This window comes from Podarcis gaigeae (genome assembly GCF_964106915.1).
Source record: "Podarcis gaigeae genome assembly, chromosome: 6".
NCBI lineage: Eukaryota > Metazoa > Chordata > Lepidosauria > Squamata > Lacertidae > Podarcis > Podarcis gaigeae.
The window spans coordinates 70,596,566-71,749,998 of NC_139682.1; the positions used below are offsets into that span (position 1 = coordinate 70,596,566).

General features: G+C 43.0%; 8 protein-coding genes and 8 long non-coding RNA genes across 38 annotated transcripts; 11 read left to right on the forward strand and 5 right to left on the reverse strand.

The window, feature by feature from the left end:
• Window positions 1-17,601: 17,601 nt before the first annotated feature.
• On the reverse strand, window positions 17,602-264,189 carry LOC310846648 (uncharacterized protein). Of its 3 annotated transcripts, XR_014565411.1 has the most exons (6): window positions 263,527-264,189; window positions 228,203-228,324; window positions 209,457-209,504; window positions 198,732-198,832; window positions 57,907-58,112; window positions 17,602-21,297 (listed from the first exon to the last, which is right to left on the reverse strand). XR_014565411.1 is itself a non-coding variant. In XM_083743617.1 (5 exons), the coding sequence occupies exons 1-5, from the start codon at window positions 263,585-263,587 to the stop codon at window positions 21,219-21,221; spliced, it is 516 nt and encodes a 171-aa protein (XP_083599743.1). In that variant the 5' UTR covers window positions 263,588-264,180; the 3' UTR covers window positions 17,602-21,218. The 3 variants fall into 3 exon arrangements, 2 of the variants coding, with proteins under 2 accessions (XP_083599743.1, XP_083599744.1); XM_083743617.1 differs by lacking the exon at window positions 198,732-198,832 and having other exon boundaries at window positions 263,527-264,180; XM_083743618.1 differs by lacking the exons at window positions 198,732-198,832; window positions 209,457-209,504 and having other exon boundaries at window positions 263,527-264,183.
• On the reverse strand, window positions 17,602-577,635 carry LOC310846700. Its single transcript, XR_014565488.1, has 2 exons — window positions 577,138-577,635; window positions 17,602-18,760 (listed from the first exon to the last, which is right to left on the reverse strand). It is a non-coding gene; the product is annotated as an uncharacterized lncRNA (long non-coding RNA).
• LOC310846693 lies at window positions 312,034-320,579 on the forward strand. Its single transcript, XR_014565478.1, has 3 exons — window positions 312,034-312,282; window positions 319,518-319,694; window positions 320,159-320,579. It is a non-coding gene; the product is annotated as an uncharacterized lncRNA (long non-coding RNA).
• LOC310847843 lies at window positions 498,067-506,010 on the forward strand. Its single transcript, XR_014566051.1, has 3 exons — window positions 498,067-498,135; window positions 503,800-504,028; window positions 505,657-506,010. It is a non-coding gene; the product is annotated as an uncharacterized lncRNA (long non-coding RNA).
• LOC310846683 lies at window positions 571,625-645,429 on the forward strand. The gene is made up of 2 exons (XR_014565465.1): window positions 571,625-571,688; window positions 645,147-645,429. It is a non-coding gene; the product is annotated as an uncharacterized lncRNA (long non-coding RNA).
• LOC310847552 lies at window positions 597,048-600,749 on the reverse strand. The gene is made up of 2 exons (XR_014565895.1): window positions 600,652-600,749; window positions 597,048-597,229 (listed from the first exon to the last, which is right to left on the reverse strand). It is a non-coding gene; the product is annotated as an uncharacterized lncRNA (long non-coding RNA).
• Window positions 645,430-657,856: 12,427 nt separating the features above from the next.
• Window positions 657,857-660,694, forward strand: LOC310847850. The gene is made up of 2 exons (XR_014566055.1): window positions 657,857-658,006; window positions 660,555-660,694. It is a non-coding gene; the product is annotated as an uncharacterized lncRNA (long non-coding RNA).
• Window positions 660,695-697,123: 36,429 nt separating this feature from the next.
• Window positions 697,124-748,129, forward strand: PKN2 (protein kinase N2). 6 transcript variants are annotated; one of them, XM_083743310.1, is made up of 22 exons: window positions 697,124-697,270; window positions 719,647-719,947; window positions 722,676-722,827; window positions 724,419-724,536; window positions 726,251-726,396; window positions 726,490-726,703; window positions 728,659-728,844; window positions 729,549-729,658; window positions 732,760-732,903; window positions 733,001-733,076; window positions 733,390-733,561; window positions 733,756-733,885; window positions 735,173-735,330; window positions 735,419-735,494; window positions 735,734-735,825; window positions 737,034-737,210; window positions 738,425-738,487; window positions 738,772-738,848; window positions 743,756-743,898; window positions 744,111-744,218; window positions 745,491-745,571; window positions 745,652-748,129. In XM_083743310.1, exons 1-22 carry the CDS (start codon window positions 697,193-697,195, stop codon window positions 745,853-745,855), a joined length of 3,006 nt encoding a protein of 1,001 aa, XP_083599436.1. In that variant the 5' UTR covers window positions 697,124-697,192; the 3' UTR covers window positions 745,856-748,129. The 6 variants fall into 6 exon arrangements, with proteins under 6 accessions (XP_083599436.1, XP_083599438.1, XP_083599437.1 ...); XM_083743312.1 differs by having other exon boundaries at window positions 735,200-735,330; XM_083743311.1 differs by lacking the exon at window positions 697,124-697,270 and adding an exon at window positions 701,475-701,943.
• A 3,052-nt stretch (window positions 748,130-751,181) lies between these two features.
• On the reverse strand, window positions 751,182-777,340 carry GTF2B (general transcription factor IIB). Its single transcript, XM_083743557.1, has 7 exons — window positions 777,222-777,340; window positions 771,745-771,851; window positions 759,908-760,041; window positions 755,622-755,768; window positions 755,356-755,485; window positions 753,803-754,084; window positions 751,182-751,640 (listed from the first exon to the last, which is right to left on the reverse strand). The coding sequence occupies exons 1-7, from the start codon at window positions 777,236-777,238 to the stop codon at window positions 751,507-751,509; spliced, it is 951 nt and encodes a 316-aa protein (XP_083599683.1). The 5' UTR covers window positions 777,239-777,340; the 3' UTR covers window positions 751,182-751,506.
• Window positions 777,341-777,729: 389 nt separating this feature from the next.
• On the forward strand, window positions 777,730-785,251 carry LOC310846668. The gene is made up of 4 exons (XR_014565434.1): window positions 777,730-779,001; window positions 779,567-781,020; window positions 782,395-782,525; window positions 783,198-785,251. It is a non-coding gene; the product is annotated as an uncharacterized lncRNA (long non-coding RNA).
• Window positions 779,803-1,119,627, reverse strand: KYAT3 (kynurenine aminotransferase 3). 6 transcript variants are annotated; one of them, XR_014565405.1, is made up of 14 exons: window positions 799,485-799,595; window positions 796,545-796,645; window positions 794,941-794,999; window positions 793,895-794,039; window positions 791,344-791,493; window positions 790,201-790,287; window positions 789,353-789,478; window positions 789,134-789,254; window positions 786,833-786,909; window positions 785,735-785,824; window positions 784,111-784,297; window positions 783,136-783,209; window positions 782,055-782,488; window positions 779,803-781,683 (listed from the first exon to the last, which is right to left on the reverse strand). XR_014565405.1 is itself a non-coding variant. In XM_083743487.1 (14 exons), the coding sequence occupies exons 2-14, from the start codon at window positions 796,641-796,643 to the stop codon at window positions 780,970-780,972; spliced, it is 1,359 nt and encodes a 452-aa protein (XP_083599613.1). In that variant the 5' UTR covers window positions 796,644-796,645; window positions 1,119,623-1,119,627; the 3' UTR covers window positions 779,803-780,969. The 6 variants fall into 6 exon arrangements, 5 of the variants coding, with proteins under 5 accessions (XP_083599613.1, XP_083599611.1, XP_083599614.1 ...); XM_083743487.1 differs by lacking the exon at window positions 799,485-799,595 and adding an exon at window positions 1,119,623-1,119,627 and having other exon boundaries at window positions 779,803-781,026; window positions 782,402-782,488; XM_083743485.1 differs by having other exon boundaries at window positions 779,803-781,026; window positions 782,402-782,488; window positions 799,485-799,617.
• Window positions 799,627-803,722, forward strand: LOC310846709. The gene is made up of 2 exons (XR_014565497.1): window positions 799,627-799,746; window positions 801,261-803,722. It is a non-coding gene; the product is annotated as an uncharacterized lncRNA (long non-coding RNA).
• LRRC8B (leucine rich repeat containing 8 VRAC subunit B) lies at window positions 806,368-831,788 on the forward strand. Of its 4 annotated transcripts, none has more exons than XR_014565397.1 (6): window positions 806,368-806,880; window positions 817,577-817,623; window positions 821,968-822,070; window positions 824,097-826,256; window positions 827,132-828,600; window positions 829,395-831,788. XR_014565397.1 is itself a non-coding variant. In XM_083743358.1 (6 exons), exons 5-6 carry the CDS (start codon window positions 824,121-824,123, stop codon window positions 827,402-827,404), a joined length of 2,409 nt encoding a protein of 802 aa, XP_083599484.1. In that variant the 5' UTR covers window positions 806,368-806,880; window positions 817,577-817,623; window positions 818,973-819,070; window positions 821,968-822,070; window positions 824,097-824,120; the 3' UTR covers window positions 827,405-827,665. The 4 variants fall into 4 exon arrangements, 3 of the variants coding, with proteins under 3 accessions (XP_083599484.1, XP_083599483.1, XP_083599482.1); XM_083743358.1 differs by lacking the exon at window positions 829,395-831,788 and adding an exon at window positions 818,973-819,070 and having other exon boundaries at window positions 827,132-827,665; XM_083743356.1 differs by lacking the exons at window positions 806,368-806,880; window positions 829,395-831,788 and adding an exon at window positions 806,967-807,108 and having other exon boundaries at window positions 827,132-827,665.
• Window positions 841,149-875,289, forward strand: LRRC8C (leucine rich repeat containing 8 VRAC subunit C). Its single transcript, XM_083743359.1, has 3 exons — window positions 841,149-841,311; window positions 866,686-866,827; window positions 872,511-875,289. Exons 2-3 carry the CDS (start codon window positions 866,690-866,692, stop codon window positions 874,779-874,781), a joined length of 2,409 nt encoding a protein of 802 aa, XP_083599485.1. The 5' UTR covers window positions 841,149-841,311; window positions 866,686-866,689; the 3' UTR covers window positions 874,782-875,289.
• LRRC8D (leucine rich repeat containing 8 VRAC subunit D) lies at window positions 907,877-984,411 on the forward strand. 5 transcript variants are annotated; one of them, XM_083743340.1, is made up of 3 exons: window positions 940,524-940,727; window positions 940,906-941,877; window positions 981,485-984,411. In XM_083743340.1, the coding sequence occupies exon 3, from the start codon at window positions 981,487-981,489 to the stop codon at window positions 984,064-984,066; it is 2,580 nt and encodes an 859-aa protein (XP_083599466.1). In that variant the 5' UTR covers window positions 940,524-940,727; window positions 940,906-941,877; window positions 981,485-981,486; the 3' UTR covers window positions 984,067-984,411. The 5 variants fall into 5 exon arrangements, with proteins under 5 accessions (XP_083599468.1, XP_083599466.1, XP_083599469.1 ...); XM_083743342.1 differs by lacking the exons at window positions 940,524-940,727; window positions 940,906-941,877 and adding an exon at window positions 907,877-908,248; XM_083743343.1 differs by lacking the exon at window positions 940,906-941,877 and having other exon boundaries at window positions 940,532-940,727.
• ZNF326 (zinc finger protein 326) lies at window positions 1,004,147-1,028,220 on the forward strand. 4 transcript variants are annotated; one of them, XM_083743464.1, is made up of 12 exons: window positions 1,004,147-1,004,609; window positions 1,007,588-1,007,708; window positions 1,009,556-1,009,961; window positions 1,012,188-1,012,383; window positions 1,014,517-1,014,551; window positions 1,016,319-1,016,403; window positions 1,018,517-1,018,631; window positions 1,020,517-1,020,664; window positions 1,021,378-1,021,477; window positions 1,022,703-1,022,833; window positions 1,025,556-1,025,651; window positions 1,027,532-1,028,220. In XM_083743464.1, the coding sequence occupies exons 1-12, from the start codon at window positions 1,004,594-1,004,596 to the stop codon at window positions 1,027,700-1,027,702; spliced, it is 1,620 nt and encodes a 539-aa protein (XP_083599590.1). In that variant the 5' UTR covers window positions 1,004,147-1,004,593; the 3' UTR covers window positions 1,027,703-1,028,220. The 4 variants fall into 4 exon arrangements, with proteins under 4 accessions (XP_083599590.1, XP_083599587.1, XP_083599588.1 ...); XM_083743461.1 differs by having other exon boundaries at window positions 1,004,418-1,004,609; window positions 1,018,517-1,018,613; XM_083743462.1 differs by lacking the exons at window positions 1,014,517-1,014,551; window positions 1,016,319-1,016,403 and having other exon boundaries at window positions 1,004,418-1,004,609.
• Window positions 1,119,628-1,153,433: the final 33,806 nt, after the last annotated feature.

Below are 1,153,433 nucleotides of genomic sequence, written 5' to 3' on the forward strand. Positions count from 1 at the left end.
CCCTCAGTTCTCCGTGAACTTTTCCCATACCACATGGGGCAGCTTGATGTCCTCTGATCCAGTGGGTTCCCTTGTGGAGGCCGGTTTCCCCAGCTGAAGCAGCCGAGCCTCTCTCCTGTGGCATTCTGCACAGCCATTTGGAGTCCCAGATGTAGGAAATGAAATAATCCACGCTCATACAGTCATGAAAGTGCCCATCTGGCACACAGGAACATCACGCAGTGGAGTCACACAAGCGTGAGCTCACTTTTGTTATGGCATTTCATAAACAGAGATGCAGTGAGCAGGCAAGGAAGGTCTTTGGATAATAACAATCATATTCATCACCACAGTGAGTTTAGCAATGTGGGGTGGGGGCAGAAGCATGCGGGAGAGGAGGGAGAGGGACCAAGAATGATAAAATACTAATAATTGCTCCAAGGATCCTCAGGAGAATGTTCCATCTTGCTTTTGGCATTGCTTCTTATTTATATAGTTCAGACTTCAGCTAGCAAGACAGAATATACTAGGTCTCTCAATAAATGAAGCTTAAAAGGCCACCTCATAACATTTTGTTCCTAAAATGAAACCAAACTAAAACTGGAGTGTACTGAGGTTGATGGGAAGTCCAGCAATGCCCCTCTTCTCTAATCCTACAGGTTCTGATGACTCCAGTGGTGGTCTTGTTTATCTGCCATGAAGGCCACTGTTGTTGGTCTCTATGTGCCTCAAGAGTGCACCCCCAAGGGTGAAAAGTCAAACCGCTGCGTTAGCAGCACCAAAGTGACATCTCTGGCGTACAAGCTTGGCCATGCGTATGCCCAGATGACAAGACCCTCCTCACAGCCTCGCATATGTAGTTCAAAGGAAAGCAGAGCAATAGGTCTAGCACCAGCTTGGCTGAAAGAGTTGCCAGAAGGAGATGTATTCACTGGTGGAGGAAGAGGCGTGCGGGGGGAGTGCACCACCCCCAGCAGCGTGATCCCGGCAGGGTGCCATCGTGGCTGCCCCCCGCCCCCAGGACACATGCCAGCCCCGCCCCCGCCTGTTCTCCACCCCCAGTTGGGCATGAAGCTCTGCCACTGGGTGTGTTACACCACCCAGTATGTCTCCTTCTGCGACTGCTCAGTAACTGGTGGTGGTAAAGGTCATAGGTCGGTGCTAGGGCACAATCTTTTGCCTGCCAAATGTTCCAGGTTCAATTCCTGGCATCTCTAGGTAGGGCTGAGAAAGACACATGCCTCAATTTCTGGACAACTGCTTGTTGGTCGGAGCAGAAAATAGTGAGCTGCAACGGTTCCATGCCCTCCAATATTTGTCCGATGAAAACGGGGGTGTCCCATTCCATAATCAGCATTTCACTATTTATACCCCACACATCTGACTGGGTTTCCCGAGCCACTCTGGGCAGCTTCAAACATGTTTATATAAAACATAGTAAAATATTAAACAGACAACCCCTTCGCTATACAGGATGGCCTTCAGACAGCTTGGGGATCGAATAACTCCATGCCCTCCAACATTTCTCCAATGAAAATAGGGACACCCTAAGGAAAGTGGGACATTCCAGGATCAAATCAGAAACCGGGATGGCTTCTCTAAATCAGGGGTGTCCCTGGAAAATAGGGACACTTGGAAGGTTGGCGGTTCAATGGTCTGCTTTGTTATATAAGGCTGTTTCCCATGTTCCTATAATTACCGTATTTGACATGCTCCAGGATTGAGATTTGGCATTAAGGTGGCTGCTTAAAGGTAAAGGGACCCCTGACCATTAGGTCCAGTCGTGACCGACTCTGGGGTTGCGGCGCTCATCTCGCTTTATTGGCCAAGGGAGGCGACGTACAGCTTCCAGGTCATGTGGCCAGCATGACTAAGCCGCTTCTGGTGAACCAGAGCAGCGCACGGAAACACTGTTTACCTTCCCGCTGGAGCAGTACCTATTTATCTACTTGCACTTTGATGTGCTTTTGAACTGCTAGGTTGGCAGGAGCAGGGACCAAGCAACAGGAGCTCATGCTGTCACGGGGATTCGAACCGCCGACCTTCTGATCGGCAAGTCCTAGGCTCTGTGGTTTAACCCACAGTGCCACCTGCATCTCAAGGTGGCTGCTTATGCATTGCCAAAAGTGAGGACAAAAAGGGACACCGTTTCCATAAAAATTGCATATGCTAATTTATATTTATAGATGCAAATATAGAAATATTTGCCTTGATTTAAATAGAAATGCAGGTGACTTGAATGCCTGCTAGGTTTGCTGTCTGGAGCAACATGAAGGCTGCAACTCTCCCTCCTTACAGGTTCTTTATTCTTAAAACTGGAATTGGGCAGAATAGCCTTTCAAACAGACGATACCGTCAGATAGAGGACCGTCCTTTATAAAGTAGGACACTTGGCCAAGGTCATGGGACTGAAACGGTATTATTGGCGTTGAGTCTTGGCAAGCGCTTCTTCAAATGGAACGCTTCTCTCCCGGAAATCAAATCTGGTTTATGAATGCACTTACTTTCAAAAGTCCAGGCCAAAGTAAATATATTGACAGATAAAGGAGGAGATAATAGAAAGGAATTTGTCTCCATCCGCCTGACTCTCTGCCTTACACACACACACAGCTGACATTCCACCAGTGGAGTCATAATTACAGAATAAGGTTGATGTGTAAATTAATCCTGTTGGGGCTGGGTATGCATGTTGTATTAGTCCTCTTGTTAATCCAGGACTTTAATATGATTTCCTCAAAGACACAAAGACTTCATTGGGTATTCTGCCCTGTCAGAATGAGATTCTTGGTGGGTGGGAAGTCAGGGAACACCCGGAGACAGAGAACTCCGTGGCTCCGTACAAGTAAGTAAAGCGAGCCTAGATGTATTATTTTAGCTTTGTGAAGCAATTATAAGAATTTCCCTTAGCATTTTACTAGAGATTGTTGCGTATAGCAGCGATATGCTTTAGAGGTCAAAAAGATTTGATGTCGTTTTTCAGCCACAAGCACCAAAGGAACTCTTTATTATTATTATTATTATTGGGTTTTATAAACGAGAATGATACAATTCTCACTACAGCCAACCAAAGACAACCAGCCACACCCTAAGCCACACTCTTCGGAATGGACCTTGTTCCTCATCCTGAAAATCTTGCTCGTTTTGCCTCAGTCTCCATTTCAAGAGATACGACTGTAGATATACCAGAGGAATTGGCACCCAATGGCTCAGCACTGAGCTACACGTTTGTTTGTTTGTTTGTTTGTTTGTTTGCTTATAAATCATTTAGATCTGTTAATCGCCCCATCAGCTACAACAAGACGTTTAAAATAATTCTTTTGAAAAGACATAACATGCAATTCGGCACTCACTGGTTTGGCAGCTGAGGGGGTGTCAGGATGAGGCAGAGGGATGGCTGCCTCTGCCGAAACACACACTGGTGAAAATGCACCTGTCCGCTGTATGGAGGCTGTGCCAAATAAGCTACAGTGGTACCTCGGGTTACATACACTTCAGGTTACAGATTCCGCAAACCCAGAAATAGTACCTCGGGTTAAGAACTTTGCTTCAGGATGAGAACAGAAATCATGCTCTGGCAGTGCGGCGGCAGCAGGAGGCCTCATTAGCTAAAGTGGTGCTTCAGGTTAAGAACAGTTTCAGGTTAAGAACGGACCTCCAGAACGAATTAAGTATGTAACCAGAGGTACCACTGTACTCCCATACCCTCCAAGTGTCCCTATTTTCCAGGGACAGTCCCAGATTTACAGAAGCCATCCTGGTTTCTGACTTGATTCCTGAATGTCCTTCTTTTCCTTAGGATGTCCCTAATTTCATCGGACAAATGTTGGCGGGTATAGAGTTATCTGACCCCTGAGCCGTCAGAAGACAGCCCTGTATAGGGAAGTTTTTAAATGTTTAATTAGAGTTGCCATATTTCAAAAAGTGAGCACAAAGTTGTTGTGCTTTATTTGGCAAAATCTCAATAAGAGAGAGAAGTTTTTACCTATTTTTTTAAAAAATAGGGAAAACATCAAAAAAGCAACGCTTTTGATATGGGCTGCCATATACATGGGTTCCCTCAGATATTTTAGCCACTTTCAGAAAATTCCACCCTGACGCCGTTTTTGGTGGACAAAGCCCGGCTATGTCCAGGAAATTCCGGATGTATGGCAGCCCTAGTTTAATGTTTTATTATGTTTTTTTAATATATGTTGGAAGCCACCCAGAGTGGCTGGGGCAACACCGTTAGATGGTGGGGTATAAATAGTAAAATAATTGTTGTTGTTCTTTAGTCGTTTAGTTGTGTCCGACTCTTCGTGACCCCATGGACCAGAGCACACCAGGCACTCCTGTCTTCCACAGCCTCCCGCAGTTTGGTCAAACTCATGCTGGTAGCTTCGAGAACACTGCCCAACCATCTCATCCTCTGTCGTCTCCTTCTCCTTGTGCCCTCCATCTTTCCCAACATCAGGGTCTTTTCCAGGGAGTCTTCTCTTCTCATGAGGTGGCCAAAGTATTGGAGCCTCAGCTTCAGGATCTGTCCTTCCAGTGAGCACTCAGGGCTGATTTGCTTAAGAATAGATGGGTTTGATCTTCTTGCAGTCCATGGGACTCTCAAGAGTCTCCTCCAGCACCATAATTCAAAAGCATCCATTCTTCGGCAATCAGCCTTCTTTATGGTCCAGCTCTCACTTCCATACATCACTACTGGGAAAAGCATAATAATAAGTAAAATTATTTTACCATAAGTAAAATAATAATAATAATAATAATAATAATAGAATAGGACTTCCCTATTTTCACTGGAGAAATTTTGGAGGGTATGTGGTCCACTGAGGAAGTTCTGCCCACCGATCTCCAAAATGGGGTGGAGTTGTTTTGGGTAGGAGGAGGAGCACCTCTATGCTAACTCCACCCTACCCTTTTTCAACAGAGCTGACCAACAGCATGCAAGAAATCTATTCCAGGAAGGGTCCTGGCACAAGTAATTCTCCTCCCCTGCCAAAATATTTGCCATTAGGGTTCCCGATCATGAGGAGGCTTCTCAACCCTTTCTACTGAATGCATTTAGGAGGCCCTTCAGGCTCGCCTCGTGTGAGGTTCGGCCAGTGCATGTGGCTCCTCCCCCTATGCACATGTTTTTCGAATGCATGAATAAGACTTTAGTTTGTACTGAAGTTGCCTTTGAAGGACTTTACGACACCACTTGTTTCTTACCTTGACAACGTGCAATAAATACACAGGGCGTTGTAGAATTCTGAAACTCTGCTGGGTTTCCACAGGCTGCATATTAAATGTTGGCAAATGGATTAGAACAGATAGGCAAGGTAAACTAAGGTATGTTTTGGGATGCTCTGATCCGTACGTCATGCCTCCACTTCGAGCCGACATTCGGGGAAGAATTGCAGATTACTTAAAAAAGAAAAATGGTAAAGGCATGATAAGATTATTTCACCCCATAAATGGCGAGTGTTTACAAATGCGCTAGGTGACAGCTGGTATTATTTACCATGTCAGGTGAAAGGCTCAAAAATGAGAGGTCGGCTTGACATGGTGAATGCTACCTGTCACCAGGTGAGGGCGCATTTATAAGTCGTATTAACTGCGCGACGCTGACAACATCAAGCCCGTTTAGAAAGTCATGTGGGAAGCGACTGTCACGCAAGTGAGCAAAAAGCGCTTTTGTTCTTGCCATGCACTGAGCGATTCCCCTACACGCTCTGGGGAAGTTGACAATTTCTTCACTCTCCCCGTTATCAGGCAGCTGATCCTTTTGTCACGGGGCAAAAGGACAGGATGCTGTATTCTGAGGTGGGTGGAAAGGAGCTAGATAAGCTCACTCTACTTTGTGAATACTCTTGAGACAATGACACTCCAGCAGGGGACCTTAATATGGATTGTATTTGTGACACAAGAATTCGTAGTAACCCTGATATCCTCTCTTAGGATATAGGAGGACGTGGTAGTAATGGCCTAGAGGACGGGGCCTTGCTACAAAATGGTGTACCCCTACTTTCGGTGACTCTTTCTCCAAGCTGGGATGTAATGCTGGAGACTAAGGCCTGGGCTCTCCAGAGCTTGTTGAATCCTGACTGCCATAAGCCCCGGCCAGCATGGCCCATGGTCAGGAATGATGGGAACTGGTGTTACCATGGTGTTATAATATGAAAACACACAAGATAGGATTGGCACCGTGGAATTGTGGCACTTATCAACAGTGGCCACAAAGCTCACAAATTCAAACTACCCTAGGGTAACCTCTCATCTGTATCACCCTTTCTGAGCACAATTCAAAGTGTTGGTGCTGACCTTTAAAGCCCTAAATGGCCTTGGTCCAGTATACCTGAAGGAGCGTCTCCACCCCCATCGTTCTGCCCAGACACTGAGGTCCAGCACCAAGGGCCTTCTGGCGGTTCTCTCGCTGCAAGAAGCCAAGTTACAGGGAACCAGGCAGAGGGCCTTCTCGGTAGTGGGACCCTCCCTTCAGATATCGAGAAAATAAACAACTACAGTGGTACCTCGGGTCACCAGTTCAAATCTTGCCTCTGCCAAGAACTACAGACGCTTCAGGTGTCCCTATTTTCCAGGGACAGTTCTGGATTTACAGAAACTGTCCCGGTTTCTTTTTCAATTCTGGAATGTCCCACTTTTCCTTAGGACGTCCGTATTTTCATTGGAGAAATGTTGGAGGGTATGAATAGGATTTCCCTTTTCTCACTGGATAAATTTTGGAGGGGATGTCCCTATTTTCACATTGGCAGGTATGGAACTATTTGGGCAGCCTTCGGCTAGTTCTCTGCCTCAGCTGTTCATCTATAAGATGGGTATAATACCAACCTACCTTGTTGGAAGGATTTTTGAGATAATGTGACGTGCTTTGAACACCTAAAGTAATAGGTGGCTTTGATACATGTACAGTTTTTGTGTGTCATGTGGGTGAGATTAGATTTTTCCCATTGGCGAACAAATTTGCAGTTTGGGGTGTATGCGTCAGGAAATGAGATTTACCTGCAACAGAAGTAGCAAACTGTAGGGGAATGGTTGCAACAACAACCTCACAGTTTTTGTGAAAACAACCACCTCATTCACAAAGGCCCTTTACCCCACTGGTTAATCCAGCCGTGTAGCTAATATGCTTGATTCACCATCTGGCTCCACGACAGGAAGGTTTCTATCTGGGAAGAACTTATTATAATAAGTAACTTTATAAACAGGAGTAAGCCATCCCAGCAGACTGCAAGGGAACTTGCAGAGTTCCCAAATTAATCTTCACTCTAACCCTGAAAAGCCACAAAGCTAATTGGAGAATTGAAAGCTTTCAAAACATGTTAGGGAGCTTGATGGGTACACGTGGAAATAAACACAAACATTTAGATAAAGCCACCATTTTAATTGTATTAATTCTGCCAATTAATGATAATGGAAGAGCCGTCCAATTAGCTAAATAGCTAATAGTTTTATCAAGCAGAGGCTGGCAATTTAAAGCAAACAAATTCTTTCTAATTTTATCCCCTTGCTCACCAAGATATTTAAAGGATAATGGGGGAATCCAATAAAGGATATTGCTCAAAGAGAGCTACATTTAAATTGCCTAATGGCTTTAAGAGTTTTACCTCAATTAACGAATACTAAACCTGAGCACTTAGTAGATTCCTGTAAAAGAGACATCATTTGGCCAATTGAAGAGAGTTTAAGGAAAATTATAAATTAACGTACTCTCTGCATAAACAGTGGCTACATTATGGCTAATGCTTCCCGGCTCCTCAGCCCCACAGTGACTACCCAAACAGCAAGAGGGAAAACACAAACCAGAAGCAAGGAAACTCTTTTCTGCAAAAATAAATGTACAAAAATGTACATTGGGCCACATCTTATGAGCTCCGAAATGTCTTGTTGAAGGGCAAAAAATCTAAACCAAACAACAACAACAAAACATGTCGGGCATTCAATGGACAGAAGAAAGCCTGCATAATAATGCGGAGTATAAAATAAATATCATTAAAGATATGTATGTGAAGAAGCATTCTGGAACATGTCCAGATTGATCCAGATGGATAATTGAAGCTATTGTCTTCCTATGTCTTAAGGGCTAACTATACGCTCCACGCAAATGTAAACTTTAGAGCTCCACCACTGTTTTAATTTTATTTTTCGTAAAGAAAAGTAGCTTCAGGGATAGATGGCTAAGGGTCGATGGAACACATGGCGCTTCCACGCGGAAGTTTATTGTGGACTTGGTCTTGCTTATGCATGCAAGTTTTTCACACTGTCCACACAAGATCTCTCTCTCTCTCTCTCTCTTATTAAATTTTATGTTTTACAATTTAAAGTACTCATTTTTTACATCCTTAAGATATCAATGACTTCCTTTCTACCCTTTCCATGGTTCATTTTGCATATCATAAATCCCTGCATATTTTACGAAAACTGTACCATTCAGTATGCTATTATTACATCCATCAAAACTTATTTACACCGTTGAATTTATCTTAATGTTGTCAGCGTTTTTCAGCTGTACACAGTTATTTCCCATATATTCAATAAACATTTTCCAATCTTCTCTAAACGTACGTTCTTCTTGTGCTCTTGTTCTATATGTTGAGTCTGCAAGCTGCGCATATTCTGTCAACTTAAGTTGCCATTTTTCTCTGGTTGGGACCAACCACACAAGATCTTCCTCATCAAAGTGCCACCCAATACCCCCCCCCCCATTTAATCCAGATCTACCACTTCTGCTTAAAAATAAATAAATACCAGATGGACATGATGTTGTTGTTGTTTAGTCGTTTAGTCGTGTCCCACTCTTCGTGACCCCATGGACCAGAGCACGCCAGGCACTCCTGTCTTCCACTGCCTCCCGCAGTTTGGTCAAACTCATGTTTGTATCTTTGAGAACACTGTCCAACCATCTCGTCCTCTGTCATCCCCTTCTCCTTGTGCCCTCCATCTTTCCCAACATCAGGGAGTCTTCTCTTCTCATGAGGTGGCCAAAGTATTGGAGCCTCAGCTTCAGGATCTGTCCTTCCAGTGAGCACTCAGGGCTGATTTCCTTAAGAATGGAGAGGGTTGATCTTCTTGCAGTCCATGGGACTCTCAAGAGTCTCCTCCAGCACCATAATTCAAAAGCATTAATTCTTCGGTGATCAGCCTTCTTTATGGTCCAGCTCTCACTTCTATACATCACTACTGGGAAACCATAGCTTTAACTATAGCAGTAGATTAAATGGGAAAATATCATAGGGTAGTCATTTGATGAGGATGATGCTGTGTTGACCCTGCAGAAAAAGTCCATGCATGACAGCACAATAAACTGCTTTGTGTGGAGGAACTTCTGCTCACCTCCCACACAGTTTTAGCAAGGTGTTGATGCATGCTTAGGAACATACATGGTGGGAGCAACCCAGGTCTGCGTAACTGGTGATCCAGCCACATCCTATGGCTTACCAGCTGCTTTTCTCCCCTGCCTCATCCTCGTTTCTGCGGTTAGCAAAACCAGCGGATTCATGGCCACACCTGGGCCGCACCCTGACACGTGAGCCTCAGGCTGTTGATGGTGGGGAAAACACAGCCCTCTGCCCTAGACAGCATCTTAGGAGTGGTCACCAGGACTTGGCAAACCTGGAGTGAACCAATGTGTGTTTGGATAGCCAACAGGGAATTGCAGGTGGGCAGAGTGCTGCTGCAGCAGGCATTGTACAGACATCTCATTGGCTGCTGTGAGAAGACAATGCTGGACTAGAGATGCAATTGGTTGGACTAGATAATAATAATAATAAATTTTATTTATACCCCGCCCTCCCCAGCCAAGACCGGGCTCAGGGCGGCTAACAACCAATAATAAAAGCAAGTTGATTAAAATACAATTTTTAAAAAACAAGATTAAAATACAACATTAAAGCATTAGGATGCAACCTCTTCACAGGAGGAGAAAGGAAAAAGAAAGAGGTCGAGGAAATCAAGTGATTCTAAGCCAAAGGCCAGGTGGAACAACTCTGTCTTACAGGCCCTGTGGAAAGAAATCAGATCCCGCAGGGCCCTGGTCTCATGAGACAGAGCGTTCCACCAGGCTGGAGCCAGTGTTGAGAAGGCCCTGGCTCTGGTTGAGGCTAATCTAACTTCCTTAGAGCCCGGGACCTCTAGGGTGTTGCTATATAAGGACCTTAAGGTCCTCCGTGGGGCATACCAGGAGATGAGTCATTTTCTCATGTTCAAATGTTGCCGCTTTAAAATATAAGTAGCTGGCCTTGGCTCAATGAATGTAGAGGTTTATTGTACCTTGCCACCCTTCATTATTCTAGCTTGCCCCGACAGAGAACCATCCTGTCCTCTAAAACCAGCATACCAAAGTGGCTGACCCAGGTGATATTTTAAAATAATAGTCGTTCCCATCACCGTCATCTTTCACAATAGGAGATTTCTAGGGATCTAAGGTTTGCTAAGTAAGGGATTGTTAGTATGAGAACCATCTGCCCACCTAATAGCTGATATATTTAAAATTTCATCCCATTTACTGACTGAGCTAACATCCTCCTCTGTTCATTCTCTATTCGTGGCCTTTGTTTAGCAGCCATTAACAGTGATGTATCTAAGATTAACTTCTAATGTCGTCGTTTTTAACTGAGCCCCTGTTCTAAGCTTCACTTTAGTTGCTTTCAGTTGCTCTGCTGGCACAAAGCACCACTATATCTGGCAAATCTGGTCCCCGGAGGATATTCTTGGCATATGGGCTTTCATAGATGGTGCAGAATCATTATTTTCATTTCCACTGGGAATCCCAGTGGAATCCCAAACACTCTATTGGCATAGAGCACTCCTTGCAATCAAGACACGCCTGATTAAAATAGGCATTAAATATAATTAAAATATACCTTGAAATCAGCTTACGTGCCAGATAGTTTTATAGGACAGCGTTGCTTTTCAGATACATTGACATTTGTTCCAGTTTAAAATGTTGATCTCTAGACTGCTGAGAGCAAAATGTGGGTTGGATCTCTGAAAAAATCTGTATTTGATTCACATAATTCTTTTCTTTTGCTTTGTTTTTGACATTTACAATGTTGGTTTTTCCATTTGATTTTTAGAGGTATAGATTTGAGTTGAGGTCCAAAGCCCTTATGCAGCATCTGTTGCTAGCTGGGGCAGAATCGAGTTGAAATGGAGCCAGCAATGGGAGGAAGCATTTCGAGCTCACAGCCAAGGCAAATTTGACCATATCAATCATACATCAGCACCTGGAGTACAGATTACAGGTAAGTCAATCCACTGTGAAATGTAAATAATCAAAAGGTAGTGAAAAGTGCAAGGGCTGTGGGGGTGGGGGGAACAGTATAGAAAGATTCCCATATAAATATAGGCTAGAAAGAATGGAAACCAGCTTCTAAAAGAGATGTAAGCTTGCAGCTCTGTATGTGCTTACTGAGAAGAAAGTCTCATCGAACTCACATCTGAGAAGACATATATAGGATTGTGCTGTATGTGGCAAATTAGATGTGATGGCAGCAGACCCACTTTGCATGTCCCAGTTGTGTATAACATGGTGGCCCTAATATTTTAGAGCAAATTGTGCACAATGGTGGGAAGAGCAAAATCCTCACCCTTCTTACAGCTTCCCTCCCCATAGGATCAGTGCTCCCCCCCTTAAAAATGTTTGGGGTACTGTCATTTTGACTTAAGAAAATCACCATTTTATAGTTCAAAATGGGGAAAATAAATACAGTAAATGGACAAAAGTACAAAGAACATGCATTACCTCATATTACACAGCTGACAGCGCACAGTAACTTCCATGTTGGCATGAGGTTGTGTGCACTAACATCTTCTCAATTCCTCTGCTTGCTGTTGGTGTCCATTGGAGGTGGTAACAACAAAACTGACCAATCACCGTGCTAGATTCCAACTCCTACTTCACACATTAAATGCTCGTTTCTGTCTGAGACTCAGGAAACACCGTGACAGGAAATGAGGCCGCCATTGGGGGTGGTAACAGAACTGACGATTCATCATGCTATTCACTGTGCTAGAGAAGAAACTAATTTTTATTTTTTTTAGTTTCTTCTCCCGTTAGATTCACAAATTGTTTAGGGGTATGCGTACCCAGTGACGGATTTATGCATAAGCTAAACAAGCTATAGCTTAGGGCCCCACTCTCTTGCCCCCCCCCAAAAAAAATTAAAGGGAAAAAACCCCTGGATGTACCGTATTTTTCGCTCTATAAGACGCACCAGACCACAAGACGCACCTAGTTTTTGGAGGAGGAAAACAAGAAAAAAAATATTCTGAATCTCAGAAGCCAGAACAGCAAGAGGGATCGCTGTGCAGTGAAAGAAGCAATCCCTCTTGCTGCTCTGGCTTCTGGGATAGCTGTGCAGCCTGCATTCGCTCCACAAGACGCACACACATTTCCCCTTACTTTTTAGGAGGGAAAAAGTGAGTCTTATAGAGCAAAAAATACGGTACCTTTCCAAAATATACAATAAAAAATAAATAAAATAAAACCTACATACAGTTAGAGCTTAATAATTATTTCACTATTAATATACTTCAGTTCAACAATTACTTTGATTAAATACATCTTTTGTTATGTGCAAATGGCTTTAGATACCTATTAGGTCCATAAATTACCATGTAGCATATATTTAACACAAAGTACAGTGACAATTTGTTGTTGACAAAGGACAGCTGGACATATAAAGGGCCCCATTACCGTCCGTAGCTTAAAGGTAAAGGTGAAGGGACCCCTGACCATTAGGCCCAGTCGTGGCTGACTCTGGGGTTGTGGCGCTCATCTCACTTTATTGGCCGAGGCAGCCGGCGTACAGCTTCTGGGTCATGTGGGATGATGACTAAGCCACTTCTGGCAAACCAGAGCAGCGCACGGAAACGCCATTTACCTTCCCGCCAGAGTGGTACCTATTTATCTACTTGCACTTTGATGTGCTTTCAAACTGATAGGTGGGCAGGAGCAGGGACCGAGCAACGGGAGCTCACCCTGTCACGGGGATTCGAACCGCCGACCTTCTGATCGGCAAGTCCTAGGCTCTGTGGTTTAACCCACAGCGCCACCCCCATCCGTAGCTTAGGTCCTCATCAAATCAAAACGCGGCCCTGTGTGTACCGCTACATACCCTCAGAAAAAAGTACTGCATAGGACTATGGCACACACACAGTAGAGTTTAGTAGACAGACATGCACTTGAGAGAGTGAGGAAGTAGAAAGGTAACTGGTAGCCCAGGAGAGGGCCAGCTCCCTGGCCTTTCTCCTGCAACTCTTTCTTTGCTTATGCCATTGGTGATTAATTGGTCCATTGCATTGTCTCACTGAATGTCACTCACTGAACGATAGGCTAGCCCTGGATTCTTTTGCTCTGTCACCCATAGAAGCACCACACTGCAAATGACTTACTTCACATGTTTCCTCACCCCATTCCATTTCGCTAGCTGTCTGTCCGCTATTCTATGTTGGGTTCATGACCAAATTTGCTGGAGCCAGGTCAAGAATGTGGGGGTATTGCTTCCTGATACAGCAGTGCCAACTTGAATAAAATATTGTGGGGGCCTAGGTAAGCCCAGCTCTGCCTAATTGATCACAGGACACTGTGCCCGCACACCATTTGAATGGCAATGCCCATTAACTTTGGGGACCCCCAGCCCCCTCAAATATTTTATTGTGGGGGCCGAAGCCACCATGGCCCCTAGAAGTTGGATCCTATGTGTCAATGTCATTAAGTATAGCCTTCTGTGGTTCCATGGCTAGCAGTAATTTTCCTCTGCTGGGAATAAATTATGTGGCTTGTTACTCTCGTTTTAATCAGTGGCAAGTCTGTTTAAATCAGTGAAATTAAATTGGTATAAATTGCTGGATCTGACCCAAAGCTCAGACAATCAGAGTGGATGTTTTTCATCAACTTCAATGGGCTTCCATGAGGCATTGACTGAGGTCAAGAGAAGGGCTTTGACGGCGTCTGTAGGTGTGTGGAATGATTTCTGGAGAAATAGAGGGAAGAGCTTCTCGTGGGTGCGAGAAAAGAAGGCTCCATATCTCTGGAAGGTCATTGTGTTTGGCACACTCTCAGACAGCAAGAACCTCCCTGTATTGAGAAACCATAAGAAAGGCATCTGATATATGTTAATAGGGGTTGGTTTGTTGCTGCAGATTAGCACACAGAATTGGATGTATGACAGCAGGTTCTGTGCTCATTTGAGCAAATGGACCACTCCTTTCTAGCCAAGGCCTGCCCAAGGTTGCTAACACAGTGGGAGCAGCTGGCTGGCTAGAGTGCTGTTGTGGAGCTCCTGGCAGTGGCACCACTACTGCTTACTGATATGGTGCTGGAAACAGGGTGGCGGTGAGGTTGGGGCAGTATGGGCGCACTGCCAGTAGTTGACCTTGCCACCGGGAGTCCAGCTTCATATGTTACCACTGAGGTTCTGGATAGGGATGCTCACAGCTGTAACCACTCACGAATTAAAGAAATAAAAGAGGAAGGAGTCGAGGGGAATTCTGAAAGTGAGTGAACGCAGCAGTAAAATCTTGCACTGCCATCAATTTGGTGTTGACCTGACCCACCGAGTGGCTATGCACCCAAGTGGTGGCTGTGGGGATCTTGCGAGGGAATCTGCTCACATGGCAGAGAAACATGGGAAACTGCCTTATTCTTGAGGGTTTCAGACAGAGATCTCTCCCAGGACAGAGAGAATCGGGGATTGAACCTGTGTCCTTCTGTGGACAAGACCGCTGAGCCACGGCCCTTGATATCCCACTGTGTATGCAGGACCCGATCCCTATATTGTTTGCCTAACTTTGATGTGCCTGATGAACACAGGCATGCTTGAACGAGAAAAGGGAATTTCCTGCACAGAACAAATGGCTTCCTTCCAATCTGGCAGCTACCATTTACTACTGAAAGATATACCTTTTCTTCGGTGCCTTTTTGATGACACAAATCAGTACGTGTTCAGTTTATTATTTAATGCTGGCCTCATTAATCTTCTAATATTCGGGATTTTGGACTCAAAATGGGTAGAGCAAGGAAACCTTCCAGTGAAATAGATACAGTGTTTGAAGTCTGGCAGGTGTAGTGAGAAAACAGGTAGCATACCTGTTTTTGTGAGTGCTGTAAAGGAGTCCACCTGACTGGGAAGATGCTTCTGCCAGATTCCAAGGGTAGAGGGACTGCCTATAATGGGCTTACTATTAATCACTTCTGATGTTTTACCTCATTAACCCATGGCCCTAATTCCTCTCCTACTATCTTCATTGCTTCCATGAATGTTTCCTGACACCCTCAAAGCACATGCACAATTGCTTCATTTTCCCCAACCTTTTATCGCCATCATCTTTATTAGCTTGCCAAGCCACATCTGAGATGCGAGCTACAACAGATAGCCTGTTCTTAGCTCCAGAGTGTTGACTCCGCCTGCTTCCCTAATGCAAATGAAAAGACAGCCAGCCAGGTATGCCCTTTAGGTCTTGATGCTCACAGCAATTCGGAACCTGCCCATTAATCCAAACCTTAGCCAAAGCAGTCTGGGATTCCAGTATTTAAAAAGAAAAGGCAACAAATTCCATAATGGAAAGCAAGCATGCATGTAGCTCCCTGTCTAAGGATCTTATGGAGCGCCACTGTGGATTTCATCCAAGTCTCTACTCTGGTTTTAGCATTGCTCCTAATTATATCTATGTCAAAGCTTCCTACAGAAAGCTCAGGTCAGCGTATTAACTTGAGGGTTATCACAAGTCCGAGATGGGGAACCTGCAGCTTTCCGGATATTTTCAATCTCCAATTCTCATGAACCTAAACGGCCTTGGTCCAGTATATCTGAAGGAGCGTCTCCACCCCCATCATTCTACCTGGACACTGAGGTCCAGCACCGAGGGCCTTCTGGCGGTTCCCTCACTGCCAGAAGCCAAGTTACAGGGAACCAGGCAGAGGGCCTTCTCGGTTGTGGCACCCGCCCTGTGGAACGACTTCCCACCAGATGTCAAAGAGAAAAACAACTACCAGACTTTCAGAAGACATCTGAAGGCAGCCCTGTTTAGCGAAGCTTTTAATGTTTGATGTATTATAGTATTTTAATATTCTTTTGGAAGCCGCCCAAAGTGGCTGGGGAAGCCCAGCCAGATGGGTGGGGTATTAATAATAATAATAATAATAATAATAATAATAATAATAATAATAATAATAACCCTAGGCATCGTGGGTGAGGGATGATGAAAGTTGTAGTCGAACAATATCTGGATTCCTCAGCCCTGAATTAAGTTGAGAGGTAAGGTGGCCAATCTCAGCCAGCAAGCTTTGTTGCTCAACAGAAATTTGGACCCCACTCTCTCTGCCCAATATAAATCCAGTGCTTTTATGGCACTGTGTTGACTCTCCACTTGAGCCTTTGATTGGAGTAGACCTCTGTGCAATAATGATAGGTTCATTACTATGATGCTTCTTGGTTGGGTTATGAGCACCTCTAAGTTGGAGGACTTCTGGTGGTTCCCCATGTTCCTGAGGCTTGGTTGGCCCTCACTAGGGACCAAGCCTTTAGCGTGGCAGGCCCTGCCCTCTGGACCGCCCTACTACTAGAACAGAAACCATCCCTCCTGTTGGATGCTTTCTGATTTATTTTTTTTGGTAGGCCTTTACAGCATGATTTTAACCAATCAGTATTTATTGACGTTGTAAATGAAGTTTTTATAGATACATTGATTGATATTTTTTTCTTATATGTTGGATATTGCCTTGCTGTATTTTTTTTAAATGAAAGTGTGGCTTATAAACCTGTAAATAAAATAAATCCATAATTAAATCAATAAGAGGTCTGATAAGAGGTCTCTTTCGAAAGAGAAGATGGAATCTTCTTTTCCCCTGCTAGACTCCTCCTCCCTCCCTCCAAAAAACCTTGTTACTGTAGTTAGTCAGGTGAGTCACCAAAGCCTCAGCTAATGGCATCCCCTCAGTTTTTCTCCCTCCTTGGTTTATTGGCCTAATACTAAACATGCTTACCAGTGTGCTAACATCAACTCAACCGGTCTACCATATGTCTTGACCAGAATGTAAAGATGTTATGTCATGGCTGACATGGAATGGACAATGTGAAACTAGTTATGTACTTAGAATGATGTAAGCTGTATGTAAAAGAGTATAAAAGGCTGTGTGAAATCTGCTATCTGTACAATACCCATCACTTACGGGACTGTGCTTTACTGCAGTGAAGTTGATAAAGAGTATTGTCTTGCTGGAATCCTTTGTTGCATTTCTTATTAAATTCCCTCCCTGGAATGAACCTGAGGGGTGGTTTTAGCCACTCCCTTGACACCAGGAAATATATACCAATAAACTCAGTAGGCTTAATTCCAAATAAACTTGTTAAAAATTGAGATGTCAAGGCAGTTTGATGTGAGAGAGTTCCATACCTGGGCTGGGCCCTTGGAAATTAAACCACAAACCTGTGAGCACAGTTCCATCTTGTTTGCACAATTTCTGTCTTTAATTGTGAAACCCTACAAGATTTAATTGTGAAACACGACAAGGTAAGAAACGGAATTATTACACGGATAGCAACACTCCTACTACACTGTTTTGGTGGGGAGGCTTCTTTGTTTCTTCTTTAAATGAAAAGCCGCGCTGATGATAATTATGACAATTGCTCAGGGTGTAAATCATTGCATAATTTTAATTCATACCAAAATGAGAACTGGCAGTGACACTACCTGCATGACACACCCAGAACATTATTACTCAATTGCACATATCCTATTGTGACTAATTGCATAATAATTAGTCTTTCTTAATATTCAGGCACACATTAACATTCTGTCTGGCATGCTTGCTCCCCCCCCCCCCGCAAAATAAAAAACATTGTACAGCTCATCAAGTATGTAGTGAACTCCTGCCAAGCTGGCCTTCAGGTTTAATATATTTTAAGTAAAACATTATTGCATACCCTACATATATCTGAGTAGATTTCTGGCATACCCCTCCTTCCTGCTTGATGTATGCAAAGCTCGTTTATTTGATTCCTGCCCATCAATTAAACCTGATCCAGAAAGAAAATTGAATATATGTGCACTCTCCAGATCAGAACTGGTAAACTGTAGGCTTTGCACTGGATCCAATGATGTCCTTCATGTGGAGAGAAGACTGGATTCTTCCAACAGTGGAATGGAGGCGAGGCCATTTTGCCAATTCCCCTTGCAGCTGCTGTGTTTCCCATTATCTTCTCCAGAGGATTGGGTAACCCTTTGGAACAGTGTAGAAAGTAGAATGGGCAAAAATGGCCACCCTCCCCATCAGCTGAGGTTGGTCCATTAGGGCAAAGGGGGTACTGTCCAACCAACCTTAGTCTGCCCTCAAACAGCCCCCCCACGCTTTCCTAATTAACTAGTCCAGCAGGAACCACTAGGCATGACAGGTTCTGCCTCCTTAATCGCAGTGTTGTGCTTGCAGAGCTAACCATGGAAGAGGATGGAAAGGGCAGACTTCGGTATTTCAAAGTTCAGCGAACCCCAAATTTGGCACCCCTCCCGGCCTCTTGCCTTCCATTCTGCTCAGTTCAGTAGTAAATCATAGTTGTGGCGCCCTGTGGTACCCCCAGGCTTGGCACCCAGGGTGGTGGAACCAGTCACACTGTCCTAAATCCACCTCTGAGGACAGGGATAAAGCTAGAATGAGTTGCCCATGCCTGTCATTGGCTCTGGATCTGCCAACTGTTGGCCTCCCTAACTTCTGCCTTACCAATGCCAGTGTGCTCCAGTCACCACAGCCATGGGCGGAAGGCTCCCCTGCTTCAAAGAGCCTTCTGCTGGGTTATTGCTGGATAAAACCCTTTGGTTTCCACATCCAATTTAGAGAAGGTGTGATGCAAAACTTTGCATTCTGAATCTGTACCAGTGTCTGGTTTATTATTTATACCTCACCCATCTGGCTGGGTTTCCCCAGCCACTCTGGCCGGCTCCCAACAGAATATTAAAAACACGATCAATCATCAAACATTAAAAAACTTCCCTAAACAGGGCTGCCTTCAGATGTCTTCTGAAAGTCAGATACTTGTTTATTTCTTTGACACCTGATGGGAGGGCGTTCCACAGGGCGGATGCCACTACTGAGAAGGCCCTCTGCCTGGTTTCCTGTAACCTCATTTCTCGCAGAAGGCCCTTGGCGCTGGACCTCAGTGTCCGGGCTGAACGATGGGGATGGAGACGCTCCTTCAGGTATACTGGGCCAAGGCCGTTTAGGCTTTAAAGGTCAGCACCAACAATATAGTGGCAATGTTATTGTGAGAGGCTATCATACATGAATGCTGGAGGTGGGGAGGACTATGGCAGAGACTACAAGGAACAGAGGTTGAATAGCCAAGAACGGATTTTGGAAAATAGAAGATAGTCTCATTGTATGGACATGTCATGTGAAAATAGTTCCGACTGCCTCTCCAATGCTATTTTTGGCTGCCGAGAGACCAGAATGGGCATAGATTTATCTTATCATCATCCTATTAATTTGATTATTTATGCCCCCACCCATCTGGCTGGGTTTCTCCAGTCACTCTAGGTGGCTTCCAGCTGATCACTGCACTAGGCCCAATGGACAACTCTGCCCCCAGGATACCCAGTTTTGGGGCCTTCCATTGGCTGGTCCTGGCAGCATCCAGCTGACAGCAGTCTTGCCAGTGTTTATGATTGACAGGTAGAAGGAGGGGTGCTGTCAGTGGAAGCCAGTGAGAGGCTGGGCAGAGGGACACCTCTCCCCAAGTAACCCACCCTCCCCACTTGGCGAAAGGTAGATTTGAATTGCTTTGCTCAACTCATTGACGTCCATGTCTTTAATGCTCCAGTTTAATCCATCTGTTGTTAAAGCTATACGTGATGTAGGCTACAAATTTCAAAAGATTCCCAGCATTGTAGTGGAACTACTCTAAAATAAGTGATACAAGGATTTCGGTTATATAGGCAGATTTGTGGGGGATGATAGTTCCAAATTTGTGACATTTTGGGAAAAGATTGGTGTGGCACTTTTAAATAGCACTGGTTGTTTTATCCAGTTGCCCCAGAAAGGAGAAGGTGGGAAAGTAAGAGTAGCAGAGTAAACTTGGAGTCATTTATGTGTTTGGCTTTATCTTTCAAGTCCAAACGGACCAAAATCCTTGAAATCTATTTTGATCTTAAATTAAAGAAAAACAAACAGGGAAAAAAAGAGAAAGAATTGCACCTGGCCCGACAAAAGTGACTTGTTTGCTTGACATGATTTCAAGTGGCTGGGATATTAAAACTCAGAAAAAAGGGGGTTTGTAATGGAAATGCTGACAGACTATTAACTATAGCATCGCTGCTCTAATAAATGGAATGGGCTGTCGTAATCTCTAGTTCATAAATATGCAAATACAAGACAGAGGATTTGCTCCAAAGGATGTCTCTATAATTTTAACTGACCTTTTCTGCTACTAAACGAGCCTGTTGCTTCTGGTTTCACACATTAAATACAAAGCACTGACTATTTTGCTTCCGGGATCTCAGCCTGTTTCTCCTGGATAGAGCGTCAGAATTTCCACCTTGTTCAGTGGATGCAAAGGCTGGGCCCCAAATGTCAACACAAGGTTGAAAGTCCCGATCACTGAGCAAAAAACAACACCCCCCTCCTTGGCTGTGAGCATTTTTGGTTTTGTACACATTCATATTCATGCCTAAATTGTTTGCTGGATTAATTATTCCCCCCCCCCCTTTTTGAGGGGGGAATTGAAGTGCCTCTTTTCCATTCATGTGTCAAAGACCCTTCCGAACTGCCAAAACCCAGTCAGTCACTCGATGATAAACAGCCCATCAACACAATGATATCGAATTTGAACGTTTTCCAGTTTCCTGCTTTGGGCCAAATGGAGGTAAAACCAATGACTTAATATTTAATAACCTAAATGTAATTTGTTTTGTGTCTTCTACTACATGGGAAAGAATTGGACGGCGAGCAGTTTTGCAGATTTCAACCCCTCCCCCCTCCCCTTAATTATTTTAAGCTATTCATCCTGGTATCTGGCCCAGTGATTCTCAGCCAAATTGCCAGCAGGGGAGAGATCTGTCCAATCCTGAAGCTAAATGAGTCACTGAGAGTCAATCTGTTTAGTTTGTCTTGCTGTGGGGGCTCCTCTGTCCTGGCCTCTGTCCTGGCCTGCTCCAGTCAGTCAGTGTTGGGCCTCTTTCTCCATATCTCTGCTCTGCTCATCACAGCTGTTCATGGGTTCTAACTACCTGGACACACAGTCCCAGCTGCTTGGATCTCCATGCTACACAATTCTCGCTCGGATGGAAAATGAAGACATCATGGCCCTCTGTAGGTTGCTGTTGCAGTAGTTTATCAGGCATCTAGATGGGAAACGCAACAGACAAAACGTTCAGTTTGGCGTACAAAAACCATCCCCCCATTGTGTTCCCAGATCCAAAGGACAAAAGCAGAACCTTTTCCCACACAGGACAGCAGCCCAAGATAACTGCAGCAGCAGAGAGCTTTCCTCTTTCCCTTATAAGCCCAGACTTGTCAGAAGTATAATGCACACATAATGAAAACACGGTGTATATAATCTCTAAAGTGGAATGCGAAGGTCCTTGCTCGCCTTGCTAAGAAGCTAAAACTCCACGATTTCCTCCATTCTTCAGAGTCGCAATTCAATTACGCAAAACTATGCACCAGTCTTTAAGAAGTCCGTGTACGATTAAGATAACTGGTATTTTCATGGTAAATGATTAAATTAGCTGACACTGTTTTATGCTGAACTTTGCCATCGAGGCTGACATTTTTATGCACAGTACGTTGTAGACGGCTGGTAATCTAAACTGCTCTGCGCCTCTCATCTTTCAAAGCATTTCAACAGCTATAGAGCCATTCGGTTTCGGTTTATTTGCAAGAAGTTGGTGTGCCTACATTCTGGCATAAGAAAAAACCTCTTCAGGAATTACTTGTGCCAAAGGAGGCCAAGTGTGATGAAAGGAACTGTGGGGTCGTGCATTTAGCCTCACCCCCTAAGTTGCATGGCTCCTCTGGCAGCTGTTGTCACTATCAATGTCTTGAGGTAAAACTTCTGAAGTGGGGAGCCCGTTCTACCTGCAGGGGCTCCCCATAAAATTTAGAACTGTGATAGCTTGGATTCTAAATTGTGTAGGAAACTTCCATTCCCAGACCTAGGCCCGCATTTCAGAAGTTATGAGCCAACACTGTGGGAATGGGAGTAGCCACATGACTTTGGGTGGCTGGCTGGCTGTGGTTACATGCATGCGGGACGCGGATGGCGCTGTGATCTAAACCACTGAGCCTCTTGGGCTTGCCATTCAGAAGGTTGGTGGTTCGAATCTGCATAACGGAGTGAGATCCAGTTGCTTTGTCCCAGCTCCTGCCAACCTCCAGTGCAAGTAGAAAAAATAGGTACCGCTGTGGCAGAAAGGTAAATGGTGATTCCATGAGTTCTGACACTCGTCATGGTGTCCTGTTACACCAGAAGCAGTTTAGTCATGCTGACCACATGACCTGGAAAAGCTGTCTGTGGACAAACACTGGTTCCCTTGGCCTGAAAGCAAGATGAGTGCTGCATCCCATAGTTGCCTTTGACTGGACTTAACTGTCCAGGGGTCCTTTACCTTTACCTTTTACCTTACATGCATAACTCTACAGCTCTTTCCACAATGCTTGCCTTCCTAACACAAATAATGCTTGAATTGTTTTCAGCATATTCCTGCAACTTGCATGCACTTGTTTTTTATATATTTTCACTCGTCCTTGAATGCCACTAGGTGATACAACTCAATTTGGCTCCTGTTGACCTAGTGTACCGCCTAAAATTAATATTGCGCTTTGCTAATATAAAGACGACGTCATCTTTCTTGACACCTGAGATGTGTGTTTTCAGGGCCCACCCTGTCCCTGTGACTGTAATCTGTTTTAACTGTTTTTAATTATGATTTTTAAATTGTTGTAACCCATGCTGGGACCTGCTGGTGGAGGGCAAGTAATAAATTTATTATTAATAGTAATGTTTTCATGTTCAAATGAAACACCTGAAGAAGGTTTCAGGGTCTTATTGATCACCCATATGTGGCTTCAGGAAGGAATATGCATTTATCTCTGCTGTTCATTGTATTTTTAAGTTGAAATTTTTATATTATCCCCTTGGACTGCCTGTAGCTATGATTGCATTAAATTGAATTTCTTTTTTAATTGACTGATAGGTTTTCCTGTGGGACAAATTAGCTGGGAGCTGGTGGTGGTGGGGAGACCCTGTATTTGTTTTATGTTCAATCAGATTGCTTTGCATTTTTTTTTATAAAAAACATTCTTCTGCTGAATATAACTAGATCAACAACATATGGCTTGGCTGTCTTGCTTGAGCGATTTGGAACTATGTTGTCTATAGAGATCAATCTCTAGAACACCTATTGTCTGCCAGAAGCAAACAGTGATTTGGATTTCATGGAATCATCCACTGACAGATCTTGTCTTTGGCTAAGGGATTTTGGTTCTTTCTCCGGCCTGTGCCATTATAATGCAATTGCAATGTATCATACAAAGTAAAGATTTTGCTTATGAGCTGATGCGGTGAGCACAGGGCATCACACACAGGGCCATGGAGGAGCACCCCTAAGAAAGAAAATGCTGGGATCATGTGACCTGGATCTTGCATAACAGGTCAAAATGCTACAGAGGCCAAGAGACCTCTGCCCTGTCATTTGGTGCGAGAATCCGGCCATTCGTAAATGTTTAGCAAAGTTTATTGGAGACTTTGCTGCAGGTCAGGATTTCTTAACCAGACTCTTTGCTAATCATAAACAACTGACTAGGACTAATAACTCATTTTCTGTTTCCACACCTTAGATATTATCTTGGTCCCAACAGAATTAAATCTCCATTCTTGCAAAATACCTTGCATAGGTGAGGGAGAGGGGACCACACAGACCAAACAATTTCTGGAACAGTTCACAGCATCTAGGCAATAAAAGCACTTCTTTGAATGGACAGTGTGTGTGTGTGTGTGTGTGTAAATATCTCTCTCTCCTCTCCCCCCAAGAAACTAATGACTTTTAGATTAAAAGCATTAGGCAAATGTTTGATAACAGCAAAACTCTATCAGCGAAATGTTGGCTTTCTGACAGAATGAGGAACTCCAAATAACTTACGTTATGTATAGGAATATGTATAGGAATATTTGAGGCATTTGCTAATTCCAATACAAGTGGATCTACCTGTCCCAAACAAAAGTGCAGATGGGAACAGAGCCATCTGCTAGATCTTGCACTTCTTGGAATCTTGTGAACACAGTTCTAGGTTCAGTGGTTGGCCACTGTGAGAACAAGATGCTGGACTAGATAGGGCTTTGGCCTCATCCAGCAGCTTCGTGCGTTCTTATGTTCTTAATCACATAGAAGAATCTGGGAGAAACAAATGCCTAGAACCAGCTACCCCCTGTGTATGGGCATTGTCAGTCAATTGCCATGGCCCACATCGCAGTGAGGACTAATCCCTGGGTCCCTTTTGCTCTCTTTTTCCTTCCTCCTTCCTGATGTTGCTTGCTGACTTGCCTTCTCTAAGAGCTCACCCACACCTACCTTTGATCTGCATTTATGGCCACAAATCCAGTCTTTCCAGGTTCATATCTGAGAGTATAATTTTTCATCCCAGCGCTTTCCCCACAAAAACCCACTCTTTACTGTTGCAGCAGAGCAAATGGCAATTCGTGGAATTGCTGTTTCCTCCGACTCAGCGATAGAGAGCAAGTTTTCCTGGGGAAAGCGGCAGGAAGGACAAAGAGGCCCAGACATGGATTGGGAAACTGCAAACCAGTGTCCAGAAAGTCCAGGCCACAAGGTAAGTGATGAGGCCCGAGGGAGTGTTAGGCTTCAGAGAATCAGCTTCCTCTCCCCCTTGGCAGTAGATAAACAGAACGAAGGAAAATGAGTCTTCTTACCAGTTAGAAACTTTAATGATCACATTGAGAGAACAAAGAACCCATCTCCTAGAAATGGTGGAGCTCCCAACTAAGAATTCCACCCCTTTATGTCCCTACCCACATCACTCCTATGTCTTGTAACCTGAGCCTGTCCCCTCTGTGCTTTGTGTGCTTTCTGTTCTATCACTTTCTGAGCTCTTCTTGGCCTTGGGGAGTGCGCTGGAGGAATGCTGTCCAAAGACTGTGAATCTGTTAACGCTCTCTCTCCCAGTGCTTCTTCTCCTAGCTGTTCCCCATCCAGTACTTCCCAGCTTCTGCCTTCTGAACTATGTCCCTCTGCAAACCACTGTTCCAAATCTATACTGTCCTCCTGCTCCTGGGAAGATTCAGAATCGGGAGGAGGGGGAGGCTCCCACCCTTCTTCCTCAGCACGGTCCCTGACAGGGAGGGAGGGAGCAGGCAAACCAGCAAGAGAAGCAAGTAGAAAATGCAGTAAAGCTTTGCGTCTTATTTTATTTTATTTATAGGAGTGCTTACATACTGCCCCCTCACAAAATATCAGAGCGATGCACAGGATTATGAAAACATTTGCAAATTTAAATGCAGCATGGAACCATAATTGACATGACTGGCCATACAGTAAAAATTTAAACAACTGCTTAGGCACATCAGCATTGAAAAAGTCTTCCAGAGACACCTGATAGTCAAGAGTGAGTATCCCTACCAAATCTCTGCTGGAAGGCTGTTCTGTGGCATGGCATTGGCAACACCCTTCCCAAGTGTTCCAGAAAAAAAAGGACATCCCACTTTTTTTTTGGTGTGAGATCATGGAGGATATCTGGGGTGCTGCACTCTCACACAGCGATCTCACCCCTGACAAAGCCACGTCCTGGTTTTTGATCTGAAAAAGTTGGACGGTATGAAGCACCAAATGCCTACGTTCTGGTTGAGGCCATTTGGGTCTCTGTATATTCTGTGTCTCGCTCTCTGGAAGATAGTTCCAATGGGGCTCAGAGAAAGAAGCAATTGAGTAGGTTGTGATGACAACAAGGGGAAGGAGGTAGACCACTCAGGGAAGGGATCCTAGTGAGAGCATCTAGTCCAAATCCCGTTTCCCCGCTCAAAAAAACCAAGAGGAAACCCTGACCCCAGCACTGCATAACGCAATGATTTGTGGAGCTGTACTGGTGCCACAGCCAAAACGCCTCATTCAAAGCATTTATTTTGGAAGTATGGAAAGTTTTAAGATAAGGGTGCCCCGCGCTCCAAAGCATTCTTCAGCGAATTAAATCCAAGCAGATCGGCAACATAGCAAATTAATAAGCTAATGTTTATCTATTGACCTACATAAAATATAGATAAATCATTAACATTGTCTTCCAGCACAAACATATATGCATTTAATTTGGGGCCTAATGGGGTATGAGAAGGAGACATACGCTGCTGCTTTAATCATGCTTTTAGCTTTATTGTAGAGCACAAAAGCTGTTTTTCCATATTAGAAAAAAAAAATCATAGGAATAATCTGCTTCCTAATCCAATATGTGACAGCAATCATTCATTGTGGAAGGAGGAGAGCAAAAACGGCAGTAACAAATGCTGACATATTTTTGAGGTAAAAAGAAAAGTGGGAAAATATCCAGCCCACAGGAAACACTTCCCGGCATAACGTGACAGTTTTATGGTATTATTAATTTGTAGGACTTGGAGTAGCCAATGTGCTTCACAATCTTTTATCGGCCCCCGTCCAATAGAGAGTCAATACATTTAAGCCCAACGAAATCAGTGAGAATAAGTGACTTGAGCCTGTGAGGCGTTTGGCTGGGAAGGAGCCAGGGAGGCAGAGACACACCCCAATATCTCATTGTCAGATTCTCCTCTGAGAGAAATTATTAGGATTAGGTCACTGTGCATTAGAAATTCTTCCATTGAATTGAATACCAGAAGAAATTAACATTTATCTGTTGACCTACAGAAATGGAAAGTCACTCGTTATTGTTGTCTTTCAGTGCAAGCATATAGTGCATTTCATTTTAGACCTAATGGTCTAAGGAAAAGTGCCACCACTACCACAAAACCCCAGGGTGGAACAGCTTCCACCATACTGAGGTGAATGAAAATTCTGTGGCTACAGCCAAACCATCCCTTTAAAGCATAATAATAATAATAATAATAATAATAATAATAATAATAATAATAAATAGATTGATTTATACCCTGCCCATCTGGGTTTCCCCAGCCACTCTGGGCAGTTCCCAACAGAATGAAAGGCACAATAAAACATCAAACATTAAAAACTTCTCTAAACAGTTTTGCCTTTCAGATGTCTTCAAAGGTCAGATAATTGTTTATTTCCTTGACATCTGATGGGAGGGTGTTCCACAGGATGGGCACCTTAACCTACGGCACCTGGTATTCCCATGGGTCTCCCATCCAAGTACTAACTAGGTCTGACCCTGCTTAGCTTCCAAAATCAGATGGGATTGGGCGTGTTCAGGGTAGTATGGCCGTAACCCCTGCTCCCCTCACTGAACTACAATTCCCAGAGTCCCCTGGGAAGAAGGCTTGATTGATAAACCATTCTGGAAGCTGTAGTTCTCTGAGGGGGAATTGGAGTCTCTTAACAACGTTCACCCCCTGCGTTGACCCCATCCTGCCCTCAGCCAGCACCTGCCTGCCTGTCTTGCTATTTACAATCAGTCCAGAGGGTGGAAATGTTATTTACAATCAATCCATTTTTTTAAATATAAATATTTATTAAGATTTTTATAAGAGAAAAGCATAAGTAACAAACAACATTGCTTGTATCACACACAAAATTTCATAACTTGTTTGGGCTTCCTCACGTCTCCTGCTCCCACTTACATTGTTAAAAAGTTTTTTCAAGCAAATTATCATCTTGTTTACAATCTTATATCCACTCGTTTAAATATAATCTAATAGTTCTCCCAAAGGGTTTGTCTTTTCCTTAATCTCACTTATCATCTAATTCCAATCTAGTTTAGTGGTGGCCAATTATTTATGATCAAGCATCCTTCTTAACATTCAATCAAATTACAATATTTTTGTAAGTAAATTTTAAATTTCTTCCAATCTTCTTCAATCCTTTCTTCTCCCAGGTCTCGGATTCTGCCGGTCATCTCTGCCAGTTGCATATAGTCTATCAGCTGCATCTGCCATTCTTCCAGTGTGGGTAGATCTTGAGTCTTCCAATTCTTGGCAATGAGTATCCTTGCTGCTGTTGTTGCGTACATAAAAAATGTTCGGTCCTTCTTTAACACCTTCTGGCCGACAATACCCAGGAGGAAGGCCTCTGGTTTCTTAGTGAAGGTATACTTAAATACCTTTTTCAACTCATTATATATCATTTCCCAGAAGGCCTTCACTTTAGGGCAAGTCCACCAGAGGTGAAAGAATGTTCCTTCATTTTCTTTACATTTCCAACATTTATTATCAGACGAATGGTATATTTTGGCAAGTTTAACTGGGGTCATGTACCATCTGTATATCATTTTCATTACATTTTCCTTCAAAGCATTACATGCAGTGAAGTTCAGCTCAGTGGTCCACAACCTTTCCCAGTCCTCAAACATAATGTTATGCCCAATATCCTGTGCCCATTTTATCATAGCAGATTTAACCATTTCGTCTTGTGTGTTCCATTTTAACAGCAAGTTATACATTCTTGATAGTACCTTAGTCTTTGGTTCTAACAATTCTGTCTCCAACTTCGATTTCTCCCCCTGGAACCCTAGTTTTTTGTCATTTTTAAAAACTTCTTTAATCTGGGCGTAATGTAACCAGTCTCGCACTTTACCCTCCATTTTCTCCAAACTCTGCAATTTCCAATTGTCACCGTCTTTTTCTAATATTTCCCAATATTTTGGCCATTTGGCCTCCATATTGGGTCTTTTTCGGGCCTTGGCTTCCAGAGGGGACAGCCACCTCGGAGTTTTGTTTTCCAATAAGTCTTTGTATTTTGTCCAGACATTAAATACTGCTTTCCTGACAATATGGTTCTTAAAGGCCTTATTGATCTTGACTTTGTCATACCATAAGTATGCATGCCAGCCAAAAGCATTGTTAAAACCTTCCAAGTCCAACACATCAGTGTCTTCAAGAAGTAGCCAGTCTTTTAGCCAGCAGAAAGCTGCGGCTTCATAGTACAGTTTTAAGTCTGGCAGGGCAAAGCCCCCTCTTTCTTTCGCATCAGTTAATATCTTAAACTTAATTCTGGGCTTTTTGCCCTGCCAGACAAATTTAGAGATATCTCTCTGCCACTTCCAGAAACACTCCGTCTTGTCCACAATTTGCAATGTTTGAAACAAAAACAACATCTTTGGCAATACATTCATCTTAATAGCAGCAATTCGGCCTAACAAAGAAAGCTTCAATTTTGTCCAACTGTCCAAGTCTCTCTTAATTTCAGACCAACATTTTTCATAATTATCCTTAAATAGACTCAGATTTTTTGCTGTTATGTTTACCCCTAGGTACTTTACTTTTTTAACCACTGTTAGTTCTGTTTCTCTCTGAAACCGTTCTGACTCTGTATCTGTCAAGTTTTCCCCCAACACCTTGGTCTTCTGTTTATTTAGTTTGAATCCCGCCACCCGACCAAAGTCTTGAATCAGTTGTAATACTCTTTTTGTACTAGATTCTGGCTCCTGCAAAGTCAAGACTAGGTCAGCTGCAAAAGCTTTAAGTTTATATTGTTTCGCTCCGACCTGAATCCCTTGCACCAACCGGTCCCCTCTAATCCTATTCAAGAGCACCTCCAGGACCGAAATAAATAACAGAGGAGAAATCGGGCAGCCTTGTCGTGTACCTTTTTCAATTTTAAACTCTTCTGTAACCACATTGTTAATTATCAATTTTGCCTTCTGTTCTGAGTATATTGCATCAATCCCATTCTCAAAACCCCGTCCCACTCCCATTTCTTTTAAATTTCCCTTCATAAATTTCCAAGAGATATTATCAAAGGCCTTCTCCGCATCTATAAAAATTAACACTGCTTTTGTGTTTATGTTTGTTTGCAAAAGTTCCAGAATGTCATTGATGTTCCTTGTGTTGGCAAACATATGTCTACCTGGGAGAAAGCCTGCCTGGTCTTTATGAATTACTTCATTTAAAACTCTTTTAAGTCTGCTTGCCAAAATATCTGCGAATATTTTATAATCCACATTTAAAAGGGAGATGGGACGATAGTTCTTGAGTTGTGTCTTCTCAATTTCCGATTTTGGTATCAATGTGATGAAAGCTTCCTTCCACGATTCCGGCGCCTTCTTTCCCTCCATAATTTCGTTACTGACCTCCATCAATGGTTGTATCAAATAATCTTTTAATGTCTTATAATACTTGGAGGTCAGGCCGTCTGGCCCTGGAGATTTGCCCAATTTCATGTTCTGAATGGCTTGTTCAATCTCTTGTCGTGTTATTTTGCTGTTCAGGAGTAATCTATTTTCTTGTGAAAGTTTTTTAAGTCCATTTTTCCCCAAAAATTGTTTAATCTCAGCCTCATCCTGCGGCCCTTGAGTATATAATTTTTTGAAATATTTCTGAAAACACTTTCTAATCTCCACGGGGTTCTGAATGTTTCTTCCTTCAATTTCCAAATTTGTGACTACATTTAACTTTTGTCTCTTCTTCAACTGCCAAGCCAGCAGTTTCCCACATTTATTTGCTGATTCAAAAGTTTTTTGTTACATTAGTTTGATCTTCCATTCTATTTCCTGGTTCATCAGTTTAGAATATTGTGCCTGATGGAGTTTAATTTCTCTCAGAATCGGCTGTGACTTCGGATTCGATCTTAACTTCTTCTCTAACTCTTTAATTTTCTCCAAGATCTTGTCTTTCCTCTCATTTTGTGTTCTTTTTTTTACAGCATTCTGTTGTATCAAGAACCCCCTCATCACGGCCTTGCTTGCCTCCCAAATAATTCTTTTTTCCACCGTAGTGCTCATGTTTATCTCAAAGTAGTCCTTCAAAACTTTTTGGGCCTTCTTAATAATCTCCTGATCTCTAAACAAATTGTCATTCATCTTCCATCTAAAGGAACCGGTTGGTAATAGTGTCATGTCCATTTTCAGTGCATTATGGTCGGAGGAGGTCTTTGGGCAGATTTCCACTTTCCTGACCTTGGGTGCCAAACCTCTAGTTATCCATATTTGGTCGATTCTTGTCCAAGTCAGCTGGGCTTCAGAGAAGAATGTTCCTTCTTTTCCCAAGGGGTTCTTCGTTCTCCAAATGTCAATCCAGTCCATATTGTCTGTCATTTCAAAAAAGGTCTTTATTTACAATCAATCCAGAGGGTCAACTTCCTGCTCCTTAATCTCAGGGCTTCTCAGAGGCGGATTTAGGATAGCGTGACCAGTTCTGCTGCACAGAGTTTTAAAACACAGACATGGAAATTGTGGATAAGTCATCGGCATTGCCGTTGCAGATCTCAGCAGGGAAGAGGATGGGGACGAAACTAGTTGCTTCTGCCCAGACCCTCCACGTGTCCCTATTTTCCAAGGATAGTCCTGCATTTACAGAAGCCGTCCCAGTTTCTGATTTGAACGTCCTGTTTTTCCTTAGGACACCCCTATTTTCATCGGAGAAAGGTTGGAGGGTATGGAATAGCCCCAGGGCTTTTTTCTAGCCAGAACTAACTGGAACTCAGTTCTGGCAGCTCTCAGGTGGGCACTATTGCCACTCTAAGAGAACGAGGTTCATCATGAGTTCTAGAGTCCATGAGTTCTAGGGCCCTGCTCCCCCATTTGCCAATCCTGGGTGCAGGCTAGGATCTGACTCCTGGTAGGCAGCACAGGCTTAGGCCCATGCCATCTATCTGGAGAGAAGGTTGAACTTGAGATCCCAACATCGGGGCCTTAGAAGGGCCTCCACCATTCTGCAATGCTGTCACACCGAAAGGGTGAGCAGACTTCTAGAAAAATAGCACTGGACATCCCTATTTTCATTGGAGAACTGTTGGATGGTATGGAAAGGTGTCCCTATTTTCACCAGAGAAGTACTGGAGGGTTAGTCTGCCTGTCATTGGCTCTGGCTTCGCCTGCTGTTGGGCCTTGCCTCCTTCCCTATTACAATGGGACCTTGGGTTACATATGCTTCAGGTTACATACGCTTTAGGTTACATACGCTTCAGGTTACATACTCCGCTAACCCAGAAATAGTGCTTCAGGTTAAGAACTTTGCTTCAGGATAAGGACAGAAATCGGGCTCCGGCAGCGCGGCGGCAGCAGGAGGCCCCATTAGCTAAAGTGGTGCTTCAGGTTAAGAACAGTTTCAGGTTAAGAACGGACCTCCAGAACAAATTAAGTACTTAACCCGAGGTACCACTGTAAGTCCCAATGGCTGCCAGCCACCACTGGAGTTAACCAACGATCCAGGCCATATTCAGTTACCAGGCTCTTGTTTCCAATGGAATTGCTAATTTTACTCCGAGCATGAGTGCGGAATGTGAAATATCTCCGGCTTTAATATATTTTACAAGACAGTCTTAAGATATTTAATTCACTACTGGATAGTGATTGGCAGTCCAATACGCCTCTGCATGCTTTCACTTTCCTGACTTGACTCCTGTAAGCGGCTCTCCCAAAACGAATAGGCTGCAATTATGGAGATTCGGAAATCTGCAAAGCTAGTATATTTGCATCTTCTTTGTTAATCATGGCCTAGCGTGATGGATGTGGTGTGTGTGCAAATAAAATAACATTATTCTTCTTTCAGCTGAAAGTTAAATTTATTAGCAATTAGAACTGGGGTGGAAAAAAGAATGAGGCCCACTTCCAATTCCCCCCTCAAAAATTACACTTAAGAGTTTTATAGCACAACACACTTTTTTAAAAAAATAAAATAAAGTTTCTAGTGCTGAGATTATTTCTCCCCTAATTAAATCAGGGCTCTTCAGCCAACTATGAGAACCAAATTAAAATGTTGGAGCCCATTCTGTGTCAACTGTTTACAATGTCTGTGCTTCTCTCTGCCTCCCCAGTTTGGGAGACCTGGTTTGAGGCAAGCCTTGGCCATGTTTCCGCATATGAGAGGGTTAGATCAAAGCATCTCCTGTTGTGGTCATGCTTCTAATGCGTGGCAAAGCCTTTCAGGTGTGGCATTCTGCAACCAGACAGGCTTGCGGGATGGAGTCTCCACATGCTCTGCGACACTGTGTGTTGTTTGCAGGACTTCCCTGGCACGCCTAGACTGGCATTCCAGCAAAACAATGAGTCGATTCCATTTAGGAACGTGCCTTGGACTGTGGGTATTCCTGATTATACCATGCAAAGAGAAAAAACTGATACTTGGCATACAAATCAGCATCATGTGAATGGAAGCTTTCATAATAAGAAAAGGACAGAAAATAAAAGAAGTAAGTTTGAAGTCAAGGCTTGAAGTCAATAATATTATTAAAACACCACTGATCATAATGGGTGATATCCAACTAAGTCATATTCAGAGTAAACCCAATGAAATCAATAGACCTAAGTTACTTAAGCTTGATGATTTTGATGAGTCTACTCTCAGTGTGACTAACATTGGAATACGTGGAGTGGGGGCTGCTTTGGGAGCAAATGTGGCTTATGATCAGAACATCAAAGGATAAAACGAACAGTAAGGCAACAGCCTAAAAACACTAAAGATTAAAATAACAATGATACAAAATCTTAAGACTGGAAAGCAACAACTCAGCAACACTTTATTTACAGAGCCAGGAAGAACATAAGTCAACCAGACCTCCAGCAGCAGTAGCTAATAAAGACCTGGAAGGCCAATTGAAATAGGCAGGCCTGCATCATAGCCATTCTGGGGCTGGGGCAACCCAGTCAGATGGGCGGGGTATAAGTAATAAATCATCACCATCATCATCAGGGCTTTTTTCAGCTGGAACTTGCTGGAACTCAGTTCCAGCAATTCTCAGGTGGCCGCCATTGCCTTTCCAAGAGAGAGGTGCTCATGGTGAGTTCTGTCACCTCTTTTTCTAGGAAAAAATAGCACTGATAGCCCGTGATTGGGCTCATCCCTGAAAGGGAGGGTGAAACGGACTATAGAGATGAGGTGGAGCGGCTGACAGAGTGGTGCAGAGCTAACAACTTGCTCATTAATACAAGGAAGACAAAGGAGCTTGTGGTGGACTTCAGGAGACAGAAGAGCAATGTCCAGCTACTTTTGATAGATGGGGTCTGTGTGGAGAGGGTAACAACGTTCAGATTTTTGGGCATTGAATTACAAGAGGATCTGTCCTGGAGTGTCAACACAAGGGGGCTTGTGAAGAAGGCGCAGCAGAGACTGTACTTTTTGAGAATTCTAAGGAAAAACCATCTTCCGCAGAAACTGCTGCTTGCCTTCTATCACTGTGCCATTGAGAGCGTGCTCACTTATGGCTTATGTGTGTGGTACGGAAGCTGTACTACCCAGGACAGGATGGGGTTGTGCAGAGTTGTTAAGGCAGCAGAGAGCATTGTTGGCTGCCCACTCTCCACCTTAGAGCAGATTTATGCCACAAGGTGCCATAAGAAGGCACTGGACATAGTAAAAGATCCATCGCATCCTGGTCACTGTCTCTTCGAGCTCCTGCCGTCGGGACGGAGATACAGGACGATGAAGACAAGAACGAGCCGTCTTAAGAACAGCTTCTTCTCCAGAGCGATCTCGGCCCTGAATGGGAAGCCTGGACTTTGAAAGTCATCTAATCTTCCTTGCTGTACTATACTGTATTGTTTTAATTAGTGTTTTTATGGAGCAGTCAAGTAATTTCGTTGTCCCCAAGAGGGGGCAATGGCAATAAAGATATTATTATTATTATTATTATTATTATTATTATTATTATTATTATTATTATTATTTGATGCAGCCCCAATGGAATGGAATTCCATAGCTGTGGAGCCACCACAGAGCAAGACTTCTCCTTCAGGGCAACCCACCTTACTGACCTGGGAAATGCACACACCATAAGAACTTCTTAAAGTACAGGCAGGATGGCATGGGTGAAGACAATCCAATCAATTGCTTGAGATGGAACTGTTTAGGGGTTTAAAGGTCATGACTAGCACTTTAAATTGGACCTGGAAACATGCCGATAGAGTAGAGGTGTTAAAAATATTGACCATTTCACCCCCCAGTAAGACTCTGGTAGCTGCGTTCAGGAGAAGGAGCATCTATGAATTTAAAGACAGCCTTGGAATTGTCTCATCTAGATGTGACCAGGACACACATCACTGTATAGAGAAGGCCCACCTTCTCTATATAGAGTCCAGCCAAAGCTTATAAAAAGCTGTGAATGCCCATCCTAATAGCATCCCATCAGAGGCAAACACTGAGCCTTTAGAATATTTGCTTTCTAGGTTCCTTCAGCCTTAATGAGGGAAAATCCATTGTTTGCTTCACGCAGGACAAAGCAGCTTTATTTCAGATGACTGACCTTTCTCATTGCTGCTCACCATCTCCCTGTATTAATCATTTACACAGCATTTAGAGAGCATCGTTCAAGTGTCCGAATGCCTTTGGATGCAGCACCCTGGTTCAGAGGCAGATCTACGATGAAACTATCAAAGTTTAAGTTCCAGGGCCCCTAATCCCAGAGGGTCCCCAGAAGAATCTTGAGTCTACATTGCTTTTAAAAAGGGGTATAGTAGATGCGATGTGGGTTGCAGGACTCAAATTGATTAATTTTTTATTGTATGTATTTCAATAATCCCAAAGTCTGAGAATCATTAGCACAGATGTTGTAAAGGTTTCTGTCGTGGAATAACCATATTGAAGAAGGTAACAGGTTACCCAGATCTCATTGCTGGTTGTGAAGGGCCCCCCATGACTGTTCAAGCTTCAGGGGGGCCCTTGAAGCTTCAGGGCCCCCCAAAATGTAGGTCCGCCACTGCCCTAGTTAGCCTTGCAATGGTAGTCCAATACCTAAATGTTGCACATGTGGGGAGAGCAGGTGAAAAAACTGTCCACCCACCAAGCTGGGTTGAAATGTGAATTGGGGGACCCCAGGCTCACTCTCATAACTGGCAGGGAGTGGGGTGGGGGCTGGTTTTGCCACCTGTGGTAAATTGTTTCACCTTGCCTCATAGAGTGCTGGCCTCAGAGTAAATTGAAATTGAAATACTTTATTGTCACTTGTACAACTTGTATACAGTGAGATTACATGCGCACCCCCCACTCAGCTCTCTTAGTCTTAATTCCCCTCGTTTACTGACGCACACCCACCAAACCTGAAAGTCAGTTGCCCTGTTGTTATCTTTTCATTCAGCAGCCTCACAGCCCACAGATAGAAGCTGTTCTTTACCGGGTTGGTGCGACTAATCATGCTTCTATATCTTCTGCCTCAGGGCAGGAGATCGAGAAAGTGCCGGCCAGGGTGTGAATCATCCCTGAGAATTTTCCTGACTCTCCTGAGGCAACATTCTTCCGCTATTTCATCCAGCGGATTCATGGGACAGCCCATAATATCTTGTGCTGTATTCAACACCCTCTGTAGGCACTTCCTATCAGATGATGTCAAACCAGCATACCACACCGTGATGCAGTAGGAAAGGACACTTTCTATTGTTGACCGGTAGAAGGAGATCATCAGATGTTGTTTGACATCATTCTACCGCAATACTCTGAGGAGATGGAGTCTCTGTTGGGCTTTCTTAACCACCTGGGTTATATTTATTTTCCAAGTAAGGTCTTCACTGAGATAAACTCGTGGGAATTTAAAGGAAGAGACTCTATCACACAGCCCTCCCCGATGTACAGTGGGGCTGGTTCTCCTCTCTTCCTCCGAAAGTCCAACACCATTTCCTTTGTCTTGCTGATATTAAGGTGCAAGTTGTTCCCTAGGCACCATGTAGATATTTTTTGGACCTCCCCTCTATATGCTGATTTGTCTCCACCTGTTATTAAACCCATTATGGTGGTGTCATCTGCGAACTTAATAATTGCAGTAGACGGGTCAGATGATACACAATCGTAATGATACAATACAGGTAGGGACTTAGCACACATCCCTGTGGTGTGCCAGTGCTGATTTTTAAGGAATTAGATGTTACATGTCCAATCCTCACTGTTTGTGTCCGATCTATCAGAAAGTCTTTAATCCAGTCAAAGATGGTAGGAGAAAGGTTCATGTCAGTCAGCTTTTTAATGAGGATGTCCGGAAGGATGGTATTAAAAGCCGAGCTATAATCAATAAACAACATCCTGACATAGTTCTCCGGTTTCTCTAGATGACTTGCTGCAAGATGAAAGGCGGTAGCTATTGCATCATCTGTAGACCTATTTCTTCTATAGGCAAACTGATGATTATCAAAGTCCGGTGGAAAGCAGGTTCTAAGGTGTTGAAGGACCAGTCTTTCAAAGCATTTCATCACTACAGATGTTAATGCAATCCCTCATGCAGTGTGATATATCCCTTCAGTGCCAATATCTCAGAACAAAAATGGGTATGTACATCCATGACACAATGATACATTTCACGTTCAAATCCCAAGCTCCCTCCATTTTCAGAGGGCTAGAGCAATTAAGGTTTCTCAAACATGGTATCCTTATGGCTTTAGGCATACCAACACATGCACACATCTAGTGGGCTGTTAATATTGTCTCTTATGGAGTCATGAAAGGTGTATCTTCACAAGAAGATTCCTCCCCAGCCCAGTCAAACAATCCAGCAGGTTTTGGATCAGGCATTAAAAATCCAATGCAAAACACAGCCTTTTCCTGGTTAACTGGTTTGCTACTGTATCTAGCACAGAGGATAAAGAGAACTGTGTCTTATGGGAATTGGCTTCCCTAAGGATAAGTCAACCATTCTGCCCCATCCAAAATATCCTCCCGACTCCACAGTGGCACAGCTTTCTCAGTTAGGCTCCTTCATCATATCCTAGGCACCAGAGGCCCATCTGTGCAAATGTCAAGTGTGGTTGCTCAATTGCAGGCAGCCAGCTTATCTGGAGTAAACAGTCATGCTGAAGATTTTAATCTTGATCACCAGGTTCAAATGATTATTGCAAGACTTCTGCAATTCAGAGAGTGGCGTTGGCAGTGGACAGCAGAACAAAAGAATATGTTATCACAAACTGACCGAAGCATATCGTAAAGTGCAGGGATTGGGGTAACTAGAGTGGAGCCTCTATAATCTGACCTTGACGTCACGGTACACCATCCTATGCAGATATAAGCCAGTACGATTCAATTTAACTAGTGCTCTTTTTACCCCAAAATTCATTGGCTGGCTCACACATGCATATTCCTTGTTGTGATGACAGCAACACAAAACAACAGCTTTTGTTTGCCAAATGGCAACTGCAAACAAACTGCTGCCAATAATAATAATAATAATAATAATAATAATAATAATAATAATAATAAAAAATAATAATAATAATAATTTTATTATTTGTACCTCGCCTATCTGGCTGGGTTTTCCCAGCTTTTGCACTCCTGAAAGGTAATTTGATCCAGTGGTCAACTTTGTCAATTGTAATTTCCTCCCACCCATTCACTATCCACACTGCACTGGAGCACCCCTCCACTTTGTGGAACAAATTCTTATGGGGTTCTAGGGTCTGTAGGGGGACAAAAAACAAAACAAAACAACAGTCCGTCTCCTTTTCCACGCTTCTGCTGGATCAAAATCCTTTCTGGGGCCAGAGGTACCCCAACTAGATTCCAATCATAACACATAACTGTGGACTAAAATGCATGCTTTCCAGTGGAATCCCTTCACACATTCACATCAAGCGGGGAAAACATTTTTGAGTGAAACAGGCCTAGGTATCTAAACAATTGTGTCTTTCAATAGGGAGAAATGTAAGACAGGAGATGCCTGGATTGAAAAGGGTGTGGGGTATTTAGTAAACCTCAAAATTAATATGAGTCAATGGTGTGATGCAACAATAAAAAAGTAAAGTGATCAAGTGATCAAGGGAAGATTAAGATCAAGGGAAGTACAGTGGTACCTCAAGTTACAAACACCTTGAGTTACAAACACTTTGGGTAACAGACTCTGCTAACCTGGAAGTAGTACCTCGGGTTAAAACTTTACCTCAGGATGAGAACAGAAATCGCATGCTGGTGGCGCGGCGGCAGTGGGAGGCCCCATTAGCTAAAGTGGTACCTCAGGTTAAGAACAGTTTCAGGTTAAGAATGGACCTCCGGAACAAATTAAGTTCGTAATCAGAGGTACCAGTGTAATAGTACTGCTCTATTCTGCCTTGGTCAGATCACACCTGGAGTACTGTGTCCAGTTCTGGGCACCACAGTTTAAGAAGGATGTTGACAAGCTGGAATGTGTGCAAAGGATGACCAAGATGATCAAGGGTATGGAGGAACCCTTCCTTATGAGGAATAGTTGAGGGAGTTGGGTATGTTTAACCTGGAAAAGAGGAGACTGTGAGGAGATACAATCACCATCTTCAAATATCTAAAGGGCTGTCACTTGAAAAGGGGAGCAAGCACCGGAGGGTAGGACCCGGATCAATGGCTTCATGTTACAAGAAGGGAGAATGCGACTAAACATCAGGAAGAATGCTCAGACAGTAGAGCTGGAATGGACTCCCTTGGAAGGTAGTGGGCTTTCTTTCAAAGAAAGCTTTAAAGCAGAGGTTGGATGGCCCTCTGTCATGGATACTTTAATTGAGATTCCTGCATTGCAGGGGGTTAGACTAGATGACCCTCAGGGTCCCTTCCATCTCTGCATCTCTATGATTCAGGTGCATGAGATTGTACTGAATGATCACTTTTAAAGCAAATAATCAGGCTATCAAAATCACCGAAGAAGAAGAAGAAAGAAGAAAAGATAGCCGACATTTCTGCTCATTAACCAGTTGATGAGTTGGACTCATTTGGCATTCATTCATTCATTGTCAGCACATTGTCCCCCACGTCTTGTCACCACAATCAACTTCACACCAATATCACCTTGAGCTCTGTTGATTCCTTGTGTCACTTGGAAGCAAGAGGAGCCTGCTACGTCAGTGGCCCATGTCACTTCATGTGTGTCACTTATAGGTGCTGCCAGAGTTCAAGCCACTTTGGTACTGCAAGGTTAGTATTTCATGTACCATAATAATCAGATGTCAAGACAAGTAAGATCCTCATATCCTCCTCTGGAGATAAACACAACTTCCATTTGTTAGGACAGGATCTAATTTTTAAAGAAACATTTAGAGGCAATTCCTCCTAATATGTTTATGAAGATAAAACAAAATGGCAACGGCAATGGAGAGAAATAAGGCACTTTTGTGGTGGCCAAATGAAATCTTTCCCCATGGCGGCTGTCAATCATGTTGAGAGCCATTGCAGGAGCTCACAATATGGGACTGGCTATTTTTTCTATTGCATTCTAGAGTTTTCTTCTTGCCATTATAGTCACATGGAGAAGACTGGACTTTTCCCATTGACTTCTTCCATATTGCTTCAGTGTTGAAGGCTATTTTGAATGCTACACATAGTGCTATGGTCTTGTGTTCTCGAAAAGTTAGTTATGGACATGTTGGCCTACCTATGGGGGAAGTTGTCCATGGCTTTTGGATAAATGGCAACCACTCAGCAGTAGTTTTCCTCTGTACTAGAAGGGCAAAAGTATATTTCTTAATAATTAAAATCCTCACTGGTTGGGCCTTTATTTTGCAATAGATCATTAAACTGTTGCTTTGAATTTCTTTTCAACTTCATTTGTTGTCCTGAACTTATCTGGAGAACAATCTGTCCAATTTCAGGCCTTGGCATTCTATTATTGTGGTACTAATGATTACTGATGATCTTTTCCAGTACATGGTAGGGGCATTACCAGCAATTACAATGTCCCTGCAAACCACAGAACATGCTGTGCTCCCAAGGTCTCTGAGATATGAAGACCTCCTGGAGCTGTTAACTGTTGAAGACTATGACTCATGAAGCCAAATGGATGGCTCTTCATTGAACTTTTCTATTGCTTTTTCTTTCCACCTGGCAGAAATGAGATAGGGGTGGAAGACATGGATGCAATTCTACCCAAATAACATGAAGGTAAGATGAGCAAGAAGATTTGTGAAGAAACTCACAAACCCTGTGATGGCTAAGACAGGAATCCTAGGCAGCAAGTGGTTCTGACAAGTATCTCATAACTTTGTACATCTTTCAGTTATTTGTGGTGTGGAGAAAACTTTCCCTTTAGCATGGGCACCACCACAAAGGTAACAGCAACCTTGCAAGTACCGGTATGTGCAATGGAGACCCACACTGTGATAGGATTAAGAACAATCTGAGGCAACCCTGGAATCATATTGCCCCATTTTAATGGCTTTCTGCCTGTTGCAGAGATAGGCCATCTTTATGCAGCTTTCATAGCCTCCATTCACCACAATGAAAGTGTTCTTTCTCATTCCGATGTAGGATTCTGCTATTTATTAAATCCATCTTCTAACGTGTGCAAATAAAAGAGTCTCTATTTCACCCCCAGAGGAGAATAAGAGGCAGCCAGCAGAGGCAAGAGGCACGGCCGGGTTTCATGCAGGAACTAAGAATATGAAAAAAGAGGAAACAAATACATTAGGAAAATTGCTGCCAGAGTTGGTTATTCAGGTTAGATTGTCCAGGGAGAAAGCTAATGTGTTCCCTAGCCATTACGGAGGGATTTTTGTGACAGTAGTGCCATTCATGAAACACTTTTGTGGTGCAAATAGCAAAGATCTTATGGCGTTCTCATTTAATTTAATGGGAATGCTGTGGGGCCCTCATATTTCATGCCTTGAGATCACAGAGCTGTGCTGTATACATCTTATTAGTTAGCATATACAAATGCTGTTTGTATAAACTAACACCCACACTTAATTACAGACTCTGTTAGTTGAACTTTTGTGTTATTCCACCCCCTACACCCGCCTGTCCACAGTATTTCATTTTCCCCTGGGAAAAATAGCAGCCCAAAGATCTGATGCTTCTGCATTAACTAAAGTTCAAACCTCATTTATTTATTCATTGTTTCCTTGCATTTCCTAAGCGTTTGAGGTGGCTCCTATAATGATGCTCTGAACCACTGAACGTACATATCTCAAGAAGAAGGTCTCCTTGATTTGGTAAGCTCAAAAAGCAACATTTGACCAGATGTTTAAGGTGGGATGGAGAGTGCCATATGCTATTATTAAAGGTCTAAGGAGCTGTTTTGACTGCAAAGCCCTCTCTTCAGTAGTAGGGGGCAAAATGATTTTATGTGGCGAGGGCAGGGAAGCAGCCATCTCAGGCAAAATATTTTATGTTCTACAAAAAGGCAGCCAATTGTTAATTTATTGTTGTTGCTTTTTTGCTTCCAGGGAGGCGAAAGATGGTTTTTTTTCTGCTTTAGATACTGAAGTAACTTGACTGGCTATGTGTGCAATACATCTTGACTTAGGGCAGGCGTGGGGGAAATTTGGCCCTCCAGATATTGCTGAACTACAACTCCCATCACCCCTGAGAATTGGCAGTGCTTGCTGAATCTGATGGGAATTGTAGCTCACAACATGCGGAGGGCCAAATGTTTCTCACACTGAATTTGGGGGAGAGCTGTAGCTCTATATCCTATGACTTGACAGGAGGGGGAGGTATCATTTGCTGCTCTGCCTCAGGCAGCACAATGTCTTGGGCCGAGCCTCAAAAGGGGCAAGATTAGCACCAAGGTTCAAAATATCTATACCTTGATCCTGGGATACAGTGTTATTTTTCTAGGAACTCACAATGAACACCTTCCTTGTTCTTGGATGCTGGAACTCACAATGAACACCTTCCTTGTTCTTTGACCATAATGGCAATGGCGCCCACCTGAGAGGTGCTGGATCTGAATTCTGGTGAGTTCCAGCTGAAAAAAGCCCTGCTTTTTAAAGACCTAGTTGCCCAAAATCAAACAATATTAAGAGCATTTAAACAATATTAAGAGCAATATTAAGGGCCTTTACCTGTGCCCGTCTCAACTGTTTTCCTACAGCAGTTCTGTCAGGTCGTTACTCCAGAGTTCCCATCGCAAATAGAACATGCACCTGCAATGACACGGCTCTGGAGACTATGGAACATGTAATGCTCTTCTGTCCCAACTGGACTGATGAAAGATCTCGGTTTCTAACTCCTCTCGTGAACAAGCTTCATCTCCCAATCCAGCCTTGGATAGTGTCCCTTCTTCTGCAGGATTCTGACTGTTGGATTACCGAGATGACAGCTAATTTCCTGCTTAGTGTGATGAAGAGGAAAGCGGCACCAACTCCTTCTTCAATACCACAGATGTAGTCAATACGCCGCACAATCGAACCTGTTTTTTGTATTCTCTGTCACTCGATGTTTTAAATCCCCCGTTACCTTTATTATCCCCATTTTCTCAAAGTATTCGCCCAGGACGACATACACTTTTATCTCCCCGCCCCCATTTTATGTTGTTATTTCTATGTATATTATGCTATGGCCGCATGGCTAATGCAATAAAATCATTATTATAAGAGCATTTGTTGTGGTTACTTTTTCATACATCATAATAACCAGAGAGACATATAGGGGGTCTTGAAGAATATGGACTGAAACATGGAGCAGTTATTCCCCCCCCCCCTTGCCCTTGATCTCTACTCACAGAATTTTCTGGGTGTCTTTGAGCTATGAATTTCCTTAGTCTGCTTTCAGCAGTTCAGAAATTTAGTTACAGGACGCAACCCAAACGCTCTTCCAAATGTCGTTTCTAAATGGTCTCTGTGAATAACTGCAAGATTAAACTTTTATGTGACAATATGAGAGACTCCTACATGGAGTTGTATAAGCTGCAGGGAAATCATGGGAAGACTAAATCCGCTAATGACCCAGATATTATACTTTAATTTATTGATAACTAAATAATCAGAGGCTCTTTACAGGCTTCTCAAAACCTAACAATTGTGTATTGTGCATTTGACTTCTGCACGCATGCCGACACAAACAAATAAAAGCAATCATAACAGCTGAAATGTAGTTAGGAGCACAATTGAGAACATCTGTATTGTAAGCAGAAATAAATTAGAAATACTGGAGTGTTTTGTAGCTGTGAAACTGAAGAATAAAAAAATAACCCACAGCACCTGGATTAAGCAGTTATAAATAATGGATAAAGGGGGAAAAATCACATTACCCCCTGTAAATTCCCTCCCCCCGCCATGAAATATATTTTATGAATGTAGAATTACAGTAATAAATGCGACATTTGTTTCCAACTGCTCCCCCCTCACCATAGAAGTTCATGACTACAATATAGTTTGAAAGTAATGACCAATAGGTATAATATTTGCTGGAGAATGGTTCTACCATAAAAGAAATCTTTGTTTCAACCTTAACTTTTTAAAAAAGAAAGCACATGTTGAAACACCTCATTTTGCCTCAGTGCTTTTGTGAAGGCTGCAGTGCAAACACCACACAAGTCCAGTTGCTAAGGGGGTGGTTTGGATGCCAAGTATGACAGAAAGGGACTACTGCACTATCCTACAAAACAGTAGACTGAGATTGGGACTGGGGCCCTACTGTTAGGGAAAGGGAGGCAGCTACCTCAGGCAGCTGATTTTGGGTGTCATGAAAGTTACGTTCTTTGCATGTATGTGTAGAATAACACATGCAACCTAATTCTAAGCACTGTTATTCAGAATTTAGGCTCAGTTTGTCTTTATCATGCAGTGTGGTAGCTCTTCACCCTTCCCTGTTCCATCACTAAAGTACATCAATGAAGCTCTGTTACTGTGGTTAAGATGGTGGATAGTCAGGGTTGAGGAGGTGAGTCTGTGAGGGCCTGTGAGGAAGAATGGGGCAGGGCAACCCTGTGGCAAGCTGGGCTTAGGTCGGCATGGCTCAAGAAGCAGCACAGGTGAGTAAGTATCAGGGACTGGTCAGCGGAGGAATGGTGGAGACTGCCTCCCCATCCTCACCCTTCCAGGGAGGAGGAAGAGGAAGACAATAGAGATTTACGACAGTGGTTTGAGGAGAGGAGGAGGCAGAACCAGAGCAGCTGTTGGCTGACATAGTGTCTTTAGAAAGCATTCCAGACCCACCATCTCCCAGAACCCGGCGAGTCTTAAAAGTAGGAGAGCAAAGAGCTCAAAGACAGAGGGCACATAGCAGCACCTACAGAAATGACGAATGAGGAAGTGGGAGAGATGGGGTGTGTGGAGACTCACTCGGGACAACGCCGTTATCCAAGAGGCTGGGTTCTATAGCCTCTCTCTGTTAATACTGAAATAAAAAAAGGACGGTAAGAAACTTTCCCTTATCTTTATATTTCCTGGGCAACCAACTGGGAGCCTCTGACAGCATCTTGACAGAAAGTGAGAGAATGAGCCAAGGGCTCTGGTAAGGGCCCAAGACGGGAGGAGAATGGGTCAGGTTGGAGAGCTGGATGCTGCAGCCAGCACCACAGCCCCAGGCACAGCAGCTCTTCCCTTCCTTCCCTTCTTCCTTCCCTTCTCTCAGACTAACAGATGGAGAGGGGCAGCATGAAAGTCACCAAAGGCACACCAGCCTTTCTCTTCTCTCTCCCATTCCATGTCTGTGTCACCATAAGGGTAGGATGCCATACCCTCCAACACTTCTCCGATGAAAATAGGGATGTCTAATAATAATAATAATGATAATAATAATAATAATAATAATAATAATAATAATAATAATAATTTACTATTAATACCCCACCCATCTGACTTGGTTGCCCCAGCTACTCTGGGCCACTTCCAACGTATATAAAAACATAATAAAACATTACATATTAAACAAACTCCCCTATACAGATGGTTCAGGAGTCTGATAACTCCATACCCTCCAACATTTCTCCAATGAAAATAGGGACATCCTAAGGAAAAACGGGAGATTCCTGGATCAAATCAGAAACCGGGATGGCTTCTGCAAATCCGGGACTGTCCCTGGAAAATAGGGGCACTTGGAGGGTCTGGGATGCTGTTTGTTGGCTTCCATACCTACTGCCTGAGCATGCGCCCCTGTTTGCCCCCGCAATCTGGGCCTGAGCGCAGCTCCTTCAACAAATGTGTTCCTGTGCTGTTGGTTTGTTGAGATTCACAGAAGCATCCTTTGACTCCACCTGACTCAGAATTCGCCAACATATATGGAACCACTACTGTGTTGAGAAAGAACAAATAAAGCAATGCTTGTGGGAAGTTAAGGAGGAAGCGAGGCCTTCGTATCCAGCAGCCGCCCAGCAGCTTCTAAATGAAAAAGGACAAGAACTTCCCTTCAGCTGGTAGATATAAAATGTCAGAAACACAAAAGAAATATTATGAAGTCAGGTATAAGTCTGGAGTGTTTTCCCCTCATGATTAATGATTGGTCTGGAACGGGATAGGAAAAGGTAAAACAAAGTTCCTCTTGAAGTAGTTTAAAAATGCCACAGCTGAAGTGGTGGCGGTGGGTGGAAATATTGTAACATCAATTTGAAAATAATAAAAAAATCCCCTTCCACTAAGATGTAAAGGTCAGGAAAGATTTGGGTGTTTTTAAATGCTGCCGTGGAGAAATTTTTATAAAGGTTAAGATGTCATGTAGTTTCAGAGTTATAGGCATTGGAGGGGGGCTCTTGAGTGCCAGCTGTGCCTCAGGCCACGGCGTGACTATGAGACACAATGACAGTGGACAGCAGGAGGCTGGCAGATCACGGGCGATCGCTGGGGAAAATTGTACCTTGCTTAGCGAATAATGCAAAGCTGTATGAATATTTCAGAAGCAAAAAACAATGCAATTGGGCGGGTTGGGGGGGGAACCCTCAGCTTAAAAATGTCCCTTCAATAACATCGCAAGGGTCTAATTTAATGCCCCCAAAGCAAGGAAATTTCCAGAGTTCACGCTGCCTCTCTGTCCGTTACTCAATTTCCCTCTCATTTGCAGTACAAGTACATATGGTTTGCAGGGGCCTCGAGAGCTAAATTCAACCTGCTTGAGACATTGGAGTTCAACCAGGTAGGAAACTCGATGCTGCTGCTTATGCGTCCCTTTAAGCACAAAGCGCATAAAACTCCACGTACGTTGCTGGAAAGGTGCGAAAACAGACAGGTGGCGCCACGGCGAGGATGCTTATTTCCTCCATAATTTCTTTCGATGGAGTTCTTTGTCGCAATCTGTCTACTGAACTAGATGGGTCGATCACTATTCAGACTTGGTTAATAAGGCTGCTTCCCGGGTCAAAGTTCTCGTCCATCAAGCTCAGTACAGTGGTACCTCAGGTTACATACACTTCAGGTTACATACGCTTCAGGTTACAGACTTCGCTAACCCAGAAATAGTGCTTCAGGTTAAGAACTTTGCTTCAGAATAAGAACAGAAATCAGGCTCCGGTGGCATGGCAGCAGGAGGAGGCCCCATTAGCTAAAGTGGTGCTTCAGGTTAAGAACAGTTTCAGGTTAAGAACGGACCTCCGGAATGAATTAAGTACTTAACCCGAGGTACCACTGTAATGTTTTTCACATCACCGGCTGCCGCCACCCATTTTTATGTGCAGAGGCCAGGACAGAACCTGGGACCTACTGTGCTATGGATTTGGTCTTATGGTAAGCTGCAATAAAAAGTGTGTGCCATCTGGTTGGCCACTGTGAAAACAGGATAGATAGACCTTTAGTCTGATCCACCAGGGCTCATTGTACGTTCTTATCTAGTATTACTAGCAGCTTCTCTCTCTGGCATGTTAGGATGTCATTATGAGTTAGTGAAGTGAAGAAGGAGCTGGGAAATTCACAGGATGGTGAAATCTACTTGTATTGGTTAGTCCTTGAGAGGAAGATCAGAAGGTGTTGAGCTCCTCATTTTGCCAGGAAGAAGAGTTTGGATTTGATATCCCGCTTTATCACTACTCAAAGGAGTCTCAAAGCGGCTAATATTCTCCTTTCCCTTCCTCCCCCACAACAAACACTCTGTGAGGTGAGTGGGGCTGAGAGACTTCACAGAAGTGTGACTGGCCCAAGGTCACCCAGCAGCTGCATGTGGGGGAGCGGAGATGCGAACCCGGTTCCCCAGATTATGAGTCTACCGCTCTTAACCACTACACCACACTGGCCATGCAATCTCCATAAGGTCTAGTTTTGGCCTTCCCAACAGTAAGGAAAGTTGTATTGCTCTCATGCAGGATAATTTAACCCCATATTTCTAACCAGGCTCCAGCACAAACACACACATGTGCATACAACCTGACAGTTTGAGTGACACTGTTTAATGATATTGAATCACACTCAGTAGAGGGGCAGTTATTTTAAGCTGAAACTGGCTGGAATTCTCCATAACAGCTGCAGAATATATTTTAATTAAATAATGCCAGTTGCACTTTAACTAAGCCAGCACATCTTCCTTCTGTTCTGATATTGCTTTAAAAAAGAAATGTAGATAAGCATCTTAGCCTGAAAACCTATACATGTTTACACAGAACTAAGTTACACTATGTTTAATGGAATTACTTCCAGGTAGATATGTATAGGACCGCCACCTTAAGCTATGAACTTAAAACCTGTATTAAAAATAAAACAAAAGCCTTTTATTAGACATACTTTTATTTCAGTGTTGCTCTTCCATTCATGCCACCTGTCCAAAGTAATCAAAAAGTAAGTAGCTTGCGAGAAGGTAGCTGTATCTTTTTGGAAAATGTGCCCTGAAGAAGCTGGAGAATGAATAGGAATGGTTGCAAATTTAGTTAAGTTCACGTTTTTAAACGAACTGCCCTGATTCACAGTTCCGGGAGTGATATGAGGACCAGATTGCAGTAATTAATATACTTCTACATCAGAAATATAGTACAATATGGGACTTGGCTCTTCTTAATATGTTTTTAATGTATAATACACTTAATTATTGCATTTAATTAGTTGGACTTTTTTTGCACAAGCAACTCAGACATAAGTGGGCACTCGATGCAAGAGGCCATCTGATGCAAGCAAGGCTCAATTGGGGCAGAACTGCCAAAATCAGCACATAAATCCATTAAAAACTGATTCCTCTTTCATCACTAGTTAAGATTATCTGCAAAAAGATTCTTTTATTTCTCTGAAATAAGTCAGTATCTCTGAATATGTAACACTATTATTATATGAGGCAGGATTATGAGAGCATTGAATATCTGAGAGGATAAGGGATATCTGGTTAGACTATTTTGTTTGTTTTTATCCACAATGACTTCATTCCAATGTTTAATTGACAGCCGGGAAAGAAGGATGCCTTTGTTGAAGATTCAATACCTCCCATCCTTTAATTAAGTTGCAAGAATTAACAATACAACTTTGCTGAGCAGCAGTTCAGCAACTTTAACTAATGAGTTTCAACCAATGGATTTTTCTTTTGCCCATTTGGAACCCACCTGTTACTCCCAACCTGTTAAGCACATATTTGAACTCTCTTTAGTTTTTTCTGTTGCCCTGTTTTCAGCACCCACTGTGAGCTACTCCCCGAGGTTCCCCTGGTTCAATGGAGAGCCTTGGCTTAAGGATGCTTGAGGAATTTGATTTGTGTGAATTGCAATCTGAATGGATCTGATCTTGAACCTCCTGGACCAAGGTGCAGATCAGAACTTGGTTATCCTTTGGGTGCCACACCACTCCCAAACCTACACTAGTGTTCTTGGCTCAAAAAAGAAACTAACAAAATGCATTACAGAAGGCATATTTTATCTTTAAAAATGCATATGTTGAGAATTTGACTTGTGATTAAAAATGTAATAAGATATACAGTCGTACCTTGGATCCCGAACGCCTTGCGAGTCAAAAGTTTTGGCTCCCGAATGCCGCAAACCTGGGAATGTTCCGGTTTGCGAACTCTCTTTGGAACCTGAACATTTGACATGGCTTCCATGGCTTCCGATTGGCTGCAGGAGCTTTCTGCAGCCAATTGGAAGCTGTGCCTTAGTTTCTGAACATTTTGGAAGTCAAACGGACTTCCGGAACGGAGTCCTTTCAACTTCCGGGGTTCCACTGTAGATTTAAATACATTTTTGGGTGAGGAGTAAAAAAAAAATACTCACAGATTAAAGGGGAATTGGAACAAAACAAAGACATGCACACATTGCCTTGCTCCCGCAATTGAGTGGGGTTTGTGTGCATGGCCACTGCAGAATTTTGAGGAGGCCCAGACCTCTTAGTTGGCATGCCTGGACACACGTAAAACTGATGTGACTGGAAATAGATGGTCCTTAGCCTTGACCAACCATCTGAGAATTACTGTACTACAGAAATGCCTCAAGTGAAGATAGAATAGAAGATGGTTTCACTTCTTTGCTACTGAAGTCAAGGGAATCAGATTTTGGGACTGAAACAAAAGGCTGACCAAAAGACATTGGAAATAAACATTGTCACGACCTTTGTCTGTTTCAGATATGCCTAGTTAACTGCTTATGATTTCAGTTGTATCAAAACACTATGAACATGTGTACAGTGAAACTTCCGGATATGAACTTAATTCATTCTGGGGGTCCGTTCACACCACGGAAATTACGCAAATACGCGCAGCACAATTGAGCGCTTCAATTGTGTGTGCCACGCACACAGAGCACTTCTGCGCATGTGTGCGTGGCAAAACCCGGAAGTATACACTTCCAGGTTTGTCGCAGCCATAACCCGAAGATTACATATCCAGAGGGATACGTAAACAAGGTATGACTGTGATATCATATACTTTTATTAGCTGCTGATCATTCAGCTTAATCCATCAAGTAAAAATATTCTTAGGTGGCAATTTTCTGTTTTGAAGTGATAAGATGCATGAGCTATTTTATATAACACATTACAACTGTGCTGGCCTCCCCAAAGAAAACAGTTTTGAAAGTTTTTCCATATGGGATAAAGAATTTTAATACACATAACATTTCCTGCATTTTCATCTCAGAGGAAGAAATGCATATTTGACAAAAAGAAGAAGAAAAAACTCTTAATAATTTTCCCAGCCAGCATGCAATTTTTACAGTCTGTCTCCATGATATCATATTTGCAGTATGAGGTATGGTACAGTCTGTCATCAGAGTTGCTCTCAGTACTTCCTTGATGCCAGACTAATCAAGATAAATACATCATGTAGTAATAGAGGTGTAATTGCTTCAAAAGCCGCATTTGTTTTAAATGCTTCATGCTTCTTGTTAACACCCGCTCAGCCAATGTCCAGAGCTTTTATTTTACAGTTTACTTTTAAGTCTTCCCACGTGTTCCTTCGTTTTTGGTGACTGAAGGCTTGTATTGTTGTATTGAAGGCTTGATTTGTTGCCTGCATACATAGAGAATGCTAAATAAAGCTTTTCTCTGCATCTCCCAGTTCTGATGCAAAACTAAGGCCCAGGGGCCGGATCCGGCCCAATCACCTTCTAAATCTGGCCCACGGATGGTCTGGGAATCAGCGTGTTTTTACATGAGTAGAATGTGTGCTTTTATTTAAAATGCATCTCTGGGTTATTTGTGGGGCATAGGGATTTGTTTATTCCCCCCACCCAAAAAATATGATCCAGCCCCTCACAAGGTCTGAGGGACAGTGGACCGGCCCCCTGCTGAAAAAGTTTGCTGACCCCTGTGTTAAATGTTGTTATGATTGGCACAATGCAATCAGTTAATTCTGCCTTTTACATGCAGTCTTTCAAAGATGTGCATCAGGTTGCATCAATGAGCATATTCCTAACATTGTCCTTTCCCATTTCTACCCAGTATTTCCACAAGACTTGTGGAGTGTGATCCAATGGTCTCTGTGTGCTCTGATGCGCTCTCATTGAAATCACATTAGTTTTGAAATGAGGAGAAGACTTTGAAGGTGGAACCACTTCATGTACGCAGCTAAATGCTGCTACTTACGAGAAATCACAAAACTGAAGGTCCCCTGTGGCAAGTGATTTACAAATATATGTATAGAACTGTGTAAGGTAAGACAGTGTTGTTCCTACAGGCCAAAAGAGTGGTAAAGATTCTTGAGTCAGACCTCTGGTCCATCTCACTCATCTTCATCAGCTCTCCAGGGATTCAGAAAAGAGTATTCTGCAGGCCTTCCTGAAAATGTGATCTTGGTAAAAATCTTTCCCCGTGCGACAATCAGCATTAGAACAAAAACTTGGCATTTGAGCCAATTGGATAGTTCTCTCTCGATTGCAACTGGCAGGGGTGCCAACTTGACTAAAATATGGGGGGTGCAGGTAAGCCCTGCCCTGAATAATCTATCACATATTGCGGAACATGCACACCATTTGAATGACAATGCCCATCAACTTTGGGGGGGCCCAGCCCTCTCAAATATTTTATGGCTCCTAAGAGTTGGCTCCGATAGCAGCTGGAGTGTAAAGGCTTAAACATTCCCTCACAGCATGCTGACAATCACCGCCCTCCTCAATTCTTATATTTAATTTTTTATTAAAATAAAAAATGGACATAATCACTAATTGTATCATTAACAGAATGTGTATTTAGTCCCCAAGCACCTTTGGCTGGATAAAACTCCAGTCCAGATCCAAACACAGAATGCTTCTCATTGGTCTATTGAGCCACGTTCCTTAGATATTTGAGATATTGAGAAATTAGCCCCAAACCAATACAGGTAAGAAGCTCACAGATAAATGTTTTGAAGGATTCAAGACTTCTCCTGTGCGTTGCCCGAGTCATCGTCTGCAGGAACTCCCAGCTCTTAGTAAATAAGATTCATGCTCTTATTTTTTACACAGCAAGATGTAACAGTGACAGAACCAATAAACTGCAGAATCAGGCAAAGAGGCACTTGTTGCTTGTTTAGACATATGACCTGACAAAAAATAAGGCGCAGACAAACACAATTCGCAGCAGAAAACCCCAAGGAGGACCAAAAAGAATCGTGCCCAAATAAAAATGTGACACACTTCTATTGGATATATATTCAGCTTCTGTTGTTTTGGTTGGAAAACAGCTGCAGGTGTCCTCCAATTATCTCACCATTTTCGCAAATATCAACTGTCATATTTAATTTGTTCCGTTCATTGTGCAGCTTCCTCACGCTGCACAATTCTTTCACTATGCATTTACAGCCAGAGTTCCTACCACTCAACCTAACTTTCAGGCTAGTCAATTAATGCATTATTTACAAGTTCAACGCTATTAAAAACAGATTCTTAATTTACTAATGATTTAGGAGCCCCCAGGCAATTTTCCAATTGGTATTTCATAGAGAAGTGGGGGGAAGGACCCCCCAAACAACTGGAAAAGGGGAAAGAAATATGCCAGTGATACTTTGGCCTAATTGTTTCATGACGGTTCCTTTAGTAATTTTCTGCTGCCTTTAATTATCCCCCCCCTTCCTTCCTTCCATTTTGTAGTTCATAGTTAATGCAGATGCTCATCCAGCACTGAAAAATGGAAAGTCCTAATTGAATATACATATTTTTAAAGCAAAGTCAGGCGCTCTAGAATGACTCAGTGTAACACTAAACCATGGTATGGTGTTAGGAAGATGTTCCCTGATACCAAGATGAGGGATTCCTTTGGAATGCAGATTGAGATAATTGATAAGAATAATGATCTGTTGTGAGCTTGACGGAAGTGTACAATAGATGAGCCTTCCTGCTTTGGCTCATCTTCCTTTTTCTTATTCTTTTTTTCTATTTTTCTTTTTTCTTTTCTTTTATCTTTTCCATAGTTGCTTATGTTCTGTGTCATGTACTTTGATATTTTTTGTAGTTTTTAAAGTTTTTTCCCCCATTACTATTAAGGAATTTTCCTTTGTAATTTTGGTTGTCTATATTTATATGTACCTGTTTAAAGCAAAATAAAAATTATTGTTGTGCCTAAATCCTAAAACTGTGGTAAATCTTAACTATGGTTAGTGTAAAGAAGCCAGCTTCGTGAACAATTGTTTAAAACTGGTTTGTCTTTGCTAATGATAGTAAAGTCTGGGTAACCAGAATTTACCTAGATTTGGATGTCAAAGATTAAAGCAAAAGCTTCCAAACTTATGGCAGCACTGAAGGAGGAGTGGGGAGGGGCTCACTGGGGGTTCCTCCTCATACAGTGGTACCTTGGTTCTTGAACTTAATCCATTCCAGGAGTCTGCTTGACTCCCGAAACCGTTCAAAAACCAAGGTGTAGCTTCCGATTGGCTGCAGAAGCTTCCTGCACTCAATCGGAAGCCACGTCGGACGTTTGGCTTCCGAAAAATGTTTGCAAACCAGAACACTTACTTCCGGGTTTGCGGCGTTCGGGAGCCGATTTGTTCGACAACTAAACTATTCAAGAAACAAGGTACCACTGTAATGCTAAACATGATTTAGCATTATATGTGTGAACACAGCCAATATGCAGTAATACAAAACAGTCCGATTTACATTGTTGTTGTTCAGATGTATAGAATTATTTAGGGCTTGACAACGTTTGGGGTGTCCTGGTTTTTACTTTTTGAAAGCTGGCAACCCTGCATTTATTTAACCATTTTACAGTACAGAGCCAGCAGTGCAACAGATTAAAAAGGTTAGAAGTGAAGGAGAATTAAATATCATTTGCATTTTTGTGCTTTTGTGCAGAGCAAAAACAGCATTTCAAATACATATCTAAATTTCCGAAGGTTCGTTCCCAGAGTTCCCCGCTTCTTATTCTGTGCTTGACTTCCCCCTGTTCTTCATTTGCTCAGGCACTTCATTAAAGCCTGACCCTAGTACTTCTCCAGATCCCGAGCTCCCAAATTACAGCCACCTACAACAGAGAGTGGCCGGCATTAAAATGCTGACATTAAGTGTCTGAAGATAATTCATGTTAGTGACACTTATTTACAGGGCATACCTGCAATTTCACAGTAACGCAAATTAGTTTCAAACAGTAAATGTCAACATTTTAATGGTGACCATCACAGCTTCGAGATAATCGTGTCAGTGTGGGGCATGTTGATTTGAGATAAAGTGAAACTAACATGGATACATTTCACTCCTGAGGCGTAAGGAAAAGTTGCAAGGAGAATACTTTAAAGAAACCGAGGGACGGTGCCCATGAGCTTTAACTCCTGATGCCTTGTAATAGCTTTGACTATAAGTTATGCCTGCGTTATATAGATGAAAATCAGAAGGATACAAAAGGGAAACTTGCCATAGCTGTACCACAGATAAAGAATACCTCTAGCTCTCGCTTAATGTAAGTTGTGTCCAGTTCCATGAACTGCCGTGCACCAAGGTGGAAAACACTTCTCTACTCTGTAACAAATTACACTTCTTTCATGTATGAAGGTTTTCTTAAATGGCATCTGTGTCTCTGTAACTTGAATGTGCTGCGTCCAGTGTATAGGCTGGCTCAAGACATTTTGCTGCCTGAGGTAAAGGACAAGAAGATATCCTTCCCCAAGACACATACGAGAAGCCGACAGGACTGGTGGTTGACTCTTACTCCAGTACTGGTGAAAGGACAGTATCCTTTACTGTGCTTGAGGGCAGCAGGCTAGCATAGGGGGGACATGGCCACTCCCTGCACATCAATATCTGCTGCCTCAAGCAGCTGCATCACTCTGCCTCATCGCAGGGCCGGCCCTGCCTCTGTGCATGTGTCTGTTTTCATTCATACATACACCAGAGCATTGGCTGGTACATGCACATTTGACAAGGTATGTGCAATTGAGGGGAATTTGTTGCTGAATAAAGTCACACATCTGGCGGCTGACAGAATCAGGTATATTCCATTGCATGAAAATGCCATTTCAGAATGACCTGGGCTGTTTCCCCCATGATCTGTTTTGATAGCCAAAACTAATAATACACTAAATCATCTGTTAGACATTCATAGTGACCTAAAATAAAAAACACCAAGCAAGTTCTGGATTTCACAGAGCCAACAAAACTAGGACAAAACGTAACACACAGAAATACAAATGTGTTTGTAATTGGACTAGGCAGAACCATAAGGTTAGTTTTTTTATAAGGAAAAGCTGTAAGACAAAGGGAAATCTTGAACAAGGGAAATCTAGTTTAATAAGAATCATTTTCACTGCTGCTAATTAAACTGGGTTTTGTATTTTCTCTGTGTGAAAATGAACAAAAAGGCTGTATTTGCTTTAGCAAATTTCCTCCCATTTTCCACATCCTATTTAAACATCCATGCACAAGATTTTACAGACTAAAAGGCATTCTTGGTGTCACTATTGAAATAGCCCCTAGAGAGAAGCAGCCTTATCACTGAAATGCTGAAGTCCTGTTTAATTTTGGTGCTTTGGCAATATCAGTTTTTCCGTCTCTGAGGATTTCAGTCCCATTGGAAGCATATTGCCCCTCTAATGGAAGATAAAGGGTTCAATTTTCATACTCAGCTGCTTTGACTTGGCGAAACCACCCGGTGATTACGTCTTCTGAATGCACTCCCCACGTGATGACAGCCGATATCTACCAAATCAGGGAGCCTATTAATTCTCTAGGCTTTCCACCTGGCACAGTAAATGTCAGCCATCTCCAAAAGGATATGCATTCATAAGGCATACTCACCACATGAAAATGACACGAGAAAATGGCTTGTTAATGATGTCGTCACATCTAAAGTGGGAATCAGGCCCAAATAGAGGGATAAAACTCTTCGGTTAATATTCAACTAAATCATACTCGGCGCAGGCCATTAAAATCCACGGATGCAATAAACTTAACAAGTCCATTAATTTCAACGGGTGTATTCCAGGTAGGACTTAGCTGGATATCATCCACAAATAGGAAGGCTAACAATATTAATGATTAGGCAGGGACAAGACATTTTGCTGCCTGAGAGAGGGCAGCAAATAGTATTCCTCCCATCTCGTAAGTCAAGGTGCACATGAAAGTAATTTTGGCACCATAGGTAAAGGTAAAGGGACCCCTGACCATTAGGTCCAGTCGTGGCTGACTATGGGGTTGCAGTGCTCATCTTGCTTTTTTGGCTGAGGGAGCCGGCGTAGAGCTTCCGGGTCATGTGGCCAACATGACAAAGCCGCTTCTGGCGAACCAGAGCAGCGCATGGAAACGCCGTTTACCTTCCCGCCGGAGCGGTACCTATTTATCTACTTGCACTTTGACTTTTGAACTGCTATGTTGGCAGGTGCAGGGACTGAGCAACGGGAGCTCACCCCATCGTGGGGATTCGAACCGCCGACCTTCTGATTGGCAAGTCCTAGGCTCTGTGGTTTAACCCACAAAGAAGAACCTCACAAGTGTTTCTTCCTTGTCCCTAGCGGTAAATACTGTTGCTTAAATGAATGAATGAATGTAAATGGCATTTCCATGAGCTCTGGCACTTGTCACAGTGTCCCGTTGCACCAGAAGCGGTTTAGTCATGCTGACCACATGACCCGGAAAGCTGTCTGTGAACAAACGCCACCTCCCTCGGCCTGAAAAACGAGATGAGCGCTGCAACCCATAGTCGCCTTTGAGCAGACTTAACCATCCAGGGGTCCTTTACCTTCTACCTTTACCATAATAATTAATAAATAACAGTTTTTGCTATCCTTTCATGACATCCTGCATTTGCTGTCAGAGGCAGCTGCCACACTCTGCCTAATGAAAGAACCGGCCTTGTAATTAGGCTTACAAGCAGCAGTACTCACTGTGCATTAGAAATATAGGCCCCTGTTCTGTTCAAGCTGAAGAGCATATAACGGAAAAGTTTAGACACTGCAAACTAATTTTGTGTCAATTCAACTTTGCAATTTCCGCTCTTGTCATATCTGTGTTTTGCATGCCATGGAATGGTGCTTCACTGTGCAACTGAATTAGTTTCACAGTGACTCAAAGGCATTAAAGGATGACTTTGAAATTCTAAGTCCTGACTGGGAGGGATTTTTAATTCCTTCCTTATAATGAAACCATTAACAACAATAACCAAAACTCCTTAACAGTTACACAACCCTGAAATATTATTCTCTCGGCTTTGCTGGGTGGACCCAATTTGAGATCTCGGGTGGGGAGTTGAGTGCTTGGTTTGCATAACAAGCCAACAAACATGAGACAAGCACAGGCGTGCAACCTTAATGGTGCTTTGAAACATGAGGGTGAAGAGACCTGTGATTTAATCTAATGGCTGCATCTCTGCAGGGACGTTCTAAATGCCACCGAGTCTGAAAAAAGTGCAAGAGCCAGCTCTGTTAGTTTGCATGAGGGAAGCGGCAGGAGGAAATTCAGACTCTTGTTTTCACTCACTTGGTCAGAAGTATCTCTGTGAGCGCTCCAAAGCAGACAGATGCGATGTGGAAAACAAGACTGGGAGGAGGATCCTTAAAGGCAATCATCATTTGATAGACCAGAAGTGGAATACTGATCATCGCAGCCAGGATTGTGCAGAAGACAAGCCACTTGTGCCATCGCAACAGCATGGCTCTCCAAGGCGATTTTTTCTCGAGCTGGTACTGCAGAGTGGGAGGTGGGCAGGGGAAACACATGGGAAAAGACAAGAGGGGGGAGAAAGTGAGTAAAGGCAGTGAAATGATGAACATTAACTGCTAATAGTTTAGAACAGGGGGGAAAAAACCTAAGGAATGATTCACGTTGGACCATAAATATACGAAGAGCTGCTGAAAACTTGTTTGGTTTTCACAAAGGGGCTTAAACCAATATCCCCTTATTTGTTAGTCTCAAGCGAGGCGTTTATGGCAGGAGGACGCATTAAACCTTAACCTATGCCAGCACGCAAGATATTTGGGAGTTTTTAAGGATTAAGACAAGAGGCAATGCATACCATTTATGCAGAATGGCCTTGAACTACCTGCAACAGATTGAGATACAGTTATTGCATATTAGCGCTCTGAATCTTCATTCTGTCAGGAGCTAACGGGGAAGGCGCGTCATCCGAGATAAAGACTTAGAGGGCCCAATTCAGAGGCTGCTCTCAGGCCTTCATAAAGCTGTCTTTGCCTTGAATAATTTCCATTTTATATCTGTATAAAATGGCTCGAATCTACACCCAGATTTCTGCTGAAATAAATTGGCATTATTTCACCACTGTAAATTCACAGAATGTTGCAAGACATACTACTACGAGGAGGCAATCATCATTCGTCAGGCCTCAGGAAGTGCTAAACTGGCCCAACAGTGTGGAAGGGAACCGGGAAGCAGCTCATAGGCAGCTGCCCTAGAGTAGGAGCAAAACAGGAACTCACAATGGGCTCTACTCTTTTGCTGTCAGCAGTGCTGAACAATAGATAACCAAAAGGCAGTTCTATGTTATCCTGAGCCCCATATGGAAAACAATTGCCTCCTAAATGGCAAGCTGGCTGCTAAATAGCTGCTTATATTGGGGTGGGAACCTTCTTTTTTGAGCACTTCTTTCCTCTTGGGATAGGTGGAGCTGGGCTGGATCTAGTTACATCAAAGAAGCATTTCAGTTAAGCGCATTGTAAACTCATACAGGGAAATCCGGTTGGGAAAGGTGGGACTCCACAGCGCCATCTGGTGTCACAGTATTATACTGCATACACAGCACATGCAAAACGCTTTTTCTTTACCCATCTAGATGAGTCCCTGGAGTCAGTGGTGGATATTGCCAATGTATGGAGGGGCATCTCTCTGTCTTTGTCCCTGTTTCTCCTCCTCGCCAACCTGCATGGGATTACAGCATGTCCCACAAGTTGCCAACCCCTAGCAGGAAGTGGGTGGAGCCTTACTTCCTCTTGGAAAGTGGCACCTGAGTGGAGGAACCTAAGCCAAGTCAGGGACATAACAGTGAAGTACTGCGTAAGGTTAGAGGGAGCATCATGCTAGAGGTAATCAGGTGTGTTCAGTAGGATGGTACACAGCACTCCATAACACGACTTTTGAAGCTCCAACTTCTGCCTGGAGACCTTAATAAGCACATTTGTGCTTCGGTGTTTACCTTGCCATTTGAAGATATCCTGGTACAGCAGGCAGTTCCTCCAAGGAACCTTCCACTTTGAAGTCCCAGGTAACCCTGTATCCACTTACAGCTTCACAGGTCCCTCCTAATGTAGAATTAGAAAGCTCCAACAATAAATTAGGGCTCTTTGCAGATGACACCAGACCCCATAAACACAGCAACCTCCCTAATCAGAGAACTCAACACATTTGCAATGGTGTTGGGCCTACAGGTAAATTTTGCAAAGTCAGAAGCTATGTGCTTCAACACCTCTCCTCACACCCCAAAATAACTCACTAATGTCACCAAAATAAAACTTTGCCACACCAAGTTCAGATACCTAGGAGTACAAATAACCAGAAGCCTCAATAAATTGTACCTCCACAACTACAAGCCCCTGTGGCAACAAATTAACAAAGATCTAAAGAGATGGAACAACATGAATTTCACTCTCTCAGACAAAATAGCCATGATCAAAATGATCACCCTCCCAAAACTAACCTACCTATTCCAAACCCTCCCAATCTGGATTCCCCCAACCCAACTCCGCAGATGGCAGAGAAAACTACACTCTTTTATCTTCTCACATAAAAAACAAAGAATAAGTCCCAAATACCTGCACCTCCCCACCTCAGAAGGATGGGGAATCCCCAACATAGAAGCATATTACATTGCCAATCAAATACGCCATATAATCCCATATATACTAAAAGATGAGACAAAACAATGGATACACCTAGAGAGGGACGCAATTGAAAATACCTGCACCCACTCCTTCCAAACAAATTAAGGAAAATTCCCACAACACTTAACAGGCACACACAGACCATGCTCAAAGCATGGAAAACAGAAATAGGCAAACTATCCCCAACCCCATCCCCACTAATTCCCCTGGCGTACCACCCATTATTCCACCATGCAGCACAAAACCTCCAGATAAAAACCTGGCAAACCAAAAGCTTATATCACCTAATAGACTTCTATAAAAATAACAAACCTTTGTCAACACAAGAAATACAGGACAAACTAGAAGATACCCAAATGCCCTGGTTAGCACAACACCAATTACATGGCCTCTTAAACAACCCAGCAGTAAAATCAGTAGCAACGAGGCCCCTGACAACCTTCGAAAACCTTCTCCTAACAACAAAGGGACATGGTAAAGGGATGGTATCAGCAATATACAAAATACTACTCCAAAATCCCACGAACCCTCTAGACGCAATAAAAAAAAATGGGAGGATGACATAGGCTATGAGATTAACCCCACTCAATGGACCAGAATGTGGTCTAACCCCCCCCTTTAAATCCATATCAACAAAAAGAAAAGAACTCACCCTGAAACTCACCTACAGGTGGTACCTAACACCAAGAAAACTAGCACTAATACGACCAGGAATCTCACCAAAATGCTGGAGAGGGTGCACCTCCACAGGCACATACCTCCACGTGTGGTGGGAGTGCCCCAAAATCCAACTATTTTGGACACCAGCCATACGAGAAATATGTAAAATAACTATGCAAGTATTAGAAATCACCCCGGAATTGACCCTGCTAAACATCTTCCAAGACAATGATGCCTATCTGCACCACAAAGAACTCATAACCCACCTACTTTCAGCAACCAGAAACATCATAACCAGACACTGGAGGGACCTGTCAGGAGTAAGCATGGACCAATGGTACCAAATAGTATGGGAAACAGCTTTACTAGAAAAATTAACCAATAAACTGAAACTGACACGGGGACAAATAGAAGAAGACACCTTCACCCCAGTATGGCTCCCCTTTATCACATACACAGCCCAACAAGATAATGACAAAAATCCACCAACAGCATACAAATCAATATGGCTAGCCTGATCCAAAACACCCACCCACCCCACTCACACATGAAAACAAAGATCACCACAGCCAAACAAAACAACCACACTCTAGGCCAACCCCAACCTCTCTCACCACCAAAGGAACACAAGTGAATAGCAGAGAACCTGCACAAGCGACGCTGACACAAAACCCCACATATATTAAGTAAAATAGAAATATCGCCACCCGACTCCACCCCAGTCACCTCTCCCCCCTCCACCTCTCTCCCCCTTTTCTTCCTAATGTCTCAACAAATGAAACTGATCTGTAAAAAATGTTACTTGAAAACAAGAGAGACATTGCACATACTTTTGTAAACCAAGAAAATCTTTAATAAAAATACATTTTTTAAAAAAAGACAGCTCCAACAATTTGGAATTTTCTCCTAATGTTGCTTAAATTTCTACTCATCACCTTGCTAGTCGTAAAACATAGTTCTGGACAATAAAAGCCAGCCAAGTGCCATTAAAATGTGTACAGTCACTCATTCTTTGGCAAATCTTCAGAGGAAGGGAGCATCAAAGTTATTGAGCCAGCTTTCACTGACATGTTTTCCAATGGGCTGATATGTTCAAGAAGTACCACCTTGGTGTGAAAGACTGATGTGATCAAATGGTACCTTATTGTGCATGGTGTTTGGGGGAGGAAAAGTACCAGAAGAAAGTCTGAAGTTCTTAGAAAATTTGATGACTGTGGATGCCCGTAGGAGGTACAGTTCAGGAAGGTCAAGTACATTGTTGTGCCCACTTGCCTTGTCATTTCCTTTGAAACTTTAAAAAGCAAAGGGCTAACCACAAATGAGAGGATCTTTGTGATCCAGGCATGCTATGTATCCTTTGTCTCACTGATTGTTCCAAAGTTTCAAACGGATATTTCAAAAGCACATTTCAGTCTTGAGTCCATTTAACATTTAAACAGGTAGACCTTGCCTTGAATAAGTACCACCAAACTCTGTCCCTTGTTTTGTTTTTTTGTTGCTATGTGATTGTAAAAAATAGCAATGCATTGAGAAATGTCACCAAATAAGAGCCTTTTGGAAAACAGAGAACATTCAGCTCTTGCAAGTTTACTATTCTATGTTGTTGTTGCAAAGCATGCCCCAAATTACAGTACGTAGTTCATATTTGTGCTCCTGATAGGTTATGTGACTCACACACTGCGATTACAGAAAAATATCTGTGGGGTGAAATATCCATAACCCATGGTTAAGATTAAACACGGGTTGCAGGTAATCGGTGTTTAAAGTACATTTAACTTGAGTGCAGTACGGTTGGTACAGACAGCCCGTGAAAATAAATACTAATATCTATTGTACAAAGTGAAAAAACTAGCATACAACTTCAATCAGGTGGAACAAAAGTGCCGTGCTATGCCCCACACGCAGAGTTTGTTAAGCCCAACAGATCAAATGCTCACAAAACAAGGGAGTCTTTCGCTGCAGAAGTACCATGACTTACGCTTCATTTAAAAAAAAATAAAAATAAAATATGCTGCCTGGTGACTTAAGGAGAAGTGTAACTGATGCCTTCAGCTGAAGAAGCGTCACAGCAATTGTTCCACAGCACCTCACATCCACAGAGAAATCCGTTGGCTACCTTTACAACACTTCAGAAAGCTCTCCTGCTCTCCAGATGCAGCCTTTAAATGCTGCAAGTTGCTATGCGCTTATTTTGGAGTAAATCTCAGCGAACGCAATGTGAGCTACTTCTGAAGTGTGTAATATGGGACTACAGTGGTAGATCAGGTTACATACGCTTCAGGTTACATACGCTTCAGGTTACAGACTCCGCTAACCCAGAAATAGTGCTTCAGGTTAAGAACTTTGCTTCAGGGTGAGAACAGAAATCGTGCTCCGGCGGCACAGCGGCAGCAGGAGGCCCCATTAGCTAAAGTGGTGCTTCAGGTTAAGAACAGTTTCAGCTTAAGTACGGACCTCCAGAACGAATTAAGTACTTAACCTGAGGTACCACTGTATTGGCCTTTCAGCACAGTGGGTGATGCATTCGGTGAGATGGGATGAGCAGGTAACACTTGGCTGATGCTGAGTGGCAGCCAAGGGGGCGCACAGCCTCCCTGCTTTAAACACATAGAAAACATAGGAACTGCCTTATAGAGCCTTGCATCAATGGTCCATCAGTCTCAAAACTGTCTACATTGGCCGATAATAGTTTTCCATGATTTTTTCACTTGACTTGAAAGATGTCAGAGATCAAACCTAGGATCTTTGGCATGCAAAGCACACCTTCTCAACCACTGAGCTACAACCCTTCTCCCTTGCTACTATTCTTCTTTGGCGGTCACTCGTAGCCGAGTAAGATTGTCTTCCATAAACAATCAATCTGTAAATGACTGTGGAGGCCAATTCTGGATCCACACGTTCTTCCACAGTGGGGACATTGGTTTCCAGGCGAGAGTTGATCACGGTGTGGATTTGCCAAGCGTGCCTTCCTCTTAGTACGTTTCTCCCTTGTGCCCTGAGTTCGATTGTCTTCAAAGCCCATGACACCTTTGGTAAAGGCTGTTCTCCAATTGGAGCACTCGCAGGCAAGTGTTTCCCAATTGTTGGTGTTTATACTACATTTTTTAAAATGTGCTTTGAGACAGTCTTTAAACCTCTTTTGTTGACCACCAGCATTACGCTTTCCATTTTTAAGTTCGTAATAGAGTAGTTGCTTTGGAAGACGATCATCAGGCATCTGCACAACATGACCAGTCCCTTTACTAGCAGTTACAGCAGTAATGGAAGGCCTGGTTGGGTAGTAGTGCTAACTTGACCTCCCAGCAGCTGAGTCCCTGCAACTTACCAGATGCTTGGATTGTACAGTAGGAAAAAGCACTTTGAACATGAAATACAAGACTGGATTGACTTTTGGTTTGAGGTCTCTGTGCACCAATACGTTGTAACAGTGAAGAGCAGGTGTTAGTTGCCAAATCCAGTTCTTGCATGAAATTCTAACCCATTCACAAATGGGTCTGTTTTCTAGGGATGTTTTTCACCATACTTCTCCGTGTGGGTCTTTAGTTATAATAGATCTATTAAGCTTAAATATGAGGAAGAACTAACAACTGTTTAATCTGGATCTAAAAATTGCAGAGCAGAAAAATATATATGCTACAAACCTGTTTGCTGTCCTCCCTACTTACTGTTATTATTTTGGTCTGCATCTAATTCAGGCTATTTTTTATTTTGTTTTTATTTATGCATTTTCCAGTTTTTGTTCTACACCTCATACATTTTCCATTTTACAATATTTCCATGCAGACTTCTCAACCTACCCATCAGTGACATTCTAAAAAACACCCACAGCCCTTAAATTTGCTGCATCTCCATTAATTTCTCCACCCTAGTTTCCTCTCTTCAGTTCCTTTATTTTGCCAACTGCTATTCAATGGTTCACCCCTACTTTCAAAGTAATCTTAATGCCATATCTTTTTAAACATTCTCCAAGGTATTCCTACTTGCCCCTTGTTTTCCTCTCCTCCTAATTCTTTATTTTAGCTGCCATACTTGCTAATTCTACGAATGCTATTAGTTTATACAACCATTGGTCTTTTGTTGGAATGGCTTCTTCTTTCCAGTTCCTTGCATAAACCATTCTTGTGCCTGCTGTTGTATACAAAAACAAATTGTGTATTTTCTTTGGTATCTCCTCTCCTATTATAGCCAGTAAAAAGGCTTCTGGGTTTGTTTGTTTTTGAAATGTAAGTTTAAATGTTTGGGTGTTTTTTTTAAAAAAAATATTCATACACCATCTCTCAGAATTTCATGGCATGGCCACCATGTATGTACTAGAGAGCCCTCAGCTTCTAGGCAATTCCAACACAGATTTGATCCTCGGCCCCTGCTCCTGCCAACCTAGCAATTCGAAAGCACGTCCAAGTGCAAGTAGATAAATAGGTACCGCTCCGGCGGGAAGGTAAACGGCGTTTCCGTGCGCTGCTCTGGTTCACCAGAAGCGGCTTAGTCATGCTGGCCACATGACCCGGAAGCTGTACGCTGACTCCCTCGGCCAATAGTTGAATGTCCTTAACCAGGTCCGGGTTTCGGCGGAGAGGAGGCATGGTGGAATGGCTAGAATCTGTCTTAAAAATTTAGACTGGACCGTTTCAAGTGTGCGGCAATGATTTCCCGTCCAGATTTGGGCCCCGTAGAGTAATTGCGCCAAGGGTTTTGCTTGAAAGACCTCCAGAGCTGCTGGGATATGTCTGCCCCCCTTCGTAAAGTAAAAGCGAGACAGTATTTTGGCGCTTTGAGATGCCTTTTCCCTAGCATATTTATGATGGTGCGTCTGCTCTTAAAGAAAACATCATTAGATCCCTTAGATCTATCCAATTACCGCCCGGTCTTGAATCTTCCATTCCTGGGTAAGGTGATTGAGAGAGCTGTTGCTGAACAGCTTGGTAGGTTTCTGGATGAAACATCTGCTCTGGATCCATTCCAGTCCGGCTTCCGCACTGGTCATGGGACCAAGACGGCTCTGGTCGCCCTAACAGATGATCTCCGCTGGCAGCTGGATCAAGGCGGGTCGGGGCTGCTGATTCTTCTAGATCTGTCAGCAGCCTTCGACATGGTCGATCACGAACTCCTGGACCACCGCCTTGCCGACGTGGGGATCCAGGGCACAGTCCTTCAATGGCTGCGCTCATTTCTCTCTGCTCGGGGACAGAGGGGGGCGCTTGGGGGGGAATTGTCATTGCGCCACTCCTTGGTGTGTGGAGTGCCTCAGGGTGCGATTCTCTCCCCGATGCTTTTTAACATCTTTATGCGCCCCCTCGCCCAGCTTGTCCGGAGTTTTGGGCTGGGTTGCCATCAGTATGCTGATGACACCCAACTCTATCTGTTGATGGATGGCCATCCTGACTCGGCCCCAGACACACTGACCAGATGTCTGGAAGCTGTGGCTGGATGGTTACGTGGGAGCCGGTTGAAGTTAAATCCTTCGAAGACAGAGGTCCTCTGGCTGGGGCGGGATGATATGGGATTGAGGGGGCAACTCCCATCTCTTGCGGGGGTGCAATTAGTGCCAGCACCGTCCGTTAAGAGTTTGGGTGTAATCTTCGATACCTCCCTCTCTATGGAGGCGCAGATTACAGCTATAACAAAGGCGGCATTTTTTCATCTCCGCCAAGCTAAGCAGTTGGCCCCTTATCTTTCTCGCCCTGACCTAGCCACTGTGATCCATGCGACGGTCACCTCCAGACTGGATTATTGTAACTCGCTCTACGTGGGGCTGCCCTTGAGACTGACCCAGAAACTCCAGCGGGTGCAGAATGCCGCGGCAAGACTCCTTATGGGGTCTTCGCTGCGAGATCACATTCATCCAGTACTACTTCAGCTGCACTGGCTCCCAGTGGAGTACAGCATCAGGTTTAAGGTGCTGGTTTTAACCTTTAAAGCCCTATACGGCCTAGGACCCTCATACCTACGGGACCGCCTCTCCTGGTATGCCCCACAGAGAAACCTACGGTCTGCAAATAATAACATCCTCAAGGTCCCAGGCCTCAGAGAGGTTAGGCTGGCCTCAACTAGAGCCAGGGCCTTCTCGGCTGCGGCTCCAATCTGGTGGAATGCTCTGTCACAAGAGACTAGGGCCCTGCGGGACGTGACATCTTTCCGCAGGGCCTGCAAGACAGAGTTGTTCCACCAGGCCTTTGGTCAGGGCGCAGCCTGACTCCCTCCTCTGGCAACCTGCACAGAATTCTGCTTAATCGGTTGCCATAAATTTGATTTTAATTTTTTATAATGAAATATTTTTAGAATGTGTGATTATTTGACTGTTTGATTATTTGATTGTTGTTAGCCGCCCTGAGCCCTGCTTCGGCTGGGGAGGGCGGGATATAAATAAAATTTATTATTATTATTATTATTATTATTATTATTATTATTATTATTATTATTATCAGAGAAAAGGCTGTCGCCCATGGGACAGAGGGTCATGGATGAATGATAATCCAGTTTCTACCTAGGGTTTTAATAGGTCATAAGATTTTATGGTAACTATATTCGTAATGTATTTTTGTCGGTGTTTGTCCTTTGATGCTATGGCCTGTCGGCTACGCAAATAAAGTCTATTCTATTCTATTCCCTCGGCCGATAAAGCGAGATGAGCGCCGCAACCCCAGAGTCGGTCACGACTGGACCTAATGGTCAGGGGTCCCTTTACCTTTTTATACATTTTAGAGAGTTTGCTGGGTGTCAGATACCACCAAGAAACCTCTTAAATATATACTCCTTAATCAAATAGCAAGACAAAAATATTATCATTCTCTTCCATGACTTCTCCCATGCCAAGAATTCAACATTATGTCTAAATCTGATGCTCAGTGTATCATCTAATTCAGCCTAACAGCAAAACCCTATGTGTTTTCGCTCAGAAGCAAGTCATGCTAAGTTCCAGTGGGGATTATTCTATAGTCGGCGTGTTTAGGATTACAGCCTAAATCAAAATTAACCAAGAGGAGAAACATAAAGGTCAAGACTCTATAAACTTGTAGCCGGGCTCTGTAACCTGGCACCTAGACGCACACATTTTTGCTTTGTAACATTTTGTATGTGTTTTTAAGAGCAGCGCCTGAAGCCCAGCTCTGCTGAGCAACCCTACAGTTACATGTCCGTCTCTAAGTGCATGTTTGATGGAGGAAAAACAACTACGGCAGGTTTCAAAGGGTTTATGGAAAACAACATGGGACTGGAGAACCACCAGGTGAAATATCACGAGTAGGATTTCCACTAGGTATAAAGTGACGTTGTTATGCATGCGGAGAATGCAAACCCCATTAAAATGTCCTTTGAAGACATTGTCAGCAAATTTGTACTGTACCGCCACAGTCTTTCAGTACATCCTAATTTGGACACTTCTAAATGGGACTTCTCATTTCACTTCCGCCTGCACTTTTCTGCTTGGTGCTATTCTGCGCATGGGTGCCATTAAGATCTGCGAACAGTCAGATATCGCTGTTCAAGTGATTTGGCTTGGATTATACGAAGCTTTCCATTCAGGTTTTTATTTTTATTTTTTATTTTATGCCTCGTGGACTGTTTTGCTGCACTGGAAGAGTTGCGACCCTCTCTCTTTCGACATTTGGACACAATTTATGCTGTCTATTTTACCCTTGGCGAGACTCGCGGCTGGTCTGCAAGATACCCCCATATCGTTTTTATGATAAATGAATGCCTTCGTTAAAGTATCTTGGTCCCGCTACAGTAAACGATACACTGGCTCTGAGGACAGAAGAGCTTCTATTAGATGCTGCTTTTACCCAGCCTTTTCTGCTTTAACCAACCTCCCCACCCTCTCCATTACTTTCTTTGTTCTACTTTTGATATTCCTTTCCCCCCTTTTTCTATCTCGGCTTATATTGTGATCTTATCAACTGTCAGTTGATGTGGGGCTCATGTTTCTAGGGATTCTCATTTCCCGTTTGGCTTGTTCTCCAGATAATTTCTCGTAATCTTTCGGTATACTTGGAAAGGTACTGAAATGCTGTCCTCCTGTCCCAAAGGCAGTGTTCCACAAAACAATAAAATAAGAGTTAGGCCACTTTGATTTTTTATAGAAATTCTACCCGCTCCTTCATCTTCTGCCTGTGCATTCAGGAATCTCTGCAATCAGCGTCGCACAAAGTTTTCAGGGGTTCCCTGAGTCTGCAGAGAGGGGGAGAGTGCTGAATATCAACAGAAAACGAGTCTGACATGATGGGGCTCACAGACACCAAAAATTACAATTGACTAGGGATACACGAGTCAGTTTACCATGGGCCCAAATCCATTTCACATGGCGTTGTTCATAAATCTGTCCAGTCCTGTCTCCATGCTGTTCTGTGATTTTTAAATTTAAAAACCTGCATGAAAATTTATTATTCAAGAATGTGTTTGAATATATATTTACTGTAGATAATAATAATAATAATAATAATAATAATAATAATAATAATAATAATAATAATAATAAAGTATTGACTACTGGGAAGGGGATTTGTAGCGGTGGCCAAGAACATGTGTAATTTTAGACTTGTTCACACTTGGCACAGGTACAAGCTCTGTCTACACAGGTGTGAGTGCTTGTGTGAAAGAGCATACAATTTTTTTTGTTTGTACAGCTCGGCTGTTGTGCACCCTGGGACACAAACTGTATACTCATTGAATATAGTGTGTGAACACCTGCAATAAGGCAAGGCACATATGTGATAAAATGGAGAGGAGTTGAAGCTCAACTTGCACAGGGAGGGATAGATTTCCTGTAATAGAGAGGAACACACACACACACACACACACACACGCACACATATTTGTTGAATGTGATCCATATTTATGTTTATGTTATACATGTCATAAAATCCAATATAAAGGCGGCACAAAGAAGCTCTGACAACAAAGAAAGCATTTTGTGTTGTCAGTTACTTCATTTTCCATAGTATATAGAGGTGGAGTTTCTAGGTAATACACTTTTTTTTTTTTTTTAAGGATTTAAATATCAAAGTGTGCCCATGGATGACCCCAGCTGCATGAAATGCTCTTTTGGGGCTGTTCATATAAGACATCTTCAGTCCTTAAACTGATATTCAACCAAGTGTTGAAAAGGCTAATATGGGAACCAACCCTAGAAGCAGGGCCAGCTCTTTATTTTGCCCATAAATGGAACAACATGCACACTTTGTTACAGACAGCGATCTTGGGATCATACGCAACAGTGTGCACCAGACCCTTGATGCTTGCAAGCTCTGACCCGAGTGGATGTTTCTCTTGTCTTTGTAACTCTGCAAGAATGTCTGAGCCTGATTAGCAATTATGCATGATAGCCTATCAAGTAATTAAATTATATACACATTTCTTCTGGTATGGAAGAATGCTCATGTTTCACAGGATGTCTGCAAGAAAAAAAGTCTGTTTATGTTGTGCAGTTTCTCCCCCTACACAATTCCTGCTGGTGAAGTGATCGCGGAGAAAACCTCCTTTGACTCCTTATAATTCCAGCAGACCCCATTCCTAGAGAATTTGTGGTTCTCTTTGCCTTCAGACAGAAGATTGCTCTGATATTTTTTTATTTTAAATTGTGATCAGGCCGGTATGACTCAACTGATCCGTGAGGACGTTCATTCATATTTCAGCTTGAGGAAAAGAAAAACAAACTAACCGCCTCTCTCTTCGTCATGTTGGGAATGTTACTCTTTTTGCAATGAACTCACTAAAACCCACTTATTTCGTCTCGCACGATAGCTGGGTGTCTTTTTTGTGCAGTATAATTTTGGCCAAGATGGCTGATGAAACGCTCACCTTGCGATTCAGTTTTGTTCCAAATCTTACAAGTTATGGAGCGGTCAAGGCAGAACCCTAAAAGCCATAGGAAGGTATGGCAAGCAGATATTTCTGAATTACAAATCCCATCATCCTTTGCGATTGGTCATGCTGGCTGGAGCTGATGGGAGTAGAAGAGTCCAACAACACTGACAGGGTTGCAAGTTTCCCATTTCTGTCCTAAAGAAAGAATAGGCAGAAGGGACGAGGAAAGCAAAAGCGAAGGGCATGAGAAGGCCATAGACCAAAGGAAGGAGGCTGGGGGGGTGGGGTGGGGATAACTGAGGATTAGGAATTCGGCGAGGGAGTGAAATGAGAAATGAAGCTGGGGGGAAGTCTGAGAGGAGAAAGAAAACAGAACAGAGAGAATATAGCTACATTTGCAGCTTCTGGGGACTGGGGAGAAAATTTGAACCAGTTTGCATTTAAAAGCAATATTACTCAACTCATACTTTCCAAGCAAGACAGGAACCGAAATATAGCAATCCCTTGAAATTCACACTTTTGTGAATTTTGCAACGCCACTCCGCAGCCAAGTAACGTGCGCAAAAAGGAATATACTAGGTTGAATATATAAATGCATATATTAGAGGGGGAAACCATCCAAAATACTAGGGTTGCCATATTTCAAACAGCAAAAATCCAGAGCTTTTTTGAGGGGTGGGGGGCAAAGTTGTTGAGCTTTCTTTGGCAAGATCACAAAAAAAAAATAATGCCGTTTTTGAGCTATTTTAAGGGATTTTCGCCCAGACATATGGCAACAGTACAGAATGTATTCTATTAAGGAAAGTTGCCTTGCACAAATGTTTATAGCAGACAGCCTTTCAAATCAATGCTAAAATTCTGGTAAATTTCTGTGAGGAAAACTTACACCCCCCTCGCAACTGATGTGGAAACATGGAGAACTGAAGTTAATATTTGGAAAAATGAGAAACTGAGAGAAACTTGAATTGACATATTCTCCCTTCCTGCAGAGGTAAAGGATCATATATTGACTTGAGATAACTCCCCATATATTTGGCTGCCAGCCTATATATTTGGCTGCTGCACAGAATCAGAATCAGAAGAAGTTTTGTTTGCATCAACCACTAGCCATAGCAATAAAATAAAATACAATGTACTGAAGCTAGAGGTAAAAACCAGACAAAATACACTCTGGAGGTTTACATCAATAATCAAATAATAGATCTTATTCTAATTGCCCCTGCTAAAAATTGTGCAGTTCTTGCTGTCACCTGATTATCCTGATCTGCTAGAAGAAAGGCACAGTAGCAATGGTTGAGTGACCTGGTATGGACAGAAGTAGAGGGATAATAACCTCCTGCACAGCTGAGCTATGCTGCTCAGACTAGAATCTGGAATAGACTGGAGTGAATGGGGGGGGGGGGGAGGAAGGATCGGGGAAAACATCTTTCTGTAGCTGAAATAATACAAAGGAAAATCATATATTACATGGGGAATTTGGAAAGCTGCACCTAAATAATTTATTTTTCTACACTGCTGCTAAAGTACAGGGGCAAGATGAAGGTGGGATTGCAGCAGTTGACCTCATTCCTGACTTCAAGGTCTAGATAGACCTCCCATAACGCCAACTATCCCTATTTGCCCGGGAGATTCATGGAATTACAGAAACCATCCCGGTTTCTGACAGGAACCCGGAATGTCTTGGGGATGAGTTGGAGTTCGCACCTTGCTGGAGCCAGCTGACTCACGCCGCAGTGACACACCAAAAGACATGCACCGTAATTTTGGTCAGAGTAATCTTGGAGGGCGTGCCTGACATCGTGTACAAGTGTATGAGTAGAGCTCATTCTGAGAACTCGGGAAAAAGCAGGAACTCCCATTAGTGCCCAAGCTGTGACCTCGCCTGAATGGAGAGAGCCTGGCCACAATTTCCCATGCTCTGGTCACCTCCCATTTAGACCCTTGCAATGCATCTGTGGTTGCTTTGAAAAACATTCCAGAAAATGCAGTTGATTCAATAGCAGATGAAGATGATGATGTTTTGGAGCTAGCTGACCTGACTGGAAGAATCCACGACCAGAAAGAAGAGGCATATCAAGAAGATTGGAGGGAATTTAAGGACTATTTGAATAAATATTGTAATATTAAAAACTAGAAGTTACTTGAAAGTACCAAACAGGCCTAGGATTAAATTAGGATTTATTTAAATAAATGGGATTTAGAACACTAAGAAAAGTGAAGAAATTTGATTATAACTGGAATATTGTTGTTTAATAATGATATTGGAAAACTGTTACATTCAGATACAAGGAAATTCAGAAGGGAGTGATTAGAGGAAGTCACGTAACATGTGTATAAGGTTGGATTTTTAAATAATTAAGTTTGTTTGTGTTGTTTATCTGTTTGCTGTTATTTCTTATAGATGCATTCCCCCCCTCTTTTTTTGTTTTTGTTGTGGTTTGTTTTTTGGTTGTGCAATGTTTGTTGCAGTATGTGTTATAATTGCATAAAGGTAAAGGTAAAGGTACCCCTGCCCATACGGGCCAGTCTTGACAGACTCTAGGGTTGTGCACTCATCAGCGCTGTCCGCAGACACTTCCGGGTCACGTGGCCAGCGTGACAAGCTGCATCTGGCGAGCCAGCGCAGCACACGGAACGCCGTTTACCTTCCCGCTATAAAGCGATACCTATTTATCTACTTGCACTTAAGGGTGCTTTCGAACTGCTAGGTGGGCAGGAGCTGGGACCAAACGACGGGAGCTCACCCCGCCGCGGGGATTCGAACCGCCGACCATGCGATCGGCAAGTCCTCGGCGTTGAGGTTTTACCCACAGCGCCACCCACGTCCCTTATAATTGCATAAAACATAATCAAAATTATGGGAAAAAAGAAAAAATGCAGTTGATCCAGAACAGAGCTACAAGATTGTTAACTGGGGCTGGGTGATTTCAGCACCTTCCATCTAGGTTTCGTCAGCTGCTCTTTTTTTGTTTTCACTCAGGCCTTTTAAACAATTTAGGTAATCCAGGGCTGTGCCCTCACTGCGTTTCCAGTGCTAGGTTTCTAATCCATGTTCAAATGACGGTAGGCAAAACGCGTATATATCCTTTACTTTGTTAAAAAATACTATAGTTTGATGTGTTATTTCTCACACTGACTGGAATCCTTAAGCCATTCCTAACTTGTCTCTAGCCAAGGTGTGAACACCTTTGCATGGGGTAAAGACACCTCTGCCCCTCAACATCCCTTGGTACGTACACAAGCAGAAATGGACCTGACACTAATGAAGCTGTGCTGATGTGAGCAGCTGTCGAGGGAGAGCTCTGCAATGCACAAAACCCCCCACTTCATTATGCTCTAAGGTGGCAATGTAAATATGCCCTGGACCTCTGATTTTAATGTTGAGGGTGCGCTGAGTTCTGTTTTGTTATTTGGGTAGTCCCCCAGCCACCATTTTAAAATGGTTTTATGCTTTATGTTGCTTTACATTTTATATTTACACACACACCTATTTTCTGGGGGGTATGCGGGGGTACACATACCCCTAAACATTTTGTGATTCTAAGTTTGGCCTCATTGCTCAAGAGGTAAAAATCTGGACACGCAAAGTTGTTGAGCCCGAACCAGAGCCGCCTGCACAAAAAATAAATAAAATTTGAACACCAAATCCAGGGCATTTGCTTTAAAGGGACCCCCAAAAGAGGACATGTCCGGAAATTCCCTGCCGTATGGCAACCCTGTATAAGTTGCCCAGAAAACTCTTATGTCTTGGTGGCAGCATAAAATCAACACAAATGGTGTGCAGAAAGACACTTACACACATATATTCGCGTGCATAGAGGCTCTGCGCAGTCACTCCAAATGAACACACACTTATTTCCCAAGTGCCTTCATTGAATGTCCAAAAGCAGCTATTAAATTCTGATACCAATGATCAACCTACCCAGGAGTAGCAGTACTCACAATCTGCAGTAGTTATGGTCATCTGTACACAGCTCAGCCTATCTGCAATAAGGATGGATTGGCGGGGGGAGAGGGTGTGTGTTCTGCACACAGCTTCACAATGATTAAACCACTTCAAATATTATAGTGTTCTGTTCCTGAAGGATAGGGTCACCACATATTCTTTCTTGATAGCGTTCCTCCCCATCTTAGAAATGCACAAGGACAAATCAGATCCTTACTACTACTATTGTTGTTGTTGTTCTTTCTGGGAAATACATCTTAATTGACGCATAAATATCTCCGTTCGGCTTTCAGGAGGAGCTTCACTCCACCAGCTCACATCTCTGCCGTGACGGTATTTGAGGGTGCTCCATCATGTCGCAGGCACCTCCAGCGATATTTTAATTGCCTACGAACAAATCTGCACATTCCCCAAAGCCCAAGAGAGCGATCTGGGCCAGCCCTAAATATATATTAGTGTGGGTGTTGGAAGAGGAGTGTCATATCAAATTGAAGTCTGAGAATGTCTCCAGGAAATCAAAAATCTTTATATTCGCAGTTATAAAGGGATCAGGCTGATGCACCTTCGTCGCCTGCGCAGGTGTTGCAGGGCATGATTTAAATGACACTGCCTTGCCCTTCGCTGAACTGCTCCCTTCTCGGCTGCACACCTGGACGCACAGCTGCTGAACTCCGTGGGCCTCCCGAGCAAACTCCCAGCCAAATGCCTTTTGGAAAGAACAGAGCCGACTGCCCCATCTCAGGGCCACAGCTTGAATGCATTCGCTCAGAATTCGTCTGTAAATGTACATTGTTAATTTAGAGCCTGCTCTTCATTAATTAGAGGCTTAGTGGCAAGTGCCATTGAGCTATCTGCTATGTTTAAGGTTACCTCAAGCCCTTGTAAATGACTCGCTGATAACAAGATGAATCCATCTTCATTACTTGGCCACTCCTGTCTCGGTATGCTCTGCTTCCTGTAAAAGGGCGATGTCACTTGGAACCGTAGAATTAAACTTTTATCCAAACCAGATTCTGCACTTTCACCTCTCTCTCTTTTTCTTTTTCTTTTATTCAAGTCGTTCCAATTTATTTCGCCTAAACGACATCTGATTACCTAACATGGAGAAGAGCAGCAAACGCAACCTGAAACAGCCAGCACATCCCTCCTTCGGCTTTTCTGTGGGGGAGCGTTTCACCCCATGGTGTGTAAATAAAATATCTTCCCCCATTTTTCTTCTCATAAAGTTATGCCTTTGGATAGGATGAGGGGAGGTGTTTCCCTGAGGAATACAGGAAATTAATTTTAAATCTGAAGAATAAATATCTTTTTGTTCGGGTTTACTTTTGCTCGCTCTTTCAAATATATTATATGCACCGCAGCAGACTGTATGTGTCAAATCCACCTGAACTATTTGTGCAAGCCTGTACTTTTGCCCAGATTTCCACTTCTGCACACCAGAAGCCACAAACCTTGCCTAAAGTTCACTATATACCTACTCTGTTTGTGGCTTTCAGCTAAGGCAAGGTAGCTTGGAAGTAATCATTGACTTCCTAAATGCATGGTCCCCCCCCTAAGCTGAAAGCACAATAACTTAAAGACACAAACTAACCTTTCTTGGCAGATGGTCTCTGTACGGAGCCACTGCTAGAGAGAGCTAATGTTACCCGGCATGGTCGTTTAACACATTAGGGTGCTTACAGGTATCTCCTGCTGCTCTCATGAACCATGGTTCGATGTAAAGCATCACTGGCTGGGAAAGGTAATTGTAACCCTAATGAGAAAGAGCTCTCCCGAAGTTTTGATGCTCTGTGTTGATGTAGGAAGGAGGAAAGAGGGGGAGAAGGTAGAGGTGCTTACAGGAAGCTCTCCCAAAATGGAGGCATCGAGCCTTTAACTATGTGACGCTGCTATGTTAGTCATCCTTGTCAGCCAGTTCAGTCAATATAAGCAAGTAAATTCCTTGTCAGTTGAGTGACATTGCGAAGAAGTGATCAACTTCCACATATTCATCAAATAATTGCACCTTACAATTAGCATGTTACCCTCTGTCAGGGGTGCCAACTTGAATTAAATATTGTAAGCCCCATCCCACATAATCAATCACATGACACAGTGCGAACACACCATTTGAATGGGAATACCCACCAATTTTTTGGGGGGGGGCTGCACTCTCAAATAATTTATTGTGCCCCTAAAAGTTGGCTCCTATGCCCTCTGTGATGGACTCTGGCTTTCTGCACTTACATTCAAGGATTCTAGTCCTCAGGATAGTATAGAGCAGCGGTTCTCAACCTGTGGGTCCCCAGATGTTGTTGGACTACAACTCCCATCATCCCTGAGCTCTGGCCTTGCTAGCAAGGGGTGATGGGAGTTGTAGTTCAACAACATCTGGGGACCCACAGGTTGAGAATGGCTGGTATAGAGGATTTATAAAATGTGAGGCCAATTGTTTGATGAAGAATCAGCAGCAATAAAACAACTCCAAAACCTATCTAGTTGGACTGGACGTTTTTGTTTCTCTCTTTGGCTAGTTGTAGACTTTGTATCCCAGATTGAAGTCGCCACCCTATTCAAAGGTTTCTACAAGTCCTTGCCCTTCTTTACTCTAAACCACTGGCAATGTCTTCCATGGAAAATCTGTGAGTAGGGTTGCCAGACCTTCAGGGTTGCCCTGGAACCTCCATGTTTGCCTTCTTACCTCCAGGAGACAGGTGAAGGGCTGGCTCTTTCTTTCTTTCTTTCTTTCTTTCTTTCTTTCTTTCTTTCTTTCTTTCTTTCTTTCTTTGCACAGTGTCTACTATCAAGGAGTATGTTAGTAATACAATCCAGTGTTCTTTGATGCTTGAGCTCTGCTCAACTTGCAACTTGAGAAACCACTACGCTGTATTGAGCAACCACTTTTGTAATCGAATTCGAGTAATGAAAATTTGTAAAAGAGAGAGAGAGAAAGAAGTAATCATCTTCGTGTATCATCCCTTTATTAACCGGAGCCTTCATTAAAGGATAAGGGAGAAGAGGATTGCTTAGGATGCTGTATTTGAACACATCACCTGTGGCATCCTTCCCCCCCTCCTCCATCATTTCCCCGATCCCTAGCTTTTGTAACAATTTAGACGTGGTGTTATCTACATTATACATGATTGAAACAGACAATCTCAAGATGAACTTTTCTTAAATTTACCGGAAGGATGAGCTGAACTCTTTAGGTAAGTGCTCTTTAAAGTTAATGTGCTACTGTACAAAGAAAGCTCTCCCCCCTTTCAAAAGATAAAGCTTATATATTGTGGTGGCGGTGTCACCAAGTACAATGCTGCCACTGAAATGGAGGTCAAATCTGAAGGTTTTTATTATTTGCCAGCAAAAAGCAATGAAAAGTTGTTTAATTTTTTTTGTTACTATTATTCAAATGGAAACTGTTTCCCAGCTTCTGAGTCTTAGATCCCTGGTTAGGGTGGGTGGGGGCAAGAGTAGAACTCAGCTGTTCAGGTTTTATTATCCAATGTTGCCAAGGAAGGAAGGAAGGAAGGAAGGAAGGAAGGAAGGAAGGAAGGAAGGAAGGAAGAAAGAAAGAAAGAAAGAAAGAAAGAAAGAAAGAAAGAAAAGAAATCCAAGAAAAAAAACTTGGATCCAAGTCAGGTCAAGGCGACTTTTTTTCTTGCAAAGGTTAAAAGCTATTCCAAAGGGTTACAGCATCCATAAAGGCAAATGAAATTATATATAAAGACGGATGGAAGAAAAGCAATAATTGAGATAAACCGTGACTGGTTCGGAAAGCTTTAGACTGAGAAAACGCTGATATTAAAGCCGGGAAATGGAAAGTCTTTCAAATCAGCTGTCACATCAAAGAGTGCAGAATTTCATTACATTTGCAACAATTATGTTTACTTTTTAATGTTTACTGGGCCTTCTGATGCAGTCCTCTTATTGTTCAGTTAAGCATTTCTGTAATAACTTTGGGGAGGGGGAATATTGTGATGCTGAATCTTCAACCCGCAGCTATCAACCAGTGACCCAACCTGCTCCCTGCATCCGTAATATCACAAGCCTTTGTCATGGAAAGAGTTATTGAGGTCTCAATCAATTGTATTGTAAAGTCACAAAACCCGTAGCACGATTTGGGTAATGGCCGTGCAGGAACAACTGTGGGCCTAGATATATATTTCCCGGTTCAACCCCACCCTGCATCTCTTCTGCTTTGTTGTTTGCCATTAATAGAATGAACAGCCATTGTACCGGAGCAAGTATTGCAATGCGGAGCCTCTAGTCTATGGCAAATTAAGCCGGCCACGACTACGAGATAACTGGGCCAGGAGCCTATTGTGGCCTGCAGAGTCAAGGGATGAAAGCAACACAAGTGAGGAGTTGATTGCAGGTTTCTGATTAGCCCACAGCTCCTTAAGCGCCGCCAGATGTGCAGGATTGCACCCAGCACACTGACACTCGGTTCCAAGATCTGCTTTTGTTCCTACAAAGATGCAGCTGCCACCGAAGCCAATGCTCAAGGTACAAAGACTTCGGCTTGCTTTCAAGTCAGTGGCAAAAAGGGATCCACATTCTACAGCTGCCTTCTCTGTTTCTCCTTTGCAAACTTAGCTTTGTTTAGGTCCAGGAGTCTGCAAGTAATTCACTTATCAAACCGTATGCAGCTGGCTAGTCTGTATGTCAGTACTTTGGAATGATCGGTCTATTTCCAGGCCGCGTCTCTTATGAATGTGCTCATTCATAAGTCCGTCCTGTCCCTTTTCTGCTTCCTCTGTGAACATTTGCATTCCAGTGTGGGTTTTTGAACACATTTCTCACAAGACAGTCGTTTCAAAATGAATTTTGTGTCAAAAGATTCGTTTCTAAAACAACTCATCTACGCCTTGCCTTTTCAAAATGCATGTCGATATGTTTTTGAGCTGAAAATTGCATTACCAAATTCGCAGAAATGGTTACTCCGAAGGACAATTGCATTCTAATCGGGGCATCAGAATTCACTTATATTAGAATTCACAAAGTGCCAGTTCCCCAGCCAGCCCTATCAGGACCAAATAGACCACACTTCCTTGTCTAACAGTCAGAGAAAGGTCTGGTGAAGTTAATGTAGCAATGGGTGACAAAAATCAAGCCCATATTTATGAGGCACTGTCCCTCAGCCCCTCTCACAGCTATTGTAAGGGTAAGAGAGGGGCGACCATGTATGCCACTTTGGCTTCTGGGAGGAAGGTAAAGGTATAGTTTTATCTTTGCCAGAGGCAGAATATAGCCATCATGGCTGGTAGTCACTGACAGCCTTATTGTCCATGAGAACCAGTGTGGTGTAGTGGTTAGGAGCTGTAGACTCGTAATCTGGTGAACCGGATTCGCTTCCCCGCTCCTCCACATGCAGCTGCTGGGTGACCTTGGGCCAGTCACACTTCTCTGAAGTCTCTCAGCCTCACTCACCTCACAGAGTGTTTGTTGTGGGGAAGGAAGGGAAAGGAGAATGTTAGCCGCTTTGAGACTCCTTCGGGTAGTGATAAAGCGGGATATCAAATCCAAACTCCTTCTCCTCCTCCTCTTCTTCTTCTTCTTCTTCTTCTTCTTCTTCTTCTTCTTCTTCATGAATTGACCTAACCCCCTTTAAAGCCATCCATGTTAGTGGTAATCTTGTGGCAATGAATTCCATAGGTTAACCATGTGCTACATGAAGAGTCACTGCCTGGACACTGAGGTCCTCCTCAGAGGGCCTTCTGGCGGTTCCCTCACTGAGAGAAGTGAGGTTACAGGGAACCAGGCAGAGGGCCTTCTTGGTAGTGGCACCCGCCCTGTGGAACGCCCTCCCATCAGATGTCAAGGAAATAAACCACTATCTGACTTTTAGAAGACATCTGAAGGCAAGTTTTTGATGTTTGATGATTTATCGTGTTTTTAATATTCGGTTGGGAGCTGCCCAGAGTGGTTGGGGAAACCCAGTCAGATGGGCGGGGTATGAATAATAAAGGATGATGATGATGATGTCTGGAATCTTCCAACATTTAGCTTCCATGAGAACCAGAAGTTCTACTAGTATGAGGGAGTGAGAAAAAACCCTTAAAAATTATTATCATGTCTTCCCTTATCCCTCCCCCTAAACTTAAAAGCCCCAAATGTTGTAACTTTTAGTCAGGAAAGAGGGGTTCCCCCCCCCAGCCCCGGGATCATTTTGGTTAACATTTTCTGAACCTTTTTCAACTACTGACCACTGTCAGGGTTTCCCCAAGTTTGGGAAACCCTGACTGTCGTCAATAATTGGGTCTCTAGCTGTTTTTGGACTACAACTCCCATCATCCCTAGCTAGCAGGAGCAGTAGTCAGGGATGATGGGAATTGTAGTTCAAAAACAGCAGGAGACTCAAGTTCGGGAAACCGTGACCACAACTGGGTGGTTGCCAACTAAGTTCTACTCTGTTATGTTCTCAGTGCCTTCGCTAATGACCCCTAACATGGAATCCACCTTTCCCACAGTAGCCACATACTGGCTTGACATTTTCACTGAGCTATCCACTATGACCCCAAGATCTCATTCCTGGTCAGTGACTGCCAGTTCAGAACTCTTAAGCAGTAGGATCTTTTGCCCCAGTGTCCATCACTTTACACTTGCCTACACTGAATCACATTTGTCATTTGGGGGTCCGTGAGTACAGGGCAAGAGCATGCTCTTTTCAGTGCCGCCACCATCATGAGAGGCTGGGCAGGCACCCTGCACACCAACTAGTAAGAAGAATGAGGCAAGTTCTGATGGGGTGATGTAATATTGTTTGGAAGGCACTAAGGACAGTTTGTACAGGGCTTTTTAAAATATGGAGCTGGACCTGAACATTATAACTACCACCATATGGAAATATAAGTTTGCCTCAAACTAAGTTTTACTCAGAGTAGAACCAGTAAAATTAGGGGGCCCAAACTTAGTCATGTCCATCAATTTCCGTGGGTCTACTCTAAGTTTTGCTAATAGTGTATCCAAACAGTAATGACTATGATGCATAATTTGTTGTCCTTCAAGCTGTTTTCAGGACTTTTTCATTTTATTGTAACTTTTTGTTGTAGCTTATGGATGTTAACAGATAATTAGCATATAATCTTGATAATCCACATTTATGTGCTCTGTTCCCAAAATGTTTAAAGGGAATTGCCCTCAGGGTGCAGATGATTTCATTTTGAAACTGCATTGGGAGATGCTGATTCCATGCTGCGCCTTACTTAGTAAGAGTTGTAGGGTGAAAGTAAAAGATGATGTTTTATTGGATGGCTGTACAAAAACACAGCTCTAAGGTGGCTATTGACTTGGCTAACTGGGCATCTGTTCCATTGTTAGAATAATATATATTTTTTTAATGTATGGATGATCAACAAGAAATCAAAAGGACTCAGTAGAGTCATGAAATAGATGGTTATTTAGTACAGGTAAAGGACCCCTGGATGGTTGAGTCCAATTGAATTTGACTATGGGGTATGGTGCTCTTCTCTGCTTTCAGGCCAAGGGAGCCAGCATTTGTCCACAGACAGCTTTCTGGGTCACGTGGCCAGCAGGACTAAACCGCTCCTGGTGCAACGGGACACCATGGCGAGAGCCAGAGCGCACGGAAACGCCATTTGCCTTCCCACCGCAGTGGAAGCTATTTATCTAATTGCACCAGTATGCTTTCAAACTTCTAGGATGGCAGGAGCTGGGACAGAGCAATGGGACATCACCACCATCACGTGGATTTGAATTGCCAACCTTACAATTGGCAAGCCCCAGAGGCTCAGTGGTTTAGACCACAGCGCCACCCGCATCCCACTTTATTTAGTATATTGCCCTCCTGCCCAGAGTGGTTAACCTACGGCCCTCCAGATGTTTCTCCCCTCATCTATGGGTCTTTATGTGGGCAACAACTAGATTCTGGTATTGCCTATGGAATTTCCCAGGTTCTTTCCAAACCAGCTTCATCGCTTTCACCCCAATCTCTCTGTCTTCGCCTGCCTTCAGATTTTTGCCTGGAGTCCCTCTTAGACCTGCAGAGCACCTCTCAAAATTGCAGTCCCAGGCCAGCCATTCTGCATTCCTGGATCCTCATGCAGCTGCCCAGCCTTGCAGTGGGAGTTGGCTGCCTCTCCCAGTTTGAGATCTCAGTTGCCTCCCCAAATTTGGGCAACTGGCAGCCGCTGGAATGGCAGTTTCTTGGAGCTGTACTCTGATGTGGATAAGCCCAGGTACTGCTTCTTTCTTTCTTTCTTTCTTTCTTTCTTTCTTTCTTTCTTTCTCTCTCCCCCCCAAAAGATCTTGAAAGAGGAAACTCATTGCTTATGCTGCAATTTTGATAACCTAACTGGCAGAACAGTTATTCAAATTTTTAAGCTTTTAAATGCGGGAAGATCAACCTGGCCATCCACATAAATAATTTTGACATGATAAGTATGCGAATGCGATGATAACTGATAAGTGAAGCAATTACCTTGCTTTTTTGGATTATATTAAATGAAGATTCTGATAGATTAATGAAAAGAGACAAAGCAGACAAAAAAGGCGGCTGTAGAGCTTTTGGGCACCGTGTTATCTCTATTATACCATATTGAAATAGAGAAGCTATCACCAATCATGCTTCCTATGTAAGTTTTAGCTTCTAACAGTGAACAATGAATAAATTGTCACAAGACAGTAACTGATAAATTGGGATTGGCAGAGGTTTTTCTTTATTCTTTTTTTTTTATATAAAAAAAGAAGTGTAAATAAAATTATTGGCTGCCCCATGACAGTACCTTATGTGTGTACAGTTTGGGGGGAGATTTTGTTGAATGTTGCAATTTGCAAGGTCTGCATCCATTTATGCTCCTCAATTGTTCTTTGTTGGACTATCCATTTTAAGTAGTCAATTCCTTTTAAAGAGTTTACCCCAGCACTACCATTGTCTTCTCAGGCAACCTGAAGTTCACTTGGATTTTTTGGTGGTGTTATTAAACTTGACTTCTGGCTTTAAACTAGGAATGAGGAACCTCTAGCTCTCCAGTTCTTTTCTTTTTGAAAACAATTCCCTCCATACTTGAACAATCTGGTTGGAACATACATGTGTTGGAGTTGTATCTTCTGAACACCTTGTTTTTATGGTTGTAAGTTGTTACAGATTATTTTTAATGGTTTTTTTTAAAATCTGTAACCTGTCCTGGGACCTGAAGCTGAAGGTGGATAAAAATAATAAAACGAAAAATGAAAACTAAGATTGGAAGATCTGCCCCCTGCCCTAAGTCCAACACACCACCCACCAGCAACAGGTTAAGTCATCGAAGTCACCAAGAAGTAAAGTGGCAGAATACTCTACCTTGGAAATTATCTGGTATTATCTACCTGTACATCTTCAGATGTTGCTATTTGGAGATGCGGATGTCCTTGGGCAACATGGTCTCAGCAGGCCTCTGTCTCTGAATGGACACCCTTCTTCTCACTACTGTTGTCTCTCTTGGCTTGCTCACTCTGAGAGGGCAGCTGAACAGTTGGCAGTAGCACAGAGGATGGGCAGCCAGGCCAGAATGCTTCAGGGAATGGCAGTAGGCTAAGGGAACCAGATTTTTTTCAGTGAATCCAGGGACACTTTTCAACTTCCTATTAAATAGATGGATTTTGTCAGGGGACTGATTCGTAAATATGGGGACTGTCCCCGGGAAACGGGGACATCTGGTAACCTTGCAGTAGGCTCCTTCTTGGGATGTGGACCTCCACAGTTCCCCAGTGATGTCAAACTCTGGCACCACACTTCCCTTCAGAAAAAATACATTAGCATGGTCTGTATTGTTGGCACTCGCTTTAGATTATTAAGGCAAGGTTTAATGAGCTGGCCTTTGCAACCTATTTGCACAGTGGAGGTTTTTTCCTTTCCCTGCACAGGAAAAGAAAACTTTGTTAGGACATCACAGGTCCTGAAGATGAATGAGCAGCAAGCATGATATTTGATTCCCACACAGACACTTCTTTTGATGCTGCTAATTCTCTGAATAAAAAGTGATCTTGTTCTCCCCTCATCTCATTTAGTAGCCTGCTCATCTAACTAGAAAGAGGAAGAGAAGGATTCCTTAGCACTCCAGAAGCCTGAGAACTTTTCTTCTTCACTCAAGTCTGGCAACTTGTTGAGCGGGTCAGCATTTTTTTTGTGGGTGTCACAGTTTTCCGAAATGTCAGAAGTAACTGCTCAGCTTATGGGCTAATTTCAGCAGCTTCTCAATTCGCTTTGAGTTGATGGATGATTTCAATAGCATGGCGTTAGCTAAGTACTTTGTGGAGTTCAGAACTAATTCTAAGAAAACATTTTAAGATAGATTTCCATATCATTGCCAGTTCCCTAGCTTCACTCCCAGACATGCAGTTGCCTATGAGCTTATAACTTGTGCATGTGGTTATCATTTTTTTGTTGAATCATAACCCAAACTGCAGTAAACAAGGGCAGTTGAAAAAGGCAAGTAAAAATATGATTCCTGGTCTTCAAAATTATTAGAGAGAAGGGGGTGAAAATTAAAGGGGAGATAGGTGGAAACCTTTAAAAATAGAATTCATATAAATTACATTGCAGGGCTGGTGTCCTCCAGATGCAATGGACTACAACTCCCATCAGCCTCAGCAAGCATGCTCATTGGTCAGGGATGATAGGAATTGTAGTCAGGTACCACATTGGCTGCTCTTATATTGGCAATATAACTGTGCAAGGAAACGTGTTTTCTCACGTTATTTTTATGACCTAGCAAAGGAAAAGGATAGCCCCAATAGTAAAAAAAATCACAATCTTGTTTCTGTGCTACTTTGAGCATCTTCTCAATTCTCAGTGAATAGTGAATTTCTCCATTGACTCTATTTTTATGTAGCTGTTTGGTTCTTCTTTCATTACGGTGAAAACACAGTGGAAGGTAAGATGTGTCACACATTAAATCCTGGACACGTAGCCCCTGTAAACTGGCTGACTTTGTCAAAGCTCTGCAAACCATATATAGCCTCCTCCGGACTCTTCAGAGGAAGACACCAGTAAAGCCAATAATATTGGGTGATACCCAGTGCTGCTCATACTCAGAGTAGACTCGGTTGGATATCACCCACCAACTCAAAAAAGCGAATAAGGATTAGTTACAAAATGACAGTAATGCTATTCAGTCTTGATTCAGCAAAGGTGATTTGTTTGTGTGCATATCTTATGCAAAATGATGTTATGCAAGGTCATCAGTAATCAGAGTTGTGTGTAAACGGCCTCTTGGAATTCTCCACCTGATTTTTGGGCAGAGGAATTACAAGTGGCAGCAGCAACAATTGTGTTGGCAGTCTGGCCACAGTTTTGACCAGGTTGGCCACTGCTCAGTGGTCCTACCCAATGGTATCACTTTATCACCCTTCTCACTGGGCTCCTGGGGTCCCTTTTTAGCATGGGGTGGGGTGTGTGGAACCACTTTTGAATGGGAGTTGGCACTGGCCGACAACTATTTTAATTTACCAACAATGCAGTCCCAGGGCCCATAGATCTAGTCAATCTTGTTCAAAAGTGGCACTGCTCCCCCATCCATTGCTAAAGTCCCAGCTAGGAGGTCAGTAAGTGTTTGCTGCTGCTGCTGCTGCTGCTGCTGTCATCATGGTGGCAACAGAACAAAGCATGACCATAGGGGAATAAGGAGAGAGTGTTTGGTGTGCTTATTGTTGGAGGTGGGGGCGGTCAGGACAGGAGCTCTTTTCCCTAAGGCTAACTGTAGCACCACATGTGTGTATGTTGGTTTTTATTGGAAACACAGCTGGGAAGGCATAAATCTCCTAGCACCCTGTGCTTCTGCTGAAAACCACCCCTCGCAAGACTAGAATTACATAAATTCATCCCCTGACACAGCGGAAATCTAGGCAATCATAATAATACAGTGGTACCTTGGGTTACAGACGCTTCAGGTTACATATGCTTCAGGTTACAGACTCTGCTAACCCAGAAATAGTACCTCGGGTTAAGAACTTTGCTTCAGGATGAGAACAGAAATCATGCTCCAGCGGCACGGCAGCAGCGGGAGGCCCCGTTAGCTAAAGTGGTACCTCAGGTTAAGAACAGTTTCAGGTTAAGAACGGACCTCCAGAACGAATTAAGTTCTTAACCCGAGGTACCACTGTATGTTGTTTCAGGGTTATGTATGGAAAACAGCAATGGACCTAGACAAAACTCAGGGAATTGCATTTACTCCGTGTTGATTGCCCTTCCCCACCCACTTCCTGGCCACATCTTAACTAAAGGAAATGCCTGATAGTATTTTTTCCTTTATGCGCAAAATCACATTTTTTCTGCTTCCTTGTTTTAGTTTCTTCAGGTTATAATTGGCAGCATGGTAGGACAAATGTCACTCGACATCAATTAATCCAAAACAAGGATCTAGCAAAGGTGATTTACCTATTAGAAATATTCAACCATAGGGCAAAATGCAGAGAAGCCAAGTCCGTCTCTGCCCAGCAAAACACTGAACGCACCCAGGACCAATTCTGTTCTGTAGTTATTCTGTAAACGTGTTAACAGATAATGTCACATATAGGTGTGTGGCAGTAAGTATGAATTACTAGTTGATTAAAAACATGTGTGCCGAATCTCTCTCTCAAATGGGCCTAGTATACTAGTAGAGACTTGTGCATTTTCTGGATGTGATAATCGCTGATTCTAAAGGCTACTGTCTATTTTGATTGAGTAAGTGTGCTTTTCAAATGCTGTGAAAATAAAATAAAAGTCTATGCAAAAGTTGGTTTCTCTTGCTTCATCTCAACAACCATTACTTGGGTTTTTGATCTGTTGCTCCTCACCAGTTTGGACACTATGAATTCTAGGCACTGATAGAAAACTCAGGTTGCATGAGTTAGGACACTTGGCTGGCAAAGCAGCAATACAATTAAAGCATCAAATTGCATGGAACATGTAAAGTCTATCACAGCAAGCAAGTCTCTAGAATCGCAGTGACTCCAAGCCAACCAGAGGCAACCAAAGAAATGTGCAGGTAATAACACTAAACTGCTGGAGGTCAGTTAAATTGCTCTAGCAAACGGTGCTTCCTTCTCAAGCCACTGATAGAGAACATGAGCAACTAACAAGCATTGGATAGGATAAGAACATTAGTTGTCCTACATTAGGGTTTCCCAAACTTGGGTCTCCAGCTATTGTTGGGCTACAACTCCCATCATCCCTACGTACCAGGACCAATTGACAGGGATGATGGGAGTTGTAGTCTAAAAACAGCTGGAGACTCAAGTTTGGGAAACCTTGTCCTAATCTATCTATATCTATCATCTGTCTATCTGTCTCTCATCTATCTATATCTATCATCTATCTATATCTATATCTATATCTATATCTATATCTATATCTATATCTATATCTATATCTATATCTATATCTATATCTATATCTATATCTATATCTATCTATCTATCTATCTATCTATCTATCTATCTATCTATCATCTATCTATCTATCTATCTATCTATCTATCTATCTATCATCTATCTATCTATTATCTATCTATCTATCTATCTATCTATCTATCTATCTATCTAATCTATCTATCTATCTATCTATCTATCTATCTATCTATCTATCTATCTATCTATCTATCTATCTATCTATCATCTATCTATCTATCTATCTATCTATCTATCATCTATCTATCTATCTATATCTATCTATCTATCTATCTATCATCTATCATCTATCATCTATCTATCTATCTATCTAATCTCAATTCATTCTATGATCTCTCTGAGCAGTTTATGCACAGCCCCCAGGCTCCTATACTTTCCCTATCTCTCCTCCATAAAGGCTTTGACGATGATATCAGAACTGGCACTTTCATTTTTAATCAATCATAGTTTTAACATTACATCCAATTAATAAACTGCGAGTAATCTGCATCACAGTTTATTGATGCAAACAGTCTGAATGATTTGAAGTAGGTTTGCCCATAGTTAGGCTCATCACAGCTCGTTTAGGTTTGGACATCCTGCTAAACTATGTTTCGCTAAAAAGTGAAAGTTTCTGATCTCCTTGCAGCCATGGTAGAGAAGGAAAGGGAAGAGGGAAGAGCATGAGTCCAAGGTTTGTTCATGGGATGATAAGCCATAGCACACATTGAAGGGGGCCTACAGTGGACCACCAGGAAAATGATTTGTAGTATTCCATTGCATGTGCCTATTTTTTACAAAACAAAACAAAACTGATGATTTTATTTGCTAGTAAGAAAAGTAGCTTAGCAAATATCAGGTAGCCTGAGTTGTGTGATTGCCCTCCAGACAGACAGGATTGTACTCTATGATTTGATCCTGGTCTGCAAAAAGAAAAAAAGGGGGGGGGGGTAAATGACTCCTGCATGGTTAAGTCTAGTCAATGGCAATTATGGGGTTGCAGCACTCATGTCGCTTCAGGCCGAGGGAGCCGGTGTTTATCCACAGACAGGTTTTCCAGATCATGTGGTCAGCATGACTAAACCACTTCTGGTGCAACGGGACACCATGACGGAAGTCAGAGTGCATGGAAATGTCATTTACCTTCCCACCACAGTGGTACCTTTTTATTTACTTGCTCTAGTGTGCTTTCAAACTGCTAGGTTGGCAGAAGCTGGGAAAGAGCAATGGGAGCTCATTCCGTCGTGGGGATTCTACCTTCCGATCGGCAAGCCCAAGAGGCTCAATGGTTTAGACCACAGCAGCACCTGTTCCCTCCATGCACTCTATGATTTGGTCCTGGTCTGCAATAGTGGTCTAGAGGACAGGCTCAAACCATAGTTTGCCAGTTCAGATGTGATGGAAACAATGGTTTGAACTTAGGAGGAAGTGACTTATTAGAACTGAGCAGGCAATGAAAGAAGGGAGGCAAGGAAGGGGGTGGGAGATGTGAGCCTAGAGCACATTTTCAGTCTGCCAGACCTTGGATGTGGTGTGGAGGTCAGGAACGGTACATCTTTTAGACTTTTAGAAGACATCTGAAGGCAGCCCTGTTTAGCTTTTAATGTTTGATGCATTACTGTATTTTAAAATTTTGTTGGAAGCCGCCCAGAGTGGTTGGAGAGGCCCGGCCAGGTGGGGGGGGGTTAATAAATATTATTATTATTATTATTATTATTATTATTATTATTATTATTATTATCATTATTATTATTATTATCTGGGTTCAAACTGCCAATTAGTGCTGCTCTTCAAATTAATTTCCTTTCAAATGAATAAAGGACACAAGAAGTTCTTGGGATTTTTAATTTTTTAAAAAACCAAATGCCCAGACAGGCATTTAATGGAAACTTGCAGCAGAAGGCTCCTTTGTGGAGCAGCTGAACATACATATTACAGGGATTCTTGCGGCAGAGCAACTGGCAGCCAATGCAATACTTCCTTGTTGCTTCTGCCCTGCTCGAAAAACTGATACCCTTGTCTGTGCAATGATATTAATCAGATATGAATAGCGAAGGCATTTCATTTGCTATTGATCTACTCCTAATCAGAAATCAAAGTGAACCTTATCCCGTGACAAAGTGTAATTATCTATTTTGTTAATTACTATAATTATCTTCCCCACATTTATTTTGACAGCAGTGTCAGCAGCAGAAAACTATTTCCTCAAATTGCTTCATGCCAATTATGAATTACAAATTCATACAATTTTGACAAATGATTTTCGTACTCCATCTTTGCACAGGCTTGGGGGGGGGGGGAACACCCTCTTTGAAACAGTCATCAAAATGTTTTTGTCCCTGGAAAATATGTGTTAGGAAAGGTCCTATTAAAATGGTTACATATACTGTGTATTAACAGGCCGGGTCGGGACGGAACGGGGGAATCCACATAAACTAAATATAAATTATCTCATGCTGAATATAAGCAAGTAGGAAGGATAAGGGAGGGGAGGTATTTAGGTAAGCTTTTAATATTTGATGATTTATTGTATTTTAATATTGACATCTTTCCGCAGGGCCTGCAAGACAGAGCTGTTCCACCAGGCCTTTGGCCAAGGCACAGTCTGACAGTTGGTAATCCTCATAGAACTCTAGCCCAATGGTTGCTATTAATTTGATTTTGAATTGATTTTAGAATGAATTGATTTTAGAATGCTGTGTTACTTTTATTGTTGTTAGCCGCTCTGAGCCCGGCTTCGGCTGGGGAGGGCGGGATATAAATAATATATTATTATTATTATTATTATTATTATTAATTATTATTATTATTATTAATTATTATTTTGCTGGACGCTACCCAGAGTGGCTGGGGAAACCCAGCCAGATGGGTGGGGTATAAATAATAATAATCATTATCATCATCATCATCGTCATCGTCATCCACTGGTTATCCCCAACCTGCATATCTTTTCATGCTGTACTTCTAAGCATCTTGTAAGATGGCAGCATTGTTTTGCAGGAGATAAAACAGAAGTACTTTGGGGACGTCCTGGTCTTTACCTTTTGAAATATGGTAACCCTAGCTCAAAGTATGGCTAAATCTGAATTAGGGATGGGGAGAAACTTAGTTTAGTTCACATTTAAAGGCAAACTTATCTAATTTGCACTTTCTGAAACAGGATGCACAGTGAAACATAGCTATCCTTAGAAATTCACACTTTCTCAAATTTTGCAAGCAGCAGCAACAACCAATGGTTTTATTATTTATGACCCGCCCACTCTGGGCAGCTTCCAACACATAAAAAACACCAAAAACATTTGTGTACAATGTGTACAAAAATGAACAAACCAGAGTAAAATGTGCAATAAAATGCATGTAGCAAAAATAACACACCAAAATGCATTAGGGAACATTGCTTTGCAAAAAGATATGCACTAGGCACATTAGTTATATTAGGCAAATCTGCATGCGATTTTGGGAGAAGTTCACTCTAAAATCCTGATGAATTTTCATGAGGACTTAATAATAATAACTGCAGACTAATGTGATGAGCTGAACTTCATATTGGAAAAATGAGAAACAAAGAGAAAGTAAAATTAACCAATTCACCAACCCCTAGACTGAATCCAACTTGTTTACTTTGAAGTAAGTGCTATTGGATTTCTCCTCCGCCCAAGGAAGCAACTAGGGATTGCAGCCTTACAGCTCCAGCAAGTTTATAGTGTGTTGGTACATTGTGTATCTCCTGCCAACCTAGCAGTTCGAAAGCATGTCAAAGTGCAAGTAGATAAATAGGTACCACTCTGGCGGGAAGGTAAACGATGTTTCCGTGCGTTGCTCTGATTCGCCAGAAGTGGCTTAGTCATGCTGGCCATATGATCCGGAAGCTGTACCCCGGCTCCCTCGGCCAGTAATGAGCAAGATGAGCGCTGCAACCCCAGAGTCACCCACAACTGGACCTAATGGTCAGGGGTCCCTTTACCTTTACATTGTGTATCTTTCTGTATATTTTGAAACAATTAGACACTTCTTCCTCTGCTTCAGAAGGTCTCAGAATCATGCGCCTACTCATGTCAGTCTCTTGCCTCAATATTCATATCACCAAGAAGAGACAACTTGTGTGAAACTGCTTCATGTAGACAAATAGGCCCATGGAGAAGATGTCCAGGGTTATGAGTTTCATCTGCTGTTTTATATCTGTGGGTTTTTTTGTGGCCTCGATTTGCATCCTGCTCCTTATTGCTTTTCATGAAGAGCATGAAAAGGCAGGGATGGGTGGTGGTGGGAGAAGCAACAAAGTGAAATGTTAATCCTCAACTAGCAACTGTGTACATGCCACCTAAGCACATCCGGTATCAATCTTTAGCTCTCCTATTTCACTGGAATCACTCAATAACTAATGCTCCAATTCAAATGGAAACTCAATCTTCAGAACATGGAAGGAAGCAAAGATCACAGCTGTCCTTCCTCCGTGTTGGGTGAAACAGAGAAAGCATCATGTACTGTCGGCATGAAAATGTGACACGGTGACTTTACATTTTCACTGGACAAACTGGGGAAAAACTGGTGCCAGGATTAGTAGATTACATGTTTGTTTTTATCATAAAGACAGCATTCTTGTTTTGACGTTCATTTAAACTTTAATTGAATTGTCACAGTCAGTAAATTTTTTGCATTTCATTTCCCTCTGATCTTAATGCTTTTATATAACCTTTATCTAATAAATAGCCTTTTATATTATCTGAATCAGGGACTTTTGAGATATCAGATATCACCCCATTCTCCAGTTCTTTTATGTACTAAGCTTGGATCCTAGAACAATAGGCAAGTAGGATCCTAGAATGCAACAACTGATTGGCCTGCAGGAAAAGACCAATCAGGCTCCAGGAGGGAAGCAGAATCAGCCAATCAGATGGAACTCATTGTGTAAATAATGTATATAAAAGCCTGAGGTTTTTTGGGGGGGCAATTCAATCACTGTTTTACAAGCTGCAATAAAGAGCATGAACTCACTACAGGACTCCGAGTATATTTCAAGTTCTCTTCTCTAAACAGCTCTAAAGTAAAGGTAAAGAGACCCCTGACCATTAGGTCCAGTTGTGGATGACTCTGGGGTTGCGCACTCATCTCACTTTACTGGCCGAGGGAGCCGGTGTACAGCTTCCGGGCCATGTGGTCAGCATGACCAAGCCATTTCTGGTGAACCAGAGCAGCACATGGAAATGCCATTTACCTTCCCACCGTTGCGGTACCTATTTATCTACTTGCACTTTGAGGTGCTTTCAAACTGCTAGGTTGGCACGAGCATGGACCAAGCAACAGGAGCTCACCCCGTCGTGGGGATTCGAACCGCCAACCTTCTGATTGGCAAGTCCTAGGCTCTGAGGTTTAACCCACAGTGCCACCCGTGTCCCAGCTAAACAGCTCTACACACACGTTTATGAATGTGCACATGCCTCCTGACAATTTAGGATAACACTATGCATCTGATGAAAAGGACACTAGTCCACAAAAATCTTATGGCATTATACTTTTTCCCAGTCTCACAGGTCTCACAAGGCTCTGTTACTTTCAATTCAGTCTCTCTGGACTTGTCTCTAGTATATTAATGGAGACGTCCGGGAGACTGCACCAGCAATGACCAAAATCTCCAGGGTATATTATCAACATTTTAGAAATCTTGGTTCTGCAAATCCTTGGTGCACCTGCTGTATCTCCTCAGTGTCTCCTCCTTCACCACCAAAATGGAGCAAGAATGATGACGCTGGACCCAATCTTTGTATCAAATTTGCTGTCCCAAGGTATGGTGATGACCTTATGCTTAGGCAGTGCTAAAGGGGGATAGGCAACTTTCTTGGAAGAAAAGTTGACAAATGGCTAGTAACTACGATGGCTAGAGGCAACCTCCAGGTTAAAGAGAAGGATGGGAGTGAATTATAGTTGCTGGAGAGCAACAGTAGGAGAGTGCTGTTGCCTTGATATCCTGCTTATGGTCTTCCCATAGGAATCTGGGAATGAGGGGCAGAAAATGATGATGGATGTGATAAGCCTCTGTTCTGATTCAGTGTAGTGTCTCATGTGTTAGAGATCAAGGTTGAAACCCCAGCTCAGCAATGAACCCCGCTGGGTGACCTTGCGTCCGTCACTCACTCTCAACCTGACCTACCTCACAGGACTGTTGTGAGAGTAAAATGGGGAGCAGGTGAACTACATACGCTACCTTGAGCTCCCTTTTAGGAAAGGTGGGATATAAACGTGAATTATTTTTTAAAAAACTATGTTGTTAAGCATATGAATCCGTGCCGTTGTTTTAGCTCTTGTGGCACAAGAGAAGTCTCCGTAGTTTAATTATCCACTGTGTGAAGAATGAATTTTTTGTAACCGTCCTGCATCATTCAGCTTCATTGGACAATCCCTGGCTGCCATATTATGAGCAAGGTAGAAAATCTTTTCCCTATCCGCCACGCATAATTTTATAGACCTCCGTCATGTTTTTCTGCCAACCCCCATTTACTCAACTTTTTTTTTTTCTAAACTAAAAAGCCTCTGCTGCAACCTTTCCTCATAGGGGAGTTGTCTACATCCAAGTATGTCCAACTTAATGAAGCATTGGATTGATCTGTCAGCGACAAAGTGGCGAAGGCTGCTTCATTCCTGGTGAGTTTTTATACAAAAGATGCATTTATTTCAAATGCTTTCTCCTGCCTCTTCTGAGGCTTTAGGCTAGTTTTAGAAAGAAAAAAACACACCAAGAGAGGACTCTGAATATATTACTAACATATAATGAAAGCAGTCATTTAAAAAACTCTATAAATTAATGGGATTGCAACACCATCAAAATTAGCAGTAAGCAACAGCCACTTTCATATCAATGGCTTGCTTAAAAACTGGACTTTAAAGGACCATGATAATGATGATGATTGCCCTTTGCCGTCATATCTCAGGTGTCAGATGCCAGGGGAAAGAGGTGCATTTTCAGTTTTTGTTGAAAGATGTATAGTGAAGAAACTCCCCCTCCATTTTATCCTCACAGCAGCCCAATTTAGGTTTGATTGAGAGGTCATGACTGGGCTCAATGTTACCCAGTGAGCTTAATGGCAGAGAAGAGATTTGAACCCGAGTCTCCCTGGTCCTAGTCCAACACTCTAACCACTAAACCACCCTAGCAATCCATAAGCAACTCTCCAGATCTGTTTTGTGGGAAAGACTTCAGGGCTGTCAAGTGCTCTTCACACTAAGCATGGTTTGCCATGATCAGATGTAATACTTGCCCATGGTTAACACAAACCAAGCCTCACAAATTCACTTCAGGTCCTTAACAATGGTTTAGCTAGTCAGATGTATTGGTTGCCTGAACCATGGTTAAGGGGAAATCACCTTTAAAGGCTGGTTTGCATGACACACAAAACCAAACTTCAGCTTAATGAATAAATACAAATGTGTTGACTCCTGGGGAGGAGCTTGCAGTTTCTTCACTCCTGCCTTACCCTTCTGATGGCTGTGCTATGCTAAGCTAAACCAAGATTTGGTTTAATATGCCATTTTACCAGGGACTTGTGGTTAAGCCCTCTCCTCACTATAGCTTGTGGATAGTGAGGAGGAGGCTTGGCTAAGAGTAGGAATGGGGGAGAAATTCAGTTCAGTTCGCAATCGCAAACAAACTTACCTAATCAACACTTTCCCAAAGCAATACGCAAACCGCAACACAACCATCCTTCAACAGCCGCACTTCTCTGAATCTTGCAATGTAAGCCTCCAGCCAAATAATGTGTATAAAAATGTCTACACTCAGGTAAATTGTGCACAAAAACTTGCATATTAGTGAAAATAGTGTTATATTATGGGGAAATGCTTTGCAAAAATGTGTACGTGAGGGGAAATTCACAATGTTGATGAATTTTCATGGGGACTTTTAAAGAAAATCACAAACTGAGGAGAAAATGTGGAGAAGCGAACTTCATTTGGGAAAATGGGAAATTGTAAGAAACCAAAATGGACAGACTTTCCCATCCTGTTCAGATGGCTGAGCCAAAACCTTGGTTTAGCTTTGCTTGACGCAGCAGCAAAAGCGACTCGTGTGTGCTCTTGCTAAGCCGAGGTTTGGTGTGTGGTGGTTTGTAAACCAGCTTAATGAAACAATTTTGGGACTCTCTCTCTCTCTCTCTCTCTCTCTCTCTCTCTCTGTGTGTGTGTGTGTGTGTGTGTCTGTGTGTGACACCTTCCTTCACCTGACTTTCTTAATCACCCCATTTCCTTGTGGTTTCTTTATTGGTTTCAATAAATAAAGCGACATTCTCCTGATATGCGTGAAAGAGCTTTTTATTCTCTTTACCACTCTGCAATTTGTACTTTTGCAGTTCACCATCACCATAGGGCCCATTTTCAAACTATCATTTTTAAAGGTCACTTGTTTTGTTCCAAATGCAGTTGAGCCTGACCATGATTTAACGACACCTGAACAAGCAGCATTAAAATTACCCTCTGTGTGTGATCATAAATAATTATCAAGCAGGGGAGGGAAACAATATATATATATATATATAGAGAGAGAGAGAGAGAGAGAGAGAGAGAGAGAGAGAAGAAAGCAAACAACATTTCTTTGCAAGAAACCAACACGAAGGATATTAGTTAAAATGTTAAAGTATATAAACCAATTATGCAAAATCCTTTCATATTGCCTTGCTTCATTTCAAACATGGCACAGGCTATTTTGTCTGTGAACTCGAGTGGAACAAAAAGCTACAGAATGCAATTTGTGTCAGGAGCAGGACTACAGAAGGACAACTAATTCTAATTAGTACAAATTCCCCACAGGCCAGAAGGAGGCCCTAGTGCAGGAACCAACTGCCTAATGCACTTTCTATCTTCCAACAGGTGGGCAGAGGTCTCCCAAAGGTTGCCATGGTGATAGCTAATGGTAGACCTTTTGCTGGACACCAGTAATTAATTGAGTGCATGGCCAGCCTTTGAATGTGATATCTTTTAATATACTTCTGAAGTAAAAAAAGATTGGCTCTTCTAATTGGTTAAAATTAAAACAGCAGAAGGGTTTGCCAAGAACTACAGTAATGTAATGCAAGTCTCCCCTCAAACCCTCAAACTCAAATTCTTTGCATATCTACAATAAGAGTGGTATTGTTGACAGAGGGTAAGAGAATCACCCGGGATAAAAGTGTCCTCCATCAGATAACACCAATATTTTATAGAGCAAGTTTCGGATGCAAACACATTTATGCAACTTATTAATATTCATCATGGGATATATGCTAGAAATATGGCTTTTAAAAATAGTTATAAGTTGCGAGGAAAACATATATTTGGATTTGTAAATGAGAGCGGTGGGGAGAATGATGTAGAGAAGACACAGGGGGAGGGTTGGATGGATAAAGTCTACATTGGAGCAAAGCCCACATTTTTAACTATTTGTTTTAAGCAAAGGTAAATGGTCTCTAATTCCTCAACATTCATCTTGAAGTCTTGCGCCTTAAATTGCTGAGCCTGGATTCTCCAGTGTCTGTTCCCATTTATGGAAACAATTCTGGTTATTGATTTTTTTTTTAAAATATTATCATGAAAGCCTATTTTTCAAAAACAGGGGTGAACAGAGAAGCTCTACACTTAAAGTGCTGGATACTGCTGCTAAGAAAGGGCTCTGTATCCAATGTGTGTTCAGTGAGAGAGGAGAAGAAGAAGAAGAAGAGTTTGGATTTGATATCCCACTTTATCACTACCCAAAGGAGTCTCAAAGCGGCTAACATTCTCCTTTCCCTTCCTCCCCCACAACAAACACTCTGTGAGGTGAGTGGGGCTGAGAGACTTCAGAGAAGTGTGACTACCCCAAGGTCACCCAGCAGCTGCATGTGGAGGAGCGGAGACGCGAACCCGGTTCCCCAGATAACGAGTCTATCGCTCTTAACCACTACACCACACTGGAGGGGGAAAGCCCACAACTAGATAACACAAAAAAGAGGCAGACACACCTCAGCATCCTCGAAAAATTTCACCAATGGCAACGAACCAAGGACTGTGCCAATAGGATGACCACCTGCCACACCCACAGAGGAAGCCGATTAAATTACAATGGGGACAGAGTGCAAGAATAATCAACACAGAGACACATACAAAAACCATGCAGCCCCACTCCAGCATCCCAGGAACACAACCAGCCCAGCCCTTGTTACTGCCAGACACCACTCAGGGTATTGTTTTATGAGCATGGGAGACAGGAAGAAGACACACAGCACGGCACTAGAGATGAGGAAAAATTGGATTTTGGTTGCAACGACCAAATTCCCCCCTCTCAAATCAACGTGCCCACCTAAAAAACCAACACCACCTATCCTTTGAAATTTGCACATCTTTGAATTTTGCTATGTGGTTCTCCTACCAAACCATATGTATAACTGTGCATACATTGGAGAGAAGATGCATATATTTGTGAAAATAACATGTATAGAAATGCATTTTATCAGGGAAGCTTGCTTGACAAAAATGAGCATCCTCGTTACAACCACATACAAAGACGAGGAGAAATTCGAACTAGAATGCTGATGAATTTTCACATTTTTTAAAAAAAATGCCCGTTGCTGCAGAAATGTGGAGAATGGATTTAAGATTGGAAGGATAAGAAACTGAAAGAGAGAGAAATAACAGATTTGTCCATCCTCTCAAGAGTAGCCACACAGCTCTCTGGGCAAGACTCCTACAACAAACACAAGGGTCCACCCACAGAAAGAAGATGCTCTTGCCAAATATTCAAGAGGAGGTTAAAAAGAACAGGCACATGAAATCCTAAAGGCCAATGTGACTCCAGTACAGGATTGTGCCTTAAGGCGATGGTGATTTTCCTCCCCTCTGCTCAAGGAAAGTGCTCTTTTAAAAGGTTTTCAAATAACACAGGAGTAAAATTATACTCTTATAGGGATTAGGATTAATTTGATAGGAGTTGCTTTTCTGAAGGTTTATTGCCAGGGAACGGTTTTGCTGTTCACACTGCTGGAACACAAATTAGTTACCAAAGGTGACTTATTAGAGGCTTCAGATAGTGGGGGGATGAATACTTGAGCCTGAGTGTTTACTTCTCTGGCTTCATAACAGTGACATTTATGGAGAACAGAAAATAAAATTGAGATAACACACACTGCTACTTAAACTGGTCCTGAATGTTTTAATGTATTGCAAAATAAATAAATAAATAAATAAATAAATAAGTAAATAAATAAATAAATGTTAAAGTTCTTACAGTTTGGTTTACATATACACACCAGTTCACACACAAGGACCCTGCTGACACTGGCCATATGGCAGCCATTTTGCTTCCTCTTGTTTGTCTTCTCTTTTGAGATGAGCAAAGAGCACAGAAAACATTGGGCCTAGAAAGTTTACACCCAATATCTTCAGTTTAAAGCCCACCTCCCACAACTTTATTTATTGTTGTACATTTCTTTCTAAAAACATAACCCAAATTCCCTAGTTAATTTATACCAAAAGCAGAAATGAGAATACTTTTTAAAACAAAAAGTATCATACCATGCCCATCTTAAACTAATCATATTATTTCTTTCACCCTTATTATATGTACAGAACATTTTAACTGAAATCACCCCAGAGGGGTGGGCCAGTTTACTCTCTTGTCACAAGGATGATTTTATTAATCAAATGCCTTCAATGCTACCTCATAGCATTTTCCACTACTATTGTTTGGTCTGTACCAGAGGCTTCTTTTAATAACACATTTGCATAAACTGATCTGAAAGATCGCCATGTGATGACATTACTCTAGGGCTGGCCTGTTATCTCAAAAAAGCCTGAGGTGCTGGTCCGAAAGAGATCAAACTCAAGAATTAACTAGTCTTTATAAAACAGAAATAGTTATACAAGCAGTAAAACAAATGATTATCATTCCTTTTTGGCAGTAGACTACGCCAAGGCAGAGAAAAACAGAGCTTTCAAACACTGACAATCTGGTATATTGAAGTATGACCATTCTTTTTTATTTTCCACGTTTTTGGTCCAAAGACAGTTCTGAGTAATTGATTCCCATAATGAGCTATGGTTCGTTAGTCAATTTAATTTATAATTGAATTGGATGGATGTAACTCTGTGTAAAATTGTCTCTGAAGAATCTGTTTTGTTCGTCTGTTCAACTTCTGACAGGGATGGAAGAAAATCTAAATTATTCCCTTTTGCAAGGAGGGAAAACTCAGAAAAGTCTCAGTTTCCCTTGTGAAATTAAAGGGGGGATATTTTTAACTGTTGCCATGTGAAATGACTGTGGCTTCACTAAAAAAATGTGTGCCTTTCAGTTTATGTGTTCATGTCTGAAATAATAGGTCAGCAGATAGCAACGTACAATAAAATATTGAAGAATTTTCCCATTTCCCCCAACTGGACATTTTTTCTTCTTATAATGCATATAAGAAGCTTGTTCACATGTTACACTGAACACATGGACAAACTGTCTCTACACATGTATATATGTACAACTGTTTGTGTGTCTATAATTGTTGATTTGTACAGTTCAGCTACTGCACATGCAGGTAAACAGACTGCATGCTTTTTGGATTTTACATGAAAATAACTGTACAAGTGTTAATTGTGTACACAGGTATGCAAATTGCACACTCACTGAACGTAACTTGGGAACACCCCTAAGCTCTGTTCAGGGTTTCCAACCCATTGTGTGATCAGGGAGAAAAGGTCAAGCATGCTAACTCCACCCCATATCACTGCCCACATCATCCTCCACAACTGGGAGGGCTAACTTCTGAAGTGGGGAGATTTTTCTACCTGTGGGCTCCCTTCTACAGATGTTTGCCTCCAACTTGTGGAGGATGAAGAAGATGACTGGGCAGATGGAGCTGGTCTACTCCTCCTTACTCACATTCTTCAAACAGCCCTTTGCCATACAATGCCTAAGACAGGGGCCACTAACTACTCGTGCCTCCATTGTATCACTATAATGAAATGGTAAGAGAAATGTCAGCATGGTGTGTCAAGTGAAGAGTTCGCTATCTTTAGTTTAAGGCAGCACTGATGGTCACCTGATGGGGCAAGAACCGTAGCTCGGGGTAGAGCACATGCTTTGTATACAGAATGCTCCAGGTTTGATCCCTTGGATCTCCAGTTAGAAAGATGAGGTAGCACGTGGTGTGGAACATCTCTGTCCAAGGTCCTGAAGAACTGCTTCCAGGAAGAGTTGTTCTTCTTCTTCTTCTTCTTCTTCTTCTTCTTCTTCTTCTTCTTCTTCTTCTTCTTCTTCTTCTTCTTCTGTGATCCCTCGTAGCCAAATAATATTGTCTTCTATGAATATGGTCTTGACTGTGTGTCCGTAAGTGACTGTGGGGGCCAATTCTGGATCTGAAAATCCTTCCACAGTGGGGACATAGGTTGACTGAGAGATCTACATTGGCTCCCAGTACGTTTCCGAGCACAATTCAAAGTGTTGGTGCTGACCTTTAAAGCCCTAAACAGTCTCGGTCCTGTATACCTGAAGGAGCGTCTCCATCCCCATTGTTCGGTCCGGACACTGAGATCCAGCACTGAGGGCCTTCTGGCGGTTCCCTCATTGCGAGAAGTGAGGTTACAGGGAACCAGACAGAGGGCCTTCTCGGTAGTGGCACCTGCCCTGTGGAATGCCCTCCCTTCAGATGTGAAGGAGATAAGCAGCTATCCTATTTTTAAAAGACATCTGAAGGCAGCCCTGTTTAGGGAAGTTTTTAATATTTAATGCTGTATTGTTTTTAACATTTTATTGGAAGCCACCCAGAGTGCCTGGGGAAACTCAGCCAGATGGGTGGGATATAAATAAAAATTATTATTATTATTATTATTATTATTATTATTATTGATGGGTACTGTTAATAGTTTGACTTGGTGTAAAGGAACCCCCTATGCTGTTCCTCAAGCTAGCATGCTCAATGGAATTTGAAAGGTTATCACAGGTATTTCTCAGTGAGTATCGACAGCTCCTCCTCCTGAGCTAGGATATGCTACACATGCTCAGGTGGGGGCTAGAGAAGCAGTCCCACGTTATAAATAAACCAGTAAAAGAAAAAGCAAGAGTTTTGCAAATATCTTAGGGTGGAATAGTGTTGTGGGATTCCAAGGGGATGCTTTTTGCTTTTGTGGGAAAGTGATGTTGCCTTACTGACCAGCACAATCTGATTGCGAAGGTAGATATTTGTAGACAGACAGATGTCACCCAAAATGCCACTCAACTCCAGTGCTGTTGCAAAGGAAAATCCACATAAGGACTGACTCTCAAACTCTCTACTACATGGAGAAGTGGGGAACCGTGCTCACAGGAAACAGTCCTCTTCAACGAAACATTGTGCGCACTCCCTCATGATGTTTCTATGTGCTATGGGTTGATTTAGAATCATGACCACCCCGTCCTAAAAAGTAGATTTATAACCCTTACGCGGTGTCTGAGATAAGACTGAAAACAGAATAGCAGAAATATTGAAGCATTGGATCATAATTGGCAAATAAAAAGAACACAAAGTCCTTTACATTTCTTTGACTCTCTTGTTGTCCGAGGGCATCTATCAAATTATTTCAAGGGCAGATTCAGGGTGGGATATCACCGAGAGACACCAAAAGAGGATGTACACTTTTCTTGAAGCAGCCTCTGTTTGTGCTTCCTGTGTAATTTCTGAAAAGGGAACTGGTGTGTAACTTCTCAATGGGAGAGAAACTTAAGCTCTGGGTGCCTTGTGGGGAAGAGGCATACATTTCCTCCCTCAAACATTAATCAGGAAGTGCATATTGTGGATGTATGCCTCTTTCCCACACTTCTGTTGCAGCTATTTATGGTACTTGCAATACCGTATTTTTCGCCCCATAGGACGCACTTTTTCCCCTCCAAAAATGAAGGGGAAATGTGTGTGCGTCCTATGGGGCGAATGCAGGCTTTCGCTGAAGCCTGGAGAGCAAGAGGCATCGGTGCGCACCGACCCCTCTCGCTCTCCAGGCTTCAGGAAGCTGTCCGCAAGCCTTGCGCGCCCGGCAGGAGCTCCCGCCGAGCGCGCAAGGCTTGGGGCGGCAGCCTGTTGCCCGAAGCATAGGGAGCCCTCCGGAGGGCTCCCCGTGCTTCGGGCGAGTGTTTGCAAGCCTTGCGCGCCCGGCAGGAGCTCCCGCCAGGCGCGCGAGGCTTGGGGCGGCAGCCTGTTGCCCGAAGCACAGGGAGCCCTCCGGAGGGCTCCCCGTGCTTCGGGCGAGTGTCTGCAAGCCTTGCGCGCCCGGCAGGAGCTCCCGCCAGGCGCGCGAGGCTTGGGGCGGCAGCCTGTTGCCCGTAGCACGCGGAGCCCTCCGGAGGGTGCCCCGTGCTTCGGGCGAGTGTCTGCAACCCTGCGCGCCCGGCAGGAGCTCCCGCCGGCCGCGCAAGGCTTGGGGCGGCAGCCTGTTGCCCGAAGCACAGGGAGCCCTCCGGAGGGCTCCCCGTGCTTCGGGCGAGTGTCTGCAAGCCTTGCGCGCCCGGCAGGAGCTCCCGCCAGGCGCGCGAGGCTTGGGGCGGCAGCCTGTTGCCCGTAGCACGCGGAGCCCTCCGGAGGGTGCCCCGTGCTTCGGGCGAGTGTCTGCAACCCTGCGCGCCCGGCAGGAGCTCCCGCCGGCCGCGCAAGGCTTGGGGCGGCAGCCTGTTGCCCGAAGCACAGGGAGCCCTCCGGAGGGCTCCCCGTGCTTCGGGCGAGTGTCTGCAAGCCTTGCGCGCCCGGCAGGAGCTCCCGCCAGGCGCGCGAGGCTTGGGGCGGCAGCCTGTTGCCCGTAGCACGCGGAGCCCTCCGGAGGGTGCCCCGTGCTTCGGGCGAGTGTCTGCAACCCTGCGCGCCCGGCAGGAGCTCCCGCCGGCCGCGCAAGGCTTGAGGCGGCAGCCTGTTGCCCGAAGCACAGGGAGCCCTCCGGAGGGCTCCCCGTGCTTCGGGCGAGTGTCTGCAAGCCTTGCACACCCGGCAGGAGGGCTCCCCGTGCTTTGGGCGAGTGTCTGCAAGCCTTGCGCGCCCGGCAGCCGCGGCTGGAGGTGGGAAATAATTTTTTTTTATTCATTCCCCACCCCAAAAAACGAGGTGCGTCCTATGGGCCGGTGCGTCCTATAGGACGAAAAATACGGTATATAAAACTACTCTCAAGACAGTGACTTTTCTTTTTGTCGAAGAATGGGGAAAGTTTCAGGATGGCAATATTGATGGCTATCTGCCAACCAATGTCAGTGTCATTGTTTCCTTAAAGAGAGATGAGAACTAGGTTAATAACATGCAAATAAACATGCAAATTACACTTGACCCTTTGCCTTACAACATGACCATACTATGTGTGTTAGTACTATAAGGCTGTTCTGGCCACAAATGTTCTGGCCATAATATGCCACAGAAAGAAGAAAAGAAGACTGTGTATATATATATATATATATATATATATATATATATATATTCATTCATATATATATATGAATGATTTATTGATTTTTCAAAAATAACAAAAATTAAAAAACAAAACAATTCAAAAACACACACAAATCAAAACAAATTGACTTCCCTCTAGTTCCTTCCTTGGTTCCATTATTTATCAATATACTGCATGTCCATTGTTCAGTTTGAAACCTTATTTAAATTACTTATTATCCATTCATAACAAAATTACAAGTAGTTTTAAAACCCTGCTAATGTATTAACCTGTGTACAAGGCTTCTGTATATATGCATAAGACTGGTCAAAATAGACTGGGGTCATTCAAAGGATCTAGAGTGTAATGATGAATTCAGTTTGCAAGTGTGATCTGATCACACAGCTCAGTCTAGGGAAGGGGAAGAAATTTGTTCAATTTGCATTTTATTTGAACCTGCCGAAGTCACACTTCCTGAGCCAACATGTAAACTAAAACACAGCCGTCCTTTGAAATTCAACACTTCTCTGAATTTTGCAGAGCGCAGATTGCCAACAAAAAGGAAAGAACATAAGATACAAAAATGCAAAAATTGCTGTGTGCAAAAATGCGTACGAGAAGAAATGCAGGCCAAAAGGCATCCTAATTTTTGTACAGATTTCTCTTTTCAAGAGAATGTTGCAAATTTGTCTGGAGATTGGAAATATGAGAAATGGAGAGAGAAACCAACGTTGACAGTCATTCATTCCTAGCTCAGCTCCGAACGTGAAAACAGGTTTGAGAGGTTTTCACAAGCACAGATGTGCACACCTTGCGGCCCTTGATTCATGCACATACCGTTCCCCTTTCTGCTACAAAGTATTCAAAAGTATTCTGCTGAAAGGCGGGACACGTATAGAATGCAGACGACCATTATGGCATTGTGATCTGCTAGAAGAAGAAGAGTTTGGATTTGATATCCTACTTTATCACTACCTGAAGGAGTCTCAAAGCAGCTAACATTCTCCTTTCCCTTCCTCCCCCACAACAAACACTCTGTGAGGTGAGTGGGGCTGAAAGACTTCAAAGAAGTGTGACTGGCCCAAGGTCACCCAGCAGCTGCATGTGGAGGAGCAGGGAATTGAACCCGGTTCACCAGATTACGAGTCTACCTCTCTTAACCACTACACCACACTGGCTCTTTAGGTCCTCGTCAGCTTATTTTTGTAGCTGGAGACAGGTAGAGAGGGCATGTTGGATCTTGGTAGGCTGCCATATGCAATGTCAGGGCTGGACCCATCTTGTTGACTCCCCCATAGGGCAAGCCTGCCCTAGCAGCTTATAACCTGCACTTGCGCAGCTTCATCCCACTACAGTCATACCTCGGGTTGAAAGTGCTGCGAGATGAGCGTGTTCGAGTTGCACTCCGTGGCAACCCGGAAGTAACGGAGCATGTTACTTCCAGCTTTTGCCACTTGCGCATGCGCATACGCTCAAAATGACGTCACACGCATGCTCAGAAGCGCCAAAACGTGACCCGCGCATGCGCAGACATGGGTTACATTTGCTTTTAGATGCCACCGGGGCTCCAGAACTTATCCCGTTCGCATCTAGAGGTACCACTGTACTTGATACATTCTGAATCCTAATACTAAAAATGTAAGGCATAAGATAACATCCGACAAAAGCAAGACATTTGTATGACAGAAAGACGGCATGCCACAAGTTAGACATCAACCAAGTCTGGCTTGGAAATTGTCCATTTTGTCCCGTTAGAATGCTTCGATCTTGCATGGGCTTAAACAGCCCTGAGCAGTTGATGTGCGAGACCAAGACACGAGAGCATCTAGCGGAGAGCATAATGAGATGTTTGATAACATCTACCCAGATGGCAGAAGCATTTGGGCCGTATAACATGCTACAGGGGAAGGCAGAATTCTCTGCGCATTCGCCCATCAGCCAGTTTGATCTTTGTCAGGGGAAGCCGTTGCTGACCTTTAACAGGGTGCTGAGTCTGTGTTGCATTTCCCACATTTTTTAAATTAAAAAAACACTTAAAAATAACTAGTTAATATGGGTAATGTTTGCATTTTATATAAAGGAAGGTATTCGTAAAGCCAGTGTGTGCCAGTTTCTATGTACTGAAAATTCTAGTGCTACAAAATATTCACAGTATTAATGTGGTGCTAATCTCTCTCTCTCTCTCTCTCTCTCTCTCTCTCTCTCTCACACACACACACACACACACACACACATACACACGTGCCAAAAAAAGAAACTCAAAGAAATTTGGCTAGGGAAAGAAAAACAGAGCTTCATTGCAATGGGATAGGGGGATGATAATCAGCTACTCTCAGTTCCAAAAGGCATCTTACAGCCACAGGACTGCTTTTGCTGTAAGCTGGGTGTAGAGAATTTGTACTGGAGAGAATTTCACATGGATCTGTAGAGGCAATCATGACACACTGCTCTTCAAACTCAAATGGCCTCCAGTTAAGGGGTTGCTTAACAATCTCATTTGTCTACATTTGCATCAAGTCCTCAATAAATTCAGATGGCAACAGGCTTCCAGGCTCCTTATGTTATTTGGATAATAGGGTTTTTCCTTTTCGTGTAACTGTAATAGCGGAACTGTAATGTCAAATCTTTGTCATATTTCGAGAAATGCATATAAGATTTCTTTTCGGAGGCAGCGATATCGTCTCCCTGCTGAATGCACTCATTGCTACAATGAAGAAAGCTACAGAGCTGACTTCTGTTTTTGGATACACCATTAAACCAGCAATGCTGTACTAGCACAGGGGCTGTATCATTTGGCCTGTTGTTGTTGCTTCCAATATTTAGTTTAACGTGGGCTGTTTGTTTCTAAATGAAAGAAGTATAACATTTAACAGCAGAGGGAGACTGGAGCTGTTGCAAATCTTTTGATCTGCAGTGATTACACTGTTGAAAAATTCTTTCATATACCTCATTTTCAAAATAGGGAAGGTGTATGAAACAGCAGGAGTTGTTTCCCTCTTTTTTTAAAAAAATACATGCCATCAATCATTTCTACATAATGCACAAAACAAACTCTTCAGCTCAGATAAGATGTGTCACTTTAAACTTATGTTTGGAGGCACTTGTATCAGTGTGATCAATCACTTAATAGCCTGTGCAAGTTACATTTTTACTTTAGTCTTTAAACTCTCTTCACTCCACTTCTAAAACTATTGTTTTAATCTAAAGTAAGGACCATAGATCAATATTTGCAGGGTATTACCAGACTTATATTGCCAAAAGTCAGAAGGCTTCTTCAAAATTATTATTATTATTAAAACAACTATTGTAATGTAACGTTCAAATGTAGATCAATATTTTAATTCATTCCCAAATAAATACAGCAAAAAGTCAGGATAATTCTTTAAAATTATTATTATTATCATTATTATTATTATTAAAACAATTTTGCTTTTAATCTAAGGTTGGGATGTAGATCAATTAATTCATATCCAAACAAATCTGGTAAAAGTCAAAAGAATTTGTTGTTGTTGTTAATTATTAAAATAGACATGCCAGCCTGCTGCTCTGATAGGGGAAGAGGTCAGTTGAGAAGTAAATGATCTTGCATTGCATGGCTGGGTACAAAAGATGCACTGAAAATGAAAGAGAAGGAATGGGGCAATGGTAGACAATGGGCAGCCCAGGACCTCTCAAGGAAGATTTGTTCCTCTTCAATGAAATGCAAACTTTTCATGTAAAACAACCCATCATTTGATTTATCATTAGCAGATGGTATGGGGGCAGGGGGTGGAGAGAAACCAACACAATCATAAACTGGAGATGGCATTTTATTACTGAACATCCAGAATAAATTCAAGTTACAGATAGGTAGCACCTTAAAGACCAACTAAGTTAGTTCTTGGTATGAGCTTTCGTGTGCATGAAGAAGTGTGCATGCACATGAAAGCTCATACCAAGAACTAACTTAGTTGGTCTTTAAGGTGCTACTGGAAGGAAATTTTTTTATTTTGTTTTGATCCAGAATAAATGACCAGATAAAGGGCCTATTCATCTACTGGCTAAGTCACTTTCTGAATGTCTATGCACTCACATCTCCTGTGGATGACTCCAGGATTTTGGAGTCAAGATCTACCTACCTCCTGCACAGAGCCCGAAAGACACCATCACACCTGGTACTGATCTCTGGCCTTCACCCAGCTCAGGCTGTTCTTCAGCAATAGCCATTAAAGTGGCAATTCCAACCATGTCAACTCTGAAGTAAGTCCTATTGAATTTAGTGGGACATTCTCCCAGGTATGTGGGCTTAGGACTGCAGCATTAGTTAGGTGGACGACTACAAAAAGGACTGCCCTTTGGAGGCCTTTTTGGACTGGTTGTTTATGAGATGTTTTGGCTTGTTTATTAAAAATATATTTTGATGTTTACAGTGCTATTTTTTATTATTTCGTTTGGCCTCTTTTATCTTTTATTTCCCTTAGATTGTGACTCCCTTGGGAACAGAACTATAAACATATTATTATTATTTTGGTGGGGGAACTGTTGAAAGCTACTCTATGCCCACTGGAGAGAGTAGGATATCAATCAATGTAATAAATGAATAAAGCACACAACAGCAGAAAAGGTAACTTTGGTGGTATCCCTATATCACAGGAAGATAATTGTGTGGACTGCTCAGGTGGAGCTTTTCCAGTGTCTCTTATTATTCTAGTGATGCCAGGTAGAGATGTGGTAGAAATTCAGCTCAGTTCACATTTGAAGGCAAATCTACCTAATCCACACTTTCCAAAACAATACATGAGCCAACACATAATTCACCCTTCAAAAATGGCACTTATCTGAATGTCACAATGCAGTTCTCTAGCCAAGTAATGGGCACAGAAATGCAAATACCTAGGGTGAAATGTGGACAATTGAACTTAAGTTTGGGAAAAATGAAAAATCCAGAGAAACCCAAACTGACTGATTTGCATGATTTGCAGGTGGCAGAAGTCTTGGCCCTATAAACCTGAAGGAGCATCTCCATCATTCAGCCCAGACACTGAGGTCCAGCTCTGAAGGTCTTCTGGCAGTTCCCTCACTGTGAGACGTGAAGCTACAGGGAACCAGACAGAACGATAATGGTGTTTGCATTATCTGCAGTTGAGGACCATCCCTGTCACATGAAGTGACCACCTTGAGGAGGTATCACAAGGGGATGAATGAAGATAGCAGCCAGTGCCTCAATGGTGCTACATTGGCTGTAGCAGCGGAAGGATTCGGCTATATATCTGGCAACAAGATGACTTAGGCGGCCCTCTCACTTATTAGGGATAAAATGCCACAATACCTGCAGGGCTACAAGCCACCACATCTGTCTCTTTAGTTACCTTGGCTCAAAAGACAGGGCTGCCAGTTCCTCAAAGTTCAAAACCCCTTCCTTTGCTCTTCTGCCAACAAACTAGCACTTGTGGCTTGAAGTGTGCAGTAGCTTCAGTTCGGAGTTGACTTTATTGCTTTGGTTCACCTGGGATTTACACACCTCATAGATCTGGTTATAGTTTAATGTTTCAATAACCCACAGACGGAGGGAGAAGTTAGATAAATATCCAATTTATCCCATCACAGGCCATAACTACTGGATCTCATACGGTTTTCACCTTAGACCATAAATAAGGTTCACCTGAAATGCACCCCCAGTTTATAAACCACGACCCAAATTTTCAGTTCGCATTATCTTTGCTGTTAACTTGCAAAAAAGTAAACATTTGAAACAGTAATGCCTAAAAAAAGAGAGGCTGCTTTAAGAGTATCCCTTTCTCTCCCTTGTGAATGAGGGAGAGAAGATTTTGGCTACATTAACTACAAAGTGCCACCCACGAACTGAGAGCTTAGTGCAAAATGAATGGAAGGTCAAACTTTAGTAGTGCCATTAATCTGTATTGCCACATACCCAGATTTGGGCGGGGAGGGATATGAGAAATGTAAACACAATTTCCAGGCTGCATTAGATAGCAGAAGATATGCATAGTCTAAGGAGATAACCTTTCATGAACATTGGGAAGTTTGACTTTATGTCACAAATGTGTTTTTGTTTGTTTGTGTGTGTACTCTTTATTATGGAGTGCTTTTTATCTAGCATTTTCTCAATTTTTATTTTGGAAATGTGACTTCTGATAAAAATAGGAGCAATGAGGGGGAGAAATATCCCAAAGGATAATGCTATTTTTCATCTTTAATGTGCTTCTGACCTTACTTCCTTCTCTACTTATCCTTTCTCCAGTTATTGGGGGATCATTATTCTTTTTGCAGGTGCCCCCTTGGCCTCCATTTTCTTGACTTTTTGTTTGCTTGCATTTTCTCATGCAATAATTCATCTCTACTTCCTTTCCATCTTCCAAGTCCTGCTTTCACTTTCTTCCTTAGTCTTTCTCTTATCCCTCTACCCGCTCCGCCATTCATGTCTTCCTCCCTTTTGTTTTCATGTCTTTTTAAACCACTTTCTCTTCCACCAGTTCTTTTTATGTTAACATCTCCCTTCTTGCTTCCTTCTTTCTGCTCCTATCTCTTTTTTCATTTTCTTACCTCTATAGGCCAATCATTTATGAGATGGGGGGAAAAACTCACCACAATGCTGACAGCCTGTTATGAGGCACAGACAGATCATTCTCTTTCTGCTCTCTGTCAATTTTGCATGATTTCATTCATTAGTCCATTACATCTCATTTCTGCATTAACCATGAACATTTGTATTTATATATGTATGTTACCACAAAACACATTTATAGATGTATTTTATCCCAAATACACATTTTTAAAAATGCATTATGGTATTTTCTCTGAGCCAAGAAGAGTACTGCAAAATTCAGAGTAAATTGACACCTGAAGGTTAATTACTTTCTGATCTATACAAGTCCAGGAGATGCAAATCAGGTTAGTTTTCTTTAGAATTTACAGTTATCGAAATCCTTAGATATCCATACTTGTTACTACTTCCCAACCAACATCTCACTGGCCACAGAAGGGTCATTGCATATCAAGTGATCCAACTTTTTTATTTCACGTCATCCAATTTTCTCAATATTTTGTACACTTGTTGAATGATCAAAACTAAGTTTAAATCTAAAATTTTAATTATTTATCTCATCCTGTTTGTGAGTTATGAGGGTTTGAAATTTTAAAAAATCGACAATTTTGGCCTTGCCAGACTGCACAAAAACGTCAAAAGCTCAGTCCAGAATTGAGATATGTCTAAACTAAAACACTAATCTAAAAAACTAAAAAACTAAACTAAAAACACTAAACTCTTCTGAACTTCATGGGCTTTAATATGATATACCACATGATGGACTTACTTTAAATTTTAAATTTAAGTTACAAAATTGATTTTTTTTTTTAAAAAAAGTGATTAAAACAATTAACATGATTACATTTTTCCAAAAAAATGTATTGAGATCCCGTGATGAAATTTTGCAGATAGCTCTTAGAAATATTAAACAATCAACAATTTTTTTGGAAAAAATGTAATTAATTGTTTTAATTAATCACTTTTTAAATATTTCTAAGAGCTACCTGCAAAATTTGATCTTGGGATCTCAATGGGATCACATTTAAAAAAAAATTTTGGGTTCTATTTTGGATAAATGGGTCTTCTTAGAGTAAAATATAACAGAATAAACAAGACTTATATCAGTTACTTTAGACAATATCAATTATTTCAGGCATTTCTTTAGAAAGGTATTCAATTAAAAGTTATCTGAAAAGCTAGCCAGACTTTTCTTTTAAAAATGTGTTCTGAAGCCAAGTGATAGCCTGATATTGCATGATAGCATTGACGCTTTGAAAGAATTAATGTTAGTTCTTCATTTTAAAAAGTTGGATCACTTGATATAGAATGGCCCAGAAGCAGATTTAAAAACAAAAGCACTCTCCAGACTGTCAATAAGGAAACCTTAGGGCACCATATAGCTTCTGAGAGCACAGAATAGTTAAAGGATCTGTTGAGCATTAAGAGTAGGCTACACGGTTTGTATATATTGACTGACTTCTCTGGATCTCTTAATCTTAATCTAGAAGTAAGTTAGCTCTTACTTCTAGCTTCATTATTGCAAAATAGGTTATTATTTATTATTATTATTTATTGAATTTATATACCGCCCTATACCCGGAGCTCTCTGGGCGGTTCACAGAACAAAATCAAAATATAAAACTACAAAATATATCATCAAAATACAAAGTGTGGCCGGAAAGTTTGGTGAATGGTCACAAAAATCGGACAGCGAGAAATATTCAAACATACAATTAGCATCAGAAAGCCACAATATGCTCTAACTTGAAAGACAGTGTATGAGTGGTTCAAGCGTTTCTGATAATAATAATAATAGTAATAATTTATTTTTTATACTCTGCTCATCTGGCTGGGCTTCCCCAGCCACTCTGGGCGGCTCTCAACAAAATATTAAAATACAGTAATGTATCAAACATTAAAAGCTTCCCTAAACAGCAAACCATCGAAGATGACTCTCGGTCTGGCTGACTGTCCAAGAGCAGAACGGCAGCAAATGTCGACAGAGTTCGTGAGTTATTGATGCTGGATCAGTGTTTGTCCGTCTGAATGATGGTGGAAGAATTGCATATTCCATGTGAAATCATTACTGAGGTGACTGAGTTGTCCCACCCTCAATATTCTCCCGCTCAGGCCCCACCGGATTTCTTTCTTTTTCCAAAACTGAAATCTGCAATGAAAGGGCACAGATTTCCCAACATTTCACACATCCAAGCTGCTGTGATGAGGGAACAGAAAGCAGTGTGAAAAGAAGACTTCTCCAGAAGTTTCCAACACTTCTACGGATTTGTCAGTGGTGCATTGTATCAGAGGCGGCCTGCTTTGAAGGCCTGTAAGGTATGTATGTTCGAATATTTCTCACTGTCCAATTTCTGTAACCGTTCACCGAACTTTCCAGTCACACCTTGTAAAAACAACAACCCAATAACCCCTCATGGCTACAACGACCCATGCTTGATATTCAGACTGGGGCACACGTAGGAGGCCCCATTGCTAATGAAGAAAAACAAAGAACCATGAAACGAAAGCTATCTTGGGCCAGATATCCCAAGCACACTTACCTAGAAGGAAGCTTCCATTGAACCAGGTTGAATGTTATATAAAATGGCTGTCAGAATTTGGTTATAAATCTAGGGGCGACAGCTCATAGGACCTCACAATGATGCACAGGTGTTATGGCACATGGAATGGATTTGACGGAATGGATGGATGATGATAGGAAAATGAGTCTCTTCACTCCAGCGCAAAACAGTGCATACATCAGACAGGACTGATTCCAAGCTTAACCTGGAGATACCAAAGATTGGATTTGGGAACTTCTGCATGCAGAGCATGTGCTCTCCCTCTCAGCGATGACCCTTTGCCACCACCTATTTTGAAAAGGGTAGGCGAAACAGCCTTTATGCAGCACCGTACGTTTTCCCCACCACAGTATGAGAACAAACAGGCGCGTAGCATGTATGACATGGCGTGATCAAATGCTAGAAATATCAAATTATTTTGCGCTCTTTTCCATGATTAGTGGCATTATGCTGTTATGCAAATAATCTGTTATTTATAGAGAGATGCATTATGCAGTTATGCAAATTGCCTATAAATAATTAATATTTCTCATCATTATTTGTGGGGAAATATCCCCCTAAAGCATGTAATATCAGGTATTTAATATATTGTGCCCCCTTCCCTGCGTTCTTCTGCATAACACAGTGTTGCGGCCAATGGTTTCCAAGTTACAGTCCGACATCTACACCTCTGTCTGCAATACACTGTGAACACTATGAATTAATATTGTGATTTGGTCTTATCTGTGGCTACAGGTGTTGCTACAGAACATGAATGGTGTATAGTCATAGCCCTTATCCCATACAAGTCCATTAACCAAACATATGCCTTGATGGCGACGTTTGAAAAACCACATATTCTTGACTGAGATTTGGACTCCATCCTTGAAAAAATGTGTTCAGTCTTGTTAAAATTCAGTTGGCTTCCTTTGAAATTCCTCAGTTTCCTTAGCAGTTCCTCTCATCCTCCTGATGCAAATTTTGGGTGGCTTCATTAACCAAGGGTAGCATCCTTACCATTATCTATTGCAGGCAATGAGCTACTAGAGCCCTCTAGATGTTGTTGGATTCCAGCTCCAAGCAGTAACGCCCATGATTAAGGATTATGGAAGTTTTAGACAAATGGCATTTGGAGAGCCACAAGCTCCCCATGACCCCTGAACTAGCGGGTTGGTTAAAAGAAGTGGATTTGATACTTTTTCTTCATGTGATCCCATTAATGTCTTAATGAGACCTGGTCAGTATATGAAGACAGACCATATTCAATTCTCTTATCATGGTGGCACTGTTTTCTTCTTTGTTATGAAGAACAAGAAAATACAATTGGATTTTTTTTAAAAAAAGATATTTTATAACAGTGGCAACAGAAGAAAAACAAAATATCCAGGTTCACTGTACTGGCTAACTTTAATCAGGTAGCTAACTTTTTTACATAAAAAAGATTGACCCGTATACGTTTATATACCCTAAGCATACATAACTAGGTAAAAAGGTAAAGGACTCCTGGATGGTTAAGTCCAGTCAAACCTGACTATGCGGTGTGGCGCTCATCTCGTATCAGGCCAACTGTTTGTCCACAGACAGCTTTCCGGGTCATGTGGCCAGCATGACTAAAGCCACTTCTGGCGCAAATGGGACACCATGACGAGTGCCAGAGCGCATGGAAATGCCGTTTTACCTTCCCACCACAGTAGTACCTATTTATCTACTTGCACTGGTGTGCTTTGGAACTGCCAAGTTGGCAGGAGCTGGGACAGAGCAATGGGAGCTCACCCCATCACATGGATTCAAACTGCTGACCTTCTGATTGGCAAGCCCAAGAGTCTCAGTGGATTAGACTACAGCACCACATAACTAGGGCAATGGTGGCCAGTAAGTGGTAGAGGGCAGCCGGCTAGCACTATGGAAATATGCAGCTGTTGACCAGTAGCTCCCAGCGCAGGCTGATGACATCATTAGTTTGTGCCCATGCTGCTATTAGTCAGCAGCCCAGCTCCTGCATGGTGTTGACCCATTTGCCAGCTTCCTGCACTCCTGTTCTGTAACAACCACCGATAAAGATGTGTAGCTCCTCCAGATGGAAACCATTCACTTTCACTTCTGTTTCTTTCACTGCTATATTCACGTGCCTAAAAGTATGGACTACAGTTCTTGTCTCCCCCATGATCACCACAAAAAAATTGTCCTAGCAAACCACCTGCCAGCCATCATTGGGTTCTTCAGACTTGTCTACTATGGCATGCCAGGCTGCCGGATGACCTCCCTGAACAAATGTTCATTCTCCCTGTTCATTCTTCTCTAATTTTCTCCCCTTAGTAGCAAAGTTCTTCAGAATACAGAACTCTCTAGCTTCATTTTTATTTTTACAAAAAGTACCCTAGCCTAATTTCAGATCCTGATTTCCCAGTACAAACTTAAGCAACAAATATATAATTATTCTCATAAATAACTCAGGACTATACAGTATATTTCAAACAAGTTTCCCCACAAGGCACAAGTGCCCTATATTAAATTCTTTTTAAGTGTAAGTTGATTAAGGTAAAAATTAGTTGTTATTACCTTATGGACATTTTAGAATTTTGCAGCATTTCAAAGCCAGTTCTATCAGGAGTAGATTTGTTGCCGCCCACAGGTATAATCATCAGGAAAATTAATAATCATGTTCAGAGTGGTTATAAATCATTGTGGTTTAGGCAATTAATATGGGGAGGAAAAGATGAAAGATCTATAAGTGTTATTATTGTGTAAAGTATACATTGTGAACCCTCAGCTCCGACACAGACTAATTGCAAATTCCAGCTTTCTGATGTTGAATGCGTTACAGTACAGGACCATCAAAGAGAAGGAAGGGATTCGAAATAAATAATATTGATACATGCCAGTAGCTACTAGGAGTGTATGGAATATTCACGGATTAGCTTGCCTGTGAGATATATTGGTTTGAGATTCAATTTTTGGTGTATATTAGGTGTATATTTTAAAATGTAATGTTTGAGGAGTCCTTAAGTGATGCTAAGAAAGCCAGGACACACAACTTGTTAATGTAGGAGATAAAGAAATGGTCAGTCAGTACATAATCAAAGATGTGCTCCAACTGATCAAAGTTTTTCATTCAAACTATAGCATAACCTCTAACATTTCTCTCATGAAAATAGGGATGTCCTGAGGCTCTTGAGAGTCCCATGGACTACAAGTAGATCAAACCTATCCATTCTGAAGGAAACCAGCCCTGAGTGCTCACTGGAAGGACAGATCATGAAGCTGAGGCTCCAGTACTTTGGCCACCTCATGAGAAGAGAAGACTCCCTGGAAAAGACCCTGATGTTGGGAAAGATGGAGGGCACAGGGAGAAGGGGACAACAGAGGACGAGATGGCTGGACAGCTACCAGCATGAGTCTGACCAAACTGCAGGAGGCAGTGGAAGACAGGAGTGCCTGGTGTGCTCTGGTCCATGGGGTCACGAAAAGTCGGACACGACTAAACGACTAAACAACAACAAAGGAAAGCGGGACATTCTGGGATCAAATCAGAAACTGGGATGGCTTCTGTAAATCTGGGACTGTCCCTGGAAAATAGGGGCACTTGAAGGGTATGCCATAGCTGTGAGTAGACCTGTTATGTCTTAGGGCCTAGCAGCTATACCATATGGGGGAGATATATAGCCACTGATCACACATGCCTCTCTAATAACATTTAGTTAAACAAGGCATTTACAGCACCATCAAAAGTCCCATGGACTCCAGTTGAGCCTAGTCCCAAGAAACTGTGTACAGAATTGCAACCTTAGTTAAACAAGGTAAGAAGAAGAATCACATAGGTTTCTTATCTGCTTCATTACATAGCTGTCTGCTGAAAGAGGACTTGCACCTGCATGTGAGACTGAGATAATATATTTATGGAATTTATTTGTTCCAAGGTAAGCTTCTGGCAGTTGCATTCTAAGTGGATGGTACCAAAGAAGCATATACATTTTCACACAGAGACACACACTATTGAGCTCTGGTTTTACTTGTGGGTTTCCCATAGCTTCTATGGGATGCTAGACTTCAAATCCCTTGCTCCAGGAGGACCGCTCTTCTGTTCCTCAGATACTCCCCACATTTAGAAACGTTTTCCTCTTGTTTTTTGCAGGTATCGTTTAAATTCTAACCCAAGTTATTTCATGCCCTCTTTTTTTGCTTTAGCAGTTTAGATACTTAGCCAAACAATCAAATAGACAGCTGTACTTCAGCTTTGGGGCAAATCCCAGCCTTCATGAACAGGCTGCTATATAGAAATTATAGCAACTGATACACACTGTTGAAACGAAGATAAAGTACTTAATACATTCAAATAATGGCACGCCCCATGTACTTTAGGCTTCCAACTATTGTTTCAGTCTATCAGGTGAATTGCATTTCAGGCTTCAGAAATGATTTATATGGCCTGCTAAACTTTCAGATGTATTACGTCCAAGCAGAATTATGAAGCCAAACACGGAAATCAAATGCAAATTTAATTCCATGCTGAAACACCAAGTCAAAGTGTGTTGGGGGCAGGGGGGAGACACTAGCCAATTAGGTCAAAATAGTCACTAAAACCAGGAATAACTTTTCTACAGTGATAATATGAACCATTTTAGATTAACGTAGCAAGAAGCAAAATAAAACAAACGGTGCTTGTTTTACATTTGGATGTTGACAAATGAGAAGAACACATTAAATAGGCGAGACATTTCAGCCACTCAGGCCTGATAACTTTTAGTGATTCTAACTAAACATGGACCACTAACTTTCATCTTATGCTTATTTAACATATACACTTGCAGCTTTATGCATACCACTGAAAAATGATTTTTTAAATTTAAAAATGATGCAAAAATGGCAGGCACAGGGGGATAAAAAGAGAGGAAAATGGGACTAAATGACCACCTCTGGATCGGAACCATAGCCAAGCACTTCTTCTGGCTACTGGTCAACCCCAGTGGCCCTGATACCATTTGCTGCAGCACCCAGTGAAGGAAAGGAAGACTGAGAGCTGCATTCAGTAATTAAGTGGTTTTGTTACAGTTTCGTTATGGTTTTCTAGGGGGTGTTTTGGCTCTATGCACTTTTGTTTAGATGCTATGCACTTTTGTTTAGATGTGCGATAGCCCTGTATAAGATGTGAGTTATGTGTATTGGGAAGTGTTGAGAAAATGACTGAATAATGGTGCTCTCCGGAGGTACCAACTTGAATAAAATATTGGGAGGAGGCAGGTAAGCCCCGCCCTGTGTAATCGATCACATGACATGGTGCACACCCATCATTTGAATGGCAATGCCCATCAACATTTTGGGGGCCCCAGCCCCTACCAAATATTTTATTTGACCCCTTGGCCCCTAAGAGTTGGCTGCTATGGTGCTCTCTTCTAACATGAATGGTGAGACATTAGTGTGGGGTGCATAAGAGGCCATCTGGAAGACATGTATCTCAAGGTGTGCAATTTGTGTCAAGAGGGTTTTGTGTTCTTTTGGACAGTCTGCCAAAAAATGAGAATGGAATTATCATTGAGTGTCATTGAAACTAACTTAGAATGGACTTAGGCTGGTTTATCCATGCCTTGTGCACACCATAGCTATGTCTGCGTTATCAGTCTTGCTTTCTCTATCAAGAGAGCTTTGATTAAAAAAAAAATCTAATCATGGGATGGTTGAGCGCAACCTCTTGAATCTAATCCACATATCTATCTCCATAGTTCTCCCAAGATATGGAGAATAAAGCTAACTTGGACAATGGGTTAGGACAGTATCAAAAGGAGATGAAAAATCAGTCCCCTCCCCCAGCCTTTCTGATTCACTAAACAAACAGTAAAACAGGCCGGTCTTGATTCCCTTCCTTTTCTCTTTCTTTCTTTTAAAGATTCACCTGATCCATCTGGGTGGTTAAATTAAATGATCTTTTCCACAAAGGTCAAAAGTTAAGTGTCTTGGTTTCACGAGCCTTTGCCTGTAATGGGATGATAATCCAATTCTTTGACATGAAGAACGAATTCTCATCCTGTAGTTATTAAATATGCAGGAAGCATGCGTCTGAAGATAAATATATAGAAGTAATGAGAAGTAGAGCTGCGATAGAACACCAAGATAATGCTGGAAACACCCGTGAAACAGAAAGGCAGAGCAAAGGGGGGGGGGAATGGCAAAGGAATACATTACAAATGCAGATGCTCTTAATGTCGAGACTCTTGTACCCCACAATAAACCATAAGATGTGATGGTTCTAGTTTGGACGAGAGATCTCGTACCAGCCTCATTTCCACCTCTGTTATATTCAGCTGATCACATGTTTTATGTGCAGTAATGCACTCATCAACATGAACAGAGCCAAAGAGTAAATCCTGATAAGACCAATGTGGCTAATGTACCACTCGGCCTGAACAGGGCCTGCAAACAAAGCTGCAAAAGTTACCACCTCACAAACATTTTTTTTACTAGTCCTGCTGCTCACACATGTATAGGCTAATCATTTGTGATACACTGTGGGCCTGAAAAGCAAAAAAAAAAAAAAAAGAGAGAGAGAGAGAGAGAGAGAGAGAGAGAGAGAGAGAGAACTAAATGCATACCATCCAACATTTATACGATGAAAATAGGGACATCCTATTCCATAACAACCTTGCCAACAAAGGTCCATATAGTAAAAGCTATGGTTTTCCCAGTAGTGATGTATGGAAGTGAGAGCTGGACCATAAAGAAGGCTGATCGCCGAAGAATGGATGCTTTTGAATTATGGTGCTGGAGGAGACTCTTGAGAGTTCCATGGACTGCAAGAAGATCAAACCTATCCATTCTGAAGGAAATCAGCCCTGAGTGCTCACTGGAAGGACAGATCATGAAGCTGAGGCTCCAATATTTTGGCCACCTCATGAAAAGAGAAGACTCCCCGGAAAAGTCCCTGATGTTGGGAAAGATGGAGGGCACAAGGAGAAGGGGACGACAGAGGACGAGATGGTTGGATAGTGTTCTCGAAGCTACCAGCATGAGTTTGACCAAACTGCGGGAGGCAGTGGAAGACAGAAGTGCCTGGCCTGCTCTGGTCCATGGGGTCATGAAGGGTCGGACACGACTAAACGACTAAACAACAACAACATTTCATAACAACGACAACAACAATGTTATTATTTATACCCCACCCAACAGACAGGGTTGCCCCGGCCACTCTAGGCAGCTTCCAAGGTATATAGAAACATAACAAAACATTACACATTAAAAAAAACTTCACCATACAGGGCTGCCTTCAGTTGTATGGTTACTTATCCTCTTGGTTTGGGGGTCACATAACTCTATACCCTCTAACATTTCTCTGAGGAAAAATGGGATTGTCCTAAGGAAAAGCAAGACATTCTGGGATCAAATCAGAAACTTGGGCAGCTTCTGTAAATATGGGACCGCCTCTGGAAAACACTTGGGACACTTGGAGAGTCTGCAAACGCTCTTCTAGTTTTTGCTTCCCTGACTCAGCACACAGACACATATTTTGCTTGTTGCAAATTTCCAGGCATACATTTATAGCACATTACTTCTCCAAAGAATCGTGAGAGCCCTAAGGGTGCTGGGAATTGCAGCACACCCTTTTAACATTCTGTTGGATTATTGGATAAACGTCACCTTTGCTAACAAGCGTTTTCTGTTTATAGTTGTGGAAATGATCATCATATGCATATATTCTCACAGGCCTAAGGAATTGTGGCTCTCATTCGCCACATTAGCAAAAGTGTTCTGGAACCGTACTGCCCCTGACTGTGGAATGTTTTTGCCTCATTCCGCAGACACTCAGAACATGAAGCCTGCTGCCTCCCAACAGACATCTGCATTGCAATTCAGAGCAAGCCAAGACACATGTAGGATGGAATGTGGGTGGGTGGGAATTTCGCATTTGATCGGGGAAGGAGATTTGCAGCAGACGTCGGGCATTTATCTGTGTTCGTGATAAGCTATACAACAGTACGGGGAAAACACCGGCCTTCGTACACTTTCACAATCTGCGCTTTATGAATTGGGTGTTTCAGGGAAGGAACGTACCAGAATGCTTTAGAACTAGGACACCTGTCATGAGGACCCATATCTGAGACAATACCCATAAACCGATGGGCACCTTTTCTCCTCCCCAGAAACATATCTGAAAAGCAGGTAAAGATTGCACCAGGCTTGGAACATCTACACATTTGTGCATTGACAGTTTGGTAGGAGCATCACGACCCTTGCTCGACACTATCTGTTTTTAATGAAGGACCAAGTCTTCCACCTCTTTAGGGCCGATTCAGGCCAACTGAAGTGAGTTCACTAGTCTTAATCATAGTGGGAAAGTTTCGAAATAAGGTGGCAATGGGAGGGAGAATTGAAGGCGGTCAAACTGCCTCACCCAGCACCCTGAAGGGCTTGTGTGAGCAGGGCAGAAGGAATAGTTTACAGGACTGGCCTAATTTTCTCCAGGACTGGTTAGGGAGGTGGCTGTGAATGCTATTGATCTTTCATGCCTTCACCTACACCCCTCGCCCCACTGAAACACCCGCTGTCTCCCCTGGAATCCCTGTTTCTAAACCCCATTGGTGGGCAAGAAATGTAGAAGTTTGTTTGGTGGTGGGGAAGAAGCTTCTCACCTCAGATCTCCCTCTCCAAGGTCAGTCTGCTTTCTCGCCTTGGAGACGACGATCAGGGGCTTCCTATGCCATTGAGAGTCCCTTAAATGCACCACAGCATTGCAAGGCCTGGTTATTGTATTTGAACCATTCCTCTTTCGTTTGGCCTCATTTCCCTGTCTAGCTATGTTTTAAAGAAATATATTACCCAAGCCATTGTGTATTGCAAAGCCAATACTGTATTTATGCAAATCTAATGCGCCATTGAATCTAATGCACACCTCAATTTTCACAACCTTGAAACCAAAGTATTTGTTGGCGCCATCAAATCTAATGTGCACCCTAATTTTCACAACGCAATTTGGCCCAAAAAGGTGTGTGTTACATTCGAGTAAATATGGTAGTATTGGCCAAAAATAGCAGCAAGTTTGTTATTATATTTTTAAACGGTTCTCCCCTCATATTTTCTACTACTACTACTACTACTACTACTACTACTATACTGCCCTTCATCTGAGGATTGCAGGGCGGTTTACAATATAAAAACACAAAAATACATGTCAGTGTAGCTAACAAAAACAATACCTTCCTCCAGTATAATATTGCTATAATGTCTAGGATTTTTCTGTGGAATTTTTATTCCCCAACCCATAGTTGCTTCTCCACTTTCTGTCAGATGTTAACTCTGGCCATATAGGGTTTATTCCACCCCCGCCCCCATTTTGAGATTGGCCCACAGGCTCACATAATCCTTTAATTCAGATTCATGTTTGGATGTATTTCTCTTCCATTAACGAGAAAGCATATTTAGATAATTTCAGCTGAAGTCACTTCTTTGTGCATCCATCTTCCTCATCAATATATTCCCAGTGTATTCTCTGTCGCATGGCGTTTTAATTAGTTTTATGAGATGTTGTGCATTCAGCAAAAACAAAAAAGAAAAAAGGAGAGAAAAAAAGCCCAAAATATGACAAATGTGATTAAATGTTTCACTTTTGAGAACATCAGCTTAGGTAAGCTTTTACACAATAACGCATTAATAACCCTTTGCATGTGATATAAAACAATTTTCTGTGATTGATTAAGAGAGTTGTGATGTTAACAGCAATAACAATAGATGAATACTTTACTCATTGTGGAGGCAGATAGAACATGTGAGATGCACATAAAATTAGAGTAGCATCAGCAAAGAAGGCAAAGTGGAACTGAAACATTTTTGCACTTATTTGAGTCTATTATTTGAGTGCAAGGTTTATCAGTTCGGTAATAGTTTATCAATATTTCACTTAATATTTTAGTTAAGCAAAAAACGATGGAAGGTAAGGATGGACTGGTCTTTATTCAATAAATTCAATAAATGTGTAATCTTAATGCTCCCAGGAGCTTTCCCAGGAGCCATGGATGGTACAACCTCCTTCACCTATCCATGGAGATCCTTCACTGCCTAGCGGTGGACAGCTTCACTGTTGTGGCTTCCACATTGCTCTGTGGGTGGTAAGGGCAAAAAGGGCATGTTCTATGGACAAATCCCTGGAATGGGATGGCCTATGCCATCTCTGGAACTGGCAGTAATTTTCTCTACTGTTTAAACCAATGGGAGGAGAAATGGGAAAAAGGGTGGAACACTCAAAAGCCATTGCCACCATTCTCTGATGTCAACAGGATCTCCCCCAGCCTTCATACAATTGTTCTGTTTGCCATTTTAATGAAGTGAAGAGGAGCAGAAGGAAGGACCGCCAGGCTGGGCTACAATTTAGCCCCACATGTGGGAACCAGCTGAACTGGCGCGGATTAGCCAGCTGCACCTGCCCCAGGAGAAGGACCGCCCAAAACCTACTAGCCTAGCCAATCACAGGTAGGTGGTCAGCCAAACCCCTGGCTGCTTGCCAGATCACTGCAGAGGTTGTGGTCTGGCCGCAAAACCACCCACCATTCACCATGAGCAGACTTCACAGAGGGTATTACAGATCTTTTGGATGTTCCATTGCACAGAAGAAATATGGGTGTTTTTGACAGAGAGCTGTGGGGCAGTCAATCCCAGGCTGTTCCATCAGGTTCCTAGCAGCCTGCATATCTGGCCTGGCCATGTCACTGAAATTCAGCATTACCTAGTACTGAAATCCAACATTTCAAATCCAACTGAAATCCTACTTTGGAATACCAATTTATCCAGCTCCTAAAGCAATCCCTTCCCTCTCTGTTCTTCTATGGTTTGGATCCTAATCTGAGACTTCCCTTTCCATCCTTTCCTCCCTGGTTCCTGCAAGAAAAATGTAGTTTTTCCAGGGTGCCTGAGCCCTTGATATGGATGTCAAACACCCTAAAAACTACATGTCCCAGGTGTCTTTGTGCATGAAATGCTGCTGACAAGATCAAACCAGGTAATGATGTCCCCAACGTGCCACCTGGTTTTGGTAGTTTGAGGCTGCTGGCTATGTGTCATCACGGGCCCTAAATCAACGGATAGGATTTGCGAATGACTGAAAAGGGCTAGGTAGAAGTGGGTTTAGACTGAACTAACATATGGTGATGGAGGCATGATAGCAACATATCCTAAGGCAGCTTTCCGAGCCTGATGCCTTTAATAGGTCACCTCATGAATGCCAAACATTGCCCTGAAACCTTCACAGTACAGCCTCCAACATTCTTTGGATGAAAATAAGGACGTCCCATACCATAACAATACAGTGGTATCTCAGGTTACAGATGCTTCAGGTTACAGACGCTTCAGGTTACAGACTCCGCTAACCCAGAAATAGTACCTCGGGTTAAGAACAGAAATCGTGCAGCGGCCGCACAGCGGCAGTGGAAGGCCCCATTAGCTAAAGTGGTACCTCAGGTTAAGAACAGTTTCAGGTTAAGAACGGACCTCCAGAACGAATTAAGTTTTTAACCTGAGGTACCACTGTAATTTGACTATTTATACCCCACACATTTTACTGGGTTGCCCCAGCCACTCTGGGCAGCTTCCAATATATATAAAAACATAATAAAACATTAAGCATTTAAAAAACTTCCCTATACTGGATTGCTCAGTGAATAACTCCATACCCTCCAACATTTCTCCAATGAAAATAGGGATGTCTTAAGGAAAAGCAGGACAGAAACCAGGATGGCTTATCTAAATCAGGGACGTCCCTGGAAAATAGGGACACTTGGAGAGTCTGTTACAGCAGAAGCAATGAACAACCTTTTTGATTTCTTTCCTGTTTGCTTTCTTTGTCAGCAAAGAGCTAAATCTTAGGTCACAATCATTTCTATTTACGTGTTCCCATTCTCTGCCTACCATTTTTGTTCTGACCTCCAGTCACGGGGTTTTACTACACACATTCTTTAAGAATAAAGACAATTAAAACAACAAACCCAAACGCCTGAACGAAACGTATTAAGTGTTTTGGTTGTGCCGAGCTAAAGGCTTTGTTTGCGATTATTCGGTGCCCTTCTTGATTCATCTCCAGCCGCATCACGCCAGAAACTAACAAAATAATACTTGCAATAGTTAGATCAAATATACAAGTAAAAATGGGGAAAGAGCGAAGGGTAATGCAGAAATGCAAGATCCATTAAACTATGCAAGTATGCATGAACTGTAAAAAGTGGATCCCGTACATATCAGCTATAGCCTTTAGCTGTTAGCAGGTGTGAGTCAGTCAGTTGTACAATTCATTTGTCTACCTAATTGCACTGAAGATAGGCTTTTAGTTTGCCTATAACACTGCTAATGAGTAGGTTTTCAGTTCGATCTAACTAATTAATTCTTGTTAACTTCCTTTGCCTTGCTGTTCTTTTAATTTAACCAGAGACAGCCCCATAGTTGCTACTTGCGTTGAGGCTCCACCAGATTACTCTATTCATTAAGGGCTGTAATTGTTGGCCATACCCATTCCAAATGGTCATTACAACCTCTGGCTTGCATATTGAATAACAGCAATTTCCTGACTCCAACAGACTCTTATGTGAGGGAGGGGAAAATGCTAATAAAGAAAGAATAAATGATTCCCTGCTTCATTCAGTGGTGTGTAGATTTCTTTTACAGAAGAAATTGCACCGAGGTGGTAAAACGGGTTTCTCGCAGGCCCCCTGCCACCACCCCGAGTGAAAACAATAAGAACCAAGTCAAGCATTCCCTGCTACTGTGATTACAGCATCCGTAAAAGTGATTATATGGCTGCTGTAATCAACTTCAATGAAAGCTGCCTGTTAGAGCTTCAATAATTACTCATTTCTGTTAACAGCTTGCTTTCAGTTTAGTACTTTGAGGCCTAGAAAGAAAATAAAAAACCAGGGTGTTTTAATAAAAAGAACCTGTGAGTGCAATACTTTGTGGGGTAAAAGCTTGTGTGTGGGCAAAAAAGGGGGGAGGGAGGAAAGAAAAGAAAAGTTCGTGTGCAACTTTTTTGTCCTCTGAATAACAAGCCCTTTTCCCCCCATTTAAGCTTTAGGTTCTATTTAACCAGCAATAAGCACAAGTTCATACAGGGTTCACTCATGTACCAAGTGTTTACTGAAGGAGGCACAATAGTTTAAATAAAGTGGTGGTTTTAAATATTTTACCCATTGCTTTAAACAAATTGCCAGCCCTTAACGTCTGTGCTCATTTGAAAACCACCATGGTTGCCTCTGCTTGTGATGGATCTCCTTTCCCTGAGCTTCTCTCCCTCTCTCTCTCTCTCTCTCTCTCTCTCTCTCTCTCTCTCTCTCTCAACTGCTTAGCTTAAGTCAAACACAGCTCAGATCATTTTAGTAGTTCTCAATGGACTGTAGAGCCAAGGTGGCCTTTTGGATAGTATACCAAGCTTGAAATTGGGCAGATGTAGCCTGAAACTGCTCCTGAACCACAGTGATATGGGAAATCCTGACCAGTTTCCCTCTGCAAGCTTGACTTCAGTAGTGGAAGGCACGATGAGACTCAACTGACCTCCCCCCACCGGTTGAGTCCCCGCTGCTGACGCAACAGACAGGAGGAGAGGTAAAGTGGTGGTGAGGTTGGCACAGTGTAAACATGCCCACAAGAATGCCAAATTGCATTTGCTGACATGTTTGCACCATGCCACCCTTACCACCATCTTAATCCTTCCCCTTTCCATCCTGGGAGGCAGCAGTGACTCAACAGGATAGAATTTTAGAAAGCCCTCCCTCCATCGGAAGGAGGTCAGGCGAACAGTGTACTCTCCCATTGAAATGTCTGCCGCCACCCAAACTCCTGCATAGGGTTATTGGACTCATCCTCTCATGTACATTTCCGAGCACAGTTCAAAGTGTCGGTGCTGACCTTTAAAGTTCTAAATGGCTTCAGTCCTGTATACCTGAAGGAGCGTCCTCCACCCCCATCATTCTGCCTGGACACCGAGGGCCTTCTGGTGGTTCCCACACTGCGAGAAGTGAAGCTACTGGGAACCAGGTGGAGGGCCTTCTCAGTAGTGGTGCCCACCCTGTGGAACGCCCTCCCGTCAGATGTCAAGGAGACGAGTCTTCTAGGGGACATCTGAAGCCAGCCCTGTATAGGGAAGCTTTTAAAGGTTCAATGTTTTACTATATTTTTATATATTCTGGAGGCCGCCCAGAGTGGTTGGGGCAACCCAGTCAGATGGGTGGGGTACAAATTATTATTATTATTATTATTATTATTATTAGCATATTTAGTCTTAACAATTCACTGGGGAAATCCAGGGCAGCAAACTTAAACTGTAGGGGAAGCGATGAGTTCAGCATCACTGAATTCACTCTCCGACCCTGCTGTGCCTACTGGTTCATTGCTGACCTAGGTGGTGATGATACAGGTACAACTGCACCTATTGGCAAAATTGAAACTGTTTCTTCCAGTTGACTCACACAGGCCTTGCTGGTGCTCAGGCCTTCTTTAAGAACAAAGGCAATTAAAACAACAAACCTGAAAGCCTGGATGAAATGGACCTAGTGTTTTGGTTGTGCCGAGCTAAAGGCTGCGTGATTTGAACGCAAAAGAAAGATCAGCTGAAAGGACATTACATTTTCTCTCTCCTCACTCCAGGCGATGTTTTGATGTTTCCTTTCTTCTTCTTTGGTCCTTTGCAATGACAACTCCAAGATGAAAAGTTGCTCTACCTAGTGGCATTGCGTGGGGAGGACCAGAGGGGCGATGGCCCTGGGCACATTTTTTGGGGGGAGTACATGTTGCTCCTCACCACCCTGCAAGCTGCATACCGCTGTGCCCCTGCCTGCCTGCAGCCCTTGGCGGGTGCAACAAACATGCACCCAAGGAGTGTGATCACATTGCCTTGTCAGCTCTGTGCCCATTGGTGATGCTGCAGGGCTGTGTGAGCAGGACACAATAGGCATACATGCTTCCTGTTCAGGTACCAACCATGCACGCTACGCTGCTGGCCTTTGTCAGGAGTTCAGCCTACACTCGAGTAGGTCCCTGGCAGAGACACACGCCTGACTGGCATGTTCCCTCCCTCCTGGTCATTCATTCGGGAGCTTCAAAAGCTTTCTTCAGCCCAAACATCACAGCGACCGATGCCAACAGACACCGGCACACTTAGGGATCCGCAGAGTCTTCGCAGTTGCGTGACAGACCTCAGCAACTCAGCATTTTGGCTAATCTACTTTATTTACATATAAACACACATGGAGCACTGCAACATGGCTCCCTCCCTCTCTCTAGCATCAGACAGCAAAGAGGAAAAGAACAAAGGACAATAGTCCCATTTCATGGAACACAGTACACAAACATCCTGTCTCCGTCACTTTCCACTCTGTGGAGTCAAAACACACACCGTCATGTGATAGACAACATTCCTATAACTGCAATCATGGAGCAGGAATTCTAACATCCTCCCCCAATTCATGATCTGGGTTGCAGTCATCAGTGTACCTGCAACAACCTCAAAGGAAACATTTTCATCATCGCAAAGGGGAATTCCCACATGAAGCAGAGCCTTTCTAGAAGATCTTAATAAGCAGGCTGGCTTCCATTCCCACAATGGAGCTAGATAGAACCTATTTGGGGTTCTGTGGCCCCAGTATCCATAAAACCACCATGGTATTAATCTTTGGCCATTCAGCTATGAAAGAACTTGCTAAGTAGCAGCACAAGGCTAACCATGTCTAGTCAAAAGAAACTCCTTTTGAATTCTGCAAGGTAAGTGGGGTTAGGACTGCACTCCAAGACACTTTGGAGGCTTAGTACTGATCGCCAAGCCCATTGTAAGAAAAACTCATCTATAAAAGCCGGGACCGGTAGGGTTTATCAGCTCAATTCAGCAAAAGGCACCCACGTATGGAAGCACACTTCTGTAAGCATAGCCAGGACCAGCTATCTCCATTCACATCTTGCTGCTTAAGTGGGACACACCAAATGGACCAGATGCTTCTTTTGATGCAGATGGGGAGGCTCAGCTCACCAGTTAGTTTTGGGAAGGAGGGGTGGCAGAATTAACTATGCCAGCTGGGAACCCAATCTGGGGCTTCTTGGGTGAAGGGAGGAGCTTTGGATCTAGTGGATCTCAGACTACCTCCACCTTGCCCATTTCAGGGACTACAGCCAGCAGTCGATTCACCCTGCAGAGGCATATCTGGGTCTCTAGGGCAGAGATGTCCCCCTGCTGGTGGATCTCCTCTTAGCTGGTAGCAGGGTACTTCTACCCCAGTTTAAGCCCCTCCAAGCAACAGATCTGTGGATGGGTTCAGTTCATTCAACTGAATGGGGCTTATTTCCAAGTACAGGGGTCCAGGCTGCACAACTATTTAAATGTAAGTATACCAGCTCAAGCAGTTTTCTGTATCCAGGTTGTCTACCTACAGTAGCATCTGAGCGTACTGTTTTCCTCCTCTGCCTTCACTACACACGTACTATTTTAAGAGAAAACAAACATTAAAAATCAACCTTAAGTGGAGATCTAGTTTGGCTGAGGAACGTAAGAAGAATTGTGAAGAGGAGCTGTAGGAAGACAAAGAACGGACAGATTCCTTAGGGCTTTTCTTTTCTTCTCTTGACTGACTAAAGTGCAACATGTTAGAGTGTCTCTCATGTATCAAAAGCGACATTTGAGTGCTTTTCTTATTCAAAATAGTACCAGCTCCCTCAGCATCAAATGCAGTGCAGTCCTTTCAAATGAAGGCATCAAGGTAGACAGGTAAGTTGGGGTGTTCTGACACATATTCTCCTTAAGATGTGAAGAGTGTCTTTAAACCTTCTTGCTTGAGGATGTGATTAGGGGAGACTATTTGGAATTATGTGTAAGTGGTATGCAAAAAGCTATGCTACTCTCTAGTCCAGCTTCCAGCTACAGGATTGCATTACTGACAGTGATATCTTGCAACGTGCGATGATACTTGAGCGGATTTCTTTTTTATAAACCATCCAAGGAAAAGATAAAAATGTAGCACTTAATTTTCCATTTTCCATTGGCAAAATTGGGTGATTATGACCAAATTAACACAAATATTTATATTGCACCAATAGACTATATATATATATATTGTTATCACAGAGGATTGGTCAGTAAGTATAGAACATATTTACCTGCATAACCTCTGGTGCAGCTGGTATGTCTAACAATTCGTTAAAAAATTGGAGTTCTCAAATAACTCTTGTCATATGTAGATTTTTAATTCCTCTGCTTAGAATTATATGTATAAGAATTACTCCATTTTGCAGACAGGGAAACTAAAGCCTTGGGATTGAGAAAGAGTTGTAAAGCTATATATAAGATGGCTTGAGGTGTGTGTGTGTGTGTGTGTGAGAGAGAGAGACATTTTAGATCCCCCAATTTCATCCTTAAACCCCAAAGATGTCTCTCTATGACTTTCAAATACCCACCTTTCCAACAGGAAGTACTGGCTTGCAAAAAAGCTTTGATTTTCAAAAGACCTTTGGGTGGAAAATGTGGAAATAAAATAAATAAACCACAAATAAAAAACTAGGTGTAGTGAGTTGCCTTTTACAGCAAGTACTTGTATTTTCATTACTTCAGTCTTACATCACTGAAATATCACCCACAAACAGGTTGTCACCTTTTTATTCTGGCAGTGTTCCTAGGCTTTTAGTAGCTACATGACAATTAAGAATTTAGCAGGATGCAACTTTTACTGGTATGGAAATCCAGCGAGAGGCAAACATCTAACAGGTGCAGATGTCCTATCATTCAGTTGCTAATGTACAGAAGCCCTGTAAAGATAAAGGTAGCAAACCTATTAGGAAAAATAAATCAGAACTATGATTTCATCTTATGAATTGGTGATGGCACTGCTGAGTACATAACAGAAACCTGTATGTGTCTAACTAACAAGCAAGCAAATAAACAAACCTTCCAAAAAGCAGAGTGTATTTCTCAGAAATCTCAGTCAATTTTTTAAAATATAAAGCATCCACTACTTCATAGTATACAATAGAAAACAGTACTTATTCATAAGTGCAAGAGTCTGGCCATGGGGTATACAATCTGGAAGACTTGAGTAATCCCTTTGTGAATATTCCTAGTCAAACTCGCAAATCTATCATTGGATTCAACTGGGGTAGAGTAACAGCCTCCGCTTTTCAGATATTTTTGGGGAACTCTGCTCTCATGTGAAAACACTCAGATAACAGTTGGTATACACCCCCCTCCCCAATTCGCATAATGCACAATTCTATCTTGGCACAGACGTCATGAAGATTTAAAGATCAGCAGTAAGCAATTTGTATACGCATATTAGATGAAAATTAAAACCTCAGCGCCTAGGGCTTGCCGATCGCATGGTCGGCGGTTTGAATCCCCGTGGCGGGGTGAGCTCCCGTCTTTCGGTCCCAGCTCCTGCCCACCTAGCAGTTCGAAAGCACCCCTAAGTGCAAGTAGATAAATAGGTACTGCTTTATAGCGGGAAGGTAAACAGCATTTCCGTGTGTTGCGCTGGTGCTGGCTTGCCAGAGCAGCTTCGTTACGCTGGCCACGTGACCCGGAAGTGTCTCCAGACAGCGCTGGCCCCCGGCCTCTTAAGTGAGATGGGCGCACAACCCTAGAGTCGGACACGACTGGCCTGCAAGGGCAGGGGTACCTTTACCTTTAAGCAGTATAACAAAAAAAAGTTTCAAGAAATGTTTAGTATAAAACAGAGAGAATGGTTAAAAATGCTTCTGTATGTATTGTTTTCTCTTGAAGTAGCTATTCATTTACCAGTAATATCCAGAAGGCCAAGGTCACATAAAATTTTGTACTTTTTGTGTAGGTCAGTGCATTGAAAAGTTATTGCATAATCTATATGCACACTAACCTCTGTGAGAAAGGTTCCTGCATGCAAAATATATTTAAAACCTTCTTTTTAAAATAGTTGCTCTGCATTTGGTATCTTGTTTCCATATGCCAAAATGAATTTAAGACCAGTTTAAATGGACCTTTTTACCCACTCCCCAATCTAATAGCATTATGATAGAAAAAAAGATATTTTAGCCATGAATTACCATGTGCACCTAATTATGATGAATCAGAGTAATCTAACAGCACATGACAATAATTTATGAATTGGCAAATATCCCTTAAAACGTGGAATCAAGATAATTTTATCCCATATTTACCTCTGCCAACTCAAATGATAGTGGGGGGGGGGAAATATAAGGGGGTGTGGCGTTTGTATAGAGCCCCTGGTCGTTTCATGGACTATTGACCTGTACACCACTGCTTTATTCTTCCGTTGCCAGCAACCAGGTTTCCTCTGGTGAAATACTGAGGCTCAGTCAGGTTGTGAAGTCAACAACGAAGATTAAAGTTTATTGAAGAACAAACAAGTTTTAAATATGTTTAGAATGGTTTCTCAAATGCACGCCCTTAGTTACATGAGACACTGTCGCACTCTTCTCTCTCAGTTCTATCCATGTCTCTCACTCTGTCACAACCGCTATATTCATCTTTTACTTGCTCTGTCAGACCCTGACTCTCCTATATCCCAATAGTAAAACCCCTGGGCTGAGCCTCCAAACCAGGTTGGCTTCGCCTCTGAGCTTTCTCATTGGTCAATCTACAGTAACCATTTCCATCCCTCTGTACAAACAGAATCACAAGGAATGGGCAAATGCTACAGGGGGCAATCCAAGCCCTTGGTAGTCAACAGCAGTATTGAATGGAGCAGAATTGTCATCACTGCATCCAAATCTTTAGCCTTTTTCTGTGTTGTAACTTAAATGAATTTGACATTCACTGAATTGCAGAAAATATAGCAGATGCTATTGATACCACCCCCTTCATGGATCACTGCCTTGCCGTGGCGAAGGGGCTTGAATAACCCAGAGAAGCTATGAGCTATGCCGTGCAGGGCTACCCAAGACGGACAGGTCATAGTGGAGAGTTTTGACCAAACGTGATCCACCTGGAGCAGGAACCGGCAAGCCACTCCAGTATCCCTGCCAAGAAAACTCCAAGGACAAAGACAACAGGCATATAAAAGTTATGACGCTGGAAGATGAGCCCCTCAGGTCGGAAGGCATCTAACATGCTACTGAGGAAGAGAGGAGGACAAGTACAAGTAGATTCAGAGCTGATGAAGCGGCTGGGCCAAAGCTGAAAGGACGCTCAGTTGCGGATATGCCTGGAAGCGAAAGGAAAGTCCAATGCTGTAAAGAACCTGGAATGTAAGAACCATGAACCTTGGTAAGTTGGATGTGGTCAAAAATGGTGCTGGAGGAGACTCTTGAGAGTCCCATGGACTGCAAGAAGATCAAACGTATCCATTCTTAAGGATAACATCATTATATAGTCAAAACAAAAAAAATTCCTTCCAGTAGCACCTTAAAGACCAACTAAGTTAGTTCTTGGTATGAGCTTTCGTGTGCATGCACACTTCTTCAGATACACACTTCATTATATAGTTTATTTATTGGTGGTTAGTTGTATTCATGTTTCCTGTGGCTGTTCTATTCATATTTAAGAGATACAATATGGTCTAGTTTTCCAACCTTTAGATCTTTTATGCAAACAGAAACAGGAAAAAGTTAGCTCAATATCAAAATAAAAAAGCACAAATTAATAAATTGATAACTATATTGCAATTCAACTCAGTCGAAAGCTTTTAGCTTTACAGAATTAACCCCTCCCCCAAATTCATTCACTTTTTATGACCAGATATTTTGATCTCTGTGGATTTAGGTCTCAGTTATCACAACCAATAACTATATTTTTTGTTAGCTATCTTCAAATCTCAGTCAACCTCTCATATGATCCTTCTCTCCTGTATTGAAAAAACATTGCCCTAAATTAAACCATCCTTGTAAAAAAAATAGTGATGCCATTTGTACTCTGTCAATGCAGGAATTTTTTTAAATCGCTGAACTTCATTCGCATGAAAAAGGCTTTCTTATTTCAGCAGGCATCTTAAGGCAGTTTTATGATGAATTATTGCTTTTTATTATTTGTATGGCTAATTTTTAATTTTTGTATTTTTATGTCAAATACTTGGAAAGGTTAATGATTACGTGTTATACAAATGCCACAAATAAATAAATGCCAAATAAGAAATCATCTACCCAGCTCCAGATATTTCGTTAATAATAATTAGAGGGGGGGAGGGAGATAGTTATGGTGGATTAATTGGAAAATGCATAAAGTAAGTAATTGGTATCTGAAAGGGTGCACATATTTGTTCAGAATGATTGAGAAAAATGGAGCTGACTGTCGTCCCCCCCAAGTGTCCATATCTAGACTATCCTGGAACATTAAGGCCAACATCTTCATTATATTGAGTAAATTACACTTACAAATGCTTGTTGTTGACTGAATCTTGCCCAAAATGTTTCATATTATTTTTGAAAAGTCATTTCTTACCTCCTGACATTAAGCTTCTATTAAAAAAACACACAACAGCAACAGAATCTTCTAAAATTTTGAATTTCTGAATTACAAATGTCATAACCCAGGAACAGATACAAGCATGGTTAATTTCCACTGAAGTCATTATGATATATGCTTTTTGTTAAGCTCTGAGGCCCAAAAGATTTCAACAGGACTTAAAATACCCTAGTATTTTCTCTCTGAATTATGCTTATGATCACAATGACTATTTCTTCAGAAATTTCACTTAGCTTTCAAGGATGTTACTACTGTAACAGCAAATGAATGTGCCAAAATAAAAGCCAACAGATTTTTTTTAAAAAGAATGCTATGAATCAATAAGAATTTTCCATCAGTAATTACATCTGGGGTTGGGGAGGTGATGCTTGCCCCCCCTTTTAATCACATCAAAGCCACCACCAATTGTTTTTCCAAATTTTGCTGCTAAAGAGTTTATATTCATACCATCACACTTTCATAATAACTGATAATATTGATGGAGGTGGGGAAGGACACACAGGAATTTGCAAATTTGTAAGTCATGAGTCTCAGTTTCTTTGAGCCTAGTGCTGAACTCTCATTTTTCTACCTGTAATTCTCCCTCCCCCACTGCTGTTTTATTTATTTTAACTAATAGGGTTGTTTAACAAACTATTGCTTGCTGTTAAGTCAGGTTGCCTGATTTGCACTTTATGCCAAGCCAAGATTAGATGAAACTGAAAGTAAACTTGACACTTGGATCAGGATTATCCAAACCATGGTTTAGTGTTGCATGTGAACCAGCCCATTGTCCGGAGAACCATGAAGGCCACAACATGTGCCCTGTCCCGTTTTGAACTTGCGTTTCCTGAACAACAGGGATGTGGCAGAGGAAACCACTTTTGAAATTAAAACAAATTTGCAAAGTAGTTTATGGCCTGGGAGGGGTCTGCTATAAAATGAGGGGTAAAATCTAAATCCCACTCGATGCAAGCAAAGCCTAGAAGCACCTAAAGTAACTCTCTGGATTATGGCCAGAAAATGACATAAAAGCTTGATTGTAAAAGAACATTTTTTAAAAAGCTCTACTTTGGATTTCACCACTTTGAGGTTGCTGGATTGCTAGCGCTGTAACATTCTACTCTTTCGAAATGTTATATATTGTGTTGTAATTAGTGTTCCCTTTGTCTGGAGGTTGGGGCACGGCCAACACCTCATCAGGTTCATCCAACCCAAGGGTGAGGAAGTTTATTTAATCTTTGGCAAACAAAGAGCCCATCTTTACCTCTTGTAAACTCTCATGCCTCCCCCCCCCATTTGTTACAAACACTTATCTGATCCAACCTGCTGCCTTGGTCAGAAAAAAAAGGATCAAAATAATAACTGAAGATTCCTTTTGCCCCGGCTGCATCTGCTATACTACTTAAAAATCACAAATGAAGCCTCACATACTTCTCTGATCCCAGCTTGTGCCCAGGGTGATTGCAATCTCTACAGCATGCAAGCATCAAAAATGACTGAGGCTGCTCCTCATATAATAGATTACTTTCAAATGAGACTCTCTAATCCTGCTGTACATACAGAAAAGATTAAAGAAACTGACTTTTGGGGGATGGCGGTGGGTGGGTGGGTGGGCAGGAGTGAAGAAATATATATGCCTGGGTGAGGGAATTTGGAAAATTCTTCAAGAAAAAATAAAATGGAATCCATTTGTGTTGTCAAGATAATGTGCATATGTATGGTAAACTGCTTTATACAGAGTCTGGCCCTTGCTCCATCTAGATCAGTATAGTCTACTCGGACCGGCAGCAGCCCTCCAGGGCTTCTAGTAGGTGCTCGACCACTGGCCTTTCCCTTCTGGATTATCTTCCGCTAGTCACAGCAAGCCAGGCGACACGTACAGGTCTGTTTCTTCAGGCCTCGAGCCGAGTTGACAGAGAACAGCGACTTATTTGTGAGCATTGCAAAAATCAGCAAAATCGCACTTCCCGTTTCCTGAGTGTAACAATGGCATCCAACCAGAGGAAGAAGCAGTAAAAAAGAGGTACCTGAAGCATGAAAGGACCTCATACATGAAATGGAATTCTAATTAGCTAAAATACTGGGGAGGGCAGGTAAGCCCCACCTTGCATAATCAATCACATGACGTGGTGTACACACACCGTTTGAATGGCAATGCCCATTAAAAAAATTTATAGGGGGGACTGGCCTCCTCAAATATTTTATTGGGGGGCAGAGGGACCTTGATCCTTTGAAGTTGGCTCAGATGTGGAGACTCATGCCCATAGGTGCATAGGTCTCCTTCGTACCTGCAGCTAATGAGGCCACGGCTAGAAGATGTGTTGTCGTTTGAAGACCTGGCTACCAGACATGACCCCACTCTAGTCCTCACATTTTCTGGAAACGGGTGACGGGCAGAGGTTGTTCAAATGCCTTTTAAAATGTGTAGGCTGCAACAAAGCCAGCTGTGTCTCCTTGCTACATGTATCTACATAGTACAGGCCTAGGCAAACTCGGCCCTCCAGATGTTTTGAGACTACAATTCCCATCATCCCTGACCACTGGTCCTGTTAGCTAGGGATGATGGGAGTTGTAGTCCCAAAACATCCGGAGGGCCGAGTTTGTGACATAGTACATGCGTTGTAATTATTATTACTATTACAATTTTTTCCCCAAATGTTGCCTTCTATTACATTAAAGCAAAAGTAGCCAACATGGTACCCTCCAGATGTGCTTGGACTGCAGCTCACATGGCTGGTGGGAGGTGTATTCCAACATCTGGAGGCCTCGCCCTGCATCAGAGCACATATTGTGGGCCAACTGCTTTTGGGTTATGCACAAAGAGGCTCTTATGATTTGCATACATATTATATGCGCTCATGAGACCATTACCGTACCTTCCATTTTTGTATTATGCAGATTAATGGAAAAAGGATTCCGTAGTTTTGAAAGAGGACCCATGAACTATATTCGGTTTGCAGAGGCAAGCCTGTTCTCTTAGGGACGATGTGATTTACGCTACTGTAAAACAAGAGTAACTGACAACAGACAGGAAGCCTGTTCCCAAATAGAAGGCTCTTTCATGCTGAATTATAACATTATTATTATTATTTTTTAAAAAAATCCAGCATTAATTTAGAATGGGAAGTGGAGAAAACAGCCAGCTACCCCCTCAGCTGGCTCATGTACAGTAATTTCATCTTTTTCTCTTAATTTCCTTACAGCAATGATTCAGTTAGAACAAACAGTGGAAGCGAAATGTAACAGAATTATATGGCTTGAAGTGTTTATAATTTTCTCACTCCTCTATTAGCAGGCTAACTCAAATAAGATGAGGCAAAGCCTGCTCTGAATGGCATAACAAATACAATGAATAACTCAAGACATTTCCTCAGTACATTTATTTGTTTTTTTTAAAAAGTGTTGTCGTTCCCCAACATGTAACTGAGTGACCTGGTTTGTGTCCCTTTACAATGACTCTGAAGGAGTTAAGGAAGAGGTTATTTACACAACACCGCCCTGTTAATCAGAAAGTGAAGTGTATTCTTTCCTTCAGCAAGGAAGCAAAAGGTGCTTTGAACTAATAGCTTTGATGTGGTTCATCTAACGAAGTCAATAATCTGGACAGGGGAAGTATCAGGAGCCAACTCTACCGCCTTCAGTTGCCATTGCGACCAAAATAAAGAAGAGATGTTTTCTGTCTTTAGGAGCATGGCTGTGTTTCCTTTATCAGATTTAAGTAGCTACTTAGCTCACAAATCTGGAACAAATATGGTGTCGAACACACCGGTGCTTGTCTTTCTAAGGACATCTTTCATGAGCTATATAGATTTGAAACATCGGGAAAGCACAGTTCTCAACATACACACTGAGCGAAGCAAATGGATGGTGCCAATTTTGGTCTCAGTTCCGATTAATCACCACTGAAGAACAACCAAACTGCAAAGAGTCCACAACATCTTTTAAAAAATCTGGGGATGCGATGGGTTGGGAGGATGCACCCCCCAACCTAAGAGGCACCCCTAAAAGTATCATGGAAACAATGTCCACCACGAAGGCTTCTTCTCTCCTTACCCCACTCCAAACCCAGGAGTAAATGGTGGCAGAAATTCTTTTTTTAGGAAAGGAAGTCTGCAAAGGCACTTGTCATAAATACTTCAGTCTTCTCTAACCGCAGGAAATGGGGTTTTAAGATGTAACTGGCCCATGTTCATCATCAGAGCTTCTATGTTTCCCTGCACTGGGGGAGCAACTCTGTAAAGCTATTACTATATAATTTGAACATATGTATTTTGGGGGCCTCAGAGACAAATGATTCATTTCATGAAAAGCTTATTAAACTTACACAGCCTTTCAAACACACACACAAAAAAACCCAGAAAGCTCTCCTAATGATAAAAGTGTTAATGGCTGCCAATTAACCACCGGGCTAAGTTCAAGGTGCTGGTATTGGTGGATGAATCTTGGGACCTGTTATATATCCAACTGATCACTAAAGCTATGCCAAAAAGAGAAAGGACTCCTTGTAGATACCGTCTCATCAGGAGGTCTGCTCCGTACAATATAGGAATTGGTCTCATAGTGTGGCAGCACCTCCCTCCCATTACATATCAGAGAAGCACTTTATCTTTTTGGTGCCTATCGGAGACCTTACGTTTCCATCAGGCCTCTCATTGTTTAATGAGAAATTACTCATAAATGAAATGAATGGATAAAAAAGAGAGTTGGCATTGCTGTATCAGAAATAACTAACACGAACAGTACCCCACCTCCAAAGTTGCTGAACATCTCCCTCTATCGTGGGAGGATATTTGTCCCTGCTCTTTGTAAAAAAAAAAAATTACACTGATTTCATTTTGCTGGAAATCACTGGGGCACAGCAATGAGGAAACAGCTAAAGTTCAGCCAGCAAATTCATGATGAGACTTTTTAAGCAGAAATACGTTCAGTCACAATAAAGAGTATGCCTCTGAGCATATGCAAACTGCTTTCTCCTCACCACTGAGCAACTGCAGCCTCGTCCCCTTCTCAGAATTAGAATGGAGAAATGGGATTTACAGCAGATCTCCATAATAAGAATTAAAGCCGTAACACCTCTCCCTTTTTTGAGATTAATTGGTTTCCCTCCACACACAAGACAATCCATTCCTCATTCCTTCCCAGCCGGCAATTCACAAAAGCATTTTACACCCACAGCCCCAACTCTTACCACAAATGTTCTCGTTCTTCTGGCTTTTATTTATTAATTAAATTTATAACCTGCCTTTCCTCACAATGGAAGGCAGAGATAAAACCATGAGCAAATCCTAAAAAACAATTCTAATAAAGATGCAGACTTATCTGTTCTCTAGGGTTGAATCCTGGTATATAGGATGAAAATGAGTATCCCAGAGCATGTGTGGGGTGCTGTTCCTTTACCATTGGACAACTTCTTGCCTTCCTCCACAAACAGAATTCAGGGACAAGGCTGCCCCTGAGCAATTTGCCTGGTCAGAACAGCTCTTCTCTCCCAAGAAATCCATTGCTAGTTCTCTCTCATTCCAATTTCCAAATATTTATCACTTTATTTTATTTTATTAAAACCCTTCCAGTGCAACAGCACTTTACATTCACGGTGATGCATTCCCCTGCCATAAATTAAGGAAGGAGACGAAAGCCAGAAAATACCTCCGTCGCCCAAACTCCTTTTGCTGTTTTCTCCCACTCTTTTCCCTCCCTATAATTCCTTTGCAACCCTTGGGAAAGCAGCGAGCGATAGCCAATAATAAAAACATCCAATTTGCATTTAACAGTGAGGGATTTGTGGTGGGTTGGTGGAGGAGTTCGGCAGAATAAAAACCGGCATGTGCATTTTAAAAAAACGATCCACTTTATTGTGCTTACCTATTTGCTCAGTTAGAGTGGCATGGTCAACAATCTTGGTGGCACCAAGATTGGTATGGAGATACAGAGCTTAAATATACCAATCTGAGAAACAATTTGCTTGTTATGTGCTTTCTGGGCTTTAGTTTCAGCAGCCATAATTTATCTGCCGTGGAAACAAATGCCTCATAATGCAGAAAGAGTTACACATTTTAACCCCCTCTCCTCCACACTTGAGTATGGATATCTGCCTCAGCATTTCATCTGGTACAAGGCCTCAGTGTAATGGCAGGCAACAGAGACCAATTCGGTACTGCCTTTCAGGGTCTTCAAGCATTTCCAGATGCTTCATCCTTTGTTGGGTGATGAGCCAACAGAAGCCTTGGATGAATTCATTTAATTCTCAAATGTCCCTGTTCCATAAAACCCTGCACCACCACCACCAGCAGCAGCATTGTGTCTTAGGCCCTCCTAGCCACTGCAAACCTGTGGCTCCTTCGAAACCAATCAGGCTCACAGCTCTCTGTAAGATACCACTTCACTTCACCTTCCTTTAAAGAAACAGAAGGCTTGATGGCCTCATTTTCACTGAGCTTCATCTGCAAGTGTCCTTCTCTTAGAGGGCTTGTGTCACTCATTTCAAAGTCCAGGGGTTGAGAGGTATAATGAGGAAGGGCTCGGAGACACTTTCGGCGGTCATCCTGTATGCTCCGAGGTCAAGTGTTTTCTTACACTCCTAGCATTTACCAAAAGTAAGTTGGAGCCGTGAGAGAGACAGCTGGGAATCTAACGGCCTTGTGAGTCCTGGTGGATAAATCTTGCCTTTGATCATATGCACTGACCTTGGTTGCAACAATAGTCAAGAACTCCCTAGCACCGGACGGAGCTGAGAATCTGTTGCTCCGAGCTTCCTGTTTTCATTCAGATGTGTACAAATTACCTCAACATGCCCTCCTCCCTCCCCACCTCTCCCGAAAACACTAAGGTCTGAAAGAAACTCTTGTTATATTGTTGCCACTTAGGTTACACTGAGCCTGCATTATCTACTCACAGCTTTAATGACTTCCTGCTGAGAGAGGCTCTGTAGAAGTCTTGGCAGCAGGGCTAAGAATAGCATTAAATGCAAGGTTATCTAGGCATTACACTCACTGTAACATGCAATTAACTCTCCTCTTCCATTTTCATTACACAATTATTCATTAATGTCAATTTAATTTTATGCATTGTTCTACATGACCGAAGGCTGATTACGGGCCTTTTCACTGCAATATCCCAAGTTAACTGGTGCCAGCCTCACTCAGGGCTGCCTAATTGCAATTTAGCCTAGACAATTCCTCCCATTTTTGCCCTCCAGTAATGGAACAACAGATCTCGGCCAGGTAAAGATTTTAAGGTGGAAGGGGGGAAAAACACAAGGCTGAGCGATGCACAAAAAACAACTGGACTCTTTCTTCTTCTTCTTTTTTTGAGACAGAGAAAATGCATGAGTTTAGAGCAACTTTCTCTTGACTGTGGTTTTTGTGTGACTGCTGGTAAGGCTCCTAGGAACAACAACAGCCTCATAATTTAAATTGGTCTTTGCTCCCCGTAGAGATTTCTTCAGTTATGCAATACAAAACATAAACACTCAGTATTATAAAGGGAAACTTCCTATGATATTTAATTCATCAGTCTGGTAATGTTTCAAAATTGTTGCATTTTCTTTTTTAAGTTCAATTGTTTTATGGTTCAAGCAGGCTGTTTGTTGTTGTTGTTGTTGTTATCCTACTTAGCTTTGAAATAGCAATACTGTGATTTTCTCTATGAACATGTATTCTTAAGGATATTTCTCCCCCAGTGACCACCCTTCCACAGTAAGAGAACACACAATCTCATTTCTAGCATATATTAAGCCACAAGCTACCTTAAAATGCAAGTTCAGGCAGACAATCCACAGATAATTTGGTTCCCGATAAATTATCTCATCCCAGTGCTTAGAATCTACATCAGTGGATTATCTCTTAATTTTTCCAGTAACAGCGGAAGATGATAGTCTAAAATTAAGACATTGAAGCTTTGAGTTTCAATAGTAGAAGGTGAGCCTCTCAAACAATGAAACTGTATATTTAAAAACTGGAACATAAGATCAGATACAGTGGTACCTCAGGTCAAGAACTTAATTCGTTCCGGAGGTCTGTTCTTAACCTGAAACTGTTCTTAAGATGAGGTACCACTTTAGCTAATGGGGCCTCCCGCTGCCGCTGGAGCACAATTTCTGTTTTCATCCTGAAGCAAAGTTCTTAACCCGAGGTACTATTTCTGGGTTAGCGGAGTCTGTAACTTGAAGCGTCTGTAACCTGAAGCATATGTAACCCGAGGTACCACTGTACTTTCTTTAAGCATCTCCTTCCATGCTCCCTCTGCTTCATGTAGGGATGGCTGGCTTAGCCTTCCAATCCACGACAATTTCACAGATATTCATTCCTAAATCCATTCTGTCCCATTTTCTAAAGCAGAAAAGTATATCACAAAATTCAGACAAATGCAAAATCCAAACGATAAATATTTCTTCACATATTGACACCTTCAGTCTGCATGAAGTCCAGATGCTACAGCATGGTCATTTCAAGAGGGGCTTGTACCCTATAGCAGTGGAGTCCTGGAGTCCAAGGCATCTTTCTTAGCCAGCCTTCAGCCAGCCTGCCCAAGATGGATCTCCATCTTTGTCCCCCCCACTTCTACCCAGCATATCTTGCTCAAGACTCTTTCCTGCCACCTCACAGCCAGTTACCCTGCCCAGGTCTAAGATTCCTCTTAGAAGGCCCATCAACATCTTTTGCCATGCTATCACCTCTATCCCAGGTGAGGTCCTGGTTTGGAAAGTAAGCTTAGCCTCCATTGGCCAGTGGCCAGCCTCCAGTGGCATGCAATCTTCCCTTCAATACTCCAAACAATCGAAATCCCACCATTTACCAATTTCTAGCCCCCCCCAAAAAAACTATAACAATATGTTCAGTGAGTTATAGGCAATGTCTCTTCCCTTACATTGCCTGAAGGTTGGGAAAGCTGCTTCAGCACTTCAGCTTTTAAATGCTGCGAGTTTGTTTTGGGTACAAGTATTAATTAAAAATTAAAAATTAATTTCATACTGGAACTTGGTCTGCAGCTTTAGCTGGTTTTGCCAGATGGCATTATTTATTGCTCCAAAAATGTCAAAAACAGCATCTTCTTTGCTATTTGAAAATACGTTCATTGTGAAATTTCAGATTACATAACTAACATATTTCTAAACTAGCAAGGAAGATTTGTTATTTTGCTTTTCAGTAAGAATCAAAACATGCACATGATGATATGATAACAGATTCTACAAATTAGGCCTCCACCCACAACAATTGGTGGGATTTTAACAACTATAATAGATTTATATTAAAGGATGTTTACATGAAAATTATGTAAGGAGGCAAAGAAAGAGACCCGTATAATGGTATGAGCTCGTATTCTTCCCTGTTATATCTCCATCTCTTTTAATGCACCTACATAAGTAGGTAAACCAATAGGTTATCACTGGCTATGATGATTTTCTTACAATGTGTGAGGCTATGAAATATGTTTTAAAACTCCCTCAATAGGTTTTACCATAATTGGATCAATGTGTGCACTTAAAACTTCCCTTTCCATAACTAGGCCCATAACTGGTGTTCAGGGAAATTTAAAACTATATATATTTTAAAAGTAGATTGAAACATACACACACACACACCCCCCACTTATAAGGACCAAGTGTCAAAGAATGGAGAAGTAAAGAGCAAGTTTTGTTTCACGTTGGCTGAACACTGTGCTTACCAGAAGGTCTTAGGCAAGCCATTCCCTCTGAGCCTCAGCCCTGCTCCTATTTGCATCATTTACCTTATAGCACTTGTGGACAACTTGCAGTACTCTGCCTAATTTCATGTGACCCTTGGCTTTATGGATGGTAGGGGAGAGAGAAAGAGATCCTTGTTCTGCTATTCTATTTGATCCTTCTTCCACTACACATCCTTTTCTTCCTACTGTTTTTAGTCTGTGGGTCAACTTTTGATGACATAAGCAAATCAGAAGCTGAACTGAGGTCAGGGACTGATACCCAAACAGACCCTCCAAGTGTCCCTATTTTCCAGGGACATCCCTGATTTAGAGAAGCCGTCCTGGTTTCTGATTTGATCCTGGAATGCCCCACTTTTCTTTAGGATGTCCCTGTTTTCATTGGAGAAATGCTGGAGGGTAAGGAGTTATCTGATCCCTGAGCCATGTGAAGGCCATCCTGTATAGGGAAGGTTTTTTTTTAAAAAAGTTTAATGTTTTATAATGTTTTAATATATGTTGGAAGCTGCCCAGAGTGGCTGGGACAACCCAGTAGGATGTGTGGGGTATAAATAGTAAAATTATCGTTATGAAATGGGACACCCCAATTTTCTTCAGAGAAATGTTGGAGGGTATGCCCCAATAACTGAATAAGTTATTGGTCAGAGAACTGTACTACAGTGATAGGTATTCTATAGCCTAATAGGTTGTTGTTGTTGTTGTTTTATACCCCACCCATCTGACTGGGTTAATCCAGTGCTGAAGGAAGTGATCAATCATTTCTTGCTGCCTAAGAGACAGAATAGGAACCAGAGGGAGGGAAGGAAAGAAGGAAGGAAGGAAGGAAGGAAGGAAGGAAGGAAGGAAGGAAGGAAAACTGTGAATGTTACAGAGGCAAAAAAGAAAAAGACAAAAGTAAAATGCAGTTAGAAATGGGTAAACAAAGGGTGCCTTGCAAACTGCCTTGCAAACATCCTTGTAAAAACTTTACAATGATGACACACTCTGTAAATCTATATTTTATTCTGGGATGTGAATTCTGGACAAGAGAAATGTTATAGCTGCCAACTGGTGGCCAGACTCTGCAGTCAACTTCCTCTCTCTTTTAATATGTCTCATCTGGAGAGTGGGCTTTTTGACCTGAACACGTGACTTATGTGTTGCTATGGCCAAGATATGAACTGGAATGATGGTGATGGTGTTGATCTGTAGGCAGAAGTTTCTGTCTGTGTTGGATGACTGAGAGTGAGACTTGCCTGATTTGAGGTCCAGCTACTAGGGGCTGTGCGCTGGTTAAATTAGCTCATACCCTCCAACATTACTCCAATGAAAATAGAGACGCCCCATTCCATAACGATATTTCTACTCTTTATAACCAAAACATGTGACTGGGTTTCCTCAGCCATTCTGAGCAGCTTCCAACATAAATAAAAACATAATAAAACATTAAACATTTTTTTTTAAAAAAAATCCCTATACAGGATTGTCTTCAGACAGCTTGGGAGTTGGATAACTCCATACCCTCCAACATTTCTCCAATGAAAATAGGGACATCCTAAGGAAAAGCTGGACATTCTGGGATCAAATCAGAAACTGGGACAGCTTGTCTAAATCAGGGTCGTCCCTGGAAAACAGGGATACTTAGAGGGTCTGTTAGCTGCTGGTAACTATCTGCGTAACTTATTAAGACAGCAAGTTGTTTTTTATTCTCATGGAGAGAGAGAGAGAGAGAGAGAGAGAGAGAGAGAGGTCAAGAGTTTGTCTCCTATGTACTCATGCAACCATTTCAGCATGCATGACAACCAAAAGTCAGCTATCGAGGCCTGCTGTTAAATACACACACACACACACACACACACACACACACACACACACACACGGAGTTGCTGAGTGGCTTGGCTACTCCGACTGCCAAACATATTAAACAGTTTTTCAAAATGAAATAACTGTTCCTATATCCCGAACCAAAATATACTCGCCCCCCTCCCCAGCCTAAGTTAGTCAAACCAATTGTTTTTCATTATGGGTTACTTGCCTGCCAATTTTTGCTCTAAGGAACTAAGAGATCTTTGACATATAGCAATTAGGATGGCAAAAGCAATCTAGTTAGGTAAAATTTATGCCTCTGCAAATGAAAAATATAAAAAAATAAACAAAAGCTCCCAACAATAATGGGACCACTGCAATTTAAGACATCATTAGAGGGGTTCCTAAAGAAACACCAGGGGAAAGGGTGCTTACGAAGAAGAAACAAGGAAATAATAGAGTGAAGTAACTGAATGGTCCAGCCTGATGCCTTGGTTCTGTGAGTGTAATGCTGTTCACAGCCTCTTGTGCTCTCCAGATCTGTTCTAAGGGTTTAGTGGCTCTCCAGAACAGTGTGAGATGTGACATGAGAGATGTGATGTAGGGCGAAGGGAGAACCCAGAAAAATCACTTCCCCGCCTTGCACAAGTATTAGATGGGTGCAAGCCCCATCTATGAATGGAATGCCCATTGGATACTCTCTCTCTCTCTCTCTCTCTCTCTCTCTCTCACACACACACACACACACACATACACACACACACCGTATATATTTTATCCCACCCTTTATCGAGGACCTCAGGGAACACAGTCAAAACAACCATAGTTAAAACAGTATCTTTCTCAGTAAAACACTACACTCCATTCAGTCATCCATGGTCCATAGTATGGACCAGCTTTCCCCAAAATACTCGGTGCACCTCAGAAAGCTTGATCATTTTCTTCTTGAAACTTGGTCCCCATTTTTCACTTATATCAACAGTGCCATGTCATGGCTGCCATAACTGTGAACCCTGCATGTGGGGAGCTAGCAGACATTCCTGTAGTTATAGCTGTGCTTCTACCTGTTGCTGTGGCCATGCAAATGGCTAGCATCTCCCTGTGTCACCACCAGCTTCATTTCACACCCAACTTTCTCTCCACACAGTGATATCATTGATCCTTCACGAGTATCAAAGGATGTCAGAGGATTTTGATCCGGATCAGATTTTGTTGTAAGCTGCCACCTGTTTCAGCTGCTGAGTGGATAGTCAGGTAGACTGCCCGTGATAGGTGCCCCCAAACACCCAAACCTGGCACCTCAGACAGTCATTGTTTTGGTTCCTCGCTGACCACACATACAGAAGCATTGTCAATCAATGCAGTGCTTAAAAAGCTATACCGAGGCCTGGATTTTCTGACTGGAAGGGACAGGGCAAAGGTCGCCTTTCTGCATTTTTCCCCTCCCAAGGTGCACATCAGTGCGGGCAAGAGAGGGTATCTGCTTCCATTAACTGCCTCTTGTGCAAGAAGTCTCACTTTCTATTTCAGATTTCCTACATGAAAGAGATCTAGATGTTGGGATTTATTCTTCTGTTGATGCATGGTTGGAACTTTCATTAACGCTAATGGGAATTATGCACACATATGGAGAAAAAATATATACCACATGGTGATAATGACTTGCATTTATATAATGTCTTCCGTCTCAAATCACTTTCAAACTGTTCCACTGCTAATTTCATCTGTTTGTTAGTCCTGATACTGTACTCTGGGCCAGGGAGAGGAAGGCAATTTTAACATCTGACCAAGAGATTAGATTTTGTAATCTGTCAAATTGAGTCCATCCGTCTTCTCTGTTTTATTTGTGGTCAACAGGCATTCCATAAATACAAGCTGGCAAGTCTATCTATAGTCTTCAGTAATATCAGGCCAACCATGTTTCCCAGATGCAGGATAGATTATTTCACAAGCAAGGAGGCTACTTTCTCATGTGCCTCTCTTTTTTTTCTGAATAGCTTGTCTGAATCTGCTGACCTCCCTCCAGCCACTGCTGCCTGATACAATTCTTCTAGGATGCGGTTGATTCCGAACAGCTTTGTAGCCATACACCCAGCACCCAGGATATATATGTACCTTTGCAGACAGATGCAGTCATTTTCATCTTGCAGTCACACATACCAGCAGGTACTCTGGAATATCTGGAAGGTGCATGGAAGTTTTTCTATTTGTACACTTCAACAAAACTATTCCCAAAGCCGTAGAAAGCTGCATGCAGAATGGCAGAATTATTCAGTCAAGCTGAGCTGATTCAAGCAAACATGCAGGTATGCTAATCAGTGACATAACAACGACGATTCATTATGTATACCTTCCTCTTCTACCAAAGCAGCATGCCACAACAACCATAAAATCAAACAAGGTGATCACACAGTGACAAAGAATTTCTAAAAGCAGTAACAAAAACATGGAAAGCAACCAATACTTTTTTAAGGCTAAAAGATAGTCATTTTAGTACGTTTCATCCTGCTTTCCTTCCATCACAGGCACTGGCGGAGGAAGAGGGGGGCGGGAGGATCACACCGCCACCGGCAGCGTGATCCCGATGGGGTTTCCATCGTGGCAGCCCCCACCCACACTGGGCACCCTGCCCCCACAGGTGGCGCACCCCACCCCCAGGACATGCGTCAGCCCCTTCCCACCTGTTCTCCGCCCCCAGTGCCGGAGCATGAAGCTCCGCCACTGATCATAGGACTCAAGGAAGTGCCCATAGGTATCCCAAGTCGTTTCCCTGTCCAGGCACTACCCAGATCATAGACCTGCTTGGCTTCAGCAAGATGGCTGCATCGTGTGTCCATTCTAAAACTGGTAGCAAGAAAACTAGGTGTTGAAACAAGGATGTTTTCCATATTTGGTAAAAAAGAAAAGAAAAAAGAATTCTGAGAGATCAACTGGGAGCAGTGGGACCAGCCTAGGGGGACCAGGCTAGTCCCCTAAATGTTCTTCAGCTGCTTCCTTCCCAAAGCCCATGAATCTTCTGCCCGGGAGGCAGGCGCAATGTTCACACATGCAACGTCAGGACATCAAGATGTCACACAAGCAATGTCACCCCCCAAAAAAAAAAATGCTCTTGCAAGTTGGTGCCTCTGACCCTAACAAATTTCACAGCACACCACTGACTGGGAGACCATTCCAAAGATCTGTGCCCCATCACAGAAGAGTCTGCCTTCTTCAAATACAACAAACTTGGTATGTCACCTGAAACTGTTAAATAAACCCCTGGCTAACAGCTCCCCCATCAGCAGCCATGGTCTGCGATAGACCAAGGAGAACTTCCAAGCTAGTTATTGGCAAACCCATCCAGAAGATGTCTGGACATCTAGATCAGTGTTTCCCAACCTTGTGCCTCCAGCTGTTTTTGGACTACAATTCCCATCATCCCTTGCCACTGGTCTTGCTAGTCAGGGATGATGGGAGTTGTAGTTCAAAAACAGCTGGAGGCACAAGGTTGGGAAACACTGATCTAGATCATCCACATCCTTGAGTAGTAGGTATCTCCATCAACTCTATTCTGTTCCTCATGATAGGTCCCAGCCCATCACTTCTACTGCTTCCCTGGGATTAGCAGGAATTGCCACTCCAGGACTAACACCTACCAATTTAATGGTTGCAACACTGGAGTCAAATGCTCCCTCTAGCTCAGGCATAGGCAACCTTGGCCCTCCAGATGTTTTGGGACTACAACTCCCATCATCCCTAGCTAACAGGACCAGTGGTCAGGGATGATGGGAACTGTAGTCTAAAAAACATCTGGAGGGCCAAGTTTGCCTATGCCTGCTCTAGCTGGTCCCTTTTTGAATCAGTCGCTCAGTCTTCAGAGGCAGCCCCATGTAGAGTGTGTTGCAGTAATCCAAATGTGATTAAAGCATGTGTCACCGTGGCCACATCTGACACCTCAAGAAGCGGGGACAGCTGACTTTCCTTTGACTTTCTTCATAATCTTCCTTATCCCTTCCTCGCTCTCATTTGCTTGATGCATTCATATTTCATAAAGCAAGATGTCTTTAATAACCTGATACGAAGCCCAAAGATCTACCCTGATGTTCAAAATGTTGCCCACACGTTTCATGAAACATTTTCCTCTGTTCTTCCCAGCCACTTTTTTTTCCTTAAGGGGGGTGTCATTATTATGTTCTCTCCCTGCCTGTTAGTGTAATTTTAATTTATCATTAAGCATCACTTTGCTTTTTAACATAAAGAATTCAGTGTGCTTGATGGAGCAGCACTTCATGGAAAGTTAATTCCTCCACAGCAACAACTGTTTAGAAGAGAGTTTATTAATTTATCAGAGCCTTATGTTCAATTTCAGATTTTTTAGCTTAGGAACTAACAATCAACCGCACCTGTTACCAATTAAAGTATTAATGGCACATCAATCAAAGAAAAATCACTGCAAAAGGAGATTACACAAGCTCTGTACTCATGTCAATTTTTTTTGGAAGTCATCCTTTATTTCCCAAAAGAAATTAAATCCATAAACTATCCACGACCAATTCCAGACGTGGCTTTTTTGCTCCGATGTTTGTAGAGGCTTAACACCTGAGCCTTGGAGGGCAAGTATTTTGTTTCAATGAAGGAACTGGGTGTCCTGTATTTAAAAGGCAATAAGGTTGTTTTAAACACAGATGCCAGCAGGACACTCTAAATGCTTTTACAAAGCTTGACAAAAGTTAATTACTAGGTTTACAAAGAGCCATAAAGCGCTAGTAAAGGGGGAGATTGATGGGATCTTATTGTTACTCACAAGTTTTTATGTTTACCTGTAACAGGCAAGGTGCTGTGGCACCGGGGAGAGAAATTGCATGGGAGATGTTGTACTTCATCAACCTTTTTATTTTGGACAAATACTAGAGAGCTTATCCTTATATGGACAGACTTGCGATATTAGGACTGGTGTTGCACAGTTTGGGAGATTTTTATTTTTTTTGCTAAAAAAAATCAGGAAAACAGTACTGTCAGTGAAAAAAATAATTGCCAGTATTGACTGCTCTCTCTCTTTCAAAATAGCAAAGAATGTACAAACTGGGTATCATGGATTATTCTTTTGTAAATGAAATGTGCTCATTAATTGACATGAACTAACACATATGGTATGTGGGTGTCTGAGTGCAGGAATGTGATGAAATTTGGGAGTTGGGTGTTGTTGTTGTTGTACTTTTCTAGTTCATTTTTGTGGGTCGCTTGAGCTTTCTTCCTGGTGGAGACAAAAGGTTATGTTCAGAGTAGCCCAATGGACTTGAGCTAACCATGACGAGAAGCTGAAGTCTATTGATTACAATGGATCTACTTTGAGTATGACTTGGTCGGATGCTTCCCAATAGATGTGAAACAGAATTTATTTCAGTATTTTTATCCTAGTTGACTAGCCCAGCTCTAGGATCTCAAAGTGGGTTCCAACATCAAATTGTAGATGGGCAACGCAACCTGAGGAATTCTGGCTGTGAGTAGGCATCATTGATCTTAGCTGCGTATACAACTGCAGATTTAACATCTCTAGAAGAATCACTTACTAACAGCCAGGGCCAGGGATCTGTAATGGACTTGTTTATTTTGTGGGTCAAATAAATATCTGGTCATGCTTTCCAGTTTGTCAGAGAGCCTGAAAAACCCTAAAAAGGACATTCACATCTGTACAACAAACTGAGTTTCTTCATCTCTTGGAAAATAAAACACTTGGACTTCTGTTTTCCTGTTTGAGAAATGGAAACATATTTTTAAAAGGGGTTTTAACACTTAAAATACTCGATTCTTTCTTCTTCTTTTTTATAAAAAAAAAGGCCTGTCAGATTCCTTCCTCTTGTTTGCTTCAGAAAGTGGTGCTTTGATTGTCCATTAGAGAGTTGTTTACATTTCTCCAAAAGCTCCATTTAGTTTTCCTGACAAGGTGGAATAAGTGACTGACTGTGATGGATAGAGGCACCTGTCCTAATGGCTGCTCAAACTGTGCCCACTAGTGCACGTTACATTGATAAATTGACAACAGTTGGGACATGCTCTGCTAACAGCAAGAATGAGGCTACTAGGAGAAACACAGGCGGTTAGACAGTCTGCTTTAATATTCTTGGGAAAGGTATACAGACTTCTAATCTAACACCCCAACAGCTGCAGTGAGAAATTAGTGCGGAGGCTGGGTTTCTTTGTTACCTCAGTATTATCATGGGTAGCTAGTTTGAGAAGTATACTTTGCAGTCAAAGTGTTTCCCAGTCTTCTTGTTGAATACGCACCTGCAATGCTTGCATCTGGGACTCCAATTTCCTAAAATGAAGGGGGGGGGAGTTTATCTATGCCTTCTCACATGTAGTGTGTGAAGGGGAGGAAAAAGGAGTATAAAGGCACGTTAGCCTTCAAAGTGGTAAATCTGAAGTTGTTCTTGCCATCGTTAACAAGGAATCGATCACACCATCAGTTCTCAAGCCAAATGACAGAAATGGAGATGACCGTCTCAGCCTCTACTAGGGCACCGTAGAAAAAGAGAGGTGACTCGGGTAGGACGATTTATTGTGATAAATGATAAGCCCAAGTCTCCCTCTCCCTCTGTATGCATACAAATTTCTGCGCCTTGATGACATCCAGTTAGGCTTTTCATCCACATTGCTGACAGCGACTGGGAGAGTAGGGCTCAAGCACAGTTTGATAACGTCAGGATACAGGTACATCTCATTACACGTGATACAAGGAGAAAGGGCTAATTTTGGGTAGCTTCCACTTTCTTGTTTCTCATCATGCATAATTCTATCATAGTGTTGTTCTTCCAGGGCCTTCATTGCTGTGAGTGCATTAAGTTGCGTAGTGATGAGATGGTTCAGTCCCACAATTTTGATGGAAAACATGCTTGACCCTGTGACCTGACAGTCATTTCCATGTTCATGATGCCAGTTTCCCCTGCCAAGTTACTGTGTTTATGTCAGTGACTGGATAATTTGTGGCTCGTCAGATGTTACTAGATTCTAACTTGCACAATCTCTGACCACTGGCTAGGCTGTGTGGGCCTGAAAGGAGTTGGACTCCAACAACACCTGATTCTTCATCCCTGGCTTATGCGAAGCACATCTGACTGGTTGTCCCCCACCCCAAATAAATAACCCTCCTCTTTATTGTGGGAGGAATTCAACATACAGTCGTACCTCAGGTTACATATGCTTCAGGTTACATACGCTTCAGGTTACAGACTCCACTAACCCAGAAATAGTGCTTCAGGTTAAGAACTTTGCTTCAGGATAAGAACAGAAATCGTGCTCCGATGGCGCGGCGGCAGCAGGAGGCCCCATTAGCTAAAGTGGTGCTTCAGGTTAAGAACAGTTTCAGCTTAAGAACGGACCTCCGGACCGAATTAAGTACTTAACTCAAGGTACCACTGTACTGCTATGGCAAAGGAAGCTTTTCAGCTTTTCAGCTTGTCAGATAGAATGATTCTCCCTTTCCTCTTGCTGTTCTGTTCTTGGGGTTCTCCCATCCCGGAGCAGGTTTCAGGGGCATGTGGGGAGAAGAGAGGGGAAACGCCCATTGCACTGGCTTCCCTTATCAGGACTTGTCGGCTGAATCCCACACCATGTTTTGTTATTTGTTATGGGAAATGTTGGCGGGATACTTAAAAAGCCAAGTGTAAAAACGCAAATAGGATTTGAGTAAGAACAGCAAGTGGGGTTGGACTTTTTGTTTTTCTTGTGAGACAGTATCGAGTAACTATAATATTCAGCATAAACTGATTTTTCTTAGGGAGCCATGGAGGAAAGGGAAGTTGTAGGTGGAATGATTGAATGCTAAATTTGAAATGTCGTTGAGTTGTTTATTTGCTGAAAAATTATAAATAAAGTTATATATTTAAAATGGTTATTCCTTTTGGCTGTAAGACAATATTTTGTGTTGGAAGTGTAAATGATCAGGGCGGCGGGTTCAGAACAGCAGAGGAGGCCCAAGACTTTTTGCTGCCTGAGGAGAAGGACCAGATCATACACACCATTATAAATTCAGAAGCTGACTGGCCTGGCAGCTGAATCTTATTGTAATACTGGTGAGGTGACAGCATCATCCACTGAGGGCAGCAGGCTAGCATTGGGGAGCGGGGGAGTAGGCCATGTGGCACACAAGTCTCTGTCCTCCAAAACTTTGCCACCTCCCTGCAACCAGCTCCCCCAGCAGCTGCCTCACTCTGCCTAATGATAGGGGCAGCCCTGGGGATGGAAGTGCCCAGGCAATTTTGATTGTTTTCAAGCGAGATCACAATCAAGGACCACCTCTCTCCATATGAGCCCACCCAAAACCTGTGACCGTCATCTGAGACCCTTCTTCATACGCCTCCTCCAAAAGAGGTCCGGAGAGGCAGCAACACGAAAACAGACCTTTTGTGCCTTGGCTCCCCATTTGTGCGATGCTCTCCTCAGGGAGGTTTGGCTGGTGCCAGTCAAAAACATTCCTCCAACCAGGACTTGGGCAGATTAATATCTTATACCCTTTTAAATGTTTTTGTGGGAGAGGTTGGGGAGTTATTGGTTTGTGTGTGGGGGGGGTTGTTCTTGTTTTTTATTATATATTTTGTTGTTTGTTTCTTGTATGTTATGAACTGCACTGAGATCTATACATGAACGGCAATAGATAAAATATTATATGGCTGCAGCTCTATGCATAGTTACTTGGGAATTACTCTGTGGGATGCATCAGAGCATGCTGTAAATCTTTCGTTACATTTTCTTGATTATAAAGCAACGTCATTTAAAAAACAGAGGTTAGCATGCAGAAGCAATCTTGGTGGCATCTATCCACTAAGCTTCAGACCTTCCTTCCGAGGTCCAGCAAACACTGGGAATGATTATTTTCCAGAGGAACTGTACGAACGTTGACCAATTATTTCATCCTATAGCCAAGTCTGCTTTTGTTACTTTTCCGTTGCTTTGGTTACTTCCTTGTTTTCAAACGCTTTTACCTGCTCTGAGCTTAGGGATATATGGCAGTTAAAAATCTAAATAAATATTGCCAATGCTGTGCATTATAATCACTGAGAGTAAGATTTATGCTCAAGGGAAAACATCCCAGTTATTTGAATCATGGACTGATGAACAATTTAAGAACTTTATAGCCGTCTCCCCCTCCCTTTCCCCAATCAAACTACTATCCAATCAAACTAGCATTGCATAATCCAGCTATATCCTAAATACTTGAGGAGTCAGTGGGTTCACCTTAATTCATAGGGGCTGGATAATTTTAACCCAAGACTGAGCCAGTGGAGAAAACATTGCAGGAGCCTAATGCCAGGCCATTTAAAAAATCAGAAAAGAATGCAAAAGTAGAGGAGGAAGTATGGACAACAATAATACTCTCCTCTAAATCTGCTTTCAAATGGCCTCAATGCTGATTTTATGTTAAGACACAGTTTGCCTTTATGATCTGCATGGATAATGAAGCAATTAACAGCCATCATATATAAAACATGCAAGTAGTCCATTAGATACCAAACAAACCATTAGCTATACCATGTGTAAGCTGATGTGACTGGATGGTTCCATACGCCAGTCCTGAAGGTTTGCCAGAGACCCTATTGGGACAGGCAGCAGTTGGTGTTATGAGGAATTCTGATTTGCCGGCAGTCAACTGCAACCCCCAGCTGCCAGTGATGTATTTAGAGGTAGACATGGTTATCTATACAGCAAGTGGGGAGAATCCATTTTTGCAGGGCTTTCAATGCAAACCCCTTCATGATCCTGGAGCAAGGCACAGAGGAGTGTTGCTCCAGCAAATGAAAAATTGGAAACTTGTTTTGTTCTTTTAATTTGTACTTTGCAGCAGCCACTGGGGTAGGGGTGAGCTGTCTCCAAATTCGATTGTCTCAGAGATGCTGCAGGAGACAGGCAAACTATGGATAGGCAAATTAAAGCCCAGGGGCCGGATTTGGCCCAGTCGCCTTAAATCCGGCCCATGGACAGTCTGGGAATCAGCGTGTTCTTACATGAGTAGAAAGTGTGTTTTTATTGCGGAGCATAGGAATTTGTTCTCCCCCCCAAAAAAATATATATATATAGTTCAGCTCACCACATGGTCTGAGGGACAGTGGACCGACCCCCTGCTGAAAAAGTTTGCTGACCCCTGGTTTAAACCCTCCCCCAGCACCAGCTTATTGTTCTATATTTGACTTCCGTAAAGCTCCTGAAGCTGAGGCTCCAGTACTTTGGCCACCTCGTGAGAAGAGAAGACTCCCTGGAAAAGACCCTGATGTTGGGAAAGATGGAGGGCACAAGGAGAAGGGGATGACAGAGGACGAGATGGTTGGACAGTGTTCTTGAAGCTACCAGCATGAGTTTAACCAAACTGCGGGAGGCAATGGAAGACAGGAATGCCTGGTATGCTCTGGTTCATGGGGTTATGAAGAGTTGGACACGACTAAACAACAACAACAGCTGCTGTTGGTCCCACATTCCCCTTAACTGCAGCTAGCAGTTTCATGGGATGTTTTAGAATTTAGCATTGTGGAAGCCCATGGGATAACTTCCAGATGTTGTGGGCTACAATGCACATCACCCCCAGCTATGGGCCATGCTGGCTGGAGATGATGGGTGTTGCAGTCCACAACATCTGGAAGGTGACCTAATGGCTACCCCTGGTTTAACCATCTCCATAGTATTTGGAGCTCTCCATGGTTTTTTCTTAAAATACACACAAAAATGGCAAATCAGTCACAACTCTCCCACGGATCATGTAATTTGACTCCAGGGAAGATGAGCCTTGTAGTAGCCGCACTAAACTGACAACCCCAGGACCATCTGTGAAATGGCCCCATCGTTTGAAAGCATTGAGAAGTTTCTACTACATGGATGGTACAAAAACACCCCGAAATGTTTAGCTACAAACTGCTTAATCCAATTTGTCATAGAGGAAGCACTTTCTCTTTCCTCTTTTCCCGGGAATCAGAATTCTAGGCAAGGATTCCTATTTATACAGGCTTGTGTTGTTCTCACACTAGACATGGAACAACAAATGAATTTAAATAAATGAGGAATTTTCAATGGCCAAGGATCACCCATGAGAGCTCTGAGCTTCTGTTTGCAAAGAAACTTTGGGGGCTGGAAGTCATTCCTCCCCAGGTGTCCTTGACAGTAGAGAGACCCAGCAGAGCTCTTGCTCAGACTCGCATGCTTAATAAAACAGATATCCAAGATAGGAAGATGATTATTAAGGCAGGCTCTGTCCTTTATTAGGCCTTCTTTCAAACAAATACAAACAAGCCCTGTGAAAGTAGCACAGTAAGGGAGGATGAAATTAAAAAGCCAAGCACAATGGCATTAGCATGAGAGGTTATGACAAACGCAATCATTATTGTAAACAAATCCTAAATGCATGTAATCCACAAAGAAACTCTGAAACAATCCTTTTCCTCCATAGGGATCTGCTGTGGTATAGAATAATACAGTATCATTATAATAATATATAAAAAAGGGAGAGAGCCATGAGGCATATCGCTAAGAGGGAAAACAACATCAAAACATAACACAGAGAAGAAAAGGAAGCAGACGGTCTATTGTTTTTCTGCCCAGGGCGAAGGGAACAAAGAATTTTTAAAGAATGTTAACGTCATACCCCTGAGTTTGACCACAAGTGAAAATGACCTGCCTGGAACTTGAATGAGTCAAGGAATTTTTTTGTTATCTCCCCTGCTTTATTGATGTGTGTTGTTTTTCCTCTGTGTACATGTGCATGCGCGCCACACAATTGTGTGAGCTCACCCCATTTATAATGAATCCAACCCAGGAACGTAATTTTACAAATGCACTTTTACATTTAGAATGCTGTTATCATAAAAACAAAACACACACGGTGCGGGTAGTCAGCCTGACTTATAGCAGCTTGGTTCAACCTCGGCGAGATAACCAAGAGTAATGGTTTTTGATAATCAAGCCGCAGTATTAATATAACATGAACGTAAATGCTTTTGTGCTGCAGCTCTGAGTAAGCTACCAAATCTCATTGGAATATAAAGGAGTAAAGCAGTATGGCTCTTTGTTTTCTCTCCTAAAATAAAGTGCTTCAGAGCCTTGCCATAGATGCTCCCCCTCCCTGACCCCCAGGCAGATTGTGAAAGTATTTTCTGAAGTGGATTGCTCTATAGGTGAATCACTGATCCTCATGTTCACATTTCGCTCCAGCCAGAAAAGTGCTCTGCAAAACCTGCCTGTAAGGTCTTGTATGGCAGTGTTCAGATTCAGAGCAACCAGTAATGAAGGTCAGTTTTGGCAGTGGGGCCTATCAGTGTCCACAAGACGAATACAGTGGTACCTTGGTTTACAACCATAATCCGTTCCGGAGGTCCATCTGTAAACCAAAACAGGTTGTAACCCAAGGCATGCTTTTGCCAATGGGGCCTCCAAAAAAATTGTTTGTAATCCAAAAAAAGAAAAGAAAAAAAGGGTTGTAATCCAAAAAAAGTTTGCAGACTGGGACACGCACTTCCAAATTGTTTGCAAACCAAGGTACCACTATACGACTTTTCATAAAATATCAGGGTGGTGTACAGCAATACAAAAACATTCAGATCTTCCTTTGTTTTGCTTCATGCTTCTTTTAAAGCACACATTTATTTATTGTAAGTTGCTTTTTGTTACCGTATTTACTTGAATGTAACGCGCATTTTTTTTGTTCAAATTCTGTAGCGGAAATTAGGGTGCCCATTAGATTTGATGGCGTATTTACATTCAACAGCAAATACTTTTTTTGGTTTTAAGGTTTTGAAAGCTGAGGTGCACATTAGATTCGACGGCACATTGGGTTCGCATAAATACGGTACTTTGGTACCAAAGTGACTAAAAGGTTTGATAATAATGATAACAATAACCTGTTAAAAACAGGACAAATTGATCATTGTGATAACTGGCAACTCAATAAAATTTTGAACAGCTGCATAGGCCTATTGACGTAACAAAAAGTCTTCAAGACATGTCTGAAAGTCAAAAGGAGGAACGCCTACTGAATCTGTTGAAAGTGTGTTCCACAGCATGGAACTGGGAACAATAAATACCCATCTTCTATCGAAGACCTGTTAGGCCTCTGTTAGGTCAACTCTTGTTGACATCTCCAGGCTTCTAGTTTTATAAATTTTAATCAATAAGTTGTTTGATCTACAATCTAACATACTGCAGTGCTTTTCCTGAACACTTTTATGAGTACTTTGTTTAGGTATTAATTTTTTAAAAACTCAACTTCTGCATTAATAATGGGAGAAGACAATTCCTTCTTCATCACCTTTATAGCCTTGAAACTGTGTATGAACTAATGCAAGCATGTGGAAACTATGGCCTTCCAGATGCTGTTGTACTCTGACTCCCATTACACTTGGCTATACTGGCTGGGGCTGATGGGAGCTGGAGTCCGCAAACATCTGCAGGGCCACAATTCCCCATCCGTGGCCGAACGGAACTCATTCCAGCTGCAACCAATAGTGAGAAAAGAGCCTAAATTATTCCAGTTTTCATCAGCGGTGGGGCGGGGGGGGGGGGGACATACTACTTGTAAGATTTATGGGATGTGGAGTTCAGCCTATCAAAAACAAAGGAGTTTTGATGAATGTAGCTGATTTTATATACATTGTATATACACGAACACCACACAAATGTTAATAGAATTATACTGAGTCAAAGCACAAGGCAACTATGAAAACAATATATTCCCAAGGTAGCAGTGTCACTACCACGTCATTTTCAAAGTAGATCTGTCATCAGAACATATTGTGTTTCAAAGAACTATAATCTCTCATTAAGCTAAACACTGTTTTACTGACCATATTTTTTCCACATATAAAAACTCACATTGCTTATGAGGCTAATTTAATATCAGTGAGTGGTGTGGTACAAATTGATGACAGAGCTGCCTTTCTTGAAATCTCACATTTATTTCTTGCGGGTGGTGCATTAAACAGAGCTCCAACTCTTAACTACTTTTGATCATTAACGATCCCATGGCAATGTTGGTTGGTTGGGTTTTTTTTGGTGTTTTTTTTACAAGACTCCAAGTGTTAAATTAATCACATCAACCTGGTCAAATTCCAACTCATGTAATCTTGCATTCCTAAAATTCCAATTTCAACTGGAATCATTAATTCTTTCTCTACAAAACATATCCAGAGGTTCAGTGCAAGGTTTATGTGGCTGAAGCAAAAAAAGTGGAATGATTCTTACCCAACCTGGAGGGAACTCAGTGTTATGTCAAACAGGCAACTTCTGCCAGCCATAGCTTACCCTTATTGTGATGATATGGCTTGGTTTATCTCCCACCAAGCAACAGCCAGTAAAATGAGTAGGGGGATGAGTTAAGAGTGCAATCCAAACCCCACTCCCTATAGTGGGACTTTGTGGAGCAGCAGAACCACTGCAGAGGAAGATGGCGGGACAAAACAATTAGGCTACATCCCTGTGCCACCTCTGGCTTGGCAGAACTGGGTACAAATCTGGCACAATATCATCTGGCATCAACAGCAAGATGATCTCAGGATCCCTCCCTGCCCTTGGAATAGCCATTTGGACTTCCACCAGTACACCTCTTGCACTGCACCCACAGCGACCAGTGGGAATGTGGCTCAATCCAAACCCCTGTCTGATGTAACAAAAATTTTAACCTACCTTTCTAAGAACATGCTAACTTGACACACCTAAGCTTTGGCAAGAACCATTTCAAATGTACACAGAGCAAAAGAACAGACAAAACAGCAGAATGGATAAGTCAAGGGCCTAATTTTACAGAGGCACAGCCAGAACTCACCAGTATTCAGTTTGGGCACATCAGGTGGGTACCATTGCAGTTATAAGAGAACAAGGGAGGCGTTCGTGGTGAGTTGCGAAACTTCTTATTTTCTAGAGAAATAGGACTGCAAAGGATCCAGCTGAATACAGTGGTACCTCGGGTTAAGAACTTAATTCGTTCCGGAGGTCCGTTCTTAACCTGAAACTGTTCTTAACCTGAAGCACCACTTTAGCTAATGGGACCTCCCACTGCCGCCGGAGCACGATTTCTGTTCTTATCCTGAAGCAAAGTTCTTAACCCAAGGTACTATTTCTGGGTTAGTGGAGTCTGTAACCTGAAGCGTCTGTAACCTGAAGTGTCTGTAACCCGAGGTATCACTGTAATACCATTCTCAAAGCACATAAGCAGTGGATCATGTAAATCTCTCTGGGAAGGTGTGTAACGCCCAAGTAAGGACATGAGTAAGTGATCCTAGTTGTTATACAAGACATGGGGTGGTAAATCTGCATTTCCTGATTTCGACGATGGCTATACAGTACATGCTATACAAGCCATTTAAGCATGATTTTTATTTTAAGTGACATACATATAAAATGAACAAATGCTGTAGTTCCAGCACAATACTGGCATTTTCAAGACACTTCCTCCCCTCCCTCCCATTAAGGCTCATCCATGTGAGTTACTTCACTGACACCTCTGTGCTTTCAATCAGTTTTCAGAGTTCTAAACTTAAAAAAGTTTCGCAGGACCAGTTTTCAGTCTGCCCCCATCTGCATCCAAATAATTGAAATCATTAAGAAGCATTGCAAATTGCATTAGCCACTTCATCGCCCTTAAAAAGGAAAGACTACAAAGGATGAACAAGGGAAGGGAATTACCCCTTACCCCCAAACAAACGAAAAACAGGGCAAGAGTCCATGCAGAAGAGAGATGTTATGGTTTGGCTTTGATTCTTTCCATAGCTATTGTTAAAACGACCATTGCTTACAGGTGTTGAGGCAGGGCAAAGTTTGTGTCCTTTGGCAGTGGATGAAAGGATACAGTCTCCTTTTGACGTGATGCAAAACATACTTTATAACTGGATACACTAGAAAGAAATCGTGGCGCCCTGCTCTAAAGTCAGACAAAGTAGCATAGATTTAGATCACTGGCATAATTTATTCTACTTCAAGGGGATGACCAAAAGTTTCCTTCAAGTGGTGTGGTTGCTGCTGAAACTGATAGAACTTGGCTTCCCAGACAGTCTCCCATTTGGTCACTGGTCAGACCTAGGTTAATGCCTTTGGGGGCTTGGGGGCTTGCCCTGGGATGTTTGGCAGCTCATTCAAAGTTAAGCACTTTGAAGTAACCAAGGGTTAAATCAGTAGATCACACCCATTGAAATCAACACGGACGTTTAGTCATAACTAGTGATGTAAGAAAACGTCATTTTCTGTTTCTGCCCCTTAATCGACACGTGTAGCAATGTTTCTGTTCTGCTGCAGTTCATCTTTTGCCAAAATCTATGTTATTCTCCCCATTGTCTGCTGTGGTGAAATTACATAACTCGTGTCATTTATGTAATTAATAATGTAAATTACATTGTCATTAGGTTGTTCCTCCCCATTCATTTCAATCCAATGGAAACTGTGCAAATGTGGGAAAAACGAATCAATAATTTGTGGACTGAAAGCAACAACAGTGAATGCCAATCATATTTTCTGCACTGAGTTCCATTCTGAACATGGGACAAATAAGCAAACACCGGCAATTTCCACTGCCATTTCTCTTTTCCTAGGAATTCTCTGACATCCCTAGTCAATACAACTTATGTTCTACTGAACTAAGCATGACAAACTTAGTCTGAATCCAACCCTATGATTCCAATGTCAGGTGTAGAGCCAGCGCTATAAATCTCTTCAACTGAAGTAAAGGGTGCAGGGAAGTGTTTAACCTTAGCCAGCTTGTGTCAAATTATTAATAAAACGTCACCTTTTGCGGGGTATAAACTATTTTGAGCAGCAGGAATCCTGATCTGCTTGGATCCCTCTTCTGCAAGAATGGTTAATCATTGTTAATCCAGCCCTGAAAACCAGTTCTTATAGCAGAATGAACTAATGATGTCAAGCGAGACTATCACATATGGCATCTTGTTTTGAAAATACTGGGTCTATATTTAAAATTGTTTTTGAGTTTTCCTCTGGGCTGCTGAGGCTATACATTTGTCATCTTGACCTATCCAAGCAGGATCACAATTCTGTGGGCTATTCTCCAGGTAGCTACTTTTGTTGTTGTTGTTGAAGCAATAGTTTGTTGTTCAGACAGCTGGTCTGACTTTGCTTACTTACTAGATAAGTTTTTCTTGTAGAAGAGCTAATGTCTCAATTGAAAAAGCTCCATTTTATGAATCGATAGCAGCCTCACTTCAAGATACAAAATAAACAGAAATACAGCCTGTTTGTGCTATATAAGGTCTATGGATTTGCTATTTCTGACTTCCACAGATAAGCACGAATAGAAAAAGTGTGCAGAATGGTCATATTTGTTGTATGAAGTGGACAGATTCTTATTGTCTTACCATGTCAATGGTAAAGGTTAACACTTTAATATTAAATATCCTCTCTTTGATTTAAGGTGTATGGGGTATTCGACTGGCCAGCTAAATGAGCTGAGGGTAGCCAATGAGTCTCAAACCTTGTACACCTCCTTCCAGCAACTCCTGCAGCCAAGCCGGTGCCAAACATATTGCTCTGCTTTCTTTTGGACCACATCAGTGAGACGGCCAGGGGGCTGAGGCTGTGTCATCTGGGCAATCCAGGACCTCCATAAACACTGCCCAGTCTTATGCCCACAGAGAGATCAGTTCAGTGCTGTTAACTCAGTGCTTTGACTTCATCCCCAGGGGCACACTCCACTGTCTCTTGAGACAGACAGATGCCAACAACAACATCTCTTTGATTCCTCTATTTTAAGCATCATTTAGTTTTAGCTATTGTGCAAGCCAGGGTTGGAGAACCTGTGGCCCTCCAGGTGTTGTTGGGTTCCAACTACCACCAGCCCCTGCCAGCAAGTGGTCAGGAATTATGGGAGCCCCAAAAAATATGGAGGCCCATGGGCTCCCTACTGATGATATAAGCAGATGTTTGGAGGACTATTTCCCAAGATCGATTCAATTTCTTCCCCCCTCCCCCAAATGTTCTAAAGAACAATTCTGTGCATAGCTTATTACAGTGGTACCTCGGGTTACAGACACTTCAGGTTACAGACGCTTCAGGTTACATACTCCGCTAATCCAGAAACCCAATTCAGGTTAAGAACTTTGCTTCAGGATGAGAACAGAAATCACACAGTGGCAGCACAGGCCCCATTAGCTAAAGTGTTACCTCGGGTTAAGAACAGTTTCAGGTTAAGAATGGACCTCCAGAATGAATTAAGTTCTTAACCCGAGGTATCACTGTATATTACATCAGATATTCTTACAGTCTCTTAGCAGCTCTTGTTGCATATCAGTAACAACTGACTGAATCCATTCTAGTTTCATTGGCAGGCTCACCTCAAAACTGTCACTGCCCTAGAGGTAATGAACAGGACGTGGGATCGTGTGGGTTTTTCTGGACCGCTTGCTGTGACTATAAAACTCTTTGATGGCACCAGGATGGCTTGATGGGAATTCCAAGTAATACATTCCAGTTATGTGAGTTCTACTTATTAGGACCCTAACAGGCAGCTCTTTGAATGTTGATAATGATCTCATCTGTGGAAACAGACCTGCTGGGTTGCTCAGGATCAAGGAGCTTAAATGCCATGGCATTGCCATAATGTCTTCTCCATTGGACACTGCAAATGGTTCTGGATTCAGGAGCTAGACTCTTGATGGTGGGTGGCCAAAGAGATCATATTATACCTGTACATCATTCAATGATCTCTAGTGGCTGCTTCCAAGAACCTTTGTATCCACCACAAAACTGAAGATCTTCTTGCTGCCTTTTCAGCCCCCTGCTCTGATAACAGGCCTTTTTCTTGTGGCTCATACAATGAAAATAAGGACCACTGGGCTGAGCTTCTTGTTCGCCAGCAGAGACACCAGCAGAGAAGCTTCTCCAATAAAAACACTTGGCAAGTGGCAACATTCAGAAAGGAAAAACCCAGATGGCAAAAGCCAGAATTAAAACTGCCCTCGCAAACTATAAATAATCAAGGAATCCATGGTTCTCATGAGATCATGGCAAGTATTTCTATTTAGATACATGACCTTGGCACACTGGATTTCCTGAAAAATGAAGGACCAGCTGGGGTTAATGGCCTACAGCTATGCCTAAGGCCATCAAGTCTCCCAGTCAGTCATTAATCCCCAGGATGTACCCTGGGCCTTGATCATTTCTTCTTAATTAAGGCCTTAGATCCTCAGGATCCTTCCATTGTGCCAGGAGACTCTTTATTTACTTCAAGGAATGTGTTTTATGTAACCTCAGCTTCCTCCCAACTTTTCCCTCTAAAGATATTTGACATGACACGTTCCAATTTCCTTTCTAATGGCCAATGTTTAATATGGCTTACACACAATTATTCCCCCCCCCCCTTTTAATCTTTGGCACAGGCCCCTTTACTCCTAAAACTGGGGGGGGGGGGTGATGCAGAGGGGGAATTAATCCATTTTTATTTTTTTTGTCCCATGAGAAAATATAACTGTCATTTCTGCATGAAGAATATTGAATCTAAAGTAAATTACTAGCCAGGTTTTAAAAGCTTCCATCTTTAAAGTAAATAAATCCCAAATTAAATACATCTAAATGAGAAGGGGAGGGAACCAGAAAACATTTAGTAAGGATAAACAGATACGGCATGAGGAAAGAACTAAAAATGAGAGATGCAGTAACTGAACCCACTTCTGTTTCCCAGGTCTTAGCCATTCATTTTTCATTTACTCTTGGGGGTCGTTGTATTTTTACTAATTCTGGTTCATAAAATAAGTCTTAATTACAATTTAAAGTAATAGCAAAAACAAGCAAAAGCACCTCATTACAGTAAAGTTGCATTGCTCTGAAAATATGCTTAAGTTTAAACTAGAGGGGTGGGTGTGTCCTGCATAGACCTTTTGCTTCTACCGTATTTTTCGCTCTATAACACGCACCTGACCATAACACGCACGTAGTTTTTAGAGGAGGAAAACAGGGAAAAAAATATTCTAAACAAAACAGTGGATGTATGATTTTTGTGGTTCATGCTGTGGCCACAGACGTGTGATCTGACGGTGAGTTTGGGGTAGCCCAATGCAAAAATCCTGAGGATCCATGTGGATCCATGCTTTGTAACCACATTTTTGCACCACTGCGGCCCCAGGCAACAGTGGGTGCGTGATTTTTTTGGTGTAGCCATGGACATGCTATGTGATCTGATGGTGAATTTGGGGTGATCCAGTGCAAAAATCCTGAGGATCCATGTGGATCCGTGCTTTGTAATCACGTTTTAAGTGGGGAGGGAAGGAAAAGCACTCAAGGGACAAGGAACACATGTGGGGTTAGTGGAGAAGGATGCTGTTAATAATGCAGAAGAGGGGTTTAAGGGGAGAAGGAACACGCGTGGGGTGTGTGTGGAGAAGGATGCTGCTAATAATGCAGGAGAGGGGTATAAGAGGAGAAGGCTGTTCTCCTCTCCCGCTTTGCTCCTTTAAAGGCTCTGCTTCTCTCCCTCCTCCCCGGCTCGCTGAAAAACTTTGCTGCTATTTAGCCAGCTGAGTGGGGAGGTGAGAGGGACAGAGAGCCTGCTTGCGAAAAACTTTGCTGCTATTTAGCCAGCTGTTCTCTCCCTCCTCCCCGGCTCACTGAAAAAAACAGCTCCGGACTCGTGTAAGCGGCTCCTCTCCTCTCCCGCTTTGCTCCTTTAAAGAAGCAGGCTCTCTGTACCTCTCTCCTCCCCACTCAGCGGCTCTTCTCCCGCTTTGCTGTTTCAAAGCAAGCCACGGAGGAGGGAAGGAAGGGGAACCATGGATCCTCTGCTCACGACTGCAGCAGATCCCCCCCGCCACCCATAGGCATTCCCTCCATAACACGCACAGACATTTCCCCTTACTTTCTAGGAGGAAAAAAGTGAGTGTTATGGTGCAAAAAATACGGTAATTTCAGAGCCTTTGTCTATTATCTTTGAGAATTCTTAGAGAACAGGTGAGGTCCCTATAGACTGGAGGGACAGAGGTCCCCTAACAACTTTTAGCACTCTTAACAAACTGCAGATCCCAGGATTTTTGGCAGGGTGGGGATGCCATGCCTGTTGGAGTGTCACAACAATCATTTAAATGTACAGTGCTTTGTACCCACAGGTGTGTAATGTGAATTTTGGGTGTATGAATAACACCAAAGGATCAGGAAACTTCTGAGAGTTCATAATCAGGAGCTTGAGGCAACCTGGATCTACAAGATTATGAAAGACTCGAATCCTAAAAGGACTTTTTTTGGAACATCCCTAAATGCATCAATTAATTAATCCCTAAATGCTATTCACTGACCTATGCCAACTCCCATTCATTACTTTGAAGAGCTTTTAATATATTTTTATTCTTTTCATTCTGATGTACTAGTGTTTATTTAGCTCCTTTTAGTTTTTTATTCTTCTATCACAGTCATTTTAATTCATTGTAGCTCACTAGCTTGAGCTCTATTGAAGAAAGGGCAAGGTATTAATGTTTAAAACAAATGCATATATAATAGCTCCCGAAGAAGGGATGTAAAGGTGTTCCCTCCATTTTATTATTCCTTTTGTTTTCATTATTTAAAACTTCATTTCTTTCATTCACTGAAATCACATTCATTTCATTAGTCATTTGTTTTTGCAATTCATGTTCCTGAGTCCTCCCCATTATTTTTTCAATAAAACCCTGCTTTTAAAAATATGCTCCCTCTCTCTCTGTGTAGGGGAGATTTCAGCACTTTCACCCTAGCAGCCACCATTTTATTTCCCCAGAATGGTCTACCCATTTTGTCTTCCAGTGTATCTTTTGGTGATGGTGTCGAGGATGAAATGATAACTGCCTTTTTTTGACCCCTGGCAGCCTTCATTGGCAATTTCCAGTCGCTTCCCCCAGAACGTTCCAAAATGATACCACACCAGGGCACGAAAATCAGACCAGTAAGCTAGAGAAACAGAAAACCTGCCTCTTGCAGTGGGCAGAAAGGGGATTACAAAAATGATTCCCATCCTTTTTTTTACCCTCATTAATCACAACGTTCATTTCATATAGACTGAAAATTAGGATGTGGGTGGCGCTGTGGTCTAAACCACTGAGCCTAGGGCTTGCCTATTGGAAGGTCGGCGGTTCGAATCCCCGCAACGGGTTAAGTTCCCATTGCTTGGTCCCAGCTGCTGCCCACCTAGCAGTTTGAAAGGAAGTCAAAGTGCAAGTAGGTAAATAGGTACCGCTCTGGCGGGAAGGTAAATGGTGTTTCCATGTGCTGCTCTGGTTTCGCCAGAAGCAGCTTAGTCATGCTGGACACATGACCGGAAAAACTGTCTGTGGACAAACGTCGGCTCCCTCGGCCAGTAAAGAGACATGAGCTCCGCAAACCCAGAGTCGTTCGCGACTGGACTTAACTGTCAGGACCCCCCTTTTAACTCATGAATTTAGCAATGATGAACAGAGCAGGCCCATATGTGAAAGACATGTGCTTTTCTGTAATGAAGTAACTATCTATCACCATATAAGCCTTATTCACCTGTTTTGCTGGAGGAGGGTGGGCTTAAAGAGGGGAGAGGGCATGCACACTAACCCCACCTCCAACATCTTTGCATGTCCTGGCTCTACGTTTGGCATATGCATGTTGAGAGTGAAGTTCAGAAGGGAAACTCTCCTTGTGTTCAAGGAAATGTACAGATAACCCTCACTGGGACTTGGAACCCTGCAGAATGCTGCTTTATTGGGGTTCCCAATGGCAGGGTGCGTCCAGACATGTCTATTTAGACCAGGGTTTCCCAAACTTGTGACTCCAGCTGTTTTCAGACTACAATTCCCACCATTCTTGACCACTGGCCCTGCTAGCTAGGGATGACAGGAGTTGTAGTCCAAAAAACGGCTGGAGGCACAAGTTTGGGGAACCTTGATTTAGACCAATAATAATAATAATAATAAATTATTTATATCCCGCCCTCCCCAGCTGAAGCCGGGCTCAGAGCAGCTAACAACAGTAAAATGATAAAACATTCTAAAATTATTTCATTATAAAATTAATTCAAAACAGATTAATGGCAACCATTGGGCTAGAGTTCTGTGAGGATTGCCAAAGGAGGGAGTCAGGCTGTGCCCTGGCCAAAGGCCTGGTGGAACAGCTCTGTCTTGCAGGCCCTGAGGAAAGATGTCAAGTCCTGCAGGGCCCTAGTCTCTTGTGACAGAGCGTCACCAGATCGGAGCCACAGCCGAAGAAGCCCTGACTCTGGTTGAGGCCAGCCAAACCTCTCTGTGGCCTGGGACCTCCAAGATGTTTTTGTCTGAAGACCATAAGTTCCTCTGTGGGACATACCAAGGGTGGCCAACTCCCAAGAGACTGCGATCTACTTACAGAATTAAAAACTGGCAGGGATCTACCCCTGTCAAAGTTGCTGAGCTTTTTTAAGGGAGGAGAAAAGCCCTGTATTGGGGCAGAAAGATGAGCAGCCACTCACCAACAGATTGCTGGGGGAACAAATAGCCTCACTGAGTAAACTCTGTCTTCCATTCTGCAGAGCATGCAACGATGGAGGGTGGGGCTGGATTCTATTTTATCCAGCGATCGACCGCGATCTACGAAAACCTCCCGGGTATCTACCAGTACATCGCGATTGACCTGCTGGACATCCCTGATTTAGACTTCTATGCTCAATCTGAATGGCTGTAGCTCTGTGGCAGCATTCCCAGCTAGGGATGGAAAAGACTCACTGTTTCAAAAGCTGGAGAGCTTCTGCCAGCCAGTATGGACCATACGGAGCTACATGGATCAATGTCCGACTTGTTATCACACAGTTTCCTAAGTTCTTAGCACATGGAGATTGGAAATGTGAGGGGCATTAGGGGTTGAACTTGCATGTTTGCCCCTCCTCACATTATGCGCCCCAGCTTGCTCACCCAAATACATGCATAGGGCTAATAGTCTCCCTGTATACCTGGTGCATCACAAATCTATTTCCAAAATGTTCATATTTTCATGTCTGCTTATCTCTAGGGCCTCTTATTCCCCCCTTCCTTCATATGCATTGAGCCCAGAATGAAGTGCTGACCTCAACTTTGTATTCTCTATCTATTATCACATTATGCCACAACCTCAGTATTATTTAAATGCTGGAGTTTTGCTGGAGATCTTAAGGAGTCTCACAATTGCAAAGTGTCACACAATTTCATAGAGAATGACTACAGGTAAACAGCATATAAGCAGGAACATTCCAATTATATTCCTTTCTGGTAAACAGCAGACAATGACATTTCAACAGTTCAAGGCAGTAACCACAAAAGATTACCTAAGAAAATGAAAGAATCTTTTTTTAAAAAAGCAAGGGGATTTTTTTCTTTTCTTTTTGTAGATTAAAAAGCATATTATTGCCATTAACCTGGGTTAAAAGCTGGGCTTGGATACAAAAAAACTCTTTTTGCTAATCATGTTACAGATTAAAGAATTCATTCTCTAAGTGCTCCAACTTTGAATCTTCCAGCGAGGACAAACTTTGAACCTTGTTTAATGATGCTGGGGGAGACTTTCTTCTCTTGAACTACTGCTAAAAGACTTTAAAAATAAATAAATATTTTTGGGGGGGGAAAGAAAAAGGAAAATAATGTTATTTCAGCAATGAAGCACTTTAAGAGACTGACTGAAACCACAATGTATAAAAAGTATAAGTCAGGCTTGGCAGAAGTGAACTAAATAAATAGTGATGCTAAGCGACATATCTAACAATGTAGCCTCAGTGTCTTGTCATTAGCACAATTATGTCAGTACAGTCAATCAGCACATTGCCTTGACTTTAAAGGGAGAATCTGAATGCATGCTTTTAAAGTCAGAGGCAGGGAAGCAGCGGAACGGAGGGATCATTACATTAAAACAGCAAAGTGACTTCATAGCTATTCACGGCTCCTCTTTGCTTTTCTTTAAACAACCCACAAGGTTATACCTTTTTCAAGTGCTTTGTTATCGGAATATTGTTGAAAAAGTATTCTTATGGTTTCAATACCATCTGAAATAGGCTTGGGAGGAAACCCAAAGAGTGGTGGAAGGGGTGAGGGAAAGACTGGAGGCAAACATTCCTTTCACAAAATGAGACACTGATTTACTACTTAAAAGTGATAATGAAGGGCATCCAATCCTGATCTTCAAGCAGAGATAAACAAAACACACACACACACACACACACACACACACACACACACAGTCTTTAGACGTAAAGCCTTGACAGACCTAAGCATCACTTTTCTGTGTGAGGTGATAGCAGTTACTGGTATTATCAAATTAATATCCATCTGATATTTTGGGTGACCAAATGGGCAATTCCAATTCTGTCAATTTCATTTTCTCGTTTCCCCAGTCTTCCATTTGATTCTCCACATTTCCACATCAGTTTGCAATTATTTTTTCCACAGCCCAAGATTTTAGCGTGAATTTCTCCCAGCATATGCATGTACGGTATCCCAGTTTAGGAAAGCTTTTAATGTTTGATGCATTACTGTATTTTAATATTTTGTTGGAAGCTGCCCAGAGTGGCTGCAGAAGCCCAGCCAGATGGGTGGGGTATAAATAATAAATTATTATTATTATTAGAGTAGTACCTCTGGTTACATACTTAATTCGTTCTGGAGGTCCGTTCTTAAGCTGAAACTGTTCTTAACCTGAGACACCACTTTAGCTAATGGGGCCTCCCGCTGCCCCTGCGCCTCCGGAGCATGATTTCTGTTCTCATCCTGAAGCAAAGTTTTTAGCCCAAGGTAATATTTTTGGGTTAGCAGAGTCTGTAACCTGAAGCATATGTAACCTGAAGTGTATGTAACCTGAGGTACCACTGTATTATTATTCTTATTATTATTATTATTTGCCATTTGTATGGTAACATTTTTGCAAAGCTGATTTCCTCTAATAGAATACATTTCTGCGTGCTATTTTCACCAACATACACATTTTTATTCTCACATTACCATCGTACATGCCTTGTTTGTGGGGGGTTTTAGTACACGTTACTTATCTGGGGAACTGCACTGAGTGTGAATTTCGAAAGCCAGTGGCATTTTGTTTCAAAAAGTGTGAATTAGGCATGTTCGCCTTTAAGTGTGAGTTGAATTGAAGCCGCCCACCCCACCTATTGTAAACCCCTCGTCCCTATTAAGGTTTTGGGTATGTCTTAAGTGGCAGCAGGAGAACTACAGCATCACCACTGATGCTCAGAACACGTGAGCCAGTGTGGTATAGTGGTTAAGAGCAGTGGACTTGTAATCTGGTGAACCGGGTTCGCATCTCTGCTCCTCCACATGCAGCTGCTGGGTGACCTTGGGCCAGTCGCACTTCTCTGAAGTCTCTCAGCCCCACTCACCTCACAGAGTGTTTGTTGTGGGGGAGGAAGGGAAAGGAGGATGTTAGCCACTTTGAGACTCCTTCGGGTAGTGATAAAGCGGGATATCAAATCCAAACTCTTCTTCTTCTTCTATGTGAGTTTCTACATATTGTCTGGCAATGTTAAATTACATAAGGTACCCCTCACTTCCTTAGGAAGACCTGCCTTACACAGATGACTTTTACCTTTACACAGCAGGCTATATTCTAGTCTGCAAAAGTCAAAGGTTTACACACATACACACACACACACCTTCCAGACCCTCCAAATGTCCCTATTTCCCATGGATGGTCCTGGATTAACATAAACTGTCCTGGTTTCTGATTTGATCCTGGAATGTCCCACTTTTCCTTAGGATGTCACCATTTGAATCAAAGAAATGTTGGAGGGTATTGAGGTATGCGAACCCGAGCCAAGGAAGTAAGTAACTATACAACCTTTAGAAGACGCCTGAAGACAGCCCTGTATAGAGTTTTTTAAATGTTTAATGTTTTATTATGTTTTCATGTATGTTGAAAGCTACTCAGAGTGGCTGGGGCAACCCAGTCAGATGGGTGGGGTATTGTTGCTGTTGTTGTTGTTGTTGTTGAATAAGATGTCCCTATTTAATCAGAGAGATGTTGGAAGGTATGATATTCAAACCATAGTTGAAAGACACATCCCAGCCAGGCAAAAGCACTGAGGAGGATACTGAGCAGAACAGTTATTGGCAAGTCCTGAAGCCTAGACTGAGAGGCCAGTTTATAATCCCTGTTGCAGAGGCAGGTTTTATTTTATTTTTATGCAGCTTTTGCTGTATAAAATAGCCATGAGGGCTCTTCCCATTAATACCTGACATTTGAAAGTCATTCAACAGAATCAAGCTATCACATCACTGGAGATAGGTAGGTTTAGGCTAATATGCTCTAGGTCAGGCATCCCCAAACTCAGCCCTCCAGTTGTTTTGGGACTACAACTCCCATCATCCCTAGCTAACAGGACCAGTGGTCAGGGATGATGGGAATTGTAGTTCCCAAACAGCTGGAGGGCCGAGTTTGGGGATGCCTGCTCTAGGTCTTACATGCCTGCCACTGTGGGGAGACTATGGAATCGTAGTTAAGAGTGTCAGGCTAGGGCCTGGGGGAGACTAGAGCAGGTATCATCAACCATAGCTGGGGTGACTGTGGTTGATAAGCCTGACACATCCATATACCGCCCAATATCCCTAACGCAAGGTAATTTTCAAACAAGTTAAAAAGCACAGGTCCCAATAGGGATCCTCAGAAGAACCAGCTTCTTTAATCCCTCGGTTATGACAACTGTCCATTTATTCCTGTTCTTTAACCAGTTACAGATCCATAGGAGGACCTGTCCTTTTATCACATGACTGCTAAATCCTCTAAAAAGTACGTATATAATTATTTTGTACAGCTTATCTCTCTTTCATAATAATAATAATTACAATAATTTTTTATTTGCATCCCACCCTCCCCAGCCGAGGAGGGCTCTAAATACCAACTCTGCCATGTGCGCAGTTCATTATATTTATATATCTGTTATTCTGCAGATTCCAAATACGTTACATAAAATATCAACAGATATAGGTGGGACCCGTCCCGGTCTCAATTCTGACCTTAACAGAGAAGCTGCCTTTTATACAACTTTTGAAGCAACTGCTCAACAGTTCTGGTGCAGGGAGGTAGAATCCAGGTATTCATCTCCTCAGCATAGCGAGCATACAATGCACAGAAATACAAATACAGACTGCTGTTTTCTGAGTGGATCTCTGGATTCAGAACATTTTATTTTTTTCATTATGATTTTGGTTGAACAATAGGTGCATTTATACGACTTTTCAGCATAATTAGAAGTTTTAGAGCAATTAGAAGGGCCTATATCTATGACAGTCAAATACCAAAGAAGATAGTTCTCTCTCTTGCACTTTCTTTCTTTTTTATTAAAACATAAAAGTTAACTTTTCATTTTCCCTGTTGGATCAAGCGAAATGTTCAGTTAACTTTCTTCTCTCTTTCAAACTATGCTGCATCAGCAAAAATTCAGTAAGGAACATTAATTATCAAATGTGCCAGTTTTGTGACTATTAAGTACCTCATTAGATTCTGTTTTGGAAATTGCATTTATGAGCATTTTTATACAAAAAAAAATTATAGGCATGCTTGGCATTCTGTAACTCCACATATACAGTGTGAGATGAAGATCATCTATGCGGCTGCTGTAGCATATGTGGTTTTTGTTAAACTAAAAGCACTTCAAGCAAATTTGTTACTTTATCGCAGGAAATGTAACATTTGAAATATGAAGCTCTGTAACCCCAATCTTCTCTGATCAACATGCTCAAAGGGCTTTCAGAGGGAGTAAAATAAATGTGTAGCAGAAAAGGGTTTAAACGAATGAAAGAAAGACGGTGTGAAATGGTTTTCCATTGCATTCTCCCACGTTACAATTAAAATACCATCTACAGATTCACACCTGTCCATCCATCCATGTAAACACCTTTATGCTAATTTCTATTATACAACTCTCCCTCACGTTGATTAAATGAGCAGGTATGTATTGGGTTTTCTTTAGCAGGTATATATGTATATATGTATATACTGTACCTGGCTTTCATATTATATACAAACCTCTCACTCTTAGAGCAGAAATCCTCATACTTTTAACAAAAGGAGGAGGGGAACGAGACAGGGGAAAAAAATAAATTAAAACTGTGTTTAAAATATATCATCTGTCCTAACCTTTCCTCCATTAGGGAAAATATGCCTGGAAAAAAGATTAAATACAAATTTGCTTTGCTTTTAAACCCACTTAAGAAGCACCTATCCCATCTGTCCATATAAATTCCAATGGAAAACACGATGACATGCAATTACTAATCCCAATGTACACAGCTATGCCTCGGGGACTTGGTGGTTCATATTTTACTGTTCTGTAATCAAATACAAAACTAATGAGTAAAAATATGCTTCCCCCAATAAATTCCCAGCACCTGGACAAGCGTCTGACAGGGAAATGGAAGATGCTCACACAAAATTCATTCTGCAAAGCTATTAAAGTGTTATACTTGCCAACAAGTGTTCATTAAACAAGAATGAAGGATCTTTATGCCAGTTTCTTACCAAAGGCTTTTTAATATTTTAATGGAGAGTAAAGACTATTTATCTGAACTCTGATCAGTTAATGTTCAAATCTGTTATGAAGAAACAAGGAGTCTTTTATAATACCTTTCATAAAAATCCACTTTGCAATGCTTCAAATAAAGACTAAGCACTGTAAAAGATTATGTTGCATATAAACAAAATCAGTATCGTTTTGAAATTATATGGTTATTCCTGGAACTCTTCCTCACATCAGAAATGTGTTTTGTATATATTTTTATTTAAAGAGTGGTTTGATAAACACCCCCCATGATACAAATGGAAAAAGGGATTGGAGGTGACATCACTTTTTCAAGAGCTGGAAATAAAACAAAGCCAATTTCATGGGACAGATGAAAGACGAGTGAGAATAATAGAACTTACAAACCTAGTCCATATACCTCTTTAGGAAACAAGAGCTTAGATAGAGGTGATGGTAATCAAGAGATAATCTTCCATAAAGGAATCTGTGAGCTGCTTCTCATGTTACACTTGACATGGGTACTGAGCTATTCTGCATAGCAGAATGCTAAACGGGGAGGCTTTTCTCTAAAAACCACTTAAGCTTCCCTGCAGGCAAACTTTAGAGGAATGTATTAATGCGCACTTTGAGTCTGTGAATTTCATAATCTTTTGTACTGTACTCAGCTCCTTGCTTCCGTGTTTGGCACACCAGAGCATCAGAAAGCATTGCCAGGGGTAAGGATGGCTGGTCATTTTCCCACATGTATTATTTTATCAGTCCGTTCTGCACTCATCTGTGGATTTTTTAAAGGGAAGAAATCCACAGGAAAATCCATATTCAGATAGCACTTAAATACGTAGTTTGAACACATTGTTTTCAGGGAGGAAAAAAAAGACAGATCTTATTCTGCAACACACATTTTCATACATATTCTGTACATTTTAGAGCCAAGAACTGCATTGCTAAATTCAGTGAAGTGCAACATCTGAAGGACAACTGCAGTTCACATTGCATCACAATTCACAAAGATCTGATTCTTCGATTCCCTGGCTGAAGGACACCCTTGATGCCACTTATTAGTATGCCACAGTATGGAAGTACTACAGACTTTGAAGCATGCATTTTCGAAGCCTCCTAATCCTCTGCTAGGGGACACGGGTGGTGCTGTGGGTTAAACCACAGAGCCTAGGACTTGCCGATTAGAAGGTCGGTGGTTCGAATCCCCGCGACGGGGTGAGCTCCCGTTGCTCGGTCCCTGCTCCTGCCAACCTAGCAGTTCAAAAGCACATCAAAGTGAAAGCAGATAAATAGGTACCGCTCCGGCGGGAAGGTAAATGGCGTTTCCATGTGCTCCTCTGGTTCGCCAGAAGTGGCTTAGTCATGCTGGCCACATGACCTGGAAGCTGTACGCCGGCTCCCTTGACCAATAAAGTGAGATGAGTGCCGCAACCCCAGAGTTCGCCACGACTAGACCTAATGGTCAGGGGTCCCTCTACTTTTACCTTTAATCCTATGCTTGCTTCCTCAATACTCCATCCTTGGCTCAGACACTTAGGTGGCTCCAAGCTATGTCCCCATCTATAGAGCGGTCGCTCAGTCTTGCCATTATTGGCAGCTGTGGTTTCCAAAATAAATACATAGAAAGATAGATTTGGGGATAAATACTTTGGAATTGTTCCAAAGAACAGTTGTGTGCAAACAATTAAAGCTGATGATTATGATAAAAACAATGATGGTGACGATGACACAACTTTTCTCCCAGCTGTCCTTCACTCAGGCTAGAGGTCTCTAAATACTACATGTATTAGCAACCATCTTAGAATAACTCCAACAGATCATTGGGGAAATTATGGAAAGAGAGTTGGAAATTTACGGCTTGTGATGCGATAAGGGAAAATTTAATAAAGATGTTTTACAGATGGTATTTAACACCAAATGAAATACGTAAAATGCATGAAACAAAATCAAATCTGTGCTGGAGGTGTAACAAAGTAGAGGGGACACTCATACGTATGTGGTAGAAATGTGATAAAAACAAAGGCTTCTGGGATATAGTGTACAAAGAGTTAAAGAAAATGTTTAAACAAAACTTTGTTTGAAAAAAAACCCAGAAGCTTTTTGATTGGGATACCAGACACAGGTATTGCCGGAGAAAATAAGAAAATATTCCTTTATGCCACAGGAGCAGCAAGAACACTAATGACCAAAAATTGGAAAAAAGAAATAATCCCAACAAAAAAAAGAATGGCAAGACAAACTATTTGATTATATTGAATTGGCTAGATTGACGGAAGCAATTAGGGGTCAAACCAAGCAAAAATTCCAAAAAGAATGGGTAAAATATAGAGAATATCTTAAAAAGCAGTGCCCTCAAATTAATACTTGGATGGACTTGCTTGGATTAATTTCTGCAGAATAATTTATGGTACTTAAGTTAAAAACAGAAAGAAAAAGAGGGTAATAATGAACTGAAAAGGAGACAGTTTACCAAAAAGGAAAAGAGAACAGTGTTGAGGATGAAGGAAGTCACTTAGAAGAAAAGAACAACTGAACAATGGTGTGTGGGTGCGTGATTATTTGTTTTGTATAAGATTTCGCACGTTATCATGTCTTATTTGTATTTTTTTTTGCTTTTTGTTTTGTAGTTGTTTTTCTCTTGATTCTGTACTATTATTTTCATGTTTAGTTTGACAAGTGTGTGTGTGTGTGTGGTAAGTAAACTCAATATATATAGATATAAAATAAAATAACTCCAACAGATTCTACTTCCTTGACCCCACTAAGGGTGACTTTCCTACCACATTAACCCTCATAGGGCCATATTGGGATGTCCAACTAAGCATATTTCTCCACAATAAGAGTTCTTCCTGTTCCAGATTGCAGAAAGGCAGTGTACATTTCTTGCTTTAAAAATGATGCCTGCTCAACTTCTATGCAATTAGCAGTTCCACACGTGGAATCTGCTGTTATTATGTCTAGTTATTCCCTTAAACAGAAAGCAGAGCTGACGGGCCTAAATTTAAACTCACAGAACCCTCCTTTTCTAAGAACCAACTGGCCTGTCAGGGTGAGATCCAAATCCATTGCTGCTGGCAAATGTAAGAGAAGGGGAGCTGATTTTTCATATTTTCCATGTCCCTGCTACAGCCCCTTGTGCTTTCCCTGAAAATATACACCAAAGAATTGGGGGTCCCATCAGAATGGATGTGGTGACAAGGTGTACATGCAGGGGGGAAAGGTCAAGGAGAAAATTGCTTCCCATTCTCTTATGTTAGCAGACAACTCTGCTGGATCAAAAGCTATTCTGCATACATATATCTCAAAGCGGGCAAATATGAAAAATCAGATGTGTGTGTGTAGCAACCCTAAATCCAGGAGGTCATGAAATCATGAGGGGAAAGCAGAATTCCCCAGAGGGGTGAAGGTATAAGAAATAACTCTAAATTGTGCAAACAAGCAAGTTAAACTGAACAGTCCAGAAAAGGGGGTGGGCAGGAAGAATACATACATTTATAAAAAGAAAAAAGAAAGACACCGTGAAGCAAGTAACAGAACAGGCATTTGCCAAGAAGACTGGAAGAAAGATTCAATCTCACCCATGTTATTGATCTGCCTCAACCATCTTGCATTCAGATGCCAACCTAGAATCATTACTTGAAATTCTCCCAACTTTTTGGAATCAATTACACCAGTGCTTTTGCTCTGATACCAAACTGCAAATGGATGGCTGGCCATTAAAACTTTATACTCTCGAGTCTGAATCCGGCAAAGCATTTCAGCACATGCTTAATTTTAAAATTCCTTTGTGGCTCTAGAGGGTTGGTGCCCAATCCAAGCAACTTACATGAAAATTCATGGAAAGGTTCCCAGTGACGAGCCGAGCAATCAGATCTGGCCCCCGTTAAGCCTCTCTCTCTCTAATCAGAGCACAATACAGAACACAAACCAATTTTAAAAGCTGCATCTCATGCAAGTCTATTCAATCTTTCATGAAATCAAATCTTTATGAATACAACTTAAATTTCTCCGTTAAAAAGTGTGTGTGTGTGAAAAATTAAAATGACTTTCATGAATTTGCATATGTTAAATTATACAATTGCATGCACAGCTGCTAGTTTTATATATCCATATGAAGCCTCAGATGACATGTTTCGGTACTAGTTTTTAATGTCTGAAGCACAACCGACAGAGCTTTGCAAAGGCACAAAGATTCTTAGCCGATCAAAGTACATAGACTGGCTTACTTTGCACACATGGTACATTACAGCCATTGCATTTTGCTGAACTTTTACTAAATGAACTATTTGGATAGTGCCACACCTTATAAAATCCTTGAGGGTCATCTTAGCTACATGATGTTATGTTGTAAGTAACTCCTAATAAGGAAGAGATGAGAAACTTGTGGCCCTCCAAATGTTGATGCACTAAAATGCCCATCATCTCTGACTACTGGATGTGCTGACTGGGGCTGATGGGAGTTGGAGTCCAGCAACACCTGGAGGTTCCCCATCGATTAGCTAAAGATACAAGCTATGTTTTCACATATTTTTGGACTCCAACTCCCTTCAGCCCAAGCCAGAAGGCACAAAAAGTTGTATTTAAATAGCATTCAAATGTGCACTTCAAATATACCTTTTTCTTCAAATATCTTACTTTATTTTTAAAACTTCTGTCCCCCAGTTTGTCCACAGAGACTCAAGGTGGCTAAGAAACAGTAATATACAAAGAATAAAAACAAATATAATCCCAAATTCCCTCAACATACAGTCCAATCAATACATTAACAATAACCCTTAACTAACAATTTTTTCCCTTGCTTATCTGAGTCAGTGACTTAAAGATAGGCATTTCTAAACATATTTTATCAGAAATTGCACGTATTTTCTCTCAAAATATGCATTTAAAAATATTTTTAAATGGTTTTTAAGCAGAGAACTGTGTTGGAGCATTCAGGAGGCGTTAAAGCCTGTGTATAACCAAGATCCGATCTGTACATTAGCCGGAGAGGTGCAGATCAGGTCAGTTCATATCTGAATTCGAAAATATCAAATTCCTCAAGCATTCCTCCATCTGTCCTGCTAACTGTACACTTCCCTGTGATGAAATGAGCAAATAAATCTGAACAGTGATCTTAAGCGCACAACACAGCACTTCAATGACCACTTTACCAAATGCTAGCCGTAATCTGCATTGGATTTGCTGCTTTCCAATGACTAATTTTTCATCATATACACAGATACTGAGAGGCGAATCTTTCCTTGTAAAAGGGCCTCCCTCCTTGCTTCATCCCACAGCCTTCTGCTCCATTTGGTGTAAAGGGTAGCATTGCATAGTGAATCAACATGCCATGCAGTGCAAAAATTGTGCTATACAGTGATACCTCGGGTGAAGTACTTAATTCGTTCCGGAGAGCCCTACTTAACCTGAAACTGTTCTTAACCTGAAGCACCACTTTAGCTAATGGGGCCTCCTGCTGCTGCCACACCACCGGAGCACAATTTCTGTTCTCATCCTGAAGCAAAGTTCTTAACCTGAGATAATATTTCTGGGTTAGTGGAGTCTATAACCTGAAGCGTATGTAACCCGGGTTACCACTGTAAACTGTGGCTTTTGACGTAACGATTATTCAGTCCATTGTGGAATTACGCCTCAATGAAAAGAATGGCGACTGCTATCTGGTTCGTTACCATTTTTCTAGATCTCCGTTGAACGACTGCCTACATCCACAGTCCCAATTAAGGCGTGCGTTTATGAGGTGGGAAAACCTCTCCTCTTCACCGAGGGGAAGGGCTGTGGGCGGGAATCGCTTCCCATGCTCACAGGGGGGGCGTGGCCAGGTCCCTTGTGTCACAGAGTCCTGGGCCCACATCATGCCCCCTAGCCAGCCAATTTGGTGTGGCCACATTTAAAAGGCCGCGGGCTCACGAGCTCCTCCTGTTTTGTTCCTGCTTCCTTGGATCTCCTGCCCTCCCTCCCTCTATGTCATGGGTTGTCAAACTAAGGACTGGGGGCCGGATCGGGCCCAATCGCCTTCTAAATCCGGCCCGCAGACAGTCTGGGAATCAGCATGTTTTGACATGAGTAGAATGTGTCCTTTTATTTAAAATGGATCTCTGGGTTATTTGTGGGGCCTGCCTGGTGTTTTTACATGAGTAGAATGTGAGCTTTTGTTTAAAATGCATCTCTGGGTTATTTGTGGGGCATAGGAATTCATTTACCCCCCCCCATATAGTCCGGCCCCTCACAAGGTCTGATTGACAGTGGACCAGCTCCCTGCTGAAAAGGTTTGCTGACCCTTGCTCTATGTCTTGCATTCAGCACTTGACCTTGCTATGGACCTCGGTTGGTCGCCTGTTCAAGGGGCCTGGTAGGAATTTTTTCCACGTGGCAGATTGGCACCAGCCACTTGGTTTTTCGCCTACCTTGTAGGGTTTGGAGGTTAGGCATTGGAAAATGTGTTGTGTGTTGGAGGGGAAGTTGTGGCCATCACCTACCTTTCCCCTTGAAGGGTATTCCATTAAAGGAATCCGGCAGTCGTGGTTCCTGTCTGATGCCCAGGTGGTGGCTAGGGCCACGGCACGACCCTCCGGTGACTCTAGGGCAGTGGTGGTGAACCTTTTAGAGACCGAGTGCCCAAACTGCAAACCAAAACCCACTTTTTTATCGCAAAGTACCCAGAGTTGTTTAACTTTTTTGGGGGAGCTGCTGACCAAAGTTTTTTGGGGAGGTTGCAAAAGTTGCTTTCCTTTTTTTTGGGGGGGGGGTGCCCCAAAGCTGTTCGGATTTTTTTGGGGGGGAGAAATATATGATGAATAATACTTTTACTGGAACTAACACATAACACCAACATCATGGTCTGACAAAGTGCCAAAAAAATCAGCACAGAAAGGGTTAAAAATGAACACTGTTACACCCAATCAGAAACAGCCACTGACACAGCAAATTGAAAAACAGACCAATCACCTAACACAATTTCCAGCTACTGGCAAAAAAGGTTCTGGGTTCTAACAGCGGATGCAAGCTGTAGCGTAAGGGGGAGCAGGAGAACAAATGGGGGAAAACAACACGAAGAGCACGGATGGGCCGATGGCGCATGTGGCAGCAGTGAGGGCTCTGTGTGCCAAGTATGGCATGCGTGCCATAGGTTCGCCACCACTGCTCTAGGGGAAAGCTTCCAGTTGATTTGCATCAACAAACTCCCCCTACAGGTTAATAACCCTTGTGTGCAACTCCCTACAGAGCGGGCAGGAGTCAAATATAGTCCGTTTGGATCCAATGCCTAAGCCAATACCACTCACATTCTGTAACCAATAAAGTTGTGGCCTTTTTTTTAGCCCATTAACCTAAATTACTTGTGTCCATGTGTCTTATTTCATCACAAAGAGGGGAGCGGGGCCTCAACTCACAAGTGAATCCCCTGAGAGCAACTACCACTTGGTTGATCCAGGGATCATCAAGCAATGTGAAATATAACCCTGAATATCTTTGGAAGCAGAGTAGGTCCCACTGGAACCACATAACACTGGTCCTAAAGGATCTTCGCTGGTTCCCAGTACGTTTCTGAGCACAATTCACAGTGTCGGTGCTGACCTTTAAAGCTCTAAATGGCCTCGACCCAGTAAACCTGAAGGAGAGCCTCCACCTCTGTTGCTCAGCCCGGACACTGAGGTCCTCCTCCAAGGGTCTTCTGCTGGTTCCCTCACTGCGAGAAGTGAAGTTACTGGGAACCAAGGCAGAGGGCCTTCTTGGTAGTGGCGCCCTCCCTTCAAATGTCAAGGATATAAAGAATAACGCAACTTTTAGAAGACATCTGAAGGCAGCCCTCTTTCAGGAAGTTTTTAATGCTTGATGTTTTTATTATGTTTTTAGATATGCTGTAATTCTCCCAGAGTGGCTGGGGAAACCCAGCCAGACGGGTTGGGCATAAACAATATTATTATGATTATTATTATTATGCAAGCCCGCTTTTCGATATAAAACAAATTCTTAAATTTCCCCGGCAATGAAAACATACACATTAGTCTACATGGGTATAATAACATTCATTTGTTCTACAAAAAAGGATATATTAAAGAGGTGTACTTCTGCAACACATAATCAGTTTGTGACATTCATTAACAGAAGGTGTGGTGAGGGCTGCTGTCTTCCAGAGGTTTGAAATAGGAGAGGAAAACCAACAGGAAACCAATGGCCTTCCATACATTGCTGGACTCCTGCTCAGCCTGAATGGCTAATGGCCAGGGATGATGAGAACTGTAGTCCAAAAACATCTATAGGGCCATAAGTTACCCATCTCTGCCTTAAAACAAATACTTGGAAAATTCAAAGAGAATAGGTCTGTCAACAGCCATGCTTCCTAAATGGAGCCTCGTTTTACAAAGGTAGCATATTGACAAAAATCAGACAAGATGAGCACCCATTTCATGACTGGCTACTTCATTTCCTACTGCAAAAATAAGCTGGAAAAGTAAGCTTGTCAGCAGAGACAGGCCTACAAAATTATCCTTTCTGTCTCCCTCTCTTTCTTCCATCCCTGATTTTTCAATGAACCTGAAATATTGAGGGTTTTTTAATACCAAAGCTGGAACAAGATTATAGTTGTCGTTGTACGTTACCTTATAAGGAAGATTTTGACAGCACTAGATTGCATTCATAAAAACTAATGAAGATTCCTCCTTAATACGCATTGCTTTCTTCCAAGTTTGGACTTGAAGTGACAACGTTACAGAGAAATACCCTGCAGGTTTTTTATTTAAATTGCGTCCTATAAAACAATGTCCCCTTGTCAGTCACCACTAATTCAGCAGAAGTTAACCAATAAATCTTTCCAAAGGCCAGCAAAGCTCTTAACTTGGCACATCCCTAATAAAATTAGGAATGTGACTTTATTACATGAACCTTATGTAGATTTGGCCAAGATATTAAGATTTTTGCTTATGGCAACAATGGCTAATGTGGATTGGTATTTTCATTATAACACACCCCACAGCATTTCCAAGTTACGTCTCAGGTTTCCAAATTGGACAATATTTTTCAACGGCATTTGACACATCGCTAGGTGCTGTGGTTGAAACTCTTGTCGCCAAAGCTGCACACAATTTAGCGTACTTAAAGGCAGTAAAGACTTTTGGTAATGCTAATTCTGCTGCATAAATGAGGGCAAATTAATTAATACTTCTATTAACGTAACCTGATTTCACTTTGTTCAAGCAGAGAAGCACTTATAAGCTTTTAACCCAAGCTCAGATATATTGTTTCAGCTCAAGGCAATTTTGCAAAGCGATTTATACAGGAATAAGCTGAAAATGCTGGTGGGGGGAGGGAGGAGGGAAACAGCAAGATTTGGAGGGTCTGAAATGCACACTTAGCAGTTTCCCCCATTTCCACAGGAAAAAACATATTTGCGAAATTGTTGGACGCTCTGCGCCCTCGGAGCATTTTATTTTAGAAAATCCTGTCATATTGTGCTTATAGTTCTTTTATCTATTCCCCACTTTCTCTCTCGTACCATCTCTTTCCTTCCATTTATAACACCTCTATTCTTTCCCCCCTTTTTTCTTCTTCCCCCACTCCTCTCTTTCCACCGCCTTTCACTTTCTCCCTTTGTTATGTATTGTTCAAACTATAATACCATCGGCTTTGTAGACAACAAGATAGCGGTCTCACCTGGCACCAGGTGAGCACTGTAGAAGCCAATGGCCACACCTTTGGCAGACCTCAATATACGCAGGACATTGTCCCTCCTCCATGCACAGCCATTCTGTTTAACATGCAGCAATCTCAACCCTGCAAGACTATCAAGTCACGGAAGTTCACCTTATGATAAATACAACATAGCATGAAAAAGAAGTATGATTGATGCCCACTAAGCAGACTGTTTATCAGACAAACTCATTTTGCCAACTTTGACATAAACTGTTAGTTTTCTTATCGGACTGACATTGCGAGACCAGCACCTTGGTGGAAAAAAACTTCCCAAGAACTCTTCAATGACCTCTAAACAGCGCTATCTTATCATCATCTGACTTTCTACCACAATAAATCATTCACAAATAGGTTAAAAGAAAAGCTGATATTAGAAAATGGATTTATTTTCCATAGCTATAGACTTCAAAATGTGGCAAGATTTTCGGTGGAACTGGGTGATGTTGATAAAGTGTGCAAGGAAACTCTTTGCTCCCACTGATGTTTTGTGAGACAACTGTCTAATCTCCCAGAGAGAGAAATAACTTGATTACTATCCAATGGCCCCTTATTAATTGTTTTGTGGGCACTTGGTAATTTGATTCTCAATACTAAACTTAGGGGATGCGGGTGGCGCTGTGGGTAAAACCTCAGCGCCTAGGACTTGTCGATCGCATGGTTGGCGGTTCGAATCCCCACGGCAGGGTGAGCTCCCGTTGTTCAGTCCCAGCTCCTGCCCACCTAGCAGTTCGAAAGCACCCTTAAGTGCAAGTAGATAAATAGGTACCGCTTTATAGCAGGAAGGTAAACGGCGTTCTGTGTGCTGCTCTGGTGCCGGTTCGCCAGAGCAGCTTCGTCACGCTGGCCACGTGACCCAGAAGTGTCTGTGGACAGCGCTGGCTCCCGGCCTCTAGAGTGAGATGAGTGCACAACCCTAGAGTCTGTCAAGACTGGCCCGTACGGGCAGGGGTACCTTTACCTTTACTACCGAACTTAGAAGCGGAAAGAGATTCCTTGGCCTGAGCCCAGTGAGGTCTTCTACAAATGGAAAATGTCCTTCAGTTCAGAGAAGGGCAGCTTCTGTTCTCAGAAGCAGCTTGGGTCCAGGATGGAAGGGAAGAGTTACATTTTTGCCTCCACCCTACAGCTCCAAAAAATAACTTATCTGCAGATCCAGAAAATCCTCTGGAGGAGATCAGGGTGGTGGTGGTGCTCAACCACTCATGGAGTTATGGATCAAACTTTAAAAACCACATAATGATCAGGAACCTTTGAAAATCAGGAGAGGGCTCATGAACCTTTAATAGTTATGATGGAAGCTATACCTGAAATGCCCTATTAAAGGTACAAGAGCCCTTTCCTCTTTTCCATTTAGCAACTTCCTTGAGAAGTGTAACATTCTCTCTCTCTCTCTCTCTCTCTCTCTCTCTCTCTCTCTGTGTGTGTGTATTTCACAGTAGACAGAAGTACAGTGGTACCTCAGGTTACATACACTTCAGGTTACATACGCTTCAGGTTACATATGCTTCAGGTTACAGACTCCGCAAACCCAGAAATATTACCTCGGGTTAAGAACTTTGCTTTAGGATGAGAACAGAAATTGTGCAGCGGCGGCGCAGTGGCAGCAGGAGGCCCCATTAGCTAAAGTGGTGCTTCAGGTTAAGAACAGTTTCAGGTTAAGATCAGACCTCCGGAACGAATTAAGTTCTTAACCTGAAGTATCACTGTAATGATTTTTACAGAAAGCAATATTCCCAGATTATGTTACTGTACATTTGACTTGCAGTTAGTGTTCCTAGGACTGAAATTCTTTGATTTTGAATTTCAGAAGACTGACAACTGCAAGCTTTCTGGCAAGACATCTTGCCCATGACAACCCATCTTCCTCTACAATGTGGCAGCCATAGGAAAGTTTGCACACTCATTCCTCAAGGTTCAACAGTGAAGCCGAGCAATTCTGTCCAGTTTCCTGTGTTTACTGAGCATGCTCCCTTAACATGCTCCAGAAATGAACTCTCTGCTTTTGCACTGGGTTTCCTTGGCAGTTGAGTTGGTGTGACCTGAAGGTAGGAAATGAAAAACAACAATGGGAGTAACCCTATTCACACGTTGTTCCCTGTGAGGGCTATGTAAGGAGGATGGAGTAGGGCTTTCTTACGCACATTGTGCTCTGTTGCTGTGTGAGTGATTGAGGAATTAAACCAGAGTCATTTCCCCCTACATGCCTTTCTCCTTTCTTTCTCCAAAACTGAACATGAAAGTGGTAGCCAAGAAGGCCTCACTCTGAACTCAGCATGGCCTTTGAGTCATTTTTACAAATATGGCAGCAATAGAAGCAAAAACAAATCTTGGTTTACTGCTGAAAAACACTCGTTGAGTAATATAAAGCAAATTTACTTCAATTTACTACAGATAATCATATGCAGATCTGGAGTCTTTATATTTTACAGCTCGCTTTAATTTCACGTCTTCCAACTGCAGATAGTATGCACATAAAACATTTCATCATAGTGTTTCGATGGAGTCCCTCTCCCCTCTAAAAAACTAAAAACTATTTCTGTAACAGAATATCCCATCCCAAATTCCTCATCACATTATTTAAAACACTGTTTTCCATGTCAAGGTTGCAAAACTGCACTGACATGACTAATTGAGATGTAACTGAGAGCTGCACAATGCAAAGTAGCAATTGGGGGGGGGGGGAGAGAAAGTGGAGCTGCATTTTAAAGGTCTTTGCTTAAGAAACCATAATGCAGATAAGCAGTTTAACTACACAGTATTTGTCAGGCTGCACAATAGTTCCCAGCTCAGGAGAACAAAAGTCATTTCCTCCTCCACCATTTTGGTATTTAACATCTGAATCACCATCCTTAAGACACACATGTTAAGTGTACACACAATGTGAGCGGGAAATATTATCCTCTGCTCTCACCCACTTTGGTTATCAAAACCTAATGAGCTCCAAAATAGATACATTCCCACTATTTCGTATTAAAGAAAAGCTAGTTGCTGATCATTCGTCTAAAGCAGGCACGTCCAGCACCCAAGAGACTGCGATCTACTCCCAGTGTAAAACAACCTGGCAATGATCTACCCATTGTCATTGGAGGGAGGAGGAATGTGTGTGTGTGTGTGTGTGTGTGTGGAAGGGGAGGATTGCCCAGAGTTGTTGAGCTTTTGGGGGGAAGAAATACCATAAATCGCTCACAACAAAATCCACAGCCAACAAACGCATGAAGCGCCAATCATCGTATCCCAAATCACAATCATCAAATGCCAAACGACCGCCCACTAGAGGCGATGGAGGAACAGAGCGAGGGGGCAGAGACATGCATTCCCACATTTTTTAAAATCCCATGAGCAATAAGGGTCCCGCGATCGACCACGATCACCCAGGGATCTACCTGTCAATCGCAGTTGACCGGTTGAACATGCATGGCCTAAAGCATTCACTGAGTTACCCTGAAGGAGTGTCTCCATCCCCATCATTCAACCCAGACACTGAGGTCCAGCTCCAAGGGCCTTCTGGCGGTTCCCTCACTGCGAGAGGTGAGGTTACAGGGAACCAGGCAGAGGGCCTTCTCGGCAGCGGAGCCCTCCCTGTGGAATGTCCTCCCATCAGATGTCAAAGAGATACTTTTAAGAAGACACCTGAAGGCAGCCCTGTATCGGCAAGTTTTTAACATTCAATGTTTAATTATCTTTTTATATTCTGCTGGAAGCTGCCCAGAGAGCTGGGAAAACCCAGCCAGATGGACGGGGTATAAATAAAATCATCATCATCGTCATCATCATGGGTAAGTTGGGGTTATTTCTTAGCCCCAAAACTAGTTTGTAGGTCGCCTTGGACAAACCTCTTTCTGTTAGACTCAGTATTCTTTCTGTAAAATGGAATTAACATTCTACTATTCGGGAAAAAATTAGTGTATACTAAAGAAAAATAGTGCCTAGAGCTAATGGGTCAAACATCATTAGCATTTGTGCCTATGCACAAGGACAGCCTTTGTAAAGTTTTCAAAGGGTTAACTGGGGAATGTTAAGAAGGAGAAAGGAAGAAAAATTAGAAGAACTGTGAAGGGGAAGAATGTGAAATTTGACTCTATCCAGCTTGTGTTTTGCTACACAGAGATTCAGTAATTTTCCTCATAGCAAATTATTAGAACATCAAGTTCTAGCAGGTATTTACTACCATCATCAATGCCTTCTCCTGATTGTGTGAGTTTAATGAAACTGGTACGCTATTGGCAATCAGGTGCATGCAATTCCAACAGTAAATTCAGAAGAGGAAATCAGAACGCAGGTCTCTCCCCCCGCCATATCCCCCCCCCTTGAGAATAATCTGGTTGTAACTCTGACTTTCAGAAGGACAGAATTAAATTGGACCTTTCATCTACCTAAATAGAAATATTCCTCTTTCATGCACCCTCTACCATTCCCTACTTTTCATTTCAAGTCCATTCCACCAGAAAGTCCTCTAGCATGAGCCTTGCTGAAAAGTTCAGGAACTGTGCTAAGGCCATTGCAGTTTTCTTAAATGTGTTGTAGACATTCTAAGCCTATAACCAAACTTAAATATATGTACCTGAAACAATTGTGTCTTATTTATTTCTCTGTTTACTCCTACCTTCAGATCGCTTCTCTTCCTTTGTTATTTCCCCGGTGTCAAATTTTAGATTATAAGCTCCTTGGGGACAGGACCTCCATAAAACATAATGCACACCAGGGGAGCCAAGTTGCCCCCAAGATTGAGAAGAAGAGAAGAAGAAGAGTTTGGATTTGATATCCCACTTTATCACTACCTGAAGAAGTCTCAAAGCGGCTAACATTCTCCTTTCCCTTCCTCCCCCACAACAAACACTCTGTGAGGTGAGTGGGGCTGAGAGACTTCAAAGAAGTGTGACTGGCCCAAGGTCACCCAGCAGCTGCATGTGGAGGAGCGGAGACACGAACCCGGTTCACCAGATTACGAGTCCACTGCTCTTAACCACTACACCACACTGGCTCTGGTGCACATTGATTGTGTGTGACATCACATGCATGGAGTGATGTCACATTGTCTGGAGAAGGCCAAGCACTCTGGAGGAACCGGCCAGTGTGCCACACTCAGTTCCGCACTGGGGGCCTCCTCTGCACCCTCAACATTGAGGGGGCCAAAGACACCTTGACCCCCTAGAGTTGGTGCGCCTGATCCCCACTGACAATGATACACAGTGGAACTTTGGTTCTCAAATTTAATCCGTTCCGGGAGTCCATTTGACTCCCGAAAGCATTCAAAAACTAAGGTGCGGCTTCCGATTGGCTGTAGGAGCTTCCTGCACTCAAGCAGAAGCCGTGTCAGACGTTCAGCTTCCGAAAAACATTTGAAAACCGGAACACTTACTTACGGGTTTTTGGCATTTGGGAGCCAAAACGTACGAGTACCAAGGCGTTTGAGAACCAAGGTACGACTGCATAAAGAAAGAAGTGACCCTGTGACCATATTGTTTATGTTCCTGTTCTGTTTCCCCACATTTATCTGGCTCCCATGTCAAATTTCAGAGTGGAAGCTATGCAGGGGCTTCCTTTGTGTACTCTGTAAATTGCCATGCACTGATGCTATAATAAGAAAAATGAATAACAATTAATAAATAATAAATAATTCCACACTAACACCAGTGACTGAAAAGCAAAATAAAAAGCGTCCACATGACATATTATGCTAGCAATAAGTCCTGCAACGCAGCTCTTAATATTACTTTAAACAATGAAATTATTCAGGAATCTGAGGAAATTCTTTGGAAGGGTTTGCTCGTTGGATTCCCCTAAGTCACAAACTGAAATACCACACGCAAGGAGAAATACAGTTCAGTTGCATAGTTCCATCTTGCATATGCAAATATCACAGCCCAATCTTATGTCAGCTTCAAAAGATAATGTCATGCAGAAAATTAAGACCATCTGATGAAACAATGTTATGAAATGTGGTTGGACAGAGCGGCTCGTGGCATGTAACAGTTTCCACACCAAAACACAAGAGTCTGTGCAAGAAAACCTCAAATTCTGAACACTTCAGCAGAACGCAGTTTATTCATTGAGGGACAGCTGGTGTGTGTTTGTACGTGTGTGTCTGCTAGTTAGGACAAGGTTGCATAGCATTTGTTAATTCAGTCTTGACGCAGAAAATGTCTCGTGTCTCAGGCTATTCATTATCAGTTTGTGAATTTCTGGGCCAAACTATGTTACAAGTTCAAACCCTGGTCTACCCTAACTGCATATCAAAGGTCGGGGAGGTGGGGGTGGGGAACAGGTCCAATTTTTTTTTAGAGAGAAAAGAAAGCTAACCCGTCTCCTTCTGACCCACAGCTGGGCATGTAAGATAATTTCATTTAATGCATTAAGTGAACAGACCAAATTCATAAATATTGTTTTCATTTGGGGCAGACTCCAACATTAAGCAAATAGGTTTGCTGTAAAGGTAAAGGGACCCCTGACCATTAGGTCCAGTCGTGGCCAACTCTGGGGCTGCGGAGATCATCTCGCTATATTGGCCGAGGGAGCCGGCGTACAGCTTCCGGGTCATGTGGCCAGCATGACCAAGCTGCTTCTGGTGAACCAGAGCAGCACACGGAAACACTGTTTACCTTCCCGCTGTTTACCTATTTATCTACTTGCACTTTGAGGTGCTTTCGAACTGCTAGGTTGGCAGGAATAGGGACCGAGCAACGGGAGCTCACCCCGTCGCGGGGATTCGAACCGCCGACCTTCTGATCGGCAAGTCCTAGGCTCTGTGGTTTAACCCACAGCACCACCCACATCCCACAGGTCTGCTGTAGCTTCCATCTATAGTTTGGCCCTCATCTGGTGGCAATTTGGGGTGGGGGAAAAGCTATTTTCTTTGGATTTATTTAGCCCCATCCTGTGGGCAAGACAAGAGGAAACAGAGAACCTGGGGCTTCCACATGAAACAGCAGGCCACGTTTGCCCCAATAATGTATAGTAAAACAAAATGTCACAATAGCCAACTCACCCCAAGACAGCAGCAAATAAAACAGAATGCAGCAGGGATGCGCTAAGTATTATTTGGAAAGGAAATGGGCAGAAGTAGGACCCAGCGCTTGATTCTAAAAGTAGTAGCCACACATTTGCCAGAATGTCTCCTTCCGCCACGCTAACCATCCCCACTGTCACTTTTTTAGGACTTTCCATTTTGCTCGGCCAGCCCACCTGACTCTGGGGCCTTGCAGATATTTTGGACTACAGTTCCCATCAACACCAGCAAACACAGTGCTGCTGACTGGTGCCATTGGGAGTTGTAGTCCAACATGCCTGCACAGCAGCAGGTTGGGGAATGCTGTCCTAAAGAATTTAACACAAACGGTAAAGGCTTGTGGAGAACAAACAGGAGAGGCTAAAACACAAATATTTTGTTGCTACATTCCAGCAATCTCTTTCTGAAAGCTGATGAAAAGTCCTGACAGGCCTTTATTGGAACATAAATTAACTGCACCAGAGTCTCATTTCAAGAGTTATTTTGGAGGAGGGGGGCAGGAAACCTATACAATTAGTTTGGGACTATCAAAGCAATTCTAGAGTCATTTGGTGGCATGGTGCTTATCTGCATTCACTCTCTTTCTCCTTCCCGCCATAAAATGAAATAGAAGTAAACATTCCCATAATACTGCATTATTTACCACTGGTAGTTTGCTAATGTTAGAATCACTGAATTAATAGCATCACTGCTGCTAATATACGCTCAATAACGAGTTGGCATGCAGAGGCAAAAATCCCTATTCATTAACATTGCCTCACCTTCACATCTCTCCCTTTAGAAATTAATCCGTTCCCCCAAATAAACTCACTTGCTCGCCATTTGCATAATCCAGTTATCATTCCGGAGAATCCCATAAAAGGGCCTTAAATATGAGCTGTAGTAGCTGCAAAATTGTCTCAAGTGCCACTGCCAAAAACTCAGATTAATCTCAAATTAGCAGCTATTTTTGAAAACGCAGGCATATATTTGTCTTTTCTTCTCATTGCTATTAATTCTGACCCAGCCACTAGTTGAAGTGGTCATGCAAACAACAAATAACCCTGTTTAAAGTAGGTCCATGATTAATAAAGTTACTAGGTGTACTGGAAGAAGATCACCAGTGTTGAAGGAATGATTCTTCAACATCAGCTTTGTTGGACTGGTCATGTTGTGTGGATGTCTGATGATCGTCTTCCAAAGCAACCACTCTATTCCAAACTTAAAAATGGAAAGCGTAATGCTGGTGGTCAACAAAAGAGGTTTAAAGACTGTCTCAAGGCAAATCTTAAAAAAATGTAGTATAAACACTGACAACTGGGAAACACTGGCCTGCGAGCGCTCCAGCTGGAGAACAGCCTTCACCAAAGATGTCATGGGCTTTGAAGACACTTGAATGCAGGATGCAAGGGAGAAACGTGCTAAGAGGAAGGCACGCTTGGCAAATCCACACCGTGATAAACTCCCACCCGGAAACCAATGTCCCCACTGTGGAAGGACATGTGGATCCAGAATTGGCCTCCACAGTCACTTACGGACTCATTGTTAAAACTGTGTTTATGGAAGACAATCTTACTCAGCTACGAGTGATTGCCAAAGAAAAGTTACTAGATCATTATTGTGAAATGTTCACACGTCGGTGCGTCAGTTCCATTTGTAGAATGGGAAGTTCAACCACTATCTAAAAATGAGGAACCAGTTATTCTTCACTCTGCCTTCAGTAAAGACCAGAAATTTGTACCTCTCTCCTTCTCTGCTTCATCATATTGGAAGAGGAAATCCCTCCATTTTACATTTTACCATGATTTTGTATTGAGACTTGAGTCTAGTGATTACTCCTGGCTACCAAACGGATAATTTTTGAACTTTAGTTTACTATTCTTATATTGATGTAAGGCGAAGGCATTGGCTTGATTTAGTGCTGGCAAGGCATTAATGAAAGTGATAGCCCCAATCTGCTCACCAAGCTACAATTCCAGAGTGATTTAATGATTAATCCTTCTTTCCAGGGAATTCTGGGAATTGCAACTCTGTGAGGGGAATCGGGGTCTTCAAACACCAATCAGTATCCTTAAGAAACTGCAGTTCCCAGGATTCTCTGAGGGAAGCCATGACTTCTAAAGTGGCATGAGAGTGCTTTCGGTTTATGGTATGGTTGTGGCCTTATATACTGACACATGTAAATAACACAGAAGCTGTGTTTCCTTCTCATATGCACAGAAGCAGCATCCCAAGCCAACTGCTGCTTTCATTTTACTACTTAAGTTTTTCATTTATCTCAGGTATCTTTTGTACCTGAGGTTTTATTTTGTTCTTGTTGTTTTTAAAAAAGCAAAGTGTGCATTGACTTTTAGAAAGAGATAGATTCTTGCACCTTTCGCTGTTAGATGTTTCACTGTTTCTCCATCTCATCATTCAGCTGTTTCTTCTGGCAAAGCCAGAAACCAGGAAAGAGTCATCGAGTAAAAGAAAACCAATAAATTCTGAGCAATTTGCTGCTAGTCCTGTTGTCTTAGTCCAAATTGATCCTTTATTTACTTCACCCAGAAATGTTTCTGGTGACAAGTCCATCAATTCACTACCAGCCTAGATTAAATGCTAATAAACCAAATGTAAAAAACAAACAAAAAAGTTAACCTTTTCATTATGGCTCTAACCAAAGGCACCAAAGAACTAAATTTTAGCATCTGCAAAATTTGGAATTTCTTTCTTTTCCCTTTAAAATTTGCAAATTATGCAGGGATTGTGAGTATTTGCATTTTCATAATACACAACTCGTGGAGTGAAATGACAGAAGCAGCTAGAAAATATTATTCTGGAAAACAAACAAGGAGGAAGGTGAATTCTCTGTAGAATGAGGACATAATGCTATTTGCCACAAGCATTTTACAGCGAATCAAAGAATTTGAATGGATCTGAAAGATGAATTGGTCCATAGAGAACTAATGTAGTCCCTCCAGATGTTGTTGGACTTCCATACCTGACCTTTGGCCATCCTGGCTGGAACAGATGTGAGATTAAGTTCAAAAACATATGGAGTACTCCTGGTCTAGTCCACCCTTTATTGATGTAGGAAAGCCTCTAAAGGTAACTATCCAGCTTCAAATCTTCGAATGAAGGACAGTGGGGCCCCTCATTTTTAAAACGGAGAGAATTGCACTGCAAAATTCAGAAATGGCTGTGTTTTCATTCACACTTTTTTTTCAGGAAGTGTGAATGTCTCAAGTTCACCTTGCAATGTGAATTGAATCGAATTTCTCCTCCCAATCCTGGCTTCCCATGGGTATCTGCTTGGCTATTGCTGGACTAGATGGTCCTGATGCATCCTAGTTGGCCCAAGAGATTTCGTTGCCTTAAGAGATGGAGCAGCGAATGGTACCCTCCCATCCGTAAGTCGACTTGCATTAGTAATCAAGACCAGACGAGGCTGATGTTGTTTTGCACCTGAGGCAGAAACCACAAGTACCTCTTTCCCCTCCCTGTCAGAAAAAAACACAACAACAATAAAGTAAACAATGAACAATTTTCACCCCTTTCATGACACTCCAAACCACCTGCCTAAAGTGGCAGCCCCTCATTCTGCAAAATGGCAGAGTGGGCCCAGCGGGAGAGTGTGGAAATGAACACAAGTTGTTTGGAGACTCTATGGTTATATCCAAGGCACTGTGAAGAGTTACCATGGATGTCTGTCACCATGGAAAATTCCTCAAAGATGAAGGGGGCAAGGTCAGCACACATGTAATGTACATTGAGTTCCTCAAGCCACTTTGAGCTCACTGAGAACTATTGTCTATCCCCATTCATGAGGGTGGCTTTTTTTTATATATATATATATATATAAACCCATGTTGAGAATGAGATGAAAAGAGAAACCTGTATATTTTTCTCCTTTTAATCTCCAATCGAAGCACCTACAATGTGAAACCAAGCTACCCTCGGGGCACTTTGCTACATTTATTAGAAACCAAAGATTAGAACCATTTTATGGAAATTAAAGATAATGTGGAACATTTGTCAACCTCACAGCCACACAGAAATGTGGAACAGCATCACGAAAAGCTTCTCAGACAGCATGTAAAATGGATTCAGCCCAGCTAGTTGGTTGTGGCTACCCGTGTAGCATAAGTAACTTTTAAAATTGGCTACTTCTTTCACTGCTGAACCACTATCACCTCCTGAGTTCTGCTGATGAGTGAGTCGGGGCTTTTCCATGTTATACATCCCAAACAAGTGCGAACTGCATTTTAGATACAGTAATATCTGTAGTTTCAGCAGTGGTATGGTTAGGTGATTTTAGGCTCTGAACTTTCAGAACAATCCTAACTGCAGAAATCTGGTTACCTCTATCCCAAATTATATTCAGTAGTGGGGCCACTGCTGGCTGAGCCAACCCAAACCTGACAGAGTGAAAACAAGCCTTTAGAATCCAGTTTGACATACACCACTCTTTTGGGTGTAAGTTTTGCTGGGTTGCTAGATCATATGACTGACCTGAAAGAGGTAAATTATTTTAGACTCAGGAATTAATAGCTTTCTCCCTCAATCATTCCATCGCATCCTTGAGATGATACAGTCGCTGTATTTGGAGAGCCTCCTGTTCATTTTGCTGAATGGGGCTCTGGACTTGTGCCCCAAAGTCCTCCTGCCCCAAGACACTGCTGCTCTTGTAATCATAGAGCTGTAGAGTTGGAAGGCACCCCAATACTCACCTAGTCCAAACCCCTACAATGAAGGAATCTCATCTATAAAATCTTGTAAGCCTGAGTCCATTCTGAGCTTCGGCCCACCTGACCTTCACCCTGTAACTGTTGGCTACTCGTGCAATGGGGCCTGCCGCTGCCGCTGCCACTGCACCGCTGGAGCGCGATTTCTGTTCTCATCCTGAAGCAAAGTTCTTAACCCGAGGCACTATTTCTGGGTTAGCAGTGTCTGTAACCTGAAGTGTATGTAACCCAAGGTACGACTGTACTCAGCTTTCACTTGCCTAGTATGAAACCCAAAAGGACATTATCCCTCCCCCACAAGGTTTCCAGTACTTCTACTTCATCAACCAGTTCCTCCTTGTTGGTCAGGATCAGGTCCAAGACACGTGATCCCCTAGTTGCTTCTTCCACCTTCTGGGAAATGAAATTGTCAGTGAGGCAATGGGGAAAATTGTTGGACCTTACATTCTTGTCAGAGTTTGAATTCCAACAGGTAGCTGAAATCTCCCATGATTTCCTCTTTTCTCAGTGCCTCAGATCTTTTGAAGATGCAGACAGATTCTCATGTGGCTTGACGCCTAGCACGTGGTCCTGCCACCTTCACAATTTTTGCCTGGTTCCCCCCCCCCCCATGATGTTGAGCAGGAAATGCATATTGTGATGATGTCAGAACATGGGGCTAGAGAAGGAGAGGTGGAAAACACACCCAAAAAAGGTGCTAGTTTCAGTGGTAACACAAAGTCTCCTTGCAGTTCTGCCCCTTCACAGGAGAGGGAACAGTGACGACAACAGCTGGCATACAGGAAAGTGATCGGTTTGACTGCAGGATCACTCCCCTCCCCCCCACAAAAAATACAGTCCAGGAGGGTCTATTGTTCTGCTTTCCTCCAGCTGCTTACATCTGTCCATGCTGTGATCTAAACCGTTCTAATAAATCAGTGCAATAAGCTAACGTAGCTAATATCTACCCACTAATAAGACTAGAGAAAAGTTCAATTGTGGCCATTTTGTCTTCTTCCCTGTGATCTATCATTCGATACCAGAAAGAAACAGACGTGGTGTGGGGGTGGGGAAGAAATGTGTGTCAAATTAAATGTATAAACATTTAACAAGGTGTAAGTAAAGTCATCTGTCCCACGTACAAATCAGTGCAGGGAGAGATACAATGTGCTGCGCTGAAACACAAGGTTTATTACTTAATGACCCTCGTTTTATATTCCTCACAGCCTAAGCACAGGTTTTGTACTGTTCAGGCAATAAAGGAATCTCCTTGTGTCATAAATCACATTCCGATCTTTAGCCAACCGACTCCAAAGTATATCATCACATCATTATACCAAGGAATTCTTAAGAACAAAAACTGCACAATATCCGCAGAAGGGACAACTTTCCCAGGGCAAGTGAAGACTTGGAGCTTGATGTTATGGGAGACAGTCTGTCTCTCCTTCTCTCTTGTGATAAGATCTAGTGCAGAGGTGGGGAACCTCCAAAAGCTTCCCTTCAAGCCTCTCTTTAGCACCCCAAGGAACTCTCCCAAAGCCATGACTCCACTTCAGGCCATGACCCCCCTTGGCCCTGCTCTACCCCCTCAAGTGCTTTTGGTTGGCTGGAAAGTGCCTTTGAGCACTGATAATCCCTCACGCTTACCTGGATGGAGTAGGCAGAGATGCGGGGCGTGGACTGGTTGGACACAGAGGAATGGTGGGAGGAACCAGCTGGAGAACCACCAAGAGAAGGAAGCTCAGAGCCTGGGGAGTGGTGATGAGACAATGATGAGTGGGCAGACAGAGAAGACAAGGAACAGGAGGTGTCAGAAGCTGAAGAGGAAACAGGGTTTAGTGAGCGGGGAGAGTATGTGGCAGAGAGGAGTCCAGAATCAGAAACAGAAGCTGAAGCAGGCTAGTGGGAGAAGGGAGGCCAAGAGGCAGAGATGAGTCAGGCTGGAGAAGAGTCATGGGTGTTTCCCCCTCCTGCTGTGACAAGCTCCCTTCTCCCCCCACCTTGTCTCCCAGAACCAGAAGCGGGCTGAAACGGGCAGAGCAGTGGCAGGCTGCAACTAGATGCAGTCTCAGATTGCTTGGGAAAAGCCCTGGAGAGGAGGAGGCTTGGATGGCTACATGTGCATGTGCTGGGTTCATACCCAAGACAAGGAGGGAGCGATTCCCTCCATATCCTTTTGCTGGAGAGCCACAGCCTAGGGAGCTGAAGAGATGCTTTCCTACAATAATTCGATAAATTCTCACCTGCTCACATTCCTTTGAATTTGGTTAATTGGGTTAATGCTTGCTTGCAGTTCCTCCAATTTGTTATATTTTAATAAATATAACCTTATTCCAATTCTGTTTCCTTTTTGAGTTTGGGAGCAGGGTCTCATCCCAGCTTAATATTGATCCATAACAGAAACTGTTATGATTGGTTTCTTTATAAAACAGAATAAAAAACTTTACATCTAAAATAAATAATTGTCTAAGCAATCCAAGTGCAAAAGAAGGCTGTCATTCGATTTTTATTAGTGAGCACTAAGCGCCCCAGTTGGAAACTTCTATGGATTTCTGAACAAAAAGGACTTCTGATAGTGGTAGTATGATGATAATTCTAAATTTCCTCTTTGCCGCTGCAGTTGATCCCCAGTATTTGCTAAAATCTCTCTTTTTTGTGACTTAACAGTTATTGGCTCAGCTACTCTATTGCCTTAGAGCACTTTTTTTTCCAGTAGAACCATGAATTAATTCCACATGGCAATACGACTCCCCCTACTCCTCAACCTTTTCCTTGAGGTGGTTATAAAACGTCTGTAGAGAGCAACAATTTTTATTCTACTTAATAACAACTTCTATAAGGGCACGAGTTTTAGTGGAGTTTAAGTACAAAACACACCATCTCAACTAGCCCTTTTATGTTACAAAACTTCCATTAAACTAGGGCAGGAACATTCATTTTACGCAAATATTCCTTAAATCAGGGTGTTCTTTTGGTTTATTTTATTTTTTGCAGTTCGTACACCTGTAATTTGAATGAAAATCTTGAGAGACATCAAAACTTAGACAAGTGCTTTTGCTTTTAGGCAGCTACTTAAAATTTCTATTTTTAAGAAGGCTTTCCCTGAAAAATGACTCAGGCATTTTATCTTGCATATCGTGTAGACTATTGTAACACAGTGCTTTCAAGATCTGTTTTTTAGACTGTAGCATATACTTTGTTTTTACTATACACATGCTGTTCTTTTGATGGCTTTGTTCTACACAGCTTTGAAAATATTTATCTGACAAAGTTGCCTAGCCAGTGGGATTTACCAAGTGCTTAACTTCGGCTGCATTGTGCCTGCGAGGAGGAAATGCCACCCCTAAAATTCTGCAAATGCATGCCCACTTGCTCAGTGAGGAATCCCAGAGTTAGAAGGTTCCAAAAGCCTATTGGTAGTTAAAGAAAGCCTGACAACATGGCTGCAGCAACTACACTCCAGTGAAAAATGACCTTATTTATGATAGCAAATCATGCCACATGGGTGTGGCTATTCCGACTTTTCCCCAGTGGTAGATTCAAGGAATTCACAGAAATGCAAAGCGCATCCTAAAGCTAATCAATTGCACCAGCATTGTCTACTCAAAATCTTAGCTAAAAGTTCCAGAAATGTAAAGCCACTCTTATTTAAGGTTTGGATGCCTCACTCTTAAGCACTTGCAACCTTGGCTCCAGGTCGGGCTCCAGGTTTGAAGAGCCCTGGGCAAGCTGTTCTTGGTGAGTCCCCTCCCTATACTAGGAGAGCCTTTCTTGTTTCTAGGTGGGCAGGCAGACCTTTTTATCCATAATGATGATGGGGGAAGTGCTCTATTGAGCTCTAGGCAATGCCTATGAACTCTGCTCCCTCCTCCAGGCTTATTTGCCACTGCCTAGGCCTACTGTGGATTCAAATGCCATTCTCAAAATCCTGTCCCCAAAGCAGGCAGACTTCAGGCAGCACAGCCTGGAGAGGTCAACCAAGCAAGATGGAAATGATCACCAAGAGAGGGCCATACAGAGGACGCATATACCAAAAGAACTTGAATACACAGCAGCTTCTGGAGAGAGAGAGAGAACTCTGCAAGGGTCAGCTGTTTGTAATGCAAAACTGAAACTGAAACCACAGTGCCTGAGAGGTGACTCTGGCAGTTCCTGTTATGGCAAGCCAGCAGGGCCAACAAATTACATGCATAGGAGAGTGCGTTGGCGGAGAGATGGGCAGGAGGAGGGCATGGGAGGCCAAAGGAAGTTTGCTTGTTGTAGGACAAAGGCCCTGAGACAGGAAAAGGTAGCCGGTCAGGTGGGGAGCACAGCCAATAGAAAAATAGGGGCTGTAGCAATAATGGGTGAGCAGAGTCTACAGCCAGGCCTAGGCGGTCTACACCATGTTGTGCTCTGGCAAAGCTTGCAAGGGTCACTTGCATGCCCGTTTTGTCCAAATGGTCAGGCTGGCTGTGGCTTTGACCTAGAGGAAGTAGTCGTGTACACTTCCAAGTCACTAAGCCCTGAGCCTCTGCCATTTGTGTGTGAAGTGAGCCAAGCATGTTGGCATTGCCAGTTTGGGGGTTGCATTATTAGGCTATCCAGGAATGTGAGAAAATCCCAATATTTAAAATTTGATACTGCATGGAATAACAGTCCCCACCAGAAAGCATGAATATGCTGTAACACAATGCAACAAAAAATAAAAATCAATTTTTTTTGTTATGATGTGCCTTTTTGGGGAGGTGTTTAGTGTAGCCTCACATGATGGACACTAATTATTGTGGCACCTTATTGGCAGCAGCTGCTGGACAGAAAAGGCCATGTGTAGGATCCAAACAAGTTCTTAGTTTTGTCTCCTGCTTCCTTCTATAATCTCAAGTTTATTTATGGCTAGCCGAAGCCGGATGTCAAATCTGGGTCCCTCAGAACAAAATCTTAATAATTAACTGGCAAAACTGAACATGATCGTTTCTGACACACCTACACTGGTAATTATTGCTTTGAGGCCATTTACTAATGAAATTAATGTATTCATTGCCCTAACAAATTAGCATAACTCATACATAATGCCCCACATTTCAAGACCTTCCTAGGAAAACAACACTTAATAGTGCAGAGGGAAATGGCAAGGGCATGGCAGAGAGGCAGCCTGCTCTGAATGACTGCATGTTAAAAGCCGCTATGACTAAGAGAGTATTATAAAGCAGAATGTAAACACAGTATGGGTAATAATACCATTAACAGGGTCACCAAAGGCATACTGTTCATTATCATTTTTGCACTTCAAAAAATATTCAGATCTTATGACGGTAGTAACCACAAAATTTAATAAGCTTGCTACTTCTTGCTGCTACATAGCAGGAAAATCATTCTTTGCAGAAGCAGTTACTTCTTCCCCATTTCATTGATAATGATTACATGGGTGATGTTTCTCCTCTTAGCAGGAGGAACGTAACATGTCTAGGATCATTAAGGAGAGAGAAAACACAGTAGATTGGTCAATGATATAAAAATGGTAAATGTTAATTCTAGGATCAAGGAACTTATGGGTTAAGAGGAGAGTTTAGATGCTTACAAATTCAGTAATGTACCCAAAAGCATGGAAATTAAATGTGTGGGTTAACTTACATACTGTGGAAATGTTCTACATGTAAACACAACCAACTCGTCACCCATGGCACCTTGTCAAATGCACAGGCCTCCAGCAAATATATACAAGTCACTCGTTGCCTGCTGGAGGATAGTTATTTGTTGCCTCTGGGGGTGAATGTCATTTCTCAATCCTAAAATAAGCATGGAGAAATCAAGCATGGAAAAGTGACTGCCGTTCCTCTGCTGCGGCACACAAGGCAGTGTTGGGAAACATGCATTTATTTCTTAATCCATTAAAGATGTTCAATCAATCATTAAAAACACACACAAACACACACAAGCAGACAAACACTGTAAGAGTCAATGTGGTGGAGTGGTTGCAGTGTTGGACTAGGAGGAGGGCGAGACAAGGACCATGTTCAAATCTCCATTCACTCCATCAGTGAATGCTTGTTTACTTGAGGTCTCAGATGCAGCTCCTGACATCTCTGGGAGGTAAAGCTCTAGGACTGGGGGAGGAGATTAATATGAAGACCTGGAGAGCCTCTGGCCATCAGGGTGGACGATATTGACCTAGATTGACTAATGGCAGCTTCTGATGTTCTTGTTCCTCATCATTGCAAACAATGCTGTCAGCCTGGGCTTTCACTTGTGGATTGAACAGATACAAAGGATTTTTAGCACATTATATGTGTTAATTGGCTTCCCGTGCCACAATGTCTGTGGCCTCTCCACAATCCTTTTTATAGCGTATTCATGGCGATCTATGCTCATGATGCTATGGGGGCGGTCATACATGAATCCACTTTCAATGTTGTTTACAATGGCAAAGGTTTCAGAGCAGTCACCTTACTTCATTTCCAATTGGGGCCTGTCCTATAACTTCCTCCTGAAATACTGTAACTTTTTTTTGTGTCCCATTTTCATTGCCTCTGGATAGCAATGGTGTGTTAGTATTGGGGAAGCATTGCAGAACAAACAATAAAGCGGAACAAACCTGCCACTAATGCACTCTTATTGCGGCAAGAGCACCCACAATAAAACACCAGTCTGGAGTGGTCCTCTGTCATCCAGAGCTGTTTTTCGAAGAACCACCATTAAGTTTCACTTTGCTCTGACCTCACTTTTTGCCTTCATGCCTCTGATGAAGCAGAGTGGAGTCTGTGATAACTTATGCCACAATTTTGCTAGTCTCTAAGGTGCTACAGGACTCTTTGTTATTCTGTGCATATTTATTCAAAAATAAGTCTCACTGGCTTCAATGGGGCTTACTTCCAGGCGGATAGGATTGTGGCCAAAATCACCATTCAACAAAATTAAGAAAATAAGAATCAGAAACCCATCTTTCTAAGAGCCTCAAAGAATTAATCAGTCACTGCCCATGCTGTGAAAGGCACACTGAAATAACAGCAATTTGAGCTGGTGTCTGAGGAAGGGTAAGGAAGGAGCTGATCAGATATTCCAGTGCAAAGAATTCAGTAATATGCATAGATGAACCAGGCTAAGCTGTCTGAAACTTGAACCAAAGGGTGTGTGGGGGGGGTGACTTCTCTGGTGTAGGCATAAAGTGCTGGGCCATAAGGGAACATCTGAAATACAGAAGAATCCACATTTCAAAGACCTTGCTATGTTAAAGGTCACTTAACTGCGTCAAGTGGTCCGTTTTCTATCCAACAGTAACAGATTTGAGAAGGAAGTTGACAATTCTCTTCTCCATTACTCTGGAATGAAAGAACTCCCCTTTGCACAACGCCGACAATGAGATGCAGAGTTTTTATTATTCTTCCAAACTCAGCCCATTTGCAAATCTGTATCATATTTCACAGAACTCCAGAATAGTTTCTTGATTAAGATGCTGCATTTTATCATCCATCATGACTTACATGCCCAGACATTCCTACACCCACCACATTCTTCTTGGGTGATGAAACTGTAGCCTTCCAACAGCAAACAACAACAAATGGGACTAGTGACTACTGTCTCTTTTGCCTTTCCATTGCCCAGAGGACAAAAGTATGTCTCAGAGGTCTTCCAGATCACACTGTATACCAATTTGAACGCTTACATTCGAATCAACAAAATCAGTTTGCTAACACATAGAGGGAAAGGAGGGTTTGAATGACTATTCTTGGACTCTGAAAAAGTACTCCCTTCGAACAAAGTAAGGGTGGAATGGAGAATTCACTAGGATGCTTTTACTTATGAATCCACTAACAAAATGAATCAAGGATTATTGTGAAATAAAGCAATAAGGGTTGGGATTGTGCAACTAGTGACGCCCTCATACATTCTACTAGTTCTGGGGTGAATTGTGGTTCTGGTAGGAATGACTGCACAATTGTTTTCTCCATGTTGTGTTTTACTTTTGGCAGTTGCTGCCTGGGCCCAGCAATACCGCTACACAGATGCAGCACCAAAAACGGTCTGCTACCCAGGAAGGATAGGATGGAGAAATGGAACACAAAAACATAATTAGTTTGTTTTGCTTCCCATCCAACATTTAGGCTTTGTTTACTGTACTGAGATTATATCTGAGATGTGTGGTAGATATATTTTGTCCAAGTACCTAGGGAAGGGGTCACCCACCTCTGCTTGCTCATTTGTAAGTTTCTCAGGTGCCACAAGATTCTTTGTTATCCTGTACATATTTATTCAAGAATAAAATGTCGCCTTGTTCAATGGGGTTTACTATCATCTTACTTGTTGCACTATAATCTGGGTGTCAGAAATCATTTCTAAGGAGAGTTAATGTGCAACCAAATTGAGACACAGGTGAGCATCCTGCCTTAGGAACACGGGTCTAGGGATGGGTGAATCTGTCAATTTCAGTTTCTCTCAGTTTCTCATTTTCCTGGTCTTCAGTTCCCCACATTTCCACAGCAATTTGCACTGTTAAAAGAGTCCTCACAGAAATCCATCAGCTCCTAATACACACATTTGCGCCATTTTACCTAATACACAATCTTGGAAAGCAATGTAACACGCGCCCATATTTTTTTGGTTTCACCAATATGCGCCTTTTTGTGGAAGATGGTCCTCAAATATATCCATTGGCTGGAGAACCGCATTGCCAAATTTGGGGAAGTGTGAGTGTCAAAGGACAGCTTCACTTTGGCTTGCATAGTTTCAGGAAGTGAGAATTCAACAGGTTCCCCTCAAATGTGAACCGAACCAAATCCCCCCACCATCCCTACATGAGGACAGACATGATGCTCCTTCCTGCAGTGCCTTAAATGTAGCTCTTGCAGTGGCTTTCTGTAAATATTATCGTTGGTAATCACTATAACAGTTTTCTGTCTTTTCCCCATCTAGACTGTAATGAATAGGATGAGCCTTTGTTCACGAATGTTCCTTCCTTTAAGTGGATTTAATGACTTCACATTTTGTAATTTACTTGAGCACTGGAGGTTTATTAAAACAGAGCATTGAATTGACCCACATACCTGTGTCACAGGGCTGTTGTGGAGTTTCATAATGAGATGTTTGCAAAGCGGGTTTTTTTCTAAGTGAAAAGTGCTAAGTATCTTTATTGCAGCACGATAGAGATCACAGAACACAAGTGAATTAGTGCTAGGCATTAATCCTTATAAGGGTAAACATACCACGGGCAAAATAACATTGCAGTTATTTTTTTTTCAAACATCCAGCACTTCATTAAGTACCACATAGGGTTATATAACTCTGTGAAGGCATAACTATGCAAAGTTTATAATCACAACAGGGAGGAAAAATGTTCTCACGGATTTTGCTTCTACGCAGAGAAGCAGGCCACACAGAGTTCCTGCAGCTCAATGGAGCTAGACCCTTTAGACACAGAAAAAGACAAGAGTTGCCTACTTGGACTTTTTCCAAAATTAACTCCTAATGCAGAGATCACAGCTGTCCCTGCCAAAACTGTGAGTGCAGTTGGCCCGTTGGGAGTAAAAGATCTACAGCATGAAGTCATCAGACTCAACTGGATTTTCATAAACTGATAACCAGGATTTTGCATTTTAAAATACTTTTTGTTGGCAGTTTTAATCTGTTTCTTGTCCAGTAGGTCCTGCTCAGTCTTAGTTGTGGTGAGCTCTTTAGGCATTTCACCCTAATATTAGAGACCAAATTCTGTACCATGTTGCCCCATGCAGCAAAATATATTGAGGTCCGCATATATAACTGAGACTCAAATCCTAAATACACCTTCCTGGAATTGAATCCCATTAAACTTCTGTGCAGACATGCATAATCTTGCACTGCCAGAGCCACTTTCTGAACAACTCAGGTTCAGAAACCATGGGTTTAAGCTGATTTCTTTCAAACTAACCACAGTTAATGTTAACGACAGTTTCTGGTGTGGATGACATGCTGAACAAATGTAGAAGCAAACATTTCAAACTGCTCCTCCTGGCCAGATGAGAGGAGAAGCATGCAAGCAATTGAAGCTAGGCTTGTTTACATCTTGCTACACCATAGTTTAGCTGGACATCTGAATGCAGCAACTGAATCTAAACAGAGGTGTGCTTTTGGTTCTGCTGTTATTTTGTGCATTATCTTATCTTCTCCTGATAATGGTCCGGTGAGTCTGGTGGTCTTGAAGATGGAAAAAAACTAGTTTCTTTATACATCCATCTGTAGCCTTTTCTATACATGATTGTTCTTCTTTGCTACTTTCTTTCAGGGCAGTGGTTGTGTGCAACTTGACCTCCACAGCATGGCTCTGTAACAGTACTTACAGAGTTGCTGTTGAAAGCCCCTTGCTCTTTTTCAAATGTATTTTCATGGGTTAAAACAAAAACAAAAACTGGCCTAATCAACATGTGTTGCCTTTTAGAACTTCTGTTTTGAACATCTAGAGCTCAACAAGACTTCTGAGTTTAAAACCTTTGGAAATGCCATCTCTGTGAGATTCACAAAGCTTCTAAGATTATTATTCACCCAGAATTTTGAAGGCTCTTGAAGCAATTCTATTTATGTGTGAGAAGAAGACACAGATGCTGATCAATCAAAGATGGAAGCGGTGCAATCACAAGACTCCAACCTCCTGAGTCTCCTGTATAAAACTTTGATATCTAGCACTTAAAGCAAATTCAATCCAGACAACTTTAATTCAGAACACTACCAACTGTCCATGTCTGTGACCCCCATTTTGTCTTACAGAAGACCACCCTATACATTGCATACAGGTCCCCAGGTTTAAAGCATTGTTCTTTTAAGGTGCTACATTACCATCTTGGATTGTGCCCCTTAATCAACCATTAGTACAAGCCAATACATCAACCTCTGTGCGAGGAAGTGTGGCTTACTGTCATTGCAACAGTTATGGCAGATCAAGTTTTACTGTTACAAAACACCAGCCATTTTATTTGTTCCTGTACAATTGTTTTTAATCCCTTAACTTTCTTAGGTATTGGGCTACATCTTCTTCCCTCCCTTCTCCCATCCTTTGTCTACAGAAGAAATGATGTATCCTTACTCATGTAAATAACATCCAGATGAATAATCATGGATGGCATCCAAGATAGACATGTCAGGTGAAGTAAACATTCTACAGCAGAACAAACCCTTAAGCTATTCCTTTGTAATACTCTTACCTGCGTCTGCCACAACGATTCTTTCACATGATGCACCTCTGAAAGGAGCATTTGATGGCTGAAGTGCCATTTGAATTAGGGAATTACACGGTGAAGAGCAAAGACCTTCTATCAAGAATTGTGAAAACAATGCTACCAAACACATAGGAACCAGAGGCCCTGCTTTTCACAGATGCAATACAAGTCATGTATGACTTCTTTTTCAATATGCACTAGGCCAATGCGATAATGCAAATGGATCTGTTGTTGGTACAGACTATTTTCAGCTGTTTTGTGTTGACGCTGAAGCAAGGACTGCAGACAAATGGGCGTTTGATTGGCCAGTGACTGCCAGCCTGATCTGGCAGACTCCTGTTCTTATGCACATTTTTTTAAAGTGTGGAACTGTGCTCCTGATGCAGTTTGAAGCACTTTGACCAAGATGACCATATTAGAATACTAAAACAAAGGGACACTGGCCAAGCAATCAGCATTTCTACTGGCCACCAAAGATGTTGCTGGGTATATATACTGTGATTGATAAACAAATTAATTTATCCACATGTGCGTAACCAAGGGCAGTCTAGACTGCTCAGCTAGCCAGGAAAAAAAATGTGGATCTCTATCCATTGGGAAGCATGTGTACATGTTTTGAATGATTTCAAAAATATCAATATATAAAAACCCCACACCAGCACAAACAAAATAAAACAATCTGCATTATTAACAGAATATGCACATCAAGACCATTTGTGACACATTGAAGCACTTTGGGTGGTATTCAACTAAATAATTGCAGGAGTGGAATGACTTCTGCCTGTGAAACATGTCCTTCCCTCCTCTCCTCCCATCAGCCACCCTATGCCATCCCCAAATATGCTTCTGGGGAACCCCCAGAACAGATTTAGGTGCTGTAGGATGAAAAGAGTCTTCTGAGCAAGGGGAAATTCTTGCGCTAATAGGCCCATTGACTTAGTACTACATTGAATTCCACCCATTATCTACCATATCACAGTGACCATCACAACAATCTTAAAATGTAAGCCAGTTCTGTGATTTATATATGATGCAAACTGAGGATGAAAGACGAGTGACAACATCATCTAGTAGTTTTGTGGTTGAGTTCCTAGTTCTTAGCTCATACTATGTTTGACTAGCTCTCAGGTTAAAAACGGTTTCATTTTACTCTTAATCAGAAGTTTTATGAAGAAATGATGTAAGTAAAGAATAATAATGAGTGACTTACCTCGGCTGTACACACTTTGCACCTTGGAGCACCTTCACCCTGAAGACCCTGTAAAAAGAAGAGGCATTTAGGAGTAAAACTGATCTCAAAAACGGGTGCTGCAGAAAGGGGGGGGGAATGAACATATGAAAAAACATCAGCATTATCTGCTTGGCAGCACCGAAGACTCGCAGGGCCAGATCAGTAATGCAAAATGAATGTTTTACAGTTTCAGAATGTGGTTCACATGTGATAATTGGCACAATTCTTGCATTGTAATTTTTTCATTTTATGCTAATGCTCTTAATTAGTCCTCAAGTCAATAAGGCACAAAAAGATAATGGACAATCAGCTTAAAACAGGGCTCAGGACTGCGGAGTCTCTCTGAGCCTCGAGAAGTAATCAAGTTTATGGTGTTTAACCTTCATTCTCAAAGAGAAAATGGATCGCGAGCAGCTTTGGTGGGACAAAGCATTCAATAAGTATTGTTTCATTTTTATGGCATATCATTCCAATTTTTAAAAAATGTAATGTTACTTTTAGAAACCACAGTGTCATAAATTAAGGCTGTGCGGCAGCAGTGGTGCCCAGGGATCATTGCCCCCAATGGCGTCATGGAAGTGAGCTGTGAATGTGGGAGACTTGGGGCCAGTTCAAATGTAACAACCTCACAAAACCATTATTTATTAGAGTGAGAATGATGCTTGTGCCCAAATATCTCCTCTTTCCTCCTCCCCTTTCCTAGTCCCTTCTAATGAAAGACTTCCAGATAGGATGTCTAGGAGTCCTGTTTTGTCCTAGAGAGTCTGCTGTTCCCCAAGCCACATGGTAAATTGGCTGTCTCTATTGAATCCTAGTTTAAGCTGGCTGTTTTTATTGACCGCTGTTTTATGCCAAAAGCTCCTGAGTGAATTCGTTGCAAGATAGCACTTTCTGGACTTAACGGTGCAATCCCATGCAAGTATACTCCGAAGCAGCAAATCTCATTGACTTCCATGGGGCTTACTCTCAGTTAAGTGAGTACTGAATTGCAGACTAGATGACAAGTTTCAAAATGGGTCAAACAGGAAGAGCTGTACTTATAATTGGTGCTAAATGACCATTGGGTTGTAGTTCTCAGAATAAAGCCAAGTTCCTCAGCTTCAGGGAAGAACCTTTCAAAAATGGGGAGGAAGTCACAGGACAGAGCTCCTATACTCTGCTGCAAACAGTAAAGGCAGCACCCAGTGTTTAGCTCTACTCAAAGTATACTCATTGAAATTAACAGTTATGACTAACCGAGGCCCATTAATTTCAATGTGCCTGATTAGAATGTAGCTGGACGCAACCCTTTGGGTGGTACTCAACTTTTACTCAGAGTAGATCCACTGAAATTAATCAGTATGGTTAACTAATGTGCGTTCATTTCAGTGGATCAGTTCTGAGAAGAACTTAGCTGAATACCACCCTATATGAACTTTGGAGAAATCTCTCTCACATACTTGGGTATCTAAGACTTGATTGAAAGGGGGAAAATATGTCTGCACCATATGTTTGATAGTGCTTAGAGATATTTTACTAAACAGACCTGTGAGGGAAAGGAGGACCTTAACAGTAAGAGTAGACATGAAGAAAATAGGTTTGAGGCCACAATCCTATGCCCAAAGTTAAAGGCTTGTTTATTCCGATGAGGATGGACATTGGGAAACATAATGCAAATATGAACTGAAAACACTTAAGGTTTATGAAGGATGACCCTCTCGTAGATTCTCCCACTGATAATGCTTTTGTGTTTGTTTTTCATGTTTGTCTCATAGCCGTGATGTTGAATTTGGTAGCTACCATCTACCTAGCATCTTTATAAAACTTCTTATTAAAAGAGCAAAGAAAGCACTCTGTATTTGATGAAGAGTATTTATAAAGCTACTCTTGATACACACACGTTACTTTTTGCTCCCGAGGAACCATCTGAGCGGCAGGCCTAATCTCCCGCAACTCCCTCAACTTTTCATTTCTCCAGGGTAATATATAACCTTCCTGTCTGCAGGTAGCCATTGTCACGGGAAATATTTTTTCTTCTACCTTCTGAAAGGACGTAATTTATAACATGAAATTAAAAGCATCAAATTAGTAACCCAATCCCTGTATTCCAGTTTAATGAACTACCGCCTTCACTGCATTATTGTTTTGTGCCACTGGACCAATCTGTTTTGTTTTGCAAACAAAATGTGGTTTTTATTAATAAAGAAATGCAGAAGGAAAAAAAGAGAGAGGCATCCTTGGCACAGTTAAAATGATGTTTCCCAGGGGCCTCCACGGTCTCATTTAAAACAGCATTTTCATCATTTACTCTCAGCAAAAACGAGAAAGAGCATGAATATTTGTGCCTTTCCCCCTTTCCTTTTAAAGGTTGAATGGGGATAGCTGGGTGTACATTGTGTCTAATGTGGTCCCCACTGGGACAGCACAAAGGCTTTGGACATTGGATGTCCAAATCCCTGCTCAGCTCTTAAGCTTACTTTATTAGGGCCAAAGTGGGCATGATGTGAAAGACATCACAAATCACATCTGGCACTGTGTGTGTGTGTTTTAAATTATAGGATTCCTTCAAATTATTCATTTGGAGGGTGGTGCTGTCGTCTAAACCACAGAGCCTAGGGCTTGCCGATCAGAAGGTTGGCGGTTCAAATCCCCGCGACAGGGTGAGTTCCTGTTGCTCGGTCCCAGCTCCTGCCAACCTAGCAGTTCGAAAGCACGTCAAAGTGCAAGTAGATAAATAGGTACCGCTCTGGCAGGAAGGTAAACGGCATTTTCGTGCGCTGCTCTGGTTCTCCAGAAGCTGCTTAGTCATGCTGGCCACATGGCTCCCTTAGCCAATAAAGCGAGATGAGCGCCACAATCCCAGAGTCGTCTGCAACCGGACCTAATGGCCAGGGGTCCCTTTAACTTTTTACCCAATAGGAACATAGGAAAGAGCATTATACTCTGTTGGGGCACAGGCCCATCTAACTTAGCTCAGTTGGCTAGAGCATGGTGCTGATTTTCCTGCATTGCAGGTGGTTGCACTGGATGGTCCTCAAGGTCCCTTCCAACTCTACAGTTCTATGATTCTACAACTCAGAATTGTCTACGTTGGTTGGGACATTTTCAGGCCTACCATGAGACACAAGGGATTGAACATAGAACATAAGACCTTCTGCATGCATAGTAGATTCTGAATGGACTTCTGCTTGACTAATGGGACTTCCCCTACTTTCACCTGAAGCACCCAGATAAAAATTGGGGGGCATGGGGATTGCAGGGAGAGGACATCACCTAGGCTTTGGGGGTTTTTTACACCCCAGAACTTCAGCTGGTTGGAAAGGACCAATGGAAGCTATTTCCTTCCTTACTGCAGTTGGAACCACCCCACTCAAATCAATAGCAATGGGAGCTTTGATTCTAGACTGTGAGAAACCGGGCTATAATTATTGCTAGAGCTGTAACAAGGGAGAAAGGGGTTAAACTTGCCCTCCTTGTGTACTGCAATCCAAGTGAAAATTGGCCTCCCTCGCAGTTGCTGATATTCTTTTCTTTTTCTAAAAACAAACAAACCATAGATGTGGTTTGTAATGACGCATTTAGCGTCTTGTCTAGCTTGACCCTTATCAGGCCTTTTTTTTTCCTAATAAGAAGAAATACTGTGAAATTGCACAAAGTCCTTGGGTCTGAAAAGTAAGGATGCTAAAATAAGGAAGAGGAGAAACACAAAGTAGAGACCCAGAGAATTATTCTAGGGTTTAAGGATGGATTGGTGCAATGTACTTATGGGCCATTTTTGACAACCAAGAAAGGGCCCCCAAGAGAGCAGCAGCACAAAACCATATTTTTTCAGATAAATTCTAACATTGCACCAGTGGGCATGATGGGATTTCCTCTTCTCCTCCTGCAGTCCCTATATTGTCCAAAGAGTATTCCAGCCTTCTGAGGAGAATTCTGATGGTGTCCAGTGGGTGGGTTTGCAGGGGTGAGGAGGAGATGGCAAATTTCAATTCTCATACACAGATTTTTTTCTGCACAAGTCAACATCACCCCTTCTTTTCAAGCAACATGTTTAGCAGCTGGTGGTTAGACCAGCCTCAGTCACGATGTCTGCCACTTCAAATTAATAATATCTCCACGTTAAAGATGGACACCAGAATTGAGTACCATTCTTGAAGAAGTTTGACAGAGCTAGGTTTTGGTCAGACCTTTACTGTGTATTGGTCTGAGGTTCTGAAGACCCAATTTCTGCCATAGGAACTTTTTAAAAAATCTAGTGCAGGGCGGTGCAACTTTCATACAAAGTGGGCCGCAAGAGGTACTTTGTCACAGAACCTGTGGGCCGCACACTGCCTTGTTGGATGGGTGGGACGTAGGCCAAAATTTGATGCCCCTCCCCATTCCTCGTGCTACCATGCGAAAGCCAACAAAGCAACACACCAGGTTTGGGGAAGGAGACATGAGACTCTGGCAGGAGGCCCTCCTCTTCCTTCCCAAAGCTGGGGAAGTGCTAACCAGGCTTTGGGAAGACCCTAGGACCCTGTCTGAGCCTTCATGTCGCATTCCCAAAGCCCAGGGCCTCCTTATCCAGCTTTGCGAAGGCAGCATGAGGGCTGACATCAAATGTTGCTGAGGGTCTCAAAGAAAAGCCTCAAGGCCATTCCTTGGGCCATGTGTTGGACCACCCTGCCAGTTCTTTCAGGGTCAGTCTGTACAAAGTCACACCATTGCACCCTGTGGATGCCAAAAGGCTGTCTACAGCACAGCCTGTAACATATCTAACATTATCTGAAACGCTTTGGGTTGCGATGAGATGCCTGGGACTCAGCTACTTCAGTAAAGAAAAAGCGTTTTAAATGTGCTATAACACTGTGACACCATATGGCGCTGTGGAGTCCCATCTATCGCCAACGTGATTTCCCATTATGAGGTTTACAATGCGTTTTGCTGAAACTTTTTTTTTAATGTTTCTAGATCCAGCCCTGGTCTGGTTAGACATAGCTTACCATGGCGTCTGGGCATATACTTCTCTGAAAATATTACCAAACATTTGCGATATATATATATATATATATATATATATATATATATATATGCAGGTTTTGGTGTCCTCGGGTGTCTTCCCGTGTAAAAGTTGGGGTGTCTAGGCGACGTTTCGACGAGGTCTCACTCGTCATCTTCAGGCTGGTGCTTTCGGCTTCTTGTTACTGGAACAGAGCGGGATCTCAATGTTTGAGTTCCTATAAATACTGTAGAGGGGGTGTGGTGTCTAGCCTCCAATGTTCTGGGCAGAGAGGAAGTTCCCAGGCTAGTGTGCCTTTTCTTCTTTTGTTCCTTAATTACTTGAGAGATACCTTGAGTGATTTCTTGAGTGATATCCTGAGTACCACTTAGGTGGGTCATTAGGTGTGGATTAGTTGCTAAAGTCTTTGTGTCTTGACCTCTTGAACTTTGTGAAGAGTTTTCCTGAGAAGATGGCTGTATTGCACTTAGTTGTGCTTTGGCTTGGCTTCGTGTATAGGGGCGAGCTGTGGTTTTGTGGCTTGTGTCAGCCAGATCTGTGTAGGGATTGCAGGGGGGTGCGGCATCCGGAGGTGCCACCATGGATTGGCTACTGGATGGTGTCAGTAATTCATCTGTGGAGAGGGTCTGGGTTTGGGTCTGGTGTGGTTGATTGGTGTTGGCGTTCTGTGTGCCTCTGGATCTGGTGTCAGTTTTTGTGGGGAGGGCTAATTTCCAGATGTCTGGCAAGCGGGATGTGTCGTCACGCTTGTTCATGTTGTGAGGGTGTTTCTCTATCTCGATGGCTTCCATGATTATTCTCTTGTGGTGATGTTCCGTGTTAAAGAGCAATTTGGAATCTGCAAAATTAATTTCGTGTCCTGTTTCTTTCATGTGTTGGAAAAGAGAGGAAGTTTTTTCTTCTTTTTTGACGGCATTCTTGTGTTCTGCGATACGTGCATTTATTCGTCTGTTTGTTTGTCCAATGTACGTGGCTGGGCAGACTTTGCAGGGTATTTCATAGATCCCTTGGTTTTCCAACTGGATTTTATCCTTGGGGTTTCTGAGGATATTGGCTATTTTTTGGTTGGTGCAAAAGGCTGTTTTGATATTGTGTTTATGGAGGATTTTGCTAATTTTATCTGTAGTGCCCTTGATATAAGGAAGGAGGGCCATGCCATTGTTTTCTCTTTTCCAACACATGAAAGAAACAGGACACGAAATTAATTTTGCAGATTCCAAATTGCTCTTTAACACGGAACATCACCACAAGAGAATAATCATGGAAGCCATTGAGATAGAGAAACACCCTCACAACATGAACAAGCGTGACGACACATCCCGCTTGCCAGACATCTGGAAATTAGCCCTCCCCACAAAAACTGACACCAGATCCAGAGGCACACAGAACGCCAACACCAATCAACCACACCAGACCCAAACCCAGACCCTCTCCACAGATGAATTACTGACACCATCCAGTAGCCAATCCATGGTGGCACCTCCGGATGCCGCACCCCCCTGCAATCCCTACACAGATCTGGCTGACACAAGCCACAAAACCACAGCTCGCCCCTATACACGAAGCCAAGCCAAAGCACAACTAAGTGCAATACAGCCATCTTCTCAGGAAAACTCTTCACAAAGTTCAAGAGGTCAAGACACAAAGACTTTAGCAACTAATCCACACCTAATGACCCACCTAAGTGGTACTCAGGATATCACTCAAGAAATCACTCAAGGTATCTCTCAAGTAATTAAGGAACAAAAGAAGAAAAGGCACACTAGCCTGGGAACTTCCTCTCTGCCCAGAACATTGGAGGCTAGACACCACACCCCCTCTACAGTATTTATAGGAACTCAAACATTGAGATCCCGCTCTGTTCCAGTAACAAGAAGCCGAAAGCACCAGCCTGAAGATGACGAGTGAGACCTCATCGAAACGTCGCCTAGACACCCCAACTTTTACACGGGAAGACACCCGAGGACACCAAAACCTGCATTCCTGTACCCGTGAAAATCTACGAAAGCATATATATATATATATATATATATATATATATATATATATATTAATAATTAATTTATACCCTGCCCATCTAGCTGGGTTTCCCCAGCCAAATATGGCTGTGAAGGACCCATCCAAACTAACAGATCAACCAGGGCTTGCTTTCTCTTACGGCACAGCATTAAAAGTTTCGTAACTGCTTCGAAAACAGCAAAGTATGGATGCAGAAGCTGTAGCTTTCCAGATGTTGCTGAACAACAGCTCCCATCGTCCCTGACCATTGGGCATGCTGGCAGGGGGTGATGGGAGTTCCACAACATCTGGGGGTCACCCAGTTCTTCACCGCTGCTTCAGGCAAATTACTTAGTTTGAAAATGCTTTAGAGGTTCACTGATTAAATAGGACACTGGCACCTCCTTCGATTTGTTATACTTCTATGGATCACAGCTATTTTGACATCAAGCAGTTCCGTAACTGCAGTCCTGAACAATACCAATATATATTTCCCCATCTTTGGTGTATCTGGTTCAACCCTGTAGCATTTTGCTCACTGTTTCAGTGAGGCGGTGTTTGCCTACGGTGTACAGACATGTCTGAGATTAATCAAAAGAGATGGATCAAGCTAAAAGAGTCATTTATGCAGCTTTGGACTATCCAAGAAGGATATTTGTGCACAAAGTATTGCTAACATCAAGATTGGGGGGGGAGGGGGGGAACCCCCGAGAGATACTCTTAGATGTCTGCAAATTAATAGATGAATCCATTAAGAAATCGCTGCTCAAAGGAAGTGTGGCTGGCAAAACAAGGAAGTATAGCTGGTCTGAGAAAAGAAACCTTCAGCTAATTTTGAAATATGAGTTCCTTGTATTATATTGTAGCCACGAGGATAAGCCAACACAAAAGCATTATGATTTACTACTGCAATACAGAGAAACAGTTTTTTCCTGTATAGTTCCTTTCCAACATTGTCCATCACTAAGTAAGGTAAAACATTCTTAGCACAGCATAATCAGATCTCATAGCTTCATTTTTACAGCCAAAAGGGGGATAGCCAGACTCCAGTAGCTGTAAAGAACTGAGGAACTGAGGAGGAGTTGTCCATTTCACAGCATTTGAAGTGCTCAAATCTGCATTTTAAAACTTCGGAAGCAACTGCAGTGGAAATAAAAAATGACAACACAGAAGTTCTTCGTTCTGTCCCATGAGTCAGCTATCTTTCTCCATTGTTAGTTCCTGACACTGAGGAGGGGGGCGGAAACGAACTGCATTTTCACTCACACTGAAGATGGTAATTTCTTTTAAAAGCCTAAAAAGTGGGTAAACCCTTCCCTTTTTAAGTCTTTGGCCTACTGAAGTGACATTTTTAAAACTAGCAAGCAAGATAGCAAGGCACGGTTTGTAGTGAATGGTGGTGAATGATGGAGGACAGCAACAACATCCCCAATTCACAGCCACATTCATAGATAGTTAATTAGGAGGTAGGCAAATACTTTAAAAAAAAGTTTCTTAGTGGAGAAACTCTACAGTGATGGCATTCTGGCTCACCTGGTCTTACCTTCAACTGTTTCTAAAATGTATGGAACAGAAGAACACTAGCAGAGATTGTTTGAGGAAGGCTTTGTGTATTTCAAAGACCCCTATTCACCTACAGTCAAGGTGATGGAAGATTTTTCTTTCACTGCAATAATTTTCCTCAAAAACAACACCTCACCTTTTATTCCATATATTTAGTAACAAACATTCACTTACAGAGGAAAAAGTAAATGGGTGAACTTGGGGACTGCATTAGGCTCCTTTGAAAACCAAGTTTGCTCGCATAGTCCAATCGCGGTCATTCCCTGATCACACTGGAATATAACAATGGTGGAAGAGGCGGGCAGAAGGTTAAGGACATTTTTATTTACTCATTCCAAACATATCCTGACCTTTTAATGCATTCATATTGGCTTACAATAGGTAAAACAACAACAACATCATGGATAGGTGTAAGATATAGAAATGTGTTTATTCTTGTTCTAGAATGATGCTTTACAGGAAAAGAAAAACGAATCCGTATGATTTTTTTTTTTAAAAAAATGTATTGAAAATACAGGAGTGCTTGGTCTCTTTTTGACTGAAGCTGGGCAGCATGACAGGGTCCATTGTTCAACAGTGGGATGGTCTCTCTCAAGAGGTTGTGGACTCTCCTTCCTTGGAGGTTTGTAAGCAGAGGTTGGGTGGCCATCTGTCATGGATGCTTGAGTCAAGATTCCTGCATTGCAGGGGGTTGGACTAGATGACCCTTGGGGTCCCATCCAACTCTACAATATGACTCTGTGAATAATGGACACTTTATATGCAATTCTCTCAGATGGTGGTGAGGCCAGCACATTGATTTGATGAAAGGGACCTTCTGTTTGGAAGATAGGACCCATTGCTCAAGAAGAACTACAAGTTTTGGGAACTATGGCCATGAGACATGGGTCACAAACTTGCAAAAAGTACTCCAGCTGGCAAAATATGCTTCTTCTTGATGCCCAAATGCTAGCTTTCAAAAGTTTTGGCTCTGATTGGTTGATGCTCTTTCCCTCAATGAATGAATAAGGAAGCAGCATGACTAAAAATCATTAAATAAAAACCACAGAGACTCATTGGGTGCTCAAGGGAGTAAGTGAAAGGTATTTTTGTTTCGGACTAATGCGACTTAATAATTAAGAGCATGTTCAATTTGAAGTGCCTAGTTCCAATCTCTGCTGAGCCACAAACTTGCTGGATAGCTCTGGTTCTCAGCCTCACTCCCCATCTGTAATATGGACACACTAATATTGGACTAGAGATGCGGGTGGTGATGAGGGTTAAACCACAGAGCCTAGGACTTTCTGATCAGAAGGTCTGCGGCTCGAATCCCCGCGATGGGTTGAGCTCCCGTTGCTCAGTCCTCAGTGCTTCTGCCAACCTAGCAGTTTGAAAGCACGTCAAAGTGCGAGTAGATAAATAGGTACTGCTCCGGCGGAAAGGTAAACGGCGTTTCCGTGCGCTGCTCTGGTTCACCAGAAATGGCTTAGTCATGCTGGCCCCATGACCCAGAAGCTGTACGCCAGCTTCCTCGGCCAATAAAGCGAGATGAGCGCCGCAACCCCAGAGTCGCCCACGACTGGACCTAATGGTCAGGGGTCCCTTTCTTTACCTTTAATATTGGACTGTCCCTTCATTTCCCCAGTCCCACAACTAAAGATACAACAAATTGAACCTTGCTCACCTCTACTGATTAGTAGATGTCCGTACACTCAGCTCTCTACAGGCATCATGTCTTTTCCATCACTAGATGGGGCCTACTGCTTCCTGCAGGCTTGCATTGTTCTAAATGCACAAGGTCATTGCATGTATTGATCAGCAAATAGAACTGGCTCCCATTTATGCTGTCAAACATCTTCCAGCTCTGGATTGGTGCATCAGGTTCATTTTGCTTCTGATTTTATGCACATGTTTGCTGACATGCTTATTTCCACAGAGAGCTGCTTAATTCTCCCAAATGTACGAGAAGGTGGAATGAGCTGGTTTGAATAGACCCGGTGATGTTTCAGCGATTTTGGCTCTTGGCAGATTCTAATGTGATAGCCCAATATTGTTTACAGTTAAAAGTGCCATGTGGCCAACAGAATGGGAGCCATTTTTATTCCCTGGGTTGGGTGTGAGGGTCAGAGGCAAGTCCCAGATGTAGGAAGAGCAGAAAAAATGCCATCGACGCACAGTGACCACCTACATTTCAAGGAAATAAAAGGCCAGCTGCCTGAGAAGAAGCAAGAGAACTTCCTGGCTTCCTGTGTGGCTGCAATCAAACTGCAAAACTGGGCACAATTCAAAATTGGGGGTTCCTTCATGCTCCTCAGTGCTACAGGCAGGTGCAGGTGGCACTGTGGTCTAAACCACTGAGCCTCTTGGGCTTGCTGATCAGAAGGCCGTAGGTTCAAATCCCCACAATGGAATGAGCTCCCTTTGCTCTGTCCCAGCTCCTGCCAACCTAGCAGTTCGAAACCATGCCAGTACATGTAGATAAATAGGTACCACTGTGGTGGGAAGATAAACGGTGTTTCCATGTGCTCTGGTTTCTGTCATGGTGTTCCACTGTGCCAGAAGTGGTTTAGTCATTCTGGTCACATGACCTGGAAAGCTCTCTGTGGACAAACACCAGCTCCCTCAGTTTGAAAGCTAGATGAGTGCCACAACCCCATAGTCACCTTCAACTGGACTTAAACGTTCAGGGGTCCTTTACCTTTTACCTTTAGTGCTACACAAGCTGTACACCAGTACTGTTGAGTCAATGACCAAGCAGACAGCTCCTAAAAGCATGATGAACGAAGGGCTACAGCTCGATGGCAGAGCCTCTGTTTTGCACGCAGAAGGTCCCACATTTAAATCAGGGCATCTCCAGGTAGGACTGTGAGAGATCACTGCCTGAAGTCCTTGGACTTAAAGTGGTCCCCCACTCTTGATATATGGTTTGTGCAGATGCAGTTGTCCACAGTATTACATCATTGTTCCAAACCATGTCAATTTCAATACAGTGGTACCTCAGGTTACATACGCTTCAGGTTACATACGCTTCAGGTTACAGACTCCGCTAACCCAGAAATAGTGCTTCAAGTTAAGAACTTTGCTTCAGGATGAGAACAGAAATTGTGCTCCAGCGGCGTGGCAGCAGCAGGAGGCCCCATTAGCTAAAGTGGTGCTTCAGGTTAAGAACAGTTTCAGGTTAAGTACGGACCTCCGGAACGAATTAAGTACTTAACCCGAAGTACCACTGTATAAGCATTTACTGTAGTTAAGACTAACCAGGATTGCCCAATTAACCAGGATTTGAAAACACGGCTGCTTTTAACACAGTTCACATTGCTGCCCATACCTAGGGAGTGCAATGCTTCCCTACAGCGTAACCCATCGGGAGCATTATAATCATATCAGAAGTAAAAATACAGTGGTACGTCAGAAGTCGAAAGGAATCCATTCTGGAAGTCTGTTCGACTTCCAAAATGTTTGGAAACCAAGGCACGGCTTCTGATTGGCTGCAGAAAGTTCCTGCAGCCAATCAGAAGCCGCAGAAGTCATGTCGGACGTTTGGGTTCCAAAGAACGTTCACAAACCGGAACAGTCACTTCTGGGTTTGTGGCATTCAGGAGCCAAAATGTTTGACTCGCAAGGCGTTTGGGATCCAAGGTACGACTGTATGTGATAGTCTTGTGTAAACCAGGAGCTGAAAGAAGACGATTGGATTTTAGGAAGACAGCTTTATAAATCTCCAGCAGCCCTTTCCAAGGCAGACAACATATTGGTTTACATTTTTTAAACTACCATTTCAATTTGGGAGGGAGGGCTGAAAGACACTTCTCTGTGTGCTTCTGACACTTCTCACACAGAAACATACATTCCGTTTTACCGTTAAGCTAATCTCCAAAACATAAAACAAAACAAAACAGCTCCTTACAGCTAAAGTTTGGCCAAAAATGGGTGGGGGAGAGGAATAAAAAGAAACCACCAACAATTTGCACAAAGGAATGCATACTCCTCTGTGAGTTTTTGGTCTGCTGCCATTTTTCCCTTTTGGCAACCATCGCAATGTTGTGGGCATCGTACAAATGCATTTGCGGCAGCCCGAGGGTTAAGTCAGACATTTCTTATCTTTGACAGATGGTTAATTTACAGTCATTATTACTAAATGCAATTGCTTAATAAGTTAGATATGACAAACACGTGTGTAGAAATCTTTGCCAAGACACCCTTCTCGGAATCTGAGGATGAAGCAAGCCCTGAAACACTTTCCCCATACATCCTCATGCTGAGGGTGACAGACTGAAGCACATTTTTAATTTTCCTATGGATTTTTCTGTTTAACTCTTTAAGATCATATGCTGTCTTACTAGAGTATATTTCCAAGTCACGCAATCCAGGAACTGGGTTAGGCAGAACTCTCAATTAACCAAACTGGTAGTATGGTTCTAGTCTTATGCACCTGTTACAGGCTTCTGAATCTTAGCATGTGAACGTCTCTTTCAGGGGTAGCCAATGTGGTTGTTGTTGTTGTTGTTGTTGTTGTGGACTACAACTCCCATTACCTCCAACCATCAGCCATGCTGGCTGGGGCTGATGGGAGTTGTAGTCCTCAATATCCAGAGGCCGCCATGTTGGCTACTCCTGAATTCTATCCCCCAAGATGCACATGGAATGTCCATACTGCACACTCAAAAGGTCACTGTGAGGGAGCCAGTCCTGAATACACAACAGCCCCAGGCTGGTCCAAGACATTTTGACTCCTGAGGTGAACCATAAAATGGTGCCCACCCAACAACCAGGGAAGAAGGGGTAAGTGAAGATCTGCATCAGGAACAAGGGGGGTGGAGGAGATCAGCAGCACCTCCATTTCTCCAAGAGGCGATATGCGAGGGGCTGCTAAGGACACTGCAGATCCACCATCCAAGGAACATGCTGCAGCCATTGTTTCTGCTACAGCAGCAGCAGGCAACACTGGGCAATGCATTTCTTGGAGGCCAAATCTGCCGCCCCTGGGGATCCTGCTGCCCGAGGCAGTCGCCTCACCTTGCCTTCTGGGTGGGCCGGCCCTGGTCCCAGGTTTGTATTCACTTGCTTCAAAGTTATGAGGACAGCAATTAGTTATGCCCCTAGAGAAGCAAATGTGGAAGAAATCTTCCCTGCCCCTTTGGTGATCATCACTTTGGCAAGGGGAAATTTCTCCATAGGTATCTGAGGGTCTGTTGCTACATTTCTTCCAGTCCAGTTCTTGCACAAGCCCCACTCTTTTCTGTGGTGCCAAGGTCATGGTGGGCAGTAGGTAGCTGCCCATCCCTGCAATGACCGATTCACAAACACAGAACCTGTTTTGTAAAACGTAGTAGAAATTCCCCCCAAGCCTCCTGTGGAAATAAATGAGAAGAAATCTAAATGCTCAGAAGCTATTTGTACATAAACCATATCAGGTAGGAAGATGCATTAAGATTTGCATCAGCATTTCAGTGCACTAAACAATTTCAGCTCATAAATAAAGGCGGATCCCAAACTAAACCGATACCGTTATAAACCTATGTAAAATGTAGAGCATTAATAAAGAGTCTGCTTATCTTTGCTCATCTGTCAAGCTAAGCCCATCCACATCACCCCCCAAATGGTCAATATTTATTCAGAGGGAGGGAGAAGAGGAAAACACTTGCGTAACTTAGCTGGATACATCTCCACTACAAGCTAAGGAACACATAGGTAGGGCTGCCATACAACTCAAAAGCTCAAAAACATTTGTGTCTAGATTTTCACTTTTTGAAATTTGGCAACCCTATCATAGGATTGTGTTCAACATAGCACTAAGGTTAAGATTCTGTCAGTGCAAGGATTTCTTCTTTCTTTCCTCCCACATTTGCTTGAACCCTGAATCTGTTCTGGAGTTTACTCCAACCCACTGGAGCATATTTGGGGAGAGCAGGAACATGCTCTGGGAGGAGAAGAAGGAGAGTCTTGTTGCACTAGCAGTCAGCCTTGCACACATGCTACAATTTCCTTGAACACTGGCGCTACTTTCCAATGCATCTCCATGACCAAAAATGTTTTGTTTTTTCCCCCATTAGTCGCTAAATTTTATAAATCCTCAACCCAGTCTTCTTCACAGGGAGGTTTGGACTTTCTCCAGTTTTTCAGAAATAGACATTTGGCCGAAAGACCACAACATACATGACAGTGCCATCATGCCCAGCACAAAACAGCAGCCATTGTGTTCCAGGAGTTCCTGGCTCAATACGACATGTCATGAATTTCAAATCCAACAGACTCTCAATACTGAATTCGCTGTTTCAGTATAGATCAAATTCCTTCTGGAGGGAATCATACACTTGGATCTTCAGGTCAGAGGCCTACTTGGAATTTGCTTAACGTAGAGCTCAGTTTGTCCCTTAGGCTTGTGGGTCTATTGTATCTTGAAATAGTACTATGTTTGGCGTCTCCAAGGCTGGCAAGGCATGAGGCAAGAATGCAGTGGGCCTCTCTTATTCTTACTGCTATTTCAAGGGCTCTGTCCCTGCCAATCACAGACTTTCCTCTCATGCCCCGTGAGAAGCTCATTTAGTTCAACTCTAGCCTGGGTCACCTGAGGATAATGACATTTGATAAGCTCAAAGCTGCAGACCATAAGTCTGATGGTAGCAGTCATCACTCATTGCCTATGGACAGAAAAATGTTTTTCTCCTTGTCTCATGATACTAGAACCCAGGGCCATCAGGTGAAGCAGAGTGGTGGGAGATTCAAGTGCAACAAAGAAGTAATTTAGGCACGTGGTTAAACTTTGGAACTCAACACCACATGTAGTGAAGGGCACCGATTAGCATGGATCTGAGAAGAGAGTGGATGAATTCATGGAGGGGAAAGGATGCTAGAGGCAACCTACCACTGAGGAACAAGAGGAGAAGACAGCTATTGCTTTCATGTCCTGTTTGTGAGCTTCCTAGAGGCATCTGACTGCAGGAAAGAGGATGATGGAATGGAGAAGGATGCTGGTTGGACCCATATGACCATCTGTTCATGTGGAGGTTCACAGAATAGTGTGCCTGTGTGTGTGTGTGTGTGTGTGTGTGTGTGTGTGTGTGGAAATGCCCAATTTCATCATTAAAGGGAGCTCCTCTGTTTCATCCTCACCTGCACTACCTCTCTCCCCATCAGCCAGACTCCATTACTGGAAGCGAGACAGGCTGAGAGATGAGTGCTGGGGGGTGACAGCCTGCAAGGAGTGCTCTTCTCCTTTCATCTCTGCACCCCTTTTGATGTTAAAATTAGACGATTTCCCCACTTTAGACATCAACTGTGCAGACACTTGAACAAACAAAAGTGGCTGTCACCATCACGTCGGGCTTGGCCCTGAATCTATGATGTGGGATGGAAGAAGAAGACTGGAAGAATGCAGGAAATTGTGATGGATGGGTTATTTAATCTTGTCACTCTTGAAACAGCCCCTCCTGGGACCGGAATAGAGACTGGGGACTGCAGGACTGAAGGCTGCTCTCCTTTCCCCCCAAAAAAATGCCTGCGGAAAGGAAGAATAGTTTTAACCTTTTTCGCCTCAAATGCTAGCATTTCTCAGCCAGGCCTGGCTTTCACCTCGGTATCCTAGTTTTCATTCTACAAGGATTTTGTTTTTGTTTTTGCATAGGGCAGCATTTGAACATGTGAATCCTCCCACCTACGTTTGGAAGTGGTACATGCCGAAGGAGGCTCTACCATGTTCTTCCTTAAAATGCACATCATCTCTAAAGCACCAAAATGATGCTTCTGTGAGAGCCACATTTCCTTGTGGGCACTGATGGGTGGGGCCACAGGCAAAACTGGATAGAACAACTCATGTCAATGCTACCTTTGCACATACATACCTCTCCACCCTCCACCCAAGCAAGCAAGCAAATAAACAAACAAACGTACATTATCAGGGTTCAAAGGCACATTTCAGCCAGGCAAAAACACTCAAGAAAGGTGCAAAACCCACCTATCAAAATTCCCTGCATTCTCCTATCACTGCCTGTTTTTAGATGCCAGGCAAAAACATTCTTAATAACCCAGGCTTTTTAATTGGGAGGGTAGCTAGATATGTCAGTGGCCTTTGTTGTGCCCATCCTTTAAGTGGGGTGGGTATGACTTGTTCCTTTTAATATCTTTTATATGTTTTTGTTCTTTCTCTTTTCATTGTTTCAGTCACTCTGGGACACTCGAGTGCAAAAACGCAACTAATAAATAAGAATAAGACTAGTAAAAATAAGAAACAAACAACTAATTCCAGAGGGCTGGAGCTGCAACACTAAAAGCTCAATTTCTAGGACATACGAAGCACACCTCTGGGGTGTGCGCAGTAGTCTAAGCAGTGCTCCATCTGAGTTAGGCAGTTGCCTAGCAGAGATGTATGGAGGCAAGGTCTTCCTTTCAGCAGCCTGGTGCTAAGTTGCTTAGGATATTACTTTTGCCAACTGAGAGCTGGGTTAGGTTCATCCTATCTATGTCAGGTGTCCCCAGAATGGTAGAAACTAAAGCCCCCATGCACATTAACATTGTGGATACTATCGTAAGTAAATTAAATAAATAAGTTTCCCCAGTCTTCTTGTGCCCCGTCTCACTATTCTGGTGTGTGCAGGGATTTCGTTCCTGTGCTCTGCTCCTGAGCTATGCCCCATTACAAAGCTCACCGAGAATGTAAGCAAGTTAGACACTTTTAAGCACATTTGACCAGAAGTTATTTCTTGATTTCATTTCGCTTACGAAACATGCTCAGAATCACAGCCCTCCGCCTGCTCCATTGCCGGCATCACACAAAATCGTAACAAATAACCGCGGTCAATTCTAACAAAAGATGGGGACTATCACGTTGCATTTAGCAATTTGACCACCAGACCGGCTTCCTGTTCTGGCACAAAAGGGAAACCACTCCAAATAATAGAGCCTAAATTATAACGTTAGGTTTGTGAACTCTTTGGGGAACTGGGGAAATCAATTCCATGAAAAAAAAGGAGACGTAGTCCTGGGTCTGTGAACATATTAAGTAGTGCTGATACTGAATATTTGCCACATGTGTTTCAAATTAGGGGAGGGAGTTCTAAAAACCTCTTCCAAGTCAACATCTCACTTATTTATAGCTTGATCTTGAGACTTTCCTAACAAAATATTGCATTTGCAGGGATACTAATGCAGGGAGCTATGGGATGCTCATCCATTGTACCCAACAACCCCACATCCTGATGATACTCATTTTTGGCTAACTGCTAATGGAACCAATGATCACCAAGCACAACGAGAAAGAGTTGTCTTGTGATGTGGTGATGCGGCAAGTCCCCCCCCACACACACACAATAGGAATGGTCTGGAATCTGAACGCCTGAAGGAGAATTTGCTGGGGTTTCTTATTGCAAAATTGTTTGGAGATGTTTCATAGGAAGCAATTCATAAATGTAAGCAAACAAACAAATAAGCTACACAACATTAAATTTTCTTCTGTGTTTGAATACTTTGCATTTGGATGCTAGATAGCATCTGAATTCAGACTCCACATCATGTAGCAATGCCTGTGATTAGGTGCTACATACATTTTCTTTCCTAATGACCAATGAAACTCAGCTCAGTGGAAACTCAACTGCTACACATCTAGGCTGTCTTCTTCTCCTTCTTCTCCTTTGGTGATCACTCGTAGCCGAGTAAGATTATCAGCAGCCTGCTTTAACCAACTGTGTTATCCAGAAAATATCAACTTAAGTATAAGGCTAAGCACTTGTATTTACTTATTTTCTCCCATCATGGAACCCATGGTGGTACCCTACACATGGTTCCACAGCAGTCATCCATCCAGACTGTGATCAGACCCACCTGGCTTCAGCAAGCCTCACAAACCTTCAGGCCATATCCTGGAACCAAGATTATAAACCCATGCTTGTGTGCTATAACTAGGGCTGGTTAAAATATATATATCAAAATCACCTTATTCAGTGGGAAGGGTTATCGCTGAATATTCTCCAGCGGGGTGGGGTGGGGGGTGGAGTCCTCTCCAATGGTCCTTCCCAAAGGTATTTCTAGAATAATATATTCAGAGAACTTCTGAAAAATCGCAAGCAAGAGCCCTTTTGCAAATGAAGACAAGGAAGGCCAACCATAGTGTTATCCCCACACAGTAAGATGCTGACGTACACTGTCGCAGGAAGAGTGAGAGACCAAAGATGCTGAACTGGAAGGACATATTCTGCATCAGTTCCCTTACCTTTTGTATCCAAGTTAAAAGACATTTCTGGTGAGCAATCAAGTTTTTGCAGTCACAGAAGTGCAGCAGAGCGTCACGGCCCATCTCGTCTCCTTCCCGACAGATAAAACATTCTTTTGACTCTAATTAAAAAGATTAATAAAGTAAGAGAACACATCAGGTTTGCATCAATCAACTGCCCATGTGGTTCTTATTATTGTAATTAAAAGTTATCTCCTCAAAATTGTTGGATGAAAGTGCCACGATCTGCAATTGAAAACACATTGAAGGGAGTTTTCCCAACTTATTCTATTTTAAACAGTCAGATTGGAGCAACGCTCTGGAGATAATGTGTTCAAAAGGGTCCTTAGAGGCAAAATGTCAGCAACCATATATTTACGTCCTTTGAGAAGCCCTTATAAAAATGTGCATTGTGCATCTTTCTGATTTTGTTGGGTTTTTTAAAAAAAAACTGTAAAGGGGGGGGGGGAGAGAGAGTGAAACACAGTATCAGCCAAACCCCCTTCAAGTGTACAACTACAAATGATAGTATTTGGCTTTTATTATCCATTCATTAAATCACTCCATCCTAATGCATTTCTTTATTCCACTGGGAGTTTTCATCTGGGTTTGCATAAAGGACTTGGGAGCCCTCAGGCAGAAATTCCAAGCTCTTGCCCTGGGTGCAATAGTTGTTGCCCTAAGGAAGAAAGGCATTGTGGGGGAATAGTATGTGCACCGGGCCCAGAACTTGAGCCCATCTGATTGACAGGCAGCAGCCCTCCAGGGTTTCAAAGACCACATCAACATTATACATTTAAAACACTACGATACCACTTTAAACAATCCCTGGAGTGGGTCAACAGTCAATGCCTCTTCATGGGGAATTATAACTCTGTGTGGCGAGTAGGGGCCTCTTAACAAACAACAGCTCACAGAATTCTCTGAGGGAAGCCATGAGTGTTTAAAGTGGTCTTTATACTGTTTTAAGTGCTTGGTGTGAAAACGGCCAAAGAGGAGTTTTGCACATGTCTTAGATGGGCAGGGATTGAACCCTGGTGACTTCTGTGTGCATGCGGGTGATGCTGTGGTCTAAACCACTGAGCCTCTTGGGCTTGCTGATTGGAAGGTCTGTGGTTCGAATCCCCGTGACGGGGTGAGCTCCCGTTGCTCTGTCCCAGCTTCTGCCAACCTAGCAGTTCGAAAGCAAGCAACCAAGTAGATAAATGGGTACCGCTGTGGCAGGAAGGTAAACGGTGTTTCTGTGTACTCTGGCTTCCGTCACAGTGTCCCGTTGCACTTAAAGCGGTTTAGTGCTGCTGGCCACATGACCCAGAAAGCTGTCTGTCGACAAACGCCTGCTCCCTTGGCCTGAAAGCAAGATGAGCGCCGCAGCCCCATAGTCACCTTTGACTGGACTTAACTGTCCAGGGGTCCTTTACCTTTACCTTACCAACTTGAATAAAATTTTGGGAGGGGGGAGGTAAGCTCCGCCTTGCATAATCAATCACATGCCACCGTACACATACACCATTTGAATGGCAATGCCCATTGACTTTGGGGGCCCCTCAAATATTTTATTGGGGGGAAAGAGCCCTCAGCCCCTAGGAGATGGCTCCTATGGCATACACAGCATGTGGTTTACAGCTCTGGTGTGGGCTTGACCAAGATTTGGGGGTAAATCCATGCCCCCCTCAATAATTATGTGATTTTACAAAAATAATAAACATGACACAACCGATGATTTCAGCATTCAGTAATGCCTCTAACCTGCCTCACTCTGCTTCATCCCTTCTCGGCCTATGGCTAGGTGTGGGGGGAGAAATTTGGTTTGCATTTTAATATGGACCTACCTCATTTCCTGAAATAAAATGTGAGCTTGGAAGACAGCTAACACTTCCAAATTTGCACTTCTCTGAATTTGGTGATACAACCAAAAATATATATATCAAAAAATATATATGCATGTATTAGGGGAAGGTGTGCCTTAAAAAGCTACTCTTGTTGGTCAAAATCAACCTACAAAAATACACTAAGATGAGGAAAAATGAGTGGAGAAGGATGGAAAGTTAAAAAGTGAGAGGCAGCCTCTCGGGCAACGGTGCAACCTTTGATAGCCCATATGGCATTTTCAATAAATCAAAATTCCATTTTAAGCTGTGAACAAACTGTTAATTCGCTGTCACTTACCTGTGCTTTCAGACCTTGAAGAGAGCTAGAGTGAAATCAAGCCTGATCCTCAAAATATCAATTAACCACGGCAAGTAATTGATTGATGCCTTTGGTCCAGTAACTAGCAAGAGTAACGCAAGTTCTGAAGGAATCCTGAATGTTTTGAATCTGTTCCTGGTGAAACAGAAGATAATCCTGCCTTGGGGCCAAAGTAGCTAGTGGTGGAGTAGGAGCTGAACAGGGAGTTCCCACCCCTGCAAAATAGGTTGGGGGGGGCAGAAGTGCCAACCCAAAGTGGGGACACACTGCCCTCAAACTGCCAGGAAAAAGTTCTCAGCCAGATACAAGCTCTTAAGACAGCTGAGGCTGGAAGGGAATCTACCAGTAGTATCTGAGCCCAGCCTTCATGCTCTGACGGGGGTTACCACCAGTACAATTCAGAGGGGTACCAGCAAGAAATATGGAGGTGGGGTGGTAATGGGCCCAAGAGAAAATACATATCACGATCCTTTAACCTTCATGAGAGCCTCACATGGGAGCCAACACCTAGGGCCAAGGTCCCTTCAGCACCCCCAATGAAACATTTGAGGGGGCTGGGCCCCCCGAAGTTCATGGCCATGGTCATTCAAATGGTTTGTGTGTGCCACAACTTATGACTGATTATATGGGCGGGCCTTACCTTCCCCCTCAATATTTTGCATAACCTCCAATATTTCTCTGATGAAAATAGGGATGTCCCATTCCATAATAATAATTTTAGTATTTAAAGCCCAACCATCTGACATCCCTCTACAGAGCTGCCTGCAGATGGCTCTGGCGTCAGATAACTCCATACTCTCCAACATTTCTCCAATGAAAATAGGGACATCCTGCCACACCCTCCAACATTTTTCTGGTAAAAATAGGGACGTCCTAAGGAAAAGTGGGGCATTCCAGGAACAAATCAGACATTGGGACGGTGTCTGTAAATCTGGGACTGTTCCTGGAAAATAAGGACACTTGGAGGGTCTGTATTTTATTCAAGTTGGCACCCATGCTTGCCCACACTCTCTAGAAGAGGAAACCAACCAAAGAGGACTCTGCAGTCAATTCAACAGATCTTTATCTTTGCGGGGGGGGGGGGGTTTGCACAGATTTCCATTTCTATTAGCCCCAATAGTTTCATGGAAAGTCAAGAGACAGATACCCCTGAATAGCAGGTGCTGGATCCAAACAACCAGTAGTGGCTCATGCCCTTCTTGTGAACTTCCCAGAGGCATGTGGCTGACCGCTGCTGGAAGCAGGATGGCAGGCCAGCTGGATTTGGGTCTGGTCTAGCATGTTGATGCTTATTGGAGGGAGGAGGGGAAGCACACAATATGGTGTTGATGCCATGACAGAAGACGAAGAAAGAACAAAACGGTTCCTGTATCTGCATCAAGAAAACAAGACGGCTGTGCACTGTGTTCACCACTTCACTTGCGAGACTAATGCATGGGGGTTTTTTTTGTAGCACCGAATGCAGTGGAAATAAGAGTAATGACACCAGGTGTCTGATAGGGAAAGCTTGTTAGGGCCCACACTATGTATGACAAATTGTTCAGGAAATGTGACCCATCTATGGCTTCAATATCTCCACTACTTATGGTACTCTGCTGAGTAAGGGTTGGCTATGTAAATTAAAACTGCCTCGGGATACAGTAGTTTTCACCTGCGCTTTGAATCTGCTGGGTTCCCTAAAACACACACGCGACTTTTGAGAATTAAATATGTGACACACTTCCCCGTTCTTTCCTTTGTTCTGTCTCACTTCGAGCACATTTCCTTGGAAGTAAATCCTATTTTAAAATCTGTCTGGACTAGCTTCTGAGCAAAAATGGATAGGATTAGGCCATTGGTGTCTTTAAAGTGTGACATACCCACCATGGGTAGGAAGGAGAGATTGCTTACATGCCAACATTTATCAGAGGGACTGCCCTATTCCATAATAATAATTTTACTATTTATACTCCACTCATCTTACTCTGGGCAGCTTCCAACATATATGAAAACATAATAAAACATTAAACATTGAAAAGATTTCCTTATACAGGATTGCCATCAGACGGCTCGGGGGGGGTGTCAGAGAACTCCATACCGTCCAACATTTCTCCAATGAAAATAGGGACATCCTAAGGGAAAGTGGGACATTCTGGGATCAAATCAGAAACTGGGACGGCTTCTCTAAATCAGGAACGTCCCTGGAAAATAGGGACACTTGGAGGGTCTGAGATTACAACCAGCTAATCACCTTGGTTGTAATTGCTCTGAGATATGGCTGGGAAAGCAGAGCAGGCTGGCCAGTTCTGGGGGGTAGGGTGGGGGAGCTAAAGTAGCCAAATTGTTTTAGATGAGGCAGCGTAATAAGAACCCTCTGCATAAATTCAGCACGCCCAAATTGGACATTCATAAACCCTCCCCAAAGAGTTCACTAGTAACGGGAAACTTGGCACAGCAAACTGGAGTATATATTCATTCCTCTGAAATATTAGTATGCCTTCACACCCCTCTGCCATGGGCCCAACCTTCCAAAAAGCCTCTCAAATCTCTTGCTACATTTTGCACTACCGAGAGCGGCACACACAACGCTTGGTCCTTCTGCTGCCTTGCCGTACCCCATCAAGCGGCCTCAAATTAAACAAGCTTCTCCTCCCCTCCCCGCCCGCCAAATAAACATCAGACTGGCCAGTTGAGAAAAAACACATCCAAATACCCATTTTAGGTTTCAGTCTTGAACATGAGGTCAGCAGCACTGATTAGTAGTTCCGGGCTGATTGTCTTGTACACATTTCTCCGAGGTTCTGCTTCATCATTAATAGTTTCTAGGTCAACTGACTACTTCTATTAAGATGCAGTTTGAAATTAGGGTTAATAAAGTGGGGGATAAATTAAGATTAATAAAGTAGTTTTAAGAGAACCAGAAGAAAGTCTGGGCTTTGGCACTGCATAAATTATAGCAATTTAACTATTTAAAGAAGACTCCCTTGGATTTATTGACTTAGTCTTGTCCTTAATAACCAGTACTTATGTGCATGTATCCTGTTGGGACTGGACGCAGGGAAATCCAAATTACATCACATTACTGATGTCCTCTAACTTGGCATCAAGCGTTCCAACTGAAATTTACAAGGCAGGAGAAGGCTGCAACGTTAAATGAAAAAATCAGCCAGAACTTATTAACAACATGGGTGTTTTAATTAGTCCATAGGGCAAAATGTGGTGCAGTCAGGATAGGATGGGCTTTGCATAAAAGAAAACATGAAATCAAGTTCTTGCGTGGCCATGGGGCTGGCAAGACAAATTACTCTCTTTAATAACCTGAATTCTATGGGCAAGAAACGGAAAGAATGACCTACTGGGGAAGATGAACATGAAATACTGGATAGTTCTTTGCACATATCTTCCACTATATAACATAAACCTCGTAACTTCTTTTTAATAACAAACACAGGTTGTTGAGTGCTGATGGCTATGTAGCCAAAATGGCCCAACCCAAAAGCATGAAGGACACACACTGAGGCATTCAGAAGTATGTTTTTTAAACAAATACCACCCCATAGCAACCTTACCATCCCAAATCCACTATTAGAGGGCAGATACCATGATATCACAGTAGAACAGAGATGATGTCCATCTAATTCTGATGAGATTGAATCCATTGGGCATATATATTGCCCACTATATCACGACGCAGGTGGCGCTGTGGTCTAAACCACTGAGCCTTTTGGGCTTGCCGATCAGAAGGTCGGCAGTTCGAATCCCTCCAACGGAGTGAGTTCTTGTTGCTCTGTCCCAGCTCCTGCCAACCTAGCAGTTCAAAAGCATGCCAGTGCAAGTAGATAAATAGGTACCACTGTGGCGGGAAGGTAAACAGCATTTCTGTGCACTGCTCTGGTTTCACCAGAAGCGGCTTAGTCATGCTGGCCACATAACTTGGAAACACTGTCTGCGGAACAGACAAACGCCAGCTCCCTTGCACTGTAAAGCGAGATGAGCGCCACAACTCCAGAGTCTTCTGCGACTGGACTTAACTGTCAGGGGTCTTTTACCTTTACCTTTTATATCACAATACCCGGTGGGAGCTAATTCAACCATTATTAAAGGAACTACCTGGCCACTCAGAGAAAACTTATGTTGAATACCTTCTTGCTGACAAAGATCTGAATATCACCAGGCCTGTCACGAAATTCTGTTTTGTGGCAACGAGAATAAGACTGGCTGTGGTGATAGCGATGGTCGGTGAATGCATACTGATTTCAAACTCTGGATGATAGATTTTATCTGGAGTGTTTTTTATAAATGTAAATAAGTATATAGGGAACTGTTAATTTTGTCTACTACGTCCACCTCTTGGTGCTGATGCAGTACATGTTGTTGATGTTATTTCTGTCGTCTGGTCTTTGACCGCAATAAAGATTGATTGGCCACCCCAGACCACACACATATGGGCTGCACAAGTGGGGCCGAGAAGCCGGAGGGGAGAACGAAAATGTGCACAGGCCAGCACACTAGCTAATGGAGCCACATCTGCTTGAAAGCTCTTCAATGTTGCACCAGAGAAATCTGAACTGGTAGCTCCACAGTGAGAGGAAGCAGTGCTTCTAAATACAGTGGTACCTTGGGTTACAGACACTTCAGGTTACAGACTCTTCAGGTTACAGACTCCGCTAACCCAGAAATAGTACCTCAGGTTACGAACTTTGCTTCAGGATGAGAACAGAAATCACGCAGCGGCAGTGGGAGGCCCCCTTAGTTAAAGTGGTGCTTCAGGTTAAGAACAGTTTCAGGTTAAGAACGGACCTCTGGAACAAATTAGGTTCTTAACTTGAGGTACCACTGTACTGGAAACCACAAGCGGGGAGAGTACTCTCTGTACTCAAATTCTGCTTGTGGGTTTCCCACAGGCATCTTGTTTGGCCACTTTGGGAACAGAACATTGGACAAGATGGACCATTGGCCTGATCCAGCAGGCTCTCCTTATATCCTGATGCTCTGGGATGGCTTGGGATCTAATGGCTTGGGAATTAATGGACTCCAGTCCCCAGCCAAGTAGTGACCCATTTTTTTGGTGGTGGTGGGGAATGATCTTCCGGCTACTGCTGACTTCTGATCCCCACACTTTTGGTGGGCCCGCCAGGGATCTCCACAGTTGTGGAAGCCTCCCACCAAACCCCTCTCCAGATTGAGAGTTTTGATTGCTCTGTAAAGCAGGAGTGCAGGGCCCTTAGGCAGTGACGGTGAGAGCCCTGGTCCAAATAAAGGCTAAAGCTGCAGTCCTTAGTGTGCTTACTATGGAGTAAGGAATAATCTGAAATCATTTCCTGGCATGTGACCAGAATCACTGAGATGCTGACCCAGCACTGATTGCACCGCTATCCCTTGTTCAGCAACATCACTCTGATGGTGAGTCAGTGATGATTATAAGTTATCATGTACCAGTTGGAGACCGAAAGCTCCTCAGAAGAGGTGCATTTCCCAAACATTCCAGATTATAAACTACTCCGCAACACTATTATGCATAGCTTCTAAAGTGCTATACAAGCTTTATAACAACCTCATTTTCCCGGTAGGATTCTTATCGGGTTTCGATTGGACACACTACCTGAATTTCAATGGTGCACCACCAATTTATACCAGACAAGGACCTGACTGACTAACCATAATGAGACTCTTGTGGCTGAAGCCTTCACAGAACAATCTGAGGATATATGGCAAGGACTGACAAAGCCAAAAAAACACAAATAAATAAAAGCTAGGGCTGACATTCCATTCATATTTCATTCCATTTTATTCAGTTATGCTTGCAAAGAGTTGCTATCATGCAAACCTGGCTGAAAGAAAGCCAGCAATCTTCACTACAAACTCGTCTTATCCTGCTGGAGGCAACTGTATTCTTGCTGCTTGCAATGGCCAAGGCATTGTGGCGTAGCGGTGAGAGTGTTCGACTTGGACTGAGGAGACCTGGGCTTAAATCCCCATTCATATCTAGTATTTACTGGGTGACATGGACCAGTCACAGCCTTCACAGGATTGCTGTGAAGATAAAATGGTGGGGGGAGGGGAAGAGAAACATATATACTGCCCTCTGCTCCCTGGAGAAAGGGTGGAAATAAAAATGCAATTCATTTACAGTGGTACCTCGGGTTACATACGCTTCAGGTTACATACGCTTCAGGTTACAGACTCCGCTAACCCAGAAATAGTGCTTCAGGTTAAGAGCTTTGCTTCAGGATGAGAACAGAAATCGTGCTCTGGCGGTGCGGCGGCAGCAGGAGGCCCCATTAGCTAAAGTGGTGCTTCAGGTTAAGAACAGTTTCAGGTTAAGAACAGACCTCCGGAACGAATTAAGTACTTAACCCGAGGTACCACTGTATTTATGGAAGAATCTTAACCCTGCTTTACTAATGCATATGAGTTACCCAAGACACAGACTGCTTCCATTGTGTAAGATGAAAAGGACAAACAGAGCTGTGGATCACCGGCATATTGATAACAACACACTCGAAATCCCTGAACTATCTCTCTTCCAGTGCCTTTAAGCAGATGTTAAGCAATAGGAAGGGAGGGGCAAAACTGATCCCTGAGATACACCATGTTACCAGTAGCCTTGGCAAAGAACACAATCTCCCCAATATTGTCTTCCAAACCTGAGTCCCAAGGAAGCACTTGGTCCACAGCAAATTGCCCCCAACCCAACCCACCCGCTCCAGGCAGTGCAGAAAGAGACCACACATTAGCCTTAATCCTGTGTCATCCTCATATCCATTTTATCCACTTACGCTATGGTGATGCTGGAAGCAATCCCCCCCCCCCCCAATAATTAGCTGTGCATCCTTTTGGTTAGCTTTTTTAAAATTAAAAAATTAAAATGTCCAAAAAGATTGGTTGAGAGCCTATGCTGCCAAGCCAGAACATAAATCTTCCCTAAACGTAAGGAAATTTATGATGAAGGGAAAGGCCAGGTTCGAGTTTGGGTCTTCTCGGAACGACAATCACAAAGATGAGGTTAAGTCTAAAAATAGAGGAATCAGATCTTGGAGCAACGGGCACTTTTTTCTTTACCAGTTTAAAAGTCCTACAAGAGTCATTCCTCAGTTGGCATGATCTGTGCAGTTCATTGTCCTTACCGAAACCACACACATACAATAATACCACCAATTTGGATGGGAGTATTATCACTACTATTCTAGTAATAATTACTCCTACTATTATTACTATAATACTACTATTATTACTATTCCACCCAAAGGAGCCCAGGGTGGCAAACGCATCAGTGATAAAACAATACAATCAATAGTAAAATAAAGCCATATTCAAAACAACGGAAAACCTCTAAAAGCAATTAAAACATCTCAAAACAAGTAAAACCATCCTCTACTCTCACAGCTAATAATTTCAAGGTCGCCAGGAACAGCATCTTCCAACTGCTGTCCAAATTTTTCGTACTACCCTGTTTTGAAGACCTGCATGTTGCCAGCACCAAACGTTTCCTGAAGAGACATTCAAAAAGCCGCAGGACAAATACTGAGCGATCTATCCCGTTTCATTTTTTGCTAGCCAACTCTGGCATTCCAGAAGTTTAAGGAAACTCCAGGCATGTTTCCCTAAGCATCTTGGCTATAACCTTTGGGGTGCCAATCCACTCAACATTTCCCCAATCCTTTAAGAATCCCTTTGTCTTAATGGGGCTCTCAACATGTCACAGCAATGGGCTTCGCAGATCAGTCATGCATTATATTTCCAGGCATTTATCCACTACTTAACGGTCTGGGTTCCAAGTACGGTGGCAAGTCAGCCTGCCTGATCTTAAGAAGGCCAAGGCCAGAGCCGTCTCTCTACTGGCCCAGCTCTGTCATGTGACCCCGGTGAAGCACTGAGATACAGGAATACCATCATCATCACCACAGAACAAACACCTAAGGAAAAGATACCTTTCCACAGAGCTGGGAAAGGTTGTCAAACCCAAAATGCCTCCAATTGTTTTCAGAAAGTACAATTCATCGGGCGGCTGTCACACCTCAGCAGGGATGCTGTTCCACACAGAAAGCCATGCTCCAAGTTACTGCACAGCAGGCTTCCGATATTGTAGCAGCTTCAAGGAGAAACTGTCCTGTAGAACACATTGACCTTCTGGTAAGGGTGGGCTTACCCGTCAGTTACTGTTTCTCTCATCCCCCCCCCCAATTTTTTTCAATTCTCCACATTGGTTAGTGATTTAAAAATAATAAAGGTAATCATCATCATGAAAATTCATCAGCAACGTAGTGCAATTTTCTCTTATAGATGAATTCTTGCGTGCAATTTTGCCCGCCACAAACACTTTTTGCAAAACAATTTCTCTTAATATAATGCATTTTTAAAATTCTGTTTCCACTAATGCATGGCATTTTTATGCAAAATGTACCCCACCATATGCATTTTTGTACACATTACTTGGCTGGAGATCTGCACTGCAAATTCAGGGCAAGTGCCAATTTTGTGGCCGTGTTTCAGTTCCCATATAGTTTGGGAAAGAGCAAATTAGGTAGATTCAACTTTAAATGTAAACGGAATCAAATTTCTCTCCAGTTCCTATCTAATGGGTATATAAGGGATTAAAGAGGCTTCTGAAATATTCAGGTCCCAATCTGCATAGCGCATTAGACATCAGTACCAAAACTTTGAATATGGCCCAGTATGGCCAGTCGGAAAAGATAACTGTTGTCCTTTCACCTTCCAGTGGGTATGGCCAAAGCCCCAATTTCTGTCTAGCAGTAGAAATTGGAGGAGGCAAGTGTTGGTTCAGGCTATACAAAAGGATAAACGACAAGCCCCTTTTTCCTCAGTCGGCTCTGCCCTATATTCAACGGCACGGTATCTCTGGTAATGGAGCTGCCCAAACTCCAGCAATTTCTTCATCTTCCTAGTGCCTGAAGGATTAACAGTTTGCTGGCATTGTGTTAACTTCTGTACTGCTTTATTTCCCCCTTTCTCAAATTGTTCTTGCCTTTTTGGCCTCTCCGTGATTGAACAGATGTTTTCAGTGAACTCTTGACAAAGAAGCCAAGTTTCCCTCTCCCTCCCTCCCTCCCTCCCCCCCTGCCCGCAACCCGACTTTCACCAACATAGTATGTGTGTACTCTGCACACTCCACTATTTAATCACATCGATGCAAAGAAGGTACCAGGAGGTGCCAAGGCACTCCTGCAAAAGGATCAGAAACACTGAAATTGCTGTGACAATAGGCATGTGCACACAACTTACAAAGTGGGAGAAGTAATATCTTGTACTGAACCACTGCCCAAGATCTTTATTTTATGTGGTGTTCTGGATTTTGGATTTTTATTTTAATATAATGTTATGGATTTTGGATGTTTCTTTTACATAATTTACTGGATCTTGGATCTTTATTTTATAGAATGTTTCGGATTCCACACACACACACACCCGCCCAATTCAAGAAAATGGGAAAGGCAGTGATTATAAACCCATTTTGGCCTGCACATGAATGAAGCAGCTCAGCTACGGTATATGAGGGTCACTGCTTGCTCCCTCCTGATTTCCTCAAAAATAAAACGGGATTTTGAGTGTTCCTGTGGATGATTTTAAAAGCCTCCAAGGGTTTCGTTAATGTTTGATAGCATGCCCTCTTCCCAAAGGGAGAAAAAATGCCTTGTCTGAGGGAATAAGTCCTGAAAGCCAATGGGACAGTAACAGGTAAATCTTAGTGCCTCAGTCAGCACCAGTGCTTTTTTTTGGGGGGGGGTACTCAAGGGCAGGGATGCGGGTGGCGCTGTGGGTTACACCACAGAGCCTAGGACTTGCCGATCAGAACGTTGGCAGTTCGAATCCCCGCAATGGGGTGAGCTCCCGTTGTTCAGTCCCTGCTCCTGCCAACCTAGCAGTTTGAAAGCATGTCAAAGTGCAAGTAGACAAATAGGTACCGCTCCAGCAGGAAGGTAAACGGTGTTTCCGTGCGCTGCTCTGTTTCGCCAGAAGTGGCTTAGTCATGCTGGCCACATGACCCGGAATCTCTATGCCGGCTCCCTCACCCAGTAAAGCGAGATGAGCGCCACAACCCCAGAGTCGGTCATGACTGGACCTAATGGTCAGGGGTCCCTTTACATTACTCAAGGGCATGCAGTCCCAGCACCTCTTTCTTTTGTTGTTAAAAAGTGTGGCACTTAATGTAACAACTTCATGGTGAGTACTGGTACCTATTTTTCTAGGAAAAAAAGCTCTGGTTATCACCATAGAGATTCAACTGCTGTCCAAGAAAGACAACCCATAGAAACAGAAGTTGACTCAAAGACATGTAAACAGGTTCATTTATAAACATATAGATTCCCTCCGGGTGTAGTGTGGGTGGGTGGGTGGGTGTGAATGCTGAAGTAATCTGCTAGTTTTTTATTTATGGGGAGGATATTTACTCCCACTGGTGTGAAGAAGTATCTCAGATCCTTAGGTTCACATGTTTTGAAGATATCTGAAGGCAGCCCTGTTTAGGGAAGTTTTTAATGTTTCATTGTATTTTTAATATTTTGTTGGAAGACGCCCAGACTGGCAGGGGAAACCCAGCCAGATAGGTGGGGTATAAATTATTGTTGTTGTTGTTGTTATTTCTGAACTAATTTTCATTGGTCAAATAACACCCCTCCTTTGCAAAAAAGAAAAAAGAAAAAGCTGTATCGACAGATGGACCTGCAATCCTGTGTGCATGCAACTCACATAGAGAAGATGCTACTGGATGGAGGACCTCTCACAAGCTTGCAGATTTGCATACAAAGGCAGCAAAAAAGCAACAGTGAAACTGACCAGCTTTTTTTCCAAATCTACAGCATATCCAGGAGCCCCTTGCAGTGAAGACATGAAATCGACAGGAGGAGAGGTGGGAGGGGGGAGACAGGAGGCGGGTGTGCAGAAAAGCCCCAGGTGCCCTTTCTATTGTGCATTTATGCTGATTTCTGCCCATGATGATATCTGGGCAGTTAGACACAATCCAGCTTTGAATAGTTTGCACCTGCAAAAGTTTCGGTCCAGACATGCTGCTTCATTTCCAGTCAGCTCATACCCCATAACTTCCTGATGAAATCTTGTAATGTTCCAGGGTTCATTTTTGTCTCACATTTCTTGAGCTATACAGCAAGAGGACCCTTTCAGACAGCAATAATGCTACAACAGGGACGCGGGTGGCACTGTGGTCTAAGCCACTGAGCCTCTTGGGCTTGCTGATCAGAAGGTCGGCAGTTCAAATACCCGCAATGGGGTGAGCTCCTGTTGCTCTGTCCCAGCTCCTGCCAACCTAGCACTTCAAAAGCACACCAGTGCAAGTAGATAAATAGGTACCACTGTGACAGGAAGGTAAATGGTTTTCCGTGCATTCTGGCACTCGTCATGGTCCTCTGTGCACTAGTAGCGGTTTAGTCATGCTGGCCACATGACCCAGAAAGCTGTCTTGTGGACAAAAACAGGCTTCCTCGGTCTGAAAAGCGAGAGGACCACCGCACCCATAGTCACCTTTGACTGGACTTAACCATCCAGGGGTTCTTTACCTTTTAGCTTTACCTAATGCTATAGCATTGGCAAGCATTGCAGAACAGCCAATAAAGCAGAATGATGTGTGGATTGTCCAGTATAAATCTACCACTAATGGACTACTATTGCCTCTATGGGGTACTCTTGGGGTAGGGGTGAGGCATCAAGTTTTACTCTCACACTATGTTTCAGAAGTAACTTCTGAAACAGGCCTTGAGTTGGTGAACCATCTCAAATCTTTGTTGGGGCAGATACACTGTTCTGGCAAGCAGATACCCTCCAACATTTCTCTGATGAAAATAGGAATGTCCTATTCAACAACAGCAACAACTTTATTATTCATATCTTCGCCATCTGACTGGGCTGTCCCCACACTCTGTTCCAACATAAATAAAAACATAAATAAAAACATAATAAAACATTAAAAAACCTCCCTGTACAGGGTTGCCTTTGAATGTCTTCTAAAGGTTGAATAGTTCCTTATCTCCTTGGCTCGGGAGTTGCCTAACTCCATACCCTCCAACATTTCTCTGATGAAAATAGGGACCTCCTAAGGAAAAATGTGGCATTCTGGGATCAGATCAGAAACCAAGACAACTTCTGTAAATCTAGGACTGTCCCTGGATAACAGGGTCACTTGGAGCGTCTGCAAGCAGATACAACAGTGGACAAATTAGAAATTGTATAATCATTTTTTAAAAAATAAGAAGGGGAAAGAATCATTTTCAACATGGCCAACAACTATCCAGTTTAATGGATTCAGAAATCCTAAACACTTTTCTGCAAATGTTCTCTTCAGCTCAACACTGCTCATTTTTATGCATTAGTACAATACACAGAAAGAGCCACAAACATAGGCTGCATGCTTTCAGATCCCCTACCATATGAATCAGTCCCCTAACACTTTATGATTTATGCAGCTTGCCAGTGGAGAAGTAGGCCATGCCAGCCTTGAAAGCACTTTAGCTTGGTTGCTTTTACTCATGAAGGACATGTTGTCCTGTAATTATTTTGTCATTTCTTAAAAAGGTAAAATCCTTAACAGGTTCGTGCAATATGTGCAGCTGTGTGTACGCGTGAGTTGCTGTCTGACTTTATTTCATGGAGCTGGGATCATCACCCCTAATGACTTTACTAAGCGCTACATAGTGAAACTTCAGACAACCGAAAATGTGTTAAACATTTTCCGAGTTCCTGGTGCAGGGGATGTTTCAGGGGCATTTAGTACCGTAACGCCATGGGGTGGAGGGCATTGTGAATACACCCCCATTGACTAACCCTGATTCAGCCAAACTAAAACCAGCTGCTACCTCATCTAAAATGAGGCCAACTAAAATGACACAAAATAGTGCACAAGCTTCCGAGTTTTTGAGAACTCTGAAAAGAAAAGAAAAAGCAAGCGGACAGGACGAGGAGAGAAGAAGCCTGCTGAAGTTGAAGTCATAAGTTCTGGACAAGTCTTAAGATGCAAAGTCGGAGGAGGCAGAAGACGTTAACATGCCCTCCAAGTGTCTTGATTTTCCAGGGACTTTCCTGGAATTATGAAACCATCCTGGTTTCTGATTTGATCCTGGAAATTCCCTATTTCCCCTGCCAGTGCCGTCGCTGCTGAGCTCAGGGAGGAAGATGAGGTGGCGCTTGTCCAAAGCATCAGTAGATGCAGATTGACAGATGTGAGTGAGTAACTCCTTGCCTATCTATGGCCTCTCCATGGCTGCCGCTGGCAGCCTCCACCATTGAGCAGCTTGTGGTGGCTGCTGTAGAGCGGGCAAGGAGCAGGAGAGGCTGCAGCTTCCATGGCCCAGCCCCGCATGATGTGCTTGCTCTGAGGGGCAGGCAGAGGGCAGGGGCCCCCTGGGCAGGAATGAAGGGGGAGCAGAGTGGAGCACAAAGAGTCTGTTTAGGGAAGCTTTTAATGTTTGGCAGACTATTGTATTTTAATATTTTGTTGGAAGCCCAGAGTGACTGGGGAAACCCAGCCAGATGGGTGGGGTATAAATAATAAATTGTTATTGTTGTTGTTGATGATGATGATTTTCTTATTTTATTTTAAAAAATGTTTTCTGCATCCATGGCCAATCTTGCCCCTTTCCAAAATTTACTTTTCTTTTTGTAAATCTACCGAATAATAAATGGCCTCGGCCCAGTATACCTGAAGGTCTGTCTCCATTCCCATCACTCAGCCCACACACTGAGGTCCTGCTCTGAGGGTCTTCTGGCAGTTCCCTCACTGTGAGAAGTGAGGTTGTAGGGAACCAGGCAGAGGGCCTTCTCAGTAGTGGCGCCCGTCCTGTGAAACACTCTCCCATCAAATGTCAAGGAAATAAAAAACTATGTGACTTTTAGAAGACATCTGAAGGCAGCCCTGTTTAGGGAAGCTTTTAATGTTCGATGTTTTATCATGTTTTTAATATTTTGTTGGGAGGCGCCCAGAGTAGCTGGGGAAACCCAGCAAGATGGGTGGGGTATAAGTAATAAAATTATTATTATTATTTCATCATCACCATCACCATTAAATAAAATCAGAATTAAGGGGTTTTCTTAGGACAGCGTTGGGTGGGTGTGTTCTGTTGGCGCGGTGGGGGCACTCACCCTTCTGCTGATAGGAGATGCTCTGTGGGTGTGGGGTACAAAAATGGGGAGTTAAGGAGTGTCACTTGGAGTGAGGAGTGAGAAATGTCCCCATTTTCATTTGAGGAAAGTTGGAGACTATGACTGTGCTGGACAGGTGGCAGGTAGTGTTTAGGCCCCATCTGAAACATACTGTACCCTAAGACATTGTCATCCCTCTGATGGGGGCATGTTTGATGACGGTGGAAGCCTCATGAGACTTCATCCTGAGGGGAGGGTATGAGTGGAATCCCATGGCCAACCTGGGCCAATTGTCTGGAGAACTGGTGTGTTGTATACAAGGCATTGTCACCTTTCCCTCAAGGACTTCTTCATTTCCTTCACTACCTAACCCTCCTACCCTTAGGGCAGTTGTGCCAGGGGGTCAGTAGGTTGTTTATTTTTTACTATACCACAATTGGCCTTTGGTCTCCCCCAGTGGCGTAGCGTGGGGGGTGCAGGGGGGCAGCCGCACCGGGCACAACATCTGGGGGTTAGGGTTAGGGGGTGCAAATCCATGGGTTAGGGGGCGCAAATCCACAGGTTAGGGGGCACAAATTACTTGCCTTGCCCCGGGTGCTGACAACCCATGCTACGCCACTGGTCTCCCCTTTTCTACATCCTTCACACCATCCTCAATCAGATTGGCTTGCAATTTGAGTTTTTGATTTAGCTGTTCCAAGTTAATTGGGAAGGTAAGTTGTAAGCACCACGAAGCTCTGTTGCAGAATCTCAATACAGTCACACATTGGTTTTTGAACAGCTTAGTTCTCAAACATTTTGGCTCCCAAACACCACAAACCTGAAAGTGACTGTTCCGGTTTGTGAACAATTTTTGGAAGCCGAACGTCTGATAGGGCTTCTGCTGGTTCCGATTGGCTACAGGAGCTTCCTGCAGCCAATCAGAAGCCACACTTTGGTTTCCAGATGTTTTGGAAATTGAACGAACTTCCGAAATGGATTCAGTTTGACTTTCATGGTATGACTGTACACTGCCAGAAACAAAAGCCTATCTGGAGAACTTCTGCCACTCCACACAATGAACTTACTGCCTGCTTCCTGCTCCAGCTGCCTCCTTCTTCTACAGAAAGAAAAAGACAGCCTGCAACATTCAGCTTCTTTAATGTTCTAGCTAAAAGCAAACAAATGCCTTCTCTGTTCTCTGTTCTCCGCTCTCCACCTCCGCTGATTTAATAGGTGCATTACTATGTGTATAATGGTTACTGGTGTGTAAAGAACAGAATTAGGAAAGTGGAGGAACAGGAACATCCAGGAACTGGGACTCTTTGATTAACACACCTCTATACTTAATATGCACTTAAGCCATTGATCAGTTAATTGCACTAGCTATTCAATTAAGGCATTCATGCCTGTCACGGTATGCTCCAAATGTACCATATATACTTATTATACACTTAAGCCATTGATCAGTTAATTGCACCAGTTATTCAATTAAGGCATTCATATATGCCTCCTACAGTTCACTGTAAAATGTGTACCATATATACTTATAGGCAGCAAATTATCCCGGGCAACAATTGGTAAACATTCCAAATTGCTATCGAATGAGGTGACTCATTCATGCTCATTCCTATGGGTGGCTTGTTCCTGAACAACAAGACTAAGACTCATTCTTTGCTGAAATGTGAACACGGCCAATAGGGAGGATTTTATACTAGAGGCATACGCATAGAGCCCATATTTTGGGCCAAAGATGCACATATGCAACTGATCTGGCAGAGGTGACTTGAGTAGACAACTGGCTTCCTACTATGAAGAAGAAGAAGAAGAAGAAGAAGAAGAAGAAGAAGAAGAAGAAGAGTAGTAGTAGTAGTAGTAGTTTGGATTTGATATCCCGCTTTATCACTACCCTAAGGAGACAATAACATAATAGAATATCACGAGCACAGCATGAAGCATATGATATAATTAACACGTCATCAGCAGGGTCCTAGAGCCCTCCTACCTCATTCCCAAAGCTGGGCAAGCACTAACTAGGCTTTGGAAAGGAGACAGAAGGACTCTAGGACCCTGTCAGAGCCTAGTTAGTGCCCCCTTCCTGTAGATGGGAAAGTACTTCCCAGGACTATCTCTGCCCAGCGCCCAGTGTGGGAGAACCAGTTGTGCTGCCTTATTTTTTTAGTTGCTGTTTTGTTAATACTGTGTTATAGTTTATAAATGCCTTATTGGTCTGTTCGTCGTTAAATGACTTATGCCGCATTCGTGATGTTCAGCTAATATCTTTGTTGCTGGTTCGTTAATAGTATTTCATAGATTGCAACCATCTTACTGATGACGTGTTAATTATATCATATGCTTCATGCTGTGCTCGTGATGTTCTATTATGTTATTGTTATTTATTGGTTGTAAGCTGCTTTGGGGTTCATTTGAATGGAAAGCAGCACAAAAAAATACAATCAATCAGTCTGGTGGACCCCTTCAGCTAGAGAGCAGTCCTCTGTAAGACAGAGCACCTGGTCAACCTAGCTATTCACATAATGGCTGTGCATATCACTGGGCAACCTCATCATTATTTTAAGGTAAGGAACAACAAGAGACAGGCCCTCTCTCCAACCCTCTTCATGGATTATAGAGGGGAGAAAATCCCTTTACTTCTTCCCACAAAACCCTTGAACCTACTTGTTTTTTGCAGTTATACAGGAAGGGCTTTTGTATATGCATATATATTTCATTCCACCTTGCTCAATAGTTAACAGATTTTTTTAGATTCCCCATTATACTGAAAAGGGACCAGAGTTTTGTCTTTACACACAGCAGCTGAGAACCTGAAACACAGAACAAAGCAGACATAGCACAGAGAGGCTCAGAAACAGATCTTTACTTTCTTTCTTTTTAACAGATACAAGGCAAATCTTGAGGCCTTGCACCCCTCTAAAAATAGAGATGAAACAGGGAGACTGATTCATCGGGACAGATACCACAAAACTAGACCTGGCCCTAAATAACAGGGACAGCAGGAACCTAAGCATGAATCACTGCTCCGGGGGTAAATCAAGAAAGACTCCTGTGGCACCTTAAATCTATAGGGGCTTCTATGGGAAAAAACCATAATGTTATAAATGGGTCTTTCAGATATTGCAAATGGGTCCTTGGCAATAGGATTTTAAAACTAATCAGATTTTTTTTCCCCTGTGGAAAGGGTAAATATGGAATAAATGGGGGGAATGATGGTCTGGAATTTTGATAGATATGGTGCATGGATGCTATTTAAAAATAAAGGAGCATGAATCCTGCAATGGATACCTGCATGGAAAAACCCTACTAAATTAATTGTGGGATTAGCTTCTATAGTGTTCAGTCTGCTTCATTGGATACATATAGCAGATTTAATGGGGTTTGGGCCACAAAACCCTATGTCATAATAAATTTGGTAGTCTATGGAGCCACACAACTCTTAGCAACAAACTCACAAAGCTACTTCCCTGGAACTGCTCTGGAAGAAGGCTGCCTCTTTTCAACCCTTTGGGGTTTAAGAATTAATTCAGCCTATAATTCAAATATGCATGTGTGTGTGTGTGTTAGAAATGGAGGAGAAACTAGATTCAGAACACATTTAAAGTCAAATCTATCAAATTTGCACTTTCTGGGGAAGAACATGCAAACACAACCACAGCTAACTGTTGAAATTCGCACCTAGCTGAATTTTGCGATGTAGTTTTAAATATGTACAAAAATTCAATATAGTAGGGGAAATTGCTTGCAAAAATGTGTACATCAGTCAAAACTGTATATAAAATGTATTTATTAGGATAAATTCATACTAAAATGCTGGTGAATTTTCAAAATGCTGGTGGAAATCCCATAAGGATTTTTTCCGTTTTTGAAAGCCACATTGTGATAAATGTCGATAACTGAATTTAAGATTAGAAAAATGACAGAGTGAGAAAACCAAAATTCACCGATCCTTCTTCATAGTGTGGGCATGTATGTATGTATGTGTATATAGCCCCAGCCATCAGAAATTTGGGGAACACTGGTCTAAATCAGCGGCATACTTCCATAATCATTGAAAAAACGTGATGTTATCGGGACAAAAATGACCTTTCCACCTTTCGGGTTTCCTCCAGCAATGGGGGCAATATGCACATTTTCTGAAGGAAGTTAACATCCCAGTTGCAGCTGCTCTTCGAATTGCCCAGCTTGAACTAGTTTCAGTAAAACCCTTAATGTCCCTTAACCATAATGTACCCGTGTTGTATTTTAATTTTAAAAGGATTATCGAGAAAATCTACCCTTTCCGTCAACTCTCTTTGAAAAACTGGTAAGTGTTTTAGTCGATATCCACTAATATCCTCATCCACTCTTAATCAATTATCAACAATAAAGTGTGTAACAGTGAGAGGGAAATATCCAAATTTTTAACGGTGGGAGGCAAAGAGTAAAGAATTGAAACTTTTTGCTGCCTTGGCCACTCACTTAAAATTCAGTACGATATGCAGAAGCAATAGAAATGTTGACAGTGGTTTATGTGTCCTATGGAATTCTTTACTGATATGGCAAAAATGTATTTTTCATTTCCTTTTGCAGAGACTATAACTACAGACCATGGTTTTATCTGCTGTTCCTGTTTCTGCTTTTATGATGTTGCTTTATTTTGTCTATAGGCTTGTGTTGTGTGTAATTGTTGTGATCCACTGTGAGCGATACAAATGAATTGGAGAGGCAGGGTCTGGAGACCTATGGAAATCCAAGTGTCTCCATTTTCCAGGGACAGTTCTGGATTTACAAAGGCCATCCCGGTTTCTGATTTGATCCCAGTTTTCTGATTTGATCCCAGAATGTCCCAGTTTTCCTTAGGATGTCCCTATTTTCATTGGAGAAATGTTGGAGGGCATGGAGTTATGTGGCCCCGATCCAAGAAGATAAGTACCTATGCAACCATTAGAAGACTTCTGAAGGCAACCCTGTATAGGGAAGCTTTTTAATATTTAGTGTTTTATTGTGTTTTTATATATGTTGGGAGCCGCCCAGAGGGGCTGGGGCAACCCAGTCAGATGGGTGTGGTAAAAATAATAAAATTATTATTGCTATTATTATGGAATAGGAGGTCCCAATTTTCATCAGAGAAATGTTGGAGGGTATGCAACTTGAATAAAATATGGGGGGGGGCTGGTAAGCCCCACCCTGCATAACCGATCACAAGAAGCAGTGCACACACACCCTTGGAATGGCAATGTCCATCAACCTGCAGGGGGAGGCCCCCTCAAATATTTTATTGGGGAGGCCAAAGGGATCTCAGTCACTAGGAGTTGGCTCCTATGTCACCCCTGTTCTCAGGGGTGCTGGAATGAAATAAGGTTAGGAATTATGATTAAATACTGTCTGAACTTATAGGATATAGCTCAACTACAACTACAACTAATCCAGAATGGGGCAGCTAGAATGGTGACTGGGAACGGCTGCCAAGACCATATAACACTGGTACTTAAGGATCTACATTGGCTCCCAGTACGTTTCTGAGCACAATTCAAAGTGTTGGTGCTGAGCTTTAAAGCCCTAAACAGCTTCGGCCCAGTATACCTGAAGGAGTGCGGTCCAGCACTGAGGGCCTTCTGGTGGTTCCCTCCCTGAGAGAAGCAAAGTTACAGGGAACCTGGCAGAGGGTCTTCTCAGTATTGGCGCTCGCCCTGTGGAACACCCTCCCACCAGATGTCAAAGAAATAAACAACTATCTGACTTTTAGAAGACATCTGAAGGCAATCCTGTTTAGGGAAGCTTTTAATATTTGATGAATTATTGTATTTTAATATTCTGCTGTAAGCTGAGAAACCCAGCCAGATGGGGGGGGGGGGGTATAAATAAATTGTTGCTGTTGTTGTTTGCTGTTTTATCTTTTATTATTATTATTCTTTTCCTTTATTTATACACCACTTAAACATTCACATTTCTTTGTTGCAATCTCAGTGAGAATTATTCTTGAGAACTAAATTTAGGAAGTTACTACAAAGTGCATAATGTATGGCATTTATCAAATGAAATGCAAAGTGTAAAAAGGGACTACTATAATTTGCATGCTAAATATGTCAGTGAGTAAGACATATACATGAACGTTTCCAGCTTTGGAGGGAAGAAAGGGTCTCCTTTCCTTCGCATTACTCACTAAAGAGCTATTTTCGGCAGACTTAGTTGGCTCACCCACTGCTTGCAATACATACCTGTGATTTCTCAATGTTTAGAGCAAAAACATATTCATTCAAACAGGGATCCACTTTCCAGAAATCATTAACTACAGTATTACTGTAAGAGCTAAGTGAATTCAAAGCAAAAAAGCTTCACAGGCTTTGCTTTCTCAGCACTTGTGAGATGTTAAGAAAGGCCTGTTCCTTCATTCTAGAAATGATTCTTTTAATTATCTTCCAATTTATGAAAAACTGACATCTTTACTGGTCAATAAATGCTCCGACTGTTTACTCAGTGGCCAAGTTCCCCCATTTTGCTAATATGGTTTGACTGCAAAAAAAGCAATCAGTCGTTTCAAATTTTTACATGCATTTCCCCTCATAAATTATGATTAACAGCACAATCCTATGCATCTCTATGCAATCCCCATTGTGTTCAGTTGGGATTACTTTCAGGTAAGCATGTATAGGATTGCAGCCTTCCATACAAAACAGAACCTTAATCTAAATGTTAAGATTTCATTTTAATTTATTTTGTATATTTGGAGTTACTTGGATGCAAATATTTTTTGTTTATGGATAGATAGGTTTGAGCTTTGCAGGTATTTCATAATGACAGTTGGATAATATATTAGACTTGGATTTGAAGTAAGTTTTTAACAGTCATAGAATTTCAGAGTTGCAAAGCTGGGAAGGACCTCTGAGGGTTATCTAGTCCAATTTCAACTAAAGCATCCATGACAGATGACAATCCAACCTCTGCATAAAAACCTCCAAGGAAGGAGAACCCATCACTTTCTAAGGGAGTCAATCCCACTATCAAACAGCTCTTACTAGGGCTAGTGTTGAAGCAATGGTTCTTCAACATCAACTTCGTTGATCTAGTCATGTTGTAGGAATGCTTGATTATCATCTTCCAAAGCAACTACTCTATTCCCAACTTAGGAATGGGAAGCGTAATGCTGGTGGGCAACAAAAGAGGTTTAAAGACTGTTTCAAGGCAATTAAAAAAAAAAAAAATGTAGTATAAACACTAACAATTGGGAAACACTTGCCTGTGAGCGCTCCAATTGGAGAACAGCCTTTACCAAAGGTGTCATGGGCTTTGAAGACACTTGAACTCATGATGCAAGGGAGAAACGTGCAAAGAGGAAGGCACGCTTGGCAAATCTACACTGTGATCAACTCCCGCCTGGAAACCAATGTCCCCACTGTGGAAGGACATAGCTGTCCTTTACAGTGAGCCAAAATGAAGTGGAAATATAAACCGTGGGTTAGCCTGGACTTTTCAGTAAGGTTCTATAAGCCGCAACCTTTTTGCTTTGTTTTGTTTTGTTTAAAAGCGGTTTTCTTTAGGGACCCTGTACTGGCAAGTGAAGCCAATGACAAGAACCAAGCAAAGGTACACCTTCAAAGGTTCTAAATGTATAAATGTACAATGCTGAGGACTGGTTCCCTGATCAGAAACCCTGAATTGTCCCCCCCCCCAAGCCCTGCCTAATTTCTTCCCCCAAACGCCAAGCGAAGAGGGGTGTGTGGCTTAGATCAAGTAAGAGGGGTGAGGTTTAAATGCACAGTCTAATCTAAGCCCCGGCATCATTTAAAATTTCAGAGGGGGCTCCCGATTTAAGTGGTACCAATGGAAGGGAAGGCAGGGTAAATCAAACCCACACTAAAAGAGTAATAAATTAACAAATGGCAGGCACAAACACACGCTGCCAGCACACACACACACACAACTTAAAATTAGAGAGGAACAGTCAAGGCAAGGGAGGGGGGGAAATGTACAAGCACCCTGGCCAACAAATTAAAATGTAAGGCAAACCCACTCAGTCACCCAGACCAGCCAGCAATCGGACGGGCAAGGGCAATAGAGGGGGAAAAACATACATGCACACTGGCCAAAACTAAATAAAAATGCACAGCCACCAAGGCAGAGGCCGGGGAAGGAAAGTGAGGAGACAAGGGAGATAGTAAGACGGCATTCACACTCAGACCTCGCTGGTGGTGGAGTGACCATGTGCTGGGCAAAGGAACAAGCTGCAGCTTAAGAAAGGTAATTCGCACTTAAAACGCCCAAACAAATCCAGCACCAGGGGTGGGGAAAAATAAAAGGTTAAATGTAGGTTTTTACACAGAAAAGAGGACACAGCAAGACAGCAAGGCAAACTTGGGTGCCTAGATTTTTAAAAGCAGTAAAGCAATGAGCGCACACAAGCCTCCTAAATCGGGACGACGATGAGGAATGAGGCCAGGGAAAGGCTGGCACTGCAGCAAAAGGCTGCTGAACACGCCCCCACCGCGGCACCTGGTTGGGTGGCCACCGGGGGGGGCGTGAGTGCCAGCCAGGTGAGCTGGAGGCAGGGGGCAACGCCCCCTGCTGGGCGGTGCTCGGGCTCCCGCCCACAACCACTCCCCTCTCTTTCAGGGAGGAGAGTCTCTGTGATCAACTCCGGCCTGGAAACCAATGTCCCCACTGTGGAAGGACATGTGGGTCCAGAATTGGCCTCCACAGTCACTTACAAACTCATTGTTAAAACCGTGTTTATGGAAGACAATCTTACTCAGGTATGATTGCCAAAGAAGAAAGAAGAAGACTAGGGCAAGGCAATATATCGATATATCATCCAAAACCTGTCTGAAGTCCATATTGTGATACCTGGCAATATATTGTGAATTATGATGTGTGACAGTGTGTGCTATGCAAAAATCACAGTGTGCAGGAAACTGTGAAGCCAGCCAATGCTTCTCTCGATTGCTGCAGCACCTGTTAAACGCTGCTGGCTTAGCTCTTCTCCTCAGTTAGGGGGCAGCAAATCACAAGAGCAGGCACTGTCAAAAATCACGATGCAGGAAGAACAGTGAAGCCAGCCAATGCCTCTACATAGCTCCATTCTTATTTCAGACATTGGAATATCTTGTTATATCACAATATTTAGCTAGTGATATATTGTGATGTTGAAGACCAGCCCTACCTCTTACCCTCAGAAAGTTCCTCCTGATGTTTAGTCAGAATCCCCTTCCTTATAACTTGAATCCATTGGTTTGGATCTTACCCTCCGGGCAGCAGAAAACTCCTGCATGGGAAGTGATCTGGAGCAAAGGATGGGTGACGTAAATTATTTGCTCCTTTTTTTTTTTTTAAAGATGTCATTCTCCTTCCATTATCTTTCCTCAGAAATTGTTTTCCGAGCCACAGCAACACCCATTTTATTGTCATTTGATTGTTTGAAGGCAGAGTTCCTTCCAGAAACATCCTGCCCATATCACTATATAAACAGTCTGTCCTCTGCCACCTGTATCCATCCAAACAGACTGTCCACAATAGTGCGTCACATTTTCAAACGCCCCTTTAATTCTCTCTCCCCGCCCTCAATGTAACAATTTGTCTGGTTTTTAGCAGCGCCTAATCTCTCTTTTGTCCCTCTTCCCTTCCACCGTGACATACGTCAAGGATGCTTCCAGCACTGCTAAACAGCCCCCGGAACCTGTGCTTTTTCACCACGCCTTGCTAAACATTTCATTTTCAGCTTTGCATTTTGAAAAAAAAAATAGGCCTACTGCAATGAAATGAAAACCCAGCTGAAGTTATTTCTAAGTTTATTTGTTAAAATATTTACATTGGTTCGAGTCCTGGCCTCTACTGGAGGGTAGGACTCAAACCAATGGCTTCGAGTAACAAGAAAGGAGATTCCGACTAAACATACCGAACAACTTTTTGACAGTAAGAGCTGTTCAACAGTGCAATAGGTTGTGGGCTCTCCTTGCTTGGAGGTTTTTATTTTTTTTTAATAAAATTTTTATTAGGGGTTTTTACAGAATAGAGTACAAAGACAATAAACAACCTTGCTTTTATCTCAACAGAGTTTCATAACTTCTTTGGACTTCCTCACATCTCCCGCTGCCATTTTCATCATCATAAATTTTTTCCATGCAATTTATCATCTAGTTTGCAAATTTTATAACCGCTTATTTAAATATAGTCCTCTGCAAATTTATTTCTCTTAATCTCACTTTACATCCCATTCCAATCCGATTTTGTGGTGGCCAATTATTTATGATCAAACATCCTACTTAACTTTCCACCAAATCACAATATTTTTGTAAATAAGTCTTAAATTTCCTCCAATCTTCTTCAACCCTCTCTTCTCCCAGGTCTCGAATTCTGCCAGTCATCTCAGCCAGTTGCATATAGTCCATCAGCTGCATCTGCCATTCTTCCAGCGTGGGTAGATCTTGAGTTTTCCACTTCTTAGCGATAAGTATCCTTGCTGCTGCTGTTGCGTACAAAAAGAATGTTCGATCCTTCTTTGGCACCATCTGGCCGACAATGCCCAAGAGGAAGGCCTCTGGTTTCTTAAGGAAGGTATACTTAAATACCTTTTTCAGCTCATTATATATCATTTCCCAGAAGACCTTCACCCTGGGACAAGTCCACCAGAGGTGAAAGAATGTTCCTTCATTTTCCTTACATTTCCAACATTTATTGTCTGGCACATGGCATATTTTGGCAAGTTTAACTGGGGTCATGTACCACCTATATATCATTTTCATTACATTTTCCTTCAGAGCATTACATGCCGTGAAGTTCATCCCCGTGGTCCACAACCTTTCCCAATCCTCAAACATAATATTATGCCCAATATCCTGTGCCCACTTTATCATGGCCGACTTAACCATTTCATCTTGTGTATTCCATTTCAACAGCAAGTTATACATTCTTGAGAGTACTTTGGTCTTAGGTTCTAACAATTCTGTTTCCAACTTCGATTTCTCCACCTGGAATCCTAACTTTTTATCGTTTTTAAAAATTTCTTGGATCTGAGCGTAGTGTAACCAGTCTCGCACTTTGTCTTTCATTTTTTCCAAACTCTGCAATTTCCAATTATTACCCTCTTTCTCTATTATTTCCCAATATTTCGGCCCTTGCTTGGAGGTTTTTAAACAGAGAAGAAGAAGAAGAAGAAGAAGAAGAAGAAGAAGAAGAAGAAGAAGAAGAAGAAGAGCAGTTTGGATTTGATATCCCGCTTTATCACTACCTGAAGCGGCTAACATTCTCCTTTCCCTTCCTCCCCCACAACAAACACTCTGTGAGGTGAGTGGGGCTGAGAGACGTCAGAGAAGTGTGACTAGCCCAAGGTCACCCAGCAGCTGCATGTGGAGGAGTGGAGACGCGAACCCGTTTCCCCAGATTACAAGACTACTCTTAACCACTACACCACACTGGCTCTCAGAGGTTGGATGGCCATTTGTCAGGCATGCTTGAGTTGACAGTCTGGCATTGCAGGGGGTTAGACTAGACAACCATTGGGTCATTTCCAATTCTATGATTCCATTTGAGCTAAGGGACTATAGAGTTCCACGCTATTCTCTTCTAATAACAATATAGTCCGATGCAGAATGGTCAAACTGGGCCAAAATATACCTGCAGACACTAATGCATGTAGGCTCTGGACGTGGAATCTTCAAAAAATATGAGGCTCATGTTCACAACCAGCATGCACTGGGGTTTAGGCTGCCATGCAGAAGTTATAGACAAGTCATGGAGGTTAGGGCTGGGTAGCAGCAGCAAATAGGATCCATAAGTGTATGATCCTTCATATAGGATCCCTGTGTGCTGAAGGCTATGGATGAAAAAGAATCTTCCCTTCACAGCTGGAGAATTGGGGAGGGGTATTCTTTGGTATTCTGAATTACTGTTATAACTTGGAAGCAAGTTGCTGCCACGGGCATTATGGGTACTTTAATGAGCTGAATACAGTGAAAGATTTTGAGTCATAGGGTATGTGGGCAGTGTGTGCATGAACTTAACAGTGCTTACTTTTTTTGCTATTTTGTTAATGTTGTTAACATTGTTTTATAGATTATAAATGCTGTATTGATTTGTTAAACATATAAGAGGACTTTTGCTTTAAATGTGATGTTTAGCTTAATTTTTAGTTGTTGCTTTGTTGGCAGTGTTTTATAGATCGTAATTGTTTCACTGATGGTTTGTTAATTGTTCTACATGATTTTTGCTGCATTTGTGATGTTCCATTATGTTTTATCATGTTGTTATTATTGATTGATTGTAAGTTGCCTCGGGATCCATTTGTATACAAAAACATGTATACAGTGGTACCTCGGTTTACGAACTTAATCTGTTCCGGAAGTTTGTTCTTAAACTGAAACTGTTCTTAAACCGAGGTGCGCTTTCCCTAATAAGGCCTCCTGCTGCCGGTGCCCTTCCACTATTTGGCTTCCATTCTTAGACCGAGGTAAAGTTCACAAACTGGGACACTACTTCTGGATTTGCGGAGTTCATAATCGTTCGTAAACAGGGCTGTTCTTAAACTGAGGTACCACTGTATTGGGATAAATTTGAAATGAAATGCTGGTGAATTTTCTTGAGGACCATCCTGAGACCTGCGGGTATAGGGCGGTATATAAATTCAGTAAATAATAATAATAATAATAATAATAATAATAATAATAATAATAATAATAAACAAAATGCAAACTAATATGGAAATGTGGACAACTAAGTTTAAAACTGCCCAAGTGAAAAACTAAGAGAAACCAAAATTGATAGATTCAACCATCCCTAAATTTGCTTTTCCAATCTGTGGCCTGAAGCAACAGTTGTACTCTACCTTAAGGTAAAGTCGTCCCAGAAGGAAAGGCACTAGTGATGGCTTAATATTTTTCTACATATTAAATCCATTTATGCCAGTGTTCACTTCTCACACAATACACACTGAATCTAATAATAATAATAATAATAATAATAATAATAATAATAATCGGGAAGTCCTTAATGCCAAGAAAACATTTCCTTTTGACAGAAATATTTTTCCAGAGTGATTGATTTGGAAGGGCTGAACTCATATACGGTGCCTGAAATCCAGGAACCACCAACTGGGCTGGGATTCAAAATTATAAGAATAGCCATCTATTTTTGGGAGGGGTGTGTGTGATGCAATGAGCAGCGGAGGCAGCTGCTTTCCTCACCTATCCCACAAGGGAAAGAGGAAGGGAAACATTTAAGAATTAGGGAAAAGAAAGCAAGGAGCTATTGAGTTACTGCAGCGAGCTCAGCTAGAAGCAGGATCAGAGTTTTCCTTAGAAGGACATTTCACTTAGGAATTTAAATAAATCTTTCTTTTGAAAGCAATCATTTGATATGGGAGTTAGGAGAAAACAACATAATAAATAATATGTTGGAGTATTGTGGGCAAGGGAAGCATGGGAACTCTTGGCTTCCTAATTGAGGCCTTGGGTGGAAGTCAGATTCAACAGTGTTGTTCAGTGTGGATTGAAAGCTGTGAACATGGTCAACGTGGAGTTGCTACGTCCAGCAAATGATTAATCTGGCAGCAGACTGAAGTGGTGCTCTGTATATTCATTCACCCTCAATTCATGCACTTTCCAGAATGAGAAGGAAAGGTCCCTAATGCCAACAGGTTGCCAGTGGGCACATCCCTTGCCAACCTTGCATCTATGAAGCCTCTGAATGCCCACCACCGCCATGCCATCTTGGTCATGAAGTGGTGAGGGTAGCTACCTTTTTCTCCCTTCAGAAATGCATAGAACAGCAGGAAGAAACTGGAAGAGAGACACTTTTTCCCACATCCTCTCCCAGCTTGGTCCACAAAATCTACATCTGTCCGATGAAATGACAGTGTTTTACAACAACCAGTACGAGGGATGCGTTTGAGGAATTCCATTTTTGCAAATTCTGATACAAACTGACCTGATTTGCGTTTCCCAAACTAATGTGTGGATCAGAACTTAATGGTCCACGATACTTTGCACTTCTCTGAATGGTCAAAAACTGGATCAAAATGCATTTTAGAAACTTGCACACTTTGAGTGAAAATATGTTGAAAATACATATTTAAATATGGTGTTTGTGTGCACAAAGATGAGTTTAATTGCTGGTTAAGGTGGAAGCAGGACATAATGAACTTCTGACCTACAAAAGTGGCATGAACCAGAAAGAGCCAGTTTTGTCTATCTAGCACTTGCCATGTTTTCACTTACACTGAAGGTCAGAGCATTGGTTCATCTAGCCCTGAAAATGACTTTCCAAAGTCATAGGCAATAGTCTTTCTCAGCTTTACTGTTTATGAACTTGAGATACCAGAGAATGGGTTAGGGACCATGTGTCCCACCACTGCGCTACTGTTGAGTCTACACTTTTAACTGCATGCTTCCCACACTAGAACTATAGACCAAAATTCTGAAATGAATTTCATATGAATACTTTGCCCTTCAGCTTACTTCAGAATGATGGATTTAACTGAGCAGGGAGGAAGGGAAGTGTAGACTTTTCTCTCTTTCTACCCTCCAATCAACCCCTTTGTAAATCATTCCTTTATTTTAAGGAAGAAGAAGAAGAAAATCATTAGAATTATGGACTCAACCAGAAATTAAATAATATGCTTTGCTTTTCCAATTTAATTTTCCCCCCAATCAGCTGCAGTGCAACACCAAATGCAGGGCAAAACCAGGCAGAGCTACACTTCCTACCAAGTCATGGGCTGTAAACTCTGAACAAAGGGTGATCAGTAAAATAGCGTTGTTTATAACTTGTGCAATGTTCATAAAATAAATTAATGAACAAATAAATATCCTTTGATGGATGCATTAGCTAGTTTCCCACAAATCCCCCTGCCCCTATTCTCAGGGGTAGCATGAATTGTGAGGGGAGGAGGATGACATTACTCCCACAGGTATCCCTGCCGAAATATCTTACGCTGTGCAGTTGCTAAACCTCTGCAGTGTGAGTACACTGTACGCAATACTCAATGTCATCCACTTCTCAAGAAGTGGGAAGTATCAGAAGTCAGTTCACTAAGCATTATTTACAGCTTCTGCATATATATATATATATATATATATATATATATATATATATATTCATTGCCATCAGTTGTGATGAAGATCGGGTTAATGCTTGAAATCATCATTGCATCCCTTCCCCACCCATGACATTTATAGCGTTCATTTTCTCAGGGAGGGTAAATTTAATCTTCTACACATTACCAGGAAAAGTGATGGCAGCACTTCTCTCCTTTGATGAAGTCGCCTTCATCAAATGAGGTTGCACCACCTACTTCACAAAAGGAGACTCAGCTTCTTTGAAAAGATCTGTGTCCACTTCTTGAGAAAAGGATAGCGGGCAAGATGCGAGGCTGCAAGCAGAGGCTGGTAATCGGTTCGGTCCTTTCTACATAATCCACGGTTCTTTTCGGAATTCTCATACAGTTATGCAGGGAGATAAACTCCAACCATAGGCTTCTCCTGACACCCTCCTGATTCTCTCATAGCAGCACCCGAATCCAGCCTTTGCCAGACTGGTGCCCTCCAGATGGTTTGGACTACGACTCCCATAAGTCTCAACCAGCACAGCCAATGGCCGCAGATGATAGGAGTTGTAGTTCAGCAACATTTGGGCAGCAGCAGGTTGGCAAAGGCTTTCTTAAGCCACTTCCCCTCAGGACAGTGGTTCAAAAGAGCGCAACGTCCACATTTCTCAGTGACTTCCCCTTTCTTAGACTTCTCAGGAACCACCTTACCTCAGGCATTTCAGTTATTTCTGCTTCTTTCCCCAGGCACCAAGGTATGGTTCTCCCTGAGGCAAAAGATGAAACACTGTGTCCTTCTTCCATGTAAACAAGCTAATCCTACTTTAACGCCAGGAACATCCATCACACCTGAGGGCAGCGGACTAGCTTAGCATGACCAAGGCAAAGCAGGCACTCCAACTGTAGGGGTGCCAAGGTATCTTTGGCCCCCCTCAATATTTGTTGGAAAGGGGCTGGAGACACCCCCCCAATGTTGGGGCCCCCAGTGCTCATTGTGCAGCACAAATTGCAGCTTCAGCAACTGGCTCCTCCAGATGTCACGATGTCGTGTGAGTGACATCACATACATGTGACGAATGTCGGGCCCCCTCAATCTTGGGAGCAAATTGGCGCCTCTGTCCTAAACAATGATATGAACCAACCTAGTACTTTCATTTACATGCCAAACATACACCTTAAGTTTTAAACTCAGCAATGCCTCCCTAATTTATTTCTTTGGAACCGGATAACACTTGCGCAGCTTGTATACAACACACACAGAGTTGATAATGGAAGCAGAGAGTAAGTTATCTCTGCACCCTCCGAGTATATTTCACTATTTTACAAAGGACCGCCTGTTGTTTAAAGGGTTCTACTGTCTATGTTTGGTTTATGTCCAAAGGAGGGAAAGCAAAGAAGTTACCCATCTACGGTTAGCACCTGAGCAGGCACGCAGGTCACCTGGTCAAATTTCTTCCCATTGGTCTGATGTATTATGTCTAAATTATAGTAATTATTCCTCAGTGTGCATCTTCACATATAAAGCATGTTATGTGAATGAATGTCTGTCGTCTTTTGTGTCAACAAGCAAGTGGCCTTCCTAATAGAGAGGGGAAGATGGACAAATGAAGGTACCTTAAACTGAGTCAGATCTAGATCTAGTCTGCCAGCCCAGTGCTGACCATTTTGGTTCAAACTGGTACTTCTAAATGAAAAGCAAGCACTGTAAAACACTAAGCTATGGGTTCTCCTCTGGCATTAATTTGCTAACAAATGCCGTACTCCCCAGCACATACAACATTAACTCAGCTGCTCAGCTTAGACAGCATTGGACTATAGTTGGTGGAGAAGCTGCAGCCCATCTTTAACATCCCGATGAATTGCTTGCTCCTTAATACTCACTATGACTTTGCTGAGAGCCAATCAAAATACTCAAATCTGCTTTGCAGGTAACTTCAGGCCTTCAAATCCAACACAAATAGCTGCTCTATTTGAATTGGTTCTGGCCTTCTCAGAGATAGCATGCTCATCCCCAGTCAAGTGACTGTCAATTAGGATATCATAACGCCCACCAGAAGATCGGAACCAAATATTTTGCTTCCTTAAGTTATCTTTCAAAGCCAGCATGCTGCTAATTTTCCATTTCACCACAGGTGGGACAAGGCTCAAATATTTTATTATGCCTGCAGCACAAATAACTGCAAAACTGTCTTTCAACAAGCTTTGCATAATTTTCCTAAATATACTTGCTTCACAATTTTAATAATAACCATCCATAGACATACCCAAATGCAGGTGTGCAACCAGAATTTCTCTCTCTGTCTCACAACTTGCTTTTGTTGGATAGCAATACAAGCCTCTTCACCTTTATAAGCATTTTCAAAAACTAATCTACACCTATCCTGGGTTGCTGGTTCTCTGTTTGGATGGCAACAGTATCTCCATAGCTATTATGGTTCTCGGCTGAACACTAATCACCTTTTCCGTGGTATCCATTACTTCCCAGGCTAACTTCTACAGCTGATTTACTTCTGGGGACCTGAAACATCTGCTGCAGATGTGTTAGTAGACACACACACACACACACACACACACACACACACACACTGCTGTGCTGTGGAGCAGCAGAAATGCTTTGAAACTGGTATAACCAATGGGTCACATTTTATTTCTTTTCAAAAGGTTGCTTTTTAAAAAAATCACCTATAGGATTTTAGAGACCCAGAAGCCCTTTTCATGCATTTGTTAATCAATGTGTGAAGAAGTTCATGAGAACATTCCTTGTACCTTACACATTAACACACACAACAGCCAAGGGGTTCCTGTGCACATTTGGATGTTAGCATGCAGTGCTTCCTCCATGGAGATGAAAATTCAGGTTGTTCAACATCCCCATTCACAAGGAGGAAGCCCCATGCGTGTATATCCATACACATTGGTGGCCACCATCACACTGACACAGGTACACACTGGTGCCAGCATGATGATGATAGGGGCACAACACAAATATCTCAAACTAAGGGGTGGGGCTACCTGCCACATGTTCAGTATCTACAGGCACCATATGACTGAAGGGGACACAGAAGGCTCATTTCCTTGGCTCTGATTGTTTAATGGTGCATTTACATTCTTCCTGTTATCCCTCCATAAGATAATTTCCTTCACCTTCCAATAATCCCCTGGTAACATCCCATGATGGACAGTCTAAAAAATGTATTTAAAGCTACTTGGAAATATTGCTATCAACCTTTCCATTTTTTATAAGGGTAGTGCTGTTGACAGAGTGAGTGGTCCCATCACACCTTCAAACTATGGCCAGCTTTACCCAGCCCTTTCAGATATACCAGCATTTCCTGAGCATTTCCCCTATTCCCCTCTCAGAGCTACAATTCCTAGAGTAGTTTAGCAATCCAATCCCTCTTCACATGGAACTCTGGGGATTGTAGCTCTGGGAAAGGAATAGGGTTTTCCTAACAACTCACAGCACCCCTTAAACTACAGCTCCCAGAATTCTTTGGGGGAAAGCCATGACTGTTGAAAGTGGTGCCACAATGCTTTAAATGTATGGTATGAATGTGGCCCTAGTTTCTTGTCACGCAGTGGTTGTCCTGCATGAACCTCAAACACACATGGGAACCCATTCAACATTACCCCATAGCTGGGTTTTGCATGGGAAGGTCAGAAGTGCTGGGCAAATTGTCTTTCAGGGAAAGACAGCATGATATATCTTCTCATTGCAGACTTCATCATTCTAGGGATCCCATTAGCATCTAATGGCTCCATAAGTTTCTGACGGACCCCCGTGTTCTTCAAAGCAAATATTTTAAAAGTTTATAACAAACTCTTCTTACATGCACTCAGAGATTCATTTCATCAGACACCAGTGTCCCAGAGATTCTGGCTTTGACAACTGTAGTAAGAAAAGGAAGCAACATTGCCCAAGAAGCACAAAACACCTCCCGTGCCCCATTCACAGTGTTAGGTCTTCCTCTCCTCCCACTTTATTCATACAGATACGCGTCAGAGGCAGCCTGTCATTTGTCTATGAAGAACAGAGAGTTACCTGCATTGATAAGAGGGGCAGAGTCAGGATGGACTTTGAAAGGTTCGCCACCACTGTCCATTGCCAATTTCCTCCAGTGCCTGGCCAATGTCCTTTTATGCTAACTGCCTTGCCCCTCGGGGCTTCATTCAGGTGTCCCTTTGCCCGGTTGCGTTTCCTTCCAGCTCCTAGCACAGCAAACTGGGCAGGCCTCCAGCATTTCCTGCACAAACACTCTTCACAGTCGAGCAGCCGTTAAAATGCCATCACTTTCTCTCTCTCTCTCTCTCTCTCTCTCTCTCTCTCTCTCTCTCTCTCTCTCCCTCTTGCAATATCCTGGCTCCGAACTTCAGAAAGCACCGCGTCAACAAGCTGCTTCTTTCAACTTAACAATACAGCTGAGAGGTGTTTATGTTTATGCAGGAAGTAAATGCAACCTAGACCAATAGAGCTGCGCTGTGGGCTTGGCCTGGGGCTGGGGATGATGGTGATTTCAACTGGAAACAGGAACTGAAAGTACACTCCCAGCCCCCTTCAACTCCCTTCGCCTGCAGTCTGCCTGGTTGTCTTCGGCAAATGCCTGGCTTCCCTGACTTGTGGTCATCCATAGAAATATGTGTCAGCCTGATATGCTTGCTGTGGCATGTTAACTCATTGTCTATTGTCATATCTATCTATCATCTATCTATCATCTATCTATCTATATATATCTCTGTGTGTGATCATATTGCCTTCCTTAAAAAAAAAGTCTGAGAATTAAAAACATCTGGAAGGCCTTTGCAATCTATCATAAACAAGAGGAAATCCAAATCATGTGACTTCTAAGAAAATGATGCAAATTGAATTCCCTGCCAACATTTACAGTAATCTGTTTTTCTTTCACTTTGCCCCCCCTCTTGCTTGTAGGAAGACGAGGGGAGAAAGCAGCAATAAGAAGGGAACTGCTTCAGACGCGAAAATATGCTAAGCTCAAGAACTGTTGCTTTATTAAGTCGGCTTAATCGTTTGGGGGTATGCTTGCGAATTGCAGGAGCAAACCACTCAGCTAGATTCTGTACCTCCTTCCCCACCCTAGCCACCTTCTTTGTAAGGGACTTGTTGGAGAAGACGAGAAGCTATGAAGGGATCCTAACACAGGCTGGCTTTGCAGTTTGGGGCTCTGTTCTTTATGTGTGATACATGCCCCCCAAAAGGGAGGATGCCACAGTGAAACCACAGGGCTGGTTTTATTGCTTCAGGTAATAGGGATGTGTTGCTAAAAACAGATACAGCCTGAATACGCACATAATGGAATACCCAAGAGGTCCAGAGAGAGATAAAAGAGCAATAGAAAAGAGAGAGGCATTCATGTACAGTACTGTGAAGTGAGTTTATCTCAGCCAGGAATAAGAAACATACAGCAGCCATAGGAGAAAGAATAAACTTGGGTAAACTGAAAGTATATCCCCCCACCTCCCACTAATCATGTAGGGATGCTACATCTTAATTCTCACAATGTTCCCCCCCCCCAAAAAAAAACAATTATTCTCTCTCTCTCTCTCTCTCTCTCTCTCTCTCATTCTCTCAACCTTCTTTTGACAAGAATTCTAACCAAATTCTGTGGCTGGACTCCAAATCGCTCTTCAGGGTATGCCCAGTGAGATTTATCAATTTATCTTGGGATGTTTTTTATTTGAACAGGAGAAACTCCCTGCTTTACACACACTCACACACAATATCTTAGCACCATCTGCTTTTGAAAGAAACCCCCGATTTCAAAAGGGGTATGGCAGGTGGCGCTGAAGTTCATGAACTGTAAGCCCAAACCCCCGACTTAAGAACACAGTGAGTCATTCTGTGATACCATCCAATATGATACGATAAAGCGTACGCTCCTTAATTCGTTCCATATTGGAGTCTAGATAAACCTACCAACGTATCAGTGCAGGCATATTACCGGATATTTTAGGGGTTTGCTGATGTAATCGTAATCACAGTTGTATCCTATCCTGCCTCCAAGGAGCTCAAGGAAGTATGGAAGGGGCTGTTTTATCCATACTATCCTAACCAGCAAACCTTGTCAGACAAAGAAATGCGATACGACAATCTTTATTGTCACTGTCCCATACAGAACAATGAAATTGAAAAAAATCTACATAAGGCATTCAAAAACCAACCAGCCTGCTATCCCAGCTATCCCAACCTGGTTAGCCCCCTAAAAACTCTGATACCCCATTCTTAAATACAATATACTCCCATAGACACTCCTTACACTGCGTTTAAAACCAAAATCGCATTTGAATAGAAACTGTTTCTCAGGCAGCTAGTCCTAGTCTTTATAACCCTGTACCTTCTTGCAGAAGGCAGAAGCTGAAAGAGATCATTTCTGGAGTGTGCACTATCCGGTGCCATAAGAAAGCTGCAGAGATAGCAGCTTTGCGGAGTCTTCTGGATGTTGTGGACCACAACTCCTTTCACCCTTGACTTTGGGCGATGCTGACTGGGGATGATGGAAGTTGTAATCCAAAACTTTGGACTACACTATTTCACACAGGCCATACATATGTAAAATCCAACACATGCAGTAGGTCTGAGCTCCAGTAAAGGATTTTGCTTGCACACGTGTATACTGGTGTTCATCTGTGGATGTCTGGTAGATGCACAAGAAGACAGTCCATCAGGAATCATCTTGCTTCCCCATTATGTGGAGGCATCACATGTTTCCACAGGTTTAGTCCATGTTCAAAAGCAAATGAAGAATTCAGTTTCAGTTTCTTTTTTTTAAAGAAATCTGTTTGAGTAGATATCTCAATACCCCACCCATCTGGCTGGGTTTCCCCAGCCACTCTGGGCGGCTGCCAACAGAACATTAAAAACATGATAAAAGATCAAACATTAAAAACTTCCCTAAACAGGGCTGCTTTCAGATGTCTTTTAAAAGTCAGATAGTTGTTTATTTCCTTGACATCTAATGGGAGGGTGTTCCACAGGGCGGGCACCACTACCGAGAAGGCCTTCTGTCTGGTTCCCTGCAACCTCACTTCTCACATTGAGGGAACCACCAGAAGACCCTTGGAGCTGGACCTTAGTGTCCGGGCTGAACAATGGGGGTGGAGACACTCCTTCAGGTATACTGGGTCGATGCCATTTAGGGCTTTAAGGGTCAGCACCCCACTTTGAATTGTGCTCAGAAACGTACTGTTATACAACCCCCTTCTTTCTCTGGCTTCTGTCATGAATCATTCTGCTTTTTAATTGCAAATTTAGGCTACATGTTGATATTTTAAGGGCAAGATTTACACCCACACACCAGTCCCATTAATATATCCATGCGAAGAGTTGCTAGTGAGCCCCATCTCCTTCATTCTACTCATTCTCTTATGCATACATTACCTCTTTTCTAGCTTCAGTATATAGAATCTGATATTTTTTCATGTATAAAGGAGGTTGCCCTTTCTTTGTTGCAATTAAAACCATTCCTCCTCTTCCTCCCCCCCAACCCCCAACAGCACATGTTATTGGGACACAGTAATACGCTGTCCCTAATTTGCAAATCCACAACATATATAACCTCTTTGGGGGGGGGCACGCTTGCATCTAGTATATATAAAGAAGTGTTGATTTTGTTTGGGTTTTTTTTTTTTTTTTTTAAATGAACACAGAGAATGCTCCCTTTTCTTTTTAATATATATTTATTTACCGGCTTCCTGACTTGCCCCCTTCGAGCTACGCCTTGGGTCTATAAGTGAGAGATGGCTAGTCATGCATGAAGAATAGAGGCTTAATTAATTGAACTTGAACTGTAAAATGGTGCACTTGATGTGGTTAAGGCACATTCCACACTTTCCCCCCATAAAGAATGTGACATTTTTGTGGAAGTGTTGAAGAATGGGGCTAGGAGCCATCAAACGACCGAGACTTCATTAAAAAGGTATAGCAGGGAACCCCTTTGCCCTACTTTCCATGCAGTCTTTTCTCTCCCCCCCCCAAACCATTTTTTAATTAACCTTTCATATTGTATCTCTGGTTACATTCCCCCCACCATCCCAAATACCATATTACTAATACTATATAAGGAGCTTGCATACTTATAAAAGCAAGTATATGGAGTTGGAACATGAAGTGCTTAGTTTGTTGAAGGTGGGGACAGGTTTTCCATGTCCAGTTGGAACTACCATGGTAACCATTTTTCATTTCTTCCATACGCAAGTTCCTGGATTGTAGTGATCCCCTGCATTGAAAAATATTGTTACAATATCCCAAATTATCCAAGAAAGTTGATCAGGTTTCCATAAAATAGTGACTTCATTGTTAGCAATGGCTTATTTTCAACCATCTCATGAAATGGCTCTCTCTCTTTTTGACATTCAAAGCTGCAAGCAGGAAAAAAATGAAATATATGAAATATATGGCTTCACATTTTCATTTAATGATATTTATTATAAAAACAAATTAAGGGCATTTTAGGCCCTCTCTCATTTCCTCATAAAGCACATGTTGCCACTATTTTAAACACACTTGTGTTATGGGAGAGAAGTCAACCTCTCAAATGCCTCCTACTCTCTCACTTAGTGAAAAACAACATTGGATCTCCAAAAGTAGCCTTATTAACACGAAAAGCACTTTTCTGTGATCAGCAAGATCTTTCTTTTGAAAGAAAGCAAAGGTGAGTTTGTTGTTCTTTTTTTAAGCTATTGGCAGCTTTATTTTGTTTTTGTTTGAGTTTGTACATGTTAAGTTTCATTTATTTCAGAACTGCCAGTGGAAATAGCTAGATCACATGGTCCTGAAAAGTAATATTCCAGGAAGAGAAAAACCACATACATTTTGGTGTTTACCAGGAAATAACTGCTTCTCACAGTCTTGAAGGGACTTGAAATTAATGGGAGCGTGTTTGTTATGTCCCTCTTTTCAGCCATGCTGACCAGTTCAGATATTTTCCACTGATGGGTACTAACAGTCTGATCCCATGAGTTACTGACCTAGTTGTGCCTTCAAGCCAGCCTTGGGGGTTGATCCCAGTTATGATGTACTAAGGGTTCACCTTTCCTGACAGAATAGTTAGGGTAGGGAGGAGGCTGCTCAAAGAGGGCCATTAGAGTGGCTCTGTTTAAATTGAACCCATGAAACCACACATCATCTTTATAGTAAGTGGATCTGTGTGCATTTCTGATGTGGTCCCGCTCCTCTTCAGATGACTACCATCTGCAAACATCTGTTCCTGCTGCAGTAGCTAGTGCCTGCAGTAGCTACTTATGCCTGGAACACTATTTCTCACAGAGCATCTGGAGGTACTTCAACTTCCTTCTGAAATCCCACTGTTCCAGCAGGAACCCTTGATTAAACTCTGACCTTCATCCTACATTTGTCTCAATGCATGAAGGCCAGGGATGGAGTCAAAGGACATAAGGAGACCAGGGTTGTTGGAGAAGCGCAATCCTCTTCCTCTCCACATATAAAGCAAAAATGAGGATGTTTGTGGGTAAGGATAGGTGGTTCTGTTCAAGCCGGGAACTGGTGCAGCCGTTTGACCCATATTGGGCCCAACACCACCACATGATGGCAACTAGGCTGGCTCAGGAGCCAGCACAGTGCTGCTCAGTGTTATTCTCTTATAATGACAATGGCACCCACTTGAGAGGTGCTGGAACTGTGTTCCAGAGAGCTCCAGCTGAAAAAAAGCCCTGGCCCTTCTCTTCCCATGCTTGGAAAGCCTTCAGGGCTTTCCAGATCCTGAAGAATCCTACTAGTGGCACTTCCCCCAGCCAAAAAATCCAGAGGCTGGAAGGGAAGCTCCACACCAGCAGAGCGATGCTGGTGTCATACCATAGGCAGGTTGATGGAGGCCAGCCGGGCTGGGTGTAGTGTTGGAATGCATATTGGATTGCAGCTACCAACAATGTGACATGCTTGAGACATCCTTTGCTTGCTTCCATATACCTCTAAGTTGAAAAATAAAATTATGCATTTGGGGACACTGTTGTAGCAAGGACAAAATATGTTCTCTCTATTCCCAGTAGGTGAGAGTGGTCCAACAGACCTCTCTTTCTCAAATACGCACAACTTCTCCTTATTATTCTCTCTTCATGCACAGTATTTGTAATGTGAAAGTGGTATTCTAATATGCAGCAGTGAGATGAATTTGTATAATAAAAGATACCTTGAATCTGTGGTCCCTGATCAGACCTATTGCAAGCTGGTACCAATTAATGTCCATCAGTTATCCACCTTTAACTATCTGTCGCGTGTGAGCCCAATCTATCACACCACTACTTGACAACAAGTAGGATCGCATACAGGATCCAAGTAACGTATAGACTCATCCTCTAAATCCATCTTGAAGTGACGCCTGGACTCCATCAAAAGGAGCCTATCTTCTTGCCAACTGCTTGAATGGGTGAATTCTTACACACTGCAGTAAACTGATGTGAGAGTCATCAAGCCAGTGAATCAGTACATACAGCATGTAGGCAGAAGGAAATAGATGGGAATCCAAGAATGATGGCACAGCAGTCATTGCTGTGTGGTTTAGCACACTGCACCAGCTTCAACTCAAAAACTCTAGGTTTCAATTACCAACCTTCTCTATAAATGAGAGGGTGGAGAGCAAAAGGCTTTTGGTGTTCTTCTAATTGCTAAATGTCCAGGAAATCTGAGTAGCAACAGCAAGATAGATAACTGAGCATGCAGACCTAAATCAGGGAATGTACTATTATTGGTCAAAAAGTCATTTCGTGCGTGTGCACACAGAGTTCATGTGATTTGCTGGCATGTTTTTGCAACAGCATCTTCAGTCTTGCAAATATTTTTGCTCACTCTGGGTCATGCGAGACGAACGAGAGTGAAAAGTTAAAGGGCATTTCCCTGTTTGCCTCGCTTTATACAAAATGTTCGGAACGCACATGGACCTAAAGTTAAACCATGTATAGTGCAGAACCAGAACTCAAATTAATACATCCACTTTAGCTGCAGGTTTAAATATGACAATTATATGGCTTATAATCCCAAAGAATTGTAAAAGGTAAAAAAGAAGAAGTAAAGGACCCTGGATGGTTAAGTCCAGACCAAGGCGACTATGGGGTTGCGGCATTCATCTCACTTCAGGCTGAGGGAGCCAGTGTTGTCCACAGACAGCTTTCCAGGTCATGTGGACAACATGACTAAACCACTTCTGGTGCAATGAAACACCATGATGGAAGCCAGAGTGCATGGAAACCCCATTTACCTTCCCACCGCAGTGGTACCTTTTTATCTACTTGCACTGGTGTGCTTTCAAACTTCTAGGATGGCAGGAGCTGGGACAGAGTAACAGGAGCTCACCCCATTGCGTGGATTCAAACCACCAACCTTCTGATCAGCAAGCCCAAGAGGCTCAGTGGTTTAGACCACAGCGCCACCCACTTCCCTCCCAAATAACTGTAGGTCTAAAGATAACATCTGATGATACATAGTCCAATCCTGTGTGTACTAAAGTTTGATCAAGGAAGCTTATCTCACCTATGTATCTCATATGCGGAAGCAGCTCACTGGGTTGGATGGAGCTGCTATGCTTGCTTTCTGGCAGGTGTCCCACTGTTGCTTAGCAGGAGAGGCAAGGGAACAGGGAGGTTGGTGCAGGGCAAATGCACCAGCAGGAGAACATTTGCATCACACCAAATCCGCCGCCACCTAGCCTTTCCCTCTCTTGGTAAGCAACAGCAATGCACCTGTCAGGAAGCTCCCGTACTGACTTTGCCCCTCCCGGCAATTCTCTTCTGCTCATCTAACAGTAGAAATTCACTGGTCATCATAACATAAGCATCTGCTTCTTGGTCAATGAGACGGCAGGACCTGGGTCAGATTTACAAACAAATAAACCAAACAACTCTAGATCAGGGTGTTATCAGGATCCTAAGGACACATCTGATTATCCAGCAATGCCACATATATATATTGAAAGAGAGAGAGAGAAGGAACCTAAACAATACAGGAATCCTCCTCAGATGAGATCATAAACAGACACTCATCAATCTCTTCAGGTCACTTGACAAGAATGAATAGAACCATTCATGTGTGGTTCTGAGAATGTTCACAAGGTGCTGTGCACTTCATCAATAAAAAGTAAAGGTAAAGGTACCCCTGCCCGTACGGGCCAGTCTTGACAGACTCTAGGGTTGTGCGCTCATCTCACTCTAGAGGCCGGGAGCCAGCGCTGTCCGCAGACAAGCTGCATCTGGCGAGCCAGTGCAGCACACGGAACGCCGTTTACCTTCCCGCTAGTAAGCGGTCCCTATTTATCTACTTGCACCCGGAGGTGCTTTCGAACTGCTAGGTTGGCAGGCGCTGGGACCGAGCGACGGGAGCACACCCCGCCGCGGGGATTCGAACCACCGACCTTTCAATCGGCAAGTCCTAGGTGCTGAGGCTTTTACCCACAGCGCCACCCGCGTCCCTACTTCATTAATAACCCACCACAAATGATGAGTGGTTTCAAGCCTAGACTGCGGAAGCATCAGAGAATAATTCCCTTTCAGTTTCCATATACATAGTTCTACCAAGGCCAGGAGTACATTCTTACTGCCAAGCCTAGGTTGAAAGCGATTCTGGCAGGGGCCCAGATGCTTTCCCCTTTTCTCCTTCTTTTTATTTTTTTTTTTTAAAATAAAAAGCTTACAGTAATTTACGATCAATAATTACATAAAAGGGGGAAAATGTTACATTAATTAAAATAGTGCATATGGGTGGACGTTATCATTTCATTTCTCATTCCAGTTCTCGACATAGCTGCCAGAATTCTCACCCTTTAGGGAGTCTCTCCCCCGCCCCCATTCCTTGCCCACACATACAATTTGGATGGGGAGGGGGGAATAAGAGGTGATCATGGATGAAATCAGAAAATCAAGTTGGAAGTTTTTCTGCTGGGGCCACAATTGGGGTCAGGGAAATCAGTCTATTTCAGTTTCTCTTAGTTTCTCATTTTTCCAATGTGAATTCCAGTTTGCCACATTTCAGCAGCAGCTTGCAATTACCCCCCCCCCCAAAAAAAAGTAATCATGGAACTTTGTCAGTATTTTAGTGAACACATTCCCCAATATCCACCCCTTTGCATGTGGTTTTGCCAATACACTTGCATTTGAGACCAATTTTCTCAAGTACGATGCAATTTGTGTATGCTATTTTCATTAATATATAGATTGTATGGACACATCCCCCCGATATATGCCCTTTATCATGCACATTTTTGTTTGGAGAAGTGCATCACAATATTCAGAGATGTACGAATTCGTTTGTGCAGAAAGTTCTAGAAAGTGCAGGCTAACATTCCAATGCAACCCAGCTAATTTCCTCCCTTTGCCTAGATCATAACCCGATAAATAAAGGCCATTGCATGTGCTACTTCACAAAATGAAACTTCTAGCAAGTACATTCTAGTCTTTCCTGGCTTTGTTTCATAAGCCAAGATGAGCAAGGATTAAAATCACAAGCAGTTGATTGCATCCTTCTTTACCACTCCCTCTCTGTCTGTAATAGTGGGTATTACAATTAAGCACTCCCACTCTGTAATCAAAGTAGCAGCCCCAAAGACCAAGGGTTTTTTGTGTGTTTTTTTAAGGTCCAGCTTTCATCTGTTTTGCCCAATCAAGGCCACTAACTTCCTTGGGAAGTTCCTTGTGGTTTGACAACTGAAGGCAAAATTTACTATCTGTATATATTTTTTCTACCTAGAGATACTGGTACAGAAAACAACAGCCATTCCATTATACCACAATGCATATAATTTATGGAATTGCTTTAGTTTGCACTTTGTAAAAAAATAATAATCAGAAATACTTTATCCTTGCTAACTGCAAGCTTTAATTTAAAGCAACATAATCATACTCAGAATGCATGTAATATAATAATGACCTCTATTAAAGATCATAAATAGCAATCAATTCTGTAGAAAATAATGATCAACTTAGATAATAAGTCTGATTGCATTCACAAGCCTACTATGTGCCTACGGTGTGTTATTTCTCAAGCCTAGAACAGAAATAGGTTTATTGAGAAGATTCTTGGCTAAATATCAAAGGAAAGACAAAGCAAATCTAAAGTCGCTTAATTAAGTCCAGAGGAAGTCTAAATTAGAGCAGCTTGCAGATTTTTCTCCAGCTCACTTGCTTTAACCAATTCAGACCAATCTGATGTAGTTATATGTGCATATTATACATGGCTTGTTCACAACTGCAGCTCATCTGAACCCTGGAAAGAAGGGGAAAGAGGTTCCTGCATTCCTGACATTCGGCAACGAAGGGACAGACTTTACCTGCAAGCCAGAAACAGACACAAAATACCCACCAGCAGTCACCCTAGGGTTAGTTAAGGAGAATTGAGAGGAGATTCATACTTTGAATATTTGTTGATTTCAGCTGAATAGCTTAGCTTTGTACAGAATGCTGACCTCGCTTCTAAATTTGCCACTGTACCAACAAGGAAACAATAATTGTGATCTCCTGTACATACGTTGGGCTGATCTCAGGACCATTTTGATCATGGGAAAGCATTCTGGTTTAAGGGAAACTCATCAGCTAAGAATCCAGAACAGGAAAACAAAGCAAAATCTGACTACTTGTGTGTACTGTGACAAAGGAGCACAGAAAAGGACTTGAAAACTTTGCATGGAGCCTGGAAAAGGGTAGGGTTAGAGGGTTAATTACTTGAGGTCTATGTAATGGTTAATATAATCAGCCCTTGAAAAGTGGGGTGGGGAGCAACACTGGGTAACAGACCGGGTGCATGTTCTGGTCACAACTAAGAGGTAACAATTCTAAATAGCCTAAACAACTGTGCTTTAGGACAGTTGGTCATTGAACCAATCAGACAGGAGACAACATTGGGCTTAATTTTAAAACAGTGTACAGGATCTGGTGTGAGGTCAAGTGTTGTCAAACCCATTGGAAATAATGACCACAATGCTACCACATCTGTGTGGAGGTAGACTACTGCAAGTCCAATAGAGTCACATTTGATTCTGAAAGAGAACATTTCTGTAAAAATGGATTCATATGATGGAAGTTGAAAGGGAAAATCAAGAGAGTGATATCTCTCCATGACACATGTGGGGAAGGGGGCATTCAAAAACAATGATACACTGAAGATAGAATTGTACCACAAATGAGGAAAAGCTGCACCAAGTCCCAAGAGGATGGTACCTGACACCCACACTAGGTCACAACACACAGGATGGACGTCTGAGCTGGACAGCTTTGCAGAAATACAACAACAGAGCAAAACCACAAAACAGCCTAGCAAGGACTGAACAGATATAGTAGCCATTGAATGTTGACGGGTCTGGTCAAGACATTGTCATGAGTTGGTAGGACACCAAGGAAAGGGAGGGGGAACCCGGTGAGGGGTATGGCCACAATTGATGCACACTGGAACAAGCTGAAGATAGGAACTTAGGAGGTACTCATGGAGAACGTCAAGGGGGATAGCCGACAGTTCGTGGGAGCCAGGGGGAGGAGACACATGAACTAAAGGTGCCCCCATCTCCACTGTCATGTCAGGCTCTACGGTGTCAGGAACAGCAGGCAGTGGACTCCAGGAGACGGAAGCAGACAAGCAAACACAGCCCAGCTCACTAGTGGACCAGCTGAAGATCATAGGACTTGTGAGGTCTAGGAGGAGATGGTGTTCCTTGGACTGGATTAGGTTCAGGGCCGGTAAGGATCACATTCTTTGTCAAGTTGGAGGGGCACAGCTGCTCACCTGGAGCAAACTCAGTTGTACCAATCAAGATTGGGAAGGATAAAAGGCTAGCCAGGCAGAGACTCGGGGTCTGCTCAACTTTCTCTGTTGATGCAGATGGGTGGGGAATGGAAATCCAGTATACTGTATGTACGTAGGCTGACATTCTGAGCAGCCCTGCTTCTCACACTCCAATGCATTGCTTTTGTCCTATTGGTACTGTAATCTGTGTTCTCCGTCTTTTGGCTTTCTACCTGTGAAATATCCTTCCAGTGACATATTCACTGCCTTGTCTTTAAATAGCACCTGAAACCCCATCTTTTGAAAATTAGTATTCCGACTTAAGTCCTTGGGCCTCCTGATTTTTCCTTCCATTTCCCTCCCCCTCACCTCCCTTCTCATTGGTCTGTATTAGAACTGAACCAGTGGGCAGGATTTATCCCTTAAATTATTATTTTTTTACAATGCTTCGTTTATAACTGCTATAGAAATTCTAAATATTATTACTATCGTGTGAAATTGACGGTGAGTTTCAGAAGGTCTAATAAATCTCTAAAGTGCTCAAATTTTAAATGCTAATTTAGATGAACTTGTAACAATCTTATAAACATTCCATTTTACAATTTCTCAATTAAAAACTCTATTTCCGTTTCACAAAAGAAACCCAATGACAGCCCCTTTTTAGAATTCAGTGTAATATGTACCTTATAAAACACTGCTAAATGGTATACTGCTAAGGTTTACCTTAGCCTCCTGTTGCCATGTGCAATATAGTTTTATTGATTCAAACTCAACATAAAGCGCTACAGTGTGCTGCAGTTTCATTGATTTCACTTTTAAAGTCCCGTTAAAATAAATTTGGCAATTTTATTTTCTCAAAAATTGAGTGAGCTGTCTTATAAGCAATATACATGTTTGGTATCTGAGGAAATTTCTGTACTCAGTGGTTTCTGTAAGTGAAAGTCATATCCCATAATGTCTCCATCTAAATTAGGCTTTTAAGTTCTCACTACACTACTATATCCATGCACTGCCAATCATCCATGGGTGGGATTCAGCCAACCAGTTTTCTAATTCTCTGAAGTAGATGTACTTTACAGACTGTGTATAACAGTCTCTCTCTCTCTCTCTCTCTCTCTCACACACACACACACACACAGAGAGAGAGACACCCCTACTTCTACCCTTACCACTAGGGCCATAGTGTCACCATTGAGCCCCCACTCTCCAACACATACACACCAATGTGGCCATGCAGTGATTCCCCCCCTCTGCTGTTATAATAGGCTAGTGTCCCATGTTGTCCTCCATGGGTGGCCTCCATGGATGGAATCTAAGCTTGGCTCCCTCTTCAAAGCAGTGCCCTGCTCTAGCCCTCTCCTAAAATGACCTCCAGGGGACCCAGTCATGGTGGCATGATTGGCAGCACAATTGGTCAAGTCTGGTGATTGCAACTGCTAAAATGGCTGTCCTAAAAAGACTAATGAGGAGGGTGGGGAGTTGCTAGTGCAGCTGATTCAGGCAGGTGAGAGGCACTTCTGGGCCCCTGTGGCTCTTGTCCAGTGCCCAACCTAATCAAGTGTCAGTGCTGGAACTGCAAAGTTTTTTTAAAAAAATATATGTACAAACAAGAAGACACACTACCCAGCTTCCTCCAAATTATTTTAAGGTAAGAAAGAGCACAATATAAACACGGGTCACCTCCTCATGTGGGATTAAGAAGGAAGTGAATTAATTTTGCTTTCCCCACAAAATGTCCTTGGACCTATTTGTCAGCAATTTGCAGACTTAAGCCTTTCTGGAGGGGCTCCTATACCTCTAAATTTTATCCACTTTGGCCCAGAGGGAAAAGTTTCATAGCTGTTTTTAGATAGTGAATGGGTAACCACAAAGCTTCATTTACACAGGATTCATTTACACAGTGATTCAGGAGCCAAATTGTTGTTCAAATTGGAGAACACACAGGGCAACTCAGAAACAGACCACACACACACACATATGCACAAACAGTGGTACCTCGGGTTACAGACGCTTCAGGTTACAGACTCCGTTAACCCAGAAATATTACCTCAGGTTAAGAACTTTGCTTCAGGATGAGAACAGAAAATCATGCAGTGGTGGCACAGCGGCAGCAGGAGGCCTCATTAACTAAAGTGGTGCTTCAGGTTAAGAACAGTTTCAGGTTAAGTACAGACCTCCAGAACTAATTAAGTACTTAACCTGAGGTACCACTGTATACACACACACACACACACACACACACACACACACACACGGTTAATCTTGGGGCCACTAATTTCCTCTCCCCTAAATATCTCCACTGGAATAATTTCAAAGCAATCCTACAGTGGTAGTAGCTATTATGTTAAAAGAGGCTCTTAGATTTGACTTGTATTTGAAAGCACAGATTGTATTCAGTGCTCATGTCATTCCAGGGAAATATCAATAGTCTTGTTTACTGCTTCAGATAAAAGTTTGTTTTTAGAATAATGTTAGAATTCTTGATGAGTGGAGGAGGCAAGATTGGCAAGAAAACTCTGCTTCCTTAAAGATATTACTGAACACTCCACAGTCGGTCCATTTCTTAAGGCTTCTATTAATGTCAATATGAGTTTTAAGGGATTACCCACAGGAAGGTCTTGGAAAATAAGATGTCAACATCTCAGTGAATCTAACCTGAGGCACATCTTTTTAAATGCATCCTGTAAATATTAAATAAATTTGCTGACTGTCTGGTAGATGTGGCTGCTTATTGTTTAAGAAATATTTCAACATAAAGGCTAAAAACTGTGAAAATTTTGGCATGTGCCAAGAAGAATTTTAGAATTTTGACAGAAACTGTGATCTAATTAAACAGTAAGACCTGACAACAGTCACCACTGTCTGTTAATGACCTCCTGGGGGCAGTTAAGCATACCGAAACAAAACAAAACAGACTGAGAAGGTCAACAGCCCTTTAAAAATAAGGCTCTCACCATTCCTGTGGCTCTTTTAACTTTGAGCACCCACCCCATTTATTTTACAGTGTGTGAAGTGATGCAAAATGGACCAACATACATGACTGCTGAAGCAATTGTACAGTGTTATTCAATAATCCGGTAAAGCTCAAAGCAGCAAGCCAATTCTGTCCTTGACAAAAAGAAGCCACTGTTGCCAGGACAAGGATTTCATGCTATCTAACACCTGCCAAACTGTCACCTTTTCACATTGGCATTGAACGCCCACCTAGGCATCACTGCTGGCATTCTTCAACAGAGACGGGACAGTTCAAAGGGTGTCCTGGCAGTGTAGATTGAGTATGTTCTGAGAGTATGGTCTGAATGAGACAACCGCCTTGATGGAACAAAGCTGCTTGGAGTCTCACAGAATCGTAGAATTGTAGAGTTGGAAGGGACCCAAAGGGTTACCTAGCTGAACACCTGAAATGCAAAAACCACTGCCTGGGTGGAAGATCTGCTCTTCGCTCCATGACAGAAGAAAGAGAACTATACAGTGGTACCTCAGGTTAAGCACATAATTCGTTCCGGAGGTCTTCTCTTAACCTGAAACTGTTCTTAACCTGAAGCACAACTTTAGATAATGGGGCCTCCCATTGCTGCCATGCCGCCGGAGCACAATTTCTGTTCTCATCCTGAAGCAAAGTTCCTAACCTGAAGCACTATTTCTGGGTTAGCGGAGTGTGTAACCTGAAGCGTATGTAACCTGAAGCATATGTAACCCGAGGTACCACTGTAAATGTAAAAATTAAGACTGAAAAATGTGGTTCTGTTAAGTTCAGTGAACCCATAGGGCCAGATTCAACTTAGCAGGGGTGCTAGTGGGAACAAGAACAAGTTGCGTGAAAATGAAAGCGTATATAAACTAGTGCCTTACTTTGATTCGAATGGAGATGCTCATGTTCATTGAAGTGAGTGGGAATGTTCATGATCAGAACTCACACAGTACTTGAGATTGGGGTGGGAGAGTAACTATTTTACCTTCCGATATTGATCCGATACCATTTTGCTGAGATATTTTTTAGGAGCCCATTCATCCCTCCCTCCCTCTCAGTGAATGCGCAGAGAGAAAGACATTTAATTCTCTGTAAAGCATGTGATTTATTTCCTACATACCGTTAAAAAGACTTTTCCATAAATGCTCCAGTAGATCCAAGTCAAACATCACTTTGGCTTCTGGAGCAAACTTATTTCCAGTCAATAACTGGAAATTACACAAAGTTATAATGTTTGGATTGCAAGAGACTAACTGGCAGTCAGCTTTACAATAGGGAGCCAGGGACAACTGTTTGCCTGACCTAGACCCATGCAAGTAAGTTAAATCATTTCTAATTAATTTCAAGCTGCAATTTCCATGCAAATAGGAGCTGCATTTATGCCATCCCAATGTAATCTGAGTCAATGGGCTCCTCTACTAAAGATATTAATGTGGTAGCTGTGGAATCTGCTCATGTACCAGCTGTTTGCTAGGGAAGTTGTCTCACTATTAACTCAACCGATGCCTTTCCACTGGTGCAGAACATCAAGGGATGGCAAAGTCAACACATCAGGGAAAGGTGGGGAACGGTAATTTATTTACGACAGAGTCTTGAATTTGCATCAGTAAGTGAAGTTCACTGGAAGACACTGTCTGGAGAGAGAAAATGTTTTGTATACTTGCCTGTTTTGGACAAGGACTCCCATTTGCCATTGCTACTACAGATAAGCATTTTTGGTTGTTGGTTTGTTCTATTTTGATAGCGACAGAATAATTGGGCCACAATAAGGAAATTTTGTCCATGGTATGATTATTTTTCGCCTAGTCCTTTTGATATGTTGGCACCCTATTTGCAAAATTTAACAATTCCAAAATACAGATGCACCTTCACTTACACAAGATTAAATATTCTGCCTTCAGCTGTACATGAGGGTCGAAATTTTTAAAAATCCACTGAAAAAAACGCTTATGTCCATGCGGAGATGGCAGTATTGAATCAGTAGCTTGTGTGCTTCTAGCCTGCACACTTTGTAAAGATTTGAAGAGTGAGGTTATTATCCCTTTACTACTGTCCATACCAGGTCACTCGGCCATTGCTACTATGTCTTTTCTTCTAGGAGATCAAGATAACCAGGCGACAGCAAAAAAGAAAGAAAGAAAGAAAGAAAGAAAGAAAGAAAGAAAGAAAGAAAGAAAGAAAGAAAGAAAGAAAGAAAGAAACTCTACTGGCCCAGAAATGGAAACAAGAGGAAATACTGACAATAGAAGAATGGAGACTGAAGCTGACTGACTATGCAGAATTGGACAGATTAACCGGGAAAATTAGATATCTTCAAGACCAAAAGTTCATTGAGGACTGGGGGAAATTTGTTGAATATCTGAAAAGAGCATGTGATGTGCAAACAACACTGGTGGGATTTCAAGAAGCACTGTGAAAGCAGAGATATATTGTTAAAAACAAATATGAGTGGGAGGGAAGTTTAATGGCAATATAACAGAGGAATGCGTAAACTGAGAAGTAATTATGGATGATTGTCAGAGAAGCCGAAGGAAGTCTAAAAAGAATCAAATTTGTGAAAATTTGTGAAAATTTGACAGAATTGTATATTTGTGTTGGAAAATAATAAAAATTATTTTAGAAAGAAAGAAAGAAAGAAAGAAAGAAAGAAAGAAAGAAAGAAATTAGCAGGGGCAATTAGAATAAGATCTGTTATATTGATGTAAACCTCCAGAATGTATTTTGTAGAGTTAAGTTTTTACCTCTATCTTCAAAACATTGCGTTTTATTCTATTGCTATGGCTAGTAGCTGACGCAAATAAAGATTCTTCTTCTTCTAATCCCTCTAAAGATCTATTTTGGTACCTGCAGACTTTAGCTATTCTCCTCATTTAAAGTCCGAGCCTAAGTGGGGAGAATCATCTGGATTTGTCTGTTCATTTTTGACCACCCATCTCCTAAATTTCTGTTTTAAAAAGTTTCTTTGCCCCACTCCTGTCCACTTCTGAGTGAGGGAAATGAGACCGGATGACAGGTTTATATGAAATTTTGAAATCAAAGTAACAAGAGAGGCTGCCATCCCAGCCCTACTTATCTAGCAGTAAACCCCATGGAATTCAATAGGACTCCTATATATTGTTCGACTTGCCACCGTAAATGACTTTCTGATGTCTTTAAGGTGCCACAAAACTCTCTGTTGCTTTGGTGCAAAAGACCAATGGGGGAACCCCTCTCGAAACGCATTAACTTTGAAAGGGAATGCAAAGGGAAGATAACTGGTTTGGCAACTGAGATATGCACATTTATTGTGTGCTCTGATTCTTTTAAAAATACATATATTTCTGCATGAGCAGATGACAAAACAGAAGACTGACTTGTGTAAAATAAACCAATTGCAGCTAAAGGGGAAATAGAAGACGAAAGTGTGGATTAATGTTGGAACGCCTTGAGAAACGTTTGCCCATTCCTAAGTGGGAGTGAACCAGTGGGCAGAATCGATGGTGTTGGAAATTAAGGGTATACAGAATGAATCAGTGGGCAGATTCAAGGGGATTTAGGTCTTACTCAATTCCAGGTGAGTGCTGTCTGCATATTTGTCATCACTTTATTACTCTAGCCTTGGTGATGGGCAGCCGAAGCTTGAAAAAGCTTGTTTCTGCTGTACTAGTTCGCTCCTTCACACAATCAAGCCATTCCTCCATGCAAATTATCAGTAAGCGCAGAGCATGTACAAACTGTCAGCTTTCCTGTGTGGTTTATCCCTTCTGCATTCAGTGGCAAGAGAGTTCAGCAAAAACGTGGATCCTCAGTGAGTATACAAAGTGGGTTTGAAAGGAGGCCTCTCTGCCATTGTTCATGTCCTCTAAGCACAGCAAAGAGAACGTGGCTTGGATTTTGAACCCCTTGCCCATATGATTCTGCAACAATGGCACTTGTACCGAAGGAGCGTTTTATATTCCTCTTCCCTTTAAACCTGATATGTTCGATATTAAGAGGAAAATAATTACATCCTTCTCCTGGGAGGCTTATTTTAAATCCGAGCTACGGCCCCACAGAGGCCAGTGCTTACATTTTTCAAAATTGATTTTAGGCAGTGTAAACAGTCTGTAGCTGCATTTGATGTTTCCTCACACTCGTGGTGACACAGTATCACTGAACTGTTGCCCAACGCAGCACGTGTTTTCCATCTTTCGGCATTGCTCATTATTTTAACCCTTTGGCTGTAGGCTGGCAAATGGCATCTGACTTCATGCATAAACTTGTGGCTACTGCAGTATTCACTGTAAGAAGAAACACATCTGTTAAGACTTTCATTAACACCGCCAAGCCTCCCAGTTTGCAACATGGTACCTCCTGGAGTTATTTGACCACTACAGGCTATATAATAAGCCAAAGTCACTAGGCTGATTTATCTCTAAAGCCAAGTTCTTCATTAATTATTGGTAAGGAAGTTCTGTTCTATTTTTAGGTGTCTGAAATGATGATTTGAAATGCTCGTGCGCGCGCCCCCCCCACCTTTTTATCTTTTTGGTAGTTGGGAAGTAAGGAGACAGCTTGTACGAAATGTGAGTCTGGAGAAATTACTCTGGTTGGGCTAGCACTTTCAAATCAGGGTTGGGGAATATGCAGCCCTTGGCTTAATTCCATGTGGCCCTCAGCCTAAGTTTATTGGGTGGGGAGACTTTAAGGAGAGGAGGGGGCAAGAGGGGAAAAGGGGAAGGGGAAGGCAGAATGGATGGAAGGGGAAAATGGGGAGACCCCCTTGCAAGTGGTCAAGTAACAGCAGCCCCCTCTGCCCCCAAAATTTGGGGGCTTTCCGCAGACTCCTGCATACAGGAACCCAGTGATGGTACCTCTGACTGCATGCACATTCAGTAGGCAGAACAGGAGGCTCCTCCCAGCCCAGTCCAAAGTGGGTTTGCGCTGCAGCCTTAAGCTACCCAGAGTCCTCAGCAGTATGGATGAGTCTGCACTCAAGAAACCATTCTGGCTAGCTTAGACATAGAAGCTTCTGATCGCCTCTTCACAAAGGCACACTGGGAAAAACAGAGGCGAGGGGGCAGCACACGAAACCAAGGCCCATTCACATAACCCTAGCCTGGACCATAGTTTGGTATTATGTCTGAAAGGGCCCTTTGAGTACCTCTTAGCATTTTCAAAGGGAAAGTCAATGGAATTCTTTGTTTCTGGTTTTCACTTCAGTGTAGGCCTCACACGGCAGCCAGGCTCATTAGGAGGCTTTAAGGAGAGAGAGGGGTGTGAATGATTGGCAGCCTGTGGATTCTCTAAAGAAAGCATTCTTTGGGCCGCATCCTCCCCTTGCGCTTTTGATTACCATCTTCCCCAACAATATTTTATTGTTTACGTAAGTTGAGATATAAGAGGTCGGGGTGGGTGGAGGGATTTTGTTGTTGTTGTTAATGCAGACATCTTAAAACAAATAGCTTGGGTCTATTTGAATACCACCACAACTGTTTAATAAGCTTACCTAAAGTCAAGCTGGTGCTCTGAAGATGAGCAGCGCTGACGATGAAACATTGAGAGACCGTTTCATCATTTCAAGGTTGGAGGCTAAGACCAATAGGAATTGATTAACTAACCTGGCAAAAACCTGCAGAACTCTGCAAGGAATCGTAGCATAATTTAGACTGGCTTGACACTACGATTTAATGGGAATCTTAAAGGGGAAATCCTCAAAGGTCAATTTCGAGGGCAACAGGGATGAACAAGTCTCTAAATTTTTTACTGGCTCGAGATATGGCAGTATTCACCACCATGGTTTGATACAATTTCTGTCTGAAGAAGTCTGTAGGTTTAAATCCCTAAGATCTGAACTGCTTCCCATACCCTGATAGATAGATGATGATAGATTGATGATAGATAGATAGATGATAGATAGATAGATAGATGATAGATAGATAGATAGATAGATAGATAGATGATAGATTGATAGATGATAGATAGATAGATAGATAGATAGATAGATAGATAGATAGATAGAGATAGATAGATAGATAGATGATAGATAGATAGATAGATATAGATTAGATAGATAGATAGATGATAGATAGATGATAGATAGATAGATATGATAGATGATAGATAGATAGATAGATGATAGATAGATAGATAGATAGATAGATGATAGATAGATAGATAGATAGATAGATAGATAGATAGATAGATAGAGATAGATAGATGATAGATAGATAGATGATAGATAGATAGATATAGATGATAGATAGGTGATAGATGATAGATGATTGATAGATGATAGATAGGTGATAGATGATAGATAGATGATAGAGATATAGATAGATAGATAGATAGATAGATAGATAGATAGATAGATGATAGATAGATAGATAGATAGATAGATAGATAGATAGATAGATGATAGATAGATAGATAGATGATAGATGATACAGTGGTGCCCCGCAAGACGAATGCCTCGCAAGATGGAAAACCCGCAAGACGAAAGGGTTTTCTGTTTGCGAGTTGCTTCGCAAGATGAATTTCCCTATGGGCTTGCTTCGCAAGAAGAAAGCCCATAGGGAAATCTCCGGGGACCTCTTTTAAATGCTGGCGGTGGGGAGCAAAGCCTTTCCCCCCCTCCGGCCTTCAGAAGAGGTCCAGGAAGGCTGGCGGGGGCCGAAAGGCTTTGCTCCCCACCGCCAGCATTTTAAAAGCAGTCCGGGATAGCAGGGAAGCGTTTCTCCGCTGTCCCGGACGGCTTTTGAAGGCAGGCGGGGGGGGAGCAAAGACTTTTGCCCCCCGCCGGCCTTCAGAAGAGGTCCAGGATGCTGGCGGGTGGCAGCGAAGGCATTTTAAAAAACCCCGGGACAGCGGAGGACTTCTCCGCTGTCCCGGGGCGATTTAAAAGCCCCCGGGAAGGCAGGCAGGGGGGACGAAGACTTTTGCCCCCTGCCAGCCTTCAGAAGAGGTCTTTGCTCCCCCCCCGCCTGCCTTCAAAAGCAGTTTTTGATAGATAGATAGATAGATAGATAGATAGATAGATAGATAGATAGATATAGATAGATGATAGATAGATAGATGATAGATAGATAGATAGATAGATAGATAGATAGATAGATGATAGATAGATGATAGATTGATAGATAGATAGATAGATAGATAGATAGATAGATAGATAGATAGATAGATGATAGATGATAGATATAGATAGATAGATATAGATAGATGATAGATACAAAATACATCTTGTGTGATTGTGCAGTGTATTGAGCCATTTGGCTCCTGCTCACTCACCATCTCAGTAGTCTCATCCCAGTTGTCCTCCCCCTTTGACCAATCCTGCCAAGAATTCTCCAAAGGGTTCATGACAGTATTTTAGGAAGAAATCTTGGAAGTAGCCCAACAGGCAGATATGGGGTCGGAAAGAAGGAAGGGGGAAAGCCAAGGCAGCAGAGGGAAGGGAAAGATGTGATGCACGGCGACCTAATAGAACAAAACATTACATGGTTTATAATATCAAAATGTGCTTTGAATGATATAACACCGGAGAAAGAAGACATCATGACCGACGGAAAGCATCTGGGCTTCAATTCTTCTATCAAACAACCCAAAAGGGATTTCTCTATGTTCTCTACCCTGACCTACATGAACCACTGAAGCCACTTGGCAGTGAATTATTAAAAAGCTGTAGCAGGAGCTTGGCACACCTCTAAACTCCTGGCTTTCCTGTTCTGAAAGGTTAAAAAAGAGAGTTTTCTCTTTGTGCTAGTGAGGGAGCATCTGCGAGCTCACCAGCACTCTGCTTGCAGTGATAACCTTGTTAGTGCTCCATATAACTGCATGTAACCACTCAGCATGACATCCTTTCCTATTTCTCTTTATGAATAATTTTGTTATACCTCATCCATTTTCAAGTGCTCTTTATTACAGCATGCCACTACATTTATTAGATTTCCCATCAGAGGATTCTTCTTCTTGTTATCCTTAATAGTGCCATGTACTGCCCTCTCTTGACTGTAAAGCTGGCAGTCTTCAAAGGACATTTATTAGTTTATAACCCATGCCTTTTAAAATTCATGCCAAGAATTTCTTATGTGTAAAAGCAAGTTTGCTATAAACGCTCACACATAGGCTGGGGCGTAATCCTAGGAGGGAGCAGTGTTAAGCTAACAAAAAAATTAAAAAAGCAGGGAGTTGGATAAGCATTGTCCTTAGTTGCCCTTGCTGCTCCCAGGTGCTCTTGGGGTGTCAGAAGAATGAACACACTCAGATGACGTTTGCATCATCTACATCCTTGGTTGAAACCAGCCTTTTGCCAAAGCACACATTAGCGAGTCCCTCACTGTTTTGTCCCTAGACTCTTGCCGTCAGTTGATGCTAATTCATTAGACAGACAGCCAGTTTACACATCAGGATGGACCATCCTTCACAAAGGTATGGCCAGGATTGAACACCTTGGGCATCGGGCATCTAGTCCGATCAGATCCCCGACAAGAAGGGGTTGAGTCAAAAGTAAATTCTGATATATTTGGGCAGCTGTTGATTAAGATAAAGCTGTGGTTTGGAACCAAATAAAATAATATAATATAATATAATAAAATATAATATAATATAATAAAATAAAATAAAAAATAAAAAAAAATTCATTCCAGTAGCACCAACTAAGAGACCAACTAAGTTAGTTATTGGTATGAGCTTTCGTGTGCATCTAATATGGATAATTAAAGAACCAACTGAGACAGAACCAAGAGACAAAGGAATTTTTTTGGCTTGGTTTGCATTTAAAGGCAAACTTACCAATTTCAACTTTCTGAAACATGACATGAATCGTTTCACAACAATCCTTTGAAATTTTCACTTCTCCAGATTTCGCAGTGGAGTTTTCCAATCTAGTAAAGTGTACAAATATGCATGTGCTAGTGTAAAGTGTGCATATGAGTGCATGCATTTTGAAAATAACATACAGAAATGCACACTATTGGGAAATATTAATTAATTAATTAATTAATTAATTAATTAATTACCTGCCAGAATGGGAAGCTTGGAACACAGAGCCAGGCAAAGGCAACTGTTGATGAACAACCTTGCTTCTTCATGGCTTCTGCAAAACTGGGAACATGCAAGATGAGATTCACTTGACCAACCCTTGTGGCAGAGCAGACATGGAAATTAGACTTGGCAATAGGTCTCTTTCTCATTCACTGCCTATGATTTTAAGACAGACACAATCTAAATATGAAATCATTTGAAGAAAATGAATACTTGCTGGGGGATAATTTCCATTTACTTTCCATAGGTGTATTGTTATGTACTGAGTTGAATAGGATCCAAAATGCAGCAGTCTGATTGGTCCTAGAACAATAGGATCCAAAATGCAGCAGTCTGATTGGTCCTAGAACAATAGGATCCAAAATGCAGCAGTCTGATTGGTCCTAGAACAATAGGATCCAAAATGCAGCAGTCTGATTGGTCCTAGAACAATGCAGCAGTATGATTGGTCCGTAGGAGCCACCCAATCCAGCTCCAGGTGGAATAATAATTTATAATAATTTATTATTTATAGCCCGCCCATCTGGCTGAGTTTCCCCAGCCACTCTGGGCGGCTCCCAATCAGTGTTAAAAACAGTACAGCATTACATATTAAAAACTTCCCTGAACAGGGCTGCCTTAAGATGTCTTCTGAACGTCAGGTAATTCTTTATCTCTTTGACATCTGATGGGAGGGCGTTCCACAGGGCGGGCGCCACTACCGAGAAGGCCCTCTGTCTGGTTCCCTGTAGCCTCACTTCTCGCAATGAGGGAACCGCCAGAAGGCCCTCGGCGCTGGATCTCAGTGTCCGGGCTGAACGATGGGGGTGGAGACGCTCCTTCAGGTAGGTATACAGGACCGAGGCCGTTTAGGGCTTTAAAGGTCAGCACCAACACTTTGAATCGTGCTCGGAAACGTACTGGGAGCCAATGCAGATCTCTCAGAACCGGTGTTATGTGGTCCCGGCGGCCACTCCCAGTCACCAGTCTAGCTGCCGCATTCTGGATTAATTGCAGTTTCCGGGTCACCTTCAAAGGTAGCCCCACGTAGAGCGCGTTGCAGTAGTCCAAGCGTGAGATAACTAGAGCATGCACCACTCTGGCGAGACAGTCCGCGGGGAGGTAGGGTCTTAGCCTGCCTACCAGGTGGAGCTGGTAGACAGCTGCCCTGGACACAGAGTTAACCTGCGCCTCCATGGACAGCTGTGAGTCCAAAATGACTCCCAGGCTGCGCACCTGGTCCTTCAGGGGCACAGTTACCCCATTCAGGACCAGAGAATCCTCCACACCTGCCCGCCTCCTGTCCCCCAAAAACAGTACTTCTGTCTTGTCAGGATTCAACCTCAATCTATTAGCCGCCATCCAACCTCCAACCGCTTCCAGGCACTCACACAGGACCTTCACCGCCTTCACTGGTTCTGATTTAAAGGAGAGGTAGAGCTGGATGTCATCCACAACCTGATTGGTCTACAGGAGAATCCCGGAATTAGCCAATCACGTGCAGCCCATTGTGTAAATAATGTATGTAAAGCAGATATTGTGGGGGAACTTCCATTCCTCCTCACCACTATGAGCTGAATAAAGAGCATGAAATCCACTCTCGACTCTGAGTATATTTCATGTATACGTCTCTCTCTCTCTCTCTCTCTCTCTCTCTCTCTCTCTCTCTCTGTGTGTGTGTGTGTGTGTGTAGGTAGGTGTGTGTTTTCTCCATTTTGATACCTCTTGCCCACTTTCATTCTGCCGATTAAGCTTGTTCTATCAGAGGCAACAGTGAAAAAAAAGTTAATGTGCATGTATACACACAGGGGCACTGATGGACTATGTCACACCAACTCTCTTTAAAAAACTATTCATTATCTGTCTCTAGCCAAAGTGACTCATCCACATATGTTTTGAAAGGAATGCAGAGACTTTGGGCAAAATAACAGTGAGAGTCTCTGTTTTGAAACCTCAGAGGAATAATAAAGAGTTAATAGCTGGTTATGAATCGGGAACATGGTTTGGAAAAGGAGATGCAGATGACTTCATTTAAAGAACACGCTTTGAATTATTCATTCCCAAGGAAGGAGAAAGGTAAGCAGTTGTCATGGCTTGCCAAATGAAGGCAGCTGGCACTCTTGAGCGGTCCGTGGGCATCGACCACCCTGCTTGTGGCCATTGGTTCTTCTACTTCTGTTCTTCCCAGCCCCTGGCAGCTTGCACAATAGTTGCACAACTTGGCATATTTGCATAAAAAGCCCTGGTTGTGCCACTCGTCCCCCTTAGTAGTTGCACACTGGCTCTGTGGACAGCAAATCGTAGTTCCAAGAGAATCTTTGTAAGAGATGGAATAACAATGTGACTTTGGGATTAGCTGATATTTGAACCAGGAGCTTTTTGTAGGGCATAATTCCAGTACCCGAATGGAAAGACATAATGGGAGGCTCTTAATGAAATCCACAGAGGTGCCAAGTTGAATAAAATATTGGGAGGGCCCAGGTAAGCCCTGCTCCACATAATCAATCACATGACACAGTACATGCGCACCATTTGAATGGCAATTCCCATTAACTTGAGGGAGCAGCCCCCTCAAATATTTTATATGACGGAACAGCCATAATGTGACTAATCTTGGAAGCTGTCAGCAGGTAGGGATTGCAGATTTCCATAGATGCCAACTTTGAGGGGCTGAGGGACCCAACTTTGAGGGCATCTATAGAAATCTGCATCTATGGAAATTGGCATCTATGGAAATCTGCAATCGCTACCTGCTGACAGCTTCCAAGATTAGTCACGTTATGGCTGTTCTGTAGTCTTCTAAAGCTGTACTCAATGGAGAGCATCAAAAAGGATGGGAGGTTTAGGGGAAGCTATGAGCTTTGAACGTACGGTGCAACCTCTGACTGCCCCAGCGCTTCATCCAACTCTGGTCCTCTCTAGAGTGAGCCCTGGCCACCACAAAGAGAGAAATTACGTGCACAGCTTCTAAGTCCTTCCTGATCAGTGCAGGATGAAGATGATGTCATCAAGGACAGCATCTGCGATTACATATGTATGAATACTTTTGCCTATTCCTTCTTCCACCCCATCTCTCTCCCACCCACATGCCGTCGCAGACTTGTCTCTTCTAGTTTTCTGCCAGACATCTTGTCCTGGGCAGCCAATGGGACCTGGGCAATGAAAAAGCACGTGTGAATTCTTCAGAGAACTTTGATCTGATCTGTTCACAATACTTTGATTCGCTGCCATCGAGGCTGACGAATGAGGAGAGAAATGTAATCCCAAAGCAAAACAGATCTATGCATTTGGTCTTTCAGCAGAAGTTGGCGGCAGATCCTGGAATGCACAATATTAAGAAAATTTATCTTGGTAAAGTCTCAGGAAAATGTATGTTTTTATTCTACCCGAAGTAAAAATATTGGTCAACGTGAAATTAGAAAGTGAAAACAATACTCCCCCTTGTTCTTTTTTTTTATTTTAAAAAAAAATCTCCCTCCCACACTCAATTGGTATCCCATACCAATTCTAAAACAAATAATATATATTGTATGAGGGGTTTTTCCTTAATAACATTTTATTGGTATTTACTTTGTCTTACAGCAAAGACTTTTAACAGAAAAAACCCTAAAGTTACAATAACATGCCAAAGTAATTATAACATAACACCTGATTACAGAGCATCACAGTTCACATTTCCTTACCTTCATTTCCAGAGTTTTCTGTTTTTAAGAAAGAGAAAATGTGATCTTCACTGAATTCCGTGGAGTCAATGAGAGCATGGTGGGATGGTAGAGCATTGGATTAGGATCTGGGAGACCAGGGATTCAAATCCTCACTTCGCCATGAAACTCCCTCAGTGGCACTGGACTTGTCACTCTCTCTCACCCTAACATACCTCACAAAGTTGTTATGCAGAAAAAATGGAGATATGATTACAGTGGTACCTCGGTTTACAAACTTAATCCATTCCGGAAGTCCGTTCTTAAACCGAAATTGTTCTTAAACTGAGGTACGCTTTCCCTAATGAGGCCTCCCACTGCTGGTGCCCTTCCACCATTCGGATTCCGTTCTTAGACCAAGGTAAAGTTCGCAAACCGGGACACTACTTCCGGTTTTGCGGAGTTCGTAAACTGAATAGTTTGTAAACAGGGCTGTTCTTAAACTGAGGTACCACTGTATTTACATATGCTGCCCAATTTTCTTAGAAGGAATGTAATAAAGAAATAAAGAAAACAGAAAGATGCACACTGAAGTAGGAAAAAAGTCTGCATAGGCATACTTAGCAACAAACTGTATCCAACGCATATACTCAAGAGTCTGAATCCAGCATATAAAATGGAATGAGTGTCAAGAAAATGTTATTCATCTGTTCAGAATATTTTCACCCCACCTTTCAATGTAAAATATTTCTAAGGCTGATCACAACTAAGCCTACTGAGATGCTTAGGAAGTTGAGGAAATTTTAATCTGTTCTATTATTCTTTTGTATGTTTTAAAATACAGTTGTGAATTTTTCTCAGTGCTATGGTTTTATCTTTTTTGTAAACCACTTTGAGGTGTTTTTTAAAAAATAATCAAGCACTGTGTAATTTTTTGTGAAATAAATAAACAAACAAACATGTGACTATATCGTTATTTTATATCTATCTATCTATCTATCTATCATCTATCTATCATCTATCTATCTATCTATCTATCTATCATCTATCTATCTATCTAATCTATCTATCATCTATCTATCTATCTATCTATCTATCTAGGGACGCAGGTGGCACTGTGGGTTAAACCACAGAGCCTAGGACTTGCCGATCAGCAGGTTGGCAGTTCGAATCCATGAGACGGGGTGAGCTCCTGTTGCTCAGTCCCAGCTCCTGCCAACCTAGCAGTTCGAAAGCATGTTACAGTGCAAGCAGATAAGTAGGTACCGCTCCAGCGGGAAGGTAAACAGCGTTTCCGTGTGCTGCTCTGGTTCGCCAGAAGTGGCTTAGTCATGCTGGCCACATGACCCGGAAACTGTACGCCGGCTCCCTTGGCCAATAAAGCGAGATGAGTGCCGCAACCTCAGAGTCGGTCACGACTGGACCTAATGGTCAGGGGTCCCTTTACCTTTACTTATCTATCTATCATCTATCTATCTATCATCTATCTATCTATCATCTATCTATATCATCTATCTATCTATATCTATCTATCTATATCTATCTATCTATCTATCTATCTATCTATCTATCTCTATCATCTATCTATCTATCTATCATCTATCTATCTATCTATCATCTATCTATCTATCTATCTATCTATCTATCTATCTATCATCTATCATCATCTATCATCATCTATCTATCTATCTTTATCTATCTATCATCTATCTCCCTCCTTTTCTCCAGATTGGGACTCAAGGAGGCTTACACAAATTTAAACAACACAGACAAAATACAGAAAAATTAAAAAACAAATAAAAGATAATGGTTCAAAAGTAACTAATCTATAACAGAATTAAAACGATATAAAAACAAATCTATGAAAATACAAAGAGTAAAAGCATATCGTAAATTAAAGACAGTAACAACATACAATAAAATAATGAAAGTTTTAAAAAATTAAATATCTAATTACATTTAAAAAATCCAAGTAGTGGCAGGCCAATGTTGTTAAAATCACCAGAGCAGTCTAACCTCTGGCAATGATAGTCTGCCAAGAAGGCTTTCAATAAGTATCACTCAGATAAAACATAAGCCAGTGATGAGGAGAAAATCTTGAGCCCGGTAGCACTTCCGATTGAGGAGGCCTTGAGCTACCCTTGCTGATTAGGTGTGGCAATGCCTCCCCCCAACCCCTGTGTGCTAGATGAATAGTTTGCCTCTGAACCAGCATGCCCTTCATCCACCATGCTCCTATGAAACCTGCAAGTATCTGAAAGCTGTCCATGAGGAAGACATTGGCATTGTGCATGGGGCTATGGAGGGCGGTTGCCAATGACTGCCACCAGCTTGGATGGTTTGAAAAGAGAAATATACAAAACCATGGTGGGTAGCACCTTCGATGGCTACTAGCTATGATGAATATGTTCTCCCTCCAGTGTTGAAGGCCGTATGGGTAAGGATATCAGTTTCTGGGAATCACAAGTGGGGAGAATGCTGTTGTGCTTGTGTCCTGATTGTGGGTTCTCCATTGCATTTAGCAGGCCTCTCTTGGGCAAGTTGGGCCTTTTGCCTGATCCACCATGGTTCTGAGAAGATTGAGATATTGCCCATACATAGTTGCCAGCTCCAGGGGGCGAGGTTCTCTGGGCCCCTTAATCTTTTTTTAAGGGTATGAGACCCATATTTTTCAGGCCAAATCCAGAGCCAGGTGTGGAGCAATGTCAGGATATCACGCAACATCACACGCGTGAGTGTGTGACGTCAGGACATCACGTGCTGCCCCCTCAATGTTCTTTGGAAGATGGCGCCTCTGTGCCCATGTCAGTTTTTTATTTCACAGAAGCCTCGTGATACACAGTGCCAACATATTGTTTCGCAGTTACCATGAATGGCTCCACTCTTCCTGCATACAGAGACTGAGTGAAATTTGGTGAGGCTCCTTCATACATAGCATTTGCCGTCTTCATGTTAATTCACAAAATTTACCAATGAAAAGCACTCAAAAGTGGGAGGGATCATTCCCTTCCAATATCACCGTGGCACATCTATCCTCTTGACAAGTGCAAAATGCAAAGCTTTAATGGGTAAATGGAGATCTTCTTATCTTCTGAGGTTCAAAACATCCCAACAGCTTCTCCAAAATTATCATTGAAAGCACATGCACCTGTTTGGTGTGCCAATATTTCTGAATACTTCATTATCTCCAGGCAATGCTTTTTTTCTGAGAGGACGCAGGGGTACACATACCCCTAAACATTTTGTGAATGTGTGTTTGGCCTCATTGAGGGGCAGTATTTCAATATGAGTAGGAAAATGAGAGTACCCCTAAACATTATTTTTTAAAGAAAAAACTCACTGTCTCGAGGTAGCTGAAATCCTTTCTCTTGTCTCTATGTAATGTAGCTTCCAATAGCATGCTCCTAAAACTGTGGCTTCCAAAGAGAATTCCCTGGTATTGATACCAAACAAGCACTGAATTAATCTAAATGATGGTCCTCCAGCTAACACTATCTTGTTTAGCTTTAGAGCATGGACCTGTGCCCGCAAAGTGTGGGGCAAAAAATAAGTGTGGATAAGCCCTAAATGAGTGGACACAGGTGATGCTGTGTTTTAAACCACAGAGCCTAGGGCTTGCCGATCAGAAGGTTGAAAGTTTGAATCCCCACGACGGGGTGAGCTCCCGTTGTTCGGTCCCAGCTCCTGCCCACCTAGCGGTTTGAAAGCACGTCAAAGTGCAAGTAGATAAATAGGTACCGCTCCGGCGGGAAGGAAAATAGCATTTCCGTGCGCTGCTCTGGTTCGCCAGAAGCGTCTTAGTCATGCTGGCCATGTGACCCGGAAACTGTATGCCGGCTCCCTCAGCCAGTAAAGCGAGATGAGCGCCGCAACCCCAGAGTCGTCTGCGACTGGACCTAACGGTCAGGGGTCCCTTTACCTTTAAGCCCTAAATGAGCTGCATGTGACCTTAAACATAGACACACATACACCCTCTGAGCTCATCTGGAATTGAATGGAGCTGACTTTGAATTACCTCGTGCTGCCACAAACAGTTGCATACCCCTCAACCATCCCAATTTATGCGGGACATCCCCGAATTACAGAAGCCATCCCACCCAGCTTCGGACTGGATCCCGGAATGTCCTGTTTTTCAGTCGGCTACTCTGGTGTGAGGCAGCTGGCTTGCACCGGACAAAAAGATGCTCGTTTTAGATCCGGGGGATGCATTTGCAGCCAGGAATAGTAAAGCTCACCAGCCATGAATAGCAGTGCTGAGCTGCCACTCCTGGCTATATCGAGTTGCCATATGTAGCTGAGGTTTTGGTTCGGCAAGGCCCACCAATCACTGGCTGCAAATGTATGAAAGACCCACGCAATCGAGAAGTGCCCCCCTGCTCCCCAAAGACCTGTTTTGCCTTGCTCAGAGCTCCCTGCACCCACTCTCTTACCTTCTGCCCCCCTCCTCCATCACACCCAGAGCAAGGATTTGCAGAAGAGAGAGAAAGAGGACTGACAGGGAGTGGGAGAGATGGGGAACAAGTGGACATTTAAATTAGGCATTTGGTTTCTGAGTGTTCGCAACTTGAGTACTGGAGCAGCCCTGTTGATTTTTGGCCTGAGCAAGCGGTGACTTGCTCCCCCCCCCCCCCCGTGCACAGAAGCACAGTTCCCAGAATTCACTGGGGAAGGGGAAATGTTTAAATCTGTGGCATGCCTGCTGCTTTTTTATTATGATCGCACGAGCTCTGCAGCAATCCTGAGCCACACAGCGCTATTAACACCATCCCTGTCTTCTTGCCCTTGTGCCTCTTAACCGTTCTTCCCAGCGGAGAGCCTTCTGCCTGCTTCCTACTGCCTCGGGATCCGATGCCAGACTGAAAGCATGCCAGTCCCTCCCAAAAAGCCACACATGGAGCAGTGGCCACAGACAACCGCTTTCTTTCTTAGGCTTCCCTGTAAAACACCACACAGACCTTCATTCTCAGACACTTCCATAAATATAGCACATTGAAGCAAGGAGAGGGCTTTTTTTTTTGGTCCAATTAATTATATGAATGCCCACAGCATTGAGTCGCATGCCTCTCTGCTACATTGTACTTAATTATTTTTTATGTTTGCATGTTGCTAAGCCAGGACGTCTTTCATAAATCTGATCTTATTATTGCAATTTTCTTTAGCTTTATTCAAAATAAAGAAGAATGAAAACATAGGAGCACGCAGTCCGGTAATATATTAATTTTGCCACAAGAGAACTGTAAACTGCCCTCGCCTTTAAGTGCATACGTAATTGCCTCAATGACTTAGGCTATCCTTTAGGGTGTGCAGGCTCAGGTAGTGATTTTTTTTGGGGGGGTGGCGGCTGCTTGTTAGCCCTAATGATGGAAGCGAGGCCCACTGCCTCTAGCAAAAATCTGAAACTATTTTGAAACAAAGATATCTTAACAACCTCAGAAATGGCGGGTGCCACTAGTTAGTGAAAAAATATAGAATGAGCCAATTATTCTTCCACAGTAAAGCAAAGTATGTAATTTGCTAGCATCACCTACAGGTGAAAGCTCAGTACTGTGCACTGCATGTATGGGAAAATGTGCTTTTGAGAGGCTTAAAGTGGGCAAGTGATGGAAATAATCAGCAAACAATGGTGTCCAATTTGCTCAAGGTCCAACTTGCTCAGAAAGCATTCGGCTCCCGATGCTACACTCCCCTGCTCATATTCTGAGTGGAAACAGCTGCAGACAGACATCTTTGTAATGTGCGAATGGTCAGATGTGATTCGGAGAGGAGTAAACTGAGAAGGTCCCAGGAGCTTTGCTGTCACATGTCTTAGATTTAGGCCTGATCACATCCACATTACAAAAGGCAAATTGCAAAGGAACTGAAACTGATTAGGCCAGTTGTATACAGTGCATTGTTATGCAAGAGTTTCAGCAAAGAAGAAAAGTGTTGAGGTTATTCATTTGTGTGCAGGATGCATATTTAAATAGCCCAGACATGCAGCTAAGAACTTTCGCCAGATCAGGGCTCCCAGAAGTGTACATGAGTCCAAATGTTTGGACCAAATATTGGCCTATTTGGGCCCCACCAATTCATTCTTTAAACAAAGAATGGACGTTAAACTCATTCTTGCAATCTCATTAGTGCTACCTTTGTTCACATTTTCAGCCTGACCCTGGGCACGTTTAGGAGACTAAGGGCTTTCCCATACTTTTGTTTCCCTTGCCACTTTGCTCCAGGAAAACCCATGGTTTAGCACTGAACAGGAAACCATTGGCAACCAGGTTTTCTAAGGATTGCCATTGGTTCCAATTTAGTGCGAAAGAGTGGGATTTCCATGGGAAAGTGGTAGGGCACGTTCCAGTTTTGTTGGGGTGTGGAAATCTGCTTTGGGAGGCACTGATTTGGGCCAGGGGAAAATGATGATGCTTAATCCACTGCCACCCACTGCTGCACCTCTCCCCAAGTTGCTTTTCTCTGACATTAATGAGACCCTACAATAGCATACCTTCCCTTACTGCTTCTCTGCCTCAAAGTGCAACCTTCTGAACTGCTTTTCCTGTAGCAAAAGCTACAGCATGGCTTTTCTGTGCAACTTTTGCCTCAAGTTCATCGGGTTGTTATCAGCAATGGTAGGGCTACACAATATGCTAATGAATGTTTCTTTTTGAAATACCTGTCTGTTGGTTTATGTGAAGGCAGGGGGGAAAGGGCATTTGCTAGGGAGAAATGGTGGGCAAAAGGAGAGGGTGCTTAACCCTTTCTACGGCCACCAATCCTCCATTGAAATATAACCCCCTCCCAGCTAGATTTATCACGGCTATACTACTATACTATCATTTCGCCTGGTGGGAGAAAACATTTTTAAAATTCCCATTTGGCCCGCAGAGAAGGCTGCTTTGGACGACTTATGGCCACATGGCCTATACCTGTGGAGATCAAGTGTGGGACAAGAAAGACATGACTGGACTAAAAGGAATTTTGCATGTCAAGCCTTGCGCAGTGGTCTCCACAAGCGTGGACAACCCATTGGAGCTTTGCAAACCCAGCAATCAGCTGGTCTACGCACTGAGAGAATAATTGGTACAATTCATTTTATTTTGAACGCAATTGTTTCATTAAAAATGTGGGATAATTCCCTCCTTTTTATTTAAATTTACATCAGTGAAGAAGACTTGCTGGCCCTTGGCATTTCCAGAAAAGGCCCTGTTGTTTGAAGGTTTCATGACAATATCCAGAAGTCTCTGTAATGATGCACAGTTTGCTGTTTCAAGTCTTGCTTCGGTAGCATTTCTCCATGGGACAAAGGGTTATTTCCCCCCTTCCTTTTGGGCTGAGGCAAATGCACCTTGCCCGACAGAAGCCTGCTGAAATTCCAAAATCAGCCCTTTCATTTCCTGCTTTATGTTCCAGATTGCTTCAGTCGGTGCTTGATGAAGTAACCTGCGATGCGTCAAACTCCATCAGAGAAGAAGCCTTGGGAAACCATAATTCCCTTTCCCCCTGTAGCCTTAGAATCTGTGTCCAGTAACTTCGATGAGCCAAACAGCGCAGAAACAACCTTTAGTTGAACCTTTGGGCCTCACCATCTAGCCCATAATTCTTTGTCAGGCTGCTGTATATTTTTAAGTGCATAATAAGCATAATTTAAGGTACTTAACAGGTTGCCACAAATATAAATAATGGGAGAAACATCTTCTTGGAGTTAAACTAAGAGATTGGCAGGGAGCTTACCTAAAGGCAAATGGGTTGAAACGTGTCCAGACCTGTACTCCTGTTTCTCAGTTAAATGCACTTTAGATGTAAACTGACAGCCTGCTTTAAAATAAAAAAAATATATATAAAAATTAACCACTTTTTCTCCTTGCTCAAATGGCTTGTGTAATGGGTTTCCCATTCCATAACAGCAAAGATGGAGCAATGAGACTCTTAAGCTGGCTTAATCAAGCCGCCTGGGAACATGCACATCATATGATCTGCAGCTCAAGAAAATGGCAAGGTTGGGGTGACCTATGGTGTGATTTCAGTAACATCATATTTCATCCCAGAGCGTAGTGAGTGTTGGTGTGGGAGTATGATTTGTTTGAGTGTGTATGCAATTCTTATATGGTCCTTCTGGAAACAAAATTGTCTGGTACTAGAAGATAGCCATAGTGGGGCTCCTGTTCCTCTAAAGCCACAATCGCATACTCACTGACTTGGGAGAAAGCCCCACTGAAATTGCTGATGTGAATATGCATAGGGTCAGGTGACTGAAAAGTATCACTCAGGACAGGAAGAACCATACATATGGAATTTGAAAAATTGGCAAAATGTCCAGGTTTTTGCCAGTAGAACCAGGAAGTGTGTGAGGTTCATTTCCCCAAAAAGTTCAAAAACTTTGTGACCGGATTGAAATATGGCAGCCCTAGAAGAACCCTTAGTGACTTGCCAGGGGGAACCCCAAAGCAATTTTAATAAAAATCAATGAATTTCAAACGAAAGAATTCAAAGACGGCAGACTAATGGAACAATGGGTTATTTAAAGGAATCAGAATCTACCCACTCTATCTAACTGAAGTTGTACCACTTGTCCACTGTAAGGTGGACAAGCTATAAGCTCATAGGAGCTTCATGCCCCTCTCCCTTCCCCTTTTCTCTTCATGCATTGCTTTTGTCATGTCTGTCTTGGTTTGTTTACACTGCAGTTTCCCATAATATCCACAATGAGAAATGGATATAAGTTTATTTTCAATGAGATGAAACCAGGATCCTGATTTCATCTCCCGGTCAAAATTAAAGCTACAGTTTCCCTTCCTAGATGTAATGGAAAACAATGGTTTAAACGAGTACTTCCCAAACTTGGGTCTCCGGCTGTTTTTGGACTACAGTTTCCATCATCTGTGACCACTGGTCCTGCTAGGTAGGGATGATGGGAATTGTAGTCCAAAAACAGCTGGAGACCCAAGTTTGGGAAACAATGGTTTAAACAAACCATGATGGAAAGGAGAGAGGTGGTGAAGAGGGGCATGACGGGGCTCTCAAAATTGTTACCCTGTTGATTATTTGAGTGGTCCCAAATAATTTGAACTGGGCCTACCTGTCCTTGAAATTCTAGGTAAAGGTAAAGGGACCCCTGACCATTAGGTCCAGTCGTGGCCTACTCTGGGGTTGTGGCGCTCATCTCGCTTTATTGGCCGAGGGAGCCGGCGTACAGCTTCCGGGTTATGTGGCCAGCATGACTAAGCCACTTCTGGTGAACCAGAGCAGCGCATGGAAACGCCGTTTACCTTCCCGCCGGAGCGGTACCTATTTATCTACTTGCACTTTGACATGCTTTCGAATTGCTAGGGTGGCAGGAGCAGGGACCAAGCAACGGGAGCTCACCCCATCGCTGGAATTTGAACCGCCGACCTTCTGATCGGCAAGTCCTAGGCTCTGTGGTTTAACCCACAGCGCCACCCACTTCAGGTACAAAAACAGCTTGTCTAGGACAGTATGCATGAACGAAGGGATGCTTTTAGTTTGGTCAGAAGCTGTGCCAGCCTGCTATTCCTGCTTGCCTACGAGTTAGCCAGGGAGTCACACAAAACAGGTGTGAATTTTCTTAACAACTTCTTGCATACACTTTGCTATATTTTGAGGTTCACTTCCGCTTCTCCGTACCCAATAAAACGGTAATGTGCAAACTGCTGAAATACAGACATTGGGGCCAGGAATTTAGGCATTTCCTCTGGAAAACGGATCTGACTGCAAGAAACAGAATGTGTGCACTGTATTAGTTTAAGCAGGTACACAGAGGCCGGAGTGAGCTTCTCCTTTGTGGAGCACCTGCAAGGAAGTGATATCCTAACCGGTTTCCATGTGCATATGCCTCCGCTGGCTGCTCTGATCAACGCCCATCAATTAAACAGCTGAGACCTAAGCAGAAACATGTGTCCATGCCTCTCGTGGGCTGCCCTCCTTTCTCAGTGCAGTGTAGTGAGAAGGCAAGGGCATAAGTAAGGCTGCAGCCAGCCAAGGGCTCATAGGCTATGCAAATAGGGTCCCCCACCCACTACAGCTTAATTCTGTCTATTTTTCTGAACTGGGTCCATGCATGTTTAATGTCACAGTCTTGCCATACACCTCTCGGAAACGAGCGAGATCATTCAAAACAGCTGTTTATACATATTTGCGAGAGGGAGGGGAAGCCACCACAATGCGCTGCACTTCGTCTCATGTCAAAAATTCTTCCAAGTTATTGTAAAAAGGGATTGGGAACAGGAGCCACAAGGCAAACCCCTCCTTAATTTTCTGTTTTTCCTCCCGTTGATTCACTAATGTTAAGCCCTGGGCCTGTGTTCCCATCACTAGAGGAATTCCCGTTGACTGCACACAACTGATGTTTGTATATGTTACTGTAATGCTTCAAAAGCATCAGAGCCCGCTGCCTTTATTAGCCAGAACTAAACAAAAAGGCTGGATGATCCTCTCGTGACCTTACAAAACTTCGTGCGGAATCATAGTCACTCAAGGGCACCCCAAGTATCCGTCTGTGGGAAAGGGATCGGGGTTGATTAGCACATTTAAAGGCCAGGGGGATTGGCAGAAGGGTTCAGAACTCAACAGATAATGGACTGCCCTTAATAATGGAGCTAAACATCCAGTGTTTGAGAGCCAGTTGCTCAGCTCTCGGAACTAGAGGAAGAAAGCAGTCATTGCACATTTGCATGGAAGCCCGCATGGTGCAGAAGACAGATTGCCCTGCCAAGGAGCCCTGAGTTCAGATCTCTGCTTAGCCACTGATTGATCTTGGGGCAGTTGTGATTTCTCAGCTCAATCTACCTCACAGGGTCACTGCAAGGAGAAAATGAGATAAACCCCATGTACATCACCCTGACTCCTTTGGAGGTGGTGGGATACAAAAGTACAAAATGTGGAATTGCGTGTTTAGCCATACCCTCCAAAATTTCTCCAATTAAAATGGGGACGTCCTATTCAGTGCTTTTTTTCTGGGGGTACGCATACCCCTAAACATTTTGTGAATCTAATGGGATAAGAAAATAAAAAAGAAAGAAAAAAGTTTCTTCTCTAGTACAGTAAATGGTCAGTTCCATTGCTACCCCCCGGTGGCGGCCTCATTTCCTGTCACAGTGTTTCCTGAGTCTCAGACAAAAGTGAGCGTTTAATGTGTGAAGTAGGAGTTGAAATCTAGCACTGTGATTGGTCAGTTTTGTTGTTACCACCTCCGATGGCGGCTTGATTTGGCAACGGACACCAACAGCAAGCAGAGGAATCGGGAAGATGTTAGTGCACACACAACCTCATGCCAATGTGGAAGGTCCTGTCAGCTGTGTAATATGAGGTATTGCATGTTCTTTGTACTTTTGTCCATTAACTGTATTTCTTTTTCTTTTTTTTAGGTGAATGTGCATTCTATTTTTTTTAATAATTTTTTTTTGATTTTCCAATTTTTAAAATAAAACAGCAACATCATATAACCATTGATAAGATCAAACAGATACACAAAATATCATTAACTGTATTTCTTTTTCCCAGTTTGAACGATAAAATGGTGATTTCCTTGAATCAAAATGAGAGTACCCCTAAACATTTTTTTTAAAGAAAAAAAAGCACTAGTGCTATTCATGAATAATAGTAGTAATTTTACTATTTATACACTGCCCATCTAACTGGGTTGCCCCAGCCACTCTGGGCAGCTTCCAACATATATAAAAACATAATAAAACATTAAATATTTTTTTTAAAAAAACTTCCCCATACAGGGCTGCCTTCAGATGGCTCAGGGGCCACATAACTCCCTACCCTCCAACATTTCTCCAATGAAAATAGGAGATGGAAATTTGAGTTCCCTCAGGTGCACCCAGGTTTGTTGTTTGAGTTGACAAAACAAGAGTCATTTTCCTTTTTTAGAAAGGAGCAAACGAGGGCCTATAATATTTCCCCCTCTTCCACACATTCATTGCAGTTATAAAAGCTGAAGGGAGAGCATGGCCATTTGGATTCCAGGCGTGAAACTGTGTTCACAAGTCTTAACGTCTTAAGAAGAAATACATCTCAATCATCCACACTCTGAATGTTTCATGGGGAAAGCAGAAGAGTTCCTCGTGTTAAAAAACCCTCAGTGTTGCGCATTGGTATTCTACACCCCAAAGACACAAGGCATCAGGCGTTGGGCAAAAAGTTAAGCATCTTACCCAGAATAAAACCAGGATTTTTGCCGCCGTCAACAGATTTTAATATGTTTGCACTTGCCACATAGGCAGCAGTAAGTGAAACTACATAGGCAGCAGTAAGTGAAACTTCTGTTTGCTTTTTTTTTTTTTTACCATATATACGAAACGTGCTTCTTTTAAGATGTTCTTTTTAATTCTCAAGATGGTGCTGCAAAAGTACCACAAGGAAAGGTTACACAAAGCAGCCGCAAATAAAGTGCATGTGCATTAATAACTTAGCTTGGCTTTTTGTTTAATGTCCAAGATGATTGGAACAGATTGTATCATGAACTACTTTCCCTCTCGCTAATTAAATAGCACTCCCCACTTTCCATAAAGCATGCTGGTTTTTTTTTAAAAAAAAAAAAGAAAAAAAGTATCTATAGTCACTCCGCTGGATAAATTACTTTCAAGTAAGTGCCATAAAGCCCATTACATTCCTTCTTTAGAAGTGGATCAGGTCCAAACAGACAATCAAAGGATTTCAAAGGGATTATTTTAGATTAGTAAAAAGTAAAAGAGTCATGAGGCTCTGACACGATCGTAAAGGCAGAACGGATAAATTAGAAGCCACATACCAAACAAAAGTGCTCTTGCAAAAGCAGCAGGGGATCCAAAATAATAAAAAAACAAAACAGAAAAAGAAAAATCCTACTGTATTAACCTTAGCCCAAATGGAAATCTGTTTATACAGGAATAAAAATGTCAGAGGTCCAATGCTATCTCCTTTGCAAATCAAAAAAAAAGTCATTTCAAGTGAAAAATAATAAGAGCCACAAACTTAAACTGGGCTGCCTAAGTAGTCTGGAGCCAGGTTGAGGGGGGGGGGGGCAGTGAGAAACGGGGGCTGTTCTTTCTGCAGGTCCCATTTTCAATTTCGGAGAACAGCCCATGTTATGATTTAGCATATTAATGAACCATTATTGCATAACTGTAGTTTTATTGGAGATATATGACCTGCTAAACGATGCTGTTTTTCCAGGGAGGGGGGAAAGTTTGCAATACCAATTCTATGGGAATGTTTCCTGCTGCCAGTTCCTAAATCTTTCAGGAGCTGTCAGCATGCTCAGAAATCAAGCCCAAAATACCCTAGCAGGCATCAGGACATGCCTAGGCCTTCTATTTTATTTTTTATAAAAAATGCAATAGAAACCATTGCAGAAACACCTTAAAACATGAGAGATTATTGAGAACAAGATCATCCTATCGCAATTGTCAATCTGAAGGACACTGTCAGGTACGTGAAATTTAAGCTGCTCCTCGTCGAAATGAAACTTGACATTTAAAAGCAAACTGGGTTTTTTTTTCCTAGCTAATTTCTGCCCGAAGTAATTATCCTCAGAGCTACATTTACAACCCCCTTTGATACTAAAGTGAAATTCTGCTCAGAACAACAAACCAAGAATAGAAGTCTGTCATTTCTAGTCAGACTCTGCCTTTACACACAGATAAAAAATTGCAAGTAGCCATGTTGGTTTATCAAGGGAGTGGGAGTGGTGAACCTTCCCAAAGAAACCTTTTATTAGGACCAAATGAATGGGCACAAAGAAGTAAACAAGCTTTAGAGTTCCTTAAACCATTGTGATGAAGAGTTTTAATTGACTTAATAATAATAATAATAATAATAATAATAATAATAATAATACCCCGCCCATCTGGCTGGGTTTCCCCAGCCACTCTGGGTGGCTATCAAAAGGATTAAAAGCACAATAAAACATTATACATTAAAAACTTCCCTAAACAGGGCTGCCTTCAAATGTCTTTAAAAGATAGTTGTTTATTTCCTAGACATCTGGAGGGAGGGCGTTCCACAGCGCAGGTGCCGCTACCAAGAAGGCCCTCTGCCTGGTTCCCTGTAACCTCACTTCTTGCAAAAGCTTGTTCACTTCTTTCTTGGCCCATATCTCAATGGTAGGGAATGGGGTTTTTTGTGTTTTTTAAAGGATTTTAAATTCTAGTGAGGTTCAGGCGTGAGGCAAGAGGAATGATCACACCAGAAGAACCTGGAGATCCCCAGCCAGTCAAGGTCAACAACAATGTGCTAGACCAGTAGGAAACCTTTGGGCCCCCCAGATCTTCCTGAGCCAGAAATCCCATCAGCCCTAGCAAGCATGGCCAATGGACTGGGAATATGGGAATTGTGGTCCAGCAAATCTAGGGTGGGAGAGAGGCTATAGATAGAGACAGAAATAGTCTGACCCAGGTTAAGGCAGATTCTTCCATTTTTTTTACTTGGTTCAAATGAAGGATTTACTGTTATTCTTGCGTGTGACCAAGATGCTTCATGGTCTATTGGTAAGCAGAAACATATATCACAATTCTGGAAAGAGGCTGAGAGAGCATATATGGACAATTATTTTACACTAAACTTTACTACAACTTGAAGTTGGTATATGGTTATATTTACCCCTCTTACCTTACATAAAATAATAAATCTGTAGGTAGGATAATGCAGATGACCAAACTATCCTGGGTTCAGAGATCTCATAGACCCTCCAAGTGTCCCTATTTTCCAGGGACAGGCCCCCTTGAAAGCCATCCTGGTTTCTGATTTGATCCCGGAATGTCTTGCTTTCCCTTAGGATGTCCCTGTTTTCATTAGAAAAATGTTGGAGGGTGTGGAGTTATGTTACCCCTGAGCCAAGGAGATAAGTAACCTTACAACTTCTAGAAGGCATTTGAAAGAAGCCCTGTACAGGAAAGTTTTTTATTATTATTAAATGTTTAATATTTTATCATGTTCTTATATATGTTGGAAGCCACCCAGAGTGGCTGGGGCAACCCAGTCAGATGGGCGAGGTATAAATAATAAAATTATTATGATTATTATTACAGAATAGGATATCCCTATTCTCATCAGAGAAATGTTAGAGGGCATTAGCTCATCCTGGATATATGTGGCTCATTGTACGTGCTCTGGAGAGGGTCACAACCAGAAAAATTCAAAGGAAATATGTGGTTCTTTCCTGCAAAGGCTACAGGTAGCTTTACTGGGGATTTTAATGAGGTACTATTCATTATTTCCGCAGCACATGTAAGGCATAACCCAAACAAGTACATAATATAGAAATGTACTTAGAAATGCCCTGCAATGGGAACTGCACTAATACCACCATGTCCTTATGGCTCATTTCAATGTGCTGTCCGAGTATTCCTGCCCAAAGCTTACTAGGAAACTGATTACTAGTGCTTCCATCAAATCTGATTACCTGGACTATCCTATTACCCCGTTCTTATTCTAAAGGCCATTTTCCAAAGTGGTGCTCCAAAGTTAAATGGACAAGACCTGTTATTAGTTAATGAGGGTCAGGAAGGGGGTGGACTTTATTTAAAGCATCACATCGTTGCTTAATCTGGTAAAAGGAAGATTTCCGTCCCTTAGTAGAGTGATCTACGTGGCTATTCGAGTTGTGCCTTTCAAATTATGTCAGGGAAGCAAATCTAGTACTTTTGCACCTTACAGACTCAGTGTTTTTTTAAAAAAATATGTTCTGTGCTATCAATAGGTTGAAGGTGGCCTTTAGTTTATCTTAGTTTGTTTTAAAAGTATTTCATTTATTTATTTAGTTTATCTTGGTTTATTAAAATTTATTAAAGACTATTAAAGGGAGGACAAGTCTTGGCAGCTGGGTGGGTCTCTACTTGCAACAACTCCTTGGGGAGACACTGAAAGAAATATCAGAGCAGGACTGGACAGAAGGTCGATCAGGATCTTGCAAGAAACTGCTGGAGGGTGGTCTATCCAGTGCAATCACTGTGCTTGCAGAATTCCTCCTTGTTTGCCTTGCACTCCCCTAAAATCGGTTTTGGAGGAATGAGAGACCTCCTCATCCAGAGTAGGTTAGGTGGAGCAGGAAGAAAGGAAGGGGAAGTTCAATTGCCTGAGTGAAAGTCATTCCACTATCTTAATGACTTCGTTGGTTAAAATGTTAGGTGACTTGTCGTACACCTGAAGGACGTTCTGATACTCAGTAGTTTAACAACATCAACAACATTACTCCTCCTTCAGTCCTTAGAGGCCCCTCCAGACTGGTGGGATTTTGTGAGTGGATTTTGCAACGCATCATTGGCACAATAATAGTACATCAGTGATGGATTTATATTGGACTGCCCACATGTCATTCTACTGTATGAGTTGTTCTGAGCTGCTTCCCCAATGTTGCCACATTATTGCCATCTGTAGGGGCACTTTTGTGCTGTATAGTGAAAAAAAAAGCAAGAGAAAACAACAGCAAACCTGGAGTATTTGTAATATGAAAAGTTACAGGATTTCAGCAAGAAGCTACAGGGATCTGATTGGAAACAGGGCAGTAAATCAACCCCCAAATCTTTGCAGGTGAAAACAGTTTTAAAAGTGAGATCATGTGGAACCACCCCAATTCAACTGTGAACTCAAATAATACACAATAGAAAGACACTCATAGGAGCCCAAGATGGAGGCAGAAGTGACTGATTTGGAGACTGAAACTGGGGAAGTAGTACAAGGCTGGAACTAGACACATCAAAAACGTGTTTCAGGATAACGCGTTGTAAACTTCATAAAGGGAAATCATGTTGGCGAAAGACGGGACTCCACAGCGCCATCTGGTGTCAAAGTGTTATAACACATATAAAGTGCTTTTTCTTTACTAGTGTAGCTGAGTCCCAAGTCATTGAATTATATCTTTGGTGGGATGTTGCCTACCGAAGCTCATGCCATTTTATAATAAAACACTTATTAAAATTTAGTCTCAAGGTGCCACCCAACACATTTCTTTTTATTGTGTATGACTGTTGGTTTTTCATAGTGTCTGGCTGCAGAATGGTGATGACTCTCATAGATAACCAAGGCATTTCAACCATTATGGAATACTGTGTTCTCAAAGACTTGATACTGAACTCATTCAGCACCTGCAGGAGAGATCAAGCTATATATTTAAATAAATACATGCAAACCTATGATAAAGGACATTGTTTTAGCCCTTGATACTCCAACAGCGATAAAGCTGTCCCCGTTGGACAGCTGGGAATTTTGCTAATATAGGAAAATCTCCCAGATGGTGTGGCAGCGTGTAAATCCTCAATTTTAAGTCCCCTGGATGAGGAATATGGCTACACAGGACATGCAAAAGCATGCTTGAGAAAATGTTTATGTCAGCAATTTATACTGCCCCAAAGGGACCTGGGAAGCACTCCCTGGTCAGCCCCAGAGGACCATTTGCCTGGGGAGCTTGTAGCCAGGGCTCCTGCAACAAACAGCTGTGCAGGCTTTTGGGAGGCAGAGACATGAGAGGACACCAGAGGAGGGATGAAAGGAAAGGAGGACCGAGGCCAGTGTTGCCCGTGGCACCTCTGATCATCATTGAAGGCATCTCAGGGCACACTGGTTGAAAACCACTGGCTTATGGTATTTAAAATGACTCCCCCCCCCTTTAATTGTAGATTCATACAGAATCGGGACAGAACTATCCTATGAATGTAGGCATGTAAGACTGGCACAGACACTGAAATCCATCCCTAGCCTTTGGCTCTTGAACCAGCTTCGAAAGAGTCAAGAAGGTCTGGCAGTGATGATTAGCCAAACCTCTAGGTCAAGTGATGATGTATTCAGAAGCAACAGAAGCTGCTCAGAATGGAGGTGGGTGGGCAAACTTTGAGAAGAAGGCTGTTGTCTTTGTGGCCTTCTTGTGGGCTTTCCAGTAGCATCTAGCTGGCCAACAGGATGTGTGACTGGTAGGGGGTAGGATCTTAACTCAAGAAGGAGGTAGATCCTCACCACCACCACAGATGACATTTCAATTGTTGTTTTAACCTGTTTTAAACCACTGCCCGCACCTACATCCATTGATTGCACCATCTCTCTCTTTCTCCTGTTTTACTCACTGTTTTCTTTTATTGCTCTTTCCTGTGGTCCTCCCCCCCCCCCCCCGCTTTTAAATTTTGTTGCTGGCCATTCTTGATCATCCCTTTGCAACGAAGAGCAGCATGGGCAATATCCCAAATAAATACATAAAGGACACGTGGTAACACAGAGGCTTCTCAAAAGCAGGATCACATTCCAGAAACAGTTTCAACTCAAAAGAAGCAGGCCGTGCTGTCCATAGACAAGTGCAACTCTTTCCCCCACTCCTGTTTCCCCTCCCCTGCCCCCAGGAAGAACTGTTCAATAAATTTCAGTCTTATCACCTGCAGGTTGAAGATTAATAAGGGGATGCTCCTGCACAACTCCCATTGACATGAAACAAGATAAGCCTTTTCCTAGGCCTTTCCAATTCCAGAAGGAAGAGAATTCTCTCAGCAACTCATTCCTGCACACACACACAAATGAGAGAGAGAGAGAGGGAGGGAGGGACTCCAGAACTATCATAAACCTGGGTAGCTTAACACTCTTATAGAAATTGTCCTTTCCACAGGTTATCTGGAATCCCTGCGGCTAAGTGATAATGCTGATATGTCTCATCAGCTTGGATAGATGCCCTCGCTTTGAGGCTTGGGTGAGATCCTAGGTCACTTCCATATGTCTTGTTTTTAACCATTTGTTCTGATTTCTTTGCACAACATTTGCAGGGAGGTTCTATAAGGTCCACTGCATATCGGGCATTCGTTCTGATTTGGTGCGAGGGAAGTTGTTGTTTAGTCGTTTCCGACTCTTCGTGACCCCATGGACCAGAGCACACCAGGCACTCCTGTCTTCCACTGCCTCCCGAAGTTTGATCAAACTCATGTTGGTGCTGGGGAAGTTATACAACACTGTAAGCCAAGCAATTGCTATTCCACACTTCTCAGGGCATTTCCCCATCACTTTCCTTACAGCAAAAATAATTTTGGGTGATACACACACACACACACACACACATATATCAGGTTTGTTTATTTATCTAAGAAAACAATATTCCATCCATCACCCTATATCCCAAAGCAGTTTACAAAAAAACAACGCAGAATTGAAAACATTGATGAAAGCATTAGAAAGTAGAATATAACAACAATCATGGTGCAACAACATTCTGAAAGAAAATGGCAAAATCTACTTCAATTGCACGCCGTCAGTTTTCCATTTCACAATTCAGCCCTACCCACAAAATGCCAGCAGGCTGGAAACAGCACTAGGCTCACGCCCATACTCTCCAACTAGTTAAGACTGCCCTTCTTCAGATTCACACCCTGGAGCTGACCAATAACAATACACTGTTTCCTTTAATGCTCCTCAACTTTACTGCATTTTCTCTAATGCAGCCTAATCCTGCTCAATTTCCAATCCTCTGCTGCTCATACATTTTGAAAGAAGCACCATTAACACTTGCTTTTACACACATTAGGCTTTGAATCAACTTTGTTTTGTTTTTAAAGGGGCAAAAATCCCCTAAAGGGCAGCGCTGGAGAAAGTTTAAACATTTTCTATTCATCCTGTTCAACACCGCTAACCAGAAAGCAGCTGAATTCCCCCCGCCTCCCCGCCATGTTCAGGACTCCACTGCATTTGCTATCAAAGGTGACATTATAAAAACACTACTGAGATGATAAATGATTACATGGTAGAACCACCTCTTATCTCCATTCAAAACGAAACACAAGGAGGTCACTTGCAAAATAATTGTTCTGGACTGCTTTTGATGCTTTAAAAATGTACATTGCCCTGTTTATTTATTAGAAAGAGCAGTATCTCAATACTTTTACAAATGAATAAATCAAAGCAATATGGTTTAGCAAAGGGATAGCCAATGTGAGGGTCTCTAGATGCCATTGGATTGCAGCTCCCATCAGTCTCAGCCGGCATGGCCAGCGACTAACAAGGAGAACACCATGTTGGCTGTCTCTGGTTTTGGAGGAAAAACATCAACATTGGATTACTATAACATGAGAAATATGTGATAGATCTGAATGGGTTGTTCAATCAGTCTGATTATTTTTTTTAAAAGACCCCTAAGAAGTGGCTACTCAGAATACTGCCATACAAACTCTAATCCTACCTATGCTTCCCCCTTCTATCCTAGTTTGAAGGTAACGGATTGTAACCTTGGAGCCCAAGAAAGTAAAATCTCTCACTGCTTCCATTTCTTCCCCTTCTATTTGCCAGGAGGTGATGGGACCAGAGGCCATGACCTTAGCTTTTTTGATTAAAAATATTAGCATTCTGCTATTGCAAGAAGGAGCAAGGGTCTTCACAAACAGCCAGACATTGGTAAAATAACCCTAATGGAAGGTCTTGTGGAAGGGCTGTAGCTCAGTGATAGAGCGTCTGCTTTGCCTGCAGAAGGTCTCAGGTTCAATCCTGGGCATCCCCAGGTAGGGAGGGAACCCAGCCTAAAATCCTGGAGAGCCTCTAAGAGTCTTTGTAGACCATACTGAGATAGACCGACATGCTGAGATAGATAGACCAATGGGCCAACTCTGCCAAAGACAGCTTCCTGCGCTCCTTTGTATGTGAACTGCTTTGAACTAGGGTGTGGTGGTTTCTTTGTTAAAAACCACAACATTCAGAGAAGGGACTTGGAAAGGAATATTCTTCAGTGGGTCCAGTGCCTCTCCCAGACATTCCATTGCCACCATCCTGGCTAGGGACCCACCTGGCTCTCTGCAAGCATCGCCAAGTTTGTTCCAAAGCGGGTATCATTTCTTAGGAGGGCTGGCTGGATCTGGAGTAAACATTCCCAGTTCATTAAGATTTGTTGTTGCTGAACATTTTCCATTACCTGGATTTATGTGCTGTGTGGTGCTTAATCATGTTTGCGAGGAGGAGAGCACTTTTCATTTTTGCTTTTCAAGATTGTGCTGGTGATCACACACGCACACCCACTTATAAGCATGCCCGCATATACAGATTCTTTTCATTTGGGTGTGCGCAGGGAGGGTGATGAATGTTGATGTTTATGAACTTCAAAGTATGGCAGCCTTGGAAACTGAAGTGCTTTGTTTATGCAGAGTCCAGTTACAACCCAGAGGGTGCCAATGCAAACTTCTCAGGTCAGACTGCCATGCCAGAAATGTCACCCACATTCCCCTACTTAAAAGGGCAGCCCTCTTTCGAAGCAAAAAAAGTAGGGGGACACCTTCCTTTGCAGCCACTGTGGTTTTAAAAATCCGAGGCCTAACTATGCTGTCTCAAACACAGCAGTTTTAAAATATGCTTTTATCTGATTCCCCCATATATATTTTTTTATCTCAGCAGGAATCCACTATTACCAGCTAAGCTGATTGATTGCGTCCTCTAACCAGCCTCTGCACAAGGCACACAGCATGTCCTTTGGACTGGAAGTCAGCTTTCATCCTCCAGGACCACCTGGATCAGCAGCTATTTTGGGTACTGTCAGCACACCACAAGGTCAGAGCACCTCTTTTCTTTTCTTTTTGGGAGATGGCAGCATCTTACCTGCAAAACGTGGCGACGTTCTCCTTTCAAAAGAGTCAAGTTCCCCACACTTTTACTGGAGCTGTCCGGAGGGAAGTATGATGCATCTTGTGGCAATTTCCCTCATTTGTTCCAATTTGTTCTTTCTGATCTTAGACAACAATGTGAGAAATCATTTACGGTCCAAAGAGTGCCTGTTTCAAAGCTTTCCATCTCTTTGTCATGCTCTGGTGTGACCAACACCAAGGCAGAACTATATAGATCTGGGGTTCCAAGTGTGGCACCCAAGGGAATATTGGTACCCCCTGCCTCCTCTAGTTTTTTAAATTTTGAAGGGTTTGGAGTGCTTTTGTTGTTGTTTGCAGGGAGGGGCACCTATCATTTTTGGGGTGGCTTCCTTTTTGTCATGTGTTTTATTTATTTGGGGGCCTTAGTTTGGCTGCCCATTGTTGGGTGGGGGTTCTGAGCATCACTAATTTCTGTGAAATGATCATTCTGTAGTGCCCATGATAGTTCTGGACCCCTGTAGACAGACTCCATTCTCTTGGGCTCTCACTGAGTACTATGGAACTAGTAAACTGTAATATAAAAATGAGTGGTGGGGAATAAGTTATATTCTGTCTGCATTCAAAGCCGAACCTACCAAATTTTCACTTTCAGAAACAATACATGAATCGAAACACAGCTGCGCTTTGAAATTTTGTAGTGCCAGCCTCTAGCCAAGTACAAAAATGCAACACTAGGGTAAATTGTGCAAAAAAATATGCATACATTTAGTGAAAATAACACACAGTAGTAACACATTCTATTATGGAAAATTCCTTTGCAAAAATGTGCGCATTAAGCAAAATTGCAAACCCAAATGTGTATATTCAGAGAAATTTGCTCTAAGATTGATGGATTTTCATTTGGACTATTAAAAATAATTTCAAACTGATGTGAAAATATGAACATAAGATTGGAAAAATTAGAAACTAAAATTGATAGATTTACCTGTCCACTTTGGCACTGGGATGGAAGCAGATCCATGTTGCCTCCTTTGAAATGTTAATGTCCCCCATTTGCGAATGTTTGACAAAATAACTATACACCAGTCAAAAAGACTAATTTCCTTCTATGTAAGTGAATGTCTACCATTCACTACTGTGCTATTCTGAAGACTCTCATGGCAGTGGAGACAACAATGGTATCTCGTATCTGACGCAATTTTGTAGTGTTGCGTATCTACGGACACCATGCCATATGGATCTGTGTTGTGTGCTTGTGCCACATATAGACTTTACTCCCGTTCCACTTCCTTACCGGTCTAGCTGATGGGGATTTATGGAAAGGCTAAAATGTTTGAAAATATTGTAGGGAAAATGTGTTTTTCTGTTGTTGGAGGGAGGAATAAGCAGAAGTGTGTGGGGGTGTGGGGGTGTGAAATATATGCAATACTTATCAAACCTCTACTTAACTTTATGACTTCTTGAACATGAAATGTATTGTGCATAATAATTTAACACATAAAATTGTACAGCTTGTTATGTTTATGAAACTCTAAAGCATAAATGACTTCATTTTATGAAAAACAATAATTACAAATATACCCAGTGTCAGCTAGCGAGGCGGGGGGGGGGGGCAGGGAAATGCAAGTTGCTGTGCCCTATGGGAGTCAAGTATATCTTAGGGCTTTTATGCCAGCTGAGAAAATAGGAATAAATCATAAATACATTTTGAAATTAGGAAGCATCTGCATTACAGTAAACAAAAGGTTTTATTACCTGGGCTTATAAGCAGCATTGTCAGGCAGAAAAAGAAAAGGTGTATGTTTTAGAGAGAAGGATAAGAAAACAAGTACCCCTGTAAAGCAGCAAAGGTTAGAATCATTGGCTTGGTGCCCCTGACTGCACAGATTGGACAAATTCACGAAGGAGAAAGCTACCAGTGACTACTAGCCATGATGGCTATGGTCTGTCTCCACAGCCAGAGGCCTCTTCTTCTTCTTTGGCGATCACTCATAGCCAACTAAGACTGGCTTCTATGAACACGGTTTTAATAGTGAGTCTGTGGAGGCCAGTTCTGGATCCACATGTCCTTCCACAGTGGGGACATAGGTTTTCGGGCAGGAGTTGATCATGGTGAGGGTTTGCCAAATGTACCTTCCTCTTAGCACGTTTCTCCCTCTCGTCCTGAGTTCAAAGTCCATGACACCTTTGATAAAGGCTGTTCTCCAACTGGAGCACTCACAGGCCAGTTTCCCAATTGTTGGTGTTTATACTACTTTTTTTTAGAATTGCCTTGAGAGAGTCTTTAAACCTCTTTTGTTGACCACCAGCATTACACTTTCCATTTTTAAGTTTGGAATAGAGTAGTTACTTCAGAAGACGATAATCAGGCATCTGAACACCATGACCAGTCCAACAAAGTTGATGTTGAAGAATTATTGCTTCGACATGGGTGATCTTTGCTTCTTCCAGTACACTGGCAATAGTTTGCCTGTCTTCCTAAGTGATATGTAACATTTTTTAGAGATACCATTGATGGAATATTTCAAGGAGCTGGAGATGGTGTTTATAAGTGGTCCATGTTTCACAGGCATGCAGTAAAGTTGTTAGTACAATAGCTTTGTAAACAAGCATTTTGGTGCCCTGCAATTGTCCTGGTCCCCAAACACTCTGCCCTTCAATTGGGAGAAAGCTGCACTTGCCAAGCTCAGGCAATGCTGGATTTCAGCATCAATGTCGGTCCTTGTGGAAAGGTAACTGGCCAGGTATGAGAAGTGTTCAACACTTTCCAACTATATACTATTGAGTTGGATTTGTGGCACTGCAGCGGGGTTGTTTTGTGCTTGCTGGTGCAGCCCTTTGGTTTTTTGGGTGTTGAGCAAAGATATTCAGGATGGTTTGGAGATCATCATCTGAGTGTGCATACACTATGTTGTCATCAGCATATTGAAGCTCTATGATGGAAGTTATGGTAACCTTATTCTTTGCTTTCAGTCTACTCAAGTTAAAGAGCTTTCAACCTGTTTGATATATGATTTCTACCCCGGTGGGGAGTTTTCCTTCGACAATGTGTAGGATCATGGCAACGGAAATAATAAATAGAGTTGGGGCGATAAAGACTCTCCTCCCTGGAAGAGAGGGGAGTGGTTGTGGGCGGGAGCCCGAGCTCCGCTCCTAGCAGGGGGCGTTAGCCCCCTGCCTCCTCCTCTCACCTGGCTGACGCCCACGCCCCTCGGCAGGCACCCAACCAGGTGCCTCCAAGGGGGCGTTTACAGCAGCCTTTTGCTATGGTGCCAGCTCCTCCTCGGCCTCATTCTTCTCTCCGTCATCTCGTCGTGAGTCAGTTGTAGGATCATGTGTAGGATCATGGTGTAGAATCATGTGTAGGATCATGGCAACGGAAATAATAAATAGAGTTGGGGCGATAACACAACTCTGTTTAACACCTGTTCCCACTGTGAATGGTTCACTTTGAGAGTCATTGTTATCTGTGATTGTTGCTGTCATATTATCATGGAGGAGCAAATTTATCTCAGCAGCCGACAGTCAGAGGTTACCTTCTGAATACCAGTTGCAGGAAACAACAGGAGGGCCCAGTGCTCTTGTGCTCAAGTCCTGATCAACAGTTTCCAACAGGCATCTGGTCTCATACCCTCTAACATTTCTCCAATGAAAATAAGGATGTCCTATATATATATATATAACTATTTTATTATTTGTACCCCATGAAACTGACTGGGTTGCCCAAGCCACTCTGGGAGGCTTCCAACATATATAAAAACCATAATAAAACATTAAACATTAAATATCTTCTTGGCTCTGGGGGGTCACATAACTCCATAGCCACAAACATTTCTCTGATGAAAATAAGGATGTCCTGAGGAAAAGCAGGTCATTTTGAGAAGAAATCAGGAACTGGGATGGCTTCTGTAAATCCAGGACTGTCCCTGGAAAATAGGGACACTTGAAGGGTTTGAGCAGTTGTTGTCTCTTTCTTGTCAGTTTGCACCTTGTTTATGTGTATATTTCCAAACAGTACTTTTCACGAAGTTTCAGTCAAGCTGCTTCTGTCACAAAGATGGAGGAGTCTGAGGAAAATGGGAAACAAATGGAGCCTGAGACTGTTCTTTGCCACCATATTATAGAAGCAATATACCAGACAGACGCCCAGACGGCATGAAGTAATTCTGGACCTCAGCAGAAAGAGCCTCATTCAGAAAAGAAAAGGTCAACCCTCACATTTATGTATATGTATTAAATCCCCCCCCCCCAAATGTACAAAAAACTTATCAACCCAAGAGGTTGAGCCCATGTTAGGAGAAGAAAGAAAACAAAAGATGCTACACCACTTTCCCTCTTTATAAACTTCCTTAGAAGCAGCTGTAGGCATATTGAGCACTATTAAACATTTCCTCACAATAACAGAAAGAGAGTTCAGGTTGTATTTATCCCAGATTATTGTATTTGTGGATCTGTGAGGAGTGTGAGTGCAAAAGCACTTCCCCAAGTATATACAAAAATGGAAGTTTAACACATCTCAGATGTATTGTAATAGCAGCATAAATGTCTGGGTTAATGTTATGTGTATTAGAGATTTTCTCCTTTTACATAAACATTATTTTTGCACAACCTAAAAAAAAATAGAATTGACAATCGTCATGTTAATAGACGACAAAAATCTCTAAAAGGTAATTGCATATGTACATTTGGCGACAAAGAATGATAGCTGGTGCATATTGGGTAGATTTCATTGACAGATATGATCTAAAATCCTGCTCCCTCTTCCTCCTTCACCTACACAAAGATCTTATTGAGAAACTTTTAAATGCATAATGTGGGACAATAAGAAAATAAGTGCATCTGCTTCTTTCTCACAAATGGGTCTGGTCCAAATGCATTGCTGCTAATATTTGAACCACTAAGAGGGGACTGTGAGCTCTCTGCCCCTTTACATCCACCCCCTCTTCTTGCCTGCCGTTGCCAGATTTCACCAGGTATAGCAGGGTAGCCAATGGACCCCGCAATCCTCTGGAGAAGCTGGCTCCTTTGCTAGTCGCCTACAGATGTACGAGAGGATGCTATCCTGTCACCAGTGTAGAAGGGGGATTCAAAGGCCAGGCCAGTCATCTTTTCCTCATGGAATTTTTTTGGGGTGAGGAATGGATGAAGGGGCAATCTTTCCATATGTCCCAGGCAACAAAACATCTCTGGCCAGTCCTCGATCTGGCAATATGTCTCCATGGACCCTAGTTATGATTCATGCTTATCAGGATTTCCTACATTCACCATGGTTTGCAAAACAGTTCCAATGTCCATTTAAGAGACAGACCGGCATCACACCTGCACCAGGCCTAAATGTGGGATACATCAGTTTTGCCTCTTGGCAGAGTGATCTCTGTGCTGGACTGTAATTCATTTTTATTTTTTTAAAAAAACTTATTTATTGATGTTTCACAATTATTATTTTTTACAGAAATTACTTTATCCATTGACTTCCCATCCCCCATTCCATAGTTTCCATTTTTATCCTTAAACGCTGCACATAAAGGTAAAGATAAAGGGACCCCTGACTATTAGGTACAGTTGTGGCTGACTCTGGGGTTGTGGCGCTCATTTCGCTTTACCGGCCGAGGGAGCTGGCGTACAGCTTCTGGGTCATTTGACCAGCATGACTAAGCCGCTTCTGGCGAACCAGAGCAGCGCATGGAAACGCCGTTTACCTTCCTGCCGGAGTGGTACCTATTTATCTACTTGCACTTTGATTTGCTTTCGAACTGCTAGGTTGGCAGGAGCAGGGACCGAGCAATGGGAGCTCACCCCGTCATGGGGATTCGAACTGCCGACCTCCTGATCGGCATGTGCTAGGCTCTGTGGTTTAACCCACAGCGCCACCCGCGTCCCCCGTATTTCACACTTAATATTCAATACACCCTTTTTAACCTTTTTATCTTAATAATTAATGGTGTTTCTCGTATTTCAAATCCTGCTTGCCTTTTCATCTCACTACAATAGTTCTTTAAATACTCGATAAAAAGTCCCCAATCCTCAAGGATTCCCCCCCCCCATCATTTCAGTCTCTAATCTTTGCTGCTAATCTTGCCAGTTCTGCATACTCCATTGTTTTTGAAAGCCATTCTTCCTTTGTTGGAACTTCCTCTTCTCTCCATCTTTGGGCATACAGTATTCTTGCTGCTGTCGTTATATACATGAATAAGTTAACCAACTCTTTTGGTGCATCATTGTCTAGAATTCCTAAAAAGAAAAGCTTTGGGTTTCTCGGGGAAATATTTAAATCTGATTATATACTGTCATCCATTCTCAGTAGTGACCAGCTGGAAAGGGGTTTCACTGCAGACCTGCTGGCCTCCTGGCAGCAGCATCTCTGCCTAATACTGGGGTGGTGAGGCAGGTCCGTGGCAAGGTTGGGGCAGATCAGGCACAGTGGCAGAAGTGCCAGATTGGCTCTGCCAGTGTGCCAAAAGCCACCACCTCCCTGCCTCACCCCATCGCTGCCCTAGCAGGAGCACCACCACCAAGAGCACAGCTCTCTCTGCTCCTGTCCACTATAAATCCTTACATTTATGGTTTTATTGAGATATCCTCTGATGGGCCTCTGTCTGAAAACATTCGGTTTGTTGAATACTTTACCTGCTACTGACAACAACCTTCCCCACTCAACACACACAAACAAACACATATATCCCACCAGTTACTACATTTCCAGACCCTCCATGTACCCCTATTTTCCAGGGACAGTCCCAGATTCACTGAAACTGTCCCGGTTTCTGATTTGATCCTGAAAGGTCCCTCTTTTCCTTAGCATGTCCCTCTTTTCATTGGAGAAATATTGAAGGGTATTTTAGGACAACCTTACTTTCATCAGAGAAATGTTGGAGGATATGGTATTGGATGCCTTCGGGGCTTTGCTTCTGGCGGAACTCACTGGAACTCAGTTCCGGCACCTCTCAGGTTGGCAATTTTGCCATTCTAAGAGAATAAGGGAGGTGTTCATGGCGAGTTCCAGCACCTCTTTTCCTAGGAAAAAGATAGCACTGGGTATTTTCATCAGAGAAATGTCAGGGAATATGCATTCCTGCCTCCCCTGGGCAGCAGGCCTTGTGTGTTGACTTTCTAGCATCACAAGCATTGTTAACAGGAAGGATTAATCTGAAATTGCAGGTCCTTTAACTCCTTGAACAATTGATTTCATTCACCTCGCAGCGTCTCCTTGCACCAAGCGCGGCGTGATAAGTATGAGGCCCCACAAACGGCGGGAACTGGAGATAACTGCAGCTGTACATCAGGTCCCATCAGGATGCGGCAGGTTCTCCGTACTGTGGACTCCATATATTAGCCCTCAGAAAAGTTGAATCAGCACACAAGTCCATTTCTTGAAAGGTATTAATCGCTTTAAAGGGAAAGAATAATAACAGGGCGATAGAGAGTGAAGGAAGGAGACGGGGAGAAATGCAATCTTTTAGGAGACTGGGACAGAACAAATGAAAATTAGAGCGGTAGTTTGCTGTCACGAGAGAAGCCTAACCAGTGAGCTACACTTCTCGGAATGGCATTTTGCTCCTGTAGTAACTCCTGTGAATCAGCGGACTCTTATATGACCATAAACCACAGGGATCTATATAAAGGCATTGCCCTGACTTATTCCATCAAGGCTGGCATTAGATGGTTGGGACCTCCAAGGGAATGAACCTAGGGTCTCAGCTTCCAAAAGTTAGCTCCAAGTATGTATGTGAGGGTTCTCAAAGGGAAGCCATAGGCAGCCCATCATGACTTTTTACTTAGGGATGAAGGTGGTTCAGTTCATCTGGTTTCTCTCATCAGGTTTTCCCTCCCTCTTCCCACAGCTGGATGTGTACACTGATTCCACCCAACAAACTGCACAATGGGATGGAGATAAGTTGATCTGTGATGGCTCATCTATGCAAACAAGTGACCATGGTGCAGAGGTCATCAGATGTTGAGAATGCATAGTTGAATAGGCCCACAATGAAGGACAAACTGCAGAGATCCCAAGGACTGAAAAGAATGAGAAGATGGAAGAATAGAGCACTAAAGGGAAGTAGAAAGCTCTTTGGAGCTCCAGGGATTCCTATAGGCTGGTGTCCAAAGAAATCACGCATCAATCACAGCTCTGATTTCACTCATTGGCTAAAAACATCGAAAGATGGGGAAATCCCTTAGAAGTGTCTTAACTTTCTTTCTACGAGGGCCTCTGCTGATATGGGTTGTGATGTCATTCACCCAATTGTACCATTATAAACCAGACACAGGGGAGTGAGGAAAACCCTTGAGTGCTCCAGAAATGTGTGGAAGAATTGGTGTTCCCTGGAGGAGCCCATGGAAGCACGTGCCAGGCAGATGTCTTCTTATGCTCTCACCACTTCTGACACCATCGTGCTGAAGCAACATGGGTGGCAGGGCCCATTAGGTTAAAAGCTTCTTCTTGGAACAAAGCAGATTTCAGCTGTTAACCCCAGCAGACCCACCCAGGTGGCCTCCCCACTATCAACTCAAATGGGAGGACCAAGTGGAAATGCCCCAGTGTCTTCCATTAAAACTAAACCCCTTGTTTCCATTTTAAATACGAGGCAATTGAGAAATCTTTGCAGGATTACACACATACAGTATTCTTAATTGGAATAGGTCTGAGAAAATGTGAGACAAGAAGCATTATGCGCTCCCATTAATGCATTACTTACCCTTTTTATTGCACCTGTGTGCTATAACATTATTGAACTCTTAATATTTGGAAAGTGTTTTTTCTTTTGCTGTTGTCTACCAGCAGTCATTTCACCAAGGAGTGATGGGTATGTTGGAGATAAGCAGTGTCCAGTGCACAGCGGAATGATGAAAAGTACGTGCCAACATGCTCTATATTACTTTATTTACACTTCAAAGCTGGTAATTTACAGAAAAACATCTTCCCTCTGCCGGAGCAGAGAAAGGCATCCTCTCTCCTCTAAAGCACGGAGAGAATCACACTGAACTGCAAAGAACAGTGAAAAACAGGAAACCAGTGTACGTCACATCCAGTCTCCTTTCCCGTGAGAAAACCCAACAGCACTTGACTGTGGAATGTAAACATTGTCTTGTGACAAGCACTTCGCTGCTCAGTGAAGGAAGCAGAAACCAACATCCTCCCCCTTTCTGTGAACATCACTGGGCAGCGTGTTCGTACAATATCAGTACAAACCCAACTTCTGCACATAGGTACAGTGTTGATCCCTTGATACAATCTTGGACAATACATCAGCAGGAATTTCATTACCTGGCATATAGGACACCGTTACGAGTCCCTTTTGAATACGTTCCCTAGCATGTTGCAACTTTAATTGCAAGTGCTTCGTGCTTTGCTTACAACCTTCAGAATTCAGCAAAGCCAAACATGCTTTGTTGTCCTGGTAAACCTGGATTGGACATTTGACAGGAATTTTCATGTCTTTGCACAATTGTAACAACCATTCACAATCCTTAAGTGAATAAGACAGTGCATTCAGTTCAGCTTCACAAGTACTTAAACTAACTGTTGTTTGCTTCTTGCATGACCAATCAAATAGACCCTGATTGTACTTATAGCAAACTCCAGACGTACTTTTCCTGTCTGTAGTGTCACTTCCAAAACTTGCATCTGCAAATATCTCAAGACCACCAGACTTCTGATTGTTAAATCTCAGTCTGTAATGCATAGTGCCTTTCAAATACCGCGCTATGCGTTTCAGAGCTTTCCAATCCTTAACAGTAGGATTGTTGACTTGTCTGCTTAGCAAATTACAGCTAACAGCAATGTCAGGTCTTGAACATCTGGCAATGAAGTTTAGCTTGCCTAGCACACTTCTGTACAGTGTAGTATCAGAAAATGCTTCTCCAGTGTCATCTACCTGATAACCTGTTGTCATCGGTGTGTCTACAGGGTTAGCATCCATCAGGTTTAGTTTGCTTAACACATCAGCAATTTTACGTGACTGGTGTACTAGAATGTTACCATCTTGATCTCTCTCTATTTCCAGAGATAGGTAGTTGTTTACCTCACCAAGATCTTTCATGTCAAAGTGCTCTTTCAATTGAGCTAGGGCATTATTGTACATTGTGATATCCTTCCAAAAGAATAAAAGATCATCAACATAAAACAAACAATACAGTTTCCTTTGCCCCTCCTCTTTGACAAATACACATGGATCAGCTTTCCCTTGCTTAAAACCTAGAGAAAACAATACTTCAGTGAGTTTTGTATGCCAACACCGTGCACTTTGTTTGAGACCATAAAGGGACTTCTTCAGAGCACAAACAAATCCCTGTTTTACCTGTACGCCATCAGGTGGAAGCATATAAAGTGATTCATCTAGAGATCCGTACAGAAAAGCTGTATTCACATCATGGTGACTAATGTGTAGATTCTCTTCTGCAGCTAGCTTGAGCATAAGCCTAATGCTCTCATACCTCACGGTGGGTGAGTAGGTCTCGTGATAGTCTTCACCTGGTACCTGTGCAAAACCTCTGGCTACCAATCTGGCTTTGTGTCTGACTATCTTGCCATTTTGATCTGTCTTCGCTTTGAAGACCCATTTGCTTCCAACCAGTTTCATTCCTGGAACTACTGGAACAAGGTCCCATGTCTTGTTCCTTTCAAAGGAATCAAGCTCAGCCTTCATGGCATTTAACCATGGCTCAGCTTCCTTTGAAACCAAATCCTGGATTTCTTGGAAACTTGAAGGTTCAAACACCTTCTTGGAGCTTTTAACAGCTATCACTGCTATCTTAGCAAACTCATCAGCAAATCTCTTTGGAGGTCTGCCTTTTGTTGCTCTCTGTGACCTGCGAATTAGCCTTAAGTCTTCAACACTCTCCTCTTCCTTCTTAGGAGAAAAGTGACCTATTGTGAACAATGGTTCCTCCAATTCTTGATCAGAGCTTTCAGAGGGTCGCATAGAGGCTTTCGCACTCTTGAAATCCTCTGAATCACCCGATTCAGTTTCAGACTCAGAATCAGAACCTTCATCAGTGGGTGTGGGTTGTTGCGGTTGCTTTTGACTATCCTCAGTTTCATCACTGTCATCAGGATAACATTGGAAAATTCCCACATTCTCCCCCCACTTGGCATTGTACTCAACATTTCTTGTGAGCTTAATTTCCTTAGAGTCAGTCATCATTATTCTGTAAGACCCTTTCTGATAACCTAGAAAGATACCATGCAATCCACGCTTGTCTAACTTGGAGTTTTGTGGTGAGTGAACCCACATGTCAGAACCAAAAATTTTCATGTGTTTGATGTATGGCTTCTTGCCAAACATCTTCTCATAGGGGGTACAACCAATCGCTGAAGATAACCTGCGATTATAACTGTAAGTGAAACATGAGAGAGCTTCGGCCCAATAACTCTCTGGAAGATTGGCATCATGCAGCAAGGTTTTTAACCCTTGAAGCAATGTCTGATTTGCTCGTTCCGCAAGTCCATTCTGCCATGGCGAGCGAGGACTAGACAAATCGTGTTGAATTCCTTTCTCAGTCAGAAAAGCTTCAAACTGCTGAGAAGTGAATTCTCCCCCGCGATCACTGAAAAGAGTCTTTACCTTCTTACCATGCACATTTCCCAACCAAGCACAGAATTCCTTGAACCTTGGAAAAGCCTCTGATTTCTGCTTGAGATTGTACACATAAATATACCTGGAAAATGCATCAATGAGAACCATGAAGTACCTGTTTCCACCCAAAGAGGGCGCTAGTGGTCCAACCAAATCAGCATGAACAACCTGGTATGGTTCTGTAGCTTGCCTACTAGACACCTTACCTTTCGCAGCCATTTTTACCTTGTTTGCTGCGCATGCCTTGCACTTCATGTGGTACCTGCAGGGTTTAATAGTCATACCTTCAACCAAGGCAGGCATTTTAGATACTGCCTCAAAATGCAAATGACCAAATTTTCGATGAAAATCGTGAATACATTCTGCATGCAAACTTTTGTTAGAACCTGCAATGCAACAAGTGTCATCCTGCACAACATCATCAAAATACAAAACATACAAACGATCAACATATTCAGCATGCAATACATAATCATTTTTCTTTGTGATGATGCACCTTTTGTTCTTAAAGGAAACGTCAATTTTCCGCTCATTCAGCTGTCCAACGCTGAGCAGATTATGCTTGGCATCTGGCACATAAAGCACATCCTGTATCGATAAGTCCAAACTGTGAAGAACAACAGTTCCGTAGCCTTTACTGGGGATTGTGTGGTCATCCGCCTGGTGAATCGCACCTTCCTGCGGTGTAAAAGACACGAACAGTCGCTTATCGTTGCACATGTGGTGGGTCGCCGCAGAATCAACAACGAAGAAAGATCTAGACGTCTTCTGGACCTCTGCAACCTTTGGAGTGAAGCGTGAGACCATTGCCTTGTGCTGCGTTGTCCTGGACACCGGACCTTTGCCTTTGCCTCGGCCTTTTCCACGCGATGAGCTTTCGCTGCGCTGCTCTGTCTTGGCCCTGGGATATCTGCATTCCCTCTTCATATGGCCTAGACGTCCACACGTGTAGCATTTCACTGCCTTCAAAGCTTTGGCGCCATCTGGTGGTTCCACTGCACTATGGGATGACGTCTGTGAAGTCTCCCCCTTGTTGATGCAGCTAGCACCCCGGCGATCCGCTTCATTCAATATCACGGCAGTAACATAGTCCACTGTTAGCTGAGCAGTTGGCTGTACAGCAATCTGAGTCGCAACAGACTCCCAACCTGAACCCAAAGATTGTAGTATCATAAAGGAATACACTTCCTCTGGAAAGTTGAGTCCTCTCTGTTGCAGCTCATGTCTCAGATTCTGCATCTCCATCAGATGTATACGCACATCTCCACCTTCAGCAAGAGCCATATTATGCAGCTTGTTAAAGTAAAACATTGTGGACCCAGCTTCTGTCCTCAAGTGAGCCTCTCTCAAAGCGTCCCAAATTTCTCTGGCTGAGGTCTTATCACGCAACAGACAGAGCTCTTCTGGGGATACTATCAACGTAAGAGTTCCCCTTGCCTTGGAATCCATAGCTTTCCATTCATCTGTAACTGGAGCTGGGGGGGTCTCTGTAATAACTTTAAACAGACCCTCTTTCCGCAGAATAGCCTCTGCATAGAGAACCCAGTCCGCATAGTTCTTCCTATTGAGCTTAGGAATCCCACAAGCATCCTGAAGGGCCATCATGACTTTGGCATTAGCCTTTAGCGTCATCTTTGCTGCTTTAAATCAGGCTGCTTTATACATGCTGCGTCTGTGTACAGCTGCTTCAATCCAAAAGCAAATTCAAAACAGCCTCTGCCTGTGAACCTGTGCCTTTCTGCTTAACTGCTTTGCTTATCTGCAGCTGCTTCAAACCGCATTCCAAAGGCAAGTTCAAAAGTGAAAGTTCTCTCTGCTGTCTTAAATTCATGCTGCGACACTGCTGCAGCTGCTTTATTTTCGATTTCCCCCAGCATAGGAAAAATTTATCCTTCTAGCCTTTTGCCTGTGCCACGGCAAAACCGGCTATAAAAGTTCAAAGTCCAGCCATAAAGCCATTAATTAGAAGCTGGCAGGCTGTCCGGAGCTGTAGCACATACCTCATCAAATCACCTCGACGCGCAGAGATATCGTCCGATCCGGCCCTCTGCATTCCGATCCTTTGCCGGCACTCTGATTCTTTGCTCCTTTGTTGCTTTGCCAGGAGCCCGACCTCTGGAGTCCATTCTCAAAACACTGCGTTTTTCTGGGCCCGGAACCAAATGTTGGAGATAAGCAGTGTCCAGTGCACAGCGGAATGATGAAAAGTACGTGCCAACATGCTCTATATTACTTTATTTACACTTCAAAGCTGGTAATTTACAGAAAAACATCTTCCCTCTGCCGGAGCAGAGAAAGGCATCCTCTCTCCTCTAAAGCACGGAGAGAATCACACTGAACTGCAAAGAACAGTGAAAAACAGGAAACCAGTGTACGTCACATCCAGTCTCCTTTCCCGTGAGAAAACCCAACAGCACTTGACTGTGGAATGTAAACATTGTCTTGTGACAAGCACTTCGCTGCTCAGTGAAGGAAGCAGAAACCAACAGGGTAGTGGTGTAGTGGTTAAGAGCAGTAGACTCGTAATCTGGGGAACCAGGTTCACGTCTCCGCTCCTCCACATGCAGCTGCTGGGTGACCTTGGGCTAGTCACACTTCTCTGACGTCTCTCAGCCCCACTCACCTCACAGAGTGTTTGTTGTGGGGGAGGAAGAGAAAGGAGAATGTTAGCCACTTTGAGACTCCTTCGGGTAGTGATAAAGCGGGACATCAAATCCAAGCTACTACTCCTCCTCCTCCTCCTCCTCCTCCTCCTCCTCCTCCTCCTCCTCCTCTTCTTCTTCTTCTTCTTCTTCTTCTTCTTCTTCTTCTTCTTCTTCATTTCTTATCTCTTCATTGGCTCATCTAAGAGATCTGTAACTTTGAACTCCTTGAATCCTTTCATTCCAGCTGCTAGTCACAATAATTCCAACTTCCCCTTTTTCCTCCTCCCTCCCACCCCCCTTTCCTTTTGCACCTTGACTTTCAGATGGTAAACTTGAGGGCAGGAGCTGTCCTTTTTCTATTTTGGAAACTGGTAGAATTCTTTGTTCTCTAAGAATTCGGACACATTTTGACATTGCATGGCCATTTTTTGCATGAGAGCTCCTGAGGTCAAGAAGCAGGTTTTTGTCTCAGTTTGGATACAGTTGGGCACCATTTTGGTGTTCCTGAATCCTAATTATGTAGTCTTTAATACAAGGAACTTGCTTCCCCATAGCCTCTCTCAATGGCCCCCCGGCACCTTTGAAAATTTCAGTGGATGAGAATGTTATGCAGGTGTGTGTATTGGCTGGGTGTCAGCTTCCCATTTCCTTGCCCCCCAACCTAGAAAATTTTGTTATGAGACTTGCAACAAACACCTGGATGAAGATCTTGGGACATTTGCAATTTTCCTTTTGACAGTTAAGCGTAAACCAGCAATTAAAAAAATGCCCTATTCATTGAGAACATGTCTTTTTGCATTCTTTTTATAGGTAGGGGAGAGGCATGGCTTCCTCAGCTAAGCTAATGAAGGTTTTTTTTGTGTGTTTTTTAAGGAGAAAAACCTCCAAGTCCATAATGTATCAATTAACACAAGTTTACTGCAATGTGATTTTGTTCAGAATGCGAGTTGACACTTGAAAGACAAAAGAATCCTGGCACAGGGTTACATGAGCAATATGGATTCCTAGTTTATGTTACACGAAAACTTTGGCAAACTATTACAAACCATTGTCAGTATGATTATCGTGCCACGTTAACATTGTTTGAAGGCTTTTCGGCATTGCAAAGAAAAAGGCTTTCAAAATGTTTGTGCTTCTCATGACGAGAAACATACTCTTGAGCCTGTTCCATGAGTCTTGATAGCAATCAGGGGGTCCCCTGGGCAACACGGGAGAAGAGCGTTTACCCTTGCATGTTGTTAAATGGGTTAGCTCAGGACACGATCCCCACCGGGATGATCTTCTGCACAAGCTCCGTTGAAATGCATGGGAGCTGCACAATAGCATCTTCATTTCTGAAGTCTGGGAATCTGAAGAGAAAGAATAGGAAACCAAATCCAATGAGGAATGCCTGAAAGAGACATGTATGCTTCTCCTACAGGAGATAAGATCAAGAGGAAACCTGATAGCTCTCTTCAAGTCCACTTCCCCCCACCTCCCATTCACTATTGGCAAATAAAACAACACACAGCTGTAGTTTGTTTCCTTTTGACAGAAGTGGATGGAATTTTAGGCAAACTAACCCCTCCAGAGTGTCTGCTAAATTGCATGCAAATAGGCCCATAAAGGAAGGGGCGCAGGTGGCGCTGTGGGTTAAACCACAGAGCCTAGGACTTGCTGATCAGAAGGTCGGCGGTTCGAATCCCAATGATGGGGTGAGCTCCCGTTGCTCAGTCCCTGCTCCTGCCAACTTAGCAGTTCAAAAGCATGTCAAGGTAAACGTTGATCAATAGGTACCGCTCCGGTAGGAAGGTAAACGGCATTTCCGTGCGCTGCTTTGGTTCGCCAGAAGTGGCTTAGTCATGCTGGCCACATGACCCGGAAGCTGTATGCTAGCTCCCTCGGCCAATAAAGTGAGATGAGTGCCGCAACCCCAGAGTCAGTCACAACTGGACCTAATGGTCAGGGGTCCCTTTACCTTTACCATAGGCCCATAAAAATATGATTTGGGGGTGGAAAGAACTAAAAGGAATTCATTTCCCTGATACAATAATTTCCTCTGATTACAAGCTAGCCCTCTTAGTTGTGAAGGAACTCCCTCTCCTCTGTTCCCATTCTGCCATCTTAAGTTTTGCCCTTACAAAACTGCTCCGTTCTCCAAACCAAGGGCAGTCCTGATGTTTCCGGACTACAAGTCCCAGCATTCTTTTCCACTGCTCATTCTCACTTAATGGATCCAGAGCAGGGGTCGTTTCCATAGTTGTACCTGGATTATGGGACACCTTGCCTGTTGAGATTCAAATGCCCCTCTTTTTCTGATGGTTAGTGAGAATGTTTAGTTAATCTAAATAAGGATTTGTTCAATAACATTTTTATCCATTTTGCCTGCCATTCCCCCCTTTTCTTGTATCTTATTGATTAATTGTGAATGGGATTTTAAGCCATATTGAGTGGCGTGTAAGTTTCAGAATGCTGAGGAAGGAATCTTATAAATAAACCGAAACAAATATTTCTAGTTAAGGATGTTTGAATAGTTTGATCTTTGTGAATTCTAATGCAAACTGAGCTGTTATGCACCTCTCTGGTGAACAGGCAGGATTCAACTAACTAACACCACTAGTAGAAGCCAATGCAATGACTTCTGCTAGTGCAGTAGGGTCCCTCTCAGTGTTTGAAACTCCCACTATTCTAGGCGCATTTTGCCACAGGGAATTTCATTAGCGCGAGCCATTTCTGATCTCTGGGTGCAGTACTGCGCCTAAGATTTCAGATTAACATTGCAGAGTGGAAGGAAAGGAGAACCTTTTTCTGCCTCCCCACTTCCAGCTTCTCTCTGAAGACTGGAGAAGAGACCCTCTGAAGAATATTAGGGGGGTGGGCAGAGGGAGACTAGACCATGTGAAAAATGAACACAATATTTTAGCTGCTGCTCATTCATTTTCAGCTTTGTATTCTTGTTATTAAAAAAGCACGCCTGGACACCCCGTTGTTGCACCCATAACCTCAGTTTAAGGTGCCATTTAGCTCCTAGCTTTCATATCTCAGTTTCTAAAACTGGTTCCTCTCTCCCTCCCTCCCCATTATTGACCCAAGGGGGTGGGAGAACCCCCTGAACAGCACATGGGGGAGGAGAGGGTGGATAATTCTATCTGGGTAGTTGAAATGCTTCTACTGATGAAACAATTGCCATTGTATGAGAACTTAGCTATCTACTTGGTTTCACATTTTTTTCAGAATGATATTCTTGGCAGTTTATACCTATCAAAACACACATGAAAATGCAAATTTTGAAATCAAATCTAGAAATTTGGAAATATACATATATGAAAATGCAATCTTTTAGTGCAACTTTTTCCTTTTTAAAATAGCGATTAATATGGACATGAGGTTGAACAGGCTTATGGATGAACACATGCAAAAGGAACATGGATGAGACGTCCATTCTGTTGCCCATATGTATGACTCATGTGCAAAAAACCAAAAGCATCATAGCAGATTCCCTCCTCATTCCACATGGCCAAATAAGACACTTATCATAATGTGTGGCAGCTGATCTTAATATAACCACACAAATGTTAAGCCTCAAGCATTCAGGCACAGTTGTGTTACATGAATTACATGGGTGAATTGTGTACACTATAGGGATGTCAGAGAATTCTGACAAAAATGGAAGGAGGTGTGGAAATTATTCACTTTTTCATCACCTGTCCAGAATGGAAATTAATCCAGCAGCTGATTGGTATTTACAGTTGCTTTCAGTAATGGATGACACACCCATACTCCAATTTGCACTGCATTTCCTTTGCTTTGAAATGAATGGGGTGTGATGACGCAATGGCAAGGTATTCAGATAATTATATAAATTGCACTGGTTATGTAATTTTGCTGCAGCAGACAAATAACACAGTTTTTGTCGGAAGACCAACTGCAGCAGAACAGAAACAGTACTGCATGTGACAAATTGGGGGGGGGATGATGCCTTTTTACAATCCTTCTATATTGTTAAGTGCTTAATCAGAAGTCTTGTAAGTCAGAGAACCAACAGCAACAATAATAATGCATATTTTGATACTAGCAGCATAAAACATAATCAAAGAAACTTTTTATGCTTCAGAAAAAGGCCTAGGAAAATGTGTCTGAACTACAACGCAGAACAACTTGAGTTTGCATGGAGTCTTCCATACAAACTTTCTCTTGGAACACTATACAGAATCATCTAAACTAACATTTTAAAATTATGCAACTCAGTTGCAAAAAAACCCCAAAATGAAAACAAATGATGAATAAATTAAAGTAGTCATAAATCCAATTAGAGAGAGAAAGAGAAATTAAGAAGTATAAGCAAGACCGGAATATGCATTTTTAAGAAGGGGTTTTATAACAAATCGAGAATTAATGAGGCAAAGAGATACCGGCACACTGGCATGTGGACTCTTGCTGTGCAAAGGAAATAGTATTGCCCTCCTCAGCTGACATCAGGGGAAGGTCACTGTGGCTTGAGGGGATTTGAGGCTCACGTGTATAGGCAGGGACTCTGCCCATAATGAAGCATGGAATTCAAACCGATACACCATTACGTCCCTAACTGGAAATAATGTAGGTCCTTCAATTGGCTTGAAAAGTACCACTTCATCCGAGCTCCCTCAATGGGCAAAATTAACTCCACAGAGCCTTAGAACATAGCACAAATTATTATGATGTGAACCAGCTGAGGATTGGTACCTAATTTAATGTTTTTTGTAGGTGATGGTTGTATTATTCTGACGTATGGAAGCATGATGTGACGAAGAGGCACTAAGGAAGCTACACAGACTTGCATATTAGAAAGATTTCTATAGAAGGAAGGTCCTTCAATGCAAAATTAGATGACAAATACAGCCCTTGTCCCAGAATTCTGGGAATACTGCTTCCAAGTAGGTTTCCAGCCTCACTGCATAGCAGCGAAGAGCTTGAATGTCCATCTTGAAAGACTAGGCATTGTCAGGATTTGAGAACATATTACATTGTCTGGATACTGGATCCCTGAAAAAGAGTGGGATGTGTACCCACAGTTCAGAAAGTTCTTGGAGAAGACTCTGGTTCGACCCCGAAACCCTGTGATCTGAAGCAGAGATCTAGTCTGGTAAATTCTTTAATAAACCAGAATTGGGTGGTGATGGGATCCAGGGGGAAAGGCAGGAATGAATGTTTTTGGATGGACATCAACTGCATTCTCAAAAACATATAAGTGAGTGGTGTCACTGTGAATATTGGGGTGGGGGATGTGAGTGTTAAAAAGAAGCACATCAAGAGGCATAAGAGCTGCATGTTAATGATTAATTAACCAATGAAGACTGCAGTTCTATATACACTTACCCAGGAGGAGCCCCCACTGCACTGAACACAATGCGGCTCATTTCTGAAGTTGCGAAGCTCACTAGGTAACTTTGAGCCAGTTACTGTCTCTCAGCCTAACCTACTTCACAGGGTTGTTGATGTGAGGATAAATCAGGGAGGGCCAGAACCGTGTGCACAGCCTTGAGCACTTGAGAGGATAGGTGGGATAAAAATTAAACAGAACGATCACATCTAGTTTGCTTTGCTGGTGTTTTATCAATACTTAGAAGTGCAAAGGTAAAACACTGCAGAAGAAATCTTGTAATCATTCTTTACCTCAATATTGCTTTTTTGAATGTTTCGTCAATGGGTTCATATGGAAACAGCCAGGGGTGGGGCATGAATGAACATATTTGGTGGTCTGCACAAAACCTGGAAATATGCAACAATCAAGAATCCCTCATTCATTGGTTCCAATGCAGGCATTGCAAATCTCCATAACCCAGGGAGAAACTGGCTAAGGGACATCAACTTTTACATAGGACAATAGTAGCAGTGCCAGTGTCTTGGGGTGGTTTGCTCTGATCTCCACACAGGTCTTCCATCAGCTTTCTGAACAATCATCTCTGCTTACCTGCAGATGTCTCCCTCCCTGCCTTCCTTCTCTCTATCTGCTCACATAAACAGCCTTCACTTGGCACTTTCTCTCTCATCCCTCCTTTCTTTGAACTCGCTCAACTCCACTGAGTTATGTCCTGAGTACTTAGTAATGGAGGTTTCCTCTGGGTAGCGAAGTGCAGATTCATGATGCTGTAAAACAGAGGAAGTGTATGCCACAGAGTCAGCGTAAAGGAAAGAGGACTCCGGACCGCAAACTCTAATGATCTTCCACCAGCGCACCAAACATTTATTTGTTATGCCTCGTCTCAGGCGCCTTCAGTTAACCTCTTGCGGCAAGTACAGAGTCAGACACAAATTAAAGCCTCTCCAATGGCTTTGGCATTCACGACAAAAAGTCTGCACTGTTTTCCAATGGGACTTTTGTTTTTCTTAGGGAAAGCTCACACTGCTCTCGCATATAGTTTGAGGCAAGAGGGGAGCAGGAAGAGATATTAGTTTTGCCTGGTTTTCCGCAAGAGTCTGTTCCCTCACTGCCACCCCACCCACCCCCAAAACCAGAGGCCTACTTAGCTAGTCAATTTAAGTTCAATTTTTTGGGGGGTGGGGGTTCTTGTCAATGAAGTCAAACTGGGAGTTGAAAGAGCAAAGATGGTTTTGAGGGCCCTCTCTCTCTCTCTCTCTCTCTCTCTCTTTTAAGGGCTTCATTAAAAGCAGACAGTTTCTCTACCCTTTTAAGAAAACCTGTTATCTGATGACGTGAATTAAAGTCTCTCAAATGACTAATAATCATATCAAGGCTGCCATGTCAGCTTGTAGATTTGAATAAGAGGGCTCTGAAAACGTTTGCATGCCTCGATGTGCCGGCGCTAAGAAGCTAATGTGATAGCGCTGTCATAAAGCGCTGGGAAAGACAGGGCTTAATGTAATCTGTCATGTCATATGCTAATCTTCAGCCATTACTTGAGTGCTGTAAGTAAGTAGAAAGCATTTGGGAGAAATCCTTTTCAATTTCTCTGAGTACCACTTCTGCTGCTGGTCAGCTCAAATGGGTTTTTGTGCATTTAATGCCGAGCTCAAGTCAAGTTGGTTTAGGTCACACTTAATTAACCAGCCCCGCTGACGGCAGAGGGCTTGGTGCGGCACGATGGAAAATGGGTATTCCTGATACTGCCTAGCGTGTAAATATTTCATAAGTCGGAGGGAAAAGGAGACTTTCACAGTCCTTGATAGAGAGGATGTCCTTACACGGGGTGGGGGGGGAGAACAAAACACACGCTGTGACTCTTTAACAAGGTCTGGGGTGGGAGGGGGGCTGTTTTGCCTGTTTTCCTCCTGCCTGTACATGTGAGCACAGTTTTCACAAAGACGATTATAAATAGTTAAAGAGATTTCCTTTTTGTAACTGGGAACTTTTAAATCACTCAATACAAGCTGCCACTTAGCCAACAATGGAGAGAAAAGGGGTTTTTTTTGGGGGGGGGAGAGGGAGAGAGACTGCTTTCAAGTTGATGTACTTATTAATAAGGCCAGAACAAGTGATCAAAGGCTTGAGAGAATTCACTTCGCTTATTTGTTTTAGCAAATTGATACCAACATTTCTCGGTGTGCAGCAAGTTAAGGGGGGGGGGGGAGAGACACCGGAAGTTTAAGTTCGTGGGAGACGAGAAATGAAATGTATTAGTGGCAATGATCGGGAATTCAGGACCATTTTGGCAAAAGGGTGCTTGGAGGTCATTTTAATGACAGGCGCGGCACATTGACATGAATGGCTTCAGGAGCAGAGTGTTTGATAGTGATGGGTTGAGACGGGGCACTTCTTGAAGACTTTGTCCATTCATCCTAGGTGATCCACACCAATAAATGGAAAATGTATCTAATATCGCCAAGAAAAGGATGGAACCCGGAACCTTCTGCATGAAAGGGAGATTCTCTAGCACTGAACTACTACATGTTGTTATCATTGGCATCCGTCTGTCTAGGGAAGCAATGGAAGAGTGTGCCTTTTGGAGGGTGAAGTGAAATGTTTTGGAGGTTGCAGGGCCTGCTGTGGCTGTAGAGACTGATACAGAAGAGAGACATGTTTTGTTGCAGCTGGGGCAGAGGAAGGCGTCCATACCCTTCAACATATATCCATTGAAAATAGGGACGTCCTATTCCATTATGATTATGATTATGCAGCTTCCAACATATATAAAAGCACAGCACTATAAAGGTATATAAACTGCTCACACAAGATCAGAGCAGTATGGGGAGGGAGGGTGACAATTATAAAGTACAAACCAAAACATAATACGGTGAAAATAACAGTACAACACTAAAAGTTGATCCGTGGAATGAATATACAGTGGTACCTTGGTTTTCGAATGTCTCTGTTGACGAACATTCCGATTTACAAATGCCATAAACCAGGAAGTAAATGCTTCGATTTTTGAACACACCTCGGTAGTCAAACATGCCACGCAGCTTCAGCTGAGTGCAAGATCCGGAGGCCTAGCTGCCGGCTGTTGAGTCCTCGGTTTTCGAACATTTCAGAACCTGAACGGTCTTCCAGAACGGATTGTGTTTGAAAACCGAGGTACCACTGTGTGTGTGTGTGTGTGTGTGTGTATCTTTCCCACAATGCTTCAGTTTCTTTGGGGGATGGGTCCTTCCTGGCTTCATGGCTTTCCCTATATTTAGTAGAGTTAGAAACAATCGGTATAAATATCCTTGCAATCGTCCCTCACTGCCTGCAGTCTTGAGTCAAAGACTTTCCATTGTCCTGTTTGGTTCATTCGTCTTGGTAGTATTGCTAATGAATGGTGCAAGTTCTCCAGTCACATAAGGCCTCTGAGGACCTAAGTTCCCAGAAAAAGAAATACCCATCCAAAAAAAAAAAGGATCGCATGAACACCTAGTTTCATATGTGCCTCAGCTCGATTTCCCTGATCTCTGGGATCCTCCACCTCAGAGCTAGCCCATAGCAGTAGTGAGGAGCATCAAGTCTGGTAACCAGGTGTGGCGCTCCAGGTATCTCTGCCTGGCCCTTGAGACTCTCCACAAGCCAGATGCCCCCTCAAGACCTGGAGCGTGAGACAATTTTCGTGGCTGGAATTTGTCCTTGAAAATCAACAATGTCTCTTGCTTGCCTCGATTAAAAGCAGATAATGTTGTTTGAGTATGTGTAGATTTCAGTTTACTGTGCGAAGATATTAAAATTCACTGCTACACCTGCTTTTGCCTCTGGACCCACCTACCACTGGCATATGGCCCCCAGAATGCTCCCCAGAATGGAATGTGGCCCCTACCTTATATGCATTGTCAGGCCAAGGGGCTTTGGGGGAGGGAAATAGCAGCTGCAAGTTTATGGCTGCCAGGAGATGCTCCAGGGGATGGCAGTGACATTTGTTCTCCTCTCCCCAGCAAATTAATGAACTTTGATCAATTTTTTCTGCTCATAAATGATGGAGGTGGGTGGGTTAGACAGTGAAATTATGGGAATCCTTGGTCACAGACCATAGTGACCTTTTATCCAAAGTATTAAGGTATGCTTAGCATGCCTACTCATATGAATTTGCCACTATGTACAGATTCCTTAGTTTATTATGTCACCTCCAAATTTATAACCCAGCGAAAATACACTCAACCAGAGAATGCAAACAAACCATTTCATCAAGGTTTAGGTCAAATAGTTTAGATAGATGGAGGGTCAGTAAACAAAGAAAAAGTACCCAGTATGGTAAGAACAGGTAAAAAACACACGATTTCCTTAGTTTTCACTGAACTTTTAAGGAGAAAAAAGGGATAGATCCTAAATTTGTCATGGTTTATGGTCAATAGGGTATAGGAAATCAACTCCTGGTGACAATATTAAACTATGAATGTATTTGTGAGCACCTCTGCAGATAACTACCTGAAAGAAAGAGATCAATAACATAACAGATGAGAAAAAGAGAGATTATTTTCCCATGCAAATGGAAACTCACTTAAATGAGTACAAAGTACAGACTAAGGCCGCACAGCAAGAGGTCTGTTGCAAGATTATCATTTTGAAAATATTTATATGCATTAAGCAATTCAGTTTATTTGACACAGAGAGAACAAATCAAGAAAAATGTAGAGCTGCTAAACCATTCGTTTTATTATTATTATTTATAAAAATCCAGGGAAACACCCACGACTGTTGTTTTTCTGTAACAATTGAACTGTAGGCTTGGAAGACTTCTCAAAGGTCACCTGATCACTCTCCCATTTGACAGGCTAATAAATGATTAATGCTTTCAGTATGGGGTGGGGCTATCTGTTGAGATGGTTATGGGGAGGTGGGGATGAAATGCATTGCATCACCATTTGCCAAGAGGAAGAACAATTGGAAGGGGCAAAGTAGAGTGAGGCACTTACCTCTTGCCTCTTCCACTTTTCCCTCTTGTAGTCATGGACCTTGCATGTCCTTCATCAAGATCACAGGGGGTGTTCTCGAGACATGCATCCCACTATCTTGCTGAAGCTAAGCAGGTCTGGGTTTGTTCAGTGTTTGGAGGGGAGACCAGATGAGAACCACATGAAGGCTGCCTTGGATTCCGCGGTAAAAGAAAGATGGGTTAGAAAATGTAAGAAAATTGAATACATGTTTTTGGAAGGATCATACCTCAGTGGTAGAGTGCATGCTTTGCATGCAGAAGTTCCCAGGTCCAATCTCCAATATCTGCAGGTTGGGCTTGGAAAGGCTCCCTTTCTGAAACCCTGGAGAGCAGCTGATGGTCAATGTGCTCAATGAACCAACGTGTAAGGCAGCTTCTAATATTCCAAGATTAGTCTCCAACTGGAAGGGAACCCTAAAATGTGGTTTACTACTGATGGAGACCATAGGGCATTTTGAAAATCTACACAATCCTGGGAGCATCCAGCATTGGTGTGGAGGTTACCCACATAACTGGAACACATGACCAGTTCCCACAAGTTCAAACTCCATTAGGGTGGCCAAATGTCCTAGCTGCTTGATGGGATCTCAGAGGACTGTCCTCTGTTTCAAGGTCTCTATGTGAAATGCTGTTCAGTCCAAGCCTAAAGATACATATTCAGAGGCCTTGAACCCATCAGCAGTTAGTACTTGGACAGATGACTAAGCATGCACACAGGTCACCTAGTTACCGTCTTCCCCATTATAACGAGGTGTATTGCATTTCTCTGCATTATAGAAGATATTTCCAAATTAGCATCTATACATATAGAGTCCGATACAAGTTAGTGAGAGCAGGTGCATGCTTGCACAACAAGATTTCTCTTTCCTCTTATCAAACCCTTCAGCCTCACTGTGTGGCCTCCAAACCTTCTGCAGATGGTTGAGTGATCCTCTGGAACAGATTTTTGGGGAACACAGGAGAATGTAGGAGTGCAAAGAGAAACGGGAACCTGGTGTATGTTGTGTGAGCAGGCTGACATCATTGGATATCATCCATAAAATAGCACATGCAACTTTTATGTAAATATATGTCCTCCTTGGATGCGGGTGCCGCCGTGGGTTAAACCACAGAGCCTAGGACTTGCCAATCAGAAGGTCGGCGGTTCGAATCCCCATGACGGGGTGAGCTCCTGTTGCTCGGTCCCTGCTCCTGCCAACCTAGCAGTTTGAAAGCATGTCAAAGTGCAAATAGATAAATAGGTACTGCTCCGGCGGGAAGGTAAACGGCATTTCCGTGCATTGCTCTGGTTCGCCAGAAGTGGCTTAGTCATGCTGGCCATATGACCTGGAAGCTGTACGCTGGCTCCCTAGGCCAATAAAGCAAGATGAGCGCCGCAACCCCAGAGTCGGTCACGACTGGACCTCATGGTCAGGGGTCCCTTTACCTTTACCTATGTCCTCCTTTGTCCTGATGTGGAAGTGGGCCATGTGGATGCAGAACCACCAGCCCATGGAAATGTTTTTGTTGATCTTCAGCAGGGCATCTAACATTTTGATCAGCCTTGAATCTGTCAGTTGCATGTTATCCATCATTTATAACGTAACATTTAAAAGCTATTTATTATAGTACTTTCAGGAAGTTCATAGTTTGTATGAAGGGGGGAAGTCCTGATCATGGTCCTCTTATTAATCAGATGAAAAACTGGATGAAAGGACTGAAATTGAATTCCCAAATATACAATACTACTAAATCTGAAGGGGGAAAAATGAATTATGAGGAACAGCATAATCAGATACGGAAAGCCTTTGATTTTTGAAGTCCTGAACTAAAAGATGTTAAATGCATTTCAGATGAAGTAATAACCCATGAAGGAAACAAAAGTTTTCAAAATGATAAAATGCTACAGTCTACTGACCAAGGAAGAAGGATATGTTTTACCTAAATGATCTCTGTAAAAGAAATAGATTTGCTCAACAAACCAGGTGCCCCATAAAGTGAGCGGCCTACAATATCTTGGTTAGATTAATGATATGTTCGTAAAATGTGAACATTGTTAGTGATGTTACCCAATTTCATAATGACCCAGTTTTGAAATATGAGTTTGGTGTGTTTGTAAGCACACTGGTACCCTAAATCAGGACAATTCCCCCATCTCTCTTGTCTGGTTTGGACTGAAATCTAAGGCAGAAAAGAAGAACCTCTCCAGCACCTCCTCCCCTCATGTGGCCACAGCTGCTGCTGTGGTAACTGAAGAAAGTGGGAGATCGTCTCCCCACCCTCCCACTAGGTTGATTAGGATGCTGCTATAACAGTGTCATAACAGGGATGCAGGTGGTCCTGTGGGTTTAACCACAGAGCCTAGGACTTGCCGATCAGAAGGTCGGCGGTTCGAATCCCCGTGATGGGGTGAGCTCCCATTGCTTGGTCCCTGCTCCTGCCAACCTAGCAGTTCGAAAGCACGTCAAACTGCAAATAGATACATAGGTACCACTCCAGTGGGAAGGTAAATGGTGTTTCTGTGCGCTGCTCTGGTTCACCAGAAGCGGCTTAGTCATGCTGGCCACATGACCCGGAGGCTGTATGCCGGCTCCCCCAGCCAATAAAGCGAGATGAGCGCTGCAACCCCAGAGTCGGCCACAACTGGACCTAATGGTCAGGGGTCCCTTTACCTTTACTATAACAGTGCCATTGGTACCATGGACAGTGGGAAATGCAAATTCCCTAGATTCCTGAGAAAAGTGCATCCCTCAGCATCCCTTATGCCTATAACACTGCTGTAGTAGTTTCTCAAGAACAAGGAAAAGGAAGAGCAAGGAAGAAAGGAGATAGAAAGATAGCAGATGGGGAGACAGAGACCTCTTGTTCCCCAAAAGCCATCAATGGCTCCACAGGGTCAGGAGGTTGGAAGGTTCATGGAGTAGTAGGTGGGAAAATGGTCCCAATGGATGAAAAGCATAACTGGATGTGGATCAGGCTCAGAATTAACCAAGCTGGTTAATTGTGGAAATTGCCCAGCCCAATTCCAACCAAACCAGGAAGGGAGGATGTGTACATATTTTTGTGTGCCGAAGTTTTTAAAATGAGCGCATTGTGGCTTTGCTGCTTAAGAAGAAGTAATAGTGCCACTGTATTCTGCTCTGGTCAGACCTCACCTGGAGTACTGTGTCCAGTTTTGGGCACCACAGTTCAAGAAGGACACTGACAAACTGGAACGTGTCCAGAGGAGGGCAACCAAAATGGTCAAAGGCCTGGAAACGATGCCTTTTGAGGAACGGCTAAGGGAGCTGGGCATTTTTAGCCTGGAGAAGAGGAGGTTAAGGGGTGATATGATAGCCATGTTCAAATATATAAAAGGATGTCACATAGAGGAGGGAGAAAGGTTGTTTTCTGCTGCTCCAGAGAAGCGGACATGGAGCAATGGATCCAAACTACAAGAAAGAAGATTCCACCTAAACATTAGGAAGAACTTCCTGACAGTAAGAGCTGTTCGACAGTGGAATTTGCTGCCAGGGAGTGTGGGGGAGTCTCCTTCTTTGGAGGTCTTTAAGCAGAGGCTTGACAACCATATGTCAGGAGTGCTCTGATGGTGTTTCCTGCTTGGCAGGGAGTTGGACTCGATGGCCCTTGTTGTCTCTTCCAACTCTATGATTCTATGATTCTAAGATTGTAGGAAAAGAAGACCGCTGTTGGGCCAACAGTTAAACCTGTTAGCAATTTGACAAGGAGAAAAAAATGTTCTGATGTCAGGTCAGTCAATAAAGCCCAGCAGTGCTTTTAAGAACAAGTGCTCCCTGTGCCAACTGTTTCTAGACCAGTATCAGCTCAGATTGCCTCCTAGACGGAGGATGCACCAGACCCTTAATGCAAATGTGTACTACTTGCAAAGTTTGGTTGTAGGCTTCACCTTGGTGACAGAAGTGTACATTAAGCGTCACCAACAGCCAAGCAAAGCTTTAAATTGTGTGATCTAGGTCCAAAAACTAAAGAGCTAGTAGGACAGCCAGCTAACAGTTCTCTTCACAACGCCAGCCTAGCCTTCTGCCTGGCACATGCAAGAATTTTTTGCTTTGTTTTTAACACTGGGGGAGCAGCCAAAGACTCAGGCCCAAACTTGCTGTGTGGAGGTACCGTCTAACAACAGATACATCACAGAGCGCTGCTGATTATAAACAAATCTTTCCTTCTCTAAAGGTACACTAATGGCCCCGGATTGTGCAGTGGATCAATGGAAGACATTATTGATGTATTATAACCATTTATAGTCTGCTCTTTCACAGAAAGATCCCAAGGCAGCAAAATACATAAACATTTTAACCAAGAATTAGCAATATAGAAACCAAACCAAATACAAAAAAACGCACCAAAAAAACCCATCAATAAAACCCACAATAAAATTACAGTGGAAAAGCCACAGCAACCAGAAGCAAAAAGAAAAGAAAGAAAGAAAAAAGAGGCACTCTCAATCTCCCAATGGACTCCACCCCTCCCCAAAGCCGTCCGCAGTGCACTTCACGCTCCCCAAATGCATTGCCTTCATATATCATTGTGATACACCAATGTGGAGCTTGCACTCCTGTTGCCCATTAACCTAATGCTCTGGGGGAAATGCAGTACTTTTCCATGTCCTCTGTCATTTGCTTCATGCTGTAACTTGGGTTGACTGGATCGCGGCTCTATGGTACAAAGTGGAAAGACCTTTAAGGCAATTCTTAGCCTCTCCTTAATGACAACTCCCTTTGCGTAAGTCACAACAGCTGCATGTGCTTCTGGCATCAGTACAACTGGGAGTGCCGGAAAAGTGCCGAGAAAACAGGAAACTGCCTGGGTCTACTCTCTTTGCCAGAGATAGGGAAACTGTGGCCCTCCAAAGGTTGATGAACTCCAGTTCCCACCATGATCAGGGATGATGGGAGAACCCCATTCCTGCTCTGTACCCATCGGGAAAGCCAGAAGAAAAGCTTGAACTGATACCAGACTGCTCCCTGTCAATGATGTGAGATAAAAGATGACTTCTGGTCCACTGATTGCTTCCTACTCTTGACTGGTTCTCCAAAGTCTAAGTCAGAAATGTTTCCAAACCTTGATTCTTTTGCCGTCAGAAATGTCAGGGGCTAAACTAGTCCAGATGTTTTTGGACTCTGAGCTTCATCAGCCCCAGCTAGCAGAAACAGTGGTCAGAGATGATGGAAGTTGCACTCCAAGAACATCTGGAGGGCCACAGGTTAGCTACCCCGAACTAAACCTTGAACCTTCTACATGTGCTCAGTTATTGAGCTATGGCCTAAGTCAGGGCTAATTTACAATAAATACAGTGGTGGGTGGGTGTGGGTGTGTGTGGGTGTGGGTGTGTGTCAGCTGCTTAACCTGGAATGCAGAGAACCTTATTTAGAAAAGTAGCAGTAGCTAAAGTTTAGATTTCCAATTAAATACAATCAAAGTAACAACATTTGCAAAAGGCCCTGGAGAGATTGCTAGCCAATAAGGAATCCTAATGTCTTCAATGCAGGTCCAAAAGTTAAAAGAGAGATCCACCCACATTTAGCCTTCACTACCCAGAACGTAACTGAGCACTAGAAAAGTATGCAGGAGGGAATGGACATAGAACAAAAGACTCTGCATTTTTACATCTTCCCTATCTCTCACCATTTTATCATATCCATTGAAAGACATAGCAGAATCCAATTTAAAATACTGTATTTTTGTTTGAGTTGCATTGCTGTTGCTGAAATTCATTCTGTAAAGCTTCTCTTTCGCTCTCGTGTTTTCTCCCGGACCATGGAGAAAAACAAAGGAAAGGCCAGGTTTTAAAAAAATGTACTTATGTTCAATTGTAATTCAGCTATTAAATGGACTCTTATCATAAAAGGAATTGTGCTCAATTTTACGTTTTCCGAAGCGCAGGAGCATATAATGTGAGCTTACAAAAAATATTGTATTTTGCAGAATTGTATGAGCTGTCAGAAGGGATCTCCTCCTCCTGTTTGTCTATTTCAGACTTCTCTGGAGAGCTTTCAGAATTATAGCACCAAACCTCGATGCAGTTGTTTATTTGGAGAATTTTTTAGTGCAAGCCATCTATAATGTTTGCTTTGAAGTAGTTTTATTGGTTACTTCTGTATTTGTATTAAAAATAATACCCCCTTTTTTTTGAGGGGGGGAGGTCTTTTTCCAGTTCTGAAAACAATAAGCATGATCCAGTGAAAGATAAGCACTGATTTTATTCCATGTATGATGGGATAGTGAGCTGCTTGTGCGTAAAAGCTTGATCCCTCTGGGGTTTGGCTGGTCATCCAAACTGAGGCACTAACGGAGCCCCCAAAGCATGACTCCGTCAGTCGCTGGTAGAATCTGACAGTGGGCGTCTACGGAATTTACGCCAACATAAAAGCTGTTTGACGGACATGCGCCTTCGTGACTCTCTGCGTGACAGTTTCCGGCGAAGGGTGGGAGTTCCTAATGGGGGTTTTGTTACCTCTTCGCTGTTCTCACTAGAAGTATCCCAGAGCCTCCCCTCCGCTGTGACTCCTGCACTCCCCCTGCTGGTTCCTTCCTCTGCTGCAGATTCTCTCCTATTCTCCTGGAGCCTGTCCACCACCTGTCCCTCCGATGGCAGTTCCCTGACATCCACCTCCCCCCCAGGGCCCCCTTCACCCCCTCCCGCCTCCTCTCCCACTGGCGGTGAGGGCGGAAAGCCCCTGAAGGAACTCTCCTCGTCATCCGAGGATTCAAACACTTCTAGCCACGGCGTACCGTCTCTCTCCCCGTCTTCCTCTTCTTCGTCGGAGTCGGCTTCCTCACCCACCCCTGACTCTGGGAACCCTTCAAACTCTCCTTCCTCATCGGTGGTCCCAAAGTGTTCCCTTCTAAATCGTGCTACGGGTTGCGGTTTTCTTGGGAAACGCTGATGAAATGTTTCTATTAAGACCTCGTCATTGACTACCTCTGCTGGTACCCAAGTGTTTTCCGACTCTACTTCCCCCTCCCATTCTACCAGATATTCCACCTGATTCCCCTTCCACCTGGAATCAATGATTCCTGCCACGTTCATGTCGCGCTCTCTCTCTTCTATCACGGGCGTTAGGGTGGCCTCTCTCTCACGCTCCCCCCACTCACGTCCCTCTCGGTACGGCGACAGTAATGACCTGTGAAATACTGGGTGTAATTTCATGTGACTGGGCAGCCTGAGTTTGAATGCTACTGGGTTGACCTGCTGTATGACCTCAAAGGGTCCCAATCTTTTGGGTCTCAATTTCTTACTCCCGCCCTTGAACGGTAGTCCTTGGGTGGATAACCACACCCGGTCTCCCACCCTTATAGTTTCACCTTCCCTCCTATTTCTGTCTGCTTGCTTCTTATATTCTTCCTTGGCTTTCTCTAAGTTAAGTTGAAGCTGACGGTGGATCGCTTCCATCTCTTCAAAAAAATATTCCGCCGCCGGCACGCTCCACCTCTCCCCTCCCTCTCCTGGGAATGCCCGGGGGTGACACCCATAATTTGCCAGAAAGGGACTCATCCCTGTGGACACGTTCTCCGCGTTGTTGTAGGCAAATTCTGCTAGAGGTAACTTATCCACCCAATCATTTTCTCTGTCTTTTACATAACACCTCAGGTATTGTTGTAAAATCCCGTTTGCCCTTTCCGCTTGCCCATTTGTTTCTGGGTGCCGGGCAGTTGAGAAATTGAGTTCTACGTGCAGTAAGCTCATAAGTTTCCTCCAGAACCTGGAAGTAAATTGTTTCCCTCTGTCGCTCAAAACCCTCAAGGGGGCGCCATGCAACCTAAAAATATGTTCTACAAACAACTTGGCGGTTTCCTCCGCTGTGACCGCATGTGAACAAGCTATAAAATGACACATCTTGGTTAATAGATCTACCACCACCATGACAGCTGTTTTGCCTTTGGATTTTGGCAGGTCCGTCATAAAATCTATGGATACTGCCTCCCATGGCCTTTCTGGCGTGGGTAAGGGTTGTAATAGCCCCGCTGGCGCCACCCTCTCTCCTTTCGCTCGCTGGCACCTGTCGCAACCCCTGACATATTCCCGTACGTCCTCCCTCACCTTGGGCCACCAAAACTCCCTGGTAACCAACCACATGGTTTTGTGCTGTCCAAAATGTCCCGCTGTGGGGCTGTCATGCAACTGCTTGAGTACTCTGCCCCTCAGTTCCCCATCGGGTATGTACAGTGCCCCTTTGTAATACAATGCCCCGTTCTTTTCTTCAAACCCCCCTGTGTTCTCCTCTGTCCTCCTGAGCTCTCTGAGTTTCTCTTGGGCGTATTCATCGTTCTCAGTACCCTCTATCAGTTCCCTCTGCCCCACCAATGCCGCCCCACACACCCAGCGGTCTTCAGGGATTACATGCCTTGCCTCAGGCGCTCCCTCCCCCTCTAAGTACTCAGGTTTCCTGGAAAGAGCGTCCGCCCTCACGTTCTCGGAGCCGGGCACGTAACGAATCTCAAAGTGGAATTTGGAGAACTCCTGGGCCCATCGCACTTGTCTCTGGTTCAGCACTCGGGCTGTTCTCCAGTATTCCAGATTTTTGTGGTCAGTTCGGACTTGAACCTTGTGCTGCGCCCCAATCAGCAAGTGCCGCCATTTCCGGAATGCTTCATGAATGGCGAGCAGTTCTCGGTCGTATACTGTGTAGTTCCTCTCGGATTTGTTCAACTTCCGCGAGAAGAATGCACACGGTCTCCATTCAGACGTATCTTTTCCCGGCTGGAGAAGAACGGCCCCCACCGCTCGGTCTGACGCGTCAGTCTCTACTCTCATTGGTTGTTGTAGATCCACGTGCAAAAGTTGCTCTTCCGACGCAAACGCCTGCTTTAAACGTTCGAACGCCCGCTGTGCTTCTTCCGTCCAAACAAATTTCTTTTTGCTACTAAGACAATCCGTGATGGGCGCTGTTAAATGGGCAAAGTTTTTGATGAACTTCCTATAGAAGTTTCCGAAGCCCAGGAACCTTTGCACGTCCTTCTTGGTCTTTGGTGTTTTCCATTCCAGTACCGCTTGAACCTTGCTGGGATCCATGGCCAATCCCTTGTCAGACAACCGGTACCCCAGGAATTCCACCTCCCTGGTATGAAACTGACACTTCTCCAGTTTCACCCACAGCCGGTTTTCTCGCAGCTTGCTCAGTACCTCTCTTACATCTCGCACATGCTGCTCCTCATTCTCTGAGTACACCAGGACGTCATCTAAGAACGCTACGCAGTTCTTGTAGAGCAGTGGCCCCAGGACGTGATTCATGAATGATTGAAAGCAGGCAGAGCCCGCTTGTAATCCGAAAGGCATAACCAGGTACTCAAAAGCCCCCAAGGGGGTGAACATAGTGGTCTTCCACTCATCCCCCTTTCTCACACGTATCAAGTTATATGCCCCCCTAAGGTCCAGCTTGGTAAAAATTTTCCCTTTTCTCACCCGTGTTAGAATGTCATCAATTCTAGGCATAGGGAAAGTCACTGGTTCTGACACTGCATTTAGGGCCCTGAAATCACATACAAGCCTGGGCCTGCCCGTGTTTTTTTTGTCCACAAAGAACACTGGGCTGCCCCCCACCGCTCGTGACTCTCTGATGAAACCTCGCTTGAGGTTCTTGTCAATGAACTCCCTTAACTCCTGCATCTCACTGTCTGACATTGCATACAGCTTGCCCACTGGCAATTGTGCTCCTGGGAGTAAGTTAATTTGACAGTCAAAGGGTCTGTGCGGGGGCAGTTTATCTGCTTCTTTTTCGCTGAATACGTCAATCAAGTCAGCGTATTGTGGTGGCACCCTCCCCTTGTCCATCACTTCCATCCCTGCTAGAGTGGCCCTGGCCCCTGCCTGAGCCTCTCCCTCCTTGCAGTGTTCTAGGCAATGTGCTGATCCAAAGGAAACCACTCTCTGATGCCAGCCTACTAGCGGATCGTGTAGTGCCAGCCAGCTCATTCCCAAGATAATAGGAGCTCCTCCCAAGGTGGCTACGTTAAACGCTATCAGTTCTGTGTGTCTTGCCACCCTCATTATCATTGGTACAGTTTGTTGGTTCACTTCTCCTCCCAACAGCTCCCTCCCATCAATCGTGGTAACCTGCAAAGGCTTACTTAATGGGATAGTCTGTATCTGGTGTTCAGCTGCAAACTCCTTACTCATGAAATTACATGAGCTACCTGAATCCAATAGCGCTTTTATCTTCAGTGGGTGTCCGTTTGCCAGTTCCAGCAACACCTCTATCACAAGCGCTGGTCTTGGAGGTTCCGGCATGGGCACATTCACTACTCCCTGGCCTGGCTGCTGTGCCCTGATGTTGGCAACCAGGCGTTGGCTTTTACTTGCTCCGTGATTTCTTCTTCCTCCTTCCCCCCAACAGTTCCCGCCATCCCTTGCCATTCCTTCCTTTGCGGACAGACTCTGGCAAAGTGACCTGGCTGTTGGCAGAGATAGCATCTCTTGCCGCTCTTTCCCTCCTTCTTCCGCCCTTCACTGGTGTTTGAAACTGCGCGCGCGCGCGCTGTTCCAAGTTCCATCGGCTCTGCTGGCGGGAAAGTCTGCTCCGGAATCTCTGGAATGCGGAAGTCCTTCCAACGTTCCCCCTTTCCTTCCCGCTTTTCCATAGCTCTAGCCTCCTGGCGTGCTCCTATGGACAGCGCTGATTTAGTCAGCTGATCCATAGACTCCGCCCTAGGCGCCCGGGAAAGTTCATCTTTCACTGCCGGAGAGAGACCTTCTTCAAACAGCATTTGAATAGGTTCACTAGCAAGGTCCCACCCTAGTCTATGAATCAGCATGGTGAACTCAGTCCAGTACTCACGTACAGATCGGCTCCCCTGTTTACACGCCATTAACTGTCTGCGCACCACCCCCTGCTCGATCTCGCTGGAAAACATCAAGTCCATGGCGCGAAAAAACTTCATAGTGTCCTTTAAGATTTCATTATTGGCTGCCATCAGGGGCCGAACCCAGTCCTTCGCCCCTCCCTCTAGATGGCCAATCACGTACGCCACTCTAGAGTTCTCATCGGGGAAGTCATCAAACAGTAGATTGAGAGCATATTGCATCTCTGTCCTAAAGGCTTGATAGTTCCTGGGATCCCCCCCAAATTTCTGCACCAATCCAGGCACCCGTCTGGCAAGTGGGGTGGTTTTCCCTTTATCCGCATCTTGAGCCCTCCTCTCCTCGAGCCTCGCCGTTTGCAGCGCCAGCTGGACCTCCAACGCCCTGTACCTTTCTTCCAGGCTTGGACCTGCTCCAGCTCCTCCGGTTCCGGCTGGTTCGCTCATGATGCCCTCTGCTTGCACAAGCTGCTTTCAAAGACTGTCAGATTGCTATGATGGGATAGTGAGCTGCTTGTGCGTAAAAGCTTGATCCCTCTGGGGTTTGGCTGGTCATCCAAACCGAGGCACTAACGGAGCCCCCAAAGCATGACTCCGTCAGTCGCTGGTAGAATCTGACAGTGGGCGTCTACGGAATTTACGCCAACATAAAAGCTGTTTGACGGACATGCGCCTTCGTGACTCTCTGCGTGACAGTTTCCGGCGAAGGGTGGGAGTTCCTAATGGGGGTTTTGTTACCTCTTCGCTGTTCTCACTAGAAGTATCCCAGAGCCTCCCCTCCGCTGTGACTCCTGCACTCCCCCTGCTGGTTCCTTCCTCTGCTGCAGATTCTCTCCTATTCTCCTGGAGCCTGTCCACCACCTGTCCCTCCGATGGCAGTTCCCTGACACCATGTTTCGGCACTTTAGGGGGTTATATAAGATGGCCCTTGGGGTCCCCTTCAATGCTACAGTTGCTGCTGCTTGTGGAATGCTCTTGCAAAGGAGGTTCTCCTGGTGCCTTCATTACATATCTTTAGACAGGAGGCAAAAGCATTCCTCTTCTCCTAGGCCTTTGGCTAATTAAACCATCTATGGCCTTTTAATCTGTGGGTGGGGGGTGAGGGGGAAGGTATTGTTTTGTTACCATAGTATGAATTTTTCTGTTTTTATATTGTAACCTGCCCTGTGATCCCCAGATGAAGGGCTGTATAGAAATGTAAACAACAACAACAACAACAACAACATTTATTTATTTATTTATTTATTTATTTATTTATTTATTTATTACACCCCGCTGATCTGGCTGGGTTTCCCCAGCCACTCTGGGTGGCTCCCAGCAGAGTATTAAAAACACCAAAAAATCAAACAATAAAAACTTCCCTAAACAGGGCTGCCTTCAGATATCTTCTAAAAGTCAGATAGTTTATTTCCTTGATATCTGATGGGAGGCTGTTCCACCACTACCAAGAGAGGCCTCTGCCTGGTTCCCTGTAACCTCAATTCTCACAGTGAGGGAACCACCAGAAGGCCCTTGGAGCTGGACCTCAGTGTCCGGGCTGAATGATGGGGGTGGAGATAATAATATCTACTCAAAAGTAAGTCATATTCCATACTCTCCAACATTTCTCCAATAAAAATAGAGACATCCCATTCCATACCCTCCAACATTTCTCTGATGAAAATAGGGACATCCTATTCCGTTGTTGTTGTTTAATACCTTGCCCATCTGACTGGGTTGCCCCAGGCACTCTGGGCAGATTCCAACTTGTATAAAACATAATAAAACATTTTTAAAAACTTCCTCATACAAGAATGCCTTCAGATATCTTCTAAAGGTTGTATAGTTATCACCTGGGCTCGGAGATTGCATAACTCCATACCCTTCAACATTTCTCCAATGAAAATAGGGATGTCCTAAGGAAAAGGGGGACATTCCAGGATCAAATCAGAAACCAGAATGGCTTCTGTAAATCCGGGACTGTGCGTGGAAAATAGGGACACTTGAGGGATCTGTTGGTGCGGCTGAAGAGAAGTAAGAAGGGACAGTGGTAGACTGAGATCTATGTTCACAAAGGATGGGCACAAATGTTTACTGTACAGTGGTACCTCGGGTTAAGTACTTAATTCGTTCCGGAGGTCCGTTCTTAACCTGAAACTGTTCTTAACCTGAAGACCACTTTAGCTAATGGGGCCTCCTGCTGCTGCCACGCCGCCAGAGCACGATTTCTGTTCTCATCCTGAAGCAAAGTACTTAACCTGAGGTACTATTTCTGGGTTAGCGGAGTATGTAACCTGAAGCGTATGTAACTTGAAGCGTATGTAACCTGAGGTACCACTGTACTCCAAATCAGCAAGTTCAGGATCTTATACCAAGCCATATGCACAGGCCTAACTTCAGCCACGAGATCTTAAGAGGAATTGTGTCAACTTGCCATCTGGCTCTCCTGCTGGAGCCTCATGTTTCTTGCCATCATACAATCTGGCTTCCTTGAGGCAGTTGCAAAGTCGGTTCATGACCACCTGAGGGAAACCATGCCATCTGGAAGAAGAGCACATCACAAATCTGATATGGTTTTACTGGACCAGGACATATCAGAACGTTTACTATAGACTCAAGCATGCCAGTAAAACTGTTTGCTTCCTATAAAGCTCTCCAAGCAATCAGAAGGCAAATGGAATTCTGATTTGAACTACTTATAGAAATTACTGAGTGATGCCACACACTGACCACCAAGTTAACATTTTGATTGTTTTTGCTAAGCCAAAACTGGAACGTATAGCTAAAGCCGCAGAATCAGGATTCAAGATGACTATAACAAATTGGAGGACTGGGCCAATAATAATAAATGTCAGGTTCTATGCTTTGGCAAGAGTAACAAATATACGATGACTTGCCAGTAGTAGATGTGAAAAGGATCTAGGGGTCTTAGTTGGTGTTTCAGTTGAGATTCCTGCATTGCAGGGGGTTGGACTAAATGAACTTGGCGTCCCTTCTAACTTTACAGTTCTGGGAAAGCTGTGGAAGGGAAGATGGCCAGGTCTTTTCATGTTCATCAGCAGTAACACAGCAAGAACCGAAGTTAAGAAAGGGGTGCAACTTAAAATTAAGTAATTTGAAGCCCAATCTGAATCAAAGCCAAATTAGTTCATTTTAGGTAGACTCATTCCAAAATTGAGCTGCATTGCTCATAAGAAAGCAGAATATCTTATTCATTTGAGTAAGTCAAATAAGTGAAATTCCCTTGACTCAAAATTTTGGAAGCACTCCTTGGCTGGTCAGCTCAGTGCAGGAAATGCTCAACTCAGTACTTTAAAACCTCCCATTTAGTAGTTTTGTGTTTACTTTTTAAACCACGTTGCAATGTCCCTTGACTCAAGCTGTGATGTGCACCAAATTATCACAACCTGCATTTTTTGAGGCCTAGGTTCTGTGGAACTAACAATTTACATCATAATGGGTGGCTATCCAAAGCACTGCCAAAGAAAACTACCTTAATTGGAGCAGGCAAAAGTGCCTTTCTAATCAGGATGAAGTTGAAGATATGTGGGCTGTTGGTTTTGGAAGGGAAGTAGTTGAGGTTGATGAGTGGAGTGCTGACTTATTTAAATGCTTGTTTCAAAAGTAGCTCCCAGACTGCGTCTAACCTCCTGATTGTCTCTACATCCACTTCCTTCCCTCTCAGCTTCCCGTTCTCTTGGTTCCGCTCCCCTTGGATGCCTTCCCAGATCTGCCGATCTGCTCCAAACTTCTAAACTCTAAAAGCATTCCAGTGTCCAAAACTCTCTCAGTTCCTGTACTTAACAAAGAACTTCATCAAAGAAAACTGGGAGGATGTGCAATTCTGACCCATATTTAATAAGGAGCAGCAACAGAGGTAGACATGAACGATTACATCAGGAGGCCCCAGTTCAATGAGTGCACGCAGGGCTTTCTGCTCAGAATAATGAAGTTAATATCCTTCCCTTGCTGAAGTTTGGAGAGAGCCTATATCATTGCCTCCCACAAAGTCTGCCCCGTTCACCCCACATGATTGGCCTGCCAGAACAGTCACATCAGATGCACTGTGAGAACTATTTCAAAGCAGAGGTGGGAAACGTGGAGACCTTCAGATGTGGTCAAATTCCAGCTCCCATCAGCCCCAGCCAACATGGCCATTGCCACTGATGATGAGCACTGTAGCTCAGCAGCATGCAGAAGACACCATATTAGCTAGTCCTGAAGTCACATTTTTTATTTCTAAAGAGATTCGTAATTACAACCGGAATATGCTAATAGCAAGGACCGCAATGTAAGATAACAGAACGCATTAAAACAGACAGATTGTGCAGATTGGGGTCCAAAAGAGGCTGTGAAATTCAGATGTGCAGCTTCATGCTGTGGACAATGGCTTCTTGTCACAGTGTTGCCAAACTGTTCATGTCATATTCCATTATTCACCATTCCTATTATGCACAAAAGTGAAGGCTATGTTGTGTTTGTCCTAACCCACATCCATCATGGATTTTCTATCCAATGTAAGCCTCATAACCCACAATGAAAGGATAACTAGCCTCCAAGGTGAGAAGGGATTTGATTGATTCCCCATCTTTTCCCTAGGGCTGATCCCAGTTTTCATTCAGTACAACATTTGGTGTTTTTGAAGGGTGAGATCACAGGCAATTCCTTCTGTATCTGGCTATGTCAGCCCAGAATGTGCTTTGTGTGCTCCTAGACTTTGCACAATAGGCTGATTGCAACCTAACACCAGAGAACATATCTATTTAGCATATTTCTATTCTATGCTTCCTTTCCAGAGCTGTCAACAGCATACATGTGATTTCATAGAATCATATAGTTGTAGTCTACTTAGTCCAACCCACTGCTTGGTGCCAGAAATCTGGAGAGAGACCATCCCCAGCAGATGCCGGTCCAATTGGACCTTTCCCATCATACCTTTCCCTGATTGTTCAACCAAAATCTACCCCCTTGTAAGTTTAGCCCATTGGATCTTGTCCTTACCTTTGGGTGAATCCCAACATTTTATCCCCCAGGTTAAATCAGTTGCATAGCCAACTAAAGAGGCCAACTCACCCCAACCTCTGCTTTCTGAATATCCCCCTAACCACTGGCTTTGGGGCTCCATTGTTCACATCCATCTGTCTCTGGAGACAATGGAGTGTGCCTCAAGGGGGTTAGCAGCACCAAAGTGACCTCCCTGGGGCACAAGCCTGGACAGTGTGTGTGGAGGTCCTGGGCTGCCCAGATGACAAGATACCCCTCTCGACCTTGCTGATATAGTCCAAAGGAAAGCAGAGAAATGTGTTTGGAACCAGCTCTGCTGCAGGAGTTACTGGAAAGAGGTGTATAAGTCTTAGGGACTCCATTCCGGATTTGTGTAGGATTCCTTCTTAGCCTTTTCTTCTCCTGAAGATATCCCACAAGACAGCAGAGGTGGGGGTTCCATACAGATAATATATTTAAGGCACTTGACTTCCCCCAAATAATCCTGAGAACTGTAGTTTGTTAATTATGTTGCAAATTGGAGTTCTTCAAGGAGTAAACAACGCTTGCCATGATTCTTTGGGGGAAGCCAAATACATATTGTATACATAGCCTGGATCTACCACCTCAAGAACAACTACAGTGGTACCTCGGGTTACATACGCTTCAGGTTACATACACTTCAGGTTACAGACTCTGCTAACCCAGAAATAGTGCTTCAGGTTAAGAACTTTGCTTCAGGATGAGAACAGAAATCATGCTCTGGAGGCGCAGCAGCAACAGGAGGCCGCATTAACTAAAGTGGTGCTTCAGGTTAAGAACAGTTTCAGGTTAAGTACGGACCTCCGGAACGAATTAAGTACTTAACCCGAGGTACCACTGTATTTGCAATAGCAATCATTTCTGTCAGTGCTTGCCAATGCAGCAATATCACAAACACTGCATATGCATAAGTATCATAAGGAACAGAGAAGGAACCCTGGCAAGTGAAAAACAATGTTCTGGACTGGAGTGAGCAATATGTTCAGCACTGAGAGCAACTTTGAAACTGTGTCGTAAGCCAGAGGGCTGCATATAATTTTATGCTTCTTTTTATTATTAAGCATTTATGTAGCATTTTAATTTGCATACTTAATAGTTTGCAATTAATACTCTTCACACAGAAGTCTTCATGAGTTCTTCAGTTGCCAAACTAGAGATGGTGCACAAGTTGGCCATATTCTAACCTTCTTGCCCTCAAACTTTTTTTTATTAAAAAAAACCTGAGTTGGCTGTTACAAAAACTGATGAAAGGAATCATCTAATCATCATTATTAGAAATTCAGTGGAATGGAAAATGATAGGTGGAATCCAACTAACTCTTTCCAACATTGCAAGGATTTCTGCTTGCGCAGTGGAACTCCCTGCTCCTCCGCCATGCTCCCTACATCTGTTCTGGGGGTAACCCTCTGGAGCAGATTTCGGGAGGACCCAGAGTATGTGCAGGAACAGGAGATGGGAAATTCCACATTGCAAGTTGAAATGCACAGACAGAATGAGTTTCTTGGATATTGCCCAATAGGGATAGAAGGATCTTGATTTCTGGCTTACTTACTCTCCATTCACGCATCCCTCTGTGCCTCAAACGTGATGGTCTAGTGTGAAAACATGAAGATTCCAACTCATTCACATGTGGAAATCCTTACTACAGCCGTCGAGGGATGTGCATGCATGTGTGAACCAGTGTAATCTCACTGATAACAAATGCAGGCAGAACAATAGGTGTGCTGGGTGAAATTGCTCCAGCTGTGTGACTTTTCGCCTGTCTTGATTCTCTAAGCCATTTCTGTTTTTCAGTTCCCATGTTGTGTGTGTTAAACAAAGCTAGACTAACCTTAAACCTTTCCCATAAAACAGGACATCATGGCATCAACAGCATTCATTGTGCATCCCATATCTCCAGGTTCCTGTCAGCTACATGTCACCCACAATGCAAACACCAGGAAAAATATGAAATAATAATTTCATACATCATCTATGTGCACGAGCCAGTCAAACATTCAATACAAATTCAAACTGCAACTACACAATAAAGGAAATACCCATCCAAATAATATTTCAAATGATTGAAAGCCTTTTGATTTTGAAGTGTATTCTCTTAAGCTAAGTGGTCCCCAAGACCATCGAGAAAATTCAATTGTTTCATTTTAAAATGTTTCTGCCCAAAATTATATCAAATCCTAATGTCTCGGTAGAAACACATGGGATTGGATTGCTGAGTGGGCGCCTGATGTCAGAGAAGAAATCTAATTTTCCTATGGCATTTGCTCATACTGTCTCAAAATGGATAAAATTTTAATGGGCAATTTTCTGCAGCAGGTCGCAAGCCATTGTGCTGGGAAGATGTGCAAAAGTGCAGTTACTGTATGGCACGAGGGGTGGGGGTCGGGACTCGGGGAACAAAAGACAGCTAGAAACGGGTCTAGCAATATAATTCAAGGCATATAAAGGTATGCATACCTATGACATGTCACAATGTAAGAGACATGTTTTATACTTCTGCTAATTATAAGAGATTGCTCCTATCCATTTTATTTACATGTTAAAAGAGCAGCATATATTTAGTCTGGAGAAAAGGAGATTAAGAGGAGACATGATGGAGGCCTTCAGATAATTGAAGTAGGGCTGAGGGGCTGGGAGATTTGATACAGTTCACATTTAAAGGTGGATCTACAGTAACTGATTCACACATTTTGAAACGAAAACATGGCCATCCTTTGAAATTCGCACTACTCCGAATTTTTCAGGGCCGTTCTCCGGTCACATAAATTGTACAAAAATGCATATACACTCTAAAATGCATGGATGGATGAAAATGGTATTTCAGAGGTGCATTGTATTAGGGGAAACTGTTTTGCAAAAATGTGTCACGATAGGAAAAAATTGAATAGGAACAACATGTCTATTAGCAGAAATTTGCATTAAATGCAGATCAATTTCCATGAGCGCTTTTTAATTTTATCTTATTTTAATTGCAAACATGAAAATGTGGAGCAATGGAGTTCAGGAAGGGGAGCAGGGGGCTAGTGGCTGTTGTAGATAGACAGAAGGCAAGGAAGCTCCTATCCAGATGACCCTGCTTCACATCTTGAGCTTTGTTTAATGGCAAAATCAGGAGGTTTGGCCACCATCACTGTAGTGAAAATAATATCCAGTCCAGCTTCAAGAGACCATGAGAGCTGGGAGTGTATGGCCTGCTGATGTTTCAGCTCCCATCACCCTGGAAAGCATGCCAATGTTTGAGCAAGATGGGAGTTGTAGTCTGACAACAGCTGCCTGCTGCCACGTTGTTTCTGTTGGCTCTCTTTCTCTGCCACTGCAGCAGCAACTAGGCCTCAGCCTCCTCAAACTTCTCATGGCCTCCAGCACAATTCCCCTTCCTGAGAATGTGGGTCGTGGTTCTACCTCTGCCCACAGAAAATGCTTAGCTGTATCCAGTGATTTTTTTCTACAGTGGTACTTCAGGTTACAAACGCTTCAGGTTACAGATTCCGCTAACCCGGAAGTAGTACCTTGGGTTAAGAACTTTACCTAAGGATGAGAACAGAAATCACGCGGCAGCGGAAGGCCCCATTACCTAAAGTGGTTCCTCAGGTTAAGAACAGTTTCAGGTTAAGAACAGACCTCTGGAATGATTTAAGTTCATAACCAGAGGTACCATTGTATTAAAAAAAAATGTTTAGAGGTACTCTCATTTTCCTACTCATATTGAAATACTGCCCCTCAATGAGACCAAACTTAGATTCACAAAATGTTTAGGGGTATGCGTACCCCTGCGTACCTTCAGAAAAAAGCACTGTCTGTATCTTAGTGGTTTTCTCTTTCTTTGAAACATTAATAATGTTGCTTAGGAGCTTAGGATGAAAGGAACTCCACAACATTTGCCCAGGAAAGGTACACAGGATTGCAGGGAAGTATAGTTTCAATAAGGTACTAACTTCCACAATAGGAAATCCTTATTCTAGGCCAAGATGGATCACACGATCATTAGGCAGTTACGTTCAGGTTCATGTCATGCAAAAAAAAATATAATAAAACCACAGCTGATGTCGATGACTCAAAGGTGCTGACTAGTAATGAAGAATTAAAATTTAAAAAAAATACAGCTATGACAGAAACCACGATGTAAATGGCCTCTTTTTTTCTAGGATGACAAAAATGTCATATCAGGGAGGGATGACTTTGCCCATTAACTGTATTAATGTTATCACTTAATATTCACAACAACATGCTTGTTCTAAAGAGTTCTTATCTGACTAGTTTGCCTTCAGAAGATTGGGCTATTCATCATGTAGGGCTTGGGTCATATTAAGAAAACTACAAATGAGCATGCCCAAATGCTTGTGTTAACAGTTGTACTTGTCTTCAAATATATAGGAAAATGTGACATTCTGGAACCATATGGTACCAGTATTAGTTGATCAACCACAGAGCATTATTTATTAGGAGGTGCATTTATGACATGAGTACTACAGTCAGCTCCATAACTGAATCTACAGTAGCATCCCAATTCCCTGCTTATTAACATTAGGCAGGCATCCTCAGCACACTGCTTTTAGACACCTGCTTAAAAATGAATTATCTCAGCAAGGCTATCCAGACACATAATTTAATTATGTGCGCTTGTTTTTAATATTTCCTGATTTAATCTGTGTTTTATTGATACTTGTTTTATATTGTTTTATGCACATTGCTTAGAAAAGGGGTAGTCAATGTGTTGTTCTTCAGATGTCTTTGGACTCCCATAACCCCCAGCCAGCATGGCCAAGGTTCAGGAATGATGACAGTTGCAGTCCAAAAACTTCTAGAGGCCACTGGAATTCGTTTATCTCTGGTGTAGTGGGATATTGACGATATTAAGCTGTTTATGTGATTTTCCCCCTAAATGAATCATGTTGTTGTTGTTGTTTAGTTGTTTAGTCGTATCCGACTCTTTGTGACCCCATGGACCAGAGCACGTCAGGCACTCCTGTCTTCCACTGCCTCCCGCAGTTTGGTCAAACTCATGCTGGTAGCTTCGAGAACACTATCCGACCATCTCGTCCTCTGTCGTCCCCTTCTCCTTGTGCCCTCCATCCTTCCCCTAGCTGGAAGCAAGGGTTGTTGTGAGGCTAAACTGGACTTGAACAAACAACTCCAGAATGGGTTGCATGGTACTATGCTAGGTCATGCTTTGTTCCTGTGACAGAAACCTTTGAGAGCCCCGTAACAAAAGGCCCAACAGAAGCTGACAAAAGGAAAACTGGACAGAAATCCATAGACTATGGATTGTGTAAATCAAAACCATCTCATGCCTTAACATGGTCTTCACCAAGACAGGTTGAGAAATATCTTCACGAAACTCTTAGCAGAACAAATGCTACTGGGTAGCAGAACAATTGCTACCAAAACAAATGCTATTTCCGTGCAGTATTTATTTTCCTTTTCAGGGGGCAATTCCTTACCCCAGAGATGGCAGGAGCATCTAGTCTTAGACAACTGTCTCCTGTCTAGGTGCAGACAGTTTAATAGTGCCTCCGCTCATACAGGACTTTCAGATGGGTGGCTCCTAGCACTAATAAATCATTGCTGCTGCCCTGTAAGTTACGAGAAGAATTGCAATGGACTTTCCGGGCTATCAGAAATATTTAAACTTGTCTTAACGTTCCCGCTACCACGTTGCTGCCACACCAGTGGGCATGACAGAGTTACTATGGTGGGTGTGGAAGGAGAAGGTGCACTGTTTATATATATACACAAATGCTTCAGGTTACAGACGCTTCAGGTTACAGACTCCGCTAACCCAGAAATAGTACCTTGGGTTAAGAACTTTGCTTCAGGATGAGAACAGAAATTGCGTGGTGGCGCAGTGGCAGTGGGAGGCCCCATTAGCTAAAGTAGTACCTCAGATTAAGAACAGTTTCAAGTTAAGAAAGGACCTCCAGAACGAATTAAGTTCTTAACCCAAGGTACCACTGTATATATATTCAAGGCTTAGTGCTTGTTAATTTAAGCATGGCTGGCAACACAATGTCAGAAAACCCATTGCTGCCCACAAAATTCCCAGCACTGCCCACAGAATGTGAAAAAAACCAAACCCTGAAGCATCACCCCGCAGGATGAGTGCTGCCACACAACAGATGTTCAGTGGCAACATCGATGCTGTGTGGTGGAAGGTGCTCAGCATTGACACCTTCTGCTCTTGGTCAGATGTAGGTTAAGGAGATACAATGTATATTTAATTAGGGTTTTTAAAAAACCGAATTAAACATTGGCTGCATCCCCAAACTAATTCAGGACCAGATCTAGGGTGGGTTGGTTCCTGATTTGGCCTGGGGCAGGTCAGCCTGATGGGAGCATGTGGCCCAGATGTGGACAAAGGGTAGGGGGGCTGTGAACAGCCCTACTAAATCTGTAGAGTGGGAGCAGTCATAGACGAAGTACCTAGTAAATATGTGCAAGATGTCCTGGAGATGTGCAATGCTACCCATTCACTAAGCTGCTTTAACATGCCCATTTGGGCTTTAAGAAGGGAGGGAGGAAGAAAAATTAACTGAGTACAAACTTGTGGATTGACAGCGCTGCCGACAGAAGCCCTCTATTTATCTAAAGTGCAGCACACCTGCTGGGCAAAACGACAGCTAAAATATAGAAAAGCTGCTCGGCAAATTTTATTTATAATCATAAGGCCTGGTGGTAATGCAAGTGACTGAATTTTCTGTGGCATACAGTTTCCTGATTGAACTTCCCTTTTGATAGTTTCTCTCTCACCCCCACCCCACTTCCTATTTTTCCTCAGTTCAGAAAGAGGATTCCCATCACCAAACTCTCTGTGCTGTTCTAATAAAGCTAATATAAGTAGGAAGGTGCGGCAGAAACATCTTCAGATGGTGAAAATCTCAGTCAGAAGTAGGTTTATACATTTTTGGCAACTCCCCCTTGAAAGACTGACGTGTGTGGAACTTGTCTGAGATTATTTCACTCATTTGGGCCTCCTAGAAATGTTGCTGTTATTGAGGTTGTCTCCCCTTCTTGCTTATAAAATGCCTATAAAATTCATTTATTTGTGATGGCATTTGGGTGACTGATTGAATGATTGATTGACTGACTGACGGCTTTTAGTGCCTGCTGTGAAAATGTCTTTTGGTGTTGCATCTAGATTGGGGTTGCAATCCTAAACCCACTTACCTGAGAGTAAGGCCCATTAAATTCAACAGGACTGAGTAGACATGGTGAAGATTGCACTGTCAATCATGCTTAGAGCTGACCTATTGAAATCAGTGGGACCTTAGTCATGACTAACTGAAGTCCCATTGACTTTAACGGGTCTATGCAAGGCATGATAAAATCCACACATGACCCATTTTATTTAAATTATGCTGCAGTCCTATATTTACCTGAAAGTAAGCTTTACTTCTGAGGACCGCAGTCTTCATTCTGTTTTAATTTGGGCATGAATATGTTTTCTTGTGCACCACTTTGAAGCAGAAATATGATCTAAAAAATAATCTTTGAGATCTTAAAAGTGATCTAAATAAGTACACATTCCCTTGAAATTCCTCAGATGTTTCACCTGGGATGGAGCCCTGGTTTGCTTTGAAATTTGCTTTAGGTGAGAGTTTGGCAGCTAACAAACTTAAGCTAAATAATCGATACCACAACCCTTTTTACAGTTGGGCATTGACAAGGCTTCTGGGTAGAGAGGAACAGGAACGCCTCAGACAAAATATCTAAAGGATTTCAAACACCAGGGAAGTCTGCACCATTCCTGGTAAGTTTTTTGGACAAAAATGTTCCTGGGGATTTACTAGCAGGCCAAGCTGGTAGTTTTATTATTTTTCAGCCTCTGCACTGTTGCCTTTCTATTTCATCCAGACTTAATGTCATTAGTCTTCTTTTGCAGAAACCCGAGCATTCATTTTCTAATTTATCTAGATGATATCCTGACAGCAGCTCCCTTGATCGAGACTCTACCATTTACATATCTCCCTCTGTTAATCATCCTCTGAAATGAGATTTAGAGTAAAAAGGAAATAAATCAATCCTGACTACCTTCATATTGGTAGCATTCCTAGGATCATACCTGTCCACCAGAAACTGAGCTTTTCAGAAACATGCTGCTGAGGAATTGTGTCCTAGTTTATCTGTTAGCTTTGAGTGGTGTGGATCCTTCCCGGAACAAAGTAGATTGGTCATCTTGCAACGTTTACTCCAATTAATAACGTATGAGTAAAGGATTCCAGGCCCTGCTCCCCAGCTCCATCAATTGATATTCTCTCTCTGTGTATGTCATAGAAGGCTTAGAGGACACACCAGCAAGATAGCAAGAACGACCTCTTACCCAGGGATTCAACTAAGCCCAGTGCCACCTAGTGACTAAACTATAGAATGGCATTATCCACAGAGAAAGAACTTACTAGTTTCCTATATGCAGGTCATTTTCTGGTGAAGACATGAGATATCAGGGCTGGCTGTAGGTTGGTGTTTTTTGTAGGACCTTCAGCACAGGTGGTTTGTGCAGACGTTAATCAGCATTGGTGACAAGATGGACCTATGCAGAGCCACACAACACAAATTTCAACGGCTGAACCACTAGCAGACCCACATTTTTGGTGCCCTGAAGCTTGAACTGTTACGGGGAACCCTTCACAACCAGCAATGAGGTCTGGTTAACCACTGTTATCTTCATCAGTGGGGTTATTCCATGACAGATCACCAAACCTTTACAACGTCTGTGCTATTGACTCTCAAACCTTGGGGTTGTTGAAATATATGCAACAAAAAAATAATCAATTTGAGTAGTGCGACACAAATTGGGTCTACTAGACCCAAAAATTTAAAGCAATAAACTTTAGGATTAGGGTCCCTGAAGATTAAGCTTTGTTAATTACATAGTAGATCTGTTCCTGGGCTGAACCACGTGTCTCCTGATGCTACTCTCTGGAAACAGTCCTGCAGATAGGATTGGAACCACCATAAAACAATACCTGCAACTCTCAATCCACAGAGCCGTTCCCAGATGATGCCATGGTCAGTGGTATCAAAAGTGACTGAGGGGTTCAACAAGGTTGCACTCCTCTCCTGTCTCCCAGATCAGTTCATAGATTAGAGTGACCAGACCAAACACAGGTCTGAAGCCAGATTGAAATGGGTCTAGACCAGGGGTGGCCAACTCCCAAGAGACTACGATCTACTCACAGAGTTAAAAACTAGCAGTGATCTACCCCATTTTGGGGGGTTCAGGTCAAAGTTGTTGAGGTTTTTTTAGGGAGGAAAGCCCTGTTTTGGGGGGGCTGTAGGTCGAGTCAAAGTTGTGGAGCTTTTTTGGGGGGGAAGTCAGTGATCTACCAGTGATCTACCACAGGCATCCAGTGATCTACTGGTAGATCATGATCTACCTGTTGGACGTGCCTGGTCAAGACAATCCATTTCCTTCAAGCATGTCTGAAGCTTCTCAACCACCAGCAATTCCACAACCTTGTCCCCGAAAGAGCACATTAGCCACTAGGCAGTAGTTTTGAAGTACCTCAATTTTACACACACAACACACACACTTTTCCCAATTGTAACTCCATTTTAGAGATCAATCAATAGATAGGTGTTTACTTCCTCCCCACCAGGACTCACTTCTTTTAGCTTTGTTGATGCACAAGCTTAAAACCTGTGGAGAGTTGCTTCTTGCTTTTTCAAGATGTCCCTCCCAGCAGAAACATGAGCTTTCCGAGGGAATTCTCTAAAGTAAGCCCCCATTTCCCCTAGACAGAGACACTTGGAGGTCACAGAGAAGAGCCTCCCTCAGGTTTCTTAGTACATGAAGAAGTTGCTGCTCCACTTCTTCCAGGCATCTCCCAAAACAGAGCATACACAATCATCACAGACACTGCTGATAACACAGGAGTCTTTGGAGCAACCATCCAGATTCAGCAGCCATCCCTTGTATTCAAAGAAATGGGCTATTCTGCTCCTCCCAGTGCTCCTCTCAACAAGAAACAGACCTTCACTACAGAAGTCCTGCAATTGTTGCATAGGTTTCAGGGACAGTCTCTCATGCCTCAGTGGGGATGCATGGAGTAGCCAGTGGAATGTGAGTTTCCTTGCCTTCTACTTGGATTATTTGCACCAGACAGTTCTCCCACACCTAATGCAGAAATAATTTGCTGTGGGAGAGAAGCTACTAACCAAGAGCAGTTTTCATCCCAGTACCAACATGGGGGTGAATGGATTTCACCATGATTTTTGCGTCAGGTGAAAGGATTTTTCATGGCAACACCCAAATCCTGTTTGGTACTCAAACACCAACAGCTTCAACTAACAAAAACATCTGAGATGTGTGACATGCGCATCTCATATATTATCCAGTTTGGTCCACAGATCCTACCTTGATATGTAACCCAGCCTAGTTTTTGCAATCAAAATCAGCTGTGGGAAAGTTTAATTTAAGGGTGGATACAGAACATTAAACATTTGGGATTGTATTCTCCCTCCCCCCAAAAGAAATTCAAATAAATTCTTTCGGGATTGGTGTCTGACTCCTAAATTGACATGACTTAATCATACAATTAGCATTTGAATCTGGCATAACAATTGCACCTTGCACAGGTGTTTGAATTTAAGTGTGGGGAAAAACTGCCACCTTGGCTGTCAGTCAAGTGGCACATGGGTACTATGACATGCTTCAATCACATTTTGTCACAAAGCCATAATTTGGTTTCATGGCCAACAGCAAGTGTCAAATTAAGCAAGCGTCTTCTCTATGGTGTGTCCCCAAGATCCTTTCATAGTGTTCCCTTTAGCAATGCCTTTCAATGTGTAGTTTTCATTTTGAATGTGAGGGGATGAGAGAGTGGGGCATAAATTCAGGAACTTCAGCTTCAGTGCATGCTCTCACTAAACTTTCCAATACTTCCTGTTTCTCACTTTAGCACAAACAGGAAGTTTGCGCAATTAGACGTGCAATTAGGTGATATAAAGGATATATCACTGGATATGGGCTGAGGATAACGGATTCATAGTAAAAAGTTGAAGACAACTAAAACTGAGTGCATGCTGCAGGTTGTTGAGGGGATCAAATGTAATTACTTCATGCACACCATCCTGTGTTTCTTGGAAGAATAGGAGGGTACAAATGGATTTGGAAGTTAAATGAATGATAAACACACATGTGTTCCAGCCCCAAAGCAGTGAACAGCTGCAGTTCAAAATTCTGACAGGGTATAAGGCAGTATATTAATCAATGAATGAATAATAATAATAATAATAATAATAATAATAATAATATATCCGTTTTCGTTCCTGTCCATTTTTCATTTCCCCAGTCCTCCCCATTTCCATACCAGCTTGCAATTATTATTAATTGTAAAAGTCCTCGTGAAAATTCATCAGTATATTCCTGCAAATTTATCCCAACATGCACATTTTCCTATGTGGTTTTTGCCTGGTATACACATTTTTTGCATTGCAATCCCCCCACCCGTTTTTGTGCATTTTTGGGTCGATTATTTTCACCAATATATGCTTTGTTATATGCACTTTCCCCTATCATATTAATGCATTTTTTGCACATGTTACTTGGCTTGACAATATTCAGAGATGGGAGGGTTTCAAAGAGTCTCTGTGCATGTATTGTTTCAGAAAGTGTGATTAGTTAGAATCACAGACTCATAGAATTGTAGTGATGGAAGGGATCCAAAGGGGCATCTAATCCACACCTTGCAATGTATGTTTGCCTTTAAATGTGAACTCGGTCAAATTTCTCCCTCATCCCTAACCGAGACAGACAAATGCATGCTGCTATTCACCCAAGAGTTGAAGCAAAAGCAACTACCGAAATCTGACTACTAGCAAGGCAAGTGTCTGAGACTTGCATCTTCTTCACAGGATGAAGAACAACATCCATAACTCCTCAAATCCCCGTCCCCCTGGCTGCAACCGTAATTAGTACAGACAAAACACACTGGCTAAAAACCAGCTACAATTATTCTATTTAGAGGAGCGCTTTCCAGTTAAGATTTATGGCTTGTTCATTGCAAGCCATTGCTTGGGACTGTTAATAACGGATAATGTTAACTTGCATTTATTTGGAATATTGATGCTTCACCTGCTAGCCAAAGTCCTCCTTGAGGTAGCTCACAATATGTTTAGAACACAACAAATTAGACAAAAGTTACTGGAGAAGCCAGTATGATATAGTGGTTAGCATGTCAGACTAGGACCTGGGAGACCAGGGTTCAAATCCCCACTCAACCATGAACTCACTGGGTGATCTTGGGCCAGTCACTGCCTCTAAGCCAAAGTTACTTCACTTAGCTGTTGTGGAGATTAAATGAGGAGGAGAACCATGTACAGTCGTACCCTGGTTCTCGAATGGAATCCGTTCCGGAAGTCCATTTGACTTCCAAAAACGTTCTCAATCCAAGGCACGGCTTTTGATTGGCTGCAGGCGCTTCCTGCACTCAATCAGAAGCCGCGTCAGATGTTTGGCTTCCAAAAAACGTTTGCAAACCAGAACACTCACTTCCAGGTTTGCAGCGTTTGGGATCCAATTTGTTTGGGAGCCAAGCAATTCGACAACCAAGGTACCACTGTATACCACTTTGAGCTCTTTGTAGAAGGTTCTAGATACAGTGGTACCTCGAGTTAAGTACTTAATTCATTCCGGAGGTCCGTTCTTAACTTGAAACTGTTCTTAACCTGAAGCACCACTTTAGCTAATGGGGCCTCCTGCTGGTGCTGCACGATTTCTGTTCTCAACCTGAAGCAAAGTTCTTAACCCGAGGTATTATTTCTGGGTTAGCAGAGTCTGTAACCTAAAGCGTATGTAACCTGAAGCATATGTAACCCGAGGTACCACTGTAAATGCAATAAATAAATAAAATAAATAAGGAAGACCAAAGTGTATTCAAGTCTCCTGCACCTGCAGTCTTTGTTGCAGCAGCTATTCTGCTGCTTCGAATCTGTGGACCACAGCGGGAGTCAGAAGAAATGCCCTCTCTGGAGCATTTGGAAATGGCTTCTGGAGCAGCCAGACAGAACGTATGGACAAAAGGAAAGAGTACTGCTGAATCAGGCCCATGTAGGCCAGAAAGTTGTCTCCCACTGTGGTCAGCAAGATGCCCAGTGCTTTATTTTCCTAAAAAAAATATTTAGGGGTACTCTCATTTTCCTACTCATATTGAAATACTGCCCTTCGATGAGGCCAATCTTAGATTGACAAAATGTTTAGGGGTATGTGTACCCATGCGTACCCCCAGAAGAAAAGCACTGAAGATGCCCATGGGAAGTCCACAGTAAGCAGATTAGTACTCTTTGCTCATGTTCACTGTGACTGCTATTCAGAGGTATGGTGCCTCTGATCATGGAAGTCACCTCCCAGATGGAGGCTATTGCTTTTGTGCCTCTCACACCATCCATCTCCTAGTGACAGATTCAAGAGGTTCTGCAAGACCTCCAGTCCTGAAATGTTCTAAGTGACACTTGCATACCCACCATTTCTCCAATAAAAATAGAGATATCCTATTCCATACCCACCCGGATTTCCCTGGTAAAAATAGAGGTGTCCCTCCAATATATCTCTGATAAAAATAGGGATGTCTTATCATAACCTCCAACACTTCTCCTACGAAAATAGGGACGTCCTAAGGAACAGTGGGACATTCTGAGATCAAATCAGAAACCAGGACAGCTTCTGTAAATCCAGGACTGACCCTGAAAAGTAGGGACATTTGGAGGGTCTGCGCTTGACTTCTGAATCTCTGAGGTCATCTCAGAGAAAAAGGCCCTGGAAATGGCTCCCTAGATGCAGCTAGATGTTAGTCCATTACAGGGTAGGACTTCTCTACCCAAGTTACTGCCTAGTGGGGCTAGTATTCAACAGGCTTCCCCATCGCTCTACCTGGATACTGAGATCCAGTGCTGAGGGCCTTCTGGTGGTTCTGTCACCGTGAGAAGCCAAGTTACAGGGAACCAGGCAGAGGGCCTTCTCAGTAGTGGCATCCACCCTGTGGAATGCCCTCTCATCAGATGTTAAAGAGAGAAACAACTACCTGACATTTAGAAGACATCTGAAGGCAGCCCTTTTTAAGGAAGTTTTTAATAATTGATGTTTTAATGTATTTTTAATCTCTGTTGGAAGCCGCCCAGAGTGGCTGGGGAAACCCAGCCCGATGGGCAGGGTACAAACAATAAATTATTATTATTATTACTAAATCAGTGTGTGGAACCTGTGGCCCATTCAATGTTGATGGCCTCCAAATCCGATTAGCCCCTGCCAGCATATCTAGTGGACAGGGATGCTGGGAGTTGGAGCAATATCTGAAGGGATACAGGTCCTCCACACCTGTGAAAAAGGACTCTTATTGTGGTAGAAACACTGATTCACCAAAAGCATTTTGAAAGTACTTTTTATATATGCAAGGCAAAGCACCCATTTATATTAATTGCAATATTTTCTTGAGCCAAGAAAGTTTGCATTTGTGACATTTCCTAGGAAAATGGTGTACTTATGGCTTAGCCAAGAGTGATCTCCCAGCTTTGTAAAATATCACTGGTTTTTATGAGAAATGGGTTTACAGTCTGATAAATTTACGGTAAACCTTTATCCAATTTCATGTCGTACAAATGGCTGTGTTTAAAACAAGTGCATGCTATTTGGTCTAAACCATTAGAAGACTAAAATACTCTGTGATTCCTTTTCAAATTTTCCATCAATTCAATATTCAGGATATATATAGATGGGTTAATCTTGCTATTCAATGTCTTAAAAATCAATCAATATTAATGTGTCTGCTGGGTTAAACTTTTAAGGTCATTGTCTCCCTTCTGACATCTTTAACTACATCAACATCACATTACCATTATAGACTTGTAAAGCAATGTACTTGTACATTTTTTTTTGCATGATAATGTCTTTTTGTGGTTGAGGTTTTATCATAATTTAAATCATGATACAGCATTTACATATCTTTTGTTTAGTAGAGAGACCCCCATTTATCACTTTAACAAATGGACTTAAAAGAGGGGGATTAAAAAAAAAACCTCAACCCAAAATATTCCAATTTATTCTTCAATTGCAATGGTGGCTGCATCAATCTATGAGTAAATTTCCTTAATACATTTGCTATTAATTGCAGCCTGATTTAGCTTACATGACTGTCAGCTTGCCATATATTGAAAATTCAATGCATTGTACAAAAATGGGGTGGGAGCTAAATATATTTTAATATTGTTAGTTTAGTATTACTGAAAATATTGGTAGTTCAACTAACTAGCCAAAATTAATCTCTTCTTCATTTCAGGGACAAAATTAAGTGCTTGCTTAACTGTTCCCTAGCAAGACCCTTGTCTTTAAAAGTGGACAGAGGTGGATGGGAATGAACATTCATAGTTTTGCCTTATATATAATTTGGTACTCTTAAAGGATGCAGTCCTATAGTTTAGTGAGGTTATGCCTGCATAAGCACCATTGCAGCATAATAGTGCTACTGCCATAAATCAGAGGAATGACCAAAACAAGGCAGAGATGTGGGCAGGATGGGGCATGGGAGTGGTGTAAACTTGCATTATATCCTATACCATTTCAGTCTGTGACCACCAATCCCATCAATGGTGTGTAAGAAGTGGGAGAATTCAAAAAAGCTCCATCTGTGTGAATGAGTGCCATGACAGCATGGGCTATAGTGTAACTCAGCACCCAATCACAGCACAGCATAACCAGTATATATGAATCCTATGCAGAGAGACCGTAACATAGATGAGAGGGTACACACCCTGGGACTACAGATCACAGGGTTCATGTTGTGCACACCTACAACTTCCAAGGGCAGGAGAGGACCCAATATCAGGGAGAAAGTGGTTGCAATGAGAGCCCCAGTGTAGTAGAACAGAGTACCGGTATGTTTCACATGCTGTAGATATTTGACTTATTTCTTGAGTACAACTAGATAGACCTCTACCTCTGGGGAAAAAACTGTGGAAGGAACATGTTACACTTTGAAAGAAAATTTTATGAAGATGCAATTATGCTGGTACTTAATGTCACTAAAACTATCTACAATGTATAAAAACACCTCAAATAAATGTCGGAAGTGTGGGGAAGTGGAAGTTCAAAGCTACATATGTGGTGGAACTGTAAGAAAATAAAGGAATTTTGGGATGTAATTTATAACGAGCTCAAAAAGATGATTAAGGTCTCTTTCATTAAAAAAAAGAACAAATAAAAAAGGGGGGCTTTCCTCCTGGGGATACTAGACCCAGACATACCTAAGAAAGTGAGGGAAATATTCTTGTACGCCACGGTAGCTGCAAGAAGGTTAAATGGCTATGAATTGGAAAGGTGAAAAAATTCCAACTAAACTGGAGTGGCAAAGTAAACTATTAGAATACACTGAGCTGGCAAAAATGACAGGGAAACTGAGAGGTCATACTTATTAAAGAATGAGACGTGTACAAAAAATACAGTGGTACCTCAGGTTACATACACTTCAGGTTACATACGCTTCAGGTTACAGACTCCGCTAACCCAGAAATAGTGCTTCAGGTTAAGAACTTTGCTTCAGGATGAGAACAGAAATCATGCTCTGGTGGCGCGGCGGCAGCAGGAGGCCCAATTAGCTAAAGTGGTGCTTCAGGTTAAGAATGGACCTCTGGAACAAGTTACTTAACCCGAGGTACCACTGTACCTTAAGGAATATTGTCATAACATGACGTCAGTGGCAGGCCTTGAATGACTTCTGTGGTGGGATGGATAATTACAGGAGAAGAAATCATTAATGAAAATTAATAAAAGAGAATGAATAGTGCACTAGATGGATTAAGTGGTAAATACATGATGAGGTGATGGGAAGTCGACACAGATATAAGAAGAATTTATTGTGATCTGATGTAACAATTACCACTATTTTCTCTTTTATCTGGATAAATTTGTGGTTCGCTGTTTCTTTTTACTTTCAATAACACATTAAAAAAAAATTAGATAGGCCTCTACCCGGGCACTCCAGAGTCAGCTGAGAGGAGTACAGCATGGACCAATGGTCAGGATCTTAATCAGATCTTCAATAGAGTAATATAAATTTGTGTCTTCAATTCCCCCTAGACATCATATGATTATTACCTGAAAACTCTTAACATTATCACTGCCTGCTGGAGCTAACTCACTTGGTGCAGGATTGTAGCCAAGTGGGTCATGTCCATTAATTTCAATAGGTCTCCCATCAGCTATAACCCTCCATTTCTGTCTCTTCGTGAAACTCTTTTCCGACCAATTTCTGAAATGTTTTCACCCAGGCAGAAACCTTCAGATTCTTCAAGTCACTTTTTTTTCCTTCCAGTGAAATTTGATGAAAATTCCAATGTCAACAACCCAATGTCAGAAAACTACACTTGCCTGAGTGGGAAAATCCAGAGTCCAAAAGCTGACCAACTGCAATATAATCATCACATGATCCTGAACTCCACTTGCCTACTTTAGAAAACAAACCCATAAATGTGGCAGCTCAACAGGTCAAATCCTATATGAATGGGAGATCCCTGGTTCCACAGGGAATGCCCAGGACCTGGCTATTTTAGGGGCTAATGGTACTGCTAGAGACTGGAGCCATACCCCCTTCTGGTAAATTCAAGCAATTAAGTCATTTTTTTTAAAAAAAAAAAACTTAGGCACACTGAGGGGGAGGGAAAAAAAGAGAGAAAGAAACCCTGTAGGCTCTTTGCCCAGTAAACTCACAATGAAAAGCAACCTTAATAAAAAGTTATAAATCTCACCTCTGAGCCAACAGGAAATTCAAACGTTTGCATTTGCAGGGGCCAGAGAGTTGCTGAAACAAAAGGTAAGTGTATGTACAAGAAACATATTATGCTCTGCAAGTGAACAGACAGATCCTAGAAGCACAAAGGCGCCAGAGTCAAGGGTAGGTGATTTCTAGAATCTTTACCATTGGCTCACTTGGGTCTCATCTTTGCTCGACACCCCACACAGAAAATGTATTCTCTGAAGACACAGGCAGGTCCTTCTAGCAATGAAGTCACAAACTGGAAGGAAACAACGACACCAACTTCTAGCCTTCAACAAGAAGAAACGGTGGAGGAAAAAGTTTCGCATTTCAAAGTTTTAGTCACGAGGCTACACTAAAACAGGAGGATATATATTTATATATGTATAATATCTCCGAGACCTGTAAAATGAAAGATCAAAGCAAGGGGCAACGTTGAGTATTTTTTTTTATCATCTCCCTGACAAGGGCTGTTAGTTTTAATATACTGGCAGAAATGTTGGCCATTGTGAACCTTGTGATTCTAATTTCCTTTTTCGCTGTTTTACTGCTAGTACATACAACCCCTCCCCCCCCCCCCGCCAAACAACCTTTTATTGAAAAAAGGCTCATGCAGCAGTGTTCTGTGTTATATGGCTTAAGCCTCATGGTGTTTTCCCTCCACCAATGAGAAATGGAGCTGACTTCATTCCCAGTAGTATGCAAGACCCAGAGGGAGTTCTGGGAAAGAACAGGTGAAAATGTCTAATGAAGGCCTGCATTATAAGGAGCAGTCAGGCACAGAGCTTAGTCCTGAACATTATGGGAATGGAGAAGATGCAAGCGGGATTTTCATTCTCAATTTCCCACTTCCAGTAGATGTACAAAAAGGTAGATCTCCCATATCGCCTTAGTCAACATTTTCTAATTATACAGTACAGGGGTACCTCAGGTTAAGTACTTAATTCGTTCCGGAGGTCCGTACTTAACCTGAAACTGTTCTTAACCTGAAGCACCACTTTAACTAATGGGGCTCCTGCTGCTGCCACGCCGCCGGAGCACGATTTCTGTTCTCATCCTGAAGCAAAGTTCTTAACCCGAAGCACTATTTCTGGGTTAGCGGAGTCTGTAACCTGAAGTGTCTGTAACCTGAAGCATATGTAACCTGAGGTACCGCTGTAATTCTTTCTCATTCCTGAAGTGTAATAATGTAATAGTACTGTATGTGACTGTCCACCCACTTGCCTTAACAGGGCCCTGTTGCTTTAAGAACCAAGACAGCTACTAAAAGTATGACGGACAGCTTGGTATTTCAAGCCTGAACCTGCATCTGAGAGGACAGGACCTATCATCGTTTAATACTGGGCAGAAAGTTGCAGGAGTGAAGTGGGGTCAGGCATTGGCTGTGGCAGTAACTGATATGGAAACAGCAGGTGTCACAGCGGCGACTGAAATGTCTATGGCTCTCCTTCTCTCTATTTTTACCCGTCAGCTATACACAAGCAAACAAATAAGCAAACAAACAATGCAAAGGTTTTGGACTAAAAGGACCACATTGCAGGTTGGGGCGCATGAATGCGCCCCTGAATGAGCAGGAGATTAGATCAGATAACTGTGACTGTGCACACAGTAGGGTGTAATTAAAGAACCTAGGGTTGTATGGCGAATGTTGTTGTTTTTTTGTATTCACATACACAAAGGTGAGCTCAGCTCCAACATATTGAAAACCAATAACCTGTATGCCCAAAGATGGGAGGAAGAAATAGTTCCGACAAAGGAAGACTGGCCACTAAAATTAATGGAGTATGCAGAAATGGCAAAACTTACCGGAAGAATAAGAAATCAAGGAGAGAGACTTTTCAAAACAAAACGGGGAAAATTTATTATTTGAAGATACATTGTAAACAAATCAAAATATTAGCAGGATATAAAAACGTGCAGTAGGAGATAATTAAGGGGGAGATAACGGGGGGAGTGGGATGCGGGTGGTGCTGTGGTCTAAACCACAGAGCCTAGGACTTGCCAATCAGAAAGTCAGCGGTTCGAATCCCCATGACGGGGTGAGCTCCCGTTGCTCAGTCCCTGCTCCTGCCAACCTAGCAGTTCGACAGCACATCAAAGTGTAAGTAGATAATTAGGTATCGCTCCAGCGGGAAGGTAAACGGCGTTTCCGTGTGCTGCTATGGTTCACCAGAAGTGGCTTAGTCATGCTGGCCACATGACCCAGAAGCTGTACACCGGCTCCCTCGGCCAGTAAAGCGAGATGAGTGCTGCAACCCCAGAGTCATCCGCGACTGGACCTAACGGTCAGGGGTCCCTTTACCTTTAACAGAAAAAAATCATAAATACACTTGAATTGGATATGCAGTAATAAAAAGATATGAAGTAAGTAACTGCAGAAAGGAGGGGAGGGAAGTAGAGGAGAAGGCAAATTAGATTTGTAAAAAAAAATGTTTTTCTTGTTAAAAATATTTGTAAAAGGTGAAAATAAAAAATATATTTTTTAAAAAACAAAGAAAACCAAGACACTGGAGGATTTTTAAAAAGTGCATGGTAAGGTAAAAGGACTAAAAAAAATAAATCTTAGATTTGTACATGCTATCAGCTATCACATGTATGGAGGCAAATTTGAATACAATGACTATAATTTAAATAGAAATGCATTACATTACAATCAACAATGTTGACCATGCCAACAATGACGTCACCATAGTGGGAAAAACTATGGCTATGACCTATGCTCCTGCTTAGTCTGTGGTCAGTTTGTGATTTATTTTATTTTTAAAAGTTGTGAAAATTCACCAGCATTTTAGTGCAGATTTTGCTCCATATACACGCAGTTGCTTGCAAATTTATTGCATACGACAGCAAAATTTGCAACATTTTTGCCAAGCACAACTTTCCCTGATATAAACATTTTTGCATGTTATTTTAGTCAATATACGCAATTCTATGAAAACTTTATGCCCATATATATATATACGCATTTCTGTCTACATTGCTTGGCTGGAGAACTGCACTGCAAAATTCAGAGAAATGCAATTTTTTTGAAGAATGGCTGCATTATGATTCACATTTCATTTTGGAAAGTTCTGCCCACTGTTGTGTGGGCTGGTCGATCCCTCCCCTTACCTGGCCAACTCTCCCCTGGCAACGCTCCCCCAGCTGGGATTGGGTAACTGACAGAGGTAGGTGGCTACCTCCAGGTGTCCAGCCTGGGGGAGGGGGCGTATCCAGGTTGTGCTGCTGGGAGCCGCATGGGATTGGGGGGAGGGCTGTGCATGACCACACAAAAGGCGCCCCCCATTTGATGTGGGGAGTAGTCATTTTAGAAAGAGAGAAGTGGGTAAGATCACCTTTCAATTTCTCTGCCGTCCCCAGGTATGGAGAAGGTGGGGGTGGGTGGTGTTATGGTGGGAAGGCAGGGAAACCAGATTCTGTGTGCAAAAATCCACTTATGGATGTTTGGGCCTAAACCACTGAGTCCTCATCACATTCCTGCATGCATTTCATATATCCTTTCATTTTTCATTTATTTCTAAAGGAATCCCAAAGCAAAACCATGGCTTCCTCAAACAGTTTTTTTTCTCAATTCTTTCCACCTAGGGTTAAATATTGCTCCTTATTTGCCCCGAAATATATCACAGAACTTCTATATATCCATATTTTGATTATATTATAAACGTACTAAATTAGCTAATTATGGTGATCATAATTTACAATTAAAAAACAAACAGTGATTTTTTTCCAAAAGCTTTCAATATCTTTTCTTTAATCAGTCAACGTGGCTCAAAATATGCATTCTTTTTTTCCTTTTTTTCTAGATTAAAGCATTAAAGTTGCTAATTATATTCTCAGAACTAACAATTATTTCTTTACCCTTTTACTACCTTCTTCTGGCAACAAAAAAAAATGTCAGCACTGATTTAATTTTTTGCTATTATAGGATTAAGAGAACTTTCTAAAAGGCAATTAAATGTGCCCTATAGCTATAGTGGCTTTCCTATCAGCATCTAAAACCTCTTCGCTAAAACAACAGAATTAAAAAAATATATATTCAGGCTTTCTGGGCATATTTCTCCCTCATTTTTTATAAAACATTCCTTTAGTGATTATCTCCAAAGACAAGTTACCATCCCTGTAAGTCTCTGCACACATCTAGACCTTGGTGGAGGTAGATCTATCATATTAAATTAATAGAAGAAAATGTAACTTAAAGGACTGTTTAGAGTGCTAAACCCTGTTCATCTCACATGCTGGCTCTTCACCTTTGGGAGCCCAGTTCACAATCAGCCGGAGGCCCTAAGTGAAAAGTTCAATAATCTCCATGTGTGCTTCCACTTGATGTATCACAAAATCAATTATTATATGGTGGAGCATTCGGCAACCTATGCTCAGGCAGAATCAAGCTTTGGTTCCCATTGGGAATTCACCAATTATCTAAACACTGAATTATTCTCAGATGAAACAGGAGCACTTGTTGCCAAGAGGAGTTCCAGAATGAAGCTTCATCGCACTAAGGATGGATCCTGCATATACCATACTTTTCCGTGTATAAGACAAGGTTTTTTTACTCTAAAATAATGTAAAGGGGGGGTGTCTTATGCATGGGTAGTACATGGGGGGGCGGGTGATTGGTTGCAGCCGTGAGTTGCAGCTTGTCATTGGCGAATTGGGCAATGGCTTCTTTTCATTTGTTGCTTCTGCGGTAATTGGGTGGGTGATTTGTTGCTGCGTAAAGGGCTGTTGAGTAAGGGATGTGGGTGGCGCTGTGGGTTAAACCACAGAGCCTAGGACTTGCTGATCAGAACGTCGGCGGTTCGAATCCCCGTGATGGGTTGAGCTCCCGTTGCTCAGTCCCAGCTCCTGCCAACCTAGCAGTTCGAAAGCACGTCAAAGTGCAAGTAGATAAATAGGTACCACTCCAGCAGGAAGGTAAACGGTGTTTCTGTGCGCTGCTCTGGTTCGCCAGAAGCGGCTTAGTCATGCTGGCCACATGACCCGGAAGCTATACGCCGGCTCCCTCGGCCAATAAAGCGCCACAACCCCAGAGTCAGCCACGACTGGACCTAATGGTCAGGGGTCCTTTAAAGGGCTGTTGAGGATTGGCTGGAGCTGTGGCTAATTTTTAGTCCCCCCAAACAGGGGGTGTCTTATACAAGGGGGCGTGTTATACACAGAAAAATACGGTATTTGCTAGGGAACGTTGCTGCTGACAACGGTGTTTTTGCAAATGGTGGTTGGAGAGCCAACTGAGCCGTAGAGGTCTGCCAAGTTAGCAAGGGGTGAGGTGTGACAGCTTCCTATTGACCAGGGTTTCCTACGTGGCCTAGACAACGCACCCAGCACTCCTTATCCCCATCCCAGATTAAAGATGTGGCAGTTTAGGTTTGGGGAAGATACACTTCTTTTGCTGAATGTATACTGTTTGAAACTGGTTTATTATTGCAATGGTTTTATCTGTTTTTATAACTGTTGGTGGTATTAAACTAAATCAGGACTGTCCAATACAGGGTCCTAGAATCCTCCGACCTCCTTCCCAAAGCCTAGTTAGCACTTTCCCAGCTTTGGGAAGGAGGTGGGAGGGCTCTAGGACCCTGCCAGAGCCCACACGCCTCCTTCCCAAAGTCTGGTGCCTTGTTTACATAACACTAAGGCAATTGCTCCATTTCTGCTTGATCCCCCTGCACACTGTTCTAGGGCTTTTCCTGACCCTCAGAGCAAATTTAGGAGTGCAGGGAGAACATAGCGGGAAGGAGGGAGAAGCCTCGTTGTGCTAGAAGGACTTGTACTAGCTCATGCAAGGACAACTATTTTGTTGACTCTGGCCCTCAGTGTGCAGTCATACGTTAGTAGATTCCATACCAAAATGCAATTGCAGTTGCTCTAACACTGGATGGCATCAAGTGCTGATAGATGCTGCGCAAACACCACACATTTAAAGCATGTGCCTTCCGCCAAAGAATCATGGGAACTGTGCTTTTCCCCTCGAAGAGCTTCAATTCCCAGCACCCTTAACAAACTATAGTTCCCAGGATTCTTGGGGGAAGTCATCTGCTTTAAATGTACATTAAACTTATGGTGTGTAATGCAACTTCAGTGCATACGAAAAGGCCAGATTCAGGACCTACTAGGCTTATTCTAACAGCAACATCACTGGTGCTGGCACATATTCATGCCTCACAGAGAGCCAGACCGAGAAATTTCCTCTGTTATATTCTCAAGTCTGCACCCCATGCAGGTCATTATGAAACACCTTTTTGTGAAGTTGACAGGCATACATTAATAACATCGAGTTGTTCCCAACATAATAAATACAATTTTTTTTAAAACAGAATTTAATAACATCTTACAAGTGTAATATGAGGGGATGAAGACATGGGAGCTGTGAAGACTTGGAGGCAAATTGTCTCAAATCCTTTGCTTCTCAACGTTGCAGGAAAACATGGCCTATATTTCTGTAACCCGTTGCTGGTTATGCAAGGGAACAAGACCCTCAAGTCCAGCTCTTTCCAGTCTTCCTCCTCTAACCTAACACCCAGTGGTGTTTGAGTTCCTACATCATAGGAGGTTTCTTTCTTGAATACAGCTGAATACAGTGATACCTCGGGTTACATATGCTTCAGGTTACAGACTCCACTAACCCAGAAATAGTACTTCGGGTTAAAAACTTTGCTTCAGGATGAGAACAGAAATCGTGCTCCGGTGGTATGGGGGCAGCAGGAGGCCCCATTAGCTAAAGTGGTGCTTCAGGTTAAGAACAGTTTCAGGTTAAGAAAGGACCTCCGGAACGAGTTATGTTCTTAACCCGAGGTACCACTGTATATAGTTAATTGGGTAGCTGGTGGATCTCCAACTCTTGGTGAATTAGGAACTTCACCTGCATATGAGGACATGTTCTGGTGGATTGAGTGGACAAACCAACAGTGGGCCCAACAGCAAGAAGATGGTTTCTGCACGTGCTTTAGAGGGAAGTGAGAAGCAGATTGGGCAGGCTGCCTATTTAGGTGAAGGAAAACTCTGAACCTAAACTTCTGCTGCCTTGCATGATATTTTAGGGAGAATAAAATGCTAAGGAGTATACCCTGCACAAATCCAGAGTGGAGTCCCTAAGATGGTTGGATGATGCCTTGTACGCCTCCTTCCGGCAACTCCTACAGCCAAGCTGGTGCCAAGCCTATTGCTCTGCTTTCCTTTGGATCACATCAGCGAGGCCAAGAGGGTGGTCTTGTCGTCTGGGCAGCCCAGGACCTCCATACACACTGGCCATGCTTGCGCCCCAAAGAGATCACTTTGGTGCTGCTAATGATTTCACCCCTGGAGGCACACTCCATTGTCTCTTGAGACAGACAGATACCAACAACATAACTTAAGTTTCTAAAGTTTTATTATGTTTGGAAACTAATTTTTCATGTACAGTGGACCCTCTGGATACGAACTTAATTTGTCCTGGGGCTCCATACTTACCCCAAATAGTCCATTTCCAGAGGCACGCGTGTGGCATGATAGAGAGCTTTTGTGTGTGTGTGTGGCGAAACTCAGAAGTATACACTTCAGGGTTTGCAACCCGAAATTACGTTACCCGAAGGTAACGTAACCTGAGGTACCACTGTACAGTAATTGCAATTTTTAGCAGAGGTGTGGGTGTTCTTATTTCCCCTCTGTTTTGCTTATATCAGAGGTAGGTCAGGGACCTGAGACTTGAGGGTCAAATGCCACCCGGACCACTGTATCTTACCCTTTTGGTCATCCCCAGGCCATATTCCCTGAACTATCTTGCTCCACACTCTCCTTGACTGATTTTGCCTATCTGGTGTGTGTATGTGTAGAAACTAGCCTACTGTACAAAAGTAACATTTACATCTGTGGCTCCACCCACTTTTGCCTGTGGCTCCACCCCCCATATTAAATTAATCTACCCACTGCTAAAAGTTAACAGCAGTTGTTCATCATCATGTAGCTTTGCTTGCAGTATAATTTTAACATAACTAAGCAGACGTGAAAGACAATTGGATTGTAATTGCAGCTGAATAATTCAAATAGAGGGAGGGAGGGCCAGACTGGTTTTATTCAGGCTGCCTGGTAAAATTTCTCCCAAAGCTGCAATAGCACCACCATGACTGAATGAGTGAGAATTATCTGGGGAGGGGAACATGCTATATGGTCAACTGGCAAGTTCGGGGTTTGCACCTCTGACTTTCAATTGTTATTAGAGAATGAATAATCTTTGATTTGGGGCTAGATTTGAACAGGGAACAGCAAATAAGGAATGGGATCACCCGTTGATTAAAATGAGAATCATAAATACACAGACCGGCTGGTTCATTAACCGCCTGTAATTTGCCCTGTGCCTGCGGTCATAGGGGAGTGGTGGGGGAGCATGAGATCATGCGTTTGAAACCTGTATAATCATTGTGCACACATCACAAATGAGGCTGTATGATCAGCAACACACATTTAATTTTTCCAAGAAAGACCTGAACGGCTCCCGTAGTTTCTTTGAGCTCTCGTGACTATCTTTAATTCGTAGCCATGAAGCTTAGGAACGTTTAGTCAGTTGCTCAGGCGTGATTTCTTTTTTTTCTTTCTGGTGTAACTCTTTCTCTTCTTTTTTGCAGTAAATGCTTCATTCCCGTCGTGAACTCCAGCCAGAAGTCCCTCAAAGCTCACGCTTAGTTTACTGCTGCTCGCCAAGGCAGGCTCTTGCTTCACACAACCAAGAATGTGCCCATTAGATCCGCAATGAAGAATGATGGGACAATTCAGAGTTCCACAAGCACAGGACCTAATGTACCTGCTATAATTTAAGATGGCCCCTGGGTGGTCGTAAGCCCACAACCTTGATAGAAGGATTTTGAAGACTAAATAAATCTTCCAAAAGAAAAAGAAAGGGTAAGTATACTAAAAGTTATATTACATGCTTTATTTAATGTGCAGCACTCAAAAAAAGGGACTTCCAGGTGGCTACAAAAAGCAGGTTTTATTAGAAAGATGGTATTGCACCATGCCTGCCCCTTCAAAATGGCTCAGGGGGCTGTACGATGGGCATAAAGGAGAGGTGTGGAATAAAGTAAAAAAGAACAAGAAAACCTAAATTTTAGGATACTGAATTGTGCAAAGTTGATGCCTCAGAAGGTTCGGGCAAGAAGTGCCTTCATCACCCCCTGCCCCATTGCCAGTTTTGAGGGTCCACCTAGAGGGTTTATGGGGCCTGGCTCAGGTGTGATTTGGGGAGGCCTGCTGCTATTCCCTAGAAGAACTCGTGCATGCATGTTAAAAGTTGGGGACCACATGCAGGCATTACTGCATGCACAGAGTATAAATTCTTGTTCGCAGCTCCTCTTTGCCCTTGCATCAAGCAGAATGATAGATTGATTTCATTTTTTTCTCACATGGGGATAAGGAAATAGGGATCAGGATGTGCTCTCTCTCCAGAGTCTCTCCTCCCAATTCCAATCCTCTTCCAATATAGCTTTTTTATTGCTTCCAGGAGTACAGTCTCACAGGTCTTCTGCTTGTGGTGGCCTTCTCCACTCAGCCCTCCAAATGCAGGAGTTTTCATTTATTTATTGAAAAGGAGAACATTTGAGAGGTGCCAGCCCAACCTACCTTGACCTGGCAAAATTGCACAGTCCCAAGAGCAGATGACAGTATGTTGGCATAATAAATCCAGTGCCACATCAGAGATGTTTCTACCAGACTCTTTTCCCACAGTTCTAGTTGTGCAGCAAAGCATGAGGACGTTTACCATGCAGATGTGCTCTTCAGTGAAATGGGATGTCTCAGAAGGAAAACAGAACCACCGATCTGGTAGACAAGGGGCACACTTGAAGCAGAACAGCAGCTTCTTGGTTGTCTTTCCTTCCCTACTATTTTAATTCTCTTTCAGGCCCTGAAAGATTATCATAGGGTGGGATCGCGATGCTATACTTGCCTAGAAGCACTGCTGCAATGGCAATCCTGGGATTTGGTCAGGCTTGCAGTTTAGCAACTCCTGCTGCTAATGAGAGATGAAATAAGCGTAATAGAGGACTTCCTCAATAGCTTCTGGGGCAACACAATTAGGCTAATTAGACCAGCATAAGAGCCTAACTTTACACAATACCTCAAAGTCTTTTCTCAGGTTCTCCTCTAGTTTTTCATCCCTGTCTACGTAAGTCGTCCATATAATGCGAATGGATCAGACTCCCTAATCTATAACATATGCTTTAGAGTTGGAGTATTTGCATTCAGCTCCTCATGGCACTACAAACACTCATTTTGCAGCATCGCTGTAACTTCTACCACTTCTAGGTAAAGGTAAAGGTACCCCTGCCCGTACGGGCCAGTCTTGACAGACTCTAGGGTTGTGCGCCCATCTCACTCAAGAGGCCAGGGGCCAGCGCTGTCCGGAGACACTTCCGGGTCACGTGGCCAGCGTGACAAAGCTGCATCTGGCGAGCCAGAGCCGCACACGGAAACGCCGTTTACCTTCCCGCTGGTAAGCGGTCCCTATTTATCTACTTGCACCCGGAGGTGCTTTCGAACTGCTAGGTTGGCAGGCGCTGGGACCGAGCAGCGGGAGCGCACCCTGCCGCAGGGATTCGAACCGCCGACCTTTCGATCGGCAAGTCCTAGGCGCTGAGGCTTTAACCCACAGCGCCACCTGCGTCCCTCTACCACTTCTAACTGGGTGCTAAAAGCGGCTAAAATTCAAGTGCAACTATTTCTGTGGCACTTGGGGCTCACAGGCAGGGCTGTGTGCAGTCCATATCTTATGCAAGAGTGTGGTATTGCATGCAGAATTTGCATTCCTGAACTCTCAAATTTCATTTGAAATGAGAACAAGTTGCTGCAAACATGTGCTAAATGTGTAGGCAATGCCTTGTGAGAACTTAGAAACCCAGCGGATGAATGAATAAAAAATCCAGTGGTCAGAGAGTGGGATTTTAGCGCTTTCCATGGCTTTTTGTCCTCCTGCATGCCCAGCAAAGCAGAATTTGTGCAACTGTGCTTAATTTACAGGGTGATGACAGGATTCAGCCTTCTCAGAATAAATGTAATGGGGGGGGGGGTAAGTCACAAAAGATGCAGTGCCTCCAGTTTTCCCTCTTGGTACTAAATGTTTGCAGGGCTCAGACTCTGTCTGCTCTAAAGTCGAAAGATTCTTATAACTATTTAAAAGTTGCTTGGCATTATGTGTTATGTAAGTGAATGTAGCAACAACAAAGGAGATGGCAGGACATTTATTTATTAGGCTTTTTTCTCTCCAAAGAGTTTGGGGTGCCCTATGTGGTTGTCCTACTTTATCCTCACAATGACCCCGTGAGGTTGATTAGGCCAAGAAAAATGACTGGCCCAGGGCCACTGATGCAGAAATCCAAACCACCCTTCTTCTGGGCTGGATGGTGATGGATAAGGTGGAGATTTTCTATGCTCAGCTCTCCTGATTTAGTTGGCCTCCTACTGACGCCTTCCAGTGGAGGGGCACAAGCATCTGTTGGCTCTGACCTTCTCCTTCTGCCCACTGAAGGACATGTGGATAGGTGGGAGTCCTTTGGCAAGATCCCCACTGACGCGAACCAGCAGAAACCCTCCAAATGGATCATTCCAAGGGCAGAAAGTGGGCAGGGCTGAGTCAACCAGAATCAGCACGATCTCAAGCTGTTCTTATTACAGTCACACAGCAGAATCAGCCCCCATTATCCAACCCACCCCGCCCTGTGGCCACCTTGAGTGGCAGAGCTGGTAGGGGTATTGTTATGTAGATGTGTTGGGGGGGAGGAGTGCCATCACCTCCCCCAAATATTGAAGGGTAGTCCGGTAAAGGATTCCGGGGGGCGTGGCCTCGTCTGAAGCCTATGGAGGTCAGGGCCTAAAGCGCCCCCCTGAGCGGTGACCCCGGGGGAGTCCCTAGTTGATGTTCATCAGCTGGGCTCCCCCTGCTGGTGTTAATCCTTCCTGGTCTTCAAGCAAAGAGGCTGAAGCCGGATAGTCAGATGGACCAATGCCTAAGCCAATTCCACTCTTTACCTGTAACCAATAAAGTTGTGGCCAATTTTAGCCCATTAACCTAAACATTGGTGTCTTGGGTCTTTATTCCTACTGGTGGGAGGTGGGAACTCGCCACGCAACAGCATCAGCTCCCATTGTCCTGCCCACCCCGCCCTGTGGCCACCTTGAGTGGCAGAGCTGCAGATGAGACAGTGGCCCCACATTCCTGCAAAACTTTGTCAATGGGAGGGAAGATTTAGGATTTCGCCCTTAGTGAGGTTGATATCTGAGGAGTGATTCGAACATGACCCCCTTCAGTCAAAGTCCAACCCCTCTAGTCACTACACCACACTAGCTCACTCATGCACAAGTCTCCGATATGACAACGCGGGTGGATATAATTAACACGTACAAGTACCAACATCAATTACATTCAAGTGGGCAAGTATAATGCAGATATTATAATCATTCTTCTTGCTCAGCTGCTGACAGCAAGCAATGGTCAGGATGAAAACTACCTTCCATGTTCAACAAGAAGTGTTGCTTTTAATTGTGCAAAATAATTTGTGTTGCTCTGCAAATGCTTCTTTCCAGATGTATCATTCAGCTTCTTCTTTTTTGAAAAAAGCATCCAATCTAGAAAAAAAAAAGACCTCAGCATAATTAGGAAACAATCACTGTGTTTTTCTTGCTGTCCTATTTTTTTCTTCACTTTAAACTGCTTCATTGACTTTAATTAAACTTGCCCTAGGCTTATGAGCCTAGCAAACTGCAGAAACATTTTAAAACAAAAAAACCCAAAAAAATAACCAGGTTGGTTTTTCTTAGAAGGCCTTCTCCCTGACCCCCTCCTTTTCTTCTTTCAAATTTGCCCAACCAGCTAAACATATAAGTGTTCATATCAAGGCCGTTTCAAGCCATTTTCTGGAGAACGCCGATGTCCTGCCTTGTGCTTCCACTACAGACAGAAATCTAGTTGTACTCAAAACTCTGTGTTCACATATAAGCCACGGTGCAATGTCATCCATGCATGTGTGTTAATGTAGCTGTATATGTAACATATCACACTGTGATCTACTACATTCCACTGTGGTATAATCCTACAAACACATTAAGAATTACAAAAACGTAGCAGCCTAAATGTAAAAACTTGCAGCCTGAACATTTCTGTGGAGTATGATAGTAGACATACCCTCCAACATTTCTCTGATGAAGATAGGGAAGTCCTGTTCAATAACAACAACAACAACAACAACACTCCCATCTGACTGGGTTGCCCCAGCCACTCTAGGCAGCTTCCAACATATATAAGAACATAATATAACATTAAACATTAACACACTTCCCTATAAAGGACTGCCTTCAAATGTCTTCAAAAGGTTGCAAAGTTACTTATCTCCTTGGCTGGAGGGTCACATAACCCATACCCTCCAACATTTCTCAGATGAAAATAGGGACATCCTAAGGAAACACAGGACATTCTAGGATCAAATCAGAAACTGGGACTTCTTCTGTAAATCCGGGACTGTCCCTGGAAAATAGGGACACTTGGAGGGTCTGTTTCAGGCCTTCAGGTGATCTCTGGGCTGGATTCAGGCCTAGTCATGTTTAAAGGTGGTCCACTTACTTCCCGTAGGTCTCCTCTAAGTGACTAAGTCTGGACTGAACCCATAGATCAGCTCTAAGCTTATAAAAACATAAAATAACATTAAACATTAACACACTTCCCTATACAGGGCTGCCTTCAGATGGCTTCTAAAGGTTGTATAGTTATTTCTTGGCTCAGGGGGTCACATAACTCCATACCCTCCAACATTTCTCCAGTGAAAATAAGCATGTCCTAAGGAAAAACGGGACATTCTGGGATCAAATTGGAAACCAGGATGGCTTCTGAAAATCTGGGACTGTCCCTGGAAAATAGGAACACTTGGAAGGTCTGAGTAGAATGGCATGGAGGATAAGGCGACTAGCCATAGTGGCTTTCTTTCACCTCCATTGTCAGAGGCAGTAGGCTCTGGATACCAGTTGCTGCGAAGCACAAGTGAGGACCATGCAGTTGCAGCCCGGTCCTGTTTGCTGGTTTCCCATAGACAACTGGTTGGCCACTGTGAGAACAGGATTCTGCATTAGATGGACCTTTGGCCTGATCTTGCAAGGCCCATTTTATGTCATAATGAATGTTAGCCACAAAGGGTGGTGGTCAGAGCTCACACCAAAGGGTTGGCAGTGTAGGCAGTGTAGGGGACCTGCCAAGGCCCAGATCCCTGAAGATGGCTTCCTGTTGACTTCCAGAGCCTCCTGGCCTTTTGGTTCCTCCTCCTTGCTTTTACTGCTATCTCTTAGGATGCCAGCAGTGGCAAGTGGAGATAGAGCAGCATCAGTGCAATTAATCCAGAATGTGACAGCTAGACTGGTGACTGGGAGTGGCCACCGGGACCACATAAGACTGGTCCTGAGAGATCTGCATTGGCTCCCAGTACGTTTCCGAGCACAATTCAAAGTGTTGGTGCTGATCTTTAAAGCCCTAAACGGCCTCAGTCCTGTATACCTGAAGGAGCGTCTCCACTCCCATCCTTCAGCCCGGACACTGAGATCAATCGCCGAGGGCCTTCTGGCGGTTCCCTCATTGAGAGAAGTGAGGTTACAGGGAACCAGACAGAGGGCCTTCTCAGTAGTGGCGCCCTCCCATCTTCTCTTTAAAAGACATCTGAAGGCAGCGCTGTTTAGGGAATTTTTTTAATACGTAATGCTGTATTGTTTTTAACACTTGATTGGAAGCCGCCCAGAGTGGCTGGGGAAACTCAGCCAGATGGGCGGGGTATAAATAAATTATTATTATTATTATTATTATTATTATTAAACTGTCTTTAGCTTGTTTATATGTTTGTAGGCTTGTACGCTGCCTTGGCACACATGTAGAAGGTGATTCACAAATAAATCAATAAATCATATGTATCTATAATCTATCCATTGGTTGTCCCAAGAGTAGACAACCGTTTTCCAGTCTATATGCTACATGGAACGAACAGGAGACAACACTGAATTCCTTCTATGCATTTTGCTGTGAGACGGAAATTGCATCCACGTCTGGGAGAGAATTGTGACAGCTTTTAACAGCCCACACTACAACAATTAGTGATAGGAAAAACATCATATCCCAAATGATATTGCAAAGGGAATTTATGTAGACAGAAGGCAATTATCTAAATTGGATTTTGGAAAGGACACTGTGAATAATCATATGGAAAATGCCATGGGATCTTTCATAACCCTAGGTGGTCAGGATTTGTTCTTCAAAAATATTAGCTTATGACAGATTGCTCTTAAAGTATCCACTAGGTTTTCTTTCCCTTGACTTTTTCATTTTGCTCTTGAATCAAAAACTGCTGCGGAGTGCAAGTATTTGAGCTGTAATTGGATCGCCCCGTACAAAGAAAATAAAGCCACCAACACCCAGCCCAAACTGCGGAATAACAGGATTATTTGAATAAATTATGCCAATTGGCACCCTTTGAAGAATCACAAGGCTAGCATTTGTCCAGGTCACGTAAACCACTTCTAACTCTCCTCCTCCCTGGAGTTTGCATAGTTTTGCTAATCACAAAGTAAAAAAAGATGGAAGAAGTCAAAAGACGAAACTAATTTTGCAATCCCCTTTTGTCCATTTCAAGGCATCATTTATATTTTCTTTGCTTTTGTTTCATTGCTTTGCTGATGCTATTCAGTTTTCAATGTAGATGCTGTCACTGTGAGCTAGCCATAGAGGTTCATTATCTGGAACCACAACCCCAATTTCCTGTCTTTTCTGGTTTAAATACTATGCGTGTGGATTTAGAATGCCTGCACAACCAGATCTGAATTTCCCTAGGAGTGTGATACAGCACATCTGATGCCATCTCTGTTTGCACCTAAGGATAAGCGAATCTGCCCAGTTTGCTTCCTCTTCGTTTCTCATTTATCCAGTTTCAAGTCCACTCCTCCACATTTCCACATCATTTTGTGATTTCTTTTAAAGTCCTTATAAAAATACAGAAGCATTTTGGTGCAAATTTCTCTGAATAAGGCACATTTTATCTGTGCAGGCTTGCCTAATATACAATTTTTTCCCCAAAGTGATTTCCCCTAATATAAATCATTCTTGTATGGCTTTGTACATCATTCCCACTAATTTAACACACTTTACTTTAGCATATGTGTTTCTATACACATTGCTTGGCTGGGGAACTGGATTGCAAAATTCAGAGAAGTGCAAATTTCAAAGGATGGCTGTGTTTTAATTCACCTCTTACATCAGAAAGCATGAATTAGGTATCTTCCATGCTTTTTTCTGGGGGTACTCAGGGGTACGCTTACCCCTAAGCATTTTGTGAGTCTACGTTTGGCTTCATTGAGGGGCAGTATTTCAATGAGTAGGAAAATGAGAGTACCCCTAAACATATATATATATATATTAAGGGGGGGAAAGCACTGGGTAGCTTCACTTTTAAAGGCAAATTGAATCAAAAATTTCTTCCATCACTATATATACCACTGCCCATGTACAGGTATATGGTTAAGGGTGTGCACTGACCACAAGATTCATTTCAAACCTTGACTTGGTACTTTGGAAAACCAAGCCATCTCTTTTTTCCTGAAATCATTTTTATTTGATTTGACAATAAAAAAATTTGAAAATTCGAAAACATAACCATATATAGTGGTACCTCAGGTTACAGATGCTTCAGGTTAAAGACGCTTCAGGTTACAGACTCCCTTAACCCAGAAATAGTACCTCGGGTTAAGAACTTTGCTTCAGGATGAGAACAGAAATCGTGCTCTGGCGGCCCGGCAGCAGCGGGAGTCCCATTAGCTAAAGTGGTACCTCAGGTTAAGAACAGTTTCAGGTTAAGAACGGACCTCCAGAACGAATTAAGTTCTTAACCCGAGGTACCACTGTACAGAGATTCCTCCAAATCTCATGACACCCCCCCACGCCTTTCCCCCATCTCAATCCAACATGCTTCAGAGGCTGCCTAGTTACCTGAGGGTCCAAACCTGCTTCGGGTAAAACAAAGCTTCTTCTTTTTTCCCCTCAGCATTGTTGTGGGAAATCAAACAAGGGCTATAACTTCCCCCACTTTTGACAGAAGTAGATGTTTTTTGTGCCAGGCTCAACTTTTTTTCTTTTTTCTTTAAAGGAACCATCTATAACTTCTGTGTTTGGGCAGAATTGGTTGAAATCTGAAGGCATGTTAGACCCTTATGAGGGGAAGAATTTTCACACTCTCAGAGGGAGAGCAGCAGTGTGGAGTTGAAAGGGACTCTGAGAGTCATCTGGTCCAATCCCCTTCAATTCAGGAATCTCAATCAAGCATGCATGATAGACGGCCATCCATCCTCTGCTTTAGCTACCCCTCCCAGCTTGATATCTGCAAACGTGATGAGCATCCTCTCAGTTCCTTCGTCCAAGTTGTTTAGAAAGACGTTGAGCAGCAACAGGCCAGGACAGAACCCTGCAGCACCCCATCTATCACTTTTATCCAGGATGAGGAGGAACCATTAGTGAGTACTCTTTGGGTTCAGTCAGACAACCAGCTACAAATCCACCTAACAGTTGCCATGAGTCGTCCATCCCATATTTTACCAGCTTCTCCTCAAAACATTTGGAGGATCAAAGGTTCCCTACACCGGCCTTATGGTGAGGGAACAAGGGGGATTTGGCACCAGTTTTATGAATCTTGGGTTCTGTTTCAGTGAAACATATTTTCCTGCAAATTATCTAGGAAGACCTATGATGGTCTTTCCTCCTGATATTTTCCATTCCATGTTATTTACATTTCAGAACCCACGCAAGAAGTGTTTGCAGCAATGGATTGAGATCCAAGTAGCCTGTCCAGTTCCCCTTCATTAATGAGAACAAATGGAAGAATGAAGGTTATTCTTTTTCTAAGACCATCCAGCTGGGCTGAGGTCCATTTATACAGTATTCATTCCATGCCTTGGCTTCAAACAAATACAATATTTTTGTAAGGCTGGAAAATCTGCTCCACCTAAAAAATGGCTTGGCTAACATTACTATTTTTAACTTAGGTTCCCGGGATAAATATTATTCTGTAAAATTTGTTAGCAAACTGTTAAGCTCTTTTAACAACAAAAGTTTTTAGGGGGGGGAAATAGAGAATCTTTATTCTTACAGTTTGTCCATTTTGATTCCCAATGCCATCTGTATAGCTCCCAGCTTTTCCCATTATTTAATGTGTTATGTGGCTGAGACCACCTTGAAACTGACTCCCTCCTTGTATTTAAATTACCTCTTTTGTATATTTAGTTTTAGCTATCCAATCCACATGGTAAAATGCTCCTCTATGCTTAATATCCTGTGGTTTTTAATCTATATTTAAACCTCATCTTGCCCACTGATCTTACAATATGTTCAGGGACATAAACTTGAAGTCTCCTGAGTTTATTAAGCATTTAGCTATGCTGAAAAACCTCTCACCTGGTTTTCACAGGGTTTTCATTTTTTTTAATGCTCTAAGGACCTGAAATTAAGAAACAAATATTTGTTAGCAAATAATAATGTGAGAAAACCTTCTTGCTCCATATATACACAAACACGACTACTCCTACTACTACTAATAATAATCTTTCAGTTTCATACATCTTTTTTAAGACACTGAGTGCAAGTATTTTGTTAGCACATTACCATTGCTGGCTACCTGATCTCTGGATATTTTATGTGGCCTAACTTTTTATTTGACTGATGACAGTAATAATATCACTTAGCACTGAGATCAAACACACAAACTATATTATTATTATTATTAATCAGTTAGTTAATTAAATTTATATAGTGTGCTTTATCAAAAGACCCCAGGGTGGTATACAACATTAAGAACAGATTAATGAGCATCAATAATAAAAAAACATAAGAAAAAGCATAGTAACAGATAGCATAACAATAAAATAATCTTAATAACATCCCCCACCTCCAGAGCTTTAACAGGCCATAGATTAATGGCCCAAGGCCTGGGTAAAGAGGAATGTTTTGCCTTGTGCCTGAAGACATGCAATGATGGCGCCAGGCAAGCCTCTCTGCGGAGAGCATTTCACAAGCAGGGAGTCACCACAGAGAAAGGCCCGTTCTAAAATGCTCCAGTTCAGATCTTACAGACCTTTTCCTGCAATGTGGGGTCACTAATATTGATTCATGTACTTAGGCTGCAATCCTATTGTGGCGATCACACAGGGTCCCCAGACATTTCACCGTCTATTGATCCCTGTGCCACCACTTTATTTCTCGTTGCCACCACCCAGGCCCTACCTGGTACAATACTGAGTCCAGTCAGGGTTAAATTGGAACATAAACTTCTGTTTATTTATTGCAGTTTAACAAGTGTGTGGTTTCATAAACGGTATCGGTCAATTACAATCATGGGGTGCCTATCCAGACCTATAACTTCCGCTACCTGCTCTCACTCACTAAACCACCTCTCAGATATTTACCGTATTTTCCGCTCTATAAGACGCACCAGACCACAAGACGCACCTAGTTTTTGGAGGAGGAAAACAAGAAAAAAAATATTCTGAATCTCAGAAGCCAGAACAGCAAGAGGGATCACTGCGCAGCAAAAGCAGCAATCCCTCTTACTGTTCTGGCTTCTGGGATAGCTGTGCAGCCTGCATTCGCTCCATAAGACGCACACACATTTCCCCCTTACTTTTTAGGAGGGAAAAGTGAGTCTTATAGAGCAAATAATACGGTACTTGTCTTCCTAGCTCCTAACTGTTCCTGACTCAGCTTATTTCACTATGCTACCCACAGACTCTATCCCAATTCACTCCCACTCCAACCAACCACCCAACTCCCAATGAACTCCTCCCTTCGCCCCTCCCAGAGCTGGTTTTATAGTCCCTCTGACTCCACCCCCCAGGTTCTGATTGGGTAACCTGTTTAACTATTTCACCTCCAGCACTCTCATCTGTTAACGTCACACGTATATCTATTATCTCAGAGTAAGCCCATTGAATTAAATGGGAATTACTTCTGAGTACGCATAGGCCCTGTAACTTACTGAAGCCGCCCACACACCACTGGGGGTTCAATTGAACTCAGTGACACGTTCTTCCCAGTAGGCATGTATGGGATTGTCCTGTGACTTATTTTAAAAGATGCTCTGCATCTAGTTCATAATCCTGTTTCCCATAGTGGCTATCTAAGATGCCTCTGAGAAGCTTGCAAGCAGGCCATCAGAGCAATAACTCTTGTCCCCCAGCTGCTAGGATTCATGACTACTAGCTATATCCTCCGTGAATTCATATAAACCCCCTTTAAAGCCATCTGAGTTGTGGCATCAAATTTCACAATTTGGCTATGCTCTGTGGGAAAGGAGTGTGTCATTTGATGGATCTCCTACAACCTAGCTTTCTTTTGATGATCCCAGGTCCTCATAATTTGAGAGAAGGAGAAGAACACCTCTCTGTCAACTTTCTGTACTCTACGCATTGCTTTATAAATCTCATCAGAACGTAAGAAAAGTTTGCTGGATCAGACCAATGGCCCACCTAGTCCAAAATCCTCTTCTCAAAGAGGCCAACTAAATACCTATGGGAGACCACTAAGTAGGATTCGATCACAAAGACACTCTCCCCTCTCCTCCAACTGGTATTCAGAAGCATCACTGCCTCCAACTGTGGAGAATGAGCTTAGCCATCATGGCTAGCTTTCCACAGCCTTCTGCATCATGAATTTGTCCAGTTTTCTTTTAACACTATCTAGGTTGGTGGCCATCACTGTATTACATATCCCCACTGAAAAGCCCTAAATGTTGTAAGCTTTAATCATAGGGTTGTTTTCCAGCCACTGCCCCTACTATAATTTTCACCACCCATTTCATCACCTTTTTCCAGGGATGGGGATGGGTGGTCTCCTGCCACAGTTTTTAAATATGTCAATTAATGAATGGAGGGTCATCATAATTGTACAAAAGGCCACACTTTCCAGCATATAATCCATAGCATGTTGTTGTTGTTTAGTTGTTTAGTCATGTCCGACTCTTCGTGACCCCATGGACCAGGCACCTCTGTCTTCCACTGCCTCCCGCAGTTTGGTCAAACTCACTCTGGTAGCTTCGAGAACACTGTCCAACCATCTCATCCTCTGACATCCCCTTCTCCTTGTGCCCTCCATCTTTCCCAACATCAGGGTCTTTTCCAGAGATTCTTCTCTTCTCATGAGGTGGCCAAAGTATTGGAGCCTCAGCTTCAGGATCTGTCCTTCAGGATCAGCACTCAGGGCTGATTTCCTTAAGAATGGATCGGTTTGATCTTCTTGCAGTCCATGGGACTTGAGTCTCCGCCAGCACCATAATTCAAAAGCATTAATTCTTCGGCGATCAGCCTTCTTCATGGTCCAGCTCTCACTTCCATACATCACTACTGGGAAAACCATAGCTTTAACTATACAGGCCTTTGGATGCACAACCAACCAATGGCTTGGTTAATGGTAGGGAGGCAGCATTCTACCGCTGTAGATGGCTGATCCAACCCCTGATTCAGGAAAGAAGTGTACTTCAGAAGTTTGCTCCAGTTGGTTCCATGCTCAGCCATTCCAGGGCATCTTAGGCATCACTTTTTAAAAATATATATAAAAAAGTGTAGTCTGTGTGCTGAGGCGTTCTCTTTTTGTACGTGCAGGGAACAATCGAAAGGCTTTCAATTTACAAATTAACTGCTGCCCAAAGGTTTTACAGAATGCTTCTCGTGACAGATGTACACGCTGCCTAACAATAAGAACAGGAATTAATATGTCACATAATAAAAAAACCACCTATCCGAAGCACAGACTGTGTTATCTTCATTCCCTATGCATAGAAATCCCAGCACTAATGCAAATGAAAAAAAAAGGAAAGGAAAGAAGTCCATTAGTTGATTTGTTAATGCACATAAGTGTCAACAGGTGTGATCAAGTGTAAAGAGGAAAATGTCGCCAGTGCATTTGGGCTGTCAGAGAAGACAGACTTCCTGCAGGAGCCTTAAAAGTAAAGTTAAAATTGAAAAGTTGCTGAAACCCTCTATCAGCTGCCACCTTACAAGTATTAGATGTCTGATTTAAGGCTGGCAGTCTGCCAGCGACATTTTTAAAAGCTAGAAATGTGTGGGTACAAAAATACCTGCACTTCATTCTGGCACCTGAGCATTTAGTCCTGTATATTTCATGGAAATGTCCTCTTTGGGGTTGCCTCTGACCTGGTTCCTTTCTTCTCCAAGTTGTCACTAGTGGTGTCTAGCTAGATGCAGTACTATGTAGATGTATCCATCATGCACAAAAACTTGCTGTAGAATTATTATTTTTAAAATCAGAATATAGGGGGACTTCAATGTCACCATTTTTTTCTCAGTAGGCATTAAACCTCATTTATTTCAAGGGAACAACTTCCCAGTAAAACATACCAAAGCCAGCAGATTGTGTTTTATTATGTAAATGCAACATGCAGAGAGAGTGAACGAAATAATGTGGACATGAGGAAAGTGCCTTAACAAACATACCCCAGTATCCTCATCCAACCAGCTTCTCCTGCTTTTTCTGCTGTTCTGGGAGGGCTATGGTCAAGGTTCCTTCCTCTGATTGTTCAGCAACAGTGATTAAGCATCCTTAGCATTGGTGCTGCCTGCTGAGTGCCATACATTGGAGTTGCCTCCATGTTTTGTGCCCTAACTTTCTTCAGTATTGTCTGAATGACTTACTTTTGTTTTAAATGAAAGCTAAGAGCCTGGCCCCTTGCTAAGCTATGGTGCATGTGTCCCCCTGTACCTCCCCTGACAGCAACCTCTGAGATTTAATTTGAGAGGCAGAAATGTGGTTAGAGGATGAGGGCAGTACAACTACTGCCGTACTGCTATTCTAGGACCCACAAAAAGCTGGAGCCAACCCTGCCAAGGGACAAAGATATAAAACTAGGGATCCCTTTAACAATAAACGACACCCAGAGAAACTAATGTGGAGTTGGACACAGAAAGTAAATAAAAAAAATAGTTGAACTGAGAAATTAGATGACGTATAGTTCCATATGATATAATGCATTGAACTAATAATTGCAGTATATAGCACAAAAATAAACAGATTGATTTAACGGGCAACTTTTCACTCTCTTTATAAACTCTAGCAATGCAAGTCTAATTCATGACTGCTCAGGAATAAGTTCTATGGATCTCAGTGGGACTTACTCCCAGGTAAGTGGGATTGCAGCCTTGCTCTTGTATTTAAGAAATAAAACAATTGTCTGCTATTTGGCCTAAGTAGTGTGGATACTTAGAATGGATTGTACAGCCTCAGCCCACACTGCCTCCGCTAGTCTCCACAGAAATAGGCTATATCACAAAATCAATACCTATTTATTTTAGCACTTAACTAGGGCATGGCCTAAAACAGAATTGTTTTTCTCCACTGTAATATGCTGTTTACAAAGCTGAAACATGTTTTCATATTTCATTATTCAACTGAGGCAGGAAAATGGACTGAAATTCCTAGCAGCCCTGGATACAAATTTACCTCAGAAACTAATATTTCCCGACATAGGCCTGAAACTCAAAACTGAACTATCCTGGCATGACACCATGGTAGTCACATGCTGACAAGTCATATGCCTGGTTGCCAGGTGTTGCTAAAAAAAGATTTCTGAATTCTAAAAAAAGATACATGAATTTGCAAGGGGGGATAATGGTGACTCTTCAGCAACGTCTTGGGGTATATCCACAAAGTTCTTTGTAAATTAATTAAATTTATTCCCTGCTTTGCACAGCCAAAGGAAGTCCCAAAGAAATTTATAGAAAAGTAAAACAGAGAACTCCAATAGACGGTAGAGCATCTGAAAACAATACAAGTATGCCATTTTATTTTGTTTGGCTATGCTTTGTGGGAAAGGAGTGTGGGAAAGCTCTCAAAGAAAAATGGCTGTGAGCTTCAGAGGAAGCAGCCGTATATAGGCTTTCTCCTCCGCTCTTCAGCAAGGGCTCATGGGACAGCTTTTTCCCATGAGCCCATCACACAGAGAAGATACTGGGCAAAACCTTGCCAGTTGAGCAGCTGTTCTTTGGGGAATGATGACACTCTGGTAAACTCATTACACATGGGACTTGAACGTCAATGGGGTTTGAACTTGGCTCATAATAAGATGGAAATGTTTTAAACCATTAAATTTGCCTTTATGAATGCCTTCTGTACAAAACCTGGAACCATCACTAATCACAACCTATTTCTTGGGTACAGCGATGGGCTGGTTCCATCCTACGACCTCAGAATTCCATGAGCCCATTCTGCCAGTGCTATGCTAGTATCACGTTGCCATGCTGACCCTGTGCCCTGCTAGAAGCAAAGCAGAAAACAGGGGTGCCCACTTGAATAAAATATTAGGGGGGCTCAGGTAACCCCCAACCCTCGTAATCAACCACAAGATGTGGCACATGCACACCATTTGAATGGCAATGCCCATCAACTTTGGGGGATGGCTCCCTCAAATATTTTATTGGGAGGCCCCTAGCTGCTGACTCTTATGGTAGAAAGCATGATAATTATATCAGAAATATATCAGACATATAAGAAACCCAGAGTGTCTCCTGTAACAGAGCCTTCCATGGCCCAGTGGTTAAGACAGGTTCTGAGTCTTGATGCTATATTAGGGACTCCATATGCACCCTATTTCCTCTGCATTACGAAAGGCTGTACAGATTCTAGACTGGTGTCTGGATATAGTGGTGTGCTGGATGAAGGCCAATAGCCTATGGTTACCAGACGTCCTCGTTTCCCGGGTAAAGTCCCCGGATTTACAAATCTGTCCCCGGATTTATATTTTAAGTGTTGTAGATTTATTAGTAGGGAATGAATGTTGCGTGATTGGTTCAACGGCACAAGACACATCATATGGGGACTTCCGGCAAGGCAAAATGGCGGGCACCACAGCAGCGGGCAGCTCCTGAAGCCAGCCAGAGGCAACTGCGCTACCAGTCTGGCTCCAGGTTGCTGAGACTGCCGCTACTGCCGCCACTGTCAAGGGGGAACTGGGACGCCTGGCGCGTCAATGGGGGAAACCACTGACCCCCCAATGACCCAAATAGAGCTGAGAGCAAGAGCGTCCAGCCACCCGGCCAACTGCCCAGTGGCGCTCCGGGGCCAGGAAAACCCCAGAGCCGATGCAGGGAGAAGGAGGAGAGGAGAAGGAGAAGAAAGAGAGAGAAAGAAGAAGGAGAAAAAAGAGGGGAGCCCCGACCTTGCTGCGCCGCTGCTGAGGAGGAGAGGTAGGAGAGCACCGGGAGGGCAAGGACACATGGCCGAGCCCAGGCCCAACTTGAGCCTACTCCATGGAGGCTAGTGCTCCAAGAGAGCAGGCCAGGGCCCAGAGGAAGGCCACACGGCAGAGGAGACCATAAAAGAGAAGGTATTACTTCTTTCTTTTTAAAAAATAACTTTTAAAAAAACTATTTTTTCTCTTTTCAAAAAAAAAAAGTGTCCCCAAATTCTTTGAAAAAATCTGGTAACCTTACAATAAGCTGAATCCTAACAAGATGGAGGCACTGGTTCTGTAAATTATGTAGGTAAGTAGCCTGTTCTGGATAGGCTTGCAGTCCCTCTAAAGAAGCAGGTACACATTTTCAGGGTGATCTTAGCTGCAACTGTTCCTGGATGTGAATAGCCCAGCCACCATGATCCATACAGTGGGAACCTTAAAGATGGATTACTGCAAAGCTATTTAATAGTAGCATTAGCAGATGTTTATTTATTATTTATTTAAGGGCTCCCGGTTCATGGAGTATGGAGTATTTTCTTCAGTACCAAAGTAAATTATGTTTCACATTGTGAATTGTTATGGGCTTCTTCTTATTTATTTCTGGCATTTATATACCACCCAATTAAGTATGTACTCTTGAGTAGTCACAAATTAAAATCAATATTAATACAAATAAATCAACTAAAAAAAAACCCCGTCCATGAAAAAGCTTCACCAGCACAAAAATAGGGATAAAATCAGCATAAAATGATATGAATTATAACAACATATTAAGTTTTTGCCACCCAGGATCTGTGACGGTTTGTGGCTGTCTTTGCGTTTCATTGCAGCAATGTAACTCTCAGATATCTGAACCCAGAATCAAGAATATGGTATATGAAAGGTGATTCTCCCTCCATCCCTTGTCATTTGCCCTGCAGACATTATAACTGCGGCAAAAATGTACAGTAAAAGTGAAGGCTTTGTGCTAGTGAGCAGATAAGTAAGTGACATGGTCTTGAAATTATGGTAAATCTGAATTGATGGCCTCATTAGTACTATCTCTTTTTGTCTTCATTGTAAAAAATATCATCCAGGAGGAACTCATTTTGCATTAATGTTGATAGAAAGCATAATTTTGTAGCGTTTTCATTATAATTTAGCTTTAATTAAAGTGTTAATTAAAGTGTTCCAGAAGGGGACATCTGCACTAAGGAGGAAAAAATGCACATTACATAAATCACTGGGCTTGCAAGGGTTTTGTGGCCCTGTAGATGCATTTCAAGATCACTGGCTTGAGGGAAAGTAACCGAGAGAGGAGCTCTTTCCAAAGGCTCACCATATGAGATCACTTTCAGGATGAAACAGGAAGACTCAAAGCTATGCAAAATTCCAATGATAAACAAAATGAAAGGGTAATAATAGCCGGTGTGGTATAGTGGTTAGAGCATTGGACTAGCACCGGGAAGACTCAGTTTCAAGTCCCTGCTCAGCCATGAAGCTCATGGGGTCAGCACTAGGCTGTAGGTGGTTTGAAGTGCACCAGGAGTAGAGAACAGGAAGCCATGGGGCCAGCCCATGGTTAAGACCAAAGAGTAAGGCCTCAACTCCACTATACATTTAAAGCAGTATCATACCACTCTAAACAGTATTGGTTTCCCCAAGAGAATCCTGGGAACTGTAGGGCCCTGAAAGTTGTTTAAATGCCCCTAATCCCCTCACAGACCTACAATGCTCAGAGTGTTTTACCAATCAACCCCTCTTCCCAGGGAATTAATATGCAAAGAATGGTGTGAAGGTGCAAGAGAGTACCATGTCTGCTCCAGGTGGTGAACTGTGAGAATTATTCTGCAAATCTTTTGAGGGCAGTTATGGGACGTCCCTAAACTTGTGGTCTGTGCAGGGAGCCAGCTACATGATTACCTTGGAAGGATTGGTGCCGAAATTTATTATTGAAAAAGATGAATAATGCAAGAAAGCATTAGTCCAGAGAATCCAGACAATCAGTGTACCTGAAAGCAGCATACCAGAAGCTTGGAATGTGGGTTGACAGGATACTTCTGAAAAGCAGCTTTGAGAAGATGTGGTCCCTATCTATTATTCATAGGAACCTGCCTTATACTTAGTCAGAACTTCGGTCCATCTAGTGAAGTGCCAAAAAATTATCACCGGGCTTTCCCCAACCATTCTCCATCAGGTAATGATAAAAGAAACTGCATTCAAAACTCAGCAAAAGGGGGATGGATTTCTGTGAATTTCTCATGGATGGGATGTGGGCTTTTTGGTGGCACTCACTTTTAAGGAGGTGGAAGGATATCTGAGAACATGCTTCCATTCATTTGTTGAATGATGTTCAGTGCTGAAGGTTCTGCCCCAAATTCATCTCCAGGAAGGAGTCCCCTCCATCTGAAACCCTGGAGAATTGTTGGCAGCCAGTGTAATCAGTACTAAACTAGATGGACCACTGGGTGTGACTTGGTGTAAGGTAGCTTTCCAGGTTCTTGTGCTCACAACAAGAGTGATCAGTGTGATGCCCTCCATGTATTCTTATACTACAACTTCCATCATCCTGGAGCACTGATCAAGCTCACCCTGACAACATCTGGAGGACATTGCGTTGGCCACAACTGAATTATAGAAAAATCCAGCCATGGGTGACATGAAGTCTCAAGGAATGGTGGGTTGGGAAGGGTGCAGACCAGCAAGAGTTCCCAGTAAAGTGAAGAGGGCACTCTCTCACACACATCTCTCAGCCCCCTCAGAAGTGATTTAAGTGCAAACTCTGCTAAATGAAAAATAGTTTTAGGTTTGTTTAACAGGAGCGATGTGCTGCTTAATCACCAAAAACCTCTACATGGTTTGCATAAAATAATAATCACTCAGAGGAGGAGAATCTCTGGCCTGTGGTGCATCATCATACCCAACAGACCTCCCTGTTTCGCCCATGAAGCTCAGCCAGGCCTACCTAACTTACACTTGACATCATATACAACATCAAAGATGAGACAAGTAAAGACACGGCTCAGCTAAAAGGGGCTTGCAGGCGCTGCCTGCTTATGAAAGGTCCTGTGGAAAGGTCCTCTGCAACCCCCAAGACCACAAACCATGGCTGGAATACTGGAAAGTAGCGGAAACATATTATTAAACATGTGTCAGGAACAAGGCACAAGGCCAAAGACAAAGACATATTTAAACCCAAGCCAGGTCAGCAGGAGGGTCCTCCAGGTCAGGAGCTTGGCTCTACCATGCTAGGGGCTTGAAGAATAAAGCTGTCTCATTTTTTCTTCACTGTGTTATTTCAGTTAGCTCACTACCAGCTGTGCCCATCGACAGATATTATGAGGCTCCCAGTTCTGAACCCGATCAAGACCAAACACTGTGTTGACGTAGACCAAGACTATGCATGTTGAACCTATAAAGCCCATGTAAGTTCACATGATTCCAATGAAACTCTCTGGTTAAGTAAATTTAGGATTGCAGCTTGGAGCTTTTTTGGTTTTTTTTGCTTTTTTTTTGTAGCGTTGCTCGTTCTGCTGATGTCAAGTCCAAACAGCGGCTTACTGTTAAAAGCATATACTTTCCTCTGATGTAATTCCTGGAATGTTCTGTGGTCTTATGGAAGGGCTTAACTTTGCAATGGGCTTGGTCCATAGCCTATACAATAATTATAGCAGCTGAATCCATCACATAAACATTAGTGATTGAAGAGATTTGCGGAAATTACTCAATGCCTGTAACATATTTAATAAACTTTCTGTTAAAACTGTTTGAATTTAAACTGGTATAAACAAAGGCGCTGTAAGGAGATGTGCATATTTGCTTCACTCTCTCTTTTTAACAAAATGCATCAAGAGGCTTAATTGACTCTAGACAATTTATATACACGGCTATCACTTTCTACCCTTGCTGGGAATCTGGGGGGTTTGCTCTTGCCCCTAGGAGAGAAATTGATTATTTCGGATATTTTCACATGTTGATGTAATGTTCTGTTGCTGGCAATAAGGACAGCTAATTTTGATGCTTTTACATCCAATCATGGTTAGCTCTAGCCATGGGCATAATACCATCGTCACAGACATGCCCCATCTTTTAACTGGGGAAGGGCTGTAACTCAATCTCTGTAGCTCAATCTCAATTCCTAGGTTCAATCTTTGTCATTTTTGGCAAGGTTGGGAAAGACACCATGTTGATTTGAGACACCGTCCCAATTTGAATGGGATATCCTGGCTTCTGATTGGACCCTAAGGTAAAGGTAAAGGGACCCCTGACCATTAGGTCCAGTTGTGACCAACTCTGGGGTTGCGGCGCTCATCTCACTTTATTGGCCAAGGGAGCCGGCGTACAGCTTCCGGGTCATGTGGCCAGCATGACTAAACCGCTTCTGGTGAACCAGAGCAGCTCACAGAAACACCGTTTACCTTCCCGCTGGAGCAGTACCTATTTATCTACTTGGACTTTGATGTGCTTTCAAACTGCTAGGTTGGCAGGAGCTGGGACCGAGCAACGGGAGCTCACCCCGTCGTGGAGATTCGAACTGCCAACCTTTTGATTGGCAAGCCCTAGGCTCTGTGGTTTAACCCACAGTGCCACCCGCGTCCTTGATTGGATCCTAGAATGTCCCCAAATTTTTTTTGGTCCAGCACTGTGGTGCGAGTCAGCTGGCTCATGCCAGAGCGCTGGACTGACAGACTCTAGGTTTGGGGTCAATTGGCTTGGGGCCAAAAAATGAGAGTGTCTCAGTTTGGATCAGTGGGATGTTGGAGGGTATGAAATACTCTGCAGGGGGTTGCACTCTCCAAGGGGCCTTTGCAGTGCAAACACTGCTCATCTTACCTATCACAATAGTTCATTAGTACATTATGCATATAGGGTCTTTTTTATCATTCAATGTCTCTCCTGGCTTTCCTCCTAAAACAAGAGATCCAAAAGCCCACAAAGCATCAGAAAGCTGCTACCATTTTGGATGAGATTCCTTTAGTAAGCTGCCACCATCTTCTACAAAGAAGTGCAATATCCATTATAGCTGCTGGATTTAAGATATGTAGCATTTGTACTGTTTAAAACTGCTGCTGATGGATTGATAGTCTCATTATGTCATGACCCATGTAGGGAGGACTTGCCCTAATAAGGGGCATGCAAACTTTGAAACAGTGAAAGTAAAACAAAAGATGGCCACGGGCATTTATTGACTTTCTCAGCAAATATGAAAAAGTAGCATTTGTTTTTGTAAATAAATTCTTCTTAGAGACTAATATTTTCATTAACTGTTGAGTGCATTTGGTTCGTAGGGGAACGACTCGATCGATCTACATAATGAGCCACTCAACCAAAAGATAATAAAAATGATAAAAGACGTTTTCTATTGAAACTACAATCCAGCTGGATTTCGATGCATTGCTTTTGAAATACGAAGTAGATTAATATACACTTGAATGTAACAGGATGCAGGTTAGTGGAGAAGCCCATCTGGCCTTTCACAATAAGCTTTAAAAAGTATTAAAAATGGCAAGACACACATACACACAAACAAAACAGCAATGTTCAAAGTGCACTAAGGCGCATATCTTGGTGAGGAATAAAAACCTAATCCTCTTTGAAATGGCCTTTATATCAATGTTCTAATTAATTCAATAGCCAAGGGAAGGAACTCAGCAAAGGGACTCCTGGTCAGATTGAGAAATGCCCCAAGCTCTGCGTCTTGCATCCTGGTGTCCATGTCACCAGCTATTCTGACCCCAAGTAAGTTGCCATATGCATTCCCCATCAGGACCGGCCCACCCATGAGGCAAAGTGAGGTGATTGCCTCAGACAGCAGTATCCACACGGGCAGCAGATCCAGCCTCCAAGGAATGTACCACTCGCTGCTGCTGCTGCTGCAACAGCTGTTGGGTGCTCCTTGGAGACTGGACCTTCTACCTCCTTGGCAGTCCCCACAAATGCTGCCTCTGCAGCAGCTTCTTGGCAAATAGGAGGCATTGCTAGTCTCCTCCCACCCTTCATCCCTATGGAGATATTTATCCCACCCCCCTTGTCCCTTATGTAGATCTTCACTCACCCCTTCTTACCCGGTGTGGGAGGTGCCATTTTGTGGTTTGCCTCAGGTGTCAAAATATATTGGGCCGGCCCTGGTGTTCCCCATTTATAAACTTTTGGATCTGTTTACCAGGGCAGCAAACACACTACAGAGGTACCTCGGGTTACAGACGCTTCAGGTTACAGACTCCGCTAACCCAGAAATAGTACCTCGGGTTAAGAACTTTGCTTCAGGATGAGAACAGAAATCGCATGGCGGCAGCGGGAGGCCCCATTAGCTAAAGTGGTACCTCAAGTTAATAACAGTTTCTGGTTAAGAACAGACCTCCAGAACGAATTAAGTTCTTAACCCGAGGTACTAGCTATATCATTAGAAATGATCTAAAAAGAGTCACATTCTCTCAGCTGAGGATTTCAGGGTGGCTGGGAACAGTATTTTTCAGCCATCAAATGCCTGGGTGAACAGGAATGTTTGTAAATTCCTCCTGAAAGTTAAGAATGAAGGAGATGGATGCCAGGGTTGGCAGTGACTACCACTGTGAAGGCCCTGTCAGGAGCTGATGCCAACCAGGCTGCCGTCTGAGTGCTTGTACCTCCACCAAGTTCTCACTGGCTGATCATAGTTTGTGAGATGGTTGATAAGGGGGAAGGCACTCTATTAATTTTTAGCATGTGGGTCCCATTTGGGAAGCAGCCTTGTATGCTAGTACTAACACTTTGAATTGGGGCTGGTAGGTCACTGGCAGCCAGTGCCCTGCTTTGAAGACCAGTAACACATGATCACATTGGGCTTCCCCACTTATAGCCTACAATAATCCCCCTTGCCAACCTGAAATTATCATCCACTCATAAAGCCTTTAACAGTACAGTGGTACCTCGGGTTACATATGCTTCAGGTTACATACGCTTCAGGGTACAGACTCTGCTAACCCAGAAATAGTACCTTGGGTTAAGAACTTTGCTTCAGGATGAGAACAGAAATTGTGCTCCTGTGGTGTGGCAGCAGCAGGAGGCCCCATTAGGTAAAGTGTTGCTTCAGGTTAAGAACAGTTTTAGGTTAAGAACAGACCTCCCGAGGTACCACTGTATTGGTCTACTATGTTCTGATCACCTGACCTCCACATGCATTGTAGCATCTGCAAGCTCTATGAGGTGTAGAGTGGTCAGTTATGCATTGCCAAAAAAGAGGATCTGCACCACCAAAACAGAGGACACCAATTTGCATATCATTTGCATGTGGTATGTAAAGATGCAAATTTAAAATTTTATTATAATTATGATTTGAATAAAAATGCAATGCATCTCACCATGGTGGGGAAGATGCCTGGTGATTTGTGTGGCTGTTGAATTTGCAGAACAGGTATTGCTGGAAGTTGTTGGGCAACTTCATGCTCCTGCTCTCACTTTTTATAGTTCCTTGTCTTTGATTAGAAAATTCTCAAACAGAGGACACTTTCAAACAGAGGACTCTCCTCTGACAGTCCTTCAGAACATAGGACTGCCCTTTGTGAAGCATGACACGTGGCCCATCCTATTCAGCGGATGTTTCCAAGCCATCTTTAAAGACAGCCCCAGTCTTATGGGAGTGACGGGAATATTCAAAGTATTCTGTGACTACTTGTCTCACATAATGACATGCGAAAAGCAGCAGAGGAATCTCACCTTAGAAGTGAGACTTAAAAGGTGTGCAGGGGTCACTGTTTTCTTTTGCAAGTCTGACAGCTGAAATTCTTCATTTATTAAATACACAATGCTAAGGTTTTGAGAAGTTGGGACTACAAAGAACCAGCTAAAATGACAAGGCACTGAATGGGTGGTTGGAGCTGGCATTCTTTCAGCCCAACAGAAGAAGGGTTTCCCCAGATTTAACCGAATCTCTGTTCTGCTGAGCCACCTGCATTATGAATATTCATAGACAAGAATTCTTGCAGTATGGACCAATTCAAGCATTCTAGAACAGGACCTCTTGAATGGGTAACTGTTCTGTGCCTGTGCAATAGATACCCTTTCTTCTCCCAAGCAAAATGGTTCCTGGTGTGGTGCTTCCACCCAACATTGAATTTCATAGGAAGAGACATACCATTTTCAAATTGCCTGGTTCTCCCTTGTCTTTTATTTGCCAGATTCAAAAAGCCAGGGTCTGCTGCAAAAGGCCAATGGGTTTGGATATCCATTTGGAAGTCTGTTGTTTGTGCACCTTGCTCTGACCCTTCACACTGGAAATCTTGGGAATTATAGGGACAGGACTACCTAAATTGTATAGAAATTTATTTATGTATGCTACTACAACAGCAAGTTTTGAATTATGGTGCTGGAGGAGACTATTGAGAGTCCCATGTACTGCAAGAAGATCAAACTTATCCATTCTTAAGGAAATCAGTCCTGAGTGCTCACTGGAAGGACAGATCCTGAAGCTGAGACTCCAATACTTTGGCCACCTCATAAGAAGAGAAGACTCCCTGGAAAAGACCCTGATGTTGGGAAAGATGGAAGGCAGAAGGAGAAGGGGACGACAGAGGACGAGATGGTTGGAGGGTGTTCTCGAAGCTACCAGCATGAGTTTGACCAAACTGCGGGAGGCAGTGGAAGACAGGAGTGCCTGGCGTGCTCTGGTCCATGGAGTCACGAAGAGTCGGACACGAATAAACGACTAAACAACAACACAACAGCAAGAATGCTACTTGCCCAAAAGTGGAAAGAAGCAGAAGTCTTCAAAGGAAGACTGGATACAAAATCTTATGGAATATGCAGAAATGGTGAAACTTACCGGAAGAATAAGAAATAAGGATAACAAACTTTTTATAGAAGAGTGGAAATGGTTTATTGGATATTTACAGATAAATTGCAAACAGATAAAAACATTGGCAGGATTATTATAATAACCTGCATTTTCATAAGAGTATATATTTAAAGTAGATAATTAAATGAGCAAATTAAATGAATTTGGATATGCAGAAGATATTAAAAAATAAATTCAAGGAACCGCAGAAAGAGGAGGAGGAAGTCAAACTTTGGAATGTTAAATTGATAGTAAAACTAATGAAATGTATAAACTTGAGAAGTATAAATAAATAAAAAGAAATCTTGAACCGGGCCCACTTTGCTCCCTTGTATGCCCCAGTTTCAAGCAATTTCCCCACTCAACAAGATTTCACTGCCCCCTAGGAGGGACTGTCCATAAGTGAAGATCTCTATGAATATTAACGTTGAGGGTGTGGGTACCATAGCTGAGGCTGCTTCGGGATGTTAGCATTCAAAATGAGCCTCTTCTCCAAGAGAATGAGTTTCCGAGAGAGCAGTGGAAAAGTCTGACAAGTACATTTTGCTGCCGCTGGAAGAATTTATTTCTGCAGAAACCTATAACTCCTGGGTTAATATAGTGAACTTTGATGGGACTAGAGGGAAATATGGGGCTTCACGGGAAAGTTAGAGCAAAGTTAGATGCTTTTCCGGAGCACAGATTTATGGACGTGATTGAAACTGATGAGATCAAAGCCTGTGGTGATGCTTTACGCTGCCTCCTGATCAAATGCTAAATTGAGCCACGCAACAGTTGTCACTGATACAGGTATGGGCCAGTTCACACGAGATGTCAAAACTGTCACTTAAGGTTTATGCTGCAGGCAGCTGCAGCAGCAGCAGCAAAACTCTGCATGCCTCTGCTGCCAGATTCGCAAGCCTCCTTACCACACAGAAAACCAAATCTGCCCATACCAGTTTTTTTCCTTCTCTCATTTCTCCCCACCCCACAAGTCCATGTAATCAAAAAGCCTACTTATGCAGACTGCTCAAAAAGAAGGCATGCACTTAATTAAATGCTTAATCGTTTCAGAGATACAGAGGTACAGTCATACCTTCGATTCCGAATGCCTTGCGAGTCGAACATTTTGACTCCCAGAAGTGAGTGTTCCGGTTTGTGAATGTTCTTTGGAACCTGAACATCCGATGCAGGTTCTTTGACTTCCTGCAGCCAATCGGAAGCCACACCTTGGTTTTCAAACGTTTTGGAAGTCAAACAGACTTCTGGAACGGATTCAGTTTGACTTCCGAGGTACGACTGTATTCTTATTACCCCTCCTATGAATGTTGTCATCGGTTTCTCTACCACTGGTAAGTATTGTGGGCTTTGTAGCTCTTCAGGAGGGAGTTGCTAAAACCTTCAGAACTGCTCCACAAAGATAGCATGGTGGACTTCCAATGCATTTCTGCGTCTTGCTGTTGACATTGCTCACCCAATGATGGTTGGGAAAGGCCTGTTCACTTATGGTCTACCTAGGATGTGGGACTGCCGATGCAACGCTGGATTCTCCACTTACGGAAGAGCAAATGGGCAGGCGGGCAGAACAAAGTCATCCCTGGATAAAGCATGGTTGGCTTTCTTCAGAGGGTTTTATCAGACAATAAGTAATGACAAAAAGGCAAGTCCCTGCCCTGGGAGGATTTTATCTTTTCTTTCATTAGCAATTGCCAGTTATATTTGTGCATATAAGACAAGTGGTCTTGCTCCTGCATTGATCTTAGTCTGCGGCCTTTGATGCATTATCTCTTTGCCATGACCGTTTTTGTTGTTCATAATTCTTTAATGCTTTGCTGTAATTGTTGGGAGTGATTATGATGATTAGTTGGCGTTTTGTTGATATTACCTTGCAATATTTGTGTGCAATGGATTATTGAATTTTATGCGGGAATGGATCTAAAGTGTTTTTTTTTAAAATTTACTTAAGACAATTATATACCTCTTAAGTATTTGCACTTCTAAGCAAATCATAAAACTGAACACGACCTTAAGATACTTGCTGGGACAAGAAAGTCTGAGTCATGTGCCTGAAAGTTCAGCAAGGAGCGTGCCTTTCTAATCTCAGTTTGGGAGGGAGTTTCATGGCAATGGATCTTGGCGCATGTTTTAATGTGCATGCTTATTTGGGCATCAGGCTTGCTCGGCTCATTGTGGCTTGTTGAGATCGATAAGGTCACACAGGAAACCAAAACTTGCAGGGATCACTAATGATGAGCCATTCTGTTGTTTAGGACGGATTGTTCACCATTCTTGACTTTCACATGGAGAAACTCCTGCTCAAGTACTGAGAAACTCCTAAAAACACAAACCCACTAAACTAGAGAGAAATTTGAAGCTTATAGGGAACTGATCAAATGGTATTCATTATCTGATTCGGGGAAAGAGGGCGATGAACCTTCTTATGCTCATCTCTGTTGTCACAATGCTCCACATCCAACCAATGACTCCAGCACCACAGTCAGAAAGCCAACCACCACAATGTAGACCTAACACTCAACAATGATATACTCTATGGTCACCACCAGGGTGATTTTTTTCAGCCAGAACTCACCAGAACTCAGTTCTGGCACCTCCCAGGTGGGCACGATTGCCATTATAGGAGAACAAGGGAGGTGTTTGTGGTGAGTTCCAGCACCTCTTTTTCTAGAAAAATAGCACTAATCACCACCATCATGGATGTAGCTGAACATTGTCAATCTAGCAGCTGAAAGTGCTTGGTTACTTTTATGAGGATGGTTATAATATTACAGTCTTACAGAGACTTGATAAATGGTCATCTGTAGACATTTCAGGGATCTGATCTAGCAAGATTCAAACCAAAAACCAGGAGAATTTAATTCATCCATTGATTGTTTAATTTTATAGATGTCTGTACCAAATCTCAAAATAATGCACTTCCTTAATATGTTTACTCATCCTTCTACTGTGGAAGGGACACACATGTGAAACTGTACAGTTGTGATTTTCCCTTCTTGCCCCCACCCCATCCCCAGTTAAACAGCTCTGTCAAATCAGCTGATGCATCAATAAAAGCCTACAGTTTCACTTCACTGATAAACCAGACTGCAACATCGTTTGCCAGAAACCCAGTCCCATGAACAATCCAAACAAAGGAATCCTTTCAGATTCACAGAATCCTTCAGTATTCACCTTCTGCCACCTTTGATACCACAGATCTTTTCTATAACATCATATTCTTAAATGGAACTTTTGTACCAAGGCCCATATCCCAGAAATGCACACAAAAGCTATACAGACTACAGAGCCTTCATGATAATCAAAATGGATATTTAAGATTTCTGCTTTATATGTTCATCCTTGACATGGGCTGAATGGAAATCTACTTTGCGGAGAACCCTGTTTTCTAATATGTTTTACCTTTGCCCACATATTGTCAGCTTCGTACATCTCAAGTTGAAACAGAAAAACCAAGATGTCATTATACTAGGAAAAATAAAGTAGCTTGCTCTGCTGAGAGGACAAATTCCTTTCCAGATTAAGTCTCCTGGCCCTCCTTTCCTTAAACTCACAGCTCTCTCCAATTTATACTACACCTCTGAAAGTTGTTAGAAGCTGATCCAGATATGACTCTGAAGCCACCATCTGTGCAGACTCTGAGAAGTCTAGTTCATTACTAGTTCCAAAAAAGAAAGGAGATCCCTTGGCCAGCCCAGAATAATCTGAGGAATCAGGGGCTAAGGCATGACAAAGGAATTTGTGCCTCTCCTTGTTCTCCAGTTCCTACTCCCATCAGCTCCAGCCAGCAGAACCATTGGTCATTGAAGATGGGAGGTGTAGTACAATGGAGAAAGTTTATTTGTACAGATGTCTGGTGCTGATTAGTGCTGGCTCTGCCTCCATAAGGGAAGCAGAGGAGCTACACCTGTGAAATATTTGGGCCAACAGTTCAAAATGAATCTTCACTGTGGCAACTGCCCTGGTGAAAGGAAACTTCTATGGTTCTTCCTATTTCCTTGTAATAATGTAAACATGAAGAACCAATAATAATAATAAAGAGCTGTGGATTCTGAGTTTATTCAGTTACTCGCAATCCTTTTTATTGCTGGGTTGCAATTTGGACCAGGAAGTCTGCAACTGGGAATCTCTTGGGGACCTTCAAAGGAGTTTCCATTATATCCAGAGATAAGCGGTACGTGGCTTATTTTTTATGCAGGTAGCATCTTCTTCTCTCATCTGCTTTTTCCCCCGTCTAGAGATTTTCCATAATACAGCCTTCACTAATCTGGTACTCCCCAGATGTTTTGAACTACAACTCCCATCAGGTAGCTCGGTCACATCATGCTGGGGTTGATGGGAGTTGTAGACCAAAAAATCTGGCAGGCATCAGGGTGGCCATAGGTAGTCTTTCCCTACAAGCCTCTGTGGGCAGGTTCTTCCTTTCTCCTCTCAGGAAACAGGACATTATTTACCAGAATCCGCTTGCTATGATCTTTCCCATAAGTTAGGTGGGTGGGGTTGCCTCCTGTGGCTGTTGCAAGGAGATAAATCAGGGATGTGATGTTTAGAAGGGGTGTTGGTGGGCACAACCAGTTTTTCCAGAGGTGGAGTATCTCTTATCCTGCCTCAAAATATCACAGAGCCTTTGAGCTGTGAAGATGAAATAGACAATATGTGCACAAGTGTGTTCTAGGATAATGCCAACTTACATGTTTCCAGGGATTATGTGTGGATTCTAAAACCTTCCCATATACAGATAGCGCCTGAATATTGAGCATAGCACAAAACTCCTTGGACAAACACTGTGCTTTCCTCTGATTCTTCTATCATCTCTGATGGTCAGGGCAGAGAGATGAAGGGGAGAGAACAGAGGTGAGCAGTTCCTATGAGGGGGCACATGGTGAATAAAGGCAAAATTAGAGAAGAGAGGGGAATTGAGGTGGTATTCCACTAATTTGCTTCATGTCAAAGATGTAAGAAATTACCTAAACTGTGATTCTTTTAATTGTACTAGAAGCATTTAGAAAGAGTTCAGTTCTCGCTTAAGAAAAAGGTTTGGAACGCTTGAATGAACGAGGCTGAGACTACCCTAATTATGTGTATCTATATATTTTCTGAAGGCACATGAAGCTTAAGTCGAAAACTGAATTATTGTACCTTAAGTCAACAATCTCCAGCCTACAATGCTGAAAACCAAACCTGGAGCCGGTCCTGGCATCCGCTGTAACTACTTGAATTATAGATCTGGAGTGAGCTCTTATATATATGGGGAGCCAAAGTATGCTAGTGGCGAAGGAGAATTCTGTTTATTGAGATATACACTAGCAACCTAAGGAAGCAGTATTGCAGTGGAAATGAGTCTAAATTACTTGTAGAGAAGCCTGACATATTTCCAAGTAATAAAAATGTTACACCCTTGCACTCTAAATAAAATCTTAGTTGCTGTTGACAGTTGGTATGAAATCCCAGTCAGAAATACCAAGCTGCGAAAATAAGGCCTAACTTTTGTTGTTGTTGTTATTATTATTGTTGATACATCTGGCATCCAATCATGAAAGACAATGTCCGTGTCACTCGGATGGCCCCCGGGCATTCACTATATCTACATTGAGGTTAAACATCTATGTGAAGATGTGACAGCACACCTTATAAAAGATATTATTGAGTAATATAGACTTTCTGTAATAACCAAAGAGTAAAGAATATAGCTTTTTAAAGGTCTCCCCATGGCTGATCTCATGACTCAAAGATGAGACACTGTGCTGCAAGCTAAGTAATAAAATCTGGTGGAGACTCTGGGCTAGCTTGTGACAAATCATATCAAAGTATTATTAAAGAAGGAACTTGAGACCCAAGACTATTATTGATTCTTGACAGAATTTCTTATAAATAAGTGTTGCAATCTGATCCTGGGCTAGCCAAGGTCCTGGTAGAATTCCACCTATTTACAGGGCAGGTTGCAAAACAGTGCCATTATATTACTGAAAGATGAAAGGAGTGCATTTGGCTGCAGAGACAGGGAGTGCTGCCAGAGGGAGGCCAGAGACAGTCGCTGCCACAATGGCCCCAGAGGGTGAGACGGGAAAGGGGGAAAGCGATGGCATTTGTTGGCCCAGATCCCAGGAGCAAAGCATCGGGCAGGCTTTGAAGCCTTCACAGAAGTCTTCGTCAGGTAGCATGGGGAAGGAATGTATTACTCAACTTGGTGTAGAAAAAACTTTGTGGCAAACGCGAGTTTTAGAAAACACACACACACACACACACACACACATATACAGTTAAGAGCTACAGGTTACAACCCACCTGGAACCCTTCCTCACACCAGCTGAACACATTATTTTGCAAAGGGGATTTGAAAATAGCTAGTTGCAGAGTGGTCTGCTGCTAAGAGACAAGTCCCCTCTTAGGAATTGGCTAAAACAAGATTGCCAGCAATCGTGTGTCCCTGCAACAACCTGTGGATCAAGTAAAAATAATGGACAAGATATGCACAAACTGTCTTCTTTCTAAGCTAAAAGGCAGCATCAAAGACTACGATCAGAAAAGGAAGCACATCAAAGAGAAGGGATGCTCAACCCTCTCTTGCTATTTTCCCAGTCAAAATGTGGGAGAAGTGATTCACGGGGTGAGGTGTGGGAAATAGGGATAAGTATCCTTCCCCCTATTGGGAGAAAAATAGAATTAGAGGTGGACACTTAGGCGCAGGTATGGAGAGGAGCAGAAATAACTAAGCAGCTTGTTCCTTCCCCTGCCCCACCACGATTTCTTTGCTGAAATTGCCAGCTTCCCACAGCCATTTCCAGGGGTTTTTTTGTTTTTAAACTCAACTCATGCATCTTCCGTGTATGGCCTTGTGCTATTTCACAATGTGAGTGGGAGAATCAAATATCTGTGTGGGGTGATCCAAATCTCTGTCTGTGGGAAGGGCTGTAGCTCAATGACAGAGCGTCTGTTTTGTATGGCGGTAGGACTGAGAAAGATCCCTTCTCCAAAGAGCCTGGAGAGGCACTGCCAATCCATGGAGACAATACTGAGACCAAAGGTCTGACTCGGTATAAGGTATTTTCCTTTGTTCCTATGAAAGCATGCAGGGAGAAAGGTTCTACACCAACCTGACACACTAACTTCCTATAAGGATCTTTGGCTCTTCAGTTTTTAAATACAGAAGCATTTAAACATGTGATCTAGCCTCAACATGTGTACTGTTCTCCTTAGACTGTTCTATGGGCTTTTCCAGAACACAATGAGTTGGATCCACAAGCCTCCAGCTTAGAGCTGATCTATGGGTTCGATCCAGACTTAGTCGCTTAGAGGAGACCTACCAAAATCAATGGGAAGTAAGTGGACCTCCTTTAAACATGACTAGGCCTGGATCCAGCCAGAGACCACCTGAAGGCCTGAAACAGACCCTCCAAGTTTCCCTATTTTCCAGGGGGCAGTCCCTGATTTACAGAAGCCATCCCGGTTTCTGATTTGATCCTAGAATGTCCTGCTTTTCCTTAGGATGTCCCTATTTTCATCGGAGAAATGTTGGAGGGTATGGGTTATGTGACCCTCCAGCCAAGGAGATAAGTAACTTTGCAACCTTTAGAAGACATTTGAAGGCAGCCCTGTATAGGGAACTTTTTTTAAAAAAATGTTTAATGTTTTATTATGTTTTTATATATGTTGGAAGCCACCCAGAGTGGCTAGGGCAACCCAGTCAGATGGGCCAGGTATAAATAATAAAATTACTACTAGTAGTAGTAGTAGTACCGAATAGGATGTCCCTATTTTCATCAGAGAAATGTTGGAAGGGTATGCTGAACAGAAGAAGAAGAAGAAGAAGAAGAAGAAGAAGAAGAAGAAGAAGAAGAAGAAGAAGAGGAGGAGTTTGGATTTGATATCCCGCTTTATCACTACCCGAAGGAGTCTCAAAACGGCTAACATTCTCCTTTCCCTTCCTCCCCCACAACAAACACTCTGTGAGGTGAGTGGGGCTGAGAGACTTCAAAGAAGTGACTGGCCCAAGGTCACCCAGCAGCTGCATGTGGAGGAGCAGAGACACGAACCCAGTTCCCCAGATTACGAATCTACCGCTCTTAACCACTACACCACACTGGCTCATTTAGTAGTACATTTAGTGGTACATTTAGTACATTTAGTGGTATACATTGGAGCAAGAAGAGGCATAAGAACATGAAAACATAAGATCAGCCCTTCTGTATCAGACAAAGGCCTGTCAAGTTTTGCATCCTCTTCTTCACAGAGGACAACCACATGACATTAGGAAGCCCACAAGCAATTGCTGTCACTGTCCAACAATTGGAATTCCGAAGCACGCTGCTGCCAATTTTGGAAGTAGCCATTGATGTCACTATTCAATTTCCATTTTGTGTTCCTGAAAGGAGTAGTAAGAAAGGGGTTTTGAGCGTCTTTCCTTCCTAATATGCCTTATTAACTTTAGACTGCTGTTTAAGATGGGGGGGAGGGGGGAAAGCGTGTTTTCCCCTGTGCTTATAACTGTGCTGTGAACGTGTTAGTGGAATGAATCTGTGACCCTTTAGAAAACTAAGGACACACCTCCATTAGTGTCCATATTGCTGCACTGAAGAGGCTGATACAGTCAACTGAAATGACAGGGTGATAAATATAAAACCACTATCATCAATAAGACTGGAATGTAAAAGCACTTAGTTTCAGCCTAAGTAACTCCCAGAAAGTTTGGTTTCAAGAACCAATGCATCATCCATCACGACTCTACCTTCTGTTGACAAAGTAATTGTAAGATATCTAGAATGGAGGTTCAATATGAACTGACATTTTTGAAAGGAGGAATTGTGTGCTGCACTTACTCATTAAATGTATTTTCCTTCACTAAAGATGTTTCCTTTTTTAGTTTATGTATGAATAACTTTAGTTAAAGTTCCCTTGACACACTGACTTTGCTTTGAATAGCACCTTATATTCATTAACATAAAACCTGAAAGAAAATAATTTTAATGCAGCTTTTTTAACACTTCAAAAGCCTTTAACAAATTGATCGAGCACAATTATGTATTCCAAAGGGAATTATAAAGAGATCACAGAAAGGTTGAAAAGTTCTGGTTAAAGGAGAGATAAAAATATTCCTAAGTAGAAACAGGCATGCTGTGCTGGAACTTTAATGCTTACCAAATTGTAAAAGTAATAAAATTATTTCAGAATGTCAAAGTTTGTAGCCCAAGTATGATCTGGCTGATGATAAGTAGCAAAGACAAGGTACTTGGAGGTTAGAAAGCAATTTAGGTTGAAGTTTGGCTAGCCAATGAGGGCCCCATGCAGCCAACGTTCGGCACTTCTCGTTGATTTAAGTGTTGAAGTTAAGTGTGTGTTTACATCCCTCTCGCTGAAATAGATGGAACCTAAAAGTGTTTCATTCAGGTGGATTGGGCCCTAATTGTACTACAATTTGTCACTGCAAAGCAGAGCAATTATCATTGCTTTTAAGGCTTATATCAATATGCAAGTCCAGGTATTTGCATGATATGTTAAGTGTGCTCTCTAAGCATGGATATCCTGACTTTATCAAAAGATGTAACAGAATTTTAACTAGTCTCAAAGGCTTTGTAATGTTGCATTCCTATTGAGGTTCTGATACTTCAGTATTATAAAAGCTGTGCCACAATAGACGACAGAGGATTAAATACCAAGGAGAAAGAAGCCATTTAGTGGCTTGTTTACTTATCGATACTTCTTTGCCCTTCAGTTTGGAATGGACAAATCTCAATTTTAGTTTTGCTTCAGTTCTGATTACCAGTCTTTAGCTCACCACATGTCAGTATCAGTTTATGTGTGTGAGTTTTAAAAAAAAGGTCTCATGAAAATTCATCAGCATTTTAGTGACATTTCTCCTAACTCACAAATTTTTGTACGCACTTTTGCCTAATTTACATATTTTTGCCACCAATTTCCCCATATATCATGCATTCTTATGTTATTTTCACTCATGTATGCATGCATTATTCTAAAGGAAACATTTTTGTATACCCTTTTTAAATATAAATAGTTTTATTGACTTTCCAATATCGTTCCAATAACAGTCTCATTGTAACAATGCCGATTTTATCCAATTAATGCAATTCTTAAAAACCAATTAGTAATATACCAAATTAAACAATTTAGCTAAAGTGGCCTCCTCACAGCTAGATTTGATGGCTCCCTCTTTATTATTATTATTTTCTGCTTTCCAAAATCTTAATAATTTCAGTTACATTCCCTTCAAGATAATAATCCCTTATACAACAGCTACAATCTTATGGTTTCCATTCGTGTTAATATATTAAGTAATTTATAAAGTTTCAAGTGAGGTACTTAGTGTGTAATCATTATTCTTTCCTGCATGTGGCAATTCCCCCTCCCCAGTGATGCTGACCCAACCATATATGGTATTGTGTCCTTCATTTTTGTATGTACTTTTTGGTTGGAGAAACACCTCACAAAATATAGAGAAGTGGATCCCCCCGGAGCAATGCTCTCGGATCCCCCCGGAGCAATGCTGGGGCTAGGCAGCCATCGGCTGGGAATTCCCTGTCCGGCCGCTCTGATTGGCAGACTTTCCCACCTTCTGAACATTTGAATCCTGGGCCAATCCGGTTGCTGTGAGTGGGCGTGGCTTTGATAAGCTTTGTACTTACAGAAATAACGCATGAGCTGAAACCCAGTCATCCTTTGAAATATGCATTTCTCCCAATTTCACCATGCAGCTCCTGAGCCAAGTAATGTGTCGAAAAGTGCACGTTAGGGGAAAGCATGCATAAAGTGCATATATTAGTGGAAATAATATACAGTGGTACCTCTGGTTAAGAACTTAATTCGTTCCGGAGGCCCGTTCTTTACCTGAAAGTGTTCTTAACCACTTTAGCTAATGGAGCCTCATGCTGCCACCACACCTCTGGAGCACGATTTTTGTTCTCATCCTGAAGCAAAGTTCTTAACCTAAGGTATTATTTCTGGGTTAGCGGAGTCTGTAACCTGAAGTGTATGTAACCTGAAGCGTATGTAACCCGAGGTACCACTGTACAGTCAAACCTTGGTTGTCGAACATAATCCCTTCTGGAAGCCCATTTGGCTTCTGAAATATTCGACAACCAAGGTGTGACTTTCGGTTGGTTGCAGAAGATTCCTATACTCAATCGGAAGCCACGTTGGATGTTTGGATTTCGGAAAATGTTCAAAAAATGGAGCGTTTCCTTTTGGGTTTTCAGCGTGAACATTGCACTGCAAAAATTGCATACAAAAATGCAACTGCTGATCAATTTCCATGAGGACTTTTTTCTTTTAAGCCAGCTGATATGGGAATGTGGAGAGATGAACTCAAGATTGTAAAGAAGAAAAACTGAAATGGACAATATCGCCCATCCCTAAGATCAAGAGCCCACTCTTAGAAGGATTCCCAGTCATAGAGAGGCTTCCATATACAATCTGCTAAATGCATATGAAGCCCCCCTCTGACCTCCAAGCTGAATGGGCAAAGATCTGAAGAGAAGCCCACCCACACTTATGGGGAAAGGGCTTATGTGTGCCTTCGTTCCTCACTCGACTGCTGTAGACTGAATGCATGCTCCTAAGCATGAACTCTGAAAGCAAATAAAGAAGGATATTTTTAACATTGAATATGGGAGAAAGGTCTCATTGTTCTCAGACAAAGGCTTAGGAGAATAATTTACTGTGGCCAGGAACATAACTAATTTGTTTAAGCCCCACTGAGTTCACTAGGGTTTGGTAACACTGTGGCAAATGGTCTAATTTTAGCTCTTCCTTTGTTGGATGCAGTGAACTAATTGCTGTGTCCATACAACAATATAATCTACAAGGCTATGTTTTGTGTTTATCTCATGAGCTGAATGTACACTTCATCCTCTCCTACAGGCTCAGGATGGGTTGAAACAGTTGTGGCTCTTACAGCCAGATGTTCTTTGAAGATCTGAGACTCTTGAGATAACACGCACACTTCTGTCTTCCAGTGGTTTTAGCCTTGGCAGAAGTCTTTGTCAAATGTTTATTCATGGACATCATTTGCCGAATAATGCTGCCATAGCTCTTTTTACGCCCAGGATCTGTGACTTAATGCAAGCATTCTGCTCTTGAGAAAAAGAGACACAAGAAGTAAAGCTCAATAAAATATCAAAAGAAGACATTTCAACATAAAAACTCTTCACAGAAGCATAATATACTGTTTCAATAGCTCCTTGTTCCTACACTCCTTATTTTTCTTGGAATTCATCTCAAACTTTGCAAGAGAAAGGGGAATTATATTGTCATCTTTAAAGGAAATCTCTCCGTGGGTGGCCTTGCGTACTTAATCTGGCCTTGCAGTCACCAGCAAATTATCTCTAGAATGCCCCATGAAATTACTCTTTCCCCCTTTTGGAGTAGGATTCAGTGGAGACACTCAACTAAGCAATCTTCTAAGCCCCACTGGAGTCAACCATTCAGACCTTGGGTCGTATCCAATGCTGCGTGTGCTGTGTTCTGTTTACACAGTGGGACTTCCCCTTCCTCTCCTCTCCCTGCATACCCTCAAAATCTTCCCTGTCTCCAGTTGATTTTGAGGGTGCACGGAGGGCTGCAGGAGAGAGGAAGAGATGGGAAAGTTATTTCGCAGCAGTCTGCTGTGCTAGCAGAGCAACAGAGTTGGATAAGCTTCCTTGTTTTCCATCCAAGGTGAGCCCAGATAGATGCAGTGACAACCAGGGAGACAGTGGGTTCCTCTGAGTGGGCCCAAGAGACTTTTGCTGCCTGCTGTGAAGGGCAAGATGGCCCCCTTCCTTCTTGTTTTGACCTTTGAAGGTTTTGACCTTTAAAGCCCTATGCAGCCTAGGACCCACGTACTTATGGGACCGCCTCTCCTGGTATGCCCTGCGGAGGACCTTAAGGTCTACAAATGACAACACCTTGGAGGTCACAAGTCGCAAGGTGGTTAGATTGGTCTCAACTAGGGTCAGGGCCTTTTCAGTACTGACCCCGACTTGGTGGAACGCTCTGTCACAAGAGACTAGGGCCCTGCAGGACTTGACATCTCTTCGCAGGGCCTGCAAGACAGAGCTGTTCCGCCTGGCCTTTGGTTTGGACTCAGTCTGACGCTTAGGTTTCCCTCCCCTTATGGTTTTGATCTATGGGCTACTATTAAAATGAGGCTTAATTTTAAATTATAATTTAACCTGTATTTTAAATTGGGGTTTTTTTCAATTGTAATTTTACTGGTGTTAGCTGCCCTGAGCCCAGCTGTGGCTGGGGAGGGCGGGGTATAACTAAAAATTTATTTATTTCTATTTCTATTTCTTTTTCTTTATATTTAGAAGATGGATAAGGTGGCAAACCTCACTTTGCCACTGGTGATAGTCCTCCACCACACTTGAGGGCAGCTAGCCAATTTAGGGGCCACAGGGCACACACAGTTCTTCCCCACAACACTGCCAACCATTCCTCTTCTGCATGTGCCACCTGAGTCAGCCACCTCACACTGCCTACTGACAGAGCAAGGCCATGGTCCATGACCATAATGCCCTGATAGTGAGCTTCTGAGGTGCATCAGTCTAATTCTTCCTGAAAACCAAGTCCTGGAATAGATCGACTTAGGCCTGACAAAGGAAGACAAGCCAAACATTATTTCATGTTTAGCCAGACCTCTTTTTTTGCTTACCTTTAAAGCATTAACTGTCCACAGCATGGGCACCTTGCACGTACCTATTTGTGAGAACTAGTTTGGTGGGCAAATAGTGTTAGTCTGGGGACATCTGGATCCCATTTCCTGCTCTTCCTTGAATTCTCTGGGCAAACAAGAGGTTCAGTTTCTCATATGTAAAAAAGGATCACTAAAAACACCTACATTATAAAGCACATCCAGCCCACCTTGGGAAATATCTCCTTCCATACAATCTGGCTTGGAAATGTAACCCTAGAGCCCTTTTAAAAAATGGTGCAAATTATTGCTATTATGAAACCACTTGATCTGCACTTCTCGAACGAGCATTGAGATTGGGATGTTGTCATCCTTTGGATTTTGAACATCATCAAATTTTGGCTGCTGCTTGTGGCTTCAAAAAACAGTGTGAGTGTGTTTTTAATGCACATTTTGAAGGAAAATCCATTTAGAAATGTGTATTTTGTGGAAAACCTAGGTTAGAAATGCATATTTAAATATGACTTTCTGGACAGATTTTTCTTTTTTTAAAGCATTGCATGCTAACGAAGAAACAATATAGAACAGATTTAGATGCAGACTGATCCATCCCTAATTTCACCAAGCATTAAGGATCCCACAAAGCTTTCAGTGAGTGCAAGTGAAATAGACCTTTTCTTCCCTATACTGCCAAGCCATCTCAAATCTTCATCCTTACCTCATTTCCCCTTGCTTTTTGAATCATCAACAGCATGTCTGTTGGTACTTGGACTTTATTTTGTGTCTACTTAGCTCCAGACCCAAAGAGCAGTCTTTAATCCCAGGCTGCTAGTAGTGAGCAGGTCACTTGGATATTGGTAGACAACCAGAGACAAGCCAAACAGCTAAGAACCATAAAATAGATAAATATTAATTTAAAGCAACCACTGGCCTTTACGATAAAAATTGTAAAAAGAGGTGCGGGGGCAGACTTTTGCACCCACTGATTTTCCATGAGACAAAAAAACCCACCCTTGTACCCATTTTCATTTAATTTATTTAAAATTGCCCTGAGCAAACACCATTAAAAAATATAAAAAGACAAACCTCCAATAAACAGGACAAGAATGGATTTAAAATAGTCATCTAACAGCCGGCCTTCATCCATGCATACTTCTAATTCAATCTGAATCTGTCTTGCCCAGTTTTATCCTCATTTCTTTCTTTCTTCAATTCCAGAATGAACATATATAGAAAGAGACACACCTCCCCTTTTAAAGGGCTGTTTTTCTTTCTGAATCATGTATGGAATGTGCCTTCTGACTCCATTCTGTGTAAATAATGTGTAGAATAATCTAAGTACCATCATGGCTTTGACAGCAGAAGCCTTGTGATGAATAAGACCTTATGTGGGATTATTATGTGACATTTCCAAACTAAATTATATTTATGAGTCATATACAATTGCATTACATTCTCCTGTTGCAGTGGATTTGTGCATTTAGCAAATGCTTTAGGAAAGATTGCTGTCTGGAATCCGGAGGGCTCCATCCCAAGGGGCAGGGGGAATGATCATACTTACAAAATTGTGGACATAATCAATTTGCACATTTAGAGGATTTGTTTTCAGGGGCCCAATGTTGCCACATCTACATTTTAATGAATCCCGTGGATCACATCTATGCTACATCCAAAGGTTTCATATATGATTCCAGGATGGGGTCTTTAGGGACAACTTTCCTGAAGTGAGGCAGACCTGAATCTGGTCAGCGTCTCTTTGAGAAGCCGCCTGAGAAACTTATTTATGCCGCCTTGAATTCCACTGTGGAGGAAAGATGAGACACAAAGGATGGACCATCTGCTTGTGTAAAGATTTGCCTTGGAGCATGGTACCTAAAGGACCACATTTTCCCCCTATGAGCCCACCCAGGGCTATGTTTCTGTGCCTTCATCATCTCAGATACAGTGGGTAGTAATAAGAGGTTGGTGACAATCCCCCTCTAAATATACATTTGAAAGAATGCATGGGCAGGATTCCAGGGCTGTGCAGGCTAGTCCTACGACCCGGTAATTGAATCACCCTAGCCACCATGCTCCCTGCCACAGAAACAACACAAAACAGCCAGCACCTTGAATTGTGCTCAGAAATGGAGCAGAAGGGAAATGAAGACCAAACAATAGGGCCATGGTAGTTGGGATGCGTCCAAGGAAATGGGGGCAATTGGAAGGTCCCCAGCTGGCTCCAGCCCACTGGCTGGCAGCCGGGCAATCTCCGGTCCTTGGAGCAGCATGTAGCTGTGACCTGAGCTTCAGAAGCCTCCAGAAGCTGGGCCCACAAGCCAACAGAGATAAGAACTCTTCGCAACAGAACGGCAGAGAGAGGCTGTGTAAAGCGTATTTACAGGCATTTTATTCAGCATCTGGACAAAGGAAAAACATGTCTGCTCCCCTTCGTGCCAAAGTAAACAGCATAAGCAAAAGCTATACACACAACGGAAGTTCCCAGCAGGCTGTGCTGGAATGTAAACAGACATGTGACATACAACAATCCACATGTCTGTTCCTCTTAAGGTGGAACGGAATATCGTAACAGTAGCTAGGGGATAGTGAGGTGGGCCCCTGCCAGGGTTACAGGTGACGGGGGGGGGGCAAGATCAGCTTTTAAAATATGTCCATAAATATGTATATAAACAAATATTGATTATTGCCTCATAAGAAAAGGTTTTAAATAGAGGGTGAACTGAATGGGTGGAGGGGGCGGGATTGGAGGAGAGGTGGAAAGAAGAGCTAATTTGTCTGTGACTAGGGGGCGCAATCTGGACGGTTCTGCCAGGGGCGCAAGGTCACCTAGCTACGGTGTAGCCAAACAACATCACAATTGCATGCTTTTGCAGAACAGGTCCTAGCCGTACAAGTCAGATTTTGCACAGTTGATGTTTCCAATCACTTTTCAGAAGCAGACCCACGTAGAGTCTGTGCAGTAATCTAACTTGGAGGTAGGTGACCAAGTGTGAGGCTTCAGGGAGTCCTATCCCTCCCACAGTGGCAACAAAGAAGCAGATAAAAAAGAAAAGTTATTACCAGTTAATTTATTCAATAATCACATTGAGAGACAAAGGAATGTGGTCTCTCTCTAGATAATGGTGTTGCTCCAAGTAAAGTCCCATAGTCTCCATGATACTATGCCACCCCTGTGCCGGCTGATCTGTGCTTTCTGCCTCTGAGCTTTCTGTTCTACTACTCTCAATGCACACCTGGTCCTAGGAGAGGGGGGTGGTCAGAAATGCTTTCCAGAGACACTGCGTCTGTCAGCTGTCTCTCCCCTGATGCTTCTTCTTCCTGCTGCTCTCCCAATATTTCCTAGCTTCCCCCCTCTGCAGCCTCTGAGCCTTCTGCAAACCGCTGTTCTAAATCTATACTGTCCTCCTCTTCTCGGAAAGGGGCAGGAAGAGGGGAGGCGGTTCTCACCATTCCTCCTCAGTCCAGTCCTTGACACCAAGGCATGTGTGACTATGGCCAGATCTGCCTTTCCCAGCAAAAGTGGACCTTTCATAAATTGCACTGTGGGTCAGTTGTAGCATTTCTTGTCATGCTGATTTCCAGGAATGGATGACCTTCTGCAAACTGTGATGTGGGTTGCTTGAAGCCTTGTGAGTCAAAGGAATGACAGGAAAAGCCATCCTTGATTTCCCTTTCATTGCATGTCTTCCATGCAAAGGGGTCATGCCCTTGGATTTTTGTAAAAGCAGCAATCTCGGAGTGCGATGGCCAGTACCGTGGTTGAATATAGAGGACATGAATTGAGTTTTTCCTAGTGTAATGGTTCTAGGGGTTGCTCGTGCGTAAGTTGCCGCCACTCCTGGCTAGGTTACCTGGTGGAACCCTTTCTGTCTGGACAGCCTCTCCCCTGTGGCCGTCTCAATCGCTGGCAGAATCCGTCAGTGGGCGTTTCTTGAACTTCTTCCAGCAAATAAGTTCTTTGACACCAAGTCTCCTCCTACTCTCCCTGTGTGGAAGTCTTCTGTGCAGGGAGGGTGTGGGCAGCGGAGTACCCGTGCTCTTCCCGCTGGTCTCCGGCGAGGAGTCCTGGAGCCTCCTCTCCAATTCCCCCATCTGCCACCCTTCTCCACTGGTGGTACGCTGATTTCCTTCCCCAGCAGATGGGCTGCCTCTCTCCCTACTGGGACCCTCTCCGGCATCCCTCTGGAGCCTTCCCTCCGCCTCTGGCTCTGATGGCAGTTCCCTGACACCTAGGGATGGAGGAGAAAATTGATTTCATTTGCATTTTGAGTCAATCCTATCTAATGCACACTTCCCCAAATGCAGCAGTGCCCCAGCCAAAAAATGTGTACAGAAATGTGTGTATTAGGGGAACCTGTATTCAAAAATGCACATATCAGTGAAAATCACACACAAAAATGCATGGTATCAGGAAGAATTGTTTTTTAAAAATGTCTGTATTAGGCAAAATGTAATAAAAAAAGTATAGATTATGAGAAATTAATAGAATGTCTGTGAGGATTAAAAATAATAATTGCAAGCTGATGCAGAAATATGGAGAACTGAATTTAAATCTAGAAAAATAGAAAAGTGAGATTAGCCAAAATCCATTTATTCCTAGCGCCTTCTCAATACTAATATGCAAGAACCTGTGTCACCTTCATGGTTACAATACTATTGTACTACTGAAATTAGCTAAATATTTTACATTTTATGATATTCTGCCCCTGCAACCTACTTGTAATTGGCAATTTATCAACGAGTAAATGTCATTTGAATTACACCCGATTATGGACATTCATTCCGAAACACATGTTTCCAATAACCATCCATCCTTCTTAACCTGTCCCCCTCCCCTCTCCACACCCCCGGAGCACTCTTTCCATAGCTGGGGGAGCTAGACTTCAACTCCCTTCGCCAGTCCTGTGGCATGGAATCCTATGAGGAGCCTTTGTAAAAACACAGAGTCAGCTATGCCCAAATTCTCCCAAGTTTGAAAATGTTGACTTAACGCAAACAGCATTACCGACACTAATGAACACCACCGGCCCTTCGTTCCGTGCAGCCTGGTGTTTTCAGTGGAAAGGGAACATGTTCAGATAATGAAGAGGTTAAGTCTGATTGTAATTAGATTGTGGTATGCACAGTCATGTGGTTCGTAGTAAATTTTCCTTGATTAACTGGTCCTGTTTGTTAACATTAGCACTCTCTGTGTTGGCTGCGGAGACACACCATGGACCATTGCAAGATTAATGAAGGCAGGTACGCATGCTGATTAGATTGTGGCAGTTTAATAAACTCTCCTAACATTAAATTATTAAATGCATTCATGCTCATGCAGCCTATTCAATGGTCAGCTTGACCACCTATGTGCTAATATTGGGAATTTAAATGCAGGGGATGGAAGAAATACAGCCGTGTATGAGGTAATTAGCTCTCATGTCTGATAAATGGGGCAATACCTATGTGGATACATGTTTTAGCGCCTCACAAATAGGCCTTTCATTAACGGGAATCTTTGCTGGAAATTTTATGAAAGGTTTCGTTGTTGTTGTTGTTGTTGTTGTTGTTGCATAAACCATCTGGCTAACAACTACAGCTGCTGTTTGGTTTAAGAGCTAGTCAATTTAAAGACGGCAGCAAAAAAGAAAAGAAAAGAAAAAGAAAAAGAAAATAGAAACGTCACTCAGTTTAATGTTACGACAATTATGCTCCCCACGGTATTTCAGGCACCCAGTCGTGGAATGCTTCAAAGTCAATATATTATTTGGAAAATAACATATGAACTGTGAGGCGTTTGTGGTTGTTTGAGGGTGTTCTTCATTGCCCAGATTTGCTCTCTTTGCATATTCCGGTGGGGAGGGGCTGGCAAACCTTTCAAGAGCCAACCAAGAAAGTTGTTTAAAGTTCGACAGAAAGCACCAGGATTCAGTATTTAGTTGCTTCGCCAATAAATCCTGACACAGTCTAAACATGTCTCTGGAATGTGCGGGGAGTCACATTCCGCCTCGTCATGGGCAACGTGAATTGTATGTCAGCTGCTGTGTCACTTCATTTTAAAAGCAACATGCCAAGAGTGCAACGTCCGGATGAAACGTGAACTGTCATGTCCTTTGATGCATTGTGCTTCGTCCTAAATGGCATCAGAACCAACGGAGTGAATCCATACCGCTGACAAGATGGTTATCTGCCAATAGCCCGTGACTTTTGGTTAGTCCCTTCCCTAGTTTGCTCAGCGGTACTGATTTGGACTGCTTTTCGTTCCCGATTAAGGTTGGGCAAAATGCATGTTTTCTTTAGAATAGGAATGAGGAACCTATTTCAAAGGCCGCTTTGCATTCTGGGCAGCTTTCTGAGGGCCACATACTAATGATGGGCATAGCAACAAATGTAAATTTTATTTTAGTACAGCAGTTTGGGGACATGGGTGGCGCTGTGGGTTAAACCACAGAGCCTAGGACTTGCTGGTCAGAAGGTCGGCAGTTCGAATCCCCGCTACGGGGTGAGCTCCCGTTGCTCGGTCCCTGCTCCTGCCAATCTAGCAGTTTGAAAGGACGTCAAAGTGCAAGTAGATAAATAGGTACCGCTTGGGCGGGAAGGTAAACAGCATTTCCGTGTGCTGCTCTGGTTCGTCAGAAGCAGCTTAGTCCTGCTGGCCACATGAACTGTACAGCGGCTGCAAGCGAGATGAGCGCCACAACCCCAGAGTCGGTCATGACTGGACCTAATGGTCAGGGGTCCCTTTACCTTTACCTTACAGCAGTTTCTACTCTCTCTCACAGACACCCCTCTCTTTTCCTCCATCCAGGCAACCAAAGAGGTATTGTTATCACAGTTCAAAGAAACATTCTAACCAGGCAAAAACATGAAAAGTTGTAGAGCAAGGCCTGGGTGTGGCATGGCTAGGGAGGTTCAGGGAGAGCCATGGGTGCCAGACAGATTTGGAGAACCACATTTTGGCTCTGTGCATGAGCAGGGGTGCCAACTTGAATAAAATACTGGGGGCCCAAGTAAGCCCTGTGCTGCATAATCAATCATATGGCATGGTGCGCACACACCATTTGAATGGCAATGCCCAATAACACTGGGGCACAGCCCCCTAAAAATGTTATTGGGAGGCGCAAAGGGACATCAGCCCCTAAGAGTTGGCTCCTATGTGCATAAAGTTCCTTACCCCTGCTTTAGAAATTTAAGAACGAGTTTTATTTATCAGTTATCAGTGTTAGGGAGCAAGCCCCACTCAATACAGCAGGATTAGCTAATGAGTGAACGTGCGTAGGATCGAACTATACCTCCTCCATCAAAATTAACTTTTGATGGTTGCTTCACACTCCAGCTTTTTTGCTTTACTGAACAGTTGTTGAGCAATATGGCGCCAGTTGTCAGCTGGCAGGAACCCCCAGGGAGATCAATGGGAGTTGTGTCCAAGTAAATAGTTTTTAGGATTGCTGAGTAAAGCACTCAGTTTCAATAGGAACTCAAAGCGTTGCATGTTTTAGAAAGCAGTGCTATCATCACTTCATAGCACATTAAATGTCGTTTTGCATTTCACTTTTACCAAACACTCAGTTGAGTTTAACACACAGATTTAGAAGGTGCTGGCGGCTACTTTGTTGAGGATAAAGGCACGCATCTGCTTTTGAATGAGAACTGAGATCACATGCTTAAATCTCCATGAATATACTGAAACCGTATCTCTTTAGTCTTTAATCTGGGCTAATGCAGGTGGGTACTTTTAGTTGTAAAGTTTTATTTGGAAAAAAAAAACCTCCCTCTCCATTGCTTCTGCACATATATAAAACAATAATTCTCTAACCATTTAATGAGCAGCACTTTCACTTCAATTAAAAACCAGTGGTGAAATACATCTGGTTTGCTCAAGGTCTGCTTTAAGAAGATCTAATCAATTTGCAAAGAAAATCCACCATGGCTGGTACTTAACAGACAAGATCTGCCGTGATTCTGTGGTAAGAAAACTAGTGTACTAAAATGCAATACAGACATCGCTCTACCCTACACTGCAGCTGTAATGGTATCTATTCATATGATAAGCTCGGTTCATGGGTGATTGCAGACTTGAGGTCCAGTTCCTCATGACTTCATGTAACCCAGCCTGTGCTGGAAACCTCAGCTACTGGAAATCTCAGGAGGAGAGAGTGCTATTGCTCTCAGGTCCTGCTTATCCTTTCCCCATATGCATATTGTTGGCCACTGTGAGAACAAGATGCTAGACTAGACAATATGAAAACGGATATACAGTCATGCTTCAAAATTCGCATTTATTTGAATTTTGTGACGCCGTTCTTCAACCATACAACGTTTGCAAAAATGCATGTGTTAGGTAAAAGGGTGCACAACAATGAATATATTAGTGCATATAACATACAGAAATGCATTATACTGCAAAAGGTGTGCACTAGTCAAAACTGCATACAAGAAGGTATTGAAATGTTGAAGAATTTTCAGGAGGGTTTTTTTTAAGTCACAAATTGCTGCAGAAATGTAGAGAGCTGAATTTATGTCTGGAAAATGAAAAATTGAAAGAAACTGAAAGGGACAGGTCCTTCTACCCCTGCCACAGTCTGGCAGTTTATATAAACAGAAAGTTCTTTCTAATACTTCATCAAATTGATTTCCCCCGCCCTCATAATTGGAACCCACTGCTTCAAATCTCACCCTCTGAAGCAACAGAAGATAAACTTTCATTTACAGTGGTTCTTTGGTTTAAGAACAGCTTAGTTTATGAACAACTTGGATTAAGAATGTTGCAAACCCGGAAGTAGGTGTTTTGATTTGTGAACTTTGCCTTGGAAGCAGAACATGTTTTGCTTCCTGTTGAGTGTGTTCCATTTATAAATTTAGTCCCCTCGCTGCTATGTGAAAGCATGCCTTGGTTTAAGAACGCTTTGGTTTAAGACCGGACTTCCAGAACGGATTAAGTTCGTAAACCAAGGTACCACTGTACATGATGGCCCTTCCAATTTGACTATTTTATTGCTTCTTAATTGTCAGTTTTTTGGGCCAAACACCCCCAACTCAGCACATGGTAAACTATGGAACTTGCTCTGCAGAAGACAGAGAATTGAATGAATTCCTGGCAAAGAGAGCTATCAGTGGTGCTAGCAATGAAGTCTAGGCTGTCTCAGAGGCAGTTACACTTCAGAATACCAGATGCTATGAACTGCAGGAGGAGAGCGTGCTCATATGCTCAGGTCCTGCTAGCAAGTTTCCCATGGGCATTTGACTGGGGGCACTGTGAGAACATTGGCTTGGTCCAGCAGGTTGTTCTACCATCCTTCAACCTTTCCTTACAGGACTTGACCACTAGGCCCTTCACCTTCTCTGGATACATTCCAACCGATTGGTAAACACATAGCTCTGTCCCTGGCTATGTAGTGGCAGCAAAGTGATGCACTCTCTCGATTTGCACATGCAACTACAGGTGGAGGCCAATCCCACCTTGTGCTCATAATGATTCCATCTGGGATTGCAAGATTCATACCCTAAGAGAACGGTGTGGCTTTGTCTATCATAGAAGCAGTGGCGTAGCGTGGGGGGTGCAGGGGGGGCCGGCCGCACCGGGCGCAACATCTGGGGGTTAGGGTTAGGGGGCGCAAATCCACGGGTTAGGGGGTGCAAATTACTTGCCTTGCCCCGGGTGCTGACAACCCACGCTACGCCACTGCATAGAAGCAACCAGTTCTCTCCATTAAAAGTCTGGTTAGGGGTTTGAACCTGGCAACCCTGCTTATATCACTTCAAAACAGAAGGGTGAGCTGAAATTTCCTAAAGGGCTCGATGGCATGTTAATATTTGGAGGGGGGGGGGAGAGAGAGAAACATTTCTGCACTTCCAGACTTCAGCAGGGCAGGTTGCTTAAACAATTTCTAAACAACTCAAAGGAAATTAGGGCAACTGCCTCAGTTCCTCCTTTTGCAATAACTCTGATGACAGACAATAAAGCTCCCCCAGATGTCATCCTGAATGGTACAGTGCACATTCATCTTACATATTTGTCTCCAGGACAGGTGGTAATAAATTTCTACTTCCTGGGTTTAATTTTGATGGCCTTAGACAGGCAGACAGGCATTTATTTCACCATGAATTCCTTTTGTCAGCAGTTCCAATTATTAGCTCTCTCCCCTCCCCTCTCAGTTTTACTAGAGCTAAGCATTAGTTCACCCTTTGAGAAACTCTGGCCGTTGGTCCCCATAAAGGGCAGTTTCCTACGTTTCCCAAATCAGAGACCATCATTTTGAGCCCTGCCACGCAGTGGTGATATGAAATCTCTCCCCCCCCCCGCTGCCCCAGAAGAGCTTTGTGTAAATTACACGTTGAGGGAAATCAACACAACACAACATAGTGGATCAGATTGGGAGACCTCGCTGAGATAAGTTAGGCGGAAAATTTGGCTGATGTTGCAGCCGCAGCTAAAATCCACGGAAGTACCGGGAAGTGAATGACATTGTGACTGCCCATGCAGTCTTGGCTAATTATAATTAATCCACACCGAGGGAACCCCAAGCCAGCATATCACAGCAGCAATTTCAGACTTTGGGTGCGCTTTAATGTAGGTGTGACAATTGGAATTAAAAATGTCTTTCATGATTAAAGTGTTAAATATTTACAAGGGGGAGGTTTCATTATTTGATGGCCGGTGCCAGTATAAAGGCATGAATAAGGCTGAGGGTTTTTCTCCCGCATTTACAGTGACCAAAATGATAAATACAGTGGTACCTCGAGTTAAGTACTTAATTTGTTCTGGAGGTCCGTTCTTAACCTGAAACTGTTCTCAACCTGAAGCACCACTTTAGCTAATGGGGCCTTCCACTGCCACTGCGCCGCCGGAGCACAATATCTGTTCTCATCCTGAAACAAAGTTCTTAACCCGAGGTAATATTTCTGGGTTAGTGGAGTCTGTAACCTGAAGCGTATGTAACCCGAGGTACCACTGTTTCAACCTATGGGACCACCTGCAATAGACAAGGCTCGATTTAGGGGTAGGCAACGTGGGGTACCAGGCTAGGGTGGAGACACCTGCCATAGGCTATCTGCTTCACCATCTACTTAGATGTAACAAATAGCACATGCAGTTCATCTTTGATTGTAAAACTGGCACCCCTGATGTAGACCCCTGATCTACTATGAAACTAATGGAGCTTAAGCTTCAGGGGCCCTAATCCTGGAGGGGCCCCAGGAGCACATTTAGTCCACATTGTCCAAAAGTTTTGGGTCAAGAAGACCCAATTTGAGTTGCACAACACAAGTTGATTTTTTTTAATTCTATATTCCCTCCCCATGACTATATTTCAAAAGAAACATGGGAGATCGAAGCTCCTAGCATCACATTTAGTAGTTTGGGCCTGAGTCCCCATATGATCTTTCTCAGCGGGCGAATATAAATGATATAGCAAAATTGCTTTCAAGATACACCCCTGAAGATTTTTGCAGGTAAAGCGCCATAGCTCAGTTATAGAGCATCTGCTTTGCAGGCTAGAAGGTCTCAAGTTCCCAACATCTCCAGATAGGATTGGAAGAAAACCTTGTCTGAAATGCTGCCAACCAGTGTGGACAATGCTGATGGACCAATGGTCTGTTTCGTTTAAGGCAGCTTCCTGTGTTCCTATGCAGGACAAAGCAGTTTGGTGAAGAGAAGAGTAAATATTGCTTGAGAAAAATGAGGAAGAAGGGCTCTTGTGAAGTAAACTAAAAATAAGATACTTTATTTTCTCTCTTTTTAAATTATGGGAAGTATATTTGTCCTCATTCGTTAACTCTGAACTTGAAAAGCAATACCCATCTTTCCCAGGCTTCTCCTTGAAAGAAAGACGCCTTCTTCCTTGTCTAATGTAATATAGAAATGCATAACATAAAAGTGTAGACCTGAAGCAGTATAGCTGATCAAATACCACACCAGGGCCATTAGAATGAAAGTAAGTTGTTTATTAAAAAAACAAAGAGTTTTTTTGGCTTAAAGTTTTACAGTTTAACCCTACGTCACTTCACCCCAATAAATTGCCGAAACTTTTGCACTGTGAAAGCTCTCGGGCTGAATTAATGGCTTTGTTTTGCAAATTAATTTAGATATTAAAAAATTATATTTTCAACTGAAATTGCCGTTACTCAGATTAAATATTAACCAAAAGCTGTCTTCTGCTTAAATAGAATTTAGCCTTTGAAGTGTTTTTATTAATCTCTTCTGATGTAGGTGCTTGAAATTCTATGAAAGTGCTGTTGCTCCCAGTTCCGTGCATCACTTACTGTAATTTATTTTCAGAACATAATTCTATTTATAAATGAAAATCCTATTAAAAGAAGACAAGAAAAATTAGTCCTCGACTTTGCATTGGTAGAGTAGAAACAAAATGAGCGGCCTAACCTGAAGTGACATTTACAAATTACCTGTTAATTTAAACTGGGTTGAAGGATGACAGAGTTTAGTCAGACTGACAGGAAGTACCGAAGGACTGACAGTGGGGCCTGTAGTGGTCATAGAGCTCCTGTGGTGAGCACATTTATCTATGTTCTCAGAATTATTTTGTTTAAAAAAAGCTTTCTGTAGAGTAAATAATATATTTGTAAAAATATTTACTCCTGAAAACCAGGTTTTCAAAGAACTGTGATCTCTCTTCCCCAGTTGCCGTGAGATTATTATTGTTGTTGTTTAGCATGGCTTCTTAATATTGGTCATGTGGCTAGACCTTGTTAGTGCCTAAAGTGAAAATCACAGAATTGTGTTCTTTTTTGTGATACTGAAATATGAAGTGACAAGGCCTGTCTGTATCTCTGAAGAGCTTCGGGAGATCACTCTTTGCCCCAAGAAAAGATCCTTTGTTCTCTAAACATTCTTTCAACAGATGGGTTTTAAAGACTGAGGCTACAGAAGTGCCAAAGACCTGCAAATGTAGCCATCACCCATCCCTTCTTGCTGCCTGTAAATAGTTACGAGGGCAATCAAAACAATGCTTGTGAAAATTGTGTCTTAGGCCCTCCATATTTTTTTGAAATTTCAAGTTGACAGAACTTTAATCATTCTTTCCCCAGCTATATGTCACACTTACAGTGGTGCCTTGGTTCCCGAATGGTTTAGTTGCTGAACAAATTGGCTCCCAAACACCGCAAACCCAGAAGTGTTCCAGTTTATGAACGTTTTTCAGAAGTCGAATGTCCAACACTGCTTTCGCTTGAGTGCAAGGAGCTCCTGCAGCCAATTGGAAGCCGTGCCTTGGTTTTTGAACTGTTTCGGGAATCAAACGGACTCCCAGAATGGATTAAGTTTGAGAACCAAGGTTCCACTGTATTAGAATGCCTGAATAATACATCTTACTCAAATATTTTTTTTTATTTCTGTCCTAGAACCCAAATTGTGCCTTGATCTACACATGCAACTTCCCCTTTCACTAAATGGAAGCAATGTCATCTCAGCACCCCTCTCTGCTCGTTCTTTTGTTCCCAAAGATCAGTGAAGTTTTCGAGTAAATAAGGAAAGCATCCCCCCATTTTATCAGATTCACGGACATTGTCTCACCTAAACACTTTTGCAATAGGCAAGGAGGTGGGGTGAATTTGGCAAAGATGTCCCTCCACCCACCCACCCACGCTGCATTCCCATTGGCCACCATTTGAGGAGTGAGGCCAGCATCACTGGCAAATGCAGAGCTCTCCTTCCTGCTGCCAAATGGGTGGGTGGAAGCAGCACTGGCAGGTTTGACATTGCTGGCAGCAACAGAAAGCTCCAAAATGGGATTTTCCGAGAGGGAAGGGCTCAGCTAGCCCAGGATCAATTGGATCACAAGGCGCGTCCAGTTGCTGAGCCAGCTCCATGTCGGCACAATTTGCGACAGGGATGCAGACGTGGTGCTGACCCTGCCACCTCATCCAGCACTGCTGGACATCAAGGGCATTTAGGAATGCTCCCTTGTCCCTGAGCTCCAAAAAAAAACAGCTGTAACGTATATGTTGTGCTATGCTATGAAAAAGGATTAAGGTTTGGAAGTGTTGCATACAGTTGGAAGAAGTTCTATAGCTGGGGGAAATGGGAAAACCATTGCTAATGGTGGAAGTGGGAGTTGAGAAACCACTTAGTTACAGGGGTTCCCTGGGTTGCAGTGATTTTTCAAATTATAAATGGGTTATTGCAGATACTACAGTGTTAAATCTGTTCCAAAACAATTGCAAAGTTCAAGCAATCTTGGGCATATATTTTAAGGTTGTGTTTGTTTGTTTGTTTGATGCCTTGCTTTCAACACAAGCTTTAGAATTTGCGGCCATAAATTAAGTAGTTTGTGCTAATATCCTATAAATATGATATGCTGTTGTCATATAAACTGTGAATAGGCATCAGGCTCAGAATGCACTGTGGTTTCAACATCTCTCTTCTCTGTACAGGAGATTATGGTGTTCCAGGGAGCACTGACTCTTAACTGTTTTAAAGAGTTAACATGAGGTTCTGTGGAGGCAGGCGGAGTAGTCTGCTACCAGGAGCAACTGGCAGTCGCAACAGAGTAATTGAAGGGAGAAGGATATAACCAGGCCTTAGCAGTAACTGTCAAGAGGAGAAGGTGGAGGCAGGAGGCACTGCAACAATTTCTGTGCAAGTGTACGGTTGCTGATTGGCTATCTGCCCTTATTGAGCTCCACAGCCTGCATCAGCAGCAAGGGTAGTTAGGTCTATCATTGCTCCATCCTCTTCATTACTCTGTGTGTTCTTGGAGACCAGCAGGGAGGGGAGCTGGTCGCAGCAGGAGGGGGAGTCTCCCTGGATTCTTCAGCAGCCTGCCTCATCTCTGTCTACTGGCCTGCCTCTCCTGCCTCTGATTCCGGACTGCTCTCTGCCCCAGCTTCTTCCCACTCACTAAACCCTGTTGCTGCTTCAACTTCTGACACCTCCTCTCGGTCTTCTCCCTCTGACCACTCATCGTTGTACCACCACCAATCTCCTGTCAGTTTTAGTTTCACTCCACTTCTCATTTTTCTGATATTAAGTTCAGCTCTCCAAATTCACACATCACTTTCCAATTTTAAAAAGTCCTAATCAGAACTTTAGTGTGACTTTCTACTAATATACACATTTTTGTATACAATTTTCTGTAATATACACGTTTCATTTTTTATGTATGTATTTATATGCATTTTTATGCACACTTTACCCTATTATATACATTTTGTATGCATTCCTTGGCTGGAGAACTGAATTGCAAAATTCTGAAAAGTACAAATTTCAAAGGATACCTACATTTCAGTTCACATATTCCTTTGTGTATTGCAGTTTAGGTAGATGTGCAATTAAAAACAGACTGAACCAGATTTCTCCCCTATCCTTTTGTGTGTGTGTGTGTGTGTGTGTGTGTGTGAAGTATAATCCAAACTAGTCCCTTTTCTTATGCCACCTACATTTGAACAAGAAACATTTCTTCCTGTTCTCTTTCCTCTATGATGTTTCCACCACTGAATATACTTGTTTGAACATTGTTAGGGCTACATGAGCACTAAACAGCTCCTTTACTGTAAGACTGATATGCATGTCCTTACAGCAAGGACATATGGTAATGGCCGGGATCAATGTCATTTTAACAATGCACAAAGGCCATGATGGAAGGCTATTTCTTCATTAAACAACAGGAGTATTGATTATTAAATAGAAACACACTAGAATTGAAATACTTGCTTAGACCAAGAAATTATCAATAGGTAAGCAGACTACCCAAGCGCCAATTACATACAAAATTGGAAGCCAGGTGTTTGGGAACCAAATTAATTACTGAAAAATTCATTTAGTCCTCAGTATGAAAATTCAGTCAAGGGCTACCATTCTTTTCTCAGTCACAGTGCACATATGGTGCAAAGGGGAAATAAACAGAAGGTCCTTTGAATGCCAGAATGTTTCTGAGAATGTTATTGGGGGATTTTCAATATTTTCCACTAAATCCATCCCAAAGGTACACATAGATGAGGGGAAATGACATATTATGCTTAAGGTGTAAAGTAAATGCACATTTAGATCCTTCATTGTTACATTTGATAGCCGGCTGCAATAGCTGTATTATTCATAAAAGCAAATAGTTTTATATACTTCTCCACTCTACGTAAACGGAATCATCTGTTACACAGTGATAGCTTTTTGCACAGTTTGTGAGAGTGAGGGTGAGAGTAGCTCAGTTGGTAGAGCATGAGACTCTTAAACTGAGGGTCGTGGGTTTGAGCCCCACATTGGGCCAAATATTTCTGCATTGCAGGAAGTTGGACTGGATGACCCTCATGGTCCCTTCCAACTCTTTGATTCTTTGTCAGGATACCAAACTTAAGTTGTCTGTACTGCCTTATTGCTAATCAAACTATGCTGAATTCCATGGGTTCCTTTAAGTCAGGGGTGGAGAACAAGGGCCCTGAAGGTATTCTGTTGAACTACAACTCCCATCAACCCCTGGCAGCATGGCCAATAGTCAGGGATGATGGGGACTTCAATCCAATATCTGGAGGGCTACAGACCTCCCAACCCTGCTTGAAATGTTGTGTTTTCATTAGTAAAAGGCAAAAGGTTTATACGATCTGAAGAGAAACCAGGGAATTCTCTTGAGAATTATGGGATCAGAGTTACCTAAACAATACAGAAATTTATTTATGTATGCAACTACTGCTGCGAGAATGATATTTGCCCCAAAATGGAAAGAAGACGTAGTGGAAAGAAGAAAGGTTACAGAAATCTATGAGGAAATGGAGAAACTTACCAGAAGAATAAAAAATCAAGACAACAGAGTTTTTATCAAGGAATGGAAATCGTTTATTGAATATTTACAAACAAACTGTAAACAAATTAAGACGTTAGCAGGATTACTGTAAAAACTTGCAGTTTCTAAAACATATCTGAAATAGATGAGGAAAAGAATAAGTAGAGTTAATTGGGATATGTAGAAGGGGAAAAGAGGGTATATTCATGGAACCACTGAAAGAAGGGGAGGGAAGTCGAAGTTTGATATGCGAGAACTGTTTTAATTTCATTGCTGAAATGTTTATTTGTTATAAATGAAAATTATAAACAAACCTTATTTTTTTAATAAAATGTGTTTTCATACATACCATGTTGTTGTTTAGTCGTTTAGTCGTGTCCGACTCTTCGTGACCCCATGGACCAGAGAACGCCAGGCACCTCTGTCCTCCACTGCCTTCCGCAGTTTGGTCAAACTCATGCTGGTAACCTCGAAAACACTATCCAACCATCTCGTCCTCTGCCGTCCCCTTCTCCTTGTGCCCTCCATCTTTCCCAACATCAGGGTCTTCTCCAGGGAGTCTTCTCTTCTCATGAGGTGGCCAAAGTACTGTAGCCTCAGCTTCACAATCTGTCCTTCCAGTGAGCACTCAGGGTTGATTTCCTTCAGTATGGAGAGGTTTGATCTTCTTGCAGTCCATGGGACTCTCAAGAGTCTTCTCCAGCACCATAATTCAAAAGCATGGAGTGGCTTGCCGGTTCCTCCTCCAGGTGGATCACGTTTGGTCAAAACTCTCCACTATGACCTGTCCATCTTGGGTGGCCCTGCACGGCATAGCTCATAGCTTCTCTGAGTTATTCAAGCCCCTTCATGGATCACTGCCTTGCCGTGGCGAAGGGGCTTGAATAACTCAGAGAAGCTATGAGCTATGCCGTGCAGGGCCACCCAAGATGGACAGGTCATAGTGGAGAGTTTTGACCAAACGTGATCCACCTGGAGGAGGAACCGGCAAGCCACTCCAGTATCCCTGCCAAGAAAACTCCATGGACAAAGACAACAGGCATACATACCATGGCATTGCGTCAAATATTTTTCTTTCTTTTGTTTGGCTGTCTACACTCCATCTTTATATGGCCAGGTAAGTTGTGACCAGGATGTTTTTTCTGCCAGAACTCAGTTCCGACACCTCTCAGGTGAGCATCATTGCTACTCTATGAGAATGAGGGACGTGTTCATTGTGAGTTCTGGCACCTCTTTTTCTAGAAAAATAGCAATGATTGTGACCATAGTTTAGGCAGACTTACATTGTGTAGCTTAGGCAGTGACACAACTACAAGTATAGTATCACTGTAGTGCAGGGGCGGGGAACTTTTTTGGCCTGTTGTGGCAGATTTTTATCTCCAAAGCTCGACAGGGGCATCCACCTGTCAATCATCTGTCAGGGTGATGGCATCAGGAGCCTGAAAGGTTGGCAATGCCATCCAGCTATCGAAGTTCACCTGGGGAGGTGGAGAAAGGGAAGGCACTGGCGAGGCTGACCCCAGCTGGTGAACAAGGGTTCAATCCTGCTGGCTACAGGGGTTTGCTTTGCCAGTGTGTTCCCCAAAGCTGATGTCAGCTGATGGACATGCGAATGTGTGGGCATGGGAACAAACTAACTCAGCCCTTCCTTCTTGGGCCTCTTCCACTGCCACCTAGCAGTCATCTTTATTCCCTGGATGTCTCCACTTCAAGAACCCTTTAACAAGCAACGCTTAGTTGCCAGCCAACTCTCTGTAGTGTGGTAAACAGAAAGACCAGCATTCACTCTTGTGGGAGGAGATATGTCTGTCATAGCATAGTAGTTGGATTGAGACTAGAAGGATCTCAAGTGCAGAGCAGTCTTAAGCAGGAAGAGTTAGGTGCTAAAATGATGCAAGGATCAGATTAATTACCCAGGGCACATTTCCCTAGTTTTCACCGCTCTCCACCATGGCAATGCTCTGTGCCTATCAAGTAATCTACTGTTAGGAATTTCCCACCAAACAGTAGCCCTGTTCACATAGTGAATCAGGGGTAGAACTTTACTCCCTGAGGTCACATCCCCATGCCAGCTCCACCCTCAGTCCATAAGGACACCACAGGATATGTGGATACCTGATGAAGCCATCAGGTTGCAACATCAGGAGTGGGCCCACCTTGCTGAAACTAAGCATGGTCATTGCCTGGATGGATGACTGATGTGGAACCACAGGTATTAATTCTGAATTTTAAATTGTAGTAACCCACCCTGTTGGCCACCTCATGAGAAGAGAAGATTCCCTGGAAAAGACCCTGATGTTGGGAAAGATGGAGGGCACAACGGGAAAGGAAAGACAGAGGACGAGATGGTTGGCCAGTGTTCTCGAAGCTACCAGCATGAGTTTGACCCAACTGCGGGAGGCAGTGGAAGACAGGAGTGCCTGGCGTGCTCTGGTCCAGGGGGTCACAAAGAGTCAGACACGACTAAACAACAACAACAACTCACCCTGGGACCTGCTGGTAAAGGGATAGGAATAGCCACCTTGGGTTCTGTGATGGAAGCAAGGTGGGACATAAATGTAAAAGGGTGTGTGTGGATAAAATCAGTCTCCATCCCTGATTCACCACATGAGTTCCATACATATGGGCTGTGTCACGACAGTTTCCAGATTCTGTAGAAGTCGTCGTCATTCTCCGCTCAGTATCTTTCTCTCTAGTACTTTCAATCTGAGATTTAGCTTGCTCTTCGCATTAGTGCGATCATTAGCAGAAGGACAGCAAGATGGGGCTGCAGTGAGATGTAAGACACGGAAAATAAATGTGTGACAAATCATAGTGACATGATGCTGATGGTTGTTTCTGATGTAGAGAAATTAAACATCTGAATAGAGAGCACACAGCTGCGGGGTGATCCTCTCATTGAGGGTGGGCAAAGGAACACTTTGTGTTGTGAAGCTTGAGTAGCAAAGCATGTGGTGGGGAAGAACTTCTCTACAAATACCGATGTTGCTGCTGCTGCTTACCCAGGTAGGGAGGGGGCAGGGAGGTAAGAAGGTTGAGACCCAGTGTAGACTGCTCTTACTTTTCAACACCAAACTACAAAAAACAGTCAATCATTTGGCAACTTCAGGTCCCACCAGTAGTGCAGAGCAACCTCCTAGACTTGCATCCTAAGACAATCCTGTTACATTTAAGAACATCAAATAAAGGGACAGTAACTGCCCTTTGGCAGTCTAAGCAGCCTTGGGCAATGTCTTTAGTGATGGCACATAGTCTGAAAGCATTTGATTTCTTGCATTCACCTCGGGATCATTTTAGGCTTCGACTCAAACTCCCCGAGACTCCGTCACGGATCCTAACAGGGTCCATTTTGCATCATACCACAACTACCACAACAGTATCTTATGCAAGTTCACCACACTATCACCTCTCAGGAACTTCCTGGACACGTGGTTTTAATGGGAACACTCAGCTTTTGCAGCATTGCACCCATTCTTTAACCACTGAAAGGCTAGAAGTTTGCAGACTCATGCAATGAGTTCCAGGAAGTCAAAACTAACAGGAAAGAGAAATATAGAATTATTCATTTATTCATTAAAATCTGTGAGACTTTCAGAGATGAACTATGGCCAAAATACACAATCCTTTAGGGGCTCTTCTTTCGCTTGCTTGGGAAAATTCTGGGAAGATGTGTGGTCATAATTTTACAATAATATCCTATTTAAATAAATGGGATGCAATTTTGTTTGTTTGTTTTGAAGAAATAAAGAAGTTTGTGACTTCTGCTTTTTTAACAGGCTTAGAAAGAATTTCTGCATTTGTGAAGAAGATGTCAAAGGCTTTGCTTTGCTTTGTTCCCAGGTGGAGATAAGGTTGTACGTTCCCCCTTGTTTCTTCCCCTCCAGTGCTGCAACCAATCTCCATCCTCTCTTGTCCTCTGTTTTGTATATGTGGTTTAGAAGGTGGTGCTAAGCCCAGACTTGTCTTTAAGGGACCAAGTGGCTTCTGAAGCACCTTTCCTAAACCAAGGGTAATGTGCCCCTCCTAGAAAGCAGTAGCCTTGCTGCAGTTCTGCAATGCATTGCACATGGGGCTTCCTTTGAATACTGTTCAGAAACTGCATTTGGCTCCAAATACACAGGCCAAGTGACTGACTGGGACCAGATGAATGGAACCTGGTTATTCCGGCAAGAATCGTTTAGGATCAGCGTGCAAATAAGGAAACCAATGGGGAGTCATTTCATTCTGCTCCTTTCATTTACATTTATGCTGCACACAGAATGCTACTCAGACATATTTTATTGAAAAGCAAAATTATTAATTGAATAGAATTCTATACGCATGACAAGAGCACAATCTATGTGGTGTCCCAAGGCTAATTTATGAAGCACTACATCAATTGGAAAAAGTTTTTCTTCTTCCTTAAAGAGGTCCAGGATTGCTTTTTCAGCTGGTTTTGTCTGCTTTCATAGCTCGTACATTGATCATTGCCTGGTACCAGTTTGCTAAACGCATGTGAGAAAAGAATTATATGAGGGATGAAGCTAATTATATATGGACTTACATACTCTGTCTTGGCATGCTTCACATTTCCCCCCTTTAAATTAATTCTCTAGGAATTCTTTGTAACTGCAAGTGAGTCACTACTGAATGGAACTTGCAGATGATGTCAATTTGCAAATACTAGAGAGAAGATGGCATAAATAATGTTTTATCTTTACTGGTTTGTTAATTATTTAGACCCAAGAATAACCAACTTCTGTAGTCTAATAGGATGCTCTAGTCTTCACTCAGCAGTTCAAGGGCCAGAAGTATATCTTGCCCCACAAACGTACCTCCTTGTAACTGGTTTGGTGTTGAAACTTGGAACCTCTGGCAGCACGATATTCCAGTAATGTACAAGATGTGTTCCATTGCAGGTACTGTATTTATAATAATTTATGCCCCATCCTTTGGTTGTACTGATGATTTTCATGGCAGCTTACATAAATTAAAATGAGTATTTGGCAGTATCCATCACCACAAGGATTTCAGCTTGTGCAACAGAACACTCCCCCTTCTCTTCCCTCCCCATACACCCCCTAAATCTGTTCTTGGATTTCCCCCAATTCCCCAGAGCAGATTTGGGGAAATTACAGGGCATGCATAGGGAGAGGAAAGGGGTGTGAAGTTCCTTTGCGCAAGCAGAAATCCTTACATTCATTATGTTTTTAGATGTTCTACACCTCTTAGTGATCTCTCCCTCTCTCTCAGTATAGAAGTGGTCTTAAATAAATAAATACAATAAACTTTTTTCAAACAAACCACACCTACTTGGGTGAAATCATGGTACAACAACAGAAGAATGACCAAGAATAATCAGAGCTGAACTCTGTCAATACATTTAGCTCTAAATTATTAGACTTGCATATGATGTCAGAAACTGTGCTGAGGAGGACTGCACTGAGGAAGAATGGTGGGAGCCACCCCCTCCCACTGATCCTGATCCTGAATCTTCCCAGGAGCAGGACAGTATAGATTTGGAACAGTGGTTGGCAGAGGAGCATAGTTCAGAAGGCAGAAGCTGGGAAATACTGGATGGGGAACAGCTAGGAGACGGAACAGTGAAAGAGAGAGAGCGAACAGGTTCACAGTCTTTGGACAGCATTCCTCCAACACCCTCCCCAAGGTCGAAAAGAGCTCAGAAAGTCTCAGAACAGAAAGGGCAGAGGGTACAAGCTCAGATTACAAGGTGTAGGAATGACGTAGATTAATAGGGGTGTAAGCCTTAATTGGCAGCACCGCCGTTCTAGGTAGACTGGTTCTTTGTCTCTCACTGTGATTATTAAAGAATCTAACTGGTAAGATGTTCCTTTCATATGATCTCTTCTTATTTACTGCCACGGGGGAGGAAGCCAATTCCCCAAAGCCTGACAATAATCTTGTTTCTTGTTGTTGCATTTCTTATACATAGCTGGTGTTGAAATAGCTAAGATTTGTAGTAAATTTTTATCATAGATTGCTAAAATGACGCAAAATTATTATTTCAGACCTTAAGATACAGTAGTCGCAGATGAGTATCAGATCTGCAAGGTACTGTAAATAAAATAGGAGCATCGGAAGTGCCCAGACACATCAGACCAAAAGCTGACCTAGTCTAACCTCTTGTTCTCACAGTGGCCAACCAAATGCCCATGGAAAGCCCACAAGCAGGATAAAGTACAATAGCCCTCTCCCAACAACTGGTGTCCAAAGCATCCTACCACAGATAGGGAAGGAGAAGATAACCACCATGGCTAGTGGCCATCAATCAATTTACTCCCCAAGGATTTGTCTGATTCTCTTGGTGCTTATCACTAGACCTTGGAGCAAATTCTACAATTTAATTATAAGCTGTGTGAAGAAGCACTTCCTTTTGTCTGTCCTGGCACTTCAAGCATTCTGCTTCAAGATCCAGAGCGGAGTTCCAACCACTGAATAAAATAATATGGGAAAGAATCTGCTATGGGGTCCCCCCCCCCTTAAAAGAAAACAAAATGGAATTCAGCATGATGGGATTATTATAATTTCAGTTTACAGTTGGTGCAATATATATATACACACCACGCAACATGCATTTTAAAAATCACATTTTAAAACCAGCCAATTCGACGGCTTATACTCTGCATTTTCATTCCAATCAAGATAATTTTAAGTCATTACAAACACATACCTGCCTGCCAGTAATGACAGTTGTTTAATTAGGTCCAGATAAAATAGCTCCAATTCTGTTCCTGATCCACCTGTCAAAGCAAATCAGTCTTTGCATGACTTAGGGGGGGGAAACAAATCAGACTAGCTGATGACTTTCTGAATATTCAAGTAGACATGCAGAAGATAAATCCAAGCAGAACTTGTGACTGAACAAAAGCCTGAAACGTGACCTCATAGATGAAGAAATCTTGCTGTGCCAGAAGCAGATTTTTCAAGAAGGGCCTTCAGGAACATGGAGTCAAGGACAGGGTGTGAAAACGAAACCAGGATATCAGAAAATGAACAACAACAAAAATGGTGGCACCACAAGTAAAACATACTGCTGGTGGCAAGATCACCCATGGACACTGTGAAAATGCAAACAGAAATGTTAAAGGTTTGTTTTAATCCCCCAAAGTCATGGAATTCGTAGCAAAGGCTCCCTGTCATGTGATTGTGTGTTCTCCTAAAGAAAATGCATGTAAACTTTGACTTATTTATTTTAGTATGGCCATGCCAGTGAAGCCATGCCAGTAATAGGTGTGTTACACAACCTTTCAACTTACCACTTGCTTTCATCTTGGTTATAAGATGAGCACAGCTAGGAAATGGTGGATGGTTGCAATCAGAAGAGTACTTTAGGATTCCAGAATGTTCCTTTGTAGCTGCATCTTTACCTCCTCCACATAAGATGGCAGGTGTGGTCCATTGCTTGCTGAGAAAGAGTCCCTGTCAGGCCTTATTCAACCCATGGGGCTGGAGGTTCCCATTTGCCAGGCTGGGTGGTAAACAGAACAATAGGGAAGTTGACTGATGCCGAAACCATGAAGTTGCATCTGGTCACAGTGTTGAGCTGGAAAGCAAGATGAGGTAGCATTCAAACCAGGCTCTCTACCACGACTTGCAGGAAACTGCTTCTTCTACCTAGGCCTTCAGAGCTTGTTCAGGAAATGAATCTCTTTACTTCAAATAGTTGCTAGAGGAGATGTACACCCAGAACCATTCTGAATGGACTTCTCCCATGTAAACCTGTCCCAGTTTTGAGACATTCCAATAAGGCCCTCATTTTTCTCCCACAAAAGACCATGTGCATTTAGTGGAAGCTCAAGAGGTCTTCTTCTGCTTAGCCTGCTCTGGAACTTCCTTCCAAGGAAAGCCCACCAGCCACCTTGTTTATTCCGCCCCCCCCCCCGCCCCCCGGGCAGGCAAAAACTTTTTTTTTTATTCAAACAGGTTTTTGGCCTCATGAGTTTATTTAAATTCTTCTTCACCTGCATTTTAAATATTTTAATTGGTTATTGTTTGCTTTATCTGCTCTTACTTGATTATTGGATCGTTGTTGCTTTAATGATTTAATATTCATGTTCATTGTAACTTTTTGTTAGCTACCTTTGGCATTCTATAATGGAAAAGCGGGATATTGATAATATTACCAATAGTATTTATAATGTGTGTGTGTGTGTGTGTAAATATATATATATACACACAGACACACACAAAATGATATTTGCAATATAATGAAGATAATTCTTTCTTTATGTATTTGTACTCACATTTATTTTGTTCCATACATCTAACTCTAGGGAATTATTTAGCATAACCGGAAAGGCTGCTTCCAGAACTTTAAATTGGTATTGGCTCAGTTGATCAACATCTCTCATTTCCTGATACAATTGTTGCTATGAAACTTTAACTTAAGTTCACAATTTTTCTTGTTCACTTAGAGATGTCAGGGTCATGCGTTACTTCTCAGAAGTGACATAGGGGTTTGGGGCAGACACTTGCGCCTCAATTATCCCCTTCGAGTGAGCATCACCTGTTCTCTTTCCTGCGGATTCTTGCTATAGCTGGGGGAGGAGAGGGAGCACAGCTGCAGGTCAGCATCTTTTGCTACAATTAGATTCAAATTGAAATGGTAAGAGAGAAAGGAGGAAAGAGGTTATCTGTGGGTTACAATTATGCCTTGCTTGCATACTGGAGCGAGCCATTAATTGCTTGCTACAGATGCAATGTTGTTCTTTATGGTTCAGATAGGAGCCCTATTAAGTGACAAGCGTTCCATTTTCATGGCCAACCAGAGAAGAAGGCACAACACAAGTAGAAGGTCACAATGTAATTAATAACTCACACCCCTAAGATGCAGGAAGGTATTGCACCAAGGAAGCAGAAAGACACAGCACCTGCCTAACTTCCAACCTGCACCAGTAGCAAGGGCTCCCCATTTTGCAAAATTGTTTGCCCTCACTATTTTAGTCTGCAAGCACATCTCTTTTGAAGGAGACGACCTCTTGCACAATCTGTTGTGCTCCTCCCTCTCAAGGGATGGACAAATCAGTCCATTTCTGAGTCTGTGTCACTTTCTTATTTGTTCATATAATTCTCTTCTATCTCATTTCCACAGAAACTGAACCGGTGACTCTTTTTTTTCTTTTTAAGCGTATGGAGATTTGCACAAAAAGTATCTTATAATATGGTTTCTTTCAAAATATTCATTTCTGAACATATTTATGCATTTTTAAACATCGGTTCCCAAATCAGAATTGGAACATTTGGGATGCGAAACAGTTGGTGGGTCTCTAAGCGCCACTCCTCTCATTAGCTCAGAAGGTGCATCATATCAAAATTCACAGAGATAAAATTCCTCAAGTACCCTTATCCTCCTCTTAGTACAACACTTGCAAAGAGAAGGGAGGAGGTTGGACACCACTGTTGATTCCCTCATTCCAAGTGGCACTTCCACATTCAAAGAGACAGCAAATATTAAGACATGCACCAGTCACAAGATTCAGCTTGAATCTGTAGCTTTCGGAAGCAGTCCTAACTGTTTATTAACCACCAGGTCTTTCCAAATTCAAAGGTGCAATTTGACTTGGAAGTGCAGAAGCCATTCCCCAATCATCCTAATTTGCCTTGTAATTTTGGCTACACACACCGGCAATGCACACCTGTAATGCAGACCTGTCTGTTTATTAAGATGTTTGCTGGAGGCCCTTCTTCAGGTTCTCTGACCAAATAAGGTGAGGTGATGGTTTTTCTGGTAGTATTATCCTAATAACTGTTGATATATACCAGGGGTCAGCAATGTTTTTCAGCAGAGAGCTGGTCCACCGTCCCTCAGACCATGTGGTGGGCCAGACTATTATTTTTTTTTGGGGGGGGGGAATGAACTAATTTCTATGCCCCGCAAATAACCCAGAGATGCATTTTAAATAAAAGCACACATTCCACTCATGTAAAAACACACTGATTCCCGGACCGTCTTTGGGCCGGATTGAGAAGGCGATTGGACCGCATCTGGCCCCCGGGCCTTAGGTTGCCTACCCCTGATATATACTATTGTTGTACTGTGTGTTATGGGTCTGTGGGCAGCATTAAACCTGTGTGTGTGCTTCAAAAAAATATTACAGTGGTACCCCGGGTTACATACGCTTCAGGTTACATAAATAGGTTCAGGTTCAGGTTCCGCTAAACCAGAAATAGTACCTCGGTGTAATGGTTATATGGGGTTTCGTGCGTAAGTTGCCGCCACTCCTGGCTAGGTAGCCTGGTTAAACCTTTCCTGGCTGGACAGCCCTCACTTCGTGGCTGTTCAGTCGCTAGCAGAATCCGTCAGTGGGCGTTTCTTGAACTTCTTCCAGCAAAGAAGTTATTTGACGCCAAGTCTACGCCTACTTTCCCTGCGTGGAAGTCTTCTGCGCAGGGTGGGTGTGGGTAGCGGAGGACTTGTGCTCTCCCCGCTGGTCTCCGGCGAAGAGTCCTGGAGCCCCCTCTCCGATTCCCCCATCCGCCCCCCTTTATCCCTGGTGTTACGCTAATTTCCTTCCCCAGCCGATGAGTTCCCTCTCTCCCTGCTTGGCCCTTCTCCAGCATCGCTTGGGAGCCCTGCCTCCACTTCTGGCTCCGATGTCAGTTCCCTGACACTCGGGTTAAGAACTTTGCTTCAGGGTGAGAACAGAAATCATGCTCCAGCAGTGCAGTGGCAGCAGGAGGCCCCATTAGCTAAAGTGGTGCTTCAGGTTAAGAACAGTTTCAGGTTAAGAACGGACCTAGAACGAATTAAGTACTTAACCCGAGGTACCACTGTATTACACTTATATCCGAATGTTATCCTTTTATAGAACCCAAAGCAGCACAAATGTGATTCCTAGGCAGTCACCCATCCAGACACTGACCAGCTCCAGACATGCTTAGCTTTGGCAAGGTGGTAGCTTCAGGGACTTCATAGAGAAGCTTACCTGATGCTTACACTAGAGATATCTTCAGTGCCTGGTGAAGATATTCTCCCAGCACAGGAGTGGTGAACTGGAACGTGACCCAGAACTGGACCACTCTTTTGAGACACGTTTATGGGCCTGACCACATGTCAATCCCCTGACCTCATATGACAACAGATGATTCAAATTCAGTTGATGTGGCTGCAAAGGAGAACTGGGAATGCACTGGGGCAAGTGTGCTCTCTATTACTTTTTTTTTTCTGTCACTGGGCAGGGCAACAGAAAAAGATGCCAAATCCATCCCTGATTCATCCTGATTCATTCATTCTGATTCATCATTTGCAATTTGCTGCTGTGGCTTCACCAGTTCAGCACCTGATGTCTCATGACATCAGGTGAGGTGGTTGTTTGGTTTTTCCACCAACTATCTTACCTGACTTTGGGGAGGCTCAGTGGGCCTAACTGGCTTCCCAGTGCTGTCCTAGGCCTGTTATTAAACTTAATGGTTTCATTCTTAGAACTGTCATCATTTTCTCCCGTCACATTTTAGTGCTTTTTAAAGGTTGATTTCATACCCTCCAACATGTCTCTGATGAAAATAGGGACATCCTATTTAATAATAATAATAATAATAATAATAATAATAATAATAATAATACTCCAGCCACTCTGGGCGGCTTCCAACATATATAGAAACATAATAAAACATTAAATGTTAAAAAAACTTTTCTATAAAGGGTTGCCTTCAGATGGCTCGGGGGGCGGATAACTCCACACCCTCCAACATTTTTCTGATGAAAATGGGAACGTCCTAAGGAAAAGCAGGACATTCCGGGATCAAATCAGAAACCAGGATGGCTTCTGTAAATCTGGGACTGTCCCTGGAAAATTATTGAAGTGTCTGTGATTTTATGCATCTCCATATGACTTTCTGCAAGTGTTCTGCCAGTGCAGCTTTTGTATTTACTAATTTAATTGTTTGTTGATGGTGTTCCGTTAAATTGTGAACTGCCCAGATGATATGGTGAGCTGGATGACAGATAAATCTTAAAAATAATAATAAATAAATCACAAGTACATTTTCAGCACAATCTGTAAGAACCACCCCAATATGAGAGAGGGCAAGGCATGCATTGTTTGGCATTAAATGTAATTTTCAAGGAGGGGGTGGCTTGGCTCTGGCAGGAGCTTAGACCTCTTTAAAACAGCGTCTTTTGCACACACAAAATGAAAATAAATAAATAAGTAAATCAAACCCTAAAAACAACACACACAATCAACACGGTGTTACACCAGCCAGCCAATGTATTTTGTTTTGATGGTATTAACTCAAAAAGACTGACTCAAATAGTGGAAGGTTAATGGAAGTTTCCCAGCATGATTACAAGAGTCATGGTGGAGCAAAGGGGTAAGGGAGATGGCAGCTTTAACAATTAAACTCCCCGACACCTTCCTGTTCATTGCTACTGCCATAATGCAGTGAAGTGCCACAGTTAATCACATCACTCACACAACTTCTTATGTTTCCCTCATGGGATGCATTTCAGGATAGTCATTCTTTAAAATAAAATAAAACCCTGATCAGAAGTCACAGCACTTTCGGAGGAAATTAAGTAAGTTTCTATTTTGGTTTTGTCTTTTTTTTTTTTTATTTAGAAATTATTTCAGCGTTTCTTTAAAAAGAAAAAAAAATTATGGGAGAAGCCTTTCTTTTTTAAAAAAACAACAAAAAACCACCACTTGGTAATGAGACATGCATTAAAAATAACTCCTTTCCCACTAGTTTCTCTTTTACTGTCACAATGTGACAAACGACATAGAGAAAATGTGACTAGATGGCAATTATGGGGTATGTCCGACGTACCTCAGTTTTTACCACAGCGTATGATGGAAATATATCCTGTGTGACCTTTGAATCCATCATGTTTCCCTGCTTCCATAAGGTATACATTTTATTTCTCCATGGCTGAGTACAGCTGACCATTTGCCAAGTGCTTAGTTACTAAAGTGGTGTTGAAATACAATCCCTTTTGGAGCTGGTTATCTGTACTTTCTCCCCTGCGTGGCAAGGATAACGTTTATTTCTTGCTTTTCCTAGATACCTGATTGGGGGCTGGCATGTGGCCAAGTTCTCCTCGCCACACGGGTAATATGTTTGAAATGAATTTGCATCACTTGAGGATGAGCCAATCTGGGTGGCTTCCACCAAATATTAAAATACAGTAGTCAGTCAAACATTAAAAGCTTCCCTAAACAGGGCTGCCTTCAGATGTCTTCTAAAAGTCTGGTAGTTGTTGTTCTCTTTGACATCTGGTGGGGTGGCGTTCCACAGGGTGGGTGCCACCACCGAGAAGGCCCTTTGCCTGGTTCCCTGTAACTTGGCTTCTCACAGCGAGGGAACCACCAGAAGGCCCTCGGTGCTGGAACTCAGTGTCCGGGCAGAAAGTTGGAGGTGGAGACGCTCCTTCAGGATCAAATCAGAAACCAGGATGGCTTCAGGTATACTGGACCAAGGCCGTTTAGGGCTTTAAAGGTCAGCACCAACACTTTGAATTGTGCTCGGAAACGTACTGGGAGCCAGTGTAGGTCTTTCAAGACCGGTGTTATATGGTATTGGCGGCCGCTCCCAGTCACCAGTCTAGCTGCCACATTCTGGATTAGTTGTAGTTTCCAGGTCACCTTCAAAGGTAGCCCCATACTAGTTTAGCAATGCATGTGTGATGCTTTGTGTCTGTTTAAGAATACTTTGTGAGCAGGACAGGTCTGGCCATTCGTGTGTGTGTGTGTGTGTGTGTGTGTGTTCATTCTGAGGCTGAGCTGGCCCGGGATTCAGTAGATCCTGAGTAATTTCTAGGAGGTATGAGACCCAGCCTGCCCCCACCCAGGCCCAGACTGCCACTCCATAAAACCCCGTTGTAGGGGGGGTTAGGATTGCAGGTTTGGGGGCAAAGAGACCAATTTTGGGAATGGTTGAAGAACATAGTTGAATCCTGACAAGACAGAAATACTGTTTTGGAGGGACAGGAGGCAGGCAAGTGTGGAGGACTCCCTGGTCCTGAATGGGGCAACTGTACCCCTGAAGGACCAGGTGCACAGCCTGGGGGTCATTTTGGACTCACAGCTGTCCATGGAGGCACAGATCAATTCTGTGTCCAGGGCGGCTGTCTACCAGCTCCATCTGGTATGTAGGCTGAGACCCTACCTGCCCGCAGACTGTCTCGCCAGAGTGGTGCATGCTCTGGTTATCTCCCGCTTGGACTACTGCAATGCGCTCTTTGTGGGGCTACATTTGAAGGTGACCTGGAAGCTACAACTAATCCAGAATTAAGCAACTAGACTGGTGACTGGGAGCAGCTGCCAAGACCACATAACACCGGTTTTGAAAGACCTTCATTGGCTCCCAGTAGGTTTCCAAGCACAATTCAATGTGTTGGTGCTGACCTTTAAAGCCCTAAATGGCCTCAGTCCAGTATACCTGAAGGAGCATTTCCACCCCCAATCGTTCCGCCCGGGCACTGATGTCCAGCGCCGAGGGCCTTCTGGCAGTTCCCTCACTGCAAGAAGCCAAGTTACAGGGAACCAGGCAGAGGGCCTTCTCAGTAGTGGCACCCGCCCTGTTGAACGCCCTCCTATCAGATGTCAAAGAAATAAACAATGTTTAGAAGACATCTGAAAGCAGCCCTGTTTAGGGAAGTTTTTAATGACTGATGTTTTAATGTATTTTTAATCTTTTGTTGGAAGCCTCACAGAGTGGCTGGGAAAACCTAGCCAGATGGGTGGGGTATAAATATATTATTATTATTATTATTATTTCTCTTCTGTCAATTGTGCTGTCATTATTATCCATATATTACAGGCCACCAGTGTCAGATGAAAAGATCATGGTAGAGATTATCCACCCGATAAAGTCACTTCTAAGGCAGAATCTGTACCAGACCAAGTGGGTCACAACTTAAGCTTTGCTATAATCAACCAAGATGGAATGAAATGTGGTAACAGCATCATTTACTCAAACATTAATCCTCGCATATTTAGGGTACTTCTCCAGTTCAATGTATAATCCGTTTTGCCAGCTCTTATACTTTTAATGATGCTAAATTTGAAATGCTGAATTAGAGAAAGGTTAATTAAAGGTTTCAGTCACACTTTTCTATGACCATGACCCAACAAAGGGCCAAAGGCAATTAAAAAAAAATCAAACTTTTATTTATTCCTATTGCTAGATACAAAGAAATGCCACCATTAATTATCTCTCTGATTACTAAGAACTTGTCATGTATCCCTTTGATGATGTAAAATGGTAGTTATGGCAATGAGGTGCTACTAAAAAAAATCCCTGTGAGACTTAATTAGATCATTTGTTTAATCTATGAGTTTCTTTTCTTTAAAGTTAGCAAGACAGTTAAAAAAAAAACCTGCCATAGAAGTTCTGGTATTAACATTGTAAGGGAGGTTTTCTCAACCTTGTACATGCCAGATGTTTTGGTCTACAACTCCCATCAGCCTCTGCAAGCAAGATGTTATAATGCATGATTTCATAAACCCTTTTTAGGCATCCCAACCCCGAAGGGTAGAAAAGGGTCACACCAATGTCCCTTGAGAACTGCCCTCAATTTCAGAATATTCAGGCGGCTCCTCCCAGCTTCCCCATGTTTGGCTGCAAATTCTGCACTGGGGAACCTTTTCTGATTGTGGAGTCTCCTTGTGCAGTTAAGAACCCTGGAAGATTGAGCCTGACAAAGACAGCAAGCAGAAGGCAGTTGCTGCAAAGCCTACCCTTCCCAACTTTCATCTGTAACCAAGTACAAAGCTGTTAGTTTTGATTTCCCTCGGTTTTCCGCACTCACCCATCTTACGTTCAGATTCTGCATGAGTGGGCAAGCAATTTTTTCTTCTTTTTCAATTTTTTAATTCTTTTTGCAAGCAATTTCCCTTTTTTAAAAGCTTTTATTCAAAATTAAAACAAAAAATATCATCCAGAAACATATCATCCTTATTTTTTCCCCATTTTTCCTCCCTCTGCCCACCCTCCCACACAACCCCCCACCCCACCCCCGACTTCCCTCAGTTCCAGTATTTGGTTTCTCTGAGACTGCTGTTTTCTGCATGTTACACAGTTGTATAGATCCTCGAACTGTTTAGCTGATTATCATCAATAAAAAGTTTGTGAATGTTTATTCAAAGCCAGCCAAGGAGTTCAGTTCTCTTTGTTGCATCTTCAAATACTTTGTAAAGAGTTCCCATTCATCTTTAAAGTCACAGTTATCCTTGTCCCGTAACTTATACGTCAATTTTGCAAGTTCTGCATAGTCCATCAATTTTTCTTGCCATGATTCTTTAGTTGGGGTTTCTTCAGTCTTCCATCCTTGTGCTATTAGAACTCTTGCGGCCGTTGTTGCATACATGAAGATGTTTTTCAGCTTTTTTGGCAGATCTTTCCCTACAATCCCTAACAGCAAGCAATTTCCCTTAAGGCAATGCATTTTGTATATGATTCCTACAAATATATACATTTTATGAGCACTTTCGTTTCCCCCCAATATGTGCAGTTTTGTATACCTCTTTTTTGCATCACCAAATTTGGAGATTTGTTTTGATTTCCGTATTGTTTTGGGAAGTGTGAAATGGGATCCTAATGGAATTTCTCCCCTATCATATCCCACCAGTTTCAGATATTCTATTCCACTTTCCCCAGCTAATTGAGTAGGGTCAAAATATCATACTGGAGTTCCTTAAGACTGCGCTTCCACAGGGAGTATGCAGCACATAAAAAGCAATATAATCAGTGGCTTACAATGACCATTATTGCATGCAGTGTGAAAATCCATTAATCTTAAACGTTACCATAGAAATACATAGTGGCTGAACTATAATAACATACAACCAGGGTGGCTTACTTGCTGCATATAGTAGGAAAACCTATTAATCTTCAATGTTACCACTCAGATACATAAGGTGGGATCTAGACTCGCCCTTCTACCCATAGGACAACTTCCGTTTGTAAAAGGTGCTCTGATCCATCAGAGGCTTCCACTGCAGAAAGGAGGTGTTATTGGATTTTCACTGGTTCTCCCTGCAGCCCAGCACCAACTCCCATGCTTTTCTGGAGGGTTCCCCAACCTTCCAGATCAGATTTCCAGGGGCATGGAGAGCTGAAAGGAGGATCAGTGAAAATTGCCCTTCCTATCTTCCTTCTGTGGTAGCATCCTATACATCATAGCATAAGATGCAGTATAAGAGCAGAAGGCAAGGGAAGTTGGTATCTAACTCATTGCAAGTATTCAATATTAATAAAATGCAGTTAGCAAACCCATGTTTGCAGGCACGAATCATTTCATACTACTGTTTCGCTGGTTTTATGTAGCATCTTTGTTTTAACAATGTTGTTTCTTATTTTTATGCTGCGCACCGCTTATAGATTTAAAAACTTTGAGCTGTTTGTAAAAGCTTTTAAATACATTTTACAAATAAATAAAAGCAAAGAATGCAGGAATTGTAGTGAATCACACTTCCCTTGTTTGTGTGGACATGCCAATCTTTTAGTTGCACTGAGAGCAAACTCTTCTCCCTACAGGTGCTTCCAAGTTGCGATACACATGCATACAAGAATTGAAATCCACACATATTTCCTGTATTTGTTCATGCTGTTTATGTTTGAATCTGCTGCCAGTCTTTGCAAAATGAAAATTTGCTTGCAGAACAATGAATGACTTGTGTTGTTGTTGTTGTTTTAAATTCCAGTCTACTTTCTAAAAAGTATTTCTTGCTAAAGGGGTGTGTTGACATTAATTGGGAAAACAGCACTTTAATCCAATGGGTGCTTTTCCAAATATACAGTTGGATCACTGAGAACAGAATTTTCCTCTCTGTGTTGATAAAAGTGTGCATCTATAAATTAACGTATGTAATGTCTGCTGAATATTCTGCACTATTCATGGAGTTAAAATTAACTTCTCATGATAATTGCTTATCAGTTCCATGAGCATAATTTCCATGATTTAACCTGCTTTCTTAGGACCTGCTAACTTTCAGTATAGAACTTTGTGTTTTTTCACCAGTTTTTACTGTTTAAAATGTATATGTATGTAAATTATTATTCGACTGAGGCTCACATCAGAGATACAGTACTGTATAAATACTGTATAAATTGTTGCATCTGCTTTAAGTTGACTTGATTATACCTAAAAATAAAATAAAAATTAGCATCGACTCTATTTTTGTCCTATTCATTGTATTGTACATTGTATATTATAGAAAATGATTTCTCTGTTACAAATCTTAAAAATGACCCACCCCAGGGATTGGAACTAATGCCAATTGATCAGCAGAAATGGAAATTAAACTAGACAGTCAAATAAAATTATACTGTAGATATTGTATTATTATTTTTTAAGCAGAGCTTCTGATGGGAAAAAATAGATTGTTTGACTAAAAGCATATCCACTTTTACTATAAAGAACATTTTCATATATGTAACTGATGTGATGTTCGCCATGCCCACACACTAAAACAGAATTAGGTATGCTATTAAGTTAAAACACATTTAGTGCTCTGCTGGATTATAACCTCAGACTGCAGCCCTATGCACTGCTGTTTAATAATAAACTCCATTGTACTCCGTAGGAATTGGGCTGGATATTTTTCTTAAAATACTACCAGTCATGTACAATGTGGTTGGGTGCAGGCAGTTACCTGACCTCGCAACAGAACTACTACTATTGACTGGGAAGGGTAAGGTGGCAGCAAGGTTGGCATATAGATGCATCAGCCAAACCCAATTGTGCTCCTGCTTATGTTTGTCCCGGACTGACCTCACCACTACCTTCTGGTAACCAGCAATGATTCAACTTTGGGGAGCTTAGGTAAACCCTTCCACACCCCGCCACTTCCGTTATTGAATGCTACAATTAACTATTATTATTATTATTATTATATTATTATTATTATTATTATTATTATTATTATTATTATTATTATTATTATTGTATTGCTGATTCAGTTTATATGCTGCCCTTTATCAAAAGATCCCAGGACAGTGTGCAGCATTAAGAACACATTTTACAGAGCACGATAAACACAATACAAAGCATAACAATAAAATAATCATAATAACAGTCCTTCCCATCTGTTATGCCTACTGGTGTGGTTGCTCGAGAGCGAACAGGCAAGATCCCCACTGGTCTTTCCAAAGGCTTTATTATCAGTGCAAAAACATTTACAGTGCAGAACGTCTCGATTCCATGTCTTGCTCAGTCACTAGCAGAATGTGAGAGTGGGAGGTCCTTAAACTTCCCCCAGCAGAGTAGTCTCTTGCCCCCCATCCAACGCCTCCCCTCTCTGCGCATAAACCTACTGCGCAGAGAGGGCATGGGTAAAGGGGGACCTGCCTCCCTCCCTCTTCCCCACTAGAGGTGGGGCTTCCCTCTTCCTCGGAGGAAGTGCTGCTTCTCACAATCTTTGGAGGCTCCCTGTAACCCAACTGCCCTTCCACCTCTCGCCTCTGAGCTGATGGCAGTTCCCTGACACCACTGCTACCACCTTTAACAGGCCAAAGGCCTGGATGGAGAGAAATGTTTTTGTCTGTAATGATATTGCTGGGCGAGCCTCTCTGGGGAGAGCAGCCCAGAAATGGGGAGCCACCACAGAAAAGGCCTGTTCTTGTGTTGCCACCCTCCAAACATTTCAGGGAGGAGGGACATAGAGAAGGGCCTCTGGTGGCAAGCATAGGGTCCAGGTTGTTTTGTATGGAGAAAAGCATACTTTAAAATATTTGAATTGAGCCTGGAAACTAATTATGAGATAGGTGTGACTCCAAAGTTCATGGAGCCTTTGAACTGTGGGTCATATCTGACTAAGTCAAACTCAGAGTCGGCCCACTTAAGTAAGTCATGGCTAACTCATGTGAGTCTACTTTGAGTATGACTTAATTGAATACCAGTCGTTGTTGCTCCAGAAGCATAGGCACCAACTCCTAGGGGCTGAAGCACTTTTGGCTCCCTGCATTTCTTTTGGGGGGGAGGGCAGAGCCCCTCAATGTACAGAGTGCATTCATCGATGCCCCCTGGCTCTGCGTGATGTTAGGATATCACGCCGGGCCCCCTCAATCATAGTGAGAAGATGGCTCCTCCCTCCAGAAGCAATCTTCCCTTGCCACATGGCAAACTGCTTTAGAAACTAAGAGGAATTTCAATTTGCGAAAGTAGCTCATTGGGTGGGGCAGAACTGCTACACCAGCCAGTGGCGGAGCAAGCCAATCAGGTGCCTAGGGCGGCACGCATGCCCTGAGCCCAGGGGCGGGGCCAACTGCCCATGGGGGGCAGGGCCAGCCACCTGTGTGGCAGGGCAAGCCAGGGCAGGACGCTCCGCAGGGCCTCCAAGGAGTGTCTGCCTCCTCCCACTCAGTCACCCTACAGCTGAGCGGAGGTGGCGGGCGGACGGTTTGGGGCAGTGCGGAGCCTGCGGGCGCCCAAGCCACCACATCACTCCCAGGAGAGACCTGTGGCTCGGGCGCATTGCAGGCCCCACGGTGAGTGCCGCCCGCCATTTTGTCACACACCCCTCAGTGGTGACACCCAGAGCGGCCCGCCCCCACCACACAGCCCTACATCCTCCCCTGACACCAGCTTCCCAGGAGGTGAGTCACTGCTGCTTATGAGACAGAAGATGGGGAGGTAGCCGGGAGGTCAGTGCAGTGAAAACCCACTGGCAGCACCAATCTGGTGCCTCTTTGCACCACAACGACACTCGCATTGCTTTGCCCTATGGCCTTTCTTTAAGCAACAGCAACCACTTGTCAGGAGGCTAGGGTAGTGGGTCTGCCCCACCCAGCTCATCGCTTCTGGAAATGACCATGATTTCTACTATTCAAGGGGTCCCCACCTGCAAATTTCACTGGGTATGTATGCCCAAGCCCTTGGATGCCTAGAGCAGCTCTTCAGATCCCAGCAATACCCTTTTTCTCTAGACATGATAGACATAGTCCCATCAGTGATTCAGCCAGAGAACACTTGGAACATTAAAAAAGTTATGACTTCAAAGTAACGATAGCTTGCCTTATAAATAATTCTCTGGTTATAGCAGCTATTCCTAATTTTAACCACAACATACAATTCATGTTCCTTTGTGGCGGTTTCCCTTTCTTAATTTTTTTAAAAATGCATAGGAGAAGAGAAAATGAAGACATATTAATAAACACAATTAAACAGGTTAGGGCAACAATACAGTGTTGGTCATTCAGGAACCCTGTGCTAATTTTAATTAGCTGCTTTCCCTTGCTTTCAAATGTAATTAAAGAAGCTTAGTTGTGCTCAGCGATGCAAACCGCCTTATTTAATCACTAACATTATTTCCCTGAACTATTAATGATTTTCAAAATGCTTGTTTATGCAGAATTAGAACAGTAATTATCTTACCAGTTAATTTTGTACCTTCACATTTCACACCTAGCTCAAACGTCATTCATTTACCGCAGTCATTCTGTCAAAACAAAGAAAGGCTTGTTCTAAATGCATTGCAGAATGCCAAACCCAAAGCCAAATTTTGTAACACTAATAAAGTAGCTCCCAAGTGAAACAGGTGTAGTAATTTAGAGCCTTCCTGTCTCAAGCCTGCACGTACATGCTATGTTTTTTCTTTATTAGCTTTAAAATGAGAGCTTGGTGTGCAAAATAAGCTATTTAATTCAGACTTGTGGAGCAGAATATAATCTTTAATTTAAACTAGAGCCGTAAAAAAAGGCCTTTAATTTTAACTGGCATGTGCATGTGAATTTGAATTAATAATCCAGAAAATTGAAACTGTTTTGCTGCTGTTGCCGGATATTCACTGTTCTTCACCTGCCCTTACCTTCACTCACTCAGTTTCGCTCTCTCATTCTGCCTCCCTCGCACAAGCTTAGGCGGCTGCTTTTCTGATTATTATTATTATTTAATGATGGAACGGACTCATATGCAAAGCAAAATGGTCTTCAAAGGAAACGTCTCAGTCCACTGAATTCCTTTTATTTACAGCACAGGCTTTGTGTGTGTGTGTGTGTGTGTGTGTGTGTGTAATCAGAAGTACGTAAGTCCCATTGAGTTCAATATTGCTTACTCCCAGCTAAATGAGTACAGGGCTGCAGCCTAAAGGTCCTGTGTATGACAGGGAAGCAAACATTTGTATTCACTCGGTTTACAAAAACAAGGTAATTGATGCATTTGATGCAAAATCTACTTAAGACATTATTCAAATGTGCTATGGATTTAAACCTTAATTGAATCCTCAGATTTTAGAAGTTCCCCAAACGTTCTCTAGCATGCCATCTGATCTATAGGCCCACAAGCGTCATAACATTATTTTACTATACGGAGGAAGGAATTGCTGTGCTATGCCAATTGTTCTGCCAGCACAAGCATTTCAGACAGAATGGTCCCTCCTCTCGCACTCATAGTAAAGGTAAAGGGACCCCTGACCATTAGGTCCAGTTGTGGCCGACTCTGGGGTTGCGGTGCTCATCTTGCTTTATTGGCCGAGGGAGCCGGCGCACAGCTTCTGGGTAATATGGCCAGCATGACTAAGCCGCTTCTGGCGAACCAGAGCAGCGCACAGAAACGCCGTTTACCTTCCTGCCGGAGGGAAGGTACTTTGAGGTGCTTTCGAACTGCTAGGTTGGCAGGAGCAGGGACCGAGCAACGGGAGCTCACCCCATCGTGGGGATTTGAACCACCAACCTTCTGATTGGCAAGTCCTAGGCTCTGTGTTTTAACCCACAGCACCACCCGCGTCCCATGCATACCTCACACGCATACCCTGAGCCAATTTACGGGGGGCGCAGAGGGAAGAGAGGGTGAAGAAGCCCCATTGCGCTGCCTTTCACTGATAGGCCTCATTAGGTGAATCCTGCCCTGTATTCTTTAATACATCCTCCCAACTCCTCCCTCTCAGCTGCAGAAATTACTATTGCAATCCCGACATGAAGGGTGGTATGTTTTCCTATAACATTTTTGTGTTAAGCTTCCCAACGGCTGTTCTCTGCTGTTTGCTGGAAAACAGGCCCTCTTACATGGAGCTCACACCATTTCATTTGTCCTGCTATGGAAAGACTTGGGATTACCTGGGTGTTTGGGATTCAGGGTTTGTTTTTGTTTCCCCCCGATATCAATCTTAAAAATGCAGTACATGCATGTCTGCTCATAAGCAATAACCACTGAGTTCAACAGGACTTACTCCCAAGTAGGTTGATAGCAGAGATGAGGAGCCCATGGCCCTCCAATTGTTGTTGGATTTCAATTCACATCAGCCAGCATGGCCAAGAGTCAGGCGTGATGGGCGTCCAACACCACAGGTTCCTCATCCCTACTATGTTGGATTGCTGCCTAAAACAATCTTTTCAATTCCTTATAACGCATCCAAGGTTGTTGATAGTTTAATATGGAACCAACCTACAAGACAAAAAGGGGTAATCAGATCGTCTTTTAATGATCTGATGCCCTTGTGACCACTTGAAAAACCAGGATATCCTTTCAGAATTGGATGCTTCTCTGCTTCCTCAGATTTCAAATAAAGTGAGAAGGGGTGGTAAAAAATATCACCATATATTGTAGTGGAATGTTCCATACGATCAGTTTACCAAGAGTCTAGAAGCATACCGTGGTAAGTTAAACTTCTAAAATGCTTGATAAAAAGTCATCTACATTCACCTATGGGGACGCGGATGGCGCTGTGAGTTAAACCACAGAGCCTAAGGCTTGCCGATCAGAAGGTCGGCGGTTCGAATCCCCACAACGGGGTGAGCTCCCGTTGCTCAGTCCCTGCTCCTGCCAACCTAGCAGTTCGAAAGCACATCAAAGTGCAAGTAGATAAATAGGTACCGCTCTGGCGGGAAGGTAAACGGCATTTCCGTGCGCTGCTCTGGTTTGCCAGAAGCGGCTTAGTCATGCTGGCCACATGACCCGGAAGCTGTACACCGGCTCCCTTGGCCAGTAAAGCGAGATGAGCGCCACAACCCCAGAGTCGGTCACGACTGGACCTAATGGTCAGGGGTCCCTTTACCCTTAACCTTTTTACATTCACCTATAGTGGAGTCTTTGAGATGAAAAGAGATTTTTAAAAATATCTTATTAAGTCTGTGCATCAATTCATGTTAGATGTAGGTGTGTGAAGGGGCCTTTAATTCTCATGGAAAGCTGTGACTTCAGTCTTGGATAAAGAGCAGATTCTGGTGGGCATTACACATTAAGTTCAGCTTACAGAATTCTTTCCAAATACATTTGCAGTCATTTCCAAGCCCAGAAGTCCTGAGAAGATTTATGAGTCCCAGAATCACTTCTCCCCCACCCATCTTCCTCAATAACTGTTGAAACTTAACCAGTATTGTTCTCAGCAACTAGCCACTCCGTGCTGTCCAGTTACATCGCTGAACATTTTCTGGTTCAACACTCTCACTTACAGCCCCATCTGGCACATTGCTGGCACTTGACTGCCAGAACTTCTGGTTTTTCCACTTCAGTTTTCAGGACTGGCAAGCTGTTTTCATTTTCTAGGAGCTGCTCTGAGCATATTCCTCACACTATCCTCATCTGAGAATGACTGTTAGCTGTCTTCTTCTCGGGATGGGCCGCAACTCAGCAGTAGAGCACATGCTTTGAATGCAAGATGTTTCCAACCAATCTTCAGAAAGCGTAGAAAGCGCCCCAGTACATTTCCAAGCACAATTCAAAGTGTTGGTGCTGACCTTTAAAGCCCTAAATGGCCTTGGTCCAGTATACCTGAAGGAGCGTCTCCACCCCCATCATTCTACCCAGACACTAAGGTCCAGCGCCGAGGGCCTTCTGGTGGTTCCCTCACTACGAGAAGCCGAGTTACAGGGAACCAGGCAAAGGGCCTTCTCGGTGGTGGCACCCACCTTGTGGAACGCCACCCCACCAGATGTCAAAGAGAACAACAACTACCAGACTTTTAGAAGACATCTGAAGGCAGCCCTGTTTAGGGAAGCTTTTAATGTTTGACTGACTACTGTATTTTAATATTTGGTGGCAGCCACCCAGATTGGCTGGGGAGGCCCTGCCAGATGGGTGGGGTGTAAATAAATTATTATTATTATTATTATTATTATTATTATTATTATTATTATTATTAATTCCAGAGCGTTGCTGCCAAGTGTAGACGATGCAGAGTGAGATGGACCAATGGTCTGACTCGGTAGGTTCTCATCAATAGTTTTCCCTGACGTGTTAAAATTAAACATCTAAAAAACCCCAGAAGTACCAATGACTTGCTTTGTTTATCAGTTCCACTGCCCATAGGGTCAAGCCAACAGATTCTCTTGCAGTGCTCCCAGCCTCTCAGATGTTCGCCTAATGTCACCCTCCCCCAGCCAGCAATTGTTTCCTTCAGACTATTGGGGCCATTATGAAATTGCCTCCTTTGCTCCCCCCCCCCAGTTATTTCCTTAGCAGTTGCACATTTAGAACTCTTTCAAATTAACAGAATGGGCAAACTTTGCTTGTATATATGGATTCCACTCTGACTTTCCTGCTCATTGCTGAAGGTTTGATGTACTTAGTGTTGTTCAGTATGCACATTGGGCAGGGTACGATTGTGCCTCAACAACACCCACATTTGGGCTGTGTTACACCAGCACTGCTGACACTTGTAGGCAGAAGTGCTTATGCATTGCAATGCTTTTGATTTCTTCTTTTTTTTAAAAAAAAAAAAAAAAAGAGCCCAGTATACATCACAACACTCTCTTCTCTCCCCCCCCCCCTTTAAAAACGCCCAAGATTCAGAGTCTCTTGGCAACAAGCAATCACATGCCTATATAGGTTCTGGCCTACTGTTACAATGCAGTTATGTGTTTGGTGGCTGATTTATTCAAACTCAGTTTCAGCCCTGCTGTTAGTTCCCTCATTGCTTTAATGCAGCTGGTCCACCATTCATAACTGTCAAAAACCAATTCATTGGGAGTTGGACTTATTAGGCTCCAAACTGTGTACGGCACATATTCATTTTTTTGTCACCATGCATGCGAACAGGCACACACCATTCTCCCTAAACTTTAAATTGCTCTCGAATTGTTACACTAGGGAATATTTCTACCCAATTAGCTTGCTAACCCACCCTCAACAGATGCAGACTTCCTGCATCCCGAAGAGTATGCTTCAGTTCTGCACTCTATTAGTGGACGACTCTCTGGATAATTTGCACGACTTTAAACAGGGATCCATAAATTGAAAGAATATTGGGATACACCGCACCGTTTCCGAAGGAGAGCTTTTGTCTTTGTACAGTACCAGATAGGGGATTTCAAAGGGCTCCAGTAAACATTGCAATGTTTAATAGGGGTGGGAAAGGGCTCCAAGACTTGCCTTTGACCTACGAGAACAGTGACCATTCACAATGTGTCCAGACTCCCCTCATATCAAATATTTCCCAATCATTTCTGTCTGAAGTCTTTTCCAGGAAAAAAGCAGAGCATTAATATTCAGCTGTGTCAAGACAGACCGGGCACTTTTAAATAGAAATAAACACTACGGGTGAGAGGAAGGGGCCCAAGCTTCACTTTCTGTATGTATGTGTATTTTTAAAAATTCTGATCTGCTTCTCAGTCGCTCGGTGCTTTCCCCGCATCAATTTGTAATTCAGGTTCCAAGCCACTCTGTATAAAACAAAGCTCTGTCTGCTCCATTCATCATAACTGGGAATTCTAAAAATGGGTACAGTTCCCCCTGTGCTCTGTAGACATTTTAGACACCCTCACTTCTTCCAAAGCTCATGGACATAGAGAAACATAGAAATATAGAGGTATGTGGTACAGAAACAGAAGCTTTGTTGGGTCCCTGAGTCTGACTCAGGAGGAGGAACAAACCCCCACATATAACATATCTTATTCTCCTTCTTATTCAGCACATGCATGCACAACCCTCATATTTAAGAATCGTCTAGGCAGCTCCTATCCAACCTCAAAGCCTGGGAATCCAGAATACAATTCCTGAATCCCACATGACGGGTCCTTCCCATCCGCTGAGGCAAATCTTCACAGACCGGCTTCCTTCATGCATGACCACAGTTGCCAATTTCTACTCTGGCTGTCCTTTTCTTGTGGAAGGGATCCACTCCAGTCCTTATAAAACTGTCCTATGTGGTGCCTACAAAATTGTGGAAAGTATGCATGACAGGGCTGCCATATGTCTGGGATTTCCCATATAAATAGCGTCCAGGCGGAATTTTCAAAAATCTGTAAAAAGGTCCAGGAAAACCCAGGCATATGGCAACCCATGTTCAACAACTTTTGTGTCTGGATTTTCACTTTTTGAAATGTGGCAGCCCTGGCATGGGAACTGTACAGAGTGTGCACAGCAACTAGAGTCTTGCCTCCGTGAACATAAGATTGCAAGACAGCGGGGTAGGATCTAGCCATCTCTGGGCTTCTCTTATGAAAGGCAGGCTGGCAATATGCATGTGTTTGCATTTATTATGTATGCATGGTTATACAAGAAATACAAGGAGTAGAAATACCTAGTGCACACAAATGCTCAGTTACAGCCCAGATAGGCAATGAATAATGAAAATACAAAACACTGGTTTGCATCAATGGCAACTCTTAAAAGAGGGTGAAAGCCTGACTGGGCAGTAACATTCTGGCCAACTAGCTACCATGTTGGGAAATTCTAGAGGAATTTGGAACATTTTCCATGTCATTGGTTGTATGGTCTAGCATCAAACCAAAGTAATAGAAAACTACCATCTGGACAGACCATTGGAAATGAGACAGGAATGGCTTTCCAGCCTTAAAACAATGACTTATTATTCTCTTCTGGCTTTCTTTTAAAGGGGGCAACAGCTGTAGAAATTAGAGACATAAGCACTACAGCTTCCGATAATGTAACAATTTCCTTAGTCAAACAGTTCACATTTTAAAAATGCTATTGGTCTTAACAAAAGCTTTCCTATTATATTAATCCAACTGAATTTCTTAATTTTGTACTTTCTCAAAGGCATATTTGAACAGCCATCTTTAATAGTTTTTACACGTTTAATAATGGGTGCCATATAGTTTGCTTAGCTCACATAAGGAATCATATATTTCTACAGGTATACAGCAACAGCATAATGTCTTTGTTAGAATACCCAATATGAGGTTTCTGTGTGGAAACAACTGTAACTCACATACCGTGGTAGTGAAGATATGAATAAGTCAAATTAAATGCAGAATGTATAGATTTACAAAAAAGTAGTATATTGCTAGTTTGCCTAAAGTGACAGAAACTTAAACTTTGGGGGACAAAGCGGACAGCCTATAAGATAAGCAAAGACTGGAATTTACTCACCATTCAGTGAACTCTTGCTAGCAGTTGGGTGAACTACTGTTCTATTCTAAGGGACATGGGTGGCGCTGTGGTCTAAACTACTGAGCCTCTTGGGCTTGCCAATCGGAAGGTCGGCGGTTCGAATCCCTGCAACAGGGTGAGCTCCCATTGCTCGGTCCCAGCTCCTGCCAACCTAGCAGTTTGAAAGCATGCCAAAAAGATAAATAGGTACCGCTCTGGCGGGAAGGTAAACGGTGTTTCCATGTGCTGCTCTGGTTTTGGTGTTCTGTTGAGCCAGAAGCAGCTTAGTCATACTGGCCACATGACCCAGAAAAACTGTCTGCGGACAAATGCGGGCTCCCTCGGCCTGTAAAGCGAGATGAGTGCCACAACCCGAGTCGTCTACAACTGGACTTAACTATCAGGGTCCTTTACCTTTACCTTTTACTGTTCTATTCTAAAAATCTAAAGGGCGCGGTTAGAGGCAGTTTGTGGTGGAGACTGGAGAACAGGAAAGAGGGCTCTGAATATAATTATAAGAGAGCAAGGGAAGCATTCATGGTAAGCTCTAGCACCTCTTTTTCTAGAAAAACAGCACAGGTTCTGACTATACACGATTTTGGCTTTAGGCACAATCCTCAGAACGTAACCCCCACATAAAATGTGGGCTTTGTTGTTGTTTAGTCGTTTAGTCATGTCCAACTCTTCGTGACCCCATGGACCAGAGCACGCCAGGCCCTCCTGTCTTCCACTGCCTCCCGCAGTTTGGTCAGACTCATGTTTGTAGCTTCGAGAACACTGTCCAACCATCTCGTCCTCTGTCATCTCCTTCTCCTTGTGCCCTCCATCTTTCCCAACATCAGGGTCTTTTCCAGGGAGTCTTCTCTTCTCATGAGGTGGCCAAAGTATTGGAGCCTCAGCTTCACGAGTACTGTACATTACTGTACATTAACACACAAAAACTGAGAAAAAGAGCAGAAACATGGTGTCGTGACCCTACAGACTAGCAGAGACCAAGGCTGCACACAGAGACTGTCCATTTAAGCCACACCTCCAAAGAATCCTGGGAACTGTAGTTTAAACTCACAGTGCTGGAATTCCAAGCACTCTGAAAAAACTACAGTTCCTAAGATTCTTGGGATGGAGGTGGTGCTTTAAACAGATAGCATATACACAGCCCAAGAGGTGAAGTCACTCAATAAGGAGACAGGCCACGTATCTGACTCTGAGGATGATGAACATGGAGCCACTAAAGTCAAGGCTAGCAGGCAAGAGTCCCCTGGACCAGATCCTACAACACCGGAGCCGATAGAAAGAGAGCTGCGGCGCACACAGGGGACCTTCCCCTGGGACTGAGGTACCAAGTGCATCTCAGTTTGCCTTGCCTGTTCAGCAGCACAGAGTTTGCACTAGGGAGGAGGTCAAAGAGCATAAAAGAAGTGCCCATCTTCAAGCCAGATGGTTGGCCTTTGTGGACTGTAGGACAAAGTGGGTGGAGCCTAGGAGAGACAGAGTGAAGGCAGAGGCTCGGAGCAAATTGGTCATTCGGAGTTCTCTGTAGCACTGCAACAGGACAAAGGGAAATAAGGCATAGAAGAAGCCAGGCCCAGAGAAGAACAGGTGGAGGGGACAACAGGCTGAAGGAAGAGGGCACCCAGAGGAAAGGGCTGGAGAAATAGAAGGGAGCTGGGGGTATACATAATACTGGTCATATACTGTTTTGATGCCACATAATGTTCTCCTGGGGGATTTTAAAACAGAGCCTGTGGGCAGAAAATGCTAGTGATGATCTAGTGGTGGAACGATGAACAGCAGGGCCACATTGAGAACTAGCCTCACCGTAGAACATTGCAGGGTTTCCATGTTTCCACCACTAAAGCAGCACCGTCAGTTTCTGTATTGGTGGAAATACCAGGTTTGCACAACCTTGGTTTGAGAGCTGAAATAATACCCCACACCCTGTAGATATGGAGGCGAATAAAGGCTAAGACAATGCCTGCCACTAAGGGCCGAATATTTGGTGCTGTATAGCTTTTGACTGTCACAGACCTGGCTTGCTTGTTTGATCCTGAAATGGCCATAGCAGAGGCCCCCTTCTGTCAGTAGCTGCTATAAACCCAAGCTTCACTTTATCCAAATGAACTGTGTTAACTTTAAAGCATGCTCCCTGTTAACTGATCTGGGCAAAACACATTCCTTCATACTCATAGAGTTAACAGTACTGCTCCAAACATCTTGGGCAGCAGGGAAGGCAATAGCAGAATGTAAATAGTTTTTGGAAGAAGTTAAGGAGATGACTGTGCCTTCCCAGCCAATATGAAATATACTCGGAGTCGAGTGTGGATTTCATGCTCTTTATTCAGCTCATAGTAGTGAGGAATGAAAGTTCCCCCAAAATATCTGCTTTATATACATTATTTACACAATGGGTCGCACGTGATTGGCTAATTCTGGGATTCTCCTGTAGGCCAATCAGGCTGTGGATTCAATTCCACCTGGAGCTGGATTGGGTGGCTCCTGCAGACCAATCATACTGCTGCATTGTTCTAGAACCAATCAGACTGCTGCATTTTGGATCCTATTCAACTCAGTACAGTGGTACCTCGGGTTACATATGCTTCAGGTTACATACGCTTCAGGTTACAGACTCCGCTAGCCCTGAAATAGTGCTTCAGGTTAAGAACTTTGCTTCAGGATGAGAACAGAAATTGTGCTCTGGCGGCGCGGCGGCAGCAGGAGGCCCCATTAGCTAAAGTGGTGCTTCAGGTTAAGAACAGTTTCAGGTTAAGAACGGACCTCCGGAATGAATTAAGTACTTAACCCAAGGTACCGCTGTACATAACTCAATAGCTAGATTTTCCTTTGCCTCCCCATTTCAAGAGAATACTACATGTTACACTCAAACATGTATGTCTAAGGAGTCTCATTTGGCCCATTTCTGCAGACAAAAGCAACTTTGGGGAGGAATCCATAGACTTGGGAGGAGAAGACATGTTCAAACTTTTCTCCACCAGCAGTTTCCCCACTGCAACCAGCCACCCAACTGCTCTCCTTCCACCTTGAGTTTTTACCCTTTCAATTCCCGGTTGTGTCTAATGTGGTAGAGATTGCCCTGGAAGTGTTGGATGGGGATGGAATATGCCCTTGGGGGGCTGACAACCACAGCTATATTGATCCCTAAGGAAGCCATCTGCATCCCATCAAAAACTCTAGGAGGGTCCAGTGCAAGCTCTGGAGAGTTTGAAAAGAGTCACAGCTTCCCATCAATCAGCTGAGCAGCGAAATATCTCCCCTTTCAACCTGCTGGTCTCTGGCTTCCCACTTGAATAGCATTGTTAGGGTCACAAGTTGTTCCCACGGCAACTGATGAAGCTACCAGGTCACCACAGTTCTAGCCAGTTTCACCTGTTCCTTAGGGGATCTCCCTCATCTTTCAAAAGCTTTTTTTTTTTTTTAAGGAAACAGGGACAGACAACATCCAGAAAAGTATAAAAGGGCCTGGATAGATGGTTCCATTATGAAGCTTGGTAAATTGCCAGAATGAAATATGCCCACAATTTTGTGGATTTTGTGTAGCTAAATAAAAAAAACTACTAATCTTATATTAATTTGAATTGATTAATTGTAACTGTTTTTAACCTTTGCATCCCTTTTGCAATTTCACCGTGCACCACTTGGAAACTATGTGACTATGTGGTATTCGCATTGTTTGAAATTATTATTATTATTATTATTATTATTATTATTATTATGCACCTTAGAATATTTTTGAAAAATAAAAACCAGAAAAGCAGTCTACTTTTTATAGCAATTCTAATACAAATTCCAGAGGGACAGCTAAGTTAGTCTGCTGTAGCAAAAACAAAAACAAAAAACAGAGTTTTGTTGGTATCTTAAAAACTAGCAACGTTTCTGTAGCATAAGCCATTGTATGTATGTATGTATGTATGTATGTATGTATGTATGTATTTTGCTATATACACCCACCCACCCTTTATTGCAAGGAGCTCAGGATGCCTTACATATATATTATTTTCACTAATACATATGCATTCTTATGCACACTTTACCCAAGTATATTCATTTTCATGCACATTACTTGGCTGAAGAAATGCATTATAAAATTTGGAGACATGCAAATTTCAAAGGAAGTCTGTGTTTCAGTTCACATATTGTTTCAGAAAGTACAAATTTGGTAGATTTGCCTGGAAATGCAAATGGCATCAAATGGCTCCTCCACCCCCAATTCCGATGAGTACGTGATTATCTGTTTGGTGCTCCAAATGCAGTTTTCATCAAAGGCTATTTTATTGCTTTCGGTCATTCAGTTATGTTGATATTGTGATACAGTGCTGTTTACTTCGATTTGTAAGCACTTGGATTATCAGCGAGTGAAAAGTGGGACGAAAGATTCTCTGAAGTACTTACAGGGCAGCATTTTAGGGAAAGAGATTCGTACAGTATTGGGATATTGAATAACCCAATTGACTAGCACCCCCCTCCAAAACACAACCACCTCCAAACCAATGCATTTTTATGTGTATAATTTTTTTTATAATTATTATTTTTTTTAAATCCGAAACAAGAAAAAGATTGTTTAAATACCTTATCTATTTAAAGATGCCAACAAGAATAATTGGAAGGTTGTGGGGGTCTCCTCCTGAGTGTTTCCTGATGTTTTGCCCATCTCATCAGGAATTTCGATGGAGGAATAAAATGGCACTCTATCTTCTGGACAGCTTGGTGTTTGTCTTTGGCTGTCAAGCCAAAAAGGGATGCAATTCCACTCATCTGGAGAAGATTAGAATGCTATGGGAAATATGAGAATATAGAAAAGGCAGCAAGAAAATAATAGCCAAGTCATGTCTCCCATTTGAGGAAGGCAGCCCTCCCATAGGGCTGAGCAGACTGAACTCCCATTAACTTTATGTGAGTGCAGTCATCAAGAACAGATTAGCTTGTACAAATACAGTTTAAAAGAAAAGAAAATTCCATCAGCCGCTAGCATTACTAATATCACAGCACTTTCCAGACCTCAAAAGCTGAAGAAAGATTGTGTGCTATACCAGTAACCGCTGGGTCCAAGTTAGGGTTGCCACTGAATTTTGCCTCAAGTCGAATCCAAGGCAAACTTGGAGGGTCCTGCTCAGGAGGAAACATCTGGAAGAGTTTTGAGGGAAGCTAAAATGATTCCAATAAAGTTAGTGATTTTTTTTTCCAGAGAGCAGGTGAGTGTATAAACCTCTGCAGAACTGCTACTGTATTTTGTTTAAAGTGAAGTTCTAAATGAATTAGGATTCCCCACACGAGAAATGTCTGTAGGAATCTCACGGTTTGGTCTTCTCAGAGAAATTGCATGCATTCTGATGTGCTGTAAGTGATCGTGTTCCTAGGTTTCTGCTCTAGATCCTAACCCTAAACATTTTGCGAGTTACATGAGAACCAGAAATCTTTTTATATGGGAAAACTACTTTATAAAACAGTGATTCTTAGCAGATTTAAGACCAGCAAACAGCACAGGCCTCGTTTGCTGCATGCATCATGCTCCAAGACACTATAATTTCACTGCAAATAAACAGACATAAAACAGGCATAACAAATTGGACATTTTGTCTATAATCCAAGTTTATGCAATCATCACTGTATACTTAAATAAAACTTACAGCTAGAATTATCCTCACTAGCATTCATTGCACTGACCTAAAACTTGGCTTGTTAATGTTTGCACCATGTCTACTTCATGTTTGGACTATCTGTGAATGATGGAATGTCTTTACTGATGTTCCAGGTACAGGATTTAGGAAGCAGATGTATGCAGTGGCTTTCCTCTCTAGGTACCTGGTTGAAAGAGATTTCTGCAATGCTAATGAATGTTTTCGTTTGTTTTTACATCACATTCCTACCCCACCTATTTTCTAAGGAGTTTGAGGCAGTAACTCTGTGAGTTAAGTTAGCTGAAGAAATAGTGACTGGTCTACAGACCGCGTGGACAGCAATATGGGAAGAGCCAAACACCTGGAGCCAGGAGCCATGGGACCAACCAGTAGTTGGGACCTGAGGGAAATCAAGAGGCAGGGTCAAAAAGCAAGCCAGAAGTCAAGGTCAAAGAGCAAAGCAGGGTTGAAGGACAAACCAGTGTCAAGATGCAGGGCAGAACCAGGAGACAGATCAGGTGGTGCGACTGAAAGATCAGCTAGGAGTCAGATTTGAAGAATAATTAAGAATATAAGAACGTGCCATAGCTCAGGACGACCTTGCTGTCTTTGTACTCATTCCTGCCCAAGAAGTTCCAATGGCCAGGTTAGGTGGGTGGAATCGGTCCACAGCCTGAAGGTGCTTGAGGAGCACTAGAAGTCTTTGAAATATTAAATACTTGCAATTCAGTGTTTCACCGCACAAGACAGTTCCTGATATTCAGTGAGCTTCACTGAGGATTTGGAAACAGGGTCTCCTCAGTTCTTCTTAGGGGCCTCTGACACTCTATCTCAGGGACAGCCAATACCTTCCAGGTATTGTTGACCTACAACCAGTGCTATTTTTCTAGAGAGATAAAAAGGTGCCGGAACTCACCGTGAACACCTACCTTGTTCTCTTAGAATGACAATGGAGCCCACCTGAGAGGTACCAGAACTGAGTTCCAGTGAGTTACGGCTGAAGAAAAGCCCTGACTACAATGCTCATTGGCCATGCTTGGCAGGGGATGAGGGGAACTGTTGTCCAACAACTTTTGGAGGGCACCACATTGGCTGCTTCTGTTTGTTTGTTTGTTTGTTTGTTTGATTGATTGATTGATTGATTGATGGATTGCCTGATTTAATGTATATACCTCCCTTCACCCAAGGATCATGGTGTGGCTTACTGTTCTACTATGCTGCAATGTCCCTGTACCACCCGCATTATACACATTGCTGACTTTTTCAATATGAAGATTAATTAGTGTCAGAAGAACGCAACATGTGATGCAGGTGTGGCTTTCAGATACAGCACCCAGAGATAAAAAGTGCAACCAGGAAGGCAAACAGTCACAGCAACCCACTGTCCCCGCAAGTTCTGTGCATTGCAAAATGGGAAAATTTCAGAAATATTTATGTCGCTCACAAAGTAGAAGGAAAAACTTTTGCTTGCTTGCAACAGCAAAACAGTGTATACTCAGTAATACAGGAAGTGAAATGCTGTTCACAGAAGCTACCCATTCTTTGTTCGATATAGAGGAAACTCCATAAGAAGGAAGCTGCAAAATTTTGCATGGAAATCTGAGTAAGAGATAATTAATCACTGGGGAGCCTGTAACGTTTTGTCTTTTGCAGTCAAACGGCAAAAGAAAAGACACCTTTCTCTCACAAAAGGATCAATTTGTGCAGCCGTTCTCTCTATTTTCAGCTGTATTTAAAAGGTAAAGGTACTCCTGACAGTTAAGTCCAGTCGCGAACGCCTCTGGGGTTGCAGTGCTCATCTCGTTTAGAGGCTGAGGGAGCCGGCGTTTGTCCACTTCCACAGACAGTTTTTCCAGGTCATGACTAAGCTGCTTCTGGCGAAGCCAGAGCAGTGCACGGAAACACCGTTTACCTTCCCGCCAGAGCGGTACCTGTTTATCCACTTGCATTGCGTGCTTTCGAACTGCTAGGTTGTCAGGAGCTGGGACCGAACAACGGGAGCTCAAACCACCGACCTTCTGATAGGCAAGTCCAAGCAGCGCAGTGGTTTAAACCACAGCACCACCCATGTCCCTTCAGCTGTATTTAAATGGAGGGGAAACAAGGCAATCGCCCAGGGTGGTGAATTTGAGAGGGCATTGTTTGCAGCACCTGCAGTGGGCCGGACTCTTAGCTTTCTTTCTTCATCTACCTTTTGATTGTTATTGGTATGAGCTTTCGTGTGCATGCACACTTCTTCTTGGTCCCTAAGGTGCTACTGGAGGGAAGCGGGTGGCACTGTGGGGTAAACCACAGAGCCTAGGACTTGCCGATCAGAAGGTTGGCAGTTCGAATCCCCGCGACGGGGTGAGCTCCCGTTGCTCGGTCCCTGCTCCTGCCAACCTAGCAGTTTGAAAGCACGTCAAAGTGCAAGTAGATAAATAGGTACCCTCCGGCGGGAAGGTAAACGACATTTCCGTGCGCTGCTCTGGTTTGCCAGAAGCGGCTTAGGCATGCTGGCCACATGACCCAGAAGCTGTCTGCGGACAAACGCTGGCTCCCTCGGCCAATAAAGCAAGCTGAGCACCACAACCCCAGAGTCGGTCACGACTGGACCTAATGGTCAGGGGTCCCTTTACCTTTACCTAAGGTGCTACGGGAAGGAATTTCTGTATTTTGTTTCAACTATAGCAGACCAACACGGCTACCTACCTGTAATTGGATAAAATAAATATTTTGTTATGTGCAAATGGCTTTAGATACCTACTAGGTCCATAAATTACAATATAGTATATATTCAACACAAAAAAACAGCGACAATTTGTTGTTGACAAAGGACAGCTGGACATATAAAGGGCCCCATTACCTTCAGTAGCTATGGGCCTCATCAAACCTAAATCCAGCCCTGGCTGTTGTATTATACTGTCACCCGACTTGGGGAGCATATCCCCATTCATCTCTTGAACATCTTATCAGTACCAACAGCTAAATGGCTCAGGACCGCAGTACCTCAAGACCCCCTCTTTCCATATGAACCTACCCGGACCCTGAGATCATCTTCTGAGGCCCTCCTTCATGTGCCTCCTCCTTGAGAGGTCCGGAGGGTGGCAACATGAGAATGGGCTCTCTCTGCAGTGGCTCCTCATCTGTGGAATGCTCTCCTCAGAGAAGTTCACCTGGCACCTTCATTATACACCTTAAGGCATCAGGCAAATACGTTCTTTTTTAACCAGATCTTTGCTTGACCTGATTAACATCCTATACCCTTTTAAAATGTGGCTCTTTGGGAGGGGGGTATTATTGGGTTATTGCTTTTATTTTGATTTTATATATTGTGATCTCTTTTGTGAACCGCCCTGAGACCTCTGGGTATAAAGGTAAAGGTAAAGGTACCCCTGCCCGTACAGGCCAGTCTTGACAGACTCTGGGGTTGTGCGCCCATCTCACTTAAGAGGCCAGGGGCCAGCGCTGTCCGGAGACACTTCCGGGTCATGTGGCCAGCGTGACAAAGCTGCATCTGGTGAGCCAGAGCCGCACACGGAAACGCCGTTTACCTTCCTGCTGGTAAGCGGTCCCTATTTATCTACTTGCACCCGGAGGTGCTTTCGAACTGCTAGGTGGGCAGGCGCTGGGACCGAGCAGCGGGAGCACACCCTGCCGCAGGGATTCGAACCGCCGACCTTTCAATCGGCAAGTCCTAGGCGCTGAGGCTTTAACCCACAGCGCCACCTGCATCCCACCCTCTGGGTATAGGTCGGTATATAAATTCAATAAATAAAATAAATGAAATCAGCTTTAATTTCTTTCTGGACTGCCTGCCCAGGTTGGACCTTGGAAGCATCATATTGGTTCTGATCCTTTCCGTATGGCCCTGTCCAGAAGGTGGTTCTGAGGGACTGCTGCTTGACACCATAAGGAAACCTCACCCACCTTGGGTTGTCCCAGGATTCCCCAGCAGATGCGTGTGATGACATGCGATCGAACATTTCCAAGTTGCTATTTTCTGTTCTGAGCTGCTTGCAAATCTCAAAATAGACAAACCACACACATCCACTCATTTCCCACACATGCTGCCGATCTCATGAAAGCGTTCACCCTCCCAGCTCTTTATTTACCGCCATGACATCTTTGCACCAACATCCTTGCACAAGGCAGCTAACCCCCGCCTCCAGCTGCCTTCACGCCAGCTCCTGTCCCACCGGAGCTCTGATCTGACTGGTTTGAGAGCACACCATCTCTTTGCTTCACTCCCTCGCTCCATATCTGATCCAGATGCATCCTGAGCAAGCTATGTTACAAGTGTGACACATGGTTGATGGATGAGCTTGTATCTCTGACATTTGGCTGTAGTTTAAGTGTCAGGGCTGAGTGATATAAGAAACAGTAATCACACAGCCTAAGAAATCCCATTAATAAGTTAACATTTTCATCCAACAGCCACAGGAGCACGAGGCAATGTGCCCACGCTTCTCAGTCACAATTTTTCTTAATGTGGCCTATTGCAACCAACCAGCATGATCTATAATGAGCATATTGGCTTTTCTGCTTTTTTTTTCTTTCGTTCTCCTGAAGTTGCAGACAATCTTTCTCTCTCTCTCTGTACACTCGCCCCTGATTTGCTTAGTGGTTTTGGAGCCTGAGGGAGGGGTGGATTAAATTGGAAAATATAAATAACAAATCAAAAATTAAAATTGATTGGATAAACAATTTCCCTTAGTCTCTTTCTTAATAAGTAATCGATTGGTTGATCAATATTCATTATTTCCCAGAACATACCAAACTGTTTATTGAACAAATGAATGGCTGAGCTGCAATGACATGAAATCAAGAAAGAAAACCAATTTCTTTAATAACATGGTCCTGGACACATGATCCCATTTTACCAGGTTGTCTTGCACTGACCGATATGCTGGGGCAACCCCTTCTAAAATGCAAACAAACAAACAAACAAACAAACCCAAAAAACAACCCTCAGGAAAGTCAAAGCAGTCACGGCTAAATATCAAAATTAATTTCCCAAAGGCCAATATGAACAGAGATGCTTTATGCAAACATACATGCACAAAGCATGTAGTCACGTGATTGTCCCCTCCCCAATGCATGTTTGTTACTTGATTTTGCTCTTCCTTTATGTGGGTGTTAGCATTCTTCTCCACACTTCTTCATTATCTAGCATATTCTCCAGATTTTCAACTCAAATTCACAGCAGAATAACAAGATATGCAAAGCACTTCCAAGCAAAGTCTCCAAGCACTGCAAAATGTATTTCTCTAATAAGTTGTCATTCATCAGATTCAGCAGCTCATAGCAACTATATATAGAATATGTACATTGGCTTGCTTCATATTTTTTTTCAGATGTCAAACTTGAAAACCATCCTCAGTGTTGTAGCAACGATTTGCATACTGCCGCTACTAATTATTTGTACACCCATCATCATTCTAACATTCAAATTAAAGATAATGTGGCCAAATCCAATGAGTCAGACACTGATTGAGAAGAAGGGGTAGCAAGTGAAGTACCTGAAAAACTTAAGGATGAGGCTGGCCTGAAGTGTTCAGTTGTTTTTGTTATTTTCAGTTTGTTTCATATTGAGTATAATTCAAGACACATGTATCCTGTCTTATTGGGGGTATGTGTATGTTTCAATCAACAGAAGTAGTGGTGGTACTATACTTCGTTTCCCGCACAAGCCTGGGTCCAACCTGTTAGATATTAGGGCTGCCATACATCTGGATTTTCCCAGGCATTACCAGGATTTCAAAGGCAGAAATGGGGTGGGATTTCTGCGATGTGCTGCTTTGTCCTGGATCTTAGGCAAGTCAATAAAAGAAATCCTTTAAAGAAGAAGAGTTTGGATTTGATATCCCGCTTTATCACTACCCAAAGGAGTCTCAAAGCGGCTAACATTCTCCTTTCCCTTCCTCCCCCACAACAAACATTCTGTGAGGTGAGTAAGGCTGAGAGACTTCAGAGAAGTGTGACTAGCCCAAGGTCACCCAGCAGCTGCATGTGGAGGAGCGGGGAAGCGAACCCGGTTCCCCAGATTACGAGTCCACCGCTCTTAACCACTACACCACACAGGCTCAACAATTTTGGTGTCTTCCTAAAAAAGTTCAACAACTTTTGGGGTGTCCCGAATCAGCGCTGCTGCTGCCACTTCTCCGCCAGCAGTGGGTGGCTTCCTGAGGCAGCAGTCTCAACCTGCCTAATGGCTGAGCCGGCCCTGACCAAAGAGCAGTCAACACTACTAGACAGAGATCCAATACAGTGGTACCTTGGGTTACAAAAGCTTCAGGTTAAATACGCTTAAGGTTACAGACTCCGCTAACCCAGAAATAGTACCTCGGGTTAAGAACTTTGCTTCAGGATGAGAACAGAAATCGTGCTCCAGCGGCACGGCAGCAGCGGGAGGCCCCATTAGCTAAAGTGGTGCTTCAGGTTAAGAACAGTTTCAGGTTAAGAACGGACCTCCGGAACGAATTATGTACTTAACCAGAGGTACCACTGTACAGTGGTGCCTCGCAAGACGAAATTAATTCGTTCCGCAAGTTTTTTCTTCTTGCGAGTTTTTCGTCTTGCGAAGCACGGTTTCCCATAGGAATGCATTGAAAATCAATCAATGCATTCCTATGGAGACCGTCCGGGGACAGAGGGGAAGCGCCCCACGCCTTCCCCTCTGTCCCCAGACCTGTTTTAAAGCAAGGGGCAGCGGGGAGAAGATTGCTTCTCCCCGTTGCCTGCCCCACAATCTCCGGGGACAGAGGGGATGTTTTAAAGCAAGGGGCAGCGGGGAGAAGATTGCTTCTCCCCGTTGCCACCCCTTGGTTCAAAAGGGGTCCGGGGACAGAGGGGAAGGCGTGCTGCGCTTCCCCGCTATCCCCGGAGCTTGCGGGGCAAGCTTCGTTTTGCGAAGCAAGTCCATAGGGAAATGCGTCTTGCGAAGCGGCTAAGAAAATGAAAAACTCCTTTGTCTAGCAAGTTTTTCATCTTCCGAGGCGTTCGTCTTGCGGGGTACCACTGTATCTAGCAAAACAGATTTGATCCACCTGCTAAAGTGAGAAAAGACAGCAGATGCGAAGGAAGTCCATCTGGTAGACACCATTCATCATCTGATAAGAACCATCAATGGTCAGAGAGAACTGTTGGGGCAGCCCCTCCCACCACGTCCTTTGGGGTGGCTTAAGAAAGACCTTTGTGACCTGAGGAAAGTGCAAAGTCACCTGCTCCAAAGGGACTATCAGTGGCCTGAGGGAACCTCTGGCACAGCCCACCTTTGTTCCTCTGTGACTATGGCCACATCTGCACTGTATATGTAAAATGCTGTTATACCACTTTAACCGCCATGACTTTTCCCAAAGAATCCTGGGAACTGTAGTTTGTGAATGGAGCTAGGAGCAGTTAGGAGACCTATCACGGAGCTACGATTCCCAGCACCCTTAACACAGGAGTTTTTATTCTTTGGAGAAGCCTTGTCTGCTAAAGTCACACCAGAGTGCTTTCAACATATGGCATGACCTGCGTGAACAGAGGGAATCCTGGGCCCATTGAGTTTGTTCCATCAGCTTGTCTGAGAGGGCCCTCCCTCATTATGTTTTATATATTTGTCTTCAGCAAATTGCCATGGGTGCCTTGGCAAACAAACTCAAGGAAGCAACAGCCAAGAGCCCCTTGAGCAACCGCCATGCAGAAGATACCAACGAAGTCCAAAGCACAGACACTCTTAAAGATTCCTCCTTTAACAAGGGGGGGGGGGAGTTTGGTTTCCACATCAGCACCATTATATAAGGATGGAGTTGAGCTCTGGCTCTTACGGGAGCAAAGTAGCCTTAGAATCTGTGGTCTTGTTGTTCCCTCAGCAATCCTTTACCAACTCTCCTATGGTCCCAGCTGCTGCTTTCTGCTGCCGGCTACCTTCTTTATATTTATTTCATTTCATTCATGAACCACTTCCTATGAAAGGCCTTGAAGTGGTTTAGCAATCAGAGCATCAACAATAAAAACATATATCAGATAATGAAATATCTGCGGACAGTTTCAAATCCAATGCAAACTGGGATAATTAAGAACAACAATAGCAACAACAGTCTTAAAAAACCCTCCACTTCAAAAAACTTCTTGAAAAAGGAAGAGCTTCAGAAGGCTCCGAAAATACAATAGAGACTATATAAGTGCCTCATATGTAAGAAGAAGGTGTTCCAAAACGTAAAGTCCCTGTTCTGAGTCCTTATAGCTACCTTCTGCCCATCTGCATGGCATGCTGGGTTGTGGACTTCCTCCCATCTTAGGTCCCCAGCAGTGAAAGCAAAAGAAAACAAAGCAATAAGACCCCTGGGATGAAATCACAGTAGAAACAGAAGAGAATGAAAAGAGTATCTGATGAAACGAAATTGCAAGTGGATAAATAGTGTGTGGACAAAAATGGACGTCTAGTTTTTTTTAAAAAAAAATAAGGAGAGGGGTTTTTTTTAATAAAAAAATGAAATTGGTTTATTAAGTATTTCATTTATATTCAGGATCCCGTATAATAACTGGTTTAAAATAATGTCTGGATGTACTACAGCCATATCCACACTAATCATCTCTTTAAAATGAATCTGTGCCCTCTGTCATACACAGTGAGTTAGAGCATGTTTTTCTATGAAAACCAATGAACTAGAGACAAAGATATTTTGACTTTTGAGGTCAAGTAAAATAAATATGATGCGTTCAGTCATAGATTGTAGTAATTATTGTGAAAATTACAAATACTACCAAAGAGCATGGACATTTAATTTTCCATGTTATAGAGGGAAATTGCTCTGGTCAGTAAATGGAAACTCTTACGTTTCTGACTGGTTAACAGGGCAATCCTACACATCTCTGCTCAGAACGAATAATAATAATAATTATTATTATTATTATTATTATTATACCCCTCCCATCTGGCTGGGTTTCCCCAGCCACTCTGGGCAGCTCCCAACAGAATACTAAAAGCACAATAAAACATCAAACATTAAAAACTTCCCTAATCAGGGCTGCCTTCAGATGTCTTCTAAAAGTCAGATAGTTGTCACAAGGTGAGTAAAGTGGGTATAGGACCGCAACCTAAGTCTTCAAGTAAATTGGGATGAGGAACTCTTTTAAGGCTGAGGGCCCATTTCCTTCTGAGCAACTTTCTGGAGCCCACATCTCAGTGGCTGCCAGGCAGGGCAAAACGAGCAGAGCAGAGAATGTACATTTTAGCTTTGTACAGTAGGCTAGTTTCTGTGCCTCCTCACACAATCCTCTCTCATCTCCATTTGGGCAAACAAGATGCATTATCCGAGTTCCAAGACATATGCTAGTCAGGCAAAACTACAACATCCAAGGGCAGGGCAAAGTCAGGACAATGGGGAAGTGTCTGGGAAGGGGGTGCGGCTTGGGGAGAGGTCCAAATGCCAGGAGAGGCCCATAGAGTTGCATTCAGGCTGCTTCCCCACCCCTGAAATAGGTGGTCTTGTTTAAAGCCCTTCACTTGACGTGTATACCGAGAGAGGTAAACTGGAATCCTTAAGTTCACAATGGTTCTTACAATGCAAATACAAACCCCATAGCATAAAAGGCACAATGTGAGCATAGCCTGAGGTTTTGGACAATATTCTTGAGTCTCTGTTCAGTTGCAAAGAGATATGTTTCATTGGTTGCTAGACTAATTAAGTATGTCTGTTTGTTCAGTAAATATATGAAGTAGAAAGTCAGAAACTTGATTTAAATTACCATTTGGGTTATTCAAAATACGATTTTAATCAATTATTTAACCCTGGGCTGCAGTTAGATCAGTGTTTTCGTTATGGCTTTAAAACTGAGGGAAAAGAGAAGGGTGGCAAAAAGTCTCCCTGAAGAAGTGGGATTTAAGCAGGGATGGATAGAAGAAAATGCCTATTTCAGTATCTCTCTGTTCCTGATTTTTGCACTCTTGAGTTCAGTTGTCCACATCAGTTTTTGAAGTCCTTGCGAAAATTCATCAGCATTGTAGTGTGAATGTCTCCTAATGGAAACACTTATGTGCAATTTTGCTTCTCACACACTTTTGTAAAACAACTTCTCCAAATATAGCGTATGTTTGCATGTTCCTTTCACCAATATATGCAGTTTTGTGCACGCTTTACTTTTATGCATTTTTGTAGCCATTTTGATGGCTTTAGAACTGCATTGCAAAATTCAGCGAAGGTTGTTCTAAGGGTGTGTTTCCCAACCAGGGGCCATATGCCCCCCTGGCCCCACCCAGGATATTCTGAGGGGGCCACAGAGGGAAGTGACAAGAGGAAAAAACTTTTTTTAAAAAATCCACTTGGCCAAGATAAGGGGGCCTAGCGCTCCTTTTTGCCATTAGGGTTTTCTTGGAGCAGTCCTGGTTTGTTTCCCCAGGGGTATTTGCAGGGAGGAAGAGTCATGGATAGCCTAATCAAAGAGGAAGTTCTCAAATGCGTGACAAGTAATCACACACAACCTGGTGGGCAGCAAAATCTACAATCAATAGAAATTGAAATCTACATATTATGGATGCGCACGAACCGTTCCAAGATGAGGCAAAACTACATTTTTTTGTGCTATAAACAGTTTAAGCCTCAGGCCGCCTAAATAGGGCTTAAGTCAGAATCATAGCATAGCTTAGTTCTAACCAGGACTAATATGCTATGCAGCAGAATTGTACTCCTCCAAATGTTGTGACACAGTTCTTAGCAGTTTAAACATATTTAAATGTGCATTTGGATGGAAATATAGATTGAAATACGCATTACAGTGTGTGTAAATATAAAAAAATGGGTTGCAGCCAACAGATGTTTACTCAGAGAAGACCCATTGAAATTAATGACCGTAACTGACTCATACTCTGAGTATAAGTTAGTTGACCACAATCAATTGTGGCCGTTAAAAATAATAATCAGGTAAATGGAACAGACCTATAGGTAAAAACAAGCAAAAGTGACACATATCCTAGCATCGTTCCTAGAAGCAGCTCATAAACATGCATAATCTAAAGGCTGGCGTGCGGGTTGCTTGGTGCACAGGCTGAAAGCCTTTTAAATGTTACATGCACTGCCTCGAGTTTCAGTCCTGACAACTGCCTCTCTGCAGACTCCACTTGGCAGCCATCACATGTAAATCAGCGCTGAGTCAGACTTCATTCAAAGTTGTTCAATGACAGGGCTTGGGCTGCTATGTCTAAATTAAGTCAGGCTTGGGGATTAGGTAGGCAAAGAAGTTCTTGCAACAGTGTGATGAAAGGGGAAAGAGAATGAAACCAAATGCTGAGTTAACTCAACAGGGGCAGGGGCAATGGCTTGAGTCAAGCTCTGTGACAAGGTAACTGGAATTTTTGGCCACAGACTGTATGGTTGTTTGGGAGATTGCTGAATCAGGAAGAAGGATGCAAGATAATATTTTATAGCCCCAAGTCACTGTACCTGGTGCTACTTTTACGGGCCTCTGCCGCTTTAGTGAAATGTCCAAACCATTAGATTTGTCCCTTTTTATCAAAGTGCCAAACCTTGAACAATCAGAGGTGGTGGCCCAAAACAATACACTTGGCTGTTGTGATATTACAGCAGCATCTAGATGCAATAAATAAATGGGCAGGGTATTTTATTTTATCATTTTATTTTGCAGTTCAAGGGAATTTGTGTTCTGTTCATTATCTAGCCCTTAACAGCACAAAGACTTCGACAATTTCAGTATCAACAGTTTCACGGCGCTTCGGTGCATGTTACATGCCTCAGCAATAATAAAGGATAATTTGGGTGGTGGTGATAAGATACGTACAGCAGAAGTGAAGATTTCTGGCGGTGTTCCAGCAGGACCCATGTGACTGATCTGCTTTCAAAGCTCTGGCATTGGCTGATAAGCCACTTCCTTCCTGGTAAGCATGATTTGGATCACAGCCTCAGTCTCCCTGCCTTCTTCCTGGAAAAGGTAACAGGCAGTTTCCCTTTCCTGGAAATGAGACTGGGGAAACTTTTGTATCCCGTAGGCTGGACAGAAGATGGAGCTGCTGAGCAGCCACGAAATGCAGGCTTTCCTTTCTGACTGCATTTGTTGTTAATCTGTTTACTGATCATCTTATCCACATTGGACACCCCACCCCCACCCCCTGGACACCCAATTACATTGCCAGGTAAGGGTCACCTTATTAAGTGGCACCAACATGCTCCCTCCTATTTCTGAGATAAACAAAATCAGCTCAAAGCTTTGTTATTTTATTATTTTACATCTGGTTCATCAGATTAGTCCCCAGCTACCTGTCTAAGCACATTAGACGCAGAGGGCACCCTACGTATCTCCTCCTACGTCTCAGCTAAATATGCTAGGACCATGACATCAGTTTCAAGAGTGATAAAAATGAATTTTTTTTTTGTTCCCCTCTCCAACCATTATTGTCTAAAATGTTAATGGAGCTGGCTTTTTTTTTTATGTGATCGATAGCTGGGGGGAAAGTGCCCATAAATTACTAAAGGCAAATACCATTCTATTAGCACTCAGGAGATTTTGCAACATTTGCCCAGTGCTAGATTTTACTTTACAAAAAAAAAAAATATTAATTTGCTGAAAGCCTAAGTTCATGTCCTCCCACTTAAAACTGCCTTTGTCCTATGCCTTCCCCTCTTTCTTTCCCATTTTGTAAAAAAAGGGGGGATGTTTTATTGAGAAAGAACCTTCTGAAGTACTCTTAGCTGCAGTTTCAATTAACATTCTACCTCTTTACATTATATGTTTTTATGAAATCATTAACTATTGCCATGTTTCTATTATGATACTATTAAGAAATAGAGAGACTTATGGAAATGGAGTTGTAAAAGAAAATGCATGACAGTTACTAGGAGCAACATCTGTGCACCATCATCCTAGCTTACACTAATTTTCCAACGATTGCTCCATTCATTACAGAGCATTGTTACTCACAGTGGCACAACCCTGATTTCCATGCATTTACGAACTGAAGCACAGAGAGGGTAAGTGGGAGCCCTAATCAATACCACTTTTCATTTTCTTTCTAATGTGCTGCCTTTCCCCCTTTTCTTTTCCTCCTGTGCCCAAGTCCAAAAAAAGGATCCTGACGCTACAGTCATAAAATGTAATTCTTCTAGAGAAACACAGACAATAATGCTTTCTGTATTCGGGCATATTGCATATTCTAATGGCATTTGGCTAAATTGAGTATGGATTTAACATCAAAGGCTTCATGAATTTTTCAAATGAGATATTAAAGTCAATATTTCAAGTGAAAGATATTTCAATTTAGTTGCACACACGACAATAAAAAAACACACACACCGCTTCTCTATAAGGCAGAGCTAGTAGTGACTGTGGCAATATAAGTTCATTCAGGAAATTACTAGTTTATAAGAAAATCAAACATGAGGTTGCGAGATTGCAATGAGGCGGAATAAATTAGACTAACCGATATGCACCGGTGTGCTCTCTCTCGCTCTCTCTCTTTAATTTCTCATAGTCTGGAACAGAACTTGCTACTGGGCACTTCGTGGCTTGATGCTGGCTTTAGGTTTCTTTCCCGGACTTGTTTGTTTGTTTGGAACTCATCTGATTAGCATAAAACATTTGCATCCTGGCTATAGAAATGTGAAATGATTTTCACCTCTGGAAAGTGTAGGGTAGGCCTCATGTGCCCCCGCAGAGAACTGTGCACTGCTTCAAGCAAGTCGCGTTTGCATCAAACTCCCAACACCGTGGAGCCTAAGCAGTGGACATTTGGCATTTGGCGTCGAAAGAGAGAGGTTTCTTCTCTCGCAGCTCTTTCGATATCTCTCTTCGCCGCAGGGGGCAGAGCATTTGAGGTTTATTGCCACTTGCTTTTACAGAACTAGGAGCAGCCTCAAGCATCTGGAAAGGCACGGTAGAAGTCAATAACATAAATAAAATATCAGATTGGAAGATCTTGTGTTAAAAACTAAGAAAGCTCTTCTTAGGAATGGAGAGGAAACCCATCACTGGATTTTGCATTCATGCTCAGAGCATAGTACAGTGGTACCTCAGGTTACAGACGCTTCAGGTTACAGACGCTTCAGGTTACAGATTCTGCTTACCCAGAAATAGTACCTCGCGTTAAGAACTTTGCTTCAGGATGAGAACAGAAATCACGTGATGGCGGAAGGCCCCATTAGCTAAAGTGGTACCTCAGGTTAAGAACAGTTTCACGTTAAGAACAGACCTCCGGAATGAATTAATTTCTTAACCTGAGGTACCACTGTAGCTGATTGCCATATTTGGGACAAGGAAGGGATTTCTAGTTCCATGATAATTTCCCATTTTCCCTTGTAAAATGGGTCATGGCTGTGTGGCATGAGCCATCTAGGAGAGCAAATGAAAGGGGCACAACTGAGAACTAGGCACCCGTCTGAAAAGACCTTCCCTAAAAGAAGTCTTCCTGCACCCCATATATTTGCACCAACACAGGAACACAAGAAACTGCTTATATGGAGTCAGACCAATGATCCATCTATTTCATTGTCTATACAAGCTGGCAGTGGCTTTCCAGGGTTTTGGGTAGGGTTCTCTCCCTACCTGAAGAAGCCAGAGATTGGACCAGGGAGCTTCTGCATTCCATACAGATGCTCCATCACTGGCCAGTGGCCTTCCGAAACATCTGACTGGCATACTTTACCATGATTTTGTTGTGCTCAATGAGACCTTGATAGATTGCTATGAGTACACATGTGAGAAATGAAAACTTTTATGTGGCACAATGTAGCCAATATTGAGCACTTTTGAGTTCCATCATTTCCAATGGGAAGGAATTAAAAAGTCAGACAAATTTGACCTCCTCTCCTCTCTCTCTCTCTCTCTCTCTCTCTCTCTCTCTCTCTCTCTCGTCAAGTCCTCATTTGTTCATGAATCAGCAGGTGGATCAGCAACATTATGTCCTGTTAAAGATGTATTAAATTATCTAGAAGCCATTTTCTTTTTCGGATAGATCCACACAACATTTGGAGTCAACGCAATATCCTGGCTTATTTCCTTTCCCTTAAAACATTAAAAAAATCAAAGAAAATATATCTGTGCAATGTGTCAGCATGGCATGTCTATCAGCACAATGTTGTATTATGATATCTTGACATATCACTCTGAAACACATGGGCTTGTATCATTTAATGGCACAGAATGGAACATCTGATTGCAACACATGAAAAAACAGCAGCCTGCCACTGTCATGGAAATGGTGTACTATCTGAATACCCAACACATCCTCCTTGCTCAGATACAGGAAAATTGCTGATTGGGCATTTTCTGGGATTCAGTATACTGTTGTTGCTTAACAAGCCATAAGCATTTGCACAAGCAACATAACATGGAAAATTTTTGACTACTGCTAACATCAAGTCCTCCTGGGCTGTTTCTATAGCCATTGCCTTCTAAGGTATCAGTATCAAGTTGAGCACAGTGTGAAAGCCATCATTATCTGGGCCAGATTCTGCAAAAACAACTGCCATTTTAAAAACAGATTAACAGGTAGGTGGGTAGGTAGATTGATCAATATATCAATAGATTCAGAATATATATGATAAAATAATTAAAATCCAAATGCCATGATATATATCAAAATCCACATGAAAGCATTCAGGAAGTTTAAAATCATATCCATAAGTCTTAGATTTGCTTCTCTGAGCCTGAAGAGCACGCAGCAATTAATAAACATGTAATTTCACATAATCTGTAAATCTTGCTGATCATTTTTGTATGAGTCTGTAATGGGATTGAGAGTTATTTATGCCGAATACTTTGGAGGAAACAATCTGCTCTGAATGGTCCTCGGTTCTCACAGCTAATTACAAAAAGTCTAGGATTTTATTTTATTTTATTTTTTGCTTACCTGTTTCTTTTCCTCTACTACCAGAGCAAGCTATTGCTTCTAACTTTTCTTGTTCAAAGTTGTTTTGAATGAATAATTGAGTATTTCCCATAGCACATGCTATAGCCATTCTGTTTAGACAACAGTTACATGGAGAACTGGCTAACAGGATTGTGGCTGCTGCCACTCTCTGTATCAGGGATAAGGGATCTGTGGCCCTCCAAATGTTGTTGAACTCCAACACCCATCGTGCTTGACTATTGGCCATGTTGGCCGAGGTTCATGAGAGGTGGAATCCAACAATATCAGAGGGCCGGAGGTCCCTTTCCCCCAGTGCATATTGTTCAGAAGACTGGCACAGAACCTACATGTGTACAATGTGTACAATGTGTACAACATAGGCTTTGTATACACAATCAGTACCATGATAAAGCACAGGGTAAAACTCACTCAATGGGACTTGTCTCGCCTAATATAGATGGTGGATGCACTCAATCCATTTACATTTCAGTCCCAAGAATATATGGATAAGGGACAGCCATAATGAACTATCCTGCACATCTTAATATTTCCAACTACCGCACACCTGCCATTACTTAATGTAGGGTTGCCATGTGTCCTCTTTTTCCAGGACACAACCTCTTTTTCAGGGGTAAAATTTCTGTCCAGGTGGATTTCTTAAATTTGCCGAAATGTCTCTGGCTATACCAGGTCAGCAAACTTTTTCAGCAGGGGGCTGGTCCACTGTCCCTCAGACCTTGTGGGGGGCCAGACTATATATTTTTTGGAGGGGGAACAAATTCCTATGCCCCACAAATAACCCGGAGATACATTTTAAATAAAAGGACACATTCTACTCATGTAAAAACACCAGGCAGGCCCCACAAATAACCCAGAGATGCATTTTAAATAAAAGGACACATCCTACTCATGTAAAAACACGCTGATTCCCAGACCGCCCACAGGCCAGATTTAGAAGGTGACTGGGCCGGATCTGACCCCCCTGGCCTTAGTTTATCTACCCATGGGCTATACTTTCTGGATGAAACATAGACATAACTGGTGGTTGAAGACTTGCTTTCCTCTTCTCTTTACCTGCTTCCCTCAGCAATAGATCACAGCTTCTATAGTTTACATATAGTAGGGCTATAGAAGAGTCATCAAAGTGTCCTCTTTTTTGCACTTCAGAATATGGCAACCCTACTAATCCCGTGTTCCACAGAATGCAAGATGGCAGGACACCCAAGGACATGCTCTACAGAGAGCTGGCTTCAAGCACCAGGCCCATTGGCAGACCAGCTCTGTGTTACAAAGATGTCTACAAACATGGCATGATAGCTGGCAACATCAACCTCACCCAGTGGGAATCCCTTGCAAACGACCACAGTGCCTGGAAACACATCCATCAGGCCATGTATCCACAGCAGCAATCAGTGGAAGAATGACCACTGGGAAGAGTGCAGATTGAAGAAACACCATGGTGCCTCTGCAGCAGCACAACCAGACACCTTCATCTGCCCCAGCTTCAACAAAATGTGTCTCTCCCATATCCGTCTTTACAGCCACAGCAGGCGCTATAACCTTCCAGCCATTTGACTTCACCTCCAAAGGCACTCTCCTCCATTGTTTGCTGAGACAGATGGATGCCAAGAACAAAATTACAAGGGTGGGGAACCCCTTCAGGTGTTATTGGACTCCAGCTCTTATTACCTCCAGCAAACATAGGCAGTGGTCAAGAATGATGGAGGTTGGAGTCTGGGGACCATGAACTTCCCACCTATTCTAGTGGTAGGTATAGGTAAAGGGACCCCTGACCATTAGGTCCAGTTGTGACCGACTCTGGGGTTGTGGCGCTCATCTCACTTTATTGGCCGAGTGAGCTGGCGTACAGCTTCCGGGTCATGTGGCCAGCATGACTAAGCCACTTCTGGCAAACCAGAGCAGCGCACGGAAACGCCGTTTTACCTTTCCGCCGGAGTGGTACCTATTTATCTACTTGCACTTTGACGTGCTTTCGAACTGCTAGGTTGGCAGGTACAATTCTAGTGGTACTTGGGCATATAATTTCAATGCACTCAGTTCTTGAACTATTGCAGGGGTGTGGGGAGATTGCAGAGCCCCAAATGAAATCTGCAAGCCCCACTCCTGACCCCGCTTTAATTTAGGCAATCATGCCATCCCTGCAGCCTTCTAAAAACAGGGTCTAAAATAAGTGGACTGGGTCCCCTCTGCCCTCCTCCCTTCTAATTTGATTACCAGATGTTCTCTCTTTAGATATATATAGAGATGGATATTATCTCCTGCCTCCAGGCAAGGTGGGAGGTGGGGAGACACTTGACTAGATATTTGCTATTTCACTTGACTTTTATGTAATAGCAATCTGTTTTGCTTTCAGCTCTGCTCAGCTGCATCTACAGTTCCCAGACATAGCACATTACAGGATTATGTCCACTATTCCCATATCACACTTACACTATCATCCTTTATTGTACTGTGTCTGCAAGCACACAGGAGCCAGGTAATATTCTGTGAGATTTTAGGTTACATTGCTTACAGCACATTTGGTTTCATTATCTTTTCCTTCCATGCTTCTTGTTTTTTATGGCGTTTTATTCACACACATCAGATTTATGCCGGAGTTTACTAGTCTGCCCCCTGGGATAAGTGGGCAGGAATTCTTTAGTCTCAGAACTGGGTCTCTCACTCTCTCTTGTCCCTCCCCTTGTTTTTAACCTCCTTTTGCTGATGAGACCTGTAAAGTTTCATTTCTGCATGATACTAGAAGACTTGTATGTGTGTAACAGCCTTAAAATCAGTGCTTGGTTTCCCAGAGTGGGGGGTTATGCCTGTTATGGCCCCCTTAATCCCCAGGAAGCTATGGGGAAGCAAGATTTGGAATAATAATAATAATAATAATAATAATAATAATAATGGGAGGAGGAGCCAGGAGCAAGGCCTATGAATTTCATTAAGGGCTCCGCTACCTTCTCACAGCAGGGACGCGGGTGGCGCTGTGGGTTAAACCACAGAGCCTAGGGCTTGCTGATCAGAAGGTCGGCGGTTCGAATCCCTGTGACAGGGTGAGCTCCCATTGCTCAGTCCCTACTCCTGCCAACCTAGCAGTTCGAAAGCATGTCAAAGTGCAAGTAGATAAATAGGTACCGCTCCAGCGGAAAGGTAAATGTCCTTTCCGTGCGCTGCTCTGGTTCGCCAGAAGCGGCTTAGTCATGCTGGCCACGTGACCCGGAAGCTGTACGCTGGCTCCCTTGGCCAATAAAGCGAGATGAGCACTGCAACCCCTCAGTCGGTCAAGACTGGACCTAATGGTCAGGGGTCCCTTTACCTTCTCACGGGCTTCAAATATTTGCAGTGGCTTGTCCAGGGAAGTGCAAAGGCAATATAAGCAGTGGAGAGATCAAAAGCCCTAAGTTCTAAGGGCCAAACTAGATAGGAATGGATAACTATTCAGCTGTTAAGCCTGGAAGCAAGATGAAGAAGAAGAAGAAGAAGAAGAAGAAGAAGAAGAAGAAGAAGAAGAAGAAGAAGAAGAAGAAGAAGAAGAAGAGTAGTAGTAGTAGTAGTAGTAGTAGTAGTAGTAGTAGTAGTAGTTTGGATTTGATATCCCGCCTTTCACTCCCTTTAAGGAGTCTCAAAGCAGCTAACATTCTCCTTACCCTTCCTCCCCCACAACAAACACTCTGTGAGGTGAGTGGGGCTGAGAGACTTCAGAGAAGTGTGACTGGCCCAAGGTCAACCAGCAGCTGCATGTGGAGGAGCGGAGACGCGAACCCGGTTCCCCAGATTACAAGACTATTGCTCTTAACCACTACACCACACTGGCTCTGAGAGCACAAATCAGCTACGGGCATGTCTACTGTGGGAATGGGCCTCCACCCCAACCTTTCCATGTTTATTGGGAAGGCCTAAGATCCCTCAAAGCTTTCTTGTGATCAAGAACCCTAAAACATTCCAGATGCCGCTGAACCACAACTTCCATTATCCCTGGCCATTGATGGTGCTTGCTGGGGCTGATGGGAGCTGTAGTTCATCAACATCTGGAGTATCAAAAGTTCTCCACGCCTGCTCCATGTGCGCATGGAATGGAATGCAGCTTCTGTCCTCAAATAGGAATTTTGTGTCTATGCTTTCTTCTCTCGTCTTCTCTTGTGTATACATTGGCTTTCCTTGCTATGGTCCATATTAACAAATAAGTACAGTGGTACCTCGGGTTAAGTACTTAATTCATTCTGGAGGTCCGTACTTAACCTGAAACTGTTCTTAACCTGAAGCACCACTTTAGCTAATGGGGCCTCCCACTGCCGCCGCGCCGCCGGAGCACGATTTCTGTTCTCATCCTGAAGCAAAGTTCTTAACCTGAAGCACTATTTCTGGGTTATCAGAGTCTGTAACCTGAAGCATATGTATCCAGAGGTGCCACTGTAATGCAAATTACTTTTTTAAAAAAAAACAACCAGACATTCTCAAGAGGTAATATTATCATGCCTAGATATGCCCAGAATTCAGCACTTCAGAAAGATACAATAACAATGTCAGCCTTTTTAGCTCCCTTGGAAGCACTTACGCTGGGCAAGGAAAATCAAACCAGAAAGATGCCAAAATGAACATCTACTGCTATGTGCCACTTAAGCTCACAGTAATAAAAGTGCGGCATCTACTAGAATGATGGACAGTGAAACCACCCACTTCTCATCCTTTGCACGGCCTTGTGTTTCAGCACAGCTTTTGACTAAACAACTCACTGCAGGAATCCAAAATACCATTGCTTGGAAGTAAGCATCATTAAAATCAAGGGCACTTATTTGCTAAAATATATCTCTAGGATTGGGCTGTGGACAAGTCTTATCCATGGAAACAGACAGTTCCTACGATGACCCCTCTCATGGGTTGAAAGGGATGATGGAGCCTTGTGGGCTATCACCCACATTCATTCAGAGCTCTTCAGAAAAAACTCTACTCGTGCACCAATGGACATGTGTAGAGCTGTTTGCAGAGCCAAGAGTGAATCCTTGCACAACTGCCAGGCTGGTGACTGGGAAAAACCACTGGACCATATAACACTGGTCCTAAGAGATCTATGTGCATTAGCTCCCAGTATGTTTCTGAGTGCAATTCATAGAGTTAGTGCTGGCCTTTAAAGCCCTAAACAGCTTCAGGCACGTATACCTGAAGAAGCGTCTCCACCCCCATTGTTCTGCCCAGACACTGAGGTACCTCGCTGCGAGAAGCCAAGTTACAGGGAACCAGGCAGAGGGCCTTCTCAGTAGTGGCACCTGCCCTGTGGAACGCCCTGCCACCAGATGTCAAAGAGAACAACAAATACCAGACTTTTAGAAGACATCTGAATGCAGCCCTATTTAGGGAAGCTTTTAATGTTTAACAGACCAATGTATTTTAATATTTTGTTGGAAGCCGCCCAGAGTGGCTGGGGAAACCCAGCCAGATGGGCGAGGTATAAATATTATTATTATTATTATTATTATTATTATTATTATTATTATTATCATGAATTTTGAATATGATTGATAAGAATATGTAATTTTTGTGTTTGTGTGAAATGATTTGTTTAGCTGCCTTAATTTTCATAATTAAATAAAAATGGTTAATCTCTTCTTCCATAAAAAAATAAATAAATCTTGGAATTGGGTCTTCACTTTCATCCATATTTTGAATTGTGTGTTTCCAACCCTCAGTAGTTTTGGCCCACCTAAGATGAGTCCATAAATATGAAAGGCTGTGCTGGTTTTCTTTATGGGTATTTTATTTACACAATTTTATTTGCTGAAATTGGGCAACATCATTGCGCCATGAATCACTGCATAACATCGTTCCTTTGCGGCATGGGATCTGGTAGTGTAGACCCAGGGGATCTTATTGAAAGAAGTCATTGCCAAAGGAGACAGAAGTGGCATTGAAAAATAATGGCACTAAATTACTTTAAACAAATTGATTTTTCGTGCAGCTTGCTGGCAGATCTGATTTTAAAAAATCACTTGAACTGTAACAAAACAGCATCTTTTTTTGATGGAAATTTTCAAAACTGAATTCAGAACAGCTTTATCTAAAATGCAGATTTAACTATTAAGTGTAACATAGTAAGCTTTCTTTTATCAGTTCTGATCCTTATTAGTCCATCTATCTCAGGGTTGTCTACACGAGGGGTAAGGAAGCTGTGGTCTTCCAGGTATTGTTGGTCCATCATTCTTTTTAAATGTAATAATATTTTATTCTTTTTTTTTCCATATAGAAAGTTACATTTGTAAGTCAAAAATTAAATTCCAATTCAACAAAACTAGTGACTTCCCGCTCACCCAACATCGGTGTTTATAGCTCAAATTGCATGCAATTGTGTTTTAAGGTTCTTTCTTATCTAATTTCATCCTCTCTAATATGTTTCTTACATGTCAAACCCCGCTTTGGACTTTGCATAAGGAAAATACTTTTTATATAGGCTATCATTATTCTTGACCATTGGCTGGGGGTCCCAGGGCTGATGGGAGTTGGGGTCCAATAACATCTAGGAGGGGGCACAGGTTCCCTATCCCTGGAAGCAGCTCCCCACTACTTCTGAGAGATGTCTTTCCCAGTCCTACCAGGAGATTGAAGCTGGGGGGCTTTTACAAAGCATGTGTTCTATTGCTGAGCTTGGTGATTATGTGCGTGAATCCACATTAGAATTGCATTCGCAGCGGTGCTGACATTAAGATGTATTGTACAAAGACCCCAGAAAGAGCCTACACAAAGCAGATGACCATTTAGCAGTTAAGGCAACATATCGCAATACAAAATGTCTTTCAGGGGAGTTCAAGGGCTTTCTCCACCCACCCCCCTTCCCCTTGCAATTTCACATGAATGTTTATAAATAAAAAGAGGAATGAAAGTCCATTTGGCAGTCATTTGATTTTTCTCCAGTTTAATAGGCTTTTAAAATTTGCCCATTCATCATGTTAGGTTTCTTTTCTCATCAGACTTCTCCCCACCACCACCCCCCGGCCCTAATTCAGTTTGCTCATCTTAGGAGAAGAATCACATTTAAGTATTTAGATTAAATGTATCTGTCTTGCCATAGCTGGTCACTTCTCTTACAGCATCTAGTACCTTTCGAGCTAAGAGCAGCAATAGCCAGCCAAGGGGTTATAAATAAGAAAAGGCAAACCAGTGGTGACCAGGGGGCTCTGAACCCATTACCCTACCACAATTCTCTGTCCGCAAGTCAAAGCTAATCTAGCAGTGAAAAATACATGCAAGACAACAGAATTATAGCTCCAGTCAGGAAATGGGCGTGAGGAGTCCACCGCCTGCTACTGTATACAGTTGATCCTCTGTGGCAGTCTCTTCGGAAGATGGAGAACTGTAGAGTGGGACAGTATATTCTCCAAGTGTCCTGATTTTCCAGGGACAGCCCCGGAATTACAGAATTTTCATTTAAAAAAAGAAATAGTTTTATTAAGCAATTTCAACATAACAAATTATCAAACCATATAATCACATACATTATTTTCCCCCTTTCCCCCCCTCCATCCCTCTCCCCCTCCCCACAAGGGACTTTCCTCAGCTCCTCTCTCTTATTTCTCTGCACATATTATTCTCTGCATGTTATAAAATTATACATATCCTTACCTTATCTATCTATCATGTTATCAACCAATACATTTGTGTGTGTTTATTCAAAACCTGCCAAGGAGTCTGGTTCATTTTGTTGTCTTTTTAGATAATTTGTAAAAACTTCCCATTCTTCCTTAAAGTCACAATTGTCCTTGAAGTCCTAGTTCTACTGAAGATAAAATACCTGCACCAAATGAAGGAAATAGTGAAGCTGGAATACAAAGCCCTTCCTAAAATGTTGAAGGAAAACGTCACTGATCCACTTAAAATTCTTTCATTTCCATGATTTGGCTGCCAGCATTTTTTTTAAAGGAAACACGTAGAGTGTTGATTCCTTTATTGTAAATGGATCCTTACCCTGTCTCCTCAGAAGTAAGTCCCACTCTAAGCAGTGAAGCTTACTCCCAGGTAGCTGCGTGAAGACTGGGCAGCCTTACACTGCAATCCTAGGCATTTTTACTCACAACTGAGTTCAATGGAATTTACTGTCTGGTATGTTCCAGATCATTCTCACAGTTCCTGTTGTTGTTGTTGTTGTTGTATCTTGCCCTCCCCCCATAGGGACTCAGGGCAGCTTACAGATAAAATATTATTTCATTCCATTTATCTGTGAAAGGTGTTGTGCATGTTCCTTTCCCTTGCACATTTCTTCTTAAAAACAATCCTGTAAGGTAGGTGAGGTGGAGAGGTTGTCATTGGCTCAAGGTGACAGATGCAGATATGACATCTGAGTGTGCAGTGAGACCAAACCTGAGAGAATCTTCCTGATGTAGACTAGAATGTCCCTATTTTCACTGGAGAAATGTTGGAGGGGATTGGACAGTTCCCACACAGGGAAAGAAGCCTGAACTCTTTCACAAGCCTCATCTTTGGGGCCATGGCACTGCAAAGGGAAGGGAAGAAACCGCTTTGGGAACAGTAATGCACTGTGGGGTGATCATGTGCCCTACTTCCACAGAGAGCAGCCTTCTGTTTGAAGGGCTGTCAGCAACTATGTCTGGTTTGAAGATAAAGAAGCACATGAAAGGACAGAAGGGGGCCTTGAACTTCTCCGTCAACAGCTAGCACCTCGACAGCAGATGACCTGGGTATCATCTTCTCTGTAGTGAGATGTATTGTATTTAAATCATAGCAATTGTTTTTAAATGTGCATCCATGCACATGCACTGGTATGTGCAGTGCTGGATTTACGTATAAGCTAAACAAGCTTAGGGACCCACTCTCTTGGGGGCCCCCAAAAAAAATTAAAGGGGGAAAACTGGATGTACATTTCCAAAATATAAGATAAAAACTAAATAAAATAAAACCTACATACAGCAACAGTGTTTTATGTTATGTAGGTTCCTATGATAGGGACACAGGTGGCGCTGTGGGTTAAACCACGGAGCCTAGGGCTTGCCGATCAGAAGGTTGGCGGTTCGAATCCCCGCGATGGAGTCAGCTGCCATTGCTCGGTCCCTGCTCCTGCCAACCTAGCAGTTCGAAAGCACGTCAAAGTGCAAGTAGATAAATAGGTACCACTCCAGCGGGAAGGTAAACGGCGTTTCCGTGCGCTGCTCTGGTTCACCAGGAGTGGCTTAGTCATGCTGGCCACATGACCCGGAAGCTGTACGCCAGCTCCCTCGGCCAATAAAGCAAGATGAGCGCCGCAACCCCAGAGTGTCTGTGACTGGACCTAATGGTCAGGGGTCCCTTTACCTTTACCTAGGTTCCTATGATGTAAGTAATGGGACCCGCCTGCTAGCCTGCTCCCTAAAATATCACTGGTTTGCTCATTTCTATATATAGGGTGCCTACATTCTGCAGGTGCAAATGGCTTTAGATACCTATTAGGTCCCTAAATTACCATACAGCATATATTCAACACAGAAAACAGTGACAATTTGTTGTTGACAAAGGACAGCTGGACCTATAAAGGGCCCCATTACCTTCAGTAGCTTAGGGCCTCATCAAACCTAAATCCGGCCCTGGGTATGTGCCTATTTTATGAGAAATAGTGTCCTCATTTGTGGTGAGCATCTTGTCTTTTGGGGTGACAATGCACAATAGGCTCGCTAGCTGGCTACAGCTCAATTGCTTAAAGATCCCGCAATTACATTTTTGGGGTGTAAAAGGGCTTTGTTTTGTGCTCTGCCCTGTGTTCTTTGCATGCAGAGCTGTTTCTCTTCTGCTGCAGCTCACCTTCTGCCAAAAACTATGTTCTTCATCCCACTACCTGTTGTGACAAAATTACATATCTTATATAACTTTTGTGATTAATTGCACAGTCATGTTGTCATTATGTTACCCCTCCTCATTCATTTCAATGCAAAGGAAGTGCAATGCAAACGAGGGACAGGAAGGCAATCGATTATGAATCACTTGTGGACTGAAAGCAGCAACAATTTCTATCTGCTGGGTTAATTTTGGACATGGGTTGAGTAAGCAAACACCATCAATTTGGATGGAATTCTGTGACACCCCTATTTCCAGTATCATCCTATATGCATGTCTGCTTAGAACTAAGCTCCACTGAGTTCAATGGGAGTTCCTCCAAGGTGAATATATGATTGCAGTTGCAGAGGCTCAGATCCTGTTGCAGGAAATGTGGCATGAATTGGGGGTGGGGGGGGGGAAGGCTGGTCACCAATATGGATCTTGACATCTTGTGAAAACACCGCCCGCTGCAGCGGAACGGTAGAATCCAGTTTCACAGAAAAGGAGGTAAGCATTCAAAACAAGATAAGCAGAAGTGTCAGGGGACTTTTTGACCCTATCATACCCCTAGATTAAGATCCCAAATCTAAATTGACTCATTTTTGTTTCAGCTCTGCTGCGGAGGCCTTTTATCCAACCACATAATTAAGAATTTATCACAACCACTTGTGTCAAATCAAGCAAACTCCTGTGTGTATTTTTTGGCTTCCATATCAAAGGGCATGCAGCACTCGAGGGATTGTTTTTTCTAGCCAGATGGGTCGTGGTTTTTTTCTTTCTTTCTCCGGTGACTTTTTCCTCTGATAACCTAAGGCTGACATGCTGAAATGCCCTGTGCTGGGGCTGAGATACAGAGACTTCGGAGTGGCGTGTGATAACTTGCCAACTCTTTTCCTTTGAGCTGTGCGGCCTTGTTTAGGACATGTAAAACCACTTCTGTGTCATTTTGAAACTATGTAAATTCCTTTCCTTTGGAACAACAACCCCAACACTTAAAAAGAGAAAAAAGAAAAAAAGATTGCTGGATAAATTAATAGCTGAAGGAGAACAATAAGAACAAAGTAATTTGTCTCCCACCATCTACATCAGCGATAGAGAACATGTGACCCTTCAGATATTGGTGGACTTCCCTGAAGGAAGACTTTTAGAGAGAAAACAGCAGTTTCAGAAGGGGGAGTCTAGCGTGGGTGACGGCTGAGCAACAGCGACATCTTTCAAACAGTAACGGCTATTGTCAAACCAAGTATTATTAAATAACCAGCCTGAAAATAAATATTCCTTCAGGGAGGAAGAGCAAGACACAAATTTAATAAATGTATTGTATTACATATTAGCTTTAATAAATTATCACATATTTTGTTTGGAACAAGTCTCCAGGTCTGTGCATCCAGTGTCTGTATCCCGCAACCAGGTGCAGAAAAAAGTGGTTAAGAGACAAGTTGGAATTAATGGGAGTCGCGGAAAAGGCTTAGGCAAAATTTTAATTGTACTGGGGAATCCTACAGAATTTTATACAGAGTTGCAGAAGCAAAGAACCCATGCCCAAAATCCATGCATGAAAAGTAATGTGTCGTCTGGCCTTAAACCACTACTTTGTACTATTGCTCACCTCTGACTGAAGTGCTTATTAATCTAAAGTCTTCCACATCCAACTTCACCACACCAACCTGCTGTATCTTATAAAAGGGATCATATAGACTTTGTGAAGTTGGTAAATCACTGAGTGTATCCCATTGATGGTTCTGATAACAATGAAAGTGGAAACAAAACCATTATCTGAAGGCAATCATTACTTTGCTAGCTTTCAGTGCTACGATTGTTAGAAATGGGTGTTCCAGGTATCTTCTATGGGTGCACTGTTGCTCACTTCCATGGCCTTTTATTGATCACAGTACAGCTGCATCACGAGCGTTCCCATAAAGAAGAACTAATTAACTTTAGAAAATATAAGAATAGCTTGCGCCATCAAGAAATGGGATTAATACGATCATTGTGGGCTCATTTCTTACGGGTTACAAAAAATGCCTTCCGTTCCATAATAGGATCACGCGCCCATAAAAAGAAGCTCTACAAATAATCCAGCATCTCGAAACCATTGCTTCCATGAATGCATAAATATGACTGAAGTGTCTGAAGAGTCATAGCACAAGTTCCTGGTTATCGCTACAATCCAGCCCTTTCTTTTAATGAGCACTCAATTCACCCACAAATTAAAAAGAAACAAAGAAAGAGATGAGCATGGCAGCAGTTGCGAAAAGGAAAAGAGGCAACCATTTGTTCCTCTAGTTCTTAAGTTAATTTGTAATACTACATCACAGATGTGATGTAGTATCTGAAGAAGTGTGCATGCACACGAAAGCTCATACCAAGAACTAACTTAGTTGGTCTTTAAGGTGCTACTGGAAGGAAATTTTTTTGTTAATACTACATCAGTAAGTTATATTTACTTGATCTAGTGGATCTTGTGCTGACCTCTATGTTTGGTAGATACAGCAAAAAACACATTTCCTTTTGTTTAAATTACTGACCTTGTGCAGGCATTAAATTTTTTAGCGTGACATTTGAAGTTATACGCTCAGAATTAATGTCATCTTGAATATTGCACGAGAAAAGTAGGATATCAAAATGCAACAATGATTCCATTGTTAATGCACAGTGTTTTCAATACCAGCTCTAAACTACACATGATTGCAAAATGCTTCAGAGCCAGAAAAATTCTACATTGAAGGTAAAATGCCATAATTTTTTTAAGCTTTAAATTGCATTGTTTAAAAGCTACAACTGCAAATCAAAATCAAGGTTGTCTATGAAATCATGACCTTAACTAGCTGTATTCACCGTAGCTTAAAACTTCATAAAAAAAAGTACCATACAAGAATTTCTTGAGTTCAGGAGTTGTTGGGGTTTTTTAGTGGATGAGGAAAAGAATGAGCATCTTCTATGTATCTAATCCTGTATGAATATAATTGCTTTACAACCTGATCTATGACCTAGCTAAGCTCAAGCACTGATTTATGCTGATGTAGTCTCATTCTTGTCAACAAGTTTACAGTTAAACTTAACGGGGTGGGCCCAGTTCAGAAAAAAATAACTGCCTTTGAACCAAATTAATCCCATGTGCTTCGATGAGATGAAATCAACCAGCTTTGCCTCAACTGAAGTATAGATCTGATGGCAAACAATCCGACTGCTTTTTCTTACTCTCATTCATTCTTCACCCTGGCCTCTCTATTCCTTTCTCATTTCTGTCCACTCACGTCCTTTCTTGCTCTTGACATTTCAGCTGTAAGCTCCTTGGGACAGCAACATCTGCATTTTTAAATGATTACTTTCTTTATTTTTAAAAAATAAAAATTAAGTCAAACCAATCAATACAAAGGAGCTTCTGTATTTTTGATCATTTTATTTTGTGCCATTTGTTGTGTTATATACACTAAATTATAGGACACCATGAATCAAAATCGGAAACTGATTGTGGTTGGCATTGTTCCCATTGCTCTGATAGGCCCTCAAACTATGCTGATTTTGACTCCACTGTAGGGGGCATTTTGATTTCCCACAATACCCTCAACCCATTTCAAAATCTGAAAAACTCACGGGCATGCCCACCCCTCCCTCTCAGAAAAAGCAAACTGCCCGCACAAACCCAGTCAGGCACTATTCTCTTCCACCGCTACTCAAAAAACCCTAAAAAAACACACCCCGGGGGGAAATGGGGTTGTGAGTTTGGGGAGTGGTGGTGGTTAGGCTGTATTCCTGAGTCCTTTCCAATTCCTGGATCCCACAAGGATTTGATTGCTGGAATAGCCAGGCCAGCATCTTGGTAGTGGCCTAAGCATGGGGTGTTGAGGTCACAAAGGAAGTGACTCCATATCAGAGGACAAATGGGTGCCCCCCCCCCCGTCAACTGGCTGTTGGCGAGAAGGACAAAGGCCAGTGCTATGTGAGTAAGCTAGAAGTTAGAAGCAGGCTGAAGTCTGTGAGGGAGAGACGTGCTTGATTTCTGCTGGAATCCAAGGCTGCAGCTGTTACGATGGGAGGTGTGAGCAGCAAGCGTTCAGGGCTGGCACGCCAAAACTGAGGTACAGGCAGTGGTGCAGGTAGCAGAGGCAGTCCAACTGGTGGATCCATGGTCAGGAACAGAGGAGATCAGGATGCAGGAGCAGGAGCAGAAGCAGGCTACAGCTTGGAATAAGACCATGTTGCTGTGGCAAAGACCCAGGGCAAAATGCAGGCCTTATATCAGTGGTTCCCAACCTTTTTTTGGCCATGCCTCACCTAAGCATCTATGAAATCCGGATGCCTCCCCGCCCCCCATGACATATAATTCTTATTATTCAAAAAGTTAACATTCACATGGAGGAAGCCTAAAAGGCCATTCACTGTTAATAACTCATTCTCAAATTATCCCCCTTAAAAATCAAATTGCCCCTCTGTGGGGCATGTGCCCCACATTGAGAACCATGGCCTTATATAGACTTCCTGAGCTTGCCCCCAGCTGCAGAGCATCTCATCAGATGACTACACTTGCTGGCCTCCATCCGATTCCCCTAAGGCGAGAACGGCCAGACCCTGGTTCCCCCAAACCTCACGGTGCTCATTACAGCAGCTATGGGGGAAGCAAGACCACCTTGGGGTGTTAGCGCTGTGAGCCACTCCACCACATGCTTAGGTTGCGTTGTTGTTTAGTCGTGTCCGACTCTTCGTGACCCCATGGACCAGAGCACGCCAGGTACTCCTGTCTCCCACCGCCTCCTGCAGTTTGGTCAAACTCATGTTGTTAGCTTCGAGAACACTGTCTAGCCATCTTGTCCTCTGTCGTCCCCTTCTCCTTGTGCCCTCCATCTTTCCCAACATCAGGGTCTTTTCCAAGGAGTCTTCTCTTCTCATGAGGTGGCCAAAGTATTAGAGCCTTAGCTTTAGAATTTGTGCTTCCAGTGAGCACTCAGGGCTGAATTCCTTCAGAATGGATAGGTTTGATCTTCTTGCAGTCCATGGGACTCTCAAGAGTCTCCTCCAGCACCATAATTCAAAACAGGTTGCGTTAGATGTAAATAAACCATATATCCTAAAGACATCTCCACTGTCGCTCATTCCAAGGAAGCCAAAACTTGGGTAAGCGCCCTAGAATCTCACACGGTTCAGAGATTGGGGTGGTGTGTGACAACCGCATACCCAATCCACATGCAAAACCCACAAAATTGTATGCACCCAAAATTAAAACAGGTAGCACTCCCCAGTGGCCCACTACCACTTTGATACCAGATAGCAACAAGACCCCTTTCTTCCCCACCAGCTTCCTTTCTTACCAACAACAGTCAGCTTGACAACGCATGCTGCAGAGCAAAGTAGCAGTACTGGCTGCCTTGCCTTCTGGGTACCACACTGGTGACACCAACTGTACAGTGAAGCCTTTGTGAGAAATTCAAATGGTTCTCTCCAATGTCAAGTGCTTGGAACAGTGACAGGAGAGACCATCGCCACTGGGCTTGACAGCTATCCAAGGACCCCACTATCTGTGTTCAGAACCGTTGTTTCCATCCAAATGAAAATTTCCATGGAAAAGCAATATTTTCACTTAATATGCACGTGCCTCAATATATTTTCTCTCACAATATGCATTTCTAGACCTAGTTTTTCTCTCCAAATAAGCAATTTAAAATTTATTTCGTATGTATGTGTGTTTTAGCCAAGAACTGTGTCGGAACATTCAGGAATTTGCAAAAGATCAACTTCTTCAAGCATTTCTGAGCAGAGGCAGCCTAACTAAACAGAAATTATATCATTCAGTTACGCTGTTAAGCCAGCTTCTTTTATTAATTTCCTTTAAACCTGGTAAGTAAAAACTAACAAGTCTGTGTCGTTTTAGCTCCACGGTAATTGGCACACATTTAAAAAAACACACACACCACTTTCTGAACCTTTCTTTAAGCAAAGTTCGCATTTTGACTTAATCCACAAAAGCTCAAACTATGAAAAAATTATAGTGCCCTTCATTTTATTTTATTTTTAATGTAACTTTCATAACTACACATGCGACCTCTATCACAACCCCCCCATCTAAGTTCTACAATCTGCAAGCTATAGCCTCAGTCTGTTTTGCAGTGACTCATTTTTTTTTTAAATTTTAAAGATGCATTATCTCTAGCTAGTAAATTAACAGCAGCCTATAGTGCACACACTGTCATCCATCTGCTTAAGGCTTCTTGTCATATGACACCAGCCTTGTATCTATAGATTTCATGCGGTATTCAAAAGCGATCAACCCTGCCTTCGAGATAGCCCACCTTCTGGCTCCAGGCTAGAAAAGTGACTCTCTATTTCCAAGTCTAATGACTGCAGAGGTAACAGAAGTTTTCCTTCTCCCCCATTAAGGGTCTGGCATCTCGGAAGGTGGGGGGGAACAGACTCTAATTAAAATTGTTAGATTATTATTTTTTTAAGGAAACCAAACTAATTGGCTCTTACCCGCTGTTACCAATCATAAGGGAGCAATGACACACCTTCCGTGTCCCCATCTGCATATCACTGGCCTTTACTGCAAGGAATTGATTAAGAAAAAAAACCTACCATAACAAATTATTTCCAGTGAGCTAGCTGCGTAAGCCAGTTGCCACCATTTTGTTTCCTACTCTTGACATTTTATTACAGGTGGCATGACCAAGGATAGAAACACAGGTTTGAGCTATGCGCATGGAGATCAAAACTACATCCCCAGTGGCTTCCATTGATCTGTGTGGCAGGGAAGTAAACAGGCTGCAACCTGGGACACAGACGTAAGAGAGGGAACAGGGACATGCTGGACAGTTGTTGTGATGAATTAGATCAGGGATGGTAAATCTGAGACCCTCCAGAAGTTATTGGAACTCTATCTTCCATCAGCTTCCAGTCTGCATGACCAAAGGTGATGGAGGATGCATCCAGCAGCATTTAGAGAGCCACAGGTTCCCTATCTCTGAATTAAGTGAAGACTTTGAGCCTACCTGGCTCACTCTCCTCCAAAACAAGTGTGGTGACAACCACAGGAAAGCCTATGAACCCTCTATGTGGGGCTATCATTCACCATGAAATGATTTTGTATGGGGGCTTCATAATGGCACCAATGCATCTTGTGGAGCACTGCGCACTGTTATGTTATACCTCTGTACCATCGCAGTAACTACAAAGTAACTTTATGAAGTCAGAGTTACACAGACCCCAAGTCTTGAGTGAAAGTTCCACAGAATGCCCAGTAAAGCTCCATACACACCAATAGTGCTGCTGTATAAATAAAGAGTATATAAATACACTTTATAAACAAAGTGGTACTCCATTTCCTGCATCAGCAGATAGTTGGACTATGTTACTTTTGAGGTCCCTTCCAGCTTTATGATTCAATGATTCGCCATCATCACATGCAGCAATTATAATCAAAACTCATCAAGATTCTAATCTCTTGAGCAACACTAACTAATAGCATCACATCTTCTGCTATAGGTAGCTGTTTACAAGCACTATAGAACAGCAAACATAAAGCTCAGCTGCTAAAGAACTTCTGCAAATTATGAACTGCTCTAGTTTAGTCTAGTCTCTCTGGTATGCACGCTTGGAATCTTGACAGGCCTAGAGCCAAACCAGACATGATGCTCATCAAGTAACTTCATAGAATCATAGAAACAGAATTATTGAGTTGGAAGGGATCTTCTAATCCAACTTGTGTCTTTCTTTCTTTCTTTCTTTCTTTCTTTCTTTCTTTCTTTCTTTCTTTCTTTCTTTCTTTCCTTCCTTCCTTCCTTCCCTCCCAAATAGCAGCTGTGGGGAAGGGAGAAATCTGGGTCAGCACTGGAGTGTGAGGGGAGACATGTTTAAGCCTTTGTCTTCAGATGCTAGACAACAGACCCTTTCCTTCTTCTCTTTGACTCTGTCACCTTTATGGTGGTTAGTCTCCTCCTCAGAGAGTCCCATCTCATCCTTGTCTACAAGCTGAAAGACCCAAATTAGGTTCCTCTGGTAGCAGCCTATGGCCTGGTTTGTGCCAAATGGTAAGCTAAACTATGGCTTATTGAGGCCAAGTAAACATGTGGGCTCCTGCAGAGTTGCTCACAGCTGCTATCCCCAGTCCTTTTTGCTCCCAAAATTCACGGAGCTAATCCAAGGATCGGCTTAATGTGTCATTCAAACTGGGACTCATGGTTAAGCTCTGTCTTCACCAGCTATGAGCTACAGCCAAGGTCTGTTATTGTCTACAGCTTGAGGTTAGTAAGGAGACAGCTTAACCACAAACCCAGGTCTGGATGAGACATTAAGCCAAACCTTGCTTTAACTCAATGTGGTTTGATGGTAAAAAGGCCCAAGGAGGATCAAAGCATGCTCCTCTCCATGAGTATGCATGTTCACGTGGTCCCAGTAAGCCATAGCTTGACTCACCATGTTATGCAAACCAGGCCTATGAATAGCCAGTGCCCAATCTGATCTCTTAGAAGAGTTCCTTAAGTCTCCAAAGTTGCATGCCCAGACATTTATTTAGCTTTCCAATCTGACAAGACTACAGCAGTTTTCCTTCCTGATCTTGAGAACAAAAGAGGTGGCTTTCCAATGGTTTCATTAGGCAATACTCCTCATATTTTGCATCACCAGAATCATAACTGACTCTCCCCTCAGAAGACAGCTCCAATGAATTGTAAGCACTTAATGCCTGGGCTCTAACAAGATTCAGAGGGGAAATGGCTATCTTCTGCTGATCTAGAGTATCAACTGTCTGAATGGCTATCAGAAACAGCTGCATTTCCTTCTTAAACCTTTTCCAGCCCTCAGCCCCGTTATCTTAGACATTCAAGAATGAGAAGACCTTTAAATAGTTCATAATAATATATTGCTTCCACAACATCTGTTTACTTTGGTTCATAGTCTATGCGCAAGTTTCACTCCTAATTCAGCAGACTTGCTATGTTACATTTTCGTAGCTCTGCTATTAAAACAAACACCAAGTAATGCCATTAAGTAACTCCATTAATCATAATTAAAAACTACCAAGTCCATGTCCTAGATCCAACTGTCACACACAGCAAATGTTAGGGCTCACCGTGTCTTAGGGCAGGGGTGGGGAACTTCGGTCCACAGGCCAGAGACAACTCACTGCTAGAGTTTATATGCTCCTCTGGGTTCCTCTATCAGCTGTTCAACAGGGAGGGTGAAAGGCTTTGATGCTGCACAGTGGTGACAATTGCATCTCCTTCTTCTGCAAGGAGACCTGCTGCAGGATAAACTTATATGTCCAAACATTTAATAAAGTTGTGGCCTGCTATTTACCGCTCAAATGCTGTGAGTTGGCACTATGTCTTCATCCTCACTGCCCAATAATTAAGAGCGGGTCACTGAGAGCACAAATCCTCCCACTAAAATGGCCGCTTATGCATCACCAGAAAAGAGGAAATGTATCACACACACACACACACACACACACACACACACACACACACACGAGAGCAGAAGTAGTCATAGATTTGAATAACATCTGCATGCATTGGAGATGGCCGGTTGGACTATTATCCAGATGCTAACTGTTGACAGGCAACTTCAAGGCTTCCACTCTCCGTTTTCCTTGTTTATTTCTCCCTCTTTTAACCAGACTTGGACCAGGCAGTCCTTCAGACAGAAGACTCCTGAAAATAAAGGGCTGTGCTCTGAAATTTCATCTAATAGAGGACAGCTCTCTGTACAGCAAGACACCTGGCCAAGCTTGGTACTGCAGGAGAGATCGTATCCTCCCTAAAAGAGGGCACATGTTGTGGTGACACCTGGAGACTGACCTCCTGTGTTGTGGGTAGGTTGGATTGGTTTGCCACAACACCCAGTTGGTAGGTCCCTCAATGTTGGGTTCAATCTGACCAATGGGGCACAGTCCAAATGGATTGAGGGATCTATTTATTCCCAGGCACGTGACCCAGAGCTTCCTCTTTTGGCTCGTGCATTCAGAACACCCACCCACCTCTCCCTAATTTTAGGGATTTGTGAGATTGACCTTGCTTTGCCGTCGTTGTTGGGACAGGGGCACAGTAGGAATTTCCCCACTTGGCTGATTGGCTGTTGCCATTTGGGATTCGCCTGCTGCATAGCAAATCGCCACAACTTACAAGGTTGTGGATAGGCACTGGTTCAGGTGATAGGGATGGGGGAGTGGTCTCACCACCCCTATGTGAAGGGTATTCCATTAAAGGAATCCAGGGACTCAACTGGTTTGGTCAACCCGAGAGGGGGTTGTGCCCGTACCTGAGTCCAGGGGGGCATCTGGGTGGTGAACAGAGTCTCTCCCTGGCTTTTCACCTTCCCAGGTGTTCATCCTTGGCTGACCGATGCTGGTGCCCTGGGTCAGCGCTGCCTGCAAGAGTGCAGGGAGCTAGTCGAACCAGAGCCTATGCAACCACTCACTTTCTGTAATCAATAAAGTTGTGGCCTAAATTCTGCCAAAAACCAAAACTAAAATTTGAGTCATGTGTGAATTTATTTAGGGGGGGGAGCTTTCTGGGTCTGAACACGCAAAAGCAAATGATATAACTATCAGTGCCTAAAAGTGGAAGAGGAAGGGTAAAGGACGTGGGGTGGTTTCAAAGGGTGAAAGAAATGGAAGTGAGATTGTGACGATAGAGTTACATACCCTCCAACATTTCTCTGCTGAAAATAGGGACATCCTATTATTATTATTATTATTATTATTATTATTATTATTATTACTACTACCCACCCATCTGACTGGGTTGCCCCAGCCACGCTAGGTGGCTTCCAGCTTATATAAAAACATAACAAAACATAAAATATTTTTTTTTAAATCCCTATATAGGGCTGTCTTCAGTTGTCTTCTAAAGGTTGTATAGTTACTTATCTCCTTGGCTCTGGGGCTGCATAACTCCATGCCCTCCAACATTTCTCCGAGGAAAATAGGTATGTCCTAAGGAAAAGTGGGACATTCCAGGATCAAATCTGAAACTGGTATGGCATCTGTAAATCCAGGAGTGTTCCTGGAAAATAGGGGCACTTGGAGGGTCTGGGGTTATCCTCATCTAGGAAGCAGAGAGAAGGCCCTGAAAAGATGTGGGACAGCATCCCACCCCACTCTGAGCACTGACAAGGAATAGGTGGGCCCTCATCTGCAGTGGCATAGCGTGGGTTGTCAGCACCCGGGGCAAGGCAAGTAATTTGCACCCCCTAACCCGTGGATTTGCGCCCCTAACCTGTGGATTTGCGCCCGGTGTGGCCGGCCCCCCCTACACCCCCCACGCTACGCCATTGCTCATCTGTATTGTTCCTAATCACCACAGATAACATGTATTATATATTAGCCTGCTGAAGATGTTTGAATTTTAAAGCAGAATAATAACAACGGAGACCCATCAGTTCAGTCATTAGCACTTTTGCTTTCTAGTTGAAGGTGAAAGGCTGACTTTACAAAAAAAACCACAAAGTTTCGCTCTCTCTTTTTTTTTTACAGGAACACCTGTCTCATCAGCAGGACCACTCTGAAGGGAAGGGCCTCCAGGCACCTCAGTCCCATGATTCTCCATGCCTCATTCTTCATCCACGCTGCTAGTAATGTACCATCACTGGCACAGTTACACCTGAACACTCTGGTGCTGCCAAACACCTGGCTTGATTTTCCACTGTCCAAATGAAAAATAAGCATAATCTGCTTTTTTGAGGATACAGCAAATGAGGGAGTTCGTGACAAATTGTGTTAGTTTATGCAGAATAGTGATAATAAGATACAAATGAGGATTTTCGTTGTTGTTGCTTAATGAATAATACTAATCACATTTTCAATAAATGCGGTGCCCTTCTCATTAGAGAGAATGCATAAAACCAGCTTAATTTATTTGCGACTAGTTATACATAGTTTAAATATTTGCTAAAGGTTTTCTCTTTTTTAATTTTTTTAAAAAAGGAAAATAAAGCTTTCTGCAAAAGCAGTCATAATCGTTCAGAGCAAGCTACGATTGTAACTTTTCGTGTTCCTTTTCGTTTTGCAGCATATGATCTATACCCCCAGCTTCTCAAGATGCTAGAGAAAGGATATTATTGATTTACATGCTAATTCTCCAACTGTTACTAATTTTCTTGATTCCAGCTTCCAAAGTTGCAATACCGACATCCATCACTGTAGTACACTAGAGGGGCTGAGCATCCTTTCCAATAAATTACAAGAACTATGACTAATTATAGTGATATTAACTATGCAAAGTAACTTGTGCCTTGAAATGGAGATGTTTATCATTTCAAATTATGCCTTTGACTCCTGATGGCCTCAGAAATGGCAGCCTTCCCATAAAAAAAATAAAAAATATTGCGGGCTATGAACATGCCAGGAGCTTGGATGGGTTCGCACAATAAATAAGAAATGATGGCTTTTTTCAATGGCTACTAGCCATTGGCGGCAATATGCCTCTGAATACCAGCTGCTGGGAATCACACGTGGGAAGGATACTGTTGCACAGATCCTGCTCTGGGGCATCTGATTGGCCACTGTGAGGGCAGCGCATTGGTGGAGATGGGCCATTGGCCTGATTCAGGAGGGCCCTTCTTATATTATTTCATGTGGCCATTCAGCCCCTGATCCACTCACTCATGGAAGAAGAAGAAGAGTTTGGATTTGATATCCTGCTTTATCACTACCCGAAGGAGTCTCAAAGCGGCTAACATTCTCCTTTCCTTTCCTCCCCCACAACAAACACTCTGTGAGGTGAGTGGGGCTGAGAGACTTCAGAGAAGTGTGACTAGCCCAAGGTCACCCAGCAGCTGCATGTGGAGGAGCGGAGACGCGAACCCGGTTCACCAGATTACGAGTCCACCACTCTTAACCACTACACCACACTGGATACAGGCTTGTGGCCTTGGACTGTTTCACCTTACCATATTATATCCCACTTTATCAAGATGATAAAGAGTATTAGAGTACCAAACTAGATGTGATGTTAAATGTGTCATTGTATTTAATGTGACCATTCCTCCTCCCTTTCTATTCTTTTATTGGTTTTCAAATAGATAAACATGCAATCTAAAACAGTACAAAATCCAAATATCGAGATTACTTTGAATCTCCTGACTTTCACCCATCCCTTCCACGGGTCCTTTGGATTCTATTTTCAACTGCATATCAGTACTTCTCCAATTTCTCATTTTCCTAAGTTATCTATACATTTTATTACATTAAAGGTAAAGGGACCCCTGATCATTAGGTCCAGTCAAGACCGACTCTGGGGTTGCGGCGCTCATCTCGCTTTATTGGCCGAAGGAGCCGGCGTACAGCTTTCGGGTCATGTGGCCAGCATGACTAAGCCGCTTCTGGTGAACCAGAGCAGCACAAGGAAACGCCGTTTGCCTTCCCGCCGGAGCGGTACCTATTTATCTACTTGCACTTTGACGTGCTTTCAAACTGCTAAGTTGGCAGGAGCAGGGACCAAGTAACGGGAGCTCACCCTGTCGCAGGGATTCGAACCGCCGACCTTCTGATCGGCAAGTTCTAGGCTCCTAGGCTCTGTGGTTTAACCCACAGCGCCACCTGCGTCCCTTTATTTATTACATTACAAGTGTATTTATATTCCTGCTAATGTTTTGACCTGTTTGATAATGATTTTGTATATACATTATGAACGTTTTCCATTCTTTTTTAAATTTCTTGTCTTCTTGATTCCTCAGCTTCCCATTTAATTTTGCCATTTCAGCATAATCCATCAACTTGTTTTGCCATTCTTCTCTGGTCGGGGCTGTCTCTTCCTTCCATCTCTGGGCTAGTAACATCCGAGCGGCAGTTTCCTCTAGTCCTTTGGAATCTTGGTACCTATAATTCCTAATAAAAACTTTAACAAAAGTTATTTTAAACATTTTTTCCATTTCATTATACAGTGATACCTCAGGTTAAGTACTTAATTCGTTCCGGAGGTCCGTACGTAACCTGAAACTGTTCTTAACCAGAAGCACCACTTTAGCTAATGGGGCCTCCTGCTGCCGCCGCGCCACTGGAGCACGATTTCTTTCTCATCCTGAAGCAAAGTTCTTAACCTGAAGCACTATTTCTGGGTTAGTAGAGTCTGTAACCTGAAGCGTATGTAACCTGAGGTACCACTTTATATCATTTCCTTTTTTTTTTTAGTTATATTACAGGTCCACCACATATGACAAAAGGTACTGTCAGAGCCGCTCCTAGGTCCCAGCTCACAAAGGACCAATGCCCGGCTGTAGTTATTTACAAAAGTCTTTATTGAAGTTCAGTTTCCATTTCAAAGCCAGAGCGTGCTGCTCTACGTCCCAAAATCTAGACCGTCTGAGTCTCCTCCCCCCTGACACCAGTTTAAGACCCTAGCCTTGCTCCACCTCTTCCTTAGCTCCTTCCTCCTCTGGGCCCTCCTGCCCGCTGGGGTTTCATCCTTTCTGGACTCTTCTGACGCTGACCCCCCTGATTCTTGCCCCTCCTTCCGGTGGGCTTTAGGACCTGGTTCCCTATCCGGGCTACCTGCTGTGCCGCTCGCCTGTACATTTGAACTTGGCGCGCGCGCGTAGCCGGTAACCTTCCTCTCGACCATTCCCTCGCTCTCCGATGGAGGCGTGGTCAACCCTGACTCATCTTCTCTCGCTGGTGGTGAATACGCTGGCCCTGATACCTGGGACTCTTCCCCTACGCTCCCCTCGGATTGCTCCCCCTCGCTCTCCATCTCCTCCCCTCCCTGCGCTCCCGCTGCGTCCCTGACAGGTACCTTCTTTTTCTTTACTTTTCCAGCATATATTAGTACTTGTTCTATATATGTTTGCTAGTTTTACCACGGTCAAATATCACCGGTGCATCATTTTCATATAATTTTCTTTCAATAAAGAACATGCCGTAAATTTCAGATCTGTTTTCCATAGCCTCTCCCAGTCTGTCATTTGTATATTATGTCCCATATCTTTGGGCCATTGTATCATTGCAGATTTGACCTGTTCATCTTTAGTATCCCATTACAGGACCAAATTATACATTTTCAACAATAATGTAATATTATCTTCTAAAATCTCTCTTTGGAATCTTGATTTTCCTCCTCCCTTTCTAGATAGCACTTGTCTGGAGAGAGGGAATAAGAACATATGAAGAATCCACTGGATCAGGCCAGTGGCCCAATCAGTCCATTATCCTGTTCTCACAGTGGCCAACCAGACGCTCATGGGATCATGTCCACAAGCAGGATGTGAATGCAACAACACTCTCACCTCCCACAGTTCCCAGCATCTGATATTAAAATCAGAATCAAGACCTCTGTGTGTGGGAAGGAGTTCTACCCTCTGCCATGATTGTTCTGGACTCATCACACATTGAGTTCTCTATCCAGTCAGCTAAACTCACATTAACCTCACACTTCCATGAAAATCAGTCTTCAACTTCTTAGCTTTAGAAGGTTAGCACCGCCATGTCCCTTCAGACCCTATGTGACGTTAACATATGAGAGAGCACTGCAGGTGAAATAGTTAAACAGGTTATCCAATCAGGACCCAGGGGGGTGGAGTCAGAGGGACTATAAAACCAGCTCTGGGAGGGGCTGTTCATTGGGGAGTTCGTTGGGAGTTGGGTAGTTGGTTGGAGTGGGAGAGAGTTGGGATAGAGTCTGTGGGTAGGTTGAGTTAGTCTAGCAAAATAAGCTGAGTCAGGAACAGTTAGGAGCTAGGAAGACAAGTAAATATCTGAGAGTTGGTTTAGTGAGGGAGAGCAGGTAGTGGAAGTTATAGGTCTGGATAGGCAACCCATGAATGTAATTGACTGATACTGTTTATGAAACCATACGCTTGTTAAACTGCAATAAATAAACAGAAGTTTATGTTTCAATTTAACCCTGACTGGACTCAGTATTGTCCCAGGTAGGGCCTGGGTGGTGGCAGCGAGAAATAAAGTGGTGGCACAGGGATCAATAGACAGTGAAACGTCCGGGGACCCTGGTGGGGATCACCACACCCTAGACTGGAAAATGGACACAGAGTTTTACAAAGATATCAAAAGCAGAAAACCTGGATACTGAAAACTCCTTAGAGCCCTGACAAAGTTATCCCGAGCAAACCTCGTGTCATGCTCTGCTTTAGAGGGACAAATCTTCAATACAGTGGTTCTCAGGAAACTGTAATGCAAAAATACGCTGTCAAAATTAAGGCCACTTCCCATAGCATTATTTAGTGACACCAATGACAATCTCTTTCTGGTTTGACTTCGCAGTTTCGAAAGAGAGCTCAGACCTCTCCTCCTACCTAGTTTCCTTTCCTGGGTGGACAAGAACACACACTTTGCCTGATTGTTTCTAATTCCCATGGCAGCCAAATGTAAAACCATCTTGCCACCCAGACTTGTAAGGTAGCTCCCATTTGCAAAGGAGAATTGCACACGCGGCAGAAATGTTGCGCTTCCAAAACAATTTAAGGCAAATAAATGACATATGTGTCAATCTACCTGTGGAAATGAGTGGATGAATTCAAAGCAAACTGATCAGAGGCAACTGCATCCTTCGCGCAGAAAAGAATTGCACATTTGCCATGTGGTAATTGCCTACCGTTTCTATTTGTAATATTTTGGTTTCTACCAAAGAAAATAATAGCACAAGTTACACATAAGATATTGTTCACATGAAGTCGTACCTCCAGTGTCATGACTCCCCTAGATTCAAAGGACTATATTGATCCTATGACAATTGTGTCTATCAGATGATGGCCATTTCATGAAGTCCCATTTATCATGGAGATACAGCATGCCATGTGGATGACATTGGCCCTGCAATCCCATCATCCAGCCCGGACAGAGATCCAGCTCCGAGGGCCTTCTGGCGGTTCCCTCATTGCAAGGTTATAGGGAACCAGGCAGAGGGCCTTCTTGGTAGTGGCAGCCGCCCTGTGGAACGCCCTCCCATCAGATGTCAAGAAAATAAACAACATGAATCACATGTCAAGGTGAATATCTAGTTTCTTTGCCTCACTTACTTTTTAAGGTCTAATACCCCAAGGACATCACTTAATAATGTGGTAAGTGAACATAAGCTTTTAGAAGGCACTGCATTCTTTCCTACAAATGCAAAGCAAAACACAGGATGGCTGTGTACTATCTTCAGTACCAGAGAAAGGGTGCAGAGACAGGGAACATGACCATGGCTTGCTTGCAGACTTTCCAGAGGTTCCAGAGACTTTCCATCTGGTTGACCATTGTGAGAATAGTACGTTGGACTAGATGGGCCTTTTGTCTGGCCCAGCAGTGCTTTTCATATCCACCTAACTACTGAAATACCATCACTAGATAATACTTTGTAATGTTGTAACCCGTAAATGAATGTTGATGGTATTACCGGAATCAAAGAGAGATTGTATTTCCCTTCCATATTTTCACCCTTTGAAACAGACTGCCTTGCAAAAGGTTAATCTCTTTCAGGGCTACCAGCCAACAAAACGTTTTATTTTTATTTTTTAGCCAGTTAACAAACTGGCTTTTAACAAATTACACATTTTTTGAAAATGTGAAATGTGTGTGTGTTTTTAATAATAATAATAAATCTGAAAGCCATTTGAGAAGTTAGGTTTTTCAAAAATGAAGGCCGTTTCCCATAGTTTAGAGAGTAGAAAGCAATCCTTTTTCTCCTCAGTCTCCTGATGAGGCTGATAGGGCATTTTCTCTGACTGGCTTCTGATTTCTAAGACAACATACGCTGACAGTAGGAGAGCTCAGCTCCACCAGTCAGCCAGTGTTCTTCCACCATGACTTTAAATTCTGTTTGTTAACACTGGCAGAGTCAAGAATTGTGTCTGGCTTTGTGACAATCAGGGCTGAATGCCTTTTCATGAGGCACTGATATTGCCAATATCCATTTCTCTTGACCTCTTTTGCTGAATCAAAGACGCTTTGGGAGTCTAATATGACTATTCAAGAAACAATTCCATACAACAGTGGCATAGGTTATACCAAGGGGAGCCAACGTCATGTCATTGGACTCCAGTTCTATCAGCCAAACAGTCAATAACAAGGGATGATGGGCATTGTAGTCCAGCAACACCTAGAAGGAACTCCATTGGCTATACCAATTGATTGACTAAAGCTAGAGAACCATCAAGAAAGGTGTAACACATTCAGGTTTTTCACCCCAAAATCCAGTCTGACCTTTCTATTTTGTATTCTGTTTTTGCCCCCAGACTTTGCAGAGAGTTCCCCTGCTTCCAGGAGCTTCTGCAATAGCATCAGCCTTGTCATGCAAGCATCCTGTGCCACTACAGAACCATGATATGTGGTGCTGGTACAGAAAGCCTTTGGACATGATGCAATTATGTCATCAAATCATGTCAGCACTAAAGATCTTGTGTGTGAATGGCTAAGTCTACTGTAGCACAGAACAGAAACCACTGGAACCAAAAGAGAACTGTTACGGATCCAGCTGAGTTTGAGTGCTGATCTCATACAGATAACCAACCCCAGCTGAGCTCCCTCACTCCAGAGATTCTCAGTCACCCATGCTCTCCTGCTTACATAGTAAGGATTTTAAAATTACACATTAGGTACAAAACAAATGTGTAGTAAAATAATAATTTGAATCCACTCTTTCTTTCCATTTGGCTCTGCTACAGCCAGATGAAATTGATATCCCCATCGCAGCACCATCTCTAATGTACGTTTGCTGTCCTTTTTTTGTTTTCATCGAGTCATAGGAATCTTGAACCATTAGCCATGGAATGCTACCCCATACCCCCACTCCAAAATCCTGAACTTATAACTAATCAAAGACTTCTGTAAGTTTAAAGCACCCACATACCAATGAGACTCACTGTGGCATTCCTAAATCGCTTACTGCTGTAGCCTTTTCTCCTTCCAGTTAGTCTCCTTTAGTGGCGGGCCATTTTAGCATGCCTCTGTACTGTTGATTAATCACTCTGAATGCAGAGAAGGCAGTAAAATTGACAGAGAGACACCTCTTGCATATCCACAATACCTCAATGACCACCACTTTCCATATGAAACTACCTGGACCCTGAGATCATCTTCTGAGGCCCTCCTTCATAAGCCTCCTCCTCAAGGGGTCTGGAAGGTGGCAACATGAGAACGAGCCTTCTCTGCAGTGTCTCCTCATCTGTGGAATGCTCTCCCCAGGGAACTTCGCCTAACGCCTTCATTATACATCATTCGGTGCCAGGAAAAGATGTCCCTTTTTAACCAGGCCTTTGGTTGATCCTATGCCCTTTTAAAAAAGTAGGGGGAGGGACTGTTGGATTGTTGTTTTTATTTTTATTAGGTATTTTGTGGTTTTATAGCTTGATTTTATTCTGTGAATCATCCTGAGGACCCCCCAGGTATAGGATGGTATAATAATAATAATAATAATAATATCCACACATAAGTCTTCATCATAGGAGCCAACTCCTAGGAGCTATGGGGGCTTCGGACCCCACAATAAAATATTTGAGGGGAGGGGCCCCCACAAAGTTGATGGGCATTCCCATTCAAATGGTGAGCATGCGCTGCATCATGTGATCGATTATGCAGGGCGGGGCTTAACTGGGCTCCCACAATACCCTGGATTAGCTTCCTTCCTTCCAGTGCAGGGTAGCAGTTAGAATGTTGGACTGAGACTCAGAGGCCAGAGCTCAGTTCTCCCTCAGCTATGAGACTTGCTGGGTGGCCCTGAGCCAATCACTGCCTCAGAGTCCAACCTACCTCACAGAACTTATGAGGATAACCAGAACGAGCAGATGATCATGTTGTATGCCACTTTGAGTTCCTTGGAGGAAAAGCAGGACATAAATGTAATAAACAATTAAGAGCATGAACAACCTTGACAGAACACTAATGCAATTAGTGTGTCTAGCTTTTGCAAGCGAAATAGAAGTTGTGGGAGATTTGGTTGACAATCAGGAGGGTACCACATGGGAAAGGGGGTTAACCCAAGAGAGAGAAACACATGCACACACAATGCTGTGATCTGGAACATGTCCAGAGGAGAGCGGCAAAGATGGTGAGGGGTCTGAAGACAAAGTCCATTGACGAATAGTGTTTAGCCCGGAGAAGAAACAATTACGAGGTGACATGATAGCCATCTTCAAATATCTGAACGGTTGTCACACAGGTGATGGAACAAATTTGTTTTCTGTTGCTCCAGGGGGTAGGATCTAAACCATCAAGTTCTAATTACAGGGAAGGAGATTTCACCTAAACACCAGGAAGAACTTCTTGACAGCATGAGCTATTGGATAGCTGAAGAGGCTGCCTCTGAAGGGCTGGTGCTCTTCTTCATAAGAAAGGGGCTGCGTGCACACTATAATCTTTGAAGCATGATGGAAGTCCATTTCCCCCCTCAAAGAATTCTGGGCACTGCAGTTTGTTATGGGTTGCTGAGAATTGTAACTCTCTGAAGGGTAAACTACAGTACCCAAAAATCTTTGAGGGACAGAAAGTGTTTCATATATGCTGTGTGTTTGTCTTTGTGTGTGTGTGTGTGTGTGTGTGTGTGTGTGTGTGTAAGGTAAAGGACCCCTGGACAGTTAAGTCCAGTTGTGCTGGTCCCGGGGGGAAGGTACCGTGATCGTAGTCAGAGTTCACAAGATGAGAGGCGAGGTCCGAAACTGGGAGCCGGGCAGGAACAGGAACGCTGGAAGGTCAGAAGCAGGAGGCCGGCAGGGAACAGAAACGCTGGAAGGTCAGGAGCAGGAGGCCGGGCATGGAACAGGAACGCTGGAAGGTCAGGAGCAGGAGGCCGGGCAGGGAACAGGAACACTGGAAGATCTGAAGCCAACAACGACGTTGCTCCCGCAACCTGGGACCGGGCTGACTGACCTTTATCTTCTTCTAAGGCCAGGGGCGGTCCCGGCCCCCTGGAGCCCCGCCTCCTCTGGCCTTAAGGCGAGCACTCCTCCTGGGAGCAACCAGTTCCCTTCGCCTCTCTGCCCTAAGCCTCTGCAGTTCAGGAGAGGCCGAAGGGTTACTGGGCCCCGGAGGAGGCTCACCTGTAGACCCTGAGTCCTCAAGCACCTCTGGGGCCAGAATGGTTTCACCTGGTACCTGCTCCTGAGGATCTGATACAGGTGCAGGCTCCTCAAAATCTAGGCCTTGCCCCTGGAGGCGGGGACTCCTGTGCAGGCCGGGATTCCTCTGGTTCAGCCTCTGAATCGGAATCCCAGGCCATTACACCAGTCAAAGGCAACTACGGGGTTGCAGCGCTCATCTTACTTTCAGACCGAGGGAGCAGACGTTTGTCCACAGACAGCTTTTCTGGGCCATGTGGCCTGCATGACTAAACCACTTCTGGCACAATGGGACCGTGACGGAAACCAGAGTGCACAGAAATGCCGTTCACCTTCCCTCCGCAGCAGTACCTATTTATCTACTTGCACTGGTGTGCTTTCAAACTGCTAGGCTGGCAGGAGCTGGGACAGAGCAACGGGAGCGCACCCCGTTAAGGGGATTTGAACCGCTGACCTTCTGATCAGCAAGCCCAAGAGGCTCAGTGGTTTAGGCCACCCATGCCACCTGCGTCCCATAAGTATACTGTGTGCATAGCCAGAGGCTAGGTGGCCACTTCTCAGGAAATGCTGTAGTCATTGGTTTCCTGCATCAGCAGGCCCTGGACTAGATTACCTTTGAGATAAGAAGCTACCTTTACAGAGTCGGACCACTGATCCATCTTTCTCAGTATTGTCTATAGTGACTGATGGCAGCTGTCCAGGGTGTCAGGTAGGTGATCTTTCCAAGCCTTATCAAGAGATGCTAGGGACTGAACTTGGTACTTTCTTCATACTAAGCAGATGTTCTGTCACTGACCTGTGGCCCTTCCCCAGTCTCAGTGATCAGATGTTTGGGAGACACTGCGGGAGATTTATTCTTTGCATCTGGCACGCTTCAGGCTTCACCAAATTTTCTTCTCCTATAGATCTCTTTAACGTATTATAAACTGAAACCAACCAACAAAAAAAGGGACTTGAAGTACACTTTCCCCCCTTTGAATAGTGAGCACTGGATTCTATTTAAAAAGATATAAGCCTTTTTGATTGAATAATTTCGCACTCTCTCTCAAATTCTCCAGGCTCTCCGGGGCTGATATAACAATTGGAGTGCAGTGGGACTTGTTCCAAACAGTTCCACAGATGGTTTGATCTGCTCAGAATTCAAAGCATGGGTTCCTCTACATTAGACATCAGTCATGCTTCCAACTCAGACTGATAAAATGGCATGCACTCTCTGCTTATTTTTGGTATGATTGCCTCATCAGTTGCAATCTCTTTAATGCTTGTTCTTTTCTCGGTGACCTCAGCCTACTGAAATGCTCAACTCTTTCTCCACCTCCTCTTGGTAGTTGCTTTAAAAAGCCCGGCTCGGTAGGAAATGCACATGGTGGGTGGCAAGGGAGGGGAGGGACAGCATCTACTTACCCACCCACAAAACACATCTGTCCCACATAAGAACGTACCAGACAACAACCTGTTATTAGAGCAGGGATGGAGAATCTTTTGCAAACCACATTCCCACTGCAGCAACTGCTGAAGGGCCACATGGCAAGTGGTGGGTGGAGCCTGAGGCAAAAAAAAAAAATGGTTAGAGCAAGGGAGGTATCTATAATAATAGTAATAATAATTTATTATTTATACCCCGCCCATCTGGCTGGGTTTCCCCAGCCACTCTGGGTGGCTTCCAAAAGAATATTAAAATACAATAGTCTATTAAACATTAAAAGCTTCCCTAAACAGGGCTGCCTTCAGATGTCTTCTAAAAGTCTGGTAGTTATTTTTCTCTTTGACATCTGGTGGAAGGGCGTTCCACAGGGAAGGTGCCACCTCCGAGAAGGCTCTCTGCCTGGTTCCCTGTAACTTGGCTTCTCGCAGTGAGGGAACCACCAGAGGGCCCTCGGCGTTGGACCTCAGTGTCCGGGCAAAACGATGGGGGTGGAGATGCTCCTTCAGGTAAAGGCCGTTTAGGGCTTTAAAGGTCAGCACCAACACTTTGAATTGTGCTCGGAAACGTACTCTTCCCTTTGTATATCAGGCTATATTCCACCCATGCAACAGTCAGAGATTTTTACACCGCCGCCTTTTCTACCCAGGTAAGCAAGAGGCATTATCAGAAGAACACATTCCAGCCAAGCCAAAGCACTTGAAGGAGACATGGAGCAAAGCTGGTGAGGGGAAGAGAGGGAATAGCCAGGGAAAACGCCCAAAGGCCCTACAGAGAGGCCAAGCTGTCATATTTGTGCTCCAAACCAGATGTTGCTCAGCACAACATGAGGCACCATGAGCATAAGGCTTACGAGTCTAGGATAAGACGGTGTGATTGCTAACCCATATAACATGTTACAGATACGGGAAGGACAAAGCTCACAATGCTTTCAGTGACTCAAAGAAAAGAAAAGAAAAGCACATTAAAAAAAAACATAGTGTTGAAGCAGGAGTGATATGAGAGCCCAAGATAGTAGCATATGATTACACTGTGTACTCTGTGGCATTTGAATCTGGCACTTACTAGTGTTTAACATGTTCACACTCCCCCACCCACTCTGCAAACATGCACAAAGTCAAGACCCTAACTTGTTAGAATTTAATTTTGTGCTATTGAAGCTATCACAGTTCAATGAATGATGATCTGAAACACAAAGTAGTTTTCATTACTCATTGCTTAATTTGGCAGTAAATTCTTCTGCGTTCTGTGTCTCCATGGCCATTTAATATCCAACAGACAGAGGTACCTTTATCATTGGGTGAATCTTCTAGTGCCACCATTCACAAGGGGTGGGGGGAGGGGGTCTTTCTTCCTTAAGAATATTTTTGAGTAGGAGAGCTTTTATTCCAATTTCCAGAGGGATGTAACACTTTTAGACAAGTTGTGGCCAACTTCACAGCACCCTCGCTGCATTCTGTTAGGACGTGCTTCTATTTACCAAGGTCAAACTTGAGTAAAGAGGACACAGTTCTGCAGGTGTGCAACAGAAGCCAGATGAGGACAGAACTAGTTGGCCTATGCCTGTGGTGTCACCAAGAAGCCTACCTACCCCTCCATCCCTGTAGATCTGCACTTTTAGAAACCATTTCTTTGATAAGGCAAAGGATGATAAATGCATAGATATATGCATGTGACAGTTCTTAAAAAATTAAAAAGGCAGGCTGCTTGTTGACATGGGAAAGAGAGTGAGATGGATTGCTGAAGTGGTGTTCATTTTGCTGGACTGTACATCTGCTTCTGTCGCTCAAATAGCAAAGCTGGGAGAAAGTTGGACCCAAACCATGGTGGAGGCACTCATTATGCGTTCTCTTTTGATATTGCGTTTGTCTGTATCATTGGCCTGAGCTGCAAAAGTTCTGGGTCTGGATTAGTACAGGTGTATCAACACTTATCAGGGCTCCTGTGCTGGCAAATTTCATCAACTTTGGCTAACAGGGGGATAAATTATAGCTGTTTTTCAATTCCTCTTTAAAATGAAAAAGGAACACAGAGGTTCAATTTATACAGTGTGTATAAAGAGAGCACTGAGTGACTCAGAAACATTGGGGTAAAAAAAAAACACCTCATAGATACTTAGCGCCCATGCACACCTCAATAAAAAGCCTATGAATTTAAAAGAAATGCTGCAAAATAAGATCAATTCGCCACCAATCAATTTTAAATTTAAGACTCCATGCTTTAAATGTGTGGTGTATGTGACCCAGGTTTACGGCTCATTCACAGCAACCTTGGTGCGCTAAGGATGCCCTGTTACATCTGAACTAGGACATTGTTTTGTGAGCAAGAGATGTTCATGAAATCTCCCCAGTCCTCCCCTTGCTCTGCGGCTCTCAGCAGACTCCTCCAGCTCCCTCTCATCACTCTCGAGAAGCTGCCTTTTACACTTCTGGTTTCCTGCTCTTCCTTTCTTCACCTCAGTTCCTAACAGGCTTCATCTGCTTGAGGCTAAGTGGTTCTGTCTATGACTTCACGCACCCTCTAAATCGTCTACAAGTACTTGCACACCCCAAAACATTGTATTCACTGAATGCAATAAAAAAATACTACTACTTAGATGCAAGCACGAATCTCACTTTTATTCTGCCTCTTTGCAGGAAGTTAATTCTTCCTGGCATAGGAAGTGCACTTTAGGGGGAAATGAAGAGAAAGTATTTTGGTAAATAGATACTTAGGCTCAACTCACAGATATTTGGCACAAATTGATAAAATGAGTACATTTTATTAATATGGTATCTCTAGTAATTTGATTGGAATGCAGTGCAGACTTACATCTGGGAGATACCCATCAGCCGATAGATAGGTTGATAGTTTACTTTTAGGGCTAGGTGACGATTCCATTCAGTCCTCAGTTTTACATGAACTGACCTGGTTTACAGTTTCAGAACATAATAAATAGGGCTATGCACTGGCTTCAGCTGCATCCTGGATCAAAAGCAAGTTTGGGCTGATTTGGGTTGACCCAGGATTTAGCCAGTAGGTTGAGGTAGCCCCAGATTGCCCCAGGTCAGATCAGGTCCACCTGGAGCAATCCAGGGTTGTCAAAGGGTGTGGTGTCTGGCAGAGAGAAGGAGCAGCCTGCATGGATCTCCGCCCCTCCCCCGACAGCCAGTTTAATTAGGGTTTTAAACCAGACCGCCAGATAGGTTCAGGCCCTGGATCCAGGTTGGGTCATCTCACGTCATCTAAGGGCCACAGTCTGAAGTGAATGTTCTGCTTTTTCCTTCGGACATTCCTATTTTCATTGAAGAGATGTTGGAATGGTATGGTAGAACTCTCTATTTTCATTGGAGAAATGTTGGAGGTTTTGAAATAGGATGTCCCTATATTCATTAGAGAAATATTGGAGGGTATGGAATAGGACATCCACATTTTCATTGGGAAAATGTTGCAGGGTAGGGTAAAGGTAAAGGAACCCCTGACCATTAGGTCCAGTCGGGGCCAACTGGGGTTGCGGTGCTCATCTCGCTTTATTGGCCAAGGGAGCCGGCGTACAGCATGACTAAGCTGCTGCTAGTGAACCAGAGCAGCGCACAGAAGCACCGTTTACCTTCCCACCAGAGCGGTACCTATTTATCTATTTGCACTTTGACGTGCTTTCGAACTGCTAGGTTGGCAAGAGCGGGGACCGAGCAACGGGAGCTCACCCCATTGCGGAGATTCGAACCACCAACCTTCTCATCGACAAGTCCTAGGCTCTGTGGTTTAACCCACAGCGCCACCCGCATCCCGCAGGGTATGGTAGGACGTCCCTATTTTCATCTGAGAAATGTTGGAGAGTATGGTATTGTTTAGTGAAGGGTTGTTGAGGGGTTGTTGCTGTTATTGATACTAATTTTTTTGTTTGCTTATTTTAGATCTTATTATGATTTGTGTGGAAATTGTTCAATTTGGTTGCGTTTCTTTGATGTGATTGTAACTATGTATGTTTTTTCATGTTGTATGCCACCTTGGACATGGTTTGAAATGTGGAAAAGCAGCATACAAATAAAATTATGCATGCATGTGACTTGATGGCCTTGTGGGAGGCTTGCTTTGAGTGGCAACTTATTACTGCTTCAGAACGTGAGAAGCCAGCTCTGCTGTGTTTGGGAGCCCTCCTGCTCATTAAGCTGAGTAGGACCCTGGACCTCTGCCTCAAAATCCTGCCCTGCTGGCACCACTGAACACCACAGCTTTGGCATAATCCATTGCATCGGCTAAATAGCATTTGATAGGGCTATAAGACTTCCATTACTTCTTTTCCAGATGGTGGTGCTAATGCTGGATTGTGTGTTTGTGACTGCAACAGCAGAAATAAGAGTTTTATTCTTACGATGGCATCCATCAGGAAGAAAATAATAACAATATTCCATCAAATTTTTCCCCCTTACTGCTTTATAGTCACCTGATAAATGGAGGGATTTCACATCCATCCCTATGTAGCGATTATCCATTACATTGATACATTTTACACATCTCTAATATTTTCGCAATAGATTTCCCTGAATCAGCTGATGACATTTAATAGAATGTTTAAGACACAGTATAAAACCTTAATGCTTTTTGCTTAGTCTGAGGGTAAAATTGTGTGCCTAGATTGGTTTCCAAATTAAAAACTATGTAGGCGTACCGGCAATTTCTCCCTCTTCTCCCTCCCACCCCCTCCACTTTTGCTTCTGCTGTACATATTAAAATGTAACGGGGAAACAGCTCTTCGGAAAATACTGCCGCATAGGTAGAAACAAAAAGTATTTGTGACTTTACAAGCCGGCTACATGAAGAAGATGCTGTTAATGAAGTGGGACAAAACTACAATGCAAGAATGCAATCGCCCGTAAAATTCTTATTGGGCAAAAGAGAATCTGCAGTGAATAAATATTAACACAAACGCTATAGGAGACATAAAGGAAACGGGGGGGGGGAGAGAGAGAAAGAGAGCCAAAATTTGAGGTTAAAACTGCTGACGACTTAAGGAAAAGTCTATTTGCATACTGCAGGGCTCCATCTGCTGTGGAAAATCTAAGCTGCAAGAATGATTTAATATTTAATAGAAGTAGTGGCCGTTGTTAATTATAATTTGCACATTTACAAATCAGCATTGATAGCAATACAAATTATGAAATATAAGGGTGTTATGCTAGATACTGGGGAAAATAAGATGACAGACAAAGTTAATGGAGTATCCCTAACAACAGCTCTGTCAGAACACATCAGAGAACTAATCCAGTTACAAAGGGCCTGCAATGGAAAATCTATTTAAAATATTAAAATGCTGTTTGGTAAAAGCTTTTTCATAGTGCATTTTACTTAAACAGTTGCTTATTGCTCACGGGTCATTAGCCGTACACCCAGATGCACTCTGCAAACTGCCATTTGGGAGAATAGCAGAAATTTGAAGAGAAATATATTTTCTGCAGCACTTTTGTTGAAATATAGAATTGGCTTGCTGCTGACTTGTATTTAGTCAAGTAATATTAGCCGACTCCGAGATATATGCAATGTGAAATTAAAGGATAGATTTTATGTAATGCAAAGGAAAGTCCTTGAGTTTTAAGGAGCAGTTTGAAATAAAAAAGGCATGCACGCCCTCCTAAACTAGTATGCATTAGGCAAAGTGTGGAGGCTGCCCCAGGTGACAAAGGCCATGGGGATTGGGGGAAGCCACAAGGTGTTGGAGAATAGAGCTGTGGATGGTATGCTCACCCTACATTTCCTTAAGATGGCCTGCTGTCCTCAGACACATTGGAAGACGCTGCCCCTTCACCAGTGTTGAAGTAAAACACAGCTAGCAGTCTGTTCAGTTTCTGCATATGGGATGGGAGGGGGTGCCATCTTGTCCTTCACCTCAGACAGCAAAACATTTTGGGCCAGCCTTGCCAATACAGTGGTACCTCGGGTTACATACGCTTCAGGTTACAGACTCCACTAACCCAGAAATAGTACCTCGGGTTAAGAACTTTGCTTCAGGATGAGAACAGAAATTGTGCTCTGGTGGCGTGGTGGCAACAGGAGGCCCCATTAGCTAAAGTGGTGCTTCAGGTTAAGAACAGTTTCAGGTTAAGAACGGACCTCCAGAACGAATTAAGTTCTTAACCCGAGGTACCACTGTACCAGGACCAGGAGAGCAACAGGCAGCCAGGAAAACAATATATCAGAGCCTGGTCTTCCTAGACTCCTTCCTGCCTGCCGTTAAAATAGCTTGACCAATGGATGGATCCACATCATTAGTTTCCCTTTAGTTTTGTTGCTGTGGTTACTGGGAGGGAAAGAAGCAGTGGAGATGCCAGCACAGTGTGGACTCAGCGGCAGGAGCACTAGATTTGTTCTGCCACTGCGCTCGCACCAAGTCAACCATACTGCCAACTCAACCCTCTCCCTCCCACTAAGCATAGTGACACACCTGACAGGGGGTGAGCTGCATGCTGTCACCCTCCCCACCAGCAGCTGCTGCCTTCCACCACCTGCTCCACTGTGGAAAGGATTCAAGGAGGGAAAGAGAGGTTTACCAAGACCACCACAGAGTCTGCTCAAGTGAGACATTCCCCCTTCTCCTCTAGAGCCATTTACCACCAATTGCACTACGGGAAGATCACCCACGGCTTTGGGGTTTTTATGTAACTTCATTAGCATTACTCGCAAGCCACCTTGGAAAGATTAGTTTACATTTTGAAAGGCAGGGTATAAATAACTGCAATAAATAAACCAATAACTTATGGAATTCACTGCCCTGCAATGTGATGGCAACTATTACTCTTAGATTGTTCTTTGAAAGGGATGGATACATTCATGGAGAGATTGTGATAGCTTCATGGTGAGAGGCAGTATACCTATGTATATCAGATTGGACACAGGTGGTGCTGTGGTCTAAACCACTGAGCCTCTTGGGCTTGCCAATCGGAAGGTCTGCAGTTTGAATCCCTGCGACGAAGTGAGCTCCCATTGCTCTGTCCCAGCTCCTGCCAACCTAGCAGCTCAAAAGCACACCAGTGCAAGTAGATAAATAGGTACCGCTGCAGACAGAAGGTAAACGGCGTTTCCGTGTGCTCTGGCACTCATCACAGTGTCCCATTGTGCCAGAAGTGGTTTAGTCAGGCTGGCCACATGACCCAGAAAGCCGTCTGTGGACAAACGCCTGCTCCCTCAGCCTGAAAGGCAAGATGAGCGCTGCATCCCATAGTTGCCTTTGACTGGACTTAACTGTCCAGGGGTCCTTTACCTTTTAAAAAATGTATATCAGATGCTGGAGAATTACCATTAGATTCATAGCTTTCTTCTAAATTCCCAAAAGCATCTGTCAGACACTTGATAGAAGCAGAAGAAGGACCTAGCTGGAATAATCCAGCAAGCCCATTCTTAAGCTTGGGCACTGGGGTCTTTGCTTGTAAACTTGAACTATTTCCTAAGCAAAAGATCCATCGTGTTAACTGGGATGACACTAATTTAGTTTAAGGATGGGGTTAAATGCCTGGGATTAAGCATCAATAAACATTGCGCAACTTGCTTCTGAGTAACTGAAGTTGTCATAGAAATTGGATCTTGCATATTATAGGACAGAGGTAGCCAACATGGTGTCCTCCAAATATGGCACTACAACTTTCATCGTCCTTGACCATTAGCCATGCTGGGGCTGATGAGAGTTGTAGTTCAGCCACCAAAGGATACCATGTTGGTTACGCAAATGATAGCTCCTTGCATATCTAAAAGATAATTTAGTTCCAGTATGTTCAAGACTCTGATCCCAACAACAAAGCTACTACTAATTGCCTTTTATTGACTAAGGCACAAGTTTCCATTGATTATTTTCATTAATCTTCCATTTCACCTTATTTTCCACCTCATACTACAGGGGCTCCTTTTCACCAGTGAAACTGCCGTCCACAAAAGAGTACCAAAAAAAGAAAAACGCAGAATGAAGCTTCACAACACCAAACAGCACTGGAGGGTCTCGTAAACAAGAGGTGCAACAGGGCTAATAGACTCAACAAAGATCAGTAAAATGCCGTATAATGTGAGTCATAAAGAAACTCTCGTTGGAATGGATTCAACACGTATTTTACAATCTTATTGAACTGGAGCATAACACAAAAACAATGCAGTCTTTTGTATACTGAAGGCAACTTAACTTGAACAGCAGGGTTATTTGAATGCACTTCTTACGGCGTTGCATCCAAATTACATCAAGCTCTGCAAATGGCAAATGGCATCTCTGTAACAATGAACATATTCTAGCAAACTAGAAGTCATGGCTCTGTATAGTGGAGAATGCCTTTTTTTCTGTAGCTATTTAATATCTCATTCATTGATATCAAAATAGAAATCCGGTAGCTCGATCTTGCAATGTCTTGATTACTGTAGGACAGCCCACTTAACAAACTGGCATATTGGGTTAATTTATTTTCAAAGGGTGCTACTGGATTCCTAGCAGCCATTTGTATGTTTAATTGTTTTGCCTATCTGGCCCGGTTTGCACCTTTGAGTTCAATTTATCCTAGCACATTCGTGTTCCAATGAATAACCAATCATGGAAACACTGCAAATACTGGACAGGGAATATTGTAAGAATGTTGGTCAGGTAGTATCTGTGTTCATGCGTTTGACTGTATATCCTGGAGAAGCCTTATATCACAGATGGGCAACGCACAGCACAAGAGACAGATCCTCCACCCAATAAAACTAGATAAATAAATAACAGAATTAATGGTTCGCACAAAGTAAAAACACTCAGTTCAGCAGCATATTATGAAATGGGCTCAAAGGCAAGAACAAACCAGTATGTTTTTAGGTTTGGAGGCAGATATCAAGGGGCTGAATGGCATTTCACCTTGTCGGGGCAACTGCTGAGAAGGCCCTGCTCCTAGGGGGAACCAGTATGATAACAATAAAAAGATGGAATTCTAAGCAAGGCCTCTCTGGTAGACCTCAAACCTGTGCATAAATGGGGAAGGAAAAGATCATGTGGGAAAAGTATCCTCTGGAATATTACACACCCAGATCATTTAGAGTTTAATAGTTCAAAACCAGCATCCTGAATTAGATCTGGTTGAAGCCAATTGGTTTGCATTTTGTTACCTTTGCATTTCATGACAAACAGATTCTCGTTTTCAGAATCTAACTAAACCATGACTTGAGGAAAATTCTAGAATCATCACCCAGTTCTCAGAAAGATGTTTTTTATTCCATGATACATTTTAGCTCTACCACCCTGCTACAAAGAATCACCATAGGGATTTTCTTTTGTCCCATTTCAGTTGGCTATTGAAAAGGTGGAAGTCTGTTACAAAATATTTGGGGAGGGGTGTGTCTTTTAATTTTTTTTATTAAAAAATCAGCTTAAGAAGTACCTTTCCCCTTGCCATAGCCTAATTTTATTACTGGTTGAAGAAGTCAACCTTCACACATGGCAGCAAAACTCAGAAAAATCTACACATTGCTATTTTTGATGCCAGGTCTTTATTTGCTGCAATCAGAAAGGTGATTATAAACACTACAGAATTAGCACCCACAATTGCATAATTTACGCAAAGCTGTTTTAACCATTCATATGCATTGTGAGGAAGGGAGAGGATGACTATATTTGCACCAGGCATTAAGCCTGTTAACAGTTTCACAAAATAACCAGCTTCCAATGCCTGGATATTTTGGAGATGGGGAGTAACTTGCCAAAAATATAGCTGATTGTCTTTGGTCTAAGTTTGTCTGACTATACAATAAATATCAGGAATATCAGGAATTGAGAAAAATGAAACAAAACTGTTACAAGACCCAGAAGGCCTCGTAAAGCAAAATCAGAAAATCTTATTGTTAGGTCGGGGGAAAGACATAGCATATTATGATTAAGATACATTTCTTTTTCTAGCTACTTATTTATTTAGAGTACTTAAACCTGTCAATTAGCCCAAGCTCTAATGTGACATGTAATTCAATCAAGGCTGAAAACACCCCAACTCCCCACTTTTCTGATACCATTTGTTTCCTACACAAGTTGGGGGGGAAATCTGGAGGGCACCAAATCCTAATAATTTTTGTTGTGGGCAGGGGAGGCTTACTGTTAAGAGAAGGCAGCAGAAGATTTAAGGGTCTAGCAGTAGTGCAAAGAGCCATCCTCTTCCCCTACAATCTCTCTACAAAATGACGGGACATATGATGGCAAGGACTATGGTGCTGGCCACTGAGAAACAGACACTGGATTGGCTAGTTGGAAGTACCTGCTGGTCAGTGGCATGCAGTGAATGTTTTCATACGGGAACAGTTAGGGCCAGAGGTGCCAGCTTGCAAGAGTGATGGGGCCGGCAACATTGAGCATGTGATGTTGTGTGCATGAGCATCATGCCTCCCTCCCTAAGCTGGGCAGAAGCTTCCTGGGCTTTGGGAAGGAGGCAGCAGACTTCAATACTTTAATACTCTAATTTACCAGGAACATTTAGGGGACTAGCCTAGTCCCCCTAGTCACTGGTGGAGGAAGAGGAGTGCGCAGGGAGTGCACCGCCCCCAGCAGCGCAATCCCAGCAGGGTGCCATCGCGGCTCCCCCCCGCCCGCGCTGGGTGCCCCGTCCACACAGGCGGCACGCACTGCCCCCAGGACACGTGCCAGCCTCACCCCCGCCTTCTCTCCACCCCACGATGCCAGAGCATGAAGCTGCCCCTAGTCTACTGACTGCACACCACTGCTGCTGGTAAGGTAAAGGTAAAGGGACCCCTGACAATTAAGTCCAGTTGTGACCGACTCTGGTGTTGTGGTGCTTATCTCACTTTATTGGCCGAAGGAGCCGGCGTGCAGCTTCCAGGTCATGTGGCCAGCATGACTAAGCCGCTTCTGGCGAACCAGAGCAGTGCATGGAAACACGGTTTGCCTTCCCGCTGGAGCAGTACCTATTTATCTACTTGCACTTTGACGCGCTTTCGAACTGCTAGGTTGGCAGGAGCAGGGACCGAGCAACGGGAGCTCACCCTGTCGTGGGGATTCAAACCGTGACCTTCTGATTGGCAAGTGCTAGGCTCTGTGGTTTAACCCACAGCGCCACCAGCGTCCCCACTGCTGCTGGTAGATGAATTTATCTCCAAATTTGCAAAATATTACCCAGTTCTCTGGCTTTTCCCAAGACACCATTTTCAGCAGGCCTTGTCCTCGTGATGACCATTGATAACTTTAAACTAGCATGCTATTTCTGACATGCGCTTCATCTTTTGCCCAATTATATATCTCATGTTTCTAGTACAATTCTATTATCTGAGGAAATTCAAACGTAGCCCCGTGGTCCTTTTTTTTATGAGTACACAGCACCACAGAATGCAAATCCCCAATTCGTGTAGAAAACCTGACATAAAGTAAAAAAAAAAAAAACCCCAAGCCCCAAAGCCATTTACGTGGATTTGAGTTTTCTGTCAGAAAAGCTTTTAGAAATTAATTTTGCCTTACCGAGAATGGCTTCTGTTGACCCCATAATTAAAAGAAAAGCATTTTTAATAATATATTTTTTTAAAAGCTCGGTAAATGATAATTTATAATGAGGTCTGAGGACATCTTTGTCCTTATCAAACCCCTGATTGCTGAATTAACACATTAACTCTTCTTACAATGTGTCGGTGGGAACATTGTGATGAGAGGAAAGTTAATTATTTTACTTTATCTCGCAAAAGACATGAGTGAAGCAGACTGTGGAATCTTTTGCTTGTTTAGCTGTGCTTATGGAAGAGATTCAACCCCTGACAGTCATCCATTAGGATTGCTCCCAGGTTCATGTGCTACATAGCAAACATTAGTGAGCTATAATTTATCAGTGTCATTAATGGCACCCTTCTTTTATACGAGTAATATCTTTTGATCTGTCTTTTCAGAAGAGGAGTCATCAGCTAATTTGCTCATTTTCACTCTGATTCACTGCTGGGGCAACCATGGGATCATCAGGCATTGCATCAGAAGAACTCTGATAGCACTGAATATTCATAAGTATTGTATAAACTATAGCTGCCCTGATAACTATGCCTCACCCACTAACATGCTGCAAGAATGCCTGGAAGTGACAACTGCTTTTAGCAATAGCCAATCCTCAACTGACCTCCCATTGCATGATTATACTCTTCGGAGGATCGAGTACTGTTTCCCTCAACCAGACCGGAGTGACTTTGGGTTACTTAACTGCTGTACCCCTGCTTGTTTTACTCCTGCACCCGGTCCACACATCACTTGATGACTGCAGCATCAGCTACTAACTTGCATGTATGAATAGTCCATCAAAGGTATTACATCACAGACCCTCCTAGTGTCCCTGTTTTCCAAGGACAGTCCTGAATTTACAGGAGCCACCCTGGTTTCTGATTTTATCCTGGCTTTTCCTTAGGACGTCCTTATTTTTATCGGAGTATTGTTGGAGGATATGGAATAGGATGTCCCTATTTTCACTGAAGAAATGTTGGAGGGTATAGAGTTAGGTGACCCCCGAGCCAAGGAATTAAGTAACTATACAACCTTTAGAGGATATCTGAAGACAGCCCTGTATAGGGAAGGTTTTTTTTTAGTGTTTAATGTTTTCTTATGTTTTTATATGTGCCGGAAGCCGCTCAGAGTGGCTGGGGCAACCCAATCAGATGAGCAGGGTATAAGCAATATAATAATAATAATAATAATAATAATAATAATAATAATAATAATAATGGAAGACTCTATTCTCATGGAAGAAACATTGGAAGATATGACATCACAGATCAAGTCTTCACACCTACAGCTCTCTCTCTCTCTTTCTATATATAGATATAACAATCATATACCAGCATTCTAGAGTAAATAAATAGGGCAACATATATGAACCCAAGAAGGGCATGCCGGATCAGGCCAAAGGCCCATGTAATTTCTCACAGTGGCTAACTAGAGGTCAATGAGAAGGCTGCAAGCAGGACCTAAGGGTGCTATAACGTGCTCCACCCTCCTCCGTTCCCAGCGACTGGTATTCATACGCATGCTGCCTCCAACAAAATGGCGCATCTTCTGCTGCAAGGAGAATAACAAGAGAGGGAGAGTACACACACACAGAGAGAGAGAGAGAGAGAGAGAGAGAGAGAGAGAGAGAGAGAGACCCAAGAGCCAGTCATGAATTATTATTTTTAAGGTTGCTGTATATCATATTTATGCAGGAGGCGAAACAAGGAGAACAACAATAATGTATCGCTAGCCTCTGTCATGAAAATGATTTGTTTTACTCTCCTAATCTTTACCATATCTAAACTGACTATAATAAAATGAATAATTACTCTGAATTCCATCCAGTTCATTGGAAATCTACTAAAAGGATAAGCCAAGAAATTGTAACGACAAATACAAGGTTTAGTCAGCGTGTAAGAACTTGCCTTTGTAATTTTTTGTGGGTTTTTTGGGCTCGGTGTAAATGGCATTGTTTACCACCTTACGCCAGCGAACATTACTTAAGAATGTCATGAATTATTTCAGACTTCCGATGAATATTAATAGTCTTTATAGGCATGATATTTCATGAGTGCACACCCAAGTATTAAAGCACGATAGGATTTGGCTTAAGACAAAAATCAATGGAAGTTGATTTTCCCCCCTCTCCTAAACCTTAATGGATGGATGTTCGTGAGTATTGCAATGTTCGAACAGAATACAAAAAGTGCCAAACATAGTGGTGTGACTTTAATTCAGGGATGGGGGAACCTGCAACCCTTCAGAGGTTGCTGGACTCCAACTGCCATCAACCCCAGCCTGCATAACAACAGCAACAGCAACAACTTCATTATTTTCATCCCCCTTTTTTGATTTCAGACCCAGACTTGTGAATGTTCCTTTTTACACGACAATTTAGTCATATGTAATTAATCATAAGAGCTTGTGTACATATCTACCTCCATAAAAGGGTTAGGTTTATGTTAGTTTTGCTGTATTTGTTGAATCAAGCAACAAGAAGTCATGAAGTAATTTAGAACAAGAATAAAATGGAGGGAGGGAGGGAGGGAGGGAGGGAACGGGAATGGGAGAGAAGTATATGAACCAAATATTGTTGCAAACTGTGTAGAACCCTTTCCCAAAGTTAAGATCTTTGTGTTTAACTGGAAGGTAGCTGGAGAAGAATTCTGCCTTTGTTCCAGTCTGAAGGATGAAATGTAGGCACTATGTTGCCAAGGCCAACCAGGCATGGGCAACTGGTATCCTGCGGCTGCTGACAAGGCCCCATTAATGCTGATGCATGCTTTGGACAACCCTCATGCCAAACAAATCCCAGCCACATGGATCTGACTATAGGGATTCCTGGGAACGGACAGTAACACGATTGCTGTTGCCTGTGCCACTGGGGCTAATGGAATGGAGGGCTATGGCATCTTCACATGTGATGTGTGCATGTGTTAGTACAGGGTGTGTGCTGGTGTCAACATGGGGCTGCTTTCAGAAACTACAGTTGGTACATAATGTGGCTGCTTTTGAATTATGGTGCTGGAGGAGACTCTTGAGAGTCCCATGGACTGCAAGAAGATCAAACCTCTCCATACTGAAGGAAATCAACCCTGAGTGCTCACTGGAAGGACAGATTGTGAAGCTGAGGCTCCAGTACTTTGGCCACCTCATGAGAAGAGAAGACTCCCTGGAGAAGACCCTGATGTTGGGAAAGATGGAGGGCACAAGGAGAAGGGGACGACAGAGGACGAGATGGTTGGATAGTGTTTTCGAGGTTACCAGCATGAGTTTGACCAAACTGCGGGAGGCAGTGGAGGACAGAGGTGCCTGGCGTTCTCTGGTCCATGGGGTCACGAAGAGTCGGACACGACTAAATGACTAAACAACAACAACGTGGCTGCTACGATTGGAACAGCAATCAGAATGTTTCACATTGATATTTACATATTTGTTTTGAGGTTCCATTTAAAGCCCTCAGCAGCCTGAGACCAAATTATCTTAAGGCCATTTTCAGCCATGTGAACCAATGGCAGAACATCTCTTTGCATGGAGAAGGTCTCAGTTCCAAGCCCAGGTATCTCCAGGTAAGTCTGGGAGAGACCTTTGACTGAAACACTGGATAGCCTCTTAAAGCAGTGTGGATAGGACCAGGGCTGCCGGCTTCTGGAGCCAAAGCCCTTTTGGGTCCCCCCATATTTTGGTGGTAGGGGCCAGCCCCCCCCCATGTCCCCATAGTGCAAAGTTGGAAAGTAGCTCTGAGTGTGGTGTGCCACAAAGGGGAAGGAGAATCAAAGCAGCCTCCCACTAATGGCGATGCCAAGAGGAGGAGGAGCCACCAGCCATTGAACTGCATGGCCACCATGTTTGGCTCCGCCCCCAGCTTCTCACATTGTTCTGACATCAAGCATGTGACATCGTGATGTCATGACATCACGCACATTATGTTGCCCCCCCCCCCAATCGCCTTCACAAGCTGGCACCTCTGACTTGTTCTAAAACAGTTTCCTATATTCTGGGGGAAAAAATCTTTAGTATATTTCCAACTGAAAGATCTCTGGAGGATGCAAAAATTTCACACTGTACATATTTTTTCTCCCAAATGTGTAGATTGTATATTCTCACTTTTGATATGTTCCTGACTTCTGCGTCATTGGTCAATATTACTTATAGCACTCGGGTATATTTGTTCAGATGAAGCCCCAATGAATAGCATTTGGAACCTGCATAATGCATTGCTATACAGCAAAGAATAAGCTGAGAAAGTTGAAACTGAACTGCAAACCTTTCTTCGAGCTCAACAAAACTGAGGGTAAAACCTGAATAAAATAAATAAAAACAGTGAAGCAAGTCTGTATCCAAAGCAGCTTCCTTCTTTCTTTCTTTCTTTCTTTCTTTCTTTCTTTCTTTCTTCCTTCCTTCCTTCCTTCCTTTCTCTCTCTCTCTCTCGTGTGTGTGTGTGTGTTGAAGGAGCACCACTGTAAAAACAAAAATGAAGACATTTTATCCCATACTAATTTGAAGAATAGAGAAGATTTCACATATGACGAGACTAAATATACACTTAAGCTGCTAATAAAGACAATGCCTGAGGGAGAACAAACTCATTTCGAGCAATCCCAGAAGTTTTTGTTTCCAAATCAGAAGCAAAAAAATAAAATAAAATAAAGATGCTTCGCTTATGTGTAATTTTAAAAGCTTCACTAGATGGAATAATGACTTTGCACTTTTTTTAAAAAAAAACCAAAACCCTCTCTCCCCTAAAATGGCTTTATTCCAATTATGTATATTGTAAATATGCAGGCCTAGTGGTAGTCAGCATACTGAGAGATAGGTCCTGAGCCTTTGTCTCGTTAATGGGCTAAGGAAGAATAAAAATTGGTTTACGATCCAATAAGAAGCAGCCACAGCCAATAGAGAGGGGTACCTCCATGAGCCTGGCCTCCCAACAGCAGCATCACTGCCACATCACTCAGGATTTTAAGAGGGCGGGGCAGTGTGGTGCCTGAACTACGCCAACCTCGCTGGACTTGTCGTTTTCCAGCACTGCCACAGTGCAAAAACATGGATCCAGAGCACACAGGTCCTTTGAGACCTTATACATTTGGGAGGGATCTACACCAAACAATCATCTTTGGGGTCCACGGGTGTCTGTTACAATTTGTTGGTAGCTTTGTTGACATCCTGTATAGAAACCATGGCGTTCCATGAAGATCTGTGTCAAGGATCTTTTATGCTAGCAAGAAGCCGATTATTTGTTTACTGTGCCACTGAAAGTTTCATTCTGTTTTTTGTGGACCCCCGTGTAAAATCCTATATCCTACTGGATCCAAAATTTACTCAGATCCCATAGAAAAGGTGTGTGTGTGTGTGTGTGTGTGTGTGTGTGTGTGCTTTCTCTCTGCCGGGGGGATCTTGACCCAGAATGAGGAGAAATGCAACTGGGGAGGAGTTAATACCAATTGATTGCTTTCAAAATTCCAAAAGTGTCCCCAAGCCCAGATAAATTAACAATCCCGGGTGCAAGTAAAGGTTGAAGACACACACTGCAGTCCTTGAAGCTTCCCAAAACTCATTGTCCTCACCTATACTAGTGATTAGCATGAAGGCAATTTGCTTGCTAGAACAACCCAGCCTTTATATTCATGTATGCAAGAACCCATTAAAAGTTCTGAATTTATTTAAACATCAACCACAAAACACAATGAAATTTCTTACCGGACTGCAGCACAGATATTCGCACCTCTATAAATCTTTTCCCCTCTCAAATTAAACAAAAACATTAAAATAAATGTTTGTTAATTTCAGGTACCTGAAAGCATCTGAATTAATACAAATTATGAAAATTGTCAAATGATAACGGGCTGCAGAGTGTATGTAACTTCTCCATATTTATGGGGAAAGGTAAAAGTACTGATATGGTTTTAAAATATTTAAAATCCACCTATTGCATATGCAGAGTAAGTAACTGCCTCTCCACCATACTTCAGAAGGGTGGTATTGAGTACAGTGCTTGTGATAAATTATGTATTTATTTTAAGAGGGTCAGAATAGCTGTTACAATTTACTATCCTTGGCCCCAAAATTCACTTTTTATAGAAATTACCTCATAGTGTTACAAGTAGATTTAGATGTGTGCTGTGTTCAGGCTGATAGCCACAATAAACATCTGAAGCCAAATTCTAGTTCCCAGAATTGCATTGGAAACGCACAATACCGTAACCTCGGGTTAATGCACTGAGCTGCACATTGAGCATCATAACGGTCTCAGCCATCATTTGTGCGTGCAAGTCGGCACTTAATATTGTGGTGTCGAAGATGAGCAAGCATTGAATGGCAGACCATGCGCCGGCCCATATAACCCACAGAGCGAGATTGGTGAACCCCAAAAGAGATATGATGAGGGTCAGCTTTATTTACTCCTTGCAATTACTATAATACCTAGAGGAGCGGGTAACATTGTGGTCTAAACCACTGAGCCTCTTGGGCTTGCTGATCAGAAGGTACTATAGTACCTTAAGAGGGGCTCACAGATCTCCCTGTTTGGGAGACCCTACAAGTCTTCTGGGAGCTGCTCGGTCCCTCCACAAGGGAGATCCATGAGTTCATTTATTGAATTTATATTCTGCCTTGACAATTCTAAAATACTGTTGTACACCTCTCTCCCACCCTCCACCCCCCAATCTCCAAGCAGTTTCTGGGCACTTACCCAGGGTTTGTGTTTCCTTTGGAATGAAGGACAACAGAGACTGTGCCGTCTTTATGATATATGGTTTACTTACACATATATGCAACCTGAGCCTACAATGGAGGTGTTCATAGCATCACCCCAAGGGGACCTTGCTCCCCCCCCCATAGCTGCATCCTTGTATTCAGACAGAAATTAACCATCACTCTGACTCTCTCTAGCTTGCTGATTTGCTTCTAGCTCACATCACTTCACTCTCTGTTCTTAACTCTCATTTTGTCCTTCTAACAAGTTGAGGAAGGACCCCATCCCACCCATTCACCATCTCCCACAGAGCCCCTTCCCTTGTTCTCCTTAACGGCTCATCACCTAGGCTATCACCTCACCAGGAGGCTAGCCTGGTTATTCAAAGAATTCGAAGTTTTGATTAAATTTTAACACTTGCTGAGGATTAGAAGGGTCTCGTATGCAGCCTAACAAATCCCCCAACTCATAACAATAGTAAAACATATAAAGGATATAAAATGCAAAGCTGGCTGTGTGGGGTAATGGGAGGAGACAGTCTGACCACAGCAGGCCCTGATGTTCTCTTTGCCTGGCTCCCTCATATTCGTTCTCAGCCACCTAAAAGAGGCAGCTGTGTGATCACACCTGGGGGAAAATCCTTAAACCCAGAAGACCAGAATAATTATATAACAGTGGCAATTGCCCTCTTCTTGGGCCAGATTCTTGAATGGGTGGTTGCTTACAAGATTCTGACACTCTTGGATGAGGCTGGTTTTCTGAATCTATTTCCATGGAATTTAAGGCCTCTGTTTGGCACTGAAACTGACTTGGTGGCTCTGTACAATTATTTATTTATTTATTTATTTATTTATTTATTTATTTATTTATACCCCACCCATGTTGACCTGATTGATGATGATGCAAACTCTTAAGCTTTCAAGGGAATAAGGATAGAACATGAGCATATCACATCCAGCCATCCATCCTCTTCCCACGATCATATTGAGTGCTTTTCTTGTCATGCTTCTTCTATTCATGTGAATTCTTCACATCCTGTGGTCTATCTCACATACTATGGGGGGCAACCAAAGCTGAATCATCTATGGTATGGGTGAGGAATTTGCCTTCAGTTTTAGTCTTCCTGGGACCAGTGAGCAGATAGCTTCTAAGTGGAAGGAAGCTGGAGAAATGAGTTCACAGAGAGGGAAGTCATGGTGAATGGGATGAATTGACAGGAGTGTGCATGGATCGTGGTCTGGGTGAAACTGTTGTAGAAACAGCCCTATTTATGTACTGCTACTTCATCTCTGTCCTACTTTGAGGATAGAGTGTTACTTATGACAATGCACCCACTTCTTGGCTTCTTTAGTTTGATCACATTGATGAAAGGATAAGCAATCAATCTCCCTCGAAGACAGTGAGTGGTATTGGCCATAACTCATTACTCCATCAAAGAATTTGGCATTTCAATCGATGGGAAATGATGTGTGATCATTCTAATTTATTATACATCATTTCCCATCAATCGGTGTGCTGAAACCTTGACATAATAAGTAGTTACAGGCACTGTCAATCATTCTTGGCTGGATATCACTGAATGCTGCCATTATGTACATCCATGACTTTTCATCCAAACCATAAACTTCCCTCCAGGACCGTTTACAGATTTCACATGAAAAGTAAAAGCAACTATAAATGAAATGTTCACACGGACAAAACAATGAAAGTGTCTGGTAGTCATAAACTGGTGGGGGGGAGAGAGAGGTGTGTAGCATAAATGCATTTAAAAAATAATAGCAAGTGAGTTGAGTTGTTGAAATAAGAGACCTAGACTATGGATTCAAACATGTTGTGCAAAGTTGTGCCACAGGTGTGGGGAACAGTTGGTCATCCAGATGTTGAACTACAACTCCCATCATCCCTGGTCATTGGCCAGGCTTCCTAGGACTGATGAGAGTTGTAGTTCAGCAACATCTGGAGGGGCAAAGGTTCCCTACCCCTGCTTTTCTGAATAGCCTGCTAATCTGGAGACATGGTTCTGTCATTTGTGGTGTTCTAGGGATTTCCTTTGATTCCACTGAAAGATTGTGGGGGATAAACAGGTCTGTGCTGTTAAAGTTCTAAGTTTAATGTTCATAAAATGTTGTATTTGAATGCATTGTATTTGGAATGCTGTGAAGAGGAGTTTACCTTAAGCAAGAGCTTCCACTCTGAGTGAAAGCAAAAGGCTAGGTGTTGTTTTTTCATTTCAGTGCGTTAAACTACCTGTTGACTCATCACCAGAAACCTAAGCTGCAGCTCTCACAGCAGGAAAGGGAACTTAAGAAGTCCGAGATGGCTAGCAGTAGCAGCAGATGTTGCAAAGTAGCTCTGCAATGATGAGCCAGCTTAGGATCTCTCTCTGGGACCAGAGAGGGGAAAGTTTACAGAACTGCATAAAGGACTTAAAGGACTGAACCACAGTGCTTGAGTGCAGTGTGTTACGTTTGTATTTTGCTTTCTAACTACAGTGGTACCTTGGGTTACATACGCTTCAGGTTACATACGCTTCAGGTAACAGACTCCACTAACCTAGAAATAGTGCTTTAGGTTAAGAACTTTGCTTCAGGATGAGAACAGAAATCAGGCTCCGGAGGCGCAGCGGCAGCAGGAGACCCCATTAGCTAAAGTGGTGCTTCAGGTTAAGAACAGTTTCAGGTTAAGTATGGACCTCCGGAACGAATTAAGTACTTAACCCGAGGTACCACTGTAGTTTTAAGTCTGTTCTGCAGCAAAGCGTTGAAACTCATTATTGGGGTGGAAAGCTAATGTATTTCTACACAAGGTCCTGATCAGGGATTCCTCTGAACAACTCTAACATGTGCTTCCTGTTCACTATGCTTCTTTGCAACTTCTTGACGGAACTTTAGTATCTCTCAACACAATAGAATATGGAAGTTTCTGATGTACTGAAATACATAAGCTTTCTATCTCGCTGCAGAAAGGCATAAGGAATCTCTACTTCAGATGTTACAAAGAGCCTCCAAGAATAGGAAGCTCAAGTCTTTCATGCTTCCTTTCCCATCATCATCATTACATAATGATATGTGGTTGATACTACCCAGCCTGTCCCTATTCACTGACTAGTTAGTAAGCCCCAGTGAATGGGGTCTAAAGTGAACAGGCATATTATGAAGCTGTTAGTCTTTACTTTACTTTCAAAACTTTTTTTTTAAGTTCTCTTGAAATGGAGTATTCATTTCCTCTCACAATTATCTTTTCTCCTGATCATTCTTTCTAATAGCTAACTCAGATGGTTGAATGCCTACCAGTTTTGGAAGGGAACTAGCTACCTGAAAATAAGATAATGGTTTCTACGTATTCAGAAGACTTCATAGGTGTGCAGAAATCTGAATGCTTGTGAATAATAATAATAAAAGACTTTTTAATAAAAAAAAACGACAAGAACCTGTGAACTTCCAGAACATGTGGGATGTTGAGGTGGCAAGTTGAGGGGGAAAATGAAAGATGGGACAGCAGAGGTATTTGATTGTTTAAAAAGGCAGGGACTTTTGCTCATTCCTCACAGCTCCTTCTCTTCCAAAGGCCATCCAAAAAAGGCCTCGCTAGCCACATGTGGCCCACAGGCTGTGGGTTGGGCCACCCTGATCTAAATGAATACCAAAATATGGTCCAACTCTGTACCACACAGTCATTATTCCTTGCTTTATCCCCTGGTAGTGAGATATCACTGTTTGGGGGAATGGAGCTGTGCATCTGGCTTTGAATGATACCTACTTTGGCCATGTTCACACAAAAACTGTTCCTTCGATGTCCAAATGCCATTTGAATACCATATCAATCTTGATCTTCCACAGGGAAATCCAGGAAGTACTTCTTTGCACAGTGCATAGTTAAAGTATGGGATTTGCTAACTTAACATGCAGTGACGGCCAACACCTTGGAACAGCTTTAAAGGGGGATTCTTGGAGGGTGAGGCTACCAGCCGTTATGACTAGGTTCTAACTCCAATGTCGGAGGCAATATGCCTCCCAGTATCAGTTTCTGGGAATAATGAGTGAGAGAGGAGTGTTATTGTGCCCATGCCCAACTGATGGGCTTCCTATGGGCATCATGTTGGCCAGAATGCTTAACTAGATAGGTTTTTCATCTGATCCAGCAGAGTTCTTCTGTGCTGTTCACGCTAAGGATGTTGTAATGTGTGGTTCAAAATATCGCACATAGATCTCTAAACCCACATGGCTTGTCAGTTTGTGCAGACTGTGGCCGCATAGTGATCCAAGCCTTACCACACTTGCACAACTATGGGGAAATCCATGTGTGCTTTGGTTCACCATGTAGCTGAAGCCTACAAGGGCTGACCTCATAGATTAGCCCTTTAGGGCAGGTTCCCACATGCATGTTCATCACTTGAAGACTACAAACTCAAGTGATTATTAGGTTGGTTAACTTTTCATGGTCAGAGGCTTATTTCTCACAGAGGAAAGTGGTTATATACCTGCAACAAATCGGGGCAACGCCCAAGCAGGGTGAGAACAAAGCCAAATATTAGTAGAGGTGCCCTTTCTTTTTCCTCCTTTTATTCATTAACTTCTTCTCTCTTTCTTTTCTCCTCTCCTCTGCCTTCATGCACAAGAGTGAAAATTTCCACTCCCAGAGTGGTTTAACAGTTGATCCTTCTTCATTTGGAACTCTGAGAATTGTAGCTCCGTGTTTGGGAATAGGGGCTTACTAGCAATTCTCGGTGCTCTTGGCAAACTACAGCTCCCAGAATTCTTTGGGGGAAGCCATGGCTGTTTAAAGTAGTGTCATAGCACTTTAAATATCTGGTGTGAATGTGGCCTAAGTCTCATTATATTGTGTGCCTTGTTATACCATTGTAAGGAGACACATCAATGAACTTTACTTAGGATTTAGCTCCCCGACATGCTAGCAGCCTGTCTCATTAGACCAGGGGGGCTACTTGATCTCTGTCCCCACTTCCAGAGAGCTGGTGATCCAGCCAAAAAGTTATCTAGAAAGCTATTTACAAAGCCTAAGCCATTTTCGACAATCACTGCTGCAGAGTAATAGTCAACTACTTGTTTACTTCTTCTTTTAAAAAAAACCAACAATAATCTTCTCCATACATCTCCTTAATTTTTATGCAGCAGAAGTGTTTATTATTGCTGGGGAGAAGGGAAAAAGAAAGTTTAATATTGTTCACTTTGATTTAACAAACAAACAAAAAGTGTGCTGGCAGAGTTTCAGCCTGATAAGATTGAAAATGATAGTTATAAGCTGCCCAAATATGGGTCTCATAATGAACAGACTCTTCAATATAACTGCACTGCCAGGTGCAAATTTAATAAAAGATTTAAAATGATAGATGGAAGAGTATTTCCAACAGCTGTTTGTATTCCCAGACAAAAATCCTCATTAAGATAGAGTTAAGGATGTAAATAGATATCTATTAATTTAAAACAACATTATAGAGCACTGAGCATTACTCATTCAGAACTTTTGCAGCTAGGATTGGAAAAAATAACATCTTTTGAGTCGGGATTTTGAAACTGTATGATGCAACACAGAGACTGTGACCCAGCAACACAGCCTTATGGGTGTCAGCTATGAGTGGACAAAGTTTCCTACTGGTGAGACAGCCAACATCAGTCCCACTCCAAGTTGACCCAATGAAATGAATAGACCTTCCCACTGATTTCAGCGGGTGCACTCTCAGTTTGACTAGCAGAGCCATCCTAACTCCCCATTGTCACTGCCAGGGCTCTGGGGAACCACAGATCCATGGCCACATCTGCAGCCCAATCGCTTGTGGTGGCAGAAACCACAGGTGGGGAGGTATGCAGATTGGGCCTGATCCCTGCACCAGCTCCAGGCCATGAGAGCAAATTTAAATGCCAATTTCCATTGGGGGTGGATTCCCCCCCCTTTTTTTAAATTGCAGGTTGAGTAGCAGGCAGAGAACAGATTCATGAGTACAGTCACACCTTGGGTTGCGAACATGATCTGTGCGGGTGGCATGTTTGCCACCCGCAGTGGTTGTAACCCGCAGCGCTGCGTCTGTGCATGCACGTGAAGCGATTTGGTCTCCTGCGCATGCGCAAAGCACGATTTAGAGCTTCTGTGCATGCGCCGAAACCAGGAAGTAACCCGTTCCGGTACTTCCGGGTTCGGCGCAGTCCGTAACCCGAAAACGCGTAACCCGCAGCATTCGCAACCTGAGGTATGACTGTACTGTGACTGCATGTACACACCATACATTTAAAGCACCCCCAGCCAAGAATCCTGGGAAATGCAATTTGTTAATAGTGTTGGGAATTGTAACTTTGTGAAGGGTATAACACAGTTCCCAAGATTCTTTGAGGGGAAAATGTGTATTTCAGGGGTGCCAACTTGAATAAAATATTGGGGGGGATGGCAGGTAAGCCCTGCCCCACATAATGCACCACACAAGATGTGGCAAATGCACACCATTTGAATGGCACTGCCCACCAACTTTGAGGGAGCTTGTCCCCCTTAAATATTTTATTGGGGTGGACAAAGGGACCTCAGCCCCTAGGAGTTGACTCCCATTGTGTATTAAATGTATGATGTGTTTGTAGGTTGATTCTTCCCAATGCTCATGCAACCCTTGCTAGCAACTAGCCAGCGACATATCAGTACTGGAAATTCACTCGTTTTCTTTTATGCACTTGCAATGTAATTGCTTCATTCGTTCCCTACTCACCCCCTTATTCTCCTGCAACTATGTCACAGGGAACAACCCTAAATAATTGCTTGAGCTTTCCTGAGATTAATTATCTCGGAAAGCAGAAACTGACCATATGACACGCTTTATTGTCTCCATGAGAGGGAATCAAAGAAACGTTAAAAATAAAAAAATAAAAAATCCCAGCATGAAAAATAAGCTGCATGATTTTACAGACATTCACATTGCACTGCAGATGAAGAAGCAGATTGCCCCTTCTTCATTTGGCAAAAAAGCTGAACTTAGTAGCATTGAAGAGGACCCTGGTATTTCCCAATACAGTTGTGGTAACTGGAGCACAGTCATTCCATCACCACTACATATGGTCAGCCCTACCATAAGACAGAGTGGGGTGACTGCCTCAGGCAGCTGTGATGAAAAGGCAGCAAAGTGATAATTATTTAATACATTATTGTTGTTGTAATTTGACTGCCAGAAAGGGAGAGAAGTGCTTGTGGGAATAACTGCCACAGGTGCCAAAATAACTTGGCTGGCCCTGGATACTATTCATCCTGACTTGGAAGGAAAGACGCTCTCTCTCAGGCGGCAAAGTGTGTTGGACCGGCCTTGCCACCAATGGAATATATTACATACATAATAAATCCAGGGAGTTTTACATGATGGAGTCATTTCTCCAGTGTGTGTCTCATTAAAAATTATGATTTCTTGGGAATCACAGAAATGCTAGCACGACGCCCACCAAATGGTGGAAACAGTTACAGAAATGTGGCTTAGAAGTGGGTGAATCTTTATGTAATGGGAAGAATACAAATATGAGATCCACTGTTGGTTCAAAGTAGGTCCTGGCTTCACCTGATCTTGCACTATTGTTCAGTCATACCTGGTAAATTATACGCCTATCACCTGTGTGACAAATCAAAATGGTGGGTTGATTTTTACAGACCCTTCACCCTAGAGCAGGCTGGTTTCAGAACAGGGTGTTCACCTCTATATCATTGTTTTATTTTGGACTATGTAGTCCAAATATTTAAGTGTGTCTGATACCCAGTCTGATTCATGAACCTTTAATCAGTCCAGCAGCAACATGTGGTCAGATGTGGACAAGAGTGTTATCCTCGGGTGCTTCTGCTAATCTCTTGAAAACAAGGTCCAGAGTCTGGCCTGTCTTGAAAAACAAGGTCCAGAGTGTGGACTGGTGACATGTTGAGACAGTCCTATGGTAGTCATTGCAGCCAAGAAGTCTTGAGCTGCCCCAGAGCTAGTCACCTCAGCATAGATGTTGAAGTTCCCCAGAACCAACAATCTAGGAGTCCTCCACCCTGCCACTGAGACCAGCTCTTGTCAGCTTAGGCTGGGAGACTGTTGGGCAATAAGAGAGTTGGTAAACCAGCAGAATCCTGATTCTGTTCTGATAGCCCAATGTCAGGAACACATACTCTAGAATCCCCCTATTAACTGGACAGAGAGCCTGGAGAAAAAGATAGAAAACCAAACGCTACAACATCTCCCCCTCCCAAAACCTCAAGTCTGCCCGGATGTTGCACTGAGTACCCAAGTGGGCACAGCTGGGTGAGACCAACTCCACCCTGCCCACCTACCTAGGTCTTGGTGATACAGACCAGATCGGCCTCCTCATCCATCAGATGAGGGACATCATACTCAGAGCTGACCTGGCATTCAGCAACAGCAACCGCAGACCCGAGGACCGGCTGATAGGACAACCGCAATTCCCCAGGTTGGAGGAGGGGCTGTGCCGTGTGCCCCTTGCCCACCCCTGTACATAGAACTATGAGATGAATATATTTTACCATTATTGTCAACATTCAGGAGGAAATCCAACCACGAGAAATTCATGTATTTACAGTTCAATCACATGCTGTTCACATTCAAAACAGCAACATTTATTGTAGCAGCTTTGAAAAGGCACTCAACATTTAATGGATCCAGGTAAGGGAGGTACTTGTGAAATTTCTGCCTAGGAATTTCTTTTCCTCATTGTACATTGCCTGGAGCAGAGCAAGTGCAAACCAGCTGCATCCATTAGATTTGTTGGTATTTACCTTTTTGTATACGCAGGTGGCGCTGTGGGTTAAAGCCTCAGCGCCTAGGACTTGCCGATCGAAAGGTTGGTGGTTCGAATCCCTGTGGCGGGGTGCGCTCCCGCTGCTCGGTCCCAGCGCCTGCCAACCTAGCAGTTCGAAAGCACCTCCGGGTGCAAGTAGATAAATAGGGACCGCTTACCAGCGGGAAGGTAAACGGCGTTTCCGTGTGCGGCTCTGGCTCGCCAGAGCAGCGATGTCACGCTGGCCACGTGACCCGGAAGTGTCTCCGGACAGCGCTGGCCCCTGGCCTCTTAAGTGAGATGGGCGCACAACCCCAGAGTCTGTCAAGACTGGCCCGTACGGGCAGGGGTACCTTTACCTTTACCTTTACCTTACCTTTTTGTATAACCGTTTTGTTTTGTTTTTAGTGTGTACAATTTTATTTTGTGGGCTAATGTTCAATATGAAACTTAATAGTTAGAGGGATTTCTTTAACTGAAATCTTACGGTGGCTGGTTGCTAAAAATACAATGAATTCCACTTCGATGGCTTCCTCAGAGGGAATAGCATGATCCCACCTGGGCTTTGGATTTGGCAGTTAATCTGCCTCAACTTCTCTTTCTCTTGTCTTGATAGGATGGCTCTGTTTGTTTGGATCCAATCCTATGTTACTTATCCTGTGGGGAGAGGAGAAAAGATGACTGGAGAGGATGGGACATGACGGAAGTTTAGGAAACTGAATTGGATGCAGAGTGTTGGTTGAGTGAAAGTATTTTGTAACATCCTTCATAGTCCTAGAATTTAGGGATACCCCACAAAATCGGTTGGCAGTGAATTCAGAACAGAGCCAGAAATCCTTTTTTCACACAATGCACAATTAACTTGTTGAATTCACTGCCACAATGGTGACTGATTAAGGTAGCTCTTAAAAGTGAGGACAATAGATCTATCAATGGCCATGATAAGCTATGATAAATGGAACGCACAGGTTCTTGAATTGAAAAGAACGCAACAAAACATCAAGAGATAGCTGTGGCCTTCTTGCGCTGTTTGTGGGCTTCACATTAGCATCTGGTTGGGTGCTCTGGGATTTATTTCCAATATTTATTTCCAATGTTTATAGACTGCTTTTCACCATAGATCACAAAGCAGCTTACAGAAAATCAACCAAACAATCCATGGATCAAAAGGAAATGGTGTTTAATACAAGCAAATACCACAAGTAAAAGGGGCACCTGTAAGTTGATTAAGTAGGCATGCTACACCTTACCAGAACTACCTTATGTTGTACTAGAATTAGTTCTACTTCACTGTGAGATGTCTTACTAGAACTGGTAAGGTATGCCATTCGCTATGGGATATTGTGCTAGAATCTATTCATCTAGATGAACATTTGGTCTGATCCAATAGAACTTTCATGCTTTTATGCACTTGTCAGCAAATCCAAATAATGGATAGGGTTGGTAAATATGCTTGCATATGCCAGAATTTCATATACAAGAACTCTTATTAACTAAAACATATTCTACAGAAGAAAGCTTGTGAGACCAGCTGGATGTTAAGGAATTTATTAACTGCAATGCTTTCTGCACGCCCAAGGCGTCATATTTTATACCAAATAATCGGATTGGCAAAAGTGTCACTTTCAATAAGTGATTCCTCATATTTGTAATGATGTCTAATTTCCTAATATGCTAGATGGTATTACTTTAAATAACATCCTGGTATACCAACCTTTTAAAGTTAGCCATAACAAATGGGCAATATATGCCTCCATGCATATTTTTATCTTGCGTACAGTATTTCACCTATCCAGGAAGCAATACTGTGGGCATGACATATTAGAATGGGATGGAAAGATCCGTTTTGATCTATCCATTTCATAACAATATTTATGGTTTATGAGGCACTGTGTCAAAATCCTCTCTACAGGGTGTACGCAAATAACAAGTTCATTCAATACAAAGTGGCAGTTCCAGGGAAGCCATTCCAAATGATCAAATATTCATCTTTCCCCCTGCCTTTATTATTGTGTACTTTCTCACACCAGCCTTCCTCATTCCCATCTTCTCGAAAAATATTATTTAATTATTCCAGTTATACACCCACTCTTCCTCCAAGAGCAACTTGCATGTGGCCTCACAACTTTCCTGCTTTGTAGCCCACTGGATGAGCTCACGAGCTGCATGCAGAAGGTCACAGGTTCAACCCGTGGCATTGATAGGTTTTGTTTTTTGTGTTGTTGTTTTTAAGGCCAGGTACCCAGTGATGGGGTGGCGCTGTGGGTTAAACCACAGAGCCTAGGACTTGCTGATCGAAAGGTCGCGGTTTGAATCCCCGTGGTGGGGTGAGCTCCCGTCGTTCGGTCCCAGCTCCTGCCCACCTAGCAGTTTGAAGGCACCCTTAAGTGCAAGTAGATAAATAGGGACCGCTTTCTAGCCGTGTGCGGCGCTGGTGCTGGCTCGCCAGATGCAGCTTCGTCATGCTGGCCACGTGACCCGGAAGTGTCTCCGTACAGCGCTGGCCCCCGGCCTCTTAAGTGAGATGGGCGCACAACCCTAGGGTCGGTCACGACTGGCCCTGACGGGCAGGGGTACCTTTACCTTTTTACCCAGTGATGGGAGGCATAGCTTCCTGAAACTCTGGAGCCACAGCAGCCAGTCACAGTAGGCCACCCTGGACTAGCTAGACCAACAACGACAGCTCCATATACACCAGGAATGATACAAAGCAGCTTCATATATACCATGGCAATTATCAAACTTGCCAACTGTTTTCATAGTGTTGGGGCCATTTTGAAGGTCAAACTACATTACATCAATCTTGTGGCTTGCCCTTAAATGCAGGGTTTCCCCCCCACACACACAAATAGCTGGTGTGGGGGCCTGATCCGGACTCCAGTGTGGAGGGAAGGGGGCTTTACCCCTTTGTGTTTCAAAAGACATATTTTGGGTGGGGGAGGTCATAACTAATATCTGTATGAAGCATTGGGATCAATGGGAGTTTTTGCCCCATGTCACTGGCAAGCATGTGGAGACTGATAAGAATTGGGGCCACAGTCTTCCTCTTCTGTATGCCAAGTTCACAGTCCAGGTTGGGCCACCATTGCACTGGCTCTTTGCGAAAGCAAAATTCCACTTATACGGGTTATAACCATGTGATTAACAAAATGTGTTGCTTGGCCCTCAGTTCCTTGCCTTGCCTTCTGATTCCGCTTTGTACCTGTCATAAGCTTCTTGTTTTACTTGCAAAAAGCTCCATGCTCTCACCCCTGCCTGTCACTCATCACTTAGTTACTTTCCATCCTCCTTTTTCTCATCCTCAGTTTCTATTGCCTTTCCTCACCCTAGGACCTCTTCTTTCTCTCTTTCTTTCTTTCTTTCTTTCCTGCCTGCAATAGTTGTGACTGTCTTCAGGAACATTCTTCCATTTCCTAATCATTTCTCTTCTTTTTAGCTTTCTTCGTAGTTCCAGATTTTTCTTCTACCTTATTTATAAATGTACTGTTGACCTCTACCTTTTCCCCACAGACGCTCCTTTTGTTTACCTCCCGCCTTTCCTTTGTCTATTCCAGATCATGAGACCCTTTCAAGGAGGAACCTGTTTTTAATTTTGAGTTTCCACAGCACCAGATGGATTGCTGGCACTTTAGAAGTAAATCAGCATCAGCATCATCTGCAAAATTAAACATCAGGCTGCAGAAATAGTCAAGCCAAAAATCCGGCTTCCCTGTTTCTGGCTAAGGAATAGGAAATCGCTCCATATGTGGTGGAGCATTCTCTGCCATAGCTAATAAAGGAACCACAAGGGTGTGTATCAAGTAGTGTATTGTGTCTGTAATCTTTAAGGTCAAGTCAAATAATTGGAATACCTTGCCTCACCTTTCCAAATATAAGTCACATGTAGGTTGCAGGAGAAAGCCTAGGACTTAGCTACCTCCCCATATAACCAATACATTTTGGCACCAGAGTGAACCACAGATTGGTGCGTGCACACACACACACACAGAGCCAGAGAAGAAGGGGTGAGTGAAGCTCTACATCAGAACAAGGGGGGGGGATAAAGATCTAGATCAGGAAGAAGGAGGGGAATCAGATTAACCTTACCTGGTGGTTGAAGTAGGAATCAAAGGCCATCGTTGGGGAGATGCCTGCTCTGAATCATGCCAGGGGGCCCCAGCTGGAAACCCCCACCATTTCCTCCCAAGGGGTGGGAAGAGACTAGGAGTGCCTCTTACTTGCCAAGAGGCTGCTGTAGAGGCAGTATTGAGGAAGGGGCTGCCAAGGAGGCAACATTCAACTTTCAAGGATTACACACATTCATTGTTGTCACTGCGGCAGTGGCGGCAGAGGATGCATCCTTTGGAAGCCAGATCTGCTGCCCCTCTGAATTCTGCTGCCTGAGGTGATGTCCTCACCTTGCCTCATGGGTGGGTGAACCCTGTCCATATATACAGAAGCTGAACGGCCAGGCAGGTCTGCAATTTATCCTGGCCCTGGGAGCAGAGCCAAGGGCCACCATTGGGTCTTGCACCCAGGGGAACACCCTCCAATTCCTGCTACCATTGGCTGATTTGGCAGCAGGGAGACGATCCAGCCTGCCATTCACCGGTTAACAAAGAGGCCCAGGTCCCGCCTGTAAATCCGCCTGCCTGAGAAGGGGCAAATGGACATATACAAAATTCAGTGCAAAAAATGGCCTCTGCATCATCATCATTATTATACAAACAAATTAATAGAGGTATTGAAGTGGTGTGCAGGGCAGAAGCAGAATAAAGAACAGAAACACAAACTCTAAGAACAATAAAGCCAGTTCAACAAATGCTAAAGCTATAAAGCCTTCTACCCGAACTCCAAAAACAATGAGAAGATTTCATCAAATATAAAATTGATCTTCTAGATATGACTACATCACACCTTAGGGAAAGCCTTCCTAAACAAAAATGTCTTCAGTAGCTGCCTAAACACCATCAGGCTATACACCTGTCTGATTTTGGCTGATAATTGATTCCAGAAAAGCCTGGTTTCTAGTACAAGCTAAGCACACCTCTGGGACAGATGGTCGTCTCAGCAGTGCCCTATCTGAGGAGCAGGGTTGCCAGGCAGGGATGCAATGCACAAGATGGTCCCTTCGATATCGTGGTTCCAAGTTGCTTAGGACTTTAAATGCTAAAAACAGGACCCTGAACTGCTCCCAGTTGGTAGCCTGTGCAGCTCCTTCAGCTTTCATCTTTGGCCATGCTAGTCGGGGCTGATAGGAACGGCATCTGTGGAGCCACCATTTTCCTGTCCCTGATCTACACACTGGAGCCACCTAACCTCTAATTGTTATTTTTGTTTATCTGTTTAAGAAACAATTTTGACTGCCCTTTGTCAAAAGGACACGGAACATCACAGTAATTTAATTCTGAACAACAGAGCGTACGCGCACAGCAGTTCATAATAAGCAGCATCAAATTATTCACAAATTATTTCAGTCACTGCTGTGCTTATTCAAACACCTGCCAGAAGAAATGCATCTTCTCCAGTTTCCTAAAAGAAAACACACCACAGTGAGGAGGGCGTTCCATGGGTGTGGAGCCACCACCACAAAGCCCGTTCCATGGACTCTGGTGCTATTTACTGCATCCTGCTCATGGACCACCACACGACACAACTTTTGACACTGATCCATGAGTTTCTAAGAAGACCCTGAAACTGGACAGCATCTCAGGCTGGTAGTTTGGAGCATGCCAGTAGATCCTTCTTCTGAATATCATAGGGGTCGCAGGTACCAACCCAGAAAAAGTCCATATCCACAGAAGTGGTGTAACCTACAGCGGCAATCGTCTGTCCACTTGCTTCACCCTCAGTCCTGTTCTCTACCCCTCTGCTGTGGTTCAGGGGAAGGAACGCACAAAAGAACTTGGAAGCAGTTGATGCTTTGCCACTTGCTGCATCCAGAAAGTTAAAGGTATAACAAGACTGTTTCCCAGATTGCAACCTGGCAATCCTAAAATAATAGCACCTGATTTCTTCCATGGTTCATCCTTATAACTATATAAAGTTTTCAAAAGATGTTCAGAGGAGACTCGAGCCACACAGCTGGATGCTGGACTTCTAGACCTAGACAGCTGCAGTTCATGCTGCTCTGATTGCTCCTGGATCTATATCTGTTACAAACAGAATATTAATTTAATATGTTGTAATATGTAAAACACCACACATATACCGCTCTTGACAGAGAGGATATAAATACATAGGCCTCTGTACCACTCTTCAAGGGAAACAAGGGCCCCATCTGCTGATGCTGAAATGTACTACATTAACAAATCTTACACTGTGTTAGCAGCAACGCTGATAAGAAGCATATTATAACTTAGCACAGGCTTACATATCATTGCACAGCGAATGCAAAACCTTAACAAAAAAATTGCAGGAAGAGCTTTAAGAGAATGTGATGCTGTTATTCCAATGGGAAGAGGAGCAAAAGGACTTTCGCACCTGTTTTAAAATTGACCTGATCACAGGGAAAATCCACGAATAGGCCACCATCCATTCAATGCATGCATAAAATGAGGGCGACAGAAATGCGCCTTGCATGTCCACAGCAAAGGTCTAGAGAAAAGAGATGCAGCAGAGTGTTTCTCGAACTATTCGAACTTGCCGCCCTTTCTGCACTTATGTTACCTTTGCCCTCTCCAACCCCACTCACCACACAAACTACTGCTGGGTGACTATGTAGCAATTCGTGTTTATGAAGGTATGCATCCCACTGCTCCCCATCCAAAGCTCACAGGCTCAGGGCAAAAGGGGCATGAAGGATGATTTCAGCATGAGTGCTGCTGCATGCATCCAACTAGCACCCTGCTCTTTTGCCTTTGTGCTGGAGCCTAGTGGGCTGTTTTGCCCATTGACAAAACAAACCGAGCCGCTTGTTCCTCCAGTGACACCTTCTAACAGAGTTCCCTTTTAAGGCCTACTAGATACACCTTGTTTCTGTCCATAGTCCCTTCCCAGTTCCCAGGGTTTGCTGCTATGTTTTTCAAGAGTTGGCAATTTTAGCTGACCACTTGAAGTTGCTGTTGTTGTTGCTGTTGTTGTTGTTATCCAGCCTTTCCCAAGTCCAGGACTCAAAACACCTTACAGAGATAAAATAGTAAAGGTAAAGGGTAAAGGGACCCCTGACCATTAGGTCCAGTCGTGACCGACTCTGGGGTTGCGGCGCTCATCTCACTTTATTGGCCGAGGGAGCCGGCGTACAGCTTCCAGGTCATGTGGCCAGCATGACTAGGCCGCTTCTGGCGAACCAGAGCAGCGCACGGAAACACCGTTTACCTTACTGCCAGAGCGGTACCCATTTATCTACTTGCACTTTGACATGCTTTCAAACTGCTAGGTTGGCAGGAGAGATAAAATAGAACAAGCTAAAAAATTAGAAAATACAGTCATTAAAACTCACAGCAGTCAACTATAGGCAATCAACCAAGCTCTGAACACCCCCAACTTCTCTCACTAATGCAAACTAATAAATGAATACAGTAGAAAGAGAACCTACCCAAGTGATACTGACACAAAAAACTTGCAAATATACTGCATAAAAGAATGCAAGTTTACTACCTCCTTTCTCTCCCTCCCTGCTCTCTCTCTCCACCTCACTCCCCACCCCCAACCTTATACTATGTACAACATCACCATCTCACATCGAATAGAACTAATCTGTAAAAAGGACTTTATGATCTGAAAAAAGAGGTGAATGCTTTTGTAATTACTTTTGTGTTTCTTTTGTAATAAAAACAATTTTAAAAAGGAATTAAATCCTAATAAAATTAAGTATTTTAAAAACATCATTCAGCACAGACCATAACAATAGGGGGGGAAATCACACCCTTTCCTCAAATGCAGTCAGTTTCCAAAGGTGGAAGGACAGCAAGGAGGGAGCTAGTCTAACATCTCTGAGAACTCCAAAGTCTGGGAGCAGCCACTGAGAAGACCCTCTCCTGTGTCCCTACCAAGAGTGCCTGCCGCAGTGGTGGGACTGAGAGAAGGGCCTCCCCAGAAGAGAACTTGTGGTCTTTCGTGTAGCCTGGATCTATCTGAACGACCGTACTCCCTCATATGAACCCAAGTGTGACCCACACGCTGTTCATGGAGGAACAAAGAACCAAGGTCAACTTCTTAACCTTTAAAATATGATGGAAACAGGCCTTGTAAAAAACATAGGGACCGGAAAGCCAGCAGCATTTCCATAGTGTTTCAAATGTTCTTCACATACATTTTTAGTAAACTGGGCACTGTGGGTTAAACCACAGAGCCTAGGACTTGCCGAACCCCCACAACGGGGTGAGCTCCCATTGCTCTGTCCCAGCTCCAGCCAACCTAGCAGTTCGAAAGCACGTCAAAGTGCAAATAGATAAATAAGTACCGCTCCAGCAGGAAGGTAAACGGCATTTCCGTGTGCTGCTCTGGTTCTCCAGAAGTGGCTTAGTCATGCTGGCCACATGACCCGGAAGCTGTACGCCAGCTCCCTCAGCCAGTAAAGCGAGATGAGCGCCGTAACCCCAGAGTCGGCTACGACTGGACCTAACAGTCCTTTACCTTAAAACAATCCTGTGAAATATTGTTACCCTCCATATTACCAGACGGTCGGCTAAAGCCATTTGGTGAGTTCCTGCGATGTTTGAACCAGAAACCTCCTGCCTCAGGGCTCACAGCAAGGGGCAGGTGAAGACATTTTGCTGCCTGTGGTAAAGGACAAGATGGCGCCTCCCTTCCCACATTGGACAGACAGAAGATGAGTGGAATGGTAGTCGAGCCTTACAACACAAGTGACGTGACACCTCAGGGCAGGCAGCTAATTTAGGGAGAAGGCCACAGGCCACGTGCAGCTCTGTCCTCCAGCGCAGGGGCATAGCCAAGGAGCTGTCACAGATGTCCACTGACGCATCCCAGCTTCTGCCACCTGAGGCACTGTGCCGCCATGCCTCATTGGACAACCGGCTCTGATCACAGCTCACACTCTTATCTGGCTCTTTTACACCAGACCCTCTCCTCCACAAAGAGAAATACAAAAGGCACTTGGAGACGCAACACATGCACACAGAACTCTCTTCTTGCTTTTTCCCAAATGCTTATGAAAATTAGAAACTGAATTTCCAACTGGTTGTTGGTCAGAGGATAACAAGCAAAGCATCTTGCCACATGGATCAACAAAAGGGGAAAAAATAGAAATCAAAATGTTAAGCTAATTCTGCAGTGAGCAATAAATGTAATCCACAGGATAAACAGCACTGGCTTGACATTTTACTGAATTTGACTAAATTAAAACTCTGAGTAGTTTGAATAAAGTTCAAGATGTAGAACTAAAGTTCAGGACATGTAACAACAAACAAACAAAAATCCTTCTTTTATATAACAACCTCAATTGGAGTTTTGCTAAAGGTTGGTTAGGATGATTCTTATACAACCCCTACTCTGTCAAGTTCGTGGCTCTGTTGGTCAAATTTGCCTTTGTTTGAAATTTGCTTTAAGAATTTGAATACAGGAATTGCAATAACCTCATCCATATTAGAGCTAAGAACATACAAGTTAAAGCAAATCAGCCAGATCTAATATTGCCTTAGAACAGACGTCCCATTTACTGAAGTAGGAGAAATCTCATTTGAAAAGTGCCCTAAAAATGTTTGTACAACTTAACATTTATGTAACATTTTCAAGTGTTCAAAGCATCTCACATGCATTAGCTCAATAATCCTATTTATTCCCAGGCTTAATTTAAAGTGCCAGGGCTGACCTTTAAAACCAGATTATTTGAAGGACCACCTGCACCCTTCCATACTTCAAGATCAGTCTCTGAAGTTCTTCTTACAAGGCCATTTTTTCGACCCATCAGACTAGTGGGTTTAGTGACAGAGCCTCTTCAGTAGTGGCCCCATATCTTTAGAACTCTCTCCCAAAATAAGAATTTGGCCTCATCCTTCTTAGTTTTCAATCAGACTTCTAAAGACTTGTTTCTTTCCATCTACATGTTGTTAAATTGTTGTGAGCTGGATTTTAAGCTGTTCCAAGCTGCTGGTGTTTTTAGTTCTTGCAACTGGGTTGTTGCAATAATACTTTAAAAACTGCTTTACGGTTTTGATTACTGTTTGTAAGCTGCCTAGGATGGGGTTTGCCTTGAAAGGTGGAATGTAAATAGTTTGCATAAAATAAATAAATGCAAATTTATAAAGTAGGCTACAACGGGAGCAGCTCCACACATTATGATTGCTGCATGAAACCATGGTGTTTCTTGTAGCAAATTGTGTACATCACACAAGCCATACACTGATCTTATAACTATCATGTGCCAACATCTCTGCAACCAGTTTCAGCTAGGGTTCCCTAGCACACATATGCTGGTGTTTAAAAACTGCATATTTGATATCTACAGCAATCTTAATCAGTTTGCAAATAATACTACATCAAACTACTGTATAGCTATGAGTGTGTGGGTTCAGAGAGAGATTGCAACTTCATTGTTCATCTGGTTCTGCAACACTGCTATGAGACAAGCCATGTTCTGGCTTAGCATCTTGTCTGAAAATGGGCTTGCAGTTGGTCTCACACCAAACAAACCATGAGCTGTAACCATGTTTGGCTTACTGTTACATGTGAACTGGGTCAATGTTTTCTCTTCTCAAAATATTGCTCTAGTTTGGATGTAGCAGGAAACCATGATTTAACAGTTACTACCATGTTAACAGTTGTTTTTGTGTTTCCCTCTGCATTCTCTTCTTCTTTCATGCACCAGAGGAGAACAGTAGAAGCTCTCACTTCTGAGGAAAAACAAACCACAGTTTCCCATTACATTGGAACTCAGAGAACACAGAAAACTGCGGTTTGTTTTATCTCTAGTGGGAACAAGCCATGATCATATTGTTGAGAGGCAACAGGAAACTATGATTTGTTGAAAATGGGAAATGAACACTCCTGGTCTTCTCTACTCACATCCAAAAGAGGAGACAAGAGGAGCAAATGAGACAGAGGTGCACCAGGGTTCAAACAGAGTTTCATTGTTGGTTAGTCCGGGGAAGTGGAGGAGTCAGCAGCAGGGAAGGAGGCTCCAACATTAGACTTCTCTCTCTGACAGCAGAGTTCTATCTGCAACTATATCAACCTAGTCTATCCTGTAGCTCCTGGGATGTCCTCTCAGGAAAGACTCTCCTCCCTGCAAGAGAGGGGAGTGGTTGTGGGCGGGAGCCCAAGCTCCGCCCCTAGCAGGGGGCGTTAGCCCCCTGCCTTCACCTCACCTGGCTGGCGCCCATGCCCCTCAGCAGGCATCCAACCAGGTGCCTGAGGGGGGGCGTGTTCAGCAGCCTTTTGCTGCGGTGACAGCCTTCGCCCGACCTCATTCTTCGTCCTCTCGCCGCGAGTCACCCACCCTCCACTCCCTTTTAGTTAGGGCTTAGGTCACTGGCCTTGCTATGGACCTTAGGTTGGTCGCCCTGGTTGTCTAGGGGGCCTGGTAGGAGTTTTTCCATTTGGCATTAGTCCTTTTTGGTTTTTTCGCCTACCTCGTAGCAATCGTCACAACTTTTTGTGGTATTGGTGGGTAGGTTAGGCATTGGAATAATGTGTTGTGCTGTGTCGAAGAGCTAGGTGTGGCCATCGCCTATGCCTTCAATTTTTAGGGGTATTGCGTTAAAGGAATCTGGCGGTCGTGTATTCTGTCAGATGCCTGCTTGGCGGGAGGCCATGGCACAACCCTCGGTGACATTAGGGGTGAGTCTATAGTTGGATCGGCATCAACAGGCTCCACCTACAGGTGAATAAACCCACTTGTTCAAGAAATCCAATGCCTAAGCCAATACCTTTTCACTGCTGTAATCAATAAAGTTGTGGCCTTTCCTTGCCCATTAACCTTATATCACGTGTCCATGTGTATTCTTTCCACATTGCGGGGGTCAGGTCCTTGAACCACAACCATAGGATTGCACCATGAACAATGGTGCAATGACAAGAAGGTCAATATCCTCACTACAGATGTAAATTTCCTGCGTATTCAAAGCCAAGATTGGTTACTGTCCATGAGCTTTGAATCTGTTTTCTGTCACCATGAAGGCTAGAACAATGTAGTTCTTATAAACACAGTAATTGCCATCATGGTGGATTTTAAGGACTGAAGAGCATACATTTATCTATATCTATATTGGATTATAAAAAAAATTAGAGAGGTAGACTCAATCATAGAAAAAATGAATTTTCCCAGTTCAGTTCATTTCCCCCCAGTTGAAACATAAACTGAGAAATCCATAGCACTAGTAAAATTCCCAGGACAGAAATCAAGGACCTTCTATTACTGAGATCCTTCACAGTAATTTGGGAGTGGATGAAATTTGCCGTCAAACTTTGTCCCATATTGCAGCTCTACAAAATTCATTGGGAGCCACAAAGAACAGAGTAGGTCTAGACAACCTAGTCTCTTCAATTCATTGAGCCCCATCCTGAGCTACATTCCTTGGTCACGGCAAAGTGTGACAAAGAGACAAGACTGAGGGAAACTGGCATCTGTGGTGGAGCAAAATAACAGCACAATCCCTCAGGAAGTATGGGTCATATTCATACTTCCATCCAACCACTGTCTTAATGCTTTTTGGCACTGGAAACACATACGGCTTCAGCATTCACTTCTCTCACACATGTGCAAATTCGACAAAAATCTATCCCACATATCATACGCTGCTCAAAAGTCATTCAGAAACTGCTTTCTGTAACACTTAAGCATTGTTCTCGTCTTCACCCACATCTTTTTCTATTAGTTCTACAATATGTAGGGGCTCATATAAATTCAATAACCAGAGAAGGGAGGAAGGGAGGGGGAGAGAAACCAACAGCAAACTATCTTGCCAGATGGGGAAAATTAAAATGTTACCCTTGTTTCTTTGCCAGCGCAGATCCATTTTGACAGGCTGGAAATGATTTATGGAGGGGGGGCTGTATTTACGCTGGCAGAAACGTTATTAATTGCCACACAATATTCAATTCTTTGCATTGTTTCTGTGTGCGATTAGTTCCATGTCTTACATACGTATGCAGCCTAAACATGCTGCAATGTTTGCACGCTGGTCATTGCATGAGAGAAATGAGCAGAGAATGCCTGGTGCATGTTACAAATTTCCTTCCAGCCATCCGTAGGAGATGCAGCAGCAAAAGGGAAGGGCAACATGGAAACTCGCAAGCAGCCTTGAAGGAAAAATAGATTACCTTAGAACATATGAATAGGCAAGTGGTGCAGTATGTTGGAAATTAATAAAAATCATTATAATTTTTTTTACAGAAAGATTTATGCAGAAAGCCTGCCTCCTGCCTTTCTCTCTCTCCCCCCCACCCCCACCCCCGAAATGGTATCAACCATATATCCAACACTGGCAAATTAAAAATAGATATTTTTCTGTCCCTAATTGATTTTACATTACATTAGGCAGCCAGGGCTTCAACCTTCCATGACATAGTATCTAAATAAACATTTATTAAAATATTTTAATTAGAACAAGAGGGGGAAATATTGTTTCCAATTATATCTTCAGACCGGGGGTGGGGGAGGAATCAAAGCAATTAAGAATTAATATTAAAAGAAGTATAATGGAACACTTTCTGTGTAATAACTACCCAGAGTGATTTATATGTTGGAAGAGGATTTTAATAATTGCTGTTTTCTTTCCTTAAAACGAATGTTTAGAGTCATGCAGTTGATACATCAAGTGGTGCCTGAAGACTTACAGTTAATTTTGAAAAGGAAAGGAAAAGACAGTGCAATTCCTTTTTTTTAAAAAAAAAAGAAGATCAAATGAGCAAATAATTCCATCCGCAGAAGATGCATGAAATCTACACAAATCTCTGTCTCTCCAGAGGAACAAATTACAGACAGAGATGACTTGCAAGGTCATCGGTCCCCTTCCTCTTCCAATGCTGGGCTGTTGCCAAGATTAAGCAGCTTGCAAAGCTGTTGATCTAGTTGCGATGCAGTCCAAAATGCCATTTATCCAAATGGCAGGAGAGACAAAAGTGGGGCATGAGGATATCTAGCCCCACTTCTGATGGGTGATGAACCATAAAATGACAAATCTGAAAAGCATTAAGAGGCCAGGAAGTCTGACTCCTTGCCACAATGCTAGGCCACACATACACACCCAAGCACTTCCTGCAAGAAAGGCCATTGTGTGTCAATAGAAAAAAAACAGTGCAGGGAGGGAGGCCCACAGCAGGGGGAGCCAAAGCTAATGATAGGCAGAGTCAACTCATTCTCGCTCTGTCCCCACCTTCCTCCCTGTTGAGTTCAACAAGGGTACTCCTGAGACGGAGGAGGAGGGTGTCAACAGGCAGTGCCATTTGGAAGAAGGAAGGAAGGAAGGCAGGAAAGCAGGTGTGGACTGCCAAAGGGGGGTATTCGCCCTCAGGGAGCCTCTCCACAGGTAAAGCGTCCATAGAGCATAGAGTTCTAGATGGCTCAATCAAGCCAGTCAAGTCACGCGATGCAAGAGAGGGTAACAAAACAATCCACGGTTATCTTAAGAGAGATGTTGTGCAGTATTGTGACCGCCAAACTAAAAATTATCTGAAATTTGCTATTGGATGTTTTGGGACATGTCATTCACTACTACAGAGCTCCAGAAAGACAATACTCTGTAGATAAGGACTCGTCTTCTCTATAACTATATAAAATAATTCCTTAAGATAGGGCTTTTCTAGTAATGCTACCCTGGCTGTAAGAGGGACTTACCTGTTATCCAGGTGATGGTCTTTTTGATACTAGGTGAAGAAATTTTTATTTTCCCGGACTTTCCTACCTTAATTTTAATTTTTATTAGTGTGCCTTAGACCATTTGGACTAATGCTATTTGCTGCTGGTGGTTATATAAGTATGTTAAATGTTAAAAATTGTCAACACAGAGATCCTTAAAGTGAAAAAGCAATAGGCTATTTGTGGTTCTTCAACAGTTTCACTTTCAGCTTCAAATGGGCATTCTGAAAATAATAATCAGTTGCCTTTTACCATATACCAAGTTAGGCCACTTGTCTAAGGTATCTCAGTATTGTCTACACCACAAGGGGGGAAACTTCGCAGTCACTGACCCATCTCTACAACTATGAAAATTGCAATGTGAGGAGGAGGAAGTTGAAAGGGGCCATTTCTATTCAGTACTGCAATACAGTGGTACCTCAGGTTAAGTACTTAATTCATTCCGGAGATCCGTTCTTAACCTGAAACTGTTCTTAACCTGAAGCACCACTTTAGCTAATGGGGCCTCCAGCTGCAGCCACGCCGCCGGAGCATTTCTATTCTCATCCTGAAGCAAAGTTCTTAACCTGAGGTATTATTTCTGGGTTAGCAGAGTCTGTAACCTGAAGCGTATGTAACCTGAAGTGTATGTAACCCGAGGTACCACTGTAGATATCTAGCTTACTATGAATAAAGATGAGAGATAGGAGAGGTTCAGTAGTAATGATATTGATTTATTTATAGGTACTATCATCAGAGTCAAAACAGCTAAAGGAAGATTCACTCTCCTATCAGCAGCGAATCATCCTGTCTCTCCTCAGCAAAGCAGAATTTAACGAGCATTAAATGTGATACATTTGTTAAAATTAATAATTATTTAAGTCTGGAATGGTTACAGTGGGATAAGCTACAGTGAAGTTAAGTACCTATAAAATTCGTATTGTAGAATATAGCTTATTCATATGCTGGGATTTTAATGCTCTGTGTATTTTGCAAAGACATTTTGGAAAACATCTTCCCTTCTATTAATAAGATTTGTATTCTTCTATGTTATATTAGCTTTACATGACAGGTATTATAGTGTTGGACTCAAGTGACTGATCTTTCATGGGCCCGTTGAATGATCTTTTATGTTTTATTTCAGCAGCTGATCATTTTTGGCTCCATTAAGAATCTAAGAATTGCCTGGAAGATCAAACCAAAGGTCTTACTAGTCCAGCGTTCAAAAGGTGTGTTGCCCTAGAACAAGGTAAAGTCTCAGTCCAAACACATTTCATATACATGTTTTTGCCATCCTGGGACCAGGTCTTTACTCTTTATTCTACCATGTTTTATGACCAGTTTTTTGTTGCAGAAGACAGAAGAGGCAGGAGTTCTCCCCCCAGAGAAGTCCACCTGGCACCAACCTTGTCATCATTTTGGCACAAGGTAAATATGTTTTATGGGATGTGGGTGGTGCTGTGGGTTAAACCACAGAGCCTAGGACTTGCCGATCAGAAGTTTGGCGGTTCGAATCCCCGCAATGGAGTGAGCTCCCATTGCTCGGTCTCTGCTCCTGCCAACCTAGCAGTTCGAAAGCACATCAAAGTGCAAGTAGATAAATAGGTATTGCTCTGGCGGGAAGGTAAATGGTGTTTCTGTGCACTGCTCTGGTTCGCCAGAAGCGGCTTAGTCATGCTGGCCACATGACCCGGAAGCTGTACGCCGGCTTGCTTGGCCAATAAAGTGAGATGAGCGCCGCAACCCCAGAGTCGGCCACGAATGGACCTAATGGTCAGGGATCCCTTTACCTTTTACTAAATATGTTTTGATTTCCTGGACATTTGGGCAGCAGCAGTTATATGATAGTGTACAGTTAGATTTGTTTTTAATAATGTCATTTTATTGTTTCTTTTTTACTGTGGATATAAACTGCTTGGGGGATTTATTTATTCTTTTAGTGGAAAGTGATAAATAGCCTAAATAAGCCTTGCCTTCCATGAACGTCCTTGACGTATCTTGGGATCCAAGCCATTAGCTGGTTCCTCGACATCGCAACAGATTACAGTAAGCAAACAATCAGAAATTATAAACCAGTTCAGAGATAATATCCTATTTGCAGGATACGAGCACTCTTGATGCAGGTCAGGGCAGGAATTTGGGGCAAAGGCTGAGGCTTCTGCTCAGCAGAATGAGCAGGTGGGCCCCCAAACACAGCAAAGCTGGCTTAGCACATTTTGAACTGATGCACATTATCATCCAAAGGGGTGTGTGGGGTAGTGCAAGAACACTAAGTCCAGAATTGAAGAAGAAGAAGAAGAAGAAGAAGAAGAAGAAGAAGAAGATTCTCCTTTCCCTTCCTCCCCCACAACAAACACTCTGTGAGGTGAGTGGGGCTGAGAGACTTCAGAGAAGTGTGACTAGCCCAAGGTCACCCAGCAGCTGCATGTGGAGGAGCTGAGACATGAACCCAGTTCACCAGATTACGAGACTACCGCTCTTAACCACTACACCACACTGGCTCTTTAAGATCTAAGATTACTTTACCACTGATGCAGCTTCAGCCCTGCTCCGAACGATGTCAATGCAAGTTTTGCTACTTCTGGAAAGCCATGTCTTCATCATTAACTACACAATCCTATACATGCTTCTCCAGAAGTCCTACTATGTTCAGTGGGACTTACTAAGGTAAATACGCATAGCAGGGATAGCCAACAAGGTGCCCCCCCAATGCTTTTGGATGATAACACCCATCATCCCTAACTGTTAGCCCTGCCGGCTGGGGCTGATGGGAGATGGAGCCCAATAATATCCTGAGCGCATCTTATTGGCTGCCCCTTGCATGTAGAACTGCAACCTAAAGCTCTTTGGGGGACTGTAGTCTTCGAAATCCATTTCCCTGTGTTAGGGCTGATGGAATGAAAAACACCTTCTTGTACGGAAACTTGCATTAGGACGCTGTTTATGGATGCTTACTTAGGAAGCAATTACACTGCTTGAGATGTGATGTGGCAGCTGAGATTATGGAGCTTTCTCTTTTTTTAAAAAAAAAAAAAAAACACAGAGAAAAAAGTATGCAGCCCATACTGGAGAATTTCCAAGGAAGAAAAAGGCCCACATGTTTTCAAGCTCATTATTTTCTTATTTGCCACGTTGCTTATGTGTATCACTGTCCGAGCCGAAAGGTTTGTGAACTCCCGTCTAAGTGGCGCCTGTTCAACCAAATTACCCATCTTCTATCAACAGCCAGGCGAAGGCAAAGTAGGTTCAGAAATAATGAATACACATTTGTGCAACGGCAATCTCTCGCCAGCTTTGGGCTTCTCACCACAGCACAATTTCCCCATGAGTGACGACAAGATTGCACTGTCATTATAATAGGTAATCATTAGATTTATCTTTGATATCATTTGCAGCACCTTGCTAGGGATTGGGTGTGCATTTATGTAGCCTCATTACTGCCAGGAGTCCTCTTTAAGTGAGATGATAAGTAAATAAAAGGAGAAATTATACAACAGGAAAAGCCTGGGATATGTTGTTTTACTGTACGTCTGCGAACTCCCTTCAGCATAGCTAATCTGCACCGCAGTTACCATTATTTCTACCTCACTGAGCACTTCCTAATTGCTGTGTTATTGCTTGTGAAGAAAATATATTATTAAAGTCCACAACTTACGACTTGTTGCACATCTACACAGGGGAAGGAGGGGGGAGAGAGAAACCTCTTTTCATTTCATCAGAGCTTAATAGGTTTTGAATGGGGTGATGATCATCCGAGGTTGTTTTCCTCTTGAAGATCTGTTCATTACCGTTTCATAATGTCACTGTCTCCTTCTTGCAGTCAAGATGCATTCATAATTTATTCAAAGACCTGGAGATATTATTAAACCAAATCTATTTTATTCTCTATGAATCAGCTCAGGACTACTTTGGTGGCTGGCTGTAATGAACAACAAATTATAAACCCAAAGGAATCCATAACTCCCTTTTTAGCTGTTAATGTTTTATGCCTGTGTTTGGTCGCTGGCCAGATAATGATCCACAAAGCACTGCAAATGTATATTAATATTATCTTTACAGCAGCAATAATACTCAGCAGAGGGGAACATTCCAATGGGCTTCCTTTTCTTTCTTTCTTTTGGCACTAGTTAAAATCTCTGCTGCTGGGGGGTGGGGAGTCGAGACCTCTGCTTAGTTTGGAGAGGTCTGTCTGCTCCAGACTTTGGATGACCTTAAAATATTCAGTTCTGTGATGTGTAATAAGGACAGCCATTATATCTCAGAAAGAGAGAGAAAGACCTAAGCGTTGGCTTGCTATTTCTGAATTTATTCAAATGTGAAAGGCAAGTAGTGAAGATCATAAAGACTGTGTGAAAATAGGTCCTTCTAGCCTTTTCTGCTCACAGCAGGAGTGACACTTTATCTTAGAAAGCAAAATCCAAAGAATCCTAGGAAAAGAGAAAACGGGAAAATTGAAAACCACATTCTCGTGCGAGTACTTTGTCGGGGACCGAATAAAAGGCATGGTGGACAAAGCCCGTGGGTGAAATCACCAGTTCCCACCACTGCAGTAAGAAAACCGTACTCTATTAGATGCAAATCTACTTTGAACAAGGGACCTGTGTTGCCGTGATTCTGTGGGAAGACAATAAAAGGTGCAGTGTTTAATACCGGACAGGAAAATGTCAACTTCCTGAGATCCATCGTTCCTCTCTGTGTGTCTCTCTGTCTCTGGAAAAAATGAAGAGAAAAAGTTTCCAGACCATAGGACTACAAAGATTTAAAAAATAAATATTTGAGAGAAGTTGCCTACTGCTTAATTAAAGACACCTCTAACCAGTTTACATAAAATATAAAATATACATTGAAATTAACAGCCCTGTGAAATCTTAGAAGTGTAGCTGATGTCCAGTGGTCAGGAGCTGGCCTGCAGTTCCCTCCATAACTCTTTCTCCCAAATATGTCAAACAAGTGGGGGATAAAGATCAGATCCTTGCTGACTTCTCTAGAAGTAAGTCTCAATGAACACAGCGGAGCTTCCTTCTAAGAAAGCATGCCTGCTCCAGTATTCCTGCCAAGAAAACTCCATGGACAAAAACAACAGGCCTGCTAGTGTACTGTCACGCTATTACTTAGTGGTACATTTTAAATATCATACAAACAAAATCTGTTCCATCCATTTCAAAATGATTTAACAGAATATGAACTATTGTAATCGTGCCTAAGTTAACATGTTACAAAAAAAAAAAAAACAGTTGATGATGAGTCAAATGCATTTTTAGAGCAATGGACTTTATTTGGCATGTCAATTTCAAGGTAACATAAACCTTACATTTGTTTTATTGTAATTATATATGTGCAGTATATACTTCTAACGACAAATTGTAAGTATATACCGGTATTCATTATAGGGATTTAAGAAAGCACTGATTTCTGTTCTGCCCCGTATATAATATAAGCAGTGCTGTTTCCATTCCACTGCAATTTGGCTTCCAACAAAAGCTACTTTATTTATCTCATTGTCTGCAATGCTGAAATGCTACGAAATCATTTACATTACTAATTATGAGATGCAAACTGGGGAGGAAGGCTTTAATTATGTATCATTACGTATCACTTGTGAACTGAAAACAACAACAACAACAACAGTGAATACCAACCAAATTAGCCACATTGATTTCCGTTCCACACCTGAGATGAATATGAAAACACCAACCACTTCTGGGCTGCCATCCTTCGCATACATACCTGGGAGTAAGCTTCACTGAACTTTGAAAGGTTTACTTTCAAGTGTGTCCAGGATTGAACAACGTTAAGACACTTTGCAAATCTGTTTGCCATTACCCTCCTACTGAGAAAGTCACTTTTTATACATCTTTGAGTGAAGGATTCCCTGAGTTTCTGCTTTCCTGAATTCCACCTCCCTCCAATGACCTCTGCCTGGGTTTATGCTGCAGAAAAGAGCAATCTATATTCCCAGGAGACTGCCAGGTGTACTTTTTCCTGCTAGATCAATATTAGATCATATTTTTCCCAAGAAACTACAATGGACAAAGGATATTTGACTGAGGAGGTGTTACCTGGGGACATTCTAAGCAGGTGCTGGCAGCCCTTTTCGTTCCAGCTTCAAGAGGGACCACCAGTAATGTTGAGATATGCTGAATTTTCAGAAGTAATTTGATAACCAGTTTCAGATGTGGGGAAATCCAAAATAAAACAAAATGTATGAGGAATCTTGGCAGCTATGGTTGGCATTCACACAAGCACGCCCTTCTCCTGGAAGCCTGTGGTGAATTTAATAGTTCTGTGATAAGGGGGGGAAAGTCAGCAGGTCTATAATTTAATTTTATTTATGACATTTATATCCTGCTTTTCCTCCAAGGAGCTCAAAACAACATGCTCTGGTTATCTCCTGCTTGGACTACTGCAATGCGCTCTACGTGGGGCTACTTTTGAAGGTGACCCAGAAACTGCAACTAATCCAGAATGCGGCAGCTAGACTGGTGACTGGGAGCGGCCGCCAAGACCATATAACACCAGTCCTGAAAGACCTACATTGGCTCCCAGTACGTTTCCGAGCACAACTCAAAGTGTTGGTGCTGATCTTTAAAGCCCTAAATGGCTTCGGCCCAGTATACCTGAAGGAGCGTCTCCACCCACATCATTCAGCCCGGACACTGAGGTCCAGCACCGAGGGCCTTCTGGCGGTTCCCTCACTGCAAGAAGTGTGGTTACAGGGACCAGGCAAAGGGCCTTCTCAGTAGTGGCACTTGCCCTGTGGAACACCCTCCCATCAGATGTCCAGGAAATAAACAATTATCTGACTTTTAGAAGACATCTGAAGGCAGCCCTGTTTAGGGAAGCTTTTAATGTTTGATGTTTTATCGCATTATTGTTGTTGTTGTTGTTGTTCTTGTTGTTGTTATCATCACCATCATCATTAATTCTTTTGGGAGCCACCCAGAGTGGCTAGGGAAACCCAGCCAGATGGGTGGGGTATAAATAATAATTTATTACTACTACTACTATTACTATTATTGTTGTTATTATATGTAGTTCTCTCACCCTTGCTAATTCATTCTCACTGAAGACCTGTGAAGTAGATTAAGCTGAGAGACAATGACTTACCCAAGGTAATTTAGTGAGCATCATGGCTGAGTGAAGATTTGGCCTCCTGGTCTCCTGGGTTTTAGTTCAAAGCATTGGCCACTACACCACACTGTCCTCCCCACCCCCAACAGGAAGCTATCTTCCCTTGGCTTATGTAGTTCACTGCTGCCTAGGCCTACCTGGACATGCCAGGTATTGAACCTGGAACCCTCTGAATGGGAAGCAGATGCTCTGCCACTGAGCTATAACATCTCTGGGATAGGAAACACTTCACCAGTTGACCTTCTGCTTATCAAGCCACTTATTTCAAAACACAGAAGCGCAACCAGAAAAAAAAGGGTGTGAAGCTTGTTTGTCACAACCCTGCTCACAGGTCTATGATTCATAACCCTTACAATTACTCTTAATTACTTAGCATAAAGGTTCCCTGTCACCATCTGTGGCGTTTGCCTCCTAGGTGGGTCATAAGGAAAGGGTTAAATGAGTGTGATGTGACTGGCCAGTGGAAACAGATAGGGGGCGTTAGAGTTAGGGTTGGAGTGTGTAGAAGTCAGTTGGGAGTTGGAGAAGGTAGAGGGAGGATAAGTCTGTGGGTTGGTGGAGTTGTGTGGTGAAAGAGTGAGAGGAATTGTTAGGTGGAGTCAGATAGATAGTTGGGATGATCAGTTTGAAGTTGTTAGGAACGTATAGGACAGTTAAGGAACTAAGATTAAGAAACTGACAAGAAAAATTAACTGAAACCATAAGCTTGTTCACGCTTATAAAATAAACTTGATTATTTGTTAATGTTAACAACTGTCTGGACTCCGTGTGTACCCGAGGGAAACGGGTTGGTGGCAGTGAAGAGGCAATCACAATGGTGGCACAGGGATCAATAGACCGTCAAACGTCTGGGGACCCTGTGTGATCAGCACACCATCCTTGCAGTGAAATGGGGGATACGGGACCTCGCCCCTCCAGGTATTGTTGGGCTCAAGAGTCCCATCAGCTTCAGCCAGCACAGCCAATGATCAGGGATGATGGGGGCTGTAGTCCAAAAACATATTGAGGGCCACAGTTTCTCCATCCCTGATTTAAATGATAGCTGCTCTCAAAAGCATAGGTATTGATGATCATTGTTTCAGCTGCTTGTCAGACACTGAGGCCAATCAAATGACTGTGGAACATAATCCCTATGCTGTAAGAAGTCCTATTAGTTTCATGCCAAATTTGGTGTCAGGCGGCTGTGGATCCATCCCCCACGGCAGGTCGCCAGGAACAGATAAGACAAGGAAAAGTTCTTACCAACTGCTTTTTACAGTGGTACCCTGGGTTACAGACGCTTCAGGTTACATACGCTTCAGGTTACAGACTCCGCTAACCCAGAAATAGTACCTCGGGTTAAGAACTTTGCTTCAGGATGAGAACAGAAATTGCACAGCAGTGGCGCAACGGCAGCGGGAGGCCCCATTAGCTAAAGTGGTGCTTCAGGTTAAGAACAGTTTCAGGTTAAGAACGGACCTCCGGAACGATTTAAGTACGTAACCAGAGGTACCACTGTATTCAATATTCACAGAGATGCTGCCTCTTGGAATAATGGCGTTGCTCCAAGTGAGTCTCCACCACCCCCCCTTCATGCGTCATCACTACAGGTGCTGAGATGTGCCCTCTGCCTCTGAGCTCTCTGCTCTCCTACTTTCAATGCTCACCAGGTTCTGGGAGAGGGGGGGTCTGGAATGCTTTCTAAGACACTGTGTCCATCAGCTGTCCTTCCCTCTGGTGCTTCTTCCTCCTTCTCCTCTCCCATTATTTCCCAGCTTTTCCCCTCATCTGCCTCTGAGCTGTGATCTCCCTCAAACCCCTGTCATAATTCTGAACCGTCTTCTTCTCCTCTGGAAGGGTCAGGCTGGGGAGGCAGTCTCCACTATTCCTCCTCTGCCCAGTCCCTGACATTTGGTTAAAATCAGTGCAGGTTTAAAAAGATCAGGCCACCATCTTGATTCTAGCTGGCATCCAATGGTATCCAAATAGAGACCCAAACTTCCTTTTTGGTCTCAGGAACCACCGTGCTAAATAGGGTGGTGATATATTCAGAGGTGTCCAAATTGGTGCATTTTGGAACATTTCAGTCCCCCATCTTGAGTCAAAATGCTGTCTGATAGTACCCAAATGCAGATGAAAACAGGTTTCTCCATCTCAGGAACAGCCATGCCGTGTTTGGTGATGCTATATCTAGAAACCTTTGAATGCATAGCAAACAGATGGACCAACCACTTTCCAAAATATATAGTTGAAGGAAAGAAAGAAGATAATAAATTGGCAAATCAAACTTACTGAATTTGTTGAATTGGCCAAAATGACAGCAGCTATCAGAGGTCAAACAAATCAAAATTTAATAAAAGAATGGAGTTGTGTGAATGAATATATGAAAAAACACTGCTCCGGTGCAGAAATATTGACATGTAAAGAACAAAGTTTGTAATGGGAAAAGGTTACAAGTGCAAGTAAAATCAGAATATTTGTCAAATACAATATAACAACACAACTGTAAAGATAAGTTATAGAATTAAGGTCAAGCAACGATGGAAGGAAGTCAGATTTTAATTCACATTTCGAGTTATGTCGAACCAATGGTGGTGGGGGGGGGTGAGGTGGTGGGATGCTTTGTGTTACTAACATGTACATATGTGTAAACGTTTCTTTCTTTCTGTTATTTCGTAGAGATAAAAACTTCAATAAAAATTAATTTAAAAAAAGATAAGGAAGATAAGTGAGCAAATTGCTGGAAATGTTAAACAGTGGTGAACCTTGGCATCTCAAATTTCAGTGGCACCCTGTACAGCACCAAAATCTGCCCTCCTCCCTCACCTTCCATTGGGTGTCATAGTGCAATTGCACTGGTCATGCTCTCTTGGATCCACCTTTGTATTAAAGCAAAGATCTATAAAATATCTTCATATATGGTAGACATGTAAACAAGCAAAATTATTTGGGAACAGAGCAGTTAGAATGGAGCAGATAAAGCATGAGAAATTAGACTTAGATCCATGACTATTGTGTTAAAACTATTCTAAAACAATTCCTACATGTCTTGAGAAATGAGTCTTATATATGATGACAACCACTAGCGTGTGTTAGGGCAATTATGGAAAACAATTTGATAACCCAATGATTACAGAGTGGGAAAACGAAACCCAGGCTGTGTCATCATGGCAAAATTCACTAGTTATATAAGAGATAAATGCAGAAAGCAACAATATAATTATTTCTTTCAAAAATGACAGAGTTTATTAATTATTGGAGCAATAAGACTCACACAACAGATAATGCATGTTTAAAAAAACTTTCCACATTTGAAATATGCATATAATGGATTCCTATTCAATTTTGAATGTGTATTATATGTTTTGGATATATTACTATTATTAAGATAGAAAAATATTTGCCGAAACCCTTCTCTAAATTACTTCCACCTTTGATATAAAGGGGAGAAAGTGTTTTAGACATACAGAGATGATGGTGCTATTGACAACAACACCAGTATTGGATGAAAATGCAGTTGCGAGCCTAGCTCTCTTTAGTGAGTCCTTTTCCAGAGCTTATACCGTTTTATAACCAAATAGAACATTATGCAACTGGGTTTGAAAAGGGAGCTTTGTGTAGTTATCACATCAAGATGAAAAATGAAATTGAAACACGCCCTAACAGATTATGCAGCAAGGTGCCAAGTTCAAGAATACCTGAGAGCTCTGATTACATTATGCTTACAAGATGTTGAAATCACCTAAACACATTCAAGCTGCAAACAGGTCACCAGGCCTCATTCTTTACATGTTCTAGATTTGGGTGTTTTTAAAAAGAAAAAGAAAAGCTTCCTGACATTCAGCGGCAATCAGATATTTTTGGCATCCGTCCCACCAAATCTTTCTCTCAATTACAGCTCTGTAATCCACCCACTGAAGTGCCTCTGATTCTTTTAATGCCCCTTCCCCAGTTAAGATTTTAACATAGAAAATATATAACCATGCTTAGTTTCTTGATCTGCTCTTTTCCACAGAAAGGCAGCCAGAGCCCTTTCAAAATAATCATATGCCCCCAGGTGTGAAGCAGGAAGTGGTGGTGTTTATTTTATATAAAAAAAACAAAGACAAAGGACAGCAAAACAAAAATCACTGCGAACAGCAACAAAGCACAGGTAAACCGTGCACTTAAGTGATTAAGCATTTAAACAATTAAAGCTGTCGAACAATTAACTGTTAAATAAAAGAAGTGGGAACAAATACAAGTAAAATAATTATAATTAGAAGGTGGGAAATATTTAAATAGCCTTATTAAATGTATATATTCTATTTGTGACTCAAGGAAGACTTTGCTGACTATTCTCATAAGTCAGAAAGGAGTTGTAATGAGTCACTATCTACTTGACATGCCAAAATTTCCTATTCCTTTTTGAATCTATTCTTCCCCACCCCATCCCCTGTTGGACCCATGAAATCCTGGTAATCTTGATTAAAGTCGCCAGTTCCCACAGTTTAATGCATAGTGGGATACGACTTTCCTCTACCATGAGCTGCCCATTGGCTTTACTCAGAAGCTCGGATCGGCATGGATTTCTATAAAGAAATATTGAGCATATGAGTGGAGCGGAGATTTATATAACTATCTCCTGTAGTGGAGCAAACTTCAAAGGACAATGGTTTCTTTCATAAAGTGGCTTCTTTCCTTGTCCTCTCCCAGATTGGCCCAGTAGGAGACAATCAACCCTCCTCCTTACGTTTTGAATGTAGCAATCAATTGAAGAACCAGCACTAAGGAAATAAATAACATTTAATCTGACTTGAGGCTACTGCCAAAGCATGCTATTCTAACTACCCCAATGGAAATAATTAGGGCTTGGGGTTTTCTGAGTGGTAAAAGCAAATGGGTTCTCTTAAGTGCAATTAAAGCTATACCACATACTGAACCCATTGCTGCTGATAGATCTGTTTTGATTGTCATGCTCTATACACAGACTGCTAAGAAAATATTACTAGTGATTATCATGCCATACTAATATAGAATAGGTAATGTCAAAAGAATACAGGAGCTCCCTTGATCTTTGAAGAGAACCTTAGGCTGGCAGAAATTCTTTCTCCCAAGTAAAGCCTACGCTACATGTACTGCTACAATGCATCAAAATGAGCTACATTAAAGGATACCTAGTGTAATGTTGTGTGCGTGTGTCGTGTGTGTGTGTGTGTGTGTGTGTGTGTATCCCCTCCCCCATTAAACAAGGAACAAATTTTCACTTTCATGGCATGCAAATACTCTTTTTAAAAACAAAAACAAATCACATCATAGCTCTTTCCACTTTAGCCGGAAAATAATTCCTTAAAACAACCCTCTGGCATTAATTGTTGTTGATGGGAAGATCAAAGAGGAGCCTTAAGTGTGAAGAAGGCTTTTGTTTGATGGTGCTTTTGGGCTCAGCAGGAAGATGCTTTCCTTCCCTGTCTTTGTTTTTGTATGTTTTGAATGCAGAATATAAACCACGCCGTTATTCTCATCGGAGGCAAGTACGGCAAAACAGCACCCATTGCTTCCTGGTCCTCAGCACCCTGCACAGCGATGGAGGAGAAGAGTGACTTCAGTTTAGCTAGATAATTGCCGATGAACACTTCCTTTGAGATGATCCCCAATCAGGCAATAGATCTGGTCACATTGTGCTCCCTTCATATCTGTGCCAGCCAAGTTCATTTTCTCTTCGTTATTGCTGCCCTCCTCTTCTCCCCATTCGCACCTCCCTTTGGAAAGTGAGAATAATTAAAATGTTCATATGCAATCTGGCAATGGGCACTTGAGCTTGATTTAATTATGCTTTGCTTTGGTTCTGAACCAAAAACAATAGCCCACCAAGGAGGCTGATAGAGCCTCATCTGCATCAGGCTTCCCGGTTCAGTTCTCAAGGATACTAGCGAGAAGCCATTGTGTAAATGGCTGCTACGAAGCACCGCAGTGGGGAAAATGCTGAAAGGAAGGTTACTTTCAAAGTGACATCAACTAGGTAGTAAACCAGGATGCTAGTTAAGTATCACAATGAAACTAAAGAAAGGAGGAGAGTATGCTTTGAACAACACCGGATTACATGCACAACTGCAGGGCTATGCAAAGACGGACACCATCAGAAGGAAAGGGTAGAATACTGTACATAAATATGTAGCAGACAATTCGGAGATCAATTCTTCTGGGTTTAAAAATGACAAACTTCTAAAGTGTATTGTTTTAATTTTTGCTCTGAAAATCTGACCCAACATTCAGCTTGAACATCTCAACTGGGGATATTACTGAGAATTAAGTGTTGGTGCTGACCTTTAAAGCCCTAAGTGGCCTCAGCCCAGTATACCTGAAGGAGCATCTCCACCCCCATCGTTCGGCCCAGACACTGAGGTCCAGCTAGTTCCCTTACCAAGAGAAGTGAAATTGCAGAGAACCAGGCAGAGGGCCTTCTCGGTAGTGGCCCCACCCTGTGGAATGCCAACCTAACTCAATACTCCCATCAGATGTCAGGGAAATAAAACCTGACTTTTAGAGAACATCTGAAGGCAGCCCTGTTTATGGAAGTTTTAAATGTTCCAAGTTTTATCGCTTTTTAATTAATATTCTGTTGGGAGCCACCCAGAGTGGCTGGGGAAACCCAGCCAGATGGGTGGGGTATAAATAAATTAGTAGTAGTAGTAGTAGTGTTGTGTAGTAGCTACAGTGTCAGGCTCCGGCAAGCCACTGCAGAAATGGCCGGTTCTTGTGTTGCCATCCTCCTCCTCCATGGAGGAGACACGTGAAGAAGGGCCTATGAAAAGTTTCACTGCACACTCCTCAATTATGGATCTTCTCCATTTTCTGCTCACTTGGCTCAGCGCCCTGTGCAGAGGAGTCACCCGCACCTTAAATCTGGCACTGCCCTTGGAATTATTTCTAGGCCACATTTCTCACTTCATACCTCAGGTATTTCTTTTTTACCATTGTTCAGCCAAATATCCACTGATCAGACACCTTGAGCATTTTTTACTGGTTAGAATGTGTCCTTCAACTCTGATGGTGCCTCTTATCTGCACGGAGGTTAGAGCAGGGTATAGAAACTACCGTACAAATGTGGGATTTACGTTTGTGGCTCTGCCCTCTTTTGCCTCTGGCATGCCAACCACTGGCATGTGGCCCTTGGAAAATTAGCCAGAATGCAATGCCGCCATCAAGCTGAAAAGGGATTCCGTGGCATTGGCCATGGGGCAAAGCGGTTACTTGGTAATCACAGATATAAGCTTACCACTGGATCAACCCACCTTGGAGGAATGCCGCTCAGTGCAAAGTCAGCTCTTGGAAAACAGACATTGAGTGGGATGTTTTTACTCTCTGAAACTATCATTTTGCCCTTGATTTAGCAGCCTCCTTTAGCAGCAAACAGCAGAACGGCACCTAAATCCTACTTTAATTGTTCATTCAAACCTGTGTCTTAAACCATGTTTTCTACTTGACTTTCAACAACTTCACTCCATGAACTCGCCGCACCCAACGCACGAACACGCACACACATACAATGTTCTCCTTTATACATATTTTATAAATTTGTTTCAAGTCGCATCTTAAAAAGGTATTTAACTTTTTCGCTGGGATCCTGATTTTAGTTAATAGCAGTAAGGGGAAGACGGGGGGAGTCTCTGTCCTTGATCTGGAGCTGTTCAGTAAGGAAAAGCCAAGGCTGGAGGCACATGAAAACATGTCAATCAGATGTAATTGCTCTCAAAGAGGAAACCATATCGGGCTGGGAGAAAGAACTGATCGCGAACACTTGGATTCACTGCCGCACCTAATCTACTAATGAGCTCAGCCTGTTATTTTCAGACTCGCTCTTCAAAGGTTTTAACACAAGAAACATGACAGCAAAGGACAACATAACAAAGACAGATCTAAATATTATCTGTACACAGATGTAGTTTTACACATGTGAAAATATACTGGGAGTGTCAACAGTTTGCCATTATAAGTTGATTAAAGGGATAATTAGTTTGGGTGGTCGGATGCAAATGCCAGCAGGGGACCTGCACTTTTGAAAGTGCCGCAGAAGAAGCCATTTCAGTAGATGTCAGTGACATTCCCTCTGTCACACAAACTATTAAAGGTGCAGGAACTATGCCCCCTTGTTTCACTGGGCACTCTAGTCACTGATTTAAACGGCCAATGCTGCAGAGCCTCAATAACAGGGCTTTTCCATATTTCAAAACGAACCTATTTAAACTGATAAAATAACTATCCTAGAACTGGTTCAGACCTCATGTTTGGTTCCACTTGAGGCTGTTGTTGTTGCTGCTGCTGCTGTTGTTTTGCAAGAGGGACCTGTTCACCAGGGGTGCCAACTTGAATAAAATATTGGGGTGGGGCAGGTAAGCCATACCCCACACAGCCGATTGTAAGACATGGCACACACACACACACACACCATTTGAATGGCAATGTCCATTCACTAGAACCCGACACTAGGGTTCTCCCAGTTTGTTTCGGGCCCCACACATCAAGCAGGCCACACGCTGGATTTGATCTTTGGTGTAGGTATAGATGTGATCATGTCTCCTTCGATGAAAGTGCCATGGTCTGATCACTACGCTCTGAAAGCCAGGATTGACTTTCCACCCCCACCCTGCTTAGGTGGCGAGCCAATTTGGGCTCGCCCGCAGAGGCTGATGGACCCTGATAGATTCCGTCAAGCCTTGCGGGACCTTGCTCCCCCTGGCGACTCATTGACTGAGCTTGTTGAGGGCTGGAATATCTGCTCCTGGCAGCCATCGATGAGATCACACCTAAGTGCCCTCTGCGACCCCGCAGAAACCGGGCTCCCTGGTTTACCGAAGAGCTCCGGAAAACGAAGCGGGACCTCAGACGGCTAGAGCGAGTATGGCGGGGTGCCCGTGACGGAGCCTCAAGAACATCTTATAGGGCTTTTATGAAAACCTATGAGATGGCGGTGAAGGCTGCTAAGAAGTCTTACTTCTCGGCCTCCATTGCATCCGCTAGCTCTCGCCCGGCACAATTATTTAGTATAATCAGGTCTTTAACGTCCCTTGAGGGACAGCCAAATTTAAATAACAATTTGGCACATAGCTGTGAGGCATTTGCGAGCTTTTTTGCGGAGAAGGTCTTGTTGCTCCGCCATGACCTCCCTGCCAATTTGGATACAATAAAGGAACTGGAGGCCCCTCGACTGTCCTTGGGTCCAGTATTGGACCACTTCGACCGGATATCCCCAGCCGATGTGGACAGACTCCTCCGAGCTGGAAAGCCCACCACCTGTCCTCTCGACCTGTGCCCGTCTTGGCTGATTAGAGCGTGTCCAGACGAGGTGCGGGCCCTCCTGGGGGATATCATCAATTTGTCCCTTGGCACGGGGACATTCCCTGCGGAATTGAAGGAGGCAGTGGTGCGCCCACTCTTAAAGAAAACATCATTAGATCCTTTAGATCTATCCAATTACCGCCCGGTTTCGAATCTTCCGTTCCTGGGTAAGGTGATTGAGAGAGCGGTTGCCGAACAGCTTGGTAGGTTTCTGGATGAAACATTGGCTCTGGATCCATTCCAGTCCAGCTTCCGCGCGGGTCATGGGACCGAGACGGCTCTGGTTGCCCTAACAGATGATCTTCTTAGATAGCTGGATCGAGGCGGGTCAGGGCTGCTGATTCTTATAGATCTGTTAGCAGCTTTCGACATGGTCGATCATGAACTCCTGGACCACCGCCTTGCCGACGTGGGGATCCAGGGCACAGTCCTTCAATGGCTGCGCTCGTTTCTCTCTGGTCGGGGACAGAGGGTGGCGCTTGGGGGGGGATTGTCATCGCGCCACTCCTTCGTGTGTGGAGTACCTCAGGGTGCGATACTCTCCCCGATGCTTTTCAACATCTTTATGCGCCCCCTCGCCCAGCTTGTCCGGAGTTTTGGGCTGGGTTGCCATCAGTATGCTGATGACACCCAACTCTATCTGTTGATGGATAGCCATCCTGACTCGGCCCCAGACACACTGACCAGATGTTTGGAAGCTGTGGCTGGATGGTTACGTGGGAGCTGGTTGAAGCTAAATCCTTCGAAGACAGAGGTCCTGTGGCTGGGACGGGACGATATGGGATTGGGGGGGCAACTCCCATCTCTTGCGGGGGTGCAATTAGTGCCAGCACCCTCCGTTAAGAGTTTGGGTGTAATCTTCGACACCTCCTTTTCCATGGAGGCGCAGATTGCAGCTATAACAAAGGCAGCATTTTTTCATCTCCGCCAAGCTAAGCAGTTGGCTCCTTACCTCTCTCGCCCTGACCTAGCCACTGTGATCCATGCGACGATCACCTCCAGACTGGATTATTGTAACTCGCTCTACGTGGGGCTGCCCTTGAGACTGACCCAGAAACTCCAGCGGGTGCAGAATGCTGCAGCGAGACTCCTTACGGGGTCTTCGCTGCGAGACCACATTCACCCGGTGCTATACCAGCTGCACTGGCTCCCGGTGGAGTACAGGATCAGGTTTAAGGTGCTGGTTTTAACCTTTAAAGCCCTATACGGCCTAGGACCCTCGTACCTACAGGACCGCCTCTCCTGGTATGCCCCACAGAGAAACTTACGGTCTTCAAATAAAAACATCTTGAAGGTCCCAGGCCACAGAGAAGTTAGGCTGGCCTCAACTAGAGCCAGGGCTTTTTCGGCTGTGGCTCCGATCTGGTGGAACGCTCTGTCACTAGAGACTAGGGCCCTGCGGGACTTGACATCTTTCCGCAGGGCCTGCAAGACAGAGCTGTTCCACCAGGCCTTTGGTCAGGGCACAGCCTGACTCACTCCCTCGGCAATCTTCGTGGAGCTCTGGCACAATGGTTGCCAGTGGCTTGATTTGAATCAATTTTATAATGATTTTAGAGTGTTGTTTGTGCTGTACTTTTGTACTATTTTATTGTTGTTAGCCGCCCTGAGCCCGACTTCGGTATTATTATTATTATTATTATCAGTGTCTGGCCCCCTCAAATATTTTATGGGGGGGGCTAAGGGATCTCGACCCCTAGGAGTTGGCTCCTATGCTGTTCGCATTGACCAGGGTTTCCCAAACATGGGTCTCCAGCTGTTTTTGAAGTACAGTTCCCATCATCTCTGACCACTGCTCCCGCTAGCTAGGGATGGTGGGAGTTGTAGTCCAAAAGCAACTGGAGACCCAAGTTTGGGAAACCATGACATAGACCAAGGATAGCTGATGTGCTGCAGGAGGGGAGAGGGCTGTTGTACTCAGATCCTGCCTGCCGGCGCCCCATGGGTTGGCCACTGTGAGAATAGGATGCTGGACAAGATGGACCATTGGCCTGATCCAGGAGGACTCTTCTTATATTGCTGGACTCTAATCCTCATTAGCCCCCGCTAGTATGGTCAATAGTCAGGGTGTGATGGGAGTTGTAGTCCAGCAACACATGAAGGGCCTGAGGGAGGCACCATAGCAAGTGAGCTGGAAGCTGACAGTTCTTAGCCACGAAAATGGTCACATTATGCAATACATCCTAGGACTGGTAGATGAAGGGAACGCAGTGGATGTAGCCTACCTTGATTTCAACAAGGCATTTGACAAGGTGCCCCATGATATTCTTGTAAAGAAGCTGGTAAAATGCGGTCTTGACTATGCTACCACTCAGTGGATTTGTAACTGGCTGACTGACCGAACCCACAGGGTGCTCATCAATGGTTCCTCTTCATCCTGGAGAAGAGTGACTAGTGGGGTGCCACAGGGTTCTGTCTTGGGCCTGGTCTTATTCAACATCTTTATCAACAACTTGGATGATGGACTCAAGGGCATCCTGATCAAATTTGCAGATGACACCAAACTGGGAGGGGTGGCTAACACCCCAGAGGACAGGCTCACACTTCAAAACGACCTTGACAGATTAGAGAACTGGGCCAAAACAAACAAGATGAATTTTAACAGGGAGAAATGTAAAGTATTGCACTTGGGCAAAAAAAAATGAAAGACACAAATACAAGATGGGTGACACCTGGCTTGAGAGCAGTACATGTGAAAAGGATCTAGGAGTCTTGGTTGACCACAAACTTGACATGAGCCAACAGTGTGACGCAGCAGCTACAAAAGCCAATGCAATTCTGGGCTGCATCAATAGGAGTATAGCATCTAGATCAAGGGAAGTAATAGTGCCACTGTATTCTGCTCTGGTCAGACCTCACCTGGAGTACTGTGTCCAGTTCTGGGCACCACAGTTCAAGAAGGACACTGACAAACTGGAACGTGTCCAGAGGAGGGCAACCAAAATGGTCAAAGGCCTGGAAACGATGCCTTATGAGGAACAGCTAAGGGAGCTGGGCATGTTTAGGCTGGAGAAGAGGAGGTTAAGGGGTGATATGATAGCCATGTTCAAATATATAAAAGGATGTCACATAGAGGAGGGAGAAAGGTTGTTTTCTGCTGCTCCAGAGAAGCGGACACGGAGCAATGGATCCAAACTACAAGAAAGAAGATTCCACCTAAACATTAGGAAGAACTTCCTGACAGTGGGAACTTGCTGTGGTTAAGATAAAGGCAGGGGGGAGGGAGCCCTTTTATACCTTTAACAGTTCAGTGGGAGAGATTTTTTTATTGGGCAATGGAAACAATGGAAACGATGATGATGATGATATTTTTGTACTCTGCCCATCCTACTGGGTTGCCCCAGCCACTTTGGGAAGTTTCCAACAGAATATAAAAAAACACAGCGGAACATCACACATTAAAATCTTCACAATACAGGGTTGCCTTTAGATGTCTATTGAAGGTTGAACAATAGAGGTACAGTTATCCCATTCAGGACCAGGTGGTCCCCCACACCTGCTATCATCCCTAAGGACCAGGGAAGAAGGGTGGGAGCAACTGGCAATTTGCTGGGGTGGGGTGCAAGTAAGGTACAAGTTGAATGTGAAAGGATTACAGGAGGTGGATGAAAATACTATGAGCAGCATGTCAGTTCAGGAAGGGAAAGGCCTTTTCCACTTAGAGCCCCTGAATTGGCAAATTCTGCCTAAAATGTGGAGGTTGACTCACAGTACATCTAGACCAAATGTCTCCACTTAGCTTGAGGAAAGCCAAGCTATGGAATTCTTTGTCATGAGCAAAACACTGTGGCAAAGAATTTAGCCATTTCGGAAAATGGACTGGATATCACTAGAAAATGACATTAGCAACTGCCCTGCTGCCATTTTGTGACTGGTTGGTCTCGACAATTGTCAGCTACCTTAAGTAGACTCTGGGCGTAGAAAGTTTGAAAACCCCTAGTATAGTGCAACCAAGCTACAAGGGTGTCACAAAACAAACCACAACACCTGCTGAGCTTCTCTCAGTGATGAAATCTTTAAAGGCTTCTTTCAAGAAAGGAATTGGCAGGCCCATTCATAATAGATCCCTGTGCTTTCAATTTGTTATGGCTTGGTTTGACTCTTGTCTTTTAATATCACCCCCCTCCACCCTGTCAATTATTTATTATGCATTTTAAAATGCAATCAGAACCTTTGAGCACCGACTGCATCCATAAATCTAAAATTAAAGTCAGACCACTATAGGATTTTGTAAAGTCACCAACTGAAAGGCAGGAGTACAGGGGAAACTGCATTTTTAAAATGTCTAGGGCCAGTTCTGCCTTCCTTGGCATCTGAGCATCCTGATTGTTGCCTAACAATGAAATCATGTGCATGCCCATAGCTGTCAACTTTTCCCTTTTTTTAAGGGAAATCCTATTCAGAATAAGGGAATTTCCCTTTAAAAAAGGGAAACATTGACAGCTATGTGCATGCCTACGCAGAAGTAAGTCTCCTTGAGTTCAGTGGGACTTAGTGCCAGTCTCAAAGTATTATATAATGAGGTAGTCCATCAATATCCAGGGGTTTAGGTGGCAAATACCTTGTCAATTAAATATAATGTGCATTATTCTATTCTATTCTATTCTATTCATTTCATTATTTCATTTCATTTCATTTCATTTCATTTCATTTCATTTCATTATTTCTTTCCTTTTTTAAGAAATTTCTTAGCTGGTCTTCACCATAAGGTCCCTGGTTGGGTTTTATATAATCATATGGTTATACAGTGGTACCACAGGTTACGAACTTAATCCGTTCTGGAAGTCCGTTCTTAACTTGAAGCGTTCTTAACCTGAGGTGTGCATTCCTTATATAGGCCTCTCGCAGCCCCGGAAGCAGATTGCGTTCATATCCTGGGGCAAAGTTCGCAACCAGGGACACCTACTTCTGGGTTTGTGGAGCTCATAACCCGAAGTGTTCGTAAGCAGGACTGTTCATAACCCGAGATACCACTGTATAACATTGAAACCCAATAAGACAAACCAAAGGATTTACATCAAACAACAGAGGTGGTCCACCCGAACCACCCAAAATCTTAAGAGGTGGTTAAGGCCATGATTAAGAGATGTGTCTTCAACAAATGACAAGAAACTATATGAGGATGCTTGACTCACCTCTATGGGTAGGGAGTTGTACATTTTGGGAGCTACCAGAGAATGCTCTCTCCTGCCAGACCACCAACCCCCATGTTTCCAAGGGTGGCACAACTATCAATAGGGCACTCTCTGCCAGGGCAACTGAGCAAAGATAGAGCAGCTAAAAATATCTATGCGGCGTGTAAAATAAATGTGTTATCTCATTTTTATGTTAATAATAAATAAGATAATATCCATTCCCGTGGAAAATATTCAGATCCTCACAACTAATATCAATAATATTATGTGTGTGCACCACAACATAACGTGTATCGCACAACTATTTTGTTATATTCACATAGTGCTCATATGAAAACATACAAGGGTGACTGTGTATAATAGGATGAGACTGCACTGTCATACTGTCCGAGTACAGAAGTGAATGTTCACATAGAGCTGGAAATTATCAGAAATGCTCGGTTCGCGATACAAAATTCAGAAATGTGAGTGCATTTAACATGAAATATATACAGTGGTACCTCAGGTTAAGAACTTAATTCGTTTTGGAGGTCTGTTCTTAACCTGAAACTGTTCTTAACCTGAGGTACCACTTTAGCTAATGGGGCCTCCCACTGCCGCCGCAAAGCCACCGCCCAATTTCTGTTCTCATCCTAAATCAAAGTTCTTAACCCAAGGTACTATTTATGGGTTAGCGGAGTCTGTAACCTGAAGCGTCTGTAACCTGAAGCGTCTGTAACCGAAGGTACTGCTGTATTTCGTTATGAATGGCATAAAACATACGCAAGGTAGTCAGGCCTCTACTCCTCTTCTGGACTGCCACCCTGTTGGCCCTGCCCTCTGCTAATCTTAATGCCTGAGAGGGTCTATAGGGAAGATCACTTCATATGAGAATTAGACATGTCATGCCTGTTCAACTCTGTCATAATCAAGCACAGAGATTTAAGAGAAAAACAAGAAAGGACCATCCCATGCCTTCTCTAAGACTGTGTTTACCCAGTACTTTTAAAGCACATCTGAAACACAGACTTTCCCTCAAAGAATTCTGAGCACTGTAGTTTATCCTTCACAAAGTTAGAATTCCCAGCAACCCTTAACAAACTACATTACCCATAATTCTTTGAGGGAAAGTGCTTCCACTGTGCTTTAAAGTTATAGTGGGGAGTCGCCTTTCTTTCCTCCACCAAACTTTCCTCCACATCTTTGTCATGTTACCTGACAACTTAATATCTGGAAGCAGATTAATTATATTATATTCTGTGCCCATTTTGCCATTTTAGAAATGTGGCGTTTTACATCACAAACAAAGAGTAAGGGGAAATAGCCAACAAAGCCTCTATTAATTTGGTTGTTGTGCAAGGGAGCTTCTATTTTGCGATACATTTAAACGAGGCATCCACTGCTTGGGGAATCTGCAGTGATTGAGTTCCAGTTCATTACTTTGAGGGCCGTGGTGCTATTGTCAAGGCCTCGGAACCAGCAAGATGCCCTAACCCCCCCGGTTAGAAAGACTACAATAGCACAAAGGCAATTATACGGCAAGAGAAATGTTGTCCACTAATCAGCTAGCAATCAATTCCTAAGAAGGGGAGATAACCCTATCCCTACCCAAGCTTCTCAGTATTAATAGTGCCATCATGTAATTACTTAAGGCTCGGGCAGGTGCATGAAAGGACAGACTCTATAGAACTCTCCATCTAAGATTAATGAGTTCTGTCAATTTGCCCAGCAGACATCTGATTCTTCTGCTTTATGTAGCTACTAGTTTTACACATGCCTCAAGGTGCTTTTCAGGGGGGGTGGAGAGAGAGAGAGAGAGAGAGAGAGAGAGAGAGAGAGAGAGAGAGAGAGAGAGAGCCATTCACATAAAGACACTAAGCTTGCTTATATTGGGGGGGGGGGGGTTTGAACCTCCTAAATCCTAATTTTATTACTATGAACAATATATTGAAAGATGCGGAAGGAAAGGGGAAAATAAATCCTCCGATATTTTATTGTCACAATCGTGATTCTTTTAGGTTACGTCCCGCGGCGACCCGGAAGTTCCGGGTCAGGCGCATGCACAGAAGCAGCAAATCGCAACCCACTCGTGCGCAGACACGCCGCTGCAGGTTGCGCTCTTTTCATGTTGCGAACAGGCCTCTGGAACAGATCCCGTTAACAACCAGAGGTACCACTGTACTTGCTGCTTTGGCGATGCTTTAGAGGACAGTTACAGTAGTGACATACCTGCTTGTGCAACCACACCAGACAAATCCATCTGGTCCAAATTTCACACTTAATTTCAAAAGGCTTATTTCCATCAACCTGGGACACTTTCCCCCATTCTGGCCCATAGGGGCAAATTGCTTATTAACAACCCCCCCCCCCCAAAAAAAAAAAATTAATATATACCTACAGGCCTTAATTCAAATATCCTCATTCAAAAGGCAGCGGGCTGCTGTATTTCAAGATCTACCACCTCTTTCCGCACTGATACACCTGATGGTGACAGTGACAAGATACCCCTTTTGTAGAAATGAGATGACTGGATTAATTTGTTCTCCCCTCAAGCCTCTCCCTGCACCAAGCAGTCAGTTCCATTAGAGTATTGATCATTTGTTTGACATGAGGAAGGAGATCCCAACCTTCAGGCGAGCTGGAGGTGTGTGGAGGTTTAGTTTCCTTTATCTACAACAGCCTGTTGCATGGGCTGCATCAGATCTAGGTGATGATATTAGTAATGGAAGCAGCAGTATCTCTCTCTCTCTCTCTCTCTCTCTCTCACACACACACACACACACACACCCCTTTGGTTGATAAATAAGAGTCAATGTTGCAAGTGATTAGCAGCTCAATCCAAACTTAGTCCCTTGCAAGGCTTCAGCTTCTTTTGCATCTTTTGGGGTTGGTGCTAGGGGCCAGTATCATTGGCTATCTGCCCAAGCCCATGCCCAATACTCACTGCCCCTGCTGCCCCTAATCCTCATTGTCGCTCCCTTTGCAGCTGCCTCCTGGTGGGGGTGGAAGGGAGAGGACAGGGCTCCTGAACCTTCAATAGTTCTGTAAAAGAAGTTGTTCCAACAGGTGGAAGAATATAAGAAAACTAAGCTTTCATGGTTTGGAAGAATAGCAATAATTAAACAAACATTTCAGTCACAGACCAGTTCCAGCTCACATACAATATCAGGGAAGTCCTAAAACACAACAGGGATACATTTCAATTTGCAATTGGGTATAACAGGGACAATACAGATATAACAGCAGTTAAAATATATACAGTGGTATCTCGGGTTACATACGCTTCAGGTTACAGACTCCACTAACCCAGAAATAGTACCTCGGGTTAAGAACTTTGCTTCAGGATGAGAACAGAAATCGTGCAGCAGCAGTGCGGAGGCAGCGGGAGGCCCCATTAGCGAAAGTGGTGCTTCAGGTTAAGAACAGTTTCAGGTTAAGAACGGACCTCCAGAACGAATTAAGTACTTAACCCGAGGTACCACTGTATAAGTTAAATCTTAATCACTAAAATATTACCTAAAATTGTCATTTAAGGCCTTAGTCTTCCAGCAGGTGTAGTTTGCATGGCAGCTACTTTGACTGTACTGTTCCTCACAGCTCGTAGCATTTTATTTTCCCACTCTGCCCTTCCATTATAATGATCCTAGCAGTTATCTTGTCCCCTTGTGTCAGTATAGAATTGACAAAACAAACAAAGCTGGACAGTGGACATAAAAAACAACAACCTTGAATTCTTCCCTCTGACTGCTTTTACACTGCCTCCCACATTTGGTTCACGTTTTAAAGTGATTCTATAATTTATACTTCCCAATAGCTCAGGTGGTAGAGCGTGGTACTCCATGTTGTGGGTTCAAGCCCCACATTGGGCAAAAAGATTCCTGTATTTAGGAGGGTTGGACTAGGTGACCATGTGGTCCCTTCCAACTCCATGTTTTTATGAAAACAATACTCCTGGTTCATGCTGACCCATGACAGCAACTTCTCAGGGGTGGTTCCCTCCCTGGCAAAATGCATCTGTCACCCTCAATTATTAATATCCAGGAAGAATATGCACTCCAGCCAAAAGATACTGTTCCTGGAAACCTTGAAAGTCTTAGTTGTGGGGAAATGTGACTGTTATTAAATGTTTTTAGATATTCTTAATTTTTCAAACTGTTTATCAGTCTGTTTTCTTTTTAATTGTAGGGTTTCGCTGCCTTGTTGTACGCTGCCCTGAGCTCTTTTGAGAGGAATGGTGGGACCGAAGTTTATTGAATTATTTATAATCCGAAACAGGAAAAGTTTGAAGCCTACTTGGGCTTGAAACCATATCTTACAGTCCAATCCTATCCATTGTTGTTGTTTAGTCGTTTAGTCGTGTCCGACTCTTCGTGACCCCAAGGACCAGAGCACGCCAGGCACTCCTGTCTTCCATTGCCTCCCGCAGTTTGGTCAGACTCATGTATGTAGCTTCGAGAACACTGTCCAACCATCTCGTCCTCTGTCGTCCCCTTCTCCTTCTGCCTTCCATCTTTCCCAACATCAGGGTCTTTTCCAGGGAGTCTTCTCTTCTCATGAGGTGGCCAAAGTACTGGAGCCTCAGCGTCACGATCTGTCCTTCCAGTGAGCATTCAGGGCTGATTTCCTTAAGAATGGATAGGTTTGATCTTCTTGCAGTCCATGGGACTCTCAAGAGTCTCCTCCAGCACCATAATTCAAAAGCATCAATTCTTTGGCGATCAGCCTTCTTTATGGTCTAGCTCTCACTTTCATACATCACTACTGGGAAAACCATGGCTTTAACTGAAAGGGCCCTTGTTGGCAAGGTGATGTCTCTGCTTTTTAAGCAGATATCCTATCCATATATATCTAGTCCATATCTAGTCCAATTGAGCGCAGTGGATCTTACTCCCCAGGTAAGTCGGCATAGGATGTCAGCTCCAGTCTCCCATTCTGGAAAATACAATCTTTAAAGGTGCAATTGTTGGAACATGGCCAGATGCAAAACAGTAGAGCACCTTTGCACCTTTATAAAGTGTAGCTTATCCTCTATGCAAAATCTAGCAGTGCAAAAGCCCTCCCTGGCCTGTTTTCCACATGGCCGCCTTAAATGATCAAGGAGAATAATACGAGCACAGACAGCCTCCTTCATTTTTTATTTACTCACAATGTTATTGGGGCCCTTTCCTTTTATATCTCCACAGCTTCTGTATGGAAAGAGTCACTCAGAGTTTTCTTCTCCTCCCATCCATTTAATGTCACAATTGACCACCCATGAAATCTTTCTCCGAGCTACCTTTATTGGATATTAGATTTTGCTAATTAATTCCCTGGATTAATTTCTTCTGAAGTAATGTTATCAATTGCTTCCAGTAAAGAAAAAATAAAAAATATCCATCCAGACAAGCTGTAACTTGATTTCCACATAAATGGATTAAACCTACACAAACGTGGTGGCTGCAGATACCATTGATCTGTGTTCATTGGCTGCCATAGTTTCAGCAGTTGTTTGATCTAGTGAGAGACAATGGAGTAGGATTTTTTTCCCCTTCTTAATCTGGTGCGACTGCTTCTAAGAAGATACCAGAAATTCAGCTTCAATCAGTAATTTACAGAATGCATTCTATGCAGTCTCAGCTATTCATCCTCCGAGATGCAAATATTGAGGGTGAGACCCTATAGAACTGATTGCTTCGGGAGGCATGTTGCCCATTGAAGACACTGACAGCCCTGGGTATGCTGTGCAATAATATGACTCTCACCCTAGGTTAGGGAATTTTGAGCTGATCCGGTTCAAATTTATTTATTGGGTTTATGATCCACCCTTTCTCTCCAAGGAGCCCAGGACGGCAAACGGCTCTACAATTAAAAAATGAAAACAAAGCAAACACAGCTTCTTAAAACAATTATTTGTAAAAACATCTAAAAGCAGTTATGGTTTAAAATATTCTAAAAGGAACAGTGTTATCCAGCCACCAGATGCCTGGGTAACAGAGACGTTTTCAAAGTCCTCCTGAAAGTTATTAGAGATGGAAACAGGTATATCTGACTAGAGAGGGCATTCCACAATCAGGGGCACACCACTGACTAGGTCCTGACACAGGTCAGTGCCAACTGGGCAGCCCCCAGTGGTGGCACCAGCAACACGGCCTAACCTCGTGATCAAGGGTCAAGGATGTTTGGTCCTGGGGAAGACACCCTACTTAATAGGTAAAGGTAAAGGGTAAAGGGACCCCTGACCATTAGGGTCATGACTGACACTGGGGTTGTGGCGCTCATCTCGCTTTATTGGCTGAGGGAGCCGGCGTACAGCTTCCGGGTCATGTGGCCAGCATGACTAAGCCACTTCTGGCGAACCAGAGCAGCACACGGAAATGCTGTTTACCTTCCCGCCAGAGTGGTACCTATTTATGTACTTGCACTTTGATGTGCTTTCAAACTGCTAGGTTGGCAAGAGCAGGGACCGAGCAACAGGAGCTCACCCTGTCACGGGGATTCGAACCGCCGACCTTCTGATCAGCAAGTCCTAGGCTCTGTGGTTTAACCCACAGTGCCACCTGCGTCCCTTTTCTACTTAATAGAGCTCTTTTCTACTTAATAGAGCTCTGCTTCACTCTGCAAACACAAGGCTCTGGTACAGAGACATGCCCAAACCCTTTTTTCCAAGGATCTGAAGGGGGTACTCGTAGTTCCCTTTCTACAAGTTTATCCTCACAACCACCTCATGAGATTGGTTAGGCTGAGAGTAGCTGCCCCAGCCTCACCTAGTGGCCTGAGTGAGAATTTGGACCACCATCTCTCCAGTCCTAGCCCAATGTTCTTACTGAGGGGCATGGGAAATGCCAGTGTTGGGAGGGTTGGTGGAGACATTTGCACTCTGAAACAATGTGCAGACCCAAACATCACCGTCCTTTGAAAATCACACATTTATGAATTTTGCATTGCAATTTGCCAGTCAAGAAATGTGTACAAAAATGTATATATTGTAGTTGATTGTGCACACCGTAGTATAAACAGCATACAAAAATTCAATCAATAAGGGAAACTTGCTTCCAGAAATGTGTGTACAGTGGTACCTCTGGTTAAGTACTTAATTCGTTCTGGAGGTCCGTTCTTAACCTGAAACTGTTCTTAACCTGAAGCACCACTTTAGCTAATGGGGCTTCCTGCTGCTCCCGTGCCGCCAGAGCACAATTTCTGTTCTCATCCTGAAGCAAAGTTCTTAACCTGAGGTACTATTTCTGGGTTAGAGGAGTCTGTAACCTGAAGCGTATGTAACCTGAAGCATATGTAACCTGAGGTACCACTGTACTATATTTGTCAAAACTGCATAGAAAAATGTGTTTATGTGGACAACATTACACCAAAATTCTGACAAATTTTCACAAGGATTTTCCCTTTTAATTCTGCTAGTATGACCTGCAGTGAGTCCTGAGAACCTGGAGAGCTGGATTTGACTACTAGCCCTAAGGTTCCCCTCCCGTGTTCGTTGACTATTACACAACTCCAGCTCTCAAAGGGGCCTCTACGGTATACATATTTAGGATGGCATTGTGAGTATGATCACAGGGCATCAGAAGCTGGGCCTCCACTCAGCAATTTTATGTGGGCTTTTCAACTTCCTCACCAGTAAAAATATATCGAGCAAAGTCTGAATCTCCTGCTTCTGTTCTAAATTGTCCCTCTCCTGCTAGTGGTTAGAGGATGAGGTCTTCACATGGAGGTAGATTATCTTTAGGTCCTTGTATCTTCTTCGGCAACATCTGTGGCTGCCTGTTGTTGTTACACGATACTGGAATAGAGGGACCAGGAGACGAACCTGGGATAAGGTTTCCATGAACTTCTCTCCCCAAAGCTGCTAGTGGAAGAGAATAAGGCCCATTACTCTAATAAGGTGCTGCTATATAGGATTACCTTTGATGTGCATTGCACACAGCATACATAATGCAACTGTTTCTGGTTAGTGAAAGCAACTGTGAAGGCCACATAGCACCTGTTCCCCACTAGATTATCTGATTGGAGGCGCAGTTCCATGTGTTGATTGTGATCAATGCACTTTTGAGCCTTGGTTGATCGAGGAGCTTCATATTTTTCCTGGTGCTGTTTCAACAGCTGGGGATCAGCTGCTGCACTTATGCTAATCTAATCCCTTGGCATTAGAGACAGGGCACTCTACCAGAGCAGTCTTCTTCTTCCAGCCAGGAGCACCTGACTCAAACTTACCTCCTCTGAGGCAGAGACAGCAGAGTTCTAGCTCCATGGATTCTAAGATTATTCTATAAATCAGGGGTAGGGAAACTGTAGGCCATCTTTCCTAATCATTGGCCGTGTTGGTTGGGGCTGATGTGAGTTGGAATCCAGCAACTTTTGGATGGCCATAGGATCACTTTCCTTGCTGTCTATCTCAATAGGAGCCTGATCCTGGCTCCCCACTAATTACTTCCTGTGTGCTTCTTTCCTGCTTCATTGCCAGAGTTTACAGGACAGGGCTTAGTGCCAATAGCCAAGTTAAGTGACTTGTGGACTCTTAAAGCTGAATTTTGTCACCCAATGAGAACTAATAAGTATACTCAGGGGTGGAGAAAATCACATGGTCCAGCTCTCCTGCAGTGGGAGGAAATAGCATTTTTGAATGCTTCCCTGATTATAATAAATTCAACTGGGATCCTACCTAGATCAGACTGATTTCCTAACTTTTCTATGTACAGAGACTTTTTTTAATGTAGGGGAGAATGTTAAAATACAACCCTCCAGATGCAATATCAAGTAGCACTTTCCCAGGATGACTGTGCCATGTGATATTTCTAAACATGTGCTTCAAGCCTTGCTCCAAAAGAGTGTCGTGCATTTCCATGAGACTACTCCAGCATCAATGATTTAAGGTGCAATTCTCTACAAGTTTACTCCAAAGTAAGTCCCAGTGAAGTCCCTTTAGGTTACTCAAGACACATTCCTCAATTTAATATTGCTTCAAAGTCATTGTCTTAGATTAATACTATTTACGAAGTAAGAAGCTGATTACTTAGGGGTGGGAAATACTTTTTCGCCCCCCTGTTCTTCTAACTTTAATTTGCTAGATGTTCTTTCACACAGATTGACTCAATAGCCACATCACAGTAAATCTAAGTGGAGTAAGAATAAGCATCTTTTCCATTACACTAGTACACTCCTGCTTGATTGGAATGGAGATTATGTACAATATGTCCCTGCAGATGTTTTTCTCCAGTGGGGCCCATTGAATTTCATTTAAATGCCAAGGCGCAAAAATCTAAAACAATGTGACTTTAACAAAAAAGGGGGGGTGGAATCTGATGAGGAATTTGATGAGAAAATGGCAAGAATTCCTGTGGCATTTGGGTAACAGTTTCCAGCCTTCATTTTAATAGAATAAACAGGATCATATTTCATTCAAATCTGGCAATGAGATGAGCTTTGGGTATTACATTGATATAAACCAATAAAGAATTTGCAAATTTGAAACACTAATTAACAGACACAATATTAAATGAAAAAAAGTTTGCTCGAGGGGCAAATATATTTGAAGACTTCAAACTTTTATTAGAAGACATTTTTGAATAGGAAAATGCAAAAGAAGCTATTTTACAGGGGGGTTTTTTCCCAAAGAAAATAAGTTATGAAGGGGCTTTTCTCTTCTTTTCATTCTGTTTAATCAACTCATTTGACATAGTTAGGCCCAACAGTTGCATTTCCTCCATTTTGAAGCAATAGTTTCAAAGAAGTCAACAAAATAAGCCAATAGGTAAGATTAAGCCTTTTAGAAGGAGTCCATAGCCTCAGTTTTGCTAATACATTGGATTACGACACAATTCATATTCAGTCACAAGTCAGAAGCCTTGCATTAGTGTGATCGTTTCGTTTCTAATCTAAAAATGCTTGTTCCCTTGAAACAGACAATGTACTTTCCTGGAAATAGACAATGCTACTACAGGAACATGAGTGTAGTAAGTAACTTTGGTCCACTTTTCACATCTGTGTCACGGCAAGGAGATTTTCGATATACCTAATTGCAATGCTGTTCATAGAAGCTTTCACAATACTACAGTATCTACGACTTATGTATCTAAAGACTCATACTTCAGAAAATGAGAATGTCAGATAGAATATTAAGGACTCGAATCTATGAGCTTGACCTTCACATAAGATATTAGAGTCTGTTTTGGGTTGGGTTTTTTTTTTCAAAAAAAGTGGTTATTTCATCCTAGGCATGTAATCATCAAATGTCTGCTAATGAGAAACTTACCTGAGCCAACAGTTTGGAAACTGTGCTGTGCTTAAAAATGGGCACATATTTAATTCATTAAGCTGTCGTCAATCTACTCCCCCCGCCTCCTCCAGCAAGGCCTTTTTGTTAGAGAACCATAAAAAAAATCAAAAATGTATTGCCAAAAATGGGCACATGCTATCCTGGTGTGGTACACAATGCTGTTTGGAATATTGGTTTTCCAAATTGGAATCACCCCCGTAGCGCTGGGCTGAGGAACCATTTTCAACACAACGACCACATTGCATTCTGGGAAACATTCTGGGAGCCACTTGCCAATGGTGGGCAAAGCAAAAGGAAAAAGGGGTCAGAGCAACATCTTTGTACAGAAGTCTAGTTCCTTCATAAACCCCTCTCTAGTTGCAATTCAGGCAAGTAAGCAGCATCGTCCGAGTCCAGGGACATACACCAGCCAGACAAAAACACCCAAGAAAGGTGTGAGGCAGGGCCATTCCTGCCCCAACTACTTCTCTCTCGTATCTCACAGGAAAATAGGTTCTAATAGAGGAAAACAGCTGATAGGGGGAAAGTCATGCAAGCCTCCATCTCCATCCTCTGCTCCTGAGTGCAGCCTTCCATGGCTGCTTTTCATTAAAGGAAAGAAAGAAACAATGGGAGAAAGTTAGATGAAACTGGGTAACCCTGAAAGGCTCAGTGTTCTGTTGCAATTTTGGTTCTTCATATGGCCTTCTATATGTACCTATTCACACTTGAACAGATCATATTGCTTTCTCCCCACATCGGTTGTGTCTGGACGATGCAATTTTATTTTAAATTGATCCCTTCTAGAATGTCTTTCTTCCTGTGACTGAGCGCAGTGATTGATTTTTTTTATTTTTTAAAAAGAAAGAAATATTAATGGGTTAGATTTTTAAAAGGCAATTGATCCATAACATGTAAATAAAAGGCTTGATCTTTCATTCAGATAAATGGTGTACATCAAAGTCAAGTTAAAGTACTTCGTGCACGCTGTTTAATTCTACCAAATAAAAATGTGTAGAAAATGGAATATTTAAAAATCCATTAGCAATAAAAAAAAATAAGTGACAAGAAGTTGAGGAGCTGTTCACAGAAGATTTGTGTGTCACTTGGCTCAAATTGTCATAGGATTTATACACAATAGTATTTGGGGGGGGGGGGAGAGAGAAGTGTTGAGTTGTCCATAACAACTGAGCAACATGTTAAGAGAACAAATTCCTTGCACAATTTAACCGTCTTCCAGAAAGGCCCTGGAAGAGACTAAAAGGGGAAAGCGGGAGAATGAAGGAACAAACAAAAATTTGAATGCAAACACATTCCAAAACCCCTCTCAGATCTTCTGCAATCCTTAAGGTTGATCTCCATCCATATGTATTTTCAGGACATGGAAGAGAAAGTGGATTCATGCCTCCAAGCCTACCCCCAACACCTTCCTACCACCCTGTGCCAGACATTTGCACAATCAACACAATGTCTGGAAAAGACAACCAGTACACATAGGATCTCATGTGATCAGGAATCCCAGCTGGTCACGGTTCCCAACCCTGCATGCACCTCTATAGACATAGGCTTCCCTTTCCATATGTTCTGTTGAACATGAGGACATGGGAAGAAGGAGATGTGATCTTGCTTTTCTCCTTCATGGACTGGGTACACACATGAAGGAGAAGAAGAAGAGTTTGGATTTGATATCCCGCTTTATCACTCCCCAAAGGAGTCTCAAAGCAGCTAACATTCTCCTTTCCCTTCCTCCCCCACAACAAACACTCTGTGAGGTGAGTGGGGCTGAGAGACTTCAAAGAAGTGTGACTAGCCCAAAGTCAGCCAGCAGCTGCATGTGGAGGAGCGGAGACGCGAACCCAGTTCCCCAGATTACGAGACTACCGCTCTTAACCACTACACCACACTGGCTCCATCCCTTGCCTTTGCTGGGTCAGCTTTCCAGGTAGTGCAGCTTGCCCAGCCCTATCATTACTGTCTCCACTCTTGGAATAGAAATCCTTGAGACCCCGCCAAACAGAATAGGCACTGTTCAGCTAGCTCGGGTATGAGGGACTTTTTGCCCTCCAAATATTGCTGAACTAGAGCTCCCATCAGCAGGAGCAGAGTGGTGTGTAATTGGGCACTGAGCTGAAGGTGGGGGGCATCTCAAAGCCCGGTAAGTGAGGCACTAGGCTTAGGGAATGAGCTGTGAGGCTCTGGCAGAGTCCTTAGTCCTTCCCAAAACCTAGTTAGCATTTTCCCAGGTTTGGGAAGGAGGTGGTAGGGCTCAAGGACCCTGCCAGAGCCCTTGCACCGCCATCCCAAAGCCTGGTATCTGGGATAGATGTCTTTGGAAAGTCAGTGAGGGGGGGAGAGGGTGCCAAATTTTGGCCTTGCGCAAGACACCAGGGTACCCACGTCCACCATTGCCATCAGCCCCAGCAAGCATGGCCAACGGCCAGGGATGATGGGAGTTATCATTTAGCAACATCAGAAGGGCCCAAGGTTCACCATGCCTGAGCTAGATAGATCAATGGTCTCACTTGGTTCAAGATGGCTTCCTACTTTCCCAAGTTAATTTCCCCCTTTATTCCATAATGTTCTTCAGACTCAAATTGTTTGTCCCTACAGACTGCTCAAACCTTTCCTATAAGCACATTACAGGAATGTTTAAGAAGCATATTAGGAAAGTTCACAGGACAGCATAGTGCTAGGTGGTGTGTGTGTGTGTGTGTGTGTGTCACCACTGTGCCAGTTAAGAACATGAATATCTGTTTTGAATAACTTTGTATTAAAGTGTGCACACACATACACACACCTTAGGTTAATATTTTTCTAGTTATATTAAAATAATATACCCTACTCCCACCAAATCAGCATAACTTCACAAAGCAATATTCACATAATATTTTATGCATGAAAATATAGACACCTATGTATTTGTGCTGTTATCTTAAAATTAAAAGTTCGTGTTAGGGGTTCCCAGCCTGTGGTCCACATGCTTCATTCAGGTGATCCAGAGCATGTCTATAAACAGGGCTGTCTTAAGCATATGCAGCACCGGGGTGCAAAGATCCACCCGGTGCCCCCCCAGGTTGCCCAGTCCCAGGCGCGCAGGAGGGCAGAGCCAGCTGGCTGCCCCAGCATCTTGCTGGCTCGGTCACCCCTCAACTCAGAGCGCAGAGCTGCCTGCAGCAGAAGAGCCCGCTGCAGCGCTCTGACCAATGGGCGGGCTCTTCCCCAGACTCAACTCCCGGGCCCTGGACTCTCGGCCTGGCACCCCTGAGAGCCCAGTGCCCAGGTGCCCTGCACCCCTAGCACCTATGGGTAAGACGGCCCTGTCTGTAAAAATGCAATTCAAAATCATACAGCAATCTAGCACAGCACTTTACAATTGCTACAAAAGGTAGAGAAATCTTTAGGTGGCCCACCAAGACTCTCAGTGATTTTCACATAGTCCACTGGGTGGGAAAAATTTGAGGACTACTTGTTTGGGTGGTTCTTTCTTAAGAAGCTTTGACTTGTTTTTGAGCAAGTACCTCCACTAGGAACTGCAGGTTTAGATGGGAGGGCTACCCCCCACCCCAGTCTAGGGTGGGGGGAGGAACCCATTAAAATGGCCAGTAGTGCACATGCCATGCTAGTGACATTGTGCAGTCAAGTTGACTTATGCCACAACATGTTGTGGGGAGACAGGTGGTCAACAAATGACATAAATGGAACATTTAAGAGAGGTGAAAACCCATTTCAATTGTCTCCATTTTCCACTTGTACTTAAAGGCATGTGACAGATTGTAGCAAAATAAAATCAGTGTCCGGTGTTCTTTCCTGCCTTGGTATATCTGACATCTGAAGAAATAGTAATAATTTCTCCTTTCTATCCTATTTTGAAATTTTAAAAGGGCCTGCTGCCATTATGGTGCCAAAATCAATGTCTTTTGTTGTAACCCTTGTTGCCAGAAAAAGAAAAAGAAAAAAAAAGACTCAAATTCTCATTTTTTATTTTTTATTTTCCAAAAGCAAAGTGAAATTAAATAAGAGCGGTCCTCGGGTTTTTTGCACACAAGAAGTTGCAAAAATCAATTTGTTGATAAAGTTGTGGTTCTTAACATACAAACACACACACACACACACACAAAATCACAATTCAAACCACTTCTTAGTTAAGTTTTAAATTATGCTTTTAGGCTGATACTGAGGAGAAGGCCAGTTACTCAGTGGCAAAGCATATGCTTTGGGGTATGGTTACAATTGTTAGGTCCCTGCATGCACAGGTAAAGACATCTCCATTTAAAAACAGGGGTAGGAAAGACCCCCTTAGACAGCATCTGCCTGTCAGATAGACAAACATTGCTAGATGCATTTATTTCTTTTTAAGAATGATTTTTTATTCTGCCTTTCCACCCATGTGTGTCTTCTTTCCACCCACTGTGCAGTCAGTGGAGCACGGGGACTAGGCTAGTCCCCTAAAGGGTCCAAGAGCCCTTCCCCACACTTTTCCAAAGCCCACCCAGCTTTGGGAAGAAGGCAGGAGGGCTCCAGTGTCCTGTCACAGGCCTGGCAACTCCTTCCCAAAGCCCAGGAAGCTTCTGCCTGGCATAGGGAGGCACGATGCTCACACACTTGATGTCGGGATGTTGCAATGTCGCCCCTTCCATCACTCTCGCAAGCTGGCAGCTCTGGACTGTTCCCATGGGAAAAATTTCACCGCATACCACTGGTGTCTGGGGCAGTTAGCAATTGCAGCGGGGAGGGGTAGAGAATTTTACTAAAGGATGCTTAGCACCTATGCTAAACTGTAGTTGGGTACAGGTTGTAGAAGTGACAGTGTATGAGAGGCTGCAGGTAGCAGTCTGAGGTGAGCCAAAAACCAGGAGCCATGGGACAAAGCTGGGAGTTGGGATCAGAACTGGAGGACAACCTTGCTCAAGGCAAGACTTCACTAGGAGAGGAAGCTGTATTCTAAACTTTCCTCTCGTGGCCAGTTGGGGTGGTAGGGCCTGAGGACACCTTACCAAGAAGCTGCCACCTTCAGTTCAGTGGTTTAACACCTGGAACAGTTGTCCGCAGATCCCAGCAGCCCCGGACAACATAGACCAGCCTCCCCAACCTGGTGCCTTTCAGGTGTTCTGGACTGCAATTCCCATCAGCCCCAGATTACATGGCTAATTGTCAGGGATGATGGTGTCAGGAGCTCAGCCTACACTCGAGTAGGACCTTGGCAGAGACACATGCCCAACTGGCATGCTCCCTCTCTCCTGGTTAATCGTTCAGGAGCTTCAAAAGCTTTCTTCTGCCCAAACATCACAGCGACCAACACTGGCACACTTAGGGATCTGCAGAGTCTTCGCAGTTGCCCAACAGACCTCAGCAACTCAGCATTTTGGCTAATCTACTTTATTTACATATAAACACACATGGAGCACTGCAACATGGCTCCCTTTCTCTCTAGCATCAGACAGCAAAGAGAAAAAGAACAAAGGACAATAGTCCCACTTCATGGAACACAGTAACACAAACATCCTGTCTCTGTCACTTCCCACTCTGTAGAGTCAAAACATATACCGTCATGTGAAAGACAACAATCCTATGACTGCAGTCATAGATCAGGAATTCTAACAGATGGAACTAGAATTTCAAAATCTCTGGATTTCACCAGGTTGGGGAAAGCTGAAGTAGAACTATAGAATATCAGGTTCCTATGAAAACAGGAAGGATACATAAGTAAACAGATCCCTATATGTTTCCGTGTTGGTAAATGGCAGTGACGCTGCCTTCCACTGCACTCTTATATTGCCCTTTCTCTCAGTTTTTGACAAGTATGGGAAGCCAGCTATTTAAAAGTGGTCTAACATTGGTCCAACACAATCTGTTCATTGGGCATGCAGGAATTCACAGGCCTAAGAGAGAGTTCCTGGTCATCAAAATGAAAGTCCGAGGGCGGAAGGAGCCTTTGTTGTAGAGAAAAGTGCAGGGAACAAAACAGGCACGCTTTTCACACTGAAAAGTTCCCAGATAATGACAGCGTAGCAGGAATATCAGGTGGAGAAGAGCACTGTCCTGTTGAGTACTTAGCATAATGGTTCATCGGCCCTCTTATTATCCCTGGGGAATCTTCAACAAGTTTATTGTGGAAAGCTCACAAAGACAAAGTTTGAGAACCACTGAGCTAGAGCACTCGGCAATTAGGTATCTATTACGCACAGTAAGCAATCACTCATTTCCTAGAACAGATTTGCATATTTTACAGCACGCCCCTCTCCAAAAAAAGAGGGGAAAGATTGCATTTTTAACACAGAACAAAAAAAAAAAATACTTTTAATTGATTGTGATAGAACAGGTCTTCTCTGTAACTGTGCCCAGACTCTGGAACAAGGGAGTTTCATCTATACCCCGCACTGATTGCCATCAGTTGTTAACTAGCTAACATTTTGCCTTTCGTTTTTGAATTAGTTGTTTTTTATTGTGTATTTTATAGAATCATAGAATTGTAGCGTTGGAAGGGATCCTGAGCGTCATCTAGTCCAATTCCCTGCAATGCAGGAATCTCAACTAAACCATCCATGACCCATGGCTATCCAACCTCAGCATGAGCACTGGGCCACAGTGGTTCTCACACTACTCAACAAATGTGACAGCAGACCAGGGCCCAGAATATACAAGGAGTGGGGTTCAGTAGCAGCAACTGTGTGTTAATAATGAACACAGTTTCGAAGATGTATTTATTTATTTGGTATGGTTGCAATCAGGAAAATTACTGAGTAATGGGTTGTGCCCTTGCCCTGAAATGATCCTGTTGTCCTCGGAATTCAAGATAATAAGTGTCCCGATTGCAGCTACTTCTGCTGTCCCATAATAAGTTGGAGGAAACATTATGCTCGACTGATTTGTGCGGGGGAAAGGCTTAGTGCCAGAGCTGCCAGAGGCCACATAAAGCAACAACGGTGCCATTTGAGGAAAATATGCTCTATCTATACAAAATTGTCTTTTCATGATTCCTGCCAAAAGGATGGGGGAAGTGGGGGGGGGGAGTCTTCATATTGAAAACCAAACCCTGTTTTCAGAACATGGAACTTTAAAAGCAAAATCATGAGGGCCTTTTTAAAATTGCAAACATCTATTAGGATCCTTTCTTCTCAAAACCACTGTATTGTATGAAATGGAATGCAGATCTATTGGCATCACAAGGGAATACAAGAGATTCGCTTCTTTCGGGCAGGTTAGGTTTTGAAAGCTTGCTCAGCTGCATGGGAATACACTGCACTGAAAGTCAGTGAGTTCTGTAAGACAATAATAATAATAATAATAATAATAATAATAATAATAATAATAATTTATACCCTGCCCATCTGACTGGGTTTCCCCAGCCACTCTGGGCGGCTCCTAACAGAATATTAAAAACACGATAAAAGATCAAACATTAAAAACTTCCCTATACAGGGCTACCTTCAGATGTCTTCTAAAAGTCAGAAAGTTGTTTATTTCCTTGACCTCTGATGGGAGGGCGTTCCACAGCGTGGGCGACACCACCGACAAGGCCCTCTGCCTGGTTCCCTGTAACTTCACTTCTCACAGTGAGGGAACCAGCAGAAGGTCCTCGGAGCTGGACCTCAGTGTCTGGGTTGAACGATGGGGGTGGAGACACTCCTTCAGGTATACTGGGCCAAGGCATCACATCAACATCATCTCAAATTAAGCCCTGATTTCTGGGCAATGACTGTTTACCAAAACCCCAAGAAGAGCCTCAGTGCCATGACTGGGTCTAAAGCCTCACTGGCAGCCGCTAGGAAGATCCCAGCAACCAGATGCAAGCTAAAGCTACCAACATCAATACCTTTCCCTACAGAGAAGGTTGTCATGCAGGGGAAACCATAATGGTGCCCTCCAGAAGTTGTTGGACTACAACAGGGGTCAGCAAACCTTTTCAGCAGGGAGCCAGTCCACTGTCCCTCAGACCTTGTGGGGGGGCCAGACTATATTGGGGGGGGGGATGAATGAATTCTTATGCCCCACAAATAACCCAGAGATGCATTTTAAATAAAATGACACGTTCTACTCATGTAAAAACACACTGATTCCTGGACCGTCTGCGGGCTGGATTTAGAAGGCAATTGGGCCGGATCCAGCCCCCAGGCCTTAGTTTGCCTACCCATGGACTACAACTTCCATTATCCCTGACCATTGGCCAAACTGATTGGTGCTGATGGGACGTGGTCCAACAACTATGAGAAGATATCACATTGGCTACTCCTCTTGTGGTGAAGTGGTGGGTGCTTTCATGCACTGGGAATAGGTCCCCAAGCGGCAGTGTTCTCAGATCAAGCAAAGAGAAACTGTCCCACAGGATTAAAAGACTAAGAGAGATGAAGCAGGAGACAGGAGAACAAACCATACGAACGCTCTTGAATCTAATTGTGTTGCTGAGATGGCTCTGATCCTATGGGTCTTCAATCAGGAACCCCTGGTTTTCTCACCATTTATACAATGACGTGATCTATCTCGTAGTCTGAATGGTCCAGATTCAGTCTAGAGCTGTACTGAATAGTCTCCAAGCTCAATATTGGGTTAGCAGCTTCTCATTTTGGTAGGTAGAAATGCTCACACAAATAATCACCCTTTGAGCATCATCACTTAACCCTAACTGTTAATTATGTTGCTTTGAATGTATACTTTATATTTGACTTTCTTAAGTAATGTTTTGTTCTGGATTGTTTTCATTGATGTTTTAATGTAGGTTGTAAACCGCTTTGAGATTCCTCCCTTTTAAAAATATGAAGCGGTATGGAAATGAAATTAACAACAACAACAACAGTTGGTGTCTCGATACCAATCTTGGTAACTGGCTGCCACTTCCTGCATTAATTAGGTGGGATTCTCAAAAACAACCAGAGACCATGCACTGAAGGAGATGATGTCACAATCCCACACAGCCAATCCCAATTTGGCTAACTAATGATGTCATCACTCAAGATAAGGAAGAGCAATTCATATGGAGGGCAATATAAGTGAAACATTTTCCCAAAGTGTGCTGAGTGACGGAAAATCAAGTGCTTTTCCTTTTTACGTTGCGGTTCAACCAGAGTCTAGACTGGAAAGTTACTTCTTGCCCTCTCCCTTCCCCATCTTTCATATGACAGGTAGAATTGTTACTTTCAGAACCAAGCCACTGAAATGGGATTTTTAAAAGTATCAATTCTTCCATTCGGAACACTCACATTCTAGATAATTTCCAGCGCCTTTTCAATAAAAGAAATCTGGGTATAATTGCACTGACCTTTGGATTAATAGCCCTCCCTCTTCCCTGTCATTCTAATAGAGAGTTTGGGGAGATGCAAGGAGGGCTCATCTGGAAGTGATAGAATTTCTGCCTTTGCTTTTCCCCTTCAGGCACTAATGGGTTTTTGTCAGTCCCTCTTTACTCAGTGTATGACACATGTAGCCATTCCACTTAGTTGTCCATTAACTTCTTCAAGGGGTTACTTTGTTCTTGCTATAATACTCCGAGTTGAGTTCAAGCTGCAGAGATTAAATTTCTACAAATCCTTTGCTTATAAAGGTGCTGTTTTCAATCGTCAGTAATGTTTATCGGAGTGCAACCGTATCCATTAGTAATTAAAACAGGCTGTTTCAGCAAATACAAAAGGTCACACGGGCCTGTAGATCAACAGACTTGTTTTACTGTCGGAGTTTCTTTGGGTATTGCTGCCTGATGGTTTGTTGTTTTTCTTCAAATCATCTATTTATCTAAGTAACAAGTGTGGAAAATCAGCAGACTTGAGCAACTCAATAGGTGGTATGAAGCCCAAAGCAACAATAAGGCTCTGTATGTTGTTTCCATAACTCCCCACACTTCACACGGAAGTGGAGAAGTAATTTGTTCATTTACCTTGAGGTTTGGCGATCGAGGCATAAACAACAGGAGGAATGTATTTTCCATTAGGTAAAAGGGGACACCTGTCGTTCTGGATGATCTTTAAACATGGCTGTATTATAGTGGATAAATATTTCCCATTAAAGGGCAAGGGAGCTTCCATAAAATAGAAATTTATCTCCTCCCACCAAGAAAGAAAGAGAGAGAGAGAGAGAGAGAGAGAGAGAGAGAGAGGAGAGAGAGATTCTACTGAAGAGATCTGGGTATAACTGCAGACCTTTGAATTAATAGTCCTCCTTTTCCCCTGTCATTTCAGTCACTTCTGTAATTTCCAATCAAATATGTATAGCCTAGGGGCTGCTCACCCACCCTTTAGACCTTGCCCACCCCACTTGGAGCTCACCCAAACCACCCCCTTCCCTTACACCTTGCCCAAACCACTACTTACCTCTCACCCAAACCTTACAGCTCACCCAGATCACCACCACCTCTGCCCCTACAGCTTGCCCCCAAACCAGTCACCTTAGACCTCCTCCTGTCTGCTATTCATATTGCCCACCTCACACCTGTGTCACTGTTTCAGTCTCAGTGGTGGAGGGCAAGGAGGAGGAAAGCAGTGGGTAGTGACAGCAAAGCATGATGGTTGATGGGGGACTATCCTGGACTACCCTTGCTTTTGCTCTGTGGCTCACTTGGGTCAGCCACCCACCCACCCTGCTCACCTGGGCTACCTGCTGACTTGCTCACCTGCCTGCCTGGGCCATCTGCCCCACCCACCCTCCCAGGTCAACCACTCAGTCACCTGCCTGGGCTGCTGGCCTGTTTGCTTACCTGCTCTCATGGGCCATTGTGTTGCCTGGATGCCTGTCTTTCTCCATCCATCTCTGACCTCCTCACTCATTGCTGTGATGGGCCAGCAGCAGGTGAGCAGCTCTCAGAATTGTTTTGTCACACGGCATTATGCATTGGCATCTTTTGGCAACTACACAAACTACTGATGTGTAATGACACTCTTACATTTTTATTAAATACAGTGGTACCTCAGGTTACATACTGTCAGGGACGCAGCGTGAGCGCAGGGAGGGGAGGAGATGGAGAGCGAGGGGGAGCAATCCAAGGGGAGCGTAGGAGAAGAGGACAGTAGCCCGAGAGATTCCATGAGCCTCTCCAGCGAATCGGAAGATTCACAGAAGGGGGCGCCGATGGCCAGGGCAAGGGGGGCCCCAAGGGGGACACCCCAGAAGCAAGGGGCCAGCGGGGACTCCCAGAGCAGCAGTTGGAAATCAGGACCAGCTTCCCCTCCAGAGCGTAGTGGGGGGGAAGAGTCCCAGGTATCAGGGCCAGCGTATTCACCACCAGCGAGAGAAGATGAGTCAGGATTGACCACGCCTCCATCGGAGAGCGAGGGAACGGTCGAGAGGAAGGTTACCGGCTACGCGCGCGCGCGCCAAGTTCAAATGTACAGGCGAGCGGCACAGCAGGTAGCCCGGATAGGGAACCAGGTCCTAAAGCCCGCCAGAAGGAGGGGCAAGAATCAGGGGGGTCAGCGTCAGAAGAGTCCAGAAAGGATGAAACCCCAGCGGGCAGGAGGGCCCAGAGGAGGAAGGAGCTAAGGAAGAGGTGGAGCAAGGCTAGGGTCTTAAACTGGTGTCAGGGGGGAGGAGACTCAGACGGAACTTCGCCGGTCTAGACTTTAAGACGTAGAGCAGCACGCTCCGGCTTTGAAATGGAAACTGAACTTCAATAAAGACTTTTGTAAATAACTACAGCCGGGCGTTGGTCCTTTGTGAGCTGGGACCTAGGGGCGGCTCTGACACATACGCTTCAGGTAACAGACTCGGCTAACCCAGAAATATCACCTTGGGTTAAGAACTTTGCTTCAGGATGAGAACAGAAATCACGCGGTAGTAGCGGGAGGCCCCATTAGCTAAAGTGGTGCTTTAGGTTAAGAACAGTTTCAGGTTAAGAACGGACCTCCAGAACAAATTAAGTACGTAACCAGAGGTACCACTGTAGTAAGATAGTGGTTTTGACATAAACAAAAACAGTCACATTCTTCTACATTGTTTTCCCTTAAGGTTCTTATTTGTTTTGCACTGTACAATAGTTATATATTTTTAAGGTAGCAAAACCACGTACCAAGGTTTTCTTGAAAAACTGAATGATCACCCTTTTATACGATTCCACAAGAATGCAGCAATGGTAGCTTTGCCCTTCAATGTGAAACCATTTTTTCCACAAACATTTACATCACAGAATCCAGACACTGGAAAACTGCAGCACTTTGTCATATGTGAAGTTCTATAAACTCTAACTTTCAAAATCAACTATTTGTGTTGCTTATTATTATTATTTTTTAAGAATACATTTCATTGATGTATATAGCACCTCAAACACACACACAAAATATTTATGCAAGGAACAATAGAAAGATACGCTTCTGTATTTGTGTCTAAAAATCTAGTTTAATTATTGGACTTGGCTGCTGATGTCACCAAAATTCCAAACTTCCTGGTTTGTAATACTAAGCTATGTTCTGGATCAAGCACCAGTTCCGGAAGGAGCTTGGACAACTACTTGTATGCTTGACTTTGTACATCTTGGTTATTAAGCAAGAGCCAGAGGGGATTGATTTGGTGGGTCCAAGAGGTGCTGGGTGCTCCTTTGCAAGAGGGTGTGGTGTCAACTGCCTTAAGAAAGTCAGTTGTGTGGCCACTCCTTAAGAAACTCTCTTTGGAGAAGATTGTAATAACTGTCACCCAGTCACTAATATACCCTTTGGGGTCAAGGTGCTTAAGAGAGAGGGTAATCAAATTCAGGATAAAGCGAATTAGCTAGATCCAGTCCTGTCTGGGTTCAGACTGGATTAGCTCTGTAGAATGGGCATTGGGGACACAGTGATATAGGGGTTCCATTCCTACCTGTAGAGTTAGGGTCAGGGTCAGGGAGAAGCACTGGGTTGGAGGTGTCTGCTTATCTCCCTGGCGGTTGTGCTGTGGCATCCTGCAAGGCTCCTTCCAGTACAGTGGTACCTCAGGTTACATATGCTTCAGGTTACATACGCTTCAGGTTACAGACTCCGCTAACCCAGAAATAGTGCTTCAGGTTAAGAACTTTGCTTCAGGATGAGAACGGAAATTGTGTTCCAGTGGTGTGGCAGCGGCAGGAGGCCCCATTAGCTAAAGTGGTGCTTCAGGTTAAGAACAGTTTCAGGTTAAGTACGGACCTCGGGAATGAATTAAATACTTAACCCAAGGTACCACTGTACCTCATGCTCCTTAATATCTACGTGAATCTGCAGGGTGAGGTCATCATCAGAGTTTGGAATGAAGTTTGCTGAAGACACTCAACTCTAGTCCTTCATACCATCAGAGTCAGGTGAAGCTGTGCACATGCATGGATTCAGTAATGGGCTGGGTACGGGCCAAGGAGGCTAAATTCTGACAAGCACAGTGGGTAAGTGGCTCCATACCTGGGACTTATCATCCAGCATTGTCACAGGAGCCCCAGGTGGCCTCATTATTTATACTACCTTCAACTCATTTTCCTTCTATGGCTGTGCCTGGACAAGATAATGTTGCAGTAATCTTTGCTCCAGTAGCCTCTTAACTGGATACTGCAATGCATTGCATGTGGGCCTACCATTGAAAATGGAAATTTAGTAGAGAATATGGCCGTCAGAGAATTGTCCACAAAACACTACCAGAGATTAAATTATCCCTGTTGCACTGACCTTACAAGAGCAACAGCTACTCATGCAACAAAATCACCAAAGTTATCCTCCTGAAATTTGGCAGGATTCATGCTCTCAGAAGAGATGAGCTTGCCTGCAAATTTCATCTGATGCCAACCCAAAATTATTATGTTTTGAGATCATTTTTTGCAGGTGTGGGTGGGTCATATTTTAGAGGTGTCCACCACAAAATCCCCTGGACCTGTTTGCCTGAAATACGATGACTTTTATCCACTCTGGAGGGGTACCGTGCCTGTAAATTTGATGTACTTTGGTCAAAAGGGGGGAAAGGTGATAGCCATTATTTTTTAAAAAAATTCCCAATAGTGAATGCAGGTGCAAGAAAACAAATTGCCTCAGACATTCAAGTTGAATTGGGCAGCCTTTGAATTCATCCAAGCAAAAAAAATAAAAAATTCAAAGCACCAAAGTGGTCTTTGAACTAACTCTTGTGGTTGGTTCACACCCCTAGAATCTGCAAATCATTTGCCCGAAGTCAACTGCTATGTAGAAACATGCACAGCTCTTTGATGTGAATCCCTTATCCTTGATGAAACGTTCATAGATTTCTGTGTAGCTATGTGACCCAGCCCTACCCACCGAAGTTGCTTGGCAAGTCCCCTCTCTTCCTGTGTCAATCACGTCTCTTGATGGTTTCTTGCCACAGCAACAAACTGATGCAAGACCACATAGGTGCACAACAACACCTGCACATAAGTGCCAACATTACAAGCTGGGAAAGAACACTTGGGGAACGGATGAGCTTGTTCTGAACTGTTGCCAACAAAACTCATAAACAGTCATACCAAGCCAATCCTGAGTGAAGCTAAGGGAAGTTCACCCTTCACTAACAGTGGCCCAACCCTGGCATATAAGAATGTTGGCAAGGCTCAGCTCCCAACTCAAAAGACAGGAGGTACCTGGAACAGAGGAGGCAACCAACCACCCCTTGGTGCTGAGATGCTGAAACTGAGTGCAATGGAAATTAGAGTCTTGTAGCAGTTCCATATGTATTTTTTCTCCCCACTCCACCCCCACTTTCTTCCCATACCTTCTGGCTTTATCTCTTATGTCGGGGCTAGGTTGGGAGAAAGAAGCAGCCAATGGTTGAAAGATGCTTCTGTACAGGGAGGTAACTTGATTGCCATCCTTCATTGGCCAGCTACTTCCTTTTCCCAGCCACAACTGAGCAGTCAAAGAGGAAAATGGAAAGCTATTGTCTGTGGCCCCTCCAGTTGTTTCAACCCAAAGCAACTGAGGGGATTTGCACCACAGGCCTTATAAGCAGGGAGGCACAGAACATTGCCACACCTTCCTGAATCACAGTGACAACTATTCAGACCATGGCAAGCACCTGCACATCACCCTCTGCTTATGGAGATCTTGGAGGACATGCATGCAGAAAGCTTAAGTCATAAAGCGTGTTCTCCCTAAAATGAGAGCACGTGTTGCGGTGGGGTCTCCTGAGCCACCCCTGTTGCCAGGTCAGGGTTGCTAAGTTGACCTCTGGCAATGATTGGTTGACTGGGTTGCTATGGGAATTTCATGTTGCAGTTTTGTGGGTGGGATCTAACATGTTTAAATTCTGGGCACGCAGCTTGCTACTTTCTCTTTTGCTGCATGCACCGGATCACCCGCCCACCTACCCTCAGTTTAATGGTTTTCGTGTTGACCTTGCTATGCCTGTCATGGAGTCGTCTGCCTTTGGGGCAGGGGCTTCGTAGGAATTTTGTCCAATTGGCTGATTGGCCGGGCCTGCGTAGCAAATTGTCACAACTTGTAAGGTTGTGGTTAGGCATTGGTTACCAAATTGGCTGGAGGAGGGGTAAGGATAGGCTGGGCCTGCCCCTCCAATGCTGCTGCAGAAGGGAATTCCATTAAAGGAATCCAGGGGCTTGCCACGATTTTGTCCAAATCCCTGGAATGGGGCTAGGGCCGGCAGGCCCTGGGGAGCATGCGGGTGAGTGATGAGGGACTGTGACTCAGCTCCGTTGCTCCCCAATATTGTTTTCCCTTACTGGCTTCCGAGGGAGATCAGAAGTCAGTTCTGTCCCCAGGTGGGGGGGGGAGGGACAGGTAGTTTTAACCAATGCCTAAACAACCACTCACAGTTATGTATTTTAATAAAGTTGTGGCCAAAATTATGCCAAAAACCTTAAACAAAAATTATGTGTGAGTTGTGAGTTATTTGGGGGGTGGCTTGGGGACCTCAACACACAATGATTAGGGTAAAGCAGAGGTCATTCCCTTCCCACATTTCTGCAAATATTCTGTATTGGGGTGGGGCATAGATCAGTAGCTACTGCTAGATATCCAGGTGATTTGCAGGTCAGCAAGGTTTTCCAGTTCCCAGTTTCTTAACCACGGTGGCAACAAAATGATTCCTGGCAGCCTCCTGTCCTCGAAAAAAAAGCATACTTCTGAAATGAGGCAAGTCGGGTGACCCTGCTGCTGAAAAACTCACATTGCAGCTCTGCCCCACTGAGCGAGCTGCTTCTGGATGTTCTCATTGTTTTTACTAGTTTTACTGTTGGGTTTTATGAAATTATATTTGCACTTGGTTGAAAACCACTTTGAGGGGCAACTCTAAAGTCTAAAAGCTTTTAAAACAAACAAATAAAATGACAAATAGTTGGCTGCGAATGAAATTCTGCTATGCCACAGATGTCCCTGTTTCTCCACCCCATTCCATCACATCGGGCTCATTTGTAAGGTGCTCTATCATTTAATCCTGAATATGAAGCGATTTCGGGGGGAGGTGTTGCCTGGCAGGTTCAGGGACCCAGGAGACAGGGCAACCAAGCTGGTTGTAATTTATAGATTCTAGACTCCTAACCCTTGTCATTAGTTGCTACTCTTAAAAAAAAAAAAAAAAAAAAGATCAGAATTCTATTTCTTTACATTTCTAGAAATAATGTACAAAAAATGCCTTAAATGTGAAAATACTGGTGGGGATGAATCTACCATCATTTTTCTTACAATGTCTTTCTATATCACTAAATACTCCAATTATTTTTTAACTAGATCTACATATCTTCATATTTTATGTTGTTCCCAGTTATCAATGTCAGTAAGCCTTTCTTAAAGTGACACTACTAATGCGATTGGCAATGTTCCAGGTCCTTGCAAGATTTTGTATCTTAAAGGGGTGAAAGAATATTTAAAAAGTTATCTCGTGTTTCAATTGTCTCCTCTACTTTTCCAGCTATAGAAATGCTTTGTAAAGAGGGTTTTACTATATGCTTCCTCTATATTCCTCCACAGTGGGAGTGAAGGAGGATAGTATCATTAAACCAGCCAATGATCCAGGTTATTCTACTAGCAGAACAATATAGTTTGATGCAGCTGTAAGGTTGCCATTCTCTGTCAGCTCCTGCACAGTATTTCATTTTATTCTGCCATTCTTTTTATTCTCAAAGACACTCATCCCCATCTTTCACCATTTATCCAGTTTTCAGATATGATCTGGAATAATTTAGAATAAGAAGTTAAATTCTTCCCTTAGTGATCTTTCATAAAGCAGATAGCCTACTCAAAAAAGATAGGCGCAGGTCCTGCTTTGATACCTTCCTTGAACATCTAGATTTATGGTTCAAAGGTATGTTGGCATAAGTCCTTAAAAAAAGAAAACCTACCTCTGTAGAAAGAATCTGATATTTTATTGAAATAGCTTCCCATGAATTCTTAAAGACTTTGACCCTGATCCAGCAGAAATGAAGCATCATGACGAAGGCAGAAATCAGCTACCAAGTTTCCTAGGACTAAGGTCCTCTGAAGTCAATGGGACTTGCTATTTTTGAATAGACTTGTACAGTGGAACCTCAACTTACGTACGGCTCTACTTACATACGATTCCAGTTACGACCTTCAGTAGGTGCTTCGACTTATGAACTTACCTCTAGATATGAACCAGAGGCCTTGCCAGCAGCCCAGAGCTCACGCGGCTGGCTGTGGAGCAGTGCTGAGGCCTCTGCTGCTGGGGAGAGGGCCCCCAGCCCACCCCTGAAGCTGTGGAAGAGGTGCCACCTGCAAGAGGCACAGCAGGGCGCACTGCAGCCCCAAACCCTGCAGAGGAACTAACCTGAGGAAGTCCAGAGAAGAACCTGGCCTGGCAAGAAAAAAAAGTGACCCTGGCCAAAGTGAACCAGCTCTTTACTGACCCTTGCCCCACCCCCAACTTGTAGCCAGGTAAGCTCACCCACCCTCAGTGCACGTAAGAAAAATAATAATTTTTTTTTCACCTACAATACTGTCTTATTTATTTTATAGTACAGTACTATAAAATTATTATTGCCTTCATTTTATGGATCTATGGTCTCGTTAGAGAGTAAAATCCGTGTTAAATTGCTGTTTTAGGGGGTGTTTTTCAGTGTCTAGAACGGATCAATTCATTTTTCCATTACAGTGGTGCCCCGCAAGACGAACGCCTCGCAAGACGAAAAACCCGCTAGACGAAAGGGTTTTCCGTTTTGGAGGCGCTTCGCAAAACGAATTTCCCTATGGGGTTGCTTCACAAGACGAAAAAATCTTGCGTCCCCCGGCGGGTTTTTTTTGCTTTTTTTGCCCTTTTCCTAAGCCGCTAAGCCGCTTATCAGCTGTTCCGCTGATAAGCCGCTTAACAGCTGATCGCTGGAAGCCGCTTGACAGCTCTAGCACTAATCTGCTAAGCTGTCAATGGGCTTGCTTCGCAAGACGAAAAAACCGCTAGACGAAGAGAATCGCAGAACGAATTCTTTTCGTCTAGCGAGGCACCACTGTACTTTCTATGAGAAAGTGTGCCTCCACTTATGTACATTTCTAGTTATGACCGGACCTCTGGAACGGATTATGGTTGTAAGTAGAGGTTGTAATCCCATGTATGCTGACTCAAGAATGACTCCCATTATTCTCACTGGAACCCACTTCAAAGTGGACACACATCCATTGGCAATCACTCGTGGTTGAGTAAGATTGTCTTCCATGAACGCAGTCTAAGTGATGTGTGGAGGCCAGTTCTGGATCCACATATCCTTCCACAGGGGGGACATAGGTTTCCGGGTGGGAGTTGATCACGGTGAGGATTTGCCAAACATGCCTTCCTCTTAGCAAGTTTCTCCCTTTCATCCAGAATTTGTGCTTCTTCAAAATCCATTACACCTTTGGTAGAGGCTACTCTCCAGTTGGAGCACTTGCTGGCCAGTGTTTCCCAATTACTGGTTCTTATACTGCATTTCTTTTTAGATTTGCCTTGAGAGTGTCTTTAAACCTCTTTTGTTGTCCACCAGTATGTCCCTTTCCATTCTTAAGTTGGGAGTAGAGTAGCTGCTTTGGAAGACGATGATCAGGCATCCAAACAGCATGACCAGTCCAGCGAAGTTGATGTTGAAGTATCATTGATTTGACAGTGGTGATCTTTGCTTCTTCCAGTACACTGAAGTTAGTTTGCCTGTCTTGCCAAGTGATATGTAAAAAATTTTGAAGACACCATTGATGGAATCTTGAACACACATAGGATGGGGCTGAACATCCCATTGAAAGTGTTAACCTAAGTTAAGTCTCACTGATGGTGATTTGATGCACTCAAAACTGACTTGAGGTTCACATTTTCTGCATCCTCTTTCTTATTCAGTCCTATGGTTCTCCTTATGTGCTGATAACGATCCAAACTCCTACTTCACTTTCACAAATTCTGCAGTGTAAGATAATGAATTTGACAAAGATAAAACCACCGCCATCTGCATGAAAGCTTAATTTTTATTACCATTCCTTGCTTCTTATTCCTCAGATGTCTTATGGTTCTCCCTTATAAGGTGCCACAAATGGCTTCAACCAAAGGGCATAGAAAAGAGAGTGGGCATCTTCCAATGATACCAAGTTTTTATCTGCTGAGACTTTTGTTTTGAGTTATGATAATGAGGTGGAGGAGGATCATGTTAAGGGAAATCGCCACCGGAAAGAGAGAGTTCATAGCCAGAATGGGTCATATTCGGGTTAAAAGGCAAATTTGCAAGATGAATTGCACACACCCAACAAAAAAATATATGTCAGAAATACATCGAATCATTAAAATGGCTCAGTTAACCTTAATGTTGGTTAACATTAAGAGATCTGGGTAATATGAGATTTACTGCTGCAAAGTGGAGAATGCAAACAAAAAGAGAGTAAAGGCAAGCATGGAGCAGGCCGTATATCTAGTGTGGAATAATAAAGAATTAGCTAGGAATTGGATCTACTGTATGAAAAGAATATCTGTAACTGCAATATATGTGCAAGTGTATATGGCAGAGCTGGAATTTTCGCCGACATCCTGCCGTTACAGTAAAATGCAATATAAAAAGCTGATAGGACATTACATGTAATACTATCCATAGGAAGCCCTGTTAGCCGAAAACTAGAACCTTATGCTCTATTAAACGTAGATCATCTCCCAAATGCTGCGAACAAATGTTATATCTCATATGAAATGGAGCAAGCATAAAATGCTCAGAGAAACAACAAAGAGAGATGATTGTAACCAATCTGTGACTAAACTTGTAGCTGGGAAGCGTTTCTCCTGATTACACCATGTCTGCATAAATTATAATTCTTTTTAAGAATGTCAGGAGAGAAGCCTGTTCTCAAAACCTATCTTAGGTATACCATATGGCTGAGACAAACCTACCTGTCCCATTCTTTTCCAGAAGATCAAAAAGCATCTCTCAATTTCAGCAGGGTTTTGGGGGTCCTTGCAAAAACATTCATACTGCTGGCATGCCATTCTTCTGAATGGTGTTTCCCTTCTCCTGCTTTGCCCTTCCAGTCCCTGGCCTCATTTGCCCATGTCCCTGTTCAGTTGAATTTGCCATGGCAGCAGTGGGAGAACCTATGATCTTTCAGATGCTATTGGGCTACAACTCCCGGCATTCCAAGGCCATTTGCCAGGAAATCTGAAAAGAAACGAGTGATGTCCAACCCAGTCATACTGGGATTAGACCCATTTCAATCAATGCATTTAAATCCATTGATTTCAACCAATCGACTCGCAGTTTGACTAACACTGGAGATCACCAGTGCAGCCTGTTACATGGCAAAATACGTTGTAGATCAGCATTCTGCAAAGATTAATGCACCTAAGTTTAAATACCATCCAACTGTGATTTATTTACGATCTCTATAATTTCAGGATTTTTTTAAAAAAATAAAAATAAACCAAAAGCAACACCTTTCCATATGGCCAATTAGGAGCACCATAAAAATGCAGCAAATATATGATGCTGTATTGAACATCTGTGTTGGTTATCCCATGGGAATTTTAATAAAGGACCAAATAGCATATTGATGTTAATTTTACGATACCGGGACTTTAAATAAAAAATCCCAAAATAAATAGCATCCATTAAACTGATCATACTGTTGTAACTCAAATTGTGTTTATTATGCTAATGGAACATGAAATTAAGAAAAAGACCTTTATGCCAGTGGAATTAATTAATGAGCTTTATGAAGGCATTGGGATGTAATTTATTTCTAGATAAGTAAGTCTAATTTGCAGTTCCATGGGTCTCTGCAATGCTGATTGTAATAGTTATTCCTGCAGATGTGCTGCTCACAGCATGCCTTTCCATTAGAACTGAACACCTCATTATATAAACTGTACCTAATTAAACATAATACAGTGGTGACTTGTTAAACTGGCCTTTTTAAGTCAGCAGCTGCTTAAGCCAATAACACTGTACACAAGATTTATATCATCCACCATATAATACTGATATTAAAATATACTGCCCAAGGGATTGATAAGTAATTTACTGCTATGCAACAGGTATGCTTCAGATTCACTGATAACAGATTAAGAGCCTGCAATTCTATAAAAATCAACATGAACTCGAGTCCCCTTGCTGCTCTTAATAATTATCAGTGCCTTTTTTAAGAGCCACATTGTATTTATTAACAGGCAGCTACAAGTTATTATAATATTGAAAGAATCTGTGACAATCTATTGATTGTATCACACTTTTTAACTTTAGTCAACAGTTTCCAGAAGATTTTGATTTAGAGCAGAACCAACCACTGGTGGAGGAAGAGGAGTGCAGGGGGAGCACACTGGCCCCGGTAGCGCGATCCCAGTGGGGTGCCATCGTGGCTGCCCCCCCCCCCGCCCCTTGCTGGGCGCCACGTCCCCGGGATGCACGCCAGCCCCGCCCCCGCTTGCTCTCCGCCCCCCAGTGCCAGAGCGTGAAGCTCTGCCACTGGAACTGACCATGGAGCTTTCTAGCTCAGATGTAACAGGCTGGATCCAGACTAAGTTCATTGCACTTCTGGCTTGTCTAAACTTCTGGTTGTCCTACCACATTTCCCCTGGGAAAACCTCCTCTTTAGCGCTGAATCGGAACAAAGTAACATCAGTCGGTTATTCCATGGATTGACATTTGCTCCAATTCAGCAGTAAAGAGTGGGTTTTCCTGCACAAAGTAGTGGGGCAAATGGAAAACCACTTGGGCCCATGCCTAGAAAACATGGGACAAGCTAAAACTGCTCAGACCTGAGCTTTCTAGGCACAGAAGAAGCAGAAGTATGGATAAGACCTTAGATTTCCATTGAAATCAATGAGACTCGTGTCATTGCTCATGATTCTATTCATTATAACAGAAGAGTTTTGGGGAACTTTTAGATATTGCTGGGTTACAATGCCCATCATCCCTGATTCTGATCTTTTCTGGCTGGCTGGGATTGTTGGAGGTTGGAGTCCAACAACATCTGAAGATGTTCTCCATCGCTACAATAGGACCAACGTTCAGCTAACTTAGTCTGCAACCAACCCAGTATTACTAAGTTTGTGCAGGAAGTCCACTTGATATGAGCAGGCCTAGACCAGACATTTTAACACTATCTCTACCATCACAACTACCGCCACCACCAAATTTTCCACCCGTAGCCTCAGTGTCTCAAGGTCTCCTCCAAAATATTTGTCAGTTCACTGTTTCTAGGGCCCTAGGTTGGTAAAACCTCAAGCAGGGATGCCACTGTTGGCACAGTAAGTTAGAATTCTCTCCAATATTTCACATATGGCAATGGAACACTCCTGCTAAATCAGTGGGTGGGGCAATGGCAGTGCTGTCAGGACCAACACAACCCAGACAGAAATATACCACAGGCAGAAACAGGGATTAAATTTGCATGAAAACGATTGGCTCGGGATGATAAATCTCATATACTACATGGCAAGTCAAGTGTTCATAATATAGCACAGGTGGCGCTGCGGTCTAAAACACTGAGCCTCTTGGGCTTGCTGATCAGAAGGTTGGTGGTCCAAATCCTCATGCCGGTGGTGAGTTTCCGTTGCTCTATTCCAGCTCCTGCCAACCTAGCAGTTCGAAAGCACACCAATGCAAGTAGATAAATAGGTACTGCTGTGGCAGGAAGGTAAACAGTGTTTCTGTAGGCTCTGGCCCTCATCACAGTGTCCTGTTGAGCCAGAAGCAGTTTAGTCATGCTGACCAAATGACCCAGAAAGCTGTCTGTGAACAAACACTGGCTCCCTCAGCCTGAAAAGCGAGATGAGACCATACCCCATGGTTGCCTTTCAATAGAATTAACCGTCCAGGGATCCTTTACTTTTACCTTTTACCTTACATAGTACACACCCATGCCCTCTAGTTCATGTCTACCATTTAGAAGATATTTATCCCATTTCACATTTGAGGAATACAGAGGAACAGCAACAAGTAAACAGCCCACAATCAGCCACGGACTCAATGGTGAAGAATTCTTATGCAAAATTAACAGGAAAGCAATGCATGCTTCTGAGCATTTTTAGAGTATTCTTCCCTTTCACCAACTTACCGTAAGACTTCCCTTCACATTTAAATTAAGGAACAGGGAGTTTATCACTAAATAACTGCACTGTCTCCCTTCAATATTCACTTAGAATTAAGAAGCAGTGTTTATAGAGAGATGTGGCATTTTTCCACACAGATAGGGAAATATTCATCTATCTTTCAGAATAAAGTAAAGGCAGCCCCCCACCACCTTTGTTGCCAGCAGTTACAACCAAGGGCTCCTCCTAATGACTAGTTTATTGCACATTCATCCTGACTGGCTTGCACAAAGCTTATGCAGAGGTTAGACTATGTCCCATCTTTATGGAGCAATCGTTCTGATTTGCTTCTAGGGAGGTTGTATGGGCATTCATCATTTTGCTTGAATGGTGCTTACACATCTTCCCATTCATCATTCTTTCCTCACACCCATTTCAGTTTCCCCTGTCACTTTCCTACCTGCAAATAGGCAAAAACACATACATGTGTGTGTCAATTACAAGAAATTCATACTAAGATGAAGAAATTGAGGGTAACAGATACTTTTTAGGCATGGTGACATCCAAATGCTTTTCAGCTTTAACAACTGCAGCTGAACCTTTCCACTGAGAAATCTGTACAACTTAAGAGAACCTTTGTACTTCCAAAAAAAGGAACGTTAGATACAAAGTGCATCTACAGGGGAATGTCTCATGCTTCTGTTTTGGATCTGTATTATTTTATTTGAATAGCTTACTGCATTTCCCATGAGAACACAATGAATTATTTGTACGGGGGGGGGGGCGGGTAAATCAACAGTTGTTTGCTTCCTTTTTTAAAAAAAGTCTGTTTTTTTAAGGCTTTGGCAATTTAACCATCAGCCCTTCTCTAATGGCTCTCACTCAGATAATGACCCCTGTCAGTTTCATAATTTCTTGTCTTCCTAATCTCAGTAGTGAGGCATCTTTGAGGCTTCTTGGCAGAGACAGTTTGACATTAATTCTTTTTTTTTAGTTCTGGAAGCTTTGTGTCACTCAAAACTGTGAGTCTACAGCAGGATAACAGCCAAGACATTTAGGTGCACCATTTGCAGCACACACACAACTTACTTTTCCAGAGTAGGAGTTTTCAGATGTGATCTGGAGAGCCCACAGTTTACCAGGGGTCTCCCAATCAGTTCATCAGTAATGAGCAACATTTTCTTGGCTCCTATTTCCATCCAGGCTCCAGTCCATGGGGAAGGTAGGTGAGTAGTGGAAGTCAGAGCCAGCCATTTTTCTAAGCCAGAGTTATAGGCCTCCGGACACTGCAGAACTACAACCCCATCAGCCCTAGTGGCCGGTTACACTGGATGTGCTGTTGGGAATACAAGTCCAGAGTACCTAGAAGGCCAGAGGTTCCCAATCCCTGGTCTAAGCTAAAAGATAGATAAAGGGATGCACTCTCTCTCTCTGTGTGTGTGTGTGTGTGTGTGTGTGTGCGCGCGCGCGCCACTGAAAATTTAGAGAATAGTACGAAAATTCATTTAAATGCAGAGGATGTACTGCGGCACTGCTGAACCAGGTGAGTCTTTTTGGAAGAAGGAAAACAGGAGCCTTTGTGCAAAAGCAGAATTTAAACAAAAGATGCATCTTTTCAAATGGTAGGGCAGAAGAACCCTCACTCTGAAACGCTCATTTACAACTGCTCAGAAGGAGCAGCTGCCGTTGGAAATGGGCCCTGCAGTTTTTCATTAATTAATCAATTAACTTTTCCCCCCGTGGGTGGGGAAAGCAGCTCAGGGGAAAGGAGTCCATTTTTATTGCAAAAATGCCCCACATGAGGAAGTTTAAGCACCGCTTTCATCCAGCATTGCTGCTCTGGCAACATTTGTAGCCCTCCGAAGCGTATATTTCAGAAGAAGAAAAGACTGGAGAGATTAACTCCTGGATTATTATTATTATTATTTACATTTATATGCCACCTTTATCTTCCAAGTTCCTCAAGGTGGTGTACATAGTTCTCCTCCTCCCGATTTCATCCTCACAAAAACCCTGTGAGGTAGGTTAGGCTAAAAGATTGTGACTGACTCCAAGGTCACCCAGTGAGCTTCATGACTGAGTGGAGATTTGTACCTTGCTCCCCCATGTCCAAGTCCAACACTCTAACCATTATATCGCACTGGCTCATTTGGGCCTATAAAAGGGAGAAGAGTAATGTTCCCCAGCCTGGTGCCCTCCTAGTTGGCCATGCTGGTGGGGTTGATGGGAGTGGTAGTCCAAAACATTTGAAGGCGCAAGGCAGGACTACTCATATAGTCATTTGTACTAGAGATCCATGAAGCACCTGGTCTTATTACAGAAAACATGAAGCCCTGGAGATGAATGTGGCCAGGCAGCTCTATCTGGCCCTCAGAACTCTCCCCAAGCCACACCCTTCACAACTAATACTAATTATACTAATACTACTAATGAGTTTTTTATTTATATGCAGCCCATCTGGCTGGGTTGCCCCAACCACTCTGGCCAGCTTCCAACACATATAAAAACACCATAAAACATCAAACATTAACAAGAACCATCTGATTCAATACACAAAAAAAGTCACAATAGCTTTGAAATAAACAACTTACATCAACTAAAGGAATATTCAATAATCTACTAGAATCTAATAATTCCAACACATATATTAACAATAACAATCTGATTCAATACAAAAAAGTCACAATGCAGTAGCTTTAAAATAAACAACTTACATCAAGGAAAGGAATATTCAATAATCCACTAGAATCTAATAAGAAACAGTAAAATTAAATATCAGCAAATAATAATTAAGCAGTTTACACTTATCAGTTACAGGTGTTATGTACTGAGTTGAATAGGATCCAAACTGCAGCAGTCTGATTGGTCCTAGAACAATAGGATCCAAAATGCAGCAGTCTGATTGGTCCTAGAACAATGCAGCAGTATGATTGGTTGGCAGGAACCACCCAATCATGCTCCAGATAGAAGTGAATCCACAACCTGATTGGCTTACAGTAGAATTCCGGAATTAGCCAATCAGGTGCAGCCCATTGTGTAAATAATGTATATAAAGCAGATACTTTGAGGTGACATTCATTCATTCCTCCTCACCACTATGAGCTGAATAAAGAGCATGAAATCACTTTGCGACTCTGAGTATATTTCAACAATAAAGAATTACTAAACTATAATCATTTAAAAAAGCAAGTCGCAATGCATAAAATACCACAAAACATACAAAGCCGTGCAAAAGATTTTTGAAATTGAGAAACAAGGACCCACAACTTATAAAATTGTATTTCTTAAAATATTCTTGAGCTCTTCTCTTCTCGGCTGCTTCTGCTGTTATCAAAGTCATGGCCTGAGGAAAGCTCCTAGGGCTGGAAGGTGGGGAAAAGCCATTGCCTGGTGACCACCAGAAAGTCTCTCTTCCCCTCTACATCCATTCCTCTGCCCACTTTTCCCTCTGGCTCCAGCCACCATGAAGTGTAGGTGGGTTCCCACAAGGCAAGACACAGCATTAACAGCAAGAACCTTAATTGAACTACAAAACTGGGAAACAGGGGTAAGGCAACTGCTTATATATATTCCTGTGAGCCTGGACCACTCCCACTCCCAACATGATTGCCTGCAAATCATGACTGAGAGTTCAATGACCAATGGCAGAGGCCCAAATCCTGAACTGTACTGTGATTGGACAGCATGTATCAGAATCCTTAGTCCAGACTCAAGCTCAGGCAAACACCGACCACATAACACACCACTCCCAGGTGGCCGCTGGAAGATTGTCCAGAGGGGAATGTGGTGCTCAGATTGTAAAAGCTTTCACAACCTAGTCTTAAGAATTTAGCCAGTGTTTCGTTAATCTGTCTGCAAACACCAAGGTAAACAAAGAACACATTTCGCATTTATTGGGTTTGAGGGACAAGGTAACCGAATACATCCTAGACCTAGTCACAGAATTGGTATCCTCATCTATATTTATATTGTGGAACAGAATGCAAATCCGCCTTTAGTAAAGTAATGCTGGGAAGCTGACAGCATCCATCTGTAGCGAGTGAGCAGCTACACTGAAACTAAGTGACTCTGCAAAGAGGCAGAAGTTTGCAAGAGTCGTGGGTGGAGAGCTATACAGATTACTATTTTTAATTAAAATACTCAGGATGCAGATTAATTTTCTGGGGCTCAATATTTATTGTTTCGCTGGCTTCAGAATGGGAACTATTGTGCGCTCTGATAAATGGATTGAGACTTTTTCCTGGTTTGCCTCCACAGATTCAGTAGTTACTTCTAAATCCTCGGTTGAAACACCATTCTGTGACTTATTACAGTCCTTAACTCCCCCGTGAATCATCACAGAAAATCCTTCAGCCTCCTAGAGCAACAGGAAATGTGGAGAATATATATTTTCCTCCTCCTTTCTCTAGCGGTAAAAAAGGCATGGAATGCTGTCACAAAAGGCTGTCATAGATCAAAGCGCTGACCCTGTATCTCAATGCTAATTGAACTCGCTGTACAAAACTTAGCTCTAACGAGGGACTCGCATTAAATTATTGCCCTCTATTACAGGGACACAGAAACTTTTGAAAAAACTGAGCAGGGGGCAGGAGGAGGAGGGTATCAAAAAATTTAAAGAGTGCAAACAGTTCATAATTGCTGCTGATACACTCCGAAGGATAAGAATCCTTCCCAGACTTGTCGCTATTTTGCACAAAGCACGCACCAGAAATTTAAGTTTGCACAACTAAAGTGGTTTAAAGTGCTCTGTGGTGCTAGGGCAACAAATCCACTTTTAAAGAACTTTTTTACAGTTTGGAAAGTGATGGGAAATGCAAGAAAAGTGTGGGTTCAACAAATGATTAATGGGGAGACAGCCTGCAAAGAAATCAGAACGAATGCTCACTAAAGCCCAGACATAATGCAACTTCCACATAAACTTTGTCCAAGCAAATCAAAATGAATGCTCAAGAAGCAGGTCATTTGGAGGAAGCCTAATTTAGAAAACTAAACAAAATCCAGATATTTTATACACACACACACCATTCCCCAGTTCTGAGACTATACTAGTTTGTCCTCTGATATGAAATTCTATATCCAAGCTTAAACATCAGAAGACTCAACATTGCTTGTATCTGTGATTACAAAGCAAACTGGGAAGGTTTTAACAAACTGTTCCCAGGAGTCTTTGGAGGAAAACATGACTATTAAAGTGGTATAAGGGTGCTTTACCTATAAGTGTTTGTGTAGCCTTACAGTCCTTTGTGGCTGGTTTTAATATGACAGGACCCCAGATGAGCATCTGAGAAACCCTAGGGTTCTTCAGAGAGCAGCCTGAAAAGCACTGTTCCACAGGGAAAGTAGCTACAAAATAATGGGTAAGGCAGCAATTCATTCCAATTTACACTTGATCAAAAGAACTTTCTCCCTTCTCCACCTTCCTCACGTGCCCTCTAAATCTGTCCCAGGGGTTCCCCCAACCCTTCAGAGCACATTTTGGGTGGGCAGGAGAGGACAAAAGGGTGAGGGAGCCCAAATTTGTTGTTCTCCTTCTCTGTTGCCTTGGAGAACAGAATATCTTCAGCAGCAGCATCCGTGCCTTTTGTCTTCTCGCTCAGGTCGCCCAATGCCAAATGTTTGTTTAAATCGGAGCCCTAATTTATTGGGCTACAACGACTTGAGGTTGCAAGTGGGACAACTTAGTTAACTTTCATAAGTAAAAGCTTTTGATACCCTACGTTTGATGGAGATAATTGGAATTTCACTGTAGCCTAATTAACATTAATGGAATCTATTCATAGCCCCGATGCTGCTTCTATTAAAGTCAAAGACAAAACCACCAGCGAGTTCAATGGCAACAGGATTGGGCCCCTTTTGTGCGTATCAAATGAAGCAGGCATCCCTATCTTAATATTTTCTCAATACAGCCTTTTGATGGCTCTGCAGAGATAAGACAACCTGATAAATGTAATAGATGAAAGCCTATTATCTAAACCATCTCTATTATAAGACATAAAAAACCTCCTCAGCATACATATATATTACTACAGACTACTGCAAAAGTTGACCTGGTTTCTAAAGGACAAGTTGTTAAGTATGATGCCGCGGCAATTTTCAACGACACACGTTTTACAACATTTCTCATGCCACCGCAGATTAGATACGTCTGCAAAATAAAATATAAATATAGTACCAGGGTTTTATCTCATCCTTCCTTGGCTGCTATCTGTAAAGTAAGTTATTCAATATTGTTTTCTAAATAAACATGAATCACCGTGGCTGACTTGGTCGATTTCTTTTTCCCCAAAAAGACAAAACCTTAATTGAATATTTTCTCCCTTTCCTCCTGGAACATTTTGAACTGTTACACACAATGTGCTGGTTATCAGCATGTTCTAACCTGGCTAAATATATGCACCGCAATCAAAGTGGACATTACTTTGGCCCATATTTGACATTGGAATCTGGATGGTTAGCTTGTAACGGGCCTGAGTGCTGTAGGATTTTACAGCTGAATGCTTCCTTTGAGAAATACCCAGTTTGAAAATAGCTGTTTCACGATTTATGGCACCGAGAGGGAGCATTTCAGGCAGATTTTGCCAAGCTGGTGCCCTCCAGATGGTTCAGACTACAATTCTCATATGCCTCAGCCAGCATATAGGAGCTCTCAGAGGTTCCACCTTCTCAAGACAATTGAGGGGGCCCAATGTGACGTCCTGACATCATGTGTGTGGTGTCATGAGGAGCCAGGGGGTGGAGCTAAATGCCCTCTGAAGAATGAGGGGGCCTGGCCCCCTCAAAAAAATATGGGGGGGGGCGGGCAAAACTGTTTCAGCCCCTAAGAGTTGGCACGCCAGGGAGATGTAGACCAAAACATCTTGAGAGCACCAGGATGGCGAAGGCTGATCCAGGCCAAGTCTGGTTTCACCATCTTCTAGTTTCATGCATATTCAGATAGACCCTGGTTTCAATTTGCTTTGGGAATAATTCAAGAGTTGGTTAACCAGCAGGATTCTACCAGTGCTTCACCAGCCTTGAATTCTTATAGAAGCTCCACGGCTTGGGGAGTTTTGAGATCATACAGAGATCATGTAAAGCCATTCCAATCCAGAAAGGATTGCATGGCGTATCCATAACTGAAGGGCCATGCAGGCACAGATTAATCTGTGAATGCATTAATGAGAAAGGCAGTTACAAATCGCTGCGAGTGTTCATTTAGACAGAATAATCTTTCTCCCCTTTGCAGCAGGCAGACGGCTGGAACAATACAGGCACACCTGTGGAACACGTCGATCCTCTTGATGCTGAGAGAAAAACAAAAACGTTTGCAGAAAAATTATTTGGTGAAAAGTTCCCAGGAGGTCAGATGCAGGGCTGCCGCTGCTCTTATCATGACACCAATCAAACCAGAGCTTTCCAAACTTTTCATGTCGGTGACACTTTTTAGAAATGCATCATTTCGCGACACAATAATTCCGTTTTACTGGCAAACCGGAGCTTAAACTAACCCCTTTCCAGCCCTGGAAGGTTGCGCGGGGAGATTCGCGTGACACAGCTACACACAGCAAGCGACGCACTAACGTGTCACGACACAACAGTTTGGAAAGCTCTGAATTAATCTCTGCCCCTTTCTCCTTCCAGCATCGTATAGTGATAATCCTCCTCTCTGCCTCTTTCCTTCCCACATGGAGGTTATTGGGTAACCTTGGGCCAGACTCAGGCCAACTTACTTCATAGGGTTGTTGTGAGGATAGAAGAGGGAGTTGGTGCCTAGCCCTTCTTCCTATGTATCAGTATCTTGCATGCCTTTAAAATTGCAGAATTAGGTTGAGCAGAGAAGCCAGGAAATCAGACTTCTAACTCAGGGATATTGTATCAGAACCTAAAGGTTTATTTCCCACGGGATGCATCCAATAAGCTAGATAGTTGTTGTGTGTGACAGGGAGCAATGGAGTCCAGTGCACAGAGCCATAGCTTCGGTGGGGGGAAGGCTAGCCCAGTTCTTTTGCCCTGATTGAATCTTCCAGAGGGGCCCCATTCATTGATGCTCACAGCTTGTGTGTGCATGTACAAAAACGCTCATGGCACCTCGACCCAGGTCAAATAAAGCCTTGTTTCTGCCACATGTTGCATCCCGACATTCTAACTATGTCCATGGGAATGCCATGACTACAAAAGTCCCCGTGCAACTGGACAAAGATAAGGAAAGTGATAGGGAAAGGCACTGGAATGTGTGGCATGATACTTGTTGAATGCAATGCTCTATAACTGCCTTGCAAGCCCTGCAAAACAATCAGGGTGAATGTTCAATAAAGAGGTTGTCTGGAAGTAAACAAAGGAAAAGAAACAAACACACCTGCACTGGGCAAGCCATCCCCGACTGCCAACAAGGGTCAGTCACAATATTACAATATCCAGGGGAAGGGGAGCAAAAGAGCAAATCCACACTATGCTTCATCACAGGCTGCTGAGTTCAAAAGAGAGAAGTGAAAGTCTTGAGGCAACTCAAGAATGTATGTAGAAAGGGGTTCTCCTGATCAGGTCCTTACAGACCCTCCAAGTCAGCGGTTCTCAACCTGTGGGTCCCCAGATGTTGTTGGACTACAACTCCCATCACCCCTGAGTTCTGGCCTTGCTAGCTGGGGTGATGGGAGTTGTAGTTCAACAACATCTGGGGACCCACAGGTTGAGAAAGGCTGCTCCAAGTGTCCCTATTTTCCTAGGGCAGTCCCAGATTTAAAGAAGCCATCCTGGTTTCTGATTTGATCCTGGAATGTCTAACATCTGCCTGCCCAAAGAGCGTTATTAACAATGGTTCCGTATTGCTGTCTGTTAGTGGCTATAGGATTTTGATGTCTTGTTTTTGTTTCTGCCTGTGTTTCATTTTGTATGTTGCTTCTAATGTTGCCACCTGCTTTGGGATTTTTAATGAAGAGAGGGCTAAAAGTGCTCTAATAAACAAAGGAAATAAAAATATCATTATTGCCAATAGGGGATCTACTGCAGATTATTTTTTTAACTGATACCCATCAGAAAGAACTTTTAGTGCTCTGTCAACATTTTTTTCCCCCACTGGGTGTTGGTTTTGCTTTTTCTCAAAACCTAGATTTTCTTTTTAGATGAATTTGATATTTCCCCATCATGAGGGTTGTTTACATTGTGCATTATTTTAGATGTAATTGTATTACATTTAAGCATTCCTAAATGGGCTCACATTAATCTAGTTACCCAAATTACATTTGAAAATTTATTTTAATGTGACAGCATGGCTAATTTATTCCTTTGGTACTTCATTCCTCTGTCTCCAGGGCAATGCAACTGCATCACTCCTCTGTCTGCTAGCATCTGAGAACTCAAGTACATGGCATTATTATTATTAATCATTTAGATAGCATTTTAGCATGTAAAATGCTCTACAATCTGTCTCTTTTGTCCTCAAAACAATCTTTTGTTCCGTTCATTCATTTTATGTATTTATTTATTTATATGAATGTTTATATCCCACCTGTCTAGTGTTACGCACTACCAAGGGTAGAGAACAGATAGGGAGCTGTGTCTGAAAAGGGGAGAGACTTGTCCAGATATAGATCTGAAGACAGTATCTGAACTGGGACTGAGTACTCTGTTGTTGTTTTGTTGCTGTTGTTGTTATTTATTTTGATGAATCAATGTAAATCCTGAATTACATCAGCATTTGTTGTGTGAGTGTAGATCTGCAAATGTGGGGACAGTGAACTGATTCACATGTACATCCAGGCACACCTCACTGCTTTGATGCTGTAGGAAAAAGGGCTGTGTTTGTGTCTTCCCTTGTCTCTTTGCACAATCCTTTTCTATCAGCCACTTCCTGGGATGACCAAACCACAAATTTGCCATTATATGTGCACAAGAAACTAGGCTTGCATTTGTCCTCAAACTAGGTTTACAAACCATGTCATGAACTTGGTTTGTAGTCTGGAGAGTAAGCACAAGCCAAAGTTTTATTGCTATGGCAAGTGGCTAATGCAAATAAAGTAGGGTTGCCATATTTCAAAAAGTAAAAACCAGGAGACCATGAATTTTTTTTTAATGAAACCCCCAGAATTGTTGAGGAAAATCCTGAAGTTGTTGAGCTTGTTTTTCAATTGTCTTGTCTGAGACCCAGGACAAAGCGTCGCCTTTTGGAAATTCCCCCCAAACATCAATTCCGGACGGCCCTAAAATAAAGTTTCTATGGATGGACAAATGTAAGTCAAAGTTTGCTGGTTTAGATGGAACAGGAAACTATGGTTTGATCACTCCAGGAAGTAATTGAAGCACACAAGGCAAAGAATTACTGCTAAAGCATGGGACACCTGACCTGAATTACCCTATAGCACACACAATAATCCCCTTCATGGATCACTGCCTTGCCGTGGCGAAGGGGCTTGAATAACTCAGAGAAGCTATGAGCTATGCCGTGCAGGGCCACCCAAGATGGACAGGTCATAGTGGAGAGTTTTGACCAAACATGATCCACCTGGAAGAGGAACCGGCAAGCCACTCCAGTATCCCTGCCAAGAAAACTCCATGGACAAAGACAACAGGCATATAAAAGATATGACGCTGGAAGATGAGCCCCTCAGGTCGGAAGGCGTCCAACATGCTACTGGGGAAGAGCGGAGGGCAAGTACAAGTAGATCCAGAGCTGATGAAGCGGCTGGGCCAAAGCCGAAAGGACGCTCAGTTGCGGATATGCCTGGAAGTGAAAGGAAAGTCCAATGCTGTAAAGAAAAATATTGCATAGGAACCTGGAATGTAAGAACCATGAACCTGGGTAAGTTGGAGGTGGTCAAAAATGAGATGGCAAGAATAAATATTGACATCCTGGGCATCAGTGTACTAAAATGGACGGGAATGGGTGAATTCAGTTCGGATGACCATCATATCTACTACTGTGGGCAAGAAACCCGTAAAAGAAATGGAGTGGCCCTCATAATCAACAAAAGAGTGGCGAAAGCTGTACTGGGATGCAATCTCAAAAATGATAGAATGATCTCGATACGAATCCAAGGCAGACCTTTTAACATCACAGTAATCCAAGTTTATGCACCAACTACTTGTGCTGAAGAAACTGAAATTGACCAATTCTATGAAGACTTACAAGACCTTATAGAAGTGACACCAAAGAAAGATGTTCTTCTCATTATAGGGGATTGGAATGCTAAAGTAGGGAGTCAAGAGATAAAAGGAACAACTGGCAAGTTTGGCCTTGGAGATCAAAACGAAGCAGGGCAAAGGCGAATAGAGTTCTGTCAAGAGAACAAGCTGGTCATCACAAACACGCTTTTCCAACAACACAAGAGACGACTCTACACATGGACATCACCAGATGGGCAGCATCGAAATCAGATTGATTATATTCTCTGCAGCCAAAGATGGAGAAGCTCTATACAGTCAGCAAAAACAAGACCTGGAGCTGACTGTGGTTCAGATCATCAGCTTCTTATAGCAAAATTCAAGCTTAAACTGAAGAAAGTAGGAAAAACCACTGGGCCGGTAAGATACAATCTAAGTCAAATCCCTTATGAATACACAGTGGAAGTGAGGAACAGGTTTAAGGATTTAGATTTGGTGGACAGAGTGCCTGAACAACTACGGATGGAGGCTCGTAACATTATACAGGAGGCAGCAACGAAAACCATCCCAATGAAAAGGAAATGCAAGAAAGCAAAGTGGCTGTCCAATGAGGCCTTACAAATAGCGGGGGAGAGAAGGCAAGCAAAATGCGAGGGAGATGGTGAAAGATACAGGAAATTGAATGCAGATTTCCAAAGAATAGCAAGGAGAGACAAGAAGACCTTCTTAAACGAGCAATGCAAAGAAATAGAGGAAAACAATAGAATGGGAAGAACCAGAGATCTGTTCAAGAAAATTGGAGATATGAAAGGAACATTTCGTACAAAGATTTCCATAATAAAGGACAAAAGTGGAAAGGACCTAACAGAAGCAGAAGACATCAAGAAGAGGTGGCAAGAATACACAGAGGAATTATACCAGAAAGAAATGGATGTCTCGTATACCCCAGGTAGTGTGGTTGCTGACCTTGAGCCAGACATCCTGGAAAGTGAAGTCAAATGGGCCTTAGAAAGCACTGCAAATAACAAGGCCAGTGGAAGTGATGGTATTCCAGCTGAACTATTTAAAATTTTAAAAGATGATGCTGTTAAGGTGCCACACTCAATATGCCAGCAAGTTTGGAAAACTCAGCAGTGGCCAGAAGATTGGAGAAGATCAGTCTACATCCCAATCCCAAAGAAGGGCAGTGCCAAAGAATGCTCCAACTACCGCACAATTGCACTCATTTCACACGCTAGCAAGGTTATGCTTAAAATTCTACAAGGAAGGCTCAAGCAGTATGTGGACCGAGAACTCCCAGAAGTGCAAGCTGGATTTAGAAGAGGCAGAGGAACCAGAGACCAAATTGCAAACATGCGCTGGATTATGGAGAAAGCTAGAGAGTTCCAGAAAGACATCTACTTCTGCTTCATTGACTATGCAAAAGCCTTTGACTGTGTCGACCACGGCAAACTATGGCAAGTTCTTAAAGAAATGGGAGTCCCAGATCACCTCCTCTGTCTCCTGAGAAATCTCTATGTGGGACAAGAAGCTACAGTTAGAATTGGATATGGAACAACTGATTGGTTCAAAATTGGGAAAGGAGTACGACAAGGCTGTATTTTGTCTCCCTGCTTATTTAACTTATATGCAGAATTCATCATGCGAAAGGCTGGGCTGGATGAATCCCAAGCCGGAATTAAGATTGCCGGAAGAAATATCAACAACCTCAGATCTGCAGATGACACAACCTTGATGGCAGAAAGTGAGGAGGAATTAAAGAACCTTTTAATGAGGGTGAAAGAGGAGAGTGCAAAATATGGTCTGAAGCTCAACATCAAAAAAACGAAGATCATGGCCACTGGTCCCATCACCTCCTGGCAAATAGAAGGGGAAGAAATGGAGGTAGTGAGAGATTTTACTTTCTTGGGCTCAATGATCACTGCAGATGGTGACAGCAGCCACGAAATTAAAAGACGCCTGCTTCTTGGGAGAAGGGCAATGACAGGCCTAGACAGCATCTTGAGAAGTAGAGACATCACCTTGCCAACAAAGGTTCGTATAGTTAAAGCTATGGTTTTCCCAGTAGTGATGTATGGAAGTGAGAGCTGGACCATAAAGAAGGCTGATCGCCAAAGAATTGATGCTTTTGAATTATGGTGCTGGAGGAGACTCTTGAGAGTCCCATGGACTGCAAGAAGATCAAACCTCTCCATACTGAAGGAAATCAACCCTGAGTGCTCACTGGAAGGACAGATTGTGAAGCTGAGGCTCCAGTACTTTGGCCACCTCATGAGAAGAGAAGACTCCCTGGAGAAGACCCTGATGTTGGGAAAGATGGAGGGCACAAGGAGAAGGGGACGGCAGAGGACGAGATGGTTGGATAGTGTTTTCGAGGTTACCAGCATGAGTTTGACCAAACTGCGGAAGGCAGTGGAGGACAGAGGTGCCTGGCGTTCTCTGGTCCATGGGGTCACGAAGAGTCGGACACGACTAAACGACTAAACAACAACAACAACAACACACAATAATTCAAAGCAGGGTCGGGAAGAGGAATTTCAAACACATTTAGTGGGAAGCCCCATTTCAGCCATCAGCCTTCCCTCACTTTGAGCAATTGTGTTTTAGGATGAAGATGTAAGACTGCAACCACACAGAGAAAGGAAAAGACAGAAGCAGGAATATAGGAAGTTGCCTTCTACTGAATCAGACATTTGCTCCATCTAGCTCAGTATGGTCTATGGTGTTTCAAACAGGGACATTTCCAGCCCTACCTGCAGATGCCAGATATCAAACCTGGGGCCTTCTGAAGTCCAAGGCTTGTGGTTTACCAGTGTGCCAAGACCCTTCCCCGATGAAAACTAGGGAAGATGGTGAAATAACTTTGTCTCATAAGATGTTTGCAGGCCTCCAAGGACATCTTGAAGACTTTTACTACCATCAGATGAGCCATGTTTAAAATAGTTCCATATGACATAGAAATATGAAAGATATATGCCCTTGTATGGTTCTTTTCATCAGTAACTGCCTGGTGGTTCCACGTTTGAGTTTAAAGATAAATGGATTCATCTCCGCTACCCGGTGCAGTAAGAAAAGCAGAATTGTACAACTTGTGCAACTTGTATCTTACATGTTTGATAAGGAAAGTAGTTTAACATTTTACAGAGTTGGGAAACTTTGATAAAGAGAGAAAAGGGAAAAGGACAGAATAGGAAAGGAAGGGAGACAGGAATAAGGAGGAAAAGGGAAAAGAAAGGGGAAACTAACAAACAATAGAAAGAAAAGGGGGAAAATTAGAAATAAATAATGAGATCCTGAGGATTTAAGACCCTCACATTTCCCCTTCAACTGGAAACTACTTTGAAAATACTAAGTAAATTGTAGAATCAGTATGTAGGGAAAACACAAAGATTTGAAAAACAATACTAAATAAATATTAATATACATAGCAAAATGACAACAAAGAAATTACAGGTGACAACTGGAGCAACCTTTGCAGCTTCTGGAACGCAATCAAGAAGAGCATCGGCAACAGAGATTGACCCAAACACAGACCTCAAAGAATTAATTTTGGGAATGAGAAGAGATATAAATGATAACATAAAAGCATTAAATGAAAAATTAGATTTAATGGGGAACAAGATAGAACAAAATTCTAAAGTAATTATGGACCTCTCAGCACAGTTAAAAAATTTATCAGACAAAAGTAAGGAATTAGACACAGATATGCAGGGGTTGAAAAACAAAACCACCAAACAATAAGAATTATTGGAAAAAAATAAGAGTGACTGCAAAGAGAAGAGGGAAAAGTCAAGTAAAAATTAAAGAAGAACTTATGGAATTTAAAAAGCTAAAAGAGGCAACATTAGATGTGGTTGCTACACAGAAGATGCAGCAGAGAGAATTGAATCTTCACTTTCGAGAGATACAAGAATGACCGGATGAGAATATAGAGTTGATAATAAAAGAACTGGTGAAATGGCTGAAAATTCAAGAAGAAGACATCACTGCCTGCCTGGAGAAAGCATTTAGGGTCAAATCAAAGTATGTGAGGTCCAGTAAGCAACCAGGGGACTGCCTTGTGTTTTTGAACTCAAGAATTCTAAAAGATAAACTCATGCAAACAAATAGTAAAAGTAAATTAAGAATAGATGACAGGAATGTTAAAATATTGAGATTCCAGCAGGATTGCTGAAAAAGAGATCAAAATACAAATATTTAGCAGATGTGCTTAAAAACAGATGGGAATTCCCTGAGGGGATATCCTTTACTTTCAAACAAAGTAAAAAAAGATTCACAATGGAGGTGGAGGTAGAGAAATTCTGGAGGAAATATTGGAAAATGTTAGGAGGGGGAAATTTGCAGGGAAAATGGAAACAAGATAAAGAGGAACAAGAGGGAGGAACCAAACAATAAGAGGAAAGTGAGGAGATAATCTGTTGAGTGTACAGTGTCTTAGTGTATGACAATTGAATGAAATACAGTGGTACCTTGGTTCTGAAATGCCTTGGTACTCAAACAACTTGGAACCCAAACACTGCAAACCTGGAAGTAAGTGTTCCGGTTTGCAAACTTTTTTCGGAAGCTGAAAGTGTTCTGTTTTGAGTGTTAAACTTCCAATTTGAGTGCCACACTTCCGTTTTGAGTGTTACGCTGAGGTCTGTCTGTTTTTGCTATTTATTTTGCGTTTTTGTTTTTGCGGCTCTTTTTGTTTTTGTGAATGTGAATGTGTGGAACCCAGTTGAGCTATTGATTGATGGATTGATTGTGTGGCTGCAGTACATTGTTTATTGCTTTCATTTTATGGATCAATGGTCTCGTTAGATAGTAAAATTCATGTTAAATTGCTGCTTTAGGGGTTGTTTTTTAAAGTGTGGAATGGATTAATCCATTTTGCAGTCCTTTCTATGGGAAAGCACATCTTGGTTTTGGAACACTTTGGTTTTGGAATGGACTTCCAGAATGGATTAAGTTTGAGAACCAAGGTACCACTGTAAAGGATTTGATAAACTATGGATCTTAAAATCATTTCATGGAATGTAAATGGATTAAATAATAAGACCAAAAGAAATGGAGTAGACCACCTGCTTTAAAAGGGAGGGTATAATATGTCTGAAATAAACACATGTAGGCAGGAAACATAAAATAATTTTGATCAACAAAAAATTAGGTGATGAATTTATTTCTTTGGATGTTACAAAGAAAAGAGAGGCATAGTTATATGTGCCAACCCAAGATTAGATCCAAAGCTGTTATTTAAAGATGAAGAAGGTAGAATGATGGTGATAAAAATAGCATATCAAAGAGAAAAAATGGTCATCGTAGGAATATATGACCAAATGAGAGGAAAGCTGAATTTTACCAAAAGTTGGAGGAGAGAATGTTAGATTACAGTGACGAAAAGATTATATTATTAGGAGATTTAAATGGAGTAACATCACTTGATATGCATATAACAGTACGAGAAAAAGAAAGTAAAGAAGGGAGATTACCACTAACCTCCTTCCAGCTAGTGGAAATTTTTAACCTTCAAGATGTTTGGAGAGTTAAACATCCAAGTGAGAAAGAATTTACATACTACGCAGAAGCAAAAATATTAAGCAGGAAGAATATATTGTGATTTGGGTCTCAAAGAATTTATTACTGAAGATAAAGAAAGCAGAAATTTAATCAAGAACTATATCTGATCATAACCAAATTACATTGGAAATGAGAGAAAGAAGGAAACAACAAAAAGATGGAGAATTAATGAAAACATATTGAAGGATGAAGAAATTTTGGGAAAGCAATGGGAGAAATTAAGAGACTATTTCAAAAATAATCTAAATCAGGGAACCGATATTAATGTCGTATGGGACGCTAGCAAAGCAGTGATGTGAGGCTTCTTCATTCAGCAAAACGCAATTCAGAGGGGGGTGGATGGAACAAATAAGGAAAGAGATAAGCAAAAATGAAAAAGAACTAGCAAAAAATCTGAAGAATGAGATACCAAAACAAAATATTAAAATGCTACAGACTCAACTCTCCATAATCTTAAATTATGAAATAGAATAGAAGATAAAGATTTTTTTTAAAAAAAATGAATTTGCCAATAAACTGAGCAGAATGCTTGCCTGGCAATTAAAGAAAACACAATAGGAAAAGATGGTAGAAAAATTGCTAGATGGAGGAAAAGCAATAGATGCACCTAAGGAAATATGTGAAAAAATTATAAATTTTTATAGGAATTTATATCAGGCAGAAGAAGAGGACCAAAAGGAGATGGAAAAATATATAATGCAAAATAGACCCCAGGTTCTTTTTGACCTCCCTTTGACCCCCTAGGTCTTCATTCACCCCCTTCCCAGTCCCATTGACACAACCACTTTCAGAAATCTGAGGAGCTTTACAAGTCCCCAATAATTATTTGTTTCTGGGGGTTTTTTAATCAATTATTTTAATACCTCTTGTAAACCACTAGGAGGTCTTAATACAATCAAGCAGTATATAAATTTTGTTAAAATAATAATTTTTAAGAAAGATTAACCCAAATCGAGAAACACATTTATTCTATTAATATAGTTATAATAATAACAGGAGCAGTCTAAATGCAATAGTACATGTATAATTCCTTTATTAGACAATGCTTTTTATATCCTGCCTTTCTTGCAAGGAACTCAAGGCAACACAAACACTTGGTTCTTCCCCATCCCATTCTGCCCTCACATCAACCCTGCAGGGTTAGGCTAAGAGACAGAGACAAGTCCAAAGATAACCAGTGAATTCCATGGCTCAGAAGGGCTATGAGAGGGAGCTTAGTCCTGCAAGGTCCCTCAGAATAGATGGTCTTTGAGCAACTTATGAATACGTTTGGCTCACTTGAGCCAAAATGGGCTACAACAACAGGAAACACTCATCCTCTCCAACATCTCTGAGGTACACTTCTCCCTTATTTGGTTTGCTCTATGCTTTCTGTTTCGTGTGTGAATAGAGCTCCAAGCCTGGGTCTCTCCAGTCCTAGTCAAACCAGTTTGCACCACCCTGGTCAAAAAAGGACAATAATAATAATAATAATTTATTATTTATACCCCGCCCATCTGGCTGGGCTTCCCCAGCCACTCTGGGCAGCTCCCAACAAAATATTAAAATACAGTAATGCATCAAACATTAAAAGCTCCCCTAAACAGGGCTGCCTTCAGATGTCTTCTAAAAGTCTGGTAGTTGTTTTTCTCTTTGACATCTGGTGGGAGGGTGTTTCACAGGCCGGGTGCCACTACCGAGAAGGCCCTCTGCCTGGTTCTCTGTAACTTGGTTTTCGCAGTGAGGGAACTGCCAGAAGGCCCTCGGCGCTGGGCCTCAGTGTCCGGGTAGAACGATGGGGGTGAAGACGCTCCTTCAGGTGAAGCCCCCATATCACTCACTCACACACACACCCTAGCAGGGCTGCAGTCTTGCCACACCCAGCACCCAGGGCATAAGGTGGGGACAAACCTATGGTTATGCAAGCTTCCTATTGGGCCCAATACGGTCATGAAATGGCAGCACAGCTGCCTCAGAATCCAAGAGATCCCAGGCCAGCTCTACCCCTCCTGCTCCCCGCCCTTGGAATGCCCCATGGAATCATAGAATGGTAGAGTTGGAAGGGACCCCAAGGGTCATCAAGCCCAACCCCCTAAAATGCAGGAATCTCAGCTAAAGCATCCATAACCGATGGCCATCCAGCCTCTGCTTAAAAACCTCCAAGGAAGGAGACTCCACAACCTCCAGAGGGAGACTGTCCTACTGTTGAACAGCTTTTGTTAATGTTTATGTTTATTCGGAATCTCCTTTCTTGTGACTTGAAGCCATTGGTTCAAGTTGTGCCCTCCAGAGCAGGAGAAAACGAGCTTGTTTCCTCTTCCGTGTGACAGCCCTTGAGATATTTGAAGATGGCTGCTGCAGCTTCTCTCAGTCTCCTCTTTTCCAGGCTAAGCATACCCAACTCCTTCAACCGTTCCTCATAACGCCTGGTTTCCAACCAACCACACCTTTCCTCTAATATACACGTTTTTGTGAGCAATTGTCCCTGATACAACACACCATTGTATGTTATTTCTCTTTGTGCATTTTATGGGCACCTTCCCAAACCAATGCATTTTGTACACAATTTTTTGGTCGGAGAACAGCACTGCAAAACTTGAAATGTTGTGACTGTGAGCAAGGTTTTAAAGCATCCTGTTTGACTGAATCGCTATGCAGATCAATCACATACAAACCAGAAGGCACCATTGTAACAGTTGAATAATATGACAGGTTAACAAATAGTTGGGTTGCCCCCACCGCCATCAATGCACATTAAATTCTGGGCCAGGCATACGTATACACAAAGCAGGTTATAGAATATTTAGGTCAAGTGGAAGAGTCCAGATCTTTGGAGATCTATACAATTCAAGATTTTACCTAGCCCTAAGCAATGCTATTAATCTTTCTGTTCCAGAAAAGACCCACAATTGTGACGTACCAGCATTTGCGTTTTTGAATTTTCTGCTGCATGGGTGAGAATGGCAAAGGCACCATTTGCTATGGATCTCCACGGAAATTAAAGACGTAGCAGTGCCTTTGCACTACAGACATATCTTGGTGGTTTGTATTTGTTGGGCTGCCATAATGTCCCTCAAGTAATGGGGGGGGGCAGGATAGTAGTATAGTCCAGTTTAAGGATAAAGAACCATAGTGTTTAGGGAAGCTTTTAATGTTTGATGTATTACGGTATTTTAATATTTTGTTGGAAGCCATCCAGAGTGGCTGGGGAATAATAATAATTAATTAATTATTATTATTATTATTATTATTATTATTATTATTATTATTAACAAGGGAGGAGGGGTGCAACATAGCCCATTCATTTTTCATGACACATAAAGGACCACTCTAGATGGACCAACTATCTAATTAGTTATAAGGTCGTTTTCTACTTTCCCTAAGTAACCAGCCAATCCTGAAGCAAGTCAGTCAAAGAACCTCAACCAACAATTCAATTGTGCCACAGTATTCCAGGTTTTTTTTCTGGGGGGGGCCATTAAAGTGTTGCACAATTCCTTCTGCCATTGGGCGACGCTGTCTTTAAACAATCCTAATCATTGAAGGTTTCATCACTGAGCTGTTGAGGTATGGCCAAACATCTAATTAAAGCCATATGTTTTTGCTTCACAGTCAGTACAACTCCTTGCTCGCATCCCCAGCATTGTTAGCAGTGAAATACGGAGCTAGCCCCTCTCTCCATATCGGAGGCAGGCTTTGTGATCTGCATCAGATGCCTTCATTATTCCATAGGTGGCCATTCTCTTTTCAATAAACAGTTGTACTTCTACTTACACAGTGTGAAGATTATTGCTTCTTCCAGTTCGTCCTCATTGGCAGTGTAATATATGGAGGCCACACTACGGATACCGAGTAACAGCTGAGTTTTCTTTTCACTCTCTAAGTTCACACAGGGCTCAGCCTGCCATTCATCTCGTGAAAGAGCCCACTATTTAGGAACATGCTCAGTCTTAATTCTTTCAACAAAGAAAGAATTATCTCCCTTTCAGCCACTAGGCAGCAATGGGCATGAAACATTAAGAGGGGAAGGTGAAAGATGAAGAGGGGAAGATGAAAACGGTATGGATTTGAATGTTTTCTGCATGGGACAATTAAAATTTGGTTTCTGTGGCCAGGGCAGCTGTCTACCAGCTCCATCTGGTACACCAGTTGAGACCCTGCCTGAGCATTTCTCACTAGGGTGGTACATGCTCTGGTTATCTCCTACTTGGACTACTGCAATGTGCTCTATGTGGGGCCACCTTTGAAGGTGACTCGGAAACTACAACTAATCCAGAATGTGGCTGCCTAACTGGTGACAGGGAATGGCAGCCAGGACCATATAACACCGGTCCTACATTGGCTCCCAGAATGTTTCCAAGCACAATTCAAAGTGTTGGTGCTTACCTTTAAAGGTCTAAACAGCCTCAGCCCAGTATACCTAAAGAAGCATCTCCACCCCCATCGTTCAGCCTGGACACTGAGATCCAGCTCCTAGGGCCTTTCGGTCCTTCCCTCATTGCAAGAATTTAGGTTACTGGGAACCAGGCAGAGGGCCTTCTCAGTAGTGGCGCCTGCCCTGTGGAACACCCTCTCATCAGATGTCAAGGAAATAAGCAACTATCTGACTTTTAGAAGACATCTGAAGGCAGCCCTGTATAGGGAAGTTTTTAATGTTTGATGTTTTACCATGCCTAATGTTTTCTTCTGTTGGAAGCTGACCAGAGTGGCTTTGGCAAGCCAGTCAGATGGGCAGCACTTTAGAATGCACAAGCAGAATTTGCAACAAAATGTTGCAGCGTACCTTCACTTCCCAACTGTTGTGCTCCGGCTCAGGGTTCCAGCCAGACAGCTGACCATGCTCTCTGCCAGGATACTCTATACCACATTGTTTTTTTTCTCAGCTGGCCCTGAACATTCCATAGCTACTGAGCATGCCCCGTCTCTACTGGGCTATGGGAAGGGGTGATCGCTTAGGAGCCTATTTCTCAGGGCTTTATTCAGAACACTGTTGAGGTTACAGATCTTCTTTACAGGGCTGTGGTAAGGGTTACCAAGATAATCATGTATGTGAAGTCCTTTGAGCACTCAGTGCTACAAATGCTGTGTTTATTTTCCATGGAGAACACAAATTTGCCTGCTGAATTATAGAAATGGAGGTCACTGCATAAACCAATTTAAGAGCCAGTAGGCATGTTTAGAACTTGCTATTCCACATGCAACAACGGCAGCAAGGATACTCATCGCTAAGAGCTGGAAAACTCAAGATCTACCCACGCTGGAAGAGTGGCAGATGCAGCTGATGGACTATATGGAACTGGCCGAGATGACTGGCAGAATCCGAGACCTGGGAGAAGAGAGGGTTGAAGAAGACTGGAAGAAATTTAAGACCTATCTACAAAAATATTGTAATTTGGTTGAATGTTAAGAAGGATGCTAGATCACAAATAATTGCCTACCATGGAATTAGACTTGAATTTGACGATAAGTGAGATTAAGGAAAATATAAATTTTTTGGAGAACTGCTAGATTCTATTTAAATGAGCGGATATAAGATTGTAAACAAGATGGTAATTTGCTTAGAAAAATCTTTTTTAATGATGTAAGTGAGAGCGGGAGACGTGAGGGAGTCCAAAGAAGTGATGAAATTATGCTATGATATAAATAATGTTGTTTATTATTAATGCATTTGAATTTGAAAATCTTAATAAATATTTTTTTTAAAAAAAAAAAAGAACTTGCTATTCCACAAGGAATAAATAATCCTTGGAGAAGTCATATGTTTAGTTCAATGGGTGGGGAACAGATTACAGTCCAGGGGCCACATTCCATTCTGGTTAAACTTATAGAGGCCACGTGTCGGTGGAAGGCACAGCCAGAGGCAAATGTGGACAGAGAAATGAATGTAAATATTACCTTCTTACAGCAGTGAAGTTTGACACAGAGAGAAACACGGAATGCAGACCACTTACGTTCAGTTGCACTTTAATGCGCCTGCGTTGAGTGCCATGTGCAAAGCTTTTTTTCAGCAGGAACTCTCCAGAACTCAGTTGTGTATCTGAAGAAGTGTGCATGCACACGAAAGCTCATACCAAGAACTGACTTAGTTGGTCTTTAAGGTGCTACTGGAAGGAAATTTTTTTGTTTTGACTAGGGCTTTAAAGGTCAGCACCAACTGGCTATGTAGCACAAGGCTAAATAGCACTGGCTATGGGGCACAAGGAGAAGGGGACGACAGAGGACGAGATGGTTGGACAGTGTTCTCGAAGCTACCAACATGAGTTTGACCAAACTGCAGGAGGCAGTGGAAAACAGGAGTGCTTGGCATGCTCTGGTCCATGGGGTCACGAAGAGTCGGACACGACTAAATGACTAAACAACAACAACAACACTTCCAGCTAGCAGTGGGAAAACAATGCCTAACGGTGATTACAGTATGGGAAGCAAACAGCCCCAGGGGCATCTGAATAGGGTTCCGTGGTACAGTAGCCAACACCCCAACATTTTTGCAAAACAGAGGTGGATTCAGACAAGGATGACAGCCTTCAAGCACTGAAGCGTACTGAGAAATCTTGCTTGTGATTTTCACTATTTGCACCATAGTGGAAATATATGGGCTCATCTCATCCTGTAATTTCTCTTTAACAATATATATATATTGTGTACACACACACACACACACACACACACACTTTAAAAAGAGCCCTGATCTATGTTTTCAGCCCACATGGAAATTAAACCTAGTTTCCTAGACCCTGAAAAGCTAATTATGCATTCAATTAGAGTTTCTTAATAAAGATTAAAACTCTGAAGTCTATTACGAGCCCATATTTAATTCAACTGCCATTTTATCCATGCCATGAAAGTGTGAGTGGTAACAATGAATATAAATTATAATACATGCCACCAAGTGAATGCTATTTGTCCAAGTACGTTACTATAAAGAATTAAATTTTGCTATCGGTTCCATAATCTAGTTAAAATTGGTATTCTTTATTTGGTCTTTCAATGTAGTCCAATTTCCCTACTTTGAAAAACAAATTCTAGGGACGAAAGAAAAGAGATTAATTTATCATTAAGACTCTGCCTAATTGAAGTCAATTCTGAACAAACTTGAATTCAATTTCTGCTCATTAAATTGAATGTGCTCTGCGTTTTCTCTCTGCATTGCTTTGAGCAAGCAGCTGAGAACAAGGGGCTAACATCAAAATTATTAAATTGAGGAGATTTTATTTGGTCTTCACATGCCAGGGCCGCTTTGATGAGGAGCTGTTTTGGCAGTGAAAAGGAAACGAGAGCAGCTGGAGGGAAAATCAAATGAAACTAAGCCTTGGAAAATTGAAGAAAACGCAAGCTTAATAATATTTAATAATTAAATTTCCACAAACAATAGCGGCAAATGAAGTAATCTGCAAAGTCTGTGAACTCATTTGCATAATTGATGCCGGTCCCCTGTAAATGAATAATGAAGATAATAAAAGATGTTGCTAAAAATGGGCACAATAACAGCAAAATTTCATCAAGCCGCGCTCTCTGATTAATCTGCTCTTGCAAATCAGCCGCGAAAGGGGAACGCGTGATTAACCGCGCTGAGGACTGCGGCAGGCGGCAAGCTGCCCTTTCTCTGTGTGTCTCTGGGTACCACGGCTCAACCCTCTCCCCTGCTCTGCCTGCCTGCATGATGCAGTTGCCAGTGAAGGAACAGGCACAGCCTGAGCACACACACACACAAACACCACCGCCACAAAGCCAGCTCCCATTCCAGGAGCCATTGCCTTATACTCATTAACCGTGTTGCTGCTGTCTTCCAGATTGGCCCTGCCCAGGCAAAGAAAATGGTGTTTTCCCCCTTATCGCAGGAAGCTGCCTTATAATCGAGTCCGTACGTTGATCCCTCTAACTCTGACTGAAAGCTGTTCTCCAGGATTTGAGGTGGGAGGGTGTCTTTCCTAGACCTACCCAGAGATTGAGCCTGAAACCTTTGGCATGCCAAACAGCAGTGACGTGCAGTCAGTGGACTAGGGAGACCAGGTCAGTCTGCTAAAATATCCCAGTATTAAAGTATCAAAGCTTGGGGCCTCCTTCCCAATGCCTGAGAAGCTTCTGCCTGGCACAGGGAAGGAGGTGCGATGCTCTGGCGGGGTCCAAGAGCCCTTCTCACCTTTCCAAAGCAGGAGGGCTATAGCATCCTTTCAGAGGCCTGGCACCTCCTTCCCAAAGCCTGAGACATTTCTGCCCGGCTTAGGGGGGGGAGGCACGATGCCCATGTGCACGAAATCACATGCATGTCCATCGCCCTCACAAGCTGGATTCTCTAGCCCTAACTGTTCCCCTAAGAAAAATTTCACTACACACCACTGCCAAGCAGGAGACACACTGCTGAGCTAAAGGTGGTGCTGTAGAATAAACCACAGAGCCTCTTGGGCTTGCCAACCAGAAGGTCAGCGGTTCAGATCCCCACAACAGGGTGAGCTCCCGTTGCTCAGTCCCAGCTCCTGCCAACCTAGAAGTTCGAAAGCACACCAGTGCGAGTAGATAAATAGGTACCACTGCAATGGGAAGGTAAACAGCATTTCCATGCACTCTGGTTTCCATCACGGTGTCCCATTGGGGCAGAAGTGATGTAGTCGTGCTGGCCACATGACCCAGAAAGCTATCTGTGGACAAACGCCGGTTCCCTCAGCCTGAAAGCGAGATGAGCGTCGTAGCCCATAGTCGCCTTTCACTGGACTTAACCGTCCAGGGGTCCTTTACCTTACCACTGAGCTACTATTGCTGCTGGCTGTCAGCAGGGGGAAGGGCCAGAATGAAGAGGGTGTGGATGGGACCAAATGGAGCGGGGGAAGAGTAGAGCATCTGCTTTGCAGGCAGAAGGTCCCAGGTTCAATGCATCTCCAGGCAGGGATGGGAGAGAACCCTGGCTAAAACCTTAAAGAGATGCTATAGGCAATAGGGATTCAGATGGACCAATGGGTGAACTCAGCTTCCTGTGTTCTTAGAGCAAGCCACAGTGGCTATGTTCTCCCACCTCTGTCAGAGGCAGCATGCCTCTGAAGAGCAGCGATGCCTGACTCACAAGTGGAAAAAGCTTTGCCGCACTCATGTCCAGCTTGCAGGCTTCCCACCGATGAAGGCTATAACTCCACACACTGAATGTATGCGTGCAAAGGCTGCTCTGCTCTGTGCATGTATGAGCTCTCTATGGTACATCTGTATGCCCAAAGTCAGGGAATATGACAGCAGTAAACAGCCATGGTGGTGGGTGGAATTAGTCCATGCAACCACACAGCCCCCTCTCCACGTATCCGTTCAACATGTAGTGGGATTCAGATGGACTTCCCTAAGTGTGAGCAAAGTTTTGAGGAAGTGATGATGTCAAAGTCATAATCTAGGTCTCGTTCTCGAACTGGACCAAACGACCAACCGGTTCTCTAAGGCTGGAATCCTGACAGATTGGTTGTGAAGTTTGGGAGCAAGGATGAAAGCATGTTGCGTTAAAACTAGTGGAGGGGAACAAGGTGCATTAAAACTGCAAGGGCACGTGAATAAGATTGGGTTGCAGGACTAACCTGTGCAAGATCAGGTCATGCTAATGTAGCTTCGGAGATGATCTCCAGATGCTTCCTTGCTATTAGCATCAGGGAGAGGTGGATAACAATTCATGACTCAAGAAAATATTCGTCATTTGACAACTTTGGGGGCAGTTTAGGCTATCAGACTGTTTAGTTGTTTAATGATGTTGTAAGCTGACAGCTGAATTGTAAAAATAAACGGCCAGCATATTGCATAATAACATTGTGTAGTTATTTCTAAATTAGAATGACATCATTCATTCTGCAGGAACCAGGGATATATATTAACATGTGTCCCATATAACTCCATTTTGTTCCAGAGCTTTATAACTCAGCAATACAAATTAGCTTCAGGCAGTAATGTGGCAAGTAAGGTCTCAGCCTGGGACTTAATTATTTTGATTAATTTGGGAGGAAAATAATAGTCCAATAATTTTTTAATGATATACAGAGAACTGAAAGGAAGTCACTGTGTATTCCTCTGCTTATATAACAGAGCTATATTAAACAAGGAAGCATTTAGCTCCGAACGCCCTATGAGGTTGACCCAAATATACTGTTGTATACAAAGAGGTTCTTACACAAGTCCCTTTTAATAGCGCGGGGCCAGGGGTGGGTGTGCAGCAGCCATGCTTGAAGGGTTGTAGCCATGGTAACCATTCCCATCATTTCATGTGGTGGTTCTCCAAATAAAGAACTGGACCTGCATATGAAGATGATGGATCGCTTTGCAGGTTTCCCCACAGAAACTGAGAGAAGAGTATCATCATCACTGTGAAGTTCTGCCAAGTTTATTCTCTTTAGAACTTACACTCAGGGAAGGGTTGCCATATGTCCGGACATAGCTGGAATAAAGCAATTGAAAGCAGTGTCTGGTCAAAAATTGCTGAAATGTCCAGGAAAATCCCTGGCAGAAGTTTAGAATTTGGCTCAACAAGTTCGCCCCAAAAACCCATAACTCAGTGTCTCACTCACAGGACTCTTCCTTGGCTCCTATCTTAGCACTTTGCTATCATCAACAACAGATAGCAAGGGTTTGTTCTGGCTTTTCCAGTTGTAGCAGGTATGTAAGCAGAACCGGCCCTGTCATTAGGCAAAGTGAGGCAACCACCTCAGGCGGCAGATGCTGAGCATGGAGGGCAGAAGCAGACCTCTACTGTTCTTCAAGTTCCCCAGCCATTCTGATTTGTTGCCACATGGCCTGTTACCTCCGATGTGGTGAAGGATGCTATCCTGCTGCCAATGTTGAAACAGGACTGAACTGCCAATCTGCTTGGCTTCTGCACATGAAATGGGAGTGCGGTGCCTTCTTGCTCTTTGTCTCTTGCCGTAAATTTTGGGGAGCCAGCCTTGCACATAAGTGAGGATGTGTTTTACATCCTTCCTGCCCCTCCACTTCAGAGAAGTTGGGTGTCAGAAAAGCAGTTGATCTAAAATCCTGAGGGCTACAACCCTATGCACATTTATCTAGAAGGAAGTCCTGTTGAATTCAGTGAGATCCACCTCTAAGTCAACATGCATAGGATCGGGTACTATTTTGTTCTCTGTTCCCATGTCCAGTCATAATTGCCTTGTGGACCCTCGAAATGATGGGAATCACTCAACTTTGCTTACCTGCAGAAGAGCTGGTCGTTCTTGCAAAGCTTATCACGTTCCCTTTCTTGGTCAGTTAGATGGTGTGCTGGTCCCGAGGATTAACAGTGCGGCAGGGTCCGAGTCCAGTCCAAGGTCAAGGGTGCGGTATGGAGGCTGTCCATCAAAGCTGAAGTGGGGTCCAAGGCAGGGAGTCGGGTGAGGTCAGGAACTCTGGCAGAAGAACAAGACAGGGTGCAGGCAGGAACAGGTAACCAACAATGTTGCTCCAGCAACCTGGGACTGGGGCTGGCTGGCTTTTATCTGTCCCGAGGCATAGGGCAGTCCCGGTCCACAGGTGATTCGCCTCTCCTGGCCTGGAGATGATCACTCCTCCTGCGGGAACTTAGTTCCCTCCGCCTCTCTGCCCTGAGCCTCTGCAGCTCAGGAGAGGCTAGAAGGTTACCGGACCCAGAGGCAACCTCAGCTTCCCCTGACGGGGCTGAGAGTGGAACACCTGCAGGCAATGGGTCCTCCACCACCTCAGGAGCCAGAGCAGACTCAGCTGGTGCCTGCACCTGAGGATCCAGCACAGGTGAGGACCCTTCAGGCTCAGGCCCCAGCCCCGGCTCAGCTGGTTCTGGAGGCGGGGACTCCTGTGCAGGCTGGGATTCCTCAGGTTCAGCCTCCGAGTCTGAATCCCAGGCCATCACAGATGGTTTGGAAACCCTTGAGGAAGGAGAGTTCATTTTGTAGTGACATGAGGTTGGCCAACTTCTAGGTAATACAGAACACTCAAATATGATAGGCAGATAGATTAGCCAGATCCAGCTGCCACAACCCATTTCCCAAGAGCTGGCTTGGCATTGATGGAAATGTTTCCCTGCAGCAAACACATTCAGTGATAGAGCCCATGCTTTGCATGGATAATGTTCTCCATTGGGCCCCGAACATCTCCAGCAAGAAAGATCTCAAGTGCTGGGAAGGAGCTAGCCTAAGATCCTGGTGAGCCATTACCTGTCAGAATAGGATAACCATCAGCGAGATGGACCAATAGTATCAGACAGCTTTATATGTTCAATTGTAACCTAAGCTTGCCTGAACATTTATCATTGTGTTAGAAAGAAGATGCAGCCGATTCTTCCATCCACTCTGCCAGCCTAAGCCTCCATCAAAATGTAATTAAATTACTTAAGCACTTTCAATTTTACCCAAAGGCCTTAAATTGTGAGCATATTAATAATATTATACATGCAGAAAGATTGCCAGAGCCATTCTTTCATAGAGTCACACTTTCTGTCCCCTTTGATTTCATGGCTCTTTATTTGTTCAAGAATAAGTGATATCCTTTAGAATGACAGACATTTGAGAGCCATGGTGACAGCCTTGAATAATACCTTTCTGAGAAGAGCAGTACTGAGAGTGAGCAATAAAGTTATCCTTAGCTGAGAAAGGGAGAACGCTTGAAAACTTCACTAACTTGAGAATCTAGAAAGACAACTGTGAATGGTATTTATTATGAAATGTGTGCAAGATTTTGTTTCATTTTTTGATTGAGCTATGCTCAATATTGATTCAGTGTGGGAGTATAATTCTCTCACTCACTTTAATTTTTCTGTTCCTTTTAGGGCCAAAACGCATTCTGTGTGTTTGGGTTTTTTGTTGTTGTTTATATCTTTGGAAAATAGCAGCCATGGCCTGAGCCACACACAGAGGATTAACCCATTCCCTCATACCACATTCCCAACAAATCATCCCCATCCTGCTATTCTTCCCTCATGCCAGCAGAAAAGGGGTTGTGGGAATCACTGTTCACCTGACCTCTGTTCTGTTGTGTTGCGGAGGGAGCAGGGTGGCAGAGAGGCCAGCCCTATGCAAACATATCTTCAGAGCCAATTCAGTCCTACTGCCAGTGTCCTTTCACAGCCCCAAGTTCCCTGCCATCAAGTCTCAGAAAACCATTCTGTGGGAATTATTAGGTGTTGGGGGGAGGCATTATTAGGTATTATGGGTAGGGATAGTAGGTCTGTAGCAGAAGCTGCCATATGTCCTCTTTTTCCAGGACACGTCCTCTTTTTCATAGGTAGAGTCGTCATAGCAATCCTTAGTTAAATGTAGATGTTGGCAAATGTGTCCTCTTTTTTACTCTTCAAAATATCGCAACCCTATCATACAGGTTCAATCCTGAGTGTCTCCAGGTATTATTATTATTACTATTACTACTATTAAATTTATATGCTTCCCTTTATCAAAAGATCCCAGGGCGGTGTACAACATTCCAGAACGTCAGTGATAAAAATATAATAAAAAGCATACAGTGGTACCTTGGGTTACAGACACTTCAGGTTACAGATGCTTCAGGTTACAGACTCTGCTAACCCAGAAATAGTACCTCGGATTAAAAACTTTGCTTCAGGATAAGAACAGAAATTGTGCAGTGGCGACGCAGCAGCGGCGGGAGGCCCCATTAGCTAAAGTGTTGCTTCAAGTTAAGAACAGTTTCAGGTTAAGAACGGACCTTCAGAACGAATTAAGTTCTTAACCTGAGGTACCACTGTACTGGCAGACAGCCTAATAATAAAATAGTCATCCTGATAACAGTCCCCTCCCCCACACTTTGACAGGCCACAGATTATAGGCCTGGGAAAAGAGGAATGTTTGGGCCTGGAACCTAAAGACATGTAATGATGGTGCCAGGTGAGCTTCTTTGGCGAGAGCGTTCCACAATCGGGGAGGACTAGGAAACGCTCCTGCCCAAAACCTTGCAGAGCTGCTGTCACTCAGAGAAAAAGGTAAAGGTAAAGGACCCCTGGATGGTCAAGTCCAGTCAAAGGCTGCTATGGGATGCTTATCTTGTTTTTCAGGCCTAGTGAGCTGGCGTTTGTCCACAGACAGCTTTCTGGGTTGTGTGGCCAGCATGACTTAACTGCTTCTGGAGCAACGGGACACCATGACGGAAACCAGAGCTCACGGAAATGCCATTTATCTTCCCACCACAGCAGCACCTATTTATCTACTTGCACTGCTGTGCTTTCGAACTGCTAGGCTGAGCTCACCCCGTCACAGGGCTTCGAACCACTGACCTTCAGCAAGCCCAAGAGGCTCAGTGGTTTAGACCACAGTGCCACCCACTCAAAATAGGCAATACTGAGGTAGATGGTCTGACTCAGGATCAGGCATCTTCCTATGTTTCTGTTGCCTCCCTTCTGCAGAAGCTGGCAGCAGGAATCACAAGGTGGTGACGATAGGCTGCAAACTACATAGAGAGCAGCTACCGGGGTGCCTCCAGTGGCTGAAAAAAGCACATATCGGAGTTGGGAATTTGGATTTGAGGTGATCTGAGCAATGCAAACGGTTGTTAAGGCCTCTCAAAGTAAAAGCTGGTATTTTAGGAGCTGCTCAGCAAATGCAGCCAAAGCCTTTCACAAACAGATATGGGCAGTGTCCAAACTAGTGAAGTCGTATCCGTTCTTTCGCACCCTGCTGTCGTCTTATCACCAAGCTGCCAAGTTCCGTGCTGTAATCATAGGCAACTTATCACTTTAATTGCTAGGAAGCAGGCTTGCTTTTTTTGTGACCGTTCCAACCTCTTGGGTTCGCAGCGACTTCATATCGTGCAAGATAGCCTTGCTGTGGCGTCTGCTCCCAAAGATACTGGGATTGTATCATATACTTCACGATGCCACCGAAAACAACCCTGTAAAAACGTGGCTATGCAGCATATTTATTTGAAGTTTGTGCTCTGTTATGTAGAGCAAGGGGCGGCAGCCTGAAATAAAAGGCTGTAGGGAAAGCCTCTGTTCTGGGCATTTTGGGGAAATTCCACAAGGGAGGAAAGCCCAGTTGCCTTTTGCCCTCTGGCCTGCACATCCCTGCAGCTAGAAGAGTTTCTGGATGCCCTAATATGTAACACCACAGTACAGACCTTCCAAGAGTCCCTGTTTTCAAGGGACGGTCCCATTTACAGTAGCCATCCCAGTTTCTGATTTGATCCTGGAATGTTCTGCTTTTCCTTAGGATGTCCCTGAAGGAGCGTCTCCACCCCCATCATTCTGCCCAGACGCTGCGGTCCAGCGCCGAGGGCCTTCTGGTGGTTCCCTCACTGCAAGAAGCAAAGCTACAGGGAACCAGGCAGAGGACCTTCTCGGTAGTGGCGCCCACCCTGTGGAATGCCCTCCCATCAGATGTCAAAGAGATAAACAACTACCTGACATTCAGAAGACATCTTAAGGCAGCCCTGTTCAGGGAAGTTTTTAATGTATGACATATTAGTTTATTTTTGGTCTTTGTGGAAGCTGCCCAGAGTGGCTGGGGAAACCCAGCAAGATGGGCAGGGTACAAATAATAAATTATTATTATTATTATTATTATTATTATTATTATTATTATTAGAGAAATATTGGAGGGTATGGAGTTATGCAACCCCCAAGCCAAGGAGATAAGCAAATATACAGCCTTTGGAGACCTGTATAGAGATGGGTTTTTTTGTTTGTTTGTTTTTTTAAAAGGACTTCCCTATTCCATAATAGGCAAGGGGGCCTGGGGGGCTATGGCCCCAGTTGCAAAATTCTTAGAGCGCATAATCAGGCGCACTCATGCAGACACCGGCTTCCACAAGGATCCCCATCTTGCCCTGGCAAAGGTGGCAGAGCAGCTCAGGCCCACACTGAACAGGTATGGAGGGAGGGAGGCAGGCAAGCAGTGACCCCAGCACAGTCTGGGACCAGTGGTACACTGGGGGGATTCACCCGCCAAGAGCTGGTTGAGCTCCCCGCTGTGTGGGCAGACAGGTGGTATAGCACAGCACCACTTGGTTCCAGTGGGGGGCACTCTGGTGGCATCAGCTGCTTGTCCGCCCCGGGCACCAGCAACCCATGCTATGCTGCTGCATCCAAACTTCCTTTTGTGTGACCTTTCTGGGCAGAGTCCAGGCTCTCCAAGTTTGTGTCCAAAGTGCAATTTTATAGAAAAAGAGGTTCTGGAACTCAGTGGCAGAGCTTCATGCTCCGGCACCGAGGTGGAGAGCAGTGTACTGGAAGAAGCAAAGATCACCAGTGTTGAAGCAATGATTCTTCAACATCAACTTCATTGGACTGATCATGTTGTGCGGTTGCCTGATGATCGTCTTCCAAAGCAACTACTCTATTTCAAACTTAAAAATAGAAAGCGTAATGCTGGTGGTCAACAAAAGAGGTTTAAAGACTGTCTCAAGGCAAATCTTAAAAGATGTAGTATAAACACCAACAATTGGGAAACACTGGCCTGTGAGCGCTCCAGTTGGAGAACAGCCTTTACCAAAGGTGCCATGGGCTTCGAAGACACTCGAACTCAGGACGCAAGGGAGAAACGTGCTAGGAGGAAGGCACGCTTGGCAAATCCACACTGTGATCAACTCCTGCCCGGAAACCAATGTCCCCACTGTGGATGGACGTGTGGATCCAGTATAGGCCTCCACAGCCACTTACGGACTCATTGTTAAAACCGTGTTTATGGAAGACAATCTTACTCGGCTACGAGTGATCGCCAAAGAAGAAGAAGAAGAAGAAGGAGAGTGGGCAGGGACATGGCTGGCACGCATCCTAGGGGGGCGTGGCGTGCGTCCCGAGAGGGTGGCGTGATGGCCACAGCGCGGGGAGGCAGCCACAATAGCACCCTACCGGAATTGTGGCGCCGGGGGAGGTGCACTCCCCCCGCCCCCTCTTCCTCCACCAGTGCCAGAACTCACCATGAACACCACCCCCATTTTCTGAAATGGCGATGGTGCCCACCTGAAAGGTACCAGAACTGAGCTCCAACAAAATCCAACTGAAAAAAAAGCCCTGTATATCAAAGCAGTTTTGTTTGTTTGTCCTGGTGCTTTCCCCGGGGAACAGTGGCGTAGCGTGGGGGGTGCAGGGGGGGCGGCCGCACCGGGCGCAACATCTGGAGGTTAGGGTTAGGGGGCGCAAATCCACGGGTTAGGGGGTGCAAATTACTTGCCTTGCCCCGGGTGCTGACAACCCACGCTACGCCACTGCCGGGGAAACCCATGTTTTACCACTGAATCACAATGGCAATCGGGTTTTCTGCAAATTGCTGTTAGCTCCAATTCAGCAATAAAGCACAGTTTTTCCCAGGGAAAGCGCCAGGACAGAAAGAAAAGAAAAAACGCTCAAACACAGACCAGGAAAGCCCAGACTTGTGCCTGGAAAATCCAAAGCAAAGGTAAGAGGGGATGAGCCTTTACTCACTATAAAGTGCAAGGTTCTAGAATGCATTTCTCATTCAGCTTCATTGTGTCTCAGAGATACTTTCCATGTGGCTTCCTCAAAGGTAAAAATATTAACTGACATGCTCTCTACCTTGCATGAAAAGAATGTATAAAAAAATTGAAGGTCTTGGCCATGAAATAACCTCATTGGTAAAGTAGTGTAGAAAACTTTTGTCAGCACAAAGGTTAATTTAACTCCAAATTGGCTGGCTCTTTTATTTGTCCACTGATGGTTTTCCTGTTTATTTTACTTCTGTCCCAAAGAGATAAACATACCGTTGGGAATATTATCCTGCTCCCTGATTATTTACGTCGTATACATTTCTTTTTAAGTGCAAAAGCAAACAATTTGTCCACTTTTATCATTTATCCATCTACAAAATTTCAGCCGTTTAGAAAGAGAACCAACAAAAGCCAAATCCCAAATCTTAAGATATATAACCCAAGTAGCATTTGCTGTTCTTCAAGGACATACACTTTATGACATCAGCTTTCACCAGAACATTGAGAACTGGATTTGTCCCTTATGGAACGAGACAAATTTAGTAAACACTACCTCAGCATTGTTAATTAATCTTAAAACAATTACGATGGGAGAAGCAGATTTTTGCAGCCATGCGAGCTGTTTAAAATGCCCTAAGGCATCTCCATGCCCGGTGTAAAACATTAAAATCCCACTTCCCAGAAAATGTGTGGCTTCTCTTCAGCTATGCTAGCTAACCTTGTGAATTCGAGAGACTTGCGAAAGGTCATCTCTAGCCATGGCCGCTGTTGAACTTCAACAGATCTGATGCACCCAAGCCGTTTGACAACTGTGTTACCCCACATCAGATGTCAGAACTCTGCCGCCTTTAGAACAGGGGCACCCAACACCAATAACTTCTAGATCTTGTTGGGTTCCAACTCTCATCTATCACAGCCAGTTTGGTCAGATATGATGGGAGAACGTGTTCTCTTTCATAGAGAGCACGTGTTGCGGTGGGGTCTGACAGGCCACCCCTCTGTTGCTGGGTGAGTTAGTATGGATGACCATCCGCAGTGATTGGGTGGTTGGGTTACTGGGCAAATTTTGGTGCTGCCATTTAGGGGGGATGGACCAAAGGTTATAAAATCATGTCATGCAGCACTGACTGGGCTCGGATCACCCGCCCACCCTCCCAATAATCTAGGGCTATTGCGTTGACCTTGCTATGCCTTTCATGGGGTCATCTGTTTTGGGGGCAGAGGCCTGGTAGGAATTTTGTCCATTTGGCTGATTGGCTGGTGCCATTTGGTTTTTGCCTACTGCGTAGCACAACTTGTAAGGTTGCGGTTAGGCATTGGTTAGAAAATTGGTTGGTGGAGGGGTAAGGATTGGCAGTGCCTGCCCCTCCAATGCTGCTGCTGCAAGGGAATTCCATTAAAGGAATCCAGGGGCTTGCCATTCTTTCATCCGTACCCCTGAATGGGGTTTAGGGCCGCGCAAGCCCCCAGGGGGAGGGGGAATGAGGGCCTAAGCCCGGCTCCATTACTCCCCAATACTGTTTTCCCTTACTGGCTTTCGCTGGAATCCGGAAGTCAGTTCTGTCCCTGGGCGTGGGGACAGATCGTCATAACCAACGCCTAAGCAACCACTCACATTTATGTATTTTAATAACGTTGTGGCCAAAATTATGCCAAAAACCTTAAACAAAAATTATGTGTGAATTGTGAATTATTTAGGGGTGGCTTGGGGGATCTCAACAACATTGATTCATGCATGTGCAAAATGAATAACAATTCACATAGAACAATTCGTGCAGAAGGATACAATGAAAACATCTGCAAAAGGCTGAGGTGTGGGTGCCCCTATGAAGCAGGTTTGCGTGGACAGGCGGAGTCTCCCAGATCCTGAGCGCCCCCCCCCCCGTCATGTGGAATAACAACTCAAGACAACGTGCTATGGGATTAAATTGGCCACAACTTTATTAAATTTCAAATGTGGGTAGACCTTGGCTCAGGCATTGGGCGTTATCCCTCCCCAGTCCCCAGCCGGGGACCTAGGGAGCATCAGGGTTATCCAGTGGGGGGGGGATGGGCCGGCTCTGGAGAACATATGTTCAAGCAGAGATAGCCACCACCGTTACGCCACTGCCACAGGGGAGAGCAATGACGACCTTTCGGCGTACGGTCAAAGCCTCCCTTCAGAAACCCCTTTAACGGGGAACCCTGGTATCGCCGCTGCAAAGTAGACTGACTAAAGGATTCCGCCCAAGGCCTGATACCGCCAAAGTTGTGACGTTTTGCTACGGGAAAGGCGAAACCTGCCAATGCAGGGAAATTCCTTTCTGGCCCTTTAACAACGACCTTGACGTAGCAGCGCCCGCATACCTGTGAAGAAAAGTTAACCTGCAGAGTGAAGAAAAGTTAACCTGCAAAACAAGACATTAACTGAGGGTGGGTAGGGTGGGGGAAGCTCTGGAGCCAAGTGAGGATTCCCAGGTAAGATCCTCCCTCTATTGTGTGGGCAGGTAGTCCCTCCCCTACCTGGCCTGGTCTCCTTGGCAACGCTTCTCCCAGGTGGGATTGGATTGCTGACTTAGGTAGGCAGAGACCTCAAGGTATCCCACCTGAGGGAAGGCGAAGCCAAGCCTATGCTGATGGAGCCGCTCCAGATCCAGGGGCTGCGCGCGTCCACGCAAAGGGCACCCCCCGTTTTAAGCGGGGAGCGGTCATTCTGAGGAGAGGAGGGTATTTCACATATTCAATAGATGTTCTGCATGTGCACCGCCCTACTGCATATTAGGATGGACGTCTGGACTTGATGGGAAAGTGTTTTGCTCACTGATATAGTTAAATCTTTGATGGTGACTTCCTTCAGCATACAGAAGCCATAATTATGAGTTGGTTCCAGACATAACATAAGGGTTCCTTCCATGCATAGATGGGATTCCAATCTAGTGAAGGCTCCTGCTTTATGAACTAGAGACTCTCACAGGCAAAAGGGGTTAAGCTGATTTCCAGTACTCCCCTCTCTTTCCAGGGACGCAGGTGGCGCTGTGGGTTAAAGCCTCAGCGCCTAGGACTTGCCGATTGAAAGGTCGGCGGTTCGAATCCCTGCGGCGGGGTGCGCTCCCGCTGCTCGGTCCCAGCGCCTGCCAACCTAGCAGTTCGAAAGCACCTCCGGGTGCAAGTAGATAAATAGGGACCGCTTACCAGCGGGAAGGTAAACGGCGTTTCCGTGTGCAGCTCTGGCTCGCCAGATGCAGCTTTGTCACGCTGGCCACGTGACCCGGAAGTGTCTCCGGACAGCGCTGGCCCCTGGCCTCTGAAGTGAGATGGGCGCACAACCCCAGAGTCTGTCAAGACTGGCCCGTACAGGCAGGGGTACCTTTACCTTTACCTTACCTCTCTTTCCCCTGCAATATACTTAACCATCTCCTCCCATGCTGTTACCCCAGTTCTCTGGTGTAGGTCTGAGGGGAAGCCACCCAAAATCACATCCTTCCCTTCCACCTGCCAGGGCATCCAAATCATTAAATTATTTTCTTGCATTTAGAATATTGGAATATAATGGAACCCAAGGGGATCTGAACATGGTTCCTAGTTTGCAGATCCAAACTTCTGCAAGGCGGTGGTCTCATTGGCCTTCAGACATACCCTAGGAATGGAGTTCCACTGGAGAAAAGTCTGGATCCAACTCTATGTAAACAACATCAACTTCACAAGGAAACAAATGCAAGATTTTTATTTTTATTTATTTATTGAATTTGTATAATATCTGTGTCATATCTCCCAATATAATTCATCCTGGAACAGCCTTTAGCTAAATACTTTGTGTATTAGTTTCCCTGTGGTATTAACTTTTGAAAAACAGGGCAGTCGTTCAAGGGCACTTTATAAACACAGAACTATAGATTCTATACCAAATTAAAACTCATATAAAATCTGCGCTCTGTACTACAAATTAACATATTTAATTTCAATATTACCTGCAAACCTGATTTTTTTTTTTTCCTTTACCAGCATGGCTCTAATTAGTCATATAAAATCAAGTCAGAATACTGTAAGCAATTATTATACTAAAAACAGGAAAGGGAGCTGAATTAAAAATGGCGTAAGAAAATGCCGTATGGAAATTAACGCACCCATTAGCATCAAGAAATATGCACTGTAGTTTAATGTTATTAAAAATACAAAAAAAAGCTGTTACTTAAGGTCGTAAAAGCGAACACTTGTCTTTTAAAATACTTATTAATGTGCTCCGAGATTGGCAAGTGTATCGTTTCTGAGGAACACCTCGGCAGAGTTGACAGCACAGGATTCTTCTTCCTTTGAATATTGGCTCTTGCTAGAGTTGACTATCCAAACTATTATAAATGTTCCTCACTTGACTCTTCCTTAAGATCACAAATGTCCACTCTAGCATTCTACAAAAGCTTTTCAGTGCATCTGTGACTACACTTCCCTGTTGCTAAGTAGCTCCTGTTCTCAGCAACATATAAGCTATCAGAAAGTAATTTCTTCTGACCACCACACTGTCCTGATGGAGCTGCCTTCAGAATGCATGGGGAAATATTAGCTACAAACAATGAGGATTTCCTCTGTATTTGTCTGCATATACCCTCCAACATTTATCCAATGAAAATAGAGACATCATCATCATCATCATCATTATTACTACTACTACTATTTATACCCTGCCCATCTGACTGGGTTGCCCCAACCACTCTGGGCAGCTTCCAACATTTATAAAAAAACCATAAAACATTAAACATTAAAAAAAAAAAAACCTTCCCTATACAGCACCGCTTTCAGATGTCTTCTAAAGATTGTATAGTTATTTATCTCCTTGGTTAAGGGCTCCCATACCTTCCGATGAAAATAGGGACACCCTATCATACCTTCCAACATTTCTCTGATGAAAATAGGGATGAAAATAGGACATTCCAGGATCAAACCAGAAACTGGGATGGCTTCTGTAAATCCAGGGCTGACCCTGGGAAATAGAAGCACTGGGGGGGTCTGTGTGTGAAAATGCATGTGATGTTACCTTTCAATTTTGCTTGGGTAATAATCTTTTTTAAAAACAACAACAACTGCGTGCTTTTAAAAAGGCAGTTCCAAGTTCACATACCCATAACCTTTTACATCTTTCTGTAGGGAGAAACCTTTTACATCTTTTTTGTTGAAGATTCAAAATAATACGACTTAATGTTACAATACAGTTACAAATATAAGAAAATAAAGTTTGTTATTGAGACTATTAAAGGCCTCTGATCTTTGCATCTTTGTGGTGGTCTTTTTTCTTCATCTTTCCTTGCTTTTTTCTTTTTTCTTTTAATAAATCCAGGGGTCACAAGGCATATAATTTCTGGATGAGAAAATTGCAGGATGACTATTTAAGAAACAGGGGAGAGAAAGAGTGGTTAACAGCATCCTAAATTAATTGTGTTTGGTCTGCCTCCAGCTCAGAATTTGGGCGCCATGAGATTTTGTTCTTGACGCAGAAATGTTGGTACCTGGGCTTATTGTTTTAGTATCCAGGCTCCCTTAACCAAGTTAAAATACTTAACTTTTGAGATAAAAGTATATATTATTGCCCTCTACTGGAAAGCAACAGACTTTGCCAAATAATTGTGACATGATTGCTCTCTCTTTTTCTTACATTTCTCTCTTTGTCTCTGTCTCTCTCTACCCCACGCCTTCCAATAATTAAACCAGTGGATGGAAGGAGAAGATTAGACACAAAAGGACAGATCTGCCCACGCTTAGGATTGCTTTCACATATGATGCTGAAGAAAACACTTCTGCAAAATAACATCAGAGCCATGAAACCTTTCTCCTGTTTTCCCTTTCAATTATCAACCATTGCATGCTTTCAAAAAGTTGCTTGCACATTCTAGAGTTTGACTAATATCAATCCTTAAAGAACTGTGTTGGCTCCCTATATGCATTCAATCCCAGTTCAAGCTGCTGGTGCTATTTGACGTTCTAAATGGCCTGGAACCCAAATGCCTCTTCCTCTATCAGCCTTTGCCTTAAGATTCCCAGAGATGGTTCTTCTTCACATTCCACTTTTGGGGGAATCTCATCGGGTGGCAAAGCAGAGTCCATTTTTGAAAGGCCCTTATATTGTCAGATGCAGATTAGGGGGACACGACTGCTTCTGTCACACTGGGCACAGAGCCTCAGGGGTGCAGCAGGGAGGGTCACAACTATGATGTAGAATGGAAGGTGGGAGACAGGGGGCACTGACTTTTGGTGCCGGACTGGGTAGCACTGATATTGGAAACCACAGATTTGTTTTCAAGTGAATATGTGCCTGTTCTCTCAGCATTTAACGAGGGACTGTTTTACTCCTCTCCTCTGCTTAGCTGTTTCTAGCAACCTTTGTTTGCTAGTGTTCTTAAGATGATATTCATATTCTCCAACATTTCTCCAATGAAAACAGGGACATCCTATTCCATAGTAATAATTTTATTATTTATACGCCGCCCATCTAACTGGGTTGCCCAGCCACGCTGGGCGGTTTCCAACATATATAAAAACATAATAAAACATTAAACATTGGGGGGGGGGCTTCCCCATACAGGGCTGCTTTCAAATGTCTTCTAAAAGTTGTATAGTTACTTATGTCCTTGGCCTGGGGGCAGGGGACTCCATACCCTCCAACATTTCTTTGATGAAAATAGGGACATCCTAAGGAAAAGCGGGACATTCCGGGAACAAATCAGAAACCAGGATGTCTTCTGCAAATCCGGGACTGTCCCTGGAAAATAGGGACACTTGGAGGGTCTGCGATATTTAGTAGTAGTAATTTAAAATTGATTTTATGTTGTTCCCCACCCTGGTGAAAGGTGACTTAAAAATCTTTTAAAGTAACAAAGCAAATATTGTACAAAGGCATTGCTCCTCTGAAAGCCGCAGGAAGTGAAATGGTGTTTCTACAAGACACTTAATGTGGTGCTATATTTCCAATAATAATTCCTGAAGTACCTACATGTTTGATCAGTAGGGAAAGTAAGTGTCTCCTTTCTCTACCCCAGAGGCATAGAAAACTTCGTGAAATGTCACAAACTTCCACCTAGGTATGTAGTACTATAGAAGTGGGTCCAACATTTTAAAAGTTTTCCTAACAATGCCAACACACTTGAATATGAATGGCACAAATGTATATGCTTGCTATTCATCTGAGTAGCAGGTGTCCTTGGACTCTTCGCTTCCACCACTGCTGTCTGTACTGGTTTGTAAATGCAGCTAGACACCGTCAGGCAATCTGATTAAGCAAACTTCTTAGCCTCCTTCATCTGCACTTCATTGCAGGCACCTTTTCGAAAGCATAATGGCAAGAACAAAGCTCAACAAGACACCTGTCAGCTGATATGCATTATCAGAATCAGATACCACTCTTGGGCCTACGGGTGGGTCCCATTATGCTGTTTAGTTCGATTGACTTATCCACATCTCATCTCAAGCAACTTACAGCTTCAACCTGGCTTAACCTTGAAAGAAATAGGCTTTCCAACCGTGAGGTACGTCAGTGCGGGGCGTTGGAACTACAGGGTTAAATTGGAAGGTGCAAGATCAAGATGTAGTACGTGAAGAAAATAGGAAGTGTGGCCCACAAAGTGTTGAATTAAATGAACCCATTAAGCTAGGTTTTCTCTTAGAGCCTATACATAAAAGTGTTGTTGCTTTTTCCAAACCACAACTAGAAATAAACAGCTGGGGATTAACTGTGTGTCATATATTTTAAGGCATTATGAATGCAAAGTATCATTCTCTTGAGCAAGGAAGGACTCATGTAGTTCAAATATCATGGATACACTTTGTCTCCATTTTAGGTATGCTACCTGGCTGTTTTCTAAACCGTGTTCAGCTGTAATTCAGAAGTCCACAGTGACATACAGAATCAGGGGTATCATATGCCCCTCATTCAGTTCGAGGGTGAAAGTAGAGTCCTGTGGGCAAGAATACCCAGTGGTAGGCCCTACGGCCAAAGCTACTGGCTCCCAATAGACAGCCTGAAATGGGCAGGAAGTTTGCAAACCAAATATCCAATGCCTTTTGCTCTCCTGCACCAAGTTACAGCAGCTGAGCTCTGCAGCATATGGAAGAACTTGCCTACTGCCCCGTGTCCTAGAGAACCTGCTTCTTATCCTCCTGCCTTCTTCTGGGCTGCCTGTCACTCCACAGACTGCAAACTGACCTGCTCCCTGTTCTGGATGCCAATGCCTACATATGTGCTAAGAGTTAGCAGCCCATGGCTGATGAATCACTGCTGGCAACTGGGCCTCTCGCGCCAATGGCCGAAGAGTCCTATGTCCCAGAGAAAGGCTTGTTCCTTCTCAATGCTATTTTTCTACAAAAAGAAATGTTGGAGCTCACCATGAACTTCTCCCTTGTTCTCTTAGAACGGCAATGGTGCCCATCTGAGAGGTGTGCTGGAACCAAGTTCTGGTGAGCTCTGGCTGGGGGGGGGGGGCTGGTCCTTCTTGACATAGGGATGCATTTTCTAAGTATACCATTCATACCCTACTAATGGCACTTGGAATGACAGAGGTTTAAATATACTAGGCTTAACCCTTCCAGGAAACATAATTTAAGGCAACGTAAGTTATCTGCTTTTTACCTACCAGGTTTTAGGTCTGCTGGGATCCTCCTACATGGAGATAGCTGTAGACTTCCTTAGCACATCAAACTAAATTGGGGCATACTTGCCTGAGAAGATCACAGGAGAAGAAGCTAATGATGTTCCACTCTTAGCAATCTGGAGTTCACAGTGGCTTCTGCATCAAAGTGTCACGAAGGTTGTGGGGCAGAGGTGGTCCAAGCTGAACATGGGTCCATCTACTATCTACCAGCAGCAGTTTTTTTCTTGCTCTATCTAGAAATGCCAGAGATGGAACCCTCTAAGTAGAAAAAGACCTTGCAAGAGGCCCTAGACAACAGCAGAATGGTTCTGTCAGTGACCTTCAAACTATCTACATTTCCGCAGGGACATTTCTGCCATGTGAAGTTTTCTACATTGCACATTCTATTAATGCAGGGCAGGAACAAATCCTGTGAGCCCTTTCCATGACCTCTTGAGAAGTTGTGTGCTTTACCTAGAAATCACTCCCTTGAAACTATGCATTATAGTGGAAAGTTCAATAGTGCTGGACAACTTGTAATATTGAGGGGGCCTGAATGGAAACCTTAGGATTTGTCAGAAGTGCTAAGAATGTGGTTTGAAAACAGCTGCTTTGAGTTATGTCCTTGTCTAACACCTGCCCAGTCTAGAAAGCCAAGAACATCCAACAAGTTATATAGGAGAGAGTGCATGTTAGGTCACCTTTAGGTCACCTTGCTTCTTGACTCAGTTGATTAGTCTCACTTTCATAATGATGATTCTGTCTCATCAATTTATATCAGTGTTTCCCAAACTTGGGTCTCCAGCTGTTTTTGGACTACAGTTCCCATCATCCTTGACCACTGGTCCTGCTAGCTAGGGATGTTAGAAGTTGTAGTCCAAAAACAGCCGAAGGCCCAGGTTTTGGAAACAATGATATATATATCCTGCAGTTCTGATCAGCTGATGGGAATAGGGAACAAGGTTCAAAACCCAAGCTGCCTACAAATCCAACAATGCTAAGTTAGAACGTAGCATTCTTTTCAATATATATCACATTGTTTCTGCAACCGGAGTCTTGTGTTCACAAAGCAATGTGCCAGAGGTGATGTAAGCAGCTTGAATGCCCATCAGAAGGCATTAAAATGCATCCTGGTTGCCCAAAATCCACAGTATGGCCGGACTCTGGCTTCAGCACCTGAGGCTTTGCTTGGATAGCTGCCCCCAATCATCTGTCCTCCACCCCTGGTGCGAACCACAGGAATAGCTGCACATCTCTTACATAGAAGGGTATCCACGTTGCTTCCATTCTTCCTGCTGGCTGGTTATTGCTGCACCTGTGACTTCTTACATTAGCCACAGCTGGACTAGCTGAGACCTCTTGGCTGCCAGGCCTCAAGAGCTGTGCACAGCCGCAGCCACGGGGAAACAGTGAATGCTGTGCACAAGCCAAGGAACATTATGGGCGTCATAAGCCAAGGAGCATTACGGAGGCTCAAGAAGAGCAGAGGCAAAGCCTATGTACATGCACAACAGCAAAGATTCCTTTCTTTATAACTTTGGCTGAGCTGGAGCTCCCAAGTACGACAAATTAATCTGGGTTGCAATTGGAGCAAGCTTATTAAAATGCCAACTGAAGTCTCTCTTCTTGGTGGTTATGATTTAAAAAAAGAATCTGGAAAAATTATTCTTAAAAGCACTGCAAATCTGAGCATGGCAATAAAAGGGGAGCATTCACAGGCAGCTGCATTCAAAGATATGGAGGCTCCCTGCCATGGATTTTCACGTGTGCGTGATACTCAAGTCTCCCTGAGTCAAGCCATTTGAGTGGAACTTATTACAAAACAAATACGGCAGCAGGTAGAACTCAGTTTTGTACCACCCCAGGCACAAATGCCACGACTCATGTGATTGGCTGGGGATGGGGAGTGGGAGACACCCAGCATTATGACATCACACACGGTTTGTAGGAGACACAACAATGGATTGGTAGGCGCTCAGTGTCTCTCGTGACTTTTAGTTCCATCCTCAAGAGCTGCAGGAGGAAAGGCGGAGCAAAACTTGAAACTCAGAGGAAATGAGTTGCTGACAGTGCAATCACACATATGTCCACTCAGAAGTGAGTGCTGCTGTGCTTGTAGAGGCTTACTGTCTAATGGCTGGTAAAACAGGCATGGCCAACATGGTGCCTGCAGGCATTCTTGGATAACAATTCCCATCGGCCCCAGCCAGCCTGGCTAATGGTTCGGGGACAGCTGGTGCTGTGGTCCAGCAACACCTGGAGAGTGTTAATGTTGGTTCTCTTTGGGTTCTGAGCTGCAGCCTGAATTAGGTTTCCAGGGGTCTGGGGAGGGCAGCAAACCAGCAGCCTGAATTACTTTTTTGCCCAGAAGGTTATTGACAGTCAAACAAATTATGTGTAAGTGGGGGGAGGTGAACAAAAGCGGGGAAAGGCATAATAAAGGATGTAAAGCAAGAGAAGTAATGCACAGCTGTTTGATATGCATAATTTAGGCTGCAGAATTCTGCAGAATTCAGTTTTCTTAGGCCAAGATGCTCATTATCCCCCCATTTTAGATCGCATAGGTCAGTGGGCTAGAGCGTGGTGCTGATAACGCCAAGGTTGCAGGTTTGGTCCCCATATAGGACAGCTGCATATTCCTGCATGGCAGGGGGTTGGACTAGATGACCCTCAAGGTCCCTTCCAGCTCTACAATTTTACCATTCTATTATTCTAAGCTCTCTCCATAGCTGCTGCCATCACCTGTTTTATCAAACACAACTATACTTAGTTACCTGAGTACACTGGCTTCCAATTAGCCATCCTTTGCTCTTTTGCTTCCTGTAGCCAGCTGCTTCTGATTCATTGCATTGTTCTCTGCTTCCCTCCTCCCCACAACTTCCATTATTCAATGGTTTTCATCAGACGCCTAATAACGTTGCTAATTTGGGAGTCACTGGATCGTGCTCTTTGTCACTCCTTGCCTTCTATGCTCCTACAAGTGAAAAGATATTTAGAGCCTCACCCCCAAAATTGCTGGGAAGGGGGGGAAGAGAGGACAAGACATAGAACCATATGCAGTCAGGTAGTCCATGAAAGGGTTACTTTCTCTGCTTTGAATGTCTTTTATTTTATAGGAACTCATGGAAGGGGGGGGCGGATCCAGCTCACATTTCACACTCACCAGAATAGCGCCTGTGAGAGATTCCAGCTGCCTTCAGCCCTAACCTCAGTTTAGAATGTTACATCCTAAATTACAAGGTATGGATGTGTGTGTGTGTCCTGACATACACACACACATACACAAAACCATTTAACAGGGTATGATGAAATAAGAACCAGCGATAAGTTGCCACTTGGCCTTAAATTACCCAGTGAATGGTGACTTCCAGAATTGTTACAAGGTAGTCTTCAAATGGGAACAGACCTGAAATCTCCAAAGTGATAGCTCCTAGGAACACGAAAGGTAAGCTCAGCATGATGGGGCAACATGGAGACAGTAGGTTCCATCTGTCAGGAGCTCAGCCTACACGCGAGTAGGCCCCTGGCAGAGACCCATGCCCAACCAGCATGTTCTCTTCCTCCTGGTCGATCGTTCGGGAGCTTCAAAAGCTTTCTTCAGCCCGAACATTACAGCAACCGATGCCAACAGACACTGGCACACTTAGAGATCTGCAGAGTTTGTGCAACTCGCGTGACAGACCTCAGCAAGCCAGCATTTTGGCTAATCTACTTTATTTACATATAAACATACACAGAGCACTGCAACATGGCTCCCTCTCTCTCTAACATCATCTAGCATCAGACAGCAAAGAGAGAAAAAAAGGTCCTTATAAAAGGTCAACAACTTTTGCTGGCCCTCATGGCCTTTCACTTCATCAAATCAGGCCCTCTTTGAAAAAAGTTTGGACACCACTGCAAGCCTTAGGCACACCATATTCTGATGAAATAGTGAGCTTGGATAGCAAACAGGTGGCCCGAAAAGTGCACCCTGGGCCTATGAATGAGCCCCTAAATCTTGATGCGTTGGAGAGGCAAGCCAGGATGCAAAATGCCATGTGCGTCTGGGAGCCTTTCACTCCTGCTGTCCTACTAATGCACTCATGCAGCTCTCCATATCCCCTAAAAAGCCGCTTTTGGAAGCTGGGGGAGCCAGCAGGGCGGCATTACATGAGGCACAAGGTGATGCTGCTGGGAAAGTCAATAAGCAATATGCACCCCCAATGTGTATGCAGAAGGCATGGGTCTCTCCGGACTCCTGCCTCTCCTTGTCTCATGTTTTATGTACAACCACCAGTGCCAGATATTAGCTGCAGCTCAAGAGGGCATAGTAGAAGGCCTTGGCCATGAGACCGAGGTCTGTGCGCATGTGGGCACAGGCACATAGTGTGCAGGCCCCTAATGGCTGCTTAGCAAGGTGTAGAGCATGAACGGTGATTACAGACCTCAGTAAATTTTTGCCCATGCTTTCTTTCCCCCCCCCCAGTTTAAAAACTTTATAGCAACGCACATTTTTCATAGGTTCCGCTTTCTCTCGTTAAAACTCAAATGAACTCCTCTTAAAATGAAGCATCAACATTATGCAGGCCACAGGAAGAATTAATGTGACTGGAGATTGTGAAATCAGCTGAGCATCATCTCTTTTTCTCCTTTTTTTTCCTCCTAGGGTGATACCTAGAGACAGAGACAGAGCTGACAACGCCAGAAGATGTCAATGCCATGCAGAGAGAAGATAAATTTAGAGTGAATGATTTCCCAGTTATGCAGGGACCAACAGAGAGTTTATAATAAAACAATTTAAACACAGTTTGGAATATGACAATGGCAATTTTTCTTGTGTAGAAAACAAACCATTACAGATCTGTGTTTGTGGCCCAGCAGGGTGTTTTGTAATATAGACCTTCTTCCGCAGAAGATATTTATGTCCAACTTCTCATGCAGCCTGTGATATTCTACATTATTATTTCATTTGTCTCTTTGTTATAACTTCATCTCAAATGCTGGAAGAGATGGATCATCCAAGACGTTGTTGGGGATGTCAGTTGCTTCTTGGCTTCTTGGAAAATCTGCTTTTCAGATGCGTTCATTGTTGGCTTTGTATTCCTGAGGAATAGAGAACCTCAGTCCAGGCCCCTCTAAATGGTACTCTTCTAAGGCTAAACTCCACCCCACCCCATGCCCCCCACCCCCGGCTATGCATCTCAATGGTCTAGCTCTGCATCCTCCTCCCCACCTAGAAAAACCAATAACTGAACCTTTCGCATGCAAAATGTGTGCTCCAGCACTACTTTCCCACCATATGCAGAATTTCTCAGTCAGATCTCCCCACTCTTGCATAATGCACCCCTGCTAGACCTCTGGCAATGCTGGATGCTACGGGTACCACATATGCCAATTCCTCCAACATGCTCAGCTCCAAATCTCACCAGTGCTTCTCTGAAAGCTACTAGGGACACTATCTGCATGCACTCTCTGCCTTTTCACACTCTTTGGCTCCTTCATCCACCTCTGTTTCCTACTCACATTTTCTTTCCTCTTTTCTCCCTCCAGGCAGCCTCCAGCTGGACAAATTCCCCGACTTCCCACAGCTGCCTAAGTCTCCTTCTCCCCAGGGTCCTTCATCAAGCAATCTGAGACTACGCTGATGTGACTGTCTTTGCTCCTCCATCTTCATACCACTTCTGGTTCTGGGAGGCCAGGGGGAAGGAAACTGGTTGCAGCTGGAGGGGGAAACACCCTGGCTTCTTCACCAGCCTGACTCATCTCTGCCTCTGGGCCTCCCTCCCCTCCAGCCTCCACTTCTGCCTCTGATTCTGGACTGCTCTCTGCCACAGACTCTTCCTGCTCACTAAACCCTGTTACCTCTTCAGCTTCCAACACCTCCTCCTCCCAGTCTGCTCCCTCTTCTCCCTCTGACCACTAATGGTCGTCCCACCACCAGTCCCCGGGCTCTGAGCCTTCTTCTCTTGGTAGATAGAATTACCCACAGGTAGATTCTGGGTTGCCTGGGAGCCTGACTTCAAAAACAGGGGCACTCCCCACACAAATGTATGGTCCTTGTTACTGCACTGAGATCAATAGGAAAGCTGCAGCCTAAAGAGTTGCTGAAAATAAATAAGGAACCATAAACGATCGCCCACTGTTAGATTTAATTCCCCCAGTCTCCTTGATAAAACCTTGGAAGGGGATGATTCAATCTGCATAGCAGACATTATAAAAGCGTGCAAGTTGTCTGAAATATTCTCTCCCCCCCCCTTTTTATCTCTGAGTCATAATAAAACAGGCAATTTCCTTAAAAACCAGAATACAACGTTGTTTATACATTATGGCGAGGTCTTTATTATCATTACTCTGCTTCTGCATATTAAGAGAAACCTTAAACTCCAGAAGTAAACATTGTGACAGTTGCCTTTTTAAAAATGTATTTCTTTTTTTAGGTGACCTATGCAAATCTACTTTTTAAACCTAAATGACAACAATCAATTATTCAATTTGAAATCTATTGAGAAGAATCCTGTGGCCTTCCCGTGTACGTCTTCATTTACAGATCCGGTTTTGTTTTGTTTTTTAATTATCAGCTCAAATGAAAGAGGCTGCTTTTGAGTTATTCAGTTGCGAAATAATACATGTGGATCAAATACTGGACAAGATAAGCAGGTTCAGCGTTAGGACAATCTACCCGACAGGAGCAGCTTTTGATACAATTTTAATCAGTCCTCTGGCCCCCGAAATGTCAGCGAGCTTCGTGCAAAATGAAATTATCCTTTTCCCTTTGCTTGTTTCCCGTTCCAGCTAATCCCCTCTCTCTTTATTAAACATATCTTTACCATCTGCACCGGCCGAAACGTTCGACACCTTAGTGGAGAACTGTGGCCGAGCCGGTTTTTACGGGCAACACGATCGGAGCTTTAGGCACATCCTTCGGATTATCCCAAGGACAAAAGAGGATGAATAATCCATTAACTGTAATAAGCAAGCGCATGTATCAATGTAACTGGAACAAGGTTTTGGTTTCAAATGCAGAAGCCGAATCGGAGAACCAGCACATCGTCAAATGCTTACAGTTCAGCATCTCTTCCCTCACCCCACCCCGTACCGCGCCAACGTCACAATACAAGATCATTTTCATGTCCACATGCTTCACTAAACAGTACATCTGGAAGCGATGTTTCAGCCACTGCTTATCAGCCTTTTCCAGTACAGAGATGTCATTCCCAAATCTGCTACAGCCAAAACAAATGGTCCTTTGGGAGAAAAACATAAGAAATGCCTTCCTGGATCAAATCAAAGATCCGTCTAGTCCAGCATTCTAGTTCCAACAGTGGTCTTTCCCATGCTTCTGAGAAGCTTACCAATCGCGTCAAGGGTGCCAGCTTGAATAAAATATTGCCAGGGGGGGCAAGGTTACAAATGCACCATTTGAATGGCAATGCCCATTAACTTTGGGAGGGCCAGGCCCCCTCAAATATTTTACTGGTAGGGCTGAAGGAACCCCAGCCCCTGGTAAGCCCCTGGACTCCTATGAATCAGCTACAAAGGAGACAGCCATTGCCTATGGTTTGTCCCCAGCATGCAATACTCTTAAGATATACTGCCCCGAGCATGAAGGTTCAATTTAGCTGTCATGGCTCATAGGCACCGATACCCTCCTCCAATAATATGGGTTGACCATTAGCTCCAGAGAGAACAGGCCACAGTACCATCATATCTTCCTGGCCACAGACATATGACATTTGGGCCCAGAAAAGCTCTCAGGAAGAAGCAGACAGCATCCCCATGGTGGAATTTTCAAAGTCACGTGACACTGCTACACACACGAAAAGCACACCTGGGACTCAGCTTCATTAGTATATATATATAGAGCTGAAATCGGAACTCTATGAAATTTTCCATTGTGAGCTTTAAAATGTGTTTTTCCCCCAGCGCATTTTCAGAGCGTTTTTTATAGCTGTGTAGATGAAGCCCTGCACTTTCTTATGCATAGTAATTCACATGGCTGCAACGCATGATGAGTGAATTCTGCAACCGCGCTGCTAGGGCTGATCAAAGAGGTCTTTTCCATCCAATTGGTATGTATCACACTGGGAGCTGTGCAACCTCTTCCACTCACATGGTTGTTATATTCACATAAAAATTGTAGGCATGTAGGATATCATCACAAGGAATTGGTTTCCAAGTGGCTCAAGGCGCATGTGGGAGGGGAGGTCTGTGCTAACTCTGAGGCAGCATGGTTCTGAACCACAAAATGTGAGGTATTACCTCAGTGAAAAGACCAGTAAAACCACCAGCTAGGAATAGTTACTTCCCAGTGCCCAAGAAGATGAATTTCTCAAACTGAAACTACCGGTATGTGTGTTTTCAAAAGTCACTATGGGTGATATCCAACTCATTGATTTCAATGGCTCAACAGTCTGGAAGCACCCTCAAGTGGAATCTACACACATATTAAAAACGCTGTGAAAATGCTTTTTTTACAAAACGTTTTGAAAAATACATTGCATTTCGCATAGCTCACTCTCGCCATCTAGTGTCACATTGGTATATTGCACTTTACAACACATTTAAAATGTTTTATTTGCAGCTCTATAGCTGAGTCCTCAGTCTCTGCTCCTTGGCTGCTTGGCACACGTAAATTTCTGTGCTTCCTTCATACCTTCAGTTATTTGCTGTTATTGAGCTGCAAGGGGGGAAACACAGCCCAATCTCTGGGAAGAGAGAGGCCTGCCAATCTGCTGCCTTAGGCGGCCACCTAGGGGCAAGGCTTGACCTGTCTATACCAGCGGAAGATCACGCCTTTATATCAGTTCAGCCAAGATAGAGTTGATTCCTTTCAATCCATAAACATGTGCATAATTTAAACTCAAATACCACCCAGATGGCCTAATGCAGACATGCAGGTTAACTGTGAAATTAAAATGTATTTGAACTACTGCCCAAACTTTTCTGACTGATTGCTTTGCATTGATGAAATGCACACAGTCCCTGGGTGTTACAATTTTCAGGGGCGTCACACTGTCCTCCTGCCACTAAACAGCGCCCAAATTTGTGAGTGTACACTGCCAATTAATTCCGAGTAGCCTGCCTGAGGACCGCCTGATAAAAACTGAACCCATGAATATTCTGAACAATCACCAAACATCTGGCTCACGACACTTTGCACTAAATTAAAAAATGAAAATATCTGTCGGAGAATAATTTCTCCTCCATCGTGCTTGAGGCACCTACCTGTAACACGTTTGCACACTGATCTGTGTTCAGATCAACAACAGGTGTGCTGCAGGGCATCAGGGACAGAGGATCAAGGGGAGTCCATTAACAACAGTCCATTTAAAAAAAGAAACACCATGAAGTCTACCTGTGACCCTCAAAAAACACATAAAATTGATTTCGCTTAGATAACCCGCTTTCAGCCAGATTAGCCAGACAAAGAGCATCTGGTTTAAGTAAAGACCACCATGTGCCCATCTGTAGTAATGTCACATAAGGATTAGCCTCATCTGACATTTTAAATGAATACATGCAAGAGGAGGGGGAGAGAGAGTCAAGTGGAAGAGTGCAAAATAGCTCCAAATGATGGAGAATTGTTGTCGGGAGAAGGCTTTGAGGCAAGCCCCAGAGTCATGGGCTAGAGTTGGCTCCAGGAATCAACCCCAAGGCATGATGTAGAAACACAGGAAGCTTCCTTATAGCATAAATAAGATCACTGGTCCATTTGGCACTGTGTTGTCTACACTAACTGGTAGCAGATCTCTGTGGTTTCAGACTTAAGGTTCTTCTAAATTCTCCCTGGAGCTGATGGTTACCTGCTGCAGGAAAAGCAGATGTCTCACCTCTGAGCTACAGCTCATCCCGGATATGTCATGAAGTTTGCATGCATGCCCAACCCTTATTTGCAGAATAATCTCCCAGGAACTCATTTAGAAAACCAAACTGGCATCAGAATTCTAGGCTACAGTCTTGCGGACAAAGATTATTAGTCGTCTGGGATGTAGTAGAATTTGGCAAGTTATGCAGGATTCTAAGCTGGGAAACAGATCATTTTCCAGGATAGCAGGTAGAAAGTGGAGAGACAGGTGAGCAAGGGGGACCTGGAGACATCAACCAGCTGCCTGCCTGCCTTCCCAAAAGGACTTAACCATCTGATGTGGAGCCCACTGGGATTTCCCATAACTTTTTGGATAGCCATCATTGCCAGACCAATTAAAAATGGGACAGAAGCAGTAAAACAGAGGTTGTTGTTTAGTAGATAAGTCATGTCCGACTCTTCGTGACCCCATGGACCAGAGCACGCCAGGCACTCCTGTCTTCCACTGCCTCTCGGAGTTTCGTCAAATTCATGTTGGTCGCTTCTATAACACTGTCCAACCATCTCATCCTCTGTCGTCCCCTTCTCCTTGTGCCCTCAATCTTTCCCAACATCAGGGTCTTTTCCGGAGAGTCTTCTCTTCTCATGAGGTGGCCAAAGTATTGGAGCCTCAGCTTCAGGATGTGTCCTTCCAGTGAGCACTCAGGACTGATTTCCTTAAGAATGGATAGGTTTGATCTTCTTGCAGTCCATGGGACTCTCAAGAGTCTCCTCCAGCACCATAATTCAAAAGCATCAATTCTCCGGCGATCATCCTTCTTTGTGGTCCAGCTCTCACTTTCATACATCTCTACTGGTAAAACCATAGCTTTAACTATACAAATCTTTGTTGACAAGGTGATGTCTCTGCTTTTTGAGATATTGTCTAGGTTTATCATCTCTTTTCTCCCAAGAAGCAGGCATCTTTTAATTTTGTGACTGCTGTCACCAAAACAGAGGTGGAGGATCTCAAACACAGGAGGCAAATACAGTTCTCTCGATCTGGTCCTATCTCCTCAGGCCATACCCACCCCTGACCATGCCCATCGCTAGCCCTGCTTGAAGTCTGAAACTGGAGGGCAAAGGGGTGGGTGTGAGTGGGTGCTATTGTAGATAAAGGATAAAATTTGCATTAGTAGCCCAGCCCACTTTTGCCTCTAGGCCTGCATATCAGAAAGTTGCTCAGAGCGAACGTGGCTCTCAGGCAAAAATAAGTTCCATACCCTGCACTCAATCATGGCTACAGAAATTAGCCATTACGGGGATGGAACCTGATGAGCGTTTATTAAATTATAATTGAAATAAAGTGATTTATTATAAGCATGGCATACACTCTCGTACCCTCCAAAATTTCTCCGATGAAAATAGGGACGTCCCATTCCATAATGATAATTTTATTAGTTATACCCAACACATCTTACTGGGTTGCCACAGCCATTCCGGGCAGCTTCCAACATATATAAAAACATAATAAAACATTATTCAAAATATAAGAAACCTTCCTTATACAGTGGTACCTCGGGTTAAGAACTTAATTCATTCTGGAGGTCCGTTCTTAACCTGAAACTGTTCTTAACCTGAAGCACCACTTTAGCTAATGGGGCCTCCTGCTGCCACTGCGCAGCTGGAGCACGAGTTCTGTTCTCATCCTGAAGCAAAGTTCTTAACCCAAGGTATTATTTCTGGGTTAGCGGAGTCTGTAACCTGAAGCATCTGTAACCTGAAGCGTATGTAACCCCAAGTACCACTGTACAGGATTGCCTTCAGATGGCTCAGGGGTCAGATAACTCCATACCCTACAACATTTCTTCAATGAAAATAAGGGCACCCTAAGGAAAAGTGGGACATTCCAGGATCAAATCAGAAATGGGACAGCTTCTCTAAATCAGGGACGTCCCTTCAAAATAGGGACACTTGGAGGGTCTGCACTGAGTGTGCATGAAACCCATTGGAGGACTCTAATTTGACTTCCATACCTAACTAGGCTATTATAAAAGGCTATTTAAGTTACTTCTCCAGTGAAAGACGCACTCAGCAGTGCTTTCTCCTGATCCTGGCACATGCTCAAAGCAAACACAAAATGTTCCTATAGACTGTGAGCATATGAGGGATCAACACAACATAAGCATTTTCTTCCAAAAGGACTTCCTAGGTTTTGGACTAAAAATAATAATACTTGCTGAGCCTTTGGTCTAGTGAGATTTCCCTGAATAAAGACAAAAGTTTGAACACTGCCAAATGCAAAACAAAGATTGCTTGCTCAGCTACATAGCACAGTGCACCCCCCATTGTAACTAGGGTGAGGCGTAGGAGGAAGTGCCGGAAGGAGGGCAAAATCAAGGGATGTAGCTCAGAAAGAAAGAAAGGAGATAAAAGAGTAAAAGAGATAAAAGAGTAAAACAAAAAACCAAAAAAACTCAGAGCAGTCCTCAATTTCCAATTTTAGAGTTTCCGTTTTCTCTCCTCCAGGTCCTTACTACCTCTCCCAGGCTGCACTCCATTGCTCAAGAAGTTGAGGTCCTCAAAGGGTCAGCCCACAAACCAGACGCCAGGCCCTCAGTCACTTCTCCATAATTTCCCACCTGGTTCATTCCTTGTAGCACTGGTGGGTCAGAGGTGTCTGGAGCTGTAGGACTTGGCATTTCAGGAAAGTGGGTCTATGGTTCTGGTTCACTTGGTTACTGGAGTCTGGGAGCTCCAGCACTGGGCATAATATCAAGTACTGGGTCTTAGGAACAGAGGAAACAGCCTTATAGTAAGTCAGACCTAAGTGTAGCTAAGTGTTGCCTGTGCTGATTGGTAGCTGTTTGACCTTGGGACCTTCTGCATCCAAAGCATACATTATTTTAATAAACCAAGGCCTCTCTTCAAGAGGTCTGTGCCAATGGTATGAGCAGCATGGACTCATCCTCTGTATCGAAATCACAACTAGGGTCATGTCAACTGCAGTTGCCATGTCAATTATGCTTAGGGCTGGGCGATATTTGGTTTCCAGCTAAATATCACAATAAAACAATATATCACGATGTCTGAAATAAGGATGGAACCCCGCAATGGGGTGAGTTCCCGTTGCTCAGTCCCTGCTCCTGCCAACCTAGCAGTTCGAAAGCACGCCAAAGTGCAAGTAGATAAATAGGTACTGCTCCAGCGGGAAGGTAAACGGCATTTCCATGTGCTGCTCTGGTTCGCCAGAAGCAGCTTAGTCCTGCTGGCCACATGACCTGGAAGCTGTACGCCGGCTCCCTCAGCCAATAAAGCGAGATGAGCGCCGCAACCCCAGAGTCGGCCACGACTGGACCTAATGGTCAGACAATTGTCGGACAATTGATTGACTATACTCTTGGCTTTACCCAGTGGTTTTGCCCTGCCTTCGATACAAGTGTGTGTGTGTGTGTGTGTGTGTATGGATCTACCCTAAATATTTTAATGTGCCCCTTAGGAGTGGTTTCGCTCTGTGATAAGGTATAGCACATCTCGGTACAGAAAACCCATCACACATTTTAATGCCATCACGTTCCTGTTACCAGGCAGGATGACACTAATGACTACATTTTTTAAATGTGTGTGAAGCATCTTTTATAGCACATGCTGTGTTGGCACCGATGCCCAACACTGAGATGCAATTACTTTTTGTAGTTGTTGTTGCTGAGGGCCAAGCTCTAACAAATTAAATTTAGAGAAGGGAAATAGGCTTATATGCAAATGGAATTAAATGCTGACACAAGGATAAAACAACACAGGATTTAAGCAGAGTGGTTCTAACCAATTGCTAAATTTAAAATTGAGGTGACAGATTCATCCGTGCCATTTCATTGCCATCCACGGAGTTAACAAAAGTTGGCCCAGTATGTTTTTTAATAGTCTTGATGCAATGAAATTAAGCAGATAATCAAAGCAAATTAAAAAAAATAAATCATAAATTAAAAGCCCTGCATCAAGGAAATGACTTATTAGCATGCAAGAGATGGGGGGGGGGGACAGACACATGCCAAATGTTGATCACTGACCACATGTTGCAGGCCCCCAAATCCACAGCTGTGCCAACCCATAAATGTATTGTCTGTAAATTCAGATCCCACATGGGACTTTGCAGACCAAGAATAAGCTATGGAATAAGCCTTAATAGTAATAATACTTAGCATTTATATATTGATTTGCCACTGAAAGATGCTCCAGTCCTGCTTTCCTGGGGGTCACCTACATTGAACTCAACAGAACTTGGTTTTGATTACGCAAGTATTGCCCGCACGATACAGGGGTTTGGATCAATTATCTCAGCCTCTCCCCCCAAAAGTATCTATTAAAATGACTATTATGCCACCTTTCTAACAAAATTTCCAGTGGTGCTACATACGAACAACAGCAATTAAAACCACACAGCAGCATTAACCCCCCTCCCGCAAACGGTGCCCCAATAAAACAGCAGAGTCAGTCATGAGATAAATTTCAGGATAAAAATGTTTCCAAACATTGTGTTTAAAAAACAGGGAGAAAAGGGGGCTGTTGGATTTCTCTGGGGAGATAATTCAGTAACCCTGAGGGAACTCCTTCAGTTTATTCCATGTGTTAATTTCAGGGTCAGAGGTGTAGCAAGGTCAGGTGGTACCCGGGGTGGAAAATTTCTTGTCACCTCTCCCCAAATTGAAATTATTAAAAGAGGGGGAAATAAGATACAGTCGCAAGTGTTATTTTCTGGTTTATTTACTGAACTTTGTGAGCATAAGCAGTTTTGGCTTAGCTGCCCAGGAGGTCGTCTGTGGTGCCCACACGCACTGAAGCCCAACTGCTGTCAGCAGCTGCCATGGCCTCCGCAGGCCGCCTCAGGGACCCTCAGCCTTCACGGCCTCTGTGGGTGACCTCAGCAGGCCACCGCTGTGGCCCAAAAAACCCAACCACTGCAGGCAACGGGCTAAGGAAGCAGGCCTCAACAGCATCAGCCCTTGCCTTGCCTTCGCCCCACCCACAGCCTATTGGCCAGCTGGGTTGGAGGCGGGGTGAAGGTCCCAAGGCAAGGAGGGTGGCATCCAGGACCCGGGAAGCCCCGTCCACCTCTCAGAGAGGAGCTTCAATAAGTTTATTATTTAAATACTTATTTTTTCCAGTTTGTCACCCCCTCAGTGGTGACACCTGGGGTGTCCCGCCCTTACCGCACCCCCCTTCCTCCGCCACTGTTTAGGGTTGCCAGATTTCAAAAGGTGAAAATCGGGGGGGGGGACACACAAAAAAGTTATTGAATCTTTGTAGAAGCTTCCCATACATCCGGGTTTTCCCAGACCTTTCCTTTCAGCGCTTTCCACCCAGACACAGTTACCAATGGCCGAATCCCAGCTATGTCTGGAAAATTCCAGACATATGGCAACCCTAGTTTATTTAGTACTGACAATTATAGTGCTACAGGACACAGTGAGGAAAAACCCTGCACCACCGCCACCTCCAGCCTACCCACTAGGATGGGTATTTTGCTAGTAATTAGAGGATAATCATCGGGGCCGGCCCTACAATTAGGCAAAATGAGGCAACTGTCTCTCTCAAGAGGCAGGCGCTTGGGGGTGGGAAGTGGTGGTGAGGCGCCTGAGGACAATGTTGTACCTGCAGGGAGGATGCTGTCTCATTACCAGCACTGAATTTAACTGATACTCCAATTCACTTCCGTATGTGAAATTGGCGGAAGTGGGGGAATCTTGTTCTCTGCCTCAAGCAGAAAAATGCCTTTGGCTAGCCCTGATAATCATGTATTAACTCACTCCAGCTGCCATTTCATTTGCTCATCCATGAAATTATAATTCCTTCTTTCTCCAAAGTTCTTCCTGACTGTGAAGATAACGTCCAGTTCTTCAATGAGACTTCGGAGCACTGTTGTTGCTTTTTCTCGGGGCTAACAAGAGCACTGAGGGAGCACTCAGCAAAGTGTTCTCTGGTAAGCCCCTACCTATGTCCGGGACCACCCCTCTCAGCCATGGGCTTACTTAGCAGCAATGGCTGGCATACTCTCTGTACTGAAGTTCTCACCCTGGGCCAGCAGGAGGATACTGTAGATAGTTCAGGTCCACATATGCAAATAAGGGATCAAAAGTGACATTCAGGGATTGGCTGGTTACAGAAAATGGTTACTGTTGCGTTCTAGTGGAGCTCTATATAAGCAGGCTGGCTGAACCCTTCAATTCAGTTCTGTCCTGGCCTGTGAATAAACAAGAGCTGTTTGAAGAATCGCTGTGTCGTCTGATATGTTCGCCCACAACTTAACACTCTCCAACATTTCTCCAATGAAAATAGGGAATTCCTATTCCATAATGATAATTTTACTATTTATATCCCACACATCTTATTGGGTTGCTCCGGTCACTCCGAACAGCATCCAACATATATAAAAACATTAATCAGTTTTTAAAAAAACACCACTTCCCTATACAGGGTTGCTTTCAGTCAGCTCAGGGGTTGGATAACTCTATACCCTCCAGCATTTATCTGATGAAAATAGGGACATCTTAAGAAAAAGCAAGACAGTCCAGGATCAAATCAGAAACCGGGTGGCTTCTCTAAATCAGGGACGTCCCTGGAAAATAGGGAGACTTAGAGGTTTGGGCTGGCAACTTCAAGCAGCCATTTTAATTTGCGTGTTCAGACCCAGAAGCCTCCCCCCTAAATAAATGCACACTTGACTCAAATTTTTGGTTTGGTTTTTGGCAGAATTTAGGCCACAACTTTACTGATTACAGAAAGTGACTGGTTGCATAGGCTCTGGTTCAACTAGCTCCCTGCCATGCAGGTAGCGCTGACCCAGGGTTTCAGCATAGGTCAGCCAAGGGTGAACACCTGGATAAGCGGAAAGTCAGGAACGGGCTAACCCCACCACCCAAATGGCCCCCTGGACTCAGGCACGGGCACAACCCCCCTCAGGGGTTGACCAAACCATCGAGTCCCTGCATTCCTTTAACAGAATACCCTTCACATAGGGATGGCGAGAGCCTTCTCTCATCCCTATCACTCGAACCAGAGCCTATCCGCAACCTTACAAGTTGTGACGATTTGCTACGCGGCAGGCGAAACCCAAATGGCAACAGCCAATCAGCCAAGTGGGGGAAATTGCTGCCGTGCCCCTCTCCCAACAACAGACGACACACAACGGCATATCAAGGTCAAGCGCAACAAGCCTAAAAGTAGGGAGAGATGGGTGGGTGTTCCAAATGCACGTACTGAAAGAGGAAGCTCTGGGTCACGTGCATGGGCATAAATAGGTCCCTCGAACCGTTTGAACTGCGTCCCATTGGCCAGATCGTACCCAGCTTCAAGAGACCTACCAATCGGGTGTTGTGGCTGATCAGTAGCACCCACCCACAACACAGGGTGTTGGTTATCCAGGTCTCACCGCAACACATGCCCTCTTTAAGGGAGAACCCGATTTGCCACAGTGCCTCAGAGCAATACCAAGTCAGAGGTGTGGTGGAAAATTAAAGAAAACGCCTCACAGACACATCTCCCTAACGCAGGGGGGGCCAGGTCATGGTCAGCACATGTGAGGGTCCCAGCAGCTACTACAGAGTTTCATGTGGTGATACTGAGGCCTGTTTTCTCTGGTCTCATTCAGATACAGCAAAAACCATCAAGGTTTGTTGTTATTAGAGCAAGCTGGAAGGAGCTTTGGGCTGATGGGATTCCTTTTCTCCTTCCACACAAAGGGAGGAGATTTAAAGCTTCTGTTCCTTGTCTCTTCTAAACCTCTGTTTCCTGAGTTCAGAAGAAATGGGAAGCTGTGGTTTAGAACAAATGAAGCACAGAAATCTGGAGAGAGAGAGAGAGAGAGAGAGAGAGAGAGAGAGAGAGAGAGAGAAGCGGGGTATGTGAGTCTGCTAACTTTTGCTCCTAAGAAAGAAGAAACCCTCTTTCTCGCTGGCTATTTTTTGCCATTAATCCTTTCTATACTACCCTTTTCTTCGTAGATATGGAAACACCTTGTAATGCAAAGGAGGAACTGATGCCACTCCGTTCCAAAATCCACAACATTTTGAAGCCCAGAAAAGTCGTTTGTGTGATATCCAGTATCTAATGGACTCCCTTTGCAATGGAAATTAAATTCACACCATCCAGGAACTGACCGGGATTTGGCAAAAAGCAATATACTTGTGGATAACATATTTCCATAGAAGTGAGCTAATTATAATTTGGAATCCTAATATATGGTCCAGCTGGCTGTTCCTCCTGCTGTCTGAAAGCAACAACCCCCTACTTTCGCACAATGAAAAATCATATTTTTCCTGGGTTTGCTGATTTTTGTGGGGGGTTTTTTGTTTTTTAATTGTGACTAGTAGCACGTCAGCCTGTCGAAAAGCTTCTGATTGCTTTCCAAATGAGAATCGTGGGGCAGAGGGGAGAGGAAACAAGAAGAAAATGGCTCAATGTATATGCATTTCAGCACTGCCAACCTTTCTCTTTTTTCCCTTTTTAAAGGCTGCTCAAACTCAAGTGAGGGGAACGAAAATCGGTCAAGCAAGGGTTTTGTGACTCACACGGCCCTGTGCAATTAAGAGGCCATTGTCAATTTTAAGATTGTCATAAATCCATTGGAGAATTTGAGACAATTCACAAAACAATTATGATAGAATGAAAAGTGGAGATTGCCCAATCTGCTGAAATGAAACCCAGCTCACTGAAATAAAACACTGGGAGAGAGTGGGGCGGGGGGGAGAAAACACCCCTGAAATATGTTGGGAGAATAAAAGGCATATGGAACAGATTGATTGTGAAGTCGCGGTCTTTTAATAATAAAGGTTATTTGGCAGGAAAGTAGAGGGATTTGCCTAGCTCTGAGTGACATTTGGCTAAGTGCAATAGGTCCTTTTTGCATCCAATTATAGGGTAAATGGGGAAACCTACCCAGATGCTCTGGGAGAACAGCTGTATTGTTTTGCCAGCTATACCTGTAGCATAGCAGCAAATAAGCGAAACCTCTGCGTTTTAATTATTGGGCTGTCTGCTTTGAAACAGGGTTGGAGTCGCTCTGCACCTGCAAGGACAAATAAATCTCTATAATTCACATTGCAATTTGATGTACAATATTTCAGCAGCTTCCAGGAATCGGAGCATATTGCACATGCATTTATTTCAGAAGGATAGCAAGCTTTTTGGACGAAGGAATAAATTAGCGACAATAGGCCAATTTCTGGTTCCAAATGCAGCCGTTGTTAAATCAAGTGTGGCTTACGCAAACCGCTGAGACAATCAGCAATTTTGGTGGAAACAAGTTGATTCTGGAAAACCTTTGTGCGCATGTGGAAGTGTTAGACTGATAATAATAGTTATTTCTGGGGTTTAATTCGCATAACAAGGGAGGGTTACCAGGCTAGCATTTATAAACACACAGCACATTCTTAAGCATGTTTACTCCAAACTAAGTCCCACCGAGTTCAGTGGAGCCAAGTAAATGTGATTAGAATCAGATCCTTATGGTCTTCATCTGTATCCCATTGGAGAACAGTCTTGTTTACGGTCTCAACGCTCAATGAACACCTCAGGAATCTTGGTACTTAACTGGAGCCAGAGTTCAACACAGTTTTGTCACAGAATTAACATAAGGACATAGCCTCTGGCCTCCTTTGGGAGGAAGAGTGGGATATAAATTGAATAAATAACAATGAAAATGGACTATTGATACATCGCAATGTGCATCGTTTTCAGTTTCCCAGTGCCAGCAGGACAGAATAGAAACTACACAGACCCTCCAAGTATCATTGAACTACATCTCTCATTAGCTCCAGCTAGCATGAGCAACGATCAAGGGTATGTTATAGTCTACAACATCAGGAAGATGCCACATACAGTAGGCCATTCCTGCATGAGAGCCAGGTTTGAGGGTCCCTTGGCAGAATGCCCTGTGGTGGGTTCCCCCTTACAGCAGGGACCCCCAGCTCAGACCCTCCAAGTGTCCTCATTTTCCAGGGACAGTTCCAGATTTACAGAAGCTGTCCTGGTTTCTGATTTGATCCCAAAATATCGCGCTTTCCCTTAGGACATCCCTATTTCCATTGGAGAAACGTTGGAGGGTATAACTACATGTCACTTAAGGTAAAAGTAAAGGGGCCCCAGACCATTAGGTCCAGTCGCGGACGACTCTGGGGTTGTGGTGCTCATCTCGCTTTATTGGCCAAAGGAGCCGGCATACAGCTTCCGGGTCATGTGGCCAGCATGACTAAGCCGCTTCTGGCGATCCAGAGCAGCACATGGAAACGCCGTTTACCTTCCCTCCGGAGCAGTACCTATTTATCTACTTGCACTTTGACGTGCTTTCGAACTGCTAGGTTGGCAGGAGTAGGGACCGAGCAACGGGAGCTCACCCCGTCACGGGGATTCGAACCGCCAACCTTCTGATCGGCAAGTCCTAGGCTCTGTGATTTAACCCACAGCACCACCCGCGTCCCTACATGTCACTTAGGGGGCACATAATACATCTTCAGCCTCATATCCATCTATCACTTGATGCTTCTAGACTAGATGTTTATTCTGAAATTATCGTTTTTATTCACTCACTTTTCACAGGGCTTCTACAGAAATCATTCTCCTATGTTTTCCCTGTGTCCAAGCCAGCTGGTCTTTCTAGATCCCCACGGCTTGCCCTACCTAGGCAGAGTGAGCTAACCCCCTCAGACAGCAGAACCCTTGGCTGCAACCCTCTATCCGAAGGCTGAGCTCTGTGCACAACATAGTGTTTCCTGCACCTCCATAATTAGTACGCATCCTCATGTGCAGCAGAGGACACTTTCCCAAAATAAGCTTCTACTGTCAGCCCAGCCAGCTCCTGTACATTGAATGATGTGTTGAACCCACTGCTTTATGGTAGTGAGATATGGGCAACTTACACTTACCAGGAACGATGCCTCAATGCCTTCCACATGCATTTTGTCATGAAGATTTGGGGCCTCACATGGCAGGACAGAAGCTCAAAGATGTGCTCTGCCAAGCTCACATTCCCAGCATGTTCCCACTCCTGTCTCAGCAACGTCTATGTTGGCTTTACCATGGGGACAGAATGGAAGATGGCGGGATCCCCAAGGACATGTTCTACAGGGAGCTGGCTTCAGGCACCAGGACCGTTGGCGGACCAACTCTGTGTTACAAAGATGTCTGAAAACATGACATGGAGGCTGGCGACATTAACCCTGCTGTGTGGGAATCCCTTTCAGACAACGACAGCGCCTTGAGATAAATCAACCAGGTTGTGTATCCACAGCAGTGGCCAGAGGATGAATGACCACTGGGAAGAGCACAGAGAGAAGAAACGCCATGGTGCATCTGCAGCAGCACAACCAGACACCTTCATCTGCCCCAACCTGCAACAAAACATGTCTCTCCTGTATCGGTCTCTACAGCCACAGGACGAGCTGTTTGACTTCACCCACAAAGGCTCACTCCTCCATTGTCTCCCAAGACAGACAGATGCCAACCATCAAGCATATGCCATTTCACAGAATGATCAGAAGGCTATCTGTGCTAGATCTGTGCTGAGAGTAAGGAAGTTTTACATGGGAAGGTGAAGCAACAGTACCAAATTCTGTAAAGTTAAAGAAAATTCAGGATAGGATATGTGGGCACAGACATCCCTTCAGGTACCCTTATAAAATCTAAATGCTATTGACTTTCAGTCACGTTAAGAATCAATTGACCATGGAGATGCCATTGAGTCCTCCTGCATCTGCCAAGGGAGAAATATAATTATGACAGCAAAATATTCATCACACTCACTGCAGTAACACAGGCTGAGATTTTCAGGGGGCATTTCTCCCAGAATAACTGAAGACCCTTGAAATCCAAGCAGCTTTCCAGATAATAATTGTTTTCACCCCATACTTTGTTTTTCTTATATTTGTTCCTATGGTTTATCCAATTTCCCCAGCAGAGAGCACATTTTTATGGACGACTACTGAATTGGAAGAACAGGAACCACACAGGAAGAATCCAATAACGGAATGATTTGAAGGGTAAAGTAGAGAATGGTTTAACGTGGCGAGGTGAAATTCAACAGAAATAAGTGCTTAACCCTGTAAAAGGAGAAGTTGTCACAGGGGGGAAACTAGCAGACTTAAACAACAATACCTGAACATGCAGACTCAGCTATGGCATGATGGTAAGCCATAGTTTAGTGTCACAGAAATGAGCCTGCTTGTACTTCTCCCCTTATCCTCCAACATGACCATGACCATGAAAGAAAGATAAGAAGTTTGTTCTTGCATCCTAAGTAGGCCAAGCTGTGCTTAGTTTTGAAAAATAGCTTATTGAAACAAGCCGGGTTCAGACCATGGTTTCTGATGCTGGCTTCCTTCAATAAACCATAGTTTAAACTAAACACAGTTCCTGGCTCAAATGCAATAGCAAACTATAGTTTGTTGTTGTGACATCAGAGGAAGAGGTGGGAGTGCTCATGTCTAAGCTTCAACAAGTTTGTTTCCCTAATTCTAAACTATGGTTTAGCATTAGGCCAAAAGTGAACCATTGTCTCGACATTTTCAATTACATCTCTCCCTCCCTCTGCACAAGCAACTTTGCTAACTGACATGTGGGTTGGCAAACAGTGCTGTAATTTTCCAATGTGATCCTAAATCTGATACCTGATGAGTCAAAAGTACTTAAAGTTGCGAGAAAAAATATGCATAAAATATTGATTTCATTAAAAATGTTAAGGACTACTTAATCCAACAGCATTTTATACGTGTGCATATTTATTTCCATATTTGCATATCTGTTTGCATATATCTTGTAACGATGAATGTTAATTATACTTTTAAAATCATTTATAAATTGTAACCAAGCCTGTTGTATGAATTTGGGGCCGGGGGGCGAGGGGGGGAGAACACATTCAAGTGCCATTAATTAGAAACTGCCATTTAAGGCACGATGAAACAGCAAACCTCATATCAGGAAAATATTGAACTCTTGACAAATAAAAAACCCCAGCAAGAATTATTAACTTGGCTAGCTCATTAAGTGGAATCTTGCGAGCAAAGCACTAGGCATTCCTAAGTACCCTTCACGGTACTCAACAAAGACTGTGGAGAGTCAATACTGACCACCAAAAACGTTCAACTTTGCTGTGGGTTCACCTTGCCGAGGTGGGGGGGTGTCTTTTGTAAATAAACTGGGGGAGGGCACTGGGAATTTGGAATAATCCACAAGGGCACGCACCCTTCTCAGGAAAGTTTAATGGCAACCGCTGCCAAATGATGTGAGCTGAATTACACGACAATTGGATTTGAAAACAGGCTCCAAGCAATTTCAATAAGAAGCATTAATATGGTGTCATGTCTGAAGTTGTTTCCAAAGGAGCACTAAGAGAAGCAATTGGTGGCAGGCAATCACAGCATATGTTTTGTTTTGTTTCTCTATCGTCCACAATAACTGTAAGCATCAAACAAAAATAATGAATTTGAATGCAATCCTATGATGGCAGTGGGTTTTAAGTAGGGTTGCCATATGCCCAGATTTTCCTGGGCGTATATGGAAAACGGCAGCCAGCAGCAGTGTCCGGGTGAAAATCGGACCAACATCCAGGAAAATGTCCATTTATGCTGATTTTCCATAGAAAGCTCAACAACTTTTCTATCTGGATTTTCACTGTTTGAAATATGGCAACCCTAGTTTTAGGATAAGGCAAATCCAGCATACATCTCTCCCAGAAAGCAAACATCCTTGAACAAAAAGACCAGAAGCTACTGCTGTGCTCCTTGTATTTCAAGCATGGGTTGGTTTCACATGGTGTGTAAACCCAGGTTGGTGATTTTCTCCCCAAACAAACCATGAGTGTTAAACCAAGGACAAATCTTGGCTACAGCTAGGGATGGAAGCAGGTGTCGTTTTCTGTTCTGCCCTGTATTAATCCCATGCAGCACTGTTTTCCTTCTGCTGCAGTTCATCTTCCTCCAAAACTTATGTATGTTCGCCTCACTGTCTGATGTGATGAAATTGACTCAATTCACCATGCAATTGGTCCGTTCCAGGCAATAACCTTCCCCTACAAACACGCAGGTAGTTGCTTCTGTCATTGAACTCCTGTTACCATTAAGGCATTTGTAGAACCAAAATCTACCCTCCTGCAACATTAGCCCATGAGATCCAGCCCTCACTTCTGAGTCAGCAGAGATCAAGTCTTTGCCCTTCAAGCATTCAAGGTACCACTGTACTACCTAAGAGGAATCACAGAAGTAAACGAAAAGTGTGGATTTGGGAAGCTGGGAATGGGATAGCAACCCTCTTTCCTCCTTCTATTGTAGTTACAGCCGCTGTAAATTTGCATTCTAACAGAGCTCTGAATGCTTCTGTGGTGTCTCTGCAGGTTTGCAACAAGCTGCATTGCTGCTGTCAGCTTATAGTGTAGCGGAGACATAATGTCATGGTTAAGGAGTCCCTATACACCTGTAATGAAATGATGTTGTTCTCATGCCGTATCTTAGGAAACAGTATCCCAGCGCTAGTTTAGCACTTGACATATCGGAATGACACCATGCTGACATTTCATTTCAATGCACAGAGGGGTTCCCGGACCATGCGCTCGAGACAAACACTGGCAGGTTTCGGAAGGGAGCAAAAACTGAAGGCAGCTTGCCGTGGCTACTTGGATCAATGGGCCTAACCCTTGAGTGTGAAACAGGGGTCCCTACTCCCAAACCAGGTGGCGCTGTGGACTTGCCGATCGTATGGTCGGCGGTTCGAATCCCCGCGGCGGGGTGAGCTCCCGTCATTCGGTCCCAGCTCCTGCCCACCTAGCAGTTCAAAACCACAGTTAAGTGCAAGTAGATAAATAGGTACCGCTTTCTAGTGGGAAGGTAAATGGCGTTCCGTGTGCTGCTCTGGTGCCGGTTCGCCGGAGCAGCTTCGTCACGCTGGCCACATGACCCGGAAGTGTCTGCGGACAGCGCTGGCTCCCAGCCTCTAGAGTGAGATGAGCGCACAACCCTAGAGTCTGTCAAGACTGGCCCATACGGGCAGGGGTACCTTTACCTTTTTACTCCCAAACCAAATATATCACTTTGTGTTTTAACAGCACTGCAGTGGCAATCCTTTTGGCCACCCTCCACTCACACCTGTAGCAGATCCTCCAAGTGACCCTTTTTTCCAGGGGCAGCCCCAGATTTACAGATGCCACCCCAGTTTCTGATTCAATCCCAGAATGCTTTGCTTTTTGGTAGGATGTCTCTATTTCCACTGGAGAAATGTTGGGGGGTACGGAGTTACCTGGCTCCCCAGCCATCTGCAGATAGCCCTGTATGGGAAAGTTTTTATGTTTAATGTTTTATAATTGCGTTCCTCTCCTAAGGGGGCCCCCGCACCAGGGCAATCTAGATGGATTTTATTTATATCTATAAGATTTTTCAGACTTTGGCTGTGAACTGGGGCCCTACAAAAAATAATAATTCAAGTTGTGCCCCACTGCTTCAAACTGGACCCCAGTGGTTAGCCCTGAGTCTCATAGTTGCTGAGCCTGAGTTGCCCTGCATGAAGTCTTGGGTTTGCAATTTTGAGAGCGGGGAGACTGCAGCACTGAGGAGAGGGCAGGCTGGTGAGCCCCCCTAGAATTAGAGGCCCAAGTTGCCCTGCCCTGGCATGAAGTCTTGGGTTTGCAATTTTGGGAGAGGGGAGACTGTCTGCTGGGGAGCGGGTGGGCTGGCGAGGCCCCCTACATTTAGCCTATACATAAATCCAGCACTGGGGACACAATAGTTCTCTATCCCCGCTCTAGCACCTTAGGCCTTGCAAGACCAGGGTTTTGTGTACTGTATTTCACAAGCTCTGCAACATGGACTGTTCCTCTAGGGCTCCCTTCAGGCCAAAATAACAACCTGCAATGCAGGAATATTTTGCCCAACATAGGGCTCAAACCCACAACCCTGGGATTAAGAGTCCCATGCTCTGCTCACCCAGCTATCCCAGATGAGTGACTGAAGTAGACCATCACCTTTCCACCACAGAACTCGATTACCATCTTGCCTTGTGCTTGGTAGAATATACACAACACAAACTCTAACCTGGGCTGGCACCTTTGGGCAAAGGGAATATGGTATATTATTTCATAAAAGCTTATTTCAAATGGCACTTAATTTTATGGGGGGGAAGCTATCAGTATTCTAAAATGCCTCAAAGAGTGAAGGAGACCATTTTGCACCTTCATTATATCTCTCAAACCACAATATTAAAGAGACATTTGCTTGGTAGTTTTAATCATCCATCAAGCATGAAAGTGGATATTATCCACTTCATAATGATTTGTGATGGTTCTGAATCAACCAATATACCAAGAACATGCAAATTAGATGAGCCATAGATTAAAGTTTTGGATATGTAATGGAAGAAATCAGAGCAAAACAGTAAAGTAATAGCAAGAGATATATGGGGGAAATAATGAACCAATGAAATACAAGTGTGTTCTATAAAATTCCATTTAATGATCATTCCAACAACATCTGCAAGTATGAGAGAAATGTTATATGAGAACAGTAATATATTAGAGCCTCATAGAATCATAGAGCTGGGAGGGGGGCCAAACAGAGTTGGAATCATGGGGGCACAGGACCATAGAGCTGGAGGAGCATAGAGCCCAACCCTCTGCTCATTCAGGAAACCCAGAGTTACAGCATCTCCAATGGATAGATGTCCAACCTCTGTTTGAGGACTTCTAGTGAGGGACAGCCCAAAGCACAAACATTGGTACTAGCGTTGAACTCTGCTCTTCCCACAAAGGAGTTAAATGATGGTCTACCCTCCTGTAATTTACACCCATTAAATCTAGTCCTGTCCTCTGAGGCAGCAGACTTTGCCTTCTTCTGTGTGGCATCCTTAGTGCCATCATGATTTTCCCTCTGTTTTCTCTTCTCTATGCTGAACCTACCCATTTTCTTCAATCTTTCCTCACAGCCTGCTGCAGCTGTTATCTGCTTGACATCACCTCAAGTTGGGCCCTGATATAATCGTGGGTAGGGGAAAAAATGAGACTTGCATGAACTGATTGAAGGCAGATGTAATGGACAGCCATGTATCCCTGTGAGCATCTGTGCTACAAATATGAAGCGGAGAAAGCCCTTGTGTGGACTTCGGTTCTCCTGGACGTTGTCTCTGATTCGCACCACTAGCTGCAGCAACTTCAAAAGAAACAATTAGAAAGAAGCAAATGCACACATTTCAAGGAAGAATGGGGAGTAAAGACTGCTAATTGAAGAGATCTCTGATAAAGAAGACGGGTTGGATAAACAGGAATATATCATGAGAAGACACACCAAGGCTCGGTATGTCGGCAACGGGACTGGATGGGGGGGGCTTTCCTTTCTTTTATGTGATTAACCAATAATCCCCCCCCCCCCACAAGTCAGAAATGCCGCTTAAATGACCTAAGCTGGATGATTTAAGACTGTGTGGAGATAATTTTTAACCAAAAGCATGTTTTAAGGAGATCGTGGAAAGTACAAGAGCTTTGGAATGACGCAGTAAAAAACAGCGTCGCCATTTTGGCAAGTTCTGTCGAAAGACTTATGTCTGGGAGGAGGAATGCATTTGTTTTCATACAGCGGGCGAACCTTCTCAGAGGACAAAAGAAGGGACAGATTTGTGAAGATTAGAGTGCTTTTATTTATGGAAGTGATGATACATGGAAACCATCTCAATAAGGTTATTGGACAAACGGAAAAATTCACACAGGATTACAATTTGTGTTTACCTGCTTAAGGAGATTATTAGAAGAGATCACAAAGAAAAAAGAAAAATATATGAAAATAACAAGAGGAGATGTGAAAACAGCAAGATAGGACTGAATAGAATTGTGAACATTATTTGGACAGATTTGTGGACATTAATGCAGCAGCAAGAAGATGATTGGAATCCCCTTCGGAACTTGAAATATGGGTACCCCCAACAAAAATTTAGAATTCGGTTTGTAATTTGGAATTTATGTGATTTGATTTGATTGGTTGGTTAATAAAAATTATTTTTTTAAAAAAATGAAGCGGAGAAGGACCATAACTCAGCAGTAGAGCATCTGCCATGCTCACAGGAGTCATGTTTAATATCTGCTATCAGCAGATCAGGTTGGGGAGGTTCACTCTTTGAAATCCTGGAGAACCACAGGTCAGGGTGGACAATACTGATTCTGAATAAGGCTGCTTCCTATACTCCTAAAGGAATCAATTATCAGGGCTTCTAAGTATAAGACCTCTGGATTTATCATAGAATGGCTCCAATTGGAGCAAGTGCTCCAGTTGGAGAACAGCCTTTACAAAAGGTGTCGTGGACTTTGAAGGAGCACGAACTAAGGGCAATAAGGAGAAATGAGCTAAGAGGAAGGCACATTTGGCAAACCCTCACTGTGATCAACTCCTGCCAGGAAACCTATGTCCCCACTGGACATAGGATGTGTGGATCCAGAATTGGCCTGCACAGTCACTTACAGACTCACTGACCAAATTCATGGAAGACAATCTTGCTTGGCTACAAGTGATCACCAAAGTGAAAGAAAATACTGTATAATGGCTCCAACTAAAAATGCCCAGGATGTACACACACAAAAATGAAATCCTCTGCAGTCAGAAATGGTATTACCCATTTTACATCAAGACTCTACCATTTTTTCCTTCTGTCTGTAAATATGAAGCTACACAGGATAGGGAAAGACACGGAACCCAGCTGCACCTCTCTGCTTGAGAGGAAATACTCCAACCAAGCCCTTTAAAGTTAACAGATTTGAAAATAACACTTGATGTGGCTGCTGTGCTCTGAACATCTGCTGGAAAACTCTAATATCAGTACAGCGCTGACGGCATCAATCAGGTGTCTTGAGAGATGCTTCATTTGATTGTTTAGAGAGATGAAAAAGTAAACAAAGTTAGCAGACTAAGCAATTTCAGATATGTACAGTACATTAATCAATGTAGAATGAACAGCTTTTGACTTGGGGTGTAATGGGTTATATGACACACTCTAAACAAATTGACAACAGAGGCCGTCCCGTAATGATGAATCAAATATCACAACTGCTATATTAAAAGGAGTGTTGGAATTTTTTAAAAGCTAGTATCTTCTTCTAATGGGACGCAGGTGGCGCTGTGGGTAAAAGCCTCAGCGCCTAGGGCTTGCCGATCGAAAGGTCGGCGGTTCGAATCCCCACGGCGGGGTGCGCTCCCGTTGCTCGGTCCCAGCGCCTGCCAACCTAGCAGTTCGAAAGCACCCTCGGGTGCAAGTAGATAAATAGGGACCGCTTTCTAGCGGGAAGGTAAACGGCGTTTCCGTGTGCAGCTTTGGCTCGCCAGAGCAGTGATGTCACACTGGCCACGTGACCCGGAAGTGTCTTCGGACAGCGCTGGCCCCTGGCCTCTTGAGTGAGATGGGCGCACAACCCCAGAGTCTGGCAAGACTGGCCCGTACGGGCAGGGGTACCTTTACCTTTACCTTATCTTCTTCTAAGAAAGGAGGGGGTAGTGTCTACAAATTTGAATTGGTTGTGAGGAAAAACTCACAGAAAGCATATATATATATATATGACCTTGAACGTGACAAAACTTCACGGAAGGGTCAAGTTTATGAAAGAGCTTCCATTTAAAGTTATCTGAGTATTGCCTAAACTGGTTTTCAGAATGAAATACTAGCTGAAGTTTGTATTTACTTCATACACAATCACTTTAACCTTGCCATTTGCACAGCAGATGTCTTCTTTCACAAGACTACAGAAGCTATGGGCTATAAATCTTTATAAGATAAGCTGTTCATTCCTTGTTTGTCAAAATGCTGCAAGGAACTGCATCAAAGAAAACAATTGCCAACTCGAGGCAAATACTAAGTGCTGATCACGCAGTCCTCACTCAGATGCGGCGAGTTTTGCCTGAAAGAAATATCATGCGTTGGGGACTGCCATAAGAAAGCCTCAATTTCATTTAGTCACCAAGGTAGTACATTCCTTTACTGGAGGAATAGGGGACATGTCCAGGAGTTATTGAACTCCAGTTCCCATCACCAGCCCCAGCCAGCATGGGATAATGGGGGGGGGGTGTTTAGGGCCACAGTTTCCCATCTGCATTTCAGGGCCAGTACACACAAATGCAACACACCATTGATTACCATTATGTGTATAGTGGAAATTCTCTTGCTGCTATTTGAAGTGGGTTAGCTCATTCACACATACAAAACAGCACCCCTAGATGCTGCAGTCAAAGTCCTATAGATTCATGTGTGAACCTGGGGCCTAATGGCTTTCTGCTGGATTTGTGAACAAACTCCATAGGACAGCACTTTGTTTGGGGAGCTGTGAAGTAATGAAGTAATCTCGTATAATTTTGGGATGTTTTTCCTAAAGATATTGACCTTATTAGGGAACAGAGAACTGCTGAGATATACTCTGCCTTTCTATAAGCAACTACCCATTCGAATGTAAATCCAACCTGGAACATCTAAGGTTAAAATGGAATTGAAAAGGGGAGTTCCGTGCTGAAGTCCACATGAAACTGCTAGATTTGTGACTTACTCAGTAGCAATGTATGTGCTGACGCAGGACTGCAGACCCTCCACGTGTTCCAATTTTCCATGTACAGAGTTACAGAAGTCGTCCTGGTTTCTGGTTTGATCCCAGACTGTCCCACTTTCCCTTTGGACGTCCCTATTTTGAAGTGAGAGCTGGACCATAAAGAAGGCCGATCGCTGAAGAATAGATGCTTTTGAATTATGGTGCTGGAGGAGACTCTTGAGAGTCCCATGGACTGCAAGAAGATCAAACCTATCCATTCTTAAGGAAATCAGTCCCGAGTGCTCACTGGAAGGACACATCCTGAAGCTGAGGCTCCAATACTTTGGCCACCTCATGAGAAGAGAAGACACCCTGGAAAAGACCCTGATGTTGGGAAAGATTGAGGGCACAAGGAGAAGGGGACGACAGAGGACGAGATGGTTGGACAGTGTTCTCGAAGCTACCAGCATGAGTCTGACCAAACTGCGGGAGGCAGTGGAAGACAGGAGGGCCTGGCGTGCTCTGGTCCATGGGGTCATGAAGAGTCGGACATGAATAAATGACTAAACGACAACATTTTCATTAGAGAAATATTGGAAGGGATGGAATAGCACGTCTCTTTTCATCAGAGAAACATTGGATGGGATGGAGCTGTGGCACTGCCCTTCTGATGCTGGCATCACTGCTGCTTACAGAGTCAGGGCCAGAGTGGGGCAGGAGCACACAGGTACTCTGATAGGAGTAATACGACCAATTTGGTGCTCCCATGAGTGCAACCACATGGCCTTCTCTAGGCAAGCAGCAATCCCAGCACTGGAGGCAGGAAAGTGACTCTGCCTCACCACACAAATTGTTACTGGGCTTATTTACAACAATAACAACAACAACAGGCTTCAGTGAGTCTGTTGGATGCTAAGCAGATTTGGATTACTGCAATGCGCTCAACGTGGGGCTACCTTTGAAGGTGACTTGGAAACTACAACTAATCCAGAATGTGGCAGCCAGACTGGTGACTGGGAGTGGCTGCCGAGACCATATAACACCAGTCATGAAAGACCTACTTTGGCTCCCAGGACGTTTCCGAGCACAATTCAAACTGTTGATGTTGACCTTTACAGCCCTAAATGGCCTCGGTCCACCCCCATCATTCAGCCTGGACACTGAGATCCAGCGCTGAGGGCCTTCTGGCAGTTCTCTCACTGCAAGAAGTGAGGTTACAGGGAACCAGGCAGAGGGCCTTCTCGGTGGTGGCGCCCACCCTGTGGAATGCCCTCCCATCTGATGTCAAGGAAATAAACAACTATCTGACTTTTAGAAGACATCTGAAGGCAGCCCTGCTTAGGGGAGTTTTTAATGTTTGATCTTTTATTGTTTTTTTAGTATTCTGTTGGGAGCCGCCCAGAGTGGCTGGGGAAACCCAGCCAGATGGATGGGGTATAAATAATGAATTATTATGATTATGATTATGATTAAAATTGAAGTATTCAGACATACAAACTGCCGGGGGTGTAAGGTCACTGAAGCCAGTTTAATAGCATATTTGGGAACTGTTGGGTAGTGACTTCATTTGGCAGAAGGTAGAAAGAACAATCAGTTATATTTACAGGACACCAGATGACATGACACCCCAGCTCCTTTGCCATCCTTGGTTATTTTTCCAGCACACAATTGGCCTGAGATAAATGCGTGCAATCAGGGCTACGAAGAGACATTCTAGCCTCTGCGGAAGTTGACAGCTTTAATTTATCGAGTCCTTGGCTGCTCTGTTGTTTCGCAATGCTTTTAGATAGTTCTAAATGTTGCTGTCAATTGTTGTTGTTTTTAATTGGAAAATTTATTAGTATTAAAAGACAGTATAGATTTTTTTAAGCGGGGGGATTCAATGTGGTAGTCATGAGATGTGTCCGAAGCATGGAAAGCCGTAACCTTGCCTACAACAGCAATGTGTTAGAACTAGCCTTTTCTGCCATGGTGCCCAGCTTTTAACATATGAGTGTTTTATCATTGGAGCATCTAGCCAGGCAGCCAATAAGCCAGAGGTTCAAATCTCACTGAAATTTGATCTTTTATGAAATGGGCCCCATGGGGGAGATTGCAAACAGCCAGAAATTTGGGAGAGGGATAGTTCTGCATTACCAAAATTCTCCATCCACCAACTCCATTCCCATCTCTGAAGTTTACTCTATATGAGTCGTGTGCCTCAAAGGGGAACACTTGGAAAAGTTCTCTAGTTTTCCTACTCCAGTCAATCCATCTAACCAAGAATGATGTGCCTTATCTGAAATCAAAGCTACATCTCCCTTCCTCTCCATAGCTAAGCAGTTGGCTATCTTATAAAAAAGTGTCATTAGATTAGTTTGAAGGAATTGATTGTCAGCTTGACATGAATGATTGAATGAACAGACAGTGTTACTTATCGCACAGTTCTTTGCTAGCGGACAGCAACTGGCTTTCTAATTAGGTGGCCTGAGTGCTATGCTTGGAATTGAAGTTGAACTGATTTGAAGATAATTTAGTGGTGCTCCTGGATTTTATGCATGAAACCTGCTCTTCATTTAAATCCCTTGCAGGGTGGAGAAGCATCTCCTTTTTTCCAGCCCTCTAAGACAGTTTTGTTTTCCCGTGATTGTTATTACTAATGGGCATAAAACAGTATTCTGTGAAGAGTGTAGGCACATTCTCAAACCTTTCCTGTTGTGAAATAAATGTATCTGCTAAATTAATTTAAACAAAACAATGCAGAAAGCTCTCCCCATAAGTGCAATATTCCCAACACCACTATTTAAACCAGGGTTTCCTAAACTTGGGTCTCCAGCTGTTTTTCGGCTACAGTTCCCATCATCCCTGACCACTGGTCCTGCTAGCTAGGGATGGTGGGAGTTGTAGTACAACACCTGGATATCCACATTTGAGAAACCCTGGTCTAAACTTAGTAGTGCTGTTCCACAGTTTTCTCATTTATCAAAAGCAACAGATGCCATGACCCAGGACCTTGCAGCTGAGGACTCAGACAAGAACAAGCTTTAGACTACTTCCTGACGGAGAATAACCACCAGGACCCTCCCAGCAGGACACAGTCCTATCATCATCCTTTGCAGGACCTCTGGCCCCAAAGTCTTATCAAAGATAAACCTTGCGAAATAAGGGAAGGTCTCTTTAATCAACCGGCCAACTCTTCCAGAGAGGCGGAGCCTACCACAACTCAAGCCTTGTTGGCCAACAAAAGGCTTCAGACAAGCCTAGCACCCCGCAGAGACAACTTTCCTGCTGCCTTAGTAGGGCTCCTTGGAGCTCTCCAAGGTCCTGATTTTGGCTTGTGACTGGACATTGCCTGCTTCCTCTGTTGAGCCTCAGGTGCCCACAGAACTGGACAAGAGGCAGTGAACAGCATGATCCTATGCATGTCTACTCAGAAGTAAGATCCACTGAGCTTTGCATGTAGATAATCATGACCCCAGGCTGCAAACTTAGCAGGAAAGCACCATCGAACATAGAGGGACTTGCTTTCAATAAGGGGGTTCTGCATGGGGCTGCCTTTAAAACCTGTTTGAAAACTTTGATTAGTGCACAATGAAGAGGGCAGTTTTGACTGCCCCTGCTCGCTCAAACTACATTGTCAGGTTCCCACCCCCAAAAAACAAACCTTCACTGGCTGTTCATTTCCAAGCCCAGCCCAAAGCTCTAAATAGTTTGCAAGCCTGAAGGTGCATCTCTCTTTATATTATACTGCTGGGATAGTTCAGTTGGTAAAAGCAGGAGACTCTTAATCTCAGGACTGTGGGTTCGAACCCCATGTTGGGCAAAAGATCTCTGCATTGCAAGGGGTTGGACTAGATGACCCCCGTGGTCCCTTCCAACTCTACAAGTCTATGACTCTATGATTCTTGCTAGGTCAGTGCTTTAAGATCAGTGGAAGGGGCTCTGCACTTAGGTGAGGCTCAGTTGCTGGTGACATGGAATGGAGCCTTCTCTGTTGTGCCTTCCTATTTGCTCCCCTTACTGCAGGAGCAGGCAACCTTTCCCAGCCCAACGGCTGCAGTCCCTGGAGGGCAATCTTCTAAGAACTGTAGGCCAATAGTGGGTGTGGCCAGGGACATACATTGGTGCAGCTCATGAGGTCCTTCCTTCTGGGCCACAAATTCTCTTCAGAGGCATCACACACGCCAAGGAAACAATTTGTGTGCCTTATGTTGGAACAAAGGAAGCTGCCTTTTACCAAATCAGACCATTGGTCCATGTAGCTCAGTATTGTCTACAGTTTTTCAGGGTTCCAGACAGGGACATTCCCAGTCCTACCTGTAGATGACAGGGGTTGAACCTGGAACTAAATAACTGCCCTGCCTCTGCATTGCAAGTCTTCCCTAACTGTAGAACCAGAAACATCCCTGAACAAGCACACTGTGGTTTTTAACAACAACAACATAGATTGCTTTACTATAAAGATCTTAAACGTTGCTGAAATAAACTCGGAGTCCTGTAGTGATTCCATGCTCTTTATTGCAGCTTGTAAAATAGTGGTTGAATTGCCCCCCCAAACCTAAGGCTTTTATATACATTATTTACACAATGAGTCCCATCTGATTGGCTGATTCTGCTTTCCACCTGCAGCCTGATTGGTCTTTTCCTGCAGGCCAATCAGTTGTTGCATTCTACGATCCTACCAGCCTAATAGGCTGGTTAACTTCCTCCTGGAGCCTGATTGGTCTTTTCCTGCAAGCCAATCAGTTGTTGCATTCTAGGATCCTACTTGCCTATTGTTCTAGAATCCAAGCTTAGTACATAACAGTTGTGGATATGATACCGCTGAAGTAAAATACAGCCGTACCTCGGAAGTCGAATGGAATCTGTTCCAGAAGTCCATTCGACTTTAAAAATGTTCAGAAACCAAGGCGTGGCTTCCGATCAGCTGCAGGAAGCTCCGGCAGCCAATCGGAAGCCGCAGAACCCGTGTCGGACATTTGGGTTCCAAAGAATGTTTGCAAACCAGAACATTCACTTCCAGATTTGTGGCATTCCAGAGCCAAAACGTTCAACTTGCAAGGCGTTCGACTTCCGACGTACAGCTGTATTATGAAGTCATGTTCACTTTAACAGGTCATATTTAAGCACATGGTTATGCCTCCTTCTGAAATAAGTGCTCATCTCTGACTGACTGCACACTGTACACTTAAAGCACATCCTCCCCTCAAAGGAACCCTGGGAATTGTGCTTTGTAAAGGGTGCTGGGAATTGTAGCTCTATGAGGGTAAACTACCATTCCCATATTCTAGGGGAGGTACTTTAAATGTACTATATTTTATGGTTGGTACACAACCTTTGTTTTGATGGGGTTTTTTAATTTAGGCATGATGGACATTACATTTTTTTAAAGTAAATATGAGGTTGATGGGTTTTGTACAGATAAACAATTCTGCATTCACAAGAAATATGAATGAATGACATCTATAACAGGCCTTCTACTAATTAAGTAGACTAGAAATAATTTTTCTACTTATTTGGTCCGGTATCCCAAACTCATACATACATACATACACACACACACACCCCACTAGCTTATAACAAAAACAAACCTCAAAGCTGCTAATGAGAAGAATAAAAACGATTAAATCATCAGTACAAGCAATTAAAAGCAACTTTAAAAAACTTTAAAAAATAAAAAAATAAAATCAACAACATGCTAAAAAAACCAAACCCAGATTAAAACACCTGCCAACAGTCTGCATATCTGGATAGGCTTTTTCTTATCGAGATATAAACATACCATAGCAATTATGAATGAGTGTGACAGTCATACTAGTAGTTCTGTGTCTTTAGGATTATTACATAACTGGAGTAAAATTCACACATTTACCAGCTGACCACTAGATGGAGCAATTTCATGTATTAAGTAAAATCTTCAGCGCTTCAAACCTGAACACCGTCCCAGTACGAATTTTTCCCATTTAAACCACAGAACATTGTGAAATGTCTGTCCTTACAGTACAAGGAACTAAGAAGTTAACATAAACAAACTACATTATATAATGCTGAGGTGGTTTGTTTGTCCGTTTGTCACTGTCAACACAGCAACAGGAACTGCAAGAAAAGATAGATTTAAAAGTACAGTACTCTAGTTTTTTTTTTTTAAAAAAAAGTGATTTCCCCATTTGATTTAGCTTCATATGGGCTTGTGTACTGTACATGCTTCATAAATTTAACAAGACCAAATCCAGTGTTTTCAAAGTTGTTACATACACGCTGATATCAGATTATCAGACTGATGTATTACAGTATTTTAATATTTTTTTGAAGCCGCCCAGAGTGGCTGGGGAAGCCCAGCCAGATGGGCAGAGTATAAATAAATTATTATTATTATTATTATTATTATTATTATTATTATTATTATTATTATTATTATCCAACTTCCTTTTAAGTCACAATCACTTCCTTCCCCTTCTCTATTTCCACCAACATGCGGAGGACTCAAAATGTCTACCGTTGCCATTTGTGGCTTTTTTTAAAAAAAAAAAAATTATAATTTTTTATTAGATTTCACACTTTATATCCAACATATTAATCATATGAAAGAAAATACAATAAAACAACACACCCACCCCACCCCATGACTTTCCTCAACTTCCCCTTCTGGTTCTTTAACTATTTGCTACTTCTGCTTAATTTTATCTTATTTTTCATCTTTTAGCTGAATGCTCTTATATTCTTATCATTTCTATACTAAATTTCCTTCCAATTACATCTTAAAGGTACCCCTGCCCGTACGGGCCAGTCTTGTCCGACTCTAGGGTTGCGTGCTCATCTCGCTCTAGAGGCTGTGAGCCGGCGCCATCCGAAGACACTTCCGGGTCACATGGCCAGTGTGACGAAGCTGCAGCTGGCGAGCCAGCACCAGTGCAGCACACGGAAACGCCGTTTACCTTCCCACTATAAAGCGGTCCCATTTATCTACTTGCACTTAAGAGTGCTTTCGAACTGCTAGGTGGGCAGGAGCTAGGACCGAACGACGGGAGCTCACCCCGCCACGGGGATTCGAACCGCCGACCATACGATGAGCAAGTCCTAGGCACTGAGGTTTTACCCACAGTGCCACCCGCATCCCAATTACATCTTACATTTAATTAATTTCCAGATTTTTATCTCTTAACCTTTTCTCTTGTTTTCTTAGTTGTAATTGTTTGCTCAAACCCTGCTAGTTAGTCCATTTCTTTACAATAGTTCACCTAACGCGGGTGGCGCTGTGGGTTAAACCACAGAGCCTAGGGCTTGCCGATCAGAAGGTCGGTGGTTCGAATCCCCATGACAGGGTAAGCTCCCGTTGCTCGGTCCCTGCTCCTGCCAACCTAGCAGTTCGAAAGCACATCAAAGTGCAAGTAGATAAATAGGTACCGCTCCGCCGGGAAGGTAAACGGCGTTTCCGTGCGCTGCTCTGGTTCGCCAGAAGCGGCTTAGTCATGCTGGCCACATGACCCGGAAGCTGTACGCCGGCTCCCTTGGCCAATAAAGCAAGATGAACGCCACAACCCCAGAGCCGGTCATGACTGGACCTAATGGTGACAGCTCCCGGGCTGATTTCAGGGTGAACTGCTCCCTCCTTTGAATAGGAACACGATGCTCACATGAATGGTAGCATGGTACCTGAAATTTGCAACACGGATTCACAGATGATAATCGCAGAGGTCTGGGTATCAGAAATGCTGAGCCCCCCACCCCCCAATCTATTTTTTTTAAAAAAAAATATTTTCATTTTACAAAAAAACAAAAAAGGAACAAATTATTATATATATCATGTTTCAACTTCCCTCCCCCTCTTTCTGCAGTTCCTTATAGTTATAATGCTTTCTTGCGTTTCGAAATTAAACCAAATTATTATTCATCCCATATAATCAGTATATATTTTATAGCACTGCATGTTTTTACGTTAATCCTGCTAATGATTTAATCTGTTTAAAATAATTTTGTGAATATTCAATAAATGTTTTCCACTCTGTATTTAAAAACTTTACTGTCTTGGCTTCTTATTCTTCCAGTAAGTTTCACCATTTCTGCATACTCCAATAGTTTTTGTTGCCACTCTTCTTTGGTCGGGACATGGTCTTCTTTCCATCTTTGGGCAGATGTTGTATGAGCAGCTGTGGCTGCATACAGAAATAACATTTTATATTGTTTAGGTAACTCTAGTCCCATAATCCCTAAAAGAGCCTCCCCAGCTGGAAGAATGAGTGTTTGCTGGTTCTCCGGTTGCTCAGAAGCTCCAGCTTCAGAGGCAGTCAGTTTTTTGCAGCTCCTCCCCTGCCTACTGCAGCCCTCCGTGTCATATCTCATTCTACTGTAGAGCATCTCCCAATCCCCGGGAGCTGGGGGGTGGGATGGGGTGGAGAGGTGAAAATCAGGTACCCCAACATTTGTGAGTGGGTGCACTTTAAAGTAAGGAAGAGCCAACAGTGGACACAACCCACAAAGTGTTATCCAGTCTGGGCACATCACACTAGGTTTATGGGTGTGAGGAATGTGTGTGGTTGTTCATGAAGATAACAGCCAGGACTCCGACCTGTCTTTACAGGTTTTATTGAGTGCAAAAACCATGTACTGTGCAGAAGCCTGAAATCCATGTCTGCCTCAATCACTAGCAGATTCCGGAAGTGGTTTCTTCCGGTTTTTCCGGAAGTGGTTTTTCCGGTTCTTCTACCACTGTATTCCAACTGCTAGAAGGCACATAACAGGAGTGGGCTACTAACTTCCTGCATTGTGTGCATCTGATTGGCTCACTGAGGTAGACGGGCCTTTGCACTCTGATCCAGAAAAGTATTAAAGTATTAAAAGAAGACTCAGTGGAAGAACGTTGGGGACTAGAGGAGTGTGATAGAGTCTTGCACATGATTGACAGACAGGCGTCCGTGTCTGTTGGGAATGAAAGTTGGAGAGATGAAAAATGGAGAAGAGATGAAGAATCAGAGAGAGGGAATGAGAAATGGGAGGGGAAATCAAAGAACAAGGAAATAGCTTAATGGAGAACTCTTAAGGAGGATAGTCATCCAGGTTAGATTAGGTTATTAGAAACTCATTTTAATTTAATGAATCACCTGCCACAGAAGACTTAAAGGCAGCTTCCAAACATATCCATAAAAACAACTAAACATAGCTAAGATAAAACAGCACCAGAAAAACAACAACTAAATACATGTTTAAAAACAACATACAGTAAGCTTCTAAAGCATAAACCTTTCCACCCAGCTGGAAAAGCTTGTCGAAACGAAAATGTCTTCTGTTGTTTTCAGAGAGTATGAACAGCGGGCACCTCTAGGAATTCTGTTCCACAGAAAAGTGGCAGCCTCACTGAAAGTCCTGCTCTGAATTACTGTGCAGCAGGCTTCAGATATTTTAGAGACTTCTGCAGAACTTAGTGACCCACGGGGTATATAACAGATAAGGCAGCCCCTCAAGTAAAGCCTAATATGTTCATACCAATCCTTGAGTTTGGCCCCATAACAGATTAGCAGCCAGTTCACATCCTGCAGACAATTTTAATAATTCTGTTTAAAGTGACTATTATTTCCCACAAATATGTGTTTACTGTTTTAGCTAACTCTGTTCTGGTTTGGGTACATTACAGTGGTACCTCGGGTTAAGAACTTAATTCATTCTGGAGGTTCTGCCGATCAGAAGGTCAGCGGTTCGAATCCCCACGACGGGGTGAGCTCCCGTTGCTCGGTCCCTGCTCCTGCCAACCTAGCAGTTCAAAAGCACGTCAAAGTGCAAGTAGATAAATAGGTACCGCTCCGGCGGGAAGGCAAACGGCATTTCCTTATGCTGCTCTGGTTCACCAGAAGCGGCTTAGTCATGCTGGCCACATGACCCAGAAGCTGAAACCCCAGAGTCGGTCACGACTGGACCGAACGGTCACGGGTCCCTTTATCTTTACCTTAGCTCAGGAAAAAAAATATCCCTTACACCCACTTTGAGCACAGAGCAGAACAGAGCAGCATCAGTCCTTCTCTGGCCAAAACAATTGTGTGGGTGAACTTGAACACAGCACTCCCCTTGGAGATGCTTGGTCTGAACCTAGTCCTGTGATGATGTGGTATATTGAAGGAGGCTGAGTAGAATTTGCCTGCCACTGAGACAATTAGCGGGGGGGATGGCACCCCCCCCCTTCTTATTGCCCACTGCTTATTGTTATTATTATAGGTTACCACTTGTCTAAACAACATAGTGCAACAGAAGAAATTATGTCCCAAAATAAAACCAATAAGCTAAAAGTGCTTAGCACAAAATCTGAAGCCAATGCTGTGTTTATTACCCATAACTCAAAACACACTTTCTTTTGCAAGCAGAGTGCTTAGGTTTCTGCAGTTGCTGTGCCATCCCCTTCTGCCTCTGCCTCACCAAAACAAGTTTCCCTCTTGCGTTCCAAACCTATCAGAGCTTCCTGGTCGAACTGATCAGAGTGCCAAATTTCCACTGGCTCAGCCCTGCCAGAAATTTGCCCACTGCCTTCGTCTGAAAACACTTTCGACACAGAATAGCTCTCTTGATTTTGAAAGAGCTCCCAGGAGAGCTGAAGACGTTGATTTCAAATCCCTTATTAAAACCTGCTTCTTCAGGAGCTGAGTGTGTTTGTGTGTGTGTGTTTATACATGACAGCAACTAATTTTTCCATCTTTTAAAAAGCATTTAGCTATGCCTTTTCCATGTTTCCCACCTAAATATAATCACTTCCAAAATGCGTTAAGAGTTTGAATGCCACAACCATGTTGCTTGTGGAAAGTTAGTAAAAACTCAGATCTTTGCAGAAAATGGCCTTCTTTTAAAATGTTTCCATATCAACCTTTGCCTCAGACTATCCTTCAATGAAGTTAAATTAAGAAGATTAAAAAAAAAAAGATGGGGGGGGTATGGTGTTGAGTCAACATCCTCCACCCTGTTTTCCATACTTAGTGAGCATGCTCCAGCTGACTGGTTTTCAACTCAATTTCTACAGCACCGTCAGCTTCTAAAGACAACCATGGGAGTGAAGGCTGCAGAATGGAACCTCTGGAATCAAGGTACCTCGAGAAGGAATAAACACTTAATTTATCTAAAGGTAAAGTTCAATGTCCTTCTTCACTAGATAACATGTTGTTTGTTTCCCCTTCTTTTTAAGAACTATTCTGTTGAAATAACACTTATTTTTTCTGTATTCTAGCAAATATCCAGTGTGGGAGGGCAGTGAATCTTTTTGCCAGCAGTTAGGATTTCTAACATGTTAAAAAGGTAAAGGGACCCCTGACCATTAGGTCCAGTCGTGACTGACTCTGGGGTTGCGACGCTCATCTCGCTTTATTGGCCGAGGGAGCCGGCGTACAGCTTCCGGGTCATGTGGCCAGCATGACTAAGCCGCTTCTGGTGAACCAGAGCAGCGCACGGGATCGCCATTTACCTTCCCGCCAGAGTGGTACCTATTTATCTACTTGCACTTTGACGTGCTTTTGAACTGCTAGGTTGGCAGGAGCAGGGACCAAGCAATGGGAGCTCACCCCGTCGCAGGGATTCGAACCGCCAACCTTCTGATTGGCAAGCCCTAGGCTCTGTGGTTTAACCCACACCGCCACCCGTGTCCCTCTAACATGTTAGCCCCATGCTTGAAAAGGATTCAGTAGCATCAAGCCAAATGGCCAAAAGCCCACTGAAACTACCAGAAACTGTGTGATAGGAAAAGAGCTTCAGGTGACAAGTGACTCATAAGTCTAATAAATGAAAAGAGCTGTGATAGCAGGGCATCTGGTTTGCATGCAGAAAGTTCTATGTTCAATCCCTGGCGTCTGCACGTAGGGCTGGGAGAGATCTTTGTCTCAAATGCTGAAGAGCAAGATAGACCAATGGTGTATAGAACCTTCCTATGTTCCTGAAATCTCCAAGGCCTTGGAGAATCCTATCTGAAGGATATTAAAGGCTGGAAAAGGTTAGGAGAGGTGCATAGGGGTTGGGGGACATGCTCCCCCATGGTGGAGGCCCCAGCTCTGCCCAGCCAGGTGAAAAAATACTGCTGGCCTATCTCTTGTTGGCTGTAGTAGCAGGTGGAAAAATCTACAGCAGCATATTTCAGGAGCGAAGCACTTGGTGGCTTTGAAATCCTCAAGGGGCCTCATCCTCAGGTCCTTCATTGACATCAGTCTGAAACTGGTGAAGGTACAGTAGTAATAATGATGATGATGATGATGATGATGATGGAAGAGGGGTCATGTGCCAGCAGATAAAGATTGGTTGCCTTTTGCTCATGCAACCATTGCACACAACCCAGAATTTTGGTATCCATCATCTCTGGAAACAGACTAAAACTATTATTTGCATTAAAAAATGTTTTATTGTCCAGCCAAATCCAATGCAGGTTTACTAGAAACTGAGTTCAGTAGGGCATTCATATGTTGATTGTTGCATTTCAACTCCAATAGCCAGCATTTCAAGCCCCTGGATCCTTATTTTTATTTAAATGGTACTGCATTGGTCACTTTCCTGTCATTGGGCAGAAAGGCCAATCATAGGGGTGTTCCATATTTTTTGTTTGGAGATCAGTAGTTTCACATCTGAGTTCTTTAATAGTGGGTGGATTTGCCATTTGTTCAGGTGGATGCCATCTGGACCTGATGGTTTGTTTCTTTTAAATGTGGATTCTAATGCCTTTAAATAAAATTTATTTATCGTTTACTTTAGTCAGAGGCTTCCTCCTAATTATTCAGATGGGTTCTTTGCTATCTTAATATTCGTATTACTTAAGAAGTTCAACAAACACTAGGTTGCTAAATGCAGATCTCAGCCTTAAATTTATATATGGAGTAAGTGCATAACAGTAAAATAGTGATAATATAATGAGGTTATCTTGGTTGACTTTAATATGTAACCACATGGGAACTGTAGTTCAACAACATCTGGAGGACACATTTGGTTTCTCCTGGCTTATAGCCTAAGCTCAGTTTGGGTTTATTCTGTGATGTAAACTAATCAATGCTGTTGAAATAATAATGAATTAATTTTTATTAAGCAGGAGTGGAGAATTTGTGGCTCCGAGACATTGCAGGACTAATATCAGCTCTGACCATTGGCCATGCTGGCCAAGTCTGATGGGAATTGAGAGTACAACAACATCTGGACAAGCGTATATTCCCTGCCCTGTAATATATATAATTTATTCAGCCTGAGAAACCAGTTGACAGGGTGTGAAGGCTTTGCTGTTTAAAAAAACAGTTATTATTTAACAGTTATCCAAATATTAAGGTATACATGTCTGATGTCAACAGATGTGAAAGGGTAACCTTTTTCACCTTTTTCAGTGAGCCACTGAGGCGAAGCAATTACAAAACTGTATCAGCATCCAGGGCATTGGCAAACAGGGGGAAAGCGAAGATAAGTTTTATGTGAACAACATTGCTATGGCTGTAATAGTGCCTTTCAATTCATGAAGGTGAGCAGCAACAGCAAAATAGCAAGTTGAAAATTGTGGTGGATTTAGTCATTGCTTTGTTCTTCTGGGAAAAAGTTCTGTCATTTCATAAGCTGGAATTTTGTGCCAAAAAGAGAATCATGAACTGGTTGTTATGTATGGATTGTGACTAAATTTATAATTGCTCAACACTGAAAGCATATCAGCAGCCAAACACAGGATAATGGTTTCTTAAGAACTGGGATATTGCCAGAATGATGAAACTGACCTATTACCTTGAAGAGGAAATGTTTTGATAAATTTTATGCTAAATTTATCCTTTACTGGAAAAGCAGAGACAGTACGTTTTTTAAAATTTCTGAGCATTGTAAAGTTTTTAAACTTAAATTTAGGTTACAATTTTTTCTGATTATTTTTTTTTAATGAATTGTGCTATTACCTGTTTCCTGAATCTATCTATCTATAGTTGCATAATTAAAGTCAACCAAGATAACCTCATTATATTATCACTATAGATGACCAAGAAAAATAAGTATGGCTTGTCCAAAGGTAGGCCCTGTCTTTTCTAGAGTTTAGCACGTGGATAAAGATTTAGCATGTGGATAATGGTGATGTAGACGCCGTATAATTTCCAAAAGCTTCTCCCCCACCCCCCACCCCCAGTCATGGGATAAGAGCAGAGCTGGATTTAGGTTTGATGAGGCCCTAAGCTACTGAAGGTAATGGGCCCTTTATATGTCCAGCTGTCCTTTGTCAACAACAAACTGTTGCTGTTTTTTTGTTGAATATATGCTATATGGTAATTTAGGGACCTAATAGGTATCTAAAGCTATTTGCACGTGTTGCCATGCAACCAGTCCATGCAGAATGTAAGCACCCTATACACCCATACCTTGGGTTACAGACGGTTCAGGTTGAGCATTTTCAAGTTACAGAAGCGCCCAAACCCGGAAGTACTGGAACGGGTTAGTTCCAGGTTTCAGCACTTGTGCATGCGCAGAAGCACCGAATTGCAATCCGTGTGCACAGATGTGGTGCTGTGGGTTGCAAATGCTGCAGGTTGCGAACGTGCCTCCTGCACGGATCACGTTCGCAACCCGAGCGTCCACTGTACAGTGGTACCTCGGGTTAAGTACTTAATTCGTTCCGGAGGTCCGTACTTAACCTGAAACTGTTCTTAACCTGAAGCACCACTTTAGCTAATGAGGCCTCCTGCTGCTGCACCGCTGGAGCATTTCTGTTCTCATACTGAAGCAAAGTTCTTAACCCGAGGTACTATTTCTGGGTTAGCGGAGTCTGTAACCTGAAGCGTATGTAACCTGAGGTACCACTGTATATAGAAATGAGCAAACCAGTGATATTTTTGGGAGCAGGCTAGCAGGCGGGGCCCATTACTCATCCTAGGAGCAACACAAAACAACACAAAACAGTTGCTGTATGTAGGTTTTATTTGTTTTTTATCTTATATTTTGGAAATGTACACCCAGTGTTGTTGTTTTTCCTTTAAATTTCTTGGGGGCCCCCAAGTGAATGGGGCCCTAAGCTATAGCTTGTTTAGCTTATAGGTAAATCCGGCACTGTTGCAAGTCCGTTTGGGGACGTGTGCTTTTTTGAACTCGGTCGGAGACCATGTGCAGTGAGGTCGGAGAGGAGTTTGCCGTGCCGGGGTGGCCCGCTATGTGACACGGGCTCCCCGAGGGCAGGGAGGGAGAAGCTTGCGACTGACTCCCTTGCGTGGGAAACGGAGCGAGAGAGCGCGAGCGCCGCGTCCCCCCTCCCACTTTCCAGGCGAGAACTCCTCTTCCGCTCCTCTCTCAGAACGCGCCCCGCCCCTACTCCCGGGCTTAGTCACGTGCTCCGAAGGGCCGCCAAGCAGCGCCGCTTTTTACGACAGGGTGACAGCCAAAGGGTGCGACGGCGACGACGTCGAGGAGGAGCGGCGGAGGAGGAGGAGGAGGAGGAGGGAGGAAGGAGGAGCAGGAACCACCACCACCCACTGGAGGGGTGTGTGGGAGGGTCGGGAACGGGAGGGCGGCGCGCGCACGGGCGGGAGCGAGCGCGAGACGCCCGTCCCGACGCGAAAAGACACCCACCCCCTGTCCCCGTCCCTCCCCGTCCCCTCATGGGAATGTGAGGAGAGGGGGTTGACGCCCCCCCCCTCAACCCTCGCCTCCGCCCCTGCCGCCGCCGCCGCCTGAGTCGCGAGCGAGCGCCCCCCTCGGCCCAGACCCGCCTTCTTCCCACCGGCGGCGGCGCCCAGGTGCGGAGTCCAGAGCCAGCGCGCAGCAATGGCGTCCAACGCGGCCGAGAGGGAGATTTTCCTCACAGACCTGCAGCAGGTAAAAGAGAGAAAGTGGCGGCGGCCGCCGCCGAGGCTCCCTCCCTCCTCCCTTCCTTCCTTCCTCGCTTCTCTCCTCGCGGCCCGGAAAAGCTCTTCTTCCTTCCTTGCCGCCCTTTCCTCTCTCCCACCCCCCCCAATCCCTTCCAGCCTGGGGCCTCCTGGCCGCGGAGGTGGAGCCGCCCCCCTCCAGGCCCCCTTCCTCGGCGAGGCACACTCTGCCTCCCAGTGTCATAATCTCCTTTGCTGCTGGAGCCGCTTCTCTCTCTCTCTCTGGGCTCAGGCCACCTCGAGGTAGGTGGACCCCAGGAGTTTTCCTTTCCCCTTTTCTCCATCCCCCGCACACACGCCTACCTCTTCCCGGTTTCTTTAACTGAAAGTAAAACTTGTCGTGTGTAAAGCACACAATCCTCATCCCCCTCTTCTTTTTTTTAAAGCTCTTTCCTTCCTCTGCTTTTTAGCTGGAGGGGTGTGTGTGTGTGAATGAATCTTCCAACAGGAATTGCGAGTTAACTGTGCGCTGGGAACATCCCCTTTCTCCCCTTGTTGGTGCCCACAGTTGTGTTTCTTTCTCTTTCTGACACACACACTCTCCCACTTTGTGCATACTGGTAGAGAGTGGGGAACCACTATCTAGTAACTGGGTAGCGGGAGAAGATATGGGCAGGTTTGTTTGCTTCCTTATGTACCTTTCATAGCTTCCTGACTAATCCTGTATCTCTATGGGGTGCATTTACTGATTTTGTAGAAGACTGGCTTGTTCATCACAGTGAACCTCTCAACCTTTATTCTCCACAAAATTAGTTTCTGCTGATCTCTCTTGAATACAAGATGACAGCTCTCCCACATTTATAGGACCTTAGCATACATTATCCATTTAACAGTAAATTGCAGTATGTTGTACACTCCTTGTATGTTGGAGTTATATTACCTACAAGTTCCATAAACTAGCAGCATGTCTCCAATATTTCACATCCATGGTTAATTAGGAAATGAACACCCGACCAGAAATTCTGTTGCTGCCTAAGTGTTCATATGAAATAGTGCTGTAACATAATTGATATGGTTGTAGATGAATCCAAATATTTGCCACTAACTGTCAAACTGAATGTACAATGGGTGGATGTCAAGTGTTCTTCCGTTCCTAAATATACCGTAGAGTGTGAAAGTGACTGGAGGGCAAGGCCTAGCCTGAAAAATATAGTGTAATCACTGCCACAGGCTGTGAAAGAAACATTGTGGACTTTTAAAACTAGCGTGGAGTACTGTTGATACAGTAGCAGCATCACCCCTATTTATTTTAGAAGATTTATAATTTGCCTCTTGGCTCCAAGAGGCTTCACAGTAGCTTACAATATAATTGAAAAAACACCTCTGATAAAACAGCAGTAATATCACAATAACTGAGAGTTGAGCAGTAGTAAACCAACTGTAGCAGCAGACAGCACAGTTAAAAGGGCATTCTGCAATCATAGACACTTGATACTTCTATTGAGAAGGCCCTGTCCTGTGTCCTTACCAACCATGCCTCTGAAGGCAAAGGAATATGAAGCTAGTCCTCTATTTACCATTATGAAAGGTGAAAGGATGCATGAGGAAGGATGCAAACCTCAACTGTTCTGACCATTTAGGACTTTATAGGTAATCACCAGCACCTGAAATTGTAAAGCTTTGCAGTTGTAAGCCAGTTGCAACTGTTAACACCAGGGTTATATCTTCCATGAAGCAGGTTTCAGCCAGCATTCTGGCTGCTGCATTTTGCACTAGCTGAAGTTTCCCAACACTTTTTAAATGAAACCCAGCGTAGAGCATGTTACAGTAAATTTAACCTAGAAGTAACCAAAGCATGTACAACAGTGACCAGACCTGCTTTTTTCCAGGAAAATGCATTGCTGATGCATTTACCCAAGCTTTGCAACAGCATTCCTGGTCACAATAGTAACCTAAGTATCCTAGAGCAAATTTAGGTCAAGGAGAACCCCCAGGAAAGGAACCTGGAGTAGAGGTTCTGTTCTGTTCAGACTAGGTGGTACCCCGAAGCTTGGAATAGCTTCCCTGTTAATTAGCAGCACCCTGTCTTTGCCAGGCTTAGCTTCAATTTATGTACTCACATCTGATCCATAACTTCTCAAGCAATGTTCAACACCTTCTGCAGCCACCCTGGCATTTGATGAAAAGGAGAGATAGTACTAGGGTATATTGGCAACATCTAGTCCAAATCCCTAAAGTCTCTCCAGCCGTTTCATTTTCATGTAAATGTTGAACAGCATAAGGACAAAATATAATGCTGGGGCATCCTAGAAGCCAGAGGCCAAGAAGGCATGCAGAAATCTCAGCACTGTTTTCTAGGACCTGCCCTACCAATAAGACCTTGAATCTTTGCGAAACTGCTTCCAAGCCCTATCCTGACCCAAAGGATATAATCGTTGGTAGTCTCAAAAGCCATTGAGAGGTCCAGCAGATCCAAGAGAGATGCACTGCCCCCATTTAGCTTCTGACATAGATCATCCAGCAAAACTGCCAATGCAGATTGAAAAGGATTGTGGGAACCAGTCTTTTCCAAAAAATGTCTGTAGATTTGTAACACTTGTACACCTTGCCCAAGAATGGTAGGTAGGCTGGTAATTATCCAAAGATGTAGGATCAAAGAAATGTTTTTTTTCAACAGTGGCAGAACTGATGGCATCTCTCTCTCTCTCTCTCTCTCTCTTAAATAAGCATTCACTACCACTGCCAGCCATTTAGATGGTTCCTTTTGGTCAAGAGGGCATGTAGTCAGTTTCAAACCTCCAAGCAACCTGTCCACATATTCAGGCAGAAGCAACTCAAATATATTCATCAACTGGAAAGCAGATACTGTGGATACATCCATAGTTTCTGTTCCTGAAGATGTTCAGATGTAAAGAGCATGTGTCATCTGCAAAGTGTTCTGCAAATTTGTCACAGTAGGCCACTGAGGGGGCTACCAAGGGTTCTTTGAGGACTTGGATTTGACACGCTCTTCACCACTTGGAGCATCTTCTGGATGACACTGTACTGATGAGTTGCAGTGGAAAAGTAAAATTTTGTGAGTGATCATGTCAGTTGCTCAGGTCATTTCCCCATTCCATACCTCTGACATGATAGCCAGTCATGTTAGCTAGAAACTACCCAAGAGCAGTCAGAAATTAATTTGGGTCCATCAGTCTCCATGAGCAGACCATCCTGATAGTTTTACAGAGGGTATGAAACCCTGTGAATCTACAAGAGGTAGTGAACTCCTTTGTTATGGACAGTTATCTCAAAGCCTCCCACCAGCAGTGTGTCCAGTCCAGCAGTGTGTGCATGTAGATAGGCCCATAGTTGTCATGGAGGCCATGAATTCCTGACTACCACAGATGAGGGTACATAGTACTTGTGGTTTAATAGTCTTAATAATATTAAATCCCCTCTCTCCAAAGCAATGCCATTGGCTATTAATTCCAAGAGTTAAAGTGCATGTTGATACCAGCCTCATGACAGGCTTTTTGTATTGCTTTCATATTTTTGTCTTCTTTTTTTGTTTTTCCTACGGAAAAAGTCAAAATATTTTCTGCCAATTTTCTTGATAACACATGGTGTTGCAAAAAGAAGCATACTGTGTATTTTACACATTCTGTTTCCAGAATTTGCTGGTTTACAGAAGGTAGAAAGAGAAGGGAAGCAGCAAAAAGCCAAGAGCAGGATTGAAAAAACTTCATACATATGGTCTCCTAAAAATATGATAGTGGCTCCCAGGATTTTAAAATAGTTTTCCATAACTGATTGAGAGAGACGTGACTTTGTAGTGACATGGATGCTGCTGTTAAAGCAAATCCAGTTGAGGCGTCCAATGTGACGTTTGTTATTTCCTTATGATGTGAATTGATGATGTTCACAAGATACTTGCCCCAAGGCGTCTGACTACATGCCCTCTGGACCCCTGCCCTTTTTGGCTGGCTAAAGCCAGCTGGTTGTTACTGGATGAGGAAGTGCTAGCTGCTCTTAAAGAGTTGGTGATGTGACTGCACCCTGAAAAACCCACTCTGGGCCCAATGGTGTGTAAGAACTACCAGCCATTTACCAATGCCCCATTCTAAGAGAACATGGTAGAGAGGGTGGTGGCAGAGCAATTTCAAGTGTTCCACTTTAATCTGGGGTTAGGCCTGGTTTCAGTGCTGAATCAGCTTTCATTGCCCTAATGGATGACCTGTATGAGGACAGGAAGAGTGCATCCCTGTTACAATTACTTTCTCAGCAAATTTTGATACCACTGACCATAGTATCTTCCTATATCAACTATGCGGGATGGGTATTGGAGTCCCAAAATGGCATCAGGAGAGTGCTCTTTGACTTCCTGGCACCTGTGCTAGGTGGTTCTGTAGGGTATTGTTTTGTTTCCAGTGCTATTTAACAGGCATAGGCAAACTCCAGCCCTCCAGATGTTTTGGGACTGCAATTCCCATCATTCCAAGCTAACAGGACCAGTGGTCAGGGATGATGAGAACTATAGTCCCAAACATCTGGAGGGCCAGAGTTTACCTATGCCTGATCTATATGAAGCCACTGGGAGTGGTCATTAGGAGTTTTGGAGCAAAGTGCCATCGGTTTGCTGATGACACACAGCTGTACCTCTACATAGCATTTGAATTAGGAGAGGCTGTGCAATCTATGGACTTGTTTCTGTTCTGGATGAGGTTGCTTGGGGAAATGTAGCTTGGGAAGGTATTCCTGGAAATGTCTTTGTCATTAGGCCAAAGTAACCTTGGTGGCTAGAAGTGCTTTTTACCTGCTTTGTCTGGTACAGCAATTACATCTGTACCTGGACCAGGATAACTTGGGCACTGTGGTCCACACATTGCTAACCTCAAAACTGGATGTCTGAAGAACACTTTTCCAGCTGAGATTCAGCAAGCATCCTCACTTTGGGCTTTCAGGAGTCTCTTGAATACTTTTTTATGCTGACAAGATTTCTAATTTTTCCCCTGAATTGACTCTGTTTTTAAAAGGAACTTTTCTCTTTAAAAATTTAGCACCAATCATGAAGATAAGAAAAGTTGTATACCTCTCTACAAGTGGTAAAAGGTTTAGGGAGAACTAGCATTATCCATGCTCCGCTGAGAGCTGGTGGACAAGAAAATGGATCTATTATTCCTTTGGGAGACCCTCACTATCACGACAGTTTTATAATTGTGAGCATGGGTCACTGATTGTACCCTTCAGTTTAATACTAATACAAATTTGTCAAAATAGGATGGAAGTCCACATTGTATGGGTCCTGATTTAGTGATTTTATGTCTTTTGTTTAATCCCAGCATTTGATTAAGTCACAACTGTTTGTTATCTTTTGAAAGTGGGTATTATTCAGAAAGCATATTTACAATAGTGGGAATATGTGTCACAGCAGATGTAATGCAACCTGTATTCCTTAACTACAGATAGGAGATTGGGAGCACCCTGTGGACTTAAATGTTTCTCCCTCATTTATTTACCTGCTTGTGCAGGCATTCATCATTCTCTAGCCATTTCAGTGATAGCTGTGATTATGACTATGCCAGCATTTTGCTAACCAAAGTTGGTGCCAACCACAATTTGCACTCGTGCTTCTAAATATCCAGCTCCTAAGGTGGAGTGGAGAAGTCAAGATGTATTCGCTGTGTGTTGGCTGTATGCTCTGGGTACTTGGCTAGCCCAGAGTCAAAACAAGCTTCCAACCTCTTCCCTGTGTCCATTCAGAACTGGAGCAGGGTGGAAGTTTGCTGTCTTCCATTCACCTCCAGTTGCAGCTCCAAGCTTGGAGGTCCAGAGAGAAGATCGGGTTTATTTTTGACTTTGAGCTATGTTGTGTGACGTCTGGGCAAGACCCCACCCATTACAGGAGGAGCAACCACAAATGTTTGGGTTGGCCAAAGAATGCCAAAATTTGTGGACCACTTGAGCCAGGCCATATTGCTGCAGCAATATGAATAACTTTAATCTTATTTCCTGAGCACCTGGCTTACAAACCTAAGAGCAGGAAGTCTCAGAGACTTTATCCTGGTTAAAGGAAACATTCATGGCTGCACAACCAGCATAAGAGGACAATCTGAGTGGATCTGTCCCAGTTGAAAGGAAAGCTCAATATAGAGGAGGAAGAGTTGGACGTTTGAACTTAGACCTTCACCTATGACTGGCTTCAGCTGACAGTCTTGATATCAGGAAATACATAAGAAAAATATAATTACTGTTGCTTCATATGGCATTCCCTGTGAGGGGCAAATAATGTTATGTTTGTGTGCTGGTTGCATTATATTAAATAGAATGAAAAATTTGTAGAGGCCTATGCATTGAGCCAGTATGATACTTTGATCACTTAATACCAACACTTGAGTATTCGGTAGTAATGACTATGTGGCAACTATACCCTGGTCAGCTGAGATGAGCAGGATTTGCATAATCATTATATTTGCTACATGTAGGAGTGTAAAGTGGGTGGACAAATCTCAGGTGCATGATCTTCCTTGGATGTCAAGCAATTTGAGATTGAAAATACAGTAAAGCCCTTAGAACTTTGGACAAGATTTAGATAGTGGCACCAGTTGTAGGTTACCTGTTTCTACTTTGTCTAACATAATTTGTTCTTCCAAAATTAGTTCCTTGTTCTGCATTCAGTGTCATTTCTGAAGTTTCCCTGAGTTTGGATGGATACTTTGTTTGGTGTTGCAGCATGGCTTTTTTTCTTACGAATGTGATTCAGGAGTTCTACACATACCAAGTTGTCTCATGTGTTTTTGAATTGGGACAGTATTCAGTTCAAGAATAAAAATACTACTTTAGAGCACTGTTTGGGAGCCTCAAGCCTGAATGAAATGTGGTGGTACAGGCCTATCTCACTGGTCCTTGGGATTCTCCCAGCTCATGCCTCTTCACTAGGCCACACCTCTTACCAGCCCTGTTCTGAGGCCTCTGAAGAGCTTTTGCCCAGATGGAATATATCCTTGAACTGTGATAATGTTCTTGCTTGTGTGAATGGAAGATGGCAATATAGGTGTAGGTGTAGAAACCTTGGGCATTTGTGTGGCTAGAATGTGGCCTACTGTACAAAAGAAAGAGCTTCAGCCATTGTTCCATCCACTGTTTCCCCTGGCCCCACCTTCCACACATTGGGAATTCAGTCTCTGAAAGGTTTTCCATAATGGAATGTAGCCTTTCTACTGAAAAGATGCCCCAGCCCTGCATTAGAGTGTATTACAGTTTTGAGAGAAAATAATAATAATAATAATAATAATAATAATAATAATAATAATAATAATAATAATAATAATTTATATCCCTCCCTCCCCAGATGAAGCCGGGCTCAGGGTGGCTAACAACAATCAAATAATCAAACAATCAAATAATCCAACATTCTGAAAACATTTCATTATAAAAATTAATTAAAATCAAATTGATGGCAACCGTTAAGCAAAATTCTGTGCAGGTTGCCGGAGGAGGGAGTCAGGCTGCGCCCCAACCAAAGGCCTGGTGGAACAACTCTGTCTTGCAGGCCCTGCAGAAAGATGTCAGGTCCCGCAGGGCCCTAGTCTCTTGTGACAGAGCGTTCCACCAGATTGGAGCCACAGCCGAGAAAGCCCTGGCTCTCGTTGAGGCCAGCCTAACCTCTCTGTGGCCTGGGACCTTCAGGATGTTTTTATTTGCAGACCGTAGGTTCCTCTGTGGGGAATACCAGGAGAGGCGGTCCTGTAGGTACGAGGGTCCTAGGCCGTATAGGGCTTTAAAGGTTAAAACCAGCACCTTAAACCTGATCCTGTACTCCACCGGGAGTCAGTGCATCTGGTATAGTACCGGATGAATGTGATCTCGCAGCAAAGACCCCATAAGGAGTCTCGCCGCAGCATTCTGCACCCGCTGGAGTTTCTGGGTCAGTCTCAAGGGCAGCCCCACATAGAGCGAGTTACAATAATCCAGTCTGGAGGTGACCGTCGTGTGGGTCACAGTGGCTAGGTCAGGGCGAGAGAGATAAGAAGCCAACTGCTTAGCTTGGCAGAGATGAAGAAATGCCGCTTTTGTTATAGCTGTAATCTGTGCCTCCATAGAGAGGGAGGTATCGAAGATTACACCCAAACTCTTAACGGACAGTGCTGGCACTAATTGCACCCCTGCAAGAGATGGGAGTTGCCCCCTCAATCCCATATCGTCCCGTCCCAGCCAGAGGACCTCTGTCTTCGAAGGATTTAGCTTCAACCGGCTCCCACGTAACCATCCAGCCACAGCTTCCAGACATCTGGTCAATGTATCTGGGGCTGAGTCAGGATGGTCATCCATCAACAGATAGAGTTGGGTGTCATCGGCATACTGATGGCAACCCAGCCCAACATGCAGTTGCAGTTGCTCTGCACACACTTGGTCCAACAATGGTTGTTGACCCATAGACAGCTTCCCCACCTCCCCTTCTCTTCTACTTTCTCCATCATATCAGAATACTCTTGGGGTTTATTAAACTAAGCTTTCTTGTTGCATCCAAACTGCTAAACTGTGGTTTGATGGCTTAAAGTCTGAGATTAAACTATAGTTTCCCAGTTCAGATGAAGATGGAAATTCTGGTTTAATAAATCTTGAAAATACTGAATTGCAAAATGAAAGACTGAGAAGAAGAGAGTGCCTGAGATCATTATGTTTGAACTAGCCCTGAAACTGGATTCAATATTTCATGTTTGATTATAAGTGACTCATAGGTCTGAAAATATTGAAGACTACTGATCTAACACATATCACAGTGGAAACAATGGAGAGTACTCTTTTATTTCTTAAAAAAGCAACAGAAATCATGAGAGAGACGATAGGTCACCCCACCTGAAAGCAAGTTAAACATTGAAGTTTTATTTATTTTTTAAATGAATTGCTTCTGGCAGTTAACATAAACGCAGCAAGATTAATGTGAATCAAACAGAAAAGCAAAAATGAACATAAGGCACATTATAGAAGGGTTGCAGAGAGCACAATGCACACATATTTGATTTAGTCCCTTGCACAACTAATTTTATTTCATGTGAAGCAATTTATAGAATAAACTGATATTTTAAAAACTTGCATTGACTGTGGATATGTTCTAAAGTTAGAAGCATCCCTGGAAAAGTAAGAGAAGTGTAAGTCAAATATGCCTGACTACTGCTGCAGCATTCTTGAACTGCTGCCCATGTAGAGCTCTGTAATCTCCTTTAATGGAGACGTGTTTTCTTTGATAGCAAAGTTTGTTTGTTTGTTTGGTGGAGTGAGTTTTAGCCCTCAGATGGTGATTCTTTCCAATTTTATTATTTTGGAACTTTGCAGCAGTTGGAAAAATTGTATTAGCTTTACTCATCTTCTGATCTTAATGCTAGAATTTAATCTACTGAATTCATTTCTAATGCTGAGTATTTTAAGTCAAGAATAAGTTGCTGAGCTATTTTAAGCCCAAAGATTGTGAATGAGCACTAATAGGGGAAGTTTCTCAGGAAGCATTTACTGTGTGGATTCCGGAAGGCCTCATTAGGGAAGTAAATAAATAATTTCCTGTGATTGGTCAGTACTGTCTGGCAGGTACTGTCAATCTTCTGAAAGCCAAATTAGGTTACCACCTTTTAATAGCTCTCATTAATTGGATCTCTGAATTGAAAAGCACTCTATACAGCTATCTGTAATAGCACTCTTAGGCTGCAATCTTATATACCAGGGATTGGAAACATTTTTCAGGCAAAGGGGAGTCCACATTTCCTTATGGTCAACTTTCTTGTCAACCTATCAGGCAGGCAGAGGAAAAGTGGGTAGAACAGTAGATCTCATCCTTTCTCCATTCAGGCAAACAAGTGGCATTACCTCGGAAGAAGGACAAATTCCAGTCAGGCAAAAGCAATTAGGACTAGTGAGGGCCTTTGAGGAACATCCTTAGGGTTGGTAGAGACCCTATAGACATTGGCCAGAAGTTCCCAACCTTGCTTTATACAAAAATTAAATCCATGGTTTTTATATGTATTGATTATTTTGTATCTTTTAATTACTCCCATGAAGATCTGTTAACCTTTAAAACACAATTTGTGTTTAATCTACAGAAGAATTGTTGATGCAATTCTATGGTAGAGTAAAAGACTGCGTTCCCTTGCCAACATGCAATCAGGAGGACACTTTATGGCTCCTAAGTGTGCATAGGAACACAATATATGTGCCCCACACCTGACACCCCATGTCATGTCAGTTGTGAGGCTGATGGGTGTAGTTTAGGAAAAACTACCTTTCCAAGCCAAATCTGACAGGCCAAGTATGGCCTGCAGGTTGTAGAGGATAGGAGATGTAAGTAAAGGTAAAGGTAAAGGTACCCCTGCCCATACGGGCCAGTCTTGACAGACTCTGGGGTTGTGCGCCCATCTCACTCAAGAGGCCAGGGGCCAGCGCTGTCCGGAGACACTTCCGGGTCACGTGGCCAGCGTGACATCGCTGCTCTGGCGAGCCAGAGCCGCACACGGAAACGCCGTTTACCTTCCCGCTGGTAAGCGGTCCCTATTTATCTACTTGCACCCGGAGGTGCTTTCAAACTGCTAGGTTGGCAGGCGCTGGGACCGAGCAGCGGGAGCGCACCCCGCCACAGGGATTCGAACTGCCGACCTTTCGATCGGCAAGTCCTAGGCGCTGAGGCTTTAACCCACAGTGCCACCTGCGTCCCAGGAGATGTAAGTAGTCCCTAGTAAAACCAGCAAGAACTTTAAAGTGAAATAAATCAGATAAGCAAAATAAGAGTTATTTGGTCTAATGAAGTGAGTGTGTGAACCATTTAAGAATGGGGGAAAAGGAAATTCTGCTAAGGTTTTGGGCAGGTTGCGGTTAATAAAAACAAAAAATGCTTTTGAGATCTTGTGATGCATCGACTTAGGCAAATGAAACCACTTGTGGGTTTTCCAGTGTTGAAATGGGTCTCACATTTTTTAAAGTAATGACAATCTACAAGAGGCCCAAACAGCACCAGTTTTGATTCATGAAGTAAGTAGGACAACTGTTGAGATACTACCAAATTGACTGCTTGTTAACAAAGCAGAAATGAAATGCCTTACTAAGAAGCAAAGTCTTATTATTTGAAAGTATGCTACTCGTCAACCAGAATTGGTGTATGTTGCATTTGTTGAGCTCTCATCTGCCTTTGACCTCATTGAATACAAGTGATTCTTGAAAAATCTGACAGTTACTTCAGTGGATAACTGCTGTTTCTTATGCAGTACTATAATACTGATGCTAATATTCAAACTGGACTCATGGGCTCTTAGATTCAGTATTTACACCTAAGGGTGCAGAACAAGGTTTGACTTCACTATGTAATACAGTCATACTTTGGTTTGTCAATGCCTTACGTGTCGAATGTTTCGCCTCGAGAATGCCGCAAACCCAGAAGTGAGTGTTCTGGTTTGCAAACGTTCTTTGGAACCCGAACATGCAACAGGGCTTCCATGGGTTCTGATTGGCTACAGGAGCTTCCTGCAGCCAATCAGAAGCCACGCCTTGGTTTCCAAACATTTTGGAAGTCGAACGGACTTCTGGAACAGATTCCGTTCAACTTCCAAGGTACCACTGTATTTTGTTTATTAAATATGTATATAGTCCTTCATTTGAGGATCACAGGACAGTTTATAATAAAAATACAGAACATAGTAACAAACAAAGAAATACTCATCAAGTAATGGGAAGGAGAGAAAGAAGCCTAGATTTTAAGTTTTTAGCTATGCACAGGACAGGTCTCTTTCAGGCAATGCCTGCAGAAACAAAAGCAAATAAAAACTTAGGCTCTGTGCCCCTGTTCGCAGCTGACAAGCAGGGTTTAAATCTTGTTTTAGCTGTGATCACCTGTTTCCTGCTGGGAACAGGTGTGCTCAGCCAAGGCAGAAGGCAGAATTGAACCCTGCCCTCCCAGCTGATGTCACGGGCCAGAGATTCCCCACCCGTTGTACATAAAGGATGCAGTTCAGGAGTTCTTTTCTCCATACCTACCCACCCCCACAATTAGTAATCAAGAAATTCCAGTGCTTCTTACACAGGTGGCGTGGCTCATTTCCTTTTCCCAAGTAGGTATAAGATTACCTTCCAAATACAGAAGTTCTTGCAAGCAGGAATATGGTGCTTCCCCAAGGATTGATCGGTGTTCATTTTTATTTCATAATTTTCTGGAAGATCAGTCAGATGATTTCAACATTAGATTGTTGCTGGCTAAGACAAGTTTGCTATCTACAACAAGAAAGTTACACACCTACTTTTTTGACCCTAAAGAGGGTTGAGAGCTAGGCTGCCATGCGGATTTAAAAATGATATGAGGAACAATATTAAATGCTGGCAATTTGTATTCCTGAAAATGTTTAACTTCCTCTTGAGGCGTCTTGTCTTTGTGTGTTGCATTCTAATGTCTATTAGCTGCAAACAATTTTTAAAAATCGTATTGATTTGGAGGCAACCTATCCCTTCTTTGACTTGCACAAAGTGTGGGCACATATACCTGGTCTGGTCTGCTAACACTCCCCCATAATGTTTGCCATCTTTTACAGTCCTGATACTAAGCTCAAGTGCTAAACTGCTGGAGCTCTCTTTATTTTGACTTTTATCTGGTACCTGTATATAGTGGTATAAATATCAATCTGAGTCATGCAAACTTGCTTAACTAGCCATACCACTATTGTAAATAATACTTGCCCCATATACATTTGCTGATTCACTTGTGCACTGGGATTTTCCTGTTAGAAGATGATTTCTGTATATGACATACAAGATAAGAAGAGATCTGCATAGGCATTTACCCTTACTTCAAAATTATTTGCCTTGTATTTGTCTGGTCATTTTTGGAAATTAGAGAGGGGCATCACTGTGAATTAGAAATTTAAGCGCTGATAAATATTTCAGTTGCATGTAGTCTATATGCTGGAATGATTCCTCCCTTTTTCATGTCTATCCCTTGCATGTTGTAGCTGGTCATGAATCAAGGGATGGTGGCCCGGTGTAAATGTAATGCTTAACCATGGCAAAGTGCAATGTAAATGAGCTTGCTCAAGCGTTGGGCTCATGTATTCCTCCCTGTTTTCCTCTGGCGTGCACCAATGGAGGAGGTTGAATATACATTCTTCTGAATTTAAACTAAGTGAAGTTTGTGATTACAGTAGACAAATTGTGGTTAGTTTAAAGTGTAATTTATTAATATAACTATGATCCAGTCATATTTGGACTGGACCCATTGGGTATACTTTGTAGGCATGATGAAATCTAAAGGCGACCAAATGGTTGGGTTAAAATTGTTCAGTTTCCCATTTTGCAAAGCTTCCTGAACATGAGCAATTCAGAAGTGAATCCCAGATTGAGGATTCTGACAGTATTGGGTAAATAGAAACCAATGCAGAATCATTTCAGTAAGGATCTACAGAATACTGTAGTGCGGAGAGGGAGTTTCAAGGGGAGAAGAAGTGGTGAAAGTCCTGAAGTAACTTTGGATATAAATATGATTTTATGTTATGATGTTTACATGCTTGAAATTTCACAATAATAACATTTTAAGCATTTAAAAAATGAACATTGCAAGAAAGCATCTAAAGAAAGACTCCACCGAAAATAATGTGACTACCTTCCACAAGAGAGATGCTTGTGGAAATTCAATGTGATTCCCAGAGTGTACTGGAAATTTTGACTTGTTTTCCAACAAGAGGCTCTCTCCCATCAACTTTTGTCAGTTTTTAAAGTAGTTTTCGATGTGGTGGGCAAAGGGATAACACCTCTTCAAGCAAAGTAAATCTAAAGCCCATCTGAATGTATGGACTTAGTCATGTAGTGCTCTTATCCCTAAAGCTCTAGGTTCTGTAGTAAGGTAACTGCTTACGCAGTCAGAATTCTGCAAATCCAAGCATATGTGGATAGCTTTTATAACTTACAGTATTTGTCTGAATTTGAAATTTTCACGGTTCCCATTTTGCACAGTGGATGTCATAAAGCATATCGTTTCTCTGCTAGACTGTTCCCTGCAATGAATAAATTAGATAAACAGTGCAGATAGAATAGTTATCAAAGCAGTCACTCTGCTGCATTCTGTAGGATCAATTTAGGACTGCAGGGTTTATGTAGTCTTGCTAGCAGGTGGAAATTTGAGATTCTCATTTTAAATGAAGGTTGGTTCAATTTAGTGCTGCAGTTTTGGAATCCTGATGCTTTCAATTCCATGGTAGTAGTCTGTCTTCATCCTAGGAAGTACCACAGACTTTGATCTCTCTGCTCCTGTTCATTTTGCACTCTATATAAACTAACACATTCTGCTGGTAAATGACTCATGTATGTGGTTCAGGGGGCAGGGGTGGGGGGGAACTGATAGAGGATCTTGAGTTTGCAGATATCTTCCAACACTTCTTATAAGAGAGGTATAAAATATTTGGAAGGGCTACAGAATACTAGATCTCTAGCAGATTGCTAAATGTTTAGCTTTACTTTCTGAATAATATACAGCATGGTTTCTTCTGAATTTAATAGCCATTTCAGACAATAGTATAAAATCCTACCTGAACAAAGATAAATACAGTGGTACCTTGGGTTAAGAGCTTAATTCATTTTGGATGTCCATTCTTAACCTGAAACTGTTCTTAACCTGAGGTACCATTTAGCTAATGGGGCCTCCCGCTGCTACCACCGCATGATTTCTGTTCTCATCCTGAAGCAAAGTTCTTAACCCGAGGTACTATTTCTGGGTTAGTGGAGTCTGTAACATGAAGCATCTGTAACTCGAGATACCACTGTAAAGTGATAGGTAAAATATGATGGCACATGCCATCTAACTGCCAAATCACAATTATGGCCATTACTCTGTATCTTGAGGTCACTGTACTTTGCAAATGAGGGAGCATTTTGCTGCTCGAGTTTGGGGGCAGGAAGGAAAAGAGAAGGAGGATGCCCAGCCAAGAGGCGAGTCTCTCTTGCTCTCATGTCACTGTAGCAGTGCATAGACGAATGTGATGTCCACCTCCCTGCATAAAGCAGAGTTTAGAGTGCCACTGCGGTCAAAATAAGTCACTAGCATGAACACATAACATTCAGAAGCAGTTATAAACCAGTTTGCTTTTACATTTGGAAGCTCCAGTCACTGTTTGGGTTCTGTGGTCAGAATAATGGATGTGAGATTACTGCTAGGGTAATCTTTACTATATTTACTTACAGTTGCCTTTTGAACCTTGAGAATTTTATGGCTCTTGCTATATATAGTACTGCACCAAACATTCATGTTCTGTATGTTAACCAACTGTGTTGCTTTAGAAGAGGCATGGGGAATAAATATAATGTTGCATTCTTGCAGCTTTCTCCAGGGTAGTTGACCATGAGAACTCTAGGCTTGTAATGGATTGTGTAAGTCTTAGGTTGACTAATTATATCAGACTTTTAGCATTTCTTTGTGCAGAAAGAAAAATAATAGTTGATATTCTTTGAGAACATTGTTGGATACCTGAACCTGTGGAGACAGATAACTTTTTTAAAAAATAAATGAGCCAATATATTATGTTGCCAAAATATATCACCAAAATTGGCTGTTTGTGGCTTCCTGTATTATCTATGAACTATACTGAGGGAAGGAGGGAACATCTGTGGGTGAAATTGGATGGTTATTTGGTGGAGAAATTTCTCGCAAACATAGTTTAATGTGCGTTATTTTTCACCAAACAAGGGCATTTAGAAAAAGCATTCTGAATGCTACATATACTTGTATGATTTGCTGCTGAACCACTCAATCATTTGATAACACTGTGCTAGTTAACATTATGATTGTTGTGCAAGACATACAGTTAGCATGTGTTTAATCTTTGAAATATTACATTAACTTGCCTGAATATATTCAGGGTCCCCCCTCCCCAAGTTCGTTCATCTTGGATTTTATATTAAGAAAAACATTTTTACTCTTAAAAAACATTTTTTTAATTTAGAATTTTTTCAAAATGATATAGAAGGCAGTTGCTGTGTAAGTAATTGACATATTAAGAACATTTTTTAAATTCCACTATTGACTGGGCTCCTAAACATTTCATTGCCCCCACTCCCCTGCACCCAAATCTTTGGAAATATGAGATCTCTTTTGACCCTCCTGTCGTGATGAAATGTGTATTACTAATTTATAATAGCCAGCATTCAGAATGTGACAAGCATTCAAAGATTGGATTGGCTACACCTCTCCAAATGAAATGTGCATCAACACTTTCCTAGTAACTGATGGAAGCAGTTGCTTTGTAGGTTCTGCAGTGTAAAACCTAGAATAGTACAAGATTGTATGTGATCATCTTTATCTAATAAGACTCTCGTATTTACTAACAGTATGACTTTATATTTACTTAACCGGGATTTGGACTCTAGCTTTTTGTTTAATAGCTGATTGTGTATGTATGAAGCATTTCTACAGGAAGGTAAAGGTAAAGGTACCCCTGCCCGTACGGGCCAGTCTTGACAGACTCTGGGGTTGTGCGCCCATCTCACTTAAGAGGCCAGGGGCCAGCGCTGTCCGGAGACACTTCCGGGTCACGTGGCCAGCGTGACATCGCTGCATCTGGCGAGCCAGAGCTGCACACGGAAACGCCGTTTACCTTCCCGCTGGTAAGCGGTCCCTATTTATCTACTTGCACCCGGAGGTGCTTTCGAACTGCTAGGTTGGCAGGCGCTGGGACCGAGCAGCGGGAGCGCACCCCGCCGCAGGGATTCGAACCGCCGACCTTTCGATCGGCAAGTCCTAGGCGCTGAGGCTTTAACCCACAGCGCCACCTGCGTCCCACAGGAAATTTTCTACAGGAAAGCACTTATTAAATGCCTAGGTTCTGTGCATGTAGCATCTGAAAATATTGCAGCATTAATCTAAGGACTTGTTTACACATTTAGTAATACTGGACTAACACCTCAGCACTTCTCAAACCTACTGGTAATTTGTCCTCTGTGTTCAGAGAGCGGTTGAAGCAAGTTCAAAGAAGGAAGGAGTCTTTGGAAAAATAGGGGACTCTTACTCATTTTCTGTCATCCTAGTGATAATGTGATTATGCCATTTCTGATATACATATATGGGGTGCCTGCAAAAAACCCCCAATTAATAGTTAAACATCTCAGGGTGGTGAAGGCATATGATTATATTATAGCATGGTGACTAAAATACCTTGTGGTTTTGATGGGATTACCAGAGACAAACCTCATACATACCTGCCTCTGTATTCCAGATTCAATTCTGTGAAAATAATGCTTTTTAATCTTTGTTTCATCATGGGACATATCTGCTAAATATGCATAAATACATCATTGTTACTTGGATTAATAATTGTCTAAATTCACCTTCGAAACAGTGAAATCTACAAGTATAAGGTGGCAATCTTTTGTGTAATTAACTGGGAGGACGTCTCTTTGAACTCAGTGAGAGTTCTGAGACATGCCTAGGATTGCTGTGTTAGACTATTAGTTTTCAAGCATATCTGAACAGAGTCTGCATGTTTTGCAAATCCAATGGAACTTAAATGACTTCTGTTAAAAATAGGCACATGAAAGGTGTTGTGAAACTTAAACCTGTTACTTTTAAGTGTTGTCAGTCAACATATAACACTGTCATTGCCCCTGTAGTACATTTTCAAACAAGTGGTTAGTAAAAGGCCTCTTAAAATGAGTATTAGTTTTACAGAGTATTGAGGGCAAAGTCATTAATTAACTCTTGTGCTTTTTATTCTTCCTGTAGGGAGATGTGCGAAATATTCTTGTCTCTGAGAGTGTGAGCATTGGACAAAAAGTGGACTATTCGGACACGATGGTACAGCAGAAGTTGGATGAAGTAAAGGACCAAATAAAACGGGAAATAAGGAAGGAACTTAAAATCAAAGAAGGAGCAGAAAACCTCAGGAAGGTCACTACAGATAAAAAAAACCTGGCTTATGTAGACAATATTTTGAAAAAATCAAACAAGAAACTAGAAGAATTGCATCATAAATTACAGGAATTAAACGCTCATATTGTTGTAACAGAACCTGAAGATGTTACAGGTAAGTGAGTGGTTGTTTTTTAATGGAGGTACTTAAAATCATCCTCAACATTTAACCTTGAAGATGCTAAAGCTCAAACAAGCATATTATATTAAAAATAAACTTTAAAAAAAATATATATTACTGCTAAAGTAATACAGATAGCATCCTGCAGCTTAATTTTCACGGGAAGATACTGCTCATGCTCCTACTAGTCACTTATTTTGCAGGTGTTTTGAGCAAAATCAAGCAGAGATTAACTATGGGTCTAAGTACAGTGTCACACAGGGACATAAAGTCTCAGTAAAGAACAGTGTTCTTTTGCGTAGACTGAAAGCTCAGCTTTGTAGTGTTCCTATTTTGTGCAGATGCAGCAGGGGAAAAGGTGGGGTATAAATTTCTCCTCCTCCTCCTCCTCCTCCTCATGGCCATGTGGGGGTTAGTTCTTACTCCCTGCTTTCATTGTCTTACTCTTTATCATCCCTGGTTCTCCATTGTACTTGGGCAGAGCAGCTAGTGATACCTAGATCTGGCCCTTCCAGGCTTCTGGCTTGTACGTGCTCCCCAGTTTTGTTCTAGGACCTGCAAGCAGCTCTGCTCTTTTGGGAGCGTGAGAAGGTATCCCCAGCACAATGACAGTGCGGCTACTTGGTGCTTCCTCAATCCCAGCAGCTGTGTTGTGTGTGAGCTGGGCATGGAACCTCTCCATTCCTCCTTGTGTCAGCAGAGTTGAGAGGATGGCTTTCTGTTTCCCAGGCAACCAGGTCATCCCACTTCACCCCATCCACCTCTGTAGGCTCTGTTTCCTTTGTGTCAGAGCCAGCTCTTTGTTCACAACATAATGATCTAGGGACGGTTCTGCCATCACCTTTTAAGAATGCTGCTGTTTTCTTCGCGTACAAACACTGCATCAGCCAGTGACGGTTCTTAAGTTTAGTTTGTGAACTCACAATCAACCCAGTGGCAGGTCTTGGGCCATTTGAGGGGTTTTTCTTGGTTGGTATGCACATGGAAGTCTACTATCAAGTTTGCCATTCAGTAGACCTGATTAGGATTGCAACCAAGTGTGCCCTTCAGGCCATACAGATTACTAAAATATATATCTTTATATTGGTAATTACTGAAGTGCATTGATAAGGACGTTAGGAAACTATTGTCTAGAGTGCTAGAAGATGAGGAAATCTAAAAACCTGTTATATTTTGGTTTCTCAACTGCAACAATAACAATTTGAAAAAGTAATGTTTTTATCATTTGCTAACTTTGTAGCACTTTGAATAATAGTATTAGGCTTCTGCCTTTAAATGATCACTCCTGTTAGAATGCTATAGAGAATGTAATATTTGCTGTAACTAATTCATTTTGTTAGTAAGCTTCTGAATATAATCCGTATCGGAAATGCTTGTCAAAGCATATAGTCATGTTTGAAGAGTTTTACCTTGGTTACAATCCTGTCCTAATTTTCTAGGAACCTATTTCTGCAGCTATTTGAAGAGGAAGATTAGAGGAAGGATTGGCATTTAAGTCTCAGTCATGAGGTAGTTTGCTCAAAAGTGGCAGTGTTGAATCAGCCATTAGGTTCAACAAGTTTTCTGTGGAGATTGAAATTCAACAACATGAAATAAATGTTCTTTCCATGTTAGCATTGCCCAAGACTTTAGTCAGCTCTCTGTTTTATGTAAATTTGGATTATTCCGTTGGACAGAAAAAGTGTTTTTCATATATTGTAAGTGTATATTTCTGGAAAGAACAGTTGAATAACACAAAGTACAATAAATAGTGTGGTTGTAACCAGATATTTGACCATTATTTGTTGGAACCTATGTTGTTGTTGTTTAGTTCTATGTCCAATATCAATCACATGCAGACATGTTTTCCAAGAAATATTTGTATTTCTTTCATGCTTCTGAGAATCAGTGGAGAAAATATAGCAGTAGCGTGCGTCTGAGAGAAAAAGGTGCTTCATTTTTTGTCACCTACCTCATATTTTGTGTTTTATTTATCTCTCTGGATATTTGCTTGATGCGTGTCTGTGTACACGTGTATGCATACAGTGAGAAACGGAAAGGAATAACTGGAGAGAATATTGAAGAACAAAAAAAATTGGAAGGAATGGTAAAAGGAGATACAGTATAGCAAATGTGAAATCAAAACAACACAGGCTAGTGGATTGTATCTAAGTCATACTCTGTATCTCATATTCCTTCTATGTTGATAATATCTCTAGATGTGTGGAAGTTTTTTCAAGGTGTTCCCTGTAGTGGACATAATGATGGACACAGTTTTTGTTGGAATGGGAAACTAGTTAATGTTCAGTAAATGCATAATCAGTAAACATAAGATTAAGCAAATTGTCACTGGCACCAAAATTATTGTAAAGCAACTATACAGTTTGTTGATGCAGTCCATGGATAGTTTTATAACTATAAAAGCCACAACTAGTTCTGCTTTTTGATTGCTTTTAGTAATCTCTGTGGTAGTTACTACTAACCAAAAAAATTGTTTTTAAATTAGACATTCAGTGCAAAATACTGAAAAGTTACTACAATAGAAAGCATGGTAGATATCAGGTGTAATCTTGGGCAAAGATATAAAAGATTTCTTAGTAGAAGTACTGTATGCTTACTAAAATAATTTGGCTAACTGAAATAATTTTATATTAATCTTAATACTTTGACATTTTGCTATTTTAATCTAGCATAGATCCATTTAGAATAATTGTTGTTTGGTTTGATTATATGTAATACACAGATTGCCCCAGAACTCCAGATACACCAAACAGTGACCCTCGTTTTCCAACCAACAACAGGCTGATGGCCTTAAAAAAACAGTTGGATATAGAATTGAAAGTAAAACAAGGTGCAGAGAATATGATCCACATGTATTCAAATGGTTCATCAAAGGTAAGACTTATGAAAAGCCAGTTAAATTTACCATCTTTCCAGTTTGCGTGCAAATGACTTTTTTTTCAGTTGAGGAAGCCGCCCAGAGTGGCTGGGGAAACTCAGCCAGATGGGCAGGGTAGAAATAATAAATTATTATTATTATTATTATTATTATTATTATTATTATTATTAATCTTGGGTAAACCAGACAGTGTTAAAGAAATGCATACTTCCATAAAGAGTGGTGTGGTCATTTAGAAGTAATTCATGTTTGATCCCAATAGGCTATCATACGTGCATCACATTATTTGAAAAACGAAAAAATGTTGGGGAGTTTGATACATTCTGAAAACCTGATATTATATCACTACCTGATACGGGTAGTGTGACAAAATGCCTTGTAGGAAAATCCATCATATGCTGCATTAAAACAAAGTTTCTAAATTCATTTTGTTTCCAAGCAAGGCAGGAATCTTTTGTTCGCTGGTTGAGTACTGGCTTCTTTTGAGAAGATGTGCCAACTGAACATCTTCTCGGATTATGCTGTAGCTTTTTATTTTAAAAAAACAGCCTTCGCCCATCCCGTTCTTACACTTTGGAAGTGCTACATCTGTCCCAAGCCCAGGAATAGTGCTCATCAGCAACCCTAACTTGGAACCAGGATGTTGGCATGTGGCGAAAGAACAAAAGAAATGCAGATTACTATAAGTGATCTGAATGGATTGCAGAGACTGAGAGTTGGCAGTTTGAATTGCTTCCTGATGGCTCCCTGACCTTTTTGAAACTCAATTTGTAGCTTTCCAAGCACTGTTTCAGTTATACATGTTAAATTACGCTGTTAATCTTACTACAGCACTTCTAACATGGAGGGAAGCTGTTTCTTCCAAGCTCCTTTCCATTACTTCAAATATTTAAAAGCCTTATTTTCCCTTACAAGCTCTACCAGTAGTGTGGATAGTTTTGTCATATATTTTATTTGAAGAAACATCTTCCACATTCTCTACTGGCAAACAAATGCAAATGACTTTATGGTGCAAGTCCTTAACTTTGGGGATCAGTGACTGCCGATAACAATTTCAAGGGCTTGCAGAAATTCCAGTCATAAGTTTATACTGTCCACTTGACAATACAATCAGTACAGGAGCCCTTTGATGATAAGCAATGTGTTGCAGAGTACAGTAGTGCAACATTTTAGTTTTGCTTTCTGTGTGAACTTTGAATTGTTCCACAGCACAGCAGTTCTGCATGTTGAAAGCTTCCACTCAAGTCAATTGGGTTGCTGGGATCTACTTTCCTATTAAAACTTTATTTTTAATACTCTGCCATCTTCTGCAAGGTCTGTGATAGGTTAAAATATATAGCAGGAAGAAAGAAATTTAAAGAGGCAGTAATACAGTATTTGATGCAAAGTTCTGACAAGTGGATAAAACATAAATTGAGGGGGAAATACAATGGAGGAAGGAAACAGCAAAATGTATTACACAATAGTCGCAAAACTATGTGATTTCTGAATCGCCTTGAATTTGTCAAGAAAAGACAACGCAAGCTGCTGTTACTTGGATGTCCCTCCAGAATTCATATTTTAAGAGCATCTTTCTTTTCTTTTTAGGATAGAAAGCTTCTTGCGACAGCTCAACAGATGCTTCAGGACAGCAAGACAAAAATTGAAGTTATAAGGATGCAGATACTTCAGGCAGTCCAGACTAACGAATTGGCTTTTGATAATGGTGAAGCATTCAAGAGAAGAACATTCTCTATACTGTTGATAGAATCTTGGATAGGATCTTGCCTTCCCCCTCGACCCTGGGGAAAATTCTAAATCCCCATGGTTGGCAATCCAGCCCCACTCTGTGGCAACTTCTCTGGCTTGCCCAACTCTATCAAAAGTGGGTGTGGGATAGTGTATGCTGCTCTACATCTGTATTGTTTCATCTCTCCCCCGAAGACCTGATCTATACGGGACTCTTGCCACATGGAAAGCCCCAAATTGTAAGCTTTCCACAAATGCCTAGTCACATTTTAAGTGCCCTTCCCAGATGTACTGGCTCATTCACATGTAAGGTTAGAAAGCTAGCCATCAATAGCCTGGCTGAGTGGTGCCTTTGGCCTGCTGTACAGTGGGTCATTGCACGTGGTAAATTAATTTAAAATGTGACCAGGCATGCATGGTGCACTAGTAAAGGCTTTCTGCATGGCCCGTGTCCTTCATAAATCTTGTGCTAGAAGCTTGTAATGGAATATGGGCACCAGATTTCCCATCATCTGCAGCCAGACAGAATTGAAGACTCCCTCAGTGTGTGAATTGCTGGGAGAGTGGGTCTTGTGTTTTCTCCATGAAGAAATGTAAATGAAAGGGCAGAGGATATAATTCAAAGAAGAAAAGGAGGATGGGTGGGTGGATAGATGGATGGGGAAATGGGAGTCAAGAGAAATCCATGCTGGGCCACAGACAGAAGAGTGCTAAGGAGTACAGAGAGAAGTAGTGGAGAGATACCATGAGAGCGAGCAACTGTTGAGATAGTAAGCAAACCTATGGTGGTTGAGAAAGGTGATACCATCCATAGAAAATAGGGGGCTCATGGAATAGGCTGCAGAGCAAACCGAGTTGATTGTAACAATTTGAGTAAAATAGCAATGTAGCCCACTTAATGAAACTGTGGAAGACCCTCAGAGTGAAATGAGTTGTGCACTCCAGTTCAGTAGCACCAACAGAAATGTTGCAACTCCTGCCCTTCTTGCTGAGAAAATTGTGAGCGTGAGCTAAAGGTTTGAGAAGGAAACAAACTATAACAACTTACATGGCTGCATTAGCACATAACACTCAGCCATGGTTTTGCCTTACATTCACAGGCTGAAAAGAGGCTAACTGAAGTCTCAAGCTTGCATGCTCTCCTCTCTTCCAGTGTGGGCAGGAGAAGACCTTGCTAGGGTTTTGTTTCAGATTCCCCTAATCTTGACTTGTCCTTGCGTGCAAGCTAGGGATTTTGAATTTATCACAAATTCTGGCCATTTTCAAAACAAGCCAATTTCAAAGCACGGTCTACGAAGCTGCGTTGTTTGACCAACACCAGCCACGTGCAGATTTGGAGATAACCCAGCAAGGTGGATATTGTCTCAACAGCCTTCATGTTTAGTTGGAATCCCATGACACCATGCAGCTACCCTAAAAATATGCTGCAGTGCTATCAGTTGTTGCATGCAAAAGGACCACTTGGTCTCAGGACCACAGGTATTCCTGAGGTCTTCACATTGGCAAATGTTGCGTTTTTGAAAATTGTAACCTAAACTTAACATCTCACTTCTTTCACCAACTAGGCTAGGACTTTTAATTACCGGTATTTCTGTGGTCAAAATGTTTAGCAGTTGTTTGTATTAAGATAACCATATTAAAAAGCTAGTTGAATGCATACTAAATATCTCTGTGTGTACTTTTACCTGCAGCAAAACCTGTTATAAGCCCCCTTGAGCTCCGAATGGAGGAACTGCGGCATCATTTTAGGATAGAATATGCAGTAGCAGAAGGGGCAAAAAATGTTATGAAGTTGCTCGGATCTGGAAAAGTTACTGACAGAAAAGCACTCTCAGAGGTAATTTTAACAGAGTAAATAAAATCTGAATTTAAACAGTTCTATTTCAACAATTTTCTTAGCGGTTTTCTTTCCTATTTTTTCACAAACAAGGCTCAAGCAAGATTTAATGAATCAAGCCAGAAGTTGGACCTCTTAAAGTATTCACTAGAACAGAGACTTAATGAACTCCCTAAAAACCACCCCAAAAGCAGTATTATTATAGAAGAACTTTCACTTGTTTCGTCACCAACACTAAGTCCACGTCAAAGTATGATCTCTACACAGAATCAATATAGTACACTATCCAAGCCAGCCGCTTTAACAGGTTTGTGGTGTTCTTTTTTTCTAGAAATGTTTGTTATTGTTTCTGTTTGCGCTAATTGCATAATTGTGAGTATTTCAGTTGCTGACTAACCTCAAACTTCTGAGTAGTGGCTTGCATTTATGTTGGTTAAGAAGATTCTTGTGGTTGGTGCTTTTAAGAGGTGGGTCTTGCTATTCTAGCACAGCAAAACCCAAAGGATTTTTGTAATCGGAATTGGCAAACTAATTAATATTGGAGACTTTTGTGTCCAACTCTGTGTGCACAGTGGTCTGCTTGCACAACGGGACTTCCCCTTTCTCCCCAGGAGCCCCAAAATCTTCTCCTCTGGGACATATTTTGAGGGTATGGGGGGTGGGGCACAGAAGAGAGGGGGGAAGTTGTGTTGTCCAAGCAGAAGTATGCTGCATGAGACTTGTGGATTGCCAAGCATTGGATCCAACCCCGTGTCCCAACAACTGATCAGGCAAAGGATTTCAGTGCCCTACCCCCCAAGCCAATTCTTGGGACCCACAAAGTCCTACTATCCACTAGCAGAGTCTAACACAGAATTTAGAAGCCCTTGATATCATGCTTTTAATACCCCCAAATGCTTTGAGAACATCTGCTCTATTATTCCTCGCGTTACACTTTTAGGTGACGTGGGGGGTTGTGGGCTCTCACCGGTCAACCATCAGACATGGCAGTAGAGATGAAGTATGGTCCTAATCACATGCAACTGAGTTGTGATGGAAATTAAGTTTTTCCTAAAGGGAGATTTCTACAAAGCATTAAGACTTTGCTAATAACGTGAAGAGAGAATTGCAAATAGCAGCAATGTATAAAAATGCATCTCCCATTTACTTGTGCTAATGGGTTTTCTAGATTAAAGTAATTAAATATAAGAAATTTAAGAGTTAGTATTCCACAAGAATAAACGTCTGCACAGGGGTTATGGAAGTTGAGACTATATAGTCCAACAGTTCCTCTAGACAGCCTGTGTGTGTGTCTGTAATTGCAGCACTTCATAAAGAAAATAAATTCCAAGATATTTCGTATGCTTAATGAAGATCTTAAATACATCCCTGCAGATTTTATTTGCTAACTTGAAGCAGGTGTTGAATAAAAACTCTGTTCCTAATATGTTGTTTACTAAATTATTTAATAAACAACCAAATTAGAAGCACGAGCACAGCTGTTAGCTTGTGTTTCCCAAAATGACTTTAGTTTTTAAACTGAACTTGTAGCAGAACTAGCTCGTTACATACGTTGTCCTGCGCACACAATCTGTCCCTTGCCAAATAAATTCACATTGAAAGTTCACATGTAAGTCAAAGTTGAAATGGTAAAAGTTGATTTGCATTTTTTCTTTAAATATTAATGTTCCTTTTTACTGTATTTGTGTTAAAAGTATGATGGGTGGTACTCAGCTAATTTTTACTCGGTGTAGGACTATTGAAATTAATGGGTTTAGCTTAATCTTGTTAATTTATTTCAGTTGGTCTACTCCGAGTAACACTCGGTTGACTATCCCCCAGTGTGTAAGGTAGCATTTCCCAAACTGTTGCCCTCTAGAAATTTTGGACTGCAATTCCCATCAACCCGTTGGCCAAGGATTTATGGGAGTTATATCCAGCAACATCTAGAAGGCCTCACATTGAGAAAGGTGATATATGAAAACAAATGTATGTTTCAAAAGGCATGGATAGTGCTGTGAAACTTGTGAAGGTGTGCCAGGGAAACACTTGATCAGGGTACCCTGCCACCCATATATCTGTATGCTTATTTTTCATAGACATTGTGTGAAGCAGCTCTTACATTGTGGCTAGCTAAGAAATAAGGTTTGTGCTTTTAGATCGTCTCCACAAGACTGAAAGTTTGTGAGTTACCTGTCCTGCTACCATTCATGAGCTATTTGTATTTGCTGAAGCTGGTGTTTTGCTAGGAATATGAGCCAAGGCAATCTGATCTCATTCTAGGTACTTTGGAAGTTAGGCTCATGGGCTGCCAAGATATTTTGGAGAATGTCCCCGGTCGATCAAAAGCCACATCCATTACTCTACCTGGATGGAGTCCAAGTGAAGCCAGATCATCTTTCATGAGCCGAACAAGCAAAAGTAAAAGTGGGAGTAGTCGGAACCTCCTGAAAACTGATGATTTGTCCAGTTCAGTACATTTTACCTTTGCTTTTATCTTCAGAAAACACTTTCATGAAGCCTTTTAGTAAGAGTAGATACGTGTAAAATTGGGTTATTAGTAGTACTACTTAACAGGGGTATACTCAAGCACATCAGATCATTCAGGCCGAGGTCTTGAACAAGTTTCCTGTTTTGGAATAGGACCGTGAATGCTAAAAAATATTAAGTAGGTTGAAAAGTACACTGGCTTGGGAATCCTGAGAACTTATTTCTCAGGGGTGCTGCCACGTAAGACATTGCTAAAGCATTCCAGAGCATAGCAGGAGCCCTGGTGCCAGCTTCCATCACCACTGCCAGGCACATTGGTGAGGAAAGATGGAGGGAGGCTGCAGCAGCAGCAGGAAATACCGTCACCAGTGTCAAGTCCTTTATCAGCGAAGGATTGAACCCCACTCACAATGGATTGGGAAACTTCAACTGGTGGGAGTTTCAACTGGGAGAGTGTGTCAACATTCACCATTATTTAGCAAGGGTAAAAGAAGCAAAGACATTAAACATAAGACGTTTAAAATAATCGTAAACTTAACAGTAGCCATAGATTCTTGCAGCTCGTAATGTTTGTATTTGTTTTTCCATTCCAGACACATAACCAGTCTTTGCATGTTTTGCTTGTTTTACTTCTTGAAAATCCTCTTAAAGTTCTAAGCTGAGTTTGTGTAATTTTCTTACAGACGAAATCTGTGCTGTTTTGAAGTTGGACAATACGGTGGTTGATCAAACTAGCTGGAAGCCTATTTCCAATCAGTCATGGGATCAGAAATTTACACTGGAGCTAGACCGAGTAAGGACCTCTTTATTGTGTTAATAGTGATTACCAACTTGGTAATTTTATGTTTATTTGTCTGTATATATACACAGAGAGGTCCTGGCTTGGATCTGAAGTTTTGTTTGTGGGGGATTTTTGCTACCCTGCTCCTTCTGCTGGTCCTTGAAAAGCCACTTCCAAGTTCTGGGGTATTACTTGAAACAGGATGTTATGAGGCACTAAAATCTGCAGCAAGGGGACTGGAGGAGTCAGCAAAAATTTGAGAGGGCACTTGTATAAGCAGAAGTGCATCCCATTCTATAGGATTCTAATTCTCTGTATTTTGTAATAAATCCCCCACTATTGGTGATTTATGGCTCTTATTTATCAGTTTCTTGAGGATGAAGTTAAGAGTGATTGTAGACTTTAACGAGTGATAAACAATATTTCCTCCGGTTAGATAAATTATTTCAATAGACCTGAAAGTAGATACAGTCATACCTCGGGTTACAGACATTTCAGGTTGTGTTTTTTCAGGTTACGGACCCGCCAAAACCTGGACGTACCAGAATGGGTTACTTCTGGGTTTCGGGGGTTGCGCATGCGCAGAAGCGCCGAACCGCAACCCACGAGTGCGCAGATGCACTGTTGCGGGTTGCGAACGTGCATCCCGCACGGATCACGTTTGTGACCCAAGCGTCCACTGTAGACTGGAAAACAACAAAGCTCTAAGATCTAGCCAATAAAGGTTTAAAACAAGTCAAACAATTATTCTTAAAATAACAACAACAACAACATTCTTCATTTGCTATTTTCACAGTCTGCCAGTTGCTTTAATGTGAGAGGGTGAAAGGAAACTGATATTTGGCCAATGAATAAAATTTCTTCCAAAATTAAATATATACCATATTCTTCCAGAATATTATTTTGAAAAATACAGCCCATTAATTATATAAAAAAAAATTAAATCAATTGAACTGATTTTGAAGTTAATATCCCAACTAATTCTTTCTTCGGGAAGGAGATTTAAGCTAAAATGTGCAGGGTTCAATTCTGGGCAACAGAAGTGTATTTTAAATTCCTTTGAAATCAGTGCAGTTTAAGCACTTGAACTGAAGGCTTGTTAATATTTTTTAACTTTCTGGAATGAATACATGCCACGAAGGTGGTCTTGAGTGTTGGGGGTAAATTCACACATGCCGACTATTTGTTTCCTTAGGCAGAAACAATGCAAGTTAGTAAATGGAGATGGCTTGAAGCACTGTGATAACGGAAAATTGTTCCATTTAAATAGGATCCAATGATAACAGGGGATTTTGTGGAGATTGGGAGAGCCCGTTTATATTTGTGAATTGAAACAGAAGAATTACCTGTGTCTGATTCTCCTTCGTTGGTGGTGGTTGTTGTCAATAAACACTGATGGAAATGCCTAAAAATTTCTAAGTGGTGTACAGTTATTTAAAATAAAAGCCTACATGTTTCCTTTCGCAAAAGGGAAAAGCGTGGCTGATGGATGGGGCCATGTTGGTCTTTAGCATGCTCTTGGGTGGCAAGAAGTCCAGCCTCCAGTAGCCCAAAGCTTCCCTTGAGCTTTGTGGTCCCAGAGCAATTGTCTTGTGGAGCCAAGTGCTCATTCTGGCAGGGAGGAGGAATCTAGCTCCCTTCAGCTGTTCACTCTCTGACTGATGGATGGGGACAGGCTCAACTCCCCCTCTGCATGCTGCTCTTCCTTTGAGGCAGGAGGTGCAACCTCTCAGTGACCCTTGGTCCCCTGACCGACAGCAGAGGCCAGAGTGTTCTTCCCTTCAGCACTGTCATCCAGGCTATATATTACAGAAGTTGCAGGAGTTTCCTTTTATCCGCGCCTGTGATTGCCTGTAGTAAATCATTCCCTTTCAGCCTATCTAGTGCCACACTGAATTAAGCTACCTGTAGTGTTTGTTCTGCATGTATGGGTATTGTTTCAAGCGGTTGTGCAAGGCAAGAATTTCACCTTGTAAAAATATATATATTTCACGGCTCGTCTTTCATAACACGGACTGCATTAGAATAAATGTTGTTGACTCTGTATGCGGGTGTTTTGATAGTAGCCATTTTAAATTGGAACACACTTTACAAAGGGCTTTGTAAAACCCTAGGTTCACCCTGAGCACTGTTGCATTTGGTGGGGGGCCGTGGTGCAGTGGTGGTAGAACACAGGTTCGGTTTCCAGTATCTTGAGGAGGGGCTCGGATCAATCCCTGCCTGAAACCCTGTAGGTCCACGGCCAGTCAAGTGTAGAGAAAACTGATTTGGACAGATTAATGGTCTGACACAGCGTCAGCAACCTAAGGCCCATGGACCACAAGCAGCCCATGGGGGTCGTTTAACCGGCCCATGGATCCCCACCGCCTGCTCGGTTGGCTCCCGTGTGCTATGCTAAACTGCCACGGAGCACAGTGGGTACTGCCTTCCATGATGCTGGCCAGCTTCCTATTGGCTGCAGGAAGCTCCTGCAGCCAATGGGAAGCTGTGCACACCTCCTCTGTTCCGGAAGGAGTGCCTGAAATAGCGTTTGCATGCACATACACTCTCCGGCCCACCGTGGCGTCTGCGGGACCATGAACCAGCCCAAGCCACAAAAAACTTTGCCGACCCCTGGTCTGACATGATATATGGTAGCTTTCTGTGTTCCTATGGAATGCTTCTGGTCACTTGTTAATGCCCATTCTTTTATAGGCATGTCTTCCTGGCTAGTTCATATGAAGTAAGTGAAACATGTATATAGGGTCAGCAGTGCTTCCCCTCCCATGCCAGAGTCACCAGCTCCCATGGTGAGGTGGTGCTGGGGTGGGAATGTGTACACTATTCACTTGCATGGAATGTAGCACCTAATCTGGGTAGTGCAAGGATTTACACTTGTGCAGCGGAACTCCCCTTTCTTTTCCCCCCATGCCCCCGCCCACCCGCAATCTTTTCTGGGGTTTTGCCCAATCCTCCAGAGCAGATTTGGGAAGGAAATGGAGAGGGTTACAGGGGAACTTCCATTGCACAAGCATAAACACTTGCACTTATGGAGTCAGTGTATTGGATACAATCTTTAGAACTGTAGCAGCTGCACAAATTAACATTGTCTCCTCCTCCTCAAATCCCTTCAGTCACGTGAATTAGAAATTTCTGTTTATTGGCGCGATTGGAGATCTCTCTGTGCGGTGAAGTTTCTGAGGTTAGAAGATTTCTTAGACAACCAGCGACATGGAATGTGTCTCTATCTTGAACCCCAGGGTACTCTATTTGCAGAGGTAAGTGCCAACGTTTTTAAAAGAAAATTATTAAAGGCTGTGAATGATTTCCAAGATTCATTATTTTGCGATTTAACACATCTTGTTTGAATTGCAGGTTACATTTTTTAATCCAGTTATTGAAAGAAGACCAAAACTTCAAAGGCAAAAGAAAATTTTCTCCAAGCAGCAAGGTAACAGATTTCATCAAATCGGTGTTGTATCTTAATCATAATACAGGCTTATATTCTCAAAAGTTAACTGAAAAGGATGCTGACGCTAAACGTCAGAATTTCGTGTAAAAATATTTGTTTAGAAATTGTAGATAGGGCTTTCAATAGTGAAATCTGTTTGTAAAAAAAAAAAAAGCAGGAAAATGTGGAATATGTGACATGTTCACTTTATTCATCACAAATAATAAACTAATGAATATGAATTCTCTTTTAATTATAGCTTTTGGTGATAAGTAAAAAGATTACTTGTGCCCTCTGTTTTCTTTAACCACAGGCAAAACATTTCTCAGAGCTCCTCAAATGAATATTAATATTGCCACTTGGGGAAGGCTTGTGAGAAGAGCTATTCCTACAGTAAATCATACCGGCACCTTCAGCCCTCAAGCTGTGCCTGCCTCAGTTGCAGGAGGTGATGCGCACATTCCTGAATTAAGATCACCAACTAGGTAAGTGGCTGAGATGCTTAAGCAAGCTTATATGGCAAAACTCCTGTGATGTAGAAGGAAACACAAGCTTATTTACGCCTCTTGAATTTCCTTCTTCCGGTTTTAAAAAGAGAAAAGTATCAATTAGCATGAAGTATTTTTTAAATTTTCCTAAATTGTCGCCATGCTCACCAAGTGAATTGCTTTCTTTTAAGTGACTCCCCTGTAGCCAAACTGGTGTTTGAACTTGAACCCGAACCCCCACATACTCCTCCACGTGCGTCTTCTCTTGGAGAAATTAGCGAACCTTCGCCTGAGCCAAAGGCTCCACCTACACCCACTCAGGCAAGACTTCTAATATAGATTTAAAACAATAGCACAAATTGTTGTGTCTAGGTTTGTGAGAAATGTGACCTACAAATAGCACAGGTTGTATTCTTGATTTGTTGTTTTAATGACATCTTTACTTTTTAATAATTGGTTGCTATGCACAATGTTCTGCAGCTGATCTTTCTCTGTGCAATTTTCTCAACCGAGTTGCGTAATAGCTTAAAGTGTTCTTATAATCGGGTCATGACCTCTTCTTTTAAATAACTGCTGAACTGCAAAAACTCGTTTGCACCGTATTAGCATTTGAGGTAGTAGATACTTGACCAAAGAAGTATTTGAAGTTAGAACTTAACCAGAGAACTGTCAACAAGCATTTAATGATCAACAAGGCTCACAGGTTCTGAAAACCCTGCCAAACCAATAAACATTTGTTAAGACTTCTTAAAAGAAGCAGGGATGGACACTGACACGTTTCACTGAGAAAGCCTGGCTCCTTGTGTTTCTTCCCTCCCTCTAAAGATGGCATTCTAAACAGGGTTCCCCTAAGTCCCTGCCACATTGCTTGGGATTGTTCAAATACAGAAAGAAGTAGTCTTGTCTCCTAATAAAGAATCTTACAGACCTTTTCAAGCACTTGAAGATCAATGCTGTGAGACTTTTGTGGGTGAGCGGAGAGTTTGCTTGGACCCTGGGTGAAAACCCAGAGGTTGAGTATCAAAAGGAAAATGAATGGATATTGATTTGTAGATCTTAGCAACTTTGTGTTATTGTAACATTTTACATGTAACTGTATGTTTTTGTAATATTTTGTTTAAGTTGTTTGTTGTTGCTTCAGTTTTTTGTATACCGCTTAGACATACTTGTAACATACTAAGCAAGCGGTGTATAAATTAAACAATCAAAATCAAAATGTGTTCTTAAACTAGGTTTAGAAATACCCAAATGCCAGGTTGCCTTTGGCTAGGAAGAATTGATTGCAGGTGTCCCAGTAATACATGGAAGAGGGTTTGTTTATTTTTTTTCAACTTCATTTATGTGGGAAACATGAATATGTGTAGGGTAGCTTGTATGATAGCATTCTTAAACCAGTTCTTAGACCGGGTTCCTCTGTGCTGTCTTTGCACGTCCTATCACAAACAGTGCAAGAGGTTTAGCAAATAGATATAGTTTCTCGAGGGCTCTTTTAGAAGGCATTTGAATCAACCTTGAGATTCTGAATTCCACAATTCTAAATTTAAGACCTACTGCTGTAACATTACTCTTCTCCAATTTCTAGCAACTTTTGTTTTTTTAAATCTTCAGATTTTTTTTCTTCTACACATTTCACAGGATGCAGAAACATTTGATTTTGAGAATGACAGAAATAATTTTGTCCCCAAACTTCAGCCGGAAATTATTTGCGAGACTCAAAATTCAAATTCTGATATAGAATATAATATACGAGAGCCCGAAGATAGAAGGTAAGTCCTCTTTTATGTTAACTTGATGTATAACTACCCAATACTGAGTAGAAATTGTCATTTACTTTTTAAAATTGCTGCATTTCAGAAAACAACAGAGATTTCAATTCAGTTTGCAAGACTTCCGGTGTTGTGCTGTACTGGGTAGAGGACACTTTGGAAAGGTATGTTTGACAGCTAAAATTACAATATTGTCTCTTTCCACATCATGTTTTCCCCCTTCCTTCCTCTTAACCCACTTCCCTTTGCAGCTCCCTGTAGCATTTCACTATGTGCTCAGTAATAGGCTTGTTGATTTATCACAGCTTTGAAGCAAGTTTTTAAACGTATGCACAACAGTTGCAAGTTTGGAACATAAAATGTAATGGAAAGCATGCAAATTGAGTATTATTTTGTGTTTCAGGTCCTGTTGGCTGAATATAAGAATACAAACGAAATGTTTGCCATTAAAGCCTTAAAGAAAGGAGACATTGTTGCTCGTGATGAAGTAGACAGGTCAGTCAGTGTGAAGGACAGGTATCGTTAAATCTGAATGTGCGCTAAACCCACAGACCAACACTACTACTTTGAGTGGGGCCAAGGGCTTGTATTATTAACATTTTTGCATAATTTATTTCAGGTCTGCAAAAACTTAATTTCATTTCATAAAAAAAAGAAAATACTCATTAAGAGGGGCAGTTTTTATAACAAGGCATGTTGTGATCCTGCCATATAACCCAAAAGCAGTTTTCCATGTTTCGTGTCTTAGAAGATGGTGCCACTCTTCAGAACTCAAACTGAAAACCCCATTGATGTATAAGACTAGTTGTGCAGCTCTTTAGATCTTGATCATGGGCTGCTGTAATTGCCAGATTTTGAAACCTGACCCTTAAACACACACACTTGGAAGCATCTCCGGTACAACATAATTACAAGTAAATGTAGGATGACAGTGAGTGCTTGGGTCAGTAAGAAATAGTACCCAGCCTATCCTTGGGTTTTATGCTTGTCAACCTTCTCTGTCTTTCTCTCTACAAGAGGGCATGAACGTATTGTGTAGTTGTTCGTCATTCATTGTTGCTGTGCTTTTTAAAAAATATATATATATCACATTAATATCATACCACTTGCAAGAACTCGGCACTGTTGTCATTTACCACATATCACCAAAAAAGTCCTGATGGCCTTGTGTGCTCTTGCTACCTGTGGGTCACTGTCATTACAGTGGACCCTCTGGTTACAAATTTAATTTGTTTCGGGGGCTCGGTGCGCATCCCGAAAAATCCATAACCAGAGGCGCCGCTTCTGCGCACACACGTGGCACGATAGAGCACTTCTGTGCATGCGTCGAAGCCCAGAAGAATACACTTCCAGGTTTGTCACTTTTGCAACCCAAAGATTACGTATCCAGAGCGGTACGTAACCCGAGGGTCCACTGTATTAATTGCAGTAAGTTCAGTATTTCTGCTGGAAGCCTGCGGTTACAGTGGCCTCATTGCAGTTAGGCTTTCACCTTGCGGGTTAGAGCATGGTGCTGATAATGACAAGGACTTGGGTTTGATCCCCATTTGGGTGCGTATTCCTTCATGGCAGGGGGGTTAGACTAGATGACCCATGCGACCCCTTCCAACTCTTAGGATTTTGTGCATGTATCCCTTGCAGCTGTCACCCATGTAATGAAGATAAATAGTTGATCCAACCTCATAAAACATTTCTGCTTTCAGCCTCATGTGTGAAAAGCGAATTTTTGAAACTGTGAACAGCGTAAGGCATCCCTTTCTGGTGAACCTCTTTGCTTGTTTCCAAACCAACGATCACGTGTGCTTTGTAATGGAGTACGCAGCTGGAGGAGACCTCATGATGCATATACACACGGATGTCTTTTCCGAACCAAGAGCAGTGTAAGTAACAAAAGGGATATTTTCAGGCTGTGGCGTAAGTAAGTTGGGTTTGGTGCTTGCCATGTGAGAGAATACTCTGCAGGGCCAATAAGACATAGTAACACTGTTCCTCTGCTAAATGATTGGGAGCCACCTCACGTTTCAGAACTTGGTTTAAAGGAAACCCTAGTTGTTCTTAACTGTGCACCCTAACTGCAAGGGAGAGGAAATTTTGCTGCTGAGAAGATGTGCCTGCATATAGCCACACCAACTTATAAATGTTGTATCATACGTCCCTTAGATACATGGCATGTAGCTCCTGCACCCAGTTGACTTATGCTAGTGAAATCTGTGTAGAGCTAATGGAAGCCGGCAGAGCTTAGGTTGTACGGCATCCTGATGGATTTAGGCAATTCCTGTCTGACTGCAGGGGGCATAATTGGCTACAACAGGACTTCAATTGACAGGCAGTATCCTAACACGCGGAGTCATGGGTGGCGTGTGGGTTAAACCACAGAGCCTAGGGCTTGCTGATCAGAAGGTCGGCAGTTCGAATCCCTGTGACGGGGTGAACTCCCGTAGCAAACCTGTGTGCTGTTCTGGTTCGCCAGAAGCGACTTAGTCATGCTGGCCACATAACCCGGAAGTTGTACACCAGCTCCCTCGGCCAATAAAGCAAGATGAGCACTGCAACCCTAGAGTCATCCGCGACTGGACCTAATGGTCAGGGGCCCCTTTACCTTTATCCTACCACGCACACCTGCTTCATCAAGGGAGCTGTTCTAGTTGTATCAGCAGATGCTGCTTTCGCTCGCTGATACCTGCCAGGTAGAGGTTCATGACACAGATGCTGGTATCATGCTTTTTGAGGAGTACAGGCAGAAAGCTTTATAGCGGGTCAGATTGTCCTGTTTAACCCAGTATGGTCCACTGGGTCCCAGGCCTTTCCCACTGCCTGCTGTCTACCTGTTCCTTGTGAACTGGAGAACCACAGACTGAGCCTGTGACCTACTGCATGCAAACATGTCCTCTGCTACTGAGGTGTGGTGCTCTTTTTAATTAAAAGCTTAGAAACCCATATTCAAAGTAAAGTAGCCTGAAAAGACTCCTCTGTTGGTACTGAACGTTGCTCTGAAGGTTTTCTGGTCGCCTATTTTTCAAAAGTTATCCTTTGTATGAGTATAAAAAAATGCAACATGTCAGTTCTCGCCTCTTTTATATTTCTTTGCAAACAGGTTTTATGCTGCATGTGTGGTTCTCGGACTGCAATATTTACACGAGCACAAGATAGTTTATCGGTAAGTTTGCATAAGATTTAGATTTTTTGTTTCATTTCACATTCTTACACATTTGCCTTATATACCATGCTTGCTCGGATACATTAACAATGTTACCTCCTCTTTCATGTGGCAAAGAGGAGGACAGTTGCATTGGGTGTTTACACAAACCTTCCAAATGCCACTTCCAAACACCTTAAATTCAGAAAGGATAACAATTTTGAGTATTTGCAGCTAATACTTTCCCCGTATAGTTTGTCTCCATTCGTGGTCAGAATGAGTTGTTTTTAATTTCTTCTCTGCAGAGATTTAAAGCTAGACAACTTGTTGCTGGATACAGAAGGTTTTGTGAAAATAGCGGACTTTGGCCTCTGCAAAGAGGGTAAGCTTTTCAACAGTATTTCTCAGTGGCTTATAATAGCAGTCGGGAATTTGCAACCCACTTTTATCAATTACTGCCTCAGATTAAAAGTGGTAGCCCCTCTACTTCCCCTTTCCACCTCTCCCCTCCCTTCCCCCACCCTGTCTCATTTTGAGTGCTGCACAGATTGTGGATTAGAGACATCTCTGCTCTCTTCCATATGGTGTTGGGGGAGGCATTGTTAATGAACATGTGAATTTTTTCCTCTTTTAATCAATTAAACAAATCACAGATTTAGAGTAGCTCTTTGCCATGGCCTCTGGGCAGTCCCCGAAAAAAGAGTTCTGTGCTGAGCAACATTTGGAACCTTCTGGTAAAAACTCCAAAATGTGGGTTTTCGCCAGTAAGGGTGCAGTCCTACACACACTAACCTCAGAGTAAGTCCCATTAAACACAGTGGAACTTATATGTCAGTAGGCATGTATAGGATTGCATAGTAAAAAGCCTATTGTAATTTCAAAAGAATTTATTGCAAAAGAAATGGAAGATGATATGTCTTTCAAAACACAGTTTTAAAAACTAACACTTTTTTGTGGCATCAGTTTTCATTTCATTTCAGTTACTCTCATAAACAACTTTCCAGCTAGATCAATAAAACGTTCTGTCCAAAGCATTTAGAACAGCTATACTCAGTAGTTTGCTTTATGTTTTTATTGTATATTCCCTTTTCTTTATTTTTGGTGGGTTTATTTTTTGAATATCACCAGCCCTTCACCCAAAGGCCCCAGCAAATCATCATAGGACCCTCAGAACGATCCAGAAAGTCTTATTGAGAAAAATAAAACATTTTTGTCACAAAGCATAGGGTGGGCAAGGAGGGAAATCTGCTGTATACCAATTACATTATTTCCAACTGTTCTGTAAACTAAGACTACAGCTCACTTACATGGGAGTAAGCTCTACTGAACTCCATGGGGCCCAACTTAGGGTCAGGCTGCAAAATACATGGAGAATTTGCTTCACAAAGGCTGACCTGCTGGTTGCAATGCAATCTTTGCATTTTTAATGACAAGACACATGATCTTAAGAAGAGCTGTTAGCGTTTCAAAATGCTTGCACTTGTTTGCTAAAGTTAGAAACTGCTGGTTTGTCCTAGGAACCCCATCAGAGAAAGTGGGGAAAACAGTATATAGCTCTGCTTTGTCGGATTCTGTTTTTTGCGCTTTCTTATTTATATGTGTTTAGTTTTTGGTATTTGGTTGGGCTTCGTTCGAAACACTTGAATTGGAAGTATTTCTGTGCAATAAAAAGCAGGAAGGAAATATAATTTAGGCTGTGTGCCCACCCCCTTCCACTTTGTTGTCAGTCTGGATCCCTGCTTGCTCTGAGTAACAAAGATAAGATAGCATGTCCCATCACCAAAGAAGAGTTATTTGCTCAGCTTCCTTTGGGCTGTATCTAATGCTGTCCCTCCATGAATTGCTACTTCTATTGAGGAGCAGAGCTGTGCTTATGAAAGGACTCCTTCCATGAGTGCACATGAAGGAATGAGTTAATGGAAGTTCCATTCTGAAATATACTCAGAGAAAAGCCGTTGGTTTCATGTAGTTTATTTCATTGTTCACAGTCATCGTGTGTGTCCAGCCTGCAGGCCCCTCCCAGACCCAGGCTATATATCCTGTGGTCACACCTGATAGGCTAGTTCAAACTTCCCTTCTGAAGCCGGATTGCATGGCTCCAGCAGCCAATCACACGCTACGTTCTAAAACCCACCCTGCCTATTATTCTAGGATCCAGACTCCAGCCATAACAAATTCGCAAGTGAAAATATTGACTACAACTCTACATCTCCATATTTTCAAATTCACCACCCAAACCAGCTTAAGATTTGCCTGGACCTTTCATTTTATCAATTCAGTCGAGTCAGGAAGAAACAATTGCCAGAGCAACGAGGAGGAGTTGCCATAGTGTCCTGCTTTTATGGATTGGTAGGAGGAAAATAATGGCTTCTCAGGTGGTTTCATCTCCATAAGCAACATTTGATTCTCAATGATGAGTGGTATTCCACTATAGAAAGGAACTGTAAAAGAGTTGTTCCAGTTATATCCCAAGTTGACAGCATGAAGAGTCTGTTTGTCCACACTGCCAACATGTAAATGATTTTCCTTATGCTGGTTTTCCCATGGCTGCAAACCATGTAAAGAGTTCAGGGTTATTTTATCATCTCATTGCTGCCGGTATATAAAGAATTTTGCTTAAGCTGCCTTTTAAGTGAGATAACCCAGGGGTTGCCCCACCCCTGAAGTCATCTAATCCTGAGCCAGGGGAAACTGAGTTTGTTTCTGGAAGTCCTTGAGATTTGCAAAGTCTCCAAGATTTGCAAAGGGCCAAACGGTCCTTTAGAGCTGCAAGCCTACAAATTACTCAGTAGCATATAACCAAGTAGCCAGGTACCAGATTCAAAGCCAAGCTTACATCAGGAAGCCACACAAGGAATAAGTGCTATACAGTGGTACCTCGGGTTAAGTACTTAATTCGTTCCGGAGGTCCGTACTTAACCTGAAACTGTTCTTAACCTGAAGCACCACTTTCGCTAATGGGGCCTCCTGCTGCTGACGTGCCGCTGGAGCACAATTTCTGTTCTCATCCTGAAGCAAAGTTCTTAACCTGAAGCACTATTTCTGGGTTAGCAGAGTCTGTAACCTGCAGCATATGTAAGCCGAGGTACCACTGTACTTTATTAGGGAGTTAATAAGCAGAGAATAAGAACGCTTTACCACTAAAACACAGTTAAGAAAGGCTAACCGTGTGAAGACACTTCAGGGAATTTGAACACAGAACAAAATAACCATTCGAGTCATTGACCCCACGAGCAAGTTGCATCTAGGAACACATTATTGTTGCCATACATGACCCTCTATCTAAATGTCATTAGACCAGGTCAAAGACCAGTTTTTATACTAAAAGGGCTAGACAGGTGGGCTCTCATTGAGCCAATTGGGGCTTGGGGGCATATTTCCAAGAACTAGATGGTGGATACCCTGTAGATTTCTGCACAGTCTTTGTGGCCTTGACACAGTCTTGGTATGTCCCACAGAGGAACTTACGGTCTGCAAATAAAAACATCCTGAAGGTCCCAGGCCACAGAGAGGTTAGGCTGGCCTCAACTAGAGCCAGGGCTTTCTCAGCTGCTCCTCCAATCTGGTGGAACCCTCTGTCACAAGAGACTAGGGCCCTGCGGGACCTGACATCTTTCCGCAGGGCCTGCAAGATAGAGCTGTTCCACCAGGCCTTTGGTCAGGGCACAGCCTGACTCCCTCCTCTGGCAACCTGCACAGAATTTTGCTTAACGGTTGCCATCAATTTGATTTTAATTAATTTTTATAATGAAATGTTTTTAGAATGTTGGATTATTTGATTGTTGTTAGCCGCCATGAGCCCGGGTTCGGCTAGAGAGGGCGGGATATAAATAAAATATATTCTTATTCTTTTTCTTCTTATTATTATTGCATCAGACACAGGTGCAGTGTTCGAAACTCCCACTGTTCTAGGCGCATTTTGCGACAGGAAATTTCATTAGGGCGAGCAGTTTCTGAGCTCTGGGCGCAGTAAGATTTCAGATTAAAGCTGCAGTGGAAGGAAAGGAGGACCTTTTTCTGCCTCCCCACTTCCAGCCACTCTCTAAAGACTGGAAAAGAGACCCTCTAAGAATATTAGGGAGGTGGGCAAGGGAAGGACTAGACCGTGTGAAAAATGAACATAAGATTTTATCTGCAGTTCATTCATTTTCAGCTTTGTTTATTTTTATATAAAAAAGCGGGCCTAGGCACTCTGTTGTTGTGTCCATAAGGTGCCATTTAGCTTCTAGCTTTCATATCTGAGTTTCTAACACTGCACAGGTGGCAAGATGGAGCAATTAAATTGGACTTTCGCTGTAGGAAAACTGCATCAAGAATCCTTATTTAAAGGCAAATGCAGGTTCTTCACACTTGATAGTGCATATGTTTCGAGTGCTAGCACCAGTATACAAAATGTAATGTGTGGTGCTGCTCAGAGAGAGAGAGAAAGAGAAATTTTTACAACTAATTATAGAGCCAAGGTTTGTTTCTTACCACTTGGAAATTCAAATTTGTCCTACCTACAGACAACAGTTTCACCAATGAAAAATGCAGGGGGGGGGGAATTATGCATGCCCTTTGTTAATAAGGAAGTATTTTGACAGTACACAATCAAGAAGTTCTTGAATACCTGCTTGCTCTTGCCCTTTTGTAAAATTTGGCACAGAATTCACATCACACCCTTCTTAAATGAGTTGTTGCCACTGGCAAAAATTCTGTCTAGCGTATGTAAATGACATTAAGCTGTTGGCTTTTTTTTTTAAGTGTTGTTGAATACATACCTTGGCTTCACTGTGCTTAAGAAGGAACTCTTTAAAGCCAAAGTCATATTTCATAGTTTGTTTATTTTAGAGGCAAAACAAGATGCCTAGCATTTTATAGTGTTGGATAAGAAAATAAACATTTTCTGTAAATGCTTTAGAGTGCAAACTTATACAACTCGGAAGTAGGCCTTATGTTCTATAGGACTTAATCTCAGGTAAGTGAGCCTAGGATTCCAGTCTTAATGAATCTGTATCTTCTCTGTCATTCTGCAAGACCATGGTTGTTGTTGTTTTTTAAACCACTACAATGCTACCAGTTGTAAACAATTGGCTGGACATTTGGAGTTCAAAACCATCAACTCTATTTTGCAATAAAAAGTATCCTTATTTAGCTTTCAGAATTTGGATGGAGTTGGCAGAACAGGCAAAAATATGCAGTGTTGTTCATGTCATACACGGTTCTTGTTGTGTAAGAATCCCACGAGTTTAAAACTGGAAAGGTGAAAGGTTTATAGAACAAAACACTGAACATGTGTAATTGTTGCAGGAATGGGTTTTGGTGACAGGACAAGTACATTCTGTGGCACTCCAGAATTTCTTGCTCCAGAAGTGTTGACAGAAACTTCCTATACAAGAGCTGTAGACTGGTGGGGTCTTGGTGTGCTCATCTATGAAATGCTGGTTGGTGAGGTAAGCTTCACAAAATGTAAAACTGTTTCCTTTATTCATCTGTGAAGAGCAAATAAATTTGAAAGGAGCTGTTGGGTGTAGGTTTCTGTTGAATCCCTCACTCTTTTCACTTCTCATTTGGTTAAATTTGAGTATATTTATTAAGAAAATATATCGATGAAAATTCAGTTTCTGGAAATTATTCTTATCGCTATTTCTCCCCCACCCTCTAGTCTCCCTTCCCAGGAGATGATGAAGAAGAGGTTTTTGACAGTATTGTAAATGATGAAGTAAGATACCCTCGGTTCCTTTCTACAGAAGCCATCTCAATAATGAGAAGGGTAAGATGGTACTTTTTGCGTGCTTGTTTCATTCCTTCTTAATTTGTTTAGCCACGCATGTAAGGGAAAGCAAAGTATTTTAAGGTCCACGTTTTTATTTGCTATGTACGTTTCTCAAGTTCACTTTATGTCAAAGGCAAGTGTGGCTCGCTGATACTAGTAATCACCTAGCCTCCTCAGAAGTATGCCCCATGTCTTTTGGGTAGATATACTGTGGGTATGACCTTTACTTCCATGGGTGAATAACTGTGGTCCTTCCAAGTTCCTCTGCTTGCAGCTCCCATCCACCTGTCCGCCAGCATGGCTAGTGGTCAGGGATGATGGGTTTTGTAGCCCAGCAACATCCATCTTGGAGGGTCACTGGTGAGCCACCCCCGATTTACTCACTGGTAGGATTGGTACTACTTGTGAGGCAGGAGGACTTTGGTTTTTTTTTACTGGAGCACCTGAGAAAGCAACCACAGCTGTATAAAAAGTTAACACACCGGCTTATGATGTCCCTGGAGATAAGCAAAGCAGCAGCGAGGATTCTTTCAATTTTGTAGCAGCAGAGAGTGGTAGTTGGGACTCAGTAGAGACCCTGCATTCTGGATCATGGAAGCCCTAGAACTTGAGCTCTTTCCTTTCCTTTGACAAAACAACAATTGGAGACTTTATGTGTATTGGCTCTTCTCTCTGTGGAAGCGGGGACTGATTGCATGGGAGATGATGTCATTAGTCTGCTGCTGTGAGTGCTTGGATTACTAGCTATCTCTTGTAAGGAAAACTGAAAATAGTGCATGGTTTCATGCCTTGTCTTTTTAAAGACGGCAAGTTGTTTTTTTTCTGGGGTTTGCCATTGTGCTTTTTTTTTGTTTTATTCAGATTATTTTTGTTATTTAATTTGTTCTTCTGTAAACTGCCTTGGGACTCTTTTATGCTGTTAATAACGGGCGGAAACCAATTATGTCATCCTGTCATGACGCCGATGTCAGCAGTTTTGCTTGAAATATAACTTGGTCAGAACCACCGTTTGGTCCTCGGCAAACCAGCGAGAATTTTAAATTTATGAACTAATAAAAGCAAAGGCAACCATTTCGCTTTCTTTTCTAAAGTTCCCAGTGCTACTTGTTGTCCTAACTGGGAAACCTGATGTGCTTTTTAAAAAAAAAAATCACTATCCTTCATATTTATATCATGCTTTTTCAAAGAACTCACATGGCTCAGGAAATTGTTAACAGGAATGCTTTGCTCGAGCAGGCTACTGACAAAAAGTTCTTGATATCGTTTCAGCTTCTGAGGAGAAACCCGGAGCGGCGTCTCGGTGCTGGTGAGAAAGATGCTGAAGATGTCAAAAGGCATCACTTTTTCCGGGTGAGTGCGAAGTGAAAAGCCTGGGTGCAGTCTGGGAGCAGCCAGAAGCAGGGACTTAACTCGGTGTTTTCGTTTTGCAGTTGATCGATTGGAACGCGTTGCTTGCCAAGAAAATGAAGCCTCCTTTTGTCCCCATCATAAGAGGAAGAGAAGACGTCAGCAATTTTGATGACGAATTTACCTCAGAAGCACCTATTCTCACTCCACCCCGGGAGCCTAGGATACTTTCAGAAGACCAGCAGGAAATGTTCAGAGACTTTGACTACATTGCTGATTGGTGTTAATTCTTTTGAGACACTGTGAAATCCTAGCAGACTGGCTCATCAGAACAGCGTTCGCCCCACTCCTTCCCTCCTTTTGAGAATACCAGCTGTTGGGTTGTTCTCTGTGCTGCCTGTAGCTTCCAACTTTTTTGAATCACATGAAGATTTTGGAAAAAGGACCGTTTTTATTACACGTGAGGTGTGACCTCGTTTTTGTATATCTTTTTTTTTTTTAAAGAAAAAAATATTGAGCACTGGAAAGCAATTCTGTGCAGCTCTTTACGCTTGACCTGGCAGGTATAGGCTGTGTTCCACTCTCACATGGGCACACTTGTACTGTATCTTTACTGTTCTGCAGCAGAAAACATTGCAAAAAGACCTGCCTTAAGCAGGATTAGCAACCAGATACTGAGCTAGACTGATAACCATCTACTCAGCGATTAGAGGGAAGAAGGAAGGCAAAATGTCTGTCCTTAAAAAAAAAAATACAGTAATCTCCAAAAAACATAGTCCTGATGACTGTTAAGCACACTGTTGTCTTGATTTTTTTAGGGGGGGAATGAGGATTAAGAACTGATGCCTTGTTTTGTAAACTTTCTATGGTATTTATTAGGGGGGGGGGGGAATGTTTAAAAGCCTTACCTATAGGAGAACAGTATAAGTGCTTCCATTCTTAAAAAGAGAAGATTGGTCCTAAGAAGTTTACCAAAGCATTTGCCAAACAATTTTTGCCTTTCAACTTCTATAACCAGCAGATATGAAGAATGTAATGAGTAAGAATGTCTCTCCAGTCTTAAATCAGGAACATTTCTAATGTGTGCATTCCCCCAGATGCAATCAGTGTTTTGTACTCTTGGAAGTCATGTCTTTTCCACACTAACTCCATTGATACGTTATTTTAGCTAATCTGTGTCTAGCTATCGTTCATCTTACATTTGCTGATTTGGTGTTGCCATATCATCTTTAAAGAATGAGGATCTTCAGTGTATACATGCCATGTTCATGTATATTTGGAAGTTATAGTATATTTTTGTTTCAAGCATATAAATTAACTTTACCACTTCCTTTAGCATTATCCAGTGGCTAGGTGAATGTATTGTTAAATTCAGATTTAATGGGGGGAAACATGCTTGTATACATTTCAAGGCCACTGAATTCCAGACTCTTCATTGGCAATTACTGAGAATAAGGGTTAAAGCAATATGTTTTGAGAGAATGTATAAATATTTTTGATAAAACTTGTATATTTTAAGCCTCTTAACACTATGCTGTACCTTGAAAAGTTAAAATGTCTTTGACCAGATACTGTGTGTGCTCCTTTCAGACTTACGTAGTTTTTTAAAAGGTTGAGTCTGTTTGTGGAAAACAACGCTCTGCTTTCCTTAGCTTATTAAAATTGGTTTGTCATCAGGCTCATACTCAGCATGCCCAAGATCATAAATGTGTTGTGTGGTGTTTAAATCCACACAGACTTATTGATCTGGAATCTGGTTTCATGAAAGATAAATGGCAACCACATAACCATGTGAAGACAGTGCTGCCCCCAGGTGTTGCCTTCATTGCCTGAACTTTGAAGCATATGTAACGGCTTCATTAGAATAATGTACATGTAAGTGTGTCCACAAAGAACAATGGTAAAAGACTAAACAAATCAAATCATGAAATGTCCAACCTGTAATTCTTTAAAAAAATAGCAAATTAGCATCTTGGAAAAAAATGCTATTTCTCTTCCACTTCAAATAGCTGTATCACAATTAAATACAAAACACTACACACCTGAGGTACAGTCGGCTATTCATTTATACTCCAAAATTAGAGCTACAGACAGCTGAGTCCAAAAGGCTGATTCAAATTTAAAGTCCTACAGAAATAACCCTTTTCTCTTTTTTTGTAAGTACATCTTGTACAGAAATGTTTTGTAATCTAAGTAAATCACTTAAAAGAATTTTTAGAGGCAGGGTATGTTCACACAGTTAAGCTGAAAGAAAGCACTAATTTTATCTAGTTTTTTAAAATATTTAGGCAAATTAAGATTTTAAACTCTAGATTGTAAATATATTTTGCTATACTTGTATGTGGCTGCTGAAGCACTTTGTAAAGAAATTAGGTTATTTTAGAATGGTACACTATGCATTAAAATGAAATGTGCCTTTAACAATGTCATACTACAAACTGTCTTGCAGTTAACTATCAAATTAAAGTTTAAATAGTGAAATTTGTATATGAAAACATGATTTACTTATTTGAATCCTATAATCTTGCTTTTTGGTCTTTAGATAAAAATTGTGTTTAGAACTTGGTTTGAATTACCCTTTTCTTTCAGGGATGCGTAAAAAGTCTCATTTTCTGTTCCTCTGTCAGTAATCTTGTGGTACCATAGTGTCAAAGCAACCCATACAACTGCATATCTAATCATGTAAAGGTTGTACAGTGGTACCTCGGGTTAAGAACTTAATTCGTTCTGGAGGTTCGTTCTTAACCTGAAGCACCAGCTAATGGGGCCTCCCGCTGCCGCCGCTATGCGATTTCTGTTCTCATCGTGAAGCAAAGTTCTTAACCCGAGGTACTATTTCTGGGTTAGCGGAGTCTGTAACCTGAGATGTATGTAACCCGAGGCACCACTGTACTGGTAGTTAGAGGGTGTGTTTTTTGCTTTAAATGTTGACTTGGTTTCTTACACACACACACACACACACATATATATATATACACACTCTTAAGAGAGAGAGTGGGGGGGGGGAGGCAACAGGCTATCTGAATTATGGTTCCTTATAAGGATTTCATTCAAGCATTGGAGCTCAGATTCAGTTGTTAAATCTAGTTTTACTTGCCTACAAAGGTTAATGCAGAAGCTGAAGTAATCTAAATGTCCCCAAGTTCTAACACAAGCCCACTCTTGATAGTGCGGTCCTTCAGGGAGGGTACGACAGACCTACACTGCCCAGTTTGTCTGCATGGTTCTTTAAAAAAGCATGGCATGTGTTCATGGACTGCTGCAAGGCAACCCCTTTAAATACGTTGCAGCTATTGTGCGCCAACGTGCCCGGATCCCAAAATCTCCCTTATCCCTCAACGTGAAAAGCAAGGGGCTCTTCAGGAGTTCTTATGGACCTCAACGGATCAGTCATGTCCAAGACAGAGAGACTGCTATTCATGGTGGTAGGAAAAGTAACAACTTTTTCTGTATCTGTAAGAATCGACATTCAGTTCAAAATACAGCACCTTAGAGCCTACAAGGCAGGCATAGGCAAGCTCAGCCCACCAGATGTTTTGGGACTACAACTCCCATCATCCCTAGCTAACAGGACCAGTGGTCAGGGATGATGGGAGTTATAGTCCCAAAACATCTGGAGGGCCGAGCTTGCCTATGCCTGCTACAAGGCAAATAGTATTCTAGTGCTCAAGCAGGATGTAACTGATACAGTGGTACCTCGGGTTAAGTACTTAATTCATTCCGGAGGTCCGTTCTTAACTTGAAACTGTCCTTAACCCGAAGCACCACTTTAGCTAATGGGGCCGCCGGAGCACGATTTCTGTTCTCATCCTGAAGCAAAGTTCTTAACCCGAGGTAATATTTCTGGGTTAGCAAAGTCTGTAACCTGAAGCGTATGTAACCCGAGGTACCACTGTATTGTAGAAGAGCTTCCTGGAAGATTTCACCTATGAAAAACCCATGGTAGGCAAGAGGACTTAGGAATATCTTTCTGACAGATGTTGTGATGGAGCAGATATAATCTAAGACACTGGTTGTTGTGGATTGAATTTCCCTGCCCATTCCACAACAGAGGCAGGGAAAGCTACGTGATGTCCCTAAGATGACAGTCAAGACTCCAGCCTTACCGCACTCAACATCAGAACCTGGTTCTAAGAATCCTGTTAAGGCTGCACACCAAGATTAAGATTTGAGATGTTTGTTTTGTTTTTTCAATGTACAGAGGCAAGGCTTGATGTTGAGCTGACCCAAGATCTACATAAACTTGTACTTGTCATTGGCTCCTCCCCTCATACTATTATGGCTTAAGAATGCTGCTGGAGCAGCGAGGGAACAAAAATAGCCCTGACCTAGCAGCCTGCAAAATCAGACTGATGGTTTCAAGGGACAAAAAGGCCCTATTTTTAATTTGCTTCAGTCTATGTTTAGGCCTGGAAAGGGCAGAACTGCTAGAAGTTCTGTTCCTCATCGCCTTGAGTGGTCGGTTCTCATTTACTCATAAGCAGGTTAACGTTTAAGTAGTCTTCACTGCTTACCTATTTACAAGCAGGGGTGGGGAACCCGTGGGCCTCCAGATGTTGTACTACAATTTCCATAATCCCTGACTCTTGGCTGGAGCTGAGCCACAGCTGAGAATTTCCCCCACGTCACTCTGTAATTCATACAGTAATCCTGCAACTTACACAGGGCTTATGTTCTGGGGAATCCACCGCACCGAAAGCCAAAATAGCGTATAGTCAAAACCCATTGGGTCAATGGCAGGTGGGATTGCCAAAATAATGTTTCCCAGAACCCCACCCACTTTATGCCCCTTTAAATTTCCCCCCATAAATCTGAATGCACATAAGTCAAATGCCCACAAACTGTGGGCTTACTGTATGCAGTGCCAATGCACACCCCTATTTAACATATTTTACCATGTTTCTCAGCTGATTACATTGTGCCCTACCTTGGTAATACTAATTGAAAAAAGGCTTGAATTAAGTCATTCCTTGATTATGTTTTACATGCATTACAAGATCGATACCACTGCATCTACAGATGTCAGGATAGGAGTAGTAGCCTCGTGTGGCCAGACTGCCCTTTCTATATTCTGTAATAGTGCATTAGTAGGCCTGGAAATTTAGGCCACAGCCAAGGAAACAAGGAGGGTGAATCAATTTGGATTCAGCTGGCTGTTCCCTAGTTTCCAGACTGGCAAGGGTCCCCTTTGAAGTGGCTTGTTGATAGGGTTACTGGGTTAGTCCTGTTTTAAGTACTAGAGTTCAATTAGTTGTTAACAGGACAACATACCTGGGAACAAGGATGGCAGAATCTCCTGTTCTCATACAAGACCAGTCTTCATAAATCTTCCTCCTATCAGAGACTAAACAGCATTCAGACCACCACTAGCAGGAGCAGCAGAAATCAAATTGGGTGAGTCATAGCTCAAATGCTTGCAGAAATGTTACATATCACATGTTCACTCGGGATTGAAACTGCCCACAATATACCTGACATTTAACCAAAATAATAGTTCTTGGGCAACAATATAAAAACGCTTGAATAGGAACTGAAGAATTTCAAAAGATGATGTATGCTCCAAGTTGATGTTTATTTAAGACAGACACACACAGTGAAACTTGCAGAACAGTATAGGTTTTTGGAAAACAGTTTATTCAGGAATTAGAATCTGAAATATTTTCCAAAAAAACAACCAAGATCTCTATGAAAGAAATCTTAAGTACATACAATAGGAAATTGATGGCTGTTAAATAATTACTTTCACTAATATATACATAAAAAATGCCACAAAATTATTTTGTTTACACCTGGAATGTGTGCTCTGAATCCTCAGTTAGGCTTTTTCACATAGTTTTACCAGTTCCGCAACTTGAAGGCTCAACAGTACCGTTTCTATACATATCGCTTTTAAGTCGAAATCAAAACCTCTGTGGGCTACAGACGTACCCTTGGAAATTCACAGCTGTGGCAGTTTGTCCACTGGGGTATCAAATTTGAAATCAGCTGGGAAAAGATCAGGAGCTCGTGGATAAATCAACCTATATGACTGTCTGATTGTAACATCAGCTACTCCGGCAATGTCTCCAATCTCTGAAATGAAACCCAAGGCAGACAAGTTAAACTGACAAGTAGAGTTACAAGGCTGGAGCGTTTCCAAAAAAACAACCTGTAGTTTCTCCAATTCTTCCTGGTGCTCAGCTTCAGACAGTGTAAAAGAAACAAACAACCTTTAAAAGGCTGCTTTCAGTAAAAAATCTCAAAGCTTCTCAGGAGCAATGTAGTACAACAATAGAAAGACGCAAGAATATGATTTTTGTCGGAGCAGCTCACACTGCACTTGGATATGGTCATTTATTACCAATCAGACCTGGGTCCAATTCAAAGTGCAAGTGTTCATCTCTTAAGGCCTTAAATCAGGGGTGGGTAACCAGATGTCACTGGAGTTTAATGCCCAATTCTGCATCAGGCTGGCTGGGCTGAATAGTGTTTGGAGTCTTTACACTATCCAAAGGGACACAGATCCTCCATTCCTATCTTAAGCAAGCCGCATCCTGAATACCTGAAGATGCACCTTCCATCCCCCATGACCCTCTCATTGGACTGGACTTCATTAAATGGGATTTTACTCCAGGTGCCATTGCCTTCAGTGGGGTGTGTGTGTGTGTGTGTGTGTACAACTTGCTTTCAATAAAGAGGCTCATGTAGCAATTTAGGTTAGCAATTTAGGTTAGCCAAGCAAAACATCCCTGGCTTTGTCTGGTTGACTGAACCTGCTGTTCTGTTTGTATTAGATAAAGGACCCCTGGACAGTTAAGTCCAGTCAAAGGCAACTATGGAGTGTGGCGCTCATCTCGCTTTTCAGGCCAAGGGAGCTTTCCGGGTCATGTGGCCAGCATGACTAAACTGCTTCTGGTGCAACGGAACACCATGACGGAAACCAGAGCGCACAGAAATGTTTACCTCCCTGCCACAGCGGTACCTATTTATCTACTTGCACTGGTGTGCTATCAAACTGCTAGGTTTTCAGAAGCTGGGACAGAGCAATGGGAGTTCACTGTCACTCTGATTTGAACCGCCGACCTTCCAATCGGCAAGTCCAAGAGGCTCAGTGGTTTAGACCACGGCACCCCCATGCCCCCCATCTGTTTGTACTACCTGAAGCCTGTCATCAACTGATTTTTATTTTTTTTAGCACTTCGATTATTGATAGCTGTTTCAAAAGCCCTTGACTGATTGCCAAGACATGAATTCATGCCCAGATGAGAGGAACCTTTACTCCCACGATCTGCAGAGAGCTTTGGCTTTCCATGTGGTTAGAACTGGATCAGTCCACATAGGAGCATTTCCACCCTTTCCCCATTTAAGGGATGTACCAATGGCAACCTTGCTAGACAGAACTGAACATCTTACTAAAAGAGGCAATGCCAGACTTTAGAGAGGATTACATTTAATTTAGACCACTTAATAAGGTATGTTCCTAACGCCGCATGACAACACACGTGTTCTGAATATGTGGGGGGTTTTTTTGGGGGGGACACTTGTTGAGAGTTTAAATTTTGTTTTAAATGTACTGGTTGTTTTGTGTTTTTTATTATTTTATGTGTAAATTGCCTTGAGACCATGGTTCAGAAGGAAATGAATTATTATTATTAATTTGTATACCACCCTATACCTGCAGGTCTCAGGGCGGTTACAACACAAAATCACAATATAAAAACACAAAATACCTAATAAAAATGAAAACAACCCAACAATCCACACCCCCACCCCCATTGGATGCCATTCAGCCAAAGTCCTGGTTAAAGAGGAACGTTTTTGCCTGATGCCTAAAGCTGTATAATGCAGGTGCCAGCATAATAATAATTAAAAGCTCACTAAGTGTGCCTAGCTATTTATTACATTTGTATCCTGCCTTTCCCCCAGAGGTCTCAAGACAACACAGATCTGCCCCGCTATCCTGTAAGGTAGATTCGGCCAAGAGATATTTGAGTATCTCAGCCCAGCATTACCCAGCAAGCTAGGTAGAGGTTTGAACCTGGCTCTCTCCAGTGCTCATTCAACACTAACCAGACTGGCTCCTTAGCCTGGCAATTACTCACATGGCTTATTACTGAGCTACTTATACATCCCAAATCATGGCAAAAGGAGGATCCTTATAGTGCTTTCTGCATCGGTGATTACTCTTTTTCGTTCTGAATAAATGACTTAACAGAGCTAGAATTTAACAGGGGAGGGGGAAATGGAAATGTTACCTTTCTGGGTTCTCTTCTCTGCGGAGGCTTGTGAAGCCATATAAATAGCTGCAGCTGCAACCGAGATGGGACTCCTCCCAGGAACCAAGTCTAATTCCACAGCTTTACGGGCAATGTGTGTTGCTGCCATCTGGACTTGCTTAGGAAGACCCAGGTTTGAACAAAATCTGGACATGAAATCTCCAGTTGTGATCAAATCCACACTCGTTTCCAAAGCTTTCAAGATGAGCTTAAAACACCGGCCTATTTCTTTTTTGGAAATTCTGGAGACAGCACATATTTCTGAAACAAGAAAACAACAACACAAAAACCACACAAAACATTAATGCTGAAACAGGATTGCAGTAAGTTAAGGATAATAACACTCTCAGTCCCTTCTCCCTGCTACCAATTAAAGCTTAACCCTCCGTTTAAATCTTCGCAGCACAAATATGTAACTCAGTCTATGTAGTCAACAAAACCGGCACCCACTTTTAAGAGAAACATTCCATTCAAAGTCACCAAGGAATTGCACTGAGGAGTGAGCATCAATTCAAGAGCTATTGATTCAGTTGTTGGGTCTCAGAACCACAGCACAGGTTTTAATTTAATAGAATGATTTTGTTAGGACTCAGGCACAATATGTCGGGAATGAGGAATTTGCAGCATTTTAAGAGCAAGCCACAGTCCTCGCCTGTGGGGAGGAGGAGCGAGAGAAAAGAGCAATGTTTACCAATAGTTTTCCAATGCAGGGAATAACTGCAGGTTCTGAGCAGCATGGAGATAAAACTCTTTATTTGCATACATCTGCCCTTTCATGAATCTTCCAGTCCCTTCACACTAAGTGTTAGCTAGTATTTCTCTTCCCACAAGACAAAAAAAGGAGAAACCCACAAAACAAGTTTCACTGGAATAGTATGCACATTAAAGTCAATTTGCTTTGCTGCATGTGTTTAATTATTTAAATTACATCATTAACGTATATTAGGATGCAATGCTAATCATATTTTCCACGATCCTAAACCTGCTTGCCTTTCTCACTTTAAAATTTGTGGGCCAGTTTGATCTCAGGTGGAAATTTTGGGAACCGTGCATCAACATTCTGCAGGGCAGGTGGAAATGACTTGGTGAGGCAGTCCTGTAAAGACATGGACACATGCCAGCGCTGTCCAACATACAGCTATTCAAATAATGATAATAATCAAATCAAGCAAAGAGGTGTATGATAACTATAGGCTCCCTGAAGCACAGATGTTATACTCAGTGACTCAATGCTACCATACAATCAGCCATACGGCTGCATGGCTCTTAGACGGCAGTTTCTATATAACTCCTCCCTTTGGACTGGGCTCAGGAAAAAGAGGGTTGCCCGACTGCCCCCTTCCCAAACAGTTTGCAGGTAATTTGCACAAGTGATTAAAAGGCAAGTAAGATACAAAACACAAAGCCCACTCCTGGGAATCGCAGGTTTTGTTTGGCTGCTCTCGGATACTGAAGAACGAGGTGGCAGCTTGTGCTAGCTGAAGATACTTTGGATGATCCCGGATGAAGCCGACACTACGCTGCCTGCTTACCTTTGAATGTTCTCGGAACGCCCTCTTGCCTGCAGGCGATGTAGAGGCAAGCGGAGGCAATGGCATCGTTACTTCTTCCCTTCAGGCTCTTCTGCTCATAGACTTGCTTGAATAAATTATTGGTTCGATCCTTCAAAGCAAGCAGACAAAATTTAATTAACTCCAGGCCATTTAATTAGCAATAATATCAAAAATTCATGCGCTCATTATATTATGCTAACTAAGTAAACGCCAGAACAATTTGAGAGAGGGAGGCATGAACTTACAACTATATTTCGGGGGAGGTTGATTCTGTCTGCCATGCTAGCGATTTCTTTGAACGCGTTCATCATCGCGCGGTCGGAGCTGCTCATGGTCCTCCGGTTTTGATACTTTGAATTCCCAAATTCGTCAAAACTGGCTGCGCCCGTGCCCTGCAGAAGAAGGGTTTACAATGTGTCAGAGATTGCTGGAATTTGTACCAGATATACACAGTAAGACCACTTTTGCACTTATGTGAGGATTCAGAGGCTGCAATAAGCAACACCTATTGCAACATCCTAGTAATGAAGTCATTAGAAACAGATCACAATGCAGCCGCCTTCAGGTGGCTGTCACTATTTCCAAGTAGACTACAGACACGGTGGTCATAATGACCCTCTTTCATTCTCTAGATCAGGTTTTCCGAAACTTGGGTCTCCTGCGATTTTTTAGACTACACTCCTGTCATCCCTGATCACTGGTCCTATTAGCTAGGGATGATGGGAGTTGTAGTCCAACAACAGCTGGAGACCCAAGTTTCGGAATTTCTGCTCTAAATAAAAAGCACACTTTTAGTGTGTTTTGCCATCCTTATTTCAGCTGTTCTTCAAAGGCCAACATCACTCCAACTTCATGTAGTCTCATGGCAAAAGGAAGTCCCGGTTGCTTACATGGGAAGACCTACATCAGGTCCAGGGAGGTCCAGCAATACTTTCCCCACAGGAACCCTACCCACTCAAAAAAGCAACAATTTGCAGTTGTATCGAACTATGTTTTACCCCCTGAATTGATGCACCCAAGTTAGTCATGTTCATTTAGTTCAACCACTAATACAAATTTCTTTCAAAATTCAAAATGTTTCCACTGGTCCCAAAAAAGGTTGACAACCCCTGCTCTATTACGTAAATGCCAAGACTATATTGCTCATTAGTCCAGCTGTTGCTCTCTATGAAAAACACATGTAATATACACTGCACAACCCAGCAAAGTTCTGGTCAGTTCCACATTTTCCAATAATGGCTCAACATAGGTTTTCAACTGTGACTACAGTGGACTCACTTTATTCCCATTTCAGAAGCAAACACTACATTTTGTGGACAGCAAACAGCAGGGATAGGGTGCAGAAAGAGAAAATGAGAGTCCTAACAAATCCACTGCTTCTTCCTGGGCAAACAACACAGCAAGCAAGAAGCCCACCAGAGGTGCATGTAGCGACAGAAGAAGATGTCTGGAAGCTGAGGAGAAAATACTGCCCTAACCAACCTGGTCCCCTTCCCACACATTCCCAGATTTTGTACATCTGGACACCAAATACATATCTTTCATTTTCATATTGAAAGAGTTAAATACAGGGAGGGCGCAACCCCTTAGCAAGGTGGCTTCTAATTCCACTGCCCCGGGGTTAGGCTTTTCCCTCCTGCTGCAGGGGGCTCTGACCCCTTGCCAAACTCGTGACCTTGACACTCCTTTGTTGTCTGGGATCTCTTCTGTCTGCAGGGCTAGTCAGCTAAGCAGGTGACTGGTTGCCAGGCTTCCTGCGCCACCTGCTTGGCCAGCTCAGAAGAATTCAGCAGCCAGAAGCTGTCCTGCAAAGAGTGATTTTTCAATATGTCTTTCACAGCCCATATTACCAAGCTGGCTGCTCTTGAGGTAGAGCCTCCAGGGTAACTTCCCAACACAATAAAAGAGTAACACAGCTTACAACTCTGCAGGAATCTTGCTTCTTTGAGGTCCACTCATCACCTACTGATACCAGAATGTTTAAGCCCTGGACAAAGCAGGAGTTAGCCCTTTCCTGACTACTTTTCTTCACCAGACAAGAATGAAATCTGGGTATAACCTGCACTTTCATCTTCACTTTGGGGCAATACTATCAGAAGGTTTAAAAAGCAGAGGCTTTGTGGAATATTTCAACACAGCCATGTAGGCAGTCCACTAATGACTGCCTGACCAGCCTGCATTACAATTGTGAGAGCAAAGGAGTCCACATTTTCTCTAACATGAACTGGATTCTCACAGAAACGCTGAAGTCTATCATTGCACAACATGGCATCCTGTAAAACTCTGGTCTCTATTAGTACTAGTTAACCTTAAAGCATCCTGGTCAGAGCTCAATCCTTGTTTGAAAAGACTGGGGAGATCATGGGAGAAATAAAAACGAACATAAGATGATACACAGAATAATATATAATCAGTTATGCTATTTTCATATACCATCTCCTGATACTGCTAGTTCTTCCAGCTATGGAAACTGCTTGTGATTCGGAAAGGAAAACTAGTCAGCAACCCCCAAAATAGCAGTGACAAGCATCTCAGTGACACAGAACATGCTTCAGTTCCTTTTTCTTTCACCGCACAGCTGGTACAACTCTATGTTCAAACAAGATCAAGTTGTTGACCCCTGGGGTCTACACAGCACGCCTGATGGATATGCAGGGAACATCAGTCCCTGGTAGTTGTGTGAACATGGATGTCAAGAAAACAGTGTTAGAAAATCAGCTATATAAGCTAATCGCCAAACGGCGCCTTAAACCTCGGTTGCGGTTGCCACAACGGACTGTCTAGTCACCCTTTTTTCTTTTTTGGTGGGGCTTATTATTATTGTTATTGTCATTGTCATTCATTTCTATGCTGCTTTATATTTTAAAGAAAAAAAATCTCAAAGAAGTTTACAACGTATTGACATCAAACAAAACAATCCAGAAAAAAATAGTGGGAAGATAGCTCCACAGACTGGCCGGTTGGCTGACACGCAGCAGCGTCTTTTGATGCTGGGGCTTGCTCATCAGAAAACATTGTTTCACACCAGCCAGATGGTGGAGATGTCAGTCGCCAAACCTGCCAACAAGACATCTTCACTTGGTGGCAATTCGACCCACGCCAGACACAAAATGTGCCTGGTACCTGGGGAATTTTGAACAAGCAAGCAGACAGCATTTCTCTGGCTGGGACTATCTTCGGGTAGCCAGAACACTTTCCTTCCCTCAGGGTGGAGGCCCAACATGCAACTGGGCAGGCAACATCTCCTTTCTCTTTGGGGAAGCTTCAAGCCAGCTTTGGGGTCTATCAGTGTTTTGTGCTTCCTGAGCCCAGAGGCTCTCATTGCAGTGCCTGATGCTTCTGCTGCGGCTGCAAACTTTACTTCCTCCTGCTTCAGGCATTGGCTCTTTGCATAGCACCTTCTTCATCTCTCACTCTCTTCCTCTGTCGTAGCTTTCCATCTGTGGAAGGAGAATGGAGCCCGGCTTGTTCTAGAACGCTCAAGGATGGCTCTCAGGCCTACCTGCCTACCATGAGGTGTGCAGTATTAGCACCCAAACACCAACACTCTCCTGCTCCCCTTTGCTTTCACAATTCTTGGTTTTTTTGTATGTGTGTGTTTTACGTTTCTGAGAAGTTAATTAAATAAGCCTGAGGGATTACTTGGATGCTATTTGCTGGGCATCAGTTGGTTTACAGACTGGTTTATAGAGATAGATAACTTGGCTAAAGCCTGCAAATGCAACAAAAGCTCAAGACCAAATACAGGAGTGCCATTGCCTCGTGAGCTAGGTCAAATCCAGCAGTAGTAACTCCAGTGGGATAGTACTGCCTCCAGTATCTCTTCAAGACCTGTGGTGGAAGCTGGTCCATTAGGGTGAATTGAGCAAGTGCCCCACCAACTTCAGTGGATTCATCAAGCGCCACCTGCCTTTCGTCTGACAACCAGCCGAGCGGGTGCCATTGCCTGTCAGCTTCCTCCTCCTTAGTCTAAAACAGTGCTGCCCTTATAGAACTCAGCAAAGAAAATGGCAGCTCCACCTATCACAGAAGCTGTGACTTTGCCAAAAAAAGGTTTCCCTAGTGAGAGCCAGTGTAGTGAAGTGGTTAGAGTGTCTGTAGGATTAGGACCCGGGAGACCAAGACTCGAATCTCCACTCAGCCATGAAGTTCATTGGGTGTCACTGTCCTATACATGCCTAAATGCAGGTCCCTCTGTGCTCGCTGAACAACCTGTTTCTCTATACAACTCTCCCAATACCACAAATTGGGGAACGGGGACCCAAATAAATTATGTACGTAAAAGTAAACAGAAAGAGCTGTTGCACTGGGGAGGGAAAAAAGGCAACTAGACATTCTGTTTTGGTGACCACAGCCCAGGTCCCAAGAGCCATGTGGTGAATAGCTTTTCTACTCCAGTTTCTAACACTCTGCACAGCTTATCCCCAACTTTGCGCTGCCACTTTAAGAGCAACAATATCCAAGTTTCTGCCAAAATCTCCCTGCTGCTGTACAGATCTTGTGCATTAATGCATTTCGTGATTTATATTACCTTGCCAATCATTGTAGTCAGATCACCGTCACTCAGAAGAGGATTCTGGGTATCTCCAACTCGAGATGGGTCTTTGGTTGCTTTGTCATTGCTGAATGTTCGCCATTCTGACCCTACATCTATGACTCTGTCACCTGAGTATGCAAAAAGCATTCATCATCATTCTTTTGTTTTTGAAAAGTCTCAAGAGGTTCACAAATATGCATTCAGAATCATTTCGTTTACAACCACAGCAACCATTTAGAGAACATTCAGGCAATCGTTTTAAGACAACAGTCGATAGTTTGGGGGGGTGTTTTTTACACAAATTAGGAAGTGTGAGGCAGAACCTGTCTCAGACAATCTCTGTTCTAGCAACCCTAGTGACACTTTGTAGATGACAAGTAAGTAATGAAGTTAACAGAAACACTTCCAAGAGTTCACAGTGTAACCGGCTCTCACTCAAGGATACTCTCAGGGAGTGACTGCATCTGAGTGGTTAGAACAAGGGCATCCAATGTGGTACGCTCCAAATATTGCTTGCTTACAACTCCCATCATCCCTGTCCAGAGGCCATGCTGCCGTGGACCAATGCAAGTTGGCATCCAACAACAAATGAAGGACACTTATGTTGGCTACCTCTGGGCTAGAACATGGGAACCTGCAGAGCACAGGCACCTCAGCTGGTCCAAACAAAGCTCTGTTGCACTTCAAGGCAACATTAACAAGGCTCTATAGGTCTGGCAAACAGCCTATGGTCAGACCTACATTAACGCCTGCTTATTCCATGCTACTATCTGTTGCTGGATTCAGCAGGCTGAAGGCAACCCAAGGAATGGAGAGGTCAGGTGTCATATAACCGCATGTACACATGAAACTTTTAACAATGGTAACCTGCAAATTAAGGTTGATATGCAACTCCAGCTTTCCAGCACCAAAGTAGAATATTGTGTTTGGAAGCTTATCATCAATGAGGGCAACTTCATAATGGGAAGAGTGTTTCTAGCTACCCCACCTTTCTCCTTGGAAGCCTTATAAGAAGCTTCTGCAGGAGAAGGACTGAGCAACATCACAGGAGGGGTGTTTCTGGGACGAAAGAGAAACTGTGAAGCTCTCTTTTTTTGCGATTGTATGCTACATGTTGCTAATATTATATTTACAGTACTGAAATGTTTTTTTGTATATTGTATTTTCGCTTTGCTATGTTATGAAAATGTCACTGTGTTACTGTTTAGCTATGCTGGGTTATTATAAAATTGTTTTGTAGCGTTTGTTTGAAATGCATCCCTGTTTCTTTTTTTTTTTGCTAGCTGCTTTGAGCATGATTTTTGTGTCAGAAAATAGTATACAAATAAAATGAGGGAAGGCAGGAAGGAACCTAATTCAGCATTTAGGGACACTTCAACGATTACATGAACAGTAATGCTATAGCTAACTTGCCAATTTGAGTTCACAGAACCAATAAAGCTGGCATGCTGTCTTTCCGAAACCAGCAGATGCCCAGTTACAAGCTGTTAACATACACCTCTATATATTGAAACAATATTCTTATTCTAAAACTAATACCCCCAAACTTGGGACAGATCTTGGAGAACAAAACACTTGACAGCGTGGCTCAAAATGAGAACCTTGAAAAACAATGAATTTTGACCCCTCCACATCTTCAAGTCCTCCTCTGCAATCACAGACAACAAGCTTGAGAAATAATATTGGCAATTGTTTCTTCATTTATTAAACCAAGATATGTATCTGCCTTTTGCCTGCTGCTAGAACCCCTTTGATCCTCCCCCTCTTTGTCCAAGCCACAGATAAGCCAGGAAGCCTCTAATTAACCACAGTTTCCCATTTCATGTGAACTGGGAAACTATGGTTACAAGCTTTGGAACAAACCAGGATGTTAAAACTAACTTCAAGCTGGTTGATTCTGGATGATTCCAAAGCTAGTAACCAAAGTTTCCCTTTAGATAAATAATAATAAACATTCCTTTTTAACCAGGGCTTTGGTTGATTTGATTGACATCCTATGTCCTTTTAAAATGTGTTGGGGGGGTTATTGGGTTGTCATTTTTATTCTGATTACGTATTTTGTGGTTTTATATTCTGATTTTATTCTGTAAACCGCCCTGAGACCTGCGGGTATAGGGCGATATATAAATTCAATAAATAATAATAAATAATATAGTTAATTAAGAGGTGTGATTAGTAGATTGAGTAGACTGAGGCAAACAGAAAGAGCTGTGTGGTTGAGACAACCTCCAAAAGTTGCCCAAATTAAGGCTGGAATTCAACACTTCCCTCATTGTTCCATCTGCACAAGCATTCCAGACAGAACGATTCCCCTCTTCTCTCAGCACACTGTTCCAGGGATTTTCCAAAAACCCTCAGAACCAATTTGGGGACAAGGCAAGGGGTAGGGCCAGGCATTGTGATATATCATGATGCCTGAAATAAGGATGAACCTATGCAGAGACACTGACTGGCTTCACCATTTCCCCCACATTGTGATTTTTGTCGGCACCTACTCTTGTAATTGCTGGATGGACTGCAAGAAGATCAAACCTATCCATTTTTAAGGAAATCAGCCCTGAGTGCTCACTGGAAGGACTGATCCTGAAGCTGAGGCTCCAATACTTTGGCCACCTCATGAGAAGAGAAGACTCCCTGAAAAAGACCCTGATGTTCGGAAAGATGGAGGACAGAAGAAAGGGGACGACAGAGGACGAGATGGTTGGACAGTGTTCTCAAAGCTACCAGCATGAGTTTGACCAAACTGCAGGAGGCCGTGGAAGACAGGAGTGCCTGGCGTGCTCTGGTCCATGGGGTCACAAAGAGTCGGACACGACTAAACGACTAAACAACTCTTGTGATTCGCTGTCCCTGCAGGAGGCAGGAGAGCACTGAGCTGGCAGAGTTAACAGGGGCTGCAGGAATCGAGAGAAGCATTGGCTGGCTTCACATTTTTCCCCACATTGTGAATTTTGTAAAGCGCACACACATAATGATTCACAATATATTGCCAGGTCAAAAAAAAATTAAACTGATATCACAAGATGGTTTTGAATGATATAGTGATGTATCTCTCACCCTTAGTGGGGGGAGCCGACGTGGGAAAGCCCTGGCTGAGCTGGTTAGATGAATTCCACCCTAAGAATGCATTGCTTATTTTTTGAGAATACAATGACTGTAATATGAAAATAAATTAATTTGTTTTATTAATCAACTAGCAGTAGCTTTGTTTATTGAAGTGTTACCTTAGCCTATGTATCCTTCAGTATTTAAAAAAGGAAATTTAGGGGTTTGGAAATAGATTTAAACTAAGGTTGCCTTTTAACAGAGCGTCAATTAAAACCAGTAGGCAGGTTGTTGTTGTTTTATAAGTACTGAATATGGTTTTAAAATATTAGAACCTTTCAGATACAATTTTTCACTAATCAAAAATAATCTGAACTAAGACTCCATTTGAAAGTACTTTTATATTATACTGTTTCTGGTATAGCTAGAGTTATGCTCCATTTTGATACTATACAGATTTTGAGATTTCAGAAGAAAAGATTAAGAAGATTTCAAGCCGAGATGAGCTTCAAAGTAAACTTTTACAACAATATCTTTCCTACAAAGTGTTTAAGTAAAGACGTTATATATGCAAATAGAGAGAACATTCTGGCTGCACCACAAATTCCCAATGTATTTTTTAAAAATCTGCTTAGCATAAACTGTGAAGACTGATTTGCTGCTAATGAAGTGTACTCAGATATTCAGCTGCTGGCTTGTTATCAAGGCTGTAGCAAAGGGAAATAATCAGTCATTAGAAAAGAATCCAGATATAGTCGTGATTTCATAAGTCGTAAGTATGCCAAAGCAACAAGCTTCATGAAGTAGCAGCTATTTTCCAAATTATGACTCAGAAAGGGCTTCCCCTAGAAGATGAGACTTTAGAGGAACAATTAACAACTAAAACTGATCATACCGGTTGCTTACAGTGTCATTAAGGAGATGTATACTACTGCTTTATGATCTCTGTCCAAGGGAGGCTGAATAGCAGATTGACTACACAGAGCAATATGAAGGTAGCCAAGCAGTTTCTCCTGTTAATGGTTTGAGATGGCAAATCTTAGAAATGTACCCACCCTTATGTTACAGAAGCTGCACATTAGAGCCACACAGCTGAGAATGTTTATGGGCAATTAGAATAAAGAGAATGCTGTTATTTTTTTGATCCCCCAAAGTGTATAAAATCTAGTACAGAGAGGCTCAACTTAATGCTTAAAACTTCAGCACAAAGTTTCCAAAGGATAACAGCTGCAAATATTTGAGAACACAAATTAAATAACTATTGGTTGTCGAGAGGGTATTATTTTGAACCTGGAGCAGAAACATAATGACATAGAGAGATGTAAAAAAGGATCAATGGGATAGGAATGGGGAGGAGGGAAATAGTGCAACTCTTGAACCATATTTGAGATGTTATTCTTTGCTCTTATGTGTCTGCAGAGGATTTTTTTTTTTTTAAGGATCAATCAGGAGTAAGATTATCTTTTTAAAAAGTGAACACAGCATGTATGGCAATGAAGGCAGGGAGCCATTATTCCCCCATATAAGTTTAAAATAGGAGAAAGCATTTTCCCCTTTTGGCCTCTATGTAAATATTTGATTAAGCATTGTTCCTTCTAAGGCCTAGCAGTCTGGTTACTGTTTACTGCATCTAAAAAAAGCAAAATGTACTTGAAATTCTGGTGTTGTATAAATAGAACAGTGAGCACAGCAATGATGTAATATTTTTCCACACAAGTGGGAATGACCTATATGACTCACAAAAGGGATCTGCCCTCTTGTGAATTATGCACCATACCTGCTTTAATGACAAGACTGTTTTGTGGCTGCCAACTTTGGGGGGGGGGAGGAAGGGGGGGAATATATCCCCGAGATGGCAACGGAAGTTAAACAGAAAACTATTCAGTGTCATATACCAAATATATTTAAGCAGCACACTGTTGGTTCAAATTTTTTTTATCATGGTAGAGAAAATTATCTGTGTGATTCTGGAAAGAAATGAAAACACAGTTACAACAGAAGGTGTGCATTCTATCTACAAAAGGGTATAACTTAAAAAAACTAACTACAAAGCCCATCAGTTCATTGAAGATGTCCCAACTATTGCTGCTAGTAGGCATTCTTCAGGGATTTTTCAAATATCGTTAATCATTATTTTTTACTGATGGTATTTCTTAAAAAAAAGAAACTATGATTGAAGAGACTAAAGGCCACATAGATGCCACACAAACTGCATAGTACCCAAAGCAGTAGAGAGACAGAAATGGTTGTATATTTTATGTTTCAAACCTAGACATAATGAGAGAGAAGAGCAGAAGAGCAAAGCTATGAAGAGGCATGGAAAACAAAAAAGGTTGTAATGGTTCAAAGGAGAAGGGACCTTGCTGGAGAGAACTAATGGAGGTGTCAGAACATTGATGCAGTCAGCAAGGCAGGAGCCTCCAAGAGGGGGAAGGAAATCAAAGTGTGATTAAAGGTGGCCAGAGAATAGGAAGTAGCAATAGCCAAGAAGAAAACAACATGAAACAGAGCATTAGAAGTAGAGATTGAAAGGAAAGATATTGGCAATGCTGTTAAGAGAGAGGAGTTAGGGTTTGGCAATAAATGAATTCTGCAGGAAAGAAGAAGAAAAGAACACAAGGCTAAGTGCCTGGGCAAAGAGGCTGGATAGTATTGATAGGAATGGGGGGGGGGAGTTTTGGGAGATAGCCAAGACATTCTATTTTGAGCATGTTGATCTTGAAATGTCAGTGAGTCATCCACGTTGAAGAGTCGGGGGCAATTTCAAATCGAGATTTTAATTTACTTTATAAAAGAGGATGGCACTCTTCCAGAAGGGAAAGAAACTGCTTTCACGGAGTTGCCCTTTTACTCATTTCCTTATACTGCTCAAGTAGTAATACAGAAATATATTTGGATTAAGTACAAATACAATAATACAATGGGCATCCCTGTGTCTTCAATACACACAAGATGCATATGGGGCAACATACGAAGTGGCAAATGGAGAAGAGTGCCTGTTTTTAGATGTGTGCTTGAAGTGCAGCAGTACAAAAAGCCATGATTGGCTTTATATTATTCTGTGGCTACTGCTGCTCAGTCCTTAGATACTGGTGTTCTCTTGCTATAAGGTGAAGACATATCCCTCCATGTACTACTTTATCACTACTTTAGGATTCTTTATTTAGAGAAGTATATGATTAATCAGTTCTCAGTCTTGAAAGTTTATTCACACCAGTAAGTGCTTTACATGAATAAAACACACTACTATCTATTAAAAACATCCTGGCATTTTCAAAGGAAAGTTACCCTTGCTAATATTAAAATAAAAAACATATATACACCTACAGCACCCAGCCACTCATCATACAACACAATAGGAACCGTAACTTCTGAGATGTTGCTAGAGTTGCTTATTAAAAAAATACGATCTTAAACAGATTGTTAAATTAAGTTAGATTTAGAAACAACTGTCAACATGGGCCAGGACACAACTCCACCTTTTTTTCAGTTTCTGCGTATTCCAGTTTTCTTAATCTACTAGTAAGTTAGCAAGAATTTTATTTTATCTGTAGATGGCTTTTGTATACCAAGAGGCCAAAACTTAAGTGATTAAGAAAACTTCACATGAACTGCAAATGAATATATTAACAATATTTAGAACAGAAATCTGAAATCCTAAACCTGAAACCTAGAAACACAGAAGAAAAAAAACATTTTAAAATGCATGGCAGAAAAGAAAAATCAAATCACATTTCCATGAATCTAGGTGATCACTGAAGAGGAATTTAGCTCTGAACAAAACTGTTACCCAGAACAGAAAGAGTTGAATGGTCAGTTTAGTGAAACAGATACCAATTAGAGAACAGCATTAAGACAGCAAGTTAGAATTCTGTATCGTGGATTGATGTGTTGGCATTTTGTCTACCTTTTTGCTACATAAACAGTGCACAAGGTTCTAAGAACATTTAAACAGGAGCACACAATCCAATGGAACTTGTCCAAATTGTTAATTAGGTAATGTGCTGCCATCTAGTGACTGGTGAAATGACCAGACCTCCTCTTCAAAAGTAAAAGTTCTAAGACATTAACTTTACATTTTGGTTTGTTTCTAGGGTTTTATAATATTTCATTTAAAACTGCTAGTAACAATTATACAAACCATAAAGTTACATATGGTAAACTATAAAATGTTCTCTCTCTTTTGTTTCATTGGAGTTTTCTGCAAAGAAGTACTGTAACTGTCTAGAGTTCAGTTTCACACCTCAAAGGTTTCTTTTAAAAGTTTCCCAGTTTGAACACTGGCTCCTCTTTTTAGCATTTCTTAGATTTTGTCCCCAGCCACCCATTACAACCCAAACCAATAATCTGTTTCATAGGTGCGCACGTGAACAATTGTAGACAGCTTGTTGCTGCACCAGAAGATATGCAGTCTGGAGTATGAATTCAACACTGGGATTAGAAAAAGAACAGAACATAATGCATTGTTTTCCCACACACACCAACCAACTACAAAAATGGAATTCTCAACTAGAAGAGGCAGCAGTTCCTTTTGAGCTTCTAACTTCCCAGAAGTGCACCCACACAAATCCAATGTCATTATCTAGGCCAGGACTGAGTAATACAACTGAAGGTGATAAATAAAATTTAGGTGGTAGACCTTGAGTTAACTGCAGATGCCAGAGACTTAACCCTGGACCAGATAAAAAGAATGTGCTCTACCATAACAGGGTGGCCTTTCCTTATGTAAGTTGCTATGGTACTAATACTTTAAGCATCTAAGAAATCGTGTTCAAATACACGAGAGGTGAGGGGAAGAGCACGCCAAACTCTGCCATCTGTCAAGGGACTAAAGGCACTAGCAACTCCTCTAAGAAAGAACATAATGGCAAGAGGGAAAATTAGCCTGGCGCTATCCATTGACCTAGGGAAGAGAAGCAGCAGGGAGCTTGGTATACACACAACAGCCAGAGGTAAAAGAGCTGCTGGGTCCCTTACAGAACATATCGACAAGCAACAGAACACCACCCCTGGTCCTCACTAGATATAAATGCTTATTGAATTACAGCTTGTTCTGGCACTGTTCTGAGCTCCCTTCTCTACCTTTTCCCTTGACTTCTGTTTAGTGTTGCATGTGTAGGTGTGTTTTGGTAAGCCTCAGGGAAGGGCCTACCACATGGACTACCACCACTTTGGGATACAGTATTTCTCTGAAAAAGTGAAATAAAAAATAATTTTAAAAAGCCAACGGAGGCCTGGATGAAACCTACGTATGTCATCAATCATTAATTTTGTGCCAGGATTAGAAGAGGAAGTTCTGTTTGGCAGTGTCAGTTTTCTCATTTTGATAATAAACTGAACGGATGTTGAAAATGAAAGTGGCATTTAAATAGGAGAAGCATGGAGAGAGTCCTAGAAAAACCAAGTCGTACAAACAGATAATTGTTTAAAGAATGCCCTTACCAAAGAATACTTAGTTATACATACTTACAAAATCAACACACTTCTGATGCATATTAATATAGTTCTTTAGAGTAGTGGGTGGAATGAATTGAGGCTTTCAAGATTTACTTTGCTTTCTATTAAAATCCCAAGGTTTACCAACCACACTCAGGTGCAAGCAGTGGCTCATCTGTAGAAAAGAGCATCCAGCAGATGCTCTCTGGTAGAAGGGGGACATCAATTATTGCTGATATTAAATAATAGTCAGAAAGTGCTGCAAAGCACACAGTTCTACCAGTAGATTCAAATCTGCCTTTGGCATTCTCCTGCTTGAGAGTCTTGATAGCACTTCACATACAGTATTTTTCACTCTATAAGATGCAAATTTTCCCCCTCCAAAAATTAAGGAGAACTGTGTGTGCGTCTTATGGAGTGAATGCAGGCTCCATGGCTTCAGGGAGCCTCCAGAGCGCAGTGGGAGTGCCCGCTGCACTCTGGAGGCTTCGGGTTCCTTTCGCTGAAGCCAGGAGAGCGAGAGGGGTCGGTGCACACCAATCCCTCTTGCTCTACTGGCTTTGCTTCGCTGAAGAGGTGCTGCGCAGCTTTCCTTCTCTGCGCAGCGCCCCTTCAGTGAAGCGGGAGGAGAAATGGAAGGGGCTCCGTTTCTCCTGCCACTTCGCAGAAGGGGCGCTGCACAGAGAGGGAGAGAATTTTTTTTCTTGTTCTCCCCCTCTAAAACAAGGTGCGTCCTATGGTCAGGCGCATCCTATAGAGCAAAAAATACAGTACTTACTCAGAAGTCCTGTATGACAAGCCAGTGTTATCCCTTTACTGCAGGAAGAACAGTGCTTGCTTATAGCCACCTACTAAGTGATGGATATGGGATTTGCCTGTTCAGACTCAACCATCATGGGTGGCTAACCAGGTGTCACTGGGACAATTCCCTGACCACTGGCCAACATCATCATCTGAAGGGCCACAGGTTAGCCATACCTGCACTACACTTTACCAGAACTGGATGCCATGGCTAGGTCTGTGTAGGTCTCATAATTCCACATGCAGATTTGGTTCAGCAACCTGTATTTACAGATGAGCACACAGGTGGTTATTAAATGCAACAACCAATCACAGCTCTACTAGCACAGCAAGCCATGCTCCCATTATCACCCTAAGAGTTACCACATCAACTCCTTGCTTATACACTGAAGTAAACAACTACAACGTGGAATGCTCATGAGGCACTATCAGTCAGCAAAATGATCGTGATGTCATCTCCTAAAAGTGCAGGGTAGGCGGAGTCACAGCCAAGCAAATTTAGTATAGCAACAGTTAAAATTGTTTCTAAGTAGCATGCACTGCACACGAATGGCAGCTACAGCTGCTCCTGTACTGGGGTAGCCCGACACTCAGCACTGATGAGCTACCAGCTGGATTACTGTTACATGGGGCTGCCCTTGAAGGTCTGGAGGCTGCAGCTAGTGCAGAATGTTGCTGCTATAATGGGACCATGTGGATACCAGTTCTGCACTGGGTGATAGTTACCTACTGGGCCCAATTCATGTGGTTAGTACTACATACAAAGCCCTAAACAACTTGGAAGCACCTAAAAGAGTATCTTCCTCCATACACCTCGAGCCCTATGGTAGGCAATGAAGGCCCTATTAGTGGAGCACAACAGGCTGTTGCCCAGGTGGCATTCTCCCTCAACAGGGCCTTACCAGTGGCAGTTCCTCATTTATGGAGTGCCCTCCCTGGTGAGCTTTGCCTCTCCCCTTCATTATGTATGTTCAGGAGGAATTTAGAAACATCCCTGCTGATACAGGATTTGATGGTTGAAAGATACTGTTCCTGGCAACCCTGGAATTATTAGGTGTGAAGGTAGGTACAGTGGTACCTCGGGTTACATACGCTTCCAGTTACATATGCTTCAGGTTACACACACTGCTAACCCAGAAATAGTACCTTGGGTTAAGAACTTTGCTTCAGGATGAGAACAGAAATCATGCTCTGGCGGTGCGGCAGCAGCAGGAGGCCCCATTAGCTAAAGTGGTGCTTCAGTTTCAGGTTAAGTACAGACCTCCGGAACGAAATAAGTACTTAAGCTGAGGTACCACTGTAATTGTTTTTAGATGTGGTAAATACTCTTTTTTAATTTTCAATTGTCTTTTTTGTGTTTGTGACCCAGAGCAATTTTGGGAGGACAGGCCAGACATAAATTTAAATAAAGTAATACTTATCTACATCTATTACTACTCACTAGTAGCAAGAAATTTATTTTTTTCTCATGAAGTTTAACTTATCAGCCTTTTATCAGTTTCCTTCTTTAAGTGGAAACCTTGAAGAACAGCACACAGTCAATATTAAGAAACTAGAAAAGACTTTCAGGGGCCGCAGATCACCATTTCTATATTAAAGCAACACTTTAGAGAATAGAAAAAATACATTAATTCATATTCTCTAGCCACTTTCACCACCTTTTTTCCAAGAGGTCTGATGTCTGTGGAAACGCCAAATCTATGCAAATTGGTAAAATTCATTCTAACTGGCAAATCCGCTCCTTCACACGTTAAGCTGTGTCAGAATGTAGAGCACTGTTTTCGAAATTTGGCCAGGATGTTGTACTCTACTGATTTCATGGCAGCTAAAGTCTTTAAAAGTTATGAAGATGTAGTTATCATTTATGTCTGGTTGGTTCACAGCAACCTGATTCTGCACCACCTAGAGCAGAAGTAACCAAATATTATATCTTCCAGATGTTATTGGACTGCAATTCATATCACCCCCAGTCAGCAATGCCAGGGGTCAGAGATGGTGGGAGTTGGAGCTGAACAACACCTGTTTGTTTCTTAAAATATGATACCCATACCTGAAAACTCAAGAGGGAGTTTATGAGGGCACCACAAAGAATGGCCTGTGAGGAACCACACCCCGCACAACTGAGAAATCAGTTAACACCCGACTGTTTCCAAAACTGCACAGAGTCTGAGACTTTACACTCGTAGCAGGTTGGAAACTTTTGTGGCTAGTCTTTTTTGGGGTCAGTATGCAAGAGGTGACACATGGGTAAAATACAGTGAATGTCTGCCATGTTTTTGCTAAACCAGAAAAAAAATATGACAGGGCAGTTATCTACGGTGACTATATTAACAGGAAGTATCTGCATAAACATCTTGGTAGGTTACCAAGCTGTTGGTTTCTACGTGGCAAAGACTTCTCAAAGATTTGTTACAGAAGTAAATGTGTTGACTGAAGCTCTTAATGCAATCTTTTGGCATTTAAGATAAAATAATAAATATTATTATAAAAATAATATAATAACATAAAATATTTAGAGTAAGATATACAACTACTGTAAAATTGCTCACCTACGACTAGTCCACATTCTGGACAGATCATATCTCCAGCTCTGTAATCTTCCACCAATATGGAATCTGGATGGTTTGGACATGTCACTCTTGGCAGCACATCCACCCTTAAAAACAAATGCAACATTTTAGCTTTGTGTGACAACTCACATTAAAAACCATGTTTATGAAAAGTTTGTGAATAAGTCTAAGGTGTTCAAAGCATATGGGAGAAAAGGTTCCAACTAAGTCACTACCTCCAATGAGTCCTTTATTTTAAACAAATATGTACGCACATAGTTCACAGAAATAAAAATACATTTGAATAGGTGTAGACCACTTGCCATTATATTTTATGCAATTTAGAAAATGAGTTTTATAAGGGGGAAATGCTAAAGAGAAGACAGGCACATTATGAAAACCCTATAAGACCTCATTTTAACAAATCTGTATGATTACAAAGTAACTGATAGCAGCATTTATTTCAAGAGGAAAACGTTATCCTAATTCATCTTGATCATGCAAAATATTTGAAGTTTTACTAATTTCTAGTGATCTTGTAAAATGCATTGGAATGCTTTCAGAGTTTTAAATGAAACTCAAAATGTGACATGACAGGATATAATTTGCTGTATGTTATATATGCAATTACTTCCTTGGTGATTTGAAAGAAGCTGATAAACATGGCATGAAATTGGTGACGAATCTGTTTGCCTCAAAGACAGAAATAGCCCTGAAATTGATATCCCAACTATGCTTAGTAATACCAACTATTGCAGCTAGCCATTCACCTTGACAAATCTGTTGTGGCCACATACCACTGTGGTCAACTTGTAACAAAAGCAGCAGACCAAAACTTATATATAAGTATCAGGATACCTCAGGGCTGCTTTTCTAGAAAAAGAGGTGCCAGAACCTGTCCTTTTTCAGGGGGGAGCACCCAGCCAAAGTTGTTGAGCCTCTGACACAGAACACAGAGTGCTGTGCTGCCCGCAGCCTCTGTTGCAAAGCCCCAAGTGCCATGCTGCTGTGGCGCAACACTACAGAGGTGCAGGAACACACCAAAGAGATGCAGAAACTCAGTTCCGGTGAATTCCGGGTGAAAAAAAGCCCAGGGATACCAAAAAAATGCAAGTTCACCAGACAAGAAATTGAGATTGCTACAACATGCCTAGTGGGATTTCTAAACTTTGAACAGAAGCTCCTCCACACAGAACCACATTCTCGATTCTTAAAATGGCTATCATGAAGTAGATGAGCATGAAGCAGGAAGTGCAACTATTATTTAAAATAAATATGCTAAATACACTCCCACTTAGCACGTGAGTGAGTCACATAGATGTCAAAACATGTTGAATATCCAATCCTCTGTATTTATGAACTTAAAATCACATTAGCGGGGTGTAAATTAGACTGGTTAATGTTAATATAAGAATTATTTTACCTAAATGTATGTGCCTTTACCTTTACCTTTACGTATACAGTACTGTGGTGGTGCTTTTGCTGTTGCTGTTTTAAGTTCAATAAGGAATACTTGGGCATTCTTGTCATGCCTGTGGTTGGCTTTAATGCTACATATTTGTTCTGAATATTGCCTTGTGATGGCCTACGGCTAAACAATACAAATATTGTATTATGACGAAAGATATGTTTTGTGGAAGGTATGGCTGTTGGTTGCATTTTAATTTCCTTCCAAAATAGATTCCAACTCAAGAGGTTTTCTTTTCTACATAGTTTAAAAATGGGCCAAGCTTTCAGATAGTCCATAACAAATTTGTCATCTCAATGGCTCCCTGGCAAACTCTTGTTGCAATACAGTGCTTAATCATAGTACAACATTTATGCTACAGAGTGTCAATTTAGGAAATGTTTCATTCAAACATCTTTAAACAGTAGCCTCTTTCCTCAAGGTCACACGGCCTCAAACTTACAGCTGCTATCATCTAAATTGTTTAACTAACCTAAACACAGCATTTATCTTCCTTTGCGGTAGTCTATAATAAGCTCAAAAATTATCTAAACAAGATGCTCTTTAGGAAGTGAAAAGGGAAGAAAGCAGTCTTACGGAAAGTCAATAAACAGAATTGTATGGTCCAAGGAAGACTTGAAGTAACTGGCTTGTTAAAGGGAGAAAACAATTCAGTCAGGAGCCTTCCTTGGTATCCCCAAAGTAACCAGGACACTGTCAAAATGTTTGCTCGGACCTGTTGCCCGCCAGTCAGCTGGAAATGACAGAAGGCGCTTCTCATGGACTTTTCCCCTTCATTTTTAAGTCTGGCAGTGGGTTGTGGAGAAAAGGAAGGAGTGGCAAGAATATTTCAGCACACTCAGGCCTTAGACTTAGCAGGAGGACCCTGCTCAGGGTCTTGGGTTAAAAAAATAAGTCTGATGGGGGGAGAGAAGCAGTGAGCATATCCCTGCAGCCAGGTGAAGCTGGCAGTGAACATTTTATTCATCCTATTCAGAGCCTTCGCGTGTGTGTGTGTTTTAAAAATGCCTGTTGGAAAGGCTGGGGGATATACCCAAGCACTCCTATCTGTACTTTCTTCACCTTGTTCAGGGTTTCATCTTGAAAAAAGAAAAGCCTAGAAGCAGCATTGGCTGGGGAGGTGGGGCGGAGGGGATATCTTCAAATTTTGTGTTATGCCACAACCCTATGGCACCACTTCCTCTGAAATCAAAATCTGCCCACTGTTCCAATAAATTTGCCACCGGCTGGTTGAAGTGTTTCAGCTCAAGGGCATTATATTATCATTGAGGGGCCCTGTGAGGGGCCCTGCTCTAGTTTTTGATTTCTTGCACTGACCTGTATCATCCACAATGCTTTGGAATTAGCACTAAAAAAATAATAATGTAACAGCCTTCGTGTTTCTAAGCTCATAATCACACGTTGTATATACACCAGACAACAAACTGGTAAAGCAGGCACAGGAAAAAAGAGCCAACCCAAACAGCTAGAGAGTAAAATAACATTTGGCCACACCATTTAGCACTAGTTGGTGCAGATAGTGTCAACGTGAGTAAATTAGTAAGTGAATTCCATGTACAAAATGATCTGTTTCATGTTACTAGTCTAGGCCAACTGCAAATCTGGAAAGCAAGTCTAAGTAGTCAGAATGTTGCCCAACAAAGAACTTTCATGGGTGTGCAACTTAACAGTATGTCCCCTGTCTCACAGAAGAGGATTGCAAGGAGTCAGATAGATCCTTCTAAGTATATCTGATGAAGCCAGACTTCACTCCGAACACACTGGATTTTAAAATGTCAACCTGAACAAAATTAATAAAGCAATCCCAAACTTCCTCTCCTCATCCCTCCAAACCTTATCCAACTTCAAAACAAAGCATTACAATTAAGGATTACAATATGTACAATATAAACATCTCTTCTGACAAAATATTAGAAAAAACAGTAGGATGTTGCAAGAGTGGGAGACCCCAACAGGGAGCATACAGACAGGACCCAAAACAGTTCTGCTCACACAATTGCTTCCCCAAAAATGTATTACGAAAGCAACTTTAGATCCTAATGTTACAACAAACATTTGCATATACTCTGCATATACTCTGCATATAGAAATATCTTGAGGGTGAATTTCCAGCACTGCCAAAGAGCCATCATCCAAACAAGCAATTTCCTCAACACAGAAACATGAGGCCTAGAAATCAGGTGCAGCCACCCAGAGCACGGCTCCAGGTAAAGCAAGGACTCTTTGGAGATGCCAGCTGCTGTCCCTATGAATTGAGCTCCATATTAGAAACATTAGCAGGTTTATCTCCCAGTTCCTGCTCAACAAGCTGCAACCTAAGGAGGCTGGCTATCCTGGGAACTCCCCTCAGCAGGAGTGGCTAACCTATGGCCTTCCAGATGTGAGCTGTAGCTCAGCAACACCTGGAGGACTGAACAGCAGCCTTGCTCCCAGCAAGATTTCACCCTAACCCTACTGAGATGTGCCTGCCCAGCCCTGCAGCTTTATTGCATCCTTCCCAGTATTGGCAAAGAATCGGGGTGCCAACATAAGTGTAGCCGGGATTTTTGTTGGGCCTTTTGTTAGGGCGGGGGTAGAACCTCAGTTTGCTATGTATTTTATTGATGGGGGCAGCTGCCCCTCCCTGACCCCTCTTAGCTATGCCCATGGGTGCTAACATATTTTAAAGAAAAAACTCAAAGCAGTTTACAGATCATTAAAACATCAATAAAGCAATCCAGAATTAAGCATTACTGAAGAAAGATAATGTATACAGTAAAAGCAACATAATAGGAAACTAAAATATTATCTTAAAGAGCTCAAAATAAAACGTTACAAAGGAGATCAGCTACAGAATACACATTTAACAAAGTTAACCAAAAAAATCTTAAACATTTCAAAAGAAAACATTGCTAAGTTAAGTCAAATATAAAACACACAATTAGCAAGACAATAAAAGATTGTAAGCTTGACACGACACATGTCCACCATTTGAATGGGAATGCCTGTCAACTTTGGGGGAAGGCCCCCCCTCAAATATTTTACTGGGGGGCCAAAGGGACCTCAGCCCCTAGGAGTTGTCTCCTAGGCAAAGAAGCACCCGCCACTTGAAATGCGGCATTGCTGCGAAACCAGTTTCGGGGAGAAAACTAAATTGTCTAAAACTAAATTCAGCGTGGCAATGATTTGGAAAACCAATAAAAATTAATTTGGATGGGGGGGGTGAGGAGAGAGAAAAGAATTCATGGTATAGCAAGTCACAAGGTTTTGGTGGGGGGGGGGGTCAAAAGTTGCCTACAAGCCATATGGGGGGTGTTCAGAGTGCTGGGAACTGTAGCTCTGCGGTGGGCGAACTACAGTTCCCAGAATCCTTTCTTTTGGGGGAGTCAAAAGCTGCCTACACGCCATATGGGGGTTTTCAGAGTGCTGGGAACTGTAGCTCTGCCCTGGGCGAACTACAGTTCCCAGAATCCTGTGTTTTGAGGAAGTCAAAAGCTGCCTACACGCCATATGGGGGTTTTCAGAGTGCTGGGAACTGTAGCTCTGCGGTGGGCGAACGACAGTTCCCAGAATCCTTTCTGGGGGGCGGGGAGCTGCTTTCAAGGCACCGTCCTTTAAACGGGGTCCGCGAAGAAGCGCAGGTGGCCTAAGGCATCCCAAGCCGCGTCCTCCACCACCACCTGAGGCCACCGGGGCGTCTGGAAAGCGAGCAGCGTATCCTTGGCGGGAGTGGGCTGAGGAGAAAAAACCAAGGCCCCGCGGAGAAGGCCGCCGCCCAAGCTGAGGCGGCCGGAGGAGAGCGGCGAGCGAGGTAAAGAGAGACCGGACAGAGCAACTGGAGGCGGCGGGCCTACCTTCCCCCCTCAGAGGAGCCCAAGCCGCGGCGAGGCTGCGCCTTCTCAGGCCGCTCTTCTTCCTCCCCCCCTCCCCGCCGCCACCGCCACCGCCACCCCGAGCCCGGACGCACCCCTCTACCCTTTTCCCTGCTTTCCTATATCTAGAGAAGCGCCCGGCAACTTGTGCTACTGACCGGCTGGTGGACGCCATCTTCCTTCCTCCCCTTGCGCGCGGCTGGGCGGCCGGGGCGGGCCGACGGGCTTTTATGCTTTCGACGGCTCGGTGGGCGGGGCTTCGCCGAGGCCGCGGCTACGGAGAGCCTAGCGGGACAAGAAAGCGTTCGCTTTCGCGGCGATGCTCAAAGGGGGGGGGGGGAGAGTACGTAGGTGCGTCCTGGTTAGGATGGGAGGCGGTAATGGGGTTGCCATAGGTCCTCTTTTCCCAGGACGCCTCCTCCTTTCCATGGGTAGAGTCGTCATAGCCACCCAGTTAAAAGTAGAAGGTGGCAAATGTGTTCTCTGTTTTTCCTAAATGTTCCCCGTTAATAAATTCCCTTTTTTTTTTGTTAAAAAAAAACAAACCGTAGTTTTAACCCCACTGGGGTTGGTCAGGATTGGGAGGGGGCAGAACCTCACATTTGTATTGGTTTTTAATGATGGGGGCAACTGCCCCTCTCGACCTCGCCCATGCAAAACTGCTCCCTAAAATTTAATTTTTTAAAAAACTCACCCTTGGGCTTGCAATCTGTGACACATAAGGAGAAAGGGGTAGGGCAGGAGGAAAAAGCAGGTGCAAGTACTACTAAGGAATAATTTTTTACTTTATAACCAGCAGCTGGGTTGGAAACAAAGGCAGGTGAAATTTGGAGAGCATGGGGAGGCTCCTTTCTTAACAGAGGTGGCGGCGTAGGGCTAACTCAGAAGTGTGACCAATTTCCCCAGTCTGAAGTGGTGCAAGGCATTATTTCACCTGGGGACTTCACCATCTCTCAGCGATCTGGTTAGACCTGAGCTCATGCAACACTTGGTTGCAACATAAAATCCAATATAAAAACACAAAATACGTAATAAAAGCAAACAACCCGAAACAAGCCCTAGCACATATTGAACTATAATCTGACCATGACGTTGCCTTCTGAGTCCCGTAACTATTATTTCTGGGTGTTTCGTAAGCTACATTAGCAAAATCAGATGAATGACAAAACGCGTCTTTTCCGACTCTTGTCAAATCCCCTGCCAACAGAAGTTGTCAAAAACAAGCTCTTGTTGACCTTTTCCACTCATCCTCTGAAGTTACAAATTGTCAATTTGTAAAAAACGAAATGAAACAAAAAAATCCTTTCCTGAAATCAAATATCACATTTTTCTGTGAGGTTACAAGTGGGTGACAGGGCTAGGAGAGCACTATTGTTAAATGATATCTAATTTTATTTTATACTGTATTGCATACAATATTGATTAACTGTCCTGTAGCAATTTCTGAGCAGCACTGCAGAATAAAATAAACAACTTTTAAAAAAACCAGTAAAGCTAGAAAAAGTAAATATTACATGGCATATTACATCAAGCTTACAAAACCATTTCTATCCATTTCAGTTTTTTTGATAATCCAAAGTTTTAGATATAAAACTGTCAAATTCTGAAATAAGGGATGGCTGGCAGTTCTGTGCTTAGCTGGAATTATATGCAAGGCTCACTCAATGCAAATGCAATTGCAATGGGATTTACTGTCCAGTGGTTTGTGTAGGATTTAACTTTGTGTCCACAGGTATGTGACATATGTTCATCTTCTCCACAATACTACCCTGAGGTTGGAATCTTATGCACACTTATGAGATAAGTCTCAGGTAAGTATAGATTTAAAAGAAACATGCAGGATGTACTTACCTGGGAGTAAACAGGTACAGAGTACAGTGAGACTTGCTTCTGAGTAAACAGGCATACCTCACTTCATAAGGTCTACAATCCTATTAGGTTACTTTGTTTTTTTTTTTAATAAAATTTTTATTAGGGGTTTTTACAGAATAAAGTACAAAGACAATAAACAACCTTACTTTTATCTCAACAGAGTTTCATAACTTCTTTGGACTTCCTCACATCTCCCGCTGCCATTTTCATCATCATAGATTTTTTCCATGCAATTTATCATCTAGTTTGCAAATTTTATAACCGCTTATTTAAATATAGTCCTCTGCAAATTTATTTCTCTTAATCTCACTTTACATCCCATTCTGATCCGATTTTGTGGTGGCCAATTATTTATGATCAAACATCCTACTTAACTTTCCACCAAATCACAATGTTTTTGTAAATAAGTCTTAAATTTCCTCCAATCTTCTTCAACCCTCTCTTCTCCCAGGTCTCGAATTCTGCCAGTCATCTCAGCCAGTTGCATATAGTCCATCAGCTGCATCTGCCATTCTTCCAGCGTGGGTAGATCTTGAGTTTTCCACTTCTTAGCGATAAGTATCCTTGCTGCTGCTGTTGCGTACAAAAAGAATGTTCGATCCTTCTTTGGCACCATCTGGCCGGCTATTAGGTTACTTTGAAGGATGGTCAACTGAAATCCTTCCAAACATGCACACAATCAGGCTATAAACCTGTTTTAAGATTAGTCCTATGAAGCTATCATTTCCAAATTTTCTTTATTAGTTCTTCTTAAATTGAGCAAAGGGAGGGGAGTAGAATCTGTTTCTGTAAACCTGTTTCTCTGGCAAGTTTAAGGAATACACTATTTTGCTTGTTTACAACATCAGTGAAAGAAAGCAGTCAATGTTTATGCCAAATTTTCACTTTTATTTATTTGTTAAATCAAATCATAGGACCTAAGCCAATGGCTTCAAGTTACAAGAAAGGAAATTCCGACTAAACATCAGGAATAACCTCGTGGTGATAAGAGCTGTTTGACAGTGGAATGGACCCCTTCAAAAGATTGGAGGTTTTTAAGCAGAGGTTGGATGGCCATCTGTCACGGATGCTTTAGCTGAGATTCCTGCATTGCAGCGAGTTGGACTAGAGGATCCTCAGGATCCCTTCCAATTCTATGATTCTAAGTAATATATCTAGCAGATCCCCCAGGATTGTTAATTGTAAAATAAAATGGTAAAATTTGAGGGGACAGAATTATATCCAGTTTATGCGAGGTAGCGTGTGTCATTTGCATAGCTGGCAAAAAAAAATATTGCTTGCCTTATTTACACAAGAAGGGGAAATGGCAAACGCAGACTCTAGAGCAATCTGACCTCTCATCTCCATAGCCATTCTCCTCTACAATCAATAGAATTCATGAAAATATACTGCACAGATCTCATTTCTTATTCATTCCGATTGCAAGGCATTATTCATTTTTGAGAATTGTGTGCATCTGTGTGTATGCACACACACTTAATCATGAGCAATACAACTGAATGAAAAGACTGCCTGTTCCAACACCCAGCTCCCATGCCCACCTGTGCCACCTTTCCTCTGCTACTATGCTATACCCTTGGCTGGCCAAGCCATGTAAAGCAAGGACTCTGCCCACAAATCCACACTCAATGTCCTCATACAGTATTTTGTCTGGATTGCAGAAAGGCTGCTGTTTGACAAAAATAAACCCAAAGCGGTGCAATAAACGCATTAATAATTTGTACAAGTATAAAGTAGGTCACAGAACAGGGCTCTGGTGGATGTAGCCTGCACAGATTTTACTTCAGTGTATTTAGAAAAGTAGAAAAGAAGATTGCTGGAAAAGGTTTCCACTGAATATTTTGGAAAACAGACTATAATTTTTACAATGTCAAAACCAGTATGTTGGCTCACATTATTAATATTAAATATCCAGCAGATGGCAGCACAGTGCAATTTAGAAAGGGTAACCTGAAATGTGACATTCCAGGTCTAGTTATAAATGTATGACTGAGCATATATTTTTAGAAATGGCAGAAGAGGTTAGGTTCTGGGTCAATCTTTCTTCCAGTTCTTCAGGATCACTTCTGCTGCATCTAAGGTGCTGTCTTTCTGTCAACAATGAACACAAAAGTTAAAAATCAGAACTGAAATATTCTTCACGTGCGTAAGACATTTTACTGCTAGAAGATTGCAAATCCACAGAAGCACAGTTCTAACAACTTCATTAGGTACTTTTTGTGGCGTGGCATGCATGCAAATACCTGGTATGTCTACCCAGTGGCTAATTAAATTTAACTGAATTAAGTTTATAATGAATGATTTTAGAGTGTTGTGTTGTGTTGTACTGTTTTATTGTTGTTAGCTGCCCTGAGCCCGGCTTCGGCTGGGGAGGGCAGGATATAAATAAAATTTATTATTATTATTATTATTAACATCTACAATGTGCCCCATTTCCCCAGCAATAAACTCTAGCTATGGTTTGGTGAGGTTGAGTTGCACTCAGAGACACCTAGTCCCCCACTCCTATGACAATACAGCAGTTGGCACCCAGCCCAATCTAGTTGTCAATCTGTGGAGCAGAAGAAAAGTTTGTTTTAATTATCATCACATCCCTGAAAAAATAAAGGGAAGCCAGCATATCATGGCTCACAGCATGAAGTAGAGGCTTCCTAGTTAAAAACTCAGCTCATTCACAAACTGCTACCCACACTGGCCTAGGTTTCAGAACTATTAGGAATCCTGGGCCGTGACTATTTAGAAAAAGCACTATGTAGATCAGGAGTGGGACACAGGTGGCGCTGTGGGTTAAAGCCTCAGCGCCTAGGACTTGCCGATCGAAAGGTCGGCGTTTCGAATCCCTGCGGCGGGGTGCGCTCCCGCTGCTTGGTCCCAGCGCCTGCCAACCTAGCAGTTCGAAAGCACCTCCGGGTGCAAGTAGATAAATAGGGACCGCTTACCAGCGGGAAGGTAAACGGCGTTTCCGTGTGCGGCTCTGGCCCGCCAGATGCAGCTTTGTCACGTGGCCACGTGACCCGGAAGTGTCTCCGGACAGCGCTGGCCCCTGGCCTCTTAAGTGAGGTGGGCGCACAACCTCAGAGTCTGTCAAGACTGGCCCGTACGGGCAGGGGTACCTTTACCTTTACCTAGATCAGGAGTGGGCAACTTGTGTCTCTTGACCTAATTTCATGTGGGTGGAAGGAGGAAGAAAATGGGGAGGGAAGAGGATGACGGGAGTAAATGAAATTAATTTTAATGATATCCAGATTTGTTTCCAGATTACTCCTTGATGGAGAAGAGGTTGCCCGCCTTGATGTAAAATATGATCATACCCTAAAAAATTATTATTAGGAGCAATATCAAAAAGTTATCTAAACTGCTTAAAAGTGAAAGGAGAAGATATAAGTTTTGGTACTAATAGAAACAAACATCCCTGCTAAGACTTAAAACATTTAAGCTTGATTTAAGCACATGCTATAGAACTTACTTTGATGAAGCAAAACCGTATGTACTTTTCAAACTGTTCTTTGGTCTCAGGGCCGCAAAAGGAGGTGAGAGGAATAGCTGACAGTTTCTTTAAAAAGCACAAAGCACAATTGCACGCTCAGCAGGTACGTTAAAACAGCTTAAACCTTAGCTCTTGGAAGCTCTAGTAACTGTATCTTTGTGAGAGTTTAAAGACTGCGGCCCAAGAGCTTAATTAAGGTCACATCACACATTAACAAAATTTGCATGTGCAAAATACATGGATGAACATTTCACACGTGGATGAACATGGATGAACATTTCACACGTGGGATTTTTTATGTGCACGGTCTGGGAAGCAAAATTAAGCTACAAACAGATTGCCGCAATATTTCCTTCACTGCTTCAAGTGCTTTCCATGTAGGAATTCTGCAATGTTGCATTCTGGAAGCACCCTGGGGTAGCAGTTTGCCCTCATCTTCCTAGCAAAGGAGCTGATCTTTAAGTAGTGGTTGTGTCTAGACACAGACTAGCCTAGCAGAGGCAAATCCCACAGAGCAGATGTCAGTAAAGGGTTTATATCTCTGCTGAAGCAGGGAAGAGATCTGCAAGCCTAGCAATGGGTATGCAGCCTTCCAATGAGCACACAATCCCCTACATCAGGGCCACCTGTTTTATAGTCTCACTTAGATGTTAGAATTAAAGACACAGTTATTTGAGCAAAGAGTAGGAGGGAGAAATAAAACCAATCCTTACCTTAGATTTTATCATCCATTTAACAAATTTATAATCGTAAGGTTTATCTTTTTCCATGTCAGACAGATCTACATCTTTAAAACAAAAAGAAGAGGTAAAAAACACCTTAAGATTTGCAGTTTTTCAAAAGAAAGGCATTACCCAGTATGGGCACTTCAGCAGAGATTTTTTTTTTACAGAACTGTAGATGGAATGGCCCCTTCATGCCTTGCCGTGGCAAAGGGGCTTTAATAACTCATAGAAGCTATGAGCTATGCCGTGCAGGGCCACCCAAGATGGACAGGTCATAGTGGAGTGTTTTGACCAAATGTGATCCACCTGGAGCAGGAACTGGCAAGCCTCTCCAGTATCCCTGCCAAGAAAACTCCACGGACAAAGACAACAGGCATAACCAGCATGAGTTTGACCAAACTGCGGGAGGCAGTGGAAGACAGGAGTGCCTGCCGTGCTCTGGTCCGTGGGGTCACGAAGAGTCGGACACGACTAAACAACAACAACAAGATGGAAAGAATCTGGAGCCCAGGGTAAGATCTAAAGTGCAATATCTGCTTTTTCCCCAGGACTGCTCCCCAGAGTACCAGGAATTTGCTCTTAAGCTGCATTCTAAGGGGAGAGCTAGACATTACGATAACAAGGGTCTGCTGCCAATGGGCACACCACCATTTTCTTTGTAATGAAAAATTCACATCATGAAGTCGTTAGCCTGTGTATTTTTCCACCTTGTTCCATATCACTGACTGCTTGTGGTGGTGGGATTCTTACAGATTGAGAAAGGGCAACACAAAAACAAGCTGTAATTGCTGCGTAGTTCTGCTGTAAGTGCAGCAGGACACCTACCATGTCTGTGATAATATTTGTTACTCAGAAGAGAAAACATACACACTGTAGCCCTCCTTTTGCTCATAGTATATTTCTCCCAGCTTCAGTACTGGGTCGTCATCCCCATTCCGGCCATGGAATAAAATCTTCACTTACTTAATGTAGACACGTCAACTATCATAAAGTATCCTCCCTCTGGAACAACAGGTTTCAGCCCAACTTCCAGGAGCATGCGAGCCATTCGGTTTCGTTTGTCTTCCAGCTCTCTAGGCAAAGAATAGAAGTAGCACGCTGGGTCATCCATGCGCTTCAAGTCTATCAAAAAGGCTTGTGCCACAGCTTCCTGGAAATTCAAATCAGGAAAGGAAGGGGGGGACCACACATTTAAGCACATTATCAAAAAGCGGCAGGCACAAAACAGACCTTGTGAAGATTCACTTTTAATAAGAAATGCCGTATCCAAAGAAATGCTCAGATATCTAGAATCTAATTATCAGTTTTTCCATAATAAAACAGATCATTCTAGTAAAATAGAAAGTCAGTGAAGAGTAAAAATAAGATTGTCAATTGGGTTTAGCAGTCAAGGGGGGGGAGAAGGCAGATGGAAATTCTTCTAAAATTGCTGGATACACATCTATCACTAAAATAGATGTATTTCCTTTCAAGTATGAGATTTTAAAAAGTCAAATACCTTAATTTTCAGTGATTAATTAAGTAATGTGTATCTGATTTTTTAATGTTTAATGCTTTAATAATGACATATAAATTATAGAGAATTTCTCATTCCTTTTCCTAAATGGCTCAGGGCTGCAATACCACAAGGACTGTCTCTCCCCATATAAACTAACAAGACACTGCAATCATCATCTGAGGTCTTTCTGAGGCCTTTTTTCATGTGCCTCCTCCACGAGAGGTCCAGAGGATGGCAACACAAGAACGGGCTTTTTCTAAGTGGCTCCCTGCTTGTAGAATGCTCTCCCTGGGGAGATTCATCTGTCGCCTTCATTATACATCTCTAGGTGCCAGGCGAAAGCATTACTCTTCAACCAAGCCTTTGGCTGAATAACAGTCTAGGTCCTTTTAAATGTGTTGGGGGGTATTGTGGGGGTTTTTTTGTACTTATTATTATCACGTGCTTTGTGGTTTTATTCTTGTTTTTATGTTGTGGACCGCCCTAAGATCTTCGGATAAGGGCAGTATACAAATGTAATTCATTAATAAATTAATAATAATAATAATAATAATAATAATAATAACAATAACAACAACAACAACAATAAACAAACACAAACAAGAATGAAGTCTACAGATCTTCCTTTCTTACCACATAGTATAGAAAACCCCAAACATTTAGGAAATATACACCTTGATCTGAAAACAATCTAGACAAAGGATGCACAGAGACAAACATTTGCCAAACAGTAACTTTCCACAGGGTCCAAGTAACCACTGTATAAGGCAGTTGTCTGTATCATCCTGCGAAGCAGTAATGAGAATTTCACTACACATCAGATGCATGGCAGTATGTATAATATACAATGGTAATCACTCATCCCAACTCCCATCACTTGAGTCTGTTGTTCTCCTGCTAATAACGTAATGTTCAAATTATTGACATTCAAATGCTAATCTATATTGGATCAACATGCTCAAGTATTAATTTCATCTGCAATTCCTGCAAATAGATTCCTTATTAGTCAATTTTTAATTATGTTTAGTGGCTCAAACCTCCTACACTATCATGCTCTTTACAATACCTTTTGCATGGCTTGGTACCTACCTGTAATGGAGTTGGGCATGTATAGAGTGTATTTTGTTGAACCACCTGCAAATGTTTTATCAGATGTTGGGGACCAACAGACCAGCCAAGCTTCAACAAAAAGAAATAAATTGTAACAAATATCTGGCTGTTTACTTAACATTTATAAAAGTTGAAAAACATGGAAATAATCACATTTTAAAGTGGTAGACTACTGACAAACTTGAAGTGGGGGGGAACCCATCTCTTCCAGTTTATAAAAGATTTCTTGCCTGGCTTAGATAATTATTCCCCAGGGGCAGCAAGGTGTGTCCCTACTTAAAAGGCTGCGCTGCAATTAGAATAAATCCCTGCCAAGAAAAATGGAAATTATGTTCTCCAAAAATGTTACAAAAATTAAGCACGGGTGCATTTATTTATCTGTGCATGAGCCTGTTTGTGGATACATATTGTATTTATAGTTTTCACAAAATAAAAATTACCAAAAGACGCACAATATTGAAGTTACAGCATGCACTTGCCTAACTCTGCTTCCAAGAGAGAGCTACATACCCATGCCTAAGGTACTATGTTTGCATACACACATGGGACTTTACATGGTTCTGTTTCTGGATGAAACCCCATGTGTATTTTCCTGTGTTGGGGAAGCCCCCAACATTTTATGATACCTTTTCAGTCAGGCAGTGGGGATAAGAAGCCCAAAAGAGCTTAGTGCACCTGCAGTTGTCTCCTTGTAGTTTGTTGGATCCTGGCCTGATTTTCTCATGAGAAACGTGCCCCCAGCAACCACCACCTTCTGCATCTAACATTGGAACTGACATAGCAAGCACAAGGTCTTCAAAAGATGTGCAAACTGGAAAGGCTTACTGTTTATAACGTACATACTGACCGCCTGTTCAAAATGTAAACAGTAGGATTTCTAAGGAGTGGAATCTCCTGTCTGCACGGCATCTAGAATTTCTATAATGTCAGGGGTTAATCTTTAATACAGATTCTGCACGTGTTTCGTATAGCTTGTGAAAGCTTGCAAATGCTCTCCTTCTCCATGGTACATCAACCCAGCGGTACTTCAACATATATGATTCTTCATTTGCATTATGTCTTATTCTGTTCACTTACCTTCCAGCCAGTTACACTGTATGTTTTCCCAGCACTTCCTACAGTTACTGTTCTTTCCCACATTCCAGGCAAAGTAGCTGTGAAAAAAGAAAGAAAAGGGTCAAGAGTTAATTACATATGAACAGAGCTAACAAGTTTTACCTCTCCAACAATAAATAGGTATGTTTTAATGTATCCTACAAAAGAACATATATTATTTTGGGTAAGTATGAAGCTGGCTTCATTATGTTCAAACTAAATGGGTATGTACTGACAGCACATTGTTCCTTTACTCACACCCTCATTCAGGCATCTTGTGGCACATGAGGGCATGTCCACACCAGAGAGAAATCTCAATCATTTTATCAGGTCATTCAGATGAGCTCTTTGTTGTTGGTATTGAACTGAAAGAGTGAAATTGTCCCTAAATTCCATATAACGGTGTAGCACACAAAATACACACACATCCAAAATAAAAAAAATTAAAAACCCGTAAGAGTATTTTCCTGCAACCCATGTTAGGGTGGAGGTACAAGTTATAGGTGATGCAGCATTAACTCATGCTGTGGCAGCATCAGGTTGTCCAGCCATCACTTGACATCATTGGGTACCAATGGAGGAAAATGACAAGTAATGCTATGTGCTGCAGTGATGCTATGTGCTGCAGACAAGGAGAAGGGAACACATTCTGTAATGCGTGAATTCCAGCCATCACCATGGGCTGCAATTACATTTAGCAAATCTAAACAAAACAAGAGATTATCAATTTGTGGAGCAAACAGCTAGCCAACTCATTTTCAGAAGATGGCTGGGGAGTCACACAATCCATCAGCTGACTTTTAGAGTAAATATTTTGTGAACAAAGGACAAGCACCTTCATTGTATTAAGCTACAGAAGAATAGAATGTATTTTTTGTATCTGAGCAAGCACCAAGAACTGTTAGTAAGGCTACATACATACATATTACCCAAATAAGCACTATGCCTGTTGAGACGCCAGAAGAATCCTTGCTTACAATATGCAATCTTTAAATCTGCCAGCGGAACCCTAATCATTAGTCACATGAAGCTCCTGTTTTGCACAAGCTAGATAAGAGAAATGACGAAGTGTTCTATACCAGAGGAAACTGCCTAGATGACAGCACAAATACTATGCTGATTTTATGATCTATCACTGGCAAGCTCTATTAGATAAATATTAGAGAGCCGCCACCACCAGATGCTGTAAATTGATGCAATATTCATTTCACATTTTTCACGAGCAATGTGTCATTTCAGCTGATGGAATACGTGAAGCTTAATACAAGAACATCTCTGCCTCTAGGGAGAGGATTTGTGTTCTCCTCTTTGCACAATCTTTATGTGCATGTTATACAAGCTAGAGAAAATAAGGTTTCTTGGGGGGAAAGAGTTCTGCTTAGTTTATAAAATAACTGTCGCTTGCCTGTAGGTTTAATGGTTTGTAGGTTTCAACAATAGATTGGAAAACTGTTTTGGGGATCTGCTTAAAAGTGAGCAAATGAAAAGGCACTGATGGCCAAATGCTATATTTTGAATCGTTTAGCAGAGTGTTTTGTACATATTATCTGCTGGGTGATAAAAATGCCTGTGTCCATCAGGAATGCACTTCTCCCATATGGTAAGTTGAGTATGCAACTGAAATAATAGATTTTTTCCCGTTCCCGCCAAGGTCCATTGGAGGACAGAGATGCATTAAGGCATCCAAAGTGCTCATACATATGACTATTTACATACAAGTGATTTTAAATGAACATTCAAGACTGTACAAATATTAAGATCAGTAGGAAATTACATGTCAAACATGGGAGCTGCAAACTGAGAAATACAAAAGTAATTCATTTTAATGAGGTAATATAGTCGTATACTTCAGAATTATAGCTAGTCTATAAAATACTATTAATGAGCTTTTATAAAATACCTAATTTTAATCCGGCAGCAATACTTTATTGCCCATTTCCAGTCTACAAACTAACACGTCTCAAAATGCTGGTAGCTTCTGAATGCATCCTGCTTAATTTTCAAAGGCTCAGTGATGAGTCCATTGCAGATCAACATCCTCTAGATTTTGAGGAAGTAATGGGCATTATACTTATCAAGGATATAGATTATACCAAACTGAAGGGGCAGAAAATACTTTAGGAGGACTGGGTGATAATCGAAATAATGCAAGTAGCTCTCTCAGGTTAGCTGTAACTTTAAACTCAACAAGGAATAGGAACTATTTTTATACATATGAAAGAAGGAACAACTTGAATGAAATGTACACATACGTTTCCCATTGACTACCATACAATTCAATACCTATCTTAATGTGTTTATTGCCAGTGTATACCAGCCATTCATATACTTCATCGCTGATGCACAGGGTGTCGTATTTAATACAGAGATCAGCAATCATCTGGAGCTCTTCTTTTGCATAGACCTAAAATAGAAAGAGAAAGAAAACAATGTATTAATCAATATCATCAGAGCTGACATTTTGTAACATTTAGCAGGCAGATTTAAAAACAGGAATCTCACCTTTCCTATAGGATTGTGAGGGTTATTCAATATGATAGCTTTCGTCTTGCAATTAAATTTACTTTCAAGTTCAGCAGGATCCAAGACCCAGTCCGCACTAGATGCAGTCTCTCCAGCTGCAGGTCTCTGAGTTATAGGGGGAAAGATGTTTTATTAGGCTGAAATAAACTTTCTTTAAACATTCCACTAGTGATCTTATCCTAAGAATCATTCAACTATACAAAATACATGAATAAAATAGAAATCTCAAATTCTGATCACTAACAAAAAAAAAGGTCATTCATATCATCTGGGACTTTCCAGTGATGATTCCTCTGACCCACTAGATCTAGCCATCAAAATCAATAAAAGAATTAAGTGTTCCATATAGCAGCAATGCATTTCTAAGAATCCAAAACTAGTACTATAAAAAACCAGGGGGGACCAGAATTACCATCTACCACTGTGGTCTTTTAAGTACCACTTTAAATACTGTTACAAGACAAAAGCACTTAAGGATGCTTGAAGCTGAATAAATTAATTAGCTGGCCTGCTCACACCCCTCAGTTTTTGAAAGTTAATGTGGCTTTCACATTTAAAGCAAGGCCACCGAGCAATCTTAAGTTAAGTTATTGAAACCCATCTCCTATTTGGGCTTCTATCATTTAATTCTAGACTTTTGGGAGACATGGCTTTCTTGTTGTTATTAATCTGTTTACTGGATCCATTCTGTTTCTCACTGAGCACACAAAGCAGAGTAACTTAGGGAAGAAATAACCTTCATTATGAAAAACTGCAAGGTGCAACACTTCTCTTCATTCCCCTATCTAAATAAAATCTGATTATAATAATATTCTAAACACACTCACATATCTCAACGGTATAAAAACAGGCTTGGCTCCTGCCATCCTCACCATTGGCTCATAACAGTCAAAGAAGGGTTCTATTATTATCACCTAAAGTAAACATATAGGAAAACTATGTGAGTAAGAAATAACAAAATTATATTATACCTTTCTTCAAAGACAGAACCTGCATTTGATCTGATACAATGCTAATTCTATATATTTAGGAAAGAACATTGCATTAAAAGTACTTCTTGTCAACAAACACGGGGTAGCATTTTAGATTAAAAGCTAAAACTCTTAAGTATATCTGTAAATGCCGCAGCCACTGCTACTTCACAGTGGCTGCTTTTGTGTGCTGGGGATAATAGGAAATAAGTGAAGATTTACAATAATGGCAGAAGAACTGAAGGAATGTGGGAGACACATAAAGCAAAAGTGAAAAGACAAAATATCAAAAGCTAGCTAGCTATCACTTCATTGCCAATTTTACCCCAAATGAGGCAGGCTATTGATTTAAAACCCACCCTACCCTAAGTGCTTATAGATCCCCATTATTGACAAACTTCTACAAGGAAAAAAAGAACAGGGTTTGAAGTTGGGAAACATTTCAAGTTTTGAAGGATTCAGGACCAGCGTTCTAGGCATCTGAAAGGACAAGCACCTTTTTTGCAGCTGTACCAGGGAGTAGCCAAGGAAGCTAATTTACAACAGGTTGATAATTAAGTGGTAGATTGATGGACAATTCATCTCAGACATACAGTTGCTTAAAGAACAACACTAGTCCCTTTATCCTGCCTTCAACAGCAACCTAATGCACAATAGTTAAGCAGCTGAGGCTTTTTCTATAACTTTATCCCAATGCCAAGAAATCCTTCATCTGCTAAATTAAGGTGCATCAACATACTCTTAAAGGCATAGGAATCTGACAGGTAAAAAAAAAGAAAGCCCTGCTTCAAAGTTGATTTCTTATTCAACCAAAACTAACAAAAGTCAGCTCTCTACCCTTCAATAAACCATCAAGCTGCAAAGGAAAAGGATTTCTGAGTAGGCTTGATCACTTACTAATGGAATGCTACCCATGTTCTAAGGGGGTGTGTGTGTGTAAACACATATGTTTTCATAGAAGAGAGTTATTTTTATTCTGGGATGCATCACAAAACTTACTTCATCTCCTACTTCAATGAGTCCCTGCACTGCACTGAACAGAGATCCATATCCCCCTATTGTCACCAGGATATCAGTGTACGGATCAATCTTTCTTCCACAAACTTTTTCATACACTTGGGACAAGACTTTCACCAACGAAGGATGTCCCTATGAAGGCAAAAGAAAATGCATAGACTCATATGCCAGTTAATAACAAACAACCGACAAATAATACAGTATTGTCTGTTAGCCAAATCTAGCATGGCTGATGCACAAAACAGAGTTACCCAATTAGAAATACCATTCTAAAGATTTAAACAATTAGAAACTGTCATCACGTCTAGGAGAGAACCTACTATAGTGAGCTGAACAAGAAAAACAATATAAGGCACAGTGCACATGGAATCTCTTCTGCACAGCCAGCCTTCCAGTGAATAGGAGTCTTTGTGCAAGATCACAAGCTGGGAATTGTGTGCACTATCAGTAAGGATCTATGACCGTGACCCTTTGAAGAAAAAATAATGTGGAACAAAAATGTTCGTAACACATATAAATTTCTAGAAACAGTTATACTGCCATTCATGGGTCACTGAAAAAGGAGTAACTACCCTCTGATGAATGCTCATATTGCACCATGGTGAAGAACAAGAAAGGAATTGGCTGTATTTGCATATAAACCATGGCTTAGTTACAAGGATGAACCAAAGCAAGCCTCAGGCTCCTGTCCTTCTCCTCCCTCCCTCTGCCCCTGCTCCCTTCTCCATGCAGCTGCAAGGAGAAGATTGGAAGCTTTAAGTTAATTGTAGTTTAGCATTATGTCCAGACAAATGGCTTCAGTCTATTGAAACAAGCCCAGTTCATAACCCATGATTTGAAGCTGGCTTGTTTCAACGAATGATTAACCACAGTGTGTGTGGGTTGAATATCACAAGAAGCTGCAGTTAATCAAAAACAGAAGTTGAATCTTTTAAAACACTCCTTGAGGCTCATCTTCATAATGCCAAACCATGGTTAAGCATTATGTGCAAGAAAGCCAAAGTGTAGTGCCCTGTATGCTGAAATGTACTATATAGATTAATAATAACGTTACATTGGGAAGTTTGATTGAATTACATAGTCAGTTCTCCTGGCCCTACGTATAGTCCTCTTTGGACCATATTTACATCGGCCACTGTTTGGAGATTTATGGTTTGTTGTTGTTTAGTCGTTTAGTCGTGTCCGACTCTTTGTGACCCCATAGACCAGAGCACGCCCGGCACTCCTGTCTTCCACTGCCTCCCGCAGTTTGGTCAGACTCATGTTTGTAGCTTCGAGAACACTGTCCAACCATCTTGTCCTCTGTCGTCCCCTTCTCCTTGTGCCCTCCATCTTTCCCAGCATCAGGGTCTTTTCCAGGGAGTCTTCTCTTCTCATGAGGTGGCCAAAGTATTGGAGCCTCAGCTTCACGATCTGTCCTTCCAGTGAGCACTCAGGGCTGATTTCCTTCAGAATGGATAGGTCTGATCTTCTTGCAGTCCATGGGACTCTGAAGAGTCTCCTCCAGCACCATAATTCAAAAGCATCAATTCTTCGGCGATCAACCTTCTTTATGGTCCAGCTCTCACTTCCATACATCACTACTGGGAAAACCATAGCTTTAACCATATGGACCTTTGTTGGTAAGGTGATGTCTCTGTTTTTAAGATGCTGTCTAGGTTTGCCATCGCCTTTCTCCCAAGGAGCAGGCGTCTTTTAATTTCATGACTGCTGTCACCATCTGCAGTGATGATGGAGCCCAAGAAAGTAAAATCTCTCACTGCCTCCATTTCTTCCCCTTCTATTTGCAAGGAGGTGTTGGGACCAGTGGCCATGATCTTCGTTTTTTTTATGTTGAGCTTCAGACCACCATATTTTGCGCTCTCCTCTTTCACCCTCATTAAAAGGTTCTTTAATTCCTCCTCGCTTTCTGCCATCAAGGTTGTGTCATCTGCATATCTGAGGTTGTTGATATTTCTTCCGGCGATCTTAATTCCGGCTTGGGATTCATCCAGCCCAGCCTTTCGCCCTTTCGCATGATGAATTCGATTTATGGTTAAAGGTAAAGGTAAAGGTACCCCTGCCCGTACGGGCCAGTCTTGACAGACTCTGGGGTTGTGCGCCCATCTCACTCAAGAGGCCAGGGGCCAGCGCTGTCCGGAGACACTTCCGGTCACGTGGCCAGCGTGACATCGCTGCTCTGGCGAGCCAGAGCCGCACACGGAAACGCCGTTTACCTTCCCGCTGGTAAGCGGTCCCTATTTATCTACTTGCACCCAGAGGTGCTTTCGAACTGCTAGGTTGGCAGGCGCTGGGACCGAGCAGCGTGAGCGCACCCCGCCGCAGGGATTCGAACCGCCGACCTTGCGATCGGCAAGTCCTAGGCGCTGAGGCTTTAACCCACAGCGCCACCTGCGTCCCGATTTATGGTTACCGTGTTTCTATTCAGCCCAAGATTCCAAACTGAAGAAGGCGCATGTGGAAACCATGAGAAAATGTTTGGATATGCAACTGATTTAAAGCAACCTCTCAGAGAGCGTTAAGATGTACTCACAAAACCCCGGGTGTACTGGTTCAGCATATCCACAGAGGATGCTTTGGCTAATGCTTCTTTAACATAGTTAGGAGGAGATATATCTGGAAGTCCTTGTCCCAGATTAACGATTGAGGGATCTGCAGCAACTTTTGTAAATTCCACCCTAGGAAAGGAAGAAATTATTACAAAGGTATTTAATACACATTTACAAGGAAGAATATTTCAGATCCATGGTAAATCAAAAACACAGTATAGAACACATGGGTCTGTGGGAAACTACCCAGAGAGCATTCAATCAGATATTAGTTAATCAGAGATCCTGGAGGCCTCATTGCCATCAGTCTAGTTTTAAGTCAGGCTTTCAGGCTAGAACTAGGTGCCATAAGTGTTACATAGCTTCTGTGCCTCATCCTCCACTCCCAGTAACATTTATTAAGCCGAAACACGTGGGATGTGACATAACCACTTCTGAAGCACCAAAGGCCAATTCAAAAATCATCTTGGTTGAGGACCAACTAGAACACTGAAGACCGATACAACAGGTTTTGTGTCCCCCCCGCCCCAATGCTGTTGAGAGCACATTTGACCCCCCACGCAGTTGACAGAGGATTATTTCATTTTTTCCTCCTTTATAAATGTAGCAAATTAGAACCATAATAGCCTCATAAACAAAGCCAGAATCACCTTATCTCAATCTGTTAGCTAAAATTGACCCTGCCCCTGCCCCCATTATTTAAACATTGTAGTCCTAGCAGAGTTGTTCTGCAGACTCACAGGCTGCACAACCAGTAATTATCACTGTGATTCATCCAAGATCTTTTAACCATAAAAGGAACAAAGAGATTTATTTGTATGGAAGAGGGGAATAGAGGGGAGGAGCACACAAAAGCCTGGAGCCCACTCCCAGTGGCTTCACTGACCAAGAGGTTTCTCTCCCTGCCCCCCACCCTGGCCCTGCACCTGGTCAGCTGACAATGTAGGTGAAAAGCATACAAATGAACTACAAGGAGTACAGAGATTTTCATTATTCATTCATTCATTCATTTTCATTAATAATTACTTACCACACATTGCTATCCAGCCCTTCAATTCGTTTTGCATTTTTGTGCTTGAAGGTCATGGTCTACATACAAGAATCAAAGACGGATAATTCTTGTTAGAACTACAAAGTATTGTATTGTTGGACACTATGGTAATCCATGACATTTCTCCTTGTAGTTCATTCTAAAGCTGATGAAACTGACAGGCACTGCAAACACAGTTCAATGTAACAATTAACCAATATTCTCTTACAATACATGTTTGACAAAATGCCAATCTATGCAAGGATACTAAATGGAATGGTTAAGATTAACTATAAGTTCTGTTCAAACCCAGCATAAGAAAGACAGAGTATATCATAGATGTATGTCAGAGCACAATCTTTTAGCACTTACTTGAGAACAAAGGGGTAGAGGAAATGTGATTTATATATCTTGTTGTTTTTCAAAGACAGTGGTGAAGTCAAACTAACGGACAGAGCGAAATTGCAAAGGCTAGGCTATGTGCATAAGACAGATTAATAAAAACCTGTGTCTAGGTAATAGGATCTGTCTTCACAAGATTATTGCGCCTGGCTCTATGTTCTCTCCATCATATGAGGAAAAAATCTGCTAGGTACAGAATACACCCCACTGGTTGTGCCACTCTGTCCATCCTGAACAAACAACAGCTGGAAAACTGTTTTTCCACATTCCCAAAGAAAAAATAACCCCCTTCCTTTGTTTTCCTAGAATTTTTGTGGATCTATTAAAAACTAGGGTTTTTTAACCACTGTTTTAAAAGCTAAGGTTGTCCAACACAAAACTCAAGTACCAGCAACATATTCAAACAGACAATATCATAGTATTAAAGTTTTTTTTAAAAAAAATCATTTTGAGAAATTCCACACAGTAACATCAAAGCTGTTCAACAAATGGAACATATATGTAAAGAATATGTATGTTCAACACACACCACGTGACATAACCACAGTCCAGATAACAGGAAGCACTGTTTGGGTGACCTTCATTCTACCGTGCTGGCTATACAGTATATGTATACTCCAGAACACTATTTTTCAATCCAAATCTTGAACTGCTTCATGAATGTCTGAAAGGCAAGGATATTTTTTTTAATATCCAAGCCAACCTAGTGACTCCACATTCCGGACCTCTACATACGATTTGATGAAATGTAATAAATAAAAAAGATGGAGGATGTAGCTTAAGCTGTTACAGGTGGTAAGGGAAACAAAAGGAAGAAAAAAGCTTCCTTTACCAAGGTTCTTTTTAAACATATCTCTCAAAGTTAAATCAACTAAGAGTCTTGCAGCACCTTAGAGAATGACACAACTATATAGCCATACTGGTCTACTACTAAAATTGTCATTATTTTAACTTATGGTCAATAGTAACAGTGTTCCAATTGATACCGTCTGCAATAAGAATAGAAGAAACCTGAAGAAAATCCTGTCTTGCAGAAACTTGCTCACTACAAAAGGTGAATTGGTTTACAAGTGTCTGGCAATGCTGGAGAGCAAAACAAAACCAGATCTCCAAATTCAGGATCGTGGGCATGAGTGAATCATAAATAAATATAACAATATACACATACAATCACATAAGCTATGAAGATATGGAATACATACAGGAGACGATGAAACCCTGAAGTATCTCAAAGGGTAAGTAATCTTCAGTAGTGATGTTCTAGTGCCAAGGTAGCTGAAGCATTGCTGAGCAAAGAACATGCCTGCATAACAATAAGTTTATAAGTGCATGAAACAACTACACACAAACAATAGTGCCAAATACCAGACCATAATTGTATAACTATTCTTCAGTGTAACTTAAATCCCTATGTGGCATGTCTATTGATATAGGTAAAGGTAAAGGACCGCCAGACAGTTAAGACCAGTCAAACTTCACTATGGGGTGCGGTGCTCATCTCACTTTCAGGCTGAGGGAGCCAGCGTTTTTCCAAAGACAGCTTTCCGGGTCATGTGGCCAACATGACTAAACCGCTTCTGGTGCAACAGGACACCGTAAAGAGTGCCAGAGCGCACAGAAATGCCGTTTACCTTCCCGCCAGAGACTACTTATTTATCTACTTGCACTGGTGTGCTTTCGAACTCCTAGGTTGGCAGAAGCTGGAACAGAGCAACGGGAGCTCACTCTGTCACTCTGACTTGAACCACCAACCTTCTGATCAGCAAGCCCAAGAGGCTCAGTGGTTTAGACCACAGCACCACCTACTCCCTTTCTGTTAATATAAGCCTTACATGTGCTTATATTAAGGATAGATAGGAGGAGCATAGGACTTGAAAGTCATCACACACGTCATATACTCATCCATCTAGGTAAGCTTTCCCTCCTATTTTAGGCTTAGTAACTACCTGATTCCTGCAACTGGGTCAGTCAGTACTCTTAAGTATAAATCACTATGTTTCTAAGATTACAGAAACCAGTCAGTATGCATGTTCATTCAGAACAAGCCTAATCCCTAGCCAGGATCAGCAAGGCAGAGCAGCAGATCCACATCTGAAGCCATCCTGCTTGCACCAGACTGGGTGGAAGTTGAAAAGTGTCAATGTTTTTGCTGGTACAGCCAACAGCCCAAGAATCAAGTCTCTTGGTGGGACCTGGGGGACTTTGGATCCAGGTAATACAAAGCCACTGGCATCCCACAAGGTCTTCCACAGCCTACTGCCAGCAGGAGAACTATGATCTTCTGAAAGTTGTGGGTCTACAGCAAGGGTTGCCAAACTGTGGTCTGTGGACCAACAACCATCTGTGAGCGCCATTCATTCTGTGGCATATCTGTGGATTTGTGGCTGAAGACAGGAGAGGGCACATCCATCGCATATTGGTTAATTGTATTTTTCTTGCTTCTTTTAATTCTGATACTGTACTTCATACAATATATATGAAACAAAATAAATATACAATTGAAAAGTATTCAGCACCTAGCACAGCACCTTACAATTGCTGTAACAGGCAGAAAAAGAATTAAGTTGTCTGCCAAGACCCTCAGCAATTTTTAAGCGTTACATGGGTAAAAAAGGGGGGGGAGACCACTGGTCTAAAGCTCCCTCATCTCCAACTACTGGCTATACTGACTGAGGCTTTGGCATCAAAATATATTTTAAACTACTTCTTTGAGATACTATATGCATTATGCAATACAGCCAGCTGTAAAATTCATCACCCCAGAAACTGAAGAATGTTACATTATGAGACTGTAACCCAAAATAAAAACACTTAGTACCATTAGGATCCAATAATCTAGGTCACTTTCATATGACCTATCTACTGAGTATTCATCCTGACTTGCTGAGCAGTTATATGATGCCCACTGTTTACTGAAAATTCATTCAAATTTGTTTGCAAGAGAGGCTATACAACGTCTTATCAAGCCATTGTTATTCTACACCTTCAAGTGCATTTATCCACACCTTTTCCTTACTACAAGTTGTGCGATTTCTTTAGGAAGATTTTTTTTTTGTCACACACGAGCACCAAACCCACTTCCCTTGCGTAACCTGAATTTGCCAATATGCAAACTGAATCTCAGCACAAAATAGAGAGACCCTGGAGGCAGGCAACGTTCCCTCAATTTCTTAAACCCTTTCTTGGGAGCTTAAGTTTACCCCTCCAGCACTGGGTTACCAAATAGGCAGAGTATAGGGCTGCCATATGTCCGGAATTTCCACTGTATCCAAAAGCAGTGTCTGGGCAAAATGTCCGGGAAAATCCCAAAGTATGACAACTGATGTTGCTACAATTCCCAGCAACCTTAAACTATATTTCCCAGGATTCAGGGGGAGTGGGCTGGCAGGTGTAACCCCGGCCTATGGGCCTTTTAGGGGCCCTGCAACAACAGATCAAAATAGTATCTATTTGATCTTAAAATAAAATTACAAAGAAGCAAAATAATTTGTCGGGCGGGGGGTGGGAACCGAGATTTTGACTGCCTAGGGGCTTCCACAGGGTTTAATCCAGCACTGTACCCTTCGTGAAGCTAGAATTCCCAGCACCCTTAAACTACAGTTCCCAGGATTCTGGAAGAGAGTGGGTTGGCATGTGAATTCGGCAAGCACTCCTGCCTAAAAATTAAACGCCCGCTTCTGAGATTATTTATTAAATAAATCGCATTACTGTATTTGCTTAATTCAAACTCCCAAGTCTGAGGGCTTTTTGGCGGGGGGGGGGAGGATTCACCCGCCCAAACGAAGCCTTGCCAATACTCCTTTCCTCCACCTCGAGAGAAAAATATTAAAGTTATTATTATTCTTACTACTGCTCCCACCACGCGGGCTTCCCCTGCCTTTTGGTCCCCCTCAAGGTTATGGGGTCTCTCGCCTCCTCCTCTTATTTCCAGGAGGCTCCCCCGAGGCCATTTTGTCCCCTTTCCTCCCCTCATATCTAAACGTGTGAAGGGACGAGAAGCCACGTTAGCGGCGGCCGACCCGAAGCCGGCGGGGCGAAAAATTCAGGGAAAGGACGGCGACGGGTGGGAGTGCGGCCTCCTCCTATCTCCCCTCAGGCGCGTGGCGGCGGGTCGGGGGGAAGGAAAGCGACAACTCGCTTACCTCGCTTATCCCGGATATATGGCGTGTGGGGTTTTTTTTAGGAGAAAGGCGGAGAAGACGGCGCAGGGGAGGAGGGGCTAACTAGGCCGCGGCGGGAGCAGGAGCCGCTTGGTTGTTTCCTGGAGCCGTGGGGCGGCTTCTCGGCGGTTCGCCTCGGCTGCGGCCTCGGAGAAAGCTGGGGGGTCTCGCCGCCGTTCTGCATTTTCTCTCCCGCAGGCAGTTTGCAACCTTCGCTAATCTCTGTACATGCAGCAGGCACTAGGTAAAGGAGCATAGAGTGGCTAGGAAATAATAATAATAATAATAATAATAATAATAATAATAATAATAATCAAGCTTCTTCTTGAAACAGGCCAAGCTCCCACCATGGGTATGAAGGAAAACCCTTTGTCTCCACTCAAGCATTTCTGCCTTAGCATTGCGGCTCCAGCATTTTGCATATGTCCGAAATCTTGCTTTTCACAGCATTTTATTGTTTATATGATGTGATTCTGTCTCCTTCTATGCTATCTGCATCATTAGGTTAGGGCAGGGGGAAGGATACCCACCTGTCATCATCCTCTGTCCGGCAGATTTGGAATTAAATGTCTCAACCACGGTTGTTTTAAGTTGTTTTAAGTTACTTTCGACCCCCCTCCCCCCCCCCAAGTGCTGGGGAAAAATCTGTCAAAATCTTTCTAAAATTTCTACTTTTCGTTAAGTATTTTTATTTATTTACATGATTTGAGGGGCAAGCTACGCCCATGACCACTTGGCTGTTTTGCTGTTTAGCGTCTATTTTTCCTTTTTTGCTAAATGAAGCTCTCGCTGTACCCCACACACCCACACTCACAGTGTCAGAATGTGGCATGTGCTCCCCCTTGAAAAAAATATTGTTCATACAAAATTGCCATGCTAGGGAGAAAGGATCAGTCTGGTCCAGAGCTTTCCGAACTTTTCATGTTGGTAACACACTTTTTAGACATGCATCATTTTGCATAACAGTAATTCGGTTTTATTAGCAAACCAGAGGTTAAACTAACCCCTTTCCAGTCCCTGGAGGAGCATGGAGAGCATTTGCATGACACAACTACACACTGCAACCGACACAATGTGTTGCGACACACAACTTGGAAAGCTCTGTTCTAGTCCATTGGTTCCCAATTGGTGGTCTGCAGACCCCAGGGGGTCTGCAGAGCCCACTCAGGGAATCTGTGACACCATTAAATACCATAGAATTATCAAAATTTTCAAAAGTAGGGGGTCCATGGATTGGCTTTTGAAAAACGGGGGATCTGCAGTACTTAGCTAATTCGGAACCACTAGTCTTTTCCTGACATGGTGTTCATGTGGGAAGTTTTACCTGTGGAGAAACACTAAAAAATATGCAATATGGTACTGGCAGGCTGAAGTAGGAAAAGTTTGCCAAGTCTTGTTACTGTATAATGAGCTGGCCTTTAGCCCCTACCCACTACACTTTCCCAAGGAGTGGGCCTGCTAAATAGTATTAGAACAAGGCTAAAATCCTGTGTACACTTTCTTGGGAGTAAGGCTAACTGGACTCTGCCTTCTGAAACAGCAATGCACAGAAGTGCATGTAGAAGATTACGGAGCCAAACATTTTATTGCCTCTTGGAGGCGTGCACCGTGTTAAGTGTGGATAGGGCTCTGGGGCAATTCTTAGGTAGAAAATGACCTTGCTTGAGGACAGCTGCGAGCATAAGCCTTCCCTGTAAAATTACAAATAAAAGCTATGTTCCTTCTTGGACTGTAATTTGTTTTCTGTACCGTACATAGATCTTTTCACCTTGTAAAGTGAAAAATCAAAACGATGCCTCTACCAGCTGCTCAGGACTAGAGCTCTTCTCCCCACAACCCAATTGTCCTACAGAGATGGAAAGAGAGAAATGGCACTTCCTTGTGAAGCTGCTGCTCGAGTCAACTTGGCTTCATAGGCTGTGTGCACGCACCTTACCAACTTAAAACTCAGCTTGGTCATTATTTTTCTCATTTTGAACCTAGTTTTGGGGGAAATAGATCAAAACAAAGTATTTCATAACCAACAACAGGATAGATGTGGATTGTGGCTTACTTTGTGTATACATCGCATCCCAAACCAGCGGTGGAAGCGCATTGGAGGCAAAAGTACACCCTGCGACAATTACCGGTACATTAAAGCTTAAATGTGGGCAAAATGTCGGCCTGGGACTGCTAACTTAACACCTGTAATGCAGAATACTCCCATTAGAAACCCGGTGCAACCATCATAAGTCATTATAATCCTGAGCTTGATGACAGCCCATCAGTTGGGCTCATTCATAGGTAGCCTCATACATTGATCAAATAAAAGTATTTTGCACACTTTGAGAAAGTTACTTGGTTTTCAAATCACCACAACAAATGGGCCAGTAGAGGGCAGCGTGCAATAAAGCTCTATGAATATATGGGCTTTCGGAGGATATCTCAATTTTAAGAACATTTTATTCTTGCTGATTTATGTTCATTGTAACTAAAAGCCCTTCTCAGAATTTTGATGGAAATCTGCTGTTTCTGGAATTCCTTGTCACTTGGGGAAGTGGGTAGCGTGCACTACTATGATGCTTGTAAGACAAACAGATTCTGCAGATAAGTGCAACAACTAATCACGCATTTCTGAGCATCCACACTTGAGTGCTAAAACTGAAACCAATGTTTTCTGCAGTAGCAAATGTACTCTTCCTGTTCTGAAAGATAGGATCCTTTCATAATGACACGTTTCTCTTTTTATCCCAGCATTGTGAAGCATGGCTGGTGATCCAGATTTACATGAGAAGGGGAACTACTTACTTCCTCTTTATTGCTAGTATTAAATACAATTTTGCAGCTCTATTCCTGTTTCCTTGGAACTAAATCCAATGTGAGATAAATATGGCTTACCAAATGAAGTGTGCTGGCTTTTATATTTTCAAAGCAAGAGTAGCAATGTTCTGTAAAATAAACCGGCACTCTGATTTTAAATGTCAGTGCAGTAATCACACAATAGGTGAAACGTGATCATGTTGAACCAAGCCTATTAAAAATAAGCCATCTCAATAACTGTAGCTGAAGTTCTTTAACCATCTTCAAAGGCTGCCTAATACAGCAGAGAGCATTATGATAGTCAACAAATGCAAACAAACCTCACTGCAGACAATAAATCTTTAATAAAAATTATTAAAACAAACACAAAAACTGGCAGCCGCCATGTCTGCTGTGTCTCAGCAGGGATACTTAGCAAATCAGGCCCAGCTAATAAAAGGCCTTCCAGACAGCAGATACCCCCTGGGAATCCAGAAGTAATGTTGAGTCTAGCAGTACTCTTAAGCTGCAAACCTGATCTTTACAGGAAAGTGTAACCCTGCCCTTACATAACTTTCCCCCATTCAATTGGTCCTTTGATTCCCCCACTATCATTAGCTCTGACTTATTGGGTTGACCTTAAGGTTATTCACCCTCATCTACAACTGAATGCAAGTACATATTTAAGGACATAGCTGCTTTCAACCTGGATTTAGTGGAAAGGCATCATGCAGGTAGCTACATGCTTTGCTCAGGGGCAAACAAGGATGGGCAATGCTGCCCCTGGAACATGTACTGGCAATTCTGTGTGGCCAAAAATTCCCTTTTGTACCACATCCCTCAACGTATTAGCAGAAAGCAAGTTCAAGCACATCACAGCTGAGAGTTCTTTAAGCTTTTTATTGGGGAAAAAACTAAATGCACTCAGTTTAATGAAAGGGGAAAACAAAGATTTATATGGCACAACTGGGAGCTCTTGAATTTAGGGGGAGAACAGTGGGGGGATGAAACTTGGGGAGAAGGGGGAATCTTATAAAAGGCAAATGGGAACTCCATAGAGGAAATTCGGGTGCAACAGCACAGTTATAGAAAAGCTTGGATGTTTATGTTTGAAGGAACAAGGAGCATATTTCTACTTGCTTTACAAAACAATCATAATCCCTGAGCCACACTGCTGAAAGGGGATAGGATGAGGCAAAGGTGTCCTTCTGCCAGCAGAGAAGCTCCTTTGGCTGCTATGGAATTATTTATTGCTTCCTCTGTGCTTGCCAAGTGGAAGCTCTCACTATGCCTTCCAAAAGCAGAGCAGAACACATGCTACTACTGATTGGGGTTTCCACCATCAGTAGCCAATCGTAAGGTCACAAAACAAGGCATTAGAGGCACAGCAGGGCTGGATCCAAGACTGGGTTGTTTCTCAGAGAAGGACCCGATAGGACAGGGGGGAAATGATGCAAAACAATAACCCCACAATTTTCCACTGTGGCAAGTGGCAAAGTGCAGATGTGAGCAAAAAGCTCTAGGTGTGATTTTTGTTTTGTGATATTGTATAGTCCAGTTAAGGGACGCAGGTGGCGCTGTGGGTTAAAGCCTCAGCGCCTAGGACTTGCCGATCGAAAGGTCGGCGGTTCGTATCCCTGCGGCGGGGTGCGCTCCCGCTGCTCGGTCCCAGCGCCTGCCAACCTAGCAGTTCGAAAGCACCTCCGGGTGCAAGTAGATAAATAGGGACTGCTTACCAGCGGGAAGGTAAACGGCGTTTCCGTATGCGGCTCTGGCTCGCCAGAGCAGCGATGTCACGCTGGCCACGTGACCCGGAAGTGTCTCCGGACAGCGCTGGCCCCTGGCCTCTTGAGTGAGATGGGCGCACAACCCCAGAGTCTGTCAAGACTGGCCCGTACGGGCAGGGGTACCTTTACCTTTACCTTTTATAGTCCAGTTAAGGCTTGGGTTTTAAAGACAGTTGTAGTTAGGAATCTCGGCAGACTGTAAGCTATCAGTGAGCCCGTTAATCCACATTTTTGGAGGGCAGAGAGAGAGGTACTGCTTTCAGACTGCACACTTTATGCAAGAGCAAAGCAGGATGTCAGTTGCTATAGTTGCCAGGCAAGACTTAAACATACCCGCATCTTCTCCAGTCAAGGAAGAGCTTCACAACAGTGCTAATTGAAAAGTTTCTAACTGAGATATAGTCAATTCATGCTGAGGAAAGGCTGTAGTTTGTATGCCTGTCTTTTGTGCAACTCTGCCTAGCCACCTGTTTTCTCTTGCAGTGGGAGAAACAGGAACTGGAGGCAGAAGAAAGCATCCAGCTGGGTCAGCCGCAGAAATGGGAGCTTAGCCGCCCTCTGACTCGCCTGTCCATTTTTGATCTTAAGAGTAAAGCGGGAAGATCAGTGTGGGAGCAGGCAGGCAGTCCTTCCATTGGGCTTTGGTTCAAATTATTTAGGGCTTTAAATGTTAAAACCAACACTTTTAGGTTCAATCTGGAAATGCACTGGCGACCAATGACAATGGTGTTATGTGATCTGACCTCCTGGTAGTCACCATCCAGCAGAGTCTACAGCACCTCCAATTTACCTGGATTTAGTGTCAGTTTGCCCAGAGGACAAGGGTGGCGCTGTGGGTTAAACCACAGAGCCTAGGACTTGCCAATCAGACAACTCCTAACCCACAATAATACTACAACCAGACCTAACACGGACACTGGCACCAGAGCCTGCAATAAACCCAGATGCCAACTTTGCTGCCACATACACCCGGACAACACCATTACTGGCCCCAACAACATCACACATACCATCTCGGGACTATTTAATTGCTCATCGTCTAACATTGTGTATGCCATCAAATGCCAACAGTGTCCTTCAGCTCTCTATATTGGACAAACAGGCCAGACCTTACGCCAAAGAATAAACGGACATAAATCGGACATCAGGAATCACAAGACAGAGAAACCAGTAGGAGAACACTTCAGTCTTCCAGGACATTCTATACAAGATCTCAAAGTAGCTGTTTTACTACAAAGGAATTTCAGAAATAGACTGGAAAGAGAAGCTGCTGAATTACAACTTATCACCAAACTTAAAACCATGGAGAAACCTGGCCTGAACAAAGACCTTGGATTCTTATCTCATTATACATGACAAAGCCATTTTTCACCTTTTCACCCCTTGCTTCTCCCTGTAAGACCTATTGCAGTCGTTAAGAGTCGTCAACAGGCTCATCACAGCTATCTGCCAACCACTCATTCCCACCACCCTTCTGAGTAATACCCCTCCCCACCTTCTCACTATATAGAAGGGTCTGGAAACTTCTGTTTCAGTGTATCTGAAGAAGTGTGCATGCACACGAAAGCTCATACCAAGAACTGACTTAGTTGGTCTTTAAGGTGCTACTGGAAGGAATTTTTTTTTGTTTTGACTATGGCAGACCAACACGGCTACCTATCTGTAGAAGGTCGGAGGTTCGAATTCCCGCGACGGGGTGAGCTCCCATTGCTTGGTCCCTGCTCCTGCCAACCTAGCAGTTCGAAAGCACGTCAAAGTGCAAGTAGATAAATAGGTACCACTCCGGCGGGAAGGTAAATGGCGTTTCCGTGCGCTGCTCTGGTTCGCCAGAAGCAGCTTAGTCATGCTGGCCACATGACCCGGAAGCTGTACACCGGGTCCCTCGGCCAGTAAAGCGAGATGAGCGCCGCAACCCCAGAGTCGGCCACGACTGGACCTAATGGTCAGGGGTCCCTTTACCTTTACCTTGTTTGCCCACATCCATCCTAAAAACTGCTACTAAGTGCCACTTTCTAAAGCCTCCCCCTCCTTGGGATTTTTAGATGGAACAGACACTGCAGCTCAAACATCCCATGTGTTTCAGGCACGAGTTAAAAAGCACGGCACCCCATGCGGTTTCTGAGCTACTATTATGGCAAATCGGCGCAAACAGCACTGCCGACAACAGCTGCCATACTTTCCCGGACGTTTACTCCATTTTCCACACAGGTTATAACCCACACGCACCACGCGCGCGTCCGGGAAATTCCGGGCGCGTGGCAACCCCGGCGCGGGGTGCTCTGAGGTGCGTCTCCCTGAGGGGGGAACGAGGCGGACCGAACAGCGTCTCTCGCGCGCGTGTGCGCGATAACTGCTCGAAGGCTCCTTTTGTCTCAGCCTCCCCCGCCGCCGCGAGCCGCCACCTCCCATTGTTCCACACCCCCACCCTCGCCTCCTCCTTCTCCCCCTCCCTCCATCTCCCTCTCTTCCCCCCACCCTCCCCTTCTGCGCTGCCCTCGCGCAGCAGTCAGCGGTTCCGCCAGCCGCGCCGCCATTGGCGGACGCTCCCCGTGACGCGCCAAAAGAGCGGGGGGCGGAGCCTCGAGCCGGAGAAGCGCCGGTTGAAGCCGGTGCGCGAGCCGCCTCTCTCTCTCCTCCTCGCTTTAAAAAACACCAACCTCTTCTTTCTCTTCCCTCCCCGAGGAGCTGCTTTCTCTTTCTTCGGAGGTGCTGTGGAAGAAGAAGAGAAGGAGCAGGGGGACGACGACGACCGGGCGCCCAGCCTGGCTGGTTGGCGGAGGAGGAGCTGGAGGCGGCGGCGAGGCGAGCTTCAGGTGAGTGAGGCTGAGAGGGCGCGAGAGAGAACCTGTCAAAGCTTACCTGACCGGGCGGGAGGGGGGGAGCGGTGTGTGGCAGTTGGAACCTGCGGCGGTTGGAACCGGCGACGGGCAGTTGGGACCTACGTTCCCCTCAGGTGGGACGTTGGCGGAGGGCGCCCCTCACCTTCTCCGTCCACGTCCTGAGGTGCTCGAGGATTTGGTAGGCTGTTTACTCCAGCTCAGGTGATCGGTTTATTCCCTTTCTGTACCCACCCCCCACCCCATCTTCTCTAAGCTGTTGCTCACTGGAAACTCGGAGGGAACGAGTGCCTCTGGGCATGTGCTGAGCCACGGGGGCCAACTTGAATAAAATACTGGGGTGGGAGGGAGAACAGCTAAGCCCCTCCCCGCATAATCGATCACATGGCGTGGTGCACACATTTGAATGGGAATTCCCCTTTTAAAAATGCCCCCCCCCCCAATAGCTGTCAACTTTTCCCTTTTCTTGCAAGGAATCCTATTCGGAATAAGGGAATTTCCCTTAAAAAAAGGGAAACATTGACAGTTATGCCCCCCCTCAAATATATATATAAGTTGGGGGGGGGGGGAGCAAAGGGACGCTTAAGAGTTTACTCCTACCTGCTGAGCAGCTGTCCTTCACCGCCACAGGGGAGAGAGTGGCTGGGTTAGTCGGTTGCAACCGAGGCCCACCAAGTCTTGTGATAAAGACTGAAACACTTACTGAAAAGTTAAAACTTTTTTTAAAAAAATGTGTGGGGTATTGGTTTGTATTGTTCTTGTTTTAATAATAATAATAATAATTTATTATTTATACCCCACCCATCTGGCTGGGTTTCCCCAGCCACTCCGGGCGGCTTTCAACAAAACACTAAAATACAATAACCTATTAAACATTAAAAGCTTCCCTAAACAGGGCTGCCTTTAGATGTCTTCTAAAAGTTTGGTAGTTATTTTTCTCTTTGACATCTGGTGGGAGGGCGTTCCACAGGGCGGGCGCTACTACCGAGAAGGCCCTCTGCCTGGTTCCCTGTAGCCTGGCTTCTCGCAGCGAGTGAACCGCCAGAAGGCCCTTGGCGCTGGACCTCAGTGTCCGGGCAGAAAGATGGAGGTGGAGCCGCTCCTTCAGGTATACTGGACCGAGGCCGTTTAGGGCTTTAAAGGTCAGCACCAACACTTTGAATTGTGCTCGGAAACCTACTGGGTGCCAGTGTAGATCTTTCAAGACCGGTGTTATATGGTCTCAGCGGCCACTCCCAGTCACCAGTCTGGCTACCGCATTCTGATTAGTTGTAATTTCCAGGTCACCTTTAAAGGTAGCCCCACATAGAGCGCATTGCAGTAGTCCAAGCGAGAGATAACCAGAGCATGCACCACTCTGGCGTGACAGTCCGTGGACAGGTATTTTGTGTGTTTTTATATTATATTTTTACGCTGTGAACTGTCCTGAGATCCTCAGAAGAAGGGCGGTATACAGATTTAATAAATAAAATAAATAATGGTGGGAGGTTTTATTGGGGCTGCTTTATAACAGTACATCTGATATTTCATTTCACATTATATACAGTATATAGTATGTGGAAGCTTAGGCGGGTTTGTTAGTGTTTAAGGTGCCACAAACACTTTGTTGTCCCAGCTTCACTGCTTAAGTGGCCACAAACACTTTCCACTTGCTGGAGCCATAAGGAGGGATTTCTAGGAGAAAAGGGTTGATGTGTATCTGCTATCTTTATAGGCATGAGGCTGGTGGTCTTACGGTAAAGACAGACATGTGTGGGAAGTGTGGTTTTCTGTGCCTGAAAACAAATACCTTTGAACATAGGAAAATGTGTGTTGAAACCACTTACACAACACTTTAGAATGTCTTCACTTTTACAGATCAAGCTCTATTGCCCATTGTGGCAAACTTCCATTTTCTTTAAGCACTGTGCACTGGCATATTTAAAATGGGCTTATAACAAATAGTAGTTGTCTGGTGCATGCAGTGTCTTTTGTTTTGTTGCTGTGTGATTTGTGCTCGTACTGTATTGTGATGGCCATTGGCTATAAACAATAAAATTTATTGAATTGAGTTAAAATAGTAGTTCATCTTATACTTTACCAGCTAGTTTACTGTGACCCAGCCAGGACTCTGCAATCTCCAGTGAAGTTCTTTTCAAGAAATAGTCTCTGTTGCTCTTGGGACATTAGGTTTGGTTACCTGTATGGGTTGATGGTCAAAGGCGTCATTAAGCTGCTTTTCCTCTACAATCTTTGAACTTTCCTGGAGTTAGTTGGAAAGAGAGTTTACCATGTGTTCCCTGCTTTTAAAATATGCCTTTAGGCGGTATCTGTGGCTTGGTGTTTAATAGCTGCACATGTGTGCCAATACATAACTGGCTCTTGAAATCTTTGGGTTGGAGCAGGCCAATTGGTGGTGTTCTCAGACACTGCTTTTCAGTGGGCACAGTATGGGCACTGGCATGTCCTGCACCACACTATCTGGTTTCAAGGTATTAAGCAACACTTATGCTTCCTGCTATGTTGGAAGTGTCAGGAATAGAAAGTACAGACAAGAGTTAGTTGCTGTCTCTCCAAGTAGAAGGCACGCCAGCCAGATTATTTAAACATTATTTTCAAAAGTTGAAATGTAATCCCAGAACGAAACCTTTTTGTAAATTCTGAATCTATCATTTGGGTACAGTTTAGGACTCACAAAATGAAATTTCACTTAAGTTATGTATTTGTAGCCAATGACACCATAATCTTTGATTACTTGTTTTGCTGTCATGAATCCAGATTGCATGTGAATAAAACTGCTAAATGAGGCACCCATGAACTGCAAAGGAATCCGAATCCAGGGCCAAAACTAAGTTTGGTGACCGGATATTCAAAATGAACTGACCCTTGATTTAATGTGTAGAATAAAATGTCTCTTGTTACCTAGTGAGGCTGATAGAGCTGGGCAGCTAGGGCTTTCTTCCAAAGAAGCATGTTTAAAATGTTCTTTATCCTCCCTTTACATAAAATGTGCTCAAGCATCTTACAATTGAAACATCTTAACCAATCACACTAATGTATTTCAAATCAACAAAACAAAAAAGAACCAGTAGCAGTAACAAAACAATTGTGTTATTAAGTAACAATAGTTCAGGAAAATAAAAGTATTTTACTGAAGATAATTAATGTCTCTCTACTTTCAGATCACTGAGTTGATAGTAGATGAAAGATTGCTTGAGCCCTTGTATTCCCAGCCCTGGCCCTTATTATGCAATATCATAATATGCTTCTCAGTTGTAGAATAAAACATTATTGTGTGCTTCTAATTTTTTTGGTGTGAAATAGATCCCAAATTGTTTCCAAACCAAACAAACATATTTGAGTTGTAAAATTCACAAGTCAGTTAGCTGCTTGCTTACAAAGAACACTGTTTTAAAAGGCTAGCCTGTAACTTGAGATAATGTGACATTAATTGCTAATTTGGAAAGATCTTTTCTCAAAGTGAACAGGGGTTATTAGAGTGCAATTGCTATGCTGTTTCACAAAACCATGCTAAAAACACTTGTGCCATCTCAGTGTCTTTCCTATCTGACACAGTTGCAGGGTAATGTATCTGCTTTCCGAAAAGCTGGATTCTTCTGCATTTTATCATGCTTGATATGCATCTACAAAGCAAAACACAGCTGTTACAACTAATCATAGAGCTCACTAGTCAAGTCAAAAGTGTCTATTTAAATCTGTCAGAAGATAAAAAGGAGGAAACTGACCATCTCATCCAATAATTGAGTAGAAGTCTCTGGGCATGTTATATATGAGGATATGCACATCATCTATTTATTAAGAAGGAATTAATGTATATAAAAGCTAAATTGCTGAGTTGGTTAAGCATGAATCCTCCCTTTTCATTACCTGTATCAAAAAACTTCTAAATGTCTGCCACAGGTAGAGAGCTGCTTCTACTGTTAAGGTTGCAAATATATAACATGAAAGAATCTCATCATCATCACCATCATCTCGCTCTTCTACTAAATGCATCCAGAGCAACATGCAACACAACCATAAATCATACAGTATAAATATACAAATACATCTAACACTAAAAAATAGTAATAGTAAGCATCATTGAACTTAGTATGACTTATGAGTAAATATGTACAGCATTGTGCTGCACTACGTTTCAGTGACAAATCTGTTGATTTTATTTTCTTCTTCTAACCTATCATAGTAAAACATTAAAAAACCCAGCATGTTAATACTCAAGTTTCAAGAGTGACTATTTTTCTTATAAGTCACTGGGCTACTTAATTGAAACTGAGCCTCTGGTCATATTAAAACATGGTTGTGATGTAACATTTTTAAGACCATATTTATTTTAATGTTGATTAGCATTCTAAAACATGTAATGCTTTAAGGGTAGAACATAGGCCCTCTGAACTGCCTTCTCAGTGTTTTCCTGTTTTCAGGGCTTTAGTTTTGCAAAGTAAGGCTCGTGTGTTGTATGTTGATGACATTATTATGTCAGTGTAGTATCTCAAGTCTGCAAAATATATTCTTGTGACATTATGCCAACCCAATTATTGTCAAAGCACTTATTTTGTTGGTGTAGCAAGTCCTAGATTGACACTTTCATCTTGTGTAGACAAAAATAAATAATCTCTGGAATATGTATTTCATAATTTATATCTGAACTGAAACTTACTAGGGAGGGCTGTGCAAAGTTTAAATTAAGCTGACATATTTGGGGATCTTTGTCCAGTGGTCATACTGATGGAAAAAGTGACAGTTAAGTGGCAGGGAGAAACTGATCTTTAAGATTCAGAGTAAACATTAAACATCTTGTTTAAATATTACTTACTGTGACCTTAACTCGAGTTGAGCAAAACTCTTAAGAATGTTTCTGTTCTGTGCCTGCAAGCTCAGAACAATAACTTTATTGGGCTGTTAATGTTATCTGTCTTACAAAAGATAGAATCTTGTATGGGGGAAGAGTTAACACTGCAGACTGATGAAATAGTATGGAATTTTTTCTTTAGCAATAACTCATTGCTGCACCAGTCTTATGTATAAGCACTTCTGTAAATTGTTTTATGGAAGTTTTAATATAGAGTAAACTATAACTTGAAGGAATACTCATGAAAATGTGTACTTGCTCCTTTTATGCAACTGTCCTTTAATAAGATAGCATGTAAATCAGTGTTCTGCAAATGTTGGCTTGGCTTACTAGTCAGCCTCTTCGTGTCCTTGCTACCAACTTCTTCCCTGTCCCAAAGTCCTCTGACATATGGAGACGGGGCAGTGAGTGTTTACACTCATTTGTGCTGTGGTATGGAAATATTAATAACTAGCTCAAGAATGTTTACTTCCTGGGTATGTCTGTGTTAACAAGATTTCCCCAGGCACGTGCTGAGCTGAAATTTATTTTAACTAGCAGCCAATAATTATGAACAAATTTGGTAACTGTTAATTTAGACTAGTCTCACCATTCAGTGGAAGATGTGTCATTAGTATTTATGTGGAAGGAATTTTAGCAAGTGTATTAAATAATTCCCCCTCTATGTATTTATTAAAGGATGGGAGCTCAATCAACTAATGCATCTGGTTGCCCTTCTTATAATAATGCTGGAGGTTGTATTTGCACAGTTGTTTCCAGCAATCCCACAGAGTGGGATTTCATTACCTTGGATAGCTCCTTGCCTGTTGTCTTGACTAGCAGAGGTAGAATAAATTGTGTGGAATAAGCAAGCACATACATATCTGCTTCATTTGCCCAATGTATAATTTCATGATAACATTTTGGCCCAAGTTTTGATGTTTCATGGCATACAATCCAGATTTCTAAAAATAAAAGTTGCAAAGAGTAAACTCGCTGCTTTTCTCTCTAAAAACATTCCTTGGCTAAAAGTTTGAAGAAGAGGTACAGGGCAAGTCCAGCAAGCACAGAAACAATTTAGATGTGGACCAAGTTGGAGAGGGTTGGTATATAAGATTGTTTCCAGAAAACTACTTAGAACATGAGTTCAGGGTGCTTCATAAACTCTTCATAAACCAATACCGAAAAGACTGGAGAAGGTGTAGAAACAATAGAAATTTTGGCTTTAAAGCTGGACTGCCAGTGGTGAGAAATAGTGTTCATAGTGTGCAACAGTTCAACAAAAACATTTAGTTTTCAGATATTATTTATAATTAAATAATGTGCATTTCACTTTCTACTTTTCAGGAGTTTTGCAAAAGTATTCAACATGCTGATGTGAAAGCTGTTGAATAGCTTTCTAACAACTGAGCATAGACCTTTACTTATATTTCAGACTGCTGTAAACTTATTAACAAAGACCATACATTTGTGTGTTTATAGTTACTGGTTTGATTTGGGTAATGGATGAACTATGAGAAGACGTGTTAGTACTCTGGCTAAGCAGCTGCTCTTTGAATTTGCCCAAAGAATTTGAACAATTGATCCTATATGGAGAAAGGAGATTATTCTTACTCATGGTTAGAACAGTATGAAAAAAAATCAGATTATTGTTGTGTTTAATGGTTCTTGCAATAAGGATTAGAAGCGGTGCTGCGTGCTTCTGACACAATCCATACGTACATATCTGGAACAGGGCTGTGAATGTATGTTAAGTAAACAATTAGGATTCTGATTTGTAGCTTGAATTGAAAGTATATTCAGTTCAATAGTAAAGCATGTGCTTTATATGACTGAGGCTTTTCAGTAGAACCCAGGTTTCCAAAACTGAGCGCCACCTGCTCTCAGTCCCACTTTAAAAATAAGAGTAAGCACTGGTACTAGTTTCAGAACAAGGTTAAGAGGTTCTGTTCAGCCCTGGAAACCTAGGTTCAATTCTCACCACCAGTTAGTGGCCACTCTGGTTGTTGATATTATTTGATAGAAAGCTGCTTTCTGCATTCGTGTCTCTGTGGAGTTGAGCTGTATGCTGCTTTGGGTATTTGTATAGGAAAGCAGTTTAAAGGTTTAATAAATCCCTTCCCAGGTGAAGGAAATTACAAGGATTCTAAGCAACTTGCTTTTCTTCCTGTTAAGATGGGTAAAGATTAATGCCAGAAGAATCAACATATAGATAACAGTGTATCTATAAAAGTGAAGGAATTCCATCTTATTCTCCATTGCTGAATACTTGTCCATATAACAATATATATTCTATATCTGAAATAAATCTTCTACCTGCATCCCAAAATAATTTGTATCCCGAGCACAGGGCCAATTAAAGGGCTATTTGGAGTAGTTCAGCTTCATTGAACCTGTTAAATTTGTCTTGAAGGGAAATTGCAGCCTTCAGTATCACTTCTGAATGTAGTAATTTTATGTTGGAACAGTATATGCTACACCATATTGAAACAGCTTTACTTTGTGATGTATATTAGGGCTAGACTGAACCTTGTTGCATGGACTATTGTTCTGACGAAAATCCCAGTGGACTACTGATGTGTACTTAACTGTACAAATCTGATCAGTTGATTGGGGCCTTCAACCCCACCCCTTCAGCCCAGCATTCTCTTTACTTTTACAGCAGGTGTGGGTGGTTTGGCCAAAATGACCTTGCAGGACAAATGAGCACCAGGGGTTCCCCACCACCCTCTTATGGCATTACTAATTTATCTTATTTATTTTTAAATACATTTTTATTAATTTTAACATACAAATTATAAACGTACCACACAAATTATTACAAATACACTTTTTTTTTACTTCCATCAGCACCTCCGATGATCTTCCGTCTTAACCTCTTTTTATGCATTACTTGATTTTATATTGTCTTTACCTCTCTTAACTTATCATCTCCCCTTTTCCATTTTTACAATATTTCCAACAATACTCCTCACAGAACTTCTTGCAAACCTACAAACGTCATCTGATCATCACAAATACTTTTCATATAATTCGTAAATTTACTCCAGTCTTTGGTAAATTTCTGGTCCCGCCGGTTTCAGATCCTTCCTGTTAATTTGTCTAATTCTGCATAGTCCATCAAGTTCATCCTCCATTCTTCAATCGTTGGCAATTATTCTTGCTTCCAATTACAAATTTATCTTAAGTAATTAATGAGAAAGAATCCAGTGGTCTGTTGATGGACTGAAATCTATTTTTACTTATATATTCAGATCCAAATCTTTATTGATTGCTAAATTTTGTTGTTGAAAGGCTCTGTTGTGTCAGGGTTTCTTTTTCTTCTGGTTATATCTTGTTGCAACATACAGATTATTTATAAATATTATGGACGCCATTGCTCTTGCTTTTCTTGTTCTGTTTGTAGAATACAAATTTCAGGTCGGAGAAAAAATGTTCTTAGGTGAGCAGTTTGTTTTATCCATTAAGCTGATTCTGGAAGACTCATTTTCTGCATAAAGATTCATTGCTAATACGGTGGATAAGCAGCTCCTAGAATAAGTATCTTTAAAATATAGGAGATGTAGAAGGTATCTAATTTTAATTAAGTTAGTCATTCCCACCAAAACTCTTCCACAATGTTTGCCTCAAAGTTGGAAAATCCAATCAAATACAAATGCCTTCAGTAACATACTAAAAACAATGTGCTTCTAATAATGGAGGTGTTCTTATGTCTGTTACAGGAATTGGGCAATATAAGTCCTAGCACACATTCAGATTCCAGGACTTACTGTTTGTTGTTGTAATCTGATGCTATAAAATCCAGGTGTCATCAAGTTCTTACCTTTTGTAACTGACCTGGTATTTCAAGTTTCATACTGGATCAGTTAATTCAGCTTGAATTGAGGTCCAAGTGAAATGTTTTTAGTATTTGTCAAAACTGATCACCAATTTTTATCTGATGGGTATAGTAAGCAAGCTCTATTGTACATGGAATTTGCTATGTCAGGCACTTTCCAATTATTATTCCTTATCCTCCTAATACCACTACTACAATTTTTCTGTGGCAAGATAACAAAGAGTGTGAAAGATGGGCTGTCTGAAGGGAATATAAAACTGTGATCTTAAGTTTATTTGTGTGTGAGTATGCTGGTTAAACAATGAAGCTTCTGCATACAGAAGCCTTCCGGCTCTTACAGCATTGGTAGATTATAGCCTTTGGATAGATGTGCATGACTTGTCTAGCACCTGTAATGATTTAGGGAGGAAGACAACTGTAATCTCCAACCATGTTGAAATTTTGCATTGGCGTTCCTCTGCAGTCACCTAGAAATATAGAAAATCAAAAGTCTAGGAAAGCTTGCTCAATCACAGAATTATGACCACTGCACAATAATATCAGCTGAGAGCAGAAGGTAGATTGGAGTCACTGATAGATGTCTAAGTCACTCACTATTTTGTTTTATATGCCTGCTGAACACTTTTTTATTTCAGCAAGCCTACTAAGACCTATATTTTAGTTATCTATATTTGTTTTAAAGTGTTTTACTGTCTTTTTCTGCTTTTTGATAATTATTTTTTATATAGCCTTTAACAGTTTTGCTGATTTTACCCATGTTTTATGGATAATTTTATTAGGTACACTACTTAGACAACCATCTGTTGAACCAGTCTATACATTTTTCTAAGTAAAAATAAAATACACAAGCTAGTGTAAAGATATTTAAAATGGCAAATGTAAAAATATTGTTTTGTGGCCGTTCTCATCTCTGAACCTTCTTGCTAATTGATGGTTAAACATTTGTGTATATATTGGTTGCCTTTGGTCAGATCCTTGTGTGGAACATTAGGCAAGTTTTGTGTTGGAATCTCTGATTTGTAACAACACAGATATATATATTTGTACTTATATAAGTTAGTTACCTTGGTGTTTAGTTTATGGAGTTCAATAAATAATTGGCTGTACCCTCTAACTCACCACATGACATCTGGCCTCCTTGGGCCCCTACTTTGCACCTAAATTTAGTGAACCTGAGCTTAGTGAACCCTCAGGGTTCAAATGAATGTCAACACTCAAATGAAAAGAAAGGAAGTAGATTCTGCAAGTCTTAAATTTTCCCGGCCCTAGTCTGTCTGAATCCATCCATAGTGATGGCAATTTCGTCTTTGAGTATTATTTCCCATAGAATTATTTATATCTGCTAATAGCAAGAGGCTTAACATTCTTCCAGTTCCCATATTCATTCTGGTGTCACTTTCCCCCTTTTTAGTCACTACACTGTGTGTTTTGTAACTCTGTTGGGTAGCTATTATCTTAGAGCTTGAGGAAGACCTCAACAAATATCTAATCCAATCCCTGCAGTTAGTGTACTGATGTTTTTGGATGGGCCAAGATTTGTCCATAAAGTCACCATGAACTTATTTCTGTACATAGTGATTTACCTATATCTTGGATACAGGGTTGTTGCATTTTGTTAAGTATAGATATGAAACAAATGTATATGGTTTTTAGATGTACAGTATCATGAAATCTCACCAATAGAAAGCATCCCTCTATATTTTCAGTATTTACAAGGTTAACTTTATTACAATTACATTAGGTTTCAGTAAAAAAACACCTACTTGCTAGTGTTTTGTGCCTTATTCTGAAGCAGGGCAATTCCTTCACTCCAGAAATGCATAAATGTTATGCATAAAGGATGCCACTAGGCGGTGCCTTAGGTTTAATTATTTTTCAGCAAATGTAGGAACTGACACTTTAAATATATTATAATTAGGAGATTAGGAGTTATGTGCCTACTATTAGAATATGTTCTGTGACTCTGTATTGTAAATTTGCAGTAGCTAATTTGAATGTCTCTGCAGGAACTGTCAAGTTCTAGAAGAGATTACGACTGACTGGCCTTTAAAAGGTAAGAATATACCTGCTTTTAAAACTTCTGTTGTCTTAGCACAGTGGTTCTCAAAGGGTGTGGCAGGCCACATTGGTGTGGCAGGAGAGGATGGCAACTGTGAATTGTGGCGGGAAGATTCAAGGACAATCAATTATTTCAGTATGGTAGCATCAAAATAATTATTTTTATTTGCAGAATATGGATAGATGTCTTTTCAAAATGAGAGCAAGAACACCATAGGATACTGCAGAGAATCCTATTTGTGATCCAGAATCGCATTTAGAACAGAGTGCTGGAGAAAACTTGTTTATAATTATATTTTGGGAATGATTCATGTTCTTTTATAGCTGCATTGTTTTATACTTTCTGGATGTCCCATGATCATATTATAAAGTAGTTGTGTTCTGTGTTATAAATCAAGCACTGCCAGGAGTTGCTTAGTTTTGTTTTCCAATGTATTTCTTATCAGTAAAAAAAACTGATGTGGTGCAAACAAATTTGTATTCTGAAAGTGTGGCCCAGAATAAAAACTTGAGAACCACTGCTTTAGCAAAATCTAAAGCTTATTTCTCTCTGCTGGTTTTTTAAGAATAACTTAAAAATGTGACTGGAATATATATTCAGAAATAAAACTAACTGTTCTAGCATTAGGATGAAAACTAAAAAAATTATACAATGAATGAAGATTCATTAATATGGCAAATGGTAAATACTAGTCTGATTAACTGGTTGTCTAATTGAAAAATGCAAATTAGGGATCAAAATTAATATGTAAATAATGACGATAATAAACCCTTTAAAACACAATTTGTTATAAAGTTTGCTTCAAGCAACCTTATGGCAAATTTCCTAAAGATGGTAAGCAAACTGTTAGACTGAAAATTCTGTACTGTGTGGCAGAAACAATTATCCATGTTATTTTTGATTTGATCTTCCTAGAACAGAAAGCCACATGTCAGTATCTGTTCACTGTATTCAGGCTATCAAAACCAGATGTACTTGCGCAACACTACTGATTTCTGTAATGGGTATAAAAATATGGCCAAGATGTTCTGGCCTTGTGAAATGTGTTATTGATGGAGATCCAACCGTAGATCAGCTAATGGTTGCCAAAGCATTTTAAATAAGGCTGGGTGAGATGTTGGCTGCTTTCTAAAAAAAAGTGAAGCTGTTGAATACTCAAGAGAATGAGCATCATATCTCAACTGCAGAGTTGCAAATTTAGAGAGCTTAGAAAGTAAGATCTAAATTACACTATTTAGGAAAACAAATATTCCCAGAAGTATTAATTGCTTCTTTTAGTTGCCTTAAGGATTTCAGGAGATTGAAATATATAATTGCACCTTTTATGGTTATTTCATTAACAGAATGTAGTTTCATGCTCTGATGCCCTCAAGCCAGGGCTTAAGGAAGGATGAATAGGAAGGTGCATCCCTACTTTACACTGTCAGGAAATGGTTTGATGGTAAGAACCATGGTTGCAAAGCTGCTGATGTAAATAGGCTAGAGAAAATGTTTGAAGAGAAGTCTAATCAGGGGTTGGCAATCTAAGGCCCAAGGGCCACAAGCGGCCCATGGGGGTCGTTTAACCAGCCCACAAGCCGCCTCCGAACTTAGCCACCCGCTCGGCGAGTCCCCATGTGCTGCACAAAACTGGCGCTAGAAATTGCGTCTGCGCAGATGCAGACACTGGAAATCGCAGGCGTTGGCGCAATCCAGCCCACGGACGGATCTCCACTGGAGTGAACCGGCCCAGGCGAGGTAAACCTTGCCGACCTCTGGTCTAATTTTTTATTAATTGGAAGCAATTCTAAGCACAATGAGGGTCCCCAAAACACAATTCAACCACTAACAAATCCCATTCCATATAAAAGTGAATATAAATTCTCATTTAAACAAAATACCCGTACATGTATAAGTTATGGTTACCCTATTGTATGTATCAACATCCTGATAATGGAACACTGGTTAAAATCCATTTAAACAGATTGTAAACATGAGCCAGAGGAACAGCTGAGCTGACAGGTGACTTCCCATTTACAAGGGGGTTCATTTCGAATCCCCACTTGAGTTGGTGAAATCACATAAAATGGGGAGTTGCCTTTCAACTGTATATTGTAATTTGAACTTTCTGTGGGCATGCTTGTAATGTATTTGCAAACACCACTGTCTATAGTGCTTCTGGAAATTTAGACCTGCATCATAACCTTATTTTGGATGTGATTGAACTATGGTCACTGATTATCTATTCAGCTCTGTTTTTTTGTCATCATCCCGTCCTGTTGCTTAGCACCTCTCCCTCTCACAAAACAATAAAGGTAAAGGTACCCCTGCCCGTACGGACCAGTCGTGTCCGACTCTAGGGTTGTGCGCCCATCTCACTTAAGAGGCCGGGGGCCAGCGCTGTCCGAAGACACTTCCGGGTCACGTGGCCAGCGTGATGAAGCTGCTCTGGCGAGCCAGCACCAGCGCAGCACACGGAAACACCGTTTACCTTCCCGCTATAAAGCGGTACCTATTTATCTACTTGCACTTAGGGGTGCTTTCAAACTGCTAGGTGGGCAGGAGCTGGGACCGAAAGACGGGAGCTCACCCCGCCGCGGGGATTCGAACCGCCGACCATATGATCGGCAAGTCCTAGGCACTGAGGTTTTACCCACAGCGCCACCCGTGTCCCTCACAAAACAATAGGCTAATGATAATCCAAGGCTTCTGGTCACAAAATGCATATGCCTCTCTTTCAAGAGACAGGATGAGGCAGCTGAGAGATTAAGAAGTTTCTGCTTTATTTAACTGCCTAGAAGTTATTCAGAGTGGCGCGGGGGGGGGTACCTACCTTGAACAGATGTTTATATAGAGAGCTCAATTTACTTGAATTCCAAGTGTTCATAGAAGAAAAAATATAAGCTTTAACTTAACTAGATTCTTATTGATGTTTCCAAGAATCCAATTACATTCACTTATGAAATTTCTACGCTGGGTTTCCTTGTTAGCATCCTACGTGGCTTACAGCAATATAAAATGCACAATGCAGTAAGAATAGTAAAATAAAAAAACCAAAATAGCACATTTTATTCACTTGCTTAAAAAGCATTTATACCCTGCTCTTCAGTTGAAAAAGGTGTCACCACTACTTGCATTGACCAGAAATGCTGAGATGGAGCACAAAAGGAAAAGGGATTGGTAGGCACTAGTTCTTAATTAATAACTTCAGTGGGTAGTAATTCAGTGGTCTTAGAAGCTAACAGTACAATCCTATACATGTCTCAGGAGTTTGTTCCATTGAGTTCAATGGAGCATACTGCTAGACAAGGGGGTGTAGATTTGAAGGCTAAGGATTCCATAAAAAAAACCTCAGTATAACTAAGCTGGGATCATCTTGGTTACTGTAAAGCCTAATTTTAGTACATGTTGAAAATTGAGTTAGACTACTTTGAAAAGCTTTTATGGCTTTCATGAGCTAAAACCTATTTGGAGGATCTGAGCAACGTACTACATTAAATCTGATTATTCAGTGTGTTAAGATAAAACTCCGGAGCTGAACAAAACCAGAAGGTTGACGTTTTTTGGACCAAAATCTTCAAGAGGACATTATTTTATAAGCTAAGTTTGATCTTGAAGCAAAGATGTTTCTCTAGGAAAAGTAAAGGTACATGGAAACTGACTGGGGATGTAGGCTTTTCGCCAACAATAGCTTCATGTGATGTCTGTTTCTGGGCTATAATACAACAGTATGGATGTTGTTGAATAATACTAATTTCTCTCCAGCTTCTCCCTTGATTCATTCCAGCACACAGGGAAGACTTACAGCCTCAGGAAACATTCGGGAAACTAGCAGTAGTATGGAAAAGTGAGACTACTAGTAATCCTAAGCATAAATACATTTTGATCCACTGCCTCCTAACTAAAGGTCTGTCAGGATTTATGGATGTTTTAGAATATCTTTGTTTATTTGAAGACAAGGGGGGAAAGTCCCAGCAGCCCCACAAGTCAAAATCTATTTTTCTGTTTGCAACGGAGACTGGCGTCTAAGCAAGGAGTAAACAAGAAATGTGGTATTTCAAAGTCATTTAATATAGCACAATTGACAATACAGGTCAGTTTGGAAATCTGGAAGATAAGTATGATTGTTAAGCTAATACAATGCTTCCTAAGGATAGTTGCTTGTAACTGCCCAATTTGAATGGTGCTGCATTTATTCATTGTGCTACTACAGAATTTAATGAAAACATGCATTTTTAGAAATTGATGGCTTCCTAAGAAACTCTTTGCCCCACATTATTGAAATTCTAATAGATGATATTACTTACCCACTTTGTGTAATATATGCAGCCTCAGTTTGAATCTTTGTTTTTGTCCTAGGATGAAGACGATTCTGAAGATGGCTTGCCTAAGGAATTTTAAAAGGTGCAGACCACCTGATTGAAGATGGTGGTTCTGTGTCTCATCCCATTTGATAAGTAAAGTAAGTGAAATGATCATGTCCAGTATTTAAGTTGCATGATTACAGCAGAGATCTTCTAATAAAGCTAGAATTTAAGGGATTCAGAAATGCACATTTACTTAGCAAAGATAAAGGTTTATGCCATGTACCGTATTTTTCGCTCTATAAGACGCACTTTTCCCCTCCTAAAAAGTAAGGGGAAATGTGTGTGCGTCTTATGGAGCAAATGCAGGCGGGAGGCTCTGCTCAGCGCTCCCTTTAAAGAGCCGCGTGGAGCGTGTGTGTGGCTCTTGGGGGCTTTTCCCCAAGGAGCGAGAAGGGCTGCCCTCCTCAGGGAAAAGCCCCCAAGAACTGCACACACGCTGCATGCACTCTTTAAAGGGAACACAGCTCTTGGGGGAGCCTTCTGCCTTAGCTGTGCGCAGCCTCTTCCGGGCAGGGGGAATCTTCAGCCCGCTACCCGGGAGAGGCTGCGCGCAGCTATCCCATAAGCCAGGACAGCAAGAGGCTATCCCAGAAGGCAGATCCCTCTTGCTGTTCTGGCTTCTGGGATTCAGAATATTTTTTTTCTTGCTTTCCTCCAAAAACTAGGTGCGTCTTATGGTCTGGTGCATCTTATATAGCGAAAAATATGGTATAGCAGATGATCAGTAAACAAAAACAATAGAAGTTCTTCAGAACTCCAAAACCAGAAGTTTCAACAAGTGGACAGTGGCAATAATTTGAGTGCTCTTCTGTGCTGATATATAGGCTTACGCTGCATGGCTTCTCACTTGCCTTTGGGGGTAGCTGCTTCATTTCTGCAGTGGAGATAAGTTTGGAAGGACCATCTAAGTGGAAACTCTGGTGTTGTCAAGAAGCATAGGTGTGCTATTCAAATTGGGGTTTTGGAAGTTCCCTTTCAATGCAGTTTAGATTAAGTAACACAATAGGTGTGGGTGGAATTTGCATATTTGCTTTTCTATTGCTTACATTTTTGTTATATCTGTATAATTTTATATTTTTTAAAATCAAAGTGGTTTATATATATACACACACACATACTAAAAGCCATGTAAAAAATTAAAATATGAGATCATCCAAGAAACTGTTACAGAATGATGCTTTCTTGATGTCTGTATAAAGCGTAGTGGTATACAAAAGTGTTCAGATGCCATTTAAAGTAAAAGGTGTGTGCTGAATCCCTGTTGGCATAACATTTGACAGCATTGGGCTAAAGGCTTGGGTTTTTTTGTTTTTTGTTGCTGTCAGACGTGCCTTGCTGACTCAGGATGACCAGTGATGCTTCTGCAGATGATCTCAGCGACTGAGCTGAGATATAAGAGTTCAGGCAATCCCTAAGGCAGGGGTAGGCAACCTAAGGCCCGTGGGCTGGATCTGGCCCAATTTCCTTCTCAATTCGGCCCGTGGGCGGTCCGTGAATCAGCGTGTTTTTACATCAGTAGAATGTGTTCTTTTATTTAAAATGCAACTCCGAGGTATTTGTGGGGCATAGGAATTCGTTCATTTTTTTTTTCAAAATAGAGTTCGGTCCACCACATGGTCTGAGGGACGGTGGACCGGCCCACAGCTGAAAAAGGTTGCTGACCCCTGCCCTAAGGTAACCTGGACCTAAGTTGTTCAGGGCTTTGTAAGTTTATACAAGGACCTCGATAGTAGACGGGCAACCATTGCAAATGCATTAGCAGTAGTGTCATATGTTGGCCATGTGCTCCCATCAACAGTATGGTGGATACTTTCTGCACCAGCTGCAGCTTGTAGACCATGCCCAAGGGCAGCCCCACATAGAGTAAGTTGCAGTAATCCAGGTTACCATGCATTGACTACATGTGTTCAACTTAACTTGGATCAAAATCTTTAGTGTCTGCTGAATGCTATTGTTGGTATGTTGTACAATGTACACCTTGCATGACTAGAAGAATAGCAACTGTAACAACAATATTTGTTATATTTGAAATCTTAACAAATGTTTTGATATTTTCATTAGTTAAATAAAATTATATCTGTATTCTTAGCTAAGAATTTATCACTTGTTTTTCATTTCCAGTTGCCACTGTTCCATAAGCAAGTCATGATTACGTTAACTGAACTCAGATGTTTAGCAGATGCCCAATCATCATACCACATCCTGAAACCATGGTGGGATGTCTTCTGCTATTACCTCACCATGATAATGCTGCTTGTTGCTGTCCTTGCTGGAGCTCTCCAACTTACTCAAACTAGATTGTTATGTTGTCTTCCTTGCAAGCTTGAGTTTGACAATCATTGTGCAGTGCCTTGGGATCTGGTGAAAAACAACCTTAATGTATCGTCCAGCTCTGCAGCGCCAATAGTGCTCCCTCTTAGAATCCAGAATTACCTTCATCGACAGCAGTATTCTTACATTGATGCTGTGTGTTACGAGAGAGAGCTTCACTGGTTTGCCAAATTTTTCCCATACTTAGTGCTTCTTCATACTTTCATTTTTGCTGCTTGCAGTAATTTTTGGCTTTACTATCCCAGCACAAGTTCAAGGCTGGAACACTTTGTAGCCATACTACACAAATGTTTTGATTCTCCCTGGACAACACGTGCCCTGTCGGAAACAGTTGCTGAACAGTCTGTGAGGCCTCAGCCATTCTCCAAATCTAAGACCTTTCTTTCCTCTCCAAGCAACATAGCAGAATTGGAGAACAAGCGACAGTCTGTCTCCTACTCGCAGACTGGGCTGGAAACAGCTGGAAGAGAGAGCTCTTCAAATGTTCTAGACAGAAAAGAAGGGGAGCAAGCAAAATCAATATTTGAAAAAGTCAAAAGATTCAGGGTGCATGTTGAACAGAAGGATATCATCTATCGTGTGTACCTAAAACAGATTGTGATCAAGGTCATTGTATTTATACTAATAATGATTTATGTTCCCTATTATTTAACCTTTATTACACTAGAAATTGACTGTGTGGCTGATATTCAAGTCTTTACTGGCTACAAGAGATACCAGTGTGTTTATTCACTAGCAGAAATTTTTAAAGTGCTAGCTTCGTTTTATGTTGTCGTAGTGATCTTGTATGGCCTGACGTGCACTTACAGCTTGTTATGGATGCTGAGAAGTTCACTCAAACAATATTCTTTTGAGAAGCTGAGGGAGCAAAGTAATTACAGTGATATTCCTGATGTAAAAAATGACTTTGCCTTCATTCTTCACCTAGCAGACCAGTATGATCCTCTGTATTCAAAACGGTTCTCAATATTCCTCTCTGAGGTGAGTGAAAACAAGTTGAAGCAGATCAGTCTAAATAACGAGTGGTCTTTAGAGAGATTGAAAAGCAAACTGGTACGAAATTCCCAGGATAAGATGGAACTTCACCTTTTTATGCTTAGTGGTCTTCCAGATGACATCTTTGAACTCACAGAGATAGAAGTTCTAACCCTAGAACTTATTCCTGAGGTTAAGCTTCCGGCATCTGTAAACCAGCTACCCAATCTCAAGGAACTGAACATTTATCATTCATCATTAACTGTGGAATTTCCAGCACTGCACTTCTTAGAAGAGAATTTAAAAATCCTGCGTCTAAAGTTGGCTGATATGGGAAAGATTCCACGCTGGATCTTCTATCTAAGTAACTTGCAGGAATTGTATTTGACTGGATGTTATATGCTAGAAAACCAGAATGGTCTCTACAATGAGGGCTTTCAGGATCTTGTGAATCTGAAAACAATTCACTTAAAGAATAGCCTTTCCCGCATACCTCAGGTGGTTACAGATCAGTTGCCTTCACTACAAAAATTATCTATTGACAATGAGGGGAAAAAACTTCTAGTGTTGACCAACTTGAAGAAATTGCTTAACCTGAGAACTTTGGAATTGATCAGCTGTGACTTGGAGCGCATTCCACATTCTATCTTTAGCCTGAACTATTTGCATGAAATAGACTTAAAAGACAATAATATACGAACAGTAGAAGAAATCATTAGTTTTCAACACCTTGAGAACCTTTCTTGCCTGAAATTGTGGCACAACACCATCTCCTACATCCCAGTGCAGATTGGAGCTTTAGCAAACCTGGAGCAGCTCTATTTAAATCATAACAACATTAAAAAAATCCCACCGCAACTTTTTCTTTGCCTAAAGCTACATTATTTGGACCTCAGTTATAACAAGCTAACATCCATTCCACATGAAATCCAGTATTTAACAAACCTGCAGTACCTTGCTGTGACAAAGAATCACGTAAGTAGAAGCAAACTATTGGCGGAATTCAGCATTGCACTCTTGCAATCATTCCGTTTGTGCAAGCAGTCCAGCTTGCCAGATGGAACAGTACCCTTCCCGTCCCCCTACACTGTCCTGGGAATTCCCATTCCCCACCCCTGTTCCAAGCTGATCTTGGGAAGTGCATGGCTGGTAAGAGGAAGCCCCATTGCACAAGCAGAAGTCCTTGTGCAGGGCTTCTGCTGCCAGGACTGGTTAGGTGAATCCCACCCTTCTGCTTTAAAGTGAATGTAAAATAAAAGCTAAGAAAAAAAGTTAATCAAGACTGAAGGCATGGTAAAAGCCCAGTCCTGCAATATATTACAGCAGTGGTTGCCAACCTTTTTTTAATTCCATGGGCATATTTGCCAACCAGAAAACATGTGGATACCACACACCTCAACCAGTTATATTCACTGCAATAAAATGCTTTCCAATGTAGTAGTAGTCGTCCTACTGCAGGCAGTGAGCGAAAAACCTGTTCTCTGTTCTTGCTCTGGAAAGAAAATCCAATTTTCAGTACTTGTTTCACTGGGCTTATAGCAAGTTGCTCAGATTATTAATTCTTTGCTTATCGTGCTTTTGTTTATTTGAAAATTAGGCATAAAACAGGTCATGTGAATCAGCCGGGGATTTCCACAATGAAATAGGCATTTTCTCAACCATCTACATTTATAAAAGAATATTGCAGAGGGGTGGGGAAGGATACAGAGAGATAGCCCTCACTGAATGCATGTATCCTAGGCTCTAGATCAGCATGATTTAGGAATACATACATTAACTGATTTTGTGTGTTTGTGTGTGTAAATTAATGACCTTACAACATTATGTATTTTTTTATTTTTTCTCTTTAGATTGAGGCACTTCCAAATGAATTATTTCAGTGCAGAAAGCTACAGTATCTCCTACTGGGACATAACAGCCTGATGCATTTGTCCCCTAAAGTTGGGGAACTCTCCAACCTTGTTCAGCTAGAGCTTAAAGGAAACTACCTGGAGTTGCTGCCTGCCGAACTGGAGGAATGTAACTCTTTGAAACGGAGCTGCTTAATTGTAGAAGAACACTTGCTAAAAACTCTCCCCCTTGGGGTAACAGAGCATATGCAAATGTGCTTGGACAAAGTCTGAGCTTGAGATTCTCTGTGCAGAGCAACAAATTCCTCTTGAGAGTTTTAAATAATAGCTCTAAAGGAAAGTATAGCTGGCAAGAAGGGAAATGCAAGGGTGTTGTTGATTTTCCTGCAGCTCTGTGCATTGACCCAAGTTTCTGCTGATAAAAAACCCCACACACATTTAAGTCTTAAACAAACAAAAATAAATATTAGGCAAGTATATGCATACATATATACCATGAATAATTTGAAACTGGAATTAAAGAGTGAAAGTTAAGTGGATAGTGTAATTGTGGTTTTGAATGACTGGGAAAGGTGAATATATAGTTTGTCCGAGTCTAGTAAGGGTCGTTTCCCCATAACATTTTATTGTGTAGTTTTCAACAAATGACTGTAAAGACCAACAAACAAAGGGTGATATCCAATTGTTTTATCCTTCTTGCAAAGTGGACTTCTATATTTGCAAACAGGACGTACCATTTCTCCCACTCTGCAGCTCCCCATCAGCCCTCATAATCTGCATTGGAGGGTTGGGGGATCCTCCACAGCAGATTGGACGTTGACTGCAGGAGGAGGGGAGGGAGAAGTGTAATCCAATGCAGCAGGAGACAACTCTGGATCTCATCCATAGCTTTTCACACATTCGCCATGATTGGGTGTTGGTGACAGTGGGAGGGTCATTGTGAAGACTATAGGATAGTTTTCACAAAGACCCTCCCTCTGTCACCACACTACTCATTTTATTATACTGGGGAAATGATTTCAAAGTTGTGTTTTGCAACAGGAGATGATACTTTTGTTTATAAGTAAGTAAGAAATTACTGTGTACACAAGTACAGTTTTCTAGTGCTTGTCTCTAATCCTGAGGCAGCAATAGAACCTTAATATGTGATGTAGGAGGTCATTTTCAATATCTGGCTTTTTTTCTTTTTCTTTTGTCTTTTGGTATTTTCTTACATCTCCCCAATTGGAGTTCTGATGCACTACTGGGAGAAGATTTCAAATATGTATGTCGAGTTACAAGCAAATAAGGAGAACACCACTGTTTTTAAGTATTAACAGATAATGTAGAGGTTTTTTTACAAAAAATAATAATCCAACTCTAACCTTAAAAATGTTTGGACAACATCAATTTATCCTTTATTCATACACAAAGAATGGTATGTTACATCAGTTTTCCAAAGCACATGACTAATTTAAGTCTTATTGATTGTATAGTTGTACATCTTTCATCTTCTTTACATAAAGAAAGGTATTCTTTACATAAAGAAAGGTATACTTACATAAAGAAAGGTATACCGTATTTTTCGCTCTATAGGACGCACTTTTTCCCCTCCAAAAAATGTGTGTGCGTCCTATGGAGCTAATGCAGGCTTTCGCTGAAGCCTGGAGAGCGAGAGGGGCCAGTGCGCACTAACCCCTCTCGCTCTCCAGGCTTCAGGAAGCTATCTGCAAGCCTTCAGAGCGCGGCGGGAGTGCCCGCCAGGCTCCCAAGGCTTGTGGATAGCAGCCTGCAGCCCGAAGCCCGGGAAGGGCAGCGCTGTACACCCCGGGCTTTGGGCAGCTATCCACAAGCCTCCGGAGCCCGGTGGGAGTTCCCGCCGGGCTCAGAATGCTTGCGGATAGCAGCAATCTTTGGGAGCGAAGGCGAGGTTGCGTGCAACCTCACCCCCGCTCCTGGACCCGTTCTGGGGGCTGGGGTCGGGGGAAGCTCGGGCTTTCCCAGCCCTGTTACTAAAAAGGAATCCAAGACAGCGAGCGGGATGGATCCCGCTCGCTGTCTTGGCTTCTTTGCTCTTTGGGGCTAGAAGGGGGAAATAATTTTTTCCCCTTTATTCCCCCCCCCAAAAAAACAACAACTAGGTGTGCCCTATGGTCCAGTGCGCCCTATAGAGCGAAAAATATGGTAATATGAACACTCCCAGATAATCTGAGAGTAAGATAATTCTTTATGTAATTCTTTATGTAAGTCACTAAAGAAGATGAAAGAGGTACAACTATCGTAGGTTGGATTCAGCCTGTCATGTGCTTTGGAAAACTGCTGTAACATACCATTCTTTGTGTATGAATAAGGGTTAAATTAATCAGATTAATTGAAATCTCACTGATTTCAATATTCAAAGCATGACTGCAATGGTGGAGCTTTCTGATATCATTCAACCTGATCTCAGAAAATCAGCATATGGAACGCTACGTTATGTGGCAGAATAAGGTACATTTTCTCTGAATGCATGCTAACAAGTTTACACCATAAACCGGGGAGGCAAAAAAATATGATGATGATGTCTCAGCAGCATTGAAGTAGATACCATATCCAAATGGTATGGTATGTTGTATCCTTCTCAGCTGCCCTCCAGGTGGAAGGGTGCCTAAATATGCCCTCATGCTAACATATGAACTTGTTAGCATGCATTCAGAGAAAATGTATCTTATTCTGCCACATAATGTAGCATTCCATATGCTGATTTTGTAGATCAGGCTGCATGATATTAGAAAAGTGCTTGTGTAACTATTTTATATTGACTATTTTTTTTTACTTTGCTCCTTTTTAAAAATAGCTTACTTTATCTTAATGCCACAAAACTAAGTTAATCTCTCCAGTAGTATCTTGCCATGTTGACATCAGTCCATCACAATAATTACATTCCAAAGACCTTTTTAAATAGCTCTCAGGGAACAAAAAAAAAATAAGCTTTGTGTTTTTTCATGGATCTGATACAGGTCTGATACAGGTCCAATTCTCCCGGGTTGTTTTCCCCCCAAGGTGCGATTTATTAATAATTTGGGGTACTTTTCACATCTGCATGCCAAGAAAGATGTTTCACGTTTAGTTTCTAATATTCAAATTAAGTTTTGTTACATAACGGAACACAAATATGCTTAATGCATAGGACTACATTGGGCAACAAAGTCTAGATGTTTCAGAATCTACCCAGATGGGGCTCTTTCCTGTCATGTAAAAGATACAAACCTGGAACAACATGGCAATGAGAGAGTGGCTGCTGTTGAGGAATTTGTACTAGGAAAAGATTGTGGACATAATTAGCTTTTTGGCCTTCATGTTACCTTGTTCACCCATCACAAAATCAGCTACAGTGTACTTATTTTTGCCTCTGTCATCTTTTACTTCTTTCCAGCTCTGTTCTGGTCCTACTCAGCTTCTGACTTGTGCTTGCCAACAGTCATCTCACAAATAGATGTCATTAATGTTGGTGTACAGTGGCACCAGAATGGTTTAAATCACTGTGGCCAGAACTCTGTTCTGAAACTTTTAAAGTCTTGACATTGTTGTATATGTGTTGTGTATGTGTTATAACTGTGTTAAGAGTTATAAAACATTCACAAAAATATTAAAATTTTTAAAGTTTCAGGAATGGATGGACACCTTTGTTTATTTTTAAAAGGAAGTTGTTGTTTCCACTTTAAAGACCTGCTTTTTGAACAAAAAAATCAAATAAACAAACTGGGCATTGCTGAGAACACACTTGTAGAGATTACTGACACTGCATTTTAACTATATCATGTGTTGGTCCACCTTTTTAGTAGTGCATGGACTTAAGAACGGCCTTGATTTCTTGAACATTCCCTCCACTCAGATTATTTTATCATCCAACACAGGGGTAGCTGATGTAGTTCCCTCCAGCTGCTCGTGACTACCACTCCTATCATCACTGACAATTAAGCTGGCTGCGGCTGGAAGGTACCATGTTGGCACCCCTTTTGGGGGCATTTTGAAATGCGTAGTAGTAACATCAAAAAAAGTCTTCTGTGCTGTATTTCTAAAAAACCAGTGAGACCAGGAAAGGGCTATTAAAGAAAGCATGAATAACATTGACTCGGAAAGGTGAAGATCTCTTTAAAAGGCTATGGCCGTACAGGTATGAGGGTGTGATCATTTGCCTAAATACGGACTAACTCAGAATTAAATAACATGAGCATAAGAATTTAAAAAGTATGTTTGATTAATGTCTTATTTTAATTTTTTTGCAAAACATTTTTCACAAAGAGCAAGAAATCTAAAGGCTGGTAATTCTGGCCTTATTGCATGCCACAGTGTGCCTTTTGTTTCCTTTCTGTATTCTGACCTCACACTTCAGATGGCAGAGCTGAACTGTGAGTATTTTTGAAAACTGCTTTGTTTCCCATCTTCATACTTAATATATTGCATTGAAGAGAATTTCAGGAAGCTAAATCACCTTCCTAATTATAGGACAAGCTATGTTAACCACAACCCATATTTGTATATAGCATTTATTTTATACACAATGGCTTTTCAGTTTGTTTCACTGTAATGCTGCTGGGGGGTAGAGAGGTAATGTTTAACTATGGTCTTGCATATACTGGCAATTTCTGTTGAAAAAAATATTTGAATAAAATTCTTTTAAGTTGTCTACGCTCAATCCTGTATTTTTGTCATCTTAATTTTTTCTTCATTAAAAATGGGTCAGGATTTAGTGACGCCTGGCTAGCATTAAAAACTGAGCCCCACTTAACCCAAAGGTAGTCATTTTTCTTTTGTTCCCTTTAATTTAAATGGAAGGAAATTATGCATATGTATTAATTCACCTATAAGATGTAAGTGCTGACTAAGTAAGCTACTTATCTAGTATGAAGGAATTAAAATATTAGCAGCTTTTAATAGCTAAACACCAGTCTGATACAATTTAAAAATATATACTCACATTTTAAAAATATTAAATGCTTAGATTTTAATTTTTATTTACTTTCCCATGGGAAAAAATCCAAACGTTCTATATAGCTACTGCCAACTGCTTTTATAGCTGCTGTCCAAAACATGGAAAAAATATTTGGTTACTTGGTATAGCAACTTGTCCCCTCAGGCCTCAGGTTCTAATGACTTGGAAGGCTTGTCTTAATGCAGAATGTGGAAGTATACCAGTGCAATAGAAAACTACATTTTTAAAAAATGAATTTTACCAGTTTTGTAGAAGCTTTTAAAAAGGCATGTATAAATAAATCTAGCTCTGTGCAAGGTCTTAAATTTTTCAGCATCAAAATGTAAGTAAGCAGTCTGGACCAACTTTATGTTAAGGTGAATTCTGCATGGTGGCTTTGACTACCATAAAGCATTTAATGATTGGGGCATAATAAGCTCTCTTGTGCCATATTATAATCTTCAGCAGCTACTGAGAGTGCACCCTTGAATAAACTTTTAACGAAGTTTTTCCACAATAATATTACATAATGTCCAGTGGCTGGCAGAGAATGACTTCCAAATTTGAGGGGAAACGGTTCCCCACTCAAAGCCAAACAAATCAGTGATCAGCATATATATGCTATCATATGTTTTCTGAAAGAAGTGTAGAAATAGGGACCAAACTTCCACAACCTACTTGAGGAGGAGGGGAGTGTGTGCAGAGAACAAAATGGTCTCTGGTGCAGGCTTGCGTTAAAACTCTTCTTCCTCCGTGTTTGGCATATTCTCTGTGCAGAAATGTCAACGACCAGTCTCTGCTCAGCTTTGGTCTGGGTTGCTGTGGAGTGGCAGCTAGGTGGGAAAGCAAATTTTAACACATTCTATATTATCCATTTTTAGAAGCCACAACTGCTACTTTCCCCAAGCTTTTCAGTGGGCTAGAAATCTTGAGTTGTGATTTGATACCGGAGCTTTTGCATTTGACAAAATATAACTAGAGGTGATTACTTTAGCATAGTCTGATCTTCATTGCTTTTGATAGGAAAGCCCAGAAAAGATGCCACCAGCATGGGCAGACCAATCTTTTCTTGAGGAAAGCTTATGTCATTTAATCAAAAACGCCACCAAGATCTAAGAATCGGAGGCAGGATGCCTCAGAATGGCAGTTGATAAGAATCCCTTTGGAATCTGGTTGGCCACTGGGAAGAGGAGGCTGGATTAGACGGGCCTTCGGCCTCATCCAAAAAGAAACTTCTTAAATTCTTAATAATGGTGTAGATCTCTTATTCTGTAATTTAGCCTATTTGCACTTTTACAACAGCCCACTAATCTCTCTTTTTTTCCTCCTCCCCCTTCCCACAAACTGATAATCTTTCAAAGGTATGTGCAGTGTTCTAGATATTCTTATAATTTGTTTAAAAACTTGACAGATAACTTTTATTTTTAAGGCTATGTTTGCACATAGTGCTAGAGAAAACCAAGAGAAAACCTTTTCTACAGCTCATAGTTTGTCTAGAGTGAGACTAACATTAAGCTCGGGTTAAGACGTAACACTAAGATAAACCATGGTTTGGCCCTGGGTAACATGAGAGCAGTAGGGTAGAGGCACTGTGGCCATGATCTTTGTATAAACCATAGTTTGGCTTAGCATTACATGCAAACAGACCATGTTTAAATCATTTGAAAGGTATACTTCTGTTTCTTCTTTTTTCTGGATCAACAGGGTTTTGTCAAAATCGCCCTGCTAAAAGTTTTCACTGTAAATCAGGGTCTTTGAAATGAAGGCAACTTTGAATCTGAACTGAAAATAGGAATTTTACTGATGCTCAGTTCCTGGTACTTGCTTCAAGCTATAGTTATTTATTCAAGGGCTTGAGAGAAAATTTCTGGTTCCATCTATTGCTCTCTGGTTCCATCTATTGACACACTAGCAGGATTTGGGAAAGTCATGCTGCTGTACTCAAAGACTAAATGAACACACTCTGTTTTGTAATACTTCTTTTTTTTTTTTTTTGCATTGGGCATGTGTGTGAAGACAGCTTTCTCACTTCAAGGTCCCTTCTGCTAAAAACACTACACAATTTTACAAGATATGACTAATTCTAGATGAAAATGAAATCAGTCCAGTTGGACTGAGTTCCCACACTTCAAGTCCAGCACCATTCCAGAGTATGATTATCTCTTTAAGATTACATACAGTCCTTTTTTCTGCGAGTACACAGTACAGGCACTTTTTTTTCTAGAAGAAAAGCACTGATTAAAAGTTTGGCACTTACTGTAGCAACTTCATGGTGAGTAGTGGCACCCTTTTTTCTAGAAGAATATACATATAATCACATTTTCTCACACACACACACACACACACACACACGCACACATAGTAGCTTAGAATTTTTGCAAACTCTTACTAACTAGTACAGTGTGATCATCTTAGCAATAATGTTAAGATCCCCTCCTTATCAACTTTCTTTTGCAAAATGCAGTCTTTTCTTGAAATTTACATCACATTTAATGTAGCTTGAAATATGAATTTTAATTTAATCCACCATCGGTCCTGGTTTTCATAGTTCACATCTGTGTTGATTGTCTAAGGGCCTTCAATGCAATTGGTTAGGTCAAACTGTGTAAACCAAACTATCCTTCCACCCTGGTGTCAGAAAGGAATCAGAAATGAAACGACTTGTTTGCCTATGGTCTAGCTGAGATTCTGGAAATCTATGGGGGGGGGAGGAATTCCCATTTCACATTCCTGATAAAATTGACGCAGTCTAAACATAACACCGTATGTTTTCTTCCTTTTTTCCCCATCACACCAAAATACATCAACAGCAGAAGCACAAAGTCTGCTTTCAAAGTACCAACAGTGGGGTTTACATTTAAAGAAAGCCTGTAGTAGTGCAATTCTTTTGGACTGCACCAGTTTGGAATACAGGTGGCAACCAGGGGATTATGTTACTGATTACAAGTGGTGCTGTGGTCTAAACCACTGAGCCTCTTGGGCTTGCCAATCAGAAGGTTGCCGGTTCAAACCCCTGCAACAGGGTACAGTTGTTCTGTCCCAGCTCCTGCCAACCTAGCAGTTCGAAAGCACACCGGTGCAAGTAGATAAATAGGTACCACTCCAGCGGGAAGTTAAATGGTGTTTCTGTGCGCTCAGGTTTCCGTCATGGTGTCCTGTTGCACCAGAAGCAGTTTAGTCATGCTGGCCACATGACCCGGATAGCAGTCTGAGGATAAATGCCGGCTCTCTCGACCTGAAAGCGAGATGAGCGCTGCAACCCCAGAGTTTCCTTTGACTGGACTTAACCGTCCAGGGATCCTTTACCTTTTACATTACATTACCTTTTACATTACTGAATGCACTATTACACCAAAAACTTTCCACATGGTAACTGCTGCCCTCCGGATGTTTTTGGATGTAGCTTCCATCAACTTCAGCCAACAGGGCCAAAAGTCAGCGATGATGGGATCGCTGGCACACTAACTTTCCATCTGTAGCAAAACATATCCAAATGTACTTATATGTACCCTGCCAAGCATACTTCTGGGGCTTTAGAAATAAAACACACCATCTCAAGGCATACTCCTGTTTTTAAAAGCTTGCTTCAGTTTCTCGGATAACTATTCTACCAGATGTCTGATGAACTGCCATTCCCCTATATTTGCAAGCAAGCTAAAAAAAACACTCTGCATAGTTTGTAAACATTGTTTTGTTTAATGGGAAATCTAACTGATTTCAAATGGCATGAGAACAGGGAGGAGGAATGGCACTTCCAAAATTTACTTTAAATGATAAAAGTTTATATTTGAAACACAGTCCATGTTCCAGAATTATTGATGCAGGCAAGTTTCTCTGAACATCGAGGGGAAACAAGGCTTTTAAAGTTTATATTCTCCAACTGCCCTCAGAAAAGAATTTGCATCCTACGAGTATCCCCACAGAATTTTGCAGTCAAGCATACACATGCAAAATGTTGCAAACAGTCTCAGAACCAGTGTCTTAGCATGTCTGTCACTAATACTAGCAGTGCTGGCTGGAGCTGATAGGAGTTTGGAGTCCACCAACATCTGGAAGGCTCACCAGTTCCCTATCCTTGGCTGAATCTACACATATATAAAAAAACACTGTGAAAGTGCATATATTTAAAAAAAACTTTAAAAAATATATGGAATTTGCCATTAGCTCACCAGCTCCATTTGTATAATGCACTTAAAACGCACTTAAAATATTATATTTGCAGCTGTATAGCTGAGTCCCTTGACATGCTCCCTGACTCTGACCTGGTTTGCTTCGGCTCACATAAAAACAAGAGCATTGCCCCAGTGGCATTTGTAAATACCCTTGCCCAACAGGAAAGAACTATTGTGTGTGGAAGATTGGGGGAAGAAGTTCCCATTCTCCTGAACTTTGGCTGAACTGGTCTTCTCGTGTTCCTTCTTGTGTACCAGACGAGATCATTAAAGCTCCTCAGTTTATCCTGAGAATTTTGTGTGGTGTTGTTGCTTTAATTGAGCAGCTGAATAAATACAGTGTCTTTCATTCTTCAGCCTGGGACTGCTAAGAAGATCAAAGCAGTCTCTTGAGGGCATGGAGTTGAGATGAAGGAATATCACATCATAAGGCTACTTGGAATAACCATGCTGTGAAATGCGTGCCACAGAGAACAATGTGTGAGAAGAGAGGAAGTAAGGCAAATATAGAGGGATAATTGGAAAGACTGGTACACTGTGGGTATCTTCCCCACCTCCTGCACTGCTAATGGCAGCGGGAGGTGGGATGGGAGGAGTGGTTTTGATCAAAGAAATAGGGGAAGGATTAATCCTCTCCTCAGCACAATGTCCACAATCAAATTACACCCTCCCCCCAATATTCTTTTAAAAACACACAAAATATGCATCATAGAATCACGGAATCATCCAGTCCTACCCCCTGCAATGCAGGAATCTCAGCTAAAGCATCCACGACAGATGACCATCCAACCTCTGCTTAAAAACCTCCAAGGAAGGACAGTCCACCACTTCTCATGGGAATCTGTTCCACTGCCAAACAGTTCTGTCAGAAAGTTTTTTCAAATGTTTCGTCGGAATCTCCTTTTTTGTAACTTGAAGCCATTGCCTCAAGTCCTACCCTCAAGAGCAGGAGAAAACAACCATGCTTCCTCTTCCACGTGACATCCCTTAAGAAGAAGAAGAGTTTGGATTTGATATCCCGCTTTATCACTACCCTAAGGAGCCTCAAAGTGGCTAACCATCTCCTTTCCCTTCCTCCCCCACAACAAACACTCTATGAGGTGAGTGAGGCTGAGAGACTTCAGAAAAGTGTGACTAGCCCAAGGTCACCCAGCAGCTGCATGTGGAGGAGCGGGGATGCGAACCTGGTTCACCAGATTACAAGACAACTGCTCTTAACCACTACACCACAGGTGGCTATCATATCTCCTCTCAGACTCCTCTTTTCTAGGCTAAACATACCCAGCGCTCCCATAAGGCTTAGTTTCCAGACCCCTTGATCATCTTGGTTGCCGTCCTCTGCACACGTTCCAGCTTGTCAACATCCTCCTTAAATTGTGGTGGTCAGAATTGGACAGAGTATTCCAGGTGTGGTCTGACCAAAGCAGAATAGAGTGGTACTATTACTTCCATTATCTGGATACTATACTTCTGTTGAATAGAATAGCTGCATCAAGCAAGCCTATCCCAGATCTTCCACATCACATCCAGTTTCTCCCCGGGTTTTCAGAATTTCAGAATTTGTCTGGGTTTTATGAATGCTCATATGCACAAAGGCTGCTTGACCTGTGCTTGTATCGCAGACTTTGCATCATGAGCATGTTCTTCTCTATCAAGGCGAAACACCAAGTGTCCTGGAGGCATCTAAGGTCAGGCCACTGGCACCAGCTGGACTTTACTGTCAACAGGTGATTGGTACTGAAGTGTGTTCATGTCAGACAATTTTGTCTACCTGGTTTCCACCATAACCAGCAACCTCTCCATTGACACTGAGCTGGACAAGTGTATTGGCAAGGCTGCCAGGGCAATGGCTCACCTCTCCAAAAGGGTATGGGAGAATGTGATGGTAGCGTCCAATACCAAGATGAAGGTCTACCAGGCTTGTGTGATGAGCATGCTGCTTTATGGAAGTGAGTCATGGGCAACTTCCAACCACCAGGAGCAATGCCTCCATGCCTTCTACATGAACTATCAGGAAGATTTTGGGCATCACATGACAGGACAGTCTCAAACAAAGACGTGCTCTTCCAGGCCCACATTCCCAGCTTGTGTGCACTCCTGTCTCAATGATGTCTACACTGGCTTGCTCACGCCTACAGAATGAAAGATGGCAGGATCCCCAAGGATGTGCTGTACAGGGAGCTGACTTCAGGCACCAGGCCTGTTGCCAGATATCTGTGTTACGAAAACTCAGCAAATGACCAAAATAATTCATTGAATTATGGGTCCAAATGACTGGATATGTTTTCTTTGCACACAGGTAGATTATGCATAAAATAAAGAAGAACAAAATATTATTGTTCATTTGGCCGTGATCTAGAAACACTGGAAAATGGTGGAAATACATGGAGCGTTGTAGCAAATATGCAATCCTAAGGCAATATTTACATGTGACTTTGAAATATGGGATTTGTTCTCTAAAAGCAGATTACTTATTTCAAAGCTTAAGATCTTTTTAAGATTATGGGGATTAACTTTTTTCAGTTTAATGCCGAATCTCCCCATTTATCAAAGCACGGACAAAATCTTTTGCTTGATGAATTGCAGAAGCAGTGATGAAAGGGCTATAAATGAAAGACTCGCACAGATTATATATATTTTCAGAACACGGGAAAGGCATGCACAGATTTCCCCTCTTCCCAGAACATTCACATTGGAACATTTCCCTCTCCCAAGATATTCTGGAGCTGACCTAAAGTTGCCCTTCTCTTACTGTGGAATTTCAAAGGGATATTCCAGTGTGAAACTGCTGAGTTAAAATGTATCAAGGGATTTTATTTGTCTCTGGGGCATGAATAAAGATATCACGGCTTCTTGTCATCACACTGCAGGTGTTAAGTTACTTAGCAGTATTAGGGTGACTGCTAAGGCTATTCCTGTGAAGAGTGACTTAACTGATTTGTAACAGAATGTAATTTCTGTAGTTCCATCACCATTCGGCCTGGCTGCTCATACTCCCCACCCACCCCAAGTAGATATATACCCACCAATTAAGGATAGACACTTTATGTATCTGATGAAGTGGACTCCATGCTTTGGGCGGAAAGAAAAGGACAAGTAAAAAGAGAACAAATTGTGACGATCACATGTATGTTCACTACTTACCAGCATGGAAAACTGTTCTTGCCATCTGTTAGTTTATGGAGAAGGAAAGTGTGGCATGTTAGGTTGAATGAATAACATCACCATCTATAAACATTTATAGGGAGGAAGAAATCTCAGATAACCTTGGGGGAAATTGGATTTTATTTATTCAATTTTGAAATCAATCAAGACCTAGAGAACCATTATTGGTGGGCATTTGGACTATTCCATAAATTCATTTTATATAATATGGAGAAGTAGGCTCCAATCTGAAATATGTTTAAGTCAATGGCCTTTTTAAAATATGTCCCAGTTAGGCTTTTGGTTTGTGTATGGGTGGGTGGAGATTTTAAGAGAGGCATGATTTGAAGTGCTATTGAAACCACGAAAAAACTGAGTATCACGGGCAAGAAGAGGGCAAGAGCATTTCTGTGCCACTGGGAGTCTGTCCTAGTCATGGACGTAGCCAGGATTTCTTTGAGGGGGGCAAAAAATTGCTTAGCTTTTTTTAGATCGCCCCTTAAAGTTGTTGATCTTTTTTGGGGAAACCATGAGTAAAAAATACCCACCAGAACCTCAGTTAATTGAGTACTTTCCATGCTCCTAGTCATACTTTTTCAGATTGTAGCATTTTGGTTTTTGGTTTTTAAAAAAAAAAACAAAACAAAAACCATGTCACATTAAACCATGGCTTAGCAGAAATGATCCAATCTGAACTTCAACTCCAGTCCTGTTCTTGACTCCTCGAAAGATTCCACCAACAGTGTCTCCAAAAAAATGAACACATCACTTCCGAAGGCAGGCGAACTAATGCCAGTGTACCGGAAGAAGCAAAGATCACCAGTGTCAAAGCATTGATTCTTCAACATCAGCTTCGTTGGACTGGTCATGTTGTATGGATGCCTGATTATCCTCTTCCAAAGCAACTATTCTATTCCGAACTAAAAAATGGAGAGTGTAATGCTGGTGGTCAACAAAAGAGGTTTAAAGACTCTCTCAAGGTAAATGTAAAAAAAAAAAAGGAATATAAACAGGACAATTGGGAAACGCTGGCCTGAGAGCTCTCCAGTTGGAGGCCAGCCTATACCAAAAGTGCCATGGACTCTGAAGAAGCACAAACTCAAGATGAAAGGGAGAAACGTGCTAAGAGGAAGGCACATTTGGCAAATCCACACCGTGATCAACTCCTGCCCAGAAACCAATGTCCCCACTGTGGAAGGACGTGCGGGTCAAGAATTGGCCTCCACAATCACTTAGGACTCACAGTTAAGACCTTGTCCATGGAAGACAATCTTTGTTGTTGTTGTTTATTCGTTTAGTCTTGTCCGACTCTTCGTGACTCCATGGACCAGAGCACGCCAGGCACTTCCACTGCCTCCCGCAGTTTGGTCAAACTCATGCTGGTAGCTTCGAGAACACTATCCAGATCTCACTTCCATACATCACTACTGGGAAAACCATAGCTTTTACTATACGGACCTTTGTTGGCAAGGTGATTATCTCTACTTTTTAAGATGCTGTCTAGGTTTGTCACTGCTTTTCTCCCAAGAAGCAGGCGTCTTTTAATTTCGTGGCTTACTCAGGTACAAGTGATCGCCAAAGTAGAAGACATGGGGCTAAGCCAGGGGGTGTCTCGGCGAACCCTCGCTGCCTACCCCTCTCCCTCCTTGCGCGCCAGCCCGCTGGCTGGGGGGAGCCACGTGCGCGCGCCGGCGTCGGAGCAGGGCGCGGCCCGGAGGTGGCGGCCCGCGGCAGCAGCAGTGGGCGGAGAGAGCGGCTGTTGGAGGAGGAGGAGACGGAGGAGGGACGCGCGGGGACAGCGGCCTCGGCACTCTCGGCGCGGATCCTGGTGGGGAGCATCGGCAGCGCCACCGTGCTCGGCAATGGAGGAAGAGGACGCCACCGCCCTCCGCCCGTGATCCGTCCCCGCCACGATCTCTGTCCCCACCGAGGTGAGCGAGGATGGAGCCGCCACGGCGCGCCCCTTTCCCCTGGAGCGCCCTCTCTTTTTCCTTCAGCCTTTGGAAATGGAAATGGAATTGGGGATTGGGGATGGAGGGTAGAGCCGCCTCCAGGCGGCGATGGGGAAATAGCGGGGAGACTCTCCAAGCAGTGGGGAGGGGTGTGTGGATCGGGGTCCGTCCAGGCGCGCGCTGGAATGCCTCGGGGTGGATTTGAGGTCTTTCCTTCCCCAGAGTAGGATCCTGCGGAGGAAACGTGGCTTCGGGGAGTTGCTCTGTGGCCATGCAGCGTGCATGACCCTGGCACCGAAATTTGTGGGTGCTCGGCCCCTTCATGGGGAATTTTGTGGGTGCTCGGGCACCCAGGGCAGTTGGCACCTATGGGAGGGTGGTGGATCAGGGTTTAATACCTCGGGGTGGATTTGGGGCGCCGTCCAATACACGCCTCCTGCTCACACCCTAGTCTTTCCGTCCCCAGAGTAGGATCCTGCCCCCTTTGGGGCCAGAACCGGACTAGGAAGGAAGGCGGAGGGAAAAACGTGGCTCCGGAGAGTTGCTGTATGGCCCCAAGCGGGATCGCACTCCCGCCCCGTCTGGCAGCCCCGGACGCGCCAAGCCAGGAGCCTGGTGCTTCTGCGCCTCTGCAGGAGACCAGGAGCGAGCCGTTAGTCGCCTTCCCCGCCGCGCTCTGTCCTCGCCGGCTTCCTGCGTGGAGCCACCGCCTGCATCTCTTTCTTTCTCTGGGGAAAGTTGTTGCTTCCTCCAAAGCAAATCCCCGCCGCGTCTCAACTCGAGCCGGACTCCCTTTGTTTGTTCCCGCACGGCTTGAGGACGTGTGGAAAAGTTGACAACGGGAAGCGCCTCCCTCCCTTTCTCAGACGGGACCCTGCCGTCGTTTGGGGAGCCAGCCTCGCGTTGCCTCTGCCTAGGCAGTCTCTTAGAGGGCGAAGGCGAAGCGCGCAAAGGAAACCAGCGGCAGTTTCAGGACTGGCTGGCTGAAGAATTTATATCGACAGTTTAGTGAGGGTGGAGGGGACTCACCAAGCCTGTGATATGCAGTCAGTTTTGCGTTACTGCCAATCAGGGATGGAGAAGTTGTGGTCCTCCAGAGATTGATGGACTCCAACTTCCACCCAGCGTTCGAAACTCCCATTGTTCTAGGCTGCCTTGCGACAGGGAATTTTGTTAATGCGAGCAGTTTCTGAGCTATGAGCACAGTACCACGCCTAAGATTTCAGATTAAAACTGCAGAGTGGAAGGAAAGGAGGACCTTTTTCTGCCTCCCCACTTCTAGCTACTCTTTGAAGACTGGAGAAGAGACCCTCTTAAGAATATTAGTGAGGTGGGCAGGGGAAGGATTTGACCCCATGAAAAATGAACACAAGATTTTAGCTGAAGTTCATTCATTTTCAGCTTTGTATTCTATGCGCGCCCAGAAATACCGTTGTTGCGCCCATAACCTCGGTTTAAGGTGCCATTTAGCTCCTAGCTTTCATATCTCAGTTTCTAACACTGGTTCCATCAACCCCAGCCAACGTGAGCAGTGGTCATGGATGGTGGAAGTTGCAGTCTGAGAACGTATGGAGATCTGCTCTAGAGGCAATTTAGTGGCTGAGAAACTCTTCCAGGTGACCAGAGCTTCTTTTCTTTTGCAAAAGTGGTGGTTCTTCTCTGTCTGGCTATTCATGTGCCATAGCCAGCTGTTGTGAGTTATATGTGGTGTGGGGGGGGGTTTCCCTCGTTTTGTAGGCCAGTAATTGTTCCAGACGTATTTGCAAGGGTCACAACCTGGCAGCCAAATTCTGTTTAAACACCCCACACTCAGTGGTCCTAAACTCGAATACTTGGGAGTAAGGCCTGTTGGACTTATTTGATCATACTTCTGAGTAGGCGTGCATAAGAGTGTACTGGCAGATTTCCTCTGCAGTCCTGAAACTCTTGATTTTAGCCATCTTGATTACATACTGCAATATCTGAAAGACGTCCTCATCTTTCAAGAGACTGCTTTGTTTATGTGGTTGCCCAATTAGTGAGAAGAGGCAACCATAATGAATAGTGGAACATGATTGAGTGGGTCAAAAGCCTTGATGCACATAGCTCTACTTTTTACCCACATTTAAAAATTGGTCTCTCTTAACAAAAAATAAAGTTTTACTGTGCTGCCTAATGGATGTTATTTTTCTTTCTGTTTTTGCATTCTTGGTAATATGAGAAACTTTGGCCTGCCAATTTTGCTGTATCACATCTCATTCCATTAAGAAGGAAATGGAGGATGCTTTAGAATATCCCAAATAAGTGCTAAAGGTTTATCTTTGTCTGAAGCCAAGCTTCTTCCCTGTAATAAAAGGCATAAGATAGGGGTGTGGTAAGGATAGAACTGCCTTTGTCCATTCTTGTGATATTTACCTATGGACCTAATAGGCGGCTCCCTCTCTGTATGGAAGCAGTCAGCTAGAGCTGTTGTGCTTGTGCCTTGATTGTGGGCTTACCATAGGCATCTGCTTGGGAATTTGATGATGGACTTTGGTCCAATGCAGCAGGCATCATCTTATTTTAGAGGGTGGTAGACTCTCCTCTGGAGATCTAGTAGGGCTGCTGATGCTCCCACTCTAGATTTCCTGCACTGAGTATGAACAGAACATCAGCCAGAGCGCAATTCAAGAAAAGAAGTCAAAAACAAGCAGGTCTTCAAGGCTTTCCTAAACTCCTGAATGGATGCTAAAGCTTTCTAGAAACTAGCCTAGGTGGCCTACAAGACCTTCTCATAGTGGGATGACAAAAGACATAAAAGGATGGAGTGGACTGCCTAGTGCAGGAGTGGCAATCTGCAGCCCCAGGGACTCAATGCGGCCCCCAAGCCTTCCTTATCTGGCCCTTGGAACACTCCCTCAGCCACACTCTGACTTGCCTTACACCCCAGGTGTTTTTGCTCTTCTGGAATGTGTCCTTCAACTCTGATAATGTCTCTGGCTTGTCTGGATAGGGAAGAGAGAGGCGTTTATTGTACAGTGGTACCTCGGGTTAAGAATTTAATTCATTCTGGAGGTCCATTCTTAACCTGTAACTGTTCTTAACCTGAAGCACCACTTTAGCTAATGGGGCCTCCTGCTGCCACCATGCGATTTCTGTTCTCATCCTGAAGCAAAGTTCTTAACTCGAGGTACTATTTCTGGGTTAGCAGAGTCTGTAAACTGAAGTGCCTGTGACCCGAGGTACGACTGTACAAAAGTAAAGTTGGCATAAATTTTCTGTCCACTTTCCCACCGGCTCCTGTCCACCGCTGGAATATAGCCCTTGGGAGGTTGCGGATAATTGAATATAGCACTCAGGCTGGAAAAGGTTCTCCATCCCTAACCTAGAAGATGTAACCTGCCCATAGTGGGCTTTAGTGGTTTCATGGCCCACTTCCTGAGAGTAATGCTGACTTGTAAGCAGGGTCTTGCAGTAGTTAGCTGTGTGCAGTTGACTCTGCCAGTGCAATTTGAAAGGTGCTTCTTGTGAAAGAAGGGTACCCTCTTGGTCGTTCCACTGCCCTCTGAATTATGGGGAGTGGTGACCCAGGAGAGGGCATTCTCTGTGGCAGCTGTCAGAGCTAACCCGCAGATCCTTTTGTTTTATAAAGACTAAATTTCTAGCATGTGTGGAACCCAAGATACAAGGCAAAATGCGCAGGCACAATTCTTGTCATTTGTTTAGTGAGAAACTTGCCTGCTCCCACTTTTCAGTTCTGTATGTATGTTTTACTCATTTGACGTATTTATCTGTCCTCCCTTTCCCGAAAATTTCCTGCAGATGTCCATGGTGGCAGCCTCTGAATTGTGGAACTGCCTTCCCATAGTCTAGCATCTCTGTTGCACGGCTTCCATCGTATGTGAAGATGCACCTTTGACAATTAAGGGTTGCTGTTTTTTGCGGGGTTTGTGTGTAATGGAACCTGCCTTGTTTGGACTTTGCTTTAGAGCTGCCTCATTTGATTCTTGCACATTATATTGCTGTAACGTGCCCCGCGACCTCATGGGGAAATCCTTTAAATGATCAACAAAGGAATACAAGTGGTTGGAGCTCAGTGAAAGTGACGGCGGGCATTCAATTTCTCTAATCACTACAAAGCAGAAGGTGGACTGGGGTTATATACCGGCTGTCTCAATTACAATGTCCAAAATACCTAGTTCTGGAGGATGGTGCTGTATTTTTTCCAGAAACAGCCTGTTAGTTTACGTAGAACTGGGAAAAATGACTACAGTTTCCTATTGAAGTCAGACTTAAAGACCCTTTTGCTTAGCACCTGTGGTTTGTTTTTTATTTTATTTTTATTTTTTGAGTCATTTCCTTTTCCCTCTGTTTTTAAGCTGCTGGTGCATGCTTCTAATTCTGCACAGTACTTCCTGCATGTCTGTCCATTTACTCCCCCCCCCCAAATTTATTTTTTGTTTTCCCCCCCACAAAAATTAAAACACAGAGACAAATAGACAAACAAACATAAATCATAACCTTATTAAAACTAATCTAATTAACATTGTTAAGTGACTTCCTCGCATCCCCCTGGTTAGATTTCAGTGCATCTCATTGTAACGGTTTTCCAAGTCAATATTCTTATAACATTAACTTAATCACTTAACATCTTTCTCTCTTTCCAATTCAGCATTAAACATATTAATTCATCACATTACATATTTAAATCCTAAGCCTATTAGGTATTTGCAAGCTTTTTCTAATTAATTCAACTTAACATATTTAACTAAATAATCATTAAATTCCGTCCATTCTTCCTTGTACTCCTTGCATGTCTGTCCATTTACAGCTGTCTCTTCGGCAGTGCTAGATGCCAATGTGTTGTTTTCCCAATCCAAGTGGAACACAGAAAGCTGCCTGCTGGGTAATTGAACCATTGGTCCATCAAATTCAGTATTACCTACACTGGGGGTGGACTACCATATTTTGGCTGAGGGCTGCATTCTCACAGGGGTAATAATAATGTGTTGGAGGCCACAGGCTGGCAGTGGACAGGCCCACTGGATTAACTAATCTGGAATAAAGACAAGCACGCGTCTTTCTTTTTATTTTTTTATATATAATTTTTATTAGTTTTTTTAACATATCATTTTCAACAGTAATTAAACAGACTTTTACATCCTATTCAAATTTTTGACTTCCATCAATCCTGTCTGAAAATTTTCCAATCTGATCTCTCAGTATGCATTTCTTATCTTCCCTATTACATGTCAAACTCATAACCAATATCTCTATCTTTTCCTACTTTGTAACACTTCATATATTTCTCCTTACAAAACTTCTTGTAGTCCTACTAGCGTAATTTGTAGATTACAGTTGCTCTTCAAATAATTCATAGACTTCTTCCAATCTTCTGTAAATCTCTGGCCCCGCAGGTTTCGAATCCTTCCTGTCATTTTGTCCAATTCTGCATAGTCCATTAATTTCGTCTGCCATTCTTTTTTCATCGGAATTTCTTCTTGTTTCTGGGCTAATAATACTCTTGCCGCAGTTGTTGCATATAAAAACAATTTAACATCTTGCCTATTAATGTCCTGACCTATAATACCAAGTAAAAATGCTTCTGGTTTTTTTTTTTTTTAAAAAAATGTATATCTCAACATGCGTCTTTCACTCACAGGCATGAATGCTGAAGTGATTGATACTGTGGGAGAGGCAACTTGGAGACGCAAAAAAGATAAAGAATAAACAGGAGGGGAAGAAGTCTGATGGGACAGAAGAAGGGGGCCATTTCAGGGGCCACATAAAATGATTTTAGGAGCCGTTCATATATGATCTCCCGGGCCAGGGTTATCTATGGCTGGTGATGACTTTTTGCATTTTCAGTCAGGGATCTTTTGCAGTCACATGACTCCCACCAGGGATGTCAGGAACTGAACATGTATCCCTTTGCATCCCAAGCATGCGTTTTACTGCAGAGCTACAGCACTTCCCTGAAGGTTTCTGTACTACACAATGTACAGATTTCATGTCTCTGCTGCCCTCAGTGTCCTCACGCCTGTCAAAAGAAAAGAAATACACCTTTTGTGTTCACCCACACAGGCACACAAAAATAATAACCAACCTGTTTCGGCATCATACTCCTTTTCATTCTTGAAACAGCCAGAAAACTGACGTGTGGATGTCACTCTGGGGTAATATCTGCCTTTTGCAGGCTTTCTCTGACTGTGGAATGCCCTCACCCGGGGAGCATGCCAGACACGGATGCTTTTGGTAAAGATCTGTCTCCCTGGGCTCCATGGCTGTTTTTTTTTATTACATTATGTTTTTGTTTTTATCTGCTCTTACTGCTGTGACTTGTTGTTCTTTTAATTCTTGTGGGATCAAATGTTGCAGGGAGGGTGGGCTAAAAATAATCAAACAAAATACAGAAACAACCCTTTCGAGTCATCCCATGCATTCTTATTTGTGGGAAAGTTAGGCTGGATTTGGTTGGCTCTGATGAATGTCATATGAGTGGGATCGTGCATAGTATTACGTTCCGGAAGGAAAAGGGAGTGGCAAGGAAAACCTCTGTAAATTTTCTCAGTGTGTTCATTCACAGCATTGCAATTTTACAAAAGCACTGTTGTAGGAGTCTGTGGCATGTTGCTGTCCTTCAGACTGATTAGCAATTTTTTTTTGCAAACAGTGCAGGCTTACTTAAAGGATCTCTTTAAGTAATTTGTACAGTGGTACAGTGGTATTTAATTCGTTCCGGAGGTCCGTTTTTAACCTGAAACTTCTTAACCTGAAGCACCACTTTAGCTAATGGGGCCTCCCGCTGCTGCTGTGCCGCCGGAGCACAATTTCTATTCTCATCCTGAAGCAAAGTTCTTAACCTGAAGCACTATTTCTGGGTTAGCAGAGTCTGTAACGTGAAGCGTATGTAACCTGAAGCGTATGTAGCCCGAGGTACCACTGTATAGTGTTCACAAGTGTTCAAGTATTTGTCCTTCATGTAGATTATCTAAGCTATAATCCTTACAACAACCCTTTCCGATAAATCAGTACAGTCGTACCTTGGATCTCGAATGCCTTGCAAGTCGAACATTTTGGCTCCTGAATGCCGCAAACCCAGAAGTGAGTGTTCTGGTTTGCGAACGTTCTTTGGAACCCGGACATCCAATGTGGGTTTCGATTCGCTGCAGGAGCTTCCTGCAGCCAATCAGAAACTGCGCCTTGGTTTCTGAATGTTTTGGAAGTCGAACGGGCTTCCGGAACGGATTCCGTTTGACTTCCAAGGTACCACTGTATTATCATACTGCAGGTGAGGGACTGAGATTGAGACACTAAGGACACGTAGTGAGTTCATGGCAGACATAAAAGTTATAGAATCATAGAGGGGAAAGGGACCCTGAGGATTTTCTAGTCCAGCATTCCATTGTTTGTGGAATCATGAACATTACGTCCAAACTAACCCCTTCCACCAGGCTGCAGAGACACCTGCAGCTGAAGCCAGGCCAGTTGGTTAGTCCACAGGACATGGAAGTGCTTTGGACAATCTGAACTAGTCCCCAGCAGTTATTTAGTACTTCAGAGTATTTATTCCACTTGAATGGCAAGCATGAGGTGTTTTGCTGAGCAGACAGGGAATCACATTGGCTTTCTGCAAATCAGTACAAGCTGTCTGCTTCCATGAAAAATGATATACCAAAATGCTTCTTTCTGCAGCTTATCTTTAGCTTTTGTGTCACGGCTTCTCATAATGCAATATTATGGAAGAGCATTATGTCGCTGTTTTTTGTGACTTCCAGGGAACTGCTGCGCATAGTTAGCTGGCTTATAATCTCGCCGAAGTCACGTTTTAAACTGCATGGCAGGATCACTGCCAGAATCCACAACGGGGGGGGGGGGGACAGAAGGCGAGAGGATACTTTGTTGCTGACAGTAATTAGGTTCCACCAAAAGGGCACATTCGTTCCAGGATGGGGAAACAGGGGTTGAGCCATTTGCTTTCTGGGAATAATCCTTAAATTATTCCACACTTACAGCGCTGATCCTAAAAAATAGTTACTTGGAAGTACAGTGGACGCTCAGGTTGCGAACATGATCCATGCAGGAAGCACATTCGCAACACGAAGCAGCGCATCTGCGCATGCGCTGGTTGCGATTCAGTGCTTCTGCGCATGCGCAAAGTGTGATCTAGCACTTCTGCGCATGTGCGACCGCTGAAACCTGGAAGTAACCCATTCCGGTACTTCCGGGTTTCGGCGCGTCCGTAACCTGAAAAAACGCAACCTGAAGCATCTGTATGACTGTAATACCCAGAAGATTGTAGCTGCAATCTTTACCTGGAAATAAGCCTTATTGAACACGGTGGGACTGGCTTCTGAGTAAGCCATGCACAGGCTGCAGCTCGAGAAAGCCTTTTTGAGCATGACATGTATAGGATTGTGCTGCTACTAAGAATATTTAGCTGGAAGTAGCCCTAACTTGAAATCAGCTGTGTATGCTTCTCTGCAGAGCATGAGACTCTTAATTTCAGGTTTGTGGGTTTCAGCCCCACACTGGGCAGAAGATTCTTGCATTGCAGAGGGTTGGAATACAGTCGTACCTTGGACCTCAAACACCTTGGCTCCTGAAGAAATCAGCTCCCAAATGATCAAAACCTGGAAGTGAGTGTTCCGGTTTTCGAACGATTTTCAGAAGCCAAACATCTGGTGCAGCTTCTGATTGGCTGTAGGACTTTCCTGCAGCCAATCGGAAGCCACAACTTGGTTATTGAACAGTTTCAGGAGTCGAATGGACTCCCGGGATGCATTCTGTTTGAGAACCAAGGTAGATGACTCTTCCAGCTCTATGATTCTATGATAAATTGTGCATGGACAGAGCTACTGTGTTGTGTTAATTTCTCAACTGCCATTTCCAGTACTTGTTGCTCAGTCAAGGCATTTTAAGGAGCATAAAGAATAAATCTTAAGACTGTCTTCCTGGAGAAACAGATCTGTTTAATTAAATTGTTTTTCCGGTAGTGTTTTCATCCTCCTCCTTGCAGGAACAATCCTGATTGCGGGGTTTTTTATGTTGGTTTGAATCAAATCCAAAGAGATGCCTGGAATGAACACATGCTTGAGTTGACCAGAGGTCACAAAAGGCATTTAAACTCACCCAAGGCACTCTGCTCATACAGGGTGAGAAGGATGAAAACTTCATTTGCCTAAGTGACGTTTTGAGGAAGTTCAGCAGGGCCTGAGGATTTAACTAAATTAGATACGTCACATCCCCAAGTAGGAGTCCTTATCTTCAAGGGACGTGGGCAGGAGAGGCAGGGCATCCAGGGTCAGCCACAGAAGCGTTCACGGAGGAAGCACTGAGAATATGGCACTGTTGTCCTCAGACTTGGAGGACTCTACTGCAGAAGACCCTCTGCAAAAGCAGAGACATCACCTTACGAACAAAGGTCTGTATAGTTAAAGCCATGGTTTTCCCAGTAGTGATGTATGGAAGTGAGAGCTGGATCATAAAGAAGGCTGATTGTCGAAGAATTGATGCTTTTGAATTATGGTGCTGGAGGAGACTCTTGAGAGTCCTATGGACTGCAAGAAGATCAAACCTATCCATTCTGAAGGAAATCAGCCCTGAGTGCTCACTGGAAGGACAGATCCTGAAGCTGAGGCTCCAATACTTTGGCCACCTCATGAGAAGAGAAGACTCCCTGGAAAAGACCCTCATGTTGGGAAAGATGGAGGGCACAAGAAGGGGACGACAGAGGACGAGATGGTTGGACAGCGTTCTCGAAGCTACAAACATGAGTCTGACCAAACTGTGGGAGGCAGTGGAAGACAGGAGTGCCTGGCGTGCTCGTCCATGGGGTCACAAAGAGTGGGTCACGACTAAACGACTAAACAACAACAACAACTGCAAAAGACCCAGGAAGGGCTGAGGTTCCCTTGCTCTGTCACAGTAGGAGATTATTCAAGAACGTCGGGCCCTTTAAGAAGCACAGCATCTTGAAGCACAGCTGGTGCTAACATTTAGGCTGCACCTGCTGATGCTGTCATGACTGCTATATAAAGTAGTGCTTCCCAAACTTGGGACTACAGCTCCCATCATCTCTAGCTAGAAGGGATGATGGGAATTGTAGTCTGGAAACAGCTGGAGACCCAAGATTGGGAAATACTGATATAAAGGTTCAGTCCTAGCTTGTTCCTTAGCTAGAGCAGCTTCAGAACTTTATGTTGCCCATGGAAAACCTTGAACCTTACTGTGCCCCACCCAAATCCACCCATTCTACACATTGACCCACCTGAACCTTATCACACTTTGCCTTGCTGTACCACAAAGTGACACAATATATTTCCTGCTGCTTTACATAGTACAGGGGTCAGCAAACATTTTCAGCAGGGGGCCGGTCCACTGTCCCTCAGACCTTGTGAGGGGCCGGACTATATTTGGGCGGGGGGGGGGAGTGATGCAAGAGCACCACAAGCCCCGGTGGCTGCTTACCTGTGTGAGGGGCTGGTGGCGGTGGCGGGATGATGAGCGGAGCCAATTGGAAGCTGCACCTCCCAAAACGCATTCTGTTCAAGAACCAAGGTACGACTGTATTTCGTCTCAAACAAAACATCTCTTTCCATTTCCCTTCTCTTTCTATTCTCCTGCCCTCTTCTTCATTTCTCCTTTTTTTTTTTTTAATGTTTAAAACAAAAGGAAAGAAGGGGGGCAGCCTCTAACTCCATTGTAAACAACACATAAATACAAGTGCAAAACAAATGGTGGTGGTTATTTAAGTCATCTTTCTGAGATAGCATGCACCGAGTTCTATTAAAATAGTAAGATTAAAGTATTCCAAGGGGGAACAGATGTGAGGGTTTTCTAGTGCCACATTCTAAACACTGATGTCAGTGCATTTTCTTGCTGTGAGATTTTGTTATATCTGAGGCTGCATCCAGTGGGATTTTCACTCGTTGGGTCTTTGGTTCTCAAACAACAACCTGCTGCAGAAGGGTACTCTGCACAGAAACGTAATGTGTCATTATAGCTGAGGTAGGCTGGACAGACCAGTGTTAGAAGCTAAAATATTGTGTTCGTTTTCCACCTGGTCTCTTCTCCAGTCTTCAGAGAGTAGCTGGAAGTAGGGAGGCAGAAAAAGATCCTCCTTTCCTTCTACTCTGCAGTTTTAATTGAAAATCTTAAGTGCAGTACTGCGCCCAGAGCTCAGAAACTGCTCACCCTAATGAAATTCCTTGTTGCAAAATGCACGTAGAACAATGGGAGTTTTGAACACAGAGACAGACCCAATGCGTGATCCAACCATGCGGTGGACAGAAGGACAGAAGGAAAAGCCAGGAAGAAGAAGGATATAAGACTTCTGGGGAACTTGTGGATCCTCTGGAGGCTGTGTTGAACTCCCAACTCCAGCCAGCATCACCAGAGGACAGAGATCATGGGAGCTGAGGTCCAAGCACATCTGGAGGGTCTACAGATTCCTGCCTTAGGAAGCGGAGGAGCGCTACAGAATAATTGAGCATGGGATCTGGGGAACCTTGTACGATTAGCAGTAGTGAATTTCCTGATAAAGTGAAACTGAAAACTTAGCAGAACCAAATGATAGAGGTCATGATAAGTGATACTTTCCTATACCCTATAGATTTATTTTGCCATCTGTCTTAACTCTGTCTGGAAAGCAGTGCCTGAGACGCATTTGGGGGCCAGAAGTATCGCTCTGCTTATCCAGATGTGCCGAGGCTGCTTTTGCTCGGAAACGCTGCAAGTTGTTAAAAGCCTCCTTGTTTGACATTCAGAAGTAAGGTAGAATAAATCCTTTATATAAAGAAGCCACAAATCATGAGGAAGCAGCCACTCCTCTGACTTTCTTTGGCTCCGCCATGGTGTGATCTTCAACGGACGTTTCTGACGAGGCTCAGAAGGAACCCTTTTATAGGTATGCTACTTTCTGTTTGCTCAAAATGTGGAACTGCACCAGCCCTTGGTAAAGTCTGTATGAAGCAAGACACATGAGCAGCTTGCTTGATTTCCTGTTTAGAGAAAGTCAGCAATTACAGTACACTCAGCTGTCAGTTAATGCAAACTTGCAAGCTGTGGTGGGTAGCCTGGTGGACGTAAACTAGGGAAATCTCGGCGTATTGAGCAACCTTGAGCCATTCCTTGGCTAACCTTCTTTGCAGGATTGCTGTCAGGGTAAAAGGGTGGGGGAAAGCTGTACCCTGATCTCCTTGGAGGAAGTTTGGGGTAGAAAGTAGATTAGTTTTGCAAAAGCTTTGAAATAGGTTGCCACTTGTTAGTTGCAAAGATCCACCTTCCAAAAAATTATGGTATTTCCCCATTGCCTCCAACTTGTGAAAGGGAACTCTGGTTGATGGCATGGATAGGAGGGGAAATGGTTGGCATCTGTCTGTCTTGGGAGACAATGGCAGAGTGCACCTTTGCGGGTGAAATCAAACCGTTGGAAGGTTACAGCGCCTGCTGTGGCTGTAGAGACCGATACAGGAGAGACATGTTTTGTTGCAGCTGGGGCAGATGAAGGCATTCGGTTGTGCAGCTGTAGGTGCACCATGGCATTTCTTCTCTCTGCACTCCTCCCAGGGGTCATTCCTCCTCTCGTCGCTGCTGTGGATACATGACCTGTCTCCAGGCACCGTGGGGGGGGGGGGACTTCTGCATTGTGAGTTTGATGTTGCCTATTTAATGAGTATTCGTTCTGATTTGTGTGGGGGGAACTTAGGTGACAGTCACATCCATGCCATTCAATTAAAGCATCAAAGAATCCTGGCAGCTGCAGTTTTACCTTTTGCAGAGCTACAATTCCCAACACCCTTAATGAACTTCAGTTCCCAGGATTCTTTTGGGGGCAATCCACTTGCTTTAAACATACGGGGTGTATGGGGCTTACATTGCATGGAGGCAAGAGTTATCCCACACTTTTCAGTGTGTGTCTCCCCATCATTCTATTTACTGCAAAAGTCAGATCTTTGGGGGAAGCACATTAGTTGCACAACACCTCCCAATACCCTATAGCTCAGCAGTTCTAATTTTCCAGTATGTGATTGAATCTCATCCAGAAATAGTGACAGTTTGGAAATTCCCATACGCTCCCTCTAGCTCCTCCTCCATCCTGTGTGTGCATCTCCGGTAAAAGTTTCCTGACCCGTCATAGCATCACAATTTCTGCAGTAATCCTTTTTGTCAAGTGCCATTTCCTTCTTCCTGGCCTTTCTCCTGGCCATTTAACTTATGCTAAGAAAGAAATCTTAATTTGTTCTTCAAAGAGCTGAAAGTGCTTTGAAAGAGATTGTGACTTATGGTGGGAGTACACCTCCCCCTTTTGCCTTTAGTGAACAGGATTTGTAGGTTTTTCAGTTGTTTCGAGGTGACAGTCAGACAAAAGAAATAATGTGTGCGCCCTTTGTAAATCCTCTTTCAAGTAGTGACATTGCTGAAGTTTGAAATTACCTGCTTTGGACTATGATATTCCTGCATGCGTTATGCAACTAGACATCAGTCCCATGATAGGTTTTTGTGCAGTTTGAAATACAAAAACTGGATTCTGCCCATGCACAAAATGTGTATTCAGTCTGAAAATGATACAGCAATATGATCCGGTGCAGCCAGTGTCATGAGGAAATTTAGAACTGTCCTCTCTTTCTAAAAATAATAATAAATCGTTGCAATAATGCTTGTAATTGCTGACTCAGTTTTGAACGGAACTACTCCCAAGTCTCTGGCTTTAGAAGTTTAGTTCCATTGGCTGATAATATGTTGACCCGGTTTGCACATGCAAATCCTGGCTTAATAAACTGGGATATGCACAAGCTTCATGCAGTGGTGCAACTAGATCAGAGGTGTTCAACCTTTCTGAGTCCACAGCTTCCTTGACCATTCTTTTTGCGGCACCTCTGTGGGGCTCAGGAGCCCAGATGTGTCACGCCATGCCTGCAGAGCCGGCAGCCTCTCACCCTTTTTCAAACACCCTCCTCTCTTCTCCCCTCTCCTTGGGAGTCCTCCGGGCAGCCACTGCTGCTGCCCCTGGTCTCTGAGCCCCTACCCCAAAGAGAGGTGCCTCCTCACACTGCCCTACAGGGGCCTGGGAAACAACCCCAGGCCAGTCCCAGGCCAGGTCACCTGGGGAGCTTGTAGCCAGGGCTGCTGCAACAAACTGCTGTGTAAGCCTTTGGGTGGCAGAGATGCGAGAGGGCATCAGAAGAGGGAGGGAGGGAAGGAAAGAGGGACAGAGGCCCATGTTGCCTGTGGCACCCCTGACCCTCATTCAAGGCACCCCAGGGTGCCACGGCCCACTGGTTGAAAACCACTGAACTAGACGATTTTGTAGCCTATTCAGACTTCTTTTGGGGGGTGTGGCAGGTGTATTCCACAGCATGTCATTAACACAGGAGTAGTGAAGTTATCGGTTATGTATTCAGTGGTCTGTGTTTGCCTGAGCTTGAGTCTGGACTAAGGGTTCGGAGCCTTTATCCATACACTATTCTGCTTTATTAGTTGTTCCATGATGTTTCCCCAGTATTAATGCATTATTGCTGTCTTGCACTATAGCACAATAAAAGCAGGACATCTCCTCCACCCCAGAAACGTTTGCGGTATAAAAAGCAGGAAGTTTTTGCACTGATTGGAAACAAAACAGAAACTTTGGCAGGCACAAATAATACTGAAAGTGGAATTGAGTATAAAAACCTTGATGTCATCATGAGCACAAATCATCAGGAATGCACAAGAAAAAAAGGATGTCTGGAAGGGGCCCTTGGACCCTGGATTTAAATGGTCTTATAGGGGCCCCCTTTAGATGTCTAAATGCATGGCTTTGGTTGTGAAGCACACAATTCCTAATTCTATTCTTTCCACCGTCATTCCATGCTTTTCAACTGTTTCTACATGCCTGTTGTGTTAGAGCACCCAACAAACAAACAAATCAGTTGGCCATCTTAGATTTTCTTTCTTTTTTATATAAAAACCCAACAACTCTTGAGCACCCACCATTTCACATTTTAAACTCACTTAAATCATAGCAACATCATAAACAGGGTGCAAATGGGGGTGGGTTGCTTCTGCTGCCTGATGGAAAACACATGTATTTGGGAACTGGGACCATTTTCTTGTAGAAGAGGATGGTAGATGTTTAAAGTCAAAATAAAATGAGACCTGTAATCGGCGTTTGAAATTCACCAGGTGCATTTTGCATCTTGCTATCAGCCACTTATGACAGAGTGAAGATGCCTGGGCACCAGGATGATGGTTGACATCAAAACTTGTTCTGTCACTGAACCCCAACCATTCCCCATTACAGTGGACCCTCAGGTTACGTTACCTTTGGGTAACGTAAATTTCGAGTTGCAAACGCGGCAAACCCAGAAGTGTATACTTCCAGATTTCACCACGCGTGTGCACAGAAGCGCTCTAACATGCTGCGTGCGTGCGCAGAAGTGGCACCTCATGTTGCAGACTTTTCAGGGTACGTACGTACCCCCGGAATGAATTAAGTTTGTATCTGGAGGGTCCACTATACTCTGCAATGTCATAAGACTCTGCCCAGAACACTCTGTGATGTCAGAGAAGTTCAGCCAATACCTGTGAGGGATCCTGTCTTTTGTTTTGTCAGCACTGTACTCTCTCCTGTTCTTCCCTTGGTATTGTTGTGTGCTTTCTCTTTCTCTCTCTCATTTTACCTAAACATAGGCAACAAGGTACCACCTGTTGTTTCCTCCCCCACCATTTTATCCGCACAACAACCCTTCGAACCAGGTGAAGTAGAACAACGCCATTGTGTTACAGGACAGCAACGATGGTATTGCTTAAATGTGGCTTGAATATGCTTGTAGACCTTGAGAAAGATGGCGTGGTCCCTGCTCCCCAGCTGAACCAGTATTTGAAAACAGGCCTTGTGGCATTTGGAAGATTCGCTTGTGGTCTCCTGTGTGCATCTAAAAAACCCCTAAAAACTGAACAAATTAAGAGGCATGCATGCAAGCATTCCTGGTCCCTTCCCTCCCTAACAACAGGAAAGGGTCTCCAGACCACGAAGGGAGAGCCAATTAGGCATCTTTCCAAGATTCAGAGAGGGAGACAATTATCTGATTTTCTAGAACAACAACAATTAATCCTTTTACCCACCATCCTTATGTGGAGCTCATTTCAGTCATCATGAGCCACTGTGGTGTGGGGGTGTGCAACTGACAGACCCACTTGTTCTGCAGCCCTCTTAATGGAAAACTACGTGGACCAGTAGTATGAGGTGATAAAATTAAGGTTCCTCTGCTGCTGTGCAAATAATCACCCCACATTATAAAGTAGGCATTGCCAGCTGTGTGACTGTTACTGGCCTGTTAACTCAATTCCTGTTCAAGATTACAGATAATTGCAACTCAGGGCATCACACATGGAGGAAAACATCCTAACCGGCAAATCACAATAATATTTCAATCCAGTTAAAAGGTTGCTCAGACAGAGAACATGAAAAGAACACACAGCATCACTGAAACCTTTCCCAACCTGGAGCTCTCGGGATCTCAGACTACAACTCCCATGAGCATGGCCAGTGGTCGTGAATGATGGGAGTGGTAGTCCTAAACATGTGGAGGGCACCAGGTTGGGGATGCTTTGATAAGCTGTGTTGATAAAGTGAGATGGTATTGTACAATTCTGCAGTATCCTGTTGTTAGAATGGGATTAGGAACGCTGCTTATTTGGCACTACAGAATGAGAATTTGGGCTTTAAATGGGTCAAGTAATCTGATCCTTAAACACATTCTTGAAAAGTTTCCAGTTCCTTCCAGCTCGTTGTATGATTTCAGAGTTTAGATTCCATGTCCCTGAATGTTGATATTTTTGAAACTGTGAAATTTTTCAGTTATGATCAACAAAACGAAAAGTCGCTCACCAAAGATAAGAGTCGAGTTGGCAAAAAGTGCAGGAGTTTCAAAAGAGGAGATGCATTAGTCAGCGTTTCCCATCCCACTCCGAACAGAAAGTCCTCACAGAACTTGACAAAGGGTGTTTTGTCCTGGCCTGCATCCATCTCCCTACATGCAGGAACTCCAAACGGCTCCAGTAGGAGGTTCTCTTCGTTGCTACTATAGAAGGAACTCAAAATCCCAAAGAGATAAGAAACAGTAACGTCTCTGCCAAGCTAGGTAGTTCCAGAAAGCTAAGTGTGGTAGCTGTATGGGTGCAAGGAGACAGAAAGCGCTGTGGCTTGCTGTGGTGTGTTACATTGGTTTTAGCTGTCAGTATAAAGTGTGCTGAAGCAAAAAGGAAAAAATAACCTCAGGCCACAGCTCAGTGGGAGAGTAGATGATTTGCAAGTAGAAGGTCCTTGGTTCCAGTGTTTGAAATTAGCCAGGTGCCAGGCGCGTTTTGCACCTGGTTATTGGCCACTTGCAACCAAGTGGAGATGCCCAGGTGCCAGGATGGTGCTTGACCTCTCCACCATCTGGGGATCATTGGATCTTGACTGTTTTTGTGCACTAATACGGCATCCTGTAGATTCTATCAGTTACCGGTATATTTCATCTGCACGAACTGAATCAATTTCAGGAAGCAAAATGCTTTTTCTGTGCAGCCTAAGCAGGAACAGCGAACAACAGTAAAGCGAATTGTTGTCTCTTGCCTTCGCTTGCCCCACCTCACTGCCCTGATCGCAGATGGGAATAATATTCTTACGTTATGAATGGTCCGTGTCGCCATTAAGAAAATGAGGTCTGAATAAAGGTAAAGGGACCCCTGACCGTTAGGTCCAGTCGTGACCGGCTCTGGGGTTGCGGCGCTCATCTCGCTTTACTGGCCAGCATGACTAAGCCGCTTCTGGCAAACCAGAGCAGCACACAGAAACGCCGTTTACCTTTCCGCCGGAGCGGTACCTATTTATCTACTTGCACTGCATGCTTTCGAACTGCTAGGTTGGCAGGTCTGAATAGGCCAATATATATGTGGACTGTCCCTGGATCAAGTGACTTTTCTTCTTTAAGTTCTCAGAGTTCTTAACCTAGCTCAAGGTTGTCATCTGAACTAGCCAGATAATCAATCCAAAATCAGACTTGGGAGCCGTATTACCCCCAAATGGCAACTAGACGTTCCATTTTGGTTTAAGGAGTCATTTGGCACCTAGCTTATTTATTTGAGTTTCTAACATGGCTTGGTTCTGACCTCCCTCCCCATCTGATACTCTGGAGAGCCATTGCCAGTTTGTGTGGATACAATACTGAGCAAAAGGGACCAGTGGTTTGACTCAGCTTCTGATGCTTCTAACCTGGCCCTGCAAATGGAACCCAGACATCCTGGGTCTGCCCATTTGCTTTCTCCCAATATTTGAGAAGCAGCAGTGCAGGTTTTTCCCTGGATGAATCCCCGCTAACATTTCAAGGTGTGGCACAGTAACACAAGGAACACCATCATGTGCTTGCTCCTCTGTGCAAGTTTCAAAAGTGGCTACAGGATTAGCGCAAATGATCAAATCAGTAGAGCCTGGAGCTGATTCAGACTGCTCTTGGTGCAACTAAGGGTGTATCCTTCAGGGGACTGGAAAATGGCATGTCTCCCACCTATATTCTGATATTTATTCAGTCAACAAAGAGCCAAATCATTGATCAGAAGATCTAGAATGCTAGCTCTGCAAAATCTGCAGGAAAGATCAGGTTTCATGGACAGCAGGTTATATAGATTACAATCCTAAGCATTTTCATTTCTGCAAAAGTCCCATTCAAATCAACTTGGCAAGCAGATATTATTAGATGCCGATTTCTAGCACGTCAGGATTATTACCCCATGTTCATGCCTTGTCTGTTTCCCTTTCATTTACCCTAGCATAGGTAAAGTAAAAGTGCCCCTTCTCCACCTGTGATTGAAAATTATCCTACAACATTATTTAAAAACCATTGCAACCTCTGATGAGGCCCACAGCACTACAAAGCCTTCTTAACTGTTCAACTACTGGGCATTGAGTGAAAGCAATTGAAATGCATTTGGAGCGTTTAAATCCTGGGCAATAAGGCATCAGGTTTATTATAGGCCAGGTCTATAAATTAAGACTGCAAGCTCTCTAATTCTTTAATGAGGATAAATGCTTTCGAGATTAATATGGGAATCAGCTCTGAGTGCTGCTGTCAGTGACTTCTCCAGATGACACTATAAATCACACATAGAAACACCCATGTGCATCTAAGACTCAGAGGGAGCTGCTTTGGCATTGAGCAAACAGTAGTACAGTGGTACCTCAGGTTAAGTACTTAATTTGTTCCGGAGGTCCGTACTTAACCTGAAACTGTTCTTAACCTGAAGCACCTTTTTAGCTAATGGGGCCTCCTGCTGCTGCCACGCCGCCGGAGCACAATTTCTGTTCTTATCCTGAAGCAAAGTTCTTAACCTGAAGCGCTTTTTCTGGGTTAGCGGAGTCTGTAACCTGAAGCGTATGTAACCTGAAGCGTATGTAACCCGAGGTACCACTGTACTGCGAAGTCAGAGTACAATTATGCCAGGAAGGATTACTGCAGAGTTACCAGTTTGGTTCAAGATGCTTTTGTATAGCAGGAAGTGGGGAACCAATGGCTCTTCAGGTCTGGACTCCAATGCCCATCAGCTCCATTCAGCATAGCCAATAGTCAGGGATGATGGAATTTGTAGTCCAGGGCCACTGTGTAGCATTAGCAATTGGCTGGACAGCGTCGCCTGCAAGCATCTGACCAAAAAAGTTGGGTGTGTGATGTGGTGGTTCTGTATCCTCTGAGAAATAGACCCTAGGATTAGCTAAAGGGAGTTTTGGATTTGAAGTTCTGTTTTGTGTGTGATTTCTTTCATGCCTCACCTTCCTCTTTAGGCAAAAGAGGGATATGCATACACAAGGTGAGAGTCAGAAAGAATGCTTCATCACAAGAAGAAATCTCTGTGTTCAAACTGTAATTCAGCCATGTGGCTTTTGCTAAATGATGAAACACAAATTTCTAAGAAACAAGAGGTTAACTAGCTGTTCCCTTCTGCAGATGTCGACTCAGAAGTATCCCCTCCATGGTGCTTATTTCCAGGTAAATGTGCATGGGATTTCAGCCTATGTTGGAACTTTTGAACTATAAGATAATGGACAGAAGTGTTGAGATAGCAAGAAAGGGGCCATCAATATCAGCACTAAAGCATGTAGTATCAGCAGAAACATCAGTTGCACTTTATTCTTGTTCAGGCTGTGTAGCAAGTTTAATTTCTCTGTGTTGTTGCACATGCATACATTTAAGTTCTCCTAGAACAGCGGTTCTCAACCTGTGGGTCTCCAGATGTTGTTGGACTACAACTCCCATCATCCCTGAGCTCTGGCCTTGCTAGCTAGGGGTGATGGGAGTTGTAGTTCAACAACATCTGGGGACCCACAGGTTGAGAAAGGCTGTCCTAGAAGCAGTTGGCTGCTGTTTTTCAGCTGGCTTTCAAAAACACAGAATTGCCATGGCCCCAGACCTGGAATCTATGGAAGCAGAGTCCTCCAATGATGTGAGCCTCGAGGAGATGAATCGATTCCTTGGTCCATGTCATGCAGAGCTGCTGTCACCAGAGCCCACACCTCCTCCCCTAAACCTTCAAGAGACCCCTTGTCATCAGGCTCTGAGGTTGACCCACATATGACTTAGAGGACCAGGAGAGCCCCAAGATGTCCCCACAACTTGAAACTCAGGACCTAGAAGAAGCCAATGGCTGCAGAGGAAGGCCGTGGGACTTTTAACCAGTCAGATTCAAGGGGCTGGGTCTCTAGTTAATGAATACCTAACACAGGCAATAAGGATCTGCTGCTGATGAGACACTTGTATGCTTTGCCTTAGCTGCAGGATCGCTAACTGTGGTCCTGAAATCCACTTCTAGGCTCTTCTCCCAAGGGGCTGATCCTGCTTCACCTCACCGTCCTGTCTGCTTGCAACCATATGAATACTGACCTTTCCCCTTTTGGGGGGGTCATAACCTCTTTGTGGTGGTAGGCATCCCCATGGATCAGGACAAAAACAATCCTTGGCCCAGTTCTCCAAAACAGTAGGGAAACCTGTGTCTGGACTGTACCATCTGAGACTGCAGGTGGGGGTTCAAACTACTGAATGCTTCCCCTTATCAAAAATAAAAAGATTCCCCCACACAGAAAAATAGGTGATGAAAAGAATAGTTCTACTCTAACATTCTCCCTTGGGGGCTAATTTTCTATAGGAATGTTTATTATAGAAGGTTTCCATAATGTAGGGATGGAGAATCTGTGGACCTCTAACACCCATTAGCCCTAGCCAGCATGGCCAGTGGTCAGGGATGATGAGGGCTGAGGGTACCATAAAATCTGGAGGGCTGCATGCTTCCCATTCCTGCTCTAATTGAAGCCTCCAGCTCTGGTCTGAAGTAGTACAGTCTAGACAGGCCTATCACCTCATCTTCTACTTGTGAGACATAGACTTTAATTGTGCCTCCTTTGAACCATATTGTGTGGAGTCATAATTTTGGGTCGTGCTTGATCCTCTGCCCATCTAGTTCAAGACCAAAAAATTTCCACTTGCTTCGCCGAGCCAGGATCTGTTCCCAAAGAGCCGTCCTGAAGTCATTTTGGGCATTGGGCCAGACCCTTAAGAGGTGATGGCTTTGCAGATCATTTGCAGCTTATCAGCACAGTGCCAAAATACTTTGGGAGAAATGGCTAACCTTGCAGCTACTTCTTCAAACAAATTAGATGTGTATAAGCTTGTAGCCCGAGCTTCAAAACCCCAGGATTTTGTTTTATTTTGATCTGACTACCATCCTCATCCCTTGCCTGTCTCTCTTCTGAGAACAATTCTGCAACCAAGGCTGTTTTCGTCCTGAAGACTCACCCAAGTGCCATTCCCTTGGGATGCTGGTGGGCAGAAGATGAATGAATTAATTTTCTTCTTATCCAGGAACGCAGGCCATATGGACCTCCTGAAGTCTGACGTACTTGCATCTCCAAAGGCAAAAATACTTAATACTTCCTTGCTGTCTGGACAGCTTTTCTTTATTTCCACTGATGAAAGCTAATTAGAAAAACACAGAATTCAAAGAGACCATTTTAGAATCTGCAGCTAAATTGCTTCCCTCCCAATTCCCTGCCTCAAGCTCATTATCTTATTTCCCCTTAATTTGTTTAGGAAATGTTAGGTTTGCTGGTGCTTCTATTTGCCCAGTCGGGAAGAGCATTGATCTCTTTCTGTGTAAGTTCCTGAAGTCAGGGGAGTCAGCAAGGAGGCATCACCAAAGTTCGTGCATATGTAGAAGTCTCTGACGTCTGCATCGCTGGATCATGTCTTCCTGCAGGCCTGAACAATGTGTCCCTGCACAACTTAGGACCAGGGTACCTCAGGGATGTCCTGAACCCTTAAATCCCAGCTTGATCACTGAGATCATCTGCAGATGTGTCACTGGTCATTCCCTGAGTTGGTGAGGCTCGTTTGACAACAACGAGAAGCAGAGTCTTTGGTGTCATCAGCTCAGTCCTGTAGAATACGTTGCCAACAGAAAATCAGCAGGCAACTTCTGTGCCAACTTTTAAATGCCTGCTGGAAACTTTCACATTTTGCCGGGCAGGTGCAGGCAATTAAGGACACTTCCTTCCACAACCGTTAATTAATGTCTTTTTAACTCTTTTATGGCCTTACTGTATGGTTTTATTGCTGACAGCTGCTTTGATAAATTGCTGTTGTTGTGACACAGTTGTATGCACATATTAAAATAAATAAACAAATAACTTCTAACAAGCCAAATTCTTATACATTTTGCCTCATGTCTCAAGTCCTACAAATGCTGGAAATGTACTCTCTTTTTTTAAAGAAAGCTGAGAATCTGAGGACCCTGATTCATTCAGGGGAGAACAACTCTTATCTTACTGAAGCTCTCATAGTATCTGACGGGGGAAGTCCTAGTTCTAGATTTAGGCTCCCCCCAACATTAGTGATACCAGGATATGGAAACAACAATTTGAAAGGGGCTTTGAAAGACCCTGTTTGCTTGGTTTGAAACACCACCTTTACCAAGGAGTAACTTGTTTATAGAAAAGAATTAAGTAGAGATTTTCAGAATTCCAAATGGGGTGTCGTGGAATCATAGGGTTGCAACAGATCTGAAAACAAGAGTCTTGGACCATCCACCCCCATATTCCCTGGCCCAGTTCACACAGACTCAGACCACAGTTCTGAGAACAGATACAGTGCAGCAAAGGTTCCCGTGGATTCACAGAGACCGTGCGGAGACAGAAGTGCAGAGAACAACTAGGTTTGTGTAGCCTGTGCTCCTGAATCCTCTAATGAATTGATTCTGTTCTCCCAGGGGAGTACAGGAACTACAGAAGCAAGAGACCCGTGCTTTCCCGTAACTTTTGGCAGAGCTTTACCAAACCATTCTTCAAAGAGGAAAGCAAAAATAAGAGGGGAGGGGGGGAAATAAATCATCCTCCATTTTCTGTGCAGTTCACTTCGCGGTCTTTTGAACGATAGCATGGAATAGGATTGTTGTCCTTTGAGAAAAGGTTAGACGGCTCTTTCTGCTGTGTCTGGCAGTTTGTTTCCCATTGAATTGCAGTGCAGGTGGGCAGTTGTGACCTTTCAATTCAAGCACTTTGCTTACATGTGCACCGAGCCCAGATTTTTGCACATGATAATAGCTTCTGGTGCATCTGCATTTTCAAGTGATGTCCTTGACCGGCTAATGTTCTGCGATGGGGATTTTCAGGAAAATGTTGAACTGGGTTCCCCCCTATGCTTATTTGGGCACTTTGCTTCAGGAATTTTTCTGATGCCCTCCTAGAGAGTGATCTAATGTTCACTTTAGCCTTGCTTAGCAAGCAAAGCTAGAAACTGAAATCTGCCCTTCTTGCCGAATACTGTATTTGCAATTGGCATCCATTCATTTTTGCTAATGAGCTTGTGAAACAGAAGAGGGGGAAAAATCTTCCCCACATTGCTTCTAATGGTGTTTGGAGTTTGCATTTCAACACTAGTCCTGGAATCATCAGAGTATCAGAGACTTTGTGAAATTGTGAATATGAACATAAGAGGTATTGGTAACCCAGTTGAATTCCACAAGCAAAGGAATGCAATGCCGCAGCTTAAAAAAGTGCTTCGTACGTAAGCAGAGTGCAGATCTCTGTAATACAGTGGTACCTTGGGTTACATATGCTTCAGGTTACATACGCTTCAGGTTATAGACTCTGCTAACCCAGAAATAGTGCTTCAGGTTAAGAACTTTGCTTCAGGATGAGAACAGAAATTGTGCTCTGGTCGCGCAGCAGCAGCAGGAGGTCCCATTAGCTAAAGTGGTGCTTCAGGTTAAGAACAGTTTCAGGTTAAGAATGGACCTCTAGAATGAATTAAGTACTTAACCTGAGGTACCCCTGTATTCATTTAGCATCCTGCTTATGCTACTGATGATGTAATACAAGGTGTCCAATGCCCACCCAACCCAAAAAAAACACCTGTTGGGGCCTTGGAAGGGCAGTGACCAATTCTCTGCTTTTCTAGGGCATTGTACCAGACTGGAGCTAATTTATATGTACGTTCCTCAGGGCTACTGGATTGAGGCACTACCATAATGGCCTGGGAAGAAGCCACAGGTGAACAGTAGATGTGAAGTTGCCTTATTCTGAGTCAGATAATTGGCTCATCTAGATCAAAGTTGTCTACACAGGCTGGCATAAGCTCTCCAGGGGTTTTGATGGGAGATTTTCCCAGCTGTAACTGGAGATAGCAGATATGGAATCTGGGAACTCTTGTATGAAAAGCATCCACTCCATCATGGAGCTGATATAAATTGGGCCCCCAAGAGCTGCTGAAAAAGACAGACAGGAGTCTCCTCAGTTGGGACTGACAGGTAGGTTGGGTAGCTGGGGGTACATAACCAGCCCATTTTAGAATGAGGCAGGTCCCAATCAGACAGGTCTGGAAAGCAAGGTTTTGAATTCTAAGGAGCAATTCTCCTATTAGGACAAGTCAGACTTGGGAAGCCCTGGCCTGATAACTCTTAAGTCCCCAACAGAATTTCCAAGGTTGGAAAAAGCACTTGATGCACTCCCTTATAACAAGGGTGGTCAGTGTTGAACTTCAACTTCCATCAGCCTGCCTCAGTCAGGAATGAGGGGAGTTGTATTCCAGCAATATCTGGGGCACTGGGTTGCCTTGTGAGGTTCTCAACAAATCAGAGAGCCAGCCTGGGAAACCAACCACTGCCTTGGGAAGTTCAGTGGAGAGGCTAGGGAAGAGCTGATGCTACCAAGGACCTCCTGATTTGATGACTAGCAACAGCTGCTTCTAGGTTTCATGGGCCAGGCCGTCACATCAGTGTGAATTTCTGTGACCTCCTTGAACAGAGGAGGAAAACGGGTCTTTTCACTTTTTAAGTTACGTGGAACAAAATAACAATTTCACCCTGCCTCCCTTCGCTGTCTTTCAGGACGATGATTCCTATCACTGAATTCCGCCAGTTCTCTGAGCAGCAGCCAGCCTTCCGGGTGCTGAAGCCGTGGTGGGATGTCTTTACAGACTACCTTTCCGTTGCCATGCTGATGATTGGCGTCTTTGGTTGCACGCTGCAGGTAAACAAACAGGAATGCAATCTGATGCTGCCAAGGTAGGGCTGGAAAGTGCTAGCAGAGTTGGTCAGAGTGGAAGACAGATAGTCACAATTTCTATTATTATTATTACTACCACAGTGGTGCCTCGCAAGACGAAATTAATTCGTTCCGCAAGTTTTTTCGTCTTGCGAGTTTTTCGTCTTGCGAAGCACGGTTTCCCATAGGAATGCATTTAAAATCAATCAATGCGTTCCTATGGAAACCGCCTTCAGACCAGGTCCGGGGACAGTCTGTCCCCCGACCTCTTCTGAAGGCTGGGGGGGGGAACAAGGGCTTTTCTTCCCACCCCCAGCATTTTAAAAAATCCCGGGACAGCAGAGGACTTCTCCGCTGTCCCGGGGTTTTTTAAAATGCTGGCGGGTGGCAGTGAAGGTTTCGCTGCCGGCCGCCAGCATTTTAAAATTGATTTTTAAGCCCCCGGGAAGGCAGGCGGGGGGGAGCAAAGACTTTCGCCCCCCGCCGGCCTTCAGAAGAGGTCCAGGACCTCTTCTGAAGGCCGGCGGGGGGCAAAAGTTTTTGCTCCCCCCCCCGTCTGCCTTCAAAAGCCGTCTGGGATAGCGGGAAGCGCTTCCCTGCTATCCCGGACCGCTTTTAAAATGCTGGCGGTGGGGAGCAAAGCCTTTCAGCCCCCGCCGGCCTTCCTGGACCTCTTCTGAAGGCCGGAGGGGGGGGGAAAGGCTTTGCTCCCCACCGCCAGCATTTAAAAGAGGTCCCCGGAGATTTCCCTATGGGCTTTCTTCTTGCGAAGCAAGCCCATAGGGAAATTCGTCTTGCGAAGCGCCTCGAAAAACGGAAAACCCTTTCGTCTTGCGGGTTTTTTGTCTTACGAGGCATTCGTCTTGCGGGGCACCACTGTACTACTATTACTATTACTACCACTACTCCTACTACTACAGTCGTACCTTGGTTGACGAACACCTTGCGACTCGAACGTTTTGGCTCCCGAACACCGCAAACCCGGAAGTGAGTGTTCTGGTTTGTGAACGTTCTTTGGAACCAGAACATCTGACAGGGCTTCTGCGGCTTCCGATTGGCTGCAGGAGCTTCCTGCAGCCAATCAGAAGCAGCACCTTGATTTCTGAATGTTTTGAAAGTCGAACGGACTTCCGGAATGGATTCCGTTCAACTTCCAAGGTACGACTGTACTACTAATCCTTGGCTAAATAATACAGGAGAGAAACTATTAAATGGAACCCTTTCCATTTTTTAGAAAAAGTGCTTATAGGTTAGAATCTAATCAATGAACAGAATCCACATGGACATTCTTTTAAAAGAACTGCCCACAGTTCTTTTGGCTCCCTGCTGCTAAAATTCACTCCACTTAAAAGTTCTCAAAGTGCACCTGAAAGTTGCAAAACAAAACCTCAGAATTTGTCGTTTCCCCATCAAGTCAAAACGCAAACAATTAAGAAGCTTTGAGACTGATCCATTTTCTTGCTTGGCAAAACCAAGTTTATCCTCCCCTCCCTTCACTTTTGTGTGTGATACTTTCTTAAATAGCTTGAATTCTTTGAAGGGAAAAGCAGCACCCATTTCTGGCTCTCTCCCTCTTCTTTCCCCCATTTGGCAACCTCTGGTCTTATTTTTCTCCCTTGGTTCTGCTTAGAGATGACATGGAAGTGTTTGTTTTATTTAATGCCCCCTAATTAATAAATGTTCCCGAAAGGCAAAATACCGGAAAGTCTTAATGGCTTGCCTGTTAACTAATAACTCATATTAATTCCACAAGGTTTAGCTGGAAGTTTAAACAACATCAGATTGTCCGGACTTGTTTAGGGTGGTCTCTACAACAGTGTCAAAAGTTTTGTAACATTCTGTTGGACTAGAATTATGAGGAAGCCCCCCTTGAACCAGGAAAACTGAACCTCAGGGAGTTGGGAGATGTTCTTCTGAACCATATTAGGCATTACAACACCAATCCATTCCCCTTGGGGCAACAGCTTGAGGTTTATATTTCTTTTTCCATCTCTCGGTCTTTTCTGGGTTGGAGCCACACGGACAGCACAATCCTAACCATGCCTGCTCAGAGAAGTCCTATTGAATTCAAAAAGGTTTAATCCCAGTTAAATGGGATTGCAAGTTAGCCAGATCCCATCTGCACTGCCCATCATACCACCTTCAGCAGTCATTGCTTCTTCCAAAGAATCTTGGGAACTGTAGTTTTTATTGATCCTGAGAGTTGTTAGACCCCTATTGCCCCTCAAAGAGCTACAATTCCCAGGGTTCCTTGGGAAGAGTGACTGACTGTTAAACCACTCTGGTAATTGCAGCTCTGTGAGGGTAATAGGGCTCTCCTAGCAACTTAGAACCTTAGAGTTGGAAGGGACCAAATGGTCATCTAGCCCAACCCCCTGCAATGCAGGAATCTCAGCTAAAGCATCCATGACAGATGGCCATTGACCCTTAACAAACTACAGTTAAAGGATAATTGGGGGGGGGGAGCCATGTTTAAAGTGGTATGAAGCTGCTTTAAATGTGTAGTGCAGAAGGGGACTCAAAAGTCAGTGATTTCAATGGGTCTGATCTGATATACCGGCAAGTACAGTGGTACCTCAGGTTACATACGCTTCAGGTTACAGACTCCGTTAACCCAGAAATAGTGCTTCAGGTTAAGAACTTTGCTTCAGGATGAGAACAGAAATCGTGTTCCGGTGGCGCGGTAGAAGCAGGAGGCCCCATTAGCTAAAGTGGTGCTTCAGGTTAAGAACAGTTTCAGGTTAAGAACGGACCTCCAGAACGAATTAAGTACTTAACCCGAGGTACCACTTTTTACTAAGTCTGGATCCAGCCCTGTAGTGCCTGTGGTTATCTTACAGTTAATTAAATTAGAGACTGTGCTTAATATTAGCAAATATAATAATAATAATAATAATAATAATAATAGTAATAATAATAATTTTATTTATACCACACCCTTCCCGGTTCAAAAACCGGGCTCAGGGCGGCTAACAACAAATTTAAAACACTTAATTGTAAAAGCAGCATTAAATACAGTATAAAAACATGAATAACAATAAAATTCAAAATTCAGAAATCAATTTAGGGGAAATAAGCATTAGATAATCACCAGGGCTAGCTGGCTGAAATGGTCCTACTTGGGCCAGCGAGGAGGCCAGGGGAGAATTAGCTGTGAGGTCTCAGAGCGGGTAATCTTCATAAAAGGGGAGGGGGAGGGAAGAGAAAGGAAATCAAAGATCAGGCTGAATTCAAATTAAAGCCCAGTTGGAATAGCTCTGTCTTACAGGCCCAACGGAAGGAGGTTAAATCCTGAAGGGCTCTAGTCTCATGGGACAGAGCATTCCACCAGGTCGGAAACATCACTGAAATGGCCCCGGCCCTGGTGGGGGATAGTCTGACTTCCTTAGGGCCCGGAACCTCTAAACTATGGTTATTCATGGACCTTAAGGTCCTCTGCAGGGCATACCAGGAGAGGAGGTCCCGAAAATATTAGCACATGATTCCCCCCCCCCCACAACAAAATAATGGGAATGGTGGTTTCACCCTCACAGCAACCTTAACAAACTACAGTTCCCACCGGATGTGCTTTAAATGTACATTGCGTATCTGCCCTCAGGAACAAACTCAGCTGTTTTCAGGTTGCCCATTTTGACCTCGTGGCGAGGCTGCCTGCCTCTTTCTTGGCTCTGGCAGTTCCTTCTTTTTGCACTACCAAATCCTTAAACTATTGCATGAATATACTGAAAATGGATCTTGTTTGGCTATAGAATCCACCAGCCAGTTCTTTTTTGCTGAAGTAAGCACACTCAGAATGTGCAAAGCGAGTGCAGCTCCGGGAAATGGCATGTGAGAATGCAAATATTTGCATTCCTGCCTATTGCTATTTTATAAATGCTAGATATTTCTAGATAGCAAGCTGTGCCTTCAACTGAAGCCAATGAGGATTTTTCCCTCCTGGCATGAATCTGTGATCGCTCAAGTAATGCCAGTAGCCGAGACCAATCCATCATCTGCGGTGTCACTGTTATTGATAACAGTGCTAAATATTTAATTTAGAGGGTAGAATCCTGCGAGGTGTCTGGTTCCCTGTCAGACACATGACAGTTGAAAGCACCCGAGGAGCCTTGAGCACTCCGTAATGGTACATTACAGCTGCATTTTCGGGTTGCGCAGTCCTCAGAAACAGCGCCAGACTAATTGTACCGGGGATGGAAAAAGAAATTTGTCATCCGCAGAACTGTGGATAAGCACTGATGCGGTGAGTCATTTCTCCACTGTGTTCTGAAGGGAAGTAGATGCTTCTCCACATGTGTGGACTTCTTCCTTGGCAAAGCCTTCTCATCTGTCTTGCGCATATTCGCCTTGAAAGGGCTGTGAGCATCCACTCTGTGTGGCAGTGGACAGAACAATTACCACCAGCAGCACAGTAGTGGCAGTGGCATAACATGGGTTGCCAGCTCCCAGGGCTGTGCAGAGGGTGTGGGAATGGGAGGGAAATGGATAGAGTACGCATTGCATTCAACTGCCTAACAGTGTCAGCATCACCCAGGAGATCACAGCCGCAGAGATAAGAAAAGAAGAGGCATTCTGTTGTCACTTTCTGGTTTGCATTTTCAACAGAGCCAAGCAACAGAAGAGCACAGCTGTACTGAGGCAGCACCAGGGGTTGACATTTTGCACCCCCTAACAATTTCGCACCTGGGGCAATCACCCCTGTGGGGTCCCCTGTGTTACACCACTGAGAGGTGGTAGATTGTAGCGGTTCCTAATAGCTGTTTGACTTAGAGCAGCCTGCTCCAACTTGGGGCCCTCTGTTCGTTTTGGACTATGGCTTCCTGGATAGCTCAGTTGGTAGAGCATGAGACTCTTAATCTCAGGGCTGTGAGTTCCAGCCCCATGTTGGGCAAAAAGATTTCTGGGTTGCCAGGGATTGAACTAGATGATCCTTGTGGTCTCTTCCAACTCTACTGTTTTGTGATTCCATCAGTGCCAGCCAAGGTGGCTTTGGGTGCTGATTTATTTATTTGATGCATTTCTCTCCCACCAGACCTCCCCCTCCCCACTTTATCCTCCCAACCACCCTGTGAAGTAGGTTAGGCTGAGAGACAGTGACTGGTCCATGGTCACCCCATGAGCTTCATGGCTGATTGGGGACCAGAACCGCAACCTCCCAAGTCTTAATGCAACACTGTAACCCAGTGTTTCTCAAGCATGGGTCCCTGGCATTTTGTTGGACTACAACTGCCATCATCCCTGACCACTGGTCCTGCTAGCTGGGGATGATGGGAGTTGTAGTCCAACATCAGCTGGGGACCCATGCATAAGAAACACTACTCTTGACCACAGCGCCACACTGGCTCTCATATAACCTGAAAGAAGTGGGGATCCTCTAATCTACTACAAAAACCTTGAGGGGGAGTAGACTGAAAATATATTATTTGTAAATGTGCAATCTAAAGAAGCACAGTACTGTGAGTTTCTGTGTTCATTCCCACGGCTGCTTGATTCTAGTATCAACAAGTAAGGGACATGTCATTGGTCAAAATATTACGATAGCACTACAGGCCATAAATATGTGGTGTAGACCATTCCCTTATTCTTTGAGACCAAGCAGGTTGCATGCTTTTACTTGAAAGAAAAATGGTACAATTTTTAAAATACTTTTGTTTGTTTGTGTGCATTGCAGGTTATGCAGGATAAGATCATATGCCTTCCAAAAAGGGTACAGCATCCGCAGACCAATTCTCACCTTCCCAATGTGTCAAATCTAGACTCTGACACGACTCCCTTTCTTCCACCCAAGCCATCCACACCTCCTGCTACTGTTGAAATGAAGGGCCTCAAGACTGACTTGGACCTCCAGCAGTACAGCTTCATCAACCAAATGTGCTACGAGCGTGCCCTGCATTGGTACGCAAAATACTTCCCTTACCTTGTCCTCATCCACACTCTGGTGTTCATGCTGTGTAGCAACTTCTGGTTCAAATTCCCCGGGTCGAGTTCCAAAATCGAACATTTCATTTCCATCCTGGGGAAGTGCTTTGACTCTCCTTGGACCACAAGGGCTTTATCAGAGGTCTCTGGAGAAGACTCGGAAGAGAAGGACAACAGGAAGAACAACATCAGCAGGTCAAACACAGTCCAACCTAGCGCAGAGGGGACTTTGGTCCAGGCTCAGTCTCTGAGATCCATACCTGAGAAGTTCATTGTGGACAAAGGGACCCCGGGAGCTCTGGATAAAAAGGAAGGAGAACAGGCCAAAGCGTTGTTTGAGAAAGTGAAGAAGTTCCGGCTTCATGTTGAAGAAGGGGACCTTCTCTACGCAATGTACGTTCGTCAAACGGTGCTGAAGGTGATTAAATTTCTTATCATCATTGCCTACAACAGCGCCCTTGTGTCAAAGGTTCAGTTCACTGTAGACTGCGATGTTGACATCCAGGACATGACCGGTTATAAGAATTTTTCTTGCAACCATACGATGGCGCATCTGTTTTCTAAGCTTTCCTTCTGCTATTTGTGCTTTGTGAGCATCTATGGATTTACATGCCTTTACACTTTGTATTGGCTATTTTACCGCTCGCTCAAAGAATACTCTTTTGAGTATGTCCGGCAAGAGACTGGCATCGACGACATCCCAGATGTCCGCAATGACTTTGCGTTTATGCTACACATGATAGACCAATATGACCCACTTTATTCCAAGAGGTTTGCTGTGTTCCTTTCCGAGGTCAGCGAAAACAAACTGAAACAGCTTAATCTGAACAACGAGTGGACTGCGGAGAAGCTGAGGCAAAGACTACAGATGAATGCCCACAACCGTTTGGAACTTCAGCTCTTTATGCTGTCCGGACTTCCCGACACGGTTTTTGAAATAACAGAGGTTCAAGCACTGAAATTTGAAATAATTAACAACGTCATGATACCAGCCACCATTGTGCAGTTGGATAATCTCCAGGAGCTCTCATTGTACCAATGTTCAGCAAAGATTCACAGTGCAGCCTTGGCGTTCCTGAAAGAAAATCTGAAAGTCTTGAATGTCAAATTTGATGACTTCCGAGAGCTGCCACCTTGGATGTATGGGCTCAGAAATCTGGAAGAGTTGAACTTGATTGGTTCTTTGTGCCATGACATTTCTAAAAATATAACTTTGGAGTCTTTTCGGGAGCTCAAGAACCTGAAAGTTCTGTACATTAAAAGCAACCTGTCCAAAATCCCACAGTCCGTGGTTGATGTTTCGAGTCACCTTCTGAAAATGTGCATCCACAATGACGGCACTAAGCTGGTGATGCTCAACAACTTGAAGAAAATGGCCAACTTGACGGAACTAGAGTTGGTGCACTGCGACTTGGAGCGCATTCCCCATGCTGTGTTCAGTCTTGCCAGCCTCCAGGAATTAGACCTGAAGGAAAACAACCTCAAATCAATAGAGGAAATTGTTAGCTTTCAGCACCTTAGGAAACTCATCGTCCTCAAGCTGTGGCACAACAGTATAACCTACATCCCTGAGCACATAAAGAAGCTCTCCAGTCTGGAACGTCTTTCTTTCAGCCACAACAAGATAGAGGTCCTCCCATCCCACCTCTTCCTCTGCAACAAAATTAGATACTTAGACTTGTCTTACAATGACATCCGGTTCATTCCCCCGGAAATTGGGGTGCTGCAAAGTTTACAGTATTTCTCAATCACTTGCAACAAAGTGGAGAGTGTGCCGGACGAGCTCTACTTCTGCAAAAAACTCAAGACGCTGAAGATTGGGAAGAACAACTTGTCCGTTCTCTCGCCTAAAATTGGGAATCTGGTATTACTGACCTACTTGGACATCAAAGGAAATCACCTGGAATTTCTCCCCCATGAACTCGGTGAATGCAGAGCACTGAAAAGGAGTGGCCTGGTGGTCGAAGACACCTTGTTTGAAACCTTGCCCTTAGATGTCAGGGAACAGATGAAGGCAGAATAAGCTCAACCCTCTTAGATCTTTTACAGCAGGGGTGGGGAAACCTTTGGCCCTCCAGATGTTACAGGATTCCAACTCCCATCAGCCCTAGCCAACATGGGCACAAATCGTTATGAATACACAACAAAAAGCATGTCCGGAAGGGCCTTAAAACCACGTAGTCTGGGGTCTCCAACCCCACTTGAATGTGCTTTACAAAATGATGCCCAGGCTACAGCGGCCTTCTGGACCCTTTGGACTCCAACTCCCATCATGCCCAGTCAGCATGGCAAGTGGCCAGGAATGATGGATTTTGTGGTTCAGCAGCATCTGGAGGGCCACAGGTTTTTCACCCCTGTTTTACAGAAACTCGTCTCTGTCAAATGCCTTGTACATCACGAGCTAGCCTGAATATGCCTTTAAAGTCTATTTTTTATTATTTTAGTGGTCCCTTTGTATGGACACTTTTGGACTAGGTTGTATATGTATATATATATATTTTATATATAAAAATTTTACTTGGTTTTCCTCACCCAATGGTGTTTGTAACTGTTCGAAATTTTTATTTTGCCTTGATACAAATGGGTCTGTGTAGTTCTTATTTTGTATCAGTGAAATCAAGTCGCTTGTCTGCCTTAAAAGGGGGGGGGGCTCTCCAGAAATAGGGTCAGTATGTTTCAAGGCATTGAATGAAGGTATATGAAAGTAGATGAATGTACAGTTGCCATAGCAACTCTAAGCCATTTGATTCAGTTTTGTGTACCAGCTTATCCAAGGTTGGGGAACCTGTTGCCCTCCAGGTGTTGCTGAACAACATCTCTCATCATCCCTGACTGATGACTATGTTGTCCGGGATTGATGGGAGTTTGGAGTCAAGCATTATCTAGAAGATCACAGGTTCCCCATCTCTTAAAGCACCAAGTACCCTCTTTCTTCTTCTTTTTTATCCTTGTTGTTGTTGTTGTTTAGTCGTTTAGTCGTGTCCGACTCTTCGTGACCCCATGGACCAGAGAACACCAGGCACCTCTGTCCTCCACTGCCTCCCGCAGTTTGGTCAAACTCATGCTGGTAACCTCAAAAACACTATCCAACCTAGTTGTGGGTAACTGTCATTCCCTGTTCCAGAGGCTTCATTTTGACAATAAAGTAAGTCAATCCTGTTTTGTGGTTGTGGATCGAACCTGTGCCACCATGGCCGGCAAACAGGAGCCTTGTTCCCTTGAAGATTCTAATTTATTAAAATAATGCTTTTGGCTAGGATTCCGCTCTCTGTAGTGGTGCCAAATCTTTGAGTCACCTTTAACATCTTTGGGATTTTCAGCCATGGTCAGAACCCTCTGCTAGAGGTTGTGTTCCAATGAAAGGTTGTACTGTGTATAGTGGAACTTCGGTTTTCAAGCGTCTTGGAAGCCAAACATTTCAGAAGCTGAACACCGAAAACCCAGAAGTAATTGCTTCCGCTTTTGAATGTGTCTCAGAAGTTGAAAGGATTCCGAGGCGTGTTCTTCAATTTTCTCAATGAAAGTTGCCAGTAGCCCTTTGCTGTTGAATGTTTTGGAAGACAAACAGTCTTCCAGAAAAGATTTCATTTGACAACCAAGGTCCCACTGTACTATGTAAATTTTCTCTCCCACCCTAACTTTTTTTTAAAAAGTGTTGGTTCTCCCCAATGTACATCCGAAGATCTTTGCAAGTCACAATCATGTAGCCAATGAATCAGCCGAAAAACACTTGTGAATTTCCTATTGTGAATGCTGTTTGCAATTCTCTAAGGACGGGTGTACTACATAGAATATAGATGTCAAATTGATGCCCACTTAATTGCCGTGGCTTACCCCTCAAAGAATCCTGCAAATTATTGTTAGTGGAGATGTTGAGAACTGTATTAGGGATTTCCCTCGCTTCTTTCATGGAACGACAGTATCTAGGGGTCCCTGAGGAGAGGGAATGATGGTGTTACTCATAACCTCTCCAAATGAAGGTTGTGATTGTATTCATGTTTGCCAGGGAGGAAACCACTAAATTCAGCAGAACTCACTTTCCCCAAAAGATGTCATGCTACAGAGAAAATCTGGTATTTCTGCTTAAACTTTATTGGCATTATAGAGGGGTGGGTGAGTGGAGAACACAATATTCAATGTGGTTTTTTTGTTGTTGAAGTTAGCTCTCAATCAGATCATAAAACTGGAGGCCTATTTTTAAATAAGTATAAGAACAATTATCCGTAATACGCAATCACTGCTGCCCACTCCAGGATGAGGCTCTGATCCAGCCAACATTCTCCTCCTCTTTGATTTTCATTCAACTCATTTCATCCTTATCTGTAAACAAGTCAGAGGTTGAAGCGAAACACCGCACGTTCTATGGTTCTGAGGTTCAGCAGGTTGTGAGGAAGAAAACATTTCTAAAAGTACAAATCTAATGAAAACCAAAGCACTGTTGCTACTAATAAATGTAAGCCCCTTTAATGTGCCTGCTCCACCAGTGACTTTCTGTAGTCGCCTGCTGTAGATTAGAAATCTGAGACTATGGTAAGGCTGGGAGCATTGGGGGAAGAGGCTGTGGCCCTAAACAGTGGTTTGCTCCCACCACAAGGGCTGGCTTCCAGTGGCTGCATATCGCCAATAAAATCTAGCAGTGGTAAAGCTGAAGGGTGCTGCTTATATTCACATTCGCACCATACAAACACAACACTCTTATACCACTTGAACTGTCATGGCTTCCCCCAAAGAATCTTGGGAACTGTAGCCCTCCTTAACAAACCATCATTCCCAGAATTCTTTGGGGGATGCCATGACTGTTCAAGTGAACAGCGTTCAAAACTCCCCTTGTTCTAGGCAGATTATGCAACCGGCAATTTCATTAGCCCCAGCAGTTTCTGAGCTCTGGGCGCAGTGCTGCTCCTAAGATTTCCAATTAAAACTGCAGAGTGGAAGGAAAGGAGGACCTTTTTCTGCCTCCCCACTTCCAGCCCCTCTCTGACAACCAGAGAAGAGACCCTCTTAAGAATATTAGGGGGGTGGGCAGGGGAAGGACTAGACCGTGTGAAAAATGAACATAATATTTTAGCTGCCATTCATTCATTTTCAGCTTTGTATTCTTGTTATTAAAAAAGCGCACCTGGACATCCTGGTGTTGCGCCCACAACCTTGGTTTAAGGTGCCATTTAGCTCCTAGCTTTCATATCTCAGTTTCTAACACTGCTAGTGACACAAGAGTGCTTTGAATGTATGACATAGATGTGACCTGTTTCTTAACCAGAACAAACACAAGTTGCACCAGTGTTTGCGATGTAGGTAATGTGCACTGTATCTACCTGTGAATAAAGGGCTGGTTCACACAAACTTTAGTTGGAGAGAGAGAGAGTTGCAATCGAAATTATTCAACCCCCATTGCAGATGTGAGACTGGAGAAGCCAGTATAAGTTGCGTTTTCAACTGACTTTGCGGGAACCACTTGAAGCATCTGTTGTGTTGAGCTATTTCCGCTTTCGTTTGATTTGCTTATTGCAAAGTCTGTAAACCTTGATAATAAACCCAATTTGCAATGGGGGTTGAATAATTTCAATTGCACCCACATGCACCCCTACATTGGAATAACCACAATTTCTACGACGTTTTCATTAGTATTTTGTTTTGAGATTTGGGCCTGCTATGTTCTTCACATGCTGGGAGATAAATGCATGTGTTCATTGTACAGACAGTGGTTTGTAGCCAATACTAGTCCTGCTCAGTGTAGGCATTTTCATTAACTTCAATGGGCCAACTCTGAGTGGGGCTGGCTTTGGATACAGCCCAGAATCTTGGTCTTGCAGTTGTGTGAACCAGACCCCAAAACTGCTGCAGTCAGTGAAAGCATTCAGTCCAGACTACAGTTCTCTAGTCACTGACTTTGGCGAACTTCCATTAACTTCTCTGGAGTTTCTTCAAAACAAATGATTTAAGGAGTGAGCTTTCTTTAAAAGGCCTCTTCCTCATTATGGTTAACAGTGTCTTGCATGTATTTTACAGCACATTCTTTTTCTAAACAGAAGTTGCAGATGCTCCTATTAGCGCTAGTTTTTAATGTTTTATAATTGTTTAAAATTATTGGGGATTTTTTTTAAAATAAAAAATATATTGTCGTGTAATGTCATGAAACAAGCTCAGGTAAATGAATGTTCAACTTCTTATTTATATTTACTCTTTTGGTGTTTGTGCAAATCATGTGCAAAATCATGTTATCGGGATATATTTGAAAAGTTCTTGCTAAGAAAAAGCCATTTTCCTAATTCTTTCCAAGGTCAGGAAGTTATGTCAACAGAGAAATGCCATATGTATTCCGTCATTTTGCTTCGTATATTACAAACGTATATCTGCCCATAGTCAACCACATAAACATTACAGCAAATCATGGTCATCTAGTCTGAATTGATTTTTAATTTGTGGTGGTGTAATTGTTGTAAGGGGTGTTTCGTCCTGAGGGAATGTGAAATGTAGTGGTTTTGAAAAACTGGGGCAACGTAATGAAAATAGTATGTAATTGAAACAGTCTGGAATTTGATCTTAATGCTGTTTTCAAAACCAAACCGGAGTCATTATACCGTCAGTTCACCCTCTAATGCATAAGCTTGTGTTCTGTCATGCTACAGAAGGCACAGTGGGGCAGGGAGATGAAATAAAGTTTGTTCCAAATGTAGCATTTTGAGGCAAACAGTATTCATTTCACCAAACTGTTTCTTCCGCATGCCTTTATTTCAAAAGTGAGTAACGTCTCCTGCGGAGCTTTGTTTAAATTCATGTGTGTGGCACAAAAGGGAAAGGGTGCCTCCATCCACCTCTAGCCTCTGGCACCCACTGACAGGTGACCCTCAGTAGGAAAAAAAGTTGCCCATTCTTGCTTTGGTTCTTTCCCCAAAAGGAGAGCCCCATGGCCAGATGCCTGGGAACTAAAATGCATTGACCGTGGATCTTCTAAAGCAAGTGGTGAGTGACAAGAGGATGAAAATGGACACGACAGAGGCAGCCTCCTTTTTTGTTAATGCAAAGTGTTCCCAAATCAAATGGGGGCATGTGGGGATGAAAGTCTTACTAAAAGCTCTAATGAATGAGACAAATTGCCCATCACTTTCACTGGATCTTGAGCGGGAGTAGAGCCTGTGTGTGTGTGTGTGTGTGTGTGTGTGTGTGTGTGTTGGCATGCACAAATATTACCGTATTTTTTGCTCTTTAAGACTCACTTTTTCCCTCCTAAAAAGTAAGGGGAAATGTGTGTGCGTCTTATGGAGCGAATGCAGGCTGCACAGCTATCCCAGAAGCCAGAACAGCAAGAGGGATTGCTTCTTTCACTGCGCAGCGATCCCTGTTGCTGTTCTGGCTTCTGAGATTCAGCATTTTTTTTTCTTGTTTTCCTCCTCCAAAAACTAGGTACATCTTGTGGTCTGATGCGTCTTATAGAGCGAAAAATACGGTAAATATGTGAACATTTTAATTGTTACTTATTTATTAGATTTGTATACGGCCCTCCATCCGTAGATCTCAGGGCAGTTCAGAATATAAAAACACAAAACACATAATAAAAATAAGAATAGGGAAAAACCCACAAACTGAAACATCACTTTCAACCTTAGTTTTCTCAACATAATTTGGCCCAAAAATGGTGAGCATTAGATTCGAGTAAACGCAGTGCGGGTTATGTGGTTACTGATTTTCATGGAGAGGGGCAAATGTAATTGAACACTATTTTTTACCAGGATTTAAGTTGCGCTCCTCTGACCTTCTGAACAAGTCCTGCATCCGGTTGACAGTGCATTGTAATGAAACAATGCTCTGACATCATGGAGATGCTTCCAGGCCGAATCTGTTGTTCTTCCACTAAGAATAGCAGTAAGCATTTAGACAGATTTCCTGGATAGCTTGCGTGCTCATGCATTCCTGTCCCTCGCTGACCTTAAAAAACAACAACTGGGGTGAAAAGCTTCTTGCGTTTTACAGTGATCCTCCCTTACTCAGCTTGGTAAATGGGCTTCCAAAAGGGTATGTGCCCATTTATCAGTTTGGGCTTTTCACTGTGACCAAAGTATAAGCTCCGGTTCCTTCGTTTACCTCTTAACGAGGAAGCATGCATTAAGAAGCCTCCCAGTGACTGTGGTGGCTGCCAGTCCCCCAAAGCAGCTAAGGGAGCTGTATCTTGAGATCGCCTTTCCAGTCCCTCCTCTCACCCTGTATATTATACCAGGAAATGGTTCCTGCTTCTTAGCTTGCTGTCGTTTGCTAGGGAAATTGACTCAGGACAGTAAGTTCATTCTTCCAGCCAAAAATAGCAACTTCTTGTTCGGAGCAAGGGGAGAAGCTTTGCAATGCTGGGAGGATGCATAAAATGTACAGCAAGGAATGAAGTGGAAAGCTGTTTAGTCATAGGGTTGAGGGACAAATGCAATAATCCAGTTTGCATTCAAAGCAGACCGTAACAACAACAACAACAATAATTCTATTATTTGTACACCACCAATCGGACTGGGTTGCCCCAGCCACTCTGGGCAGCTTCTAACATATATAAAAACATAATAAAACAAACATTCAAAAGCTTCCCTATACAGGGCTGCCTTCAGAGGTCTTCTAAAGGTTATACATAGTTACTCATCTCCTTGACATCTGATGGGAGGGCATTCCACAGGGTGGGTGCCACTACTGAGTAGGCCCTCTGCCTGGTTCCCTGTAACTTCACTTCTTGCAGTGAGAAGGCCCTCAGTGCTGGATCTCAGTTTTGGGGCTGGATGATGGAGGTGGAGATGCTCCTTCAGGTATACAGGACAGAGGCCGTTTAGCACTTTAAAGGTCAGCAACAGCACCTTGAATTGTGCTTGGAAACATACCTTGATCCAATGTAGATCTTTCAGGACTGGTGTTCTGGATCACAGCTTCAAGAGTTGCACTGTCCCAAATTTTACACCGCAGTCCTTCAGCCAAGTAATGTGTATGAGAAACTTATGCGCAAGTGTGCATAAAAATTGGTGGCCATCACTATTTCTTTTGGGAGTGTATTCCATACACGGATTTGTTTGTTTTTTACCACAGAAACCTTCATAAGGAAAGCTCTCACCTCCCAAAGCTGTTCCTGACACAGGAGACCCAACCACTCCCCATGGTCTATGGTCCCTGACCCACTGAATGCTTTAACATACCCCAGTTGCCCTCTCCCCAATCTTCTACCCTCTAACAGACTCGCCCTCCTCTTATTTTAACATGCCACATTTCAAGCAAGCTCGCATTGACCCAGTTATACTCCAGAGCAGGGGTCAGCAAACTTTTTCAGCAGAGGGCCAGTCCACTGTCCCTCAGACCTTCTGGGGGGCCGGACTATATTTTGGGGAGGATGAACGAATTCCTATGCCCCACAAATAACCCAGAGAAGCATTTTAAATGAAAGCACACATTCTACTCATGTAAAAACACCAGGCAGGCCACACAAATAACCCAGAGATGCATTTTAAATAAAAGGACACATTCTACTACACATGTAAAAACACGCTGATTCCCGGACCATCCGCGGGCCAGATTTAGAAGGCGATTGGGCCGGATCTGGCCCCCGGGCCTTAGTTTGCCTACCCATGCTCCAGAGCATAGTTCACTAAGTCAGTGCTTCTGATGTTTAGCCTAGGCACAATGTCTGAGACACACATCAGCCCTGAAGGTAACCTTATAGCTTCACAAGAGCTGTATTATTTGGTCTTCATGGAGCCAGTGCTAGATTCTTGTCCATTCTTCTAAGCCAAGTTTCCATACATTCCGCTACGTTTTTCTTTAAAATTGTATCATTTAGTGTCTTTCATCCATATATAGCTTGCATAAGATTAAGTTGTTTCTGTGGAACATCTGTCAGAATAACATAGACAACATGTAATACTCGCTCTGCCTTGTTATTATACGGTTGGGTGTTGTTTAGTTGCTAAAAGACCCCTTGAGACAGTGCTTGACATAGAATTCTTGACATATTAACTCCTAATGCTTGCCAAGCTTGCTTTTACAGGCAATTCAGAATTCCTAATAATTCCTGCAAGATGTTCTTTTATAAATCCGATTACACAACAGGGGCCCAATACAGCTTATTACAGTAGAATTTTTAGACAATTTGCTTTAATGACGCAATTTTGGTAGGCTTCCAGTGAAACTAGATTAATTTGCAATGCAATCCACTTTTATTATACCATCGTTCAACCTCTTTTGAGGCAACTTGGCTATATAACATTTATTTATTTATGCAGGGCATTTATTACCTGCTCTTCAGCCGAGGCTCTCGGGGCTGTTTGCACAACAATAAACCTGATCAACGACAAAGCCATTTGCAAAGAATAAAACCATACAATACAATACAATGCAGTGAATTATACAACAATTAAATACACACAAAAAGAAAACAGCAATTACATTCTGGCATAGTAGACGAGCAATCATTCTCTCTGTTCCAACTGAATCAACAGAGATGGTTCAGGTGGTAGACCAGTGCCTTGAAGTGCTGATGGGCTGGGTGTGGGCCAATAAACTGAAGCTGAATCCTGAAAAAAGAGAAGTGTTATGTGTTCCTGGTTTTGGGGCCCAAGGGGTGGGCATGCAGCCTGTCCTGGATGATGTTCCACTCCCCTGGAAAGAGCAGATCCATACCTTGGGGGTCCTGGGAGAGCCAGTGTGGTGCAGTGGTTAAGAGCAGTGGACTCGTAATCTGGTGAACCAGGTTCGATTCTCCGCTCCTCCACATGCAGCTGCTGGGTGACCTTGGGTTAGTCACACTTCTTTGAAGTCTCTCAGCCTCATTCACCTCACAGAGTGTTTGTTGTGGGGGAGGAAGGGAAAGGAGAATGTTAGCCACTTTGAGACTCCTTCGGGTAGTGATAAAGCGGGATATCAAATCCAAACTCTTCTTCTCCTCCTGGATCTAACACTATCACTGGAGGTTCAGGTGACTGTGACTGGCTATTTCCAGCTATGTTGGACAGAGATGACCTACACCATGCTCTGGGAGTTTTCAGATTGGATTATTGTGTTCTAAATGAGACGGCGCTTGGAGAAGGCTCAGAAACGTCAACGGGTCCAAAATGTAGCTGCCAGATTACTGGCTGGGGTTCCATTCAGAACCTACATAACTCCCCATTTTAAAACAGCTGAACTGGTTAGTTGCCAGTTTGTTTCAGCATCCAATTTGAGATGCTTACATTGCTCTTAAAAGCCCTCATCAACTAGGCCACAATATCTGAAAGGCTGCCCCTTTGCTATAGACCCACTCAAGGATTAAGATCAGCAGAGGAGGCCCTCTTGGTAGTCCCATTGCCTTCTTGTTTGGATGGTGGCAGACTGGAGAGGAACTTCTCTGTGGCAGTCCCCCAGCTGTGGAATTTCCTCACCACAGAGGTGTTCTGACACCTTCCTTGTTTAGCTCTCATCACATACTGAAGAAGCATTTCTTTACCCAAGCCTTTGACACGTGAGATATTTGTAGGACCCATCCCACTCTTCTGATCATAAATTGTTTTAACCAGTCTTATTTTTCTAGAAAAAGCAGTGCCATGAACGCCTCCCTTGTTCTCTTATATTGGCAATGGCACTCACCTAAGACGTGCCGGAACTGAGTTCTGGTGAGTTCCAGCCAGGAAAAAGTCCTGGAAAGCATGGGTATCCCAGTTCTGCTATGCAACATTTGCCCAATAATATGATCACATTAGAAAAGCATTGCAAAACTGCAAATATAGCAGAGTGATGTGTGGATGGTCCATTATAAATTAATCACTAATGCACTTTTATTGCGTCAAAGACACGTTGCAGAATTCACCTGCTAATGAGCACCAGTCTGAAGGGACCCTCACTCAGCTTTTTGTGGGATGTAAACACAGGAGCAGTCAATGACAACATTCCTAGAGTGTACATGTTAGAACATGGGGAGGGATGTCTGTCCAGCAAGCAGGTAAACTTCCTGGGGACGGACTTCCTCTGCATGTGACCAGAGGTGGGTGTGGCCTCACCTGTGCAGGTAAATGATAAAAGCACAGGGCAGGCAGCCATTCTCTCTCTTGCCTCTTGCCTCTCTCTGCCATCTTCCTTTGATGAGGAAACATCTAAGGATGCCCTCTTGGCTCTCAGCCAAGAGAGGACAGTACTATCTTCCTATAAGATAGTTTCTAAGTGTATGTAACCTTTTTAAGCCTGCCTACCTTCTGGGATCATATTGTGAACAGAACGTGAGTAAACTCTTTTATACTTTTATAAAGACTGTGTCGTGTCTTGGATTTTAAGAGGGAACAAAGGGGAAATTACCAGAGTAATTATTATAGAGGTTCTAGCGAACCTGTGCACACGTTACCGTTGCGTACTTAAAGGGGAATGTGTATAAACTCTGCTGATATTTTGGGAACTTGTTAGCACAAGTTGGATAAGGATATAATTAGTCAATATATCCTCTCCTGCACCCCAGAACATTCCCACACTTTTCAGGGACCAGCTCTGATTGAGTCAGAATCTTGATGCCTGCATTTGCTGAATGTCTGGATAAGTCCCCGTCCCCCATTTCCCTGAGTTTTATCTCTTTTTTCAATGTTTGTCTTTCCACCCTTTAAAAAAAGAGAGAGCCTCTCCCCCCTGGTTTATGAAGTTTTTCTTAGGTTTAGAAAGGGGTCAGAAGAGCGAATCTGAGGAGCTTCAGAGAAAGAATGAAAGGTTATATTTATTTATTTTCCAAGCCATGGAACGAACTGGAACAGGATGAGATTAAAGTAAACAACGAAATAAGACGGGAGCCTGACTAATGGGGATATCACAGCAGTAATGGAAATTGATTGCAAAGGAAAAGAAGGGGAGCAGAAGAAGAGAAAAACAACTCTTATCCTAAGGCCAAGAGGAAGTTATATTGTCCTCAGTGATCTGGTTTCAAAAGAAACAAGGAACAAGCTCAATTTTAAAGCAATTTATTTTTAATAGAGACAGTATCTCAGCATAAAGACCAAGCCATAGTCGTCCAGTCTGCAGAAACCAGGCCAAATGCATGCACACATAAACCGTACATTTTGGTGGGTTCATAAGATTTCCACAGGAAGGAATGTGGATGAGAAGCAACATTTCATTGATGAAGCAATGCTGGGAGAACGGAGGCACTTCTTTTAGGGGCAACTGGGTAAGGACCATAGCCAAGTGGGACAACACATGCCTTGCAAACAGAAGACCCCAGATTCAATGCCTGGCCTTAATACAGGCCCACACGAACCTGTATACTGCCTTCCAAGCCAAAACAGAGCAAAATAAGTTAATGGGAGACAAAGTATTGGCCAGAGGAGACTGATCAGCTGTGTGAGAGGCTTAGGACTATACAGAGACCGGTGAGAAGAAACTGGTAGGGAAGGTTCTACAAGGGAAGAGCCATAGCTCGGTGGTGCAGCTTCTCCTTTGAATGCAGAAGCTCCCAGGTTCAGACCCCAGCATCTCCAGGTGGGGCTGGAAAGGACCTCTGCCTAAAATACTGGGCAGCAGCTACCAGTCAGGGTAGGCAATGCAAAGCTAGAAAAACAAAGGGCCCATCTACCTGGCCTTGAGGACTCTCCCCAGGCCCTGTCCCTTGTTGTCACTGATGGTGATGATGATTGGGTGGGCTTCTCATGCATCTACTCACACACTTGCACGCTGTCCTATTAACCACGCACCACAATAGACACCCAGAGAATAGCAGAAGTTTGGCTTTATTATGCAGCTGATAAACAGGACTAGTTTTGAGGCCAGCTTACACAGAACTGAACTGGAAGAGGGCTGAAACACAGGCAACATCAATCCCACCCAATGAGTCATAGGAGGAGCAACGGTTGCAGTTATTATTTTCTTAACCCCTTTTCACACACCATAAACTACAGAATCCGTTCCATGCCCTCCTTGAGGCCTTTTACCCAAATGCAATGTGTGTTTGAATTGCTGTAATGCCTCTTGCTTCATACCCTCCAACATTTCTCAAGTGAAAACAGGGACATCCTAAATTGTTGTTGTTGTTGTTATTACCCCATACATCTGACTGGGTTGCCCCAGCCACCCTGTGCAGCTTCCAACATATGTGAAAACATAATAAAGACATTAAACATTTAAAATACTTCCCTATACAGGGCTGCCTTCAGATGTCTTCTAAAGATTATATATGTCCTTGGCTTGAGGGTTAAGTAACTCCAAAGCCTCCAACAGTTTTCTGATGAAAATAGGGACATCCTAAGGAAAAGCAGGACATTCTGGGATCAAATCAGAAACTGGGATGGGTTCTGTAAATCTGGGACGTCCCTGGAAAATAGGGTCACTTGGAGGGTCCGTCTTCTGAGCCCCCCTTTCCTTGCGCCACAGTTCCTTCCATTTCTTTCTTGTTCCCCCGACAGAAATACTATGCTGAAGGAAATGTCACACACCCTGACAGGAAAGGGTGACTATTTTTAGACTTCCTCTATTGAATCAAATAGTTGGCAGCTTCCAACAGCACCTAGCTGCTGTGTGCTGATCAAAAGTTTCAGGATGGACACCCTTTGGGTCTGAGGTAGAATGCCTCTAAGTGAAAACCCATGGCAGAGTGTTTCATTTGCAATGTACAATGAGATCTCGTTGTGAATTTGATTCGAAAATGTAAAAGCACAAGAGCTCCTGGAAGGGCTGCAAAGCTATATAATCTTAGAATGTGGCTTAGCCAAGAAAGAACCCTGAACTTCTGAATTTGCCACTATGCTACTCTACTGTTGTTGTTTAGTCATTTAGTCGTGTCCAACTCTTCATGACCCCATGGACAAGCACACGCCAGGCACTCCTGTCTTCCACTGCCTCCCGCAGTTTGGTCAAACTCATGCTGGTAGCTTCGAGAACACTATCCAACCATCTCGTCCTCTGTTGTCCCCTTCTCCTTGTGCCCTCCATCTTTCCCAACATCAGGGTCTTTTCCAGGGAGTCTTCTCTTCTCATGAGGTGGCCAAAGTATTGGAGCCTCAGCTTCATGATCTGTCCTTCCAGTGAGCACTCAGGGCTGATTTCCTTCAGAATGGATAGGTTTGATCTTCTTGCAGTCCATGGGACTCTCAAGAGTCTCCTCCAGTACCATAATTCAAAAGCATCAATTCTTTGGCGATCAGCCTTCTTTATGGTTCAGCTCTCACTTCCATACATCACTACTGGGAAAACCATAGCTTTAACTATACAGACCTTTGTCGGCAAGGTGATGTCTCTGCTTTTTAAGACGCTGTCTAGGTTTGTTATTGCTTTTCCCCCAAGAAGCAGGCGTCTTTTAATTTCGTGACTGCTGTCACCATCTGCAGTGATCATGGAGCCCAAGAAAGTAAAATCTCTCACTGCCTTCATTTCTTCCCCTATATTTGCCAGGAGATGATGGGACCAGTGGCCATGATCTTAGGGTTTTTTTTATGTTGAGCTTCAGACCATATTTTGCACTCTCCTCTTTTACCCTCATTAAAAGGTTCTTTAATTCCTCCTCACTTTCTGCCATCAAGGTTGTGTCATCTGCATATCTGAATGCTGTTGATATTTCTTCCGGCAATCTTAATTCTGGTTTGGGATTCATCCAGCCCAGCCTTTCACATGATGAATTCTGCATATAAGTTAAATAAGCAGGGAGACAATATACAGCCTTGCCGTACTCCTTTCCCAATTTTGAACCAATCAGTTGTTCCATATCCAGTTCTAACTGTAGCTTCTTGTCCCACATAGAGATTTCTCAGGAGACAGATGAGGTGATCAGGCACTCCCATTTCTTTAAGAACTTGCCATAGTTTGCTGTGATCCAATACTAGTGACCACTTATAACTGGGTAACCCTTTGCCAGAGATGTGGCTTACTAGGCTTGCAGGAGTTAACAACAACTAAGATGTTGTGTAAGTTGCTGGGCACTTGCCCAGAGTGAAGAATTAGATGATCGCACTGAAACGCAGGTTATTATAAATGCAACAGTTCCCTGCACAATTTCCTGAAAGCCTCCCCTTTTTTCCAAATGCCAAGCAAGTACCTTAATTAGTCAAGAAGAGGCTAAAGCATGAGCGCATCGTATAAATGGAAGAAATACGACTGCATCACTTTTGGTTGGATGGTGCCTTCAAGAAGACTGCACGCTGAAAGCCTCAGAAATAATCCTAAATTACTCCAATGCACATAATAACTGCATGCTCTTAAACCTCTGCACTGGTGATCATCAAAAAGTTATGGCATGATTAAGAAGATGCAGAACATCATTTTATCAGAATGTTCAGAACATCCGCTGAAAACCATAATTTCTGATCTTCAGGGTAGAATGCCAGACCTTCTCTAACTAAAACAGCAACAACCATTTTAGGGAAGTATAAAGTAAGCCCAAATATCCGGGGGTAAAGTATCGAGACTGGTATTGTTTGAGGGCAATGTCACGTCGACTGCACAAATGAATTGGAGCTCAAACAGGTGCAAACACACAATAAACTTTGGTATGGACAGCCCATAGTCTCTACCTACTTTCCAGAATGGTCTTACAGACAAAAGACTGCTTTTCCCTGGGTGAATGGTCCCCGCCTTATGAACTCCATCTCCTTCGTTGCAGTCCTTGTCTTTCCCTACTGAGTAGATATTTAAGAAGCCATGTTGCCAATGTCTCATATTTTCAAAGGCTCGTCCTTTCCCCACTTTTTGTACTCAGAGCAGCTCTGGAAATAAACAGTTTGCTTCCTTTCTCCTCCCCGTGGGACCAAGTGATAGCCCATGGGGAAAGGAGATTGGGGAAAAAACGTTTCCTCTTTCTAAGATGGAAAACAAAGATTATGCAAAGGCTTTGGGGCATGACTCACATAAAACACTGACCTCCACTGTTGCTCGGGATGATTCAACACTCCAGCCTAAACACATATGTTTGGAAGTCATTCTATTGGCATTTCCAGAAAGTTATACACTGCTATCACTTCTTGCTGGGCCGTATGTAACAGTGGTCTGAATTTTAGTTTCCCATTTGTTCCATATTCTAACTTCTGGACAGGGATTAGAAATACCAACTCTCTCTTTTTGGGGGGAGAGGGGATTCAATTAAGAAAAAAAAAATATTGATTTGTTCTTTCTCTCTCCACCACCAGTGTGGTGTAGTGGTTAAGAGCAGTAGACTCGTAATCTGGGGAACCGGGTTCGCGTCTCAACTCCTCCACATGCAGCTGCTGGGTGACCTTGGGCTAGTCACACTTCTCTGAAGTCTCTCAGCCCCACTCACCTCACAGAGTGTTTGTTGTGGGGGAGGAAGGGAAAGGAGAATGTTAGCCGCTTTGAGACTCCTTCGGGTAGTGATAAAGCGGGATATCAAATCCAAACTCCTCCTCCTCCTCCTCCTCCTCCTCCTCCTCCTCCTCCTCCTCCTCCTCCTCTTCTTCTTCTCTCTCTCTCTCTCTCTCTCTCTCTACCCAGGAGGGTTCAGTCTAGGATGGAGCCTGCATGTCCAGGCACAGAGTCCACAGAAAATACTATTTCCCTGTGATGTTTACACTCATACAGTTGAATTACTTGGAGAAGCTGTGTCACACACGACCACAGATCACCACAACAAGACCATCCGTCCATTCCATGCCTGTGCTGCCATTTTGAAGCATACAAACACATGGCACAGGTAACTCAACAGGCTCAGCCAAGACTACAGATCAAGTCACATATATTCATGATACGATAGAGAGATTTGGCTCCTTAAATTGACATGAGTGGAAAGCCTTTGCCCGTTTGAGAGATGGAGAACATCGGTACCTGATTTCTCTCACATACAGATATACAGGATTTCTCTCTCAGTCACAAAGATAAAACACATGCGAAAGTAGGGTTGTACTATACAGTTTGCACTTCAGATGGATGGCTAAGTTTAAACCCCACCAGTCTACTACCCTTAGTTTCGCAAGATTGTCATGACAGCACTTGGAGGAAAATTGTCAACCAAAAGTTTCACTTTTCTGATTTATCACCACAACAGTTATTAACACTGGGCTTCAGTAAAGCAAATAATTTAGACAGCACCTATTCATTTTGATACGCTGGCACCCTATTTGCAAAATTTAACCATTCCAAAATACAGACACGCTTTCACTTACACAAGATTAAATATACTGCCTTCAGCTGTACAGTGGTACCTCGGGTTACATACGCTTCAGGTTACATACGCTTCAGGTTACAGACTCCGCTAACCCAGAAATAGTGCTTCAGGTTAAGAACTTTGCTTCAGGATGAGAACAGAAATTGTGCTCCGGCAGCGTGGCGGCAGTGGGAGGCCCCATTAGCTAAAGTGGTGCTTCAGGTTAAGAACAGTTTCAGGTTAAGAACGGACCTCCGGAACGAATTAAGTACTTAACCCAAGGTATCAGTGTACTTGAGGGTCAATTTCAAAAAATTCCACTGGAAAAAGATGTGCTCTTCTCCTCCCCAGTGTGGTGTAGTGGCTCAGAGCCGTAGTCTCGTAATCTGGGGAACCGCTCCTCCACATGCAGCTGCTGGGTGACCTTGGGCCAGTCACACTTCCTTGAAGTCTCTCAGCCCCACTCACCTCACAGAGTGTTTGTTGTGGTGGAGGAAGGGAAAGAAGAATGTTAGCCGCTTTGAGACTCCTTAAAGGGAGTGAAAGGCGGGATATCAAATCCAAACTCTTCTTCTTCTTCTTCCCCTAGCCTATAGGTTTATATCAGGGATAGGGAATCTACAGCCCACCAGACATTGTTGACTCCAATTCCCATCATCCCTGATCACTGGCCACATTGGCTGGAGCTGACAGGAGTTGCAGCTTGCCTTGTTTCTTTTTGAAAAATTAACAATAAGCTTTCTGTGCCTTTCCCTCCACTAGCAGTAAGAAAAAATGTATCTGCTCTATGTCAACTTTTTATCTGCCTCTTTCTAAATTCCACACTGCCTTACATATGCTCCGTAATTCAATTTACATTTGAAAAGAAATATATGAGAAATTAATTGGCAAGGCAGCATCAACATGCTCTATTGCAAGGACTCCAAGGGGAAAGGATGGGAACAGGCGGATGGAGTCATTGGCGAGGCGAGGAAACAGGCACGCTTTCCATTACCTCAGCATATGTGCATCTCTGGAGTCAGGGAGAAGGGCCAAAGACCATTGTGGGAGACTGACATATTTCATTGCAGCAAGGCAATATGCCATTCTGGATTTGTAGATCTACAAGTCAGAGCTGCGCCTTGCAGAACTTACAGCTAGGTAGCCTCCAGCCCACAATAAAGCGAAACTCAAGACAACTACATTAAAGACACTACAGAGCAGGACTGGAGCCAAAGCAGGGTTTACATTACAATGTAAACGACTGGGGAGACAGTCAGTATAAAATGCGTGCTCTTCTTGTTCATTGCCTAAGATCTGTAAAAAGTTTGTGTAATAGGTACCCATTGTCCTATTAGGTAGGACATATGTCCAGAATTTCCCAGATATAGCTGGCAACTTTTCCATCCTGATTTTCACTTTTTGAAATACGGTAACCCTATATTAGGAGGGGACCAGAGCCATGCCCTTGGTTGGGTGGGTTGTGGGGAAAAGACTCCTAGCCGTCACGGAGAAGGGAAATGCTCTCTGTAGTGCAGCAGAATTGCCAGTGTACAAAGCAGGCTGGCCGCATAGTCTCATTTCATTGCTAAACTGAGATATAAAAAGTCAATTTACAGGTTGCAATATGGCAGCCTTGATATGTAGGTGTTTTCCATTTCCTGCATGTACACATATTTTTCTGGACTTCTCGTCCAGTCTTGAAAACTAAAGATGGACAAAATTATTGGGACATATAATATAAAATGACAAAATCTTCTGCAATGACGAGGTCAACTGTGATGCATTTTTGAAGTTGCAATAACACCTGGTTTCTGTGGGCACGTGATTGCTTTGTTAGCATTGGAAAGCTACTTATTTCTGCATTTTGAATGCATGCACCTTCTTAGACAAGTTGGTCTATGGTATCCAGTCCCATAAAAATATTATGGGATACAAATGCTGCTAGACCCAGAATATTCACATTCCCCCCCCCTCCTCACACACCGCCCCCAGAGCCTGTTCTGGCTTGGATTTGAAACAAACGTAACAACCAATATTGCCAGACTAATTAACCATAACTCTGCTTCAACCTGAAGAGAAGCAAAACAAACGTTCAATAATTGTATCCCAAAGGTACCTGGAATCAAACCTGAAGGGGATGTGACGGATGTGTGGTTGATGTTGCTAGGAAACAGTCGTAAGCAGTGAAAGCACAAGGTCTGAAAGGGAACATCATTAATGGGATGTTTCTATTAGCTAGCAAAATGCTTAGCAACTGCAAGGGTGAGTATCATGATGGGATGGTACCAGAGAAAGAGGAGAGGGTAAAAGAGAGAGGATAAGGTGAGGACAGAGTGAATACTTACTCACTGAGGTGCTCTTTACACGTTTGCCCAATTGCTCATCCATGATACAGCTGAAGGTTTCAATGACCCAACTGTATGAGGCAGGGCTGATTGCATTAGTCTATTTCCCACAGAACTGGCACCATCTCCTAAAGGGGTGCCAATTCTATTGGAAAGGCCCACGGGATTGACTCCATCCACCTGGCTGAGTCACTTAAACTAAGGTCGGGGCTGATGGATGTTGTAGTGCAATAAGATGCAGAGGGCAGTGGCAGAGCATGGGTTGCCCATGCCCAGGGCTGTGCAGAGGGGTGGGAAGGAAGCAGGTGGAGTATGCATGTGCATTCAACTGCCTAACAGTGTCCACATCACCCAGGAGATCATGGTTGCATAGATAGGAAAACAAGAGTCATTCTGTTGTCTGGAGAGGTCACTTCCTGGTTTGCATGGATAAGCTGTTTTCAACAGAGTCTGGCGAGCAGCCAGAGGATTTCTCACTAGTGCTAAAAATCCTGTAATGAAACATCATACAGTGGAGGGGGGGGGGAGATGTTGCATTCCTGGCTATTACTGAACACCCCCATGCAAATCCCGATTCAAGTATGGCAACAGAACTCCTATGGTCCTACATACAACCTTATGAGCTGCTCTGTTTACCTGCTCCGTGCTAGGGTGCAACCCTCTATTATAAGGTAAATCCAATGTCCTGTGTTTTTATCACTAGACATAACAATGTCCCATGTCCAGATCTTTGTCACAGGCTGCATACAGTGGTACCTTGGGTTACAGACACTTCAGGTTACAGACTCCACTAACCCAGAAATAGTACCACGGGTTAAGAACTTTGCTTCAGGATGAAAACAGAAATCACACCGTGGCGGTGCAGTGGCAGCGGGAGGCCCCATTAGCTAAAATGGTATCTCAGGTTGAGAACAGTTTCAGGTTAAGAACGGACCTCCAGAACGAATTAAGTTCTTAACCCGAGGTACCACTGTACACACTATGTCTTTGAAACCCATTCAAAGCACATCCTTTCCCTCAGAGAATTCTGGGCACTGTGGCTTGAATTGCAAATCTGTGAGGGATAAATACAGTGCCCAGAATCCTTTGAGGGAAAGAATGTGCTTTGAATGTGCTTTAAAGGTATACACAGTCTCGGGATATACATGAAACAAATTTGAGCTTTCTGGGTAACGTTGAAGGGCTTTCACTATTTTAGCGTCCATTTCACATTTTGAGACTGCCATGTTCAGTTTTGTTTAGAATATGTCAAAGTGGTGTTGAATGCCACCCCCAATCTGCAAGATTCCAAGGGGTTCCAAGGTCCATGTTTCCTTTTGGAAATGAGGTACAGTGAAAACGGCAGTGTCTTTATGATATATGGTTTCTTTATATTACAACCTGACTCTGCGATGGAGGGGTTCACAGCATTTACACCCCAAAGGGGTCTGCTTTCTCCCATAGCCTCAGCCCTGTAATTCCAGCAGAAAGCAAAACATTGTGCTCTGCTTTCCTGCATTTACAGCCTGCAACCTTTCCCCCTAGGTCACCTCACCACCAACTTTAACACTCATTTTAAACTCTGCCTTTGTCTTCTAACTAAGTTCTGACCCACTTGCCCTCTGAAGAAGAGCGCCTCTATGTAGTTTTCTTAATGGGCCATTTCCTTTGTTTTCTTAATGGCTCATCTCCCAGGCGATTACCTCATGAGGAAGCTGGCCTGGCTTATTTAGCATTTAACCTTTACTGTGTCCAGGGATTAAGTGGCTGGCACCCGCAAACTCATAACGGTCTGGCACTCACAAACTCATAACGGTATCCTCTTCCACCTTCTTATGTTATCATGCTTTGTAAACTGAGTGAAGATAATCTAACAGTAACAGTGGTAGGAAATGTTCTGATTTATCAGAGTTATTTGTAAACGGCCGGGGGGGGGGGGGGATATTCAATTTGTATCCTTTTGGTCTTACAGAATGATCCTGCTGAGATAAGATAAATAAGATAATGAATCAGCAGAGGTGCCCTTTCTCATTCCTTCATTTTCTGTTTACACAGTCCACGTATGCTTCTGAGTAATTTGCTCTTGCTTTGTGCTCCTTCTGTGTACTGCCCCCTATTCATGTCAGAATTTATTTTCCATGTCATCCTTAATCATCAAAATTAATAGGGGGTAAAAGGGCAGAGTCGCCATAAGTCTATTTGCTAATACGCTCATCATCTCTGTGCGAGGAAGACAGGATTCTAAGACCTATCTGATTCCCCCCCCCCCCCAGGCATCTGCTTTTCATCAACAGGAAATGCAATAAAAGGAGGTGCTGTCCTTTCTGTGTTCTGACCAGTGGTTTGTTTTGAACTTTTAAATGGGTCATGAGCTATGGTTAATAATTTTAAGAAAGTGGCTGAGATTAAGCTGCAGTCATGTTGAAAAGCCACTGGGTCTACTGATCAGCATATTCATATACATGCCTTCCAACATTCCTCAGAAGAAAATAAGGACATTTCTCACTCCCTACAACTGACCCTCTTCAACCCTGCATTTTTGTCCCACCACCACCCCACCCACAGAGCATTTTCACTAACCAACAGCACACATACCCTCCACTGTCCCAAAAAGAAACCTTAATCTTGATTCTATTTTATTCTTTGATTTACAAAAAGAAACACACACACCAATATATATATATTGGTGTGTGTGTTTCTTTTTGTAAATCAAAGAATAAAATAGAATCAAGATTAAGGTTTCTTTTTCTATATATACAGGATATATATGTACAGTGTGTATATGTGTGTGTGTGTGTGCTGTGGGTTAAACCACAGAGCCTAGGACTTGCCGATCAGAAGGTCGGCGGTTCGGATCCCCGTGACGGGGTGAGCTCCCGTTGCTCGGTCCCTGCTCCTGCTAACCTAGCAGTTTGAAATCACGGCAAAGTGCAAGTAGATAAATAGGTACCGCTCCGGCGGGAAGGTAAACAGCATTTCCGTGCACTGCTCTGGTTCGCCAGAAGTGGCTTAGTCATTCTGGCCACATGACCTGGAAGCTGTAGGCTGGCTCCCTCGGCCAGTAAAGTGAGATGAGCGCCGCAACTGGACCTAATGGTCAGGGGTCCCTTTACCTTTACCTTTAAGCCAAGCCCATTATTAATTTTGCTGTTCATAGCTTTGACAGCACTGGGTGAAACCTTAGGCTGCAAGGAGGCAACTTTCTGAACAGGACATGAGCAGATTTTATAACCCTGTTCTAAAACGCAGAAATCATAGAATGGTAGAGTTGGAAGGGACTCCGAGGAACATCTAGACCAATCCCCTGCAGTGCAGGAATATGCAGCTGTCTCACACGGGGATCAAACCTCCAACCTTGTCATTATCAGCACCATAGCTAGGGCCATGCACACTGCATGGCACCCATGGCCCCGGGCACCCACAGTCACGAGGCCAAGCTGGTACCCCTGATCAGCACCCTGCCTTAACCAACTGAGCTATCCAGGTTGAGAATTAACTTCAATCAGCAGTTTGCTGAACTTCTGACTTTTGAAGAGTTCAGTGTGACTCAAAACTAAAGTATATCAGGACAGAAGTTGACCCCAGGGATGGAGAACTTATGGTCCTCCAGGTGTTGCTGGAATACAACTTCCGCAAAACAACAAACCTCTGGTTACGTGAAACATATTTAATAAACACACAAGACGTAACCGGCTGTACGTTTGGAAAAAATAAGATCTACTATTCATTGTATTATATTGTAGATTTCAACCGAAGTGGCTCATAAAGTTCAATGAGAAAAGCAGAAGACCCAGTGGATCAGTTCATTCTCTAACCAGTTCATGCATAAGGTCCATACATGTGTAAGTGGCTATTCCACCTGTCTGTTCACAGAGTCCAACAATCCACATGAAAGGTTGTTACAGTTCCACAGAATCCTTTCACAGAGTCTAAGACAAGGATTTTCGGAATATTAGCCTTGTTTCGCCATCCTGGGCTTCATCAGTAGTACAAACTCTAGGTAATGCAAATGAATACAATATCGTAATCTCACACATAATATAAAAACTGTCAACAACCGTACATACCATGTATGATATTGCAGGCCAGTGGATCTTATAGCATAGTAGTAGTTGCTGTAAGCAGCAACTTTTACAGAGTAGAGTTATATGGTCAAGCACAATATTGATTCGAGTAACAGGTGTTGGCAATCAACAGATACAAAATTTCTTTCTTAAAGTGACCCATATGGCACAGCAGAAGTAAAACAAACTTAATCCATATTCAGATGTTATACCGTATTTTTCGTCCCATAGGATGCACCTAGTTTTTTGGGGGGAAATAAAGGGAATTTTCCCCCCCCTTTATTTCCCCCCAAAACCAGGTCGGGGAAACCGAACCAGGTCGAGGAACAGCGGCATGGCGGCGCCGCGCCTCCTTGCTGTCCCCCGAGCTTGTGGGGCTGGTCGATGTCTCTTCAGGGCGCCACGCATGCTGGGTGGCAGGCTGCTATCCGCAGCGTGGGGAGCCCTGCGGGGAACTCCCACAGGGCTCCAACATGCTGTGGATGTCTGCCCGGCGCGAGGGGCGCTCTGCTTCAGGGTGCTGTTCGCGCCGGGCGGCAGGCTGCTATCCAGCGTAGGGAGCCCTGCGGGAACTCCAGCAGGGCTGCCTAGGCTGCGGATGTGTTCCCGAAGCGCTGGGCGCTCTGCTTTCAGCGCTCCCAGCGCTCCGGGAAGCAGGCTGCTATCTGCAGCCTAGACAGCCCTGCGGGAACTCCCGCAGCTCTGCCTAGGCTGCGGATGTCTTCCTTAAGCCTGGAGAGCGAGAGGGGTTGGTGCACACCAACCCCTCTCGCTCTCCAAGCTTCAGCAAAAGCCTGCATTCGCCCCATAGGACGCACCCAGATTTCCCCTTCATTTTTGGAGGGGAAAAAGTGCGTCCTATACGGCGAAAAATACGGTACATATAAATCTTAATGCAACTCATACAAAAATGTAATCAAATTTCAGATCTAAAGTAATGGCAATTCACATAACAAAATTAATTTATCACAGTAATCTACTCGGTCCACAGAGGTGAAACAAACTTAACCCATGCTCAGGTGTTCTACGTATAAACCTTGGTACACATTTCACAAAAAGCAACTATAATCAATTTCAGTATTCAGACCTGAGGGATGTAAGGAATTTAATAAGAAAATAAACCTAGTTTCTTTCTGCATGAGGATTTTTTTAGCTCGTTCTACAGGACCAAAATATGTCCAAATTACAAAAAATGACAAGTCCTCATCAGACTGAGATGCTTCAACAAAATGTTGTACTAAAGGAGCATCTGTTACGTTGTTCCTGATCCTAGATCGGTGCTCTTATATTCTTACTTGGATAGGTCTGAGTGTGTGACCCACATACAACAATCCACAGGGACATCTAATCCCATGGCTGGGGCTGATGGGAGTTGGAGTCCATCAACATCTGGAGGACCCACAGGTGCCCCGCTCCTACAGTTATGTAATGTAACCTGCTCTGTAGATAACATTTTGCTGACCAAGAACACCACTGCCTGTACAACAGTTTTTCAGAGATGCAGCAAAGCCCCCTAGTGTTCATTATATGGACTTATATACACACATTTTCCCCCTTCTGACGATTGAATAGGAATCTGTATCACAGCTGTATCACAGAATCACAGACCTGCAAGGAATCTCAAAGATGATGGGCTGAATCTTTCAAAACTGCACTTATTTTAACTGCGGGTCTAACAACTGCAACTGCAACGATTTCGGTTTCTTTCTTTCTTAGAATTCATCAGCAATGATAAGTGCAATGCTGCTTGTTTCAAATAATTCGTCACAACTAGAAGATCTTGCTCCTTAAATATTTTACTGGACAAGGCAACTTTAACAAAGTCAACTCCACATTTCCTTTGCATACGTCAGGTCTTCGTCGCTGACAACTCACCTTTTCCAAGTAATTTTGTCACCAAATATTTTTCTAAAGCCTTTGGGATGTCCATTGCAAGCCTTTGCTCAGAAGCTATTTACATTGATAACTATAACCATATGATTTGGGTGGAACAAATAGCATAAGAAATAGTATTTTATACCAGTGGCGTTCTATCTAGATGTATTCATTTGATTTTCTGAATTACTCACACTGATATGCTTAGTGGTCCAATACATAAGAAATCAGAGTCATCCCCATCAAGGTTTTTTTTGTAACCCAAATTATTGTAAGTCAGAGGTTGACCCCTACTTTTTTAAAAAACAAGAGATTCATAAAATAATTCTGTCCAGTGACTAAACAATAGACTTTGATAGAGTCATTAATAGATACCCTTCATTATCACCAATACTTCCTCACTGAAAACATCATATGTATTTATGTTACCCAGATTACATTCAATGGTTTATTTATATTATCTGATATTTTACTCTTTTCAATTAAATCCGGTTGGTTTATCATCTATCTAGGGGACCACTGCAAACATTAGCAGGATTTTAATGTAATAATAATAATAATAATAATAATTTATTTATACCCCACCCATTCAGAGTAATCTCTATATATGCATTTGAATTGTTATAAAATTATATCTGTAAAACTAAATAAAAATGATTTGAGAAAAGAAGGATATTTAAAGAATAAAGTGTTCAATTGTTTTGCTAACATTAAAAATGTTTTTATTGGGATGAGGAATGATAGTGGGATGTAAGAAGAAGTGTTTGAATGATCCTAGGCTTGCCATACGTCAGGAAAATTCCTGACATGGCCTGGATTTCGGGTGTAAAAATGGCATCAGGGGGAATTTTGGCAAATCGGCAAAACGTCAGGGAAAACCTGGATGTATGGCAATGCGATGGAAAAAGCAGCAGAAACAGCTCAAATAGCTTAAAATCACTATTGGGGGGGTAGGTTGTCAGCAACTTTACTTTTTGAAATATGGCAACCCTCAATGATCCACTTTTTTGCCTATAGCTTCAGTCCAGTACAGTGGTACCTCGGGTTAAGAACTTAATTCGTTCCGAAGGTCCGTTCTTAACCCAAAACTGTTCTTAACCTGAAGCACCATTATAGCTAATGGGGCCTCCTGCTGCAGCCGCACTGCCGGAGCACGATTTCTGTTCTCATCCTGAAGCAAAGTTCTTAAGCCGAGGTACTATTTCTGGGTTAGCGGAGTCTGTAACCTGAAGCGTCTGTAACCTGAAGCATCTGTAACCCGAGGTACCACTGTACAGTACTTCAAGTCTTACTGTGAATTAAAACAAAATAAGAATAAGAACACTGGACAGTAGAGGGAGCTCTTTGAGAAGAAGAAAACGTTCCTATTCTCTGAAACCATTATTCAGCAGTATGGCTAGTCTCCATTTTTAAGTACCTCAGAGATACAGAGAGTCGGTCAAAGTAAGCTGTGGACCTGATACTGGTCACGTTCTCTAGCCACAACCAGCATGAATTGCTGAAATGATCTACAGCAGCTGTGCGGGTTCAGAAACTGCAACTGATATAACAGGCAACAGGCTGAACCTGAATTTTGCCTGGAATCTGGTGATTGAAGAAGAAAGATATTGAAGCGACTTATTCCCCACCCCCACCCCCAGAGAAACAGCTATGAACTAAATCAGTGGTTTTCAACCATTGTGCAACCAGTGGCACCCTGGGGTGATTTGGATGATGGTCAGGGGTGCTGCAGGCAACACTGGCCTCTGTCCCTCTTTCCTTCCCTCCCTCATCTGATGCCCTCTTGTGTCTCTTCCTCCCAAAGGCTTGCACGGCTGTTTGTTGCAGCAGCTGCCCTGGCGACAAGCTCCCCACATGAATGGTGCCTCTGGGGCTGGCCAGGGGTTGCTTCCCCAGTCCCTATGGGGCAGTGTGAGAAGGTACCTCTCTTTGGGACAGGGGGGCTCAGAGAACAGTGGCTGCCCAGAGGACTCCCAAGGAGAGGAAAGGAGGCTGTGGGAATGCTCCACAAGAGAGGGTGTTTGGAAAAAAGGGTGAGAGGCTTTCAGCTCTGCAAGAAAGGGATGGCATAACTGGGCTCCTGAGCCCACCAGGGATGCTGCAAAAAGAGTGTAGTTGGTCAAGGGAGCCATGGACCCAGAAAAGTTGAAGACCTCTGAACTAAATCATCCAACATTTAGAATATAAGCCCACCAACCCTTAATACCTAAAGTGAAATACTTAAACTGAATTCCCAAAACCATTAAAGTCACACAATGCAGACCCTACAAGTGTCCCTATTTTCCAGGGACAGTCCCAGATTTACAGAAGACATTTCTAATTTGATCCCGGAATGTCCCACTGTTCCGTAAGGTAAAGGGGTAAAGGGACCTCTGACCATTAGGTCCAGTCATGACCGACTCTGGGGTTGCGGCGCTCATCTCGCTTTATTGGCTTCCGGGTCACGTGGCCAGCATGACTAAGCTGCTTCTGGCGAACCAGAGCAGCACACGGAAACGCTGTTTACCTTCCCGCCGGAGCGGTACCTATTTATCTACTTGCACTTTGATGTGCTTTGGAACTGCTAGGTTGGCAGGAGCTGGGACCGAGCAACGGGAGCTCACCCTGTCACAGGGATTCAAACCGCTGACCTTCTGATCAGCAAGTCCTAGGCTCTGCGGTTTAACCCACAGTGCCACCTATTGGAGGGTATGGAGTTATGCAGTTCCCGAGCCAAGACGATAAGCAACTACAACTCCCACCAGCCTTATCCAGCAGAACCAATGGTCAGTGATGATGGGAGTCATAGTCCGGTAACATGGAGGGCACCACATTGGCTTCTTCTGCTTTCGGTGGATTTTTGTATTTTGTCTTGCTTTTGCAAACCACCCTGGAAGTACTGCTTCCAGGACAGTATACATTTTTGTTTTTGTTTTTTCTAAATAAAATAAATAATACGTACAAAAGCAAAACCCCGACTCGAATAGTGCTTATCGGCGGTGTTACATCCGTTCATAGGTGGCATCCCCGTGCAACTTTCTGAACGAGGAAACAGTAGAAATAAAAAAGAGCCTTCAACATTTGCATTGCTTGCAAAAAAAACCCTTCTTTTTAAATTCCTTGCGGAGTCATAGGCTTGGGGACACAAGGAATTCTACCAATTGTTGTGAATTGCTCTAATCCTGTAAATTTGATCAGATGTAACAGCATATCATGTATTGCAGGTGAATTAATTAGACCTGCCAGGACAATGGACCAACACAGAGCGTAAAACAAAGGGTGGAATTCAGTGCCACGCTATGTTGAACATTTTGTCTGTGCAAATGTATCATCTTGTTGACAATTGCCCCTCCCCCACTGTTCTAGGGGTTCTCCCAACCCCAAGCCAATTTGGGGGGGGCATGTGGTAGGAGGGAGGAGGAGAGGGGTAAAGACCCATTGCACAAGCAGAAGCCCTTGCGCAGGCCTTCCATTGGCAAGAGTTTCGCAAGAGTTCAAAAAGTGCAGTGCATAAGTACATTCTGTACCTGGTATTTGCAAGCAGATCTTGAGAAGCGTTCTGAGAATGGGTTGTTTTGGACTTGGAAGTCGGAGCTCATGTAACCAGATACAGGACTAATTCTGCCAGGGAGAATCATTCAAGAGGCGATTTTAAGCCCGGCATTGTTAACGCTACTGAATAAACCATAAACTGGAGTTGAATTAAAAACAAAGCTATGGCCTTTCTCGATTGCACCACATGTTGGTCTAGTTTCGTATTCTGGTTTCAACAATGGCCGGTCAGATGTTTCTGGGAAGCTTAGCAGCGGGGCGGAAAGACAGCAGTCCTCCTTTGTGGTTTGTCTTCAGTATTTAGAGGAAGTCTGCCACTGGAAACATGAAAGTTCCTTCAAGCAATCATGATTAGTCCCTGTTTCCTTTTGAATTTATCTAATTCTGCAGTCCTCAGTGTGGTTCCAATGGGGACAATGGCACCAGTGAAATTGACCACACTTGTTCTCTTATCATCCTCATCTCTTCCTCCCTCTCTGTCTAAATTTTGAGGAGGACATGCTGCAAATAAAGTACAGATGTGTGTGTGTAGCAGACTTTTTTGGGGGAAAGGGTATAGATGGACATTTTTTAAATTTTATTAAATAAAAATAGGCAAAGAGTTCAGCTCTGCAAATCTCAAAGCAGCCTACCACTATGTGGCTTTCTTAACAAGAATAAGGGAAGAAAGATGAAACAAAAATAGACTGAGGAGGGGGAAACCAGTGGAGTGTTTTGAAGACGCTTGTGCAAAGTTTTGGAAGGAAATGGCAAGAGAGGACAATTACCGTATTTTTCTGTGTATAAGACTAGGGGTTTTTTTTAACCAAAAAATTAGGTTTAGAATTGAGGCTCTTCTTATACACAGGTAGTGTTGAGGAGTGTTTTCTTAATCTGGAGTCCCCCAAAATAGGAGGTGCCTTATACATTGGGGCATCTTATACATGGAAAAATATGGTAACTTTGGATCAAGAGTGGAAGAACAGGCAGGACTGGCTCATAGTAGATGCAGGGATGCAGGGAAGGTTGGTAGTATTTTCCTGGTACAGCAAAAGTAAAAAAGAAAGGGGAAAGAGAAATGCGTTCCAGAGAAGAGTCAATATAAGGAAGGGGCAAGTGGGCAGGGACGACCGGACAATGCCATTTTTAGTGATGATCCTTTGAGAGAGGAGACTTCTCTGTGGATAGAATCTCTGAAATTCAGAGCTGGCTAGTAGCAGCTTTGACTGGGGAATTCTCCTGAGGTGTATTTTATTGGATGTGTCCACATCTGGAGCCCAGAATTCAGCATGGACCCAGACTGAAGCATCACCTATGGTGGATATCAAGAGGTCCTCTTTAGGTCATGCTGGCTCTCCCTGGTCTCCACAGACAGCAGATTGTGGTGCCAAGTTCTTCCATGACTGAAACCCAGAGTCCAGGCTGGCTCAAAAGTGTAATTGTGATTCCATTTACTCATCATACAAAGCTCAACCTGGTAAAATGCATACAACTTCATACCCCCCTTTTTTTGTCTCCCTCAGTTATTAAGAGGATCAAACTCGAACCAAACCATGAATAATGATTTGTTTATTTTCATTCATATGTGCATTCTTATTTTCACTGTTATTTATGCAATTAGAACAAGACATTACGTGCTTTTGAGCTGCAAATTAATCATTGATCCTTTGTAACTTAGATTCCTGTGCCTTCCTGTTTTGCACAGAGTTAATTTGGAACTTTGAACTTTTTCTATCTCATAGCCACAGTTGTTAATTAACAGGTATCTCCAAAGGTTAAAATCCATTCAGTGCCATTTCTCCTTTAACGGTGTTTGCCTGTAGCTTACACTGCCTGTTTCTTCCTTCTACTTTCTCCTGAAGAAAGTTGCTATAGAGCAGTTTGCTTCACTTCACATCTTACTCAGGCGAATCTAGGATGTTTCCTTTCTGTCAGTGGACTGAGAAGCTGAGTTGTTTTCCTGGAAATTGTGTATTTCATGGAGTTGTGTATTTCCCCAAAGTCATCTTAAGAAAAGTTGCACCTTATTCTGTGTGACTGCACGACAAACATATGACACAAGTCAATTGCAGTAGAGTTGGTAGACAGAGACTTACAGTCCCATACATGCTTACTCAAAAGTAAGCTCCACTGAGTTTAATGGCATTCACCCCAGGAAAGCAAGTAAACCAGGAAAATAAACCAGGATTCCTGGCTTAGCATTATGTCTGAATTGGGGATTGTGGTTTATTTCGGTCTAATAAGCAATTATCAGTAACTGACTACGACAGGGGTCAGCAAACTTTTTCTGCAGGGGGGCGGTCCACTGTCCCTCAGACCTTGGGGGGGGGACTATATTGGGGGGGATCCCCCCCCCACTGACTCTCCCCTACCTTATCCACAGCACTGGATGAGCCCCAGTGGCTGCTTACCTGTGCCTTGCGAGTGGCAGGGGCTGGCAGCAGTGGCAGAGGAACGATGAACGGCGCGAAAGGGCTGGCTCTGCTTAAGGGGCTTTAAGGGGCTGCTTTAAGGGGCTGCTTAAAATGGTGCTCAGCCAACTGCAGCTCAACAAAGCCCAGCCCCCTTCCTCCTCTAGGCAGGGCAAGGAGAAGCCAGGAGGAGGGAGGGAGGCGCTGCTGTGGTGTGTGTGAGGGAGGGAGGTAGGGGGAATGGTGCAGCCTGAACTATCAGAATCCCCACGCCGATCCATGCGGTGATTCCCGGACTGTCTGCGGGCCGGATCCAGAAGGCAATTGGGCCAGATCCAGCCCCCAGGCCTTAGTTTGCCTACCCATGGACTACAGCTTGTAGTTCGCCGCGACCAAAGCAACCCAGATTGGTGTTCATGGTGAACCATTAACTATGGATGACTGTGATGTGCGAAAAGGCCCATTGATTCTAGATTCTTCTTTAAAACTTTAGTCCTCAATATCTATCCATCTCCATTTTGTTTGCTCAAATCTCAGTTGATAATTTTCTTTTACCTTTAATGGTTTCATTCTGCTAACTGCCAGCACAAGATTTTCCAGCCGGTTTTAAAAATATATTATTGTTTGTTATGTCTCTCAGTGCTAACCCACTTTTCCTCCTCAGCATGGAGGCCAAGCAGCAGAAACGACACTCAGCATGTTAGGTCCACCCCACTGTCACAGTCAATAAAACCAAACACAACAAATAAACACAGTGGAAGCAACAAGTGAGGCCTTTTCACAGCTGGCCAGAAATAATATAAATGAGAAGCAGCTGAGTGAGAAAAATAATTGAGTTGGATTGGACTGGCCAAGCATTTTTAAAAGGCTTAAAATAACCCACAGCTAATTGCCATAAAGAAAAGCTGAGTTAAAAATACAACCACAGATGGATGTTTGAGACAATTGGTATAATTTTCTTTAGATTTCAGAAGCTGATGTTGCTCCCTGGAAACTTTAAATAGACAGCTTCAAGTCAATAATTCTTTGAGTTTTGCAGCCCAGCCCTGTGCATGCATCCTCAGAAACAACTCCTGCTGAGTTAAATGGTCTTACTTCCAAGTAAATGACTAGGATTGCACCCATGTAGTGCAAACCAATGCACACTTACTCAGAAGTAAGTCCCAGCCTGCTCAGTGGTATTCACTCAACTGAGGCAGTCTTTAAGTACAAGCTTATGTATCCTTACTTGGAAAGATGGTTTTCTGTGCTCAGTGGGGATTATTCCTAGGTAAGAGTGTATAGAGCGGGACGCAGGTGGCGCTGTGGGTTAAAGCCTCAGCACCTAGGACTTGCCGATCGAAAGGTCGGCGGTTCGAATCCCTGCGGCGGGGTGCGCTCCCGCTGCTCGGTCCCAGCGCCTGCCAACCTAGCAGTTCGAAAGCACCTCCGGGTGCAAGTAGATAAATAGGGACCGCTTACCAGCGGGAAGGTAAACGGCGTTTCCGTGTGCGGCTCTGGCTCGCCAGAGCAGCGATGTCACGCTGGCCACGTGACCCGGAAGTGTCTCCGGACAGCGCTGGCCCCTGGCCTCTTGAGTGAGATGGGCGCACAACCCCAGAGTCTGGCAAGACTGGCCCGTACGGGCAGGGGTACCTTTACCTTTAAGAGTGTATAGAACTGCAGTCTGACAGCGCAATCCTATATTCAGAAGTCCCATTGAGTTTAATGGAGCTTACTCACAGGTAAGTGGGTGCAATATTACAGCCTTAGGAGTATGACAATTACAGCCAAATGACTGATAGCACAATCCAGTGCATTTAAAAAGGTAAAGGTACCCCTGACCGTTAAGTCCAGTCACGGACGGTTCTGGGGTTATGGCGCTCATCTCGCTTTACTGGCTGAGGGAGCCGGCGTACAGCTTCCAGGTTATGTGGCCAGCATGACTAAGCCGCTTCTGGCTAACCAGAGCAGTGCACAGAAACGCCGTTTACCTTCCCGCCGGAGCGGTACCTATTTATCTATTTGCACTTTGATGTGCTTTCGAACTGCTAGGTTGGCAGGAGCAGGGACCGAGCAACAGGAGCTCACCCCATCATGGGGATTCGAACCACCAACCTTCTGATCGGCAAGCCCTAGGCTCAGTGGTTTAGACCACAGTGCCACTTGCCACTTCAATGCATAAACTCCAGGACACACCCAGCCTATTTCCCTCTCTCAACAGTTGGCCTAACAGTTATAGATGCCAACTCCCTGAGGCCCTGGGTGCCCAAGCACCCACAAAATTTCCCATGAAGGGGCTAGGCATCCACAAATTTCGGTGCTAGGGCCGTACAGCCCCAGGCACCCAGGTTGCAGGGCCCAGCTGGCACTCCTGTTAACAGTTTAGCAGTAATGGTCTCTATACAGTATAGAGGTGGTGCCTTTGTGGGTAGCTCAGCTGGCAGAGCATTACCGGGATTTCAACATTACTGGGATTTCAATGTCGGAATGGACATGGGGGTGGTGGGGTTTCTGAAAAGTGGCATTTTGTCCTGGATCTTAGGCAAGTCAATTGAAAAATCACTTATTTTGGCGTTCTTGTAAAGAAAAGGCCAACAATTTCGGGGTCTCCCTAAATAAAAGCTCAACAATTTTGGGATCTCCTTAAAGAAAAAGCTCAACAATTTTGGGTTTTCCCTAAAGAAAAGCTCAATTTTGGGATCTTCCTTTTGAAGAGCTCAATAACTTTCGGGTTGTCCTGGTTTTCACTTTTTGAAATATGGCAACCCTACATAACCTAGGCTTAAAGTGCCATTGAACGCCTAGCTTTCATATCTCTGTTTCTATCACTGATTGGAGCGTTCAGGTGCAGGCGCGGCGACGGGACCGGGCCAGCCAGCCAGCCAGCAGGCGCGTGGCGAGCTCCCCTTGCCGGCGGCCCTGTCGCACGCCGCGCCTGCACCTGAACCTGAACCCGGGCGCGCGCCGGGGTAGTGGGGGTGGGGGAAGAGAGGAAAGGCGTCTCCCGGAATCACATGGGCTTCGCCGCCGGTGCCATTGGCTGCGGCCAATGCGCTGAAGGCGCTTGCGAGGGGGCAGAGAGACCGGCGAAGGGGCGGCCGTGCGTCTTCCTCTTTTTCTTCTTCTTCTTCTCCTCGCCAAGGCCGAAGACGCGCTCCTGGAGTTGTGCGTGGGGGGGTTGCAGCCCGAGCCGGGAGTCGCCGCGGCAGCTCGGCTTCCTGGGGCTCCGCTTTGCCGCCTTTGCTTCTCCCCCTCTCCTCATGGCTCAGCCGCCGGAGTGACCCACTTTTGAGGTGCGTAAAAGCGCGGCGCGTCTGGACATTCCCCGGCGCGCATTGGCGCGCGGCGCCCGGGGGGGGGATCCCCGGCGAAACCGCAGCGCCGGCGGTGCCGAGGGTTTTGCGCGCCCCTTTGCAACAGCCCTTGCAAGGCACCTCGGTGCTGGTATCCCCGAAGGTAGTCTTTGGAGGGCCGAGGCCGGAAAAGAAAGGTTGCCCAACTTGGTTACTTGTAGCCTTATCCTCGGTACTTGCTGGCTGTGCTCGCGCAGGTAAGTAAGTGGGTGAAGGACCGCAGCCTTAGAAATAAAGTTCCAGGGGTGCCAAGCTGAATGACATATTGGGGCAACCCCATCCCACATAATCGATCGCACGCACATCATTCGAATGGCAATGCCCATCAACCGTGGGGTGCCCCGGCTCCCTCAAATATTTTACTTTTGCGGGGAGGGAGCGAAGAGATCTCGGCGGCCCCTGGGAGTTGGCTCCTGTGTAAAGTCTTGTTGAACCCACTGAGGTGTCACTTCTGAACAGATTGTAATATTGCTGCGCTCTAAAGTGCCTAGTCAGGCGGGAGACCTCATGCTCTTGTCGTTCAGTCTTTGCCTCTGTGCCGCGCGAGGTCTCTGTCTGCAAAAAATGATGCAGCCTCTCTTGTCCTCAGCTGAACTTCCGGCTGCTGCTAGGGCTGCGTGAGACTTCTAGATTGTCACGGCTTATTTCATAGCCTTCCCCTTCTAAGAGGCCGAGCTTACGCATGGAGGATGCGAAATAATAAAGAGAAGAGGGTCTCTGGCAACGTGCAGAGTGCTCCTTCTCTTTCACAGCATAAAGACGCAGCCAGGTTTCCAGTCTAGGCATTACCTTGTCCTTTAACGTTCTTGCAAATTAAAGGGGGGGGGGTTCAAATTGCCCGGCCATAGTTTATGACAGCAATCAGCTTCATTTGCAAGATAAGAGCAGTTATAACAAAATAAATGCTGTATGTTAAACAGCAGCCTTATACTCCAGATCACTGCACCGGATAAAAATTGAATGCAGTTCCCCATCCCGTTTTGTTTCAGAAAGTCAAACGTCCCAATTGGATTTGGAATCCTTCACCCCCTGGTTTAAATAGGCAGGTGTAAAGGAAGTGTTTTTTGGCACGCTTATTGGAAGGGGAAATGCAGAGCTGGTGTGAGTGGCCCCACAAGAGTGAGAAATGATGCAGATGCCTCTGAATGATGCATTATGTCTAATGGGCCAAAGAGATCCAAAGCAGATGATGCTGGTTTGTGAGAAATGCTCAGAGCCTTTGCCACTTCACTAGGATATGATGCATCTTGTTACCAGATCTGATGCTTCCAGCTCATGCTGGCGTTGTGCAGGGCAATTGGAATGCATCCAGCAGTTTAGCAAGTCCGCTGAAGCTGGGAAGGCTAATATACTCAGATTAAATTCCTTTGTGAAAGTCCTTTGTTCTCTCTGTCTGTCTCCTCCTCCTCCTGCCAATAGTGACTTGCCTCAGGGACATCCATAAATACAGAGAATAGAATCTGCAGCAGAGAGGAAAAAGGGGTAACTAATTTTGCAGCCGATATGAAAGAAATAATAATGATTGACTGGCAGAAAGGAAGGAGGAGGGTTCATTTCTCCCTGGCTGGGTAACTCTGCTGCAAGAGAACAGGAGGCAGGGTAGAGCTGTGGAAGTGGGAATTCAAGGTGGTTAAGGGCAGAAAGCCTTTTGCCCTTTCATTAAGAGTTGCTCTATTACTGCATGGTTCCTTCCAACAATCAATTATGCCCTGGGAAACAATAGGTTGTTCCACATTGCGAAAATAGGCACGTCAAAAGGCTTGGTTCCTGTCCAGTAGCCTGCCCACAATATAGCTGGTTTATAGTGAATAAGTAGTCTGACTCCAAGCTGAAGTCTCAGGCCAAGCTATGCAAGTTCTTTACTCATTCCCATCTTTTTGGGAGATAAAGAGCTCCATTATCTCTGCTTAGTGTTATACCGGCTAGAAAAGAGAAAGTTGAGGATTTCAGTATGAATTTCTGTCAGGATAAGATGTACCTCTTGGATCTAATTCGACTTTTGGCTAGGCATGTAAGGTTTAGAAATATACTTAATTGCTAGGAGTTACTAGTGTGTGATTGACAATCTGTGTTCAATGTGTCTGATGAGGATTTTCTTGGAAATATCGAGGGGGTTTTTTAAAATAAAAAATGCCCCAAATTGATTGGGGCCTAATTTAGTGTGCTATTTGACTTGTATTCCCCCCCAAAAATATTATTTCAAATACATGGCTTTTGAGGGGTAGTTGAAGTGCTGTTTATGTAGTTTAAATTATATATATTTGAAGGTTTGCTTGGAAATTATGTTGGAATACTTATTAAGTATTTTGGAATATGACAACTCAAGAGCATACACTTCCTTACATTGTTTAAAATTGATTTATTTTTTTTTTAATCGAGGCACTGAAAAATAAAGCACAATTTTTTGCATGCACAAAAGAACTGTGTGTTTATGTTTGTGCCTGTATCTTTCTAGGAATAGTCATGGCGCAAAATAATGGCACTTTCAGGCTGCCCATTTGGCTGGCATTTGACAGAAAAAACAAAGCAGCAGATGGACTGCTTCTTGCTCCACATCACTGGTGACAATAATTAATGTTGAGGTGCTGCTGGTGGACGTCTAACTATTCCACAGTGCCATTTGTCCACCTATGAGTGTGAGATTGTTTTTAGGATCTTTTGAAGGCTGTTTGTAAAGGCCTGCAAAAAAAAAAAAAAAAGATGAGAAGTTTGTGGGCAGCAGAAAGTCTGGGGGAAATGGCTGATGCAACACTTCAGTGGTGTTTCTACAATGCCCCCCCCCCCATATGCAACACACGTGTAACCTAGAATACATACCGGTACATTGGGTGAGATCAAATGTTGTCTTTGCTTGGGTAGTGGGGGAGCCAGTGTTGTTCCACAAGCTGAATTTTCTGCACAAGTTGAAGTAGTGTCGCAGTAGAAGACAGCATCCGATAGGTTAACATGGTGCAATACTTTCCCCAGCCAAAGCCGTCCGTTGAATTTGGCTGTCGCAAGCGGAATCGCTGTCGCTCTAGCAGCGCTGCCAAAATGGAATCTTATTTGTTGATGTGTGGAGAAATTGCGCGTATAATTTTTATGGATGGAGTGCTCATTCTGTGGGAGCACTGTTCCCATAGTTATGAAACTTAAAACGGTTATGAAAGCAGATTTTTTGTTTGCTTCTTTGTCTTTCCTTCCCCAAATGGTCAAAAAGAGAAGGAAAGAGGACTTCTAGAGCAAGCGAAGAACAACAGCAAGCGTGATTTTAAAAATACCAATAAGGGTGATATTGTGTGACGGAAATATAAGACACAAACAATTCTGGCTCCAGGATTTGGGGGCTCTAGGGCAGTGTTTCCCAACCTTGTGCCTCCAGATGTTTTTGGCCTACAACTCCCATCATCCCTGACCACTGGTCTTGCTAGCTAGGGATGATGGGAGTTGTAGGCCAAAAACATCTGGAGGCACAAGGTTGGGAAACACTGCTCTAGGGCATGGCGCCATCAATGAAGCCACTTCACCTGGAAGAATCGGAACCTGCAAACACAATTCTCTACGACTCCGTGAAGTTGAAATGATAGTCCTGTTAAGGCAGCGGATCCTGTGAAATGCCCAAACCTCCACCTTCTGGAGTTGGTTGTATGCATATTATGGTGTCTGAAACTCACTCTGAAAATTGTAGTGTAACCATTGTTGTAGTTTAACCATGGTATATTGTGGCTTTGTTCAATCTGATGGCTTCAGATGTTTTCGACTTCAACTCTCATCACCTCTTGCTGTTGGCCATGCCGACTGCAGAAGATAGGACTTGTCGTCCAAAACATCTGGCTGGCATTAGGTTGGGGAAGGTTGGCCCGCAGGGACATTGCTATCATTTTTTAAAACTTCATATTTAATCATCTAAATGTGACTACTTAGCCATGATCTACGTTGGTAGCAGTGAGCCGCTACTTGGTTTCCCCTCCTTTCCTTTAGCAGGGTGAATGGTTAGACTATGTGTAATTTAGCTAGATTAAAACATGACAAGGAACACCTGTTTGGATCCTTTTCTCCCAAGATCCTCTGTGTTCCCAGAATTGTCTCTTTAGCAGCAACTTTAGGTAGTCATTACCATAACAATTATGTGATTTGCTGTAATTTCAAGAACTGGTCCCTGAATTTGCTTCTTTTTCTCTTCCCTTATCTAGTCTTGTGGCTGTTAGATTCTGAGCATTTATATAGACCAGACTGTCCAACTTTTCATACCAAGTGGACTGCAGGCTGCACACATGGGGAGGGGGGAGTGAACCCCAAATCTGGTACCTCCCTAGCTCTAACACTGCCTTTCCAAAGCCTGCTAAGTAAGGTGCTGGGCTTTGGGAAGGAGCTGTGAGGCTCTAGCTGGGTCCTGGAGCCCTCCCACTTCCTTCCCAAAGCTGGGAAAGTGCCAACTAGGCTTTAGGAATGAGGTAGGAAGACTCTGGGACACGGGTGGCGCTGTGGGTTAAACCACAGAACCAAATCGGACTTGCCGATCAGAAGGTTGGCGGTTTGAATCCCCACGACGGGGTGAGTTCCTGTTGCCTTATTTCTTTACATGATTGTTCATGTGCAGTGTTTGGAAAGTTTAGGTATTTAATGGATAATTAAAAATAAAATTGCTTTTCACAAGGGCTTCGTTGGTAATGCTGCCACTCTTAAGATGTGTGGGCCACCCGGACAGGGCATTCTCTGTGGTAGCCCCTAAATTGTGAATCTTCCTCCCAGCAGAAACGCTTCTGGCTTCTTCATTATACATGTTCCATACTATGCTGAAGACTCACTGCTTGACTCAGGCCTTGGACAGGTGGGATTTTTTTTTTAAAAAATTATTTTTTGTGGGATACATCTCTTGTTTTGGTCAATCCGCACTGTGCTGCTTTTCTTTGGAATTGCCTTACTTGCTTTTATAATTGCATGCACAACTGCCTTCCTTCTTTTATTTCTTTTTAATTGCTTGATTGTAATGCTGCAACAACCTCACAGCGAAAGGAGGTAAACCTCTTAAAAACAATCAAACCTGCAAACTCGATATCCTTATTGAATTGGACAGGTTTCCGCCTTTAAAGAGTCCTGAGAATATTATTTTTTTTAAATTGGCGCAGGCTTCGTAAAACAACACCAACCTTGAGTCGAAGACTTTCGTCATCTCTGGTGAAGTGGTTTGCTTTAAAAGTCACTGTTGCCCTGAAGAGTCTAGAAGTTCTCCTCCCCCCCACTCCCTCCCCCCCCCCCGCTTTCTTTGTGGCTCCTCACCCCCCCCCCTTCTCCTTGATCACATCTGCTGTTTGGTCATTTTCCCTTCTCGCTCTGTGGTGGGTTGCAAGAGGAATTTCTTGCAGTTTCAGAATCCTTAGTCATTGCTCACCCTGGCAGCTGCAAAACAACCCTCTTCCTTGTTACTACGTTACTAGCTTGTTCTTGTTGTTAACGTGCTTTACCAACCCCAGGAGAATTGTCTAGCCCTAATCCCCGAAGATTAGACGGGGTCTTGAGGATTTAGGCTGTGCCTGGACTGATGAAGAGCCCGGTTTCATTTTGCAAAGGTTTTTATTGCAGAGTTTACTGACGCCTTCCATTGTGTTTGTGTGCGTTTTCTTCCCTTGTTCGGGTAATAGTGTGATTCCCCCCCCCCCCCCCCGGACTATGCACTAATGTTTACCAGGATCTGTCGGAGGCAGAGGAGATTTGATCATTTGCCTCTCCCTGTTCAGAAGATCATTTTGACCCATGAAGCCCTAACTGCATATTCACTTGACTATCTGATCCGTACACAGTTTTAATAATGAATGGCATTTAGCTTATTAATATTGGATATTGTTATGCGTGCTGTATTTTAACTCATCCAGGAGCCTTGCGAATCAACACTTTAAAAGACACTGACAACTTGGCAATATAGATAGACCACACAGCAACCAACAGAGGCAGCCCATTTGCAAAACAAGCAAACGAACCTTATTGCTCTCCCATATTCACGATCACAAAGCACCTGCGCTATGCTGTATACAAGTTGGTGCTCACGGAATGGGCATAAATATGGCTGTAGTAGCCACAATTCCATTATTCGAGGTTTGCATCCTGACATTTTCATTCCTTGGGAACTAGAGGGTTCTGTCTCCCTCCGAGCTATTTCCAGATGTTCAGAGCACAATTTATGCAGGGCAGATGAACATCACAGTGGCACCAAATCGATACTGACAGGCAAGCTGTGCACGGAGATGTAAAGTTTTTACCTGCACATAGCTTCAGGTGCTCAATGTGAAATTACCTTCCTGAAAAGTGTTGGAATCAAGCCTTTTCAGAAGTTTTAAGTGTGTGCTTCAGTGTGGCACCTGATAGGGGGATACCTCATTCTCTCATGACGTCTGGGTGTGAGGGGTGTTAGGGGAGAGACAGTACCTCTGGTGGGGGACGCGTCATGTTCCTTCTAGGGTAGTTTGTCCACCTTTGGTCCCCACCCTGCACTCAGATCTCACCTGTGGCTTGTGGGAACGGCTTCCACTGTCCAGCTAAACGAGGTGAGGGTAGCCAATGGGTCTGAAAGGTTTGGTAAGTTAGGGACTTCCCCTGCATGCGAAAACAGGCTCTGGTAGATTGAGCAAACAAGACCAATAGTGAGTCCAGCAGTCAAGAAGGTTGTTTCTGCAGTTGCTGTAGGAGGAAATGAGGGGCAGATGGGGCTTGTCATCCTGGGAATGTAGCCCATCTAGGACAGGCTTCCTCAGCCTTGACCCTCCAGATGTTTTTGGCCTACAACTCCCATGATCTCTAGTTAGCAGGACCAGTGGTCAGGGTTGATGGGAACTGTAGTTTCAAAACATCTGGAGGGCCGAGGTTGAGAAAGCCTGATCTAGGATAAGGAAAACTCTGATCCTAAACTACTTCTGCCTTGTGGGATATCTTTGGGAGATGAAAAGGCTAAGGAGTAAACCCTACACAAATTCAGAATGGAGTCTCTAAGATGGTTGGATGGCACCTTGTACACCTCCTTCCAGCAACTCCCGCAGCCAAGGAGTTATTTATTAAGTGTTTGGGACAAGTACATACATAATCTATCCAGTTAAATTTCACATAGCTGCATTGATACATGGGCTTTGCTTCTGTTCTAATAGTATGTTAGATTCCTTTGAGTTGTGGAAAACATAGGCAACGTCATCTATCCAAATTATAGAATGGGTCTGTGAACTCAAGAGAATGTCTGTCTGGTAGGGAACCTCCATAGTCTAAATTTTTACAGCTGAGATTATATATTTGAGAACTAGTTGATCAAATCACAAATAAGAAATATGGGGTGAAGAGATAGGCATTCATTCCAAAGTTCAGCAGATGTGGTCTGAACATTTATTTGCTGCATTCTGAGGCGTTCTTTTTCCAGGGCAGAAAAAATATATATGTTCAGGCTGCTCCCATCAATCTTGGAATGTCTGCCTTGTCTGTCTTCACTCTTAAAAAGTTTTGAAAATAATGCTGGGTGGGTGAGCTCATAAATTTTGGGGTTTTTTATTATTATTTTAGAGATCAGCAGGGAAATGGAGGAAGTCAAGAATTATATGATGAATGCAGACCTATCTGAAATTGATATGGGATCTATTTGGTAGTAGAGTAATAACTCCTGATATATATATATATATATATATGCTTTCGTAGATTTTCACGGGTACAGGAATGCAGGTTTTGGTGTCCTCGGGTGTCTTCCCGTGTAAAAGTTGGGGTGTCTAGGCGACGTTTCGACGAGGTCTCACTCGTCATCTTCAGGCTGGTGCTTTCGGCTTCTTGTTACTGGAACAGAGCGGGATCTCAATGTTTGAGTTCCTATAAATACTGTAGAGGGGGTGTGGTGTCTAGCCTCCAATGTTCTGGGCAGAGAGGAAGTTCCCAGGCTAGTGTGCCTTTTCTTCTTTTGTTCCTTAATTACTTGAGAGATACCTTGAGTGATTTCTTGAGTGATATCCTGAGTACCACTTAGGTGGGTCATTAGGTGTGGATTAGTTGCTAAAGTCTTTGTGTCTTGACCTCTTGAACTTTGTGAAGAGTTTTCCTGAGAAGATGGCTGTATTGCACTTAGTTGTGCTTTGGCTTGGCTTCGTGTATAGGGGCGAGCTGTGGTTTTGTGGCTTGTGTCAGCCAGATCTGTGTAGGGATTGCAGGGGGGTGCAGCATCCGGAGGTGCCACCATGGATTGGCTACTGGATGGTGTCAGTAATTCATCTGTGGAGAGGGTCTGGGTTTGGGTCTGGTGTGGTTGATTGGTGTTGGCGTTCTCTTTAACACGGAACATCACCACAAGAGAATAATCATGGAAGCCATCGAGATAGAGAAACACCCTCACAACATGAACAAGCGTGACGACACATCCCGCTTGCCAGACATCTGGAAATTAGCCCTCCCCACAAAAACTGACACCAGATCCAGAGGCACACAGAACGCCAACACCAATCAACCACAGACGAATAAATGCACGTATCGCAGAACACAAGAATGCCGTCAAAAAAGAAGAAAAAACTTCCTCTCTTTTCCAACACATGAAAGAAACAGGACACGAAATTAATTTTGCAGATTCCAAATTGCTCTTTAACACGGAACATCACCACAAGAGAATAATCATGGAAGCCATCGAGATAGAGAAACACCCTCACAACATGAACAAGCGTGACGACACATCCCGCTTGCCAGACATCTGGAAATTAGCCCTCCCCACAAAAACTGACACCAGATCCAGAGGCACACAGAACGCCAACACCAATCAACCACACCAGACCCAAACCCAGACCCTCTCCACAGATGAATTACTGACACCATCCAGTAGCCAGTCCATGGTGGCACCTCCGGATGCTGCACCCCCCTGCAATCCCTACACAGATCTGGCTGACACTAGCCACAAAACCACAGCTCGCCCCTATACACGAAGCCAAGCCAAAGCACAACTAAGTGCAATACAGCCATCTTCTCAGGAAAACTCTTCACAAAGTTCAAGAGGTCAAGACACAAAGACTTTAGCAACTAATCCACACCTAATGACCCACCTAAGTGGTACTCAGGATATCACTCAAGAAATCACTCAAGGTATCTCTCAAGTAATTAAGGAACAAAAGAAGAAAAGGCACACTAGCCTGGGAACTTCCTCTCTGCCCAGAACATTGGAGGCTAGACACCACACCCCCTCTACAGTATTTATAGGAACTCAAACATTGAGATCCCGCTCTGTTCCAGTAACAAGAAGCCGAAAGCACCAGCCTGAAGATGACGAGTGAGACCTCGTCGAAACGTCGCCTAGACACCCCAACTTTTACACGGGAAGACACCCGAGGACACCAAAACCTGCATATATATATATATATATATATATATATATATATTCATTGCTGGGTCCACTGCAAGGGGGAGGAAGAAACTGCTGACTCCAGAACCCTGCTTCTCCCACCCACCCCGTGGCTGCTACTTACAGTGCAAAATGCCTGTTGACTGCATTCATTCAGTTAATTAATTACCAAGCCTCATTTAGCCCCAGCTTCTGCACAATGTGTTCAGGTGTTTGGAGGAATTAGGGCGCATTAATCTGATATGTTTGCTGTGGAATAGTGTTCTGTGGCTAAACAGGGCCACTTAAGTAGTATCTTAGCCGCTTCTCTTCTGATGGCACCACCAAAATGCTCAAGCAGGCAAGTTACATGAATACCTAGAAACACATGAGCTTTCCTTGTGTTGTAAATAGCTGCTGTGCAGTGCAGGTTCCTCCAGTTGGGACTGTGATGGCGGCAAAAGGTTAAAGCTCTCCTTCACATACCATGCCGGCTGTTGGTTTTGGAAAGAAAGACAGCCATGCAAGGCCAAACTGTTTGACACTTTTCATTTGTCCCTTGGCTAGGTAAAGGTAAAGGGACCCCTGACCATTAGGTCCAGTCATGACCGACTCTGGGGTTGTGACGCTCTTCTCGCTTTATTGGCCAAGAGAGCCGGCGTACAGCTTCTGGGTCATGTGGCCAGCATGACTAAGCCACTTCTGGCGAACCAGAGCAGCACACGGAAATGCCGTTTACCTTCCCGCTGGAGCGGTACCTATTTATCTACTTGCACTTTGACGTGCTTCCGAACTGCTAGGTGGGCAGGAGCAGGGACCGAGCAACGGGAGCTCACCCCGTTGCGGGGATTCGAACCGCCGACCTTCTGATCAGCAAGTCCTAGGCTCTGTGGTTTAGCCCACAGCGCCACTCGCGTCCCTTGGCTACCTTACATTTATTTCCTCCTCCCGCCAGCCCTGCAGCACAAATAGCAGCCTGGGGTGTGTGTGAGTGTTTATGATTAGCACCAAGGGTTAAATGCTCATTTGCCCAGCACCATTGCTTGGATCATGTTGGCAACTCCCTGCGCTTGCATTTCAGTAATAAATCAAATAATCTTGGAATAGCTCAGTCTGTAGAGCATGAGACGCTTAATCTCAGGGCCATGGGTTCGAGACCCATGTTGAGTGAAATATTCATGAATTGCAAGGCATTTAAAAGATGACTATTTCTATGAAATGTTGGGAAATGCAGTCTCTGATCTCCATGCTGTGTGTTGTTTGACCCTCCCAGAAGACGCATTGATTACAGAGCTTTATTTCTGGGTTGGGAGTGTCTGCTATAACTGAACTTTGTTGGAGAACGTCGTCAACAATGTTGAGATTTTAACTATGAAGAATCTTCCTGTGTTTTTGGCACAGATTTGTCTCGCAAGTTAAGTTGGCAGTCCGGTGCTGCGAGTAAGGCTCATTTCCACATCACTAATTTTAACTGACGTGGCCTCTCTCTCCCTGTTATGCCAAAAAGTTGCTTTCATACAAAGGAATCAAAAGTCCTTTTGAAGTGCGGCACCTCTGTGTTCTTTGCTGCGGCATTTTCCAGGTCTTGCAAACTGTCAAAAGGGACGGGCAACCAAACAGCTGGGGAAGTCTGCCAGAGAGGACCTTCATCTTGCAACTGTGCAAAAGCTCTAGGGGTCTGAAAATTTCTTTGAGGAAGTAGGTTATATCTCTTGGAAGTTCCTGGAGAAGAGTAGGCAAGTTATTTTGCAATTCATCTTTAAAGGAACAGAAAAACCAGTACAAAATAAGCACCGCTGCACCAAGTCTCGCTTTGACAGGATTCAGGAAAGATGCCTTCCGTTTTAGTATATTAATGAGAATAAGCCTTAGCTTAAGCATTGCCATCTGCAACTCCCTCTTTCTTTACCTGACTCCTGTTTCACAGAAGAGAAGAAAGTTTTGTGGGGAAAGAAGCGTAAGCCTTGCTGGCTACAAGGAAGATATATAAATTAAAACAGATGTTGATAGTTTATTTTTTGAAGTGAGTATTTGATGCATTGACTCATTTATGCCATGCAGCCCTGTTAGTGACTTAAGAATCTAGAAAGTACAGGTGAGCTATCTATTTAGGACTGAAAAGATCATATCAAAATATCCTGAGCTAGAAGGCTACCAATAGTTTAGTTTGGTATATCTGATGAATGGTGGTAATTTTTAAAAATTAATTAATTAATAATTGCATATCATTGTCACAGTTTTGATGGATGTAAAATTTATACCCCGCCCATCTGGCTGGGCTTCCCCAGCCACTCTGGGCAGCTTCCAGCAAAATATTAAAAATATTTAAATATTTAAATACCGTAAATACATCAAACATTAAAAGCTTCCCTAAACAGGGCTGCCTTCAGATGTCTTCTAAAAGTCTGGTAGTTGTTCTTTTTGACATCTGGTGGGAGGGCGTTCCACAGGGAGGGCGCCACTACCAAGAAGGCCCTCTGCCTGGTTCCCTGTAACTTTGTGTCCTTATTCCATAAAACTGGTGCAACTTTTCTTGTTGCAGAGTGGTTTTTGAATTTATAACAGTGACAGCCAGAAACTTTATTACTGAAAACTGCGTTTGTTGATGTTCCAAAAAGGGCTATTGAAAAGTATGTTGGGAGCCTCATGATACCTCTGAAGGCAATGGAGTGAATAGAAGGCTTTCTGAATGTCCCCTGGTAGATGCTAATCCAGCAACCTCCAGCTACGTTAGTTACTCTATTGTCGTTTAAGACATTGGCTGGGTTGGCATGTTATATTAAACCATAGTTAATGTTCAACAGTGGTTTAATGTTAAAGAGTAGTGATGGTTTTGCTCAAAAGTCCCACCTTTGCTCCTCTCTCAGCTTCCGGCTGTGCCAGGAGCAGCAAACAGCAGGCTTGTTGTGCTGTCCAAACCTGGGCTCATGGTTTGTTCCTCTCCAAAACAAACCATGGAGCGACCAACATTTCCTCTTGGCTTATTTGGGGGGGGGAGGAAGAAACCATGAGCTGGGTTGGCACAACACACCAGGCCGAGGTTCGTGGTAGCTGTTCCCAGCAGGAGAGGAGTGGAGCCGGGAGTTTTGAACAGCCTGCTCCTCGTTCATGTTAACACCATAGTTAAATGTTAACTGTAGCTTCATGCAGGGTGGAGAATCTTTTGCTCCCATCAGTCCCAAACAGCAGGGCCCATGGCCAGGGATGATGGGAGTTGTAGTTCAGCAACATCAGGAGAGACAGATGTTTTAATGTGACATTTGACCATGGCAAAGGATTTATGTTTGTGCAATGTGCCTTCTCTGTCCCTCCCTCCCTCCCTCCCTCCCTCTGTGCATGTCTTCTTCAAATCTGTTCCAGAAAGTTGGGGGAAACCCCCAGAACAGATTTAAGGAGATGGAGAAAGTCCTGTGGCACAAGCATAAATCCTCTCTCTGACAGGACAGTCGCTTAGTGCTCTGTTTATTTGGAGAGTAGAGTGGTACCTCTGGATACGAACGGAATCCGTTCCAGAGCCCCGTTCACATCCTGAAGTAAACGTAAGGCGCATCTGCGTGTGCACAGGTTGCGTTTTGCCGCTTCCGCGCATGCGTGTGACGTCATTTTGAGCATCTGCGCATGCGCGAGTGGCGAAACCTGGAAGTAACGCGCTCCATTACTTCCGCGTCGCCACGGAGCGCAATCCAAAAATACTTAACTTGAAGCTACTTCCACCCGAGGTATGTCTATAATGTTGTTGGCGCCCATCTGTCTCAAGAAAAAAATCACATGCTCTGGCAGGTGTGAAGCCAAACAGCTACATTAGCAGTACAGTGGTACATCAGTTTAGAGAGGCTTCAGGTTACGGACTCCGCTAACCCAGAAATAGTACCTCAGGTTAAGAACTTTGCCTCAGGATGAGAACAGAAATTGCATGGCGGCGGCGCAGTGGTAGCGGGAGGCCCCATTAGCTGAAGTGGTACCTCAGGTTAAGAACAGTTTCAGGTTAAGAATGGACTTCCAGAACGAATTAAATTCTTCACCCAAGGTACCACTGTACTGAAATGACCTCCCTGGGGCGCACGCCTGGGCAGTGCGTATGTGCTGCCCAAATGACAAGCCCCGCCCCCTCACCCTTACTAACAAAGATATCCCACAAGGCATTGCAGGTTTAGGATCAGCCCCATCTGCAAAACTTCCTCATGAATAAACATGCATAATATTGTGCTTTAATGTTCTCTTGTGCGACTTCTATATAGTGAGACCACGCAAGTCCTTGAAACATGAAAAATTATGTGTGAGATGTTGGGGCATTCCAGTTGTCTCATAACTGGGTTTGTAGATCAGCCCGTAACATTGGTCTTTATCTGCCATTTACCTACCATATCTTGTATTGATAACCATAAAACTCTGTATGTACATTAAGGAGCTTTTGTTCTGTTGGTTCAAGCAATGTTAACCTGGATTTTGCTAATTAGAAAAAGAAGAAGAAGCTGCGTTTGAGAGAATGTGTTTTCTACAAGCATCGCTTACAAGGTTGACCATGGACATAATTTCTGAAAAACGCTCTTTTGCTCACGGTTAGCACCTGAGTGTAAACAGTTTCACAAGAGCAAATCTATTGAGGTTGTTTTCATTAGACTGTCTGTCTATTCTTGGAATGTCTGAAATGTCCTAACATCTGCTGACAGTAAATTGTGCATGCATGGTTTTCAACATTGGCCTCAGATCACAAACAATAAGTCCAGTGTAAGAATCTATTATAATATTGAGCAAATAAATTGTTCTGAAAACAAGAGAGCAGAAAAGAAAACGTCCCTTAACACTCTCTGTTAACATGCGGTTTTGGGGTGGGGCTTTTTTGCTACAGATTTTACATTGGCTCCTTTTAATCAGGTTGCTTCAGTGAACATTTTCGTTGTGTTACCGTATTTTTCGCTCTATAAGACGTACCAGACCACAAGACGCACCTAGTTTTTGGAGGAGGAAAACAAGAAAAAAAAATATTCTGAATCCCAGAAGCCAGAACAGCAAGAGGGATCACTGCGCAACGAAAGCAGCGATCCCTCTTGCTGTTCTGGCTTCTGGGATAGCTGTGCAGCCTACATTCACTCCATAAGACGCACACACATTTCCCCTTACTTTTTTGGAGGGAAAAAGTGAGTCTTATAGAGCAAAAAATATGGTAATTTGGAGGTTAGTGATTCCCCCACCCCACCCCCAGCTAAAAGATCACTATGTGGAAACATTGTTTTTGTTGTATACCTGGTAGGGTGGCATTTTTTCTGGCCTGGTAAGCAATGTTCTAGGCAAAATTATGCCATCTCTTCTTATTGAAAAACATGCTTTCATGCCTATTTAGTATTAAAACACCCGTGTGCCGACTCACATTTTCTGCATGCATTCCCAATTGGCTTCATAAACATTCACAGGGGATCAAGATTTCATGCTTAATCCAACAAATATTTAAGCTGCGAAAATGGAAATCTTCGTGTGTCCCACCACATTTGTGTTGCACAAACTGATAAGTAATTGTTGTTACCTACTTTATGTGAAGATCCCTTACTTTTGTTTTTTTTTAATAAAATATTTATTAAGGGTTTTTAAATACAATACAAATAAATAAGACACAGTGATACATTTTCATAACACATTTTCTTATCATCTTTGGACTTCCTCACAACTCCCACTCCTGCGTTTTTAATTTAAAGATTAATCCAGCAGTTTAGCAATGTTGTTTCACACATTTTATCTCAACTTGTTTGAAATCTTAAAAAATTTTAAATTTAGCCTAATCATTATCAAATTTAGCCTAATCATTATCAAATTTAAACTTCTCCTCATAGATCACATCATCTGTTTTAATGGTGCCAAGTTGTTTATGATCTAGCTTCCAGTTTAACATTCATACAGTTTATAATATTTTTGCAAATAAATCTTGAATTTCTTCCAATCCTCTTCTACTGTCTCCTCTCCCTGGTCTCGGATTCTGCCAGTCATCTCAGCCAGAAGATCCCTTACTTTTGGTCAGTGATCTGAAGAACCATCTATCTCTACCTCTACCTCTACCTCTATATCTCGCTTGGACTACTGCAATGCGCTCCATGTGGGGCTACTTTTGAAGGTGACCCGGAAACTACAACTAATCCAGAATGCGGCAGCTAGACTGGTGACTGGGGGCGGCCGCCGAGACCACATAACACCGGTCCTGAGAGATCTGCACGGGCTCCCAGTACGTTTCCGAGCACAATTCAAAGTGTTGGTGTTGACCTTTAAAGCCCTAAATGGCCTCGGCCCAGGATAACTAAAGGAGCGTCTCCACCCCCATTGTTCTGCCCGGGCGCTGAGGTCCAGTGCCGAGGGCCTTCTGGCAGTTCCCTCATTGCAAGAAGCAAAGCTACAGGGAACCAGGCAGAGGGCCTTCTTGGTAGTGGCGCCCGCCCTGTGGAATGCCCTCGCACCAGATGTCAAAGAGATAAACAACTACCTGACATTCAGAAGACATATTAAGGCAGCCCTGTTCAGGGAAGTTTTTAATGTGTGACACCTTAGTGTATTTTTGGTCTTTGTGGAAGCTGCTCAGAGTGGCTGAGGAAACTCAGCCAGATGGGCGGGGTGCAAATAAATTGTTGTTGTTGTTATCTCTATCTCTATCATTACTAGCTCATTCAGTAGAGCATGAGTCTCTTAATTCCAGGGTCGTGGGTTTGAGTCCCACATTGGCAAAAGATTCCTGTATTCCAGAGGGTTGGACTAGATGACCCTCATGGTCCCTTCCAGCACTACAATTCTTTTATTATTCTCTGAACTTGTGCCCTGTTTGCCTGATGCTTTATTGTCATTATTGCTTTTCTTCCAAAATACTGAATGCATCATTCATCCAAGGTTAATACCTTTCCAATTAATTTCAAAGGGAAAATTTAAGAACACGTTTAATTCTTTCTTGTACTTTGGAAAGGTTAAAAGTGCTGGGTTATGCCCTGTGATTTAGCGCTTTCCCTGTATCATTTGACAAATGATCCTATGCCCATGGTTGGTGAAACCAGATTCCCTTCTTGGTTGTTGATAATTCAGGCAGAATTGAACGGAAACCATGAAACGACTCAAAGGAAGGAGGCATGAAATCACTACTAATCGTTCCCTTGAATCCATGCTAAGACTTGTTTTTAAATTACAGAAGTGGCAGAAAGCAATAGTGTAGCATGCCTAGAACTTATTCTGGCTGCTTGTTTTAGCAACAGACCATTACTTTAAAGCAGCGCTGCAGCTGGTTTTCAGTTGGGTAGAGCATTGTGCTGATAGTGGCAGGCTCACAGGTCTCTGTATGGGACAGCTGCATATCCCTAAGTTGGACTTAGTTGATCATCAGAGTCCCTTCCAACTCTACAGTTCTACGATTCTGTGATAAAAGTGCTGTAGCTGCTGTCACGGTGTGTCTGCCATTGACAGCAAAAGCAGAGGTGACAGTACTCTGTATCAGTGACACACACAAAAAAGAACTGGTTAAAACGGTGCAGGTCTGACAATGGGGACTTTCCCCCATTTTTAAATTGATTTTTTTAAAAAATATGACATTTCTGGTTCTGGATGTGTAAAAGCTGCGAAGAACGAGAAAGCAAGAAATAGCTTGGTTGCAGCCCTGGAAACTCCCATTGTTCTAGGCGTGTTTTGAGACAGGGAACTTTATTAATGCAAGCAGTTTCTGAGCTCTGGGTGCAGTGCAGTGGTACCTCAGTTTAAGAACAGCCCTGTTTACGAACTATTCAGTTTATGAACTCCGCAAAACCGGAAGTGGTGTCCAGGGCTGTCTTAAGTATATCCGGCGCCATGGTGCAAAGATCCTCCCCCCCTCATTTCCCAGAGTTGCAGACCTTTTTACATCTCTGCTGGCAGCTTTGCATGGCTGGAGGAGGCTGGAGGGCAGCTCCTCTGGCGGGGAAGAGGCGGAGGCTCCGGGTGTGGTGCTGCTTCAGCGAGGCGGGTGAGGGCAGCGAGCTGATGGCAGGAAGAAGAGTTTGGATTTGATATCCCGCTTTATCACTACCCGAAGGAGTCTCAAAGTGGCTAACATTCTCCTTTCCCTTCCTCCCCCACAACAAACACTCTGTGAGGTGAGTGGGGCTGAGAGACTTCAGAGAAGTGTGACTGGCCCAAGGTCACCCAGCAGCTGCAGGTGGAGGAGCGGAGACTCGAACCCGGTTCACCAGATTACGAGTCTACCGCTCTTAACCACTACACCACACTGGCTCTCCGCGTCTACCCTCCGCCTCTTCCCTGGCGACCTGCAGAACTTGGTGCCCCATGCCACTTGCCGCTATGGGCAAGACGCCCCTAGTAGTGTCCCAGTTTGAGAACTTTACCTTGGTCTAAGAACGGAATCCAAATGGTAGAAAGGCACCGGTGGTGGGAGGCCTCTTTAGGGAAAGTGCACCTTGGTTTAAGAACGGACTTCCGGAATGGATTAAGTTTGTAAACTGAGGTACCACTGTACTGTGATTAAAACTGCCACTGCTGGAATGAAAGGAGGATCTTTTTCTGCCTCCCCACTTCCAGTCACTCTCCGAAGATTGGAGAAAGGACCCTCATAAGAATATTACGGGGCGGAGGTGGGCAGGGGAAGTATGGCTTTGGGTTTTTTTTGGCAGTCTTCAAATGAGGACTAGACCATGTAAAAAATGAATGTAAGATTTTAGCTGCAGTTCATTCATTTCCAGCTTTGTATTCTTGTTATAAAAAAGTACGTCCAGGCATTCTGTCATTGCGCCCCTAACCTTGGTTTAAGGTGCCATTTAGCTCCCAGCTTTCATATCTCAGTTTCTAACACTGCTCAGTCGGTAAGAGCAGGAGACTCTTAATCTCAGGGTTGTGGTTCTGAGCCCCACGTTGGAGAAAAGATTCCTGCATTGGACTTAGATGACCTTTGCCATCCCTTCCAGCTCTGTGATCCTGTGTGCTAGCATCTGTTGTCTCTACTACGGGTGAGATCAGATAAGGTAGACATGTGAAAGGGAATGGGTCCAAAGATGATTTTCAAGCGAAAGGCAATCATAGTACCGTGACAGAGGAAAGGAACCAGGGGTGGCTGAAAAAGAGCAGCCTGCCATGTAATTATGCACACGCTTACTTTGCAAAATTTATTGCATTGGGATGTTGCGGCGGCCCTTTGCGTAGATGGCTTCTAAATGAAATTCTTAGAGGATAAGTCTAGTGGCAGCTACTAGCCACGAGAACTGAACGGAGCCTCCTTTTTCCAGAGGCCGTGTTTTTCTGAATGCCATTTGCTGGAGGCAAATACCACAGGATGGCTGCTCCCTCAAACGACTCTGACCTTTCTTCCTTGCTGGCTCTTAAATGGGACTGCTGCTTCCTTCAAATCCCTCCTCCAATTTTAACCTTTTGTATAAAGCCTTTGGCACAGCTCCCCAGTTCCCAAGCTGTGCTGCATTTTTTATGCCTGTGAACAAGCCCATATAACTGAAACAACTGCACATCCCTTCCCTTTTACCCTTTCCTCCTTTCCCCTCGATTTCTCCTGCGTTGGGTTTTAGATTGCAAACTGCCCTATTCTGCTCCTTAAATTGATGGTGGCATATGAATCTCTTGTCGCTCTCTCTCTGCTTGCGGACTTCCCAGCTGGTGTGTCTGGTCTCTCTGGGTCTTTAGTCCGATCCAGCAATGCAGTTATGTGTGGTTCTGTGGGCGATATTGGACTTGTCCCATTGCAACCTGTATTTCTGATACGGTGTGTAATACTCCCATTTTTCAGTTTAGAAGATGCGTACAGTGGTACCTTGGTTCTCAAACTTAATCCGTTCCAGAGTCTGTTCCAAAACCAAAGCGTTCCAAAACCAAGGCGTGTTTTCCTATAGAAAGTATCCGTTCCAGACTTTTAAAAACAACCCCTAAAGCAGCAATTTTACATGGATTTTACTATCTAACGAGACCCTTGATCCATAAAATGAAAGCAATAATCAATGTACTGTACAGTGGTACCTCGGATTACATATGCTTCAGGATACATACGCTTCAGGTTACAGACTCTGCTAACCCAGAAATATTACCTTGGGTTAAGAACTTTGCTTCAGGATGAAAACAGAAATTGTCCAGCGGCGGTGCAGCGGCAGCAGGAGGCCCCATTAGCTAAAGTGGTACCTCAGGTTAAGAACAGTTTCAGGTTAAGAACAGACCTCCAGTTCTTAACCCGAGGTACCACTGTACTATAAAATAAATAAGACAGTATTGTAGATGATAAAAATAAAAATTAATTTTTTTTCTTCCCTGCACTGATGATAGTCATTGTTTGAATGAGGGGCTTTTATCCATTTCCGCAGTCACATAATCAATCAATCAATCAATCAATCAGTAGCTGAACTGGGTTCCACACAGTCACAAAAAAAATTAACAGAAAAAGCCTCAAAAACAAAAGTGTAAAACTTAATCCATTCCGGAAGTCTGTTTGACTTTCAAAATGTTCAAAAACCAAGGTGCAGCTTCTGATTGGTACAGGTGCTCTGGAAACAATAGCTGACAGCCGCATTGGACGTTCGGCTTCCGGAAAACGTTCAAAAACCAGAACACTTACTTCCGGGTTTTAAGACGTTTGAGAACCAAAGCATTTGAGTACCAAGGCGTTTGAGAACCAAGGTACCACAGTATAGCTAAATATTGGTATACGGTGATAGCACTGCTGACTCCCTGACCTAGCCATTTTGTGTTCTCTTCTGAGTCAGGTGATTTACCCACATCAAAAGCAACCACCGCCCTCCCTCAGAAAACCTTTCTGTTTTAATTCTGTGCATATCTCATTGGGGGGAAAGCTTTCTATGGCCTGAGGCACACACAGTGTGGCTGCCACATGGAGCCTTTCTTTAATTGCTATGTACAACGGCGGTCTCCACGCAGGGGACTAGTTAGGTTCAGCAACCCACTTACACATCAGATTATTTTATTTTCCTACATGTATTTCACATCATGGCATTGTCCCATTTTATCCACTGCCCCCACCCCAAAATAAATTGGTGGTATGCAGAAACCCACAAGATCTCCACAATAGGCCGCGGCTTGCGAACTGCCTCTCTACCCACAGAACCCACAAACAATTGAGATGCTTTTAAAAAGCAAACTCTCCGCGGTGTTTATGTAATGCATCGGCCTTCCGCCCCACAACACAAGGTGTTTTTGTTTCAAAACCAGTTGAGTGTGGAAAGAGATTTACTACTGATTGTTTATCTAGTGGGATGTCCTTAAATAAACGGTTCTGAATAGCGAAAGACTCAATTTCTACTTTGCATTTAAGTTCTTGGCACACGAGAAGAACAAGGAAGGAAACTCCCTTTTAGTAGTTGCTCAGATTACACCTGGAGATACATAGGAATCAGATTTCTTTAATATACCTTTTGAAATCCCCCCCCCCTTTTCTGGGAATTACTTGAATCACCAGTTTGTGCAAAGCCAGCCGCTTTTAGGATTAATAGTAACCACTCTGACCCAACGTACTTCGCTCAGAAAAAGTATTACTGTATTTTTTGCTCTATAAGACTCACTTTTTCCCTCCTAAAAAGTAAGGGGAAATGTGTGTGCGTCTTATGGAGCGAATGCAGGCTGCGCAGCTATCCCAGAGGCCAGAACAGCAAGAGGGATTGCTGCTTTCACTGCACAGCAATCCCTCTTGCTGTTCTGGCTTCTGAGATTCAGAATATATTTTTTCTTGTTTTCCTCCTCCAAAAACTAGGTGCGTCATGTGGTCTGGTGCATCTTATAGAGCGAAAAATACGGTATATATAAGCAAATACCTGGGAACAATTGGTTTAGTCTTCCTTCGAGAGTGTGCGATTGCAACCAAGGTTTTCAGTTGGTAGCAATTCTATAACTTTACGAGGTTGACCTCTTAACTCCCCTCTCTGGCTTCTCTGAACGGTGACCTTTGGCCATTTCCAGGAGGCCTTGTAGAAAAATGTACTTGGACTTCAGCACCACTGAGGGGTTTGTAAGACATGCCTCTTAGCAGAGCAAGAGCTCGTGACACAGTCATGTTCTTCCCACAATGCACACGTTTTTACAGTTGTTGCATCAGATGAGTATTTGTACACTTATCCGAGAGATGTGAGCCTTAGACTACTGCCGCCCAGGGTGTCTCCTCCATGTCCCCTTCTCTTCTGATGTGAGGTGAGTGGCAGTTTGGACAGGGCCTGCTCTGCAATGGGACCCCAGTAGTTGAATGCCTTCTCCAGGGTGGCTCGCCTGGTGGCAACTCTCTGTTTGTTTGCTTTTAATTTGCCGAAGCGTTTTAGTGCAAATTCTCAGATTGGCGGGGTTTTACGCTGGGGGTTTTCTGTCGGTTTTTGGTTGTACTGCTGTTTTTAAAATAATGTTTGTGCTTTTAAACTGTGCAGTGCTCTGAAAGTCTCAGCGCAAACAGCCCTTTATAAATATTTGTAAAAACAAGCTTGTGAATACTCCGTCCATCATTCCCATGAAGTATTTTTGATTTATGTATCATCAACATCGGTATTGTTTTGTGTGGAAATGCGTCCTGACCCAATTCTACTGCAATTTCCCCAAAATGGACCCCTGCAAAGTGCCACACACAGTGCTTTTTTCCCCTTAAAAAAAAGTTTAGGGGCACTCTCATTTTGACTCAAGAAAATCACCATTTTATAGTTCAAATCGGGGAAAATAAATACAATAAATGGACAAAAGTACAAAGATTCACAAAATGTTTAGGAGTATGCGTACCCCTGCATACCCCCAGAAAAATAGCACTGGCCACACGTTTATACATTATATGGTGCGTGGCTGAAACAAACAAACAAAAAAGGGAAATTATTTCAAAGTTTTGCTCACCAGTCTTCCTAACTTTTGGCTTAAATCTGTTATGTCTGTCTCAGTTTCCTCTGTTCCTTTCTGGTTCCCTGCGTCTATTTTGGATTGTAAGCTCCTTTGCGTAGGAATCCATCAAACCCGTTCTCTGTACTGCATCATGTACATAGATGATGCGATATGAATAAACAATAGGACCACAACTTTTCTACTCATGTTCTCTGATGTTTGTATGTTTCCTTAGCTGCCTCCCTATTGTTTCGTATCAAGTTTAAACTTCTTATTTTAACCTTTTAAGGCTCTTTATATTCTTGCTTCTTCTTATCTATATCTGTTCATCAGGCCCTAATCTTATTAAACCACCACTATCTTCTGCTGTTTCTGTCTCCCTGCCTTCTCTCTTGTGTGGAAATCTCCCTGCCTCTCCCTCTGATACTCACCTTGCTGCCTCTTTTATTTTTGCCTTTTTTAAAGAAATTATTAAAAATGCATATTCTCTCTGTTGCATTTCTTTCTTGATGTTCTATTAAAAAAACCCCTCCCTACTCCTAAAATATATTAACTCTTCTCTCTTTTCTTTTCATTCTCCCTAGTACAATTCTCCTTTTTTTCTTTCTTAACTTCCTTCTTCTTTTAGATTGTCAATCATATGGACTGGGATTTATTTTAAAAAAAGATGTTATGTTTGTACAGCATTAGTGCACCTTGGATATTTTTATAAATCCTTATGATGATAGCAACAAAATGTGCCCTAACATACCATATTTTTCCGTCTATAAGACGCCCCCATGTATAAAACGCCCCCTATTTTGGGGGACTCCGATTTAAGAAAATGGGGGAGGGAGAGATACTATCCATGTATAAGACGAGCCCAGATTTTGAACATTATTTTAAAAACATAGTCTTATACATGGAAAAGTATGGTAAAAGAAAGCCTAGTAGTGGGTTTTTTGGTGGGGAGGGGGACTTCCTGGATAAGGTGTCTTGCTCAGATCATATTGATGTTGGCTTCATCTTCTGCCTGGGTCTCTTCTGCATCTTCTCTGCCCTTGGAACAAAGACCAGACTAGATTTCAGCTCCACCCCACCCCCACCCCCCGGGCATTTTAAATGTGCATTTAGCTAACGTAATGCAAGATGACGAGCAAAACGTTGCAACAACATGCTGAAAACGGAGGACTCTCACCCAGGAATTGAAGGTGAATTCCACAAGCCTCTTTTACAACCTAAAGAACATGTAAGAACTTCCCAAACTTTCCGTGGAATCCAGTTGACCCTGAAAGAAGCACAGAATGCAGATGCTGCAAGTAGGCTGAGAGGGATTACAATATTCACTAACACTCTCAGCGCGGCAAATGTGGACTCGGAGCCATTACGTAAGAACCAGTCTACTTACATCCTTGTTGGCTAAACAGATATGAATCCTGACAACTTCAGCCTCACGCCCCAAAGAAGGAAAACAAAGGATGCAACTGCAATGACTAACAGCACCCAAGGTGCCCCAGACAAAGTATGAACCAAGATTGAATGTTCCTTCTGGGTGACCTCGGCATATGACTGTAACCAGGAATTTCTTCCAAAGAACTTTGTGATTCTTAACTACATAACTACCGTATTTTTCGCTCCATAAGACGCACCTGACCATAGGGCGCACCTAGTTTTTAGAGGAGGAAAACAAGAAAAATATATTCTGAACGAAACGGTGGATGTATGATTTTTGCGGTTCATGCTGTGGCCACAGACATGTGATTTGACAGAGAGTTTGCGGTAGCCCAATGCAAAAATCCTGAGGATCCATGTGGACCTGTGCTTTGTAACCATGTTTTTGTGCCATTGTGGCTTCCCTTATCTCTCTTCCTGATCGCTTGCCGATCAGCTGCTTCCTTTCAACACTCCCCTCTTGTTTGCCTTAGTGTCTTTTCCTTAGCTGGAGCAATTTTTTGCTCCTCCTTTTCTTCAAATTTCTCTCCTCATTGCTTTAGTCTTCCTGCCTCCTCTCCTTGCAAGTTCGCTGTCTTTACCTCCCTGCTCCCAGGCAGCCTCCTTTATTGCTAGCGTCCCTTATCTCCCTCCCAATCGCTTGCTGATCAGCAGCTTTGTTTCAACACCCACTTCCCTCTTTTTTCTTTTCTTTTTTTTTAAAAAACATGATCTGCTTTTTGCCCTGGCCAATTCAGCTCCAGGAACCACACATTCGCTCCATAAGATGCACAGACATTTCCCCTTACTTTTTAGGAAGAAAAATACGGTACTTCAGTCTTCAAGTAAGGGATGACATGATAGAATGCGCTCCCTACAAAACATAGAAAATTTAGCATTTAGGGAGAAAGCTGGGCTAGAGCCCTTCACCCTGACATTGTAGCCCTGTTGAGATGTTCACCTGAGCATCTCTCTCTCTCTCTCTCTGTATGTGTGTGTGTGTGTGTGTGTGTGAAGTTTCTGTCTACTCAGTCCCTAGACTCTCCCTGCGCAACATGAGAAGGTTGAGCCTGATGCCTATGGCGGTGGATGTACATGGGGGTCGGGCTTGTGTGTGTGCTCTTGGCCCCATACGCACTTTTAAACTGCATTTTGGGGCAAATGCCTGAACATGGCACTAGTGTCCTGTGTAAGGTAAAGGTAAAGGGACCCCTGACCATTAGGTCCAGTCGTGACCGACTCTGGGGTTGCGGCGCTCATCTCACTTTATTGGCCGAGGGAGCCGACGTCCAGCTTCTGGGTCATGTGGCCAGCATGACAAAGCCCCTTCTGGCGAACCAGAGCAGCGCACGGAAACGCCGTTTACCTTCCCACCAGAGCGGTACCTATTTATCTACTTGCACTTTGACATGTTTTCGAACTGCTAGGTTGGCAGGAGCTGGGACCGAGTGACGGGAACTCACCCCGTCATGGGGATTCGAACCGCCGACCTTCTGATCGGCAAGTCCTAGGCTCTGTAGTTTGACCCACAGCGCCACCCGTGTCCCCAGTGTCCTGTGTACAGAATTTTAATATGGAGGTGAATTCACATAGGCTAGCGCCCCCACCTTCTCATAGTTTGAAATTTTATAGCACAGACACGGGTTTAGGCCCAAGTGTGCAATAGAGAGCAGTTTTAAAGCCCACCATTGGATAGAAGTTGTCAGCTTTTGCTTTGAAAGATGAAAGGTGATGAAAAACGGTTGGGGGGAGGTGGCTGCAGCGGCAAGGAGTCTTGTAGAAAGCAGTTGGAGAGACACCAAATGGAGAGAATCCTATGTGTTGCAGAAAAGGCTCTGTCACAAATGCTCAGTTATCTTCTGACACACCGTTGCTTGCTTTCTGTTACATTGATGGCTTGATCAACAAACGTGACAAATCCACATTCTTTAAGGCTCCTGGAAAGTCAGGCACATCGTCAATGATTGTAAATTGTGTGACTGTAGATGAATGTTTTCTTCCAAAGCCATGAAACTCTGTCAGTCATGTTTTGGCCGCCCGCCCCCCTCATTCTTTTCCTTGTGTTGTGTTCAGCTGAATGAGATTGACATGGTGTTAGGTGGTGAAACAGTTGTCAATCAAAAGATCTGAAATAAGACAAAAGAAATGTCATGGATATATATATATATATATATATATATATATATAACCCCTAAGTTCATGATTTTTTGGTGCAATTCGCCAACTGTCTTTTTCAAGTTGTAAGAATGCCTTTCAAACAATAATTGGATTTTTTAGACATAGCTGACAGCAGGCAAGACGACAGCTTTTCCACCCTACTTGGGACTAAGGTGGTCTGTGCTGCAGATACGGATTCAGGGCCTGCAGATTCAGGGACATTAACAGAAAAGTCACTTGAGAGCAGTCACAAAGATCTACTGAAGGTATGGTTTTTCTTCTTGGATCACATTTGTCCTTCAAGAAACTGTGGTCAAAAAAACATCAAGACAGTTGAGATTGCTTAAAACGGGGAGAAAAACTCTAGATGTACAAATGTATAGCTAAACGTTGGGCTGCCGTCTAAAAACACATTCCAGTCCATCTCCGTGGCAGCTCTTGCAAACTAACTGGATATCTTACTTTGAAAACATTTTAGTGGGTCTTGCCTCATTTTCCAGGAATGCAAATGTGAAGTCATTTGCCAGCTATGAAAGGGCTTAGAAAGTCCTCATTTCATTGGATACAACAGAAAAGGTAGAAAAGGAGGCAGCAAGAAAACTGTTATCGTTGATGAATGAACTTACGCTTGATGCATTTTCAGATGTCTCATGGCAACTTAGTTGGTCTTTAAGGTGCTACTGGAAGGAATTTTTTTTCTTTTATTTTGTTTTTGCTCATGTAAAAGCACGTTGATTCCCGGACCGTCTGTGGGCCAGATTTAGAAGGCGATTGGGCCAGATCCGGTCCCTGGGCCTTAGTTTGCCTACCCATGGTGTACGATTTCAGGGAAACCTTTACCTTGCCAATACTGAAAGGGAAATGTCCAGGGTAGGGGAGAGGAGATGGAGGAAGAGGGCTGAGAAGGGAGCAGGGGAAGCCCCAGAACTCAAGTGCCACTCAGTTATTCCCATCATCCTGTTCCCTTGACTCCAAACTGAGTCCTCATGACTAACAGCCTTTGTACAGATGAGCCAGCCGCTCCATGAGTAAGGATCTCATGAGCACTGACAAGGAAGGAAGGAGCTCAATGTTCCTCTCCTGGCAGACCCAAATATAGCATGCCAGAAAGAAAGAAGGTGGGAATCATTCCTTTCCCTCCAACCAAGTTCAGAAGGGACCAGGGCTGACTCTGTCTCAGGGGGGTCACTAAATCTAGTGCCCCAGAATAGGAGCTTTCGTTATTTTTTAAAGGTAGTCTATATGTAGTTCTAGGGGCGCGGGTGGTGCTGTGGGTTAAACCACAGAGCCTAGGACTTGCCGATCAAAAGGTTGGCGGTACAAATCCCCACGACGGGGTGAGCTCCCGTTGTCGGTCCCTGCTCCTGCCAACCTAGCAGTTCGAAAGCACGTCAAAGTGCAAGTAGATAAATAGGTACCGCTCCAGCGGGAAGGTAAACGGCGTTTCCATGCGCTGCTCTGGTTCGCCAGAAGCGGCTTAGTCATGCTGGCCACATGACCCGGAAACTTTATATCGGCTCCCTCGGCCAATAAAGCAAGATGAGCGCCACAACCCCAGAGTCGGTCATGACTGGACCTAATGGTCAGGGGTCCCTTTACCTTTAATTTATATGTAGTTCTCCTAGAAATATGGTTATTATGGAACAGGTACCTCCTAAGAAATTTCTGTGAAATGTGTGTGAATGTTGTGTGACTACTATAAATATTTTTTCTGGTACTGAGGAATGTTCCCTGCTGTTTTAAGCAGCAGCAGCATCTTTGTGTGTGTGTTGTGTGCGTCCACAATTAGGACCGGCAGGACATAGATGACTTCCCAAAATTGGCATAAGATTGTTGGGGGTGGCTGCCTCGCTTATTTTGTGTCAAGCTACAATACACACACGCACCCCAGCTATTTTGTGACTGGCGCCCCCACCCTCTCAAAATTAAAAATGTGATCACTGGTCCCAAAAGGTTGGCAACCTCTGCTCTACCTCCTTCCTGGCAATGAATGTATGAAAGAAGCAAGCCTTTCATTGCACAGCAATCTCTTCTTGTATGCATCATTGCATTTATCCAGATGTAAATCCCATGTTGTAATTTATGACAATAAAGCAGGCCAGCTGCCAAAGTGGAGTTTGAATGAATGCAAAAAAGGAAAGTAGCGCTTGTTGCTTGTACAAACTCAGCTGAGCAAGTTGCACACCAGCTTTGTACACATCATCATTCTAAGATTAACTCGTTTCCACATTGTTATCCTTGCTTTCCTCTGCCGCATTTGCACCTTTCTGTGCAAGCACACTAAGAAGGTACACTCAAACAATGATGGGGTTGACTCTTCCTTGAACAGTGTTAGAAATTAGCCAGGCGCATTTTGCAACTGGAGCGGGCCCAGTTGAGACCGTGTGGAGATCTCTATATGCCAGAATGACAACTGGGTAAAGCAAAATGTAACTTGGAGAAGGATCTGAAATATTTTCCTTGCAGCTTAAATTTGTTTTATTCTGGATCGTTTTATTTAATGTTTCAATGTCTTGTAAACAGCTTTGAGATTTGGTCTTTAAAATATAAAGTGGTATATAAATGAAATAATAATAATAAACCCCACTGTAAAAAAAAAAAAGGCACCTAGACATTCCATTGTGGTGACCATAAGTTTAAGGTGCCATTTGGCGATTAGGTTATACAATGGTACCTCGGGTTAAGAACTTAATTCGTTCTGGAAGTCCGTTCTTAACCTGAAACTGTTCTTAACCTGAGGTACCACTTTAGCTACACATCTGAAGAAGTGTGCATGCACACGAAAGCTCATACCTAGAACTAACTTAGTTGGTCTTTAAGGTGCTACTGGAAGGAATTTTTTTTCTTTTATTTAATTTTTTTCTTTTTTTTCTTTTGTTTTGTTTTGACTATGGCAGACCAACACGGCTACCTATCTTTACATGAGCAGATTGTGCCATTTTATTTAAAATGCATCTCTGGGTTATTTGTGGGGCCTGCCTGGTGTTTTTACATGAGTAGAATGTGTGCTTTTATTTAAAATGCATCTCTGAGTTATTTGTGGGGCATAGGAATTTGTTCATCTCCACCCATAAAGTCCAGCCCCCCACAAGGTCTGAGGGACAGTGGACTGGCCCCCTGCTGAAAAAGTTTGCTGACCCCTATCATACATGCTGTTAATACTGTTGAGTGTAAAATCCGTTTTTCATTTCGGTGGCTCCACTACTAACCAAAGAAAGGATGGATCCCTAAATTCACTTTGCATAGTTTGGGGTGTGTGTGTGTGTGTGTGCTGGAACACACTGCCAAATGAAATGCCCTGGGAAACAAAAATCTTCACAATGCTCTCTTCACATGCAAGGTGATCTTTATTGCCCTGAGGGATCTTTGGCTTGGGTCAAGCTGGATAAAGTCAGCTTCCACCCTCCCATCTGTTTACCTTGCTTTCTGTGCTGCAGTGGTGGCAATGGGAGGGTTCTCCCTGTTCCCACACCTGGCTTAGAGGCTTCAGGATAAAGGTAAAGGACCCCTGGATGGTTAAGTCAAGTTCAGACTAAGGGGTGCGGCGCTCATCTCGCTTTTTGGGCCAAGGGAGCCGGTGTTTGTCCGCAGACAGCTTTTCCAGGTCAGCATGGCCAGCATGACTAAACCGCTTCTGTGACGGAAACCAGAGTGCACAGAAACACCCTTTACCTTCCTGCCACAGCGGTACCTATTTATCTACTCACACTGGTGTGCTTTTGAACTGCTAGGTTGGCAGGAGCTGGGACAGAGCAACACTAGCTCACCCTGTTGCATGGATTTGAACCGCTGACCTTCTGATTGGCAAGCCCAAGAGACTCAGTGGTTTAGACCACAGCGCCACCTGCTCCCTTTTAGGCTTTGGGATATGCCAGTGAGTGGAGGGTGAGAGGGACACCCCTTCCTTGCTGCTGGGGTTTGGAAGCTCCCTTGGACTGCAACAGGGTCCCCTTTGGTTTGGAATGAACCAAGTTATTTTCTGAGTCTGGGTGAAAATACCTTTTCAAAGCATCGTGGTTGGGCGCGGTTTCCTCCAGGACAGGTTTCGGCCATGTACTTCTTTTAATGATGGTGTAAATCAAGAAGGCTTCTACAGCCTTTCAGGTTTAGGAGTGTTGTAGCCTAAACACCACAAGCTGCTTATTAAGTTTATTTCTCGTATACACGTACAAAGGCATACCTGTTGCAATCGCTGGGAAATACTTGGTTTATACAGCAGCAAATGCCACTGCAACCATTTGCAGTGGACCTCTTTTTGTCAAGAGAGTTTGGATAAGATGTAATATTATTATTGCATTGCGAAAACTTGCAATTATGGTGTCCAAGCGTTTGTTTATAGTGTCAGTTGTTATCGGCTTGCAGCCATTAATTAACAACTCTGTTGATTCAGTTGTTACATCAGGTCTGATTGTTCTCCCAGGTGAATGTAATCCTGTTTTTGAGACTTTCCTAATTTCATTTAATTCTGCCTGTGTTATTTCCCTTCTTATTTGCACTGTATATTGCAACAGAGTTAAAAATGAAGATATCATATCCCAGAAAACGAGGAAGCACTCAGCTTTCACTGAAGAGATGTGAAGTTCTTACATGCAAATTATCTTTGCATCTTGAAGAGTGGTTCAAATATTTTCTTTGAGTCTGGAAGATACATCACAAAGTTCTATACAGTACCTAGAATTGCTGCTGCTTTTTCAGCAGAGTTAAGGTTTGGGGATGTTTGTTGAAAAGTTAGGTTCGTATGTAGTTCATATGTGGAATCTGCATTGTGTGCTTTACAGATGCACATTTGATGTCGCTACAGGCACGCCGTTAAAAGCATTCTGTAGGGACCTGTTGCTATGTGTGGCACCTCCTTGTGATGTGCACAAAATTAAATAAACACACATATCCACTTCCCTACTGTTATGGGGTGCAATTGCGACTGTACTTGTCGTGACTGTAATGTGTATCTGCTAAGGGAGTGTGCTCCCTTTTCCCCTATCTGAAGGCAGGACAGGGGTTGAAAGCACCAGTCCTGTTCGGTGCCCCCCAGTCATGATAATTCAAGACCTTCTCTTGGGCCGCCTAGCAGTGGTGGCACCAGAAAAAATGGCGGCAGGGTTTTTACAAAAGGGGCAAAGTGTTAAGGTCTCTGAAAGAAAAGCAACAGGTTACATCAGTGCTGTCGCACCCTAAAAGGTAAAGGACCTCTGAGAGTTAAGTCCAGTCCCAGACGACTCTGGGGTTGTGGCGCTCATCTCGCTTTACAGGCCGAGGGAGCCACCTATTTATCTACTAGCACTTTTTGGCATGCTTTTGAACTGCTAGGTTGACAGGTTGATTTCAGTATTACCCATTGTGAGTGGAGAAAGAGGCTAAAAATGTGTAAAGTCACCTTCACCTTAACAGCATATTTCCAGTAAGCACCCTCTGTCTCTTCATGACATCTGACAAACAGGAAGTGTGATTGACTTGCACTGTTCCCTTGCCAGTCAGCTGAACTTCCTGTACATACCCATAACTTGCTCACAGTACTACAGGTGTGATAAGCATTAGTCTGTTAAACTGTGGGCAGCTGCTTCTGTGATCGTAGGCAGTACAGGTGGACAGGGGAGCCGGGGACAGGCTAAACTGTAGCTAGCCGTATCATAATACCAAGGCAGCCTGTATAAGGCTGCTAGTTCCCCTCCTCCTCATCTTGGTTTCCAAATTTAGCCTAGACAGGTGTGAGGCCACACCTTGGCTCCTTCAAATGTAAGTGCTAGGGAAAGCGAAGAGCCTGTGGCAGGAGCGGGGGACCAGTGGCCCTGCTGGACTCCAGTTCCCATCATCGTTGGCCACCACAGTTGGAGCTCGTGGGAATTTGAGCTCAGCAATCCCTAGAGAGCCATGGGGGTCTCCATCACCTGGCCTACAAGAAGGTGAGGAGATTTCAGGGGTGGTTGGCCTGCAAAATTCACAGTGGCCTTGGAAGGCTTCTTTTGACATTTAAATGGAAACATTTTAATATCTTCGTAAGAAATCATCGGGGCCCACCCAAAAAGTTTTGGCCTCTGAAGTGAACCCCAAAACGGTGCCTCCTGCCCTGGCCAGGGAAGAAGGGGTGAGTGAGGCATAGGAAGAGAGAAAGATCAACATTGGGATCTGCTGCCCCTCTCCCCCTATCCTGTCATCTGAGACAGTCGCCTTACCTCATGGCCCTGGGTGCAGGCACTGTCCTGAAGGAATGCATGACCCACACTATCTAGTGTACATGACACTCGCTTTGGAGCAACAGAACCATCCAGCAGGCAAGATCTGCTCAGGAGCATGGTTGCTTGCTTTGGCACAGTTTTGGAGGGGATTCCAAATTTCGGAGTTATGAATCCAGAGCCATCGGAGCTCCTGGCTGGATTGCAAGCCAAGGGGCGCGTCCCTAACGCAACTTTGGTTTTATAAAGGGTTGGTGGAGGGGGGACTCTTTGCGCACACACACACTTCTGGAAAGGGGCATGATTCCTCCCCTCTCAAGAAACTGTTACGCAAGCAGACATGCACGCTCCGGTGCGGTGTGCCTATGTAGCCGCTTCTGCAAAACCAGCAGCCGGCGTGGAGAGGGAGTTCCGCTCGCCGCAATGGGCCCCAGGCTGCTAGTTCCCGCCTCGCCGCATCTTGCAAGGTGCACTTGCCCATCCTGCCCGGGGAAACCAGTCTGAGTCTGGAGACCCGGCGAGGCAAAGCAGCGGCGCCGCCACCGACGGGAAACTTCCGAGGGCTGTGCGCAAAGTGTGTGACCGGCGCGTGCTTGGGGAGGGGGTGGCCTGAGTGGATCGCGTCGGATCGGTGCTGGGAGACGGGAGGGGGCAGATCCTTGATCCAGATTGATGGGGGGGGGGACGGAGGGAGAACCGGAGTGCAACCTGGGTTGTTGTTTTTCTCCTCTCCCCCTTTCATTTCTCCGCAGGAAGCGTTGCGCAGGGCTGCCCCGGCCTGACCCATGGCTGCGATATTCGCCCCCTTCTTTGCGGCGCGCTCCTCGCTTCTCCCCAGAAGTCTCCTGGACTGCAGCTTTTTCCAAGGCCGGGCAGCGGGGAAAAACAGGTCTCGGACGGCCCCCGTTTGCTCGACGGCGCCTGCAAACGGTGCAAGCTTCTGTCCCTTTCGCCCGCCACCTCCGGCGCTTGCAAGCAGCCTGCCATACGTGCTTTAGGTGCCAGCTCCCTGGGTGCCCAAGCACCCACAAAATTCCCCATGAAGGGGCCGGGCACCCACCAATTTTTGCTGCCAGGGCCGTGCACGCTGCATGGCGCCCGCTGCCATTGGTGGCAACTCCCTGTATGCCTGAGCACCCACAAAATTCCCCATGGGCACCCACGATCGCGGGGCCAAGTTGGCACGCCTGGCCGCCACTGCCGAGCTTGCAAAGGCGCCGCCGCGCGCGCGCACACACACGCGCGCGCCGCCCATCGGCGCGCCCCCGATGCACAGCCCGGCTCGGGAGCGGCGCGCCGTTGTCCTCCATGGGGGCTTCGCAATGAGCCTGCTTCCCCGAGACCGGCTTATTCCAGCCTGCGAGCGCCGGCTGCTGCTGCTGCTGCCGCTGCCGCCGCCGCCGCCGCCGGTCCTTTGTTCCCGCGCCCGCGCAGCCCCCCGAGGACGATGCTGCCGGCCGGGGAGGGGAATCGCGTGCAGCACCGGGGCGAACCGGCTCGGGCCGGAGGAGGGCGACCGGCGCCGAGCTGCGAGGGCCGCTTGGGAGAATAAGGAGAGCAGGCGCCGCGGCTGCCCTTTGCTCCCGCCACCCCCCAGATCGTAATCCATTTCATTTTTATTTTTATTTTCCAAAGCGTGGTGGGTGGGTACGGAGCGAGGGCCTGCCATCGCCTTAGCCACCTCTTCCCCGTCAAGCGGAGCAGAAGGAAAGACAACCCGGCAGGTTGAGTGTGTTTCTCTCTAATATTTTTTGGTGTGTGTGTGATGGTGCATTTCAAAGGAGGAGGTTTTCCGGTGCAAAGTTCTTTGAGGGTGTGGGAGGGCTCTCTTCCCCCGCTCCCTATTGCATCCTGTCCTGTTAGAGTTGCAAGAAACAAAAGCCAGCCTGACATTTATTCTAAAGCCCTTGATATTATTATTATTATTATTATTATTATTATTATTAATAATACACGTATGCCATATATCAATGGAGTTTGGTTGGAGGGGGCAGCACTATTCTGAAGGTGGAATACAGCTCCATATAAGATGCCAATAATGCCACTAACTGCAGTAAACAAGGGTCCGTGTTTTGATGCTTGCTAGGATGTTGCTGCAATGAGTGATGCCACAACAGTTCGCCTGGTCTCCTCCATTTGCAGACTTTTGCAAGCTGTCTTGTAATCTGGCAGAGCTGAGTGGCGATTGGCAAGGTGTGAGTGCTTGATATAGGTGAGCAAGGCCTGAATTGGGGGGGGGCACGGAACAAGCCCCCCACCCCCTTTCTTTGCACCTAAATAGGAATTGAGGGAAGCATCACTGGGCATGTTTTTGCCCAGGTCTGCTGTCCTGTGTTTCTCCAAACCCAGGGGTTAATTGGTGCTATTAATCTGTTTTTGTACAGAGAGCTTTTGTTTTGAGTGTGTGATGTTAGTAAACAGAACAAACAAGGAACAGATATATATGACGAGTGAGACCTCGTCGAAACGTCGCCTAGACACCCCAACTTTTACACGGGAAGACACCCGAGGACACCAGAACCTGCATTCCTGTACCCGTGAAAATCTACGAAAGCATATATATATATATATATATATATATATAAAATCCCCAATTGCATTTTAGAATAACTGATGTAAGGTTGTGTTATGAACAAACATTTCATGCTGTTTTCTCTGGAAAAACTCTTGGTGACGACAATTATTTTGGGTGGATCGGTAGTTGCTTATATAATGTTCTAGCACCAAAATAGGTTTTTACCTGAATAAAATTGTGGACATACTTTACTTGTCTTCTCTCCACTGAGTTATTTTTCCAATAACTTTCCTGGTGACAATTTTCCTTTTCTTTCGGCTATATTTTCTCATTTTTAAAATCTCACCTTATTTCTTCTCTTAAAACATTGCCCGGGATAAGTTTCCTTGTGCAGACTGTCTTGTAGCACATAAGGGTGAATGGAGATGGAGACTATTATAGCCAACTCCAAGTCTTGCAACTGTCATTTCAGCAGAAGTTAATCGGGGTGCCCATAATTGCAGATGAATCTTAAGGGCAGTGAACGTACATTTTACTGCATTTTCCCCACTGGGGGCGGGTAAAATGTTAGCTGTGGTAGTTGCAGAAGTTAACTAACAGTAAATCATTAGCAATTGTCTACCCAAGCAGCACTAGAGTGTGCAGAGAGATAGCAAAGGGTGCAACCCTATACCCAATTAAAGGTAAAAGTAAAGGTACCCCTGCCCGTACGGGCCAGTCTTGACAGACTCTGGGGTTGTGCGCCCATCTCACTTAAGAGGCCAGGGGCCAGCGCTGTCCGGAGACACTTCCGGGTCACGTGGCCAGTGTGACAAAGCTGCATCTGGCGAGCCAGAGCCGCACACGGAAACGCCGTTTACCTTCCCGCTGGTAAGCGGTCCCTATTTATCTACTTGCACCCGGGGGTGCTTTCGAACTGCTAGGTTGGCAGGCGCTGGGACCGAGCAGTGGGAGCGCACCCCGTTGCGGGGATTCGAACCACCGACCTTTCAATCGGCAAGCCCTAGGCGCTGAGGCTTTTACCCACAGCGCCACCCGCGCGCAGTAAATCCCATTGAATTTAGTGGAACTTACTTCTAGTTTTCCTCTGTGCAAGCAAGGTTTGTAGGTTGCAGTCTAGCCTGATGGACTACATTTAAAATCAGTGGGGCCTAGTTGGATTGCATTCCTTGATCTGGCAGAGTTATCAGCTTCTTTAACATCAGGGCTCCTCTGCTTTTAACAGCTAGCAGGCATTCAGAAAGTTAACTGATAGCAGGGTTGCCATTCTTTTCTAGGAAGAGCTGCTTTGATTTTTTCCCCCCACCAAAGAATCTGTTCATCACAGCCTGTCTATTTTCATCCTGTCCCCAAGAGCAACTTTAAGCTAGAGTTCCGGCTGGAACTATGGCATGCCAAACACTTCTGAAAAAGAACTCCCAGTTCCTTTTTTGTTTGTTTGTAACAAATCTTCTTAAACATCTGGAATTGTGGAAGAAAGCAGATGCCTGGCCGTACTCTGTAATTCAAGAGTGTTAAGGGTGTGTACATGGAAATTACTTTGGTCGTGGGGGGAAAATACTTAAATCTGTTTTGAGTTTTACAGTGAGTCAGGGGGCGGGGGATGACCTCTTTTGGTGGCGCGATTGCTCACATGTCAGTGAAGATAATAAACATGCCCAGTCTACTTGTGAGTAGCTTTTCAACTATAGTTATTCTACCTTTGGGGACGCGGGTTTTGCTGTGGGTTAAACCACAGAGCCTAGGACTTGCCGATCAGAAGGTCGGCGGTTCAAATCCCCACAACGGGGTGAGTTCCTGTTGCTTGGCCCCTGCTCCTGCCAACCTAGCAGTTCGAAAGCACATCAAAGTGCAAATAGATAAATAGGTACCGCTCTGGCGGGAAGGTAAACGGCATTTCCGTGCACTGCTCTGGTTCGCCAAAAGCAGCTTAGTCATGCTGGCCACATGACCCAGAAGCTGTACGCCGGCTCCCTCGGCCAATAAAGCGAGATGAGTGCCGCAACCCCAGAGTCAGTTGTGACTGGACCTAATGGTCAGGGGTCCCTTTACCTTTTTATTCTACCTTTAGCTATTTTCTATAGGAAATGAAAGACTCCAATTACTGTATCTGACCTGCAGTGTTAGAAACTGAGATTAGAAATCTAGGAGCTAAATGGCACCGTAAGCTGAGGTTGTGGGCGCAACAACGGAATTTCTAGGCACACTAGAAATAGCAAGAATACAAAGCTGAAAATGAATGAACTGCAGCTAAAAAATTATGTTCATTTTTCACATGGTCTGGTCTTGCCCCTTCCCACCCCCCTAATATTTTTTAGAGGGTCTCTTCTCCAGTCTTCGGAGAGTAGCTGGAAGTGGGGAGGCAGAAAAAGGTCTCCCTTTCCTTCTACTTCAGTTTTAATCGGAAATCCTAGGCGCAGTACTGTGCCCAGAGTGCAAAAATGGCTTGCACTAATGGAATTCCCTGTTGCAAAATGCGCCTAGGACAATGGGAGTTTCGAACACTGCTGGCCTGCCAGGACTTTCCTTGAGGACCAAACTCAACCAGGCAAGAACTGCTGCTCTGAACCAGCAGGCAGACCCACCCAAAAAGTCAATACCCTTTCTTGAGAGGAGTGCTGCTCCTTGTTTTTAACTCCTGCCTGTAGCCTGCACCTTTGAGAAGAGAGCTTTCGTGGTTTCTGTTGTTTCTGCATTGTTAAAGCAGCTCCTCCCTCTAATTTCTAAACTTTCATTTCTCCTTTCCCCCATGATCTTAGTGTTTTCTGCCTCGGTCCTGCCAATCACCACTTTGCAGACCTTTGGGCCAAAAAGCAGGATATAAATATAACACAACAAAATCATCTATGTCTCTGCTCTCCCTCCCAGTGGAGAAGGGTGCATGAAGATGGGTTGGTCAGCACCAACCTCCCCCACACTCACCCCTTCTCTCAGCTTCTGGCCCTGGAGAAGAATTTGGTGCTAGTAATAACATGGTGGGCTGCTGGGAAGATTCCTGAAGAGTGGCCAGATAAAATCTCTTCTGTGAGACTCCGTCAGAACGCAGTCAAGTCTGCTAAACTGTGGACGTCTTTTGCAAGATTAGTGAGGCCACATCAGTGGTCCTCATTGACGAATCCATCAAGTGACTGGAACTCATAGCTGTGCCATTCACGTGTCAAGTTGATAATACGAGGGCATGTAGACTAGGATTCTGAGTGATTGCAAAAGTTCTCCAGGCTGAGCCTGGAAGATCTTTAACTGGGATGGTTTTGGAGGTGTGGCTATTCACACAATGTTTAGGATACGTGTTGACCCCGGAGGGGAAAAGAAGTCTTCTCCCAATGATGTTGCTGTGATCATAAGCACCAAATGCAAATATTTCACAATGAATTTGAAAAAGCCACAGCACGTCAAAGTGCAAGTAGATAAATAGGTACCGCTCCAGTGGGAAGGTAAACGGCGTTTCCGTGCACTGCTCTGGTTCGCCAGAAGAGGCTTAGTCATGCTGGCCACATGACCCCGAAGCTGTATGCCGGCTTCCTCAGCCAATAAAGCGAGATGAGCGCTGCAACCCCAGAGTCGGTCATGACTGGACCTAATGGTCAGGGGTCCCTTTACCTTTATACCTATATAATCATGGGGGGTATACCATCTTATGCCTGCATAATCGTATGAGCTAATTCTGAATTTAATATACTGCAGTATATTGGATAGATATGCTATTTTAAGTGGAGCTAGCTATTCTAGCCCATTGGGAGTAGGACAGGTTAGAAATTCCTGCCCCCCCAAAAAAATATTAATAAGTTGGATGGTTTGAGGATTCCAGATTAATCACCATCATTATTACAATCTTCATGCCCTGGCTTGGCCTTTTAACAAGACCCTTTGGGAGTAGGGAGAGCTACGATAATCCTAAACAAAACCAGGTTTAAAGCTTTGAGCATTCTCATCTCTATAATCCCACATTTTAAAAGGCAGCTTGAGAAAAATGAAGAACAGTGGTCCATTTCTTTTCTTTTTTTTACAGCTGAAGGTAAGTAAAGAGGGAGTAGATTTAAGAGGCAGAAAAGTCGATCTTAGGGGGAGGGTAGCCGCTGAGCCGCATTCTTGTGTTCCACCTCTGAGGCTTCTTTTGTTTTCTCCAGATTTCCAGGTTTTGAAAAACGCTGCCTTTTTGTTCACAGAACCTGCAGTGAACTTTGCTGTTTCATTGGAAGCTCTGGAGATCAATTATGCGGCGTTTATTTATCTTTACTTCTTCAGCTATTGTGTGTTTTGCAGGATAAGCTCCGTCCCATAAGAACTGTTTTGAGCTTGTAGATAACAAGGCGATATTCTGGAATGTAGAGCTAGTAATTTGTACCTTTGCTGCCTTTTTACACATAGGGCAGGGAGGCTGGTTGGGAGTTCCCCTGACGGAAGCAAACCGTTGTTGTTGTTTTGTAAGTTACACCTAGGCAGGCGAGCTGGTTGTTTCTGAGAATGGCTTGGGACGTTACTGTAGGAGCACAGTCCTCTGAAATGTCTCTGCCTTCTGCTGCTTATAAACACTCGGAGGGAACACTTTGTGTGGAGGAAGCTGCTCAGGTTGTATCTGTGTGTACAGCCAGCACAACTTCCCTGTTGAGCAAGCAGCACCCTTGGTTCAATGTGGAAGCAGTGTTAGAAACTGGGCTAGAAAAGCTAGGAGCCAAATGGCTCCTGGGACCTGGGTTGGCGCCCAAACAGAATATCTAGTCGCCATTTGTGGGGGTCGGCAACACTTTTTATTTATTATTTCGATAAGCATGAACTAATACGCAATTCACGTAAGTGACACATTGTTAATATCACGTCTTTATCAGAATACATGTTTAATTTGGTGTTGACAATAAAAATATTGGTACCACACTTTAGTTTTCAAAACACTCTACTCTCTGTTGTTAAAACTCCTTAACATACTGTCTGTCCTTAACATACAGTGGTACCTCGGGTTACATACGCTTCAGGTTACAGACTCCGCTAACCCAGAAATAGTGCTTCAGGTTAAGAACTTTGGTTCGGGATGAGAACAGAAATTGTGCTCCGGCGGCACGGTGGCAGCAGGAGGCCCCATTAGCTAAAGTGGTGCTTCAGGTTAAGAACAGTTTCAGGTTAAGAACAGACCTCTGGAATGAATTAAGTGCTTAACCCGAGGTACCACTGTATATTTCAGTAATCCTTGAGTGTCAGCCAGGCACAAAAAAATGGCACCCAGACTTTGGGAGGTGCTCGTCAATGGAGAATCCTTAGGCACAAAAATGCGCCTGGCACCCTGCTAATTTCAAACGCTGTGCGGAAATGGGTCTTGTTGTGCTCCATTGTCTGGTGTGCTTCTTCAGTAACCTCCGAAGCTATTCCGAAAGGAAATGTAGTTGTAGAGTTAAATTGTGGCTTCTGACTTGGAATGCCTAATGGCTGGTACTTCTAATGGGCACTTCTGGTGGGAGAAAAGCAATAAGGCTAAGTGGGGGGGGGGGACAGCAATGTTGTATTGGCTTCTTGCCTCTTCTGTGATCTGTAGCTGGAAGTGTATGGGTATACTATAAAGGTGCTCAGCGGAGGGCAGAATTTGATCCTCGCAGGGCATATGGGTGTGTTTCAGTCGCTAGGTAGCTAACTGTCTTGTTGATGAGAAAGGTGGGTAGCCTAACTTTCTGCAGATAGTACAAGTATTGGGACTTATGCTTTACTAGTTTTTGAGGGGCACAGCATGATTTGAAGATAAGGAATGCCAGCATTAAAGGCGCTGTGGTCTAAACCACTGAGCCTCTTGGGCTTGTCGATCAGAAGGTCGGCAGTTCGAATACCCGTGATGGGGTGAGCTCCCATTGCTCGGTCCCAGCTCCTGCCAACCTAGCAGTTCAAAAGCACAACAAAAAAGTGCAAGTAGATAAATAGGTACCGCTCTGGCGGGAAGGTAAATGGCGTTTCCGTGCGCTGCTCTGGTTCGCCAGAAGCGGCTTAGTCATGCTGGCCACGTGACCCGGAAGCTGTATGCCGGCTCCCTTTGCCAGTAAAACGAGATGAGCACCGCAACCCCAGAGTCGTCTGCGATTGGACTTAACTGTCAGGGGTCCTTAACTTTACCTTTTTTAAAGCTTGTTTTGAAGTTAGCAAAAGTTGTCTATTTTTTTAAAAAAAATCAGGACAATTGACCTGTGTGACTTTCTCTGCACTGTGTGTGTGTATGCATGTGTGAATGAACTGCGGTTCATACAGAAAGCTCATTGCCTATTTCTGCCCATGGAATAAAGTAAAGACTTGCTGAATTTGAACTTGTGTGAGACAGGCAAAAAGAGAGAGAGAGAGATCATATATAGAAAACTGTCCAAACAAAGCAGAAGCTACAACGGGATGTAAATACTTTGGGTAGCAGTGAAACTGTTCTGTTTTGTCTTTCTCAAAAGGAAGGCCAGATAGCCTGCTGTTAATAGTTACGATGGTAGTATTCAGAATACCTAAGCTCTTGTTTTTGTAATTTTAAATTGTGCAGGGTTTTAGAATCTCAGTAATCCTAGCCTCAGTTACCCGTTTCCCTGAACATTTCTTTTGAGTCTTCTACCATTATAAAATACAGGCAAATGACAGCCTGCCTTCCTTCCTTCCTTCCTTCCTTCCTTCCTTCCTTCCTTCCTTCCTTCCTTCCTCTCTCTCTCTCTCTCTCTCTCTCTCTCTCTCTCTCTCTCTCTCACACACACACACACACACACACACAGATTTTACAGGTCCTGCAAGTATATATTCTGTGATGCACTGTTACAGGAAAATGATCTTTTAAAACTACTTTTAAATTTAAGACTCGTTTTAAAATCCCAAACCCAATGTATTTCTTTTCTTTGTCCGGATCATCTTATTGGAACAATTGGAGCAATTGGAACCAACAAACAAGTAGCAGATTACCTTTTTCGTTGTCAAATTTTCTCTTCCCACCCTTTTGAAAATGACAGGAAGTTTCATAAGATGTGATGCGAAGCTTGGAGAAAAACGTATTATTGGGTCAGTTACGCAAGTTTTAATGACTGTGACAGAGGCATCTTGATTATTTGCCACTCTGGCTATCCTGTCTGTCCTGTTGTTTATGTAAGTCGTGTCCTGCAATTTTATCTTATTTTTTGAAAAATATTGATTGTCTGTGTTATTTCATGCACCTAAACCATGTGCGAGTGTGATCGCAGATGATGCAGCTAGCAAAATCTACCACTGTGGTCTTTTGTGTGGCTTGGAAAAGGAATATAAAGGAAGAGAGGTGAGAATGAGTTCAGCAACAAGGTTCTTCTTTGAGCCTGACCTTAAATCTTGGAGGCCTTGTTGATTTGCAGCGTTTTCTCCTGACCCCATCCCTGGAAGCAACCTTGGCAGCGGGCTTTGCTTTGAATAGCTTATCACCGAGACAGGCTTTCATTTGCTAAAGCTACGAGAAAATAAACGTCTTCTGATTATGCAAGGGAAGTTCCCATCCCTGTCCCACAAATTAAGGCTGCCATGCTAACATGCTTATTCTAGGGAACACGCACCATTTGTACACCGTGGGATTTTCTTCTGAGTAAGCATTTAGGGGATTACGCAGTAAGTATATTAGGGTAAAACGTGCTGGCTCTGGTCCAGGTTACATGACCTAGTGGGAATCTCAAGTCTGTAATCTCATGATCATGGGTAGGAAATAAAGCTTCCACCAAGAACTCTCCCTTCCTTCTCTCATGTAGTGTTAGCAACTCAGATAAATAAGCTAGGTGCCAAATAGTTAAATAAAACCAAGGTTACAGTCGCCAGCACAGAATGTCCTTGGTTGCCACTTTGGGGCAAGATGGCTCTTGTTTTTCAAAGGATGGGCTGACTGCGATTGATTCTCAGTTAAACATCTGGCTGCTTCAGAGGACAACCTTGAGCTAGGTTAAGAGCTTTGAGGACTTAAAGAAGAAAAGTCGCTTGATCCAGGGACAGTCCACGTATATATCGGCCTATTCCGACCCGTTTTTCTTCATGGTGACTGCTCCTGCACAAGCTGTAGAGAAAAAGAAATTTGGTTCCAGAAAGTCACTCCTATTGTGCAGGTAAAATAGAACAGATAGAATTCTACAGAATGGGGGATTACTGTGTGAAAACAGTCCCGATCCAATGATCTCTAGGCATGCACCTCCAGATGGTGGAGACTTCAGGCACTATCCTGGTGCCCAGACATCTTCACTTGGTCACAGGTGGTCGAAAGCCAGGTGCAAAATGCACCTGGCTAATTTCAAACACTACAGTGGTACCTTGGGTTAAGTACTTAATTCATTCCGGAGGTCTGTTCTCAACCTGAAACTGTTCTTAACCTGAAGCACCACTTTAGCTAATGGGGCCTCCTGCTGCTGCTGCGCCTCCGGAGCATGATTTCTGTTCTCATCCTGAAGCAAAGTTCTTAACCTGAGGTACTATTTCTGGGTTAGCGGAGTCTGTAACCTGAAGCGTATGTAACCCAAGGTACTATTGTATAACGTTTTTGGTTTTATAGAAGTAATTTTTGAGTACTAGAAGGTTCCTTAAATCAAAGTTTCTTAGAATGCACATACATTTTAGACTTAAACAAAACAAAAAAATTGGGGGGAGAAGTTTGGGGGTGTGGTATGAGGAAATTGACTGTTTCTGCGTTAAGCAAACCTATAGGGATGAGGACTGAGTTGTCACAAACAACACTGTGCTCATTTTGATCCTTTTTGTTTCTTGAGCCATTTTGAAATGTGTATGCGTCTTATGGAGCGAATGCAGGCTGTGCAGCTATCCCAGAAGCCAGAACAGCAAGAGGATTGCTGCTTTCACTGCACAGCGATCCCTCTTGCTGTTCTGGCTTATGAGATTCAGAATTTTTTTTTTCTTGTTTTCCTCCTCCAGAAACTAGGTGCATCTTGTGGTCTGGTGCGTCTTATAGAGCGAAAAATACGGTAATTGTTCTAGCTTGCCTTCACTTACCCCAACCCCACTGCCCTGCTCACAGTTGCGAAGCATATTCTTATGTTATGAATGGCCGTGTCGCCATTAATAAAAAGAGGTCAGAACAGGCCAATATATATGTGGACTGTCACTGGACAGTCTTTCATCTTTAAGTCTTCAAAGCTCTTAATCTAGCTCAAGGTTGTCGCCTGAACTAGCCAGATGTTTTACTGAGAATCAATCACAGTCAGTCCATCCTTCTTTTAAAAAAAGGCTCTAGAGTCATTTTGGCCCAAATGGCAGCTAGACATTCTGTTTTGGCAGATGTAACCTTGGTTTTAGGGACGCGGGTGTCGCTGTGGGTTAAACCACAGAGCCTAGGGCTTGCTGATCAGAAGGTTGGCGGTTCAAATCCCCGCCACGGGGTGAGCTCCCGTTGCTCGGTCCCTGCTCCTGCCAACCTTGCAGTACGAAAGCACGTCAAAGTGCAAGTAGATAAATAGGTATCCCTCCAGCGGGAAGGTAAACGGCATTTCCGTGCATGGCTCTGGTTCACCAGAAGCGGCTTAGTCATGCTGGCCACATGACCGGGAAGCTGTACGCTGGCTCCCTCGGCCAGTAAAGCGAGATGAGCGCCGCAACCCCAGAGTCGTCCGCGACTGGACCTAATGATCAGGGGTCCCTTTACCTTTACCTTTAATCTTGGTTTTAAGGAGCCATTTGACCCCTAGGGGTGCTATCCATTTCCTGGACACTGCCCGGTTTTGGCCGTCAGAAACAGTGTCTGGGCAGAGCTTGCTTAAATGTCTGGGCAACCCATGTCAGAAGTGTAGATTTACTTTTTGAACAGGGCAGCCCCAGCCTAACTTATATATCTGAGTTTCTAACACTAGTTGCCTGTGAGATGACATTCTGTACAGGGTTATCTCGTCCCGCAGTTTGAAAAGTTTTCTTACCTAGTGACTAGCTGCTGTCAGAGAGCTCTGTGGGTGAGATTTTGATGTAAAAAGCAAAATGAGGTTTTTAATCTGCAAGCGGGGTTCTGTTGGCTGAAATTATTGCTGAATTAGGCACAGCCTTTCCATCTATCACCTTCCTCGAATTTTGCTTATACCCCACACAATACTGATTTAACTTGCATCCTTCTTCCAAAATGCTAGAGTTTATTTGGTAGTTAAATATTTACCTGCCTCTTAATGTGCAATTGGGGGACGTATAGGAAGATGGAATAGACTACACCGCAGAAGACTCTGCAAAAACTCCCATCCATCATTGTCCCGTGGGTTGTTTTAGTCAAAGTGTTTATGGCTCAATTAACTATTGTTTATCCAGCTGGAAGTGAGCTTTGGTCTTTCAACCACTGTGCCCCAAACGGAGAACTGTGGTTTTATATCTGTTTGCTAATCACACAAAATGATCATTTGATAAGCCGCTTTATTATGCCTGGCATGTTGCATCCAAACCACCTCTAAACGTTGCTTCGCGTTTTATGCAGTGTGGATGGGCATTTGCTTTGGCTAACTTGTAAAAAGGTGAAGTGGGGTGGGGGCAGGGAGAGAATATTCTGAAATACTAGTGGGGGAGATTCAATTGAGAGGGAGGCAGTCTTTGGGGTGTTTTTCTCTTGGTGCACGTCCATGGCATGTTTAGAAATGTGCCTCTCCATAGCAAATGCTGGCATATCTCTGTTACACATGGAAAGTCCTTTGTGAGTCCTTTACAGCAGTGTTCCCCAACCTTGGGCCTCCAGCTGTTTTTGGACTACAACTCCCATCATCCCTCGCTAGCAAGACCAGTGGTCAAGGATGATGGGAATTGTAGTCCAAAAACAGCTGGAGGCCCAAGGTTGGGGAACACTGCTTTACAGGTTAGTCACTTGCAGTGTTAGAAATTAGCCAGGTGCTAGGCGCATTTTGCAACTGGCACGGGTCCAGTTGCGACCGTTGTGGATTGTTTTATTTAAGGTTTCAATGTCTTGTAAACAGCCTTGAGATTTGTTCTTTAAAATATAAAGCGGTATAGTAGTGAAATGAATAATAATAATAATAATAATAATAATAATAATAATAATAATAATAACTTCAATGGGGAAAAAGGCATCTAGATATTCCATTGTGGTGACCATAACATAGATTTAAGGTGCTATTTGGCAATTAGGTTATATATCTGATATTCTAACACTGTTCACTTGTTTTGGGGTTAGCACAGGGATCAGATATGCCAGCTATTGCAGGATGAACTTTCGTTTAGCTTTCTTTTCCTGTGTAAATGTTTGTCTTGCAGTTCTGCACCTTTGTGATTTCTAACGCCCCAATAACCTGAATCTTCATCTTTCATTTCCGTGCATGCAGACGTCCATGTGATGGTTTGGGATGACTAGGCTATTTTCTTTTCTATTCCCAGCTGTTGGTTATGAAAGCAGCAATATTTTTCACTGGTCACTTTTCACATTGGACAGCTAGAGCTTTTAACCCACTTTAGATGCATCTCATGCAAGCTGTATGAGCACAACCTTTCCCATTAATTAATAATTCTCTGCTTCTTTGCCAGCGGTTGCATAAAGCACGTTGCCTCTTGTGACATGTGACTGCTACCGCTGACTCAGGTGTCCCCATTACGGGGCTAACCTGAGTGGAATAATTCTCTCCCACCTCGGGTTACTAGTGAAGACCTTATAAGCAGGCTTTAAAGCAAAATCCAGTGATTGTGTGGATTCAGACCACCAGGAGCTACTTGGAAAGCTTGCCTTGAAAACTTCAGGCTGTACATCTCTACTCAAAAGTCAAAAGTGACAGTAGCAAAATAATTACTGAGGCACCTGTTGCTAGTTTCCATACCTGACAGAAGCTTATCGAACCAGATTTGCTGGAGGTAGTTCTCCCAGCACAGGCTGACATGGTTTTAAAGAATAAATGAAATTGGGTGCAAAAACTACTATATTGCCCAGTTACCCAAAGAAGCTCTGTTTACCCTAGAAATCTCTTAGGCACAAATTTGAGTTTTTGGAATTAACAGAGAATCTCTGGGAGCAGATGGCATGTTTATGACATTTTGTAGCACATAGCGTATTCTTCCTGTCACAGGTTGATGGGGAAAGTTGGTTCTTTGAATGAGTCCCCAACTTTTGCTTGCCCCTCAAACTATACCAGCAGCAGACAGGAAGTACTGTATTTCTCTGTGTATAAGAGTAAGGTTTTCCCCCCTAAAAAATAATGTCCAAAATCAGGAGGCGTCTTATACACGGATAGTGCCATGGGTGGGTTTTCTTAAATCTTGAGTCCCCCAAAATAGGAGGTGTCTTATACATGGGGGCGTCTTATAGACCGAAAAATACGATAACTTTTGAAGGTTTGGATAGAAATTCATACTGTGCCTATGGCTTTTATACGTTGGTGATGTTAAAAGTATCAGAATTTTTATTATTATTGTGGGCTTGTCTACACAAAAAGCAGATGACTGTACCATTTTGAGCTGCATGCAATAGTGCTGGGGTGTTTGTGTGTCAAATGTTACGTCGTAGGTTACCGAAATAGTTCTCTATATTTGGCTTTGCCAAAGCGCTGCTAAGTCTTTATTGGATTGTTCAAGGAGGGGGAGAGGAGATTGAAGAAGAGGCTTGACTAGGCAGCCTCCCTCCTCCAGTCTACTGCTTGGGTGAAAAACAAATTGAATTTTGCAGCACGCACATTCAAGTCCAACTTACGAGAATGTCCAACTGTACTCATTTTAATGCCTGGAGATCTGTTTTTCTCAGGTGCTAAAATAAAATCTGTGGGCTTATATTTTTGCTACCGATATGAAATGCTTCTAAATTTGGCTGTAAATTGCTTGCCTACATAAGACACCAGGTTGAGTCATTAGCCTATTCCTAGTGTTATAAGACACTGATATGTCTTTTAAATAGAAAATTGAACATCGGCACAGTCTCTGGACTAAGTGTATTGCACAGAAGTTTCCCCTCTTAGTCCCACCCACCAGTTAACATTATTTTTCATGGGTTGTGGAATAAAGCTACAGGTTATTGATAACACACTCACGCTCTCTCTTACTTATTTTGAATTGTGGGCTTTTGACTTCTTGGAAGATGGTTTACATTCTTGACATGCTTCAAGCATGCCATGTGGCATATGGGCCTTTGATTTCCCAGCTCTGGCCAAGGAGAAAGTTAGCCATACTTTGTTGAACTGCTTGTGTTTACGTTCATCTTGTATGCAGGGAAGCTCAAAAGATCCTGTCAATTTAACCTAGGATAGTAGCACAGTTTGGGGATTCCCTGATGTACAAAAGGAACAAAATGTCTTAACGTGGAGCTATTTTGTCATTTGGACGCTTCCAATTTTGTATTTTTGTGGGATAAAGATGGGTACCATTTACTGGTTGGTCTGGCTTTTAATTTAATGCATGCCTAAGAAGGAAATGCTGTTTAGGCGTGGGTAGTGTAGCCTTGCATGGCTGTGTGTGTTCATTCATCATCTTGTCAGCTACAAAGGAGTCCTTTTATCATTCAGCAGAACCTTGCACTTCCTGAAGGCCGGCCATGTATAATGCTGCCTAAATTTCGACACTATAAGACAGAACTTGCCATTTGGGGCATACTTTAACCATGAACTCTTAATTTTAGTTTAGTTTAGATGGAGCTGCAGTGTAATACGAATTTCTAAGTAGGATTGCTTTTTCCTGCTGAGTTGCTACAGCGCATCAGTGGGTTGGGAGGGAAAAAAGCACCTCTTTTGTGTATCGACACCAAGAGTACTTGCACTGTAAGTTGAAAGTGGAAGTGAGCCAATAATGTCAGTAGAGTAGATTGCACCGGAAGAATCTGGTGAACCCAGCAATATGCTACTGGGCTATGTGCTTAGGGTAGATGGAGAGCTTTCCCCGATATCGGGCACTGATTCACCTTGTGTCCACAAGTTTCTGTAATGTCTGTGCCATCCCTCTGCTGATTTCTGCTAACCTAAATGGCAGGTTGAAGGATAGTCCTGTCAGCAGGTATGGTGCAGCACAAACCTGCCATGCATGCCAATTAGTTCGTTGACATACTCGTGTCGAAACAAATACCCTGCAATGCAGTTTAATAGGGATGGTGCAAATGCTTTCGCCTACCTGACGCTTATGTCTGTGTAGGACATGGGCCACACGTCAAGAAAGAGGCCTGTGCCATTCTCAAAGACCTTGTGTTTTCTTTGAACACCCCTTTTTGGGAGGGGAAGTTGCTGTCCAAGGTGCTGATGGTTCTAAAGTCATGGAGGGCATAGCTGAATCTCAAGTGCGTATTTGCCAGTGAACAGATCAGGAGAGTCATTTGGTTGATGGGAAACAACAGAAGGGGTGTTTTCAGTGATCACCCCAAAAGTCCAAAATTCTGTGGTCCAGGAGGTTTGTTTGACCGTGTTCCACTGGATGGTAAAACGTACGAGGAAATCTAAGTCATTTAAAAATGCCATTCAGCTGTCATCTCTTTAACACAGATCTTCGATTGCATCTAGCCCAGACATACTTGGAGCAGAGCCATTGAAATCAATGTTCATTAATTTCAGTGAGTCTCCTCTGAGTAAGGCTTAGTTGGATATACAACAGCTTGTATCCAACCCCTCATGCTAGTCTTCTTAACTTTTACCTCCATGTTCTTAATGTTACAGTGGTACCTCGGGTTACAGACGCTTCAGGTTACAGACGCTTCAGGTTACAGATGCTTCAGGTTACAGATGCCACTAACCCAGAAATAGTACCTCGGCTTAAGAACTTTGCTTCAGGATGAGAACAGAAATCACACAGCAGTGGCAGGAAGCCCCATTAGCTAAAGTGGTACCTCAGGTTAAGAACAGTTTCAGGTTAAGAACGGACCTCCAGAACGAATTAAGTTCTTAACCTGAGGCACCACTGTATACCCATAGTGTGTGTGTGTGTGTGTGTGTGTGTGTGTGCATCCTTTGTTTTACCTAGCAAATAATTTCCTTTATCTTCTGAGCCTGCTTCTATTTTGTCTTACTGCTCTTTTTCTTTTTTTTAATGGAATATTACCGTGTATAGTTAACTGACTTTAATTCTAGTAAGCTGTCTAGAAGGTCAGGAGATAAATATCTGTATAAAGATGTTTGTTTTTTTATATGTTAAACAATCCCTGAGGAGGGAGGGATGGAACCAGAAGCAGCAGTTAAAAAATAAAAAAACACCCCAAAAAATAAGGCGGAAAAAACCTAGCCCGGCAACCATAAAAATATTGAGTCATATCCAACGTTAGTCATACTCAGAGTAAATTGATTAATTTTGCTGTGTCTATTGTTGAGTATAACTTAGCTGGGAATAACCCGTTGGCTCCAAACTGTAGGGAAATCACAAGTAAGAAACAAGAGTTTTTAAAATGGGGCTTTTAAGGGCATAATTTATCCCTCTAACTCTTCAGTAACCTTTTGAATTATGCCAGACCCAAACTTGGGACTTCTTCCTCACTTTGGCTTGCTTTTCACTGGTTAGAAGGAGGAGCAGCCATGCAAAGGCATTGACCGTCAGTAGCATGTTCAGAAACAAAACAACCCACTTACTCTGTTTAAAGGAATCATAACTCATGCCTTGCTGAACTGGTTGCATGCTGTCAGTAAGAAGCTCCTTGTCCATATAGATATATCATATATGCATATAAAAGGTAAAGGTACCCCTGCCCGTACGGGCCAGTCTTGACAGACTCTGGGGTTGTGCGCCCATCTCACTTAAGAGGCCAGGGGCCAGCGCTGTCCGGAGACACTTCCGGGTCACGTGGCCAGCGTGACAAAGCTGCATCTGGCGAGCCAGAGCTGCACACGGAAACGCCGTTTACCTTCCCGCTGGTAAGCGGTCCCTATTTATCTACTTGCACCCGGGGGTGCTTTCGAACTGCTAGGTTGGCAGGCGCTGGGACCGAGCAGCGGGAGCGCACCCCGCCGCAGGGATTCGAACCGCCGACCTTTCAATCGGCAAGTCCTAGGCACTGAGGCTTTAACCTACAGTGCCACCTGCGTCCCATATATGCATATAGATATATCTTATAGGGCTGGAACAATTAATTCCAGATTGAATTAGATTTTAATCTGAATAAACTGTTCCCTATGAAAGCATTATGTGTTTATGTCAGCCTGTGTGCATTCTTTTGTAAGTTTATGGTAGGTAGACAAAGGAAAACATGACCTTCGTGTGATACTCTTGAAAATGGTTGGAACACAGTGTGCATACTTAAAAAAACAAAAAAAGATGGTGCCCCACCCTATAAAAAGAGTCAGAACTCAGCAACTTCCTGCATTTCTGTTTGAAGTTTAAAGAAAGAGTTTGTGTGTGCACAGTAGATGTGTTTACATGTTAAAATTGTGCTAGAGGCAAGGAGAAGTGAAAGAGCATCTTGGGTGTTTTGGCACGGAGAGACAGTCTAGATGCTGTAGGACAGGAAGTGCCATGTCTTTTTCTATTAAGTTCCCTGTGTCATAATAGACCGCCTCTCTGTTCCTGTAAATATTCTCGTGGATGCTATAACAACGCTTCAGTGAGAAAACGCTACCTAAACTGGGATAGATTTAGAAACTGGTTTTGCAAACATCTTGACGTTTTCTTTCCGATGGGTATGTTTGCTTTGAACCTTTAGAATAGCGTTTCTCGAACTTTTGTCTCCGGCTGCTTTTGGACTACAGTTCCCATCATCCCTGACCGCTGGTCTTGCTAGCTAGGGATGATGGGAGTTCTAGTCGAAAAACAGTTAGATGCCCAAGTTTGGGAAATGCTGATTTAGAGTATCTTGCTATCTTTTTGTTTTCTCCATAACAATGAGAACTAGAACATTGCCCTTTGTGTGTGTGTGTGTGGGGGGGGGGAAATAGGGGTCTTCAGGGTTTTAATAAGAAAGTACTTGCAAGTTGGAGGTGGGGTGGGGTGGTGGGTTGTTTTTCGCTTGATATTGTTACCAACCTGTTATAAGTTGGCTTAGGGATCTTTTGACAGAAAGGCAATGAGTGAACAAAGGAACGGGTGCTGCTTGAGGTTAGACTTTAGGATGTCTGCCATTGAACATGAAAGAAAACAAAGAAATATTTGTTGTTGTTTAGTCGTTTAGTCGTGTCCGACTCTTCGTGACCCCATGGACCAGAGCATGCCAGGCACCCCTGTCTTCCACTGCCTCCCGCAGTTTGGTCAAACTCATGTTCGTAGCTTCGAGAACACTGTCCAACCATATCGTCCTCTGTCATCCCCTTCTCCTTGTGCCCTCCATCTTTCCCAACATCAGGGTCTTTTCCAGGGAGTCTTCTCTTCTCTTGAGATGGCCAAAGTATTGGAGCCTCAGACAGACGATCTGTCTTTCCAGTGAGCACTCAGGGCTGATTTCCTTAAGAATGGATAGGCTTGATCTTCTTGCAGTTTATTCAGCATACAGCAGGACAAAAGGAAACATGTCTGATCTCCTTCGTGTCCAAAGCAAGACAGCAAAAGCTATACACAAACGGAAGTTCTCAGCAAGCTGTGCTGGAATGTAAACAGACATGTGACATACAACAATTCCACACGTCTGTTCTTAAGGTGGAGCGGAATATCCCAACAAGCAATATGCTTGGCACCACCTTGACTTGCTGGAAGGAGGTATACACTATCCCACCATCATAGGGTCTCCACTCTGGATTTGTGTACGATTTCCTCCTTAGCCGTTTCTTCTCCTGAAGATCTCCCGCAAGGCAGTGGAGGTTTAGCATCAGAGTTTTCCTTTTCCTTGATGGGCTACCTTCCCAGGTTGACGAGCCCCATCCGCCCCTCACCTTCCTCTGCAGCGCGTGCAGAAACCACCTTCTTCACTGTTGGAATCAGAACTTGTCTTCATATGCAGGGGGCAAGTCCCTAACGCACAGAGGGTTTGAGACCCATCGGCTACCCTCACCTGGTTTATCCGGTGTGCCCACTGCCGCATGTTGAGAGCTTCTAGGAACCACTGGTGAGAGCTGAGTGCAGGGTGAGGCCCAAAAGTGGACAAACTACCTCTGAAGGAGAATAACTTATCCCCCACCAGAGGTACTACCCTTCCCCTAACACCCCATTTAGGGAAATCTAAGTTGTTTAAAAATGCCATTCAGCTATCACCTCTCTCACACAGATCTTCGGTTGCATCTAGCTATGACGTATTTGGAGTAGAGCCATTGAACCAATATCCATTAATTTCAGGGAGTCTCTGATATACAACCCCTTGTATCCAACCTCTTGTACTAGTCTTCTTTTTAACTTTTACCTCCCTGTTCTTTATGTTAAGCCCATATGTTAAATAGCAGTGTAAAATGCTATTTATGGAATCCCATTTCTGGGAATTGCAAGAAGTAGCCTACAAGTTGAACAATAATTGTGTACCTTCTTCCACCTCTCTCTCTCTTCAGCGTATGAAAGAAACAGGTGGTGGGGAAATAGCCTCTAATGAAGGTTGCCTTGCTTTTAAAATAAAAGTACTTTGCAGCTATGTTCTTAAGCCTGGCAGTGAAATTTCTCGAGCCCTGCTGTAGTGAGAGCCAGATAAATTTAATGACCGTAGCGATAGGGATAGGGATTTTTGCTAAAACATAATGGGTTTTATATAATTCATGAATCTGTTTTTCCGAGGCCAGCAAAACAAACTGTTTGGCAGATACACCCTCCTGAAGCAATCAGAACCAAGGCAGCCTTGCTGATTAGAAAGTACGCAAGTTGGGAAAATAATATAAATCTGCCTTCTAACTTGGATGCTTTGATTCATTCCTTGTTGTTCTTGCGCACTGATTTATTCACACTGTGTAAGTCAAAAGCACTTGAAACATGGTGATTTATTTAAGCTAAATCTGCAAGACCCCAATAATCTGTTTTTATAAACTAAATAGATTCCCTTTTATGCTTTCTGTGTGGGTTTTTTTTTTTGGGGGGGGACGACACATTTTCAAAATTCAGAAACAGGTGCCAAAATGACAAGAACAAGCATTTCAGCAGAACGGATAACTGCTGCAGAGGCAAAGGATATATGCCAAATAATGAATAATAAGAAATGGTTCAGATTTTAAAATAAATATTTGGAACAGGAACGCTTACAGAGATGAATTTAACCAGAAGGAAGAAAATTAGTAAGGAAACAAGTCGTACAGATATTTTTCCAAACTTGAGATAAGATCACTGTGTAACTTCCCTACTGAATTCACTGCTGAATACAGCACGACTGTTCTTTGAATAATACACTTGAGATAAACATCTTTTAAGATGTGGCCCAACATTCCTGAAAGCAGAACGGAGACCTATGCATTACTTCCTCTATTTTGCAAGCACATTTAAGCCTTAACGATGGTGGGAGAGGTATGCAGATGCTAAAATCTATTCCATTAAAACAAATGGCACTTTGGAGTGTCCTAATTGGATTGCTTGGGGGTGGGAGTGAGGAAGGGAAATACAGTGGTACCTCAGGTTACGAACTTAATTTGTTCCGGAGGTCCGTTCTTAAGCCGAAACCGTTCTTAACATGAGGCACGCTTTCGCTAATGGTACCTCCCGCTGCCGTCGGCGTGCGACTTCTGTTCGCATCCCGGGGCATAGTTCACAACCAGGAGTACAGTGGTACCTCAGGTTACAGACGCTTCAGGTTACAGACTCCGCTAACCCAGAAATAGTACCTCGGGTTAAGAACTTTGCTTCAGGATGAGAACAGAAATCGTGCTTGGCGGCGCAGCGGCAGCAGGAGTTCCCATTAACTAAAGTGGTGCTTCAGGTTAAGAACAGTTTCAGGTTAAGAACGGACCTCCGGAACAAATTAAGTTATTAACCTGAGGTACCACTGTATCTGCTTCCGGGTTAGTGGCGCTCATAACTCGAAGCGTTTGCAAGGAGGACAGTACGTAACACAAGGTTCCACTGTACAGGAAGCTTCCATATACTGAATCAGACCATTGGGCCGTCTAGCGTAGTATTGTCTTCACTGACTGGCAGGAGCTGATGGGAGGGTCATGGACAGTTGGATGCAGAGGAATGGTGGGGGGAACCACCAAGGGAAGGAGGCTCAGGGCCTGGGTGTGGTGGTGGCCACAACGATGAGTGGCCAGAGGGAGAAGACTGGGGAGAGGGCGTGCCGGAAGCTGAAGAGGTAACAGGATTTAGTGAGCAGGAAGAATCGTGGCAGAGAGAAGTCTAGAATCGGAGGCAGAAGCCGGAGCCTGTGAGTGGTACGAGGGAGGCCAAGAGGCAGAGATGAGTCAGGCTGGTGAAGAGTCTCCGGTGTCTCCCCCTCCTGCTGCGACAAGCTCCCCATTTTCTGCTGCTCCAGAGAAGCGGACACGGAGCAATGGATCCAAACTACAAGAAAGAAGATTCCACCTAAACATTAGGAAGAACTTCCTGACAGTAAGAGCTGTTCGACAGTGGAATTTGCTGCCAAGGAGTGTGGTGGAGTCTTCTTCTTTGGAGGTCTTTAAGCAGAGGCTTGACAACCATATGTCAGGAGTGCTCTGATGGTGTTTCCTGCTTGGCAGGGGGTTGGACTCGATGGCCCTTGTGGTCTCTTCCAGCTCTATGATTCTATGATTCTATGGTGACCTTACTGTTAATTTTTCCTCATATAAAACTACTTGTACTAGTGGTCATATTAATCCTCATACTTAAAAAAACACACCTCACTAAAAAAAACCCACTACCAACTCTGATTCCTGCAGTGCTTATTTCTCTTTTTGTAACATTTTAATTTTTTTGCTGAGCTTCCTTTTGAATCTGTTTTAGTTTCTTCCATTTAAAAACAACAACACACCCATTTTACATTGTTTGCTATTGTCTACTTCCTCTTCCTCTTTACGTTTAAAATTTTCACATTTTTTTTTAGAAAATGTTTAACCAGCATTATCTTCCCCCAAAATTAAAGTGGTAAGCAGCGTTAAATAATTAAACCAACGCTTGTTGCATGAATGAACTAAAGAAACAAAAGAGCAGCAAACAGAAGCAACAACACATAACTGCAACAAAGCCCACCAAGGTCATGAAATCAATAAAAGCCAGGGGGAAATCAATGAATGGTATGGTAAAAGGAAATGAGGAAAACCCACATCAGGAAATATACAATGTGCCTCTGAAAAGTCAAGTTTTTTTGAACTCTAGATGATGTAGTCTTTCATATCTTAAGAGGTGCGGAGAAACCAGATTGCTGTGAAAGTTTCCCTAAAGTTTAAAATTTCCCCTTTCTTAATGTTTGCAATTAAAGTCTCCAGTGTAATTAGGCTATTGTTTACTAAGTCTTAAAAAAAAAACAACACCATGATGTTCTAGGCTACAGACCAGGTGTGGAAAATTACAGTACTTGCTTACTGCTTTACAATGTAAATAACTGTTGAAAATAACAATTAGAGTCAAAGGTTGTTGGGCATCTTAAATAACAGGCATTGCTGTTCTTCTCTGTAATTACAGTGGGCCTAAAACAAGTTATACAGTTTTATGTCCCATGAAATCAGGAGTTGCGCCTGAAGCTTGTGAAAAAGATTCCATGATAGGAAGTTCTGCTCACCGTTCTCAGGGAGCGGCGTTTGTATGGCTCTCTGCCAAGCCAGGGAAGCCTTTTGCGCTTGACGTGGCCTGCAGAGGATGCCACTTCCTTCTTCAGCCACGGGGGTTACTGTGGCCAACCTTGGCACCAGTCAATCCTGGGGGTGGGGCAATGGGCATGGCCTGGGGACCAGACCCCATGTTTTCAGGGTGGGGATTTAATGGGGCTGTGCCTGGACCTTACAGTTCCGTCAAGAGTTGGATCTCCCACCCTTTACAGCAGTAGTGGCCAAACTCGGCCTGCCAGATGTTTTGGGACTACAGTTCCCATCATCCCTGACCACTGGTTCTGTTAGCTAGGGATGATGGGAGTTGTAGTCCCAAAACATCTGGAGGGCCAAGTTTGGCCACCACTGCTTTACAGTGTAGTCTACCTTGCCCAAAGGTGAGCTAGCAGGTCATACTTAGACCTTGCCATGGAAGTTGTGGCAAGTTGTAGACCTGTGGCTCTGATCTGGTGGAACGCTCTGTCACAAGAGACTAGGGCCCTGCGGGACTTGACATCTTTCCCCAGGGCCTGCAAGACAGAGCTGTTCCACCAGGCCTTTGGCCAGGGCACAGCCTGACTCCCTCCCTCGGCAATTAATTTGAATTAATTTTATAATGAATGATTTTAGAGTGTTGTTTGTGTTGTACTTTTGTACTGTTTTATTGTTGTTAGCCGCCCTGAGCCCGGCTTCGGCTGGGGAGGGCGGGATATAAATAAAAAATTATTATTATTATTATTATTATTATTATTATTATTATTATTGCCATGGAGATACAGTGGTACCTTGGGTTACATACGCTTCAGGTTACATACGCTTCAGGTTCCAGACTCCGCTAACCCAGAAATATTACATCAGGTTAAGAACTTTGCTTCAGGATGAGAACAGAAATCGTGCTCCGGTGGCGCAGTGGCAGCAGCAGGAGGCCCTATTAGCTAATGTGGTGCTTCAGGTTAAGAACAGTTTCAGGTTAAGTACAGACCTCCGGAACGAATTAAGTACTTAACCTGAGGTATCACTGTACCTGGTCACCATATCTGGGGCCAGGCAGGAATTTCCCCTCCAGTCAAATTGGGCTTGCTGGGGGGTTTTGCCTTCCTCGTAGCAATTGTCACAACTGGTTGGCAGCTAAGGCACTGGGTTGGATCCTTAGTCAAGGCAGAGGAGATGGGGCTTAGGAACCCCTTGCACCTCAAAGAAAGTGGGGTACCAAGGTGTCCAAAGGGAGGTGCTCCTGTCCAGACGCTCGGGACGGGGGCCAGCGTTATGTACGTCAATAGGGAGAGAGGTGAAAAGGAAATGCAGAAAAAAAGTAACTACGATTATCATTAACGGAAGCCATTAAAAATATGGCGGTTGCTTAGCCGCTGCTGTTCAGTGAAGCCCCCTGTCCAACAGTGATGTTGTGGCCAGAGGTTGTTTGGGTTTGTGGGTAGAGCATGGCATGGTAAGGCAAGAGGCATCGGCAAGGTCGGAGATGTGTGGACCGAATCTGGCGCTCCAATTGTACCACCACAACCTCAACCTGAAATTACAGAACCTTCGCTGAGATCCCTTGTAGCCTAATCTTACTTGCTATATCCTTACGTGGGAAGCTTAATTCTCAACAAGGCTGGAGCTATTACATTTTTTTTTTAAAAAAAAATAAAAATTCATTGGGCATTAACTGCATGTCAGAAAACAGTTAATATTTGTTCTCATATTCTCCACCGATAAGGGCAAATCTCCTTTAAAATATACACACAGAAGCACAGAATTAGTTCAGCAGCAGCTGTTGCTCTGGTAGCGTACGTGGTGGTTTTAAGACTTGCACGAACATGTTCCGGGGGGTGGAAATATTCCCAGGAGATGTAAACATGCCCTTTCTGAGCTGATGGTGGGTTTGATTATGAAACGGAGCTCCACATTGACCATAACATTTGGAGACTAGGATGGGCTCTGAGTGGGTGATTTTGATCGTGCCTGGTAGAGAAACTGCCTTTAGTATATTAATGAGACATAATGACAGTGGCGATAGAGATCTGGCGGGGTCATTGTGGAGTCTTCCAGAGGCATTTGTTTTAAGCCCTGCAGACATTGGAGTGGAATGAAAGTCATTCTAGAATAAGATTTGGCCTGGCTCCTTCTTGTTCTACTGCTGTGTCTTTATGCTTTTAACTAAGAATGGAGCATTAAGAATTCCCTGCTAATCCAAACTCCGTTACAATGGTAGTTCAAAGAAGTGGACTTTTTTTTTTACAAGTAGCAGGTCTGTCTTTTTGAAAGAGCGATATTTTATAAAAGTTATGATGGGTGGTGAAAATACAGTGAGTGTTTGTAGGGCAACTACTAGGATTATTCTTTTCAACAGCACAGAACAGCTGCAAAGGTTATGTGTTGTGAGAATGCGGTTTCCGTAAGGAATCTTCACGAACTTAGTATCTTCCAGATGTTTTGCTGTACTGCATCGTCCTTGATCGTGGGGACCAGTTGTCTTTCAGAACATCTGGAGGGCACCAGGTTGGGAAAGACTGTATTAGAACATCTTTTTATAGTAACCTATGAAATTCATTCATTCATTCATTTATTCATTGTCTTAAATCTTGAAACAAGGTATAAATCATTATTTTATAACAATTGTGGAGAACCTGTGACCTTTCAGATGTGGTTGGACTCGAACTCCCATGACCCTTAGCGGCCGTGCCTAATGTTCAAGGGTGATGGGACTTGTATTCCAGCAACATTTAGAAGGCCACAGGTTCCCCACTCTTCTTTACTATAACTATCCCTTTGGGGATTTCAACCCTAAACAATAGAAATGGTTTGTAATGCAGCTTGAAAAGAGATCTTAGATGTGTTGAGGGTTTATGTGTGAGTGTGGCATAGCTTTCACAAGATTTGTAAACTACCCTTTTGATATTTTTTGCAACTTGGATGATAGGAGAGCCCAAAATAATGGGTGCTCCATGGCACCAAAAATCATATGTTCAGTTGATATGCCCTATTCTGTAGTGGTGCTGTTGTCTAAAGCACAGAGCCTAGGGCTTGCCGATCAGAAGGCTGGCGGCTTGAATCCCCACGACAGGGTGAGCTCCTGTTGCTTGGTCCCAGCTCCTGCCCACCTAGCAGTTCAAAAGCACGTCAAGTGCAAATAGATAAATAGGTACCGCTCCAGCGGGAAGGTAAACAGTGTTTCCATTGGCTGCTCTGGTTCGCCAGAAGCAGCTTAGATATGCTGGCCACATGACCCGGAAGCTGTCTGCGGACAAACATTGGCTCCCTCGGCCTATAGAACGAGATGAGCGCTGCAACCCCAGAGTCGTCCACGACTGGACCTAATGGTCGGGGTACCTTTACCTTTACTTATTCTGTACTTACTCTTCCCTGCTGCAGGTAAAAATTCAGGGCAGGGGAGCAAGTCTACCTGGTGAGCAGAGACTCAAGACTACTAGGACGAGTGATCTCATTCATGTCAACTTTTGATAGGTGGAGAACAGCATCTCTCCCTTTCCTCTGTGCTCCCTTAAAACTATAGTAACCCTTCTGTCATAGCTTCCAGCAGGGAGGTGATGTACCCATTGTTTGTTATAGATAGTGTACGTATAATAACTTGGCATTCTGGTTTCCTTTAATTCCAGAAATACTATTCTCAGGTTGTCTATCTGTTAGTAGAAATATCAAGAGCTGCTAAGTGGTACTGAATATAGTTCTGAAAACTAATACCTGCACCAGCAGGATTATTTTCGTGCTGTTCGTATTTAAACTCTACAGTCATCCTTGCAGGGACATTTTGCCCTCTACTGTTGCCAATGTCTACAATGAACATGGAACAGGAGTGACCAGATAAAAAATGCAGGAGCGGCTATCCTATCTGGAATATCCATCTTGGCTTGCTGAACTGATAAATCCTTAATGTGTTACTATCTGCATTGGCTTCTTAGTAGGCTCTAACTGGCCATTAGCTAGTGCCAAATTAGACCACTTCATAATTCGTTTAGAGTGAGGCATATGCACATCTTTGAGGGCTCAGCAATGAGAGCTCCCTGTGGATGAGATACAGGATGAAGCAGCAAGGATACTCTTGGAGCCAAGCAATCATATCAACCCCCCCCCCCCTTCTGTACTGATCTCCAGGCTCAATCTAAAATGCTGGATTTGTACTTTAAAGACCTCAGAAGGGACTGTCCTACCTAAAGTACCACCTGCATTTGTATGAGCCCACCGGAGTTTTACAATAAACCTTGGGAGCCTTGCTCTCTAGCTATCAGTAAGAGAGGCTAGGCTGTGACAGTAACCAAGGACTTGGCTTTTTCAGTGGTGACCCATGTCTGCGGGAAATGATCTGACTTGACTTCATGTGTGGCTCTCTCACTAGTGACTTTTAAAAGGACCCTGAAGACATATATATTTTATCTATCTATCAATCATCTATGTATGCTTTATTCATTCGTATCCGTTGCTATGTCCAACTGTGTTTTTTTTATTGCTTATTTTCAAGGGGTTTAATTGTAGAATTCAATTATTTCGAGTTAGGTTTTGTGATGGCATTTGCATGCTGCATAATGAGGACACCGATCCCGAAGGGCAGAAGATAGATATCTTTTAACGATGATGAACAGAAGTACATTTATAACGGCTGTTTTATAAATCTAAGATGGAAGAAAACACTGGATTTTTTATTCGCGGAAGTCTCAAAAATACAAGACTTTGTATTTTACAGACTTGGCATTTTAAAAATGTATTTTTATTTTGCAGTTGTGTTTGTTTTTTTAAAAAAAACTTTTTTTGCTTTTTAAACAAATATCACTGAGTCGATTTGAAGAGTCCACTGGACAAATATCAATTTAAACAAATAACAATTAAACACTTATCCAGCAGTGCAGCTAATCATGTTTGTTTTATTCATTGTCCCTAGACATACACTTACCTGTTCAACTTTGAAACATATTGCAGTTGAGTTTGTTGAATCCTGGTGCAATCAAGTTGCAAAAGAGTATCAAACATGTAGAAACAGAAATCCTCAGAAAATCTGTGGTCCTCTGGATCTTGCTAGACTTGAGCTCCCATCATCCACTGCCATTGGCTGGAGCTGATGGCAGCTGTCCCAACAACTGGAAGGCCACAGTTTCCCCAGCCGTGAACTCATCTGCTAAAGAGACCTGTTCCCACATTCCTTCTGATCCTCTCTCTCTGCAGCCCTGCTTGCTTTTGTTCTGTCACAGCCAACTTTTGAAACTCCCATTGTTCTAGGCCAGGGGTCAGCAGACTTTTTCAGCAGGGGGGCTGATCCACTGTCCCTCAGACCTTGTGGGGGCTGGACTATATTTTTTGGGGGGGAGAAATGAACGAATTCCTATGCCCCATAAATAATCCAGAGATGCATTTTAAATAAAAAGCACACATTCTACTTGTGTAAAAACACCAGGCAGCCCCCACAAATAACCCAGAGATGCATTTTAAATAAAACATTCTACTCATGTAAAAACACGTTGATTCCCAGACAGTCCGTGGGCCAGATTTAGAAGGCAATTGGGCCGGATCCGGCCCCCGGGTCTTAGTTTGCCTACCCATGTTCTAGGCGCATCTAGGGAATGTCATCAGCGCAAGCCGTTTCTGAGGTCTGGGTGCAGCACTGCGTCTAAGATTTCCGATTAAAACTGCAGAGTGGAAGGAAAGGGGGAACTTTTCCTGCCTCCCAACTTCCAGTTACTTTCCGAAGACTGGAGAAGAGACCCTCTTAAGAATATTAGGGGGGTGGGAAGGGGAAGGACTAGACCCTGTGAAAATGAACATAATATTTTAGCTGCAGTTCATTCATTTTTCAACTATGCATTCTGGTTATAAAAAAAGCACGTCAAGACATTCCGTTGTTGCGCCCATAACCTCATTTTGAGGTGACATTTAGCTCTTCGCTTTCATATCTCCGTTTCTAACGCTGCTCTCTCCTGTTCACTCTGAGATAAAGGGCCAATGCATTCTGGGCCAAGTAGTCAGGAGAATATGCTTTTCATCCTTATAGGCATATGATCTGGAAAGTTTTCTCAGCGATGACTGGAAGTGTGGGAAGTGGGTGATTCAAATGACCTTCTGAGGCTTCTGGGGGGGGGCGAACCTTCAAGTGATGAAGTACTTAGGAATGTTACACAGTTTTTAAAGAGCTTTATGTGTAATGATTAGCTTAACGTCTGGTCAACTTGACTAACGTCCATCAGTGTAGGTGGTTATTAGTCAGGTAAACGAAAACTGATGTTTCCTATTCTCCACCTGCATTTTGCTCCAAAACCACTCTTCGCTTATTTAGTCTTGCTGCTGCTGTTTGCAAATACTGTATTAAAGTTATTTACTCTGGTTGTATTCCAGGTGGTTTGTGTTCCAAGATGGTCTGTGGAGCCACATCCAGGCCGTACAGTTACAGCTGTGTTGTATCCCACTTTAAACAGCCGTAGCTCTTCCCCCCACCAAAAAAAAGAACATTGGGAACAATAGTGTGTTAAGAGAGCCGGGTTGTTAAGAGATCCCTTACAAATTTCCAATTCTCAGCACCCTTAAAGGTAAAGGGACCCCTAACCATTAGTTCCAGTCATGGGTGACTCTGGGGTTGCGGCGCTCATCTCGCTTTATTGGCTGAGGGAGCTGGTGTACAGCTTCCGGGTCATGTGGCCAGCATGACTAAGCTGCTTCTGGCGAACCAGAGCAGCACACGGAAACGCCGTTTACCTTCCCGCTGGAGGGGTACCTATTTATCTACTTGCACTTTGATGTGCTTTCGAACTGCTAGGTTGGCAGGAGCCAGGACTGAGCAACGGGAGCTTACCCCATCATGGGGATTCGAACCGCCGACCTTCTGATCGTCAAGTCCTAGGCTCTGTGGTTTAACCCACAGTGCCACTCCCGTCCCTCAGCACCCTTAACAAGCTACAATTCCCAATATTCTTTTTTGGAGGGGTGCGGGGAAGCTGTGGCAGTTAAGAGTAGTAAATGTGTACTTTAAATGTGTGTGGGTCTATGTGAATGTGACCTGGGTCTCCAGTTTATAGCCTCACGCAGTAACATTAGTGTCGAGTTAGGGCAGGGGTCAGCAACCCGCGGCTCCGGAGCCGCATGTGGCTCTTTTACACCTTTGCCGTGGCTCCGGGGCGGATACTAGCGAGGGGAGGAGGAGCATTGTGCGCCCCGACACTCCCCACTGTGGCGGGCGCTGTACTGGCTGTGACGTCGCATGGGGGCGGTGCGTGTGTTAGTCACGCACCGTCCCGACGTCACCTTCCCGCCCGCCCGCCACATTGTAAGGGGCATGTACGCTGGTCACTGCATTGAAAGGGGGCATGTACGCTGGTCACTGTTTTGAAGGGGAGTGAAGAACACACACACACAAAAAGGTAGCTTGTTAATTTAACATTTATTTCTATGAGGAGGAGTAATTCTGAGGGGTCAAACAAAGAAATAATAAAAAAGTGACAAAAAAGTTATTTTTATAATGACGAGTTTTGCGGCTCCCAGGTTTTTTTTCCTTCGGAAACGGGTCCAAGTGGCTCTTTTTGTCTTAAAGGTTGCAGACCCCTGAGTTAGGGTTTCATTTTGAGATTTGGACCTGGATTTTGCCCATGTATCCACTGCTGTACTGCTTGTAGCTCGTAGTTCAACTAGGCCAGGGCTCTTTTACCACCCCCTCCCCCCCCCTGTAGCTGTTAAAATAAAAGCAGCTGCTTTTGTAGGCGATATTATGCCTTTGGGTCATTAGGCTCAAGGTGACATTGCTGCTGCCGCCTCATTGCTTACTGGTCCGTGTTCCAGGGAAGTTAAAAGCTGTGCTTTGGGTTCTGTGAGAGCTACTAATAAATGATAAATTAGAAGCAAGCTATACGTTCCTTTTTTTTTTTTAATCGGTCTGGAAAAAGCTTGTAGTTCTCACGGTCTGACTACTTACTGTATACATCCCACTGCCCCTTCCTGCTCCCGAAAAATATTTGCAGCACTAATATTCGTCTTTACTTTGGGGCTTGTTTCTGTGCTGTACACTAAAGGGGACAGCAAGTCTCCCAGTTCTCAGGAAGCGACTTTTCTCAAGCTTGATACCTGGAATTCTTTTCGCAAAAAGAAAAAAAGAATCTCTGGTGGTGTTGACTCAAGAGGCCTTAGGCATACAGAAATTGCGGCATCGCCGAATTCTTTCGTAACAATTTTCGTGGCGCCACGGTGCTGAGTTGAATTGGTCTGTCTGAATTGGTCATCTGCTGTGATGAATATTTAGGGGGGTCCTGTGAAAATAAGCCACGTGAAATCTTACTATTTCTGATCATGAGTCTACATGGATTATTTGGGGGGGGGGGACAAACATAGAAATGGTGCTAAAAGTATTGATCAGTTTATCAACTGGTCTATTATCAATCATTTGATAAACAGATTTGCATTGTATCCAGTTTTGGTCTTGTTCTGTCTGCCCTCCAGTTGCGAAATAGTTTTTCTTTGGGTGTGGGGGTTAAGTCTAGCTCTGCTTATAAGAGAAATATTTACTTGTATGACTACAGTCAATGTCAAAATGTTACTAAAATTAATGGGAGTTTTATTTATTTATTATTAAAAATATAAATTATTAGTTTGGAAATGAATGAGTTTCATTTAAATGAACACTTAGGGAGCCTGAATTATTGGGTTGAAATTCTTGGGCTTTGTTAATGTTTTCATCTGCGTCGTAATTCAGCCCTGAAAGGGTTTCTTTGCATCCCTAGCTGCAATTTAACACCAATTCAAACAAAATCTTAAATCTTTGCTTTGGTTTGCAGTTCAGAATTGAGGAGGGAAAGAGGATAGGGTTTCTTAGGAAGAGTTTAGTAAACTTACCTTGATGATTACGAAGAAAGTTTTGACATTGACACTAAGCACAGTGCTTAAACAGCACCTGGAGGAAATATTATTTTTCTTTTTTATAAGCAATTAACTAATAGGGATGGTCATCTCAAAAGATTTCGTTCTAGGTATTATAAATCGCTGGTTATGCAAGTCAGAGGTATGTGTGCACATATCAGAAATGGCTTCAGTTGCAGCCCAAATATTAATGTTTTCGTGGGCACTGTAAAGCCCTGGCTGGCAACTAGTTTTCCAGGAAAGCCACTGTGAGCAATGACTGAAAAGTACTAGGCCAGCCATTCAATCCCAGCTGTGAAAATCTTGTTGCCATAGATGCTGCTTTCTTAACAATTTTGTGTTCCAATTTGCTGGCAACTGTGGAGCCACGCAGAATCCCTTGGGCTGAATTGGTTCGAGAGCCACCAGTGGTTGACTCCTACTCCAAACTTGTTTTTCTAAATACCTCCAAGTATAACAGACACTGGGGCTAGGAGAGCATGCTTATATCCTTCCTTGCAAGAGCGGCCTTGCAAAGTCTGCCATTCACACCCTGAACCAGTATTTCCCAAACTTGCGTCTCCGGCTGTTTTTGGACGATTCCCATCATCCCTGACCGCTGGTCTTGCTAGCTAGGGATAATAATAATAATCATCATAATAATCATAATAATCATAATCATAATAATTTATTTGTACCCTGCCCATCTGGCTGGGTTTCCCCAGCCACTCTGGGCGGCTCCCAATAGAATATTAAAAACATAAGACATCAAACATTAAAAACTTCCCTGAACAGCCTTCAGATGTTTTCTAAAAGTCAGGTAGTTGTTTATTTCCTTGATATCAAATGGGATGTTCCACAGGGCAGGCACCACTGCCAAGAAGGCCCTCTGCCTGTTTCCCTGTAACCTCACTTATCGCAGTGAGGGAACCGCCAGAACCACTCAGAGCTGGACCTCAGTGTCCGGGCTGAACGACGGAAGTGGAGACATTCCTTCAGGTATACTGGGATGATGGGAGTTTGGAAAACACTGCCTTAATTGCTGCCACCTCTCTTTGTCTTCACCTCTACAAGACTCCAGACCGGAGGGAATTCCTGGGCTCTCAGGCAAATGGGGATAACCTCTAGTTTCCTCGACCCTCTCCAGGGTGAAAGAAATTTGCTTTTCTCTGCCAAAACCTCTCTCAGCTTCCTGTCTCTCCCAGAGAACAGAGCAGCCCATCTTATACTTCTGTAGCATGAACCATGTGACGTAGGCTCATGGTTCATTCTACAGTTCATGGTTCATGTGTTGGCAACAGTGCATGCAGACCCAACCGTCCCAAGCAAGGAAAGAGATGATTTTGCATGGCTGCAAGGAGTAGCCTTCAGAAACCACATTTCCCCCCATTTCACAGTATTCCTTTAGTGCTATTAACAGTCCTTGTGAGATGGAAGTTAGACAATTCAGAATGTTAGCACCAGCAATGTGTCTGGAAACCTTGCTCATGTCTGGTTCCTCCGTAGGCACAGTTAGATTTGTTGGTTGTGGTTCATCAGAGCTATTAGCTCTTGAAGATGCAATGTTTTAGTAGCACTTGTACAAGAAATAAATTTTCTCATCTTTCAGTTACAATATTATAGCCACCAGCCAAATGATGCTGGCTGATACTCATGGAGCTATAAGCTATATAGCCCTGAGGCCTGCTAGCAGTTGTCTGTGCACACAAAATGACACTTGTCACCTACAAACTATGGTGATCTATTGCCTGGAAAATGGTTCTTCCTTGCGACACATGAAGCTGTTAAATAAGAAACAGTTGCGTGTATATATTGTGCAATAAAATGATCCCCGGCAATAGCTGAGTAGAAAGTTTATTTACATGAAAAGCCAACTCTCCTCCAGTTCAATAAAGGAACCCAGGAGCTTGTCATCTTGGAGTAATTTTAATAGCTGTGAACTTAGGCTTTGTCATAGAAAGTCTCGGTCTCTTGGGGGGTTGTACTAACGGGGTTTTCCCTAACATCTAATTAAAGGAAATTTAATTGGGCAGGCAACACTGTTTATACACCAAGAGTTATACTTACTGATTTAACCTAGGCCTGCAATTTTGTTTCTCAGTATTGTCTTGCTGCCTTGAGATGGGTTAATTGCCACTGGTTCCTTTTCTGACCTGGTTGTTTAATCTGCATGTAATTTCTTTCGATTTTTCAAAGCCTCGTTTAAGAGATTAAGTGCTTTTTCTTTCATTCTTCTTTCTTCCTTCCCGCTTTCCCCCTGCTATACAGGTGCTGTTACATCTGAACTGTGTTTCAGCTTTCCCTAAAGCTTTGAAACAGCCCTGCTATGAAGCTGCAATTATTGTTTGCTCTTATAGGAGAACTGCTGGCTTCCTATTAGAGCTACTGACAGGTTTCCCATTACTGTCCTAGTAGTCACATGTGGCCCCCGCTGGGTGGTGTGGTGTAGTGGTTAAGAGCGGTAGACTCGTAATCTGGTGAACCGGGTTCGTGTCCCTGCTCCTCCACATGCAGCTGCTGGGTTAGCTTGGGCTAGTCACACTTCTCTGAAGTCTCTCAGCCCCACTCACCTCACAGAGTATTTGTTGTGGGGGAGGAAGGGAAAGGAGAACGTTAGCCGCTTTGAGACTCCTTAAGGTAGTGATAAAGCGGGATATCAAATCCACACTCCTCTTCTTCGCCTTCCTGTCCTGAGTTTCTAACACTGCCAACTTGAACTGCTTGGAAGAGTGGTGGCCTAAAGAAGGAACCCAAGGAATTGTAGCTTGGCGAGGATTCTGTTAGTTCCCCCGTATTCCCTTCCCCTCAAAACTCTACTTCCCAGGATGGTGAAGTACAGTTGTACCTTGGAAGCCAAACGGAAGTCCGTTCGACTACCAAGGCACGGCTTCTGATTGGGCGCAGGAGCTTCCTGCAGCCAATCAGAAGCCGCGGAAGCCCTACCGGACGTTCGGCTTCCAAAAGAACATTCACAAACTGGAACACTCACTCCCGGGTTTGTGGTGTTCGGGAGCCAAAACGTTCGACTGCTAAGGCGTTCGTCAACCAAGGTATGACAGTGTATGACTGTTATTGCAGCTTCAGTCTGTTGGGTGGATATGCTCTTCAGAGAAAATGAAAAGGTGACTCAAAGGCTACTTAGGTGAAATAAAGGACAGTACAAGACGCCTTTTAAGAACTGAACCACCAACTCCCCCAACACTCTCCCCTAGACTTCTTTATTTTAAGTGAAGTTTTTGGGGGCAGGGGGTTGAAGCGGAGTGTTGTGTTTGAAAACCTAGCTTTATGAACATTGCACAGACTCGGGCTTTAATCTCATTTTGGCTCTTGCACAAAATACATTTTATTGCTCTTTCACCAGAGGGGATGAAGGTAACTCTCCATCATATTCACAAGCCCTGCCAAGAACTACAGAAAGAGTTATGAAATGAAAAATACTTTCCAGCCTCCACAGGTTATTAACAGAAACTTACAGAATTTAATACGCCAAATTAATCTGGCTTGGTAAGCACTTAGACCCGCCAATCATAAAATAGTGTGTTTTTGTTTTGCCAAGGTTTTCAAGCAAGTGTTTAAATCTAATGCTCTCTGCTGTATGCAAAATGCACCAGGGTGGTCATTGACTCAGTAAAATCGAGGGGCTCAGAGGCCTGTGAATGAAAGATCCTTGCAGAAAACTGATTTACAAGTCAAAATGTGGCTGGTACATGTGCGTTCCTTTTAAACAGAGAGGTTCATCATATACCTGAGAATTAAAATGGTAGCTTTGCTTTTTCATCATCTTAATGTCCACTCGTATTTTCCTGAAAGCACATGAACTGTGTATATAGCATTATACCAGAACGTTCTGCATTTCAAATGATTAAGAATGAGAGGATTTAGTTAAAAGGAAGTAGGAAAGTGTGTGGGGGGAGTTTATGTAAAGGCATTTATTAAAAATAGGAAAAGGCACAAAACGTGAAAAAATTGACAAACGTGGTTAAGCGGCTAACACATGATAATCTCCTTTATTAAAGTCTTGCCCAACTTTTTTTTTCTAATAGAGGGAGAAACAGATTATAAATTCTTACAAATTAAATATAAACCTACAGTAAGGCAGTCCAAGAAGCAATTTGAGGAGCAAGTCAAGGCATTAACTTTACATCTTAAGGTGTTTCTATGATTACAATAGTTAGCCAAACAGAAGAATAAGCCTTGCTGAGGAACTTATTAGCTTTCCTTTTTTTCCAAGAGAATTCTTACCTTACTAACCTTATTTGTGGGGGGGGGGGGGGGACCTTGTGGGTTAGCAACAAACAAACATGCTGATATCTGGATTTTCAAAAAGTTCTTGACAAAAGTTAGTGAGTTTCTCTTTTAACTAATCACTTATTGATAAGGCAAGAGGCACATGAAAGGAAGAAATCAATGGAATCCACTAGAGATCTGTTTCACTTATCGTGCACTATCTGGAACAAGGGGTATATGGTGAGGTAGCAAAGTCCCAGCAAGGATGTTGAAATTCCATACAGATTGGGAGAGCTTCAAGACTCTCCAAACTGGGTAACCGGTCATTGTAAGTGTAGATGAGGCTTTGTGTGAACATTGGGACAAAAAGCAACACCCCCTAACGTCTTGCATACACTGAAGGAGTCCAATTTTACTGCAGTTAACCAGGAAATACATAATTTGAATTAGCTGCAGGAGCTTGGGCCAAACAACAGGCTTATAAAACCTATGGATCTTAATCACCCACCTTGCCCAAATTTGCACACATGAAGAAACCAAGTGATGAACTGGACCGTAGAGTCATGCTTCTGGTTCTGCACCCAGTGACATTTAGTTCTCCCTAGCTCGGCCCCTGACATCTATACATTGTGTGTGGTTTCTGTTGGGGAAAACCTACACATGGCTTGTGTACCTGTGCAACCACAATTCCAGGCTTTTCTCCAACTCACAGCCAACACATGCTTGGGGAAGTAACAGATGGTGCACTGGGAACATGGTGCTTAACCTGATCTCTCTCTGGCCAGGCCAATGGAGAGAAGAGGTGACGTCAGTGCAGCAAACCCTCTGGCAGAACCAATTGGGAAGCTGGTTGGAGCTAGGGCAAACTGTTTTATCATGGATGGGACCGGCAGCACTGTTCCACAGCTCTTTTAAATCACATGGACACATGTCAAAAGAGTGTTTACGAACAATGGGGGCTGCTTCTGTCCCTATAATTTACTCCCAGGGCATGTGAAAAGTAAAGATGGCAGGTGTTTATGTTATTAAAGCTCCTCTTGCATTGCTGTTGGTAAAACCAAAGATAAGAAGATTACAGGGAGCTGTCAAGTATACCACACCTTTGCCCTACATTCATAGTGGTTTCCAGAGAGATTTGCAAAGGATTCCCCACTCCAGAAAATTGTATTGTATTTTGTGCCACTCGTTCCTCCCAGTTGTATAGGAAGCTGGTTGGGAGGGCATGATAAATAGCCCCTTGTGCTTAGAATTGGTGCTTGTACGAATGCGATTGCGTTGAAATAGTCAAGTAACAACAAGGCACCTTTTCAGTACCATGAGTGTCAAAACTATTGGAGGCAACGTGTAATCTGGGCTTCCCTGTGAGTTTCTCTCTAGTCCGTAGAAAACCTGGAAATATCTGAACACTGTGATCACAGCAACTCTTCCCAGTAGATCTTGCCCCAGTGAGACAGTTGTGGGGAATGAAAGTCCCTACCTTCCCACCGCTCCCTAGAGCTCCTCCCTCTGTTCCTTCCCCAGCAGCCTGAGGCTCTGTCGTCTTGTCTCTCATTGCTCCATCCTCTTCATTACTCTGTGTGTTCTTGGAGACCAGCGGGGAGGGGAGCTGGTCGCAGCAGAAGGGGAAGACACTCTGGATTCTTCAGCAGCCTGCCCCATCTCTGTCTACTGGTCCGCCTCCTCTCCTGCCTCTGATTCGCGACTGCTCTCTGCCACAACCTCTTCCTGCTCACTAAACCCTGTTGCCTCTTCAGCTTCTGACTTCCAGTCTGCTCCCTCTTCTCCCTCTGACCACTCATTGTTGTCCCACCACCAACCCCCTGGCTCTTAGCCTTCTTCCCCTGGGGGTTCCCTTGGGGGTTCCCCAGCTGGTGCCTCCCACCACTCTGCACCAGCCAGTCCATGACACTAATTCTTCCAGGCTGTCCTGCTCTCCCTACCCATTAGGTGTGTGTGCAGAAAGTACACGTGAGCAAAACTAGCATTTAAAAAAAAAAATTAAATAGAAGAACTAGATTTTATGGGGGAGGGAGGGAGCTTCCCCCACCTCCTTGTTTGCACTCGAGGAAGAGGCTTCCAAAAACTGATCTGACTAGTAGTTTTCTAACTGGCCATGCTTCTCTTAGTTTTCATGCTATATTTACATTTTCATAGTCTGGTGGAGGGACGCGGGTGGCGCTGTGGTCTAAACCATTGAGCCTCTTGGGCTTGCCAATCAGAAGGTCAGTGGTTCAAATCCCCACGACAGGGTGAGCTCCCGTTGCTCGGTCCCAGCTCCTCCCAACCTAGCATTTCAAAAGCACTCCAAAAAAGTGCAAATAGATAAATAGGTCTGGCAGGAAGGTAAATGGCGTTTCCATGCACTGCTCTGGTGTTGGTGTTCCATTGCGTCAGAAGCGGCTTAGTCATGCTGGCCACATGACCCGGAAAAACTGTCTGTGGACAAACGCTGGCTCCCTCGGCCTGTAAAGTGAGATGAGTCGTCTGCGACTGGACGTAACTGTCAGGGGTCCTTTACCTTTACATTTTAGTTGGTGGGGTGGGGAGTGAATTGTCAAATTACACACACACACACACACACAATTCCCCTGTGTCTTGTAATTATTTTTTTTTAAAAAAATATTTCCTTATCAAAGTGGATGTAGTTAAAAACCTAAAATCTGTGCAAATGCATTTAACTGGAATAATTCTGAATTCCTTCCTCCACGTTGCATTGCTTCCAGTTCCTCTTCCTGGCCACCGTAGCTGGGAAAATATTTTTATAGCCTTAGCAATCCTCTCTTTGGTGTGTTTACTCAGAAGTAAGTCCTGCCGAGCTCAATGGGATTTCAGACTTAAAACTGATGGTTGCCTAGGCAACTAGTTGTGAAATCTCCCCTACTGCTGGTCTTGCAGTTTACCTGATACTACTTGCAGTCTCTCCTTTGGAGACCTGGTTTTCTCTGGTTCAGGCAGTGATGAATAAGCAGGCATCCTTTTTTGCATTTAGTTAGATCATCTTGTAGTTGCAGGTCAATGTATATGGTAGGTTTCTTTGTGGGTTTTTTTTTAAAAAAAGGATGCTTATTGTCTTCCAGAAAATCCCAAAGGCATCTCTCCTTGTAAGAATTAGGGGCAGGGGGCAGTTTCCTAAAGTGTGGTTTTGTTTTACTTAGCTCTTCAAGACACGTAGGTGAAAATTGAAATCATACTGGGCTGTGTAATTATAAGCAACAAAACTAGATCTCTCCATAGCACCCAAATTCTCATACTTGCATAGCTCATATCCGGTGAACATAATTAACAACAAAAGCCTGAAATCACTGAAAAGAGAGCTGCATAAATGCTTTGAGAACTGCTCTTTGTGGAAAGAAATTAATTCTAAAACGTTGACTAATTTTTAATCGTTAAGAACTGTTTTTTAGTGACGTCCATTGTACCATCATGACTTGTCATGCCCCTTTTGCAATACCATTTTCCCTTCAGGAAAAAAAGGCTTTTATAAAGAACTAAACGGTGTGGTGCTTCCTTCATTTGGTATGATTTTAAAACTCTTGAGTTTGTTGACCAGTGAATGGGGGCAGAATCTTCAGATGGATGCATTTCACAGAATAAACAACATTGCCCAGCCTTGAGTAAATCTGTTTAGGGTTGCTATTCACAATGGGTAGAGAATGGTTGTGGGTGTTCCTTTTTCATTTCAGAAAGCAAGTGAATGATGTTAACAATTTGTAGGTCTTGTACAGGAGTGACTAATCCCTGACCTAAGGGTCTGATTCTCCCTGCCACCACCACCACCCCGGAAAAAAACAAGGTTTTCTTGCTACCCAATAACCAACCCATTTTGACAGTGGCAGAGCATGTTATTGTTGTTTAGTCGTGTCCGACTCTTCGTGACCCCATGGACCAGAGCATGCCAGGCACTCCTGTCTTCCACTGCCTCCTGCAGTTTGGTCAAAGGCAGAGCATAGGAAAACAATATAAGCGGATACTGGACTGAGTTGAGCAGAGACGTCTGAACCACTTTAACGGGGATGCAACTCACTCCTTTCCCAGTCATTGGATGGATCATTTGAGCAAGGAGGGCACAATAACCCCCTCCTTTGCTGATCTACATGGGTTAGCTGAGGGTTGGTGTGTGTGTGTGTGTGTGTGTGTGTGTGTGTGTGTGTGTGTGTAGTGGCTACACCCACTACTGGAGGGTTAGCCAAGGGTGAATATAGCCCTTCAGCCAAAAGGAAAAGGTTAGCCACACCCTGGTCTAATGGATTAAGTTTACATTCAAGAGTATAAAGTACAATTTGATCTGCCAGCAATGAATGACAGCTGCTTTTTCCTTCCTTCTCGTTGCAGGAATGTTTACCCTTGCAGAAGTTGCATCTCTTAATGACATTCAGCCAACGTACCGCATTCTGAAACCATGGTGGGACGTATTTATGGATTACCTAGCAGTCGTTATGCTGATGGTCGCCATTTTTGCTGGAACCATGCAGCTGACCAAAGATCAGGTGGTCTGTTTGCCCGTCCTGCAGTCGGCTGTCAATGCAAAGGTGCAGCCCACCTCCTCGGCGAGTGCCAAAGCTACAAACGCTGTTCCGGAACCCGAAACAACCGCAGCCCAAGACAAAGAAGCGCAGGGAACGAGGGCCGTTTCTTTTGCACCTGTTGTCGCAACTGACATACCTCTCAGCAGATCTACCTTTCCGCCGTTGCACTCCACTGTCGCCAGTCCGGAGGAGAAGAAGGAGCAGGCAGATCCCCTGGGCCGAAAAACTAACTTGGATTATCAGCAATATGTTTTCATTAACCAGATGTGCTACCACTTGGCTCTTCCTTGGTATTCAAAGTACTTTCCCTACTTAGCTCTTATACATACCATTATTTTAATGGTCAGCAGCAACTTTTGGTTCAAATACCCCAAAACTTGCTCGAAGATCGAGCACTTTGTTTCCATCCTGGGGAAGTGCTTTGAATCTCCGTGGACTACAAAGGCGTTGTCTGAGACGGCGTGTGAGGATTCTGAGGAGAATAAGCAGAGGCTGACCGGGGCCCAGTCTTTGCCCAAGCATGTGTCCACCAGTAGCGATGAAGGAAGTCCGAGCGCCAGCACCCCCATGATCAACAAGACGGGCTTCAAGTTTTCAGCGGAGAAGCCCGTCGTCGAGGTTCCGAGCATGACCATTTTGGACAAAAAAGATGGCGAGCAAGCCAAAGCCCTCTTCGAAAAAGTACGGAAATTCCGGGCGCACGTGGAGGACAGCGACTTGATATACAAACTCTACGTCGTCCAGACAGTCATCAAAACTGTGAAGTTCATATTTATTCTCTGCTACACGGCAAACTTCGTCAACGAAATCAGCTTTGAGCACAGCTGCATGCCCAAAGTGGAGCACCTGACCGGCTACCAGGAGTTCGAATGCACACACAACATGGCTTACATGCTGAAAAAGCTGCTCATCAGTTACATTTCCCTCATTTGCGTCTACGGTTTCATCTGTTTGTACACACTCTTCTGGTTGTTCCGGTTACCCCTGAAGGAGTATTCCTTCGAGAAGGTTAGGGAAGAGAGCAGCTTCAGCGATATTCCAGATGTTAAGAACGACTTTGCGTTTCTCTTGCACATGGTGGACCAGTATGACCAACTGTACTCCAAGCGGTTTGGTGTCTTCTTGTCGGAGGTGAGTGAAAACAAGCTGAGGGAAATAAGCCTGAACCACGAGTGGACTTTCGAAAAGCTGCGCCAGCATGTTTCCCGCAATGCCCAGGACAAGCAAGAACTCCATCTCTTCATGCTCTCAGGGGTCCCTGATGCCGTGTTTGATCTTACCGACTTGGACGTGCTGAAACTTGAGCTGATCCCTGAAGCTAAAATCCCGGCTAAGATTTCCCAGATGACGAACCTGCAAGAGCTACACCTCTATCACTGCCCCGCAAAGGTGGAACAAACAGCCTTCAGCTTCCTTCGCGACCACCTGAGGTGCCTGCACGTGAAGTTCACCGACGTGGCGGAAATCCCGGCTTGGGTGTACTTACTTAAAAACCTCCGGGAGTTGTACCTGATAGGCAACTTGAACTCTGAAAACAACAAAATGATAGGACTTGAATCTCTTAGGGAACTGAGGCACCTCAAAATTCTCTATGTGAAAAGCAACCTGACCAAAATCCCATCCAACATCACAGATGTGGCCCCACATCTAACCAAGCTCGTCATCCATAACGACGGCACCAAGCTCTTTGTGTTGAATAGCCTTAAGAAAATGATGAATGTAGCAGAGCTGGAATTGCAGAATTGCGACCTGGAGCGGATTCCGCACGCCATCTTCAGCCTCACCAACTTGCAGGAGCTGGATCTGAAGTCCAACAGCATACGCACAATTGAAGAAGTCATCAGCTTCCAACATTTGAAAAGACTGACTTGCCTGAAGTTGTGGCACAACAAAATAGTCATCATTCCTCCTTCCATTACCCACGTGAAAAACCTGGAGTCGCTTTACCTCTCCAACAATAAACTCGAATCCTTACCGGCTGCAGTGTTCAGTTTACAGAAGCTCAGATGCTTAGATGTGAGCTACAACTCTATTGCAGTGATTCCCCTGGAGGTAGGCCTTCTGCAGAACCTCCAACACCTGCATATCACCGGAAACAAAGTAGACATTTTGCCAAAACAGCTGTTTAAGTGTACCAAGCTGAGGACTTTGAGCCTGGGGCAAAACTGCATCACCTCGATTCCGGAAAAGATTGGCCAGCTCTTGCAGCTAACACACCTAGAGTTGAAGGGGAACTGTTTAGACCGTCTCCCGGCTACGCTGGGTCTGTGTCGGCTTCTCAGGAAAAGTGGACTCATTGTAGAAGATCACCTCTTTGACACGTTGCCTTCAGAGGTCAAAGAAGCGTTGAACCAAGACACAAACATTCCCTTTGCTAATGGGATCTGAACAGAGGTAGAACTCCCAAGTGACTAACGTAGATTATATTAAAAGTACACCCTGTTATAAAACCCTGTGTTGGGAATCCGGAACTCCTTTTTTGTAAGAAAGGACTGTTAACCGAGGGTGGTAGAAGCTTGTTTGGTGTTTGTAGTATTTTGAAACATCATTTCCAAATTTTTTGGAGGGGAAAGAGGAAGAGGCGGGGAGGGAAATCCTTAAACAATCTTGATTCTTCTTCTTTTTCCTTTAAAGATGTTTGTAACTTGGATGCTGCCGCTTTTGAATGTTTACAAACTGCTCGCCTGCTTAATGTACATGATTAAACTGGTGACCTTTTCTTACTATAAAAAAGCATTTAGTGGCTCAGTTCATTTTAGCATTCTTTTAGAGACTACAGGTGCTGTATTGCTGATGCTGATCTAGCAAGGAGAAACTGGACATTCATTCAGTGGTGAATTGTCTGATGTGATCATCTGCCCTCTGCTATGTGGATGGGAATAGGGATTTCTACCTTTCTTGCAACATGCATGGAAAATACACCACCACCTGCTCTTTTAACCTCGTGGCGGCGTGCATGTTGCATGTGGCTATCTTTTCTGGACCGCAGATCTCGTTTCCTAAATGTACAGCAAAGGGATGTTTCACATGCAATAGGTCCCAGATACACACCCTGAATGCGATCATCATCTCCCACTAAAAAAGGCTGGGAATCTTCCGACAAAGACCATGGGAGAATGCAAGGTGGGTTGACTAGGAGGGAGCACTGCTATATCATGCTAGCCTCAGGCTGTGCCAAAGTACAGCATACCATGGGCAAATGTTAGTGACGAGCTATGCTAGACAGAACACTTTGCCTAAACAGAAATCCATTGGCACAGACAACACCTCAAATCATGCCCCGAAGCTCTTAGGTATGCAGCTGAAATAAAAATCGAAAGGCGTAGCGTACAGCACCTCAATAGCGATGGAGTATGAAGCATCAGCTCTGTTCCACAGAGCAGTAATTTTTAACAAAACAGTTTTCCCAACATCACATTTTGGAGCTTGGACAGACTATGGTCTCAATGCCTGCCACCATCCAGGTCTGTTCCTTAATCATATTAGGCCTTCTGCTGTTTTGACTGATTTAAACACCAATGGATCCGTTTTGGGACTAATCAGAACCCACTTAGCTGAAACAAATGGCTGGGAAAGCTGGGTTCAAGCTGAATATAGCTTTTTTAAAAAAACAAAAACAAAACAAAACTACAACCCAGTAGTTGAGCCCCCACCCCTTTATTCAAGAACAATACCTTCCGTGGCCTAGTTTTAGCGAGTACATAAACAAAGAATTTGCACCATCGTATTAAGTTTGCTTCCTCACATCACTCAAGATCAGGAATGCTCTTGTGACACCCCCTTATTTTCTTTTTAAGAGGTGTAGCGGGGGACCATCAGCAGGGCTCCCCTCATTCAGATCGGAATATTGTGTGTATTACTCCTGTTGTATGGGAGCTTCTGGAGGTACAGTATTAAAACAGGAAGGGAAGGGATTGGGTTGGGGGGGTGAATTAATTTGAAAACGTCTGTTTTCATTTGAGACAAAACGTCACTTAACCCCACCTGCGTACAACGCTTCCCAAGACTGCATTTATTTATTTTGCCTTGTTGAACAATGAGTTTGTTACCAGAGGGGGGGTGCTAAGACTACTTTTGCTGAGTACACAGGTATGCTGTCAGCGAGTGCGTCTTCCCAAATGTCTCCACCAAACTCCTCTACTGCCTGCATTCCATTTGCTCCCTGCTTCGTTGCTGGAAGAGAGAGGGAAAACAATGTGCCCTAACATGATTTAAGAACATGCTCCGGAAGTAGGACTGATAATAAAAGTCCCCTTTCTTTGAAGCAGAATAGTTAAGAATCTGGCTCCAGAATGAAAGGAACTGGCAATCGCCTACTACCAAAAGGGGGGAAAAGTCATTCATGGAATTCTTGTTACAAAGGCCCTTCCTGTGGCCTTTGCGTAATTGTAGAAAATGAGCGACACAGGAGGGCTGGAAAACATACGGCACCTTTTGTATCGCATGCTGGACAAATAATCCAAATTGTTTCTTAAATAGTTTTTTTATATTAAAAGTTATTTGTGTTAAATCCGAGGCTTACAAAATCTCAGCTGGGTTCATGACTCATTTGTGTGGCCTGTACCAGGTGTGCTGACTAGCAGAAGAACACCCAGCTATGCACAGGGACAGGGGGTATTTTGTGAGAAAAGCCTTTCTTCCCCCTTTAAATTATCTCTAATAATTTAACCTCCTTTTGTGTATGGGAGGGCTGTGTGGCAAGGACTCTGAGACTGCCTGGCAGTGAAATACGCTACAGGAGTTGCTTTTCCACAAGCAGAAGGACTCCTTTCATTCGCACAAGAGAGAGATCTAGAAGAAACATCTGCTGGAGGAAGGGTGGGCGGGGAGAGGTGATTTGGGCAGATTCCCATTGTCACCTCCAAGACTCTTCCAGATAGAGTCGACTTCTACTAGCCATGGATGAAGATAGTACGGCTTCTGACTACCAGTTGCTGGAAACCACAGGAGTCAAGAGTGCTCTGGTCTTCTGCTCTTCTGGCTTTCCCGTGACCACGAAAGAACAGGGTGAGGGCCGTTGACCGGATGCAGCAGGCTCCTTTTATGTTCAGATACCTTCAACTCTCCAAATTTTCAGGACTCACGGGACAGCAGAGAGAAGGAGGAATCAGTTAAAATGATCCCCAAACCCACTGCTTTCTTCCAGAAGGCGTATCCACTCTGAGATCCAGCTCTGAGGGCCTTCTGGGAGTTCCGTCATTGTGAGAAGTGAAGTTTCAGGGAACCAGGCAGAGGGACTTGAGGGAAGTTTCTAATGTTTGATGTCACACTGTTTGATGAAGATGACGACAGCAATAGCTGGGTGCTGGTTGCAATTAAATGCTACTTTTATGAAACTAACGGACCTCATTTTCTCATGCCCATAAATTTCAATGGGTCTACTGCTCTGCATAGGGACGCGGGTGGCGCTGTGGGTTAAACCACAGAGCCTAGGACTTGCCGATCAGAAGGTTGGTGGTTCGAATCCCCGTGACGGGGTGAGCTCCCGTTGCTCGGTCCCTGCTCCTGTCAACCTAGCAGTTCTAAAGCACGTCAAAGCACAAGTAGATAAATAGGTACCGCTCCGGCGGGAAGGTAAACGGCGTTTCCGTGCGCTGCTCTGGTTCGCCAGAAGCAGCTTTGTCATGCTAGCCACATGACCCGGAAGCTGTAGGCCGGCTCCCTCGGCCAATAAAGCAAGATGAGCACCACAATCCCAGAGTCCGTCACGAGTGGACCTAATGATCAGGGGTCCCTTTACCTTTACCTTTACTGCTCTGCATATGACTACCATTGCATATAAGCCAGGAAGTCTGGATCCAAACTTTTATTCTCTTATTGAAGCATTTGGCAAAAGCCGGTGCATCTGCTGCTGGGTTCTGTTACAGTCTCCAAAAGGAAAGCTTTGGCAAGTTTCTGAAAGGTTTGAAATGTCAATGCCTTGGAGACTTAAGGTTTGATCCAGACTGTTTTTGAGCTGTTGGAACAAGAGGCAACCTTGAACGTACTTCAAGTCTAGACAAGATATAGACTTGAAAGTACGTAGTTAAAAAAAACCACAATTACATATTGCCAGTACAGACACTTTTTAAACAGCCTGCAACCTGATGCTAAACCTATTTTGGGGGGAGTCTACCCTCTGACTTCTGTGGGTTGTGCTCCTGAATTGGATTGCACTATTAATCACTTTGCAACCCAGCTGGCATGGCCAGTTTTGTCGTCCTTTGCTTATAGAGGCATGTGAATATAGGAATCCAGCACCTCATGACTGGAGGGTGCAAAGTATTCTGTGTATTCCCACATCCCTCAGTATTCCCACATCCCTCAGTCTGGGGCTAATGGTCATCGGGGAAGAGACGGCAGTGCCTTCGATGAGAGGAGAGGAAGTTTCTATCCCCCCCCCCCCGATACATTATTCTTTATTCATTAAAAATTTACATATCTATACAAACATATGCTATCTCTTTGCATATGAAGAAAAATAAAATTAGGTAGAAAATAGAAAATTTATAAAGGAATAAAAAAGAGGAAAAGAAAGGGGGAAAATAAAGATACAAAATCAAAAGAGGAAAAGACAAGACAACATTGAGGAGAGGAGGTTTCTAACAGTAAAAAGTTATTGTGCAGAAGTCTTGAGCAAGAAGGGATTATTCATGCCATCAATCTCCATCCATCTCTCTCTCTCTCTCTCTCTCTCTCTCTCTCTCATCTGCTTAATTGAACGTTTTAGCACCACTTATCCTAAAAGGCAACTAATTGCTAAGCTGTTCTAAGGAGCAACAACTAGGCAAAGTGATAGTTCAGCAACTCACACATTCTGCACACAAAGCTGGAAGAATCCAGAACAAAAGCAACAATAAATACTATCCCCTGAAAGGAGACATAGATTTGTTCATTTATTATTATTTTTTAAAGAGCTCATCTTGTATGAATGAGAGGATCCTCTGGGTGCAGGTCTCAGTTTTAAACTAACTTTGCCACGCTTGTAGAACAAAGTGCAGAGCAGTGAAGGTTCAGCTAGGGATATCTAGGATGGGGCCCCTATAGTTCTCCAAATGTTACTGGACTCCAAACTGCAGACCTTCCAAGTGTTTCTGATTCGATTCCAGAATGTCACGCTTTTCCTTAGAACTTGCCTATTTTCATCAGAGAAATAGTGGAGGGTTTGAAGTTCTGCAACCCCTGAGCCAATGAGATAAGTAACTCTACAACCTTTAGAAGGCAACTGAAGGCAACCCTGTATAGTGAAGGTTGAAATGTTGAATGCTTTATTGTGTTTTTTTATATATGTTGGAATCTACCCAGAGTGGCTGGGGCAACCCAGTCAGATGGGTGGGTTAATAACAACAACAACAACAATAATGGAATAGGACATCCCTATTTTCATCGGAGAAACGTTGGAGCGTATGGGATTAATGAGAGCTGGAGTCCCACAACATCTGGAATTGACACCCTTTCTATACTCTTGAGTTGGGACCAAGCTTCTCCCCTCCACTCTTCCCTTCTTACTGTATTACCTCTCTCTGGTTGTATGCCTTTATTTTTAAACTGTAAAACTGGCAGGAAAGCAATATATTAAGGCAGTCAGTAAATCAGACTGGCTGAGAGGAAAGATGTTTCGTTATTTCTAGAGAATGAGAAATGGGACCCCCTGCAAGTAGGGGTTACTGAATGCCCATTGCCTATAAGCAGATAATCAACCTAGCAGGATGGCAAGTTTTTCCAGCAGTGTAAGAAATAACTAACGTCGATCTAAGTTGTTGCGATTAACGGGATGAAACAAGAAAACATGAGAGAGGAAATAAACGGAACCATGAAAAGAAGGTGGGAAGTCAGTTAAGGAATGTTGTCTGGTTTTCTATCTTATTTTTTGTTATCTTCAAACGGTCATTTTTCTTTCTTTTATTTTAACCTCATGGATTATTTTCTTTTTGCACTATATGTGTTCATATTTTGTGGAAATACAGTGGTACCTCAGGTTACATACACTTCAGGTTACAGACTCCGCTAACCCAGAAATAGTACCTCAGGTTAAGAACTTTGCTTCAGGATGAGAACAGAAATCGTGCTCTTAGGATTCCAGGTGGAGAAATCGAAGTTGGAAACAGAATTGTTAGAACCTAAGACTAAAGTACTTTCAAGAATGTATAACTTGCTGTTGAAATGGAATACACAAGATGAAATGGTTAAGTCGGCTATGATAAAGTGGGCACAGGATATTGGGCATAATATTATGTTTGAGGATTGGGAAAGGTTGTGGACCACGGGGATGAACTTCACGGCATGTAATGCTCTGAAGGAAAATGTAATGAAAATGATTTATAGGTGGTACATGACCCCAGTTAAACTAGCCAAAATATGCCATGTGCCAGACAACAAATGCTGGAAATGTAAGGAAAATGAAGGAACATTCTTTCACCTCTGGTGGACTTGTCCCAGGGTGAAGGTCTTCTGGGAAATGATATATAATGAGCTGAAAAAGGTATTTAAGTATACCTTCCTTAAGAAACCAGAGGCCTTCCTCCTGGGCATTGTCGGCCAGATGGTGCCAAAGAAGGACCGAACATTCTTTTTGTACGCAACAGCAGCAGCAAGGATACTTATCGCCAAGAAGTGGAAAACTCAAGATCTACCCACTCTGGAAGAATGGCAGATGCAGCTGATGGACTATATGCAACTGGCCGAGATGACTGGCAGAATTCGAGACCTGGGAGAAGAGAGGGTTGAAGAAGATTGGAGGAAATTTAAGATTTATTTACAAAAATATTGTGATTTGGCGGAAAGTTAAGTAGGATGTTTGATCATAAATAATTGGCCACCACAAAATCGGATCGAAATGGGATGTAAAGTGAGATTAAGAGAAACTAATTTACAGAGGATTATATTTAAAGGAGTGGTTATAAAATTTGCAAATTAGATGATAAATTGCTGGGAAAAATTTATGATGATGAAAATGGCAGCGGGAGATGTGAGGAAGTCCAAAGAAGTTATGAAACTTTGTTGAGATAAAAGAAAGGTTGTTTATTTCTGTACTTTATTTTGTAAAAACCCCTAATAAAAATTTATTAAAAAAAAAAAGAGAACAGAAATTGCGCGGCGGCAGCAGGAGGCCCCATTAGCTAAAGTGGTGCTTCAGGTTAAGAACATTTTCAGGTTAAGAACAGACCTCCGGAACGAATTAAGTTCTTAACCTGAGGTACCACGGTATGTCAGAAACACAATTAAAGGGGGGAGGAGATGCCCATTGCCTGCTTTTACTTGGCAAATACAGTGGTACCTTGGGTTAAGTACTTAATTCTTTCTGGAGGTCTGTTCTTAACCTGAAACTGTACTTAACCTGAAGCACCACTTTAGCTAATGGGGCCTCCTGCTGCCACCACGCTGCCAGAGCACGATTTCTGTTCTCATCCTGAAGCAAAGTTCTTAACCTGAAGCACTATTTCTGGGTTAGCGGAGTCTGTAACCTGAAGCGTATGTAGCCTGAGGTACCACTGTACATTCAACCCACAAAGGAATTGAGCAACCTACCTTAGGAAGCTTCATTGCAGCATGAGCACAATGGGACCGGATCATTCTGGATCTTGTCAACTTTAATGTTTTATCCAACGCCAGCCATGTTGGGACAAGCTGGGAATGCATTTATGAGGGACGAAAACCACACACTTCTTTGCCAGTCACTATGTTGGCTGTTAATGAGAAAGCCGAATTTGGTTCTCTACTGCTTATGGCCACATTTCCTCCGCACAAACGTTTCCCTAGCAACCACAAAATAGTGGTGCCTGGGCTCACCCAGTCACAAAACAGTGGCAGATGCAGGCAGAGTTTAGCACAATCAGTTGGCAATTACAGGCATCACTTTCGACTGAGATCCAGGCCCTTTTGGAGCTCCAGAGAGGCCTGGGCCATTTCCAGCTTTTGAGGTGCTTAGCCATAATAAAAAATTAAAATGATGGTGTGCAGAAACAAAATAAAGCATTTGAAACCATTCAATAGGACACAACCTGTATCAATTTACAAAAAAAGAGAGTCTCTTCTTGTATCTCTTCTGAAACCTGCTAGAGTGCAGCATGCTCTGGTATGATGTGCAGAAAAACAAACTGTGAAACGTAACCAAAAACCAATGTCTAAATTTGAGCTTGGGGCTCAGGCCCAATGGGGCCTTCTCTGATTGGCCCTTGCTGAGATCTAAACCATATTTGGAAATGGCTAAAATCTTTGCCGAGGGACGCAGGTGGCGCTGTGGGTTAAAGCCTCAGCGCCTAGGACTTGCTGATCAAAAGGTCGGCGGTTCGAATCCCTGCAGCGGGGTGCTGCTCGGTCCCAGCTCCTGCCCATCTAGCAGTTCGAAAGCACCTCCGGGTGCAAGTAGATAAATAGGGACCGCTTACCAGCGGGAAGGTAAACAGCGTTTCCGTGTGCGGCTCTGGCTCGCCAGATGCAGCTTTGTCACGCTGGCCACGTGACCCGGAAGTGTCTCCGGACAGCGCTGGCCCCTGGCCTCTTGAGTGAGATGGGCGCACAACCCCAGAGTCTGTCAAGACTGGCCCGTATGGGCAGGGGTACCTTTACCTTTACCTTTTTAAAAAATCTTTGCCATAGTGTTTTCCTTGTGGCAAAGAGTTCCACAGCTCAGCTTTCCTCAAACCAAGTACAGGTGTTTGCTCTGGAGGTACTGTGACTTTCAACCTCTCTAACCTAGGCTGAATTTACTGATCCAGGGGCTTGAAGTGATGAGATCTTTTTACTTCACACGAGTATTAAAGCCTGGGTCCTCCTTTCGAAAGCCCAGGAAGCTTTTGCCTGGCTTAGGGAGGGAGCTGCAATGCTTTGATGGGATCCAAGAGTCTTCTTGCCACCTTCCCAAAGCCTGCCCAGCTTTCTGAAAGAGGCAGCAGGGCTCTGGCCTTAATTGCTCCCCTATGAAAAATTTCACTGCACACCACTGAAAGTCACTGTTTATAGTTTTAAACCATTTCCTTCAGGCACGCGAGACAATAGCTTCTCTAGCCCTTGCAAGTGCCGACACAGGAAGGGGAAAAGGGTGGAATCTACACACATATTAAAAACGCTGTGAAAATGCTTTTTTTAAAAAAAAAAGTTTTGAAAGATATATTGAATTTGGCATGGCTCACTGTCGCCACCTAGTGTCAAATTTGCAGCTCGCGCTTTACAACACACTTGAAACCTTTCATTCGCAGCTGTGTAGCTGAGTCCCTGGAAGTGTCGTTAAATACATCAGAGCGATACTTCCGAGTTCAGAGCACTGCAGAGATGATTATGAAGACTCTTGCTGGCCTGGCAGCGCTTGGAGATGTTGAGTTATCAAATGCCTTCATTCCACAATTAAAAGACATGCCTGCTAGTACCTTTAAATGAGTGAATAAGCAAAGCTGTCGAGGCATGCCTTTACTATCCCCCAGGCTTCCTTTTCTAACCGTTTGTAATACAGCTGCTACGGGGAACGTGAAACAAGCCTGAACGCATCGCACAGGAAATGTCAAAAACGGTTGCAAGGCTTACCCATGGCAAACTTAGCACCCACCTCGGATGTGGAGGTTCTTTTGTGTCTGGCTTTCAAGATGCCTGTAGCATCTGCTGGACAGAAGCAAGGAGTGTGGCAGCTGCGGGGTTCAAAACAAATTCCATGTTGGGGATCCTCAGGGAAGGGACTGGAAATAAAAGCACAAGTAATGTCTTTGTGAGGGACGCGGGTGGCGCTGTGGGTTAAACCACAAGGCCTAGGGCTTGCTGATCAGGTCGGTGGTTCGAATCCTGCAACTGGGTGAGCTCCCGTTGCTCAGTCCCTGCTCCTGCCAACCTAGCAGTTTGAAAGCACGCCAGTGCAAGTAGATAAATAGGTACTGCTCCGGCGGGAAGGTAAACGGTGTTTCCGTGCACTGCTCTGGTTCGCCAGAAGCGGCTTAGTCATGCTGGCCATATGACCCGGAAGCTGTACGCCGCCTCCCTCGGCCAATAAAGTGAGATGAGCGCTGCAACCCCAGAGTCAGTCACGACTGGACCTAATGGTCAGGGGTCCCTTTACCTTTATCTTTAATGTCATTGTAGTGTCTGTGGCCACACTTAGAATATAGGCAGAGGGCTGTTTCAGTAGTGGAACATCCTCCCCATTAGATGTCAAGGAAATAAACAACTATCACACACTATCACTGTCTCTCATGCCTTGTTATGCTGCCATTTTTACGGGGATATACCATCGGCATTTATTGCTATGCATATATCTCCAAATGAATCCGAACTTCTGTGTCTAAAATCCCTGGTAGAGGACAAGGATCCTGATATCACGTTAAGGGTAGCCAAATTCTGTGTGTTTGCCATAAAACGTAGGGAACAAGCTGTGCTATCATGATTAAGGCATTAAATGATAATTTTAGGTTATACGTTAGTGACTAAGTTTTAATTTATATATTTTTAAACTGCTGCTATATCTGTATTGTCCCTGTTATACCTAATTGCAAATTCAAATGTATCCCTATCGTGTTTTATGACTTCCTTGATATTGTATGTGGACTGGAACTGGTCCATAGCTGTCAACTTTTCCCTTTTCTTGTGAGGAATCCTATTCGGAATAAGAGAATTTCCCTTAAAAAACGGGAAACGTTGACAGCTATGAACTGGTCTGTGACCAAAATAATAAATTCATTCATAAACAACTATCTGACTTTTAGAAGACATTTGAAGGCAGATGTTAAGGGAAGTTTTTAATGCTTTATATTTTATCGCTTTTCTATCATCATCATCATTATTATTATGTTGGGAGCTGTAGATGGTTCCGGTTGCTGCAAAAGTGGGGCAGTCTTGGGGACATGCACTGATTGGAAATGAAGCAGCGTGATTGCCCCAGAGTCACACGGGGATCCTGTATGACTACCCTAATAGCATTGTGAGCACGAATCACCATGAGTGTGCAATAAAAAAGAACTGGAGGGGCTCTCTGTATATGACTGTAGCCACTCCTGATATTACTATTACTTTATTTTCTAGCTAAGCTCTTCTAATCATAGAATTGTAGACTTGGAAGGTGTTAAGTTGTGGGTGAACATATCAGACAACACAGTGATTATTCAAACAGCTCTTGTTTATTCACAGGCCAGAACAGAACTGAACTAAAGGGTTCAGCCAGCCTGCTTATATAGAGCTCCAGTACAACGTAACTGTAACAATTTTCTAAAACTATCCAATCACTGAACGTCACTTTTGATCCCTTATTTGCATAACTATCTACAGTATCCCCCTGCTGGCCCAGGGTGAGAACTTCAGTACATAACAGAAGGGACCCTGCATTCTCAAAGCTGCCCCATACGGGGATCAAACTTGCAACCTTGGCATTATCAGCACCACGCTCGAACCAGCTGAGCTATCCAGTTCTGCTATGCTTCTGCAGTGTAGCCATGTGATTGCTGTCCAAAGGTCCTATAGTGCAACGAAAGTAATTACCATTGTCATTGGTCTGGGGCATCTGGAGAAAGCTCCTTTGGGACCAGTCCATGATGCACAACAAGGCTTTTCCTTCAGCCGCTCCTAAGAATGAGACATGGGGGAAAAGCTGTTTGAGTGGGCATTTGACAAATTGCAGGAAGAAAAGGCCTCACCGTGTCTGAACCAGTTCCTTCCTTTAACACTGGGATGGGGAAAGTCTGTTGTTGGACAACAACTGCCATCATCTCAGACTGTTATGTAGACATATGAGCTCTCCAAACAGCCAAGCCAAGCACAAAGAGATCCATTCTTCACCTCTATTTTCTTTCTGATTCCAAATATCCTTACTCACGTGTAAAGTGGCAACTGGCAAATGTATGTACATGTGTGTGGACACTCACACTTCTCTTGCTGCTTCATGGCAAACCTAAACCTTTGCATATTTTCCTTAATGGGGACAAACGGTACAAATCTGTGTAGCTTGGATAGAGGCCATATTTTGGCTCCTTTGAGATGTTTGTTCTTCGCTGTGTATTTTGGAGAACCTGAGCAAAGCTATGTAAAGGGCAAAGGAGGAGCAACACTGCTCAGGATGAACAGAATGGGGTGATCTTTCCAAAACCAGCAAACGAGACTTGCCATTTTTCCTGGTCATGCAAGTTATGGCTGCTCTTTGTTAGAAACTACTGAGATGTGGAAATCTTAGTGAGCACATCCCTGGAAAACTCTGACCCTTGACCTTGACCTTCAGCTTCAATCATGTGTGCCTCCCCTTCCAACAAAGGCGAAATACGGTTACATTCCAAAAAGGCCTTATTACGGATGTATTCAAGTGGGCAGATTCAGGAATCTTCCTCAATAAATGTCATCTGATGAACTACAGAGGGCAGATGAAATCACTGAGTGAGCCTTTGCTCAGAAACCTGAAATGTCAGTGGGAGTTGTTCAGCGCACACAAAGTTCAGTCTTTTGGAGTACTGTAAACATGGTGAAGTTACTCAGATTGTCTGCAGTATGCAGTAATTCCTGAGTGACATTTATGCAACCAGAGAACTCAGTTCCAGTCCAGGGACTCAGCTATACAGCTGCAATTAAAACGTTTTAAATGTGCTGCAAAGTGCAATATAGAAATATGTCACTAAATGGCGACAGGGAGTAATGCCAAATTCAATGCATTTTTCAAAACGTTTTTTAAAAAAGCATTTTCACAACGTTTTTTATATGTGTGTAAATTCCATCCTGGTTTATGTATTTGTTTATTTGAAAATGTCTACATTGCCAATCCAAGAGCAATTCCTCATAGTTGTTTGTGACAACCTTGGCTTGGATGCAGACTGTGTTGTGCTTAAAAGAGTCGGTCTAAGTGTGATTAAGTCTCAATCTGACCCAATTGTCTTTATTATCTGGGGCTCTTTTAAACATACCCTAAAATTCAACTTGTGCCCTTCATTTGTTTGGAACACATATCCTCAATTGCTGAAGACTGGTGCCCTCTGGTGAGCCTCTTCCTCTGCTTTTGGAGTTACCTGACAATATTGCTCCAATAGTATTTATTATTATTATTATTATTATTATTATTATTATTATTATTATTATAGCTGCAGTTCATTCATTTTCAGCTTTGTATTCTTGTTATAAAAAGAGCGCGCCCAGTCATTCTTTTGTTGCGCCTGTAACCTCAGTTTAAGGTGCCATTGAGCTCCAAGCTTTCATATCTCGTTTCTAACACTGGCTGCAGGCCTGGATGTAGAGGAGAGTTTGTGTAGAAATTTACCCTGCTGCACAAGGGCAAAATGTACATTAAGTGGTCCTCCTATTTTTTGCCTCTGCTCCCACACCCCAAAAGGTTGCCCGAAAGGTGACCGTCAATCTGAAAAATGCCCTGATCTCTGCAATTGTCTTGAAAGCACTGGTGGTGATGCTCTGTGTGCTTCTTCCTCATTTATGATGCAATTGCTGACAAGCCCGCCATAAGGAAACGTCTGCCTCATTAGGGATATGGCCGTGTAATAACTGGCAAATACTGAGAAGGTTTGCAGCGATAGCAAAGAAAAACCTGTGTTGCAGTAACAAATCTACACGCGCTGCACAGTTCACAGTAACCTGTGCACAGAATAGCAACCACATACGTGGGCTTTGATATTAAGCGTTTCTATCCTAGATAAGCAGAAAAGTTGGAAGGGGAAGTGACAAGGAACTGGATTTGCAGACATAGCAGGTATGCTGTCGGAGATAAACAGGTCAGCAAGAAGGTATTATTTTAGCCGGAGGAACTGTCAGCGGGTTTCTGCTGGTTCGAGTTTGTTTGAAACCAAGCTGCCTTCTTTTCTCCCCGCAGGATTTCAAAAAGAAGTGAAAGGCAAGGGAGGAGAAGGAAAAGCAATGGGAAAGAAAGAAAGAAAAGGGGGAGGGGGACAGAATAGAACAGAGTTCTGTGTTAGCTGGCGAGGGAAAGAATCCAAACCACAAATGACGGAGCCAAGATTCTTCAGAATTCCTTTTGTTCTTGCAAAAGATTGAGCTGGATGCCATAGTCTTATCCGTGTTTACTCATAGATATGTCCCATTGTGCACACTAGGACTTACTTCCAGGTAAGCGTGCCTCAGCCTTAGCCATTTCTAGTAATAATTGGGTTTTTATTCCCTGTAGAGTCCTGCCATCTTCTTCTTGTTGTTCTGAACATTAAATGATCAGAACAATTGATCCAAACAGCACAGGGACTATTAATTTGTTGCATCCTGTATCCATGTGCTGTTGCGTTATTCCAGCTGGTTGTCCCTAGGAATAATGGCTGTGCTTCCTGCTGTACTTAAAAATCCTCCTCCTACCCCTTCCTCTGTATTTCATAGTCCCCTCCAAATAAAATGATCAATTCACATTTTTAAAATAGCAGTAAATACATTTTGTTGTTGTTTAGTCGTTTAGTTGTGTCCAACTCTTCGTGACCCCATGGACCAGAGCACTCCTGTCTTCCACTGCCTACTGCAGTTTGGTCAAACTCATGCTGGTAGCTTTGAGAACACTGTCCAACCATCTCCTTCTCTGTCATCCCCTTCTCCTTGTGCCCTCCATCATTCCCAACATCAGGGTCTTTTCCAGGGAGTCTTCTCTTCTCATGAGGTGGCCAAAGTATTGGAGCATCAGCTTCAGGATCTGTCGTTCCAGTGAGCACTCGGGACTGATTTCCTTAAGAATGGAGAGGTTTGATCTTCTTGCAGTCCATGGGACTCTCAAGAGTCTCCTCCAGCACCAGAATTCAAAAGCATCGATTCTTTGGCAATCAGCCTTCTTGATGGTCCAGCTCTCACTTCCATACATCACTACTGGGAAAACCATAGCTTTAACTATCTGGACCTTTGTTGGCAAGGTGATGTCTCGCCTTTTTAAGATGCTGTCTAGGTTCATCATTGCGATTGTATACACTGCTAACCCCCCCCCCCAAACCTATATAAATGTGAATTGAAACACAATGAATTTGACAAGATTTAGTTTCCATTTCTAAGCTATGGGAACAAAATTAAGGAAACTCACCACCATGTGCCATTCCATGCCTCACTATATACAATATTGATGCCATTCATATGTCTGAAGAGATGCTGCGCTCTGATCACCTATTCTGCAGCCTGCTCTACATACCAGTCTGTGATTTGTTGTTATTTGCACTGTATCATTTGCTTGTTGAAAATTTAAGTGAAAACATTTTGCCTCCCAAAACCTTTTAATTGAATAAAAAGATGCCCCTGGTGAATCAGGTCGCAGGTGTTTCAGCTCTTTCACACATGCACACACTCACATTTTTTAACACAACCATTCATAAAAGCTGCAGGTGGCAAGTGCCATCCTAACAGTGCAATCCATTGCATAACTTGACTCACACTGCGGTCCATATTCCAACTACCAGCGTTGACAAACAAAAACCCAGGTAACAATATAATTACACTTGTTGGACTTATGCAGTGATGACACAGACACCGTCCAATAGGTACCCGCTTGACTTCCATCCCCTTCTAATTCAGGATAAAGACTGAATTAGTTTGGGTTCCCAGACAATGACCATCTCTGTACAGCAACAGCAGAATAACTAGCACACAAATACCTAACAATACTGCTTTTTAGATTTCCAGCTTGGTTTGTTGCCCACTCTTTTGATGCCAGCAACAGCTGTTATCTGATCTGACACGTGAATAAAAAGGCTGTTTTTAATGGATGGGAAGCTGGCCAGAATGGCTTGAGAAGAACTTCACCCACTGTTCTCTCAGTATTCTTGCATTGTTCAAACCCAGGAGTGTGTTTTTGCATTTACTAAGCAAAGAAGTGCCGGTAGGACAATCACAAGAATATTTTCTTTGTACATTGAACCAGCTGCACATGTTGGAGGATTAATAAAAACTGGGGGCAAGGGTGTACTTTCCCTCTCCAGGGCTAAAGTTGATCACCCCCCCCCCTTTGCCTACAAATAAGCAAGCACAGTTCCTTCACGTCCTGCCACAGCAAAGCCACCCTTGCTTCCTACTGCATCTGGGTTAGTTATGCCATCAACTTTGAATCATCCCTTTCATTTTAGCCAAGCCGAAAATGTGATCAGGACACACACTTCCATTGCCTGCAGTGTCTCATTACAACTTAAGAAGCAAAAGCCACCACACACTGGAAGAAGAAAAGATTGCAGTTCTTATTTTCCTCTTCATCAGATTTGATCATCTTCAATAGCCTTTGTCATAGCAATAAATGCAACTACTTTATATCGGTACCGCACAACATCCAGATTTAAAAGCCCTGTTGCCGCAATGGTTTCAGCTATTGTCTGTTTCCAGCAGCAGCGAGGTCCCTCCAGACATCCGATCGATAGTGCATTCGTGAGAGTTTTTGCTCATGATAGTATCGGGACAGTTATACACGATCCCACTTGCAACTGTTTGTACCTGCGAAATTTCCAAGGTGGTCAGACTACATTTGTATCCAATCAGCGCACATCCTGCAAACTTTCTGCTGAACTCCAGTAAGCTTTGATGGTACAAATGTTCCATTTTTTATTTTAAAACTTTGGTCCTCCTTTCTTGGCTATAGTGCATCCCCTCCAGATAGCAGTAATGGCGTAACACTGGGGAAGCTGCACAAAACAACGAATAAAGCAAAATGATTTGTGGATGGTCCAGTATAAAGCCACCACTAATGAACAATTGGGACGTGGGTGGTGCTGTGGTCTAAACCACTGAGCCTAGGGCTTGCTGATCAGAAGGTTGGTGGTTCGAATCCCCGCGACAGGGTGAGCTCCTGTTGCTTGGTCCCTGCTCCTGCCAACCTAGTAGTTCAAAAGCACGTAAAAGTGCAAGTAGATAAATAGGTACTGCTCTGGCGGGAAGGTAAACGGCGTTTCCGTGCGCTGCTCTGGTTCGCCAGAAGTGGCTTAGTCATGCTGGCCACATGACCCGAAAAACTGTCTACGGACAAATGCCGGCTCCCTCGGTCAGTAAAGTGAGATGAGCGTTGCAACCCAAAGTTGTCTGTGACCAGGGGCGCCGACTTATAAAAAATATTGTGGGGGCCCATACCGGGGTCCTGCCCCGGGAAGTTTTCTAAATTTTAGATGAAAATTAGTGAGTTTTAAAGTTTTTTAAAAGTATTTTAGAGTCATATGATCAACATTAGAACCCCGAAAACTCGACTCTCTATAACTCCACACTCCGGGAAACTCGACAAGCCTGAAACACTTTTTGGCTTTGAAAAAAGAAACAAAACATAAACACGCACGGTATTTTCGTGAAAAGCTAATTTAATTTACAGTAACAATTATGCTTATAGACTATTACAGAGCAGTGAATATATAGCTCTGAAAAGACTGAAATGATATTTAAATAAATCCTAAACTATCATTAAAAGAATAAAACATAAAATATTGCTGTTGCACAGTAATAGCACTTTGATTAATAAGTGAAATAGCTAATTTAAGCTTACTTTGAATAAGGATGAGGGTTCATTAAATAAAAATAATATCTCAAAGTTAATGCTTTAATACAGTTAATAAAGTTAATACAGTATGCCTAATATTGTATGTAAATACTGTAATACTGTATGTAAATAACGGGCTTTAATTGGGTCTTACACCCTAAAAATATTTAAGTATTTGAAAATAACTAATACAGTACTATAGTAATATAGAAATACAGTACTAAACTAGTACTAATATTTCGAAACTGAAAATTTAACATTCTGTATGTATTTAATTCTCTATTTTATAGATTTTTAATATCTGACAGTGAGTTTGGAGTAGCCCAATGCAAAAATCCTGAGGATCCATGTGGATCCATGCTTTGTAACCACGTTTTTGCACCATTGTGACCCTAGGCAACAGTGGGTGTGTGATTTTTTTGGTACAGACTGTAGCCATGGACATGCTATGTGATCTGATGGTGAATTTGGGGTGACCCAGTGCAAAGATCCTGTGGAGCCATGCTTTGTAACCACGTTTTTGCACCATTGCAGCCCCAGGCAACAGTGGGTGCGTGATTTTTTTGGTACAGACTGTAGCCATGGACATGTAATGTGATCTGATGGTGAATTTGGAGTGACCCAATGCAAAAATCCTGGGGATCCATGTGGATCCGTGCTTTGTCACCACGTTTTAAATGGGGAAGGAAGGAAAAACACAGAAGGGACAAGAAGCACAAGAGGGGTGTGCGGAGAAGCAGCTGGCTAAGAATGCAGGGGAGGAGTTTAACGGGGTGGGGGGGGAGGAAAGGAAGGCAAAAGTCCCCCCCCCAAGCCAGCCCTCTCTCTCTCTCTCTCTCACCTGCATGTTTTTCCGGCTGCTAGAGCACGGAGAGGAGGAGGTGGTGGGCTGGAGCCTGCACGCACACAGTGTGACTAGGAAAGAATTAGAAGGAAGGACTCGATCCTTTCCTTAACCCTCTGCTTGCCAGGAGGGCTGGGGATTCCCTGCTCTTTGTTGAGTTTGAGCAAACGCAGCAACAGAAGCGGGTGGGCAGTAAGACCCTGAGGCAGAATGCAGGAAAGCAGCAGCTTCCGCCTTCCCTCCGCCCGATCTTATTTTTGCCTGATTTTTGCCTCTGCGCTCCGGCTCCAGGGACCACACATTCGCTCAATAACACGTACAGACATTTCCCCTTACTTTTTAGGAGAAAAAATCTGCGTGTTATAGAGCGAAATTTACGGTAATAATTTTCTTAAATTATTGGGGGGGGCAGAGCCCCCCCAAATGAATTTTTGAGGGGGCTCGGGCCCCCTCAGGCCCCATGGAGTTGGCGCCTATGTCTGTGACTGGACCTAATGGTCCGGGGTCCTGTTGAATAGTGAAAAAGATGGATTCACAGCTCTTTATTGCAGCAGTTAGAACTGCTCCTGGAATCAGACTGACTGCAGCCTAGCTGGTTGCTTTATATAATACTAAGTAACTTGAAACAGTAACAATTTACAACTAGTTAACCAATCAGGAGCAACAGTTTTCAATCCTTCATTTACATACTGGTGGCCCTGAGTGAAAACTGCAGCTAATCTTAATACATAACAGGTCCCTTTACCTTTTTTAATGAACAATTGTTGTATCAGTGACATGTTGCGGTAAACACCCCCCCCAACCATGTCCACCCAAAAGCTAGGAAAAAAGAGCAATCAATCAATCTCCTTTATTGGCAGAGAAAAAGTGCATCGTATACACGGATCAGAACACAACACAGTTAAAGAAACATAGGAGATACTTTAGGATAAAACTGCCCAGACATTGTGAGGTACAAATATGGCTCTTAGGACCCAGGGTGATGTAATTTCATAGTGAACAATAGTGTCTTTCAAAAATCTTGCCACATTCTCCACAATGTCCTTCCTACAATTGTTCAGCAGATAAGACACCCTGAAGAGTCAGTGCAGTGAATCCCCTCTTTCAACAATACTTATCATTTTTGCGTGTGTGCACAAAATAGGCGATAGAATAAAACATGTGTGAGGGATTCAGCCTGTTTTATGCCACAAGGGCAGCATTGTTCAGAGTTTGGGGTTTTTGAGAATCTCTAGGATTCTGTGCTTGATTGTCGGGAATGCTCCAGATTGCGGGAGCATAAGCAGCGACTTGAGTGAGAGGCCATGGGTTCCAATTTTGCTGGAAAGAAGAGCAGAAACTAAGTGCTGGCATATGGCATCCGAGGGCCCAACATCCCAGCAGGGAACAACATGGATCTCTGCCCAGGCCCCTTCTTTTCCCCCTCTGGGCTGCTGCTCCAGACAGCTACTCCGGCTGGCTTTAGGCTGGCCATATTTCAAACAGTGAAAAGCTGCTGACGTCTGTTGTAAACAAAATCTGCCCCTTTCTCTTATGGGGTATCCAAGAGCCCATATAGAGTCCTTACACAGGTTCCCTATTGGTAGGAGAAAATAACAGAGGCCAACCAGAGAATACTGAGAAGCAAAGCAGCTAGTAAGCCTGATCTTTATTGATTTGTTGCAACAGGGTCTTCACTCACCACAACGCAGGAGGGAGGAACCCCTAACAATGGCATGCAAGGCCTTAATTTTAAATTCCCTGCCCTGGAGCTCAAGACCACCCCCAGAAACATCATATCTACATCAGAGAAAAGGCGGTCTAAACCAGAAATTTGAATGTTGTTTTTCCTGTTTGCCAGGTTATCTGATTCCTGATAGTCTGTCACCCATTAAAATTCTGATTACTCAGTTCCTGAGACAATGCTCCTTGCAGGGAAAACATTTGGTCAGTTGGGGAATCAAAATGGTTTCAGGTCGGTCTTTCTGTGCTGATCTACGTACGTGCTTGGTTGGTACACTTACAAACATTACCATATATCTAAGACCTCAAACTTCCTATCACACCTCACAACAAATGTACTGTAACTGATTTGTAAGAAACACTGTACAACCTGAAAAAAGAGACTTTTGTAAACCAAGAAACTCTTTAATAAAAACATTTTTTTAGAAAAAGAAAAGCTGTTGCGCTTTTTTCTTTCCTTTCTTGGCAAAATCAAAAGGGGGGGAATGCCGTTTTTGAGCTACTTATGGAAAACCGTGTCGGATTTTCCCGGACGGCCGCATCCCGGAGATGACGTATGGCAACCCTGCTCCGAGCCGACGCTCCGTAAGAGATACGTTGCAGTTCGCGCTCGGCGCTGCGCGACGTACGCACATCCGGCGGTGCCCAGTAGGTGGCGCTCCCCTTTGCCTACGCTTCCCCTACCCTTGAGAGGGAGAAGGATCTCGGAGCAACTTCCGCCACCGCCGAGGAGGGTTCGCCCGAGCCCCTTTCTACGCGGACCTTCTATCCCTTCGCGCTCCTCCTCTATAGCCGGCGACCCCGCGCAGCCAATCGGAGCGCTCCGGGGGCGGTCTCTCAGCCGCGCTCCTCTCAGCCCCGGCCTCACTTGGGCGCCTGCGGTGCGAAGGAAGCGGCAGGCGAAGCGGCGAGGAAGGAGACGCGACCAGGAGGCCGCCGACGTTCCCAGCAGCCCGGTCGCACCGCCGAGGGCTGTCGCCGCCATGGATTACGGGGAAGGTGAGGCGCTCCGGAGAGGCCGCGACGAGGCTGCCGCCGCCGCCGAGCTGGGCGCTGCGGACTCAAGATGGCGGCGGGGTCTGCGGCGGAGGCGGGAAACGGGCCTGGCTGGGCGCGCCATGTTGGTGGGGGAGGGGAGGGGAAAAGAGCCCCAGAGCCTCGCCCGGGTCTGTGCGGGGGGAGTCAATTTCGCCTGCTTTTTAATTTTTTTGCTCTTCCCACCTCCCCTTTTAAATTAATAAATAGTAATAGTAAATTAGTAATAATTCAATAAATAAATAAATAAAAATGCTCCACCGGTTAATTTCGCCTGCTTTTTATTTTTTTTGCTCTTCCCGCCCCCCCTTTAAATTTCATTTATTGAATGTTTTCAGGCAAGTGAAGACGTTCGCAGGGTTATCGGGGTGGGGGGAAAGCTTGCATTTCCTAAAACATCTGATATAGTTGAGGAAAAGAATAAATGGAGTTAATTGGGATACGCAGGAGGGGAAAAAAAGACGATGGGAGAGGGGGGGGATTCCTGGAACCGCTGAAAAGAGGGGTGGGCGGAACTCGAGGTTTGCTAGGCGAGAATTGTTGAATTGTTTGCATTTCGTCGTCGTCGAGATGTTTATTTGTTATAAATGAAAATCCTGAATACGCTTACACACACAAACACACACACCCCAGTACGATATCCATCATTATCTCCTAGCCTGGCCCTTGCTAGGGCGCGCGGGTAGGTAGGGTGGGGTTCCTGCAACAGCCACAGCCGCACGTGGAGAAACCTTTTTCCTAGGTTCACCCCCCCCCCCAACCCAGGGGCGAGACTAGGCTTTATTTCACCCGGGTCAAAGACCCGGTTTGGCACCCACCCATTTGCACACACAGGTTGCAAGCCTCACTGGTGCCCCTTTAGAGGCTGTGCCTGGGGAAAATAAAACCTGGCTAGCCCAGCCCCCTTCCAGCTACGCCACTGCTCAATTTATTATTATTATTATTATTTATTAAACTTCTATACCGCCCTATACACACAGGTCTCAGGGCTGTTCATACGATAAAATCGCAATATAAAAACCCAAGATACATAATCAAAATACAAACAAGAACAGCCCAATAACCCCCCCTGCCCCAAATAATCAGTGACGGAAAATAGAATTTAAAACACACAATATTTGTAATAAAACATATAAAAGTAAGCACCCATCAGGTATTGTCAAAAAGTAGGTTCAAAGATCAATTAACTGTCTTTCGAATCGAAATATTTTAGCCAATGGGTTTCCCCCCAATTGTAACCCTTCATAGAAGCTCTCTGATCCAGTGGAGGCTTCCATGAAGGGGCAATGGGAAGCATTTTCTATTATTCCCCCTTCCTTCTACATCCGTTGCCCCCATCCCCAAATCTGATCCAAGAGTTGGGGAAACCTTTAGGACAGCATTTGGTGGGAATATCTTTTTAGGCGCATCCAAAACACTAAATTATCTGGGTAGTTCATAAGTTTGAATTTAGAAAATGAAGGATATTACCATTTAAACTCTGTTATAGCTGTAATACTTCTTCCTTGGAATGAAGAGCTTTTAATAGTTGTTGCTTTAACGTTGACAACTTACTCTTAACAATGATTGGAAAGCCTACCAGATCTTTTGCCACAAGTTGCATTACTGCTATTCTTTCTTATCTTTTCTGCAAGAGTGGGTCAGGAAAAATGCAAATAGATAGTTCACAAAAGCAATTCACATGCCTTCTGCTTCTCAGAGGTTACATCTGGGACCCAGTGTACTTTTACTGGGTTCGTATACCTAAGTGCAGTAGGTGGCAGTCCAAAGCAGAGAAGCATAATAATAAATCTGTAGTCTTATGTTTGTATTTTGTTCTGCTATGTTTGGGGTGCCAGCCCTTGATCTGTCAAATCCTGGTATCAGAGAGGTTGATTGATTGCAGTCAAGTAATTCCACAAAGCCAAGAATACTATTGTGTAGGAGAAAATGGCATCTACAAGAGCTGGTGTCTCCGTAAAGAACACATGTTTTTCATTTAGAAGTGGATGACTGCTGGTGGAACCCTGGAGAATAGGAAAGTGACTGAACTAGGCCTTGAATTGGTTTTCCCCTTCCTGTAGGGCAGGTTTTTTAAAAATTGCGTCTTTTGCTTCTGCCAAAAGACAATGTGGGGCGTGTGCCAGCTCTTAAAAACTTCTTCAGGCTCCCCCTCCCCTTTACTTGTTCTGGTGGAAGACAGTCCAGAGGGGGCCTCATGCGTTGGGTGAGATCCAGCTATCTTACACTTTGAGAAGACATATTAAAATTGGTGGACTCTCCACGCTGCTCGCAATATATATGATTTCTATTACACGTGCAGAGGCACAGAACATAACCCCTGCTTAAATTGGGAGTTGCCTATATAGTTAACTATGGCTAGCAGCTTTGAAACAAGCCAGGAGCCCATGGTTTAAAGCAGGGGTCAGCAAATGTTTTCAGCAGGGGGATGGTCCACTGTCCCTCAGACCTTGTGGGGGGCCGGACTATTTTGAAAAATAGATGCATTTTAAATAAAAGGACACATTCTACGCATGTAAAAACTCGCTGATTGCCGGACCGTCTGCTGGCCATATTTAGAAGGCGATTGGGCCCGATCCGTCCCTTGGGCCTTAGTTTGCCTACATATGGTTTAAAGAGTATATTAGTTAATAATAATAATAATAATAATAATAATAATAATAATAATAATAATAATTTATTTATATCCCACCCTCCCCAGCCGAAGCTGGGCTCAGGGCGGCTAACAACAATCAAAATAGTCCAACATTCTAAAAACATTCATTATAAAATTAATTAAAATCAAGTTAAGATCAAATTAATGGCATTTGGTTGCACTTTATTTAATTATTGTTAGGTTTATTTCCAATCTTTTTTCCAAGGTGGCTTACACTGTTATTGCTGATCCACTAGGAGAGGTCACGAGTCTCATTTTAATAAAATCAACTTCCTTCCGTTCTTAGAAATGGACCGTGACTATGGGCATGGTGCCTATGGTGGCCCAAGAGCCATGGACTCTTATATGAACCAGTCATATGGAATGGAAAGTCATGGAGGTGGTGGAGGAGGCGGTGGTGGTGCCAGGTAAAATACTGAATCACTTGCCTTACATATTAAACGAAAGCATAAATATGTTTGACAATATATCCTTATTGAATTTAAGTGTTCCTTGAACATGCCATGTTGATCCTGTGCAAAAAAGCACAGGAAGGTACTGTGTGGTAGATTTTTTTAAAAAATATTGGGGTTGGATTCTTTTAATGATGTACAGTGCTGTAACAGATTTTAAGATGACTGCATGCATTTGATCTAGAGTCTCTGACATCACCGTTGAAGTAGCAGCATAGAACGTATAGTTGAAGTAGACAATTTTGATTACATTATTTGATTTGATTTTAGCCTTCAATTTTCAAGGAACATTTAAATTTCACTTATTTAGCGCTAATACACTTTGTTAAAATGTTCCCTTGTAGACAAATTGTCATGTCCAGATTATTTTATTGGCAGGTACTAATTACACTAAAATGTGTGTTTGGCTTATTCTACAAATTTTTTGTGCAGTGATCTTACCATTTTGTTCTTAGCGCTGTAATGGGATTCTGATAAGCTTTTGGATTTGCACGGTGCCTGCAGTTCATGTTTACTAACTTAAGGCCATCCTTTTTATGCAAAATTTGTTTTCTTTTAAGATCTGTGCATTTTAAACAAAATAACTGGATGAAACATTAAACTTTGCTGTATTCCCATTTTTATATTTTAATTATTGTATGAGAATGCAAGACTGCAGGTCGGCAACCCTGAATCCACAAGATCTTTTGTGACATTGAAAATCAGGAAACTGCACAGTTTTGTTGAAGAATTGGTTGATATCCAATACTTATGCATAGTTAACTGTCTCAAGAATAATGATTAAGATGTACCTACCGTTTAGTAATCTGCATATGATTGGAGTTCACTGATCAGAATTAATTTAAAATCACTGTTGTAATAGACACTTCTGTAGATGGTATTTTAAATATGCAAGTTTGTGTGACTGAAATTTTAAAAATGAAAATGGGTTATGCTGTTGTAAACAAGGATAGTATACATAGTCACCAGTGTCCAATTTTCAAAGTAAAGGCTTTTTCTGTTTCTACTGAATTAATTATATTTTTATGCTGGGAGAGACTCCCCTTTATAGTGCAGTTGTACCTGACAACTATCTCCCCCTGCACTCTGCCTATTCCTGTACCTCAGTAAATAAGTAAAATACTGTTCTAGATGGTTTTTGATGTTTACATGTAATGCATAGCCTATCCTTCTATCAAGGATACATTGATACTGAAAACTTATACTTGCCTTTTCAGTTCTATACTAAAGTACCTTCTTTAGTCTCTAGAATATGCCAAATGTAATAATAGAATATGGGGTATTCTGGCAGTTGGACTGTATGTTGCAGAAATAAGAAAATTAAATAATTGCACTGTGAACTTTGCAGGGATTAAAAGAAAAAAGTATCAAGTTGTAATTGCCTCTCATTATTGATACTATCACAATTTTGCCGATTGAGAGGAAAGCCTTTTAAATGCTGTTAACTGTTGTTAGGTATGACTTCAAAGATAAAATAGTTTTATTAACCTTTAAGTCTGTGCAGGTGCCTGCATCTGTAAGACTAGGTCTGGGCACAAATAATGAGGTTTAAATACTGCTGATAGACTAAATTTAGTGAAGTTCAGGTATTCTGAACTTTTAATATTACTTTTATGGAAAAATGGCTCAGATAGCTTTCTGTCTGGTCATATCTTGAAATTGCCCAGCCCTAATCAAGGCAAACCCTACCAAAGTAAAATATACATTGATTTGAGTTGATAAATGTCAACTGATGACTTGTCTTTTGAAATGTTTTAACTTTAGTAAGCTTACTTTTTTTTTCCTCACTGCAACTTTTCCAGGTTTGGACCTTATGAGTCTTATGACTCCGGGTCTTCTCTGGGTGGGCGAGATCTGTACAGATCTGGCTATGGTTATAATGAACCCGAACAAAGCCGCTTCGGAGGTAGTTATGGTGGTCGATTTGACAGCAACTACCGGAATAGCCTTGACTCTTTCGGAGGTAGAAACCAGGGCGGGTCTAGCTGGGAAGCACCTTACTCACGCTCAAAGTTGAGGCCTGGGTTTATGGAGGACAGAGGAAGAGAGAGTTACTCTTCCTACAGCAGTTTTTCTTCACCCCATATGAAGCCTGCACCTGTAGGCTCTCGGGGGAGAGGAACGCCTGCTTACCCTGACAGTGGATTTGGAAGCAGAAACTATGATGCTTTTGGAGGACCATCAACAGGCAGAGGCCGTGGCCGAGGAGTAAGTACAGAATCTTTTCAGATTCTTTTCACTAGTCACTCTTTTAAACCCTTTCAAGACCATAGCATTTAAAACAAACGGGCGCTGTCCAAACACAGTGCACTTTTGGCCAAACTGTTAGGGTTGATGACCTCCCAATCCCGTTTGGTATTTACCTAGAACTTAGCACCCAGTGTTTCTTCATTTGCAAGCAAAGCACTAAGAGATTAGTTGCTAAGGCTTTTATCAAATCTCTCCTTTTGTTTGAAAGGTGAAGATTAAGGCAATGGGTTTGGTCTAAAAGGGGTTAAAAGGAATTGCATTTTTCCTTGTTAACACTAGCATCTTGGCTAGTGGGAGAAGTCTTGAATCATTGTAAAGGTTAATTAGAACCTTTCTCCGTTCTGAGTAGCTTAAAGGTGCAATGTATGTATACTGTTGAATTTTAGGGGTTGAATGCCATACATCTGATTTTGTCCTGATAGGCAGGCAATCAGTTCTACATACTCATTCTTAACTTAATGTAAGGTCACTAGACTTACGTGGAGTAATGGGTATAATAAAGATGTGTAATAAGAAATTAGGTGATTTGAAACTATAGTTAAAGGGGCGCCATCAACTTAACTAATTGTTTCAGAATGAAAACTAACGGTGCACTGAACAGTTTTGTCTAACACTTGCGTGATTTATATATAAAATTTCACACAACATGTTCTTGCATGCTGAATGTGATGTTCCAGTGCAGCTTCAAAATTGCAGTTGAAACATTGTGAAAAGAGTAAAAAACCCTCAAATAATAGCAGGAAAAACTTTTAAACAGCTGCTAGACTCCTGATGAAATACTTCAGGTTTATAAGATGATGATGTCCCATTAACTTACTTTATAATCTTATATCTCATTTTAGTACAAATAGTTAAGTTATAGAAGCTTGTCTTGATCTCATATATGCTATCATAAATATCATCAGCATAATATGTTTCAAGAAACTAGCTCTAAAAAAAGCATAAAGTAGTTTATTTATAGCCTAAATGTAGAGATAAAGATCTTTAAAAAAAGAAAAGGTGGTCTGCATCCCTAAACTGTTCTTTCAAAAACGTTTTTAGCCATGTGGCATTCCGAAGGATACAATTGGCATAATAAGATTTAAAGCAGAGAGACATAAAAGGAGCTAGGAGCCTTCTTGTAGTTTGGTAATAAAGTACTTTGCATATTTGTGTAGCCCTTGTTGTCAAGACTTTCTTTTTTTTAAGTAGGTTTATGATACTGAGTGAGTTAAAAGTCTCAGGGAGTATTGACAGTTCACTTTTTAAAACTTAAGTGTGCCTTTCTTGAACTTGAAATACTTTGAGGAATAAGCTACTTACTGTACTTAAAATGCATTGCACCTTTAATGGATCTGGAAATATTTGCTTGTGCAAATGTAAATCGCCAAAAAGTGTCCTTTTGATTTATGTACATTCAGCGTGGAGATATTGCTAGATTGTTTTTTGCTAGGGACCAATTTGTAGACAAAGTGAAATTTAGAACGTGTGCATGGACTTTGTTAGCATATTATTTTAATGTTCTCTAACATATTCTGGTGTGCTAGTGCTATTTGTTAGTCAAGTTAGGGAAACTTATTTCTGCTTATATGATTTCACTTATTCGGTCAGATGAGCTTGCTTGATTTAATTAAATGTATCTGTAGGAAAGCTTGCCTGCCTTTTGGTTGGTTCCTTCCCTTCAGTTTGCTTCTATTTTCAGTGCCTTAAAATGTGTGGAACAAGCCAATTTAAGCATCCTTATGTAGATGTCTGAGAAAGGAAGAGAGGAAATAGTCTTTTCACACCAGTAGATGACAGTTTGATCCTTGTTTCAAAACATTTCATGATACAAAGCAGTCTTGTTTTTCTGCACTCACTGCCGCAAACCCCCTCTTCTTGATAAAGGATAGAAATACGTTTTTGGCTTTGTCTTTTGTTAAATGTATCATCTGGAGAATCTGAAGAGAGGGAATATAACTGAAATTAGAATATAACTCAAGATCTGGATTTATGACTTCTCATAAGCAGAAATTCATTTAATATAAACACTTTGTGGTCAATTAACTGAAAAATGAATAAGCTTGCAGTTCTGATGTGTGTTAACTTGCTAGTATTGCGTTCTTTTCCTGGAGTTAAAATATTTGTAAATATGTATTTGTAGGAATTATGTTTCTTGCAACCAGCCATATCATTTTCTAATACTTGCTCTTCACCTGTTTACAGTACATGGGAGACTTTGGAGGCATGCATAGACCTGGAATTGTGGTAGACTATCATAACAAACCCAGTAATGCAGCAGTAGCTGCACGAGGAATAAAGAGAAAAATGATACAGCAGCCGTATAATAAACCAGGTGGGACATTTATCAAGAAACCCAAACTGACAAAACCTAATGTGAAGATGAACCAAAACAAACCTAGTAAGTAATTGAATGAAAGATACAAATAATAGCGCTATTTAACTTTTTCTGGGAGGAGACATTTATGATGATTTGCCATTCTTCATTTTTCAGCCTCAAAGCCCCTTTTGAAACTAGCACAAATTAGAAAATTTTATCTGCTACTTAAAATGAAGTCACTTTATCAGATTTGTGCCTATATACTATTCTCCTGTGTGAAATGTTATCTTGGAAAATTAGTCCTTTAATACATGTACGCCTATATTTTGGAACCTCTTCTGGCTTCTTTTATTGTGAAGACTGCTTGCTAGATTCTGTAGGATTGTTACCAAGAGAACAATTGCTGCTTAGACGAATTTCAGACCTTAATGTTTGAATGCTTATGGAAATACAATATTCAGATCAGATTTTTTTGTTGTTACCTTCTGCAAAGATTGTTGACTTGCTATTTGAAACAACAACAGAAAGTTAACATTTTTTTTTCTGCACTAACTTCACTAAGCTTGTTTGTATGGATTGCTTTGTATGTGTATTTCATCCTAAATTTCCCCCTCATACTTTTTGGGCACAGTGTGTGGTTGCTATTTGAATTGACTTGAAATTTGAGAGGACTCCAAATGGCACACGTGCCACTTTGCAATATCTCTATTAGTGAAATACTCATAATTGTGATGAATGGAGTATAGGTGGCTAAGTTCTGTGGCAGAAATGTGAGAGGTGGGTGGAATGACTGTAACATATTGCATGGTATCTCCATGTGTATTCCTAGGTCATAGAGACTGGGCCACTTGCCATCAGTGTTGATGGGCAGGTTTGCTCTTCCTGAATGGCTGCATGTGAGAAAGTAAAGCAGATTTTCCCAAACCCAGCCACTGGCCATGCTGCCTGGGGCTCGTGGGATTTAAAGTCCAATAATATCAGGAGGGCACCAGGTTGGGGAACGCTGGAGTAATGGGTCGTCAGAGGGAATGCTGGTTGGGATGGGGGCATAAGTACTACCAAATTTACTTTCAGAACCTTGAAACCAAAATAAGTATTTGCTTGCAAATGTAAATGTGCCATCGAATCTAATGCACACCTTAATTTTCACAAAGTAATTTGGCCAAAAATGGTGAGCATTAGATTCGAGTAAATACAGTCACTTGCGGTATTCATCTAATATTGTGCATTTGGGTATTGCTCACTAACATCGCATCAGCTATAGCTTGTGTTCAGGGGTGGCCTGTGCAATAGGTACAAAAGATATTAAATATATATAATGAAAACTGGAAATTAAATTTCCTCTTACAGTAGAAGCATACCGGACTAGATTGAGAGATTTCTCATAAGGGTCTCTGCCTTCATCCATCCACCTGTTTCTATTTTGTCTTTATTTTGAGGTAGATTATCCTGTTTCTTGAATGTAAAAATATGTCCTACTGGTGCCCTTAAGCTATGATTTTTGTTTTTAACCAGCAAGAAATTGACAGTGGTCTCTGTTTGCTGGAAATATCTTCAAAACCTTGTTTCAGTTGTCTTCATCTCATTTAAGCCAACCTGAGATTTAGGCTTAAAACTTGTTCTTTATATGAATAAGTAACTTTTTAAAAAAGTCTTCTACTGTTGCATATGGTCTTGTTTCCACAGTGTAATCAATGAGATGGTCTAAATTTTTGTTTACCATTTCTTGTTAATTCCTCTCACTGGGGTTGGTGGTCTGTTGAAAGCCTCAGGTATGCTATTCTACCTTTGGAGTCTGAGAGTAAATGTAGAAAACACAACTGATTCTTTCATGCGCACAATATGATGACTGATTTTAAGTGTGATATAAACAACGGTGAATTTAAAAGGTGTGTAACCAATGAATGGAAAACCAATTACACAGTATGATGATGTAATCCTACATGTGCTAGTTCTGCTGCATTCTCCCAGTTTTGATATAATTTCAGTACCAGTGCAAGAGCTTGATTAATTCAAATTATATGTATTTTCTTTGTGGTTTTTTATATAACCTGCAACTGCATGCTATTTTCTTTAACGTATTCTTTCAGTTTTCTATAACCAAGCTTCCTATTTTCCCAGTTTCCCAAGGATTTAAGCAAAACGCTAGGTGAGACAAAATATTACACTGCAGCTTGATTCTCTTTAAATTTCTTCCTCCTTTCATGCTAATAGAACCATGGACACCAAGCAAGAAAGCTACTACAGAGGTAACAATCTCCAGCTTTGCAAAATATTGTACTTTGCAACAAGCATTAGAGTGTGTCTTGATAGTTAACACAAACACCATATATGATCTAGAAGGCCATGGGGCACAGTGATGCCTGTCCCAATGAGATTTTTCAGTCTCTCTCTCCCCCCCCCCCCCTTGATAGTGCTGGACTAGAATAAGAACCTGCTCTTAATACAAGAGTGAGGATCTCTGTGGTGTGATCCAGACATCAATCTAAACAGATTAGAATTCAGTGTCACACTATTCCAGTTGCTCCATTCTGGGGGTTCACCTGACCCTCCGCAACCCGATTGGGGAAAAGGAAGGGGGAAAGCCCCATTGCAGAAGTGGAAGACGTTGCACTCAGCTTCCACTGATGGGACTGGTTAGGTGAATCCTTCCCATTGAATTTTAAGGGTAGGCAACTGGTGGTTCTTTTATATGTGCCATTGTGGTTTTAGTCTTAATAAGACATAATCGAAAGGCAAGATAAAAGCCATGTACTTGTGACTCTTCACCTACTTCCAGATTTTGGTCATGAAACCTGCATTTCTAAAAAACACATTTAATACATTTATATCCTTCCTTTCCATCATGGAACTCAATGCAATATCCAGCAATAGAATGAACACAGCGAAAACATAAAAAATGGCTGCATGAACATGGCACAACACAAAAACCAAAGACCCTCTCAAAGCCTGGTAGAATACAAATGTTAAATGACATCCGCTAAAAGCTCAGTGTAACAGTTCTGGTGCTCCTTGTCACATGTGCCACCACAGGAAAGTTCCTGCTTCCATTCTGACTTCAGATGATGGACACTATGTAGGGAACCCCAGGAAATTTGCTGTATATGGGAATGGTCTCATAGCGTACATCCTCCTGAGACTGATGGGGCAATTCATTAAAGTTGGAAGAGCAAAGGTTGAATAATGGAAACTTAATATTAGGAAAGTGGAAATACATGTTGGTAAGATTAAAGGATAAGGAGACTTCCATTTCTGAGTTGGGCAGCTATTAGAAAAGCCAGGAAAATAGAAGCTTTTGTCCCGTCAAGAGCCTGAATGTTGAGCAAGATACAAATGCTCTTGTAGCTGACATGCTTGGTTGATCAGAATATTTTATCACGCCATGTGCAAAGTAGATGTTCCAAATCTGATAAAATAATTTTGATCAGTCAAGCATGTCAGCGACAAGGACATTTGCATCCTGCCTAATATTCATTAGCTCTAAGGGTGCAATTCTAATGATAATTACAGTTTTAAATGCATTATGCTATGTAATAGCACAACTCTTCAAAAGGTTTGACTGATGGATTGTTAATGCCAAATAAGTGGAATTTAAAATTATCAGTTTCAGCTGAATCCAATATTTTATCATATAGTGGAAGTTAACCTTCCTCTCCACCCTTTGCCCCACCCCCACCGCTCAGAAAAAATCTTCTTTAGAGGGCAAGGAGAAGAGAGGAATGTGAAGTCCTGTTCTGTGAATGAGTGGATCCCTGCTCCACTCGCCCACAGACAGTGTTCAATGCAACCAGATTTACTCATCACCACACTAAAAATGGTCTTGTAGCAACTTAACATACAGAAATACACAAACAGAATTTACTTTTTTAATTCATTCCTCTTAATTCAAGCTGATCACTTCAGCTAATTGAATTGAATTGAATTGAATGTTTTCTTCCCGTTCTGGAATTAATGTGCCACGTTTTGTCCGCTCAGCTGTTTACTCTGGAAACTTGTGCGTTTTGACCTTTCATTAGGGTAATGAAGCTGAAGCAGGTGGCGCAATTGCAGATGAAGACTTTACACAAGATGCCTGTGATGGCATCTGTCAGGAATTTGAAGGTAAGCCTGCTTATTTTATCAGGTAACTCAAGGTACAGTGCCTCTACGGTTTCATCTGGTGACATTTTCAAGAAAAACTGTACTTAATGATGTGTTATTTCCTGCAGTTGTGTGTTTCATCTTCAAAAAAGAGAACGTTTAGTTCTATGGCTCTTGACTGTGACAAACGTATCATTACTTGCTTGTGATAATGTTTTCTTTTCTATACCCAGATCATGTATACACAACGCTTATTTGACTTTCTGTTTCCTGTAGCATTAATGCTATCACTTAAAATTAGAGCTCTAGTATTGATCATCCTTATCTTTGTAGTTACTTAATATTTCATGGTATTGATTTTAAAGTAGACCAACTGCCAGCTGTTCTTCACCATAAATTGGTTGTGTTTATATATGCTGCTTATTAAAACAGGTAAACTATCTATTTCTAGGAGAAAGATGTTTCAGTTGCTAAACCATATCTTCAAACCCACAAGCAAGAAAATTCTACATTGAGGTTGAAATTCTGTCCTAAACTTCTTTTTCCCCTGATGTGCTTTGCTATTGTATACGGTCTGTATGATAAATGAGGAATGCTGGGAACTTGCTACAAATGGTGTGGAGTTTCTTGTCTCAAAACCTTGGGTGTATCTCATACTGTGTAATAGGCTTTCCATTGAAATACTGTTCACTGAAATACTGTTTGTGCTGCTATGATTATAAGGTGAAGCGGAATCTTCTTTTTTTTTTTTTTTTACTCCAAAATCGAACCATCTTACCACTTCAGGTTACTACTGAAGCCTGTTTTGAGATTCTAGTGTAGTGTTGTATCTGGATTCATATTGATGGCACTTTAGCAAATTCACAAGTTGTTCCGCTTAAATCTTCAAATAAAGCATCATGCTGGAAAGTAGGAGTCTTGAGTTGGTTTCTGGACTTGAGCCTCCATTCCTCTGGACTTTAGTAAATCTAGAGATTTAGAAGGTGTCTGCTGATCTTGGGAGGCAAGGTGCAGACTTTCTCTCTACAGAACCCGATGTCAGATGGCTTATACAGCAGTTAAACAAGGACTCACTTGCGTTTCCTTTGAGGTAAGGTGCCACATTGCAAGTTCATCCCCATGGAGCACTTTGGAGAGGCCTAGGGATTCTTTGGTGGAATGGATTTCTCTCTCTGTGTAAAAATGCGAGTGGAGTGCTTTCTCTATGTACTGGGGGAATAGTACTTCATGGTTTGCTTATCACCTCCAAAAGTAATTGTAGGCTGTTCTGGTTATTATTCCTACCTTGGGTGTGAATAGCAGTCAGAAATTGACATCATTGGTACCTGTTTTTAATAAGGCAGATCTTTCTTTCAAAGAGACATGCAAAGGAGAGAACAGCTGTTTGGCTGCTTGAAAATCATGTCCAGATTGACATCAAAAACCCCATTTTGCCTGTGAATTGAAAACCTGCCCCCCCCCATAAATGCATGGAATCCGTAACATCTTTGAAACGAAATTTTGAAGTTGCTTTTCTGAATACGCAATCGCAAGTTTGGAAGAATGAGGACTGTTCATACATTTGGGTATTTGTATTTAAACCCACCAGATTGTCAATCATTTGGGGGGAACGATTAGGAAACCTGTGCTCAATGTTGTGTCGTAGTTTAGGGTTAAAGTGTTCCATTTTATTGGGATTTTGAAGATTGCATGCTTTTCCTTTTCAGATGAGTTTTCCCTATTCAATAAGCTGTCTTCACAATAAAACCAGGAAGCATCTAGCTTAAAACAGCATAAATTTTATGCAGCATTAAGTTTGATATCTCCTTGATTGTAGGCTCTACAACTGTTTACTGTTCTCTGCTGGTCCCTTACATAGTAGTGCCTTTAGTATCTAGGCACAATGAGGTTAGGTTGGCTTTATCTTTTGCTAATTCTCAAACCTACACTGAAATGCTTGGATATTCCCTTTAGCTTTAAATTAACTAAGCCCTGGTAGATGCCGTTGGCCTAGGTGGCTTGACATTATTCCTCCTTATTGACGCCCTAAGTGTAGTGGTTGAGATGGAGTGGTGTAGGGTAAGTTGGACTTCACATTTCCCTCTCGTTGGAGTCTAGAACGCAATGATTTATTTATCTCTTTAATTGTTTTCAGGTGTCAAGCCGGAGGTGAAAAATGAAGAGGAAGAAAAACGTCGAATTGAGGCAAGAAGAGAGAAGCAAAGGCGTAGAAGGGAGAAGAACAGTGAAAAGTATGGTGATGGTTACAGGTTTGTGGTGGAAATGTCATGAATTTGTCCCCAGCCAAAATTCACAGGCGTGCAAAGTGGGAATAGCATCTTCCTTATGCTGTCTTTGCTCTGCCTGCTCCATGGTGTCTTCTGCCTGAGCCCCCCAATGCCACATAGAGAGTATGCTATATTTCCATGTATCTGGAAGGGCAGACGCTATGTATTTCATGATAAGCCATTATTCCTGAACTATCAGGAATACCCAAAGAATTATTCATTGTAAGGACAGAATGCCTGCACACCATGTTGAGGGATCTCCTAGCGAATGATCATTTAATCCTCTTGTGAAGAGTGTGTGCTTAGTTTCAGTGGGAAGGTTCACAAGTTGTAATGGGTTTATTTGGTTTTGTTACCCGTTTGTTGTTGTTATTGTTGCTGCTATATCTGTACCCCCCCCCCCATCTGACTGCATTGCTGCAGCCACTCTGGGCAGCTTCCACCTAATAAAACATAAAACATTGAAAACTTAACAATACGGGGCTGGTATCGTGGCTAAAAGTGAGCTGCAAGCCCAAAGGTTCTTGGTTCAAATTTTGCCATGGTCATAAGCTCATTGCAAGTTTCCATGTTCAATATGGAGGTGTAGTGCATGAAATAAATGTGTTGTGGCACTTGGAACATTTGAAATGCTATATAAAAATGGTAATTGTTGTGATTTACTGCTGTGGTTTAATGTTTGACAAGTAAGACTTGCTCAGCACTGTCTGGCAGCGACATCAAATGATGTCCACCCACTTGCTCAATTGGACTTCCTGTCCCTTTTCTCCCTCCACATGCCCCAAACGCGTGGAGCAGATTTTGGGAGCGCATGGAGGGGTGAGGTGGGAGGAGAAGGCTGTTGCGGAACTGGGATGTCCATTTGCACTATGTTGGATTTGTCCGGGGTCTTTGATTCTATATAAACTTTGAAATCCTGGACTTGGTGTGTTCTGTTAACAAGCAGAAAGTATAAAAGTAGCTGCTGTTTTGACTAATATCACCTGCTTAAACAGGAGCGATAACATATTTCTCTAGAGTACAGTAACTTTAGGACTCTTGAGTCACTCCTGTTAGATTAATACTGCGGATTTCTATTATATTGTAGTACTGTGATTAAAATGTGTAACTAGGTGTGCTTTTTACTTTTCTGCCACCTCTGCCTGGGTAACCATGTGTCTGCAACAAAGAGCCTTGTTGCACATTAAAGACCAATGCCTTGTGGCAGAATCTTTTGTGGGCTAGAGTCCCATCAGAATGAGGATTCATTTGAATTTCTCTCTGGTCCATGAAAGCCTGTGCCACAACACATTTGTTCCAATCTTTAAGGTGCCACGAGATGAAATACTGGTCTTGCCGTTCAACTCAAGGCATGCTTATTCAGAAGATACTGTTTTTTCCCGCTCTATAAGACACACACGACCATAAGACACACCTAGTTTTTAGAGGAGGAAAACGGGGGGGGGGGGGATCTCTCCATCTCTGCGCAGCGCCTCTCCAGCGAAGTGGGAGGAGAAACGGAAGAGGCTCTGTTTCTCCTCCCGCTTCGCTGAAGGGGCGCTGCGCAGCTCTCCTTCTCTACGCAGTGCCATTCGCTCCATAAGACGTACACACATTTCCCCTTACTTTTTAGGAGGAAAAAAGTGTTTCTTATGGAGCGAAAAATACGGTACTCTCACTTATTTCTATTTCAGTTGCCACCTTGTACGAATAACGTCTTAAAAGGGTCCAAAAGAAACTCCAAACTGACTTAGATTATTGTGATGGAACCATCTCTGTGTTTTTAACCTTATATAACATTTGTCAATGAAATGAATTGAGTGTTGCAGTGGCAGGATTTTAACAAATTCTATATCTCTCTGTGCAACATGTCTCTATCTTCTGCCAGAATGGCATTCACCTGCTCATTCTGCAAGTTTCGAACATTTGAAGAAAAAGACATTGAAGCTCATCTGGAAAGTCCTGTTCACCAGGAAACGTTAGATCATATTCAGAAGCAAACCAAGTTCGATAAGGTTGTGATGGAGTTTCTACACGTAAGTTGTCTAAATGGAGCTATAGATTGGCTTGTGAAATGCACGATTCACAGTGGCAATAACCTTAAATTGGGAAAATTGAAAATAGTATTTCTAACACCATAAGTAAAGTGATACATTTTTCTAAACATAAATAATGTTAAAGAGTTCTGATCACTTATGTTACTTGTTTTTATACATGGAGTGTGTTGCGTGACAAAGCCCACCCCCCTGCTAGGACCAGTACTTTAAAATAACCTTCACCTTTCAGATACCAATTTCTGTCTTCATTTATACACCCGGGATAAATGCTTCATCTTGCTGCAGCATGGCAGGGATGGCATTGACCAAGAATAGCACAGTGATCAGGTTTGAAAGAGCTTGCTTAGGCATGAGTGCTAGCTCAGGGGAATTCTCAAGATCTCTTCTTTCACTAGTGAACCCCTTTGCTGGATTGCAAAATGCTTTTGAATCTGCTCAGTTACAAAAGCAGTTTGCAACACTGCTGTCTTTATGGGGTAGTGGTGAAAGCCTCTACTGTTTTCAGAAGATCTCTCTCTCTCTCTAAAGCACCAACCCCCTTTGGGCTCATCAAACTAATTTCATAATACTTTGGATCCTGGCCAGTGAGTCTGGTAGCTTCAGTATGTGGGAGGTGAATTTAAAACAAGTGAAGATAATGTTTGATTTCCTGAAAGTGATCACACTCTCTCCCTCCTCCCCCCCCCACCAAGGAATGTATGGTGAATAAATTCAAGAAGACTGCTATGCGTAAGCAGCAGACTACTAGCCAAATGGAAGCTGCCCAGATGACTGAAAAAGATGTTATGGAAGGCAAGTAGCCTATGAAAGTGTCTGCTGTGTGTCAGCATAGCAAATTTGTCATGTAGGCACAGTCTAGAACTGTACGTTAACAAGGCCAAATCATATTTCCTAAATTTGGTCACCAACTCAGAAGTTGGGGGTGCCGGTCTCTGGGATAGGGCCTGTTTTTAGACACCTGCCAAAAACTCCTATTCCAGCAAGGCTACCACAGTGTACAAGTTAGATGTATTTGTATTATTTATTTATTCTACTGATCTTATTTCTGATTTAATGATAATTAATTTATATTTCATGTATATTTGTGTTTTAATAGTTTTGCAGATTTTCGCTGCATTTTATGGATAATTACATACACCGCTTAAAGAGTTTGTCGTCAAGAGGCCCTATGAATCTTACTTAATAAATGCATTTTGAAAACGATATTGGACTTGATGGGACTTCCCATTTAACTAGCAAGGGCAAATGGTTCTGTAAACCTAAGTGATTGTTACTTAAAACAATCAATTTTGGGAGGAGAAATGTGGTAAATGTCACTGCACCAGGCATTTGCAAAACTCCCATATTTGATGCCTACTTGTAAATCTCTGTAGAATAACCTATCACATTTAAATGTGATGGTATCATTACCGTATTTTTCGCCCCATAGGACGCACTTTTTCCCCTCCAAAAATGAAGGGGAAATGTGTGTGCGTCCTATGGGGCGAATGCAGGATTTCGTTGAAGCCTGGAGAGCGAGAGGCATCGGTGTGCACCGACCCCTCTCACTCTCCAGGCTTCAGCAAGCTATCCGCAAGCCTTGCAAGCCTGGCGGGAGTTCCCGCGGGCTCACAAGGCTTGCGGGCAGCAGCCTGCAGCCCGAAGCACAGGGCGCCCTCCAGAGCGCCCGGCGGGAGGCTTAGGGCGGCAGCCTGCCACCCGAAGCACGGGGCTTCGGGCAGGTGTGTGCAAGGCTTGGGGCGGCAGCCGCGGCTGGGGGGGGGGGAAATAATTTTTTTTATTCATTCCCCCCCCCAAAAAAAAACCCCTGAGGTGCGTCCTATGGGCCGATGCACCCTATAGGACGAAAAATATGGTAATTGGCATAAATTTGGAAGAAATTCTGGTTCCTCCCTTTCGTCTCATGGTTTTGCAAAATCCTTTTTGTTCGATATGCACACACAGATCCCTTAACCCTTACTACATGTCTTTCTCTTAGCATAATCTGTTACCCTTAACATACTTGTTTCTTTGCCAGGTGTCACGGCTGATGACCACATGATGAAAGTAGAGACTGTTCTCTGCTCTGCATGCAGTGTTTATGTTCCTGCTCTACACAGTTCTGTTCAGCAGCACTTAAAATCTCCTGAGCATGCAAAGGGAAAAACGGTAAAATTTGACTGTAGAGTTTCCTTTTACCTTATTGATTGACCACTAAAGGGATAAAGATGGTCTAGTGCTGGCATCCCCAACCTTCGGCCCTCCAGATGTTTTGGGCTACAGTTCCCATCATCCCTGACCACTGGTCCTGTTAGGTAGGGATCATGGGAGTTGTAGCCCAAACATCTGGAGGGCTGCAGGTTGGGGGTGCCTGGTCTAGTGTGTGTCTTGGTCCGTTGCTTCATTGAGCCCATGCTTCCCCCCCCCTTTGTTTGCTTTGCCATGTCATTCAGCCGTCAATATCAGCAAGAGTTCATGATTATACCACACAGTAGTACAAAATTTAACAATCCTGTTTAAGACATACCAGCTCCCGTGTAAATTAGCAGAAGAAAGGGAGAGTACCTAATGAGATGCATATATTTGGTTCTTATATTAAATCTAAGCGCAGTTGGGAAAGATCTGGCTGGGTAGTGGTTAAGTTTACATACTAGCCCAGAGCTGTGGGTGCCACACCACAAGCTATGGGATTGGCTTTCCCGGCCAACTGAAGATTCCACTTGGAATCTGATGATTCAGCTTGGCCACACCCACAATCGAATCAGTGACCCAATGGCTTGCTCGCTAGGACTAAGCTGTAGATGGATACAGAATATTGACAAAAGCTAAGATCACCTTTAGTGCCAATCCTCCTCCTTGAATTTCAACTTTGATTAGATCGTTTCCCCCTAATTCTATGGTTCTCTACACTTAGAATCATTTGAAAATGAGTAGAAAGCAAAACTTAAGCTCAGTGCTCATTTGTGCAGACAGTTGGACGTACACAAACGAAGTACGACAGGCCATTCCAAAAGCAATAAAGAGAACTCCATCCTGCCACAAATAAATGGTTAGCGTTGCAGTTAATAATGACACCTCTGTAGTTGCTCTTATGATGGACGAAGTCCAATCATAGTTTTGCACTTACTTGGCTTTCCCCGTGTATAGGTTTAGTTTCCAAATAGGTGAGTACTAAACTCCAGTGAAACTTTTTCAGCAGTACTGCAGGTAACCTGAAGCAACCATGCACACATAGGATCATAAAGCCTTTGTGGCTCATAATGTATGGACTCCTATGAACAGGAGGAGGAGAGGTTACCCCAAAATTATGTTGAAACACTGACAGGAAAGTAAACACTGATATTTTTCCTCTTTGGGGTAATAAGGAATTGTCTTGATATTTTTAGGAAAATAAGAATTTTTTCACATTATTGAAAGTCCATTGAAAACCAAAGTCTAAAAATACAGCTTACTCCCCACTATAAAAACAAGTTAAAAAAATAATAGCCTTAATCCAGTTGGTGCCTTTGCAGTCACAGAAATGCGTTGGAGAAGCATCCAATAATGGGGATGGGTTTCTTCCACCAATTTTCCTCTCTTCCTTTCTCCCTCTGCCCCCTCAAGCTGTCCCAGTATTCTCAACAGATCCATTCTAGAGAGTTGGAGGTTACTCCAGAACAGAGTGGATAGTGGCATGGGGAGGGGGGGAAGGGTATTGGACAAAAATGACCTTGCCTCCCACCGTTCGAAATTAGCAGGGCACCCGGCACATTTTGCACCTAAAGATTCTCCATTTGCGAGCACCTCCAAAAGTCTGGGTGCCATTTTTTGCACCTGGCTGACACTCAACAATTACTGAAATGTATGTGCTTTGAAGCCTCAAAGTATATGTTAAGGATAGACAATATGTTAAGGAATTTAACAATAAAGAGTAGAGTGTTTTGAAAACTGAAGTATGGTACCAATATTTTTATTGTCAACACCAAATTAAATATGTATTAACAATTTTTGCTAAAAATCTGATATTAACAACGTGACACTTATGTGAATTGCCTATTAGTTCATATTTTTCAAAATAATAAATAAAAAGTTTTGCGCGCCCCGCCCCCCACGGCATTCTGTTTTGACACCCACAACCCAGGTCCCAGAAGCCATTTGGCTCCTAGCTTTTTTATCCCAGTTTCTAACACTGTTGCCTCCTCTTCTGCTACCTTGTGTGTTTTCCATTTATAGCTTGCTCTTATCATTTCGTCTCCTGTGGTTGACTGGAAGATGGATAGAATTTTATGTTGTCACCATTCCCCGCCCCCTGAGAAATCAGTGCTATTAATAGATAACCAATGAAGTAATTCATGTCCTATTTTGTATACAGCTTAAATTTAGTGATTGAATAAGTGTTTGAAAGTGGTCACTTGGCAAGCCATACATTATTTTGATGAGATTAAGGGTGTTGCTAGCGTGTTTTAAAAACACGGGAACTGCTACAATGCCTTATGAAGCCAACTTTATTTCCAGGTGTTGACAATAGGCCTCAAATAGTATGTGCTTGTATATCATAAAAATTAATGCAGACAAAACGGATTCATACTTAAATCAAAATCCTGTTCTGCAGTTGATCAAAACCAGTAGGGTTTGAAGATCATTGCAGATTCTTGTTTAATGATCCATAATAAATATAAAACTGCAGAGTCCTAAACTATATCCTTTTATGATTGTACTAAAGCCAGTTGTTTAGTTGGTACATAGCACTTTTAACAGTAATTCAACTTTTTTCTGAATATTTTACTTTTACATTTCTCTTCAATAACCAGTTCATATGTCTGGCTAATATTGCATTTGTTATAATGGGAATTGGATGTCTATTTGGAATAGGTTTCTAGTGCTTGTTTTTACAGTATAATCTTGTTTACAGACTTACAAAGAGCAAATTAAAAGAGAGAGCGTACTAACTGCTACCAGCATATTGAATAACCCAATTGTGAAGGCACGATATGAGCGCTATGTCAAGGTAAGCTTGCAGTATGACCTAACTTTTTAGCGGCAGGTAAAGAATGCTTAAGATCGGCTCCTGCATGATTTTCTCGATTTGATCATTTATAAGTGAAGTAATCCTATATTTTTAGTTGGGTACCTGCACTTAACATCGGTAGATAAAACAGCTGCAATCAGAATAAATAAAAATTAATTGATTGATCAGAAGGGCTTGTCTGTTGATCAATTAAAATGGCAAATATTTGTGGACTAAAATATTTCCAGTGCAAGAAACTATTTGTGTAATAATGTACACTATACCTTAGAAAAAGCACTCCTTTGTGAGGTGGAAAGGATTAAGATAGTGCTTGTCATTTGCAGTTTTTTACTTGTTACTACTTCTTAAAAACCTGTTTGATAAGAGGGTGTTTTTAGTGAACTGAAATATTTCTGATCAATTAAAAGTTGCAGCTCTTAAGTAGAAACATGAATTTCAGCTTTAGTACTCAGTATTAACTGCCTTGCATTATCTTAAGACATAATTTGGTCTAAATGGAAGAAACGGAACGTGTGGCTATCAAGCCATGAAAACCTCAGCAGCCTAATGTGGTTTGAGTTTGCGACTGTAGATGAATTGGTAGGGGCAGTTTGGCTTCCAAGTCCATTGTCCAGAGGGCCAGGGAGAGGCAGGCAAACCTCCCCTGTTGGAAGAAAGACTAAACAGTTCCTACTGTAAAGCCCTGTTGATTGGTTGCTGGAGGAAAACCAAAAGGCAGTCTTTCTTTGTCTAGTTTCTGGCCTCTTGTTGTTATTTGTAGGCAGCTTTCAGGGCACGGCCATCACAAACCAGCTTGCATAATCGGGAAATAAAATACATAGAAGGAAAACTGCCATAACGGAACATAAAATTTTAAAATGCACAGGTCACTTGGCTTAAAAGTTACTGAGTAGTAACTTAAAACTCTTGCATGTTTTGCGACATTAAAATATCTCTTTTAGGAAAAGAAGCTGTTTGAAATAAATAGGTAAACAGTAAAACTTGTAGGTTGGAAATGACATGCACATCTGTGGGTAGGGATTCCCTATATGCATTCCATTTAATCACTGGGCAGCTAGAAATGGCGTTGTAGAGGTGGACAGGGAAGGGGGAATGGCAACTGAAGGCAGATTGTCCACCTTACTCGTATCCCTGCCTGGCTTTAACCAGCAGAGCTGAAGTAAGCTTGTGGCAGCAATTCCTCTGTCTGACCTCTGATTCTCCCAGCCCCAAATTATTTCCCTTCCACTGTTCCTAATAGTAGGGAAGTTCACTACATTTGGTTTTCTCCCTGGTTTGTAGGTATGTCAGGTACTGGGAAGGCTGTGGATCCTTCAGATCCATGCTTGTCCCTGGCACGCGTCCAGTCTTATCAATAGCATGCCTGCTTTTCACCCTGACTGACACCAGAGTTGGTCAACAGCTAAATAAATTTACGTGGCATTGGAAGGAAGCATCCAACATTGGATCACCATGATGAGATCGAACAGAGGTCTCTATCCTCAGAGAGAGATCTAATGCTTCCTTTGTTCTCTGAGATGCCTTCCCAGAGATCATAAGATTTTGGGGTTAGTGTGTTACCTATCTGGTCCCCCCCCCCCCATGGTGATTTTATTGAACTTTGCAGAATATGTGAGCCAAAAACGTAATACGGAATTAATCCTGCTTGTTCCTGCACGTACATTTTAAATGCAGGCTATCGTTTTACTTATTTATATTTGCAGCAGTTTCGTAACACTCATTATTTAAAGATGCTTTCTAAGCATGCCATGGGAATTATGTGTCCGGTTTTATCCTGCTGTTTCCTTGCATCTTCCACTGCGTTCTTCACCCAACATGCTTTGCCCAGTGTTGCTAATATTTATCAATGTTCTTGCTAGGGTGAAAATCCATTTGAAGTTACTGATCAGACTCCTGAGCAGCAAGCGGAAGAAGACAAGGCAGACGAACCAGTGGAGGAGGAGGAAGAGGAAGCAGAAGCCGAGGAAGAAGAGGAAGCCGAGACTGCAGAACAAACCGACTTCACTCTTGACCAAACAGAGGATGCTTAAATGCGTGAAATGTGCACAAGTAGAGGAAAATGCCGCTTTATTTTTATTGTTTCCGTGGCTAAGTGTAAAATTTATAGTAGTTAGAAATAAGGCTTTTTACCATCCCTACGCTATGCATGCATTCCATTTAAATTGAAAATGTGTTTGTTACTTTGTTTTTACCTTTGCTTAAAATGAAGGCAAAGCTGTTTTTAGTTTAGCTTTTATAGTAAGCCGGCGGCTGTTAGATTCGATTAAACATTGTATGGTGTATGTGTTCTTATTGTTGGTTTTCCTCTCTTGGTGTTGAGAATCGGAAATAAAGGAACGAGACCGTTTAATCATTTCAGCACAAAGGTATTTCATGTGAATGCTACAGCTACTTTGTTTTAGACTGCATAAACTTTAAGAATTATGTTGTGAGTGTGGCCGTCTTTTGGACTGCATCACTCATTGTAAAATACATGTTACAATATATCTTGTAGTCTTTTTGTGATAAAGATGTATGTTTGTAGCAATAAAACATTTTAGAAATCTTAGTGTTTTGTTGTTTTAAGCATTGGGGCAGGGGAACAATAATTGAAAACAGTTAAACATTAAAGTAGAATTAAAACTATATATTAAAAACATACAGATAAGCACAACAAAGGCACAAAAGCCTGTTGAAACAAGGTGGTCTTCGCCTGCCAGTCTTAACTTTTTATAGGGAGGGAGCAGACAGCAAGAAGGCCCTGTTGATCTATGCTTTATGAATGCTGCTTGGAAAGCAGCCTAGTGGCTCTGCTCCACCTGGAAAGCTTCTGCTAACATGTTGCTACCAAGGCCAAACAAAATTTTGCTTTCCTTTCCCTTGTTTGTCTTGTATATTTCTGAAAGGTGGCAGCCCCCATCCTCGAGACGTCCTTCAGACTATCTACAATGTACTATGCACTTGCCTTATGAAAAACCACAGTGTTCCCTTGGCAAAACCTAACAGTTTTCCCCAGACCCTTGAATTCTCCCACACTACTAAAGAGAAAGACCCCGCAGGCCTAATTAGGCTCACTGCTTGTTGTATGGGCACTATTTTACCCTGAGCTAACCTGTTAGTCTCCACTGCTTTTAAAAGTGCATAGATTGTTTGTCGGTCCTTACCACAGAGGTAGGAACTCAGGGCTGTCCAGAATATCTTTGGGTAATGATCATTTGTCCCAGCCAGCATTGTCTTCGGGGAAGCATCGTAGCTCAGCAGAAGAAGACTTCAGTTCCGATTCCCAGCATCTTGTGGGACTTGAAGACAGTGCTGTCCAAAATTTTGGAGAGTCAAAGTAGACCAGGAATGGGGAACATTAGTCAAAGATGGTGAAGGGCCACACAATCCTCAACCCTAGTGAAGACAATGATGGACTCCATGGCCCAACATAACTCAGCTTCCTACCACAGAAGTTGGCGTCTGGCCGTAGCTGGAAGCCACAAGTGTTCCTCTTCTGTCTTAGCGTAATAATACTGTGGAATGGAGCTTATAAATATATCAGGCTAACTTCCGTAGTTAACAGCAATTTGCCATACCCAAACTGGTTAAAAGCAGAAATTGGAAATGAGTTGCAATACCAACCCAAATGTTGATGCTGGGTTTCATTTAAATTACCATCCCTTCATGACATTGCGATGCTCTGTGCCTTGATGCGGTGTGTTGCACCGGGAACTTTAGGAAGCCTTTGTGCGCTGGAGATTTTGTCCTAGCTTCCACAAAGGGGTTAATACGTTTCCAGCCCTGGGGGTTTTTTGATTGCCTGTCTGTGCTGAGGTCATTGTCACTCTTAAATGACAGATGTCTTCCTGAAAATCCCTTGCATCTTCCCTTGTGATGTAAAGTTCAGCAACTGCAATAACAGGGTGTTGTTCTCTAATAACTGTTAAATTTATTCTTTAGAGATTTTGCAAAAATGTCCTCTTGCTCCTACAGGGACTCCCTTGGCACCGAAGTCTGCGTTTTCTTTTTGCATAATGCCTGTAGATTTAGAGTCACCGTACTCCCAGTTGTACCGCTTCTGTAGCCCTGGTTCAGTGCTGCTGAAATGCTCGTAAATCTCCTTTCTTTGAGCGGCTTTGTGCAGCAGCTGGGGTACGACAATAAGGTCCCTGATCTGTAATTCCAGACAGCCCCTGCGGGGTGTCGGGAATGACCAATCGCGAGCCTCCGTGTCAGTTTAAATGATGAAGCTCAGAGAAGGATGCAGTCCCCAAGATGTAATTATCCAATGCTTCCTATTTGTATTCTCCAGCAAAGTTCTTTCCATACCGGACGGATGTTTGTTGGGAATGCTCACCATTGCAAAGCATAAATTCCTGTTTCAGAGACCACGTTTCTAAATAAAGTGTGTTTAAAAGTTGGCCTTGGCAGCAGTTCGATTAAGAATTGCACTTTAAAAAAGGGTTTGCTTAAGACTAATAAAATAACTATTTGAATAAGGTACCCAGCAGAAGAGCTGCACGATGGAATTTCTTCTTTGCCTGAACTTTTGATTTAATTCACTGCATGTTCATCAACGGGGGGTGCTCCTTGTGTGAAGGAAGTCTCACTGAGTTCAGTGTCAAAACTGATGCTGCCAACTTCACATCTCCTTAATCCAGCATCTGAAACGGCACACACAGCTTCTATTGCTGGATACATGGATTCAGCCAGGCTATGTACGCAAGCGATACTATTCATCAGTGGCAGATTTTCCTAACAGAAACATAAATGCTCTATAACCATTACGGCTTTACTAAAACGGTGCTAAAATAAGTGCATTGCTGTTTCAGAAGCTATTCATTTCTCACAAAAAGAGAGAAAAGGTTACTTTTCTATTTTCTTTGAGTAGCCTTATATTTTTCCCCCAGTGAAATATCTGAAGCTTTATTCAAATTCTCTTGCACTTGCCTTTATATGTAGGCAGAATATACATGGGGAAGTACCAGTTCTTCGCCTCGGTAGAAAATTGGCTTCCAGAATCTAGGACTCTGCCTGTAGCCTGTGCAAGATGCTTTAATGGCCCCCAAGTTATTTCTTTCATCCTGCCGCCTCAAAGGTATTTTGTTGCTTTTCTCCCTCCGCGTGGGACTGTCTTTAGTATTCAAGTTAAGCAATTTGGGCAGCAAGTTTCCCATAATTGCCTCGGGGACCCCCTATTTGCTCCCCACTGAAGTGCTCTGAATATATACATTGTGCAAATGGAGCTGGCTATCTAATCTGTCTTCTGTGTATCTCGGCTGCAGCTTTAACCAAAGGTTTGTTCTCAAAAGGGGATTGGTTTCAGATAGGAAGGTGGTACCTTCTGCTCACGTTGCATCTCTTCATCACCTGGTTGTTTTTCCTTCCTCCAAGCAACCATTCCTATAGATCAGGCATGTCCAAAGTCTGTTTCGGGGGCCTAATCCGGTCTGCTGGTTGATTTAATCAGGCCCCCATGGCAGTATATGTCCTGGGGTAAAATCCTAAAAAGAACTCAACAATTTGGGTCGGCCCTCACAAATGTTCACTTCATCAAATCTGGTCCTCTTGGAATATTTAAAGCAGGGGTGCCCAAACCTTTTTCAGCTTGTATAAGGAGGAGTAGCTGCGAATGTTTTCTTTTTTTAAAAAAGAGGAAAATTGTTTTATTATTTTTATACAGTCGTGCCTTGGAAGTTGAACGGAATCTGTTCCGGAAGTCCGTCCGACTTCCAAAAAGGTTGGAACCCAATGCGCGGCTCCTGCAGCCAATTGGAAGCTCCTGCAGCCAATTGGAAGCCCCGTCGGACCTTTGGCTTCCAAAAATAGTTCGCAAACCGGAACAGTCACTTCTGGGTTTGCGACGTTCGGGAGCCAAAACGTAAGACTGGCAACGTGTTCGACTTCCAAGGTACGACTGTATCCTGCCCTTCCATCAATCAGGAGCACAGGTCAGACAGGGTCATGGAGGAGAGGGCTATTGATGGCTACTAACATCCACGGTTGGGGGCAACTGCTTTTGAATAACAGTTGCTGGAAACCACAGCAGGGGTCTTGTGCTTGAATCCTGCTTGAGAGTTTATCACAGGTATCTGGTTGGCCACCGTGAGAACAGGACGTTGGACAAGATGGGCCATTGGCCTCATCCAACAGGGGTCTTCTTATGTTCCTAACAACACAGACCAAACATATAAAGCTATAAATTCACAATAAATTCAACAGCAACAGATACTGAGTTCTGATCAGCCAAATCCAGATCCAGGTAGTATCCGGGACACACTTCAGCCTTGGTTGTTTTTTAAAAAATAAATTTTATTAGTATTTTCCATACATTAACAACAACGCAAAAAATATCGAAAAATAACAAAACACAAAAACCAACATACAAAAAAACAAATCCATATCTTACAAGTTAATAATATAAACACTAAAAAGAAAAACATTGACTTCCACCAATCCCACAGCACCTCCTTTACCTCTCATTGTGTCTTCCTGTTTTCCTTATCATCTCTATCCTAGCATCTAGATATAAATCCCTCTTTCTTATCCTTTCACTTCACAAGGTTATTCCAGACTCAGCCAGATTTCTGTCTTCGAACCTTGGCTTTTAAGGTATTCATTTAGGCACTCCCAATCCTTTTTCACTTCACTTTTTGGTTTTTGTCTTCTTATATCTGTCAATTTGGCTAATTCTAAATATTCTGAAAGCTTACATAACCACTCTCCCCTAGTGGGTAACTGATTCCCTTTTCAATACTTAGCCACCAGGATTCTTGCTCTTCAGCCTTGGTTTCAATGTTTCTTCTGTGGGGAGTCTTCTAGAAGTGAGGTGCTGTTCCAGAGAATGGTCTGTTGCAGGGCACCCCTGGCCGAATGTGGCGCACAGGTTGACTGGTAAAGGTAGACGTTCCTTTAAGTGCTCCTTTTGCAAGTGGAAGTCTGCTCTCTTCCTATCCACTTGGCTCTTCTTGCCGACTGCGAGTGCAAACAACATGCCAGCTAGGTTAATAATAATTTCCCAAGCATAACGAAAATTATTTTTATTTCTTGCCCGAGGGAGGTGCATAAAGAACAGTTGCCTGATTAAATAATTCTAGATTAGCGTTAATAGGATTTCAGTTTCAATAGAAGAGGCTCATTAGTTGTATCATGTGTCGCTCCAGGTTTTTCTATTTCTTGTAGTAAACAAATGTACTTTAATCCAATTTGCAGAACTTGTTTTTAGTTTGCTTTTTGAGGATCTGTGGCTATTAAGCATAGTTTAGTACAGTGGTGCCTCGGGTTACATACGCTTCAGGTTACATACGCTTCAGGTTACAGATTCCGCTAACCCAGAAATAGTGCTTCAGGTTAAGAACTTTGCTTCAGGATAAAAACAGAAATCGTGCTCCGGTGGCGCGGCGGCAGCAGGAGGCCCCATTAGCTAAAGTGGTGCTTCAGGTTAAGAACAGTTTGAGGTTATGTACGGACCTCCGGAACAAATTAAGTACTTAACCTGAGGTACCACTGTATAGGAAGAGCTTGGGATCTGGGTTGTTTTCTCTGGTAAGGTGAACATTCAAGGCGCACGGTGCTATTTTTTCTAGAAAAAGAGGTACCAGTCCAGAACTCGCCATCAACATCTCCCTTGTTGTCTTAGAATGGCAATGGTGCCCACCTGAGAGGTGCCAGCAAATTCCAGCTGAAAAAAAGTCCTGAGGACACACAAAAGTAAGGCAAGCAGGCAGGCAAGGAAGGAAGCATCAAGAATTAATCTTGGTTCTGTGTTTAAGATTGAAATTTCTGAACCAATTTATTGGGGGAGATGCCAACTGGAATCTTGAAGGCTGTGTCCGTCCTTCAGCTCAGCTCCATTTCATGCATGGCCTTTCCTGACAGGACTCTGTCTTCTTGGATGGCAAAAATGTCCCCATTTGCCAGCAACCATACTAGCTGCCCGGTATGCATGTGTGTGTTTTTTTAACACGCACCATTACAGTATCTGTACAGTGGTACCTCGGGTTACAGACGCTTCAGGTTACAGATGCTTCAGGTTACAGACTCCACTAACCCAGAAATAGTACCTCGGGTTAAGAACTTTGCTTCAGGATGAGAACAGAAATCGTGCGGCAGTGGCGCGGCGGCAATGGGAGGCCCCATTAGCTAAAGTGGTGCTTCAGGTTAAGAACAGTTTCAGTTTAAGAACGGACCTCTGGAATGAATTAAGTTCTTAACCCGAGGTACCACTGTATAGGTAAAATGTGACACCCGAAGCAAGTCTCAGTTCCGCTCAATATGTTACACCCCCCACCCATTTCCCATGGAATGTAAAAACATCGGAAAGGTGTACCCAATTCCAGGTTTCTGGCAAGCCGTCATATATCAGGTTTACAGGCGGAGAAGATTTTACGAGTACACCTGAAAAATGCGATGTGTGGAGCAGCCTTCATCACCATAAATTTCATTAGAAGGTGAAGATACAGCTTTGCAGGCGAGGGGTGGGTTTGCTCCTGGCTTCTTTTATAGTTTTTTACATAGTTTTTAAGGGGTGTTGGTGGTAAGAACTGGGTTTCTGTCCACCAGTGGACTTCCTCTTCCTCTCCTCCCCCTGGGGCACCTGTGTGCCACCCAGAATTTGCTCTGGGGGGCTGAGAGACCCCCTGAAGCAGGTGTGGGCTGCAGGATGAATGGAAGGAGAAGCCCTGCTTCATGAGTGGAAGTCTTCTCAAGTGACACTGGATGTCTCTGTGTTCATCACGGACATTCATAGAGGAGGTGAAATCCACAAAAGTTATTTGCCTGCAGAAACCTTTACCTGTCTGGTTCCCCTTTCTGGTACAGTGAAGGCCTACAAAGAGTGATAAAGCAACTTCCATATTTATTTATTTATTTGCAATTAATTCTTAACCAGGGCAATTGGACAAGGGACTAAACTGCAAGCCTGACACAGTCTCCTCCACTTCCAATGGTCTTTGAGAGCGAGTGTGGCGTAGTGGTTAAGAGCGGTGGACTCGTAATCTGGTGAACCGGGTTCGCTTCCCCACTCCTCCACATGCAGCTGCTGGGTGACCTTGGGCTAGTCACACTTCTCTGAAGTCTCTCAGCCCCACTCACCTCACAGAGTGTTTGTTGTGGGGGAGGAAGGGAAAGGAGAATGTTAGCCGCTTTGAGACTCCTTCGGGTAGTGATAAAGCAAGATATCAAATCCAAACTCTTATTCTTCTTACTTGGCACTTCCATGTTTGTGGTACAAAATAGTAACAATTCAACTGCTAAGTGCAAAGTATTAGTCGCATTGGGGAGCATATAGCTATTTTCAAACCACCCAGGAGTCTTCCGCAAACCAGATGTAACAGGTCGGCCATTCAGCCACTTCTCTGTGGCGAAAGACCTGCCAAACTTTAGAGATGTGCCCAATAGGTTGCATTGTGGATTGTGTTATATTTGAAAGTGTTGTGGATCAGGGACAATATGATTCCAGTTGCTGATTCCAGATGGCCAAAAGCACTCCAGGGTCTCTGGGAGAGACCTCTCCCCACCCCACCCCACATCTGCTTACTACCTTTTAATTATATATTGTTTTAAGCAAGAAACGCATCTTACATCATTGGGCTAACAGCAACAAAAATACACATGAGGCTGGTACAATAAAAATAGAAGGCTGGGTATACTTTTAAACACAGATAAAATGAACCCCACTACAGCACACCCTCCAACATTTCTCCAATGAAAATTGGGACGTCCCATTCCATAATCATAATTTTACTACTTATACCCTGCCCATTTGATTGGGTTGCCCCAGCCACTCTGGGCTACTTCCAACATCTACAGAAACATTAAACATTTAAAAAACGTCCTGCCTTCAGATGGTTTCTAGGTTGTACAGTTAACTTATCTATTTGGCTCAGGGGGTCAGATAACTCCAACCTTTCTCCTGTGAAAATTAGGAATGTCCTACCTCCAACATTTCTCCGATGAAAATAGGGACGTCCTAAGGAAAAGTGGGACATTTCAGGATGAAATCAGAAACTGGGCTGGCTTCTGTAAATATGAGACTGTCCTTGGAAAATAGGGACACTTGGTGGGGGGGGGGGGGTCTGCTACAGTTATGGGAGGGATGAATCTTAAAGAGGAGTAATATCATATATTATTGAATTGGCCAAATCCATGGATAGGCAGAGGGGAGATGACAGACCATGCTCTTCCTTATTGACTTGCGTAATACAACCAAACCAAAGCTCTGCAATTCTATCCTTTTTACATATGTCTTACGTTGCACCCAAGAGAAGGCCACCTTCCTACCAATACCAGAGAGAAATTGCCCCAGGTCACATTTAAACCACTTTAACAGCCTTTGCTTCACACACAGAATGCTGGGAACTGTGGTTTACCCTCACAGAACTACATTTCCCAGCGAATTACACTTCCCAAGATTCTTTGGAAGTCAGCCGTGTGCTATGTACTCTGAATGAACCTTGCGGATGTGGCCTAAGTTAGTCAAAGATCCACTCTTGCAATGTTTTTCTCAGACTGATCGGCAGAGGGCAGCAAAGCCCTACTAAAAAAACAAAGCAACAATCCCCCTTTGGTTCAATTAAGAAAGTGGCTTTATATTTTAGCTCGGCAAAGCTGTGTCACGACTGAAAAGTGATGCGCTCTTTTATTTACCGATTTAAAAATTCACCAAGAGGGAAGCTTCAGCCGAGAGAACGCTTGCGAAAACATTTCGAAGGTGGAAGCCAAGCAGGTGCAAATATACGGAAAGAGTTTTCTGAAACAAGTTAGGCATCACCTGTTCAAAATGCCCACGAAGATAATCTAGCATTTTGCAATATATATATATAAAATCAAGATGTTAGTCATGTATCATGGAGGCATTAATGGAGATAGGCCACAAACACTTACCTGGGAGTGATTCACTTTGAACTCTGTAGGTCTTACTCCTGAGTAGGCATCTACAGGCTTACGCTCACAAAGCAGAAATTGTGAGGACCATATTTTGAAACCCTGCACAGCCAAGCATCCCAAATTCATTTCAGAGGGGCCTGTCAGCCAGAACTGTGCAACAGCCGGCATTGAACCGAATGGGCCTCTTACCACAACAGCGCTTGGTGGATTGGACGCAATTTCACAAAACGATTCTGGATGTCTTTCTACCTCCAGCATCCTTTAAAATGAAAGGACAAAGTCTCGCCTCCGGCAGAGGATTGATTTTCGGATATATACCGCATCTCAACATTACTTTCCTAGCAGTGTGAAATTATTCATATTATTCAGTGGCCGAACTCACTCTCTCTCTCTGCCTCCCACCCCCGTGTTTAATCTGAAACCTCTTTCTGAAATAAATGCACCAAACCTAAATGAAATAATAATAATAAAAAAACTCCTACAGCATCGTTGCGTGTCTGCATGGTAAGCATCCCACACAGGACGATCTGACATACGCCAAAAAAAATTAAGGGGGGAAAAACCACACACAATAGGAACAAAAGCTTAAGGGGAGTCTCATTTTTACAATTGAACCCAAAAGGGAATATCCTTTGCAGGACCCTAGCCATTAACAATGAATGTTAAAGCAAAGTAGAGTTTGCTTCATTAAATGGAAGATTTAGGCTGGATCTAGATACATAGATTAAGCATTCCAGTTAAACGTGTCGTAAACTTTGTATAATAAATTAAGCCAGCAAAAAACGGAACTCCGCAGTGACATCTGGTGCCACAGTGTTATACTGCAAATACAACACATATAAAACGTTTCTCCTTTGCCAATGTAGCTGAGTCCTCAGCTGAGTTATTTTGCTTACTAAGCGGTCAGGGAAGGGTTGTGGCTTAGTGCTAGAACATATGTCTTGCATGCAGAAAGTCCCAGGTTCAAATCCCACTTTCTCCAGGTATTGCTGGAAGAGAGCTGATAGACTAGGGGCTTGATTTGGTATATGGCAGCTTTCTGTGTTCTTATATTACTTTGTTATTTAAGCTGCCTGTAGTATCACTGCCAAACTGCCATACTCCTTCCTTTGAAGGAAATGTGAATTATTTTCTATGGCTTCCGTGTATTCTGCATCCAGAATACAAATGCTAGCCACGATCCGTATCTATCCTGTCATTTCTTACAAAGTACTACATTTTGATACTTCTCCCGCCCAAAGCAGCTTCCATCCAAAGTGAGAAAAAAGAATGACCTACCTGTGTTTTCGGCTGATGAAGTGCACACAGTCTCTTTGTAGGCAGAGGGGAATTGAGCCATGAACCCTGGAATTTTAAAGTTGGCATGCAATTGTATCACTTTGGGTGCAGAGCTAGTGTATAGCCAAGAAATGAAACCCCCATGACGGGTGTTGAAGTAAGAATAGCGAAAACGCAGCAAAGAAGCGCAAACCATATATATGACTGACACTTTTCTTTGGAAATTAAATCAATGTCCAGACTTTAACATTCCAAAACTTTACTTGCAGAAACTTATAGGTGAATTAAAACATAATATTTACAGTCATATGCTTGGGTTTAAAGTCTCTTTTTCTAACTTCCAAACAACTGTGTTTTCCTATTTTTCCAGAGCCTTCTGTATCTCAGTTAGGCCATGCCTTGCAGCTTCTAGGAGAGATTTCCACTTTTACCTTCTCCTGCATCTTTGCTCTCTTTCTTTCATGCAGAGAAGAAGCACTCCAACACTCTATTCAACTTAGCAGTGTTCACAGTGGATTCTAAAACATCGCCATGTTGTCTGACAAAAGCGGAGCCGGGCTCAGAGTGGCTAACATCATATAAGTAATAAAATATGCATAAAAACAATCAATCGATTAAAATGCATCCCAAAATTAATTCAAATAACTTAAAATTAAAAATTAAAACTGAACAAATGACAATCCTCAGGTTAAAATTGAAATTGAATTTGAAAGCGGTTAATACTCTCCAGGACCAACTGTTTCCACTGATATTATAAGGACCTGTGAGCGGGCTGGGAAACCTCCTTTGTACTTGTTCATACAAAAAGAAAATGAGTCAGACAGCTTGATGCATTAAAAGAAGCTAAGAACATCTTAAAACACATGGCAACATTCCACGTATCTGCGTAGATTTGTCTGAACGAAAATGTTTTCAGTAGGCGCTAAAAAAGTTTAGTGGAGGTACCTGCCTGATGTCAATAGGCAAGGAGTTCCAAAGTAGTAGTAGTAGTAGTAGTAGTAGTAGTAGTAGTAGTAGTAATAATAATAATAATAATAATAATAATAATAATAATAATATATTTATACCCCACCCTTCAGGCTGGGTTTCCCCAGTGTAAGACTTGCCACATGAAAGGATTGATTTCTTACAAACGCTGAACTTTGTTTTGCATCTATCTTTCTGAGCAGATTTCATCTCCCTCTCTCTCTATATATATATTCATTCATTCCCTGTTCCTGTATCATCCAATTAATGTGGTTTTAAATGCACCAAATCCCATTTGGCTTCAGATACGTGCCACTGGCTTTCATGGTAGTCAACAGGAATCCCTAGTGGGTACAATGACAATCAGACCGCTATCCCCTCGTCTTTTTTGCTAATCTTCCTGAGTATTTGTAAATGATTCATTTACTCCCGAGACAACGTTGGCTCTTGGGTAAATACGTATATAGTATTTATATATATGATTCAGTTGCCAGGAATAGGAGCTGCCTTGTTCCACTTATTTTGGGGGATGTTTTGCGTGTCTCAGTAGGCAACCCTCATTGCTGAATCCCTGCATAATGAACGAGCCTTCTTTTCCTCAAGTGACTTTGATTCTCCTCTTGTGGAAGCGAATGGGTCTGTAGAGTCCTTTAGAACACCCGTGATTTTTTAAAATCCATGATCAGTGCTAATGGAAAGAATGGTACGCATTTGTAGTTTACTTTGCTCAAATATGCTCATCTATTCGCTGACCTTTGTAGGTTAATATTAGCATGTGGATCTTTAAAGATATATTAATGTAATGCACGGCTTGCATATTTAGGGCATCCAATGGCCTTTCGAAAAGTCACTGGTGACTGATTCTTTGTGTGTTTAATCAAAAGCAGGTCCTGCTGAGTTTAGTGGAAATCGGGAGTAAGACCGCATAGGATCGCAACCTTGGCTTTTTGTGCTCAGGTGCAATGCCTTGAACGAAAAACATCAGAAGGAAGTGGACTCTGCGGTAATGTTGCCGGTTTCGGAGCTGCCATCTATGCAGCTAGAAAACATCTTGCTAAATGTGTGTTTCCTATTTCTGAATTTTCCTCCCTGGTTTTATTTTTCCTTAAGGATAAATGGGCCATGGAACGGCAGCTTAAAGTCTTTTCTTCTTCTTCTTCTTCTTCTTCTTCTTCTTCTTCTTCTTCTTCTTCTTCTTCACGACAGTGAGCTTTGGATTGTGTTATATAACGCCTAAAAAACAACCCCACAAGCTGAATGGAAGGAATGATGCAATCTGAGCCACACCATCTTTAAAAAGCATGGCTGCCATAATGGGCAGAAATATTGCATTTTTCATTGGCCGGCCAAGCCTGTAGTGCCGCCAGTGAATAACAGATTGACGTTTGGTCATTATTTCTCATCAAGGGTGTTTTACTTGTAATGCTATTTGACAGCTATATTCTAGGTCTGACAGCGCTGAACCAGCCTAATTCCCACTGAACTGCTCTAAATACGTGGTATTGCAATCAGTTTAACAACCCCTGGAGGCAATGAAATCTCTCCTTTGAACACACTCAAGGGGAAGAAATCTAAGATTTATAAAGGGCAGCAAGTATTCAAGGAAGGGGCAAAGTTTATGTGTGAGCCTATAATTGATGTTTCCTTTGTTGGAAAAGAAAGCTTGAGTATGCTTTAAGAATTAATCTTTAACAAGTTCTAATCTGCACTAACAAGATCTGTTCAAGATGACTGAGAGAGATATGTGATACTCAGAGTTTTGTCAGTTTCAGTCTACTAAGGTAGTGGAGTTCAGGCAAGCACATACCATGGAGACGAGAGAAGAGGTAGCTTCTTATTTCAACTGAAAGGCTGCAGCAGCAGCAGCAGTAGCAGTACTGTGTTACTTGCGGAGAAAGGAGGGCAGGCAGAAGTCTCTAGACCAGTGGCATAGCGTGGGTTGTCAGCACCCGGGGCAAGGCAAGTAATTTGCGTCCCCTAACCTGTGGATTTGCGCCCCCTAACCCTAACCCCCAGATGTTGCGCCCGGTGCAGCTGGCCCCCCCTGCACCCCCATGCTACACCACTGCTCTAGACTTCCTGCTACGGGTCTGTGTCACCAGCCCTGTGGAGATGCCATAGAGGGGGTGGTCAGATCCGGAGCAGGACTGGAGGAGCACAGGGAGTTGGAGCTGATAGATTCTGGGGAGGATCATAGCAGGATGGGGGAGATGGAATCAGAATCCCGAGCAGTGCCTGAATCCGGCGAGGGGGTCCAGTGGCTTAGGAAGTGGAGAGCGGAATCCAGGGGAAGGACCAAAGAGTTTCACAGAGGAGAGTTCTGCCCCTGCGATGTTGGACACCCCTAGTCAGCAGTAGCATAGCGTGGGTTGCCATCTCCCAGGGCTGCATGGAGGCAGGGTGGGAGGGAGGGGAACGGACAGAGTGCACATGCATATTAAACTACCTAAGGCGTCCGTGTCACCCAGGAGATCACAGCCACAGAGCTAAGAAAAGGAAAGTTGTTCCGTTGTCTGGAGAGGTTACTTCCTGGTTTGCATGGAGATGCCGTTTTCAACAGAGCCCACCGACGACAGCAATGGGTGTTGTCATTTTGGGCCACAAACAAATTTTGTGCCCGGGGTAATTGGGTGTCCCATATTACGCCACTGCTAGTCAGATACTGTACCTCCTGTTGTCAAGGCAGCCCGAGTGCCTTCTCCTTTAAGTGAGGAACCTCCTCTTTTAAGCAAAGTGTCCTTAGTTGCATCTCCTGGACAAATGAGTAAGTTTTCTAAGGTAATGCTTCTATCTTTATTATATCTTTTGTGAGCTTACTGTACGTTGCTTAGGCACTACAACATTAAGAGGTATATAAATGGCTGAAATGAAATAAACAAAATAATACAACACAGATACAAGTGTAATTATCCGTCATATTTTGCACTTCTCCTAATATTGTACTACTGTACTTGGCTCCAAAAAGTTCCGAGACGTGTTTAAAAATAAAGAGATTTGTTTTTTGATCATTTAAAATATATATATTTAATGGGTTGTTTGCACGTTGTCTTCTCACAGAGCTCTGGATCCCAGGGTTTTCTGTGAAGAGGGATTGATTGTTAAGCCACTCTGGAAATTGTAACTCTGTGATGGGAATAGGGGCTTCTTAAGATCTCTCAACTCCCAGAATTCTTTGGGGGAAGCCATGACTGCTTCAAGTCAGTGGCGTAGCGTGGGGGGTGCAGGGGGGGCCCGGCCGCACCAGGCGCAACATCTGGGGGTTAGGGTTAGGGGGCACAAATCCACGGGTTAGGGGGCGCAAATCCACGGGTTAAGGGGTGCAAATTACTTGCCTTGCCCCGGGTGCTGACAACCCACGCTACGCCACTGCTTCAAGTGGTCTCCTTGTAATTTCAATTTATGGTAGGGTTGGAGCGAGTTCTTCCTGCTGTTGATTCTCCTCCACGTCCAACTACTAAATTTTACCTCTGGCCCTAGTAGCAAAATGGGAGGTTGCGCAAATTTCAAGCGAAAGGAAGGCTTGCCCCTCCCTGTTGGTTTGTGTGTGCGGTTGCTATGACGCTGTAAATCTGAGTGTGAGATACTCTCAATATCCTCATTAGTTGCTGCTATCAAAGAGATTCCACAATGCGCAAGTACTTTGATTTGTCACAGCGGAACTTGGGTTCAGTTCGCGACAGAGGTGCAATGCTCAGTTATGCAACACAGTGAATTACTTAGCAGCTTCCTCAACCTCCTCTCACGGCTCTGAATATTTTTCGCCACAACACCCATGTTATTAGGGCTGCAGCATTTAGCTGATTAATCAATTAGATCAGTGGTTTTCAACCAGTGTGCTGTGGCACCCTGGGGTGCCTTGAATGATGGTCAGGGGTGCTGCTGGCAACACTGGCCTCTGTCCCCTTTCCTTCCCCCCCTTTCTCTGATGCCCTCTCACGTCTCTGCCTCCCAAAGGCTTGCACATCTGTTTGTTGCGGCAGCCCTGGCTACAATTTCCCCATGCGAATGGTGCCTCTGGAGCTGGCCAGGGGTGTTTCCCAGGCCCCTGTAGGGCAGTGGGAGGAGACACCACTTTTTGGGGGTGGGGTAGGGGCATCTCAGGGACCAGGGGCTGCCCAGAGGATTCCCAGTGAGTGGGGAGAGGAAAGGAGGCTGAGGGAACACTCCACAAGGGAGTGAGATTCTGCCAGCTCTGCAGGCAAAGGGTGACATAACTGGACTCCTGAGCCCCACAGGGGTGCCACAGAAAGAAGTTGGTCAAGGGAGTTGGTCAAGGGATCCGTGGGCCCAGAAAGGTTGAAAACCTCTGGACTAAATGAATGTTGAAGGAGACGTCTTCTCTCCAATGTGGCAGAGAAGTGGCAATGGCTATTCAAAGACAATGCCTGATGAAACACATACAGTGGTACCTCGGGTTACAGACTCTTCAGGTTACATACACTTCAGGTTACAGACTCTGCTAACCCAGAAATAGTACCTCGGGTTAAGAACTTTGCTTCAGGATGAGAACAGAGATCGCACGACAGCAGCAGGAGGCCTCATTAGCTAAAGTGGTACCTCAGGTTAAGAACAGTTTCAGGTTAAGAACGGACCTCCAGAACGAATTAAGTTCTTAACCCGAGGTACCACTGTACACACATCTTTTAACAACACACAAAGTGTGTTTCCCTCCCGCCCCCCACTTTCCTTTCTCTCGGTTTTTCTCCCTCATATGAGGATTTGCGGAGGTTTGATCCATTGATCGGCTGAGAGTCATTTAATGGTTAATATCTCTTTTGTTGGAAGGCAGTTCTATAAATTAATACTCTGGAGAAGATCCACACAATGGTTTTGCAAGTGTCTTGGGATAATAATAATAATAATAATAATAATAATAATAATAATACCTTGCCCATCCATCCTGGGTGACAGCAGGTTACTGACTGCATGTCTACCCATAGTCCTGATTTGATCAGGACATTACAGAATTACAGAAGCCACCTCAGCTATCCCGTTTTTGGTGCTGAGCTCTCGCGTGAGTCAGATGGCTCCCGTGAGAGATCAGCACCAAAAGATGTGTGTCTTTTGAGTGAAAGAAGGTGCCTGATCCACTACGGAGGTGTAGGAAGGGGAGTAGCTGGTGCTGCAGGCCAGGCCACCCATGCCAAGCCCAGAGGTCGTGTCTCCTCCACCTGACGCTGCACCTGCTGGAAGAGGAGAAGAAGTCAATGAAGATGAGGACAATGAAGATGGGAAGAGAGGAGAAGCTGGAGGCACCGGTTCTTTCCTGAGTAAAGCATTTAAAGGATCAGACTGCCAGTCAGTTACGAGGTTCTGAAATCAAACTAGCTTATTTCTTTTTTATCAGTTCATTCGTGCTAATTCTATCAGGGCTCTTTCCAGATTTGTGGGGTTCTCAGGTTCGGGGGTGGGGGTTGCAAAGTACCCCCTGGTGGGTCACGTCTTACCATGGAGGTCACAGCAACAAGTACAGTGGTACCTTGGTTCTCAAACGCCTTGATACTCAAACACCTTGGTTCTCAAACACTGAAAACCTAGAAGTGTGTGTTCTGGTTTTTGAACCTTTTTCGGAAGCCGGACGTCTGATGCGACTGCTGGCTATTGTTTCCGGAATGCCTGCACCAAACAGAAGCTGTGCCTTGGTTTTCGAATATTTCGGAAGTCAAACGGACTTCCGGAACGGATTAAGTTTGGCGCTTTTTGTTTTTGCTATTTATTTTGTATTTTTAAGGCTTTTTTGGTTAATTTGTTTTTGTGACTGTGTGGAACCCAGCTCAGCTACTGATTGTTTGATTGTGGGACTGCAGAAATGGATAAAAGCCCCCCATCCAAACAATGACTATCATCAGTGCAGGTAAGAAAAAAAATTAATTTTTATTTTTATCATCTGCAATACTGTCTTATTTATTTTATAGTACAGTACATTGATGATTGCTTTCATTTTATGGATCAATGATCTCGTTAGATAGTAAAATTCATGTTAAATTGCTGCTTTAGGGGTTGTTTTTAAAAGTCTGGAACGGATTAATCCGTTTTGCATTACTTTCTATGGGAAAGTGCACATTGGTTTTGGAACACTTTGGTTTTGGAACGGACTTCCGGAACGGGTTGAGTTTGAGAACCAAGGCACCACTGTATAGTGTTTCCAATCAATTGCTCATTGTAAAAATCCTGGCATCTGGTGCTCTGATCAGCACAGTGAACCATGCAAATGTCCCACAATTTCAAAAAGTGATGCTACAACAGGGGCACAATGGAAAATTTAGATGGTGGGGGCAAGCAAGGAACCCACTGAGAGCAAGTGTTAGCCCTGGCAATTGCCTGAGGAAACCCAAGTCCTGCTTTCTGGGCCTAACTTCCCTATCTACAAGGCAGAGTTAAGATGTTCAGTTAAACTCACTGGGTCATTTTCTATTACTAATCTCAGCCAGGTAAGCAAGACCAAGTATAAATTGGATTAATTACTGTAGCTCGAGATTTAGCTCAACAGCTCTTAATTTCAACTTCCAAAGGCTACACAAACCAATTTTGTACTCTTAGATTATAATGAGGACTCTTTATTCTTTAATCAGTTCATCCAGTATCTCGCTGTCTAATGTAACGTTCCTTTGAAGTCTAGAAAGATCTAAAATAATTGAAGAAATGTCGAACTACTTGACTCTCCTTTTAAATATATATATATAATGGTATTAAACATTAATCAGACTTGTGCATCTCAATTAAACCAATTAAAATTATCACAGAATGAACTACAGACTGCAATAGGTAGCTTTTAATGTTTGAATACATAATCAACTTTTACCTAATTTCTTTTAAGATGTTTGTTATACAGAACAGAACTAAACCACCCTGGCTTGTAACAGTTGAAGATTTCATACCATCAATTCAACGGTCTTTTCTTCCTTAAATGTTCAAGACAGGTTAGATATGAGTTCAGTACACCCCCATAGACTAGTTGAAATCCTTCAGCAAGAAATCTTTCACTTTTCTTTTTTGATGGTGAATAAGTGGGTGGGCACAATTTTTTTTAAAAAAATAAGTAATATAAATAGCACAATAAGCATTTGAATCCACTGCTATCAAAGGCTGACCCATGTAGGCAAAGTCCATATAATTACTAATAATTTGTAACAAGTGTTAATTGATAAATAGCTCCCTCTGGTAGCTTAATTAAAGCAGTAAGATAGCTAGGCAATTTACGACTGGGATTGATCTCAATTAGTCAACAAAAATCTACAAAAGTAGATGAAGGATATTCAGGCTTTGGGGATTTTTTTTCTCTTCTCCGTTCCACTTTTTCCCCTCCCCCAAACCAAGAGGAAGAAATGCACAAGTCTACTAACGTTGAACACAGGGATGAATTTACACATTCTTTCCTTTCCCATTTCATCCCCCCCCCCCCAATCTCTTACCTATTTTTCTTCTGTGGATTTGCTCATAGATAGATTACAGAATTGTAAAAAGGTGTTGTTGTTTTGAAATGAAAAGAGAAACCTCTCAGTCAAATAAACACAGGGAGGTGGGAGAACAGAAAACATGTTAAATGTGAAGCTGAAGATTATAAAGTAGAAGTCTGCTACCAGGGGTAGACGTTGGTAATATGGGTCCCTGAGTGAGGACAAGAATTGACCCCCCCCCAAAAAAAATATTTCTTGTTTTCGCAATAATTCCTTTTGGTACAGTTGCTTTTGAAATGGATCTTCTTAGTAGGTCCCTGTATAAATACAGGATGATGATGATAATCATTTGTCTCCTCGGCTCAGTGCCCTGTGGGGTAGAACTACCTACACCACCCTAAATCTGGCCCTGGTGCTGCTTAATTAAAAGGTAATACAAGAAAAGTGATATAGTGGTACCTCGGTTTTCGAACATAATCCGTTCTGAAGACCATTCGAGGTCCAAAACGTTGGAAAACCGAAAACTCAAAACGGAAGCCTCAATATGGAATATCAATATGGATAACTCAATACGGACACTGCGTGGCATGTTTGACTTCTGAAAAGTGTTCAAAAACTGAAGTGTTTACTTCTGGGTTTATGGCGTTCGAGTTCCAAACCGTTCGTCAACGGAGATGTTTGAAAACCGAGGTACCACTGTATTAGGCGGAATAGCTAAATAGGTATGGAAAGGAACCCATAAATGTTTTTTTTAATAAAAACAAAAACCACACACCATAAAAATAAAGCCAGTTCCACTATAGCAGGATTGTTTGCCTTTTTCTCATCTGAACTGAGAGCAGGAAACAAAATCTAAGAATGCAATAAATGGTCTCCATGGAATATAATTAAAAATGGAGTCATCTAAAAGTTACACCACAAACGAGTGGCTTGTGGTTGCCAAAACATTAATTAACGACTTTGTTTGCAAATAAAGCTGGGAGATATACTTGCTGGAATTGCTGATAAACACACGGGTGTAAAAACGATGACTATTTGGTTTTCTTCTGTTTTGGTAGAAAGTATCCTCTAACAATATAGCACATACCAGATAGGTCAGACAATAGGGCAGGTGCTGTTTCCTAAAGCAGAGACCTTGTTTATATTTATATGACCAGGAGACATTTTGATGCACCTCCCCAAATGCAAATCAAATCAAGGAAACTGCACTGGCCTGCCTGCCTTTAGAACTTCAAGTGGTGGTGAACCTAAATTCACACTAAAATAGGCGCATTGAGTGTATGTGTTTATGAAGCACCAAAATGATGGGCAATGCCAAGGAGAGCATGCAAACAAAATTATATAAAGATAGAATATGTTTGGTTTTCATCCTTAAACAGCCCAAATCATATTAACCCACCTTCTTCTTAACCTTTGGGCAGGTAACACCTCAGCACATCAGTCCCCTTGTTTGCAGTGGTGTATTTATGGTTCATGGAGCCCTGCAATAGCCTTCTTGGGGCCCTATTCATTCCCCTAAAGAATTGTGACTGTGCCCAAAAATATGATGGAGTTTAATGATGGAGTTTAATAACGAGGATGTATGGGACAGGAGAGAGAGAGAATGACTTTGAGATTTTTATTTTAAAATAATCATTTTTATTAAATCTTCCAAATTATTGTTGTTGTTTAGTCGTTTAGTCTTGTCTGACTTTTCGTGACCCCATGGACCAGAGCACGCCAGGCACTCCTGTCTTCCACTGCCTCCCACAGTTTGGTCAAACGCATGCTGGTAGCTTCGAAAACACTGTCCAACCATCTCGTCCTCTGTCATCCCCTTCTCCTTGTGCCCTCCATCTTTCTCAACATCAGGTCTTTTCCAGGGGGTCTTCTCTTCTCACGAGGTGGCCAAAGTATTGGAGCCTAAGCTTCAGGATCTGTCCAATCATATATATGTTTTGTGTTTGTTACACATTTGCTTCTAGACTTCCCATTCCTCCTTCCTTGGTGTTTTCTCCCCCCTCAGTGTTTCATTAAAATACATCTAACTTTATATTCTAAGCCCCCAAAGTCCATTCTCTACATTCTTCCATTGTTCATATCTCAAATCTTGCACGTGATTTCATATAAGAATGATAGTTCAATAGGCAATCCACCGCTGGCCTCCATTTTTCTGTGAAAATATCATCATTTTGTCCTGTTATTTTAGCAGTCAGTTTCGCCATTTCTGTATAGTCCATCAGTTTTATAAGCCATTCTTCCTTAGTTGGAATCTTGTCATCTTTCCATGTCTGTGTATATAAAGTTCTAGCTGTAGTTGCTGCATACATAAAAAGGTTAGTCAGCTTTTTGGGAATCTCTGTCCCTATTACCTCGAACGAAAAGGCTTCGGGTTTTTCTTGAGAATGGTCCATTTAAACATCTTGTTCAATTCATTGTATTTTGGGGGAAAACTTTTTTTAAAAGCTTGACAGTTCAATTCGTAGGGCTAAGCCCTGGCAGACCATAAATCCACCACTGATTGGTGTTCCTTTAAAAAATGGCAGTAATGAATAGATTTAATTTTTTTAAAAAATGAGAACCCAGCTAAATGGGTAGATAGGGGAATAATCCTACAAAACGTTGTCAGTCGAAATGACTGCTTCCGTACTTTTCACAGTTGAAGGCTCTCTGTGCCGGTGGTGCTATCAGTCAACCCCTTCCCCCGTAGTAAATTCCTGCCACACATACAGTAGGAATCTTTCATCACCACCTTGCTCTCGGTAGGTATTCCTTTAAAGCAGAGGCTGGCTCATCTTTTACTAAAATAATCTCTTCTTGGAGTTGCTCCCCTCCCTTGCCATCTTTGGGTTGTGCTGTTGGCTTCACTTGTTTTAAGTCGAGTTCAGTCGGACTGGCAGGAAAAATCGTAAACGAAAAGGCATTTGCAATTCAGCATGTGCAAGTTCAATTCTTTGAGGACGTTATTGTGATACTTGTCTTTCTTCAAACGATCCTTATTTTTTTTCCTGAGCAACTTCCTTCTAACTCAGCGAGTGTTAATACCACTGCTTTTTCCCAGTGGGCTAATTCCTGCTATTTTCACCGACTGTCTGACAACGTTGCGGTGAAACACCCATTTTATACCAAGGTGTGCAGGATGAGGCAACAAACTGGGGGATTCCACACAATTCTCCCCAAATTCACTGAGCAGGTAGAAACTGCCTGTCACAAAACTTTCAGTTGGTCTGGCCGGCAGGCCCTGTCTGATGTCTCCTCAGCAACAGATCTTGACTCCTTCCTGTTCCTACTAGCTACAATGACTATGTTATACTCTGCTGCTGGAGGCAATAGGCTTCTGAAAGCTCTTGCGGGATACTGCCAGGTGGTGGGGAGGGAGGACTCCTCTTGCCCTCAGGTTCTGCTGGGGGGGGGGGTGTGTGTGCTTCCTATAGAGGCATCTGAGAAGACCCTGCACTAGATGAACCACTGGCCTGATTCAGTATATTCATCTCATATTCCATATTTAATGTTATGCTTGTCAGAAGGCTGCTGTCGAAACCATGCCAAGTCCTCTCATTCTGCAGAAAGACTCATTGTGGGATGTGACACCACTATAGGACAGGATTCCTCATCCCCTCTAAGAACATCCAATGATCCAAGTGCATTTTCTCTTTTAATTCAATTCTATTGAATCTCTGATAAAACCATGGTCCAACATTTAACAACAGTGGTACCTCTAGTTACGAACTTAATTCATTCCGGAGGTCCGTCTTAACCTGAAACTGTTCTTAACCTGAGGTACCATTTTAGCTAATGGGCCTCTCGCTGCCGCCGAGCCGCCAAGCCACCACCGTGCGATTTCTGTTCTAATCCTGAGGTAAAGTTCTTAACTCGAGGTACTACTTCCAGGTTAGCGGAATCTGTAATCCGAAGTGTTTGTAACCTGTACAAGCGTAACCTGTACCACTGTACAAGCGTCATTCCAATCCTACTAATCATTTTAATTGTTTACAATGATTTTTTTTGGTAGGTAAATTATATATTTCCCCACATTCCTTATTGACATTTTGGTCTTCCTGATTCCTAATTCTTCCAGTCCGTTTTGCTATGTCTGCATAGTCCATCAGTTCCATCTGCCATTCTTCTCTGGTAGGGACTGTTCCTTCTTTCCCTCTCTAGGCTAATAGTGTCTAGGCTGCAATAGTCGCATACATGAAAAGTCTCCTCTGGTTACCTGGAATTCTGTCATGTGATCAGTTAGGTGGGGCAGGGCTTACCTGCCCCCCCTATTTTATTCAAGTTGGCACCCTTGCCTGAGATATGCAAAGGACAAGATGGTGCTCTTCCATTTCTGGAGATGAGATAGCATCATCCATTGCACCTGAATCTAGTTTAGGGGGTTCAGGGCAAGCCACATAGCGCTACACACGGCCCTGTCCTCCTACACCTCACTGATGCTCCCCATCACCTGACTACACCTAATGATAGAGCTGGCCCTTGGTGCATCTTCTACATGATATTGGTAAAAGGATACAGACTTGACACAAGGATGCTATTTTTGGGTTGCCGCCCTGCACTTTGTAGTTCTGAGCTAGGCTTAATTTTACTTATTACACTTCTTTTCCACCAACATGGAATTTGTGGTGGCCAACTTGGGTTTCCCAAGTGGTCCCTCCTCTAGGTATTGATTACACCCAGCGGTATAAGATTAGGATGAACTTAGCAGAGCATGGGACTCTTAATCTCAAGGTTGTGGGTTCGAGTCCCACGTTGGGCAAAAGATTCCTGCATTGCTGGGGGTTGGACCAGATGACTCCCGTGGTCCTTTCCAACTCAACAATTCTATGATTCTATGATAGTTGGCATTTGCTGGTCAAGAACATAACATGAGTTTAAATATTTCGGACAGTTTCAGGTTTTGGATTTGCTTGGGTTTTCATTTTATTTTTTGCAGATTGTTACCTGCTCTAAGCGTTTGGGTTGGGGTAGGTTACAAATCAAACAAGCCCACAAATAAATGCAAAATAAATTAATAATTATAATCTTGCTCCTGGGGCATGGAGGACTCCCTCTGGGCTTGGCAGCAGGCAGTTCATTGTAATTGTAAATTTGTCCTTTTCATCTAATTCTGTGTAAAGAGCAACTTTTGCCCGCAGGGCAGCCTTGTAAGAGAAAAATACTTATCTAAAAAGCTGTTTACTTGGCTTGTGATTTTTCTCTAATCCCTTTGTTATTATTTAAAGTATTTGTATAGGGATAAGAAAGAGCCTTGCTTTCAGTTTCATCCTGATTCCTTTCTGTGTTTGATCGCAATGTGGAGCTGGAATACTCCATTTAGATTAGGCATCTTCTCAGTGTTTGGTGGAGTCAGGAGAGCCTCAGCACTAGGTGACTGAGGAGCCCCAGAGAAAGACAGACAGCATCCCAAATTGTTGAGATGAAACCTTTTATTGGGCTGAATCTACATGATTGTGCACACAAGCTCACATGGCATTAAGTACCATTTCCTTGTAAACATACACCAGACTAGGCTGTATTTGTGTCAGGTGAGTAGGATACCTGCATGCTAGAGTAAATATGGCTTAGTAATAATAATAATAATAATAATAATAATAATAATAATAATAATTGTACCCTGCCCACCTGACTGGGTTGCCCCAGCCACTTTGGGCAGCTTCCAACATATATAGAAACATAGCAAAACATTAAACCTTAAAAAGCTTCCCTATGCAGGGCTGCCTTCAGATGTTTCCTAAACGTTATATAATTACTCAACTCCTTAACATCTGATGGGAGGGCATTCCACAGGATGGGTGCCACTACTGAGAAGGTCGCCAAGCAGGAATGCACAGGTATTATGTTTCTCAATTGCTCTGGTAGCCAACCTTCCTTTTCATTAATCTCATCCATACCTGGAAGTCACGAAATCAGTGCTGCCACACCCCACCATCGACTACTGGTCCTTTCCTAGCCTTCTCCATGATGCATTAGCTTTTAAAAATATATACATAAGCAGTACTATTTTTCTAGAATCAGAGGTACTGGGACTCACCATGAACGCCACCCTTGTTCTCTTAGAATCACAATGGCGCCCATCTGAGAGGTGCTGGAACTGAGTTCTGGCTGGGGGGAAAACCCCATGTATATATGCAGAGTGTTTATTGTGGTGGGGAATCATTAAAACAGGAAAACGTTCAGTTCATTTTAAGTTCTATCCCACTTGAGAGCTGTGATAATGAAGAGAGGATCTCTTAGACCAATAAATAAAAACAAATTATTCCCCAGCCCATCCCGTTTGAAGTGCTGTAGCCTAAGTATGTTTTACCATGTGGTGAGCTTCCTCTCTAGATTGGGCCTGACTGTGTGGAGTAAAGGTGAGGAGCTATCTGTATGCTCACAGGCACTTTTCTTTGTTTCATATTTCACCTGATGTTATGGGGTGGTGGGAAGAGCCAGCCCGGAAACTCCCCGAGGGAACCTCCAAGGGAAGAAGACTCAGAGCCTGGGGACTGGTGGTGGGATGACTATGAGTGGTCAGAGAGATAAGCAGGAGAAGACTGGGATGAGGAGGTCTTGGAAGCTGAAAAGGCAACAGGGTTTAGTGAGCAGGAAGAGGCTGTGGCAGAGAGCAGTTCAGAATCAGAGGCAGAAGCTGAAATAGGGGAGGATATCAACACTCAACCGGAAGATTCTCCCTGGCATCTGATCGGCATCCTGGCTTCTGTTTTCAAAATAATTTAGAGCTTGGCTGAAATTTCTCAGAAAATAATTTTTGAGATAACATCTCAGAAGATTTCTCTCTCACACACTGAATTCTCAGGGTCCTTCTTCACAGATGGAGAAATCCCATTCTTCCCCAAAGACCACTTACCAAATCTCGACAACAGTGGCAGCTGTGGGCCAGTTCAGCCACGGGCAACCTGGTGGCAGCGTTGGGACAGAAACCTACTGGCCCACAGCTGCCACTGGCGTCATCAGTGACAACTAGCTGCAGGGAGTAATGAGACTCCCCTACCTGCAAAGAATATTTGGCAAAATGACCATGGCAATTTCACCACCCATAAATGGGGTGGAGAATTTCAGACACAAACATGGAGCCCTTTTTTCATATTGCTAAATGTTTCCAATCATCCTCTTGTAGTCCATCGCCCCCTTCATCAACCAGTATAATCTAGCAAGATAGTGTCATTCAGAATTAACTGGTGCAACATTTCTGAGAAGAGAATTTGCTAAGATTTTTTCCCCTGTGAATTTTCTTTTTCACATTTCAACAGTTGGAAACTGTGGAAATGAGGGGAAGTCTGACCTGCTGGGAGCCTGAGGGTCCCATTCCTGCCTCTCTCAACCTGGCCCAGGGCAGGGCCTGACAGGCTTCTTGTATCTTCCTTTTTATGTGGAAATTCTCAGTTTGGTTATGTAATAATAATGATAATAATAATAGTAATAATAATAATTATTATTTATACCCTCCCCATCTGGCTGGGTTTCCCCAGCCACTCTGGGCGGCTTCCAACCAAATATTAAAAACAATACAGCATCAGACATTAAAACTTCCCTAAACAAGGCCGCTTTCAGTTGTTTTTTAAAAGTAAAATAGTTGTTTATTGCCTTGACATCTGCTGGGAGGGCATTCCACAGGGCAGGTGCCACTGCTGAGAAGGCCCTCTGCCTAGTTCCCTGTAACCTCACTTCTCGCAGTAAGGGAACCGCCAGAAGGCCCCCGGAGCAGAACCTCAGTTTCAGGGCTGAGCAATGGAGGTGGAGACGCTCCTTCAGGTATATTGGGCCGAGGCCATTTAGGGCTTTAAAAGTCAGCACCAACACTTTGAATTGTGCTCGGAAACGTACTGGGAGCCAATGAAGATCTTTCAGGACCAGTGTTATATGGTCTCGGCAGCTGCTCCCAGTCACCAGTCTAGCTGCCGCATTCTGGATTAATTGCACTTTCCTAGTCACCTTCAAAAGTAGCCCCACGTAGAGCGCATTGCAGTTTTTTGTAGTTTTTGATGTGATTTATTTATTTTTATGACTACTTTGCTATGTTTGTAACTATGTAAATCTTTTCATATTGTAAGCCGCCTTGAGCATTGTTTTAACTGTGGAAAGGCGTCTTACAAATAAAATGATGATGGTGATGATGATGATGATGAAACCCACCCTCCCCTGGAATACTTATCACAATGCCCCATTAGGTTTACTACCTGCAAACAAGGTTTGAATTTTTTGGGGGGCAGGATGGAGCAGGAGACCATTTTTGTTCCGTGAATGCCGCTGAATTCCTAGGGTTTAACATATACCTTGTTTTCCAACGGGCCGCCTAGTTGTGTATGCTTAATAGGTCTTTATGTGATGAGGAACTATCCTTCAACAAAAATATAATCCAAATATTATTGTCATGGAGGCAGAAGCCCACAGGACACTGTTTAAGGGCAAACTAAACTATACCCGTAAATTGCATCAGAAACAACAAAGGATATTACTGAAGCAAAACTAATTTCTCTTCCCTTATAACATTCCCGCTAGTGCAGTGGAACGGTGAAGGACACCACAAATCCGTTCATTTATTTCAAAATTTGCAAAACAAATCCCTTCTTACACATAGTATTTGTACAACACGAAATTATTATTCAATAAGTTGACATTTTAAACCTATTACTGCCTAAACCCATCTATTACGAAGCTGTTCAGAGCACTAAGTTAACATTTACCGGAACGTACATCCACACATCACAGGGCGATCAAGCTCAAATCCTTTATTTCATATTCAGATCTTGTTGGGTCAGGATTGAAAACTGCTACCTTTCTGATACTTTACAGAAAAGCCACTGTGAAATCCACAAAAGAATTATTATCAAGTAACTGCAGTTATTCAGCTAGATGTTGACTTTGATATGCCAACTCTCTGATCTTTAATAGAAAATTGATGGTCTTGCCCCGAGGGTCAGTCATATGTACGACCGGGCTGGGGCAAGGTTTGCATTAAATTACAGCAAGCTTCGCCTCCTCGTTCTCTGGCAAAGTCAAACAAAGCCAAATGGATCCCTTGTTAGTTTGGTTTTCTTCGTTTTGTGTTGGCATATGGATTTAATTCCATAACGGGGGACCGCCGGGTGCAATCTGATTTATTGATTTTCTGGGGAGAGCTTTTTTTAGTATAGGGCACCCGGAAGTGTAATAAAACAAAAAGCCAACTGGTACAAACATTTCCTACTTTTTTTTTGGCAGTAGCTTTTAATTACTGCAGACTGGATTTGTCCCAAGAAATCGTGCAACCGTATTCAATTTAGATCTCCAATTAATTTGTCCCCTGCAATGTTTGTTACTCGCCAGAGATGGTTAAAACCACCAGTCTTTTATTTGTGCTTTTATGTGTGCATTTGACATGTGCACAGGCTGTGGTCCTGTGCATTTGGGGATATATCCCACTCGTCATGGAAGAGACTACACACCAGAAGAAGCACGGGGCTGCTGCAGAAAATGGCAGCCACAAGATGAGTTTCCCCTTCTTCTCTGCCATGCGTGGTAAAAGCTTGCTGTTTGCCCTGATGTCATTATGCGATGTGCTTACCTGCCTTTGCGCTACATCATTGGTACCAGAGGGTCAGGGAAATGGTCAGCGTAAAACCACCAGGAGCAATGGGGCAGGTTGTACAATAATTTAAGTAGCACGTCACCCAACATTTCACACAGTAAGTATGTTAGTTCTGTGCTCAGTTGGAATTATGCCTGGGTAGACATTTATTTATTTTTGTATTTATTGATTGAATATTATATTGAACATAAGTTGCTTATTTTGAAGTTACTGTGACCTTTTTGTATTGGATCCAATTGTTATTATTAATGTTTGATGCTTTATTATGTTTTTATATGTGTTGGAAGCTGCCCAGATTGGCTGGGGTAACCAAAAAAATAATAAAATAAAATATTAGGGTTGCCATATTTTGAAGAGCCCCAACGAGGACACTATGATGACTCTCCTTTTAAATGCCCCTACCATATGTACGCAGGTGGGTTAAAGCCTCAGGTGGCGCTGTGGGTTAAAGCCTCAGCACCTAGGACTTGCCGATCGAAAGGTCGGCGGTTCGAATCCCTGCGGCGGGGTGCGCTCCCGCTGCTCGGTCCCAGCACCTGCCAACCTAGCAGTTCGAAAGCACCTCCGGGTGCAAGTAGATAAATAGGGACCGCTTACCAGCGGGAAGGTAAACGGCGTTTCCGTGTGCGGCTCTGGCTCGCCAGATGCAGCTTTGTCACGCTGGCCACATGACCCGGAAGTGTCTCCGGACAGCGCTGGCCCCGGCCTCTTAAGTGAGATGGGCGCACAACCCCAGAGTCTGTCAAGACTGGCCCGTATGGGCAGGGGTACCTTTACCTTTACCTTTACCATATGTAGGCTATAGGCTATTGCTGAGCGGGGCAGGAGAAGAGAAGAGGAAAGCAAATCTTCAACCACCAGTTATGTCTATGTCTCATCCAGAAAGTATAGCCAGAGACATATTTAAAAAATCCAGCTGTACAGGAATTTTACCCCTGAAGAAGGACATGTCCTGGAAAAAGACAACACATGGAAACAACTTCTTCTTCTTCTTCTTCTTCTTCTTCTTCTTCTTCTTCTTCTTCTTCTTCTTCTTCTTCTTCTTCTTCCCCTCCTCCTCCTCCTCCTCCTCTGGGGTATGGTCCATCTTTTGATCCCAAAATGACGTCCATGAGGTGGCTATGAATAATCAAAGTTGAAACAAACCAAGCATGCATAGGATTGGACAGCAAGTCAAGTTAATTGGACAGCAAGTCAAGTTATTCTCTCTCTCTCTGAGTTTTGAGCAGCCCGTTACTTCCTGCAAAGTTGCTTTTAAACTTCTCTAAGGTAGGAGTGCTGTATGGAAAAAACTAGGACACCCATGTTTTGGGACTGCCGTCAGGATCCAGCTTCTAAGTGTCAGCAGAAGCCGCTGGGGGTTGGGTGAGGGGATACCACTCTATGCATAATTTCTTTGATGGCTACAGAGAGAGATGTGGTGTGGCAGGAGCTAAAGGAAATGGAAGGAAGGGAATACGCTTTAAACAAGAAAAGGAAAGGAAAGAAAACTTCAACTTCTGTTTCCTACAAGTGCTATTACACAAACATCGCATCAAACATGCCTAGGGAGCCTTAGATGCCATAAAGACTCCCCCCACCCCCCGCTTCCCACCAGGTACTTGCGTTTACGGGTTTAATTCGCACAGTACCTGATAAAGAGAAAAGGGGGTGAGAAAGAATCGGCTGTTTTTTAAGACTCGTTGACTCTTTCATAGTATGCCACCTTTGGAAACCACAGACTTTGGATTTTGAATGTCTGCTTCTGTGGATCATTCTTCTAAAGCGAAGACTGATCCTGCTTCAGAAATCCCTTAGTGGGATCTCTGACAAATCCCTCAATGTCTTTGTACTGCTGTATGAAGTAAGTGCACTGCACTAAGTAGAAAATATGTTTTAAAACACCATTCGTTGCTGAACTGGAAGAGCGTGTGTGCAGTTTGAGAGCAACGTGCACAAAATTTACTTGATTTAGAGAATCTGTTTATTATTATTATTATTTAACCCTGGACTATCCAAAGGATTTTAGCAACGTACTTTTCATATTCTATGAAAAGTCAATGATCTCTAGTGCCTGACTTCAATTATCTATTCGAAATACCCTTAAAAAGAGTTTCACATCAATGGAAAGATAGGTGAATTCTGCTAAATAGGACATTTCCTGGTAGGGCAGCTGGGATGTGGCTGGTCAGGGCAGTTATATCTACTTATTTTAGGGTTGCCATATCTTTAAGAGCAAAAAAAAGAAGAAGATAGCCTGAGCCACTGCCAGCCTGAGCCAAGGACAGAGGCATGCAGGTGCGGCCCCCCAAAAGAGGACATGTCTGGGTTTTCCCAGAGATATGGCAACCCTAAATCTGAGCAGATAAATCAGGGACAACTTTTTTGTTGACTACTCACAACACAGAATTCTATAGCCAACCAGAGGAGCAGCTTGTGGCAGAGTAACTATGGACCATTCTCCAGTGACCCATCCGCTTCTGCGTCATTGTGAATGTATTCATGGGCATCTTGTATGCATGGGCCGGTGGAACGCCAGACTTCCAAATTAAAGTTCAGCACTCATTGTTTCATCTCTGTGCCAATGTCAGCCAAGAGCCACTCTGGAGGTCTTCAGGAAGTGAAAAAGCAAGAAGCAAACATGCTTCTTCTTCCTTATGCTTCCTTATGCCTTATGGGTCTTGCCTGAAAAGGGATGATGTGCATTCATTCTCACAGTGTGGGGACAGCAAGTTTGTTTATTTCTCTCTTGGGTTGTACCTGGAAGCATGAGGGACAGGAAGCACAGTCACTCAAACATCCCAGCACTCTGCTTCTTTGAGGGTTTCCAGTGGGATATTACTAGGACCATAGTCAGTGTTGGTAGTGGTGATGCAGCTTAGAAGTTCTCATTCCTTCCTGAAACGTTTTCTCATATGTGAAAAACAGATGGAAGACAAATGCTAAGGTCCTCAGGCAGTGGAATGAGATACAATAGCAACATTTCGCCAGTTTCTCCAGGCCTTGGTTATGGCCCTATATGGAAATCCATTGATTCGTTTAAATCCCACAATTTCCACAGCCTTTAAATTATGCAGAATAAGAGCAGGGATAAGTAAGGTCAAGAGAACGCATTATAATTCTTATTTCAGACTCATTAGGCCTACCAACAGATTTCATTTTATTTGTTAATGAAGCTTATATTATAGGTATTTGGGGCTACTAAAGCCTGAAGTGGGTTGCAGGTCCAGTATTTCAGTCAGGATAAATCTGTCTGTTACATGGGTGACAGAAGCACAAATCACATATGCCAGTTTTGTAATATACAAGGTTGGGAATCCACAAATTGCAACTGTAGCAAAAACCAGGTGCTTCATGTCCACCACTGTATGTAAGACCCGACTGTGGCCATTATTATAAAATGCTGCAGATATTCAAACTAAAGATTTAAAAAATACAAGTGATTCACTTGAGCGGGACTTTTTTGTGTGGAAAAAGTGTGTAAAGACCATAGTAACGCAACCTGCGGTCCACCTTGCATTCCATCCACTTCTTTTGCTTTTATTTTTTAGGAATTCCCCTAAGGTTATTGAAGGGTACTGTTGCCAAGCCCTGATGCTGCTACAATATCTTTTTTTTTATAATAATTTTTATTAGTTTTCAATTATACAAATATCACCATACCAAAAATTTACCACAATTTGTTCTCTTTTGGACTTCCATCAGCTTCTCTGCCAATCATCCGTATTTAAAATTTTAATTACGCATTTCCTGAATTTCATATTGCCTTTTAATATACCCTGCCTATCTTATTTTCTTTTTTACAGTACTCCTCAAACTTTCACAGAGCTTCTTTAAATCCAACTAGGGTTATTTGCTCATCACATATATTTTTCAGATACTCTACAAATTTTCCCCAGTCCTCGATGAACTTATGGTCTCGTTGATATCTGATCTTCCCAGTTAATTTGTCCAATTCTGCATGGTCCATCAGTTTCATTCTCCATTCTTCCAGGGTCGGTAGTTCCTCCTGTTTCCATCTTTGGGCCGTTAATGTTCTCGCCGCTGTTACCGCATATTGGAAGAGTTTACAGTCCTTTCTATTTATTTCATTTCCTATTATTCCTAAAAGAAAGGCTTCTGGTTTCTTGACAAATGTATATTTCAACATCTTCAGCTCATTGTATATAATGCTGCTACAATATCAGTGTGAACAGGGCTTTTTCTTCAGCCAGAACCTGCCGGAACTCAGTTCCGGCACCTCTCAGGTGGGCGCCATTGCCATTAGTAGAGAACATGGGATGTGTTCGTGATGATTCCCGGCACCTCTTTTTCTAGGGAAATAGCCCACCTCAAATAGAAGGTTGCACCTACAAGTGGGGGAACTGTCATTAATTGAATGTTATTTCAATGATTACCACCACAGTTTGTGGATACTTTGCCTCAGGCTACCTCTTCAGCAGGAAGTCATGTGGAATATGTTTGCAACTGGCCTCTCTAGGGGAACTAACCACTTCAGCTACCTTGAATGCAATTTATGAGGAAAAGTTGACGCAAGCATCTTTTAATCATTGAATATAACCAGGTCATTGATGCTTCCAGTGGGATTTCCTCTCCTACGTAGGTGGGGTGATTCTATGGCAGGGATGGGGAACAAGCAACCCTTTTGATGCTGCTAGACTACAACTCCCATGTTATCTGGGGCTGATGGGAACTGGAGTCCAAGAACATTTGGAGGGTCCTCATCCTTGAGTGGGAATACAATAACATCTGGAGGGCCACAGGTCCCCCAGTCCTGATGTATTCTTATCACATGGAAAGGCTTACCTCTGAAGTACGTCCAAGTATTGCCCATGCAGGAAATTGTGTAAAATGGTACTCACAGCAATTTACAACCCAGATTTGTAGATCCTGAGAAATTCCCTGCTTATAAAGCATACAGGACCTTTGAGAAGTGCAGCGTGTATAAATCAGCAACTTAATGATACCCCTCACCTTTCTTATAGGTCACAAAAACTTCTGTTCAAAGCTGGAGGGAATGTTGGTAACACTCACTATCTTTCAGGGCCGACTCCGTAATTACCCTCTGGAAATGGGCATTTTGCCAAGGAGAGGGAATACATGTTTCTAATATTAATATTTAACAAAACTTCCTGTTTATACAGGGCATTTTCCCTCTCAATCCCAAAGCATTTGCTGAGGTTAAAAAAACACCTCATTTTTGTTCCATTTTCTCCTTGTTCCATTTCACTTGCATGGGTTGTTTTATGGTGTGGGATTGTGGTATCTTAGGTATAGTAAGGAATTTGCACTGGCCTAGTCCCTCAGAATTCCAAGCTTCTGGAAATTCTGAAACAACTTAGGTTCTTGTGTGGGTTCACAATGAGGATTAATTCTCAATGAATTGTCCACCATGTCATGGCTTCCAGCAGTACATGGGAACCACCTTAATTATAAAAAGGTGATATGAAATGTCTAATTGTGGTATTTGATCAGTGATGACTTTTTCACACATGCAAGTCATCCCTTGGTGTTGGGTTGATCAAGCAATAATGAGAGTGCATTTGTGAACAGAGGGATCTGTGAACGTCTCCCAATATGTTCTGACATTCGTTTACACGAATTAGTTTTGCATTTCACAGTAGGAAGTGGATTAGGGCTGCGATCCTAGTCCCACTTACCTGAGAGTAAGCCCACTGACTTCATTGGGACTTCTAAATAAACATGGCTGGGCCTTAGTTCACATTGTCTGCCTCTAGCAACAAACAACTTGAACGAACACTTCAGAAAAACGTATTGATGCACCTATAGGCACAGCGACAGTTACACATCCATGAGTATGCAATTAACAGGCATTGCAAAGCCATTCATGGATGTATTTATGTATAATTTTATGTACTGATTGATTTAACGAGATTTATATACCGCTTAATTAAAAAAACCCTCTGAGCAATCTAAATAAGATAATATAAAATATTCATAAGAAAATGCAAATTAATCAACAGATGGAATAAAACCATCCAAATATAGAGAGAACAAACTGCTTTAAATATATATACAAATGCAAACAAGCCAATACATCTTGTTTGCTGAGATGAATGCTCACACTTCTTCTTTTGCATTTTCCATAGGTGATGGCACAGATTCCTCTGACATCCCTATATGGACCATTAATCAATAGATCATTAAATCAGATCCCATTCTGCACAATCCAAAAATTATAGGATGTTATTGAATTACAGATGAGGAAGGAGGGCCTCTGTCCTATTGCCTTTGCGGTTGATGTCCTTAGCTACTATTTTTACAAAACTATGTGATGGCCATGATTTAGTCAAAATTGGGGGAGAGGGGGAGTTCTGGGAATGGCGCTTGCCAGTTCTGTTACCTTTCTCACTGTATTTCATACTCTGTTCCTGGGACTGTACCTCCTTGAAAAAGAGGTGGGTAATTACATGTTTTGATTATTCCCTCTTCTAAACAACCCTCTACCCGTGGTAAGCTACCAGGCCAAAGAAAGGGATTTTACACTTCTCTCTCCCCCCACCCAACATGGTAGTTCCCTAAATACTGGGGAAATTTGATGTGAGGGAACAGTCATATGTATGATTTCCCCCCTCCCATCACCTGCATTTTGAAGTGGTTTAGTCCAAAGAAGGCTGATTGCTAAAGAATTGATGCTTTTGAAATATGATGCTGGAGGAGACTCTTGAGAGTCCCATGGACTGCAAGAAGATCAAACGTATCCATTCTTAAGGAAATCAGCCCTGAGTTGCTCACTGGAAGGACAGATCCTGAAGCTGAGGCTCCAATACTTTGGCCACCTCATGAGAAGAGAAGACTCCCTGGAAAAGACCCTGGTGTTGGGAAAGATGGAGGGCACAAGGAGAAGGGGACGACAGAGGACAAGATGGTTGGACAGTGTTCTCGAAGCTACCAGCATGAGTTTGACCAAACTGTGGGAGGCAGTGGAAGACTGCCTGGTCCATGGGGTCATGAAGAGTTGGACACAACTAAATGACTAAACAATAAGTCCAAGGCAGATTGTACCGTACACGTTTCCTGAATGCGTTAGTCCACTCTGAGACAATGGTCAGCGTGGCTTGGTTCCAGAACTACTGACTTCCTCCTGGAAACCTTTTCTCAACCCTGATAGTAAAGGAAAGAGGGTCTATTGAACATGGGCACCGTGGATCTCCTTCATCACTGAATAATCAAAGTCCACTCCAAAGAAATATGGCAGTTGGGCAGTGGTGGGGAACCTGTGACACACCTAGCCCCCTATATACTGATGGATGACAACTTCCATCAGCTAATGGCCAGGGATAATGGGATTGCAGTCCAACAACATCTGGAAGGCTACAAGATAGGACTTTCTGGCCAAAGAGTAAAACTGCCCCCCTGGCCTAAAAAGGACCACTGACCATTAGGACCAGTCGTGACCGACTCTGGGGTTGCAGCGCTCATCTCGCTTTACTGGCCAAGGGAGCCGGAGCACAGCTTCCAGGTCATGTGGCCAGCATGACGAAGCCGCTTCTGGCGAACCAGAGCAGCGCACGAAAACGCCGTTTACCTTCCCGCCGGAGCGGTACCTATTTATCTACTTGCACTTGGACGTGCTTTTGAATTGCTTGGTTGGCAGGAGCAGGGACCGAGCAATGGGAGCTCACTCCATTGCGGGGATTCGAACCGCCGACCATCTGATCAGCAAGTCCTAGGCTCTGTGGTTTAACCCACAGCGCCACCCACGTCCCTGCCCCCCTGGCCTGCTTTGCTTCAAAATGGAAGCATGTCCTAAGTTTCAGTAGATGCCCCCAATTTGGGATTCTTCCTTCTAGCTGTCATGCTCCTTCTCTGGGAAATATTTGGGCTTCCTCCACTTGAAATACCCTTCTCCGAAAGTGTTCCCAATAGGTAGGGAGCCGATGTGGGCACTGGATTCCTCCAACTCTACTTAGAGAAGGTTTACTATTTGTCCCTCGAGGGGGGAAAAAAGGGAATATGAGACTCAGAGAAAGAAAGAAAGAAGCAGGGGAGAAGGAGAAGGGGGGGGGACAAAACAAAACTCCAAACCTTAGCTCCGTGCTGAATACTTTGCTCACATTTCCTATGTAATTAGGAAATGACATTCATCTGACAATGTAAACTCATTAAATCCTCTCGACGGAAGCCACAGGCATTGTCGAAAAACCTAGTGTCAACATAAACTGCTTAAAATATTTTTCTCCAACACCCCTTGCTTTTCCTTCTCTCTGCCCCCCCCCCACCCCAATCCTCCCTTTTTTTTTGCAAGCTGGCTTCATCGTAGCCACTAAGTGTGTGTTAATGGAACAGGAGCATTAAATGCCTCTTCTGTATTTCAAAGGCACCGAACTCTCTCAGAGTGCGAGTTCTGCCTCACAGCCAGATCTGGCCCTGCCTTCACCCTGGCGCCTTTCATCTCCCTTTGTTCCGCGTCTGTGCTGAGGCAGAGACTTTCCCCACCTCTCGCTGTCTTACTGTGGCTCTGAAAGATGATTGCCTTCTGGTGGAGCCCTTTTCCCCTTCTTCTGTACCCAAGCTCCATGTTCAATGAACATCAAAAAGGCCTTCTCATACCCTGATGGTTTAAATCTTTAAACAGAGTGTAACAGCCTGAGCACATCCAGACCCCCTCACACCCCATAGTCTTGTCACTATATGTTCCTGCAACAATTACCAGGAGAGGGAGGCTGCCGAGCGAAATCAAGTAGTGTGTGTTGTCTCTCTGGACTCCATGCTGGTGCTCTGATCAGGACTTCAGCAAAATTCTGTTTGAAATGAGAATAGACTAATTTTCATCAGCCTCTTCGCAGAGGAATCCCATGTGGACCAGTATGCCAAGGGTCATCATTAGAAAACCGCCTTCAAAAGAACGAGGGGAGAAGGGGGGTTTCCTGTGGCATATCTCTCTCTCTCTCTCTCTCTCTCTCTCTCTCTCTCTGCCTCTCTCTTTCACTCCCCTCTCCCTTTGTTAAATTGATAAACATTTATGTAAAATGCATACATTTAATTGTTCTATATCTCCATGTTTCCTCGCAAAGCCCGCAAAAGCAATGCCCTGGAAAATGTGCTTGGACAGAAACAGGCTCATAAAAATAGCCCGTGTAAGACTGACAAATAAAGGGGAAACGAGAGAGGGAGAGAGTCCGCCTTTGAGTGAAAAATTCACAAGAATTCCATGATCAAAGGATGCTCCAACTCCCAGCTGTTCAAAGGGACTATATATATATATATATATATATATATATATATATATATATAATCAGATGTGACCAAGAATAGAAAAGAACTCATTAAGAGCTTAACAAGATGATGACAGGTGAAGACATTGGTTGCTTAAATGCTGTAACATTTCCTTTCTTTCTTTCCTAAGCAGTTCCTTGTTTGTTTTCTGGGAATCAATTGAGATTTCCTCGGGATCGTTACAGGATCAACTCAGGTTTTTGTCCACTACGGATAATAAACATGCAGGCCAAGTACTGAAGAGCAGAGTAATTAAGACATCACATTGTTCTCCCCCAGCCTTTCCAACTTCCCCTCCCCACCCACCGTTAGATAATTGTCAAGCATGTTGGAGGAATTAGTAAATTATATATCCCCCCCCCACTTATCAATTTCCCTCTGAAGCCAGGCTGGCTGTTAAAAAGCAAAAGAAGGAGGTTGCAGAGTATGTAAGCAAGTGAAATGGATCTCCGGAAGTTTAACTCTAAGCCTTGAGACATAAGAAAGAGGTTAGTTTTCTGTGTCTTTTGAGACTCACTAGGAATGAGCTCTGGATGGATAGGACTCGCACTTCATTTTTATAGCTATTGTTTAGCTGCTACCGTGTTTGCAAAGCGCAGGGAGGGGGGAAATCTTTATAATTCTCTAAATCCCTTTCCGCTTTCCCCAGGCAGAACCTTGTTTCTCTTGCATGTTTGTGGGCTCTGACCTTCACAACGCACATCCCTCCCAACAGCAGTAGCCAGTTTCTTATTCTTTAAGTGCTGGAGGAGTCATGAAAAATTCAAGCACCGGGTTTCCCTGAGACCAATCTGGTGGCTTTGTCTTTGTGTGAACTGCTGCTTTCTATGCATCATTCAGAAGGTACATACTGTTGTCGGCCCCTGAACTGCTACTTGGTGTTAAACATGAATATTTGTAGCTTAGCAAGGGACCAAATTTTAAAAAATTAATATTTGACAACCTTTGAGAGGCTGCGCTGGCGTGGAAATCTGCATATGAAAGACAAGATTTGCAAAAAAAGTCAAAACTCCCCCCCCTTCCTTCCTCTTAATTCAGGGTGGAGTGGGGGGCCGAGGAAAGAAAGTGGGTAAGCCTCTCTTCTCCTAGTGAGGACCATCGAAAGACAACAGAGGAGTCATTGTCAACCCGTTCTGATTCCTGGTTTGTCATCTGGATAAATACACTAAGATGGTGCTACCTCAAAGAGCCAGCCAGGGTGATGGAGTGGACTGGTTTCTTTCCGCCGCTCCTAGACTTCAGGGGGAAATTCATTCTGCGCATGAACCACTAATCCTATCTGACCCAGACAGCTTATTCCTGGTTACCCGTCAGAGATCTATCCAGTGGCAAAACTGCCTTTCCCCACATTTCTTAATTAGAATTTTAGTCCGCTTAGAACTAATAGATTCTCTTATTAGCAACAGGAAGAATTGCTAGCTCTCTACTTCAAGTGGCATATCTGTATAACTTATACCCTTAAGATCTTAGCCCCTCACAATCCTGGCGGAATGCCTTTGACTCTCCCATATTAATGAGTTGTTCTAAATTTAGTCTACTGTGACAAACTAATATTAATACAGTATTTTATGGCCCAGGGCTTTGTTAATGCATAGGAATGAAACACTGAATCAAAGGAAAGGGGAGGAAGAAGCCAACTGACTTGGTGTGTGATTGTCGAGATAGACGATAATCCAAGTATGTAGATATTAAGACTTAGAATGTAATACACTGCTTACGGATTTCTATTATGTGAAACATTTTCTATTATTTTAAATCCTCGCCGTCTTAGTTTCCTATTTTCAGGGGTTTATAACTCGGCCATAAAGATTTGCTCTGGGCTGTAACTTGGCATACAGGTCTTAACCTGGGAGCAATTGTTTTTAGAAAATAATGTTTCAAACAAATTGGTGTTGTCATTTTTTTCATTTTTTTTTGGGGGGGGGGAGCACAACACATTACACCTAAGTCAGCAGAAGACCACAGTTGCACATAGCTTAGATTGTATGATGTTTAAGCACTGAACAAAATCCAGGATGTGATTCGTTTGTCGTGGCATCTAATTAATGTACAAGCATGCAATCTTCTTAAAAACAAAATAAAAAAAACCCTGCTTATTGTTCAAATTTAGCTCATTGAAGTTAATGGGCATTAGTCGCTATGAGCAGAATTAGGACCACCAAGTGCTTTTCAGTTTGCATTCTCCCCTCCCTGACCTCCCCAAAGTGGAGAATATGATGTCAATTATTTTATTATTATTTCGTTTATTAATTAAATTTGTATACTGCCCTATACCCACAGGTCTCAAGGCAGTTCACAGGATTAAATCATGATATAAAAACACAGAATACATAATCAAAATAAAAACAAGAACAAGCCAACAACCCCCGCCCACACCCACATTTTAAAAGGGCATTGAATGTCAGTCAACCAAAGGCCTGGTTAAAGAAGAATGCTTTTGCCTAGTGCCTAAAGTTGTGTAATGAAGGCACCAGGTGAACCTTCCTGGGAAGAGCATTATATAAATGGGGAGCCACTGCAGCAAAGGCAACTCTGACAATATAGAATGCTCAGCGTTGCACATTTTGTTTTATTTAGTTTCATTTCAGTTTGGAAAAATATATTTAATGGGTTTACAGTGGTACCTCTGGTTGCAAACCGGATCCGTTCCGGAGGGACGTAACCTGAAAGTATGTAACATGAAGCAAACGTAACATGAGATGTGACTGTATATAAATTGTTATTTGATATTTATATGGTGATTTTCCAACAGCAAAGTTGTGCTCAAAGCAGCTCAGAGCAATAAAACATTCCCATATCAAAACGCACAAGGGAATACCAGGATTTCAAAAATGAGCCACTCCACAGAATATAAATGCAATTTGACGCCAATGCATCACAATTAAAAAATAAATGGCTGCTGAGCACCATCCCAGCAACAGTTCACTGGGAAGCGGCGAACACCCACTGCAGCAGCACAATCCCAGCCAGCAACTTGTTTTAAAAGGGATGGGGCTGGTCAGTTGGTCTCACTCAGCCCCGGATCACAGAATCATAAAATTGTAAAGTCAGAAGGGACCCACAAGTCCTGAGACTTAAGAGTCTCATGCTCTACTGACGGATGTATCTGAAATATGCCCAGTCCTTAGTCACCAAATAAAATAAAAGATATTCTGAGTCAGGGTGTGGCAAATGCCCAGGGGAAGGGAGTTCTATCATTCTAGTGCAGATTCTAAGAAAGTGCCTCAGGGAACTTTACATGCTTACTGGCCCCAGACACTTTGCTGCTTGATGTGGAGCAGAAATGGAACCCCCCCACCGTAAAGGTGCATATAGTAGAGGTGTACATTGACTCCTCCCTCTTGACTCCAAATGTGATGGCAAATGGACTCCCACAAGCCCCATGAGCTAAGTTGCTCTGTTCTAGATTTTTGAAATGTATAGCTCTGTGTTTCTCTTTCTGTCTTTAGGTTCCCAGGCTTTGCAAGATGTGAGGCTGTCCAAAATGTTGCCTGCAGAGTGCTAAAGAGCCCTGGATTGTTAGAGCGCAGCAGCAGAGGATTAAAAAACCCCAACGTTTAAAACTTCATTTAACTTTAGAAAAAAACAAAAACGCTACATTGCTGTGCTCTAACAAAAAAATAAATACATGCAGGTCCTGCTATCTGAACACAATGCATTCTCAATAAATCACTTGTTGGGTGAGTGTTTGCATAACAAGTCAACAATTTCCATTTATTCCTTTGGGGAAATTTCTAATGCATTCCCGACCACGGAATTTTGACCCCCAAATGATGAAAAGAACCAGGAAAGCCCTCTGGAACCTTGCAAAAGCAACCAAAGAAGGGAAAAACGCTTTCTTATTTGTCCAATCTCCCTCCATGCTTTCTGGTGAAACGGCTACCATGCATCAGCAAAACACAAAGTAGTAAGGCTCGTATAAGGTTATTTATTTGCTTACAGTACTACATGCAGGTCCAGCTTTTTGGATATCTGAATCTGTGGTGCATATAGCGAGGTTTGGGTACTAACTCCTCATGTTTGGATAAGTGAATTTTCATATAACAAGCATTTGGGTAGCGGGACCTTCATGTAAATCTCATAGCTCTTCAGAACTATGTAAGGACAATTGGAACCCTTAGAAGGTCTCTTGAACAGAGGCCTACAAGTCTTGTTATCCACAGACAACCACAGAAAGAAAGGCTGATATGAAACTGCAAAATTTTTAACACCATGTGGCTGTCTCTTAATTATTTTAAGGTAAAAAAGAGACAAACCCCACTCTCTTTCTCATGAGGGATTTTGGGGGGAAATCCCTTTTACTCCCCCCACAAAAAGTCAGTGGGCCTATTTGCATGCAATTTGACAGGCTGGAGGTACGCGGATGCCTGCAAATTTCCCAAAGGGGGGGAGTTATAGCTGTTTTTAGATTCCCTGTTGTTGTGAATGAGGAATACGGGGCTTTGTTTTATTCAGCTTGAAATCCACAACATGGATCAAAGTGAAGAGAGCATGGAATAACTCAGAAACAGATCTGAGTTTTTGCACCGCTACTAGGCAAATCTTGGTGCTAGTGTGCACCCATAGTCTACAGCACTCAATGACATTTTTGGCACCTGAAGCAGAAAACCCCACAAGTACCTCTCCGTCACTCCCTGGGCCAGTCGAAACACAAAAGTAATAAATTCAATTGCTATCCATTTGTTGCCTTTTCATGCCACCAGAATCAGATAACTAAGGCAGCTGCCTCATTCTGCCTAATGATAGGGTCTGTCCAGCATCTTAACTGAGAAGAGCCAATGGGAAAAGTGCAGATATCCTTCTGCATTCACACTTCTAGTTCACCACCAGTGGAGAATTCTAGAGTGATGCATGAGAGGAGCGCCTTCATATATTAAATGTCAATTATGATCATTGAATGTATGAGTCACTTGTGCTGTGTTTGCTATGATTTATGCGAAATAGACAAAGCTGCTTCCAAGTACCTCTGCCTTCTTAGCTTAGGCTGACGGCTGTGAGGAGCAAGGCCTTTTAAGCTGTGGTTTCCTCCTTATAGACTTCCTCACCTGAGTAAGTGAGTTCCTGATGATTGGTCAGGATTGATTGGTTTCAGGTGGCCAGTTGGTTAAATGGCACTGTTTTCTGTTAAACCTGTTGTTTTATCTTTGCTTTTAATGTTGGTTGGCATAGAGCAGGCCTGGCCAAACTTGGCGCTCCAGCTGTTTTGGGACTACAACTCCTATCATCCCTAGCTAACAGGACCAATGGTCAGGCATAGAGGTTGCTGGTTTTAAGGGCTGCCCCCAACCCCCCACAAAATTGTTGTGCTGTAGTTTTATACATGGCAAATCCATCAGTCAAATTGTCTGAATTAAGTAAACTTTCAGAGGAATCCTATGCCTGTTTACTCAGGGGAAAGTCCCAGTGTGTTCAGTGGAAGCTACTCCCAAACAGTGCTTTTTTCTGGGGGTATGCAGAGGTACACATACCCCTGAACATCTTGTGAATCTAATGGGAGAAGAAACCCACACACACACACACACACACACACATATATAAAAGTTTCTTCTCTAGCACGGTGAATCGTCAGTTCCGTTGCTACCCGCAATGGCGGGCTCATTTCCTTTCCCGGTGTTTCCTGAGTCTCAGACGGAAGCGAACGTTTAATGTGTGAAGCAGTGTGGAATGTGGTGTTTTACTGATGAAAGTCGGGTAGATGTTAGTGTACACAACTTCACACCAATGTGGAAATTACTGTCAGCTGTCAACTGTGTAATATGAGGTAATGCATGTTCTTTGTACTTTTGTCCATTTACTGTATTTATTTCCCCCGATTTGAACTATAAAATGGTGGTTTTCCTGAATCAAAATGAGAGTACCCCTAAACATTTTTTAAGAAAAAAAGCACTACTCCCAAATAAATGTGCGTTGGTGTGTTGTTGCCTTTGTGGAGAAAATTAATGGGCATGACCACCCTAGGTCAGCTCTCTATCTGTGTGTACCTAGTTACTTACTCATGCATTGACCTAGGTCAGGCATAGGCAATCTTGGCCCTCCAGATATTTTGGGACTACAACTCCCATCATCCCTGACCTCTGGTCCTGTTAGCTAGGGATGATGGGAGTTGTAGTCCCAAAACTTCTGGAGTAGCGAGTTTCCCTATGCTTAACGTAGGTTGAGGCTGCACCACTTGTGAAGCCAAATGCACTATGGCTCAGTAGAAATATAGTATCCTTGTACTGGGACTAGCAAGTTGCTTGACTACTCCTTGATTTTTCAAAACCAGAAGGTTCATGCACGGCTGGGGTGCTTGCCAAGGTGGGGCACAAGTTGTGCAGGGTGACTGCTTCAAGTATTCTCAGTGGTATTTCCCAACTCCCTAAGATTTCCTTGAGTACAGTGTGCATGTGAACTCGAGAACTGAAACTTAATCCACCTGGATTAAATTTCTAAGCAAGCTACTTCCCTACACTGTGACAGTCCTGAGCACAAAAGAAGCAACTTGTTTCTGTCCTAAAAGTCACCTGTTGGACCCATTTGCTTGATGCTCCACCCTCAAAAGGGAAGGGAAGGGTAGACATTACACAAATCGGTCAAGAGGCCAGAGCGTCATTTTCAAATGCCAACCATGAAAATCCCTCATTTCTAAGTTTGTTTTGATGGAGCAGTGACACAAGGTACAATCTGGAGATATTGCCAACAACTTGCCTATCCATGCATCTCAGTCTATTTGACAGTGTTGCTGCAATCCAGCTCCCATAAGCCCTAGTTAACATGGCCAATGGGCAGTTATTACAAGGAGGATGACAGATTCCTTATCACTGCTTTCAGAAAAGTTGTGCGTAAAGCCTAGCCCATTATGCTGCAAGAAGGCTTTGAAATTAGAGGGGCATACTTAATGCTGCGGGACGCAGGTGGCGCTGTGGGTTAAAGCCTCAGCGCCTAGGACTTGCCGATCGAAAGGTCGGCGGTTCGAATCCCTGCGGCGGGGTGCGCTCCCGCTGCTCGGTCCCAGCGCCTGCCAACCTAGCAGTTCGAAAGCACCTCCGGGTGCAAGTAGATAAATAGGGACCGCTTACCAGCGGGAAGGTAAACGGCGTTTCCGTGTGCGGCTCTGGCTCGCCAGATGCAGCTTTGTCACGCTGGCCACGTGACCCGGAAGTGTCTCCAGACAGCGCTGGCCCCTGGCCTCTTGAGTGAGATGGGCGCACAACCCCAGAGTCTGTCAAGACTGGCCCGTACGGGCAGGGGTACCTTTACCTTTACCTTTTACTTAATGCTGCAGACAGTGATTTTTCTAAAATTGCACTTGTTAGTTCCTTTACAGAAAAAGAACTTAACAAAATAAAACACAAAAGGTAAAATCAGTTAAAAGCCACATTTAAGGTGACATACAAAATACAGCACATTTGCCTTGTGCTGTGGACTGCCAGGGTTTTTGCTACCCTTCTGACTTTGCCATCTCGGGAATGCTGAAAAAATGGCAAGTTTATCGAATCCATCATTAGCTACCATATTTGGTCTGCAGCCGCAGTTTGACTAGGCACTTTGCGAGTTGCATAGGCGTAGAAGGAAGAGAGGGAGGGAGGGAGCGAGAGCTGTCCCATTCGTCTAGGAAAATGTTTATGTCCTATCTGGGATGACTCCTCATCCTTATTCCCATTGCGTCTAGCTGCTATCTTGCTGTAGCCTTGCTCAGTGACACTGTTCCTTTTCAGAGAAAATGGTGAAATATTACCCGCAATAATAATCAAATCATCCAAAGGCAATCTTCCTCTCCCCCACCTTAGATAGTTATTGTTGCGGTTGGAGAAATGGCTCTGTTTGCTGTTTGGATCCTTCTTGCGTGTTATCATTTGGGTTAACTTGGTGCAAGTGCTTGATATTACCTTTTGCAAGGAGACAATCTAGACGCATAATGGTGATGTATCCCTAGGAGGGTAAGAACACATCATTGAAATTATAGCACAGGCAATGGCACACAATTCTCTTGTAGATTTATAGAAGTGAGTAAGGCGCCAGCAAGCCTACCAGCTTCAAATCATCATAATCAATCACAAGAGTTTTATCCTTCTTTTTTCGTTAGACTGTATTAGGAAATATAGTAGCAACAAGGGTGATACAAAAAAGCAAATGCACGAATTATTTCAGCAGGTTTGTTTTTAGTGTACAAGCATCTACTTTCCTCTGACAGCCTCCCTGCCACCTGCTTTTATTATTTTTTATTAAAACCTTTCACTTAATCCTCCGGGCAACTACGTTCCGTGATCCCAGGCTTTGGACACGACTTTGCTCACTAGAGGGCAGCATTTGATTAAATGTCTAAAATAAAAGACATTTGGGTTCTCTCTCTCTCTCCCCCCTCTCCCCACTCGCAAGTTATGCAAAATAAAGTCAAATAAAATAAATGGAAATCATTTTAGTAACAGTTGTTAGCAGTTCTTGAACATGGGTTTCTGAATTCTATTTGTTGGAATGGGAGGCTACTTAGTTTGACAAGACTTTTGGAAGGAAGGTTAACGCTTGATCTCACCGATAAAAAAATATCTATCTAGTTTGTGGCAATCAAGTTTAAGATTATAGCCTCTGCCTCGTTCTCTTAAATGCATTCAAATTAATATCTCAAATCCCTTTATAACTGTAGCAAAACAAAATGTAAACAGATGTCATGGCTTGTTTAACTGGCCAGATTATTGCGTTGGGCACAGTCCGGTTCAAATTGCCACCCTATTCTTTCACCTTATTCCTCTGCTCTGCAGATGCTGGTTTGCACTTGATGTTCTGTCATTTGCACCCTATGGAGTCCATTCATTCATGTGGCTGCATCCTGTGTGTGAGTGAGGACCAGTCTTTCCCATGTTTGTAGCGTCAGTTGATAGGATGGTATCTGGATTCGAAACCTGATCGCGACCCATCATCCGCATGCCTCTAAAGAGGTTTCACTTCGGCAATGTACAAAGGTCTCAACTGTGCTTTATTGTGAACAATATTACGCTGTGAGAGGGTTCACGGAGGCTAAGCACTATGATGAAGACCAACTGTGGACAGGAGCTCTTAAAGTCAAGCACATTTCTGTCTTCCTAGCTCGGATGAGCAGATCCTCTCCCCTTTCTCTCGTTTTCCACCACTAGTGAGCGATTTCCTTCACTCTGCCACCCCAGGTGGGTTTTGCTCTTGAAAGATAACTTTAAGTACCAATAAAGCATTTGCAATGGCAAACCAACCCACAGCAACAACAATAACTTAGAAAAGAAACTCATAGCCACACAGACATAAATGGAGCAGCCCAGTTTAGCTGAATGAATTTGCATATGCAAATAAGTGTTACACATGTGACTCCTTCTCTGAATCACCTTTTAGGGATGATAATAGCCCTGTTTGGAAAATCAGTGATGGCACCATTCTGTTGCCTGTTGGAAGGAAAGGAGAGCTGGATTTAGTCTTCTGGTTTTCCGTTTCTGCCTGTGCATCTCCTTCCTGCCAAATAGCCTTCATTATAGAAATCACATTTCTAAGTCTGTTTAAGCTAAATTTAAGAACAGTCATCCATTTTGTTGAGTAAGGTTCCCAATGAAAGTATCTACAGCAGGGTTTCCCAGACTTGGGTCTCCAGCTGTTTTTGGACTACAACTCCCACCATCCCTAGTTTGCAGGACCAGTGGTCAAAGATGATGGGAACTGTAGTCCAAAAACATCTGGAGGCACAAGTGTGGGAAACCCTGATCTATGGCATAGTTTAGTGCAGTTAGTGATGGAAGGATGTGTCCATTTCACAGTTTCACATTCTTCCAATCTTACATTTAGCCCTCCACATTTCCACCTGCCCTTAAAAAAACAAAAACCTCCTGAAAAACTGGCAGCATTTTAGCGTTACTTTCCTCTAATAGACATGTTTTTGTATATAGCTTTGATTATACATGTTTTTGCAAGCAATTTCCCAAATAAATGCACTTTTGTGCATATTGTTCGGATGGAGAAATGCATCACAAAATTCAGAGAAGTATAAATTTCGAAGGATTGCCGAGTTTCCGTTTGAGCTGTGCGATTTGGGTAGTTTCTCCTGAAAATGTTAACAAAATCAAATTTCTCCTCTATCCCACTCTCCAGCTGCTTTTGGGTCCTGGTTTTCAGAACACCTGAGCATTGTGCAAAACTTGGTCTGGAGCTGGTGAACTAGAACACATTTGAAACATGGTCTGGATTCACCAGAGGCAGCAGCCCAAGCATCTTCATGTAGAAAGAGAAATGGTCAGAGTCATTTGCAGGGGTTTAGGTCAACATCAAAGAGCATGCAATGTGTGTGACTGAGTAATCAAAGAACATGGACCACAGTGAGGCCCTTCAGGTGCAATGGACGAGTTAATGCATGCATAGGCATCACCTCTCTTCTCACTCTTTGATTACCCAACTGTTGATGTGTGGCAGCGTACAGGTGAACTGACACCTTGGAAAAAGTATTGCAATTGGGCTGACACTGAGTGGAATGAAAGTTCCAGCTGTGGTTTTGATTCTGTGATGGGCCATTCACACATGCACTCACTCTCAGCCTAGCCCACCTCAAGTGATTTTTGTGGGAGGAGCAGAATGAGGTGCACCACATTGAGCTCCTAGCAGGAATAGTGCGATGTGAATGTAATAAATAATAAGTGAAGAAAGTTTACACACACACATACTGGTAGTTATTTTCCTGGTTATTCTCACTTTAGCATTGAGTCTCACTCCCAAACCTGGTCTATGGAACCTAAATCAATGCTTAAAAATGCATCAATTCTTTGCAAACAATGCACTAACCTGTCACTGACATGCAAGCTCAATTACCCTAAATTATAATTAGGATTTTTTTTTTTTTTGCATAGCTTTCTGGATGGGAATAATTTGGACTCTTGTCCCCATAAGTCTAGGACATTATTTCTTGAGTCTGATGTTTCTATCTGCTGCCTTCAAAATATTCAGTCCTGAGTCAGATTAATGAGACTTCTGGGCAGATGGGTTAATGTGCCAATGTTTGTCAACAGATGTGATCCCTTGTAATGAAGCATGTGTTCTTAATTTGGCACTGCTTGACACCGGGAGGGAGCTTCTCGCAAATAAAGTGTCATTTCATGCATTCTGAAAGCTTCCCTCCTCGTCCTGTCTTTAGTTGGTGTCCATGCGCTGCTTGAAAACTGGCACGGTACCTGTGCGATTGGGCATGGTGCCACCTTGACAGATGGGCATGTGTGTGCGCCTGCCAGTGAAACGTCGCATTTGGATCGGTTGACTTTTGGAGATTGAAAAAGTCTATCCGAAAATGTGAGGACAGAGAACGCTTCTTTTTTGACCAGAAGCATTTTTTTGCACTGTCGTTACCCGAGCTCCTCAAGAGATGAACTATTGAAAGTGGCAAGTGGCTGCAGTCTTTGCTCAGGACAAGGGTTTGCCTTGGGAGAATTAAGACTGGTCTATGGTAAGATCTAGGGCATGGCAAGCTGTGCACAACTTTTCCTGCATGTTCTCCACAAAGCCCAAATCAGCAATATCTTGTTATCCATACCATCTCCCTATATTAAGAAAGGCTATTCAAAAGGGTTTAATAATAAGCACCTCATAAAAATACTTCTATATCACAATAAACCACTCAAAGACCCTCCAAGTGTCCCAGTTTTCCTGGGACAGCCCCAGATTTACAGAAGCCATCCTGGTTTCTGATTTGATCCCGGAATGTCCTGCTTTTCCTTAGGATGTCCCTATTTTCATCAGAGAAATGTTGGAGGGTATGGAGTTATGCAACCCCACCCCAGGGAGATAAGTAACTATACAACCTTTAGAAAACATCTGAAGGCAGACCTGTATAGTGAAGGTTGTTTTTTTTAAATGTTCAATGTTTTATTGTGTTTTTTATATATGTTGGAAGCCACGCAGAGTGCCTTGGACAATCCAGTCAGATGGGTGGGGTATAAATAATAAAATTACTATTATTATTATGGCATAGGATGTCCATTTTTCATTGGAGAAATGCTGGAAGGTATGCACTCATTCAGAATTCATGGCTGACAGGAAGGAAGACTGTAAACATGCTCTCCAACCTCAAGTATGATGGCAGTTGAATGAGCCCCTTTAAAGGTCTTCAAAGGAAGGTAGGGCCAGTTCTCGGGCCCAGATGTTGCAGGAACAGACTGAATCCCTGTCTCGTCCAGATGGTAAATGGCAAAAGCCCTCCTCTCTGGCACGGTCTTACAATCCTTACACCAGGAATGGGCAATGTGTGGCCCTTCAGGTGTTGTTCGCCTCCATCTCCCATCAGCCCCAGCCAGCAATGCTAATAGTCAGGAATGATGGGAGCTGTTGTCCTTCAACATCTGGAGGGCCAAAGTTTCTCCACCCCTGCCTTACAGCAGCATTGGCTGGGATCTGAAGAATGCTTTCCTTCACCTGCCAAAGGATGCTCTTTTCTTTGGGCTTAGGGATTTTGAACAATACCCCACCCCACAAGACCATATTCCCAACTGCTTCTTTATTTTTTTATTTTTTTAAGATTTCCTTTAGGCATAAGACTTACAGCAGTTACATCAAATGAGAATAGAAATAAAACAACAGTAGATGTTCAAGTAAACGTTTCTGAATATATTGACCAAGTTGTGTTCAAGTATATATATCATAATTATTACAGGTGTGAAATGATGCATTAATAACAATGTGTATGCTTAGATTGTTGACCATTAGTAAAAGGTATTTTGTTTCAACAACAATTTTAATTTATGGGGCTTTGTAGGAATTTATAGGGAGTAAGGGAGAAAAGGGAAAATTAAAATATATATTTCATGCACGCCAAAGTGTGCTGTAAGCTATTAGCACTGCCATATGCCTCATTATTTGTATAATCAATTGTGTGTCGAGGCCCAGTGACCACCCTGCACCCTAAAGTGTAAATAACTAGACAACACACAGGATATTGGTTTGGGATCAAATAAGGGCACAACTTTATTGGTTACAGATGTGAAGTTTGGCCATAGGCATTGGGGTAAGCAACTGCATATGTCACTCCCATCCATCTGCTGGGAGTGTTTCTAAGGGTGAAGCCGGTGGAGGGGGGATACCCTTATGGCCTACATCAAATCAAGGCATCCCCCAAGCATTCCCCATTGGCGGAGTGGTATGGCCCTAGTCCCAGTCTTGGCATTGGACAGGAGCCACTCCTCACAAATCCTTTTAACAGGATACCCTTACCACTGGAGGGGGCAGATGGAGGCTACAACCTCCCCTCCAAGCAAGCCTAGGCTTACACAATTGCCTATCTGCCTTACAAAGTTGCTACGAGGTAGGCGAAACCCCAAATGGTGGTACCAATTAGCCAAATGGAAAAAATTCCTGCCTGGCCCCTAAAAATTAGGCTACCGACATTGTCCATAGCTAGGTTGTACCATCTATGAAAAACCCTTAATCTGAGGGAGGGAGGGTGTAGCGAACGAGAAGTTGAAAGGCCATGCTGACCAGGCATTTAAACTTCCCCTGGGTGCGGCGCCAAGGGCCACAATTGGTAGGTTGCTCCCACGCTCACTACTTCCCACCACCATAGGCCAATTGGGTGGAGGGAATACGATCTGGCCGGTGATAGGCCAGTTTACCAGGAACGCCCAGGACCCTCCCACAAAGCTGCCCACATGCAAAGGGGGCGAACGGACTAAAGTCACCCCAAACTGCATACAAATTGTTGTGTTTCTTTTGGCCCCTTGCTTGACAGTTTTTTCCAATAATGCTGTTTCCAATAATACCCAACTACTTCTGAAACTTGAGAGGATACAAAAAACTAGTTTACAATAAGACAGAGGTATCTTATAGCCAAACAGGAAAATAGGCAATGGTTTCACTTGCACATGCCAAAATCTTCGGGCCTCCTTACAAGTCCTCTAGATCTTGACCCCTATCAGGTAATATCAGTATCGTTGGTCCCACTTTAAATGTGTACATGTTTGTGAAAGCTGAGATGGAGAGTAGCTTGTCCCAGGCCACCCTGGTGAGTTCAGAGCAAAGGCAACATTTGAAACAGTCTTACAGTGCATGTCTACTCAGAAGCAAGCTCCATTGAGTTCAGCGGGACTTTCTCCCACTCCAGGCGTGTGGCCCAGTTACCATGCCACACTTGAAGCTTGACTGTTTTAAAATGTATGGAGTATGGATTGTATCTCAGGTATATTTCCTTCATGGTTTTAGATGTCATTTTTCAAAATAAAACACGCAGATAGGAGCTATAAACATTTTGAAGACAACCTTCTGAGACCTCATATATTTGCGGGCAGGTGTTATTACTGTATTCTTTTAGATGCCTACTGAAAACATTTATGTTTCATCGTGCCTACTCAGACATGGGATTGATTACATGTCTTGTAGTGTTTCTTTGTTTTTAGATGTTTCCCACAGTTTTAAAATACATTTCTATTTTATTTGGAATTGAATTTTTATTACAGATTGTTACTGCAGACCCTCCAAGTGTCCCTATTTTCCAGGGATGGTACAGAAGTTGTCCCAGTTTCTGATGTGATTCCAGGATGTCCCGCTTTTCCTCAGGACACCCCATTTTCATCAGAGAAATGTTGGAAGGTATGGAGTTATCCGACCCCCGAGCCAGAAGACAGCTAAGATAAAGGAATCATGATGAGAAATGGGTGAGAGAATGGAGATACTTTGGAGAATATTTAAAGGGGTACAACAACCAGATAAATTTCAAAGTAGGGATAGATACATGAGCAGCAGGAAATAACACTTAGGATATTGTATAGAATCAAAATGGGTGGTAAAATAGATAGGAAGCACAAATACCAAGTAGAAAGTTGTGAAAGCATAGACGGGGAAGTCTGGAGAAAAATGAGAGGAATGAAGAGAATTGAAAGATATATGTATTAAATTTTGGGTAATGCATAAATAATTTTTTTTGAAGAATGAAGGCAGCCCTGTATAGGGATTTTTTTAAAAAAGATGTTTAATGATTTATAATGTGTTTTTTTTAATATGTTGGAAGCAGCTCAGAGTGGCTGGGGCAACTCAGTCAGATGGGCAGGGTATAAATATAATAATAATAATAATAATAATAATAATAATAATAATAATAATAATAGGTAAAGGGACCCCTGACCGTTAGGTCCAGTTGCAGATGACTCTGGGGTTGCGGCGCTCATCTTGCTTTACTGGCCGAGGGAGCTGGCGTATAGCTTCTGGGTCATGTGGCCAGCATGAGTAAGCCGCTTCTGGCGAACCAGAGCAGCGCACAGAAATGCTGCTTACCTTCCCGCCGGAGCGGTACCTATTTATCTACTTGCACTTTGTGCTTTTGAATTGCTAGGTTGGCAGGAGCAGGGACCGAACAACGGGAGCTCACCCTGGCCAGGGATTCGAACCGCCGACCTTCTGATCAGCAAGCCCTAGGCTCTGTGGTTTAACCCACAGCGCCACCCACATCCCTTAATAATAATAATAGGACACTCAGAGAAATGTTGGAGGGTATGCTTCTATGAGCTCCTCTGGGAGGAAGGATGAGATATACATGTGATAGAATAAATCAGTGGTGCTCTACAGAGTCCACACTTTTCCTTCAGGCCTTCTGCCATGTTTCTGCTGCCCACAAGCTGCTGCTCTTATTTTTCTTACACGTCCCCTTCCAGGGACCACATCTCTCATTGCCCCCCTCTCCCCAAACTCTGCTGAATATTAGTTTTAAAATAATGCATGCAAATTGAGCACACTTCTGCAAGATAAGCAACTATGCGCACATACAATTTGCATAAGTTGTCAGAATGCAAAATTTGGCATTGGGGTTTTTCTTGGTGTAGATTTACTTTTGTTTTGCTTTGTATATAAATATGCAACATATAAACTGCTCCAAGTGTGTTCCTTTATTGAAGCTTTCTTCGTATATTCAATGGGGTAATGTTAGTTACCAATCAATTTTCTTGCTAGGTGAGTTAAAGGGGAACTGTTTAAAGCTGCTAGTGTATTAAGTCATTGAAGTAAGAGATTAAATGATATGAGATAGCAAGAGAGAGAGATGCATTATACGTTTTGTATGAACCTACTATAATTGACTGGGTCTTTTGATGGATGTGAGTGGAGTGGCACATCTGTATTGGAGACCACTTTTAATTTTATTTGGCATGTGACTAGCTTGCATGTGACTAGCTGTTTGTGGCACCAACCCTTCACCTAATTGTGACTCCAGATGTTCTATTTGTTGTTGTTGTTTAGTCGTTTAGTTTTGTCCGACTCTTTGTGACCTCATGGACCAGAGCACGCCAGGCATTCCTGTCTTCCACTGCCTCCCGCAGTTTGGTCAAACTCATGCTGGTAGCTTTGAGAACACTATCCAACCACCTCATCCTCTGGCGTCCCCTTCTCCTTGTGCCCTCCATCTTTTCCAACATCAGGGTCTTTTCCAGGGAGTCTTCTCTTCTCATGAGGTGGCCAAAGTATTGGAGCCTCAGCTTCAGGATCTGTCCTTCCAGTGAGCACTCAGGGCTGATTTCCTTAAGAATGGATACGTTTGATCTTCTTGCAGTCCATGGGACTCTCAAGAGTCTCCTCCAGCACCATAATTCAAAAGCATCAATTTTTTGGCGATCAGCCTTCTTTTTTAGTTGTGCACAAATCAACAGGCAGGATCAGACCAAGCCCTTTTAATGCAGAAACCGCCTCACTGAAAAGCCTTTACTCATTGTTTTAGGGAGAACAAAGTGTTTCCCCAATAAAAAGCATAGGAAGGAAACATTTTAGCAAGCACTTAACTATTCTGATGTTAGAAGGCAGCAAAAATGAATTTTGACAACAACAACAACGTATAAATGATTCTTGTAGAAATTTTCAGAAGATATTTTAAAACCACTAGAGTTCAATGCAGAATTGTACTGTTTAATCCTTGTACACTTTAACGATTGTTTGACTTGGGTTTTTCCATGGCACTATCAAAGTCCTGATAATAAATGGATCAACTGTGAAGACTGTCCGCTGAAATAGATGGCTGAAAAGATTATCTCCACCTAGTCGGAAGGCAAGATTTCACAGAGATGGAGCGAAAGGCTTTGAGGCTCACCATGCTCATGATCATGGCTGTAGCTGTAGCGAAATCCCCAAAGGCTGGGAGGTAGCAAGGGTCGCAGGGATAACACACACATGCAAAGAGCTTTTGTCACCCAAACTCTGAAGTCTGGACACATCCCTCCACCACAGGAGAATTCGTGTGCCTGTGTATCCATTTGAGCTACGGAGACGGTAACTTGTTGCCAATTTGGTGCAATTAAGGTGTACAAAGTGGTCTCTCCTGCTAGGAGTATTGCCTCTGCCATTACACTAATTAGGGGGCTGTCTCTCCTCCATGTGCATGCCTGACTCCCATTAATATTAATGGCAGTAATGCCCAAGCATCAAGGGAAGAAAAGACCCTTGTAACGGTGACTTATGCATTTCTATCGCTAAATTCCCTGTGTAGTAATTCCGAGGATGTGTTTGCTTGCAAATTAAGGACTTTTACTTGGACGAAACTGGTCTGCAAGCTTTCCCTTTTCTGTTGCACATGTGCACGCCGTACATCTACTGTTCAGGAGGCAACTTTATGTAAAAAGTGTTAATGGCCCAATAAATCACCTCATGGCATAAGATAGTAGGTTGGACCCAACCAGTTTCACAGACCATCTTGTTACAAACTGAGCAATGTACGCTTCTCAAGAGTGCATCTTTCTCCTCTTGTGCAAAGGAGTCAGAAATGAGGCGCTGAAAATGTGCATCTTCATCATGTACAGCAAAAGAGGACTTTTTTTTGGGGGGGGGGAATTATCACAGCACCAGACAAAACTATTTGAAAAGTGGTAGTGTATTCCTGTGTTTTGACATGCTGAGAGCAGAAAGATCCTCCTTGTATCACAATTGTTGTTCTTTAAAATGTATTTATTCTTTAGAATGATTTCTCAACAGGGGTGCCAACTTGAATAAAATATTGGGGGGGACAGGTAAGCCCTGCCCCACATAGGTGATTGCATGACACAGTGCACACGGCATCTGAATGGTAATATCCATCAACTTTGCCCCCTCTGACTACCTCAGATATTTTATTGGGGGGGGGGGGAGCAAAGGGACCTTGGCTCCTAGGAGTTGGTTGCCGCCTCTCAAGCATGTATGTCATTTAGGAACCCAAAAGGCTATACTGTGAAAATTCTACAACAAAAATAACAATGAAATCTTATGTTGACTCAGGAGTCCCTATAAGGTGACTCATTATTTCACAATTAAATCAATAAGGAACAACACTGAGTATTAAGCGTTGATATACAGTGGTACCTCGGGTTACATACACTTCAGGTTACAAATGCTTCAGGTTACAGACTCCACTAACCCAGAAATAGTACCTCGGGTTAAGAACTTTGCTTCAGGATGAGAACAGAAATTGCGCGGTGGCGGCGCGGCGGTGGCAGGAGGCCCCATTAGCAAAAGTGGTGCTTCAGGTTAAGAACAGTTTCAGGTTAAGAACAGACCTCTGGAACCAATTAAGTACTTAACCCGAGGTAGCACTGTACTTGTGTCTACTTCCCCAGTCATGGTAATTTCATCAAAGCTAGTTGGTGAAAGAAAGCCAATGGCAGTATTTAACAATTAAGTTAAATATTTTAAAGAACTGGAGTGTTTCACAAAGGAGTCATCTTAACAAGTCTAATTGAACTGCCCATGGAGGAAAGCTGGGAGGAGTCTGGCTGTCCATGTTGGCAGCTTGCAGCAGAAATGTGCAATCCCTGTCATAGAAATAGCTGTCAATTTTAAATGCAACAGTCAAGTTCAGGAGAGGAACTTTTTTGGCCTGAGGGAGGAAAGGTGGTTATCTGTCCCCACCCCTTAAGCCCAAGGGGTGTGGGACAACCCACTTGCCATTTCAGACACCTGCATATCTTAGAAATTCGTCTGTACCAACATATCGGCGTCCTTTCACCAAAGCCAGATTAAATGTATTCCCATCAGAAGTGTTAAATGGCAGACTGAGAGGTATCCCTTATCAAAATAGGATCTATGTATGCTCTCAGCATAGGTCCTGCCAACCTAGCAGTTCGAAAGCACGTCAAAGTGTAAGTAGATAAATAGGTACCGCTCTGGCGGGAAGGTAAACGACGTTTCCGTGCGCTGCTCTGATTCACCAGAAGTGGCTTAGTCATGCTGGCCACATGACCCGGAAGCTGTACGCTGGCTCCCTCGGCCAATAAAGCGAGATGAGTTCCACAACCCCAGAGTTGGTCACGACTGGACCTAATGGTCAGGGGTCCCTTTACCTTTACCTTTATGCTCTCAGGACGTCGACTGCATGAGGCATATTTTATTGCATTGCGGACAATATGATCAAGCTAGGGAACTATTTATTAAACCACTATTGGCAAATCGGCCAGGTCAATCTGAAGCCTACTATACCAAATATCTTCTGGACGACAAGTCCAATGATATCACAGTGGCTGTGGCAAAGTTTCTTTCAGTACTCATATGAATTAAAGATCAACATACCCATAACTAAACAAATAATGCTTCAGTCTCCCTTCCCTGGGGGGTTGCCTGTATGAATCTGTATTTTATTCTGAATCCATGTTATGGGTCATTGGTCCGCAATAAAGATTATTACTAATCCACTTGCCATTTACCTGAGGTCATGATGATGGACATGTGGCTGCACACCCACTTGGCAACGTTCCTTGAGGAGAGCTTCACAAGCACCTGAGAGCCAGTGCAAGTATCTCTGCCTGTCTTTGGCAGAAAGTGTGGGGCAGGTGAGTATGGCTTGGGGAAAATGGCCTCATCTGCCAAACTGGGACCTTTGCTGGGCCAGAGCTTCTCCACCATTGGCATGATGATGATGATGATGATATATTACTTATACCCCTCCCATCTGGCTGGGTTTCCCCAGCCACTCTGGGCAGCTTCCAACAGGCGATTAAAAATACCGGTACATTAAATTCACACCGGCTTTCTCCATTTGGTTGCCTACCCCCATACACAGTTGTCTTCTTCAGACCTGAGACCTACCTTTAGCACAAACATGTGTTTGTGGCCTCATTTCTTCATTTATATATTCTGCTACAGTATGTTTGCATGGTGATAGTGCTGCTGTTGTAACTCCATGAGCAGAAGATCAGTGGGATCGAGCAATCAAGCACTGCTAAATGCAGGAGAATAAAAGTGTGAAATGGCCTCGACGGAGGCATAAGAAAGTTTTATGTAAACACATTTTGTTAGTACATTTTATATAGATTGCTCCGAAGTAATCACCTACCATCTAAGCATTGACCAGACATGGATCTGTGCAGCTTCAGCAAGGTGACTTGATCATGTACCCTCAGTCCATGACCTGGCCATCGAGTTATGACTTGGATATGTGAGAGAGGCATGCTCTTCGCTGCAGTCATTTCATGCTTGCCCAGTTATGAGGTATTGGGGGCTTCATAATCAAGCATTACACAACAATAAGGAATACTATCTATTGTATACTATCTATTGTAAGTGTTGTGTTCAAATAATATCACCAGCTAATTTCTGGGTACTGAGAGTAGCTCAGCATGAGACTCTTAATCTCAGGGTCCCACGTTGGGCAAAATGTACCTGCACTGCAAGGAGTTGGACTTGATGACCTTTGTGGCCCCTTCCAATTCTAAATTCTACGGTTCTAGGATTTGCTAGAGTGTACTTGCTTTTAATTCAAAATATTGGGTCTCTCTCCCAACCTGAAAAATCCAATTATGTTATCTTAGATAACTGCAAGACCCTCACATCCAATAAACAAATTAATTATTCCATTCAGCTGATCTTCAGTGATTGTACCAAACCTGAGTTCCATCAGAGAATTGTTAGTTCAGACCCTCCTGTGGAGAACCAGGGACTCTACCTTCTGTGGGATATTGTACTGTACAGAATTTCATGCGGAGAGGAGCACAGTTCAATAAGGGGTGGAGCAACAGAATGGCAGCAAAGCAGAGGCTAAACTGCCCTGCTTTTTATGGTTTTCTTCTTTCTTTGCAGGGGAAATCCAAGATCCAAATATTGCATAATAGGCATGGTTTCAAAAGTTGTATATTACAAATTTCAGACGTTAATAACATCATAGAATACCCTTGTCGGACTCACCTTCAGGGACATATTACCACCCCTTCTTGGAGAAATTTATTTATTTACAACATTTATATACTGCCAAATAACTTACTTGTCTCTGGGTGGTGAGCAATGTTCGTAGTACAGTGGTACCTCTGGTTATGAACTTAATTTATTCTGGAGGTCTGTTCTTAACCTGATTCTGTTCTTAACCTGAGGTACCACTTTAGCTAATGGGGGTCTCCCGCTACCACCGTGCCACCACCGCGTGAATTCTGTTCTCATCCTGAGGTAAAGTTCTTAACCTGAGGTACTACTTCTGGGTTAGCAGGGTCTGTAACCTGAAGTGTTTGTAACCTGAGGTACCACTGTATAGTGAACAATCTATCTTGGTACCAGTGCATATGTGGTAGTGATGTCTCAGATACCCTAGTATGTATGTTGTGCCCATAGGTCTTTGGATGAGGTGCACAGTGGGAGATACAACAAGCAGCCACTTGTCAGCTCTACAATAGTCTCTCCATTTCCACAGAAAACTGGCTGTGAAAAAAGCCGACCTGAGTTAAAGATGGATGGAGAAACAAGCTTTTTTTTTTTTTGAAAAAAAGAAAACAACAACCCAAAGTTGTTTATTACTAGAAGACTGAGCAAAAACCAGCCACAAAACCTCAGCTTAAACAGTTTACTAATGAAAACAACCGTAACAACAACAACAAATATCTGAAACAGCCTGAAAAGGGTGGCTGTGGTTGTGGTGGTGGGGGAGTGGGATGCTAGTGAGCGATAAAATCCCACATCAAAATGTATAGACATCCCCCCCTCTTTAAATTCATAGAGAATGCTCTTTACTTAGCTATCAAGGTTTAATGTAACTTGGCAGATCTGAGTTACTTCAGGAAAGCTTTAATGCTTGGCAGGTCTCTACATTTTATTTATGATATCAAAGCAGCGACTCGGATTTTTTACTCAGTGGAAGACATAAAAGAGATTCAGAAGTCGTCCAAATCATCTTGTAATTAATGTTACCATGCACGCCCAAGACATTAAAATGTTAACAGTGTTAGAGTCGTGTGCTTTGGAATACAGAGTGAGGGCTTTATTAGAGAGAAATGCTCCGCAGATGTCATCCGCCCTAATTGAGGACATTGGGGCTCCTGCTGCTTGTTCCTATCAGTGGTTGAGATTTTTTTTTTTTAATTTATTCATTTTCCTTACTGCTAGAATCTGCTCTCATTATTAGTCTATCTTGTCACTCATTTGCATTTCAAGTGTCGGGACTGTGGGGTACCAGCTAGCAGCCTTAGAAGAACACTTCAAGGGGTTATTCTATCAAATAGCAGCACACTATCACAGCGAATTTGACATCTGGGTTATCTTATTCCCAGATGCTCTGTGGTGTCATTAGCAGGATTAATCTTAGCTTTAATTTCATAATGATTCTTATTCTAATATATGTGAATGAACACAAAGTCTCTTGACTCATTATCACCAATTTACCCAAGATATGTAATCAGGCTCTTATATTCGCCAACATTTATTTTTGCTAATACATCTAAAATTGTAGATTAAGCAAATACAGTTAGTTCCAGCTGAGTGAATGCCTAGTGAGGTAACAATGCAGTATTTATGTTTTAATTAAACTGCAATGATGGTGTTGTCTTTTAAATAGGAATCGCTCAAAATCGGAGAGCCGGATATTCCTCCCCAGCCAGTGTCCTGCAGTGACAGCCATCAAAACTTTACCTCATAGCATTATTATATGAACATTTTGCTCATATACCAACATACAAAGCAAATTGTAACTTTTATAATCAACACAAGCCTTGAGCCTTCAAATGAAGCAAACGTCATTTCTATTCACAATGCTTTTCTTAAAAGAATAATAATTATTTTTTTTTAAAAAGTATTGTGGTGACATCTTAGTTTTTCCACATGATGATGCAGATTGTTGTCTGCCTTGTATTCAGTTGCCAAAGAAAATAGTACATTGTGCCCCACGTTAGAAATTAGCATATACAGTAAAACGCCCATACTCTGTTACTGCGCCAGCTCCCAAAGTTTCTAATTTCCCAGCTGTTATAGAAGAGAATGCAAGGAGGGGTTTATGATTGATGGATAAAATGTTCAAACATTTAAAGAAATGAAAGTCAGCTTTGCATTTTTAATTAATTAATTAAAAGGACTGTAAATGCCAACTTGTTAATTGCTTTGCACCTGCAAGCCGACACAGGTTTGGCGCATCCTTTCTTTGAATATTAATTCCCCGCCCCCCACCCGCGTATCTTCCTAATGCTCGGGAAGTCTCCCCTGCAAACATATTAGTAAAGAGTAAATATTGAATCTAAGACAAAACTCATGGCTTCATCTTTCACTGTACACAGAATAAGATTTAAAGGAGGATTTAGATTTCTAAGGCTTCTAATTAAGTAGTGATAATCAGGCTTTCTGCTGAGGGTCACTTCCTGAGAGTAATTTGAGTTATTAAAATGCATGTTTTTATTTGTTCTGCTTTGCGAGCTAAAACTGATCCCTTTTAATATAGCAGCTAATATGCAAATTGGTGTTTCATTATATTATGCAATTTATGGCAATCTTCTCTAATTTACTGAAAGGGCAAGAGACTGACCTTGTCATTCAACTCCCCCCCGCACTCCCTCACCCGCAGTAAGCTAATCTAATTATATGGATCTTCTTATGAAACTTGGATGTGCAGCACGCTGAAGAATGTGACAAATTTGCCTTGTGCTTAGCTCTTTGTTTCATCAAGGCAGCCTTCGGTTTGGGTTGAATCCCAAAGGTGGAGGAGATATTTCAGCAGCTATTTGGCTCCATACACAGGAACTTTTCGGAATAGATTTGTTTGTTTAATTACGGCAGCAAACACGGAAGCACATCCAAAATCCATGAACGGAACATTGGGTTAAATCGTTTAAAGAGCATCATTAAAGGCATCCATTGAGGATTGTTGATCCTATGAAGCATATGTTCCCTGTTATTCTGAATGTCATTTGATAATTTGATGGAGATAATTTCATGGAAGACACTTTGGGACACCTTTATCTGTAGGCACTGGTCCCCCCCCCCTTTTCTTTTCCTGACCTCTGCCATGTCCAAGAATATATTAGTAAGGAATAGGCGCTTCAATCTATCAGGAGTTTATGGGATTAAGGCTCCAATTATATCTGTTTCACTTCTTTGGTTATTGAGGTTCACATCCACACCTTAAAAAAGCACGGAATCCAATTGGTGACCTTGAACTCCTGGAAGGGCTGTTGAGCCAGTGAATGAACTGCTAATGGAAGAAGAGAAGAGGCAATATCTTTGCCAATTTCTCTTCCTTCCTTGTAGCCCCGGGGCCCCCTGAAAATCACCTGCAGATTGCTGGGAAGCCCTTCAAAATAGAAATCACAGTGGCATGTGCTTGGGGGGGACACCTACCGTTTGCCAGTGGTAGGGTTGCAAAAGCTTTTTGGCCAAAGTTATTGATTTTTTTTTTGAATTTTTTAAAGCCAAAATCTACACTTCTGACATGGGCAGCCATACGTCCGGATTTCCCTGAACATTTAAGCAGTTTCCGCCCAAATACCAGCTCTGTCTGGGAAATTCTGTTTTTATAACTAAACAACATAAACAGAAAAACAAACAATACAAACAAATTCTTGTCTTATCCTCATTTTTTCTAAACATTGTTAGGTGAGCTTCCCCAAGTCCCCCCTATCTAATTTTCATTTTACCTCATCTTTAGCAGTTTACATATATCATAATTTTTAAACCATTTTTTAATCACACTTACTTTTACCATAAAAATCTTCACATTTTATCACTTACAAATAGTACTATTTTAAAACACACTATCTTCTACTTCTAACCCTACAGCCTCTATCCACTTCCAAAGCTATTCTAAAATTTAAATATTAACATATTTTTTCAAATATTCTTTACATTTCTTCCAGTCTTCTTCCACCGTCTCTTCTCTCTGGTCTCAGAGTCTCCCAGTCAGTTTGGCAAGTTCCATATAGTCCATCATCTTCATGTGCCGTTCTTCAATAGTTGGTAAATCTTGTTTCTTCCCTGTCAAGGAAATTCTGGATTTGTGGCAACCCTCCCAGTGGTAGGTCCGGAGGCTATGTGGGTGGTGAAACAGGAATGGCTTATTCTCATACAATAAAAGCCAGAGGTTCTATGTTACAGCCACGCCACACCCACATTGTTCTATTCTGGCAAACAGGAGTCCAAAGACACCTTCTAGCCGAGGGTGTGTGTTATCGTGGGAGGTGTAACTGGGTTGTTTTTATTTTGATTATCTATACAGTGTTGTTGTTGTGGTTGTTTAGTCATTTAGCTCTTAAGTTGAAAAAAGGAATAAATTGCATTAGAAAATTAACTTCTTTTTATATATATAAAGAAGTTACAGATCTGGAATTTTCTGCCATGTTATAGCAGTACACTATGGGTGTGGAGCAGAGAGAGAAAAAGACACTCTTCTGTCTCCTTGCTCCCACTGTATATCCTACAGTACTAATTTTTGTTTTTGTTCTTGTTTAGTCGTTTAGTCGTGTCCGACTCTTCATGACCCCATGGACCGGAGCACGCCAGGCACTCCTGTCTTCCACTGCCTCCCGCAGTTTGGTCAAACTCATGCTGGTAGCTTCGAGAACAAGAGATTAAATGATATGAGATAGCAAGAGAGAGAGATGCATTATACGTTTTGTATGAACCTACTATAATTGACTGGGTCTTTTGATGGATGTGAGTGGAGTGGCACATCTGTATTGGAGACCACTTTTAATTTTATTTGGCATGTGACTAGCTTGCATGTGACTAGCTGTTTGTGGCACCAACCCTTCACCTAATTGTGACTCCAGATGTTCTATTTGTTGTTGTTGTTTAGTCGTTTAGTTTTGTCTGACTCTTTGTAACCTCATGGACCAGAGCACGCCAGGCATTCCTGTCTTCCACTGCCTCCCGCAGTTTGGTCAAACTCATGCTGGTAGCTTTGAGAACACTATCCAACCACCTCATCCTCTGCCGTCCCCTTCTCCTTGTGCCCTCCATCTTTTCCAACATCAGGGTCTTTTCCAGGGAGTCTTCTCTTCTCATGAGGTGGCCAAAGTATTGGAGCCTCAGCTTCAGGATCTGTCCTTCCAGTGAGCACTCAGGGCTGATTTCCTTCAGAATGGAGAGGTTTGATCTTCTTGCAGTCCATGGGACTCTCAAGAGATTACTATACTATACTATACTATACTATACTATACTATACTGTACTATACAGTGGTACCTTGGGTTAAGTACTTAATTCATTCCGGAGGTCCGTTCTTAACCTGAAACTGTTCTTAACCTGAAGCACCACTTTAGCTAATGGGACCTCCTGCTGCCACCGTGCTGCCGGAGCACGATTTCTGTTCTTATCCCGAAGCAAAGTTCTTAACCTGAAGCACTATTTATGGGTTAGCGGAGTCTGTAACCTGAAGCGTATGTAACCTGAGGTACTACTGTATTGTGGATTTTATGTTAATCTTGTTCTGTGAACTGCCCTGAGACCTCCGGGTATAGGGTGGTAGAAGAAGAAGAAGAAGAAGAAGAAGAAGAAGAAGAAGAAGAAGAAGAAGAAGAAGAAGAAGAGGTGCAGAGAAGGGCTGTTGAGATTTGTAGCCTGGGATAAAGTGTGTGACCTGGGGAGAGTCCTAAGGGATAGACTGAGAAGCCTAGATTATCTACCTTTGGCCGCTGGGGCCAGAGGTCTCCCACCCCGTTTTAAGATGCTTCCTATTGCATCCAGAGGGTTTGTTTTGTACCTTCCAAATCGCTTGAACACCTCTAAAATTATTCACTTTAGCATGTGCATATGCTAAATTCAGAATTCAACAGCATGAAGGCTTTCAAAATAACTCACTGGTGTTTTTTTGTTTTGTTTTTTGTATTTTGTGTTTCCCCCCGCCCTTCTCCCCATGGCACATTTATCATAATACAAATCAAAGAGCAATATTCACGAGCTTCCTAATGCAGTATGTTAAACCTCTATAACTGTCAGAAAGAGGATGTTGGTAAGGGGGAAAGCAGCTAGTATTACAGAATCGCAAACCAAAATAAAATAAAAAAAACATGCTGGCAGGAAAGAACAAAGAACCGGCTAAGCGAAGAGGCTGTGGAAAACTCTTGCAACACCTTTGTCACGTTGCTGTGTGAGCATGTTGCTGAAATTGTGTATATTTCTTAGAAAGCACCTTTGTGGTTGGTAATTGTAACCACTTACTCTATGTATAGCATAGAGCCACACACGACCAGGCACCTGGTGGTCTTAGGTCTGAATGGGAATAGTCATTTACATAATATTTGCATGATACAAAAGCTACCACCATAATTGGCACACCTTAAAAGTTTCAGAAGGCTTACCTGGGAGGTATGGTGCAGAACTGAATCAATGAAAAATGAAGAGGTACCAGGCCTCAGGTTTCTGTGGGAGCTGAACTGGGCAACTTGTGAACTGGGCTGTTTTATGAAGCACCAAATGCGGATTTAAAATGATTTTGAAACTGCTGCCACAATAGCCCATGCAAACGATGACATTGATCCTGAATCAATGCAATAAAAACAACTGGGTGGCCACTTCATCCCTGTTGTCACAAGGCCAATAGATCTGCTTTAGAAAATGCTTCTGAAATTTTGATTGCGATATATAATTTATGAGTGGTTTTACAATCACTCCCCTGTAAGTCATTTCTATTTACACTTTTGTCATTGGACTCAGCTACAGAGCTGCAAATAAGACGTTTTAAATGTGCTGTAATGTGCAATATACAGATGTGATACTAGATGGCGACAGTGAGCTATGCAAAATTCAATGTATTTTTCAAAACTTTTTTTTAAAAAGCATTTTTTATATGTGTGCAGATTCCACCTTGCTTTCCTTGGTGGTGTTTTTCTTTTCTTTTCCTTTCCTTTCCTTTCCTTTCCTTTCCTTTCCTTTCCTTTCCTTTCCTTTCCTTTCTTTCTTTCTTTCTTTCTTAATCCTGAATCTTTCACAGTGACTTATTTTCTGAACATGAATACTTTATTTTTTCTCATGTTATGCAATCTGCTACATACCTCATGCAGTATCTTTGCAAGAGATATAGTCTCAAGACTGTTGGAATGTGCATGTGAAATAATGCATTTAGATGGTTCTTTCTTCCTTAAAATGTGTGTAAAATATGTGGACTTAAATATTCTTTTCTTGCTCAAAAACACAGGAGGGATTTCACTTAAACTTTTCTCAAAAGAACAAATATTCACAGTTGGGTTTGACCAACTTATCCCCCCAAGTGAATGTGAATGTTTTGTATGGCTTAGGCGTGTGCTAAAGCCTCATTGAAAATGGTTTTGCAAGGTTAAATGTAGCAGGGGCTACTGAGCCATAGTGGAATGGAGCAGAGATGTATCCCCAGTTGTGCCATGCTCAGGAGACGCTTAGTGTGGTATCTTCTCAGCTGATTATCAGTTTACTTGTTAGGTTCACTCTTTATGTGAGTCTAAAACAGGGGTCAGCAACCTTTTTCAGCTGTGTGCCGGTCCACCGTCCCTCAGACCATGTGGTGGGCCAGACTATATTTTGAAAAAAATGAACGAATTCCTATGCCCCACAAATAACCCAGAGATGCATTTTAAATAAAAGCACACATTTTACTCATGTAAGAACGCGCTGATTCCCGGACCGTCCACAGGCTGGATAGAGAAGGCAATTGGGCTGCATCCGACTCACGGGCCTTAGGTTGCCTACCCCTGGTCTAAAAAGACAGAATATAAGTTCATATTATTATGGTAGAAACTAGAATTACAATGGGGTGGAAATTGTGCATATAGTCATTCTTTTCCCTCAACCTGGTTTGGTGTTGCTCTGCCATTTTTAACCTGATGATTCTTATCATTGCCATCCATAATACTGAGGTGGCTTACAACATCACTTGAAATCTGTATTTTCTATAATAACAAGGAAAAAAAATTATACTAAAATCCAAGAGCGGAATCCTATGCATGTCTGCTGTGAAGTCCCACAGAGTGCAATGAAGTGTAGTCGCAGGTAGGGAGGGAAGGATCTCTTAACTTCAGTTCTCTAAGTTTCTCATTTTCCCCACCTGAAATTCAGTTCTCCTCATTGTTCAGCAATTTCCTTAAAAAAAGAATCCTCATGAAAATCACTGATATTTTAGTGCAAGTTTCCCCAGAGGAGGGATTGATTATTAAACCACTCTGTGCACATGATCCATATACATAATCTCCGACGGGCCATAGGGAAAGTGCAAAACATGGTTGCATTTTGTATATTCTTCAAGCAATATATGCACATTCTCTAGTTATTGTGCATAGTCTCTAAGAAACATACTTCCCCTCCCTATCTCTTGTTCAAAAGTGTGAAATCTGCTCTGCCCTCTGCCCTGGCTCTTTCTGGCTCACTGCTTATCCTAACATGGTCTGCAACATACCTTGTAGTGGAGAATGTACAAAATGTAGATTTCCCAATGCCTATTGGATATGACATCTATTGAGTGGGGATTGTGCAAACCCAGCCAGCTGGGCGGGGTATAAATCATCATCATCATCATTATTATTCTTAATTCATGGCAGAAATATGTGCACATTCAACAGGCCTCCTGGAGAATCGTCGGTTGTTATGCACATTAACTAGGGCCACCATACATCCAGGATTTCCTGAACATACCCAGGATTCATCTGTTGGAAATAGCATCTGGGCGGAATTTCTGAAATCAGTAAAAATGTCTGGGAAAAGCCGGGTGTATGACAACCCATGTTGGATGTGTTGTTTTTTGGGCGGATTTCCTTAAAAATAGCTCAAAGACAACTTTTGTGTTTTCACTTTTTGAAATACAGTGGTACTTTGGTTCCTGAACTTTATCCATTCTAGAAGTCCGTTTGACTGCCAAAAGATTTGCAAACCGAGGCGGTGCTTCTGATATCCTGCCTCATGTTTGGGTGAGATATGCAGCAATTCATAACGTAGTAAATTTCCTCAATCGATACTAATACTTTCCCCACTATGTGGAAGACGTCCTGATCCATACGCGTTGGTCCTAATTACCCGACATTACCATAACATTTCTTGTTGTCTACAGTATGCTCCCTGTTTTCCGAAAGTTTGTTTCAGAGAACTTTTCGGCTTATTCATCAGTAGGTAATAACGTTATAGCTCACAGACATGGGCTCCCACAGAGCGCTGTGGCTCCCACAGATTTCTTCACAAAAATGACAAGGCGAAGCCCGCCGCATCTCCCACTGTTTGCTCCGGTCAAATGATATTCCCCTCACAGTTCTTGCTGCAATCACTCCTACTAATCTTTCCTTCTCTCCTCACTCAGTCCTTCCCACTTATCCGCTTGCCAGATCATTACTCCGGTTAAAACCTCCCGCAGCCAACACCGCCGCTCGTAGGATTTAAACAAAGATTCCTTTAAAGATATGCAGAAAATAAATGCAGATAAACAGCAAGCCCAAGGAGACAGTTAAGATGGTCGCCTTGAAGAACAGCCAGTCTGCATATCGGTGAGTGACAAGCAGGGAAAGTGGCGCCGGAAGGCAAGCGACCCGTTTTTTGCAGGCCAGCGGCTATGTTTGGGTCGCACTTGACCTTCGTCTCAGCTTCCCCCTGTTGTTGCTGTAATTTCTCCATCAAATCCTCTTCCTCGCCTGAAGTTCAGACCATTTTCACACTCACACCCACACCTGACAGTTAAAGCACATGGCTTCGCCCCAAGGAATCCTGGGAACTGTACTTTGCTAAGGGTGCTTGGACTTGCAGTTTTGTGGAAGGGGTAAACAACAGTTTCTGGAATTCTTTGGGGGAAGTGTGCTTTAAAAACATGGCGTGGATGTGTCCATAGTGTGTCATCTGAGGCATACATTGCAACTCCTCCCTCCCCTTTCTGGTTTATTTTTAAATATGCAGCCTGCTCTGAGATGAAACCGGGAGATGCTGATTTATTCCTAGTCTGCAAAATGGCTGGCTGGGTCTTCTGTTGTCGTTTTAAGCATGGCAGCAGAGGTAAGGAAGGGAAGAAGGGAGGAAAAGCTGAGTGTTTTGTGCCAAATTAGTCTGGATGGCAGTTAGGGAGAGATGAATCCATTGACGTCCCTGCCCTGGTTCCCAGAGGGAATAGGACTAAGGTTTGTATACACAGTACAGTGGTACCTTGGTTTAAGAACAGCTTAGTTTATGAACAACCTGGATTAAGAACGCTGCAAATTCAGAAGTAGGTGTTTTGGTTTGTGAACTTTGCCTTGGAATCAGAACATGTTCCACTTCCTGTTGAGTATGTTCCATTTGTAAATTGAGTCCCCCGCTGCTATGGGAAAGCATGCCTTGGTTTGAGAACGCTTTGGTTTAAGAACTGACTTCCGGAACAGATTAAGTTCATAAACCAAGGTACCACTGTATACCTTTAAAGCATAATCTTTTTCTCAAAGAAAACTCTTAACAAACTGCAATACCCATAATTCTTTGAGGGGAATTATTATTACTATTATTATTATTATTATTATTATTATTAAAATTATATTTTTCAGTTTTTTAAAAAAAGTTTTACAAGCATACAAATCCAATATTTTCCCAATAAGCATATATGTTTTGACTTCCTTCCACCCCTTTTGTGGATATATATATATATATAAAAAAAAACTGACACCAGATCCAGAGGCACACAGAACGCCAACACCAATCAACCACACCAGACCCAAACCCAGACCCTCTCCACAGATGAATTACTGACACCATCCAGTAGCCAATCCATGGTGGCACCTCCGGATGCTGCACCCCCCTGCAATCCCTACACAGATCTGGCTGACACAAGCCACAAAACCACAGCTCGCCCCTATACACGAAGCCAAGCCAAAGCACAACTAAGTGCAATACAGCCATCTTCTCAGGAAAACTCTTCACAAAGTTCAAGAGGTCAAGACACAAAGACTTTAGCAACTAATCCACACCTAATGACCCACCTAAGTGGTACTCAGGATATCACTCAAAAAATCACTCAAGGTATCTCTCAAGTAATTAAGGAACAAAAGAAGAAAAGGCACACTAGCCTGGGAACTTCCTCTCTGCCCAGAACATTGGAGGCTAGACACCACACCCCCTCTACAGTATTTATAGGAACTCAAACATTGAGATCCCGCTCTGTTCCAGTAACAAGAAGCCGAAAGCACCAGCCTGAAGATGACGAGTGAGACCTCGTCGAAACGTCGCCTAGACACCCCAACTTTTACACGGGAAGACACCCGAGGACACCAAAACCTGCATATATATATATATATATATATATATATGCAGGTTTTGGTGTCCTCGGGTGTCTTCCCGTGTAAAAGTTGGGGTGTCTAGGCGACGTTTCGACGAGGTCTCACTCGTCATCTTCAGGCTGGTGCTTTCGGCTTCTTGTTACTGGAACAGCTCTGTTCCAGTAACAAGAAGCCGAAAGCACCAGCCTGAAGATGACGAGTGAGACCTCGTCGAAACGTCGCCTAGACACCCCAACTTTTACACGGGAAGACACCCGAGGACACCAAAACCTGCATTCCTGTACCCGTGAAAATCTACGAAAGCAAATATATATATATATATATATATATTTCTTAACACTGCAATTCCCTCATTAATCCAATTATTAATTACAACCTAGTTTTCCTTTAACCTTAATTATAACTGTTTGGTTTTAAGTCGATCCTGCTAAGGAACTTAGATGTGCACAAAAACTTTTCAAATAGTCCACAAATTTCCCCCAGTCTTTGATCAAGTTCTTCTCCTCTTGCTTTCTTATTGCTCCAGTAAGTTTTCCCATTTCGGTAGGGTTGCCATATTTCAAAAAGTAAAAATCAGGGCACAAAAAGAAAACTTGGAAACGTGCATTGCCATATATTTAATTCAATTTATGACGTGGTCTGAAGGTTTTTGAGTTTTCTCTCTTTTTGAGAAAGTATATATATAAAGCCCCTGGAAGTACTTGCATGTATGGAATGCCACTTTGTTGTTGTTTAGTCGTTTAGTCGTGTCCGACTCTTCGTGACCCCATGGACCAGAGAACGCCAGGCACCTCTGTCCTCCACTGCCTCCCGCAGTTTGGTCAAACTCATGCTGATAACCTCGAAAACACTATCCAACCATCTCGTCCTCTGCCGTCCCCTTCTCCTTGTGCCCTCCATCTTTCCCAACATCAGGGTCTTCTCCAGGGAGTCTTCTCTTCTCATGAGGTGGCCAAAGTACTGGAGCCTCAGCTTCACAATCTGTCCTTCCAGTGAGCACTCAGGGTTGATTTCCTTCAGTATGGAGAGGTTTGATCTTCTTGCAGTCCATGGGACTCTCAAGAGTCTCCTCTAGCACCATAATTCAAAAGCATCAATTCTTCGGCGATCAGCCTTCTTTATGGTCCAGCTCTCACTTCCATACATCACTACTGGGAAAACCATAGCTTTAACTATACGAACCTTTGTTGGCAAGGTGATGTCTCTACTTCTTAAGATGCTGTCTAGGCCTGTCATTGCCCTTCTCCCAAGAAGCAGGCGTCTTCTAATTTCGTGGCTGCTGTCACCATCTGCAGTGATCATTGAGCCCAAGAAAGTAAAATCTCTTACTCCCTCCATTTCTTTCCCTTCTATTTGCCAGGAGTTGATGGGACCAGTGGCCATGATCTTCGTTTTTTTGATGTTGAGCTTCAGACCATATTTTGCGCTCTCCTCTTTCACCCTCATTAAAAGGTTCTTTAATTCCTCCTCACTTTCTGCCATCAAGGTTGTGTCATCTGCATATCTGAGGTTGTTGATATTTCTTCCGGCAATCTTAATTCCAGCTAGGGATTCATCCAGCCCAGCCTTTCACATGATGAATTCTGCATATAAGTTAAATAAGCAGGGAGACAAAATACAGCCTTGTCGTACTCCTTTCCCAATTTTGAACCAATCAGTTGTTCCATATCCAGTTCTAACTGTAGCTTCTTGTCCCACATAGAGATTTCTCAGGAGACAGATGAGGTGATCTGGCACTCCCATTTCTTTAAGAACTTGCCATAGTTTGCCGTGGTCGACACAGTCAAAGGCTTTTGCATAGTCAATGAAGCAGAAGTAGATGTCTTTCTGGAACTCTCTAGCTTTCTCCATGCCACTACTTCCTGGTAATTATATGCTGAAAGAGATGGCTGCCTCCAGGTACTTAAGGAAGCAGCCAAAGGCATTGGATAGACAGAAAAATACGGCCCCCAAATAGATATATGGGGACAGACTCCTCGATACAATTCCCTCAGAACTGGTGGCATATAATGTGTTATTTTCTTTTTTATTGAATTTTCCATTATACAAATTTGCCATATCAAACAATTTTCACAAATTTCAACTTTTTGGACTTCCCTCAGCTTCTCTGCCAATCACCCATATTTTCCCATTTTTACACATTTTCTAAATAATGTGTTATTTTCATTATACATTTCATTTCTATACTGCTTTATATTTTTAAGAAGAGAGCACCTCAAAGCGGTTTACAACATCAAAACATCAAATGAAACAACCCAGAGCAAAACATTACAGAAGGAAGTCAAATATAAAGTATAAGTCCAAAGCAACATAATTAACAGTGTGGCTGCTTCCAGGGGATTTTTTTGGTTTTTTTACTCAACATTTTTCTAGCAAGCATGGCAAGTCCTGTGCTTTGCAGCTGCTCCAAACAGCCAGAAATTGTAGTAAGAAGAAAGAAGGACACTGTCAGAAAGCCCTCGGACTACCTCATTAAAAAAGCGCATAGGAGCAGACCACACTCGAAAAAGTCCAAAGATGTGTGGTTCGGGCACGGTTGGTTAGATGCAGACTGGGATAAATCATTTTAAATTGTGATGATAAACCATGGACATGTCCTGTCCATAATGATGGTACACACAACTGCACTGAGGGGGGAAGTTGATTGCAGAACTTCCACAGTAATAGCATAGAATGGTAGAGTTGGAAGGGACCGCGGCGGTCATCTAGTCCAGTGTTTCCCAACCTTGGGCCTCCAGCTGTTTTCAGACTATAATTCCCATCATCCCTGACCACTGGTCTTGCTGCCTAGGGATGATGGGAGTTGTAGTCCAAAAACAGCTGTAGGCCCAAGGTTGGGAAACACTGGTCTAGTCCAACCCCCTGCATTGCAGGAATCTTTTGTCCAACATGGGGCTCAAACCCACAACCTTGAGATTAAGAGTCTCGTGCTCTACCGACTGAGCTATTAGGCAACAGTCCCTGGGACCTGCTGAAGGCCAAGGACGTGCTCTACCAATGAGCCATAGCTCCTATCCATGAAGGACAGCATTGCATGGAGGCAGGAATTACCCAGAATGTAGGGCCAGCCCTACTATTAGGCCAAGTGATGTGGCCACCTCAGGCAGCTGATTTTGGCTACCATGAAAGAATACCAAATTGTTAGTTATTTCCTTTTGAAGTATTGTATTTCTCTCCAAGGCCCCCTTTGGGTTTTATGCCTTGGCTAACAAAATATCATCCCTAGTTTCAAGTACTAACCACTTTGATGTGTGTGTGCGCCACTCTTGCTGCTCTGCCTCAGGTTGCAAAATGCCTGTACAAACGAGATAAACATTAACACGGGCAATTGTGAAGTTTCTGGAGAAGTTGCTATGGCTGACAGAGCCTCGTGGAAAATGGCGTCAACTCTTTAGGCTATTCGCACCACTCTTCGTTGAATAAGGAACTGGAAAGCGACTTCAGCCTCACACAAAACAAGAAGACAGTAATAACCGCAAGGCCGCAGCCAATTCTTTACCTGCTGAGGGATAGATCTTGCAGAAATCACAGTCAACCTTTTTCCGTACCCTCTGACTTTCCTCAGACGAAAATGGGGATGTTTCTCACTCACCTGCAACTGACCCTCCTCAACCTCTCCATTTTTTGCCCTTCCCCCTGCAGAGCATTTCCTATTTGAATATATATATATATATATATATATATATATACACACACACACACACACACACACATACACACATACATACACACAGTGGTACCTCGGGTTAAGTACTTAATCCGTTCCAGAGGCCCGTACTTAACCTGAAACTGTTCTTAACCTGAAGCACCACTTTAGCTAATGGGGCCTCCTGCTGCCGTGCCGCCGAAGCACGATTTCTGTTCTCATCCTGAAGCAAAGTTCTTAACCCGAGGTACTATTTCTGGGTTAGCGGAGTCCGTAACCTGAAGCATATGTAACCTGAAGCGTATGTAACCTGAGGTACCACTGTATATGTACACACACACACACACACACACACACACTTCTTGCATTCCCCTTTCCTTTCCTTTCCTTTCCTTTCCTTCTTGTCTAGGGTGGGTCTGCCCTCTGCCTGCCCCTTAGAGCTGCTGTGTCATTGTGTCATGCACAGGCTGGCTCCGGCAGTGACAGACTCTCCTCTTCCTCCAGCAGCTGTTACGAGCTGCCCAAGGGAGGCGGCTGGCAACAGCAGCCATGGAGAGACCATAGGATGCTCCCTCATGGCTGCAGCCACTGGCATCACACTGCTTGGGACAATCACTGGCTCATCCTCTATCCTGAGCTTGGCAGCAGTTGCACTACCAGGAGAACATTCCGGGATCAAATCAGAAGCCAGGACGGCTTTTGTAATTCTGGGGTTGTCCTTGGAAAGTCAGGACACTTGGAGGGTATATTACCGTATTGGCCTGAATATAAGCCACACTTCCCCCCCAAATTCCGACCATGAAAAGTTAAAGTGCGGCTTATATATGCGACCTTACGGAATGCAGCCAGGAGCGGGGGGCAAACAGCGCCAGGAGTGTGGCGAGGCAGTGCCCGCCCTGCGTGTAGTCCCCAAGGCTGGGAAGGGAGAGAGCGAGGAAGGGTACGCAGTGCCGCTCCCCCCCTCCCGTACACAGCCAGGAGCAGTGAGGAATGGAGAGGCTTGTATTCGGGAATTTTTTCTTTTTTTCTCCCGCCCACTCCAATTTTAAAGGTGTGGCTTATATTCTAGCCAATACGGTATTCAGAATACTTGGTACCAATGCAGGTCCTGGTTTGTGTACTCAAAGGCTTTCCGGGACCTCTGAAACCCTCCCTAGTCCCGTAAGGAGAGGCAAAGATGGGCAAAGCAGGATTGTACTTGCAGAAACATTGACAGGTCAGAAAACATCATATAGGATTTTTGAAGCTAAGAAGGTGTGGGCCTGATCAATAATCTGGAGGGGAGACTGATAGTAATATGGTGTATATTTAGGTCAACAACTTTCAGTTTTGTTTTTCTGGTCCTTGACCACTTTTCAGAAGCCAACTATGACTTTTATAAGTAAAGGGCTTTTAGAGTGAGAATGCCCATTCTGAGGGATGAGCAACTTTGTGTGTCAAAGACGACTGTCCGAATATATTTCTTCGGGTTTATTTAACCAAGGCCAAAAGGAAGCCCCAGTTCAGGCACTGTAAAAAAAAATCTGTGCATTGTGGTGTCATGTTGAAAGCAGCGTTTGGTTCAAGAGCATTGACAGCTGCCATTTCTCGGGGGCCAATGGTTCTGGTGTGCATGGGGACATTTTTTAACCCACAGGCCTCATGTGAATTGTCCCCACTGGAAGAAGCAGCTGACTGAATCAGACACTCATGCCGCCATGTCCACAAGGACGCTAAGCACACTGGAGCAGGACCAGGCTTATATCAGCTTGAGAAGAAATCTCACTCTCATTCAGCAACAAAGGGAAAAAGCCATATTTATGTCTGTGGCTAAGCAATTTGTACGAGACAATGGCATGACGTGTTGTGCAATAACCTTCTTACTTTGGCAAATGATGCAGAAAATATACTGCAAGGCTTAAACTTTTAATGCCATTTAATCCTACCCCCCCCCCCCATTTTTAGTCTTCCAGGGAAACTCATCAACAGTAGGGACAGGAGCTGTTTGCAGTGTTCTCTGCCCAGAATATATGTATATTATCTTCACCTACTGTGGCATATCTGCAGCCATGCTTGTTATCTGGCTCCAGCTTCCCATTAACTGAATCCCTGGTGGAAAGCCGTTTCCCTACATTATATTGTAATGCTCTTGTTAATGATAAATTGATGAAGAGCTGCTTTTTTAGATTAGGTGAGTGGTCCTTTGATAATGGGGTTGGAATCAGGCCAGGGGTTTTATAGTACTTTGCCTGGAGGGTGAGAATCAACTAAAATATTCCTTTCTTATGTTCCGTTAGAAAGAGAAGAGAAGAGAAGAGAAGAGAAGAGAAGAGAAGAGAAGAGAAGAGAGAGAGTGTCAAAGAATTTTCCAGCTTTTTAATTTTAACAGAGCCGTTTCAAACCCAGTTTACGTGGTTGGTATTTTTAGATGCCTGCCTTTATCCTGTCCTGCGCATCTAATGAATTATTAATGGCAGGTGTTTCTCACTTAATTAGCGAAGCCCGTATCCTTTTAAGTGAAATGGCTCTCATAAGGTGCCTGAATCGTTTGGTTTTGTTATAAATGTCGCGAGATCGTAAGCAAAATGCATTCTTTTTGAACCGTCTCGAAATTACGAGAAATTGGTTATACTTTTCCTGCTTATGTGCAGGGACTGTCATGTCTGCTTATAAACCCGTGATACTCAAAGGTGCCAGAATATCTGAAATTAGCAGTGGATCACAAACTGTTTCCTTTCGTTTTATCTTTCGGATAATTTAACCTTTAAAGCTTCACCCCTGTACACAGCAATGGATGTGCTGGGTTCCATGGCAAGGGACACACATGCACAGATGCTGTTGCTGTCTAATAGCAACTGGGAGCATTCCTCAGTCCTAGGAAACTTATACCTGGCAGCGGACACATCACAGAATTGTAAAGTTGGAAGGGACCCTGCGGATCATCTAGTCAAACCCCCTGCAATGCAGGACTGTGCAGCTATCCCATACAGGGATCGAACCTGTAACCTTTGTATTATCGGCACCATGCTCTAAGCAACTGTGCTATCCAGGCTCATGCTCACCCTCATTTCACAAAAAAACTTTTAGAGGTTACCTGCACCTTTTGCTTCATAACTTTCTTTCTAGGAAGATTAGATACTTTTTTAAAAAACTAAAAAAAACTTCAGAGTCTGGGGTACCAGGCCAAAGGTACCAGTGGAAGCCTTTATGGGCACTAAAACTCCCAAGTTTCTTTGCTTTGTATCTTTAAGAGTGAAAGTTGAGGAGGCAGTTTGCCAGTGTGGTGCAGTGGTTAAGAGCGGTGGACTCGTAATCTGGTGAACCGGGTTCGATTCCCCACTCCTCCACATGCAGCTGCTGGGTGACCTTGGGCCAGTCACACTTCTCTGAAGTCTCTCAGCCCCACTCACCTCACAGAGTGTTTGTTGTGGGAGAGGAAGGGAAAGGAGAATGTTAGCCGCTTTGAGACTCCTTCGGGTAGTGATAAAGCGGGATATCAAATCCAAATTGCTCCTCCTCCTCCTCCTCCTCCTCCTCTTCTTCTGAGATGTACATTAGTTGAAAATTAGTGCAGCCTATGTAGCTCAGAAACACGCCCTGAATTTTGAAACACCTTCCTGCCAGGCCACGCCAGTCTTTCTATGAGTGCATTACTTCAGATCAACATGTATGGAATTGCATTCTTTTCAGTAGGTAAAAGTAAAGGGACCCCTGACCGTTAAGTCCAGCCACGGATGACTCTGGGGTTGCGGCGCTCATCTCGCTTTACTGGCCGAGGGAGCCGGCGGTTGTCCGCAGACAGCTTCTGGGTCATGTGGCCAGCATGACTAAGCTGCTTCTGGCGAATCAGAGCAGCTCATGGAAACGCCATTTACCTTCCCGCCGGAGCGGTACCTATTAATCTACTTGTACTTCGACGTGCTTTTGAACTGCTAGGTTGGCAGGAGCTGGGACCAAGCAACGGGAGCTCACCCCTTCGCGGGGATTCGAACTGCAGACCTTCTGATCGGCAAGCCCTAGGCTCTATGGTTTAGACCACAGCGCCACCCACGTCCCTTCTTTTTGGTAACCCTTGCATAAAAGCTAGCTGTATGTAAGGAACCAAAGTGGCTTGTCAGGTGCGGTGGAGCTGATACTCTGGCTTTCTGGCACATGGGCCGCTGTTGTTTGCCAGGACAGGGCGGGGTGCAAGGAGAGAGGAGTTTGGCAAATGCTCTGCCAGTGCATTTGCACCAAGCTGACCTCTCTGCCACATTGCCACTCACCTCTCAGTAAGCAACAGCAACCTTTCTGCCCCACACAGTGAGTGACTTGTGGTAGTGAACTACTACTTAAGGCTGAGAGCTAGTCTAGAACTTTCCCCCCTAATGTGCACATTTTCTACAGTATGAATACAGACCTGCCTGTCTGTGGATGGAAACTTTGCTTTGGTCTAAACATTGTTCAATCTTCCAAAAAGAGACAGGGGAAAAAAACATGAGCTACTGTAGGTTATATTTTAGACCTGTGTTTGGAGGACACCAGGCATATTCAGACTTTGAATTTCAATCAGGAGGGCTTCGTTTCACTCTCCGAGCAACCTCCAAGGAACCCTAGCTATCTCATTCTTTGCTTAGGAGCAAAGCATTTCCACAGAACTATAATTCCCAAGTTTCTTTGCTTTGTATCTTTCAGAGTGAAAGCTGAGGAGGCAAAGATGTGCATTAGTTGAAAATGGTGTAGCTTAGCTCAAAAACGCAACTCTTCTAAGCCAAAGAGGATCAAGAGTTCTCATATTGCTTGTCTAGCCTTATAAACATTAACTGCCATTACAAGGGTTCAAAAATATAAATATTAGATTTAGGCCTTGCAGAAAGCTGGGACCCAAAGGCCTAAGAGACATATTCCTTGAGCTGATATTTGTTTCAGTCCATGGAAAAAGCCGCTCCTGACTCCGAGTGCTTGTTAAAGGTATATCTCTTTCAAGTTATAGGGAGAGAGATGTCAACTGTTTACCATAAATGTATCTCTGCATTTGAATATATAAATGATACTGTTACTTTACCTTGAGTAAGTTTCTCACTGACAGGTATGTTCGGGGAAACATCTTTCACAAAAGCTGAAATGTTGATATAAATATCTGAGGAAAAATACTAATCACAGAATACATTGAACAGACTTACTGATCTTGTATACCTGGAAAAAGATTTTCAAACAGACTTTGTCAGTTCAGCCTTGGCATTCCTTGTCAAACAAAAGCATGCCTAAAGACACATTTCAAAAGCAGACAATGCTGCACTTGCTAACCTGCAGAAAATCGAAATGGATCAGGGAGCCAAAGAACAAACAGAATAGGTAAGCAATAAGAAATGGAACACAGTTCTAAAGGGCTGTTTCTGAGAGCCAAAGATGTTTAAAGAAGCCCGCATCAATAATTAAACGTGAGTAAGTAAAATTCCAGTATACTTTCTGCCGGTATTGTCTTAAGATTTGTAATAGAGAAATGAAATTATTGATTCAGTATCAGCAAGAATTTTTTTTTAAAGAAAAACCACACACACACTCCACAAAAACCTCTAGTTACTGTGAAAAAAATTGAGAGAGGTTGGGGTGGTGGTGGTTTTTTGTTTTTTGTTTTGCTCCAAGTGTTAGCCTGGATTGTTAAACTTTTGCAACGCGGGAAGAGGTCCTCCCTTCTAAATCCATCCACCTCCGTTGCCTGAAAATCCAGGTCAGGGAGCTGTTAACAGGATTGACAGCGACGATCTGATTAAAAGTAAAATGCTCTCTTAAGAAGACGGGAAGGAATTCGTTTTTTCTCAGCCATGTCACATTTGCGCCACTCACGTAGCTGACGTCGTGTCACACCCCACTATGATTTGATGCTACATAACACAACATGACATAACTTACAGTTCATAACTTAGAGTGTACCCACTTTAACGTGGTTTTTGTTTTGTTTTTGCGTTTTTCCCCTCTCTTTTTTTGCCCAGCGCCAATTTCCTATTCCGTGTGCTCCACTTAAAGCTGATGGTTAATTGGCATGGAACTCAAAATCAGAGTTCAGCTTCTGAATGCATTTTTCATAGACCTTTATGATGTAAAATGGAGGTCATTTGAGATCTCTTTTACACCTGTAAAAGGGGTGATTTCATTGCTCATCCAGAGCAAGGTGACAAGAGGAACGTTGCATCAGAGAGGGAGAAATGAAGTGATTGTGATGAAATAGTTCGAAACTCAGAGCACAGTTTGATTGTCTTCCTCAGTCTAGACTTGGAGCTGGACTTCAACCCCATGCAAACCAACTGCCTAGACCAGGCATAGGCAAACTCAGCCCTCCAGATGTTTTGGGACTACAACTCCCATCATCCATAGCTAACAGGACCAGTGGTCAGGGATGATGGGAATTGTAGCCCCAAAACATCTGGAGGGCCGAGTTTGCCTGTGCCTGGCCTAGACCAACCTTTCCCAATCTTGAGTCCCCATATGTTGTTGGAATACAGCTCCCATCATCCCTAGACAGCAGGACTACTAGTCAGGCATGATGGGAGTTGTAGTCTTACAACATCTGGTCTAGCTCATGTATGCAGGTTGAAAATAAAATGTATGTCCAATTAAAACATTAGAAATATAAATGAATCATTGATTTATTAGATGATGATGATGATGATGATGATTTGCTGATCTACAATTAGCTACAATTCTCATGCTCATCATCACCACCAACTTCATAAACATAATGGCTGTTGCCACATATATTCCCATTACAGTACATCAGCCTTGGCCAGGCTGGTTCTCTCCAGATGTTCTCCAGATGTTTTAAGCTACAACTCACTGAACTCTATGGTTCTGCATGTTGTGTCTGTGTCCCACTGTTTTGTTTTGAGGTTTTAATTACAAAAGCTCTTGCTTTTCTTTTCCCTTTAGTTAAATGGTGTGTGTGTGTGGCAGATAGTATTTTACAAATCTGCACCAAATCTGATACAACAAATTTGATAATAATCAACTTTTAATGACTAGGTTTCTTTTATCCCTTACCTGTTTTAAGCCTTATGTATTCAGTTTATTGGTATGTTTTATCATATGCTGGTCTGTGAATGAAATAAAGTTTGATACTGAACAAATGTGAGTAAAGGCCCAAGAAATTGTCTTATACTGATCTATATGATGGCTCATCTAGCCTAGGACCCTCACCATGAGCACTTTGCTGGCATCCTACCTGATTATCTATCATCTATCTATCATCTATCTATATCATCTATCATCTATCTATCTATCTATCTATCTATCTATCTATCTATCTATCTATCTATCTATATCTATCTATCATCTATCTATCATCTATCATCTATCTATATCTATCATCTATCTATCATCTATCATCTATCTAATTTTTGAGATGGAGTTTCAGGCAGGGCATAAGAGATGCTCTACCTCTTAACAGTATCTCCTTCTTAGGCACATTTTTAACTTAATCAACCATTGTTAAAAAGTTATAAAGTTCATTTAGCGTGTCTTTAAAAGGTGCTAAATGATTCTAGTATCTGAGGGCAAATCTGTTTTATTCCCCACATTCAACCCCAAGCAACTAATTAACCACGCATTTTACGACTCACTGCCACACATGGTTTTTGGCAGTATCCCAAACAACACATTTGTACTCAAATGTTCCTCTAGCAGGAAGATGTATTTATTAATGGAGCACCATATGCAGCAGTTAGTAGGATATTTCCGCCCTCCCCCCCCCAACTGCAACAAAGCCATTGATGGCAAGTATCCAGACTTCCAAGGGTTAAACCTATTTTAACGTGCTAAAACCTGAGACACCACAGCAATCAGCCTATCATTCAGCTTTCAGCCTTTTTCTCCCTTCAGCCTTTTGCATCTTTCTGGCAGTCAGTGCCTGAACAGAGGATTTCTTTTCCTCCTGCGTTTAAGGTGAAAACAAGTGAAGGGAAAGAGGCAACAGCTTGCACCTGTCTCTGTTGCCGAATCTCTTGTTGTCTCCTCAGAGTGCGGCAGTCCCTTCTCAGTTTGCTTTTCAGAGGTTTGTCCCAAGAGGGCCTCTGTAGAAAGAAGGAGGGGAGAAAGGGAAAATGGAAGGAAGAGAAGAAGAAGATGCAAACTATAAAACAACGAAAAGCAAACTGTTGGTATTCAAGCCTTGCCTGCTGGTACAAAGATACAAGATACAAAATCCATAATTTGGTTTTTCTTTGCCAGTTTACAGAACTGCAAACGAATCTGAAATATATCTATTTCCACACTTGGGGTGGTATCCAACCTGCATGTGCAGCATTTTGCTTGTGCAGTGCAACTTTCCCTTCTTCTTCCCACATACTCTTAGTCTGCTCTGGAGGATCTACAGCAGTGGTTCTCAACCTGTGGGTCCCCAGATGTTGTTGGACTACAACTCCCATCATCCTCTGGCCTTGCTAGCTAGGGGTGATGGGAGTTGTAGTTGGGGACCCACAGATTGAGAAAGGCTGATCTACAGGGTCCTCTGGAACATATTTTGAGGGTGCATGATGGTGAAGGAAAGTTCCATTGTGCTAACAGAAATCCATAGAAGTCCAAGATCCTGTAGAACCACAGAATCATATAAAGGTAGAGTTGGAAGGGACCCCAAGGGTCATCTAGTCCAACATTCTGCAATGCAGGACTCTCAACTAAAGCATCCATGACAGATGGCCATCCAACCTCTGCTTAAAAACCTCCAAGGAAGGAGACTCCACAATCTCCCAAGAGAATCTGTTCCACTGTCAAACATTTCGTACTGTCATACTGTCAGAAAGTTCTTCCTGATGTTTAGTTGGACTCTCCCTTCTTGTAAATTGATGCCACTAACACTGTTGGTTCGAGTCTTACCTTCCAGAGCAGGAGAAAACAAACTTGCTCCATCTTCCATAGGACAGGCCTTTAGATATTGGACGATGGCTAGAATATCTCCTCTCAGCCTCCCTTTTCTGAAGGCTAAACATATCCAGGTCCTTAAACCAATCTTCATAAGGTTTGGTTCCCAGACCCTTGACAATCTTGGTTGCCTTCCTCTGCACACATTCCAGCCTGTCAATATCCTTATTAAATTGTGGTGCTCAGAACTGGACACAATATTCCAGGTGTGGTCTGGCCAAGGCAGAATAGAGTGATACTATTACTTCCTTTCCCCTTCATGGATCACTGCCTTGTCATGGCAAAGGGGTTTGAATAACTCCAAAAAGCTATGAGCTATGCCATGCAGGGCCACCCAAGACAGACAGGTCATAGCCGAGAGTTTAGACTAAATGTGATTCACCTGGAGAAGGAACTGGCAAACCACTACAGTATTTTGCCAAGAAAACTCAATGGACCTAAAAATGGAGAAGCTTTGAGAAGAAAGTTACAGATAGGTAGCCGTGTTGGTCTGCCATAGTCAAAACAAAAAAATTCCTTCCAGTAGCACCTTAAAGACCAACTAAGTTAGTTCTTGGTATGAGCTTTCGTGTGCATGCACACTTCTGAAGAATTAGTTGGTTTAGTTGGTCTTTAAGGTTCTACTGGAAGGAATTTTTTTGTTTTGACTTTGAGAAGAAAGTGAGAGTTTCCAAGGCATGCTCTGCTTCATGAGGTCACGGAGAGTCGAATACAACTAAGATGACTAAACAACAACAACAAAATTACTTCCTTTGATCAAAACACTATACTTCTGTTGATGCAGCCTAGAATAGCATAAGTATTGTGGTGGACACCACAGCTGATGTTTTTTACAGACTTGCAACCACAAAATGTTGTGACAGAAGCAATGTTGATGATTTTGTGGTAGAGACAGGAAAGGCTTCAAATACGTAGCAAAAAACAGTTTATCACGCCCGTGAAATTTTGCTTTGAAAAATATTTGCAAGTTGGGCTGTTCAATAATTTGTCATGTGTTAATTACCCAATGAATGTAACACTTTTTATCTAGCTGTGAATTATTCCCACATGATTTCTAATTTCTCCAGATGGATTTTGCATTCAGAGGTTTTCATCAAATGGTTTGTTGAAGTAATTTTCAGGCTGAAAGTTGTTTGCCAGTTTACTCTCTCTATTTTATCATCTCACATTCCAGTACTCTAAACTGAAATATTGGAATATTTCCCCAGGCTGTTCCCCATTCCCATCTTCATATACACCTGACCAGAAGGCTGATAGCTATTAATTGCATTTTCTGGTACAGTAAGCTGAAGTTTTTCACTACATAAATGATTCATTCAGAAAAGTGAAGTTATTGAGCAAAAGTTAAATTGGGCTTTAATTTGCCTCAGGTCTTTTTTTTTTTAAAGCCACATCTTGGTTTGTTACTCAGTGTTGAAATGTTCCTTTTATCTATATGGTTTTTAAAATGTTGTTTTCATTTTATTTTTTTAAAAAAGGAAAAGAAACTGGAGCAAAGTGAGTGGTTTGTTAAACATGAGATTTAGGGCCAGGAAGGACACAAATCTTTAGTATGTATGTAGAAAAAGAAAGTATTTTCTTTTACAGCAGATGCATGAAAGATTGATTTTTTAAAAAAGTAATTTTAAATGGAATAATAACATGGTGTCAATATCACCTACCCAGGAAATGCAACCAAACATTTTTTTAAAATGCTTGGCAAAATAACAAGGTATTTGTGCCTAAGCCAGAAGTTTCTTTGTGGGCCTCTCTGTGGCAGAGGTTGGGGGGACCTGTGTTCTGCGTGTTGTTGAACACCAACTCACATTGTACTTGATCATTGGGAGGTATGGTGGGAATTGTTGTTCAAGAAGAAGAAGAAGAGTTTGGATTTGATATCCCGCTTTTTCACTACCCGAGGGAGTCTCAAAGTGGCTAACATTCTCCTTTCCCTTCCTCCCCCACAACAAACACTCTGTGAGGTGAGTGGGGCTGAGAGACTTCAGAGAAGTGTGACTGGCCCAAGGTCACCCAGCAGCTGCATGTGGAGGAGCAGAGACTCGAACCCGGTTCACCAGATTATGAGTCTAACGCTCTTAACCACTACACCACACTGGCTCTCAAGGCATCTAAATGGCACCAGGTTGGGTAAGGCTGCTGGAGAAGGAAGAGGAACTACCGTAGATTCTATACCCCTTCCCGAAGGCAAAGGTATTTTTCCAGCCTTGCTACCTGAAGTCCTTTAGGGAGAAATGCCATCCCAGAGGGACCTGGACAAGTACTGCACCACTAAGCTGTTGTCCAGTAGGGTGCTGTCCGCTTCATCTTCCCACCCTGTTAAATCTCACTACCAGTAGCTTAGGATGGATGCCTGTGATTTCCCCCCAAAGGCAACAGAAATGAGTGAAAATTTCTGCAGTGGCGTACAAGGGAGGTCACAATGGCTGTAGGAATCTGCACCTCCATGAGCAGACATCCCCAGCCTGCGGCCTTCCGGATGTTTTGGCCTACAACTCCCATGATCCCTAGCTAACAGGACCGGTGGTCAGGGATGATGGGAATTGGTGTCCAAAACATCTGGAGGGCCGTAGGTTGGGGATGCCTGTCCATGAGTATAAAAGCCACTGAGTCAAGGGAAAGATGAGCATGTCACAGCAGAGGGAAAGGACGCAAGTTCTTGGCACCACGTGGAAATCCATATAAATTGATGGATCCGCCATGCCAAGTGTTGGCTGGATTCTGCAGTGAAGTTCAGGGTGGCAGGAAAGCTAGGGCATTAAGACCTCTTGTAGGAAAGCACTTTGGATGTAGACTTCCACCCTAACAGCCTGAGGAAGAACTCCATCTTGTAGGAAGAAGAGGGCATAAACCCCATCACAGCGAATCATGCAGCCATCATACCATAAACTGAGATGAAGTACATTGTGTGTGTGTGTGTGTGAAGAATCATTTCAGGAAGGGATGAATCACATAAAAGGTTGCGAGGTCTCTTTGAAGTGGCACTGCAATTTTAAGGGGCTGCTCTCGGCTTGCCAGGTGTCACAGTTTGATCTCTACAGTAGAGGCCCATGACAATTTTCACATTATGGAAGTCTGTGGACTGTAAATACTGTCGGTTTCAGCTTAGCCTCTCCTGGCCGTTATGTGGTGAGCAAGTGGTGGTGTGAGAAGGAATTAAGTCCAAGAAATTAAGTTTTAGATGTGCACATCCAATTCAAGAAGGTTGCTTATGCAGAATGCTCCCTCTTTACCAAGGGAGAATGAAACCCACTGGAGCCATCTTCTGAATTATCCATTTCCCACAATAGTTATGATGGATTTATCCAGAATTTATCCTTCCCATCATCTCTGAATTTTACCCTGAACTTCCGTGAGTGGATAATTCGTATGCAAAATAATCCAATGAATTTTGGAGCTGTTCTGTGAATGAATGATGCCTATGTGTAACGTTTATGACCCTGGCTTCAGATGGTTTGTGACAGTGTTCCTCAGCCCTGGGTCTCCAGAAGTTGTTGGAGTACAGCTTCCATCTTCCCAAGAGAGCTTAGCCAATGTTGGGAGTTGCAGTGTAACATCTGGGGATTGAAGGTCAAAAAGCAGTGGTTTAGGACATACAGGGCAAAACGAGGTGTAATTATGTACATGTAGATGCCTCTGAAAATGGAAACTGAATCACTTGGATCTGTTTTTGTTGTTGTTGTCATCATTATTGGATGCTAAGTTCACATCAGTGTATGCCTTTCCCCAGAAAAAGAGGTGTTGAATGAATGCTTCCCCTGTTCTCGTATAATGGCAATGGCAATAGCACCCACCTTAGAGGTGCCAGAACTGAGTTCCAGTGAGTTCCAGCAGAAAAAAGCACTGCCTTTTCCCCTCTCCACTACATTTCCCCATGCCGCCTAAAAATCTGGTCCAGAGGCTTGGGAGATAGCTAGAACAATATATAGGATGCTGCTGAGAACTGCAGGAGAACTCGACAAAAATCACCTCCTCTCCTTCTGCCAACAGAAAACTACTTAGTAGACAAAATGGCTCTCATCTGTTCATGCAGCCTTGGCACAAATCCCCTTTGGAAGTGCCAACCTAGAAATCTCCAACTCCATGGCCAAGACCTTGGCCACCAACTCAGAAAGAAAAGCTGTTAAGCCAGTCAGATCGGAGGAGTTCCAAAAGAATCACGATCTTCTCTTGGGCATTCAACAGCAGGTACCTACCACTGAAACTGGCTGTTTACTGAGAAGAGTACCAGGAAAGGTATCACTCACTGGGCCTCCACTGCTCCATAGGACAAACTGGCAGCACAGCCAGTTTCCATAAGCTCTTTCAAGTATAATTTCTGACTAGGACAAAATCTCCTGTCTTACTGCTTGCAGATATGATTTGTGCTGTCTATTTCTTTGGTTCATGATTGTATGGAGTATTCATAATACACATTGCAGTTTGATGTGTTTTCTTCTCCTTGTTAGCCACCTAGAGCAATATTATGTTGCATAGGCAGGGGGGAAATATTAACAAACAAACCCTCCTTGCCCCCGGGCTCCTTCTCCTTTGCCTCCAGCAGCAAAATATCTTGGGCTGGCCCTGCTCTGAGGGCAAGGCGTTTCATTGACCCAGACATAGTCTTTGCAATCATGTCAGCTGTGCTGGGTGCAGGTGTGTCATTCTCCATCAATTAATAAGGAAAGACAATGCACTGGGAAATTAGCAAAGGGGAAGGGAAATTTCAGTGATTTTTTGGGGGGGTGGGGTGGGGTGCTTGGTTTTGTTGCATTCTTTACCTTTAAGGTGGTTGCTGGGTTTTGAGAGTGCCTTTTCCTTGACTCAGCAAATTTGTCGTCATTCTACAGCCTTCCTGGGTGCCCACGTTTTCTGAAAACCAAGCAGGTAGGGTTACCTGTATGGGAAGACAGGGAGATGTTCTGTAGTGTTTCATGCATGGTGACTTGCCGTTATTATTATTGATTATAGTTCCGTACTTTTTATTGCAATTGTTAAGTGTGAACAGTTTAATTATTATTTGCTGGTATTTAATTTTACTGTTTACTATTATTTTCCAATGGATTATTGAACATTGCTTTGTTTGATATAAATTGTGTATTTTAAAGTTATTGGGACTTTTTTTGTATCGGATCAGATTGTGTGTGATCCTTGCTGTCTATTTTGCTGTTTCTTCTGCTTGTAAACTGCCATGTGTATAGAAAGGCGGTGTACAAATTAAAATTGGGGTTGGGGGGGAATGAAACGAAATGGCACTGAATAGAGTTCTTAATGCTGAATCCTGGTTCAAGTTAAGCATGGGTAATTCATTATCCAGCCTTGGTACGGGATCCAATATTTTATTTACTTCCCACATGCCATCCCTTTAAAATTACAATTTCACACTTTTCAAGGAAGGAAAGGAGATTTCACATAAAAGAAGTTGTTTAGGAAGAGGTGGCACTTTAGGCAAAATATATATAAAAAATAAATTAGAATAGTGCAGCACTTGATTTCAAACTGTTATAAAGCCCCACTGTTATTAGCAGTGAAGTGACTGAAATGTGCAGTTGCGTGATGGAAGTCATGGCAATGACATAGACTTACTTAGCATTTTAAAAACTTTTACAAGGCAGCCTTAAAGACATTGACAGGAAATATATTCAAGCTGTCAAATACCAGGGAAGGAAAAAGGCACCCGGTCAGAAGTAAGATAAACTGACACATGTAATGTGTGGTAAAATTAGAAATTCCACAGCAGAGCACTAGCAAACCTGCCCAATAGAACATATAAAATACTGTATACATTCATGGTGCAGTATCTACAACAAACACTTATTTTGACACACACACACTCAAAACAAAATTACCATACCTCAATTTTATTTGTTTATTTGTCACTAATATTTTAATGAACTTTTTTAAAAAATACAGTCCATTTACTAAAATGTTCAACCCATATCTGTCCTGAGCTAATTTCAGTCTAATGCAGAAATAGCACAAGAACCATATCTTCCAACACTCAACTTCATTGGGGCCATGTTGGAAGACTCAGGACAGACAAAAGAAAGTACTTCACACAGTGTGTCGTTAAGTTATGGGAGTCATCACCCTGGATAGTTCAGTTGGGTAGAGGGTGCTGCTGATAACGTCAAGGTTGCAGATTTGATTCCTGAATTGCAGGGAGTTGGACAACTCTATGATTCTGTGTTCCAACTCTATGGTTCTATGATCTATGATGTAATGATGGCTGCCAACCTGGGTGGCTTTAAAAGAGGATTAGACAAATTCATAGTTTGAAATAACATGAGACTCTTCATCTCAGGGGTGTGGGTTCAAGCCCCATGTCGGGCAAAAGATTGGACTGGCAAAAGGTGGGATGGCCATCTGTCATGGATGCTTTAGTTGAGATTCTTGCATGATCCCTACCAACTATACAGTTCTGAATCTAATATTTTATTATCTGGCTACTAGCCACAATGGCAATGTCCTTCTTCTACAGTCTGGGGCAGTATGCCTCTGAATACCAGTCGCTGAGAATGATTTATTTAGTGAGATTTATATACCACTTCATCAAATAACATCTGTACATGGTTGACATTCCACCTTGAAGAATTCAACAACCCACTCCTCCCCCAGTTCGTCATGCTACTCTTGGAAGAAGCAGGAAATATATAATGTATATAAGGTATAGCAGGTATATAAGGTAAAGGTAAAGGGACCCCTGACCATTAGGTCCAGTCGTGACCAACTCTGGGGTTGCGGCACTCATCTCGCTTTATTGGCCGAGGGAGCCAGCGTACAGCTTCCGGGTCATGTGGCCAGCATGACTAAGCCGCTTCTGGCGAACCAGAGCAGCGCACAGAAACACCGTTTACCTTCCCGCTGGAGTGGTACCTATTTATCTACTTGCACTTTGACGTACTTTCAAACTGCTAGGTTGGCAGGAGCAGGGACCGAGCAATGGGAGCTCACCCCGTCACGGGGATTCGAACCGCCGACCTTCTGACGGCAAGTCCTAGGCTCTGTGGTTTGAGCCACAGCGCCACCCGCGTCCCTCCACTTCATCAAATAACATCTGCACACAGTTGTCATTTCACCTTGAAGAATTCAACAACCCACTCCTCCCCCAGTTCACCATGCTACTCTTGGAAGAAGCACAAAATTCTGTGCATGTGAATGGGAAGAATGCACATAAAGGGTAAGGCTATGTTGATGTATATTGCCTCAGCAGTTGGAGGGAGCTACTTGCTGATCATCAGTTGTTGGGGAACAACAGCAGGAGAGGGCTAGTCCCCTCATAGATTCATAGAGCTGGAAGGGACCCTGAGGATAATTTGGTCCAATCCCCTGCAGTTCAGGAATATGCAGCTGTGCTGTACAGGGATAGAACCTGAAACCTTGGCATTATGAGCACCACGCTCTAAGCAACTGAGCTATTTCCTCTGGTCAGTGCTATTTTTCTAGAAAAAGAGGTGCCAAAGCTCACCATGAACATCTCCCTTGTTCTCTTAGAATGGCAATGGAAGCTACCTAAGAGGTGCCAGAACTGAGTTCCAGCTGGAAAAAAAAGCCCTGCCTCTGGTCAGGAGCACCAACTCCAGGGAGACAAGGGGTCTTCAGACCCACCAAAATCCTTGGCCAAAGGGCTGGGCCCTTTCAATGTTGAGGGGGTGGAGCAGGCTCCCAACGGTTAGCTACTTCCAGTCGCACATGCGATGCGCATCTGTATGTGCCTGTTGTTATGACCCTCTGATGAACCTGGAGTGACAGCGCTACACAGGAAGGCACTCTGGACCTCTGGCACTATGGTGAGACCAACACAGCTTCCCATGCTTGCCAAAGGGTTGCACCAAAGTGCTGGTACCTGCTGACAGGCTCAGTGCACCAGCGCAAGACTGGCACCAGCACACAATCTCTGAGGAGTGTAGCTTGCCAGTGTTGTGTGTATGTTTGTGTCAATAGGGTTGACATCCTATTCTTCTATTGCTATTGTTATTGTTATTGCTATTTTTATTGTTATTAGTATTCCCTGCCTATCTGACTGGGTTGCCCCAGCCACTCTGGGCAGCTTCCAACATATACAAAAACATAATAAAACATTAAACGTTAAAAAAAAATTCCTTATACACGGATGCCTTCAGATGTCTTCTAAAGGTTATGTAATTACTTATCTCATTGGCTCGGGAGTCGCATAACTCCATACCCTCCAACATTTCTCCTTTGAAAATAGGGACATCCTAAGGAAAAGCGGGACATTCCAGGATCAAATCAGAAACCGGAACGGCTTCTGTAAATCTGGGACTTTCCCTGGAAAACAGGGACACTTGGAGGGTCTATATGAATATCCTGGTCATTGCTATAGCTATCTTTACATGTATGTAGTAGTCTTCACGTATGTAGCAGCATAGACTGAACCTAATGGCTAGCGAGAGAGGAGGCATTAGGCCTTAAGCTGTGAGACCAGGCTTCAGTGTCCCAAAGTACTTCATGGATCAACGCTGTTAATGTCACCATTAACACAAGAACTCTCTTGGGTGTGCCAAACAGAATACACCCTTAACGTCTTCACCGGAACCAACAACACCATTTCCAAGCTACCAGCGGTGCGGACTCGGGAAAAACACCAGTTTTAATTATAAACTTTATAGATACATATATATATATTTTCAGCAGCATTTCACACTTGGCACATGGTGAAAACTGTTCCTCACCCTATGAAGTCTGAGGCCGTTGTGCTGAGGGAAAAGAAGTGCCACTGAAGTTAGAGCGGACCAAATTCATCCTTGGCGTAACTCCATGGACATGGCTGTCCATCCCACCAGTCATGCCTTTGGCCTGTTGTGTCTTTGCTGCTGTGGGTTAGAAATTCTGCTTCGCACTGCCTTCGCCCTTCCTTTTCACACAGGAGGACTTCACAAAAGCTCTACTTGCAACTAATTTGTACATTTAGTGCCCTGTTAGGGGAGGACAATGTGTGCACAGAGAAATGACAACTCCTTTCTCTCTCTCTCTCTCTCTCTCTCTCTCTCTCTCTCTATCCCTAATTGTGCGCACACACAAAATTGGCTTGGCAAATTACTCTCAGCTTTGTAAATCCTGACAGTTTTCCTTACAGAGCCCTAACCTTTTTAAAAAGATCCATCCTGAAGTCCCGTGAAATAAACTGACTTTGACTAGAAAAAGATGTAAAGCAGCCTTATGGTTACATTGGTATTCTTCTTCAGAGATCAGGGAAAATATGACAAGTCTGACTCCTATTATATTATATAGCATATCCCATTTAACAGCGCTAGAGCCGAACTGTGAAGGCATATCCTAAGATATTTTCACTTCACGCATTTGACATTGGCATTAGTTATTGCATTTAAGAGACAGTCAGCTGTTTATTGCTATTTCCTCCTCGCTGTGAATGTTAACCACAGAAGGGGAATATTTGATGTTGCAAATTACTTAGCTTCCCTGTCTTCATTTCCCTTTTAGTATGCAATTATTTGTTTGGTTTCACTGAGCAAATGAAATTTCAAGGGCATTTCAAGGAAAATAAACAAAGTACAGCCCTAAAAGCGGGGGGCAGTCGGGGGTGGGGGAGAGGAAAGAGGAGAGAGGCTGGACTTTGTATTCAGGAAGAGCACTCCAGTCATGCATATGTATGAATCAACAAAATCAGGTTAGAAATTGGAAATTGCACTCCACACACTAGAGCATTTTCTAGAGATCTTTGCTACAGTTTTGAAGGAAAATCTACGAAAGCATATATATATATATATATATATATATATATATATATAACACAGCAGCATGACTGGAACAGATGTTTTTTATGGACTCAGCTTGTTAATAGTCTTTTTAGCTTCTCCTTAGGACTTAAAGCAGGCACCTCGCTTGTCCTGAATATTTGAAATCCTGTTAACATTGTCCAAAATGTGCACTAACAAGCTGCAGTGAAAATGCTGGTGCCTTCTACATGGCTCAGAAGGGGGAGGGGGTTGCTCCACTTCTTCTGCAAGCTTGCCTAGCCTGCTCCCATACAGAAGGCGAGGTTTCAAAGCTGGAAGCATGGAGTGGAAAGCTAGCTAAAAAGTCAATCTGATGAATGGCAGACTGCTTCAGAATCGAGCACCACACAAACTATGGGAAAAGACACACAATTCCTTCTATGCACACTTACGTGGGAACACATCCAAATGAAAATAGTAAGCTGAGAAAAAAATGGATAGGACCAGCCGACATCATAGATTGTCTGTCTCACGTTTAGTGGATGGCAAACCACTTGGACACCATTGGCCACTAGTTGGATGAGTTTTAAAAGGAATACAGCACATTCATAGAGCATTGGACCTATCTGTCATTAGCTATTGGATATGACATTGAAAAAGAACCTCTTGAGGCAGATATGTGGTATAATGGTTAGAGCATCAGATTAGGGTTGGTTAAAGAAGCTCCCAAGCTGATCATGGAAGCCTTGGTGAAGGAGGGCAGGAATGAGGGACCGGTGATGGAAAACGCCAGCTCCCAGCTCTCCCAGTGGTCTGGAGTCTGGGAAAGAAGGGTGACCAGAGACCACCTTGTCTGGCCCCACCACCCAGAGCCCAAGCCAGCAATCACCCTTGTGGTGGTGTTGCACCTCCCAGAACTGTTTATGTCCAAGGCTCTTCTAGCTCGCCCAACCCCCCACTCACCCTTTGTGGTAGAGACAGATGCCTCTGATAGAACAATGGGAGCTGTGCTGTTGCAAGCTGGGAAGGGAGGGGAGTTTATTCCATTCTAAGAAGCTGCTCCCAGCAGAAGAGAACTACACGGTGTGGGAGAAGGATCTTTTGGCTATCAAGGATTATTTTGGGGTCTGGCAGCACTTCTTGGAAGAGGCCGGACATACAGGTGGAGGAGTGCACACAGATCATTGGAACCTAGAGTGCTGGCAGATGAGCAGACATCCTAACCAGCACCAGATCTGCTGGCTGCAGTTCCTCCAAATAACATACATTCCCAAAAGCCAGAATCGATGAGTGGGTGTGCTCTCAAGAAAGCCAGAGTATAGTGGGCATTCCCATGCACCTGGGCCAGAGCAAATCCTATGGTTAGAGCAGTTGGAGCTGACTGGATCAATGGTACCATGGGAAACAGAGCTCAAGGAACGATAAGGAACAAGCAGACGATATGACCCAGAGAAGCTGGCCAGGCTGGGAGGAGGATACTGGTGAGACAGAGGGGTTTCTCAAAAAGGGTTAGCTAGCTTTACTATGAAGAGACATTGAACTACCTGCTGGGGAAAGTTCCACATCATTTCAAGACAATCCAACCATGGGCCACTTGGGGCAGTGTAAGACTGTGGCCCAGTAGTTCTGGTGGCCATGGAAAGATGTCAAGAAGTATCTCCATGTCTGTGAGACATACCAGAAAGCTAAGCTCTCCAATGAGTTTTCAGCTTGTTTGCTGCAGCCAATACCCCTCCCTCGGGGTCGTGGGAAGCCATAGCCACAGACTTTATACCTGACTTGCCTTACTCCCAGAGGATCTGTGATCTGGCTGGTGGTGAATCTGTTTACAAAGATGGCGCATTCCATCCCCTGTAAGGGGTTTCCTAATGCCAGGGAGACTGCACAGATGTTTGTGGACCATATCTTTAACCTACATGGGCTCCCGTGGTGGATTATCTCTGACCAAGGAACCCAGTTCAATGCCCAGTTCTGGAAGGCACTCATGGAGGTGCAGCTATGCTTGTCTTCCACCTGCCACCCAGCTACAAATGACGAGGCAGAGAAAATGAACACAACTGTACTTTTGCCTGGTTGGAAACTTGCCTGGTAAAGCTTTCAACTTGCCTGCTAAGGCTTCCTTCTTGCCTGGAAGAATGACAGAAATCGGTGCACAGCTGTGTGTATCAAGTACATAGTGTACAATGGTAAAGTTCATATTTGTTGCTCTATCCACTTATTTTTCTGAGCATGCCCACTTTTGCCTCTGACCTGGACCCCACTGATATGTTGCCCCAGGAAGGTAGTCCAGGAGAAAATGTGGCCTTCAGCTGTGAAGGGTTCTATGCACACCTTCCTTGCGTATATCCCATTGAACTTCCAGGTAGACATGTATAGGATTGCTCTATGAATCTTGTTGAAGTCACTGGAGGCCTTCCAGTGGTTTCAGGACATGTGATATGAAACTGTGTTAAAAGGAACCAGGTGCCCCATTTTATATTCTGCTTTTTATAGCAGGAACAGGAGGGCTATACAGTTCAATAAAGCCTGATATTTTATGTGGAACATATATTAGTACTGATGAAACGACAGTGAAGCACAAATTGGGATTTTCTCCCTGTCCTTGGCAGCTCACTGTGGTGGCAACTGCATGGTGTTATTAATTAATAGGCAAGTCAGAATCTGGTTCCACAATAGTGCATGAGAGTGTTACTTTCTTAAAGACAATTTTATGAGGTATGATTTATATGAAAGTGAAATTGTATTGGTAAGCAATTAAGAGAGACTTAGTGTAAATCTCTTCCCAAAGGAACTGTGCAGAACACTTGTCATATTCCAAATTATTTCTTTCTAGCATTATCTACATCTAGCTCAGATAGGTGACCAGGTGAGGATTTCACCGATAATTGTGCAATTTCTTGTCTTATTAATGCTGAACTTTGCACAGCAGTCAGACCTGGGTTGAGGTGAGCACATGATAAAAATGGATGATAAACAATCTCAAACTCATTACCTAATTTACCTAAAAGAAAGAAACAAAGCATCTCCTTGGATTCTTTAAAGTTGATCATCAGAAGTCTTGGTGTACATATCTTTTCTAGAATTATGCTGAAATTATACACTGGTAAGAAGAAGCTGTCTAATCCACCCGGAACTCCATTAATTTGTGTCCAGACTCATTAATCTTGCCTAATTCATGTCAGTTGATTACATTTGAACCATGACCTCTGGCTGCATGGGGGGTTTTGCACAAAAATCTCCCAGGATCAGTATAAAATCATGGTTTGGCATGAGTCCACAGGCTCCTGGCATTGTCTGTGCAACTGACTCACCAATATCATCAGCAACAGCAGCTGCCGTATTTGTGTGCACATGCCTGAATGATAGGTTCACAGCTCTTTTAAGGCAGATTTTGAAAGAAGTTTATCAAAAGAAAGACTGAATCCTATTAGGATTACAGCTGTGTCCCTCTCTGAATCAAGCGATTGCAAATCTCAACCTTTCCATTCCGTTTCATAAGCAAGTGTGGTGCAGGGTGTTGGAATAACCTATGCAAATACTTAAAACGGCACAAGGAGATTGCACAGTGATATTTGTTATTGCTTTCTCTTATATAATTCTGTGAGATGCATTCATGTCTTTTAGGTTTTGTTTCTATAGTTGTAATTTGTTATTTGAGAGCTTTTAATATTATACATAACATGTGGAAGTGTAACCCTGAAGCCTGACAGTGTTACTGATACTATTATTATTATTAATCCACAAATACACTGTCGTCACAATTTTATATCTTTAAGTACATTATTATTATTATTATTATTATTATTATTATTATTATTATTATTATTATTTCTGTTCTCCCTTCTTGGGCTGGTGGCTTTGCAGAGCCAGTGTGGTGTAGTGGTCAAGAGCGGTGGACTCGTAATCTGGTGAACCGGGTTCGCGTCTCTGCTCCTCCACATGCTGCTGCTGAGTGACCTTGGGCTAGTCACACTTCTCTGAAGTCTCTCAGCCCCACTCACCTCACAGAGTGTTTGTTGTGGGGGAGGAAGGGAAAAGAGAATGTTAGCCGTTTTGAGACTCCTTAAAGGGAGTGAAAGGCGGGATATCAAATCCAAACTACTACTACTCTTCTTCTTCTTCTTCTTCTTCTTCTTCTTCTTCTTCTTCTTCTTCTTCTTCTTCTTCTTCTGTGAACCAGCCTATTGCAGGCCGGATCATCCTTCTGCCGCCAAATTGGTCAATGGTGGCAGGAATCAGAGGGCGTTCCCCTGTGTGTGGGACCAAATGACCAATAGCAGCACTTGGCCCCGCACCCAGGGCAAGAATAAATTCCTGGCCTGCTGGGGCTTTCGTCTTCTCTCTGGCCCGCTGGACCAGTTTCCTTCGTGGGATTATAATTATTTTAGCTAACTTTCAATAGGTCTGTTTCAGAAGGGTTAGGAAACAGAAGAAAATCACCTGTCTGTAGTAGACACTTCCTTCAAAGAAGTGCAGTGTCTTGTAGCATGGAGATTTCATCTTGCTGAATAGGATCATAGATTGAGTCCAGGTCTACCCAGGCAACAAAATTTGGTGGTATGAAGCTGTGGTGATGGCACTAACTGCCACTTCATGCTGTAGCTGTGGAATGTTATTTTAAAAAATGCTCCTGAGGTATAACACTGACTGCACCATTTCGAGTTGTAGGTGGGGGATGAATTTGCTGTTGTTATTCAAATTTTTGCGACTCCCCCTTTTTTATATACAAACCATTCCTAGTTCCCTATCCCACCCCCAAATACACATAGATATCCCATACATTTTCAAATTTTCCAGAGTTGTACAGAAATGGGTTGCCATTTCCGAATACACCTGATACCATACGATACAATAATCTTTATTGTCATTGTCCCATACAGAACAATGAAATTGAAGAAATCTACATCAAACATTCAAAAACCAACAATCCTGCTATCCCAGCTATCCCAGCCTGGTTAGCCCCCTAAAAACTCTGATATCCCATAATTAAATAAAATGTACTCCCATAGAGACCACCGTACACTGCGTTTAAAACCAAAATCGCATTTGGATAGAAACTGTTTCTCAGGCGGCTAGTCCTAGACTTTATGGAGAGCCAGTGTGGTGTAGTGGGATACCAAATCCAAACTCTTCTTTATAACCCCGTACCTTCTTCCAGAAGGCAGAAGCTGAAAGAGATAATTTCTGGGGTGCGCACTATCCTGCACTATCTCTGCTGCTTTCTTATGACATCTGGAAGCATAGATTTGATCCAAGGTGGGAAGAGTGCACCCACTTATTCTCTCCGTTGTCTTTACAACCCTGGACAGCATTGTTTTTCCCCTGACCATGCAGCTCCCAAACCACACACACAGACCACAAGTTGAGGTGGTGGTATGGACTGTTCCACTGCAAGTTTTAGGTGCAGGTCACATTTTTGAGCATCCCTCCATGCAAAAAGCAAAACCCTCCGTGCAAGTTGCGAAACAGGCATGCACTAAGCACAACAAGGAGGAAGCCTACTCCAATTCCATCCTTATTCTTGTCTTCTATTGATGGGGTTTCTTTTACAGGCAAGAAGGTTTTAAAAAATGCAGTCTCCCAGCAGCAGCCTGAAGTGGAACAGTTCATTCCACCATCTAAGGTTTCTACCACTCATTCCCACCTCATTGTGCTGCATGTATAGACCAGGCTTGAGACTCATCATTACACATACTTTTCTTGGGAAAATAAATAAGACATGTCCAAGCAGCCTTCTGACATCTCATTACATTACTGCTAGCTTTCACCATTACTGCTGAAAATGAGTCCCCGTATCATCATCACTCCCCAAGTATACGTGTTTGGGTATTCAGCCTAAGTTCACACTCGAGGCCATTTTAATGGCTCAAGATCATAATGGATTTTAACAAGTTTACTGCAGCATTTGCAAGGCAGGGAGCAGTTCAGAGAGAAATTCTCTTTTTTCCTTTTCTTTTTCATAATGCAGCTTTCTGAATTAGAGACTGGAGTGTCATAACCATGGAATTGCTAAGGGCTTGTCTTGCTGATTTTGCTGCATTTGTGACAATCCTTATAATGACTTGAGAGCTCTTTTAGAAACAAGAGCTGCTGTGTCCTTTGAGAAGATCCCAATTTATAGTTGGCCAACAACGGCAGCAGAAGATCATCATCATCAAAACGTAATCATGTCTTTTTGGGCTCCTTTCGCGCAGAAAAGAGCCTTTTAAGATGTACCGTGAAGTTGCTGTGCTCTGTTTATGCCATGTTTTTCAACAGCACATAAACAGTAAAGCAAACTGTAGTCCTTAAGTGCCAATGGAGAAGCAAGAAAGGGGACATTAGACAGATTTATGCACACCGAAGCAACCAGGCATTATAATCAAGCATTTTCTCCATAAGCAAATCATATTATTTAAGGACGTGGGTTTCTGGAACTGCTGCTGCTCTGGACCAGAACTCGAAAATAAACTCTGTTTGCTCTCCTTCTCTTTTATCTCTCCTCCCCCAAGAGAAACCGAGTGAGGCAGCTGGCAAACGGCTGGGTTGTGTCCCACCAGAATGATCCCATCAGGCACACTAACTCCTTGCCAGCCTTACCTTCTCCTTCACGGCACGAATGAATGGATTCTCTGCACAGTAATTCTACTCTATAGCATGGCCACTTTGATAAGATTAGGGCCATTTTAATATGAATAAAGGAGGCAGTTGCTCAGTAGGGTGTAATACGGAAACATCGCTGTCAGGGGCTAACCAGTATGGAATGGGCATTCACAACCAGATTTCCACGTCAACATGTTTGTGAGTGTGTGTACACACCATCTATTCTCTCACTACCCAACAAGTGGAGTGCACATAATATATAGGGTTTTTTTTTTTTTTAAAGGAATCATTTTTTCGATACAAACAACCACAAAGGACACATAAAACAAAAATTTAATAACAATAATAACACAATTTGACAATTCAGATTTGAATACACTGATATACCTATGACTACATCTTTTTAAACAATATTTCCCCACCTCTCTCTCCTCCCTCTACTTCCCACCACTATCCGCCTTATCGTTTAAATATTCGTTCCAGATTTCTTCATATTTATCCATTCTTATTTTGCGTTGACATGCAATTCCTTCATATGTAGCTTTTCTGTCCATATTATCAATCCATGCGCTCAATGGAATCTTTTTGTGGCTCTTCCAATTCATCAAAACAAGTTGCTGTATCTGAACAAGTAAAGATCCGGACACCCCCAAAGTTGTTGAGCTATTTTTAGGAAAACTCCAAAATTGTTGAGGGTTTTTTTTAGACAAAGCTCATTTTTTTTTACGGAAATGCCCCAAACCCACAGTTTCTCTGTTTACTTGATGAAGATCCAGGAATTCTCCCCAGATGTCACTTCTGACTTTGAAATCCTGGTCATGCCCAGTTGTATGGGAGCCCTAATATTACATATATAACTTTCTATTTGCAATCATCCAAAGCAGAAAGGTCAAACAAACATACAGTTTTTCAAGACAAATGGTGCAAAGCACCAAGTTAGGTAGGTTATATTTCTTAGCCTTCTTTAGTACTGGAGATATCAGCAGTTGGAAGTGGATGTGCTGTGTTTTGCTGGTTCACTGTCCTTCCATAGCACATAGACAATGGAGCAAAGGAAAGATATTGCTTATGAATGACCCAGATTTTGTGACATGAAATTACAGCGCAAAATTCCCACTATTTTCCAAGCTGATGGGGTTGCAAATGGATTTCCCCCTGAAAACAATTAACACTGAAATGAGCGCTAAACTTCCACTCCTTTCCCTAGCTTTCCAGGAGTGGCTTTTACATTGTGTGAAAGATAAAACACAGAAATTAGCTGGTAAGGAAATGTCAGGAAAATGGAACAAAGTGCTCTCTGAATGTAGCCTGAGTTATCTAAAAAGTGGAATTCCTTTTACTCTCTTCAATCATGTATTTTTTAAATAAAAAAACCTGACAACTTGTCTCTTGTTCTTGCAAATTCTTTTTGCTGTTTCCTTTGTTATTGATACTGGGTCGATTGAGCCTTGTTTTAATTTGGATTTAATGAAATTAAATGACACCACACATATATGTGTGGAGAGGCTTGATCTTTTCTTCATTCCACAGCAATCTAGGTATTCAGCCACCTAATGACTGCACAGAAAACATCATGTCAGCCATACATGGCCTTTGACTGTCATTCCGAAACTCATTTTCGCCACCAGGAAGATGAACTCTTATTAGTGTGAATATGGAATTCAAGTACTATTTGCAAGTTTTAAATGTACGTAGCACTTTACATTATGTGGCAGCATGGCACCAATTATAGAACAACTGTTACCTCAAAGATCTAATAGACAGGAGACGAAGCTAAGAATTTGGATACCAGATGAAATGTTCCCCTTAAAAAATGCAAAAGGATTTGGTTATAGGCACCAGATATGATATCCTTCTCCACCATTTTTCAAATTACATTTTTATCCCTTCCTCCCTCTAGTTCAAGGTGGCATTCGTAATTCATTCATTTCCTAGTTTATCCTCACAGCAATTCTGCATGGCAGAATAGGCTGAGAGATGGTGAAAGAGCAGGGATTTGAACCTCTGTCTCCCCAACTCTTGAACCATTAAAAAAAATGGCATAATTTTAATACAAATCATTCTCTAAGGCCACCAGTGATTTCTTCCCTATCCCCTCTGCCTGGCTCACAAACATGGTCAGGTCCTTTCAGTTTGGCTGGCATCCCACTGCCTAATTTTTTAAACGTAAATCAAATATTACGGGAAAAATACTACATTTACACACAGATTATATAATGCACAAATTGTTATTATTTATTCAATTTATATACCACCTTTATCAGAAGATTTCAGGGCATTGCACAACATTAAAAACACATTACAGAACATAATTATAAAAACATAAATAAAAAAACCCACAATGACAGACAGCCTAATAATAAAATAGTCATCATAATAACAATCCTCTCCCCACACTTTTGCACGTCATAGACTACTTAATGGCTAAAGGCCTGGATAAAGAAGAATGTTTTTGCCTGGCGTTTAAAGACATATAATGATGGTGCCAGGCAAGCCTTTCTGGGGAGCGCATTCCACAATTGGGGAGCCACCACAGAAAAGGCCCTCTTGTATGAGGGGAGGTGGGGCGGCTGTTCTGTCCTATTTGTGCTGGCAGTGGCAGGATGGGTATGCAACAAGGTGAAGTGATGGCAAGGGCGAGGTGTCAGCACTGCCCTGATCTTGCTTCAGCCTCACCCCAACCCACCCACCAGTGGTGGGAAAGGGGTCCTTGTGCTCTGCCTCACCTCACATGCTACTGCTGCTGCTTACATATATAAGTGACAAGACATGGAATGTAGAAAGCCACTTTATACTGAAACAAAATAACAAAATTCCTTCCAGTGGAACCTTAGAGACCAACTAAGTTTGTTATTGGTATGAGCTTTCGTGTGCATGCACACTTCTTCAACTAAAAGTGTGCATGCACACGAAAGCTCATACCAATAACAAGCTTGTTGTTGTTTAGTCGTTTAGTCGTGTCCGACTCTTCGTGACTCCATGGACCAGAGCACGCCAGACACTCCTGTCTTCCACTGCCTCCCGCAGTTTGGTCAAACTCATGCTGGTAGCTTCGAACATCTCATCCTCTGTCATCCCCTTCTCCTTGTGCCCTCCATCTTTCCCAGCATCAGGGTCTTTTCCAGGGAGTCTTCTCTTCTCATAAGGTGGCCAAAGTATTGGAGTTTCAGCTTCAGAATCTGTCCTTCTAGTGAGCACTCAGGGATGATTTCCTTAAGAATGGATGGGTTTGATCTTCTTGCAGTCCATGGGACTCTCAAGAGTCTCCTCCAGCACCATAATTCAAAAGCATCCATTCTTTGGCGATCAGCCTTCTTTATGGTCCAGCTCTCACTTCCATACATCACTACTGGGAAAACCAAAACTTTAACTATACTATACAATAACAAGCTTAGTTGGACTCTAAGGTGCCACTGGAAGGATTTTTTAAATTTTGTTTCAACTACGGCAGACCAACACGGCTACCTACCTGTAGCAAGAACTTTATACGGAGTCAGACCACTGGTCCAACTAGTTCAGTATTATCTACCAGGGGTGCCAACTTGAATAAAATTTTGTGGGGGCCCAGGTAAGCCCCGCTGCACAAAATCGATTACATGACACAGCACACACACTCTATTTGAATGGCAGTGCCCATCAACCTTGGGGCCCCCGGCCCCCTCAAGTATTTTATTGGGACGGGCCGAAGGGACCTCGGCCCCTAGGCATTGACTCCTCTGTTATCTACACAGACAGACAGCTGCTCTCCAAGATTTCAGGCATCACGATGTGCTCCCTTACGAAAAGGAAGAAGGTATAAGAGGAAATTAAGGAAAATGATGGGCAAAAGGTGGAGGAAGTTCAGTACAAATGCTGTATAAATAACTTATCAATTAAAATATTGCCTAATCATGCTTAGTAATGGTAACAACAACAACAACAACAACAACAACAACAACAACAACAACAACAATATTTATACCCCGCCCATCTGGCTGGGTCTCCCCAGCAACTCTGGGCAGCTCCCAACAGAATATTAAAAACACAATAAAGCATTAAACATTAAAAACTTCCCTAAACAGGGCTGCTTTCAGATGTCTTTTAAAAGTCAGATAGTTGTTTATTTCCTTGACATCTGGTGGGAGGATGTTCCACAGGGTGGGCGCCACTACTGAGAAGGCCCTCTGCCGGGTTCCCTGTAACCTCACTTCTCTCAAGGAGGGAACCTCCAGAAGGCCCTCGGATCTGGACCTCAGCATCCAGGCAGAACAATGGGGGTGGAGATGCTCCTTCAGGTATACTGGGCCAAAGCCATTTACGGCTTTAAAGGTCAGGACCAACACTTTGAGTTGTGCTCGGAAACAGACTGGGAGCCAATGTAGGTCTTTCAGGACCGCTGTTATATGGTCTTGGTACCTCAATGGTGCCTTAAGGTAAAGGTACCCCTGCCCGTTTGGGCCAGTCTTGCCAGACTCTAGGGTTGTGCGCTCATCTCACTCTATAGGCCGGGAGCCAGCGCTGTCCGCAGACACTTCTGGGTCACGTGGCCAGCATGACAAGCTACATCTGGCAAGCCAGTGCAGCACACGGAACACCGTTTACCTTCCTGCTGGTAAGCGGTCCCTATTTATCTACTTGCATCTGGAGGTGCTTTCGAACTGCTAGGTTGGCAGGCATTGGGACCGAACGACGGGAGCGCACCCTGCCGCGGGGATTCGAATGGTGCCTTAATACACTGGTGATAATGATAAAAAGGCATCTCTTTAGCCTTCTCTGTGGCCCATTGTTTATTCTTGAACAGCTACTTCAGAAACAATGTCCGAGCCATTTCCACATAAAGCAGGCCTTAAGGTGAACCTCCTAACTTGGCAATATGGGATTCCTACTTAACAGTGCAAGTTGGGAAATGGAGAGTTGTGTTGTTAAAAATAAGAGCGGGAAGAAATAGCACAAGAAAGAGGCCCTGGGCTAACCTTCAGATGAATCTTTGATAGAATGACATAGACAATTATAACTTGGTACAGTTCTTTGAGCCATATGTTGGCATTTCACAGGAAATAATATCCCCGATAGATAATTCTATAAGATGGTAAAATAAAATAAAAACAAAACCAAACCAGAAGGCAGCATTCTTGATTGAATACGACAGATGTTTTAGCCATTCCTTCAGGAGAGAATGGGGCAAAGGGCATGATCCTGGTGTCACTGCAGTCAGTAGAGAAGATCCCATTGGAAGGAGTATGTTTTGGCTCAATTATAAGGTAGAAAATGCTTTTTATTGGTGCTGCCATCCACTTCCCTTTTTCTAGACCTTATGCTGTTTCTTGCTCTGCATATTGACTCCCCAATTCCACTCTCGCTAAACATGTTATCAGATCAGCAAACTAACAAATGTTGTGCTCTTTTCTTATTTGAATAAAGGAGCCCCAGATGAAACCTTACTAGCAGAGTGTGGGTGTTTCCCAATTGAGCATTTATCCTGATTTGCTTGCAGGGAGGTTAGACGACATTGGCTATTTCATGAAGTCATTCACACAATGTACAATGAAACAAGAAATAAATGGCAAGGAATCAACACATTACAAAGAGTTGAGATATAGTTTCGAGTTTCCACAAGTATACAGATAAATTAATTTAATTTCAGTATTTTGTTTGGCCTTTTGGCACAATGAATAAACAATGATTGCTAAGGCAGAAAACTGTTATTCCTCCTTGCCAGTTGGACAGACTAGAAAGGATAAGCATTCATAAACTACAGTCCCACTGCCCACTATCAAGAGGAATACCATTAACATTAACCATCACTTCCCATAATGTATAAGGTAATTTAATTTATAGCCGCAGATTAAATATAATCATGGGTGGCTAAACTCAGGAATATCCATATCTTGTTATTTTCCAAGTGCAAATTGGCTGAGACTTACGTTTTGCATTTGATTATAACCCCTAGCTTCCTTTCAAAATGCTAAAACAATTGCCAAAGATATAGTTATCCATGGCAGTCACATATGACCTTTCTTTGAGTTTTTAAAATCTGGTCATATGGAAAAGATAATAAAACAGCACAATGTTTTAGAAAACGAAGCTGGCCTCTTATAGGTGCAGCCTGCATTCTCACAATCCGCAACCCCACCTCACCCAATAAAATAACATTATTAACTATGGTACATTTTTAGAAGCACCAACAGGACTTTTCTGGGAGGTCCACAAAGCCTCTTGACAGCTAACCATCTGTATTGTCACAATATTTGTGTGCAATGATGTTTCTAAAACGTTGGGCCCCACATCTTCAATTCTTGTCACTGAAGGCCAAACGAGACCCGATGTGAAACATGTAATTGGAAACAGTTTTGTTAAAAATAAATAAATAAATAAATAAACCCACAAGTTTGGGAGGCAATTCTCTTTTGAGACTGCAGCACACAGGAAGAGAGGCAGAGAAGTTCACAGAGTAATCCAAACTTGTAGCTGGTGAGGCTCTGAGGAACAGCAGAGCTACCGCTGCATTCACGGCCTGGCCATTCATGGTGGCAGCTGGGGAAGGTGGGGGACAGGCAGTCCAGGTCCTAAACCTGCCTGAGAGCAGCTTGAAGATCAGAAGACCCCAGGCCAGCTCATCCCTGCTGCACCCTCAGAATGTTCTATTTCTGCCTGTTCAGCAGGGAGGAGGGGACCCCCCCCCATGTGTTATTCCATTGACACTGGGCAGTAGAAGGCTGGCTGAGCCAGCAGAAGTGGAAGAATGCCTCTGCTCAGTTTGAAACCCCCACAACTTGGTATAAAGTGGTGTGTGGATTGAACCCTCAATCCTTTCCACTTCTGCTGTGATCCCGATGAAAACCACACACCTGCTTGCTCTTATTTGCCCTAGGAAAAAAGCTCCATTTGACACCAGCATTCAAATGAAGCTCAAGGCGGGTAAAAAAACTCCCCAAACACCACAGAAATATTAAATACATAACACACTCAGAACATCCTATTCCAGCCCTGATCATTTCTGTCTATCCAACAATCCCCATACGTCAAACAATCTTAAAAACATGGGGGTTCTTGCTAATGTGGTGTATTCTAAATATGTATTTGGTGGAAATTTAGGGTTGGACTGTTAACTAATTTGCACCAACCAGCCAGTTTCAGCCCAGAGGTCTGTTAGCATCTTTAAAATGCAGGAATGGTTTATCATGTCCAAATAGACTGCAAAGGCAGAAGGGAAAATTCTGTCCTTGGCTGAGGTTAATCACCTCATCTCTCACTTCCTGTTTCCTTCCAGCCTTTGGGAGCAGCTGCTCCCCAGCACCTCCCTCTGCAAATATTAGTAAACATGCTAGAAGACAATTCATGTTGTCATCTACCTAGGCACCCTAGGATTAATATGCAAATAAGGCAGCCGAAGAACAGGCCGCAGCAGCAGCGCTAATGCTCTAAGTGATCTTTCAGTGTAATTAGAATTTGTTTCATCACACTAATTTGACATGGCAAATTAGTGTAGCTAAGAGAAGGGTCTTTTTTTGCAGAGCTGGGGTTCCAGTGTGTACACAGAAACTTGCCAGCAAGTCCACCTGCTCGGGGGAGTTGTGTAACATGTTCGGGAAGCGACAATTAGCAAAAGCCCTAGAAAATATCAGTTTGTTTTATTTTTAATCTGGTAACTTGATAGGTTAGATTTCTTCCTGCCACCAATTTATGTGACAGCTCAGAAAGCTTAGCACGCAGGAGAAATCCTTCATTGCCGAGGGTAAGGAACGGTGTTCTGCAATTATACACATTTTAAATTAAACCTGCTCCAACTCTTGGGTGCCGGCGCATTAGTGCTGCCTCAGAGAAGACAGCTCCATGTCCTCATGTCTTCATGGTCTCAGACAGGTACAAAATTCGCTGTAGCCCACTGAGCGGCATTGGTTTAGCAAGACAAAGGGATCATGGGTTTGGTCTGCCTTTTGGTGTGACGTCTTTATTTGTCCTGTTCAACCAGTTCTTGAAAATTAGACTGCAGATCTAGAAACCTTTCTAAGGATGGGTTCTTGCACTGTGGATAGAGGATGCCTTCCTTCCTTCCTTCCTTCCTTCCTTCCTTCCTTCCTTCCTTCCTTCCTTCCTTCCTGTAAAGCTGCTTGTGACCCTCCATTGCACCAGGTTTTTGTTTTTTTAACAATGGGTTCAGGAAGCTACTACATATCAATTCCTTTAGCTTTACAGTGGTCCATTATATGCCTCCACAGGAGTTATGGAGGGTGGCAACATGAGAACGGGCCTTTTTAGTGGTGGCTCCCCACTTGTGGAATGCTCTCCCCAGGGAGGCTTGCCTGGCACCATCGTTACATATCGTTACCAAGTAAAAACATTCATTTTTCACCAGGCCCTTGGCTTTTAACCACATATGACCTTTTCGTGGGATGTTTTAATGTCATTTTTCTTCTTTATTTATGGTTTTAATTCAGATATCCTTATCGGAATTGGCCTGATGGGCTCAATTTGACAGGTTGTGTACCTGTCAATCTCTGGGCATCATATTTACAGTGGTGTGTGAACTGGGACAAAGGCACACCAAAATTCCCAGTTTGGACATAATGCTAAGAAAGGGACTGTAGTTTATTGCTCTCACTTACAGTAGGAGAGGAGCACAGCAGGAAAACAATCTCTGTGTTCACAGTAAATCATTAATTATAGTTTACCAAGATGTGCAAATTGTGTTTTCAAAAGACTTATGTTCAGAAGCTGAATGTAACCTCGTTGCCTTATTCTTGGCTTATTGTAAGAAAGTCTCTCTAACTTTGTTGACTTTGGTTTTCTTCACTTTCTATCTCTGTTCATAATAATGTTTGAAAGTGACACATTCTAAATAGCTCCATTTGTTGCTATGAGCCATATGGCATGGTCAAAAAAACGGCATAGTCAAAACAAATCAAATTCTAAAGGTAACTGCAGACATTCAAGATTCGAAGACACTTTTGGCATCGTGTGTGTGTGTGTGTGTGTGTTTAAAAAGACCAGGGAAAGCTTGGGCTGGTATGATCAACTCACTGAAAACACATTTCTCCAAAATCTCCAGGATTTCATTTAGCAGTCTCACAATGAACAGAACTGAAACAAGAATGAGACCCCACAGGATTCCAGAAGGTGGATCCTGAGGAGTTTCTGTCAGTTGTTACCACCGTCTCTTCCTGCAACGCAAACATCTTGGGCATATCTTATTGGGCATTGCCTTTCGTCTAAAAGAAGTCCCGAGAGGAGCAGGGGACAAGCTGCAGCCAGTCAAACTTGGCTAAGCGGTGCGGTGCTCATCTCTGCTTTCAGGCTGAGGGAGGTGGCATTTGTCCACAGACAGCTTTCCAGGTCATGTGGCCAGCATGACTAAACCACTTTTAGCACAACGGAACACCATGACGAGTGCCAGAGCACACAGAAACACCATTTACCTTCTCGCCACAGTGGTATCTATTTATCTACTTACACTGGTGTGCTTTCGAACTGCTAGGTTGGCAGGAGCTGGGGCAGAGCAACACGAGCTCACCCTGTTGCGTGGATTCAAACCACCAGCCTTCCAATGGGCAAGCCTAAGAGGCTCAGTGGTTTAGACCACAGCACCACCCACTCCCTTACCAAAGAGAGGATAAGGCTATCATTGGCTACTGGCAGTAATGCCTATGCTGTCCCTCTACAGTTGGGGGCAGTATGCTTCTGAATATCAGTTGCTGGAGACTGCAGGAGAGTAGAGTGATGTTGTGCTCAGGGGTTCTGCTTGCAGGCTTCTAAGAGGGAGTGCTTTTTTAAAGAAAAAAAGGTGCTGGTACTCACAGTACAGTAAGTGCCACATTTTTAGCATTTTTTTTGGGGGGGGGTGTGTGCTGGTACTGTGTACCATGAGGACTCCCAGAAAAAAGCACTGCTCAGAGGCATCTGCCTGGCAGTACATTCTGCCCCAAAGAATCCTGGGATCTCTTGTTTGTTAAATGTGCTGTGAATTTTGGTTGCATGTCTGCTTTAAAGGTATGGTGTGTACACAGTCTAGAAAGCACAATACCACTACAACATGATGCAAACATAAGCCCCCCCCCCCAATTTCTCTAACATACAGTGGTACCTTGGGTTACATACGCTTCAGGTTACAGATGCTTCAGGTTACAGACTCCGCTAACCCAGAAATAGTACCTCGGGTTAAGAACTTTGCTTCAGGATGAAAACAGAAATTGTGTGGTGGTGGCGCGGTGATGGCAGGAGGCCCCATTAGCTAAAGTGGTACCTCAGGTTAAGAACAGTTTCAGGTTAAGAATGGACCTCCAGAACGAGTTAAGTTCTTAACCTGAGGTACCACTGTACATCAGAATTTACATGAGCATATGGTCAAGTAAAAATTGCCAATGGCTTCAAATTCAAAAGTAGTCCCAAAGATGATAACATGATCCCAATTAACCCATCCCACCCCCATTTTTAATGCCTCAGTCCAAAAGGCCAGTCAAAGTTCTTCCGAAAGCAGTGGCAGAACTTGGGACCTCAAATTTCAGTGGTGCCCTGTGTGATGCCTAAATTCGGTGCCACTTTACTACTCCGACTCCGAAATAATCGTCGTGGCGTTCCCTGCAGCACCCCCAAGGCTCTGCTCCCAGTGTGACCAAACCAGCCGAGCTGCCCTGAATTCTCCTCTTCTGGAAGCAGCTCCTGAGGGTTGGAAGGTAGGGCAAGTCAGTCACCTGATGGCAAACAGCCCCACCCCCAATGACTTCTAAAACCAGATTCACCAAGTGCAATTTCTATTCCTGATGAGAACATAACAAGCATGATATATTGGGGTTAGTGCTGAGAGACTTGGGTTCTCTTGTTGGCCTGCTAAGTTCACGGGCTAACCTTGGCCTAGTCGCTATATCATGACCAAACCTACTTCTCAGGGTTGTTGTGAGGATAGAATGGCATCACTCAAATATATTTCACCTTGACTTTTAGAGGAGATGGGTAGGTAAAAAGTTTTAAAAAAAACACCCACCCACATGCTTGCATTAAAATGGATTTTTCTCCTCTGCTTTTGCATAGGAATATACAATAAAAGCCAAGAGATTCTGCCTTTTATGCTTTCAGTGATAGCAGTACTGGGCCACTCCTTGTTTCCATATAAACCAATTAATGGCAGCCTTTCTGCCAATGCAAAGCTATGGACAGCCCTCGCCCAAGAGAAGATCAATTGCTTTTCAAAACACCCCTAAAAGCTGCTTCAGCCTGACAAAGGAAGCTGATGGGCTCTCAGAAGATAAGGCTGCCATATTTTGAAGAGCAAAAAAGAGGACTCTTTGCAGACTCTCCTTTTAAATACCCCTACTAAAGAGGCTGGGATGCAGGTGGTTTAACCCACAGAGCCTAGGACTTGCCAATCAGAAGATTGGCGGTTCGAATCCCCGCGACAGGGTGAGCTCCCGTTGCTCAGTCCCTGCACCTGCCAACCTAGCAGTTCGAAAGCACAACAGTGCAAGTAGATAAATAGGTACTGCTCTGGTGGGAAGGTAAATGGCGTTTCCGTGCGCTCCTCTGGTTCGCCAGAAGCGGCTTAGTCATGCCGGCCACATGACCCAGAAGCTGTACGCTGGCTCCCTCAGCCAGTAAAGCAAGATGAGCACCACAACCCCAGAGTCGGTCGTGACTGGATCTAATGGTCAGGGGTCTCTTTACCTTTTACTAAAGAGGCTATAGAGGCTGTGATATATTGCCGAGGGGGGCAAGAGATGAGAAGAGGAAATCAAGTCTTCAGCCAACAGTTATGCCTATGTGCCATCCCAAAAGTATAGCCAGAGACATTTGGGCAAATTTAAAAATCTACCCGGACAGAAATTCTACCACTGAAAAAGAGGACATGTCCTGGAAAAAGAGGACACATGGCAACCCTATCAGAAGATCAACATGTTATTGCAGCTAATGCTGCATGCTATATAAACCCTTTTCTTTCTTTTTTTGGAGAAAATAAAAAGGACGTGCAGTTCCGAGGCTGTTTTGCTGAGAGAGTTAAATAAACATATGATAACAACACCAATCAAACCACTTTGCTTAAAGCCTGCAGAGTCAATCTGCTTCTGACTGAGGAGCTACCAGCCAGCAAAGGCAAGCTAATTAGACACAGTCAAACACTTAGGCAATCACACCTTGCGAATGTAAGCGTCTTCCTGTCATTTGGCAAGTCTCTCGGCTGCCTCGGAGCGTGAGACAACAAATCCCCTGCAAACCAGTTCCTCACTCTCCCCGTTAGTGCGATCTAACAGAGCACAATGGCTGGAGGTGAAAGGTGGCCGTCTAGTCAGGTAATGACAGCGGTCTCGAGCAGCCCACACGGGGGGAAAAAAGAGAGTGGCACTTGTTTAGACTAGCCTATTTGCACCTACCTACAGAGGGCCTTTTTAATGTAATTATTAGCCTCTGCGGCCCTGCTTAGGGTTTGAAAATAGCATTCATTTTCATCTCTCCACGGCGACTGCCGCTCGCTCCTTCTCCTATGCCGTCTCAGTCACCCCGTCTCCAAAGCAGAGGCGGAGGAGGAGAAGAGGCTGAATTAACAAGAACAAGTTGGCAGGTGAGTTATGTGACAACAACAACAGCTAAAATGGAAAAAGGGGGAAAAGAAAAGAAAACATAACCCAAAGCCTACAAGATTTGACAATCTATATTTTAATCACTCTGCCAGCATCGAAATTGTTTTCTTGGCTACGGAGAAGAGAGGCCACGGGAATAATTCAGCAGCATAGGGGGAAGAAAGCATCATAGGTTGTGTGTCTTAATATATTTAACCGATCTTCAGAATAATCCACGAGCTCCCCCCCCCCCCAGTATTTGTAGGTGGTTTGACACGCAGTGCACATGGTTCTTATCCTGCTATAGAGTGTTAGGGGAGGGGTAGTACCTCTGGTGGGGAACGCCTCTTGCTCCTTCTGGGGTAGTTTGTCCTCACCCTGCGCTCACCTCTCACCGGTGGTTCCTAGAAGCTGTCAGCATGCGACAGCGGCCATACCCCAGAAACAGCTTCGACTGGCTGGCTATATATATATATATATATATGCTTTCGTAGATTTTCACGGGTACAGGAATGCAGGTTTTGGTGTCCTCGGGTGTCTTCCCGTGTAAAAGTTGGGAATTTTTATTGATTTTTCATTTTAAAACAAACAAACAAAACAAACAAACACATACAAACATGTATATTTCCATATCCTCCTTTTCATAAACCTTCTTTCATGGACTTCCCCATACCTCCCCCTCTCTGCATCCTTATTTTACAGTTTTTTCAGCAACCCCTTAGTCCAGTTTATATTTATAACTTATTTTTCCTCAATTTCATCTTAATTTATCAAACAATTTCAGCTGCAATTCTGCATCTTCTTTCCCCTTAACATTTTAGCACTCATCAATTTTACAACAGTTCTTGAGATAAACTTTAAACTTCTTCCAATCTTCCTCCACCGTCTCTTTCTCTTGGTCACGGATTCTGCCGGTCATTTCTGCCAGTCCCATAAAATCGATCACTTTCGTCTGCCATTCTTCCAGTGTGGGTAATTCTTGCGTCTTCCAATACTTTGCTAGAAGTATCCTTGCTGCTGTGGTAGCATACATAAAAAAAGTCCTGTCCTTTCTTGACACCAACTGGCCAACCATGCCCAAGAGAAATGCCTCTGGTTTCTTATGAAATGTACATTTAAGTACCTTCTTAATTTCATTATAAATCATTTCCCAGAAGGCTTTAATCTTTGGGCAGGTCCACCAAAGGTGAAAAAAGTACCTTCAGCTTCCTTACATTTCCAACATTTGTTATTGGGCAAATGGTAGATCTTTGCAAGCTTGACTGGGGTCATGTACCACCTATAAATCATTTTCATAATGTTTTCTCTTAAGGCATTACATGCCGTAAATTTAATACCGGTGGTCCATAACTGTTCCCAGTCCGCAAACATAATATCATGACCGATGTCCTGTGCCCATTTAATCATAGCTGATTTGACTGTCTCATCTATTGTATTCCACTTCAGCAACAAATTATACATTCTTGATAGATTCTTAGTATTGGGTTCTAACAGTTCTGATTCTAATTTGGATTTCTCCACCTGGAAGCCAATTTTCCTGTCTTGTTTAAAGGTCTCCATTATTTGATAATAATGGAGCCAGTCTCTTACCTTGGACTTTATTTCTTCAAGTCTCTTTAATCTAAATTTGCCACTTTCTTGTTCTAAGATTTCAGAATATTTTGGCCAATTAGGTTCCATATTAAGTTTCTTCACTTCTATAGCCTCCATTGGTGATAACCACCTAGGAGTTTTGCTTTCCAACAAATCCTTATATCGAATCCAAACATTGTATAGTGCTTTCCTAACCACATGATTTTTAAAACCTTTATGAGCTTTAGCCTTGTCGTACCATATGTAAGCATGCCAGCCAAACCTATTGTCAAATCCTTCCAGATCCAAGATATCTGTGTTCTCAAGAAGTAGCCAGTCCTTCAACCAGCAGAAAGACTTAAGACTTAATAAAGTCTTAAGTCCGGCAGGGCAAACCCCCCTCTATCTTTTGCATCTGTTAATATCTTATATTTTATTCTGGGCTTTTTGCCCTGCCAGACAAATCTAGATATATCTTTCGACTGGCTGGCTATACCAGGAGAGGGAGCCAATGGGTCTCAAACCCTTGGTGAGTTAGGGAATTCCGCTGCATGCGAAAACAGGCTCTGGCAGATTGAGTGGATGAGATCAATAGTGGGTGCAAGAGTCAATAAGGTGATTTCTGTACATGCTGCAAAGGGAAGTGAGGGGCAGATGGGGCTCGTCAACCTGGGACAAGAAGAAGAAGAGTTTGGATTTGATATCCCGCTTTATCACTACCCAAAGGAGTCTCAAAGCGGCTAACATTCTCCTTTCCCTTCCTCCCCCACAACAAACACTCTGTGAGGTGAGTGGGGCTGAGAGACTTCAGAGAAGTGTGACTAGCCCAAGGTCACCCAGCAGCTGCATGTGGAGGAGCAGGTTCACCAGATTATGAGTCTATCGCTCTTAACCACTACACCACACTGGCTCTTAACCACCACACCACAAGGAAAACTCTGATACTAAACCTCCACTGCCTTGTGGGATATCTTCAGGAGAAGAAAAGGCTAAGGAGTGAATCCCACACAAATTTGGAGTGGAGTCCCTATGACGGTTGGATGGCATCTTGTACGCCTCCTTCCAGCAACTCCTGCAGCCAAGCTGATGCTGAACGTATTACTCTGCCTTCCTTTGTAGCTCATCAGTGAGGCTGAGAATGGGGTCTTGGGCAGCCCAGGACCTCCACACACACTGCCCAGGCTTATACCCCAAGGAAGTCACTTCAGTGGTGCTAACACAGAGGCTTGACTTCATTCCTGGAGGTGCACTTCATTCTCTCTTGAGACAGACAGGTGCCAACAATAGAGCTGCCATTCTGACCGTGCCCACTTTCTGTTCATTTCAATAAGGAATGTGTAGCAAAAGGCCATCGTGGCTTGTGCTTGGATGTAGCTTCCAGCCATGGATCTTTGCACTGGTTTTCATAAAATCATAGAAAGGTAGACTTGGAAGGCACCCCAAAGGTCATCTACTCCAACCTTGGCAATGTAGGAATTGCTAAAGCATCCATGATAGATGGCTACCCAACCGCTGCTTAAAAACATCAAAGGAAGGAGAGTCCACCACCTTCCGAGGGAGTCAATTCCACTGTTGAACAGCTCTAACTGTCAGAAAGTTCTTCCTGATGTTTAGTTGGACTCTCCCTTCTTGTAACTTGAGTCCATTGCTTTGGGTCTTAGCCTCTGGAGCAGGAGAAATAAAGTTTGCCCCATCTTCCATGGGACAACCCTTTAGACAAGTGTGGTCTGACCAAGGCAGAATAGAGCTGTACTATTTCTATTGCTATTCTAGCTGTTCCTGTGCCAACATCAATTGGGCTGTGTATCTGTTGCCTGTAGCCTGCTTTGAATGTGCATCATGACAAAGCCTTGCTAAAACTAACCTCATCTGGGACAGGTTCAGGGGTGGGGTTGTTTTTTTAATATGCAACACTTTGGAGCCCTCTGTATGCACACTGGCTTGAGTTCCACAGCAGAAGAAAATGGGTTATATAATAAATAAACAAGATGATCAGTATGATTTGCTCTGCAGTCTGTGCCACGTTCAGCTCCCAGCCTCTCCAGGTGGGGCTGGGAGAGAACCCTGCCTGAAACCCTAGAATGTCATGTAGGCATTACTGAGCTAAATGGACCAGTGATCTGACTTGCTATAAGGCAACTTCCTACATTTCTGTCTGAATTGTGAATAGATGGTTTTGCTTCATAGGAGATTGATGAAAGTCTTGTTTCCTTCTAAATCTGCTGGAAAAGATAGACCACACTCTACACCCTTGCTTAGCAAGGGGGTCACAGATAGCTTGCTCTGCCCTACTTAACTTCAAAAATCCTATGCAGCTAGAAGCAATATTAACTCAGTCATTTCCAGGGCTGATTCAACAATGGTGGCTACTGGACTCATCAAGGAGTGCATCCCTAAGACACAACAGTCTTTTGATTTTTACTCATCACAAAGAAGCGAAAGAAAGTTTTCCATGTGCAGAAGGTGACTAGACTATCAGTTTAAACTTTCTTCAGCAATGGGGGGCAGTGTCCTCCTCTGCTGGACCTGAGGATAGCAGGCTTACCTAGGGGAAGCCATGTGGCACACATAGTTTCGTCTCCCAATAGCTCATTGCCACCACTCTGCCTGGCACCTTCTTGCTGTCCGCTCAGTCAAGTGCTGAAATGCAGCATCAGCGGTAGTGGTGTGCAACACACGAACAAAACAGAGCAACACCCGAATATGCACGATACCTGCTGAAGTGTGGGTAGCGCCCCTTTGCCTGCTCACAGCAAGCAGCCTTCCTCATCAGTGCTGCTTGTGATGCACTGGGACAAGGCAACGAGGTGAGATAGCCAGTAGCAAGCAAGCATCACTGCTGCCACAAGTCCTGGCACTGGAGGATAAAAACCTCTTGGTTAGGGGGAATACCACTGCTGTCCCTAGCATCTGCTACCGGAGGTGGTCATGATAGGACCAGCCCATCCTCAGAGGAGAGAACATCTCCAGAGCAATGAGCTACACAGAAACAATGGGTGGCAGTGGTCTTCTGATTGTGGGCAGTTCTTTCTTGCCCTTAGATATTCTAAAAGAATTTTATATATATATATAATAGCAAAAGGTGCTTCTAATTTTAATTCTGGTGGAGAAGAAAAAAGATAGGCTCAACTTTCTGATGTTTGGGCACACTGATTTAGACCCAATTTCTTAGCAAAGAAGAATTGATGCTAATCTGCAAATGATAATGCTGTTCATAACAGCAGAGGAGTGTTAAGACCAGCAGCTGATGTGCTCCTGACTGCTATGTATCCAAGGCACACCAGTTATGTAGTGACCAGAGGGAAGATTCATTCTGCAGTGGTGCACCAGCTATGGAATGCTCCCGCCATTGATATATGCTTGCTGCGATGAGTTTTCAGCGCTAACAGAAAACCTACCTATTCCACCAGGCTTTTTGTGTGGCGTTGATAACATTTTGACGATGATGGTTGTTATTGCTATATGTGTTATGATTTTACCAGCTCATTTTATTTTCCTGTTTATATTTGCATTGGTTGGTTTAAATGTAAAGTAATTTTCTCCACACGGTGATGAAGGGCAAGTTTTTTTTTATAAAAAAAGGAAATAAATAAAAAGACATTCACTTTTAAGGGTTAAAGCCTCAGCGCCTAGGACTTGCCGATCGAAAGGTCGGCGGTTCGAATCCCTGCGGCGGGGTGCGCTCCCGCTGCTCGGTCCCAGCGCCTGCCAACCTAGCAGTTCGAAAGCACCTCCGGGTGCAAGTAGATAAATAGGGACCGCTTACCAGCGGGAAGGTAAACGGCGTTTCCGTGTGTGGCTCTGGCTCGCCAGAGCAGCGATGTCACGCTGGCCACGTGACCCGGAAGTGTCTCCGGACAGCGTGGCCCCTGGCCTCTTAAGTGAGATGGGCGTACAACCCCAGAGTCTGTCAAGACTGGCCCGTACGGGCAGGGGTACCTTTACCTTTACCTTTACATCCAGGATCTCCCAGACATTACCGGGATAGTCTGGAGGGTTTTTCTGAAAGGCAATGGTTTGTCCTGAATCTTTGGCAAGGAAACTGAAAAATCATGACTTTTTTGGCATGTTTGTAAATAAAAGGGAAGCCCTATTCACTTCATCTCCCTATCTAATGGAGATTTATTTTCTTTGAGGTGCTAACAGATTGAGATAGAAAGATGGAGTATCCATCGACAGCGGGCTTCATCAATGGGGTCTCAAGGAAGCAGGATGGATGTCATATGTATTGGTGCCCATAATGGTTAACTCATGCATAGCGATACCATAATCAGGCATTATCTCCTCAGAATGTATAACTCACAACACCAGGAGACACTAATGGCTATATCAATCCTAAATTATGATTCTTGGTGTGTGTTTTTTAAAACTTGGCCCATAGAGCTTCAGAAAATAAATATTTTTGCCACGTGGCAGTGGTTGTGAAGTAAATATGTCCCGCTGCTCTGATCTTACATCCTGTCACATTAATGTTTCAGAGCACTCAATATAAATATTAAAACTAATAGCTTCTCTCTGCAGCGATTACTCCATCATTCCTTGAAATCATCATAAAACATTCAAAGCCTTTTAGAACATTTACACACTCGAATCTTATGGTGGAGAAAGGAGACTAACAGAGCACAGCTCGCAAGCTTAAATAATAGTGAAAAGCTGTTTATGGAATATGCTTTATTTATTCATCATTTTGAGTAAAGTTTCAGTTGTGATGGGGGGGGGGACTCAAAGTATACTGTCAAGGGAAGAAGGCTGAAGTATTGCTTTTCTATAGACTGAGGAGTTGTTTAAAAAGAAGTGGGGGTGGTGGGAATGGAGAGGAGAATTAAAAAAAAGTAAAAGTCCACAAGACTCTTAGTCCAAGGTCAATCAATCTTAGGACTGTAGGTACGTAAACAGCTAATGGATTGTAAAGACACATACTGGTGTTATGAATTTTTAACAAGCGACTCTTCAGGACAGACCCCTATAAATCAATGATGACTTATTGGCTGGATCAATTATGCAAACTTTAAAGCATTTAATGACAGGTAATGAACAAGTCTCAAGAGGGTTTGCCAGCCAACAGTATTTTGCAGTTGTAGTTACAACTCTGTAAGTGAAAAGGCTAGGTGGGAATCTGTTCCCCAGAATTAATGAAGATGATGACTTGCGCTTCTTTTTGTAGACAGTCCTTGCAAAGGTATAAAAGGGGCTACTTCAGGGCTATATATAGAATTTGCTTTACATACCGTGAATTATTATTAATCTCAGCAGGTCCCTTCAACTTCTCTTCTAGAAGTGGCTACTAAAATAACAAATGTCTCTCAGAAAATGACATGTGTGCAGGCTGCTTTGATACATGTAGTGGGAAACAGCTACTGGAAAAGAAGTTTGCCTTCATAGTGAGAATTCATTGCAGCAGACCCTAAAATTAAACACAACAAATAAGATTGTGATAACCCAATGACAAATGCAAGTCAAATTCACTTATAGCATTCACTGAAACAAGATGTGGCAATACAGTGGTACCTCAGGTTACATACGCTTCAGCTTACAGACTCCACTAACCCAGAAATATTACCTTGGGTTAAGAACTTTGCTTCAGGATGAGAACAGAAATCGTGCTCCAGCAGCGCGGCAGCAGCAGGAGGCCCCATTAGCTAAAGTGGTGCTTCAGGTTAAGAACAGTTTCAGGTTAAGAACAAACCTCTGGAATGAATTAAGTACTTAACCTGAGGTACCACTGTAGTCACTGTCTTAGATGGTTTTAGAAGGGGATTAGGAAATAATAATAATAATAATAATAATAATAATAATAATAATAATAATAATAGAAGGAAGCTTGGCTATAAGGTAGGGTGGCCAACATTGTGCCCTCCAGATGTTTCTAGACTACAACTCCCATCAGTCTCGGCCAGGATGACCACATAGGCTATCCTTGCTGAAAGCCAAGACTTGATGGCTAAATTGCACCCTCGGGTTCTGGGGAAGGTTGAACTAAATTGAACTCTCTAACGTGCAGCTGTTGGGGGTGGGCAAGCAATGGAAGAGGGAGGTTGCCTTCATGCACTGCTTGTGGACTTCCCAGAGGCACATCTGGCTTGTTAACGTTGAAAACATGATGCTAGACTCTTCTTATGTAATGAGCTGACCGGCTCGATAAAACTCTCGGCTTTGCTGCCTGCCAAGGACCGCAAAAACAGTCCTACGGGGTTGTTAAGTGCGTTGCATTCATCTGGGTGGGTCACAATTTGTGTATGCCTGCCAAGACCTCTGAAAGACAGCATGTTCCTTTCCCTCCTTGATCTGTTCACCATTCCCTCTCTTACAAAAATGAGCACCCCCAATGATGTCCTTTTGTCATTCTTTGTGCAGGGCAGCCTGAGCTATTTCCCCCTTCATGTTGGCTTTCTTATTGACCTCTTGACATTGACTTTGATGTTGTTCGCAAGGACAAAGTTGGAGAAGCCCCGAGCTTAATGAGCTGACAAAGTGTTCTGCTTCGGCATTGCATAAAGTAGGTTGAATGCTATTATTATAGAAACATTAGGGCAAAGCTAGTGGCATTACTGTACTTAAGTTTCTTATTACAGTGATTATTCAGCAAAAAGATGAACCTTTTTTTGTAAATTGTTGAACTTAATTTGTACGTCATTCCCAACATTAACCTTCCATGCTGATGCAATTTGAGGATAATTCTCTAGATTATCAGAAGGCGCAAGTTAAACAAAGGGTTTAGGAGCAAGAAGTGGTCCCTAAGACAGAAGCAGAGATGCCGTCTTGCTAGAGTCTAGGCTAAGGATCAGACCTGTTGGCTGAATCACTCAAGTGAAGTATCTGAACGCTCCCACTGTTTGCTCTTGTTTCCAGGAGAAGACAACAAAATGAAAGAAGATTGGATTTGAGAAATCAAAGTATAAAGGTTCCCGCAGTGGAGCAGAATTACTTTAAAACAGGGTATTTCTATCCCCTGGCTATAATTCTCGTAGAAAGAAATAGAGTTCAAAAAATAAATAAATCTTGAAATATCCTAAAGTGTTCGTAATGAATCTTGGCTGTGCAAATCTGCGCGCGAAGGGGTGGGGGAATGCATTGCGATCTACTGCCGGCAAAAAACAAATTATTGTAAAGTTTTCTTAGGGACTGATTGTAAGGGAGAACTTTGCTCATGTTGAGGAGTACTGTTGCTCTGCCAGTAGCCCATTGATTGTAGGCTGGTGTGTCTTGTTCTTACCATGTGCAGAGACGGCGGGATCAAGCTGCTAGTAAGGGAAGCGTTTGCTTTTGATGTGCAGCCCTCAAAGTTCTACAAAGGCATCCAAGGGGAAACCACCAGAGAAATTTACAAGAGTAGGGAAAGAGCCGAGAGATCTGTACTGATTAAAAACAACAGCAACTTTTTATTTATTGATCCGTCTGCAGATTAGGCTTCCTTGGTCAGTGTTTATTAGCGTTTCATCTGACTTGATACAGCCACTCCAGAAGCTCGGATCCATACGTTCAAAGTTTATCCAGTTCCACTGTGCTCCATAAATGCCCCCCATGTGCTCTTTGAATATTGTTTGCTGTAGTTGTCTGCAGTAGGTCTCAGCAAATGTTGCAAGCTGCTTTCTCTTCTGGCAGGGAAGGAGCAAAACGGTCCAGCACCAATGGCTGCGGTTGTCCTTTTGCCACCGACAAAAAAAGGACCCTCCATTTCAAATGTTTGATGGTCCACTTGCCTAGCCCCCATTCCCTTTCGTGAAGCGAGGATGGGACCAAGGATTAGTGGTGCTATTCCCTAAATGAACACTGGGAAACAAAACTACTGGATAAATAGAAATGTCAATATTAGCAGAGGTTCTGGAACTGCTGGAGGGATGGTTGCAAGAGGAAGCAGTAATGGCCGTCAACTTGGATGGTTTTAAAAGACGATTAGGCAAATTCATGGAGGACAAATCCATGGCTACTAACCACGATGGCTATGCTCTGCAGTTGGAGACAGCAATGCTTCTGAATATCAGTTGCTGGAAACCGCAGGAAGGGAGAGTGATCTTTTGCTCAAATCCTGCTTACTGGTTGCCTACTGTGAGAACAGGATGCTGGATGAGATGGGCCACTGGTCTGATCCAACAGGCTCATCTTATGTTATCATGTTCTTAATCTTTATACTGGTTCAGGAGGAGGCCCACAGATCATTAATTAAATCCATAGACTCACAAGGGTTTGCAAGTGGAAGGTTTCTGCTCAATGCCTGGCATCTTTGCTTGAAGACCAAGGTTTCCAGTAGGATCTATCTCTAGAAACCCTGGCAAGCTACAATCGATCAGGATAGAAGCAGGACCAGGCTAGATGGACTGACTTGTTTTGATGTGAACACCTCAAGTGTAGAAAACATGGGAGATTGGGGAAGGCTTTGGCAGAGCTCAGCAGCAGTAGCAGTTGAAGCACTAGTGGGAAACACCAGCCAATCCTGCAGGGAAGTTGAGAGGAGAGGAGTGGCAGTGGAGAATGGCAGTGGAGGCACAAGATGCTTTATGGAGCACCATGCAAAACTGTGGTTGCTGAATGGCTAGTTGTCCTTGATGACAGCAGCAGAACATGTGTAGACACTCAGCAACCATGCACAGTCCTGAGGTGACCCCTGCCTCCACCTCTGCCTCTCAATGGTTATTAGTCAGTTTATTAGTCATGACCCCCACCTAGATGAAGCCAGTTTGTAGGAGCTGTAGCATTGCCAGTGTGCTGCTCCTCATAAGTTGTTCTACTCCAGCTCCCATCATCCCTGAACATGCTAGCTGGGAATGATGGGAGTTGGAGTCCAGCAACAACTGAAGGGTATCACTTTCACTACCCTTGCAATAGTGAAACTAGGCTACTGATTCATTTGACTCCAGCTGCAATAATATATTAAAGGTAAAGGTAAAGGTAAAGGGACCCCTGACCATTAGGTCCAGTTGTGGCCGACTCTGGGGTTGCAGCGCTCATCTCGCTTTATTGGCCAAGGGAGCCAGCGTACAGCTTCAGATCATGTGGCCAGCATGACTAAGCCGCCTCTGGCAAACCAGAGCAGTGCAAGGAAACGCCGTTTACCTTCTCGCCGGAGTGGTACCTATTTATCTACTTACACTTTGACGTGCTTTTGAACTGCTAGGTTGGCAGGAGCAGGGTCCAAACAACGGGAGCTCACCCCGTCGTGGGGATTCGAACCGCTGACCTTCTGATCAGCAAGCCCTAGGCTCTGTGGTTTAACCCACAGCACCACACGCGTCCCTAATAATATATCACCAGTGTCTTTTTAATTAAAATAATCTGCACATTTTTTTCCATTAAGGAAGTCCCATAAAGAATGCCATTTCCCCCCCACCCTCTGCTGCTAGAAAGGACAAAGCAGAACAGTGTTTTAAAATGTGACGAGGCAAGAAGAAGTAATATTTTCCGATTGCTTTATACTTTTCCCCCTCTTATCTAGATTGACATTACATACCACTCATAATTGTCTGTGTCAGAAGTTAGATCCATTCTCTGTGGTTGTCTTCTGGATGAAAGTTCTCCATCCTTCACCTGTCATGATTATCTCTTTGCAGCACTTGCAGCTGCACTCAAAATATGGTTGAATGGTTGCTAGGAGGGAAATATTAAAAATTGATCCACAGTTGGAATAAAAAAAATGTAATGTATTAAGACTAGGACCAAATAGTGTAGCTTGTAATCTGTTGCTACCCAACTTGGTTTCTATTACTTCAAAATAAAACTATTGCATTTAAGGCTGTTGCTGCATACAGTTGATAATACCGGGATTATTGGGGTGGGGTGGGTGGGGGTTGCTTGTATTTAGCTGATCTGAAAGGAATGTTAACTTCTGCTGTTAGAATAACTACCAAGCCTGCTCTAAACTTGATTAGTTTACATATCGATTGCATGGAGCCCGGAGAGCCCCGTGGTTTTCCATGGATCTGAGGGCAATGAAACAATCGTTGAGACGGCTAGAGCGCCGGTGGCGGATAACTCATTCCGAATCTGATCGGACACAGGTTAGAGCTCAACGTCGAGCCTACCAAGTGGCGATAGCGACGGCGAAGAAGAATTTCTTCACCGCCTCTATTGCATCTGCAGAAAACAGCAGCAGGAGACTTTTTCAGGTGGTTCACAATTTAGTGGAACCACCTGTAACATCGGGGCCCAGTACGGGCCACATATTCTCCTGCAATGATTTTGCAAAGTTTTTTGCAGATAAAATCGCTCAGATTCGGGAAGAAGTAGACTCCACCGTGGGAGCAGGGCCAGGGCGGGAGAGTGCTAGAGTTCTGTCTAGTCAGGTTGAGTGGGATCAATTCCAATCTGTTACCTCCGAGGATGTGGACAGGCTGCTTGGACGAGTGAAACCAACCACCTGTCTCCTGGATCCTTGCCCATCCTGGCTTATAAAAGCTAGCCGGGAAGGACTGGGCGATGGGCTTCGTGGGGTGGTGAATGCTTCCCTCCGTGAGGGAGCCTTCCCAGACCCACTGAAAGAGGCGGTTATTAAACCGCTTCTTAAAAAACCATCTTTAGATGCGGCCACAATGGCCAACTATCGCCCAGTCTCAAATCTTCCATTCTTGGGCAAGGTGATAGAGCGAGCGGTTGCCGAACAACTCCAGGCACGCCTGGAAGAAGTGGACCATTTGGATCCCTTCCAGTCGGGATTCAGGCCTCATCATGGGACTGAAACTGCCTTGGTCGCACTGGTTGATGATCTCCGGCGGGCTAGGGACAAAGGTGAGAGCTGTTTCCTAGTTCTGCTGGATCTCTCAGCGGCGTTTGATACCATTGACCATAACATCCTTCTGGACCGTCTTGAGGGGCTGGGAGCTGGGGGCACTGTCCTACAGTGGTTCCGCTCCTTCCTCCTGGGCCGTGTTCAGAAAGTGGTGGTGGGGGATGAGTGTTCAGACCCCTGGGCTCTCACTTGTGGGCGCCTCAGGGTTCTGTCCTCTCCCCCATGCTTTTCAACATCTACATGCAGCCGCTGGGAGTGATCATCAGGAGGTTTGGGCTGGGTGTTCATCAGTATGCAGATGATACCCAGCTCTACCTCTCTTTTAAATCAGAACCAGTGAGGGCAGTGAAGGTCCTGTGTGAGTGTCTGGAGGCGGTTGGAGGATGGATGGCGGCTAACAGATTGAGGTTGAATCCTGACAAGACAGAAGTACTGTTTCTGGGGGACAGGAGGCGGGCAGGTGTGGAGGATTCCCTGGTCCTGAATGGGGTAACTGTGCCCCTGAAGGACCAGGTGCGCAGCCTGGGAGTCATTTTGGACTCACAGCTGTCCATGGAGGCACAGGTCAAATCTGTGTCCAGGGCAGCTGTTTACCAGCTCCATCTGGTACGTAGGCTGAGACCCTATCTGCCTGCGGACTGTCTCGCCAGAGTGGTGCATGCTCTGGTTATCTCCCGCTTGGACTACTGCAATGCACTCTACGTGGGGCTACCTTTGAAGGTGACTCGGAAACTACAACTAATCCAGAATGCGGCAGCTAGACTGGTGACTGGGAGCGGCCGCCGAGACCATATAACACCGGTCTTGAAAGATCTACATTGGCTCCCAGTATGTTTCCGAGCACAATTCAAAGTGTTGGTGCTGACCTTTAAAGCCCTAAACGGCCTCGGTCCAGTATACCTGAAGGAGCGTCTCCACCCCCATCATTCTGCCCGGACGCTGAGGTCCAGCGCCAAGGGCCTTCTGGCGGTTCCCTCATTGCGAGAAGCAAAGCTACAGGGAACCAGGCAGAGGGCCTTCTCGGTAGTGGCGCCCACCCTGTGGAACGCCCTTCCAGCAGATGTCAAAGCGATAAACAACTACCTGTCATTCAGAAGACATCTTAAGGCAGCCCTGTTCAGGGAAGTTTTTAACGTGTGATTTTACTGTATTTTTGGTTTTTATGGAAGCCGCCCAGAGTGGCTGGGGAGGCCCAGCCAGATGGGTGGGGTATAAATAATAAATTATTATTATTATTATTATTATTATTATTATTATTATTATTATTATTAGAAAATAAATATTTTAGATTAGGGTCAGCATTTTATTGCATCAAGGAAACAGCTCCTTGTCTTCCTATACAATCGTCAGAAACCTGGTGCACTCTAGATGCTTTGAACTTCAACTTACTCAGTCCCAGTCAGTGAGACCAATTGTTCAATATTAAGGGACTTGACCAACAACATTGTGGGGTGGGGGAACCAGTTTGGTGAAGGCTGGCCTACAAAAACAAAGTACTTCCTAATCTTGGTTGCTATCTCCTTCAGCTTCTAGGAGGACTCTGTTGTAAAGGAAAACATTGTTGGGCTATTTCACCAACCCAGAGTGTGTGCAGTGACTGGGGCACTGAAATAAAAAGCTGTCCGCAATATCTTTGCTTATTTTTATTTTTGAACATATAACAATCAAAAACTACAAGTCACCACTCCTCCTCACCAGCCAGCGTACAAAACATTTGATCAACTTAAATACAGTTTTCAAATAACCTGCATTCAGTGCAGAAAGTAAACTCGCCCTTTAATTAGTCAAATTGTGAAGAGACCACAAATGTGCTGCCAAGCAGGTCAAAACTGTAATCATGAAACTCTGAGTAGCACCATTGGCCACCTCAAGATAAAGAAATACCCAACAAACAATGCCAGCTGTTCTGGGTACTACAACAATATGTAAATGACTCAGCCCCAAGTCTGATTCTTGAATTCTTAAGTGCACCCACTCTGAGACACAAAAAGTTGGCTCCACTGTTTTAGATAATATGGGAATTAACTTAGAGTGTCTCCCAAGCAAATTGTTCCATCAGATTTCTGTTCCTCAGTTGTTCCATTTCTCCTGGCCTCTGATCACTTTAGCAAAGGCTACTTTCTCACTCTCCTGTCCATAACAGTTAGTTTACAACTGTTAGTTAGTTATCTACTTATCTATCCATCAGGCAAGGTACAACTAAAAGCAAGTCCAAATAATTGCAGTGGAGTTAACTGCAAGGAAAACATGCTCAGCATTGTGGCCTTCATTCAACAATGGGAGTTCGAAATGGACACGAATGATGAATTTATTGCAAACAGCCTCCTCCTGCATATACAGTTGTAATGTTCCTTGAAACCGCATTGGCTTAGCAAAACACATTGCACAATGTGAACCTTTAGAGCAGCTACAAAGCTTTCAATCAGAAGTGTACAGCAGCTGGGTTTGAGTTTTCTTTGCAATAGAGAAGTATTTGTGACCATTAAAAAAAAAATTAAACACACATACAACAGCAATTTTAAAACAACCAGGGATTTTAATCCAACCACAGCTGAGCCACAGGTTCTCTAGCCA

Coding starts and splice junctions, on each gene's coding strand:
- LOC310846648 (XM_083743617.1), bottom strand. CDS start 263,587: ATGGACAGTGGTGGCGAACCTTTCAAAGTCCATCCTGACTCTGCCCCT. Junction 58,113..209,456: donor GCAAAGTGTGTACAGCCGAG/GTAAGTCACTCA, acceptor CCCACTCTGCAG/TACCAGCTCGAGAAAAAATC. Junction 21,298..57,906: donor ACAGAGATACTTCTGACCAA/GTGAGTGAAAAC, acceptor TTTCCCATCTAG/ATGCCTGATAAACTACTGCA.
- PKN2 (XM_083743310.1), top strand. CDS start 697,193: ATGGGAGTGAAGGCTGCAGAATGGAACCTCTGGAATCAAGGTACCTCG. Junction 719,948..722,675: donor AGAACCTGAAGATGTTACAG/GTAAGTGAGTGG, acceptor TGTAATACACAG/ATTGCCCCAGAACTCCAGAT. Junction 728,845..729,548: donor GAAAACTGATGATTTGTCCA/GTTCAGTACATT, acceptor ATTTTCTTACAG/ACGAAATCTGTGCTGTTTTG.
- GTF2B (XM_083743557.1), bottom strand. Junction 760,042..771,744: donor AGAATGTGGACTAGTCGTAG/GTGAGCAATTTT, acceptor TTGCATACTCAG/GTGACAGAGTCATAGATGTA. Junction 754,085..755,355: donor CGTTCCGAGAACATTCAAAG/GTAAGCAGGCAG, acceptor TTCTTGTTTCAG/AAATATGTGCTGTCTCCAGA.
- KYAT3 (XM_083743487.1), bottom strand. CDS start 796,643: ATGTTCTTTGCTCAGCAATGCTTCAGCTACCTTGGCACTAGAACATCA. Junction 789,479..790,200: donor TTTTTATACCGTTGAGATAT/GTGAGTGTGTTT, acceptor CCTATAACTCAG/AGACCTGCAGCTGGAGAGAC. Junction 786,910..789,133: donor CAATAAACACATTAAGATAG/GTATTGAATTGT, acceptor CTTTTTTCACAG/CTACTTTGCCTGGAATGTGG.
- LRRC8B (XM_083743358.1), top strand. CDS start 824,121: ATGATTACGTTAACTGAACTCAGATGTTTAGCAGATGCCCAATCATCA. Junction 826,257..827,131: donor TTGCTGTGACAAAGAATCAC/GTAAGTAGAAGC, acceptor TTTTCTCTTTAG/ATTGAGGCACTTCCAAATGA.
- LRRC8C (XM_083743359.1), top strand. CDS start 866,690: ATGATTCCTATCACTGAATTCCGCCAGTTCTCTGAGCAGCAGCCAGCC. Junction 866,828..872,510: donor TCTTTGGTTGCACGCTGCAG/GTAAACAAACAG, acceptor TGTGCATTGCAG/GTTATGCAGGATAAGATCAT.
- LRRC8D (XM_083743342.1), top strand. CDS start 981,487: ATGTTTACCCTTGCAGAAGTTGCATCTCTTAATGACATTCAGCCAACG.
- ZNF326 (XM_083743464.1), top strand. Junction 1,012,384..1,014,516: donor GATGAACCAAAACAAACCTA/GTAAGTAATTGA, acceptor TCATGCTAATAG/AACCATGGACACCAAGCAAG. Junction 1,025,652..1,027,531: donor GATATGAGCGCTATGTCAAG/GTAAGCTTGCAG, acceptor TGTTCTTGCTAG/GGTGAAAATCCATTTGAAGT.